Source organism: Schistocerca piceifrons, chromosome 7 (genome assembly GCF_021461385.2).
Source record: "Schistocerca piceifrons isolate TAMUIC-IGC-003096 chromosome 7, iqSchPice1.1, whole genome shotgun sequence".
NCBI classification, from domain to species: domain Eukaryota; kingdom Metazoa; phylum Arthropoda; class Insecta; order Orthoptera; family Acrididae; genus Schistocerca; species Schistocerca piceifrons.
In genome coordinates this window covers 581,125,208-582,130,233 of record NC_060144.1, presented here as the reverse complement: position 1 = coordinate 582,130,233, position 1,005,026 = coordinate 581,125,208, and the positions used below count along the sequence as shown (strand labels likewise).

General features: G+C 42.6%; 5 protein-coding genes and 1 pseudogene across 6 annotated transcripts; 1 reads left to right on the top strand and 5 right to left on the bottom strand.

The window, feature by feature from the left end:
* Positions 1 to 52,910: 52,910 nt before the first annotated feature.
* Positions 52,911 to 147,825, bottom strand: LOC124804891 (histone H4 transcription factor). The gene is made up of 9 exons (XM_047265264.1): positions 147,478 to 147,825; positions 146,852 to 147,388; positions 119,494 to 119,633; positions 96,938 to 97,121; positions 86,182 to 86,334; positions 70,828 to 71,029; positions 70,570 to 70,699; positions 64,492 to 64,625; positions 52,911 to 53,815 (listed from the first exon to the last, which is right to left on the bottom strand). The coding sequence occupies exons 1-9, from the start codon at positions 147,527 to 147,529 to the stop codon at positions 53,461 to 53,463; spliced, it is 1,887 nt and encodes a 628-aa protein (XP_047121220.1). The 5' UTR covers positions 147,530 to 147,825; the 3' UTR covers positions 52,911 to 53,460.
* A 95-nt stretch (positions 147,826 to 147,920) lies between these two features.
* Positions 147,921 to 282,353, top strand: LOC124804838 (A-kinase anchor protein 17A-like). Of its 2 annotated transcripts, none has more exons than XM_047265187.1 (6): positions 147,921 to 148,872; positions 219,350 to 219,492; positions 228,408 to 228,591; positions 248,558 to 248,668; positions 267,706 to 267,937; positions 281,657 to 282,353. In XM_047265187.1, the coding sequence occupies exons 1-6, from the start codon at positions 148,099 to 148,101 to the stop codon at positions 282,202 to 282,204; spliced, it is 1,992 nt and encodes a 663-aa protein (XP_047121143.1). In that variant the 5' UTR covers positions 147,921 to 148,098; the 3' UTR covers positions 282,205 to 282,353. The 2 variants fall into 2 exon arrangements, with proteins under 2 accessions (XP_047121143.1, XP_047121144.1); XM_047265188.1 differs by lacking the exon at positions 147,921 to 148,872 and adding an exon at positions 187,345 to 187,443.
* A 36,774-nt stretch (positions 282,354 to 319,127) lies between these two features.
* On the bottom strand, positions 319,128 to 382,097 carry LOC124804837 (T-complex protein 1 subunit gamma). Its single transcript, XM_047265186.1, has 12 exons — positions 381,983 to 382,097; positions 381,847 to 381,908; positions 380,983 to 381,159; positions 362,069 to 362,223; positions 361,802 to 361,988; positions 361,118 to 361,267; positions 360,848 to 361,006; positions 350,081 to 350,224; positions 349,644 to 349,841; positions 348,848 to 349,004; positions 320,565 to 320,677; positions 319,128 to 320,485 (listed from the first exon to the last, which is right to left on the bottom strand). Exons 1-12 carry the CDS (start codon positions 382,017 to 382,019, stop codon positions 320,372 to 320,374), a joined length of 1,653 nt encoding a protein of 550 aa, XP_047121142.1. The 5' UTR covers positions 382,020 to 382,097; the 3' UTR covers positions 319,128 to 320,371.
* A 54,161-nt stretch (positions 382,098 to 436,258) lies between these two features.
* LOC124709096 (myrosinase 1-like) lies at positions 436,259 to 679,954 on the bottom strand. The gene is made up of 16 exons (XM_047240744.1): positions 679,943 to 679,954; positions 673,857 to 673,982; positions 644,513 to 644,665; positions 575,456 to 575,516; positions 543,450 to 543,590; positions 531,272 to 531,405; positions 521,777 to 521,911; positions 501,445 to 501,567; positions 489,789 to 489,972; positions 476,359 to 476,453; positions 469,548 to 469,695; positions 457,190 to 457,332; positions 455,104 to 455,113; positions 453,197 to 453,330; positions 449,015 to 449,121; positions 436,259 to 436,409 (listed from the first exon to the last, which is right to left on the bottom strand). The coding sequence occupies exons 1-16, from the start codon at positions 679,952 to 679,954 to the stop codon at positions 436,259 to 436,261; spliced, it is 1,857 nt and encodes a 618-aa protein (XP_047096700.1).
* Positions 660,487 to 660,604, bottom strand: LOC124709268 (annotated as a pseudogene).
* Positions 679,955 to 687,117: 7,163 nt separating the features above from the next.
* Positions 687,118 to 964,176, bottom strand: LOC124709095. The gene is made up of 4 exons (XM_047240743.1): positions 964,071 to 964,176; positions 954,090 to 954,207; positions 699,895 to 700,109; positions 687,118 to 687,344 (listed from the first exon to the last, which is right to left on the bottom strand). The coding sequence occupies exons 1-4, from the start codon at positions 964,174 to 964,176 to the stop codon at positions 687,118 to 687,120; spliced, it is 666 nt and encodes a 221-aa protein (XP_047096699.1).
* Between the last annotated feature and the right edge of the window lie 40,850 nt (positions 964,177 to 1,005,026).

Sequence of the window (1,005,026 nt, the reverse complement as noted above, 5' to 3'; positions counted from 1 at the left end):
TGTCCTAGAGGGAAGAAAGTAGTGTATCATCTTGTGAAACACTACTGCTTACAATAAAAACAACTGTGGTGCTTTGCACTTCATGTGATGATTATTAAACAGCAGACTTGTGTTGCAGCATAGCCAGCTATAGGACTTTTTTCTTGCACTTGATATGGCTTTTGTATGTGGCAACATTTTGTGTAAGTGAAAAATTTAAAGGAAGATGAAAAATGTGCCACTTTTTATAGAAAAGCTTTGCAACAAGATAAATGAACATTTTACTTAAGGAAAAAAATCCATTACAAATATTAATAGTGGTGTGCTTGTATGATGTTCGTTGTGGTTCAATGGTTATAGTCTCCAACTATGTAGTGACGTGGGTCAAAAGTTTGATTCCTGCATCCTACAATTATTATTTATCATTTAACATACTTGATTTTTGAAAGGTTCTAGACTTAATTGCTTACTGAATATTGCAATTTCCTAAAACATTCTGTTTGTGCATAAATACTACTGAACTTGGCACTACTTCATAATTGCTAAATACGTATGGGAATTGGATATACACACAGATCTCCTTCCCCTCCCCCCCCCTCTCTCTGTCCTTAAACTCCTCCCCCTATTTCTCTCCACCTGTACAGCCCTCCCCCTCCCCCACCTGCACCTCCCCCAGCCCCCAATCTCTCTCCACTCCCACCTCTCTCTGTCCTTATCCTTCTTCCCTCTGTCCATTTCCTCTGTGCCCCCCTTCCCCCTCCATGCCCCCTTCTAACCATCTCCTCTTCCCTCCCCTCGCTCAAATTGGGCCTTGTTTATTGTTATAGTCAACAAATTCTTGATTGGGGGTTGAAGTTGCTTAAAAGGGTACATCAGCTGGTATCTTTGGCATATGGGGTATGAGAGACCTCTCCTTCTGCTGGATCTGTGTGGGTAGTGGCTTCAGTGACAGCATTTCATGTAGTATTAATCTGCAAATGGGCAAGCTTACAAATTTTTGGATGGTTCAGTTGTTATACTCTAAACATAAGCTGATAAGCCTTAAATATAACTTTCCAATTTTCTGAGAGGAAGCAAAAACAATTTTTGTTTAATGTTATATACAGGGAGACAGAATATACATGGAGAAACAGTTTGTCTAATGGTTATTACAATTAAAACTGACAGCAAGAAAGAAACAAAAACCACACATTTTCACAGCACAGCACAGTACAGCATAGCATTGTTGTTTAAAGAAATATATAGACTATGTCTATCTGTATTTTTACTAGAATACTGTGTAAAAATTTGAAGTAAATTGATAAAGAACTTTGCGAGATTTGTTCTGACAATGTTTCTGCTTTAGATGATACATATACATATTTATATACCAAACATATTAAAAACATGTAGCCTATGTCCGTCCAAACTTTTGTTAGAGTATTGTGTAAAAATTAGTAATAAAACAGTAGAGAACTTTCAAGATTTTTTGGTCAATGAAAAATGCATAGCTTGTATTTGTCCAAAGGTTTATTAGAGGATCGTGAAAATTTGAAGTTAATTGGTCAAGATTTTTTTCTAGTGTAAAATTTTGAAGTAAATCAGTGAAATACTTTTTGAGATTTTTGGTAACAATATTAAATAATGACTTGTCTTTACATAGTCATACAGATGGACACTCTTTGCTCAGACACGCAGTTGAGTTTCATATGTACTTTTGTTCGTGCCTGGTAATCATGCTTTTAATGTGGAGTGTTAGTTCTCGTTGGTGATCCTGCTCTTGTAATGACTACTTGATTCTAAATTTACTGGAGACCCTGGGAATATAGGACAGTGGCATCACTGCAGTTCCGGTAAGTCTGTACGAAGGCCATTGCTCCCACATGTATGTACAGGAGGAAAAACCGTATGTTTCTCCTGATGTGTCTAGCCTACTTCTGGTTCTACTTGTAGAGAACAACTCAGTAGTAGACTGAGAACAAGAATATACTCTAGAGCTTGGACAAATTTCAGGCAGAATTTAAGGAAACATTTGGCAATAGCCAGCAGCAGGTCCATATAGCTGAAGAACAACTGAAGAGAAGAGCCTTTTGTCAGGGGAAGGTGACACAGTCGTGTCTACATTGTGTCTAGGTGCTGTGTCACACAGTGAACTCAGCAAAGGCAGAAGTTGACAATACATAGTGAGAGAGCATGACAGAGGGCATTTGTTGATACTTTGAGGGACAAAGGATGCCCTCGTGTGGTGTCAACGAGTCAAGACAAGCACCAGAAAAACGTATACCAAAAGGTGTTGGCAGATTTTTGAGTGTCATACCAATAGTAGTCATGGAAGACATAACATAGCTAATATGGCATACAGTAAGAGAAGGGATATGAAGTTTTATAACATCTGCATCTACATGACTACTCTGCATTCCACACTAAAGAGCTTGACAGAGGATTCATAGAACCACTTTCAGACTAATTTCTCTTCTGTTCCAGTCTCAAATAGAGCATGGGGAAAACAAACACTTACACCTTTCTGTGCAAGCTCTAATTTCTCTTATTTTATTGCAGTGGTCATCCCTTCCGATGTAGGTGGAAGTCAAGAAATATTTTTCAATTCAAAGGATACAGTTGATGACTGAAATAACGAGAAACACCTCTGTTTTAATGGTTGGCTCCCCAACTCACTGATCACATCAGTGTCACTGTCTCCCCTAATTTGTGGTAGTACCAAACAAGCTGTCTTTTTTGGAAACTTTTTTCAATTTCCTCCATCAATCCTATCTGGTAAGGATTGCATACAGTGTAGCAGTACTCCAGAATAGCACAGACAATCACAGTATAGGCAGTCATTTTAGTAGATTTGTTGCATCTTCTAAGTGTTCTGACAATGAAACACTGTCTTTGGTTCACCTCTCCCAAAATGTTTTCTATGTGACCATACCAGTTTAAGATGTTTGTGGGTGTAATCCCTTGGTGTTTACCTGAATTGACAATGTTTAGACTTAAGTGATTTACTGTGTAGCCAAAATTTAACGGATGTTTTTAATACTCATGTGGTTGACCTCACTCTTTTTATTGTTTAGAGTCAAGTGCCACTTTTTGCACCATACAGGTGTCAGGTTAGATCACTTTGCAATTCTTTTTGATCTTCTGATGTCTGTACTACACAGCATCATGTCCAAACAATCTAAGAGTGCCACCCAGATTGTCTCCTACATTGTTTATACAGATCAGGATCAGCAGAGGGTGTAAAACACTTCCTTGGAGAACACCAGAAATCACTTCTGTTTCAGTCAGTGACATTCTGTCAACTTATGTTGGACTCCTACGACTGGAAATAGCAGCATTGAATGTTGGCCCCAGTCAGTAGCTGGTAGCAGAACTAATTCAAGGAGTGGTTGAGTGATCATTGGCACTAGTCCCTACAAGACCGACCAACATTGAGAACGGGGATCCATATTGCCAGGCTTACGATGTAACCATCAAACAATATCCAAGGTTCTCAACGACACAGGCACAAACAGCTCTCTTGTCACTTTGATCACTACATAGGAAAACACACATTTAGAGGACCTAAGACATCATGTTAATATGGTTCCATAGTGGATATTCTGGGCATGCCGTACACTACAGGAATAAAGAATGAGTTCAATTACTATTATGCTGCAATTCGTCAAACAACATGACTGTTGTGTGCATGTCAGACAAAAGGCAGATAACTATGGTATCTCAGTGGAGGTCATTATGAAACATGCTCCAGCCATTTTCCACTATTATACAGTCTTTCAGCAGCTATCCCATGTGCTTAAATCAGGAAAACTAAATGAGGTGACCAGCTATAGAGATGAAGCTCCACAGATGAAAATCCTCCGTGGACAATATTTTCCCATCTGGAAATGACATCCTTATTGACAGATAACATGTCCACACATTACTTAATTCTGGGGAATCATTTCAGGTGATAATGTTGTCTTTGTGTGAGACTTTTTCCAGGAATCACAAACACTCTCAGACTGTGGAAGACTGGAGCTCCAGATTGATGAAGCTACTACTGTAACTCCACGCAAAGACGATTGTGCGAGAGGATTGTCTGCCATTGGATGAGATGTACTTATGCCACTATCATCAATAAGACAAGTTCTAGTCAAGAGCTTAGATGTTTAATTAAATTATGAAGACCTAACATAAATGCATAAGTGTACTCAGCTCACAAAATAAATCTGTATGGTTTTGACAACTACAACAATCACATGTGAACTAGAAGAGCTCTGTGTCACCAACTGCCATGAACAACTGCAACACATGTCTCTCAATCTGTGCACAGAAAAAAGCTGAACTACGTCTGGGCAGTCAGCTAAGTGCCAGTGATGGAGAATCGTGCTAAGCTACAATTACTGGCTACCTGCTGAAGGAGTCACCTATGGAGTCACAAACTGGTTGTAACTTTATCAAGGAACAACCTCAGCCAATGTTGAGCCACCTTCAGGCCCCTGACCGATGTGTAGGAATAATCTACCTTGCTTGTGATCAAAACAGTGGCCAGCAATATTGGTATTAGTAGATATTTGTTGCAGTGACCACTTCAACCATCACCTGCTGACTGCAATTCTACCAGCAATTGCTGTCACAACTGCTGCAAAACCAACAACAGTCTGCAGCTACAGTTTCCTACACCCCCGTCCACGATTCACTTGCTTCAACGAAGCAAACAAGAGTTGGGAGATCTATTTACATCACTTTGTTCTTCACTGCAGTTCAAGTCAAGTAACTGACCCAAAATTTCAGTGTGCACTCGTACTATCTTCTAGTAATAAACTGTACCAAATGGTGCACAAACTACACATTCTTGCAAACCCCAATAGTTTGAGCTTTTTTGATGTTTATGGTTTACTGAGTGACTAGTGCATTGACCAAACCCATGACATTACAAATGTGCTCAAATTGAATCAGTAAGCAATGTAAGCAGACATAGGCAGCATGGGCTGCTGATTTGGAAGGCTTAGTGTGGCATGTTGTATGCTGATTCATTAATCCATGAAGTTATTGTGTGTCTTACTGCTGGTTGAGAAGTTAGTGTGAAGGTTTTAGAGTCATCTGACCTAACTCTGAGCAATGTGCTAAAACTTACCAAAGCTCACAAAGTAACTGCGTCAGCACAAGCTATGTTTAATGATTCTTCTGACGTCAACATTGTTCAGGCTGCTGCCTCAAGGTGCAGCGACGGCGGAGGGTCTGGCGCGTCGCTTGAGACACCCCAGTTGTCGCTTGCTGCGTCCGCTGACTCCACCACCGAGACACCTTCTGGTGTACCCGGCTTGTTGGGGCCGCCCTCACCTCAGGGTGAGTGGTGGACTGCAACGCGTTCGCATCGGTTGAGGCAGAGGGCCAATGTGGAGGCTGGTCGTCTGGCCTCGCCTGTTCATCCTGTCAGTGGGCAGGTGGCCGAGCAGGGCCCAAGCAGGCACACGGGGGCAAAGGATTGCTGGTTATTGGGAGCTCCAATGTTAGGCGGGTGATGGAGCCCCTAAGGGAAATAGCATACAGGGCTGGAAAGAAGTCCGACGTGCAGTTGGTTTGTCTGCCGGGGGGCCTCATCCAAGATGTGGAGGTGGCCTTGCCTGCGGCTATCGAGCGTACAGGGTGCAGCTGTCTGCAAGTAGTTGCTCACGTCGGCACCAATGATGCCTGCCGCTTGGGTTCTGAAGCGATCCTCAGTTCGTACAGGTGGCTGGCGGATTTGGTGAAGACCGCTGGCCTCGCACACGGGGTGCAAGCACAGCTCTCTATTTGCAGCATCGTTCCCAGAGTGGATCGGGGTCCTTTGGTGTGGAGCCAAGTCGAGGGTCTCAACCAGAGGCTTCGTCGACTCTGTGATGGTCTTGGCTGCGGATTTCTAGACTTGCGCTATTGGATGGGGAATTGTAGGATGCCCCTAGATAGGTGAGGGGTGCACTACACAAAGGAAGCGGCTACTCGGGTAGCAGAGTACTTCTGGCGTGCACATGGGGGTTTTTTAGGCTAGGCAGTAGTGCGAGGTGTCCTGATGAACACTCACCAGTTGACGTGCAGGCAGGGAAATCCAATGTAAAGACACTTCAGCTGTCAAGATATTAGCAGTAAATTTTCAGAGTGTTCGGAATAAAGTTCCTGAATTTACTGCCCTCCAGGAAGTGTGTGGCGCGCAAATTATTCTCAGCACTGAGACCTGACTGAACCCTGAGATAGGAAGTTCTGAAATATTTAGTAAGGGTTGGAACGTATATCGGAAAGACAGATTAGACACCGTAGGAGGTGATGTCTTCATTGCAGTTGACAAAAATATTGTGTCTACTGAGGTCGAAGTAGAGTGTGATTGTGAAGTTATCTGGACACGTTTAACAGGGCTAGGAGAAATAAAGTTAATTGTTGGGTGTTATTACTGGCCACCAGGTTCCACCGTGACAGTTCTAGAATCATTCAAAGGGAGTCTACACTCTGTATCGCAGAAGTACACGGATCATGCTATATTAGTCGGAGGCGACTTCAACCTTCCTAGTATATACTGGGATGTCTATGGATTCATTACAGGTGGTACAGACAAGCCATTGAGTGAATTACTTTTGAACACATTATCCGAAAATTGTCTTGAGCAGCTAAATCGACAGCCAATGCGTAATGGAAATATTTTGGATCTGGTAGCCACGAACAGACCAGACCTCATCGACGGAGTCAGTGTTGAGACAGGGATTAGTGATCATGATGTTGTCATTACGAGTATGGTTACAAAAGTTAAAAAGTCAGTCAAGAAGGCTAGGGGAGTATTCTTACCAGAAAGAGCATATAAGCAGTTGTTAGCATCCCACTTAGTAAATGAATCGACTTCATTTACTTCCGGTACAATGGACAGGGGAGAATTATGGGCAAATTTTAAACACATTGTAAAACACGCATTGGACAAGTATGTGCCAAAAAAGTGGGTTACGGACGGAGACCCACCGTGGTTTAACAGCGCAATTCGGAGAATGCTCAGGAAGCAAAGACAGTTGCACTCGCGGTACAAGAAAGATCGGGAGAATGAGGACAGGCAAAAGTCAGTAGAGATTCGTGCTGCTGTAAAAAGAGCGATGCGTGATGCATTCAACCACTACCATCATCATACCTTAGCAAAAAATCTTGCTGAAAACCCAAGGAAATTCTGGTCTTACGTAAAATTGGTAAGCGGGTCGAAGGCTTCCATCCAGTCACTTACTGATCAGTCTGGCCTGGCAACGGAAGACAGCAAAACAAAAGCTGAAATTTTAAATTTAGCATTTGAGAAATCTTTCACGCAGGGGGATCACACAAACATTCCGCCGTTCGAGTCTCGTACAGATTCCCATATGGAGAACATAGTGATAGACATCCCTGGGGTTGTGAAGCAGCTGAATGGGTTGAAAATAAATAAATCACCAGGTCCTGATGGGACTCCAATTCGGTTTTACAGAGAGTACTCTACTGCATTGGCTCCTTACTTAGCTTGCATTTATCGCGAATCTCTTGCCCGATGTAAAGTCCCGAGTGACTGGAAAAAAAGTGCAGGTGACGCCTGTATATAAGAAGGATAGAAGGACGGATCCTCAAAATTACAGACCAATATTCTTAACATCGGTTTGTTGCAGGATTCTCGAACATATTCTCAGTTCAAACAAAATGAATTTCCTTGAGACAGAGAAGTTGATGTCCATGCATCAGCACGGCTTTAGAAAGTATCGCTCCTGCGAAACGCAACTCGCCCTTTTTTCACATGATATCTTGCGAACCATGGATGAAGGGTATCAGATGGATGCCATATTTCTAGACTTTTGGAAAGCGTTTGACTCAGTGCCCCACTGCAGACTCCTAACTAAGGTATGAACATATGGGATTGGTTCTCAAATATGTGAGTGGTTCGAAGACTTCTTAAGTAATAGAACCCAGTGCGTTGTCCTCGATGGTGAGTGTTCATCGGAGGTGAGGGTATCATCTGGAGTGCCCCAGGGAAGTGTGGTAGGTCCGCTGTTGTTTTCTATCTACATAAATGATCTTTTGGATAGGGTGGATAGCAATGTGCGGCTGTTTGCTGATGATGCTGTGGTGTACGGGAAGGTGTCGTCATTTAGTGACTGTAGGAGGATACAAGATGACTTGGACAGGATTTGTGATTGGTGTAAAGAATGGCAGCTAACTCTAAATATAGATAAATGTAAATTAATACAGATGAATAGGAAAAAGAATCCCGTAATGTTTGAATACTCCATTAGTAGTAAAGCGCTTGACACAGTCACGTCAATTAAATATTTGGGCGTAACATTGCAGAGTGATATGAAGTGGGATAAGCATGTAATGGCAGTTGTGGGGAAGGTGGATAGTTGTCTTTGCTTCATTGGTAGAATTTTGGGAAGATGTGGTTCATCTGTAAAGGAGACCGCTTACAAAACACTAATATGACCTATTCTTGGGTACTGCTCGAGCATTTGGGATCCCTATCAGGTCGGATTGAGGGAGGACATAGAAGCAATTCAGAGGCGGGCTGCTAGATTTGTTACTGGTAGGTTTGATCATCATGCGAGTGTTACAGAAATGCTTCAGGAACTCGGGTGGGAGTCTCTAGAAGAAAGGAGGCGTTCTTTTTGTGAATCGCTACTGAGGAAATTTAGAGAACCAGCATTTGAGGCTGACTGCAGTACAGTTTTACTACCGCCAACTTATATTTCGCGGAAAGACCACAAAGATAAGATAAGAGAGATTAGGGCTCGTACAGAGGCATATAGGCAGTCATTTATCCCTCGTTCTGTTGGGGAGTGGAACAGGGAGAGAAGATGCTAGTTGTGGTACGAGTTACCCTCCGCCACGCACCGTATGGTGGATTGCCGAGTATGAATGTAGATGTAGATATAGTAGTATTAGTTGCTGTTGTGCTCTGTGATCAATGGCTGACTTCCAGTCATCATTTTCCAATTTACCGAGCATCCATTCATCTGGTAGTCTGCCAACATGGGATTCATTAGTTAGTGCAGTAGTTAGCAATCCACCGCGTTCATCGTAACCAGATACCACGAAAAACAGAAGCACTTTGTTTACTTTCTGCGTGTCCCAAAGTGAGTGGAGGCTCACGCAACAGTTTCCTCCCCATCACCTTGGACCATGGCCACTGCCCTTTCCATGACATCACTTGTTTTGCATGCAGCGAACTGGGGCATCTAGCAAGTGTCTGTCTCAGGTGGCATGTGTCACCAACATTGGCTGTCAGTGTGTTGTATGCTATGTTGCTGGTGCCCATTACGGTTGAAGATATGATGCAGAGGCTCATGCTGCAACTGGACATTAATAAGCCAATGGTAGGTTTCCAGTTAGACACAGACGCAGCTGTGTCTCTGGTTAATGACGACACATACCAGCCCATTGGCTATCTGCAGCTGAGGTCGCCCAGTGACGCACGATAGCCAGTCAATCCCATTGTGGAGTCAGATTGTAGTCCAAGCTAGATATAAAAATGTAGTTTGGCAAATAACACTGCACATAGTCATCTGTTGAACAACAACTAACATTTTTGGCATAGATACTTTTGTACTTTTGGTTTTTAAATTCAGCAACAGGTAAATCTGGTTTCAGCTGCAATACCATTCACAGAACTTGATACGGTACATGTGCAGTTTAAGCACTGCTTGAACCTACATTATATTGTGTAACAGGATTCCAGGCCCCCATATCGTTAAAAAAATTGGCAGTGTTTAAGGTTTGTGAACTCGTCCAGAGCCTTTCACCACGCGCAAGCAAGCTAAAGCAGAACTGGATAGGTCGCAAAGTGTAGGAATATATCCCAGTTTTGTCTATTCAGTGGCCTGTGCCCATGATCTGAGTTAAGAATCTAAATAGATTATTTAGAATTTGTGGTGATGTTGAGTGTACCACTAATACTCAATCATATGTCAATTTGTATCCAATTCCAAGGCTGCAGGAATCGGTGGCAGAATTGACTGGGGGCCATTATTTTTCAAAGATAGATCTCATTGACACCTATTTTTAATTGTCTGTAGATGATAAGGTGAAGCAGTTTCTAGTGATTAATGTACCATTCGGCATCAATTGTCCTACAGGTTGCCTTTTGAGGTCACAAGTGCTCCTGCAATATTTCAGATGTGTCTTGAGGAACTCGTCCAAGATATCCCACATTGTGTTAATCATTTAGATGACTTACTAATTACTGGGGCCACTTGGGAGCAGCATTTGTACAACTACAGATGTTGTTTGAATGGCTCCGGGCTCATAGTCTGTGTTGTCACCTTGACAAAATGGTTAATCATTTTTATGACATATCTTCTTACAATATTTTAAACTGTAAAAATGTTAACACAGATTTATTACACCTAACACTTCCGTGTGCTAAATAATTGATTATAATTATTACCTTCTATTGACATTATGTTATTGTGCAGATAAATTATTGCACATCAAAGCAAAAACAACACATGAACTTGATCTTTTTTGGTCTCAGGGGGTGGAACTTTAGGGTTTGTATGTAGTTATATTTATAGCACAATGGTTTGTTAATATCAATTGCATGAAGCATATTTCGATATAGCTTTTTCTGTAATGTGCCTATGTGAAAAATAACTTTCTCTATATTTGTGGCCCAATATGGTACAATTTGCATCAGAAAATGAAAATAATGACTGAGATACTTTAATACTTTCAGAAATGCATAAACTGAATAAGTTATTTCAATAACATCTGGGCTAGAAGAGCCATGATTACCAAAAATAGGTGTACCAACTGTAATGGCAGACAACAATAGGGTAAGATTGTAACTAATAAAATTTTTAATAACTACAGGAACTGACACAATTCTTCTACAAATAAATGGTGGTTTCAATAGTTCAAATAACATTCTGTATTCTGAAAACAATTCAGATAAATTAACAATTGTTACACTTATTACTGACCTCAATATGGATCGTAGGAAGAGTGCGTCTTGCTAAGTCAGCGGTACTACACAAAGAGGTAGAACGTCTTCTCTTTTATCAGATGAATGAAAATTAACAGATCATATATTGTCTTCTTTAATCACTATCTAAATAAATAACAAATCATGCTTATTGTCTTTGTTCTTTTTACTCGATGCCCTTCACATGTAAAAATGTTAATCATTTTCACATATTACTGAACTTATTAAGTCATTTTTTCAAGTATATTCACAGGGAAATATATGCCTGGAGGTGGCACAACATCTGGGGAATATGTTAAGTAAAGAAGGGCTCGTGCTCACAGTGTTGCATGGCTATCGTACCGGCTCCTAAGAATTACAATCATTCCTTGGCAGAGTAACTTATTATGCAAAGTTTATTCCCAATGTGGCTCATATTTTCAATCCACTTAATCAGTTGCGTAAAAAAACTGTTAAATCTGTATGATAAGAGGCATACCAGAAGTCTTTCATGCATCTGAAAGAGTGCATTTGGTCACCCACTTGTTTCAGATTGTGGCATTGATGCTGTGCTGCTCTACAAATGTGTCGATGGCACAGAATGGCCCATTGCATTTGCATGTAAAACATTAAATGCATCACAGCAGAATATTTCACAAACTGAGGCTTCCCGATTTAAGTGCGCAAAGCAGCAGCGGGAAGGGGCCATGATCTGCTACTGTGCAGGGTGCTGTCTACTGTACACTCGGCCTGGCTGGAGCTCCCGCCTAAGGGCACCAACACGGAACAGAATATCTATTTTTCCTGACAGGACAGGTTTTTCATCACTGAGGGTGCCATTTTGTTAGCTACACACCATTCTGAATGCCAGGTGGTAGTTTCTCCCATGCTTAGTCTCCTCATACTAATGCTCCTCCACACTGCACACTGGGGAAGGTGCAGAATGAAACCAGTAGTGCATCATCGTGTGTGTTGACCTGGCGTTGACGCCACTATATAACACACCAGCCAGAACTGCGAGGTCTACCACACAATCTGTTGGACCCGAGAAAGTGTTTCAACCCTTGGTTAGACCTTAATGACCGTAGCAAAGGCTGTACATTGATTTTGCTGGATCATTCCAGAGAGCAATGTCATTGCAAGTTGTTGATGCCATCTCCAACTTTTCGTGTGGCATGAATGGCTACCGCTACTGCTACCACTACCATAGCAGCTACTGTCCACCATAGCTGCAATAAAGGGATGTCTTCCTCCCTGGTTTCAAACAACTATCCTCACTTCACAGCATCTGCATTTCAGGATTTTTGTAAATACAACAGCATTGGGCACCTGCCCACTGCCCCTTTCTATCCTGCATCTTATTGGGAAGGCGAGTGGACAGTCAGGAACACAGATGTGCAAGATAATCATTACGCTGACTCCAGGGAAGCACTCACCAGCTTTCTCACCACCTATCAGCAAGCCCTCCCATCCCCCAACCCCTCCTCCTCATGTATGGATATAGTTTGGCCAAAATTTTGAACGGGTATAGAACCCACATCCTCTTCTACTAGTTGTACCTTACTCGGTGGGCCTGCCACCCATGCATGCAGTTGTATTAATGCAGTGGCTCCCGCATCTGGACTCCTGTAAACTGGAGCTCTGGGTGAACCAACGGTGGTGTCTTCACAATAGGGTGTGGCTACAGTTTAAAATTGTTGCTAGCCAGGAGCAGCTGGTCCACCATGCCACCCTCCCTTTGCCCTCAGCTGCAATGGGCTCAACCTCCAAAACCGTGTCAGGGATGAGCCTGCCCACCAGCCTGTCTGCTACCACTAAAACCTCCACTCATGTGTATCATTAAGGAAGTGCTGACATCTTCACCAGTTCTGGCACTTTGTGACAATAATGCCAAAATTGAACTATATACTAATGCTAGTGGTTGTGTGATAGATGTTGTTTAAGTGCAAACCCAGAAAGATACTGAAAGCATCATTGCTTACTTCACAATTACAAAAAGAAATACCCTGTTAACGAAAAAGTGTGTCTTGAAATTGTTTGGGCCCTCAATAAATTCAGATACTTCCTTGTTCCTTGGGGATTCCACTCTAGTGATTTCTTTCCGATTGCTCCATCTGGCTTTCTCAATGTGTGCCCCAGCCATCTCCATTTTCTCTCGTGTATATGTTCTTCTGTAGGGGTATGGTTTATTTTTCTCCATAGATCCTCATTAATTGTCTTTTTTAACTGCCAGATTTTCATTATGCACCAGAGACACCTATTTATGGAGCTATGTAACTGTGATATTATTTTTTTATCTACTTTCCAAAATAAAATCTTGTTACCACCCTTTAAAGAACTCTCCTGTATTTAGTGTTTCTTATCAACACTTACAACATCAAGTGAACAGGTCACTTCATTTACTACATGCTCGTAGTCAGTCTGGACATGATAACTCATCAAATGACAGTAAGTGAGACAGTACATAATATAGCTTCTTTTGTTCTGGGGCTAGACCAGTGTCATCAGGCCCCTAATTCTCTAGAGTCCACAGTGTCCTCAGAGCATGACTCCAAAGTGTAAACAACTTCTCCCTTGCAAGTAAAGATACTCACTCTTTGTAGTGTCTTGTTGATGCAGTGTGCTCCCAGTTTGCCCTTCATATCTGCACATAAATCCAAGGAATGGATGAACAATGTACTGTTCTTGCTACACTGCTAATTAAAACCGTGTTTCTCCACAAACGTATTTCATTGTTACAGCATATTAAATAGTAACACGTACCACTACAATGGCCACTGAAGCACCAGGAATACAATATCACAGTAGTATAAAAAAACTGAGGCAAACGTCAGGATGCTGGTGCGAGCCAGACATACTCACGTATTTTGCAATCTTCCGGCATCAGGTCATCTCGGATTTGCAAAGACACTCAGTAGAATCTGAAGCATGTATCATTGGCCAGCTCTCTACTGGTCTGTCATATATTATGTAAGATGTGGTAGAGCATGCCAAGGATGGGAGTATGTGCTTATTCCCTTGTGATTAGGTACCAGTTCCTCCTGCAGTTGCTTTATTTCACCAGACTGGAATTAACCTCTTGGGGAGATTTCCAAAGTCAACAAATGGGAATAAATATCCTCTAGTGTGCAATAACTACCTCATCCACTACACTGTCAACAAGGCTATACCAACTGACCAACTGCGAAAGCTCCTAAAATTGCCAGTTTTCTTATAGAAGACATAATTTTGATACAATGGACGTGCCTTGTAAGATCTCTGATTGCATAAAAATATTTCATTCAAGACTGGTGTCAGAAGTTCTAGTTCAGAATGACTACTATCTGCCATCAACTCTGATATTTTTTAGGTGTGTGTAGCATATTTCATAATAAATCAATCGTTGTGAGCTAAAGTTTTGTATTCTAAAAATTTTGGTGGCAGTATCTTTATCAGAAAATCATTTGCCCTTAATTGCAGTGTAGATAATTATATGATTAGTGTAATTGTTCAACTTCTCATTGGCATGTTTGTTATTAGCCACTGTTTGAATGTTTACGTTTGTGTTGTAAACGTAGCTCTCATGAAGTCTACAGCTGTGGTGGAATATTTTGTTTTGTACATCTTGTGTTCCATTTAGTTTCCTCCATCAATAGCTGTGTGTAATGTGTTGTAAGAACACTGCTGCCTACATATAAAACACATACACAAAGTATTGTACAATAATTTTCCCTATATTATATGCAGTCAGCAAATCACCATGCAAAGACAATAATAAGCTAAACATATCAATTGGTTAATTATCTCATTTGAAGCACTGGGTATAAAGGGGAATTTTAACCTGACCTCGTGGCTGGCTCGTCTGTGGACAACTGGGTGTGGTGCACACGTAACTGCAGTGGGTGACACAGCTAGTTTTGGGGAATGGAGGTCAGAAGGTGCACCACTGGTAGGAGACAGTAGGGGGAGTCTGAGGTGTTGGTTCCCCTGGCGTCTGGTGTTGTTGTGGTGCTGTCAGAAGTTGGCGGTAAAACTCAGGCAGACTTAACTGCTCGATGGAGACTTTGGTGCAGTTGCTGTTTTGGACTATATCCAGTGAGTGTTCATCTTGTCATAGAACCAGGAAGAATCCGGAGTAGAGAGGTTGTAGTGGAGTGCGGATGAGATCTGTGGGGAAGCGTGACACGAGAACAGTCTCCTATCGCCTAGTCCATGTCATCTGGGTGAGATCCATGGTGCAACACAGGAGGGCGACATATCTATGCTACATGTTCTTGCAGTCATACCAGACAGGAAAGCTGTGGCTCTTCTGGCAGTGGAAATGAAATGACAAAATTTGTTGGGATGTGCAGAGGTTCGCTGCTGGCATCCCTGCTGGTGAGCAAGCGAGGTCTACTTTGAAGGTTATTCATAGGCCTAGCAGAACCAGGGGCACCACTTGAGTCCAGGTATTGTTGAGGAACATTAGAGTGGCTTTTAAAATGCAGTCCATCTCTCAACAATGCCATTGCTTGCCAGGTGGTAGCTTGTGGTGCGATAGCATTGGAAACTGCAAAGTTTTGACTGATTATTGAAGAGATGGGACTCAAGCTGTCACACTTGGTCTGCAGTGACATGAAGAGGGCAACCAAAACATACCAACTAAATCTCGATGAATGTCCAAGCGGTCATCTCAGCAGGTATGTCCTTGATTGGAATGGTATTTTCCCACTAGTTCCATCTGTCTGGTGCCTTGAATATATATCCGTTGCCTTAAAATGGTGGGAGAGGTTGACTAGATCAGTGTGGACATGGCAGATCGTGACTGTTGAAGCTGGGAAATGCCCCACATTTGCGTGGGCATGTCTGCTTTTGTTGTGTTGGCACTGTATGCATGCACAAGCCTAGGTGCATGTATCTTTCAAGACTGAAGGCCACATGAATAGATCAATCATCTCTTTGACTGTGGCATTGGCACTGGGATGTACCAGGTTGTGGACATTGTTTAAAAAGAAAAGGAGGGTGAGGAAGCGACGTGATGTAGAGCATTGGTTTGTTGCTAGATACATTGCGCCATATAGTTGCCATGCTACCAGGTACATCCAACATTTGGTGGCATAGGCTGGTGGAGGAGTCATTCACTAACATTTGAAGTTGTTGATCAGAAAACTGAGCACTGGCAAGATTGTTGTAGTTCAAAACCAGCGTTAGGCTGGTGATGTGAGAAAAATAGTCAGCTACAGTGTTATCGGCACTGCAAATGTGGCAGACATCTGTTGTAAATTGGCAGATGTACTCAATGTATCTGACAGGTCAGGCCGCAACAAGGGGCGAAAGTGTTGGATGCTCTCATGGATTGCAAAAAACTCCCTGTCATGAGTGCTCTAACATGTTTGGCCAGGTTGCAGTTTTTGGGAAAGGAAACTTGAAAGTTGGCAATGTCCATTCAATTTTTGGTGTAATGCTGCATCTATAGCCTATTGTCTGGCATCAACAATCAAATCAAAGCACACTTCGGGAGTGAGGTGACAGAGTACCACAGCATTGGTGAGGCTATCTTGCAAGTAACTGAAAGCAGTTTCCATTTCCATTGTCCACTGGAGGGATTGCTTGTTAGAGGCTTTTGCGATGCGGTGGTTCCAAGGAGCTGGCAACAGTAAAAAGTTAACCATGCCGAGGAAATGACTCAGTTGTTGATAATTTTTTGGCCATGAAAGGGCATGTAAAGTTCCAACTTCCAAGAGTGTCATGCTATGTGCCAACACTTTATAGCCAAGAAAAGTTATCACTTGTTCAGTGATGACATACCTGTCTTTGTTGAGCATAATTCCATAGTCAGTTTAATCTCTGTCACGCTGCCCTTAAGTGCTGTTTGTGGGAGTGGCCATTTTCATAAAATACTAGTATGTGATCAAGGTAAGCAAAACAAAATGGAAGGCCCTGTAGAACACTGTCCAAAAAACACTATATTTGGGTTGCATTTTTAAGCCCAAAAGGCATAACCCAAAACTCAGATAGTCTGAACAGTGTCATCACTCCAATCTTAGGTACACCATTATTTACCATTGGAATTGATTATACACACTTGTCTCACGAGTTTTTTAGTGTTTTATGCAGTTTAACACACTACAAATGATCACATCCTTCAGAGAACTTGTGAAATATTAGATGTTTGGTGTTGGGTATTTATTGTTTGGGCATTCAGTGCCTGATAACTACTGCAAGGATACCACAAGCCATCCTTCTTGTGTACTAGATGGAGTGCTGAGGAGCAGGGCTGTCTCAAGAGCACGTGACTCCATCCTGAAGCATCTCTTTGAGAATGGCTTACTAAGTCTAAAGTTTCTTGTAGTCGTTCCAAACGACATATGATGAAACAGGGAGATTAGGTGTATGTTTTGTGTGTGCATGTGTGTGTGGGGTATGTCCTGTGGCTTCAAAATTCACTTTGCAAGCTGTTTGCAGATCACATTCTCTTGCCTTCAGAGTATCTTCTAAAACACACTGTTCTCTGTATGTCAGCTCGAAGATGGCTGCTGATTCTATAGCACTGTGTTATGGCCCCACACTCAGATGCAGATTTCTTTGAGTAAAGCTGAATAAGAATGGTTGGTATTCATGTTTGCATTAGGCTGAGAGTGTTTATCAACAACATTGTTTTTATTACTTACTTGTTAGATATTGTAATTTTAGGAAGAGTGAGCAAAGTTTTTGTAGTGATTCGTCCATCGATGCTTGTCTGCCATATGAGTGGTGAGAGGTTGCTGCCCTCCTGCCGGCCTGGTGTGTGTTGGTCTGTCAGTTCTCACGTGTCAGCATGCCACGCCCTGCCTCACAGTGCAGCACTGACAGAATACAGTGTCAGCAACATTCACTGATGTGGGACAAGACTACATGGAGATACGTCACTCCCCTGTTGCAACAATAAGCATAAACACAAATTACCGTGCACCAGAACAAGAGATTGGCAGTGTGCAGTAGCCTGGAGGCAGAAAATGGGGCTAATGCAAACCACTGACCCAGATGTAGAGATAGTGCCATCAATATCATTATGTGAAATGGTGCAGAACAAATTCCTTCGTATTATAGACTACACTGATGACACGTGTGAACAAGGTGCCACTGACCACTATGTAGCTAGGCACCTTACACGTGACATGTTTCAGTGGGCATCCTTCCAGAATGCATTTCTTCAAAGAACGGAGGAGCTGGAAGATGAAGCAATATGAAAGAACAATGAGAAATCAGCCCAATCACATAAATTGGAAAAATGTGCAAATACATCAAGGAATCTGCGAGACATTCATACACATTTACAGCATGACTATCAAACACATCAGTCACCAGAATATCAAATAGCACAGGAAGATTCAAAACGAGCAAACACAAAAATGAATACAAGCATACAAAACAACACAGTATCATCAACAACCAAACTCAAAAATATGACACCAAAAAGTGCAAATTGTACATAAAACCAGTACGCTTTGTTCATGGTGGAAGTAACCATGATTCAAACAGACAAGGATCTGAACTAAAACAACAGAAACAGACAACCAGGAACATGACAGAAAGACAGAACTACAAAAGAGTAACAACATATTGAAAATATAAGCACATCAGATAAATCAAGAAGTCATGTATGGCATACCAGTCAACAAGATAAATAGAACTGCTACAGATACAGTGACAGCATAAACACACAACAAACACAACCTATTACAAGGGACAAACAACAGAACACAAAGACAAACACGACTAGCACAGAAGCACTAACAACAAATGCAAATGAGCAAACCAACACATCACAAGATTCTAAAAATTGACAGGAACGTGATAAAGGAACAATAATTGACTACTTGGACCTTGAAGAGGATCCACACTTAAGCAGTAACATGATCACATGGTCCTATGAACAGAAAACCTACAATGAGGTAAGGTAAACTGAAAATGAAAGGGGTCACCAAAGGTGAAGTATGATTAACATCTGAAGTAATCACCTCACTGGTGCAGCAGCAGAGAAAATGTGTAGTATAAACCATCTTAATATTAATTGTGGTATAATAGAAGTGTTTGTGTTCAGTGCTGTCAGTGTATGGGGATATCTATCTATCTGTGTCCTGGTGCAGCCTGTTCTGACATTAAGGAATTACAACTTTTGAAAATACTTGCCTGGAGTAATGTGTGTGGAATGTATTAGCAAGAATAGTATGTATATTGCCCTCCAGGCTAGAATACAGTGAAATAATAGTTTGTCTAAGTGATAATTTTGTCCGATCGGGAATGAGAGTTAAGCTTGCCTTAGCATAAGGATCTGTTACTGTGGAGTGTTTTTCAGTAGAGTCAATTTTGCATTAGATAAGCAGAGCAGGTGTTTATTTATTAGATAATGATACAATAATAAAATAATGAATAATGTTAGGGTCTTAATGGTTAGTGAGCCTGTCTCTGCAGTAGGGATATTTTTTGAGAATGCACTCCACCAGTTAACAAGGTAAGAAATGCAGGTAAAGTATTGTGCTGACAGACATGATTAATCAAAAAGATAACTAAATACAAACAAACGTGGTGTAACTGTATTGATGTATAGGTACAGAAAGCTGGTTGAAGCCAGAGATAAATTCTGCCGAAATTTTTACAAAGGTACAGACGGTGTTTAGAAAGGATAGAGTGCATGCAACCGGTGGTGGAGTGTTCGTCGCTGTTAGTAGTAGTTTATCCTGTAGTGAAATAGAAGTGGATAGTTCCTGTGAATTATTATGGGTGGAGGTTACACTCATCAACCGAGCTAGGTTAATAATTGGCTCCTTTTACCGACCTCCCGACTCAGCAGCATTAGTGGCAGAACAACTGAGAGAAAATTTGGAATACATTTCACATAAATTTTCTCAGCATGTTATAGTCTTAGGTGGAGATTTCAATTTACCAGATATAGACTGGGACACTCAGATGTTTAGGACGGGTGGTAGGGACAAAGCATCGAGTGACATTATACTGAGTGCACTATCCGAAAATTACCTCGAGCAATTAAACAGAGAACCGACTCGTGGAGATAACATCTTGGACCTACTGATAACAAACAGACCCGAACTTTTCGACTCTGTATGTACAGAACAGGGAATCAGTGATCATAAGGCCGTTGCAGCATCCCTGAATATGGAAGTTAGTAGGAATATAAAAAAAGGGAGGAAGGTTTATCTGTTTAGCAAGAGTAATAGAAGGCAGATTTCAGACTACCTGACAGATCAAAACGAAAATTTCTGTTCCGACACTGACAATGTTGAGTGTTTATGGAAAAAGTTCAAGGCAATCGTAAAATGCGTTTTAGACAGGTACGTGCCGAGTAAAACTGTGAGGGACGGGAAAAACCCACCGTGGTACAACAACAAAGTTAGGAAACTACTGCGAAAGCAAAGAGAGCTTCACTCTAAGTTTAAACGCAGCCAAAACCTCTCAGACAAACAGAAGCTAAACGATGTCAAAGTTAGCGTAAGGAGGGCTATGCGTGAAGCGTTCAGTGAATTCGAAAGTAAAATTCTATGTACCGACTTGACAGAAAATCCTAGGAAGTTCTGGTCTTACGTTAAATCAGTAAGTGGCTCGAAACAGCATATCCAGACACTCCGGGATGATGATGGCATTGAAACAGAGGATGACACGCGTAAAGCCGAAATACTAAACACCTTTTTCCAAAGCTGTTTCACAGAGGAAGACCGCACTGCAGTTCCTTCTCTAAATCCTCGCACAAACGAAAAAATGGCTGACATTGAAATAAGTGTCCAGGGAATAGAAAAGCAACTGGTATCACTCAACAGAGAAAAGTCCACTGGACCTGACGGGATACCAATTCGATTCTACACAGAGTACGCGAAAGAACTTGCCCCCCTTCTAACAGCCGTGTACCGCAAGTCTCTAGAGGAACGGAAGGTTCCAAATGATTGGAAAAGAGCACAGGTAGTCCCAGTCTTCAAGAAGGGTCGTCGAGCAGATGCGCAAAACTATAGACCTATATCTCTGACGTCGATCTGTTGTAGAATTTTAGAACATGTTTTTTGCTCGAGTATCATGTCCTTTTTGGAAACCCAGAATCTACTATGTAGGAATCAACATGGATTCTGGAAACAGTGATCGTGTAAGACCCAACTCGCTTTATTTGTTCATGAGACCCAGAAAATATTAGATACAGGCTCCCAGGTAGATGCTATTTTTCTTGACTTCTGGAAGGCGTTCGATACAGTTCCGCACTGTCGCCTGATAAACAAAGTAAGAGCCTATGGAATATCAGACCAGCTGTGTGGCTGGATTGAAGAGTTTTTGGCAAACAGAACACAGCATGTTGCTATCAATGGAGAGACGTTAAAGTAACCTCTGGCGTGCCACAGGGGAGTGTTATGGGACCATTGCTTTTCACTATATATATAAATGACCTAGTAGATAGTGTCGGAAGTCCCATGCGGCTTTTCGCGGATGATGCTGTAGTATACAGAGAAGTTGCAGCATTAGAAAATTGTAGCGAAATGCAGGAAGATCTGCAGCGGATAGGCACTTGGTGCAGGGAGTGGCAATTGACCCTTAACATAGACAAATGTAATGTATTGTGAATACATAGAAAGAAGGATCCTTTATTGTATGATTATATGATAGCGGAACAAACACTGGTAGCAGTTACTTCTGTAAAATATCTGGGAGTATGCGTGCGGAACGATTTGAAGTGGAACGATCATATAAAATTAATTGTTGGTAAGGCGGGTACCAGGTTGAGATTCATTGGGAGAGTCCTTAGAAAATGTAGTCCATCAACAAAGGAGGTGGCTTACAAAACACTCGTTCGACCTATACTTGAGTATTGCTCATCAGTGTGGGATCCGTACCAGATCGGGTTGACGGAGGAGATAGAGAAGATCCAAAGAAGAGTGGCACGTTTCGTCACAGGGTTATTTGGTAACTGTGATAGCGTTACGGAGATGTTTAACAAACTCAAGCGGCAGACTCTGCAAGAGAGGCGCTCTGCATCGCGGTGTAGCTTGCCCGCCAGGTTTCGAGAGGGTGCGTTTCTGGATGAGGTATCGAATATATTGCTTCCCCCTACTTATACCTCCCGAGGAGATCACGAATGTAAAATTAGAGAGATTAGAGCGCTCACGGAGGCTTTCAGACAGTCATTCTTCCCGCAAACCATACGCGACTGGAACAGGAAAGGGAGGTAATGACAGTGGCACGTAAAGTGCCCTCCACCACACACCATTGGGTGGCTTGTGGAGTATAAATGTAGATGTAGATGTAGATTATCTAATTGTGAACTAGGCAACATTGAGTACTGTGTATATTGTGCAATTCATGACACTGCAGCTGGTAATGAGAGCTTAACATAAAGAGCAATGTTTTTGTGAGGTACAAATAACATAATGCTGCATCATTGGATCAATATGTTATCTGAAAGCTTCTATTTGTATTCTGAGTGGTGATACTGGAATGAAGAAAACCAATTTTACTGAATAACTGATAACTGTGGTGCTAGACTGATGTGAATATTTCTGAAAGGTCAACTATTTGGTAACATTTTGTGATTTTGTGAGGATTTAATTTCCTGTTTGAATGAGAGTAGTACTCAGAATGGAGAAATAGGGCAGTGATTTGATACAACTTCTATCCCCTTAATTTTGATTTGAATAGGAGCCATGTAATGATGACACTATTCTTTTTTCATAATGTAATGATTAGTAAATCTATGCTACTGCACATCTTGAGTCTGTATTATACGTAATACACATAGTGAGCTTTTGCCATTTTTGCAAATTGGAAAAGAGATCAAAATCTTTCAAGTTTAACCAGTTTCAGACAGTTATGACTTAGAGTAATGTGTTGTAGTGCAATGTGCAATAGATTTAAAAAAATTCTAATCCACATCTTTCATACTGTAATGAACTTTAGTGCTAATTATTGCAATGTTATGAGAACTATGAAATGTATCTATTTATGATGTAATGACTACCATTTGCCATTAGTGTGAAACATTTTTTCTTAGGCTTAAGTTAGAAGTATAAGTGTACTAAAGTAGGGTAGGTATTATGTCTGATTTTTTCATGTACTGTGGGAGGAGAACCACCTCCAAGGCAACTGATCACAATACATTTCCTAATTAACTGCCACTTGGACCTGTTGAAGGCGTGGACAGTTGGTGAGAAAGTGTATTAAAGATCATTAAAAGTATGAAAGTGCTTGTGAAACCTTTTGCAACCCATGAGGATTAATTTATTTTGTTTAGCAAGACAGGACTTGTACAGAGTAGTATGTATTTTAAAATATTATCTTCGTTTAACAAAAAAGGGCATCACTTATGGTGAAGATGCATAATTTTTGTTAAAAGTGTAACTTGTGGATATTTTGTGATATTTTACAACAATACACTGTGTGTAGTTATTTTGAATGGGGATTTTTTATGGCCAGTTCACGTAAGTAGAAATTTGAAAAAATACATGTATTGTAGTTTTTGATAAGATTTTTTATATACTCTACTGGCCATTGAAATTGCTACACCACGAAGGTGACGTGCTACAGATGTGAAATTTAACCGAAACGAAGATGATGCTTTTCAGAGCATTCACACAAGGTTGGCACCGGTGGCGACACCTACAACGTGCTGACATGAGGAAAGTTTCCAACCAATTTCTCATGCACAAACAGTAGCTGACCGGCGTTGCCTGGTGAAACGTTGCTGTGATGCCTCATGTAAGGAGAAGAAATGCGTGTCATCACTCATCACGTTTCCGACTTTGATAAAGGTCGGATTGTAGCCTATCGTGATTGCGGTTTATCGTATCGTGACATTGCTGCTTGCATTGCTTGAGATCCAATGACTGTTAGCAGAATATGGAATCGGTGGGTTCAGGAGGGTAATACGGAATTCTGTGCTGGATCCTAACGTCCTCGTTTCACTAACAGTCGAGAACACAGGCATCTTTTCCGCATGGCTGTAACGGATCATGCAGCCACGTCTCAATCCCCAAGTCAACAGATGGGGACGTTTGCAAGATAACAACCATCTGCACAAACAGTTCGACAATGTTTGCAGCAGCGTGGACTATCAGCTTGGAGGCCATGGCTGCGGTTACCCTTGATGCTGCATCACAGACAGGAGCGCCTGCGATGGTGTACTCAATTACGAACCTGGGTGCAAATTCAGGTTCTGTTTACAGCATCATGATGGTCGCATCCGTGTTTGGCGACATCGCGGTGAACGCACATTGGAAGCGTGTATCCATCATCGCCATACTGGTGTAGCACCCTGCTTGATGATACAGGGGGCCATTGGTTACACGTCTCGGTCACCTCTTGTTCGCATTGACGGCACTTTGAACAGTGGACATTACATTTCAGATGTGTTACGACTTGTGGCTCTAATCTTCATTTGATCCCTGTGATACCCTACATTTCAGCAGCATAATGCATGACCGCATGTTGCAGGCCCTGTACGGGCCTATCTGGATACAGAAAATGTTCGACTGCTGCCTGGCCAGCACATTCTCCAGATCTCTCACCAATTGAAAACGTCTGGTCAATGATGGCCGAGCAACTGGCTCGTCACAATACGCCAGTCACTGCTCTTGATGAACTGCGGTATTGCGTTGAAGCTGCATGGGCAGCTGTACCTGTACACGCCATCCAAGCTCTGTTTAACTCAATGCCCAGGCGTATCAAGGCCTTTATTACGGTCAGAGGTGGTTGTTCTGGGTACTGATTTCTCAGGATCTATGCACCCAAATTGCATGAAAATGTAATCACATGTCAGTTCTAGTATAATACATTTGTCCAATGAATACCCGTTTATCATCTGCATTTCTTCTTGATGTAGCAATTTTAATGGCCAGTAGTGTAATATTTTTTTGTGTGTAGATTTGAAACCCAATTTCTGGCATCACTTATGGTCATTGAATTGCCCATTTAGCTATTGGCAATATCTATCTGGTCAATCCAATGAGGGGTGATGTGACGAAGCAAGCTGGGATAATTTTAATTACCCTCTTGTTTTGCCATCTGCCTCCTTAAATTCATTTTTTCATGTTTAACTAGGTACCATTAACATACGTGAATATAATCTGCATTTTCATAAAAGATAAAGATTGGCTCTTAGTTTTGAAGAATATAACACCAGATCTAATTTTGTGTCTAGTTTTATGTAAGTAATTGATTTTCTAATTTATTTTGACTGTACCTAGTTAGTATCTATCATTATAGGGAGAAATGAGTAATTGTTTCATAACTTAAATTCTATTGTTGACATATAAACAAATATAAGTTCTATAGTAATTATAAACATTTGGAAGACGAAGTACCAGTAATCTTAACGTATCTATCTGGCTCTATTCGAAAACATGTTAGCAAAACCAGCCCCGAATTAATTCCAAAGTAATTAACAGTTTTTTCAAAAGTATTGTTTGTGTAATGATATTTGTTCATTTCATGATTTAAACAAATAATTTGGTCTAACTCTTGCAGTAAAAGAAACTGTTATGAAGATGCAATTTTTTGATGTATTCAGTTAATTTAATTAGTCAAGTTTTAATTGTAATTTCTGTAAATCAAACTTCAAACAATGTGTAGTTTCAGCACCTATTATTGTGATATATAAGAACCTGATTTTTGGTCACGAGATAGTCAGTCCATGGTAGAGTTTCAGACGAGGAACCTGTGCTGGTTAGAACGACGACAATGCATTAACTTAACAATGTAGTAAGTGTTACACAATTAGGCTGTGTGTTAAAACAGTGACAGTGTCTGCTCCATATATACCTTTCTATTCTTCAAGAACTGTGAATTTGTGGTTAGGCTTTTGCTGGCTAGTAGATGTTCAACAGTAATCTATTGTAGCAGTATGTGGATGGTAGCCTGCTAACTATTAATGAGGTTTATAGGAAGTTAGAACAATAGTGAACTGGCCATATATAACTGTGTATTGTGGGGTGGGTTGTGAACATAAAGTAAAAGACAGTGAAACACAACTGTGCATGTATCGGCTACATCTTTTACATAGCAAAGCAGTACATTGACACTGAGGACAACAAGCAAAGAGATAAATAAAGCAGGTGGAACTGCTAAAAACTGCTTCCTCGGCTACTGCAGTGACAGAATTGTAGAACAGTGAGTGGGTTACCGTAGAGTTGTCAAGAAAATCACCAAAAGATTCCTACAGGAGTCCATATGTGGACTCACATTACTGAGCTGCTGATAGACACCTTAGTCAGAGATAATAGAGCAAAGGTGATAGTTGTGGGTGCTGATGATTTGCTCATAATGTTATTGGGAAACTCAAGAAGACAATTAGAACAAAAGACTATGCATCTCCTCACAGGCATCATTGAATGGTATAACAACAATAAACTATAAATTGGAGGTGACAAAATAGTGTAGTTACTACTGACAGGCAAACTTAAAAGAAACCCCAGCAACAAGCTAAATAACACAACCTTGCAATGTAAAATATTGACAAGGAACCAAGGTTTACATGTTAACGAAAAACTGAAGTTCCCTGAAAATATCAGACTTACATCTGAAAAAACCATGAAAATAATGCATAAATTAACAAGACTAAATACTACAGAATATAGATTACCTACAAAGACAATACGAACATATCATACCATACTATTCAAATCCACGGTGTGCTTTGCAGTGAGCACCTGGGCACATCGATCGAGGCTCGCAACACACAAAATCATTGTGAGACATGCCCAAAGAAGTGTTCTGTTCAGGATGTAGAGTGCCTTTGGCACAACATTGGTGGAGGCACTATGCATTGTGATGTTAGTATGTCTTAGTGACATCACCATCCGTCAAATAGCAGCAGTCTACTGGTTGAAGAAAGGCAGACACAGCAAGGTACTTGAAATTATAGGAGAGGACATCACAGAAAGGTGCCAACTAAACTGTTCAACAGAAAAGCGGTGTTGCTCTACATCTTTTATCCAAATATCAAGAAACTAATGAGGCTAAGACACATACATCCAAAATGTGACATGGTCCATTTCCTCAATGGGCGTGGTCCACACCCGGATCACCTCTATTAGTTTGGTCTCAGCTGAACACCCAGGTGCACCCTCAGAGAAACAGGATGTCTTGAAAATGTCATGTTACACTGTGTCAGACTCACACACATATGACCCCAAACTCAGTACAACAATATAGGACAAATTCTGTGACAGCTGGACAATTGTTGCATACTGAATGACATAACCTATAATGTAATGGTAGCAGTGGCAGGAGAACACACACACAAAAAGATTCACCTATTACAAGCTTTTGGAGTCAGTGGCTCATTCTTTTGGCAGAAGAGTTGAAGAAGAAGGAAGAGGGGTGAAGGAAAAGAACTGGAGAGGTCACGGTACGCTTACCAGACGAAATTAAAGCTTGTCTGGTAAGTCTCCCTGACCTAGGGTTCTGGGTGACTTTTCTGAAGTGTATCTTGTTCCCCTCCTTCACCACTCTTCTTTCCCCTTCAACTCTTCAGCCAGAAGAAGGAGCTACTGACTCCAAAAGCTTGTAGAAGGTGAATCATTTCGTGTATGTGTTCTCCTGGCGCCACTTGGTGAGTAGACTTTTTATGTATTCATTTACATTTTATTGTCAATAATTGATTATTTTCATTGTTGTAACCTATATTGTGTCACATACCTTACATAAATTATACACAGAAGAACAATCACAAACACAAATGGGAACAGGATACCTGGAATGACACAGATACAGACACAGACACAAGCCCAGAAACAGACTCAGATACTGAAACAGATCCAAACAGTGAGATTAATAAACTGACCTAGATGTGGATCAGCTGTCATTTTAATATATGTAGAAATGTCTTGAGTAATACATGAATTCAAATGATATAATTGTTTATTAAAGTTAGGTGATATAATACCTGTAATGAAAATGATGCAGTTGGTTATTAAATTTAGGTAAGGCTTTATCTTACATACAACAAAAGTACTGTACATGCAACATGTAGAAATAAGGATGTCAAAGATGCCCAAATAATGTACCAATTATGCCTTGTGTAGAGCAGATATGACCTGCAACAAATGTAATACGGGGGTAACACAAACATACATCTGGACACACAAACTGACCAAATGAATATTAAATATATATTTTGTGTGCTACCTCGAATGTGACAGGTTCGATGATTTGCCGAGCCCTCTCACACGAGATAGCTTTCTCTAACACTAATCTATGTACTTTCTTCCGAATTTATATGCCATAAAGTAATGATATGTCATAACCTCTTTTCTATATTCTTAAATTCCTATCTTCTATTCGTAACAGGTTCATTTACAGTTTTGCATTTCTTAATTACTTTTGAGTTTATAAGTATTTAAAGCTGCAATATTATTAATCCCTGTTATAAATAATAAATACCAAATAAGTTTCAAATTCTGTACACGAAAAATTTCATATTGTGAAAATTGACCTGCCTTAGTAACTAGGTAGCAGATCATTTGTAAATGGCACCAAATAAAATGAAAAAGAAGTAAAATAAATAAGTATCCTTATGTAATCTAGCAGTTCATATTTGACTGTTGGACAATACTCTCTAATGTTATGGAGTTCAGATACCAAGTTGTGATGGTAGGACTCCCAGCGCCCCCTATCATCATCCTAGGCAGAAGTACTTAAGCTGTCCACCCTACGAGCGGACAGTGTTGTCATAAACCCATTACACCGGAAACAGTGCGAGCACTGACAGGATATATCAGGCAAACACTCCATGAATCCACAGTAAAAGTGTCCTGCATAAGGAAATCTGCATCTAAAATAGCTTTGGCAATGTCATAAATAGAATGTCCACTTGCAGTGATTGGCATGTGCTGAACACTGAAGTCTTTTAACCAGATGTGTGTGTGTGTGTGTGATGGAATCATTGACTGCCTTTAAGGGGGCTGTATTGGCTTGTTTGGCATCAGGGTAGTATGTAGCTGGCAGCTTCCTGACGTCCAATCCCATGTCGATTAAAAACACTAAGCCTGAAGAGCATAGTCGGTGATGAATAGCATCTATCATGCAGTGGAGTGTAGTCATATTGGAGGTCATAGTGTAGGAGTCATAACCGCAGCTGGAGTATGGTGAGTAGTCCTACGTGGCAAGTGTATCATAGGGCAAGGACAGGTCTTCTACAGTAGATGCCACAGATTGATGTCATGATCTGTTGCATCTAAACCAGATCATCCTTGGTATTTGGATGGGAACATGGCTTTTTAGCCTAATGACAGTAACATATGTGCAACCAGCAAATATCTGCCCTAGGTAGCTCATAACTACGAGACTGGGGTAGAAGGATGCAGTGTGCATGCGATCTCTCTGCAGCCGTAGTCTGTAGTTGCAATGTCTTCAACTTTTTAGCCAGCTTCACAACAGTGGTGCAGAGAGTTTGGAGGTCCTTAGGTATGGTTGTTTGGTGGAGAAACTACAGCTCATCAGACTGGTCCAGAAGGGATCGGCTGTCTTTCGTAGGAATAGAGGTTGCAGTGGTGGCCACCATGGTGTGAGAGTTGAGCACAATGTGTGCTCTATCGGCACTTTGAAGCAGCTTGCATATTGACTGTCCTTAGTGGACTATTAAGGTTAGCTGATTTTGTGGTATCAAATTTTGTTGCCACATATGTAGCAGCAAAGTGTCCAAAGCGATACGGGCATCAATCATTCCATCCAAATGTCTCCAGCGTTCATATGGTGTCTCATCACTATTCTCGTTGTAAAGGATTTGCATGAGCATTTGATCTGTAGGTTCTGTGCAGCTTGAGATCAGCACCATCTTGAGAGGGCTGTAAGGATTTTCGAGGAGGAGGCCCTAAGATAATACATGACACCCAAGAACAAGCTTGTTGATCGAGGTTGCTGACCACTAAAGTGAACTGTTCAAGGTCGTCACAGATTTGTTGCTGGATAGAAATGGTTTCCATTATTGCAAACCATGTATATCCGGTTGATTGGGCACAAATGGCGGACCCACATTTGCCAACATGAAGGAGGAGAGCCAATGGCTGGAAAGTCTGTTGCTCTTGAAAGCAGTTCTATTATGGATGGAGGCACCGGAAGCATGCTCATGTTGGGTTTAATGTAACATGACACTGCTGTGGGCCTAAGTTTGATAGTGTGCATGACATAGACTAAACAAGGTTTGAGACACAAAGCAAGCTTCAGAAAATCAGTAAATTTTATCCCTGGTTTTTCCTTTGTTATAATAATTTTATTCTTTATTAGCCATTGACCACTTATGATAGAAAAAGTTTGTCATTAAATATACAATTTTTACAGAAAATTCATACAGTTTCATTCTATTCCCTTATCAATAATCTTAAAAGCTAACAACAGTGTTGATTTTAAACAGTTCTGTTTGCCTTGTAGAATTGGTGCTTCACTCAGTCATAAATCTTAACCATAAATTAGGAAAGTCCAGTTTGCCTGTAGTGTTGTGTTGGTGTGTATCCTTGCTGATATCAAACTCACTTAAGTTACTTTTGACATAAAGTATAGGGCTTACCACGGTCAGTATCTTCTGTTTCCTAAAGAGAGATTGGAAGTGTTCCTTGAGATTCACTTTGTTCATTATTCTGATTACTTTTTTAATTTTAAGAATTTCAGTGATATAAAAGAAATGGTTACACATCAGTATGCTTAGAAGATGAGTAACTGCAAAAGACCAAAGTATGCCAATCTCAGGTACTCATCAATGACTGCATCTGTCATTTTTCATGTGAGATAGCATACTCAAGCTAAAGTTAAAAAATAATAAGTCAGTGAGCATAAATGAAGTGACGATCTGTGTACTTATAGAACGTATAGGTGATATAAAGGCCCCCACTGACTGACATAATATACGAATCTTACAGCTCATGTAACTTTCCGGAATATCTGAAATAGGAAAAGAAAGGTGATGCAGAAGACATATAAAATTAATGGCCAATTTCTCTATAGGCAGCATTTACAAAAATAATACAACACATTATGAATAAGAGACTGATGAATTACTTAAATCAATACATCCTGCTTGATGAGGCACAATTTGGTTTCCAAAGTAGTAGAAGTACAGAATTAGCTAGAGTAGAGTTCATAAAAGAACCAGACAATGTTGATTATGTCTCAGGTTTATTTTTAGACCTAACCAAAGTCATTGATACTGTTGACCATAAAATTCGCTGTAAAAAATTTGAATCATTATTTATTAGAGAAATTGCCAATTACGTGTTCCAGTCATTGCTGCAAAACAATGTAAAATAGTAGAGGTAGTATAGATTTCAAATAAAGCAAACCTTTATCAGTTCCCAAGTATAAAAATACAGGATAGCAGCTTAGGAGCTATACTGTTTTTGCAGAGAATATTAGACATTGCGAAAAATTATATTTGCTGATGACAGAAACATTGTGATCAAAAATAAAACACCAGAACTCCTAGCAGAGAAAGCAAATGGAAACCATAAAATTTGCAGACATGCCAACTTTCAAAAGTGAAAAATCAGGAGAATTTTAGGGGTGTACTATTGTGAATTAGAAGACATCGCTGACGATTAAAGTTGCAATAATTCAATAACTGGAACAATTCAATTACATTTGCTTTATTATTTACATGTAAATACTACATAATGGACATATCTGAGCCTTCGGACTGTATAATTTATCATTCAACATGCTGAACAATATGAGTGATGAGCTCTGCAGGTTTCTTTGGATTCACACACATTCAAATTTAGGGGGAAATCCCCCAACTTGGCAACACTGCCTTTTAGGCAGAACAATGCTGATCACTTCGCTTGGAACAACTATCGACTACTCCTTGTCCACGATAACTTTACGATTGCGCTGGTGCTGCCAGAAGCGGAGGAAATTGGCACTAGTTGAAAGACATTCATTTGCCTCCGAACGCCGCCAACGATAAGTTCCTTACTTCCTTGTAGACACGAAGCGCGAGCTACGCCTACTGCCGCTCCCGACAGCCACCGCACCAATCTGCCGAATTAACATAGCAGCCATACCTTGTCATTCACCAATATATCGAAGGCGCAGGATTTTCAAATAGTAAGGAAAGTATTGAAACTGCTCTGAAAATCGGGAGATCGGTCTTCACTGTCGGGAGATTGGGAGGAAGAAGGAAAAATCGGGAGTCTCCCACTTAAATCGGGAGAGTTGGCACGTCTGAATTTGTCTATTATAAATGTGGATGAAGAACTTATGGATTGCATAGCAAACACAAAATTTTGGGGAATTAATATTGACTGCCACCTGAAGCAGGATGAACAAATAAATTCAATAGCAAAGTAAATGTTATCAGCATGCTATTCCTTTACTGTCATTGTAGCGGTTCCACCTGCTTTGTTTCTTCTTCACTTGCTGTCCTCGGTGTTGATGTACTGTGTTGCTACACTGGCTGAAAGTAACGTGCTCCTAAAATAGTGTGAACACCTCAAATTAATTTATGAGTATAACATGATGTCATAGGAGCAACGACGTATATGACATGATCTGTTACCAAAAAATCATACATAAAATACTAGAAAATGGCCTAAGGTCGAAATTATACGATCAGACAGGAAATAAAGAAAATGACAGATGAAGGCTTCTAGAAATAATTCAAAAAATTCATCACAGCTGTAGATCCTACCACATTGAAAATTAACTAGGAATAGTTAAAATAAATAAGAAAGTCAATTACATACATAAAACTAGGCACAAAATTGGATCTGGTGTTATTTACTTTAAAACTGAGGGCCAACCTTTCTTTTATGAAAATGCAGATTATATTCATGTACGTTAATGGTACTTAATTCAAAAATGAATTTTAAGGAGGCAGATGGCAAAACAAGAGGGGGAAGTAAAAATATTCCAGCTTTCATCATCACATCATGTCATCAGTGTGTAACAGACAATGCCTCATAATTACAAATTATTCCTATATGCACTCCATCTTTAGCTATGGAATTGGCCATAGCCTTCATCAGTAAAAGAGAGAGAGAGAGAGACAGACACACACACACACACACACACACACACACACACACACACGACCGCCAGCTCCAGCATCTCAGAGCCGAGATGCTGGAGTGTACATTCAACGTGACATAGTGTGATCTCTATCTGACAGCAAAAAAAAAGTTCAGTTCTTTCTGACATGACAGATAAGGTGACCTTTTTTATTTTTTTGGGACATGATTTTCATTATCATGGCACACTCTTTATCAAATGGCGTGCCCCGCTTCTCCAAGCTGGAATGCCTCTCACAGAGTAACTGCCATGCCAGCAGGTACTGCAACGCTTAGCAAAATGCTCTCATTGTCCTTCTCTTGGAGATACATGGCCTTCCTCCTTAGCAGGTTACATGCACAAACAGTAACAAAACTTTCAAATTGTTTAAAATTTTAAATTACTTAACTAATAAAAATACTTCAACTGTCTTTAACAGTGTCTCCACAGGTAAGTCTAAAGCATCTATATTTCTTTGTTTGTTACTGGGTGCAGTGTTTGCAACCACTGTCAGCAAGTAATACATTATTGATTTTGGTGGCCAGTGATTTTAAAGTGTCACCATTTCTGCCAGGGAATTCAGCCCTACTGTGAATGTTCTTTTTCAGTGTGGAATGAATTAGTTGGTGTTTGAACAGATTCCAGTTGCTTGAAAACAGTCAGGGCAATTTCCAGATGTTTATAAATAACTTACAGGAATGCATCTGGAGATGTTGTCGACAACTGACAGGTTGAAAGATTCTCACCTTACACTTCTTTTCTGTCTTGATGGTTGCAGTAGATAAACACTTTTATTGCAGTTGATATATTCCAGGTCACAAAGGAACCATACTGTCTGGTTAGAGGATGGCACAGTTTTCACTGAAGCGATAGATGTCTTAAGTCACAATACGCTGATTTAATAAAATGGTAGCACTCGGTAAGACACAGTTCTCACATTCTAACATTTGGTGAAATATGCCATTAATATTATGACCTCACCCATTTGATATGTGTAACAGGCATATAGGCACACATACATCTTATGCAAAAGTGAGCTTTCCAGCCATTACTGTTGCTTAAACAATGTACATATATAACTGTAAATACCATAGAAATATTTGCAAAACAGATTGAAAATTTGGTGAACGTACTCATGAATTGCTGTACAAGTGAAAAGTATCATGTCAAACATACATAAATTAGCAGTAAAATGATAATGAAACTGAAAGCGTCCTACATCAAAACAAAAAATACAAGGCATCATCTACCGTGTACAGTATCAGTAAGTATTAAGCTTATGTCACAAGCAGAATGCAGAATTTGGATTATGATAGCTAAGTTAATCTTCAATGTTAATCAATGCAAACAAGAGAAAACCCATGTTAGACATGATGTTTACAGTAGTCATTATATGAGTATATAGTAAAAAGGAAGAAACATACAAAGCAACTGAGTATTGTAAGCACTTTAATATATGCTTGGGATAATCTATTAATTGGTACCCTTGTTTTAATTGAAGTGCCGAATCACTTGTGAATAACATTTTCTTGAACATGCCATTTGTTCTGTCACTGCACAGCCTATGTGTGATGGTGAATGACACACAAACTCATATTATCACTGCACAATGTATATGATGAGATGAATGACATGCAAAATTCATGTTGGTTTACAACATGATGCAGTGACAGCTGATCTGCGAAGCTCGCAGAGTGTGGTGATGTTGACATCTCTACGTCAGTGGATGCTTGTACCCACAGACTGCTGACACTGCCAAAGGGGGCCAGGCACTGCAGTATAATGACCCAGTTTATTGTTTATGCAACTGTAGCAGATTGTAATGTGGAGACCTGAGCCATTGAAGACTGCTTCCAGCTACAGCATACCTTCGTGCTGATGTAGTTACAGCGTCAAATCTCTGGTACTTAGCTTCCTGGGCTGCACGTCTTGCTCACGTACATAACAGTAGTAGACAAAATGGTACCAGCAGTATTTAGACATACACATACATCTCATCACATAACTTAAATGTATCACTTTTTCTTGAAGTTTTTCAAGCTAAAGCACTTGTTTCAGTAAGTTCACACAGCAAAATGTAACGTGAATAAACTGCACTGCTGTGATGTCTCCATCAGATCAGTCATTGTCTTTCAGATGAAGGACAGCCAACACAGTGTAACTGAGGCGGAATTAGGGGAACCAGCCTGCATTCGCCAAGGTAGATGGAAAACTGCCTTAAAAACCATCCACAGGCTGGCCGGCACACCAGACCTCGATATTAATCCACTGGTTGGATGCATGCCGAGGACCAGCACGCCTTCCCACCCAGGAGGCAGCACATTAGACCACTCAAGCTAGTATCAGGTTTACACGAAGGATAAAGATGAATGTGTCTTGAAAAGAGTTGCAGAATTCTTTTAATTTCTTGATTCACAACTTTGTGTTTTGCTGACAGTACAGTGTAAGATCTTCTAAATGGTTCATGATCCTCAATACATAATTTATAGAACAATGAAAACAATCAATATTTGACAGTATGATGTAGTTGGATGGATAAAAATCTACTCATCAAGTGGCAGCAGAACATAGACATAGGCAAGCTTTCAGAACCAGTGGCTCCTTCTTCAGGCAGAAGGGTTGAAGGGGAAGGAAGAGGGGTAAAGGAAAAGGACTGGAGAGGTCTAGGAAAAAGAGCAGATTTTGGAAAAGTCACCCAGAACGGCAGGTCAGGGGAGACTTATCGAACGGGTGCACCCCTTAAAATAAACTGTCATCTCTCCTCTTCTGTCTTGAACAACTGATCTACTGTTTGCAAAAGCCAACTTAGACTTCTACTCTTTTATTATGCATCACAGCAAGCTCTTCATGCACAGCGAATGGCAGTCTTTTAATTAACAACTGAATTACATCTCGATCCTTAACTGGATCATCCAGATATGCATTTTTAGTCAAATAGTATTGAAAATGGCTACTCATCATTCCTTTATTTTGATCTTATATCAGTGGCAACAATCAGACAATTCTAATTTTCTGCTGGAAGTTTTGAGACCAATATTTACATAAAAATGCCTTCTCAAATTCTTGGACTGTTTTAAAGGCCTTTCTTCCCCATACATGTGCTCCAACTTCTAAATTTGCCCATATTTTAATTTTTTTTTGTTTTTCGAAATATGCAGTTGGCAAAGCATTATAACAGTGTTCCATGAAAGCATTGGGATGTGTTCCATTTCCTGGGTGGGATTCTTGAAATTTTTTGCAAATTCGAGTAACCATTAACTCCTGGTACAATAAAATAAGGATCTCTTTGTTCAAAACATCCATTAACTTCTTGTTTCAATGTTGTGCAATCAAACCTTTTCACATTATTGTCATGATTGCCAGCAGTATCATTAATGCCGTTAAATTTAGTTTCGAGTGCCATATATTGTGCCTGAACATCTGCAAATAATGTATAAATTTTGTTGTGTTTTGCGACACAGTCATGTTTAATTTTAGCAGCCACAGTATTCTGTTGAGTAATAAGATTAGCTGTTCCATTAGCTGCCTGCTGACAATGTCCTATGAGTTCAACTAATTCCATTTTTACAATTACAATTTCAGTTTTAATTTTTTGCGTCATGAATCTAATTCAGATTCCAGTTCATCATATATGTGCATTAATAACTGAGTTAGGTCTCACTGTGTATCTGTTATTTCATTGCTGATCCCTTGCATTCCCTGGACAATCTTCAACAATATGCCATAATGCAAGTCTTTCACTTCCGATTCTTGAACATTTGAAGTTTGTACAGCTGACACTGGTAAATTTGAAGTACCAACAATCACCGTGTATGTTCATTGTCTATAAAATTCACAAAGTTCTACCCAATGCAAATCTTGATGAATTTTCAAGGTGGAGCAAAGTATTTGTTTGCATTTGGTAAAATACATCATTAATATTGTGACCTCTGCCACTTGTTACCCATAATGGGCGTAGAGGAGCGCACACATCTTGCACGAAAGTGAACTCGTCAGTTACAACTACAGTTTAAGCAATGCACCTTGAGCCACTATGGTGCTGGATATCATTGCTTCATCCTATAAAAAAATGTACAAGGTGCACACCATGTCATTTTCAAGTCAAAATGACAGCAATTGAGTGCTGTGCAAGGGAATTTAAAATCTCAGTTTGCAGACCAATTCCAGAAAGATAAAACACACACACACACACACACACACACACACACACACACACACACACACACACACACAGAGTAAATGTGACATACCACAAAAAGATGACCAACAATCAGAAGTTGTTGATTACTACTACTTTTCACTATTGATGAGTATGATAGCATTAACCATTTCCTTCCGTTTTTTGACAAGTGGGAGAGCAGGATTTCATGCAGAATTTAAGCAATTACCTCCATCTCTATTTATAAGGACACTTGCTAATTTAATTTCAACTACTTCCTTAGTAACAGGATGCCAGAATCTTTGTGTGGTTATACTCCACAAGATGACCGGTGCCAAGACAATGTTATGCAATAGCACAGCAGTTTCCAATCTTTTTAGCTTTGCAGATCAACTGTTTTGTAAAAATAAAAAAGCAGGGTCAGTCAACTATGAGTTTTGTACAACCAGCAACACCTTCAAATACCATACGTAAGATTTTCACTCACTATGTGCAAACTATTAGTCCTACAGAAAAGAATAAACAGAAACATTTTGTACGAAATTTAATGCAATTAATTTTATACTAGGATATGTTTTTCCTAGAGATCATAGTTTATGAATTATTAAATAAAACCTTCAAAGTTGTCATTCTTGAATAACTTGGAAACTGTGGCCTCCAGCAAAAATGTATCCCAGTACAAAATTTAACTACATTGAATTTTCTACAAAAAGATCCTGTTCATTTTTTCTGTAGGACTAATAGTTTGCATGTAGCGAGCAAGAGAATATGAAAATCTCACATGTGGTTTTTGAAGGTGGTGTGGATTGCAGTGATGTACCTTCACTCATGGCATGCGAGATTTCACAGATTGCATATCCATACTGTTCACAGACTTGCTTATAGGGGCCATCTGGGTCATCCCCCTGAAGTGCTCTGGTGAGCTGCCACGGAAACACTGTTATTTAAGCAATTGGAAATGAGTGCTTGGTCTGTACTGTAACCTGTATTACTGTTGTCCAGTCAATGTGTTCAGTGTTACACACAACCTGCACTTCATTGTATCTTATGTGTTGCTGTACAAAGTATTATGTTCCATAAATCATGTTTGCTCTTGCTATAGCAGCATAGAACCCTTAGGTAGGGGCAGCTGATTCACCCTGTGTGTGTGTGTGTGTGTGTGTTTTAATTAGCAAAACATACTGTATGTGAAGGATTGAAAATATAAATATTTTTTTATGAAAAAAGATTTTATTATATCCACATACCTGCCACAACCAGGTGGAAACTCAAAATTGAGTGCTCAATGTTACAAAGTGAGAGAATTAAAACTAGTTGATTTTAACCTCAAATCACCATTTACATTCAGTCTATTTCTGCACTCACTTTCACAGAAAGTAAAGTTGAAAAAGTTTGTTCACATAGAAAAGCCCATCATACGTCTTAGTGAATACTAATTCAGCAATATCTCCACAGGGACTGAGCAAAGTGGTGTAGTGGCTAACGCCCTCAACTCACATTTGAGAAACCCAGGTTCAATTCCTGGGTCAGTCGTCCAGGTATCAGATTTCTGTGGTCACCCAGATCATTACATGTAAATGCTGGAAAAGTTCCTCAAAATGACCCTGGTCACTTCTTTCCCCTCCAGTAGTAATGAAACTGAGCAGCACTCCATCTCTCATAATTTTTTCTGTTATGGGATATAAAACCCAACTGTCCTTCCTCCTTCCTGTGTCAGGATATTAAATACGCAAAATTTAAGTGAGTCATTCTTGTGAAGAACTGCGTTTGAGAAACTACCAACTCAACAAATTACGATCAGATTTTCTGTCTACATCTATACTCTGCAAACCACTGAGACGTGCATGGCAGATGGTATGTCCCATAGTACCAGTTATTAGGTTTCTTCTCATTTCATTCACTTGTGGAGCACAGGAAGCCACTATGCATGCAATAATTATTTTAATCTTATACTCAAGATCTCTATTTGAGCAATACACAGGGGATGGTAATATATTCCTAGAGTCATAATTCAAAGCCGGTTCTTGAAACTTTGTGAAAAGACTTTCTTGGGATAGTTTATGTCTATCTTCAATAGTCTTCTAGTTCACTTCTTTCAGTATCTCTGTGACACTTCCCAAAGATTAAACAAACCTGTGACTCTTCCTGGCAGATCTCATTCTGGAAACCTGTGACTGTTTGTGCTGCCCTTCTCTGTATAAGTTCAATATCCCCTGTTAGTCGTAGGTGTGGTACCAACTCAAATGCTTTTCAGAAATTAAGAAATACAGTATCTACCTGACTACCTTGTTCCAAAGCTTTCAGTATGTCATGTGAGAAAAGTGCAAGTTGGGTTTCACATGATCGATGTTTTTGTGCTCCATACTGGTTGGCATGGAGGAGGTCATTTTGTTCGAGATTACTCATTATGTTTGAGCTCAGAATATGTTCTAAGATTCTACAACAAATCGGTATCAAGGATACTGAATGGTAGCTATGTGGATCACTTCTACTACCCTTCTTGTACGAGAGCAGATTTTATTTTATTTTTTTCCCAACCTCTGATTGCTTAGTATAGAAGCTATGCGAGCGGCAGAAATTGGACATGTGGACGTGTGCTCTAGGCTACTGCGCAACTCTCACACTGCACACTCGACCATTGCCCACCTCAAGGCATTAGTCTGCGTTGCACGACAGCCAAATAAACATGACTGCCGTCATTGGTGCTCCCGCCAAGTGTGAATTACGAAGTGTAATGCGGTTTCTGCAAGCAGAAGGGAATAGCGCAGCAGAAATTCATCGGAGAATGAGTCGAGTGTATGGTGATAACTTCATGACTTATGGTGTTGTGCGTAAATGGTGCCAAAAGTTTAAAAATGGCCAAATTTTTTTTAGCAAACCAACAAAAAACTTCATTGTTCAGCAAGGCAAATAAAATCAGAAAACTGAGACCTATTTCATATTTTAGCCTTCCATAATTACGCAACATTTGAATTCACTTTATAGCGCCCAGCCACAGAAATACATTTTGTTCTTTAGAGGCAGCAAAATCACTAAACGTAAACACGGTTAACGTGGATAATATGGTTCAAATGGCTTTGAGCACTATGGGACTTAACATCTGAGGTCATCAGTCGCCTAGAACTTAGAACTACTTAAACCTAACTAACCTAAGGACATCACACACATCCATGCCCAAGGTAGGATTCGAACCTGCGACCGTAGCAGTCGCGTGGTTCCAGACTGAAGCACCTAGAACCGCTCGGCCACACCGGCCGGCTAACGCAGAGAATACCCCTCATCCCACTAGAACTCAAGACTACTCTGCGCATGCGTGAATCTGGCAGCTTGGGTGTGCCAGAAAAATGTTTCCGCGTAGCATCTGGCTGCTTGTTGCTACTGCTGATACAGCTCATGTCTAGTTACCTAGGATACAGCTAACAGCCGCACTTCAAGTTGCCACTCAACTGTGCATGTGCGTAAGCCCGCTGACAACTGCTCAAACGAACTTAATGTTAACCCTTGTGGCGTCACGCCCATTGGAAGCAGTTTGTTGTTATGAAGTATTGAATAGGCTTCGCCCTATAGCCTTCGACAAATTTTGGTGTTGGTAGACGCTTGTGTGAGCGCTCTGTTTTGTTGCTGTAAATGGCGCATTTCCTATGCAACTTACATTTTATTTTTTCCTCATTTGTTTTCTTGCTGCAATATTACATTGCAGTAACGGGCGAAAGTAAAATTCTCTGTTAGTGATCAGTTCTTAGCCGTCCAAACTACAAAAATTTAACTGCAAGCTAAAACAACGAAAAATTCCCGGAATTTTTAAAAATTCCCGGGCTTCTCCCAGTTGTCCCAGAGCGTACACACCCTGTTCTACCTATCCTGTTGCTCCTTCCACTTTCAGCACTGCACGTTATAGATCAAAAACTACAGTGTGAAATACTACAAATAAGTGGCAGTCAACCTGCCTACTAGTGGGCATTCCAGCTTTCATGGCAGGAGGTAGCAATTTTAAAAACATTTTGAGTTGGTTTTCATAAAATTTTGAAATAAAGTGTTTGTAAGTAATTAGTATTATGTGCTTTATAACTTGCTGTATCTATTCTTTATAAAGCAAAGTTACTTCCCCACTAATCACCATTACTGTAGAACCTGTGGGTGGTTACAAAATTTTACTACTAACAAGAGACACAAAAGTGGGAAGTAGATAAAATAAAGTTGACTACCCATGCTCTAATGTGTTTTCATTATTACTGCCAAACCATTTCTGATAGAAGCATAATTGTAAATTGTTTGTAATGACAAACATAGTTTTACTTCATTCGATGCATTCAGTGCAGAATGCAGCACAACTTTCTAACAATTATTTTCTTTGAGATCTTTTCGGCGAAGAAGTGGTAAAATTCAGACTTCAGTCGATGATTTTAATCAATGGGTAATTAGATACCCTTGAGAAGATTGTATCCACCATAAGTAAATTGTTGCCTGTACTAAAAGTCCAGGAGCTTCAAGTGGAAGAAGGTCCAAAATAGGAGAGATTTACTAACTGACCGCCCAGGCATAGTGTTCTGGCAGTCTCACTTCATAGTTAAAATGAGAATATCATAGAAGCTGGGACTGAAATTTTGACAAGACGTGGATAGACAATAACATGACTTTGGAAAATGCTGGTGCAATCAAGGGATGGTTGGTGGCACAACATGAGAAACTGCCTCCAGAAGACTCGTTGCTTCCAGCTGGGGCTTTCTAAAGGAAGCACAGCTCCCGTTTTGGCACAGACTCTCACTGGGGGACCACCATGGGCAGGTAAATTCTGAATTCTGTGAATTTTGAAAATGGTTTGAGATGAATGTTCTTGTAAACCTAGCACAACAAACTGTCATTGTGATTGATAATGCATCATATCACTGCAGGCAGCTCAATAAACCGCTGAACAAATACTACACCGAGGCGACAATGGTCGAGTGGCTGCAAACTAGAGGTCCAATGCAACAATAGCACACAGAAGGGCGACCTGTATGAGTTAGTTCTCCACAACCAGTCCTCTGAAAAATCGTATGTAATCAACCAACTGGCCGCAAGTAAAGGCCACAAAGATGTCACATTTCCAGCATGCAACTCTGAGCTAAATGCAACTCAGTTAGGATGGTCCAAATTAAAATGACAATTCAGAAAACAAAGTACAAGAGCAGATATGTCTGCTGGAAAGCTGTTAAACCTTGCCGAGGCTTTCTACCAGCCTACCATCAGCGAAGAATGGGAATTCTATTGGCAGCATTGTCATTACCGTGGGTCCAGGCAGTACTGCCAAATCTGATGGCTCAGGCACATGGACAGCCACAGACAATTGCAGTCTAAACGATTCATTGTTCCTAAAGTTTTTACTTCTAGCTCCTTAAGGTTTTCATAAGTATTACTTATTTTGTAGCATTTATATTTTTCATAAGTAATACTTATTTTGTAGCAATAAGTTTCCATTTTTGATTACTCAGACATTAAGATGATGGTTAATTTCATGTTCTATCTGTAACACACGGCATGTTCAACTTTTTTTTTATTTATATAAGCTGTAAGCTGGCTGCCCAGGGGGAGGCAGGGCTTGTCCCAACAGCCAATGCATTAGAGCCAAATTCAAGCTTCTGCTTCCAACATTCTCCGTTCATGGGCCAAGTATGTGTGATCAGCAGAAGTCCAAGAATGGCTGAAGGAAGAACTGGCTTCTTGTACATTAATTTACTGACTAACATCACATGGAAACAAAAGATGTCAAAATATTTTTGTACAAGTCCTGCAACTTATGACAAATTATTCATGTTGATACGACATAAAATAGGGGAGCTAAATTTGTTAGTGGAAGAGGTAATCACAAGCAATGAGAGATTATGTGTAATTGAGATTTCTGACGAAATGCAGGTCATTACCAGCAAAGACAACTATAAAAATGCTATTAAAAACTGTGAAATAATTGTATCTGTCCTGCTATGATATATTCAGGTAATTTACATAAAATATTTTGAAATAATATGGTGAAGCTAACATGTATTTCACAGTCACTGCATCTACATAATGAGGCCTACTGTGTTTCCAAATTAATAAAGAAAGCAATGCCACAGTGAGTCCTCCATCGAACTCCATACAGTGGAAAATATGACAACTACTGCATGGTCCTACTACAACTGTTTTGTGTTGAAAAGACTACTTGAAAAATTGAATATGAGAGATGATATGCTTAAAGATGAACTGAAAACACCCAGTGCATACTACTGCAGTGTGGCTAGCTCATGAAGCTCTGCAAACATGTGAATGGCAAATATTGTCAAACTGCCAATGCTAAAACTCACATGCAAAGTGCATACTGGCAACATTTAGAAAACTTTTATAGCCATCATCAGTGCTGCTTGTCAACATTTCTAGTACTGACAATATGTCAATATGTGCCCTCAGGCAGTCAGTATGTCGATGGACTGAAAATATTTATGAATGTATGAGGGACCTTTTTACATGCCATATGTGCAAATTAAGTTGAGACTTGGCACATTGGCTGATGGGAGCAGCCATAAAGGCATTTCTCACTTACAGTACTCCTATCAGCCAACATGCCGAGTGTCAACTTAGTTTGCATGAATATTGTGTGTAACATGTAGCAGTGTATGCTGTGAGATCCAGATTCCTGAATACTTCTTGCTCAGCATATGAAGACAAGAAGCTCCCACATCCCTTCTCTTCTTCTCGTATTTTTCTTTACCATTACAAAAGATGGATGATTCACTAACCTTACGCACAGCTTTGGTTACTGTTACTACTAAGTCAACATTGTTCACCAGCCACGAACAGACAGATTACGTCACATCATAGCAATTATATTTTAAAACCATTATTAAAACTAAGATAACACGCATAAAGGATTACACAACATTGATGTTATAGCACATGTCTCAGTCTAGCTCTGAACGCCTTCCTTAGCAATGTTTGAATATCTGGTGGTATGTGTTTGATCATCAACACAGATACTGTGGGAAAACTGTTCAGTGTCTTACTTAGGAGACAGCTTGGAGTATCAATGTTGGCCTTATTTCATGGGTCGTAGTTATGAATCTTGTCTCTTGCAGAAGGATCCTTTATTTTGTTTTACATGGACAAGAGAGTTGAAAATAGACTGGCTAAGTATATATAAGGTTGTTCGAAGATGATGCTGTAATTTACCGTCTAGTAAGGTCATCCGAAGACCAGTATCAGTTGCAAAGCGATTTAGAAAAGATTGCTGTATGGTGTGGCAGGTGGCACTTGACGCTAAATAACGAAAAGTGTGAGGTGATCCACATGAGTTCCAAAAGAAATGCGTTGGAATTCGATTACGTGATAAATAGTACAATTCTCAAGGCTGTCAATTCAACTAAGTACCTGGGTGTTAAAATTACGAACAACTTCAGTTGGAAAGACCACATAGATAATATTGTGGGGAAGGCGAGCCAAAGGTTGCGTTTCATTGGCAGGACACTAGAAGATGCAACAAGTCCACTAAAGAGACAGCTTACACTATACTCGTTAATCCTCTGTTAGAATATTGCTGCACGGTGTGGGATCCTTACTAAGTGGGATTAACGGAGGACATCGAAAGGGTGCAAAAAAGGGCAGCTCGTTTTGTATTATCACGTAATAGGGGAGAGAGTGTGGCAGATATGATATGCAAGTTGGGATGGAAGTCATTAAAGAAAAGACATATTTCGTCGCGGCGAGATCTATTTACGAAATTTCAGTCACCAACTTTCTCTTTCGAATGCGAAAATAATTTGTTGTGCCCAACCTACATAGGTAGGAATGGCCATCAAAATAAAATAAGAGAAATCAGAGGTTGAACAGAAAGGTTTAGGTGTTCGTTTTTCCCGCGAGCTTTTCGGGAGTGGAATGCTAGAGAGATAGTATGATTGTGGTTCGATGAACCCTCTGCCAAGTACTTAAAAGTGAATTGCAGAGTAATCATGTAGATGTAGAAGTATTGCTATTATTGCCAACTGCTTGAAAGTGTGTCCGCAGTGGTCAAATTTCGTTAACGTGACTACTTTTGAAGAAGGTAAAACTTCCCTCATTTCCCACCTCTCTCTCAAAGTATTCCCACACATTGCACATGAGTTGCTGCAATTGTCCTTTAAACTTAGCCGGCTTTCTTTCATGATGTGTTTGGACACCAAATGCAGGATCTGCCCATTTACTGGTTGGTTGACTGACCTGTTTGTTTTCTTTCTTTCTTTGGGTGGGGGGTGGGAGGGAGTAAGAGACCAAACGTCATCAGCCCCTCGATCAAAGGGTGGTGCAGCTCGAAGTAGTGACGTCCACTGAGAACGTTTTCTGGCCTAGTCGGGAGATTAAAAGAAAAGAGTAAAAGCAAGAAGGCTACAAACATTATGGACATTTTTATACCATCAATATAGAAGGTAGGAATGTCAGCAGGTGAGCATCCTCAGGGCTCTGCATGAGACAGGAAAAGTTTCACCCACAGCTGTACCTCCCATGATCCATTACAGTCAAGAGAGCTGTCTATTCAACAAAGGGCGCGACCTCCAGAACAGAAAATTGGACACGGCAGAAAGGACGCAGAATGAATCTAAAAGAAGCCCTGGGTTCATATCCTGGCCATGTCATAAATTTTAATTCAATGCTTCAGCTTCTATCCTTATCAAACAATCTAAAAATGGTTAAAAAAGAGTAAAAGAGGAATGGAAGAGTAGCCTGGTCAAGGAGGTGGGTCAGGGATCCCCCAGACCTAGCATACTGTGGGAGATGCCCCATCCCCTGACCACCCTGCCCCTGCTTCAGAAGTGTATTAAAACCTTAAATTGAAATAACAACTACTTTCACGCGGAAAACAGAACCAGTTCAACCATCCATGAATCATCCACCAATATTAAAGGCAATGAGTCTGGAAGCCCATACTTAGCATGGAGGGTCAAAATGAGGAGGCATTGCACCAAGATATGAACTACTGTCTTAAGAGAGTCCACAATCCCAGTATAGGGGAGGCTTGTTACACAAAAGAAAACTGAGGGTTAATCTGGTATGACTGCTGCAGAGATGACACAGAACTGTAGATTCCTCTTGGGAGAAGCAGAAGCAAGAGCACCCTGCTCAGTAGTCTCCTCAATTGTGCAGCCAATTAAGAGTCGGCAAAGCAAACCATGCAGTGAGTAAGTGCTCCTCTTGCCAAACAGCCATCCAGTTCATTTCCTAATATCTGATCCGGTAAGTCTCCCACATTTCTGTAACCTTTGTGTGTGTTTGATCCTGCCATCCCTTGGTGAGTAGATTTTTTATCTATCAAATTATAGCTTCAAAACTTGATTTTTTTTGTTAAAATTTGAAGATTTCTCTGTAGGGAGTACACACCATATTATTTCGTCTGGAAAGTCAACAGAAGATGTAGAAGTAACTTTAGCTGTGCCTAAGGGAAGTTTGCCGTGATCCTTGCTCGTCCCACTCCATGTTAATGACCAGGCAGACAATTTTAATAGTAACCTCTGCAGATGACAGTTATATTTAAAGAAGTAAACGCAATGCAAAACATACTAAGTTCGAAGAGCCGGCATTTAAGCAGACATTCTTCCCACACACTGTATGCAAATGGATTGAGGAAAAAATCTAATACGTGGTACAATGGTAAGTGTGCTCTGTCGCGCACTGCATCTTCTGCCCTATTCATAGATAATATAACCAGCTACTTGTTCCCATAATCACATGGTGCAAACTGTGAGGCCTTTATGATGGTCTTTGACGATTGTTTCATTTCTGTTTATGTCAGTGGCTGCTAGACTAGACAAAGCGTAGAAAAGTTTTAATCCTTTGATTTAGTCATCTATTTTATTCCAGAACCATACGAAGTGAGGAAATCGCGCCAATTGCCAGTAAATTAGCCTATTACACAAATGTTCTCACATTTACTTTTGACAAAATTGGTTTAGATACCCGAATATACATGTTTTTACAATGACTTGTGTTCTACTCAAGCCTAATGATTTTTAATATGTAAGTAAGAGAACAAATCGTGCACCCCATAAATTAATTTAACTGTTTGCCCTATTTTTCTGATACTTGTGCTCTTACTGTGCTTTAACCTGTTGCAGTTGTAACACTTGATAATGGTGTAAGATCAAAATCTAGATACTGGAATAAAAATTGTTGTACAGTCAAATGGTAGTTACATCTTCCAGAAAAACACTCCAAAATAGTTGGCACAGTGTGGATGTAAATGTTTTAGGATGTGATATCTTAAGTAAATTGGATATTGTGAACTTTCGATACAACCAGCATGGGTGAGTGCCTATACTTAAACCCTGCCGCACTGTGCTTGAACTCAGTTATGATATTATTACTGCTTGCATACATTTACCTTGTCTTCCCGTGTTCAGTGTATATTATGGTGATTGGCGCACATGTCACAGTCTAATAATGCTGCACTAACATTCTTGGTTCTGTTGTGTGTCCAAAGTTGATGATGAGTGTAGGATTGTTCTCTGCACAGTTTTCACTCTCTGGTTGGTTCTCCATTGCATCTACGATATCTGACAGTGCTACTGATGAATTTGTATGCTGGCTGGTTGTTCAGCAAGGGATTCTTACTGCAGCGTTGCAGCATCGCACAGCATCTCAGTCAACAGTAAGAGGCGTTCACCAAAGCGCAACAAAATCAAACCAAGGTATTGCAAATGCTTGACTTGTTGCCTGCCACTACCCTGATAATTTATTCCCCAACTTTCCTGGCTTGCAATGAGTCTGTCAAAGAATTGCAGGCCTATGAAGAATGGTTGCAGCAGCATTTTAATGTGCTTGGATTGACTGACTTTACCTTATGCCTCATTTTGTTTTTGTCTTGGTTATCGCCTCACAGATACCAACTCTTTTGGCAACTGGGCCTCTGCACGACCTGTCTTCACTCTCTTTTAATAACATGTGTGACCTTCTTTCAAAATACTTCTGTAAATGGATGTACTTCATTGCCGTTAAAGTTGACTTCTATTGGTGTCGCAAGAAACCAGAACATTCCTATAAGACTTGGACAGCTAAGCTTCACAATTTAAGCTGTCTTTGTCACTGATGTCCACAAGAGTCATATGCCAACCAAATGGTTCGTGATGCAATCATTCGGTTGGTCCCCAATTGTGAGGTTCGTGAACAAGTCCTTCAATGTGAAAACCGTTCCCTCTCCGACTTTCTGACTATTGCAAAATCATTATGATGCTTTGAGGGCTGCAGGTACTCAAATTGAATTGTGGTGTGAGGTTGCAGAAGTTCAAGCCCCCACTCTGTCATTTGTTGGACGGTTCACAGGCGGATGACATGGTGCCAGTGGTCCATGCATGAGCAAAACCTAAAGGCAGACGCCCCAGCTCACTGTGGCACCCACGGCCACAGCTGCAGCACAGCATGCACGATGATGAATGACAATGCAAGGACTCTTGTCCATCATATTTTGTCACTCACGATAGGCCAGACTGTCCTAAGCGCTGGGCATTTTGCCGCCAGTGCAGCAAAATGGGGTACACTGATCCTGTTTGCAACGGAAAATTCCAACAGCCTATTGCAGATGGCACCAAGGCATTAGTCTGCAGTCATATTTTTTGGCCTGGTGTGGACAGAGACATCATTCATTTGGTTACAGCATGCTCTCGATGTACATTGCAGCTAGCTGTCCCATGGGCAATGTTGTCTCCGTGGCCACAACCTTCCCAGGCCTGGGACCGTCTCCACATCAATTTCGCCGGTTTTCCCTTAATACATACTGGGCGATAATCATTGATGCATTCTCTCACTTCCCATATGTTGTTCATTGCGTGACTACTTCAAGCTCTGCCACCGTGGCAGCCCTGTCGAAAAATTTTTCCATCGAAGGACTTCTGGCAACACTGGTCTTTGATAACAGCCCTCAGATTGTGTTGCAGGAATTTGCCTCCTTCTGCAACACCCGTGGGATATGCCACATTTTCATCTCGCTCTATTACCCATAGTCCAACAGTGAGGTCAAAAGGCTAGTTAGAGCATTCAAAACGCAAATAAAAGAGTACACGACTTGGTCCTCGCTCGACGTTGCCTTGGATCAATATCTGTCTTCCTGGCGGTTCACACCATTTGACAACAATAGTCCTGCCGAACTGCTCCATGGGTGTCAACCCTGGATGCTCCTGCCACCCAGCTAGGGATGCTAATCCGTGCAGCCATCGTCCTGTTTCCAGTCTGGGCAGATGAGTTTGGTCGTCACCCAAAATCAATTCCTACTGTCACCTCCTAATACCGCAGCTGCCATCTATGCAGTCTGCATGGAGGAGGACCTCTGTGCAGGTCAGTACAACCAGTTGCACCTGTGTGAGGATGATCTGACAACCCCGGCCGGGACACCGACGTCGCCCCGCCAGTCTATGTCTCTTGATGGGTCATCTGGTGCGGCTGGATCCCCGTCATAACCTACAAGGGGATCCCTGTCATTGGTGGACAAACATGGCACAACTTCTCCAATACCGCTACCAGTACTGATGCATCTGCCATCCATGCCGAAGGCATCTCCTCCGCCTCAACCGCCAACTGCGGGACTGGGACCACCACCACAATCACCACGACCCAGACCTGATGGGGACATGGAGCTCAGGGCGACTTCATCCGTCCTACCATATAGGTTGACATGAGAAGGTGGACTACGATTCTGCCCGTGCCCCCGTAAGTACTTCCAATCATATGCCCAACTGCCTTTTGTGTTATGGGGACTAGGCCATGATCTAAAGTGTGTTGCTGTACTTAATGCTTTGGCTTCTTGTACTGGAGACACCCTGAGAGGCTATGAAGATGTAGTTAGTTAACTGTGACACATAAATATAATCAGCTGCCAAAGAGTTTATATGCATACAGCTTTAAACAGTTTGGCTTGCTGAACTTAAGTTTGATAATTAACTAACTACATCTTTATAAGCATGTCTCCAGTATAAGTAGATGAAATGTTAGGCATATGAACTTACTTTTGACCACTTACAAAAAAACTCACCAATGATACATATTCTGTTACCTGTGAAACGTCATAGTTTTTTTACAATTTTATGACCATGCCCAATAGCATATTTACTTGACATGGTTTTATGCATCGGAACATGTGTATGTGGAGGGGCAGGAAGGAGGGGGGAGAGGGAGAGAGAGGTGGGGGGAGCGAGAGGGGCGAGGGGGAGAGGGGGGGAGAGTGGGAGGGGGAGAGGGGGGAGAGTGGGGGGGGGAGAGGGGGGAGAGGGAGAGTGGAGAGAGTGGCGAGGGGGGAGAGAGTGGCGAGGGGGGGGGAGAGTGGCGAGGGGGGGGAGAGTGGCGAGAGGGGGGGAGAGTGGCGAGGGGGGGGGGAGAGTGGCGAGGGGGGGGGGAGAGTGGCGAGAGGGGGGGAGAGTGGCGAGGGGGGGAGAGGGACGAGGGGGGGAGAGGGACGAGGGGGGGAGAGGGACGAGGGGGGAGAGGGACGAGGGGGGGAGAGGGACGAGGGGGGGAGAGGGACGAGGGGGGGAGAGGGACGAGGGGGGGAGAGGGGCGAGGGGGGGAGAGGGGCGAGGGGGGGAGAGGGGCGAGGGGGGGAGAGGGGCGAGGGGGGGAGAGGGGCGAGGGGGGGAGAGGGGCGAGGGGGGGAGAGGGGCGAGGGGGGGAGAGGGGCGAGGGGGGGAGAGATGCGAGGGGGGAGAGATGCGAGGGGGGAGAGATGCGAGGGGGGAGAGGGGTGAGGGGGGGAGAGGGGCGAGGGGGTGAGAGGGGCGAGGGGTGAGAGGGGCGAGGCGGTGAGAGGGGCGAGGCGGTGAGAGGGGCGAGGGGGGGTGAGAGGGGCGAGGGGGGGTGAGAGGGGCGAGGGGGGGTGAGAGGGGCGAGGGGGGGGGGGGGGAGAGGGGCGAGGGGGGGGGAGAGGGGCGAGGGGGGGGGGAGAGGGGCGAGGGGGGGAGAGGGGCGAGGGGGGGAGAGGGGCGAGGGGGGGAGAGGGGCGAGGGGGGGGAGAGGGGCGAGGGGGGGGGAGAGGGGCGAGGGGGGGAGAGGGGCGAGGGGGGGAGAGGGGCGAGGGGGGAGAGGGGAGAGGGGGGTAGAGGGGCGAGGGGGGGGAGAGGGGCGAGGGGGGAGGGGGAGATGGTGAGAGGGGCGAGGGGGGAGAGGGGCGAGGGGGGGAGAGGGGCGAGGGGGGAGAGGGGCGAGGGGGGGAGAGGGGCGAGGGGGGGAGAGGGGCGAGGGGGGGAGAGGGGCGAGGGGGGGAGAGGGGCGAGGGGGGGAGAGATGCGAGGGGGGGAGAGATGCGAGGGGGGAGAGATGCGAGGGGGGAGAGATGCGAGGGGGGGAGAGGGGCGAGAGGGGCGAGGGGTGAGAGGGGCGAGGCGGTGAGAGGGGCGAGGCGGTGAGAGGGGCGAGGGGGGGTGAGAGGGGCGAGGGGGGGGAGAGGGGCGAGGGGGGGGAGAGGGGCGAGGGGGGGGGAGAGTGGGGGGGGGGAGAGGGGGGAGAGTGGGGGGGGAGAGGGGGGGAGAGGGAGAGTGGAGAGAGTGGCGAGGGGGGGGAGAGTGGCGAGGGGGGGGGGAGAGTGGCGAGAGGGGGGGAGAGTGGCGAGAGGGGGGGAGAGTGGCGAGGGGGGGGGGAGAGTGGCGAGAGGGGGGGAGAGGGACGAGGGGGGGGAGAGGGACGAGGGGGGGAGAGGGACGAGGGGGGAGAGGGACGAGGGGGGGAGAGGGACGAGGGGGGGAGAGGGACGAGGGGGGGAGAGGGGCGAGGGGGGGAGAGGGGCGAGGGGGGGAGAGGGGCGAGGGGGGGAGAGGGGCGAGGGGGGGAGAGATGCGAGGGGGGGAGAGATGCGAGGGGGGAGAGATGCGAGGGGGGAGAGATGCGAGGGGGGGAGAGGGGCGAGGGGCGAGGGGTGAGAGGGGCGAGGCGGTGAGAGGGGCGAGGGGGGGAGAGGGGCGAGGGGGGGAGAGGGGCGAGGGGGGGAGAGGGGCGAGGGGGGGGGAGAGGGGCGAGGGGGGGGGGAGAGGGGCGAGGGGGGGGAGAGGGGCGAGGTGGGGGGAGAGGGGCGAGGAGGGAAAGAGGGGCGAGGAGGGGGAGAGGGGCGAGGGGGGGAGAGGGGCGAGGGGGGGGGCAGAGGGGCGAGGGGGGCAGAGGTGCGAGGGGGGGCAGAGGTGCGAGGGGGGGCAGAGGTGCGAGGGGGGGCAGAGGTGCGAGGGGGGGCAGAGGGGCGAGGGGGGGGGGAGAGGGGCGAGGGGGGGTAGAGGGGCGAGGGGGGTGGGGGGGGGGAAAGGGGCGAGGGGGGGAGAGGGGCGAAGGGGGGGAGAGGGGCGAGGGGGGGGAGAGGGGCGAGGGGGGGGAGAGGGGAGAGGGGGGGAGAGGGGTGGTAGAGGGGCGGGGGGGGAGAGGGGCGAGGGGGGGGAGAGGGGGGAGGGGGAGATGGTGAGAGGGGCGAGGGGGGGAGAGGGTGAGAGGGGCGAGGGGGGGAGAGGGTGAGAGGGGCGAGGGGGGGAGAGGGTGAGAGGGGCAAGGGGGTGAGAGGGGCGAGGGGGTGAGAGGGGCGAGGGGGGGAGAGGGGCGAGGGGGGAGAGGGGCGAGGGGGGAGAGGGGCGAGGGGGGAGAGGGGCGAGGGGGGAGAGGGGCGGGGAAGAGAGAGAGAGGGGGGGAGCCTAGAAATATTCTGTTTTGAAATACAAAAGGAACAGCATGCGAGTAAGGGCAAAAAGATTAAGTTTTCAATTCCCTCTTTCATCAGAGTTATAATCAGTAATACATTCAGATTTGAATACGAATAATCGGTTTCAATAACTGAGTCTTTTTAGGATTCCCGGACAATATTTAAACTTCGAGTATAGCGTGGTATAAAACTATTAAAAGGTGAAATGAAAGTGGAAAAATTAAGAAGTATAGTTTGTTGATTCGTGTACTTTATATATATATTTTTTATAAGAGGTCATTGTTTTCTCCTGCTCCTAAATTTACTGAATTAAGTTCATGATAACTGGACTTGACGCCTTACAAAAGCTACAAGTTACTGAAATAACAACCTTGTAGTTATGTATTTTTAACACCATTAAATGATTAAGAGAACACATTGATTAATGTCTAGTCAGGAGCATGATTTTAAATACTATGTATACATTTATAAAATGCATTTCTATGAGATTTCCATTACATATATCCACTGAGATTATTATATAGAAATCTGTAACAATTAAGGACAACTTGGTATACTTTCAAATGAAGATCTGCATACAGCTAATGACAGGTGCAGCAAATTATGCCATTTACCTAGTAGCTAATAACATATTTTAAATGCTAAAGTTGTTTTTAATAGTCAGAAGATAATATGGTCCATTTTATGCAACTATATTACCAGGAGAAAAATATCACTTCTGCACAGCCTTTATAATACTTATTCAATTCACAGTCGTTGCACCACACAGAAAAGTCATCAGCAAAAGGACACTGTGCAGCACCAACATATGCAACAACTTTAACATAACAGTCAGTTAGTATCATCTAAAAGAGTCATACTGGGTAACATTGTAAGTTCTTCAGCCTCTATTACTTCAGACTGTATTACATTTCCACTATGATCTACATCAGAGATTGTTATGAGAACTTTGTTGCTTCCAGTGTTGTTCTCTTCAAACTCCTTTTCATCTAGAACCTCATAAACTTCAAAACTTGCTGGCTCATTCTGTGCCCTGGAAGGCACCTTTCGCAAATGGTACCTTTTGTTTGACAAAGTCATCTGTTGCTCATCATGTGAAGAATCCCCTGAGATCATTTGAGTTACTTCAAGGCTTTCGTAGCGTACCAATTGCAGACGATACAAACCGTCCTCATGTTGACGATACCTGAAAAGCAAATTAAACAATTAGCTGTCTGGAGGTAACTAAATGCTTGATGGAAACATTAGAATTTCTTGCTACGTATGATACTATTACAGGTATGTCCGTTGGAGGAGATTTAATGTGTTTGCATTTATCAGGAACAGAAAGAGGGGTCAACAAATAACATTTCTAAAGAGAAATTATGTAGTGCAGATAGGGAACAATTCTATGCCAGTTCCAAAAAACAATTCAACAGCAATATTAATTCAAGGTTGAGATGGCAACATGATATAAAGGGCTCCACACTACGCTGACAACAGAGTACTTTCAAAGATGAACTGAAGCAGACTGTATATTGCTTAACAGTGACTGTCAATTTAAAATCAATAATCTGGAAGGTGGTCATCCTAGAATTCTGCCAATTGGCCTTCAAAATAAAATTACTAATTGCTTTGGTAATGAGCTTTATAGCCATAGAACCAATTCGCATATATTTTATTAATAATTTGAAATAATGTGTTGCATAAAATCTGACTTCTGCTCTGCTTCAGTGAAGTAAGTGATAAATGGAAATAAGTGTTACAAACTGTTTTCTGTTTGATGATGGGTGGCTTCAATAGTCAAAGAATTAACCTGTATGCCTCAGTGTATATACATTTACATGTTTATGGGGTAACGACAGGAAGGGCATCTGACCAACCTCTACCACTAACATTGCCATGTCCAGAATAACTTGCTGACCCTGTGTGAAGACAAGATAAGGCCAGGAAAAAGATGAAGATTCAGTGGGATACAGAGACCTGTCACAACACCAGGAGCACCTACACATTTCCAGTTTCTGATCTTGTAAGATTTTGCACAGCATCCATTCTACACTATCCTTTCCCTTCAACCCTTGTCAGAACAGGGAGCCACTGGCTCCAAGAGCTTGTGCATTTCCATAAATTATATGCATCTTTTCTCCTGCTGCCACTTGATCAATAGATGTTTGATCTATCAATATTGTATTCTACACTATCACATAGACAGAACATACAAAGAAAATAGAATAGTTACAGGGGGAGAAAATATGGACATGGCATACAAAAATAGGCAGAGCTTGAAATTAAGGTAGAGAAAACCGATGAAAATAAATAAATCACTTTTGTGATAACGGAGGTAGAAGTACTAGCCGCGCCGTCTTCCCGAGCGAGAAGGCGTGCTGGTCCCTGGCACGAATCCGCCCGGCAGATTAGTGTTGAGGTCCAGTGTGCCAGCCAGCCTGTGGATGGTTTTTAAGGCGGTTTTCAATCTACCTCAGCGAATAAAGGCTGGGTGCCTTTATTCCGCCTCAATTACACTATGTCGGCGATTGCTGCGCAAACACTGTCTCTATGTATGCGAACACCATAATAAGTCTACCACGCAAACATTTGGGTTGGTGGGTTGGGTTGGGAGAGGAGACCAGACAGCCAGGTCGTCAGTCTCATCGGATGAGGGAAGGAAGTCGGCCGTGCCCTTTCAAAGGAACCATCTCGGCATTTGCCTGGAGCGATTTAGGGAAATCACGGAAAACCTAAATCTGGACGGCCAGGACGCAGGATTGAACCGTCGTCCTCCCGAATGCGAGTCCAGTGTGCTAGCTACTGAGCCACCTCACTCGGTCAAACATTTAGGGTTACACTCATCTGGTATAAGAAGTTCCCAGGGGAGTCCACTGGGGACCGAACCGCACAATAACCCTGGATTCAATGTGGGGCGGTGGGGGGATGGGTGGGCTGCTGTGGCCTATTGTGGGGTTGTGAACCACTGAGGGCTACGGCTGGACGAAGCCTCTGTCGTTTCTAGGTCCCTGGTTTAAATACGCAATACACCCGGGCAAAAAACAGCTTAAAAAGAGGGAGTGGCTAAGGATGGTGAGAATAATTGGAAAAGGAAGAAGATATAAATGCAGTATACCTAGAAAATAAAGTACAAAAGGACAGAGGGGAAGAAGAGGAAATTTAGTTAAAGGACATTTCAGGTCTGAATCACATCTCATTGCAAGGTCCTGTAAGTAAGTGATCTAGAGCTGGAAAAAATGAAAGTTTTATTTTACGTACAAACACATGAAAATCAGTAGCAACTAAATTATGGTCGGTGTATAGTTTATCTTGACAGTATACATACATAAATAAAGTCAGAAAAATAAAGACTCTAATCAGTGAACACTAACAGTATTACATGATTATTCTCTGTACTTGAAATCAAGTAATTCATGGGACAACTGAAGAGTAAGGATCACCAAAAACAACTGGAAACAGTAAATATATGAAGAAAGCAAACAGAAACTTATGTTGAGTGGGCACCACATTTGAAAACGGAAATGATTAAAGCAGAAGGTAGAACAATATAAGATAAACTTGCAAAATCGCTGACAGAATGGCTGCAGAGGAAGGAATGCTGTAAAACTGTAACACTGCTGTGGTTATTCTCCTTCACCAAAAATCAAATGAATAAAACAAATGCTCCATCAGCATCCTCTTCCTTAATGTGTGCGTACGTTTATGTCTACAACTATACTCCAGAAGCCACCTTACGTTGTGCGGCACAGGGTACTTTGTATACCACTGTTGCTGCTTTCCCCTTTTCTGTTCCACTCACAAATAGTTTTAAAGGAAAAGACTGCATGTAAGCCTCCAAATGAACTATGCAAGCTCTTATCTCTCCAATTTTACCTTCATGTTCTTTTTGGGAGATATAAGTACAAGGAAGCAATGAACTGGTGGAGTCTTCCAGAAATATACAAAGGCAAAAATTTAATAGTAAACTGCACCATGACGCAGAATGTCTCTCTCGCAGACTCTGTTACTTTAGATGGCTTAGCATCTCCATGATAATTCCAAGCTTACTAAGTAAAGCTGTAATGAAATACACTGCTCTTCTTTGGATGTTCTCTGTTTTCCCTGTCAATCGTATCTGATATGGAATGATGATCAATATTCAAGTACTGGTCATATGAGGATGTTGTAAGCTATCTCCTTTGTGGTTTCATTCTTCAAATTCACCTCTGCCCCGCATCTGCCTTACCTACAGTAAGTTGTATGTGGTCATTCTACTTAAAATTTATCCGTACGCATACTTTTTGATTTTTTACTGATGTAACTGCTTCCAGTGACTGTTCTGGAATCATGTAATCATACAACAATGGGCCTTTCTGCCTATTTTTAAACAATATGCTTTATTCTTAATGTCAAGGATCAACCACCAATTCCTGCATCAAGTGCTGGACCTTTGCAGGTGTTTCTGCATTTCGCTGCAATATTTTAGCATTCCATAGCAGTTCCATACCTGTTGTATCAATACGAATTAACAGGGACAACAGAACACGACGAACTACCAGTACTCCAGAAGTGACTGCACTGCCCTGTTCTGCACTGACTACCACCACCTTACAGCAGTACCAGTTATTCTTCGTGTTTTACTGTCCGTGTTAATACATACTGATAAAACATATGTATGGTACTGGACTAATTAGGCACAGCTCCATAGAAAGGGCATGTAAAATTCCACCTTAAAAATAAAGTTGTTTGTAATGGGAAACAAAGCAATGCTTTCCGCTGACAGTGGGCACAGCATGAAAGAAAGCAGTCTTGTTTGGGCCGAATACAACTACACATTGTAAAAACGAGATCGCAATTATCTGCCAAAACATCAGGAAAAATGTGCCTGACAGCTGTTAAGAGAAACCACTGGTATAAGGTTCTGTTCCCTTCCCTTGGGGTACGCCCGAAATTACTTGTATGCTCGAAGATTTCTCTCTACTGAGAATGACATGCTGATTTCTGTTTACCAAGAACTCTCTAATCCTATCACTATGCTTGTATTTTGTTCATTAGCCAACAGTGCAGCATTGTATTGAACGTCTCCCGGAAGTCAAGGAACATGGCATCAACCTGGCTGCTGGTATCTGTTGCTTTGTGGGTCTTGTGCCGAACAGAGCAAGCTGAAAGTTGGGTTTCATACGGTCACTGTATTCAATAAAATTCATAGTTGAGTTACACTTTCCTAGAATTTGCCAACAGCCACTGTCACTTCAACCTTCTCCTTTTCCTTGATCCATTCTGCTCCTGATAACACTAAACATGGCTTCAAGTGTGCTAAGCTACTCTATATTATTCTAAATGCCTTTTACTATCAGCATTGCCATTGCCATCATCATCATCATCATCATCATCGTCATCGTAGCTGTCATCAGTGTCGCCGTTGTTATCATCATCTACATAATTACTGAGAATATCTTTTGTATATGCTGTTCCTGACCAGATGTAAGAAAAAGACTTAAGGCCCTAATTTGGTCACACTAAACAGGCAATAAATAAATAAATAAACAAACAGTCCTGTCTGGGGCAGACATTGTCCACTATTGGTCTATGCATGCTTTAATGCTCCAGCAGCTTTTCACTCACTGAGCTTAGAAAAATTCTGACCTTTGTGGTCACTCTTGTGACCAAAGTATACACCACTCCTTTGCACTCTTTCTTAATTACTGAGTGAAGTGGCACAGTGGTTAGCACACTGGGGTCACATTCGGGAGGATAATGGTTCAAACCCACGTTCGGCCATCCTGATCTAGGTTATCTGTGATTTCCCTAGATTGCACCTTGCAAATGCCAGGATGATTCTTTTGAAAGGGTGTAGCTGATTTCCTTCCTCATCTTTGAATCAGTTTGAGCTTTTGCTCGGTCTCTTATGACCTTGATGTTGATGTGATGTTAAACACTTATCTTCCTTCCTTCTCTTACATATTTCTTTTATCTTATTCTACATATTCTCCACATTCGGATCCATTTGGGTCATTCTTCCGACTTCCCACATGCTTCAAGTTGCATAAACATTTGTTTTTTTTTTGTTTTCAGGCACAAAACAAAAAATGTTCAAATGGCTCTGGGCACTATGGGACTTAACATCTGAGGTCATCAGTCCCCACACAAAAACAACGAAGGTCATATGCACCCATGTCAGAATCATAAAACACGAAGATAAAAAAAAAAGGAGTTAAAAAAAAATCACACGTTAAGCTGAATCGATGGGAGGAAAGATAGCTAAAAACAGGTATTTGGAGAAAGGGCCATAAATTACGCCATAGAAAAACAGAGATCCTTAACTAAATTAAATGTACCTTGCCATATTGCTACAACTGATAAAAAGTAAAACGCGGTCGACAACCTGCACGTCGTCTGCTAAAACGGTCAATAACTCATATGGTAAACGTAGACTGGAACATATATGGTTAAAAAAAAAAGGGCATTTTATCAGGAAATTACAAACTGTCAAAGGTTGAGGGCAATGAGCCAAAGTGGTGGGGTGCACCACTTAACAAATGGCAATGTCTAAAAAGACAGTGCCAAAAATGCTCCACATTCGGATCCATTTGGGTCATTCTTTCCACATGCTTCAAGTTGCATAAACATTTGATCTCCTCACAGCGAGAGGGCCGAGAGAAGGTCATCCAAGTGGCTGGGAGAGGTTTAATTTCCCGAAGTTTGTTCCCATGAAGGGAGGACCAGTGGTGATGCCAAAGTGACATCACATGCTGACAGATAGCAAGACGAGATCATCGGAGAGAATGGAAGAATTAGTGGGCGGACCAATGTGACCAGGAGCCCACAAACATCACAGTGGCTCTATCAAGAGTGCGCAAGTGACAGCTTTCCTGGACGTGTTACACTAAGGGATGGATGGTGTACAGCAACCAGTGTCACTGAATGGCACTGCGAGTCGGAGCAGATGACACAGTAGAGAAGCCTGTGTGTTTGGATGTACTGGATGGCCTGATACAGGGTGACAAGCTTTGCTGTAAATACTGAGCAGTATTCTGGAAGCCCATACCGAAAAACATCGGTGCCAATGACGAAGGCACACCCGACACCACGGTCAGTCCGAGAGCCATCAGTGTACACAAACATACTATCGTGAAGTTCTGTATGAAATTTGTGAAACTGAAGACGATAGAGCAAGGCTGGAGTAGTGTCCTTAGGAAGCGAATAAAGGCCAAATTGAACACAGGCTGCCACATGAAGCCAAGGTGGTCAAGGGTTCACACCCATTGGGAAAGTGGCAGGTAGCGCGAAGTTAAGCTGCTGGAGCAAGAGTTGAAAACGAACCCCAGCAAGTAACAGAGAAGAGGGACGCGCCCCATACTGGTGATCAAAGGTGTCATCGAACTAGGAGGCATAGGATGGATGGTCAGTCATGGCAGACAAATGGCATGCATATCTGCTGAGGAGGAAGGCACTGTGGTATGATAGCGGTAGTTTGGCAGCTTCTGCATACTGACTCTCCACCGGGCTTGTGTAAAAGGTGCCAGTGGCCAAACAGAGCCCACTATGATAAACTGTATTGAGATGGCGTAAGATGGACAGATAAGCAGATGCATAAATGAAACACCCATAGTCTAATTTTGAATGGACAGTGGACCTAGAAACAGAGGAGGGTGGTCCGATCCGCTCTCCAGAGAGTACCTCTGAGGATATGTAAGACACTGAGGGACCTCGTAAAGCGGGCGGCCAGGTAAGACATGTTGGAGGATCAAGAAAGATTCCTATCAAGCATGAGCACCAGGAATTTCGTACTGTCAAGGAATGGAAGAGTAACGGGCTCCAGACATAAGTGAGGTGGAAGAAACCAATTGCGTGCCAGAAATTGATACAAACTGTTTTGTCAGTGGAGAAGCGAAAGCCATTGTCGATGTTCCATGAGTAAAAATGATTGACACATTGCTGAAGATGCCGCTCAATGAGACAAGTCCGTGAAGAACTTCAATAGATGGCAAAATTCTCAGCGAAAAGGAGCCGGAGATGCCTGGCAGGAGACAGGTCATAAAAGGGTTAATGGTGATTGCAAAGAGGACAACGCTCACGACATAACCCTGAGGCACACCATTTTCCTGGATACATGTGTCTGACAAGGTAGAACCCACATGTATCTTGAAAACTCTGTCTTTTAAAAATTCCTGAAGGAAATGGGGTATGCGGAAACAGAAACCCTATGTGTAGAGAGTATTGAGGATACCAGTCGTGCAGCAGGTGTCGTAGGCTTTTCTCCAAACCTTAAAACATCATCATAGTCTGGTATTTTCGCAAAAAACCATTCATGACATGGGTTGACAAGGTGACGAGATAGTCAACTGCCGAATGGAACACTCAAAATTGCGTGACTCGAGCCACAATACCAGTCGCGCATGTGTCATATGTTCCATCACCTTGCAAACATAGCTGGTGAGAGAAATGATGCGAGAACTAGCCCTTACTGGGCTTAGGTATGGGTATGACAGTGGCTTCATGCCAGCATCTGGAAAATGTGCCCTCTGTGCAGATGTGATTGTAAGTATGAAGAAGGGTGTGTGTGCCCACAAGAGAGAGGTTCTGCAACATCTGAGTACGAACACTGTCTAGTCCTGGGATGGAGAATCAGAATTAAGTGAGAGCACAATCTAGCTCACTCACAGTAAAGGCGGCATGGTAGCACTCACAATTCTGAGGAGAAAAGGGTATCGCCCGATCCTCTTCCACTCGTTTCCGATGAAGGAAGGCAGGGCGATAGTGGCAGGAGCTTGAAATCTCCACAAAATAGTGGCCCAAGGCGTTGGAGATAGTAATAGGGTCCACTATGACATTGTGTGCTACTGTCAGGCTGGAAACTGGGGAATGGACCTTGATCCCAGAGAGCCATCGGATGTTGGTCCACACAATGGAAGAGGGAATGGAACTGTTAAAAGAACTAGTAAATGAAATCCAGCAAGTTTTTTTGCCATCCCAAAAAACACAAAGACACTGTGCATGCACCTGTTTATAAAAATGCAATTTGCAATCGTAGGACGATGGTTAAAAGTGTGAAGAGCACGTCTCCGCGCACGAATGGCATCATGGCACACCTCAGTTCACCAAGGGACCAGGAGACAGCACAGTAAAGAGGAAGTGCAAGGAATGGAATGTTCTGCAGCAGTAAGCATAACATTTCTAAGATATTCTACCTGGTCATCACAACTGGAGGTATACGATTCGTAGAAGATCGCCAGGGAGAAGTAAAGCCTTGGCAGTTGGCCTTATGAAACTGCCATTTGGGTGTGCACATAGGTGGGGTAGGAGTCAGCAAACAGACAGCACATGGGAAATGGTTGCTCGAGCATGGGTCAGACAATGGACCACACGAGACAATGGGCAAGCTGGGCAGTGCAGAGGGAGATGTCCAAATGGGAATAGGTGTGTGTGGAGTCTGAAAGAAACATGGGTGCTCCCGTGTTAAGGCAATGAGGTGAAATTGATTGAGAAGGTCAGCCAAGAGAGCATCTCCGTGACAGGTTCTGGAAGGGCCCCAAACGGGATGGTGTGCACTAGAGTCACCAAGCAGCAGAAAGGGGCGAGGGAGTGGCCCAATAAGCTGAGGAAGTCTGCCCTGGTAACAATGAACGACTGAGAGATAAAAACGATACAAGGGGAAAAGGTCATGTCTGGAAGGTATAGGCAAACTGCAACAGCTTGAAGCCGGGTAGTCAGGGAGATGGGTTGACAATCCTGGACGGGCAGCACGACTCCCCCATGAGCTGGAATGCTGTCCTCTTTGTTGGATTGAAGGCCATGAATGTTCCATAGGAGGAGAGTCATGATGATGAAAGGGGAGAAGGGAAAAAATGAAGGATTGTTACCCTGGCAGCTGCAGAGTGTCAGCCTTTGAGGACTGACTGGTACAAGGCATAGAGGCTGGAGGATCCTGCTCCATGAGATCTACAGAGGCATTGGTATTCTCCTCCTGTTGGTCTGCAGAGTCCAGGGTAGATAAACGGTTGTGGTGCACACCAGCAACACGGACGTCAGCAGGGCGAGGCTATCACGTGGCGATGCCATCGAAGAGGATCTCCGAGTCAGTGAAGGAAAAGACCGTTTGCCTTTGTTTGACTTCTCTGAGACTTTCCGGTTAGTAGAGGGAGGCTCAGACGTTGGTTGGCTGGAGAGACGTAAGAAGTCTTCGCAGGAGTATTCCTTCTGTCTTTTCCAACCTGCTGGTTGTTTAACAGGTGACTTTGCCTCATGAGGTGAAAGTTTGGTGGCTTGTTCCACAGCTGGAAGAGGAGAGGGGTCGGTACCATGACACTGGGCAATTTTACAACCGCGGTGTTAAATTTGATGTGACGTGTCTGTGTGGCCACATCCTTCGGGAGCAAGAAGCAGCAAGAACAGTACTGTAAGTGGCAAATGGTGGAACGCAGGGTTTCCAACTAGCTAACAACTTGCGAGCAACCGGGTAACACACTTTTTCCTTCACTCGGCTTCTGTACGGCCCACTCATCGAGACACGTGGGACAATCTCGGGAGGAGGCGGCACGGCCACCACTGGAGTTGATAAAGTGCAGAGAAGGAGGCGGTCAATCGCCCTCACGAGCACCCCTACCAAAAGCTACACATTTGGCCGAGTGTTCACAGGACACTGTAGTGTGGTTGTAACGATGACACTGGTAACAGCGCATCAGGTTTGGAATGTACAGTCTGACTCTGATAATTCCACAACCTGGTTTGATCTTTGACACACACACACCACTTTATCAAAAGTGAGGAAAAAGAGTGCATGTGGGCACTAAGGAGGCTTCTACCTTTTTTATCACCCGATGGACTGCAATGACACCCTGATCAGAGAAGCACATTTGGATTTCTGTCTGTCAGACTATCGAGCGGCCTAGTGTTGGAAAGAATTCAGAGTTCAATGGGCCTCAACACGAACATGATAGCAGTGGAGGAGTGAAGCTGAAAGCAGTTGTTGTTCTTCAGAATCAGAAGAGGCAAATAACGGATTTACTGTAGCAAAGGACTGACCGTCTTCATTACATGAAACCGTGACGATCCGTGGTGCAGATGGAAGGGTCTTTGAATCATTAGCCTCATTCTGTTTATGTTTTGTAAACGCTGACTATGAAGAAGATGATTAGCTCATTGTGAGAAAATCCCCAATGATTGCCAGCATCTCCAATGGCATGCTCCTTCCGACTGGGGGCCCTCTTCAGACTGTGGTGAACCCGCCTTAGGTGGTTGTTCACCACACCTCAAGCCACACCTCCTGAACACATGACAAGAGGTACCAATCAGCAATTTGGGAAGGTAGCAGCTCAGGCAATCTCTCCTCCTTGGGCCTGACCTGTACCAGGGGTATGTGCAAACCCTACCCATCAACCTGGGGTGGGAATTCTGCGTTACCCAGTCACCTTTTATGCGTCAGATGGCATTCGGGAGTGCACAGGGAGGAAGGAGAAAAAGAGAAACCTTAAATGCAGAAGTGGGGGAAGGATAGGAGAAGGGGAATGGAAAAAAGGCGGGGGAGGGGGAGATGAAAAACAGTGGAGAGACTGTTTTGATATTGACTACTGAAACTACAGAACACATTTCCAAAAACACGCCAGACATGTTCCCCAAGGCAGGGGAAAAAGAACAACAGGAGGAGATAGATAAGCAGCACGGAAGGTAAAAGATGTTGCAAAGGCTTGGGCCCTGTGGTAGCCAAGCATGAACCTGCCAAAGAGGGGTGAGCCCCCTGGGGGACATAAACATTTGTGCTGATAATGCGAGTGATACAAATTTCTGTTGGTGTATGTACTGTGCTGTCGCTCCATGATAAAAACATGTTTCTTGTTACTTTACGTTAGACCTTCACACACTATAATCCAAAAACTGAAGAAAAGAGAAAAGACATACCTAAATCTCTTATGCCCTGAAGGCCATCTCAAGTCATGTTCTCGAAAGACATGTTTCGTGAGTGATGCACCACGCTGATACTGCCTGTCGCACAAATGGCAGCAATACAGTGGTTCATGTTGACCTTCGTGAACCTAAGAAGCACAGGACAAATTAGTGAAGTCTTAGCAAATGTATTTTAAACTGTATATATATTTTATCCATTTTCAGGATAAGTTCTTGCTGGATCAATCACAATAAAACAAGTATAACTGACATAAAACCTAGAAATATCTATAAGAAATTTAATGCTGATAGGGGAAATACAATTATATTAGAGTTTCTTTCTTACAATAGGTACTGGAAGATGGCATTTTAATAGGTAGACCAACTGCAAACATGAACCAATACTTGATTCTGCAGTTTCTTAATGTCACACATTCTAAGTTTTTCCACATGTATATGATTTCTTTGGCTCCAAATGCTTGAGAGCAATTTTCACAGACTCCACCACATCTAACTTTACCATTTATTTCATTCTGTCCAATTATTATTTATTTATTTATACGCAAATTACATAAACCCTGTATAACTGTAAATTTCATAGAAGATGGAAAAGGCGAAAGTACAGTTAATTTTCAATAACAATGGCAGGGAAAATAACACAAAAAATTCCCGTATTTTTCTAGATATCCCGGTTAAAAAATATACTTTTCCCCAGGAGAAAATACACTTTTTCCATGCTAAGTGACATTAGGTTTTCCACAGATTTTTCCTCGGAACTGTAAAACTTATGAATGCTTTGAATAGTTAATGTTTTATACACTGGCATAGAACGTCTCAGTACCTTAGGGAAGAGAAGTTTTGGAAAGACCTTTGATGTGCAGCAACATATATGCCGCATATTTTCGTATTATGAAAGAATAAATTCGAACTCCACAAAACACGGCGTGTTAGTTTCCAAAGCATTGAAATTGAGATTGTGATGCCCTTTTGTAAGCCAATGATATCTCATACCACGTGATCTCGCTAGCTGATGACAGCAGATATTCAGAGCATAAGACATGCATAGATGTCAGCCAATAGCAAGACCACTGTTAAGTAGTGCGAACACACAAAGAGGAACAGTTAATGGTTTACATTGATATACATAGTGTAGCTACAAGAAAAGCTAAGCTTTCACATATAATATTGGTCTCAAAGATTAATGAGCTACAAGAGAAGCTAAGCTTTCACATGTGATACTGATATTTTTTGCGTGTGTAATCCTTAAGATACATAACACAAATGTGCCAGTAAATTTTAAATAATGACATAAATGTCTGGTCTTCTGGGCTTGAAATTCTTTTAAGTGGCTGGTCCTGAAAGTGTTAAGTTTTAAACAAGAGCCAAAGGCACCGTGGTTTACGAAATTCATCCCACATTCTCACACGTAATGTAATTCATCTTGCGTAAAAGGAAGTTTAATTTGAAAGTAACGCTTCTCAAACCACCATTCGCAATACTTTCCTGAGACTGTTACAAATAGGTTTGTTTTAACATTTGCCAAAGAGCACCAGAAAATTGGCATTATTGTGTGTGTGTGTGTGTGTGTGTGTGTGTGTGTGTGTGTGTGTGTGTGTGTGTGTATAATGCATTAAGAGCTGTTACATTACGCCATAAAAGAAGCAGGACATCAGAGGATACTCCAAGAGCATCGGAATTTCGTAAACCACACTAAACTGCACAATTCGGCTTTAAGCGCACATTGGTTTGTCCAGATTCACAATGAAGTAGGCCCTACCTGATACTAAGCTTTTCACTTTGATTTTTGGGAAGTAAATTTTCTTGGAGTACCAGTATTGTACTATCACGTGTTTGGTTCTTTATCATGGCATAATACCGTACATGGCAGAAGGCGAAAACGTGCGCTTGAAATTCAGTGAACAATTGGAACTAGCCAATATTGTGGAGTGAAACATTTAGTTTCAAACGAATTAATTGCCTCAGCAGAAAAGATTGTTGTTGTTGTTGTCTTCAGTCCTGAGAATGGTTTGATGCAGCTCTCCATGCTACTCTATCCTGTGCAAGCTTCTTCATCTCCCAGTACCTACTGCAAGCAACATCCTTCTGAATCTGCTAAGTGTATTCATCTCTTGGTCTCCCTCTACGATTTTTACCCTCCACGCTGCCCTCCAATACTAAATTGGTGAGCCCTTTATGCCTCAGAATATGTCCTACCAAGCGATCCCTTCTTCTAGTCAAGTTGTGCCACAAATTTCTCGTCTCCCCAACTCTATTAAATACCTCCTCATTAGTTATGTGATCTACCCAACTAATCTTCAGCATTCTTCTGTAGCACCACATTTCGAAAGCTTCTATTCTCTTCTTGTCCAAACTATTTATCGTCCATGCTTCACTTCCATACATGGCTACACTCCATACAAATACTTTCAGAAACGACTTCCTGACAATTAAATCTATACTCGATGTTAACAAATTTCTCTTCTTCAGAAACGCTTTCCTTGCCATAGCCAGTCTACATTTTATATCCTCTCTACTTCGACCATCATCAGTTATTTTGCTCCCCAAATACCAAAACTCCTTTACTACTTTAAGCGCCTCATTTCCTAATCTAATTCCCCCAGCATCACTCGATTTAATTCGACTACATTCCATTATCCTCGTTTTGCTTTTGTTGATGTTCATCGTATACCCTCCTTTCATGACACTGTCCATTCCGTTCAACTGCTCTTCCAAGTCCATTGCTGTCTCTGATAGAATTACAATGTCATCGGCGAACCTCAAAGTTTTTATTTCTTCTCCATGGATTTTAATACCTACTCCAAATTTTTCTCTTGTTTCCTTTACTGCTTGCTCAATATACAGATTGAATAACATCGGGGAGAGGATACAACCCTGTCTCACTCCCTTCCCAACCACTGCTTCCCTTTCAGGCCCCTCCACTCTTATAACTGCTATCTGGTTTCTGTACAAATTGTAAATAGCCTTTCGCTCCCTGTATTTTACCCCTGCCACCTTTAGAGTTTGAAAGAGTGTATTCCAGTCAACATTGTCAAAAGCTTTCTCGAAGTCTACAAATGCTGGAAAAGTAGGTTTGACTTTCCTTAATCTTTCTTGTAAGATAAGTCGTAATGTCAGTATTGCCTCACGTGTTCCAACATTTCTACGGAATCCAAACTGATCTTCCCCAAGGTCGGCTTCTACCAGTTTTTCCATTCGTCTGTACAGAATTCGCATTAGTATTTTGCAGCTGTGACTTATTAAACTGATAGTTCAGTAATTTTCACATCTGTAAACACCTGCTTTCTTTGGGATTGGAATTATTATATTCTTATTATATTCTTCTTGAAGTCTGAGGGTATTTCGCCTTTCTCATACATCTTGCTCACCAGATGGTAGAGTTTTGTTAGGACTAGCTCTCCCAAGGCTGTCAGTAGTTCTAATGGAATGTTGTCTACTCCCGGAGCCTTGTTTCGACTCAGGTCTTTCAGTGCTCTGTCAAACTTTTCATGCAGTATCATATCTCCCATTTCATCTTCATCTACATCCTCTTCCATTTCCATAATATTGTCCTCGAGTACATCGCTCTTGTATAGACCCTCTATATACTCCTTCCACCTTTCTGCTTTCCCTTTTTTGCTGAGAACTGGGTTTTTGTCTGAGCTCTAGATATTCATACAAGTGGTTCTCTTATTTCCAAAGGTCTCTTTAATTTTCCTGTAGGCAGTATCTATCTTACCCCTAGTGAGATAAGCCTCTACATCCTTACGTTTGTCCTCTAGCCATCCCTGCTTAGCCATTTTGCACTTCCTGTCGATCTCATTTTTGAGATGTTTGTATTCCTTTTTGCCTGCTTCATTTACTGCATTTTTATATTTTCTCCTTTCATCAATTAAATTCAATATTTCTTTTGTTACCCAAGGATTTCTACTAGCCCTTGTTTAGTCGGTTTATCCAGGTCCCATTTCCTTGAATTCCCACCTTTTTGCAGTTTGTTCAGCATGAAATTACACTTTCCTACATTTAGAGCAACCCGCTATTCATCACACCAAATAGAAATTCTGTCCAAGTCATTCTGTATCCTCCCACAGTCACACAACAATACTTTCGTGTATACTATAGTGTCATCAGCGAACAGTTGCAGATTTGCCCCTCACTCTGTCAAACCATTTATGTATACAGATAACAGGAGGGTCCCACTCCTGACAATACCTTCATCTCTGATGAACACTTGCCATCCACAACAACATACTGGGTTCTATTATTTAAGAAGGTTTTGCGGCATTCACATGTCTGAGAATGTATTCTATATGCTTGGATCTTTGTTAACAGTCTACAGCACTGTATCAAATGCTTTCTGGAAATCTAGGAATATGGACTGTGCCTATTGCCCATAAAGCTTGTTTCAATGGCTGTACTGCAAGAAAAAAAAGCAAGCAGAGTTTCGCACAACCCTTGCTTTCTAAATCTGTGCTGATTTGCAGCCAGAAGTTTTATTGTGTCAAGGAAATTTATTATATTTGAACTTACAAACCGATGTTAAGGATATTGGCCTGTAATTTGCAGGTCTGTTCCTTTACCCTTCTTACATATGGGAGTCACCTACATCTTTTTCCAGTTGCTTGTGACTTTGTGCTGGGAAAGAGATTCATGACAAATACTATGTAAGTATAGCATCATTGCCGAAGAACATTCTCTGTAAAATCAAATTAGTATTCCATCCAGACCTGACGACTTATATGTTTTTAACTCTTTCAGTTGCTTCTCAGTGCCAAGGTTGCCATGCCTATTTCCTCCGTAAATGAGTCTGTGACAGTCAACTGATGGTATGTATGTACAATCGTCCTGCATGAATGATCTTTAAGACTTCAGCTTCCTTTTGATGCCTTCTACTGCCACAGCAGACTGGTGAACAAGTGAATAAATAGAAACTTTCGACCTGCTTAGTGATTTTACGTAGAACCAGAATTTATTTGGTTCTTTGCAAAATGTTTCACAACAGCTGACACTTTCATGTTCTGTTTTTGAACCAGGAACTTCTCCAGAGCACAATTTACAATATGTTAAAACTATGTAAATAATTCCTCTACATATTGGAAGTAAATGATACCCATTCATTGTTTAAATAGTATGCTAGTAACTGCCTGTCTTCTGTTTCCAGCATGAAAACTCTTTAAGCCCTCTTGATGGATTTGGTTTACTGGTACAAAATGGTTCAAATGGCTCTGAGCACTATGGGACTTAACATCAGTGGTCATCAGTCCCCTAGAACTTAGAACTACTTAAACCTAACTAACCTAAGAACGTTCACACACATCTTTTTTTTTTTTTTTTTTTAATTCCCGAGGCAGGATTCGAACCTGCGACCATAGTTTACTGGCACAGTTGATACCTGTCTCACTCCTCATTATCCCAGACTGTCTTCATTTTACTACAGGGTTGGTAGATTTTGGAGTCTTCAACAATGAGAAGAACTTGCAAAGAGGAAGCCACTATCTTCTCTGACTGTTATTAGCTATTTTGTACAACAAGCTTATCAGACAGCCTTGAAGTTTGATGGTCTCTCAAGAACTCAATGAATTTTGGATTATTTTGCTAAGTGAATTAATCAATTTGGACATATCTGAATGCACAAGATTAGCGTGAAACAAGTGACCAGTTGTGATTTTCACCCACACTGATACTTCACTAACATATTTCTCTTCCCAGTGTATTTCTTTCAATTCACTTGTTTTCTGATGTCTCACTTGATTTACTTCAATGTCAACCACTATTTCAATTACTGTATAATAATTCATTCTAATTAATTTCCCTCCGACGATTTTACAACATTTATTTTCCAGTGTATTGCTATGGGTGTCATCAAAATTATGCTGTGGATAAGGGCAGTATGAATGAGAGTTTAACTTTGCAGTATATTATTACTTTGATTTTGCTACTACCGTTTATCTTAGACACTAAGATAGCCATGTACCACAAGGCTCCTTTTCTATTAAAAGTTCTGGTACAAGACAATATTTTATCCACAATGAACTCATTAGAAGTTCTATTTGCTTCTTATCCTATTTTAAGTGATTCTTTTATTCAGGTACTTACCCTTGCAATATGTTTCTTCATACCCACACGGCTGCGACATGAGACATTACATCCTTCAACTGAACAATGATATAAATTTCCTGAAAAATGTGTGTGCATATGTACTCTTATGTCTGCCAGAGTTTTTGCCCTGTTAAAAAATATCACTAAACTTTAGATTTTGAAATTTAGTTTCCAGAAGACTAATTTCATGAACCTTGAGAGAGTAAAAATTATCAAAATACAAAATGCACAATATATCTGCTTAGTTTCGCTTACCTGCAGTCGCAGTACACACATTTGAACAGCCTCTCATCCAGATGCCTGAATCGCATGTGCAGAGCTAATGCTGATGGTGTCGGACACGTCATGTCACAAAATCTGCACTTGTAAAAGTTAACACGGTGCCTCATATGTTCATGAAACAGTCGTTCTGATGGGAAAATTTTGCTACAGTGTGAGCACTTGTAGCCTTCTCCCGCTGAAAGTGGAGAACAGATTATCATGTAATCGATGTTTCAAATATTAAGAAATTATATTTAACTGAGAAGTAAGTTCCAAGTGGTTTTGGACTGTTACTGTGTTCCTTTACTACGGTATGTGTCTTTTGTCATATGAAGTGCACACTGAATCCTATACATTTAAAGAAAGGGCACATTATTTGATAGCGTGTCAAATGGGGGGGGGGGGGGGGGGGGGGGGGAAGAAATGCTTCCAACATATTCTTCTTCTTCTTCTTCTTCTTCTTAAGTTTATACTTTAGCAGTAAAGAAGACCTCTCACTGAACAGCAGAGGCATTGGGTCGTTGACAGGCACACAACAGAGAAAGAAAACTTGCAATCTTTCGGAATAAATCCTTCATCCAACTAGGGTCCAAGTCGCCCCCCCCTCCCCGCGCATCTCTGCTCCTACATTGTGCCAGCTGGACACACAATGTTGGGATTGCACTTTGGCTGGTGGACTGCGTGGAGAGGGGGTTGTGTCAGGTAGGATGGGGTGGAATGGAGTGGATATAAGGAGAGAGACACGGTTTTAGAAAGCATCAGTCCTGTGAAACTCAGCTTGCCATTTTCTCGTCTCACACAATATACTGCAAACTATAGATTAAGGCAACAGGCAGATTTCATATTTCTAGATTTCCAAAAAGCACTTGACACAGTACCCCACTGCAGACTGTTAATGAAGGTGAGAGCATACAAAATCGGTTCCCAGATATGTGGGTGGCTTGAAGAATTCTTAATAAATATAACCCAGTATGTCGTCCTCTACGGTGAGTGTTCGTCTGAGATGAGGGTATCGTCAGGTGTGTCCCAGCGAAGTGTGAAAGGACCACTCTCATTTTCTACATGCATAGATATATCTGCAGGACAGGATGGGCAGCAACCTGTGGTTGTTTGCTGATGATGCTGTGATGTATGGGTAGTTGTCAAAGGAAAGTGACTCTAGGATGATACAAGATGACTTAGAAAAAATTTCTAATTGGTGTGATGAATAGCAGCTGGCTCTAAATGAAGAAAAATATCAGTAAATGCAGACAAGTAGGACAATAGAGCTGTAATGTTTGGATACAGCATCACTAGTGTCCAGTTAGTCACAGTCACATTGTTTAAATATCTGGATGTAGCGCTGCAAAGCGATATAAGGTGGAACAAGCATGTGATGACTGTAGTAGGGAGGACGAATGGTTGACTTTGGTTCATTGGGAGAATTTTAGAAAAGTGTGCTTCATCTGTAAAGGAATCTGCATTAGGATGCTAGCACAACCTATTCTTGAGTACTACTTGAGTGTTTCGGGTCCGCACCAGAATGGAAGACATTGAAGCAATTCACAGGCTGGTAGGTTTGTTACCGGTAGGCCCAAACAATGTGCAACTGTTATGCTGATGCTTCAGCAACTCAAATCGGAACCCCTGGAGGGAAGGCAACATTTTTTACACAAAGCACAATTGAGGAACTTTAGAGAACTGGCATTTGAAGCTGACTGCAGAACAATTCCACTGTCACCAGCGTACATTTCGCATAACTGTGGGTTAATGGAGACTGAGACCAGGAGGATTACAAGCACCTCAAATTCCTTTAACCCATTGTCCCCCACCCTCTCTCTCCCCCTCCTCTGACCTGTCACCACTCCCACTTTTCATGTACCCGTATGTCACATGCTTAGCCAGTGCACCCGCCGCCTCTCCATCTGACATTCCTAGCCAGCAAACCTGCTGCCTCCCTTCCAGTTACTAGCTACCCCTCTTCTTGCGCCCACCCCTCTCGCTTCTTCCAGTCACTTCACCCGACACAACTCCTCCTCCCTCCCGCTCCACCCAACGAAGAGCAATCTCAGGACTGAGTGTCCAGCTGGCACACACACGCGAGTGGCAACATTGGTGTGTGTGTGTGTGTGTGTGTGTGTGTGTGTGTGTGTGTGTGTGTGTGTGCGCGCGCGCGCGCACGAGTGAGTGAGTGAGTGAGTGAGTGAGTGAGTGAGCGCGCGCGCACTTCGGCACACCTGGGCAGGTGGGCGTGCTCTAGCTTGACATAGATTTATTCTGGAAGCTAGCAAGTTCCCTCTATCTTTAGTGTGTGCATGTCAATGACTCAACACTTCTGCTATTCAGTGAATGGTCTTTACTCCTGAAGTACAAGGATGTGCTAACAAGTAATGCCTCCGAAATTTTTACTTTGTACTTAATACTGATTGTCGTATTACATGTCATGCATATTACTCAGTTGACTTTCCCACTTGACTGACATGAACTGCTATGCTCTTCCACTAGAGGGCTCCCATTTGTAGTATGTAACATGGCAGTGTGTAGTGTAACTATGTTGGTGCATGAAAGAGCTCAGAAAACAAAGCATGAGTTCGTAGAGTTTGCTCGCACATGGAGCATCCTCCTATTCAGCATGACAGTGCCAGACCACACATGGATGCTGTGGCATCTGCAATAGTCCAATGCCTCAGGTTCACTGTCATCCACCATACTCCATACAGTCCCGACTTGGCCCCACTAGTTTTCATCTTTTTCCAAGACATAAAGAGCACCTTCGCAGACTTTACTTTCATAGTGATGAAGCTGTGCAAACAAAAACAAAGGTGAGGTTAAAACACTTCCTGGCAGATTAAAACTGTGTGCTGGACCGAGACTCAAAACTTTGGACCTTTCCATTTCGCAGGCACGTGCAAGCATGACTCTACAACCCAACCTCACAGCTTTATTTATGTCAGTATCTCTCTCCTTCCTTCCAAACTTCACAGAAGCTCACCTGTGAAACTTGGAAGACTGGCACTTCTGCAAGAAAGGATATTGTGGAGACATGGCTTAGCTACAGCATGAGTCGTGACTGGGTCACTCAGTCAGTAGAGCACTTGCCTCCGAAAGACAAAGGCCCTGAGTTCGAGTCTCCGTCCGGACAAAGTTTTAATCTGCAGAAAGTTTCATATCAGTACGTATTCCTCTGTAGGGTGAAAATTTCATTTTGGAGAGATAAAGTTGTGGCTCCATCAACAAAGTCAAAAATTCTAAAGTTATACTATCAAAAAACTGGGCTCTCACCAGGAGAAATACGTTTGTCGTCTGTGTGTGCATTGAGGAGTATTTATTAATGAAGAATAATGATGCAGAATGTTAATAATGTTTGTTTTAATTAAAAAGCTTTCAGAGGTATCACGCAACAAATTTGGAGACAATATTTTTCAGCACACCCTCATATTTAAATTCTGCCTGAACTTTCCTTACTACCTTTTTAAGTTTGTTAATACAGCCATAAGGGAGAGACCTGTTCAAATAGCTTAACACACAGCACACTAGCTTATGAGACAGAGATGAGACAGACCAGGGCCGATTACAGATTGCTGAACCGTACACCGATCCGCATAAGTGTGGTTTGTAGGCTATTTTCTACACTCACTCAGGCTAATGCCACGGTGGTCCCCAATTTCCAAATCAGAAAATACAATACACAAACACTTAAAAAAAAGATAACACAGAATACAGTTATCACAATTCAAAGAAACTTGGCACACATGACTTCCCTCCCTTAGGTCCGCTGATGACTGCTGGCATGAAGGGCAACCAGCCACAGAGTTAAAATAAAATAAATTTCCCATATAATAAATAACAGCAGAGAGGGCAGGAACATGGGGAATGATAGTATAGATGGTTTGTGGATCTCAGGAGGGAGGTAGAATGTGGGATGTGTTGTTTTGGTGGGGGTAAGAAGTTCTATGGGTTGAGGCATTTGTCCACTGTGAGGCATGTGTGATTTTAAGGTTGGACTGTAGGCCAGTTTGTAACACAGGGATGGCATCTTGATGGCAAATGCTGTATGTAAAAGTGTCACAGAGATGGCACAGACCCTAGCTTACATATTTCCATCAAGTATCACAGTGGTAGATCCCATGTCTGCTGGGAGGATAATGATGGAGCCATCAGTTATTAAGGAATGAAGTGCCTGAAATTCTGCAGAGGATAGATTAGGGTCATGTTGGAGGGACCACAGGAAGGGCAGTGAAGCATGTTGGACGTTACAAATCCACCACAATTACATTTGATCTCCCACGGGAAACTCAAACTAGCAATCATGAAGGACATGGATGGGGACTGTGGATACATGGGGCTCGGTGGAAATGTGGGGTGGCCAGGAGGCATGCTGAGACAGTCCATGCAATTGCAATAAACACTGTGTCTGGATGGTGCAGTGGTTAATGCAACTGCCTGGTAAGCAGGAGATCCTGACTCTGCATAAAGTACCTATGCATGAATAATTCCTTTCCTTCCCTTCCTTTTCCTTTCCACCCCCTCCACCTTCAATTTACATAGTACGTATCACAGCTGCGAGTTTCCATGTGATGTCTGTTTTTTTGGACATGTCCGAAAGAACAGACACCACACATTGATATAGGCCACATATTTCTTGGAAAGCTCACAAATGGTGATTTTGACATAGTGGTGGAGGATCAGATTTGGATTTTGGTTGGAACTGTTCAAGGTATGGTTCAATGTCAGTTTTCTGTTGGAACAGTTAGAGATTGAGTTGTAAGTGAAACTTACATGTGACATTACGTGTGATGGAAAGCAGGTTATTAACCGAAGTAGCGTGATCAGATGCAGGTTTAGGACTGAAAGTGAGAGCCTCGGATAATACAAAAAATTCAGGAATTAAGAGGCCTTTAGAGGAGAAATTGAGATATTGTACTGTTGTAGCTGGTTCTTATGATCGTGAGCTGCCATTGCTCTGGGAGGCAGTGGTGAAGGCTGGGAGATGTTAAGAAGGTAAACAAAGCTCGGTGTTTATGAGAGGAGTGGTGGTTGATTGTGTGGCTGGTTTGGCGGAGAGGGAGTGGGACAGGGATGGAAACATCACTGTTGAGGTGGTTTAGGAGAAGTTAGGATAGCTTTTTAAGGAGAAATCTCCACTAGTGCTGTAGGTTGTACTTGACTTAGCAGAAGACCCCATCCATGGAAACATGAGGCACATATAACTGCAAGATTTTACAAGTGAGAAGCCTGGGGAGTGGAAATTGACAGACGAGATATATATGTCACAGATTAGCCACGTAAGTGCAAGAGACTGCTGTATTTGGAACTGTAAAAGGAGCTTGTGAAGAGTGGGGTCACATACAGAAATAGGGGCTTTCATAAATAGGTCTTTGGCGGTAACTCCTAGGGAAAAGCATATTACAATAAACAGAATAGTGGACCTTAGTTTAGATAATGCAGAAGAATGTTTACATTTTTGAAAGAACCGAATATAATATGTCACAGGATTCATCATGCCATAATATGAGGATTTGGAGTATTACAGCTATTGGGAGTGGTGACAAAAAGCAGTAGTTGAGGGGTTGGGGAGGAGGGTGCAAGGTGTGTGTGTGTGTGTGTGTGTGTGTGTGTGTGAGGGGGGTGACAGAGGGGGGAGGGGCAAAATGAGGACTACCAATGAAAAAGATCAGAATGTTGACAAATTTGACAACGATCATGAGAATAAATGAAAGCAAAGAAGATGTAACAAAGGGCAAGAAGAGATATAAGTTTCTCTTGAAAAAACTGGAAAATATGAAACAAAAAAATTACAGCAATAAATTTCAATTAGAAAAGTTCATGGAAAAGATATGAAAATGAGAAAAGTTTAAAATGAAAAAAGTTTAAAGACAGAACAAACAGTGGGGAAGTCATTGGAAAAAAAAATAATGCAGGAGATGGCATCAAGTCGTCGAATGCAGTCTGGCGAAAAACAAAAGCACAGAAACACGAAGGAATCATATAGATGCAAGGTGAGTTGCGAGAAAGGAAGCAAGTGGTGTTGATTTCACAAATAAACTGGTGACAGACAATCAGGGTAAGACCCTGCAGCATATAGTAAACAGTAAACAAAGATCACAGATTGTGTTTGTGTAGAATGACTGTTGGTAAGCATACTTGTGAGATTGACTGTTTCTGATCTTGCCTTCATAGTCTTTTCGCAAAAATTGACTCTTCTAGAAACATACCCTTTTGGAATTTTAACAGTAAAGCACATAGTGATGCAAAATGCTTTTCTTGAAATGTCTGGCAATGGAGCTGGGTGAGCATCTCTATTTCATGCACCGATCTAACATGCTTAAAGCCCCTGACTGAGGAGCAAGACTTAAATATTGGTCAAATGAGGGTTTTGCAAGCTACCTCCTTTTCCAGTGGACTACACTTCCTTAGGATTCTTTCAATGAATATTATTCAGGCATTTGCTTTCTAGGGGGTTGTACCAATCGAAACCATTCCACATGCACACTCCCAGGTGAGTAATGAATTTGACCGCTTCCAGCGATTTCTCAGTAATTGCCTTCTCGAACAATAGCAAGTCTTCCTGCATGTTTATGAGGAGTAAGTTACATTTGCATATGTTTAGTGTTAACTGTCAATCCCTGCCCATTGTTGATACTCTGTAGGTCTTTCTGCATTTCACTACAATTTAATAGCTTTGTGACTTCTCTATATACAACAGCATCATCCCAAAACAGCCTCATGGACCTTCTGACATTATGTACTAGGTTATTTATACGTACTGCGAACAATAGTGATCTTATGACATACGGGATAACTGTTTGCATTCACAAAGGATATTCTCAGCTCAGGAAATGGGTATCAAGAACAATTTATTATCTCAATCTACAAACTTAGTGTGGATCACTATTGTAGTATGTATGAATTGTAAACTTCCATCTCAGTACAATCCCTTCATTACAGCTTTTCTATTTCATAACGTGGGTTCCTTGACAGTAAAATGCTGAATTAAACTTGTGAACATTAGACAGAAAAATATTTACTCTGGAGCATCAATTTCTTAACTACTATACAGAAAAGGATGCCCTATTATCCAAGGCTCCACTTAAAAATATTATTTTCCACTAGTTTTCCTTGGTTTCAAACCATTTCATTCAATTCCTGGTACTAAAGACTGTATACTGCCACTGCAATTTCCAGCTATTCTAATGATGATTTTTTCACTTTAATGGAAAAATAAGGGGCAAATTTGACTCCTTTCTTGGGTAAGAGACTGGTTTTATCTCTACTGAATCCAGGCTATTTTTGACCAATGCTATTGAGACACGAGATAGAATAATTTTCTTTTCAACCACTAATTGGAGTTCACTAATAAATCAAGCACACAATGAGGTTAGAAGTGATGCCATTACTTCCTTTCTTTACATTTATTTTAAGTTTCTGGTAAAGAGGTATTCCAAAGTAGCACTCTTCACTTTGCTGTCCATGTCACTGTTATAGACCATAAGCATCAAATTTTAAGAAAGATGTTATCTCAATATTGCACATACAAGGGAGACTGAGAAAGGTATATCCAAGAGGAAACTTATTCAGACTGCCTTCCAATTACTAGCCACAAGGAAGACACATCAAGTTTTGACAGACACAATTAAAAGACACGTACATACAGCCTTTGGTCACAGCCTTAATCAGGAGAAGAGAGAGACTCACACAAGCAAACTCAGCTCACCCACACACAATTGCCAACTCCAGCATCTCGACCTGGGATGCAACATCATGTGGGATGCAAGCAGCAACCTGGAGGGGGCGGGGAAGGGGTGGTGTGTAGGTGGGGAGAGAGACGAATGCTGTCTGGTGAAGTGTACAGGAACTAGAATGACAACAGGCACAGTGTCAGGAGGTTGTAGGGCAGGGAGGTGGGGAAAAAAGGAGCAAGACGGGAGAGGAGTGGGGAAAGATGAGTAGGTGTGCTGGTAGAGTGCTGCAAATAAACAGGGTGGGAGATCAGAATCGGGATAGAGAGGGTGGAAACTACTGAGTGTAGGGTGTGGGAACAGTATGTTACCTTAGGTTGAGACCAGTATAATTACGGGCGTGAAGAATAAGTCATAAGGATAAATTCCACCTGCACAGTTCAGAAAATCTGGTGGTGGAGCGGAGGATCCAGATAGCTCAGGTTGTGAAGCAGCCACTGAAATCAAGTGTGTTGTGTTCAGCCGCTAGTTGTGCCACAGGATTATCTACTTTGTTCTTGGCCACAGACTGGCAGTGGCGATTCATACTGGTGGACAGCAGGTTGGTAGTCATACCAACATAAAAGCTGTGCAATGATTGCAGCAGAGCTGGTAAATGAAATGGCTGCTTTCACAGGTGGCCCGGCCCCCTCAAATGTTGCCTAAACTACGGAATCCCCCCAAACGGCCTAACTGTAAAGATTCCTTTCTCTAGATCCCACCCCTCCTTTCACAATGACCTATACCTTTTCAGGTTCCACCAATCCCTGGCTCTCACAAACCTGGTATTGCAAAACCACATCTCCATGGCACAGACGTGACAGAAACACCTCTGCAAGATACTACTACTCTGCAATCCCATCACATCCCTGATATTCAATCCCTTGCTCTCCACCACCTGGAGGAGCATTACAGATACCACTTCCTTAAGTTATCCAGCCTGCAGACATCTTACTCCTGGCTCGGGGCAACACTATCCAATCCCCATTGCACCCATACTGTTCCTCTCTGCCTCTCATAGCAGCTAAACCCAGTCTAGCTGAAGTTTTCAACTTGCCGCACCCCCCAAAAACTCCCTACCAACTCTCCACCAGTTCCAGAGCCAAAAAATTCCCATAACAATGTTGTTAATCTTTTCACCAGAACCATCAGCTCCACTGAAGTTTCAGTCCCATCCAAAGCCCTCGCCTTTAGCCCTACACCCAAATTTAACCATGATCGACTTGTCAAAGATCTACTCTCCTTCTCCCGCTCCCTGCAAGGGAAGCACTTCTATGCTGTCAATCCCTCCAACCAAAACCACACTAATTACAAAATGGTTCAAATGGCTCTAACCACTATGAGACTTAACATCTGAGGTCATCAGTCCCCTAGACTTAGAACTACTTGAACCTAACTAACCTAAGGACATCACACACATCCACGCCCGAGGCAGGATTCGAACCTGCGACCGTAGCAGCAGCGCAGTTCCGGACTCAAGCACCTAGAACCGCTCAGCCACAGTGGCTGGCACACACTAATTACAACACTGAAGCCTGCCTCTTCCAGTTCAGTTCATATCACCATTCAACCCTGATCCTCTCCCTCTCTCAACTAACCACCCACTTGTCACATTCCAGGAATTCCTTACCTCCATCTTAGCCTCACCATCCTTCCCCAGGTCCCTTCCCTCAGAACACCAATCTTTCAATGGAAGAAAGAAAAGCCATACATAACCTCAAAACAAATCCTGACCAAATCATCCTACCTGCATACAAAGGTTTCACACTGTTGTTATGAATCACAGTGACTACCTGGCAGAAAGTCTCCACTAATTATCTGACTCCTCCACCTGTAAACTCTGCCAGAGTGATCCCATCCCAGAAGTCCAAACCAAACTCCAATCTCTGCTTAAAACATTATTTTCATCATAGCAGCGACAACAGCCACCATTACAAAATTGTCTCGAATGGAAAACAGCCCACAATTGCACTAAATGCTGTTTATTTTAAACCTTGACCATGGTTTCTCCTATAATAATATAGCATTCTTCATACGTCCTAAAAAATTATCAAAATAACATCTAGACCAGTGACAAAATCTACATATAAACTTCAAAATTAATTAAGTGATAACTTATTACTTACATACACACTAATAAATGAAAAATGGCTTAGCCCAGTGGCTGTGTCAAGACCAATAAAATAGCTTCAACAGACATAAGCCTGTTTCAAACATAAGTAAAATTACATTTGGCAATGGCGGAGGACATACGTTGCCATATGTAATTATGTTTAAAACAGGCTTATGTCTGTTGAAGTTATTTTACTGGTCTTGACGCCGCCACTGGGCTAACACTTTTTCATTCATTAGTGTGTATGTAAGTAATATGTTATCACTTACCTAATTTTGAAGTTTGTGTGTAAATTGTATCACTGGTCTAGATGTTATTTTGATCATTTTTAGGACTTATGAAGAAGGCTATATTATTATAGCAGAAACCATGGTCAAGGTTTAAAATACACAGAATTTAGTGCAACTGTGGACTGTTTTTCATCCGAGACCTGCTTAAAGCTTTAGGCCCCTCCCAGAAAATCTCCCCTGAATCCATTTCCACCCTTAACCCTACAACATCCCGCACACCCACTTTCTGTGTGCTCCCCAAAATCCACAAACCGAACAATACTGGACACCCCATAGAGGCTGGTTACTGTGCCCCCACTGAAAAAATTTTAGCCCTCATTGACCAACATCTCCAACCATCTGCCCATACTCTAGTCTCCCACATCAAAGATGACCAATCACTTCCTTCACTGACTCTCCATCATCCTCACCCCTTTACCTCATGGGTCCCTACTCATCACGGTTGACGACACCTCCCTATACACCAAACAGTCACATGCTCATGGTCTTACCTCTATTGAACACTACCTTTTCCAATGCTCTTCAGACTCCAAACTCACTACCTCTCTTCTCATGCACCTTACTAACTTTATTCTAACCCATAACTGCTTCTCATTTGAAGGGAAGGTATATACACAAATCTGCGGCACAACCATGGGCACCTGCATAGCAACCTCCTATGCCAGTCTTTTTACGGGCCATCTAGAGACCTTCCTAGCCTACCAAAACACCAAACCCCTAGTCTGGTTCAGGTTCATTGATGAGATCTTCATCATCTGGACTCAGGGCCAAGACACCCTATCTTTGTTCCCTCACAACCTCAATGACTTTGCTCCCATCTACTTCCCATGGTCCTCCTCAACCCAGCGTGTCACATTCCTAGACGTTGACCTCGTCTCTGATAGCTGCATCCACACTTCTGTCCACATTAAACCCACCAACCACCAACAGTACCTGCATTTTGACTTCTGTCGTTCCTTTCACACCAAAAGTCCCTCCCACACAGCCTGGCCATCTGGGGATGGCATATCTGCAGTGACAAAAACTCTCTAGTTCAGTATGCTGAGGGTCTCACCAAGGCCTTCACAGACAGGCACTACCCCCACAGACCTAGTCCGCAAACAGATCTTCTGTGCCATTTCCCCTAATGCCCTCAATCTTCCCACCACCCCCAAGAACCAGCCACAATGAAATGTCCCTTTCATCACCCAGTACCACCGTGGACTGGAACAACTGAACCACATCCTTTGCCAGGGCTTTGACTACATATCATCATCCCCTGAAATGAAGGACGTCATACTCGAGATACTTCCCACCCTTCGAAAAACGGTGTTCTGTCACACATCCAAATTCCGCCACTCCCAATCACGTCCCCTCACCACAAGGGTCATATCCTTGTGGAAGACTCAGGTGCCAAACCTGCCCAATCCAGCCATCCAGCACTTCCTATTCCAGTCCTATCACACGTTTATCCTAACCCATCAGCGGCCAAGCCACTTGCGAAAGCAGCCATGTCATTTACCAGCTCTGCTGCAATGCTTGCACACCTTTTTATATTGGTATGACTACCAACGAGCTGTCCACCAGGATGCACAGCCACCACTAAACTTTCACCAAGAGCAAAGTAGATCACCCTGTGGCACAACTTGCAGCTGAACACAACACACTTGATTTCAATGGCTGCTTCACAACCTGAGCTATATGGGTCCTCCCCTCCACCACCAGCCTTTCTGAACTGTGCAGATGGGAATTATCGTTATACCACATTCTCCACTCTCGTAATTATTTTGGCCTCAACCTACATTTATATACTGCTCCACACCGTCCGCCCAACAGTTTCCACTCCCTTTATCCAGATTCTCATCTCCCACCCTGTTTATTTGCAGCCCTCTCCTGTTTTGCTCCTTTTTTCCCCCACATCCATGCCCCACAACCTCCTGCCACTGCACCTGTTGACTTTCTAGTCCCTGCACACTCCACCAAACATTTGTCTCTTTCCCTACATGTATACCATCCCTTCACCTTCCCCGCCCCCTCCGCTTGCATCCTACATGATGTTGCATTCCGGGCCGAGATGCTGGAGCTAGCAGTCGTGTGCGCGTGAGGTGTGCTTACTTGTGTGTGTGTGAATGATGTGTGTGTATTTCTTCTACTGATGACGGCTGTGGCCGAAAGCTATATGTAAGTGTCTTTTAATTGTGCCTGTCTGCAACTTCACATGTCTTTTTTACAGTAAGTAGCAATCTGTCTTTTCCTACATTGTTGATAGTCTTATCTGGAGTTTCCATTGCTTGAAAATTAGGTTTTCCTTCTGTGTGATGCGTATATCATCACACCAATGCAACAAATTAAACTTTCGTTACTGCAGTCTCTCTGTATTTTACAGTGTCTTTTAGTTTGATGAAAATGTCCTTCAGACATGAATACATGTCTGAATGAACAGACACTGTTGACTATCTAGAGCCCTATTAAGTATAAGTAATGTTCGGATACAGCACTAGTAATGTCCTGCTTGACACAGCCATGCCCTTCAAATATCTGGGTGTAATGTTGCAAAGTGATATGAAATGGAACGAGTATGTGTGAACTGTGATACGGAAGGCAAACAGTCGACTTCGGTACTTTGGGAGAATTTCGGGAAAGTGTGGTTCATCAGTAGAGGAGACCACATACAGAATACTAGAGCAACCTATTCTTGAGTGTTGCTGTAGTGTATGGGATGTTTACCCAGTTGGATAACAGGGAGACATCGAAGAAATTCTGAGGCAGGCTGCTAGATTTGCAGGCTCAAAGAACATGCAAGTGTTACAGAGACAGTTCTGGAGCACAATTGGGACTCCCTGGAAAGAAGGTGGTGTTCTTTCCAAGAAACACTACTGAGGAAATTTAGAGAACCAATATCTCAAGCTGACTGCCAAGTGATTTTACAGCCACCAACATACATACAAAGTGTGGCCAAATTGTGCTCTGGGTGTGCAAGAACTCCAGCCTAGTGTTCTGACTGCAATTACAATTTGGGCTGAGAGGTTAGAAGGAATAGGAAAAGCCTGCAGCAGGACACCACTAGGGCAAGATAAGCAGCTTGTCACAGTTTGCCATCAATAATAATTATGTTAAATTAGATTTACCTTCTGGAGTAGGTATACCTTGGTGCCTACACACTTGCAAAAAAAGGGGAAACTACTTTACTTCTTGTAGAGTTTGAAGGTCATGGAAAGTGATTAAAAACTCACCGCACTATCGTCAGCTGGGAAAATGGTCACTGGAACATCATTACATCATCAGTCACAAAGACAACATGATGCCCTAGTCTTTTGATGAATGTGATTAAATGCTAGCTGACCTTAAAACAGCCATTAAGGCAAAATAAATGCCAGTTTCAGAGACTTTACTGGTCTCATACAGATATGATTTTATGTATAGAGACTGAAACGGCGCGTGAAAATTTGTACCACGGTCAGGAATCGGACCCGAGTCTCCTCCTTACTAGGCAGGTGTGTTAGCCACTAAGCCACATTGGCACAGAGGTTCACACAACTGCACGGATTACCCTGGCTAACACACCTGTCTAGGAAGCTCGAGACCCGGATTCGATTCCTGGCCTTGGTACAAATTTTCACTCACTACTTCAGTCTACATACATAAAATCATATCTGCATCAACCAGTAAAGTCTCTGAAACTTTGTCATTTCATTTGTGTAAGTACCTGCTCCTTGGTTTCAGGCGGACTCCCCCATTTACATTCAATGCTGAAGTGGTATTCCAAAACATGGAGGGCCTCGGCAATTCTGATCATATGTAAGGAGGAATTTAAATTAGACTGGGGCGGCACTGAGAATCTGGATCGAGGAGGGAGGTATGCTGGGTTAATCTGTGTAGTTGTGTGAACTGCTGTGCCAAGGGGGCTTAGTGGCTAATGTACCTGCCTAGCAAGCAGGAACCTGGGTTTGATTCCCGGCCACGGTACAAATTTTCGCTCGCCGCTTCAGTCTGTACATGTAAACTGAGTAAAGAGTAAATAAAGCAGTGAAAAAAATCTTTGGTGGCCTAGATCACCAATTATTTGAGTTGTTAAGACTTTTGAAGCAAGGGAAGAAATATTTGGTACCATATATGGTGGATGTGGTTGATGATATCAACTAGATATTAATCCTGTGAAAAAAATCAGATTCAAATTAATGATGTGGAACATTTCACAGAACTCAAGGCAGGCTTTTGTGCACCAGACACGGCTTATTACATTCCTATAATTGACACATTTCATAAATAGTCCTCAAAGAGATTCCACGACACTGTACACCGAAGACTGATTTCAACCTATTTATCGGACTTTTCTTGCTTTCAGCTACCTATGTACCTTCTCATTACCTTCAATTCAACCTGATAGATGTAAGCACAGCACCCAGCTCAATGATCTGTTTCTCCAATCCATGAATTTACAAAGCTTCACTAAAATATTAGTCCCAGAGCAATATTCTTGACTCTACAGAAAAACCACTAAAGTTATTTTTATGTTTGGTTCGTGTGCATACGTTTCTTTTCTATTATGAAACTGACAAAGTCTCACCACCATTCAAGTTCAACAGATTTTGATCTGAGAAACTCCATGTCTTTTACTGTATCATGAACCCTAGTTTCAGATATATTACATATTCTAAAATCGAAATGTGTATAAATTTGGAAACACTGCAACCTATTGTTAAATGCCTGTATATAAAGCTTTTTGTAGTTCTCCTCATTGCATTAGCACTATCTAATGCACTCATTAAATTAAGTAGTGAAGTTACCGCTTTCGTAGCAAAATAAAAAGTTGAAAATAAACACTATGCTGCAATACTCTCCTCTTAGAAGTAGTCGCAGTATGTTGCAGACACATCTTCCAGAGTTTCCCATGTCTACAACCTTCATCATATAGCTGTCTCACTCACATACCTGTTAAGGATAGCAAAGTGGTGGGGAGGGGAGGTTAAAGCAACCACACACGATAAGTGAGAAGTATGGGTTCAAGTCCCAGTCCAGAATAAATTTACAAGCGTTCTCATAAGCGGTGCAGGTGATGTAGCTGATATATAATCATGCTCACAATATGTGAACACACTGCATGAAATTAAAGTGCTTTAATGTTCCAGAAACATTTGACATATTAAAGTAAGTACACCAGGAGAAATGACAAGATCAGTCCATAAAAGCACAACACAATGTCAGTAAGTGAAAGCTACAGGCAACCAACGATATAGGCTATTGCTAACTTCACAACATTTCAACTTACCTTGCACAGTAACCTGACGTTTACAATGGTCTAAAAATTTTGTTCTCGATGCATATGTTGCTCCACATGTAGGGCATCCAACTATCTTTTCTTGCGTATGGGTTCTGACATGATCTGAAAGTTTGTATACTGATACGAAAACTCCAGTACAACCTGCAAATATTGAAAAGATTTTCATCAAGTCAAGTTACAGTGCCTCCTTTTTTTCCGACATCAAAATGTCAGATTTAAAGTATAACATGCATATAACTGCTGTTATTTAGGTATTATAATTAAAAAGAATAGCAGATGGTGTTGAATACCAGGTGTGACTGGAAAGTTTTAAGAATGGATCTGTTACTGCTTACTGGTTTGGCGGGCAGGTACATGGAGGGTGGAGAGTGAGCCATTGCCATCTCCTTGAACGCCCTTTGACAGGAAACTGTTTCCCTGTTTCCTTTATTCAGTTCATTGTGGCAGCTGGTTGAGTGCGGGTCTGTTACGGCTTGTTGCCAGATTCTGTCCGAGTGAAAATGGATGTAAAAACGGAGCAACAAGTTTGCGTGAAAGTTTGTTTTAAAAGTGTGAAATCAGCTTATGAGACCTCCGAGTTATTAAAAACAGCTTTTGGAGATTATTGTATGAGCCAGTCAATGTTTTTGTCTGGTTCAACAGATTTAAAAATGGCTGCAAATCATTTGAAGATGAACCACGGTCCGGCTGTCCTTCCACCTCAAAAACGAATGAAAACGTTGTTAAAGTTCGCAACTTAGTGCGCTCGGATCGTAGACTTACAATTAAGGAGATGGCTGATGAAATTAATTTAAGTTTCTATGCAGTTCAGTTAATTTTAACTGAAGATCTGAATATGCATCGAGTGTCCGCAAAATTCATTCCAGAAATGTTGTCAAGTGACCAGGGACAATACAGACTTGAAGTGTGCCAAGAACTGATTAATCCGACTAAAAATGACCCAGATTTGTTAAATAGGGTAATTAATTACAGGTGACGAATCATGGGTATATGGATATGATCCTGGAACCAAAGTGCAGTCTTCGCAGTGGAAGACTCCAGGTTCACCACAACTGAAAAAAGCACGGCAAAGTTGGTGATCCCCCACCCCACCGATATTGTGACTCATGAATTTACCCCTGGAGGACAGACAATTAACCAGAGATACTACAAATGCGTCATTGAGCATTTGCGCGAAAAGGTGCGGAAGAAAAGGCCTGCATTGTGGAAAAACAGGAGTTGGGTGCTACACCATGACAATGCTCCTGCTCATCGTATCTTCTCCATAATTAAATTTTTGACCAAATTCAAAATTTCTGTGCTTCCATAACTGCCATATTCCCCTGATTTGACCCCTGTGGACTGCTACCTGTTTCCTAAACTGAAATTTTCACTGAAAGGAAAGCGATTTGACTCGATTGAAGACATCCAGGCAAATACATAGAGTGTCCTTAACACACTAACACACTTCAGGAAAAAAATTTCCAGGAATGTTACCAAAAATGGAAACACCATTGGAGCCTGTGTGTTCAGTCAGAAGGGGACTATTTTGAAGGAGATGCATCACACAGCGTGTATACATGGACAAAAGAAAAAAATTCCCCGATTTCCCGGTTGAAAATACACTTTTTCCATGTTAAGTGACAGTATGCTTTTCCTTGGCACTTTAAAATTATTCAATCCTTTGACTGTTTATGGTTTTATACACCGATGTAGAATTTCCCAGCACTTTCGAAAACAAACAAACACACACACACACACACACACACACACACACACACACACACACACACACACATTTTGGAAAGATCTTTGAATCTTTGATGTGCAGCAACATGTACGCTGCATATTTTCGTGTTACAAAAGTATAAATTTGAATACTACCAAACACCGAATGTTACTTTCTGAAGCATTGAAATCGAGATTGCGACGTGCTTTTGTAAGCCAGTCAAAGCTCATGTCACGTGATCTCACCAGCTGATGACAGCATAGGACATGTGATGTAGTCGGCCAACAGCAAAATCACTCTTAAGTAGTGCGAACACACAAATAAGAAAAGTTAATGTTTTAAATTAATAAACATAGTGTGGCTACAAGAAAAGCAAATCTTTAACACATAAAATTGGTCTCTAAGATTAATAAGCTGCAAGAGAAGCTAAGCATCCACATATAACGTTGATCATTTTTGCGCGTGTTACACTTTAAGATAGATCACACAAATGTGCCAGTAAAATTTTTAATAATGACGTAAATGTCTGATCTTCTGGGCTCGAAATTCTTGTAGATGGTTGTCCTCAGAGCTGATTTTAAAAGGAGAGTCAAAACACTATGATTTAAGAAATTCATCGTACATTCTCGCACGTAGTTCATCTTGCGTAAAAGGAAATTTACTCTGAAAGTGACGCTTTTCAAACCACCATTCGTAATATTTTCCCGTGACCTGTTAGAAATCGGTTTGTTTCAGCAGTTGCCAGAGAGCATCAGACAGAAGGCATCACTGCGCTTGGGCAGCTACAATGACGCAGGAAGCCCGTTTGTTTGTACATATAAAATATTCAAAGATCTTGCATTATGTCATAAAAGAAACAAGACATCAGAGGATACTTCAAGAGCACGGAATTTCATGAACTATTCTAAATGCGTAATTCAGCTTAAAGTGCACGTTCATATGTCTAGATTCAGATGTAAATTTTCTTGAGTACCAGTACTGTATTATCTCATGTTTGGTTCTTTATTATGGCATAATGCCATACGAGGTAGAAGATGAAAAACGTGCACTTGAAATGCAGTAAACAGTTGAAACCAGCCAACAGTGCCTCTAGCGGGCAAGCACTTTCTGCTTAACACATACAACTGCATCTGGGCGGAGGGCACATTTTCTGGACATTGGCATGAAGCCACAGTCATACCCATACCTAAGCCCGGTAAGGACAAAAACCTTCCTTCTAGCTACTGCCCCATCTCTCTTACCAGCTGTGTTTGCAAGGTGATGGAATGTATGATTCATGCCCAGCTGGTGGCTCGACTCTCGCCATTTACTCGTGAATGCGCAGTGTGGATTTCGAGCACGGCATTCTGCAGTTGACCATCTCGTTACTTTGTCCGCCCATGTCATGAATGGTTTTTTGTAGCAATCCCAGATTGCGGCCATCTTTTTGATTTGGAGAAGGCCTTCGACACCTGACAGAGAACTGGTATCCTCCATACCCTTTACACGTGGGGCTTCTGCCCAGTTTTCTTTGGGCACTTTCACAAGACCAAGTTTTCAAGGTGCGTGTGGGTTCTGCCTTGTCAGGCACCTTTTTTGAAGAAAATGGTGTGCCTCAGGGTTCCATCCTAAGCGTCATCCTGTTTGCTATCGCCATGAAACCTGTCATGGTCTGTCTCCCCCTGGGTGTCTCCGGCTCCCTTTTTGTCGACGATTTTGCCATCTATTGCAGTTCACCATGGACCTGTCTCACTGAGGGGCATCTTCAGCACTGTCTTGATCGTCTTCACTCCTGGAGTATCACCAATGGCTTTCGATTTTCCACTGACAAAACCGTCTGTATGAATTTCTGGCGGCGCAAATGGTTTCTCCCACCATCTCTACATCTTGGGCCTGTTGCCCTTCCGTTCGTTGGCACTACAAAAATCCTGGGGCTCATGCTCAATAGGATACTCCCTTGGTCTTCCCGTGTCTCGTACCTGGCAGCCCCCTGTACACAGTCCCTCAATGTCCTGTGTGCCCTCAATGGTACTTCTTGGGGTGCCGATCGAACCACCCTCCTCTATTTGTACCGGTCCCTTGTCCGTTTGAAACTTGACTATGGGTGCTTTGTTTATGCATCTGCATGCCCATCCCTTGTACGCCGTCACAACACTCCCCGTCATCATGGCATCTATTTGGTGACGGGCGCCTTTTACACCAGCCCGGTTGAGAGTCTGTATGCCGAAGCTGCTATACTACCACTGTCCTACTGCCGTGACTTTCTCCTCTGCAGGCATGCATGCCGTTTGTCTGCCATACGTGGCCACCCTTCCTATGTCTCTTTCTTTGATGATTCCTTCGATCATCAGTATGGGTCTCGTCCCTCTTCTCTGTTACCTCCTGGAGTCCGCTTTCGCCACTTACTACGGCGGCTTAACTTCACACTGCCCGCAACTTTACCCATGGGTGTGAACCCTTCACCACCTTGGCTTCGTGAAGCGGCCCATGTTAACCTTGGCCTTCATTCGCTTCCTAAGGACACTACTCCAGCCTCGGTGGTCTATCGCCTTCAGTTTCACAACCTTCGCATGGAATTTAGTGATAGTACCTTTGTATTCACTGATGGTTCTCGGACGGACCATGGGGTTGGGTGTGCATTCGTCATTGTCACCCGTGTCTTTCGATATCGGCTTCCTGCCCACTCCTCAGTATTTACAGCAAAGCTTTTCACCTTGTATCAGGCCACGAAGTACATCCAGCGACACAGCCTTCCCAATTGTGTCCTCTGCTCAGACTCACTCAGCGGCCTTCAAAGTCTCTGTGCGCTGTACACTGCTCATCCCTTAGTTCAGTGGGTACAGGAAAACTGTCACTTGCTCACTTTTGGTGGAGCCAATGTCGTGTTTCTGTGCGTCCCTGGTCATGTCGGTCTGCCAGGAAACGTGGCTGCTAATGCTGCTGCCAAGGCTGCTGTCCTCTTACCTCAGCCCGCGAGTACCTCTATTCCCTCCAATGATCTCTGCATTGCCGTCTGTCAGGAGGTGGTGTCCCTTTGGCATCATCAATGGTCCTCCCTTCACGAGAATAAGCTTCGGCATATTAATCCTCTCCCGGTGCCTTGGACAACCTCCTCTCGGCCCTCCCGCCGAGAGGAGATTATTTTAACTCTGCTGCATATTGGGCACTGCCTTTTTTTGTACCCAAATTTTAACTGTCCACCACTACCTGCTGGAATGCCCTTTTTTTACTAATTTACGTTCCATCTTGGGTTTGCCATCTGATTTATCAGCTGTTGCCCGCGTTTATCTTTTTATCCGTCGAAGCAATATGGTGAAGGCCATTTAATGTTTAGTTTTGGATCTCCATTTTTGTATGGTGTGTTTTTTAGTACTTTTTCCATGTGCCTTGTTTAGATGTCTTCTATTCTTTCCATTGGGACTGACATACAGTCGTTTCCCTTGTCTGTGTGTTTGCTTTCTATAGTTTTGACTTGGGCGTTTATTACCTCAGTTGTTTTTTGTGCCCTAAAACAAAACAGACAACAAAAAACAATAAAAGATGTTGTTACCCATCTGGTGGAACAGTGAAGGTGCTGTGTGCTACAAAGTGATTCCCTTAGGTGTAACCATCACTGTCGACATTTATTGCCATCAACTGAGATGTCTTGCAGATGCAATCCAAGAACAGTGACCAGGAAGACTGCATGAAGTGAAGTGAAGATACTCCATGACAATGCCCGCTCGCATTCTGTTTAACTAACAAACACTATACAGGAGTTGGGTTGGGAAGTCACTCCACACCCATCTTATTCACCTGATCTTTTGCTCTCAGATTTTCACCTTTACCACACACTATCAAAGAACTTCCAAGTAACTTCTATTCTGGATGGAAATGCGTTCCGAACATGGCTCGACAAATTCTTTGCCTCAAAACGACAAGATTGCTACAGTTGCAGAATCAAAAAGTTACCCTAGAGGTGCTGCAAGATCTGAATGTGGATAGTGTCTGATCCTGGGGCGGAGGACCGGGATGAACTGAGAGCATGATCTAGCTCCCTCATAATGAAGGTGGCATTGTAGCACTCATGATTCGGAGAAGAGAAGGGTTTTGCCCAAGCCGCCTCCACTCGTTTCCTATGGGTAAAGGCAGGGTGATAGTGGGAAGAGCTCGAAACTTCTGCAAAATGGCGGCCCAAGGTGTTGGAGGTAGCAACAGGATCCATTATGACAGCGGCACCTACTGTCAGGCTGGAAATTGGAGAAAGGATCTTCGTCACAGAGAGCCGTCGAAGGTTGGCCCACACAACAGAGGAAGGTGTGGAACTGTTAAAAGAACTAGTGAATGAAATCCAACTAGCTCTTTTGCTATCCCGAAGAACTCAATGACACTTTTCACACATCTGTTCATAATGAATGCAGTTTTCCAGCGTAGGGCGGCGGTTAAAAATGCGAAGAGCATGTCTCTGTGCACAAATTGCGCGGCACGCCTCAGTCCACAAATGGATTGGGACACGACGTGGTAAAGAGGAAGTGCGAGGAATGGAATGTTCTGCAGCAGTAAAGATAATGTTTGTGAGGTAGTCCAGCTGGTCATCACAATTGAGGAAATCTTGTTCTGTGAAGCTGCCATTTGGGCATGCATGTGGATGGGGTAGGAGTCAGCAGACGGAGAGCACACAGGAAATAGTCACTCCAGTAGGCGTCAAAAAGAACAGACCACTCAAGACGATGAGCAAGCTGGGAAGTACAAAAGGATAGGTCCAAATGGGAATAGGTGTGCGAGGAGTCAGAAAGGAAAGTGGGTGCACCAGTATAAAGGCAGAAGAGGTCGAGTTGGTTAAGGGCACCTCTCTGGCTGGCCCTGGGAGAACACCAAAGGGGATGATGCGCATTAAAGTCACCGAGTAGCAAAAACGGTGGAGGTAGCTACCCAATAAGCTCAAGGAAGTGGGCCCTGGTGACATCGAAGGATGGAGGTACATAAACAGTACAGAGGGAGAAAGTCGGGTGGGGAAGGAAGAGGTGAACGGCAACAGCTTGAAGATGGGCCGTCAGGAAAATGGGTTGACTGTTGAACGTCATCCCGTATAAGCAGCATGATGCCCCCATGAGATGGGATGCTGACTTCAGGTGGAAGGTCAAAACAAATTGGTAAGTTATGTGGAAGTTCAAACTGGTCTTGAGGGCACAATTTCGTTTCCTGAAGGTAAAGTACACGGGGATGCTGCTATGCGAGAAGCAGCCACAAATCCTCTTTGTGGGACCGAAGGCCATGAACGTTCCATTCGAGGACAGTCATGAGGAGGAAGAGATGTAGGGGTGTCAACTCAGAGTCTGCCGAGGGACAGCCGGTGGAGAGTCGCTACTACAGGGCACAGAAGCAGGAGAATCCTGCTCCATGGGGTCAACATAAGCATCGGCGTGCTTGTGTGGTCAGTCGGTGGAGTCCAACACCGAAAAATGGTTGGTGGTGCGCACTTGTGAGACAGAGGCCGGCCAGGCTAAGTGATCACGTGACGACACCGTCGAGCAGGATCTTCGAGTTGGTGAAGGGGAAGACTGTTTGTCTTTAGCAGACTTCTTCGAGCCCTTCCGGGTAGAGGAAGACTCTGGTGGTGTTTGGCTGGAGGAGCGGGGGAAGTGTTCTCAGGAGTACTCCTTCTAGCCTTTCCTGCCTGCCGGTTGTGTAGTGGGTAGCTCCGCCCCTTTAGGCGAGAGTTTGACAGTTTGTTGCACAGCTGGACGGAGGGATGGCGATGCTACCTTGAGACACTGGGCGACTTCACAACCTCAGAGCCAAATTTGAGGTCGCATGTCTGTGTAGCCATGTTCTTCATGGAGGAGGGGTAACAAGAACTGAACTATAAGTGCCAGTAACTTGTGAGCTACTGGGTAAGGCACTTTTTCCTTTACCCAAATCTCTTGAACAGACAGTTCATCTAGATACATGGGACAATCCCGGCAGAAGGCGGTGTGGCCGCCATTGCAGTTGATACAGTGGGGAGAAGGAGGTGGACATTCACCCTCGTGTGCATCCCTGCCACAGGTTATGCATTTGGCTGGGTGTCGACAAGACGTTCAAGTGTGACTGAACCGATGAAACTGGTAACAGCGGCTTTGGAATGTACGGCCAGCTTGTGATGATTTCGTAGCCTGCTTTAATCTTGGACAGCAGCACCACCCTAACAAAGGCGAGGAAAAGAGTGCGGGTGGGCACCAAGGAGGAATTGACCTTTTTTATTACACAATGAATGGCAATGACACCCTGATCAGAGACATAAGATTGTATTTCAGCCTCGGTTTGACCATCAAATAGCCTGGTGTAAATTACACCACGAGAAGAATTCAAAGTTCTATGTGCCTCGACACGAACAGGGTAGCCGTGGAGAAGCAAGGCAGCAAGTAGTTGTGCTTGAGCATCAGAAGCCGTCTCCAAAAGCAAGGTGTCATTCCGTAAACAAGAACAGGATTTCACAGGGCCAGCAATTGCATCAACTTTCTGGATTATAAACGGACTGACCGTGGTGAAGGACTGACCGTCTTCAGTACATGATACCACAAGGAACCGCAGAGCAGTGGGAAGAGTCTTCAAATAAGTAGCCTCATTACGTTTACGTTTCGTCAGTGTCGATGGAGAGGATGAGTGACTCATTGTGAGGAAATCCTCCACGATTGCCAGCATCTCCGATGGCGCGCTCCTTCCCAACTGCGGCCCCCTACACAAGGGGGCACACCCGCCTTGTGTGATTGTTCACACCTCAGGTCACACCTCCCAACCACCTGATGGAGGGACCAATGGGCAATCTGAGGCAATCACCCATCCCTGGGCCTTGCCTGTACCAGGGGGTATGCGTGAATCCTACCTGTCGACCCGGGGCGGGAAATTACGCGCTACCCAGTCATCTTCTAAACGTCAGACACATGAGCCGGCCTTCAGGAGCGCACAGAGAGGAAAAAGAAAAAAGAGGATCCTCAAACGCCGAAGCAGAGGAATGACAGGAGAAGGGAAACAAAGAAAGGAAAAAGGAGCCAAAAAGAAAGTTGTGACTGTTCACAGGTCAGCAACAGAATGCAGAACATTCTTAATAATACCTGAGACATCTTCACCAAGGGAGGGGAAAAAGAGCAGCAAGAGGATAGACATGCAGCACAGAAGGGAAAAAGTGCTGTAAAGGCTGGGGGCCCTTTGTAGCCAAGCACGAACCCACCAAAGAGTGATAAGCCCCCAGGTGTGGGGGGTGGTTATCTTTTGTGGACACATGCAGGTCTTTGGGTGGGGAGTTGCTGCTTTGTTTCGGGTCAACCATTCCTTTCTTTTCCTTATGTTAGTATAAAGGCACCTCTTCTCGTCACCGGTAATCATACAGGACAGAAATGGGTGGTGTTGCTCATGAGTCAACTGATGATGAGCAAGGAGATACGCACAATGGCCACCGGCCGATTTTTGTGATTTTGGCTTAGAATGTGCACTACCGATACAACCGATTTTTTGAACCTTCCCCATTGCATGCAAATGTCACACGACAGTGGAATGAACACAATTCATCACATTTACCAATTCTTGAGGGCACTGGCATGGATCATTAATGTGTTTAAACAATCTTCATCAAACCACAAAGGACTTCCTGAACATGAAGAGTCACCTACATCAAAAATGATTCTCTTTAAAATGAGGAATACATTTTCTTGTCATATCTGTCCAATGGCATTATCCCCATATGTGGCACAAATGTTTTTGGCTGTCTCCGCTGCTGACATCCCTCTATTGAATTCAAACAGACGAATATGTCAGAAATGTTGTGATTTCTCCACTTGACACTCCATTTTCTAGCATCCACAGCTCCACTTGCTATATCAAAAAGTCAAAATAAGAATACGTAAATTCAAATAACAACAGTGAACTACAAATGAAAAATGATAATCAATCAATAAACCTGTAGCAACTGGAATACGAGAAGCAACTTATGGTCAGGAGAAAATTTAAAACATACGACAGTGTAAAGAAAAGAAGAAGGTCAACAGGCAATTCAATTTCTTTTATTAATGAAAGGTTATTCTGTAATCTGCTGTTATGTCGAACATCTTTTAATCACATGTTCTTTAGAAACAAATAAACCCCTAATCCTTTAGCAAATCTAACTCCCATGTATTAAATAGCTTTAAACATCTGATTACTTTAAAAATGACTTGATGTGTTAAATGTTTGGTGTTAAGGATGCAAGTAAGAAAAAGTTCAGAAAATGTTTGGAATTATGCTTAAAGTTTGTTGGAAGCACTAAGTGCTCTCATTATGAAACATTGGATGAAAAATAGTGAGGGTAATTTGTGCTCCCTTTTAAGCAAAAGCTAGTTTTTCAGACATAGAAATGTTTATGACATCTCATGAACTGTGTGTTGTACAACAATATCATTTTGCAATTACATGTGGATACTATCTGTAAACTGTGTTGAAAATAGAATCAGTAGTAAAGAAATAATAAAATGTCATGCCTGATGCTGAAGTTTGATTACATGAACAGCAAAAATATGGTCAGTCATAAACTGTTGTCTTTTCATCATTTTGTGGAAAGTATCACAGAGAAAAAGTTTCTTAGAGCTTTGAAATTATGTGTAAAGTTTGTCAAAAGCTGCTAAGTGCTCTCACTTTCAGAAACTGGAAGAATATAGCCTGTGTATCACCATGGTGTCACTTTTTAACTGTAATACCTGGATTATTGTGTTAAACTTTTATATAACATTATACCCCTCAATGAGTAGATTATGACAGCAATGTAAAGTTTTAAACTCCGTCAACAATTATGCAAAATATTAAAAATAAAATTTTTGGTGGAACTGGGAACTGTTAAATAGGCACCCTACAATTGATATCAGGTTCTGGGTTTGTTGCATGTAGTACAAATTTGTTTTTGGAAACTTGGTAAAGCTCTTAGTCCAGCTGACACAACATATTGAGAGTTTAATCATCTAAACTGTAAACTGTGGCAATAAATATGTATGCTTGCATGCTTCAGTCAGTCAACCATGGTGGCACAAAAAATATATGTAATGTATGATCTGTGTCAAGTCAAATGTTTACCTTCCCACTGACATGGTACACCACCCTTCACGACTCTTCCTCGTGGATTACACTGAACATGACTTTGCACATGGTATAGAAATATCTGCATATTGTTGAAAGCTCTGTCACAGTCAGCCCAATAACACATATATTCCTCCCCATCAGGTATTGTGTTTCTACCTTCACCATCATATGTACATACCTGAAACAGCATTAATGGATATCTGCAATAAAATTTCTAATTACAGGACATAATAATAGTCACAAATATATTTCTTTCTATGAATGGAACTGAGAAAACAAAAAGCTATAGAGTGTGTGTGTGTGTGTGTGTGTGTGTGTGTGTGTGTGAAACAAAACACACACACACACACACACACACACACACACACACACACTATTTAAAGCACAGCAATAAATCCACATGAATTACAGAGAACTTAACGCGTTTCGAGTTCTGGAACACTTTTTGGCAAAGGTAGCATATACACAAGGTCTTTCAAACAACCCTGTAAAATGAAATTCACAAGTGTCAGATCTGAAGATTTAACATGTAGATATGAAGTCTAATTTGCCCTTAGTAAGGAGTAACCAGCCACCGCAGCGAGCCATTACTCGCAGGACCACCATTGCTAAAATATCTTCCTGTTATTAAAATTAAAAAATGGAAAATCCATGATGGAGTGTAACAATACTATGAGAAGGAAAGTTGCTACTCAGCATATAGTGGAGATGCCGCTTCGCAGATAGGCACAACAAAAAGATTCTCACAATTATAGCTTTCGGCCATTAAGGCCTTTGTCAGCAATACACACACACACACACACACACACACACACACACACACACACACACAAAAATGCAACTCACACATGATTGCACTCTCAGGCAACTAAAATTGTGTTCTAAGATGGCCCATCATTCTGGTTACAGGGTTGTGTTCAAGATGTCTAAACAGACCCCGAGTTGGAGTTTCACGATCTTGTGAGAAATAGTAAGGTAGTTATTAATGTTTTATTAAAATTTGATTGACACTGAGACTGACTCTGGATTAAAGCTATGGACACAAAATATGACGAAGGTCTGGAATTTGTGACATTTTATGACTGGATTAGTATTTTTTGCATTATTTCTGTGTTTCTGTTTTGGTTCAAACAGTATCAATTTTGGTTGCTGAGCCAAAATCACAGTGTAGACTTTGTTATGGATTTATGAATTTAGAAGATCTACCAACATCCCTTTCTTGCACAACCATATACAAAATTAATACTGAAGTCACCACATATAGCTAATTTCTGGTACTTCCTATAAAGTGAATCAAGAACCCTTTCTAGCTTGAGCAGAAGTCAGTGTTAGGGGACCTATACACAACAACAATTAGAAGTTTAGTTTCACTATATTCAACTGCCCCAACACAACATTTAAATATCTGTTCAGTGCAGTGTCATGATATATGTATGGACTCAAACAGAATACTGTTTTTTTTTTTACCTACATGGCCATTCCCTCACTCTGAAAGGAACTTCTTGAAAAACAGCCAGCTAATTGGTATCCCGGTAAAGGAAGCCTTTGAATTGTCAAATTATTTAAGTGGTGCTCTGATATACCAATAATTTCACAGTCAACATCTATAAGCAGTTCATTAACTTTATCTCTAATACCTCATATTTTGATGAAATATGTTAATTCCTTCTCCACTTGGAAACATGACGTCCTCTGAAGGTGATTCCTTAGTTAGAGGGACTTCCTTTAAGCAGGTAAACTTATCAGCTGACTTCACTATAAAAAAGGTGCAGCTATAACACCAACTACTACAGGAATTTTTCCATGAGTGATCCCACCACTACCCCCTCTACACTGTCACCTATAAGCTTTGCCAGCCTCCTCTTCCCATACCTATTGAGGTGCAGGCCATGCCCAGTGAAACCCAAACCACTGATAGACTCAACTGGAACTGCAATGTGACACATGCCCCCCCCCCCCCCGCCATCAGTGCCCTCTCCAGCCCCATGTTAACATGCCTTACAGCCACATTAAGATGAGGCCGATCATGACACTGAAAAAGTTGCATGAAGTGCACATTAGTGCCACCTCTCAAGACTATTCCCTGCTCCACATACTGTCACTACCTGATCCTCTTTCGTAAAATTCCTACATAGCTCCCCTATGCTGACAGTCACCTGAGCCAACCCTGCACTGGGCTTCACAATGCTGGTGACCTGGTACTCACTCTCCAACACTTCCTGCAACTGCTGGCCCACAATTCTACTGTGGGAACTACCTAGCAGCAGAACCTGATAGACTTTGCGAGTGACTTCGGCCTCCCAACTGCTGAGGACTGCTGCATGTTTCCTACACCTACAGCTACAAGAGGCTCCTCTCAACTCAACTCTGACAGAGTGCATATACACAAAGCACAACTGTCTGAATACCTCCTCCTCCTAGCTGTCTTCTTGCCAACTGCCAGTTCCCATTCCCCAGCACCCTCTTCAACCTATCTAGTTCCTCATTCGTGTATTGTAACTGCACCTGAACAGCACAGATATTACGCTCCTGCTACTCTATCAACTCATTTCTATTACCGATTATGCATTCCCAGGAGAGGATCTCGCTAGAATGCCCACTGGCTTCCTCACTACATTCCCCCAATGAAAATACTTTGAACAAATCCCACATCATAACCCACTACTTACAAACCTACGACACAGCCCACACTTCTCAGTCATGGTACAATTTAACAGTCACTGGGGAGGGGGGGATGTCTATGTTACCTAAGTTCAGTTACACCAGTAGAACTATTTATAGAACTAACAATAGTGGTCTCAAAATTCTCTCTGTACTAAGAAAGCAACAACTATTATCAATATTACTAAACCGCAGCTAATACCAATACCATCAAAACTTCACAAAACTTATTAGCTAAAACCAAAAATTCAAGGGGCCACTGGTACACTCAGTGAAGTTAAAACAGTAAATGAAAATTTTGCAGAAAAATTTCACTAGAAACAATAAGAAATGTCAGCTGAAACTACTGCACAAAATTTACTAAATGCCTTCAACACACAGAAAACACTATAAATAAAACACAGCGAGTGAATGTTTCGAAAAGCTTATTAAATTGTTATTTCGCCACAAACAGCATGAAACACTGTTGAAAGCTATTAAATTTAATAACTGTATAACAGTGCACAAACAACTTTGTCAGTACTTAGCTTTATAGCTGCTACAGCTGCAACTGCACACTGAGAAATGTAAGCACACTATATAAAAGACTGACTGGATTGAATTACATGCCTCTTATGAATAGCTCTTATTCATATTATAAATTTGCTACATCTTGACTGAATTTCCTACATCACACTGAAGTCTTTCCTTCTCATCCCATCCAGTAAGCCTCCCCTGACCTGCAGCTCTGGGTGACTTTTCTGAACTGTCCACCCTTTTCTAAATCTCTCCAGTCCTTTTCCTTCACTCCTCTTCCTTCCCCTTCAACTCTTCTACCAGAAAGAGGCGGTACTGGCTCCGAAAATTTGTAATAGTTAAACATTTCTCTGTGTGTTTTCCTGCCTCTGCTTGGTGAATAGAGCTTTTTAACTATCAATTTATATTATATTGTCAATAATTGATTATTTTCATTGCGATGCTTAAGATTATGTTTGCAGAGCACACCCCACAAATCATCTGGGGACAAACCCACCTCAATCATGGAAGAGTTTCCAAGTTTATTTTATGCATTGTGGAGAATATATGTTAGAGTTGGTAGACTATCTGTTATATGGGGATTAATTGGTTGCACCTGGGAAACTGTATAGTTTCGTGGAATGTAAGAAGTACCTGGTGGAGTTTATGAGTACTTTTCTCACTGGAGATCAGTTGTAATTTACGATGTGTTATATATTTTTTTTTCTTAAGTAAATTGCTGAACAAAATGAACACAGTAATGAGAGAATGACTGGGAGATATACTTACCAATTTCTTGAGTAAAATGCAGGGAAATAGGAAGATGGACCAGATGCCCAGAAGGTAGTGATGACTAAGAGGTGGTTATAAATAACAGAACAGTTGTTTCGGGTATAAACATTGCAACAAAAGGACTTTGTGAAAAAGAGATATGGAAATAATGAGTAATTGCAAAGACTTGCAACTTCCAAATAAAAATGTATGAAATTTAGCATAAGCTGTTCTCAGTTTTTTTAAAGTAATTATAAGTAATGCACAAGAAAGAATTACTTTCCATGTTTACCAAATTAAGTGCAAAGTCACAAGTAAAATAGTTAAAGATATTTTTATTTGTTTAGACAATTGAGTGGTCATGACGTGCTTCAACTAAGTGGGAGGATACAATGGGAAACTTATTACTTTGGAGAAAGTTATGTGTTATTCCCTCTGTCTGCCTATCCGGCGAAGAATAGTTGTGACCTTGTGGAAGCATCTTGTTCTTTTAGTAAGTGTGTGTTCTTGGATCGCATATTGTGTAGGAAGTTTTCTGTTTCTTTTGTGCATGTCACAAGAGTGAAACTGGATGCAGTGTACAGTATGTGATCAAAAGTATCCGGACACTCCCAAAAACATACATTTTTCATATTAGCTTATTCTTGGGGGGGATATGGCATGGGAAATCTGTTTGTGAAGGCATCTGTCAGACCTTCAGCACACTGGGCAAGCGAGTTCTTGTCACTGCAGATACATTGTCCACAGGTGGCTAAGCTGTATCAAGTGATTTTTGATGTGGAAGGGATGGCAGCTGTCAATGTGCTGGTGCTGATGTGGTTAGTGGGTTTAATGTGGACAGAGGTGTGGATGGAGCCATCAAAGAAATGGATGTGAACGTTCAGTGAAGTGGCACATTGGGTAGAAGAGGAGCAGGTGAAGTGGATGGGAGAGAATGTGTTGAGGTTGTAAAGGAATGGGGATAGGGTGCCTTGGCCCTGATCCAGATCACAAAGATCTGGGCCTGAAACAGACTGGAGTTTTGGAGGCTATGAAGGTTTTGTCTAGATGGCCCATGAAGGTTTTGTCTAGATGGCCCATAGACAGATTGGCACAGGAGGGTGCCATGTGGTTGCCCATGGCTGTGCCATAAATAGGTTCATATAGCTTCCCTTCACGGGAAAAGTAGTTGTGAGTCAAGGTGTAGTTAGTAGGGTGTATAAGGACTGAGATAGTGGGTCTGGATGATGAGAGTGGTAGCATTCGATAGCAGCACAGCCATGGGCATAAAGGATGTTAGTGTACAGGGCGGTGGCATCAACAATGACATGTAAGGGTTGAGGAGTTAAAATGGGGAAGGTGAAAACTCGGTGAAGGAAATGTTTACTATCTCAGCCTCCCACAACACAGAAACTAACCACTTCCTTCACCAGCTTCCCACCATCCGCACCCCTTTACCTCCTGGAATCCTAATCATCACTATTTATGCCATCTCCCTGTACACAAATATAGTTCACATCCATGGTTTTGCCACTACCAAACACTACCTCTCCCATCATCCTGCAGACTCCAAGCTCGCCACCCCAGTCCTTAAACACCCTACCAATTATATCCGGACTCTCAATTACTTTTTCTTTGCAAAGAAGGTACACAAACCAATCTCCGGACAGCTGTGGGCACCCACATGGCAACCTCCTATACCAATCTGTCTATGGGCCATCTCAACAAAACCTTCCTAGCCTCCAAGAACTTTCAACCCCCAATCTGTTTCAGGTCCAGATGTTCGTGATCTTGATTCAGGGCCAAGACACCCTGTCCCCATTCCTTCACAACCTCAACACATTCTCTTCCATCCACTTCACCTGCTTCTCTTCTGTCCAATGTGCCACTTCACTGAAAGTTTACATCCACCTCTGTGATGGCCCCATCCACACCTCTGTCCACATTAAACCCACTAACCGCTATCAGTACTTGCATTTCGACAGCTTCCATCCCTTCCACATCAAAACGTCCCTTGACACAGCTTAGCCACCCCTCCCTCCCGATCACAATGTAGCTAACCTGCTGGTACATTGTAGGGGTAGCGCATTTGTGTGTGTGTGTGTGTGTGTGTGTGTGTGTGTGTGTGTGTGTGTGTGTAGTTCAAAAGTTTTCTTTCTTTTTGTGTGTGTTTTTTCCAATGATTTGACACTTCTGCTTTTCGGTGAGTGGTCTCCTTTATCCTTTAATCCAAAAGAATTTACAGCCTACCAGAACTTTCCTACAGACTATATACTGCGATTGCAATTATGTCACTCTTCAGTGAATTGTGATGTTTGATTATTATGCCGGGCCGGTGTGGCCGAGCAGTTCTAGGTGCTTCAGTCTGGAACCGCGCAACCGCTACGGTCGCAGGTTCGAATCCTGCCTCGGGCATGGATGTATGTGATGTCCTTAGGTTAGTTAGGTTTAAGTAGTTCTAAGTTCTAGGGGACTGGTGGCCTCAGATGTTGAGTCCCATAGTGCTCAGAGCTATTTGAACCACTATTATGATTATGTGAAAACTGTAAATGAGTATTTGTTGGTGGGGGTGCTACAATTAAACTACATTGTATGAAAAGTTTATTTGATAAACCATTGCCTTGCCTTACTGGAAGCTTTAAAGAATGTTTAATGAATATAAATGGTCTATATAATTACAATAATTGAAGCATACAATGATCATACTGTTTATTAACCCTAGGATGCCTAAGGCGGGGGGGGGGGGGGGGGGGGGGGGGGGGGGGGGGGGGGGGGTGTGTGTTGAACCCACAATTTTTTTATGTCCCCTGCTTTTTCCCAAGTAACTTTCATACTACATATTCCCTTTGAGTTATTCTTTGTTGGCTATTTTATAAAACGTTAGTGTCAATATATTTTATAGAAAATTCCTGCTTTGAAAGAGAAAATAAATAAACTTATTATGGGTCCAACACCCCCCTCCCCCTCCATAGGCTTCCATGCTATGGAAAATTTCCCTTAGTAGGATTTTGTATTTCTCATCTCTACAACAATGCAAGTTAGTTTCTTGTTGGTTGGTATTCTTGATATTCACAACAATCAGTTTACTTTCAGAGGAAGTGATTGTTGATGTCAGTCAGCTGTTATTTACCTTGTAAACTTGCAGTGAGTTAGTGCAGTTCCCTACTGTTCACACCCAGACTTAGAAATGACTAAAAGAATACGTGACTCGTCTTTAGAAAGAGTTCTGAATGAAATTTTAGATGAAGATTCTGACTCGAGGAGTGAAAGTGAATATGAGGATGGTGTTATGGAGTATGATTCAGATCGGGAAAGTGATGTGGATGTTAGAGAAGATGAAGAAGCGCAGCTTCAGGCAGTGACCATCAGGATGTTATTGTGGCTAAGTCTGGAAGACGGTACGTAAACATACAGCCTAGAATTCCTCGGAGATCTGTTGCTAATCTAGTATGAGAGCAGGCAGGAGTAACTCCAGCTGGTGTTTACCATTCACCTGGAGAAGACTTGAAGTTAATTCTTACACCTGACATCATGGATGTTATAGTAAAATATTCAAATGAAGAGGCAGTTAGGCAAAATGTTACTTTGACTAATGAGAAAGAATTGTATGCCTTTATAGGAATCCTGATACGTATGGGGGGTAAATAAGGAGAATTCTGTCAGTGTACACGATCTCTGGTCAGACCTAATAAGTCGGCCAGTTTACAAGGGTATTATGGCAAGAGAAAGTTTCAAGGAACTTATTGCAATCATAAGGTTTGATGACAAAAGTACCCGCCAGCTAAGAAGGGAAGCAGACAAGTTCACAGCAATACGTGATGTTTTCAACAAAGTGAATGATAGGTTTCCACTACTGTATAAACCAGGGGTCCACCTCACCACTGATGAGGTGCTCAGCTTGTTTAGAGGGCGCTGCCCCTTCAAAGTATTTATGAAGGATAAACCGGGCAAGTATGGCATCCTTACGAGGTGCGGCTAGAAAAAAACCGGACTGATGCTGGAAAAAACATTTATTTACAATTTCATGTTATCTCCTTCAATGTACTCTCCTCCTCGGTCTCTACACCGCTCCATACGAATTTTCCACTGTTCATAGCAATGCTGCAGATTGACTTTAGGGAAAAGAAAAAAGTCACAGGGGGGCCAAATCAGGTGAGTAGGGTGGATGATCTAAGTTGGGAATGTTGTGTTTTGCCAAAAACGTCTTCACTGACAACGCACTGTGAGCTGGGGCATTGTTTTGGTGAAGGATCCATGACTTTTTTCTCCACAAATCGTTCCGTTTTCTCCGTACTCGCTCACGTAGGGTAGCCAGGACGCTAATGTAGTAATGCTGATTCACTGTTTGTCCCTCTGGTACCCAATCAATGTGCACAATCCCTTTGATGTAAAAAAAAAAAAAAAACAATCATCATTGCCTTGAATTTCGATTTTGACATTCGTGCTTTTTTTTGTCGTGGAGAACCAGGAGTTTTCCAATGCATCGATTGGCGTTTAGTTTCGGGATCGTAAGTAAAAAACCACGATTCATCGCAAGTAATAACATTTTGTAAGAAGGTGGGATCACTTTCAATGTTTTCCAGGATGTCAGAACAAATCATTCTTCGGCGTTCCTTCTGTTCAATTGTGAGACACTTTGGAACCATTTTTGAACACACTTTGTTCATGTTGAAACTTTCATGAAGAATCTGCCTAACACTTTCCTTGTCAACTCCTGTTAACTCAGACACTGCTCTGATTGTTAAACGGCGATCTTGTCGAACAAGTTTACCGATTTTTTCAATGTTTGCATCAGTTTTTGCTGACAATGGTCTGCCAGTGCGAGTGTCATCACTGGTGTCTTCGCGGCCATCTTTAAATCGTTTAAACCACTCAAACACTTGTGTTCGCGATAAACAATCATCGCCGTACACTTGTTGTAACATTACAAACGTTTCACTTGCAGATTTTCCTAGTTTGAAACAAAATTTGATGTTAACACGCTGTTCTTTCTGTACAATCAACATTTTCCGACGCACAGACAAAACGTCAACTACTTAAAACAGACGCCACGGGCAGATTGAGTGCAGGAGGCAGATGAAACTCGAGCAGTAGGCGGAGCGAGAGTCACGTGACAGGCCACGCGACTTTCAGCCTTATTGCATTCGTTTTATTGCTTCACCAGTATTAGTCCGGTTTTTTTCTAGCCACACCTCATGTACGCAACATGTCTGATGCAGTTGACAGATACGTCTTGAATATGGAACCCTATGCAGGTAATGTTCAGAATTTGTCGAAAGAAGAACAGGGTTCAGCAGCTGTTGTCAAACGTCTGGTAGCACCTGTGAAAAATACTGGTCAAAATATTACTACAGACCGGTACTACACATCGGTGGATTTGGCGGAAGAGTTATACCAAGACTACAAAGTTACTACAGTAGGAACTCTCCAGTCAAACAGGAAGCATATTCCAGACATAATGAAGAGCACGTCAAATCGAGAGCTATAATCGAGAGCTATATTCATCAATGTTCTTGTTCACAGACCTATCAACAGGTAGGCCTCCAGTAACTTTGGTGTCCTACATAGCAAAAACGAAACCAAGCAAAAACTTACTGATGTTGTCAACAATGCACCAAGATAAAGATACTGTTGGAGGAGAGAAGAATAAAACCGAGATAAATGCATATTATAATTCCACTAAAGGTGGAATTGATACCATTGATCAAATGGCGCATATGTACACCTGCAAGATGGGAACAAAGAGATGGCCTCTATCTGTATTTTACACTCTTATCGACATTTGTGCTATCAATGCAACCACCATATTCATCCTGCAACATCCAAGATGGAATGAAAAGAAACACAACAAACGGAAACTTATCTTCTGCAAGCTGGGATGGAACTAGTGAAATTGCAGGTAGAAGAAAGAAGTGCCAATGCAAGAGGGTTATCTAACCAAATTGTTCAATCAATGGAGAATATTCTACAAAAGAAAACCAAAGAAGTGACAACAGACGCACGTCAGCCTCCTGCAGGGAAAGGTCGGTGCCATATTTGTGTAAGAGAAGCTAAAACAAAGAAGCAGAAGTACAGCAATCTAAGTAAACCAAAACAGTATTGTGGACAGTTCATAAACATGTGTGTAACACACATTCAGAAAAAATTGTGAAGTGTGTCTCTTGCCTTGAAGTTGAGGACTCAGAGTAGTATATTGTATATGAACACATCTGTATTTTGTATTGTAATATGTCAATTTTTTATTCACTCAATCCAATATTTATAAACCGATGCCTTAGTTAAAATACATAAGCCATTTTGAAAGTTGTAATTTTTTGTCAGTAAACTTATTTAATACCTGTGGGCTCACCGAACACCCCCCCCCCCCTCCCCCCCCCCCCCCCCTAGGCATTCAAGTTAGAAAGAAAGGCTTGGGCGTCCTAGGGTTAATCTGTCACTATATGAACATATTGGACTTATACAGGAATTACTAATTTCAAAATATTAAAATGTTGATCTAGCATTACTGGTCATAATTACCCCACAAACCTGGGTCAAAAGCAGATCTTCCAGGCCTTTACATCCAATTCTGGTACTGCTGATCCCACCAGAAAACAGGTTAGGAGTACATTTTTTGTCACTCAGTATTATCCTGGTCTTCAATGTATTAATCAGCTACTTCGACAAGACTATGACTTCCTAACATCTGCCCTGAAATGAGGCCCACAACACCTAACATGGCTTTTCTGTGTCTCCCCAAACTCTGCAATAGCCTGGTCAGACCCTACGATCATTCAGCATCTATTTCCCAACCACATGGCTCCTACTCCTGTGACTAACCTCGCCATGTGACTTGCCCTAACCACCCTCCTACCTGTACCAAACCTATAACTGGCAAAACATATACCATCAAAGGGATCTGTGAAATGGCACATTGTGTACCAGCTGTTATGGAAACACTGTTCGGCGTTCTACATTGGTATAACTAACACTAGTTATCAGTTATGATGAATACGAATGGACATAGACAAAGGATGTACACTGACAACACACAATATCCTGTTGCAGAGCATGCTCTACAACATGACAGTTGTGATCACGGTGCCTGTTTCGGCACACTTGCCATTTGGATTCTTTCACCAAACACTAGCTTCCCAGAACTCTGCTGGTGGGAACTGACATTGCAACGTGCCCCGGATTCTTGCCACTCGTATGGCCTTAACTTTTGTTATATTTCTTTGGTCTTGCGATTTCTTCTCAGTACCTATTCTTTTCTTCACGCCCTTTCAGGTTTCTGTATCTTTTATTTTCTTACCTCCTGTCTTATGACTGCAAAGCAGGCGAGCCCTGTTCAAAGTTCCCTTGTGCGATCCCCCCCCCCCCCCCCTCCTCCCCATTCATTGTATTCAGATTCGTATCTGTGTCGTGGTGGAATATTCATTTGCAACTGCGAGTTGTAAAGAAGGGACCTATAATGATGAAAGAAGTTGATTCTGCACAACTACTCTATTAGCAACCGAAACAAAATGGCTATCGAATGGGAACCACAAATGTTTGATGACAAGGCATCAAGTCAACCAATTCCTCCACCGGAAAACACATCTGGCATGTCATACAAGGCATCAGTGACAGTACATGTGTCATATGATAGGAATCTCTTATTGATGCACCTAATTTGTATGCCTGGTAAGTGAGTGAGATATGTCTCCCTGCTCAATTTAGGTGTTCATATGAATGTAAATGTGACCACTCCCAAGGACATGATGAAAACATAACAGTTTGTCACATAAGCTGCAACAAATGAACGCAACAGTTTCACAACCATATAGTTTCTCTGTGCGTAGTCAAAACATATATTTTTAACATTTTTGAAGCTGCGTTCCGTTTTGGAATCCTTTTTTTGTAACATAGTTCACACCCGCTTTTTGTTGCTTTCATTTTTGTGAGATGTCTATATGGTACCTTGCCTGCTCTCACTATTCATCATGTTTACTTACGACAGTAACGTATTCTTACCACATGGCTCATGTTCTATAACCAATGTATAGTATGACAACTGCCAATATTGCAGAAAGAGAACATACATTCATAACATTGTCAAATAAATAAATAAAATAATGGCACAAGTGAGTTTTAAACACAGCTCGCCCACTTGGCAGTCCAATACCGTGACCGCATCCCATGACACCGTTGCTATTTCAGGCTGCTCTTTATTGCAGTCCTTGGTCTTGGAAAGTTTGTTGTCTCTATTTTGCCCTTTTTTTCCATAGTTCAGCACACCTCCTTCCTGTTTTCATGCTTGATCTGCACTCAATTTTTGAAGAGCTATCCACTGGGCCCTCTTACCACTAAATCTGAGGAGGTTGGGATGGGGAGGTTACTTCGTGAGAATGATGGATGAGGTGCAACAGACAGATTCCATATTTCTAGATTTCCGGAAAGCATTTGACACAATACCCCATTGCAGGCTGTTAATGAAGGTACGAGCATATGGAATAAGTTCACAGATACGCGAGTGGCTTGACGACTTCTTTAATAATAGAACCCAGTATGTTGTCCTCAACGGCAAGTGTTCATCAGAAACAAGTGTGATGAATGACAACTAGCCCTGAATATGGAAAAACGTAAGTCAATGCAGATGAGTACGAAGATCAAAGCTGTAATGTTCAGATACAGTACTGCTAGTGTCCTGCTTGACACAGTCCAGTCCATTAAACATCTGAGCATAACGTTGCAAGCATTGTGAGGTTTAAGAAGCACGTGAGAACTGTGCTAGGGAAGGCAAATGGTTGACTTCAGTTTATTGGGAGAATTTTAGGAAAGTGTGGTTCACCTGTAAAGGAGATTGCATATAGGATGCTGATGCGACCTATTCTTGAGTACTGATAGTGTGTTTGGGATCCGTACCAGGTCGGATTGAAGGAAGACATCAAAGCAATTCAGAGGAGGGCTGCTTGATTTGTTACTGGTAGATTCGAACAACACATAAGTGTTACGGAGATGTTTTTGAACTCAAATGGGAGCCCCTAAAGGGAAGGCAATGTTCTTTATGAAAAACACTATTGAGAAAATTTAGAGAACCGGCATTTGAAGCTGATTGCTGAATGAGTCTACTGCCGCCAACGTACATTGTGCTTAAGGACCACGAAGATAAGATACGAGAAAATTAGGGCTCATATGGACACATATAGAGAGTTGTTTTTATCTCACTCTGTTGGCGAGTGGAACAGGAAATGAAATGACTAGTTGTGATACAGGATACCCTCCGCCAGGCACTGTGCGATGGCTTGCAGAATATCTATGTCGATGTAGAAGAAATTTTTGAAGCATCTTTTGTGAGCTGTACAACAAAATTTCCTAAATTAGAAAAATTTCTACAGAGACAATTTTATAGATAGGAAGATGTGCTTTGGACTACAGAGACGGTGTGAGATCTCCGATCCACTTTTAAGAAAAAATTACAAGGATTGGATAGATGCTCAATTTGGGTAGCAACAAGTGATTGAAAATTTCTCAGGCAAATGCTTGACCGTTATCCAACAAGCATTTTGCATGTGCAAAAGGGAAAATTATATAAAAGTCAGAACAAGCTGGTCTGGTTTAAGACCCAAGAGATGCCAAGCTGAGAGGGCTGCCAGAGGTGCCACAACTGTGAGTTTTCTGTACAATACGTACCATCTACATCTAAATCTACATGATTACTCTGCAATTCACATTCAAGTGCTTAGCAGAGGGTTCATCGAACCACAATCACACTATCTCTCTACCATTCCTCTCCCGAACAGCGCGCGGGAAAAACAAACACCTAAACCTTTCTGTTCGAGCTCTGATTTCTCTTATTTTATTTTGATGATCATTCCTAAAACAGCTAATAGCACTTTTAAACTACAAAAAAGGGCCATTAGAATCTTGTCTGGGTGCAAGCCTACAGACTCTTGTAAACCCCTGTTTAAGAAATCTGGTATTCCTCCATTACCATGTGTATACATTATGGAAACCCTTTTGTTCTTTAAATTAAATGTAATAGGCAAGGACCGGAGACTGCAAAAAAACTGTGATATACATGAGCACTTTACCAGACAAAACAGAAACTTACATATGACTCAAATCAGCACAGCACTGTGCCAAAAAGGTACTTTTCACATGGGAGTTAAGCTTTATAACAAACTTCCTGAAAACATAAAAGCTATCACTGAGGTCAATACATTTGGAAAATCTCTTGAGTCATATTTACAGCATCACTGCTTTTACTCCATTTAACAATATTTAAATTTATGAAATGTGTTATATAAATGCTTACGTGTAAAGTGTATTATTGTAACCTTAAATATGTATGCCTTGTAATGACTTTCAGCCCTTATTTTTATAACTTGACTTGTCCAATGTCTTATGCATAAGCTGCTATGTAGACAACAGGACCAATAAAAAATACAATACAATACAATACCTATGTAGGTTGGGCTCAACAAAATATTTTCGCATTCGGAAGAGAAAGTTGGTGACTGAAATCTCGTAAATAGATCTCGCCGTGATGAAAAACGTCTTTGCTTTAATGACTTCCACCCCAACTCGCGTATCATATCTGCCACACTCTCTCCCCTATTACGTGATAATACAAAACGAGCTGCCCTTTTTTGCACCCTTTCGATGTCCTCCGTCAATCCCACCTGGTAAGGATCCCACACCGCGGAGCAATATTCTAACAGAGGACGAATGAGTGTAGTGTGAGCTGTGTCTTTAGTAGACTTGTTGCATCTTCTAAGTGTCCTGCCAATGAAACGCAACCTTTGGCTCGCCTTCCCCACAATATTATCTATGTGGTCTTTCCAACTGAAATTGTTCGTAATTTTTACACCCAGGTACTTAGTTGAATTGACAGTCTTGAGAATTTTACTATTTATCGAGTAATCGAATTCCAACGGATTTCTTTTGGAACTCATGTGGATCACCTCACACTTTTCATTATTTAGCATCAACTGCCACCTGCCACACCATACAGCAATCTTTTCTAAATCACTTTGCAACTGATACTGGTCTTCGGATGACCTTACTAGACGGTAAATTACAGCATCATCTGCGAACAACCTAAGAGAACTGCTCAGATTGTCACCCAGGTCATTTATATAGATCAGGAACAGCAGAGGTCCCAGGACACTTCCCTGGGGAACACCTGATATCACTTTAGTTTTACTCAATGATTTGCCGTCTATTACTACGAACTGCGACCTTCCTGACAGGAAATCACGAATCCAGTCGCACAACTGAGACGACACCCCATAGGCCCACAGCTTGATTAGAAGTCGCTTGTGAGGAACGGTGTCAAAAGCTTTCCGGAAATCTAGAAATACGGAATCAACTTGAGATCCCCTGTCGATAGCGGCTATTAGTAGTAGAGGCCAGCTGAAGTGCTAAGCAGAAAGGGGTGCCCGAAGGCAAGGCTTGTAAACCCTGTGTATCACAATTAGTAGTGAAAACTGACTTGGGTGAAAGTGTACAAGGGAAAGGGGCGGGAGGAAGGAGTAGGGCACTACCTGACAAGTCTCTTGTGTAGAAAAATGTTCTTGAATCAGCTGGGAAGAAGCCAAGATCTTGTGTTACTTGCATTCTATGCAAAATACTGAAATATTATAATGAAAGTCATTGAAATTTCCAGACATATGCACATTGTGACAGAAAATTAATAATGCATGTAACAGAATTAAAGCTCTATGAGATTTTGTAAAATGATAGACAGGACAAACAGTCATTTCAGGGCACAACGTGATGTAGTCGAAGCCCACTTTCTAATAATTACACTCTTAAGACCTGAAAGGACCACACTTATGAAATATCAATTAAAACTGAAATTCGTCTGCATTAGCAATTTTTAGTTATCACTGTGTGGTACTTGTTACTAGCTCACTAAGAACTTAGGGACAATAGAACTAGAGATTTGCATGCATGTCTGTTCTTGTTTATAACTATATTTTATACTTACTTATCAAGAATTTTCAGATATTGTTAATGTTATTGGCCACAATTTATCTGAGGACAATTTATTAATGTTCACTACATTTGAGTGATGTGGACTTCATCACCAAATGGTTACACACCTATCTTTGTCAATGAACCTTTGACATAATAGGACCATTACACTTCATATAAAATGCGTGTATGACTATTAGCTGCTTTTATTTTAAACCCAAATATCAATCAGTTTCAGTCATGGACCATCTTCACGGATAAGAGTTTTATGCCGCCACATTACATTTGGCATTACTTAAATAATGTGTAGAGCATGTCAAGAGCAGATCTTCTCCTCAGTGCCACTTTGTATACACTTGGTATGTTTGCTTTTAGAAGTCCAGTGTCATATACTGATATTCATGACATGCTTCACACATCATTTAAGTAACGACAAATGTAATGTGGTGGCTTAAACCATTTTAACCCTTATCTGTGAAGATGGTCAATGATTGAAACTGGTTGATATTTGTGTTTAAAATAAACATAGCTGATGGCCAAACATGCATTTCATATGTTATTTGACAGTTGTTGACAGTCACCTTCCAAAAATGTTTAAAAACGTTACACTTTGTCAGAGAATTTGTAGAAATATTATCATGTTCAAATTTTATGAATGATTAATGCCCATTGCACTTATTTGCCTAGTTCTGCCTTAACTCTTCCCACAGCAGACCGGGACTAGTTCTGACAACCTTTCAGCGGCACAGTTTCTCACATCGCTGAGGCAGCAAGATCACTGTTCTCCGTTTTGTTGCCAGTAAGTTGTGGCCTCTGACACTATCCAACTGTATTTTTTTGCCTGTCCCTGTTTATTATTACCTTTCTGCTGTGTCACTGGTCTATTCTTTATTTCTCCTTCTGCCAAACAAGGATGGTCCAAGCTAAACCCCTCTGGTTGTACTGGTTTTTCTATCTTTACTTTTCTGTCCAAGATTGAGGCATTGTGCCTCCCTCATTGCAATGTCAGACTAGTGTCCCTCCCTGAAGCTCTGCTGTTCGAAGAAAGCTTTTCTTTTATTTCTCTTGTGCCTAGTTTCTTAGCTTCTTATATTTACTCTGTAGCTTCATCTTTTGAAATTAGCAAGTAAGGTTAAGTCACATGTTCCATTTCATCACTGAATGGGCTATTGGCAGCTCACTGTCACAAGATACTGTCACCCTTGTTGGAAGTAAAACCTGGGTAATTCAAGCTAGGACCAAGCAGTAGAATTCAAATTTGGGAAAACTCAAATTACATCAAGCGTGACAATTTTAGAGAGTTTTTATTTAAAAATAGACTCAGAACTTACTGCTTTACATATTTTACTTTTGGATAAAGAATCAATAGTTATTTGTTTTTGCAAAGAATGACTGATCTTGGCAGTGTAGCCTGCCATTTTCATAGAAACATAACGTCAGCTACTGTCACCACATTCTGCTGTTCCATATAGTGCAGTGATAATTCTAATGCTGCCATTCCATCACTATGACACATTTTGTTGGCGCCAAAACGATACTTGTCTGTATTCCACAGCATTGTAGGTCACTTCATACTGATCATATTAGCTCAACCATATTTAGACTTCATTGTTGTCTGCATTTTTGCACCCAGAAAGATGTTGAACAAGACCTAACAACTGTTCATTTCATTTTCTTCTAACAGTGTGTCAGTGTTGCTTTCATTATATTTATTTTCATTTTTATTATGTTCCTCCAAGGCAATTTCCCAGGAATTCTTTCAGTTTTTTTGGATTTTAAATGATTCCAAAAGCCTGCAGCCCAGTAGAAAATATCCTTCATATTACTTTTTCTGGGCAGTTTTTGTCAACTGATGCTCATCTTCTGTAGAGTGCAGAAGTTGTTGCAACAACTTACATCAACACAGTTTTTTCAAACATAATAGTGTTTCTTGGTCCACTGTTTAGACTAGTAGTATTGGGAAGTAAAAAAAATTGCTTAAATGTTTCCACTACAAAGTTCTTCAGCTTCAGGGTGACATCCAGGCGTTGTCTAGATTAACTATTGTTCTGAGAGGTAATTTTTTGCTTGTTAAATATTGTTTTGTTTCTGCCACAGGCACTTTTTTGATTTTTATACAAAACTCGCACAACCTAAATCTGCATATTTATGAATGTTCTTGATTTGGGAGACTTACAAATTAACAAAAGAGGCAATTTATGATCTCCAGAGGTATTGCAGCAAGCTAAGATTGCTACTCTATCTTTTGACGTTTTAAAACCTGGAGCACAAGCTTCATTTCTAGCTGCCACCATTTTCGTCAGATGCATGCTATAATTAAGAACCACATGTACTTATATAGTACTTTTGGGTATTGTTTACTCTGGATTTCATCCCTAGTTTATTAGACAGTAGTATTCCAATTTTAATATTGTGCTAAGGTCTACAATTCTTTGATGTAGGGTATTGGTCTTCCTTTTGCCAGTCAAGTATTGCACTAAAGGACGTTTAAAAAAATAAAGGGGCGCTATTTTGACAAGTCAACTTCATACAGGACTTTATGTTTGTGCTTAAATCAAAAGTTTGTTACAAACCTTGCTTTTTTCCAGAAAACCAATGTTTTTTTTTTAATTTTCTCTCACAAAAGATATGAAATCATAGAAATAATAGTCCTTAAATGATTTTGAAGTCATCCATGTACTGGAATGAGCTCCATAAATTACAGAAAAATTTAAAACACCTTTAAAAACTCCTGGGTTTTTGTATTTGGCAATAATGCAAGGAGTGAACATGTCATCTGAAGCACTTTTCATCTTTACCTGACAAAGCTGACTACGCAAACAATGCCAAAGTAGGCCCACTTCATCGACATTATAAATCTGAGTAACACTTAAATTATGGTGTTTAACCAAATTACAAAATGTTTCTTTCTATTCTTCATTTGCATTCTGATCTGCTGATTGTACCTCCACACCTACATCAAGCTTCTGAATTAAACGAGGAGGTTTGAATCGATATAGCCAACTGTAAGAAAATACACATTCAGTTTCTGAGAACCCCAAATCATCACAGTACTTTTTATCTTTTACAATAATCATAAGACCAGTTTTCCTTCAGACCTTCTGGTACAGAACCACTTGTAAAAAATTTCATCCTACTGATCCAGTTTGGGCTTTTTCAAAGTTTCTTGTGATTCAATGCCTTTCACTGTAACTGTCTGTGAGGCAAACTTTTGAAGCTGACCTTCCCCCTCCCTTTTTTGTTTTTTAAATCCTAGCTTGTTGAAGAACAAACTTCATATTCTTTGATAATCTTATTTTTATTCTCACTTTTCTCAATTCTATTATGATGTCAAGCTTTTGTTGTATTGTAAGCATAATATGTTATATTTCACTTCCACTTCGTTTTCAGAGGTGCTTGGGTGACAAAGTGTTCCCACAACAATAGCTCTACTGTAATTGTGATACAGAACAACTTTAGAACACCACTTTTTAGTCACAGTAGACAATTAAGAGCATGGCAGCAGCTGTCTGACAGGGCTGAAACAATCATTTGCACTACATGGCTTAAACTGTTGACCACTGACGAGCGCAACTGAATTCCAATGAACACACCCGAAATATTCACTATGTATGAAGCAATGCCAGATTATTGACTGTGCCGGACTGTAGGGTGCAGGATTACTGGACTTTGACTGTAATTACGACTCAGTCTTCAGTTTATTACAGTTCACTGGATGTAACAGATCTCTCCCACTTCAAAACATGAGATTTGATTAAGAATTATTTGTAGCAATTGTGTAATTTAGCTCCAAAGAAGAGAAGCTTTTATGTTTTCATCAATAAACTTATTATTTACCATCGGCCTAAGAATGTATTCTTCACAATTCTAACCCCGATGTAAGTCATAACAATTGGTGATGAGGATAAAAAATTTGTTACGGTTCATCCCAGTCTTTAGTAAAGGCTTCAAGAATCTCGTTCTCACATTTTGCAATCAGGATCAACATTTGTTTGGTTTTGTCCCAGCCCTTGGTGCTGGCTTCCAGTGTCTCGCTCCATTAACTGGTGACAAGGATAAACAGTTTTGTGTTTTGTTCCATCTTTGGCAACGTTTAGTCCCATTGTTGGTGACAGCTTTGAGAATTTCAACTTTTGTCCCATTGTTGGCAATGGCTTTGAAAATTTCAAGTTGCGTTCCACCACTGGTGACAGTTTTGAGGATTTCAAGTTTCATTCCACCACTGCCGACAGCTTCACGGATTTCACGGTCTCATCCCTGTCTTAGGTGATGGTTTGTGAATCTCTTGTCCAACATCATTAACGAGAGGGTTTTTTGCAAACCTGGGTGCTATTCCCAGGTAGATTGGGCCTGTCAGCTAGCTTTTCCCTCAACTAGGTGTGCTAACTTCCAGTTTTCTTTGCAGTATGTTTATCACTGACTCTGACATCGCTCCCTACATTCTATCTCCACTGCATGACATGCAGCAAACACAGTATCGCATACAAAAAGCACTGAGGTTGGAGACGATATCTGGCATCACTGCAGCTTCAAAGCGACCCAGCTGTCTTTCCCAAGGTGCCTCCATGGTACTTGGGCTCTGGATGAGTCCACCACAGCGAGCCTCTTCTGGCTCAGCACCAGCTCTGTAGAACCTTCAGCATGCATGGACCTTCCAGCAACAGCTGCCTTTGGGCCATTATGTTCAATGCTGTCAGACCCGACGTCCCTTGATAACTTGTCCTGTGACCCCAGCAGTCAACCCCATTTTCCCCAAGATCCAAATTTATCCCTCATTTCCTGCGCTTTTTGTGCTCAGCTGCACGCTAAGTCATTAGAGACATCGCTATTGACATGGCAGGACTTCTTGCTACTTCTCCTTCCTTGTCACATTCCCTACCCCAAGTGTTCCTGCACTCATAAATGGCTCCCGGATGCAACATTACTACCTTTCCAGTGCTCTTGTAATGCTTACAGGCCCTCCAGGTGAAATAGTACCATTTCACAAGTACTCCTGCACTCATAGACACCCTCCGGGCACACCATTTTTACTTTTGAAGTGCTCTCACACTCAAATCCACCCCCCCCCCCCCCCCACCAGGCACAATGTTAGTATCATATTATTTCCCCTGCAGTCTCGCTCCTACCTCCAACCTCCAGGCATCACTTCAACATATCTGCCACCTCAGCATTGTTTACAACGTAGCTACCTGTGGCTACAGTGAAAGGCTTACAATGAACAAATAGAGCAATATTATGAGAAGGAAAGTTGCTACTCACCATATGGCGGAAATGCCGAGTCGCAAATATGCATAACAAAAAGACTCTCACAATTAAAGCTTTTGGCCATTGGCCTTCGTCCACAATAAATAAATACACACACACACACACACACACACACACACACACACACACACACACACACACACACAGAGAGAGAGAGAGAGAGAGAGAGAGAGAGAGAGGTGTGTGTGTGTGTGTGTGTGTGTGTGTGTGTGTGTGTGTGTGTGTGTGTGTGTGTGTGTGTTGTTGATGAAGACCAATGGCCAAAAGCTTTAATTGTGAGTCTTTTTGTTATGCATATCTGTGACTCAGCATTTCCGCTATATGCTGAGTAGCAACTTTGCTTCTTATAACATTGTTACAGTCCGTCTTGGATTTTCCACTGTTTGAAGCAGACAGTTCACAAAATGCTCGATACATTCTCTCAATTTCATTCTCATGTTACCCCAAATAGTTTCCAAAATCATTCTGAACTCATATCTTGTCTAGGCAGTGTGTGCGTTTAAGAAAGCTTTGTGTGATTACTTTCATAAAACTGGTCTCATAGCTTAAGCCTAGCATGGGAAAAATACAAAGACTGGAGATTATAGAGGTTTTACAAGTTCAGGTGATTAATTTTCCACTCAGTATATGCCTGGAAGCCAACATTTTAGGGAATGAAATCAAATTTCAGTTAGATATGATAGCAGTAGTAATCCTTATTAATGGATGCAGATAGTATCAGTTACGAATACCATCACTATCATTGTATAGCACAAATCATGGACTGATATAATTCAATACTAAACAAGTCCCAACCATAAGCAAGTTTAAATTTATTGTTGTTACTCTTACAAGAGTAACAAACATTTTCAGACACAATATTTTATAGATTTCCCTTTCCATACAATATACGGGCAATAGGTTGGTATCCGATCACTGCCCGCAGCGTCTCACGGCTTTGCTCGTCATTGGGGCTCAATTCAAAGAGGGACTCATCACTGATGACAATTCTACTCCATTCAATGAGATTTCAGACTGAAGATACGTCTGGAGACACCCTGGACAGCGATAGGATACCAACCTGTCGCCCACTATACGGTGCGACAACTGGGACTGACAGTCTGGGGCGTTTTGTTGCCCTTCATGGGTACACAATATAAACTTTTTGTTACAAAAGGTGGATAAAATAATTGGTATCTACATGATAAACATAATACAGAGAATTATTGTTACCAGCTAAAACTAAGAATTAGAATGAAGATATCCTTGCCATTTTCCACAGATTGATTACAATATAGACAAAGGGAAATCTAGCTTTTGTATTCTGTGTTAAATATTCCTATGTCACAAAAATAAACCACAAGCACATATCAATAATGTTTTAGCATTTGAAGAAATATCTTCCTCATGTTTCAGTAATAACTTTTAAAGTTCAGCTTATGCCTATTTCTACTTACCAGTGCTTTAAAATGCTTCATTAGCATTGCTCCAATACTCTTCAGTTTTGTATGGTAGGAGTGAAAATTCACATGTCTCACAATCTCCTTAGGCTCATCTGTTTCAAACTCACAAAGAGCCCACAAGCACACAAAAACCTCTGAAATAAACACGCATTATTCATTAAGATATATCCGAGTCACTCGAGGGTTCGAAGATTTGGAAGATACTGCCAAAATGAAAAACTATGTTTTAACAACTGCTTTCTCATACTGTATAACAATGAATGTTAACAAACAAAATAAGGAATTAATCAAAAGGAACACTGGAAACAAGTTCGTTTCTCTAATGTTTGGCATTAAGCATTAGTTCTTCCATTGCTCATGCTTAGACACTGGGGTGGGGTGGGAATGGGAGGGGAGGGGTTTAAAGAGGGGGATGGAAGCATGATGGGGAGAGGCAGAAGGAGAGAGGAGTGGGACTATAACAGAAGATTATTCACTTATCTCTGACTTTGGCAGATGGATATTACTGTGCGTATTTTATCAGATCTGCCAAGAAAAAGGTGAAATTAGTACAAGAATTCACAATTTGCTAAAACATAGTAACAATATTATGAAAAGGATGGGATGCTGAGTTGGCTGCTGTGGCTGAAATGTGGACAGTAACTGCAACTGATGGGATCAGCAATATGGCGCGAGTGATGGGAGCAAGGAGGTGGGGTGGGGAGGTGGAGGGATAGCAAGGTGGGGGTGGGTGTACTGGTGTAGGTGTAGTTATGAGATTTGGGGAGGGAGGGAGGGGGGGAGGGAGGGAGGGAGGGAGGGAGGGAGGGAGGGAGGGAGGGGGAGAGAGAGAGAGAGAGAGAGAGAGAGAGAGAGAGCGAGAGAGAGAGAGAAGGGGGAAAAGACTAGTGGGTGCACTGACAAAATAGAAGGCTATCATGTACTGCTGAAGTGGGAGGCAGGAAAGGGAAAGATGGTGGATCCAGATGTCACAGGGTGTGAAACAGTCACTGAAGTGAAGCACATTATGTTGGGCAGCATATTGTGCAACTGTATGATCCAGTTGTCTCTTGGCCAAGTTGTTACGTCCACACAGGAAGGAGCACTGGGGTTGCAGCTTAGTTTGTAGATCACACATGATAGGATAGGAGATGCCTGTGACCGGATTGGAGTAGGTCATGGTGGAAGGATATATGAGAAATTTCTTGCATCTAATGTATTGCAAGGATATGAGCCATGAAGCAAGCGTTCGGGAGAAGGAGTGGAGTAGGGATGGACAAGGATATTCCATAGGTTTGACGGGTGACAGAATACAGCTGTGGGAGAAGTGAGTAGCAATCTATTCTTTGCATAATATTAAAAAATGGAAAATCCAGGGGCCATTGGCCTTCATCAACAACACACACACACACACACACACACACACACACACACACAAAAACAAACTTAACTCACCAGATGACTGCAGTCTCAGGCAGTGTGCTTTCAGTTGCCTGAGACTGCAGTCGTGCGTGCGCGCGTGTTGCTGACGAAGGCCAATGGCCAAAAGCTTTAACTGTGCAAGTCTTTTTGTTGTGCCTATCTGCCACTCACCATCTCCGCTATATGGTGAGTAGTATCTTTGCATAATATTGGTATTCCATCCTGGACTTTCCACTGTTTAAACACATATTTATAAACATAAGAATTAGTGGAACGAAACTATTACTCTGCAGTGGAGTGAGAACTGTTTTTAAACTTCCTGCTTGATAAAAACTGTGAGGGCAAGTTGCAAATTGTGACTGGATAGCTCAATCATAAGGGCAGCATTGCATGGGAAAGGCAAGGTTCCACATTCCTGCCCCAAGTGACATGCTGGCTACAGTAGGGTGCAGCAGAAACTTGATGTAGGTCAGTACCAAAAGAGAGTAAGAGGAAGAGTGTCTTGGTGGTGGTGGTGGTGGTGGTGGTGGTGGTGGTGGTGGTAGTAGTAGTAGTAGTAGTAGTAGTAGTAGTAATCATGGGAGGAGTGTAGGCCAGATGGTGCAGAACAAATTAGGAACGGCTTACGAAGTCACAAGTGTTGTAATGCCAAGTGCTATCCTTAGCCAGGTGAAAGAGAACACAGTTTTGGTAAAGAGGATCAGGCTATTATAGCTAGTGGAGCAGGGAACAGCCTAGCTAAGAACAGTAATTACAGCATTAGGGGGGTGACCTGGATGAAACAGTGTGTTTTTTGGAGGTCCTGCAGCGCCATGGCCAGGCCTGGGTCAATACTGCTGTGAGCCATCTGAACAGTGAGCTGAGCAGGCTGCTGTTGACTGAAGCAAAATCTCATTTGAGTGCAATGTCAGTTTCTACATTTGGGAGATGGGATTACACTAGATATGGCCTACTCTTGAATAACAGAGGGGTGAATCCAAATGAAGTGGTCCAATAAAAATTAAGTTGGTTGCTTGACCATTTCCAAATATTATAATTTCTTTATATGTGATTACCCTATATAAAAATTTTACCTTTCACCTTTACTTAATGGCGGCCATTTTCGTTTGTAAGTGCATGACAATGTTTCAGTTTAGAGACATTAGCAAAAATATGAATATCTCTGCACTGGGTTAAGTTACAACATTGCAATTAACATGACTGTTTTTAGAAAAGTGTCCTCTACAACATTGTCTATTACACAAAATACCCTAAATTCAAAAATAACCAGTCAAAATGACCTCCAAAGTTTGGTATCCAAATTTTCAAAAATTCACTTTTTAGGCCCAAAAATAACAAACAAGGAGTGATTTATGAGAGTCTATTGTTTCCTATAGTTAGATATGATACACTACAAGTCTCATGTAGAGCAAGAACACTTACAAATGTTTCCTTAATTTTTTATGAATTTTTGAAATTTGAAAATTTTCAGTTTTTGTTAAGTTTGGGGTTAGTTATCTCAGGTGGGACATCATATAAGAATATGAATTTTGCACAGTTTGTACACCTATATGGTAGCAATGTACTGTAAAAATTTCAATTTTGATATCTGAATGTGAACAAAGATATGAATTTTTGAAAATGACGAAATAATTCACATTACTCTACAACTGATCTTGTGGTTGTTGCCTATTCATGTATGATATTGGCAGGACATGATTATTATTGAAGTAAGGTACTGAATTATACACAGAAAGTGGAAACATCACAGAAATTAACATTTATATTATTCTGACACACTTAAAATAAATATTTTCAATTAACATCCTTCAAGATGTGACTGTTCCTAAACCTGGTCGTGAGTGTTAGGAACACTTAATTCTTCAGACAGCTTCTGTGATTAAGACCTCCCAGTTGCAGTGTAAGTTTAAGCACTGAAAGTTTCCTTAAATCATTTTTCATTGGTATCCAAACTTTGTCAATAGTAGATTTCTTGAATGATGTTCTTGGGCCAGCAGGGTGATAAAATTCACAAAAACATCATTGTTTTCCAAACTTATTCTTTCAACCTCTGCAAGCCACCACTGCCCATTATACACACATGCCACTATGCCATTCAACATTAAAGACAGAGATGTAATTATACATTTCGGTTTCTGATGTTACATAGCATCGAACTAAGTTTTCTGCAATGCCAAGGAATTTGTGGAAATGCCTTGTTTCTTTTATTGCTACACAGTTTTAAAATCTGCAGAACCACTTCTTTCTTGATCAGAAAATAGGTACTGCCTTTAATCATATCCTTGCGAAAGACATACATGACCTGTACTGTGAGAATTTGGTCTGTGATTGGTCTCTGTAGGCTGGCTCTACTTACTTCACATTTTGTTGTACCTCCTACTCGCATCACATGCATTTTTACCATGGCAAGATGCAAAAAACTGCCATTCAGCCTCCAACCCAAAGTCTACTTTGTGATTGCACAGATTTGAAAAATTATCTTTGTTCTTATACTGACTACCATTTCCACCTGAAATGTATATCAGCTTCTCAACAATGGGAAAAATTTTCTTTTATGTAATTTATTACATACTTTTGAAACACATGTACAGCCAAAGTGTTGTGCTCCAAGTAGTCTCTTAGAATGCAAATTGAAGAACTGCAAACTTCATCTGTCTCATTTTTAAAGTAGAGAATAAATGGATGCACTGTTGCCTGGTCATTGACCCAGTGGTACCCTTGTACTCCTAAGGAAATGCAGTCCAAAAACAAAGGAAGTAGGTTACAGTACACTTGTCCGCCCACTGCTTGAATACTGCTCACCAATGTGGGGTCTGTACCAGATAGGGTTGATAGAAGAGAGAGAGAAGATCCAACGTAGAGCAGCGCGCTTCATTACAGGATCATTTAGTAATCGTGAAAGCATTACAGAGATGATAGAAAACTCCAGTGGAAGCCTCTGCAAGAGAGAAGTTCAGTAGCTCGGTACGAGCTTTTGTTGAAGTTTCGAGAACATACCTTCACCAAGGAGTCAAGCAGTATATTGCTCCATCCTACGTATATATCGCAAAGAGACCACGAGGATAAAATCAGAGAGATTAGAGCCCACACAGAGGCATACCGACAATCTTCATGAACAATATGACACACAGAGGCGTACCAACAATCTTCATGAACAATATGAGACTGGAACAGAAGGGAGAACCGATAGAGGTACTCAAGGTACCCTCCGCCACACACCGTCAGGTGGTTTGCGGAGTATGGATGTAGATGTAGATATTGCATCCTGAATCACAAATGTAAAATTTTCTACAAAATCAGCTAGCACTATGCATTGTTTCATGAAGTTGTGCTTTTTTGCTCTTCAGAAACTAACTTTGGATTTTAGAAACATAGCGGTGACTTTTGAGTTTTTGTAAGTTATCAATTAAAGATTCCAAGTACTCTTCCTGAGATTTAACCACTGTTATCATTTCTGACCTGTCAGTTGTGACCCACTGTTTGAAGGTAATACTGTCTGGCATTTCCTCGTCATATTTGTGAAACAATTCAACAACGTTTTCCTTACCAGGGATTTATTACACAAACTCATCATGCAGTCATGACGGTTAGTGTCACAGACCTTTAAATCTAGTAACTCTTTGTAGTTAAGACCGCGGAGTTTAGTACATGCAATCATCAGTTTGACATTTTGATGATATAAACAAACACATACGGAATGCATCCCTGAGGATCCAGCCAAATACACAACTTATGGCGCACGTCACAAAATTCTGACTTTCCAATTTTGTATTCAGAATGAGAATTTTTGAAAGCTACATAAAGTTCATCAAATTTGACAGCACTATTTGTTTCTGTTTGTTCCTTTAACTCCATTTCCAACAACTCTTTTGCTATCTTTCGAACCTGGGCACATTCTACTGTATTCATCATCTTCTGAAAACTGCTGGATCTTTTTAACTGTTTCTTCAATTATACCTACTCCTTTCTTCTTTCCTAAAACTGGAAGAATGCCTTGCTCTTTCACCAATTTTTGGGTCAGTTTAACCAAACAATGAGAAACGTTGAATTCATGAACTATTTTTTCCCTTGACCATGAGTTAGGGAGCAAACTTAAAATTTTAACTTTTTCCTCTTTAGACGTCGCTGAACATTTAATTCTCTATTAAGTTCAAATATTCAGTGTCAGATGATGGTAGTGGTAGGTTTTCTTCTTTCTTCTTCTTTAGAAATGATGTTGGTATCTGTATTATTAAAGCATGATTCCAAGTCTTTTCAAATTAGGTCTGAAATTTATTGTACCTTATTTTCAATGGCTGCTTTTCTTTTTCTGCTACTTAATTTTATTATTTACGAAGCAGGAGATACGTCTAACTCAGAACAAGCAAAATCCAATATGCTAACAGCTTCCTCATTAGGAATATAAATGTCATTAACAAGGTTACATCATACTGGTTCTCGATTCACAACAAATATTTCTGAGTAAACAATTTAGGCACAGGGAATATCCAGGAATCACATTTAAGTTTCACAGAATATATTTCTTCTCATGACACTCACACACTGATGTTACACAATAACTTACTCGAAATTTAAACACAGTTTGTCTAACTTCATCAAAGTCATTGACATTTTTCGTTTTCTGAACCATAAACTGTTTTGTGACACACTTCAATTGCTATCTGTCCAACAGAGCACTGTTCATCCATGTTATTGCATTCCAGTTAATCTCTCAAAATTAATTACAAATTACACACAGAACAAAGCACGTAACACATTCTACACTATCAATGAATTATGTACATCCACTCTAACAGAGGTTTCAGAACAGACTGACTACAACTATGCCACACCTAGCGATAATGTACTTCTTTATTGATGATAAACCTAAATGTAAATGGGCATTTTTATTACCACAGAACAAAACCGAAAGCTCCGATTGTTTAATATTGCATTATTAAAATGTTTTTGTTCTTGTTGTTGTGGTCTTCAGTCCTGAGACTGGTTTGATGCAGCTCTCCATGCTACTCTATCCTGTGCAAGCTTCTTCATCTCCCAGTACCCACTGCAAGCAACATCCTTCTGAATCTGCTTAGTGTATTCTTCTCTTGGTCTCCCTCTACGATTTTTACCCTCCACGCTGCCCTCCAATGCTAAATTTGTGATCCCTTGATGCCTCAAAACATGTCCTACCAACTGATCCCTTCTTCTAGTCAAGTTGTGCCACAAACTTCTCTTCTCCCCAATCCTATTCAATACCTCCTCATTAGTTACGTGATCTACCCACCTTATCTTCAGCATTCTTCTGTAGCACCACATTTCAAAAGCTTCTATTCTCTTCTTGTCCAAACTATTTATCGTCCATGTTTCACTTCCATACATGGCTACACTCCATACAAATACTTTCAGAAACAACTTCCTGACACTTAAATCTATACTCGATGTTAACAAATTTCTCTTCTTCAGAAATGATTTCCTTGCCATTGCCAGTCTACATTTTATATCCTCTCTACTATGACCATCATCAGTTATTTTACTCCCTAAATAGCAAAACTCCTTTACTACTTTAAGTGTCTCATTTCCTAATCTAATTCCCTCAGCATCACCCGATTTAATTTGACTACAATCCATTATCCTCGTTTTGGTTTTGTTGATGTTCATCTTATATCCTCCTATCAAGACACTGTCCATTCCGTTCAACTGCTCTTCCAAGTCCTTTGCTGTCTCTGACAGAATTACAATGTCATCGGCGAACCTCAAAGTTTTTACTTCTTCTCCATGAATTTTAATACCAACTCCAAATTTTTCTTTTGTTTCCCTTACTGCCTGATCAATATACAGATTGAATAACATCGGGGAGAGGCTACAACCCTGTCTCACTCCCTTCCCAACCACTGCTTCCCTTTCATGCCCCTCGACTCGTATAACTGCCATCTGGTTTCTGTACAAATTGTAAATAGCCTTTCGCTCCCTGTATTTTACCCCTCCCACATTTAGAATGTGAAAGAGAGTATTCCAGTTAACATTGTCAAAAGCTTTCTCTAAGTCTACAAATGCTAGAAAAGTAGGTTTGGCTTTCCTTAATCTTTCTTCTAAGATAAGTCGTAAGGTTAGTATTGCCTCACGTGTTCCAACATTTCTACGGAATCCAAACTGATCTTCCCCGAGGTCCGCTTCTACCAGTTTTTCCATTCGTCTGTAAAGAATTCGCGTTAGTATTTTGCAGCTGCGACTTATTAAACTGATAGTTCGGTAATTTTCACATCTGTCAACACCTGCTTTCTTTGGGATTGGAATTATTATATTCTTCTTGAAGTCTGAGGGTATTTCACCTGTCTCATACATCTTGCTCACCAGATGGTAGAGTTTTGTCAGGACTGGCTCTCCCAAGGCCGTCAGTAGTTCTAATGGAATGTTGTCTACTCCCGGGGCCTTGTTTCGACTCAGGTCTTTCAGTGCTCTGTCAAACTCTTCACGCAGTATCGTATCTCCCATTTCATCTTCATCTACATCCTTTTCCATTTCCATAATATTGTCCTCAAGTACATCGCCCTTGTATAGACCCTCTATATACTCCTTCCACCTTTCTGCTTTCCCTTCTTTGCTTAGAACTGGCTTTCCATCTGAGCTCTTGTTATTCATACAAGTGGCTCTCTTTTCTCCAAAGGTCTCTCTAATTTTCATGTAGGCAGTTTCTATCTTACCCCTAGTGAGACAAGCCTCTACATCCTTACATTTGCCCTCTAGCCATCCCTGCTTAGCCATTTTGCACTTCCTATCGATCTCATTTTTGAGACGTTTGTATTCCTTTTTGCCTGCTTCATTTACTGCATTTTTATATTTTCTCCTTTCATCAATTAAATTCAATATTTCTTCTGTTACCCAAGGATTTCTATTAGCCCTCGTCTTATTACCTACTTGATCGTCTGCTGCTTTCACTACTTCATCCCTAAGAGCTACCCATTCTTCTTCTACTGTATTTCTTTCCCCCATTCCTGTCAATTGTTCCCTTATGCTCTCCCTGAAACTCTCTACAACCTCTCGTTCTTTCAGTTTATCCAGGTCCCATCTCCTTAAATTCCCACCTTTTTGCAGTTTCTTCAGTTTCAATCTGCAGTTCATAACCAAGAGATTGTGGTCAGAATCCATATCTGCCCCTGGAAATGTCTTACAATTTAAAACCTGGTTCCTAAATCTCTGTCTTACCATTATATAATCTATCTGATACCTTTTAGTATCTCCAGGATTCTTCCAGGTATACAACCTTCTTTTATGATTCTTGAACCAAGTGTTAGCTATGATTAAGTTATGCTCTGTGCAAAATTCTACAAGGCGGCTTCCTCTTTCATTTCTTCCCCCCAATCCATATTCACCTACTATGTTTCCTTCTCTCCCTTTTCCTACTGAGGAATTCCAGTCACCCATGACTATTAAATTTTCGTCTCCCTTCACTACCTGAATAATTTCTTTTATCTCGTCATACATTTCATCAATTTCTTCATCATCTGCAAAGCTAGTTGGCATATAAACTTTTACTACTGTAGTAGGCATGGGCTTTGTGTCTATCTTGGCCACAATAATGCGTTCACTATGCTGTTTGTAGTAGCTAACCCGCACTCCTATTTTTTTATTCTTTATTAAACCTACTCCTGCATAACCTCTATTTGATTTTGTATTTATAACCCTGTAATCACCTGACCAAAAGTCTTGTTCCTCCTGCCACCGAACTTCACTAATTCCGACTATATCTAACTTTAACCTATCCATTTCCCTTTTTAAATTTTCTAACCTACCTGCCCGATTAAGGGATCTGACATTCCACGCTCCGATCCGTAGAACGCCAGTTTTCTTTCTCCTGATAACGACATCCTCTTGAGTAGTCCCCGCCCGGAGATCCGAATGGGGGACTATTTTACCTTTGGAATATTTTACCCAAGAGGACGCCATCATCATTTAATCATACAGTAAAGCTGCATGTCCTCGGGAAAAATTACGGCTGTAGTTTCCCCTTGCTTTCAGCCGTTCGCAGTACCAGCACAGCAAGGCCGTTTTGGTTAATGTTACAAGGCCGGATCAGTCAATCATCCAAACTATTGCCCCTGCAACTACTGAAAAGGCTGCTGCCCCTCTTTAGGAACCACACTTTTGTCTGGCCTCTCAACAGATACCCCTCCGTTGTGGTTGCACCTACAGTACGGCCATCTGTACCGCTGAGGCACGCAAGCCTCCCCACCAACGGCAAGGTCCATGGTTCATGCGGGGATTATTAAAATACATAAATGAATATTGAGTGACAGTGTTAACTAAATATATGTCAAAATTATAGGCAACAGCCATAAGATCAGTTGTAGAGTAATGTGAATTATTTCCTCATTTTCAAAAATTCATATCTTTGTTCACATTCAGATATCAATGTTGAAATTTTTACAGTACGTTGCTATCATGTAGGTGTACAAACTGTGCAAAAATCATACTTTTGTATTCAGTTCCATTTGAGATAACCAACCCCAAACTTTACAAAAAATGAAAATTTTCAAATTTCAAAAATTCATAAAAAAATAAGGAAACATTTGTTTAAGTGTTCTTGCTCTATATGAGGCTTGTAGTGTATGATATCTAACTACAGAAAAAAATAGACTCTCATAAATCACTCCTTGTTTGTTATTTTTGGGCCTAAAAAGTGGACTTTTGAAAAATTTGGATATCAAACTTTGGAGGTCATTTTGACTGGTTGTTTTTCAATTTAGGGTATTTTGTGTAATAGACAATGTTGTAGAGGACACTTTTCTAAAAACAATCATGTCAATTGCAATGTTGTAACTTAACCCAGGGCAGAGATATTCGAATTTTTGCTAATGTCTCCAGACCCAAAAATCGTTGCACGCCTATAAATAAAAATGGCCGCCATCCAGTAAAGGTGAAAGATAAATTATTTTAAAAAAACTGTTTTGAACTTCTCAAATATAGGGCAATCACATATAAAAAAAAATAAAATATTTAAAAATGGTCAAGCAACCATCACTGGACCACTTCATATGGATTGACCCAGAAGGAAAGATAGGTTGGCTGAGCTTCTTGCAAATAATATACAGGATGTGGGGAGGGGGAGGGGGGAAACCACGATCACATATAGCAACATCCCTGTGGTTACTGGTGCCGGAGGGGCACCTTTTTTAGGTTAGAATCAGGATTCAGCACCCTGTTTTGAAACAAGTCAAAGTAACAGATGAGCCCCACAAAATGCACCGAAAAATAAGGTTGACTTATTTCTTCAAGACATTATCGTAGCCAAGGCAGACACGAAGCGCAAGCCTATTATATTAGCACAAGTTTATGCGCCAACTTGCTCCGCAGATGATGAAGACACTGAAGAAATGTATGATGAGATAAAAGAAATTATTCAGATGGTTAAAAATTACTCTTTGATGGGGGACTGGAATTCGACAGCAGGAAAATGAGAATGAAAGAGGAAGCTGGCTGGTAGAATTTTGCACACTGCATAATTTAATCACTGCTAACATTTGGTTTAAGAATCATAAAAGAAGGTTGTATGCATGGAAGGTTTCAGATTGATTATATAATGGTAAGACAGAGATTTAGGACCAGGTTTTATATTGTAAAACATTCCCAGGGGCAGATGTAGACTCTGGCCACAAATATTGGTTATGAACTACAGAAATTGGAAAAAGTTACGTAGTTAAGGAGATGGGACCTGGAAAGTTGATAGAACCACTGGTTACTGAGAGTTTCAGAGGGAGCATGAGGAGGCAACAATTGACTAGAACAGAAGAAAGGAATACAGTAGAAGGCAAATGGAACGCCATCCCACCACACAGAAACAGGCTGCATTTAGGTCCATGCTACACAGAGTACACTCTCTTGATCTAGAAGGAAACATGCTCAAGAATGAGATAGATACAATAAAGAGCATTGCCATAAGCAATGGCTACACAGACAAAACAATTGACAATTTAACAAATACACAAAAGGAAGACAACGAATAACAACACTATGAAAGAAGAAAAAATATTTGCCAGTATCCCATACCTGAGCCCCATATCACAAAAAATAGCTAACCTTAAAAATTAAAAAAATAAATAAAAAATGTAACAGTTTCATTCTCAACTAATAATAAATTAAGAAATTCAGCCATTCATAACATAAAATCAAATACGCGAACATACAACAACAGTGGAGTGTACGAAGTATCATGCCCCAGTTGTCCAGCCTACTATGTAGGGAAAACCGGCAGAAACTTCAAAACCCATTTTCAACAACATGTAAATGCTTTCAGGCTTGCACAACATATGTTAGAGACGAAACAGGTCATCAACAATTTAGAAAACAATTTGGTAGTATTACATAATGAAGCCAATGGTAATACCCTAAATTTGTTAGAACAACTGGAGATATGCCTCCACAAAATAAAAAAACCAGAATTGATGTTAAATGAACAAACAGATGTCGCAAGTCACAGCTATTTCAGTAATTTTAAAGATCCGTTCTAAAGTTATTTCCTGCATATGACAATTGTTTAATAATTATATCTTCAGCACTATGAAAAATTCATCTTTGACCACACCATGTACAAAAACACCTGTGAAGTGTTTACAAACATGTGTTTGCGAATGTGCCTCTTGGATGAAGTGATATGCTTGATAACGATAGAGGAAAAATCTTATGCTGTTACTAAAACGTTAAAAACGCTTTTCTTGGATTATCTGGCAAGTTTATACTATTCATCTTTTCCACTATTTCACTCATATTTTCCACATCTGACTTACAAAATTCGTAACCTAACATTAAACCTTTTCGTGACAGGAATATGCATTTCATCTCATTCAAGAGAACAAATGAAGCATGTATTAAGACGAATTACACCTGAAGATGGACCCAAAGAGTCCGAAATGCATTGTGTACTGAATAAAATACGAAAAATTGTGACTGAAGGCGTTTTTTAATTCATACCTCAAAACTTAGAAATGTTCAGAATGTAACAGTATGTACAAATTAGATTGCGATGTGAATGTAAAACGACTCATTCCACATCATTATGATCTATCGCTCAAAATGATCCCCGGAACATGCAACAATAACTAGCTAACTAACTAACTAACTAACCTGGACACAGTTTTAATCTTGCAAGAAATTTCAAAATAGTACACATTCCAAAATGGAAGCTATGGCTAAACCATTTCTTAGCAATATCCTTTACTCCTTTACTCTGCGAAACATCGTCTGTGCAGTTTGGAAAGCAGGAACAAAGTATTTGCAAAATTGAAATTATGGAAGTGTGTTCTGAATTATGCCTGGCTAGGTCAGCCTTTAAGAACACTGATCAGGAAAGCCAAGATTCCAGTTCTAGGCTCAATCTGCCCCACAGTTTTAATCCTACAGGAATTTATAATAATTATTGCTTTCAAACATTCTCCATGCTCTTTACTTCTGTTACAGAAGGTTCTATACTCTTGGTCAAAAAATTTCAAATATTGATTATATGACAGCACATGAATTAAAAGAATTCTCCCTTCATGGTTAGAAATTCATGTATTCACGTATTATTCTCTCTTCCTGGCTCTATTCATGTGATGAAAATCCCATAAAAATAATTTGAAAACATGACATTAACATTGTTTTCCTTGAAATCAGGAGCAAAAAAGTGTTTCCCCACTAAATGCTGCTGATTACCTGACGGTCAGCCTGTATGTTACTGTGTTCACCGTTATGAAAGTATAAAGAGCAGTTCAACACAGCACTCACTGAATCTTAACCCTGCTGTTTGTGGACATAAACACAGTCACCAAATCCCAGCTTCACAGTAAAGTTTTGTCAAGAATAAAAGGACCATGCCAAGACAATATAGCAGAAAGCATGTGATAGTCCTGAAACATGCATTATCACTTGCCTTTCTAACAAAAAAATAATTATTATCTTAATGATCTTTCCTTCATGGGGGAACACAGTCATATAGAAATTTTTACAGGAAATGTCCACCATTTGACTGTTAACTGTTCATTTATTTTTCACAATCATGATTTCAGCTTTATAGCCATTCTCAAGGACTTGTTGAAATGTTAAAATGTGTAGTGTTATCATCTTATGGAAGGGAAAACTTTTACTGCAGAACTGCTTCAAGGGGTGGAGGATCGTGCATTTATATCAGAAAAGGAGCACAGTTCACATCAAGATATGACCTCAGTAGAGCAAGTGAAGACAAAAACTTTGAAATATCAGCTACTGAATTAACAGGGATTGATATCACCAAGATATTAATCATTTTGTGTGTGTATAGATGTCCCAGTGGTAGTGTGGACACTCTTTTCAATAAATTAACAGAAGTTCTAGACAGTCTCAAGTACAAAGGGCAACGTAATTCAGTGTGGGGGCATTAACATCAACATTAGTATCATAAATGAGTCCAGCAACACCGTCATAAATAGCCTTCAAAGTTTTGGTATGTCCCTATTGGTCAATAGTGCGACAAGGGTTACTACAATCACTGCATCAGTAATTGACCTTGTGGCCAGAAATATTGTCGGGGAAAAATGTGATGTAGCTGTAAAAGATCTTAGACTATCAGACCATCTCTGTCAAATAATGACAGTAAAATCAGGCATTGAATCATTTCCTAAAGTACAAGCCTACAAAGAACATCTATCAGAAATCAAAATAAAAGATTTTTCAAAGGAAGTTGCAAAACAAAGCTGGGATGAAGCGTATAAGGAAACCAATGTCAATATGTAATTCTCTAAATTCTCCACATTATTGAAATTGAATCTGGAAAAGGGATTTCCAAAAGTACGCATGTCTGTATCATCATCTCACAGAAACAGATGGATAACAGCAGGTATTAAGAAGTCCTCCCAAACACTTAAATACCTCAGTTCCATGAAAAAGAGTCACAATGAACCAGAATTCTTAAATTTCAATCATAGATACAAAAAGATCTATAGGAAGGTGTTGACTGCTTGTCATTTAATGGCAAAATAATATGTAATGCCGAGAATAAAAGCAAAGCAGTCTGGGATGCTATAAAAAAGGAAACGGGGAGAGGCAAAGAAACACAGAATAACATACTGCTAAGGGAGGGGGATAAGGTAATAAATGAGCCACGACACTTAGCAAACTATGTAATTGAGCATTTTTCAAGTATTGCAGAGAAGTTACAGCAAAAATTCCCCAAAACAAATATAACACCTGCAAATAATATTGCACTAAATACAATGATATTCCTTCCAACCACAGAGAATGAAGTCAATCAAACTGTTCAAAAACTAAAAAATAAAAAGTCAGTAGGCTTAAATGAAGTACCAATGTGTGTACTGAAACAATGCATAGAGATTATACAAGGCCCCTTGTTGTTGTTGTTGTTGTTGTTGTTGTTGTTGCTGCTGTCTTCAGTACAAAGACTGGTTTGATGCAGCTCTCCATGCTACTCTATCCTGTGCAAGCTTCTTCATCTCTCAGTACCTACTGCAACCTACATGCTTCTGAATCTGTGTAGTGTATTCATCTCTTGGTCTTCCTTTACGATTTTTACCCTGCATGCTGCCCTCGAATACTAAATTGGTGATCCCTCGATGCCTCAGAATATATCCTACCAACTGATCCCTTCTTCCAGTCAAGTTGTGCCACAAATTTCTCTTCTCCACAATTCTGTTTAATACCTCCTCATTAGTTTTGTGATCTACCCATCTAATCTTCAGTATTCTTCTGTAGCCCCACATTTGAAAACCTTCTATTCTCTTCTTGTCCAAACTATTTATCGTCCATGTTTCACTTCCATACATGGCTACACTCCATACAAATACTTTCAGAAACGACTTCTTAACACTTAAATCTATACTCGATGTTAACAAATTTCTCTTCTTCAGAAACGCTTTCCTTGCTATTGCCAGTCTACATTTTATATACTCTCTACTTCAGCCATCATCAGTTATTTTGCTCCCCAAATAGCAAAACTCATTTACTACTTTCAGTGTCTCATTTCCTAATCTAATACCCTCAGCATCACCCGATTTAATTCGACTACATTCCATTATCGTTGTTTTGCTTTTGTTGATGTTCATCTTATATCCTTCTTTCAGACACAGTCCATTCCATTCACCTGCTCTTCCAGGTCCTTTGCTGTCTCTGACAGAATTACAATGTCATCGGTAAACGTCAAAGTTTTTATTTCTTCTCCACGGATTTTAATTCTTACTCCGAATTTTTCGTTTGTTTCCCTTACTGCTTGCTCAATACAGAGATTGAATAACATCGGGGATAGGCTACAACCCTGTCTCACTCCCTTCCCAACCACTGGCTTCCCTTTCACGTCCCTCGACTCTTATAACTGCCATCTGGTTTCTGTACAAATTGTAAATAGCCTTTCGCTCCCTGTATTTTACCCCTGCCACCTTCAGAATTTGAAAGAGAGTATTCCAGTCAACATTGTCAAAAGCTTTCTCTAAGTCTACAAATGCCCCTTAACAAATGTTTAAATGAATCCTTCACATCAGGGACATTTCCAGAGTAGTTAAAACAGGCAAGAGTTGTACCTTTGCTTAAGAAAGGTAATGCAGAAGACACACAAAATTACCAGCTCATTTCCCTGCTGTCACCATTCTCAAAAATAATAGAAGCAATTATGAAAGACAGGTTAATAAATTACCTGATTAAATACAACCTTTTAAGTGAATCACAGTTTGGTTTCCGAAGTGGCAAAAATACTGAGTCAGATATAGAAGAATTCACAAAGGTTGTACTTGATGCTCTTGACAAAGATGAGTGTGTTAGAGGATCTTTCTAAGGCCTTTGATACAATTGACCACAAGATTATATTATATAAATTAGAAGCATTAGGAATAAGAGGGGTAGCTAACGACTGGGTTCGATCTCATACCTAGCAGACAGGGTACAAAGAGTAGAGATAACACATACTTTAAATAGATCTAAACATTTAATAAAACACTTATCACAACCAAAATACATTAATATGGGGGTTCCGCAAGGTAGCATATTAGGACCAATACTACTACTGATATACATCAATGACTTTCCCAGTAGTGTTACTCATGGTGAAAAAAATTCTCATCACTGATGACAGCAATGTTATAGTCACTGAGAAAGCAAGAGAACTCCTTGCAGAGAAAGCAAATGAAGCTCCCAAGGAAGTTTACAACTGGTCAATAAGCACTAAAGTGACATTGAACATAAAGAAAACTAATGCCATGAATTTAAGTTTGAAGAGGAAAAAATGACAATTTTAAATTAAATGTAGATGGCACCTCTATAGATGCAAATGCAAAATTTCTAGGAATGTATATTGATTCTCAGTTGAAGTGGGGGCACACAAAGGTACTTTAAAACAAAATGTCATCAACATGTTATGCCCTTAGGATTCTAAATTAGTATGTAACATGCAGTGTCTTTTAGTTAAATAATATTCATATGTACACTCAATTCTTAGCTATGGCATTCTTTTTTGGCAACAAATGCACAAAATATGAACACAATTTTCAAACTCCAGAAAAGAGCTATAAGAATCATAACCAAAAATGGTAGTTGAGTTCATTGTAAAGATCTGTTCAATTAACTGCTCCGTGTGAATACATTTACCAGTCAGTTGTACACATCAAAAATAACATTGATAATTACTGCACAAACAGTTCTGTCGATGACCATGGAACAAGAGCTAGACTCAACTTACATTTGCCAAGAAAAAATAAACATAAAACTCAAAACAGGATTTTCTACCGAGGAATAAAACTGTACAATAAATTACCAAAACAGATAAAAGAAAATGCAAAAACACACTTATTTAAAATGGCAGCTAGAAAGTGCCTGTTACGCAATACATTTTATACATTGAAGGATTACTTAGATAAAACAGAGTAGGGGTTGGGTAAAAAAAATGTTATACAAATAAATAAATAATAATGAATACAAAACATCCAACATTCCACATAACACCTTCACACTAAGTTTCTTTTCTAGAAAAACTTACCCCCAAGCTATGCATTGCACAATACCAACACCCCTTCCTCATTATGGGCTCAACATCTCACTTTTCAGTTTTTCAGGATAGGAAATGGGAAACTGTGGTACAGAAAATGGCCCAGAGATTACCAGTGTTTGTGTGTGTTGTGGGTGAAGTGTTATGAAACAATGTGCGTATAGTGTGTGCAGTGACTGGTAGTGAGATATGAGTGAACAGTGTGGCATTACTTTATTTAATAAGTTATTTGTAAAAAAAAAATTATTGTATACCAGGAGTAACTCTAACGATTGTCTCTAACTAGAAATCTGTAAGTGTATGTATATACGAATTAGCTTATTTTAAATTGGTCTAAACTTGTAAATACTTTGACATGTCCTATATCCTTGTAAAAAGAGATCTATGGATGAATAAAGCTACTACTACTACTACTACTACTACTACTACTACGTCTGACTTGTCTGTGATATGTCATTGTCGAAGAAACATACTTCTGGTCTTATAGACCCATTCTCGTATTACAGGATATGAGCAAATATTCAAGATAGATAATATGGCTTACAATGATAAACAATTAACATTTAGTATGGTGTACTTAACAGCTGTGGCCTGCATTAATTACTTCTGTTCATCAACTAAGCAAATATAAACAGCACATGATATCACCACACACTCCCAGTCTGGATTGGGCTGCTGCACAGGCAACTGCATTGAATTACTCACTAGATGCGACATTATAGGACGAGTACGCACAACAGTATATAAAGTAGTGGACAACATAAATATAACTGTTAAATCATATGGATCGCGGAATGTTCTGGATAGTACCGCAGTTTTTGTAGGTGGAGTACTGAAGTTTACCTTTACAAAGAGTGATGGCGCTTCACATGGTTGTGGTTGGATTACTGTTGCTATTGTACATTGTGGTGCTATTGAAAGCATTGGTAGCCTGGAGAGTTTTAATTCACGTTAGTTTATTACTTACAGTACATTTCAAATCAGTGAGGTGTATAATAGGGACATTGGTACAACTTATTTTAGTTCTAATAGGCCTCAAATGAACAAAATTATATTACAAAACCAATAGTCAATGGCCTCTCAGACCATGACATGCAGTTCCTTCTGTTAAATGTTAATACTGAACAGGATATAAAATCTGTTAAATCTGAGCTCAAGAGGGTAATCAGTAAGCCAAAAATTGATTATTTTAGGACACTCCTCAGAGACATTCACTGGACTGATGTTTACAGTGCTCATGGCATGAATGAAAAATATAACATTTTTGCTAATAAAGTGCTTACCTTATTTGAACACTGCTTTCCCCCAAAACTTACCAAGGTTAGAGCAAAGTCTACAAAGAAGCCATGGATTACTCGAGGAATAGGGGTATCTTGTAAAACAAAAAGAAAACTGTATCTGTCAATCCGAAACATTTCCAATGTTGATGCTATAGCACATTATAAGAAATACTGCAAAATATTAAAGACTGTAATACGGGTGTCAAAGCAAATATATTACAAGGAAAAGATAGTCATATCAGATAACAAAATAAAGACAATATGGGATATAGTGAAGGAGGAGACCGGTAGAACCAGACATGAAGAGGAACAAATAGCATTAAGAGTAAATGATGCATTGGTGACAGATGTGTATAGTGTTGCAGAACTTTTTAACAAACATTTTATAACTGTTACTGAAAAGATGGGGTTGTCAGGTTCGGTAGATGCTGCTATGGATTACCTTAGACCAGACATTTCAAGTAACTTCCATAATATGAATTTGACCCTCACTACCCCAACAGAAATAATGTCCATCATAAAATCTTTAAAATCAAAAACATCTAGTGGGTATGATGAAATATCAACAAAGTTAATTAAAGAATGTGATTCTGAGCTAAGTAACATATTAAGCTATCTGTGTAACCAGTCGTTTATCAGTGGAATATTTCCCGAATGGCTGAAATATGCTGAAGTTAAGCCACTGTTTAAGAAGGGAGATAAAGAAATAGCATCAAATTTCCGTCCAATTTCACTGTTGCCAGCATTCTCAAAAATTTTCGAAAAAGTAATGTACAGTCGTCTTTATAACCATCTTATCTCAAATAACATACTGTCAAAGTCACAGTTTGGATTTCTAAAAGGTTCTGATATTGAGAAGGCTATCTACACTTACAGTGAAAATGTACTTAATTCATTAGACAAAAAATTGCAGGCAACTGGTATATTTTGTGATCTGTCAAAGGCATTTGACTGTGTAAATCACAATATCCTTTTAAGTAAACTAGAATATTATAGTGTAACAGGAAATGCTGCAAAATGGTTCAAATCTTATATCTCTGGCAGGAAACAAAGGGTGTTATTAGGAAAGAGACATGTATCAAGCTATCAGGCATCATCCAACTGGGAACTAATTACATGTGGGGTCCCACAAGGTTCCATTTTGGGGCCCTTACTTTTTCTTGTGTATATCAATGACCTTTCATCAGTAACATTACCAGATGCCAAGTTTGTTTTGTTTGCTGATGATACAAACATTGCAATAAATAGCAAATCAAGTGTAGTCTTAGAAAGATCAGCCAATAAAATATTTGTAGACATTAATCACTGGTTCCTAGCCAATTCTTTGTCACTAAACTTTGAAAAAACACACTACATGCAGTTCAGAACTTGTAAGGGGTGTCCCAAGAGTATATGTCTAACATATGATGACAAGAAGATAGAAGAAGTGGACGGTGTTAAATTCTTGGGATTACAGCTTGATAATAAATTCAACTGGGAGGAGCACACCACAGAACTGCTGAAGCGTCTTAACAAATCTCTGTTTGCAATGCGAATTTTGTCAGACATAGGGGATATAAAAATGAAAAAGCTGGCATACTATGCTTACTTTCATTCCATAATGTCATATGGGATTATTTTCTGGGGTAATTCATCAAGCCAAGCTAAAGTTTTCCGGGCACAAAAACGTGCAGTAAGAATTATATGTGGTGTGAACTCAAGAACATCCTGCAGAAGCCTGTTTAGGGAACTAGGGATACTAACTACAGCTTCCCAATATATTTATTCCTTAATGAAATTTGTCATTAAAAATATATCACTTTTTCAAACCAACAGCTCAATTCATGGAATCAATACTAGAAATAAGAATAATCTTCACAAGGATTTAAAGTCACTTAGTCTTGTACAAAAAGGTGTGCATTATTCAGGAACACACATTTTCAATAACTTGCCAGCAGCCATAAAAAGCTTAACAACCAATGAAATTCAGTTTAAGAGAAGCCTAAAGGATTTATTGGTGGCCAACTCCTTCTACTCCATTGATGAATTTCTGAGGAAAACCAACTGATTTGTATATAAGTACAACATAACTTCTGCACAATTTCAGTGCAGTAATGTGTTCACTGAAAATTTGTGTGTGTGTGTGTGTGTGTGTGTGTGTGTGTGTGTGTAAGTATAATCTAACTTCTGCACCATTTCAGTGCAGTAATGTGTTCATTGTAAATAAGTATTACAGTAGTTGTATTACATGTTTCTTACCTTATAAATAAATATAAAACTTTTTTATTTTAAATTCAGTGCAATAGTATTTGTAAAATGACTCTTAGTGTTCATTAAAAAATGACGATCATTCCACTTGGGACCTGTGGAATGGTACATTAGCTTATTTGTTTTAGTTTAAATATTTGTCATGTATTGTTGTTTTTCTGACATGTTCCACATCCTGGAGGACCTCCTCACTACGGATCAATTGGAATGAAAGTAAATCTAATCTAATCTAATCTAAAAAGGACATTAAGTCAGTTGATGAACAGAAGTGATGAATGCAGGTCACAGAAATATATTAGCTATTAAATATGCCATACTGTACGTTAATGGTTCCTCATTTTGCAAAATGTCAGATGTATTATCTATGTTGGATATGTACTCGTATCCTGTACTATGAGAACTGGTCTATAAGACAAGAAGTATGTTTTTTCAACAATAGAATGTCACAAACATGTCATACATATTTCAACATGTACTAGAGAATGGCTACAAAGTTTAAATCATGATTGTGTAAAATAAATGAACAATTAATAGTCAAATTGTGGAAATTTCTTTCACAAAATTATTACTTTGTCAACCCTATGGCATAGGAAGTGGGAAAGTTAACAGCACTAAAACAATTGTACGGACCACATACATAAAATGAGATGTGGTGTGCAACACTGTCTGTTTTTGATAGAAGCACATTACATAAACTTCTGGGGAGGAAGAGTAAAAATATCAACAAATGGAATAACATCATAAGGCAAAAATCAAGTTTGTTTCTGTACATTGTAAAAAGGAATTACAGTAATCATCAGCATGCACTTTTCAGAAGGAATTGTCACCCTGCAACAGAGTATGTCATGATTTGAAAGTTCCTGGCAGTTTAAAACAGTCTGCCAGACCAATACTTGAACCCACATCATTTGACTTTGTGCAAAAATATTCTAACGACTCGGCTGTCCAGGCATGACACATAACCCACCCTCACAGTTTTACTTCCATCAATACCTCTCTATTACTTAATCCAAATTCCATAGAGTATTTGCCCATGAAAGTCAAAGACTGGGGGCTTGAGTTCTTGTCCAGCACACAGCTTTAAGCTGCAGGAAGTCTCAGGACATACTTTACTGAACAGCCCATGGAAAAAGTCTAATGGCTGGAACCGAACGAAACTAACTGACCATTTTTTTCTTTTTTTCTGTGGTACTGTAAGGAAATTTTTGTGACAGCGTCATTATATTTGCTGCTAAAAACAGAAACAACCTCAAAATGCCAGAATCAAACGCTGCACTATAAGGTCAGGTAAAGGTGGTAAAAGATTTCCATTGTTTTACCCTATGCAAAACTAGAAAAATTGTTGGATTACACAGTGTCCTTCACTGTAGCTGAAAATTCATTACTACAAGGACAATATGTCACCCCTCCCCCCCCACCAAAGTGTGAAGTTTGTTTCTCATGGAACTGGTTGGTCATAATCAGAAAGTGTTTCCCAGATGGTATTGTGCAATCATCTGTACAAGGAACAATTTTTTTAACAGAGGAGAACTCCTGACAACACATGATGATCTATTCCGTGATGGTGTAGGGCCTACCCTTTTCTTTATGACAATTAATGGTTTTGGAATATCAACATAATTGACAGCTGGGTATGGAAGGGAGCAATGCTATCTTCTCTGCTTTACCCATGTACACAAAATGGCTGAGGCAGCAACAGATGTCTCTTTCAGGACTGAATGTTTCCCGATAACATGCAGTACTGAGTTTGCCTTACAGAATTGCAACAGCTTTATCACTTTTCTGTGCACTTTTGCAGCTAGTTTCACACATTTGGTATTGTCAAAAAACACCACAGAGAAACTAACCCACACAAGGATAAAACTCACAACACTCATTGTAAAGCTTATTCTAAAGAAACAGACTCTCGCATAATAGGTAGAATACAAAACATTGGGGCTATACATAGAGAGATGCTGAATGAAACGCATTTGGTAATCAAAGAGCAATGAGTGAAGCCTTCAGTGAACACCATAAAAGATTGTCAAAAGATCTTTCACAAAACCAAAAGAAATTCTGCTTATATGTAGAAGTTAGTTTCCAGTCACTCATAGACAAGACTGCCACTGAAACAGTAGCAAAGCAAAAGGAGAAGCACTTAACTCTGTTTTCAAATGTTCCTTTGCAAAGAAAAACCCAGGAGTACTGTCCAATTTAATTCTTGTACTACTGAAAAGATGAGTGAAATCGATATTAGTATCAGTGGCACTGAGAAACAGCTGAAACTCTTAAAACTGAACAAGATCCCGAGGCCGGATGAAATCCCTATCAGATTCTATACATCTCACCTACATAGGTACTCTGTAAGCCACCGTACAGAGCGTGGTAGAGGGTACTCTGTACAGATACCAGTCATTTCCTTCCCAGTTCCACCTGTAAATAGAGCGAGGAAAAAATGAATGTCTAAATGCCTCCGTACAAGCCCTAATTTCCCGTATCTTATCTTCTGGTCCTTAATGCGCAATGAATGTTGGAGGCAGTAGAATCGTGTGGCAGTCAGCTTCAAATGCAGGTTCTCTAAATTTTCTCAATAATGTTTCTCAAAAAAAAATGTTGTCTTCACTCCAGGGATTTCCATTTGAGTTCCCGAAGCATCCCTGTAACACTTACGTATTGTTCAAACCTACGGCTAACAAATCTAGCTGTCCAACTCTGAATTGCATCGATGTCTTCCTTCAATCTGACTTGGTATGGATCCCAAATATTTCAGCAGTACTCAAGAACAGGTCGCACCATAGCCCCATACGCAGTCTCCATTGCAGATGAACCACTCTTTCCTAAAACTCTCCCAATAAACCAAAGTCTACCATTTGCCTTTTCTACCACAGTTCTCACACGCTCGTCCCATTTCATATCACTTTGCAACATTACGCCACCCAGATATTTAAATGACTTCACTGTGTCAAGCACGACACTGGTAATACTGTACGTGAATGTTATAGGTTTATTCTTCCCACTCATCCACATTTTTGCACATTTAGAGCTAACTGCCATTCAGCAAACCAACTAGAAATTTTGTCCAAGTCGTCTTCTATCTTCCTACAGTCCCTCAACTTTGACGCCTTACCATACACGACAGCATCATCGGCAAACAACTGCAGACTGCTGCCCGCCGTATAATTTATGTATATAGAGAACAACAGTGGTGCTATCACACAACCCTGGAGCACTCCTGGCAATACCATTGTCTGATGAGCATTCACCATCAAGGACAACATACTGGGTTCTATTACTTAAGGAGTCTTTGAGCCACTCACATATCTGCAAACTTATTCCATATGCCCATACCTTCATTGACAGCCTGCAATGGGGCACCATGTCAAATACATCCTGGAAATCTAGAAATATGGATTCTGCCTGTAGCTCTTCATTCATAGTTCATAGTATATCACGTGAGAAAAGGACAAGCCGAGTTTTGCTCGAGCAATGCTTCCTGAAACCATGCTGATACTTGACAGTAAGCTTCTCAGTCAGTTTAATGTATTCGAACTGAGAGTATGTTCAGATTCTGCAGCAAATCAGAGTTAGGGATATTGGTCTGTAATTTTGCAGGTCCATTGTTTTACCCTTTTTATACGCTTCTTTCCAGTCACTTGGACTTTCCGCTGGATGAGATATTCATGATAAATGCAAGGTATGTAAGGGGCCAACGCTCTTCGTAAAACCGAACTGGGATTCCATCCAAACCTGGAGACTTATTTGCTTTCAAATCTTTCAATTTTTTTTCTCTACACCAAGGATACTTATTACTATGTCATGCATATGGGAGTCTGTCCGATGGTCAAATGACGGTACATTTGCATGATGCTTCCATGTCAATGATTTCTTGAACATGAAATATAAAACTTTGGATTTTTTTTTTCAACTGCCACAACAGACTAGTGAAAAAAGGAGTGAATGGAAGCCTTAGATCCAGTTAGCGATTTTACACAGTATCAGAATTTTCTCGGGGTTGCTGCCAGATCTTTTTCTAAGGTGTGACGGTTCGAGCTGTATGCTTCACGCATAAATCTTTTCAGACGCATAGCTCTCAAATAACCTTTGCTTCTCGTTATTTTGCATTCTCTTTTGAACAAAGAGTGCAACAGTCTCTGCTTCCCAATTTACGGCTATATTCTAATGCAAATCTCTTGAACAAAATAATGCCAAGTAGTTGTAGGACTTCACAGGTCACACCTGTCTACCAGAAGGGTAGCGGACCTGATCAACAAATTTACCAACCTATGTGATTTTGTCGGAGGCTTTTCTTGGTAAGCAAGTTTTGTTTTGGTTTTATTCTATAGTAATTGTGATGTTTTGTCTGTTTTATTTTTATAGTATTTTGGTTGCGTTTTAACTGATCTAGTGAATGAGGGTTTTTTGGTTTTTGAATTGTTGAGGTTTGGTTTCAGTGGTGTTCTGTGAGTTATGTAGGTGTGTGCTGTTTGTAGATGTGGTTTTTTTTATCTGTGGTTTGCCAGCAGGTATCAAGAGCTGTGTTTGTGCTCCATAGGTCAAGGGAAAAGTCCTATTCCGCTCTTTGGAATTGCATTTAATATATATATAAAATAGGGAAATACGGAAGCGTCCGATCCCGCCCGTCTGCTTTTACCCATGACGTCACAAATATGGCGGAAACAAAAACAAACACACACACTTTCCACAAGAAGCCTAATGACACTAACGGGACAAGCGCGGGAAATGGGGTGATTTGGGTGGAGGGCAAACCAAATATAAACAAATTTAGACGCCTTGCGTAGCTACAACGTGTAAGTGAAGACAGCCATGCACGAATACCCACCCACCTCCCCAGGGGTCGTAACCCCTGTAACCCATAGAAGATAAAGATGCTTCAGTGGCTGATTAGTGTTTTTTGTCTTTTTTTTAAAAAAAAAAAATCTCACGGGATAGAACGAACAGATCAGAAAGATAAACATAATAAACTAAAACAGAAATTGGAGGAAACAGATAATTAAAATAAGTAATAAGTGTTTTTAAATTTAAAAAAAAAAATCTCACGAGATAGAACGTACAGATCAGAAAAAAACGTACAGATCAGAAAAGTAAATAAAATAAAACAGAACTGGACACAGCCACACTCAAACCAAACTCCGTACCGTCACGATGTCACACACGACAACACCCTTATGTCACGGGTCAAAGCCGACGCGTGGGATCGGACGCTTCTGTCGACCCTAAAATAGTGGCTGTAATGTTATATCCTAAGTTGAGGGTTTTTTTTCCATAACATCTGTTTTGGGATGGTGCAGTGTTCTGTATTGTTATGTATTTAGCTTGTCCCAGCCCTAAACTCTCTATTTCCCACAGCTGTCCTGTTGATTTCATTTTATTGTTGGAGTGAGATGTTCTTGTGTAGTTTTTTATTTTTGTTAGAATTTGTTGGTTTCTGAATGTTGTGCAACATCACCACCATTTTGTATACACTGAAAGTTAGCATTTCCATCACATTGATGACATCATAGGTAACAGTTGAGAGGAATCAGACGTTTCTCTAATGAGAGTGTAATGTTACCAACAACCCAAAGGTTGTTTGAGCACAGTGGTCATAGTCTGTTGGTGTGCCCCGTCCTCCACTTGTAATCTTGGCTGTGACGACAGATTGGCACGTAGCATAACAAACGAGGGGTTGAGGAGACAAACTGATCTCTACATTTGCGACATAACTGACATAGCCTACTTTTTCATATCAGAGATAAAATTGCAACTGCATTAGTCAATTCCTCAAAATAATATTTTGCTCAGTATTACTCACAGTCATCATATAGGAACTATAAAAAAAGCGAGGGAAGGTGTAGTAGTGTGTAACTCTTACCACCAAGCCTTTTCACAAATGATGCCACCGAAGATTGTTATTCACAGTGAGATCCTCCCAGTGCCTAAAGGAGGGCATGGGACACTAGATTTATTTCATTCCTTGTTTTGCTACTCCTCAAATTAATGCCATAACAATTCTTTTTAGTATAGTTCTCAATATGCTGATTAGTTGTAAAATAAATTAATGCCATGACAATTCTTTTTTGTATAGTTCTTGATAAGCTCATTATTGTAAATTTACTAGGTCTTAATTACCCAGTGAGCAGAGCTGCAACTATAAGACTGTCATAGCATTAAATAAACAGCAAAAGAGAAAATCAACAAATGAAAGAAATCATGTGTGTAATACCTAACTAATGTGTTAATCGGAATAATATTACTTGGTCCACACAACATGAACAAATGAATTACAAATTTATACTGTTATCTAATACCCCGATTCTTTAACTGCTACTTCTTTCTTTTATTCAACACGTCCACTCCTATACTGCCAGCGGTTTATATATTTGTTACGGGGCTGGAGTTATTGTGCTAAATGGTAATCAAATTAACCTTTATTTATATATGCCCACTATGGACATTCTTATACTCTTACCTTTGCCATCTTCATTGATACGGATATCCAAATCAGGTATGTGCATACTAACATGTCTAACAAAAGTCTCAACATCATCGATTTCATAAGAACAGTTTTTCCATTCACAAACTAAATGAAGAACTTGTTCCTTAAGCCACAGACGTTTTCCTTTAATAAGCATTGAACATTTCCCATTGCTTGTCTTAGAATCACTTTCATTCCCGTCAGGAGAATCCACATCTTGCTCTTCCACTGTTGCTGTTACCTGACGTTCTTCTTTAATGCTTTTAGTTGGAATGTTTTTAGCAGGATACAATTCTTGTGATTGATTTACCCAGTTTCTACAGTTCTCAAGAGCGTCAGAGCGTCTAAATGTGTTTAATTCATTATTTTCCAACGGCAAACAATCGTTTCCATGTTCTGAGCTGTGCTCGTCGTCTGATATTTCTAGTGATGTTCCATCTTCTCTAGAAGCATCTGCATTCATTTCACTTGCAAGAACACGATCGAAAACACACTGAGGGCTGCAACTACCATCGAATTTCCGTTTTACACCTGTAAGGAGCATAAAAGACAAGTGTTATCAAACGTTCATTTACCATTACATCTTAATGTGAAAACAAGCCTTTATGACATATACATACCTTTATGCGGACTGCAATCATTTATCGTTATTAATTTGGTACTTTCGCCCATTGTGGGCAACTCATTCCACGATTTATATAAATCTCGAAACAGACAATAGTTTTTCTTCACCTAATTGGATTCCCTCCTCTTCTTCCCGCGCGCCTTGTTTCATACATTTAAAACTCCCACAGGTTCATGACTCTCCAGTCAGGTAAACAATACTTCTATAAGTCAACGTTAGGTTCTCAAACATGTGACTCACAGACTAAGGCAAAAATAAGAAAAAAAATGACAAAATCAGTATCGAATTGCTTCCCAACATATGCAAATTCGTATGACTATAGTTACTACAATCGCAAAGTGAATTAGTGTCGCAGCTGATGTCAGCAAGAATGTATATCTTCTTATCATCTTTGAGAACTCTAGTGCGAAATTAAGTGCTTTGATTGTATGTAGCAAATTAGCAGAATGGTGACTGAATGTTTAGTGTAGCTGTGTGATTCAAATGACTTTTGAAGTTGATGAGTAGTGTGTCGAAGTAGATGTCACAATATCGGCTGCACACAGAAACAATATACACGTGTTTAGTAGTTAATATTTAATATAGTTACTTGTTCCTTCATTGAATATTGGTTGACATGAATGTAATTAAAATTTGTGAAGACATGAAGGACGCCGTTGAATTATTTTCACCGCAGGGACTTTACCTTAAACCTATTGCAAGACTGAACATTTCGGTTCAACTGCCACTAATGAAATTTACCGGGAAAACTATTACTAATTCGGAATTAATGGACAAGTTGAAAAGCATGATTTTTCCTGACGAATTCATTACCTTAAAAGTTGTTAAGAGCACATTGGAATTCATACGATTCGAAGGTGAAATTGAAAATAAATCTTGTTTGCAAAATGTCATAGGGAGATTGGATACTCGCACGTTGAAGCTAGCAAATTTCAGCGAACCCTTGAAGATACGAGCGGCAGAGGCAAAAATAGTGTTTCCTACCAGGCATAATTGGGATGCTTATTTCAGAGACGCAAAGAACATGAATGAGACAAAACATGGAGAGAGACCAGACACAATATATATAAGCAACTTGCCGTACAAATGGTTCACGACTAAAAAGGATATTATAAAGGGTATTATAAGACCAAGTGAATATATTCTTCAGAAGGTTTTTGAAGTATTTGGTGACGTGAGATGCATTGACATACCAGCTACAGATCCATTTAGAAATAAAATGAAATCGCGCAAAACAGGAATAAATACATTCTCGTTTGACCAAGAGCGTACATTTGAAGCATATATACAATATAAAGAATACATTTGCTTTGTAAAAGCAATGGATTCTTTGCGTGGTATGAAACTGCTGTACAAGGAGGGAGACAGAGCATACACAGCTAACATAAAGGTAGAACAATTTGAGCTTACATTTGCCTTATTTATTCTTAAATAGTCTCTGTGTTTTCAACCATTTAAATCTTTCTACTGGACTTCATCACAGTGTATCATGCAGTTTAACTGCTAGATGTTGAAACATTGTTGTAGTCTTAGGTGCTATTTTTAATCATAATGATGAATGAGATTTAAAATCTTACAGGGATTTCATTTTCCATAGTTTGTAGCATCATATTGATGAAAAACCTCCTTGACATGAAACGATTTGTGGCTTTTGCTATGCCTGTGGACAGTAGTTAAGACACACATTTTTTTCTGTTGTTCAATACCAAGTTCCTTAAGTCTCATCATGAAGGATTGCCATCAGGGATGTGAATTAAGTGAAGTTATACATTAATTGACAGAAATATCAAGTGCAGGTTACTTTGGGAAAGTATACTAATATCCAATTACAACTAGTGTTTACTGCTTGTCAATTATACTAATTGAATAACAGTGTGTACTGGCTACAGCTCTGTCTTACTGCATTCTCAACCGATGCTTCCCTTTCATCTCTTATAACTGCAGTCTGGTTTCTGTACAAGTTGTAAATAACTTCTTGCTTTCTGTATTTTATCCCTGGTATTTCAAAGAATATATGATGAATTTCCCTAATCAGTATAAGGAGACATACCATACACATAAGATACATGTCAGAGTGTAACAGTTCCTTATTTTAGGCTTCCAGACCAAACTGCCATTGTCACACTGCTCACAGATACTTCACTCTGCTGTGAAAACTCACTGGTCAGTAATGTCACTTGCGCTGATCATAGGCCACAGAGCCCTCCCGCTTCCCCCGTAGTGCAGAGCATTGGAAATAGTGAAGATTGGTAAGTGTCGTCAGTTGTGGAGACCATGCAAAGATGTGCGTGACCAGCTGTGTCATGCCGGCTTGTGATGCAGAACATGACTCGACTGTTTCTTGGCTTCTGGTGCCTGACAGTGATGGTGTAGAGATAATGTCATGCCATGTGAGTGGGGGGTCACTGGGGATTCCGAAGTGGGTTACAGTGTGTGCAGGTTGTGACTGAGTGAACTGGCTGGTGCAATGCCTCAAACAGTGTTGGAGACAGAAAGTGGCTTAGTATGAAGTAATGGCTGGCTGGAACCCTGTGCCAGAAAGGGCCATCTGCCGACAGTCGAGAGGATAAGCCTCTGTAGTCATTTTGTGGTGTGTGGTCAAGAAACATGGATGAGATGGTAGGCATGTCAGGAACATCACTGTGTCCATCTGTTACGAGGTTGTCAACAATTAGTTTGATGCTTACGTCTTCGGGATCGAAGTTACTGATGTAGAGTCTGATGAGTGCCAAATTGCTGGGCCACATAGAGACCAATGTCTTGCTGACAGGGGAGTTGTCGTCTTGTGAGCTGTCAGGATTTGTAGGCCACGAGGCAACAGGGTTGAGTAGGACCCATGCGAGTTTGATTCTGTGCAGAGAGACCATTATTTTCTTGTTGAGCAAGATATCAAAGATATGTCGGCTGCATTTAACAACTGGAAACGGTCCAGTGTATACTGGCTGTAGAGCTGGCCAGATTGTGTCATCACTAGGGCCCGGATTTTAATTACCTAAAAAAAAGTGAAATATGCAAGCATTTATGACCTAAAACTTACATAAATATGACCTTAAAAATAAAATATGACTTAATGGAAGTTTATTTAAAGCATTCTTGTTTGTTTATTTAATTTTTTATTCACCATAAAGTAATACAAAATTCACTTCTCAAAATATTGTTAGTATAGTTCTTTCTTCCTGTAGGGTTTGTGGCTAATTTGCACCTATTTTTTGAATGTCTGAATGTTTTATTTTCTAAACACAAAGTACAGTGAAAAGCTCATCTATCGAAACTGTAAAACAATGTTTTTATTTCTACATAGTATTTAAATTGTTTCACATTATTTAATACCGTTTGTCAATCTTCAGTATCTGCAAAGTTGCAGATTGAGATTCAGATTCTTTATTAGTCATTCAGCATTGTTACATGCAATAGACTTCGTCAGTTCACTTAACTTATTAATTTTACAAAAAAAAATTTTTTACACATTTAAGTTGATATTAGGCATTTCTAAAAATTCTTCTAATGAATAGAATGGATTGGTTAACAAGAAGTTATGAACATTGTCTTTAAATAATTTGTCAGGCTTGATTGACCCATTTTTAGACAATTTGTTATATATTTTAATTGCCATATACTTATGACTATTGTTAGTTTTGGCTAATCTATTTTGTGGCAACAGCAGAGAAGTACACGTTCTTGTATAGTAGCCATGTCTTTCATTTGTTACACTTAAATTAGGTAGTTCAGCAAGTATGTAGTTAACACTGTCAAGAATATATAAATTAATTACTGTTAAAATTCTATATTTAGTGAACAATGGTTTACAATGTGTTCTATTATCTACCTTAGCCATTACTCTGATTGCTTTCTTCTGGATCACCATAATTTCATTTATTTTTCTGCTGTTTCCCCAGAGTATTAACCCATACCTTAAAACAGATTGAAAAAAGGCAAAGTACGCTGTCCTTACGTACTCAAATGTCACACAACACATCAGTCTCTTCAACAAATATATAACTCTTGACAACCTAACCACTATGTGATCAACATGAGAGTTCCATGTTAGACTGTTGTCAAGTACAATACCTAAAAACTTTGCCTTTTGTTTTTCTATTTTTGTAGACTTTGATAGACTGAACCACATATTCTGGGTCTTTTCCTCATTTAATAGCAGACCATTGGCATTAAACCATGATGTTGCATTTTCTTTTGCCAATTTCATATCACTTACAAGGTTATCAAGTACATGGTTTACAGATAGAAAAGTTGTGTCATCTGCATACATATATGTCTTTACATCTATATTTCCTGGTAAGTCATTTATGTGTACAAGGAAAAGAAGTGGTCCCAATTTAGATCCCTGTGGCACTCCATGTTGAACCTCGAGTATGTTTGACAGATGACTTCCTGAACTCACCACCTGGTTCCTTTTATTGAGGTATGATTTGATGAGTTTTAAACTTTTATCACATATTCCATAGTACTCAAGTTTAGAAAGCAGAAGTGAGTGGTCAACACAGTCAAAAGCTTTGCTCAGATCACATAAGGTTACCTGTGCGTGCGCATGGTCCTCAAATGCTGCTAGAATGTCTCTGACTAAGAGCTCTATGGCATGTATAGCTGACCTTCCTTTTCTGTAACCAAACTGTGATGCACTTAACATACCATTTAGTTCTAGGTATTCATACATCTGCTTATATATTATGCCTTCAAAGGCTTTTCCTAGTACTGGAATTAGTGAAATTGGTCTGTAGTTTGCAGGATCTGATTTGACACCCTTCTTAAAGACTGGAGTTACCTTGGATAGTTTGAGAGGATCAGGAAAAAACCCTTCTATGAGACACAGGTTTATAGAATACGTTAATGGTGCTGCAATGTAATGTATGATTTCTTTCAATAGATTGTTTGACATATTAAAAATATTTGTACTGTATGAATTTTTCATTTCTTTGACTATTTTAAGAACTTCATGTTGGCATACCTCTCTGAAGTGTTTCAATGATGATCTGGCCCTATTATGATTTAGGTTTGCTCTCTTCAGATAATCTATATATGTTACATTGGGTTTACTGATCAGCTTTTTGATATCATCAGCACAGCTTACAAAATATTTATTGAATGTATCTGCTGGTATTGGGACTGTCTTGTCGAAGTTTCTGACTTCGCCTTTAACAGTATTAATTACTGACCAGGCTGTTTTGCATTGGTTTTTACTATTTTTTATGTAATTTGTGTTGTATCTTAGTTTCGCTAATTGCAACTCTTTCTTATACAGTTTCTTAGTGATTTTTTCAAGATCCTTAATTTCATTAGAATTGTTTACTTTGGCAAGGCGCTTCAACAGCAGTAGCTTATTTTTTAGATTCTCCAGTTCTTTGGTGTACCAAAATTTACCTTTTCTTGTTTTATGGTATTTCTTTTGAACAAGATGGGCTTTTAAAATACCTGTTAAGTAATTGTGGAATGTTTCATAAACTGTTTGGGCACTGGAATCACAGTTTTGAAATAATTTGTCCCAGTTTGTTATGCTCAACTGGTGTGTTAGTTTTATGAGATTGTGTTTTGTTAATATTAAGGTATTAGATTTTGTTAACTTTTGTCCAGCCTTGCTCTCATCTCCTTTTATAAAATGTCTTAACTTTACTGTTAACATGGAGTGGTCTGAGAAAACAAACTCCTTTACCTTGGTGGAGTACATATCACGAGCACAGTTGACAAAAGCATTATCCAAGCACGCTTGTAGTCTTGTTGGTTCTGAATTTACATGATGGAAGTTGTGCTGCCTCAGCATATTCAGTAACTTATTTACACTGGGTTTGTTACATGTTACATCAAAGCTTGAATTAAAGTCTCCCCCAATTACAGTTACATACTGTTTCCATTTCGTTATGTAGCAGAGTACACTGTCTAAATTATCTAAAAAAGTTTTATCATCTGAGTCAGGGGAATGGTAGATACATACTATGATAAGTTTCATTATATCACATATGATCCCGGTAATTTCAAAGTGTTTCTCTACACATGCCCAACCAAGATCTAGTTCTCTAAACTCTCTTTCATTTGAAACATAGATAACAGTACCACCATTACGGTACTGAGATCTGCAAAAACTGTTTCCATATTTATAACCTTCTGGTACATAGTATTGTATTTGTTCTGGTTTAAGCCAATGTTCTGATATACATAAGAAAGAATACTTATTCTGTGGCAATGACTCATCCAGAATTTCAACTTTATTTTCAAGACCCTGAATGTTTAAAAATAGGATGTTGTTGTGACTTATCTGTGAGTTAGCAGGCTGGTTTTTCACTTTTTTATTTTCTTCTTGGCTTGAAACCATAAAAAATTATCACTGAATGACACAGATGTATTTTTCCTTTGGCTCCTCCTTAAGCATTGCTGTGTTGCTGCTCCAGTCGTTGTTGGTTCTGTTACTGCTGCTGCTTCTGCTGATAATGATGTTGCTTCTGCTGTTTCACTTATTTCTGGTGTTTGTTGTTCCATAACTGCTGTGCCTTTCTGTGAATTATTAACATTTGGAGTGTTCACTTGCATTAATAAAATTTCACATTTGTCTTGGAGAGGTGTAGCTTCACTGATAGCAGATTTCACATTGGATTCTACAGGATACACACACTTCCTGTCCATGAGAGGTATGACTTTTCTATCATCACACTGCACATTTGAGATTTTATTTACAAGTTCTAAAATTTTGGTTACTATTACGTTTTTTCCCAGTACATTTAGATGGGAACCATGTGTTGTGTGAAATCTTTTCCCTAAGTTGCTGATGTTCACAAATGTTACATTTTCAAACCGCTTGCAAATATTTTGCATCTCTTTATTTGCAGTTTCAATTTCTTTATTTACACAAGACCATTCTATCAAGTCGTAACGGTGTGGCACTGAAAAAACAATAACATTTGTTCCTCTCAGCTCATACAGTTTTCTTTTTAGCGAGATTAAGAGATCGTTTTTTTCGTTCCTAGCTATATCATTTGATCCCGCCAGGAAGATGGAAAAGTCCTTTTTGCTCAATGAGGAAATTTTTTCTTGACTCATTGACGTAGCAGCACTGAATTTTGCTCCTGGTTTTATTGTACAGTTAAAACTAAAATTCTGACTACTTGTACGCCGAAATTCAGCGGCTGTATTTCGTCCTTGGCTGTCGGCATACAGTTCAATTTTACCGGTACTTGCTGTTCCGAGATTGCCTGTTTTCTGCCTATCTTTGCAGTAAGCGAAGTCTTGTTTGGCACTATTTATTATGTCTTTCTTGCTAACACATGTCGATATTGTCTCAGTAGAGCAGCTTAGCGGTGGAAGATTTTTCGTGAGCACTTTCGCATATGATCTTTCACTTAACTGCTGCTGAAATATTCCATGTTTTACCTTATTCACAAAGTCGTTTGATTTTCCACATGGTACACTCGCCTTGTTAACTTCACTTTCACAATCCGTAGTCGAAAGAGCTTGAAAGTAATTTTCGTTCACTATATTTATGTTTCTTTCGCCGTTTACTGTATCTTGTATTATCTGTTTGCGTCTTTTGTACTTCACTTCCGTCCAATTCTCCGACATATTCGTACTTTCATGGCGCGAGTTTTTCATGTTCCGTTCACTTTTTTCTTCTTTAAGTTTCTTGATATCCATCTTCAAGGAACTGATAATAAATTGTAAACTAGACACCCGTTCGCTGAGCTTTGTAATTTCATCCTTACAACTGTCACAATTTTTCTTTTTCACGGCAAAATTCACACTTTTTCTCGGATACGCACAACGAATTTGTACACTAGCCGCACTGGATCACAAGGTACATTTTCAGGTTTTCCATTGTCAAAGATCTATGGTTGTCGCTGAGGATAGTTTTGTACCTGGAAAAGCTCCTCTCCACTTCACAAGACGTCACTGGAGCGTATTTGATGGCAGCCAGGTCACTGGAGTTCAGCTTTGTTTCAGTATCTTCAAATGTTGTGGCATTCCCTGAAAGACTGTCACTAATTTTGCACAGTGTAGAATATCCAGGATTCCGTTGGAGAACACTTTGCAATTTGGTTTTCACTTTGTAAGCCACATGACCACGAGCTCGACCCAACTCACTCTGCACATGTCGCACAATACTCAGGGCCTCACATAGCTGAGTGCCAACAGCTTCCAGTTGTTTGATGGTTTTTGATATCACTGAAAAATTGGCGTTTATGTATGCCAAGTTTCGAGATAATGTATCTGTAAAAACTTCTTTCATAATTTTGATAGCACTTGATTAATCGCTATCAAGCTCACAGAAGATTGTCTTTATTTGGGCGTAGTTGTTGCAGTAATACTCAGCAGCATTAAGCTAAGAACCCCATCGTGTAAGAACAGGTTTAGGTGGGAGGGGCGTTGAAGGTGCTTGTTCCTTGAATTTCTGCACCCGTAGCGGAGCCTTCACATAGATTTTCTTGCCACAGGAAATTAATTTGTCCACATCAGAGTAATTTGATCACACCTCTTCGGCAACTCTGTGCAACGCATGTGCAAGGCAAGTGGCGTACACCATACTGGGGTAGAGAATCAGAAGCCCTTTAGCTGCTTTAGCCATATATAAAGCACCATCTGTTACAAGGAGCAAAACGTTGTCTCTTTTCACATCATCCGGCCACAGTAGCTTCAGAGAGTTGTCAAGCAAAATAGCAATCGTCAAATTGTTTACCCTATCGAGAGTTTCACACGTTGGTAGGAACACATCTCCAGGGCCATCAACTTTTAGAACACCATCATCATTTGCAATATATCGCCCACTGATATCCGTAGTTTCATCTATCAACAGCCAGATCTTTTGCTCAGCAATAGTAATTTGTATTTTGTTGAGCATACATTGTAGCATGTGGATAAATAGTTCTTTCTCAGTGTAGATTCATCTGAAACTGGATGTGTTGTGTACTTCTCCAAGAACCATCTGAAGCAATGATTTGTTGTAGTTTATGCAGGTTAACGCAGCTAAATGACAGGTAACATGATTTAAGGGACAAAATAAACTTGTGCTTTATTCGCACAACATATATTAATACATCTGACTACCAAATTATATTCCGTTGCCCCCAACAACAAATATGGAACATGTATATTCCATAGAGTCTAATGCACTCTGCACATCATATCTTGTTCGCCACTATGCACGCTGGAAAATGTTTGTTCACATATCCCCAACACTCCCCCATGAACAAATATTTTTCAGCTACTCAACTTTATACATCCCAGGTTAAACCATAATGTTTCACCAGCTTCTGAAATTTGTCCTTACTGAGAGGCTTGGTTAGGAGATCAGGTAACATTCCTTCCGTGCATAGATAAGTGAGGACTATATTCCCCTGTTCCACATGATGTCTTATAAAGTGATGCCTTATGTCAATATATTTGGATCTTACACTGATGACATTATTTTTTGCTAGTTTAATAGCTCCCATATTGTCACAAAATATCACACTTGGCTTCAATGTAGGAGGAGATTCTATTTCACTCATCAGTGCATAGATCCAAAGAGCTTTTTGGATAGTGGAGGACAAGGCCATATATTCAGCTTCTACAATACTCAATGCCACAGTTCTTAGTCTCTTAAATGACCATGATATCAATCCTCCCATTAGTCTAAGACAACTTCCAGTGATGGAGTGTCTGCTTTCCAACTCATTTCCCCAGTCTGCATCACTGTATCCTTCTAAATTTATGTTTCCAGTTTTAGAATATTTTAACTTATAATCAGCAGGTCCATATAAATATCTGAATATTCTCTTGACTGCTATCCAGTGCTTTTCTCTCGGATCACTGCAAATCTTGGTTACTGCATTTGTGGCAAATGCAATGTCTGGTCTGGAAATCTGTGCTAAGTACAGTAGACTTCCTACAGCTTCCAAATAGGGTACACTTTGCTTACATTTCTTGTCATTATCAGTAATTAGCAGTTTTGCATTGTTTTCCATAGGAGTGGAAATAGGTTTACAATTTTCCATATTGAACTTTTCTAAGATCTTCCTTGTGTACAGAGACTGTTCAATCCATAATTCTTCTCTGTTGGCACTTCTTAGAATCTTCATGCCTAAGTATTGATTAATTTCCCCTAAATCATGCATATTAAATTCTGACCGTTACTGTTCTTTAAAAAAGTCCATCTGTCTTCCACTATTGGTTAAAATAAAAAAATCATCTACCCATATGGCCATGATTGCAATTTCTTCATTGCTCCTTTTATGATGTATACTGGGATCTGCCTTTGACTGTAACATGTCTAGTTTTATCAAACTTTTATGCAACCATTTATTCCAGCAATGACCACTCTGCTTTAATCCATATATGCCTTTCTTCAAATGCCAAATTCTCCTTTTCCCTTGATAAGATCGCTTAACTTCATCATGTGGAATCACATATATTTCCTCTTCCAGTCTTCCATTCAGGTAGGCTGTTTTCACATCCATTTGATGAATTAATAAGTCTTCCTTTACAGCCAGAGCTAAAAGGTATCTGAATGATGAATACTTCACCACTGGTGAGAAAGTTTCATTGTAATCTATTCCTTCTTTCTGGGAACATCCTTCAACTACCAATCTGGCTTTGAATTTTGGTATTACACTCTCAGGATTTTTATACTAAACACCCATATTGTTCTTAGTGGCTTTTTATTTTCAGGCATGTCAACCCATTCATATGTATCATTATCCACAAAAGATTGCAGTTCCTTTTCAATAGCTTTTTTCCAGTCTTGAGCATTGAACTTGCCAAAGCTTCCTCAACTGTGACTGGTTCATTGTTGATTGTTTGGGCAGCATACATTTCATAATCTGGATATTCTTTCGGTTTTGCTACACGTGAAGACCACCTTAAACTGACTTCCTCTGTTGAATCTTCTTCCTCAATTTGATTCTCGGGTAGCACATCAGCTTCCTCTTTATTCTCGTCTTCCTTTGTTTCAGTTTCCATCTCTGTTTCAGCACTATCACACATTATGCTTGGCTGCATTACTGTGTCATTTTGACTACTTTCCTTTATTTTAGATCTACAATCCTCCAAAAATACTACATCTCTACTACTTATTATCTTCTTATTCACAGGATTATAAAATCTGTTGCCTTTTGAATCCTCACAGTAGCCGACAAAAATATATTTTTGAGATTTTGCATCCCACTTTCCTCTTAATGGTTTTGGTATCTGAACCATGGCTTCACATCCAAAGACTTTTAAGTGCTTTAGATCCAGTTTCTTCCCAGTCCATACTTCATAAGGTGTCTTGTGTCTCACAGCTTTGGTAGGTGATCTGTTCATTAAATACACTGCTGTTGACACAACCTCTGCCCAAAAACACTTCAGTATCGCTTAACATACTTCTTGCCTTTTCTACAATGGTTCTGTTGGCTCGTTCTGCAACTCCATTCTGAGAAGGACTGTAGCGAATGGTAGTCTGATGCCTAATACCCATTCCATTCAACTGTTCCTTAAACTGTCTGTTTACGTATTCTGATCCATTGTCTGATCTAATGATTTTAATTTTTTTCCCAGTCTGTCTTTCGATCATTTTGCAATAAACAACAAATACATCATTCACTTGATTCTTGCTACTTATAGAATAAACATTCATGTATCTAGAAAAATCATCTATGAACATCAGGAAATAGAAGCTACCTCCTAAGGATTCATTCTCCATAGGTCCACAGACATCTGAATGTATTAGTTGCAAGACTTCAGTAGATCTGCTCTGACTCGATTTAAATGGCAATCTTGCCTGCTTCCCTTGCAAACACACTTCACATTGAACATCATTCATTCCATAATTTTCCAACCCAGTTGCCATATTCTTTAGTAAAGTCATACTTTTCCTATTCAAATGTCCAAGCCTCCTATGCCACAAGAAACCTTTTGCAGTATAAACAGAGTGATTTCCTGTTTCAGCAGTATTTTGAACTGTATTCACCTTGTAAATACCTCTAACATTACTTGCAGTAGCTACAATGTCACCACAAGAGTCTATCTCTTTGGCTCCCTCTATATCGAAGATAACTTTATTACCCTTCTTTACTATTTCGCTTACTGACAACAAATTAGTTGCAATATTCTTTACATAATGTACATCATGAGCAGTAACAATTTCTTTTTCCCCATCCACAACCAAATTAAGATCCACTTTTCCTGCGAGTTCACACCTTAACTTAGATCCGTCAACTGTAGAAATTCCAATGTCAGTCCTTGACTGAACATCATACAAACCAGACAGAGCTTTGGTAATGTGCACAGATGCTCCTGAATCTAGGAACCATTTTGGATGATCGTCACTCCCTTCATTAAAAGAGTAAAAAGCAGAAAATGCCTTACCTTTATCGGTAGTTTTTCTCTCAGGACTACTAGAATTAACATACTTCTTTTCTTTTATACTTAACTTTTCGTTACACTTTGAAGCAATATGTCCAATTTTCTGGCATCTGAAACATCTTATTGGCTTCTTCTTCTTGTACTTAGAGTATAAAGCCGATGCTGTTTCTTTTTCTGAAGCATTAGAATCTGGTTCATTCTTCACGTCCTATAGAATCTTTACCTTAACACTATCCGCTGTAATAGATATTCCCGAACTTTCCAAACCCATAATCATTGACGAATATTTCTTAGGTAGTCCAGCTAACAATAAAGTTCCAATCCATTCAGCCGCAATTTCAAACCCAATATTTCTCAGATGATTGGAGATTGAAATTATTTTATTCACATATTCACCGATGCTTTTACACTTATTCAGTCTTGTGATTATCAGCTCACGAAGTAATCCTACTTTTCTGGTCAAACCACCATCTTCAAATGTGTTTTTCAGTTTGTCCCATACTTCCTTTGCTGACATAGCCTTTTCTATGTGAACATAATTCACTGGATCAATCAAAAGGATTAGTTTTGATTTCGCCTTCTGATCCTTAGTAGCAAAACTTGATTCCGTAGGTGCCAATTTACCGTTTACGACGTCACATAAGTCATCCAGGTGCAAATACGCCTCAACGGCAGATTTCCAGGTCACGTAATTTTCGTGCCCTACAAGCCGCTCTATTTGCGGTATCTGTGTTGTACTCATTTTACAGTTATTTTCTTCTTTGTATAGCGTACACCATCCAAGTTTATACGAACTTCTGCGCACCTTTTGCGCAAATACACGTCACCTTAAAGATTATTATTTCTTTAATCCAGTACCTGGGCCCATAACCTGTTGTAGTTTATGCAGGTTAACGCAGCTAAATGACAGGTAACACGATTTAAGGGACAAAATAAACTTATGCTTTATTCGCACAACACATATTAATACATCTGACTACCAAATTATATTCCGTTGCCCCAACAACAAACACGGAACATGTATATTTCATAGAGTCTAATGCACTCTGCACATCATATCTTGTGCGCCACTATGCACGCTGGAAAAAGTTTGTTCACCTATCCCCAACAGGATTCTTCAGCTTTTCCAATGGGATGTTGCAGGACACCATCATCTCACACAAATCCTTGCAGAATGATTAGACGGTTGACGATTGACCTATCTGTTCAAATAACAGTGTTTGCATGCTGTTATTTTCAGCAATTCATTTCACACAGCTGCTGTGTTTAGCAGTATTACAGTGTTGTTGCACATTTAAGCGCTTTTCTGCACTAACTTTAACTTCACACAGCTTACAAAATAATATTTTCCCATCAGTACTAAAGAACTTCTCTCCAAATTTTCAAACATATCCTCGTAACTTCATGCTGTCGGAACACTTTGCTTTAGCGTGTTGGACAGGGCAATGGCTGTATTCAAACTGGTTACTGGGAACACCTGTGCGACTGCGATGATTATTATAGCAGAAGCCACCTTTGTTGGCTCTGAGAGCGTATTGTCGACTCTGCACAATGTTTTATGTTAGCGAAACGACTGTTGTGTTATACCAATTTTCTGCTACAGTCCTGAGAAATAAAGCTGTGTACTAATTTATCTGTTTATCTTCCATAATAGCACATTAAATATTGTCTCATGAGCAACATATTCATTTTCTTATTCGTGTGTTCCGTAAGATATAAGAAAAACGGTATATACATTTTTGGCAAAAGTTGACAGAAATATAACCTATTGTATTAAGTTAGCCACAAAATGACCTATTACTAAAAGTTGTTGAAATATGACTTTATATGCACAATCAAAATACACTTTTCGGCACTAAACTGCCTAGATTTGTGTATAAATTGTTCTAAAATTCACCCTGTAGTTCAGAAAAAAATATGACTCATTAGAATCTGGATGCTAGTCATCACATAGTGGCAGTTTGATAACACATTGTGTACAAAGGTTTTCAGAGTGGTGTGTGCCATAGGCGGTGGTACCTGCAAATTTTCAGTGTGTGCTTCACTCGTTGCACTAATGCCAGGAGGTCTGCAGCTCTGGTAGTTGGTGTCAGTATGACGAATACTGTTGGGAGCGTTAAGGGATTTGACATACAGGACTTCCACAAGAGAAGCCCATAGGTCCTCCTTAAATGCCACCATGGCGAGGTCTTCATCCACTGTCGGCCGTGTCACACGAATGTGGTCTTCAGCATACAGTACCAACACCCCATAAGCCCTTTACTCTGTGGGTGGTATGTGGTTGTACGGTTGTGAGTAATGCCACAGAGGTGGCAGAGTGCATCGAACACAGGGGATTTGAATGCTTGCTTTGGTCTGCCATATCTGATTCAGGACAACAGTCGATGAAAGCTCAAGCAGTAGATTCTAGTGTGATGTCTTTCGAGGCTTGGCTTTATCCAGCCTGAGACTTGATCAGTTATTGACAGTAGATATGTGAAGTGTTCAGATTCCAAGAGGGGGCTGATGAGGTTGAGGTGCAAGTGCTGAAATCGAGCATGTGGTATGCCATTGCAGTCAAGAGGAAGCCTCAAATGACAACCAAACTTGCTACATGCTAAGCATGTCTGTGGCCAGATGCAGCAACATTGTTTGATGGTCAATGAAACAAACCATTCGGTTAAGAGTCAGATTGTTGCTTGGACACCTGCGTGGGCTAGGTTGTGGAGGCGATTGAAGATCGGATGATGTAGGGGTGATGGGTCGTATTCTGTCCTGTGAGTCCTCACAGAGGAAGCGAGCATCAGTACCAGGAATCCCTCGTCCTTCTACATGTATATCTACATACATACTGTGTGTGGTGGAGGGTACCCTGTACTACTAGTCATTTCCTTAACTGTTTCACTGGCAAACAGAGCAAGGGAAAATGTCAGTCTGTATGAAGCCTGATTACTCATACCTTATCTTTGTGGTCCGTACACAAAATGTGCATTGGTGGCAGTAGAATTATTTTGCAATCCGGTTCTCTAATATTTTTTTTCAATAGTGTTCCTCAAAAAGAACATCACCTTCCTTCCAGGTGTTCCCATTTGAGTTCCTGAAGTATCTTCATAGTGCTTGCATGTTGTTCAAAGGCAAGTGCTTCCCCAGAGCACAATTTACTGTCCATTTCAACTTTGTCCGTAATTCCTCTCTGTCCATCATATTGGAACTAAATGATGTCAGTTCATTGTTAAGCGAGATGCTAACAACTGTTGATTTGATCTTTCTAGCAGAAACTCTCTCCTAGTTGTCTTGACTGATTTAATAAAGTCATTAATCTTTGTCACTATGATAACATTATCACTAATGTCTCTCTCTGTACTGCCGCAATTGATAAAGTCCAACCTGTTTGTAGCTATAAGATCCAAGACACTTCCATTGCTTGTGGGTTGCCAAACTAGTTGCTTAAGATAGTTTTTGGAAAAGTGTTCAAAACTGCTTCGCAAGATTGTCTGTCTACACCCCCTTTAATAAATCCATAGATGTTCCAGTCTATACCCAGTAAGTTAAAGTTGTCTCCAACTAGTACTGCATGATCTGGGTATTTACACTCTACTGACCATAGACTTACTGTGAATGACTCTAAAACTGTCACAGTGGAATCGAGTGACTGGTAAAAATAACTAACAATTAACATGATTTGACCTGAAATTGTTATATGTGACCAGATAACTTCACTGTCGGTCTTAATTTTGACCTCATTAGAAACAATATTTTTGTCAACCGCAATAACTCTGCTCCTCCCCAGTTTTCAGTCCCAAGAATAATTAGAGCATGAGAACTTTCGATGCATAAATTAAAGGTGTCACTGTCGAATAAGTCTGTAATTGCTGGCTCAATATCTTGTTCATCAGCCAGTTGGTGTAAACAGGGTAAGTGAAATAATACTGATACACAAGAGATACTCGGTGAATATGTTTTCAGTTCCAGGTAAGTGATGGATGTCCATTGTGTATTGCACGATGAGATCAGAAGTGCAAAAGTGGCAGGGGTTCACATCCTTTGATGGTTCATGTATCATGGTGCTGAATGGTTTGTGATTTGTATAGATCACAACATGTCTTCTTTCAATATTGTCTCTGCAATAACGAAGTGCTTCATACACAGTGAGTAGCTCATGATGGAATGCAGATCATTTTGATTGCGAGGTCATGAGTTTATTTGAGCAGGAGCAGAGTGGTTGCATTTCGTCTGCCACAACTTGTTGTAGGGTTGCTCCGGTGGTCTAATCCCTAGTGTTTGTTGTGACCATGAGCTGTGAGTCTGGTATCAGATGTACTAATGCAGCTGCTTTCACAAGGCCAACTTTGGCGTGGTTGAATGCAGCCCACATGGTAGGAATCCACACAAGTTTCCTCTCACATTTTGAAGTTACCACCACATGGGGAAGGCAATGTCTGTAAAAGTTGAGGAAGCCTAGAAAATGTCATAGGTCTTGATACATCTGTGGGATTGGTGAGTGTAGAATGAGTTCTGTCTGTTCTGATATGGATTTGACACCTTCAGCATTGAGGATGTGTTGGAGGAATGATCACAACAGCTTTCTCTTCATTAATAACCATACCCAGATATCAGAGGACAGTGAGAACTAGTTAGAGATGCTGGGGGTTGGCAAAAAGATTAAGATGTCATCAAGGTACACTCGACAGCAATTCAATTTGAAGAGAACACTGTTGATAAGTCATTTCCAGGCTTGAGCTGCATTTTTCATTGTGAAGGGCTCGAAAATAAACTCGAAGGGGCCAAAAGGTGCAATGATGGCACTCTTAGAAACGTCATCTAAATACATAGCTAGGGCTTTCTGCAATCAGTGACACTAAGGACAGTTGCTCCCCTGAGGGAATGTGTAAAGTCTCGAATGTTAGGGATGGGTTAAATGTCATCTATTGTTCAAACATTGAGGATTCTGTAATACCCACAGGGGCTAACAGAATGGTACTTTTTTGTAACAAGTTTGATGTATAAGGTCTAGGAGCTGTTTGGACGGCGATCTATACCTGATTGTAACAATTCATTGACCGAAACTTCCTGGCAGATTAAAACTGTGTGCCAGACCGAGACTCGAACTCGGGGCCTTTGTCTTTCACAGGCAAGTGCTCTACTATCTGAGCTACCCAAGCACAACTCACGTCCCGACCTAACAGCTTTACTTCTGTCAGTACCTCGTCTCCTACCTTCCAAACTTTACAGAAGCTCTCATGTGTGAGTCTTGTTTGGGTAACTCAGATGGTAGAGCACTTGCCAATGATTGGCAAAGGCCCCAAGTTCGAGTCTCAGTCCGGCACACAGTTTTAATCCGCCAGGAAGTTTCATATCGGCCCACACTCCACTGCAGAGTGAAAATCTCATTCTGGACTTCATTGACTGCCTCTTTTGCTGCTTATAGAAGAGCTGGAACCAGTCAGCATGCTTTGTGGTGAACTGGTAGAGTCATGAAAATGTGATGCATCATACTGTTCTGGATGGCACACTGCTGAACAATCGCTCATAATGAGGAGGGGGTGGAACACTGGGGCAATGCAGTTGGTACTGAGGCAGAAGGTGCCATACTAACCTGTGAGAGATGTGGTGTGGTCGATGGTGCTGGTGGTTGACTGCCTGAGGTTTAGGCATGGGGATAGTTGAGAGGCTCTGAATCAGTTCAAGTGCTTACATGAGTGCAGCTAATACATCATGGATGTGCTGGAGCAGGTTTGCATTTTCAGCCTGGAGCATCTCCGACATGTTTCGAGGTGACGTCAGTGTGTCTTCGTGATAGCCTCCACAGTTGTAACAGTCTTTTACAGTGGCAAAGCACATGTCAACATTGTGCTTGGGAAGGCGGACAGATCACGAAGTGGTGTGCGCTGGAGAAAGGCGGCGAGGAGCCAAAAGCCCCAGGATCTGACGACAGGTTACGTGGTGTAAAAGCGCCATATGTTCCAGTTCCGGGGAGGGTGGAAAATATCAGGAGGAGTCAATCCCCACAACTGCTTCACTGACATCAGTAATGGAGGAGGTCTGCTGGTATGGTAGATCTGTGATGAGTAGTAAAATATTATGTACTTTTCTGCGCATAGAGATCGGAGAGTTGTTGTTGGCACAGAGCTGTAACCCAGTTGTATCTGCGAACATGTCATTTGGTACTGTGCTAACATTTTATCCTGTATCTACAAGGGAATAAACATATGAGTTGAGTTCAAAATCATAGTCTTCTGTCAGTCAGGGTGGTCAGCATGGAGAATGTGCATCCCAGAAATCACATGCAGAGACAACTCACTGTCTCAGTGTGAGCCAATTAGCCTACAGTGGGTCACGTTTAAAATATAAGAACCCACAGGGACACTGGCAGTTGGACATGGTGTTGCTGAGTTGGGTGTGGTACCAGCACAGCTGTGCCTTTGATGCAATGATGGCGATCAGCGTAGTGTTGTCAACAGGAGTGGTGGTGTCGTGTGCAGCCCACAAATTAGTGCCTGGGCTAAAGCAATGGTGTCACAGTCAGTTGTCATCGGCTCTGGTTGGACAAGTCTGGCGCATGAGGCAGCCAGTCGAGATCGGGTGTTCAATGGGGCAGGTGGCATCCTTGTAATTAATGGACTGCCTATGTTGCAGTATGGTGAACATCCTATCTGTGGTGCTGTGCTTCTTGTTAAGTGGTTCTGCTTCATGTATAGTCATCATGAGTTGCAGCTGTGTAGACAGTTAAACGATTCAAAGCACCCAAAATGTGGCATGTGGCATCAGATTCGTGTCCAGTAATGTCCATAGCACATCTGAGATTGGGTATTATCTTATAGTTGTTTCTTTTAGAATGCTTGGCGAAATTGTCTCGATGTGCAAGATAGGTGTTGAAGCAAGATGGATTTGGCTATTGTAAATTTGTGGTGCTTGGGAGGCGCGACTGTGATGTCATTGATGATGTCGGCACACTCAGGTAGATGGCAGATTAGTCACAAACAGGGAATTGTCATCCAAAATTCCTGGTAATACAAACATGTGTTCTGCTGATGCATACTAAAGTGCCAATTGTACCAGACAAAAAAGTGGTTGAGAAGCAAACCCTCAAAGCAATGTACCGGCCATAGTTGGTGGTAGTAAAGGAGCCACGCAGGATGGTACTATGGACGTGTCCTGAATCACTCCTGGCACAGTTGTAAGTCCTGTGATGGTGTCTTTGTCGTGCGAGATGGTCCTGTTGTCAAGCAGTGGTCACAACATGGTTGTCTTGGGGTCGGTCGTAACAAACACTAGCCAAACACCAGGTCCGAATCTTGCAGCAAGTGTAATAATAGGTCGGTTCATGGCAGCCATTATTGTCGATGTCCAGAGATATGACACTGTGCAAGGAAGCATGTGTAATAGTACACAGTTTAGATTTTAGCACTGGCTGTCAGTTAAGGTGCTGGTAACACCAGTATGCACATTACTTGACAGAATCCATGAAGCACAGTCACACAAAGCAGTTTGCATGATAAGTGCAGAGTAAGATGGCTACATTATTTTTGCTTAGTAACTTTGAATAGAATGGAAAGTTCTGTTGGTGCATTTGTCATGGTAGTTGTGATGGTAGATTTCCCTGATCGGTATAAGAAGACATATCATAATTTGTAAGTGACACGATATAGAATAACAGCTCCTCATTAGCACGGAGCACCATACAATATAACCACATCACGTCAGGTTCTAAACTGAACTACCTTGCTCGTCTCACTCACAGATACTACACTCTGATGCGGAAACACTCTGGCCATCAACGGCATTAGCATTGATGACCCACAATTGTGTTCCAGCTTTCTGTAAATCTGCAAATACTATAAATGTATATTTGCCTTTCTTCAGTGTACTTTCTAAGATAAGTCATAGGGCCAGCACAGCCTTGTGTGTTCCTACATTTCTGCACGACCCAAACTGATCTTCCTTGAGATTGGCTTCTGCTAGTCTTTTCCATTCCTCTGTAAATGATTTATCTCAATATTTTACAAATGTGACATGTTAAACTGATGGTTCGGTAACATTCACACTTGTCAGCACCTGTTTCGTTTGGAATTGGAATTGTGACATTCTTCGTGAGTCTGTGGGTATTTCTCCTGTCTCACATATCTTACACACCAACAAGATGGAAGAGTTTTGTCATGGCTCGCTCTCCTAAAGTTCTGAATAATTCTGATGGAATGTCATTTACTCCTGAGCCTTGTTTCCACTTAGGTCTTTGGTGCTCTGTCAAATTCTTCTCTTAGTATCTATCTTCCATCCCATCTTCACCTACTTCCTCTTCTCTTTGTTCTCAAGTTTGTTTCTCTTACAAAGACATTCTATATATTCCTTGCACCATTCAGCTTTACCTTATTGGTGTAGTACTGGCTTCTTGCCACCTGAGCTCTTGGTATTCATAGAGCTGTTTCTCTTTTCTCCAAAGATACCTGTAATTTATGATTTGGTGGCATCCATCTTTCCCCAAGTCTGACATGCTTCTTCAGCTTAGCATTTATCACACAAATATGCCTGCTTTAACATTTTGCACATCCTGTCAGTCTCATTTTTTTTTAGATGTCTGTGTTCCCATTAGCTGTCCATCATGTGCTGCATTTTTATGTTTTCTCCTTTTGTCAGTTAAATTCAGTATATCTATAACATTGTTGTGTGCTGCACAAATTCACCAGTGCCTGCTCCCATACACGCATTCCTATCCCATGCACCAGCTGCCTATCCCTCCCGCATTTCTATACTGCACACCACCTGCTTCCCTCCGAGCCATTAGTCATCTCCCCCCCCCCCCCCCATCCTCCCTCCCTCTTCCTGCCTCCTTTCTCCCCTCACCCATTCCACCCGATAACACGACCCCTCGTCCCAGTCAACCTGCAGAGCTATGCTCCAGACATTCCAAGCATGCGCTGTGTGTATACTGAAAAAGTTAAAGATTTGTTTAATGTGCACATTAATATTACCCAAAATTTACATCCCTCAGTCAAAATAATGATAAAGTATAGAAGTGACTAATAAAATATTCTGCTCTAGTTTTGAAAATTTGGAGGTGTCTGGTATTCTGCCCGATATTTGGCCACAATCTTTTAAAGACTTTGCACCGAATATGAAAATGCTTTCTGAACCCTAGGTGGTGATGCATAATTTGTTTGGAAATTATTTCTACTTGTACTACTATGGTTATGAATTTCAGTCTATCCTAAATTCACTCATATTATTAGCCATAAATATAACTAGGCACTAACTATACAAGGTTTGTGAGAAATGTAATGAGACTGACAACCCTGCTAGTGATCTGGCAGTGCTGTATTCTACTTGTGGAGGCTGGTGTGTTGATCCCTTCCAGATGCTCAGTCCAAATTCCAGCTCTGTACAGCCATCATGTGATTTTTGAAAGTGCCGTCACTAAAGTTGTTTTTTGTTACCTATTACAAAAATGGAACAGTGGAATTTAGAGCAATTTTCTGCCATTAAGTTTTTTGCTAAACTTGGGGAATCTGAGCGTGTGATCTTTGGAAAGTTGAAACTGGTCTGTGGGGAATGTTCCTTATCAAGAGCACAAGTTTTTCACTGGCACAGTTCATTTTTGGAAGGATGAAAATACAATGAAGATGAACCTCATTCAGGGAGACCTCCAGCTACAAAAACCGACAAATATGTCGAATGTGTGCATGCTCTTGTGAGATCAGACTGACATTTAACGATAAGGATGATGGGTGAGCCATTAAACACATCAAATATTGACCAAAGTTTTGCGCATGAGAAAGGTTTGTGACAAACTGGTGCCGAAAAACACACAACTGAGCAGAAGGAAATTGAGGAAATGTGTCCATTGATCTTCTTGAGAGGATTGCCAATGAACTGTGATCACAGGTGCCGAATGCTGGATTTTCCAGTATGATGCTGAGACAAAGTGGCAATGTGAGGAATGGAACAGTGAGACATCTCCTCGACCAAAAATAGCTCCAGTGAGCAAATCAAATATCACAATAATGCTGGTTTGTTTTTTTTCTGACTGTAGGGGCATTGTTTGTGCATAAAGAATGTGTTCCTTCAGTACAAACTGTCAACAAAGTCTTTTACAAAGACAGTATTATGAAAAGGAGATATTGATACACACCATACAGTGAAGATGTTGAGTCGCAGACTGCTAAACAAGTAAGCTCTCGGGCCAAAAGGCAATCTCAGAATTTGACTCCATCGACCTCCTGACCCCACCGACACCCCGCACCCCTACCTTCTACCTTCTTCCTAAAATTCACAAACCCAATCATCCTGGCCGCCCCATTGTAGCTGGTTACCAAGCCCCCACAGAACATCTCTCTGCCCACGTAGATCAACACCTTCAACCCATTACGTGCAGTCTCCCATCCTTCATCAAAGACACCAACCACTTTCTCGAACGCCTGGAATCCTTACCCAATCCGTTACCCCCAGAAACCATCCTTGTAACCATTGATGCCACTTCCTTATACACAAATATCCCGCACGTCCAGGGCCTCGCTGCGATGGAGCACTTCCTTTCACGCCAATCACCTGCCACCCTACCAAAAACCTCTTTCCTCATTACCTTAGCCAGCTTCATCCTGACCCACAACTTCTTCACTTTTGAAGGCCAGACATACCAACAATTAAAGGGAACAGCCATGGGTACCAGGATGGCCCCTTCGTACGCCAACCTATTCATGGGTCGCTTAGAGGAAGCCTTCTTGGTTACCCAGGCCTGCCAACCCAAAGTTTGGTACAGATTTATTGATGACATCTTCATGATCTGGACTCACAGTGAAGAAGAACTCCAGAATTTCCTCTCCAACCTCAACTCCTTTGGTTCCATCAGATTCACCTGGTCCTACTCCAAATCCCATGCCACTTTCCTTGATGTTGACCTCCACCTGTCCAATGGCCAGCTTCACACGTCCGTCCACATCAAACCCACCAACAAGCAACAGTACCTCCATTACGACAGCTGCCACCCATTCCACATCAAACGGTCCCTTCCCTACAGCCTAGGTCTTCGTGGCAAACGAATCTGCTCCAGTCCGGAATCCCTGAAGCATTACACCAACAACCTGACAACAGCTTTCGCATCCTGCAACTACCCTCCCGACCTGGTACAGAAGCAAATAACCAGAGCCACTTCCTCATCCTCTCAAACCCAGAACCTCCCACAGAAGAACCACAAAAGTGCCCCACTTGTGACAGGATACTTTCCGGGACTGGATCAGATTCGAATGTGGCTCTCCAGCAGGGATACGACTTCCTCAAATCCTGCCCTGAAATGAGATCCATCCTTCATGAAATCCTCCCCACTCCACCAAGAGTGTCTTTCCACCATCCACCTAACCTTCGTAACCTCTTAGTTCATCCCTATGAAATCCCCAAACCACCTTCCCTACCCTCTGGCTCCTACCCTTGTAACCGCCTCCGGTGTAAAACCTGTCCCATGCACCCTCCCACCACCACCTACTCCAGTCCTGTAGCCCGGAAGGTGTACACGATCAAAGGCAGAGCCACGTGTGAAAGCACCCACGTGATCTATCAACTGACCTGCCTACACTGTGATGCTTTCTATGTGGGAATGACCAGCAACAAACTGTCCATTCGCATGAATGGACACAGGCAGACAGTGTTTGTTGGTAATGAGGATCATCCTGTGGCTAAACATGCCTTGGTGCACGGCCAGCACATCTTGGCGCAGTGTTAAACCGTCCGGGTTATCTGGATACTTCCCACTAACACCAACCTATCCGAACTCCGGAGATGGGAACTTGCTCTTCAATATATCCTCTCTTCCCGTTATCCACCAGGCCTCAATCTCCGCTAATTTCAAGTTGCCGCCACTCATACCTCACCTGTCATTCAACATCATCTTTGCCTCTGCACTTCTGCCTCGACTGACATCTCTGCCTAAACTCTTTGTCTTTAAATATGTCTGCTTGTGTCTGTATATGTGTGGATGGAGATATGTGTGTGTGTGTGTGTGCGAGTGTATACCCGTCCTTTTTTCCCCCTAAGGTAAGTCTTTCCGCTCCCGGGATTGGAATGACTCCTTACCCTCTCCCTTAAAACCCACATCCTTTCGTCTTTCCCTCTCCTTCCCTCTTTCCTGATGAGGCAACAGTTTGTTGCGAAAGCTTGAATTTTGTGTGTATGTTTGTGTTTGTTTGTGTGTCTGTCGACCTGCCAGCACTTTCATTTGGTAAGTCACATCATCTTTGTTTTTAGATATATATTTCCTGCGTGGAATGTTTCCCTCTATTATATAAACAAAGATGATGTGACTTACCAAATGAAAGTGCTGGCAGGTCGACACACACACAAACAAACACAAACATACACACAAAATTCTACCTTTCGCAACCAACGGTTACCTCGTCAGGAAAGAGGGAAGGAGAGGGAAAGACGAAAGGATGTGGGTTTTAAGGGAGAGGGTAAGGAGTCATTCCAATCCCGGGAGTGGAAAGACTTACCTTAGGGGGAAAAAGGACGGGTATACACTCGCGCACGCACGCGCACACACACACATCCATCCACACATATACAGACACAAGCAGACATATTCAAAGACAAATATATATATTCACGAAAACACAACTTACGCACACATGATCACAAGACTCTAGCTGCCAAGGCCAGACTGCAAGCAACAGCACATGATGGGAGAAGCAATCATTGAGGTGGGGTAAGGAAGAGACTGGGCTGGGGAGGGGTAGAGGTAGCGGGTAGGTGTAGGAAACAGTGGAGTTCTGCTTGTGAGAACATGAAGGGGGGAGAAGGTTGGGCAGCTAGGTGCAGATAGCAGATAGGAGGTTAGAGGAAAGGTGGGAGATGGGGGAGGGAGCCGAAAAGAAGAGAAGTAGAAAGACTGTAGGTGTGTTGGTGTAACAGAAAACTGTGTAGTACTGGAGTTGGAACAGGGAAGCGGACAGGTGAATGAAGGACAGTGACTAATGAAGGTTGAGGCCAGAGTGTTACAGGGACACAGAATAAATTGCAGGGGCAGTTCTCACCTATGCAATTCCGCTGGTATTGGTAGGAAGCATCCAGATGGCATAAGGTGTGAAGCATTCATTGATGTGGAGAGTGCTGTGTTGGGCAGTGTGCTCAACAAGTGGGTGGTCTAGGTGTTTCGTAGCCACAGTTTGTCGCTGGCCACTCATGCAGGTAGATGACTTGTTGGTTGTCATGCCCATGTAGGACACAGCAGAGTGGTTATAGCTTCGTTCATAGATCACACGACTGCTTTCACAGGTAGCCCTGACTTTGATGGGGTAGATGATACTTGTGAGTGGACTGGAGTAGGTGTTGGTGGGAAGACATATGGGACAATTCTTGGATCTAGGTCTATTACAGAGATATATGAGCCATGAGGAAAGAGGTCTGAAGCAGGGGTGGGGTAGGGATGGATGTGGATATTGTGTAGATTCGGTGGGCTTTGGAATACCACTGTGGGAGGGGTGGGAAGGATAGTGGGTATGACGAGAGGAAGTCTAAACCCTGGCAAAGACTGTGATTCAGTTGCTCCTGTCCTGGATGTTACTGAGTCACAAGGAAAATACTCCTTTGTGACTGGACCGTGAGACTTTGGGAGGTGGCAAGGCTGGGAGGGTAATTTCAGTCTGTGATGGCCCGAGTGAGATCTTTGTTATATTTCAAGAGGGACTGTTCATCACTACAGGTACGAGGTACAGTTGACTAGGCTGTATGAAAGGATCTTCATGGTATCTGAGGGGGGTGCGATGGGGAGGTTCCCTTGTGAGAAACATTACTGCTGGAGAGAAGGATGCTGATTGCCTGAGTTGTGAAGCATCCATTGAACTCAATTGTGTTGTATTCAGCTGCATGTTGTGCCACTGGCTAATCAATTACGTTTTTAGTTTCTCCTGGCGTGTGCACACGTGCGCCCCCCCCCCCCCCCCCCCCACCTCCCCCCCGCCACACACACATGAATGATGTCAGAAGTTATTGAAAGTGAATTTCATAATTGATGGGTGAGGTAGCATAAACTCTGCCCCTCTGTTTTTTGACAGGTGATAGAGCAGGATTCCATGCAGAATTAAACGAAAACCACCATCTATTTATAAGGCTACTTCCTAACTTAGTTTCAACAGTTTCCTTAATGACACTTTCCCAGTAGCTGGAAGTGCATGTCGGAATCTTGGTGTTGTTATATTCCATAGGATGACTGCCGAGATAATGTTCTGCAATAGCAGATGTGCTGCGCAGTCCTCCAGAGTCCTGATAGTGACCAATACATGACATCCCGCAACTGCAAGGAATGCGATAGGCATGTGCCTTTTGCAAACCAAGATCATCCTTTACAGAACCTAAAAGGATGCTGATCTTAGGTGGTGGTCGAAACACACACCCACTTCACATCATATTTCCACAAAATATGATTAATCCTGTTTGAAATGCTCGCTGATTAAGGCAAAAAGACCGCAGCCCTTGGTATCACCTCGGTATGATGATCACTCACTCTGTGTGCAGTTGGTTGATAATGCAACACACATCTAATCTGTCTTTCACTGTAGCCATTCTGACAAACTCTCTGGGTCTGAGATGACATGAGTCCCGTGAATCAAAGTACGAAGTACCCTTTTACTTTGAGTAGGTGATGACAACTGTCAGCCTGCAGATACAAGCCAATGTGAATAGGCTTCCTGTAAATGGCATGTCCCAACGTACCATCCACCTTCCTCCTGACCAACATATCGTGGAAGGGAAGACAGTCATCATTTTATACTTCCATTGTGAAACAAATATTTGCTTGGATTGAATTCAGGTTTTCTAAAAAGTCATTCAAATTCCCACTACCATAAGACCAAACAACAAAATTATTGTCTGCATATCTGAAAAAACCATGCAGTTTTCAAAGCCACAGACTCGAGGCATGTTCCTCACAATTTTCCAAAACGAAATTGACAGTAATAGGAGACAACGGGCTTCCCACTGCTACTCCATCTGTCTGGTTGTAGTACTGGTCATTGAATAAAAAGTAAATGGAAGTCAACACATGTCAAAATAAGTTCATCAATTCAACACCGAACCTAACCTTAATTAACTGTAACAAATCAGACAGAGGAACACGACTGAATAAAAAGACCACATCAAGATTTACTAGAGTCATTCAAAAACATTCCCTCTAATCGACATACAAAATCCACCAAGTCTGTGTTCACACCAACGTACTAAAGGGATCAATAGAATAGCAAGGTGTTTTGCTATGCAATGTGTCGGAGCATCAATGTTACTCACAATTGGACAAAAAGGAACCCCTTTCTTGTCAACTTTGGGGTGGCCATATAACCTACAGGGAACAGCACAGTAAGAATTGAGACTGGATAGTCTTCGGTGATAAGGAACTTTTCTTCAGAAGGTTGTTAGTCTTTCTCTCAACAATTTTTGTGGAGTCAGCACTTATCGTGCGATACGCTGAATCAAACAGTAAACGTCAGAACTTTTTAATATAATCCTGCTTGTCAAAAATGTTAGTGTTGCCCTTGTCCGCAGGTAAAATAACAATGTCTGGATCAACTCTAAGTGAATGCAAAGCACCCTCTTGGGTGGATGTGCTCAGTCAACATGTGACATGCCTCTCTCCTAGCATCCTCTGCAACATCAGGAGGTAGTTGAAAAACAGCCTATTCAACATAACTGGTATAATCAATGACTGACATGCCTGGAAGTCAATGCAAAATTTAAACCTTTCCCTAGCACTGATAAGGCTGCATCATCAAAGCTTTCTCCTTTATATTTGTCACAGATGATTGAGTTGCAAACTTTAAACCTATCTCTAGCACAGATAAGGCTGCATCATCAAAGCTTTCTCCTTGACATTTGTCACAGCTCGTCAAGATATAGTATTAGGCTCCAAGCCACGGAAAATTTCAAACTTCACCAAGTGCCAGGCAGTTACAGAATGCAATTCCCAGTTGGACTGTGACCTTGAAGCACAAACCAGCCAATCCCAAGAAAAAGCTCCAATTTTTTAAGCAGTCATTAAATGAAGCCAAAAAAATCCTTGGAAACAAAACCCAACTATCGATGAGTGTAATGGATCCTTACATGAACAAGAGCAAGACCAGTGTGTTGCGTGATGTGATTGGTGGCAGGAGAGAATCTGATGCACAACGTTGGAATAATATTTTGATCACCTCAGAAAAAATGACAACATACATTGCAATTTTCCTCTGCTGTTGCAAAACGTATGCAACCTCCATAAGCAATAATACACTTCCTCCCTATAGAGGTAAACAGTCTGAGACTTTTCTCCTGACATATGTGATGTTTAGATAACTTACGGGAATTCAGCTGGGTGACACCATCTAGAACCACAGTTATTTTGACAGCAGCAACACACTGCCATTTTCAAGGCAAAACTGCAGTAAGCAAGTGCTGTGCAAGCCAATTTAATAACTCAGTTTTCAGAGAAATTCCATAAAGATAACACACATTAGCCAATTTAATACCTCGGTTTTCAGAGAAACTATTTGAAGATAACACACACACACACACACACACACACACACACACACACACACACACACACACACAGAGAGAGAGAGAGAGAGAGAGAGAGAGAGAGAGAGAGAGAGAGAGAGAGATAACACTAGCGCCATCACAAAAATAAGATGACCTTTATGTAACCTGGAAGGACTCTGATCTTAGATGGTGGTCGAAACACACACTTCACATCATATTTCCACAAAATACGACCAATCCTATTTAAAATGCTCCCTGCATAAGACAAAAATGCCATAGACTTTGGTGCCACCTCGATATTATCGTCACTCACCCAACGCACAGTTGGTTGATAGTGCAAAGCATGTCACTATTCTGACAAAAGGTGACTTTGTTATGGGCTAATTCAGCTGACAAGCTCTCAGGGTGCTATTCTTGTCTAATATAACAACACTGAGATTCTGGTATGCACTTCCGGCTCTTGGGATAGTTTTATTAGGCAACCTGTTGAAATTAAATTAGAAAGTAATCGTATAAATGGAGGCAGTGATTTTTGTTTAAACTCTGCATGGAATCCTGCTCTCTCACTTCTCAAAAAAACAGAGGGAGAGAGTTTATGCTCTCTGACCCACTGATTATTAATTACACTAGTGATAACTTCTGACATTGGTCAACTGTTGTTTGTGATGGTGCTAGTGTTTACAGTGTGTGTGTGTGGGGGGGGGGGGGGGTGCACGTGCATGCGTGTGTGTGCTATCTTTACAGTGTTTCTCTGAAAACTGAGGTTTTAAATTGGCTTGCACAGTACTTACTTGCTGCAGTTTTGCCACAAAAATGGCAGGATGTGTTTGGTTGAAATATAAGACTGTTGTCGACGACATACCCAGCTGCATTCCCAGAAGTTATTGAACAAATATACTGTTGTCCACAGTTTGGTGGTGGTCTTTCATTCTACTGTCACAATGACATAAAAATCTATGTAGTGATTGAAGCAGAGTTGGTGTATGACATAGCTGCTCTCAAGCTGGTCCTACCTCTAATGGGAATGGGGTATGCCTGTGACAGGACTGGAGTAGGTAATGCTGGGTAGGTGGATTGGTCAGGTCTTCATTTGGGTTTTCCACAAGGATATGGCTTCTGTGGCAAGAGTTTTGGAGTGGGAGAGGCTTAGGAATGGGCCTAAATGTTGTGTAGATTAGATGGATGATGGAGTACTACTCCAGGAGGAGTGGAAAGGATCTTGAGTAGAATGTCCCTCATTTCTGGGCATGATGATAGATAATCAAAGACCCGGCAAAGAATATGGTTCAGTGATTCCAGTCCAATGTGATATAAGGTGAGTAGGGAGGCATTCCTTTGTAGTTAGTTCTTCGGGGTGATGGGAAGATTATGGGTGTATGAGGATGTGGCATCTGTTTGCTGACTAGGTTTGGGGTATAGTGTCTGTCTGTGAAGGCCCTTGTGAGACATTCAGCATACTGGGCAAGGGAATTCTTGTCACTGCAGAAATGCCATCTGTGTGTGGCCTGGCTGTATGGGAGCAGTTTTGATGGTGTGTGCATGATGATGCATTGAAGTACAGGTATTGTTGGTAGCTAGTCAGTTTAATATGGGCAGATGTGTGGATGGGGATTTTAGGGGGGGGGTCAACGTCCAGGAAGGTGGCTCGTTTGGTGGGAGGAGGACCAGGTGAAGCAGATAGGAGAGAGAATGTGTTGTTTGTGGAGGAAAGAGGATAGGGTGTCTTGCCCCTGAGTCCAAATCATGCAGATATCATCAATGAACCTAAAACAGACAAGATAATCCATTAAATTTCGGGCATGCAGCCGCGCAAATAAAATTTCCTCTACTGATATTTCGGCCGCGTATCTTCAGGCCATCTTCAGAGCGAGTCACAAGACTGACGACAAGGTGCCAAGCGCGGCCTTATATGCTCCACCGCGGCAGTACTGCGCATGCGGGTCACAGATGCTGGTCGGCGGCAGAGACATCACTTACACATGCGCCGCCTGTGGCGAAGGCGTACGGACATCCGATTTGCTTATCGATGTTTGATCGGCGGCGGTGACACGATGACGACTTCTCTGCAATTTAATTACTCCAAGAGCCGGGTTCCATGCTTTATCCAAATTAAAACCATTATCTCTGTCTATTAAATTGTTGGCTAATCGAATTTCTATAGCTTCCTTGAATACAGATTCCCAAAAAGAAGAGGTGGATGTTAAAATCTTCACATCACTGTAATTCATGGAATGACCCGTATCAATACAATGTTCGGCCACAGCTGACTTGTCTGGTTGTAATAAGCGTGTGTATCTTCGGTGCTCCACACACCTCTCATGAATGGTGCGTGTTGTTTGACCTATGTATGACTGCTCACAATTTCCGCAAGGAATCTGGTACACATCCGCCTTACGAAGCAGTAAATCGTCCTTCACAGAGCCGAGTAAAGCCGCAATCTTTGTGGGGGGCCGGAAGATCACCTTAACACAGTGTTTCTCAAGAATACGGCCTATCTTTGAAGAGCGAGCACCCACATAGGGCAGAAACGCCCTAGATCTGAAGAAATTATTATCTTCTTCCCCATCACGTACCTGCTTTTTAGGTTTTGCATTGAATGCTCTACGAATTTGTTGCGGAGAATATCCATTCGATTTAAAAATGCTCTTGAGGTATGTTAGCTCTCCTTGTAAATTGTCTTCATCGGATATATAGTGCGCCTGATGCACTAAGTTCTTAAGGACACTCATGGTCTGAGAAGGGTGATGGCAGCTACTGGCACGAAGATATAGATTTGTGTGCGTTGGTTTCCGATATACGGCATGTCCTAATGTGCCATCACTTTTACGGCGAACGACAACATCCAGAAAGGGAGGCAGCCGTCTTTTTCTATTTCCATAGTAAATTTCAGTTTGATGGTGAATTTTATGAGCAAATTGACGGTGTTGCCATGGGAAGCCCCCTCTCCCCTCTGGTAGCTAATTTATTCATGGAAGACTTCGAGGACAAGGCACTGGACTCAGCATGTTTTAAACCTACGGTCTTCTGGAGGTACGTGGACGACACATTCGTGGTATGGCCCCATGGTATGGATGAATTACATTGATTTCTTGAGCATTTGAATTCCATCCATAGAAAAAGACGGCTGCCTCCCCTTTCTGGATGTTGTCGTTTGCCGTAAAAGTGATGGCACATTAGGACATGCCGTATATCGGAAACCAACGCACACAAATCTGTATCTTCTTGCCAGTAGCTGCCATCACCCTTCTCAGACCATGAGTGTCCTTAAGAACTTAGTGCATCAGGCGCACTGTATATCCGATGAAGACAATTTACAAGGAGAGCTAACATACCTCAAGAGCATTTTTAAATCAAATGGATATTCTCCGCAACAAATTCGTAGAGCATTCAATGCAAAACCTAAAAAGCAGGTACGTGATGGGGAAGGAGATAATAATTTCTTCAGATCTAGGGCGTTTCTGCCCTATGTGGGTGCTCGCTCTTCAAAGATAGGCCGTATTCTTGAGAAACACTGTGTTAAGGTGATCTTCCGGCCCCCCACAAAGATTGCAGCTTTACTCAGCTCTGTGAAGGACGATTTACTGCTTCGTAAGGCGGGTGTGTACCAGATTCCTTGCGGAAATTGTGAGGAGTCATACATAGGTCAAACAACACACACCATTCATGAGAGGTGTGTGGAGCACCGAAGATACACACGCTTATTACAACCAGACAAGTCAGCTGTGGCCGAACATTGTATTGATACGGGTCATTCCATGAATTACAGTGATGTGAAGATTTTAACATCCACCTCTTCTTTTTGGGAATCTGTATTCAAGGAAGCTATAGAAATTCGATTAGCCAACAATTTAATAGACAGAGATAAGGGTTTTAATTTGGATAAAGCATGGAACCCGGCTCTTGGAGTAATTAAATTGCAGAGAAGTCGTCATCGTGTCACCGCCGCCGATCAAACATCGATAAGCAAATCGGATGTCCGTACGCCTTCGCCACAGGCGGCGCATGTGTAAGCGTATGTCTCTGTCGCTGACCAGCATCAGTGACCCGCATGCGCAGTACTGCCGCGGTGGAGCATATAAGGCCACGCTTGGCACCTTGTTGTCAGTCTTGTGACTCGCTCTGAAGATGGCCGGACGATACGCGGCCGAAATATCAGTAGGGGAAATTTTATTTGCACGGCTGCATGCCCGAAATTTAATGGATTATTCATTACGCCGCGAGAAGTTGAAAATGCACAACAGACAAGATGTTTGAGATTTTCGGAGATTAGGAAATTTTCTTCTAGTGGCTGCTAGAAAGGTTGGCATAGAAGGGCCCCATGCATGTGCCAGTGGCTGTACTAGGGATTTGTTTGTATGCCTTCCCTCAAAAGAGAAGTAGTTGTATGCAAGGATATAGTTGTTAAGATGTATGAGGATTGATGTAAAGGGTTTGGATTCTGATGGACGATGAGAGAGATGTGTTTGATGATGGCAATGCCGTGGGCATGAGGGATGTTGATGTGTAGGGAGGTGGCTTCAAGTGGTGAGTCAGAATTCAGATGGTAAATGGGCTGGTAGAAAGTTAGTGAGGAAACTGGTTGGCATCTTCGATGTGGAAGGCCAAATTTTGGGCAGTTGGTTGGAGGTGGAAATTCTTTCAGTAGGAGCACAATAATTGATAAAATGGGGCAACCGTGATTGTTAGGTTTGTGGGTTTTGGGGAGATATAGAAGTTGGGTGTATGGGATGTCATTGGGGTGAGGAGGAAAATGTATGTGGAAGAGGTTCTGGAATGGACCTAAGGATTTCAGTAGGGATTGTAAGTTATGTTGGATGTCTGAGTTGGGATCACTACCACAGAGCTTGTTGGGGGAGGAGTCACAGTTGGCAGAAGCCTTCTGTTGGGTAATCACTGCGATTCATCATTACAGTGGTGGAGTCTTAGGTTAGAATTTGTTTCAAGGTTGTGTATGGCTCTCCTTTCTTGTGCTGAGAGGTTAGTGTTCTTTGAAATGGACCTGGGAAAGGATGGTATTGCCAAGTTAAAGGCAAGGGATTCCTGGAAGATGACCAGGATGTGGTTTGATTTGGAGGGGGGGGGGGGGATATGATCAAGGTTGGATGGCTGTATGAACTGGGAAAAGCAAGGTTCCGTGTTGGGATTAAATTGGCATTGATAGGAGGGACTGGTGGTAAAGAAGTGTATCCACTTTAGGTATCGGGAGAAATAGGGTATGTCTTTTACAAGTCCATTGTGGTTAACCTTGTGCATTGGGATGAGGCTGAGGCCTTTGGATAAGACTGAAACTTCTTTATGAGTGTGGTTTTTGTTGGAAATGCAACAGTCCTGCACTCTCCATTGTAACTGCTTATTGTGCTCCTACTTAAAGAATTTCTGCTTTTGTTGACTAACACCTCCAGCCAACAGCCCGAAGCCTAGTCTATCACATCAAAGATACTAACTGCATCTCTCGCCAACTTTCTACCATTCCCACCTCTCTACCACCTCGATCCCCACTACTCACTGTTGAAGCCAGCTTCCTATACACTAAAATCGCTCATGACCATGCCCATGACCTTGCTGCTAATGAACACTACCTCTCCCTTCATCCTTCAGATCCCAAACTCACTAAGTCATTCCTCATGCATCTTATCAGCTATATCCATACACATGACTTCTTATGCTTTGAGAGGCAGGTATATAAACAAAGTTAGTTAAATGTTCTGTAGATCATTTGAATGATGCTTTTATCGAAATGTGAAATGAGTCAGCTTACAGGATATGTTTACATGATTAATTAACATTTATGAACACATTATCATTTTATTTCTACTCATGCAACTACACTTAAAAACAAGCTTTTTGCCCCAGGAGAAATGATTTTAAATTAGATTTAAAACATGCTTAGCTACCTGTTAGACATTTTATGTTATTGGCCAAATGATCAAAATATTTATTGCTGCATATTGTACTCCTCTCTGAGCCACTGACAGCTTTACAGTGGGTAATAAAGGTCATTTTGCTCTCTAATGTTGTTGGTATGTACATTACTGTTCTTCCCAAATTGTGATGGATTAGTTATGATAAATTTCGTTAGTGAAAATACACTACTGTCCATTAATATTGCTACACCAAGAAGAAATGCAGATGATAAACGGATTCATTGGACAAATATATTATACTAGAACTGTTATGTGATTACATTTTCACGCAGTTTGGGTGCATAGATCCTGAGAAATCAGTACCCAGAACAACCACCTCTGGCCGTAATAACGGCCTTGATACGCTTGGGCATTGAGTCAGACAGAGCTTGGATGGCGTGTACAGGTGCAGCTGCCCATGCAGCTTCAACACGATACCACAGTTCATCACGAGTAGTGACTGGCGTATTGTGACGAGCCAGTTGCTCAGCCACCATTGACTTGACGTCTTCAGTTGGTGAGAGATGTTGAGAATGTGCTGGCCAGGACAGCAGTCGAACATTTTCTGTATCCAGAAAGGCCTGTACAGGACCTGCAACTTGTGCTCGTGCATTATCCTTCTGAAATGTAGGGTTTCGCAGGGATCGAATGAAGGGTAGAGCCATGGGTTGTAACACACTTGAAATGTAACATCCACTGTTCAAAGTGCTGTGAATGTGAACAAGAGTTGACTGAGACGTGTAACCAATGACACCCCATACCATCACGCTGGGTGATACGCCAGTATGGTGATGACGAATACACGCTTCCAATGTGCGTTCACCGCGATGTCGCGAAACACGGATGCGACCATCGTGATGCTGTAAACAGAACCTGGATTCAGCCGAAAAAATGACGTTTTGCCATTCGTGCACCCAGGTTAGTCGTTGAGGACACCATCGCAGGCACTCCTGTCTGTGATGCAACGTCAAGGGTAACCGCAGCCATGGTCTGCAAGCTGATAGTCGATGCTGCTGCAAACGCCATCAAACTGTTCGTGCAGATGGTTGTCGTCTTGCAAACGTCCCCATCTGTTGACTCAGGGATCGAGACGTGGCTGTACAATCCGTTACAGCCATGCGGATAAGATGCCTGTCATCTCGACTGCTAGTGATGAGGCCATTGGCATCCAGCACGGCATTCCATATTACCCTCCTGAACCCACCAATTCCATATTCTGCTAACACTCATTGGATCTCGACCAATGTGGCCAGCAATGTCGTGATATGATAAACCGCATTCGCGATAGGCTACAATCCGACCTTTATCAAAGTCGGAAACGTGATGATGGTACGCATTTCTCCACCTCACACGAGGCATCACGACGATGTTTCACCAGGCAATGCTGGTCAACTGCTGTTTGTGTATGAGAAATCGGTTGGAAACTTTCCTCATGTCAGCACATTGTAGATGTCGCCACCAGTGCCAACCTTGTGTGAATGCTCTGAGAAGCTAATCATTTGCATATCACAGCATGTTCTTTCTGTTGGTTAAATTTCGCGTCTGTAGTCATCTTGGTGGTGTAGCAATTTTAATGGCCAGTAGAGTGTATATATTGAGAAAGTGGAGTTAAAATCCCTCGGTAATTGAAGTCGTGTTACATGATGTCCATGGGTAAACACCATATATTATTCTTACAGCACAGCCAGGGACACCTGCGTGGTACTGTCCTATGCCAACATTTTTAGGGACCATGTAGAGAAAACCTCCATAGCCTCCCAAAACTCCTACCCCTTTTCTGTTTTTATTATTATTATTATTATTATTCTACTCATCTAGTTCTGTATGACCAAATTAAGTAGGAAATCTCCAAGGTCATGGAACATGTCAGTACATGAAATTACAATGCAAAAGTAATAACAGATAAAATAAAATGTTTATGAACCCAAAAAAGACACAGCATAAGTTCATGTAAACACAATTAACAATATAACGTAGGAATCAGCTTAATTCTCCAAGGAACTCCTCAACAAAGGAGGGGTGACCCATTAGGAAACTCTTCAGCTGTGATGGATTACTACTAAGATTCTTTTGGTATCTTATTGAAAAATGGATGCAGCCGTGTACTGCACACATTTCTGCATAAGAGTCAAGGAAGTGCAATCCAAATGCAGACTGGATTTCTGCCCATATTAACTGAGTGAGAGCTGTTAATTCTTGGGAATAAGTTGATAATGTTAACAAGAAACAACAGTAAAGAATATGTATATATCAAAAGGCCAATGTCAGAATACCCAGATTAGTGAACAGGGGTTGACAAGAGTTTCATGAACGCACACCACTTATTGCCCAAACTGACCACTTCTGAGTCAAAAATATCCTTTGAGAATGGGGAAGAGTTACCCCAAAATATAATACCATATGGAATAAAACGAATGAAAATAAGCAAAGTAGACTACTTTTCATGTTGAAGCATCACTTACTTCAGACACCATTTGAATAGTAAGAATCGAAGCATTAAGTTTTTGAACTAGATCCTGAACATGGGCTGTGATTTAGTGTTAATTTATTTTCTAAATGACATGAACTATTTGAAACACTGCCATAGTTGCACACAATATCCTTTATTACCAAGCTAGTGTCATCAGCAAACATAGACATTTTAGAATCACCTGTAATACTAGAGGGCATATCATTTATATAAATAAGGAACAGGAGTGACCCCATCACTGATCCCTGGGGCACCCCCCATCTTGATTGTGTCCCACTCAGACCCCACATCGTAGCCATTCTCCACACTGTGGATAATGACCTTTTGCTGTCTGTTGTTAAAGTAAGAGTTGAACCAATTGTGAGCTGTTCCCCGTATTCCATAATGGTCTAACTTCCGGAGCAGTATTTTCTGATCAACTCAATCAAATGCTTTAGTTAAATAAAAAAGATGCCTAGCATTCTAAACATTGTGTTTAATCCATCCAGTACCCGGCAGATAAGAGAGAATACAGTGTTTTCAGTTGTTAAACCACATCAAAAACTGATCTGTACATGTGATAGCAAATTATGTAAAATAAAATGATCAATTATCCTTACATACATAGCCTTTTCCATAACTTTAGCAAACACTGATGACATGGAAATAGGTCTAAAATTGTCTACATTATCCCTTTCTCCCTTTATAAATGGGCTTTACTACTGAATACTTTAATCATTCAGGAAGCTGACCATTCTTAAAGGAAAAATTACAAATATGACTAAGTTTGGGGATAACATATGCAGCACAGTACTTTAATGTTCTGCTAGGTACTCCATCATATCCATGAGAGTCCTTAGTTTTCAGTGCTTTAACTGTTGTCTCAATCTCCCTCCTTGTCAGTATCACAGAGGAGTATTTCAGTCTTGGAAAGGCATTTTCCAAGAGAGTTATATGATTCCCATAGAAACTAAGTTTCTATTTTATTCACCAGCAATGTTCAGAAGCTGATTGTTAAATACTGTGTATATATCTGACTTATCAGTAACAGAAATATTTTTACTGCAAACTGACTTTATATCATCGAACTTGTGCTGCTGACCAGACACTTCCTTCACAACTGACCACATGGTTTTAATTTTATCCTGTGAACTAGCTGTTCTGATTGTGTGCCACATACTCTTTGCCTTCCTAATAACATTTTTAAGCACCTCACAGTACTATTTGTAATGGCCTACTGTAGCTTGATTGTGACCACTTCTAACATTTTGATATAATTCCCACTTTGTTCTACCTGATACCCTTATCCCACTAGTCAGCCACCCAGGTTGCCTTTTACTTCTAGTATACCCTGTTTAAAACATTCTAATGGAAAGCAACTTTCAAAGAGCGTGAGAAATGTGTTAAGGAAAGTATTATATTTGTCATCTGCCACTCTTGTTCCATAACGAGGTTTAAAAAACTCTCTATTGCTGTTGGATTAGCTTTTCTACATAGTTTGTAATTATATATAATGTTTAAGTACAAAAACCTTTTATTCTTAAAATTTGTCCATCATTGCCTGAAAGGCCGTTTACCCTTTCACTAACAGAATGCCCATCTAGTAACAAAGAATGAATAAAAATATTGGTTTTAACTGTGCTACCGTTCGCCTGCATCCTTTGGAAAAAGCACAGTTTGCATCAAATCATATGAATTTTGGAAATCTTCCAACATCTTTTTTCTTCCACAATCACATACAAAATTAATATTGAAGTCACCACATAAAACAAATTTATGGTACTTCCTATAAAGTGAAACTAAGAACCCTCACTAGCTTGAGCAGAAATGCTCTGAAGACAGAGTTGGGGGACCTATAAACAACAACAATTAGAAGTTTAGTTTCACTAAATTCAACTACACCTGCCCAACATTCAAATACCTTACAATGCGGTGCTGAGGTATGCCTCCGGACTCAAATGGTTCATTACTGATACGTCTATTGTGTTGGTATTGGAGGTGGCCAATAAACACAATCCACCATCTACAAAAAGGTAACACATTAATAGGTTTACTTACACTTTGTATGCTTATTGAGTTATGTATACTTTTGAGTGTTGTAGGCTGTTCTGGGGTGCTGAGTTATATACAGTGATGAAATGTTCTTGGTAGTCTTGAATGTTAATACACTTATATAACAAGTGGACCACCTTGTCGTTGAACATGCTGCCAAACATTGTACCCTACATTTCAATGACTGCCTCACAACCTGTGCCATATGGATACTTCCCACCAACACCAGCTTTTCTGAATTGTGTAGGTGGGAACTTTCCCTGCAATACAGCGTACATTCCCGTAACCCTCCTGGCCTCAACCTTTGTTAGTCACTGTCCTCACCCATCCAGCCCCTTTCCTGTTCCATTCCAGCACTACACAGCCATCATTCCACCACCACACACAATCTTTTTATTTCTCTCTTTTTCCGTTAATTCACCGACCCCCCCTCCCCTCCACACCTCTCCCCTGCCCTTTGTCCTGATCTGTAGCACTTCATTGTCCGCCACCCCCCACCATACTGTTCCTCCCCCTCCCTGCTGCAGCCTCCTCCTTACCCCCACCTAGCTGCCACTCCCATCATCATGCACCGGTGCTGGTGATCGCAGTGTGGTTTCAGTTGCCTGAGGCTGCAGTTAGTTTTTTTTTTTTTTTGTGTGTGTGTGTGTGTGTGTGTGTGTGTGTGTGTGTGTGTGTCCAGTGCTGACAAAGGCCTTAATGGCCGAAAGCTCTAATTGTGAGATTCTTTTTGATGTACCTATCTGTGACTCAGCATCTCCACTATATGGTGAGTAGCAGCTTTCGTTCTCATGATATTGCTACATTCCATCCTGGATTTTCCATTGTTTAGCACCTACATAAGTCATTGATTCATTAGTAGTGTTTAGTAGTGTAGTGTAGTGTTGTGTTGTGTTGATGTATTGTCGTCACTGCAGTCTTCCATGCTAATGTTGATAAGTCTTTAGATGCACTGAATCTGAGGATGAACTCAGCATCTTCCAGTGGTATGTATGCCTGGCATCAACCAACTGAGAACAACGAACAACAGAAGAATGACACTTAGCCAGTGGCATGCTGGTGGGAGGTTTAAAAGTGCCATCTCTTACATAGCTTTGTGAAGCATGCTCCATGCAGTTGATGATGCTGTAGATACTGCATCTTCATGATCCATACTCAAGAGGCAAGACACTCTGTCTTCATTCCTCCAAAACCTTAACACCTTCTCTCCCATGCTCATTGAGTGGTCCTCCGCAACCCAATATGCCACCTTCCTGGACATTGACTGCCTCCCAGAGGGCTCCGTCCATACTTCTGTCCGTATTAAATTCCACTAACACCCAACAGTACATGCATTTTGACAACTATCATTCCCATACATCCTGGCCACTCATGTACAGTGCATCTGCAGTGATGAGAATTTCCTTTCCCTGTACACTGGAGGTCCCACAAAGCCTTCACAGGCAGACACTACACCCCCCCCCCCCCTCCCGCCCCTACCCTGAAACCTAATCCCTAATCTTCCAACAGATTCCCTGTGTCATATCCTCACACACTCCTAATCCTCCCACCCCCAATTATCAGGATTGCTGTCCTCATCATCTAGTATCACACTGGACTGGAACAACGAAACTGTATCCTTCGCCAGGGATTTGATGGTTATCATCATTCCCAGAAATGAGGGACACCCCACCCAAGATCCTTCCCTCCCCTCCTAAAGTAGTATTCCTTTGCCCACCTAACCTACACATCATTCTGGTAAATCCCTATGCCTCTCCCACTCCCAACTCCTTGCTATAGGAGTCTATATATCCTTGTGGAAGACGCTGGTGCAAGATGTGTCCCAATTCATCCACACTGCACTATATGGGGCCATGGCCAGCAATCAGGTGTCAGCCAGAATGAATGCTCACTGTCAAACTGTGGCCAAGCTTAGGATTAACCTTCTGCGACATAACATGCAGCTGTGTGCAACATACTCAAGTTCAATGGTTGCTTCGTAACCCAGGGCATTGTGGTTCTCGCTTCAAGCACTGGTTTTTATGAACTACACAGATGGAAGTTATCCTCACAACACATCTTTCACTCCCTTAACCCTCCTGGCTTCAAGATCCACCAACCCACTGCTCCACATCCTCTGTCCAACTGTTTCCCCTTCCACTGTCCTGTTGTTGTTGTTGTTGTTGTTGTTGCTGCGGTGTTCAGTCCTGATACTGGTTTGATGCAGCTCTCCATGGTACTCTATCCTGTGCAAGCTTCTTCATCTCCCAATACGTACTGCAACCCTCCACACTGCCCTCCAATGTTAAATTTGTGATCCCCTGATGCCTCAGAACATGTCCTACCAACCGGTTCCTTCTTCGTGTCAAGTTGTGTCACAAACTCCTCTTCTTCCCAATTCTATTCAATACCTCCTCATTAGTTATGTGATCTACCCATCTAATCTTCAGCATTCTTCTGTAGCACTCCATTTCGAAAGCTTCTATTCTCTTCTTGTCCAAACTATTTATCGTCCATGTTTCACTTCCATACATGGCTACACTCCATACAAATACTTTCAGAAACGACTTCCTGACACTTAAATCTATACTCGATGTTAACAAATTTCTCTTCTTCAGAAACGCTTTCCTTGCCATTGCCAGTCTACATTTTATATCCTCTCTACTTCGACCATCATCAGTTATTTTGCTCCCCAAATAGCAAAACTCATTTACTACTTTAAGCAAGATTTAATTCGACTACATTCCATTATCATCGTTTTGCTTTTGTTGATGTTCATCTTATATCCTCCTTTCAAGACACTGTCCATTCCATTCAACTGCTCTTCCAGGTCCTTTGCTGTCTCTGACAGAATTACAATGTTATTGGTGAACCTCAATGTTTTTATTTCTTCCCCATGGATTTTAATACCTACTCTGAATTTTTCTTTTGTTTCCTTTACTGCTTGCTCAATATACAGATTGAATAACATCAGGGAGAGGCTACAACCCTGTCTCACTCCTTTCCCAACCACTGCCTCCCTTTCATGCCCCCTCCACTCTTATAACTGCTATCTGGATTCTGTACAAATTGTAAATAGCCTTTCGCTCCCTGTATTTTACCCCTGCCACCCTTAGAATTTGAAATAGAGTATTCCAGTCAACATTGCCAAAAGCTCGCTCTAAGTCTACAAATGCTAGAAACATAGGTTTGCCTTTCCTTAATCTATTTTCTAAGATAAGTCGTAAGGTTAGTATTGCCTCAGGTGTTCCAACATTTCTACGAAATCCAAACTGATCTTCCCCGAGGTCGGCTTCTACCAGTTTTTCCATTCATCTGTAAAGAATTTGCGTTAGTATTTTGCAGCTGTGACTTATTAAACTGATAGTTCGGTAATTTTCACATCTGTCAACACCTGCTTTCTTTGGGATTGGAATTGTTATATTCTTCTTGAAGTCTGAGGGTATTTCACCTGTCTCATACATCTTGCTCACCAGATGGTAGAGTTTTGTCAGGACTGGCTCTCCCAAGGCCATCAGTAGTTGTAATGGAATGTTGTCGACTCCCGGGGCCCTATTTCGCCTCAGGTCTTTCAGCACTCTGTCAAACTCTTCACAGAGTATCGTATCTCCCATTTCATCTTCATCTACATCCTCTTCCATTTCTATAATATTGTCCTTAAGTACATAGCCTTTGTATAGTCCCTCTATATACTCCTTCCACCTTTCTGCTTTCCCTTCTTTGCTTAGAACTGGATTTCCATCTGAGCTCTTGATATTCATACAAGTGGCTCTCTTTTCTCCAAAGGTCTCTTTAGTTTTCCTGTAGGCTGTATCTATCTTGCCCCTAGTGAGATAAGCCTCTACATCCTTACATTTGTCCTCTTGCCATCCCTGCTTAGCCATGTTGCACTTCCTGTCGATCTCATTTTTGAGACGTTTGTATTTCCTTTTGCCTGTTTCATTTACTGCATTTTTATATTTTCTCCTTTCATCTATTAAATTCAATTTCTTCTGTTACCCAAAGATTTCTACTAGCCCTCGTGTTTTTACCTACTTGATCCTCTGCTGCCTTCACTACTTCATCCCTCAGAGCTACCCATTCTTCTTCTACTGTATTTCTTTCTCCCATTCCTGTCAATTGTTCCCTTATGCTCTCCTTGAAACTCTGTACACCCTCTGGTTTGGTCAGTTTATCCAGGTCCCATCTCCTTAAATTCCCCCTTTTTGCAGTTTCTTCAGTTTTAATCTACAGTTCATAACCAATAGATTGTGGTCAGAGTCCACATCTGCCCCTGGAAATGTCTTAAAATTTAAAACCTGGTTCCTAAATCTCTGTCTTACCATTATATAATCTATCTGATACCTACTATTATCTCTAGGATTCTTCCAGGTATACAACCTTCTTTCATGATTCTTGAACCAATTGTTAGCTATTATTAAGTTATGCTCTGTGCAAAATTCTACCAGGTGGCTTTCTCTTTCATTTCTTAACCCCAATCGATATTCGCCTACTATGTTTCCTTCTCTCCCTTTTTCTACTCTCGAATTCCAATCACCCATGACTATTAAATTTTCGTCTCCCTTCACTGCCTGAATAATTTCTTTTATCTCATCATACATTTAATCAATTTCTTCATCCTCTGCAGAGCTAGTTGGCATATAAACTTGTACTACTATAGTAGGCATGGGCTTCGTGTCTATCTTAGCCAGAATAATGCGTTCACTATGCTGTTTGTAGTAGCTTACCCGCACTCCTATTTTTTTTAATTCATTATTAAACCTACTCCTGCATTACCTCTATTTGATTTTATATTTATAACTCTGTATTCACCTGACCAAAAGTCTTGTTCGTCCTGCCACCGAACTTCACTAATTCCCACTATATCCAACTTTAACCTATCCATTTCCCTTTTTAAATTTTCTAACCTGTCCTGTTACCCCCTCTCATTCCATGCTTCCACGTATGCTTCCTTCGTGTGCCAGACCGCACTGGCTCCAGTGCCGGTATATCATATGTCCAACCTGTGCATGTTCCATCCTGCTACCCCCTCCCTCCCGCATTCCTAGCCAGCAAATCTGCTGGCCTTATCCAACCTGCTAACTACACATCACCAACCTCTCTTACTGCCACTCGCCTCTCTTCCTTCACCCCACCCTACCCGACACAATCCCCGCCCCACCCAGTCCACCTGTTGAAATGCAGCTCTGGCATTGTGTGTCCAGCTGGCTCATTATAGGGTCATATCTGTGTGTGTGTGTGTGTGTGTGTGTGTGTGTGAGGGGGGAGGGGGGGGGGGGCGAGACTAGCAAGTTTTCTTTCTCCTTTGTGTGTGCGTGTCAACAAGTCAATACCTCTGCTATTCAGTGAGCAGTCTCCTTTACTCCTAAATTATTTACATTGTGGTAGACATTTCCATACTGTATTTACATAAAGATTTGGTGCTCTCTGCAACAGGCTTAAGATTAGTAGCACAATTTGTAATCCGCAGCTGAATTGATGTGATTTTGTATTTATTACCAAGTCATGATGTACAAGAAGTCTTATTCTCCACCTGTAGCATTGTTGACAGGACTGACTGTGAACTTTTGGTAATGAGCTGTATGGAAGTCCTTAAACAGATGTTGGCAGTTCATTGACCATGCAACCTGCAGAGTCCTTGACTTGCACCATAAGGTGGAGAGATGTTGGAGTCCGCTTAATAGTTCAGGGGTCCATTATACACAGGAGATGGCTACACAGGCAGCAGGATCTGTGTGGAGTGAATTGGGTATTTTTTTAGGTTAGAGGGTCTCGGATAAGTATAACCGAGCTTCAGTCTCGAGGTGCAGGTCAAACGTAGGACGAGGGTAGATCTAGGAACCATCGGTATTATAGTCGTAAACTGTCCTAGCTGTGTTGGAAAAGAACCAGAGCTGCAGGTGATAATAGAAAGTGTTGAAGCTGAAATTGGCTAAAGGTGGAGATAAGTTCAGCCGAATGTTTTGTCAAGGAACTGAGGATATTCAGAAAGGATTTATTAAATTCATTTGGTTGTGGTATGTTTATTGCTGCCAGAAGTAGTGTATCTTGTAGTGAAACTGAAGTGGAAAGCTCAAACAAAACTCTCATTTTGAAGAGGTACCCTACTCGTACAATTACAGGGTGTTACAAAAAGGTACGGCCAAACTTTCAGGAAACATTCCTCACACACAAATAAAGAAAAGATGTTATGTGGACATGTGTCCGGAAACGCTTAATTTCCACGTTAGAGCTCATTTTAGTTTGGTCAGTATGTACTGTACTTCCTCGATTCCCTGCCAGTTGGCCCAATTGAAGGAAGGTAATGTTGACTTCGGTGCTTGTGTTGACATGCGACTCATTGCTCTACAGTACTAGCATCAAGCACATCAGTACGTAGCATCAACAGGTTAGTGTTCGTCACAAACGTGGTTTTGCAGTCAGTGCAATGTTTACAAATGCGGAGTTGGCAGATGCCCATTTGATGTTTGGATTAGCACGGGGCAATAGCCGTGGCGCGGTACGTTTGTATCGAGACAGATTTCCAGAACGAAGGTGTCCTGACAGGAAGACGTTCGAAACAATTGATCGGCGTCTTAGGGAGCACGGAACATTCCAGCCTATGACTCGCGACTGGGGAAGACCTAGAACGACGAGGACACCTGCAATGGACGAGGCAATTCTTCGTGCAGTTGACGATAACCCTAATGTTAGTGTCAGAGAAGTTGCTGCTGTACAAGGTAACGTTGACCACGTCACTATATGGAGAGTGCTATGGGAGAACCAGTTGTTTCCGTACCATGTACAGTGTGTGCAGGCACTATCAGCAGCTGATTGGCCTCCACGGGTACACTTCTGCGAATGGTTCATCCAACAATGTGTCAATCCTCATTTCAGTGCAGATGTTCTCTTTATGGATGAGGCTTCATTCCAACGTGATCAAATTGTAAATTTTCACAATCAACATGTTTGGGCTGATGAGAATCCACACGCAATTGTGCAATCACGTCATCAACACAGATTTTCTGTGAACGTTTGGGCAGGCATTGTTGGTGATGTCTTGATTGGGCCCCATGCTCTTCCACCTACGCTCAATAGAGCACGTTATCATGATTTCATACGGGATACTCTACCTGTGCTGCTAGAACATGTGCCTTTACAAGTACGACACAACATGTGGTTCATGCACAATGGAGCTCCTGCACATTTCAGTCGAAGTGTTCGTATGCTTCTCAACAACAGATTCGGTGACCGATGGATTGGTAGAGGCGGTCCAATTCCACGGCCTCCATACTCTCCTGACCTCAACCCTATTGACTTTCATTTATGCGGGCATTTGAAAGCTCTTGTCTACACAACCCCGGTACGAAATGTAGAGACTCTTCGTGCTCGTATTGTAGATGGCTGTGATACAATACGCCATTCTCCAGGGTTGCATCAGTGCATCAGGGATTCCGTGCAACGGAGGGTGGATGCATGTATCCTTGCTAACAGGGGACATTTTGAACATTTCCTGTAACAAAGTGTTTGAAGTCACGCTGGTATGTTCTGTTGCTGTGTGTTTCCATTCCATGATTAATGTGATTTGAAGAGAAGTAATAAAATGAGCTCTAACATGGAAAGTAAGCGTTTCCGGACACATGTCCACATAACATATTTTCTTTCTTTGTGTGTGAGGAATGTTTCCTGAAAGTTTGGCCATACCTTTTTGTAACACCCTGTATAGTTGCTGATAGGCATTTCATCTGACATTGTACTAAATGCTTTCTCCGAAAATTATTTGAGCATTTAGTTCAGGAGGTCACTCGAAGTGTAAATGGTTATGATAACATACTTGATCTCTTAGCAACAAAATATCCATGAACAAACAGGGAACACCATGTCGGATACAGGATTAGTGGCTGCTAGGTCATTGTAGCCCGACTGAATACTGTAACATTCAAATCTGCCAGAAATGATCACAAAATACATGTTTTTAAAAGCAGATAAACTTTTCTTCATGCTTTCTGAAGAGATGGCCTCCATTACTTCCAAACTAACTATATGAATGTAGATTAGGTGTGGCTTAAATTTGAAGAAATGGCATTGATAGCAATTGGTGATGTGTTACAGAAACTCAGAATTCAGCCACGGCTTCACATGAGATGCTTCTATTATTTTCCACAGTAAAACTCTGCCTCGAAATCTGGCAGAAAATCCAAAGAGGTTCAGATCATATGTAAAGTAAGCCAGTGGCAAGACACGATCAATACCGTCACTGCGTGATAGGGGTGGTAATGTTACCAGAGACAGTACCACTAAATTGAGTTACGAAACAGTTTTCCAAAGTTTCTTTCCCAAGGAAGATGAATTAAATATTCCAGTATTCAAATCAAGAAGAACTGTCACCTTGAGTAAGTACGAAGTAGATACTCTGTGTGGGGAAGCAACTTAAATCACTTAATAAAGGCAACACTCCTGCTTCATACTTAATACTAATTAGCTTGCTTTTGGAGTGTGTTGATACAATAGCTCCAGACTTAGAAATTATGTACAACCGCTCACCTGACAGAAGATCCATACTGAAGGACTGGAAAGTTGCACAGTTCACACCAATACAAAAGAAAAGAAATAGAAGTAATCCACTGGATCAGAGAACCATATCATCGATGTTGATGTGCGATACGGTTTTGGAATATATATCGTGTTTGAACATTATAAATTATCTTTATTTTCCTTCAATATATGTAACAGTTATGACAATAGTCATTTCTTTGTGGTGAATAATATTGGACAATCACATCCACTTCCAAACCATGGTCCACAAAAGATTTTGTGGTGTTAGCAAAGGCAAAATTCGTATGTACCTCCATGATTGTACACACAAGCTGAATATTACTTAAAGCATTGCAAAAATTTTACATCTGTGAAATACGTGTTTTACTACCTTAGACATAAGCGTAATCAGACAGGTCCCACCAGTGTACATGTGAGTAACCAAATATGCATTACTCCTCACCATTAACCTTTACATAAATACAACATAATAAACATGTGAGTATACAATGTGAATTCTTTCCAATCAGATGCAGCAAACGGAAGCACTGCAATATCTTAGTCGTCTCATAATCTTTGTGTAAGTCACATACAGTGATGTGCAACAGCCTCATATGCAATTGAAACTTCACATGCACTATGGACAATAGTGACAAACTACTCTTTACAGCATGAACCTTAATTACAATTGTTACAATTAATTACTATCATTTTCATTTCTTTCACAAAAACAATTGTGACATGTCACACATTATAATAAGACTAAAGCAGTGTCACAATTCGGCATGCCTGAAACTAAATACCTGTCAGTCATGATTGACTTAACAAATTGTAATTAAAGTAAGTTTTTTATCTTTTTAAATTTTATTAAAATAATCATCAAGCGCAAATTATTAAAATTGACACACTTATTTTGCCCATGGCACATTATTTCCTCATATTAACTGCTTTGAAGACCACTGGCTCCTGTTTATACATGTACCATGTTGCTATAATAATGTTGTGATGCTGTGTAGCTTTGCCCGCATCAAGAAATTATTTACAATAACATTACAAACTGCAATTGGTAATGTTAAGCATTCTATTACATGCCCTGTTCTCGACACGTGTGTCCTACGAGCTCAATTCATGTGTTGTATCATGCCTACATCACATTTCATATGTGTACTGACCAGATAGGTGCCAAGTGGTCCACACCTTGTTACAGATCTGGTCAGCATACATGAAAAGTGTTGTAGGCAGGACATTTCTAAACATCAGTGGTTTTAGTAATTACGCAGTAAATATGTGGAAATTACCTATTCTGATTATGACTATATTTTAAAAGTTTTAATATTTCATTATGTGAACTGAATATAGCACACAATATGGTTTAAAGGTAATAATTTAATGTACAAATACTGTGTGGACTACAAGTCACGATAAAGAAAGCGGTAGTAATCTAATGTATAAATAAGGAAGGGAGTACTGGTCAGCCAACTGGTTATCGGACATATGAAATGTGCCATAAGTAAGATATTGGAAATGTCAGGTAATTCAGTAACTATACAGTAAGTGAATTGACCTTGTAGGTCACATAATGTCTATTGAGAACAGAGCACATAATAGAATGCCTATCATTGCTAATTGCAATGTTATTGTAAATATTTTCTTGATGTATGCAAAATTACACAGCATTGTAGCTTAATTATAGCCATGTGATGTACAGGGGATAGGTAAAATAATGTGAACTCTTGTACTTACTTGGAAAATTCATTTGTTAATAAGAGATTGTACCCCCATTTTCCTTGTAATATGGCTGGTTTGTTAATAAGAGGTTGGGCCCCCATTTTCCTTGTAATATGGCTACAATTCTTCTTGGAATACTCGCATATAATGATTGTATAGTCTCCAGTGGAATGTCGTGCCACTCTTCGATCAGAACCTCTTCTAACCCCTGTAGTAATGAGGGAGGCAGAAATTTGCTCTGGAGTCTGCAGTCCAATACCGCCCACAAGGGTTCGATAATCTTCAAGTCCGGGGACTGTGCCGGCCAGGAAAGACGCTGTAGTTCAGTTGCATGCTCCTCATGCCACGATTGCACTGTCCTGGCTGTGCGAATGGGTGCATTATCGTCCTGAAAAATGGCATCATTGTTGGGGAACAACATCTGAATCATGATGGGATCAACCTTATCACCTAAAATGTTCACATAATTGTTAACTGTAACGCAGGTGTTTAAGGGTAATGATTGGAGCAGCAGAATATCATGATATGGTGCCCACTCCATCCCTCTTCCACCTCCATTGGAATCAATCAATCAGGATTGTAGGCTTCATTTGGCAGTCTCCAGACATAAGCCCAGCTTGATGTTGGAAAACATTGACTCGTTGGACCATATGACATGTTTCCAGCTGGCCAGGATTTATGCTCCTGAAACCATGTTTTACGCTGCTTTGTGTTGGCTGATTTGTGCCCACTATTACGTTTACACAATGATGTCTTTCCATGTTTTGTGTAATCTGTCATGACTGTTGAAATAGTTGTTCTTGAAACATTCAATAAGTTGGCTGTCTTAGTCACTGATGCTCCATCTAATTGGGCACCCGCAGTCTGCCCTCTTTGGAACTCTGTTAGGTCTTTCATTGCACATTGACCTCGGCCTCTGAATGCAAGTATGAAGTGTGCACTACTTGTAAACAACCTACACTGATGCCTAGTCCGCACTGAAAATGCACAGTCCTCTACGACACATGCCTTACCTGTGTTGTTGACCATCAAACACAATCATCCCGTTACTACTACTACTACTACTACTACTACTACTACTGTTCATGTTATTTTGCCTATCCCCTGTATGTATAAACATAACCAGTGGTCTCTGAGCCATTTAATATATGGAAATAATGTGCCACAGGTAAAATATTATAGAAGTGTGTTTGTTTTATCAATTTGTGTTTGATAATTAATAAAATAAAATTTATAAAGAATTTTTTTAATTGAAGCCGGTTATGTCGGTCACAACTGACAGATATTTAGTTTTGGGCATGCCATATTGTGGCACTAGTTTACTCTTATTGTAATGTGTGATGCATCACAATTGTGTATGTAAATTATTGTAATTAATTGTAACAACAATAATTAAGGTCAGTGCTGGTTTGTTATCCTTGACTAAAAGTGCATGTGATGTTCCAATTGCATGTGAGGCTGTTGAATATCAATGCTAGAAACCTCTACCGAGGTTATGAGGGGATTAAGATAGTACAGTGCTTCATTTTACTACATTTGATTGGAAAGAATTCTCACACTGTTCTCATACAAGGTTTATTATGTTGTACTTATGGAAAGGTTAATGGTGAAGAATAATGCATGTGTGGTTACTCATATGTTCATTAGTGGGAACTGTATGATTGCATTTACGTCTAAGATATTTCAAAAATATATGGAAAGGTTGTGTTCAGGGATCTACTTAAGAATCTAACTGCAAATAATATATTGTCCAAGTCAGAGTTTGGGTTCCTTAAAGGTTCTGATATAGAGAAGGCTATTTATGCATATAGTGAGAATGTATTTAATCCATTAGATAACAAATTAGAGGCCACTGACATTTTTTGTGAGCTGTCAAAAGCCTTTGACTGTGTGAATCACAATATTCTCTTAAGTAAATTAGAGTATTATTGTGTCACTGGCAGTGCTGCAAAAATGCTTCGAGTCTTACGTAACACAAGAAACAAAGGGTGTCGTTGTGAAATACCTGTGGAGTATGCCCTGATTAGGAATTAATTACATGTGGTGTTCTTCAACGTTCCATCTTTGGTCCTCTGCTTTTTCTTGTGTGCATTAAAGATGTCTTGTCTGTTACATTGCCAAATGCTAGAAATGGCTGCTGAACAAATTTTCACTGACATTATTAAATGGTTTAAAGCTAATTCACTGTCATTAAACTTTGAAAACACACAATATATGAAGTTCAGAACTTACAAGAGGTTTCCTTCCAGCATGAGTGTAACACATGAAGACATGCAGATAGAAGAGGTTTAAAATGTTAAATTTCTGATATTACAACTTGATAATAAACTGAATTTGGAAGGGCATACCACAGAAATGCTGACGTGCCTAAACAAGTCTGTATTTGCAATGCGAATGATGTCAGGTGTAGGAGATATAAATACAAAAAATCGTACATAATTTGCATACTTTCATTCTATTACATCGTATAGTATCGTATTCTGGGGTAACTCATCAAACTGAGCTTGAGTTTTTAGAGTGCAAAAGCCTGTAATAAGACTCATTTGCTGTCTAAATTCATGTAAAATAACATCATGCAGAAACTAGTTCAAGGAACTGGGTATTCAACCATTGCTTGTCAGTATATTTATTCCTTAATGAAATTTGTTGCAAATAATGTGTCTATTTCCAATCAATAGTTCAATACACAGTATCAATACTAGGAATAAGACCAATTTACATAAAGACCTAAAATCACTTACCTTGGTCCAAAAAGGGGTCAAATACTCAGGAACACACATTTTCAATAAAGTGCCAGCAATCATTAAGTCCAGAGTTACAGATAAAGCACAATTTAAACAAAGTTTGAAAGACTTTTGGTAGGCAACTCCTACTGCTCTATAGATGAATATCTTAACATGGACTGTTAGACCAGCTGACATAAAAGTGTAAAATTTTAGTTTTGACAGAACTTGGTCACATTATGTATTTTGTGTTTGATAAAATCATTAAAAGTGCATAACTGTGTTTCATTCTAATAGTGTATTAATTCTGTAAATATTTGCAGTTGCAGTTTATTGCAATGTATTCACATATCTTGACAATCTCCTGACAAATGATCAGGGAAGTAAGTATTATATTCAAATGTTATAGGTTTTTTATATTTTACTTTCTGACTTGTTCCACACCCACGAGAATCATCTCAGTTTTGGATTTGTGGGACGAAAATTGAATCTAATCTAATTTAATCTGTGTAAAACATGTATTGTGCAGATGTAAAATTTTTGTAATACTTTAGGTAACTTTCAACTTGTATGTACAATCATTGAAGTACATTGTAATTTTGCCTTTGATAACACCATAAACTCTTTTGTAGCCCATGATGTAAAAACGGATGTGCCTGCCTGAAACAGGTCACTACAAAGAAATGACTATTATCGCAACTGTGACATATTGAAGAAAAATAAAGATTTTAATAAACCAAGTTGCTGATTCTATCCTCCTTCAGTATGTTGTAACTTCAGTAGTTATGAATTATCTTGAGGAAAATGCTCTGTTGACATCTAGCATGGATTCAGGAAATATCATTCTTGCAAATCACAACTGGCTCTTTATTTGCACAAAGTAGAGAATGCTATTGACAGGTGATCTCAAATTGTTTTCATATTTCTAGAGTTTCTGAAGTCTTTGGCACTGTTCCTCACAAGCAGGTCCTCATCAAAATACGTGCCTATGAAGTACATCATACTCATGCAACTGGATTCATGATTTCCTGTGAGATAAGTAACAGTTCGTAATAACTGATGAAAAATCATTGAGTAAAACAGAAGTGATATCTGGTGTTCGTCAAGGGATTGCTATAGGCCCTCTGCTGTTGCTAATCTAGATGTTCTGTCTACACCTCACGATCCATTGAGAGATGAGCAGGCAAGCCGCCTATGAAATCCTGCTGTGAGTGCTAGAATCTTGCTGGTGCAGCAGATTGTAAGACCCCCCAGTCTGCCACACTAGGGGGCCAAATTTCCACATGTTGAGGCACAACAGCTACGCTGTTGTGGTCACCTATGTAACTGCTGGAGGCAGGGACCTGTCACAATACGGTATTTGCAGAGTGTCTATAAATGCTCTTCCCCCAGCCTCTAGTGCAGCACCTCATCTTTGACCATTGCTGATGCTGTGTCATTCTCTACGCCAACTGTTGGTCCCATGTGGGCCTAATAGCTTCAACTACATCTAGCTGCATCATTAGCCAGCCACTAGTCTACAGGCTGCTTCTAGACCTGACAGTTCCGGGGCTTGAGCTAGTGCCACCAAGAGAAGACCTCCACCCCCTCTAGGGTGTCTCCATCCAGCTCTGTGGGCACCTCCAAGAGATCCCCATCCAGTGTACACTGCCGCTTGCCGGATGTCTGACACTGGCCTAACGTCTGCAAGACTGCACCAGATGGTGGTATCCTGTCAAGGCAGCACTCCTGCATGGAATTATCGCACTGCCATAAGCTGAGCACACTGCTGTGTGTGTCACGTCACAGCTGCCTTGGGTGTACACACACACTGCCCAGATGCAATTGTCAACCTCTGTACAGATGACTTGCAGAATAAACAATTTTAGTACTAATTGACCTCTTCTGATTCCTCATTCACAGTGGTACTTGTAGAATTTAACGCTCCATCCTGCACACGCCATCCTGGGGCAGCAACGAACATCCTGGCATTTAATGGCATCCTGGCATTTAATGGCGTCATCACCACCGACTCAATTACATGTACGAGGGCTGTTCAAAAAGTATCCAACTTTTAGTTATAAAATCAATCTTTATTCAATTGTTTGACACTAGTCACCTTCAAAGTAGTCCACCTTCTACACACACCTCCCAGAACTGCTGCCACTGTTGGAAGCATCACTGGAAAGCGTCCTTTGCCATGGTGCGCAGCTGCTCCATCAAATTCTGCATAATATCTTCCCCGTTCTGAACTCTGGTCCCTTTCAGAGTCTTTTTTTCAAGCTATGGAAAAGTGAGAAGTCACTCACAGCTAGGTGAGGGTAATAGGGAGGCTATCATACTGCAACTGTGTTGTGTTTGGCCAAAAAATTCTGAATTAATGGAGATCAATGAGCAGGTGCATTATCATTGTGAAGGTGCCCACTGCTCCCAAGTCCAGCTGTTTGTGCTTCATCTCTTGGTAGTACTCCTTATTGACACGAGAACATTCTGGGACATATTCGTGATCATGCCATTGGAATCAAAAAGACGCTCAGCATGACTTTCACATTGCTGCAGACCTGCCTCACTTTGTTGGGTGTTCATGGATGCTTCCATTACAGTGACTGGAATTTTCTTTCTGGGTCCTACCCATAAACCTAGGACTCATCACCAGTGATCACCATTGTAAGAAAGTTGGGATCACCGTTCACAGTATCCAGCATGTCGTATGTGATCTCCAAAACGTAGTTGCTTCTGCTCAGTTGTTAACAACTTTGGCACAAATTTTGCTGAGATCCACATATTCCATTAAAATGGTACTAATAGATCCAATATTGATTTTAACATCATCTGCAAGTTCTCTGGACATGATTCATCTATCCTGCATTACCTGGGTCTTTACGTGGTTAATAACCACCTCATTTGCAGATGTTCAAAGCCTACTCAAATGTGTTTCACTCGTCACTGATGAGTAGCTATCTTTGAAGCTGTTGTACCACTCCTTTATCTGTGTGGTGCCCATTGGTTCATCCCCAAACACTTGTCGAATCTTGCAGATTGTTTCAACTAGAGAATTGCCGAGCTTAAAACAAAATTTGATCCAATAATGTTGTTCCATCCATGACTGTAACGCTCTTTTGATATAAAGTTTATAAAACAAAATAGTGAGAAATAAGAATAGCAGTGAGTAGAAACATTTCAGCAGAACACTGGGAAGCATGTTAATATGGCTGGCTGCAAAATTCAAACAACCACGGCTCTGCTTGTGCTGCAGCAGGGCGAGGAAGCCAACAGGGAGGCCAGCAGAGGGTGACTCCAACAGTTAGGCCGACACTGCACTCGTCACTCGCAGCTAGAATTGACGTGCACAGATCGGCACTATGTTCTGCATCCGTGGCACACCTGTGCAGCCAATCAAAGTGAAGTAATCGTCCACAAAGTGAGGATTTAAGCTCTCACTGAAGAAGCAGAAACCAGTGACACACCACAGTTATGGAAAAAAAAAATCGGGCATGCTCACTACATATTCCTACAAACATAGAGAGCACGCGCATCCCAATACCATTATAGGCTTCAAAAATAACAAATAAGGTCAGATACTTTTTGAAAAGGCCTTGTATAAATAATTTAGCAGACTCTCTGAGCAGCCCTCCTAGGTTGTTTGTAGATGTATGGTGTGAAAAGTTGTAACTGACCTGTGAGGTCGTCCAGATGAGTACTAAAAGCAATCAGTAAGTTTCATTTCCCAGTAGATTACACGAATTTTAAAGACTCAATACCTAAGGATTATAATTACAAACAACTTAAATTGGGATGGCCACATAAAAAAATGTTTTGGGAGAGGCAAACCAAAGACAGCGTTTTATTGGCAGAACACTTTGAAGTTGCAACAGATCTACTAGAGAGACAGCCTACATTATGCTTGTCCATCCTCCGCTAGAGTTTGCTGTGCAGTATGGGGTCCTTACCAGATAGGATTGATGTAGGACATCAGAAAAGTTCGCCGGCCGGTGTGGCCAAGCGGTTCTAAACGCTTCAGTCTGGAACCGCGTGACTGCTACGGTCGCAGGTTCGAATCCTGCCTCGGGCATGGATGTGTGTGATGTCCTTAGGTTAGTTAAGGGGACTGATGACCTCAGATGTTAAGTCCCATAGTGCTCACAGCCATTTGAACCATCAGAAAAGTTCAAAGGAGGGCAGCTCGTTTTTTATTATTGTGAAATAGGGGAGAGCATATTACGGATATGATATGCAAATTGACATGGCATTCATTAAAACAAAGATATTTCTTGTTGCGGCAAGGTATTTTCATGAAATTTCAGTCACCAATTTTCTCCTCCACTTGTAAAAATATTTTGTGGTGTCGCATGTATATAGGGAGAGATACCCATCGTAATAAAATTATAGAAATCAGAGCTTTAAGTGTTCATTCTTCTATTATGCTATTCAAGAGTGATATGGCGGAGAAATAGTCTGAAAGTGGTTCGACGAACCTCTGACAAGCACTTAAGTGTGAATTGCAAAGTATTCGTGTAGATGTAGAAATTGGTTTTCACAATTCATTCCACATTCCAGAAGGTTTTGCCTCTTCCTGAGAGTCATCATATGTAACTTCATGTGTATATATGTTTTTCACAATCCTTTTATGAAGGACCTTAAATTAGAAGCATTTTGTTTACTTCATAGTTAGGACGTAGTAATATTTGGTAGAAGCTGTTGGATGCACTTAAAATGATTGTAACACCCTTTTGATATGAAGTTTATAAAACAAAATAGTGACAACTTATGAATAGCAGTGAATAGAAACATTTCATCAGAACACTGGGAAGCATATTATTAAAGACCTAATATCTGTTATTGTGGTGCTGTGGCACACCTACCACAGAGTGCCAGTGGCTGAATGTCGGCTGGCTGCAAAATTCAAACAACCACAGCTCCGCTTGTGCTGCAGCAGGGTGAGGAAGCCAATAGGGAGGCCAGCAGAGGGTGACTCCGGCAGTTGCACAGACACTGCACTCGTCACGCGCAGCTAGAATCGGCGTGCACAGATCGGCACTATGACTGCATCCGCGGCACACCTGTGCAGCCAATCAAACTGAAGTAATCCTCCACAAAGTGAGGATTTAAGCTCTCACTGAAGAAGCAGAAAGCAGTGACACACCTGCCCGGAACTGATGATCATCACCAAAGCTGCTGCCAGCACACCTGTCATCATCCAGTCCACTGTTCGCTGACACTCTTCTGACCGAGGTGTTGCGCTATCAGGGACTGGACCCTACCATCTAGGCAGGTCTGGACTATGACATCATTTTGGGAATTGTTGTGAGGAAATTGAACTTGACATCATTCGTACTCATAAAAGAACTTTGCTTCCTAGACGAGTGGACTATTAGCATTTCAGGACTTAAATTTTTTTTTCCACTATATATTGTAGCAAGTGACTTCATTCTTGGCAGTAGCAAGAATAGCCTTTTATGCCATCTAAGAATTATGGAAGAAGTGTTTGTTTATTTGGTGTTTAATTTGAAAGAATCTCAAAGTACATTTACATTGTTTGTTCAAATAATAATGAACAATTAATCACTTCAGTCTTGTGTTGGACATAAAATGTAGTATGAGTGTATTAGTTGTATATCCACTTTCCAGTCTTTAACTCATTCAAAATTATTAATGAAAAATCCAAGGGACTTCTTCTATCCTGTGTAACTGCTATAGGAAAAAAGAAATTCTTTGAGAAGTAAGATTAGTAAACTCTCGTACAAAATCCAGAATGAATCTTTTCTCTGCAACGGTGTGTTCAGTGGCTTGAACCGAGGACCTTTGTCTTTCACAGGCAAGTGCTCTCTGACTGAGCTATCCAAACACAACTCGTGACTCGCCCTCACATCGTTACTTCTGCCAGGACCGCTTCTCATACCATCCAAACTACACAGTTCTGCGTATCTTGAGGGACTAGCACTCAGGGAAGAAAGATTTTGTGGGGAAATGGCTTAGCCACATCCTAGAAGATTGTTTACAGAACTTATTTTCTCTCTGCAACAGAGTTTGAACTGATTTGAAACTTCTTGTTGTCTAAATACTGTACGCTGGATAAGGGGTTGAGCCTGGGACCTTTGCCTTTCACAGGTAAGTGCTCTGCTGACAGCTGTCCAAGCACGATTTACAACCCACTTTCCGAGCTTCACTTCTCCCAGTACCTCTTCTCATGTGTCATGCTTGGATAGCTCAATTGGTAGAGGGCTCTCTCGCAAAACAAGTCCAGGTTGAGCACACAGTTTTAATCTGTCAGGAAGTTTCTCCTATGAAATGTTTGTTGTTGCAGTTTCTAAAGATGAATGTGGCAGATCATCAGGTAGATGCAATGTGTATATGCCTGCTCTTTCTCGGTTGTTTTTAGAGGGCTATTGAGTGATCAGTATCCCTCGTGTAGTGTTATTAGACACTAGACACGTAGATGTAACAAATGCTTAAAAGTTTTGTGTAATCACAGTAATAGTTTCTTCAAATCAAAGTAGTTGTGCACAGTCATATAGAGTCCAACATAATATATATTGTTCGTTGTTTAAAAAATTGAAAATAGGAAATAAAAATGTTGTGCAGTGCTGCTGTTGATGTTCACACGTAGATCTGCAAAGGTTGGCACTTGGTAAAACAGATACAGTAGAGCGTCGATTATCTGAAGTAATTGGGAGACATGGGTGTTCAGAAAACTGAGAAAACTGGTTTGTTCAGATAATTGAACTATACATGTTTATTTGCCAAAAAGAAGTACTGTACAGTAAATTTATTCATAAAAACTGGCATCTCTTTTAGTATTACAAAGTAACATACAAAGGCAACTTCAGTAGGAATATATAGTAATAATCTCGTACTTGTCCCTCATAGAAAGAACAACACATTTACGTTTAAGCATTTTGTATCGTCAAGTTCACTTCTTCACGCAGCAGCACACAAGTGGTCGTAACAGAGAACAGAAGGTGACTGTTGGCACAGTGAGAAGCTCTTCTTGGGGGCGCGCAATACTTCAAACTGCGCGGAGCGGCACGCCTCAACTCTAAGCTGGCGCAGCTGTTGCTGTGAACAGCTTTGATACTGCCGCTACTTCTACTGCCAGTGCCAAGCTGACAGAAGTGTGCTGATTGTTGAAACACAGCGACTGGCGGCTTGGCAGGTCAGCAGCGCCTTGTGAAGGACCCATTAGAAGCAATGTTCCGCCAGCGGTGGCCCAGTGTGGCCACTACTGTGGGAAACTTGGTTTGGGAGTGAGGGGGATGATGGACGGGAGGGTGGGAGAGTAACAGGTGCGAGCGAGTACACAGTTTGGTTAAGCGGTCGTTCAGTTGACAGATGTTCGGATAATCGATGCTCTACTGTATTATGTTTACACAAAGTAATTACCAACGTCTACTGGTCAAGAACTAGGGATATAAGGTGTCGATAAGAAGTTTTTATGCTGTTTCTATATTAATTTCGTGTAAAACTGCAGGAACTGGGTCATGAGAGATTCAAGTAATTCGTTAATGTAAAACTTAATTGACCATTGTTAGGAGAAATATTCAACACACACAAAAACATTTTGAAAAATTGTAGCTGAAGGTGACCATATTGCTGAATGCATCGAAACTGTGAAGTAAATTGAGTCTGCCAAGATCATTTAGAATATGAATTCAGAGCAGCTCTAGTGTACAAAAATGAGAAAAACGGGAATGAAAGGTAATGGTACCTTGTACGTCAAAGATAATGGTACCTCATCTGTCACCATGTATGTAGTGGCAGTTAATAGAAAATGGGGAGTGATCTGTGTACCAGTGTTTCGCTGTCAGTGTGGAACTAGCATCCATCTGTTAATCTCCTGTTTCTGGGCCATGGAGACATCAATCTTCTTCACCTGCTGCAAATGTGTTATTGCCAAAATTGATGATATAAATTAAAGAAAAGTGGTCAGTGGGAAGGCTACAAATCAGTAACAGCCAGTAATTGAAGTTAACTATGACTACACTGAAAAACAAGATACAGGTGTGAGCCAGTCCTGTCACAATGTTTCACCAAGTCCACTCATGATTCTGAGTGGCTTGGCAAGCTGCCACCGTGCTGTAGGAGAAGTACAATGAAATCGAAACTACTTTAGCATACTTTGGAAATTAAACAAAAATGTGTCCAGCCCCTAAAGAGAGTGAGAATTGATTAAGTGAGATGAATCAAGAAAAGGGCAAATGTTTGCCACAAGTTCCGAAATATGATCACAAAGACTGGAATTGCACCTTGGCAACCAACACAGTTGCTGCAAACATCCTGTTGTGAAACACGCATATCAAATGAGACTGCTTTCACGCGAGACTGCTACCAAGGTACTGGAAGATAGTGCAGGTGTATCAAAATGGTGGCAACTTCTGCACTACTAGCCTTCATATTACAGTTTCTACCTCTGAGACCCAATTGTGTAAAGAGCTGTCTCGAAAGAAACAGCATCCCTCTCAAACCATCACACACAAACACAAAAATATAGACACAAATGATACAAAACTAACAAAGATAAAAAATATATCTAAAAACAAAGATGATGTGACTTACCAAACGAAAGCGCTGGCACGTCGATAGACACACAAACAAACACAAATATACACACAAAATTCTAGCTTTCGCAACCAACGGTTGCTTCATCAGGAAAGAGGGAAAGACGAAAGGATGTGGGTTTTAAAGGAGAGGGTAAGGAGTCATTCCCATCCCGGGAGCGGAAAGACTCACCTTAGGGGGGAAAAAGGACGGGTATACACTCGCACACACACACATATCCATCCACACATATAGACACAAGCAGACATATTAAAAGGCTTTGCTTGTGTCTGTATATCTGTGGATGGATATGTGTGTGTGTGCGAGTGTATACCCGTCCTTTTTTCCCCCTAAGGTAAGTCTTTCCGCTCCCGGGATGGGAATGACTCCTTACCCTCTCCTTTAAAACCCACATCCTTTCGTCTTTCCCTCTCCTTCCCTCTTTCCTGACGAAGCAACCGTTGGTTGCGAAAGCTAGAATTTTGTGTGTATATTTGTGTTTGTTTGTGTGTCTATCGACGTGCCAGCGCTTTCGTTTGGTAAGTCACATCACCTTTGTTTTTAGATATATTTTTCCCACGTGGAATGTTTCCCTCTATTATATTCATATCATTAAAGATAAAAAATATTTACACAATCAATAATTAATTTCTGTTCTACATCTACATAAATACTCCACAAGTTAATGTACGCTACGTGGCAAAGGGTACTGTGTGCCACTGTTAGTCATATCATATACTGTTCCACTTGCAAATAGAGCAAGGGAAAAAGACTGTTTATATACCTCCCTACAAGCCCTAATTTATCTTACATTGTCATCGTGGTCCTTATGCAAAATGTACATTGGTGGAAGCATAATCATTCTGCAGTTAGTTCCAAATGCCAATTCTCTGTAGTTTCTTAATAGTGTTCCTTGAAAAAAATGTTGCCTTCCCTCCAGGGATTCCTATTTGAGATCCCAAAGCATCCAGTAATACTTGAATGTTGTTCTAACCTACTGGTAACAAATCTAGCAGACCATCTCTGAAATGCTTCAATGTCTTCCTTTAATCCGACCTGGTGCAGATTCAAATGGCTCTAATCACTATCGGACCTAACATCTGAGGTCATCAGTACCCATGCAGATTCCAATGACTCAAACAGTATTCAAGAATGCTCACACTAGTGTCCTATACGGGGTCACCTTTACAGATGAACCACACTTTCCCAAAATTCTTCCAATAAACCAAAGTTGACCAACCACCTTCCATCCTACATGCTCATTCCATTTTGTATTGCTTTCAACATTAGGCCAGATATTTAGACAATATGACATGTGTAAGCAGCTCATTACTAATGCTGTATTCGAACATTATGGTTTGTTTCTTTTACTCATCTGCATTAACCTGCATTTTTCTACATTTAGAGCTAGCTGCCATTTGTCACATCATCTAGAAATTTTGTCTAAGTGATCTTGTATCATCCTATAGTCACTCAACGATGATACCTTCCCATACACCACAGCGTCGTCATCAACCAGCCACAAACTACCGCTCAACCTGTCCGCCAGATCATTAATGTATTGGGTTGGTGCTCAAGTTCATAGCATTTTTCCATAAGTGTAATAAACCCAACAGATTCCCATAACAGAGGCTTTAGTCATAAATACTATGTTTTCCTTCACTATTTACAACAGTTTGCTAACATTGAGGACTTTTCAATTCCACGACTGTAGAAATCACGTGGTTTTGAGGCAAATAACTTGTCAAGCCATGTTCGGAGCACATTTTCATCCAGAAAGGAAGTTCCTTGAAGACTGTTCAATAGAGAACAGAAAAGGTGAAAATCAGAGAGCACAAGATCAGGTGAATAAGGTGGCTGTGAAATCGCTTCCCAACCCAACTCCTGTATAGTGTTTTTTGTCAGTCTAACAGAACGGAGGCAGGCATATCACAGAGTAGCATCACTTGATGCAGTCTTCCTGGTCATTGTTCGATTATATATGCAAGACATCTCAGTTGTTAACAATAACTGTCAGCAGTGATGGTTACAGCTTGGGGAAGCAGTTTGTAGCACATCACTGTTCCACCAGATGCATAACATCTTCTGTGGATGTGCACAGGTCTTTATATGGGGAGTTGCTGCTGTTTTTGGGCTCAGCCATTCGTTCTTTTTCCTTATGTTACCATAAAGACACAATTTCTCATCACCAGTACTGATAGAGTATAGGGAAGGTCGGTGTTGTTGGCAGATCATTTGGTGATGAGAAAGCAGAGACGCACATGTGGCCACCCACACATTTTTGTCATTTTGACTTGGAGCATGCTGCACTCATCCGTCTTATTTTTGAACATTCCCCATTGAATGCAAATGTTACATGATGATGGAGTAATCACAGTTAACCACATTTGCTAGTTCTAAAGTATACTAATGTGGATCATTGTGGATTAATGTGTTTAAAAAACTTCATCAATCTTAACTTTGCAGGTCCATTGTTTTACCCATTTTATATGCAGGATTCACCTGCCCTTTTTTCCAGTAACATGGAGAGTCACAATGTCAAAACAATTCTCCTCAAAACAAGAAACCAGTGTCTTGTTGTACTCAATCCAATGACATTATTTCTATACATGGTGTAAATGTTTCTGGCTACCTGCATTTCTGTCACCCCTCTGTTGAATTCAAACAGAAAAATATGTCAGAAATGTTCCGATTTCTCCTATTGGCACTCAATTTTCTAGTGTCCACAGCTCCAGTCACCATCTCCAAATGACAAAATGACAATACATAAACTCAAATAGCAACAGGGAACTAAAAAATAAAAAATAAAAATTGATAAATGAACCCATAGCAACCGGAATACCAACTTGCAAAACAAAAACACTTCAAACTTCTTGGGCCCTGTCACACTTTGCTGGGGCACTCCTGACAATACCCTTGTCTTTGATGAACACTTGCAAACGAGGACGCCCTACTGGGCTCTGTTACTTAAGAAGTCTTCGAGTCACCCACATGACTGGGAACATGTTCCTTAATGCTTGTAGCTTTGTTAACAGTCAGCAGCAGATCGCCGTCTCAAATGTTTTTTGGAAATATAGGAGTATGGAATCTGCCTGTTTCCCTTCATTCATAGTTTTTGGAATATCTGAGAAAAGGGCAAGCTGAGTTTTGCACAAGTGATGGTTTCTAAAATCATGCTGATTCATGGACACAAGCTTTTTGGTCTCAAGGAAATTTATAATATTCAGAGTGATAATATATTGAAGAATTCTGCAGTAAACAGGTGTTTATTTAAGGATATTGGTCTTAACTTTGCAGGTCCATTGTTTTACCCATTTTATATGCAGGATTCACATGCCCTTTTTTCCATTAACTTGGGACTTTGCACTGTGCGAGACATTTGCATTAATGTGAGCTAAGTAAGGGGCTAATGCCATAGAATCCTTATTGTAAAACTGAATTGGGAGTTTTCAACTCTCTTGTTGCTTCTCTGCGTCACAGATGCCTATTGCTATATTCTCCATATGGGAGTCTGTGTAATGGTCAAACAATGAATAATTTCTCAAGTGTGAAATTTGAAACTCCTGATTTCCTTTTGCTATTTTCTACTGCCACAACAGTGTGGGAGCTCCAGCTGCTTTCTAGACAGAACAACTCTCCCACCTTCAACCTTTCACCCCTCTCTCACTTCTACTTCCTACTATCTCTTGGTTTTCTTGATTATCGGATAGTCTGGTTCATTGGGATTTGTCTTTTGTGTCCTCCTTCTCTGGGACTATTTCCAGCTTGACACACAAAGGATTGAGATGCCGATGATGTTGTAGTTCAGTCCCTATAACCTTTTCAATTCATTCATTCAAGATAGTTTTCAGAAAAGTGTCCAAAAGTACTTCGCAAGACTGTCTTCTGTATCCCTTGCAATGAATCCATAGATGTCTCAGTCTATATTCGGTAGGTTAATGTCGCTTCCAACCAATGTTGCACAATCTTGGCATATCTGTGATCCTAACAGTAGACTTTGTTTGAATGACTTTAAAACTGACACGGTAGAATTCGGTGGTTGATAAAAACACCTATACCTGTTGTACATGGCCAGATAACTTAACTGCCACATTCAAATTTCAACTTTATGGAGACAATGTTTTTGTCAACTGCAATGAACATCCCTGTGGCCTGTATGACCTGAAGATGGGATCAGAAACCAAGCGACAAGCGTCGTTGGTGACGACGTGATCCACAACTTGCAGATGACTGCATCATGTTCGCTTTATAGCTGCAAGCAGGATTTCCTCCACATCTTGGATGTGGATCCCTGGCAGATATATCGAATGCACATTGGCTTTCTTTTTGGCCCTGAACACTATGTCGGTAAGGGGCTTCAGAACTGCCTAATATTGGAGCTCCTGATGACAAGAAATACCTCGATACATAAGACACTTACCAAAATTTTTAACTAATTACAAAAGTGGGACCAAGTTCTAACACATTAAATAAGATATTTACAAAATGAACTTTCTTTAAGACAAAAAGCCATGAAAACCAATTTACTGGGTTTTTTATATATAAAAACAAGTGAGACTAAGTAACTTGGTTTATGAGACTAAGTAATTTAGTAAAACAGTCTGTCCCAAAAGGGACCCAAACAAATGCATTGATATCGGTAGAACATAATTCACTATTTTCCTGGAAAATTTTTGTACTTCCAGTGGAAAGTTGCTGTCAGTCATCATTTCCACAGGGATGTTCACTCCTTCCCTGGGGACCTGAGAGGTGTCCAGTGTTATCCAGCAGTCGCCGCTCTGAACTATTGAATCCTTATCAATTGCTTCAGTCGCAACAGATGACTTTCCTGTTTTTGCAAGTCTAGAGCCTGAGCATCTAGAGACCTGAAAAACTCATCACGATGTACCTGAAGGTCATCTGAAAAGAACTTTTTAACTGCTTCCAATGCTCACAATTGTTGATTAAACTATGTGGCTAATTCAAAATCAATATTAAACTTCATGCTTCCAAATTCCATGCTTAATGAGTTGTGTAAATCAGTTCTCTCAGCTTCTAAAGATGCCCATCATTCCATATTTATTTCTGCATTCTGTGCTGGAATTGGGGCTAGCAACCCAACATAGCCTGCATCTTGTCAGTGACAACAGCTAGCCGTGTAATGGTACTTTCCTTTTGATGACTGGTGACTACAAGTGGCAGTGTGGGTTGTGTGAAGATTTCCTCACCATCAGCATGCTGCAGTATGGTGGCTCCGATGTTGTTGGCACCAGAGGTTGTCTTGGTGGCAGTGTTTGCATCGGCAGTGTAGGCCATCGATTCTTGACTGGGCAGTGTATGAGTGCCAGCCATAGCCTTGGAAAGATGCGCACTGTTAGCTGTCGAGAGACGGAGTATACATTCACACCTCAGTGTGACCCATTGACCTTCTGCAGATAGTGTTGCTGGCCTCTATAAAAGCACTGGCTTCTGTGAAGGCTGTGGGAATGAGACAGCTCACCTCGCAGGGCATTTGCTCTGCTCTGTAAATGTTACCTTGTTCCATCATGGATAGAAGGTGGCAGTAAGTAATGAAAGGTAAAGAATTTTCTCTATAATTTTAGAAAGTTTGGTCATCACCTACAGGGTGAGATTAGCAGAAAAAGAGTAGCACTTTTATCACCACCTATGGCTCAGCCAAGTGCAGTCAGCAGTGAACTGGGGTGAACTTCCCATAGGTACTATGGAAACCGTGCTGTCAGGACCACCTAGCGGATTTGACAATTACGAAATCTCTTCAAACTGTGGCACAGATGCCAAGTCCGTAGTGACCAGAGAATGTATGGTATCTTGTCTGTCATCTTTCCTCTAGTGACAGTTGGTAGAACTGGCGAATGAACTGCTTATCACTGTTTCCTTATCATCCAGAAAGTCACATTCAACTCATAATCTCCTGTCTCCAGACTGGGGAGAGGATCTTCTTCATCTGCTGCAAGCTTTTCATTGCTGAAGTCGATGATATAAACTAAAGAAATGGTGACAGTGGAAAAGCAGCATATCAATAATTGCCAGTAATTGCAATTAACTCAGATTTTATTGAAAAATAAGACAGAGATGTGAGGTGGTCCTATTTTATCAGGTACACTCACAATTATGAGTGACTTTTCAAGCTGCCACCATACTGTAGGACAAGTAATGAAATTAAAAATACGAGAATGAATCCTATATAAACAGAATTATTTTTGTAAATGTATCTAAGTTTCAGAAAAATTTGTACACATGAACTTATGTTTCTGTATAGTCTTCTGAATGTGAAATGCATTTTTCCCAGTTGGTAGGCTGTTTCTTGATCTCGTTGTCCTAAAACGAACATGGCTGTGACAGCACCCAGTTGCACACGAATATTTCTAGTGCCAATGTTGTCAAATCTGTATCCTCTGACTGCTTCCTTTAGAGGTCCAGACAAATGAAAATCACTGGGCGATAAGTCTGGACTGTAGGGAGGGTGTTCTAGTTTGGTCCACAACAGGTCCTGAAATTTTTATTGAGTTCAGGCAGCTGTATCGGATCAACTGTTATCGTAAAACACAATCACATCCCAGATTGGAAATGCACACCTATTCTGACACTACACACATTTTGTTTGGTCCAAAAGTTAGCAGTAGTATGCAGCATTCACAGTATGACATATGTGGAGATAATTAATGAGAAGAATTCCTTTAAAAATAAGCTTCTATGCAGGGATACGGTTTGTGGCTTCGACAGCTGCAGATTTGCCTGTTCTGTGCCATTCCGCACTTGACTTGTAGTAGTTTACTGACATTAGTTCACTATGTTTGTTAATTTTCAAGTTGGTTGCTGTAAAAGATTGAGCATTCTTTTTCCTTGCTCTTTATAATCGTTTGGTGAAAAATGACACACGCTGAAATATGAGAACTGCTTTCATAGTGTTGTCTTGTGTGGGAACAGCTAAATTACCTACTGCTATTAACTTAGAATCGCTCAATTCCATGGTTACCACAGTGGTACTGGTGCAGCAACCATAATAGATCCTCAGAACAGAAAAAAGTCTTGGTTGCACAAGATAGGGTTATTTAATCCTCACATATGATGTGATTTGCCTGTTATAGGCATCATCAGACAATCTGGAGAAATTACAAACTGGTGTAAGTATAAATGGCTCTTAAAGGCAATAATAAATGAATAAATTAAAAAAACAAGAGGAAGACATACACTGATTGTACTGTGGAGCACATTTGTGTTTCAGGGGAAGGTGAAGGGTATAAAGTTTCAACTCATAAAAGATTGCACTATAACTGAGCTTACTGATAAAAACTTCTGTTATCTGTAACCAAGGCATCAAACATCATTAAGAGTCCCATAGAACTGGGCGGTAACAGCCTGATAGCCACTGTCGATGCTTTATTTCATCACCTAGAAGCAGCACGAAAAAAGGTAATGACAGCAGTCAAAAGAATGCTACTAAAGCATGCTAGGGGTAACTAACTTAAGCAAATAGGCATATTCAGTGACCAGAAAAAACTCAAGAGTACAAAATACACCCATATAATGGCTAGGGTAATACACCTTCAGAAAATGCCTGCGCACTAAAAAAAGAAAAAAGCTAAAACTTTTTTTAGTAAAAATATGAAGCACTGAAGCCAGAAGAAATGTTAAACTGGCAAACTGTAACACTGATAATTTACCCGTGAAGAAACAGCCCCCTGAACAGAAATATGCTCTGTTTGCAATACTGTGAGCACGCACTGTCATGCTGGCAACCAGACTGCCAAGCAAGTGTCAGGCCTCCCCAGAACCAATGTGAGAAAAGACTCACAAGGTGGAGTGTTAACACTTAACTAACTGATGGCTAAGGCTCAAATAAAATAATAAGTAATAGGAGGGAAAACTTTTTCACCTGACCTTTTTTTGTCAGTAGATGGTCACTAAACTTAACAGGTGAAAAAATTTTCCACGTTTGCCCAGACCTGAAATCTTCTGGCCATCAGCCCCCAGACTCAGAAGACCTTAAAATCCTTCATGCGGCCAACAAAGGCTAAAAACTGAACTTACTGGAGCAGTTTGAAATATCTTCAAATTTCTGAATGTAATAAATGAACAAGTCAATTCTAAACATCAAACACTTTTTGATGTTATGGTGTTTATCTTTGAATGATAATTGCAACCCATATTACTTATTATTTTATCGAAGCCTTAGCCATCAGTTAGTTAACTTTTACCACTCCACCTTGAGTTTTTTCTCACTGTGGCTCCATGTGGCCCTGACACTTGCTTGGCACTCTGGTTGCCGGCATGACAGTGCGTGCTCATAGTATTGTAAACAGACCGTATTTCTGTTCTGGGGGTTGTGTCTTCATGGTTAAATTGTCATTGTTACAGTTTTCCTGTTTTACTTTGCTTCAGTCTTCGTTGCTTAATATTTTTACTAAAAAAAGTGTAGCTGTTGTTGTTTTTTATTGTTTTTATTCTTATTAGTGCCCAGGAATTTGCTGAAGGTGTATTAGTTTAGCCATTATATGGGAGTATTTTGTACTTGTGAGTTTTTCTGTGCACTGAATGTGCAGTTCCTTCTGTTAAATGTTAACACTGAACAGGATATAAAATCTGTTAAATCTGAGCTCAAGAGGGTAATCAATAAGCCAAAAATTGATTATTTTAGGACACTCCTCAGAGACATTCACTGGACTGATGTTTACAGTGCTCATGGCATGAATGAAAAATATAACACTTTTGCTAATAAAGTGCTTACCTTATTCGAACACTGTTTTCGCCAAAAACTTACCAAGGTCAGAGCAAAGTCTACAAAGAAGCCATGGATTATTCAAGGAATAGGGGTATCTTGTAAAACAAAAAGAAAACTGTATCTGTCAATCTGAAACAGTTCCAATGTTGATGCTAAAGCACATTACAAGAAATACTGCAAAATATTAAAGACTGTAATACGGACATCAAAGCAAATATATTACAAGGGAAAGATAGTCATATCAGATAACAAAATAAAGACAATATGGGATATAGTGATTGAGGAGACCAGTAGAACCAGACATGAAGAGGGACAACTAGCATTAAGAGTAAATGGTACATTGGCGACAGATGTGTATAGTGTTGCAGAACTTTTTAACAAACATTTCATAACTGTTACTGAAAAGATGGAGTTGTCAGGCTCTGTAGATGCTGAGATGGAATTCCTCAGACCAGACATTTCAAGTAACCTCCATAATATGAATTTGACCCTCGCTACCCCAGCAGAAATAATGTCCATTATAAAATCTTTAAAATCAAAAACATCTAGTGGGTATGATAAAATATCAACAAAGCTAATTGAAGAATGTGATTCTGAGTTAAGTAACATATTAAGCTATCTGTGTAACCAGTCATTTATCAGCAGAATATTTCCTGAATGGTTAAAATATGCTGAAGTTAAGCCACTGTTTAAGAAGGGAGATAAAGAAATAGCATCAAATTTCTGTCCAATTTCACTTTTGCCAGAATTCTCAAAAAGTTTAGAAAAAGTAATGTGCAATCGGCTTTATAACCATCTTATCTCAAATAACATACTGTCGAAGTCACAGTTCGGATTTCTAAAGGGTTCTGATATTGATAAGGCTATCTACACTTACAGTGAAAATGTGCTTAATTCATTAGATAAAAAATTGCAGGCAACTGGTATATTTTGTGATATGTCAAAGGCATTTGACTGTGTAAATTACAATATCCTTTTAAATAAATTACAATATTATAGTGTAACAGGAAATGCTGCAAAATGGTTCAAATCTTATATATCTGGCAGGAAACAAAGGGTGTTATTAGGAAAGAGATATGTATCGAGCTATCAGGCATCATCCAACTGAGAACTAATTACATGTGGGGTCCCACAAGGTTCCATTTTAGGGCTCTTACTTTATCTTGTGTATATCAATGACCTTTCATCAGTAACATTACCAGATGCCAAGTTCGTTTTGCTTGCCGATGATACAAACATGGCAATAAATAGCAAATCAAGTGTAGTCTTAGAAAGATCAGCTAATAAAATATTTGTGGACATTAATCGCTGGTTCCTAGCCAATTCCTTGTCACTAAACTTTGAAAAAACACACTACATGTAATTCAGAACTTGTAAGGGGTGTCCCACGAGTATATGCCTAACATATGATGACAAGCAGATAGAAGAAGTGGACAGTGTTAAATTCTTGGGATTACAGCTTCATAATAAATTCAACCGGGAAAAGCACACCACAGAACTGCTGAAGTGTCTTAACAAATCTCTATTTGCAATGCGAATTGTGTTAGACATAGGGGATATAAAAATGAAAAAGCTGGGATACTATGCTTACTTTCATTCCATAACGTCATATGGGATTATTTTTTGGGGTAATTCATCAAGCCAAGCTAAAGTTTTCTGGGCACAAAAACGTGCAGTAAGAGTTTAATGTGGTGTGAACTCAAGAACATCCTGCAGAAGCCTGTTTAGGGAACTAGGGATACTAACTACTGCTTCCCAATATATTTATCCTTTAATGAAATTTGTCATTAAAAATATATCACTTTTTCAAACTAACAGCTCAATTCATGGAATCAATACTAGAAATAAGAATAATCTTCACAAGGATTTAAAGTCACTTAGTCTTGTACGAAAAGGTGTGCATTATTCAGGAACACACATTTTCAATAACTTGCCAGCAGCCATAAAAAGCTTAGCAACCAATGAAATTCAGTTTAAGAGAAGCCTAAATAAGTATTATAGTAGTTGTATTACATGTTTATTGCCTTACAAATAAATAAAAAAAACTTTTTTTATTTTAAATTCAGTGCATTAGTATTTGTGAAATGATTCTTTCGTATAGTGTTCATTAAAAAATGATGATCATTCCACTTGGGACCTGTGGAATGGTACATTAGCTTATTTGTTTGAGTTGTAAATATGTGTCATGTATTGTTGTTTTTCCGACATGTTCTACATTCTGGAGGACCTCCTCACTACGGATCAATTGGAATGAAAGTAAATTTAATTTAGTCTCTAATCTAATCAAGTTAATTCCACAAAAATAGTCACAGAAATAATATAAACAACAGTATGCAATAATGGTCTGTATTTTAAACTGTTAACATCTGAATTTCTAAACTGGTGAACAAGTTTGTTATTTACTCTCCCTGAAGGTGACTTTGTGTATTTACATTATACATGGCTAAATGCGTTGTTTCTAAATGTAACAGTAAATGGTTTTAGGTTGTTCACAGGTTGACTTTGACAGAACTAAACATCTGTCTGATGAATCCATTCAGCGGAGACGTGCAGAGAGGGAGAGACTGATTACAGAGCGACTTATTGAAAGGGAGAGGATACTTTCACAACATAGACAACAAGCAAATAACTTGGAGAGGTAATAATTTAATTCTATTCACTCATTTTTAATCCCCTTGCTTTCTTTTTTACTTTTCAAACTTCTAGTTTTCAAAAGAAAATTGATGCTAAATGGTTGAGTGAGATAATGCTGGGGAGACAGGGAAATATTGTAGAAGATAATAAGAACTGCTGTAGTCACCTGATGTGAGGACCATAATGACACATCATGCAGAAAGAACAAAACTGAAAATAACTGTGTGCTCCTTCCAGCAAGGCCTGTATGAGGATTGTGGTACTATAATGGGGACCACACACACTGTTTCAAAGCGGAGTGAATGTGCTTGGTGGGTCAGCATAATTGAATAATTGACAGCTTGTGATTAGAAAAGTTAAGTGTGGAGGCAGAAGGCTAGAGAGTTAGTGTGAAGTCTAGAGAACAGGCAATGTAGAATATTTGGAAAGAAATGGAAGGCTCCTTTCTATAATGTTTTGGTTAACCAGTGTCAGAGGAAGCCATCCTGGTGATTATAACAATGCTATTCTCCACGTTCTGAATTGTTATGCGACATGTGCAATAACTGGGATTCGTGTTTATCTAGTAGAGACCTTTAGTAACTGTTGGTCTGTAGGTTGCATTGCATGCAGTGACTGATGATTCCATAGCTAGTTTGACAGTTAATATTTTTTTGCCATCTCACCACCAAAAAGTAAAGTTCCACATTCTGTTACTGACAGCTTGGGATTACCAGGTGCAATGGAGTATCTGAGACCAGTCTTTAAAAATAACTTCAGTAAAATGAAAATTACACTCACATCTCCCGAAGAAGTAGCATCCATCATAAAATCCTTAAAATTATAAGAATTCCAGTGGGTATGAAAACATATCAACAAAGTTAATCAAAGAGTGCTCATGCGAGTTAAGTTCTATCTTAAGTTATTTGTGTAATCAATCTCTTATCAGTGGAACATTTCCAGACTGGCTAAAATATGCTGCTGAAGTTAAGACTCTTTACAAGAAGGGGGATAAAGAGATACTATCAAACTATCGACCAATTTCACTTTTGCCGGCTTTCTCAAAAATATTTGAAAAGGTTGTCTTCAAGTGTCTCCTTAAGCATCTGACTGCAAATGATATATTGTCCAACTCACAGTTTGGATTTCTGAAGGGTTCTGATAAAGAGAAAGGTATTTACACTTACAGTGAGAATGTACTTAATTCATTAGATAATAAATTACAGGCTACTGGCATTTTCTGTGACCTGTCCAAAGCCTTTGACTGTGTGAACCACAGCATTCTCCTAAGTAAATTAGAGTATTATGGTGTCACCGGCAATGCTGCGAAATGATTTGAGTCTTATCTAACAGGAAACAAAGGGTGTCGTTGCAAAATAACTGTGCAGTAAGCAGTCAGTCTTCATCTGACTGGAAATTAATTACGTGTGATGTTCCTCAAAGTTCCATTTTGGGTCCGTTGCTTTTTCTTGTGTATATTAATGACCTCTCATCTATTACATTGCCAGATGCTAAGTTTGTTTTGTTTGCAGATGATACAAACATTGCAATAAGTAGCAAGTCAAGTACAGATTTAGAAATAGCTGCTAATGAAATTTTCACTGACATCAATAAGTGGTTTAAAGCTAATTCTTTGTCATTAAACTTTGAGAAGACCCACTATATGCAGTTCAGAACCTGTCAGAGATTTCCTTCCAGCATGAGTATAACGTAAGACGACATGCGGTTCGAAGAGGTTGACAGTGTTAAATTCTTGGGATCACAACTCGATAATAAATTCAGTTGGGAAGGGCATACCACAGAATTGCTTAAGCACCTAAACAAGTCTATATTTGCCATGAGAACGATGTCAGATGTAGGAGATATAAATATAAAAAAACTTGCATACTTTGCTTACTTTCATTCTATTATGGCATATGGGATCATATTCTGGGGCAACTCGTCAAACTGAGCAAAAGTTTTTAGGGTGCAAAAGCATGTGATAAGAATCATTTGTGGTGTAAATTCAAGAACATCTTGTAGAAACCTGTTCAAGGAACTTTGTATTCTAATCATTGCTTCTCAGTATATTTATTCCTTAATCAAATTTGTTGCAACTAATACATCTCTATTTCCAACCAATAGCTCGGTACACAGTACCAATACTAGTAATAAGAAGAATCTACGTAAAGGCCTAAAATCACTTACCTTGGTCCAAAAAGGGGTCCAATATTCAGGAACACACCTTTTTAATAAACTGCCAACAACCATTAAAAACTTGGTTTAAGATAAAGCACAGTTTAAACAGAGTTTGTAAGACTTTTTGATAGGCAACTCCTTCTACACCATAGATGAATATCTTAATAGAGACTGTTAAGTCAGCTTAAGTAAAAATATCTGTTAGATTTCAGTTTTGACAACACTTGGTCACAACAGTCAAGATTAGGTATTTTGCGTATGATAAATTTATTAATAGTGGATAACAGTGTGTATTAACTTATTTTCGACTATCTCCTGACAAATGATCAGAGTAGTAAGTATTGTATTCAAATGTTTTATGTTTTTATGTCATACTTTCTGACATGATCCACACCCACGACAATCATCTCATTTTTTGGGTCTGTGGAATGAAAACTGAATCTAATCTAATATAATAACAGAATTGCTCAGCCTTGATTAATATGAACATAACAACACCAAGGATAGTCGTGATCTGGGTAGTGATGTGGTTCGTGATGTAATCACTGCTGCACAACTACACCACGGGACTGGGTCCCAGGGAGAGTGCTGATGGCTTCTGGGTGGTATAGCGGAGTGACGCAGCATGGTGCGGAGTCAGCTGTGCCCCAACATACGGGGTGCTGTAGGCAAGCAGCACGAGTGGCCTGGAGCAAAGTTGTAACTGCATCTGCACCTGCCACTGGGGTGTTTACCATGGCTTAAGTACACCACAACAGAGGAATATCTGTAAGCTTTTGAGAATGTAAGATAGCCCATGATCCAAGGACGTAATATAGTCTGTAATAGCAGTGCCACCGTTGTTTCTGTGCTCGCTGCCTGTGTACAGTGGTAGCATTCCCTGGTGGTGCTTGTTAGTGTTGAGCCTGTAAATAATAAGCACCAAATACAAACACAGGAAGTACTGGTGAGACACAGCTGTTTGTCTCTGAAGGAGGAGCACTTGCAGGTGTGAGGAGCAACAATCCACAGGGCATAAAAGTTGTGCCAGGCAGGAGTAGCAGAGGTCAAGTCCTGCATACACTTCAGTGTCCATTCATTGTGACTGACACTTTAGCAGAGTAACATGATAGTTATATGTTTAGACATACAGTTAGTACATCATTATGTGGCTAGTTTGCTCTCCATCACTTCTCTTGTCTTATTCTGAAAGTACTGACTACACTGCTCTCTTTTAATCACTAGCGATTCTGAGATATGTTCTTCGTGGAAATTCAATCCCTGCTTCTGACACTCTCTTAAAAAATTAGCCATGGTCTGTTTGCAACTTCGGAAAATGAAATTTGTAATAAGGGGGATTGCTGGAGATAGAACCTCAAGTGAAAGTTCAGTGCCTTAACCCACACACCACTTCTCTTAACGCCTGTCCTAAAAGCTTATGGTAACAACCTTAGGAGGCACACATGGAATCTCTTTCATGGAAATTATTGTTAATCATATGACGTATGTAAGAGAAGATGTGAATAGAGATGCTCTTCAGAAAGGGCACTTGCCTGAAAGCAACTTTGTGTTGTATTGATAGACTGGTTGGTAAGAGTCCCCTCACTTCAGCCATAGAAGTCAGCAACTCGTAGCCTTATTGCAGAGAATCTGTGAGCTAAGCTTGTTCGGTATGGTACTGGTATCAGAAATGGGTACTTCTTTCAGCTTGATGAACAGTGCCACACTAAATTTTTGGAAGGACTGTCCAAGTGCTTTCTCTTGTTCATGATAGAGAGCAGCTGTGGGCCAAGAATGTCTGTGTCAGTTTGAGCTAGCCAATGGGACGATAGAATGTGACAGCCAATGGCAAACAACAAGAAAATGACTGAGAGAACTAGACGTATTTTCATGCTACTAACATAAAGATTTATTGTATTTTGTGGATGGCCCTTCCTTCTCATTCTCTTTTAGACATAACACTTTTCATCCTTTATGTTTTAATGATTCCATCTGAAATCTTGGTTCGGGCAATGAAATGAAATGAGTTACATTGTTGGATGTCCCTTTCTTCATTTCAAGTTTTTAATTGATATATATGGCACCTTTGCGCTGAGTACATTGAAATATTATTAATTATTTTGTGTCAAAGGTGGAATCTATGTTGTGATGACAGACTAATCTGTAGCGTAGCCAGAGGTTGGAATGTATCAATTTGTTTGAGCGTTGCAAAGCCAACAAATGTGAATGTTTAATCTAGGTTGTGGTGACAGACCGATCTGTAGTGGCAAATTTATCTGTAGTGTTGTCAGATGGCTATGTTAGCTGGGAAGCTGATAGTTTCATTTTCCATTAACTTATATTTACTTATGACCTGAATCCTGCAGTGTATAAACCAATAACAGAAACATTAAGATGCAACAGAAGCAGAAAATGACAAGTCAGTGTTTACAAGGCATTTATTAGGTGTTCATGTATATGTGTCACTGTAAATGAAATGTTGTTCTCCGTAATTTGATCACACTTAAGCACATAGTATGTTAACATTGATGTTTCATTAAATGGCCTCAACCTTCAGTAGTCACTGTCCTCATCCACCCAGCCCCTTCTGTGTTCCCATTCCAGCACTACACAAGCATCATTCCACCATCATACCCAGTCTTTTTATTTCTCTCCTTTTCCACTACTCCCCCTCCCCACCTCTCCCCCGTCCTCCGTCTAACCTGCAGCACTTCACTGTCCGCCACCTCCACCTCCACCTCCACCATACATCCCTCCCCCTCCCCAACCCATCCCAGCCTCCTCCTTACCCCCGCCCCCCCTCTCCCGGACGCCACTCCCCATGCACTGGTGCTGCTGCTCGTAGTGTGGTTTCAGTTGCCTGAGACTGCAGTCGTGTGTGTGTGTGTGTGTGTGTGTGTGTGTGTGTGTGTGTGTGTGTGTGTGTGTGTATTTTCCATTGTTTGATTACATTAAATTCATAACATGTCTCCCATGATCAAAATGGAAATGTCACTATGTCATTGGAAATAAAAATCAGTTGGTGCATTGTCATAGCTTCCCATGACTGCTCATGATAGTTGTTACCAATATATGTTTGACTGCATACAGACCCTTATTGAGTTTTACCACATCACTATGTGGAGCCCTGGATGCTCACACATGAGTCTCCAAAAAGTGCTGGTTTTCAAATCCCACTGCACACTGGCCCTAAGCAGCTAATTCATTTATGGGAGATAAGGAAATTTTGCTTCAGAATTCTAGTCATACAGTCCACACTTTATCTCTCATATCTACATACCCAGTGCAAGAAATTTCTCTGCAAGCGACCTAGGACATTATCAATTTTTCTTCCTCTTTTTCCATGTCTTCATCCTTGACTTACCAAACCTGTCTGTTTGTATTCACTAACTGAAAACCATCAAAATTTTTTTCCAAAAAGTCTTTGGCCATTTCGTGTCCAGTGAACAGGTGTTTCCCACTAGTTGAATAAATGATCATTTCAAATGTATGTGATCTCCATAAAATTATGAAAATGAGGTCCAAGCAGTGTCCCACAGGAGCTACAGGCAGCATCAACATACCTTTGCAGGACTATCTGTGCACTGCATCTAACACCAGCTTTTCAATGTCATGTTGACAGTAATGATGCATGTTCTGTGTGGTTAACATTTTCCAGTCCAATAATCAGCTGACAAACCTGCATACTTAAAGTGTTCCATGGCAATCGAGAACTAGTAAAGACAGCTGCTTTTGATCATTACCGTTCATGTACCAAAGTTGCTAGAATACATTGCAGCTGACTTCATGCTCATGAAAGTTTATCAACACATGCCCAATTCCATGCATTGGTTGAAGTGTCAGTGATGTTGGCAAACCCCCCATACTTTGTAAAGATAAGGGTGTATGTGGCAGACATGGTATACCAGCTCACAAATCATGTACCCAATGTATTGTTCTACATGCATGTGTCAATTGTTTTGATCCTCTCAGTGGGCTAGCAGCTGTTTCGTGAGTATGTGTCTGGTGAGCTATCTCAGACTATCCTTATCTCTCATATGATTGAACCAGTGGTCACAGTCCTAGCTGTTGGTCTGACTCCTTCCTCGGTTGTTCTTCCTTTTATTTATATCTATCTTCTTTACTTTTCATCAAACTTTTCAGATGAAATAAGTTTTGATTCGTTTTTGGGTTTGACCTCCATTTTTCTGTATTTCTGTGTGGACCAGTTGGGGAAGGATACCTTAGATAGCTCTAGCTTACCTATGATGCAGAAGGTCCTCTATGCCAATAACTAAGTAAGCACAAAATTGCACTTATAAGCCAATGCTGTAGCCAGTCTATCATGGTTAGGTTATCATGTTCACTCTTGTTAGAGCCCCCTGAAAACACAGGAATAGTACTTTTGATAGTAGAGCTGTTACCTCTCCATGTTTGCCAAGGAGTAGTTACTCATCTTCTCAGGGTGCCAGAACTTCCGCAATGACAGTCCTGCCTTTGCTGCAACTGGGTGACATGTCTGAGGGGAGCTCTTTGTCAGAATAGGTGGTATCAGGGTAGATGTTTTGCAGATGAAACAAATCAATTAACCCATAACAATAAACAGAGAGAAAACCTTTAGTGAGTTTCCATCTCTAGCCTCTCCAAGGGATGAAGTGACAAGCACAGAAAAATGGACCTTAGAAATTCCTTCAATATTTAATATGCTCTTGGACTGATGGGGAGTTCTTTGCAGTAAAAAAATCATTATACAATGTTGAACATATTGAGGATACGTTTTGTGAGGTAGTTACATTGGAAAAAAATGAGAATGGATCTCTGCTTGTGTGAAAACATCTGTGGCTACACAAACACAAACAATCCTGATATGTGGCAAAGTGGGTGACATTCCCGTTGCTGTCAGTCCACATAAAAATCTCAGTATGACTCAGAGTTTTATATTCCACCGAGATCTGATAATTCAGACTGCTGATGAATTGTGAGTCATCCTAGCAAGACAAAGGAATCCGTTTCATTCACCGAATCCAGAAAGATCTGAAGAACAACAGAATAGACACAAATACTTTTATCCTCGGTTTTGAAAGGAATACATTACCTAAGAAAGTTAAAGTTATGTTTTACAGATGTTATGTTAAACCTTAAGTTCCTCCAACAATGAGATATTTTCAGTGCCTCTTATCATTTAACCTCTTATCATTCTGCTACACTGTGGAACCGAGAGGCCACTAACTATTTCTGCCCCCGGATCTATAGCACTAGCAGATGCCTCCACACTGCTGCAGCTAGAAGCACTTTGAGTGTGTCTGGCACCAATGGAGGTGAGGACACCATCCAAGGTACCTAGGCACCTTCCTCCCTACACAAAGCAGACACATGGCCTCACACAAGCCAGTAAATGAAAAAGTCACAGACAGTGGGTCACAGAACAGAGATTAAGTAAACAAAAAGCCACATGAAAGAAAAAGAGAGAGAAACCAAAAACAGACTCAATGATTCTTACAAAAATGGACCCCTATTTTGCATATGGAAGAATCCACATATTTGGATGTTTCACCAACCTCACAGGAATATGAAAGTATCAGCATTCTTTTGCCTACACTTTCTATGTTTCCTCCTCCTTAATGTTGTTATTGCTAATTTGATGAGTGTGGAAATGTGTCCTGCACTAAGAATGAAAGTAGAATATTTACTGTATATCATATGATTGATACGACAAAGAAAATAATCAGTTAATGGCAATATAATGTATTAGTAAGAGGCAGGATTCCCCAGTGATTCTAAACTAAATTCACTGTTCAGTTTCATTCAACAATGTTGAATAAGTTCTACACTAAGCATTTACCACTGAACTCTGATAAATCTCTCCAATCCATTTCTTTCACTCCTCTTCCTTCCCCTTCAACTCTTCTGCCAGAAGAAGGAGCCACTTTCTCTCAAAGCCTGTGAAAGTTAAACCTTTTTGTTTGTGTGTTCTCCTGCTGTTGCTTGGTGAGTAGATATTTTATCAAATGATTGATTGTTATCCACTTCATACTTTTAAGTTAGATTACTTCAGAATCTAAATGGTAATCAGAGTTCAGTGGTAAATGCTTCTTATACAACTCATTTGACATCATTATGATATATCTAATGAAATTGAACACTGAATTTAGTTTAAAATCACTGAGGAGTCCTGTCTGTTATTAATACAAACATTTTAAATAGATTTCAGAATTTCATTATGCAAGACAGAGAAGGACACATTCTTTGTGGAAAATGTATGAATGTCTTATCATATATGTACATCATTTAATCAAACATTAATGTAACGATGAGACTAAGTTTCCTAAAATAGTAAATTTTGTGCCCAGGAGTGTAAAAATTTCTGGGTGATCAACAAGACTCTGAGTTACAGCTGGTTATTGACTTAATGTAAAAAATATTTCTTAATCACATTATTTTCTTAATTATGAGCCCATTTACTTTGAGTTATTTGCCGTTGATACTACATACACTGAAACAGTAGATACTACATCTTTTTATTAAATGACTTATTGATGAAAATATGGCGTTTCAGTCCTTGATCGCTATTCTTTATTTTAAGTGACCGGTTTAGGGCCAGCTGCCCATCTTCTGATCTGTTAGACAAACAGATCTGAAGATGGGCAGCTAGCCCGAAACTCGTCACTGAAAATAAAGAATAGCAATCAAAGACTGAAACGCCATATTTTTATTTAATGAACGATCACGGAATTCCCATTAAGACAATCATGTCTAGTTTTGATAGACTTATTGATGCTTTAATCGCCTGACTTCTTTCTCCAGACAGAAGAAGAATTGGAAACATGACGAAGAAAGAAGATATGAGAGAGCAGTAACAGACTTGCAGAAAGTGAAAGCTGATGACATGAAACAAAAAATTGATGAAGCTGAGAAACAAAAACATTTAATAGTGCAGCAAGAAGTAGAAAGTCTTCAGCTTTTGAGTGCTCTTTTTGAAAGAATAAAGGTATGAATATTTGGCTAATACTTTTTTAAAAAAGTCATGTAAATACAATGAAGGTAGTGAAGGTGTCTTAAAAGATTATTTTGCAGAAAAAAGTAGTCTAAAATAATACTATATCAAACCACATATAGGAAATGCCACATGGCACCAAAATGATATAAAAGATAACAGTTCTATAGCTTTCAAACCCAAGAGTTCTTCAGTCTTACAAAAGACGGAGCGGGTCTGTGTAAAGATAAGATAGGGAAACCAACACTGTTGATAGTTTCCTGATCGAAGAACAATTCTTTGCTTTTTGTCACACTTCTGCTTAAAATCCCTGCATCACCTTGTAAATAATTTTCACAGACATTTATCGATTCCTGCAACTGTCAATAAAGATCATTTACTGCCTAATTCAGTGGAATAAGGTGGCATCCTGATCAGCCTTAGGATTCACATTCAGGAGGACGGAAATTCAAATATCTGCCTGCCTATCCAGATTTATGTTTTCCATGGTTTGTACTAGATAATTTAGGACAAATTCTAAGGTAGTTCCTTTGAAGAGAAAGCAGGTGACTGCATTTTCAGTTTTCCCCCAATTTAAACTTGATCTCTGACACTAATGACAGGATGTTATGCACGAATTTCCTTTTTCCTCCTTATCAGAATGTGAAAATGTGCATAGGCAGGCATTGTAAATCATCAGTTAAGATGGCAGAGGGAAAAATTTCTTTAAAAGTTCATACAATTTGAGAGGAGAATCAGAAACACGGATTCTGAATAAAGTAAGCACAGACAATATGAAGGTAGTACTGTATGAGATGTATTAAGTCATCCTTTCTATGAAGGAAGGAAAGGCAACTGAAGATGATGGAGTTGCAATAAAAATGTTTAAATCTGGAAGAAAAGCATTATAAAAGGAACTTAAAATTAGTTTACGGAAGGTCTGTGGTGGACGACAACAGAGCTTTCATTGTTCTGTTGTACAATAAAGGAGACAAAAAAGTACAGGCTCATCAGTCTCCTCTTCGTATTGTAGACCAAAATTAGCTCACCAACCACAGAGAAATAACATTGGAGTTCAATCAGGCAAAGGACAAATAGGATTCAGCACAGTAGACTATTTGTAAATGACAAACAGAATTTTAAGATTCAGCAGCAATTACAAATTATTGCTTTGTCTATGGTGCAGATTCTATAAAATCTCTGGCAACACCCCTTTAAAAAGAAGGAAATGATTCAAGCTAACCGAGCGAGGTGGCGCAATGGTTAGACACTGGACTCGCATTTGGGAGGATGACGGTTGAATCCCGCGTCCGGCCATCCTGATTTAGGTTTTCCGTGATTTCCCTAAATCGCTCCAGGCAAATACCGGGATGGTTCCTTTGAAAGGGCACGCCCGACTTCCTTCCACATCCTTCCCTAATCCGATAAGACCGATGACCTCGCTGTCTGGTCTCCTTCCCCAAACAACCGAACCGAACCGACTCAAGCTATGTTAGTATACTAAGGAACATATGCATCAGTGCTACAGTTTCTATTAGATTTCATTATATTCTGATTAAAATACCTTTGTGATAACTGGAAAATCCAGGGTGGAATAAGCAATACTGTGGTGGGATAGATTGCTACTGATCATATAGAGGAGATGTTTAATTGCAGACAGGCACAACAAGACTGCTATACATCTGAGCTTTTGGCCACAATGCCTTCTTCTAAAGTAGAAAGCACACATACGTTCACACAAGTACAGCTCACATATCCATTAGCACTGTTTCTGGCTGCTGAGGCAGTCTTTTTGTTGTGCCTGTCTACAACTCAATGTCTCATCTTTCGTGATAACCATTGTAGGCGGTGAGGTGGCAGGTGCCAGCTGCCTGCTGCTTAAGGTCCTTTCTTGAGCACCACATTTTTTGCTGTGTGCAGAGCATCTTCAATCATTGCTAGCTGCTCATTGGCAGCTCTGTAATTGTCATTATTCCTCCCCCTCCCCTGTCACCCCTTTCCAGCTGCTGCAATTTGTCAGTCACAAAGTTATTTTATTCAACCTTTAATGTAGTGCGAAACATGGAATTGAAAGAGGGATTATCCAAGCAATATAGCAGACAAAAGAAAGTAAATGATAGTCGGTGTAGATTTTAGTGTTAATTTTCTGAAAGGTTCAGGTAAAAAATATGATTTGGTAAATTTACTCAATGCTTGTACCCTAAATTATGTTGTTGGTTTCCCACCAGAAGTACACAGGAAAGCTCTTCACCAACAGATAACACATTTTTATGTGAACACCTAATCAGTTGCAACTGTTTATTCAGTAGTGTATGTCTTTTCTGACCATGATGCACAACCAGCCATACTAAACAACTTACCTGATTTTAGGTAAATGGTATCACAGAAAACATTTAAAATAATTAATGATCATACAGCAGTATGTTTCAAGGCTACCTTACACGAAGCTGACAGAAGGGTGTATGTAATGTGACAGACTCAGTTCCAAATTTTGTATATTTAAAATTGGATGTCTGCCAGTTTTTAACCCTTTTGCGGCTACAGGAGCCGCATGTCCTGGCTCCCTACCTGCTGACGGGAGGAAACACAGTGTGCGCCTGGCCGGCGGGCAGCAGACTCAGACGTGTGGACGCTGTAGGCTACGGCTACTGCAGGCTTCCCGCATGTTCCGGCGCACACAGAACCACTGTTCAGTAATGTTATTCCTAAAAACAGTATATGCTGTATGGTCACAGTGGTTATAGTTTCTGATAACCACGAAATAGAGCTTTGAAACTAACCAACACTATCAGTTATGTTTTTATTATGGGCTGAAAAACAGTTGGTTTAGAAAAATGATGAGAACTTTTTTATTAGTAATTCCTGTAACCTGGGACTTACACCATCAATGTATGTGTCTACAACATATTAAAATTTCATTAACATGGGATGAATGTGTTTCAAGATATATAGTTTTAAAGTGAGTAGTGCACAGCAAAAATGCACAAATCTCAGACAATTCTTGTTACTGTCTTAAATAAAAAATAATTACAGAAATTTAAAACCAAATTGTGTCATGTATCTGGACTCAAAGCTAAACAAAGAATATATCTGGATAACTCATTGTGTGAAAGGTCCATGGCTTAGTTCAGTAAGAAATCGGATAGTAAACGTCTACCTTGTTCCTTGTTCTTGCTCGTGAGGTCTCGTGAGCCGTATTCGCCTCAGTACCTAGTTTGCTGCCGTACTGATGCAGAGACCTTTCAGGCAATGAAGCCCCAGTTTTTCATAGACCACCTTGAAGATAGGTATGGGGAAGTGGCGGCTTTGTCTAAAATAAGCAATAGGGCAGTTTTGATCCAAGCGGCCCCCCAGACTAGTCGTGGGCATTGATCCCCTGTGACGAGCTGGGTGATATCCCCATGTCGATTACTCTCCATAAAAGCTTTAACTTGGTCCAGGGTCAGTTTTCCATTGTGACCTTCTTTTGCAGTCAGATGAGGAGCTACGTGCCAACTTAGAGCAATGGGGTGTCCACTTTGTCTGGCGCATGCATAGGGGACCCAAAGACAACAGGGTTGCTACCGGTGCCTTCATCTTGGCCTTTGAGGGTGACTTGTTGCCTGAAAGGGTCAAGGTGATGTTTTACCATTTGACGTGAAACTGTACGTCCCTACCCCTGTGTGGTGCTTCAAGTGTTGGAAGTTTGGTCACATGTCATCTCATTGTACTTCCAGCACCACATGCAGGGATTGTGGTTGTCCTTTGCACCCTGGTGCTTCCAAGTGTGCCTCCTCCCACTTGTGTCAACTGTGGGAAGCACCACTTCCCCTGTTCACCTAACTGCCCTGTTCTCCATAAGGAGTGACGAATTATGGAAATAAAAACCCTGGACAGGCTAACCTATCAAGATGCAAAGAAGAAATACAAACGACTTGATCCTAATCCAATGACTACCTCATATCTGCGACTGCGACTTTGTTGCTCCCGTTGATGAGTGCTGTCCCTGCGTTTGTTAATCCTCCAGTGGGCCCTCAGGGCCGCCGTGACTCTCCCCCCCTTGTCCGTGATGGGGGACACTGCATTTTCTGGTGCTCCCAATGTACCTCTATTGGGAAACAAAGCCCCCAAATTGACAGGGATGTCGGACCACACTCCTCCGCCGGAGTTACATCAGCCTCCTCTGGCTTCTCTCGCGTGGAAATGGTCCCTTGGAAGTCTACCTTCTAAGGCATCCTCCAGCGTGACAGTTGACATCAGTCAGTGGCTCAAGGAGCCACAAGCGGGAGATTGCAGAACGTCCCGCTCTTCATCTGTCCCCGAGACTCCCTCCCACATTGCTCGTAAGGCACAGTAGGGGGAGGAGGAGGAGGAGGAGGAGGAGGGGGAGAAGAAGCTGGACATGAAGAAAGAGGTTCAGGTAGCCTCTGTGCCACCTGTTACTACCAGCTTTGCGTCTGAGGATGATTTGCAGATTTTGGCATCCCCCGACGACCTAAATTTGCCTCTGTCTCGGACGCAATGGTTCTCATTTCAGGCTCCCCTTCAGTGGCTGTAGATGATCCAGTGGCGTAATCTACCTCCTCGGTCCCTTCACGTCTTTTTTGGCCGAGGACAATGTCATTCTTCAGTGGAATTGCAGCGTTTTTTTCCACCACCTTGCTGAGCTGCAACAATGTATCAGCCTTCACCCTTTCTTCTGCGTTGCTCTCCAGGAAACTTGAATTTCTGGTGTTGCGAACCACTGCCCTCTGTGGCTATTGGGGTTATTATAAAAATCTGGCAGCTTATGAGAGGGTATCTGGTGGAGTCTGTGTCTGCATCCTTAACTCTCTTTAAAGTGATTGTGTCCCTCTTCAAACACCTGTAGAGGCTGTCGCTGTACGGGTGTGGACGCCTCAGGCTGTTGCTGTCTGCAGTCTCTATCTTCCACTGGATGGTGATGTCCTGCAGCATGTATTAGCTGTGCTGATAGCCCAGTTGCCACCCCCTTTTCTGCTACTGGGCGACTTTAACACCCATAACCGTTTGTTGTGTGGATTGGTGGTAACAGGCCAAGGCATTGTTGTTGAGCAAGTGTTGGCACAGCTTGACCTTTCTCTTTTAAATGATGGTGCCTCCACAAATTTCAGTGTGGCGCATGGCACGTACTCAGTCATTGACCTTTCGGTCTGCAGCCCTGGCCTTCTACTGTTTGTCCAATGGAGTGTGCATGACGACTTGTGTGTTAAAGACCACTTTCCGATCTTTCTGTCACTGCCACAGCGTCACTCTCCTGGGCGCCTCCCCAGATGGGCTTTGAATAAGGATGACTGGGACTTGTTCACCTCCATTGCCACTATTGAGCCTCTTTCTCATGATGCCATTGATGCGGTTGTTCACACGATAACCACCAGCATCTTTTCTGCAGTGGAATATGCAATTACCTGTTCTTCCGGGTCCCCTCGGCGGAGCACTGTGCCTTGGTGGTCACCAGAGATCGCTGAGTCGATTAGAGATTGCAGGTGGGCCCTCCAGTGTCATAAGCGGCACCAGCACTGGAAGACCTCATTGCCTTTAAGCGGCTCCGTGTGCAAGCCCGATGCTTTATTCGCCATCGGAAGCAGGAGTGCTGGGAAAGGTATGACTCCACCATTGGCATCCATTGCAGGTTTGGGCCAAGATTAGGTGACTCTATGGCTATCGCACCCCTGTCTGCATACCAGGGCTTTCCCTGAATGGAGCAGTCTGTACTGACTCCAACATGATTGTGCTCAGAGTTCTGCTTCTAAGAATTGCCCGCTGGTCTTCCGCTCCCTGAAGGAGCGTTTGGAATGTCAGAGCCTTTCATTCTGTATGGGCCACCCTGAATTGTACAATGCTCCATTCAGTGAGTGGGAATTCCAAAGTGCCCTCGTTGCTTGCCCTGATATGGCTCCTGATCAGATGCTCAAACACCTCTCGGTGGCCTGCCAGCGACGCCTCCTATACCTTTTCAACCGTATCTGGGTTGAGGGTAAGTTCCCGTCTCAGTGGCGAGAAAGCATTATCATACCAGTGTTGAAGCCTGGCAAGAACCCACTGGAGGTGGACAGCTACTGCCCCATTAGCCTCACCAATGTTCTGTGCAAGTTGCTCGAACACACGGTGAGCCGGAGGTTGAGTTGGTTACTTAAGTCTAAGGGCCTTCTGGCTTCATCTCAGGATGGGTTCCATAAGGGCCACTCTGCCACCAATAATTTGGTCTGCCTGGAGTCTGTCATCCGTACGACCTTTGCCCACCGTCAGCATCTGGTTGCTGTCTTTCTCGACATGCGGAAGGCATATGATACCACATGGTGACACCAAATCCTCACCACGCCTCATGGATGGTGTCTGAGGGGCCTGCTCCCGATTTTTATTCAAAATTTTCTGTCGCTTCGTTTCTTCCGCATGCAAGTTTGTTCCTACCGAGTCCAGCAGTATGGAGTCCCGCAAGGCTCTGTCTTGAGTGTCTACCTCTTTTTAGTTGCTATCAATGGGCTAGCTGCAGCTGTGGGAATGTCCTTATCAGCTTCTTTGTATGTCGATGGCTTTTGCCAGTACTATAGCTCCACTGGCATTGCGGTTGCTGAATGGCAGCTGCAGGGTGCTAACTGCAAGGTGCAGTCTTGGGCCATATCGTGTGGCTTCCAGTTTTCGGCCACCAAGACTTTCGTCATGCATTTCTGCCGGCGTCGCACTGTTCACCCTGAGCCATGGCTTTATCTTGACGGTGAACCTCTTGCTGTGGTGGAGACGCATCGTTTTTTGGGATTGCTTTTTGATGCCTGGTTGACTTGGCTCCCTCATATTTGGCAGCTTAAACAAATGTGCTGGTGCCATCTTAACGCTCTTCGTTGCTCAAGTCACACCAGCTGGGGGTGCCAATTGGTCTACCCTTCTACGGCTGTATCAGGCCTTGATCCAGTCCTGTCTTGATTATGGGAGCCTGGCTTATGGTTCGGCATCGCCTTCTGTGTTGCAGTTGCTTGACCCCATACGTCACTGTGGGGTCCAACTCACAACTGGAACTTTCCGCACAAGCCCTATCAACAGCATACTTGTGGAGGCTGGTGTCCCTCCATTGCAGACCAGCGCCGACAACTACTGGCCGCTTATGCTGCACATGTTTGTAGCTTGCCCGGGCATCCAAATTACCATCTCCTGTTCCCCAACTTGGTTGTCTGTATTCCAGAATGGTGGCCCTGGTCTGTCTCCCACCTCTTTTCCAGGCCCATTTACGTATACCCCCGTGGTGTGTGCCCCGCCCATGTCTTTGGCTGGATTTGGCATAGGACCCGAAGGACTCGGTCCCTCCCGAGGCCCTCCCCCACCACTTTCTTTCCATCCTTGCCACATTTCACGGCTCTGACGTGGTCTATACTGACGGTTCGATGTGGTTATGCTATTGCTCTTGGGGATCATTCTGAACAATGCTCATTGCCAGCTGGCTGTAGTGTTTTCACTGCAGATCTGGTAGCCATCTCTCGCGCCCTAGAGTATATCTGCTCCTGCTCAGGTGAGTCCTTCATTATCTGTAGTGACTCCCTGAGCAGTTTACGAGCTCTTGTCTGGTGATAGCTATCCATGAGTCCCTCCATACTCTTGCCCGTTGCGGCCAATGTGGGTCATGACGGCATCCCAGGTAATGAACGGGTTGACATGCTGGCCAAACAGGCTGTCAGTGCACCAGCCCTGGAGATTGGCCTTTTGGAGTGTGACCTCCAGTCAGTTTTGTGGCAGAAGGTACTTGGTACCTTGACTGATGAATGGCGCACCCTGCCCTCACCTAGCAAACTTCGGGTTGTCAAGGAGACTACTGGTGTGTGGCGCTCCTCCTTACGAGCCTCTTGCAAGAACTCCATTGTACTCTGCCGGCTACACATTGACCACATCTGGCTGACCCACGGTCATTTATTGCGCCGCAAGACCGTGCCTCTATGTTGCTGCGAATCCGCATTGGCAGTGGTCCACATTTTGTTGGACTGTCTGCTTTCAACTGTGCTCAGGATACGTTTGCACTGCCTGATACGCTCCCTGCTCTTATAACGGATGACACTGCCATGGCAGGCTTAGTTTCGAGTTTTATTCGAGAAGGGGCTTTTATCGCTCAATTTGAGGGTTTGTCTCTTTTGTGTGTTGAGTCTGGCCTTTGGCCTACAGTTTTAGATTGAGGTTTTTAGTGTGTCTCATGGTGGTTGGTCTTTTCTTTTTTGTTTCCATGGTTGGCCAACCACTGTACAACTGTATGTACTTTTAATTCCTTGTTTTCTGATCTTTGTCTGTGTCTTTCTTGTTCTGTGTCGTCCTTTGTTACCTCCGTTGCTTGTCTTTTTTCCTTGTGGGTTTTCATGGTCGTGGAACAATGCCTTTGTAGTCTGGTCCCTTCAACCCCCACAAACCAACCTACCAACCAATCCTGGGATATATTGTGCCAAATTCTGTCCAGTGGCACATAAGATTGTCAAAGTCCCTAGCTGACTGGTGTGCCCTTCCCACAATGCTCCAAATGTTCACAATCGGGGAGAAATTCTGTGACCTTGCTGGCCAACGTAGGGTTTAGCAAGTACGAAGACTAACAGTAGAAACTTTTGCTGTGTGCGGACAGGCATTATCTTGCTGAAACATATGCCCAGGATGGCTTGCAATGAAGGGCAACAAAACGGGTGCTGAATATCGTTGACTTACCGATGCTGTAAGGGTCCCATGGATGACAACCAAAGGGCTCCTACTATGAAATGAAATGGCACCCCAGACTATAACTCTTGGTTGTCAGGCCATATGGCGCGTGATAGTCAGATTGGTACCCCATCACTGTCCAGGGCATTTCCAGACTCGTTTTTGCTGGTCATCAGGGCTCAGTTCAAAGTAGGACTCATCACAGAAGACAATTCTCTAGTCAGTGAGATTCTAGGCCAAAGATGGATCTGGAGATGCTCCAGGCAACAGTGACCGTCACCCATTATAAGGCCCAACAATCAGGAATGATGATCTGAGATGCCATTTCTTTTCATAGCAGGGCTCCTTTGACTGTCATTTACATCATCCCTCCGGAACAGTGATCTGTCAATGATATTATACACCCCATTTTGTTACCCTTTGTGGCAAGCCATCCTGGGCTTATATTTCAGCAGGATAATGCCCACTCAACACAGTGAGAGTTTCTATTTCTTGTTTTTGTGCTTTCCAAACCATACCTTGGCTAACTAGGTCACTGGATCTTTCCCTAGTTGAGAATGTTTGGAGGTTTATGGGCAGGTTCTCCACCCAGCTCAATTTTGATGATCTAACATGCCAGTTGGACAGAATTTGGCATGGTATCCTTCAGGAGGACATCCAACTACTCTGTCAATCAGTGTCAAACCTAATAACTGCTTGGATAAGGGCCAGAGTTGAACCAAATATAATTGACTTGCTCAATTTGTGAAGCTCTTTCCCTTGAATAGATCATACATTTTGCCAAAATTGTAATTATTTATATGTCTGTACATGTACATAACATCTGCTGATTTCTGTCCCATTCGAATAATTTCCTCATGCTGTTTTCTTGTTCCTTAGAGTGTGTGAAATTGAACAAAGCAGTAGAAAAGTATGTACACGGTACAAAGAACATTGTAATACCTACGACAGCAAACTGTCAACATTTTCTGTTCACTTGAGTAAAGAAAGCATGCAGTGGATAAAGTTGAAAATAGTATTATTATTTTACATAAGGCAGAGATCTCGTAGAATATTTTCACGTTGTACTAATGGACCAAATTACATTTTTAACGGACAGATAGAATTGAAAAACAAAAGATATATCGAAACATTTTGGGACATTCTGTTACAAATATAATGTTTGTCACGAGTGTCAGTTGATTCAAGTAAAGTGTGTGGCATCTGCAGTTTATCAACAATATTATGAAAAGGATAGATTGATTCTCATCGTAAAGGTGCCAGGCACAGCATTGAGAGACTGTGGGGGGAGACACGGGGATGGGGAAACAGGGACTGGAAAATGAGAGGAGCAGAGAAAGGGAAGAGACTGCTGGGTGAGTTAGCAGAGAGTGACCTACAATGAGGGTGAGAGCATCTGAAATGGGAGGAGGTTATAAGACAGAAGGGGTGGAAACTACTAGGTGGAGGGTGTGGGGACAGTAGGTTACCACAGATTGAGGGCATGATGATTTTGGGAATGAAGAATGTGTTGTAAGGATAACTCCCATCTATTCTGTTCAGAAATGCTGCTGGTGAATGGGAGGATGCAGTTGGCCCAGGCTGTGAAGCAGCCATTGAAATCAAGCATGTTATGTTCAGCTGCATGTTGTGCTACAGGGTGCTCCACTTTGCTCTTCGCCAGTTTGACAGTGGCCGTTCATGGCGGTTCATCCAGGTGGGCAGCTGGTTGGTACTCATACCAATATAAAAAGCTGTGCAATGATTACAGCGGTGCTGGTACATGACATGGCTACTTTCACAAGTGGTCCTGCCTGTCATGATGTAGGATAAGCCTGTGGTAAGACTCGAGTAATGTGTTGGGTGGGTGTGTTGGATGGGCCTTGCACTCGACCTCCCACAGGGATATGATGGATACAGTCCTTCCTTCGCATGCTGTGTGGCAAGTACTTTGACCTGCAGTTCTGGGTGACTTTTCTGAAGACCATCCCTTTTCGTAAATCTCTCCAATCCTTTCCCTCCACCCCTCTTCATTCCCCTTCAACCCTTCTGCAGGAATAAGTAGCCACTGGCTCGGAAAACTTGAATAAGTATTACCTTCTTTTATGCATGTGTTCTACTGTGCTTGGTGAGTAGATTTCTTATTTATCCAGTTACATCATATTGTTAAATATTGATTATTTTCGTTGCTATAAAGGGATGGACTGGGTTTTTGTGGAGGCTGGGACACCACTTTAGGAGGGGTGGGAAGGATCTTGTGTAGGATGTTCCTTATTTCAGGGCACGATAGATAATCATAGTCCTGGAAAAGGATGTGGTTCAGTTGTTTCAGCCCGGGTTAGTACTGGGTGTTTAAGAGGATGCTTCTTTGTAGCTGGTTCTTGGGGGTGGTGGGAGGATTGGGAGTATGTGGGGATATGGCACAGGAAATCTGTTTGTGGACTAGATCTTGGAGATAGTGCCCATCCATGAAGGCCTTTGTGAGATCCTCAGCATTTGAGTTCTAGTCCCTGCAGATACACCATTTACAGGTGGCCAGACTGTATGGGAGGGATTTTTTTGGTGTGGAAGAGATGGAAGCTGCCGAAATGCAGATACTGTCGGTGGTTGGTTCCACCATTGTGATTATGAATCACAGTGACTACCTGACTGAAGGCCTCTACCAATTGTATGATGCCTCCATCTGTAAACTCTCCCAAAGTACTCCCACCCTGGAAGTCCAAATTAAACTCCAGCCACTGCTTAAAGCCTTCCCAGAATCTCTCCCTTGAATCCATTTCTCCCCTCACCTCTATGACACCCTGCACACCAACCTTCTACCTGTCCCCCAAACTCCACAAACCCATAAATCCTGGACACCCCATTGTAGCTGGTTATTGTGCCTCCACTGAAAGAATTTCAGCTCTCATTCACCAACACCAATCAATTGCATGACGTCTAGCTTCCCAAATCAAAGATACCAATCAATTCCTTCACTGACTCTCTACCACCCCCATCACTGTACCTCCTGAATCTGCACTCATCACAGTTGATGCCACTTCCCTGTATGACAACCAACCTCATGTGCATGGTCTTGCTACTATGGAATGTTAGCTCTTGCAGCCTCCAAACTCACTGCTTCATTCTTCATACATCTTACTAACTTTATCCTAACACACAGCTGCTTTTCCTTTGAAGGGAAGGTATAGAAAGAAATTCGCTGCACAGCCATGAGCACCCTCATGTCTCCCGCTTATGCCAAACTTTTTATGGACCATCTTTGGAAAACCTTCCTAGCCTTCCAAAAGTCCAAACCCCTGCCCTGGTTCAGATTCATTGATGATTTCTTCATGACCTGGTTTCAGGGCCAAGACACCCTTTCCTCATTCTTTCACAACATCAACACATTCTCTCCTGCTGCTTCACCTGGTCCTCATCAGTCCAGCACGCCACCTTCTGAACACTGGCTTTCTATTCTCTGATGGCTCCACCTACATTCTTGTCCACATCACATCCATCAGCCTCCAACAGTGTCTGCATTTCGATAACTGCCATCCTTCTCACACCTAACGGCTTTTCTATGGTGACAAGAACTCCCTTGTCCAATATGCTGTAGGTCTCATAATAGCCTTCACAGACAGACCTAGTCCACAAACAGATTTCCCATGCCATTCCCATAGACTCGCCCAATCCTGCCAACAACACCAAGAACCAGCTACAAAGGTGTACCTCCTTTGTCACACAATACCAGCATGGACTGGAACAGCTGAAATACGTCCTTCATTATGGCTTTGATTATGTATCATCATGCCCTGAAATAAGAGTTGTCCTACTCAAGATCCATCCCCTACCTCCTAAAGTGGTGTTCTGTTGCCCATCTAATCTTCTCAACAAAATAGTCCATCTTTACGCCACTCTGAATCCCAACCCTTTGGCACAGTGCTCACATCATTATTGAAGACCCAGTACAAGATCTGACCACATACTTCCAGTCCTGTCACAGGCTTATCCTGCACCATCAGAGGCTGGACTGCTTGTGAAAGCAGCCATGTCATATACTAGCTCTGCTGCAATCATTGCACAGCTATTTATATGTGTATAAGTACCAACCATTTGTTCACCTGTCTGAAAGTCCACCACCAAATTGTGTTTGTGAGTTAGTATTTGTTTGGAGGCGTTTATGAGCACTGAGCAGCAAGATTTAAACCTACAAAATGACACTCACTCACTCCCACCTCTCTTGCGTTGACCCATACAAATAAGTGGTGAAAGGTGCTAGCCTGGTATTAAAATATAAGTAAAACAACAGAGGAGCTATCACAGGGTGCATATGCCCCAGGACAAATGGAAAATCTGGGAAAATGCAGGAATTATTTGGAATTTTGGGAATTTTTCATTGTTTTTGAGTTAAATTTTTGTAATTGTGACTGGTAATAACTAATACTCTGACAAAGAATTTTACTTTAGCCCACAACTGCAAAACAATACTGCAGCAATAAATATAAATGAGGGAGTAACACCAAAATAAAACTTAGTTGCAAAGAAAATGTGCCACGTAGAACAACAAAATACAGAGCACAAACAAGCATTTACCAACAGCAAAATGTGTCAAAGGCGTCAGGACGAAGACTGTGCAATACTTTGTAACAACAAACTGCTTTCAATGAGTGTGATGTCACAACTGTTTACATTTCTAACAGGTCACAGGAAAATGTACAATGAATTTCTTAAATCACGAAGTGTTTGATTCATTCAAAACTTAGCACTTATTTAATATTTTACTGGCCCATTTGTGTTCGATGTGTCTTAAAGCTAACACATGCTAAAAGAGACCAATATTATACTTGAAAGCTTAGCTTTTCTTGTGGCTATACTGTGTGTATATTAGTTTCAATCATTGACTTTTCCTATTTGTGTGTTCATGCTACTTAACAGTAATGATGCTATTGGCTGACTACATCTTGTGTCCTATCCTCTGAACTTCTTCTGTCATTCGCTGGTGAGAATGTGTGACATGAGCTATGATTGGCTGACAAAAGTGCATCGCAATCTCGATTTCAATGCTTTGGAAGCCACCATTATGTATTTCGTGGAATTTGTATTTATAATTTTGAAATACAAGAATATGCAGTGAACATGTTGCCACACATCAAAGCTATTTCCAAAAAGTGTTGCTTTTTGCTGTGTTTCGTTACTTAGAACTGCTGAGAAGTTCTACGCTGGTGCATAAAACCTTTACCATTCAAAGGATTGATAAGTTTTACAGCTTGGGGGAAAATATATTGACAGCACAGGAAAAAGTGATTCACTGGCCACTTACAAGAAACAAGGGTGAGCTTGTCACCCCGTTAACAAATGAAGAATGTCTCCTCGTAAACAAGTTGGACATATCACAAAACCTTAGAACAGTAACCATATTTGTTTGAATGTTGCTTAAAATAGAGGACCGATCTGTCTGGCAATCTGCTACTGCCCTCTGGTCTAAAAATAGAATGTAGTCAATTAAAATATGACACACAGTGATGTGTACACTACAGACTCCACACATTGGAGGATACTCTTGCTGGAGAAAAAAGCTATGCATCATAGAGCTGTGGCCTGTGCAAAGATGAATAAGGAGGACATTATCCTGCCTGCATGGCTCAATGGAGGTACTACACAACCACGTTGTGGGCTTTATTGTCTGTAGCTTATTGTATGTCACTGCCAGGCGCTCTTCTTCCCATCACTGTACGACTCTTTAACTCGACATTGAGGTGACAAGGTGAGGGGGATGCCAGGCTGAACTATCTGAGGATTGTGACCTGCCTCCTTGGCTGCTACATCTGCTGTTTTGTTCAATGCAGTACCCATGTGCCATGGCACCAAGCAGAAAAACACTTCCTTCCCCAGTCTTTATAAGTGGAGAATGGCATCCTGGATAGCCTGGACTGTTGTATAGGTCAGATACACGCGTTGCAGACACTGAAGAGTATGGAAAAAACATTTGGTCTATGGAGTATTCGAGGAGAGTATTCAGGGAGTCGGAACAGATGAGGAATTTAGCAGGTACGGCACATACCATCTGCTCCAGTGTCTTCAAGATCACAGATGATTCAACATTGAAGACATTGAAGCCTGTAGGCAACTGAATCCTAATGCCACAATCAGGGAAAACAACAAAGAAGTCAATGGAATGTCTCTACTTAGACCGATCTGTGAATGCAACTACACATAGTTGTGGTGCTCATTTAAAATGTTGAAAAATATCACATTAAAAACATAACAGGAGCACAATCTCTCCTGTACTGCACTACATCTAAAATTACTATGGGCCTCTGCAGTAACTAGTGTGGCAGTCAGTTAAATCCCGCATTTCTGCCTGTACAAGCCTCACATCAAGGCACTCGATCACACACTTTGTGAAGATCCCAAAGGGCCTCGTTGCCCATGAAAAATTGGTAAAGAGGTATTCCGTAGCTGTAAAAACAACAGTATGGTATGCTGCGGAAGTGGGAGTAGCAAGAAACATATACGCCTGACACACCATGAGGAGTTTTTGCCAGATGGTAAGTGATGGTTCACCAGCCGTAGCACAGAAAAAAGCATAAATGATCTTCAGGTAAGAAAGTGTCACTGATTCATGCACTGTGCACCCACAGTCCAGCTGCGATTGCACAAAGGCTGTGTAAAACTAGTGTAGACTTGCACTGTCTGATTTTCGTGACCTGTGGCAAAGACACTTCAAGGTGTTCAGTGCCTTCTGGGTGCTAGCATGCAGAAAATGTAAAACCAATCTTTGTGACCCCACTTCCAAACTCATCACTGTAAGTCACAACTGTCAAGTTGCTGCTGCGGTGTTGGAGGAAGAGCAGCAGACCGTAAAACTGTTCACAAATAAGGAGCATGGGACAGGACTCCTTATTGTGGACATTATTTTGCTAATGGCTGTGACAAGGAGAGTGACACTTAAAACACTGCTCTGGGAAACACTGTTCTCCTGCAAACACTATTTGATGACACCAACTCTGTATTTAGAAAGGTGTCTTAAGAGGAAGGACCAAAGGAAGATGGGGTGGTGGCCACGAAAGCCCCATTGGTTTGGCTGACTGAAAGTACTCTGCCTCCAAGTAGTGTCATGCGCCTTACTGAATTAAAAAAAAATCCCCGTAGACAACACTTGTTACATAGGAAAGCATCACGAATTTCCACCTCTAACAGGATCAGTTTGTCGACAGTTGATTGACATTTCCTTGATCCACAATGAGAGCAGCTAAGGAGCTGCCTGGTGTCTTAATATCCAGACCAGACAAAGGTTGACCATGTGCTCTAGAGTCTTTCCTACACCGCTTGTTTGGCAAAGCTCCAACAAGTACTGGAACATGTTCAGTCCTTTCCTGGTTTGAGGAAAGGTCTGTCAGTTGCCTGTCACCATGAGTCGTAAAACTGGCCTGTCAGCCATATTGAATTAAAACATCATAAGAGGATTTCCTTTGACACTGCCTGCAGCTGCTGCAGCATTCCAGATTTGATTGTGACCGGGCACCAGGTTGTTAGGAGACACTTCTGTTCCAACAATGCCGCTATAGGTAACCTAGTACTCTTACCAGAAATGCTCCTGGTGACTTTCTATGCTGTTGTAGAACAAGTGGAATGGTTGATACAGTCCAAGGACATTTTCCGTGCCCTTTTCTTGCACTCCTTGACGATGAATCAAACCTCGGCCCTTGCCAATCAAAAGGCTGCTAGGTTTTCACTGTTGGGCAGCACTTAATTCTTTGCAGAGCTGCATGCCTAACCCGGACTACTGAATGGCACTCATCAGTCCACCAAGATACAGGTCGCCTTGGAAGATGACTGAAGGAAGATGACCGAAGGTCTTAGGGGTGTAGAAGTAGTAGCATGGTGGATCACTCTTGTACAATATATTTCACCCAGTCCTGGATGCTGTCTTGGCATTAAAACACAACCAGCTGACTGAAAAGCATCCAGTTAACTCTACTGATGATCCATTGTGGCTTCGTCCTTTTAGGGAGAGCTCCATTCAGTAGGTGAATCCAGAGTGGCAACTGGTCACTGGAATGGATGCCATCAGCGACTTCCAACTGAACAGAGTCCATGAGGGCTGGATAACAGAAAGAGAGGCTGATGGCTGAGGATGATCCAGTAGCAGCATAGAAATGTGTGGGAGTGCCAGTGTTGAGGATGCATAGCTCATGAAGCACTATGAGGTTCTCCGAAAACCAACCCTGAGGGCACTAGAGGTTGAGCTCCTTAATACATGATGGATAGTGAAGTCTCCCATTAGGAGAAATGGTGGGGTTGGTTGTTCTATTAATATCTGTGAGAGCGTTGAGTCTGTCGCATCTTGCAGCAGTAAATACAGCAAGCAGACACTGATCTTCTGACACACGATAATTTCAACTGCAACTGCTGGCTGTGGCCAAGAGCAAAATGGACCAACCTGTGGCGCAATAAGAGGTCTGTTCAAAAAATTCCAGAACTTTGTCCTTTGAAATACTCTCCTCCACAATTGGCACACTGCTCCCAATGCCTTATCCACTTCCAGAATCAGTCTTAGTATGCTTCTTGTTAGAAAGCGTGAAGTGCTGTTTGCGAATTTTCTTTTATCTCATCTATCATTGCAGAACTTCGTCTTTCAATAGGGTTTTCAACTGTGGTAATAAGAAAATGTCCACAGGGGTCAGGTCTGGAGAGTACAGAGGATGAGGTAGCACAGTGATTTCGTTTTTTATGCAGTAGTCATGCACCAACAGGGATGAATGTGCAGGTGCGTTAACGTGATGCATTGTCTCGCCACATTTCAGGCCATTTCCTTTCTTGTAGGTGTTCTGTTAATACCATTGATCAACACCTTATCTGTGTGGCACAAATTCATGATGAACTGATCCTTCAAAGTCAGAGAAAACTATCAGCATGACTTTGACATTTTACCTGATGAGATCTTTCTGGTCTTGGAGAACCTTTCCTAATCCATTGTGAAGACTAAACATTGGTCTCAACATCATAATTGTAGACCCACATCTCATCACCAGTTATGATTCTCTTAAGGAACATCTCGTTCTCATTTGTATGATCCAAATTCTCATCACAGATCATGAGACAAAGGTTTCTGTGGTCTTGATCCATGAGCAGTGGGATGAACTTGGTGGCAACACAATGCATTCCTAGATGCTACGACAGGATTTGATGACGTGATCCAACTGAAATGTTAAATTCTTCTGCAACCTCTTGGACAGTCAGTCTTTGATTGGCATACACAATTTTGTTGTCGGTCTTGTTGTGAGCTTGTCAATTGATGTCAATGGGTGTCCTGAATGATGGTCATCTTTAACTTCTGTCTAGCTGTGTTTAAACCATGTGAACCATTTGTAACTTGTACAGCTTAAGCACTCATCATCATGGGCCCCCTGTGTCATTTGGTGCATCTCTGTAAAGGTTTTCTTGTGTTTCATGCAAAATTCAATGAAGACACATTGCTCCTGTAACCCTACCATCCCGAAATTCGTAAACTGTGTGTCATAATGTTCTACTCAATACAGAACTGAACAATAACTAACAAACATACAAGAGTGAAACTTCCGGCAGTTACACATTAAACACAGGTCTGTGCAGGGATGCCAACTATATTTTAGCTCCAACACACCATTCGCACAACATTACGAATGTTCTGAAATTTTTTGAACAGACCTCATATGTAGCTGAACTTAACGTGCTTAATTTCAATGGCTACTTCACACCCTTGGCCATGTGGATCCTCCCTTCTCCCACCAGATTTTGTGAGCTGTGCAAATGGGAGTTATCTTTACAACACATTCTGTGCTCCCAAAATCAACCCAGTCTCAACCTGTGGTTACCTACTGTCCCCACACCCTCCACCTAACAGTTTCCAACCCCTGCGTCCTATCAGCTCCTCTCATTTCATGTTCCCTCACCCTCATTGTGTGTCACTCTCTGCCAATACACACACCATTCTTTTCCCCTTCTGGCTCTTCTCCTTTCCTGCTCTCCATTCCCCTCTGTCCTTCCCCACAGCCTTCCATCGCTGAAACTGGTAGCCTTGTCTTGCCACCTAGTCCTGCACACTCCACCAGGCAGTGCTGACTCCTCCTCTCCCTCCCCACTCCCCCTTCCATTCCCCCTCTGCACTGCTGGTTCTGCTTGGTGTGACACAGTTGCAGTCTGGCTGGAAGTAGCAGTCATTTGTGTATGAAGAGCAATTGTGTTTGTACATGTGTATAAGTGTTTTTCTTTTTCTTTGTGAAAAAGGCTTTAGCTGAAAGCTCAGTGTGTAACAGTCTTTTTGTTGTGCCTGTCTACAACTCAGTGTATCATCTTTATGGTGAGTAAGTATCCTTTACATAATATTGTTGATATTTCAACCTGGAATTTCCATTGTTTTATTTTGCAGTTACAGTGTATTGATGTTTTACACAAACAGTTGTTCACAGTTCTTTGCCATTTTATTTTGTGTGTTTCTGGGATGGTCATGTATAATTTGCTTTCGTTGCATCTATCTCTGCATAACAAAACATCAATTATAAATATTTTCTAAAGTAAAAGAAAGGAAAGGAAAGGAAAGGAAAGGAAAGGAAAGGGCAACCACTCACCTGTAGCTGACTGTTGTGTGGCACTTAGAAACACACAACAGAAACAGTATTTTCCAAGCTTTCAAGCTCTGGCTCTTCTTGTAGTAGACGTACACACACTCATGCGCATAACCCCACATACAACCAAATGCCAGTGTGGTTGTGTATGTGAGTATATGTGCATGTCTACCAGGGAAAGTGCAAGATCTTGAAAGGTAGTAAACAAAGCTGGGACCTTTGACTTTCATGGGCAAGTGTTCTACAACTGAACTACCCTACCTGATGCACAAACCTTCCTCACAGTTTTACTTCCACCAGAACCTCATCTCTTACCTTCCAAACTGCACAGAAGTTCTTCTGCAAGACTTGCAAGACTAACAAGCTTAGTTTAGTGTGTAATTTTACTACAATTTTGAAACATTTTCATTTGAAGATTTTCTGAATCCGTTGTGTACAATAAATGCTGAAGAATGGTCTTTAGCCAAAACTGGTTGTGCATTAAAGAATAAATGAAACAGGAGATGATGGTGTTAAACTATGTCATTTCTGCAATTCTCCTATAGAATATAATTAACAAAAAATATTTTGAAACTTTTTATTGTTGCCAAAGCATGTGGCAACCAACATTTTTTACAGTTTAAAATACCAATTGTCTACTCAGAATTAAGGTTTAACTTTAAAATAAAAAAGAACAGCTGCAAACTTATCATTATTTATCTGAACTGCTCTAATTACACTTTTAGGCTAATTAATATGCATTTACCTGTTTTTAAAAGGTGAGAAGAAAGCACGAAGAAGAGCAACAACAAAAGCTATTGCAACTAAAGAATATAAAAGAAGAAAAAGGACAAAAAAAGAAAAAGGATAAAATAAAGAAGAAACACATGGTAATACTATGAGCATTATTTTCATGTTTGGTTGATAATTATTCAAAACTTGTGGCCTCTTGTTGAATGTAAGACTGGACATAACATTAAGAACCAAGTTACCTTTCATATGGAATAATGAGAGAAGACAAATCCATAAAAATAGATGGGTCTAAATATGAGGCAATATAATGCATGTATTAAGAGTCTCTTATTATTCCTCCTCATCCATTGACAGCTTTGAACTATTGTTACATATGACTATTTGTACCTTGCTTTTCCACTTTCCCCTTTCCTGCCATATGGTATCAATTTTGGGTTAATGAGAAGGATCCTGAAAGTTCAGAGCTGCATGTGGAACTGGGACACTCTAACTGATGGGCCCTTGCTTTTCATATGTACCGACTCCTCTTACCATATAAGCTGTCCATGCTTTACTTACAGCCTTCAAGGCCTCTGTTTTGCTTTTATCACTCCCATACTTTCCATATTTCTCTGAAGTGCCCCTGCTTACCATTTCACGAGAAATCAAAGTTGTATGTCACTCTGGGACATGAACAGAGACTTTTGCCTCTTGTGGGCAGTGTTATTACCAGAGAAGTCATGAAAATGATTGTGGTGTGACAGTTTTTACTAAATTCAGGAAATTTCATTGGGGCATGGTAGGGCAGTATATGAGAGCAGATCATATCTGATGAAAGCTACTTCTAAACTGCATTAGTGGCAGCATCTGTCTAGCCACTCCAATGTGAACTACAGGCAGACTCAACCACTCTCTCAATTTTGAATTAAACAACAATGCATATTGGAGAGGAAACAAGTTAATTGTTTGTTTAACTTTGGAACATTATATTTTGTTTGCAAGTAAGTAATATTACATTTTTATTGTGTCTTTAGAGAAAATTGATTAATTTCTATATTGTAGGCTGTCACATTGTCTAACCAAGTAATAACAGTGGAAATGTTGAACTATCACAGCAGGTTGTTCAAGTTGTGTCATACAAAGCAGTTTTGGGCTGTACTGGCAAAAACTGGTAGCAAAAGAACTTACATTTTTATATTTTTTCTTTTAATGAGCAAGAAATGAGAAATCATAACTTGAATGGAACAAAAATTAAATGAAAGAGGCCATAGAAATAGTTGGACTTCTTGAAATGACAGTCAGGGAAGCGATTGAGAAATATTCAGTTCCAAAAAGGGCATTACATGACAGACTTAAAAGCTTTACGAGAAAACAGAGGTGATTATCAACTTCTTTTAGAAATATATTTTTTTTCTGAGAACTGTGATGAACAGGAAATGATATCATGTGATCATGTTAAAAATGTAAATAACCAGCTTATGACTTTAACTGAAGATGAAGCCTTAAACCTGCTGTACAAATATTCAGAGCAACTGAAAAAAAGCATCATTCCAATAAAGCAAAAATGAAATTGGGTAAAGAGTTTCACTACTATTCTATGAAATGATCTAAATATTTATGGCCAAGGACAGCTGAATCCACAAGTTTGCAGTGAGCAGCAGGTTTTGGGAAGGAACAAGTTAACAGCTTCTTTGACAAACTAGGTGAGTTGGTGGATAAGTTCAGACTGAGTCCTGCAAAGATTTTTGCATAAGTTAAATCCATGACTGTGAAAGAGAGAAAGTGAGTAGAGAAGCTAACTTTGACCAAGAGACCTTGAAGCATCATCCTTTTGATCTCTGTCAGCGCTTCTGAGTACTTGTTTATAACACCACTTTTTGTGTTTACCTACACCAGACTAAGAAATGATAATATGAAAAAGGATGCACCAATAGGAAAGAGTTTGATCCTCATTTACATGGTTGGATAACTGCTGAAGATTTTCTGAAGTGGGTGAAATGATGGGGAACCCAACTGAGAAAGATACTTCCCTAATTAATCTGGATGGTCTCTCATGAAAGAACAAAGATCCTGGAGTGATAACTTATGCCAGAAGCAATCACATAATCATATTAAGTATGCTCCCCTCCCCCACCTTTCATCTTGATACAAGTTGCAGCCACTTTTGATGAGACAGTTATGAAGCACTTCAGAAATGCATATCATAAAGAGTGCTCATTGTGGATGTGAAAGTATCCAAACATGAAATTTTCCCTAAGTTAAATAACTGGATTTGCAGATATTGCCTGTTTCAAAATATGTTGAATGGAATTGGCACAGTTAAGCTTCAAGTGGAGAAAAGTTATTCCACTAGACAAAAGTGTTTCCAGTGATTTGGACAAGTATGGCTAGGCCTACATATTATCGAGATGGGCTGACCCTTCATCAGCCACCTATGGTAATGTACCCTGGTCCCTCTACTTCATTACCATGGGATGTGTCTTCAGAACCAGGAGCAAATAAACAAATGGTAGAAGTATTAGGAGGTGGTACTTGTTGTGTACCAAGGTTTGGTACATACAGGTAAAACAACAATAAAGTAGACTGGAAATAGTAACATATTTATTCAGGATACAGCTACAGGAAGAAATCAAGCAAGTGTACCATCTATGTAGCTACAGGCGACTTAGTGTGTAACTACCTAGGGAATTACTAGAGGAGATCACCATGCTGGTTATTGCATTGAGGTGTGTGATGGAGCCCTAGCAGTGAGGTGTAGTGCAAGGCCTAGGACTATGGGTCATTATCTGCTGAGAGAAGAGTTTGTCAGATCGGCAGCAGTTGACTCTGGGCAGGAGTCATTTTGAATGAGGAACTGCAGAGCAGTTGGCACTATTGCCCGACATAACTCCTGACAGTGACTGGCCCCTCAGAGTCTTTGTGCTGGCCTAAGTATTTCTAAGGCTGAGGTATACAGTGCAAACTATTTTTCTTCATGTGACTTGTGGAGGGAAATACTCCTGCACTGGCTGCACCTCCTGTTGCTGACTGGAACACTGCCAGACGGCGAGAATAGTACCTGCAGTGGCAGCGTCTCAAGCTCAATGCGATAACAAACTGTGTTGTTGTTATTATTATGCTAGCTTGCTACCCCCAAACTTTTGTGTTTGTAGCTGGCTTGCAGACACATGTGCAGGAAGCAGATGTCACCTGAGGCTAGGCCACCCTTGGGATGCAAGTCTGCATGCAATTGCTGTTTCTGGTCAGAGAGTAAGTGTAGATACTCCAGTGTTGAAGAAACAAACTGCTCTGTGACTGACTTGTAAGGGGCAGCTGCAGCAAAACAGATTGTAGTGACAACTTCACCTCTTCATAGCTGTACCAGCACAGAATTTATAGCCAGATAAAATCGTAGAGGACCAATTGCAATACTCTCTTCAATGCCACTGAAAGTCCAGCTTGAGCAGGAAAAACCAGAAAAGAAGGAGAAAAGGTTTTTGTGAATTAAAACTAAGATGAGAAGATCATTTAGAAAAGGAGAGAGAGGAATTTAACCATAGAAAACTAAAGTACAATCCAGAGACAAAACTGACAGAAAAACTCCAAAAAGAAAAAATTAAAAGAAAAATAAAATTTCTTGAAGAAAGGCAGGAAGAGGAACAACTGACGAGGTGCATGATTTGCAATGAATCCTGCAGAAAAGGTTGGGTTAAATGACATGTTTGTGAAGGTTGGGCACATGAAAAGTTTGCCCATTTGGGACTGAACAGTCTTTATTTCATGTGTAATAGATATTTTACTAAAGGTAAGATTAATATTCAGTTTAAGCCCATTTTATTCAAAATTTTAACACAGTGACTTTGTTTTAACTTTTTGCTGGAATTTACTACAAAGTGATAGGAATATACCAGTAACCAAGTGGGAACAATGATAAAAAAAATAAAATTTATTGATGAGCACAATACGGGAAGCACCTCGATTCACAGACAAAGCTTAGAACACACTGCAGTCTTTGATCACATCACAGATATTGCAGTCCTCACTCGCTAGCTGCAGTTGCAAGTGTTGATATCCCCACAGTCTCCCCCACCCCCATCCCCATGCTCGTAATGTGGAGCACCAAAGGGAGGACATTTAGTGCTGGATGGGGTGGGGGGTGGGGGCAATGACATGAACACAGTTCATGTGGAGGTGGCTGCAGTATGGGGTTTGGTGGTGCAGGTATGCGTGACTGACCATTCTGTGACCAGTGCAGGCGCAAGGCACAAGTCAGACCATTTCTTGGTGATAGTTGTTGTGGAGTCATGTGCGGTGCTTATGGCAGACAGATGGTTGGTTGCAGATGTTGAGGGCATCATCAGTTGTGCCTGTATCTAGATATCCATCGACACTTCACAAGATATGGCAGCAAAATCAATGACATCTGGAGGAGAATAAGTGTGTTCCACTTGTTGGATATGTGCAGCGTCGTTCGAAGATGGGTCATTGATAAGGGCACTTACTGGATGGCAGGACATTGTGTTGCTTTGGATGTGGCTGTCTGTGTGGTAGTTAGATGTAGGTGGTACCGGGTGCTATTGGAATCGTCTGGGGTGTTGTCCTCTTAAAGTACCCACACCGGTTTCAGCTGATTGACAGTGACAGTAATGTCTTTATCATTAATGTCAATGTCAAAAGTTGATTATTTTTTATGGGTCTGAATAAGGTGGTTGGAGTGCAGGCCACACTGTATCATCACGCAATATAATATATTTGCAGTCTGAAAGGGCTTTGTGTACAAATACTTGCGGTGCAATGTGAAGGTTGGGTGGCAGTACATGGGAGTATCAGATGTGCTCTTTAACATGTAGCATGAGTGCTAGTGGGGTTGGATATTTGTTGTTTTGTGCTGGTAGTACAAAGTCTGCTGGAAGGACCGGAAATTCACCATGTAAGATTTTGGCCAACTATACTTGCAGGTTGTCTTTGTAGGCACTCCAAGAAGGACTCAGGGCAGAGGCTCCATCCAAGATCTGCTGTGACACATGATAGCAACCTTAAGGGTCCTGTGCCACCTCTCGATGAGGCCATTGCTCTTCAGGAGGTAGGTGTCGGTGTCTTCAGGAGGTAGGTGTCGGTGTGGGTACGTTTAATACGACAAAGACTGCAAAGGGTCATGAAGTGTGCCGATTCAAATTGGCAATCATTGGTGTTGGTTTTTGCTGTGCTGAAGTATGATATCCAAGTGCCAACAAAAGTGTGAGCTGTCATTTCAGGTATAATGTCTTTAATGGGTGTTGCTTCAACTCACCATGAAGCCCTGTATGTAATGGAGAGAAGGAACTTATAACCTTCCGACTCGGGAGGGGGACCCACGAGATCAATGTGGAGGTGGCAGAAACAAGCTGTGGGTATCTCAGATTGGCCAAGATGCAGTTGGGTGTGTTTTCTTGACTGTGCCCAGATGTGGCAGTTTCTCTTAATGTTGGACCACAAAAAACAATCAGTGATTAGACGGACTGTAGGACGAATGCTGGAATGTGAAAGATTGTGCAGTTGATTAAAGGTTTTATATTGTGTTTGTTAGTGCCACAAGCAGCTGAATTTTCTTGAGAGAGAGATCCCACAGGATCAGTGTTCCACTGCCTGGCATCACGTGTCTTTCAGTTTTGAGGCTGGCGTTGTTGCTGCTAGTAGTTCAGCAATGCTCGTGTCAGTTAGTTGGGAAGCAGCTAGCTGTTTGTAGTTGAAGTGGAGGGAAATGGTATTAAGCCCTGATAGCTAATCAACAATGATGATGTTGTCTGTGCAGTGTAAGTGCAGCAGTGATAACGGTCAATTGACCATCCATGTTAGTGTGATTGCATTAGTGTACATTCTTTTGTTCGATCAAAAGTGTTTAACCCATCTCTGGTCCATTGACCTTCTTTTTTCCATTTTTGTTGTGACCTGATAATGCTTCCGTGAGTGGCGCTTGTAATGTAGCTGCTCGCGGCACGTGGTATCAGTAGACATTTAAAATTTCAAGAAAATGTCAGAGTTTGCAGCAAGTTAATGGTAGTGGGAGCTGTCGTATGGGGCTTGTGTTGGTTTGATGCCTGTGGCACCAACTAAGTGTCCAAGGAAAGTGACTCTGGTGTGAAGTAGTTGAGACTTGTCACGATAGATCAACAAACCATGGTCTTTTAAGGTTCTGAGAACCTGTTCGATGTGTACCTCATGTTCTTCAGGTGTGGTGGAAAAAAATAAAGAGTCTTTTCAAGGTCTGCATAGCAATGATCAACGGGGAAGGCGATCTTGCCAGTAAATAGTTTGCCAAGTTTGTGCAGTGTTTTTCAATCTGTAATGCATGAAAATGTATTTGTACAGGCCGAAGAGTGTGATAATTGGCATTTTCATGATATCGGTGGTGTGCATAGGGATTTGTAAATAGGCTTTTTTTTTTACAGTCAAATACACTAAAGGTGGATGCACATGTCCGTGCATGAGTAAAGTCTTGTATATTTGGTACTGGCTAACTGCCATGCACTGTACAGGTATTGAGGGCTCTGTAATTGCTGCAGAGGCGAAAAATGCCATCTTTCTGTGGTACTAATTTCACAAAACCAACACCCGTGGGCTATAAGAGGGACGATCAATGCTATCTTGCAGCATCTTATCAACAGCTTTATGGGAAAGGGATCGGTAATCGGGATATAGAAAACTAAATTCCCATATGTGTCATAGCTCATATATATTTACACTTGACACTGCGTCCATACAGAATGAAGTATAACAAAGAACTGACTAAAGTAAAGTTAAGATGGAGGCTTGACAGAGCACTTAGAGTTCACAGATATTAAGTTTCGTGGTCGATACGAACTATCAACTCCACAGCTTCTTTAACACCACAAAAGTTAGCCAGTGTTAGACAGCATGCTTTATGCCATATGGATGAACTGTTGGTTGGTAAGAAGTACCATTGTGGATTGTGCATGCACTAGCCTTGATTAAGTGGGTTCTGGAGAATGAAGTAGAGGCAGTGTGTGAGACAAAGCAGATAGTGTGGTACTAACCTACGTGCTATGCAGTGAGATGCAATTGGATGGCACGGCCATGTGCATGTGCACAGGTGTGTGTGCACGATGATCAAGGGTGGACACCACACTTTAGCGAAGTGCGCCACAGCTGTTTGCTTGTGAATGCGAGGATGGTTAAAGTGTCATTGATATGTTTCAGTAAGGAAGCGTTTTCCCCACAGTGTGTGTTGTTATTGGCGCAGCAGTTGTCATAATGCTGATGAGCTGTAAGAAGTTCCTGTGCTGTGTGACACTTGCGGAGTATGTTGACGTGCATAGAGCTGTCGCTAAGTTGCTAGGTAGAGCAGTGCACTGGATTGAAGAGTGGATTTGCAGTCAGGGAAAAAAGCCCTGGGATGCATTCTCCAGTATTGTGTTGTATGACCAAAGTGATTGTCCACCCTGGTAGCAGAGTGGTCAGCACAACGGAATGTCATACCTAATGGTCCGGGTTCGATTCCTGGCTGGGTCGGAGATTTTCTACACTCTGGAACTGGGAGTTGTGTTGTCCTTATCATCATCATTTCATCCCCATCGACACGCAAGTTGCCAAAGTGGCGTCAACTCAAAAAGACTTGCCCCAAGCGAATGGTCTACCCGATGGGAGGCCCTAGCCACATGGCATTTCCATTACCAAATTGAGTGTGATGTAAGGCAAAAATAGAAAATGGTGAAGAAAACTGATGCTCAACACATGTTCAGTGACATTGTTGATGTAGAATGTCCATGTGAGTTGGTGTTGATTTGAGATGTGTATGTTGCTTGTTGTGGTTCCATACGCTCTGATTGTGAAGTTGTTGGCTGCATGCAGTTGGAGTGCCTGCATGCTGTTGGCTATTGACATGCCATTCCATAGTATGGAGCTGACATCTGAACCAATGTCTATGAGGAAGTATTTGGCACAGTTGAGGTCAAGACTGTACTGGGTGGCCAGTAGTAACAAGATGAAGTCAGTCGACATGTTACACAAGATTACTGATAAGCGTGACATATTTGTTGTCATTGTCGATGATATTTAGCACACTGAACACACACTCAGCAGTGGCAAACCATAGCGCAGGTTGTTCTGTTCTGAGTGGTGGTAGTCTCAGTTGAGTCACAAGTTTGTGTGGTTACAAATGTATGAAGGGCTGTGTGGTCTCATTCGGCATCTTCAGTGTTGAAAACATGGGAGGTTGAGCTAACAAATGCGGAATATGATGTATTGTCGCACCCAACAGTTTGTGTTGGCAAGCGTGAGGCTGGTGGGAGTTCAGACACATTATATGGTGCAGGAGATGCAGACAATTTGTGTAACGGATCACAGTTAGTGGTGAGTTCCACTTGATGAATCGGTATATACTGATGTGGATAGTAAGTAACTGATGCGGAACGTGTGAATTTTTGAGAAAAACACACATTTCGGTCAGCATGGTAGTTTTGCAAAATTGTTCACTGTTAGACACAGTTGCCACATGTTGATTCACTGCACTGGGGTGTGAATTCACTGGCTAATCTTGTTCAAAGTCTAGCAGTAGGTTGTCTGTGTTGGCTATTGTCATGATGTGCTGGTTGTTGATTCGACAGTCGCTGTATCGTTTAACGATGTGGCACGCCCGTGTTTCATGGTCAGTGTGGTAGTTTTGCAAAATTATTCATTATTAGACACAGTTGCGACATGTTGATTTACTGCATTGGAGAATGTGAATTCGCTGGGTAATCTTGTTCAAAGTCTAGAAATAGGTTGTCTGTGTCAGCCATTGGCACGGCATGGTGGTTGTTGATTTGGCTGTTGTTGTGTCATTTACCATCGTGGTACACCCACATTTTATCACTGGGTGGTTTTGAGCACAGTAATTACACTGTCAGTGCACTTTACACAAGGTTAATCCATCTGTGGCAGTACATGATTCTGGTGATGCTGACAATCCAACAAAATATGGTTGCATTGTTAGTACATTGTAGGCCATTTAATGATGAAAATTTGCATATTGTGTGTTGTGGTTGTACCTGCAGTCATCAGTTTGATGGAGTTCTTAGGGGTATACCAGCAATGAGATAGGAACGGTGATATAGAAACACAGTTTATTGACAAGCACAACACAAGAAGCACAGACACAGCTTTGAATGTTTTGGTCAACTCACAGATATCGCCATCCTTGCTCACTATTGGTCATAGGTAATGACATTCTTACAGCTTATTTGAGTTAACTTTCTTCTAATGTGGAAACTTAGTCAATAGTATAACTTGTACTTACTTGATATTCATGTTTATAACTATTTACAGACCAATTAAAAGCTTTTTTTTTAACAAAAGTGACTTTTTTACTTATTACAATTTCATGTCTGATGCTTCTCACCAAAAATTTAAAAAAATCAAAATGCATACATTGGAAAAATTATTTAAAAAATCAATTAATGCGCATTCTTATGGCATTGAGATTTATAATTCTATTAAGTAACATATCATACTATTGTTTAGCATGAATAATGTTCCAATACAACCATCATAAAACTTTATAATGTTGATAAAGTTTGTGTGTCTGATGCCATCCAACCTTTCCTTATACCCTTGACACTGTGGTATGCCCTACATTACTTTGTAATAATGTGTCAGGTGTGTACTATCTTGCCCATTGTACACTTAATTGTAAGAGACAAAGGCCACTATAAGGTTCTGATGACATCTCAGTCATGCAACACACAAACAATTTCATTCACTGTGGTGCCCTCACTGTTATCCAAACATAGCAGCTCTCTCTTATTCAGCATTCACTAGTGTAGAAATAAAGTACAATAGCACACATTCCCTTCTGGTTTCTATTCCCTCTTCTTCCTTATTATCTTTTAGCTCTCTTAAATTTTTCTTTCATATACTGTCAAATGAACTTTTTGTTCACAAACTTAAGGAGGTTTTTAACTTTTTTTATGTTTTGTAGACTTACTATAGTTCGAGTATACAATAGCGTAGATGTTTTGTTTACCCAGTAGCCTTCTGTTTTTGAATTGTATATTTATGTTTCATGTAATATGTACATCTTTGAAGGAAAACTTCACAGGCCAATGGTCAGAGTGTCATATTAAAGATGCACAATATTTCAACAACTGAACAACTTTTCCATCTTCAGACACCCTGATACATGGATGTCTGTACAATGGAGCAGCTATTATTTATACCTGCAGATGCTGTGAATGGGTAAGTCACTTGGGTACTCTGCCTCATCCAAATGATGCATTTGGTGTACAGTTGTTACCTCTGGGATCCCCAGCATTACTCTATCTCATTTGTCCCTTTTCCATTCACATACTCTGCTCTAGGTTTGTGCTGTTTCTTTAGTACGTCTAGCACAATCTCCTAGGTTTTACCAAGGTGGCACACTGAGTCACACTTAATAAGATTTTTTTTTTTTTTTTTAACTTCAATGGATTTTGTTATTATGGAATCCCAGAAGTTGTAGGCCTATGTCAGTACCTTTGTTTGGTTGAAATTTGTGATGTGTCCCATTTCCAAATAGTGTGCCAGAGCCACTGCCTTACCCAGTTGTCCTAACCTTGTGTGCAATTAGTGTTCAGTGCAGTGTTCTTTCAAGGTTCTGACACTTTGGCTTATGGTCAATAAACAACATTGATGAGGAATCACCAGCCGTTATGGCCGAGCGGTTCTAGGTGCTTCAATCCGGAACCGCGCTGCTGTTACGGTCGCAGGTTCGAATCCTGCCTCAGGCATGGATATGTGTGCTGTCCTTATGTTAGTTAGGTTTAAGTAGTTCTGAGTCTAGGGGACTGATGACCTCAGATGTTAAGTCCCATGGTGCTCAGAGCCATTTGAACCATTTGATGAGGGAGCTGCTTAACTCCCATACTACGGAATTGCACTGTGCAGTAGTGATATAATCTTGACGGGCTGACAGAATATGCACCACACCTCAGGTTTTTCCATGATATGACCTATTCTGTTTGACAGAACACCAGTGTACGGCAAGAAGGCAATAGCTCATGGCTTCTCCTCCTTCACCTGTGTTGTGTCCCCCACAACCTACTGGTGCAAGTCAGAGAGAGCTACACATTTGCTGTTTGGTGTAACCATTGCTATTGAATATTATTTCCAGTTGTTGTATATCGGCTGCTAAATTTTCTGCAACTGACTAGACATGAACCAAAGTCTTGAGGAAACCACTTCTCTGTACTGAATGATGGTGACTGTTAGCATGCAGATATAGGACCATTTGCATGAATTGTAGATCTTTGCTTCGAAATGGGACTCATGGATTTCAACCAGATGGGGATACTGACATAGACTTTCATCTTCTATAGTTCAATTCTTTTATCTTGGCGGCTCGCTCATGCCCGCCCAGACGCGGGAGATTGCTGCGCTGCCAGTTGCACACGACGCACGCGCCAATAGAAGCAGCGCCATAGTATAGCATAGTTCGCAAGCTTACGTTTAGGGGGGAGCGCGCAGTTCATGAAGTAAAGCCACCACGGCCGCATTAACCCTTTCGCTGCTACAGAGACGTGCTCCCCGCATTCCATGCTGTGCGCGATTTTGCCACTGCACTGCTCACCTGTGCTGACACATGGTGTTCCGACTGGTTTGACACTCTTATCATTCGATTTCACAAAAACTATTTGGCCCAAAAATTAGATTTTTACACATCTTCTTGACTGATACCTTCCCCCCATAAATGACTTAATTTTGTTTCGATGTTCAATGCAGTTATTATGGAGCATTAAATATAGTAATTCATTGCACAAAGTTTTGAAGAGTTTGCAGAGGTAAAAGTCCATAGAGTATACTTTCCATATGGTCGATTTTAGTTGCCACAATGTTGAGAATGAAATGTGGACAAGATACCTAAATTTCATATAAAATTTACTGTATAACAATATCTCATTTAATTTAAGTACCACATAGGTATCGTATGTAATATTGAGAAATATTCCGTCTTTCGCGACTGTAACAAAAGTTTTATTTACACCGGGCACGTTTGGCTTTATTTTAAAGCCTATGAATTACTCGCAATTCGTCGAAGTGCAGTAGGAAATAAACAATTACCGCTGTTCTTTATTGAGAAAAAGTGGTTCGTGAAATTGATACAAACACCTTTCCTTGCTATCGCCTGAATTAGGCGTCTTATTGCTTGTTTGGTTTAATTAATTAATAGAATATGAAGCAATTGGTATAAAGAATGGATTTTTCCAAACTTTCTATAAAACAAAGTCTGCTATCAAGACATTGCTTTTGTTCTATTACTTTATTTATGACTGAACGTTTCTAAAACTGAAGACACTCGTCCATGCTCTGCTCTGCAGTCGAGATCTGGCAACGTCGTTCATAGTTCATTGGCTGACTGTATTTTGTGATGTCAGATGCGCAGAACGAACCTAAACTCGGCCGCCAACATAAATGATGTGCACTTTAGGACTCCATCCCTACAGAATTCTTTGGAAGTAAATTCATAGAAAATCTTATTAAAAGTGACTCAGAATACTACCTCAGTTAAATCTTGGATCCTACTCTCAATCTGCTAAAGGAACAGCAGGAACCTAGAGCTGAGTATGAGATTGAAAAAGCAAGGATAAGTAGCTGCTCTTGGGTCCTGATGTTGATCCATCAGTGTGCCTGATAATAAATCATTCTGCTGTTGACATATTGCGCATGTCTGACATGAAGATCTGATCCTTTGCTCAATAATATCTCCTTCATAATATTCATAGGGAAAAACTGCAGAATCATGTTTATCTTTGGTACAGCCTTCAAAAATCTCTTGGTTCATACACTGTATTTTGATATGTGTAAAGTTTATGCTAGTTAAAATTTTTCTCTCTTGATTCTTAGCCTGAATTGTGTTGTGTGATGTTCTTCTATTTTCTTCAGTAGTTAACGTGCTGTTCTGAGTGCCAGTTGCTTCAGCGAACTAATCTCAAATCATAAGAATAAATCAAAAGCAGTGAGGTCTGTTGTTAAATCTGAATTGGGCGTTAAAGGCAGCAGCCATGAAATTTGTAAAATAAAGCATGAAAACACCACCATTGTAAATCCTGCTCAAATATCAGAACTCTTCAATGAATTCTTTATCAATGTGACAAAATCAAACGGCAATGTTACAAATTACAATAAAAATGTATGTCCATATGGGCTTGATCGAAAAAATATATCTTCCATGAAATTTAGAAATATTACAATGAAAGAAATAGAAGACATTATATTATCACTAAAAAATAAAAATTTGTTGTTTTGGGATGGGATACCTGTGAAAGTAATTAAATCAGTGTACAAAATATTAAGTCCTCCACTAGCTGAATTAATCAACAAATAATTTGAAGAAGGTTGTTTTCCAGAATCATTAAGATATGTGGACATGAAACCACTTTTTAAGAAAGGGTGAAGAGAAGATATGGGGAGTTATCATCTCCCTCCTTCCAGTGCTGTCAAAAATTTTCGAGAAAGTAGCTACTATCCAAATCCAAAACTTTATTGTATCACAGGGGATTATTTTGTGCAATCACTTTGCCTTCCAGCAAGGGAAAAATACAACAGATGCCATAAATAATTTCATAAAAAAATTAGCACAGCTCTAGACAAAAGCAGTAAAGTAATCGGAATTTTCTGCGACCTGACAAAGGCTTTTGATTCCATAAATCCTTCCTTGCTAATCCACAAACTAGAAAAATATGGGATTAAGAGTGCAGTGCTTTAATGGCTTACTTCTTACTTATCTAATAGAAAACAAAGAACAATCATCTCTTCAAATGGTGTAAGCTACCATTCAGACTGGAAAACAATAACACAGGGTGTCCCACAAGGTTCAATCCTCGGTCCAATTCTCTTTCTATTGTATGTCAACGACTTACCATTAAACATAAATTCACCATCCATTCTGTTTGCTGATGACATGTCTGTCTTGATAGAAAGTGAAGAAACAGAAATAATTCCTGATAGAGTCACTGGTACATTAGACAGGCTAGAGTCATGGTTCCAGTTAAATGATCTGAAGCTTAACATATCAAAAACAAACTTGATTCAATTCAGAACTAAACAGTCAAAAGACCAGGAAATTAGTATAAATCATAAAAGTGAAGAATTAACAGAAGTGCATTCTGCCAAATTTCTAGGTCTACACCTCGATACGAAATTAAACTGGAACACACATATTGAGTACCTGTGCAGCAAACTGGGTAGCTTTGCATATGCCATGCACATATTATCAAGTGCTACTAACATGTCCACCCGCGAAGTAGCGTATCTAAGTTACTTTGAATCAGTGATAAGATATGGCATTATTTTCAGGGGGAGCACCAATAATATATCTCGTGTACTGAAGCTCCAGAAGAAAATTATCAGAAATATGTGCACTGCACAGCAAAGAGAATCATGTCGTCCATTATTACAGAAACTAAAAGTTTTGACTGTCCCCTCCCTGTACATATACAAGCTAATGACATTTTTACACAACAAACTGGAATTGTTCATTAAAAACCAATTTGATCATCCGCACAGTACAAGGAATAAAGATAATTTTATGCTTCCTGCCCATAGATTGAAATTATATGCTCAGACCCCACAATATATGAGCATGAAAGTCTACAACAAACTTAGAGGCAAAAACATTCTAAACATATAACTAGGGATACTAAAAAAGAAGTTACATGAAATTCTTATACACAAATGTTATTACTCATTAGAAGAGTTCATGGAAGATGAACTGATAATTTGAGCAGAATCCAACCGCAAATTAGCATTATATTGTGGGAAAAAAAATTGTCCATTATCAAGAAAGATATTTACCTATGATGGAAAATAAGAAAATATAGATACTGCTACATAGACTATATATAGTTTTAAAAATTAATATTAGGCTTGCGTGCCTCAGTGATATAGATAGCCATATCATAGGTGCAACCACAACGGAGGTGTATTTGTTGAGAGGCCAGACAAACGGATGGTTCCTGAAGAGTGGCAGCAGCCTTTTCAGTAGTTGCAGGGGCAACAGTCTGGATGATTGACTGATCTGGCCTTATAACACTAACCAAAACGGCCTTGCTGTGCTGGTATTGCGAACGACTGAAAGCAAGGGGAAACTACAGCCATAATTTTTCTCGAGGGCATGCAGCTTTACTGTATGGTTAAATGATAATGGCGTCCTCTTGGGTAAAATATTCCGGAGGTAAAATAGTCCCCCATTCGGATCTCTGGGTGGAGGCTACTCAAGAGGACATCGTTATCAGGAGAAAGAAAACTGGCGTTCTACGGATCGGAGTGTGGAATGTCAGATCCCTTAATCACGCAGGTAGGTTAGAAAATTTAAAAAATAGGAGTGCGGGTAAGCTACTACAAACAGCATAGTGAACGCATTATTGTGGCCAAGATAGACACGAAGCCCACACTCACTACAGTAGTACAAGTTTATATGCCAACTAGCACTGCAGATGATGAAGAAGTTGATGAAATGTATGATGAGATAACAGAAATTATTCAGGTAGTGAAGGGAGATGAAAATTTAATAGTCATGGGTGACTGGAATTCGAGAGTAGGAAAAGGGAGAGAAGGAAACATAGTAGGTCAATATGGATTGGGGGTAAGAAATGAAAGACGAAGCCGTCTGGTGGAATTTTGCACAGAGCATAAATTAATCATAGCTAACACTAGGTTCAAGAAACATGAAACAAGGTTGTATACATGGAAGAACCCTGGAGATACTAAAAGGTTTCAGATAGTTTATATAATGGTAAGACAGAGATTTAGGAACCAGGTTTTAAATTGTAAGACATTTCCAGGAGCAGATATGGACTCTGACCACAATCTATTGGTTATGAACTGTAGATTAAAACAGCAAAAAGGTGGGAATTTAAGGAGATGGGACCTGGATAAACTGACTAAACTAGAGGTTGTACAGAATTTCAGGGACAGCATAAGGGAACAATTGACAGGAATGAGGGATAGAAATATGGTAGAAGAAGAATGGGTAGCTCTGAGGGATGAAGTAGTGAAGGCAGCAGAGGATCAGGTAGGTAAAAAGATGAGGGCTAGTAGAAATCCTTGGGTAACAGAAGAAATATTGAATTTAATTGATGAAAGGAGAAAATATAAAAATGCAGTAAATGACTCAGGCAGAAAGGAATACAAACATCTCAAAAATGAGATCGACAGGAAGTGCAAAATGGCTAAGCAGGGATGGCTAGAGGACAAATGTAACAATGTAGAGGCTTATCTCACTAGGGGTAGGATAGATACTGCCTACAGGAAAATTAAAGAGACCTTTGGAGAAAAGAGAACCACTTGTATGAATATCAAGAGCTCAGATGGAAACCCAGTTCTAAGCAAAGAAGGGAAAGCAGAAAGGTGGCCGGCCGGTGTGGCCGTGCGGTTCTAAGCGCGTCAGTTTGGAACCGCATGACCGCTACGGTCGCAGGTTCGAATCCTGCCTCGGGCATGGATGTGTGTGGTGTCCTTAGGTTAGTTAGGTTTAAGTAGTTCTAAGTTCTAGGGGACTGATGACCTCAGTAGTTAAGTCCCATAGTGCTCAGAGCCATTTGAACCATTTTTGCAGAAAGGTGGAGGGAGTATATAGAGGGTCTATACAAGGGCAATGTACTTAAGGACAATATTATGGAATGGAAGAGGATGTAGATGAAGATGAAATGGGAGATATGATACTGTGTGAAGAGTTTGACAGAGCACTGAAAGACCTGAGTTGAAAGAAGGCCCCGGGAGTAGACAACATTCCATTAGAACTACTGATGACCTTGGGAGAGCCAGTCCTGACAAAACTCTACCATCTGGTGAGCAAGACGTGTGAGACAGGCGAAATGCCCTCAGACTTCAAGAAGAATATAATAATTCCAAACCCAAAGAAAGCAGGTGCTGACAGTTGTGAAAATTACCGAACTGTCAGTTTAATAAGTCACAGCTGCAAAATACTAATGCGAATTATTTACAGATGAATGGAAAAACTGGTAGAAGCTGACCTTGGGGAAGATCAGTTTGGATTCCGTAGAAATATTGGAACACGTGAGGCAATACTGACGCTACGACTTATCTTAGAAAATAGATTAAGGAAAGGCAAACATATATTTCTAGCATTTGTAGACTTAGAGAAAGCTTTTGGCAATGTTGACTGGAATACTCTATTTCAAATTCTAAGGGTAGCAGGGGTAAAATACAGGGAGCAAAAGTCTATTTACAATTTGTACAGAAACCAGATAGCAGTTATAAGAGTGGAGGGGCATGAAAGGGAAGCAGTGGTTGGGAAGGGAGTGAGACAGGGTTGTAGCCTCCCCCCAATGTTATTCAATCTGTATATTGAGCAAGCAGTAAAGGAAACTAAAGAAAAATTTGGAGTAGGTATTAAAATCCACGGAGAAGAAATAAAAACTTTGAGGTTTGCCGATGACATTGTAATTCTGTCAGAGACAGCAAAGGACCTGGAAGAGCAGTTGAACAGAATGGACAGTGTCTTGAAAGGAGGATATAAGATGAACATCAACAAAAGCAAAATGTAGCCGAATTAAGTCGGGCGATGCTGAGGGAATTAGATTAGGAAATGAGACACTTAAAGTAGTAAAGGAGTTTTGCTATTTGGGGAGCAAAATAACTGATGATGGTCGAAGTAGAGAGGATATAAAATGTAGACTGGCAATGGCAAGGAAAGCGTTTCTGAAGAAGAGGAATTTGTTAACGTTGAGTATAGATTTAAGTGTCAGGAAGTCATTTCTGAAAGTATTCGTATGGAGTGTAGCCATGTATGAAAGTGAAACATGGATGATAAATAGTTTGGACAAGAAGAGAATAGAAGCTTTGGAAAAGTGGTGCTACAGAAGAATGCTGAAGATTAGATGGGTAGATCACGTAACTATTGAGGAGGTATTGAATAGAATTGGGGAGAAGAGGAGTTTGTGGCACAACTTGATAAGAAGAAGGGGCCGGTTGGTAGAACATGTCCTGAGGCATCAAGGGATCACAAATTTAGCATTGGAGAGCAGTGTGGAGGGTAAAAATTGTAGAGGGAGACCAAGAGATGAATACACTAAGCAGATTCAGAAGGATGTAGGTTGCAGTAGGTACTGGGAGATGAAGAAGCTTGCACATGATAGATTAGCATGGAGAGTTGCATCAAACCAGTTTCAGGACTGAAGACAACAACAACAACAATAATTTTTGACATGTCTCCTGTACCATAATCACATGATTTGCTAAGTGTATGTTATGAGACTAATAAATCACAATTCACACAATTCAAAATTTTTCATCCTGTGAATGTCTTCCTTAGTATTAATACTCAGAAAATGGTCTTTTGGATTGTATGGTTATAGTCTACGGAACTTCATTGTCGTGGAAGATTCACCAACAACTAAGACAACATCTTGTGAAAATCTTCATTGTATGATCAGCAAATAGAATTATGGAGGGTGCCGTAGACTTTGCTACTGTGCCATATAATGCACTTCCAAATTGTAAAACAATAATATTGCATTGTCTCATGCATCCCATTCTTTTGTCACTGTAGAAGTAGTAGCATCTAGTCAAGTTAGATGACGTAGCAAGCAGCTGATGCTGAACTTACACATAGGAGCAGCAGAGTTCAAACCTCTGTTCATCCCTGCATATTTAGGTTTTCTATGGGTTCTCTAAACCATTTTAGGCATTTTCCAAAATGGTCCTTTGACATGGTCACAGCCATCAGTTGAGCCAGCACTCTCTCTGATGACCTCAATGTTGAGAGTACATTAACCTTCCTTCCAGAGTCATCTAGTTAGAATCAAAATGTGTTACTATACACGCAACAAGTTAGTGAATGAACGTCAAGAAGACAGCAAAAATTTTGTACATGCCCGCATCATCAGTGTTTTACATTCAGGACAAACAGTATCTTTTGTACATGCACGAAATGGAAAATGTCAAGATTGGTTCAGCTTAAACTTCACCTTCTTTTGTGAACACTCAGATATTTTGTGATAATCTTCTTTTGTCTTATACAGTGCAGAATTGTACCTGATATCACATCACGAATAGAGAGTGATCTTCAGCAAATACAAATGTAGTAAAAACATTTAGTCAGTACAAATACTTCCCTTTGTGGTATCATCATCTGGGAAAGTTTTCATAGTCATACATGTGTGCTGTTTAAAAATGATGACAAATAAATTAAAAATTATTTAGGTGTTCTCTTCCTTGAGTAATTCAATCTTATTCCCATCAGACCCAAGAAGAGAGAGCAGAAAAGATAGAAAGAGAACTGCGTGAAAGGTTAATAAAGAAGTACAAGCGACTACAAAAACTACACGTGAAGGCAGAAGAGACTGAATGTACAACACCAGCATGTGATGAACAAAATCAATCCCATTGCAGTATCCCCTCTAGTAGTAAACAGACTCCAGAAAGGTCACCACAGAGCAGTAACTCTGGTTCTCCTCTCTGTCACAAGAAAAAACGTAAGTTGTGTTTATTTGGTTCTGTTTAATTTCAGTTAAATTTCACCATATGTTTATTTGGTTCTTGTGATTTTATGATAACAGTTGAATTTGATGTAGTTCTGTACCTATATATGTACACACAGAATACAGGAGCCTAAGATCTACACAACTGTTTGTGAAAATTGCAACTTCATAGAAGATTTGTTAGAAATGAATGACATTTACCCAAGTCTATATAAGAGCTATACTTATACAAAATAGTTATAAATAGTCATGCATAACAGAATAAATGATTAACATTAACATTCACCTTGCTTTGTTACTTTATATGACTGAATATTAAAAAAATATTAATTTTATATTATTGAATATTTAAAAAATCTTAGTAATGAACATTTTAATGCTGCACTGATAGTTTTGGCCTTGCATCTACTATCAGCTAGAGATACATGCAGGAATTGCAAACTTATGACTAATGAAGCAACATCAGAATTTAAGTACACTATTTTTTTCTGCAAAGCTATCTGCACTATAATACTGCTAAATTATTACACCTGAAGTTCATTCAGGTATTACACATGTTAGATGGTGTATATGATTGTAATCATAGAGTCATACACTAACAGGTAGATAATTTTGGCTAAAAATTTCAGTATCTCATATAATCTCACATGTATTCCTTGCAGTCCTGAATCATGAATACAGGTGCTGAATGTCATGTTAGATGATAGTGTTCCTTGTAGCTTCTACCTGTTATTTCATTTGGTCAAGGTATATTACCAATAATTCATCCTGATGCAGATGCCTTTGCACAGTGTCCCATATTTATCCTTCATAAGCTCAATAGAGAACAAATCAGATGGTCATTCTGACCAGTGGAATTGCTGAACACCTTAAAGAAATGTTAGAAGTGTATGTACAGACATTATACTGATAGAGAAGCACATTGCCACAACATTGTGAGAGTGGCAACAGAATTAGATGGATGGCAATCTGGATGTAGCCTGGAGTCTTTGGTGCCATCTCGGTGAATACCAGAGGTGATACTCACTCTAGGCTACGGCTTCCAACACCATGATTCTTAGTGTTGGGTTTGATATACTCTAGCATTTACCAATTCCCTGATTTAAGCTGTGCTTGTGAATTAGCTTCACTGATGAATCTACAGAATCTGCTCTCATACATGAAAACAATTTTGTGCAGTTTGTCTCTCCAGTTAACTGTTTTGTTACAGTGTCAAAGACAGGTTGCAATGTTATGAAGCTTGATAGCAAGTGTGGCTTAAAGTACTAGCTCAACCTCCAGAAAATGATTCCTAATGCACCTGGTTGTCACTCTAGATTCGGCACTGATGATTGTAATTTGTGTGGCTGTCCAGAAGTGCTCCTGTAGGCTGCTGCCACTAGGAAACCATGCAGTCAGCATATATATATTCCATGGTCCACAGTGCCATCATTAATACCCAACCAATAAGTCATGTGCAACACATTTCAGCAGCTATTCACAAGGATCTCCCCGCTTCGTACTGACCCACAATTTGACCTCACAGAAATTTAGTTGATGTGTTGTTGTTGTCGTCTTCAGTCCTGAGACTGGTTTGATGCAGCTCTCCATGCTACTCTATCCTGTGCAAGCTTCTTCATCTCCCAGTACCTACTGCAACCTACATCCTTCTGAATGTGCTTGGTGTATTCATCTCTTTGTCTCCCTCTACGATTTTTACCCTCCATGCTGCCCACCAGTGCTAAATTGGTGATCCCTTGATGCCTCAGAAAATGTCCTACCAATTGATCCCTTCTCCTAGTCAAGTTGTGCCACAAACTTCTCCTCTCCCCAATCCTATTCAATACCTCCTCATTAGTTATGTGATCTACCCATCTAATCTTTAGCATTCTTCTGTAGCACCACTTTTCCAAAGCTTCTATTCTCTTCCTTTCCAAACTATTTATTGCCCATGTTTCACTTCCATACAAGGCTACACCCCATACAAATACTTTCAGAAATGACTTCCTGACACTTAAATCTATACTCGACGTTAACAAGTTTCTCTTCTTCAGAAACGATTTTCTTGCCATTGCCAGTCTACATTTTATATCCTCTCTACTTCGACCATCATCAGTTATTTTACTCCCTAAATAGCAAAACTCCTTTACTACTTTAAGTGTCTCATTTCCTAATCTAATTCCCTCAGCATCACCCGATTTAATTCGACTACATTCCATTATCCTCGTTTTGCTTTTGTTGATGTTCATCTTATATCCTCCTTTCAAGACACTGTCCATTCCGTTCAACTGCTCTTCCAAGTCCTTTGCTGTCTCTGACAGAATTACAATGTCATCGGCGAACCTCAAGTTTTTTATTTCTTCTCCATAGATTTTAATACCTATTCCGAAGTTTTCTTTTGTTTCCTTCACTGCTTGCTCAATATACAGATTGAATAACATCGGGGAGAGACTACAACCCTGTCTCACTCCCTTCCCAACCACTGCTTCCCTTTCATGCCCCTCGACTCTTATAACTGCCATCTGGTTTCCGTACAAATTGTAAATAGCCTTTCGCTCCCTGTATTTTACCCCCGCCACCCTTAGAATGTGAAATAGAGTATTCCAGTCAACATTGCCAAAAGCTTTCTCTAAGTCTACAAATGCTACAAACATATGTTTGCCTTTCCTTAATCTATTTTCTAAGATAAGTCGTAGGGTCAGTATTGCCTCACGTGTTCCAATATTTCTACGGAATCCAAACTGATCTTCCCCGAGGTCAGCTTCTACCAGTTTTTCCATTCGTCTGTAAAGAATTTGCGCTAGTATTTTGCAGCTGTGACTTATTAAACTGACAGTTCGGTAATTTTCACATCTGTCAGCACCTGCTTTCTTTGGGATTGGAATTATTATATTCTTCTTGAAGTCTGAGGGCATTTCGCCTGTCTCACACGTCTTGCTCACCAGATGGTAGAGTTTTGTCAGGACTGGCTCTCCCAAGGCCATCAGTAGTTCTAATGGAATGTTGTCTACTCCCGGGGCCTTCTTTCAACTCAGGTCTTTCAGTGTTCTGTCAAACTCTTCACACAGTATTGTATCTCCCATTTCATCTTCATCTACATCCTCTTCCATTTCCATAATACTCTGCTCAAGTACATCGCCCCTGTATAGACCCTTTATATACTCCTTCCACCTTTCTGCTTTCCCTTCTTTGCTTAGAACTGGGTTTCCATTTGAGCTCTTGATATTCATACAAGTGGTTCTCTTTACTCCAAAGGTCTCTTTAATTTTCCTGTAGGCAGTATCTATCCTACCCCTAGTGAGATAAGCCTCTACATTGTTACATTTGTCCTCTAGCCATCCCTGCTTAGCCATTTTGCACTTCCTGTCGATCTGATTTTTGAGATGTTTGTATTCCTTTTTGCCTGAGTCATTTACTGCATTTTTATATTTTCTCCTTTCATCAATTAAATTCAATATTTCTTCTGTTACCCAAGGATTTGTACTAGCCCTAGTCTTTTTACGTACCTGATCCTCTGCTGCCTTCACTACTTCATCCCTCAGAGCTACCCATTCTTCTTCTACCGTATTTCTTTCCCCCATTCCTGTCAATTGTTCCCTTATGCTGTCCCTGAACCTCTGTACAACCTCTAGTTTAGTCAGTTTATCCAGGTCCCATCTCCTTAAATTCCCACCTTTTTTTTTAGTTGATTGCATGCTCTTATTTGACTTATTACAGTACAGTGCTTAAAACAATAGGAGACTCTTTGAGCATATTAAATTCAGTTCTTATGGGCTTGCCACGTATGGGCTCCTACTCTGTCCATAGCACAGTAATATGGATCGTTGCCTTTATTGGCCACTATTATTTCATACACAAATATTTATGTTTCTAGGTTATGTCTTTAGAGTATTTTTGCAAATTGTATACACTCCAATCTCTCTTAGATCATTGGATCCTGAAAACAGGATATGATTGATATGTGATCGAAATTCCTCGCAACAACATTCTTATATAAAACATACTCATCACTTTTCATGTCAAATCTGGCTAAAATCTCCAGCTTTCAACAAAAATCCTCCATTGTCTTCATTGAAAGGTTGAGATTTTATCCAGATTTGCCACAGCAAGTAAACCAAAAATGTTTTATAACAGGGCATGGCTTGTCTGTGAAGAGAACTGACTTCCACTGCCTCCATATCTACACCCCCCCCCCCCTTTAAATATTCAGTCCAGTAAAATTGAAGTGGTATGCTCTCCTGTCATACACACCATCTCCATATTATTCTCATGCCTGCAAATATTTGATCTGCTATTGTATCCATGTTGTGTAGCTGAACATTCATTTACAGGTCTCAGTCATCATTATCTGGTCTCACATAAATTTTCTGACAACCATAATTCTTTGAAGTATATCTTTTTACCGGCAGCATTTTACACAGTCCAAAGATGAGCAATGAGTCACTTTGCAGCACAATTATCGGAAGAACAGGCATACTGTAACTGTCCTACAGTTCAGGGCCAAAATATAAACATTACAAACTTCCTCCAGCCCACAGACCAGGCAAATTGATGAAATTAGTTGGTTCTTTTGCATTATGTGTGATCTAGGATGGGCTGTAGGCAGCTTATAAAAGCACCATTTATTCATGGGCAGTTCATGAGAAAACCTCGAAATACCATGCTTTTTGATTACCAAAAGTACCAATTATCAGGTTGGCCACTTGTATAATTTCTGTTTGTGACACACCATCAAAATTTTTACCAGATGTTTACAACATGTCTGGGCTGTTATATTAAAATGATTTCTTGTTCAGCTTTCTCAATGAATTTAATAATTAACTGACTGCAAGTGCTTATCATTTAGGGAAGCAGATGATGATATAATTGATTGAGAACAACGATTGTTATGAGATCACAAACTGTGTGTTTTATTACTGATACGCAAGAATTATTAACACTTTTAATTGCATGCAGCTAAGCTACATTTCATGTGCCACCATATGTTACTGATCACATTCACACTGAAACTTATAAGGGAACCGACAGCTAGCTGCACGCAGCGGTGATCGTGGTCATGGGCTGCATGTCTCGGTGTGTCACTCCTTGGAAAGCTTGTGAACTGGTGACATCACATGCTGTAACATTGGTCACCTTCCATAAGTCACTTGATTGCACAGCCTGACATGATGATGATGTAGCATGGCTGGCCAGTACCTCGTGAGCACAGAAAGAAAACATGTGGCAGAATCACTCCAAAATGTGCCGCTGCATCATTAAGTAAAGTTGCATGCAAAAATTGGTTAAAAAATTTCAAGAAAGTAACTTTAAATACACACACACTTATCTATACACACACACTTATCTGTAAAAACATTAACAAAATCCCACAAAAGTCAGAGTTTTGAAAGTCATCTCCATTTGTTATCATTCGAAAGTAAATTTGAAATTTTGCACTCTTCCCTTTCTGATCTTTTTTTGTCTCTTTTTCTTCTTCACAATGTGAGCATACAAATCTCTTATTTTCTCCTTCTTGCTCTATTTTTTTGATCTACTGTTCCACTTTAAATTCTTCTTCTGATCTGTAGTAAAGTTCTGATCACAAGTCTTTGCATGCTGGCTGTGGTTTAATAAGTTATGTATATAGCTATGTCAATCCTTGGACAAATAGTGACTTGAGCATGCTATTCTGAACTGTACTGATGCCAGAATATCTTCCATGCCTAACTTTCATGCTATGTAGTCCCCAATGTACATTTGCTGTGCACAAAAGTCAGTTATATCTGTGTTACTCAGATTTCACAAGTGTAAAACTTTAAGCTATCCGTTAATAGCAAAACCATTTTTCATCATGTTGAAATAACATTTCCCATAGTAACTCCCTTGCTCAACCAATAAATATCTTCACATGTGAACTTCCAACCATTGTCACATTGGCCTTGATAAATAGATACTGCTCATTAGCGTTACTTTTAAACTGTGTAGAATGTCGTCATAAATCAAAAATCACCTTGTCTTCCATACTACTATCATCACATGACCTTTGCATGCCAACAATAGGATAATGAATTACTGCACTCATTTCAGTAGACTGATAAATTTCTTGTTGGTGTAAGATTAGTTGAGATTGAACTTCAACCACTTCAGATTCTTTATCTTCGTCTTATTGCTCACTGTCCTGAATGTCATCGGTATATTTGATTTTCTTCATTCATGTAATCTTGTGTTTCAAATCTGTCAATAAATCTTGCAAGTCATACAAATATCTACCACCTTTTCATCCAACATTACATCCAATTTTTGAGTATGTTAATTAAGTTATTTGTTCAAATCCTCTCTCAATATTTGATTCTCTGCACTTATATCCCTCTTAATATCGTCTAACTTATTGTTATTCTCATAAGGCTTTTTATTTAAATATTACTCCTGGTTGTCAAGATTTTTATTTAAATTTTGCTCCTGATCATCAGATCTTTTATTTAAATCAGTGAATTTCATTTGTAAGAGCTGCATTAATGCATCCTCCCTTCCTACAGCACCAGTCCGATTGTTGTCTATTGCAGTCTCACTTGATTCAGCATTTACATCCAGATTTGAACTTTCATTTTCTGCTACTACATTTGTACTTTGAATTCTGTTACTGGTTTCTTATTCATTAACGATGTCTGTGGCAACACCATCCTGATCAATACTGTCCTCTCTGTTAATTGTGTCACTATTTTCAGTTTGACTAGCTATTGTTATTTATATCAATATAATAGAAGGAAACATTCCACGTGGGAAAAAATATATATAGAAACAAAGATGAGGTGACTTACCGAACGAAAGCGCTGGCAGGTCGATAGACACACAAACAAACACAAACATACACACAAAATTCAAGCTTTCGCAACAAACTGTTGCCTCATCAGGAAAGAGGGAAGGAGAGGGGAAGACGAAAGGAAGTGGGTTTTAAGGGAGAGGGTAAGGAGTCATTCCAATCCCGGGAGCGGAAAGACTTACCTTAGGGGGAAAAAAGGACAGGTATTCACTCGCACACACGCACATATCCATCCACACATACAGACACAAGCAGACATATGTCTATGTGCGAGTGAATACCTGTCCTTTTTTCCCCCTAAGGTAAGTCTTTCCGCTCCCGGGATTGGAATGACTCCTTACCCTCTCCCTTAAAACCCACTTCCTTTCGTCTTCCCCTCTCCTTCCCTCTTTCCTGATGAGGCAACAGTTTGTTGCGAAAGCTTGAATTTTGTGTGTATGTTTGTGTTTGTTTGTGTGTCTATCGACCTGCCAGCGCTTTCGTTCGGTAAGTCACCTCATCTTTGTTTTTATATATTGTTATTTATATCTATACTGTGCATGCACATTATTATCAGCTTAATTATTCATTGTTTATATTCCTTTCCCTATCCAATGTTGCTTGAAAAATCAAGGCACTGTTGAAAATACCAACTTCACTCACAGTATGTTGACACTAGACATCATACTCTGGATTCGAAGATTGTTCAGATTCAACACCCTTGTCACTGATTTCCATATATAACATGTCTGGACTGTTATATTATGATGATTTCTTGTACAGATTTCTCTGTGAATTTAATAATTATCTGACTGGAAGAGCTGATCCTTTAGGGGAACTACTGATGAACGAATCGATTGAGAACAATGATTGGGAAGAGATCATGAACTCTATGTTTTATTACAGATTCTCTAGAATTATGAACACTTTTAAATACACACGGCTAAGTCACATTCAACATGCCACCATATGTTACCAATTGCACTCACACAGAAACTTACAGTAACCAACCACTGTACGAGTAAGCATTTGAAGAAATCATTAGCAAAACAGCCTAACAGTGCTGGCTAGCGCACTGCCTCAACTCCACTCTCAAACTGTTATCCTGCAACTACTGTACTGTGCTTGTGTCAAGTGACAGCAATTACTGTCCCCTGAAAAACATTGTTAGCTATCACAGACTGTTTCATACCTCTGACCTCAGCCAAACCAGAGGTAGCTGTAATACACACTTATTATTGTGTGGCGGATCCATAACTTTGCCATGTAAACTAATAACTGATGTTAAATATATTTCTTTGTGATGGTACCATACCTTCACATGTTCTTAAGATGAAGTTCTCAGAAAACTTTGAAACTTTTTTTCAGTATCATTGTCTGTTTGTTCAAAGATACCATACTTACGCACAAAATAGCAAAAACCAGTTTTTAGTCATTTTTGCACCATGGGTTTCAATTATCTAAATAACTAAGCATAGAAATTAATTAATAGAGGGAAACATTCCACATGGGAAAAATATATCTAAAACAAAGAGTTTTTAGATATATAACTAAGCATAGAAAATTACTCAGATTTTAACTGTACATTCTCTAGACATTTCTCTAGAAACATTTTTCCATTTGTAAAATTCTTTATCCATTATCAAGATTTGCTCAAAAAACCATGATTTTTGGATACAAAAGTACCAGTTGTGGGGGTGACCACTTCTGTAACTTCTGTTCATGCCAAATCGTCAAAATAGGTTCAAAGTTACCATACTTTTGTACATAAACTATGTAGTAATACCAGGTATGAGGCATAAATGTAGTTTTAACTGACATAGTGGACACATGGCAAGGGTTCTGAAGCCATTGCAAGGGTTCTGAGGTCACCAAACTGTTTTTTTTTTGTTTTTTTTGTTTTGTTTTGTTTTGTTTTGTTTTGTTTTGTTTTTTTTTTCTTTCTTTCTTTCGAATAACCCATTTGAAGGGTATGATGAATCAACTTTGGCTACTCTTCATTGTATTAGATTTCTTCAGTTTCCAAATTTCCTTCATCCTTTTAGAGTGTTGTTCCCTTTCTTCTTGAGTCCACTTTCGTCTAGTTATTTTCTTTCTCTCCTGAAATTCTGCCTTTTGAACTGCCTTTCTGAAATGTGTTCTGTTTTCTATTGTGTCTATTGTAACTCCAGCATTTTCAAACTATGTTTTAATTGCCATTTTTCCACCAATAAAAATTTATAGTGTGCTGACTCTTTATAAGGGGCTCTACACCTGTATACAGGCTGTCTTAACCAGGAAACAATTAATGGTGCCACCTGGTAGCATAAAAATTATTTTGTCACACACAATCCATTGTTCTTGGAAACTGAACACAACATTTTTTTGGTATACTGTCATTGTAGTCTAAAATGTTGCCCAGTAAAGTGAGCTTTCATTGAATGGGAGATGATTTGTTTTAATATTATATTAGAGGTACTTATTTATTGTTTTTATGTTGTTTGTATGTAAATGTGTCGAAGTATAAGCAAACTGTCAAAACGTTATTGCTGTACAGAATTAATTTTATATAAGCAGCACATCCTACCCTAACAGGGAAAAGAAGGGAAACAGCTGAAAAAAGCTCCTTTCAGAGCACAAAAAAACCGAATATGTTCCTCTTTAAAAGACGTCAACAGAAAAGTGGGAAACCAGCTGCCTGAATCCTGATCTATCTTCCTTACCAAAAATTTTGGCATGTGAACGTATTCATGCTTTTTGTGCTGAAAGAGACCAGCAAAGAGTCATTGACTGTGAAAGACAGAAGAGACAGTGCCAGTGGGAGGGAAAGCAAGGGGAGACAGTTATGGTGTGAGGGAGATAGTGGCAGAGAAATGGAAAGATGAATTAAGAGAATAGCTGTGAGAGCCAAAGAGAGAATAGGTGGTGGTAATTGGTGAGACACAGTGGCAGTAGAGATTGTCGGGTGTTCAGCTGGATCATACTGTCATCTGCACACAATATTTCTATGGTCCAGCTGGCCACCATCATCAGGTGAGAAAAGCTAAGCTGCTCTTGCCGATAACTGATTCAAACTGTGAACAACGAAACCTTTATATGCAGTGAAAATACGAAAGCGCATGCGCTGAGGTAACATGCAAGCACTCGCGCATTTATGCTGCCCCCTGATGCAAGAAGAGTTGCAGTGCCTCCAGTAGTGAATACTACTGAAAACCAATATATCGTTAAAAATTGAAGCCCACTTGTTTTTTGAGGTATGCTGACGATATGTTTCTTGTTTGGCCAGATGCAATAGATTTTTCATACTTGTTATTGCACCAGTTTGTCTTCATTCTAAAATCAGATTCACAATGGAGATTGAAAAGAAGGGAGAGTTACCCTTTTCGGTTATAAAAAAAGATGACGGTGTTCTTGGACACAGAGTTTATAGGAAACCGACATATACTGATAGGTATTTACATGCTACCACTGGTCATCCACTGTTTCAATGTACAGGGGTCATAAGGACCTTGGTCAAAAGAGCGTATGCTATCTTAGATGCTGAGAATTTACCACAAGAGTTGCAACATCTTAAGGGTGTGTTTAATCATAAGGGCTATATAAACAGACAGATATGATGTGCATCTGAGTTTGGACCATTACCTAAATGAGCTGAAGACACTTTTAGTATTGTGGCTTTCCTTCCATATGCTGGGAACATGTCTGCCAAGATAGGTAGGGTTTTGATGAAACATGAAATCAGATGTTTATTCCATCTGCCAGCTAAGAGTATAGCACTTCTTGGCTCTGTGAAGGACAATTTAGGTTTGAGGAAGCCTGGTGTTTACAAAATACCATGTGAATCCGGTAAAATATACAGTGAACAAAATATTCATACCGTCAATGACAGATGTGTTGAACATCGTAGCCATACACAATTATTACAACTTGACAAATGTGCGATGGCTGGGCAGTGGCTTACAGAGGGACATAAGATGCTGTACAATGAGACACAAGTGGCTGCAAACACCTCACATTACGGGGATTGTGTTTTAAAAGAATCTGTCAAAATCAGACTAACAGATAATATCATTAACTATGATAATGGATACCTGCTAAGTAAAACTTGGAATCTTGTTTTATCAGATGTGAAGAAACAACGGCATCTGTATTGGCCAGCTATGAGTATTGATTTCTAACAATATATTGTGTTTCAACAGTATTCACCACCGGAGGCGCTGCAACTCTTCTTGCGCCAGGGGGCTTCAGCAATGTTTAAGCACTTGCACATTACCTAAGCTTTCATGTTTTCGCTGCTTGCAGAGGTTCCACCATTCACAGTTTGAATCCGTTATCAGCGAGACTGTCTTAGCTTTTCTCACCTGATTATGGGGGCCATACGGACCAAAGAAAAATTGTGAGCAGATGAGTTTTTATCCGGCTGAAGACCCAACAAGAGATAGATCTGTTAACATGCCAAGAAAGTCTACATAGAGGTGAATGGAGTCGATACATAGGCTTGGATAGTCTGGGCCCCTCCAAACCAGTGAACTTTAACACAAATAAATTTGCCCAATTTCCACCATCAACTATATACACATGTTACTGTTTTCCAGTCTAGGGGTCAAAACCCTGAGCAATCCATTCCCAAGGATACGTGTGGAGAGAAGGCAGTGGTGGTTGAATAGAAAGACCTCAGGCGGTAAACAACAGAGAAAGAGATAGTGGGAACGGGAGAGGAAAAGAATGGGACAAAGACAATAACATTGGGGCAGACAGCCAGTGAATGTGGCAGAGGTGGGGTCAGTGATAGGGAGCAATGAGAGAAAGGGATTAAGACAGTGCCAGTGGGAGGGACAAATAGGAGAAAGTGCAAGTGGGAGAAAAAAGAGACAGTGGGAGAGAGACATACGGGTAAAATCAGTGCAGAAAACTAACATTTTCAGCGTCACCATCTCAGATTTCTTTAAATGATTCAGATAGGAGATAGAAAACTACCAGTTTGCAGAGATATGTGATAGTTGCGAAGAAAGTTAAAAGTCTGCAGAATTGGAAATAGTGTGAAATTTACATGGGTCTGTCTCAACATAATTGACTATAATTCTGGTTCCAATCCAGATACAACTATGAAACTGATATAATTGAAAAGCTAATGAGTAGAGCTTTACATTGACGTGGGAGATAGTGGGTTTTCAAAAATTTTCACATTCAAGGTCATTGAGCTTAAGCTTTGACCGTAAATATCTCGGAACACCCCACCCTAGATTTTTTTTAAAAATATTTTGTGTATTTCCATTATGCTACTATAAACATGGTAGATATCAAGATGGCACACTGAAGACTTTGTACCAAAAATTTATTGTCGCAGCATCAGCACACTATCAAATGGTTCAAATGACTCTAAGCACTATGAAGCTTAACATCTGAGGTCATCAATTCCCTAGACTTAGAACTACTTAAACCTAACTAACCTAAGGACATCACACACATCCAAGCCCGAGGCAGGATTCGAACCTGCTACCGTAGCAGCAGCACAATTCCGGACTGAAGCACCTAGAATCACTCGGACACAGCGGCCAGCAGCACACTATCAGAATGCTGAAGGTAGCATATAAGTATGAAACACAATTTATTAAAATATACAATTCATAAGTAATTTTGAACAAAAATTATTATTGTCGTGGTATTATGAACCATTTACAGTGTAGCTTCAATGAAAAGGCAATAAAAATGGTTACATCTCATTTCACAAGTCTCCAATTGAATTGTTAATATTTACCAGATCTGATGCAGATGCAGTTGGCTTCACTGGATCCACTTTTGTGAGAATGTCATAACTTTTGATAATACAAGTGTCTGGTGTGGCAGACCTGTATCTTTCTTCACAATTGTCCTGTACCTCTACAAATTGATTGTTTTCCATCACCCATCTGTATCATTTAATGCACCAAATTTGAAAGAAATCTGAGTGGGTTAAGTTGAGTGCTACATTGAACGGACATGGAATTGCCCATATGAAGACAGTGGTAGTGAGAGGTAGATGCTGAGTATGAAGGCTTCACTGCAAAGAGAGACTAGAAAAAAGGATTTAGAATGTTCTGTGGTAAAAGAGCATGAATATGTTACAATTTTTGGTGAGGAAGGCAGGATGTGGAATAAGGCACCTGGTTCCCCCTTTCCTGTCAGTCTTTTTTTGGAGAAGTATACTCACTATTTTTGTGCTCCAACAGAACTGCTTTTCAGTTGGTTACATTATACTTGGATCTGAATAAGTTTAATTCATTTTCCAGCTTTTGATTTATGTTCCTTTCATATCTGACCCTTGTACAGTATTTTAAAAGAAAGTGAGTCATGATAACACCATAATATTCTTGGAAATTCCCTGATATCAGAGTTCGTCTGTATTATGGGCTAAGAGTCCTCATAATTCAGAAGTGTCCAGTTGCATGCAAATTTGAAGCAATCAGTTTGAATTACTGGATTTGACATGTTTTCAATGGAAAATTGGCAGAGGGGGGCCTCTGATATTGGTGGTTCACGTGTTACAACCAATAGTGCATTGTTTGCTCCCACATAGACTATGGGCAATTCGTATTGACATTTGTTAATTTTGTTAATACATCTACCTGTTGCAGAACTGTGTTAATTACTTCCATAATCAATGTCTCAGCTTACCGTCAACTGAATAAGTGTTAAACTACTGACATTCAAACCCCCTCCAAAAGCCATAATAGTGCTGGTGATGTTGATAACAGACATACTTCTAAGCAGCATGTCTTGTGTATGCTTGTGCTTGATGAGGAGCCCTGATATTTGATAGGTTCCTCCATAGAGAAGTCATACTGGCTTCCTGTCAGTCTTATTGCTTTTTGTTGGTCAAATTTTTACATGTGCATTATAAATATTTTCAGACTGCAGTTACGATCATAAAGAGTTTACATATAGTGATTAGAAAAGTTCTGCATATTTTATTGTGCAAAACTGCCTTTTTGTTGTAGATAAGAAGAAGCATAAGCGACATAAACACAAGTCGAAGACAAAGCACCGCAGATTCCACAGGCAAATGGAGCATCGGCCTTATTTCAAACGTGTGGACAATTACATTTATACTGGCTGCAACAACTACTTCTATCACAGTCCTACATTCCAATGTGTACCAGGTGGTTATACTACCCATGATTTCTTTTCACCACATTGGAATCCAGAGTTTCATGGTAGGCATTTTAGTCACCACACACAGACTTCACATTGTGGTGACATCAACGATGGCTATTGCAGACACTTCAAGAAATCATCCAAAGCTAGACCTAAATCTGCCGAGGAAAGTGGAGATCCTAACAATTCACTGAGCTCTCATTCAAGAAAGAGAAAGAGATCAGGGTCTAGAGAAGAATGTTCACGTGACAGTACCAGTCTCTGTAACCACCCATCATCAGTCTCAAGTAATTTATCATCTCATAAGCATGAAGAGAGTGACGAAAAATCTCACAACCATCACAAAAATTTAGAAGTACAAACAAAACACAAGAAGAAAAGCAAAAGATGACAATTTATTGAATAAAGATGTTTCTTACATTCTTCGATTGAATGTCTATGTGTTAATATTTTTATGATCTTGTAGCAAACAAGATAATATTGTATATTGTACCCTCATTCTTTCTGTATAAAGACTAGTAAAAATAAATGAAGTTAATGTCCCGCAATACTCTTATTATTCTTTATGTCATAGATATGATGACCTATTTTTTGCTATATTTTGCAGCTTGGCAGATAAACCAGAACCATAAAAAATTTATGCTGAGTCTATCTGAATTAATAATATTTTGTTTAAAAGGTTCCTTTGTAAGCATGTGAAAAAGGAGATACACAAGAAACAAATAAGTAAATCAGTCAGGTCATTATTACAAGAGTCACATTCAAGGCAATGCTGGTGAAGGGTGGGTTGCAAACAAGTATTTGCTTTTGTACACTGCTTTGTTGTGGAAGTTTTACTTTCTACACTAATATATTACATCTACATCGATACTCGGCAATCCATTTCATGGTGCATGGCAGAGGGTACCCTTTCCATTTCCTTTCTTTTTACACTTGTAAATAGAATGAGGGAAAAACAACTGTGTGTATGCCTCTGTATGAGCCCTAATTTCTCATATCTTGTGCACAATGTATGTTGGAGGCAACGGGATCATTCTGCAGTCAGCTTCAAATGCCAGTTCTCTAAATTTTTTCAATAGTGTCCCTTGAAAAGAATGTCACCTTCTCTCCAGGGATTCCCATTTGTGTTCCTGAAGCATCTCTGTGACACTTTCATGCTGTCTGAATGCACCAGTAACAAATCTAGCAGCCCACCTCTGAATTGGATCAATGTCATCCCTCAATATGAGCTGGCAGCCCGCCTCTGAATTGGATCAATGTTGTCCCTCAATACAAGCTGGCACAGATCCCAAACACTTAACCAGCACTTGGGAACAGGTCACGATAGTGTCCTATAGGCAGTCTCCTTTACAGATGACCCATTCTTTCAGAGTTCTCCCAATAAACAGAAGTCATTCATTTACTTTTCCTACTAGAGTTCTCACGTGCTCCTTCCATTTCATATCATTTTGCAACATTACACCCAGGTATTTGAATGATGTGACTGTGTCAAGCAGGACACTACTAATACTGTATCTGAACATTACAGGTTTGGTTTACCTACCCATTCGTATTAATTTATTTTTCCACATTTAAAGTTAGCCGCCATTCATCACACCAATTAGAAATATTGTCCAAGTCATCCTATATCCTTCTACATTCACTCAATGACGACATTTTGCCATACACCACAGCATCAGCAGCAAACAACCGCAGATTGCTGTCCACCCTGTCCACCACTTCATGTATGTATGTCGAGAATAACAGTGGTCCTATCGTACATCCCTGGGACACTCCTGACAATACCAATGCCTCTGGTGAACAGTGGGTTCTATAACTTAAGAAGTCTTCGAGTCACTCACATATCTGTGAACCTATTACATATTCTCATATCTTCTTTAACAACCTGGAATGGGGCACTGTGTCAAATGCTTTCCGGAAATCTAGAAATATGGAATCTGCATGTCGCCCTTCATCCATAGTTCGCAGTATATCATGTGAGAAAAGGGCAGGCTGATTTTCGCATGTACAATGCTTTCTAAAACCATCCTGATTTGTATACATAAGCTTCTTGGTCTCAAGAAAATTTATTGTATTCGAATGGAGAATATATGCAAGGATTCTGCAGCAAATTGATATTAGAGATATTGGTCTGTAATTTTGCGGGTCTGTTCTTTTGCCCTTCTTAAACACACAAGTCAGCTGCACTTTTTTTTGCAGTCAGTTGGGGCTTTGCACTGAACAAGAGATTCATGATAAATTCAAGCTAAGTAAGGGGCCAATGACATAGAGTACTCTTTGAAAAACCGAATTGGGATTCCATCCAGGCCTGGTGACTTATTTGTTTCCAACTCTTTCAGTTGCTTCTCTACACCAGGGATGCTTATTACTATGCTGTTCATTGGTCAAATGATCTGTTTGATGCTCAAACAACAGTATGGTTGCATGATTCTCCTGTGTGAACAATTTCTTGAACATGAAGTTTAAAACTTTATCATTGTGCTACCTTAAATTGCCACACCAGACTGGTCAACAATTGACTGGATGGTAGCCTTAGACCCACTTAGCGATTTTATATAGGACCAGAATTTTCTCAGGTTCTCTACCAGATCTTTTGCTATTGTATAATGATGTTAATAGCTGTATGCTTTATGCATAGATCTTTCCACGAACACATGAATCTGTACTAGCCTTTGCTTATCATTTGTGCATTCCCTTTTGAATTGAGAGTGCAACAGCCTCTGGTTCCTCAGCAGTTTCTGAATCTCATTATTAAACCATAACTTGTCTTTTCCATCCTTAATCCACTCACTAGGCACATAATTCTCTAGACTGTGATTTACAGTCTGCTTAAACTCTGCCCATAATTCCTCTAGGTCCGTCTTACAGAAACTAAATGATGTCAGTTCACTGTCAAAATGAGATGCTAACAACTGCTTATCTGCTCTTTCTAGCAGAAATACCATCCTAGCCTTCTTGAGTAATTTATTAACTTTCGTAACCATAGTTGCTATAGTGGCATCATGATCACTAACCCCATTTCTATCCTAATGCTGTCCATAAGATCTAGCATATTTGTTGCTACAAGGTTTAAGATATTTCCATTGTGTGTGGGCTGTCAAAGTAGCTGCTCAAGTTCAGAAAACATGTCCAAAAGTACTGTGCATGATAGTCTGTCTGTGCCCCCAGACAACCCAGTGTCTACTCGGTAGTAACACCATGTGTTGCTGCATAGTTGCTATTGTTTGCGTTAATCTCATTACTGGTTTCTCAGTAAAGGTACTCAGCTTTGAAGGTTCAGCATTCACAGTGTAGAATGCACGCAGAATAAATTTTGTTGCGTGAGTGGAAAAGAACAGTGGACAATAGTAATGGCAGGGGTTCCATTGCAAAGACCATTGCATGGTACGTGAGTTGCTGTTCAGTAGTTGAGGCCTATGCACAATGTCGTTGGTGTAGGCAGAATCAACAATTTTTTTCTGTTTTACCATTAATTTATCATGCTTACGAAGTTTGTAGGTGACACTTTGTATATATCTGCATATTAAGGCTGAGTGATGGGTAAAGTATTTATCTCCCCCCCCCCCCTCCCCCAAGTATTATATTTATGAATGTTACTGTTGTTTTTGAACTGTGATTGATTATTGACAGCAAACTCCATAAGGAAAGAACTGTAGTGTGAGATTCTCAATATTTCCAACTTTACAAAGAGCTGTCGACAAGAATTTTTAGAATGGATACAACGTATTATCTTTATTTCAAACTTCTGTGCAACACACACTTTTTTCCTCAGTGATGACTGGCTCTGTAATGTGATGCCAAAAGACATTTATGGGTGAAAATAGGAAAAGTTAATCAACTCCTTGACATTTTCAAACTCTGATATTGGACATTTAAGCTGATCTGTAACATGTGACTTTCAGTTCGGGTTTTATCAGTATAAAGACCTGGGAACTTATTGATATACCCTCATGAATTATTTATAATAGTGTGGTCAGACCTTTTGCGGTACTGAATTACAAATTACACGTCATGTTTTACACGTGTTCAGTGACAGTCCATTTGAAGAGAAGCAGCTCTCAATTTTCAAGAACATTTCATTTAAATTTTAAGTGTTGAAATTTCTGAATTAGGTTTGTTAACCCTTTGTTGTCTATTGTACTTCTGAGTACCACTACTTTTGGTTTTTGTTTATTCTGATTTCACATGTTTATCAAATCCTGGGCTGATGACATGTTTAAGTAAATGTTTATCTTAAGCTAGAAACATTTCATCACCTTCTAGACCTTGTTTACTGTTCAAAAATTATGTTTGTATAATCTTTGGTACCAGTTGAAGATCTGCTTCGGAGAGACCATATTTGTTGTGTATATTGTTTCACAACTGTTTGCAATTTGTGTGTTTACTGGTCTAGGTATCATGAAGATTAGCTCCTATTTTCATCTTGTGTGCCTCTTTTGTTAAACTTGTTGTGTTTCTTTACAAAATAAACAAAACTCTGTGGTACTGTAGAGTTCCATACGGCTGTGGGTGCACTTTTTGATTACTGCTACAAAGAGGCTACACAACAGTAGTTTGTTGATTTTTTTTTTTGTGCTTTTTGTTGCATTTTGCTAGTTTTGTTGATCTAGTTACACAAAGGCCAGGCTCCTTTTAGAATTAGCATGAGTCTCATTGTTGTGAATGTTGTTTTACAGAAAAGTACCACTTTTTTTGTGTCGACTACTAACAGATGACAAAATTGTTGCAGCCATTCTTGAAGATTTGCCAGAACAAATGATGTTACAGAAGTACAGGATGATTAAGATGTTTATACTGAAGCAAGTGATTGTAGTAATGCTACAGTTGTAGAGTTTAATGCAAATTTTGAAAAGCTTCAGATTTTGATGCAATTTGTGAAAGAGATTTGATAGAATGTGCCAATGGAACTAGAAATCAGTTTACACGCAACTATAGAGAAACAGAAAAAAACAAAAGTTAAATGCTTGATTGCTTGGAAACCCTCACAAAAGTAGAAAGGTGCTGTAGATCTAAATTGACAGAAGGTGGGGGCAATGGAGATGACTCAATCACTTTTCAGAGGGAGAACTTCAGTGAAACAATACAACCCATCGAAATCTGTAAAGTGTGGTTACAAAGACAAAAAAGGCTATAGTCTTGCCTGTGACATTTATCAAGGGATAAATGAATCTCTGGAGAGGGAATTTGAAAACTATGCTTTGGGAGAAAGGATGGTTTTAGGTATATCTAAGAAGTTTAGAGGCAAAAACAGGAGACTGGACTCTGTCAAGCTTTTTACTTACAGCTACCCTGTGTCAAGGCTAAAAATAGAGAAAACTATAGCTTGTGGCCTAATGAGGACAAAAATAGGAAAGGTTTCCCATCAGGCCTTTCACCTTGTAGGGGGGGGGGGGGGGGCAGCAGAAAGAGCTGACGTTGATTATACTATGTCTGAAATTGGGGTGTTTTTGTGGAAAGACAAGAAAACTTTGTCTGGTTTCCAATTATCACGGAACAGAAGCAATGTTTGTGTCCAAGAAGCAAAGGCATGGCACTGAAATCAACATTCAGTGCTCTTCTGTGATCAAGGACTAATATTGTAATAGGAGATGTGTAAACCATGCTGACAGACTTAGAACTGCTTATGGGTTGGGAAGAAGATCCAAAAAGTATTTGTGAATGTTTATGATCTATACTGTGAGTTGTATGGAAAGATTCCAGTTCTGAAACTTTGGAGAAATGTTGCTCAGAGACTGATGGGAAATACGGGTGCAAAGCACATCAGTCCTGTCCCAGAGATACTGGGCCAGTTTCACAGAAAGCAACAAAAGGAAGAAATTAGTCCCAAGGGATGTGAGATTGGGAAATAAAGGTATTCATTTGGCCACATTTGCAGCAGACAGGGGAAGATGTGAGGTATGTAGTACAGTTCAGTTTTAGAAATGGTTTAACAACTGAAAATGCTATATTCTCTTTTCTCTGTGAAGTAATAGGTAGATTAAGCACAAGGTTTAAAATGATAGGCTTCATTTTTAATAGAAATCAGGTGTTTGATTGTGTTGATCACAAAATACTGCTCCAGAAGTTGGACCATTATGAAATGTGGGGAGTAGCTCACAATTGGTTCACCTCTTACTTTAATAATAGACAGCAGAAGATTATTCTCCACATTGTTGAGAATGGCTACGATGGGGGGTCTGAGTGGGGCACGGTTAAATGGTGGGTGCTCCTGTTCCTTATTTATATAAATGATATGCCCTTTAGTTTCTGTTTGCTGACGACACTAACTTGGTATTAAAGGACATTCTGTACAATGTTGCCACTATTTCAAGTAATGCAGTTTGAGACATAAGTTCATGGCTTGTAGAAAATAAACTAATGCTAAATCATAGTAAGACTCAGTTTTTACAGCTTCTAACATACAATTCAACAAAACCCAATGATTTAATTTCACATAATGGGCATATGATTAGTAAAACTGAACAGTTCAAATTTCTAGGTGTTCAGATAGATATTAAACTGTCATGGAATGTTCACGTTCAGGATCTAATTCAAAGACTTAATGCTGCTGCCATTTCTGCTATTTGAATGGTATCTGAAGTCTACTTTGCTTATTTTCACTTGCTTATGATGTACAGTATTTTATTTTGGGGTAACCCTTCCCATTCTCAAAGGGTATTTTTGGCTCAGAAACGGGCAGTAAGTGGTGTAAGTTCTTGAAACTGTTTTCGATCCCTGTTCATTATGTGCAGTTTTGCCTTCTTTTATTTCTTTGTTGATTGTCCTCAGGATCGACATACTGCGTTGCTATACTGGCTGAAAAATGGGTTGTGGAAGAGCAACTACTGTCTACTGTAAATGATGTAGCCAACAGATGCACAGTTGCATTTCACAGTCTTTTACTTTCACTGTTCACACTCCCCCCTCCTCCCATAACACACAGTTATATACAGGGTGTTTCAAAAAGAAAGAGCAGATTTCAAACATTTATTTCTCAAAAACTACAAATGATAGAAACACAATTCCAACGGTCCTTCACTCAATATGAGTACCAAATGTTACACAACAAATATCAAAACTGTACCTCAATATGAGCACCATTTGTTACACGACAAATATCAAACCGGTATCTCATTTCTTGCCACACACGACGCAACTGGTCTTTAGTTACCGAATTCACGGCCGCAACAATTCGATGTCGTACCTCTTTACCAGAAATGTGAAACGTTGATTCATCTGAAAAAATTAATCGTTCGGCAAAATTGTCCTCTTCCATGTCCTGTAGAATTGCAGTTGAAAATTCGAACCTTTTGTTGTGGTCGTCAGGACGCAATGCTTGCAATAACTGCAGTTTGTACGGCTTCATGTGCAGACGGTTACTCAGAACGCGCCATACCGTTGTTTTAGACATGTTTAGTTCGTGACTTGCCCGTGTCGTGGATTTTCTAGGGCTCCTTTCGTAAGCTGCACGGACACGCTCGACATTTTCATCCGATGTGCGTGGACGACCCGTGCTTTTTCGCTTGCAGATGCAACCATCTTCTACGAATCTGTGATGCCACTCATAAATTTGCTTATGACGAGGCGGCTGTTTGTTGAATTGACGGCGGAATGCACGTTGCACACCAACAATGGACTCTAACTTTGCAAATTGCAGCACACAAAATGATCGTTCCTGTGGTGTCGTCGCCATTTTCCTACAAACAAACGCCAGCGCCACTGCGGATTTGCATGGAACTTCTGCGCGGACCATTGAAAAACTTTGAACCTTTCTCTGACAAGAAACGTTTGAATTGTGTTTCTATCATTTGTAGTTTTTGAGAAATAAATGTTTGAAATCTGCTCTTTCTTTTTGAAACGCCCTGTATATATGGCCAGTGCACTATTATTTAAACTTTCCATAAGCCTCATTAATAGTTTGCAGGCAAACCTCCACATACTGCTACAATAGTTCACTATTGAACATCTACGAGCAGTAAAAACCTAACCACAAAGTTCACTGTTCTTGAGGAATAGAAAGGTACATATGGAGTAGACACTGTCATTGTTTCAACACATGACCTAATTGTGTAACACTTATTTCACAGTTAAGTAGAAGCATTGTTGCTGTTCTAATCAACACAGGTTTCTTGTCTGAAACTTAGCTGTGGACTGACAGTCTCGGGACCAAAAATCAAGCCCTTATACGAGGATCGTCCACAAAGTAAGTTCCGTTTGGTTATACTAAACAAACATGTACAGATACAGAAAAAATATTTGTTGTACAAAAATCTACAACTGTTAAACTACAGGGTATTTATAAATGAATATCACGGTTTTAACGCTTTATAATATTTATTGTATTAAACTTACAGTTATAAATGATATGTCAAATGAAAGTGCAACTCAAACAGTTTTACCAAGAACCTTATAAACGTTCAATGTGAGCACCATTTGTCACATGGTACACATAAAGTCTATAGCTGAGTTCTTCCCAAACATTGATAAGTGTGTCTTCAGTGATTATAGCAACAGCTACATCAATCCGGTTTCTGAATTCAGGGAGGTCTGCTGGTAGCAGAGGCAGGTACACACGATCCTTGATGAAGCCCCAAAGGAAAAAATCACATGGCATTAGATCGGGTGAACGCAGAGGTCATGCTAAGCAAGCCCTGTCACTGGTCCCCTTGTGGCCTATCCAACTCTTGGGTACAGTGAAGTTCAACCAACAGTGTACTTCGCTATGCCAGTGAGGTGGCGCACCATCTTGCTGGTAAATGAAGTTCTCTGGCTCATCTTCTTCCAACTGAGGGAAGAGCCATTGCTCTAGTGTATCAAGGTAAGAAGAGCCAGTTACAGTAGGTTCACAAAAAAAGAAAGGCCCATAAACTTTCCGCTGGGATACGGCACAAAAAACAGTTACTTTAGGGGAATCTCGTTGCATTTGTACCACCTCATGAGGATTTTCTGAGCCCCAGATGTGCACATTGTGAGTGTTAACATGTTCACTAAGGTGAAAGGTTGATTGATCACTGAAGACAACGTGATCCAGAAAAACTTCATCATCATGAAACAACATTTCATTTGCAAATTTGGCACGTAATCCATGGTTGCTGACTTTAGAGCCTGTAATAACTGTAAATGGTAAGGACGCGGTTGTACGCATTTTCTTAAAACTTTCCAAAAAGTCAACACAGGAACTTGTAATGCATGACTAGCCTCCCGGACTGATTTCTTTGGGCTACGAGTGAACAACTCTCTCACTTTCTCAACAGTCTCTTCACTAACTCTTGGTCGTCCTGTGCTGTTCCCTTTACAAAGGCAGCTGGTATCTTCAAACTGATGATACCATCTGTGGATGTTATCATCACGTGAAGGATCACAACTGAGCTCCAGCCGGAACACACGTTGCGCAGTAACTGCAGATATGGTCTTTGCAAACTGCAAAACACAAAATGCTTTCTGTTCACTAGTTGCCATCTTCACTACTACCACTGTTTAAAGGATTGCGGCGGAAACATTGTGCGTTGCGCATGCGCACTGGTGCCAAACACAACTGTTTGAGTTGCTCTTTAATTTGACATATCATTTATAACTGTAAGTTTAATGTAATAAATGTTATAAAACATTAAAACCCTGATATTAATTTATAAACACGCTGTACTTTTCTACATAGCTTCCGAAAATTTGTAGGCACTTGTCACAGTGTGGTACAAGTTTTTGTATGCCTTCTTCGTGGAAGGTTGCCGCCTGTGTATTCAACCATGTGGTAACATGTTCTTTCAGTTCATCAGCAATGCTGAAGTGTTGACTGCCAAGGACAGATTTTAGTTGTAAGAAGAGATGAAAGTCACTAGGAGCAGTTGTGCTTAATCTTCTCTTCAATTGTTTGAACCAGTTCATCAGTAACCACAGAAAGACGTCCAGTTTGTTCTTCATCGTGCACTTGATCATGTCCTTCATTGAACAGTCTGAGCCATCTTCCACCATTGAATCACTCATAGCATTTTGTCCGTAAACCTTGCAGATTTGCTGATAAATTTCCTTTGCTTTAACTTTCTTGGCATTTAGAAAATGAATCACGGGTCTGATTTCACACGCAGTGGCATTTTCAGTTACGGCTGACATTTTAAAGAAGCACTACAAAGCACACATTTGCAGCAGCGATCTGAAAATGGTGTACATGTCTTCTCCTTGAGTCAGAGTAACTGCTGTGCATGCTCGGAACTGCGATCGTAGTGCTGCCACAGACAGAAATAGAAATGGAACTTACTTTGTGGATGACCCTCTTATATCTTCACAATAATAGGTGGTAAAACTACACACTGTTCGAAGTTTAACTTACAGAAATTAAAATTAAAACTTAACTCATTAAATTAACTGAATACATCAAAAAATTCGTTCATTTTAACAGTGTCTTCTCCTACAAGGGTTAAACTGAATTCTTTGTTTAAATGATGAAATTAGCAAATATCATTACACAAACAATGCTCCTGACAAAACTGTTAATTACCTTGGAATTAATTAAGGGCTGGTTTCACTAACCTGTTTTCAAATAGAGCCAAATAGATCCTACAAGAATGCTGTTGTTTCGTCTCCTTAATGTTTATACTTAGTACAGAAGTTATATTTGTTTATAAGTCAACAATAGAATTTAAGTTACAAAACAAGCACTGATTTCAGCCTATAATGAAAGATACTAACTAGGAATAGTCAAAATAAATTAGAAAATCAATTACATACATAAAACTAAGCACAAAATTAGATCTGGTGTTAATATTCTTTAAAACTGAGGGCCAGCCTTTCTCTTTTATGAATTTGCAGATTATATTAATGTATGTTAATGGCACTTAATTCAAAAATGAAAAAAATGTATTTTAAGGAGGCAGATGGCAAAACAAGAGGGGAAGTAAAAATATCCCAGCTTGCTTCATCACATCACCCCCCTCATTAGACTGACCAGATAGATATTGCAAATAGCTAACTAGACAATTCAATGACCACAAGTGACGCCAGTAATTGGGTTTAAAATCTATGCAAAAAAAAAAAAAAAAAAAAAAAAAATCACATAAGAAATCTTATCAAAAACTACAGTACATATGTGTTTTCAAATTTTAACTTATATACACTAGCCATATGAAAATCCCTATACAGCATATTGTACATTTGCACAGAATATCCACAAGTTATACTTTTAACAGAAATTATGCATCTTCATCATAAGTGATGACCATTTTGGGTAAACAAAGATTACAGTTTAAAACACATGCCACTTTGTAAAGTCCTGTCTTTCTAAACAAAATAAATCCTCGTAGGTTGCAAAAAGTTAAATTACACTGCGCAGTGCAGTTCTGTTTTTTTTTGACAGAAAATTTCACTTACTCAGTGTTTGGTACTTTTCACTAGCACTTTCACACTTTTAATGAGCTTTTACACACTTTCTCACCAAACTGTCCACGCCTTCAACAGGTCCAAGTGGCAGATAGCAAGGAAATGCACTGCTGTCAGTTCCCTTGGAGGTGGTTCTCCTCCAGTACCCTACTTTGATACGCTTATACTTCTAACTTAAGTCTAAGAAAAAAAATGTTTTAACACTAATGGCAAATGATAGTCATTACATCATAAATAAATACATTGCATAGTTCTCATAACATTACAATAATTAGCACTAAAATTGACTATACTATGAAAGGTGTGGACTAGTAAAATTTTAAAATCAAGTGCACATTACACCACAATACATTACTCTAAGTCATAACTGTCTGAAACTAGTTAAACTTGAAAAATTTGGATCTCTTTTTTCCATTTGCAAAATAGCAAAAAATCAAGATGTGCAGTAGCATAAATTTACTAATCATTACGTTATGAAAAAAAAAGAATAGAGTCACCATCACATAACTTAATTACTATTCAAATCAAAATTAAGGGGATGAAAGTTGTACCAAATCTTTGCCCTATTTCTCCACTCAACTCTGAGCACTGCTCTCATTCAAACAGAAAATTAAATCCTCAAAAAATCACAAAATGTTACCAAATAGTTGACCTGTCCAAATATTCACATCAGTCTAGCACCACAGTTATCAGTTAATCAGCAAACTTAATGTTCTTCATCTCAGTATTAACACTTCAATCTCATAACTCCTCAGAACACAAATTGATGTTTTTCAGATAACTTATAGGTCCAGTAATGTAGCATTACATGACTTGTACCTCACAAAAATATTGCTCTTTCTGTTGAGCTCTCATTCCCAGCTGCAGTGTCATGAATTGTGCAATACATACAGTACCCGCTGTTGCCTAGTTCACAAATTTAGATCTTCAATACATTTACACCACGTTCATTTGTATACATTTATCCTTTTCATTACTCAGTCATGTCCGCCAGCTCCATTATTTTACTTACATATCTTACCTAGTTAACTGTCCGCCCCCGGTAGCTGAGTGGTCAGCGCGACAGGATGTCAATCCTAAGGGCTCGGGTTCGTTTCCCGGCTGGGTCAGAGATTTTCTATGCTTTGGGACTGGGTGTTGTGTTTTCCTAATCATCATTATTTCATCCCCATAAACACGCAAGTCGCCAAAACGGTATCAAATCGGAAGACTTGCACCCGGCGAATGGTCTACCCAACGAGAGGCCCTAGTCACACGACATTTTTACCTAGTTAACTAGTGGAGTGCATTCTCCAAAAATATCCCTGCTGCAGAGACAAGCTCCCTAACCATTAAGACCCCAACATTATTCATTATTTAATTGTTTCATTATCTAATAAATAAACACCTGCTCTGCTTATTTAATGCAAAATTGACTACTGAAAAACACTCCACTGTATCAGATCCTTATGCGAAGGCAAACTTAACGCTCATTACTGGTAAGACAAAATTATCACTCAGAAAAACTATTATTTCACTGTATTCTATCAATTTGCTTGAGATTCTAGCCTGAAGGGCGATATACATAAAAACCTTGCTTATTCTTTCTGCATACATTACACCAGGCAACTACATTTAAAGTTGGAATTCCTTAATGTTAGAAAAGGCTGTACCATGACACACTTCTATAGGTAGACAGTTATCTCCATATACTGATTGCACTGGACACAAGCACTTCTGTTATATCACAAGTAATATTAAGATCTAGTATTCAAGATGGTTTTTACTGCATATTGCCTCTGCTGCTGCACCCATGAGCTGATTACTTCAGATGCTAATTATCCTCCATATATGCTGACACCTTTCGTTCTCTGTTTAACATACCTCTTTGGCAGAAATTCTTTAACCATTGTACCAATATATACAAAGAAATCTTTTCTAAAATAATCCTATTGTACAAAATTACATGAAAGTCAAAGATAGAAGAATGTTTCTGATTGACTTACAAACTAGTTTGACTGCCTCAAGAAACACAAAAAATGAGACAGACAGCTGGGGTAAGCATTATTGCCACATAATGAATCTAACACAGAATGTTCAACCCCCTACTTGCTGTTAGGTCTTACTTCTGGTTCAATGCACACTCCATTCTCCTAACTAAATCAATAGTACCCAACCTCAGAAACGTTTCAAACTGTTGTGGATCAATACTCAAACATCTAATTGGTGATACATAGGGTTTCAGGTCAATAATATTCTTTAACCCAAAAGTCCTGTTACTCTTTGTGTCGGCCAATTCGTAAGAGTTGTCATGGCCATGTGTACCACTCTCAAAGGACCATGATACACATGCAAAAATTTCTTAATCTCGTCATTTACTTTGTTATATTTTTCTTTGGATTTGATGAGGACAAGGTCACCTACTCTGAAACTAGTCAAATCACTCCTTTGTCATACCTTCTCTTCCTTTCTGCTTCTTTGCTTTTCATCATCTCTTTAGCCAATGGGATGAGATCCTTTCGTCCTGTGCTACTTCACTTACCTGAGGGAAATTCACTTCTTCTCTGATGATGTTACTGGGCCTCTCATTGAACATAAGCTCACAGGGGGCATATTCTGTTGATTCATTCCACAAGTTGTTAATAACGTTTTCAAAATGCCGAATATGACGTGCCCTAACAGTGTGTTTCTTACAGCAATAAGTCCTGCACAGCCTATTAATCTCCTTCATAATCATTTCACTCATGTTACCTTGTGGAAAATAGGTAGAAATCTTTGTGTGTTTAATCTTATGTATTGTCATACAGTGTTCAAACCTCTCTGAAACAAATTGTGGACCATTGTCAGAATGCATTAAGCCTTTTGATGGCACCACTGTTGTCTCTGCTTAACCTTTCTTCACAGGTTGTTAAATATTACTGTCTCCTGTATCTTAGCTACTATTTTCCTGGTCCCATAATGTCCATAACTCTCATGCAAGTAGTCAATTTATCAACATGTTGATCAGGAAACCATAACTTCCAGTCCTGATCATTCAAATTTTTCCTCTTAAACAACAACCCTTTATGTATAGTATAGTACTGTTTCACCTTTGGCATGTTGTCATAATTGTAATACTGCTTGACCACCCTTAAATTTGGATCCTCATTCTGCTCCCTTCTCATTTGCTTGCAGATTTTCCAAATAAGCTTCTCATCCTTCACTCCCTGCAAATAAAACAACCTTACTTATTCTTCACAGTTCTCACGACTATCAATATCCTTCTTCCCTGCTGGCATCCTAGATAATGCATCAGCCACAATATTGTCCTTTCCTTTTACATATCTTACCTCCAAATCAAATTGTTGCAAATACAAAGCCCACCCAGTTAACCTGGTGTGTTTCAGCCTGCACTTCTTAAGGTAACTCAAAGCCTTATGATGTGTATACACTATGGTCTTATGTCCAAGCGAATAGTATTCAAACTTTTGAAATCCAAAAATAATTGCCAAAGCCTCTAATTCTGAAATGTAATAGTTCTTTTCATGTGGCTGTAATGTTCAACTAGCAAAAGCAATACTTTTGTGTTTTAACCTCCATCTCAGTAGGTACTAATTGGAAAATTTCTACCCCCAAACCACAAAAACTTGTGTCAGTACTCATACAGAAAGGCAGTGAAAAATTTGGATGTGCTAACTTCTTACTATTTACTAATTCTTTTTTCAAACTCTGAAATGCCTTTTCACACTCCTCTGTCCAATTCCACTCAACATTCTTTTTCAACAAATTATCAAGGCAAGGACTGTTAAATGACTGGTCTGATACAAACTTTCGGTAAAAGCCAAACATAGCTTTAAGATCCTTCTTGTTCTTTGGGGGTGGGAAATCCGCAATAGCAACAAGCTTTTCTGGATCAGGCTGTATACCTTCCTCATTAATCCTGTGACCCAAAAATGAAATTTCCTTCATTACAAATACAGATTTACTTAATTTTAGTTTCACATCTCCTCTATACATACCTCTCAGTACTTTATTTAGAATCTTACAGTGCTTGAAACATTCTGCACTTGCTACTAGGATATCATCTACATAGACCGTTATTTCATTGGTTAATATCTTACCTAGGACCTTGTCAATAGCTCTGATAAACACACACACACACACACACACACACACACACACACACACACACACACAGATAAGTTCAGACCAAATGGCACCACACAGTATTGGTAACACTTACCTTCATGTAAAAATGCTGTACTTGGCCTAGACTACTTGGCCAAACTAATATTCCAATATCCACAAGTCACATCAAAAGAAGTCAGAAATTTACATCCATGGAACTTTTGCAAAATTTCATACGTGTTATCTGGTCTGTCACTCTCCCCTATTACAATTTAACTTCCTGGCATCCAGAACCGATCTGACACCACTGTTGTTCTCCTTTACAACCACAAGCGGTTTATTATATCTGCTGGTTGACCTTTCAATAATCCCCCATGAGACCATCTTTTGAATTTCTTCCCTCACTGCTTCCTTTTTTGAAAATGGAATAATATAAGGTTTCTTGAAAAATGGTTCATGTTCCTTAAACTTTAATTTGTACTCAGACTCTTTCACCAGACCTGACCTGTCTGAAAATGCCTTACAGTTGCTCAGGAGAATACCTTTTAATTCCTCCCTTTGATTTGTAATACCTTTAATATCCTCAACTGTCTTTATTATTTCCAACCTTACTCTCCCCCAGACCTGACGTGTCTGAAAATGCCTTACAATTGTTCAGGAGAATACCTTTTAATTCCTCCCTTTGATTTGTAATACCTTCAATATCCTCAACTCTGTTTATTATTTCCAACCTTACTCTCGCCTCCTCTTCTGCCTCAGTAACCTGCTCAGTGGTCAAAACTCTTAATGGCAAATCTAATTCAGTTTTCACACACTTGTCCATACCTCCCAAAAATGATACTTTGAACCTACTTCCATTGCACTCAAAACAAAACTTACCACTAGCAAAATCAATATTTACACACCATTTGCACAAGAAATTAGTCCTAAATATTACCTCAATGCTAAGATTTTGAATTACCAAGAAACTGCACTCCCAAAGCTGTCCTGCCAATTCCACAGTTAATAGTACCTCTTGTTTCACACTCTTTGATAGCTTACCAGTACCACCAATAATTTTTATTACAGAAACATGCATCACTACTATACTCTCTGCGTTCTTAAGAGATTCAAATAATGCCTGTGAAACAACATTAAAATCACTACCACTGTCCAGTACACACTTAATCTGTATACCTTGTGCACGTCCTGTTATTACAGGGAGCCACACTTCCTTCTTACTTACCATGTGATCTTCTTCATACAACAAATCCTCATTAATCCTTTCCCTGGAAAAACTATCAACCTGCTTACCAAAATTATTTTCAGACACAGTCAAATGACAGCATGGTCCCCTTCCTCATTACCACTCTCAAACTCTAACTCTTCATTAGGCCTAATATTATCCTCCTTTATTCTTTCTTTACTTACCACATGGCCATCATTATCAATTCATCACTACTATCATCAACTCCACTCTGGTCAGAATCAGACCCACTGTCAATTTCACTGTTCTCAAATATTTGGCTAATTAGTTGATCCTTGTTTCCAGTATTAGACCACAAAGAAAAACACCTGAATTCCTTATGTTCTCTTAAAAATTTAACATCCATTTTGACACTTAGGACATCCTGAGCAACAGCAACACACACTGTTTCATCATTAATCTTTATTTCAGTGACTTCCTCCTCTCTTTTTACACGATAACCACTGCTACATGCTCCATCATCCAACATCTCACTAGAATTAGAAATCACACTTGTCTTTTTACTATCATTTACATTGCTCTTACCTGTGATTACAGCACATTTATATATAAGTGGCTCTTCATCACTACCTGCTCAACTGCGAGCCAAAACTGGAGCATTATCTAGTTTAAATGGTTTGATCCAGAATTAAAGTCATCTCCTCCATTTCTCTTACTTGAATTTCACCTACTGTTTCCGTGCCCATTCTGGCTATCCTCCACCCAACCATTCCTTGAATGTCTATTGTAATTAGTCCTGTTTATTCTGTTCACCTGACTGAGTATTGTCATCAAAATTCCTCCTGCAATCTTCCACTGAGGGCTTTACCCTTGTGGTTATCACATTATGCTGGTCGGTAATAACACACTTTAAATATCATAAATGTGTTTATTAGACACGAATAAAGAACAACAAAGCATGGCAGTACACAAGCCGTGCACCGAGTGAGACAAAGAACAAAGAAGTTCAAAGAGTTCAGAGTCAAAGATAAGGTGCTCGGCACTAGAGACGCCACAGAGACAACCCCCCCCCCCCCCCTCCTCCCCGGCAGTGTGGAGTACGGCAGAGGGAAGCTTCGTCGCTCAAAATTGTAATCCTTGTTCCAGCGCAGTGGTTGTAAGCGACAGCCGGCGCAAGAAGTAGGTGCGTTGGAAACTGCACTGCAAGAGTTCTTGCAGCCAACTGGTGCTTATGCAGAGAGGCATCGATCGAGGGCAGGTCAGCAGCATCCGTAGGCGGGGCAGCAGTGTTGGAATGCAGATCGAAAGTGTCGGAAGGCAGGTCAGACTGTGACCATGCCGGTTTAAGGTGACTAACAGACACAGTCTGTGGTCGTCCATGTAGACGAATTACAAACGTGTTCACACCTTGACTTAACACATGGTGAGGCCCCAAAATGTGGTGGCTGCAAGGCTCGCACGGAGTCATCGTGCAGCATCACAAATTAACAAGATGCAAGGTCCTTGTGGACGAACACAGGTGGTGTGGAATGAGGGTGAGGCAGGGGGGGTGCGGAGGCATGTGATGTGCACACGAACCCACTCAACCAGAGCCAGAAGGTCCACAGTATTGGCCGATGGTGAGTCCTCCACGAACTCTGCTGGAAGGACGAGGAGGAGCTTGCCGTACAGAATCTCAGTGAGTGATGCGTTGAAGTCTTCCTTATGTGCCGAGCGGATGCCCAGCAGGACCCAAGGGATCGCCTCAGACTGTAAGCCGCCGTGGCACATAAGCGCGGCCTCGGGGGTGTGGTGCCACTGTTCGACCAGGCCGTGCCGTTCACCTGCGGGTGGCAGGCCTCGGTGTGGAATTTAGCAACACAGCAGAGTTTGCACAGCCGTGCAAAGAGGATGGACTTGAACTGTCATCCCTGGTCAATTGTGAGGAAAAGATGACAACCGAATCACACGACCGGGGTGGATACGAAAGAACAAGCAATGGTCTTGGCTGTGATGTCAACAAGAGGGACTGCCTCGACCCAGCGGGTTACACGATTGATAAGATATATCTGTACCCATCGAAAGGGGAGGAGGGCCAATGATGTCAATGTGGATGTGCCAAAGGCATCCTCTTGGAATGTCAAACTCGCCTAATGGAGGTTGCTACGCTGACGAGGTACACGCACACGGGTCCGAGCATCGCAGTCGTGCTTCATGCTGGGCCAGACAAAGTGCTCAGTAACCAGCCTCGTCATGGTCCGTGTTCCCAGGTGGGCCAAGCCGTGCAAAGCAGTAAAGACACCGTGTGAGAGAGCGGTAGGGACCAGGGGGCAGGGAGTGCCCGTAGAGATGTCGCGGAGGACCGGGGGTCGTCAACTTGTGTAGGATGTGGGGTTAGACAGAGCGTGATGATACACTGTCCAAAATGTATCGCTGTATATCACCGTCTTCAGCCTGAAGTTGGATATGCTCTTCCAAGTTCAATGATGCGGTTAGCATGCAGATGTGGGATAGGTAGTCTGCCACAACATGTGCCAGTGCATTGTCAATGCATGTGCAAACATTGCAGAAGACGAACTACTCCCTGTTGTCGTTACACGCATTGCCAAATGCATTGAGGTTGACGGACATCATTTTGAGCATTTATTGCATTAATGTGGTATTTACAGGTAATCACGCTGTACCAGCTTGCATTCTCAGAAATGATAAGTTCACAAAGGTACATGAATCACATTGGAACAACCAAAATAAAATGTTCAAATATACCTGTGTTCTGTATTTTAATTTAAAAAAACCTACCTGTTACCAACTGTTTGTCTAAAATTGTGAGCCATATGTTTGTGACTATTACAGCGCCATCTATCACAAAGCGAAGAAAGTGATCCAACTAAAACATTCAAATTTCTTTACGTACTACACGAATATGTAATAAAAAAATGGGGGTTCCTATTTTTAAAAAACGCAGTTGATATCCGTTTGACCTATGGCAGTGCCATCTGGTTTCCCCCTTCAAGCTAGACAAGTTTCGTTCTTTGTAGTTTTTTTGTTTGACACTTATTTGATGAGATATTTGGCCTGGTCACGATCAATGGACCACCCTGTGTGTGTGTGTGTGTGTGTGTGTGTGTGTGTGTGTGTGTGTGTGTGTGTGTGTGTGTGTTAAAAGCGAAGTGCCCACCCTGTGGCACAACATGCAACTGAGCATAACAAGCTCGATTTCAATGGCTGCATCACAACCCAGGCCACCTGGATCCTCCCCTCCACCACCAGCTTTTCTGAACTACACATATGAGTGTTATCCTTACAACACATTCCCCACTCCCAAATCATCCTGTCCTCAACCTGTAGTAACCTACCGTCTTCAAACCCTCCGGCCAACAGTTTCTGTCTCCTCCCCCTTATTGTGCACCACTCTCTGCCAGCACTCCCACCTGTCGTTCCCCCTTCTCTGCTCCGTTTCCCCCTCTCCCACATCCTCCTGATGCTGCATATGGCAACTTTGTCCTGCCACCATCAAGTCCCTGCACACTCCATCAGGGAGAGCTGACTTGTTTTCTTCCAGCTGTAATTTGCTATTTCTCCCCCTTTCCTGCCCACTCCTGACTGCTGCTTCCATCTGATGTAACACTGTTGCATTCTAGCTGGAGACAGCAGTTGTGTGAACACGTTTTCCTTTCAGAAAAAGTCTTTTGCTGAAAGGTCAAATGTGTAACAGTCTTTACATTGTTCCTGTCTGCAACTCATTGTGTCTTAAGTATGACGAGTTCTAATCTATCCTTTTCATAATATTACTGATATTCCAACCTGGACTTTCCATTTTTTGAACACTTATAAAGACATAAATATTAAACAATAGAAGATGAATCGGAAGAAGACAAGGAAGTTGTTGATGTTTTTCAGCATGATGTAGATGGAAAGAAAATACCAAGTGATACCCACAAAATAAACGGGACTGTCAAATATTTATGAACTGATGTGTCTAGTATTTGCGTTAATACCATGTATGTGTGATGCTAGACACAAGATAGACTGTCATTTTACTGAAAACTGAAATTTTCTTTCTTTTGGCATCTTGCAATTGCAGTACTTACAAATGTAGGAACTGAAAAGTAGTAGTATTATGTGCTACACGTTTTGATTTGTCGTCGCATGTATGGATGGTGATCCACTTTGTTATTTACGTGTCTGACAAGCTGCCAAGACAACAGTGGAATGGGGCTATGATGTAATGCAGTTTCCCCTTCCACTAGGCCACATTCACTACAAGGGGAAGGCTGGCACCACAGTTGCACTTTGGTGCACCGGGTGGCGTGCCTCCACAGAGATGCTTGTGCATGACAAGCAAAGTGCTCAGTCTGTTTACTCTTCGCCCTAGCACAGGAGGCCGCTGACCTCAGCCTGCCTAGCTAGCCAGTAAAAATTGGTGCCTGCTTGCAACAGTCAACACCTAAAGGGCTCACATGGTGTTCTCAACAGTATGGAAATTCTATGTCAGCTGCTACGACCACCTGTCAGTGAGCACGAGTATTTCTTAAAGCGTTGTGTGGGAAAGTGAAACCCCAGTCACACGTGTGTTTTTTCTAGGAAAGTGATTTCCATTCATATTAATCGTATTTCTTATAACAACAAAAAAATCAATATTTGACAAAATAATTTAATTGGATAGATAAAGGAATCTACTCACTAAGTGGTGGCAGAAAACACACACACACACACACACACACACACCCCAAAGAAAGTTATAATTAGGCAAGCTTTCGGAGCCAGTGGCTCCTTTTTGAGGCAGAAGGGTTGAAGGGGAAGGAAAGGAAGATGTCTAGGAAAAGGGGTAGATTTCGGGAAAGGCATCCAGAACCGCAGGTCAGGGGAAACTTACCAGATGGGATGAGAAGGAAAGACAACTGTATTTCTTGATTTTTTTCAACCATATATTCTACACTTTCTGTCTGTCATATGTTACTTAAACGAAGAATACAAACTGTTATTTATTTCTTTATCTTATGCTAAGTAATATAATTCACACTATATTTACTTGTGTCATACTGTTTACTCTTGACATATAGGTGTGGCAAAGTCTTCTCTCTGATTAGAAGTATTGAAGTGAATAGTAAAGATTCCTGTGTTGTTTTTCCCCAATAATCCCACTGACAACATTTAAGTAAATTAATTTCATTGCCACTTGAGTAATGACATTCTATTTGATGTACAGGTTTAACATGTTTTACCATATTAGCTGAATGGGTGGTAACTAATTAGTTTCCATTTTCATAAATACTTACATTTTCTTTGATCACTTCTATGTACTAAGCTACAGTTATATGTACAGGGCTATTACAAATGATTGAAGCGATTTCATAAATTCACTGTAGCTCCATTCATTGACATATGGTCACGACACACTGCAGATACATAGAAAAACTCATAAAGTTTTGTTCGGCTGAAGCCGCACTTCAGGTTTCTGCCGCCAGAGCGCTCGAGAGCGCAGTGAGACAAAATGGCAACAGAAGCCGAGAAAGCGTATGTCGTGCTTGAAATGCACTCACATCAGTCAGTCATAACAGTGCAACGACACTTCAGGACGAAGTTCAACAAAGATCCACCAACTGCTAACTCCATTCGGCGATGGTATGTGCAGTTTAAAGCTTCTGGATGCCTCTGTAAGGGGAAATCAACGGGTCGGCCTGCAGTGAGCGAAGAAACGGTTGAACGCGTGCGGGCAAGTTTCACGCGTAGCCCGCAAAAATTGGCTCATGCCACAACTGGAGACCGACAGCGCCGACTTCATCTTTCAACAGGATGGTGCTCCACCGCACTTCCATCATGATGTTCAGCATTTCTTAAACAGGAGATTGGAAAACCGATGGATCGGTCGTGGTGGAGATCATGATCAGCAATTCATGTCATGGCCTCCACGCTCTCCTGACTTAACCCCATGCGATTTCTTTCTGTGGGGTTATGTGAAAGATTCAGTGTTTAAACCTCCTCTACCAAGAAACGTGCCAGAACTGCGAGCTCGCATCAACGATGCTTTCGAACTCATTGATGGGACATACTACGCCGAGTGTGGGAGGAACTTGATTATCGGCTTGATGTCTGCTGAATCACTAAAGGGGCACATATTGAACATTTGTGAATGCCTAAAAAAACTTTTTGAGTTTCTGTATGTGTGTGCAAAGCATTGTGAAAATATCTCAGATAATAAAGTTATTGTAGAGCTGTGAAATCGCTTCAATCATTTGTAATAACCCTGTATAGCTGAGATAAAAGTCAGCCTGATCAATGTTTACTTATGGAGAACATTATAATTTCTGAGTTTGTGGAAATATGTTGGATGAAGGTAAAAGACATACATCATTACAATATCAAAGTATTTTCATGATAGAAAGAAAAGCAGACAATGCTTTGAGTTGCTTGAAAAGTGATGATTTGGTAATGGCACTTTTTCTGTGAACACAGCTTCAGTAGATTTATACGAAGACGTGTTAAATCTTAAAATATGTTTTTTTTCCTCATAGGAAAAGTTAATGATAGGGATGAGCTGTTTCGTGTAGAGATTCAAACGGACTGCATTATTAACCTTTTCGGCACTATTTTCATGGACAAGTGTACAAAGAAATTTTGATATTTTTATTGGTGTTTAATATAGTTATTTAACCGATTTACTTTCAATGTACATTCTGTGCCCAACTGTAATGTATAAACAGATATGTACAGAGATTGTAATTCTTGGTGCAGGGAAGTGAAAATCTGAAGAACGGCTGGTATTTTGTTGTATTACAGTATGATGACTTGGGGAAGTCGTTGCTGAGTTGCTCATTAGTATGCATTTATTTGTTTCTCTGGAGATCTTGTTGCTGGTTCAAAATTTTCTCTGGTATTTCAAGTTTCTTCTTGTTGTTGTTGTGGTCTTCAGTCCTGAGACTGGTTTGATGCAGCTCTCCATGCTACTCTATCCTGTGCAAGCTGCTTCATCTCCCAGTACTTACTGCAACCTACATTATTCTGAATCTGCTTAGTGTATTCATCTCTTGGTCTCCCTCTATGATTTTTACCCTCCACACTGCCCTCCAATGCTAAATTTGTGATCCCTTGATGCCTCAGAACATGGGGTTAAAAAAAAAAAAATTCTGGCATTCTTTGAAAAAATGCTACTGCAGTATGTAAAGGGGACCATTATCTTTTGTGTTATGACGTAGTTATCTTTTCCCCTTTAATTAATGCTGACTTGTAGAATTTTCGAAGCTGAGCGTACTTCTCTCTGGTGGGGGCATTGTCTTGTTTTTAATGACAGCAATGCCCAAGTGCAAATGGACAGGCACAGTATGAGAGTGAAAAGTGTCATAGTTAGGATTACGTACTGAGCAGTCGTGCCCAGACTTGTCATGCATAATGATTGGAAGAATTTGCTATAAAGTGTGGAGGAACATATAGCAATTAGTACATAATTGAAAAGGGCTTCCATGATAAATGATTACCTGTTAAATTTGTATGTAAATGCAATTACAGCAATTGTTTCTTCAGTACAAGTGTGTAATGAGCTTAATTGTTAACATGCGAGTGGACAAGTTTAGGCATTGTTAGGGACTGTTTTATATGCAAAATCGACAATAAAATGAAGTGATACTAATTTGTGTTATTGTTTCAAAGGGACATTTTCAGTTTAATAACTGAGGAATTTTAACATTTGAAAAGTATGAGAGACACATATTCCTATTATGCACAAGATCAGGTATATTTAATAATGAAGAATGTTTCTCTGCAGAGCTTTCATACTCAAGTCCAATAGTCTCCAATATCGGCATAGCCAAGGGAGTGGTCCACAAAGCACTGTCCTTGCATGAGGGCTACCCTGAGTGTGTCAGTTGCTGAGGCTGGGTGCAGTGAGAAGACATTCATTCACACAGCAGCAGCTTAGAACTACTGTCAGTAGTAAACTGCTTCCAGGAAACTCAGAAATTATTATTGTTGTTATGGTATTTTTTTAAATATTTATTTAAAGGAATGTTATGCAGGATAGAGGAAGAGCCAGTGCATGCAATATTATAAGCTCTGTGTTTTTATTTTTTTCTCCTTTTTGTATCTTTGTACTCCATGAGCCACAAAATAGTATGTAAGGCATCATACTTAGCATCAGCATCAGCATCAGTATCACTCGCTCCCCAGCAGCTCCACTCATGGACAGTAACACTATGTGGGAGAAAAAAAAGGCTGCTTTTATACCTCCTTCTTTAATGATCCTCATGTGATATACATATGAGGTATCAGATACCCTACCGTTATTTGATTTGGAACTCCTTTATTCATATTCAGTGCTTCTTGCTGTTTGTTCAACTGTTCATTTCTGACAAAAATTATTCTTTTATTCAAAATCCAGTACTCTTTCACAACCAGTCTATTCTGGATGTGCCCTGTCTGTGCGATTGATGAACCTTCTGGTACAGTGTTCATTACAACACAAAACACATCTCTTTTTGTTTCAACTAAGTTTGAGGGAAGCAGTATTCATGCCACTTACCCTTTTCACCCTGTTTCCTTGCAAACTGATACGCTTACTGTTAGATACCTTACGTATAACAGAATGTGAAAGCCAGATGATTGTTGTCTTTAGCTTTGAACAGTCTTCTCTCTCTCTCTCTCTCTCTCTCTCTCTTGGATAAACTGTCGTTCTAAGATGTTCTTCCAGTGACTGGATGTCAATTTTATCCAAGAAAATTTGTGATGCTCCAGTTCATGAACTTGTGTTCTAAGGTCCTCCATGATTACAGTAGCAGTTTCAACAATTCAGATGCATTCCTATAGTACTACATGTCAGATAAGATTGAATAGCCTATGTTTCAAAAGCATATTGTCTTGCGCTGATTCATTTTTCCAAGGAATGACAAATCTTCAGAGAACTTTTAGAACAGCTGTTTTTGTATTGTCTTGATCTTTGGAAGTATCCATTTTGTTCAGAAAATGTTAATGAATGTGGACTGCCATTCTTCTTCATTTGCTTCCACATGCACACAAATAAAATTCACTCAAGCAGACACCTCATTTTTTGGTCATCCAGTGTTACTGTGAATTGCAATAGCAATTTGAAAAACCTTTTTGCACAATTATCATGGTCACTAACTTCAACATGCCCTACTTGAAATTTTAGGTGATCTTTTTTTGTTATGGTTTTAGGGTGCAAAACTGCTATGGTCATTAGCGCCCGGTCTGTGACTTAGGAAAAGGTAAAAAAACGAAACTGGAAACCAGCAGCAATGGGAGCGAAACTCAAAAAAGTGGGGAAACTAAAAACAGAAGAAACGCTTAAAAAAACACTATAAAAGGGCGGTCGTTTGTCGCCAGAAAGAGCTTAAAATGACTGATGTCATCTCACTGGCACTAATAAACTCGAGAATGCGATCGGCTGAGCGTGTATCATCTGGCAAAATGGAAGATATATCAGGCGACAGCTGTAGACGGGCACGTAACGGAGTAAAATAAGGGCACTCAAGTAATAGGTGTCTCACCGTCCACAGTTGAAAGCAGTGGGGACAGAGTGGGGGAGGATCACCACTTAAAAGATGTCGATGGCTAAAAAAACAGTGCCCTATCGGGAGTCTAGTTAAAATTACCTCCTCCCAACAACGAGTTCATGAGGAAGAAGTCCAAGCACAGGGAAGAGCTTTCATGTCCCGCAATTTATTATTGGGAAGTGTCGACCAATGTGCGTGCCATAAAAGAGCAACACGACGACATAAAACACTCCGTAGATCGGCGAAGGGAATCGTGCGAATAGCAGGCTGACGAAGAGAGACTGCCGCCTTGGCCGCTATATCGGCCGCCTCATTTCCACAGATACCAACATGTCCTGGGATCCAGAGGAACGCCACAGAGACGCCCCCCAAGTGGAGAGAGTGGAGGCAGTCCAGAATCCGGTGGACCAGAGGGTGGGCAGGGTAGAGAGCTTGGAGACTGAGGAGAGAGCTGAGTGAATCTGAGCAGATAACGTACTGCACCCGCTGATGGCGATGGATGTATTAGACAGCCTGGAGAACAGCGAAAAGCTCCGCAGTAAAAACCAAACACTGGTCGGGAAGCCGAAATAGATTTGGGGTTTTGCCAACAATATAGGAACTCCCAACAGCAAACAATGTTTTTGAGCCATCAGTGTAAATAAATGTGGCATCCCTCATTTGTGCACATAGAGCAGCAAATGCCCAACGATAAACAAGAGAAGGGGTACCATCCTTGGGAAACTGACAAAGGTCACAGAGCACGCAGGTCCGGGGCCGGAGCCAAGGCGGTGCTGTACCCCAAGTTGTCAAGAAGGTTTTTGGAAAGCGGAAGGAAAGAGAATGGAGCAGTTGACGGAAGCGGACTCCCGGTGGTAGTAGGCAGGAAGGGCGGCCTGCATACCCTAAATCCAAGAAGCCGCCGAAAAAAATGTCATGGGCCAGATTAGCAGGCATGGAAGACAGATGGTTAGCATAACGACTCAGAAGGACAGCTCGCCAATTGGACAGCAGAGGTTCAGCAGTCTCAGCATAAAGGCTTTCCGCAGGGCTGGTGTAAAAAGCTCCAAACGCTAAATGTAATCCATGGTGGTGGACAGAGTCAAGACGCTGAAGAATAGACGGCCGAGCAGAGGAGTAAACTATGCTTCCATAGTCCAATTTCGAGTGCACTAAGGTGCGATAGAGGTGGAGAAGGACCACTTGGTCCGCTCCCCAGGCGGTACCATTCAGGACATGGAGGGTGTTGAGGGATTGCAGACAACGAGCCGAGAAAAATAGGAAACGTGAGAGGACGAGCACAGTTTTCTGTCAAACATAAGACCCAAGAATTTAGCGATGTCTATGAACGAAAGGTTGACAGGGCCTAGATGTAAGGAAGGCGGGATAAACTCCGCACGACACCAAAAATTAACACAAACGGTCTTACTGGGAGAAAAGCAGAAGCCGGTTTCGATGCTCCAAGTTGGAGGCAATCGAGACATCCTTGAAGACGCCGTTCAAGAAGGCTGGTCAGTTGAGAGCTGTAGTAGATTGCAAAATCGTCCACAAAGAGGGAGCCCGAGACATCAGGAAGGAGACAATCCATAATTGGATTTATGGCAATGGCAAAGAGTACAGCCCTGGGGTACCCCATTTTCTTGGGAAAAGGTACGGGAGAAAGCAGTGTTCACCCGAACTTTAAATGTGCGCTCTGCCATAAATTCACGAAGAAAAAGGGGCAGCTGACCTCGAAAGCCCCAAGAGAACAGTGTGCGGAGGATGCCTGTCCTCCAACAGGTATCGTATGCTCTCCCCAGATCAAAAAATTTTGCTACTGTTTGGCGTTTCCGGAGAAAATTGTCCATGACATAAGTGGAGAGAGCAACAAGATGGTCAACAGAAGAACGATGCTTTCGGAATCCGCATTGGGCAGGTGTTAAAAGACTGCGGGACTCAAGCCACCAAGTTAAACAGCAATTCACCATACGCTCCAAAACCTTACATACACTACTCGTGAGAGAAATGGGGTGATATGTAGAGGGAAGATGTTTGTCCTTTCCAGGTTTCGGAACAGGAACGACGATAGCTTCCCGCCATCGTCTGGGAAAAGTACTGTCGGTCCAAATTCGATTATAAAGGTGAAGGAGGTAACGCAGACTATGGGCTGATAAATGCAGCAACATTTGGACGTAGATACCATCCGGTCCTGGGGCGGAGGAGCGAGAAGAAGAGAGTGCATGTTGGAGTTCCCGCATGGAGAAAACAGTATTGTAGCTTTCGCAATTTTGAGAGGAGAAAGCAAGAGGTCGTACTTCCGCTGCACGTTTCTTCGAGGGAAATGCTGGCGGATAATTTGAAGAGCTCGAAATCTCAGCAAAGTGATGACCCAATGAGTTAGAAATTGCGACGGGGTCCACTAATGTATCATGCGCGACAGTGAGCCCAGAGACCGGGGACCGGGGAGAAACTAGGTGCGCCTGAGAACCGTCGAATCCAACTCCAAACTTCCGATGAGGGAGTGAAGGTGTTAAATGAGCTAATAAAGAATTTCCAGCTTGCCTTCTTGCTATCGCGGATGACGCGACGGCATCGCGCACGGAACTGCTTATAGCGGATACAGTTGGCCAAAGTAGGATGGTGGCGGAAAACGCGAAGAGCACATCGCCGCTCACGTATTGCGTCACGGCATGCCTTGTTCCACCAAGGAGCTGGGGGGCGCCGGGGCAATTCGGAGGTGCGAGGTATTGAATGTTCTGCAGCTGTAAGAATAACTCCTGTAATATGAGTGACCTCATCATCGACGCTAGGAAAGTGACGGTCATCGAATGTCGCTAGAGACAAAAAAATTATCTAGTCGACTTGGGAAAACTTCCAGCGTCTCGGGCGCACATATGGCAGTCGTGGCTGCAATCTAAGGCCACATGGAAAGTGGTCACTCGAGTGTGTATCAGCAAGAGCAAACCATTCGAAGCGCCGAGCTAGTGGAACAGTACCGACCGAAAGGTCCAAATGAGAGAAATTTGTCGTGGAGGCAGACAAAATGTAGGGTCCCCAGTGTTGAGGCAAACAAGATCCGCTTGGTGGAAGATGTCTGTCAATAGTGAGCCACGCGGACAAGGACGTGGAGATCCCCAAAGCGGGTGGTGGGCATTGAAGTCCCCAACCAGCAAATAGGGGGACGGAAGCTGACCAAGAAGATGAAGGAGATCAGCTCTTGCCATAGGTGTGGACGATGGAATGTATACAGTACAAAGAGAGAAGGTGTATCCAGAAAGGGAAAGACGGATGGCAACAGCTTGGAAGGAAGTGTTTAAGGGGATTGGGTGATAATGGAGAGTATCATGGAGAAGAACCATGAGTCCTCCATGTGCTGGAGTGCCTTCAACAGAGGGGAGATCAAATCGGACTGACTGAAAATGGGGGAAAACAAAGTGATCGTGGGGACGCAGCTTTGTTTCCTGATGACAAAAGATGATCGGCGAGTAGGATCGTAAGAGGATCGACAATTCATCCCAATTGGCTCAAATTCCGCAGATATTCCAATGGATAATGGACATAGGGTGGACAGAAAAGGGAAGAATGTGACCAAGGTTGCCCTCAACTCAATGACTGCTCAGAGCCGGCAACCGACAGCGTGGAACGGCATTCAGCCGAAGGCAGAAGATCCTGATCCATAGGTTGTTCGGGAGCAGCTCCTGCCACCAGCGATCTGCCACCAGCAGTGCGCCTCAGCGACACAGAGGACGGCCGAGGGCGGTTATCGCCAGGTGGTGCTGTATACGAGACACGCCGTGGCGGAAAAGGAGAGGAACTGTGTTTCTTATTAGGCTTCTTGGAAACAGGACGTTGAGATGGAGGAGGAATCGACGGTTGTGAAGTCGGGGTACGTAAAAAATCCTAATGAGTAGGCTCTTTTTTGGAAGTCTGGGTGTCTGATTTTGGGGCTCAGGATTTAGCAGAACGCGATGAAGGGTGAGCCATAGAGTGAGCAGGGGAGAGTGGGGAGGTTGAATGGGCGATCTTTGCGCTGGCCGCTCTGATGACTGTGGCACTAAAGGTGAGATCACAAGTCTGCGTGGCTGCCTCCTTTGTTGGCCAAGGATAGACAAGGACAGTGCTGCGTGAGGCACAGTGGGCTTTTGATTGGCAAATAACTTTCAAGCAGCAAAGGTCGACACCTTTTTTTTCACTCTGATTTCCTGAATGAGCTGCTCATCTTTAAAAATGGGGCAATCTCTAGAGGAAGCAGCGTGGTCACCCATACAGTTGATGCAACGAGGGGATGGAGGTGGATAAGCACCCTCATGGGCATCCTTGCCACACGTAACGCATTTGGCCAGATTGGATCATGACTGGCTGGTATGATTCAACTGCTGACACCGATAGCAACGTGTAGGGTTTGGGATGTAAGGGCGAATGGAAATTATCTCATAGCCCACTTTTATGTTCGATGGAAGCTGAACTTTGTCAAATGTCAAGAAGACAGTACGGGTTGGAACGATGTTCTTGTCAACCCTTTTCATGACTTAATGAACAGCTGTTACACCCTGGTCAGACAGGTAGTTTTGAATTTCCTTGTCGGACAATCCGTCGAGAGAGTGTGTATAAACAACCCCACGTGATGAATTTAAAGTGTAGTGCGCTTCCACCCGAACAGGGAAGGTATGTAGCAGTGAAGTACGCAGCAATTTTTGTGCCTGGAGGGCACTGACTGTTTCTAACAACAAGGTGCCATTTCGTAATCGTGAAGACTTTACGGGACCTGCAATTGCGTCGAGACCTTTCTGAATAACGAAAGGGTTGACTGTGGAGAAATCTTGACCTTCGCCCCACCAAGAAACAACAAGGAACTGTGGCAATGATTGAAGCATTGTCCGTGGCTGAGACTCGAAACCATTGCGGAAGTATCCCCCGTATTACCGGTGTCTCCTATGGCGTGCTCCTTCCTTGTGGAGGCTCTCTCTGAGAGCACTCCCGCCTTACGTGATTGTTCACACCTCCCGAGAAACAGACGGAGGGACCAATCGGCACTTTCGGAAGGTATCAGCTCGGGTAATCACCCCTCCCTGGGCCTGGCCATTACCAGGGAGTACGTACGTGTCCTACCTGTCTACCCGGGGCCAGGAATTACGCGTTACCCCATCACCAGCTACACGTGGGAATGCATGGGTCGGCCTTCAGACACACACAGGGACGAAAAAGAGAAAGGGAGGAACAAAGAATAGAAAAGGAAAGGCAAGGAAAGAAGAGAGGTCTCAAACGCCGCAGTGGAGAAAATGGTAAAGAGAAGAGATAAGGGAAAGAGAAGGACAAAGGAAGGACGAAGACTTGCCAGCAGAGAAAGCGAAGAAGAGAGACTGTTTTACAGTTTCGAGCATCCGTCTCCGGACGTAGGCACTAAACATACTCCCAGAGGAGGAGAAAGGGAAGGCAAGAGGTGGTGGTGACGGGGGAGGGGGGGGGGGGGGGTTGGAGGGAGGGAAGATGGCGGATGGGGAAGGATGTGGAAAAAGGAAGGTATGCAGCCCGGAAAGGAAGGAGGGCCACACTAGCTAGGGGTCCCGTGCTTGCTACGCACATATCCACAAAAGAGTTGTGGACCCCCTGGGGTGGAAATTTTAGTTGAGTTTCATAGTAATTTTTGTTTTGTCACTATTTCCATTATTGATTTTGTAAAATGTATTTGTAATGTCATAAAATATGTATCTGCTGCAGAAAATTTCCTCTGTCAGCACCCACCTGATTCCAAACCTGTGGCATACTTGCTGCTGAACTTAATCAATTTTATACTTCCCAACTACTTCGCCTTTCAGGGGCTGACACACAAACAGATCATGGGTACACCCATGCCAACCTTTTCATGGGTTGCTTGGAGAGGGCTTTACTGGGATACATAAGCCTTTAGCTGCCTGTGTGTGCCTCTTGCCTGGCCACCACTGAAACCACAACAAGCATGGCTCTCTGGTGTCACGAAAGAGTCAAATGGAGAGTGGAATGGTACTCTTTTGTCTTCAGTGGTAAGAGTAGGTTCTGTCTGTGTGCAACTGATGGGCACAGGCATGTAGGGCATAGAGTTGGTGAACGGCGTATTCCAGAGTGCATTCACCCATGCCACGCAGGTCTCTCCCCAAGCTTCATGGTGTGGGAGCCATCAGTTACAACTCAGTCAAATTTTGTGTTTCTGCAGGGTAAAGTAACCAGCATCCACTACATTGCACAGGTTTTTTACCCTGTGCTACTGCCATTTCTTTGACAGAAAGTTCATTTGCTTTTTCAGCAGGACAATGAATGTCCACAACGACTGCTATGGCACAACATGCTCTTCGTGGCGTACGACAGCTGCCTTGCCCACCGAGCCCACCAGATCTCTCGCCAGTTGAACACATATGGGATATGATGAAATCTGAGCTTACTAATTGTCTGGGGCCTGCTCATTGCCAATTTGCAACAAAATGTGAAATATGTTTGGGACACTATTGCAGGATGCCGTTTAGCATCTTTATGATCATTTGTATTCGAGAATACATGCTTGCATTGGCACCAGATGTGGTGGTGGTGGTGGTGGTGGTGGTGGTGGTGGTGGTGAGGGAGGGGGTGACACTGTGTATAGATGCAATTGTTTGGGCACCCCATACTGGGATGTGTTTAATTTGGTCTTAATTTGTTATCATATACTTCCACATTAATAAACTATCTATCACCTCACTTGTCAATACAAACAGATCAAGTCCTCAAGTGTGTTACATTTTTTTCTGCTGGCAGTATATATTTTAACACTTTAATCCTATTACACATCATTTATGTACCGAAGTATGAAGGGTTCCTTTGGAGGAGCACATCGTATGTGATTTCTATGTAATGAATTCAGGATGGGTCTTTCTTTTGCAACCTTTTCATGGGTCACTTGGAGAGGTCTTTCCTGGTAGTCATATGCCTTCAGCTCCTGGTTTGGTTTAGATACACTGATGACATTGCCATATGGGCTCATAGTGAGTGTGATCTGTTAAAATTCCTGGAATCTCTAAATACATCCTCCCAATTAAATTTCACATGGTCATATTCTGAACCCCATGCAGCTTTCCTTGATGTTGATCTCATCCTGATGTCACTTCTGTCCACATTAAATCTACTAGCTATAGTGCTTACATTTTGACAGTTGCCATCCTTTCCATGTCAAACCTTCCCTTTCGTACAGCCTTGTCAGTTGAGGCAAACATGTTGTTCAGATGCAGACTCTTTATAGCAATACACAACCATTCTCATCTTATCCCCCACTGGACAAATTACACCACCAGCCTAGTTCAAAAGCAGATTTGTTGGACCATCATATCCAGTCTTGTTACTGTGGACCTCTCCCAAAAACGACTTAGGAATACACCTCTTTTCACTCAATACTATCCTGGTCTTTAATGTATTTATCAGCTATGCCTTGTTAAAATTATGCCCTGAAGTGAGGTCTATTCTGTCCAATATTTTGCTCACCACACACAGAACAGCTTTTTGTTGCCCTCCCAAACTTTGCAATATCTTTGTCAGGCCCTAAGCTGCTGCTGCACCACCTCCCTACTTTATGGCTCTAACCTCTTTCACCACCTCTGCTGCAAGACTTGCCCTATGCATCCTCCTGCCATCACCTATACCGAACCTGCAACTGGCAAAACGTATACTAACAAAGGAAGAGCCAGCCGTGATACGACACGTCATATACCGGTTATTGCAAACACTGTTCAGCCTTTTACATTGGCTTGACTACCACCATGTTATCAGTTTGGATGAATTGGCATAACCAGAGGGTGTATACTGGCAACATACAATATCCTATTGCAAAGCATGCTTTATAACAGGGCAGTCGTGACCTTGGTGCCTGTTTTACCCAATGTGCCCCCCCCCCCCCCCACCAGTTTCTCAGAATTCTGCAGGTGGTAACTGGAACTACAACATGTCCCTGGTTTTTGCCACCCACCTAGCCTCAGTTTACATTAATTTCTTTGGTTTCAGTGTTCCTTCACAGCAACTATTCCTTTCTTCACACCTAGTTTTCTACATCTTTCATTTTCTGACCTGGCTATTTTTTGATGTCCTCTTCCCACCTCCATCACATACAATGCTCTTAGCTTTTCACTCTTATTAACTCATGCATGATGTTTTAGCAATAATATCTGTGTTGTATATACACTGCACAAAACAATTAGGGGATCAGGTGAGGTATCATACACAACAGACCTATGGTAACGTATTTTTTTTCAGTTGTTGTTGTTGTTGTTGTTGTTGTCTTCTTCAGTCCTGAGACTGGTTTAATGCAGCTCTCCATGCTACTCTATCCTGTGCAAGCTTCTTCATCTCCCAATATGTACTGCAGCCTACATCCTTCCGAATCTGTTTAGTGTATTCATCTCTTGGTCTCCCTCTACGATTTTTACCCACTAAATTGGTGATCCCTTGATGTCTCAGAACATGTCCTACCAACCGATCCCTTCTTCTTGTCAAGTTGTGCCACAAACTACTCTTCTCCCCAATTCTATTCAATACCTCCTCATTAGTTATGTGATCTACCCATTTAATATTCAGCATTCTTCTGTAGCACCACATTTCAAAAGCTTCTATTCTCTTCTTGTCCAAACTATTTATCGTCCATGTTTCACTTCCATACATGGCTACACTCCATACAAATAATTTCAGAAACGACTTCCTGACACTTAAATCTATACTCGATGTTAACAAATTGCTACACTGAGGGTATTTTGCCTGTCTCATACATTTTGCTCACCAGATGGTAGAGTTTTGTCAGGACTGGCTCTCCCAAGGCTGTCAGTAGTTTTAATGGAATGTTGTCTACTCCTGGGGCCTTGTTTCGACTTAGGTCTTTCAGTGCTCTGTCAAACTCTTCACGCAGTATCTATCTCCCATTTCATCTTCATCTACATCCTCTTCCCTTTCTATAATATTGCCCGCAAGTACATCGCCCTTGTATAGTCCCTCTGTATACTCCTTCCACCTTTCTGCTTTCCCTTCTTTGCTTAGAACTGGGTTTCCATCTGAGCTCTTGATATTCATGTAAGTGGTTCTCTTTTCTCCAAAGGTCTCTTTAATTTTCCTGTAGACAGTATCTATCTTACCCCTAGTGATATAAGCCTCTATATCCTTACATTTGTCCTCTAGCCATGCCTGCTTAGCCATTTTGCACTTCCTGTCGATCTCATTTTTGAGACGTTTGTATTCCTTTTTGCCTGCTTCATTTACTGCATTTTTATATTTTCTCCTTTCATCAATTAAATTCAGTATTTCTTCTGTCACCCAAGGATTTCTACTAGCCCTCGTCTTTTTACCTGCTTGATCCTCTGCTATTATTCCCTTAGGCTCTTCCTGAAACTCTGTACAACCTCTGGTTTAGTCAGTTTATCCAGGTCCCATCTCCTTAAATTCCCACCTTTTTGCAGTTTCTTCAGTTTTAATCTACAGCTCATAACCAATAGATTGTGGTCAGAGTCCACATCTGCCCCTGGAAATATCAGTTACAATTTTAATTTGTGTGTGATACAGTACGATATTTTGCCGTCACAATTCCTTACTTGAGGTTTACATGGCGTTTACGTAGAGTGAGGCAACATGGGGCTGCCATAATAGTGAAACTGTCATTCTCATTGACCTCGAATATGGTGTGTGATCACCTGGGATGGCCAGTACAGTTGCACACTTGGGTGGCATGGACAGTATGAGGTTATCAATCAGCTCTCGAGGGATATTTGGCCGTTCTTCCACAAGTGCAATATTAAGCTCTGCAACCGTTGTGGGAGGTGCTGGTCTGGCTGTAATGCATCTGCTAAGTGCAGCCCAGACGTACTCAATTGGGTTTAAGTCCAGTGAACAAGCTGGCCACGCCATTCATTCAATTCCCTCAGCTTCAAGCATGTTGTCCACCAGTGCAGCTCTGTGGGGACGAGCGTTATCGTCCACCAAAAGAAACCCATCTCCTATTGCTCCAGCGTAGGGCACAACAAAAGGTCGAAGGATCTCGTCTCTATACCTCTGAGCAGTCAAAGTGCCATTCTGAATGGCATAGAGGCCCCTACGTCCACCAATACTGACTCCTGCCCACACAATTCATCCACCATCATGATATGGTGATGTTTGCTGCGCATAAGCAGGATTGTTCCAAGTTCCATGTTCTCTCCAGATGGGAGAACGACAATTGTCTGGCTGAAGTTAAAATCTTAACTAATCTGTGAACGGCACCCGGCACCCTTTGTTACGACTCCAGTCCTGATGCTCCTCTGCCCAGTTTCCGCGGGCTAAATGGTGTCATGATTTTAATGGGACACACCATAGGCCTCTGCGTGGAGGCCACATTTCTGAAGGCAATTTTGGACTGTTTGTTTTGATATTGAGTGTTCTGTTGCTGCCTGGAGGGTGCATTGCAGATGAGTTGCATTCAGCCTCCTCTCTCTTTTGGCGGGCTGTTAACTGGAGATAACAGTCACCTCTTGCTGATGTTGCCCATGAAAAACCTTGGCCTTGCCTTCTTTTAATGGTCCCTGTTGTCTGAAATCGTGTCCAGGTCCTGGAAATTACACTTTGGGGCACTCCAGTAGCTGTAGCCGCCTCCCTCTGTGCCTGTCCCGCTTCCAATCATCCTATGGCTCTCGATGCCATAGCTTTGGGTATGTCATGCACATTGCACTAACTGCTCACTACACTATCTGAACCCAACTGCTTGGGTAATTTGGGTAGTTTGGTAGAGTAAACACAAATCAATAGCAACACACACTGCAGAAACTTTCTGTTATTAACACTATCTCGGTGACCATAATGTTTTCTGCACTCCGTAGAACGGCAGAAAAACGTCGAACCATTTTAGTTCATTCTGCGGATGAAAGTACTTCAGAACCTAGATATCTCAACTGATCCCACAATTGTTTTAACCAGTGTACCTCTTTAAGCTCCCCAGTTTTCAGATCTCATCTGGTGCAGCCTCCATCAATCAATCTTCTCTTTTCATTCCATCCAGTAATAAGTCTCCCCTTACCTGGGGTTCTGGGTGACTTTACTACTTTTCCTAAACCTCACCAGTTCTTTTGATTCACCCCCTTCTTCCCCTTAGTCCCCTCTGACAAAAGGAGGAGCCACTGGCTATGAAAACTAGCGAACTATAAAAGGTGTTACATGTGTTTCTATTATCTACCATCTTGCCCACAAATAATGACAGGAAAATTGCAGAAGAGGTAAAATGATTCATTACAGCACAACCTCTCCAAAAAACATCATATCTATATTATCAGGCTAACATCATCCCGGTTACAACTAGTTACAAGTTTCTTATCTGAGAGCTTCCATGGGCAACAAATTTTCAATATTTTGACTATTATTGACTGAATTTAAAATGCTGCCATAATCTACTCATTAAGAGATATACTCTTTTAAGTTTCAAGTTTGACACAATAAGTATTACAGCTAGAAACTTTACATTTGTCTTGAGGCAGCCTAACTGATGGTGCACACACAAAATGATGAAAGAAAAAAATTATTGCTTACATTTTTGTTGTTCCTGAAGTAAAAGTTCAGCATTAGACATAATGTTTTAATTTATTACTTTTTTTATTACCAACTATTCACAACAGTATGCAGATAGTATCCACATATACTACTGAATGTACCCAAAAAATTATGTCATCGTACGACACACAGTTCAGGAGACATGTCATCATACATGTTTAGATGAATGAAAAACTAGCTTCTGATTAAAATGGTGCTCAAATTACACAGACTGTATTCACCTGGTCTTTCATAATGAGAGCACTTATCAACTTCCAACTAACTTTAAGCATAATTTCAAACCTTTCCTCACTTACATGGTTATTGTCATATATGTAACACATTAACTTATTTGTAACCAGATGTTTGAAGCTATTTTATATACGAGAAGTTGATTCTTTAGGTCGTGTTGAAATGTGTTCCAAGGGCTGTATGTGGGAGTGGTCATAGAGCCAGTACAGACAAGGGTGAGAAGGAGGTATGTTGTCTGCTTCCATGGATGAAACCATAGATAAAAGCCCAGTTTTAAAATTTTGTTCTTGCAATATTAATTTTGTTTTCACCTATAGGACACACAGAAGTTTATCTTTTTATGTATACACAACACAAACACCAGGTTGTCACAATGAAGCACATCCTTTTATGTGAGAAAATTTTATTATTGTAGTATGTTGCCATGTAAATTCAACTTACATTTCAATAACTCAACTCGCTGATGTTAAGCAGGGTTAAAGTGGTTTTTAAAAGTCTGTTCCCATCTTTCATTAAATTACATCCAAGCAATTTCGAACAACACTAATCTGCAACTTCTTAGAAATCAAAATCAGTTATTAAGCAAATTCAATAAAATTAAGTTGAATTAGTCCTCCTTCATACTGTACGAGACTGCTAAGAAAGCAGTACCAGGAATTAGAACCTTCTGGCAGGAAATCTAGCATTCCAAACTGTGCAAAAACGAGTCTTCATTCTTTCATCGATTCTTCTGTTGGTTCAGCAGTCTTCTTGACTTCACTATCACGATCCTTCTTCTTTGACCCTGAGACAATATCATCAATTCTGAGCAGCAATATCGCCGTCTGTAAATACAAGACAACAAAATAATAATAGTGAACAGCAGCAAGGAAAAGGGGGAGGAAGGATGTATAGTTAACATACCTCAACTGCTGTTTTGTAGACCTGAAGTTTCACACTTAGAGGTTCCCATATTCCCAGGGTATGCATGTCAGCCAGCTCGCCAGTGTCACCGTTTATACCCCACGTTGAACCTCCTACAACAAGCATTTTTTTGCAATTTAGTTACAATTTCTCTTGTGTATATTGACATTTCTTCACTAACACAACCACATGTCAAGTTCGTTTCGTTGGCAGATGATACAAAGATTGCAATAAACAGAAAATCAAGTATATATTTAGAAAGATCGGTTAATGAGATTTTCACCGACAGTAATAAAGGCCTCTTACCCAATTCACTAGATTTTGAAAGAACACAGCATATCCAGTTTGAAATATTTCAGAGGTTTTCTACCAGGGAGGGAGAAGCATATGACTCACTGAGTTGTGGGGTAACATTGTGAGTTGTGTAGTAAGTGGTTTCACTGGAGTGAATGTAATGGGAAAGTAAAGGGGCATCTAGTGAGACCCTCTACTGGAGCTGGAGCTGCACGAGATAGGAGACATAGTAGGAATAGACTAACGGTGGAGCAAGGAGTGAAAATTTGTGCTCTTCAGGCACAGTTGAGGGAAGCTAGACAGGAACTGGGGTGGCTACAGAGGGCAAGAGTGGAAAAGTGGGAACTGGCAGGCAGCAGAATGGTCATTAGTAAGAGGATGCCCTACAACACTGATTTTGAATGCTGAGAGTAGGTTTAGCCACCTGTCAAATTCTTGTGGATAGGGGAATCCAGTAGTGGCAAAAGCTGGTGAGATTCAGCAGACACCCAACACCATTAACAAGCATAAGTTATTAACAGAATACTTGGTGACTTTATTTAAAGATATTACAGAAGAGGATTAGGTAACAACAGTGGGAGAAACTGGGAACAATATTGTTGGTAGGGACTGAGCTTATACTATAGGCCGTGCCTTGGACAGAATAGTTACTCAAACACAAACCACTTAATGTTCACTTTTTACAACTTTTCCAGCATTACGATCAAGCCCGCCTTGATAATGTTGGGAGGAGAGTTCATATGGGACTTTAAAGCGCACTGATGACTGCTGACAAGCCACATATTTTGGTGGTGCAGATCAGAAGGTGCAGTAAGCTCATTTCATCAAAATGTTAGGGGAATAAAAGGTAAAGTGGATGAACTGTTAATACTTTGCGAGAAAAACATGCGACATGCAGTGTCTTTTAGTTACATATTATTCATATGTACACTCAGTTCTTAGCTATGGCATTCTTTTTTGGGGAACAAACACACAAAATATGAACACAATTTTCAAACTCCAGAAAAGAGCCATAAGAATAATAACCAAAAATAATAGTCGAGCTCATTGTAAAGATCTGTTCGAAACACTGGGAATTTTAACTGCTCCATGTGAATACATTTACCAGTCAGTTGGACACACAAAAAATAACATTCGTAATTACTGCATAAACAGCTATGTCCATGACCATGCAACAAGAGATAGACTCAACTTACATTTACTAAGAAAAAATAAACATAAAACTCAAAACAGCATTTTCTACCAAGGAATAAAACTGAACAGTAAATTACCAAAAGAGATTAAAGAAATTGCAAAATTACACCTATTTAAAATGGCAGCTAAAAAGTACCTGTTATGCAATACATTTTATACATTGAAGGATTACTTAGATAAAACAGAGTAGGCTTGATAAAAAATGTTATACAAATAATAATAATAAACAGATAAATGCAGACTTTGCAAACAACAAATAGAAACAGTAGATCACATCACAAGCAGATGTACAATACTAACAAATACAGAATACCCCAGAAGACATGACAATGTAGCAAAAATAATACATCAACAGCTTGCCTTACAACATAAACTTATAAAACAACATGTTCCCACATACAAGTATGCACCACAAAGTGTACTGGAGAATGATGAATTCAAATTATACTGGAACAGAACCACTATAACAGATAAAACAACACCACATAACAAACCTGACATCATACTCACCAATAAAAAGAAGAAATTAACACAACTAATCGAAATATCCATACCCAATACAACAAATATACAAAAGAAAACAGGAGAAAAAATTGAAAAATACATCCAACTGGCTGAGGAAGTCAAGGACATGTGGCATCAGGATAAAGTTGACATTATACCAATTATACTATCAACTACAGGAGTCATACCACACAATATCCACCAGTACATCAATGCAATACAGCTACATCCAAACGTACATATACAACTACAGAAATCTGTAATTATTGATACATGTTCAATTACCCGAAAGTTCCTAAATGCAATATAACACATACCATACAGTTAAAAGGAAGTGACGCTTGATCAAGGTCCACGTCACTTTCCATTTTTAACCAGACTTAACGTCTGAGAAAGTAAAGAAATAATAATAATAATAATAATAATAATAATAATAATAATAATTATTATTATTATAATAATTATTATTATTATAACGTCTTGAAACAATTTGTTCTTACATTTACAAAGGTTTTCTAAATCAGGCCATCCCTTCACTTTACTTATATCGGCACTTGTCTCTGGCTTACAGTACATAACAAACTTAAATCGATTACGTCTACTATACTTCCGCCAAGGAACACCGGCAGATTTATCAGGTCTTAAACTAAATGGACCTAACTTATTACTACATGCTAAACGTACTTTCTCCAATGCACCCTGATCTTCAAATATTTTCTTGTTAGCTCTGTCATCAAGTGTTAATCTTGTCTCAGACGTTATAATAATAATAATAATAATAATAATAATAATAATAATTATTATTATTATTATTATTTCTTTCTTGTCTCAGACGTTATGTCTGGTTAAAAATGGAAGGCGATGCGGACCTTGATCAAGCGTGACTTCCTTTTAACTGTATGGTATATGTTACATTGCATTTAGGAACTTTCGGGTAATTGAACAAGTGTCAATAATTACAGATTTCTGTAGTTGTATATATAAGTTTGGATGTAGCTGTATTGCATTGATGTACTGGTGGATATTGTGTGGTATGACTCCTGTAGTTGATAGTATAATTGGTATGATGTCAACTTTATCCTGATACCACATGTCTTTTACTTCCTCAGCCAGTTGGATGTATTTTTCAATTTTTTATCCTGTTTTCTTTTGTATATTTGTTGTATTGGGTATGGATATTTCGATTATTTGTGTTAATTTCTTCTTTTTATTGGTGAGTATGATGTCAGGTTTGTTATGTGGTGTTGTTTTATCTGTTATAATGGTTCTGTTCCAGTATAATTTGTATTCATCGTTCTCTAGTACATTTTGTGGTGCATACTTGTATGTGGGAACATGTTGTTTTATAAGTTTATGTTGTAAGGCAAGCTGTTGATGTATTATTTTTGCTACATTGTCATGTCTTCTGGGGTATTCTGTATTTGCTAGTATTGTACATCCGCTTGTGATGTGATCTACTGTTTCTATTTGTTGTTTGCAAAGTCTGCATTTATCTGTTGTGGTATTGGGATCTTTAATAATATGCTTGCTGTAATATCTGGTGTTTATTGTTTGATCCTGTATTGCAATCATGAATCCTTCCGTCTCACTGTATATATTGCCTTTTCTTAGCCATGTGTTGGATGCGTCTTGATCGATGTGTGGCTGTGTTAGATGATACGGGTGCTTGCCATGTAGTGTTTTCTTTTTCCAATTTACTTTCTTCGTATCGATGTTATGTGATCTAAAGGGTTGTAGAAGTGGTTATGAAATTGCAGTGGTGTAGCCGATGTATTTATATGAGTGATTGCTTTGTGTATTTTGCTAGTTTCTGCTCGTTCTATAAAGAATTTTCTTAAATTGTCTACCTGTCCATAATGTAGGTTTTTTATGTCGATAAATCCCCTTCCTCCTGCCTTTCTGCTTAATGTGAGTCTTTCAGTTGCTGAATGTATGTGATGTATTCTATACTTGTGGCATTGTGATCGTGTAAGTGTATTGAGTGCTTCTAGGTCTGTGTTACTCCATTTCACTACTCCAAATGAGTAGGTCAATATTGGTATAGCATAAGTATTTATAGCTTTTGTCTTGTTTCTTGCTGTCAATTCTGTTTTCAGTATTTTTGTTAGTCTTTGTCTATATTTTTCTTTTAGTTCTCTTTTAATATTTGTATTATCTATTCCTATTTTTTGTCTGTATCCTAGATATTTATAGGCATCTGTTTTTTCCATCGCTTCTATGCAGTCGCTGTGGTTATCCAGTAAGTAATCTTCTTGCTTAGTCTGTTTTCCCTTGACTATGCTAATTTTTTTTTTTACATTTGTCTGTTCTGAAAGCCATATTTATATCATTGCTGAATACTTCTGTTATCTTTAGTAATTGGTTGAGTTGTTGATTTGTTGCTGCCAGTAGTTTTAGATCATCCATGTATAGCAGATGTGTGATTTTGTGTGGGTATGTTCCAGTAATATTGTATCCATAATTTGTATTATTTAGCATGTTGGATAGTGGGTTCAGAGCAAGGCAGAACCAGAAAGGACTTAATGAGTCTCCTTGGTATATTCCACGCTTAATCTGTATTGGCTGTGATGTGATATTTGAATTTGTTTGGATATTAAGTGTGGTTTTCCAATTTTTCATTACTATGTTTAGAAACTGTATCAATTTAGGATCTACTTTGTATATTTCCAATATCTGTAGTAACCATGAGTGGGGTACACTATCAAAAGCTTTTTGGTAATCAATGTATGCATAGTGTAGCGACCTTTGTTTAGTTTTAGCTTGATATGTCACCTCTGAATCTATTATCAGTTGCTCTTTACATCCTTGTGCTCCTTTGCAACAGCCTTTTTGTTCTTCATTTATAATTTTGTTCTGTGTTGTGTGTGTCATTAATTTCTGTGTAATGACTGAAGTTAATATTTTGTATATTGTTGGTAGGCATGTTACGGGGCGATATTTAGCTGGGTTTGCTGTGTCTGCTTGATTTTTAGATTTCAGATAAGTTATTCCATGTGTAAGTGTATCAGGGGATGTGTATGGGTCTGCAATGTAACTGTTAAATAATTTACCATACGAAAGCGCTGGCAGGTCGATAGAAACACAAACAGACACATACATACACACAAAATTCAAGCTTTCGCAACAAACTGTTGCCTCATCAGGAAAGAGGGAAGGAGAGAGAAAGACGAAAGGATGTGGGTTTTAAGGGAGAGGGTAAGGAGTCATTCCAATCCCGGGAGCGGAAAGACTTACCTTAGGGGGAAAAAAGGACGGGTATACACTCGCACTCGCGCTCGCGCGCACACACACACACACACACACACACACACACACACACACACACACAGAGACACAAGCAGACATATTTAAAGACCCGCGTGGAATGTTTCCCTCTATTATATTGTTAAATAATTTAGTTAGATGTGAATGTGTTGAGGTGAATTTCTTTAGCCAGAAATTTGCTATTTTATCTTCTCCAGGGGCTTTCCAATTGTGAGTAGAATTAATTGCTTGGGTGACTTCATGTTGCAAAATTATCACTTCAGGCATTTGTGGTATCATCTTGTATGTATCTGTTTATGCTTGTATCCACCGTGCATGCCTGTTATGTTGTACCGGGTTTGACCATATGTTGCTCCAGAAGTGTTCCATGTCGGTTATGTTTGGTGGATTGTCTGTTTTAATGTGTGTGTTATCTATTGTCTGGTAAAATTTCTTTTGGTTTGTGTTGAATGTTTGGTCTTGTTTCCTTCTATTTTCACTTTTTTTGTATCTTCTAAGTCGTTTGGCCAATGCTTGTAATTTCTGCTTCTTTTCATCCAATTGCTCTATCACTTCTTGTTGTGAGATTTTACCTAACCTTTTTCGTTTTTTTCTGACATTTCATTTCTTATAAATTGTGTTAGCTGTCCGATGTCTTTTCTCAGTTTTTCTATTCTGATCTGTAGCCTGTGTTGCCATGCTGGTTTTGTGGGTTTCTTCTGTGTGTTGGTTGGTTCTGATCTCTGCCTAATGTGTATATTTAGTGTAGTGAGTGCTCCTATATAAACCAGTAGTTGTAATTCTTCCATAGCTGTGTTTTCATTTATTTTGTTGTGTAAGATTGTGTTGATAGTTTTTATTGTTGTTTCGACTTGTGGGTTATTTGGCAGTCTATGCAAGAATGGTCTAATGTCTGTATTTGTGTCTTTGTATTCTATATATGTCAGCTGAAATTTTTCTTCTATATCTAACATGTGTGTCACTTCGTGTTCTATTTGTGCTTGTTCTGGTGGCTGTCTTAAGATTTCGTTTTCCTCTGACTGTTTAATTGATGCGTGTTGTTCTTTGTTTGTTTGCTCTGGGATGTTTGAGTCCATTACTGTATTTTCTTCTTCTTCTGATTGCACATTATTTTGTTCCAGTATTTGTTGTACTTGTTGTTTGATGTTTTCTAATTCCGACTGGGGTATCCCGTTATTTCTGATTATTACACGGATCTGATCAGCTAGTCGTTGTTCTGTCAAAAATTTTAATTCTGGGTATCTGGTAATAAATGTTGTGTATACTTGTGATCTGTATCCAGTTGTGTTGGTTCCTAGGTTTGTTGCTTGGTAATAACAGAACATGAGGTGTCGATTAACTTCATCTGACCATCTCATCCTCTGTCTTTGTTTTCCTTCTAGGGTGGTTGCAGGAAGCATATCCTGCAAAACACCTCTATTTGGATTTGAATCATTTTCCAGTTGGCTAGCAGTGTCGTTACCATTGTGGGCGGGCATAGGGTTCAAGCGTCGTCCCCGACCATGACGGCGCTTGTCCGAGGCTTCTTTAGTTCTGTCCTGAACCAACTAATCACACTAAAAGGGGGGGTTAGCCCTATTAGTGGTTTGTTCTTTTCGTCGCCTTTTACGACTGGCAGAACATACCGGAGGCCTATTCTTTCCCGGGCCTTATTATTATATATATATATATATCTAAAAAGAAAGATGATGAAACTTACCAAACAAAATGTTTCCCTCTATTATATTCATATCATTAATTTGAAGCCAACAATCACGTTTGTTATTGTTATCGTTATTGTTATTGTCACTGTTACATTTCGAAGTCTTTTCTGTCGTCTTATTTCCTCCTCCTGTTTTTGCCAGTAGTTTCACTTTCTATTCACCTGCTCCTTTTTTACCGTAATCCTTTGTTTGTGTGTCTATCGACCTGCCAGCGCTTTTGTTTGGTAAGTTTCATCATCTTTCTTTTTAGATATATTTTTCCCACGTGGAATGTTTCCCTCTATATATATATATAATAATAATTAGAGCATAACTTAATCATAGCTAACACTCGGTTCAAGAATCATAAAAGAAGGTTGTATACCTGGAAGAATCCTGGAGATACTAAAAGGTATCAGATAGATTATATAATGGTAAGACAGAGATTTAGGAACCAGGTTTTAAATTGTAAGACATTTCCAGGGGCAGATATGGATTCTGACCACAATCTCTTGGTTATGAACCGCAGATTGAAACTGAAGAAACTGCAAAAAGGTGGGAATTTAAGGAGATGGGACTTGGATAACCTGGCTAAACCAGAGGTTGTACAGAGTTTCAGGGAGAGCATAAGGGAACAATTGACAGGAATGGGGGAAAGAAATACAGTAGAAGAAGAATGGGTAGCTCTGACGGATGAAGTAGTGAAGGCAGCAGAGGATCAGGTAAGTAAAACGACGATGGTTAGTAGAAATCCTTGGGTAACAGAAGAAATATTGAATTTATTTGATGAAAGGAGAAAATATAAAAATGCAGTAAATGAAGCAGGCAAAAAGGAATACAAACATCTCAAAAATCAGATCGACAGGAAGTGCAAAATGGCTAAGCAGGGATGGCTAGAGGGCAAATGTAAGGATGCAGAGGCTTGTCTCACTAGGGGTAAGATAGATACTGCCTACAGGAAAATTAAAGAGACCTTTGGAGAGAAGAGAACCACTTGTACGAATATCAAGAGCTCAGATGGCAACCCAGTTCTAAGCAAAGAAGGGAAGGCAGAAAGATGGAAGGAGTATATAGAGGGTTTATACAAGGGTGATGTACTTGAGGACAATATTATGGAAATGGAAGAGGATGTAGATGAAGACGAAATGGGAGATACGATACTGCGTGAAGAGTTTGACAGAGCACTGAAAGACCTGAGTCAAAACAAGGCCCCGGGAGTAGACAACATTCCATTAGAACTACTGACGGCCTTGGGAGAGCCAGTCCTGACAAAACTCTACCATCTGGTGAGCAAGCTGTATTAGACAGATGAAATACCCTCAGACTTCAAGAAGAATATAATCATTCCGATCAAAAAGAAAGCAGGTGCTGACAGATGTGAAAATTACCGAACTGTCAGTTTAATAAGTCACAGCAGCAAAATACTAACGTGAATTCTTTACAGACAAATGGAAAAACTGGTAGAAGCGGACCTCGGGGATGATCAGTTTGGATTCCGTAAAAATGTTGGAACACGTGAGGCAATACTAACCTTACGACTTATCTCAGAAGAAAGATTAAGAAAAGGCAAACCTACGTTTCTAGCATTTGTAGGCTTAGAGAAACCTTTTGACAATGTTGACTGGAATACACTATTTCACATTCTAAAGGTGGCAGGGGTAAAATACAGGGAGCGAAAGGCTATTTACAATTTGTACAGAAACCAGATGGCAGTTATAAGAGTCGAGGGGCATGAAAGGGAAGCAGTGGTTGGGAAGGGAGTGAGACAGGGTTGTAGCCTCTCCCCGATGTTATTCAATCTGTATATTGAGCAAGCAGTAAAGGAAACAAAAGAAAAGTTCGGAGTAGGTATTAAAATTCATGGAGAAGAAGTAAAAACTTTGAGGTTCGCCAATGACATTGTAATTCTGTCAGAGACAGCAAAGGACTTGGAAGAGCAGTTGAACGGAATGGACAGTGTCTTGAAAGGAGGATATAAGATGAACATCAACAAAAGCAAAACGAGGATAATGGAATGTAGTCAAATTAAATCGGGTGATGCTGAGGGAATTAGATTAGGAAATGAGACACTTAAAGTAGTAAAGGAGTTTTGCTATTTAGGGAGTAAAATAACTGATGATGGTCGTAGTAGAGAGGATATAAAATGTAGACTGGCAATGGCAAGGAAATTGTTTCTGAAGAAGAGAAATTTGTTAACATCGAGTATAGATTTAAGTGTCAGGAAGTCGTTTCTGAAAGTATTTGTATGGAGTGTAGCCATGTATGGAAGTGAAACATGGACGATAACTAGTATGGACAAGAAGAGAATAGAAGCTTTTGAAATGTGGTGCTACAGAAGAATGCTGAAGATAAGGTGGGTAGATCGCATAACTAATGAGGAGGTATTGAATAGGATTGGGGAGAAGAGAAGTTTGTGGCACAACTTGACTAGAAGAAGGGATCGGTTGGTAGGACATGTTTTGAGGATCCAAGGGATCACAAATTTAGCATTGGAGGGCAGCGTGGAGGGTAAAAATCGTAGAGGGAGACCAAGAGATGAATACACTAAGCAGATTCAGAAGGATGTAGGTTGCAGTAGGTACTGGGAAATGAAGAAGCTTGTACAGGATAGAGTAGCATGGAGAGCTGCATCAAACCAGTCTCAGGACTGAAGACCACAACAACAACAACATATTATTTTATTATTATTATTATTATTATTATAAAACATCCAACATTCCACATAACGCCTTCACTTTATATTTTTTTCCTTTCTGGAAATACTTACCCCCAAGCTATGCATAGCACAATACTAACACCTAAGTATTGTATACCAGAAGTAAATCTAATCATTGTCTCTAACTAGAAGTCTGTAAATACATATGTATACAAATTAGCTTATTTTAAATTGGTCTAAACTTGTTAATACTTTTGACATGACCTATCCCCTTCCCTGTTCCAATCCAGCACTACACAGCCTTCTATTCCACCAGTGTTCCCACAGCCTTTTAACTTCTCTCCTATCCTGCTATCCCTCCCCTCCCCACAAAAGTCGCTTCCTCCGCACCACCACCACCACCACCACCACCACCGTCACTCAGATTGCTTCTCCCATCATGCACTGCTGCTCATAGTCTTGGCCTCGGCAGTAAGAAACAGTGGGCATGTGTGCGTGAGAGTTGTGCTTGCATAAATGGGTGTATAATTCAGAAGAGGGCCTTTTGGCTGAAAACTTGCTTGTTCAGAAGTCTTTTTATTATGCCTGTCTGGGACTCAGCATCTCCACTATATGGTGAGTAGCAATCTGTCCTTTTCATAATACTGTCACTACTCCATCCTGGATTTTGCATTGTTTGATTTATCCTTTCCATAATATTGGGGTTAGATTGTGAAAAGAAGATATAAGAAAATAGTTCTTGCGATACAGGCATTTGAAGCCAATCTCAAAGGGCAAACTTGGCAAGAAATCTGCAATACAAACAACCTGAATGACAAATGCAGTACATATCTTCAAACTTTCATCATTTTCTTTGATAGTGTCTTCCCTTAAAAAATTTCAGCCTGATATGCAGTATTAATAAGCAATCCATCTGGATAACTAATGACACTATCATGTAGGAAGAAATTACAATGAAATCCATATTTTATGTTTTTATGGGGTCCAGACTTAAAAACCGTAAAACTGAGGAAAATGCAGAATCAAGGAAAATGTTAAAACACCCAAAATACCAGGAAAAACATATGTAATTGACATATATGACTAAAAATCTTAATCCTCACCAACTGCATAAAATCTGTGTAAGTGGAGGAATTAAATGTAAAATACAATATTTATATTGTATTGTCATTGTCATTTGTGGTCATAAATTTCATCAGTTCTTAAAAAAATCAGAGATTTGTAACAGTAGGTAAAAGCTTGCAAAAAAATTGAAATTGGTATCTGAATACAAGGCAATCGAGCTATTTTCTGACATGCTACAACCACAAATTATCAAAACACACATTTTTGATATATCTTTCCTTTGTGTTCACCCACAAAAAAGCAAAAATTGATGAAAATGGTAAATTAAACCAAAAACTGTGAAGTACATTGAAAGGCAACACAATCTAACATGTGGTGTTTTCCTTCTGTAGCCAACGGCATTTAACTGGGTCGAGTGGACTTCAAGCCACATACACACTAAGCTTGAAACATGTTTCCGGCTACTTGATGTGGACACTGTTTAGAAACACCTTTTGAAACAAGAACACACCTATTTGTAGCAGTGTCGGTAAAGATCAAAGGAAACAATGTTTCAGTTCAGCTACCACACGCCACTGCTCACGGTGCAAGTGTTTTTATGTCACAGTTCACACTGTGTAATCCGTTGTATCGAGTTGTTAGGTGTTTTGTTTCCTCCTACTGTTTCCAGGGGCTGGGTGGAAATAATAATAATAATAATAATAATGGAACAGAACCATTATAACAGATAAAACAACACCACATAACAAACCTGACATCATACTCACAAATAAAAAGAAGAAATTAACACAAGTAATCGAAATATCCATACCCAATACAACAAATATACAGAAGAAAACAGGAGAAAAAATTGAAAAATACATCCAACTGGCTGAGGAAGTCAAGGACATGTGGCATCAGGATAAAGTTGACATTATACCAATTATACTATCAACTACAGGAGTCATACCACACAATATCCACCAGTACATATACACAATACAGTTACATCCAAACGTACATATACAACTACAGAAATCTGTAATTATTGATACATGTTCAATTATCCGAAAGTTCCTCAATGCAATGTAACATATACCATACAGTTAAAAGGAAGTCACGCTTGATCAAGGTCCACGTCACTTTCTATTTTTAACCAGACATAACGTCTGGGAAAGGAAAGAAGTAATAATAATTATTGCAATGGAAGAGGCAGCAGGCTGTCGATTTATTATCACTGCACCAGGCTAATGGCTGCTTGTGGAATATATGAGGCAAGTAGTACAAGAACAGCAATGAAACAAGACACTCTGCAGACACTGTTCTAAATTTGGTAGAATACTGAGAAAGACTGTGTAGAAGACAAAATAAGGTTGGTTGTCATAGCTTGCTTTTAAACGTGAAAAAAATACTCAGGGCTTTGGAATGAATTTCCCATAGACAAAAGACTAAGACTAGCAGCATATCTGGTGGCTTTCTTGAAATTTCTATCTAAGAAACGGCGACACCATATTTGCTAGAAATTCAAAATCGTTAGATGATATACAAGTGAAATTACGGAAACCTGAGCTGCCTTCCATACTCAGTTCCCATATGTAGGCAAGTTTTTCCCACTAGTTGTTCTACAGAATGTTTTATCTCACCATAGATGACAACTGTATGCAAACCAACAAACTGATTTTGATTTCTTACAACAATTAATACTATTTCATCAGCCCTTACCAACTATCATACAAACTCTCCACCAAAATATTGTAGTTTTAAAACCTATTCCGAAATTCTTTGATTAAGGCAACCTTATTCTGTAAAACTACGAAACACTGAGAGATGCTTATGGCCTTCAGCTCCCAGGTAACAATAAATAAATAAATAAATACAAAAAGAATGAATGACTGACTGACTGATGCCTTTCATTGTGTTTGCAAGAACCTTAGAGTATTAATAATGCAGCAACACAGATTATAGTTTCCTCATCTCTAGACACGATGTGGCAGACAATACAAAAACAATGCGACAAATAGTGTTGCACATGATGCAAATACACTGATAAATGTTTACTGCCAGTGTGGACAGAAAGAGAGACAAGAAACAAAGTTGGAAACACAGGCTTTTGCTAGCACTTGTGTACAACCACTGTGTGAACTGTGTGCATTTTGATTATTCATTTCTACATCTCTACATCTACATCCCTACTCCGCAAGCCACCTGGTGGTGTGTGGCGGAGTGTACCTTGAGTACCTCTATCGGTTCTCACGTCTATTCCAGTTTCGTATTGTTCGTGGAAAGAAAGATTGTCGGTATGCCTCTATGTGGGCTCTAATCTCTCTGATTTTATCCTCATCGTCTCTTTGTGAGATATATGTAGGAGGGAGCATATACTGCTTGACTCCTCAGTGAAGGTATGTTCTCGAAACTTCAACAAAAGCCCGTACCGAGCTACTGAGTGTCTCTTGCAGAGTCTTCCACTGCAGTTTATCTATCATCTCCGTAACGCTTTCGCAATTACTAAATGATCCTGTAATGAAGCGCACTGTTCTCCGTTGGATCTTCTCTATCTCTTCTATCAACCCTATCTGGTACGGATCCCACACTGGTGAGCAGTATTCAAGCAGTGGGCGAACAAGTGCCTTCATAAAGCGTGATGTATGTGTGCAGTATGTCATTTCAGAGCAACAGTGCATTGAAAGTACATCACAAATACGTCATGCTTATCAAATGTCAATTAATAAAGCATCAATGACGCATGGCTTCAAGAGAGAATGCACAATACAAAATTATTCAACTGAGAAACCTGTAGCATAATGGATAATGTCATGGTTAGTTGACTCCGAGGTTATAGATTAACAAACTACTGCATGCCAGTATTTTTATTTCAACTTAGCATTGTTATCACTTTTGTTATGATCGTAATACAATATATCCTGCAATACTCGATGTTAAACATTTCTGCCTGGTTAGAGAATCAAGGATGAAATAAATATTTGCCTGTTTATTCCTGAATGTGTGGCGATTCTCGAGTGTGAGGTTAGACATAAAACCTGAGAAGATAGCTTACATTCCTGCGAGGGAAACTAGCAACAGCAAATACTTTGCTGTTCATTTCCAAATATGTGGCAATTTCCGAGTATGTGGTTAGGCAGAAACCTAAGAGGAAAGCTTAAATTACTTCAAGTGAAATGATGAGCAATAACATTCATATTCTTCCTTGCCCAAAATATTTAACACATTGCGCAACCACAACATATTTCCCTAAAGAGTTCTTGCTACAACTGAGATTCTCCTAATCACTAACACATCTATAAACATCAACTTGACACTATAGCAATGGACAAATCGTTCCTAGTCACCTATACAGCACCACCACGTTATCATTATGCCAGTTCCTGCAAAAAATAGTGTGAAACGTACTTGACCCATCGGGACAAAGTCAAGCAAGATGTCAAGTAAGAATGTATAATCGAGTAAATATTACTAGGAAGAAATGTAAAAACAAGGAATTTTAGCATTAATTTGACGAGTTTTTCACAGGTGCTACAAATTTATGGTGCAGAATCGCGAAAAATGTAAAATCAGAGAATGTAAAATCAAAGTTCCACTCTAGCTGTATTATAATTTGGAAGATGGTCAGAGCCCGTAAGTGAATTTTAGTACAGACAATACTGCAAAGTGCCAAAGAACATTATCAGATGGGAAAAAGAGAGTGCATTACACCAATAGAACAGAATAGTTCAGAGGAAAACAAACCAAGTGGTCAATTGTGAGAGAGGTACCAGGGCATAATATGGGTGCTGAAGATACTACACCTTTCTTGTGTGAGAATGAAATGGTTTGTGATCCACCAGAGTTGTGCAAAATATTTAATAACACTTCTTGTCAATAATCAGAGAGTCAAATTGTAATTTTATTGGTACACGTAAATATGCACAACTTCTAAAAGCTAGTGTTCTGAGATAAGTACGTCACATGCAGCTATAGTAAAAAATGAAGATGAAATTATTAGAGAGTAAAGTCTCACAAGAGTACGATGAAATTTCTGCTTGGATTATGAGGATCAGTGCACCATACGTTAGTTATGTGCTCAATCACCTGTGCAATGTGTCTGCCATGTGCAGTCATCCTGACAGATCAAAATATGCTTTGGTGTGAAATCACTTATAAAAAGGGTGAAGAGAGAAAGACAATTACATGTAAATTTGTTTGCTAATAGTGTTTTCAAAAGTTTTTGGGAATGCAATGTGTATGAGAGTTATGGCTTCTCAGTACACATAATTTGCTGTCCAGGTTTGTAATTTGTCTTACGGAAAGGAGTCTCCACAGAAAACAGAATTTATTCTTTTATGCTTGAGGCATCAGCATGACTAAACAGTAAACTGAGGGCAGTAGGTATTATCTTTGATTTAAAGAAATAATCTGATTGTGTGGACCAAGCAATACTTTTGTGCAAGTTAGAACATTGTGTCATCAAAGAAAAAGCCCAACATAGGTCATTTCATGTATGGAAAACAGAAAGCAGAAGATTGTAGTCAACTGTTAGTAAACAGAGATAAGGTTTGAATTTGACAGGTATTATTTCAAATGAGTTGTGCCAAAGGGTTCTGTTCTGGGTCTATTGTGCTTCTTCATGTATTATCAGTGATAAGCTACTAAACATGATACATGACTAAATTTCTTTATCACCTCTGCTGATGACAAGTATTATTGTGAAACAAGGGGAACTTCATATAAATGATAATCATAATAAGGTAGTCAGTAAATCAGTAAAAGAGCTTCTGAGAGTAGATTTAACTGTAAAAAGACAAAATGCACACATTTTCTGACACAGAACTCTTGTGAAAGTAAAGTTTTACTGTCAAAAGATGGCCAAACACTCACTTAAGTCAATCGCCTTAAATACTCAGAAGTTTGCGTAGCCAGAATGCATTCTTGGAAGTATCAAATTCAAGATCTTGTGCAGAAACTGAATGTTTCTATCTTTAACTATTAGGCTGATATTCACACGATCAAACAGTCCAAGGGTGTACTGCCAGTTCGTAAGTGTCCAACTTGCAAAGTATTTCAGAGATCACACATGACAAAATCATCATGTGCACTGATGAACGGAGCTCCGGGGGACATGTGGACGACTCATACCTCATACTCCAGACTGAAGCGCCTAGAACCGCTCGGCCACTCCGGCCAGCTCCTATGAGGAGTATTTAAACCGGTAGAGGAAAATTTTTCTGGTGGGAAATTAATTAAACCAACAAACACTTTTCCATTTTTGTATGACCAAGAGACAACACATTAACACAACCCAATTTCAATTAGAGTAGATTTTCAAAAATGTCTCCATTGACACGTAAACAAAGGTTACACGGTCGGATCATGTTCTGTCTGACACGGGCAAAAACCCCGGGAGTATCCTGAATTGTTCCTGCTGCTGCTACTATCCGGGCAACCAGATCATCTTCTGATGCAACAGGAGTTGCGTAAACAAGGTTGCGCATCTCTCCCCACATAAAAAAGTCCAGAGGGGACATATCTGGGCCGCGCAGGATTAGCCGAGCGGTCTAAGGCGCTACAGCCATGGACTGTGCGGCTGGTCCTGGCGGAGGTTCGAGCCGTCCCTCGGCCATGGGTGTGTGTGTGTCTGTCCTTAGGAGAATTTAGGTTAAGTTGTGATTAAGCTTAGGGACTGATGACCTTAGCAGTTAAGTCCCATAAGATTTCACACACATTTGAACATTTTGACATATCTGGGGATCGAGCAGGCCATGGGATCAAACTGCTTTGTCATTGGTCCCTTGTTCGTACTATAACACAAGTCCACGAGGGATAGAATAAAATACCACACAAAGCATGAAGAAAAGAAAACCATAAGAACTACAGGAGGGCAACAAACATTACAATGGGCAAAATAAGACAACAAAACCAAAGAGAGATGCAAGAAACAGGTAGAAGGGATTAAAGCAAGAGGGCAGATGACCGTGGCTGGCTGATCATGAAAATAAAAAAAGGATAAGCGAGCCACTCTGCAGCACATTAAAACCTCCAGCCTAAAAGCACTAGGGTAGAGAACACAGATTGACAAAGGACATGCCCTAAAACTTAGAACAAATGAAAGCCTCCCCCCATGTATAAAATGTAAAATAAAACAATCAGCAGATGGGGCACTGTCAGCTATAACTGGTGGTAATGTGTCAGGTAACTGATAATTCCATCCCAGGGCAAATAAAGTAGGACAGTGCAACAGAATGTCGGCCACCATCAACCGGATGCCGGACCGACACTGTGGTGGGTCTTCATGGCGGAGGAGATAGCCAAGGGTCAGCCATACGTGGCCTATGCTGAGCCAGCAGAGGACCACCGAGTCCCTGTGAGAGGACTGCATGGAGGACTGCCATACATTCATGGTCTCCTTTATGGCACGCAGTTTATTGGGCATTCGTAGATTATGCCATACCGTGTCCCAAATCCTAAAAACCTTGCGATGTAATACCGAGCGCAGGTCAGTTTCAGAGATGCCAATCTCTAGAAGCTGTTTCCGAGTAGCCTGCTTGGCCAGGCTGTCAGCAAGCTAATTTCCTGAGATTCTGACACATTCCAGCGTTTAAACAAACACCACTGAATGACCAGACCCGTTCCAGGGCATTGACTGACTCCTGGTTGGTCGCTACCAAAGGATGGTGAGGGTAGCACTGATCAATGGCTTGTAAGCTTCTCAAGGAGTCACTACAGACAAGGGAGGATTCACCAGAGCATAAACAGAATGCTCCAGAGCAATGACCACCAGCTCTGCAGTGAAAACACTGAAGAATGGGTCCAGTGTGAGCATAAGCAAAGCCCACGTGACCCTCAACTATGAAGCCATTGGTGTAGACTACTTCAGAGATCTGCGTTGCGTCAAGAATTGAGAGAAAGTACAGCGTAGAGCCTCAGGAGGAACTAAGTCCTTAGGATCATGCAAAAGGTCCAGCCAAAACTGTGGCCGAGGTGTAAATGAATGGACCTGTAGGAGAGATGGTATACGCAAGGACTCCAGTTCAGACAGAAGGATCGGACACAAACAGTGATTGTAATCCCTGACCTGGGCCGCCGTCGTGGGAGATGAACCGCTGTGGTTGAGAAAAAGGAGATGGTAATTTGGATGCTCAAAAGAGCTATGAATGTGTGCAACATAACTGGCGAGCAACTGCTGGTGCCTGACCTTCAGCCTCCACCAGTAGGCTGATCACCAGACTCGTCCTAAAAGCTCCCGTCACTAGTCTAACTCCACAGTGATGTACTGGGTCTAGTAACTACTATGCTGACGGTGCTGCTGAACCATAAACCAGCCTCCCATAGTCAAGGCGGAACTGAACAACGGCTTTGTAGAGCTGCACCAGTGTAGAGTGATCTTGACCCCAACTGGTGTTGCTCAGGTAGCAGAGAGGTTTAAGGTGCTGCCAGCACTTCCGTTTAAGCTGGCGAAGATGAGGAAGCGAAGTCAATTGGGTGTCAAAAAGCAACCAGTCCTAAGAATCAATACGTCTCCACTGCAGTGAGTGTATCGTGGAAAATTTCTAGTTCCAGATGAACAGTACGGTGCCGACAGAAGTGCATAAGGCACGACTTCGTGGCGGAAAACTGGGAGCAGTGGATTAGAGCCCATGGCTGTGCCTTGTGAAGATCGGTGTGACCAGGAACTCGCATACACTTCACAGTAGCTCCATCGAGAGGGAGCAAGTGACACCTTTCCTGGACCGGTTGCATTAAGGGATGGATGGTGAACAGCACACAGAGGCTTTGGAGTGCACTGGGAGTTGGAGCAGATGATGCAATTGAAAAGCCTATGTCACCAGATGTGCTGTGTGGCCTGGTACTGGGTGAAGAGCTCTGCTGTAAATACTGAGCAGTGTTTCAGAAGCTGCTACTGAAAAATTTCAGTGCCAATGACGAAGGTACACCCGACACCACAGTCAGTCCGAGAACCAACATTGTAAACAAAGGTACTACTGCAAAGTTCCGTGCAAAGGTCGCGAAACTGAAGCTGGAGTTCCTTAAGAAGTGAATTGAAGGCCAAGGTGAATATGGACCACTGCATGAAGCCAAGGTGGTGAAGGGTTCACAACCATTGGGAAAGTTGCAGGTAGCAGGGGGTAAGCTGCTGGAGCAAGAGACAACAGCGAACGCCAGGAGGTAATACCGAAAAGGCACATGCACCATACTGGTGATCAATGTAGTCACTGGAGGAGGCACAGGATGAGTGGCTATACATGGCAGAAAAGCAGCATGTATGTCTACTGACAAGAGAGTCACCGTGGCACGAGAGCGGTAGTTCACCACCTTCTGCATACAGACCCCCAACCGGGCTAATGTAAAAGGTGTCAGTGGCCAAACGGATGCCACGATGGTGGATAATATTGAGGCAGTGTGAGAGGGATAATATGTAGATGCATAAATGAAACACCCGTAGTTGAGTTTCGAACAGACAAGGGACCAGTACATATGGAGGATGGTTCGATCTGCTCCTCAGGAAATACCACTGAGGACAAGTAGGACACTGAGGGACTGCATACAGTGGGCCGCCAGGTAAGACCAAGATGTAAAGACAGCGGAAGAAACCAACTGCGCTGCCAGAAATTCATACACACTGTTTTGTCAGCGGAAAAGTGAAAGCAGTTGTCAATGCTCCACGAGCAAAGAGATCGAGACACCGCTCAATGAGACAGTTCGGTGGAGAACTGCAATAGTTGGCAAAATTGTCAAAGACAAGGGAGCCAGAGACGCCCGGTGGGACACTGGCCATTATAGGGTTAATAGCAATAGCAAAGAGGAAGACACTCAGGACAGAACCCTGAGGCACACTGTTTTCCTGGATAAATGTGTCTGACAAGACATAACCCACACATACCTTGAAAACTCGGTCTTTCAAAAATTTCTGAAGGAAATGGGGCATGTGGCCATAGAAGCCCCCATATGTAGAGAGTACAGAGGATACCAGACCTCCAGCAGGTGTTGTACACTTTTGCCAAATCCAAAAGCACAGGCACAGTCTGATTTCTGCAGAAAACCATTCATGATATGGGTGGACCAAGTGATGAGATGGTCAACTGCAGAACGGTGTGCTGGAAATCCACACTGTACAGTGGTTAGTAAATTGTGAGATTCGAGCCACCATACCACCCAGGCATGAAACATATGTTCCATCACCTTGAAAACACAGATGGCAAGAGAAAAGGGGTGATAACTAGAAGGAAAGTGTTTGTCTTTAGCAGGCTTAGGTATGGGTATGACAGTGGCTTCCTGCCACCATCTTGGAAACGTGCCCTCTGCCCAGATGCGATTTTACGTATGAACGAGAAAGGTGCTGTGACATCTGAATGTGAACATTGTCTGGCCCTGGGATGGACAATTGGGATGAAGTGAGAGCATGATCTAGCTTCCTAATAGTAAAGACAACATTGTAGCACTCACTATTCTGGGAAGCAAAGGGTATCACCTGAACCTCCTCAGCTCGCTTCCAATGGAGGAAGGCAGGGTGATAGCAGGTGGAGCTTGAAATCTCCGCAAAATGGCGGCCCAAGGTGTTGGAGACAGCAATAGGGTTCATAATGACATCTGCTACTGTCAGGCCAGAAATTGGGGAATGGGTTTTGGTCCCAGAGAGCCATCGGAGGTTGGCCCACATGACGGAAGAGGGAGTGGAACTGTTAAAAGAGCTAGTAAATGAAATCCAACTAGCTTCCTAGCTACCCCGAAGAACACGATGACAATGTGCACACAACCATTTATAATGAATGCAGTTTTCCATCGTAGGATGACAGTTAAAAACGCGGAGAGCACGTCTCTTGGCACGAATGGTGTTGTGGATGCCTCAGTCCACCAAGGTACTGGGACACGGTGTGGTAAAGTAGTAGTATGATGAATGGAATGTTCTGCCACAGTAAGGATAACATTGTAAGATATCCACCTGGTCATCGCAACTGGGGAAATGTTGTTTGTAGGTCACCAGGAAAGAGTAAAGCCTGTAGAGGGCCTTAGAAAGCTGCCATTTGGGTGTGCACATAGGTGGGGCAGGAGTCAGCATTCGGATAGCACAAGACAAATGGTTGCTCGAGTACTACGTGTCAGAGAGAACGGACCACTCGAGATGATGGACAAGATGGGCAGTGCAGAAGGAGAGTTCCAAATGGGAATAGGTGTGAGTATACTCTAAAAGGTATGTGGGTGCTTCTGTGTTAAGGCAGGTAAAGTTAAGTTCATTGAGGTCAGCCAAGAGGGCACCTCTCTGATGGTTCTGAGTGAGCCCCAAAGGAAATGGTGCACATTAAAGTCATTGAGCAGCAGAAAGGGGTGAGCGAGTTGCCCAATAAGCTGGAGAAAGTCTGCCCTGGTGACACCAAATGACAGAGGGATTTAAACAGTACAAAGGGAAAAGTTCAAGTGAGGAAGAAAAATGCAGAATGTGGCAGCTTGTAGGTGGGTGGTCTGGGAGATGCATGAACAGCATGATTCCCCTTAAAATGGAATGCCATCCTCGGGGGCAAGGTCAAAGCAGACTGGGAAGATATGCGAGAGTCCAAAGCGATCATGAGGACGCGATTATGTTTCCTGGAAGCAGAGTATAAGTGGACGCTGCGATTCTAAGGGCAGCCATAAATCCTCTTTGTTTGATCGAAGGCCACAAAGGTTCCACTGAAGGAGAGCCATGATGAGGAAAAAATGAAGGCATGTCACCTCCGCAGCTGCCTAGTGCCAGCCTTTCAAGATATGCTGCTACAGGGCACAGAGGCAGGAGGATCCTGCTCTATGAGATCTGCAGAGGCGTTGGCATTCTCCTCCTGTCGGTCTGTGGAGTCCAGGGCAGAAAAATGGTTGGCGGTGCGCACCAGCGATACAGAGTTCAACTGGGCGAGGGTATCATGTGGTAACACCATCGAAGACAATCTCCGAGTTGGTGAAGGAGACGACAGTTTCTGACCACGTCCCCTGATTTCTTTGTTCATTTGTTGTCCTCAGTGTTGACATACTGCATTGTGATACTGGGGTTTGGAAGTACAACTCTGACTACTTTAAATGATGTAGCTGACAGGTGCACATTTTTGATTCACAGTTGTTTACTTTCACTTTTCAAAACTTCCATATACATATTTAATATGGCCAGTGCACTATTGTTTTAACTTTCCATAAGCCTCATTAATAGTTAGCAGGCAAACCTCCACATACTGCTACAATAAATAACTATCTAACATCTACGAGCTGTAGGAACCTAACCACAAAGTTCACAGTTCTTGAAGAATAGGAAGGAACAAATCAAGCAGACACTGTCATTGTTTTCACACACGACCTATTTGTGTTACACTTATTTTACAGTTGAATTATTGTTGATCTAACCAATACAGGTTCCTCATCCGAAACTCGGATGTGGACTGACTGTCTTAGGACCAAAAATTGGGACCTTATATATACTCACAATAATAGGTACTGAAACTTCACATTGTTCAATGTTTAATTTACAGAAATTACAATTAAAACTTAACTCATTAAATTAACTGAATACATCGAAAAATTGGTTCACTTTAAGTGTCTCTTTTACTGTAAGGGTTAAGCCGAATTATTTGTTTTAAATCATGAAATTAACAAATATCCTTACACAAACAATACTTTTGACAAAACTTTGGAATTAATTAAGGCTGGCTTAGCTAACATGTTTTCAAATAGAGCAAGATAAAACCTTTAAGAATACAATTAGTTGTTCCTCCAAATGTTTATAACTGGTACAGAATTTATATTTGTTTATAAGTCAACAATTACTGATTTCGCGCTATAATGAAAGATACTAACTAGGAATAGTCACAATAAATTAGAAAATCAATTACATACATAAAACTAAGTACAAAATTAGATCTGGTGTTATATTCTTTAAAACTGAGGGCCAACCTTTCTCATTTATGAAAATGCAGATTATACTCGCTTATGTTAATGGTAATCAGTCAGAACTGAAAAAATGAATTTTAAGGAGGCAGATGGCGAAACAAGAGGGGAAGCTATCCTGGCTTGCTTTGTCCCAAGTTTCCCTTTGTTTGACTTCTTGGAATCTTTCCAGTTGGCAGAGGAAGACTCTGATGTTTGTCAGATGGAGGGATGTAGGAAGTCTTCATGGGAATCTCCCTTCTGTCCTTTCCAGCCTGCCAGTTGCATAGCAGACGACTTCGCCCCCATCAGGTGAAAGTCTTGCAGCTTGTTGCACAGCTGGAGGAGGAGACAGGAATGCTACTGTGGGGCTGGGCGATTTCACAGCCATGATGCTAAATTTGAGGTCATATGCCTGCATGGCCATGTCCTTCATGGAGTGAGATGTAGCAAGAACAGTACTGTAGGTGCTAGATGGTAGAAAACAGGGTTTTAGCCAGCACCTTGCAAGCGACCGGGTAAGGCGCTTTTTTCTTCACCCGGATATCCTGGACAGCCCGCTCATTGAGATACATGGGGCAATATAAAAAGGAGGCGGCACAGACGCCACTTTAGTTGATACAGTGGGGACGAGGCAGCGGACAATCCCCTTCATGAGCACCCTTACCACAGGTTACACAATTGCCTGGGTGTCAACAGGACTCAAGAGTGTGGTTGTAATGATGACACTGGTAGCAGCGTATCAGGTTCAGAATGTACTGTGATGACTTCATACCCTGCTTTGATCTTTGACAGAAGAACCACTCTACCAAAGTGAGAAAGAGTTCGTGTGGGCACTAAGGATGCATCTACGTTTTTAATCACCTGATGGACTGCAATCACACCCTGAACACGGAGCTACATTTGAATTTCTGCTTCGGTCAGACCATCAAGCAGCCTAGTGTAAATAACACCACAGGAAGAATTCAGTGTTCGCGATGGGCCAACACAAACAGGACAGCAGTGGAGGAGCAAAGCTGCACGCAGTTGTTGTGCTTGAGAATCAGAAGTAGTCTCCAAAAGCAAAGTGCCATTTCGTTAACAGGAGTAGGATTTCACAGGGCCAGCAATTGCATCAACACCTTTCTGAATAATAAACACATTTATTGAAACAAAGGACTGACCATCTTCAGTATGTGACACCATGACGAACTGTGGTGCAGCTGGGAGGGCCTTTGAGTCATTAGCTTCATCCTGTTTACGTTTGGTAGATGTTGACAGTGAAAAATATGACTGCGAGAAAAATCTCCCATGATCACCAGTGCCTCAGATGGCGTGCTCTTTCTAACTGGGTCTACTCTGTGCACTCACCAAGAATATTATCAGTCCAGAGCCGTCAGACTGATATCCAGAGTCAGTTTGCAAACTTCGTGTGGGCCGTTATTTTGGTGTGTCTCTACTCTAACTCTGGCATCCCTATACATATAGTACAGCATGGGATTTGTTGTTGACAATACTGACTCTTTCAGAAGGAACTGCAAAAGTCATTCAGGGAACACTACACAGAAAAATGATTTGTGCTTGAACAACACTTCCTTAATCACTGTACAGAAAGGTGTACACTATTCAGCAGGTTTTATTTTCAATAGGCTTTCAACAGAACTGAAAAAAAAAGTATAACTGTATTCAAATCCATGTTGAAAGCTTATCAGTGACACACTGCAATTCTGCACAGGAGCTACTCAGAGTAGCTGAGAGAACTTCTCCATATCAAATGTCTTATTTATATACTCACAATTTTTTCATGTTTTATTAATTTTATGTCAGTATCGGAACTATAGACCAGTGTCACATTCCGCACCACTTTAGTCAATAAGGTGTACTAAAAACAATGCAGTTTGGAGTGACTTATGTGATGTATCCTAGGAACTGCATATTTTCGTAAGACAAGTATAAATTCGAAAACCACCAAATATGGGGTGTTAGCACCGCAAACACTGAAATTAATAATGGTGGCTGCTTGGTTTGCTTCTACCAGCCAATTGTACCACAGGACATGTGACTGAGGTGCCAGACACTAAATATATTAATTAATTGCTACTCATTTCACTCACAGTAATCTAAGATGTGTCATTAGCTCCCACCTAACCACAACCTCTGTCACATGTCCTGTGCTGCAGTTGGCTGATGGGATCATGTGCAGGGTGCTAAGATTGCTTGACAGAAACAAATACAGAAATCTGATTTCACTGTTTGTAAAGGTAACATGCTGTTTTCGATAGGGTTGGTTGTGTTAAAGAGTTGGGAAATGTTATGTTAGTCTAGGACAACTTTAATTTTTTTGTTAACAATTTTTCTCATTTTATGAACTATTTAGTGACTTGTTCCACAAACACGTAGCTTCAGATTGCATGTCCCATGAACTCTGATAAATAACTAAACAAAAGTTCATGTATTATGGCAAGCAAATAGGAGAGGTGGACAATATTAAACTCTTGGGATCACAACTTCAATTGGAAGGAGCATACCACAGGACTGCTGAAGTGCCTAACCAAATCTTTATTTGCAGCATAGATGTTGATTGATATAGGTGACAAAAATAAAACAGCTAGCATACTTTCATCCCATACCCTCAAAGAGAACTCTCTTTGTGGTTACTCATCAAATCGAGCTAAGGTTTTCCTTGTCCAGGGTCATATGGTATGAATTCAAAAACATCCTGCAGGGCTTTTGTTCAAGGAACTTGGGGCACTAACTGTTGTTTTACAATATATTTATTTCTTAATTAAGTTTGATTTGTCTTTTTTTTTTCCTCTCTCAAATCAACAGTTCAGTTTATCGTATCAATACTTGAAATAATAATCTTCAGAAACATTTTTAGTCATTTTGGTCCAGAAAGATGGACACGTTTTCCATAAGTTTCCTGCAGTCATATGAAGTTTAGCTGTTAAGACAGTGCATCTGAAGAGGCTGAAGGATTTATTGGTAATGAACCGCCGCCACCACCACCACTACTACTTTAATGATGAATTTCTAACTAAGAACATTTGAGGGGCTGAAAAACATTAATGAAAGGGGAAAACCATTCTCGTCAATAAAAGTAACACCTTTCCATTGTAAAGAACATCCCAGGCACTATGAATAACTATTGCATGTACTTTAGGAATATCTAAATACTTGTGGAGAAGAGGAGTCACCTATGTCCTGATAGCAAAATTTAATCTGGATCCACTTTTATGTAATTTTGGCTTCTTTAAGGTCACATAGTTGCAGCCATCATCCATTAGCAATAGACTTAACTTTGTAGATGGTACACTGCCAGGGTGAATACGTGGACAAGGAAAAAAAATTCCCGGATTTCCCGGTTAATAATACACTTTCTCCTGGGTGAAAATACACTTTTTCCATGTTAAGTGACAGTATACTCTTCCTCGGCAATGTAAAACTCATCAATCCCATGAATGTTTATGATTTTATATATGGGAGTAGAATTTCCCGGCACTTTAGAAAACGAAATTAGGGGAGGAAAAACACGTTTTGAAAGACCTTTGATGTGCAGCAACATGTACGCTGCATATTTTCGTATTACGAAGGTATACATTTGAATTCCACCAAACACCGCATGTTACTTTCCAAAACATTGAAATCGAGATTGCGATGCGCTTTTGTAAGACAGTCTTAGCTCCTGTCATGTGGTCTCACCAGCTGATGGCAGCATAGTACACGTGATATAGTAAGCCAATAGCTAGATCACTCGTAAGTAGCGTGAACACATAAATTAGAAAAGTTAATGGTTTAAATTGATATACATACCATTCAAATATAATATTGGTCTCTACGATTAATAAGCTGGAAGAGCTTCCACATATCATGTTGATCTTTTTTGCCCGTGTTACACTTTAAGATACATCACACAAATGTGTCAGTAAAAAGACGTAAATGTCTGATGATCTGAGCTCGAAATTCTTCTAAATGGTCGTCCTCAAAGAGTTGATTTTTAAATGGGAGCCAAACGCTTTGTGATTTAAGAAATACATAGTTCATCTTGCGTAAAAGGAAATCAGCTTGGAATGTAACGCTTTTCAAACTACCATTCGCAATATTTTCCCGCGACCTGTTAGAAATAGATTCATTTCAGCAGTTGCAAGAGAGTGCCAGATAACAGGCGTCACCGCGCTTGCGCAGCTACGATGACGTAGGAAGCCCATATGTTCGTACAAGTAAAACATTTTACATAAGATCTTTCACACGTCATAAAAGAAACAAGAAATCAGACGATACTTCAAGAGCGTCGGAATTTCGTGAACCATACTAAAACCCATAATTCGGTTTCAAATGCACATTCGTATGTAAATTTTCTTGGAGTACCAGAACTGCATTATCTCATGTTTGGTAATTTATTATGGCATAATGACGTACGTGCACTTGAAATGCAGCGAACAGTTGAAACTAGCTAACAGTGTGAAATTAAACACTTCTTTTCAAATAAATTGACTGCCTCAGCAGAAAAGATTAATTTTAAGCCAAATCTCTTTAGCAAACCGGCAAAAATAACTTCATTGTTCTGTCACAAAGGTGGAAATAAAATCTGAAACCAATAACATATCTTAGCCTTCCGTAATTATGCGAACGTATTTTAATTCATTTGATAGCTCCCAGCCACTAAAATCCATTTTGTTATCATTTAACATGAGAGCAATAAACAAAGAGGAAACAACAAAATCACTGAACATAAACATAGGTCACGTGGAGACTCCCCACCTCAACTCATACTGCTCTGTGCATCAGCCCCAGATTTACTATATTCCCGAACCGGGGCAATATTAAGTAGTGGCACCCAGCCACACTTCTGTAACCAGAAGCGGGAGAAGGTGCTACTCGTAAGTGACTCAACTGCGCATGCTCAAGAGCCCGCCCGCAACTGCTCAAACAAATCTAATTTAAACAGTTGTCATGTCATGCTCATCAGAGGCAATTTGTTGTTATAAAGCATTGCATAGTCTTCCTAAAGACTTTTGACACACTTTGCTGTTGGCAGACGATTGTATGAGCACTGTTTGGTTGTTGTATATGGCGCATTTCCTTTGCATCTTAAGTTGTTTTTTTTTTTTATTTTTTATCTCTCGTTCATGTTTTGTTGCTGCAGTATTATTCTGCAGTATTCTTTGTTAGAGTATTGGTTCTTACCAGTCAAAATCACAAAAATTTAACTGGAAACTAAAACAATGAAAAATTCCCGGAAATCCAAACAATTCCCGGGTTTCTCCCGGTTACTTCCCGGATGAAAAAATTCCCGGGTTTTTCCCCGGATCTCCCGGTTGTCCTGTCTTGTATACACCCTGACTGTTTTACATTGCAGAAGAATTGTGCTTATCATTTCATGGAATATTCATCAACTTTGCATGTAAGCCAAAAGTTTTCATTTGGCCAGATATTTGGAACAAAGGACTAGAAGCACAGGTTTGGAATTGGAAAATATATCTAAGCAAAAAATGTTTCTCATATTTCCACAGACATTCAGCCATATTCACAACATATTCTCTCTCTCACACACACACACACACACACACACACACACACACACACACACACACACACAGAGAGAGAGAGAGAGAGAGAGAGAGAGAGAGAGAGAGAGAATGTCTATAATACAGAGAATTTCAGATAATGCATAAATTGATGTTTGGGATTGTTAACAAACATAGAAGGCAATTACTGAGTTACATACAGAGTATATAAAATTAACTATATTCAACTTTGGTATCTTGTTATAGTAAGTGTTTGAACTATACCTGTGGCATGTTTAGCTCGTAATGCAGTCAGTGTCCTAATTGTATTTGCACCACAATTTTGTGCCAAAGTTCGAGGAATGACTTCCAGAGCCTGGGCAACTGCTTGATACGGCCACTGACCAACACCCTGTACACTCTTCGCTTTCTCTGTAAGAGCCTGAGAACGACAAAAATGGTCATAATTTCTTCACATATTTCAGGGGTAAATAAAGTCAAACACAAAACTCTGATATCTGTGACTACACAAATATCTCAAGTTGAAGCACATCACCATCTCATTTAATTTGATAATGTATATTATGAAAAACACTGCAGCACACATAAATAATGTGATCCTTAACTTGTATGAAAGTTCAACACAGTGTCCCCTAAGATTACACCGTGTTTTAAAAAAAAAAAAAAAAAAAAAAAAAAAAAAAAAAAAAAAAAAAAAAAAAAAAAAAAAAAAAAAACACACACATGCACTACAAATTTTCTGAAAGAGAAGGAGGAGAAGAAGAAGGAGAACACAAACAGCTAGCTGGAAATGAAAGTCCACCACTAGCATATTCATCTGAAGTTTTAACTACTAATGTAGACCAATTCTTTGTGAGAATGCTGCTATGCATCAAATGCAACTAAATGTAGTATTTATACCTCTGTAACACATGACAATGAAATCAGATCATGTATTGTTACACACAATGCTAAACAAAGAATTTAATTCCAATTTGAAGGTTTGATTTGCCTTCATAAATGGATCACTGGAAACCAAGTTGATGGCCAGGACAAATATTTACAAAGATAAGAAACTTACCTGAGAGAGTGCCATTTCAACAGCACCACCTCCTGGTACTAACTTTGGCTCAATCAAAATATTACGAGCTACGTGGAGCGCATCTTGAAGGTTTCTTTCCACTTCATTTAGAATATCTTTACTTGGACCTCTTAACAATATTGTGCAAGCTTTTGGGTCTTCACATTCAGTGATAAAGCAGAAGTACTCATCCCCAAACTGAGAAAATGAAGAAGGGTATATTAATGCTCAAATATAGCACCAAAAAATAAAAACATAATATTAATTTAAAACCAAAGAAGAGAGATCAAATGCTGATGAATATATTCTGAAGAAAGGCAGTAAACAACAAAAATTTTGATAATATTCACTGCTGAATTAAAGAATATACAATACTTCATAGTTTGCCTTACAGTCTTGGCTAAATCAGTAAATTTAGTATCTGAGAATTACTTTACCTTTTTAATTTCGAAAAGACCCGCTTTTGTTCCCACGTCATCTTCCTTTAGTTCATCTGTGCGGTTCACAATAGTAGCACCACACGCACGTGCAATGCGATTGTTATCAGTTTTTCGAACACGACGAATTGCTGATATTCCTGCCTGAAAATTAAACACAGTTTTACAGTTATAAGGGTACGTTAAACAAAAATACAGTACAAGCCCCTTTTAAGTTCCTGTAATTAATGTTTTCCCACAACTTAAAATTTTTATGGATCCTGCCGAATTTCCTATGTTCACAAAAGTGATTCCCACCCCATTTTTGCATTAACATATACGTTATTTTCCCATGATTTACGCTTTAAGAAACAATGTTTGTGAAGGAAAAACTGAAGTAATTTACACAAAATGATGTCGGCACAGTGCTGACCTTAAAGCACTGTTTACAAAAGTTAAGTGGTAAAGTTTCTTGACACCAGTGTGCTCTAATCAGCAGATGTGAATCTGTAAAAGTTGGAACAATTTATGCTTTGTCTCCTGTCACTATTCTACTTGGCAGCGTGGCTGATGGGAGTAACTTTAAACACTGCACGAGTTACATATTTTTCCATGCTCAGCATGTCATACTCTGAGAATTTATTCTTATTGTCATGTGCAAATATTTATGTAAGTAGCTTTTGTGACATTTCACAAATAAGCAGTGTGAGTGATGGTTTGTGTACGAGCGGTTTCCTGCATAATGGAGGAGGCATGGTACACCTAACAACCTCAAAAAGATGACTACAATGTAACAGAGGCAGAACAGCACACACATGCAAACATCACAACACATTTGCGTAAATATTTACACTTGACAAGGAAAATAAATTTCTGGAAAGTGGAGCGCTATAATAAGAACCTGATACAGTGTTTTGTCATTTAAATAATGAATGACACGGTTCAATGATTTCTGAAACATCGATTATGATGAATGAAATTAGTTCAACATTTCTACTCCCACAACAGTTACCATTTGCAGTTACATCACTAAGTAAACACAGTATATAGTGGTTCCGCCTACTTTATTTTCTTCGTTTGTTGTCCTCAGTGAAGACATACTGTGTTGCTACACTGGCTAAAAAATGGGTTGTGGATTCCGACACTGACTACTGTAAATAATGTAGCCGGTAAATGCCCAGTTACATTTCACTGTCTTTAACTTTATGTTCACAACCCCCCAATAATACACAGTTATATATGGCCAGTGCACTATTGTTCTAACTTCTGATAAGCCTCATTAATAGTTAGCAGGCGAACCACCCACATACTGCTACAATAGATTACTGTTTATGAGCAGGAAAAGCCTAACCACAAAGTTCACAGTTCTTGAAGAATAATCAGGTACGCATGGAGCACACACTGTCATTGTTTTTACACACTTATTCCACAGTTAATTTGAAGCATTGCTGTTGTTTTAACCAGCACGGGTTACTCATCTGAAACTTGGCCGTGGAATGACTGTCTTGGGACCAAAAATCGGGCCCTTATATGTGATCACAATAATAGGTACTGAAACTACACATTGTTTGAAGTTTAAGTTACAGACATTACAATTAAAACTTAACTCATTAAATTAACTGAATACATCGAAAAATTGCATCTTTTTAACAGTTTCATTTACTGCAAGAGTTAGGCCAAATTATTTGTTTAAATTGTGAAATTAAGAAATATAATTATGTAAACAATACTTTTGACAAAACTGTTAATTACTTTAGAATTAATGAAGGACTGGTTTTGTTACCATGTTTATGAATAGAGCTAAATAGATACTTTAAGATTACTAGCATTTTGTCTTCCAAATGTTTACAATTATTACAGAATTTGTATTTGTTTATATGTCAACAATAGAATTTACGTTACAACACAATTACTGATTTCACCCTATAATGAAAAATACTAACTAGGAATGGGGAACATCAATTACCTACATAAAAACAAGCACAAAATTAGATTTGGTGTTATTTACTTTACAACTAAGGGCCAACCTCCTCCTTTTATGGAAATGCAGATTATACTAGATTGTAAGGGTCGTCACTCGCCATGTCATCATTGTGCTGCATGTGACCAGGAGGAAAATTTCTTCATTCAATATTTTTTGTTTGACACAAGTGTCACTATCTTGTGAACTGTGCCAGTGCCGCATAATTTATGTATCTTCAAGAAGTATTTTTGAAGTTATATTTCATTCTGTGTTACGAGGGTCACTCCAAAAGAAACACTATTTTTTTAAAATCCATCTTTTATTCTACATGTTTGAAAGTTTTACAGTGTGTAGATACATCCTTTGGGAACAATATTTTCATTTCTCCACATAATTTCCATCCTTCTCAACTGCCTTACGCTATCTTGGAACCAGCACCTGAATACCCGCACGGTAAAATTCTGGACCAACCTGTTGGAGCCACTGTTCGGCAGCGTGCACATGGGAGTCATCATCTTCAAACCCTGTTCCACGAAGAGTGTCTTTCAGTTTCCCAAAGAGATGATAGTCACATGGAGTCACGTCAGGACTGTAAGGCGGGTGTTTCAGTGTTGTCCATCCGAGTTTTGTGATCACTTCCATAGTTTTTTTGATTGACATGTGGCCGTGCATTGTCGTGCAACTGCAAAACATCCTGCTTTTGCCGATGTGGTTGAACACGACTCAGTCGAGCTTGAAGTTTCTTCATTGTTGTCACATATGCATCAGAATTTATGGTGGTTCCACTTGGCATGATGTCCACAAGCAAGAGTCCTTCAGAATCGAAAAACACCGTAGCCATAACTTTTCCAGCAGAAGGTGTGGTTTTGAATTTTTTTTTCCTTGGGTGAATTTGCATGATGCCACTCCATTGATTGCCTCTTCATCTCTGGTGAAAAATGATGGAGCCATGTTTCATCACCTGTCACAATTCTTCCAAGAAATTCAAACCATTCTCGTACTGTTCCAGAAGTTCGCTGCATACCATTTTTCTTGTTTCTTTGTGAGCCACTGTCAACATCGTGGGAACCCACCTGGCACAAACCTTTTTTTAACGCCAACACTTTCAGTATTCTGCAAACACTTCCTTCCCCTATACCAACGTAGCGTGACAATTCGTTCACTGTGATGCGTCTGTCAGCAGTCATGAATTCGTTAACTATCTGCACATTGTCTGGAGTGTGTGTAGTACGAGGCCTGCCGCTGCGAGGACAATCCTCAATATTGCCGTGCCCGCTTTCATCACGTCACCCGCTTGCCCACAAACTAACTGTACTGCAATCGACAGCAGCATCTCCATACACCCTTTTCAACCTCTTGTGGATGTTTCCCACTGTCTCGTTTTCACAGCACAGGAATTCTATGACAGCATGTTGCTTCTGACGAATGTCAAGTGTAGCAGCCATCTTATGCTGTGACTGCGCCACTCATGGGAACAGGTTGAACTAAGTTTGAAAACAAGTTGGAAGGATATATCTACACACTAAAACTTTCATACATGCAGAATGAAAACTGTATTTTTACAGAAATAGTGTGAGTGACCCTCGTAGATGCAATGTGAATGTATCCTATGTATCTTTCCTGTATTAATGTGTCTGTAAAAACTTAAATAATGAAATTCAAGTAATGTAGCTCACAAACATTTATTTCAAACTTGAAAATTGGTGTAATAGACTACTTTCCTGAGGAAATTAGCATTTCACCACAAAACACTTATTCATATTAACTGAAGAGTGAAAACTGTGCTGTAGAAAGAAAAGGCCTAAGAGTTTTTTGAAGCATCAAGTTTAATGGGAAAAGCAAAGTTGAAGGAAAGGTAGTGAAGTAGAAACTAGGTGTTACTAGTGGCTATGTAACAGTCTCTTGCATACGAGCATTTTGAAAATCTTCGTACGAAAGTGACATTTTCAATCTTATAAAAACAAAGAAATAAATTTAAACACACACACACACACACACACACACACACACACACACACACACACACACACACACTTCATAAATGATTTAGTACAGTGTTTTAATTCAACTGCCTGCCCTTCTTTACTAATAAAAAAAAAAAAAATATTGTACAATTTGAGTGAATATATATCTGGATAAGTTTGAGTAGCACCTACACACTGAGGGTTAAAATGTATACAAATAACTCATCCATCCTGGGAATCGAGAATCTTGATTTTTGCTTAAGATCAGTATCAATACTAGCAAGGTGCATGTCCTGTGAATTCCAAGAATTTTGAGAATGACAAGAAAATGTTTTTATTGTATAATACAGTTACAAATTAATAATTTTTGGATTTTTTCCTTTACTTGTACGGTGAAACAGAGCTCTTTAACAAACTTCATGATTTTAGGTCAATAGAAAGTACCCTAAACGTTTTGACGAGTGACTTAAATAGATTATCAAAATGTGTGACATAAATGGCCATACCTTCCGACTGCATTGACTTAGAAGCTTAAACTTTTGACAGTGCCCAGAGACTGTAGACCTCAGTATATGACCTAAATTTCAACTTGTACCTTCACTGGTTCTGGAGGAAAATGGATCTTAACAGACACGCGGATGGAAAGAAAAAAAAGTGATCCTATAAGGGTTCTGTTTTTAATGAATGAGGTATGTAACCCCAATGATGAGAAACAGTATGCTCATAATTACATTTAAAAATTAACATGTAACTGATTTAACAATGAAAATAATCCAATTTTTGACAACATAATGTGATTGGATAGGCAACAAATCTAATCAAGTGGTGAACACACGAAAAAAGGTTTTACATACGCAAGCTTTCAGAGCCAGTGGCTCCTTCTGGCAGAAGGGTCTTTCCTTCTCATCCCTTCCAGTAAGTCTCGCCTGATGCGGAGTTCTGGGTGACTTTTCCAATCTCTCCTCCATTTCATTCAACCTTTCTGCCACAAGAAGGAGCCATTGGCTCTGAAAGCTTGCATACGTAAAACCTATTTTTATGTGTGTTTTTTCCTGCTGTCGCTTGGCGAGTAAGTATGTGTGGTATGTGCACATTCTTGTAGTAAAAAAACTAGCATAAGCTTGAAAGCTGTACTGGTCTGTTTCTAAGTGATATATCAATCAGCTGAAGATGAATGGTTGCTTTCCTTAAACTCCTTTTATTGATTTGGGATAGTAGTGCACATACTTTTATCGAAGAAAACAAGTTTATTCATTTCAGAAAATGAGAGGTGCATTAACAAATTTGTAAGACAGGTATCTTATGACAAATTTACTCTTGATTATGGTTTTAGCTAAAATTGCAACCTATTAGAGTACAATTTGTATTCACATTTTCAAAATGTTGAACACTGATTAGTTTGCTACTCTGTTTATGAGTTTATACATATAATAATGCTACAGCTCTGTGCAATAAGTGCATCGATTCCCTACGAGTAACAATACCACTGAAACACAACTAATTACATTTTTATGGTCCTCCTTGTTTACTTCCCATGCGCAGTAACAATGCTGTGGAACATTCAGAATATTTTGAGCTAGAAAGTCATGATAGCAAGTGGAAATCACTGTGATAGATGACAATGCACTGCCACATTGCAATTGCCAATATCCGATACTGCCACTTTTAGGTAACCCTACCACAATTTCTTAGGATCTGACTCTGATATTATTATAAACTCTTTTCATCAAGGGAAAATATCATATGCTCAAAAAATTTGAATTTGTCACATTTGGTCTGATAACCAGCAAACAGAGCTTACGACGACGCCTCTTAATTACTGTAGTAAACATTCAATGAACACATTCATCGAACTTCTCATTTTTTCTGCATACATTCAAAAACTTACTCTTAGCACACATTGTGCTTCTAGCAAACACTACATACCAATTCTACATCAATGTCAGGTGATCTGCAAAACCCTCATCAGAGCACGCTAAAAGCAAATGCACAATAGCATAACTAAACTGTTGAAGAAGTAAAACAACTGAAAAGACTGTATATAATAAACCTCTTAATACTGCAAATTGCACATCTACACTGACTTACAGATACAATGCAAGTTGTTATTCGGTGTATGACGAAACAGTTCACACAACTATTAGCCACACCAAGTGCTGTTCAACTTGCATATGTTAAGATGGGAGAAAAATGTCCAAGTGGTCCTACATGTACTAATCTTATACTTAAAGCAACTGCATTAAATACAGGAAGACATATACATATTATTTAATTTGAAATACTGCATCTCTAAATTTATATAACAGCAGTTTATGTGGAAAGCAAATCTTTCCTATTAATCATCCCTACTTTTCACTATGGCAAAGATTAAATGAACCTACTGCAACAAAAGGCAGTTCTGAATGAGAGAGAGAGAGCTACAATTCTAGACATTGGTCCTGTTGCCACATGAATGGAATAGTTCAGTGTGGCACATGGCTGTGATGTCTCCATTCTTCTCACTGATAACCCAGAGCATGATGGATAAAAGTGACCTTCCCCAGTAAATCTAAATGTTACTGACACAATTGTGGCAATATGCTGCTTGACAGTGTAAGGCAAATAATGGCACAATATCACCATGCAATACATATGTCTAGGATGCATCAGTTAGAACTCTGCCTTCATAGTGAACATGTCAGTGTTCAATGATGGGGCTGTGTACTGTGACAGTTGCTTGCCTTGTGAAACACAAGCAGAGATTGGACAGAATGTATGGAACATGTCAGAGATGCTTTGTTCGAATGTTCCAATACTCTGAGGACTCTTTCATATCAGGACAGGTTCATAAACAACAACAACAACTAATTACAAATTTAACAAGTGAGTGCAGAATTTATTGTGTAGTCTACATGTGCTGTTTTCTATGTATTTCTCCCTTAACAACTGTTGCAAACCAAATAAAACAATTATACTGATTGAAAGCTTTCATGATCCAATGTCTGTGCTGTGACAACTGCTACAAGAAAAATAGTTATGTATGCTTGTTTGGCAGCTGACCTGCTCCCATTTGCCAATTATGAGAAGTGTTACAAATAAAATAAAGATGCCTGATTACTGTTATGGCATCACGATCTTCACCGACATCCAGCATGCTGCAGGCGAAATAGATAGACAGCTTTTCCTTTACCGATATAAACCGTTGGAATTCTGCCGAAAGTTGCATTAAGAAGTATCTTCTATTTCTTGGCGGTGACTAGTTTCGGGGGTTATGTCCATGTTAAAACCATCATCTTTGTACACAATTTAAATACAGTCAAATATGCCTTTTTGGAAACAGCCATTAGAATGGCTACGCAGATAGTTCATCATACAGTCCTCTCTGTACTGCTCAGCATAGTTTGTTTATTGTATGTTGAACTGCCTGTATGACCATTCTGGATTGTCTGCTGTGGCCATTTCCAATCATATGCATTTGACTGTATTTAAATTACATACAAAGATGGATAGTTTATAAAGCGACATATTGTCTGAATTCTTATGAACCTTAGAAAATATTCTGAGCTCAATAATAATGAGGTACCTTGAACAGAATGACCTCCTCCATGCCAATCAGCATGGATTCTGTAAACATCAATCATGTGAAACAAACTTCCACTTTCCTTGCATGACATACTGAAAGCTTTGGATCAAAGCAGGAAGGTAGAAGCAGTATTTTCTGATTTCCGAAAAGCATTTGACTCTGTACCTCATCTACACTTACTGTCAAAAGTGTGATAATATGAGATGTCAAGTGAAATTTCTGACTGTACTGAGGACTTTTTAGTATGGAGGACGCAGCACGTTATCCTGCATGGAGAGTCATCATCAGATGTAGAAGCAACTTTGGGTATGCCCTAGGGAAGTGTGTTTGGACCCTTGCTGCTCATGTTATATAAGACCTTGCAGATAATGCAGTTATCTGTAGTAAGTACTGTCTGAAAGAAGCTGCGTAAACATACCATCGATCTTGATAAAACTTCAAAGTGATGCAAAGATTGGTAACCTGCATTGAATGTTCAGAAATGTAAAAATGTGCATTTGACAAAAAGGTGCCCATAGTATACAGTGCCAATAATATCAGTGAGTCACAGTTGGAATCGGCCAGCTCCTACAGGTACCTGGGTGTAACCTCTGCGGATGTGAAATGAAATGATCACATAGGCTCAGGTGAGTAAAGTAGGTAGTAGACTTTGGTTTGTTGGTATAATACTGAGAAAATGCAATCAATCTATGAAGGAGATTGCTTACGAATCACTTGTGCAACCAGTTCTTGAGTGTTGTTCAGGTGTGTGGGATTCATATAAAATACGACTAATGGGGGATGCTGAACATATACAGAGAACGGCAACAAGAATGGTCACAGGTTTGTTTGATCCATGGAAGAGTGTCACAGAGATACTGAAGAAACTGAACTGGCACACGTTTGAAGATGGATGTAAACTCTCCCGAGAAAATCTACTAACAAAGTTTCAAGAACAGGCTTTAAATGACGACTCTAGGAATATACTACAATCCCCTATGTATTACTCACATAGGGATCGTGAGGATAAAATTAGAATAATTACAGAACACACAGAGGCATTCAAAGAAACATTCTTCCCATGTTGAATTTGTGAAAGGAATGGAAAGAACCCTAAAAGCAGGTACAAAGGGACATGGCAATCTGGCATGTACTTCATGATGGTTTGTAGAGTACACTTGTAGAAACAAAGCTGGTCACCACCAACAAATAAATGATACTTCTTAATATGATTTTTGACAGAATTCCAAATGTTTGTTTCAATCATGATCTTCAGTTATCTTTACTACTATGGATAATGAGGTATTTGGTGTTTCCTGATAGACTGAGAACTCCTTTTCTTCAAGTTACTACCTGGTGCTTCCATATACATTTTCCAGACCATTTCCTAACTGTCTTTAATTTACTTTTAACAATATTAGGAAAAGGATAAATTGCTACTCACCGTAAAGATGACCCACTGGGTTGCAGACAAGCACAACAAGAAGACTGTTATAGTCTTTCCATGTGCCTGTCTGCAACTCAACGTGTCATCTTTACGGTGAGTAGCAGGCTACCCTTTCCCTGATAGTGTTGATATTCCAACCTTTAATTTCCTTAGTAATTTACTTTTTTCAGTTGTTTGTGAGAATTCATTTGGAGTGAACTGAATTTCCCTCGGTCTTAGCAGGAACTGACACATATTGTGCAATACCACCCTTACATAGCACAACATACTACACAATGCATTGAAAACGAGTGTCAATATTTTTAAAGTCTTCTTCAATACATTGTGCAAATATCAATAACGATCTCAGACAATCAATATTATTGCACAATAATTAAGAGAGACAATATCAGTGCCTTTGACAAAGATTAGATCACAATCACTAGGCACACTCATTCTCAGAGATCAGGTGTTCACTCAAATTTTCATGTGCCTCTATTTCAAGGGTGTATCAGGAGTACTTCGATCTGGGCAAAATTGCAGCTGACAGACTCAACTGTCATCAGGAACACCATGCCGATGGCCACTTCTCTGCTATGAAATACTAAAGCCAATGGTCTATACGTGTTCCTCTGTTCACTGTACACAACAGGCCACAGAGATTAGTACTGGTACGCCACCACCACCACCAAATGCTCTAGCATGTAAAAAGGCTGTCTGAACTGTTGGTACACTAATGGCAGGGTACAAGTGTGTTGATAACCACATGAAACAATGCAACTTCCTAGCCAACAGAGCACTAGTCAGGCATTTAGTAGTGGCATTATCATGTGGGGGACATTAACTGAGGTGAAATGAGCTTCCACATGCATCTGCTAATGTCACTAACCAGTGAGAATTCTGTAATTTACTATAGATTATGTGTTGCCCCCCCCTCTCCCTCCCCTTCATGTCATACAATCCAAATCTGATTTCCTATATTTGGCATGCCACCATGCAAGATATATGCACCTTATGTCTGTCTTGTAGAAATGTGGATGGTGGCTGGGCAGTGAATGCCCCCCCCCTCCCCCTCCCCAATGCTTTCAATGTTGAGTCCATGACACACCACACTCACAGTAATAGTTAACAAATGGCTCAGGTTTGAGAAGAGACAAGAGGTAAATCATTGTCATATTATGGAGTTGTTCGAGCACCAAGAATGTCTAGCATAATATTAATTTACTATATCAGTCAAACAATGGAAAATCCAGGATGGAATAATGACAATATTATGAAAAGTATAAATTGCTACTCGCCACACAATGGAGGTGTACAGTTGCATACAGGCGCAACTAAAGACTGCTAAACAAGTAAGCTTTCGGCGAAAAGCTGCTCTTCTGAATTTTACACACACACACACACACACACACACACACACACACACACACGCGCACACACACACACACACACACACACACACACACACACACACACACACACACACAAAAAACCACTGTCTCCAGCGACCAGACACTGTGTGTGTGTGGTGTGTGTGTGTGTGTGTGTGTGTGTGTGTGTGTGTGTGTGTGTGTGTGTGTGTTTCAGAAGAAGATCTTTCAGCTGTAAGCTTACTTGTTTTGCAATTTTTCTGTTGAGCCTGCTGCAACTCAACATCTCCACTAGGCCTATATGATGAGTAGCAATCTATCCTTTTCACATTATATCATTCGATCACATTAAAATCCAAAATACATCCTACAGTGGCATGCAAATAGACCTTAATGCCATAAAGCTTTAACATTTTACACCCTATTCACCTTCAGCTGATGCTATCTGATATTTAAAACTATTTGTCCTTAGTTGTTATATGTCAGATTATTCTTCAGAAATGAGGCAAATCGGCTTCTCTTACCTTCAAAAGATAATGCTGAGCAAGATCAGAGATTCCTTTTTCTGTGAATATCAGATCTGGTTTTACTGAGATAATATCATTACAAAACTTCTGCACGTACTCTTCTTCCAGTTGCAAAATTCTTGTGAAATCAGTTTCCTTCATGATTTCAACACTCGTCTGTAAGATTCACAATCATGTAGCTTTACATTTAACAGAAATATAACTACACCAGAGAAATAACCTTTGTAAAGATCTGAACATATTTGTGAGTAATATAATGGCTCTTACCTGACTTTCACCCTTTTTGTATTCCAAACCACAGTCAAGTAAGACAATCCTGGGGTTTTTTATATAGCGTCGCATTTTTGGGTGAGTAACATCTTTATTCACCATAACACCTCGAAGAACAAGAGACTCTTCAATACTTCCACCTGGAATCTACAGGATACAAAATTTAAATTTATTTATGGTAGAAAATCCTTTCGACTGAGCTGGTAAAAAAATGATGATAATGAATGTAACATACTACTCACTAAAATTTACCCCCCTCAATGTTTAAGAAAATAGAGCTTTTTCTCTAAAAGTTTTTTCGACAACAATTGACAAATTTATGACGTTCTAGTGGCATACTCCCTATGTTAAACACTTGGAATTATTTCCATATACAGTGATTATTTAGGGCAAACAAACTTTATGATGTACTTGAAGTGGAACCCATCTTAGACAAGCAGTGTTCACCTGAGTGAGTTATCTAAACTTGCCACTAGATCTCATAAAAACTTTAAACTCTCATTTCCTTACATTTTTCACAATTTCCACACAGATATTCTCCCATTACCAACTACACCCCAAAAAGTCATGGGGAGAGGGTGTAATGATGGAGAGAGAGGACACAGAGGCTTAACAACAATCTATCAAAGATGTCCAATGCATACCTATTTAACTATATCTGGAAAGTATTAGACATATTACCTTCTCTACTTTTGCATAACGCTTTATGTCAACTTCTCGGCGACCATTTTCTTCCAGTGTTATTGTCTCTACAGCCTGCAATGCTATAGAACATGCCAAATCAGACCACCGACCAATAAATTTTGTCCCAACACACGCCTTTATGACATCCAACATTTTCTTGCGGTCACTTGTATCAACTGGGACACTATAAACACAAATAAGATAAATTAAAAATAAACCAAATAACTTTTCATCCATCATTTTAAAGAGATATTACTAACCAACCTTATGCGTTCTTGCAGTATTGACACAGCATCCTCCAACGCTTGCCTATATGCTCTAATAATAATTGTTGGATGCATCTGCTGTTCTAAAAACTGTTCAGCTACACCAAGCATTTCACCTGCCAGAACAATGACTGATGTGGTTCCATCTCCAACCTTAACAAATGAAATTTAAAGAATTAATTATGGAACATTAAATAAAAATAAAGACAAAAATGTTGTTCTCCTTAAAAACATCTGAAACACGTAACACCTGACATGTTTTGCAGACTCATTTCTTTTGTTAATCAGCTTATTTACTACTATAATATTTTTTCTCCTTTTGATCAATTTCTACTTACAACACGACAATGCACTCACTTATTGATGCACTCATCTCCCACACTCTGTGGACACTATCAAAACTTTGCAATATGAAACCAGTAGCTCTATAAATTAATGATTCGCTGCATTTACATGTTCTCGCCTATATGGAAATATTCGTAATAAGTAGCTATTAACTACAACAATCAACTGAAAACAGCAGACAGTATATGAACAGCACAACTGCAAACTAGAAGCATGTGATATCACATGTAGTCTTCTATTCTGTTGCTCCAGGGAAGTGTGACAGGACTGCTACTGTTCTCTAAATACACAAATTAATTGGTGGACAGGGTGGGCAGCAATCTGTGGGTGTCTGCTGATAATGCTGTGGTGTACAGGAAGGTGTTGAAGTTGCATGACTGTAAGAATATACAAGATGACAGAGTAAATTTCTAGTTGGTGTGATGAATGGCAGCTAGCTCTTAATGTAGAAGAACATAAGTTAATGCAGATGAGTCGGAAAAACAAACCCGTAATGTTTGGATACCGCATTAGTAGTGCCCTGCTTGTAAACAGTCATGCTGTTTACATGACTGGGCATAATGTTGCAAAGTGATATGAAATGGAATGCTCACGAGTAGGAAATTCAAACATGTAATGTTCAGATTTAGCATTAGTAGCATCCTGCTTGTGAACAGTCATGTCATTTAAATATCTGGGCATAATGTGGCAAGTGATATGAAATGGAACGAGCATGTGAGAACTGTAGTAGGGAAGGCGAATGGTCAACCAGTTTATTGGGCAAGTTTTAGGCAAGAGTGGTTCACCTGTAAAGGAGACTGCATATAGGGTGCTGGTGCGACATATTCTTGAATACTGTTCAAGTGTTTGGGATCAGTATTAGGTCGGATAGGAGGATATCACAGCAATTCAGAGACGGACTGCTAGATTCGTTACCGGTAAGTTCGAACAACATGTTACGGAGATACTTTGGGAACTTAAATGTGAATCCTAGGAGGGAAGGTGATGTTTTTTTCAAGGAACCCTATTGAGAAAATTTAGAAAACAGGCATTTGAAGCTAACTGCTGAATCATTCTACTGCTGCCAACATACATTGCATGTCACGAAGATAAGATATGTGAAATTAGGGCTCATACTGAAGCATATGTGCAGTCTTTTTTTCCCTCTGTCTATTTGCGAGTGGAACAGAAAAGGAAATGACTAGCAGAGGTACAGGGTACTCGTGCGCCATACATTGTCTTGCACAATGTCGATGTAGAATTCACTGACATTTTCACACATCATTTTGAGACGCCAGTGATTGTGTTTGTTTAAGGGTGCACTCACTAAGCACTATAAAATAATGACAGTATTCTCATCAAGACATTGCTGGTAAGTGATGTTCACCTCTCACCCAGTCTGCAAGTAGCTCTTAGAGTAAGAGTAAACCTTTTTCCTGCCATTTTGGTAAGTGGATGAGAGGCGATAAGAAGTAACATATTAAGTATCGAATACACCAGATGAGAATTATAAATCTGTATTGTGTATATTATTTAAACACCACATTAAAATGAACAATTTGCTACTTGAACTATATCAACAACAAAGAGAAGTTAGGCCTATAGACATGATAGATTTTGTGCAATCTCCAGATTCATAAACTGATATCTGTAATTTTGTTTTGAGCACCACAAACTAAAGACAAAAGTGAATGTGGATTCTGAACCTAAAAAGAACATGGGGTAAGATAAAAAGTTGCTCAACACTGGAAAAATCCAGATTCCTACTGGAAATCAAGCAAGTTCGGTGATAGTCAATTTGCTATAAAATTTCCACCCACCAAACAAGCAATTCAGTTTCAAAAATTACAGAATTAATTCTTTTAATTTTGTCAATTAATTTACACTAATTAAGACCATTCAGCGCAGTGTTGGTTTTCACATGTATGCACATGATTCACTGAATGCCTTGAGATTGTTTTGATACAATGCGTTGATCGTAGCACAGCTAGTTACCGGCATTGATTTTGGTGGGAAATATTACATATAGAATACACTCACTTTCACTATATCACGTTACCATGGCAGCAAATAGGCAATTTACACATTTCATGGAATACATTAGATACGATAAGTGCAGCGTTATGGAACAAAACATGACAAAATAAATTCTGCTCCCACAAAACTAACGGCAGAGCAGGAACATATTGTCCAGATCTAAGTGCTATTTTTTCAGTCACCATAGGGACAAAATTGGCACTTACGTAGAAGATGACAGAATGAAGGTAGAAATAAGTGAATTTGGTTTTTGAAAATGTTTCTCCGTGAAAGATCTGAATATGGTTCCTCCTATCAATCATCACATGGATGCTGAAATGGCAGATACTGAGCAATTTTGGTTAATTTTCTATTCCACACAATCACTTCTCTCAACAGTTGAAAGGTGCCTGGACAAGATGGACAGAGATTATGCAAAAGACCTTGCTCCACATCTAACAGCTGTTTGTTTCACAGATGGTTGTTGGACAAATAAACATAACTCTAGGCCTTCCTTGCTAACATCAATCTCTTTCAAAATCACAGAACTTTTTTTATGCTCAAACATTAAGGTTTTTGGAGAATGAAAATATCTCTTAAAAATAGACACAAATTTCACAAACAGAGATCTCGTGAAACTCTGCTTACCATCTTCGCCTACAGGACAGAGCACCATATATAATGACAACCTGGTGGATCCACTGTTCCTTGACTTCTGGAAGGCACTCCATACTGCCATTTAGTGAACAAAATAAAAGCTTTCCCAAGTAAAAGATGATGATGATTATTAGTGTTTTAGGGCGCACAACAGCGAGGTTATCAGCGCCCGTCCCAAGTAAAAGATCACATTTTTTACTCGATTCAGAACTTTTCTGAAGATAGAACTCACAATATCACTCTTAATGGAACAAAGTGGATGGATGTAAAGGTAATTTCGAGACTATCCCTAGTGAGAGTTATAAAGTCGTTACTGCTTTCAAATTCTCTTAATGATCTAGTGGATAATGTTGGAAGTGTTGTGAATCTGTCCACAGATGATGTAGTTGCACACAGGAAGGTTGCAATGCCAGAAGACTAGTGAAATCCACGAAGACCTGCCGAGATACACCACTGGCGCAGAGAGTAGCTGTTGACACTCAATATAAATAAACGTAACTTACTGTGAATTAAAAGCTCATGAGTTTTAGCCACACCCACTCACAAATGGAATGGGGAAAAATGAGGTACTCTACCACACACTGGAAAGTGGCTAAGCTGTGAAGGAAATATGACTGAAATTGAGAAAATCTCTGCCACTACCGAGACGTTAAAATAAAAGTAGAAGAAGATTTATGAGATGTGCAATCAATAAAGGGAAGCAAGAGGCTAAAGCAGTTCTGTCATCTTGGCAGACAGGCAACCTGCAATAAGCAGTATTATAGTAAGTTTCAAATACACTGTAAAACACTATCACTAGACATGAGACTATTACAAATGTGTTGTGTGTTTCATTTAAATGCTGGATTACTATCAAGAAACTATTTGAATTGTATAAACAAAGTGAGAAATATCAGATCTCTCCCAGAACTAGGTGGGGAAGGGGTAAGATAAGTGCAGTTTAATATAGTAATGTAGGAATTACCACAGCTATGTGAATGGTATCCTTACATTCCCACTAAATTGCAAAACTATGAAATGGTCACAAGGAACCGTAGGAAAAAGATATTTAATATTGACCATCATCTGGTAACATAATGTAAATTATGAAGAGACAACCATCAACTTATAAATATGGATAGACTACAATTCACAATCAGCTACAAGCTGTTATGGTAGCACCGCGCCACCCAACTGCCACCAGGTACAGTCAGTGAATCTTACAACTGGATAACTAAGAAAGTTTTAAAAGAAGAGTTACAAAATATAGCTAGTCATTAAGTTTAAGGACAAAGAAATAAACAGTTGAAGAGTAATCCCAACAGCAAATGACTAGAATGATCATCACAGAGGATTTTTGTAAACTATTTACTGAAAATGGTTTCTCAATAGCCAGTCTTGTAATCCCACTTGACATATCAACTGATCAATCTATGTAAATATGCACAGTCCATCAAGATCACAAGGCACAGTGTGAGAGGATACATCTGCCAGTATTGAGGCACGTGGCAAAACACCTGCGAAAGCTTTATGGGCTACTGTGGACCGCCACAGCCTCACTTGTCAACCAATCGAAGTTGACAGCAAGCTCTCCAGTGTAGCAATGACCAGTGCTACATTGTTTACCCCTAGGCTGTATTTGGACTTTGTTGTAGCTTACCATCAATTGTTTCACTGGTCTATGACCTCACTTGTTCGCCTACTGTGGTTCTGTCTTCATTCACCTCTCAACCAATGGTTGTGTCTTCAGTGAATGAACTGAAAGCATACGGATATGACGAGAGTGTGGTTCATATTACAGTTCTTCCCAGTCAAACCTACAAATAGTTTTGTTCTACACTGCTGTGTGCTCTTTTCAACAAGCTTCCAAAGCACTGTAACAACCACAATGTATCCACCTCCAGGAGTTTCAGAAATTATTATTTTCCTGCGATTTATTCGTACATTATGTATACATTGTTGAAGAAGCAGACTTCCAACAGTCTGTTCAGCAAATGTGGCAGAAAACATACTGTATTTATCCAATTATAAAATGAGTTTTTTTCCCAAATTCATCATTCAAAAAATACTGGGTTGTCGTCATATTCGTAGATTAAACTACTGCTACTTAGGTTAATATTTTTAAGTTGTTTAATAGGGTACATAGGGGCCATTTTACATTTGTAGATGAAGCTTTGGCTGTTGTGGCACATGCAGATTTATTCTGAAGAATTCAGTTGGAATGAGCTGAGCAAATGATACTTGTGTACGAACAGGCTCAAGATTTCCTGTTACACCAAAGTGCTCGATACAGTATTGCTATTGCTTGAACGATAACATGACATTTTACTCACACAGTGCTAGAGTAAAGGATATGCAAGAAACTATGAACTAGCCACTACAACAATCTATTGTACTGCTTAAAATTTGACAGTTTTGACAAAAAAAGGAGGAAACAGCACTAAATTCTATCGACTTACAAGCTCTTGTTGTATTTGAACAGATTTGCAATAAAGTTCTCATACATGTTTAATTACCACATACAAACATTAATCCTGTTTTTTAAGTAAAGGTAACATTGATAAGCGGAAATGCTGTCTTTCAAAAAATATTACTCAATTCGGAACCTAGATCAATACTTTGTTTGATTATGAGATAGTAGTGATTTACTAAGTCAGTTGCAAATGAGAGATTCAGTTGCAGTTAACATATCCAGAATACTGGAGCACATGATGGTGGCATTAAGATGAAACATGAAGGAAAATTAATCTAGAACGAAATACCTAACACACAAAATAAATCATATTAAACTAACTGTTATTGCGAGAAGAAGTTACAGCAGCAAGCCCTTTTATGGGGGTAGTACCAACAGACATTAGTAGGCAGCGGGACAAATGGAAGTTGGAAAATTGGACTGAATTGTGACTCCAATCTTTAATTTATGTATTAGCTGCTGCTGTTACATGAATTTCATTCTAGAAGATACTGCATTCCATGTATCACACTTGCTCAAGCACAGCGCTATGGAAGGGTTGGTGGGGGGAACAGTGATATCAGCTTGGCTGAGAAGTAGATGAGTGCAGGGAGGGGAGCAGTGAACTGGAAGCAAATTATATCATGTTGCCAACCACGGGACTCGAAACTGCGTACTTAGGCATTTTAGGACCTTCTACCACATTTAAATTGGAGTTTGTCTGACTCAATTTGTAACTGAAATTGAACTGACTTTAAAATTGGACAAATACTCAACAACAGTATTCATTTCTACAGCAGACTGTCAGTCTTGATAAGGGGAGTGGTGTGCTCAGGTGTTTCGTGTTGAAATGTTGTCAATGCTTGCCATGATGTGTGACAGCAATGAAAGGGGTTGAATTAGCTTCCAGTTCTATGCAGTCAATAAGAGTGGTGGTCAGACGATAAGCTTGAAAGCAAGACATTGTAACATCAACACAGAAGATAAATCCGATATGTATTCAGATAAAAACAGCTGTGTTCTCAGGGTAACCACAACCTCAGAAATCACAACATACAAACCAGAACGCCTGGCCCTAGCTGCTGGATCTCGCGGTTGTGTGCATGATGTGCGCTTGCTTGTGTGAATGAATGGTGTGTCTGTCTCTTTCGTTTGCTGAAAAAGGCTGTGAGCGAAAGGTTATATTTAAGTGTCTTAATTGTGCCTGTCTGCAACTTACAGGGTGTATATGTGGACAAGGAAAAAACATTCCCGGATTTCCCAGTTAAAAAACCACTTTCTCCCGGGTGAAAATACACTTTTTCCGTGTTAAGTGACAGTATACTCTTCCTCGGCACTGTAAAAGTCATCAATACTTTGAATGTTTATGGTTTTATATGCCGACGTAGAATTTCCCGTAACTTTAGAAAGCGAAACTCAGGGGGAAAAACATATTTTGAGAGACCTTTGATGTGCAGCAACATGTACGCTGCATATTTTCGTATTACGAAGGTATAAATTTGAATTCCACCAAACAACGCAAGTCACTTTCCGAAGCATTGAAATCGAGATTGCGATGCGCTTTTGTAAGCGTCATAGCTCATTCACGTGATCTCGCCAGCTGATGACAGCAACAGGACACGTGATGTAGTCAGCCAATAGCAAGATCACTCTTAAGTAGCGTGAATACACAAATAAGAAAAGTTAATGGTGTAAAATAATACACATAGCATCCACATATAATATTGGTCTCGACGATTGATAATTTGGAAGGGAAGCTAAGCTTCCACATATAATGTTAATCTTTCTGCATGTGTTACACTTTAAGATACATCACACAAATGTGCCAGTAAAATTTTTAACAACAACGCAAATGTCTCATCTTCTGGGCTCGAAATTCTTCTAAATGGTCGTCCTCAAAGAGTTGATTTTTAAATGAGAGTCAAACGCTTTGTGATTTAAGAAATTCATTGTACATTCTCGCACATAGTTCATGTTGCGTAAAAGTAAATCTGCTTTGAATGTAACGCTTTTCAAACCACCATTCGCAATATTTTCCCGCGACCTATTAGAAATAGGTTCGTTTCAGCAGTTGCAAGAAAGCGACAGATAACTGGCATCACTGCGCTTGCGCAGCTATGATGACGCAGGAAGCCCACATGTTCGTATGTGTGAAACATTAGAAGATCTTACATTATGTCATAAAAGAAACAAGACATCAAAGGATACTTCAAGAGTGTCGGGATTTCGCATAATTCGGCTTAAAATGCACATCCGTATGTAAATTTCCTTGGAGTATCAGTACTCATGGTTGGTTCTTTAATATAGCATAATGCCATACGTGCACTTGAAATGCAGCGAACTGTTGAAACTAGCCAATAGTGTGAAATTAAACACTTCGTTTCAAATAAATTGACTGCCTCAGTAGAAAGGATTAATAAAAGCCAAATCTCTTTAGCAAACCGACAAAAATAACTTCATTGTTCTGTAAGGCGATTAATGCTTGACTGTCAAAGGTGGAAATAAAATCTGAAACTATTAACATATTTTAGCCTGCCGTAATTATGCGAACGTATTTTAATTCATTTGATAGCTCCCGGCCACAAAAATCCGTTTTGTTATCATTTAACATGAGAGCAATAAACGAAGAGGAAACAACAAAATCACTGAACGTAAACACAGGTCACGTGGAGACGACCCACCTCCCCACTACAACTCAGACTGCTCTATGTATCGGCCCCGTATCTACGATATTTCCGAACCGGGGCAATATTAAGTAGTGGCGCCCAGCCACACTTCCATAACTAGAAGCGGGAGAAGTACTACTCATACGCGACTCAACTGCGCATGCACACGAGCCCGCCCGCAACTGTTCAAACGAATCTAATTTAAACAGTTGTCATGTCGCACTCATCAGAGGCAATTTGTTGTTATAAAGCATTGCATAGTGTTCCTAAAGCCTTTGAAACACTTTACTGTTGGCAGCCACTTGTATGAGCACTGTTTTGTTGTTGTATACGGCGGATTTCCTTTGCAACTCAAGTTTTATTTTCTTTTTTCCCCTCCCATTCAATTATTGTTGCTGTAGTATTATTCTGCAGTAGTGCGATACAATAATATCCTTTGTTAGAGTATTGGTTCTTACCAGTCAAAATCACACAGAATTAACTGAAAACTAAAACAATGAAAAATTCCCGGAATTCTAAACAATTCTCCCGGATGAAAATATTCCCGGGTTTTTCCCGGATCTCCCGGGAATATACACCCCTGAACTTAAACATGTCAGCTTTATGGTAAGTAGCAATCTATCTTTTCCTACATTGCTGAGACACCTAAATGATTTTATACAGGTTAAGTGAGAGAATTTTATGTCCTTCTGGCTGCAGTTTCTTGTAAGCTGCTGGAGAAACAAAGGGTACCAAGCAACTGGAAAAGACCCATGTAAAACCTGTTTTCAAGAAGTGTCATCTGATTGTTCACGTATTTTGACTGCTCTAATCCAAGAACACTGTAAATTTATTACATGAAAAAGCATAAACACATGAGAGACAAAGTACAAACGACAGACAACACACAAGTGGCTGACAGAGCCTTGTGTTCCGACCTATATAGTCATTACTTCTAACTGGGGGCACAGCCGGCAGGCTGTGCATGCAACTGCTTTCATACTAGCAGGCCAGGTGGCTGAACTAAGCACAAACTTCATGCGCAAACTATGAAGTGACACACACACACAAATTTGGTAGTTACAGCAATGATCTTTATGGAGACTAAAAGTCTCCTCTACAGGAATCAACACCGATTCTGCCAACAAAGTTCTTGTGACAGTCGGTTTGCTCTCTTCAGATGACCATACATAACATCAAATAGTTTGACAATACATTTCTTGACTTGTGAAAGGTATCCAATACAGTTTCACAGTGTTACTTAGTGAGCAAAATATGAGCTTACAGAATATTAAACTAGTTATGTGACTGGACTCAAAACTTTCTGCTCTACACAGCAGTGAAACTGGTAATTTTGAGGTAAATATCAGACAGCCCACCCACTGCCTTCCCTTCATTTGTAATTGGCAATGAGAAGCCTTTGGCCTAGACCAGCTTGGTACATGACTTTTAGCACACACTGTTGCTATATTGTCATTTCCATTACAGCTGCCAACCAGATAGCATCATACAAAGCAACTGCTACAAATGCATCTAACACTGAAAAGTTCCATGTGACAACACTGCACTTCATGCTACCACTGACACGATTTCGAAACTTCTCTGCTATTGATCATTCATTGTATGGAAGTGTTGTATGTTTTTAAAGAGAGCTGATTTTCAACGCATATTGCTGCTACTCTTGTTTGTGTGTTAATATGATTCAAGTTATAACACACATGGAGCCAAGCAAATGGAGTCATATACAAGACAAACAAATGCAACTTTAAAGGCAATTCTACCAGTGATTAAATCTTATGAGCATTGCAGATTGTAACAAAACAGGTGTGAGGTGTTTCACTCAGAACATTGCAGAGAATATGTGCAACAGTAGAGAGAATGTAAACTTGTGACCCTGAAGTACAATTTTCATTTCTGAGGAAATGATACTAGTGGAAGAAGAACTGTCACCCACTCGGATGATTTCTCGAAGGACATTGTTCATAATAATTTACTGGAATAATTTTATGATCATAGTGATTATCCCACAAGGCAAACAGGAGGAGGGAGATGTCTTGCACAAGACTGCTTTCACAAGGGGCTGCCATCCCATTGGGAGAATGGAGCTGAAATTGCTACTGTACAACAGTATTTCCAAACAATTTTATAATCTTACTGATGCAATGATTCACAGCCATAATAAATTGTTTAAAGGAACTTGTTTTCTACTTCTAACTAAAATCTTTATTGCAAAGTGTTATCGCTAATTTTGGAAATAATACAGAGAAATCCCTCCAAAGGCCTTATAATATAGGTTCTGATTTCAGGCAGGAAGAATACAATCAGCATTAGTTAGAGCAGAATTTGTCATGGCATATAGAAGAAATTAAATGTTAACATGGTATTCAGTTAACTGGAGGAGCATGTATGGAAAGGTCCCTGAACTAGTCTCACTTGTGAACAGTAATAATGCCCCCTAGCACTAGGGACAGAAAAGTGGCTGAAACCAGATGTTACCTTAACAGCATTATGAATATAACATATAAGATCTCCATGTCACCAACAGCCTGAAACTTTTCATGTTCATTAGCACAGAAATGGGATCAGTGTCATAAAGCAGTTATAGCATCACTGAATACAGCTATGAATAGGATTGTACAGAAAAATAAGACGCTATTTCTGCATAGCAAGTGACAAAAAAACACATTGCTGATTACCTGAAGGTTCAACATGTAAAACTCACATTCAGCAGTGAAAATGTTAATCAAACGGGACAAGGTACAAGAGTACTGTACAATATGCTTGACAGGTATGAGCTGAGTGAAGGTGTGACGGATGGGAAAGGCCCTCTGTGGTTCGACAGCTATGTTAAAGATGCTGTAAAAGCAAAAAGAGTCCATCTTATGAAGTGTTCATTGAATTCCAAAGTCAAATTCTATATCTGCTGCCTTGCCAGAAAATCCTCATATTTTTTTATCTGACGTGAAATAAGCAGCAGTGTGCCGTAGGTAACTGAGGAGCAAAGAATTCCTAGGACTGGAAAATAGTGCAGGTCTTTCCTGTTTTCAAGAAGGGTCACAGAATAGACAGATAAAAAAAAAAAGTATAGCCATGTATCTCTGATGTCAATCTGTTGAAAAATTATGGAACTTTTTTTATGATGGCATACTATGACATTTCTGGACACTGAATATGTCACCCCTAGGACAGGCTGAAATGACAGGCATAATGTCGTCACTCATTTCAAACTCGCCCTATTGAGACAAACTGGATGACAATACTACTGAAGCGACCCAAGAAGGGCATGAAGCTGCACGTGAGGGGGGCGGGGGGAAGTGTGAGTCGTCATTGTCATCATTTACATTTTGCAGTCCCTCGGTGTGTCTGTCTGGAATGTGAGACCATCCAAGTTTTTCTGTACTCCCATCTAATTTCTCTTTTCACTTTGTTCCTGTCTCCTCCTCTCTTCTTCCAACATTCCTTCAGTCCAACAATACTATCTCTTGGTCTTTACAAGCTCTGATGTCTAACATCATATCCAACCAACTCCTGTTCTTTTCACAAGCCCGTACCACCTCAGTCTTGTCTTTTCTATGCGCTCTTACAAAGGCTTCTCTTTCACTATTTCTCACAGCACCTCATTACTTATTCTATCCTTCATAATAAGTCCAATGCTGCTGCTTTGAAATTTTATCTCTCAAGGCCACATCCTGTCTACCTGCACTTCATTAGAATGTTTCTTATGCATATGTGAGGGTGGCACATCTTTACTCCATAACAGGCTCCTAACATTCTGGTGGAATCCAAGGGCTTACCACCTCCTTTCACTAATCCCTTAACCATTCCCCCTCCTGTCTTCTACTGTGCTCCTAAGGTACTTGCTCCATTGGTTCACTGGTGTTGCGTCATATAATGTTGAAGCAGCACAATATTTCAATGGGACAGCTGATCATCATCTTCAGGTGCTTACTGACGTGTTGCTGCAATGGCTTGCCAATATACATGCTGACTCACTAGAAAGGTGCAGGCGCCAAGGGGTGTGGCTATAAAGTCATCATAGATGAATCATAGAGCACAGCAACATACAGTGCCCCCTGTTGGTGAAGCGGGCCATAGCCTTTGCACTTGCAATGCAGGAAAAGTGCGGACACAAATAGTTGCCCAGCGTGCGAGCGGGCAGTGCACTGGCACCCAGCTTAAGTGTGTGGACTTTGATTCTCTGTCTGTGTTGACTCTGTTTCCTTTGTCTGCAGCCGACAATGTCTTAGTACCACCAATACTAGTTCCCATGCCTTGCTGAGTTAAAATCCTGTGTCTCTATGGAGCAGGTCGTTACCTATACAGATTTCGACTGCTTCTTTAATGATGACGCCTAGTACATGGAAGCGGATGAAATGATCTCTGTCTCTCCTTAGTTTACGCTGTGTCCTGTGTCAAGACAGCGTTCAGCCACAGCAGACTTTTCTGGCTGGCATCTATCCGTAACAGTGCCACACATCTGGCCAGTGTATGATTTCCCACACTGGCACGGGATTTAATATATCCCCAGTCTCTTTAGACCTTGGTTTTACTTACAAAACTCAGCACAGTTTACACTTGTGCTGGAGGCAGAAGACACATTTCATCTGACGTTTTTTGAACAGCCTGCCAATCTTAAAGGACACGCCACCAACATACGGTAAAAAACTGCTGCGCAGTGTGGAATCCTTACCAGATTGGATTGACGGGGTATATTGAAAAGTTCAAAGAAGGGCAGCCGTTTTATATTACCACAAAATAGGGGACAGAGTGTCACTGAAATGATGTAGGATTTGGGAGTGGACATCATTAAAAGAAAGGCATTATTTGCTGCGGAGGAGTCTTCTCACGAAATTTCAATCACAAAATTTTTCCTCCGAATGTGAAAATATTTTGTTGGCACTGACTTACATAGGGAGAAATGATCTTCATAATAAAATAATGGAAATCAGAGCTTGCATGGAAAGATATAGGTGTTTGTTTTTCCATGCCCTATACGAGATTGGAACAATAGAGAATTGTGAAGGTGGTTCGATGAACCCTCTGCCAGGCACTTAAATGTGATTTGCAGAGTATCCATGTAGATGTATAAATTGACACAGGACAAAGCATGAATAACGAAGAGACAAAGATCCTTTTATCCGCTTCCACGTACTGGGACTTCATCATTAAAGAAGCAATCTAAATCCGAAAAAGTGACAACCCGATCAATAGACACACAGGATTTCAACTCAGCAAGGCATAGGAACCAACATTGACGGTACTAAGGCATCGTTGGCCGGATACGAAAGAGTTTGAGTCACCACAGACAGAGAATCAAAAGTCCGCACACTTGAACTGGGCACCAACACACTGTCGCACTTTTCCCTCATTGTGAATGTGAAGACTGGGGCTGTTTCCCTAGCCGAAGGAGGGCTACTGGATGTCACCGTGTTCTATGATTTGTCTAAAATGACGTTATAGCCCCACCCCTTAGTGCTTGCATGTTTCTAGCGAGTCAGCATATATATTGGCAAGCCACTGCAGCAACACATCAGTAAGTACTTCATGAAATATTGTGTGGCTTCCACAACATTATCTGATAAGACACCATGAACCAATGAAGTATTTATCACGTCAGGAAAGTCTTGAACAGCACACTTCTCTCTAATACTTACATCCATCACTACTCTTATATTATTCCTTGGTGTCACCACCATTCAGACTTACTTGCATCAAGTTTCCAGCCATACTGTCCCACCACTTCCACCCATACATTAGCCTTTCTAATACATCTCCTCTTCCAACTTCTTCTTCTTTGAAGGGAAGACATATAAACAGATATGCGGGATGCCCATGGGCATTCATCTCACACACTCATATATCAACATGTTTACTGGATATCTGGGAGAAACCTTCCACAGCTTCTAACATATCCAATTCAGGTGGTTTTTAATTCAATATGCCACACTCTTGGAGACTGACAACTTCTCCAAAGGATCCACGAAAACCTCCGCCACTTTGATAGCTGCTGACCCTTCAACACCAAAAAGGCTTTCTCATAAAGTCTAGCTGCCCATGGATAGCACATATGCGGTGATGAGCAATACCTTGATCAGTATGCCCAAGGCCCCACTGAGCCTTCACAGAGTAGCACTACCCTCAAAACCTAGTCCACAAACATGTCTACTGTGCCATATCGACAAATATCTGAGACTTTCCAGTCACTCCCAAAATACAGCGGCAAAAGAGTACCCACTATTACCCAATATCACTCTGATTTGTAATAAATTAACTACATGTTTTGCTGGGAGTTTACTACCTCTCATTGCCCCTGAAATGAAAAACATTGTACCCAAAATCCTTTCCATCTCTCAAAATTAATATTTTGTAGTCACCCAATCTGCGGAACACCATGTGCCGTCCTTATGCCATGCCTACACAAAACACCTTGCTACTGGGGCAGTACCTCCATGGAAGACCCAAAAGTGTGTGATGTATCCCGTGCAACTACCCAGATATCATAGCCTGTTAGCAACAGAGCCACATGTGAAAGCAGTACCACCATATCAACTCTGCTGTAACTTCTGTACAGGCTTTTATGTGGGCACAAGCACCAAGCAGCTGTCCAGCAAATGAGTAGCCACCACTACTGCCTGACCACAAGGAAATTCAACCAATCAATGACAGAGCATGAGGTTAAGTACAACATGTTTCTTTCCATATGGCTCCTCTGTCCCATTTACCTGCCTCTCTGACATATGTAGATGGGAATTTTCCTTACATCATACCCTTCTGTACTGCAATCCTCCTGAGCTCAGTCTCTCAATCTTCACCACACACACATCCATCCTTCCATTCTCCCCTCCTCACCACTTCACTCTTATTCAATCCATCTGTTAAAGCTACACCCACCCCACAACCTCCTATTTTCACTTGTCTATCTTGTTCCCCCTTGCTTTCACTTTTCCACATCATTATGAGCCACACACACATCTCCCGTCTGAGCCAGGTCTTCTCACTGTGCCAAAATTCCTAATCTGTTTCCCCAACACTTCCTAACCTCCAGTTGCTTCCTTAAATTATTACTTCTTACTCTCGCTCATTGCATCCAATAACCTCATCCGAATTGATGTGCAGCATTGGACAACTGAGGTGTATGGGTAAAATCACTTACTACCAATCTGTTGGAAACAGGTACTTTACAGAGCCACTTATAACTGAATGACGATATTCTGGTAGCTTGCCCAACAAGTTTTTTCGACCAAAACCCTAAAAAGATAAATTTGGAAAGTGAAACGAGATTTGATACACAATACAGGCCATTTTCGAAGGGAATGTTCATCACAGTCATTAAAACAATGAAATAATTAGTAAATCTTGAGTAATTACAGATTGGAAATACGGAAGCGTCCGATCCCGCCCGTCTGCTTTGACCCATGACGTCACAAATATGGCGGAAACGACCATTAGCCATGATTCCAACATGGCGCATATAAAGTCGGTACGTACACATTATGAGGACGAAAATACATTGAAAAACACACACACACACTTCCACAAAAAGCCTGATGATACTAACGGCACAAGTGCGGGAAATGGGGTATTTTTGGGTGGGGGCAAACTAAATATAAACAAATTTAGACACCCACCCCCATACAAAACCATACAAAATGACGAAAAAACCGACATCACAACTTCCCCAAATACCACTAAACACAATATCATCTGGAATCGGACACTTCCCTTGACCTATATAGTTCAACAGCAGCTCCCGATCCCATAAATTAAGATCAAACACTTCCCTTGGCCTATATAGCACAAAAACATCTCCCGATACCAATATCAACATACACAGCCACACATTGGGATCGAACACTTCCCTTGACCTGCGCACTTAATTTTATCCGTCGTATCCAGTCCTGAACAAAAACAATAACCAATTAATTTTACTAAAATTAGCACACGATCTACAGCGAACAACACTAAATTAACCTTCACACAAAATCGTTAACTCACTGAAACGAATTCCACTACAAACACAGCCGACAGTCGAACAATTCTGGATAATGATCAAAAGCAAATAGAGCCCATTATACTACACAAACGAAAACCCTGAACGTACTAACAGAGAGCACAACAAACCACAACACGAAGACATCTACAAACACGCCACACTCACAAGCCAAACTCCGCGCCGTCATGACGTCACACACGACAACACCCGTACGTCACGGGTCAAAGCAGACGCGTGGGATCGGACGCTTCTGTCGACCCTACGGATTTTGTAGATCTCAATCATAAAAATGGCAGAAACAAGATTAGCCCTTAAACATTGTCACTAAACAAAGACATGTTTATACTACCATTGTTACAAGGAAGGATGATTAGAGTTTACCATCTTGCCAAAGCGTCACCAAGTTGAAGCTGAGTTGGTGGGGTCAACAGAAACCTCCGATCTTACTCGTCGGCTTTGACCCGTGACGTAAGCGTGTTGTGGTGTGTGACGTCATTACGGTGCGGAGTTTGGTTTGTGATTGTGGCGTGTTTGTAGATGTCGTGGAGTGTTTGTCGTGCCCTCTGGTGGTGTGTTCATGGTTTACGTTTGTTTGGTTTGTTGGGGTCAGTTTGCTGTTGCTCAGTGGTGAGTGCTGTGTTCGTGGTTTTGAAGCGGAATTTGTATTAGTGAGTTTACGGTTTTGTGTGATGGTTAATGTAATGGTAATTGCTGTACGTCGGGTGAGTTTGTTATTGAGTGTATTCGGTTTGATTTTTGTATTGGTGGATGGGATCGGGAGATTCTGTTGAGCTATATAGGTCAAGGGAAGTGTTCGATCCTAATTTATGGGATCGGGAGCTGTTGTAGATGTATGTAGGTTTAAGGGAAGTGTTTTTTGAGTTTTGTATCGGGGGATGTGATCGGAAGGTTCTGTTGAGCTATATAGGTCAAGGGAAGTGTTCGATCCTAATTTATGGGATCGGGAGTTACTGTAGATCTATGTAGGTCAAGGGAAGTGTCTCATTCTGGATAAGAATGTGTTTTTTGATATTTGGTCAGTTTCGTGATGTTGATTTTTTTCGTCGTTTTGCGTGGTTTTGTATGGCGGTCGGTGGCTACATTTGTGTATATTTAGTTTCTCTCCACCCAAAAACCCCCAATTTCCCACGCTTGTCCCGTTAGAGTCATTAGGCTTTTTGTGAAACCTGTGTATTTCAGTGTTTATGATACGTATGCGATGTTTTTATATCCGCCATATTGGAATTGTCGTTTATGGTCGTTTCCGCCATATTTGTGACGTCATGGGTCAAAGCCGACGGGTAAAATCGGACGCTTCTGTATTTCCAGTTGGTGAAGGATATGAGCCGTATATTTTGCAAAGGTAAGAACTTTCTTTGAACTATAGGCTACAGTGAAATCGCAGGAAACCTAAATGTGATTGCCAAACAGGAGGTGTAACAATGTTCACAATACTACAATTCTATGAGAAGTGACATTGATATTTGTACAATTTTTCTAGAGTGAGGATTGAAATGTCGGCATGCTCTGTAGTGTAGCTTTAAGTCTGGGTTATGTAGGAAAGTGATTTGTGATGGCAACAATTCTGTCCCAACAATCAATTTTTGTAATGTGTTGCATATTCTGTAACTGCATTTTAGTCCCTGCTGAAAACCTCTCCCTTCCAGCAATCTTATATTTTCAAAATTGTTAACAAGTTTTAAGATATTAATGATAAGAAAACTCACACCAAAATACTCCACATTCCCACCAGGTTCTTGGTACTTTGGCAATTATGACTTGTGTGACTGTACTAGGCCTACATCAATGTTGCCATAGTTTATATGTACAGGTCAATGGAAGTGTGTGATTCCACCAATCTGCTTTGAACCGTGGCGTAATCGTGTTTCGGTATATGACATCACTACAGCAGGGAGTCTTTGAGTTGGTTGTGTTTGTAGATGTCATGTTGCTGTATTTGATGGTGCCCTCCGGTGGTGTATGTTGACATGCTGAATTTAATGTGTGATATGCGTTCATTTTAGCTTTGGTTGTCATCATGCTAACGTGGTTTTGAATTTAGGTAGCGCATTATTAAGGTTATTTTTGTTTATGTGTTTGGCATTTTTGTTAAGTCTGATTAGTTTGTTATCTGTTGCGTGGATAGAAGTCTAATTTTTAAATTGCGTTTTTGTTAAGTATGATATGACAGTGAAGCTCATGACTGCATCACTATGTTCTGAAATGGGCGATGATATGATGTCTTGTCATACAGTTTCTGCAGGTGTTCAGTCTTATTGCTGAATGTTAGGTGTCACATTTGTGGGAACAAAGTGAGGTCTCTGTGTGTGTGTGTGTGTGTGTGTGTGTGTGTGTGTGTGTGTGTGGTGGCGGCCATACCAGAGGCTTTTGTTGGTAAGTAATTTCTGTTTCATTCTATAGTCATTGTGATGTTTCATGTGTTGTATATTTACAGTTGGTCGGTTGTGTTTTAATTGATTTAGTGAATATAGAGTATTTGGGTTTTTGAGGTTTTGGTTGCATTTTTTGAAGTTGAAGGTGTTGGTGCTTTGGTATCAACGGCTGTGACAGACCTATGTAGGTCAAGGGAAGTATTTTATTTCTGTGGTTTTGTTGGTGTAGCAGAATGCTGTATATTTTTTAAAAATATTATTTGTTTAAGTCACAGTATAACCCAGAAACCTAGCCCACACAACACGAGTTAAGCTTCTTACAAATGCTACATAATTTAAACACAAATTTATCATTTTTGCTTAAAGATCTTATTCCAAAGAAGAAAATTTACACACTGTATATATGTGGCCTATGAAGCCAGTAGTACATATAAGATACTATAACAGAAATACCTCTTCATCCTGTGTACGTGCTATTTCTATCATAGACTTGCCAGCTGGATGTTGCACCGTTATCTCTCTCAAAATGGCATTGCCATCATTAGTCATAACAATTCCTCCCATTGGATCCATTAACATTTTCAACATTGCTTGTGGCCCAAGACATGTTCTTATAACATCAGCTATTGCCTGCAATAAAATAAACGTAATTAGTTAGTAACTCTTTGATGATCAACACAACACAACACAACACACACACACACACACACACACACACACATTCTATGAGGTTCCTTATCATCGACTTAGGTCTGACTTCACTTAAGTAAGTTCCGACGAAAATGAGCCCAGACTTGCATCATAAACTGTGGATTAAGTTCAATGGAAGATGAATTATCTGACAGCTAAAATGGGTGTGTCAAACATAGAAACTTCCAGCGCCTTTACTGCATAAACGGATAGTTTTATATTGCGAATCATGGCCGATTTCACACTGCGTGCCGAGATGTTACATTATTGTGTTGCGTGAAATCAAAGCCGTTAACACAATTCACAAGCACAGAAAGTTGTAAGGATCGTATGAAACAATATCGCAGTCTACACTGACTTCTTCACCTGTGGATATTTCACAAAACGCGGACTGAGAGGCGTAATTCAAAGCGTCGGATATTTGATACACCACTATATTCCTCGCGCAGATAACTATATGATCACACTCTCCCTACTACGAGTATGACTTGTTTGATTCTTCAGTTCTCGTTAAACAGCGACAGGTGAGAAAAACTCGTCATCGTGTCTGAACATACATAATTTCATGAAACACAATGTATCACTTCTAAAGTATCATAACATCCTCGTGGTGTCTTGTCTTTTTACCTTTCCAGCTCCTATGTTCTCCACCTGAACCTTTCTGCCGGCATCCCTCTTCGTATTTTGGCCTGCGGATCACAACAATAAGTTAATACAGAACAATAAACAAAAAATTTTGAAGTACTGCAATAAAAATGCTTACTTAGAACTAAGATCGGTGCCGCTCCTGCCCCAAACATGTTTCACTCCTTTTTAGTGGTTAAGTTACACAGCAAAGACTCAACTGTCTCAGCAGGCGTGCGTAACAAAGATAGATCGCAATGATAGTACATCACTGAACAACCAAAGATACACCACTTCTGTAGACCAACAATCTGAAGAATGAACTGGGTTTAATATTTTCACAGAAAAACAATTTTTTCACTGTAATTGTTGCTTTTCCACATTTTCGGTCCATTTTAGTTATTTATTTATTTTTCGTCCAAAAAATCGACAGAGCACATATAGGCAGGCAAAACGTATTAGATCTGCACAAATCTGGAAATTGGAGCCGCGGGTTCGAGCAAAATTGCTCAGATATTTTGGTGGAAATCACATCTGCACAGATAAATCATGGCGTATAGTCTGGAAACCGCCGCATATCTGGGGCGCGAAAGCTTCTGAGTCAGCTGTTTGTACATGAGCAACTAAAATGAGGACGCCACTACCGCGTTCGGGTCACGTGATTTTTCTAAGCAATACAGATACCGAGAAATACCCATAGCAGGGCTTCTGTCTACTACTTGGAATGGAACATGAGAATAGCCTTAAGAGTGTGGTACCAACGTTCTATGAGTCCTTTATTTTCAGCGTGGTTGCCATAGTTCTAAACCATTGGACACGCACAATTTGCAAATCTCAGTGAATAGGTGGGACTCAAACTGAAGGCCCTTCTCATTGGTTATCAATTTGGGGCAGCCAAAACATGTGATCCACATCTGTAGGAAGGCAAGAGCTGTGTCGTTTTGACTGTAACCTGCATGAATTGAAATCCTTCCACTCAGTGTGTCTCTCTGTATCTGGCAGTAGTCCCACTAGACACAGGTGAACGTGATGTTGCCTTCCTTTAGGAATTCATATCTTCCATGTTGCAGGAAGACATGACGCCCGACCTTGATGTGCTGACAGTTGTCGCTACTAAGGGTCCACTTCCAGGAGTTGGCCTTAAATGGGCTACAAAAAACGCTCTACAAAAAACTTGGTAACGGGGCAGACAGTAGGGTGACAGGTTATGTAGATTGTCGAAAAATAGCTCAGCAGAACCTTAATGGCTCCAGCAGATGTACACTGTATTGTGAAGTACCACACCTTAGGAGCCGACTATAACATCATGTTCAAATTCACTTAAATCTTGATAACATGCCATTGCAGCAGCAGTAACCGATGTAACAACAGCGGCAGACACTTGTTGTTTTATAAAGGTGTTGCTGACCGCAGTTCTGTATTCTGCCTTTTCACATATCTCTGTATTTGAATATGGCCCTTCAGTTAGTAGATACTGCGAATATAGACTACACTGTAGAAGTGGGGATGTAGACAGTAATTCATGTGGTAATTCAGTAGCAAGATATTGCAATGAACAATTTGTAAGATGAAACATATGCTGGTGAGCTGTAATCTGGGTAAAATTATTGAAATTATGTATCGTATCTGTATAGCTGAGGGGGTCGAGGTGAGGCAAGCGGCCACGGTAGCCACCGGCCAAGACTTAGGGGCTGCCAGCAAGTGAGCAGTGGCCTCTGGAGCGGATTTTCCCCTAGCCCTGTGGTTGCAGTAAGGCAGTTGGATTGGGAGCCAGCATGTGGAGGAGGTGAAGGCACCAAACATGGCGGATTTCGCAAAATGGCAGGCTATGACTATTAAATAATACTTTGAAATTGTGTGGTAATCCATGGTTTCATTGCATCACAAATTCAAGTACAGTAGGCCAATCACAGGACTGCGGTGCATGTATTGACACTTTAATACCAATTGTATTATACAAACTACACTGTACTGAATGTACACAGAGTGTCCCTTTCAAACCTCCCACATTTCAAAGCCCCAGGAAAAAAATTACAGCACATATTATAATGAAACTGCACCATATGCTGCAGTATCTAAAAATTATATTCTCATATCAGATGGGCCATGTATTGTTGTCAGAGTTCAGAATGATCGAATGAAGTGAAAATGGCTGTTCCACAACAGGGTGCACAAGCAGCACTGTGGTTTTCGGAAGCAAGGTCACCAATAACTGTGCAAAGAAATTATTGTAGGTTGTATGGACGTGATTCATCTGAATGAAAACAATTAGGGAACAGTATTGTAAGTTTCTCTGTACTAGAAATGCTCTGAAGCATTATGACATTGCATGTCATAGTGTTTTGAAAGATACAATGGACATCAGACAAGTGTTTCATAGAAGCCCAGGCATCTAGGCACCTTTATCTACCCTGTGCAAGACTGTGTAGCACATCAGCGTATTCATGTGTATGTTTACAAAGTGCAAATTCTACAAAAACTGCAGCCAAATGACAAACCACGCCAATAACAATGTGTTATGGATTTGCTGCAGTTTACTGACATGAATGCTAGCTTCCTAGAAATATGTTTATTGTCAGGATGATACTCAGATTAGGGGCTTGAAACATCTGCATACTATCATTGAACATGTTTGTGATAGTCCTAAACCGAATGTCTAATACACGACAGGACTGTCGCACCATTCTTCAAACACAGTGAATGGGTGAGTGTATCTGGATATGTTGCAGCAATTTGTATACTCTCAGGCACAAGACTTGCAACCGAAAATTATCTTTCAACAAGATGGAGCTTGGCCACATTGGTCAGCAGATGTTTGCAAGTTCCTGGAACCAAAATTTCCCAATTGCTGGAATGGATGGGGAGGATACAGGTGCCTGGCCACCACATTCCCGTGAAATTACCACACTGGATTTCCTCTTGTGGGGATTAGCGAAGAATCCTATGTATGTGAACAATGTGAACAATATTCCTTCGTTAAGACGTCATATCACTGCTGCTACTGCAAAAGTAACTGAGGATGTTATAAAGAACATGGCAAGAAACTGAATACAGACTGAATATTCTTCATACTACAGATGGTTTACAGATGATTATTAAATCAGTTCTTTGAGGTGATCTAGCATATGGTTCAATATCATTATCATATCTGCTGCAGTTTTTACTTCTTGGTCTTTGAGATGTGAGAGGTTTGAAAGGGACACCCTGAATAATATTAAACATATCTTAATAACCTAGTAACTCTTGAATGCTTCGAGTGCTCTTCGCAATCAAAGTATTAAATGATAGCCGAGGACACTAGCTAACATGAGTGAAGATCACTCTTCTGTATCTAACTTATTTATTGAAGAAGTTTATTTTTAACTGTGCAAATGTGTCAGAGCATCGTATTCTCCACTCTTACACAGTAAGTGAACGTAGAGTGACATTTCTTGGACCTTTTTTATGTAAACACATTCATATATATAGTTTATTAAGTGGTTCTTTGTTTTATTGATGAAATTTTAATTGGGCCTTAAATGAACACTATGTCATTTGAAAGAGGTGCTTTGAATGTAATATCTGATGCCACTAGTGAAGAGAGTGCAGAAAGATACTTCTGTTGAGCAAGCTATCTTTATTATCAGTCATGTATCAAAGACATTTTCTTGTTATTATTTTTGAGTGTGTGCACAAATTTCATATTTCATTAGTTTTGGATAAACAATTACACTTAGGACATTGTGTATAGTTTAAGAAGGACCATCTGATAAAGATACATCTTTTAACATATATGTTGTATTCGTGAATTGTATATATTTTAAAAGGTGGTCCATTTTGTGTAATTCGTGATCGTTGTAGAATCTGGTGGGTTTGTCAGTGGATTATAAAGATGCTCGAATGATTGCTCCTGATCATCCTGCAACAGGTGGTCGTTGAGGTAACATGTATTTTGGAAACATGTTACCATGGTTCAAAACTTGTAAAGTGATAGTTTTTGTGCGAGAATTGGGTAAGTGAATACTTCAACTTTCGTTCAAACTTGGAAAATTTACAGACTAAGTTGAACTCAGAACTTGTGAGGCAGTGGGACTCTAACGTTTTGTGAGTGACTGGCGATATGCAGTGTTGGACATTGAGTTATTTTGACACCATTTTACGATTGTTGCTGATTAGTCTCATAGAATATAAACGTGATTATGTGCATTTAGATATATTAATTGCTATATTAAACTTTAATTATTGTGAACTGGCGATTACGTTATAAACTGTTTAGCAAAATTTGATTTGGTATTTCACAAACCACATATCTTTCACTTCTTAAGGCGAATCTGCTATCAACTGGATACATTCATATGCAATCAATTTGTTATTGTTATTTTTACTTCAAGCTTGAATGTAGGGCCACCATTTCAATTTTCTAAGTGTTTTAACAAGATGAATAAATTATCAGTCATAAAATTTAAATCTTTTGGTGTTGCTTACAATCTGTTGTAGAAGGGAAACAACCTTTTATCAGCTTTGGTAATATTTAACTATTCAACCTATACTTTAATTAATTGTACAAACGTTACCAAAAGTTAAACAATATAGACTGAATGATTACAGTTTATGTTAATGTGGAACTGAGGTATCTGTTTGGACTTAAAGCAGGCAGTGTACAGCTCGACTGCAAGATATTATTGAGTTATCATTTCAAATGGAGTCCTGCATTTGCCCAACTGCGTGTCTTGAACGCTGCAATTGTTGGATATTGTCAGGGATTAAAGCAGTTGTATCATCACTTGTCTGATGATGTGATAGAACAAACAGGTGGCCATAGGGAAGAGACAGGAGAGCCAGTTCCAGAGTCAGCATTTAAAAAGGCTTTGGAAGACTTAAGATCAAATAAGGCAGAAGGGATAGATAACATTCCATTGTAACTTCTAAAATCACTGGGGCAAATGGCAACAAAACAACTGTTCACACTGGCGTATAGGCTGTATGAGACTGGCGATATACCATCAGACTTTCGGAAAAAACATCACGCACACAATTCCAAAGATTACAAGAGCAGATGAGTGTGACAATTATCCCACAATCAGCTTAACAGCTCATACAACCAAATTGCTGACAAGATTAATACACAGAAGAACGGAAAACAAAATTTAGAATTGCTAGATAACGATCAGTTTGACTTTAGGAAACGTAAAGGTACCAGAGAGGCAGTTCTGATGTTGCAGTTGATAATGGAAGCAAGACTGAAGAAAAATCGAGACACTTTCATAGGATTTATCGACCTGGAAAATGCGTTCAACAATGTCAAGTGATGCAAGACATTTGAAATACCGAGAAAAAGAGGGGCAAGCTATAGGGAAAGACAGGTAATATACAATATGTACACCGAACTATGAGGGAACAGTAAGAGTGGAGGCCCAAGAACGAGTGCTTATATTAAAAAGAGTGTAAGACAGGGATTTATTCTTGTGTCCCTACTGTTCAAGCTATACATCAAAGAAGCAATGACGGAAATAAAAGAAAGGTTCAAGAGGACTTCTGGCATACTGGGCCAGAGCTGGAACACTGGTCCTGGCTCTCATGACACAATCCAGCTTACACCTGTTCGGCTATTTGTATAACAGTGTAGAATACCAGCTTACTGACCCAGACTTGCGATACTTCTGCAATCCTGCTACAAGCTGCTGTTTGAGGCGTAGCGCCTTCGCATCGCTCCTGTCACTTGTTAGGACGATACCGTTATAGGCATGAGTCATCGACAGATGTCACCAGCTGACATGGACCTGAGTTACAGAGCTGCACGTAGTTGTACTAGTAGGCGGCAGAGGTCAGCAGTTGACGGACAGTGCTAGCAGTCGTAGTCAAACCAATGTTGTAAAGTTATGTTTGACTAATATTTAATGTATTTGCATAATTATAATTGTTTTATATGTGTAGCAATTAGCAGTGTGAGTGTTGTATGAATGAAGAAGAACAGAAGTAAATGAAAATTGTTTTGTTTATTCATGAAGTACCAGTTAAACTAAACAGGGGATTTATTATAATTAAATGTGTAGTCAGTTTATGGTACTAATAAATCTTGAGTAGAACACAAATTAATCGGTAATTTCAGAAGGAGTATTTTTATATTTGATACTTTTCTAAATTTATTTACTTAGTAATTGTCACAGAAAGAAATGTTTTACTAGATTGGTCCTTGAAGTAAATCGCAGGTTAGTGCGGGATAATACTGCAACCTGATTTGCTGTTTGTGATATCAGCCAATCGGAAAAATGCAGGCTCGCGCCAGTCTATGCTGGGAACAAAGCATTTGATTTGATCTAAGTCAGTCGGGGCTGAGGGTTCGAACTAGTAACATCTCATTGAAAGCAGCTCCCACGAAAGTACTGTGAAATCGCGGAAAAATGCTAATTACGAGATCGTGAAGTAGTACAAAGCGTATTTAAGTGAACGGTATAGTGGAAGTCGTGTGGAATTTCGGACGGAATATGAAAATTATTGCTTTTGACTGTTAGTTAAAACCGCGTGGCGTGTTGTGCGATCTAAGAGTGGAACAGGTATTACGTGTAGAGCAGAGTGCACAACATTTGAGCGAGTATTTTCATAACTAAACGATCCAGTGAACTCTATTAACTTCGGTAAAGGGTGTAAATACCATAAACTGGCTACGAGTGTGATTGTGGTGTGCGTGGGAAATCTACATTGTGTAGCCATTGGTACGGACTTGGCAGTATTAACTGTGATCTTTATCGTAAAAATACACCTGAAAATTTACATTGCCAAGTTAAAACTTTTATTTCAGTAATAGCCACATCCCGTTTACCGGATAATTCTATGTATGTTGCGACCTGCAGTAGACAGTAGTGGTCTAGTATTTTCTACTACAGCTTTTAGCTAGACAGATGAACATTGTTGGACATTGGCAGGGTGGTAAAAAGTAACGTGCCGCACCCCATGTTCACTCAGAGTTGAATGGCCAGTGCATACTCTTGGCTGCATCTTTATTTAAACAAACGCCGTTGAGGGCTCACTGATCTCGTGCCACTGCTGCTTCCTCTGCTGTTGCCCCGCAGTAACTGATGGGTCTGTGCTGAGCCACCACAGCCCAGCAATCAGCATGCACTGCGCTGCCAGCTGGTATCTCACATGTAACTCTCTCTGCAGAGCTGTCACGAAGTCCACTACTCCATTTGTGTAATGTTTAAGTATGGGGGTTCATATTTTGATAGTTTTAATTCATTCCTCCTTGTAGAAAGTCTCTGCCTATTGTAAAAAAATTCAAAACTTTGTGTAGTTGTCTCTGTCTATAGTAAAAGAATTTTAAATGTGTCCATTTTTATAGAAAGGACACATTCAATGAAGATGTAACTGTGCATTGTAAACTGTAGTCTATATACATATATACATATGATAGTGTTGAATGAAAGAAGACAAATAATTAAAGTTTTCCAAATCTGTTTATTTGCTCACCAAAATAGATGACAAACAATTTTTTTATAAAAAATATGTTCCACTATTTCATTTGTTTCATGCAATAATGCATAAAAACAAAACCATGTGACAAAAATAAATTACAGGTACAAACAGCTGATGTTTTATTATTCCAAAAGCACAGAATAATCAACACAGCTGAACGACTTTTGCATTTTTAGCTAAACTTAGGTGTGGAATATTTATTTACAGCTCACTCCTGTGAGACATAACACTAACCTAGATGCGATCTCTTTTGGTATTGGCAGCAGCGAATCTTAACCTGCTCTACACATAATATACACAAAACGTGCAGAACACTGTTTAACTAAAGCACATGACTTACACTCACAATGGAATGCAGGAATAAAGTACACGCAGTCTCTCTCTCTCTCTCTCTCTCACACACACACACACACACACACACACACACTCACACGCACACACACACGCACACACTCATGCACACTCTCTATCATCCAAATGAATAGTATGGTCATAGTAGGGTTTCAATCCCATCAGCACAAATGTTTGTTGCATATTATGTGGAGATGTATCTCTCCCCACCTAACATGTGACAAACAAGTTGTAAATGTGACACCCACATCACCAATATTATACATTTGATAATGGTGGTGGTGGTGGTGGTTAGTGTTTAACGTCCCGTCGACAACGAGGTCATTAGAGACGGAGCGCAAGCTCTGGTTAGGGAAGGATTGGGAAGGAAATCGGCCGTGCCCTTTCAAAGGAACCATCCCGGCATTTGCCTGAAATGATTTAGGGAAATCACGGAAAACCTAAATCAGGATGGCTGGAGACGGGATTGAACCGTCGTCCTCCCGAATGCGAGCCCAGTGTGCTAACCACTGCGCCACCTCGCTCGGTATTTGATAATGGCCTAAGTCTGAAACTGACCAGTAATGTAGTTTATATTCATTGTGCATTAAGGGAATAAAACTGACAGCCTACAGTGGTTAAAGAGATTTCATCATTTAGACGTATTTTTTATAAGAAAAACAAAATATCTGCCATCTGTTTCTGTGAACAAATAAATCTATTTGTTAAACTCTACTCATTCATTGTCTTTCATTCAGCCCTGTCCCTGTGAGCATGCGGAAGTGCTGCAGCACGATGTGGCATGGACTTGAGTAATATTTGTAGTAGTGCTAAAGGAATTGACACCATGAATCCTACAGGGCTGTCCACAAGTCCGTAAGGGTGTGAGGATCTCTTCTTAACAGCACATTGGAAGGCATCCCAGATATGCTCAATAATATTCATGTCTGGGGAGTTTGATGGCTGGGGGAAGAGTTTAAACTCAGAAAAGGGTTTCTGGAGCCACTCTGTAGCTACTCTGGGGTGGCACATTGTCCTGCTGGAATTGCCCACGTCTGTAGAAATGCACAACAGATATGAATGGACACAGGTGATCAGACAGGATGCTTATGTATGTCACCTGTCAGAATCTTATTTAGACATATCAGGGGTCCCGTATCACTTGAGCTGCATACACCCCACACCATTACAGAGCCTTCACCAGCTTGAACAGTCCCCTGCCGACATGCAGATTCCATGGATTCATGGGGTAGTCTCCGTACCTGTACAAATCCATCTGCTCGATACAATTTGAAACAAGACTCGTCCAACTAGGCAACTTAATTCCAGTCATCAACAGTCCAGCGTCGGTGTTGATGGGCCCAGGCGAGGTGTAAAGCTATGTGTTGTGCAGTCATCAAGGTTACACGAGTGGGCCTTTGGCTCCAAACACCCATATCGATGATGTTTTGTTGAATGGTTTTGTTTGCATACTGACCCTTGTTGATGGCCCAGAGTTGAAATCTGCAGCAGTTTGTGGAAGGATTGCACTTCTGTCACGTTGAACGATTCTCGAGTCGTCATTGGTCCCGTTCTTGCAGGGTCATTTTCAAGCTGCAGCGATGTTGGAGATTGATGTTTTTCCAGATCCCTGATATTCACAGTACACTTGTGAAATGGTCATACAGGAAAATCCCCACTGTATCGCTACCTCGGAGATGCTGTGTCCCATAGTTCGTGCACCAACTATAACACCACATTAAAACTCACCTAAATCTTGATAACCTGTCACCGAAGCAGCAGTAACCCAACTAACAAGTGCACTAGACACTTGTTCTCTTATATAGGCATTCCCGGCTACAGATGAATATTCTGCCTATTTAGATATCTCTGTATTTGGATATGCATGCCTGTACCTGTTTCTTTCGAGATTCAGTGTATATTACAATGAACATTTACATCTGCCTTGCAAGTGTCCTTTCTAGAAGAATGGACACATTTACATTTCATTTCTTTGACTATAGGCAGAGACAACTGCATAATGTTTTGAATTTTTTAAATTCTCTTTCAAATTCTGAAGGTGGCGGGGGTAAAATACAGGGAGCGAAAGGATATTTACAATTTGTACAGAAACCAGATGGCAGTTACAAGAGTCGAGGGGCATGAAAGGGAAGCGGTGGTTGGGAAGGGAGTGAGACAGAGCTGTAGTCTATCCCCGATGTTATTCAATCTGTATATTGAGCAAGCAGTGCAGGAAACAAAAGAAAAATTCGGAGTAGGTATTAAAATCCATGGAGAAGAAATAAAAACATTGTGGTTCGCCGATGACGTAATTCTGTCAGAGACAGCAAAGAACCTGGAAGAGCAGTTGAACGGAATGAACCGTGTCTTGAAAGGAGGATATAAGATGAACATCAACAAAAGCAAAATGAGGATAATGGAATGTAGTCGAATGATATCGGGTGATGCTGCGGGAATTAGATTAGGAAATGAGATGCTTAAAGTAGTAAATGAGTTTTGCTATTTGGGGAGAAAAGTAACTGATGATGGTCAAAGTAGAGAGGATATAAAATGTAGACTGGCAATGGCAAGGAAAGCGTTTCTGAAGAAGAGAAATTTGTGAACATCGAGTATTGATTTAAGTGTCAGGAAGTCGTTTCTGAGAGTATTTGTATGGAGCGTAGCCATGTATGGAAGTGAAACGTGGATGATAAATAGTTTAGACAAGAAGAGAATAGAAGCTTTCGAAATGTGGTGCTACAGAAGAATGCTGAAGATTAGATGGGTAGATCACATAACTAATGAGGAGGTATTGAATAGAATTGGGGAGAAGAGGAGTGTGTGGCACAACTTGACTAGAAGAAGGGATCAGTTGGTAGGGCATATTCTGAGGCATCAAGGGATCACCAATTTGGTGTTGGAGGGCAGTATGGAGGGTAAAAATCATACAGGGAGACCAAGAGAGGAATACAGTAAACAGGTTCAGAAGGATGTAGGTTGCAGTAAGTACTGGGAGATGAAGCAGCTTGCACAGGATAGGGTAGCATGGAGAGCTGCATCAAACCAGTCTCAGGACTGAAGACCACAACAACAACAACAATAGGAAGTTGCTTTTCATGTCTCCTTTCTGTAAGGGGGAATGCATTAATATCGTTTATTATGAAAGCCTACACCTAAAAATCAGGCAGATGGAGTAATGGACTTAGTGATAGCCCTACTGACTGAGCCGCAGTGAGTAAACAGTAGTTTGCATGTTATAAAAATAGCTGAACAGGTCTGAGCTGGATTGTGCCATCAGAGCAACAGCGAGTATTCCACCTCTTAGCCAGTATACCAGAATTCTGCAATGTTACATAAACAGCCCAACAGATCTGAGCATCATAGAGTCGCGCCAGTATGCCCCGGTCGCCATCTTGTTTTCCAAAAACCAGGGCCAGTATTCCAGCTCTGGGGCAGTATGCTAGAATTATGCACTGTTATATAAACAGCCCAACAGGTCTGAGCTGGATTATGACATCATTCAGCTGCACCAGTATGCCACGGTCGCCTTGTATTCCAGGTCAGCCATCTTGAATTTTGACGTCGTATTAGGCTGGTGCTAGTACTCCAAGCCTCGCATTGTGAAGTCATACAGACAGGGCCAGAATTCCAAGAGTGCCAACATGACAGTGCGTCACCTTGGATTTCCCAACAGTTAATACTAAAAACAACAACCATACTTACACAGGAAATACATTTGCACAATTGGGCTATATTTTGAATTTCCTGTCAAAATTTGAATTTCCCACCATTCTATACATAGGGCAATTAGCCTTTGTCAGAGGGGAAAGGGGTGAGGGTGGGGAAATACCATGACTCATTGATGATGTCCGAGGCATTTTGCTCTGATTGTTGCCAGCATCATATTTAAAGTACCAGGAAAGCAGGTTGCTAGCCTTACTTGCCCCGAGTCCCATTGGGTTTTACCCCTAACGGCTGAGGGACTAACCGGTGGATTTGGTAGTCTTTTCAGGTCAGGAAAACTGCTGGTGAATCCTGTGGATGCCTTGGGCAGATGGAGGGAATATTTTGAAGAGTTGCTCAATGTAGGTGAAAATGCGATCAGTAATGTTTCAGATTTCGAGGTAGAATGGGATAGGAATGATGATGGAAATAGGATCACATCTGAGGAAGTGGAAAAAATGGTCAATAGATTGCAGTGCAATAAAGCGGCTGGGGTGGATGAAATTAAGTCGGAACTCATCAAATACAGTGGAATGTCAGGTCTTAAATGGCTACACAGGATAAATGAAATGGCCTGGGAGTCGGGACAGGTTCCATCAGACTGGACAAAAGCAGTAATCACACCAATCTTTAAACATGGAAACAGAAAAGATTGTAACAACTACAGAGGTATCTCTTTAATCAGTGTCGTGGGTAAAATCTTCTCAGGTATTGTTGAAAGGAAAGTGCGAGTATTAGTTCAGGACCAATTGGATGAAAATCAGTGTGGGTTTAGGCCTCTTAGAGGTTGTCAGGACCAGATCTTTAGCTTACGGCAAATAATGGAGAAGTGTTATGAGTGGAACAGGGAATTGTATCTATGCTTTATAGATCTAGAAAAGGCATATGACCGGGTTCCTAGGAGGAAGTTATTGTCTGTTCTACAAGATTATGGAATAGGAGGCAAACTTTTGCAAGCAATTAAAGGTCTTTACATGGATAGTCAGGCAGCAGTTAGAGTTGACGGTAAATTGAGTTCATGGTTCAGAGTAGTTTCAGGGGTAAGACAAGGCTGCAACCTGTCTCCACTATTGTTCATATTATTTATGGATCATATGTTGAAAACAATAGTCTGGCTGGGTGAGATTAAGATATGTGAACACAAAATAAGCAGTCTCGCATATGCGGATGACTTAGTTGTGATGGCAGATTCGATTGAAAGTTTGAAAAGTAATATTTCAGAGCTAGATCAGAAATGTAAGGACTATGGTATGAAGATTAGCATCTCCAAAACGAAAGTAATGTCAGTGGGAAAGAAATATAAACGGATTGAGTGCCAAATAGGAGGAACAAAGTTAGAACAGGTGGACGGTTTCAAGTACTTAGGATGCATATTCTCACAGGATGGCAACATAGTGAAAGAACTGGAAGCGAGGTGTAGCAAAGCTAATGCAGTGAGCACTCAGCTACGATCTACTCTCTTCTGCAAGAAGGAAGTCAGTACCAAGACTAAGTTATCTGTGCACCGTTCAATCTTTCGACCAACTTTGTTGTATGGGAGCGAAAGCTGGGTGGATTCAAGTTACCTTATCAACAAGGTTGAGGTTACGGATATGAAAAAGTAGCTAGGATGATTGCAGGTACTAGTAGATGGGAACAATGGCAGGAGGGTGTCCACAATGAGGAAATCAAAGAAAAACTGGGAATGAACTCTATAGATGTAGCAGTCTGGGCGAACAGGCTTAGATGGTGGCGTCATGTTACACCCATGGGAGAAGCAAGGTTACCCAAGAGACTCATGGATTCAGCAGCAGTAGAGGGTAGGAGGAGTCGGGGCAGACCAAGGAGAAGGTACCTGGATTCGATTAAGAACGATTTTGAAGTAATAGGTTTAACATCAGAAGAGGCACCAATGTTAGCACTGAATAGGGGATCATGGAGGAACTGTATAAGGGGGGCTATGCTCCAGACTGAACGCTGAAAGGCATAATCAGTCTTAAATGTTGATGATGATGATGATGATGATGATGATTGATGATGTCATGAGTGACGTACTATGTCCATGTACTGGTACAATACAGCTATGGGGGGTTTCAGCAATCTCTGATTGATCGCTAATGACACTGTAGTGTATGGAAGAGTGTCATCGTTGAGTGACTATAGAAGGATACAGCATGACTTACAAATGGGCACATGTTTGTTTGACCCATGATGGAGAATCACTATGACGCTTAAAGAACTAAAATGTCAGAATCTTGAAGGTACGTCGGCACTATCCCATGAAAACCTACTTAGAAGCTTTCTAGAACCAACTTTAAGTGGTGACTCGGAATATATGTCAACCCCCTACATATCGCACCCATAGGGATTGCGAAGAGAACACTAGACTAATTACACAGAGACGTTTAAGCAATCATTCTTCCCATGGACCGTAAGTGAAGGGAAAATGAATAAGTCGTTGATAACTGGTACAGTGCGACATACTCTCTGCCGTGCGTTTCACAATGGTTTGCAGAGGTTAGATGTACAGACTTGAAACTTGCCATGGATGCACAAGAGGCGACTACCATGTGCTTCTTAAACTTCAGCAAGGTCTTCGACACTGTTTCCAAACTTAGCAGCATTAATTTCTCGCCAATTGCAGTGCAATGATGTCACTCGTATCTGACATCTTATCAGCAATGCGTCATGTCCGGCACCATAAACTGTCACTATAGGCAGGTAGTATGTCTCCAGGGTTGGTATTAGGTTCTATACTCTTTTCATTGAATGTCAATGATGTGTCATCAGTTTTTTCCCTACTGCAAATACCACGCGTACACTGTTGACCTCAAGTTGCATCTAAGTGTAAAACCAATGAACCAGAAGACAGCTACTGAGAATCTCAATACCGACCTGTCTGTTCTATCAAAATGGGTGCAGGATATACGGTTAAAGCTCACCAGATCCAAAACGGCACTGGTTGGTCATTCTAGGATCATTAACTCGAAATATCTGTAATCCCTACCATCTTAACCTTAAATGTGACAAATATCAACTTCTCTCCCTCTGCATAAATTGGATGAAATTAATCTGACTGTCGTGTTAAAATTTTTATCTGCATATGATCATAGCACATTCATGTCCACACTGACTGCCAGTTCACCCACACAGTTTTACCAAACACTTGTCTCGTAAACACAAGGCCGTAAAATCGCAGAAATTATCTGAACGATACTGAGCGGACGATTTGGATGGGATTCGGTTAATGAAAAGGGGACATACAATTCAAGGTTTATTTTCGCAAAAAATTAATTAATTGTAATAAATTACACTGTGGCTTACAAATTACAATGACACAAACAAATCAAGCTGCTTACAATATGAGGTAATAAAAATGTTATATATCACAGGTTATATGCCATAGGTTAGAAGGCCTCGGGAAAGTACGGGGTGGGCTGCAATCTCAAAGGGTGCATGGCAAATACAGGACGTGCTTGGATCAAGGAACAGTCGAAATTGTAGTTGTAAATTGTTGTAGTTGTACTGGGAAAGTCCCTGAGCCTCAAGCGCTAATAGAAAGCACAGAGACTGAAATCGTTATAGGTACAGAAAGCTGGCTAAAGCCTGAAATAAGTTCTGCAGAAATTTTTACGAAGTCTCAGACGGTGTTCAGGAAAGATAGATTAGGCAGAATTGGTGGTGGAGTGTTTGTGTCTGTCAGTAGTGGTTTATCTTGTAGTGAAGTCGAAGTAGATACTCCGTGCGAATTGGTATGGGTGGAGGTTATACTTAACAGCCGAACTAAGTTAATAATTGGCTCCTTCTACCGACCCCCAGACTCCGATGATACAGTTGCTGAACAGTTCAGAGAAAATTTGAGTCTCGTAACAAAAATACCCCACTCATACGGTTATAGTTGATGGGGACTTCAACCTTCCCTCGATATGTTGGCAAAAATACTTGTTCAAAACCGGTGGTAGGTAGAAAACATCTTCCGAGATTGTCCTAAATGCTTTCTCCGAAAATTATTTCGAGCAGTTAGTCCACGAACCGACGCGAATTGTAAATGGTTGCGAAAATACACTTGGTCTCTTAGCCACAAATAATCCAGAGGTAATAGAGAGCATCATGACTGATACAGGGATTAGTGATCACAAGGTCGTTGTAGCTAGGCTCAATACAGTTTCTTCCAAATCTACCAGAAACAAACGCAAAATAATTTTATTTAAAAAAGCGGATAAAGTGTCACTAGAAGCCTTCCTAAGAGACAATCTCCATTCCTTCCGAACTGACTATGCAAATGTGGCTCAAATTCAAAGAGATAGTAGCAACAGCAATTGAGAGGTTCATACCACATAAATTGGTAAGAGATGGAACTGATTCCCCATGGTACACGAAACAGGTCCGAACGCTGTTGCAGAGGCAACGGAAAATGCATGCGAAGTTCAGAAGAACGGGAAATCCCGAAGATTGGCTAAAATTTACAGACGCGAGAAATTTGGCACGGACTTCAATGCGAGATGCCTTTAATAGGTTCCACAACGAAACATTGTCTCGAAATTTGGTAGAAAATCCGAAGAAGTTCTGGTCGTATGTAAAGTACACAAGCTGCGAGACGCAGTCAATACCTTCGCTGCGCAGTGCCGATGGTACTGTTACCGACGACTGTGCCGCTAAAGCGGAGTTATTGAACGCAGTTTTCCGAAATTCCTTCACCAGGGAAGACGAATGGAATTTTCCAGAATTTGAAACACGAACAGCTGCTAGCATGAGTTTCTTAGAAGTAGATACCTTAGGGGTTGCGAAGCAACTCAAATCGCTTGATACGGGCAAGTCTTCAGGTCCAGATTGTATTCGATCAGGTTCCTTTCAGATTACGCTGATGCAATAGCTCCCTATTTAGCAATCATATACAACCGCTCGCTCACCGATAGATCTGTGCCTACAGATTAGAAAATTGCGCAGGTCGCACCAGTGTTTAAGAAGGGTAGTAGGAGTAAAACCATCGAACTACAGACCTATATCATTGACGTCTGTTTGCAGTAGGGTTTTGGAGCATATACTGTATTCAAACATTATGAATCACCTCGAAGGGAACGATCTATTGATACGTAATCAGCATGGTTTCAGAAAACATCGTTCTTGTGCAATGCAGCTAGCTCTTTATTCGCACGAAGTAATGGCCGCTGTCGACAGGGGATCTCAAGTTGATTCCGTATTTCTAGATTACCGGAAAGCTTTTGACACCGTTCCTCACAAGCGACTTCTAATCAAGCTGCGGGCCTATGGGGTATCGTCTCAGTTGTGCGACTGGATTCGTGATTTCCTGTCAGGAAGGTCGCAGTTCATAGTAATAGACGGCAAATCATCGAGTAAAACTGAAATGATATCAGGTGTTCCCCAGGGAAGCGTCCTGGGACCTCTGCTGTTCCTGATCTATGTAAATGACCTGGGTGACAATCTGAGCAGTTCTCTTAGGTTGTTCGCAGATGATGCTGTAATTTACCGTCTAGTAAGGTCATCCGAAGACCAGAATCAGTTGCAAAGCGATTTAGAAAAGATTGCTGCATGGTGTGGCAGGTGGCAGTGGACGCTAAATAACGAAAAGTGTGAGGTGATCCATATGAGGTCCAAAAGAAATCCGTTGGAATTCGATTACTCGATAAACAGTACAATTCTCAAGGCTGTCAATTCAGCGAAGTACCTGGGTGTTAAAATTACGAGCAACTTCAGTTGGGAAGACCACATAGATAATATTGTGGGGAAGGCGAGCCAAAGGTTGCGTTTCATTGGCAGGACACTTAGAAGATGCAACAAGTCCACTAAAGAGACAGCTTACACTACACTCGTTCGTCCTCTGTTATAACATTGCAGCGCGGTGTGGGATCCTTACCAGGTGGGATTGACGGAGGACATCGAAAGGGTGCAAAAAAGGGCAGCTCGTTTTGTATTATCACGTAATGGGGGAGAGAGTGTGGCAGATATGATACGCGAGTTGGGTTGGAAGTCATTAAAGCAAAGACGTTTTACGTCGCGGCGAGATCTATTTACGGAATTTCAGTCACCAACTTTCTCCTCCGAATGCGAAAATATTTTGTTGAGCCCAACCTACATAAGTAGGAATGATCACCAAAATAAAATAAGAGAAATCAGAGCTCGAACAGAAAGGTTTAGGAGTTTGTTTTTCCCGCGCGCTGTTCGGGAGTGGAATGGTAGAGAGATAGAATGATTGTGGTTCGATGAACGCTCTGCCAAGCACTTAAATGTGAATTGCAGAGTAATCATGTAGATGTAGGTGTAGGTGAACAGAGAAACTTATTTGTGTCGTTAGAATCACTGCCAAACAAACTGTTTACAATTTGATACATTAACAAATAATCATTGTGCATCAAACTACATACTTTCACCTAATACAGTTAAATTTTAAAATGTGAAGCACAAATGTATAATTTTACAATTAAATTTTCAGTCGAAGTTACTCCTTCCTATACCTTCTTTAAAAGAGTGATAAAATTTCCAAAAGGTACCTCAATTAAAAATGCCCTAAAACCCTTAACACAACAACACGTACATGACTAGCTCAAATGATAAATAAGTTTGCTGATTTCAACAGCGCAGACCACATTCAAGCTCTAGCCAACATGGGCCGCTTGGCGGTCAAAACATGTTACAACTGCAGCAGCGGGCAAACTTACATAGGTAATAAAAGAACACAGGCCACCTAGCAATCTTACCAAAATCAGTTTACACGAAGGAGGAAGAGGGGGGAGGGGAGGAGAACATAAATACCATACGCAAGTGCACTTGCCAAACCTACTACTAAAAATACAGTATAAAAGGGTCTCAATTAATGACAAAATCAGGGATAGGCCCGGCAATATTCCACCTGAGCGCTAGTAGCCAAAATCAGGTTGACAGATACCAAGGTCTGACATCATCTTAGGGCTAACTGGCACAACAAATAAATAAGAGTAAAAGAACAAGAAAATGGCAATGCCCACGAATTTAAATAGGATTAAGTACACACGAAGCTAAGATCAATTGCTAGCACCTTGGACATCGTCTTCGGCTTAAATGACACTACAAAATGGCTCTGAGCACTATGGGACTCACCTGCTGTGGTCATAAGTCCCCTAGAACTTAGAACTCATTAAACCTAATTAACCTAAGGACATCACACACATCCATGCCCGAGGCAGGATTCGAACCTGCGACCGTAGCAGCCCCGCGGTTCCGGACTGCGCGCCGACACTACAAATAAATAAAGGTAAAAGAATAGGCAAATGACAATGCTCAGCAATTTAAATAAAAATAAGTAAGCACAAGGCTAAAAGCAATTGCTAGCAACATAACAAGCACACATAAAAATATCAGACTGGTGCCACATCACAAAACGGAACAGGCGCGCGCGCAGTCCCCGGCAAGCCAGAAATCCAATAACACACACTCCAGCAACCGAGCCAGCCTGACCACAGTAATTTCAACTCAGAATCAGGGCGCGTGAGCACACTAGGTCCACGCAAGACACACACTGCCAAATAATTCCCACCAACAGATACGGCTGCCCCCCGGGCAGGAAAACGGGGGCGACGACCGGGTACACATCAGCAGAAAACTCGACACCTAGACTCCGGCAAAAACGGAATCACGCTGAAAATATAAACAACAGCTGAAGTAAGGTGAAACGAACCGCGCCACGCAGACCGAACAGAGCAAACACACAGAAAGCCTGCCCTGCAGTCCTTACAACTCCTGGGTGCGGAAACCCAAGCGATATCGTGGCACCCTTTGAAAGAGGCGGAGAACCTCGAGCGATCGCGTGCGGGGATCCATCAGTTGTCCACTATAGCACGTCACCAACACGCCACACCGCCCAACGGCCAAATCAACGAGGCCCGCCAACAACGAGACCACATCTCCGTGCCGGGGCGGAAGGCAAAATACCGCCAGCTCGGTGCGAATCCAACTGCCGAGCCGAGCGCGCGCGGCCCCCCGCGAAAGGCAAAGGTCCCGAGTTCGAGTCTCGGTCGGGCACATAGTTTTAATCTGCCAGGAAGTATCATATCAGCGCACACTCCGCTGCAGAGTGAAAATCTCATTCTGGAAACATCCCCCAGGCTGTGGCTAAGCTATGTCTCCGCAATATCCTTTCTTTCAGGAGTGCTAGTTCTGCAAGGTTCGCAGGAGAACTTCTGTAAAGTTTGGAAGGTAGGAGACGAGGTACTGGCAGAAGTAAAGCTGTGAGTACCGGCCGTGAGTCGTGCTTCGGTAGCTCAGCTGGTAGAGCACTTGCCCGCGAAAGGCAAAGGTCCCGAGTTCGAGTCTCGGTCGGGCACACAGTTTTAATCTGCCAGGAAGTTTCATATCAGCGCACACTCCGCTGCAGAGTGAAAATCTCATTCTGGAAACATCCCCCAGGCTGTGGCTAAGCCATGTCTCCGCAATATCCTTTCTTTCAGGAGTGCTAGTTCTGCAAGGTTCGCAGGAGAACTTCTGTAAAGTTTGGAAGGTAGGAGACGAGGTACTGGCAGAAGTAAAGCTGTGAGTACCGGGCGTGAGTCGTGCTTCGGTAGCTCAGCTGGTAGAGCACTTGCCCGCGAAAGGCAAAGCTCCCGAGTTCGAGTCTCGGTCGGGCACACAGTTTTAATCTGCCAGGAAGTATCATATCAGCGCACACTCCGCTGCAGAGTGAAAATCTCATTCTGGAAACATCCCCAAGGCTGTGGCTAAGCCATGTCTCCGCAATATCCTTTCTTTCAGGAGTGCTAGTTCTGCAAGGTTCGCAGGAGAACTTCTGTAAAGTTTGGAAGGTAGGAGACGAGGTACTGGCAGAAGTAAAGCTGTGAGTACCGGGCGTGAGTCGTGCTTCGGTAGCTCAGCTGGTAGAGCACTTGCCCGCGAAAGGCAAAGGTCCCGAGTTCGAGTCTCGGTCGGGCACACAGTTTTAATCTGCCAGGAAGTTTCATATCAGCGCACACTCCGCTGCAGAGTGAAAATCTCATTCTGGAAACATCCCCCAGGCTGTGGCTAAGCCATGTCTCCGCAATATCCTTTCTTTCAGGAGTGCTAGTTCTGCAAGGTTCGCAGGAGAACTTCTGTAAAGTTTGGAAGGTAGGAGACGAGGTACTGGCAGAAGTAAAGCTGTGAGTACCGGGCGTGAGTCGTGCTTCGGTAGCTCAGCTGGTAGAGCACTTGCCCGCGAAAGGCAAAGGTCCCGAGTTCGAGTCTCGGTCAGGCACACAGTTTTAATCTGCCAGGAAGTTTCATATCAGCGCACACTCCGCTGCAGAGTGAAAATCTCATTCTGGAAACATCCCCCAGGCTGTGGCTAAGCCATGTCTCCGCAATATCCTTTCTTTCAGGAGTGCTAGTTCTGCAAGGTTCGCAGGAGAACTTCTGTAAAGTTTGGAAGGTAGGAGACGAGGTACTGGCAGAAGTAAAGCTGTGAGTACCGGGCGTGAGTCGTGCTTCGGTAGCTCAGCTGGTAGAGCACTTGCCCGCGAAAGGCAAAGGTCCCGAGTTCGAGTCTCGGTCGGGCACACAGTTTTAATCTGCAGGAAGTTTCATATCAGCGCACACTCCGCTGCAGAGTGAAAATCTCATTCTGGAAACATCCCCCAGGCTGTGGCTAAGCCATGTCTCCGCAATATCCTTTCTTTCAGGAGTGCTAGTTCTGCAAGGTTCGCAGGAGAACTTCTGTAAAGTTTGGAAGGTAGGAGACGTGGTACTGGCAGAAGTAAAGCTGTGAGTACCGGGCGTGAGTCGCGCTTCGGTAGCTCAGCTGGTAGAGCACTTGCCCGCGAAAGGCAAAGGTCCCGAGTTCGAGTCTCGGTCGGGCACACAGTTTTAATCTGCCAGGAAGTTTCATATCAGCGCACACTCCGCTGCAGAGTGAAAATCTCATTCTGGAAACATCCCCCAGGCTGTGGCTAAGCCATGTCTCCGCAATATCCTTTCTTTCAGGAGTGCTAGTTCTGCAAGGTTCGCAGGAGAACTTCTGTAAAGTTTGGAAGGTAGGAGACGAGGTACTGGCAGAAGTAAAGCTGTGAGTACCGGGCGTGAGTCGTGCTTCGGTAGCTCAGCTGGTAGAGCACTTGCCCGCGAAAGGCAAAGGTCCCGAGTTCGAGTCTCGGTCGGGCACACAGTTTTAATCTGCCAGGAAGTTTCATATCAGCGCACACTCCGCTGCAGAGTGAAAATCTCATTCTGGAAACATCCCCCAGGCTGTGGCTAAGCCATGTCTCCGCAATATCCTTTCTTTCAGGAGTGGTAGTTCTGCAAGGTTCGCAGGAGAACTTCTGTAAAGTTTGGAAGGTAGGAGACGAGGTACTGGCAGAAGTAAAGCTGTGAGTACCGGGCGTGAGTCGTGCTTCGGTAGCTCAGCTGGTAGAGCACTTGCCCGCGAAAGGCAAAGGTCCCGAGTTCGAGTCTCGGTCGGGCACACAGTTTTAATCTGCCAGGAAGTTTCATATCAGCGCACACTCCGCTGCAGAGTGAAAATCTCATTCTGGAAACATCCCCCAGGCTGTGGCTAAGCCATGTCTCCGCAATATCCTTTCTTTCAGGAGTGCTAGTTCTGCAAGGTTCGCAGGAGAACTTCTGTAAAGTTTGGAAGGTAGGAGACGAGGTACTGGCAGAAGTAAAGCTGTGAGTACCGGGCGTGAGTCGTGCTTCGGTAGCTCAGCTGGTAGAGCACTTGCCCGCGAAAGGCAAAGGTCCCGAGTTCGAGTCTCGGTCGGGCACACAGTTTTAATCTGCCAGGAAGTTTCATATCAGCGCACACTCCGCTGCAGAGTGAAAATCTCATTCTGGAAACATCCCTCAGGCTGTGGCTAAGCCATGTCTCCGCAATATCCTTTCTTTCAGGAGTGCTAGTTCTGCAAGGTTCGCAGGAGAACTTCTGTAAAGTTTGGAAGGTAGGAGACGAGGTACTGGCAGAAGTAAAGCTGTGAGTACCGGGCGTGAGTCGTTGTTCGGTAGCTCAGCTGGTAGAGCACTTGCCCGCGAAAGGCAAAGGTCCCGAGTTCGAGTCTCGGTCGGGCACACAGTTTTAATCTGCCAGGAAGTTTCATATCAGCGCACACTCCGCTGCAGAGTGAAAATCTCATTCTGGAAACATCCCCCAGGCTGTGGCTAAGCCATGTCTCCGCAATATCCTTTCTTTCAGGAGTGCTAGTTCTGCAAGGTTCGCAGGAGAACTTCTGTAAAGTTTGGAAGGTAGGAGACGAGGTACTGGCAGAAGTAAAGCTGTGAGTACCGGGCGTGAGTCGTGCTTCGGTAGCTCAGCTGGTAGAGCACTTGCCCGCGAAAGGCAAAGGTCCCGAGTTCGAGTCTCGGTCGGGCACACAGTTTTAATCTGCCAGGAAGTTTCATATCAGCGCACACTCCGCTGCAGAGTGAAAATCTCATTCTGGAAACATCCCCCAGGCTGTGGCTAAGCCATGTCTCCGCAATATCCTTTCTTTCAGGAGTGCTAGTTCTGCAAGGTTCGCAGGAGAACTTCTGTAAAGTTTGGAAGGTAGGAGACGAGGTACTGGCAGAAGTAAAGCTGTGAGTACCGGGCGTGAGTCGTGCTTCGGTAGCTCAGCTGGTAGAGCACTTGCCCGCGAAAGGCAAAGGTCCCGAGTTCGAGTCTCGGTCGGGCACACAGTTTTAATCTGCCAGGAAGTTTCATATCAGCGCACACTCCGCTGCAGAGTGAAAATCTCATTCTGGAAACATCCCCCAGGCTGTGGCTAAGCCATGTCTCCGCAATATCCTTTCTTTCAGGAGTGCTAGTTCTGCAAGGTTCGCAGGAGAACTTCTGTAAAGTTTGGAAGGTAGGAGACGAGGTACTGGCAGAAGTAAAGCTGTGAGTACCGGGCGTGAGTCGTGCTTCGGTAGCTCAGCTGGTAGAGCACTTGCCCGCGAAAGGCAAAGGTCCCGAGTTCGAGTCTCGGTCGGGCACACAGTTTTAATCTGCCAGGAAGTTTCATATCAGCGCACACTCCGCTGCAGAGTGAAAATCTCATTCTGGAAACATCCCCCAGGCTGTGGCTAAGCCATGTCTCCGCAATATCCTTTCTTTCAGGAGTGCTAGTTCTGCAAGGTTCGCAGGAGAACTTCTGTAAAGTTTGGAAGGTAGGAGACGAGGTACTGGCAGAAGTAAAGCTGTGAGTACCGGGCGTGAGTCGTGCTTCGGTAGCTCAGCTGATAGAGCACTTGATCGCGAAAGGCAAAGGTCCCGAGTTCGAGTCTCGGTCGGGCACACAGTTTTAATCTGCCAGGAAGTTTCATATCAGCGCACACTCCGCTGCAGAGTGAAAATCTCATTCTGGAAACATCCCCCAGGCTGTGGCTAAGCCATGTCTCCGCAATATCCTTTCTTTCAGGAGTGGTAGTTCTGCAAGGTTCGCAGGAGAACTTCTGTAAAGTTTGGAAGGTAGGAGACGAGGTACTGGCAGAAGTAAAGCTGTGAGTACCGGGCGTGAGTCGTGCTTCGGTAGCTCAGCTGGTAGAGCACTTGCCCGCGAAAGGCAAAGGTCCCGAGTTCGAGTCTCGGTCGGGCACACAGTTTTAATCTGCCAGGAAGTTTCATATCAGCGCACACTCCGCTGCAGAGTGAAAATCTCATTCTGGAAACATCCCCCAGGCTGTGGCTAAGCCATGTCTCCGCAATATCCTTTCTTTCAGGAGTGCTAGTTCTGCAAGGTTCGCAGGAGAACTTCTGTAAAGTTTGGAAGGTAGGAGACGAGGTACTGGCAGAAGTAAAGCTGTGAGTACCGGGCGTGAGTCGTGCTTCGGTAGCTCAGCTGGTAGAGCACTTGCCCGCGAAAGGCAAAGGTCCCGAGTTCGAGTCTCGGTCGGGCACACAGTTTTAATCTGCCAGGAAGTTTCATATCAGCGCACACTCCGCTGCAGAGTGAAAATCTCATTCTGGAAACATCCCTCAGGCTGTGGCTAAGCCATGTCTCCGCAATATCCTTTCTTTCAGGAGTGCTAGTTCTGCAAGGTTCGCAGGAGAACTTCTGTAAAGTTTGGAAGGTAGGAGACGAGGTACTGGCAGAAGTAAAGCTGTGAGTACCGGGCGTGAGTCGTGCTTCGGTAGCTCAGCTGGTAGAGCACTTGCCCGCGAAAGGCAAAGGTCCCGAGTTCGAGTCTCGGTCGGGCACACAGTTTTAATCTGCCAGGAAGTTTCATATCAGCGCACACTCCGCTGCAGAGTGAAAATCTCATTCTGGAAACATCCCCCAGGCTGTGGCTAAGCCATGTCTCCGCAATATCCTTTCTTTCAGGAGTGCTAGTTCTGCAAGGTTCGCAGGAGAACTTCTGTAAAGTTTGGAAGGTAGGAGACGAGGTACTGGCAGAAGTAAAGCTGTGAGTACCGGGCGTGAGTCGTGCTTCGGTAGCTCAGCTGGTAGAGCACTTGCCCGCGAAAGGCAAAGGTCCCGAGTTCGAGTCTCGGTCGGGCACACAGTTTTAATCTGCCAGGAAGTTTCATATCAGCGCACACTCCGCTGCAGAGTGAAAATCTCATTCTGGAAACATCCCCCAGGCTGTGGCTAAGCCATGTCTCCGCAATATCCTTTCTTTCAGGAGTGCTAGTTCTGCAAGGTTCGCAGGAGAACTTCTGTAAAGTTTGGAAGGTAGGAGACGAGGTACTGGCAGAAGTAAAGCTGTGAGTACCGGGCGTGACTCGTGCTTCGGTAGCTCAGCTGGTAGAGCACTTGCCCGCGAAAGGCAAAGGTCCCGAGTTCGAGTCTCGGTCAGGCACACAGTTTTAATCTGCCAGGAAGTTTCATATCAGCGCACACTCCGCTGCAGAGTGAAAATCTCATTCTGGAAACATCCCCCAGGCTGTGGCTAGGCCATGTCTCCGCAATATCCTTTCTTTCAGGAGTGCTAGTTCTGCAAGGTTCGCAGGAGAACTTCTGTAAAGTTTGGAAGGTAGGAGACGAGGTACTGGCAGAAGTAAAGCTGTGAGTACCGGGCGTGAGTCGTGCTTCGGTAGCTCAGCTGGTAGAGCACTTGCCCGCGAAAGGCAAAGGTCCCGAGTTCGAGTCTCGGTCGGGCACACAGTTTTAATCTGCCAGGAAGTTTCATATCAGCGCACACTCCGCTGCAGAGTGAAAATCTCATTCTGGAAACATCCCCCAGGCTGTGGCTAAGCCATGTCTCCGCAATATCCTTTCTTTCAGGAGTGCTAGTTCTGCAAGGTTCGCAGGAGAACTTCTGTAAAGTTTGGAAGGTAGGAGACGAGGTACTGGCAGAAGTAAAGCTGTGAGTACCGGGCGTGAGTCGTGCTTCGGTAGCTCAGCTGGTAGAGCACTTGCCCGCGAAAGGCAAAGGTCCCGAGTTCGAGTCTCGGTCGGGCACACAGTTTTAATCTGCCAGGAAGTTTCATATCAGCGCACACTCCGCTGCAGAGTGAAAATCTCATTCTGGAAACATCCCCCAGGCTGTGGCTAAGCCATGTCTCCGCAATATCCTTTCTTTCAGGAGTGCTAGTTCTGCAAGGTTCGCAGGAGAACTTCTGTAAAGTTTGGAAGGTAGGAGACGAGGTACTGGCAGAAGTAAAGCTGTGAGTACCGGGCGTGAGTCGTGCTTCGGTAGCTCAGCTGGTAGAGCACTTGCCCGCGAAAGGCAAAGGTCCCGAGTTCGAGTCTCGGTCGGGCACACAGTTTTAATCTGCCAGGAAGTTTCATATCAGCGCACACTCCGCTGCAGAGTGAAAATCTCATTCTGGAAACATCCCCCAGGCTGTGGCTAAGCCATGTCTCCGCAATATCGTTTCTTTCAGGAGTGCTAGTTCTGCAAGGTTCGCAGGAGAACTTCTGTAAAGATTGGAAGGTAGGAGACGAGGTACTGGCAGAAGTAAAGCTGTGAGTACCGGGCGTGAGTCGTGCTTCGGTAGCTCAGCTGGTAGAGCACTTGCCCGCGAAAGGCAAAGGTCCCGAGTTCGAGTCTCGGTCGGGCACACAGTTTTAATCTGCCAGGAAGTTTCATATCAGCGCACACTCCGCTGCAGAGTGAAAATCTCATTCTGGAAACATCCCCCAGGCTGTGGCTAAGCCATGTCTCCGCAATATCCTTTCTTTCAGGAGTGCTAGTTCTGCAAGGTTCGCAGGAGAACTTCTGTAAAGTTTGGAAGGTAGGAGACGAGGTACTGGCAGAAGTAAAGCTGTGAGTACCGGGCGTGAGTCGTGCTTCGGTAGCTCAGCTGGTAGAGCACTTGCCCGCGAAAGGCAAAGGTCCCGAGTTCGAGTCTCGGTCGGGCACACAGTTTTAATCTGCCAGGAAGTTTCATATCAGCGCACACTCCGCTGCAGAGTGAAAATCTCATTCTGGAAACATCCCCCAGGCTGTGGCTAAGCCATGTATCCGCAATATCCTTTCTTTCAGGAGTGCTAGTTCTGCAAGGTTCGCAGGAGAACTTCTGTAAAGTTTGGAAGGTAGGAGACGAGGTACTGGCAGAAGTAAAGCTGTGAGTACCGGGCGTGAGTCGTGCTTCGGTAGCTCAGCTGGTAGAGCACTTGCCTGCGAAAGGCAAAGGTCCCGAGTTCGAGTCTCGGTCGGGCACACAGTTTTAATCTGCCAGGAAGTTTCATATCAGCGCACACTCCGCTGCAGAGTGAAAATCTCATTCTGGTTCAACTGGCTCTGAGCACTATGGGACTTAACTGCTGGTCATCAGTCCCCTATAACTGAGAACTACTTAAACCTAACTAACTTAAGGACATCACACACAGCCAAGCCCGAAGAAGGTTCGAACCTGCGACCGTGGCGTTCGCGCGGTTCCAGACTGTAGCGCCTAGAACCGCTCGGCCACCCCGGCCGGCTCATGAAGTGGTTTTCGAACCTTTTTAGGTTCACCTTCTATGGTTTTCTGGAAGTTACATCAGTATTTCTAGCGTAGTGCTGTGGCAAGAAGATGGAACACGCTTTAATGTATCTCCATGACTATTGTTTATATGTCGACATGGATGCAAATTTAGTTTTTTAGTTACTACGACTTTGTGGTCGCAACTGAAACAGTGCGAAAAATGCTTCTTTCAACATAAATGAAAATACTAGGCACCATGTATGCGGCGCTGTTGTGTGTGACAACGAACGACAGCTGTGCAATATCCTGAATCAGCTGTGAATAGAACAGTGTTAGGTTTAGTTGTGAGTGCACTATGTCGGATCTAAGTGAATTCGAAATTGACAAATTGTTTGTCCTGGTATGCTGGACAATTCCGTAACCAAGGTAGCAGAAGTATTTGGTGTTGCAAGAGGCACCGTATCGAAGACAATGGAAAATTGTACTGAAATGCATGAGGATCTGCAGCGAATTGACGCATGGTCCAGGGAATGGCAATTGAATCTTAATGTAGACAAGTGTAATGTGCTGCGAATACATAGAAAGATAGATCCCTTATCATTTAGCTACAAAATAGCAGGTCAGCAACTGGAAGCAGTTAATTCCATAAATTATCTGGGAGTAGGCATTAGGAGCGATTTAAAATGGAATGATCATATAAAGTTGATCGTTGGTAAAGCAGATGCCAGACTGAGATTCATTGGAAGAATCCTAACGAAATGCAATCCGAAAACAAAGGAAGTAGGTTACAGTACGCTTGTTCGCCCACTGCTTGAGTACTGCTCAGCAGTGTGGGATCCATACCAGATAGGGTTGATAGAAGAGATAGAGAAGATCCAACGGAGAGCAGCGCGCTTCGTTACAGAGATGATAGATAAACTCCAGTGGAAGACTCTGCAGGAGAGACGCTCAGTAGCTCGGTACAGGCTTTTGTTGAAGTTTCGAGAACATACCTTCACCGAAGAGTCAAGCAGTATATTGCTCCCTCCTACGTACATCTCTCGAAGAGACCATGAGGATAAAATCAGAGAGATTAGAGCCCACACAAAAGCATACCGACAATCATTCTTTCCATGAACAATACGAGACTGGAATACAAGGGAGAACCGATAGAGGTACTCAGGGTACCCTCCGCCACACACCGTCAGGTGGCTTGCGGAGTATGTATGTAGATGTAGATGTAGACTTACATCACACACAAAGAAACTGGGAAAACAACATCTGCTAAGTCACAACGCGGACAAAAGTATGCGGTAAACGATGCAGACAAACTGTCGTTGAAGAGGACAATGACGAAAAATAAGGTGAAGACAGTTGTAAAAGTCACTGCAGAACTGAAAGTCGCACTGGCGAAGACTACCAGCACTATAATAACACGGAGGGAGCTCCACATAAGCTGGGAATTGCAGGGTGTGCTGGAATCCCAAAAACACTCATCAGTGATGGGAATCCCTGCAGAAGGAAAACGTGGTGCCAAAGCCATAAAACCTGGACTGTGAAGTAATGGAAGAAACTCATTTGGTCGAATGAGTTTTGTTTCCAACTTCCGACTGAGCTTAGTTCCCAAGAATGTAACCTAGCGAGGGTTCGATAATGAATTGGGCAGCCGTATCGTGGTATTCCATGAGCTCCATTATTACTCTGCAGAGTCGCATGACTGACAAGCGTTATGTGATCATTTTGGCTGATCAAGTCCATCCCATGGTATAATTTTTGTTCTCCAATGTTGATACTGTGTTCCATGACGACAACACTGTTGTGAACGCAGCTCGCATTGTCCAGAACTGGTTTTGTACATCTACATCCATACTCTGCAAATCACATTTAAGTGCCTGGCAGAGGGTTCATCGAACCACCTTCACAGTTCTCTATTATTCCAATCTCGTATAGCACGCAGAAAGAATGAACACCTATATCTTTCCGTACGAGCTCTGATTTCCCTAATTTTATCGTGGTGACCGTTCCGCCCTATGCAGGTTGGTGTCAACAAAATATTTTCCCATTCGGAGGAGAAAGTTGGTGATTGGAATTTCGTGAGAAGATTCCCTCACAACGAAAAACGCCTTTCTTTTAATAATGTCCAGCCCATATCCTGTATCATTTCTGTGACCCCCTCTCCCATATTTCGCGATAATACAAAACGTGATACCTTTCTTTGAACTTTTTCGATGTACTCCATCAGTCCTATTTGGTAAGGATCCCACACCGTGCAGCAGTATTCTAAAAGAGGACGGACAAGCGTAGTGTAGTTAGTCTCCGTAGTATGTCTGTTACATTTTCTAAGTGTCCTACCAATAAAACGCAGTCTTTGGTTAGCCTTCCCCACATTTTTTGTGTGTTCCTTCCATTTTAAGTTGTTCGTAATTGTGATACCTAGGTGTTTAGTTGAATTTACGGCTTTTAGATTAGACTGATTTATCGTGTAACCGAAGTTTAACGAGTTCCTTTTAGCACTCATGTGGATGACCTGACACTTTTCGTTATTTAGGGTCAACTGCCACTTTTCGCACCATTCCGATAATTCTTCAAATCGTTTTGCAGTTTGTTTTGATCTTCTGATTACTTTATTAGTCGATAAACGACAACGTCATCCACGAACAACCGAAGACGGCTGCTCAAATTGTCTCCAAAATCGTTAATATAAATAAGGAACAGCAAAGGGCCTCTAACACTACCTTGGGGAGCGCCAGAAATCACTTCTGTTTTACTCGATAACTTTCCATCAATTACTACGAACTGTGACCTCTGTGACAGGAAATCACATATCCAGTCACATAACTTAGACGATATTCCACAAGCACGCAGTTTCACTACAAGCCGCTTGTGTGGTACAGTGTTAAAAGCCTTCCGGAAATCCAGGAATACGGAATCGATCTGAAATCCCTTGTCAATAGCACTCAGCACTTCATGTGAATAAAGAGTTAGTTGTGTTTCACAGGAGCGATGTTTTCTAAACACATCTTGACTGTGTGTCAATAGACCATTTCCTTCGAGTGTAGTGACCTTTGTGATCCACTTTGGGGAAGGGTGAATGATCGCTATGCACCTCCATCATCGTTACCCTAACTTCCCACCATTTTGCTGGAAGAATAGTATAAGATTTCCATAAAAATCATACAGGACCTGTATTTATGCATTCCGAAACTACTGGAAGCTGTTTTGAATGCCAACTGTTTGTGTACACAGTGTCAAGCGTGTGAACATCCAGCCCGAACTATGGAATTGTGCAAGCACGAAGAAGAACTGTGGTTCAGATTTAAGAATAGCTGACCATGCATTTGATAGATGTGTACCTAGTTGGACAGTTCATGGTGGGAGTTGCCATCCATTGTATACACTGACTATAAAGAAACTTCTAAAGAAGCAGAGTGTTGCATAACAGACGTCAAACAAAGCATGAGGCTGTAGACAGAGAGATGATGAATGAAAAGCGTTTACTAGTCAAGAGAACAACGTGTGAAGTCTTCAACGATTATTGTAGCAGAATATTATCGAAAGCTCTCTCACAAATCTCAAAGAAATTCTTGTCATATGTAAAGATTGCTGGTGGCACTAAGGTTAGCGTCCAGACACACACGGGCGAGACAAGAACTGAAACTGAGGGTAGTAAAGCAAAAGCAGAAACTGCTTGGATACCGTTTTCAGCCATTCAGTGATGGAACTTGTAGATGAAATGCGCCGTGTCACCGACTCGATTGGTTTGAAGAACATTCTGGACAATTCCAGAGAATAGTTTGGACGCCCAGATCGTCGACATGAGTCCTATCGAACATTTATGGTACGGAATTTACAGGTCAGCTGGTGCACAAAATCATGCAGTGGCTACACTTTCGCATTCATGGACGGCTGTGGAGGCAGCAAGGTTCAACATTTCTGCAGGAGACTTCCAACGACTAACTGAGTCTATACCACACCGAGCTGCTGCACTACGTCGGGAAAAAGGAGGTCCGACACGATATTATGAGGTATGCCATGACTTTTGTCAACTAAGTGTAGATTATGTCATGTGCATGATTCTTTTTGTGAAAGGGTTTCACAAATCACTGTTTAGTTTCCTTGGAGGTTTTCCTGTACTGAATGGTATAGTGATCGCATCAGTTAGATGAGCGAATATTTTGACTGAATTTTATTTAATACTAGATTCAGTGCTCGGTGTTACCCAGGATGTTTAATATCTGCTCTGTGTCTTATCGTTTGTATGACACTGCGGATTTTTATAGTAAAAATAACTGCGAAGCGTAGACTAAAATATCTTCTAGGGTATATGTCATATGTAACAGTGGCAACTAATCAATAAATAAGAGTTTGCAGCCATGTTTCTCTGAAATCCTCGAGCCTTTGCTCGTCCCACGAGACCGAGCGATGTGGCTTAGTGGTTAGACACTGGACACGCATTCGGGGGGACGACGGTTCAACCCCGCGTCCGGCCATCCTGATTTAGGTTTTCCGTGATTTCCCTAAATCACTCCAGGCAAATGCCGGGATGGTTCCTTTCAAAGGGCACTGCCGACTTCCTTCCCCCTCCTTCTCTAATCCGATGAGACCGATGACCTCGATCTGTGGTCTCCTTCCCCAAAACAACCAACCAACATCGTCCCACGAGCTACTTACGTGTGATGGTACTGTTTCCGAGAAGGGTATTGCAGCTGTAGTTTATTCTCGCGATACTAATTACGGTCAGTTTACTGCGATATATTTCGCTTGATACGCATTTGGTTTTTCATTAATTTTGATCATTGTTTCATCTGAATTAGAAATATGAATTAAATCAGCCAAGAACTCTGACGTAAACCGGCCTTGTGGTTTTCGAGATGTTGTGTAACAACGTTTCTCCTTTATACCTGTGTACATTAAAAAATATGTATAGCCTACGTCCGCCCAATCTTCGTTAGAAATTTGAAGTAAATTGGCCAAGAACTTTTAGAGATTTTTGGTAACAACCATTCTCTTTTGTATATTACATACATGTACGTTTCAAGCCAGATTACGAAATCTGACGTAGACAGTGATATTCCTTCTCCTGTCTAGAAGGTGAAGTGTGCAAAATTTCATCACGATCGGACTAAAATTGCAGATTTGTATGAATTACACGAAAAAACGGACACTCTTCTATAGATTCTTATCCGGGAGACCATCAAGATCACATGATCTTTGACAGACTTTTTTTTGTTTATAGGTTGGTTATTTTAGTTCTGTTGTGGTTAATGCATACATAAATTCATGTCATTTGGTTTATAATTGATTCTAGTATCAAACTTGTATAACATTCATTAAAGATGTTAGTAATCTGTATGCCATTTTCAGCAGTTTTTATTTGCATTTTTTGTTACTTTGTAAAATTTGCTTCATAATTCGTCACTTGCTATTTTGCTGCTATTGCAACTTTCCTGTGTCTATTCTGTACCTTGTTACTTATGGTTTCAAAGATGCATTTTATATCGCTTCTGTTTTAAGGCCTCTTTAGTGTTTTCGATGACTACCTTATGCCTTGTGTTATTCATGTGTTTTACTTCATTTTGCTTTTATCTTGTTCACTCAAAATGCAATATATAAGATTACAGAAAGATTAGTCGAATGCTCTCTCAACATCATTTTGGGACACATTTTCCAAAGTTACTTTTCGTACCATTCAGTTGACAATCATATTGTTATCTTCGTAAGGGACACTTCTTGTGACATAGTTGTCATTTATCATGCAGTTAATTATTACGCACACTTTTAAGCACTGTGAATGACGTTAAACATTTTCTCACAAATTCTACTTGTGGGACTTGTATAGGAAAGGAGGTATAATCACGTGAATCAAAAACAAGAAAAAGCAGTGCATTCGACTTATAATATTTTTGTCGTGCTTGCACTTTCGAAAGAGTGTAGTGTCTCGGCGAATATTACAACCTAATCCTGAGAGTAAACCGAAGAAAGACGAAAGTAATCAACAATAGCAGAAATCAGAATACCGAGAAGCAACTGGGAACACCAAAACTGGTCGTCACGAAGTAGAGGAAGTTAAGGGATTCTGCTACCTAGTAAAGAAAATAATCCATGACGGACGGATGAAGGAGGACATAAAAAGCTGTTTAGTACAGGCAAAGATGGTATTTCTGGCCAAAAGAATTCTGCTAACATCAAACGTAGGCCTTAGTCTGAAGAAGAAATTTCTGAGAATGTAAATTTGGAGCGCAGCATTGTATGCTAATGAATCATGGACTACGGGAAAGTCGGAACAAAAGAGAATCGAAGCGTTTGAGACGTGGTGCTAAAGAAGAGTGTTGAAAATTAGGTGGACTGAGAAGGTAAGGAATTAGGAGGCTCTCCACAGAATCGTTGAAGAAAGGAACATATGGAAAACACTGACAAGAAGAAGGGAATAACTTCCATGATATTAGAGGGAGCTGTATAGGAAGACAGATTGGAGTACATCCTGCAAAAAATTGAGGATGTAGGGGGCAACAGCTACTCTGAGATGAAAGGGTTAGCACAGGAGAGGAAGCTGTAGCGGATAGCATCAAACCAATCAATGAAAAAGCGGTAAAAACGTCACTCGGGTCCAGTACTACAGAGTAGAATGCGTGGACGCCTTGCTGACGGTCAGACACATACTACAATGTTGGTATTGTTGAACAGGCGACAAATTGGCATTTCACAGCTTTGGTAACAGCTCTGAGACGAAGGAACTGCTCGACATAGTTTTAAGGCAGGCAAATAACAAGCACTACACAATAGGATCGACATACGACCTGCAGTGGACGATGAAATAGAAGAATATCCGCAAGAAATTGTCTGGTTAGCTTGTAGCTACCACAGGAGTTCGAGTTTCTCAACAAACTGCTTATTATTTTTTAAGCCTCTGTTTAGGAAATAAGATGAAGACATACCGGAAAATATCAGTCCAATTTAACTTTTTCCAGTTTAGAAATGGCTTCTTAACCATCTGACAACAAATGATACGAGGGTAACCCCAAAAGCAAGGTCTACCAGTTTTTTATAAGCACATAGACCTGTTTATTTCTACAATGATTTACATCAGTTTACAGCTTGAACATTTAGCTATTTTTCGACATAATCACCATTTGTGTCGATACATTTTTGTAGACGCTGTGGCAGTTTGTGTATGTCCATGTCGTACCAGCTCGCCGCCATGCTGTTCAGGAAGTTATGAACCTCTTCTTTCACCTCGTCGTCGGAGCTGAATCGCTTTCCGGCCAAATGTTCTTTTAACCTGGGGAACAGGTGATAGTCACTGGGCGCCAAGTCAGGACTAGAGGGTGGGTGGGTGATTACGTTCCACTGAAAGTATTGTAGGAGAGCAACGGTTTGCAGAGCGATGTGCGGGCGAGCGTTGTCATGGAGAATGTGTACGCCCTTGCTCAATATTCCTCTTCTCCGGTTCTGAATTTCCTGTTTGAGTTTTTTCAGAGTCTGACGGCACCTGTCAGCGTTAATTGTAGTCTCAGTGGGCATAAAGTCGACCAACAATACCCCTTTCCGATCCCAAACAACGGTTGTCATGGCCGGCCGTGGTTGCCGAGCGGTTCTAGGCGCTTCAGTCCGGAACCGCGCGACTGCTACGGTCGCAGGTTCGAATCCTGCCTCGGGCATGGATGTGTGTGATGTCCTTAGGTTAGTTAGGTTTAAGCAGTTCTAAGCTCTAGGGGACTGATGACTTCAGATGTTAAGTCCCATAGTGCTCAGAACCATTTAAATTTGAACGGTTGTCATGACTTTACCGGCAGACTGTGTTTGTTTGAATTCCCGCGGCTTTGGCGAAGAAGGATGCCGCCACTGCCGTGATTGTTGCTTGGTCTCAGGTGTAAAGTGGTATGCCCAGGTTCCGTCACCCGTGACAATTGAGTCCAGAAAGTTGTCCTGTTCGGCTGCAAGGCGGTGAAGAAAAGTGCGGGAAGCATCAACTCGTTGCCGCATGTGTCCTCAGTCAGCATGCGTTGCATCCATCTTGAGCACAACTTCCGGTAGTTCAATGTTTCCGTTAAAATTCTGTGAGCGGCGCTTCGGGAAACCTCAGAAACCAACGTTCAGAGATCATCCAGGGCGATCCGCCGATCTTCAAGCATGCTTTGCTCAATCTTCAACACTGTCTCCTCAGAAATTGACGGTCTCCCGATCCTTTGTTCGTCGTGAATTTCGGTCCGACGAACTGCAAACTCTCTGCACCACTTACTAACATTTTTGACATCCATGCACGACTCAGCATACACTTCCGTCATTTGGCTGAAATGGCTCTGAGCACTATGGGACTTAACTTCTGAGGTCATCAGTCCCCTAGAACTTAGAACTACTTAAACCTAACTAACCTAAGGACATCACACACATCCATGCCCGAGGCAGGATTCGAACCTGCGACCGTAGCGGTCGCGCGGTTCCAGACTGTAGCGCCTAGAACCGCTCGGCCACTCCGGCCGGCTCCGTTAGTTGCCGATAGATTTCAGTCGGCGCAGTGCCCTTTGGGTTCAAAAACCGAATAACTGCGCGCAATTCATACTTGGCGGCAACATCCAACGGGAGCTCCGTTCTCAACGGCTGCCAAACCAAGACTAAAGCCGTCGGCACACGGACCGTGCATCCGAACGTCGAGCGTTGAGCGTGCCGAGTTTCTGGCGTCACAGCGTGGAATAGCACGCTCGGGAGTCTTTCCGAAAGTGCAGAGCAATATCTGGCATGTCAGATATTCTGAGCGTGCGTCTGATCGTTGACCAATGAGATGTCACAACGCCACCTACGTCACAAGCACGCCGTCTCCCTTCAGTACAGAGTTTGTGAGGCGCCATATTGGCATTCATTTCAAGCCTATATGTATATATGCCGTTTCTGAGCACTAGCAAATTGAGAATCACTGGAAAAACCGTTGTTAACAGTGTGATTCATTCCAATAAAATAATAAGACACATCACATTCGTGGCAAAAGAATTATTGTAACTTGCGTCTTATGAGAGTAGGCTATTTGAAGGCAGCGACACATTGAACATCCAACCAAAACGCATTGTTCTTGGTACAATTTGTTATAGTTAAATTTCCATTAGTAAAATATCTATGATTAACGTTTTCAGCAACGTGTAACATAATATGATTACGTGTTACAGGTCTGCTTATGGTTTAGTGTAATGAGTAGCGTCACTATCCTATAAAGAGTTGTTTGATGGGGCAGTGGTTCGTGTTTTGACACTTCCAAATTTTTTTCGTAACATAATCGTTTTTATTAGGTTCTGATACTTTATTATTAATTTAATATAAGTATATACTATAAAATCTGATGTTATGTAAATATAAGTTCACCGTTTTTTGAGGGGTGACTTTGTTCAATTGGCTTAATCTACATGACAGCTTGCGCTACTTGTATAAAGATATTTTGCTCCTTTATCTTTTACGCTATCGTAATTCACATGTTGCAAGGATTCTGCTACTGGGTAGGAACAATGATCAAGTAAGACTGACCTTGGGGTTTTACTAAAATGTGTGAATGATGAAATAATGTTTATCTTACGCGCAGAAGTATTCCAAATTTGTAACGCACTGTGCGTTTTCAACTTCTGGCGGCGTAATGAATAATCGAATAAATTTCGGGCATGCAGCCGCGCAAATAAAATTTCCTCCACTGATATTTCGGCCGCGTATCGTCCGGCCATCCTCAGATTGAGCTTGTGACTCACTGTGAGGATGGCCGGACGATACGCGGCCGAAATATTTGCGCGGCTGCATGCCCGAAATGTAATCGATTGTAACGCACTGTTTGTAATGGAACTTTTATAAGCCTGTGTCCTTATTGATTGGACATGGTACTTTCCTTTTCGTGGACGATGGAGGAAACGCGCGTTTTAATAGACATAGTGTGGGAATTTTACGCGCGCCCGTTGGGTAAACAGTGTGATTTAAGAACTAGAAACATCCCTCAACTGCCGCTGGAGTGCGTCGCGATCGCGTATACCACGTTGGGGCCCACGTACCGTATGCACAAGTCGCATCGTTCCTGAGCGTTCAGCAGCACGTTGAACTCGGCACGCTCAACGTTGACGTTCGACAACACGGTCCGTGTGCCGACGGCCTAAGCGCCTCAGCGCGGCGTGCGCATGTTTATACACAGCGAGTGAAGCACTCTTCATAACAGTGTGACCAACTGCCACACAGAGTTCTGTACTTATAAAAAATAGGAGACCTTACTTTTGGGATTACCCTCGTATATTGTCAAAGCCACAGTTGGGATTTCTAAAGCGTTCTGATTTTAAGAAGGCTATCTACACATACAGCGAGAGTAAACTGATCTGCCATAACATGATGAGCACCTATATAATAGCCTGTATGACCACCTTTGGCACGGATACAACGACGAGGCGTTGTGACACAGAAGCAATAAGGCCTTAGTGGCTCGCTGGAGGTAGTTGGCATCACATCCGCACACACTAGTCACCTAATTCCCGTAAATTCCGGGGAGGGGGCGATCGGCTCTGACGTCACGTTCAGTCACATCTCAGATGTATTCGATCGGGTTCATATCTGAGGACTTATGGGGAAGGGGGGCAGCACACGAAGTGGAACTCCCCACTGTGTTCCTCGAACCGCACCCTCAGGCTCCTGGCCCTCTCATATCTTGTTGAAAAAGGTCACTTCCGTCGGGAAACACGGTCGTCATTAAGTGGTGTACATGGTCTGCAACCAGTGGTCATGGTGCCTTGCTCGAGTTCCACTGGTCTCATGGAAGCCCACGTGAATGTTCTTCAAACCACAATGGATCCGCCGCCAGCTTGTCTCTGTCCCGCAGTATAGGTGTCAAGGAGCTGTTCCCCTGAAAGACGACAGATTCGCGCCCTCCAATCGGGCATAATGAAAAGATATCGGGATTCATCAGACCAAGCAACGCTCTGCCACTGCGCCAAATTCCTATACAGATGGTCATGTGCCCTTTTCAGTCGTAGTTACCGACTTCGTTGTGGTAACACTGGCAGATGCATGTGTTATCGGCTGTGGAGGCCCGTCACTAGGAGTGTTCGGTGCACCGCATGTTCAAACACACTTGAACTCCGCTCAGCATTAAAATCTGATCTTACAAGGGGAGGCCGCCAATTGTGAAATTCAGATTCAATTCATACTGCGCATGATGAAAGCTCATGGCCAGAGGTGTAATGTGGCAAAGCACCAAGATACACTTCTCAGCCGTTGTCGAGAAAATCGACAGTTAAAAGAAACCGTTGCGGTGAAATACTCTCAACGATTAATGAGTATCGACAGCGTCGTGGCGCAGCGGTAAGCGCTCGGGTTCGTAATCCGAAGGTCGCCGGATCGAATCTCGCGCCATGCAATTTTTTTTTTTTTTTTTAGTAATTGTTTTTTGTTATTCAAATGTGTCTACACACACACACACACACACACACACACACACACACACACACACACACACACACACACATATAATTCCCGGCAATCAGTTGCAACAATTATGCATATAATAAGTTGTTTAAGGTCGTTTGTCTTGGAAAAACTGGCGACTTCGAACATCATTATGTTTTCCGCAAACAAAGTTGTATTTCACAAATGTTATTAATTGTCTTCATAATGTTAACCACGTATAGTTAACGGAAGACGTAGAAACGATGTTCCGAAACGAATATAAACGTTCGAATTAGAATAGAAACCCCACGAACACAAATTTGCTGTGGCAGGTATGAAATATAAGCTCCGTCACTCGCTCGTTACACTTGAAGGACAGGTGTTGAATGGGCCGAAACGAGCCGCCGCATAAAAGCGTAGTTGCCTGCTAACTTCGAAAGAAGGTAGATGCTGTCCCTAGCGCAACTTATAACATCGTCGAAAATCAGTGCGGACGTGAGAGCTTTGGTACACCCCGTTAAACAAACGGAAAAATGGAGGCGGTCGGTACAATTGGAGAGCGATCCGCCTTCACCAAAATGCATAAGCAATTCATTAATAGTTTATATATATTTGAATTACAAAAAACTAATAATAAAAAAAATGTTGCATGGCGCGAGATTCGATCCGGCGACCCTCCGATTACAAACCAGAGCGCTTACCGCTGCGCCACGACGCTGTATAAAATTATTAACCGTAGACGGCATTTCACCGCAACGGTTTATTTTAACTGTCGATTTTCTCGACAACGGCTGAGAAGTGCATCTTGGTGCTTTGTCACATTACATCTCTGGCCATGAGCTTTTATTGTGCGCAGTATGAATCGAATCTGAATTTCTCAATTGGCGGCCTCCCCTTGTTAGTTCCGCCACAGTTCGCCGCCTGTCTTGTTTTACCAGTCTGTCCAACCGACGATGTGGGGTGGCCGCCCTAACCCCGCGACGTCTCGACGTCGTTTCACCTCGGTCCCGCCACGTGTTGAAGACACTCACCACAGCACTCCTCGAACAGCCGACAAGTCGTTCAGTTTCCGAAGTGCTCTTGCCGAGCCTCCGGACAGTCAAAATCTGCCGCGGTCAAACTCGGATAGACGGTGGGCCTTTCCCTTTTTGCATACGGACAGCTCGCTCACTGGTGCTACACGCACCGCGCGTGTGTCAGTTAGTCCTCGCCATGCGGCGCTGCTGTCGCCTGGACTGGTTTATCTCGATAGTAGGTCGGTGATCATCGCGTTCTGGCTCAACAGTGTATGCTTAATTCATATGACCATACATTACCGGCTGCCTGTACGTTTTGTGATCTGTCAAAGGCATTTGACGTGTGAATCACAATATCCTATTAAATATACAGGGTTATTACAAATGATTGAAGCGATTTCACAACTCTACAGTAACTTTATTATTTGAGATATTTTCACAATACTTTGCACACACATACAAAAACTCAAAAAGTTTTTTTAGGCATTCACAAATGTTCGATATGTGCCCCTTTAGTGATTCGGTAGACATCAAGCCGATAATCAAGTTCCTCCCACACTCGGCGCAACATGTCCTCATCAATGAGTTCGAAAGCATCGTTGATGCGGGCTCGCAGTTCTGGCACGTTTCTTGGTAGAGGAGGTTTAAACACTGAATTTTTCACATAACCCCACAGAAAGAAATCGCATGGGGTTAAGTCGGGAGAGCGTGGAGGCCATGACATGAATTGCTGATCATGCTCTCCACCACGACCGATCCATCGCTTTTCCAATCTCCTGTTTAAGAAATGCCGAACATCGTGATGGAAGTGCGGTGGAGCTCCATCCTGTTGAAAGATGAAGTCGGCGCTGTCGGTCTCCAGTTGTGGCATGAGCCAGTTTTCCAGCATGTCCACATACACGTGTTTAGTAACGTTTTTTTCGCAGAAGAAAAAGGGGCCGTAAACTTTAAACCGTGAGATTGCACAAAACACATTAACTTTTGGTGAATTGCGAATTTACTGTACGAATGCGTGAGGATTCTCTACCGCTCAGATTCGCACATTGTGTCTGTTCACTTCACCATTAAGAAAAAATGTTGCTTCATCACTGAAAACAAGTTTCGCACTGTACGCATCCTCTTCCATGAGCTGTTGCAACCGCGCCGAAAATTCAAAGCGTTTGACTTTGTCATCGGGTGTCAGGGCTTGTAGCAATTGTAAACGGTAAGGCTTCTGCTTTAGCCTTTTCCGTAAGATTTTCCAAACCGTCGGCTGTGGTACGTTTAGCTCCCTGCTTGCTTTATTCGTCGACTTCCGCGGGCTACGCGTGAAACTTGCCCGCACGCGTTCAACCGTTTCTTCGCTCACTGCAGGCCGACCCGTTGATTTCCCCTTACAGAGGCATCCAGAAGCTTTAAACTGCGCATACCATCGCCGAATGGAGTTAGCAGTTGGTGGATCTTTGTTGAACTTCGTCCTGAAGTGGCGTTGCACTGTTATGACTGACTGATGTGAGTGCATTTCAAGCACGACATACGCTTTCTCGGCTCCTGTCGCCATTTTGTCTCACTGCGCTCTCGAGCGCTCTGGCGGCAGAAACCTGAAGTGCGGCTTCAGCCGAACAAAACTTTATGAGTTTTTCTACGTATCTGCAGTGTGTCGTGACCATATGTCAATGAATGGAGCTACAGTGAATTTATGAAATCGCTTCAATCATTTGTAATAGCCCTGTATAATTGGATATGCATCGCTGAGATGCTATATCTTTGATAGGAAACAAAGGGTGTCATTAGGACAGAGACGTGTGTTAAGCTATCGAGCATCATCCAACACGGAACTTATTACATGTGGTGTCCCACAAGGTTCCATCTTAGGGTGTTACACTTTCTATTGTGTATCAGTGACCTTTCGCCTGTAACATTACCAGATGCCAAATTAGTTTTGTTTGCAGGTGATGCAAACATTGCAACAAATAGCAAACCAAGTATAGCATTAGAAAGATTGATTAATGAAATTTTCATGAACAACAGTAAATGCTTCCTAGTCAATTTTTTGTCGCTAAACTTTGAAACAACACACTGCATTCAGTTTATAGCTTGTAAGATTTTTTTCCCCCCTAGTATAAGCGTAAAACAAGAGGACAAGCAGATATAAAAAGTTGACGTCATAAAATTTTTGGGAGTGACAGCCTGATAATAAATTCAGCTGGGAGAAGTATAGCACAGAAATGCTGAATGGGGTAAGCAAATTTTTATTTGCAATATAAATGTTGTCAGATATAGGTGATATAAAAATGAAAAAGCCAATATATTATGCTTACTTTCATTCTAAAATGTCATGCGGGATTATTTTCGCGTAACTCATCAAGTCAAAGCTAAAGATTTCTGGGTTCAAAAACGTGTAACAAGAATTGTTTGTGGTGTGAACTCAAGAGCAGTCTGCAGAGGCCTGTTTAGGGAACCAGGGATACTAACTACTACTTCCCAATATATTTATTCCGTGATGACATGTGTCATTGTTGGAATACCTCTTTTTCAAACCGGTGGCTCAGGCCATGGAATCAGTACTAGAGATAATACTGTAATAACCTTCACAAAGATTTAAAGCCACTTACCTTCGAAAAGTGTTCATTATTCACAAACACATATTTTCAATAAATTTCCAGCCGTCACAAAAATTTAAATGCTGATAAAGCTAACTTTAAGAGGACCCTAAAGTATTTACTACGGGCCAACGCCTTCTACTCCGCTAATGAATTTCTTAGTAGAACCAACTGACGTGCAGCCGGCTGTTGTGGCCGAGCGGTTCTAGGCGCTTCAGTCTGGAACCGCGCGACCGCTACTGTCGCAGGTTCGAATCCTGCCTCGGGCATGGATGTGTGTGATGTCCTTAGTTGGGTTTAACTGGTTCGAAGTACTAGGGGACTGATGACCTCAGATGTTAAGTCCCATAGTGCTCAGAGCCATTTGAACCATTTGAACTGACGTGCATATGTTACTAATAACGAAATATAATGTATTAGTACGATCTGACGTGTAAAATTTCACTGCAGTAATGTGATCATTGTAAATAAGTGTTGTAAAATTATTTTTCTATTTCATGATGCATGGCTATAATAGCCTGTAAATTATCATATGTACCTCACTGTATTGAACATTTATATATTTTGTGACAAGTTACTTTGTACCTTTTAAATAAAAATACGTCCGTCCCAGAGGACAGCGCCTTGTAGTTGGCACCATCAGTGCCGGGTGGGAGGGCTTGCGTGCTTCCGTGAAGTCGAGACCTGTGCCGGCTGCAGCGTAGCTACAAGCATGTACACTCAAGCCCGATTGGTCTCGGCTGAGGAGCCAGGCGAAGTAGGTCCCACAACATAGGGCAGGGAGGGCTCTAGAGGCGTACTGAAGCCAGCTTCCCTAGGGGAGTAAACCTAATACAAATGCTGGTCCTCCAGATTGGGGGTTGAGCTCGAGGCCCTCTTCCTGAAAAAAAAAGTTAAGTTACGAAAACCCAAAGAGCAGAAGCCACACGGACTAATAGATGACGACATGCGACATGGCACGGATGTTGGACAGCGAATGGTTAAAAAGTTGAAAACTGATCTTCGGATTGGTACCTGGAATGTTCGATCTTTTATATAGCCCAGGCTCTCTAAAGAAGTTATTAGACCAGCAGGGGAAGCGCAAGGAGAGCATTATTGCCATCCAAGAAATTCGATGGACGGGGAGTGGGGTGTTGGAAAAGAAAAAAAAAAAAAAATGGTTCAAATGGCTCTGAGCACTATGGGACTTAACGTCTGAGGTCATCAGTCCCCTAGAACTTAGAACTACTTAAACCTAACTAACCTAAGGACATCAAACACATCCATGCCCGAGGCAGAATTCGAACCTGCGATCGTAGCGGTCGCGCGGTTCCAGACTGAAACGCCTAGAAGCGCTCGGCCACACGGCCGGCTTGGAAAAGACAGAGGGCACTATATTCGATAGCTGTGATGATAACAGACACGAGTTTGGTACAGGTTTCCTTGTTCATAAAGGCCTGAAACATTTGGTGATGAATTTTACACCCATTAATCCAAGGATATCACTAATCAGAATTAAAAGGAAAATTCTTTAGTTATAGTAAAATTAATGGACATGCACCAACAGAAGAGTCTATTGAAGACCTAAAAGATGATTTCTATGATGCCCTTGAAAAAGCTTATGATAAGTGTCCAAGGAATGACATCAAGATCGTGCTGGATGATTTTAATGCGCAACTTGTAAGGGAAGACATGATCCAGCCCATAACCCATAACTGGAGCCCATAGTAAACATGGATCCACTAATGATAATAGAATAAGACTGGTCCTATTCGCAGCCTCCCGGAATATGATAGTGGGATCTACCAGGTTTCTCCATAAGGAAATACACAAGGGCATATGGAAGTCACCTGATGGTAGAACCATTAATCAAATTGATCATGTACTGATAGACCAGATGCATAAATCTAACTTGTTGGATGTGTGAACCTTTCGTGGCCATAATGTGGATTCAGATCATTTTCTTGTAATGACCAAGATAAGAGCAAGGATATCAAATAGAAAGGAAGACATACTAGGAAAGGACGGTACAATGTTGCAGCACTGCAATTAACAGAAACTTACAATTCGTACTGTCAGAAGCTTCTCAGGCTCTAGAACAAGAATAAGGTTCAAATGGCTCTGAGCACCATGGGACTTAACATCTGTGGTCATCAGTGCCCTAGAACTTAGAACTACTTAAACCTAACTAACCTAAGGACATCACGCACATCCATGCCCGAGGCAGGATTCGAACCTGCGACCGTAGCGATCGCGCGGTTCCAGTATGAAGCGCCTAGAACCAGCAGCTTTTAGCATATGGAATGACGTAGACATGAGAGCACGGACAGTACCAGCACTGAAAGAAGCTTTTGCAGGATTAAGTCAAGCAAGTAAGAAGATGGGTCTTATGATAAATGAAGATAAAACTAAATACATGGCCTGTGGGAAAGCATATGAACCCAACATACCGTCAACTTTCAGTGTGAATGGATACACATTTGAAAAAGTTGATAGCTTCAGGTATCTTGGTTCCACAGTCACTTGCTTTATTGACGTCTCAACTGAAATTGAGATTAGGCTGATGTCAGCAAGTAAGGCATATTTCGCCTTGAGTAATTTATTCCGATCAAGACTCCTCAGCCGCCCAGCAAAATTCACTATTTATAAAACCCTTGTTAGACCAGTTCTCATTTATGCTTCGGAAACATGGCCCTTGACGAAAACCGATGCAAGGCTGCTCGATGGATTTGAGAGGAAAGTTTTGAGGAGAATAATTGGCGCTGTGTATGAGAGAGAACAATGGAGGAAAAGATACAATGCAGAATTGTACACTATATATGCCGATGCTCCTATAACAAAAATCGTACGATCAGGAAGGATAAAATGGGTAGGTCATGTGGCAAGAATGGAGGAGGTGACAAAGAAAATTCTCTTTGGTAACCCAGGAGGACAAAGAGGGAGAGGTCGACCTCGAGCAAGACGGCTGGATGGTGGAAGAAGACCTACGGAGGCTCGGATGCAGAAACTGGAGGAGGGTAGCATGTGGCCGTGATGGAAGCTCGTTGGAAAGGCCAAGCAAGGATCATCCTGGACTGTAGCGCCACAGTTGAAGAAGAAGAAGAAGTAAAAATACATGTAAGATTTGTTTTGACTTATTCCACATCCATGGGGAACATTTCACTTGGGATCTGTGGAAGGTACATTAGCACAACCGGTTTTTTCTATGTAAATATTTATTGTGTATTCTTGTTTCTCTGACATGATGTACATCCCGTAGGATTTGCTTGCTATGTATGTATTGGAACGATAAGTACATCTAACGCAATCCAATCTAATCACAGTGTCAAAGCTGTCATCTGTGACAGACACCCTGCAGTGCGCTACTCATGTGCAGGTAAGGGGGACCCGCTTATTGCATAGTCAGCAACACCGAGTTAGGTTCACGAACGCATGTGATCTTGTTTATAGGATTATTGTAGTCGAACGTTCATATGGAGGCTAAGTGGCAGCCGGTACGATCACAAGGACAACGTGGAAAGAGATTAGTTTTGTTGTGGTGGGATCATGGAATAGCGAGATACTATGCAGGATTAGATGAGACCCCTTGTTTGCGGCTTAGTCGCGAATTCTTCCACTTAGACGAAAATTCCCTTTCTTATCGAATGTCTCTAATGGAGTGATTCTTCGAAGGTGATGACCTCCGTCGCATGGACTGGTCAGATATCAGAGTGTAACCGACTGAAAATATCAGCGCAGCATCACAATCAACATCTACATAAAACTTTTCAAAAATGTTCTATATATTTTCTGAATCGCACTTAAAATTAATTTTTCATTTTTATTTTTATTTTATTTTTTTTTACAGAGTGATGACCAGTTTCGGTAGTTTGTAAGTAGGCTGTTTAGGTTTTTATGTTGGTAACGCCACGTAGCGCTCTGTATGAAAATCACGTGCCCATAGCGCTAAGATTTCACCCGGAACAAGTCCCGCCCACTCACCCCCCTCCACGCCTATCCATCGTGTAAGCCCGTCCCCCAAACAGCCGCCAGTTCCACAAACTGAAAGCTACATCAAAGTTGTTATCGTCACAGTCCAACACATGTTACACTGTGATGAGATTCAATAATGATAAGAAATTTAATTTTTTCTGGATAGTAATATAATGTGAATGTGCATTATTAAAGAAATAAAAGTATTTATAGAGAATTGAAAGCATCGCCAGTAATAGAAAACAAAACATAATGTGATGTTATTTAAGGGCAATAAGGTCAAATTTTCATTAACTAATTCACTTATTATAATACGTTTATTTGAGGGAAACAGCAGAGCAAACATACAGTGCGAAAACAATGGTCTTGAATCTGTCATGTCGGTAGTAAAGCCACGGATGCAGTCGACTAACTCAGTTGTCTAAAATCAACATTATATAGAAATAAGTGAAAGTCGTTTTGTTTACGGTATGTAGGCCCTCATAGTAGCTCACGAAAATTAAAGAATATAAGAATGCCATGAAGTAGAAATGCCTAATGAAAGCAGTAAGATATTTGCTTATATGCCATATTTCGTTAGTATTTGCATGGGTAATGGGTGAATTTTAACTCGTAAATTCTTCCAATGCCATACCTGCGCATTATAAACGAGGATATAAAGAATTGTGGCTGCTTCTGTGTGATTAGTGTCCTATATGCTGTTGTAAACGTCTCAGGAAAATAACCTGTCGTTATTCTTTGTCCTGTCTGTTTTTAACCAAAATATTTATTAATTTCGTAAATGTCATTCAAACCATTTTTTTAAATAATAATGATGATGTGTATGTTTGTCACAGAGCACTTATGGAGGAAATAAATGCTGCAATGTTTCACGGCTGTAAAACGTCCTTCATGCTGTGCTAGTTCTTCTTCCACTCCTAAAACTTTTCAGCAAAACTGTTCAGTGAATAACACGCAAAAACAGCTTGAATCGATCTAGCAAGAACAAAGTAATTTTGGTGCCATCTGGAAGTATAGTGAACATTGGTGCTTGTTTCACACATACTGTCTGAGTTCTGAAACTTAAGTGTCAAGTATACTGTGGTTCCTTTTTCTCCAAGCAAATTATTCTTTGAGGGTAGGTTTTTCCTGTTTTAGCTTTGGGTGCTTTTTCTCATATAGAAGTATGTTTCTTCATAGGCTCTTCATCTGAATACTGAGTTCTCGTATTTAAAGAATTCAGGCCTAAATTGTTTTCTCTTATGTTTGCTGTGGAAGTACCTGGCACAGCTGAGGCCAATTGTGCACGTTTTTTGTAACGTGTCTTTTAACTGTTTGGCAAAATTTAAGACCTAGCAAGACATTAATTTAACATTCACTCCGAGATTAGCCGAACGCGGTAAACCACGTGGATCAACTGAAACGACGCCCAGGCGCCGAACAAAGACCGGGAAAACCGAGGGTGAGTGGGCGGGACTTGTTCCGGGTGAAATCCTAGCGCTAACGATTCCTGTGAAAATCACTGACTGTGCTGTGTGCAGTCTGTGGCTGGTTGGACTCATTGTTGGAATATTCGCTTGTGTAGTGTTGGGCAGTTGGATGTGGACAGTGCGTAGCGTTGGGCAGTTGGAGGTGAGCCGCCAGCAGTGGTGGATGTGGAGAGAGAAATGCCCAGAATTTTGAGAGGACGATCTGGACGTGTGTCCACCAGAAAAAGGAAATTTATAAAGATGGAGGTCATGAATTTTTATATAAATGATGACTTCTGAACATTATTAAGGTAAATACATTGTTTGTTCTCTATCAAAATCTTTCATTTGCTAACTATGCCTATCAGTAGTTAGTGCCTTCAGTAGTTTGAATCTTTTATTTAGCTGGCAGTATTGGCGCTCGCTGTATTGCAGTAGTTCGAGTAACGAAGATTTTTGTGAGGTAAGTGATTCATGAAAGGTATAGGTTATTGTTAGTCAGGGCCATTCTTTTGTAGGGATTATTGAAAGTCAGATTGCTTTGCGCTAAAAATATTGTGTGTCAGTTTAGTGATGATCAGAATAAGTAAAGAGAGAACTGTCTGAGTACGTTCAGTTTTACTCAGCTGTCTTTGTATCAAATAACGTAGAAGTTTACCAGCACAGTAATTCATAATTTTCCAAAGCGGACGTTTCAAGTTTAACTACTATTTTCAGACCTGAGAATAGACAAACCAAAACAAAAATTGCGTTAAGTAACAAAGTTATTAAGTATTGCTGTTGGCTTACTTTTGAGAATTTACAGTGACTTAACGTACCACATGTAGTATTATAAAAGTACTAGCTGTGTAAACCACCGTCGCATAGTCCATAACGTTCTCATTTCAAATCTTCGGATAAAATATTTTATGTACAACCTAATTTAATTACTTTCTGTTAAAAAAAAAGAAAGAAAAATGTTAAAAATGTTGCTCCCACTTACCAGTATCACATATATATCAAAAACCCAACTGCCAGCACTTTCTGTAACTAGAATGAGATTTTCACTCTGCAGCGGAGTGTGCGCTGATATGAAACTTCCTGGCAGATTAAAACTGTGTGCCCGACCGAGACTCGAACTCGGGACGTTTGCCTTTCGCGGGCAAGTGCTCTACCAACTGAGCTACCGAAGCACGACTCACGCCCGGTACTCACAGCTTTACTTCTGCCAGTACCTCGTCTCCTACCTTCCAAACTTTACAGAAGCTCTCCTGCGAACCTTGCAGAACTAGCACTCCTGAAAGAAAGGATATTGCGGAGACATGGCTTAGCCACAGCTTGGGGGATGTTTCCAGAATGAGATTTTCACTCTGCAGCGGAGTGTGCGCTGATATGAAACTTCCTGGCAGATTAAAACTGTGTGCCCGACCGAGACTCGAACTCGGGACGTTTGCCTTCTGCAAGGTTCGCAGGAGAGCTTCTGTAAAGTTTGGAAGGTAGGAGACGAGGTACTGGCAGAAGTAAAGCTGTGAGTACCGGGCGTGAGTCGTGCTTCGGTAGCTCAGTTGGTAGAGCACTTGCCCGCGAAAGGCAAACGTCCCGAGTTCGAGTCTCGGTCGGGCACACAGTTTTAATCTGCCAGGAAGTTTCATATCAGCGCACACTCCGCTGCAGAGTGAAAATCTCATTCTGGAAACATCCCCCAGGCTGTGGCTAAGCCATGTCTCCGCAATATCCTTTCTTTCAGGAGTGCTAGTTCTGCAAGGTTCGCAGGAGAGCTTCTGTAAAGTTTGGAAGGTAGGAGACGAGGTACTGGCAGAAGTAAAGCTGTGAGTACCGGGCGTGAGTCGTGCTTCGGTAGCTCAGTTGGTAGAGCACTTGCCCGCGAAAGGCAAACGTCCCGAGTTCGAGTCTCGGTCGGGCACACAGTTTTAATCTGCCAGGAAGTTTCATATCAGCGCACACTCCGCTGCAGAGTGAAAATCTCATTCTGGAAACATCCCCCAGGCTGTGGCTAAGCCATGTCTCCGCAATATCCTTTCTTTCAGGAGTGCTAGTTCTGCAAGGTTCGCAGGAGAGCTTCTGTAAAGTTTGGAAGGTAGGAGACGAGGTACTGGCAGAAGTAAAGCTGTGAGTACCGGGCGTGAGTCGTGCTTCGGTAGCTCAGTTGGTAGAGCACTTGCCCGCGAAAGGCAAACGTCCCGAGTTCGAGTCTCGGTCGGGCACACAGTTTTAATCTGCCAGGAAGTTTCATATCAGCGCACACTCCGCTGCAGAGTGAAAATCTCATTCTGGAAACATCCCCCAGGCTGTGGCTAAGCCATGTCTCCGCAATATCCTTTCTTTCAGGAGTGCTAGTTCTGCAAGGTTCGCAGGAGAGCTTCTGTAAAGTTTGGAAGGTAGGAGACGAGGTACTGGCAGAAGTAAAGCTGTGAGTACCAGGCGTGAGTCGTGCTTCGGTAGCTCAGTTGGTAGAGCACTTGCCCGCGAAAGGCAAACGTCCCGAGTTCGAGTCTCGGTAGGGCACACAGTTTTAATCTGCCAGGAAGTTTCATATCAGCGCACACTCCGCTGCAGAGTGAAAATCTCACTCTGGAAACATCCCCCAGGCTGTGGCTAAGCCATGTCTCCGCAATATCCTTTCTTTCAGGAGTGCTAGTTCTGCAAGGTTCGCAGGAGAGCTTCTGTAAAGTTTGGAAGGTAGGAGACGAGGTACTGGCAGAAGTAAAGCTGTGAGTACCGGGCGTGAGTCGTGCTTCGGTAGCTCAGTTGGTAGAGCACTTGCCCGCGAAAGGCAAACGTCCCGAGTTCGAGTCTCGGTCGGGCACACAGTTTTAATCTGCCAGGAAGTTTCATATCAGCGCACACTCCGCTGCAGAGTGAAAATCTCATTCTGGAAACATCCCCCAGGCTGTGGCTAAGCCATGTCTCCGCAATATCCTTTCTTTCAGGAGTGCTAGTTCTGCAAGGTTCGCAGGAGAGCTTCTGTAAAGTTTGGAAGGTAGGAGACGAGGAACTGGCAGAAGTAAAGCTGTGAGTACCGGGCGTGAGTCGTGCTTCGGTAGCTCAGTTGGTAGAGCACTTGCCCGCGAAAGGCAAACGTCCCGAGTTCGAGTCTCGGTCGGGCACACAGTTTTAATCTGCCAGGAAGTTTCATATCAGCGCACACTCCGCTGCAGAGTGAAAATCTCATTCTGGAAACATCCCCCAGGCTGTGGCTAAGCCATGTCTCCGCAATATCCTTTCTTTCAGGAGTGCTAGTTCTGCAAGGTTCGCAGGAGAGCTTCTGTAAAGTTTGGAAGGTAGGAGACGAGGTACTGGCAGAAGTAAAGCTGTGAGTACCGGGCGTGAGTCGTGCTTCGGTAGCTCAGTTGGTAGAGCACTTGCCCGCGAAGGGCAAACGTCCCGAGTTCGAGTCTCGGTCGGGCACACAGTTTTAATCTGCCAGGAAGTTTCATATCAGCGCACACTCCGCTGCAGAGTGAAAATCTCATTCTGGAAACATCCCCCAGGCTGTGGCTAAGCCATGTCTCCGCAATATCCTTTCTTTCAGGAGTGCTAGTTCTGCAAGGTTCGCAGGAGAGCTTCTGTAAAGTTTGGAAGGTAGGAGACGAGGTACTGGCAGAAGTAAAGCTGTGAGTACCGGGCGTGAGTCGTGCTTCGGTAGCTCAGTTGGTAGAGCACTTGCCCGCGAAAGGCAAACGTCCCGAGTTCGAGTCTCGGTCGGGCACACAGTTTTAATCTGCCAGGAAGTTTCATATCAGCGCACACTCCGCTGCAGAGTGAAAATCTCATTCTGGAAACATCCCCCAGGCTGTGGCTAAGCCATGTCTCCGCAATATCCTTTCTTTCAGGAGTGCTAGTTCTGCAAGGTTCGCAGGAGAGCTTCTGTAAAGTTTGGAAGGTAGGAGACGAGGTACTGGCAGAAGTAAAGCTGTGAGTACCGGGCGTGAGTCGTGCTTCGGTAGCTCAGTTGGTAGAGCACTTGCCCGCGAAAGGCAAACGTCCCGAGTTCGAGTCTCGGTCGGGCACACAGTTTTAATCTGCCAGGAAGTTTCATATCAGCGCACACTCCGCTGCAGAGTGAAAATCTCATTCTGGAAACATCCCCCAGGCTGTGGCTAAGCCATGTCTCCGCAATATCCTTTCTTTCAGGAGTGCTAGTTCTGCAAGGTTCGCAGGAGAGCCTCTGTAAAGTTTGGAAGGTAGGAGACGAGGTACTGGCAGAAGTAAAGCTGTGAGTACCGGGCGTGAGTCGTGCTTCGGTAGCTCAGTTGGTAGAGCACTTGCCCGCGAAAGGCAAACGTCCCGAGTTCGAGTCTCGGTCGGGCACACAGTTTTAATCTGCCAGGAAGTTTCATATCAGCGCACACTCCGCTGCAGAGTGAAAATCTCATTCTGGAAACATCCCCCAGGCTGTGGCTAAGCCATGTCTCCGCAATATCCTTTCTTTCAGGAGTGCTAGTTCTGCAAGGTTCGCAGGAGAGCTTCTGTAAAGTTTGGAAGGTAGGAGACGAGGTACTGGCAGAAGTAAAGCTGTGAGTACCGGGCGTGAGTCGTGCTTCGGTAGCTCAGTTGGTAGAGCACTTGCCCGCGAAAGGCAAACGTCCCGAGTTCGAGTCTCGGTCGGGCACACAGTTTTAATCTGCCAGGAAGTTTCATATCAGCGCACACTCCGCTGCAGAGTGAAAATCTCATTCTGGAAACATCCCCCAGGCTGTGGCTAAGCCATGTCTCCGCAATATCCTTTCTTTCAGGAGTGCTAGTTCTGCAAGGTTCGCAGGAGAGCTTCTGTAAAGTTTGGAAGGTAGGAGACGAGGTACTGGCAGAAGTAAAGCTGTGAGTACCGGGCGTGAGTCGTGCTTCGGTAGCTCAGTTGGTAGAGCACTTGCCCGCGAAAGGCAAACGTCCCGAGTTCGAGTCTCGGTCGGGCACACAGTTTTAATCTGCCAGGAAGTTTCATATCAGCGCACACTCCGCTGCAGAGTGAAAATCTCATTCTGGAAACATCCCCCAGGCTGTGGCTAAGCCATGTCTCCGCAATATCCTTTCTTTCAGGAGTGCTAGTTCTGCAAGGTTCGCAGGAGAGCTTCTGTAAAGTTTGGAAGGTAGGAGACGAGGTACTGGCAGAAGTAAAGCTGTGAGTACCGGGCGTGAGTCGTGCTTCGGTAGCTCAGTTGGTAGAGCACTTGCCCGCAAAAGGCAAACGTCCCGAGTTCGAGTCTCGGTCGGGCACACAGTTTTAATCTGCCAGGAAGTTTCATATCAGCGCACACTCCGCTGCAGAGTGAAAATCTCATTCTGGAAACATCCCCCAGGCTGTGGCTAAGCCATGTCTCCGCAATATCCTTTCTTTCAGGAGTGCTAGTTCTGCAAGGTTCGCAGGAGAGCTTCTGTAAAGTTTGGAAGGTAGGAGACGAGGTACTGGCAGAAGTAAAGCTGTGAGTACCGGGCGTGAGTCGTGCTTCGGTAGCTCAGTTGGTAGAGCACTTGCCCGCGAAAGGCAAACGTCCCGAGTTCGAGTCTCGGTCGGGCACACAGTTTTAATCTGCCAGGAAGTTTCACTTTCTGTAACTGTTAACTTGCCATTTTCATGTAAACACAACGGTCAATATCACCACAACTATCCGCCATCCAGTGTTACTTTACTGTTTGGTCAAGTTACCCAGTGCGACAATGGACAATGTGTTGTATACATATTTTATGTTTCTTTTTTTACTTAAAGAACGGCTTACCTTGTATGTTTCACAATTACCTTGAATAATCGTATTACTTTTATGCCCTGTTAACAAAAAGAAAACATTTCTTACTTACTTCTTCTTCTTAAATAGACCAATCTCTGCTTACAGTTACTGACTGCAACGAAATGAACTGTATGGACGTTTCAATGTATACAATTTTTACAACGCTCTACAGGCCTTTTGTTTCTACTGCTGTCACAGATGGTGTGATACGTTCAACGAACTAGTCATTCTTATGAAATGTTATGTCTTATTTTTGTTTGCCAGTACATAAAATATTTGCCCTTGCGTTAATTTTAGGTTGTACATAACATATTTTATCTGAAGATTTGAAATGAGAACGTTATGGACTACGCGACGGTGGTTTACACAGCTAGTACATTTATAAATTTTCAGATCGAAGCTAATAGCAATTTTTACATAACTTTATTACTCAAGGCAATTTTTGCTTTGGTTTGTCTGTTCTCAGATCTGAATGTGGTAGTTAAGCTACCGAAACTAGTCATCGCTTTGTAAAAAAATTTCAACGTTAAATGCGACTGAGGTAATATATAAAAAATTCTAAAAATTTTAAAAAGTTTTAGAGAAAATTTTTAATTTTTTGTCATTTTATGTTTGATTATCTGCTTACGATGGCTTTCTCCTATTGTGACAATGCCAGATATATTAAAACGTCTACACATCCTGACGACATACGAAATTTACAGAGCTATATTCTAAGAACCCAATCTGCTACCAACGGAGCTCTTAAACTGGCTGTTAGAGACGATACTACTCAACTAACTAGCTTGTGTGGCAGATAAGGACGTTCATAGTCCCCGTTAATTATTTATTTGTATCAAAATGGTTTTTATAAGTTTATTGCTTCCTTGAAATGTTTATTCACTGTTCTAGAACTCTTCTAATTGTGTCCGGAAATGTGTAGGCGTGCCATGATTACGGTCAATGTTGAGAAACTAATCAGCATGCAGTTCATCTCTGGTACCAAGTCAGCTACCTAGCGGGGTATGAAGAACGAGTGCTGATTGTATAACGAAATATTTATTGGGACTGAAAAACAGGCGGATACAATATTTTACGAGGGTGGCGTTGTGTTTGCACTCTCGAAGTCGTCCAGAGGTACGGCCTTGTCCTTGTAGATCTGCGCCAGGACGGACACAGATGCCTTCGGCGTTCTGGTTCGCTCGGGGTCGTTGAAGTCGACGGAATACAGTCCAAACTTCGCCCTGTGGAAATATAGCTCCATTTATTTATTTATCGTGTCAAAAGTACAGATAAATATGTGTTGACATAATTTTACACTAAAGAATATCAAAAATTGGACACTTCAAGTGCATTTGGTGTAGCTCTCAGAAGGTCTTGCATGGTGCAGGTGGTTGATGATGAGGAACGCTGAAGGAAATGGCTGTTAGTCTGCTCAACGCCACACTGGCAAAGAACTGAGTCCACAGAGAAACACCAAGTCCGCAGATTGGTCTTGCATATCGTTGTGTTTGATCGTAATCTATCGAGAGACCTCCATATTGACCACTTCTCCGAATGTCCAGGGGGAAGTTCTTCCTTTGGAGCCACCCATTCTCCCAAGTACCGACATTTCTCCCGCCATCGCGAGATCCTTGCCGCATGTGGATTCTCGATGAGAGCCTCAGTAGTTGTCAATAAACTCTTTCTTGATTTCAGCCTAGGATGTGCGGGCTGACGACCGTATAGTGGACTGGCTTCCTTCGTTGCGGCTTTACTTGTCTCACATCTCGCAGCTACCTCACGTCTGATTTCAGGAGGGGCTATGCCAGCGAGGCAATGGAGTTTGTCCACGGGAGTAGGTCTTAAGCAATCCGGGATAATCCGGCAAGACTCATTTAGAGCCAGATCTACGTTGCTGACATGACTGCACTTGTACCATACCGAACATGCATATTCAGCAGTGGAATGACATAGAGCAAGCGCGCTTGAGCGCACAGTGCATGGATTTAAACCCTATGATGTGCCTGTCAATTTTCGCACTATGGACTTTCTGTCTGGTGTTTAGGCAATGCTTTTTATATGTTAGTGCGCGATCCAGAGTTACTCCAAGATATTTGGGAGTAGGATTATGTTGCAGTACGATGCCTCCCCAGGGTATATTTAAGGATCTATTTGCCTGTTTATTCTTCAGGTGGAATGCGCAGATCTGAGTCTTGGCAGGATTGGTTTCAAGCAATTCCCATCGTAGTAAACAGGGAATTCTTTCAAAGATTTTGACAGCATACCTTCTACAGTCTCAAAACAGTCAGCCTGAGAAGTGATAGCGCAGTCATCAGCATAAATGAACCTTCGAGTTCCTTCAGGGATAGGTTGGTCGTTGGTATAGATGTTGAATAATAGCGGCGCAAGCACGCTGCCTTGTGGTAGCCCATTTTTCTGAGTTCTCCATCTACTTTTCTTACCCTGAAATTGCACAAAAAATCTGCGGCTCTCGAGAAGGTTTCTAATATTGCACGTAAGTGTGAAGTCTTTAGTTCAAAAATGGCTCTGAGCACTATGTGACTTAACATCTGAGGACATCAGTCCCCTAGAACTTAGAACTACTTAAACCTAACTAACCTAAGGACATCACACACATCCATGCCCGAGGCAGGATTCGAACCTGCGACCGTAGCGGTCACGCGGTTCCAGACTGTAGCGCCTAGAACCGCTCGGCCACTCTGGCTGGCCGAAGTCTTTAGTTATATCATAAACTTTATTCAGAAGGAGCCGATGGTTGATCGTATCGTAAGCCGCGGATAGATCGATAAAGACAGCACCTGTAATGAGCCATTTCTCATATCCATATTCGATATGTTGTGTTGAGTTTAATATTTGAGACGTGCAACTTTTGCTTTGTCTGAAACCTGCTTGCTGTGGTATTAGAAGAGGCTCCACATTTCTAATCATTCTCTGAAGAATGAGCCTTTTCAGTATTTTGTAGAGGTGACAGAGTAAGGAGATAGGTCTATAATAAGAAGCCACGGAAATGTGAGCTGTTTGTGGCACAGTAGACTGGCGTTTTTAAGAATAGTAGTACAGAGAATGATACATGACACTCAAATATTGTACTGGGTACTAGATCCATGACAACACACGAACAATTAGCATTACAGAATTGTACACGATTTGTGACACTGAGAGCGTTCGGGGGCCATCCTGATACATGACTGCTGAATTGGTATCCGCAACTCATAGTGGCTGGTAGGAGCCAGGCCCAACGTGCGCATTTGTTGCACAGCGGCATTCCAGCGTTCATAATGAAAACTAGGTAAGGAGGCTCAGGCGACCATAAAGCCTCCCTCATGACAACAGTGTTTTCCCCCACCTACTGTGACACATTTCGGGAATGATGGTAAAAGGTAAAAGGCAATTTACATTTCTGGTTTCTTTATCCTAAATAACAATCACATATAAATTCCACATTACTTTGTTGTGTCCTTGTAACTTGTGAAGAGAATATGCAGGGTGCGAATGTATACGAGGGTTGTCCAGAAAGTAAGTTCCGATCGGTCGCGAAGTGGAAACCACTGGGAAAATCCGGTAAAGCTTTGCGCAGATGTGTTGGGAAGAGTCTCTAGTATGCTCGTTGATCGTGTCGCGTCGCTCTTTTCAGTTTTGAGTGAACAGTGAGCACGTAAAGATGCGTAGGGAATAGCGTCTCCCGCCAAGTATGAGGGCCTGGTTAGAGATTTCGCCTGTGTCATGCAGCCCACATAACACAACTGTGGAGCAGTTCCCTCTTCATGCCAATTCTCGGCCGCACACTGCAGGGGCAATGAAGACGCTCCTGCAGCGCTTCCGATGAGAAGTGGTTGAACGCCCACAATACAGTCCGTAATTGGCTAGCGCTGAGTCTCATCTCTGCTCACAAGAACCGCTGGCTATGAAGACAAAATTTTTCCACAGTCAATGAGCTGCAGACCAGTGCAGATAACTGGCCGAAAGCACAGGCGGCTGCTTTCTATGACGAGGATATTGGTAAGTTGATACAACACTACGACAAAACTCGAAGTTGGAGCGGCGACTATGTAGAGCAGTAGGTGGAAAGTGTACCTAACTGTTGCAAATAAAACGTTTCTGGTTTTCACTGTGGTTTCCGTTTCGCGTCCGATCGGAACTTACTTTCTGGACAACCCTCGTACTTATTTTGTCTGTGAGCCAGCTTCCTTTGCACAGGTAATCTGTGTATGGCTAGAATCTTTCAGCACGTGTGTCTGAATCTACCGATGAGACAAGCAAAAGTCACTGCAGAACTGAATGTCGCACTCGCGAACCCTGTCAGCACCAAAACAACACCAAGGGAGCTCCATAAGCTGGAAATTGCAGGTCGATGCAAATGATGCAAATGCCCGTAAGAGGAAAAAGTGTTACAAAAGCCATGAAGCTATGAAGCATTGGAAGGATGTCATTTGGTCGAATGAGTTTTGTTTCACTTTGTTTCCAACTTCTGGCCGAGTTTACATCCAAAGAGTGAAAGACAGTGGGTGTTCGGTATTGATTTGGGCCGCCATATCATGGTATTACATGGGTTCCGTGGTTACTCTGCAAAGTCGCATTACAGTCAAGGATTACGTGATCTTTCTGGCAGATCAGGTTCATCTCACGGCACATTTTGTGTTCCACAGTGGTGGTGCCGTGTTCCTAGACGCCAGGTCCCACGTTCACACAGTTCTCATCGTGCAGGACTGGTTTCGTGAGCACGAGGATGAGCTGTCGCAGCTCGCTTTGCCACCACAGTCAGCAGATCTCAATATTATTGAGCCTTTGTCGTACACTTTGGGAGTGAGTGATCGCTATCCACGTCCGTTACCGGAACTTCCCACTATTTTGAAGGAAGAATAGCATACGATTCTCACGTTGACCATACACGAACTGCATTCATCGATTCCGTGACGACTGGAAGCTGTTCTGAAAGCCATCGGCTTTGTTACACCGTATTAGGGATGGACATGTGTAGTGTTTGGATGGTTCCCCATTTTTGTCCACCCCCAGTATGTGACATTGTTGTGTGAACCAGCATGGCCGAGCGAACAATATGTGTGTGCTCTCGGGCGCTACTTACATGGGGCCACTGACATCCCGCAGAGCGTTGGATATGGTCCTCGCGAACGAATCAATTCCAGGTTCGTATGGCATCAGTGGGATCCCTATCAATGGTAGCAGCAATATCGTGCAACGATAAACTGCAGTCACACGATCCTACTGTCATAAAATGCCGACATTTTGAAAGCCGTCTGCTGTGGACGACTTTCATGTCACGTACTCACACGCGAGTCGATAAGCACTTCTTTCCCTCGAAGAAACTACATTCAACGTTTCTGTCTGCAAGAGTAGCTTTACCTTTGGCAGGAGACGCCTGGACGTGCCTCTAGCAGTAATTTGAACGTGGAGCTCTAGCCAGCCAATCGTGTTGCTTGGCGTTGAGAATTCGGTTTACTGGACAAAGACAGACCCTCCTCTTCCGCCGTGAATAGCACTCTGCTTCCTACTGTGAACGTGGCGACTTGTCTAGTGGTATTGAGATGGCACTGAAGCTAAATAGTGCAGGATATTTGGTGTTTGCTCGGGTTGCATTTGCGTAATTATATGTTACGTCGTTTTTCAGGTTTATTTACGCGAAGCACTTTGTAGCAGTATTTCATGTGAACGGTCCTAGACCGAACGCGCGTCTTGCTCACGACACACAGATATCAGTATCTAATTTCTCTTCGGTCTTCTGAATATACAAGTCGCTCATCTCATTATCTTCCTACATGAAGTAATTTTACAGTCGGTTGTGTAAATATGTGGTTATTTTGCTGTCTTTTGACAGTGTGGTTCTCTAAAGATACATGATCTGTTGAAAAACATTTGTATGCATTATAAATCAGACTTTATACCGATCTTCTGAACAATGTAACAATTTATATCAAATTTTCATATAATTTGGGTTTCTCATGAAGTTATTTTTCATTACTCTGTTCACTATTCCAAACTCCTAACATACGCTCACTCATATCCTGTTCATGAAAGAACCATGTTCGGGTGCAGCATTGAAAGATGGGAGAACATGCACTGCCTTTAGCAGAGGCAGCATTTCTTATTTTAGATGACTTTTCAGTTACTATGGTAAATGACGGCCGCAGTGGATCTTCAAGACACTAGTTTTGAAGTTACGAAGACGTCTAGACTGCCATTTTCAGTCTGGCAGTTGTTGTGAAATACGGTGCGCAGGTCGATCTGCACAGCACGAGTCATTTCTGGAACGAGGGATCCACGAACACTAACAGGTTGCGTTAGAGAAGTATTATAGATTATTAGTTGAGTTTATCTTGATTTACCTTATGTGAAACCACCAATTTATTGTTCATTTGCGCTATGATGAAGTTAGGTCACTACAGAATACTCACTAAAAGAAGTCAGATAACGCTTTTTGTTCATTTGTGGGTAGATAAGATGTAAAGGGAAATGTTTAGGCCATTAGAACGGGGTGATAATGTGTAATGTACTGACAGCTCAAGGTTTAAATGTAGTGACAGCTTGCAAGTTCTCCTTCTTACAACAGGCGTAAAACGATCTTCCTACAAACAACTAACAGTGGAATGTGTTTTCTGAATGTGAATAGTGCTGCGTAATCTTTCGTTACATACAAGGTGTAGTCCCATCCACTTCGGCTGGCTGCGCTGCAATGCTAATGATTTTGCATATCTAAGCTTGTAAGACACTTCATGGCAGTTTGACTTTGGTTGCATGCCGCCTCCTTAGCGCTGCAGTTTTAAGGGTCAGCAGTTTGTTTGATTTTTCGCCGAGATACCGTGGCTGATGTATGCAGGATCTCGTTTCGTCCCACGTAAACTCATTCCAGAACAGAATACTGTACTTCCAGCCTGCAACCGATTGACGGCTTTTGGCAAACGGGATACACCCTCTTATGGGGTTTCCGATGTGCTCATAACCTGTCATCGGCGTGTATCAATGTGTACCTCGAGTGATCAATCCAGGCGTTGTGTTTACACGCAGTCCGATTGTGGCGACCCATCGTAAATGGCTAGGACTAAATATGCAAAAATTGATTTCTAATTTTCGAAATAGTTTTAGTATCGATCGTTATTATTAATTGGAATTCAGGGTTCTCTAAGAGTTTCATTTTCTACATATTTTTGATTTGTTTAAAGATTAAGCTGCCAATTTTTGAGCAAACTGAGCTGACCGATACTAATATTCTAATTATCTTTTGTAACGTTTAATTTATCAGTTGTGAGTTATTGCACAATATATTGCACACAGCCACTCTCATTCTGATCGGTATCACCAACGAACATCTGATACAGTGTTCACCCATTGTATAATCTGTCAGACCGATAACGTAGTCAGGCGCCGACAACACTATTGCACTCTGGTGGGCGTTTTAGCTGTCAAAGAATGTCACTGAAACTCTAAGTCATTTACAGATCCGTAAATGGTATACAGAGTGTCCCAGGAGGAATGGTGAATATTCAAGTACAAGACAGGAACGGTCATTCGAAGCAAAAGTATTCTACTAAATATGGGCTCTAAAATGCACACCTTAAGAGCTATGGGTACTAGACATCTTCGTGACAGTGGATAAAAAAATCTCTACTGCAAGCTCTTTTATTTCAATTTTTTTGGCAGCAGGTAGTACGCACGAAACAAGACAAAATTCTATAGTAAACGTGGGCTCTAAAATGCATACTTTCAGAGCTATTAGCAACAGTTCAGACGAAGAGATGTGTTTCATATTAGCGAAGATGAGTATGCGCTCATAGCTGGTAACCCTAGATTACTAAACCCTCATGAAATTTACGATTGCAGTTGGTACCGGTTCGCGTTTCCCGCCAGCCTGCGGCCAGCCTGTTCTCCACTAGTCTGATTCACTATAGTCCCATCCACGAACGATGGCGGTTCGCGCATGTCGAGGCACGAACGGGGATTGCATTGTTGACGATTCCAAGCGACAGTTGCGGTACGCGCATGCGCGTGCTTTCCACTTGAAGGAAGCGCGTATCCTGCAAATTACGTCTCTCGCCTACTTATGCAGAATTTATCACTTACCACCGCCACACAATCAACGATGACAACTCGCAACTAATGGAATCGAAATTCGATAAACAACTCGCTACGATCACGTTTAATGCTCGCATTAACTACGGGATTCACAGCAGAGGGCTCAGAACATTACCGAGCGCTCATTGGCTCTCGGAGAATACGTGACGTAGGTGCGAACAATAAGCCTATACTCGACCGCCATCGTTCGCGACTTTTAACTATAGTACCTTGTATGGTTTTATCTTTTTTTGTCTTTTCTGTATTCTTCCTTTCCCCCCATATCACGGTATTTTAATGGGTTATTTATATTCCTTTTTAGGTTCCCGCTATTGCGCCCCACCCCCTTCTGCATTGGTTAATCGTCAGCTCCGACATTATATTTAGAATGGAGTGACATGCTAGGAATCGGAGGAAAAGTTTAATATTAGCTGTATTCCAGTCTCGTGTTGTAATTATAAGTACTGATCATTGACACATTTTACATTACTTGCATTCAGCCAGTTTTGGCAATGATCTGACGTTCTTTTTGCCAAAGATTTTTACTTCTTGGTACTATTTCACAGTTTCTTTCTATTCAGGACTTTACCTGATGATGTAACTAACATTACCAAACCCGTCGCGCTTTTTAAGTAAAGTACCCATACAGCTTCAGCGGTATTTTTTACGATATAAATTATGGCTTCATGTGAATAAAATATGGAATAGTAAAGTTTACATTGGTTCAGTACCAATGTAACATGTCCCTCATTTTTGTGTTCTAAGGCTATTGGGATAGTGTTATTAAGGAAGCTGTTGAAATCAAAGTATCAAGCAACCTTATTAACAGAGATGGTGGATTTTATTTAAATGCTGCTTGGAATCTGGCTCTGTCTCTCATCAAAAAACAGAGGGACAGAATTAGTGCTACCTCATCTGTTGATTAGTCACTATCGATATCTCTGGTGTTGCTCATCTTTGTTTGTGTTGACACTTGTTCTGTGCGTGGTATCTTCCTTGTTTCTCCTCTGTGAACCGAGGTATTAAATTTCCTTGCACATTTCTTCCTCCTTGCATTTGTGCCTTGAGAATGGCAGCGTGTGCTCCTGTCGAAATATCGGCGGTGGTCGACGACGTCACCCGGCAGCAAACCCGTAAGTTGTTCGAACATGTTGCCAAAAACGTTTCTAACGTCTGTATCAAAATTCTATTACGTCAACGATCGCTTAGATATACAAAAATATTCATCTTACCGATTTCGTCAATTAGTTGCCATATTCAGATATACTTATCCACTAAAAAACTTAGAACAGATAATCAAAAATAGTTAGGCATTTTGATAATTGAAGTTATTTAACATTTTTGCAGATGATGCTGTAGTATATCGAAAGGTTGTAACAATGGAAAATTGTACTGAAATGCAGGAGGATCTGCAACGAATTGACGCATGGTGCAGGGAATGGCAATTGAATCTCAATGTAGACAAGTGTAACGTGCTGCGAATACATAGAAAGAAAGATCCCATATCATTTAGCTACAATGTAGCAGGTCAGCAACTGGAAGCAGTTAATTCCATAAATTATCTGGGAGTAGGCATTAAGAGTGATCTAAAATGGAATGACCATATAAAATTAATCGTCGGTAAAGCAGGCGCCAGACAGAGATTCATTGGAAGAATCCTAAGGAAATGCAGTCCGAAAACAAAGGAAGTAGGTTACAGTACGCTTGTTCGCCCACTGCTTGAATACTGCTAACCGGTATGGGATCCGTACCAGGTAGGGTTGATAGAAGAGGTAGAGAAGATCTAACGGAGAGCAGTGCGCTTCGTTACAGGATCATTCAGAAATCGCGAAAGCGTTACGGAGATGATAGATAGACTCCAGTGGAAGACTCTGCAAGAGAGACGCTTAGTAGCTCGGTACGGGTTTTTGTTGAAGTTTCGAGAACATACCTTCACCGAGGAGTCAAAAATTGTTTAAATGGCTCTGAGCACTACGGGACTTCTGAGGTCATCAGTCCCCTAGAACTTAGAACTACTTAAACCTAACTAACCTAAGGACATCACACACATCCATGCCCGAGGCAGGATTCGAACCTGCGACCGTAGCGGTCGCGCGGTTCCAGACTGTAGGGCCTAGAAGCGCTCGGCCACCCCGGCCGACCACCGAGGAGTCAAGCAGTATATTGCTCCCTCCTACGTATATCTCGCGAAGGAGACCATGAGGATAAAATCAGAGAGATTAGAGCCCATATAGAGGCATACCGACAATCTTTCTTTTCACGAACAATACGAGACTGGAATAGAAGGCAGAACCGATAGATGTACTCAAGGTACCATCCGCCACACACCATCAGGTGGCTTGCGGAGTATAGATGTAAATATAGACGTAGATATATATGACAGTTACATGAATAAGACTATACAGAATGTTAGGGGCATAAGTGCAAGTGCTGTGATCATTGCTGCCTTAATGTGTACCCAGTTCAGTGTGTTAGTTGCTTTTTATCGGCGCCTAACAGTCTTTGCGCAAACACATCTCGTTATTTACTCCCTGATTTTTTATGCATGGTCGTAATTGTACCACTAACTGGACTACGCCTGTCAATATAGACTAACCATTTTGCGTCTACCCGTTCACTCGTCAACACCTGAACTACCGCTCAGGGAAAAATAAGCATTAATGACTTGACCTTGCCACACATACTAGGAGGTAATAAGCAATCTAAAAATACACTACTTGTAATAGCTATAATTATTAGTGTGCGAATGAAGTAAATACTGATGTAATGCTGTTCAGTACGTAATCCTCTGTCACCAATAAACATATCTGCACATCAAGTCCTAACACCTTGTATAGTCTGAATTGTAGTAAACATTACATGGTCTAAGTCCTTGGTGTTTCTGGCTACATGTGACATTTTAATGTGGTAATGTTGTTATTCTCGAAAGCACTTTCACGTCATGCACCTTATAGAGGGTGACAATTATTGAACTATACGAAAAAAGAAACGTAAATTCATTACAAACTACGGCGTGCACACACTTTATTCAACACGTAAACGTCACTACAGATATTCTGGTTTAGTTTATGACATGTTCGATATGCCTGCCATCATTGGAGAGGTTGTGGAGCAGACGAATAGCGAAATTATGCATGACCGCTGAAGTGTCGAAACTTCGGTGCTGTCGATGACCTCCAGAATTGCTGTTTTCGGCTCAGAAATGGTTCTCGGGGTTATTGATGTATACCTTGCCTTTAATATAGCCCCACAAAAAGGAGGCAGACGTGTTCAGACCCGGAGAACATGGCGGCCAATCGAGGCCCATGCCTGTGGTCTCTGGGTACTCCAGAGCCAGAATGCGGTCCCCAGAGTGCTCCTCCACATCAAACACTCTCCTGCTTCTATGGCGTCGAGCTCCGTCTTGTCTGAACCACATCTTGTCGAAATCAGGGTCACTTTGGATGCTGGGGATGAAATCATCTTCCAAATTCTTCACTTACCGTTCAGTAGTCTCAGGGCCATCAAATAATATCGCACTGATTATTCCGTGACTGGACACTGCACACCATATAGTCACCCGTTGTGGGTGAAGAGAGTTCTCGATCGCGAAATGCGGATTCTCGGTCCCTCAAATGGGCCAGTTTTGCTTATTGACGGAGCCATCCAAATGAAAGTGGGCTTCGTCACTAAACCAAACCATACAGCGGATACTAATTCCCATCATGCCCCGCGGTTTCAATGTCCTAACGAAAACCGTTCAGAAGTTACGACGATTTTATTTCTTATAGTTCAATAATTGTCACACTGTATTTTAGAAAATGACCGTTGACGACAATGCTGTGCACAAATATGCATGGCGCGCGATTTTTTTTTTTTTTTTTAAGAAATGACAACGATGTGTCCATATGTGTTACTATACAGGCAACTGAGAATGGATGAATGGATAGTGTCAGAAACTAGTTGAACAAACGAAATATTTTAAAACACAGACTGGTGGAATAATGTATTTCTCAAATTTATTGGGGCTGTGGACTCCACCCACAAGAAAACGGCCGATATACACTGGTGTCCAAAATAAAATTAACAAACTGACATTTCCCCATCCTGTGGATAATTCACGATATAATCATACGAACTGTCAACAGATCGTTACAATCGAGTTCTGCGCGGAATATGGCATTCCCGTCAACGGACAACCACGCCAGCAATGACGTCACGGCACCTATCAAACAGGGCGGTGTTTGCCGGGTAGTCCCACATCCACAGTCGCTGTGTATACAGTCGCTGTGTACACAGTCACAGACGGTGCACTATGGCACGGAGAAAACGCATACAGACTCTCTGCTGTGGAGGGCTATAGGAAGAATGGAAGCAAGAGAGTCGCAAACTGATGTGACACGGTGGCTTAATGTGAATCGTTATGTTGCTTCTCGGATGAGGCGAATGTTTATAGCGACTGAGCCCAGAACAGGACCGACCACGTGTGACAGCAGAGAGAGAGGACCGTTATTTGGCTGTAAGGGCACGACGGTTCCCCCTTACTACTGCACTGCAAGTGGCATCTGACTTCGCAACATTCCCTGGACGTGTTGTATAGAGGCAACTGGTGTGCAGAAGGCTTCAGCAGAGAGTGGTCTTTATCGTTGGAGACTTGCTGTCTCTTTACCTCTGACGTGTCTTCACAGAAGGGAACGCCTGGAGGGAGGCGTCAACGTGACACCTGGACGGTCGAACGGTGGGCCAATGTTCTTCTCACAGATGAGTGCCGATTTCGTCTGGACAATGATTCTCGACGGATTCGCATTTGGTAGGAACGTGGAACACGATTTAGGAACCAAAACATTTCAGAAAGAGACCGATATCGAGGAGGGTACCTAATGGTGTGGGCAGGGATTATGCTGACCACTCTAACACCTCTTCATGAAATTGTATGGATGAATCGGCAAGGTTTAACTGTTGTCAGGTACCGTGGCGAGATCTTGCGACCTCGTGTACTGTTGTTGCGAGGTGCTGTGGGCCCAGATTTCGAATTGATGGACGATAATGCTCGACCTCATATAGCACAGGTGGTTGCTGTTCTTTTGGAAACGCAAGATACTGTATGCATGGTTTGGCCTGCTCGCTCCCCCCCGATTTGAATCCCATAGAGCATTTCTGGGATGCTCTAGGCAGACTGGTTGCATTACGTCAGCAACCACCAACCACTCTCCAAGACTTGCGAGCAGCTCTGCAGGAATAATGGGCATTATTAGCTCAACATGAGACTGATGAGATCATTCACATGTCCTGTCATTGTCCGGCCTGTATTGCTGCTAGAGGTGGTCACACCTCATACTGGTCTCATTAACCAGCTGTCAGAATGTGTGTGCAAATCCGTTGTTGGAAAAAACCAAGAACATTTTTGTCTACCGTTATGCATGTTGCAGTTGATTACGTTCTGTATACTTTACGTTGTTTCTATTTCTGTATTACCTGTTTGTAATGTTATGTGGCAAAATAAACGCAACCTTTCAAAATTTCCGTTTTTTGTTTTAATTTTGGACACCAGTATATTTGTTTATCTATACAAAACCTTTTTAATGGATCAAGCACACCTGAAATAACTATTTGTCGAAGCCGGTAATATGAATAGTTTTTATACATCTAAGCAATCGTTAATGGAATAAACTTTTTATACAAAGAATGTTTTTTGTCGGTCAGTGTAGCTCACATTTGGGTAAACAGTCTGTGCACTTTTCAAATATAGGATATCCAACAGTGAATGCGATAGGAAAGAGAATGTGACTGATGCAGTACTCACGTGTAGCCGCTCGTCCACTCCAGGTTGTCCAAGAGGGACCAGGCGGTGTAGCCAATCACTGGCACGCCATCTTCGTTGATGGCTCTCAGGATAGCAGAAAGGTAGCCCTGTAAGCAAACACAGTTCTCAACAACACAACGAGAAAGCCATAGGGCTGATGGTGAACGGTTTCTGCAGGTGTCATACGTGGCCCTGAAAGCCACAGAGCAAGATAATCTGCTACATTCAGTATATCTTTACTTCAGAAAAGTATTTTCTTGATACCACGCCAAAGTTTACTAATGAAATTACGATGTTTTTGAGTTAGAGGGGGGGGGGGGGGCGGAGGGAAGAGGGGAAGGCATCAGTCACCTGATGGGTTTGATGCGCCGTCGTGACTCCCTCTCCTGTGCCAACCTCTTCATCTAAGAGTGGTACTTGCACCCGACGTCTTCAATCAGTTGTTTATGTATTCCAGCGTCTGTCTTCGCACACAATTTTTACCCTTTACAGTTTCCTCAAGTACAATGGTAGATATTCCCTGATGTCTTAAAACATGTCTTACCATCCTGCCCCTTCCTGTTGATGTTTTCCACACATTCCTATTCTGTCGATTCTGGGGTGAACCTCCTCACTTTTTATCTCACCATTTCATCTAATCAGTCCACCCCTTAGCTGAGTGGTCAGCGTGTCTGAATGCCTTGTAGCATGCCCCAGTTTGATTCTCGACGTAGTCGGAGATTTCCTCCGCTCAGGAACAGGGTGTTGTGTTGTCCTCACTGTCATTTCATCACCATCGACACGCAAATCGCCCAGCGTGGCATCAACTGAAAAGACCTCCATCTCGGCGGCCGAACTTCCCCAAGTGGGAACTCCAGGCCATCAGCGCCATACAATTATTTCTTTTCTTTTTTCCATTTCACCTAACCTCAACAGCAAAACTTATCACTGATCTTCTTTCACCACGAATTTTAATTGCCTTTTTCCGTTATTGCATATTCAACGTAGAGATTAGACAGTAGGGGCGAAAGAATTCATCCCTGCCTTATACACATTTTAATCCAAGCACTTCGTTCCTGTATTCCATTGATTCTTGTTGGTCCTTATACACATTGTATATTACCTGTCCTTCCCTATAGCGTCCTATTTTATTCAGAATTCGCACCATTTTGCACCATTTTACACAGCCGAACGCTTTTTCTGGGTCGACAAATCACAAGAACGTGTCTTGATTTTTCTAAAGCTTTGTTTCTATTATCTAGCCAAAGTCAGAACTGCGCCTAGGGGCCTTTACCTTTCCTAAGGTCAAACTGATCGACATCCAATAGACCCTCAACTTTCTTTTCAATAGTTCTGTATATTATTCCGGAAAGCAACTAGGATGCATGAGCTGTTAAGATGATTGTGTGATAGTACTCGCATTCATCTGCCCTTGTTATCTTCGGAATTGTGCGGATGATACTTTTCCAAAAAGTCTGACGGTAGAATCTCAAAGATTCTACACATCAACTTGAGTAGGTGTTTCGTTGTTATTTCCCACAGTGATTTCAAAAACAGCGAAAGAGTGTTATCTATGTGTTCTGGCTTGTTTTATCGCAAGTCTTCCAATGCTCTACCAAATGCTGACTGTAATACCTGGATCCCCTACACCTTTCAAACCAACTTCCAGTTGTTTTTCTATCACGCGAACAGACAATTCCTATGCCTCGTAGAAGCCTTTCATTTAGTCTTTCCACCTATCAGCTCTTTCCGTTACGTTGAATAGTGTCTCTCCGGCAGTCTTGCTTCCAATGCCATAGAAGATTGTTTCGATTTTTTTGTATGTTGAATCGTCCCTTGCAACTAACGTTTCTTTTTCAATTTCTCCACATTCTTCCTGCAGCTATTTCATCTTAGCATTCCTTCACTTCTTATTTCTTTCATTCCCATATTTTTTTATATTGGTGTAGTCCTGCTTTTTTAAATTCTTTCTTTTGTCGATCAGTTGGAGTATTTCTTTCTTCTGTCAGGCAATATTTCTTCGCAGATACCTTCATTGTACTTTTATTTGTCTGTCCAATTTCTGTGACTATTTTTTTTTTTTTAAGATGTCGATTCGTATTCAACTGAACAGTCTTCTGCTGTAATCATCATAGCAGTATCTAGAACCTTAACGGACTTCAAACGAACATCATTTCTTACTAATTCCGCATCTCATGCCTTTTCCTATTGATTGAGGCTGACGATTCTCTCTAACTTTAACCTACTGTTTATAATTACTAATTTATGTCTATATCTGCTCCGGGGTACCCCTTGTAATTCAGTATCTGATTTCGGAACTTCTTGCTCAACATAACTTATCACACCATAGCATCAGGAAACACTCATACGGAAATAATTCAGAGAGATAGTCAAATAACATCTATGATTTATCGATCTTAGCGAAGATGTGTTATTGTTTTTCACAAGCAAGCATTTTCGAATTTAAGCATTTAAAGAACGTGATTTGAACGATTTCCAAATGGTTCTGTCTCGATAAAAGTGTCTGCATCACACTTAGAAGATATAAATAACAAATTTACACTCTGTGGAGGCAAGAAACGTAACTAGAGGATTAATAGGCGGTGAGACGACAACATTATGCATGATAAACCAATCACTTCAAGAAAATATTTTGTCTGTTGTATAGAGATTAAAATGTCACGGTAATAAAAATTCATACTGATTTAAGTCTTTATAACAGATGACAAACCTTTTAGCCAACGACATGTTATCGAATAGTGGACTCTGGTGTTGAATATTGTCAATAGCTATTGTTCCCAACTTAAGGGAAGAAACAAAGTTGGGTCACCGCAAAATGGAAGGATGTGGACGCAGGAAGAAATGGAACGGCACTCTTGGGGAATTAAGTAAGTCTGGAAGCAACGAAAACTAAAGACAAAGAAACAAAATCAAAGTTTATTAATCATACTCTCGAAAAGTGTTATTCGAATAAATACAGGGTGCGGCAGTCAAACCAGCATTTTTTAAATAGTGTGAAATAAACACGGATGCAGATATCAAAATTTTTATTTTTTTATCAAAATTTTAAATTTTTTGTCCCATCACATGATGGAACATAACCTGAGGAATTCTCTCGATTTCCAGCATTAATAATATGTTAAATGAGGTCATTCTTCGTACACATTGCTCTTAAGGTAACGCCATAAGTAAAATATCACAAGGCTCACACAGGCTGTGTGACTTGTTGCTCCATCTGCGGCATAGCTGCATATTGACGAAGCTGAGGTATGAAGAATGTCCTTAACATTACTGAATAGCGTTCAGCATTCACGGTAACAGATTGCCCTCTTTCGTTCTCAAAAAAACAAGGGCCTATTATTTCCAATGAGGACATTGCACATCAAACTGATACCTTGGTTGAGTGCAGGGGTTTTTCATGGAGATGGTGAGTGTTCTCATCACTCCAGTATCTAAAGTTCTGTTTGTTCACATATCCATTGGGGTGCAAATTTGCCTCGTCGCTCATCCAGAGGTTGTGAACAAGCTCCTCGTTTTCTTCAATCATTTGCAAAAGACTTTCACAGAAATGCTGTCAGACTACGAAGTCATTATTATTCAAAGTGTTAACCACTTGGATTTTGTATGGGTGGTGATGAAAGTCTAACCTCAAAATCCTCCGGTCAGTCCCTTCAGAAATTTCAAGCGCAATATTCTATGCGCTGATCTCCGGGGGGGTTCTTCCCACAGCAATTCTTACACGTTCCACATTCTCTGGAGTACGCGCTGTCTTCGCTTTGCCATCTCTTTTCCTTGTTGTTTCACCTACGTTTTCAAAGTTTTCGAGCCGAGTTATTATTGAGTTAACCGAAGGCACAGGTCTATTACGATTAATTTGAAAATGCGCCCAGAAACGACGCTCAGCGGCTACACAGCTGCCGCTTTGGTAGGACGCTTTCACTGCAAACGACCGTTGTTGCTTCGTGCACTGCTCCATGGCTACTGAAATGCTTTGTGTTGGGGAACGCAGTGGTGACCTTGGTTACTCGCCCCCCAGTACTTCCAAAGCTTCCGCGCACTAAGAATAAATGCCGGTTTAATTGCAGCACCCTGTAAATCACAGCTTCAGAGCCTTGATGTTTTCCGTGGTTAATACTGACTTCTTTTCTTATTGTCTATTTGGATGAAGGAAATAAAAATTGCAGCGTCACCGCTGACACTCACGTTGTAGTAGTGGATGCGGCCCGTGTCGTTAAGAACTCCTGGCGGGTCCAACCACCCGTTTTCAGTGATGAAAAACGGGTATCCGGGGTAAGACCCGTGCAGCCAGTTGAGGAGTTTTCGCAGACCCCACGGCACTTCCTGCAACCAATGACAAGCAGCAAAAGCCGGTTTTTTGATGAGGCACAGCAGCATTCAGATATAACTACGTCCGGTAAACAGTCGCTCCAAAATTTGGAGCTCGGTAGCTCAAGCAGCAGTCAGTGCAGAATTTAAGTGTACTTACCGTAATATTAATACCTGAACAAGAAAATTGAAGTGCCGATTTTTAATATTAATTGTACAGGGAGGCCAACGATCCTTATATAATTCGAAAGGTACTTTGCCATAGACGTGCACAAAGAAAAAATAAAGTGTGCATATAGCCGTTAAGAGCAGTAAAAGGAAGTAGAAGCTTTCACGTTCATACCACTGATGTCACGTTTTCTACCACGCATCAAAATCTCCGATACTAGAACATCGAAAATTGAAGAACAACCAACCTCTGGCTGCGCGTCTATCAGAAATGACACACGAAACTCACAACATTTCGTGAAATCGCATTCTAGGGGCTATTATGTTTACAAAGTGCTTACCGGGCAGCTTCAATGCGACAACTGCCAGGTCGAAGATGTAAGCAGTGAAAAATCTACATTTGGTAGTAAGGAAGTCTGTGTGCAACGTTGTATATTGGCGTCGTTATTTCACTTACTTTTCTGTAAGAGTAACTGTTTGGTCATCTGCTGCCATTACCAGAATATTTGAAGCAAGTTCCTAATTATTCCTGATTATTAAGTTCCTAATTTAATTTCTTAATTTAGAATAACTACGACTTCCGACTTCCCTTATTATTCGGATTATAAGCTGCCTTCTCCTTGGAGATTATATGGGTTAATTAATAATTATTACGTTACAATCCTCTTGTTGTAGTTGACCGTGGATATCGAGACTTCGTTCATTGTTAAATGCAATGGTGTGGTACTAACTGATGGAGACGCATTAAGAACTGTTAAAATTTAATTTATTTCCTTTAGCACATTGCACAAACATAAACACACTATTGTTCAAATTGTGTGCCACTACTATTAAACCTAGAGATAAATCCTTCGCTCCGCAAGCGCCTTTGGCTGACGCAGCCTACACCTTCCACAGCCTCTCAACAACTGCCTCTGCTTGCGACTCTCTGCGCCACTGGGCATTGTCGCCCTCCAAAGAACAACCACTTACAGATACCCTCACAGGATACTATATTTGTTTCAGGGTATGTCTAGAAGGAGAGTGCTAACGGGTCACAGTGAAAGACGAGAAGCTAGACAGATACAAGTTCTGCTTAGAGAAAGAAATAGCAATGTGGACATTCGTAATGATAATGTATGTTTTATTTAATACTGCATCTGTTTCATTTAATACTTGAACATCGAAAATTGAAGTACCGATTTTTAAATTAATGATGTAAGGAGCTCAATGAAACTTACATAATTCTAAAGAAACTTTGCCGTAGGTATACACAAAAGAAAAAAAAATCATGTGCATAAATAATAGACCCATACACGTATGAAAACTTTTCCTTTGTCTCTGACATTGCTACCCATTTCTACCCCGCCTAACGATCAGGCACTATGGCAGAAACGACACTCGAAAGTAACAACGCCCTTTCGTGGATTTGTGTTCAAGGGACGTTCACGTTTAATTGTTGCAAATCGTTCATTTGCAGTAACACACGCATAGCGGACAGGTGTAGTGCTGCAACAGCTACTTCCTTGATCTTGTCAACAGTGGAAAACGAAACGTAATAACGAAGCCATCGGCGACGACAACGTTGTTTATTAGAATCGTTTTTTCCGTTACTTTCATGTAAGAGTAAACAGAACTAACTCTGTGTTCGTTTGTCGCCGTCACCACATTCATTGTGTTCCTAACATTCAGTATCTTCATTTTGAGTAGCCACAACGTCCCTTATTATAAGGAAACTATATTTGTTTTAGGCTATGCCTCGAATAAGAATATTAATGGGTCGGACTAAAACGCAAAGAGCTAGATAGACACAATTCTTGCGTAGAGAAAGAAATGCGAATAATGGAGATGTTGGTAACGATAATTCTATTGTCGTTCTGAAAGGTACATTGAAATGTGCACTGAATATAATTCCAAATAATTCTGAGAACTGTAATTGCTGTTTGATGAATGTACAGTGTAGATTTTGTAATAAAAATCATTTCGCATCTGAAGTGTTGTCACAAGGCAAAAGTTAATTTGCCGCCATAACGCAAAATTTATTTTTCAACACAGTGTATCAAAGACTCCCATCAAATGATCGAGCAATTAAAGAGAAATCAGAGAATTATTTCAAGAAGACACGTTGCTACAGTGCAGCATTTGCCACGGATCAGTCCTGCAGCTAAAATTTCAGCCACTTTAAGAGACATGACATCTACTATCACAGCTGAAGTCCGCTGACGCAGTTGGTCGAATTTCGACCACATACAATACTAGTACTCCTTAAACTGCTATTCCACACTGTACAGCATGGGCAGTAGTCACAAAAACCTATATTTGTCCCCAGAATGAGATTTGCACTCTGCAGCGGAGAGTGTGCTCATATGAAACTTCCTGACAGATTAAAACTGTGTGCCGGACCGAGACTCGAACTCGGGACCTTTACCTTTCGTGGGCAAGTGCTCTACCAACTGAGTTACCCAAACACGACTCACGGTCCCTCCTCACAGCTTTACTTCTGCCAGTAGCTCGTTTGGAAAGTCTCCTACCTTCCAAACGAGGTACTGGCAGAAGTAAAGCTGTGAGGAGGGGCCGTGAGTCGTGCTTCTTCTGCCCAATTCTATTCAATACCTCCTCATTAGTTATGTGATCTACCCATCTAATATTCAGCATTCTTTTGCAGCACCACATTTCAAAAGCTTCTATTCTCTTCTTGTCCGAACTACTTATCGTCCATGTTTCACTTCCATATATGGCTACACTCCATACAAATACTCTCAGAAACGACTTCCTGACATTTAAATCTATACTCGATGTTAACAAATTTCTCTTCTTCAGAAACGCTTTCCTTGCCATTGCCAGTCTACATTTTATATCCTCTCTACTTCGACCATAATCAGTTATTTCGCTCCCCAAATAGCAAAACTTGTTTACTACTTTAAGTGTCTCATTTCCTAACCTAATTCCCTCAGCATCACCCGACTTAATTCGACTACATTCCATTATCCTCGTTTTGCTTTTGTTGATGTTCATCTTATATCCTCCTTTCAAGACACTGTCCATTGCGTTCAACTGCTCTTCCAAGTCCTTTGCTGTCTCTGACAGAATTACAATGTCATCGGAGAACCTCAAAGTTTTTATTTCTTCTCCGTGGATTTTAATACCTACTCCGAACTTTTCTTTTGTTTCCTTTACTGCTTGCACAATATACAGATTGAATAACATCCGGGAGAGGCTACAACCGTGTCTCACTTCCTTCCCAACCACTGCTTCCCTTCCATGTCCCTCGACTCTTATAACTGCCATCTAGTTTCTGTACAAATTGTAAATAGCCTTTCGCTCCCTGTATTTTACCCTTGCCACCTTCAGAATTTGAAAGAGAGTATTCCAGTCAACTGCCATCTGTAGGTGTATAACTTCTATTCATAAATTACTATTGCACAATATACAGATGGCTTAAGGTGTAGTTATAATAATGTTCAGTGGACCTGTCCTTCCTAAACTGCCATTCCACAGTACACAGCCAAGCAGATTACGGAGCATCCACATGAACACACACACACACACACACACACACACACACACACACACGCACACAAAAACACCTTCCGTACAGGCCTTCAAGGCCCTTATGTCTGACAACACTCTTTAAGCAGCCACTATACTTGTACAGCTAAATCGGTTGAGTAGTAAACACTGACACCTGAACTGTCGCTCCACAACATACAGTGGCATGCTTACCGTTACCCAGCCGCCGGACGGGTAACCTTCGAAAGACGACGTGACGACTCCTGTGTCGTAGGTCTTGGAGGGCTGCACTCCGGCGCTGCCAGATGTGACGAGGTCCGACGTGTAGTGGTTGAGCCCGAAGAAGTCGGCTGTGCCTGCGGAAACGTTAGGGGCGTGTGAGGCACGAAGCTGCGACTGAGCAAGCTGCTATGTTTTCTAGACGACTTCTGGAGTTCTCCGTAGGGTGAATCCTCAAGCCCGACTGACGTTTTCCATGTACTAAAAATTACTTGTGTGAATTCAAGAACATATAGCAGAAGCCTCTTGAGCGAACTGTGTTTATTAAGTACGTTTTCATAGTAAATTTACTCTTTCACGAAATTTCGCGCAAATAATGTACGACTTTTCCTCCAGCTCACAGTCCAGATCACACAGTCAGCGTTAAGAGTGACAAGAGTGTACATGTAGATTTAAAAGTACCAGGTGGTTATACACTACTGGCCATTAAAATTGCTACACCACGAACATGATGTGCTACAGACGCGAAATTTAATCGACAGGAAGAAGATGCTGTGATATGTAAATGATTAGCTTTTCAGAGCATTCGCACAAGGTTGGCGCCGGTGGCAACACCTACAACGTGCTGACATGAGGAAAGTTTCCAACCGATTTCTCATACACAATCAGCACTTGACCGGCGTTGCCTGGTGAAACGTTGTTGTGATGCCTCGTGTAAGGAGGAGAAATGCGTACCATCACGATTCCGACTTTAATAAAGGTCCGATTGTAGCTTATCGCGATTGCGGTTTATCGTATCGCGACATTGCTGCTCGCGTTGGTCGAGATCCAATGACTGTTAGCAGAATATGGGATCAGTGGGTCCAGAAGGGTAATACGGAACGCCGTGGCGGATCCCAACGGCCTCGTATCACTAGCAGTCGAGATGACAGGCATCTTATCCGCATGCCTGTAACGGATCGTGCAGTCACGTCTCAATCCCTGAGTCAACAGATGGGGACGTTTGCAAGACAACAACCATCTGCACGAACAGTTCGACGACGTTTGCAGCAGGATGGACTATCAGCTCAGAGACCGTGGCTGCGGTTACCCTCGACGCTGCATCACACACAGGAGTGCCTGCAATGGTGCACTCAACGACGAACCTGGGTGCACGAATGGCAAGTCGTCATTTTTTCGGATGAATCCAGGTTCCGTTTACAACATCATGATGGTCGCATCCGTGTTTGGCGACATCGCGGTGAACGCACATTGGAAGCGTGTATTCGTCATCGCCATACTGGCGTATCACCCGGCGTGATGATATGAGGTGCCATTGGCTACACGCCTCGGTCACCTCTTGTTCGCATTGACGGCACTTTGAACAGTGGACGTTACATTTCAGATGTGTTACAACCCGTGATTCTGCCCTTCATTCGATCCCTTCGATCCCTGGCCAGTGCATTCTCCAGATCTCTCACCAATTGAAAACGTCTGGTCAATGGTGGCCGAGCAACTGGCTCGTCACAATACGCCAGTCACTACTCTTGATGAACTGTGGTATCGTGTTGATGTTGCACGGGCAGCTGTACCTGTACACGCCATCCAAGTCAACATTACCTTCCTTCAATCGGGCCAACTGGCGGTGAATCGAGGAAGTACAGTAGATACTGACGAAACTAAAATGAGCTCTAACATGGATATTAAGCGTTTCCGGACACATGTCCACGTAACATCTTTTCTTTATTTGTGTGTGAGGAACGTTTCCTGAAAGTTTGGCCGTACCTTTTTGTAACACCCTGTATAATAAAAGTAAGTGTGACGTAAGTGTGCCGCGAAAACCTCCCAAGCGAATTTCGCAGCCCTATGAGGGTTATACGGTATGATTGTCCCCACGAAGAGGGTTCTGTTTGGGACTGTAAAGGTTGATTTCGAAGACACGGATGTCAATAGAAGGCGTATCAACAATAGACTTCTTATGGGAAGGCTGTGAAGCAGCTGGAAACCGAGTGCTGAAGGGGCCGCGACTGGCCAGAAAGGTGGATAACGTCGTAGAATGTTCCAGAATGTTATGGAATCTTCCGAAATGTTCGACAATATTCCAGAATGTTCTGAAATTTCCCAGAATATTCGACGATATCCTACAGTGTTTCAGTATGTTCGACAATTTTCTGGAATGTCCCACTATCCTGTTGTTGTAGTGATATGCTCCAGCTCAGAAATGTATATATGTATATGTTGGCGAGAGATACGTGTCACTATATTTCTGGGGATCGATTAGAGTGGATCAAGGAAAAGTTAAAATGATGGAAAGATAAGTAAATTTAAATGAAAGTGAACAGTGTAAGGTAGTAAACAGGATATTAAATGGGATTTTGCTGTGTTAAACAAGCTTAAGATTTAACATGATACCGATACTTAAAAGAGGGGAAGATCTTACCAATGGTGAACTGGAAAGAAGGAAGCAGATCAGTGTAAAAATGAAACAAATTAGAATCGAGAAGAGTGAGTAGTTTCACAACGTAAGAGAATGAATAGATAGAAAACAGATGAACCACGAGATGAAATTAGAGAAAAGGATCGAGTGAGACACAGTTAGCTGATATAGAGAAATTGCCGAAGGAACAAGATTATGAAACAAACTTAAGTAGAGTTATAATGAGTGAAGCTTGTGACACAACGATCGCAAGTGCAAGAACAGAACATTAGTGTATGAGAAGAGTGAAGCAGTCATGGATACTGCAATGTGGCATATGAATCATCCGTTACGATCCCACTCAAAAGTACAAAAAACAAAAACACATTGTCATGGCATAGTGGATCAAGCGTGTCAATTCTGTAACGACAAGGAATTCATTAGTGAAACACCAGGAATGTGTTGCACGAGTGGAAAAATTCGATAAGCACTACTGGAAGTGTCTCTACCAGAATTATAACATGATTTGAGAAACTCCGGAATCAAAATATTTTCCACAAAATATCGGAGAGTACACTGCTTGCTTTCAAATGACATTTGGTGCTACTTCTAAGAGCAGTGAAGAACATCATTTCAGTCCCGTGTTTTCGATTGAAAGGAGAAGTCTGCCATAGAGTGGGACATAGCATTGCCAAACGAATCTTATAAGTTTTTGCAAATGTATTTCATGGACGACGAACAAACGGAATCCAGTCTTCTTTAAAGTTCTCGAACATTATTTGTGAATGTTTTGCAATGTTACTGAATGCATTAGGACGTTTTCGAATGTTCTGGAATGTTGTCGGTGTTCTATAAAAAAATAATAAGTGAGTGATAGAGTACTTTATTTCTAATTATGTTACTGGTTGGTAATTAAGTCGATTAAAAAGTAGTTAAAAGTATTTTTCAGCGTTTTAGAGTACTTTTGAGCGTGAAGTACTAATTTTATGATTTCCTTGAATTTTTATTTTCGCGACGTTCTACAATGATTTCGAGTAATCGGGAATGTTTTCAGACCAAGAGAAGCGCATCCTTTACAGCTACTGATAAAATAAAATTTGCCAAATCCTGAAAAATCTAGACTCCGTACTAGACACAATACCCGCTAGGGAAAAAAATGGTTCAAATGGCTCTGAGCACTATGGGACTTAACTGCTGAGGTCATCAGTCCCTTAGAACTTAGAACTACTTAAAACTAACTAACCTAAGGACATCACACACATTAATGCCCAAGGCAGGATTCGAACCTGCGACCGTAGCGGTCGCGCGGTTCCAGACTGTAGCGCCTAGAACCGCTCGGCCACCTGGCCGGCACTAGGGAAAGGAAGAAAGATTGAATACTTACGTAAGCAAAAATTTGTTCTAGAGTGCTTGACTTTTTCCATGCCCTTAGGAGGTACTTCATTATGCTCTGTGCAATAAACATTATACTTAATCCCATGATCGATGAAAGATATTTTTATGGTGCGGAAACTGGCAATTGACCCTAAATAACGAAAAGTGTGAGGTGATCCATATGAGTCCTAAAAGGAATCCATTAATCTTCGGTTACACGATAAATCAGTCAAATCTAAAGGCCGTAGATTCAGCAAAATACCTAAGAATTATAATTACGAACAATTTAAATTGGAAGGAACACATAGGAAATGCAGTGGGGAAGGCTAACCAAAGACTGCGTTTTATTGGCAGGACACAGAAAATGACGGCCTACACTACGCTTGTCCGTCCTCCTTTAATTGCTGTGCGATGTGGGATCCTTACCAGAGAGGACTGACGAAATACATCGAAAAAGTTCAAAGAAGGGCAGTACGTTTTGTATAATCGCGAAATAGGGGAGACAGTGTCTCTCAAATGACACAGGATTTGAGATGGACATCATTAAAACAAAGGCGTTCTTCGTTGCGGAGCAATCTTCTCGTGAAATTTGAAAGGTGGCTACACTGAGTCACAGCGCCAGAGAGTGCGCCAAAGAGTATTATTCAGCCGCCTCCACTGGCAGTGCTTGTTGAGATGTGGTAGTGGAGAGTGCTTATTGAGAAGTAGCAGGAGGCAGTGCTTGTTGAGATGTAGCAGTGGTGAGTCGTTGTTGAGAAGTTCCCATGGAGAGTGCTTGTTCAGATGTTGTCATATTGTTTTGATGGGCTAGACACCAGATATTGTTGGATTGGGGATGCTGTAATGATCAGAGTGTGCTTTTGGTCAATATATATGAAGGTAAAAAATTCCTTTTTTTAATTTTTATTATTTCAATGTCTTAAACAATAATGCCTCTTGGTCACAGGTTCAGTCAACAAAGCATCTGGCTCGTGTTCTTGTATTAGACTGTATTTCTGATTTCTATGTGCAATTATAGTATTTCTGTTTTTTTTTAATTACTTCAGTATAAATGGTGTTTAAAATATCTGGTCTTATTGAGGAAGAACCGTGCCAGATGTGTACGTTGAATCACACTTCCACACACAGAACAGCTACACTTGTGTTTTGTTGTTTCGTAGGTTTTATAGTTGCTGGGGACTTAATTAATTAATTGTGTTAACGGAAATTTCCTTTCATTCTTGGTTGCTGTTCTATGCAGTTAGATTACGTACAAATACCAGTCAGGGCCAACCGGTTACGAGACAGCATAACCGAACAGACAGCTACTAAAAATATTTGCATTTTATTTAATTAAGCCCCCATGCAAATTCCAAACACCAACTTTCTCCTCCGAATGCGTAAATATTATGTTGAGACCGACCTACGTGGGGAGAAACGATCACCATGATAAAATAAGGGGAATCAGAGCTCGTACGGAAAGATGTAGGTGTTTGTTCTTTCCGCGCTCTGTACGAGATTGGAATAATAGAGAATTGTGAAAGTGGTTCGATGAACCCTCTGCCAGAGACTTAAATGTGATTTGCAGAGTATCCATGTAGATGTAGCTGATCCACAACTTTGTAATGTTTATGTCAGTACTGAATTCTGGAGGATATTCTCTCGTACTTGCATCCGAAGATAAAGCGTTAGACAGAGATGAAATCAAAGGAAGGGAGGAAAGAGCTCAAAATGAAGTACAATGTAACGATTGGAAATAGGCGACGGCCCTAGACAGTTTGTCTGTAGTGTGGTGAGGCGGGTAACACCAAAGAATATAGCAACACTGGAAAATACGCGGCTTTTGCCTACAGTGCGCATACGTTTTTGTTTGGCGACACTTAATCAGCCAGTCCTTTCTCAACAACTTGTACCTCCCCTTCTATCAAGCAGCGCACTATGCGTCTCGGACTCTCAGGCTTTCAATGTATTCCTACGAGGATGTGCTGAAAAGTTCTGCCTCTGAATTTTTGTTCTGTTCTCAATATCGGTTGAGGCATTAAATGTCATGTATATTACTCTGTCGACTTTCCCACTATCCTCTACACCTCTCGTAAACTCGATCCTCCTCACCCGCTTGTCTCTCCCATCCTCTCCTACCCGCGTCCGCTGCTGTGCCTGTACTTCCACGTCCCACCTGCTCTCAATGTCTCCACTCTCCTTACCCTCTCCCAAGGTGGCTTCCGCCAGCTCCCCCTCTGTGATGATGCCCTCCTCCCCTCCATCTACCCCTCCTACCAACTTTGATACTCCTCCCTCTTCCTGCGTTTGTTCCTCTGGGCACCCTCTCTCCCCTCTCTCCCCCTTCCCTCCCTCCTCCCTTTCTCCCCCCACCTCCCCTGGGCTTCCCCTACCCCCATACCTCCATTCCTCCTACCGTCTCCTCTGCCATTGGCATCTCTGCTCTCCCCTCTCCCTCCCCCTTCACCTTCTTCCCCTCTTGGCAGGTCCCCGGACTCGAACACGCTACGTGAACATTCGCGCGCCGGGGATCATCGCCATCAGTTTCTCGTGTGTGTGCCATCGTGTTTGTGTTTAGTGTTTTTCGCCATCACGCTCCTTCGTTCACCTGTACTGTCTAAGTCATCAGTGTTTGTGCGCAGTGCCAACAGTTTTTCGTGTGTTTTCGTCGAGTGTGAACGGCTTCGTGTTTTTAAATTTTTGTCTCTACTGTTTTTAACCACCAATCTGTTACTTTTCTCTCTTCATTGTCTCTTTTATTGAAATGCTAGTGGCTGAAGAGCGGAGTAGACTTATCCGCTGCCGGCCCACCTTTGTATGAGGTGCAAAATAACAATAAAGAAAAAAAAAACTTTCCGGCTTCGTTGAACTAAGTTGCAACAATCTGCAGCTAGAGGGCTCCGAATTGTAGCGATTAATATAGCGGTGTGTAACGTATCCATACCGGTGCGTGAAAACAGCGCGCTGTAGTCGAGTTTCTACCAGCAGAGAACTTGCCTCCCAATTCAAATCCATAGAAGAATAAAAACTGGGTACGGTGATGCTTGTATCAACGTCAGAAATGCGCGACGTTTGATTGTTGGCGCTCATAATGATGAAGACGGTGGTGCTAAGCTCAGCGTGTGTCACAACTTGGAGTGGGCAACCGCGTGCGGCAACAGTCGAGATTTTTCGGAATCGGGGTGACGAACTCATCAGACAGAATCGCCAGACAACACAGAGACAGCTCCCAGGTAAGAGCGGCGTATCACGAGAGCGTGCACAGGCCTTCATTGCAGAACTGCAGTACTGTGTGCAGGGTGGGCGCCTCAGTGTTCACTCCTGATATGAAACGGAGGAGACACTGGACGTTTGTCAACAATTTCTCCTGCGTTTTGAACGTGAGGGTGACGGGTTTCTCAACGACATTGTGACAGGCGATGAAAGCTGGGTTCACCATTTTGACACCCAAAAACGAGAGAGAATAAATGGAGTTCCTCTGCAACGGATTACCGACGCCAAAACAGTTCGAGATCAAGCTATCAGCTGGCAAAGTGATGCTCACAGTGTTCTGAGATTTTTTAGGTGTGGTGCATTTGGAATTCATGCCTAAGTTCACCACCCCAGGCTCTGCAAACTACTGCGAGACCGTCAGGAAAGTGAAAGCACAAATTCTAAGAGTTCGTCCATGCATGAAGCACCCTCTGTTTCAGCACGATAATGCCAGTCCACACACGAGTGCTGCGTTATCTGCAACAATGCGACGCCTTGGGTTCACTGTTACCGATCATCCTGCATACAGTCCCGACTTGGCGCCATCCAATTTTGATCTGTTTTCCAAAATTTAAAGAGTAGCTTTGAGAACTTTACATTGATAGCGATGAAGCGGTGCGAGCAGACGTGACGTTGTGGCTTCGTGAACAAAGTCAGACATTTTGGCGTGACGGTATCAACAAAGTGGTCTCTTGTTGGCAGAAATGTATTCGTCGCCCGGGTGATTATGTTCAGAAATAAATATGTAGACGTGAAGAATAAAGACGTAAAGAATGTTTATGATGTTTGCTTTATTTTAAAAGTTTTAAGTCTGTGTGGGCGGTGAAAGATTCGCGGTAAAGGCTATCAAATACAAATGCAATGAAAGAGGAAATGTATGAAGATCATAAAAGAGATGGAGTAGCTTGACAGGCAGTTTGCCTAATACATGGAGTGAAAAAGAAAAAGAAGAAAGAGAGGAAGAAAACAGTTTTCACATTAAAAATTCAGAGGCACTACTTTTCAGCCTGCCCTCGTTCAATCTGTCTGCCCTTTTTTTTATGCCACATCGATCTGTATTTTTGAATCTTTACCTGTCTAGATGATTTTATTTATAATTGACCTAAGCTGTTGGCATACTATAGTATCATTTGCGTTGTTTTCTTTTCTTCTGTCACTGAGAAACAATACTGTCTGATCAAAAGTAACTGGGCACGCCTGTGTAAAGTGGAACTGACTACTAGATTTCATGAGAGGCGGATCCGTCGGTATAAAAGGAGTGGGCAGTACTTTGTCTTCAGTGAAGAAGCAGTAACAGCCGAAAGGGTCAGTCAGCAGAGCTCAGTGTCACTGGATATCACCTGAATAACATGTCCATCAGGGACATTTCAAGCCTTCGAATGAGGTCCATGTCGGTTGTTGGTGATGTGAATGTGAAGTGCAAACGTGAAGGAACAACCACAGATAAACCAAGACCAGGAACCGTCGAGCATTGCGGAGGGCGGGTGTGAAAAAAAAAAGGAAAAAAAGAAATCGCCGAAGGAATCACTCGTGAGTCCTAAAGTGCTACCAGCAGTATAGAAGGGACAATGGCTGTGCGTAGGAATTTAGAAAGAATGAGGTACAGTGGTCGAGCTATTGTTCATAAGCCACAGATTTCTCTGTCAACGCCAAGCGACGCTTGAGGTGGTGTAAAGAGAAACGCCATTGGACAATGGATGATTGTAAGCGAGTGATTTGGAGCGATGAATCACGCAATACCATGTGGCAATCCTATGAATGGGTTTGGGGTTGGCGAATGCCTGGGGAATGCTACCTGCCATGAGGTGTAGTGCCAGCAGTGAAGTATAGGGGAGGCAGTGTTACGATATGGAGGTGTTTTTCGTGGTTAGAGTGTGGGTTCCTTACTGCTTGTAGCTAAATGATAAATATGAAGTGATATGAAGACATTTACCTCATTGTGTACCATGTGCAGTAGAGCACCAGTTGGGAGACAATGACTGTTTGTATGAGTATGACAACGCACGATCTCATAAATCAGCATCTGTGGGGTAATGGTTTGTGTGCAATAACATTCCTGAAACTGACTGGTCTTTGCAGAGTCCCGACGTGAACACAATGGAACACCTTTGACGTGAGACGGACCCCAGCATCCAACATCAATATATTCTCTGGCTTCGGGTCTTCAGGAAGAGTGGGCAGTCATTGCTCCACAGGCTTTCAAACACCTCAATGAAAGTGTTCCCAGCAGTGCCATAGCCGTCATAGAGGCGAAGAAAGGCATCCAAGATTCAAACGTTTGTGATGTATATATACAGACTGAAGTGACGAATGAAATTGTGTACCAAAGATGGGATTCGAAGGCGTGTCTCCTGCTCGCTAGGCAGACGCCCCAACGGACACGCCCCTCTTGCACAGTGGCTTCAGACGGCTGCACGGACTATCCTAGCCCAAATTACCCATTCATACCTCCACCCACTTGGTACTCACCCTAAACTCTAACAGCACTGCAGGCTTCGTTCGGTGCTGACATCCTATTCCAAAACAGTTGGAAGTGCTATTCAAATACAGTTCTGTAATGCTGTTCGAGTACGGGGGAAATACCAAGTGGACTGAGGCGTGAATGGGAACTGAGATCGAGGAGAGAGGTGTGCTAGGCTAGTCCGTGCCGTGGTGCAAAGCCACTGTACTGGGGTGGCGGAGAAAGCGTAACTGTCTAGTGAGCCGGAGACCTGGATTCTAATCTCGACCTTGGTACAAATTTTCATTCGTCGCTTCAGTATGCATATATACATCCGAGATCAACGTACACTAATAGGCGTCCAGTTGCTATTGATCTGATGGTGCTGAGTTATTCATGAGTAGTGCATGATTTTGTCACCTCAGGTAAGTGTGTTGGGTCCTTTGCCTCGTGCAGTTGTCTATAATAACGTACAGCCTGAAAGAAAATGCATAAGTATTCGGTCAGTTCTTGATAATATTTCAAAGTGTTGCAAAGATCGTAGTTTAAAAAACAAAACGAGAAACGTAGTATCCTATGACTATAACATCAGTGAGTCACAGTTGGAATCGGTCAATTCATACATATACTTGCATGTAATACTATGTAGGGATATGATTTGGAATGATCACGTAGGTTTGGTCGTGGGTAAAGTAGGTGGCTCACTGTACATTGGTAGAATTTTGGGGAAATGAAGTCAGTCTATAAAGGAGAACGCTAACTATACACACAATCGACACCTCTTAGAACATTACTCGAGTGTGTGTGGGACCCATGCCAGATAGGACTGACAGGGGATATTGAGCGTATACAGTGAAGGTCAGCAGGAATAGTTACAAGTTTGTTTGCTCTGAGGAAGAGTTTCAGAGAGATGTTGAAAGAACTAAAGTGGCAGACTGCTGAGAATAGGGGTAAACTATCGCGAGAAAGCCTCACTTACAAAACGTCAGGAGCCAGCTTTGAATGATGACTGCAGGAATATACTACTCTACCCTCTACACATCGATTCCATCAGCATCGTGGGGATAAGATTAGATTGATTACATGACGCACAGAGGAATTTTAATAGTTATTATTCCCGCGCTCCATATCTCAATTGAATGGGAAAATGCCTAATATCTGGAAAAATGGGACGTACCCTCTGCTATGTATAATGTTCACTCAGAGGAGGGCGAGCAACAAATTGAAAAAAGGAAAGTTTGCTAACGAAATATCGATCTACGTGGTAGCTTATGTCCATCATAGCTGCAATATCCACTGCAGGTTTCTACGATACTGTTTCCGTCATCTTCGAGTCAATAGTGTAAAATTTATATGCAGACTGAAGAGACGAATGAAAATTCGTACCAAGGACGGAATTTCAACCTAGGTCTCTTGCTCACTAAACAGAGGCGTCAACCACTGTGCCCCCGTGGCACAGCGGCTTTGCACACCTGCACGGACTCTCCTAGAACGCCTCCCTCCTCAATCCAGATATCCAATCACGCCTCAGTGCACTTGGTATTCCCCCTAAACCTGAACAGCATTTCAGAGACTCTCCAGCTGTATTGGAAAAACGCCTCGGCAGTGAAAGAAACGGTGGATCCTGCCTGAAACCCTGGCACAGGAGTTTTCATCAAATGAAACTGTATGGTTCCAGAGAGAGGATCTATGGAACTGGACAGTTTCATTTGAGTGTAAAAGGGCTAAGGATGTGATACCAGTCCACGTGTTGTGCAGTCTGGAAGCCATTCTGTGAAAACGTCGAGGCAGACAACGTACTTACGTTTTGTTAAAATGCTGTGAATATTTAAAAAAAAACTTATTCCTAAAACTGGTTGTCAAAGATCTCCAACTTTCTTCTATGGCAGAAGATTAAGGTTTAACTGAATTGCTACTTTTCCTTGAGCCCAGTTATACGCCTCCATTGCAATATTTACTGGGCACGGCAGAATATTAAGGTTTAACTGAATTGCTACTTTTCCTTGAGCCGAGTTATACACTTCCATTGCAATATTTGCTGGACACGGCAGAAGATTAAGGTTTAACTGAATTACTACTCTTCCTTGAGCCCAGTTATACACTTCCATTGCAATATTTGCTGGACACGGCAAAAGATTAAGGTTTAACTGAATTGCTACTTTTCCTTGAGTGCAGTTATATGCTTCCATTGCAATATTTGCTGGACACGGCAGAATATTAAGGTTTAACTGAATTGCTACTTTTCCTTGATCCCAGTTATACACTTCCATTGCAATATTTACTGGACATGGCAAAAGATTAAGGTTTAACTGAATTGCTACTTTTCCTTGATCCCAGTTATACACTTCCATTGCAATATTTACTGGACATGGCAGAAGATTAAGGTTTAACTGAATTGCTACTTTTCCTTGAGCGCAGTTATATACTTCCATTGCAATATTTGCTGGACACGGCAAAAGATTAAGGTTTAACTGAATTACTACTCTTCCTTGAGCCCAGTTATATCCTTCCATTGCAATATTTGCTGGGTACAGCAGAAGATTAAGGTTTAACTGAATTGCTACTTTTCCTTGAGCCCAGTTATACACTTCCATTGCAATATTTACTGGACATGGCAGAAGATTAAGGTTTAACTGAATTGCTACTTTTCCTTGAGCGCAGTTGTATACTTCCATTGCAATATTTGCTGGACACGGCAGAATATTAAGGTTTAACTGAATTGCTACTTTTCCTTGATCCCAGTTATACACTTCCATTGCAATATTTACTGGACATGGCAGAAGATTAAGGTTTAACTGAATTGCTACTTTTCCTTGAGCCCAGTTATATACTTCCACTACAATATTTACTGGTCACTGGTTTGCTTGACACTCAGTTTACAGCGACGTGCAGCTAGATACAGGTGTACTCACCCCTGATGAGGTCTACCTCTTCTGTCGAGAGGGTGGGCAGGCGCGACCTGGTGCGGCCCTCCTGCCGGCTGTTGTCCGCCACCCGCTGCTTCACCACCTCTGGGAAATCACCCTCCTCCGTGAAGATCGGGTGTGCCCACAGGCCGCCCTGAAAACACCATGCTCTCCTCACAGACATCCTGAGTCTTCAGCAAAACGTTGTCCACTGAGGTGACAAAAGTCATGCGTAACCCGCTAATATCGTGTCGGACCTCCTTGGCCGGCGTGGTGCAGCAACTGTATGTGGCGCGGACTCATCAAGTCGTTGGTAGTCCCCCATAGAAATATTGAGTCATGCTGCCTCTATAGTTGTCCATAACTGCGTAAGTACACTACTGGCCGATAAAATTGCTACACAACGAAGATGACGCGCTACGGTCATGAAATTTAACCGACAGGAAGAAGATGTTGTGACGTGCATATGATTAGCTTTTCAGAGCATTTACACAAAGTTGGAGCCGGTGGCGACACCTACAACGCGCTGACATGAGGAATGTTTCCAACCGATTTCTCACACACAAACAGAAGTTGATCGCTGTTGCTGGTGAAACGTCGTTGTTATGCCTCGTATGAGGAGGAGAAATGGGAACCATCACGTTTCCCACATTGATAAAGGTCGGATTGAAGACTATCGGGATTGCGGTTTATCGTATCGCGACATTGCTGCTCGCGTTGGTCGAGATGCAGTTACTGTTAACAGAATATGGAATCGGTGGGTTCAGGAGGGTAATACTGAACGCCGTGCTGGATCCCAACGGCCTCGTATCACTAGCAGTCGAGATGACAGCCATCTTTTCTCTGGCTCATGATGACTGGGTGTTGTGTGATGTCCTTAGGTTGGTTAGGTTTAAGTAGTTCTAAGTTCTAGGGGACTGATGACCATAGATGTTAAGTCCCATAGTGCTCAGAGCCATTTTTGACAGCCATCTTATCCGCATGGCTGTAACGGATCGTGCAGCCACGTCTCGATCCCTGAGTCAACAGATGGGGACGTTTGCAAGACAACAACCATCTGCTCGAACAGTTGGACGACTTTTGCAGCAGCATGGACTATCAGATCGCAGACCATGGCTGTGCTTACCCTTGACGCTGCATGACAGACAGGAGCTCCTGCGATGGTGAATGGTGTACTCAACGACGAGCCTGGATGCACGAATGGCAAAACGTCTTATTTTCGGATGAACCCAGGTTCTGTTTACAGCATCATTTACAACATCCGTGTTTGGCGACATCGCTGTGAACGCACATTGGGAGCGCGTATTCGTCATCGCCATACTGGCGTATCACCTGGAGTGATGGTATGGGGTGCCATTGGTTACACGTCTCGGTCACCTCTTGTTTGCATTAACGGCACTTTGAACAGTGGACGTTGCATTTCACATATGTTACGACCCGTGGCTCTACCCTTCATTCGATCCATGCGAAACCCTACATTTCAGCAGTATAATGCACGACCGCATGTTTCAGGTCCTGTACGGCCCTTTCTGGATACAGAAAATGTTCGAATGCTGCCCTGGCCAGCACATTCTCCATATCTCTCTCCAATTGAAAACGTATGGTCGATGGTGGCCGAGCAACTGGCTCGTCACAATACGCCAGTCACTACTCTTGATGAACTGTCGTATCGTGTTGAAGCTGCATGGTCAGCTGTACCTGTACACGCCTTGCAAGCTCTGTTGGACTCCATGCCCAGGCGTATCAAGGCCGTTATTACGGCCACAGGTGGTTGTTGTGGGTACTGATTTCTCAGGATCTATGCACCCAAATTGCGTGAAAATGTAATCACATGTCAGTTCTAGTATAATACATTTGTCCAATGAATACCCGTTTATCATTTGCATTTCTTCTTGGTGTAGCAATTTTAATGGCCAGTACTGTATTACCGGTACAGGATTTTGCGCACGAACTGACCTGTCGATTATGTCCCATATGTGTTCGGTGGGTTTGATTTTGGGCAATCTGGGTGGCCAATTCATTCACTCAAATTGTCCGGAATATTCCTGAATCCAATCGCAAACAACTCTGACCCAGTGAATTGATACATTGTCATCCATAAGAATTCCATCGATATTTGGGAACATGAAGTACATGAATGGCTACAGATGGTCTCCAGCCAGCCGAACACAACCACTTCCACTCAGTGATCAGTCCAATTGGACCTGTGGGCCCAGTACATTCCATGTAAACACGGCCGACACCATTATGGAACCACCACAAGCTTGCTCAGTGCCTTGTGACAACATGGGTCCAAGGCTTCATGAAACCTGAGCCAGACTAACTCTGTCATCAGCTGTTACCAACTGACATTGGGACTCACCTGACCAAACCGATATTGTCACGAGCCCAGCAGATGCGCTGCAGGTGATGTCGCGCTGTTAGCAAAGGGCTCTCGCGTCGGTCGTCTGCTGCCACAGCTCGATAACGCCAAAATTTGCCGCACTGAGCCAACGGATACCTTCGTGGCACGTCGCACATTGATTTCTGCGGTTATTTCACGCAGTGTTGCTTATCTGTTAGGACTGGCAACTCTACGCAAACGCCGCTGCTCTCGTTCGTTGAGTGAAGGCCGTCGGCCACTGCGTTACCCGCGTTGAGAGGTAATGGTGTCGATCTGGAATATTGAATTCCGTAACGATTTACGTAATGGAACGTTCCGTGGGTCGAGCTACAACTACCATTCTGCGTTCAATGCCCATCGTGCGGCCGTAGTCACGTCGGAAACTCTTTCACACCAATCACCTGAGTAGAAACGACAGCTCCACCAATGAACTGCTCTTTTATACCTTGTGAACACGATACTACCGCCATCTGTACAGGGCTATTACAAATGATTGAAGCGATTTCATAAATTCACTGTAGCTCCATTCATTGACATACGGTCACGACACACTACAGATACGTAGGAAAACTCATAAAGTTTTGTTCGGCTGAAGCCGCACTTCAGGTTTCTGCCGCCAGAGCGCTCGAGAGCGCAGTGAGACAAAATGGCGACAGGAGCCGACAAAGCGTATGTCGTGCTTGAAATGCACTCACATCAGTCAGTCATAACAGTGCAACGACACTTCAGGTCGAAGTTCAACAAAGATCCACCAACTGATAACTCCATTCGGCGATGGTATGCGCAGTTTAAAGCTTTTGGATGCCTCTGTAAGGGGAAATCAACGGGTCGGCCTGCAGTGAGCGAAGAAACGGTTGAACGCGTGCGGGCAAGTTTCACGCGTAGCCCGCGGAAGTCGACGAATAAAGCAAGCAGGGAGCTAAACGTACCACAGCCGACGGTTTGGAGAATCTTACGGAAAAGGCTAAAGCAAAAGCCTTGCCGTTTACAATTGCTACAAGCCCTGACACCCGATGACAAAGTCAAACGCTTTGAATTTTCGGCGCGGTTGCAACAGCTCATGGAAGAGGATGCGTTCAGTGCGAAACTTGTTTTAAGTGATGAAGCAACATTTTTTCTTAATGGTGAAGTGAACAGACACAATGTGCGAATCTGGGCGGTAGAGAATCCTCACGCATTCGTGCGGCAAATTCGCAATTCACCAAAAGTTAACGTGTTTTGTGCAATCTCACGGTTTAAAGTTCATGGCCCCTTTTTCTTCTGCGAAAAAATCGTTACAGGACACGTGTATCTGGACATGCTGGAAAATTGGCTCATGCCACAACTGAAGACCGACAGCGCCGACTTCATCTTTCAACAGGATGGTGCTCCACCGCACTTCCATCATGATGTTCGGCATTTCTTAAACAGGAGATTGGAACACCGATGGATCGGTCGTGGTGGAGATCATGATCAGCAATTCATGTCATGGCCTCCACGCTCTCCCGACTTAACCCCATGCGGTTTCTTTCTGTGGGGTTATGTGAAAGATTCTGTGTTTAAACCTCCTCTACCAAGAAACGTGCCAGAACTGCGAGTTCGCATCAACGATGCTTTCCAACTCATTGATGGAGACATGCTGCGCCGAGTGTGGGAGGAACTTGATTATCGGCTTGATGTCTGCCGAATCACTAAAGGGGCACATATCGAACATTTGTGAATGCCTAAAAAACTTTTTGAGTTTTTGTATGTGTGTGCAAAGCATTGTGAAAATATCTCAAATAATAAAGTTATTGTAGAGCTGTGAAATCGCTTCAATCATTTGTAATAACCCTGTATATGTGCATAGCGATATCCCATGATTTTTGTCACCTCAATGTGTGATTTTGATAATGTTCATAAGCTGGTGTCCAAAACTTAGGACGAAAGTAGCTTTCGCATGATGTTTCACTGCCAAGTAACATATCAAACTTGGACCATACATGGAAGGTAACGCTACAGATACGAGGGATACATGTTTTTTGCGACTTCAGATTGGCCGCGAAATTACAACCAAAGTAAAAAAAAAATCCGATGAAGCTTTGCGCTGATGTGTTCGGCAGTGTCTCTAGTGTGCAGTGAACTGCGTCATGTAATTTTCAATCCTGAGAGAAAAGTGAGCAAATAAACATCCATAGAACAATAGAGTCCCCCGCCAACTGTGATGTACGTGTTATTATGCGTTTACGGTTCCGCCTTGGTTCACGCAGCCCACATCACGTAACTGTCATGCGGGACGGGAAACTGCGATAATGTTGCAGGAACTCGCTGCAGCTGCAACGAAGACACTCCTGCAGCGTTTTCGATGGGAAGCGTCTGATATCTCAGCGTATCTGTCGTACAACAAGTCTGTTACGTCCATTCCACTTCCCGTGTTAGTGTTCTTTCAAATAGCGAGCCGCAGTAAGCTGATGACGTGCAGGGTCTTCGTCATGAAGCAGCTACATGTTCTGTCGTGTTGCCAGCGTAACATCTTCCGGTAGATAAGGAAGAACGGTCTGAAGAACCTGCAAGAAGTTGATACATCGAGTCGTCTAGGCAGTTCAACTTGTATTCCTCCCGAAATATTGTTGGAGGGCGGATGCTGGGAATATACCTACAGTATTGTGTCTGGATTTTCGTCGGCCCAAACATGGTAACTCTGTTGATTACGACTGTCATTTCTGGAGAATGTTGCTTCATGCATTGACTGTGTTTTGCTGAGGAATTGTTGATCTATGGCGTTTTGGTTCAGCAGCCAATAGCATAACGTTCTACGGTGGTGGAAATGAAGATCTGTGTTCATCTCCTGCTGAGGTTGGACATGGGAGGGATACAGTAAATGTTCATGCTCTGTTCTCCACAGAGGCCACTGTGGCAGTTGATTGCGTGTAGTTAACCGCCGAGTACTACATAGTATCCCGTGGGCGTTCCACGGAATGCAGGATTGCCTCCTCCACTGCAATGTAGAGGTCTACCAGTATTGACCATCACAGGTGGACAGCGACCTTTCCCTCTCAACCGACAAGTTATAAGCAGAAATGTTCTAGGAGTGGAATATTGTCTGCTAGGAAAATATGACGCATACATACGAGCAGCAACAGAATTTTGTGTTTCTGACGGTAAATCAAAACCGTATCAATCAATTCCTCAGATCTGAATTCCATAACTGTCTGTCAACAACAGCAAATGGCTGACTGAATGTTTACAGTCCACTGCAGTGAGCTGCAATGATGTATTCCAATTAGTGCACACGGCAACGTCGTTGCCATGTTACACAGATAAAGCGTTTCTGACAGTAAGTTGTAATGACACCTTTAGTTTATTTTTTAGTGAAGATTCAGCTAGCAATCTTTGTAGACAGCAGTTAGCAGTTAAGGATTACTCTGCATAGCTAGTTGTTTTCCCTCGCACAGTTCGCAGTTGGAATAGGGCAGAAAGACGCTGTCATTGGAATGGAGTACCGTCCGCCGTGCGCTATATTGCGACTACGTGCATCTGTAGATGCAGATGGATGATTCCTTCCATTATCTAAGATAGTACTGTGTATCTAATAGCGACGTCGTCGGCAGGGCGTCTAATCCCAAAGTTGTTCAGGATATGAACACGACCTTTTCCGGAAAGACAGTTGAAAAAGTATAGAGAGCCATCACTTGCGACAGACTGCCGTAAGATTCTACCAACTCTAACGTTCACCTTCAGTAGAGACAAAGTAAGGGAGGTTATGGATCGTACGCAGACATACACAGATCCGTCACTATTGGCTCACTCCATTTGCGAGAGAAACAAGAAAAGGAGTGAAACTTGCTGGCAGATTAAAACTGTGTGCCGGACCGAGACTCGGGACCTTTGCCTTTCGCTGGCAAGTGCTCTACCAACTGAGCTACCCAAGCACGACTCACGCCCCGTCCTCACAGCTTTACTTCTGCCAGTACCTCGCCTCCTACCTTCCAAACTTTACAGAAGCTCTCCTGCGAACCCTGCAGAACTAGCACTCCTAGAAAGGATACTGGCAGAAGTAAAGCTGTGAGGACGGGGCGTGAGTCGTGCTTGGGTAGCTCAGTTGGTAGAGCACTTGCCCACAAAAGGCAAAGGTCCCAAGTTCGAGTCTCGGTCCGGCACACAGTTTTAATCTGCCAGGAAGTTTCGTATCAGCGCACACTCCGCTGCAGAGTGAAAATCTCATTCTTCAAGAAATGGAGTGGCTAACAGTAGCACGAAGAGCCCTTTGCCGTGCACTGAGTTGTGGAATATGTGGAAACAGATGAAATGAGGGCACTCTGGCGAAGGAGGTGCTGGCTGTTGTTGTCCGCGCAAAACAAGTTGACATTCGGCACGGTGGCTGATAGGAGTGACTGTAAACGGGAAATTTATTCAGAGTGGTTCCCACCGCCCACCGCGCCGAGTGTCAACTTGGATTGTGCGGGTAGTGCTCACCTCAAACTGCAGCTGACGGTCCGACGCGGCTGTGTCGTTGGGGCTGCTGGTCAGGGGCTCGTGCCAGCCAATGTTCAGCGTGATGCCCACTCTTCCTGCAACAGAGGTGAAACAGAGCTGGCTGTCAGTCGGCCCACCACCTGCATTACAAGTCACTGTCACGTCTACATCTGCACTTACATCTACATTTATACTCCGCAAGCCACGCTACGGTGTGTGGCGGAGGGCACTTTACGTGCCATTGTCATTACCTCCCATCCTGTTCCAGTCGCCTATGGTTCGCGGAAAGAACGACTGCCGGAAAGCCTCTCTAATTTTACATTCGTGATCTCCTCAGGAGGTATAAGTAGGTGGAAGCAATATATTCGATACCTCATCCAGAAACGCACCCTCTCGAGACCTGGACAGCAAGCTACACCGCGATGCAGACCACCTCTCTTGCAGAGTCTGCCACTTGAGTTTGCTAAACATCTCCGTAACGCTGTCACGCTTACCAAATAACCCTGTGACGAAACGTACCGCTCTTCTTTGGATATTCTCTATCTCCTCCGTCAACCCGACCTGGTACGGATCCCACACTGATGAGCAATACTCAAGTATAGGTCGAGAGTGTTTTGTAAGCAACCTCCTTTGCTGATGGACTACATTTTCTAAGGACTCTCCCAATGAATCTCAACTTGGCACCTGCCTTACCAACAATTAATTTTATATGATGATTCCACTTCAAATCGTTCCGTACGCATACTCCTAGATATTTTACAGAAGTAACTGCTACCAGTGTTTGTTCCGCTATCATATAATCATACAAAAAAGGATCCTTCTTTCTATGTATTCGCAACACATTACAATTGTCTATGTTAAGGGTCAGTTGCCACTCCCTGCATCAAATGCCTACCCGCTGTAGATCTTCCTGCATTTTGCTGCAATTTTCTAATGCTGCAACTTCTCTGTATACTGCAACATCATCCGCGAAAAGCCGCATGGAACTTCCTACACTATCTACTACGTCATTTATATACAGGGTGTTACAAAAAGGTACGGCCAAACTTTCATGAAACATTCCTCACACACAAAGAAAGAAAATGTATTATGTGGACATGTGTCCGGAAACGCTTACTTTCCATGTTAGAGCTCATTTTATTACTTGTCTTCAAATCACATTAATCACGGAATGGAAACACACAGCAACAGAACGTACCAGCGTGACTTCAAACACTTTGTTACAGGAAATGTTCAAAATGTCCTCCGTTAGCGAGGATACATTCATCCACCCTCCGTCGCATGGAATCCCTGATGCGCTGATGCAGCCCTGGAGAATGGCGTATTGTATCACAGCCGTCCACAATACGAGTACGAAGAGTCTCCACATTTGGTACCGGGGTTGCGTAGACAAGTGCTTTCAAATGCCCGCATAAATGAAAGTCAAGAGGGTTGAGGTCAGGAGAGCGTGGAGGCCACGGAATTGTTCCGCCTCTACCAATCCATCGGTCACCGAATCTGTTGTTGAGAAGCGTACGAACACTTCGACTGAAATGTGCAGGAGCTCCATCGTGCATGAACCACATGTTGTGTCGTACTTGTAAAGGCACATGTTCTAACATCACAGATAGAGTATCCCGTATGAAATCATGATAACGTGCTCCATTGAGCGTAGGTGGAAGAACATGGGGCCCAAACAAGACATCACCAACAATGACTGCCCAAACGTTCACAGAAAATCTGTGTTGATGACGTGATTGCACAATTGCGTGTGGATTCTCGTCATCCCACACATGTTGATTGTGAAAATTTACAATTTGATCACGTTGGAATGAAACCTCATCCGTAAAGAGAACATTTGCACTGAAATGAGGATTGACACATTGTTGGATGAACCATTGGCTGAAGTGTACCCGTGGAGGCCAATCAGCTGCTGATAGTGCCTGCACACGCTGTACATGGTACGGAAACAACTGGTTCTCCCGTAGCACTCTCCATACAGTGACGTGGTCAACGTTACCTTGTACAGCAGCAACTTCTCTGACGCTGACATTAGGGTTATCGTCAACTGCACGAAGAATTGCCTCGTCCATTGCAGGTGTCCTCGTCGTTCTAGGTCTTCCCCAGTCGCGAGTCATAGGCTGTAATGTTCCGTGCTCCCTAAGACGCCAATCAATTGCTTCGAACGTCTTCCTGTCGGGACACCTTAGTTCTGGAAATCTGTCTCGATACAAAGGTACCGCGCCACGGCTATTGCCCCGTGCTAATCCATACATCAAATGGTCATCTGCCAACTCCGCATTTGTCAACATTGTACTGACGGCAAAACCACGTTCGTGATGAACACTAACCTGTTGATGCTACGTACTGATGTGCTTGATGATAGTACTGTAGAGCAATGAGTCGCATGTCAACACAAGCACCAAAGTCAACATTAACTTCCTTCAATTGGGCCAACTGGTGGTGAATCGAAGAAGTATAGTACATACTGACGAAACTAAAATGAGCTCTAACATGGAAATTAAGCGTTTCCGGACACATGTCCACATAACATCTTTTCTTTATTTGTGTGTGAGGAATGTTTCCTGAAAGTTTGGCCGTACCTTTTTGTAACACCCTGTATATTGTGAAAAACAATGGTCCCTTAACACCCCCTGTGGCACGCCAGAGGCTACTTTCACTTCTGTAGACGTCTCTCCATTGAGAACAACACGCTGTGTTCTGTTTGCTGAAAACTCTTCAATCCAGCCACACAGCTGGTCTGATATTCCGTAGGCTCTTACTTTGTTTATCAGGTGACAGTGCGGAACTGTATCGAACGCCTTCCGGAAGTCAAGGAAAATGGTATCTGCCTGGGAGCGTGTATCTAATATTTTCTGGGTCTCGTGAACAAATAAAGCGAATTGGGTCTTACACGATCGCTATTTCCGGAATCCATGTTGATTCCTACAGAGTAGATTCTGGGTTTCCAGAAATGACATGATACGCGAGCAAAAAATATGTTCTAAAATTCTACAACAGATCGATGTCAGATATATAGGCCTATAGTTTTGCGCATCTGCTCGACGACCCTTCTTGAAAACCGGGAATACCTGTGCTCTTTCCAATCATTTGGAACCTTCCGTTCCTCTAGAGACTTGCGCTACACGGCTGTTAGAAAGGGGGGGGGGGGGGGGAAGTTCTTTCGCGCACTCTGTGTAGAATCGAATTGGTATCCTCTGTTGAGTGATTTCAGTTGCTTTTATATTCCTTGGACTCTTATTTAGATGTCAGCCATTTTTTCGTTCGTGCACACTGTGTGATCGAAAGTATCCAGAAGCCCCAGTGTAATGCAGAACTGAGCAGTAAATGTCACGGGAGGCGGAACGGCCGGTATAAAACGAGGCAGCGAGTATCGCGTTGTCGGTAAAGAAGGAGTAACAGCAGAATGGGGCGGTCAGGGGAGGTCAGTGACCTCGAAATTGGACTAGTAGTCACTGGATGTCATCTGAGGGACATTTCAACGTTTCTGAAGCATCCCCAGTCGGCTGTTGGTGATGTGATTGTGAAGCGCAAACATGGAGGAACAACCGCAGACCAAGGCTGGGCAGACCTCGTAGGCTCACGCAGGGGGAGTGTCTAGCTCTGCGGAGAGTGGGTGTACAAAATCTCATGAATTCAGTGGAAGGAATCATTCGTGAGTCCCAAAGTGCTACCAGTGGTCCAGTTAGCACAAGAATGGGGTACAGCAGTTGAGTAGCACTTCCTAAGCCACACATTTCTGTATTTAATGAATGGTGGTCTGGAACTGAGTGATTTGGAGTGATGAATCACGCTGGACAGTGTGGATGAAACGATTTGGGTTTGTCGAATTCTTGGAGATCGTACGTGCCATCATGTGTAGTGCAAACAGTGAGGAAGCGGGGTTACGTTACGGTTTGGGGGTGTTTTTCGTGTTTAGGGTGTAGACCCCTTACTGCATCTAAGAACGGGCTAAATATGGAAGAGTATGGACACATTTTACAGCCATGTATGCTACATACGCTAGGGGAACAGGTCATAGACGATAGTTCCTCGTATCAGCACTCCTTCATAAAGCAGCGTTCGTGGACTGTAACGTTCCTGAAATGGACTGGTCAGCCCAGAATCCCAATCTGAACCCAGTGAAACATCTTAGGGATGAGGTCGGTTTCGCTCCAGACCCAGCGTCCAGATTCAGTACCTTCTCTGGTTTCGGCTCTAGAGGACGGGTTGGAATGGCATTGCTTTGTAGACTTCCGAACACCTTGCCGAAAGTGTCCCCAGCAGAAAGCAGCCCGTAATAAAGGCGAAGGGTAAACAAATTCCATATTAATTTCCACTAGTATGTGTTATAACACTATTTGTTTGCGGGCCGGAGTGGCCGAGAAGTTCAAGGTGCTTCAGTCTGAAACCGCGCGACGGTTAAATTATCCTAAAGACAAACACACACACCCATGCCCAAGGGAGGACTCGAACCTCCCCCGGGATCAGCCGCACAGTCGAAATTTAACAGACAGGAAGAAGATGTTGTGATAAGCAAATGATTAGCTTTTCAGAGCATTCACACAAGGTTGGCGCCGGTGGCGACACCTACAACGTGCTGACATGAGGAACGTTTCCAACCGATTTCTCATACACAAACAGCACTTGACCGGCGTTGCCTGGTGAAACGTTTTTGTGATGCCTCGTTTAAGGAGGACAAATGCGTACCATCACGTTTCCAACTTTAATAAAGGTCGGATTGTAGCCTATCGCGATTGCGGTTTATCGTATCGCGACTCTGCTGCTCGCGTTGGTCGAGATCCAATGAGTGTTAGCAGACTATGGAATCTGTGGGTTCAGGAGGGTAATACGGAACGCCGTGCTGGATCCCAACGGCCTCGTATCACTTGCAGTCGAGATGACAGCCATCTTATCCGCATGGCTGTAACGGATCGTGCAGCCACGTCTCGATCCCTGAGTCAACAGATGGGGATGTCTGCAAGACAACAACCATCTGCACGAACAGTTCGAAGACGTTGTTCAGCAGCATGGACTATCAGCTCGGGGACCATGGCTGCGGTTACCCTTGACACTGGATCACAGACAGGAGCGCCTGCGATGGTGTACTCAACGACGAACCTGGGTGCAAGAATGGCAAAACGTCATTTTTTCGGATGAATCCAGGTTCTGTTTACAGCATCATGATGGTCGCATCCGTGTTTGGCGACATAACGGTGAACGCACATTGGAAGCGTGGATTCGTCATCGCCATACTGGCGTATCACCCGGCGTGATGGTATCGTGTACCACTGGTTACACGTCCCGGTCACTTCTTCTTCGCATTGACGACACTTTGAACAGTGGACGTTACATTTCAGATGTGTTACGACCCGTGGCTCTACCCTTCATTCGATCCCTGCGAAACCCCACATTTCAGCAGGATAATGCACGACCGCATGTTTCAGGTCCTGTACGGGCCTTTATGGATACAGAAAATGTTCAACTTCTGCCCTGGCCAGCACATTCTCCAGATACCTCACCAATTGAAAACGTCTGGTCAACGGTGGCCGAGCAACTGGCTCGTCACAATACGCCAGTGACTACTCTTGATGAACTGTGCTATCATGTTGAAGTTGCATGGGCAGCTGTACCTGTACACGCCATCCGAGCTCTGTTTGACTCAAAGCCCAGGCGTATCGAGGTCGTTATTACGGCCAAAATGGTTCAAATGGCTCTGAGCACTATGGGACTTAACATCTGAGGTCATCAGTCCCCTAGAACTTAGAACTACTTAAACCTAACTAACCTAAGGACATCACACACATCCATGCCCGAGGCAGGATTCGAACCTGCGACCGTAGCGGTCTCGCGGTTCCAGACTGACGCGCCTAGAACCGCTCGGCCACACCGGCCGGCCTATTACGGCCAGAGGTGGTTGTTCTTGGTACTGATTTCTCAGGCTCTATGCACCCAAATTGCGTGAAAATGTAATCACATGTCACTTCTAGTATAATATATTTGTCTAATGAATACCCGTTTATCATCTGCATTTCTTCTTGGTGTAGCAATTTTAATGGCCAGTAGTGTAAGTTTGCTGTATGCTACTTTATGACTTTTGGGTAACGACTTTTCAGTACTCAGTTGTAGTAAGCAGTAATATAGTATAGCAACGTCCGCAATTCAGAAAGTTTCAAATTTAAATGCAAATAATATTAATAGCATTGAATCATGTTTCACACAGAAAATGTGAGGATGAATCTTTCAGCCATTGGGCGTAACGTTGGTACAGTTCGTACACAGTAAAGTGGAGTATAAACGATGGGGCAAAGAGACGAGAGAGTATAGGAAGCAGTACGAAACAATAAGACGATGTACAGCAGATTTAGCAGCTCGCCAAGTCAACAGCCGGTGTTTAGACTTGATGCAGCCTACATCTCACGTAAGGCATGATCTTAATATTTATCATTTACGAATTATTTTAGTATTTTATTTATTTATTTTTTGGTTGTCAGTCTTGACGCGTTTGATGCAGCGCGCCACCACGAATTACTCACTTGTGCCAACCTCTTCATCTCAGAGTAGCACTTTGAAGCTAAGTCAGTTATTTGTTGGATGTATTCTAATCTCTGTTTTCTTCTAGTTTTTACCCTCTATAGCTCTTTCTGTTATCGTGCAAGTTATTCCGCGATGTCTTGACAGATGTCCTCCCATCCTGTCCCTACCTCTTGTCAGTATCTTCCACATATTTCTTTGCTCGCCGTTTCTGCAGAGAACCTCTTCATTCCTTATCTTATCAGTCCACCAGATTTTCATAATCTCAAATGCTTTTATTCTCTTCTGTTCCGGTTTTCCCACTATCTTTGTTTTGGTACCATACAATGCTGTGCTCCAAACGTTAGTTATTATAAAAAATGGTAGTTCGTTGAAGTTAATGCCAAATAAACTCACCGGGATGGTAGGCCTATTTTCCATTTATTAGTGAGAGCTACCTGCATTCCTGTTAGAAACCATACTTTGTCAGTGTACATCAGGGTAGAGTTATGAACTACCAGGGACACCATCAGAAGAACCACAACAAAAGGCATGTAGGAGAATGTTTAAATACCTTCTCAGGAGGCTTCTTCAGGGACAGAATGACACCACCCTTCCGCCGTCAGTGATATGGTTTTGCTCTGTGTACCGTATGCAGCCAAGATCCCAGGTCACAGGTGAAGCGTCTGCTTGTAATTAACAATGTTAAGCGCAAAGCGTGGGAGGAATGTTGTACCATGGCCAAATATTTTCGCTTGGTGAGAGTTCTGTGGAACAGTTGGCCGGGGCAACAGTGACCGCCATCCACTTTATGGTAGGTCAGGCCAGCACGGGCGACATGCAGTCTTGCGTTATCTTGCTGAAACATCCCTCGACAGAGGCTCGAAGATAGCGCACGGCTGATGGCCTTAACGCGTCAGAAACGCAATGCTTGCTGACCAAATTACCGGCCGAGTTAACCAGAGGTGATCGTGTTGTGTTCCCACTGGCACTCCGTACCACCATGCCAGGCGCTGCGCCGGTGTGACTAGGACGACTGGAATCTGGCAACGGTTGTCCTTCTCGGAGCCGCCACGCGCGGATAAACACGTCATGGCGCTACATGTGGAGCTGACAATGAGACTCGACTGGAAAGTCGGCATTGCGCTGTGTCCGGTGCTGTCGTTGGTAGCAACACTGCCAACGCGCCACTGTTTGCCGACGTATCAGAGGAAGCCGCATCAGTGGTCGCACTGCTTAAAAGCCGTCGGCACACGGACCGTGCATCAGAACGTTGAGCGTTGAGCGTGCCGAGTTTCCGACGTCAGAGCGTGGAATAGGACGTTTGGGTGTCTTTCCGAACGTGCAGAGCAATATCTGGCATGTCAGATATTGTGAGCGTGCGTCTGAGCGTTGACCAATGAGATGGCACAACGATACCTACGTCACTTGCGCGCCATTTCCCTTCAGCCCATAGTTGTGAGGCGCCATATTGGCATTCATTTCAAGCCTATACGTATATATGCCGTTTCTGAGCACCAGCAAATTGAGACTCACGGAAAAGCCTGTTTATACTGTGTAATTTGTTCCAATAAAATAATGAAAAACATCATGTTCATGGCAAAAGAATTATTGTAACTTTCATATTATGAGAGTATGCTATTTGAAAGCAGCGACACACTTAAGATCCACCCAGAACCCATTGTTCTTGGTACAATTTCTTATAATTAAATTTCAATCAGTAACATGGCTACAATTAGAGTTTTAGGAAGGGGTAATATGTTCTGATTAGTTGTTACCAATTTCATACTCGTTTAACGTCAGCAGGAATGTAACTGTGCGGGCGTAGCGTAGTGCGTAGCGTCACTGATCCGTATTGCTGGTAGCTAGGGCGGTGGTTCGCGTCTCGGCGACATGAATTTTTTTTCATAACGTTTGCGTTTTTATTACGTTGATACTTTATTATTAGTTTATTATAAGTATATAATACAATATCTGATGTTATGTAAATATAAGTTCACCTTCTTTCGAGGGGTGAGATTCTTCGATTGGTTAATGTACAGGACAGCTTGCGCTACTTGTATAAAGATATTTTGTTCCTTTTTCTTTTGAGTTCGTAATTTAAATGTGCTAAAGATTCTGCTACTGGGTAGGAACTGGGATCAAGTAAGAATGACCTTAGGATTTTACTAAATATGGGAAAGATAACATAATGTTTATATTACGTGGTGAAGTATTGCAAATTTGTATGGCACTGTTTGTAATGGAACTTTTCTAAGCCTGTGTCCTTATTGAGTGGACATGATACTTTCCTTTTCGTGGACGATGGAGGAAATGTGCGTTTTAACAGAGCTAACGTGGGAATTTTACGCGCGTCCGTTGAGTAAACAGTGTGATTTACGAACTAGAAACATCCCGAAACTGCCGCTAGAGTGCGTATACCACGTTGGTGTCCACGTACCGTGTGCACAAGTTGCATCATTTCTGAGCGTTCAGCTGCACGTTTAACTCGACACGCTCAACGTTGACGTTCGACAGCACGGTCCGTGTGCCGACGGCTTTAGGGTCCGTGGGTCTGCAGGCACTGTCGAGCTGTCGTTATAGGTACATGTAGTACTGCAGACAAGTCCATTTCCTCACTCGAGGTATGTGGTGCTGCTGTGCTACCCTGTACAGCTGAGTGAAATACACTGACGGAAAAAAACCGCTACACCAAGAAGTAACTGTGCGATATAAGTTGGTAGGCGTGCTTCTACATCTAAAGGATGACGTGTATTCAGGCTTTGCGCCAGCGGTAGCACTAGTAGCGCCACGATGAGGATTCCAATCAGATTTGCTTTATACAGATGCAGTAACGGTCGTGAGCGTTAGTTACCTTTGAGATTGGACGTGGTGAGTTGATGTTAGTGAAGAATGCCTTTAAGGGTAGCCGGAGGTGTCTATGCTGCCCATGTTAAAATCACTAAGTTTGAGGAACATTTATGAATAAACTACCAAATAGAAAAATTTGAATTTTTTTTTTTACATGTAGAGTGGTTTAGTATTGCAGTTATGACAGAGGGATTTTGGAGTATCTTTTCTAGTCTCCTTCCAATAATTTTTTTATTAATGACCCAAATTTTTTTACAAATAATTGCTTTAGAATTAAACTGAAATGAAACTACTGAACATATTGCCAAATGGCTGTGTTACAATGTAAGTTTGACCACTAGGAGTGCTGTATAAAAATTTCATCTCTCTAGCTTGAGTGGATTTTGAGAAAATGTTCCTTATATTCGAAAAATTCTAATTTACGGGAAATGGCTATCAAAGTTTCTCAATACATTCCTGCACTATAGGATGCATCCTCCAAGAGCTTCCTCTCCTGTCTTCTTTTCTGGCCTGTTGTTCCATCATACTTCATATGCCTTTCTCTTCTTTCTGCTCCTCTTATCCTTTCTCTGTCAATATTTCTTAGTGCTCGTACAGTGTTCACCCCAGCTGTAAATCCTAATGCCTTCAGAACTTCACACTTCACACTGTTCCCTTGGTTGTAGGTTGCTATTGCATCATAAATGCCAAAGTGCAGTGTTTTTATGCTTACAAACACCCTTTTAGGGATCACTTTCCAAATCAAATTGTTTACGCTCTCATTAGGATTCTGCGTCTTTCCGTGTAGACATTTGTGTAACAATTCTGGCTGTGCTAAGTCATGAAAAATTGGTTTTATTGTTCCCTCCTGATTCTTGTACGTACTGCATATTGCCCGCTTTACACAAGAAGTACAATATTACCAACAACAGGCGCAACACTGAACTAATTCGAAATGGTAAACAGCAAAGAGACGATGTTCTGCGCTCTTATTCATAGTAGTATCGCAACTTGGTATTAGTGTTAATTTTCTTTTCCCTACGTTCTTCCTCTTCTTATATACACGGTTACTAAAACGTGGCATCGTAACCAGAACAAAAGTGTACGACAATATAAAATGGAGCAAGATGTTCGAAATTCTGAGGAAAATAGGAGTAAGCTGTAAGGAAATACGGGTAATATTTGTCACAGAAAACAATGTAACCAACCCTGGCACACTCGCTGTATGCGTAACATAAGGCGCTGTATGCGTAACAGGCCGAGAAAATCCCAAGCAGTTCGCCAGGAAGTCACGAGAGGGTGTTAGATGCATTCAGCGGCCGCCCATTTCCTCTGCAGGCGTGGGGGAAAATGGTAATAACTCCACTTCTAGGGCGAGTAGAACAATAATTCCAAGTTTACATTAAAGAGGAATGTTCCAATTAATTTTCGGTAGCAAAAATAAATAAATAAATAAATAAATAAATCGTAATTTTTTGGATTTGACCACCTCCGGCTCCCCTTAAGGCTACAATGCCGCCTCGTGTAATAGAGCTACGTGAAGCTGGATGTTTCTTCTGCGATACTGTAGAGAGACTGGGTAGGAATGTAGCCACTGCGCATGACTACCGGCAGCGGTTGTCTCGAGAATCTACAGTAGGATGCAGATCGTGCTGCGTTCGGGCACTTGGCGCTACCTAGAGGCAAAACTGTAGTGTTCGGCGTCATGGCTCCGGCGCGTTGTAATGGATCTGCAGCAGGAGTTTGAGCCGCATATGGCACCACAGCGACACAACGGAACTGTTACAAATCGGCTGCTTCAAGGACAGCTCCGAGCCAGACGCCCTGTAGCGTGCAAACCACTGACCCCAAACGACTGCCATTTGGGGTTTCAGGTGTGTCAAGGGAGAGCTCATTGGAGGGTAGGGTGGAAGTTTGCTGTGTGTTCTGATAAAAGCTGGTTCTGCCTCGGTGCCAGTGATGGCCGTATTTTGGTTAGAAGGAGGCGAGTTGGGGAACTCCAACCAAACTCCCTGCGTGCTAGACACACTGGGCCTGTACCTGGAGTTACGGCCTGGAGTAGCAGGCTGCAGATTTGTGCGTCAGTCTCGTGATTCGACCTGTTGGGCTGCCCTACGTGTACAGCATTCCAGGGGATGTTTTCCAACTAGATAACGTACGCCCACATACCGCTGTTGTAATCCAATACGCTCTGTGGAGTGTCAGCCTGTTACCTAGGTCTGCTCGATCAGCAGATCTGTTGCCAATCGAGCACATGTGCGAAATCATCAGACGAGAACTCCAGCGTCATCCACAAACAGCATTAACCTTTCCTGTATTGACCGACCACGTGCAACAGGGATGGAACTTCATCCCACAAACTGATATCCGACAAATACACAACATAATGCATGCTCGTTTGCATGCTTTCATTCAACATTCTGTCGGCTGAACACCTTATTAATGTACCGGTATTAAATATTTTCGATGACTTACCTTGTGCTTACATTGACCTGTGATCTTGGAATGTTAATCATTTAAATATGTTACCTAGATAAAGGTACTCCAGGAATTTCATTACTGTACATTAGTACACTACTGGCCATTAAAACTGCTATACCACGAAGATGACGTGCTACAGAAGCGAAATTTAACCGACAGGAAGAAGATGCTGTGATATGCAATTGATTAGCTTTTCAGAGCATTCACACAAGGTTGGCGCCGGTGGCGACACCTACAACGTGCTGACATGAGGAAAGTTTCCAACCGATTTCTCACACACAAACAGCAGTTGACCGGCGTTGCCTGGTGAAACGTTGTTGTGATGCCTCGTGTAAGGAGGAGAAATGCGTACCATCAGGTTTCCGACTTTGATAAAGGTCGGATTGTAGCCTATCGCGATTGCGGTTTATCGCATCGCGACATTGCTGCTCGCGTTGGTCGAGATCCAATGATTGTTAGCAGAATATGGAATCTGTGGGTTCAGGAGGGTAATACGGAACGCCGAACTGGATTCCAGCGGCCTCGTATTACTAGCAGTCGAGATGACAGGCATCTTATCCGCATGGCTGTAACGGATCGTGCAGCCACGTCTGAATCCTGAGTCAACAGATGGGGACGTTTGCAAGACAACAACCATCTGCACGAACAGTTCAAATGGTTCAAATGGCTCTGAGCACTACGGGACTCAACTGCTGTGGTCATAAGTCCCCTAGAACTTAGAACTACTTAAACCTAACTAACCTAAGGACATCACACACATCCATGCCCGAGGCAGGATTCGAAACTGCGACCGTAGCGGTCGTACGAACAGTTCGACTACGTTCGCAGCAGCATGGACTATCAGCTCGGAGACCATGGCTGCGGCCGGCCGGAGTGGCCGAGCGGTTCTAGGCACTTCAATCCGGGACCGCACGACCGCTACGGTCGCAGGTTCGAATCCTGCCTCGGGCATGGATGTGTATGATGTCCTTAGGTTAGTTAGGTTTAAGTAGTTATAAGTTCTAGGGGACTGATGACCTTAGATGTTAGGTCCCATAGTGCTCAGAGCCATTTGAACCATTTGAACCATGGCTGCGGTTACCCTTGACACTGCATCAGAGACAGGAGCGCCTACGATGGTGTACTCAAGGACGAACCTAGGTGCACGCATGGCAAAACGTCATTTTTCCGGATGAATCCAGGTTCTGTTTACAGCATCATGATGGTCGCATCCGTGTTTGGCGATATCGCGGTGAACGCACATTGGAAGCTTGTATTCGTCATCGACATACTTGCGTATCACCCGGCATGTTGGTATGGCGTGCCATTGGATACACGTGTCGGTCATCTCTTGTCCGCATTGACGGCACTTTGAACAGTGGACGCTACATTTCAGTTGTGTTACGACCCGTGGCTCTACCCTTCATTCGATCCCTGCGAAACCCTACACTTCAGCAGGATAATGCGCGACCGCATGTTGCAGGTCCTGTACGGGCCTTTCTGGATACAGAAAATGTCGACTGCTGCCCTGGCCAGGGCAATTTTAATGGCCAGTATTGTATCTTTTGCTGTTGCAAATCGTTTTCCGTCAGCGTACATAGCGGTGGCTCGTCATCGGAGTACGTGGCGTTGTCTAGCCGTGCGCTCACCTCCCTGCGAAGGCCGGAACGTCTCGTTGTAGAGGCGGTAGACCCGCGCATGCGCCACCAGCACCGTCTTGGCCAGCAGGTAGTCGGCGATGCCGGACGAGTTGGCGCCCGGGGCTGCCTCCGTGGCGGTCGAGTAGCCGCGGGAGAACATGTCCGGCTCGTTGAATGTCAGCCACAGCTTCACCTGCGCACAGGTGCTTGCGTTAGACCAGAGTACGCCTGACAAGCCTGGTACTGCACTACTAGAAATCAGCACGAAGGCGTGGATACTTGTAGGAAAACTAACATTGTCGGTTTCAATAGCTGCGCACACTGATGAGCCAAAACATCGTGACCTCCTGCTTAACAGCTCCTCTGTCCGGCTTTGAAACGAAATACGTAACTGATTCTGCGTATCAGGGGTCTGACAGTTTGTTGGTAGGTTTGTGGAAGTATGTCGCATTAGATGTCTATAAACAGTGTGAGTAGGCTGTTTAGGTTTTTATATTGGTAACGCTACGTAGCGCTCTGTATGAAAATCACTGGCTGTGTTGTGTGCAGTCTGTGGCTAGTTTGCATTGTTGTCTGCCATTGTAGTGTTGGGCAGCTGGTTGTTAACAGCGCGTAGCGTTGGGCAGTTGGAGGTGAGCCGTCAGCAGTGGTGGATATGGGGAGAGAGATGGCGGAGTTTTGAAATTTGTAAGACTGGATGTCATGAACTGCTATATATATTATGACTTTTGAACACTATTAAGGTAAATGCATTGCTTGTTCTCTATCAAAATCTTTCATTTGCTAACTATGCCTATCAGTATTATTGCCTTCAGTAGTTTGAATCTTTTATTTAGCTGGCAGTAGTGGCGCTCGCTGTATTGCAGTAGTTCGAGTAACGAAGATTTTTGTGAGGTAAGTGATTTGTGAAAGGTATAGGTTAATGTTAGTCAGGGCCATTCTTTTGTAGGGATTTTTGAAAGTCAGATTGCGTTGCGCTAAAAATATTGTGTGTCAGTTTAGTGTTGATCAGAATAGGTAAAGAGCGAAATGTCTGAGTGCGTTCAGTTTTGCTCAGCTGTTTGAAAATCAAATAATGTAAGAGGTTTATCAGCACAGTAATTAATTAATTTTTCTAAGGGGACGTTTCAACAGGTCATGTAAATCGCGTAAATAAATGGCCGCTGATTTGCGTACGTGTTGATGGCGCCCGATAGCGACCCAGACAAGTTCCATATGATTTACATCATGGGAGTTTAGTCACCGACACATCAACGTGAGTTCACTATAGTGCTACTCAAACCACTGTAGGACGTTTCTGGCTCCGAAACACGGACAATTATACTACTGGAAATTAACATCGCCGTCGGGGAAGACATCAGACATGAAGGGATGCAGTTGGTTCGTAGTTGTCAGCGTGTCTTCGATTACTACTACAGTTCCCATGCGAGCGCAGGAGAAAGTCTCCCATAGCATGATACTGCTCCCACCAACCTGCATCCATGGCGCGCTGCACGTTTCGAGCCACCGTTCGCCTTGATGACAGCGTTTGTGGAGACGACTATCGACCTAGTGTAGCACAAATGTGATTCACCCGAAGAGCCAACACGTTTCTATTGATCGACGGTTGAATCGTGATGGTCCCTTGCGCACTGCAATCGTAACTGACGATGTCGTTGGGTCAACATGTGAACATATAGGGGCGGTCTGCAGCGGAGCTCCATGTTCAATAATACAGGGTGTCCCAGCTACCGTGTCCACCCAAAATATCTCTGGAACAATAACAGCTATTGGAAAACGACTTTCACCGGTATCAATGTAGGGCTGGGGCTCACGAATGTACATATTTCTAAACATTCTAAAACGAAAGCATATGTGTTTTTTAACACAAACTTACGTTTTTTTAAATGGACCTCCTGTATTTTTTCTTCAGCAATCCATAACATGACAAAGCTCATACACAATGGCGTTGATTGCATCGCAATATTTCCATTACATCCCTAGATATTAAGACACGAAGTTGACGCTTCAAACACCCGATATGCGCTGCTAGCGCACGTCCTGAGGCTCAGGCGTGAACCCAATGCTGCCCGTAATCGCAGCAGGATGGCAGCAGACCGTATTATTCGTTTCGGACCTCTTGATAAGTATGGAAGTGTGATTACGCATGTCAATCACATCGCGATTACGGGCAGCATGGGGCTCACGCCTGAGCCTCAGGACGTGCGCTAGCAGCGCATATCGGGTGTTTCAAGCGTCAACTTTGCGTCTTAATATCTCGGATGTAATGGGAATATTGCGATGCAATCAACGCCATTGTGTATGTGCTTTGTCATGTTACGGATTGCTGAAGAAAAAATATAGGAGGTCCATTTAAAAAAACATAAGTTTGTGTTAAAAAACACATATGCTTTCGTTTTAGAATGTTTCCAAATATGTACATTTATGGGCCCCAGCCCTACAGCGATATCGGTGAAAGTCGTTTTCAATAGCTGTTATTGTTCCAGAGATATTTTGGGTGGACAAGATAGCTGGGACACGATGGACGGCGAGCTCCGAAACACTTGCGCGTGCACAAGCACTGTGCTCTTTCGGCAAAGCCTCCGAACCACACGTTCTGTGAAGAGTCGTGAGCGTCCAACCATTTAGCGCCTAATAGTAGTTTCACGTCCTGTGTCTTTCCGTAGAAGCACGTGAACTTTCGAGCAGCTTCGACGTTTTCGAGAAACTCGTTCACAGGCTCTCCGTAATAATAATCTCCCCTTTGCCAAAGTCGCTTATCTCAATGGATTTACTCATTTGCAGCCCACATCTTTGTTAAGTCGATCCTCCCGCCTGTGTCTGCTCCGTTTACATACTTTTACTACCGCGTCACGTGCCCCAACTCCGCCAGGCAACATCTAACACCGCGGTGGACACTGGTCATAATGTTTTGACTGGTCAGTGTACATGCAGTAGTATCAGATCCAGTATACTGACAAATGCAGTCAAAAGGTATCGCATTTGATGCCAGTAGTACAGTATATAAGAGGACATCAACGATCCGGGTGGCAGAGGGTGAACTCGGTACAAAGGCAGTCGGTCCTGCAGATAGGAAACAGACACCATTACTGACAGTGCGTATTGTGCACATAAAATACGATTTGACGTAGCCACGCGGAAAACAGTTATCATGTGGTGAAAAAGTCTGTAGGCCCACCTATGAGGAAAAGGGACTCCCTAATAGTCAAATCACCAAGAAGTTGAACCGTTCGAGTACAGTGATTTATAATTTCATTAGATTGGCGCACGATATGGAGAGAATGGAAAATATGGGCGAAGTAGAAAATTATATGTTGTTGTTGTTGTGGTCTTCAGTCCTGAGACTGGTTTGATGCAGCTCTCCATGCTACTCTATGCTGTGCAAGCTTCTTCATCTCCCAGTACCTACTGCAACCTACATCCTTCTGAATCTGCTTAGTGTATTCATCTCTTGGTCTCCCTCTACGAGTTTTACTCTCCACGCTGCCCTCCAATGCTAAATTTGTGATCCCTTGATGCCTCAAAACATGTCCTACCAACCGATCCCTTCTTCTAGTCAAGTTGTGCCACAAACTTCTCTTCTCCCCAATCCTATTCAATACCTCCTCATTCGTTACGTGATCTACCCACCTTATCTTCAGTATTCTTCTGTAGCACCACATTTCGAAAGCTTCTATTCTCTTCTTGTCCAAACTGGTTATCGTCCATGTTTCACTTCCATACATGGCTACACTCCATACAAATACTTTCAGAAACGACTTCCTGACACTTAAATCAATACTCGATGTTAACAAATTTCTCTTCTTCAGAAACGATTTCCTTGCCATTGCCAGTCTACATTTTATATCCTCTCTACTTCGACCATCATCAGTTATTTTACTCCCTAAATAGCAAAATTCCTTTACTACTTTAAGTGTCTCATTTCCTAATCTAATCCCCTCAGCATCACCCGATTTAATTTGACTACATTCCATTATCCTCGATTTGCTTTTGTTGATGTTCATCTTATATCCTCCTTTCAAGACACTGTCCATTCCGTTCAACTGCTCTTCCAAGTCCTTTGCTGTCTCTGACAGAATTACAATGTCATCGGCAATCCTCAAAGTTTTTACTTCTTCTCCATGAATTTTAATACCTACTCCGAATTTTTCTTTTGTTTCCTTCACTGCTTGCTCAATATACAGATTGAATAACATCGGGGAGAGGCTACAACCCTGTCTCACTCCTTTCCCAACCACTGCTTCCCTTTCATATATATTTATATTTCATATAAATTATATGAGCCATCAAAACGCTTGCTTTTGAGCAAATTAAGGGCCACAAACAGTTATTCTTCTGAACTTGTTGTTCATTTACAGTTGCCATTAAGTACCAGACGTGTCCGACACATTTTGTCAGATGGAAACACCTGGCATTCACGAAACGGCTGCAGAAACTTGCTCTAACACCCAAACATAAGCATGGTAGATTCGATGAATGCAGAGTCTCGCTGCGATAACATTGAATAAAATGTTCTCGGATTTCCAATCGCGTCAATTGCTTAAATCTACACGAGGTTTCAGCCAAGTACTCCTTGGCCAATGTCACGTGTTATGACTGCCAGTGGGCTGTTGGTGCGCCCTTATATACGCTAGCTGCCGGCTGTGACGTCACTGGTGCCCGTGACATTGCCATATATGGGCATGTTTTGAGTCGGCGTTCGATGTGCCCTCTCCAACCGCGTGGGATCCAGCGATCCAGCGATCCAGCGATGGAGAGGGCACATCGAACGCCGACTCAAAACATGCCCATATATGGCAATGTCACGGGCACCAGTGACGTCACAGCCGGCAGCTAGCGTATATAAGGGCGCACCAACAGCCCACTGGCAGTCATAACACTTGACATTGGCCAAGGAGTACTTGGCTGAAAGCTCGTGTAGATCTAAGCAATTGACGCGGTTGGAAACCTGAGAACATTCTATTCGATGCTAGATTGGAGTTTGCTGAAAAACATATGATCATGGTCTTTAGACTGGAATAACGTGGTCTCCAGTCATGAAAAGAAGTTTAATTTTGATGGGTCGGATGAATTTCAGTATTATTGGCGCGATCTGAGAACAGACCAGCAGGTAAGAGTGAGCAGAAAGTTCTGTGGTGGAAGTCTTAAGAGTTTGGTTGCTTTCTGCACTGAAAGTAATGCACTTACCGCCTGGGTGAACAGGAGAATGAACTCTAATACACAATGTGATCAAAAGTACCGCCAAAAAACATATGTTTTTCATATTAGGTGCATCGTGCTGCCACCTGCTGCCAGGTACTCCACATCAGCGACCTCAGTAGTCATTAGACATCGTGAGTGGGCAGAATGGGGCGCTCCGCGGGATGCACGGACTTCGAACGTGGTCGGGTGATTGGGCGTCACTTGTGTCATACGTCTGTACGCGAGATTTCCACACTCCTAAACATCCCTAGATCCACTGTTTCCGATGTGATAGTGAAGTGGAAACGTGAAGGGACACGTACAGCACAAAAGCGTACAGGCCGACCTCGTCTGTTGACTGACAGAGACCGCCGACAGTTGAAGAGGGTCGTAATGTGTAATAGGCCGACATTTGTCCAGACCATCATACAAGAATTACAAACTGCATCGGGGTATACTGCGAGTACTATGACAGGCGGGAGGTGAGAAAACTTGGATTTCATGGTCGAGAGGCTGCTCATAAGCCACACATCAAGCCGTAAATGCCAAACGACGCATCGCTTGGTGTAAGTAGCGTAAACATTGGACTATTGAACGGTGGAAAAACGTTGTGTGGAGTGATGAATCACGGTACACAATGTGGCGAGCCTTTGAGGGTATGGGAAGAATTGTAATAGATGATCACCTCTCTCGTTACAGCCTCCTAAATCAGAAGGTCCTACCAGATCTTTAAAGCTACATATCCCGGTTGGCACTGAAGTCTGCCATTATTGTATTAATTTCGTTATTTTTGTGAGGGTAAGTACTTCCATGATGAGACGAGGTACTGGCAGAAGTAAAGCTGTGAGGACGGGGCTTAGGTCGTGCTTAGGTAGCTCAGTTGGTAGAGCGCTTGCCCGCGAAAGGCAAAGGTCCCGAGTTCGAGTCTCGGTCCGGCACACAGTTTTAATCTGCCAGGAAGTTTCAAGTACTTCTATGAATTGGTTACAGAAAGAGCCCACTTCCTGTTCATTTGTTTCTACAGTAGAACACACTCTACTATCAGTCAACTATGTTTCTGCTGTACCTAATATGTCAATACTCCGGTGTGTTTGTTCTTGGATCACACTTGCTAATTTTCCTGCTTCATATGTACTTCGAATATTGCATGATCCAACACTGATTTTCGTACTTGTGATCGTCTTTAACATGGATTCCCTTAAACTACAAGGCATAAAAATAAGTTTCTCGAATAATGAAATAGAAGAAGTAAGAACTTTTTAAATTTTTGCGAATACAGATATACCGCCACCTCACAAGGGGAGGCCGCCAATTGTGAAATTCAGATTCGATTCATACTGTGCATAATAAAAGCTCATGGCCAGAGGTGTAATGTGGCAAAGCACCAAGATGCACTTCTCAGCCGTTGTCGAGAAAATCGACAGTTAAAAGAAACCATTCGGTGAAATACTCTCGACGATTAAAAACTTTCTACAGCGTCGTGGCGCAACGGTAAGCGCTCGGGTTCGTAATCCGAAGGTCATCGAATCGAATCTCGCGCCATGCAAATTTTTATTATTAGTTTTTGTAATTCAAATATATATATACTATTAATGAATTGATTATGCATGTTGGTGAAGGCGGATCGCTCTCCAATTGTACCGCCTCCATTTTTCCGTTTGTTTAACAGGGTGTACCAAAGCTCTCCAATCCGCACTGATTTTCGACGATGTTATAAGTTGCGCTAGGGACCGCATCTACCTTCTTTCGAAGTTAGCAGGCAACTACGCTGTTATGCGGCGGCTCGTTTCCGCCCATTCAACATCTGTCATTCAAGTGTAACGAGCGAGTAACGGAGTTTATATTTCATACCGGCCACAGCAAATTTGTGTTCGTGGGGTCTCTATTCTAATTCGAACGTTTGACTTAACGCTATACGTATTCGTTTCGGAATATCGTTTCTACGTCTTCCGTTAACTATACGTGGTTAACATTATGAAGACAATTAATAACATTTGTGAAATACAACTTTGTTTGCGGAAAACATAATGATGTTCGAAGTGGCCAGTTTTTCCACGACAAACGACTTTCAACAAGTTATTATATGCATAATTGTTGCAACTGATTGCCGGGAATTATATATATATATATATATATATATATATATATATTTGAATTATAAAAAACAAATACTAAAAAGAAAAGGTTGCATAGCGCGAGATTCGATCCGGCGACCTACGGATTACGAACCCGAGCGCTTACCGCTGCGACACGACGCTGTAGAGAATTATTAATAGTAGAGAGTATTTCACCGCAACGGTTTCTTTTAACTGTCGATTTTCTCGACAACGGCTGAGAAGTGCATCTTGGTGCCTTGCCACATTACACCTCTGGCCATGAGCTTTTATTATGCGCAGTATGAATCGAATCTGAATTTCACAATTGGCGGCCTCCCCTTGTTAGTTGGAAAGCCCACTGACTAGAATTACGGATGCCCCTTAGTTCAGCTACGTTTTCAGATCGCATAATTACCGTTAGGGGTGATTTAAAAATGAAGAAGCAGTTTATTTTGAATATTTCAGTTCACCCTTCAGCCATGAAATCATTTTCTGTCGAGGGGACATTGTTTTCAGATTTCAAGGGCTTGACGTCATTAGAAACAGGGGTCAAATACGTGTGCATACATACATTCAACCACCTCTCGGAACACATCAAATATCATGTAGAGTATCTGGCGGAGTTTACGAGTAAATTAAAGAATTTGCTATTGAATTGAAATGTCGTGTGGCCACGGCCTCCCGTCGGATAGACCGGTCGCCTGGTGCAAGTGTTTTGAGTTGACGCGACTTTGGCGACTTGTGTGTCGATGGGGATGAGATGATGATGATTAGGACAACACAACACCCAGTCCCAGAGTGGGGAAAAATCTTCGACCCAGCCGGAAATCGAACCCGAGCCCCTTGGCATAACAGCCCGTGGCGCTGACAACTCAGCTATTGACCAAGTCCTTATAATCCACCGAAGAGTATTATCTAAGATGCTCTTCAATTTAATGGTTTACGTTATTTTACAATTGGACTAACATTTTAATACAATAGTGTTTCGTAATGTTTAGGTATTTCATTGTATTACACGAGAATTACTCATAATAGACGAAAAACTAAATTGGACATAGCACATAGCTGCAATATGCAAGAAGATATGAGCATATTTCCTCGCCGGAGAAAAATATAAGAAGCTCTTCCCTATTGATCTGAAAAAGAACTTGTACAAACGCTTATACTTCCAGATGTTGATTTCAGCGATGTTATCCTGCAAGTTCTTTGCCAGGAAAAATCTCGGCGTCTGGAACTAGTGCTGAACGCCTGCATTCGATCTTTCTGTGACGTTCGACCTTTTGTTCATATTTCACCATTGCGCGTACACCTATCCTGGCTATGTGCAAACCAGCGCAGAGATTTCTATACACTCTGTCATCTCTTGTATCGTATCAACGTACATTGCCCCTCATACCTCTCCTCGACTTTAGTGCTCTTGTCTGAACAACATAACGGAAACGCTTGTTCCAAACAGAGAAGAATCCTTTCTATTCCAATCCATTACCTGAGCTGTTCTCTTGAAGCCGAGTCTTGAATGACCTCCTTCTTTATATCAGAGAACGGAATAACATCTGCTGCTTCAAAAGACAGCCAACTGAAGCAATATTAATGTCTGTCTCTGTTCTTGAAGGCACTCGTTACCCCTTTTTGTATCTTTCATTCTAACCAGATGTTCTTCATTTCATTCATTTCATTAATTCTTAGTCATCATTGTTTATTCACATTTTCTCCACAGACATTCAAATCAGTTTTAATTGTATTAGTCGTTTTATTACTATTCATCATATTAAAATCATTTTTAATTTTTATATAACTGTTGTTGCTGCTGTGGTCTTCAGTCCAAAGATGGTTTCATGCAGCTCTCCATGCTACTCTATCCTGTTCAAGCCTTTTCATCTTCGAGTAACTACTCAACTTAGGTCCTACTCAATCTGCTTACTGTATTCATCTCATGGTCTCTCTCTACGATTTTTACCCACCAAGCTTTTCTCCAGTACTAAGCTGGTGATCCCATGATGCCTCAGAATGTATCTTACCAACCGATTCCTCCTTCTAGTCGGGTTGTGACACAAAATTCTCTTCCCCGCAATTCTATTCAGTACCTCCTCATTAGTTATGTGATCCACCCACCTAATCTTCAGCATTCTTCTGTAGCACCACATTTCAAAAGATTCTATTCTCTTCTTGTCTACACTATTTATCGTCCACGTTTCACTTCCATACAAATACTTTCAGAAAGGACTTCCTGACACTTAAATCTATACTTGATGTTAACAAATTTCTCTTCTTCAGAAACGCTTTTCTTGCCATTGCGAGTCTAAATTTTATATCCTTCCTACTTTGACCATCATTAGTTATTTTGCTTCCCAAATAGCAAAACTCATTTACTACTTTAAGTGTCTCATTTGCTATCTAATTCCCTCAGCATCACCCGACTTAATTCGATTATATTCCATTATTCTCATTTTGCTTTTGTTGATCTTCATATTATATCCTCCTTACAAGACACTGTCAATGTCGTTCAATTGCTCTTCCAAGACCTTTGCTGCCTCTGACGGAATTACGATGTCATCAGCAAACCTCAAAGTTTTTATTTCTTCTCCCTGGACTTTGATTCTATTCCAATCTTTTCTTTTGTTTCCTTTACTGCTTGCTCAATATGCAGATTGAATAACATCGGAGATAGGGTACAATACTGTCTCACTCCTTTCTCAACCAATGCTTCCCTTTCGTGGCCCTTGACTCTTCAACTACCATCTGGTTTCTGTACAAATTGTAAATAACACTTGGCTCCCTTCGCCACCTTCAGAATTTGCAAGAGAGTATTCCAGTCAATATTGTCAAAAACTTTCTCCAAATCTACAAATACTATAAAATGGGTTTGGCTTTCCTTAACCTATCTTCTATGAGAAGTCGTAAGGTCAATATTGCCTCGCGTGTTCCTACATTTTTCCGGATCCAAACTGATCTTCCCCGAGGTCAGCTTCCATCAGTTTTTCGATTCTTCTTTCGTAACTACTTATCTTAGAAAATAGATTAAAGAAAGGCAAACCTACGTTTCTAGCATTTGTAGACTTAGAGAAAGCTTTTGACAATGTTGACTGGAATACTCTCTTTCCGATTCTGAGGTGTCAGGGGTAAAATATAGGGAGCGAAAGGCTATTTGCAATTTGTACAGAAACCAGATGGCAGTTATAAGAGTCGAGGGACATGAAAGGAAAGCAGTGGTTGGGAAGGAAGTGAGACAGGGTTATAGCCTCTCCCCGATGTTGTTCGATCTGTATATTGAGCAAGCAGTAAAAGAAACAAAAGAAAAATTCGGAGTAGGTATTAAAATCCATGGAGAAGAAATAAAAACTTTGAGGTTGGCCGATGACATTGTAATTCTGTCAGAGATAGCAAAGGACCTGGGAGAGCAGCTGAACGGAATAGACAATGTCTTGAAAGGAGGATATAAGATGAACATCAACAAAAGCAAAACAAGGACAATGAAAGGTAGTCGCATTAAATCGGGTGATGCTGTGTGTGGGAATTATATTAGGAAATGAGACGCTTAAAGTAGTAAACGAGTTTTGCTATTTGGGAAGCAAAATAACTGAAGATGGTGGAAGTAGAGAGGACGTGAAATGTAGACTGGAAATGGACGGGAAAGCGTTACTGAAGAAGAGAAATTTGTTAACATCGATTGTAGATTTAAGTGTCAGGAAGTCGTTTCTGAAAGTATTTGTATGGAGTGTAGCCATTTATGGAAGTGAAACGTGGACGATAAATAGTGTGGACAAGATGAGAACAGAAGCTTTCGAAATGTGGTGCTACAGAAGAATGCTGAAGATGAGATGGGTAGATCACATAACTAATGAGGAGATATTGAACAGAACTGGAGGGAAGAGAAATTTGTGGCACAACTTGACTAGAAGAAGGGATCGGTTGGTAGGACATGTTCTGAGGAATCAAGGGATCACCAATTTAGTATTGGAGGGCAGCGTGGATGGAAAAAAACCGTAGAGGGAAACCAAGAGATGAATACACTAAACAGATTCAGAAGGATGTAAGTTGCAGTAGGTACTGAGAGATGAAGAAGCTTGCACACGATAGAGTAGCATGGAGAGTTGCATCAAACCAGTCTCTGGAGTGAAGACCACAACAACAACTTTCATAACTACGATGTTAAAAAATATACTGGATGTGTGAAACGCTGGTACGATGTAAGAGAAGGTTAAATAAATAATTGACTAAATTAAATGTACGTTATGACTTATTTTCTGGTCGCAGTGACCACTCTACATGGGACGCAAGGAATACGACTAAAGTAGTTTAATGTAATGAGTCAGTATACTTTGACGCCTTGAGGTGCACAAGGAAAAAAGCGAGAGACTGGCATACGTTGTCGGGCAGTGTAAACTCACCCGGTCTCCGAAGTTCTGGAAGGCGACGCGCGCGTACTCCACGAAGTAGTCGGCGAGCGCGATGTTGGGCCAGCCGCCCAGCTTCTGCAGCTCCTGCGGCAGGTCCCAGTGGTACAGCGTCACCTGTGGACAGGCCGGTTGTATCATGCCCCGCCTTGCTGGCCCCAGGTCCCTCCTGTCGTACATTCTAAAACCGCAAGTCAACGAGAAAGCGGACTCTGAGCGACCTCCACTAGGTGGAGCATTTGGAATAACCAACTGCAGTGCCGACCACAGAATCTGCGACGCCTACAGGGACAGCAAATTACGAAATTTTACTTATTGTGCGTATGTAGTGTAGTAGGAAGAGTACATGATTAGTTCTGTAGCGTACAAGGGTCACTCCAAAATAAATGAACACTATTTTTTTTAAATCCATATTTTATTCTACATGTTTGAAAGTTTTACAGTGTGTACATACATCCTTTGTTTGTTGTTGTGTGGTCTTCAGTCCTGAGACTCGTTTGATGCAGCTCTCCGCGCTACTCTATCCTGTGCAAGCTTCTTCATCTCCCAGTACCTACTGCAACCTACATCCCTCTGAATCTGCTTAGTGTATTCATCTCTTGGTCTCCCTCTGCGATTTTTACCCTCCACGCTGCCATCCAATACTAAATTGGTGATCCCTTGATGCCTCAGAACATGTCCTACCAACCGATCCCTTCTCTCCAGTTCTATTCAATACCTCCTCATTAGTTATGTGATATACCCATCTAATCTTTAGCATTCTTCTGTAGCACCACATTTAGAAATCTTCTATTCTCTTCTTGTCCAAACTAGTTATCGTCCATGTTTCACTTCCATACATGGGTACACTCCATATAAATACTTTTAGAAACGACTTCCTGACACTTAAATCTATACTCGTTGTCAACAAATTTTTCTTCTTCAGAAACGCTTTTCTTACCATTCCCAGTCTACATTTTATATCCTCTCTACTTCGACCATCATCAGTTATTTCGGTCCCCAAATAGCAAAACTCCTTTACTACTTTAAGTGACTCATTTACTAATCTAATTCCCTTAACATCACCCGACTTAATTCGACTACATTCCATTATCCTCGTTTTGCTTTTGTTGATGTTCATCTTATATCCTACTTTCAAAACACTGTCTATTCCGTTCAACTGCTCTTCCAAGTCCTTTGCTGTCTCTGACACAATTACAATGTCATCGGCGAACCTCAAAGTTTTTATTTCTTCTCCATGGATTTTAATACCTACTCCGGATTTTTCTTTTGTTTCCTTTACTACTTGCTCAATACACAGATTGAACAACATCGGGGAGAGGCTACAACCCTGTCTCACTCCCTTCCCAACCACTGCTTCCCTTCCATGTCCCTCGACTCTCATAACTGCCATCTGGTTTCTGTACAAATTGTAAATGGCCTTTCGCTCCCTGTATTTTACCCCTGCCACCTTCAGAATTTGAAAGAGAGTATTCCAGTCGACATTTTCAAATGCTTTCTCTAAGTCTACAAATGCTAGAAACGTAGGTTTGCCTTTTCTTAATCTAGCTTCTAAAATAAGTCGTAGGGTCAGCATTGCCTCACGTGTTCCAACATTTCTACGGAATCCAAACTGATCTTCCCCGAGGTCGGCTTCTACCAGTTTTTCCATTAGTCTGTAAAGAATTCGCGATAGTATTTTGCAGTCGTTACTTATTAAACTGATAGTTCGGTAATTTTCACATCTGTCAACGCCTGCTTTCTTTCGCATTGGAATTATTATATTCTTCTTGAAGTCTGAGGGTATTTCCCCTGTCTGATACATTTTGCTCTCCAGATGGTAGAGTTTTGTCAGGACTGGCTCTCCCAAGGCTGTCAGTAGTTCTAATGGAATGTTGTCTACTGCTGGGGCCTTGTTTCGACTTAGGTCTTTCCGTGCTCTGTCAAACTCTTCACGCAGTATCATATCTCCCATTTCATCTTCATCTACATCCTCTTCCATTTCTATAACATTGCCCTCAAGTACATCGCCCTTGTATAGACCCTCTATATACTCCTTCCACCTTTAGGAACAATATTTTCATTTCTCCACATAATTCCCATCCCTCTCAACTGCCTTACGCCATCTTGGAACCAGCGCCTGTATATCCGCACTGTAAAATTCTGGACTAACCTGTTGGAGCCACTGTTTGGCAGCGTGCAGAAGGGAGTCATCACCTTCAAACCTTGTTCAACGAAGAGAGTCTTTCAGTTTCCCAAAGAGATGACAGTCACATGGAGCCGGGTCAGGACTGTAAGGCGAGTGTATCAGTGTTGCCCATCCGAATTTTGTGATCGCTTCCATGGTTTTTTAACTGACATGTGGCCGTGCATTGTCGTGCAACAGCAAAACATCCTGCTTTTGCCGATGTGGTCTAACACGACTCAGTCGAGCTTGAAATTTCTTCAGTGTCGTCACATACCCATAAGAATTTATGGTGGTTCCACTTGGCATGATGGCCACAAGCAAGAGTCCTTCGGAATCGAAAAAACACTGTAGCCGTAACTTTTCCAGCAGAAGGTGTGGGATGCCACTCCATTGATCGTCTTTTCGTCTCTGGTGAAAAATGATGGAGCCATGTTTCATCACCAGTCACAATTCTTCCAAGAAATTCATCTCCACCATTCTCGTACTGTTCCAAAAGTTCGCTGCATACCGTTTTTCTTGTTTCTTTGTGAGTCACTGTCAACATCCTGGGAAACCACCTGGCACAAACCTTTTTTAACGCCAACACTTTCAGTATTCTGCAAACACTTCCTTCCCCTATCCCAACGTAGCGTGACAATTCGTTCACTGTGATGCGTCAGTCAGCAGTCACCAATTCGTTAACTCTCTGCACATTGTCCGGAGTGTGTGCAGTACGAGGCCTGCCGCTGCGAGGACAAGCCTCAATATTGCCGTGCCCGCTTTCATCATGTAACCCGCTTGCCCACCGACTAACTGTACTGCGGTCGACAGCAGCGTCTCCGTATACATTTTTCAACCTCTTGTGGATGTTTACCACTGTCTCGTTCTCACACCACAGGAATTCTACGACAGCACGTTGCTTCTGACGAACGTCAAGTGTAGCAGCCATCTTGAAGACATGCTGTGACGGCACCACTCACGGGAACAGGTTGAACTAAGTTTGAAAACAAGCAGGAAGGACGTATCTACACACTGTATGACTTTCACACATGCAGAATGAAAACTGTGTTTTTACAAAAATAGTGTGCATTTCTTTTAGAGTGACACTCGTATATACGAGAGTAATCCCAAAAGTAAGGTCTCCTATTTTTGTATAAGTACAGAACTCTGTGTGGCAGTTGGTCACACTGTTACGAAGAGTGCTTCACGCGCTGTGTGTAAACACGCGCACGCCGCGCTGAGGCGCTCAGTCTTGGCTTGGCAGCCGTTGAGAATGGAGCTCCCGTTGGATGTTACCGCCAAGTGCGAATTGCGCGCAGTTACTCGGTTTTGGAACGCAAAGGGCACTGCGCCGATTGAAATCCATCGCCAGTTGACGGAAGTCTATGATGAGTCGTGCATGGATGTCAAAAATGTTCGTAAGTGGTGTAGAGAGTTTGCAGCTGGTCGGACCGAAATTCACGACGAACAAAGGAGCGGGAGTCCGTCAATTTCTGAGGAGACAGTGTTGAAGGTTGAGCAAAGCATGCTTGAAGATGAGCGGATCACCCTGGATGATCTCTGCACGGCCGGCTAGTGTGGCCGAGCGGTTCTAGGCGCTTCAGTCTGGAACCGCGCGACCGCTACGGTCGCAGGTTCGAATCCTGCCTCGAGCATGGATGTGTGTGATGTCCTTAGGTTAGTTAGGTTTAAGTAGCTCTAAGTTCTAGGGGACTGATAACCACAGCAGTTGAGTCCCATAGTGCTCAGAGCCATTTGACCCATTTTTGATCTCTGCACGTTGGTTCATGAGGTTTCCCGAATCACCGCTCACAGAATTTTAATGGAAAAATTGAACTACCGGAAGGTGTGCGCAAGATGGGTGCCACGCATGCTGACTGAGGACCACATGGGGCAACGACTTGATGCTTCCCGCGCATTTCTTCACCGCCTTGCTGCCGAACAGGACAACTTCCTGGACTCAACTGTCACGGGTGACGAAACCTTTGCATACCACTTTCCACCTGAGAGCAAGCAACAACTTTCTGAACAGCATGGCAGCGAGCTGTTATGGCATGGAAATACAAAAACTACCACAGCGTCTACAAAAATGCATCGACAGAAATGGTGATTATGTCGAAAAATAGCTAAATGTTCAAACTGTAAACTGATGTAATCCATTGTAGAAATAGACGGGTCTATGTACTTATAAAAAATAGGAGACCTTACTTTTGGGATTACAAGGTGCTGTGTTTTGTACACCGAGCAGTCTCATCTGGCAGTAGCATTGGTTCTGATCTACATCTACGTCTACATCAATCTCCGCAAGCCATCTAACAGTGTGTGGCAGATGGTACTTCTGGTACCACCGATTGATCCACCCTTCCCTGTTCCACTCGCGATAGGAGCGCGAGAAAAATGATTGCCGGTAAGCCTCTGTGTTGGCTCTAATTTATCGAATTTTCTCGTCGTGGTCATTTCACGAAATGTATGTGTGGGGGGGGGGGGGGGGGGGGGGAAGTAATATGTTGTCCAACTCTTCCCGGAAAATGCTGTCTCGAAAGTTGAATAGTAAACCTCTCAGTGCTCAGTGATGCACAACGCCTCTCTTGTAACGTCTACCAGTGGTGTCTGTTGACCATCTCTGTAACTCTCTTCCGCCGTTTAAACGATCCAGTGACGAGACGCGCAGCTCTTCGTTCGATTTTCTCTATCTCTTCTATCAGTCCAATCTGGTATAGATTCCACATCGATGAACAATACGGCTGGTCCCGGCGGAGGTTAGAGTCCTCCCTCGGGCATGGGTGTGTGTGTGTTTGTCCTTAGGCTAATTTAGGTCAACTAGTGTGTAAGCTTAGGGACTGATGACCTTAGCAGTTAAGTCCCATACGATTTCACACACATTTGAACATTTTTTTGATGAACAATACTCAAATAATCGCTTGAACAAGCGCCTTGTAAGCCACTTCCTTCGTAGATGAGTTACATTTCCTTAAGATTCTTCCTATCAATCTCACTGTCAGTCTGACATCAGCTTCTCCTGCTATTTACTTCATATTGTCATTCAACATAAGGTCGCTCTGGATAGTTACTGCTAGGCGTTTTGCTGTAGATACTGGTTCCAGCATTTGTCATCAATAGTGTAGTTGTACAGTGGTGGATTTCTTTTCCTCTGTTTGCCCACTATGTAACGTTTCTTTACGCTCAGGTTCAACCGCCAGTGCCTGCACTCTTCATGAGTCCTCCGCAGGTCATTCTGCAACTCGATGTTATCTCCTGGCGTTACTAATTTCTTACCGACAACAGCATCATTGGCGAGTAGTCTTCAAGAGCCGCCGACGCTTTTTACTGGATCATTTGTATATACTATAAACAGCCACGGTCCTAACACATTTCCTTCGAGTACTCCTGAAATTATCGTTACATCTGCTGATTTTGTTCCGTTGAGAGCGACGTGTTAAATTCTACCTGCAAGGAAGTCTTGAATCCAGTCGTAAATCTGGTCCTATATTCTATAAGATTGTATTTTTCCACTAAACAGCAGTGCGGGACGGTGTCAAATCCCTTCCTGCATTCGAGGAACACAGCATCAAGCTGAACGCCGTTGTCTGAGGCGCTATGGATCTCATGGAGGAACAGTGCGAGTTGAGTTTCGCAGGATCTCCTCCTCCGGAATGAGTGTTGATTTTTATGGGAGATTTTCGTTCTCAAAAGCTTCGTAATTCTTAAGCGTAAAAGAAATTTCACAATTCTACAACAGATTGACATCAACGATGTATAGGCCTATAGTTACTTGCATCGGTCTTACAGACCCTCTTGAAACTGGGAATGATCTTCGTTCTTTTCCAGTCGCTAGGTAACTTTCGTTGTTAGAAGGGGAGATAGTTCTTTCGCATAATCTTTGTAGAACCTTATAGGTATCTCATCTGGTCCCGATGCATTTCCACTACTAAGCGATTGTAGTCGCTTTTCTATTTCGCAATTGTTTTTCTCAATATCAGCCATTTTGGCGTTCTTACGATGATTGGATGGAGGGACTGTGTTACGATCTTCCACTGTGAAACACTTCCGGATGACCGAAATCATTATCCGGCTGTATCTCTGTTATCTTCCGTTTCGGCGCCAGTATGGTCTGTGAGTGAGTGAATGAATAGATGATCTCGAACCGCTTATTGGTAACACGAAAAAGTCCTACGGGTATTTACTCAGACCGGTTGACAAAATTTTACTTTCAAACTCATTGAACGCTTCTCTCACTGCTCTCCTTACGGTCATTTTCCCGTCACTGAGCTTTCGCTCCTCAGCTAGGTTTTGACTTCTCTTGAATCTGTGATGAACCATTCTTTGTTTACGTAGCAGTTTTCTAACACGGCTGTTGAACCACGGCGGGCCATTCCCATCGCTTAAGACCTTGCTCGGAACATACTTGTCTAAGACAGACTGAACGCCGCTTTTGAATTTCTTCCATTTGTGCTCGACATCTTCGTCCTCAGCATTGAGTATTTGATGCTGTCTGTTTAAATACTTTGCAATTTGAATCCTGTCGCTATTCCTAAGCAAAAATATTCTCTCACCTTTCTTAACATTTACCGTAAAACACGTGGTCGTAGTTGCTATGATAGTCTAATGATTACTGACTGAGCATCGAGTAGAACAGAGCCTGAATAACAGGTACGTTGCTTCACTATGCTGCATCATCTCAGAGTCAGGGGTCATCAATAGCACTGGCTGGTGACACGTGGTATGGCAGACTCTCGGCAACATCAATAGATATTTTCTTTAGCAAAACTTGCCGGCCCGGACAGCAGTCGAGCAACTCCCCTATCGAGATAGGTCAGAAGAACACGGGCGACAAGGAAAACCGGCAGTGTTGCGTTATCTTGTTGAAAGGTAATGACATGGAGACCAAGCAGATACAGTGCCCGCTACCCAAACTGCAGCCTATGTGAACTAGAAGTGATCGCGTTGTGTACTCACGAGGAGTAGTTGGCAAATGCCGTAACCCGATTTTCCAGAATCTTCACTCAGTGGAGGAGGAGTCATAATACGTGCACACGTGTCTGGGCTTATACCTAGATACTTTATCGTTTTTTGAGAAAAGACGGTCAAAGTTTTAGCGGCTAAATAGTTCAGCCGAAGCGATGGCACACCGTTTAGCGTCGCGGCATAACAATTTCACGCCCCTTATTCGAAACCCGAATGTTACTTTTATTTTTGTTTTTCGTTTACTACCCATTTCTGTAGAGTATTTTTTAATGAATACTGAAGTAACGTTACCCTTATACGCCTACAGATAGTATTTGTGGTGAATGAATTTAAAAAAATGAATGAGAGAATTTAAAATCGTTTCCGGTGAATTTCCTGGAGCGTATCTTGATTCAGCTACAAGCGCCAGTTTTCGGTAAAGTGAATGGTTGTGTGTAGTTTTCGGAGAAATTATTGCCAACGCGTGAAATTTTCAGCAATGTTGACGACGTTTCTTCCGCGAGTGAGATTCATACGAAGAAATGATAGTGTGGCACACCCGCTTCGAGCGATGTTCGTGGTTTTCGGAATTTCTATCTTTCTATGTTTCTACGATCGATATCGTCCATGCAAACGCACCAAATATTCCTGAAAAGTAAATATAAGAATAAAACATAATAATTAATATAAGAATGAAATATAATGGTACGAGAATTTAAAAAGATTCTAATCCATGAAAATACCTTACCACCTATAATATATAGTAAATGAAATAAAAAAATAAATAAAAATAGTAAACGGGTTTCGAACACAGGATGGAAAAGAGAGAGAGAGAGAGAAAGATACACTCCTGGAAATGGAGAAAAGAACACATTGACACCGGTGTGTCAGACCCACCATACTTGCTCCGGACACTGCGAGAGGGCTGTACAAGCAATGATCACACGCACGGTACAGCGGACACACCAGGAACCGCGGTGTTGGCCGTCGAATGGCGCTAGCTGCGCAGCATTTGTGCACCGCCGCCGTCAGTGTCAGCCAGTTTGCCGTGGTATACGGAGCTCCATCGCAGTCTTTAACACTGGTAGCATGCTGCGACAGCGTGGACGTAAACCGTATGTGCAGTTGACGGACTTTGAGCGAGGGCGTATAGTGGGCATGCGGAAGGCCGGGTGGACGTACCGCCGAATTGCTCAACACGTGGGGCGTGAGGTCTCCATTGTCGCCAGTGGTCGGCGGAAGGTGCACGTGCCCGTCGACCTGGGACCGGACCGCAGCGACGCACGGATGCACGCCAAGACCGTGGGATCCTACGCAGTGCCGTAGGGGACCGCACCGCCACATCCTAGCAAATTAGGGACACTGTTGCTCCTGGGGTATCGGCGAGGACCATTCGCAACCGTCTCCATGAAGCTGGGCTACGGTCCCGCACACCGTTAGGCCGTCTTCCGCTCACGCCCCAACATCGTGCAGCCCGCCTCCAGTGGTGTCGCGACAGGCGTGAATGGAGGGACGAATGGAGACGTGTCGTCTTCAGCGATGAGAGTCGCTTCTGCCTTGGTGCCAATGATGGTCGTATGCGTGTTTGGCGCCGTGCAGGTGAGCGCCACAATCAGGATTGCATACGACCGAGGCACACAGGGCCAACACCCGGCATCATGGTGTGGGGAGCGATCTCCTACACTGGCCGTACACCACTGGTGATCGTCGAGGGGACACTGAATAGTGTACGGTACATCCAAACCGTCATCGAACCCATCGTTCTACCATTCCTAGACCGGCAAGGGAACTTGCTGTTCCAACAGGACAATGCACGTCCGCATGTATCCTGTGCCACCCAACGTGCTCTAGAAGGTGTAAGTCAACTACCCTGGCCAGCAAGATCTCCGGATCTGTCCCCCATTGAGCATGTTTGGGACTGGATGAAGCGTCGTCTCACGCGGTCTGCACGTCCAGCACGAACGCTGGTCCAACTGAGGCGCCAGGTGGAAATGGCATGGCAAGCCGTTCCACAGGACTACATCCAGCATCTCTACGATCGTCTCCATGGGAGAATAGCAGCCTGCATTGCTGCGAAAGGTGGATATACACTGTACTAGTGCCGACATTGTGCATGCTCTGTTGCCTGTGTCTATGTGCCTGTGGTTCTGTCAGTGTGATCATGTGATGTATCTGACCCCAGGAATGTGTCAATAAAGTTTCCCCTTCCTGGGACAATGAATTCACGGTGTTCTTATTTCAATTTCCAGGGGTGTAGATAGAGAATGACGCTAGACACTGTGTCACAACTTCGAGTAAGATTAGTGTGCGCTGCCGGCCGAAGTGGCCGTGCGGTTAAAGGCGCTGCAGTCTGGAACCGCAAGACCGCTACGGTCGCAGGTTCGAATCCTGCCTCGGGCATGGATGTTTGTGCTGTCCTTAGGTTAGTTAGGTTTAACTAGTTCTAAGTTCAGGGGACTAATGACCTCAGCAGTTGAGTCCCATAGTGCTCAGAGCCATTTGAATCATTAGTGTGCGCTAAAAGGCACTAAATTATATCGAAAACTTTGTCGTTTTGTCAGAAACGGTGGAGTGCCTACAGATAAGCCAAGACACATGTTCGCTTATTTTAACCTCAGTTCCCCTGAGCCAATTTTCTGGTAATTCCGGTTACGGCACTTGCTGTGTTATCCTGTCAGGGGCAATCCATACCGTAACACCAGCTGTTGGGCCCAAATGAAGATTACAATGCAGTCTACTAGTAATCTGAACTCTCTTTGAAGCTGCCACGTACGCATGTGTCCATCACGATGCTGTGCGCAATACTGCTAGCAGCCACTCGTAGCTTCCACTATTGTCATTTGGTGCACTTGTCTCTGCTGTTGTGTCGAGGGAAGCTACAACAATGGTCACCATTGATTACTGTCGATGGTACTCCAGACGGTGTGGCACTCTCCGTGCGGATAGTTGTCTTGCTGAAAATAACACACACGGTACGGGAAATGGTTGGACGGTTTAGCAAAGCCGAGTGCACAATATGTCTGTCCTCTCGGGCGCTAATCACATGGAGCCAATGGTATACCGCATACTACTAACTACCGCCCTCCTGAACTAATCGATTCTGTTTTCGCTTAGCTGTCATGGGACCTCAACCAACACGGACAGCTATTGCAGTCTCTATGCGACACGATCTTGCCCGCTCTGAATGATGACCAATGCTGCTTCTTACATGGGGCATGACACGATCTTCTACAGACGACTAACACTGAACGCGACTGATGAATGACAAACCTGCTATGTAATCATTCCTTATACTTGGTGGTCTGAAACAGACTGAAAAGCTTCTAAAGCTATTGCATAGTAGGTCGTTCTGAGGAATAACTGTTATTGTTGTGGTCTTCAGTCCTGAGACACGTTTATGCAGCTCTCCGTGCTACTCTATCCTGTGCAAGTTTGTTCATCTCCCAGTACCTCCTGCTACCTACATCCTTCTGAATCTGTTTAGTGTATTCATCTCTTGGTCTCCCTCTACGATTTTTACCTTCCACGCTGCCTTCCAATACTAAATTGGTGATTCCTTGATGCCTCAGAACATGCCCTACCAACCGATCCCTTCTTCTAGTCAAGTTGTGCCACTAATTTATCTTCTCTCCAATTCTGTTCAATACCTCCTCATTAGTTGTGTGATCTACCCTCTAATCTTCAGCATTCTTCTATAGCACCACATTTCGAAAGCTTCAATTCTCCTCTTGTCTAAACAATTTATCGTGTATGATTCACTTCCATACATGGCTACACTCCACACAAATACTTTCAGAAACGACTTCCTGACATTTAATTTACACTGGATGTTAACAAATTTCCCTTCTTCAGAAACGCAATCCTTGCCATTGCCAGTCTACTTTTTATATCCTCTCTACTTCGACCATCATCAGTTATTTTGCTCCCCAAATAGCAAAACTCATTTACTACTTTAAGCCTTTCATTTCCTAATCTAATTCCCACAGCATTACCCGATTTAATTCGACTACTTTCCATTATCCTCGTTTTGCTTCTGTTGATGTTCATCTTACATCCTCCTTTCAAGACACTGTCCATTCCGTTCAGCTGCTCTTCCAGGTCCAATGCTGTCTCTGACAGAATTACAATGTCATCGCTGAACCTCAAAGTTTTCACTTCTTCTTCATGGATTTTAATTCCTACTCCGATTTTTTCTTTTGTTTCCTTTACTGCTTGCTCAATATACAGACTGAATAACATCGGGGATAGGCTACAGCTCTGTCTCACTCCCTTCCCAACCACCGCTTCCCTTTCATGCCCCTCGACTCTTATAACTGCCATCTGGTTTCTGTACAAATTGTAAATGGCCTTTCGCTCCCTGTATTTTACCCCTGCACCTTCAGAATTTGAAAGAGAGTGTTCCAGTCAACATTGTCAAAAGCTTTCTCTAAGTCTGCAAATGCTAGAAACGTAGGTTTGCCTTTCCTTAATCTATTTTCTAAGATAAGTCATAGGGTCAAATGGCTCTGAGCACTATGCGACTTAACTTCTGAGGTCATCAGTCGCCTAGTACTTAGAACTAATTAAACCTAACTAACCTAAGGACATCACACACATCCATGCCCGAGGCAGGATTCGAACCTGCGGCCGTAGCGGTCGCTCGGTTCCAGACTGTAGCGCCTAGAACCGCACGGCCACTCCGACCGGCGTCGTAGGGTCAATATTGCCTCACGTGTTGCAACATTTCTATAGAATCCAAACTGATCTTCCCCGAGGTCGGTTTCTACCAGTTTTTCCATTCGTCTGTAAAGAATTCGTGTTAGTATTTTGCAGCTGTGACTTATTAAACTGATAGTTCGGTAATTTTCACATCTGTCAACACCTGCTTTCTTTCGCATTGGAATTATTATATTCTTCTTGAAGTCTGAGGGTATTTCCCCTGTCTGATACATTTTGCTCTCCAGATGGTAGAGTTTTGTCAGGACTGGCTCTCCCAAGGCTGTCAGTAGTTCCAATGGAATGTTGTATACTCCCGGGGCCTTGTTTCGACTCAGGTCTTTCAGTGCTCTGTCGAACTCTTCACGCAGTGAATAAGTGTTAAGAAAAAAAATTCAATACGTTGCGCTGTTTCCGAGTTCATCAGCACTGAAGTTAACAAATGAGGCCGCTGCGCGGGCAAATTCAAGCGGCCCGTCCAGAGACGGTGTCGTGTTCTTCGTTTGGTTTCCTAAAACCGAACAAGAGAGCGATACAGAAAGTGGACGCGGGACGGTGGTAAGGATCGAACCCGAGCCAAAGACTGCGCAGTTTCGGGCGTTGTAATCTACGCTATGAGAACAATTGACACTAATTTTATCTGACGGGCTGCTTGAATATGTGTGTGCAATGGGTTTATTGATAACTTTACTGCTGATTAACTCCGAAACGGCACAGCGTATCGAATTTTTTGGTGAACCATTACTGCTCAGCACAACCTACCCTGCAACACCCTTTCTGTGAGCACTCTGTACAGAGAATGTACGCTGAGGTGGCAAAAGTCGTGGCATAGCGAATGTACATATACAATTGGCGGTACTATCACGCCCACAAGGAACAAAAGGGCAGTGCTTTGGTGGAGCTGTCGTTTGTACGTAGGTGATTCACGTGAAAAGATTTCCGACGTGATTATGGCAGCACGAAGCGCATCAACAGACTTTGAAGGTGAAATTGCAGTTGGAGCTGGAAGCATGGGGCATTCCATTTCGGAAACCGTTAGGGAATTAAATATTTCGAGATGCATAGCGTCAAGAGTGTGTGGAGAATATCCACATTTCTGGCATTGCCTCCCACCACGAAGAATGCAGTGGCCGACGGCCTTCACTTAACGACCGAGAGCAGCGGCGTTTGCGTAGAGTTGCCAGTGCTAACAGACAAGCAACGCTGAGTGATATAGCCGCAGAAATGAATGTGGGACGTACGACGGACGTATCCATTAGGACAATGGGCGAAGTTTTTCGTTAATGGGCTATGGTAGCAGACGATCGATGCGGGTGGCTTTGCCAACGACACGGTATCGCCTGCAGTCTCTCTCCTGCGCTCGTGGCCGCATCTATTAGACTCTAGACGACTGTAAAACCATGGCCTGATCAACTGAGTCCCGATTTCTTTTGGTAAGAGCTGATGGTAGGGTTCGATTGTGGTGCAGACCCAAGGAGGCCATGGACCCAAATTGTCAACAAGACACTGTGCAAGCTGGTGGTAGCCCGATGATGATGTGGGGTATGGCTGTTTTAAATGGAATGGACTGGGTCTTCTGGTCCAGGTGAACCTACCATTGCCTGGAAATGGCTATATTCGGCTAGTTGGAGACCACTTGCAGCCATTCACAGACTTCATGTTTCCAGACATTTATGGGATATAATTGAGAGGTCAGTTCGTGCTCAAAATCCTGCACCTGCAACACCTCCGCAATTATGGACGGCTATAGAGGCAACATGGCTCAGTACTTCTACAGCAGGCTTCCAACGACTTGTTGACTCCATGCCAAGTGGAGGTGTTGTACTATGCCGGGCAAAAGGAGTTCCGAGACGATGTTATGAAGTGTTGGGTTGGGTTGGGTTGTTTGGGGGAAGAGACCAAACACTGAGGTCACCGGTCTCATTGGATTAGGGAAGGATGGGGAAGGAAGTCGGCCGTGCCCTTTCAAAGGAACCATCCTGGCATTTGCCTGGAGCGATTTAGGGGAATCACGGGAAATCTAAATCAGGATGGCCGGATGCGGGATTGAACCGTCGTCCTCCCGAATGCGAGTCTGTTAGGAAGTGTGATAAAAAAAATGGTTCAAATGGCTCTGGGCACTATGGGACTTAACTTCTGAGGTCATCAGTCGCCTAGAACTTAGAACTAATTAAACCTAACTAACCTAAGGACATTACACACATCCATGCCCGATGCAGGATTCGAACCTGCGACCGTAGCGGTTGCTCGGTTCCAGACTATAGCGCCTAGAACCGCTCGACCGCTCCGGCCGGGAGGAAGTCTGCCATGGCATTTGTCACCTCAGTGTACATAACTATAGGGCTTTAGCTCCCCCGCAACTTCTTTGTGCGACTGGTCTGAAATGCTGACTTAGTTGTCCAAGCATACGATGCAAACAATGGGAATATGATGCTCGTCGCCGGTCGGTTTAGTGACTCTGTAATTTTGATGACCAACGGTGTAATTCTATTTTTGTTAAGGTGGACACAGGCATAAAAGTACTAAGAAAGTGGTAAAGCTTTAAGTGATGAATCTAGGAAAAAAGCACGAGCCCTACCCAACGCTCCCATACTAGTCGCGAGTAAGAGATTACACCAAGCGTAGCATGCACTGCACAGAGACGTTCCAGCAATCAGTCTTGCCTCGCTCCATACGTGGATGGAATGGGAAGAAGCATTAACAAGTGATACGCTCTTGCAGAGTGTGGATGTAACTGTAGAAAGCGCAGTTAGTGGAATAACTAAGAATACTTTCACTGTATCAGTCTGCGATTTATACCCTAATTCCATGGATCATGACTGTGGATGTATCTTTGGTGAAAATATTTCACTGGTTTTTTCTACATACTCGCTGAAAGTATTTGGTGAAAACTCAGTCATCATTAAGAGTTGCTAAATTTGGCAATACGATAAGCAAATGGCTATTGGTTAGGTGATACTATTTCTCTCACATCATAATTAACGTGTAAGTTATTTACTAAATTTAAAATATGTCCGAAAATGACACGTCTCGGCTATTATTACAGGTTATGGGCAATATACACTGCCTGGCAAAAACAAAAAAGGGCGCAGAAGGGATGGAGGAAATGAAATGAAACTTCACGGATTGAGAAGGTATGTGACGTTATTTGAGTGATTACGATATTCATCTACATCTACATCTACATGGATACTCTGCAAATCACATTTAAGTGCCTGGCAGAGTTTTCATCGAACCACCTTCACAATTCTCTATTATTCCAGTCTCGTACAGCGCGCGGAAAGAATGAACACCTATATCTATCCGTACGAGCTCTGATTTCCCTTATTTTATCGTGGTGATCGTTCCTCCCTATGTAGGTCAGTGTCAACAAAATATTTTCGCACTCTGAGGAGAAAGTTGGTGATTAGAATTTCGTGAGAAGATTCCGTAGCAACGAGAAACGCCTTTCTTTTAATGATTTCCAGCCCAAATCCTGTATCATTTCTGTGACACTCTCTCCCATATTTCGCAATAATACAAAACGTGCTGCCTTTCTTTGAACTTTTTCGATGTACTCCGTCAGTCCTATCTGGTAAGGATCCCACACCGTGCAGCAGTATTCTAAAACAGGAAGGACAAGCGTAGTGTAGGCAGTCTCCTTAACAGGTCTGTTACATTTTCTAAATGTCCTGCCAATAAAACACAGCCTTTGGTTAGTGTTCGCCACAACATTTTCTGTGTGTTCTTTCCGGTCTAAGTTGTTCGTAACTGTAATACCTAGGTATTTAGTTGAATTATCTGCTTTTAGATTATGCTGATCTGTCGCGTAACCGAAGTTTAACGAGTTCCTTTTAGCACTTATGTGGATGACCTCACAGTTTTCGTTATTCAAGGTCAACTGCCACTTCTCCCACCATTCCGATATTTCTTCTAAATCGTTTTGCAGTTTGTTTTTGATCTTCTGATGACTTTATTAGTCGATAAACGACAGCGTCATCTGCAAACAACCGATGACGGCTGCTCGGACTGTCTCCCAATTCGTTTATATGGATAAGGGACAGCAAAGGACCTGTAACACTACCTTGGGGAACGCCAGAAATCACTTCCGTTTTACTCGATGACTTCCCGGCAATTACTACGAACTGTGACTACTCTGACAGGAAATCTCAAATCCAGTGCGTAACAGAAGATATTCTTCCATAAGAACGCAATATTGAGTCAAACTTGCAAAGAACTTGGAAGTATGAGCCCGCTTATCAGAATGACATTGCACCTCGTCTGGCCTGGACGCTCGCACAGGTTAGGTTGGGAAGGGCATCACACAGCCGTCGTCTTCTCTTCCGAGGCAAGCTGCTGCACTAGCGTTTTAGCTGGTCCTTGATATCCTGGTTAACGATACGGGCACAAAGTAGATGTCCGAGCTAGTTGGTCCCGTACATGTTCTGTCGGGGACTGACGTGGCGGTCTTTCTGGGCCACGGGAGTCTCTCAACCTCACACAGATTGTCCATAGTGGCAGTTGTAAATGAGCATCGTTCTGTTGAAAAGTGGCATCACAATACAGTCGGACGAGAGATAACACACGAGGACACAGAATGTCCATGACGTACCTGTTGTGTCGACAGCGTTCCCTCAATGAGCATGAGCCGTGTCCAGAAGTCGAACTCGATGGTTCCCCTCAGCATGACGCCACGAGTAACATCACTGTGCCTCTCCAAAACCTTGCAAGAATGTGGGCCAACCCCCCCCCCTCCCCCCAGGCAGCCGCCATACTCGCTGATGGTAGTCCAGGACCGTGCATAACCGTGACTCATCGTTCATGACAATATGACGCCATTCATCATCATTGGATGCTTCACAGTCATGGCACCAGTCCAGACTCAGCCACTTTGTTGTGTAGTTAATCGAAGCCTACACATGGGACAGTAATTCCTTGCTCTGATCACCGCTTGTCTCCGACCAATGGTGCATGATGATAAGGACTGCTGCAGAGAGTCCATTATTTGCTTTCGCATGGCAGGCACAGATGTGAAGGGCTTACGATGTGCTCGGCACACAGTATGTCGATCCTCCCCGTGTGGTGGTCAGACGTGGTAGACCAGAACCTCGAAGAGGAGTATGTCCGCCCTCACATTCGCATGCAGTCCGACATCGGGCAATGGTAACATCAGAGAGCTCTACAAAACCGGATATAGCACCATTCGACCAACTGGCCAAATGGAGACCCGGTTGAGACCCTTTTCAAACTCTGTCAGATGCTGATAATGCTGTCTCACACGAGTCCGTGGCTTCTCCGTGTCCTTCAGAGCACCTTAACTTCTGCCAGTAGCCCATCCTTGCTTTCCAAAATTCTTAGAAACTCTCCTGAATTCCTTGCTGGATGAACACACCTAAAGGAAACCATTTCTCAGAAAAATTGGCTTTGGCTTGAAACTTTCTAACTCAGTTAAACTGAGTGTTAAGACAGGGGTATGCAGGAGAGCTTATGTGAAGTCTGAAAGGCAGGAGATAGTTGCTGGTAGAGAACTGTGAGAATTGCTGGGGATTGAGACAGTACGTCCCAGAAACGGTTGCGAGTGACTTTGACAACAGACGCAGTCACGCGCTTGCGTCCTGTTGTAACGACAGCAGCTGATCTGGCGAGTGTTGTCACAGCCAAGAGGGCGTGTCCTGACAGATGTGGCGGCCATGATGAACCCGACGGGCTTTACGGCGTCGCCAGTAGGTGGCGCGATTACTGGCAAAGCTCAGAGTATGAGAAGTCTTCCGTGCAGTTCAGCTAGCCACAGGCTCTGGCCACACAGCCATCCATGGCTGACTTGATCGAATAGAGGGTATCAAACAAGGAGAACTCTAATGAAAACTAAACCCAAACAGCGACAGAGAAGCCAGTAACAGTTTCATAGACAAAATTTAGATGAGTACGTGAGTGAAGAAGCGCCCTCGCTATGAGATTTAGTTTTCAAGTTATTTAATATTAACTATTTTAAATATTATTGATTGGTGACTCCATGGAGTGCTGTGTACACAACGACCATATACGTGAAAATAGAAGGAAGGTCAGCGTTGGCCGTAATTTTGATGGCTTATTGGCAGCAAAATCGATTTTCAATCACATAGTGATTATCTTCAGCGCCGGCCGCGGTGGCCTCGCGGTTCTAGGCGCGCAGTCCGGAACCGTGCGACTGCTACGGTCGCAGGTTCGAATCCTGCCTCGGGCATGGATGTGTGTGATGTCCTTAGGTTAGTTAGGTTTAAGTAGTTCTAAGTTCTAGGGGACTAATGACCACAGCAGTTGAGTCCCATAGTGCTCAGAGCCATTTGAACATTTTGATTATCTTCAGCGCTGTAGTGTACAAATTAAACTCTTAGGCACTGGTGTCAAGTTATTATCAGCAACCAAAGCTATGTAACGATCACAAGTTTAATTTGTAGACTACAGCACTGAAGATGATCGTCCGCAGCTCGTCGTCGTGCGGTAGCGTTCTCGCTTCCCGCGCCCGGGTTCCCGGGTTCGATTCCCGGCGGGGTCAGGGATTTTCTCTGCCTCGTGATGACTGGGTGTTGTGTGACGTCCTTAGGTCAGTTAGGTTTAAGTAGTTCTAAGTTCTAGGGAACTGATGACCATAGCTGTTAAGTCCGATAGTGCTCAGAGCCATTTGAACCATTTGAAGATGATCACTATGTGACAGAAAATCGATTTTGCTGTCAATAAACCATCAAAATTACTGCCAACGCTGACGTTCCTCTTTATTTTAAATATGAAATGATCTTTAAAAATTAATAACTCAGTAACGCCTTAAGCGATTCATGGTAACGTAGTGTCTATGGATAGGTCTTGGTGAGTACCTATAATTTCGAAATTTATGGGAGATTCTTTGTGAATACTACATATTTTAAATTACAGGCCGGAATATACATACCGTGCATAAAAAACTGAAATTTCTCGTAAATACAACTGAAATATTTAAAGTAGTGGTAGCATTAGGAAACAGATGTAATTAGGAATGTATGACTGTAATTAATTTTAACTGTTTCTTTTTATTGATAACATAACAACGCAAAATAGCGTCCACATGGACAAACACCCTATTTGCGACCAAACCATTAAAGATGATGAAATTAGCGTTCAGATTCACGTATAATAGTATATAATAAATGGTTCAAATGGCTCTCAGCACTATGGGACTTAACATCTTTGGTCATCAGTCCCCTAGAACTTAGAACTACTTAAACCTAACTAACCTAAGGACATGCCACAGATCCATGAACGAGGCAGGATTCGAACCTGCGACCGTAGCGGTCAAGCGGTTCCAGACTGAAGCGCCTAGAACCGCACGGTCACACCGGCCGGCAATAGTATATAATAACATTAAAATAGTTTTAAGTATGATTTAGGAAGTCGGAAGTGCGCGAGTTTGACTAACGTCAATGCGAGCGTATAAGCAACAGCGGCCATTTTCACGCGACTGACACTTAGCACTCGTCTGGTAGTCGGGGTTAATACCTGGAGAGGGCGTGTGCGCGGCAGTAATTCGCCTCGAGTGTGTCTATGGGAAACATTACTAAGTATCTGGCCGTTCATTTTTAATATTTCGCGTGTGCCGATTGCAAATAAACTGAAACATTTTTAACTCCTCTGAATTAGAAGATGTCGCGTCAGGCAAGCTGGTTGTGATGGGGACTTGTAATATTTCGCACGTGTCGTTCGCGAATGTTTTGAAACATTCTCATCGTCTCGTTTCTGAATATTTCGGATTAGGCGACTTAGCCTACACTTTAATAACTTTTCTGCAGCCAATTTCGAGGGTGGTAAGTACTCAGAATTTCATTAGTTCACTATTACGGAACTTTCACTTTAGACTTGCGGTAAAGCAACTTCAACTAATTTTCATGGTTTTTCGGAAGTGTGTGAGTACGCTTGATGTTGGTAAGTTTCTTTACACCCTCGCACAACAGTTATTATTTCAGTAATAAACGGTTGTGAAGTGCGTGACGTGATACTTTGATTTTCTGCAATAAAATCATTCTGTTAAAAAACTAAAACGCTGTGAGAAGTGAACCACAAATTTCCTGCCCACATATAATGAATTTGGCTGAATGTATTGAGGGTTGATGTGACAGATGCGTTGCTTTACCCCTGGACAGAAATTTGGCCAACATTTTAGAAGTCCAACCACACATTGAGGACGCCATATAGATTGTGGTTTTCATGGTTTTCAGTTTTTTTTTTTTTTTTAATTCGTGCTGATGCACATGGGGGCCCACGAGTCAGTGGAAGCAACAGTGTTTGGCTTCACCATACGTCAATTATTTATCCATTTGAGGCTAGGAAGAGTTAGTAAGAAGAACATATCTCCATCTATTTTCATCATATTTGAGTTAATTCAACCCTGTATGTCGCAGGTGTCATGTTTGGATAGCTCAGTTAGTCAAAGAAGTTCCCACAGAAGAGAAGCTTCCTTGTTCGATGCAGGGTCCAGTAGAGTGTTTTACCCTACTGCAGAGCTTCCGCTGTGACTGGTCTCCGCGACCTACGTGGTGCTGTCGGCTTACTTACCAAGGGCTCGATGCCGTTGTCCAGCAGCTCGTTGATGAGGTTGTTGTAGTAGTTGACGCCCGCCTGGTTGACGTTGTCCGTGTCCCCGGTGGGCAGGATGCGAGGCCAGCTCAGGGAGAAACGGTACGCGTTGGCCTGTGCGGACAGAACGCGCCTCTGCGTCAACTGGTGTCCCAGCTAAGCTCATTGAACTACATTCAACACATGCGCCACGCAAAGCTAGCTGCAGGATCGAAGGTAAAGGGCTTGAAGATGAATGTCAAACGAAGCAAGCAGGTGGAAGAGATCACAATAAAAAAACACCAGAAAAAGAAACATGTTTTTATATATTTTTCGAAACAGTAAGTAACAAATAATTCGCAGTTGACGAAGGAACATGCTGAAGTGAGAGTTGTGAGACAACTGAATATTATGTAAGAAGATGAAACCCTTACAATGTTCTTATGATCGTATTTATTGTGTAGCTACCAGTTTCGGCGCTTCAATTCAACTGCGTCAGTTGACAGCTTCTTACGATGGTGAACGGCCGTGGTCCCCAAGACCTCCAGTAAAAAGGATGGGCATACAAAAACTTGAAAATTATGCTGCTGTCATTGCAGCCTTCAGTGAGAATAATGGATTGATACAGTTCTCCGTGACAGTGTACCCCGTGTAAGCCTCATCATTTCTAAATACACTACTGGCCATTAAAATTGCTACACCAAGAAGAAATGCAAATGATAAACGGGTATTCATTGGACATATATTATACTAGAACTGACATGTGGTTACATTTTCGCGCAATTTAGGTTCATAGATCCTGAGAAATCAGTACCCAGAACAACCACCTCTGGCCGTAACAACGGCCTTGATACGCCTGGGCATTCAGTCAAACAGAGCTTGGATGGCGTGTACAGGTACAGCTGCCCATGCAGCTGCCCATGCAGCTTCAACACGATACCACAGTTCATCAAGAGTAGTGACTGCCGTATTGTGACGAGCCAGTTGCTCGGACACCATTGACCAGACGTTTTCAATTGGTGAGAGATCTGGAGAATGTGCTGGCCAGGGCAGCAGTCGAACATTTTCTGTATCCAGAAAGACCCGTACAGGACTTGTCACATGCGGTACTGCATAATCCTTATCATTTCGCAGGGATCGAATGAAGGGTAGAGCCACGGGTCGTAACACATCTGAAATGTAACGTCCACTGTTCAAAGTGCCGTCAATGCGAGCAAGAGGTGACCGAGACGTGTAACCACGGGCACCCCATACCATCACGCCGGCTGATACGCCAGTTTGGCGATGACGAATACACGCTTCCAATGTGCGTTCACCGCGATGTCGCCAAACACGGATGCGACCATCATGATGCTGTAAACATAACCTGGATTCATCCGAAAAAATGACGTTTTGCCAATCGTGCACCCAGGTTCGTCGTTGAGTACACCATCGCAGGCGCTCCTGTCTGTCATGCAGTGTCAAGGGTAAACGCAGCCATGGTCTCCGAGCTGATAGTCCATGCTGCTACAAGCGTCGTCGAACTGTTCGTGCAGGTGGTTGTGCCTTGCAAACGTCCCCATCTGTTGACTCAGGGATTGAGACAAGGCTGCACGATCCGTTACAGCCATGTGGATAAGATGCCTGTCATCTCGACTGCTAGTGATACGAGGCCGTTGGGATCCAGCACGGCGTTCCGTATTACCATCCTGAACCCATTGATTCCATATTCTTCTAACAGTTATTGGATCTCGACCAACGCGAGCAGCAATGTCGCGATAGGATAAACCGCAATCGCGATAGGCTACAATCCGACCTTTATCAAAGTCGGAAACGTGAAGGTACGCATTTCTCCTCCTTACACGAGGCATCACAACAACGTTTCACCAAGCAACGCCTGTCAACTGCTGTTTGTGTATGAGAAATCAGTTGGAAACATTCCTCATGTCAGCACGTTTAGGTGTCGCCACCTTCGCCAACCTTGTGTGAATGTCCTGAAAAGCTGATCATTTGCATATCATAGCATCTTCTTCCTGTCGGTTAAATTTAGCGTCTGTAGCACGTCGTCCTCGTGGTGTAGAAATTTTAATGGCCAGTAGTGTAACTTCTGCGGCCTACATCCATTTGAGTCTCCTTGCTGCATTCATGCCTATTGTCGAGACGGCTTAAGAAGATCCCTGGCAGATCGCAGCACTGTCGTTTCAACTGCGAAGCGCTGACGTCTGCAGGCGAAATCGGTAGCCGTCTACAGAGCTGTGACAACACTGAGTGGTTGCCATAGAGACGTTTACAAAATCGCGTTGTTATTGGCTGAGGTAAGCTCGCGAGGCAGTTGCGCCCAGCCCACTGCACCTGTCACGGATCAACTTCTTCCGACTCAGCTATAGGTCTCCTGCTGTAACTTTTACTCCCCCCCCCCCCCCTCCCACGTCTCTATCTAATATTCAGTATTTTTCTGTAGCATCACATTTCAAATCTTTTATTCTCTTGTTCTCTTCTTATGTGAACTGCTTACCGTTCATGTTTCACTTCCGTACAAGGGTACAAATCAAATATCTTTAAAAACGAATTCCTGATACATAAATTCATTTTAGATGTTAACAAATTCCTCTTGCTAAAGCAATGAAATAAAATTTATACTGTAGCGAGGACTTGAACCCAGTTTTCTAGCTTACTAGGGGTATGTGCTAATCATTACACCACAGTAGCGTTGTGACCAGTATAGCTGTGTGGACCGCTTAAGTCCAATGCCCTCCCAAAAAACACAAACTTCAGTTCTAACCTTCAGCCCACTTTCCCTTCTTGCTATTGCGTGTCGGCGTTTTGTATCTTCTCTACCTCAGCCATCATTAGTTATGTCGCCTCCCAAACAGCAACTTCTAGTGTATCTACTGCTTCATAGTGTATCATCACCTAATTTAATTCCTTCAGCAACGTCTCACTAAGTTCGACTACATTCCACAACCATTGTTCTACTTTTGTTGATATTTATCTTACATCCTTCTTTCAAGACACTGGCCGTCCAGTTCAACTGCTCTTCCAAGTCCTTTGGTCTGTCTGACAGCATCATACGACGTCATAGGCAAACCTCAAAGTTTTTATTTCTTCTCTCCGAACTATAATTCGCTTTCCAGATTCCTCCTTGGTTTCCTATAATGCTTTCTCAGCGTACAGACTGAATAAAACTGGCCATGTGCTACAACCCTGTCTCAAGCCCTTCTCAACCACTGCTTCCCTTATAACTGCCATCTGGTTTCTCAACAAGCTATAAATGATATTTCGCTACCCGTTTTTTTTATCCCTGCATCCTCAAAATTTCAAAGAGTGTGTACCAGTCAACATTGTCAAAAGCTGTTTATAAATCGGCAACTGTTATAATGCAGATTTGTCTTCATTAAATTTGTCTTCTAAAATAGGACATAGAATCAGGATTGCCTTGTATGTTCTTACATTTCCCCAGAACCCAAACTGATATTCTCCGAGGTCTGTTTCCACCAGTTTTTTCCATTCTTCTCTAAATAATTCGTGCCAATATTTTGCAACCATAACTTATCAGAGTGATGCATCGGTAATACTCAAACACATCAGCACCTGTCGTCTTTGTAATTGGAATTATAACATTCTTCTTGTATCGCGAGAGTATTTCCCCTGGCTGATGTATGTATTCCATACTTCATATTCTGCTTTCCAATCTGCTTTGCAGTGAGCGATAAATGTCCAAAATAACAGTAAGATGTGTAATACATGAAGCGACATGTTCAGAAAGTGGAGTATGTTCTTACCACGCTAGTCCTGGACAAAACTATACCGTCTAAGGTAGGCAAATGACTGAACGTGGGAGCACAGCTAGTGCCGTAAAAGTGACGATAGATATGTGGTGTCGCCTGAAGAGTGAGGTACCAGGTTAAGGTTGACACATCACAAAGGAACCGCAAACATTAGAAGAGTTGTGTCCCAAGGTGCCAAAGATGAACAGGTGCTCATAGCTGTTAAGGTATGCATTTTAGAGTATATGTCTGCTGGACATTTTTTTCTTGTTTTGGTACATACTACCACTTTCCAAAATATGGAAAGCAAAGAGCTTGCAGTAGAAGAGATTTGTTTCACAATATTGAAAACCAAGAATATGTCATAGCTCTTAAGGTATGCGATTTAGAGCCCATGTTTACTTGACATTTGTACTTCTATTATCGTGTACTTTCAGCCGCGTAAGTTTGCGCCATCCTTTTTGATACACCCTGTATATCATGATTCATATAGACATGGACTGCACGCAGTATTCGATACTAAAGAGTTCTAAAAAGTGAACTAATAGTCTTTGTGTGTGTTGTAGCTCCCCCTCCATCGTTCCAGAAGTGAAACTACTGAACTGTCATCTAGGCTCGTCACGACATACATGCAAGTGTACGTGGGTTAGTCAATGTCAACCTTGTCGAGTGGTGTTGTGGTATCATTTAAAAGACGAATTGCCACTGGAGGCCACTGACGAAATGTAAGCACACATACTCTCTTCACAGATAAATAATAATTAATTGAAACCGGGACTCGAACACGGGAGCTCCTGCTTACATGGCAGACGCTCTATCCATCTGAGCCACCGAGGACACATATGAAGAGCGCGACTGCAGAGACTTATCGCTTACGCTCTTCCCGTCAGACCCACATTCCCAACTGTCCACAATCTACATACGTAATGTTCCTAATAGATATTTGCCCATCCACTCACTCATTACTCGCGCCCACTATGGTGAAGATTCCCGTAAGAGATCGGGCAACCCGTACGCATTCGCACTGTCTCTTCATAGACCCAAGAGAAATTTTTGGATTCTGAACCCATAAGGCTCACCCAAAGGTGATGACGCTGCCTGATTACCGAGTCTCAAAGTTCGACACTGGCCGGATGCATACCTTACCGTGGTCTGCCCTTTCTGTCGCAAACACGGGCCAGCATCACTGGGATGTTGCAACCCGTAGTACGATTGCAGGCTAACACTAACAATTTCTTAAAGTTCTCCACTGGCGACACTAGAGAACGAGCTGCCTGAGTGAATGACCGGCACACTGCCAGCTAGGAGGAAAGAGGTGAAGCACAGTGACGTCACGGCAACAGACGTTTCGACATACTAGTGACAGAGCAGAGAGTGTCACAAGAAAGTCGAGTTACAACGCAACGGTAACTTTTCAGTCACTGATTCGATTGAAAGGAGCGCCTGGAAGGAAGTCTGAAGGCACTAGGAGAAATCACACACGAGATAACTAGTACATGTGCTGTCAGTGCTAACCCCACCACAGGGAATCTATAGCGTCCCCAGCGAAATAATAAGAAAAGACTTAAAAAACAGTATTTATGAAGAAGAGACATTTAAAAATTGAATAATATGCACTTTTGTCATGTAACCTTATTATTATAATTTCTCTGTGTAAGTTTCGAGGGCAAAGAAATATAACAAAATGATCTAAAGAGACGACAAGATACGCTCTTTTGTTAATTTTTCAGTCGTCTTCACTTCTTCTCTTGTCTTGGTTGCGTGTAGACGGACATCTTGCGAGTGCTGGCAAATGTAAGTATATTTGTACTAATTAAGCAGATAATATATTGACCTAATATTATTGTTCACTTTTAATTTGTAAGAAGTGATCCCGATTTCATGTCCGCCTTCCTTTGAATTAACCTGCATTCGAGTAATTTACAGTTCAACAATCGCAGCGGCCGATGCAGCCAACAACGCCATTACGTGGCGATATTAACTAATAAAAATTAGCGGAAGCGAAAAAGTTGCCCCCTATTAACATAATATACATTTTTCTCCACAGCCGCCCGACGTTGCAGAGAATACGTACCTCTAAGATTCTTATTTTCAGTACCACAGCCGAGAGCCAGAGCCAGGACTCCGACTACAATGCAATGGCTAACGGAGGTAAGAAGAAATACTCTCGCGCGTATGTGGGCCGCCATTGTAATTAATAACTAAAGATTTTTTGCGCTAAAGTGAACTGACTAGCTGAGGAAATTAATATCAAAGGTTTATTCCATTGTTCAACTTATATGTTCGTGCTTTAAGATTCAATGAGTCTAACGTTCATTAACGTAAAAAATAATTTCCACTCAGGTTTGTTGTTGTTGTGGTCTTCAGTCCTGAGACTGGTTTGATGCAGCTCTCCATGCTACTCTTATCTTGTGCAAGCTTCTTCATCTCCCAGTACCTACTGCAACCTACATCCTTCTGAATCTGCTTAGTGTATTCATCTCTTGGTCTCCCTCCACGATTTTTATCCTCCACGTTGCCCTCCAATACTAGATTGGTGATCCCTTGACGCCTCAGAACATGTCCTACCAACCGATCCCTTCTTCTAGTCAAGTTGTGCCACAAACTTCTCTTCTCCCCAATCCTCTTCAATACCTCCTCATTAGTTATGTGATCTACCCATCTAATCTTCAGCATTCTTCTGTAGCACCACATTTCGAAAGCTTCAGTTCTCCTCTTGTGTAAACAATTTATCGTGTATGATTCACTTCCATACATGGCTACACTCCACACAAATACTTTCAGAAACGACTTCCTGACATTTAATTTATACTGGATGTTAACAAATTTCCTTTCTTCAGAAACGCTTTCCTTGCCATTGCCAGGCTACATTTTATATCCTCTCTACTTCGACCATCATCAGTTATTTTGCTCCCCAAATAGCAAAACTCCTTTACTACTTTAAGCCTCTCATTTCCTAATCTAATACCCTCAGCATCACCCGACTTAATTCGACTACATTCCATTATCCTCGTTTTGCTTTTGTTGATGTTCATCTTATATCCTCCTTTCAAGACACTAGCCACATGCAACTGCTCTGCCAAGTCCTTTGTTGTCTCTGACAGAATTACAATGTCATCGGCGAACCTCAAAGTTTTTATTTCTTCTCCGTGGATTTAAATACCTACTCCGAATTTTTCTTTTGTTTCCTTCACTGCTTGTTCAATGTTCAGATTGAATAACATCGGGGAGAGGCTACAACCCTGTCTCACTCCCTTCCCAACCACTGCTTCCCTTTCATGCCCCTCACTCAAGTTTAATATTGTTAAAAAAGAGAACTTCACAAAAGCATTTAATTGTAAATCAAAATAAAATGAAATATCATTTTTATTAAGGCCCACCACGTAAGTCGGCAACAATCACCATCACCAATGAATTTTTGTGGTAAATAATATATTAAATTACGACGGCCGACGGACGCTAGAAATCGCCAGCGCGTGGAGGCTGCTGTCCACCAATCTCGAGCGTGAACAGATCCGTCTCACCACACCCTGCTCGGTTCAGTCCTGACCGTTGGGTCTGGATCCTATGGAGGAATATCGGTTGGAAAGTAGCCAGCCAATATTAGATAAAATGAACGAGGATAATGACCTATGCCCGGAGGACGAGATGCTGGAGCAGCGACTTGTTGTTATATTTCACAAAGAAAACGGAAAGAAGTGGTCATATGATCGTAGATATGTTACGTAACCACACCAGACAAGAAATTAGTCACAAAACCACCACTGTGTCTGATGGCTACACATACTAGTGGAGTAAAAATGTAGCTGTTAGTTCCGCTGGAAATCCACTGCTTCCGTGTGCATTTTCTTTTACTGCTCAGACTTTGAAGAAAAAAAAAAAAAAACCAAAAACCTGCAATTTTACTGTGATGAATGATCAGGACTGTCTTTATGGACTGTGAGAAAATTTTAGCTTTTGACCAGCATTGTATCAATAAGTGTGTGCATTTGATATCTTTGTTATTGTAATTATGAAAAATTTTATCAAATCAATATTGGCCACTGCCCAAAACAATTTGTAAAATTTTTTGTGGGGGGGGGGGGGGGGGGGAGAGCATGGGGGCAATGTAAGTAGGCTGTTTAGGTTTTCTTATTGGTAACGCCACGTAGCGCTCTGTATGAAAATCACTGGCTGTGCTGTGTGCAGTCTGTGGCTAGTTTGCATTGTTGTCTGCCATTGTAGTGTTGGGCAGCTGGATGTGAACAGCGCGTAGCGTTGCGCAGTTGGAGGCGAGCCGCCAGCAGTGGTGGATGTGGGGAAGTGAGATGGCGGATTTTTGAGAATGGATAATCTGGAGGTGTGTCCATCAGAAACAGTACATTTTTAAGAATGGATGTCATGAACTGCTATATATAGTATGACTATTAAGGTAAATACATTGTTTGTTCTCTATCAAAATCTTTCATTTGCTAACTATGCCTATCAGTAGTTAGTGCCTTCAGTAGTTTGAATCTTTTATTTAGCTGGCAGTAGTGGCGCTCGCTGTATTGCAGTAGCTTGAGTAACGAAGATTTTTGTCAGGTAAGTGATTTGTGAAACGTATAGGTTAATGTTAGTCAGGGCCATTCTTTTGTAGGGATTTTTGAAAGTCAGATTGCGTTGCGCTAAAAAAATATTGTATGTCAGTTTAAGCACAGTCATGTATAATTTTTCTAAGGGGACGTTTCACCCTGACTGACAGGTACACTTATTAGTGAACAAAAAATGTCGTCGTTGGTTCCAACGAAACGCTTTCAAGGGCCGCCGACGAAAGACAGCTGGCGAATCAGAAGAAGTGGCCAAACGGACTGTATTCCTGCCATACTGTGGAGCAACTAGCAGTAAGTTAGGACGTCTGCTGCAGAAACATGGGCTAAAACCAGTGTTCCGGCCCGCCCCCAAGATGCGAGGTACGTTGCGCCCTGTTAAGGACGACATTGCTCTTCAAGTGTCCGGTGTGTATGGTGTACCCTGTGAATGTGGCAGCACTTACATTGGACAGACAATTCGCACGGTTGCGGAGCGTTGTACTGAGCACAAGCGCCATATAAAACAAAGGGAGCTTGACAAGTCGACCATAGCGGAGCATTGCCTACAAAACGGACATAAGATACAGTTCGAAAGTACAAAAGTGTTCCCTCATGTTCTACATATTGGGACTGCGTTATAAAGGAAGCGGCCGAGATTCGCTTAAACAACAACAATTTCAACAGAGACCATGGATACACACACAGCAGGGCACGGTCCGGGCGTTGGACATTGAAAGAAAGCAGAGACAGATGCGCGACGCGGGAGCGGCAGTTTCAAACGCGGCGCCTGCCCCTGGCGCCACCTGACGTCACAGGTCCTGCCACGAGGTGCCCGGATCGACTTACGCGCGCGCGCCACATTGGATCGATCTGATTGGCTGCCGATGATGTCATCACGCCTATATAAGCGAGAGACCGTAGCAACCCCGGCAGTCAGTGAACTCCTGACGACGATGGCGGAGATGGCCATCGAAAGCTCGAGCATTTTATTCGAATTGACGCGGCTGGAAAACCGAGAACGTTTTATTCATCCTGACTGATGGTTACACTTATTTGTGAATGGAAATGTCGCTGTTCGTTGTGATTGTAGAAAAGGAATTGTGATTGATGGCTACGCTTATTAGCGGATTGAAAATCTCACCGTTGGTTCCGGAGGTGACGTGTTGTGTGATCTGTGGCAACAGCTGACAGGGACTCACATTGAGCGCGACGAGCAGCTGCACGTCCTCCTTGTACTTGTGGTACGAGTCGGCCGCCACGTCGCCGTTCTGGCCGTCCGCTGTCAGGTTGGGCTGTGCATGCAGCATGTGGTCCCAGATGCTCTCTCCCTTGCCTGAAACACAAGTGCAGTGTCTCATTGCTATCCTGGAGATAGAGATTCCATGCATTTACACGAATGCCTGAGGTGTGTATCAGGGGCATTATCAAAGTAGTAGGATCCCCTGGATAAAGCATAACTGGCCTGGAAAGTACACTGGTGTGCAAAACGTAAGGACGAAATGACGTATCACTGCCAAGTAACATTGCTCAGTGAAAGTTGGACCATACATAGAAAGAACTGCTACAGTTCAGCACAGTAGGTTACTGAAAGAAATAGGCAATGAGACGAACAGGAATCTAAAATGACTCTTTTATTTAAAGATAATTACCGAACTATCAGTTTCATAAGCCACAGCTGCAAAATACTTACACGAATTCTTTACAGACGAACGGAAAAACTGGTAGAAGCCGACCTCGGGGAAGATCAGTTTGGATTCCGTAGAAATGTTGGAACAGGTGAGGGAATACTGACCCTACGACTTATCTTAGAAAATAGATTAAGGAAAGGCAGACCTACGTTTCTAGCATTTGTAGACTTAGAGAAAGATTTTGACAACGTTGATTGGAATACTCTCTTTCAAATGCTGAAGGTGGCAGAGGTAAAATACAGGGAGCGAAAGGCTATTTACAATTTGTACAGAAACCAGATGGCAGTTATAAGAGTCGAGGGGTATGAAAGGGAAGCAGTGGTTGGGAAGGGAGTGAGACAGGGTTGTAGCCTCTCCCCGATGCTATTCAATCTGTATATTGAGCAAGCAGTAAAGGAAACAAAACAAAAATTCGGAGTAGGAATTAAAATCCATGCAGAAGAAATAAAAACTTTGAGGTTCGCCGGTGACATTGTAATTCTGTCAGAGACAGCAAAGGACCTGGAAGAGCAGCTGAACGGAATGGACAGTGTCGTGAAAGGAGGATGTAAGATGAACACAACAGAAGCAAAACGAGGATAATGGAATGTAGTCGAATTAAATCGGGCGATGCTGAGGGAATTAGATTAGGAAATTAGAGGCTTAAAGTAGTAAATGAGTTTTGCTATTTGGGGAGCAAAACTGATGATGGTAGAAGTAGAGAGGATATAAAATGGCAATGGCAAGGAAAGCGTTTCTGAAGAAGAGAAACTTGTTAACATCGAGTATAGATTTAAGTGTCAGGAAGTCGTTTCTGAAAGTATTTGTGTGGAGTGTAGCAATGTAGGGAAGTGATACGTGGACGATAAATAGTTTGGACAAGAAGAGAATAGAGGCTTTCGAAATGTGGTGCTACAGAAGAATGCTGAAGATTAGATGGGTAGATCACATAACTAATGAGGAGGTATTGAATAGAACTGGAGAGAAGAGAAATTTGTGCAAAACTTGACTAGAAGAAGGGATCGGTTGGTAGAGCATATTCTGAGGCATCAAGGGATCACCAATTTAGTATTGGAGGGCAGCGTGGAGGGTAAAAATCGTAGAGGGAGACCAAGAGAGGAAAACACTAAACAGATTCAGAAGGATGTAGGTTGCAGTGGGTACTGGGAGATGAAGAAGCTTGCACAGGATAGAGTAGCATGGAGAGCTGCATCAAACCAGTCTCTGGACTGAAGACCACAGCAACAGCAAGAATCATACTGAAGTCACTGTGTTTCTGATGGCCTGCTGGACATTTGAAGAAGTGGCACATGGTTCTTAATAGTGTGTGTGATCACCACAGGCAGCAACGCATGCCCCAAAACTTGCAACTCTGTTGGCACAACATTGGTAAGGAGTTATTGCGATAGGATGTTCCATTGCTCCACCAGCACAGTTCACAACTGCATGTTAACACGCTGCAACACGTCTCGCCACACATCCCACATGCGCTCGATCGGATTTAAGTCGAGGGAATTGGGTCGGACAGTCCATACAGTCCACCATGTTTAGCAATGGAATGGTAATTACATCAAGACCCTAAGCTGTCGACAGGCGTTGATATAAATCTACGGGGACAGTTGAAGATGTGTGCCCCGACCGGGACTCGAACCCGGGATCTCCTGCTCACATGGCATACGCTCTATCCATCTGATCCACGAGGGCACAGAGGATAGTGCGACTGCAGGGATTTATCCCTTGCACGCTCCCTGTGAGACCCACATTCCCAACTTAATGTCCACACACTACATTCGTAGTGCCCCAGCCCATTACACTCATTACGCGCAGCAGACAATTTTACTGGGTCCCGTAAGAGTTCGGGCAATGGGTGTGCATCCAGCACAAAAAAAGATCAATGACTGGTTAGCCTTAACGGTATGAAGATGGAATCTGTTCTTCCGGACATGTTCGAAAGAACAGATACCATCTTCACATATGAGGTGCGACAATAAAGTAATGAGACTCATGTGAAAAAAATGTTGCTTACCGTTTTAGTTCAAAAATGCTTCAAATGGCTCTGAGGAGTGTGAGACTTAACAGCTGAGGTCATCAGGCCCCTAGGACTGAGAACTACTTAAACCTAAATAATCTAAGGACATCACACACATCCATGCCCGAGGCAGGATTCGAACCTGCGACCGTAGCGGTCGCGCGGTTCCAGACTGAAGAGCCTAGAACCGCTCGGCCACACCGGCCGGCACCGTTTTAGTCAAATTTAGTGTTGTGTCCTTAAAAGTAGTTCCCTTCTGATTGCACACACTTTTTCCAGCGCTTCTGCCATTAATGGCAACATTTTTGGAACTCATCTTCTGTAATATCCTCCAAGACCCTCGTCACAGCTTTTTCTACATCTTGTGTTGTTGACCGCCGTTTTTAGTCTTGGAAATAGAAAAAACTCGCACGGACTGATATCTGGTGAATAAGGTGGCTGTGGTAGTACTGAAATTTGTTTTGAGATTAAAAATTGCTGTGCTGACAGAGCAGTATGGGATGGCGCATTACCTGCACAAATCTTTCTCATACCAAGATCTTCAGTAATTATTAGACAAACCCTTCTCGATTGATGTTCAGTTCTTCTGCAATCATTTTCACAGATAATCTTCGATCAGATCGTATGAATTCAGGCACGCTGGCCAAGTTGACATCCGTCCGTGAGGCTGATGGTCGTCTACTGTGGTATTTATCTTCAACATTCGTTCTGCCTTCACTAAACATTTTATGCCAACAAAAAAATTGACCTCTTGACATAACCTCCTCTCCAAAAGTCTTCTAAAGCTTACCGTAAGTTGTCGTCGCGTTTTCAGCCAATTTAACGCAAAAAGAAATGGCATACCGTTGCCAAATATTATGCGGTTCCATTTCCTTGACGAGAGACACAAACACATGTTAACTTATTACAGCCCAACTCATGACTGAGCAGTTGCATCGATGTCCTGCTTGGACTAGAAGCAGCTTATAGACCAAGGTCAACGCTATTGTGCCTACGCAAGCCTGCAGGGTTGCCACATCTTGCAAAGATAATCAGTCTCATTACTTTATTGTCGCACCTCGTGTGTTTAGCAATAGTGGACGTACCTTCACATGGATTGAGGTGGAAAAATGTAATGCACCCAGAAACATATTTGAACATGATCGTCTTGGTGGTACAGGTCTTACGGTTAGGGGGGCATGATGGTTGCGTGGGAGTACTGACCTCTGGATCTTTGAACACAGTAGTCTCACCAGTCAATGTTATTGTGACACTGTCCTCCTTTTGCATATGCACCTCATCATGGGTGCATTCGCCGCTCACTAAATTTTTGTTAATGAAAATGGCCAACGGCCTCGAAAAGCGGAGGAGGAGGAACTCTTGGTACGAGAGGATATTTGGCGAATGGACTGGCCTGTCCTTTCCCCTGACTTAAGTCCCACAGAGCGTAGGTGGGATTGATTGACGAGACATTCTACAGCATGTCCACATCAGCCAAAGACTGTCCAGTAGCTGTCGGCAGCGCTGGTAAGGAAATGCAGCGACCTACCACAAGAACTCCTTACCACATCTACATCTACGTGAATACTCTGCTATTCACAATAAAGTGCCTGGCAGAGGGTTCAATGAACCACCTTCATGGTATCTCTCTACCGTTCCACTCTCGCATGGCACGCGGGAAAAACGAGCACTTAAATTTTTCAGTGCGAGCCCTGATTTCTCTTATTTTATCGTGATGATCGTTTCTCCCTATGTAGGTGGGTGCTAACCGAATGTTTTCGCAATCAGAGGAGAAAATTTGTGATTGAAATTTCATGAGAAGATCCCGTCGCATCGAAAAGCGCCTTTGTTTTAATGATTGCCACTCCAATTCACGTATCATGTCTGTGACACTATTTCCCCTATTTCGCTATTATACAAAACGAGTTGCCCTTCTGTGTACTTTTTCGATGTCATCCGTCATTCTCACATGATGAAGATCCCACATTACACAGCAATACTCCAGAATAGGGCGAACAAGCGTAGTGTAAGCAGTCTATTTGGTAGACCTGTTGCACCTTCTAAGTCTTCTGCCAGTGAATCGCAGTCTTTGGTTTGCTCTACCCACAATATTATCTATGTGATCGTTCCAATTTAAGTTATTTGTAATTGTAATCCCTAAGTATTTAGCTGAATTTACAGCCCTCAGATTTGTGTGACTTATCGTGTAATCGAAATTTAGCTGATTTATTTTAGTACTCGTGTGAACAATTTCGCACTTTTCTTTATTCAGGGTCAATTGCCACTTTTCACACCATACAGATATCTTATCTAAATCATTTTGCAAGTCGTTTTGATCATCTGATGACTTTACAAGACTGTAAATGACAGCGTCATCTGCAAACAATCTAAGACGGCTACTCAGATTGTCTCCTATGTCGTTAATATAAATCAGGAACAATAGACGGCCTATAACACTTCCTTAGGGAACGCCGGATATTACTTCTGTTTTACTCGATGACTTTCCGTCTATTACTACGAACTGTGACCTTTCTGACAGGAAATCACGGATCCAGTCGCACAGCTGAGGCGATACTCCGTAGGCAGGCAGTTTGATTAGAAGACGCTTGTGAGGAACGGTGTCGAAAGCCTTCTGGAAATCTAAAAATATGGAATCAATTGGACATCCCCTGTTGATAGCACTTATTCCTTCAAGAGTATAAAGAGCTAATTGTGTTTCAGAAGAACGATATTTTCTGAATCCGTGCTGACTATATGTCAATAAATCGTTTTCTTCGAGGTACTTCATAATGTTCGAATACAGTTTATGTTCTAAAACCCTACTGCACATCGACGTTAGTGATATAGGCCTGTAATTCAGCGGATCACTCTTACTTCCCTTTTTGGGTAATGGTGTGAGTTGAGCAATTTTCCAGTCTTTAGGTACGTATCTTTCTGCCCCCTGCCACCGTGGGACCACGCTGCAGAGCACGCACTGACGCCGTTGGTGATAACACACCCTGTTAAGAACCACGTCCCACCGTTTGTTGGTGCGTTGGTTGATTTAGGGGAGCGACCAAACAGAGACATCATCGGTCCCATAGTTTTAGGGAAGGAAGTCGGCCGCGTCCTTTTCAAAGGAACCAACGCAGCAGTCGCCTGAAGCGATGTAGGGACACAACGTAAAACCTGTCAGAATGGCCGGATGTCGGTTTGAACCATCGCCCTTCCGAATGCGAGTCCAGTGGGCTAAACACTGGACCCCCTCGCTCGCTCCCAACGTTACTAATACCCAGCGGACCATCATGTATCGTGGTGGTCTAAGTGTAATTATTGTCTTTGAATAAAAGTGTGATTTCTATTCGTCTCATTGCGTGTTTCTTTCAGTTACCTTTTTTACTACACTACTGGTCATTAAAATTGCTACACCACGAAGATGACGTGCTACAGACGCGAAATTTAACCGACAGGAAGAAGATGTTGTGATATGCAAATGATTAGCTTTTCAGAGCATTCACACGAGGTTGGCGCCGGTGGCGACACCTACGACGTGCTGACATGAGGAAAGTTTCCAACCGATTTCTCATACACAAACAGCAGTTGACCGGCGTTGCCTGGTGAAACGTTGTTGTAATGTCTCGTGTAAGGAGGAGAAATGCGTACCATCACGTTTCCGACTTTAATAAAGGTCGGTTTGTAGCCTATCGCGATTGCTGTTTATCGAATCGCGACATTGCTGCTCGCGTTGATCGAGATCCAATGACTGTTAGTAGAATATGGAATCGGTGGATTCAGGAGGGTAATACGGAACGCAGTGCTGGATCCCAATGGCCTCGTATCACTAGCAGTCGAGATGACAGGCATCTTATCCGCATGGCTGTAACGGATCGTGCAGCCACGTCTCGATCCCTGAGTCAACAGATGGGGAAGTTTGCAAGACAACAACCATCTGCACGTACAGTTCGACAACGTTTCCAGCAGCATGGACTATCAGCTCGGAGACCGCGGCTGTGGTTACCCTTGACGCTGCATCACAGACATGAGCGCCTGCGATGGTGTACTCAACGACGAACCTAGGTGCAGGAATGGGAAAACGTCATTTTTTCGGGTGAACCCATTTTCTGTTTACAGCACCATGATGGTCGCATCCGTGTTTAGCGCCATTGCGGTGAGTGCACATTGGAAGCGTGTATTCGTCATCGCCATACTGGCGTATCACCCGGCGTGATGGTATGGGGTGCCATTGGTTACACGTCTCGGTCAGCTCTTGTTCACACTGACGGCGCTTTGAACAGTGGGCGTTACATTTCAGATGTGTTACGACCCGTGGCTCTACCCTTCATTCGATCCCTGCGAAACCCTACATTTCAGCAGGATAATCCACGACCGCATGTGGCAGGTCCTGTACGGGCCTTTCTGGATACAGAAGATGTTCGACTGCTGCCCTGGCCAGCACATTCTCCAGATCTCTCACCAATTGAAAACGTCTGGTCAATGGTGTCCGAGCAACTGGCTCGTCACAATACGCCAGTCTCTACTCTTGATGAATCGTGGTATCGTGTTGAAGCTGCATGGGCAGCTGTACCTGTACATGCCATCCAAGCTCTGTCCGACTCAATGCCCAGGCGTATCAAGGCCGTTATTACGGCCAGAGGTCAGAGGTGGTTGCTCTGGGTACTGATTTCTCAGGATCTATCCACCCAAACTGCGTGAAAATGTAATCACACGTCAATTCTAGTTTAATATATTTGTTCAATGAATACCCGTTTATCATCTGCATTTCTTCTTGGTGTAGCAATTGTAATGGCCAGTAGTGTATGATGTATGAGTTCGCTCTTTGTGTGGTCCAAGTTTCGTCGTGCTATGTTCCTCTCATCCTTAAATTTTGCACAGAAATATTGTGCACTTAATGTGTCCCCCCCACACCCTGTATCTATTCCATGCCTGAAGCGCTAATCTCTTCTTTGCCAGCTCTGATCACACAACCATCCCAAAATTCTGCAATATCAAAACTTAGGCCTTCCTCTGACTTTGACAAAAAGTGACACAAGTAAGACACATATTAACAAAATAAAAATCTATTTTACTTTTAATTTCTCGATAAATGAAGCATAATGTTTTCTCTGATATATTAGTACTTTTAACAGCTACTTGTGATTACATCATAGCACACAAAAAAATAGCGTGCACTACCGCAAGTTAATCAAACAATAATAAATACCCGCGACACTCTTTCGCCCTCACTAAATGAAATTTCAACGAAACGCGCTGCTCTTATTTGGATTTTGTGCATTTTATTTATCAGATCTACCTGGTACCGATACTGGGCTGACGAGGGATATTCAGGTATTGGTGAAACGAGGGTTTCGTAAGCTAATTCCTTTGTAGGTGGAACACTTCCTGAGAATTCTTCCAATGTGTCTAATTCTGGCGTCTTCCTTCAAGGCGGTTAGTTTTATGTGGACCCTACTTTAAATCGCTCTGTACAGATATTCCGAGATATTTAATGCGTGTGACTACTTCCAGTGCTTGTTCTGTAATCGTATAATCATACAGTAGTGAGTCTTTGTGTATATTTGTGCGCAATACGTTACAATTGTTTAGTTATGTGCTGGTCCATTGCAAATCCCTGCGCGAGGCATCAACCCTATGCTTGTCAACCTGCACTTCACTACGGTGTTTTTAGATTTGTGACATCCCTGTGGACAACATCAACATCCGTGAAAAGCGTCATGGAATCACATACGTTATGCACTAGGTCAGTGGGTCTCAAACTTTCCGATAACGCGGACTCCCTGTTTATTCGGAAAGTGATTTACGGACCCTCTTGCAATGCTGTCTGAAATGTCACATAGTATTAAAAATGAGTTAATTAGAATTACCACTGACATGAATATCAAGAAAAATTATGCTATAAGCAATTTATTCTAAAGATACATGACTGTTGCCCACTGAACGAAATTTAAATTGAAAATACGGTCACTACAGTAATACAGTAACAGTATAGTAATACAGAAAATAGGCTAACGCAGTGCAGCATGTACAGTAACTGGAATTAATTTTTTTTTAAAGAAATTCACTTGTTAAACAGTGTTCTGAAATGTGGGGTCACTAATACGAGGAATGAAGTGCTTTGTGTTTCTCCATAATTCGGTTGAAATCTGGAATAAGCTTTGTCACAATCAATGTTGGATCTGATTCCACATTAAGACGGTTTCGCTTCAAGGTTTTAATGCTGCAAACAGCAGGAAAGGTCTATTAAAGTAACTAAATGGTACGGAAAGTCATCAAATGTTGCAAAACCTCTTTACATAGCTCATTGCAGTGCCTCTTTAAACAACTCTTTATACTCACAAGGCACACGCAACCAAAGCTACGGAGTTCATTTTCCTGGAAAACATTTTGACATGAAGTACTGCAGGATAGTTCCAATAGCCTTGCCGGCCGGAGTGGCCGCGTGGTTCTAAGCGCTACAGTCTGGAGCCGCGCGACCGCTACGGTCGCAGGTTCGAATCCTGCCTCGGGCATGGATGTGTGTGATGTCCTTAGGTTAGTTAGGTTTAAGTAGTTCTAAGTTCTAGGGGACTGCTGACGTCATCAGTTAAGTCCCATAGTGCTCAGAGCCATCTGAACCATCCAATAGCCGTTCTTGTCCTGTGTGAGAGAGATTTTTCCATCAGTGAAAGGATCTTCAGTCTAGTAATTACCAGCTTGTAGGGCAAGGAAATATTGTCGAAACCTTACAACTAATGCTATCAAGAGTCTCACAAGTGTTCTGCACTTCAGGAGAGAATTTTTTACCTGAAGAATCAATCAAGTCCCTCAGCGCTGGAAATGATGAACTGTTACTATTCTGTACTCGTACTGCCTACAGCTGCAGTTTGTTAACTGTAACTTCAACTTTACTCTCAACCTGCATGATATTAAAATTTATTCCTTGCAGGTTCTAAGTTAAATTCGTTGAGAAAGGCGAAAATATCCACTAAATAGGTCACTTTACACAGCCAATCAAAATCACACAATTCCTCTCTTGAAAAACAATGTTGCTTGTTTAAAAGAAACAAGCACACTTCATTAAGCAGCCCAAAGAAACGACAAAAAACTTTCAAAAAATGGTTCAAATGGCTCTGAGCACTATGGGACTTAACATCTGTGGTCACCAGTCCCCTAGAACTTAGAACTACTTAAACCTAACTAATTTAATGACATCACACACATCCATGCCCGAGGCAGGATTCGAACCTGCGACCGAAAAAAAAAACTTTCCCTCCTGACAAACAACGCATTTCAATATGTAAGACAAGTTGAGTGTGTTCACTGCCAATTTCTTCACATAAAACGGTGAAAATACGGAAATTTAGAGAGCGTGATTTAATGAAATTAACAGGTTTTGTAACTTCATCCAGAATACGTTCCAAATCCTCAGGCATTTTTCTCGCTTCTAAAGCTTCTCTGTGTATGAAGCGACGAGTACACTACTTCTGATGCTAAGGGCTTCACTCGAGCCATTACGCCTGTCTTTCAATCTGCAAAAGTGCCCTAACAAAGAAATAATGTCTCCTGTGTAAAGTAGTCCTATATAACGGTTGACCAGTTTCAGGGCAGAAACTTAGTAAAGTAGGGAAATATTTAAATTTACAAATTTATGTATAATTTCTAATCGTTTTCTTTGTAGTAGCTGAAAAAGTACTTCTTGGCAACAGCTGTGACTTACATGTTATTACAACACATTTCAGTTTTTAAGAAACAGTGCACTAGATCATAGCCTATATACTGCGAAAAAAAAAATAATGGTCCTACAACACTCTTTCGGGGCGTACCTCAAGGTATTTTTGCATTTATAGATTTCTCTCCATTCAGAATGAATGTTGTGTTGCGTTTACTAGGGGCTCGTCAGTACAGTCACGCATGTAACATTACACGGATGTAGGCGATCGATTCGGCCTACGCAGATCTGAATACATCTGTGGTCTCAGAAAATTGAGGTAGATCTAGTGGAACACTTAAATTTTTAATATCTTAAATTTAATATTTTACAGTAACTGAACTTTAGGATTAACAACTTTTAAATGCTTCATGTGTAACCACCGACCACCTTAAAACAGCAATCGATGCTAGTGTTATAATTCTGCGAGGAATTTTTGAGGTGTGACCGTGAGATAAACTAATGGAAACAGAACAATTAAACTATCATTCGTTTCCGAAACACTCCAGCAAAGTATAGACAACAGTAAACAGCGGTATCAGGAACAGAGGTTCTCCCAGCACGAAAGCAAGTTGTAACATTACGTACACTACTGGCCATTAAAATTGCTATATCAAGAAGAAATGCAGATGATAAACGGGTATTCATTGGACAAATATATTATACTAGAACTGACTTGTGATTACGTTTTCACGCAATTTGGGTGCATAGATCCTGAGAAATCAGTACCCAGAACAACCACCTCTGGCCGTAATAACGGCCTTGATACACCTGGGCATTGAGTCAAACACAGCTTGGATGGCGTGTACAGGTACAGCTGCCCATGCAGCTTCAACACGATACCACAGTTCATCAAGAGTAGTGACTGGCGTATTGTGACGAGCCAGTTGCTCGGCCACCATTGACCAGACGTTTTCAATTGGTGAGAGATCTGGAGAATGTGCTGGCCAGGGCAGCAGTCGAACATTTTCTGTATCCAGAAAGACCCGTACAGGATCCGTCACATGCGGTCCTGCATTATCCTGCTGAAATGTAGAGTTTCGAAGGGATCGAATGAAGGGTAGAGCCACGGTTCGTAACACATCTGAAATGTAACTTCCACTGTTCAAAGTGCCGTCAATGCGAACAAGAGGTGACCGAGACGTGTAACCAATGGCACCCCATACCATCACGCCGGGTGACACGCCAGAATGGCAATGACGAAAACACGCTTCCAATATGCGTTCATCGCGAAGTCGCCAAACACGGATGCGACCATCAATGATGCTGTAGACAGAACCTGGATTCATCCGAAAAAATGACGTTTTGCGATTCTTGCACCCAAGTTCGTCGTTGAGTACACCATCGTTGACGCTCCTGTCTGTGATACAGCGTCAAGGGCAACCGCATCCTGCTATTCGTGCAGATGGTTGTTGTCTTGCAAACATCCCCATCTGTTGACTCAGCTACCCTGTGTAATAAAAAAACTGAGTGAACGGATCAACGGACAACCTGAACTGGTGGCATCGGACGTCTGCTCCGAACAAATTCAACCAACATTTTAAAACATAATGAGATCCACAAAAAAAAGTCGAGCACTTGTCCACGAAAGGGAGGTCCCGAGTTCGAGTCTCGGTCTGGCACACAGCTTTAGTCTGTCAGGAAGTTTCATATCAACGCCCACTCCGCTGTAGAGTGATATATTTTCATTTATTGATATTCTTCAGCAACGGGTAGTACACTAAAAGAGTCAAGATTTACATGCAACAAAACACTGCGCAAACAACCACGATCCGAGTTTTGAAAGTTGAATTCAATTCAAATGTGTGTGAAATCTTATGGGACTTAACTGCTAAGGTCATCGGTCCCTAAGCTTACACACTACTTAATCTAAATTATCCTAAGGACAAACACACACACCCATGCCCGAGGGAGGACGCGAATCTCCCCCGGAACCATCCGCGAAAAGTTGACTTCCTCTACCCCTATGACAATAATATTCATAATCACGCAGGAAAAAGTGTTCGCACAAAACTCACCATCCTCGTCCCAGCCACCTTCAATTTGGTAGGATGCAGTGGCAGCTCCCAAGTAGAAGTCCTCTGGGAACTGGTTGAGAGCTATTGGCGGGTCTGTCGACGCCAGGGGAACCCCCCACGTGACAGCCAGCACTGCTGCCACTACAACAACGACAGGAGAGTGTCTCATCTTCAGGCCGCCTGCACTGATAATCGTGTATGGTGACCTTACCTTTATATAGTGGCCTCGACAGTTGTAGAATAAAAAAACAAAAGCGCTTTGTCTTGTCTCCTCATCATATGTGATTCAAAAAGTGTTTCTTTTATCTTATCGTTCGTAATGAGCAATCACAGAAAAATAATAGCGCAACTCCCCTTCAAGTGTTTCTTACAGGCTGTGTAGCGTGAGAACCGTGCCTCGCATCGCAACATTATCGATTTGTTGAGAATATTATCAACGACAGGTGCGTGATGCGGCCTCGAAAATTATCAACTGCTTTCAGATTGTGCGTCACAGTCCAGATTGGCGTGGACTTACCGACAGAGAAGCCTTCGTTAGACGTCCTCATTGTCTGGTAAACCTACTGTGGATAAGTAGCTTTTATCAGCCTGTTGGTACGCTACCCTGTCAAATATTAAGAAACTTTCAGAAGACGTATGATTACCATGTCAAATGTGCGACTATAGGCAGACTGTAGCAGCCTTTGGTATTCTGTACATTGCTACCACAGTTCTTCTTTGTGTCTCAGGGGATACAAATCAGTCTGCTGACAGAAAACCAATATTCATTCGTTGTATTAATGTTGTTGTTGTTGTGGTCTTCAGTCCAGAGAGTGGTTTGATGCAGCTCTCCATGCTACTCTATCCTGTGCAAAGGTTCTTCATCTCCCAGTACCTACAGCAACCTACATCCATCTGAATCTGTTTAGTGTATTCATCTCTTGGTCTCCCTCTACGATTTTTACCCTCCACATTGCATTTCAATACTAAATTGGTGATCCCTTGATGCCTCAGAACATGCCCTACCAACCGATCCCTTCTTATAGTCAAGCCGTGCCACAAATTTATCTTCTTTCCATTTCTATTCAGTACCTCCTCATTAGTTATTTGATCTACCCATCTAATCTTCAGCATTCTTCTGTAGCACCGCATTTCGAAAGCTTCTATTCTCTTTTAGTCTAAACTATTTATCGTCCACGTTTCACTTCCATACATGGCCACACTCCATACAAACGCTCTCAGACACGACTTCCTGGCAAATCTATACTCTATGTTAACAAATATCTCTTCTTCAGAAACGCTTTCCTTGCCGCTGCCACTCTACATTTTATATCCTCTCTACTTCGACCATCATCAGTTATTTTGCTCCCCAAATAGCAAAACTCATTTACTAATTTAAGCGTCTCATTTCCTAATCTAATTCCCGCAGCATCACCCAATTTAATTCGACTACATTCCATTATCTTCGTTTTTCTTTTGTTGATGTTCATCTTATATCCTCCTTTCAAGACACTGTCCATTCCCTTCAGCTGTTCTTCCAGGTCCTTTGCTGTCTCTGACAGAATTACAATGTCATCGGCGAACCTCAAAGTTTTTATTTCTTCTCCATGTATTTTAATTCTTACTCCGAATTTTTCTTTTGTTTCCATTACTGCTTGCTCAATATACAGTTCTAATAACATCGGGGAGAGGCTACAACGCTGTCTCACTCCCTTCCCAACCACTGCTTCCCTTTCATGCCACTCGACTCTTATAACTGACATCTGGTTTCTGTACAAATTGTAGCTTTTCGCTCCCTGTATTTCACCCCTGCCCCCTTCATCGAGTTTGAAAGAGAATATACCAGTCAACATTGTCAAAAGGTTTCTCTAAGTCTGTAAATGCTAGAAACGTAGGTTTGCCTTTCCTTAAACTATTTTCTAAGATAAGTCAAATGGTTCAAATGGCTCTGAGCACTATGGGACTTAACATCTGTGGTCATCAGTCCCCTAGAACTTAGAACTACTTAAACCTAACTAATCTAAGGACATCACACACATCCATGCCCGGAGCAGGATTCGAACCTGCGACCGTAGCGGTCACGCGGTTCCAGACTGAAGCGCCTAGAACCGCACGGCCACACCGGCCGGCTTAAGATAAGTCGTAGGGTCAGTATTCCCTCACGTGTTCCAACATTTCTATGGAATCTAAACCGATCTTCCCCGAGGTCGGCTTTTACCAGTTTTTCCATTCGTCTGTAAGGAATTCGTGTTAGTATTTTGCAGCCGTGGCTTATTAATATGATAGTTCGGTAATTTTCACATCTGTCAACACCCTGCAACTACTGAAAAGGCTTCTGCCCCTCTTCGGGAAACACACCTTTGTCTGGCCTCTCAACAGATACTCCTCCGCTGTGGTTGCACCTGCTATCTGTATCGCTGAGGCACGCAAGCCTCCCCACCACGGCAAGATCCATGGTTCATGGGGGGGTGTATTAATGTATTACTTTTTATTCTTTATTACAGCAGTCTGTGATGTTGGATATTCTGTTTATAGTAAAAATGGTGGATAGAAATGAGAAAAACCTTTTTGATTCACAATACATAGTTCTAAAGACAGGAGAAGTCGTTACACCCCACATTACTTCAGACAGATATAAACAGCCGATCAACTAAACCATGGGGTTTTGCGAAAGCCGACTCGTATAGAAGTCACTGAAAAGATTGAGTATTGGAAGATCCAGTGACAAAATAAGGCAAAGGAGCTCTAATATATACGTTGTGAGATATGAATCTAGACCAGAAAAAAATCTTAAGTCATGTGCTTCAGATCACTACATGGTCAACAACTTCTCCTGCGTCAGGCATTCCTCGTGCCTTTGATGTTGCTGAGTTCCAGGTATAAGATTTCAACAACAAATGTCTATTTCCTAACATGTGTAGTCTGTAAATTAATATACGTCTTAGTCTCTAATACTACTACCACTAATAACACATATTATAAAAGTGCGTTTATGTGTTATGTTTCAGTAATAGAAGATTGGCATAAGCACACACCATTACAACACTGGGTACTCAGTTAGTAATAATAATAATAATAATAATAATAATAATAATAATAATAATAATAATAAACATCTTGAACCAACAGTTTCTGAAGTGTCACAAGCATGAAGCAAATTTCAGCAGTATCTACTATCGCAGGTGGTAACCACCCAACGTCTTGAACAACGAAAGCAGGCTATCGGTCTCAGTGGAGACCACCGACATGCTCGGGCTTTCGGAGACTCCAGGAAAGATCAGTTGTTGTTACTATATGTCACTAATGTACTTTTGCTGTCTGGACACATCTATACTTTCGCTGCTAAAGGTGGCAAATGCGCTTCTCGTAAGACCGGCCTAAAAACGCGAAAGCTCCGTCTACTGTCCCTGTGGGGCTTTTCAGTACTAGCCGACAGCCGCGTCGGCCTCTGACCGTGGAGTCATTCAGACGCGATATGGAGGGTCGTGTGGTCAGCTCACAGCCCTCAATTGGAATTGTGAGGCTGAGTACACTACGTTACATTTTTTCCACCAAGGAGAAATAGGAATCGAACCTGGGTCCCTAAAATAGCTGGCGGATAAGTAAAGCCTAAATTATTCTTAGTATGTTCGCATCGCAACCCAGCCGTAAAACTTCGTTCCCGCATAGATGAAAAACTTAATCACCTTGTCTGTGAGCTATAGTTTTGTAGATGCAGTATACAACTGCACTTATAGCGAGCTGAATGATCATGAACAGAGTGAGAACAGCTATTTTCACCTCACATTTAAAAAAAAAAAAAAAAAAAAAAAGGTTCAAATGGCTCTGAGCACTATGGGACTTAACATCTATGGTCATCAGTCCCCTAGAACTTAGAACTACTTAAACATAACTAACCTAAGGACATCACACAACACCCAGCCATCACGAGGCAGAGAAAATCCCTGACCCCGCCGGGAATCGAACCCGGGAACCCGGGCGTGGGAAGCGAGAACGCTACCGCACGACCACGAGCTGCGGACACCTCACATTTGATCACCACAGATATGGTGTGCTTACTGTCTGACATATCTATCTTTGTGCACGCATTTCTTTAAAAATAAATGTCAATGTTTGCTTTATTAACATAAATTTTTCTACCATTCAACTGAAGGTTTTATCTATGGAGAACTCTGATTTACTTCTCAATCTGCAATCAATTAAACCTGTCGGTTAATAGTAGACCGCCGTCCGTTGTGGCCGAGCGGTTCAAGGCGCTTCAGTCTGGCACCGCGCGACCGCTACGGTCGCAGGTTCGAATCCTGCCTCGGGCATGGATGTGTGTCATATCCTTGGGTTAGTTAGGCTTAAGTTATTCTAAGTTCTAGGGGACTGATGACCTCAGATGTTAAGTCCCATAGTGCTCAGAGCCATTTGCACCATTTGAATAGCAGACCGCTAGTAAATACAGGGTGTTTAAAAAATGACCGGTATATTTGAAACGGCAATAAAAACTACATCTACATCTACATCTACATTGATACTCCGCAAGCCACCCAACGGTGTGAGGCGGAGGGCACTTTACGTGCCACTGTCATTACCTCCCTTTCCTGTTCCAGTCGCGTATGGTTCGCGGGAAGAACGACTGTCTGAAAGCCTCCGTGCGCGCTCTAATCTCTCTAATTTTACATTCGTGATCTCCTCGGGAGGTATAAGTAGGGGGAAGCAATATATTCGATACCTCATCCAGAAACGCACCCTCTCGAAACCTGGCGAGCAAGCTACACCGCGATGCAGAGCGCCTCTCTTGCAGAGTCTGCCACTTGAGTTTATTAAACATCTCCGTAACGCTATCACGGTTACCAAATAACCCTGTGACGAAACGCGCCGCTCTTCTTTGGATCTTCTCTATCTCCTCCGTCAGACCGATCTGGTACGGATCCCACACTGATGAGCAATACTCAAGTATAGGTCGAACGAGTGTTTTGTAAGCCACCTCCTTTGTTGATGGACTACATTTTCTAAGCACTCTCCCAATGAATCTCAACCTGGTACCCGCCTTACCAACAATTAATTTTATATGATCATTCCACTTCAAATCGTTCCGCACGCATACTCCCAGATATTTTACAGAAGTAACTGCTACCAGTGTTTGTTCCGCTATCATATAATCATACAATAAAGGATCCTTCTTTCTATGTATTCGCAATACATTACATTTGTCTATGTTAAGGGTCAGTTACCACTCCCTGCACCAAGTGCCTATCCGCTGCAGATCTTCCTGCATTTCGCTACAATTTTCTAATGCTGTAACTTCTCTGTATACTACAGCATCATCCGCGAAAAGCCGCATGGAACTTCCGACACTATCTACTAGGTCATTTATATATATTGTGAAAAGCAATGGTCCCATAATACTCCCCTGTGGCACGCCAGAGGTTACTTTAACGTCTGTAGACGTCTCTCCATTGATAACAACATGCTGTGTTCTGTTTGCTAAAAACTCTTCAATCCAGCCACACAGCTGGTCTGATATTCCGTAGGCTCTTACTTTGTTTATCAGGCGACAGTGCGGAACTGTATCGAACGCCTTCCGGAAGTCAAGAAAAATAGCATCTACCTGGGAGCCTGTATCTAATATTTTCTGGGTCTCATGAACAAATAAGGCGAGTTGGGTCTCACACGATCGCTGTTTCCGGAATCCATGTTGATTCCTACATAGTAGATTCTGGGTTTCCAGAAATGACATGATACTCGAGCAAAAAACATGTTCTAAAATTCTACAAGAGATCGACGTCAGAGATATAGGTTTATAGTTTTGCGCATCTGCTCGACGACCCCTCTTGAAGACTGGGACTATCTGTGCTCTTTTCCAATCATTTGGAACCCTCCGTTCCTCTAGAGACTTGCGGTACACGGCTGTTAGAAGGGGGGCAAGTTCTTTCGCGTACTCTGTGTAGAATCGAATTGGTATCCCGTCAGGTCCAGTGGACTTTCCTCTATTGAGTAATTCCAGTTGCTTTTCTATTCCTTGGACACTTATTTCGATGTCAGCCATTTTTTCGTTTGTGCGAGGATTTAGAGAAGGAACTGCAGTGCGGTCTTCCTCTGTGAAACAGCTTTGGAAAAAGGTGTTTAGTATTTCAGCTTTACGCGTGTCATCCTCTGTTTCAATGCCATCATCATCCCGTAGTGTCTGGATATACTGTTTCGAGCCACTTACTGATTTAACGTAAGACCAGAACTTCCTAGGATTTTCTGTCAAGTCGGTACATAGAATTTCACTTTCGAATTCAATGAACGCTTCATGCATAGCCCTCCTTACGCTAACTTTGACATCGTTTAGCTTCTGTTTGTCTGAGAGGTTTTGGCTGCGTTTAAACTTGGAGTGGAGCTCTCTTTGCTTTCGCAGTAGTTTCCTAATGTTGTTGTTGTACCACGGTGGGTTTTTCCCGTCCCTCACAGTTTTACTCGGCACGTACCTGTCTAAAACGCATTTTACGAATGCCTTGAACTTTTTCCATAAACACTCAACATTGTCAGTGTCGGAACAGAAATTTTCGTTTTGATCTGTTAGGTAGTCTGAAATCTGCCTTCTATTACTCTTGCTAAACAGATAAACCTTCCTCCCTTTTTTTATATTCCTATTAACTTCCATATTCAGGGATGCTGCAACGGCCTTATGATCACTGATTCCCTGTTCTGTAGATACAGAGTCGAAAAGTTCGGGTCTGTTTGTTATCAGTAGGTCCAAGATGTTATCTCCACGAGTCGGTTCTCTGTTTAATTGCTCGAGGTAATTTTCGGATAGTGCACTCAGTATAATGTCACTCGATGCTCTGTCCCTACCACCCGTCCTAAACATCTGAGTGTCCCAGTCTATATCTGGTAAATTGAAATTTCCACCTAAGACTATAACATGCTGAGAAAATTTATGTGAAATGTATTCCAAATTTTCTCTCAGTTGTTCTGCCACTAATGCTGCTGAGTCGGGAGCAGCGATAGAAATACGCCGTTTTTTGCAATATGCTTGGGACAACAGTACATTTGCAGGCAGACAAACTTTCGAAATTACAGTAGTTACAATTTTCAACAACAGATGGCGCTGCGGTCTGGGAAACTCTATAGTACGATATTTTCCACATATCCACCATGTGTAGCAATAATATGGCGTAGTCTCTGAATGAAATTACCCGAAGCCTTTGACAATTGTTTCTGGATTCTGGAGGTACACCTGGTCTTTCAAGTGTCCCCACAGAAAGAAGTCACAGGGGTTCATGTCTGGCGAATAGGGAGGCCAATCCACGCCGCCTCCTGTATGTTTCGGATAGCCCAAAGCAATCACACGATCATCGAAATATTCATTCAGGAAATTAAAGACGTCGGCCGTGCGATGTGGCCGGGCACCATCTTGCATAAACCACGAGGTGTTCGCAGTGTCGTCTAAGGCAGTTTGTACCGCCACAAATTCACGAAGAATGTCCAGATAGCGTGATGCAGTAATCGTTTCGGATCTGAAAAATGGGCCAATGATTCCTTTGGAAGAAATGGCGGCCCAGACCAGTACTTTTTGAGGATGCAGGGACGATGGGACTGCAACATGGGGCATTTCGGTTCCCCATATGCGCCAGTTCTGTTTATTGACGAAGCCGTCTAGGTAAAAATAAGCTTCGTCAGTAAACCAAATGCTGCCCACATGCATATCGCCGACATCAATCCTGTGCACTATATCGTTAGCGAATGTCTCTCGTGCAGCAATGGTAGCGGCGCTGAGGGGTTGCCGCGTTTGAATTTTGTATGGATAGAGGTGTAAACTCTGGCGCATGAGATGATATGTGGACGTCGGCGTCATTTGGACCGCAGCTGCAACATGGCGAACGGAAACCCGAGGCCGCTGTTGGATCACCTGCTGCACTAGCTGCGCGTTGCCCTCTGTGGTTGCCGTACGTGGTCGCCCTACCTTTCCAGCACGTTCATCCGTCACGTTCCCAGTCCGTTGAAATTTTTCAAACAGATCCTTTATTGTATCGCTTTTCGGTCCTTTGGTTACATTAAACCTCCGTTGAAAACTTCGTCTTGTTGCAACAACACTGTGTTATAGGCGGTGGAATTCCAACACCAGAAAAATCCTCTGTTCTAAGGAATAAACCATGTTGCCTACAGCACACTTGCACGTTGTGAACACCACACGCTTACAGCAGAAAGGCGACGTACAGAATGGCGCACCCACAGACTGCGTTGTCTTCTATCTCTTTCACATCACTTGCAGCGCCATCTGTTGTTGAAAATTGTAACTACTGTAATTTCGAAAGTTTGTCCGCCTGAAAATGTACTGTTGTCCCAAGCATATTGCAACAAACGGTGTATTTCTATCGCTGCTCGTTTAGTTTTTATTGCCGTTTCAAATATACCGGTCATTTTTGAAACACCCTGTATATATCAATAAAAATGTCTGGAAAGTAGAGTGCAATGGGGTGACTGTCATCATGAAGATTAATGAGATCAAGCTCTGTGAGAGTAAAATTAAATTCCATTATCAACCTAGACGAAGACGACGTAATTGACTTGAGGTAACACCGACGCTGATAAGATGAGGTATCTCAAACGTTGGTACACGCTTCCATTCATACTCTCGATATTCTTTGATTCCGCACATTCATTCCGTGTTGCGGTTTCTACAAATTTAAGTGCTAGCTACTGACGTCATTAGTGTGACCGGTGTGTGTGTGTGTGTGTGTGCGCCGCTGCTCACCCACGCTGATCACGCAGTGCTCGCCTATGCCGATTCCGTATGATACAACATGCTACGCTTCTGAGACGATGCAGTCCGACATGAAACGCTGCTGTTCTACGCTGATGCAGTAGGACACCATGCGCTTTTGTTCTGTGATTATGTGGTACAACATCGCGTGTTTCTGTTCTGTGACGATCTAGTGCGGTCTCATATACTGCTCATCTATGCTGATGCAGTATAAAGTCACATACTGCTCATACGTACCATTACAGTACATCACTTGCCACTCATCTACGCCATTTCAGTACAATCTCATGTGCTGCCGTTGTATGGCAACGTAGCACGATCTCACATATTGTTGTTCTATGACAATGCAGTACGACATGCCGTGCTGCTCATTATACTGATGCAGTATGTAACTACCAGTTACCTTTTCCATTTCTGCGTTTCGCCCAGCTTAGTCGATCTCTGAATCTGCTCCACTGGTGCGCTGTCCCTTGTAGCTGCGTTTATTTTGGACACCAACTCGAGTAAATACGGAATGCGGGTTTTGTGAATTTCGCATTTGTTTACCAGTTATCGGCACAGGTATCACTGACCAGTGAAACGTATTCTAAAATACACGTATCCAAATACATGAAAGAATTTAACTACATAAATTGTAGTATTAACTACAATGAGGTGACAAAAGTCACGGGCTAGGGATACGCACATATACAGACGGCGGTAGTATCGCTTAGGCAAGGTATAAAAGGGCAGTGCGCGGCCGAAGCTGTCATTTGTACCCAGGTGCTTCATGTGAAAAGGTTTCCGACGTGATTAATGAATTAACACATTTTGAACGCGGAATGGTAATTTGAGTTAGACGCATGGGACAGTCCATTTCGGAAATCGTCAGGGAATTAAATACAGGGTTATTACAAATGACTGACGCGATTTCACAGCTCTACAATAACTTTATTATTTGAGATATTTTCACAATGCTTTGCACACACATACAAGAACTCAAAAAGTTTTTTTAGGCATTCACAAATGTTCGATATGTGCCCCTCTAGTGATTCGGCAGACATCAAGCGGAAAATAAAGTTCCTCCCACACTCGGCGCAGCATGTCCCCATCAATGAGTTCGAAAGCATCGTTGATGCGAGCTCGCAGTTCTGGCACGTTTCTTGGTAGAGGAGGTTTAAACACTGAATCTTTCACATAACCCCACAGAAAGAAATCGCATGGGGTTAAGTCGGGAGAGCGTGGAGGCCATGACATGAATTGCTGATCATGATCTCCACCACGACCGATCCATCGGTTTTCCAATCTCCTGTTTAAGAAATGCCGAACATCATGATGGAAGTGCGGTGGAGCACCATCCTGTTGAAAGATGAAGTCGGCGCTGTCGGTCTCCAGTTGTGGCATGAGCCAATTTTCCAGCATGTCCAGATACACGTGTCCTGTAACGTTTTTTCCGCAGAAGAAAAAGGGGCCGTAAACTTTAAACCGTGAGATTGCACAAAACACGTTAACTTTTGGTGAATTACGAATTTGCTGGACGAATGCGTGAGCATTCTCTACTGCCCAGACTCACACATTGTGTCTGTTCACTTCACCATTAAGAAAAAATGTTGCTTCATCACTGAAAATAAGTTTCGCACTGAACGCATCCTCTTCCATGAGCTGTTGCAACCGCGCCGAAAATTCAAAGCGTTTGACTTTGTCATCGGGTGTCAGGGTTTGTAGCAATTGTAAACATTAAGGCTTCTGCTTTAGTCTTTTCCGTAAGATTTTCCAAACCATTGGCTGTGGTACGTTTAGCTCCCTGCTTGCTTTATTCGTCGACTTCCGCGGGCTACGCGTGAAACTTGCCCGCACGCGTTCAACCGTTTCTTCGCTCACTGCAGGCCGACCCGTTGATTTCCCCTTACAGAGGCATCCAGAAGCTTTAAACTGCGCATACCATCGCCGAATGGAGTTAGCAGTTGGTGGATCTTTGTTGAACTTCGCCCTGAAGTGTCGTTGCACTGTTATGACTGACTGATGCGAGTGCATTTCAAGCACAACATACGCTTTCTCGGCTCCTGTCGCCATTTTGTCTCACTGCGCTCTCGAGCGCTCTGGCGGCAGAAACCTGAAGTGCGGCTTCAGCCGAACAAAACTTTATGAGTTTTTCTACGTATCTGTAGTGTGTCGTGACCATATGTCAATGAATGGAGCTACAGTGAATTTATGAAATCGCTTCAATCATTTGTAAGAGCCCTGTATTTCGAGATCAACAGTGTCAACAGTCTGCCGAGAATACCAAATTTCAGAGATTACCTCTCACCACGGAGGACGCAGTGGCCGACGGCCTTCATTTAACGACTGAGCGCAGCGTCGTTTGCATTAAGTTGTCAGTGCTAACAGACAACTAAAACTACGAAAAATAACCACAGAAATCAATGTGGGACGAACGTATCCGTTGGGACAATGCAGCGAAATTTGGTGTTGATGGAATATAGGAGACAACCGACGCGAGTGCCTTCGGTAACAGCAGAACGTGGCGTGCAGCGGCTCTCCTAGGCTCGTGACCACATCTGCTGAGAGCCAGACGACTGCAAACCCGTGGTCTGTTCCGGGTCCCGAGATCAGCTGGTAAGAGCAGACGGTAGGGTTAGAATGTGGTGGTGGCTCCCCAAAATGGCGTGCCCAGTGTTTACATAGATTAGACGGGGTACTCTGTTCCAGCTGAACCGATAGTTGGCTGGAAATGGTTATGCTCGGCTACTTGGAGGCCATTTGCAATCGTTAATTTGACATCATGCTCCTAAACAACAACGTGCCGTGACACTGGGCCACAGTTGTTAGCGATTGTTTTGATGTACATTCTAGAAGATGCGAGCGAATGATTTGACCATCCAGATCGCCCGACGTGAATCTCACAGATCATTTATGAGACATGAGAGGTCAATTCGTGCATAAAATCCTGCACTGGTAAGACTTTCGCAATTATGGACGGCTACAGAGGCAGCATGGTTCTATATTTCTGCAGAGGATTTCCAACGACCTATTGAGGCCATGGTACGTCGAATTGTTTCAATACTTCGGGCAAAAAGAGGTTCGACACGATGTTAGGAAGTATCCCATGATTTTTGTTACGTCAGTGTATTGTGAATCTTTGACGAAGGTCAACACATTTCAGATGCTCGCCTATTAATGCAAAGAATTTCTCTCCAGTTGCTTTTGGGAAATACACATACATCAACTAATCAAATATGCACACGGAAAAAAGTCAATAGTATCTATGCTCAGACAAAGAAATAATAGATAAATACACTAGTGGCCATTAAAATTGCTACACCAAGAAGAAATGCAGATGATAAACGGTATTCATTGGACAAATATATTATACTAGAAACGACATGTGTATACATTTTCATGCAATTTGGGTGCATAGATCCTCTGGCCGTAAAAATGGCCTTGATACGCCTGGGCATTGAGTGAAACAGAGCTTGAATGGCGTGTACAGGTACAGCTGTCCACGCAGCTTCAACACGATACCACAGTACATCAAGAGTAGTGACTGGCGTATTGTGACGAGACAGTTGCTCGGCCACCATTGACCAGACGTTTTCAATTGGTGAGAGATCTGGAGAATGTGCTGGCCAGGGCAGCAGTCGAACTTCTGCTATATCCAGAAAGGCCCGTACAGGACTTGGAACATGCGGTGGTGCATTATGCTGCTGAAATGTAGGTTTTCGCAGGGATCGAACGAAGGGTAGAGCCACGGGTCGTAGCACATCTGAAATGTAACGTCAATGCGAACAAGAGGTGACCGAGACGTGTAACCAATGGCACCCCATACCATCACGCCGGGTGATACGCCAGTATGGTGATGACGAATACACGCTTCCAATGTGTGGTCACCGCGATGTCGCCAACACGGATGCGACCATCATGATGCAGTAAACAGAACCTGGAGTCATCCGATAAAATGGCGTTTTGCCATTCGTGCACCCAGGTTCGTCGTTGACTACACCATCGCAGGCGCTCCTGTCTGTGATGCAGCGTTAAGGGTAACCCCTGTTGACTCAGGGGTCGAGACGTGGCTGCACGATCCGTTACAGCCATGAGCATAAAATGCCTGTCATCTCGACTGCTAGTGATACGGGGCCGTTGGGATCCAGCACGGCATTTCGTATTACCCTCCCGAACCCACCGATTCCATATTCTGCTAACAGTCATTGGATCTCGACCAACGCGAGCAGCAATGTCGCGATTCGATAAACCGCAATCGCGATAGGCTACAATCCGTCCTTTATCAAAGTCAGAAACGTGATGGGACGCATTTCTCCTCCTTACACGAGGCATCACAACAACGTTTCACCAGGCAACGCCGGTCAACTGCTGTTCGTGTATGAGAAATCGGTTGGAAACTTTCCTCATGTCAGCACGTTGTAGGTGTCGCCACCGGCGCGAACCTTGTGTGAATACTCTGAAAATCTAATCATTTGCATATCATAGCATCTTCTTCCTGTCGGTTAAATTTCGCGTCTGTAGCACGTCATCTTCGTGGTGTAGCAATTTTAATGGCGAGACCAAAACTTTGCAATTTGACTCAAAACTTCCAATCAAAAAAACTGTGTGTTCTGGTTGTTCATTTCAGGTATAATCCACATCAGTCGGTACCCACCCAACATATTTTCCAGCTCTGCGGCTGGTCCCGGCGGAGGTTCGAGTCCTCCCTCGAGCATTTGTCCTTAGGATAATTTAGGTTAAGTAGTGTGTAAGCTTAGGGACTGATGACCTTAGCAGTTAAGTCCCATAAGATGTCACACACATTTGAACATTTTTTGAACATTTTCCAGATTGTCATCGAGTATTTCTACACTGGCTCCATCTTTTCCACTGCCGGACTCTCAAAGCAGCACCACAAACCAGGTTAGGGTACGAAAACGTCAAGTGTATAAGTATAGAGAACTGACACTGTTCACAATTTTTATTATTTCAGAAGAACCATTCATCGACCATTCCCCTAGGGAATTGTATGAAATCGGCTACATTATTATTACCCACTTCGTAGGCCTTGATTCATTCAGTTCTTATGATGCCTTACACACTGTCGTTGCTTTGTAAGTTTTGTTTTGTTTCAATCTATATGACTGTTTATTCACCAAAGTCACTCTGCAGTACAGAACATTACTGCATGTAAACAGAAACAGTTTATTGAACAGACATCACTACCCATCCATTTAGCAAGAATCCGACTTCAGGAGATTAAATACAGAGTTTATGACAACAAATTACCATTACAGATTCTTTCACTGCAGCACAATTCTGCTACCTTTAAGAGATTAGACAATGATAATAGTACCCAGCGATGTCTTAACTCCTTACCATTCGTGGTTAAATTCAAATATACTTGCGTCCAAGCTAGTTTACTAAATCTGTCTGTAGCTTCAAGAATTTTACGACCATTCACTGGCACTTTCACAGTTACTTTCACCCCAACTACAAATCCAAATACGCTCTCTGATGCCGTACTTATCTCACTTCCAGGGCCCACAGGGGCTTTCTCCTTCACCTCATATAGCTAAGTGACGATAAACGGCTGGCGTCTCTTTGACTCTTCGTCCTTCTCCTCTCAGAATAGATGTTTCTCTATATCATTAGCTAACGCCCTTCCTCCACGTATTTCTTGTTGATCAGTTCCCTCCACTGATAAGATCCAACAATTTTCATTTTCCTTAAGCTATTGCATCTCTTCCTTTGACTCAATCTTGCTCATCCCCTTTGTGATAAAGAACATCCTAACCTCATAACTTACTCAACACTCTTTGCAGTTTCATTTCTGTTCCAATAACCTCTCCATTGAGGACTCCCGAATACCCTTAGATCGTTACCTACAATCCAGCTCCCTATGAGAATCACTTTACATTGTCTTCCTTATTTCCAGGAGTCTCTAGTATCACTTCTCGGTGCTGTTACCCTTAAGTTCCTCATTCTCCTCATGCTGTTACAACTGTCCTAAGTCCGTAAACTAACCTCGTCTCTACATGTAGAAGGTAGCACCTCTCACCATAATTTTGTCGCTTTCCTTGTCGAGCATCGCCACCTGTTATTAATTTGGTAGATACTTTCAAGTATGGTCATTTCTGAGAACAAATGCCCCAGAATAGCCCCATAATCGAATATCTGAATAGACATTTGCCGAAGAAAACCATTCAATGAATTAAATCAAAATAAGTCAAGGAAAAGGGATACATCGCTGTTGAGGACTGCAGCATGGAAGATGAAGACGATGAATTAGAAAGGAAAATCAGAAAAGGTGAAGAGAGAAATGAAGAGACATAACTTGAATCTTTTAGAGTTACAAACTATAAAAGATCGGAAAGTAAGAAAGATGAGAGTGAATGAAAAAAAAGGAGTAGCTCTGTGGATACATTGCTTTTCCAGTTTTACACGTCGTCGTCAGATACAACCGATAAGGAAGTGAACAATATATGTGAGCAGATTGAGAAAGTCTACGAGCAGAATTGGAAAAGACAGGTAAGAACTGTTATGGTGGGAGACTGAAATAGTATAGTGGGAAAGGGAAGAACAAAAACGTAGTTGGAGACTGTGGACTGGCAAGGACCAATAAAAGGGGAGAAAAAGTAATAGCCTTCTGTGAACGATTTGGTCTCTGAAGTACTAGAACTTGGTCTAAGCAAGATTATATACACGGATAGCTCCAGCAGATATTGCTAGATATCAAATAGACTGTCATAATCAACCAGAGATTCAAAAACAGTATTAAGAGCAGGTCGCTGAAAAGTGGAACAAATGGAATACCATAAGAAACACAATGTTGGAAGAATTAGAGATAGAAATTGCGGAGATGAAATGAACAAGGAATAGGAAAGAGTGAATAACAAGAATTATTTTGGATAAAATGAATGAGCCCAGGAAGTGGAGAGATGATAATCCAGAAGGAAGCAGAAGACAGTATGGAAAGCTAAACAATGAACTAAAAAGGTTACTGATTAGGAATGTGAGGAATTAGAAGAATTGGAACACACAGGAAAATCGGAGGAAATGAACAGACCAGCGAAAAGGAAAGAAAAGAAAATAAGCAAACAAGAAGTGTTAAATAAACATGAAAAAAGAGAGTATGTGTGGAAGAGGACAAGGAAGTTTGTTTGGATTATGTGGAAGAGTTGTATGGTGCACTGGCAGATAACAGCAGAATGCTTTAGAAAGATGAAGAGGCACAGAATGAAGAAGACTGAGGTTCTAACATACTGAAATTGGAGTTCTAAAAGCAATAAACAAGCTCTGGGAAATGCCGCAATACCAGATAGGATACATCTAGCATCTTGGCTGCACGTTTACATAACACAAAATCTTTCTCCGTGTCATTCTCCATCTCAGCCATACGACTATGGAACGCGCTCCCCTGTGATCTGCGTCTTATCCCGAACCACTTAACATTCAAGAGGGAACTCAAAACTTACATATTAGGGACGGTATAGTCACCATTGTTGTGCCCCTCTCATCTCTTTCTTTTTCCTCTCCATCATAGCTTCGAGTTCTACCATTCTATTTCTCTTCCTCTAACCTTCTACCTCTTCTATATCTCTTTCACCCCATTCTATCGTCTTATGTCTCTGCTCGATGAGAATAACTCAGAAGTTGCAAGAACATAACGAGAAAATTCCCAACTAGCAATAGGACTGACATTCATAAAAGAAAAATATGTTTACTTTCCTATACATAGTCATTACTATTATTATTTCTTTACTTTCTCAGACGTTAAGTCTGGTTAAAAATGGGACGTGACGCGGACCTTGATCAAGCGTCACTTCCTTTTAACTGTACGGTATATGTTATATTGCATTTAGGAACTTTCGGGTAATTGAACATGTATCAATAATTACGGATTTCTGTAATTGTATATATAAGTTTGGATGTAGCTGTATTGTATTGATGTAATGGTGGATATTGTGTGGTATGACTCCTGTAGTTGATAGTATAATTGGTATGATGTCAACTTTATTCTGATGCCACATGTCCTTGACTTCCTCAGCCAGTTGGATGTATTTTTCAATTTTTTCTCCTGTTTTCTTTTGTATATTTGTTGCATTGGGTATGGATATTTCGATTAGTTGTGTTAATTTCTTCTTTTTATTGGTGAGTATGATGTCAGGTTTGTTATGTGTTGTTGTTTTATCTGTTGTAATGGTTCTGTTCCAGTATAATTTGTATTCATCATTCTCCAGTACATTTTGTGGTGCATACTTGTATGTGGGAACGTGTTGTTTTATAAGTTTATGTTGTAAGGCAAGCTGTTGATGTATTATTTTTGCTACATTGTCATGTCTTCTGGGGTATTCTGTATTTGCTAGTATTGTACATCCACTTGTGATGTGATCTACTGTTTCTATTTGTTGTTTGCAAAGTCTGCATTTATCTGTTGTGGTATTGGGATCTTTAATAATATGCTTGCTGTAATATCTGGTGTTTATTGTTTGATCCTGTATTGCAATCATGAATCCTTCCATCTCACTGTATATATTGCCTTTTCTTAGCCATGTGTTGGATGCGTCTTGATCGATGTGTGGCTGTGTTAGATGATACGGGTGCTTGCCATGTAGTGTTTTCTTTTTCCAATTTACTTTCTTCGTATCTGCTGATGTTACATGATCTAAAGGGTTGTAAAGGTGGTTATGGAATTGCAGTGGTGTAGCCGATGTATTTATATGAGTGATTGCTTTGTGTATTTTGCTAGTTTCTGCTCGTTCTATAAAGAATTTTCTTAAATTGTCTACCTGTCCATAATGTAGGTTTTTTATGTCGATGAATCCTCTTCCTCCTTCCTTTCTGCTTAATGTGAATCTTTCTGTTGCTGAATGTGTGTGATGTATTCTATATTTGTGGCATTGTGAACGTGTAAGTGTATTGAGTGCTTCTAGGTCTGTGTTACTCCATTTCACTACTCCAAATGAGTAGGTCAATATTGGTATAGCATAAGTATTTATAGCTTTTGTCTTGTTTCTTGCTGTCAATTCTGTTTTCAGTATTTTTGTTAGCCTTTGTCTATATTTTTCTTTTATTTCTTCTTTAATATTTGTATTATCTATTCCTATTTTTTGTCTATATCCTAGATATTTATAGGCATCTGTTTTTTCCATCGCTTCTATGGAGTCACTGTGGTTATTCAATATGTAATCTTCTTGTTTAGTGTGTTTTCCCTTGACTATGCTATTTTTCTTACATTTGTCTGTTCCAATAGCCATATTTATATCATTACTGAATACTTCTGTTATCTTTAGTAATTGGTTGAGTTGTTGATTGGTTGCTGCCAGTAGTTTTAGATCATCCATGTATAGCAAATGTGTGATTTTGTGTGGGTATGTTCCAGTAATATTATATCCATAATCTGTATTATTTAGCATGTTGGATGGTGGGTTCAGAGCAAGACAGAACCAGAAAGGACTTAATGAGTCTCCTTGGTATATTACACGCTTAATCTGTATTGGCTGTGATGTGATGTTATCTGAATTTGTCTGAATATTAAGTGTGGTTTTCCAGTTTTTCATTACTATGTTTAGAAACTGTATCAATTTAGGATCTACTTTGTATATTTCCAATATCTGTAGTAACCATGAGTGGGGTACACTATCAAAGGCTTTTTAGTAAACAATGTATGCATTGTGTAGCGACCTTTGTTTAGTTTTAGCTTGATATGTCACCTCTGTATCTATTATCAGTTGCTCTTTACATCCTCGTGCTCCTTTGTAGCAGCCTTTTTGTTCTTCATTTATAATTTTGTTCTGTGTTGTATGTGTCATTAATTTCTGTGTAATGACTGAAGTTAATATTTTGTAGATTATTGGTAGGCATGTTATGGGGTGATATTTAGCTGGGTTTGCTGTGTCTGCTTGATCTTTAGGTTTCAGATAGGTTATTCCATGTGCAAGTGTATCAGGGAATGTGTATGGGTCTGCAATGTAACTGTTAAATAATTTAGTTAGATGTGAATGTGTTGAGGTGAACTTCTTTAGCCAGTAATTTGCTATTTTATCATTTCCAGGGGCTTTCCAATTGTGGGTAGAATTAATTGCTCGGGTGACTTCATGTTGCAAAATTATCACTTCAGGCATTTGTGGTATCATCTTGTATGTGTCTGTTTCTGCTTGTATCCACCGTGCACGCCTGTTATGTTGTACCGGGTTTGACCATATGTTGCTCCAGAAGTGCTCCATGTCTGTTATGTTTGGTGGATTGTCTATTTTAATGTGTGTGTTATCTATTGTTTGGTAAAATCTCTTTTGGTTTGTGTTGAATGTTTGGTTTTGTTTCCTTCTATTTTCAATTTTTTGTATCTTCTAAGTCGTTTGGCCAATGCTTGTAATTTCTGCTTCTTTTCATCTAATTGCTCTGTTGCTTCTTGTTGTGAGATTTTACCTAACCTTTTTCGTTTTTTGTCTGATATTTCATTTCTTATAAATTGTGTTAGCTGTCCGATGTCTTTTCTCAGTTTTTCTATTCTGATCTGTAGCCTGTGTTGCCATGCTGGTTTTGTGGGTTTCTTCTGTGTATTGGTTTGTTCTGATCTCTGCCTAGTGTGTATATTTAGTGTAGTGAGTGCTCCTATATAAACCAGTAGTTGTAACTCTTCCATAGTTGTATTTTCATTTATTTTGTTGTGTATGATTGTGTTGATAGTTTTTATTGTTGCTTCGACTTGTGGGTTATTTGGCGGTCTATGCAAGAATGGTCTGATGTCTGTATTTGTGTCTTTGTATTCTATATATTATTATTATTATTATTATTATTATTATTATTATTATTATTCTTGATTGTTATAATTATTTTTTGTTGTTATAATTATCACAGTACTACTGTTATAATCTCTATTTTTTTCTCTAACATTAATACTGTACAACACGTTATATGTCCTTAATGTTCAGTAGAAATCTGAGTCTGCCTGGTTAGGTGTAAGAGAGGGCCTGAAGGCCCTAATCTTGCCAGGTAAAATAAATGCATAAATAAATAAATAAATAAAATACTGGGCTGTGGCAGAACATCGTCTGAAGCATTGAAAGTCTTAGGTCCAAATTCAATACGAAAATTGATTGAGGTAGTAAACAGAATTCATGACACAGGAATTTGGCCTCCGTGTCTGCTTAAGACCATTCTGGCACCTTTACCTAAAGAGTGCAACTAAAAAGAAATTAAATTCTATAGGACAGCCAATTTTATCAGTCATGTTACAAAGGCTATAAACAGAGTCATAATAAGGACAACTGAAAAGAAATTTGAGGAGCATATTGCAGAACACTAGCTAGGCTCAGAAAAGTAAAAGGAACAAGAGGTGCCATAGGTTGTCCGAGGATGATTGGAGGAAGGATGATAGAAATGAACAAGGATGTGTATTTTTTTTTTTATCGATTGGGAGAGAGCGTTCGACAGAATCAACTGGAGTATACAGCTGAGAATTTTAAAAGATGTTGAAACAAGCTGAAAAGATAGATGGTTAATAAAGGTGATGTACACAAAAGAAGAAGTGACCGATTAGGGAATGAGAACACGGAAGGTGTGAGCCTTGGTAGCGATGCAACGCTAGGATGCTCACTGCTTCAGAAGCTGTTCAATATATATGGAGAAGGACTGATGGATAAGGCCATACAGGATACAAGAGACATTGAAACTGGAGGAGAAAGGACAAAAACTGTAAAATAAGCTGATGACCAGGCAGTACCTGCGGAATAATTAGAAGAGCTACAACTGATGTTGAAGAGTCTTACAAGAAGGGTGAAGAATAAGGAATGAAGATAAATATTAAAAGGCAAAAGCAATCAGAACAAAAAACGAGAAGATGGAAAAAAGACAGTGCAAGTATAATTCTTTCTGAGCCTGAAAAGTTTACTGTCTCTGGTTTCTCCTTGGTACATACACATCACATCTTCCATTGTTCCTTGACTCCCATACGTTATTATAGTAATTCCCTTCAGAATTTGAACAGAGATTTCAATCATGGTTGCAATAAAGATGCTTTATTAGTTCTTCATTTGCGACGCGTTTCTTCTGTATTGAAAGGCATCTTCACACAGTCTAGGAAAATTAAATACAAAACCCAGTACAAATATAATGTCCATATACAATAACTGTAAAACAACAGAACCATGTAAAAAATTATTTAACCCTACAACGTGAAAGATACAGGTCTTAAATTGCGTTTAGGGCGAGGGGGGGGGGGGGGGCAACTGAAAAGTGTACTATCTTCCATAGCATGAAATATAAAATTTAACACCTACCGAAATATGGGTAAATAATCATGTCGTGAAATGAGGAGTCAAATGCATCAAATTATTCCCAGGAAAGAATGGGCCAAGTGCATTGCAATTTGTACCTAAAACAAGAAAGACATTAGGTCCCGTACAAGATTATTAGCAATAACCATAAAAGAGAAACAGGCAAAAGCCTACCTTGTGACTATTTGCATAATGTGGTAACACACCACAAGCAATGATGGTAATAAAAGACTCTCATATTGTAATATGAAATGCGACATTTTTAAAAATACATGTTCTGTCAACAGCATAAAAAAAATCATCCTGGAAAGGAAAACAACACCGTTAAAATGTATAAACCATGGCTTTATACAACAGGAGGAAGAAAATTGTCTGCATGGCAAAAGAGGTAAGGCACAGGCATTATTTGATTTACCATATGGATAAAAATGGTTCAAATGGCTCTGAGCACTATGGGACTTAACATCTATGGTCATCAGTCCTATAGAACTTAGAACTACTTAAACCTAACTAACCTAAGGACAGCACACAACACCCAGCCATCACGAGGCAGAGAAAATCCCTGACCCCGCCGGGAATCGAACCCGGGAACCCGGGCGTGGGAAGCGAGAACGCTACCGCACGACCACGAGATGCGGGCTACCATATGGATGCAACGCCCCTGAAACACAAAACAGAACCTATTTATATCTATGTGCATAGCCTTATGCGCTAGCTCTAGTATGAGTAGACGCAAACTAAGGCCTAGTTGTAGTACCGGAAAACTTGACAGGTGCTGACACTACGGTTTCTAGTTGTGGAAAGCTGTGTCCAAATCATCGGGAAGAACGTCAGTGTCTGAACTAATATAAATTCATAAATTTATTTGAAAGTGGGCATCATAGCATCGATGTTTCAACAATAACTGTTTGTTCAAACAGCACAAAAGGATCTTAAATCAGAACGTGAGCACTTGCTGGTATCGAACGACAGTAAATACGGAATAAATAGGAGTTTCAGGATGAACAGATTACAGCTGCACTGAATTTATCACGAAGGTGAAAAGACTTGAGAGGGTGAAGGCTCTTAAACGTGAACTCTAACGCATGGTAGTAATGAACAGAGGCAAGTACCGAAAAATGGTAGGTACAAAAGCAAAAGGATCGGAAAATCATTGGTAAAATCACAGTGGTATGATATAAAGCACATGCACTTGCGTTTCGAAAAATGAGAAGCTGTCTAATCTGAATCGTTACCTGTTTTGACACACTTCCATTTGTTTAAGCAACTGGTTGAATCAAACAATAGCCTAAGAAATCACTTAAATTTCAAGGTAAAATTTCAAGGTATTCAAAACTCGCAGAATTAAAATTCGTCACACGAACTTGTAAGGTGCAGCTTGAATGAATGTTAATTTTCGCACCTTACATGAGATTTTACATGTCATAACAGGTAGATGAACATGTCACATGACGAAGAGACTGACGACACTTCTGAAGTATACGTCGATGTCGAGGCCAGATTCCTATAAAGACCCCCTTGGCGGATGAATACCAAGAAATAGTCTCGTGTCATGTGGATCGCAATTCGCGCTATAGTCGGCTGTATCTGGTGAACGTGGCTGGTACAGGCAAGCGCAGCTGCGTCACTTGCAGGTGTCTGGTCAGGGCGGTATCCCGCAACACTGTGCTGTGTGGCGTGTGGCTGACTCGTAAGGCACCAGACGTACGCTACACTCCTCTTCCTCGCGGAGGATGTGACAGAGCTATCTTGCAGCGTAATCAGTGGCTACAGCTGAGATACGGGAAGATTGCATTATCACTAGTGCAAAACTATACATAACAGTAAACAAATAACTACGCCCGAGGCATTACTTTAGAGAGCGGTCAACAGATAACTTTCAGTTTCTAGATTCATTTTTAATTTACGAGTCTCATATGCTATAAGTATTACTAGCATTTTAGGACTAAAGCGATTAGCAACCAAACGATGTAACTATTACGACAGATGGAATCTTGGTACGGGTGTTACTGTTTCTCTGCGTTTTTTCGACACCAACTCGAGACATCAAATGCGGTTTTTCTGGGTTTCGTATTAATCTACCAGTTACACAGCAAATATTGTTTCCTTGAGAATATGTTTTACTCAATACACAATTATCCAAAGAAATGCTTGTCCCAATCGATTGCTTCCCACGCTATCTCCTGGACTTTTTCTTGTCATCAGTCTTCTGACAGGTTTGATGCGGCCCGCCACAAATTCCTCTTCTGTGCTAACATTTTCATCTCAGAGTAGCATTTGCAACCTACGTCCACAATTATTTGCTGGATGTATTCCAATATCCGTCTTCCTCTATATTTTTTGCCCTCTACAGATCCCTCTAGTACCATGGAAGTCATTCCCTCATGTCTTAACAGATATTCTATCATCTTGTCCCCTCTCCTTATCAGTGTTTTTCCCACATATTCCATTCCTCTCAGATTCTGCGCAGAAACTCATCATTCCTTACCTTATCAGGTCCACCTAATTTTCAACATTCGTCTGTGACACAACATCTCAAATGCTTAGATTCACTTCTGTTCCGGTTTTCCAACAGTCATTTTCACTACCATACAACGCTGTTCTCCAGACGTATATTCTCAGAAAAAATGGTTCAAATGGCTCTGAGCACTATGGGACTCAACTGCTGAGGTCATAAGTCGCCCTAGAACTTAGAACTACTTAAACCTAACTAACCTAAGGACAACACACACATCCATGCCCGAGGCAGGATTCGAACCTGCGACCGTAGCGGTCGCGCGGTTCCAGACTGTAGCGCCAGAACCGCTCGGCCACCAGCGGCCGGCTATTCTCAGAAATTTGTTCCTCAATTGAGGTCAATATTTGATACTAGTAGACCTTCTCTTGGCCAGAAATGCCCTTTTTCCAAGTGCTAGTATGATTTTGATGTCCTCCTTGCTCCGTCCGTCATTGGATATTTTACTGCCTAGGTAGCAGAATTCCTTAACTTCAATGACTTCGTGACCATCAATCTTGATCGCTGTTCTCATTCCTACTACTTCTCATTACCTTCGTCTTTCTCCGATTTACTCTCAAACCATACTGTGTACTCATTAGACTGTTCATTCCGTTCAGCAGATCATTAATTCTTCTTCACTTCACTCAGGGTAGTAATGTCATCAGCGAATCGTATCATTGATATCCTTTCACCCTGAATTTTAGTTCTACTCCTGAACCTTTCATTTATTTCCATCATTGCTTCCTCGATGTACAGACTGAACAGTATGGGGGAAAGGCTACATCTTTCTCTTACACCCTTTTTAATACGAGCAATTCGCTCTTGGTCATCCACTCTTATTATTCCCACTTGGTTGTTGTAGAAATTGTATATGACCCCTTCTCTCCCTATAGCTTACAATTACATTTTCTCGGATTTCGAACATCTTGCACCATTTTACATGGTCGAACGCATTTTCCAGGTCGACAAATCCTATGAACATGTCTTGATTTTTCTTAGTCTTGCTTCCATTATTAACCGCAACGTCAAAATTGCCTGTCTCTTGCCTTTACCTTTCCTAAAGCCAAACTGATCGTCATCTTCGCATCCTCAGTTTTCTTTTCCATTCTTCTTCTGTTATTCTTGTAAGCAACTTGCATGCATGAGCTGTTAAGCTGACTGTGCGATAATTCTCGCACTTGTCTGCTCTTGCCGTCTTCGGAATTGTGTGGATAGTGCTTTTCCGAAAGTCAGGTGGTATTTCGCCAGACTCATACATTCTACACACCAACGTTAATAGTCGTTTTGTTGACACTTCCCCCAATGATTTTAGAAATTCTGATGGAATGTTATCTATCCATTGTGCCTTATTTGATCTTAATTCCTCCAAAGCTCTTTTAAATTCTGATTGTAATACTGATCCCCTATCTCTTCTAAATCGACTCCTGTTTCTTCTTCTATCACATCAGACAAATCTTCACTCTCATAGAGGCTTTCAATGTATTCTTTCCACCTATCTGTTCTCTCCTCTGCATTTAACAGTGGAATTCCCGTTGCACTCTTAATGGTACCACCGTTGCTTTTAATGTCACCAAAGGTTGTTTTGACTTTCCTGTATGCTGAGTCTGTCCTCCGACAATCATATCTTTTTCGATGTCTTCACATTTTTCCTGCAGCCATTTCGTCTTAGCTTCCCTGCACTTCCTATTTATTTCATTCCTCAGCGACTTGTATTTGTGTATTCCTGAGTTTCCCGGAACATTTTTGTACTTCCTCCTTTCATCTATCAATTGAAGTATTTCTTCCGTTACCCCTGGTGTCTTCGCAGCTACCATCTTTGTACCTATGTTTTCTTTCCCAACTTCTGTGATGACCCTTTTTGGAGATGTCCATTCCTCTTTAACTGTACTGCCTACTGCGCTATTCCTATTGCTTTATATATAGCCTTAGAGAACGTCAACCATATCTCGTCATCCTTAGTACTTCCGTATCCCACTTCTTTGCGTATTGATTCTTCTGACTAATGTCTTAAACTTCAGCCTACTCTTCATCACTACTATATTGTGATCTGAGCCTATATCTGCTCCTGGGTACGCCTTACAATTCAGTATCTGATTTCGGAATCTCTGTCTGACCATGATGTAATATAACTGAAATCTTCCCGTATCACCCGGCCTTTTCCAAGTATACTTCCTCTCTTGTGATTTTGAGCAGAGTATTCGCTATTACTAGCTGAAACTTGTTACAGAACTCAATTAGTCCTTCTCCTCTCTCATTCCTTGCCCCAAGCCCATATTCTCCTGTAACCTTTTCTTCTACTTGTTCCCCTATAGCTGCATTCTAGTCTCCCATGGCTATTAGATTTTAATTCCCCTTTACATACTGTGTTACACTTTCAATATCCTCACACACTTTCTCTATCTCTTCCTCTTCAGCTTGCGACGTCGTCATTTATACCTGAATTATCGTTGTAGGTGTTGGTCTGCTGTCGATTCTGATAAGAACATCCCTGTCGCTGAACTGTTCACAGTAACATAGTCTCTGCCCTACCTTCCTATTCATAACGAATCCTACTCCTGTTAATCATTTCTGCTGCTGTTGATATTACCCTATACTCGTCCGACCAGAAATCCTTGTCTTCTTTCCACTTGACTTCACTGACCCTTACTATATCTAGATTGAGCCTTTGCATTTCCCTTTTGAGATTTTCTAGTTTCCCTACCACGATCAAGCTCCTGACATTCCATGCCCCTAATCGTAGAACGTTATCCATTCGTTGGTTATTCAGTCTTTTTCTCATGGTAACCTCTCCCTTGGCAGTCCCCTCCCGAAGATCTGAATGGGGGACTATTCCGGAATCTTTTGCCAATGGAGTTGTCATCATGTCACATCTTCAGTCACAGGGCACATGTCCTGGGGATTGCCTTCTGCATCCTCATGCCGCTGATCATTCCTGATTTTTCAGCCTTTAGGGGCAGTTTCCCACCCCTTGGACAAGAGAATGCCCTGAACCTCCGTCCACTCCTTCGCCCTCTTTGACAAGGTCGTTGGCAAAATGAGGTTGACTACTTATGGCGGAAGTCTTCGACCGCCAATGCTGATTATTAATCAAAATTTAAGCTGCGGTGGGATTCGAAACCGGGACCAAAGACGTTTTGATTATGAATCAAAGTCGCTATCCCTAGACTTCGAGTATTCGATCATTAGTGGCAGCCGCAACACTCGTGCGCCAACGATATTCTTTTTATTGCCAATTCAAGTGTCTAACTATAGCACCCAAACAGAGATCCCTAAAAACTGAAACATATTTTAAGAAATACATGTCCATATATTTCAAAGAATTTACCTAAGTAAATTGTAGTATTAATTACGGTACTGACAGAAATGAAACACCCTAAAGAGCAATGTCGTTTTATAGACAAGTGAATATTATAATTTCAGACCAAATGAATAGCACATGTCAAAAATTCACCCATCAATACACAGAGTATCTCCCTCTGGTGGCAACGCAGATATGTATTTTCGCATGCAAACGATCATAAAGGTACGAATGGCATCCTGCGATAGATTGTCCCAAGCATCTGGGACCTTTGATGGAATTCGGCATGGTTCTTGCAGGCTCTGGAGAACTAGTGAGCCTCCAGTTCATCATGATCCATAACATGTTCAGTTGGCGAGAGTTTTGGTGACCTTGCTGGCCAGGGAATTTGTTGAACATCTCGAAGGGCACATTTTGCTGCAGCGGCCGTACGTTGATGTGCATTGTCCTGCTGAAAAAGCACATCAACTTCCTGTTAAAGAAATGGAGTTGGCGTGGGGATAATATACTGTGTAATGTAGCGGGCACTGGTTATGTAACCCTACAGAAACACCAGAGGTGACAGCCAGTTATAACTGACGTAATAACCATGTAGCCTGGGGTGGGGGCCAGTGTGTGATGGGCGTGAGTGCATTCCGGAGTAGGCTGCTTACCAGGTCTACGCAGTACACTTGTACGACCATTCCTGGCATCCAGACAGAACTCTCATCACTGAAGGCAATGGAGTGCCATTTCATTCTCCACTCAACTCTTTTGTGACATGCTATGGCACACGTGATCTTAGCCCTGGTGCAGGTTGGGTTGGGTTGTCTGGGGGAAGAGACCAGACAGCAAGGTCATCGGTCTCATCGGATTAGGGAAGGACGGGAAAGGAAGTCGACCGTGCCCTTTCAAAGGAACCATCCCAGTATTTGCCTGGAGCGATTTAGGGAAATCACGGAAAACCTAAATCAGGATGGCCGGACACGGGATTGAACCGTCGTCCTCTCGAATGCGAGTCCAGTGTACTAGCCACTGCGCCGTCTCGCTCGGTTGCTGCAGGTAGGCGCTTCCCAATGGTCCTTGGTAGCACAGCAGGTTCAACTTATGCCCAAATTTCTTCCCTGGATGGTATTCGGTTGGCCATCGCTGCTAGCAGAATACGTCGATCTTGATATCCAGAACTTGGCCTACGAGTGTGGGAATGTTCCAAAGACTACCGCTCAAAGCAACTACACACCAACGGTACATTGTCCCCAACAAGAGCAGCAATCCATCAAAACATCCCTCCAGCTTCTCACAGGCCCACAATGGGACGCCTCTCGAATGGCTGAAGCTATTCAGCTGGAGTAAGTACCCGTCGGCGGGGCATGGTAGCACCCTAGAATGAAAGTTGTAAACGCTGTCCATCTCTAAACTCAGCATACTTACTGCCTGCAGATTTAAAAACAGAGAGTGTTCAGATTGGCCTCTCTAGTACCACATGATGGCCATGACAATGACAAACGAATCACTAACACCACAGTCTATAAGTATGCACATATTATACCCTTGTTGCGCGAAATACGGTCCTTCAGATCATTGTATTCCTTTTCTGACAATGTACACTACTGGCCTTTAAAATTGCTGCACCACGAAGATGACGTGCTACAGACGCGAAATTTAACCGACAGGAAGAAGATGCTGTGATATGCAAATGATTAGCTTCTCAGAGCATTCACACGAGGTTGGCGCCGGTGGCGACACCTACAACGTGCTGACACGAGGAAAGGTTCCAACCGATTTCTCATACACAAACAGCAGTTGACCGGCGTTGCCTGGTGAAACGTTGTTGTGATGCCTCATGTGAGGAGAAGAAATGCGTAACATCACGTTTCCGACTTTGATAAAGGTCTGATTGTAGCCTATCGCGATTGCGGTTTATCGTATCGCGACATTGCTGCTCGCGTTGGTCGAGATCCATGACTGTTAGCAGAATATGGAATCGGTGAATTCAGGAGGGTAATACGGAACGCCGTGCTGGATCCCAACGGCCTCGTATCACTAGCAGTCGAGATGACAGGCATCTTATCCGCATCGCTGTAACAGTTTGTGCAGACACGTCTCGATCTCTGAGTCAACAGATGGGCACGTTTGCAAGACTACAACCATCTGCAGAAACAGTTCGACGATGTTTGCAGCAGCATGGACTATCAGCTCGGAGACCATGGTTGCGGTTACCCTTGACGCTGCATCACAGACAGAAGCGCCTGGGATGGTGTACTCAACGACAAACCTGAGTGCACGAATGGCAAAACGTCATTTTTCGTATGAATCCAGGTTCTGTTTACAGCATCATGATGGTCGCATCCGTGATTGGCGACATCGCGGTGAACACACATTGGAAGCGTGTATTCGTCATCGCCATACTGGCGCGTCACCCGGCGTGATGGTATGGGAGGCCATTGGTTACTGATGTAGTCTCGGTCACCTTTTGTTCGTATTGACGGCACTTTGAACAGTGGACGTTACATTTCAGGTGTGTTACGACTGTGGCTCTACTCTTCATTCGATCCCTGCGAAACCCTACATTTCAGCAGGATAATGCACGACCGCATGTTGCAGGTCTTGTACGGGCCTTTCTGGATACAGAAAATGTTCGTCTGCTGCCCTGGCCAGCACATTCTCTAGATCTCTCACCAATTGAAAACGTTGGCCAATGGTGGCCGTGTTACTGGCTCGTCACAGTACGCCAGTAAGTACTCTTGATGAACTGTGGTATCGTGTTGAAGGTGTATAGGCAGCTGTACCTGTACACGCCATCCAAGCTCTGTTTGACTCAATTCCCATATCAAGGCCGTTATTACGGCCAGAGGTGGTTGATTTGGGTACTGATGGTTACTAATTTCTCAGGATCTATGCACCCAAACTGCGTGAAAATGTAATCACATGTCAGTTCTAGTATAATATATTGTCCAGTGGATACCCTTATCATCTGCATTTCTTGTTGGTGTAGCAATTTTAATGGCCAGTAATTTATTATGAACCACTGACATGGGTCGAGACGTTATAGGCATGACATCAATGACTGATCGTCTGCGCTCATATAGTACATCACCATGTACTGTTTATCTACGCCAGTGCAGTATGTTGTCGCTTCGCCTTTTTTCGGCGACCATCAGCACGGATATAGAAAACATAATAAAAGCACCATCCGTACAGTCCTTGAAGGCCCAACGGTACCATCCGGCCGCCGTGTCATTCTAAACCCGTAGGCGTCACCAGATGCAGATACGGAGGGGCATGTGGTCAGCACACAACTCTCCTGGCCGCTGTCAGTTTCCGTGACCGATGTCGCTACTTCTCAGTCAGGTAGCTTCAGAATTGGCATCACAACCCGCTTGCCAACAGCAGTTAGCAGACCTGGACGGTGAGCCATCCAAGTGAGCCAAGCCTGACAACGCTTAACTTCGATGGTGTGACGGGAACCGGTGTTACCATTGCGGTAAGGCTGTTGGCCTTTAGAAAGCATCACTTATGTGAAACTGAGTTTGCCCTTTCTTCTCATGATATCTTACAAACCATGCATAGAGGGTAACAGGCAGATTCCATATTGATAGATTTCCGAAAAGCATTTGACACGGCATGCCGCTGCAGAACAGGCTCCCAGACATGTAGTGCCTCAAAGACTACTTATGTAACAGGACACACTATGCTGTCCTGAATGGCGAGTGTTCATCAGAGACCAGGATATCGTCAGGAGTGCCCCAGGGATGTCTGACAGTACCGCTATTATTATCTATATACATAAATTACCTGGCGGACAGGGTAACCAGCAGTCTGCGGTTGTTTGCTGATGATGCTGTGATATATGGGAAGGTGTCATCGCTGAGTGACTGTATGGCGATATAAGTTGACTTAAACAAAATTTTCTAGTTGGAGTGATGAATAGCAGCTTCCTCTAGATGTAGAAAAATGTAAGTTAATGCAGATGAGTACAAAACAATCCCGTAATGTTCGAATACTCTGCTTGACATAGTCACGTCGTTCAAATACCGGCGCGAAACGTTGCAAAGTATCACGAAATGGAACAAGCATATAAAGATTGTAGTAGGGAAGGTGAATGGTAGACTTCGTTTTATTGGGAGGTGTGGTTCATCTGTAAAGGAGACAGCGTTCTTGATTACTGCTCGAGTGTTTGGGATGCACACGGGGCAGATTGAAGAAAGACATCAAAGTGATTCAGAGGAGGACTTCTGGATTTGTCATCGGTAGGTTCGAACAACATGCAAGTATTACGGAGATGCAGTGGGATCTCAAATGGGAATCCCTGGAGAGAAGGCGACGTTCCTTCCGAAGGGCATTAATGAACAAATTTATAGAACCGGTATTTGAAGCTACCTGCAGAACTCTTCTACTACCGCAAATGTACATTTCACGTGAGGACACCAAGATAATATAAATTAGGGTTCGTACGGAGGCATATCGACTGTCGTTTCTCCCTCTCTCTATTTGCAAGTGGTAGGTACCCTCCGCCACTCACTGTACGGTGACTTACAGAATATGTGTGTGGATGTAGGTCACTACCACAGAGGTGCAACGTACATTTGCAGACAAAACGGCAGAGAATTAGAACCATTTGGCAACAGCTGCAGAAAAAATCTATCCAGTGTGTGACGTCAGACAGTAGACGTGAGATACTGATTCAGAAAATGTGAGACATCCGGCGCTCACTAACTAACATCCTATGACCCGTGTGTAAGGACTGTTTACTTGAATGGCTGGAAGAGAACACTCAAGAATGGCTGCTGGCTACGAGACAGACAGTTATGGACCTAAATGAACATTCTAAAAGCGGCGACAGCAACTGTGCATAAATATATATGAGGCACAGAGACTGTTAACTTTGAAGTGTGTTTGTAAGGGCCCACCACCTACCATTTATGCTTAATTGCTTAGCTGAAAATGAAAGTCCTATTATATCTATTTCTCGTTAAAATTGCCTATATTTGGTTGTTGCAAACTTAATTTATAACTTAGCGTGCTTTGGAATGGAGATTGCTGCAGAAAATTACCTGCCATGAGTGTATGGACTCAGGAAATCGTTGAGAACACTATCTGACGTCACTTTTGTTGTGGTGTAATGGCTTTGAGAGTCGAGTGGTGATCTGAAAATGGGCAATTTTTCGTGTTTCAACGAACGATTTCGTTGCAAAGAAAGCGCGAGCGAAGTTGAGGAGAATCTTTAATCACATTATGGAGCTTGTGTCAGAATAAGGAAATATATGATCTTACTCGATATGGGCGGCTTTGATCCAAATTTTTCTTCTTCAGAAAGTACTGAAAGATATGGTGTCTTATGGCAGAAAATAGTATCTAACATCAAAATAAGTTTTTCAGTGAGTGATTCTTATAAAAAGACTGAACATTAAGTTCTACCCCCAACCTCATATTTCTCTCTCAGCCCCTCACCCACTCTCTCCCTCCCCCTCCCCATCTTCTCCTTCCCAATTACCCCCCCTTTACTCCTCTCCCTCCTCTCCCCCTCTATGCCCTCTGCCCCCTCTCTTCCCTCTTCCCCCACTCTGCCCTCTCACTTGCCCTTGCACTCTCCCATTCTTTGCCCATTGGAAAGTGCCTGTTAGTTAGCTCGTTCATTTCAGTATGTTTTATCTTTTTGAGAATCACTATAATTATTTTGCTATAATCTTTCATATTTTGCACCAACTAGTTTCAGTACATATCAGATCAAATAGCTCTAAGCACTATGGGACTTAACATTTGAGGTCATCAGTCCCCTAGACTTAGAACTGCTTAAACATAACGAACCTAAGGACGTCACACACATCCATGCCCAAGGCAGGATTCGAACCTGCGACTGTAGTAGCAGCGCGGTTTCGGGCTGAAGTGCCTAGAACCGCTCGGCCACAGCGGGCGGCCGGTACATATCGATACAAGGTTTTTTCACAGTCTTCTTCTTTGGCTACTGCCTTTATCCCGCATTGTGCGCAGGATCGGCAGGGTTAAGTACAGATGTGGCATGGTTAATTTTAAGGAGTGGCCGAATGCCCTTCCTGCCGCCACCCCATACCCCCCCGGGATGGAATTAGTGTACCCCAGCTGTCTGCGTGTAGTGGAAATCGGGAAATAGTGTGAATGTGTGTCAAATGTCTGCGAGTCGTGTAACTGAGGCGGGACGTGGGGACCAGCCCGGTATTCACCTAGTAGGATGTGGAAAACCGCCTAAAAGCCACATCCAGGCTGGCCGGCACACCGGCTGTCAATCCGCCAGGCGGATTCGATCCGGGTCCGGCGCGCCTACCCAAGTCCAGGAAACAGCGCGTAAGTGCTCTCGGCTATCTTGGCGGGTACAAGGTTTTTTTACAGTCTCTTTGCTAATTCACTGTGTCGAACACAGTCTCTGGACAGTCGGTATTGCTCTCGCTTGTTACAAGCCAAATGGCTGCTTTATTTGAAACGAGTCAATATACATGTGCAGTCCTAACCTGATTCTGGTGTTATTAGGGAGTTTTTTTCGTTGCCACGCGCTGTTCTGATGGAAGTAACCGTTGTTTGTTTGATAGAGACTCATGTTGTTAATATAGGCATTCCAGTGTACAAGAAATCTGGTGAGATCAGTCCAATTTATATTCAGTGCTGAAGTATAGTTCTCCATGTGAGGTTAACTGACTCTTGCTTGATCGTGGAATAAGTCCAAATACACTGCCGGAAAAAATGCAGCAGCCTCAAGACACCGTACTGAGAAGTCGTAGTGTGACGGTCAAGTGCGATCAGATGGCCCTCAGGAGGCCTGTCTGTTCACCCTTTGTTCTGACTATGGAGGTTCGAGTCCCGGTCGGGGCACACATTTTCAGCTGTCCACATCGAGGTATGACAACAACACCTGTCGGCAGCTGAGGTTGTCAGTTAGTCATCATTTATTCCAGGGAGAAGCTGCACGGTCATCAACAGTAACTGTTCTTTCGAGAACAAGTTACTGTCTTCATATACCTGTTGAAGTATTTCAGCCATTTGAATTGGGTCATATTGTGGGCCTGCGGGAAACCGGACGGATGTAACAACGTATTGCTGCAAACGCTGGAATCAGTGTCTCTGGTATGTCGCTCCTGTCAGCAGCGGTCTGTGGAACATTCTCGCACCCTAAGACCAGATCGTGGACATCTGTGTAGTAGAAATGCAGTCAGGGTCAACGTATTGTGCTAGCAGCAATGCTCCACCGAACAGCGTCTAGGGACGAAATCCGGGCTATGTTGCACCTGATGTGTCGTCAGGGACCAATCCGAACCGTCTGCTTGCGGCAGAATTACTATCACGTGTGACTCTGTCGAGGTTACCACTGATACCACGACACCAGCAAGTATGGCCACTCTGGAGTCATCAAACAGTTGACTGGGCAGTGGAACGGTGCTCTGTTGTCTTCAATGATGAGAGAAGGTTCTGTAGGTACGCGGGTGATGGACATACACGTGTGTGACCTAGAGTTGCTGAACCACCTGTTACAGAGTGCATTCGCCCACAGTACACAGGTCCGATCCAGACTTCACGGTGTGGGCGTCCACGACTTACAACTTGCGGTGGCATTTGATTTTTCTGCTGGGTAAATGAGACGCCCGGTAAACCTGTTGGGCAGAACTGGTGATTAGGATTGTGGAAAGGGCCAAATAAGGTGTAGGTCAGTTTCACTTCAAAATTGAAAGTCATTGTAATTTAATAACACATTTAAACCAAAACGGCACAAAGCCGAACCTTTGCAAATACGAGTTTCAAAAACCAATTCTTGCACGGCTGAAGGTCTCCGAACAAGAAATCTTAAGAATCAACAAATAAATTTCAAGTGACTGAAGACACACAGTTAAAATTGCAAACAAAACAAATTTTATATATATATATATATATATATATATATATATATATATATATATATATATATATATATATATATATATATATATATATATATGCTGAAAGCCTCAAGGCACGACCGAGCGAGGTGGCATATTACTATAATCTTTTGAGGCACAAGGCCGCAGTGTTTTCGCTTAAGGAGAAATTTTGATAATAAGGACTTAAGCGGCTGAAGGCCCACAGTTGGTTTTCCAAGAATTCAAAAACTACCTTAACCTTTAAGTTTTAAGTGGTCAAAAGCTCACTAAATGAAATGGCAACGCAACGACAATAACTAAATTTAAGAATAAGGTTTTAAGCGGCTAAAGGCCCACAACTGATTTACGTAAAACACAATAAAAAATTTTCTTTTAAAGATTGGCTATAATAGAGTACCAACAGACCATTAAACACCCATGAAAAGAACAATATAGACAACGGCACTCAGACACCTCCAGGAAGGGGAGGGGGGGGGGGGGGTGGCTGCCCTCGAAACGTTAACGTTCACTTAGATGAGACAGGTGGTGGGCCCAACTACACTTGATCCGTCAGTAACCCAACCAAGAGACACAGTCACGGACAGACCGACCAAACGACTCTCTTGGCACCAATCAGTACATGGCTAGTTCAAATGGCTCTGAGCAGTATGGGACTTAACATCTATGGTCATCAGTCCCCACATGGCTAGTCAAACATAAAATGTGACGCGTGTAATTATCCACAATCAAATATGTATATGTATTAAGCTGTCAAAACTACACACCGTGTTGGACAGCGACAACAGGTGAGGAAAGGACACTGCCTGATATTACGTTGGTGGCCAGGGTAGGTAACCGGAACACTAACGGCCACAAGGCAGAAAATTCCGCTGGTGCACTTGAATTATAGTCAACCAACATAGTTAATGCCACCTCATGGCGGCCAAATTTCAGCAATACAAACACTCGGTATTGCTCACAGGGAAACCTCCCCAACAACGAACCACCGAAACGAACCACACAACATGAATGGACGTCGCTTGGGTTCTTAAAACACCAGTCAACTTTGACTTCCTGGGTCGGTGAGCCACGAAGCTCCTAGCCATCGGACAGCTCCACACACGCTCCGACACTGCGCAGGGACCGACACCGGACCCAACCGACTGCACCGCGCGGAGATATCCTCCCTAGTCAGCACCAACCGACCGACTGCCCTCAGAATGCCGACAAGATCTAAAACGCGTCGTCCGGTAGGACGACTGACCAACGATCCACCAAGACCGCGGCCCGGCTCAAGTGATGCGTGGCGGCAGTGGTCGGGCGGGCCATGTCGACGCAGACCTCACTGCTGCTCCAACCCGACTGCACCAGTGCCTCGTTGCAACTCACCGACTGGCAGGTCTGGACTGCGCTCCAGACGCGTCCCAACTGACTGGCAGCGCGAACTCGAGACCCGAACTGGCTTACGACAGACAACGACCGGGAAGTAATAGCAGTCGATCAAAGATACTACGATGGGGGATGTATCGATAAGCGCTGCTAGCGCCGCTCACCGTCAGGCAAAACAGCAACTCAGTGGCACCAGTAATTTAAATTAACGTAGTGAGCAAAACGAGGATAATGGAATGTAGTCGAATTAAGTCGGGAGATGCTGAGGGAATTAGATTAGGAAATGAGACACTTAAAGTAGTAAAGGAGTTTTGCTATTTGGGGAGCAAAATAACTGATGATGGTCGAAGTAGAGAGGATATAAAATGTACACTAGCAATGGAAAGGAAAGCGTTTCTGAAGAAGATAAATTCGTTAACATCGAGTATAGATTTAAGTGTCAGGAAGTCGTTTCTGAAAGTATTTGTATGGAGTGTAGCCATGTATGGAAGTGAAACGTGGACGATAACTAGTTTGGACAAGAAGAGAATAGAAGCTTTCGAAATGTGGTGCTACAGAAGAATGCTGAAGATTAAATGGGTAGATCACGTATCTAATGAGGAGGTATTGAATAGAATTGGGGAGAAGAGGAGTTTGTGGTACAACCTGACAAGAAGAAGGGACCGGTTGGTAGGACATGTTCTGAGGCATCAAGGGATCACAAATTTAGCATTGGAGGGCAGCGTGGAGGGTAAAAATCGTAGAGGGAGACCAAGAGATGAAAACACTAAGCAGATTCAGAAGGATGTAGGCTGCAGTAGGTACTGGGAGATGAAGAAGCTTGGACAGGATAGAGTAGCATGGAGAGCTGCATCAAGCCAGTCTCAGGACTGAAGAGCACAACAACAACAACAACTACAACATAGTGAGGTGGAAGTACGTTAAAAACAGGACGTAAAATACATGACGGCGGGAACATGAGCGACGCACGGCTCAGTAAAGTAACCAATCCCCGCTACATTACACAGGTTGGTATCCCCATGGTACTGCCACTTCTTCGACAGGAAGGTGGTGTGCTTTCTCTGCTCGGCACTGCTCGTCCACATACGGGTGCTGCGTCGCAACCCGCTCTTCGCGGTGTACGTATAACAACTGTCCTGGCTAGCAGGAACGCCAGATCTCTCGCCAACTGAACACGTATGGGGCACGATGAAGCGGGAACTTACTCGCTCTTCACAGCCTGTGAGATCCATTGCCTAACTGCAACATTAGGCTCAAGATGTGTGGGTCTACCGCAGGATGCCATTAGGCTCCTTTTACGATGCTCGCTATTTCCAAGTCCGTGTCGATCTTAGTGCTGAGTTTTCACTCAGACAGCGCTTTGGCGGTATGCGGTGGTTTCCGTGTGTGATCGCTGGGCTGAGCTTAGCTGGAGGCGTGTGAGGAGGTGAGAGGTGGCTGCCTTGGCGTGGAGACAGTTCGGCTCGGCTGGGGTTGTTTGCGTCTGCACGCCGAGTGGGGCCCGATGGGAAGACCGGACGGTGATTTTACGGCTAATAGTGTGCCGTTTAACTTAATTCGCAAGGGGAGCAAAATCTCGTCTGTTCTAGTTTGTCGAGCTTGAGTTTGAAATACCTTCTATATACGGCGGGCTGTCATTTCGTCCTCCTGTCTCTCCGTGGCTGGGATTGCTATCCTCGTTTACCGTCCCATGGATGTATATCGATGGGGTACGCTGCTCTCCATACTCTACTAGACCCTGGTGATGGAAGTGCGTCGTTCAGCGGCACGTTAGTCTGGGCGCTTTATGTTTGATCTTCAAGTGCATAGTCCTCGAGTGGCACTCCTTAGAGTTTGCCTTGCGCAGTTAGATTGGAGTTTATCTGGTCTTGTGTTGCTTCCGCTTTCCGTTAACGAAGGTTAAGCTCGATTCGGCACTCCGTACGGCGCTTGGCACCTCAGCAGGCGGGTCGGAACCACCTTCGCGACTAAACGGAAGCCTTTGGACTGAGAGGTCTTGTGTTTTGCATATTGTTCATAAATTGTTGTTTTGGTATTAAGTTGGTGAGGTTTCTTATTTCCCGGCATTTGGTCTGTTGTCCGGCCCGGGATAGGTCTCGTTATTTTAAAATTCGGTCCTTGTTTTGGCTTAGTAAGATTTTGGTTTACTGCCCGGTGGTTCTGGTAGTACGCCGGGTCGCTGTGGTTGTGTTGCATTTTGTATGGGGCTGTGTGCTCGGAGCCGTGGAGTTCCATTTGTGTGAACTGCTTCACTGGGGAGTACTGATGGGGCCATTCGTGGTCCTCTGCTGTGTGAAATGATTTTATTATTATTTTAAAGTAACATTATCACTTAAATCATTTAATTCTTCTTGCGTTAATTGCAACTTGGGTACTGACAAATTTAGTAGTGTAATTACGGAAGATTTAATAGTAGCACATGCCCCTTTACCTGTTTCGTAATCTGTTAATACCGAAAGAGCTTAAGCTCATAGTCATATGATGCGATTTCCTTAAATTATTGTATTTTTATGTCATGTTATTGTTTCTTAAATTTGCTGATCACTGGTGTACTGTTCCAAGTATTAAAATGTTTCAGGTAGCTATTACTTGGGTGGAACGCGCGGAGCCGCAACGGAGAGAGTAGCTGCGTGCCTTACGTGTCCGTTGTTCGCGCGGCCTGGTGTCTGTTGTTTGTTTTGGTGCGCCTGAGTTAAGTGTCGTGTTGCCTCCTCCCTCGCGGCCCCGTCTTGTTCTTCTCATAAACATTTCCTTCAAGGCATTTTAGTTAATTTTATGCTAGTATTATTTTAATTTCTTACATTGGTAAAATTGTGCGGCCTTCATTATGCACACTGTTTGTTATAGCGGAGTTGATGCGCCATTGTAATTTCTTAAGCTCCATTGTGCGTGCCCTTCGTGATACATATTGTTTGTCATAATAGATTTGAGTATGGCAATTATAATGTGTCATATATCATGATGTGCGTGTGTAATGGTGCAATAAATGGATGATTGTTATTGGTGTTTTCGGCGCCCTTCATGCCTCCTTTTCTGTCCCTACTGGTACGCTATCCTTGTACTTGTGTTGGTAAGCCACATCAGTTGCTTTATGATCGATTGCATGCGAGAATACACGACTGCCTTGCCGTCAAAGGGAGCTGCCCTGTGTATTAATGCGACTGTTACGGCACTCTTTACTGTGGCGTGTGTGTTTCATTGGCCTGCAATTATCATATACTTCTGCAATGATGAACGCCTGTCACTTCACTTGTCGGTAAAATGGCTTTGCCCTTGACGGTATTTTTTCTGGCAGTGTAGGCTCTTAATTCATAATTACTTGTGAGCTGGTTAATGCATCATTGACGACTTGACTGAATTATGTGCAGTTATGAATACGTCGATATTAACTTTTCATGGAATGTAAGATTACTTTTTATCTTGATGATTCTAGATTACATATTCTAGTGGAGTTATCTAGGTTTCTAAGGCTAAATATAGCTTGGCTTGTTCCTAAAGGTTGTTAAGTGTTTCAGTTGTCTTTAAAGGCCAATATATTCCTTCCTAAAATCTTGAGACGTAATTTCTCGAAACGCATTATCCTTTATACTTGCTTTATTTAAATCTGCCACACTAGTGAGACGCCACCGTGTCATGCTACGGAAGTCATATACTCTAGTTTACAGTCACTGTAATAGATCACCACGCAGATGGGGAGAATGCACTGCGAATTATAAATTATAATCAGCTGAATCTTTGTGCATGCTAGTTACCTTTCAGAAACTGAATAAGATAAGTATACATAAGATGTGCCGCTGGGGGGCTTCTTCACTGAACTATTTCGATATTATGACCGATTGGAACTTAGGCTTTTATTAAATTAACTTTCAGCTAGTCAACCATTCTTTGCGTTCTGAATTGATGTGTGCACAAAAGGGGTGTCTCCCCATAGCACAACTGGATGTTATAAGTGGAAAGCCACAACACATTCAAAGTAATGAGTTGCATTGATGAAGCTACTTATTCATGAAATACGTACGATATTTCGAAATACCAGCCCATTCTTCTTTCCGTAGCGCTGAACTTACGTATTCATGTCGTGTGTGATTATGTATTTTCGAATCAGTTCGCATTACCAAGTTGGTTCTCTTAGGAATTGCAAAATTCCAGCTTATTGTCCCGTCCAAGCTGCACATTTTTGATTAGATTACATGCTTCGATCACTCTGGATCATCTTCAGATCCAAGCAGTTGCATCATCAACCCCTCTTGTGTACTCGGAACCACATATCAGAGTAATTAGATCTTAAGATGATCCACAGCGATCGAAACATGCAATCTAATTAAAAAATGTGCGTCTGAGACGGAAAAATAAATGAGAATTATCTTACAAAATTTGGCCGAGCCTTCCATGATCTGGGTCTGCAGTTTTCTGATAATGTAATACTTTTCAGATAGGTTTTGAGTGTTATAGTTTTAATTTAATATTACAGAATATCTCGGTCTTGTGAGTTCAGATGGCTTTTTACACATAAGTTCTGTCACGTAATTGCAATATCTACATTTACACTCATGTTTGCTGACCTGAGGAGTGGAGTAACTAAAACTGGTTACGTTATACTGGTAAATTTCAGTGAAGGCAGAACGGATCTTTCCTATTTGAGTGAGACGTAGCGGCGTCAAGGTTAGAAAACTTACAACGTCCGAGAGAATGGTATGCTGACGCCAAGCCCCTCCATAAAGCATCGAAAATGTAAAGCAGATTATCACCGTTCGACAATTTAAAACAATCATCCATCTGTCAGAAAATAGCTTCTCAAAACGTGCTTATCTGAAGTAGCACTACGAGAGCCTTGAAAAGTTCAGCACTTGACCTTGTCCACAATCGAAAGGCTGCCGTAGCAATTCCTGCGATGTGCTTATCTCCCTGTGTGTGGAATCTTATCTCCCAAGGCGACGCATCTCAAGTCACGCACATTGACCTGTGTCGGACAACACTTATTGTCTGTAACGAGATACAACTGACCAATGGTGAAGCTGATCCCAGCCTAAGGTAGGGGAGAACCTGCTATCTGACTTGTAGATACCGTTCTGTATTGAATCAGCTTTTAAAAACTGATACACCTTATAATTGGTCTCATTTCTTTTTTCTTGATACTTGAGAATTGCGTTTTAATTGACAGAGCCTGCCGGACATTCACGAGATTCGTTTCGCTCAGTAATCAGTAGCGTTGCGTTGATTCATCTTGAGCACATTGTCGGAGGTTCCACGAGGCTTTTCACAGATGATGCTGTTGTATACAGAGAGGCTAGAAAAGTGTGACAGAACTATGGATTCCCTCCAGAGGATCGACACTTGCGCAATTCAGCCCTCTCTGTCCCTCGCGAGGAACGTCAGCAGTCATTGACGCCGTATTCCTCGACGTCAGGAAGCCATGTGACGCCGTCCCGCACTGCCGTCAGAGGAAAAAATTGAGAGTTTGCCGAGTATCGGACCGGATTTACGACTACATTTAAGACATTATATCAGATAGAACACAACACGTCGTTCTTAACGGAACAAAGTGACAGATGTAAAGGTAATTTCGGGTGGTAAGCCAAGGAAGGGTGAAAGGATCGCTAGTGTTCACAGTGTATGCAAATGATCTAGAAACAGAATGAGATTTTCACTCTGCAGCGGAGTGTGCGCTGATATGAAACTTCCTGGCGGTTTAAAACTGTGTGCCGGACTGAGACTCGAACTCGGGACCTTTGCCTTTCTCGAGCAAGTGCTCTACGAACTGGGCTACCCAAGCACGACTCACGCCCTGTCCTCACAGCTTTACTTCTGCCAGTACCTCGCCTTCTACCTTCCAAACTTTGCAGAAGCTCTCCTGCGAAACTTGTAGAACTTTGGAAGGTAGGAGGCGAGGTACTGGCAGAAGTAAAGCTGTGAGGACAGGGCGTGAGTCGTGCTTGGGTAGCCCAGTTGGTAGAGCACTTGCCCGCGAAAGGGAAAGGTCTCGAGTTCGAGTCTCGGTCCGGCAAACAGCTTTAATCTGCCAGGAAGTTTCGATCTAGAAACAGTTAGCGGATCATGCTTTTGTGTCTATCGCGCGAAGACGCTACAATTTGTAGAATGAATTACGGAGGATTGCTAAATAGCACTACCTCTGACTGCTGACACTGAACGTAAATAAGTGTAACATATTGCACATACATAGGAGAAGAAATACACTACTGTACAAATACACCACTGATGACAAATTTCTAGGAATAGTGTCTACATTATAATATCTACGACTAAGTACCCAGGGCGACATTAAGTGGAATGCACTAAATGTATTCGCAGTTCCGAATATGGACAACCTTCAGTTGTATAATGGAATGACGATAGTGAAAATTTGGGGCTGAGCGGTACTCGAAATCAGATTCCTCTCTTATTGCGAACGGTCGCATTACCTTTTGGCTATCCGTGCACGACTCACAGCCACACCCAAGTTTCCATATGTCGTCAACCATGCGTCTACAACCTGTATTCGTTCATCCATTATGTATATTGCTGTACAAGTGAGACATTTTACTTGAAATTCACTTGCCAGGTGTCGGCGGATAAATACGATATTGCATTGCCTGTGTTAATCTGAATTACAATGCATAGTTCCTTTGGACATACATGCATGTGAAAGGAACTTTGCAACGTAATTCAGAACGACATAGGCACTGTACACCGTATTATATGGAATGAGCACATAAAACAAAGAGTGGGAAAAGCAGACGCTAGACTGAATTAATGTGAAGAATCTTAAGGAAATGTAACTGATCTACGGAAGAAGTTGCTTGCAAGGCGCTTGTTCGGCATATTATTGAGTATTGTTCATCAATGTGGGATGCTTGTCAGGTGGGACTGAGAGGGTAGATGAGGATCAAACGAAGAGCGACGCGTTTCGTTACGGGATCGTTTAGTTGGCGCGAGAGCGTTACGGAGAAGTTCAAAAAGTCTAGTGGGAGACGCTGCAGGAGAGAGGTTCTGTATCACAAATACGTTTACTATTGAAATTTCTATAGTACTCTCCGGTGAGAGTGGGGCAACGTATTATTTCTTCCCACATACGTCTCACGAAATGAACACAACGAGAAAATTCGAAAAATCAAGGCTAATACAGAGGTTTGCCGACAATTATCATCCGACGCGTCATTCGGGGATGGAACAGGGAAGGGGGATCAGTTAGTGGTACCAGAAGCACCCCTTGCCACACGCCGTCAATTGGCTTGCGGAAATTTAATGTAGATGTAGGCGCTTCATGGAAGGATTGGCGGTTGGTTGTCAGGAATGTCTGTGGCTGGGCTGACTGCAGGTGAAGTGCAGCCTCTGTACGCCACGGCACTGGGACGGGGTGGGTGGCGAGCTGGGTGTCCCAGCCGCCATTTACCACCGGTAAAAGATTCGAGGTACTCCATTTGATAGCAAAAGTTGAGTGGATCTGGGGCCATCCAGTACTAGAATGAGGATTTTAGCGGGGATTGAACCCGAGACCTCCAGGACCAAAAATTCGGAAAAAATTGATGTAGACTGTTAAAGCGCCTGAAGATGAGTGCACCCAGCAGTCGAAACGCATCGCGCATGAAATTCACTATTGTGACCGGCAGCGGTTTTTCTTTATGTTACGAAAGTAATACAGTCACGGAAGAAATACTGACAGCAACGGATAAAATTAAGCAGTACTTCAATATTGCTCGACAGTCAGGGAACCGAACCAGATAGAAAAGATATTTTTATTAATTACTTCATTTTCTACATTAAAATGACATGCTGTCCAGCTAACAATAGCAGGTTGTTAAAATGATTACACAGATGTGCAATATTGTCTGTTACAAAATTGACCAAATGTAGAAAAAAATTGAGCATCATGTAACATAAATTAATTTTAACTATATATGACGGTAGTATCTGTTCCCGCGGTGGCTCAGATGGATAGCGCGTCTGCCATGTAAGCAGGAGATCCCGGGTTCGAGTCCCGGTCGGGGCACACATTTTCAACATGTCCCCAATGAAGTGTATCAACGCCTGCTTGCAGCTAGGGTGTCCATTTAATTATCATTTCAATTAATTTTAACATAAAATTTAATGAAAATTATAATTGAATCACCATATATTACCAAATATGAAGGGCTTATTTCAGTAGTGGTACAAGTCCATTTCCTCCACTTTTCTATCTATAATGCTTCTGAAATAAATGAGCCAAAAAAACAGAAAGAAAGGTTCATCTCTAGCAAGAAGCCGTGTGCTTGAATATTTCTGGTATCTCAACTGCAGATTTTTCAGCGCTCATTTAACTTTAGGACCCTGTATCTCAATATGAACAAAATTGACTTGTGCCACTATTGAAATAAGCCCTTCATATATACTCCTACAATACAACTAATAGATAAAATACAGAAGGTTCAAAGAAGACTAGCACATTTCTACATCTACATATATACTCTGTAAACCACCGTGAAGTGCATGGCAGAGGGTACCTCCCATTGTGTCAGTTATTAGAGTTTCTTCCCGTTCCATTAATGTTTCGAGCGCGGGAAGAATGATTGTTTGAATGCCAAACCTCATCTTCACAATCCCTACGTGAGTGATACGTAGGGGATTGTAGTATATTCCTCCAGTCGTCATTTAAAGGCGGCTCTTGAAACTTCGTTAACAGACTATGTCGTCACAGCTTGATATACTAAGCGTGAAAACTTCTCGGAGATGAGCAGCCAATTCCAGCAGCAGACGTTACAAGAGAGGCGATCTGTATCACGGTGTCGATCACTGTTAAGATTCCGAAAACATACTTTTCTAGAAGAGTCAACCAATATATTGCATCTTCCTCAGCATAACTCGCGAAAAGACGATGAAGGGAAAATTGGCGGGATTCAAGCTCACACAGAAGCTTACTATCAATCTTTCTACCTGCGGGCCATTCATGACTGGAACAGGGGAGGAGGTGAAGTAACAGTGGTACCCGAGGTACCCTCCACAACACACCATGAAGTTACCTGCGGACTAGAGACGTTGATGTAAATCACACAACGAATCGAAACGTGTTGTCTACCAACAACCACATTTTTCATTAATGATTTTAATTGATTCTGCTGTTGGTTCTTGGCGAAACGTTGTATATTGTATCGCCTAAACGGAACACATTTTGCCTTATTTTACAAAATCTTATTGTTTTTGTACAACCTGAGTTTCTGTTTGTAAGTCCATTTTCCAGTAAATAACTGATTCCAAAGATGGCAACCTAGGCAATGTAGCTGTGTCGAAATAGTAAGCAGAAATAACTTTTATAGTTTAAGTCGAGAACTGACAGATTAGCAAGTTGACATGTGTTTATTTTTCCTTGGGCGCCATCTTAGAAACCAGTTTTGTACTGGAAAACTGGCCAGCACATATTTTCTTGTGTTACTAGTAGGTAATATCTTCATATAACGCAGCTAACGTCAGAAGGAGTCCATAACTGCAAATAAATTTCACAAATTTAGTGCAGCCGTAAGATCGTCACCCATGTATATTCCTTCAGACATTGTTGTATAATAACAAATATAACTTTGTTTATCTGAAGATCATACCAAAGTAAGAAGATCACACCAAAGTAATGAAACCTTGTGCGACGTAACACGCTCTTTCGCAGAATCGACGGCGGTTCTGCAACATAAATTGTCCACCTATCTCGATATTGCTGCAGTTTTGCACACGTAACTCCTGACTGCAACTACTTAAGAGATTTCAGAACAGCTGTGTTGAAGAAACTGAGATTTAATAACTACACGTCGCAGGCCGCTATAAGTACAAAAAACTGAAAATAGCCTTGTGAACTCTAAAGAATAAATCGTAAATGGGTTGCTAATCAAATTTCTAAGTTCAAAGGTCCTTTTAAACTTGCATTAGGATTTTTTTATTGCTATTAAGCAAGATCATCAGCCCACGTGTGTTCAAATCATTAAAGTTCCTGTTCACAGTCCTCGTCACACTCCTATCCAATTCCGAAATCATTTACGAGAGTAACACAGTCAATAAACTGCTATTTACTTTTGGACTCGGCATTCAGTGATTGTCTTTAAATAAAGTTTTTGCTTTATGTTATGCTTGATATGTTACACGAGATTGCTGAAAAGACTGGGCTAAAAATATCCTACGAAAAAACCGAGTATATAGAACACAAACATAATACAGAAAAGTTTATGAAAACAAAGTATGGAAAAATTAAAAGAGTTGATAGATTCAAATACCTGGGGGAGTGGACCCAAGCCAATGGACTGGATAACACAACAAATAAAGAAAGAATAAAAAAGTTGGAATTTGCATATAAATTAACACAAAACTACTACAATAAGAAATCAACATCCATACAAGCAAAGATTAAACATTATAATTCAGTTATTAGGACACAAGCAACATATGGATCAGAGTGCCTAACGTTGAATAAGAAAGGCGAATTAAGAGAACTAGAAAAAAGAGAGAGAAAAATATTAAGAAAAATTCTAGGTCCTGAGAAAAACAAGGGAAACAGATGGATTAAAAGGAGAAATGAAGACCTATACAAAAATACAGAAAAGATCACAGATACAATGAGGAAGAGACGGCTAAAATTTTATGGACATTTAAAAAGAATGGAAGAAACACGAATTACAAAGAAAATTTTTAATTACGTTAGTAAGCTGAAAAACACCGTAGGATGGATAGAAGCAGTAAAGAAAGACGCCAACAAAATAGGTGCTACAGAAGAACTAATACGTGACAGGAATAACTTTAGGTTACTTATAGAAAACGCAAACTATGAAGAAGATGCGCCAAAACCTCGACCCAAGAGAGTGTGGACAGATGAGCAGAGACGAGCAGTTGGCGAGAAAATGAAGAAGTACTGGGAAGAAAAAGAAACACCATAAGTCTTAAGTTGTATGCGGTCCATAGCTGGCCAAATTCATAATAAAAAAAAAAAAAAAGTTTTTGCTCGCCATAAATACTCAGTAAAAAAAATTTACTTAGTACGGCCACGCTTTTAGTTCAACGTTTTACACACGCGATTTTCTCCAGAACAAAATATCTCTCGACTCTTAAAATTTCACAAATAGTTAATGGTAAACACCAGCTACCTTTATCACTGTACTGAAACGCGGAAATCACAATATCACTTCATTTTACACATAATGCTTTCGGACACTTTCACCGTGACCGGCTCCTTCGAAAGCTAGTCCACCACCTCCTTTTCTCTGCCTCTATAATCACCCCTATCTCATGCGTTAGGTGGCAAACCGTTTCACTTGTTATTGGCTGTACCGAACTACCAATCAGAAATGACTTTCAGGGCGCGACTCGCGCCAAAATCTAGGAAGAACCAACAACTGCTCTCAGCTCATTGACGTCATTAAAATAAGCAACTCAAAACTCTCTTGATAATTTTCACGGGTTTGCAGCCGGGTTCCATCGTCCTGACGACAACACGATATTTCGGCGGACAATCTGGCCGCCATCTTCAGGTGAGATTGAGTGCACAATCACGCCGGAACTGAAGAGACCTCAGATTCGGCGGCTCCTTTATATCGCGGGTACTGGCCGTTGCGCGTGCGCGGGCAACGGAAGAGCTGCCCTCTGTGAGGCTAGTTTTGCTTTGATACGTGAGAGAATTCGTTTTACACGTCGACAATTCGATTCAGTATCCAAAGATTTGTATTTTTTGCATTTGGAACTTTCTTCACGTCTGTCTTCTGCATCCTGGAATTGAGTTGACGAAGCCTCATGGGCCTATTCGGAGTCTACGCAGAAGAATACTGTGAAGAAACAATCTTCTAAATTTCATCGGCTTCGCCAACAACCATCCACATCTGATGACATCAGTCGCCGCCGGACTGTTATTAATTTTACCGACAAGACATTGGACGAAGCCACTTTGTCGGTTTTGGAGAAAGGCTTGAATTTCGTTCCCACATCGAGAGATTTGCCTACTGTCGATATTATTAGTACTGTGGAGCAGGCCATCGCCCGTTTTCCCGAAGATCGGGCAGAAGAAATTCGATAGGAAGTGTCTCATCATCGTCATCGAGCACCACCACCACGGAAAAACATTTCTTCTAGTGAAAGGAAGGCCATTCGGTCACTGAGGGAAGATAAGGATATTTTAGTTCTACCTGCTGATAAAGGCAGTGCCACTGTTCTCCTTACTCATGACGATTATCTGGCAAAAATGGCTTGTTTGTTGGAGGACACTTCATACCGTAAGCTACGGAGCGATCCTACCGATCGGATAAGCGGAAGACCATCTCTCTTATTACGAAGAGCTCATTGCCTGAGGATATCATTAAAAGAAACTTCATCCAGGGGCGGCAGTATCACCCAGGTTGTATGGTGTACCCAAGGTACATAAACCTGGGGCACCTCTTCGTCCGATCGTTAGTAATCTGGGCGCCCCTACTTATAATTTGGCCAAACATCTTGCTTCTGTTCTGAGCCCACACGTTGGGAAGTGTGAGCACCACATATCCAACTCGTCCGATTTTATTCAACGCCTGGCGTCTCTACACCCTGGAACATCTGACCTTCTAGAGAGCTTTGATGTTGTTTCACTTTCCACTCAGGTACCTTTGGAAGAGTCTTTATTGCTAACTGGTCAACTCTTGGATGACAAAACAAGTGAGCTGTGCCGCCATGTATTGACATCGACAAATTTTTTATTTAATGAAGCAATTTTTGAACAAACTGATGGTGTGGCTATGGGGAATCCTCTTTCCCCTATTGTCGCCAATCTCTTTATGGAAGATTTTGAGCATATGGCACTTTAGACATCTTCTCTTAAACAAACGCGTTTTTTGAGATACGTGGATGATATTTTCATCGTTTGGCCGCATGGAATGGAATCTCTTCCTCGATTTGTAGATCATTTTAACTGCCTTCATCCACGAATAAAATTTACAATGGAAATTGAAAATGAAGGCCAATTACCATTTTTGGATATCTTAGTACATAAGCTTCCCCCATGAACCATGGACCTTGCCGCTGGTGGAGAGGCTTGCGCGCCTCAGCGACACAGATGGCCGTACCGTAGGTGCAACCACAATGGAGGGGTATCTATTGAGAGGCCAGACAAACGTGTTGTTCCTGAAGAGGGGCAGCAGCCTTTTCAGTAGTTGCAGGGGCAACAGTCTGAATGATTGACTGACCTGGCCTTGCAACATTAACCAAAACGGCCTTGCTGTGCTGGTACTGCGAACGGCTGAAACCAAGGGGAAACTACAGCCGTAATTTTTCCCGAGGGCATGCAGCTTTACTGTATGGTTAAATGATGATGGCGTCCTCTTGGGTAAAATATTACGGAGGTAAAATAGTCCCCCATTCGGATCTCCGGGCGGGGACTACTCAAGAGGACGTTGTTATCAGGAGAAAGAAAAATGGCGTTCTACGCATCGGAGCGTGGAATGTCAGATCCCTTAATCGAACAGGTAGGTTAGAAAATTTAAAAAGGGAAATGGATAGGTTAAAGTTAGATATAGTGGGAATTAGTGAAGTTCGGTGGCAGGAGGAACAAGACTTTTGGTCAGGTGAATACAGGGTTATAAATACAAAATCAAATAGGGGTAATGCAAGAGTAGGATTAACAATGAAAAAAAAAAAAATAGGAGTGCGGGTAAGCTACTACAAACAGTATAGTGAACGCATTATTGTGGCCAAGATAGACACGAAGCCCACGCCTACTACAGTAGTACAAGTTTATATGCCAACTAGCTCTGCAGATGATGAAGAAATTGATGAAATGTATGATGAGATAAAAGAAATTATTCAGATAGTGAAGGGAGACGAAAATTTAATAGTCATGGGTGACTGGAATTCGAGTGTAGGAAAAGGGAGATAAGGAAACATAGTAGGTGAATATGGATTGCGGGTAAGAAATGAAAGAGGAAGCCGCCTGGTAGAATTTTGCACAGAGCATAGCTTAATCATAGCTAACACTTGGTTCAAGAATCATAAAATAAGGTTGTATACATGGAAGAATCCCGGAGATACGAAAAGGTGTCAGATAGATTATATAATGGTAAGACAGAGATTTAGGAACCAGGTTTTAAATTGTAAGACATTTCCAGGGGCAGATGTGGACTCTGACCACAATCTATTGGTTATGAACTGTAGATTAAAACTGAAGAAACTGCAAAAAGGTGGGAATTTAAGGAGATGGGACCTGGATAAACTAAAAGAACCAGAGGTTGTACAGAGATTCAGGGAGAGCATAAGGGAGCAATTGACAGGAATGGGGGAAATAAATACAGTAGAAGAAGAATGGGTAGCTCTGAGGGATGAAGTAGTGAAGGCAGCAGAGGACCAAGTAGGTAAAAAGATGAGGGCTAGTAGAAATCCTTGGGTAACTGAAGAAATACTGAATTTAATTGATGAAAGGAGAAAACATAAAAACGCAGTAAATGAAGCAGGCAAAAAGTAATACAAATGTCTCAAAAACGTGATTGACAGGAAGTGCAAAATGGCTACGCAGGCATGGCTAGGGGACAAATGTACGGATGTAGAAGCTTATCTCACTAGGGGTAAGATAGATACTGCCTACAGGAAAATTAAAGAGACCTTTGGAGAAAAGAGAACCACTTGTATGAATATCAAGAGCTCAGATGGAAACCCAGTCCTAACCAAAGAAGGGAAAGCAGAAAGGTGGAAGGAGTATATAGAGGGTCTATACAAGGGCGATGTGCTTGAGGACAATATTATGGAAATGGAAGAGGATGTAGATGAAGATGAAATGGGAGATATGATACTGCGTGAAGAGTTTGATAGAGCACTGAAAGACCTAAGTCGAAACAAGGCCCCGGGAGTAGACAACACTCCATCAGAACTACTGACAGCCTCGGGAGAGCCAGTCCTGACAAAACTCTACCATCTGGTGAGGAGGATGTATGAGACAGGCGGTAATACCCTCAGACTTCAAGAAGAATATAATAATTCCAATCCGAAAGAAAGCAGGTGTTGACAGATGTGAAAATTACCGAACTATCAGTTTAATAAGTCACAGCTGCAAAATACTAACGCGAATTCTGTACAGACGAATGGAAAAACTGGTAGAAGCCGACCTCAGGGGAGATCAGTTTGGATTCCGTAGAAATGTTGGAACACATGAGGCAATACTGACCTTACGACTTATCCTAGAAGAAAGATTAAGGAAAGGCAAACCTACGTTTCTAGCATTTGTAGATTTAGAGAAAGCTTTTGACAATGTTGACTGGAATACTCTTTTTCCAATTCTAAAGGTGGCAGGGGTAAAATACAGGGAGCGAAAGGCCATTTACAATTTGTACAGAAACCAGATGGCAGTTATAAGAGTCGAGGGACATGAAAGGGAAGCAGTGGTTGGGAAGGGAGTGAGACTGAGTTGTCGCCTCTCCCCAATGTTATTCAGTCTGTATATTGAGCAAGCAGTAAAGGAAACAAAAGAAAAGTTCGGAGTAGGTATTAAAATCCATGGAGAAGAAATAAAAACTTTGAGGTTCGCCGATGACATTGTAATTCTGTAATAGACAGCAAAGGACTTGGAAGAGCAGTTGAACGGAATGGACAGTGTCTTGAAAGGAGGATATAAGATGAACATCAATAAAAGCAAAACGAGGATAATGGAATGTAGTTGAATTAAGTCGAGTGATGCTGAGGGAATTAGATTAGGAAATGAGACACTTAAAGTAGTAAAGGAGTTTTGCTATTTGGGGAGCAAAATAACTGATGACGGTCGAAGTAGAGAAGATATAGAATGTAGACTGGCAATGGCAAGGAAATCGTTTCTGAAGAAGAGAAATTTGTTAACATCGAGTATAGATTTAGGTGTCAGGAAGTTGTTTCTGAAAGTATTTGTATGGAGTGTAGCCATGTATGGAAGTGAAACATGGACGATAAATAGTTTGGACAGGAAGAGAATAGAAGCTTTCGAAATGTGGTGCTACAGAAGAATGCTGAAGATTAGATGGGTAGATCACATAACTAATGAGGAGGTATTGAATAGAATTGGGGAGAAGAGAACTTCGTGGCACAACCTGACGAGAAGAAGGGACCGGTTGGTAGGACATGTTCTGAGGCATCAAGGGATCACAAATTTAGCATTGGAGGGCAGGGTGGACGGTAAAAATCGTAGAGGGAGACCAAGAGATGAATACACTAAGCAGATACAGAAGGATGTAGGTTGCAGTAGGTACTGGGAGACGAAGAAACTTGCACAGGATAGCGTAGCACGGCGAGCTGCATCAAACCAGTCTCAGGACTGTAGACCACAACAACATAGTACATAAGAAAGAAAATGGGACTTTCGGCCACAGTGTATACCGAAAAACTACGCATACGGACTGCTACCTCCATGCCACAAGTTGTCATCCACAACATCAACGCTTGGGAGTTTTACGCACACTGGTCAAGAGGGGTTATGCTGTTTTGGATTCCGATCACTTGAAACAGGAGTTGGATCACCTCAAGGTTGTCTTCAGGCGGAATGGGTATTCTGATCACCAAATTACTCGTGCTTTTCAATTTGGACCCCCCACAAGGACCAACGGTGGACGCGTCCAAATCTATTGCTTTTTTACCCTTCATGGGAAGCATTTCTTCGAAAATTTCAGGAATCCTCAGGAAATATGATATTAAAAGCGTCCTTATGCCTTTGGCCAAAACTAGATCCCTTCTTGGATCGGTGAAAGACGATTTGGGACTGAGGAAGCCTGGGGTGTACAAGATTCCCCGTCACTGCGGCAAGGCCTACATTGGACAGACTATTCGTACAGTTCAAGATCGATGTGTGGAACATCAACGGCATACACGTCTGCTCTAGCCGGAAAAATCAGCCGTTGCCGAACACTGTCTTAATGAAGGGCACCATATGTCCTTGAAAGAGACGCGAATTATTGCCTCGGCTTCCCGTTACTGGGATTGTGTATTGAAAGAATCAATCGAAATGCGTCTGTCTGATGATATTATTAATAGACAAAGGTTTTCCTTTAAGCAAGACGTGGAATCCTATTTTATCACAGATAAAACAACAACGGTCTGGTTTCCGACCGGCTGGATTTTAATTTTGCGATTCCTCGCTTTTGACAGTTTTCACCGCTGGCGCCGCTGCAATTCTTCGCCTCACAGAGGGCAGCTCTTCCGTTGCTCGCGCACCCGCAACGGCCAGTACCCGCGGTATAAAGGAGCCGCCGCATCTGAGGTCTCTTCCCATTGGTAGCGACCATCTCCCTGTCCTCCTCACCGTTTCAGACGGTCGTCGCCCCCGCCCCAACCCTCCCCCGAAGTACGTCCATGATTATTCCCGTGCCGACAGGAATGTCTACCGGGATACCCTCTCCACCCAGGTCGATGGCCACCCCTTTACCTACCACCACCATGACGACGTTACCCATGCCGCCTCCTTTCTCCAGCAGACCTCGTCTTTGACCGTGGCGCCCCACGTTCCTTCTGTCGCCATCCACCCCCACCGCCCTACCTTACCCCCACAGGCCGTCCTCCTCCTCCGTGAATCCCGCCGTCTCTACCGTGCCTTCCTCCACATGCGTGACCCGGACACACTATGACTCCACCGGCAACTCCAGAGACACATTCGATATTTGCTCGCGGCTAAGAAACGCCGGGACTGGCGACAGACATGCACCCGTTTAAATGCTATCCTACCTATAAACTCGTCCAAGTTCTGGTCAGCCTTCCGTCGCCTTACCAGAACTAAACCCTCCCCCTACTATCCTCTTCTCCATGATCATCACCCCTTCCCTGACACCCTTAGTAAGGCCAATCACTTTGCCTCCTACCTCTCCAATGTGTATTCCATCCCCGATGATCCCCAGTTTGATTATTCCCTCTTCCCAGATGCCCGCAATCAAACTGACACCTCTGTCCCTCCCCTCGCTCCTGGTTTCCAGTACTTGGACAACATTGCACTCACGGGACTCAATGCCCCTATCACTACACAGGATCTCATTGCTACACTCCACACAAAACGCAACACCGCTCCTGGTCACAATCGTGTCACCTACCGCCAACTTCGTGAAGCTCCTGTCTCTTTCCTCTCCACCCTGGCCAGGCTCTACAATGTAGTCCTGTCCACCGGCTACTACCCCGACCTGTGGAAAACCTCCCGCATCCTGATGTTCCTTAAGCCCAGTAAACCGCCATCCGCTGTCTCCTCCTACCATCCCATCAGCCTTACCTCGGTCTTCAGCAATGTCCTGGAATCCATCCTCACCTGACGCATCCACCAGCATCTCTGCCAGCACCGCCTCCTTCCCATTACCCAGTGTGACTTTCGGCCGTCCTTCTCTTCCGATGACCTTCTACTTCACCTCACTCATCTCCTCTCTGAACAGCTTAATTTCCGTCGTTCCGCTATCTTCCTCTGCCTTGATTTCGAACGAGCCTATGACCGTGTGTGGCATTCCGGTCTCCTCTTCAAGCTCCAAACCTTCGCCTTTCCTATTAACTACGTCCGTCTGATCGGCTCCTTTCTTTCCCACTGTCCTTCCTATGTCACCATCCACAACATGGATTCCTACACCTTTTCCCCTCTGCCGGTGCGCCCCAGGGTTCTGTCCTCTCCCCTCTTCTGTACCTCTTGTATATGGCGGACATGCCGCCTCCTTCACCCCCCCCCCCCTATCCGCCTTCTCCAGTACGCTGATGACACTGCCTTCCTTGCCCTTGCCCCCACCCTGCAGCGCTCCCAACACCTTCTCCAATCCCATCTTGACCGGTTCACCACTTGGTCAATCCTGCAAAATCCCAGGCGATCATAGTAGGCAAAACCACTCCTTCCTTCCGCCTCCTCGATTTCTACATCACCATCTATGGCCGTCCTATCACCCTCAGCCCCACCCTTCATTACCTTGGTGTAACCCTTGACTGTCGCCTCTCCCGGACCCCCCACCTCCGGACGATCCAAGCCAAGGCACGCTCCCGCCTCTGTCTCCTCAAATTCCTCTGTGGCCGAACTTGGGGTCTGAACCCCTCTACCATCCTCCATACCTATAAATCCCTCATTCGCCCTATCCTTTGCTACGCCCACACTGCCTGGATCTCCGCTCCCCCTACCTTTTACAAATTCCTTCAGATCCTGGAACGCCATGCTCTTCGCCTTGCCTATCGCATCTGTCTCCCCTCCCCCATGTGGATCCTGTACGACCTCATTCCCTTCCCCCACCTCCTCTCAAACGGATACGGATCCTCTACACCTCCCACAAACTCGATCCTCCTCACCCGCTGGTCTCTCCCAACCTCTCCCGCCCCCGTGTGCTGCCGCGCCTGTACTTCCACGTCCCACCTGCTCTCCATCTCTCCACTCTCCACACCCTCTCCCAAGGTGTCTTCCGCCATATCCCCCTCCCTGATGATGCCTTCCTCCCCTCCATCTACCCCTCCTACCAACTTTGATCCTCCCTCCCTCTTCCTGTGTTTGTTTGGGCACCCTCTCTCCCTTCTCTCCCCCTTCCCTCCCTTCTCTGTTTCTCCCGACTCCTCCCCTGGGCTTCCCCTACCCCCGTCCCTCTACTCCTCCTCCCATCTCCTCTGCCATTGGCACCTGTGGTCTCCCCTCTCCCTCCCCCTCACCCCTCTTCCCCTCTTGGCAGGTCCCCAGACTCGCACACGTTCAGTGGACATTCGCGCGCCGGAGATCATCGCCATCAGTTTCTCGTGTGTGTGCCGTCGCGTTTGTGTTAATGTTCACCGTCACACTCCTACGTTCACCTGTGCCGTCGAATCATCAGTGAAGAAAGTTCCAAATGCAAAAAATACAAATCTTTGGATACTGAATCGAATTTTCGACGTGTAAAACGAATTCTCTCACGTATCAAAGCAAAACTAGCCTCACAGAGGGCAGCTCTTCCGTTGCCCGCGCACGCGCAACGGCCAGTACCCGCGATATAAAGGAGCCGCCGAATCTGAGGTCTCTTCAGTTCCGGCGTGATTGTGCACTCAATCTCACCTGAAGATGGCGGCCAGATGGTCCGCCGAAATATCGTGTTGTCGTCAGGACGATGGAACCCGGCTGCAAACCCGTGAAAATCATCAGTATTTGATATGCCAGGAAAATCTACGCTATCAAAACTCTCTTGTTAAACAAATAAAATGAAATAAATTTTAAACTGTACTTTACGTCTGGATGTCTCTTACATATTCAAATATGCTTGGACATCCGTCATCCACTAGTAGGGGAACCACTGGTGGCTTCGTTCCCTCGATACAAAGCCGGAACACTTGCAAGTTCCTATAGAGAATTACGAACTGAAAATTTAATATTGGCAAATGTCCCACATACACTCACACAAGTACTCTCTTTCACACTCACCCTAACACACAACAAAAAAACTACTAGAAATGCTTAAAGTTATTACTACAGCAAAATTACGAAAGGTTTTCTAAAATGAGAACTTTCCAAATTTGAATCTAAACACTGAAGGTGTTATCATATCTTTTCAAATAGTCACAGTTGGTGAACTACTAACATATATATATATATATATATCTATATATATATATATATATATATATATATATATATATATATATATATATATATATTGATTTAGTTTTTTAAGTGTCGGATAATTACGTTTTTTACTAACTTTTTTTTGTAACTTCCAAATTATGACAGTTATTGACTTCAGATTTTGACAGATTGCTCCTTTACGCAACAGAAAGTTATGTATCTAATACGAAGTTCCTCAAGCTATTTCTAGATCAGTTATTAATTTTTATAGTTCCAGAGAATGTAACTACTCTGTAAGCGCCTGTCCGCTACTTTCACACGCTGCAGTGTCGCCGTATGGTCATGACGCACGTCTGCAGGACACAGCTCGTCCGTTGCAGATCGTAAAACATTCTGACTGCTTACACTCGAGCCCACATACATTCATACAAGATGGCTTTAATAGACAAATTGGCGATCGCGCCCTAGCTGCGACGCCTCATACCTCTGAGGAACTAAAAAATTTTAACCTCTTAAAATGTTTTTGTTTCTTACAAATTTTTCTATAAAGCTTTTACCCTAACTAATCCGATACTTTCATGCTCGAATTCAATTAAACTTTCCTAAGCATTAATATTCTTATTTATGTATATACGTCATTCATTATTATCTAGGGCTGATGAACTACAGTCAATTAATTCTAAACATAGTTATTACATCATCATTCGATGTAAAGAAAACAAATACAATCTTCACAAAATTTTACAAATTGCAGAAAAAGAAACAACACCTACAATCTTCATAGTTTATAACATCGCTTTTTCTTCTTTACACATGGCTATGGTGAGTGTCTGTGTAACAACATTTTACTCTTTGTACATCACACGCACACTACCAACAACATCGCTTTGGAAAGTGTCTACCTATGAACACTTACACCTTTCACTTTTCTAGCACTCGTTGTCGAACTCAGTCCTGCTTTGGAGGTCTCTATGAGTCTCGTACTATCTCTATATCGTTGCAGCGCACCTGTAAAATTCAGCTGGCTTCAGATTCCATCCTTAATTGCTACCTCTTAACCTAACATGAATATACATCTCAAAATTCTTTTAATCCTTCTTTGAATGACTTTTTCTGAATAAATCTACTTTCTCATGTCACAGTGTAATTTTTTTTCAATATTTACATTTACTGATAATCTTTTTAGCAAAAAGTGAACTAACTTTCCATCAAGCGGTACCAAAGTGGCACATTGACTATTAATCTTTTCTTCAGAATCTCACTGCAATCAATCAAACAAGTTACTGTTACAATTTTATAAACAAATTATTTCTGAAAATCATTACACAAATAAACATCAAATTCCAGCCAATGGTTGTGGCTCTCGAATCCTGCATAACACGTTACCTTAAAAAAACACAATATTATTAATTTAAAAAATTTTCTCCAGGTCCTCTCCTGTAGACCCGTAAACCTGACAGATACACCCACTTAAATATAATACACATAGAAATACAAATTATTAATGAATCCACTGTGAATCATTGCAACCTCTATGGCTTCAACACCTTCTCCACACCTTTAGTTCTTGCCAACTACCGTGACCCCCGTAAGAGTCATCATCATAACCAAATACTGAAACCGTCTTCCAATGGTTTCCAAACTAAATATGTCTATATATACAAGAAAAACAAAAGCTGAAAACACTTATATACAAAACATTTCTTAAAACCACTAATCTTGAAAATAGTTCTGCCGACTTCTGTGGCACTTCAACATGTCAGATTCACATACATTTTACTATTTATTAAAGTCCACTTAGGGTTTCTCAAGCCAGCCTTCTGCTGCTCTGTTACAATAACATCCATATCAGGTTTCACAAACTAGCTCTTTTACTACTCAGCTTCAATGCCTCACAACTACAACATCAGGTTCCTCCAGTCACATTCAGTGTTTATTACATAGTCATATCCATACCACATTCGCTCAGATTAGTGATGGTTAATTACACACATATCTATTATTGGTTACTTCAGGTCCTTTCTTATGCCTCTTGTTTGCACTACCACCTGTTTCTAAAATTTGATCCCTTTTGTTTAACCACATTACATCCCTTTGTTTACTGCAAGTAGCAGGCAGCACCTTGCCGCTCACTCATTTGTTTATTCATTATCACTGTCTTACAGTCAGCCTTGCTGCTTTGTAAATACTTCCTTACATGATATATAACCCCTTCTGCGGGTATCCAGTACCTCCATGTCCAAATTTACTTAAATAATTCATTTCTTTCTCTACAATATTACCATTGTCTTACAGCCAGCCTTGCTGTTCTGTAAATATTTTTCGTTTCTTCTTACAATAAGAACCTTCTGATGTTCCCACAGCACTTAGCTCTCATACTTAATATTACTATAGTGAAGAAGGAAAGACGACAGTCAAAAGTTCTGAATGATGAAGAGGAAGAATGACAACACGAAATGAAAATTAAGTAGCATTGTCATTAACCTGAGTCGTAGTGTTCGTGAAACACTTAGCCTTACAAAGAGTGCAAAGCCCTCTGAGATTTTTAGTTACTCCTGGCTACGTCTCCTTTTTGTACATATTTCTTTAGATCAATAATATTTCTTAAGTGTAGCAGCTTATGAGACTTTACAAATTCCAATCGGTAAGCATTAGGGTAAGGTTTCTCTATTATCAAAAAAATGGTTCAAATGGCTCTGAGCACTATGGGACTCAACTGCTGAGGTCAGTAGTCCCCTAGAACTTAGAACTAGTTAAACCTAACTAACCTAAGGACATCACAAACATCCATGCCCGAGGCAGGATTCGAACCTGCGACCGTAGCGGTCTTGCGGTTCCAGACTGCAGCGCCTTTAACCGCACGGCCACTTCGGCCGGCTCTCTATTATCCTAAATGGACCCACATACTCGTCAGTAAACTTTTTGGTTTCCGAGTTAAGCTTTATTGATTTCTCCTTGGTCTTTATTAAAACTAGATCACCTATTTGGAAGCTAGTAGGATTAGCTGTAGCATCTAATGCTAATCTGATCGAGCCATCCTTCTTTGGTACTATAACCAGCGGGTTGTTATAAACACTTATTGCTCTTTCAGTGATCCCCCACTCTAGTATATTCTGAATCAGGTCACGTACTGCTTCCTTGTGCACTTCAGGAACTGCAAACGGTTTTATGAAAAAATGGGCATCCTTTTTGTTGTAACTTGGCAAGACAGCCAAGCCACTATGAGGTGAAACCGAAAGGCACGCGTTAAGGCTCACGCAGGATGGCGTGAGGTCTGGAAAATGACAAGGTCTTTATAGTAGCAAAAATAGTACGTAGCTTCTGGAATATTTAACTTTAATCCATAATTGGTGAACATCTGTCTGACGGTACATGCATCACAAGATAAATAGCAAATGGTAATGGCGCCTTGCTAGGTCGTAGCAAATGACGTAGCTGAAGGCTATGCTAACTATCGCCTCGGCAAATGAGAGCGTAATTTGTCAGTGAACCATCGCTAACAAAGTCGGCTGTACAACAGGGCCGAGTGCTAGGAAGTCTCTCTAGACCTGCCGTGTGGCGGCGCTCGGTCTGCAATCACTGATAGTGGCGACACGCGGGTACGACGTATACTAGCGGACCGCGGCCGATTTAAAGGCTACCACCTAGCAAGTGTGGTGTCTGGCGGTGACACCACACTTTTTCACTGTCAAAAAACACTCGTAATCTTTAACTAGACTTGGCTGATCAGAAAGTACTCCTATATGCTTAGTCAAAATTTGTCTTAGGTCATTTGTTTGACCCTCATCTAGGTCACTTAATTATAGCAATTTGTGATTGATCATAGCTCTGACACTATCCAGCTCAGACGGTTCCACTTCTTCACTTCCACCGTACTCATTATAGCCTTCCATAAGTTTTGTTGTCCTACAAATACGGATTGGCAAGTCATTTAGTTCTTCATCCTCACTTGGTCTCTTACCTATGAATGGTATAGTGATAAGGTCACCATTAATTCTTATCATTATGTCATTGGTCATGAAATTTACCCATTCTTCAATTTTTCTAAGAAAATCGACACCCAGCAGCATATCATATAATTACTAAGAAATTCTGCTTAATTGCTACCCCCTTTACCAGTATGGGTAGAAATATTTCTTGCCTCACCACCTTTTTGGTTTTTCCCGTTGCTATAATTATATTTAGACCACTTACTGGCCTCCTTACTACTTGTTTATTTGCTGGGAGTTCATTAACAAAATTTTGGGACACAGCACACACCTCTGATCCTATATCAATCAAACACTTTACATTTTCATCAAAAAAACTTATCTATATTATAAAAAATGCGTATTACAACCGCTCTTTTTAACGTAATTAAGAAAAAGATGGGTGCGTCGAGAGAGGTTGCAACTTTTAACAGATTGAAACATGAAATACCAAAAGCTGGCTCAAATAGCCAAACATGCTTCAAATAAATTTACAACGGATACAGTAGCCCGATCGTGATGACATGTAAAGCCCAGTAAAAACGGTAGAAGATGAAAATATCAAACATAAGATTCTTTATTTAAGAAAAAATAAACACACACACAATACTAAACTTTCAACAGGCGAACACAATAAAACAAGACCGCTTGGCAATAGAAGCCGGAAGAGAGAACAAATTACATCCAAGTGGGAGGCTGAAGATAGCGTTGCTAGATCGATATGAACACACCCAAGGCGCACTAAATAAGCAATGCGATTACGTGATGAAATAAGGAAGAAAGTGATGCACTACAACGGGGCAAAGGGGCAAGCTGCCAAAAAATATTACAAGATCTGCGCTGCATACTCCACTGCCCAGATCTGAGGTAGACTATGAACGCCCGAGGATAATTACTGCGCTCGTACAGTATTAATACGTTCAGGAGCAGCAGCGCTTCGTCCTCTGGACACACCAGCACCAACAGCGAGATCTGGTAAACAGAAGTGGCCACAGGCCGCGCGTGTCCTGGTGTCGGCGCGTCCCTGGTGCAGGATCGTCCTCCTTGCCACGTTTACGCTGTTTCTCCTTACTCGCCCAGCGAGCTCCAAAACAGAGTCCTTTAGTGCAGAGTGCCTCGTAGCCAAAACAGGCTACTAGCTACCTCTTTCAATGATAACACCAGAGGAGTCTCCCCCCCGCCTGCTGCCCCAGACTGTTCTGTCGAAGTAAATCAAAGAGAGCCCCACATCGCAGTTCCAGAGACGTACTCGCAAGTCGGGTGCGAGGTATCGACCTTGCAGCACGGCTAGGTGCCGGTGCTGCTACCTCGGCCGTAAGGAGACCGTCGCCCTGGATAATGGTCTCTGGCGAAAAGAGTGAGGATCGTGCATATACCGTGCATCGTCTCTGGAAAGCCACAACGCCAGTTTACCTCCCGCTTGGTAACAAGGGCCCTGGGAACGTATGAGATAGCAAAGTTAACCGATTCTCGGCACTGTTTGCTACCAAACGCGTACAACACTTCCAGTTGTAATAGAACGATAGGGGCTCTGTGAACTCTGAGGCTATTTGTAAACACCGAACAGATGTAGGTCGACAGCTGTCAAGTGTCACTTTATTGTTACTCATTATATTTATATTTGCTATTTTCCTCTAGCCTGTTATCTATATAAAAGAACAGACCAAATGTTGCACATGAATTGGCATGAATACAGCACATAATTTTTAACATAATTTCAAATGTGTTAGTAATAACTAAGTACTATGATATTTAAAGAGGGGAAAATCGGCACACAATAAGTACATTACAATAATAATAATAATAATATTAATGAGTAAATAAGTCTACATGCTACTATTTGGTCACCTGGCTCACAGATACCAGTTCATCCTGAATCCAGAAGACACATGTTACTGCTCTGTTATACTGTGCGGCATTGGTAGATCACAAATTTTGCTGTGATTCATAAAATTTTCCCAGTGTGCTGAATATTCTATGAGGTTTGGGCATTGCAGCCAGACCGTGTTGACTTCTTGTCACAATATTTCGGCTGGCAACCATCCAGCCTTCTTTAGGCGAGTGTCTGCCACTGGACATTCCTTCTTTTTTTTTCTTTATTGTATTTCAGTTCCCCATTTGGGGCAGGCTGGCAGCAGCATAGGCGCTGCTCTTCAGCCGAAAGACAGAAAGTATATAACAGAAGACATTTAAAACAACATAAGAGACAAAAATAGGGGAATATAAAAACAGAGTAAATTGAGATAATTGAAGTTAAAATATACGCTAACATGGGGATGTTCCTGGGGCACAACTAAAAAAAATCGACACACAGTTAAAATAACACAGTCGGCGATTTGTGGGGCACTTAAAGGACACTATATCACACACACTAAGTAAATGTCGGCCACAGTATAAAAACACACGGAATGAGGGACACTGAAAAAAAGAACACTGCAAGCGACACAGCACACACAAAGAAATAAAAACCACTGGTAGGGACGTGCCGAGAGATGGGAGGCCTGAGAGGAGGGAAAAAGGGGGCTGGAGGGGGTGTGAGAAAATATTTAAGGGGTGGGGAGGCGCACCAAGAAGCAGGAGACAGGCAGGGTGGGATATGAAGGGGTAAAACAAGGTAGGAGACAGTGCAGAGACACAGAAGGGGGCACGGGAAAGAGAGGGGGGGGGGGATAGGAAGGATGAAAAATGCTCAGGGAAAGGAAAGAGGAGGGGAGAGGGAGTCCTGAGGACGAGGAGGGGGAAGGTGGGTTTAGAGTTGGTTGGAGGTGTAGGATTCAGGGTGAAGCTCATCATCTCGCAGGGGTAGGCGCTGGAAGTTGCTTTGCGAAAGGAGATGAAGGAAACTGGAAATTTGTGGTAAGGACTTATGGGACCAAACTGCTGAGGTCATCTGTCCTTACGCTTACATCTATTTAATATAACTTAAAGTAACTTACTCTAAGGACGACACGCACACCCATGCCTGAGGGATGACTCGAGCCTCTGACAGGGGGAAGCTGCATGGACTGTGACAAGATGCCTCAGACCGCTCAGCTATACAGCATGGCGGAGATGAAGGGTGTGGTGATGGAGAGATGGTGGGATACAACGGCAAAGGTGTGGCAATGGGCAGGGGGTGGAGAGGAAGGGAGACACCAGGAGGTGAGGGGGATCGAGTCAGCAGACAATGTACAGGGTGTGGATGTGTTCGACGAAAAGAAGAAGGTGGGGGAAGGGGATGAGGTCATAGAGGTTGTGCATAGGGGATGGAAGGCGGATACGGAAGATGAGATAGAGGTCATGGCATTCTAGGATTTGGAGGGCTTTATAGAAACTGGGAGGGACGGAAATCCAAGTGACAATGGCAATACAAAGGATGAGGTGGATCAAGGATTTTTAGGTGTAAAGGATGGTGAAAGGGTGCATGTCCAGGCAGACAGGAGTTTCTGGAGGCTGAGTCTATTGTGGGCTTTGGGTTGGATTGTAAGGAGATGGGGAGTGCAGGTGAGATGTCGGTCAAGGGTGAGGCCAAGGTATTTCAGGGTAGGAGTCAGGTGGATAGGACAACCATAAATGCTGAAGTAAAAATGGTGGAGCCAGAAGGAGTGAGTGATATGACCTATGATGATTTCCTGGGTCTAGGAAGGGTTGATGCAAAAGTGCCACAGGTTGCACCAGGCAGTGAAATGGTCAAGGTGGGTTTGGAGGTACGTTGGGACACTTGAAGGGAATGATAAAGGGCTAGGAAGGCGGAGATGAACACCCAGGGGAGGTTTAGGCATATCAGCAGGATACAGGAGATAGGAGAGAGGGGAAAGGACAGAGCCTTGGGGCTCGCCAGTGGTGCTATAGAAAGTATGGGAGTTAGTATTGTGGATAGCGACATAGGAGGGACGATGGGAGAGGAAGGAGGCAATGAGACAGACGAAATTGATGGGGAGTGCGTAGGTCTAGAGTTTGAAGAGGAGTATGGGATACCAGACTCAGTCATGGGTGTTCTGGAGGTCGAGGGTAACAAAGACAGCAGAGTGACGGGAGTTGGAGAGACAGGAGATTGGTAAGGTTGAGGAGCTGTTCGTCAGCTGAGAAGGAGGGCCAGAAGCCACGGTAGGTAAGGGGTAGAAGCTGCTTCCGATTAAGGTGGTGATGAGTATGGCGGGAGAGGATGGACTCAAAGACCATTCTGAACACAGAGGTGAGGCAGACAGGACGATAGGAAGAGGTGTCAAACAGGGTTTTGTTGCATTTAGGGAACAGAAAGACATGGGAAGACTTCCACGGGTCAGGGTAACAATCGGTGGAGAGGAGGACGTTGTACTCGGTAACAAGGGCAGCCAGGAAGGACAGGGGGGATTTCTTGAGGTGGCCGTAGGTGACGCCGTCGTGACCAGGAGCGGTGTTGCGTTTGGAACGGAGGAAGAATTTGATGTCATGTGCGGTAATGGGAGTGGTTATGTCGGAGGGGGGTAACTGACCCAAGTACCAGAAACTGGGGGCGAGTGGCGGGACAGAGGTATCAGTGCGTTCAATAACGGTAGCCGAGAGGGAGTAATCAAAATGGCGAATGGAGAAGAGCTCGGAGAGGTGGGAAGCAAAATGGTTAGCCTAACTGAGCGTGTCAGGGAAGGAGCAGTTGTCGTGGAGAAGCGGGTAATGCGGGGTTTGATGGATACCAGCAACATGGTCGAATGCAAACCAGCACTTGGAGGAGTTGACAGGGAGGAGTTGAGGAGTGTACGTATCTGGCGCCAGTCCCGGCGTTTCTATACTGGTATGAGGTTGTCGACGAGTCGTTGTAATTGACGGTGGCGGGGGCGTGTATCCTGGTCACAAGTGCGGAGGAAGGAGCGGTAGAGCCTGCGGGATTCACAGAGAAAAAGGAAGGCCTGTGGAGGAAGGGTAGGGCTGTGAGGGTGGATGAGTTTGGTGATACTGCTAGTTCACGGCGTCGGCTTTATACGAAAAAAACTGACGAGGAAACGCATGCGCATTGGCTGTCGTCACAGGAGCGACCTCTATCGAAATCCGGACCCTCTGAAAATAGTGCACATCGTGTGGCATGCAGGTGAAACTATACGTACGCCCTCTTTCGGAATGCGCGCTCGCGTCGCTAAAAACAAACGTCAGATGTCGCAAGACATGTCATTATGAATAAAATGTTTTCTCTCAGAAGAAATTCAAGAAATAACTGGGTCCCAAACCTTGTCAAGTTGAAACCCGCTGCCGTGATTTATAAGTCTTTGTGCTACAGTATTTCCACAGCTTCTTTAATTATTGAATCCCAAAAGGATGTTGCCGGGGCCGAGATTTTGTGGCAGAACAATTCATAGAGTGTCCTGTGGTAATACAGAGCTCAGCTACGGCTGACTTACTGAGCCGCGCTCATGTTCATCGCACCTTTCACGTACTATGCGGGTCATCTGACGTATGTAAGTTTTGCCACAATGGCAAGGAATGTTGTAACTCCCGGCCTTCCACAGACCCAGATCATCCTATACCGAACTGAGGAAGGCACTTATCTTCGCCGGTGGCCAGAAGATTACTTTCACTTGACGTTTCCTTAGGATTCTGCCTACTTCAGACGAAAGGTTGCCGGCGTATGGAAGGAACGCCCTGGACTTGAACAGCTGTTTATCTTCTTGATGAAGTGTCTGGTCACATTTCTTCCTCCTTGGTGCTGTACTGATCTGATGTGGAGAGAGTAATCAATACCACTGAACACCGACTGTAGATGTTCTAGCTCCTTTGTAAGACTGTCCCTGTCAGAAACAACATGAACACGGCCCACCAACATTCTAAGGCCGTCATACGTGTGTGAAGGGCGATGGCAGCTCGACACTTGAAGCTAAAGAAAGGCCTGTATGTGTCGGCTTACGGTAGACAGAATGCCCTAATGATCCACCCACTCTCCCAGTAACCAAGACGTTCAAAAACGGTAAGTGACCATCCCTCTCTATTTCCATCGTAAACTGGATGTTCTTGTGGATTGAATTCAGTTCATAAACTGATGTCTCAGCTGTAAGCTAGTTCATTTATGGCACAGTTCCTCGTTCTTCATTATATTATAGACTGTTGCATTTCCAAATACTTTCCTGTCTTGGTCTGTAACATTTTGTCTAACGGCACACTCCTAGACGATGTGATCCGGGCTACCGATTGCTCCACATTCACAAGTGTCTATAGTACGCTGTCGTCTTTTTAGTATCTGTGATACGGACCATGTCCCGACAAGTTGTGCATAGCTCCCTTTTTTCGAAAGGAAGTATGTCATTCTTGTTCTTTCGTTTATATTATAAAGGAACTGGCAAGTTCTCCTCCCTGTTTCTGTCGTGTCCCAGATTTCCTGCCATTCTCTATCAAATGGTTCAAATGGCTCTGAGCACTATGCGGCTTAACTTCTGAGGTCATCAGTCGCCTAGAATGTAGAACTACTTAAACCTAACTAACCTAAGGACATCACACACATCCATGCCCGGGGCAGGATTCGAACCTGCGACCGTAGCAGTCGCTCGGTTCCAGACTGTAGCGCCAAGAACCGCACGGCCACTCCGGCCGGCATTCTCTATCAATGCATGCTTTTATTTCGTTACTCGATAAGGCTCTTGTTCCCGGTATTTCCTTTATCCCATCATATTCGCGCCTCTTGAGCCAATATTGTACACCTCTCTTTCTTACTGCTAGGTCTAGAAGTAGCAGCGCCTCAGTCGGTGTTGTTTGTCACGTGGCTGTCAGGTCCTTACACTCCTCTGCGCTCGCCGTAGAGCTTGTGCCGTCCTTACCTTTCTGGCTCTACAAGCCCAAACGCTCGATCCGTAGCCCATAATAGCTAGTGAGGCTGCGTTGTGGTACGTTGCTATTGTAGGTAGTGGCAGCTGAAAACTTATTTGCCCAATTGTTACTATTTTATTCGGGATTTATATGCCTCTCTGGCAGACGATTTCCACATGTGAATGAAAGTTTTGCTTTTCGTCGATGTATCAGTATACTTCTATTCACAGGTTGGTAATTTGTTCCGAATGTGGGTTTCTAGTTCTTGCTTTTGGTAACATATAAAGTATTTTGTGCGCTGCTGTCGTTAGTTTGTTTTCTACGCACCAGTTGCTTAGTCTTTCTACAACTACCCTACTGTTTTCCTCTCATTTAGCCCTTGTGTCGGTAGATACTATAACTGGCAGATCGTCTGCGTTGGCGATGCAACCTCCAGTGTTCTCTATACTCTGAAGCTGGTTCAGTAATACACTACTGGCCATTAAAATTGCTACAGCACAAAGATGACGTTCTACAGACGCGAAATTTAACCGACAGGAAGAAGATGCTGTGATATGCAAATGATTAGCTTTTCAGAGCATTCACACAAGGTTGGCGCCGGTGGCGACACCTACAACGTGCTGACATGAGGATAGGTTCCAAGCGATTTCTCATACACAAACAGCAGTTGACCGGTGTTGCCTGATGAAACTTTGTTGTGATGCCTCGTGTAAGGAGGAGAAATGCGTACCATCACGTTTCCGACTTTGATAAAGGTCGGTTTGTAGCCTATCGCGATTGCGGTTCATCGTATCGCGACATTGCTGCTCGCGTTGGTCGAGATCCAATGACTGTTAGCAGAATATGGAATCGGTAGGTCTCAACCCACGGAACGCAGTGCTGGATCCCAACGGCCTCGTATCACTAGCAGTCGAGATGACAGGCATCTTATCCGCATGGCTGTAACGCATTGTGCAGCCACGTCTCGATCCCTGAGTCAACAGATGGAGACGTATGCAAGACAACAACCATCTGCACGTACAGTTCGACGACGTTTGCAGCAGCATGGACTATCAGCTCGGAGACCATGGCTGTGGTTACCCTTGACGCTGCATCACAGACAGGAGCGCCTGCTATTGTGTACTCAACGACGAACCTGAGTGCACGAATGGCAAAACGTCGTTTTTTCGGGTGAATCCATGTTCTGTTTACAGCATCATGATGGTCGCATCCGCGTTTAGCGACATCGCGGTGAGCGCACATTGGAAGCGTGTATTCGTCACCGCCATACTGGCGTATCACCCGGCGTGATGGTATGGGGTGCCATTGGTTACACGTCTCGGTCACCTCTCGTTTGTATTGACGGCACTCTGAACAGTGGACGTTACATTTCAGATGTGTTACGACCCGTGGCTCTACCCTTCGTTCGATCCCTGCGAAACCCTACCTTTCAGCAGCATAATCCACGACCGCATGTGGCAGGTCCTGTACGGGCCTTTCTGGATACAGAAGATGTTCGACTGCTGCCCTGGCCAGCACATTCTCCAGGTCTCTCACCAATTGAAAACATCTGGTCATTGGTGGCCGAGGAACTGTCTCGTCACAATACGCCAGTCACTACTATTGATGAACTGTGGTGTCGTGTTGAAGCTGTATGGGCAGCTGTACCTGTTCACGCCATCCAAGCTCTGTTTGACTCAATGCCCAGGCGTATCAAGGCCGTTATTACGCCTAGAGGTGGTTGTTATGGGATCTGATTTCTCAGGATCTATGCACCCAAACTGCGTGAAAATGTAATAACATGTCAGTTCTATTATAATATATTTGTTTAATGAATACCCGTTGATCATCTGCATTTCTTCTTGGTGTAGCAATTTTAATGGCCAGTAGTGTGGCTCTATGCCAACATCTCAGACCTGTATACCACATGCAGATCCCTGTGGGCAGCCTTTGATGGTGTCTTTCACAATTTTCTTTCTACGACATTACAAATGCACCTGCACGAATGTGCAATAATCTCGCAAACTGTTATAGAGGCGCCATGGACAGTTCATCTGTGTCAGCCTTTGGAAAGGGCGGGTCACCACAAATTGTCAAACGCCCCAACAATATAAATCATTATGCCTATAACGTACTTGTCGTCTGAGATGTTGACTACATTCATTGCATGATATATCGCATCCTTGGCGGATCTCCCTTTGCTGAAACCGTACTGCAGGGGGCTCATGCCTACTAACTGTATGTGGTCCCTCAGGCGGCGGCACACAAGATTTTCCTTCACTTTGGCTAGAGCATTCAGCAAGCAAATCGGCCTGTAAGCTTTTGATTCTCTTAGGTCTATGTATTTTCCTTTTTTTAGTATAACGGTGTACGCGATTTTCCTGAATATGGGCATCTGATCCTGCAAAAACACATTCGTTGAATAACACTGTTATTTATTGCACAATTTCATTCACTAGCTGATGCAACACTTCTGCCAGTATTCTATCAGGTCCTGGTGCTTTCACTTACTCTTGGAATCATGACACTGTTATTCACATCTGCTCTAGTAATACAGAGAGAAGATGCTGACAGAATTCTGCGTCTTCCTTCGCTGTATCGTCCAGCAAGAAAGTTCTGAGGGTAGGTAGTCCACTGATGTTTTCCAGTCTGTCGTCATCGTGCCGTCAGATCTTCTCAGGACCGACAACGGAGTGTGTGATCGAACATTGTTTGTTGCAAGTTTGTACGGAAAACCGAAAACATCTGTTACCATTTGGTCCTTAATGTATGCTTCCCATTTTTCTACTCTTGTTTGGTGTAGTAATTCTTTATGTTGTTTGACTGTTCGATAAAAAATCAACCTTCTTTGTCGTTTTGTTTCCCTGAGGATCTGTAATAGTATCTCGTCGTCGGCCTTGCTCTACGCCTCAAGGACTGTAGGACGGCACTCCAGTGAATTTTAAACCCTTTTGACTTCCTAACAAATACTGGGATCGCTTTCTCTTGCACCACCTCCAGCGCTCGCACCAATTAGTCCGCTTTGGCGTCGACATCAAATCCACTTCCTTGCAGTGGTTGTATCTTGAATTCTGCCTCTAAATGTTTCCAGTTCACTCTGCATAAATTGTATAGTCGCTCTGGCTGGATGTTGCTGTCTAACTCATTATCTGATTTGTAATTTTGAAGTAAATGAATTTATGGTCACTTCTAAGTCCATGACAGACTTTCAAGTTGGCAATGTGATCACTGTCTTTCGAGTTTGCGAGGGGGATATCTATATTTGTCGCTGCACCTGCGCCATTTTGGAAAGTGAGTTGAGTGGCCTATTCATAACATGGAAGTCAAGTTCTTGTATAGTGTTCTGAAGGCAGAATCCTCTTTCGTCCGTTCCTCTGCTATGTCACAACGCTGATTCTGCATTCGTGTCCATTACGAAAATGTGGCTGTCGCGTCGCCCCCGTATTGCTGCTGGTATTTTGTTTTCTATGTGTAGTTGTATCTCCTGAATGCACTGAAAATATTTATTATTTATGCGAAATTTTCCTAAGGCAGTCAGTATTTCAGTCGTCACCTCGAGTTCGTCACAGAGTTGATGTATCTTTGTCACTGCTATGTCTTTTTCTGGCACCACAGTTGTGGCCATTGGATGATGAATTGATGTGATTATCTGTTCTGTAACTAGAATGTGGGGTAATTCCTCTTCTCTGGAATATGGCTCGTGTATTCATAGTATGTGTAGGACCTACTCCTCTTACACTTTCCAGAATTCTTGCATAACCATGACAGTGCACATCGCATATATCCGTCCCATCTTAGTCATTTGGCACTGTTCCATTGACGCTGGGGTGAGATGTTTGTAATTGACTGTTATGGGAATCTATTGGGGACATAAATATGTGACCAGTCCAACCTGTTATCATATACAAAAAAAAAAAAAAAAAAAATGGTTCAAATGGCTCTGAGCACTATGAGACTTAACATCTATGGTCATCAGTCCCCTAGAACTTAGAACTACTTAAACCTAACTAACCTAAGGACATCACACAACACCCAACCATCACGAGGCAGAGAAAATCCCTGACCCCGCCGGGAATCGAACCCGGGAACCCGGGCGTGAGAAGCGAGAACGCTACCGCACGGCCACGAGCTGCGGGTTATCATATACACATCGGCTAAGTATCACCAGTAATTTCCTGTTTAGAAGCTCAGTATTAAGTGACTTCTATCTCCTCTTAAAGACGGCGACAAGTAGAGCCTGCAGTTCCTTGGTATACGTAGGTAAGTTATTCACACTGAGCAGAATATGATCAACTTCCTCCCTGACAGGAAAATTTATGGTACAGCCTTTTGGATGACTGTGCCTAACCAAGTGACTTATTGCTATGTTTAACGCATGCGCATCTTCTAGTTTAGCCAGTCTCATTGCATTTTTACATATTTCGTAAACAGGTCGCGGGTCCAGCTATAAACTTCTTGAAGTTTTCATGTCATGTCCATCACTGTTATATCCTTTTCGTAATTCCCGTCGGCATCTGCAGATTCAGTGACCTGTGTGTTTTCATAATCTTCCTCTCTTAGCTGTTGGGCACCATAACACTCCGCTGTTACAACCTGTTCCGTGCTGCCACACTTACTGAATTTGGTAGTATGTCCTTCAAGTGTTACTTGTCTATAGGCAGGCTTGCTGTCCGTTCCTTGTTTTCCTTTCTTCTTGGCCACTTCCAGAAATTTCACTCCTTCTCTCCGTTATGGTCACTATTGGCCATTGTATTGTCCATCTCGTTATCGCTCTTGTCTATATACTCAGTCACATTTTCGGTTTGTGTCACTATGACTCTCCTCGTTCTGCCCTTCACACTGGACCAGATTATTTTGGCTCTTTCTGCATCTCGCTTACTTTTCGATGGAGGTTTCTGTTTCTTACAAAGATGACAGGCAATTTTATGATCGGTTTAATCAGTAGGCTCGGGTTTAATAGTTTTCTTCCTGGACAGTGCTTCATCTTCTTCAACTGTCGACCAGATGTTTGGTGCATTTGTATTTACTCTGTGGTTTCCTATGATGCTCGCCAGCGGATTACAGAATGTTTCAGAATCCATATTCGGTTCTCTAAATTTCCCGCTCCAAGAACAATTAATACGTCGCACAGTCTTTATCTCGTTGCTATGTACTTTACTGTTACAGATAACAGTTGTGGATGTCAGACGACAGCTGTAAAGAGGAATTCACCTAGGAGCAAGCAAGGCGATAGGGTAATACGAAGCTGAGTGACCCATGTGAACGTGTTCCTACTGTTGTTTGTGAGGCAATCAGTCCTAAGAGGGAAAAGGCCAAGAATGTGTATCCGGGTCATGGAGCTGGAAGGAGGCAGAGTCAGTCGGTGTGAGGTTGGTGTCAGCCACCCAAAGGTGAATTGGGGGGGGGGGGGGGGGTGGAGAACGACGAGATATTTCAGAGGAGTAGAGGGGACGTAGCATGCGGGAAGAGGCTGGGAAGTGGAGAGACGTCATCTGCATTGCCCAAGGAAACATTCTGAAGGGTTAGTTTAAGTGTGGGAGGAACGAACATTTTTCGATAAAGGACTGGAAACTCTGCAGTTTTCTGACGCAGTGATTAGTGAACAATGTCAGTACACGGATTCAGGGAAGCGGAATGTACTGGAGGCTAACTGATTGTCAAAAGGAAGCTTTGGTAATGTTTATTTGACATTAATAGCACAAACAAGAATGAAACATTGCTGCACAGATGTAACTGTGTTCTATCGTATTACCCAGTTATTAGCAAGAAGATTAACTCTCGGAATGTTAGCTACACAACTAAATTATCTTTCCAGTTTCATATGGAACAACAATTAATGAAAATTACAGCTTCATGAAATAAAACTTTGTGTCCTGTTAACTGTGTTACTTTGCTTTCACAAACCACACCGAGATCTGAACAGTTACTCTTTAAAAACACTAGTTTTAGAATAAGGCAGAAAATTTATAAAGCTTTTCTTGTCATTAGCAAGCGTGTATGCCCATTTAAAAACCATATTAAATATACTCTCAACATTTAACTTAAACCTAATAAGTAAAAGAAATTTACTTCTTAAGCGCTATCCTGTCCTTTGACCGGCCTGTTTCTCAAAACTTCAGACAACGTTACTCTTTCACTCTGACTTTGCAGCGAAACTGATCGTAGTCCATCAAATTGCCAATCGTCAGCTGCAGGAGGGCAAGAGTCCTACTTCCTTGACAGTTACATTCTACCTGTATGGAACAGAACTGTTATACACTTTAATTACGTTCACGAGCACAGTCACATGGCAAAAACGTCGCTTTACTGGTTATTAAATCTGTCATTGCCGCAGATTCACTTACGACTGTCTCAGCTCGCAGTCGAACATCAGCTGCACGTTCCGCTCTCATCGCTGATGCCTCGGCAACCCACGCACGGTGGTATAGGACAGTGAAGCAGCAAATGACGGATACAACTTCTGTCCCCGCGCTGTCCACCTCGCCACCAGCTGGATAGTCCACCGTTCTCTTCGCAGCGCGTGTCGGTGCCCAGCGGTATCGCCCTCTTCGGTTCGGCGCGCCCTCTCTTGGCGACCACAGTTATCGGCAGACAGCCACGCCACGCTCGCTCGCCTATCTGTGCGCAGCTCCGCCTTCCAACACAGCTCCCTCTGCTCCCCCCCCCCCCCCCCACCCCCTTACAATACTGAGATATCGGTTACATAGACCCATTGCTTGGCTTGTGTCTCTGAAAAACTGCAGAAAAACTTCGGCTCGACCCCGATCTAGCAAGGTCGATCATTCGACACGGCCCTATTAGTAAACAGGTAAAACCTATGAGTTACTATGGGTGTTACTGTGACCAAGCAACGTATTAGCAACTACCTGAGTCCAGAACTGCTGGGGATTACTCTGGTAGTGTAACTTTAGATTTAAATTTAATAAAAGATCTTTTTCTAACTTTTAGCCCCCAAAGGCAAGAGAGAGCCGTGGATATCTCTCCGCAGCTCCACCCTCTTTGACAAGGTCGTTGGCAGAATGAGGGTGATTTCTTATGCCGGAAATTTTGGGCCGTCATTGCTGATTAATTTTATGGAAAAATTTAAACAGTGATCATGCTCAAACCTGGGACCAAGGCTGTTTCATTATCAGCCAAAGACACTACCTCTAGATCACCAGAGAGGCAACTCTGACGTTACGGGTGATAATGAAAGCAAAACTGAAGAACAATGGAGACATGTTAATAAGATTTGACGATCTGGAAAAAGCGTTCGACTATGTAAAATTGTGCAAGATGTTTGAAATTCTGAGAAAAATAGAGGAAAACTATAGGGAAAGACGGGTAATATACAATATGTGCAAAAGCCAAGAGGGAACAATAAGAGTGGGAGACTTAAAACGAAGTGCTCGGATTGAAAAGGGTGTAAGACGGAGATGTAGTCTTTCCCCCCTACTGTTCAGTCTATACATCGAAGAAGCAATGACGGAAATAAATGAAAGATTCGAGTGTGGGGTTAAGATTCAGGGTGAATGGATATGAAAGACAAAATTCGCTGATGACATTGATATTTTCAGCGACAGTGAAGAAGGATCTGTTGCACGTAATGAACAGTCTGATGATTACAGAATATGGATTCAGAGGAAATCGAATAAAGACAAAAGTAAGGAGAAGTAGCAGAAACGAGAACAGCGAGAAACTTAACATCGGAATTGGGATTACCAAGTAGACGAAGTCAAAGAATTCTGCATCTAGGCAGAGCAAGGGGGACATCAAAAACAGACCAGCAATGGCAAAAGGGGCGTTTTTGGCCAAGAGACGTCTATTAGTATGAAGCATAGACCTTAATTTGAGGAAGAAACTTCTGAGAATCTACGTTTGGAGCACGGCATTGTATGGTAGTGAAACATGAACTGTGGAAAAACCGGAAAAGAAGAGAATCTAAGCAGGTGAGATGTGGTACTGTAGAAGAATGCCGAAAATTAGGTGCGCTGATAAGGTAACGAATGAGGAGGTTCTGCTCAGAATCGGAGAAGAAAGGAATACGTGGGAAACACTGATAAGAAGAAGAGACAGGATAATAGGACATCTGCTTAGACATCAAGGATTAACGTCCAGGGTATTAGAGAGAGCTGTGTTAGGTGGAAACTGTAGAGGAAGGCACAGATTGGAATACATCCAGAAAATAATTCAGGACGTAGGTTGCAAATGCTACTCTGAGATGGAAAAAAAAGAGATTCACTGTTCTGCATCTTCATCTACATGACTACTCTGCAGTTCACAGCTAAATGCTTAGCAGTTTCATCGAACCACCAATTTATTTCTACACCGATCCACTCTGAAACAGCGCACGGGAAAAACGAACACTTAAATCGTTCCGTGCAAGCTCTGATTTCTCTTATTTTATCACAATGGTTGTTTCTCCCTGTGTAGGTGGGCATTCCGTGGAGAAAATTAGTGATTGAAATTTCGAGAACACGTCTCGCCGCTACGAAAAACTCCTTTGTTTTAATGATTGTCACCCCAACTCGCGTATCATATCTGTGGCCCTCTCTCCCCTATTCTGCGATAGTACGAAACGAGCTGCTTTTTTCCAACTTTTTCGATGTCCTCCGTCCATCCAATCTGATGTGAATCCCACATAGCACAGCAGTACCCCAGAAGACGACGGACAGGCATAGCGTAAGCAGTCTCTTTAGTTCAACTAATAAAATGCAGTCTTTAGTTTGTCTTCCCAGCAATATTATCTATGTGACAGCTCTAATTTAAGTTGCTGGTTATTGTAATACCTGAGTATTTAGGTGGATTCACAGCCTTAAGATTTGTGTGATTTATCGTGTAATCGAAATTTAGCTGATTCCTTTTATTAGTCGTGTGGATGACCTCACTTTTTATTGTCTGGAGTTAATCGCCATCTTTTTACACTATATAGATATTTTGTCTAAATTATTTTGCTATTGGTGTTGGTCTTCGGATGACACTACAGACGTTAAACGACAGCCTTATCTGCAAACAATCTAAGAGGGCTGCTCAGATTGCTTCCTAAGTCGATTATATACACTGACGGAAAAAATCGCAAAAATAATGAAACTTCAAGAATACAGTTGCGTGGGTAACATATGTAAGTGATTAACATTGCAGATTCACAGGTTAATGTAGGCGCTAGAAAAGCGATTGCAAATGTGAAACGCTGGTACATTATTAATCGGTGTAACTGACAGAATGTTGAATGCAAGCAAGCAAACGTGCATGCATCGTGTTGGACAGGTGCCAGATGTCAGTTTGCGGGATGGAGTTCCGTGCCTGTTGCATTTGGTCAGTCAATACAGGGACGGTCAATGCTGGTTCTGAATGACACTGGAGTTGCAGTCCGATGACGTCCCATCCGTGCTCGACTGGAGACAGATCTGGTGATCGAGTAGTGTAACGGGAAATCCTCCTCTAGCGTTACTTTTCCTCAACAGTAGTTGTCGGTACCAGTACTATTTTTTGAATTTTGGACAGATCAATGTTATCTCAGTTGCTTTTCTGAAAACTATCCCTTAATTTTTTACAAAGTATGTTATATTTAAAGTTAAAATTTATGGAAATTAATTACTTTATAATATGTTTTAGTCTCGATGTTATAATCGATAAGTACTAGTTCTGAATGTACAGTTGAAATTATTTTCTTTTAGAAACGTTTGAAATTACGAACTACTGGCACATTTAAAATTTCTATTATTAATTATGCAATACTTTGCTGGTTACTATGTTTATTTCTGGATTCATTTATGAAATAGTAGTCGAAATTAATAATGTAACAAATGCTACTGGGCATTCATTTGTTACGGAAAATTGTAAACCCTTTGGAATATTGTTATTTCCACAGAGTGTGAGAGTCGTAAGTATGTCTCCGACTTTGATAGGTCGTATTTTTGTATTTTGAGCCAACAATGTAATTTCTGCTTTATTAATGTGAAAAATCAAAGGACTGTACTAATATGTGAAAAAATATATTTACGTAAACACAAAAATTGTGCAAAACAATCCTCAAATTTGTTTAGATCAATCCAACCGTGAGGACCTAAAATCTGACATTTTCAGCTTCAAGAATTAGACCCTAGACAAGCAGAACTGGAGCCAACTCTGCATGACGAGCTAAGTAAACTAGAAAATTTAGTGCAATCTTCCCTCCTCTCAAATCTTCATAAAAGACTAATGTGGACAACAGATGGAACTAGGAAGGAGCAGGTAGATTACAGTAGGCCGAGGCAACATGTAGACACTCTGCAGAGCATGTTGGCTCACAACAGCGGTATGTGAGCGAGCGTTATCCTGCTGGAAAACACCCCCTGGAATGCTGCTCTTGAACAACTGCACAACAGGTCGAAGCACCAGACTGACTTACTGTTTTGCAGTCAGGGTGCGTGGGATAACGGCAAGAGTGCGCCTGCTGTCACACGAGCTCGCACCCCAGACCATAACTCCAGTTGTCAGTGCAGTGCGTCTAGCATGCAGACGGGTTCGGTGCTGATCCGTAAGTGGCCTCCTTTCAACCGAAATACGGCCATCACTGGTACAATGGCAGAACCAGCTCTCAGCAGAAAACACGACGGACCTCCACCCTGTCCTCCAATGAGCTCTCGCTTAACATCATTGAAGTTGCAAATGGCGGTGGTTTGGGCTCAGTAGAATGTGCTCTGCGGGGCGTCTGGCTAGGAACTGTCCTTGACGTGACCAATTTGTAATATCTGAGGCTATCTTTCACTGTGTGTTCCTTTCTTTTCCTCTTTTTTTTGCAGTTTTTGAACTACATTGTATTTACCTCATGTAAGTAGGCTGTTTAGGTTTTTGTGTTGGTAACGTCACCTAGCGCTCTGTATGAAAATCACTGGCTGAGCTGTCTGCAGTCTGTGGCTGTTTGACATTGTTGGAATATTTGCCATTGTAGTGTTGGGCAGTTGGATGTGAACAACGCGTAGCGTTGCGCAGTTGGAGGTGAGCCGCCAGCAGTGGCAGATGTGGGGACAGAAATGGCAGAATTTTGAGAGCGGACGATCTGGACGTGTGTCCATCAGAAAGAGTAAATTTGTAATATTGGATATCATGAACACTATATATATATATATATATATATATATATATATATATATATATATATATATATGATGACTTTGGAACATTATTAAGCTAAATACATTGTTTGTTCTCTATCAAAATCTTTCATTTGCTGACCATGCCTATCAGAAGTTAGTGCCTTCAGTAGTTAGAATCTTTTATTTAGCAGGCAGTATTGGCGCTCGCTGTATTGCAGTAGTTCGAGTAACGAAGATTTTTGTGACGTAAGTGATTCATGAAAGGTAAAGGTTATTGTTAGTCAAGGCCATTCTTTTGTAGAGATTATTGAAAGTCAGATTGCGTTGCGCTAAAAATATTGTGTGTCAGTTTAGTGTTGATCAGAATAAGTAAAGAGCGAAATGACTGAGTACGTTCAGCTCTGCTCAGCTGTTTGAAAATCAAATAACGTAAGGGATTTACCAGCACAGTAATTCATAAATTTTTCTAAGAGGACGTTTCACTCTTTCATATATAAATTATCATTTAGTTACTCACTTATTCGTGAGTTCCTACTGATACACTGTAATAGCACTAATTCGTTGGAACTTTAGCTGAAGTAATTAATGTTACTGCACGTGATGCTTTCATTAACTTTTCATATTTGATCTGTACTGACCCTACTGCTGTCACGAGTTATTACATATTTCCCTCCTTCCTTTATGCACCAACCGTGATTACTAACGAGATATCCTCAACCGCTCTAATTCTTTAAAATTGTTGTGGTTTGCTTCTTCATTCTTTTCGACCATACGTAGGTCCCAATGGAGTTGTTGGATCTAACACTCTTTCGCTAGATTCCACAGCTTTGCGCCACAGCTGACACATTTTTACATGCTGATTTGGATAGACACACTGAAACTACTTATGTTTTACTGATATGCTTGTTTCCTTATCATTTTCCATAACTTTTTGTATAGAGTCCCAAGCAGTTTTTGTTTCTAGCTGTGATTCGCCTTTTCTCCTCGGCTTTCAATAGTCAGTTTCTTTCTTTGAGCATTCGCGCTTATACGATGCCCACCTTCGATATGTACAGCTATGTCCATTCTTATAAAGAATATAGGCTATTTACTGGTTTTGGTTTTGGTTTTAGTGGTCTTGTGGATTTTAGATTTGTATGGCTTAAGCGTTTATGGTATGTCTTTAGGTTTAATATGGCACATATAACAAGGAGACCTACGTTCCTACACGGTACGCAGATCATTAGGCTTGATACTCTTTGTGGATTTGCAACAGATTATGTCAGTTTTAGTACGTTATTTGACATGGAGTGATGGAACTACTATTACTGACTCTATTATCTCCACTATTTGATTACGTTGTTTCTCTCCCTCAGTCATGTTTCATATTGTGCTTCCCCCTTTTTTTTACGGAGGTTAGTTATCATCTAGGTTTCTACAAGTTTTGTTGAGTTAGCGTTTGTCGTTTCGACAACAATGCGATGCCTTAAACACTTTATGTGTTGATGACACGAGTCTCACGACTTCGGTCTAATTATTTCACAGTGCAACGGTTTATTTATTATTACTGGTTTCGAACACGGGTATCCTGTTTGTACGTGTTGTTCTCAATCTGATATGAACGTACTTTCTTTTTCTGATTCTTCCCTTCCGATGCTTAGTTCATGCCAGTGTGCTAAGCATTCATTCACAAAAGGTGTTTCTATACCATGGTCACTGTTAATAGACTGTGCAACAAATTTTCTTTTCTTAAGATTGACCTGCTTGAAGTATACCTGCTTCGTTTCCCAAGCATGGTTGTTGACTGGAGTACAGAAGACTGGACGTTTTAAATTTCTGTTCATTTAGTTCACTGATACTTACAGTGGGGTTCTACTCTGCATTTGTGTTTGCCTGTATATTAGAATACATTAACATAGTTTCCTGGTTATGACTGGGTACTGATTGCTACGCTTCGATGTGTACTGGGTAATGAGGCACCACTTTACGAGGTATCTGTAACTGTAGACTGTGATTGTTGTACTTCTCGCTAGCAATTTCGTACAGTAGACATGTAACTACACGTTATATTGTTTTGCAGATCTTCAGTATGTGTAGGAATATTTCACTGCACATATTTCTTTCTTGGTCTGTAACGTCGTTTTCCTAGACTGCACTACAATCGTGCAGTTACTCTTCTCGAGATAACATATTTTTTAGGTTTTAGTACCTTTCTAGTTTTTTCATAAGTCCTGTGTGACGCAGATTAACGTTGCCTCGACCTTCTCCTTTGCTTACCTTCATTCTCCGATATGTAACCACGGTGGTTGCTACACTCCATTTGTTGGCATTATGGTGTTAGTGTTGTGAGTTCTCCCCTCTTTACATTATTTTGATGGTACATGACGGGTGTTCGTTTTCACGCGTCTATGACTTTTATTAGTTGACGTGGATATTTGTTCTCACTGCACACCTGTACCTATAATGTCTTGATAATACCTGACACAGTGTTCTGGTTTATTCATTTACATCCATGTTCTCAATTAGCCACCTACTCATGAAGGTACCAACTGATATACGAGTGCCGGCCGTAGTGGCCGAGCGGTTGTAGGCGCTTCAGTCTGGAACCGCGCGACCGGTGCGGTCGCAAGTTCGAATCATGCCTCGGGCATGGATGTGTGTGATGTCCTTAGGTTAGTTAGGTTTAAGTAGTTCTATGTTCTAGCGGACTGATGACCTCAGATGTTAAGTCCCACAGTGCTCAGAGCCATTTGAACCATTTTGACATATGAGTATGTTTCCTAGTTATTTTTCTGTTGTCGGTCATACTTTCCTTAAGGGCTACGTGATATAGAGCTACGTGTCTTTGAGTGTTATTATTGAAATGAATATCTTTCTAATAAACTGCGTATGTATTGCAGTACTCTTTCTTAGACTTACTTCAGAGTTTACGGTTTGGTATATCACCCAGCCACACGCCTGCTTACCAGCAGGGTTATCATATTCATGACAACGTTGGTTATGATCTCTTCCATATATTTCAGCACTTACTGCTTAGTGGTAATTAGTTACAGTGTATTACATTAGATTTACAGTTTGGTTCATTGAAAGTGTTTTATTAAATAAGTGACACCTTATGAATCTGTGATTGATAGATTACTTTGATACAACTTTATATTCTTGTTTAATTAGTTATTACCAATATATGGAACATGATGATACAGACAGTTGTGGGGTTGACCTCCAGTATGTGGTTTATGTTTTACCATTATATGACAATATATAAATAAATGTTTAACCTTCAGTTTCTACTCATCAGTGTATGATTGCAATTGTTTTGCTCCAGATGTTTCACAAGCATTGACATTAGCATTACGCTGTGATTATCTGCCCCTATCATGCAATATTGACCTCCGTTTAGTAGGTTCTTTTTTACAGTTATGTGGCAATATATTCTGTTCACAAGTTTGTATTGATACAGTGTACAACTGTTCTGTTATTTTATTCCTTAAATTATCTTTTACTTTGATGTTACTACATGTACAGTTTGGTATTGTTATGTTACTACATATTAAAACGGTATATAAGGATTGTAGGATGTGAAGTCCGCCAGTTATGCAAAACAGCGTTTTTTCTCAGCATCCAAACATGTTTTGGCACCACTGTGCCATCATCAGTGGGTTTCCGTTTTATTTATTCTGCAATGTGATCACTTTTATTAAATGATTACAAAATTATGTGGATGTTTAGTTCAAACAATAGTTCGTTTCTTTTTGTTAATACCTTTGCACAAGGTGTGCATGATTTTTCCGGATCACTTGCGTATTATTTACTGCAGGTAGCTTGTCATCTGCAGCCAAACGATGTTGATGAGAAATTTTGCTGGGAGTTAACCTATCAACTAAAATGTAATTTAGTTTGTCGCCATATTTCGCACCTATATTAGTTTTTACTTAAGTTTTCGTGTGGCAAGCCCATTTATTGCCCTTGTTATGGTGAGGTGTCATGATGCACACGTAAATATAACACGTATTTTCCACAAACAAGGTCGTAAAAGCACTTTTCACGTCACCAAAACACAGTGTAATTGTGGTTGTTGTGTGACCCAGACCAGTTAGTGATCACTAGAGACTTCGTCGCCGAATTTGAATTTTGTTTACATTTTATCTTTGTGTGTGTTTTCCGTATGTTTCTTAGCTGGTTGTGTTGTCTTTTACATGATGTTCCTTTTGTGTGTAAATGGAGAGTATCTGAATGCACTACGCTCTGCAAGGGCACACTATTCAACACATTAAAGGAACTGTATAAAAAAGACAACACAGACAGATCAAGTCTACACACACACACACACACACACACACACACATAAACACACACGAAAAATGGATACACTACAATCTGCAAAGACTCAATATCATTTGGTTGCAGATGACTAGCTACCTGATAAAATAAAAAATACACAAGTGATCCGGAAACATTATGCACACGAAGTGTAAACGTATTAACAAAAAGAAACGAACTATTGTTTGAGCTAAACATCCACATAAGTTTGTAATCATTTAATAAAAATGTTCACATTACAGAATAAATAAAACGGAAATCCACTGACGATGGCACAGGGTGCTGAAACAGGTTTGGATGCTGAGAAAAAACGGTGTTTTGCATAACTGGCAGACCTCACATCCTACAATATTAACTTCAAACATTGTCAACACATGATGAATAACTGTATTTCATACTGTTACCTTTATTGTCTGTACACAGGGTCCTGAAGATGCCGTACTATAGCGCCGAAACTGGTTGCTCAGTGAAATAACAATTGAAAATTGAGAGGGCTGAAAGGTGTTGTGATTCCACATTCTGGTTTGTAATAGTTGGTCTGGTCACTGTGGTGCCAACTGCCACTCAAACTGCTGCTGCAGAGGCAGTATTATGCTCCGGAGGCGCACTCTGAGCAGCTCTCGGTGGCGCTGCGTGGCCGCCTCGAGCCCAGTCGGTCATCTTGCGACCGTACATTCTCCTGACCACCGCCGACAACACTCATGTACAATGGCTACTTTCCTGCCAACTCTTTCTGCAGTATCACAGAAGGAACATCAGCTTCTCGTAGACCTATTACATCACGTCGTTCAAACTCAGTGAGGTGTTGATAATAGCGTCTTTGTCTCCTTTAAAGGCATTCTTGACTGACATCAAAGTACCACGTCCAATCTCAAAGATAATTAACGTTCACGACTGTTGCAACCAGTATTTAAAGCTAATCTGATTTTTCAATCCCATTGTGATGCTACCAGCGCCAGTCTTATGCGACTGGAATGAAAAATGGCTCTGCGCACTATGCGACTTAACTCCTGAGGTCATCTGTCGCCTAGAACTTAGAACTACTTAAAGCTAACTAACCTAAGGACATCACACACATCCATGCCCGAGGCAGGATTCGAACCTGCGACTGCAGCGGTCGCTCGGCTCCAGACTGTAGCGCCTAGAACCGCACAGCCACCCGGGCCGGCCGACTGGAGTGAAATTTGAATCGACATCATCTTTCAAATATAGAAACACGCTACCAACTTTCGTTTATGACGCACAACTCCTTAGCGATGCAATATTTTTCCGAATGTGCATTTACAGTTATCAGCGTACGGAGGATTGATGTTAAAGGCAGCTGAGAGCATTTACTTTTATTGAGGTAGCTGAGTACAGGGGTTATACGTCGCAATCTCAACCCACTTTCCAGTAGCCTTTCTCAACTGTTCAGGACCTCAACCCACTTTCCAGTAGTCTTTTCTCAACTGTTCAGTCCACACTCTGTCTCGATTCCAGCTGCTGTCAACCGTCTGTTTGTCGCAACCAATCGAATAGTCCTACGATCTCGTCATGGTGTTCGCCTTCTGCGACGGCCTGTTGCGGCGAAACAAGCGCTGTATCGCTGTAAGAGCTACAGAGGCGAGCGAGTGTGCCAGGGTTTAGCCCAGTTCACTACTACCAGCGCCACGTCAGCATCATAACGTACCTGTGCTTAACATACAAAGGACTGCACCATAATTTAAGAGTGAAACTAAAAATTAAAATAACTTTTTCAAAATTCGACAGTGTATGCTTAAGTATATTGTTAACATTGTAAGGTCTAGAATGATCAAATGGATATGTTAGGCAAAATATATGATTTTAAGAAGAAACAGAAGTGGCGCTGAATAACAGGTCCAAAACTACAAAATTAAAAATTGTTCGGAGTATGCTAAATGTATGTCACAATTAACAGTTACAAGTCTCAACGTGGTCAGAGCAATATTTTGATTAAAATGGGCGTTTTATAAGAAACAGAAGTAACTAAATATTAGACTCAGATCGCTGAAAATTCTTATGTAGACTCAGTTTCATGCAAAAACGATAAATATGCGACACAACTAAGCTTCCTGTATTAGTTTTTAAGTTATTTACCAAAAACTAAATTTGGAACGAAAACTTCCTTATTCTTGGTAGATTAAGTATCATTTACATTTGTAACTGAAAGCTATAATTAAACCACTCGATTACATTCATGCAATAATAAAATTGCACTTAGTTTCAACAGTGTATTGTAAATAACAGTCATCACAAGGAATCTTGAAAAGGCAGTTCAGAGACCATGTTCTACTGCCAGTTCCGTTACAAAAATTCCAGCTGGCAAAGTTTAAATGCAGTCAACTTAAAACCTTGTCAGTAACTAAAGCAAACTTAACTCTGTTTATATAAAAATTAAGAAGACTGTGAATTGTTAAACGAAAGAGCAATTAATTAATATGTCTCCGAGAAAGGTGCTGTGCCATTTCTTTGGCGGGTTGCGTATCCGGCACTATCGACAGCGACTTGTATTTCTGTTTCCGTCTGGTTCGGCCTGCGCAGGCGCTCGGGCGGCTGCTGCCCTCTGGAGCGTTTTTCGCGTTGGGGGGGGGGGGGGGGGGGGGTCCCGAGCGCTCGCCTCGGCAGTTCGATTCGCACCGAGCTGGCGGTATTTTGCCTTCCGCCCCGGCACGGAGGTGAGGTCTCGTTGTTGGCGGGCCTCGTTGATTTGGACGTTGGGCAGTGTGGCGTGTTGGTGACGTGCTGCAGTGGACAACTGATGGATCCCCGCACGCGATCGCTCGAGGTTCTCAGCATCTGAAAAGGGCGCCACGATATCGATTGCGTTTCCGCACCCAGGAGTTGTAAGGACTACAGGGCAGGTTTTCTGTGTGTTTGCTCTGTCCGGTCTGCGTGGCGGGGTTCGTTTCACTTTACTTCACCTGTTGTTTATATTTTCTGCGTGATTCCGTTTTAGCTGGAGTCTGGGTGTCGAGTTTTCTGCTGGTGTGTACCCGGTCGTCGCCCCTGTTTTCCCGCCCGGGGGGCAGCCGTATCTGTTGGTGGGAATTATTTGGTAGTGTATGCTTTGCGTGGACCCGGTGTGCTCACGCGCCCTGATTCTAAGTTGAAATTACTGTGGTCAGGCTGGCTCGGTTGCTGGAGTGTGTGTTATTGGTTTTCTGTCTTGCCGGGGACTGCGCGCGCGCGCCTGTTCCGTTTTGTGATGTGGCACCAGTCTGATATTTTTATGTGTGCTTCTTATGTTGCTAGCAACTGCTTTTAGCCTTGTGCTTACTTATTTTTATTTGAATTGCTGGGCACTGTCATTTGTCTGTTCTTTTACCTTTATTTATTTGTAGTGTCAATTAAGCCTAAGACGATGTCCAAGGTGCTAGCAATTGATTTTAGCCTCGTGTCTACTTAACCCTATTATAATTCTTGGGCATTGGCATTTGCTTGTTCTTTTACTCTTATCTATTTGTTGTGCCAGTTAGCCCTAAGATGATGTCAGACTTTGGTATCTGTCAACCTTATTTTGGCTACTAGCTCTTGAAACTTCCCCTTTGAACAATTATACATGACTGTGCTTAAACTGACACACAATATTTTTTTAGCGCAACGCAATCTGACTTTCAAAAATCCCTACAAAAGAATGGCCCTGAATAACATTAACCTATACCTTTCACAAATCACTTACCTCACAAAAATCTTCGTTACTCGAACTACTGCAATACAGCGAGCGCCACTACTGCCAGCTAAATAAAAGATTCAAACTACGGAAGGCACTAACTACTGATAGGCATAGTTAGCAAATGAAAGATTTTAATAGAGAACAAACAATGTATTTACCTTAATAGTCATAATATATATAGCAGTTCATGACATCCAGTCTTACAAATTTCAAAACTCCGCCATTTCTCTCCCCACATCCACCACTGCTAGCGGCTCACCTCCAACTGCCGAACGCTATGCGCTGTTAACATCCAGCTGCCCAACACTACAATGGCAGACAACAATGCAAACTACCACAGACTGCACACAGCACAGCCAGTGATTTTCATGAGAGCGCTGCGTGGCGTTACCAATAAGAAAACCTAAACAGCCTACTTACATAGCCCCCATGCTCCCCACAAAAAATTTTACAAATTGTTTTGGGCAGTGGCCAATAATGATATGATAAAATTTTTCATAATTACAATAACAAAGATATCAAATGCACACACTTATTGATACAATGTTGGTCAAAAGCTACAATTTTCTCACAGTCCATAAAGACAGTCGTGATCATTCATCACAGTAAAACTGCCGTTTCTTTTCTCAAAGCCTGAGCAGTAATAGACAATGCACACAGAAGTGGTGGATTTCCATGCAGTCTTGAAGAAGTAGTGTTGTCCTTCCAACGGAAAGACAGTGCTGACTCTTGACATGCTGACAGGTAATGGGCCACAACAGAGCAAACCCACAGCAGAGTCATTCGACGTTTTGAAGAATATTGGTAGGTAGGTCATCACAGAGCAGACCCACTGTAGTCCTGGTAGAGATTACGGTATTGGTGGGCCACCAGATGTGCAGACCCACCGCAGTCCTTGTAGGAATAATGGTATTGGTGGGTCATCAAAGATGCAGACCCACTGTAGTCCTTGGAGAAATAATGGTATTGGTGGGTCATGAAAGATGCAGACCCACTGTAGTCCTTGTAGACACGGCCAACAGCCATCTGTTGCGACTGTGCAGGTGCACAATCACCATCGAAGAGCCTTGCAGAGAATATAGCAAGTCCATAAACCACCACTTGTGCACTCACAAAGTTTTTGAATTGTCCTGAGAACCAGCAATGCTGTTAACCAGTCCCTTGCTGAATTATCAACACACGTCCAGACACTAACAGTCCCTACTTCTCACATATTGTCCATATACTATGACCAACAGAAACGTGTGCAGTGAAATGTAACTTACAAGTTACTTAATTTGATGAACTGGTGTCAATTACAATTTTATAACATAAGAATTCAATAACAAAGGTACAAAATACATAATTAAAAACATAATAATACAGATAACATTTGTAATAATAGGGGCTTTACAAAAGAATAGAAATAAACATATACATCAGTGTTACAGGAATTATGACATAAGTAAATACATAAAAGATCAGAATAACTTTTGAAACATCAACTTCACACATGAGCATTAAAACTAAACAGAATACATAATGTCTAAGCATATTTACAAGGTAAATAACATATTATTAATGCAAATTATATTTGAGGATAACAGTATTCCTCATCATAGTGAAAGTAGCTAAGTATTAGAAGAGAAAAAAATTCTATGAAACTACACAGAGACAGGAAGAAAACAAATACATAAGGGTACACAAACACATAGCAGAATAACACAAGAGGAAAGGGCAGGGTTTGTTTTCAGTGTAACATTTGGTACTGCAGTCCAACCCAAAACTTCATTCCATAGATCTTTCGTCTTATTTCAACATTTGTTTCCACCAAAAACATCCTATCCAAGCATGCTTTCTGTATTTATATGTTCACATATTTCTTACCTCATTATTTATTTTCCATTATCTTACCTCATCATTTATTTCCAAGAAAATCCTACCTAAACCTGTTGTCCCTAAACCCTACTTTTTTTGTTCATATCCTCTTTCAAAATACTGTTTTGGCCCAAGCATTTTCTTATAGCTTCTCAATGCATTTCTTCCAATTCATCACAACTTGTTCTCTTATATGGCCTACCCCATCTTAAGCTAACTTAAAACTACTGAGCTCAGATGCTAAACTAAGGGATGAGGTAAATCAGCAACGCAAAACAATTAACACAAACAGCAATGATAAAAAACGCAAATTGCAAAGCAAGGAGCAGTAAATCTAAATTAACAGATAAAATGCAAAATTACAACTAATATGAGCCAATGTGCAGCAACAAGAAAAATAAATCAGTAGTCAAACTGGCTTAACAGAGTAATGTAAAGTGAAATTTAGTAGCACTATGCCTGGCAAATAGCAGCAGCAAATGCAATAACTAATATCTAAACATGACAAAGCTCAAGCAGAAAAAATAGTACACTAAAGACAACAATTCAGATAAGGGAAATGTTTATTCACATCTTAATGTCTATGTAATTAAAGTGGTGCACCACACAAAGTTATTCTATCAAAAAAAAATTACCAAGTAGTTGAAAAGAAAATTCCGTATGCAATTCCTGTGAAGGGAAATGTCTTCTTATGCTCCTTCGTTTGTTTTTTTTTTTGAATAGATCATAAAATTATTTACTGGATCTGTAGGCATAAAATATACATCTATTAAATTTTATTTTAACCAATGCTGCAGTGCATCTAGAAACTAGATATTAAACAAAATGAGTAAATAAATACATAAAGCTAGCCATATGGCATTTCTCTCAACTAGCAAGACAATAGCTGTGAAATGTTTCTCATCATTTCATTAGGCATTTTAGTAAATATCATAAATTAAGAGCTCCACAGTATAATCATATGTTTTCAGGTTTGAGTGTGTCGTATTTGCGACGCTTTCTACAGAGGAATGTCAATAGTGAGGATAATGGCCTCTCTTTTTTTTTCTGCCTGTGCCTCTGAAAAGGCACACACTAATAGCTGTCTCTTTGTTGGCGCTCGCCGTAAGTGGGATTAGGAGACCGAACTTATACAAATTCACCTTGATGAGAAGGCCCTGCCCTGTTTGAAGCTCGCCAGTTCTGATGGAGTTCAGGTCTGTCGTTTTGTTGGTAGTTTACATAGTTTCTTGTTTGTCAGTCATGTGGTGGAGAATTTCTCCCGGAATCGTAACTGCGCGCTGAACTGTTGCGTCTGAAGTTATTCTGTCTCCCTTGATAATAATTGCTTTTGTTCCCATATTGTCTGTTTCTATGGTAATCTCTGTCATATTCATTACTACGGAAATGCGATCTTTCTCTGTAACTATTATTACTCTGGCAATGGTTGTCATATGGGTGGTGTCTGTTTTGGTCACGATTTGCGTTGTAAGAATATACTTGTCATATCCAGTTATTGTTTCTGTAGTCACGGAATTGACGGATGTGTCTGTAGTGATTGTTTTCCTGTTTTCGCATCCTGTGACTGTCTGTGTCAATTTCTAATTCTTGTAAGAGTCCCTGAAAAGCTTCAATGTCGTCTTTGCAACGTCCTGCCAAAATAATATTCCTTAAATGTTCAGGCAATTTCATTAAGCAAATGCGGATGAGTTCTGAAGGGCTGTATGGGTTTCACAGGTACTGATTCTTGTGCAACATGTCTTCAAAATATTTCACAAGACTGGAGAAATCATATTGTTCGAAATGTTTCATCTTTATGATGCTATGCTTTACTCGGTCTTGTGTAGCTTGAGACCAATATGCTGAGAGGAAGGCATGATAAAATTCTCCTTCACTGTGGCAATCATGAATGACCGATCGCATTCTTACAGCTGTTTCATTATCTAAGTAGCCACACATAAATTCTAATCTGTGCTCTAATGACCAATTGGGAGGGAAACAATGAGAGAATTGATGAAGCCATGCTCGTGGATGAATGTCGTTGCCAGAATTCTTAAATATTTTGAATTTACGTGTAGTAATGAACAACTTATAGTCAAAATCATGTCGGCGAGTCGCATGTCGGTCATTGTTACGTCGTTTCGGCGGTTCCATCTCAAAATTCGGTGTACCTTGCCAATTTCTTTCATAATTTCCGAAGTGCCCTGTGTTATTATTTTGCGGCTGTTCCGTATTTCTATGTCCCTCTTCCCGTATTGGAGCGCGAGTGTTCTCTGAAATACGTAATTCTTGTATTACCTGTGTCAGCTGATCTTGTACTTCCCGGATTTCTCTTTGGTGTTGCGTATTAATTTGATTCAGATTTTGTTTGAATTTCCTAATTTGTTTGCACTCTTCTGTGTCATTAAAGACTACCGGTTTTGTGTCATTCAGATTATCATCTACCTTCGTAGATAAATTATTTAGCTGATCCGAAAGTTCAACTACTTTCTCTGATAATGAACTAATTTCCTCCATGTGTCTTTATGAACCAATTTTCAGAGTATCTACTGTGTTCTTTAAGTTTTCTTGAGTTTTTGCAAGATGCGTAACCGAAACGGTAGATGCAACTGAGTCAATTTTAGCCCACAAGGTCTCATGATTTTCATGAACAATGGTTTGCACTTCTTTTATGGCTGCTTCGTGATTCTGTAATGCATTTTCATGCCGCGAAAAAATAGGTTGAAAATGCTCACAAATTTGTGTTTTTACTTCATTACAGACTTTTTGACATTTCGATTCAATGTTATGTAACTCAGTAGTTAAATCTTCACGTGTTTGTTCAAGTGTGGTGTCTAACTTCCGAAGATTTTGTTCCATTGTGTCTAACTTTTGAAGCTTTTGCTGTGTTTGTCTCTGATTTTGTTCCATTTGTTGCATTAATTGCAATAATAATGTATTAGTGTCTGGAATCTGTTCCTCTATGCTTTTCGGCGGAGAATTTGCACCGGCAACATTCACATTTTGACAAGCAGAAAATGTGTCTTGACTTATTTGAGAAAACGGTGAGGACGCAAAACCTGAATCTACAGTATTTGCAAAATTGAGTCCTGTCATTTCGGATTCCTGAGGCGAGCTCTTGCCGACCGATCGATCGATAATGCTTCCCTGTTCACTAATTGTTTCACTGCCTACGCCATTGTTTGCCGCCCGCTCCATTTCCCTATGCACAATTACCAAATTACTACTTTGAACATTAGTTAATTCATTACTCGGCGGCGCTGATAAGCTACGCTCGTCGTCACTATTATTTCTCAGTTTACTTTAGAGCCTAGTGTTACGTTTTTCACACGCCATTATTGTCACAATATTTCACACGACAACACAGAAAAGCACAATTTGAAGAGCAAAATAAGATAACATAGCAATGGAAATAATGTCTACTTAATTGCAAGCGCAGCTGCGAAATACTTGGTGCAAATCTACATGCATGTCACAACTGTTTTACTGTACAACAATGAAAAACTACAATTACAAAGGAAATTCTCTCTATGATTACGCGCTAGCTATAAACAAAGGCTATACTAATTACACAAACTACAAGAAAAAATCAGAAGATTCCAGTGAGGTATCCTCGGCTAAGGGTCGACATATGAAACTTCCCCTTTGAACAATTATACATGACTGTGCTTAAACTGACACACAATATTTTTTTAGCGCAACGCAATCTGACTTTCAAAAATCCCTACAAAAGAATAGCCCTGAATAACATTAACCTATACCTTTCACAAATCACTTACCTCACAAAAATCTTCGTTACTCGAACTACTGCAATACAGCGAGCGCCACTACTGCCAGCTAAATAAAAGATTCAAACTACGGAAGGCACTAACTACTGATAGGCATAGTTAGCAAATGAAAGATATTAATAGAGAACAAACAATGTATCTACCTTAATAGTGTTGAAAAATCATAATATACATAGCAGTTCGTGACATCCAGTCTTACAAATTTCAAAACTCCGCCATTTCTCTCCCCACATCCACCACTGCTGGCGGCTCACCTCCAACTGCCGAACGCTATGCGCTGTTAACATCCAGCTGCCCAACACTACAATGGCAGACAACAATGCAAACTACCACAGACTGCACACAACACAGCCAGTAATTTTCATACAGAGCGCTACGTGGCGTTACCAATAAGAAAACCTAAACAGTCTACTTACACTCTCAGGCGCAATATTGCCGGGCTATACCGGATTAGTCATTAACTGAGAGCCTTTTATACTGTATTTTTAGTAGTAAGTTTGCCAAGTGCACTTGCGTATGGTATTGATTGTGTCTCCCCCTCTCCCCCCACCCCTTCTTCCTCCTTCGCGTAAACTGCTTTTGGCAAGATTGCTAGGTGGCTTGTCTTATTACCTATGTAAATTTGCCCGCTGCTGTAGTCGTAATATGTTTTGACCGGCAAGCGGCCCATGTTGGCGAGAGTTTGAATGTGTTTTGCGCTGTTGATGTTCGGCTTTGCCGTACATATATTTAGTCATGTACGTGTTGTTGTGTTAAGGGTTTTAGGGCGTTCTTAATTGAGATACCTGTTGGAAATTTTATCACTCTTTTAAAGAAGGTATAGGAAGGAGTAACTTCAACTGAAAATGTAATTGTACATTATACATTTGTGCTTCACATTTAAAAATTTAACTGTATTAGGTGAAAGTATGTAGTTTAATGCACAATGATTATTTGTTAATGTATCAAATTGTGAACAGTTTTTAAGTTCCTCTATTTACCTGTATTTATTACCTCATATTGTAAGCAGCTTGATTTATTTGTGTCACTGTAATTTGTAAGCCACAGTGTAATTTATTACAATTAATTAATTGTTTTGGGGAAATAAACCTTGAATTGTACGTCCCCTTTTCATTAACCGAATCCCATCCAAATCGTCCGCTCAGGCGCCATTTAGAAATTTGGAAATATGTGGGACCAAACTGCTGAGGTCATCGGATCCTAAGCTTACACACTACTTAATGTAACTTAAACTAACTTACGCTAAGGACGACACACACACACACACACACACACACACACACACACACACACACACACCTATGCCCGAGGGAAGACTCGAACCTCGGACGGGGGGAAGGGGGGGGGGGGGGAGCAGCGCGCACCGCGACAAGACGCTTTAGATCACGAAAAATGGCAAAACGTCATTTTTTCGGATGAATCCAGGTTCTGTTTACTGCATCATGATGGTCACATCGGTGTTTGGCGACACCGCGGTGAACGCACATTGGAAGCGTGTATTCGTCATCGCCATACTGGCGTATCACCCGGCTTCGTGGTATGGGGTGCCATTGGTTACACGTCTCGGTCACCTCTTGTTCGCACTGACGGCACTCTGAACAGTGGACGTTACATTTCAGATGTGTTACGACCCGTGGCTCTACCCTTCATTCGATCCCTGCGAAACCCTACATTTCAGCAGGATAATGCACGACCGCATGCTGCAGGTCCTGTACGGGCCTTTCTGGATACAGAAAATGTTCGACTGCTGCCCTGGCCAGCACATTCTCCAGATCTTTCACCAATTGAAAACGTCTGTTCAAGGGTGGCCGAGCAACTGGCTCGTCACAATACGCCAGTCACTACTCTTGATGAACTGTGGTATCGTGTTGAAGCTGCATGGGCAGCTGTACCTATATATACACGCCATCCAAGCTCTATTTGACTCAATGCCCAGGCGTATCAAGGCCGTTATTACGACCAGAGGTGGTTGTTCTGGGTACTGATTTCTCAGGATCTATGTACCCAAACTGCATAAAAATGTACTGACATGTCAGTTCTAGTATAATATATTTGTTTAATGAATACTCGTTTATCATCTACATTTCTTCTTGGTGTAGTTATTTTAATGGCCAGTAGTGTAATTTGTAAATCCAATGAATGTGCTCTCAGTTACACTAAAAATCACATTATAAATTTAAATTTTTAAAACTAATATGAATAAATAAAAAAGCTCACCAGTCAGCAAAGTTTGCGCGTGGCTTTGACGGCAGAAAACTCGTCGATCATATCTTCGTAGTTCAGACGATTATCAGTTTGGATGTCGGCTTCGATGAAAAGAATGGACAAGGCGTTCAATCTCTCCTCGGACAACGTAGAACGTAGGTACGATTTCAGTCTTTTAACAACCGAAAACGAGCGTTCTGCTGAACAATTTGTAAGTGCCATGCATAGAAATATTCTAAGAGCAATGTCAACATTCGGAAACACGGACTATAACGTCTCTTTTCGTAAAAATTTACTCATTTCGACTGGTATATCACTACTCTCAGAAGATTTCAAAAGTTCCGCGAAATGTACACATTCACTATGGAAGGAAGGCTTTAAATCTGTGTCGTATTATCCTTGGTGGTTTGCTGCACATTCAGCAATATCGTCAGGTGAAAAGTTTTTAAGGTTACTGAAAACTGTGAAGGAGTCCAACACTGTTCCATAGCTTTCCTTCCTCCTCACTAATTCGGTGCACAAGTTGTCGAGTACTGGGAAAAACGTTTCGACTCTAAATTTTTCCCTTCCAGTCAGAAAAACTTCTTCAGAATCTGCTTCCTCGTCATCATGAAGTTTGCGTTTTTTTGATCTTTTATAGGTGTATTCATAGCCTATATCAGTCACAATCTCCATGGATTTATTTTTATAATAATCGAACATGCCACGAATAGATGCAGTAAATCCTACAAGTGATTCACATAATTCATGCACTATTTTAGTATCAATATTTACACTTTGCAATTTCAGATTTATACTATTAAATCTATGGAGTATGTGCCGTCCAAACTGTCATCGTGAATACTGTTTCTAGTCTACTAAGTTGATTCAATAAAGCTGAAGGCTCATTTCGCCCAAGTGGTTTTTCAAACGTATTATGACAATACGTGTGAGGACCTTTGTAAGCCACCCCCCCCCCCCCCCTCACCCCCCCCCCCCCCGGCCAGATTTCGTATAGACTTACACACGCTTTCTCTTTTGCTGACCAACGAGTCTTTGATAAACTTTTTACCGTTTTGTTTCCTGGTTTCATGAAAGAAAGAAGTTCATCCCAGCGCTGTGTAGATGCAGAGAAAAAATTATAGAGGTTTTTCACTACACTGAAAAATGAACATGCTTAGCGACAACAGCTTGCAGCTTTAGTGCAGGCTAAATTCAAAGAATGTGCTGCACAAGGCACATAATGCGCTTTAGGATTTCGTTCTTTAATGCGTGCCTGCAAACCAATGTAGGTTCCTGAGATATGGCTTGCGTTCTCATATGACTGACCTCTACAGTCAGTAATATCAATGGAATTTGTAGACAGGACTGTTAGTACGGCCTGAACTAAATTTTCGGCCTTGTGTACCGGGTTTGGTAAGAACAGAAGGAAACGTTCAACAGGTTCACCATTCTCGTTCACATACCTTAGTATGAAAGATAATTGATCAATATGTGAAATGTCCGCAGTACAATCAACTATTATAGAAAAATATTTGGCCTGTTTTATTTCACTTACGATAATTATTTTTATTCGTTCAGAAAGAAGTTCTAGTATTTCATCACAGATTATTGACGAAAGATAACTTGTACGTCCCTGCCCTGGATTTCCGTATAGTTCAATGCGCTCTGCGAGGAAAGGATCAAACTCGGCTATAAGTTCCAGAGACATCGTAAATTGACCATTATGTAATGAATGGAATCTTCCAAAGTGTCCACGTAGGGGAAGTCCACGACTTGTTAGCTTCTTCACTACTGCAAGCACTCCTTTAAATACACTGCGCCAGTACATTTTTCTGTCGGAATTTTTGTGATCAAGTGAATTCTCATGACGAGATAAAACGTTAGAAATATTTTTCCAATCTGCAATACCATTGGTAGCAATCACGGCCTTACCTCCGAACAATTTACATGTTGCACAAAAGAAAGCAGCATCGGTGCTACAGGAGTATACTAGAAAATCACACAAAGTTGATTCACCATTTAAAAGTTTACGGTAAAATACATTTTTCTTCAAATATCTGGTTTTATCACTTATTGATCTTCCTGAATTAGAAAAATCACAGTTACAATTTTGATTAGAGGACACGTTTACTGCCTCAAATTTCCCACGGGAGAGGCGGCTGTGCTGTTGACTCTAATTGGATGGGTCGTATTTTCGGAGGCGGAGAAGGAAATACGCAATTAAAACATCATGCAGCAGTCACATGAACAGTGCATGGTATCTGTATATTATATATACGAGGTTTGGAACTTTAATGGTGGCAACTATTTAATTACAACTCGTATAAAATAGATCCGTGTTTTAAAGTTATCCTGTCGTTCATAGTAATCACCAGCATTGTGTATAACCCGTTGCCAGCGATGTGAAAGCCGTAGGATACTCTTAGCAGTGCCAGTTGTGTTGACAGTTCGAGCGGCGCAGTCTATTGCCAGACGAATTTGTAGCAGTTCTGAAGCGAATGCCGTGAAGTGTTTCCTTCAGTTTAGAAATCGAGTTGAACTCACGAGGGCTTACGTCAGGGGAGTGCAGTAGTTGGTATAGCACTTAGCAGCCCCGTCAGTCAAACGAATCAGTAACAGCTTGCACTGTACGTGCCTGAGCATTGTCCTGCAAAATGATGGTCAGGTCATGCAGAAGGTGTCATCACTTCTGTCTCTATGCTGTTCATTTTTGGAACACAACCTACGACCAGCTTAGAGACAGAAGTGATGACACTGCGTTCATTAAGCAATTTCGAAACTACGTGGTTTCGAAATAAGTCGGGGAAAGTGTTGTGGCTGGAGGATAGTACATCTATGAAGATATGATATCTCCTGGCCGATTTTTCAATCTAGTGACTGATTTTATATTCACATGAGGAACCGCCACAAGCACTTTCCCGCCTTTTCTTCTCTTTTTGTTGAGAGACTTGAGGTCGTGTTGAGAGACTTGTATACTTTTAGAGCTAGTTACATAATTTATTGACGTTTAAGTCATAATTCATCGGTTGTGTACCTTCTTGTACTTCTAAAGGCAAGGAGGACTCCTACCATCGAACACGTGATGTTTGTAAATGGACTGAGTTTCTTTAATAACTCAACAATTTTCCCTCTCTCGAAACCGGAAATTTGTGTATTTGCCAATAGCTTCTATTTCAAAATGTTTTTAAGTTGTAACTGTGATTTTTTTGACGATACTTTCTAATTGGATTTCACTTATTGATTATCTGTGTATAGTGGAGCAATAATGTGACACACAGATTCTTAAATACACTATTCACAAGATCTTCTCGATTGCAGCACTTTTAAATTTGAATAGAATATTTGTTCTTGGGTACATAAATTGTACCTTGGAAGAGTTTCTCACAATTGGGGAAAACTCACTTTTCTGGAGTAATTTTTAGAATTTCAGAAAAAGACTGCGGCACACGTAACACACGTAAAGTGAATGCTATCATTTCAAAGTTTAGTAAGAAAATATATTAAACTTCCGTTACATGGTTGGCTAGAGAGGAAAGTCCAAATGTGAACCTGTATTCTATTTGGGTAAACAAGCTATATAGGAATGCAAGAGGTCAGTAAGAAATAAACAAAAATGACAGTTTCCGTAACAAAGATATATTTCTGACATAAAGTGAAACATATTTTCTGCAACAATTTTAGTGATCAAACAAAATAACGATAGCTTTTGCAGTCTCTTTCAGTTTCCGTTGTGGAAATGTCACATACGTTTAAAACTCTGATAAATAATTTCTAGTTTACAGTTAATTGTAGCTGCTTCTATTAAATGTTGATTTGCAGCAACAGAAGTATCACAACAGTGTCACATCACGTTTTCGTATGTGAAAATACATCTAAAAAGGAAGATGTCTACAATTTTGCGACATGTTGTGAATAGTGTATCACTAACAGGCAGTAACACAGTGTCACGAGTCCACAAACACACACACGCGCACATACACACACACACACACACACACACACACACACACACACACACAAACACACACACACATGTGCGCGAGCGCACATTATCCACGGTGTCGTGTGGTGGGATCACAATGAGTGACAACAGCCTGAGACCACTGGATGAGCTTCACAGACCCAAATAATTACGTTCGTAAGATCACACGCGAGCGTAAATGCAGTGTCAGATCCAGACGGGTTAATTGTGTGACGTACTTGTTTGTTACATCAGCGTGCTGAATCGTCGTTTCCTGTAAGTTTAATGACCTCTGATATACAAATGAATAGCCTCTTACAAAGTTCAGGGCGAACAGCGAGCGCTAGGTAGAGATGCTACAACAATTTCCAAACATTACACCAGAAGGTTATGTGCAGTACACTTGGCTTCTACGCTCCAACATATACGGCCGGCTGTGCAGTGATTTTCTTAGATTAGTGTTTTCATGGACATGTGGTTCACGGGATTTCGGAGTGGTTGTCTTCCCCTCGGTCCTTCGATTGGTCCTCAACTAGTTTTTTTCTTGTGAGGATATATTAAGGAAACTGCTGGTACAATTCAAACTAAAACCACTGCCGACTTGAAGAGAGAAATTCAGCGTTGTGCTATTTCGATTCCTCATTAAATGTTGCAATACATGTTTAAGGACTTGCAAAGTCGTATTCAATGATGTGAGTTGCAAAATGGAGGCCATTTCTACAAGTTTTGCAATATATCCGTTTTCCCCTTTGGATGTTGTTACTTTTTGAACTCTCTGTAGCTGCAATGTTGACTTTCTCCTGCACAATACCGATGCGCTCTTTAAGTTTTTCGTTTATCCATACGATGTGAAATCGTTCCATTGCTATAGCAATATTCACAGAAGAATATCATGAGGATACTGCACTGATATCACTATAAAATCGGACTTCATTGTTCCTAGTAACTAGCCGACGGACAGATTTTTCTGACGCCCCGTGTACTGTAGGAAGAAGGACTCGCATTTCCCGCGGCGCATTTCGAACAGGCCTCGGTGGAGAAAGCTGAAAATTCATTCGTGCGCATTTGATGTCTTTCTGATTGATTCTAAGCCATTAAGTACACTGTTTTGCATCCATATTATCTGGCGTTTCTGGGTCAGCTACATGCTGAGGTTTTGGAGGTTGCATCTTCGACGTACTGTGTTGAAAATTGTCTTTGTACCGACGTGCCTGGTTTAGTAACTTACACTTCGGACAGACACTATCTTGAGGAATACTGTATGATGCATGAATTTCATATTAATTTGATATTTAACATGTCTTTAGACTTTAATACTGGTTTCCTGTGTATTATCTAATGAATCGAGAAGCGAGAGAGAAATCATTGAGTTCCTTTGGCGCACTGCCATTTCTCGCTTTGAGATTATATTCCAGAAATAGAATAATTTTATTAAGGTTGTTGACGTATAATGAACTCCCTCTGTTAACTATCTTGTCGCCCGAAACAGGATACAGGCCTCATGAAAACTATTGTCGGGCCAGAATGTTGTGAAGTGGGGACGTGAGAAAGCTTTTCACTTTCTCAAAGCCACTACTGTCCCAGTAGTCGAGTTTCTGGCGCCTAGTTTACCGCTCGTAGTGAAAAGTAATACCTCTAACATCTGGCGTTTCGTTAGGATCTGACCAGACTACATTTAAGACGTCAGGACCTCAGCGCCGTCAGACGTCTGGCTATGCTGAGACTTTCAAGGCTTTTCAGATTCAGCTAATCTGTACAGCGTGTATCTTTGCCAGTTGACGTTTAGTCCAGTTTATCGTTCGCTCTCGCATCATTACGGGCTCCACATTTATTTGCAAGTTTCGCCTTCAGACATCGCTCAGACACTGCTCTCGCCCAGTGACAAAGCGACAGAGCATTAAGGAACCAATTACTGGCACTTGAGGCTACTTTAATATTCATTACTCTGTAGGTACTTCAGGCGGCTGCCACTTATGTTTGTAAAGCTGCAGTCTAACTGTACGTGATGCTCCTGGAAGTACGTTGCCGAGTACTGTTTAGTCTCATCTCCATCCGCAACATCTTCTATCGGATTCGCCATCAATGCTATTAGTAATACTGCGGCTAATTACCTCTGCCAGTAATAAGAAAGTTCTTCAGTCCGCGTTGTAAGCAGAGCAGTTTTGTTTGCTGCTCCGGTAAGTTAACACGGACAGGGGGCGGTAATACAGCCTTCACGTCAGCACTTCACACACTGCGTTGTGTATTCTGATGGCGCCGCTGCACTCAACTCTACTTATCTGAAAGGAACGCAGGAACTTTTTCTACGTCGGCGCAGGAACTGATCTGCTGGAGGTGAAGTTATTGCGCTGTGAAGTCGGAAGGCAGAACCCTGCACCACGGGGTCGGAATCCACATCCGTAGCACGTCTTAGCCCCGGTGATCACTCCTCTAGCAACTGTCGTGAGAGCGAGTTGGCTCCCTCAGCCAGCCGTATTACAGTGGCATTCGAATACGTCTGCACAAGGGAACTCAAACGGGTAAACTCGTCTCACGATTGCGGCGCTCGACTAGTTCGTAAATGTGGCCTGAGGATGGTTCAAATAGTAGGTGGTTTCTTGATGAATGGGAGAATCTACGTCAATGAGCCACCCCGTCAACTTCTTCGTGCCATACACACTTGAGCGACTAGTGCGTGAAACACCTATTAGGTCTGTATTATTAGGAACGTGTGCAAGTATTGGGGCGAAGTATTTTTAACCCAGTTTGCCATTTGCAGCGCACAGTGGCGAAACGGCGCAGCATGGGAAGACTGTGACCACATGGTCCCGCCGGCCACAGCTGGGATCACTTTGCCCGTCAGTCGCAGCTCACTCGGGGTGTGCAGGAACAGAGTGCCGGCTGGTTCTCCAGCGCTGAGGCGGCGCTACCTCCAAGGCCGGGCGGCGATTCGCAGCGCCGCAAGCCCCAGCGGCAGCAGGGAGGCGGCTGTAGCGGGGGCGGAGGCGGCCACGTGGGCGGCGGCGGCGGCGGCGGCTGCTCGGGGGCGGCAGCGGCGCAGGCGCAGCGGCGGCAACAGCAGCAGCCGCGGCGCCGCCCCCGGGCCGCAGCCCGCCGCCCACGCCAGCAGCGCCGGCTCGCCCTCGGCGTCCACGTCGAGCAGCGCGAGGCGCGGGTCGGGCGGGCAGCCCGCCGCCCCCGCCGCCCCCTCCAGCGTCAGCCTGGCGCGCCGCAGCCGCAGCACCGCCCCCTCCGCCACGTACCGGCCGGACGCCACTGCGCGCCACGAGGGACCCGGCGCCGGGCATCGCACCTCCAGCTGCAAACAACAACGCCATACAGCTGCCTCTCTCCAATGCGTACCAAATCTAGAGCTACATGATTATAGCTACATGATTACTCTGCAATTCACAGTTAAGTGACCAGCAGAGGGTTCATCGAAACTCATTCGAGCTATTTCTCTACCGTTTCACTGTCGAACAGAGAACAGAATCATTCGATGTCGACGTCTTCCTAAGAAGGAGAGAGCAAAAAAAAGAGAAACTTGGTGATTCGGATGTCATGAGTAGAGCCAGCCTCAACGAAAAACGCCTTTGCTTTAATGATTGCCACCCCAATTCGCGTATCATATCCGTCTCACTCTTTCTCCTATTTCTGGGTGATATAAAACAAGCTGCCCTTCTTTGAACTTGTTTGGTCACCTCTATCAATTCAATCTCGTGCGAACGCCACAGCGCAAAGCAGTACTCAAGAAGAGGGTGGACAAGCGCAGTGTAAGAAGACTTTAGTAAATCTGTTACATTTCCAATTTAAGTTACTCGTAATTGTAATCCCTAGGAGCTTAGTTGAGTTTTCAGCCCTTAGATTTGTATGGTATATCGTGTAATTGAAATTTGAAGGAGTCTTTTTAGTGCTGATGTCGATGACTCCACATTTTTCTTCATGTATTGTCAATTGCCCCTTTTCGCACCATATAGATACCTTGTCTAAATGATTTTACATTGAGTTTTGCTCCACTAATGCCTTTACATAACGGTAAATGACAGCATCATCTCCAAACAATCTAAAAGGGCTGATCGGATTGTCTCCTAAATCGTTTATGTAGATCATGAACAACAGAGGGCCTATAACATTTCCTTGGGGAACACCAGATGTTACTCCTGTTTTAGTCGATGACTTTCAGTTAATTATTGCGACGGTAGATATTACTCCTGTTTTAGTCGACGACTTTCCGTCTATTATTATGAACTGTGACCTTTCTGGAAGGAAATCACGAACCCAGTGGCACAATTGAAACGATACTCTGTAGGCACACTATTTAATTACATGTCGTTTGTGAGGAACGATGAATAAAACGTTCTCGGTTTTCCAGCCGCGTCAATTCGAATAAAATCCTCGAGCTTTCGATGGCCATCTCCGCCATCTTCGTCAGGAGTTCACTGACTGCCGGGGCTGCTACGGTTTCTCGCTTATATAGGCACGATGACATCATCAGCAGCCAATCAGATCGATCCAATGTAACGCACGCGCGTTAGTCGACCCGGGCAGCTAGCAGAGCTATCGCCCGTGGCAGCACCAGTGACGTCAGGTGGCGCCAGGGGCAGGCACCACGTTTGAAACTACCGCTCCCACGTTGCGCATCTATCTCTGCTTTCTTTCCGTGTCCATTGGATCGATCTGATTGGCTGCTGCTGGTGTCATCACGGCAATATAAGCGAGAAACCGTAGCAGCCCCGGAACTCCACTCCAGATGCTATCCTTTCCTCCCCTAACCTCCTCGGCCGCATAACGGTCGACGTCCTGGAGCCTATTGGTAGCGACCGTCTCCCTGTCCTCCTCACCGTTTCAGACGGTCGTCGCCCCCACCCCGACCCTCGTAATGACCCTCCCCCAAAGTACGTCCATGACTATTCCCGTGCCAATTGGAATACCTACCGGGATACCTGCTCCACCCAGGTCGATAGCCACCCCTTCACCTACCACCACCCTGAAGATGTAACCCATGCCGCCTCCTTTCTCCAGCAGACCTTGTCTGAGGCCGTGGAGGCCCACATCCCTACTGTCGCCATCCATCCCCACCGTCCTACCCCACCCCCACAGGCCGTCCTCCTCCTCCGTGAATCCCGCCGTCTCTACCGTGCCTTCCTCCGCACGCGTGACCCGGACACACTCCGACACCACCGGCAACTCCAGCGACACATTCCAAATTTGCTCGCGGATAAGAAACGCCGGGACTGGCGACAGACATGCACCCGTTTAAATGCTATCCTACCTATAAACTCGTCCAAGTTCTGGTGAGCCTTCCGTCACCTTACCGGAACTAAACCCTCCCCCTACTATCCTCTTCTCCATGATGATCACCCCTTCCCTGACACCCTTGCCTCTTACCTCTCCGATGTCTTCTCCATCCCCGATGATCCCCAGTTCGATTACTCCCTCTTCCCGGATGTCTGCGATCGAACTGACACCTCTGTCCCTCCCCTCGCACCTGGTTTCCAGTACTTGGACAACATTGCACACACGGAACTCAATGCCCCTATCACTACACAGGATCTCATTGCTACACTCCGCATGAAACACCACTCCTGGTCACGATCGTGTCACCTACCGTCACCTTCGTGAAGCTCCTGTCTCTTTCCTCTCCACCCTGGCCAGGCTCTACAATGTAGTCCTGTCCACCGATTACTACCACGACCTGTGGAAAAACCTCCCGTATCCTGATGTTCCTTAAACCTGGCAAACCGCCGTCCGCCGTCTCCTCCTACCGTCCCATCAGCCTTACCTCGGTCTTCAGCAAGGTCCTGGAATCTATCCTATACCCACCGCATCCACCAGCATCTCCACCAGCCCCGCCTCCATCCCGTTACCCAGTGTGGCTTTCGGCTGTCCTTCTCTTCAGACGACCTTCTCCTTCACCTCACTCATTTCCTTTCCGAACAGCTTAATTCCCGTCGCTCTGCAATCTTCCTCTCCCTGGACCTCAAACGTGCTTATGACCGCATATGGCATTCCGGTCTCCTCTTCAAGCTCCAAACCTTCGCCCTTCCCATTAACTACGTCCGTCTGATCGGCTCCTTTCTCTCCCACCGTCCTTCCTACGTCACCACCCATAACACGGATTCCTACACCTTTTTGCCCTCTGCCGGTGTGCCCCAAGGCTCCATTCTCTCCCCCCTTCTGTACCTTTTATATACGGCGGAAATGCCGCCGCCGTCACCCCCCGTCCACCTTCTCCAGTTTGCCGATGACACCACCTTCCTTGCCCTTGCCCCCACCCTGCAGCGCTCCCAACACCTTCTCCAATCCCATCTTGACCAGTTCACTGCTTGGTGCAACCAGTGGTTGTTCAAGGTCAATCCCTCCAAAACCCAAGCGATCATTGTAGGCAAAACCACCCCTTCCTTCCGCCTCCTTGATTTCTATCTCACCATCTACGGCGGTCCTATCGGCCTCACCCCCACCCTTAAGTACCTTGGCATCACCCTCGACCGTCGACTCTCCTGGACCCCCCATCTCTGGACAATCCAAGCCAAGACACGCTCCCAACTCCGTCTCCTCAAGCTCCTTTCCAGCCGTACGTGGGGTCTGCACCCCTCCACCATCCTCCACACCTATAAATCCCTCATCTGCCCTACCCTCTGTTACACCCATCCTGCCTGGATCTCCGCCCCCCTACCTTTTACAAATCCCTTCAGATCCTTGAACGCCATGCTCTCCGCCTTGCCTATCGCATCCGTCTCCCCTCCCCCATGCGGATCCTGTACGATCTGATTCCGTTCCTCCACCTTCTCCTTTTCCTTGAAAGGATACGGATCCTGTACACCTCCCGCAAACTCGATCCTCCTCACCCACTTGTCTCGCCCATCCTCTCCCATCCCCACCCGCTGCCGCACCTGTATTCCCACGTCCCACCCGGTCTCCATTTCTCCACCCTCCTTACCCTCTCCCAAGGTGGCTTCCACCAGCTCCCTATCCTTGATGATGCCCTCCTCCCCTCCATCTACCCCTCCTACCAACTTTGATCCTCCCTCCCTCTTCCTGTGTTTGCTCCTTTGGGCACCCTCCCTCCCTTCTCTCCCTCTTCCCTCCCTCCACTTCTCCCCACGCCTCCCCCGGGCTTCCCCTCTCCTGTCCCTCTCCTCCTCCCCCCATCTCCTCAGCCATTGGCATCCTTTTTCTCCCCTCTCCCTTACCTCACCCTTCTTCCTCTCTTGGCAGGTCCCCGGACTCGCACACGCTCAGTGGACATTCGCGCGCCGGAGATCATCGCCATCAGTGTCTCATGTGTGCCGTCGTGTTTAGTGTTCAGTGTTCACCGTCACACTCCATCGTTTACCAGTGCCATCGACATCTTCAGTGTTTGTGCTTCGTGTCAACAGTTTGTAGTGTGGATTGTCATCGAGTGTGAACGGCTTCATGTTTTTTATGTTCATGTGTCTACTGTTTTTTCCCCGCCGTTTTGTTCCAACTCATGTGTCTTCTCTGTTTTATCATTGTACTATCTTTGGCTGAAGAGCGGCGTATTGTGCTGCTGCCAGCCTACCTGTTCTACGGGTACTAAAATCATAATAAAGAAACAAAAGCAGCCCCGGCTGTCAGTGAACTCCTGACGACGGTGGTGGAGATGACCATCGAAAGCTCGAGGATTTTATTCGAATTGACGCGGCTGGAGAACCGAAAACGTTTTATTCATGTATGCCGTGGCGAAAGACTGTGAGGAACGATGTAAAAAGTCTTCTGGAAATCCCCTGTTGATAGCACTCATTACTTCGTCAGTCTAAAGAACTAGTTGTGTTTCACAAGAACGGTATTTTCTGAATCAGTGTTTCCTACTTTTTAATAAATCGTTTCCTTCGATGCGATTCATAATGTTCGAGCTTAGTATGTGTTCCAAAATCGTATTGCTGATCGACATGAGTGATGCGGATCTGTAATTCAGCGGATTTCTCCTGTTTACTTTCTTGGGTATTGCTGTGACTTGTGCAACTTTCCAGTCTTTGCGTACGGATCTTTTTACGAGCGAGCGGTTCCACACCTTAGCTAAATATGGTGCTATCGCATCAGCATACTTGAAAGGAACCTGACTGGTATACAATCTCGACCGGAAGCCTTCCCATGTCAACACAACGCCATTGGTTGGAGACTACCAGGAGCAAGCCACCGAATCGCCATCCCATGTATAGACTGCCGTTAACATGACAGCACAGATGGGTGCAATTGCAACAGTGCCGTACCTGAGTAGCATGGAAGATTACGGAGTGGCTCTAATCAAACAATGATACTCTGTTCTGTACTGCCAGTAATCCCACGATTCTGTACAGAATTGAAATCCCAAGTATGACACCGCTTGAAACCTCTGATGCCTTCAGAAATGAGTCAACGTGTTAAATATATGACGTTTATAACGTAAGCGAGAAATTTTTTATAAAAGGTTTGAAATTACGTTTAAAGTTTGTTGGAAGTCACCAATTACTCTCATTACTGAACACTGGCGTAGTATAGGCTGGGTGATTTACGCTGTGTTTTATTCAAAAGGTAGTTTCCACACATCTCTACATCTACATCTACATCTATACTCCGCAAGCCACCTGACGTTGTGTGGCGGAGGGTACCTTGAATACCTCTATCGGTTCTCCCTCCTATTCCAGTCTCGTATTGTTCGTGGAAAGAAAGATTGTCGGTAGGCTTCTGTGTGGGCTCTAATCTCTCTGATTTTTTCCTCGTGGTCTCTTCGCGAGATATACGTAGGAGGGAGTAATGTACTGCTTGACCCCTCCGTGAAGGATGGTCTCGAAACTTCAACAATGTTTGTGACGTCGTATCTTCTGAACATGTGTCATACAATGATACAACTTTGCAGACATACACGGATCAGCCGAAACATGATGACCACTGCCCACAGCGATGTTGGTTGTCGCCTGGTGGCGTTTTAGGCACGTGAAGCGGTAACAAAACGATGTAAGCGGAGCAGACACGGACGGGAGGATCACCCTAACGAAGATATGGGCTGCAAGTAGGGAAATCCATTTGAGATAAGCGACTTTGACAAAGGGAAAATTATTATTATGCACAACTGGCCATTAAAATTGCTACACCAAGAAGATGACGTGCTGCAGACGCGAAATTTAACCGACAGGAAGAAGATGCTGTGATATGCAAATGATTAGCTTTTCAGAGCATTCACACAAGGTTGGCGCCGGTGGCGACACCTACAACTTGCTGACACGAGGAAAGTTTCCAACCGATTTCTCATACACAAACAGCAGTTGACCGGCGTTGCCTGGCGAAACATTGTTGTGATGCCTCGTGCAAGGAGCATAAATGCGTACCATCACGTTTACGACTTTGATAAAGGCCGGATTGTAGCCTATCGCGATTGTGGTTCATCGTATCGCGACATCGCTGCTCGTGTTGGTCGAGATCCAATGACTGGCGGCAGAATATGGAATCAGTGAGTTCAGGAGGGTAATACGGAACGCCGTGCTGGATCCCAACGGCCTCGTATCACTAGCAGTCGAGATGACAGGCATCTTATCCGCATGGCTGTAACGGATCGTGCAGCCACGTCTCAATCCCTGAGTCAACAGATGGGGATGTTTGCAAGACAAGAACCATCTGCATGAAGAGTTCGACGCAGTTTGCAGCAGCATGGACTATCAGCTCGGAGACCATGGCTGCGGTTACCCTTGACGCCGCATCACAGACAGGAACGCCTGCTATGGTGTACTCAACGACGAACCTGTGTGCACGAATGGCAAAACGTCATTTTTTCGATGCCTACGAAACCCTACATTTCAGCAGGATAATGCACGACCGCATGTTGCAGGTCCTGTACGGGCGTTTCTAGGTACAGAAAATGTTCGACTGCTGCCATCGCGAGCACATTCTCCAGATCTCTCACTAATTGAAAACGTCTGGTCTAAGGTGGCCGAGCAACTGGCTCGTCACAATACGCCAGTCACTACTCTTGATGAATTGTGGTATCGTGTTGAAGCTGCACGGGCAGCTGTACCTGTACACGCCATCCAAGCTCTGTTTGACTCAATGCCCAGGCTTATCAAGTTCGTTATTACGGCCAGAGGTGGTTGTTCTGGGTACTGATTTCTCTGGATCAATTCACCCAAATTGCGTGAAAATGTAATCACATGTCAGTTCTAGTATATATTTGTCCACTGAATACCCGTTTATCATCTGCATTTCTTCTTGGTGTAGCAATTTTAATGGCCAGAAGTGTATTATACAGTGCGTCTGAACGAGTATCTCGGAAGCGCCGAAGCTGGTCGAATGCTCAGGTGCTAGTTTCGCGAGCATCTACAGAAAGAGGTAGAAGGGCACTGAAACTACCAGTAGGCGCTGAATGTTTGGACGTCCACGACTGTTCACATAAAGAGTCTGCTCTGTAAAGTAGGACAGGTGGTGATCTGTGGCATTTGTGCCGAAAGAGCACAGTGCTGGTGCACGCGCAAGTGTTTCGGAGCACACCGTCCATCGTACAATGTTGAACATGGAGCTCCGCAGCAGGCCGCCGCTACGTGTTCACATGTAGACCCAACGATATCGTCAGTTACAATTGCAGTGGGCACGGGACCATCTGGATTCGACCACCGATCAATAGCAAAGTGTCGGCTCTTCGGGTAAACCACGTTTTTGCTACACTACGTCGATGGTCGCCTCCACAAACGGCGTCATCGAGGCGAACGGCGGCTCGAAACGTGCAGCGCGCCACGGACACAGGCTGGCGGGAGCAATATTATGCTTTGGGCGACAATTTCCTGCGTTTGCATGGGGGTGATAGCAACCGAAGATACGCTGACAGTTGCGAACCACCTGCATCCCTTCATGCTTGACGTCCTTCTCGACGGCGACGTCATCTTCCAGCAGTATAACTGTGCGCATCTCGGAGCCAGAAACGTATGACAGTGATTTGAGTAGCATTACAGTGATCTCACGTTGATATCTCGGCGACTAAAACCGCCTGATGTAAATCCTATGGAACCCATCTGGGTCACCATCGGACGCCATCGCCACGTATTCAAATCAGCGGTCCGTTATTTAGGCGAATTACGTGACTTCTGCGTAAACGTGTAATGCTGCACATCTCCACAAGCCTAAAAGAAACTGTCGGATCCCAGATACGCAGAATCAGTCATGTATTTCGTTACAAAGACGGACAGACAAGCTATTAAGCAGGTGGTCGTAATGTTTTGACTCATAGGCGTATTCTGTGATACACGTTGATACCGGCCGGCCGGTGTGGCAGAGAGGTTCTAGGAGCTTCAGTCTGGAACCGCGCGACCGCTACGGTCGCAGGTTCGAATCCTGCCTTCGGCATGGACGTGTGTGATGTCCATAGGTTAGTTAGGTTTAAGTAGTTCTAAGTTCTAGGGGACCTCAGCTGTTATGTCCCATAGTGCTTCGGCGGGGTCAGGGATTATCTCTGCCTCGTGATGACTGGGTGTTGTGTGATGTCCTTAGGTTAGTTAGGTTTAAGTAGTTCTAAGTTCTAGGGGACTGATGACGTTAAGTCCCATAGTGCTCAGAGCCATTTGAACAATAGTGCTTAGAGCCATTTGAACCATGTTGTTGATATCGTATGCAATGTGCGTTGCGAATAGAGTTGTCAGTAAAGGAGGAATAAATGAAAACGTCATGCCTGATGTGGCACTTTTACTGCATGAGCAAAAAAATGGCTCTGAGTACTATGCGACTTAACTTCTGAGGTCATCAGTCGCCTAGAACTTAGAACTAATTAAACCTAACTAACCTAAGGACATCACACACATCCATGCCCGAGGCAGGATTTGAACCTGCGACCGTAGCGGTCGCTCGGTTCCAGACTGTAGCGCCTAGAACCGCAAGGCCACTCCCGGCGGCACTGCTTGAGCAGCGAAAGTGAAGTAAAAGATAAACATATTTCCTTTCATCATTTGCTGCGGGAGTAGCGGGCGTCAGCCAGAAAAAGTTTCATAAAAGTTGGAAATTATATCTCAACTTTATTGCAAGTCGCTGAGTGCTCTAATTCTAAAATATTGCGTGCACGATGTCAGGGCATTTCCGCACCATCAGGTACACTGCCCCAAGACATACGCACCGCTACTAACAGTAATACTTGTATTACTGAGATAAACCTGTGACGTAAGATTATATCTCTTAATGTGTAGATTATGATAACGTTTCAAATTTTAAATTTGGCCAGTAATTATGTAAAATACTGAAAATCAAATTATTGTTCCCCGTGAGAATCGCGACGTGTTTCTGTCTGTACAGGGTGGTCCGTTGATAGTGACCGGTCCAAATATCTCACGAAATAAGCATCAAACGAAAAAACTACAAAGAACGAAACTCGTCTAGCTTGAAGGGGGAAAGCAGATGGCGCTATGGTCGGCGCGCTATATGGCGCTGCCATAGGTCAAACGGATATCAACTGCGTTTTTTTTTAATAGGAACCCCCATTTTTTATTACATATTCGTGTAATACGTAGAGAAATATGAATGTTTTAGTTGGACCACTGTTTTCGCTTTGTGATCGATGGCGCTGTAATAGTCACAAACGTATAAGTACGTCGTATCACGTAACATTCCGCCAGTGCGGACGGTATTTGCTTCGTGATACATTACTCATGTTAAAATGGACCGTTTACTAATTGCGGGAAAGGTCGATATCGTGTTGATGTATGACTATTGGGATCAAAATGCCCAATGGGCGTGTGCTATGTATGCTGCTCGGTATCCTGGGCGACATCATCCAAGTGTCCGGACCGTTCGCCGGACAGGTAGTTATTCAAGGAAGGAGGAAGTGTTCAGCCACATGTGAAAGTTCAACCACGACCTGCAACAAATGATGATGCCCAAGTAGGCATTACGGGAGGAAGGATATTGGCGCCCATTTTATCGATGACAATTTAAATGGTGCAGTGTATGCTGATTTCCTACGTAATGTTCTACCGATGTTACTACAAGAAGTTCCAGTGCATGAAAACGCAGGTGATATCCGTTTGACCTATGGCAGCGCCATCTAGCGGGCCAACCATGACGCCATCTGGTTTCCCCCTTCAAGCTAGACAAGTTTCGTTCTCTGTAAATTTTTCGTTTGATGCTTATTTCGTGAGAAATTTGGCCCGGTTACGATCAATGGACCACCCTGTATGTGGAGGTGAATCACAGGAACCACTGCAGGGATTTCAGTAATACATAGACACATTCACGAGAAATGTCAGTGTGTATAACTCACTGTTAACAGTAATATTGCGAGTGCAATATAAACTCACTGGATAAAAAATTAGTCAGTCCAGTGCGCACACACGAATGATTCGTTAAGCCTTTTAAGACAGGCACAGCAATCGAGTCACATGCTCAATAGCGCGCGCGCACTGCCTGGACGTGAACATAAGACAGTGGCGGGCTGCGAGGCATTTATGTTTCAAGCGAACGTTGTACATAAACATGGGTAAATGTAAGGAAGTGACAGACTGCAAATAGGAGCAATCGTGTTTGGCCATGCTCATGTTCATACAGCGTCTGAAGTTACTGGCTTCCATGGTGTTTCGCGGCGTAATGTTCAACGTGTCTACAAACGTAACACGCGTGGCTATGAAACATGGCGTCGGAATTGTCATCGGAAAAGGCGCCTGACAGAGACACAGGAGACTCATTTCACGGACTATGAATCAGAATCACTCCGAAACCCGACAGGAATTGCTGCATGAAGGTCCATCACCACCTGTTGGCGAGAGATCACTGCGACGGAAACTGCATGTATTGAACATCTGACGTCGGTCATCTCGCAATATTCCATTGATAGTCCTATTTTTCAAGAAGACAACAGAAAGGTCCACCAGGCTGGAAGAATATGTGACTGATTTCCTGAACACTCACTCCTTTGTCACATCTCGACTGGCCTGCAAAATCACACAACTTAAACCCCACAGAAAATCTGTGGGATACGTTGGAACAGCAGGTGAAACGTCGGCCTCAGAACCCCAACGATTTTGTGGATCTGCGCAATTAAGTCCTCAGCGAGTGGCTCAACCTGGATGCGACGTACCTGAAGAACGTTGTGGAATCACTTACTAACCGAATCTAGGCGGTTATCAAGTCCAGGGGCGGAATTACACGGTATTAAACTACGCGTGTAATGATTTTTCTACGGGTCACTAATTTTCGTCCAGTGAGGTTATTATAAATGAAGGTCCGCCCGTCACATATTTCAGTCTGTTTGTGAAGGCTCATCTCAGGGATTACTGTAGGGATTTTGATACAGCTTTTGCTAACAGATATGCACAATTCCTGAAAAATAAGGTGAGTTTCCTTGCCTTGATTAATAGGCACGTTTCTTTGTTATGTTACGAATTACACTACTGGCCACTAAAATTGCTACACCAAGAAGAAATGCAGATGATAAACGGGTATTCATTGGACAAATATATTATACTAGAACTGACATGTGATTACATTTTCACGCAATTTGGGTGCATAGATCCTGAGAAATCAGTACCCAGAACAACCACATCTGGCCGTAATAACGGCCTTGATACGCCTGGGCATTGAGTCAAACAGAGTTTGGATGGCGGGTGCAGCTACAGCTGCCCATGCAGCTTCAACACGATACCACAGTTAGTTCATCAAGAGTAGTGACTGGCGTATTATGACGAGCCAGTTGCTCGGCCATCATTAACCAGACGTTTTCAATTGGTGAGAGATCTGGAGAACTGACCAGGGCAGCAGTCTACAATTTTCTGAATCCAGAAATGCCCGTATAGGACCTGCAACATGCGGTCGTGCATTATCATGCTGAAATGTAGGGTTTCGCAGGGATCGAATGAAGGGTAGAGCCACGGGTCGTAACACATCTGAAATGTAACGTCGACTGTTCAAAGTGCCGTCAATGCGAACAAGAGGTGAGCGAGGCAAATAACCACTGGTAAGCCACACCATCACGTAGGGTGATACGCCAGTATGGCGATGACGAATACACGCTTCCAACGTGCGTTCACCGCGATGCTGCCAAACACGGAATCGACCATCATGATGCTGTAAACAGAACCTGGATTCATCCGAAAAAATGACGTTTTGCCATTCGTGCACCCAGGGTCGTCGTTGAATACACCATCGCAGGCGCTCCTGTCTGTGATAGAGCGTCAAGGGTAACCGCAGCCATGGTCTCCAACCTGATAGTCCATGCTGCTGCAGACGTCGTCGAACTGTTCGTGCAGATGGTTGTTGTCTTGCAAACGTCCCCATCTGTTGACTCAGGGATCGAGACGTGGCTGCACGATCCGTTACAGGCGTGCAGATAAGATGCCTGTCATCTCGACTGCTAGTGATACGAGGCCTTTGGGATCCAGCACGGCGTTCCGTATTACCAACCGATTCCATATTCTGCTAACAGTCATTGGATCTCGACCAACGCGAGCAGCAATGTCGCGATACGATAAACCGCAATCGCGATAGGCTACAATCCGACCTTTATCAAAGTCTGAAACGTGACGGTACGTGCCGGCCGCGGTGGTCTCGCGGTTCTAGGCGCTCAGTCCGGAACCGCGCGACTGCTACGGTCGCAGGTTCGAATCCTGCCTCGGGCATGGATGTGTGTGTTGTCCTTAGGTTAGTTAGGTTTAAGTAGTTCTAAGTTCTAGGGGACTAATGACCACAGATGTTAAGTCCCATAGTGCTCAGAGCCATTTTTTTCGTTATGGTACGCGTTTCTCCTCCTTACACTAGGCATCACAACAACGTTTCACCAGGCAATGCCGGTCATTTTCTGTTTGTGTATGAGAAATCGGTTGGAAACTTTCCTCGTGTCAGCACGTTGTAGGTGTCGCCACCGGCGCTAACCTTGTGTGAATGCTCTGAAAAGCTAATCATTTGCATATAACAGCATCTTCTTCCTGTCGGTTAAATTTCGCGTCTGTAGCGCGTCATCTTCAAGGTGTAGCAATTTCAATGGCCAGTAGTGTAGTTAAAAGTTTGATCAGAAAATATAGTAAAAGGTTCATTATAAACCTAGGGCTATGTTACTCTTATATGTTTTGAGACGTGGGCACAGCATCATGTGTGACATTTAACTTAATTTATCTCGTGTTAGGCATATCCGATAGAGTTCCGGTTGGAGCAGATGAAAATATGATGTATTCTTGAGCTTCCGTTCGCACAACGTGTTCACTTAAATTCGGTAAAAAGAAGTCTGCCACGTGTCGAAAATTCGGTGAAATAGCCAGAAAATGAATTTTTGTAAGCTTTCCAGTGCAGCTCTTCCAGAAAACACTGATGTCGGTTCCATCTGTGTGCAGTCAATAGTTTGCGAATCTAAGCGAGCTGAATAAAATGTTAGAAGTTGTGTGCATGACGCGGAAACAACTTTGCGCCTCCACACACTCTTGCCAAAACATAAATTCTCTGGGAGTTTTGAACAGTCTATAGGTGTTTTAGGCCAGAGCTCCCAAACTTCTTTCTCTCGGAGACCACGTTCCAGTTTTTTCTGCTTTGGGTAAACCACCTGCTGTTCATATACTGAATTTTTACGAAGTCACGACTTCAATTGTGTTTCTGACATCTGATACAGTGCTCACGTTGAGTGATTTTAACCGTAGGAGTGCATGGCGAAAAACTTAAAAAGCATGCGAGAATTATACATTTATTAATTTAAACTACACAACACGCAAATATCGTAAAGTTAATTGGTAAATACTTGTAATTGTAGCGATACGCAAGATGGACATTAGCAAAATTCGAATATTTTCCTTCTTTTTAATTAGGTTTAACCCCAAACCTCCCCGGTCAGTGATTACCAATTTGTTCCTCTTTTCATGAAGATTGGCAACTGTGCCAAAACCCCATTCCAAGAGGTTAGAAGGTGGGAAAGCTATCGAAAACATTCTCGCAGTGATCCACAACACAGGGTAAACAACACGTATGTTTGTCTGAGCCAGAATTGCCAATATCGCTTCTAAAGTGTATCTTAAGTACCTCTTTAGAGTTTATACTGATCAATTCTTCTTGAAATACGGCATCCCTTTCTGCAATAGCACTGTATGGATCGATAATCCGCAGTGCTATTTACTCAGTTAAAACAACCTCAATTCTGAGTTTAAAGTCTCTGTAAAGGACTTTTAGTCTTGACCATAGGTTGAAATGTGACTGTCCTGCAGTTTGACTGCGACAAATTGGAAAACTGGGAAAATTTGCACGTTCCATTGATTTGTTTCATTACTTTCTCGGGCAAGAGAAGCTGAAATGATGGACTATGTTTTGCCGAAGCTGAGAATGTCACCTTGTAATTGCAAGTTAGCCTCATTAAATTTAGTAAACATATTTGTTAAATAAGGCGTTTCTGGGTTTCAGTCGATTAAAATTTTTTAAATTGTATCTTTAGTATTTAAAAACACTAAAATGGTCTCAAAAAGTTTGACAATTCTCGTCAAACATAAACCTTTTGAAACCAGCGTACTTCAGTGTGAAGGAGTAACCGATCAAAGCTCTCGACAACTTTTTCGCATTACGGCACCAATTACTCAGAATTCAACGCACTGTTTCGAATTATGTTCACTGCATTAATGATAAATTGAAGAGATTTATTTAATTTACCACCAAGATTTTTGTTTAAAAATGAAATACCTCCAGTTGGAGGAATTTCATTTTTAGTAAAAATCATACCAGCTGTGTCCCACCTTCATCCAATTTAAATATGAATGTACGAAGACCAAGATTTTTAGCAACTGTATGTTAGTGTTGTATGACGCAGTGTATTCCAGACCCCGGGTACATTTTGTTCTAAGGGGCTTGTAAATCCATGACCGCGCCGAAATATGACAGGAGCTTCATCTCCTGTTGCTGATATTATATTTGGTGAATGGATCGTTTTTTCCATCAAATAATCTTACAAAGCTTTAAATATTGGTTCACCGTTAGCGTCTGTTGCCACAGTTCTTAGGAAGAGGAATTCTTCTTGGGTTTCTTGGTCCATAAGGAAACAAACATACGACAGTAACAATGATTAATTACCAGGTAAAGTTGATTCGTCCAATTGCATGGATAAATTGGTTGTTTGGAGATAATTACACAAGATGATTTCAGTATCATAACTACTTTCATCAATAAGTCTATGAAATGTGTTTTTATTCAAAGGAATTTTTCTTCATAAGTAGGTCGGTGTAGAGTATTTTTTTAAATCCTGTTCAGCGTGTGGCAAAATTAATTGTTCCCCAACAGTACGCGGATTTCCAGATATTGCTATAAGTAGTGAGACATGATAAGACTCCTGCAAACCACATCTTTCTGTGACGTCGAAGTGAACAAGCTGTCTACCATGAGTCCTTCTGAAGTTTTTCTTTAAGTATTTGTAAGTATTTCAAATCTTTACCTATTTTATCAGGGTGATACTTTCTCAGATCAGCCTGCAGCTTGGACGATTTCACAGCGCAATTGATGCTGAGTTGAAATGCCGTAACATAGTAAAGAACGAGATTTTCAGTTTTTAAACCTTCAAAATAATTTCTAATTTTATGATTAAAACTGTGCAAACATTGTTACGAAATTCTAATTAGAACAATTTTTATTTCACTTTTCAAAATGTTATGCGGTCCAGGAAAGTTACCCAACTTGTGATGGGTTTCTTATTCAAACCTTCGCATGTCCAAAAACATTATATACGGAAGTATGTGCATTTTACTCGTCTGTTGTAAGAACTTTGGTCTTTCGGTTGGTGCCATTGCCATAGCAACCTGTTGTGTTTACAGTTCAGTTTTTGATCTGTGAGTTAGTGTCCAGAGTCTTCAGTTTCGTTTCCACGTAGTCCAGATCTTGTTATTCGTCTTCTTGTTATATTCTGTGTTGAGTGACATAATTTCTTAGATGCTTCTATGTGTATAATTATTTAAAAAGCGCACATTCCATGTGAATGGATTTACAGACAGCTTTTGTGGAAGTGATTCTGTTGGAATATCTTATCGCTCTCGCAGTATAGATACGTCTCCATAATAATAGCCGACTGGCGTTCCTTAAAAACTAAACTCCGTCCGAACAGGTCTCGGAAGGCCCGAACGGTAATGACCGACCGCCTTGTCATGATCAGCCCAGAGCCGTCACTGAATCAAAGAAGTACAGCTCCTCAATTTGCCTCACAAGGGCTGAGAGCACCCCGCTTGCCAACAGCGCTAGGCTGACCAGATGGTCACCCATCCAGGTGCTAGCCAAACCCGCCAGCGCTTAACTTCGGTGATCTGACTGGAACCGGTGTTACCACTGCGGCAAGGCCGTTGGCACAAAAGTTCCTTATCACCATAAAAATTATTTCCTAGTGGCTGTTATAGAAGCAATTAAGCTGGTCAATAGAGGCTTGAGGTACCCCGATGATCTCAGTAAATGTCTTCCAGGTTGTGCCCAGAACCAAAGATGTCCTCCATCAACCTCATATGGACTAGTGTACATAAGAATACATTTTTTGGGATAAAAACTGGAATAGGGAATCAGTGATGCTCTTATTTCTTTCAGTTTTGGTAGATCAAAGATCGTGAAAAGGCTTGACATTTTTCGTGATGTTAACACGACAAAGGCTTAGGCTCTGAGCACTATGGGACTTAACATCTGAGGTCATCAGTCCCCTAGAACTTAGAACTACTTAAACCTAACTAACCTAAGGACATCACACAACACCCAGCCATCAAGAGGCAGAGAAAATCCCTGGCCCCGCCGGGAATCGAACCCGGGAACCCGGGCGTGGGAAGCGAGAACGCTACCGCACGACCACGAGCTGCGGGCTAACACGACAAAGGTCTTTAGCTTCTGGACAACGTGCGAGTAAGTAAAGCTCACTATGCAGCTGGATTTACTACAAAGAAAGCAAGGGCACCAAGAAGATGAAAGCTTCTAGGTGAAGAAGAAGAAGAAGAAGAAGAAGAAACAAAGGATGACACTGATTGCGCTACTGGACACTTGTGTTGGCAAAATTAGAGATATCTGAGAATCTTCAAAACAAATTACTTGAGTCGCATTTTGTAGCATTTGGAATGTTGATTGTTATGTGTACCTTTATTTCAGAAATCACTGAACTAATGACGTTCAAATTTCCACAAATACTACAAAATCGTTTAAGAGGTAGGACTGAACTAGAATGATAAGAACTGGCTTATTCTCTGAGTTAGGGGGATTTGTATGGACTTTTCCCCAATTAAACGTGGCTTGAAGGGTAAACAGTTCATTACTACTAAATTAACAAAAAATAAACACTGATTTTAGTTTAGTGAACTAATAATACATGATGAAATCAGCTGTCAAAATTTTAGAATTCTCGGTATAACGCAGAGAGAAAGGTGTTTAAAGGAAGGAGAGGCACACAGCAGTCAGTCTCAATCCCACTGGTTTTTAACACGCTTGCAAATCCAAGTTTCGGCTATAAGTGGCCATCTTCAGGGCATTTTCGATAAAATTCAACAGACTTGCGACAGTTCATGTCACCATATGTTCTTACAGGTGTATAGGTAGAAGAACACCTGAGTGCCCTTCTACCTGTACGAGTACACCTGAAAGAACAGGTGGTGACATGAACCGCCGGCCGGCCGCTTTGACCGAACGGTTCTAGGCGCTTCAGTCCGGAACCGCGTGACCGCTACGGTCGCAGATTCGAATCCCGCATCGGGCGTGGGGCACTGCTGTGTGATGTCCTTAGGGTAGTTAGGTTTAAGTCCACTACTGGCCATTAAAATTGCAGATGATAAACGGGTATTCATTGGACAAATATATTATACTAAAACTGACATGTGATTACATTTTCACGCAGTTTGGGTGCATAGATCCTGAGAAATCAGTACCCAGAACAACCACCTCTGGCCGTAATAATGACCTTGATACACCTGGGCATTGAGTCAGAGCTTGGATGGCGGGTGCAGGTACAGCTACCCATGCAGTTTCAACAAGATACCACAGTTCATCAAGAGTACTGACTGGCGTATTGTGACGAGCCAGTTGCTCGGCCACCATTCACCAGATGTTTTCCATTGGTGAGAGATCTGGAGAATGTGCTGGCCAGGGCAGCAGTCGAACATTTTCTGTATCCAGAAAGGCCCGTACATTATACTGCTGAAATGTAGGTTTCTCAGGGATCGAATGAAAGGTAGAGCAACGGGTCGTAACAGATCTGAAATGTAACGTCCACTGTTCAAAGTGCTGTCAACGTCAACAAGAGGTGACCGAGACGTGTAACCTATGGCACCCCATACCATCACGCCGGGTGATACGCCAGTATGGCGATGACGAATACACGCTTCCAATGTGCGTTCACCGCGATGTCGCCTAACACGGATGCGACCATCATGATACTGTAAACAGAACCTGGATTCGTCCGAAAAAATGACGTTTTGCCATTCGTGCACCCAGGTTCGTCGTTGAGTACACCATCGCAGGCGCTCCTGTCTGTGGTGCAGCGGCAAGGGTAACCGCAGCCACGGTCTCCGAGCTGATAGTCCATGCTGCTGCAAACGTCGTCGAGCTGTTCGCGCAGATGGTTGTTGTCTTGCAAACGTCCCCATCTGTTGACTCAGGGATCGAGACGTGGCTGCACGATCGGTTACAATCATGCGGATAAGATGCCTGTCATCTCGACTGCTGGTGATACGAGGCCGTTGGGATCCAGCACGGCGTTCCGTATTACCCTCCTGAACCCACCGATTCCATATTCTGCTAACAGTCATTGGACCTCGACCAACGCGAGCAGCAATGTCGCGATACGATAAACCGCAATCGCGATAGGCTACAATCCGACCTTTATCAAAGTCGGAAACGTGATGGTACGCGTTTCTCCTCCTTACACGAGACATCACAACAACGTTTCACCAGGCAACGCCGGTTAACTGCTGTTTGTGTATGAGAAATCGGTTGGAAACTTTCCTCATGTCAGCACATTGTAGGTCTCGCCACCGGTGCCAACCCTGTGTGAATGCTCTGAAAAGCTAATCATTTGCATACCACAGCATCTACTTCCTGTCGGTTAAATTTCGCGTCTGTAGCACATCATCTTGGTGGTGTAGCAATTTTAATGGCCAGTAGTGTAGGTATAAGTTCTAGGGGACTGATGACCTCAGATGTTAAGTCCGATAGTGCCGACAGCCATTTGAACCATTTTTTTGAACGCCGCAAGTGTGTTGAATTGTAACGTAAATGCACAGAAAATGGCTATTTATAGTCGAAATCTAGATTTGCAGGAGCGATAAACACTAGTGGGATTCATACCGACTACTGTGTGCCTCTCCTTCCTTACGTACTACGGTCGCCGTGCACAAAGGTTCTTGAGGGAATCAAAGTTGGTTAAGGTACATAAAGTTGGCGAATTTGACATTGGTGAGATAGGGTGTTAAAACATTGTTCCGCCCTGCCTGTATGGGATTTTCTGCTCACATGGCTGCCCTGCAAGTTTAGTCTATCGATGGAGGTCGACATAGACTACTTTGGGGGATCGGTGTTTTAGGCGAGGGAGCGCGTCCCGGACGTCCGGAGTGCCGTGGTAGCGGCAGGAGCGGCGGCTCACCTGCAGCTGCCAGGTGGCGGCGGCGGCGTCGAGGAGCAGCGAGACGGCGGGGCTCGGCGGGCGGCAGGAGCCGGGGGCGGCCCAGGCGGCGGCGGGGGCGGCGGCTGCGGAGGCGGGCAGCCGGGGGCGCGCCGACAGCTGCGGCGGCGACAGCAGCGCCCCGCGCGACACAGCGGCGCACGCCGAACAGCCGCGGCGCTGAAACACGCCGCCAAGCGTCCTGTAGCGGTCGCCCTCACACCGCACGTGTTTCTCAGCGTGAAGCACGCCGAGATGCGGTCTCCTTCGTAGCTACTGCGTGCCCAGGCACAAACTGGTACACGGGGCGCTATTTGGGATCAGTAGACCCCCAGCCTAAACCTGTAGTGCCGGACCTACGGGGGGAAACTTTGCGACAACTAAGCCGCGAAACAACATTCAAAGCAATTTTGGAGCAGTATATTAAGATCACCGTTTATATTATTTTACATCTACATCTATAATCTACACGACCACTCTGCAATTCACACTTAAGTCGCAGGTAGAGGATGTATCGAACGACCTTTACAATATTTCTTTACCGTTCTACTATCTAAGAGCGAACGGGAAAACGATATATATATATATATATATATATATATATATATATATATATATATATATATATATATATATTACGAATGGAATATGAACGTGTGGAAAATTAGGTCACTCAATAATATTCATTCAATTATGTAATTATTTCTTAAAAATATGATAATTATGTAAAACAGAGACAATATTTGTCTCACATTCTTTGTTAATCTATGTCATTCTTATCTTTTCTTTTGTACCCTTTCGTCTTCTTCTTCTGATGTACATCGCCGACGCAAGACGCGCATCGATTTGAGGTTTGTTGAATGAAAAACATTTAATGTAAAATTATTGTACTTTTATGTTCATTTGCTGGTAAACGAAAAAACAAATAGAGCCAAATGCGTTAAAACTATTTATGATTAATTATTGAAAAACCAGTTCCTCTTTTAATTATAATTTTGTATTGATTGTTTTATCATAGCTGCAAGAAGCGCAGCCATTGTTAGTTGCGATTATATAGCAACTTCGTCTGTACTTCTAGTTGAAAATAGCATGGGCTTGTGTTAAACTAATTTGCAAAACAATTTAATAATTTCTTTATTGGTGGCACCAATTTAAATGATTAATTATTTATTGAGTAAAGGAAAATATCAATTAAAAAAGAAATCCTCTATCTTTTGTTGGCCGCCATCTTAACTTTTATCACAGCGGCAAATTTAAATTGCTTGAAACTGCAAACAATATTCTGATGTGTAAGAAATAAATGTGCACCGGTGGTACTGAACTCTATTTACAAAAGAGAAAAAATTAATCGAATCAGACTGCATTTTCTAAAAACAGTGTTGATGGTATTTATTGTTGAACAAGATTTCATTGCTGATGTATGAGGCCAAAATTAAACTACGCACGAATCATGGAGAATAATATTTCTGGTAGCATACGTCAGTGTTGTGTGCGGGTGGTATTCTGTGGCTCCTTTTCATGATCAATTTGCTAAGAATAATTAAATCCATCGAAGACAAAAATTACAAAAGCTCTGATGTACGATCTGTAATTTTAGTGATATTAACACAACTTACAGTCAACATTATTACACTACGTCAGGTAGAATTCTTGTGCAATTTGAACAAAATAATTATCCGCGAGAAGTTGTAGTATGAATAATGCATTATACATGTGTATAATATTGTCACTATCATTTACAAAATCAAATCAATGCAACTGCTAAAAAAACAGAGTGAATTCAAACCGCAGAAAACCATAGAGTATCGTGTTCATCCATACTCATTGCATTTGTCCATGTTGATGATACGCAAAAACCCGCCACAACACCTACGAAACGGGTTAGCCACCAATTTTGGTGCCGCAATCTTACTGCGGTCCAGTGTCGTACCTCTAGCTGTAGCGTCCGCTTTCGCCCTCCTGACGTCGATGAATTTGGAAAAGTTATCGAAATGCAGGTCGTCACTGGTGGAGCATGGATGTAATTTGCTGGTTATGGCAATACGGGAACCTGCTCACGAGTGAAATGGCAATGGAAACCATTAGAGGTATCAAAAGAAACTTCATCTGCACCACTAAAGAAGGTTTCAAACGTTCCTTCCGTCTGTTCCTCGCAGCTTCCATCGCGAAGTGATACACACACACACACACACACACAAAATGGTTCATATGGCTCTGAACACTATGGGACTTAACTTCTGAGGTCATCAGTCCCCTAGAACTTAGAACTACTTAAACCTAACTAACCTAAGGACATCACACACATCCATGCCCGAGGCAGGATTCGAACCTGCGACCGTAGCGGTCGCGCGGTTCCAGACTGTAGCGCCTAGAACCTCTCGGACACTCCGGCCGACACACAAACACACACACACACACACACACACACACACGCACGCACGCACGCACGCACTCATACACACACACACACACACACACACACACACACACACACACACGAGGAGGCGGACACAAGCACGCTCTCTTGGCCTCGTGCCGCGCCCAAGAGAAATTACGCGACGTACTGCTCTGAGGATTTAATTGGTGTCGTTAATTTTGGCGGACCTGGATTTACCGTCAGCACTGCTACATTATTCCATCAGTATGAATAAGGGTCGACTACTTGATGTAGAAATACTTCCACGGTAGAGGCAAGAGACCGTTCAGATTTGCACAACTTTGAAATATAAGTAGAAAGATCTCGATCGCACAAAACTTTATTATTGCTTAATAAAGAATTGTACGATCAAGACCTTTCTACGTATATTTCAAAGTTGTGCTGAATGTTACCAGTCACGCTTTGACCTGCGAGACGGGGTCAAACTTCATACAACTCCGAAGTCAAGAATTAAAACCCTATAACTGTGTAACAACTTTCACGAAAGATTCCAAGAATATAAACACAGATAACAGTTATTTACCACCTACAACTGGCTGCTACCCAACAGCAAAACAGGAATGTCACTCGAAATCCACAGGGAAAAGTGTCACACAAAAATATCACCCTCAGATTTGTACGGAAACAAATGAAAGAAAACGATTTATTGTCACATAGACAACACGGATTCAGAAAATATCGTTCTTGTGAAACACAACTAGCTCTTTATACTCATGAAGTAATAAGTGCTATCGACAGGGGATGTCAAGTTAATTCCATATTCTTAGATTTCCAGAAGGCTTTCGACACCGTTCCCCACAAGCGTCTTCTAATCAAACTGCGTGCCTATGGAGTATCGCCTCAGCTGTGCGACTGGATTCGTGATTTCCTTTCAGAAACGGCACAGTTCGTAGAAATAGACGGAAAGTCATCGAGTAAAACAGAAGTAATATCCGGCGTTCCCCAAGGAAGTGTTATAGGCCCTCTATTGTTCCTAATCTACAGGGTGAAAAGTATTTAAACCGACAAACTCTGGGAGGTTGTAGGGAACATCAAAACAAATAATTTTCCCTAGTGTCATTTTTTCCTATGAGGATTATTTAAACCAGTGGAGGCCTTATTTCGCTCTTCAGTTGTTAGAGGCCGTATTACGATCTTCGGTTGTAGGCAACTGCTGTCCACCAGTGTAGTAGTGCATTGTCTCCGTTTACTAATGGACCGATACGTCTGGAGTGAGACACTGATACGGACGAACTGCACAGCGGGTTTATCAACAACAATATCCTAATCGCCGTATCCCGCATCATGCGACCTTTGCTGCTGCGTACCAACGTCTGCGTGAAACTGGTTCAGTTGGCAGATTACCTGAACAGGGACGCCGTCGCACGGTAAGAACGCTGCAATTTGAGGAAGCTGTCTTGCAGCATGTGAAGCGGGATCCTTCAATCAGCACTCGTGCAATTGCACGTAACATGGGGACGAATCAGACGAATGTAAGAACAGTCCTTCGAGAGCAGTTGTTACGTCCATTTCACTTACATCGTGTCCACAACCTGGAACTAGTTGATTATCCACCCAGGGCACAGGTTTCGCAGTGGTACCTGGATCAGTGTGAAATGCATCCTACATTTCCACCCTCTGTGTTGTTTACGGATAAAGCAACGTTCGGGCATGATGGAGTCTTCAACATGTATAATTCGCATGTTTGGAGTGAGGATAACCCACATGCCACAGTTACTAGCGCTCATCAAGTGCGGTTCTTCGTTAATGTGTGGGTCGGTGTTGTTGGGGACTGTTTAATTGGGTCGTATCTGCTACCTAGGCCGTTAAATGCCAGGCACTATTACAATTTTCTCGCCAGAGCATTGCCAGAATTGGTGGATGACGTCCCGCTCCCTACAAGACAACGCATGTGGTTCCAACATGAAGGGGCGCCGGCACATTTCAGTCGTCGTGCGCGTCGATTCCTGGTCCGACGGTTCCCAGAAACGTGGATTGGCTCGATCCCCAGATATGTCAAAATGTTCAAATGTGTGTGAAATCTTATGGGACTTAACTGCTAAGGTCATCAGTCCCTAAGCTTAATCACAACTTAACCTAAATTCTCCTAAGGACAGACACAGACACACACACACACATACACACACACACACACACACACACACACACACACCCATGGCCGAGGGACGGCTCGAACCTCCGCCGGGACCAGCCGCACAGTCCATGGGTGTAGCGCCTTAGACCGCTCGGCTAATCCCGCGCGGCCCAGATATGTCCCCTCTGGACTTTTTTGTGTGGGGAGAGATGCGCAACCTTGTTTACGCAACTCCTGTTGCATCAGAAGATAATCTGGTTGCCTGGATAGTAGCAGCAGCAGCAGGAACAATACAGGTTACTCCTGGGGTTTTTGCTCGTGTCAGACAGAACATGATCCGACGATGTAACCTTTGTTTACGTGTCACTGGAGGCATTTTTGAAAATCTACTGTAATTTAAATTGGGTTGTGTTAATGTGTTGTCTCTTGGTCATAAAAAAGTGGAAAAGTGTTTGTTGGTTTAATTAATTTGCCGCCAGAGAAATCTTTCTCTACCGGTTTAAATACTCCTCATAGCAAAAATACAATCAGGGAAAAATATTTGTTTTGGTGTCCCCTACAATCTCCCAGAGTTTGTCGGTTTAAATACTTTTCATCCTCTGTATTAACGACATAGGTGACAATCTGAGTAGCCGTCTTCGATTGTTTGCAAATGATACTGTCATTTACCGTCTTGTAAAGTCATCAGATGATCAAAACGACTTGCAAAATGATTTAGACAAGATATCTTTATGATACGAAAAGTGGCAATTGACCCTGAATAAAGAAAAGTGTGAAGTTATTCACAAGAGTACTAAAAGAAATCACCTAAATTTCGATTACGCGATAAGTCACACAAATCTGAAGGCTGTAAATTCAACTAAATAATTAGAGATTACAATTATAAATAACCTAAATTGGAACGATCACATAGATAATATTGTGGGTAGAGCAAACCAAAGACTGCTATTCATTGGCAGAACACTTAGAAGGTGCAACAGGTCTGCTAGAGAGACTGCTTACACCATGCTTGTCCGCCCTGTTCTGGAGTATTTCTGTGCGGTGTGGGATCTGAATCAGGTGGGACTAACGTATGACAACGAAAAAGTACAAAGAAGGGCAGCTCGTTTTATATTATCCCGAAATACGGGAGATAGTGTCACAGACATGCTACGTGAATTGGAGTGGCAATCATTAAAACAAAGGTGTTTTTCGTTGCGACGGGATCTTCTCATGAAATTTCAATCACCAATTTTCTCCTCCGATTGCGAAAACGTTCTGTTGGCACCCACCTACATAGGGAGAAACGATCATCACGATAAAATAAGAGAAATCAGAGCTCGCAAGGAAAAATTTAAGTGCTCGTTTTTCCCGCGTGCCGTTCGAGAGTGGAACGGTAGAGAGACAGCTTGAAGGTGGTTCATTGAACTCTCTGCCAGGCACTTAATTGTGAATAGCAGAGTAATCACGTAGATGTAGATGTAGAAATTCATTGGAATGCTGCATCCTCGGTTGTCACCCAAATCACACCCACCGACTACGCAACGAGGTGGCCCCGCTATCTCGCCTGTGGAGAAGATGAGTGTGGTATTGTGGGGCGGCGGGTAAAATTACATGTAGTTTGTTATTTAGTTTATAAGTTGAAATCTTTGCTAGTCTTGTGAGTTTTCTGGATACCAAAACCTTTTACAAGGGCCCGAAAATTATTTGTGCAAACAGCCAGAAATGAAGGAGTACGTGTTGTTCAATAATCTTCAGTCCACAATTCCACAGTTCACCTGGCTGGAACGACGATAAATAAAAGTGTACTGTTGTTCAACGGATCAGTAATTTCTGGTAATGGTTCCAATGAACAAGTTATAAGTCACAGATTCGTCAATGCTTATGCTGTCGTTGGCAGCCTCGAAACACCGCAAACACTATTTCTGCTCCTTGTTCGTAGTTACGTAAAGTTAACTACTCGCATTGAAAGTGGAGAATGATGTCAGACACTTGCCACGAGATTTTCTGTTACGTGGCGGGTAGCACACAAAACGAAACATCGAAAACGAAACACGAGCTTTCCAGCTAAATTACTAAATCCACGAAACTTCACTTTTACGTATTTGCACTATATAAGCTCGATATTTCATTCTAACAAACAAAAATCCCTTCATGTCATTGTTAACGTCATCTACGCCTTAAACGGACATGGCCACGGAAAGATTCACATCACATTATGTATCGTTGGAAGATAAAACACGTACGACCGACGACAATTGAATTTACATATGCACGGTGTCGATGGCGAAAGAAAGACTTGCTCCAAAGTTGCTTCCACCTTAGGCAGCAGAGTCCGCTCAGTACCCATTATGATCCCAAAATTATTTAAATCGTTATTAGATGAAGACTAACAACGATCCCAGTTGTTTCTAAGTACGTATGTACGTTATCTCTGTTCTATAAAATTCTTTCACTGTTAATTCTCAAATTTGGAACTCTAGAATTTTTCAGATGGAACTGAGGGTAGATAGTGGCCTCTGATCTGTTTCTATTTTAATTTCTGACCCTTCGTAAAATTACAATATCTTGAAACTTGGTGCAGCTTCATTGTTACACATAATAAATATAGTGCTGTCATCTAGGCTCTGTAGCTCAACAACAAAGATTAGTGACTGTAACTCGTTTTACAAAATTTAGTTACAGAAACTGTTTCCTTCTTAATACTTAAAAAAGTAGATCAGGTAGCTTCATGAAAACTTCTACCATGTATTTATGTTATAAACTACATCTAAATCCAAAATAATTATTCAAAAAGTGTATTTTTATAGTAATTAATTAGCGAATCATGTCGAGATTCACAATATTTAACCTTTTCATAGTCTTACATAATCTGACAAAGTCTTAAAACAGTACTGAAAAATTTAATTTTACCTAGGTATACTACGAAATCTCTTTATTAGAGGTTCATCGCATGCTAAGTTCTACTCCACCTCTGTCGAGCTATTGTGAAAAATCAGCACTTTATTAACCACACTAGCGCCCACTGCTTCCCTCACAGCATCCGTTGCTGGCGCCTTTCGATACCGCCACCAGCCGTTTAGCGGTGTGCCGTGGTTTGCCGCCCCTCCTAGGCGCTTGCAACTCACCACAGCACATCGAGAGCGCAGCAGTCGTACCGGTAACTGGCGGCGCCACATTCGCTGCATACTGACGGCGCCAGCTCGCCTCCGTGACACTGGAAAGATTTCACAGTATTCATCCGCAGAACGGCTTTAAGGGACGTCGATCTGCCGCTCTCTAGTCAGTCAACATTGGGAGTTATCAGCTAGCGTTCTCTAGGCCAAGGGCACACCGCACATTCGTCAGAGTGCAGCGCACGGCATTCTGGTCCTACTTCCTCGCATATCGCATCCAACCTTCTGAGACATCGCTAGTGCATCGGATTGTACGAACACTGGCCTATGTCAGTGTTACTCTGCTATACAGACACTGTGCTCATCTTTGAGATGTAGCAATTATTATTACGTTGGTGTTAAACGCTTTGCCCCGGTGAGGACGACATTTCGATTAATTTAGAAGCTATTCTTGCTTAAGGCAGATCTAGTAAGGATACGGCTAAGCGAACATATGTGCTCGCGGTAAAATATGGCTGTCAGGAGTCATTTCGTAGTGCGGAGGAAGTGCAAACCGTGCGCTGTCTTCAGAGGAATGACAGCATGCTAAGTTCCCCGTAGTTTCAAACGCAAGGATATATATTTAATTGTACAGTGTTTGTAGCTCTTTTGCAGTCAATGAAAAGGAGCATTATGGATGGGTTAGGAACTTCAAAGCGAATCTCAGACACAGTATTATCAATTTAAAATACACTACTGGCCATTAAAATTGTTACACCACGAAGATGACGTGCTACAGACGGGAAATTTAACCGACAGGAAAAAAGTATATGCTGTGATACGTAAATGATTAGCATTTCAGAGCATTCACACAAGGTTGGCGCCGGTGGCGACACCTACAACGTGCTGACATGAGGAGAGTTTCCAACCGATTTCTCATACACACACAGCAGTTGACCGGCGTTGCCTGGTGAAACGTTGTTGTAAGGAGGAGAAATGCGTACCAACTACCAACACGTTTCCTACTTTGATAAAAGTCGCATTATAGCCTATAGCGATTGGGATTTATCGTATCGCGACATTTCTGCTCGCGTTGGTCGAGATCCAACGACTGCTAGCGGAACATTGAATCGGTGGGTTCAGGAGGGTAATACGGAACGCCGTGTTGGATCCCAACGGCCTCGTATCACTAGCAGTCGAGATGACAGGCATCTTATCCGCATGGCTGTAACGCATCGTGCAGCCACGTCTCGATCCCTGAGTCAACAGATGGGGACGTTTGCAAGACAACAACCATCTGGACGAACAGTTCGACGACGTTTGCAGCAGCATGGACTATCAGCTCGGAGACCATGGCTGCGGTTATCCTTGAAGCTGCATCACAAACAGGAGCACCTGCGATGGTGTACTCAACGACGAACCTGGGTGCACGAATGGCAAAACGTCATTTTTTCGGACGAATCCAGGAAACGCGTATTTGTCATCGCCATACAGGCGTATCATCCGGCGTGATGGTATGGCTTGCCATTGGTTACACGTCACGGTCACCTCTTGTTCGCATTGTTGGCACTTTGAACAGTGGACGTTACATTTCAGATGTTTTACGACCCGTGGCTCTACCCTTCATTCGATCCCTGCAAAACCCTACATTTCAGCAGGATAATGCACGACCGCATGTTGCAGGTCCTGTACGGGCCTTTCTGGATACAGAAAATGTTCGACTACTTCCCTAGCCAGCACATTCTCCAGATCTCTCACCAATTGAAAACGTCTGGTCAATGGTGGCCGAACAACTGGCTCATCACAAAACGCCAGTCACTACTCTCAATGAACTGTGGTATCGTGTTGAAGCTGCATGGGCAGCTGTACCTGTACACGCCATCCAAGCTCTGTTTGACTCAATGCCCAGGCGTATCAAGGCCGTTATTACGGCCAGAGGTGGTTGTTCTGGGTACTGATTTCTAAGCATCTATGCACCCAGATTGCGTGAAAATGGAATCACATATCAGCCCGCATCTCGTGGTCGTGCGGTAGCGTTCTCGCTTCCCACGCCCGGGTTCCAGGGTTCGATTCCCGGCGGGGTCAGGGATTTTCTCTGCCTCGTGATGGCTGGGTGTTGTGTGCTGTCCTTAGGTTAGTTCTAGGGGACTGATGACCATAGATGTTAAGTCCCATAGTGCTCAGAGCCATTTGAACCATTTGTAATCACATGTCAGTTCTAGTATAATACATTTGTCCAATGAATACCCGTTTACAATCTCCATTTCTTCGTGGTGTAGCAATTTTAATGGCCAGTAGTGTATTAATCGAAATTGATGGACGCAGTCGTACATGTGTGGTGAGGTAGGTGGTCGGCTGGTGTGCGGAGGTAGGCAGCCCTGCGTTACCTACCTGCGCGGCGTGCAGCAGCGGCGGCGCCCTCCCCCAGCCGTTGTCCGGCGGCGGCAGAAGCAGCGCTCTCCGCGGACCGAGCCGGTGCGCCGTGGTCTGGACGCGGGCGCGCGGCAGCCGCCGCAGCTGAAGCGCCGGCCACAGCCGCGACGCGCACTCCTCCGCGGCGGGCTGCGGCGGCGACGGCGGCGCCGGCCCTGCGGGCGGACGCGGGAGCGCGGCGTCAGAGAAAAAATATCTGTGCCTTTAGAGTAGTTCTGAAACAATGGCAGGACGCCACGAAACGCACTATTACTAAAGACATCTGGCGGTTGATCGTGAAAGCTGTCGGTTGACTGTCTTGTCGCTAGAATGTGTTAGGATCAGTGACCTCAAATAGAAGAAGTAGTGAAGCAGCGTTCCCACAGGCAACGAAAATCTGCGCATGTATCCTCCACCATCGATGCCTGTAAGTGTTTCCGTACAGGCAACCGAAATTAGTATTTACACAATTTTCAGGGTGGTTTTTGAGCTAGAGGGTAAACAGTCAGGTTTTTCAACATGACTACAACTACAGTAATATGTGCGAGCAGAGGTCTACAAACAGAAAACGAATCTCTCCCCCCCTCCCTCTTTCTCTATATAATGAAAAGAAAAATATATTCCTCCTAAAATAATTCTTGCCTCTCCGTGATAATATTCAATCTGTATATTGGGCAAGCAGTAAAGGAAACAAAAGAAAAGTTCAGAGTAGGTATTAAAATCCATGGAGAAGAAATAAAAACTTTGAGGTTCGCCGACGACATTGTAATTCTGTCAGAGACAGCAGAGGACTTGGAAGAGCAGTTGAACGGAATGGACAGTGTCTTGAAAGGAGGATATAAGATGAACATCAACAAAAGCAAAACGAGGATAATGGAATGTAGTCTAATTAAGTCGAGTATTGCTGAGGGAATTAGATTAGGAAATGAGACACTTAAAGTAGTAAAGGAATCTTGCTATATGGGGAGCAAAATAACTGATGATGGTCGAAGTAGAGAGGATATAAAATGTAGACTGGCAATGGCAAGGAAAGCGTTTCTGAAGAAGAGAAATTTGTTAACATCGAGTATAGATTTAAGTGTCAGGAAGTCGTTTATGAAAGTATTTATATGGGGTGTAGCCATGTATGGAAATGAAACATGGGCGATAAATAGTTTGGACAAGAAGAGAATAGAAGCTTTCGAAGTGTGGTGCTACAGAAAAATGCTGAAGATTAGATGGGTAGATCACATAACTAATTAGGAGGTATTGAATAGAATTGGGGAGTAGAGGAGTTTGTGGCACAACTTGACAAGAAGAAGGGACTGGTTGGTAGGACATGTTCTGAGGCATCAAGGATCACAAATTTAGCATTGGAGGGCAGCGTGGAGGGTAAAAATCGTAGAGGGAGACCAAGAGATGAATACACTAAGCAGGAGATGAAGAAGCTTGCACAGGATAGAGTAGCATGGAAAGGTCCATCAAACCAGTCTCAGGACTGAACACCACAACAACAACAACAACAAAATAATTTATTGATATCAAGACTGCTTCTTTTTTTTTTTTGAGTCATCAGGCTTCTCACTGATTTGATATGACCCGTCACGAGTTCCCCTCTTGCGCCAACCTCTTCATCTCAGAGTTGCATTTTCACCCTATAACCTCAATTATTTGTTCAATGCAGTCTATTTTCTTACAGCTTTTGCTCTCTACAGCTCCCTGCAGTACCATAAAAGTTACTCATTGATATCTTAACACATGTCCTATCATTTTCTAGTTCTTGTCCATTTGTCCCTTTCCTCGCTGATTTTGCAGAGAACTTTCTCATTCCTTTTTCTACCAGTCCATCAAGTTGTTAACATCGTTCTATAGCACCACATTTCAGACGCTTAGATTCTCTTGTTTTCCGATTATCCCACACTCCACGGAACACTACCAGACAATGGTGTGCTCCAAACCTACAAGAGCATAAGGTACATCTACTCCCCGTAGAGTCTTCTGATGTAACTCTTCGGGCTTTCCCGGCGAGATCCTGACGTGTGGAATGATCGGTCTACTGTCGGATGTTTGTGTCGCTCTGGCACAGTATTTCAGCCACGTAACTCGTTGACTTCTTCAGGTGCTTCCTGAGACTGCCGTATTGGAGCACCAGGGAACTGCCAACACCTCAGGAGCAGCGGCAGGCGGGCGCGGACCGCGTACGGAGCGCCCGACGCGAGACGGGCCTCAGACAGCTGCCACAACTGCAGATCGTGGACGAAGCGGGCGCGGACGTCTGTGCGAGCACCAGGGAAGGGCCAAAACCTCAGGAGCAGCACCAGGCGGGTGTGGACCGCGAACGGAACGCCCGACACAGGACGAGCCTCAGAGAGCGGCCACAGATGGCGACCAAGTCGGGAGCGGACGTCCGAAGGAGCACCAGGGAAGAGACAACACCTTACAAGCAGCGCCAGGCGGGCGCGGACGGCAAAGAGAGAACCCAGCGCCCTCTGGGCATAAATACTGGACAAGATCCTCCAATACGGCAGTCTCAGGTAGCACCTGAAGAAGGCAACGAGTTATGTGGCCGAAATATTGTGCCAGAGCGACACAAACATCTGGCAGCAGACCTGATTATTCCACATGTACAAGAGCATGTTAAGAAATAATGTCTCCCAATTTTTACGTCAAAAATCTTAAAGGTTTTCAAATAAAACGAACATTATTAACATTCTACATCTTTATTCATCATGTCTACATACTTATTTCTCAACATATTCACCATGGCAACGAAGACATTTCTCCCAGTGAGAGGCCAGTTTGTTGATACCACCACTGTAGAATGTTTGACTGTGTTGACAGAGCGACAACCTCACCTCTGATTGCACCACATCATTACTACAAAAGTGGAGAGTTTGTAGGCATTCTTTAAGTTTTGGAAACAGATGAATAGCTGATGGGATCAAGTCGGGGCTGTACGGTGGATGATCGAAGACAGTGCTCCCAAGGTGTCGGATTGTTGTAGATGTCACAGTGCTTCTGTCATCCTATAGGAGAGACTGCTCCATGTGTGGACGGACTCTTCGAATTCAAAACTCAATTACAGCACACTGTTTCTCATGCACTGACATAGTTATATGACACAATGTCATGTTAGGCCCAATTCATACAGAAGTGGCATGCCGTTGATGTCTGGGGGGGGGGGGGGGGGGCATAGGGGCATGAGCGCTGTTTCACGCCAACTCCATGTTAACTAATCAGGCAATTACACAGAGATGGCCTATCGGGGATGCGTCACTTCATGGTCCGCAACACATCCGTTTGTCGTATGAATGGCATCGAAGGGATATGTAGCGGCACCACCATTTAGGATAGGGAAAGTTAGTTTTGTGCGACATTCTGAGCACAAGTTACAGCCAGATGCAGGCTGGATTGCAGTGAGTTATGCATACCAACGGTTGCGAAGTAGAATGGAGGCCACAGGGCTGTCGAACCACTGAAAAGCGTAATCTCAGCGTTTCGCAAGGCGCAAGCTACAGGCAGAAGGGGCCCACTGGCGCAACTGGGGTGTGGTGAGTACGTGACTTGGAGTGGAGTGTTAGCAAAACGGAGGCGCACAGATGCGTATAAATAGGTGCTGTTCTCTAACAAGATTCATTCGAGTGTGGCAGCTCTCCTGGACTGTGGGGCGTATCACACCACCGGCTATACGCAGTAACAGATGGGGTGCCAGCGTCCCAGTGCATGGCGGGTCATTGGTTCGATCTTCTGACGCCGATGCGGGTTCCACAGCCAGCCAGCAGCAGGCCACTCTTCGGCTCACTACTGCAGGCAGTCGTCTCAGCTCCCTACACACACCAGAGACTTTCCGAGGTGAGGGCTGCAGATTCGGACGCCGGACAGCGGGCCCTTGTTGCCGCCGCGATCTCAGCTGACATCACTGGAACTCAGCAGGCCGCACAAGGCTGGCACAACACGGCATTGCGTTACATGGGCTGCTGCGGTGCTTTCTCAGCATTGTGGGACCCTATGACACAGACCAAGATGAACGAGGGCACTGTAGCTAAAAAAAACAATAAATCATTTGGAAAGTTCTCGGCGAGTTTTAATATGGTACGTCCTGGCACCGATCCACTACATTTGGTGCCCTCCCGCTACATTTGGTCATCCTGATACATTTGGTGCCAGACGTCACCACCACAGATACGTGGTGGAGATGTCAAAGTGGATTGCTGCTCTTTTCATTAATCTGAAGTCATCCGATGTGCCTCAGAGAAAACGTTGCATGTAGATGAAGCAAAGCTACATTTGTCTCAGTAGATAGTTTATTAGTAAAACTTTTACATTTCGCGGTTTGTCCACTGTGCAGAATTTCTCATTCGAATTTGAGGGAACTATCAGGTAAAAAAACTCGACGTCTTATAGCCTGAAATCTGAGCTTGATAGTGAACTGGTTTTATTTTCGTTATTGCGAATGGTTATTGTGATACCTTCCAAATAACAAAACCATCAGGTCCATTTTGAAAAGTTTGCACTGAAGGATGTAGTCACTGGGCAGTTTACTTTTGCAGGCTTTCAGAAAATAGGGTGCTGCATACGAAATGTAGGTAACATACCGAAAGTATCTTTAGCAGCGGAAGGAGAGCATTACTTCTTTCCAGTCCTGAAAGGCAGAGGAAACGTGATATATTTTCACGTTTGACCACGACGAGCTAAGTTGCGCAACGCTAGACGCCATGGCCGCATTCTAATTGGATTTGTGGTCGTGTTTCTCTTTTGTATGTGGTTTATAAAGTCAGTTATAATCACCCTTTACGTTAATATTGCTTTAAGAGTTATTTACATTTGAAACTACAGGTAGACAATCGTAGTTACAGTGGCAGAACTAGCTCCATAATTTATGCATAAATTTTTCTTGTCTGCACTAACAGTTTCATTCACGAAACATTAAATATCTATTTCGTTTCAGTGAGCAGGAATGAGAAACGGGATTTTACTGTTGCCTTAACTAAAGTATTCAATGTTCTGGATCTTTATGCTTACCAGGTTAATGCTGACATTTTTAAGCTTTCTTGGTGCACGCAGGTAAAAGGCCGATTTACATACTCTTGTAACAGTTATTAGTTATTACATAAGTACGGTGGTTCAGTAGGTTCAGACTCACTTTCTTGTAAGAAAAAAAGAAAAAAAATCTTCAATAGTAGGGTCATTCAGTACCTTCAGGCTGCCTTTTCTATAAGAGAGTAGGTAAAAGCCTCTTATTTTTTCTTTTTTCTTATAAAAAAGTTAGTCTGAACCTGAATCGCCCTTATATCCAAACATTTTAATTGCAGCTCAATTATCTTCGTATAAAAACATAAAATTTATTATAAAATACATCGAAAATGAAGAGAAATGAAAAGAGGAAGATATTTTTTTCTCACATTGTCTTTGATGGGAAAAAATCGAATTTAAGAAAATAAGGGAAACGAATTCCTTTGGCTATAAAAATTAATTTTATATGTTCCATTGATTACCTAAAGTTTCCCGATTTTTTTTAAGTTGACATGAGATTATTATGATCTGTTGATTCTACTTAGCTACAATTCTATCAATCACATGTAACTTTAATTTTCTGGTATCCCCTTATGCATTCTTTACATACAAGGGTTGGAACTTAAATAGTGGCAACTATTTATTCACAGCCGATACAAAAGAGTTACATGTTCCTTCAAAGTAGTCACCAGCATTGTGTAGAACCCGTTGCCAGTGATGTGGAAGGCGCAATTTTGCGACTATTTAAAAAATTTGTAGCCAAAAAGTAAAATGAGCCAAAAAGTAAAATGAGCCAAAAAGTAAAATGAAGTGACATTCTTCAAAAATTATTGATCTACAACGCCACTGGATGTGAATATTTGTGAACTATACATATGGTGAATACATTTATATGGAGATTGATAATAATTTGAAAATTATTTTGCCAAATAGATACCATAAATTAATTACTGGTTGGGATTTTCAGTTTTTTGAAGAAGGAAATATGAAGCTGAAATACAAGAGAACGAAGAAACTGAAAATTTTTAATATTTCATAATCTACAATTTCTAGTTTGTGTGATAATATCATACCTCAAATTCCATTTTTTTAAAAGAAATCCGCTTCTCTTATTTTCTTAAACTCTATTTCTTTTCTAATGAAGGGAACAAAAGGAAAAATTACCCTCTTGTCATTTCTATTAATTTTCTATGTATTTTATAATAAAATTTATGTTTTTCATATATACATTGGGATATTATTGTGGTTTGTTGGGGTTCAGTCTTCTTTTTTTATAAGAAAAAAGAAAAATCGAAGATTGTACAATTACTTATGTCTACTTGGAAAAAATAGCACTATCTTTTTTTACTTTTCTGGTGGAAGAAGGCTGAATCTGTGAAATTACAGCGTTGTGCTGCTGAAATGTTCTGGTTTTTCTTTGTTACTTATTTACTGCACAAAGAGAAATCTTATTTTGAGACTGTACACAGTCCAAAACACATAATGTTTACTGCAATACAAACCTGCACAAGCATCACCAGAAGATATGCAAAAATGCGACACTATTCATCTTGCAGTTACAGTCAGCATGTACAGTCAGCATTACATCTTCTATCCTCAGTTAACGTTTTTTGCTAGACAGACAAGCAAATCCACTATTCACTTGGTACTTGCTCATAGAAATTCCGTTTTTCAGCTGCGAGATACTACCACACGTCAAGTAAGGATTCCTTCTTGGCTCTTTTAGCTGGCATAATTTTATCACAGAAGATAGGGAAATCTTTAATGTTATCTAGCGGCAGATTTTTCTTACCAGGACCTCTCGGCTTCTTTCCAATGCATTGACACATCCATGGTTGCTGGATGTTACGAAATGTGTAGCTCGACGTACTCATTTTGAATGAGCCTCTGTGCATCCTGTGATCTAGTGCACCAAGATCCTTGAAATCCTGTGGTTCCACCTTGCCCTGAAGTAATCTGTTGTCCTTGGTGTTGGAAATGAGTGGAAACCAGTTTTTTTGGATGAAAGGATATTTTGTTCCTCTCTAGAAGGCAAAATATCTATAACATAGGAGGAGGTATGTTAGATTTGTGGTAAAGTTTGCACCTCTATCACATGGTAGCAAACTATGGGCTGTAACGAAGAATTTATGTTATACAATAGTGAAATATTTATGGATGATCAAATTTTGGAAAAGTGTCGTAATATTTAGAACGTCTTTCACAATATTAGCAATGTTTAGACTTAGGCTAAAATGAAAATCGTATGAAAAATTGGAATTATGAACAAAACATTCAAATTGCGATGATTTCCTCTGAATGCTGTTCTTCACTTTGTGTAACACAATATAGAAACAGATTGAGACAGTCTGTAAAAATGCTGGAAAAGTTTGGAACACTTGTTCAGGATTTTATTTATGTCGAAGGTGCCAATTCCTTCCCTTTTCTCAACTGAAAGGGATGTATCCAGTATCTTCTTCGTTGCTCAACATTTACAAGTTACATAAGATCCAGTGCATCAATCTGTTCGTCTCATGAAGGCGACATGTTGTAATCCGTTCGCAGCACGACCATCTAGCGTCTCTCTGACAGCACCACTTTACGAGAGGTGTGGACTGCCCTCGTCCCATCCGCGCCCACGTCTGTGACTCGCCGCAGGAAGGCGTCCGCGCCGCTCTGTTTCTGTGTGAATCGGGCCTTGCACGCTACAGTTTAGAGCTCTCTAGTGGCAGAAGGCTACAAATATGTAGACGTGAAGAAAGAAGACGTAGAATTTTATTAACGTTTGTTTTATTTAATAAGCTTAAAGAGATTTGATATGAAAAATTCGCAGGCATCACTTTTCAGCGCGCCCTCACACATTCTCAGAAATTTCCTCCTCAAACTGAAGACTATTTTGCTGCTAGTAAAAATTTCTGACCAGGAGTGCCCTGTTAGCCTGCGCTAGCCTCATTTGTATGTCCTTGCTTCGTCCGTTATTGTTATTTTGCTTCCAAGATAGCACAACTCTTTCACTTCGAGTAATTATTGGTCACCAGTTTCCATATTAATTTTATTGCTCATATTGTTTCTGCACTTCCTCATGACTTTCGTGCTTTTCTGTTTACTCTCAGTCCGTATTCTATACTCATTAGACTCTTCATCTTCAGGTCATCTAATTCTTCTTCACTTTCACTGAGGATAGCAATGTCGTCAGCGAATTTTATCATTTATATCCTTTGCACCCGGAATTTTATTCCCACTCTTGAACATTTTTTGCATCCCAGCACTTCCTTATTGGTCTTCCATTCTCACTGTCCCCTCTTGGTTCTTGTACACATTCTATATTACCGGTCTTTCCAATATCTTACTCCTGCTTTTTAATCAGAATTTCGAACATATTGCATCATTTTACATTGTCGAACGCTTTTTCTAGATCAACAGATCGTATCAACGCGTGTCGATTTCCCGTAAGTCTTGCTTCCAGTATCAATCAAACATTCAGCAGTGTCTCTCTCGTCCTTTACCTTTCCGAAAATCTTACAAATCCTCAGTTTTCTTTTCCATTCTTTTGTATATTACTCTTCTTAGCAACTTGGATGCTTATCGTGATTATCTGCCCCTGTTACGTACTGGTTGTGCCGTTTAGCTCACGTGGCACTATGCAGTTAGTTAGGAAGGTTGTTGGCCAGCGATCTTAGTGAGTGGTCGTACTGGTCGGTCGCGAGACTTTAACTTTGACATGATTTGCCTGTGGATGACAAAAAAATTAATGGCTCGAGGTTTAATTACTTTATTAATCAGGAAGCTCAAATTTTTGGAAATTTGTGGTAAGAGGCTATGGGGCCAAACTGCTGAGGTCATCGGTCCATAACCGTACACTCTACTTCATCTAACTTAAACTAAATTACGCTGAGGACAACACACACACCCATGCCCGAGGGAGGACTCGAACCTCAGACGGAGGGAGCCACGTGGACTGTGACAAGGCGGATCAGGCCACGCGGCGTAGCTCAGTAATAAGCAATGGGATATAGTAAAATGTTAGATTTGGCTATAGCGGAGAAAGCTGTCAGCAACCATGCATTGTTATTATCAATCAGGACCTAAGTGTAAGACAATTACCTTCAGTTTTCCGATTTGTGTTGCATCCAGCCTTAGGACAAGAGAGAAAGACGAAAGATGCGAGCAACGAGAGTAATACAGAAGGAAAGTTCTGTCATGAAGGTTTAAGCCTCAGAAAAGCATAGTGGAATTAAAATGAGTTGTGGCTGGTAGCCGATGGTGACCAGAGTACCAAATTCAGGACACGTTGCAAATATTGACACTACAATAAAATTAAAAGGATCTTAATGAAATGCAATAAATTTGTTACAATAATTCGATTAATTTACACTTTATTAGTGCCATTGAAGATGAGGAATAGCGAGCAGACAAACTCCATTTATCGTCACTGTGAAGTTTCTTCAGCATGTCTGTATTCTTCAAACTTACAGGAAAATATTTAACACAACTTCCATCAAAATTCGCTCTAGCCACTGTCTGTATGTAGAATCCATACATAGATACTCTGGCTATCGGTTGTAAGATATGCAAAGACTTCCTCCATTCCAACTAACATTTAACATCTCCCACTTTCCCCAAAGTTTCTCAGATTTGAAGAATGGCTTTTAATGTTGCACTAGACGCTGCTGTAGAGACTGTTCTTCCGTGTACGTCTCTTTGTAAGTGGCGCTTTATATCTCTGCTGTGTCTAAGCTGCTCGTCAACCAGATGATGATCCAAAATGTTATGATCCCTGCTTAATAGATTGTTGGTCCACCTTTGGAATTAAAGACATCGCCAGTTCTAGGTATCACGGATGCGACAGTTTGTTAGCAGGTTTGTGAAGGTATGTGGGACCAGATATCCATGCACAAGTCAAATAATTCCTGTAAATAACGGGCCACTGATTTGTGTATGTGGGGATGGCACCCGATAGCGACGCAGATGGGTTCCATAGCATTTCACATCAAGCTAACTTGGTGGCCAGGACATCAACGTGAATTCACTATGATGCTCCTCAAGCCTTTGTATTATGGTTCTGGCTCTGAGACACGGACAATTATACTGGTGAAAGATGAAGTCGCCGTTGGGGAAGACATCTAGTATCAACGGATGCAGGTGGTCCGCAGCTGTAACATTACCACCACAGGCCTCATGAAAGACCAGGAGAACGTCTCCTGTAGCATAATACTACTCCCACCGGCCTGCGTTTGGGGCGCGATGCACGTTTCGAGCCTTCGTTCACCTCGATGATGGCCTTTATGGAGATGATCATCGACGTGGTGTAGCAATGAACGTGATTCATTTGCCCAGATGGTAAGTTTCTATTAACCAATTGTCCAATACCATTGATCCCGTGCCCACTTCAATCGTAATTGACGATGTCGCTGGATCAATATGGGAACATGCAGGCCTCATCTACTGCGGAGCCCAGTGTTCAGTAATGTGTGCTAAAAGGTGTGTTCCGAAACACATGCGCGTGAACCACTATTGTGCCTTTCCTCCAGATATTTCATAAATTGTCGCCTAACCAACTTTACAGAGCAGGCAATCGGCAGAACTCCATGTTCTGTGTAGAGTCGTGGACGTTCAACCATTTAGTGCCTGTGGTAGTTTCACTGCCCTTCTACCTCTTTCCATAGACGCTCAACACAGTAGCACCTGGATATTCGACCAGCATTGTCGTTTTCAAGATACTCGTTCACAGACTCTGTGTAATAATAGTGCGGCCTTTGTTAATGTCGCTGTCAGTGGATTTCCCTATTTGTTGCGTGTGCAGTCGCCAGAATGAGTACCCTTCGTCTCTGCTCCGCGTACATACATTTCTTACCGCGTTAAGTTCCCACAACGCCACCAGGCGGCATCCAACGTAGCGGTGGGCAGTAGTCATAATGAAACTTCCTGGCAGATTAAAACTGTGTGCCGGACCGAGACTCGAAGTCGGGACCTTTGCCTATTGTGGGCAAGTGCTCTACCAACTCAGCTACCGAAGCACGACTCACGCCCGGTACTCACAGCTTTACTTGTGCCAGTACCTCGTCTCCTACCTTCCAAACTTCACAGAAGCTCTTCTGCGAAGGAGAGCTTCGCAGGAGTGTGTCCACATGATCGATGGCTCAGAATCAAACACCCCGCTGCTCAACTGGACATCTCTGTTTGTAGTGTTGACACCCACACCCACTAGCTGAGGTACTCAGACGGGTGTCGTGTCTACGTTCCTCAAAACGTAACAGAAGTCCCGTGAAGAGCAATGGAAAGACCATCTGCACAGAATCGCTTGGCTGTTATGAGCACATCCTGACAGTTTTTCTGTGGATGATGGGGAGATTACTGAAGCAGCAATACGTTGGCTCCAATGTCGACTAGTAGAGTGATATACAGGCCTCCCAGTAAGATCCCGAAAGGCCGGCACACTGAATGGAGATTATATGGAAAAATAGGGTGGTATAGCCAGAAGAGTGGGGTTAATACGGCATATTGCAATCCTGGAAAAATCCAACCTGCTTACAGAAAAAAGTGTTTCATTACATACTGAACACCCCTCATGCAACGGGTAAAAGAGTTGATAATTGTTAAATGTGATGCAAATGAGCGTCTGGAATCCCCTTGAGAAAAATCAGGACAGAGGTACAGAAATCGTGACTGAACTGAAAAACTAAGCTGGTCTGATGGCCAACTTAAATAAAAATAAACTTGTAGTAGTTTAAGTTGAAATCAAATGAATACATAATTTGTAACCATACACACTACTGGCCATTAAAATTGCTACACAGATGACGTGCTAGAGGCGCGAAATTTAACCGACAGGACGAAGACGCTGTGAGATGCAAATGATTAGCTTTTCAGAGCATTCACACAAGGCTGGCGCCGGTGACGATACCTACAAGGTGCTAACATGAGGAAAGTTTCCAACCGATTTCTCATACACAAACAGCAGTTGACCGGCGTTGCCTGGTGAAACGTTGTTGTCATGCCTCGTGTAAGGAGGAGAAATGCGTACCATCACGTTTCCGACTTCGATAAAGGTCGGATTGTAGTCTATCGCTATTGCGGTTTATCGTATCGCGACATTGCTTCTCGCGCTGGTCGAGATCCAGTGACGGTTAGCAGAATATGGAATCGGTGGGTTCACGAGGGTAATACGGAACGCCGTGCTGGATCCCAACGGCCTCCTATCACTTGCAGTCGAGATAACAGGCATCATATCTGCATGGCTGTAACGGATCGTGCAGCCACGTCTCGATCCCTGAGTCAACAGATGGGGACGCTTGCAAGACAACGACCATCTGCACGAACAGTTCGACGACGTCTGCAGCAGCATGGACTATCAGCTCGGAGACCATGGCTGCGGTTACCCTTGACGCTGCATCACAGACAGGAGCGCCTGAGATGGTGTACTCAGCGACGAACATGGGTGCACGAATGGCAAAACGCCACTTTTTCGGATGAATCCAGGTTCTGTTTACAGCATCATGATGGTCACATCCGTGTTTGGCGACATCGCGGTGAACGTACATTGGAAGCGTGTATACGTCATCACCATACTGGCATATCACTCGGCATGATGGTATGGGGTGCCATTGGTTACACGTCTCGGTCACCTCTTGTTCGCATTGACGGCTCTTTGAACAGTGGACGTTATATTTCAGATGTGTTATGACCCGTGGCTCTACCCTTCATTCGATTCCTGCGAAACCCTACATTTTAGCACGATAATACACGACCGCATGTTGCAGGTCCTGTACGGGCCTTTCTGGATACAGAAAATGTTGTACTGCTGCCCTGGCCAGCACATTCTCCAGATCTCTCACCAATTGAAAACGTCTGGTCATTGGTGGCCGAGCAACTGGCTCGTGACAATACACCAGTCAATACTCTTGTTGAACTGTGTTATCGTATTGAGACTGCATGGGCAGCTGTACCTGTACACGCCATCCAAGCTCTGTTTGTCTCAATGCCCAGCCGTATCAAGGCCGTTATTGCGTCCAGAGGTGGTTGTTCTGGGTACTGATTTCTCAGGACCTATGCACCCAAATTGCGTGAAAATGTCATGAAATGTCAGTTCTAGTCTATTTGTTCAAAGAAAAGCCGTTTTTCGTCTGCATTTCTTCTTGGTGTAGCAACTTTAATGGCCAGTAGTGTAATTTGGACTCATATAGAATAAGAAGGTGATCGGCTAAATCTCTGAACACCTGCAGGTCAAACAAATGCGGGACAAAAGTAGTTCGCGTCGCCCTGCAGCACGCTACTGACCCGCGTGCCTCCTGGAGGCGACGTTGTCGCGCTCGCCGCCGCCCTGGCCACGCTGCTGCTGCCCCCTGGAGTAGAGGGGCAGCTCGCGATGCGGCTTGGCGTGCCTGCCGAAAGCGCATGCGCAGCACAGCCCCAGGACGCGCCGCACGCCCTCCCAGCTGTGGCCGCAGCCAGTGGCGCCGTCCACGCGCACTGACCACTCGCCATCTCCCTCATCTCCTGCAACGCATCGTTATAACAGTTAGTCACCTGTTGATGGTTTTGTACAGTACAGTAATATGGCTAGTCACATAGAGAGACATATAGAATGTCGATGATTTAACATGGACGCATAATCTCTCTCTCTCTCTCTCTCTCTCTCTCTCTCTGTCTGTCTCTGTCTCTCTCTCTCTCTCTCTCTCTCTCTCTCTCACACACACACACACACACACACACACCAACTGTATCTTTCTTCTGTGTGTTGCTAAATTGAAGTCATCTGCTACAGTTCGATGATGCGGGTTTCACTAACACAGGAACTGATTTATGAGGAAAGTTTGTGTATATACCAGGTGGTTATAATTAAACTTTCCCTATATAGCACGTTACAACACGGAAACTAATTACTGTCTGAGAACCAATCTTGGTAGCATTAATGTCAAGGACATGAACAGAAATAATGCAGACTCAAGTCAGATGAAGCACTATTAATGTGCTGCTTCGATACATCATACCATTACATACCAGTACTATTACTGCTACAAAAAGGGGCTCAATATGGAACCCATCAGTGTAAACAAGAGTCTGAAAGCACAGGATTCCATTCTGTGCAGCAGAACGAAGCATGTCCGTAGGTATGCTGGCTGCCTCTCTTGATATGCTGCACTTCAGATCAGCACATGTGAGGATGTTCCCCTGGTAAATCCTGTCCTTCAGGTAGCCCCACAACCAGAAATCAAAGGGAGTGAGATCAGGTGATCATGCTGGCCAAGCATTTGGAAACGATCGCCTGATAGTTCGATCATTTCCAAATGCGTTTCAGAGAAACAGGTGAACTTCACAAACAATGTGCAGTGAAGCCCTATCTTCCATGAAAACTGTTCAGTTAAATGCATCTCTCTCCTATAGGGCAGGTATAACATGCTGGCAAAGCATATCATAGTAACACTGACCTGTCATACTGCGTATCATTTTTCCTTGAACTCTCAGCTGTTCAAAAAAGAATGGGCCAATGATGAATGTAGCTTTGAAGTCACACCACATGCTGACATGTTCACCATACCAAGGAACTTCACACACAGTGACTGGAGGTAAAGATCCCCACACTCAGCAATACCGTGTGTTTACCTCTCCTGTCAGAGAAAAATGAGTGATGTCTGTCCTCATCAACTGCAGTCCTTGCGAGAATGTGGAGAACAAAGTCAATATGTAATTGTGCATCCTGTGGTACATGCTGCCGTACGACATGGTTATGGTACAATACTGTTTGAGAAGCACTTTCCATACAGTGGACCACGGGATGTTCAATTGTTGTGACACAGCACGTGCACCGCCTGACGATTGGGAATTGCGTGCAGTGTTGTCTGCCATAGCAACAGCGATTTCTCCAACCAGCTGTGGTGCAGGTAGTCATCGGCCTCCTCCAAGAGCAAGCAGAGTTCTCCAGTTGATTAAAACTTCTTCATAATGCTCTGCACAGCAGGTGGAGGAAGAGGACCCTTCTGTAATCCATTTGACCAGCAATATTCTTGAAGTGTAGCTGCAGCATTACTGTTGTTTTGATAATAGAGCTGCACCAATAATGCCCTGCTCGTTTTGTCCAAGATCATGTTGACACATTAACAGGTGCACTGCGACTGGTCAGGTGCATGAGACTATGAATCATGATGACTGATCATGGCAGCTGGTGGCCATAGTTGGAACTGGATGGTGGCGCTGTGATGCATGGCTATCGTGCACCCCATTCTCTGGACGCCAATGCTATCAAGTTTGGTACTTGTACAGTAATTAGTTTCTGTGTTATAACATGTCAAATGTTGTTGTTGTTGTGATCTTCAGTCCTGAGACTGGTTTGATGCAGCTCTCCATGCTACTCTATCCTGTGCAAGCTTTTTCATCTCCCAGTTCCTACTGCAACCTACATCCTTCTGAATCTGCTTAGTGTATTCATCTCTTGGTCTCCCTCTACGATTTTTACCCTCCACGCTGCCCTCCAATACTAAATTGGTGATCCCTTGATGCCTCAGAACATGTCCTACCAACCGATCCCTTCTTCTGGTCAAGTTGTGCCACAAACTTCTCTTCTCCCCAATCCTATTCAATACTTCCTCATTAGTTATGTGATCTACCCATCTAATCTTCAGCATTCTTCTGTAGCACCACATTTCGAAAGCTTCTATTCTCTTCTTGTCCATGTCAAATAGGATAAGTTTAATTATAATCACCTGGTAATTTAGAAATATTTCATGCAAATTAGTTGAGTAATGATGAATTGAGATTGATCACAACTGTGAAAACTATGCCATTGCTGTCTAGGGTCAAGGGGTGAATGGCAGCATTCTTTTGAAGCACATTTCTGCACCATGTGACACAACCCTACTTAAACTGAGTGTATATGAATGTTTCCTTCCTTTGATGTATCGACAATAGGTGGAATGTGTTTGGCACAGCATGCCCAGTTTGGACACATCATAATGTATTAGAGATGTTATTTGTTTGGACACTCTGAAATTATACACAGCAGTGGTAAACGAATCTCTACTGCTGAGAAAGAGATATAGGCTTTATACAATAAAAAAAAAGTGTTTTGGTGTGTTAGTTACATTCTGTATGGAGCAATGTATAACTTAAAGTGCACCAATCGAAAAGTAGCAGCAGTGCTGATAAACATTGATGGATGCTTAATCTTCTTAAAGATGGAAACAGAAATTGACACAATCTTCTTGAAACTTTGAAAATAAAGGATGGAAAGGGATTCAGAAATGTGTTTATAACTTTTCCAAATACTTCTGTGGTGTTTTGAAGGACGAATTTAAAAAAAAGAGAGAATTACAGACTACCAGTCTTCGTTTCCCTGAGATTGTACTTCAGTCATCATTCACTGCGGAGTCCCCAAACAATAGGCAGTGAGGTACTTTGAATTATTGTAATAAACATGACAAATAATGAAAATATAACCACTACATCATCAAACTGCGAGGTGAGACTACAAAATTCGAAAGGGTCAAAGACTTTTAGACTTTTATGAGGTAGTTTTCTGCAGTCATTTGAGAACAACAGCATAGGTAAAAAACATGTGAATCCAAAATCTGTGTCTAAGTTTTTATACAAAATGTTTTCGAAAACCCTACTTTGCCATAGATGGGTCGGCCTTGCCGTAATGATAACATCGATTTCTGCCAGATCACCTAAGTTAAGTGCTTGGGTGGGTGACCATCCTGTCTGCCAAGCGATATTGACAAGTGGGGTGCACTCAGCCCTTGTGAGGCAAACTGAGGAGCTACTTGATTGAGAAGTAGCGACTCTGATCTCGTAAACTGAAATATGGCGAGGAGAGTGGTGTGCTGACAACATGCCCCTCCATATCCACATCCAGTGATGCCTGTAGGCTGAGGATGACATGGTGGCCGGTCAGTGCTGTTGGGCTTTTGTGGCCTGTTCAGGTGCAGTTTAGTTTAGTTTTAGTTTTTACTTTAGCATAGATGCAGCTGTGCTTGGTCCACATAAATAATGTTTCACAGCAGCACAGCAGATGACCCAACTTTTAGCTTTATATTTTTCTTGAATCAGACCCAGATGCAGACGGGATTCTTTGTAATGAGATGCTGAAAAAGACTGCCAAAAAAGGATCCACAATAAAGAACTGAGGCAATGAGTTTCAACAAGGAATCACTGCACACTAAGATTTAGAACACGACTACTGTCATGGGCTGTACATCAAGATCACGCATGTTTTGTTTCTTTTTATTTCGATTTATTTGTGGTCTTTGCAAATGACCCACTCAGGAACCATGCAATATCTGATACAGAATCACACAAATGCACAAAGACCCATAATTTGCATATAGTATTTACAATGGTCTTAAACAGATTCATTAAATCATGAAGTGCTCACATCACGAACACAATATGTCACTCCAAATGCCAATTAAATATGTAACAGGCAGAATTCATGTGTCCTGAGGAATTTCCTGTGTACAGCTTAAAGTGTTTAAGTTACATGAAAGTGATGATATTCTGTTCTCTACAGTTGTTCTCGGAATTTGTTTCGAAACTCTACACAGCAGCCCTTAAACGAAATTACCACTACACCAAACAAGTCGTCCAGCTGCAGATACTTCGATCTATCCGTGCAAAGTTGAGATGGGTCGTTAGCACATGTGTATACAGTTTAATTCAAGAGATTGTGCACGAAGGACAAGATCTAATAGAGGAGTCGAAATGCATCAACTCTGGAATAGGGACTTACGGGCTTGGAAATAACCCTGAACTAGTGAAAGCTTAGGACAGTGAGGAACACCAAGGACAATGAATGCATGTGTACCTAAGGTCAGCAGAGATAATGAGTTGTTCGCTAAATAATGTTGTACATTACGAGAGGTGTTCAAAATGGCGACCACCACATTCAATACGGGTGTAATATCCTCGTCAAAAGTTCTGGAGAACTCCATCAAATACACCATGCATAGCACAAACTTCACCAGGTGCTGCAAGTACACTGGCGAGAGGTGATTCTTTGTCAAAAACTTGTATCATACATAAGGCTTTTGATATGCTCCCTCAAAAAGAATAAAATAAAATGGTGTCAGACTAATGGAGAGAAGTGGGCATCTAATTGGATTCCTCTTCTGATCCAGTGCCTGGGATATGTGGAACTGGTTACATCACGTAGTTCCACAGAAAAATGTGTATTAGCTGTATCTAGTTACATTCAGCTATATGTACACAGAAAAAGAACACCATCTTTGCTGCACTTAACGTGTGCTTACACTGATTGTCCTCTTTGTTTCTTACTGTAGATTCCGAAGTTCAGGATTACTTTCAAGAGCACAAATTCTTATTCCAAGGTGATTTTATTTCGACTTCTCCATCACAACCTTCAACTTGTACACAACCTTTTGAATCACTCTATGTATAGACCGCTGGAGGGAAAGTTAAAACATTAAATTATTTAAAAATGTTTCTATGTGAGACCCTTTTCATGACCCATTCCATATCATTATTGAACAATTTTAATTTTAAATAATTGTGTCTTGCAGGACACGATATCAGATTGTAACAAGCTACACACACACACACACACACACACACACACACACACACACACACACACACATGCTCACTCACTTTCTCTCTCCCTCTCTCTCTCTCTCTCTGTCTCTCTCTCTCTCTCTCTCTCTCTCTCTCTCTCTCTCACACACACACACACACACACACACACACACACACACACACACACATAATTGAAGGTAGTAAACAGATACTACATAGCTACTTTTATAGCCTCGTCACTACATTTACTTCCCTATTTTTCAACTTACTTGACACAAATATAACATTTATTTTGCTACTACATGAGCCTTTATTAAGTTACATATATGATACTCAAATCCACAACATCAATGGTTAGTCTTTTCTCCTCTTCTGCATTCTTTTGGCTTTTGTACATGCCTATTGGTGCTCTTGATGTTCTGAGGATATTCCGATGTTTCGTTTTACGAGCATAACTTAAAAGCTACTTGAAAGAAAAACTTTGTCTAATGATTGTTTATTTTCCACAGCAAAGATTAAGAGACATTGGTTAAAAATTTAAGATGACTGAAACTAGTGTTGTCGCCATAAAAATGATGTCAGTCAAATATGCTCTGACACAACATGTGTGGCACACATTGTATGTCAACCTCCCCTGAACCTTACTACCACACAGTGCATAAACCTCCTGCTGAGGCAACTTCTCTTGACACAGTATCTAGTGTCATTGTCATTAAATGCCAACTGAGGTACAATTATGTTATAATGTTAACATATATTACTATTCAGTTTATATCTTATATTCTGTTTATTTGAGAAAAATCAATTTCCACCATGGGAAAGGCCATTAAAATAAAAATAGGTGTCCCTCACAAAGTGCTGGAATTGTAAATAATGCATATCACATTTATAATATCTTGTATAAGAAGGCTAAAATAACGATACAGTCGGTAGAACATATAAACCTGAAGTCACTATAAAAATACCATAAAAGATATTGAATGAAATGTTATCTTCATAACTGTCAAAATAAAGAATTCGATTTGTGCGTATAAATATAGAATACTATTTGGCAAGGTAATTTATTTACAAAATAATGAAGGTATTCTTTTAATCTTTTAATGAATTTAAATATACTGGGTATTCGTCCTAAGAGCTGTCAGTCGCATTTTCTCTGGTGTTTCAGCAGATATTTGCAATTTCGATTTCGCAATCCTTAGCTGAAGTCAGCCCAGATAAGTATTACTCAATACGTCCTTCATGTGACATGTAGTGCTGGCAGAAAGCGTCAGTTTGTTTCCTATCACAAAGAAAATGATATTCAAAGCGGGATTTTACGTGCTCAATCTATAGAGCAGTCTCAAATCAGTCTAGTGAGGTATATGTTTTATCAGAGTCTAACAGGGACAGTGAAACACGGAAAATGACCAGTATTCTGTAGGAATAAAGATTAGTTCCTGGAGCAAGAAATGCTACAATCGTCATCTGCAAAAAGCCATATGATGTCTACAGTGTTAGCCACTACATCTTTACTAAAGTTTGAAAACAATAACGTCCCTGTTGAGCGTATCCAAGATAACTTGACGTCTTGTAATGTTACTTAAAATCCGTCTTGATTGCAAATTTTTTTAATATTCATATGACCGGTTTTGGTTCATTCAGAACCATCTTCAGATCTGATATTTCAGTTACAGGAGTAACCCGTCCAAATCCAGCAACTTTCACATGCTACGTCACATGTGACGTAAATAAAATTTGCAATCAAGACGGATTTTAAGTAACGTTATAAAATCACTGATTGCTGTTATCCCATAAGACATTATGTCTGTTTTTGCAAAACTTGACGTCTGCTTAAAGCATTTTCAAAAATCATCGACAAAGTATTGTACTCAAGAGTGGTTAGCCATCTCAGCAGTAATGGGATACTTAGTAAATCACAGTTTGGATTTCAAACATGCTGTTCCATTGAGACAGCAATATACAATTTCACTGCAAACATAATAGAGCCTGTAAATAGTAAAGTGTCGAAAATAGGAATTTTCTGTGACTTATCAAAAGCGTTTGATTGTGTGAACCATGACATTACGTTATAGAAATTACAGTTCTACGGTATAAATGGAAAAGCATACGAGTGGTTTAAGTCATATCTACAGAACAGGAAGCAAAAAGTTTCTTTACATGGTTTAAGTGATTTAAAGCGGTTTCCCACTTCAACTAACTGGGGTGAAATTACGTTAGGTGTTCCACAGGGTTCGATCATGGGTCCCCTTCTGTTCTTGATATATGTGAATGACCTCCGTTCTTATCTGAAATAAGAAGCTGAACTGACACTGTTTGCTGATGATACAAGCATCGTCATTAATCTAGTAAAAGAAACTCCAATAGAAAGCGATACAAATAATGTCTTTGGAAAAGTTATTGATTGGGCTTTTGTGAATGGGCTTACTCTGGACTTTGAAAAAGCACAGTACATCCAATTTTCTACTGCAAGGAGTACAGGTCCTTCAATAAGTGTAACACATCAACAGAAGTCAGTAGTGAGGGTAGAGCATACTAAGTTTTTGTAAGTACATGTAGATGAGGATTGTAACTGGAAAATTCATATTTTGGATCTCCTAAAGCCAATACGTTCAGCAACATTAGCACTCAGAATAACTGCTAATTTTGAGGATATCGAAATTAGCAGGCTAACATAGTTTGCATATTTTCACTCTCTTGTGTCATACGGATTAATATTTAGGGGTAACTCAACACTTAGGCAAAAAGTAATCACTGCTCAAAAGAAAGTGGTTAGAATAATGTAAGGAGCTAATTGTCACACATCTTATATACATCTGTTTAAAAGATTAGGAATTCTTACAACAGCCTCACAGTACATTTACTCAATAAAGAAATTTGTTCTCAACAACATGGACCAGTTTAAAACAACTGTGATATTCATGATTATAATACCACAAGAAAGAAAGACTCACACTATCCTCTACTTAACCTATGTTTGGCACAGAAAGGGATAAAATGTGTTGCTGTTGTTTTTCGAGTATATATCAGACGTTTGCTAGCGTGCATAGTTTGATTTACGCATTGATATTAAGTTAGGTTTGTTCCAATAATAGCAATTTTTACGCAAAACACAAAAAAACTTATCACTTTCATTTGGGGTGGGAAACCGATTACTTCTTAACCCAGGTAAAGGACAAATGTGCTGCCTCTGCTGTGCAAGTGGATCAGATGGGAACAAAGGGAACGTCGAATGTAACTTCTGAAGTGTTCATCAGGGATTGAACAGGATTTCCCACTCGATCCTGCTGTAGGGAAAAAAAGTGAGGCAGCTAAAATACAAACGTAATACACTACAACCAACTTTTTTTAAACCGTCAGACAAGAACAAAGCAGCAACTAAGGCGTCATTTAGAGCTTCAAAAATTATTGCACAGAATAAGAAATCTTATGAAGACGACGAATTAATCAAAACTACTTCAGTTGATAGTTTCAAAAATGAAACTGAGGTAATGTTTGCTATTAAAACTGTACAGCTTTCTGCGAATACAATAATGAGGATGGTTGAGGTTACCAGTTCTGACGTTATTTCACAACATAAAACTGATTTTGATCGCTGCAGCTTTTTTTTCCCCCCCACCAACTGGAATAATCGACTGATACAGTTTATGCGGTTGAGTTGGCCGTTTCCCAAGAACGGTTTTTGAAAATTTAGAAATAATAGAGGAGCTGGTAAAAATTATACCACTAACAGAAGCCTCTACGGGGTAGGGCATTTTTTCAGTATTTAAAGCTTTTGTAAACTCTGAAAATATATCTGTAAAGAGTTTCTGGACTTAGCAACTGATAGAGCTCCTGCTATGACAGGCAGAGAGAAGGGATTCGTAACCCTGGGTCGTAAAGACAAGAGCGGTATGAAATTTTCGTTTTGCCATTTTGCAATACACTAGCATTCTCTGTGTGGGAAGTTTTAAGTACGAACGATGTAATGAAAAGAGTCATAAAAGTAGTGAACATGCGATTCAGAAGCGTTTGTCCAGTACACCGACTACAAATGTAAGTTTCTAGGCGACAAACAAATGTAAGTTTTTTTTTTAAGTTCTTGTCCCTGTCCCAGTATATTGTGGCAGCTCAAAGTGGGACGTAAAAACGATACGGTAGCTCAGAAGTTTCCTAAGTTTGGCGACCACTGCTCTAGAGCCGTGTGGTATCGTACTGACATCGCTTTGCCTCACTAAAGTTGGCAACGCAAATCGTACCACAGACACTAGCGTGATCTCGCTGCAGTCCACAACGACGTACGAGATGGCACCTGAAGAATACGCCACAGCAGCACCCTCACACTGAGGTCAATAAAGGGACGAGTTAGTGGGAGCTCCGCCCCAGTTTGTGGTCTCATCTGAAGCAGTCAACATCGTAACATAGGACTAACGTGATAGTTAAAGTTTCCGTTGGAACTGTTTAGTCAAATATGGAACGTTGTACTGCAACAGAACTGTTTGTTACTTAGTGATGCTTTGCTAATCCAAGACATTTGTCAGTTACCCAGTACTCCAGTAGGGAAGCAGTGTGTCAAAGTCAAGTAAATCTTCTATTTACTAAAGTACAGTCAATTCCACAAGAAAGTGAACGCCATAATTTTAAATTTAACACCCAGTGCGACATCTCTGGTAGTGGTCTCGAATCTGTAATCAGTGCGATTTTGCACAGTGTATAGATAAACACTGCGAGAATTGACTGTTTTGTTTTGTCGGTCAGTCCGTCCCGATAGCTAAGCAAAATATATCACATCGCAGCAGTGTTACCAGTACCAAAGGATGCAGCGCAAAAGCTTTTAGCTGCAGCGTATTGGTTCCTATGGAGCGGAAACATCTTTAGAGTCACCCTGCCAACCATGGTGTTAACCCGCGCCGCTGGTCGTTTGGGTGTCAAAGACATCAAGGACCAATGCACTGCCATATGGACCGAATCCGCAAAATACTGCAGACACCCCATCCGACAATTACGAAAACGTTATTCAACAGGTTAGCCCCAACGAGCAAACAGGCCCCAGTCGATGTTGGTCGCATCAGCGCTCAACTCGACCACGTCCGGACTTACTACCTGGAAATGAGCTATATTCAAGATACTTCACAGCTGCTTAACACCAGAAGGACCTATTACCACCTCACGAGACACCATAGGCAAAACCCAATGGAAGCGAAACATCCAGCGATCAACTGGAGTAACGTCTGGAAAAACCTTAACAAACCCATCCTCCACTCCACAGTAGTGTCCACGTGGTATGACATTGTGAACGAGAAGGTCCCCACAGGTGAAAAGCTGCACAATATCAAAATGAAGCAGAGTCCGTACTGCGATCATTGTCATACTGTAGATACCTTGGCATACATTCTCATCTGCAGAGACCAATACCACATGCGGAACTGGACTAGAAAAAAACTCGCAATAACTACTAGAACTACAGACTCTGCTATAACATTTAAAGGTGTACTTCAACCAGACTGGCATTTCTTTCCTGCAATAAAGCACAATAGCTACATTTGTATGATCGGCCAGTTTGCGTATTTTGCAGTTACGAATACACATGCGAGTATAGACGAGTACATACAGTATATAATGGAAGAGCACCACAACCTTAAAACGAGTCGGAAATACAAAGCTTTGTTACAAAATTTCTTGCTTCACACTTTGCCATAATGAAGCGGTAATTTTTGGTTGGTGCACAGCACTATGGCGAGTCGATACTAATTTTGCTTCATTATAATTAAGCTGGTATTTATTTATTTATTTATTTTTATAGTACGGCAAGCCAAAGTGCCTCAGGTGCCGAGTGTAACAAGAACTACACTAAGGCGGCCGGAACTGCCTCGCAAGGGGCCTCCCGGCCAATGATGCCAAAAGCTCATTTCAATTTTTTTTGTCCATTGCAGTTTACAATTAGTGCAAAATACGAGTATCTGAAGTGTAACGAGACAGTGCTCCTCGTAAATCATCGACAGGGACCAAAGCTTTCATATGGAGCTGCTGCTAAAATTCTTAGGAAGTCGAAGACATTCGTTGCGAAGTGGGTCAAACGATATTTAGGGGTTGGAAACGTGGATGGCTTACCGGAAAAAGGGCTAAGATGCCAAGCTATTTATAATAGTGCCTTTTATTTCAGACCGATAACGGCGTACACTTACTTGTGGAACTGACTGTAATAAAGAGCAGTAATATTTCATGTGTTCTAATTTGATGAGCATGGTACCAGAGCGATGAAACAATGCACAGTGGTGGCTGAACGAAAATAGTTGCCCCTGGTCGCTGCGAACTGTATCTCTCTTACCATGCCCCCACGCCAGCATGGGAGCCCACATCACTACCTTTGTCCCCTCCCGCACCGCGACACCTGCACCGCTAGAGACCGAGTACTGCTGTATGCACTCTAACACTCGACTGGGATGACACACAAAACTAAAGTGCGCGTCATTTACGACGGTGGCCGAGTTTAGGTTCGTTCTGCGCATCTGACGTCACAAAACACAGTCAGCCAATGAACAGAGAACGACGTTGCAGTGCTCGACTGCAGTGCAGAGCATGGACGAGTATCTTCAGTTTTAGAAACATTCAGTCATAAATAAAGTAACTGAACAAAATCAATGTCTTGATAGCAGACTTTCTATAAAAGAAAGTTTGGAAAAAGCATTCTTTATGCCAATTGCTTCATATTCTATTAATTAATTAAACCAAACAAGTAATAAGCCTCCTAATTCAGGCGATAGCAAGGAAATTCATTCTCACTAACCGCTTTTTCGCAATAAAGAAGAGCGGTAATTGTTTATTTCCTATTGTACTTCGTCGAAAGATGAGTAATTCATAGTCATACCAAGAGTGTTTGTCGGTATTTTGAGTGATTGTTTAAAGTACTCCAGCAAGTCTGCAAAATGATGAGCTGCATTAGCGTAATGGTTATGGTGTTTAGCTGCTAAGCAAAAGGTTCTGAGTTCAAACCTTGTTCGATGCTTAATATTTTCTTTATTTAAAAGCAATAGCGAAGTGTCTTACTTCGTGAATTTTATTCGTTTGAATGCAAACTCTTCAAAATTTTGTGCAGTGGTTTACTACATTTAATGCTGCACAATAACTGCGTTGAACATCGAAACAAAATAAAGTCATTTATAGGGGGAAGGTATCAGTCAAGAAGACGTGTAAAAATCAATTTTTTTGAGCCAAATAGTTTTTGTGAACTCGAATGATAAGTGTGTCAAAGCAGTCGGAACACCATCTGTCTGCAAAGGCGAGCAGTGCAGTGATGACAAAATGCGGGGAGCACGTCTCTGTAGCAGCGAAAGGGTTAATGCGGCCGTGGTGGCTTTACTTCATAAACTGCGCGCTCCCCCCGAAACGTATGTTTTCGAACTATACTATACTATGGCGCTGATTCTCTTGGCGCGTGCAATTGGCAACGCAGCAATTTCTCGCATCTGGGCGGGCATGCGCGAGCCGCCAAGATAAAAGAATTGAACTGTAGTGAGAAACGACTGTGGCGCCAGCGGCTCACCCTGGCGGCGCTCCTGGAGAAGCGTGGCGACCACGGCGACCGAGTAGAGGGGCAGCGCGCACCAGTCGTCCGCGTACACGTGCGTCACCAGCGTGGCGCGCACCGACACTCCAGCTCCAGCTCCAGCTCCAGCCCCGTCTCCAGCTGTGGGCTGCGACTCCAGCAGCAGGCTGCGCAGCGACCACGGCCCGCCCCACTCCTGCGGCGGCTCGCACCTGCAGGCACACGGGGCGCCCTGCTCAGCATCCCAAATCTACATCTACATCTACACATACAGTGGACGCCACTGCAATTGCAACACCGTGCAACAAACATCAAATTACGAGGGGGTACTTAATAAGTAATGCAACACATTTTATTGCTTCTCCGCCAGTTTCGCTTGAAAAAATGCACACTTTGTTGTGGGATATATTGGAGTATTCTTGCTTAAGCCCGTATGGTTGTAGGTAGGCTGTTTAGGTTTTTATGTTGGTAACACCGCGTAGCGCTCTGTACGAAAATCACTGACTGTGCTGTGTGCAGTCTGTGGCTGATTGGCATCGTTGGAATATTTACTTGTGTAGTGTTGGGCAGCTGGATGTGAACAGCATGTAGCGTTGGGCAGTTGGAGGTGAGCCGCCAGCAGTGGTGGATGTGGGGAGAGAGATGGCGGAGTTTTGAGAGGTCACTATAAGGAGACGACCTGCTCGTGTGTCCGCCAGAAAAAGGAAATTTGTAAAGATGGATGTCATGAATTGATAGATATATACACTACTGGGCATTAAAATTGCTACACCAAGAAGAAATGCAGATGATAAACGGGTATTCATTGGACAAACATATTATACTAGAACTGACATGTGATTACATTTTCACGTACTTTGGGTGCATAGATCCTAAGAAATCAGTACCCAGAACAACCACCTCTGGCCGTAATAACCGCCTTCATACGCCTGAGCATTGAGTCAAACAGAGCTTGGATTGCGTGTACAGGTACAGTTGCCCATGCAGCTTCAACACAATACCACAATTCATCAAGAGTAGTGACTGGCGTATTGTGACGAGCCAGTTGCTCGGCCATCATTGACCAGACGTTTTCAATTGGTGAGAGATCTGGAGAATGTGCTGGCCAGGACAGCAGTCGAACATTTTCTGTATCCAGAAAGACCCGTACAGGACCTGTAACATGCGGTCGTGCATTATCCTGCTGAAATGTAAGGTTTGGCAAGGATCGAATGAAGGGTAGAGCCACGGGTCGTAACACATCTGAAATGTAACGTCCACTGTTGAAAGTGCCGCCAATGCGAACAAGAGATGACCGAGACGTGTAACCAATAGCACCCCATACCATCACGCCGGGTGATACGGCAGTATGGCGATGACGAATACACGCTTCCAATGCGCATTCACCGCGATGTCGCCAAACACGGATGCGACCATCATGATGCTGTAAACAGAACCTGGATTCATCCGAAAAAATGACGTTTTGCCATTCGTGCACCCAGGTTCGTCGCTGAGTACACCATTGCATGCGCTCCTGTCTATGATGCAGCGTCAAGGGTAACCGGAGCCATGGTCTCCGAGCCGATATTCCATGCTGCTGCAAACGTCGCCGAACTGTTCGTGTAGATGGTGGTTGTCTTGCAAACGTCCCCATCTGTTGACTGAGGGATCGAGACGTGGCTGCACGATCCGTTACAGCCATGCGGATTAGATGCCTGTCATCTCGACTGCTAGTGATACGAGGCCGTTGGGATCCAGCACGGCGTTCAGTATTACCCTCCTGCAGCCACCGATTCCATATCCTGCTAATGCGAGCAGCATTGTCGCGATACGATAAACCGCAATCGCGATAGGCTACAATCCGACCTTTATCAAAGTCGGAAACGTGATGGTACGCATCTCTCCTCCTTACACGAGGCATCACAACAACGTTTCACCAGGCAACGCCGGTCAACTACTGTTTGTGTATGAGAAATCGGTTGGAAACTTCCCTCTTGTCAGCACATTGTAGGTGTCACCACCGGCGCCAACCTTGTGTGAATGTGCTGTAAAGCTAATCATTTGCATATCACAGCATCTTCTTCCTGTCGGTTAAATTTCGCGTCTGTTGCACGTCATCTTCGTGGTGTATCAATTTTAATGGCCAGTTGTGGAATATAGTGTATTGCAATCCCGAATAAAACCAACGTGCTTACAGAAAAAAAATGAGTTGCTTTACTTATTGAACGCTCCTGGTAAGTTTTAAGGTCCACTGTTTACTTCAGTGAAAACTTCCTCGCTGAGTGGCTGTGATCGGTACATAAACTGACGTTTCGTCTCCGACTGCAGCAGACATCTTCAGAGGTAAAACGGCGACTGTATCAATGGCTCTAAAGGCCTCCAAAATTGTAGAGCTGTATAGAGGGCACCACCATTCGCCACGTAATGTCGAGTACGTGATTATCTTTGGCTGGCGGCATGGCTCTCGATTAAAGGTAATCGCTCGCTATTGTATTGGTACAAAGTTCACATCAACACTTTATCTAACTTAACATCTCCTTCTTTATTTTTAAAATTATTACGCTATAATCCTTTTTTTAAATTTTTGACTCAAATACTTTTTTATGACACAATCACGACCCGTTTCGTCCTAGAATGGCCACCTTCAGACGCTACTGGCAGCCTTTGGTGAACAAATATTCATGCGTTTTCATGAACATTTATTCACCAAATTCCGCCCATTGCATAGAAGATGGCCACTGCAGGCCTAAATCGGTTATGTTTGTGGCATAAAAAGTGATTATGTCAAAAATAAATTGCCATTTTTTCCGTTCTCCTTCGTTCCGTAGTTGCTTCACAATTTATGGAGGTATGTTTCGTTTTTGGAGCTAAATCAAATGCGAAAAGTGACAGCTGGTAACATTACACATTGTACACACACACACACACACACACACACACACACACACACATACACACACACACACACACACACACACACGCGCGCGCGCGCGCGCGTTGAACACACGGGGAAAAGTACAAGTGAACTGTTTAATAAATGTTCACGTAAAAGCGCCGAAAATCGGCCATGTGGAGTATGGAGAGTGAGTAAACACACATCCAGGATGACACACTTTGACTAAAAGCAGGACAAATCATTAAGTAACACCAAACGATAATTTAAACTCACGAAACTGGTGGTGCAAAAGTTGTTTCTAACCTAAAAAACACAAGAGTAAAATGGGAAAACGTAACATATTAGCATACTTGGAGGTAACTATTTGATGCAATTATTACCTATATAAAAGAAACATGTGTAAAGGGGCCACTGAAAAAGCTTCATAATAAAAGAAGCGAAACGCCTATGACCAAAAACAAACTGCCTTTCATATAGTTGGAGAGACGGAACATAAGTTGTAATAAGTCGAGCACCGTCTCCTTAAACGGAATGTCGTTTTTTCCAAATATGGTCTCTTTTAACACGCACCCATGGTAATGTGTTTTCTTTGATAAACGTTCGTCTCACTGCATTTTATTTCCTGCTTGATGCAGTTGCCATTTTACCTTTGGAGATGTCTCCCGTTATTGGAGACGGAACTTGACGGTATAGTTGTATAAGGGGGAGTCTGGTGAAAACGAGGCAGATGGAGAAACGTAAGGAAGCCGTTTATTATTCCAATACTAGTCGCCACTGTGAGACAAAACTGTCAGTGCCTACACAGGAAAAGGTTTTTCGGTTGTCATCGGCCCCACCACCTCTCCGATCGAAGCAAATCGACGGCCACGAATTTCTTCCTTCGGGGCTCCAAAAATATGGAAATAGCTTAGGGAGAGATCTAGACTGTACGGAGAATGCGTACCGCCTTCCTACCGAAACTTCTGTACCGCACCTGAAACAATCTCGGCGACATGCAGGCGGTCTCACGTGTATCGATTACGCTGTAGAAGATTCGCTGGGACGTCTGTACACATCCTCGATATGGTCCCAAACTCTCATCCAAGCGAACTAATCGCTAGAAAATGCGTGGTATGTCCTTACAGAACACCTCAGAGGACGTTGTTGTGAAGAGTTTCGATGGGTGTTAATGCTTATGTGAAAAGTATGAATCGTGCTTCGTCACTGTCTGATGTAGGCCAAAAATTACATGCATATCTGTTTACCCCAACAATGCAAACTGAAATTAGAGAAACAAAATGAATATCACCAATCTGGAGTGTATTACTTAACTAACTTTTGAAGAAGAAGAAGATTCACGTAAATACGGCGGAGGTTTGAGTCCTCCCTCGGGAATGGGTGTGTGTGTTTGTCCTTAGGATAATTTAGGTTAAGTAGTGTGTAAGCTTAGGGACTAATGACCTTAGCAGTTAAGTCCCGTAAGATTTCACACACATTGGAACATTTTTTTCACGTAAATACTTGGCAGAACGGTTAGCACACAAACTATTATTAAGTTCCGAGTCACACACACCAATGCGGCCTTCATTCTTGCACCGGCCACCACCACCATTCCCAGGTCACCCACCAGCACTGCCACCACCGCCACCCTCGCACTGGCTTCCAGTGCTGCCACCACTGTTGTCGCCTATGGTACATGATCAACAATGTTGGTAGCTGTGAGATTTTGCTCCCCAGCAGACCTAACTCTTCTAGATCAACAACAGTAACCACAGCGTTGCACACACTGGTAGTTTTTTGTGTGTGTGTGTGTGGGGGGGGGGGGGGGTGAGGCAGAGAGGGTGAGAGAGAGAGAGGGAATTTACTTCCACTTCGAAGTCCGTCTCACTGAGTTGACCTGCAGGCGGGACTCATAGCATACTACCACTCACTGCTGTCCTGTGGTCTACTCTTATTGGATCAATGCAGCCATCGTCAAAAAAGTACTTTTCTACAGAAGCGACTAGTAAATACACTCCTGGAAATTGAAATAAGAACACCGTGAATTCATTGTCCCAGGAAGGGGAAACTTTATTGACACATTCCTGGGGTCAGATACATCACATGATCACACTGACAGAACCACAGGCACATAGACACAGACAACAGAGCATGCACAATGTTGGCACTAGTACAGTGTATATCCACCTTTCGCAGCAATGCAGGCTGCTATTCTCCCATGGAAACATCGTAGAGATGCTGGATGTAGTCCTGTGGAACGGCTTGCCATGCCATTTCCACCTGGCACCTCAGTTGGACCAGCGTTCGTGCTGGACGTGCAGACCGCATGAGACGACGCTTCATCCAGTCCCAAACATGCTCAATGGGGGACAGATCCGGAGATCTTGCTGGACAGGGTAGTTGACTTACACCTTCTAGAGCACGTTGGGTGGCACGGGATACATGCGGACGTGCATTGTCCTGTTGGAACAGCAAGTTCCCTTGCCGGTCTAGGAATGGTAGAACGATGGGTTCGATGACGGTTTGGATGTACCGTGCACTATCCAGTGTCCCCTCGACGATCACCAGTGGTGTACGGCCAGTGTAGGAGATCGCTCCCCACACCATGATGCCGGGTGTTGGCCCTGTGTGCCTCGGTCGTATGCAGTCCTGATTGTGGCGCTCACCTGCACGGCGCCAAACACGCATAGGACCATCATTGGCACCAAGGCAGAAGCGACTCTCATCGCTGAAGACGACACGTCTCCATTCGTCCCTCCATTCACGCCTGTCGCGACACCACTGGAGGCGGGCTGCACGATGTTGGGGCGTGAGCGGAAGACGGCCTAACGGTGTGCGGGACCGTAGCCCAGCTTCATGGAGACGGTTGCGAATGGTCCTCGCCGATACCCCAGGAGCAACAGTGTCCCTAATTTGCTGGGAAGTGGCGGTGCGGTCCCCTACGGCACTGCGTAGGATCCTACGGTCTTGGCGTGCATCCGTGCGTCGCTGCGGTCCGGTCCCAGGTCGACGGGCACGTGCACCTTCCGCCGACCACTGGCGACAACATCGATGTACTGTGGAGACCTCACGCCCCACGTGTTGAGCCATTCGGCGGTACGTCCACCCGGCCTCCCGCATGCCCACTATCGCCCTCGCTCAAAGTCCGTCAACTGCACATACGGTTCACGTCCACGCTGTCGCGGCATGCTACCAGTGTTAAAGACTGCGATGGAGCTCCGTATGCCACGGCAAACTGGCTGACACTGACGGCGGCGGTGCACAAATGCTGCACAGCTAGCGCCATTCGACGGCCAACACCGCGGTTCCTGGTGTGTCCGCTGTGCCGTGCGTGTGATCATTGCTTGTACAGCCCTCTCGCAGTGTCCGGAGGAAGTATGGTGGGTCTGACACACCGGTGTCAATGTGTTCTTTTTTCCATTTCCAGGAGTGTATATTATGTATATCTTACAAGAGTCTCTTCACAGCGTTGCGACTTTTACAGTCATGAAATTGTACATTTACTAGTGGGACAAGGCTTCTGCATGACCTTGGGATACATTCACTGTCTTTACAGAAAAAGACTGCCCAAAGAGGCATGATGTCCACAGAGGCATGAAGCAAGAACTACTTGATATAAACACTTAGTCTTAAATGCGTGGGCTTCCAAGCCTAGTGGCAGTCTCATTAATATCCTTCTGGTGTATTGTCCGTGACATCTTATAAAATGCTTAGAATACTAAAATGCTAAAATAAACAGTCCTTTCAACTGCGTTGCAGCGGCCTTCCACAGGGAAAAGTGTAATTAGCTGGGAAGTGGGTGCTTACAAATACCGCTTTTGGTCTTATGACACCGTTAGAAAGGCGATGTACGGAAACACTTACTTCCCAGCTAGTTACAATTTTCCCTGAGGAAGGCAGCTGCAATACAACTGAAACGTTGCCTTAGCATTTTAGCATTTTACGTAAGAGTTAATTGTTACAATTTTTTCAATAATTTTTGTACACAAAGGTTTTAGAGTTATTTTATACTGTAGCAACGACTGCTTCAGATTCTCTGCGCGTTCTTTTCCTTGTGCTCAAGTATCAGGAATACCAGTGACTTGACATTGTTTCCAGTCGTGCGTGCACATTATAAGAATTTACCCCACAATCGACCAAGTTCTTACAGTGGTGAGGTAAGCTGTTAATATAGTGCAGTCTGTTAAGCATTTACCAAAGATATTATAAGAGATGAGGTCAAAAATCAAAGCGACTGTTGAGAAAAGAAATATTTATTCTAACGACAGAAAACTGAAACATACATTAATTTTCTACATAGCTTCCCTGCATTTCAACCACTTTGTCCAATGTTTCACAAGATTTTTGATTCCGTCGGAAAAAAGTTTTTTGGTTGCACCTGCAACCAGTTTTGCACCGTATCAATGATTTCTGAATCGGTTGCAAATCTTCTACCTATGAGGGCTTCCTTCAATGGTCCAGACACACGGAAATCGCTTGGAGGCATGTCTGGACTGTACGGCGGGTGTTCCAGCAGATCGAATCCCACTTCCTTTATTGTTTCGGCAAAATGTGGCCGAGCCTTGTCTTGCTGCAGGATGTCATCTTTTCGCAGTTTTATGCAACGTTTGGCTCTACAGGTATCAGTTTAATTCGAAACACATCACAATACTTCTCACTGTTCACAGTTTCGCTTCTTGGGGTGAAATGAAAGGCTGCCACTCCTTTCATGTCCCAGAATAATGTTAGCATAATCTCACCTGCTGATGACTGACGTTCAAATTTCCTAACTTTTGGTGAAGACGGGTGTTTCCAAACCATGCTCGTTGCCTTACTTTCCGGTTCGTGATGACGCATCCACGTTTCATCTACAGTACCGATTTGTCGTAAAAATCCACTCGCTCGCGATGAAAACGAGCAAAATGTTTACGACGGACGTCCATTCCTTGCGCCTTATGCTGCGCTGACAATTCTTTCGGTACCCACCTTGCACACAGTTTCCGAAAATTTTGCCTGTCGTGTAAGGCGGAATGCGCTGAACCATGACTGATGTAAAGTAAAGTAAAGTATTGGCGATTTCGTCCACTGTGAATATATTATATGCAAAACAATCACCATACCCTCAACGACTTCCAAATTGTTCTCACTTGTTGACGTCAATGGTGTGCCCCATCTTTCTTCTTCACATATTGAAGTCCTTCCCTGTTTGAAGCGCTCTATCCATTCGCAGATCTTGCTTCGCGATAAACAGCTGCCGTCATACTCCGCTTGCATTCGACAAATAATTTCCGCAGCCCTAACACCTTCCACACACAAAAAGCGAATCACTGTCCTCATTTCCTCCTTGGTGCACATCGACAATAGAGCTGCCATGCTTCACAGTCTGCTACAACATAACGACTCACGTGGGAATAAGAGTGACATGTTGTATAGAATTGACGCAGAGTAAGAGACGTCAGTCCTGGATACTAGCAATGTTACCTAGCCCTAAGGCGAGAAATTGCAAAAGTCCCTTAATTTTTTTACTTCCCTCGTAGTTTTATGTTTAGCATCGTTTTTTCCTTACATGTGATTTTGTTATGAGTATTACAGGAAAGTCTATTGTCGTTTTAGACATTACTGGTAGTCCGACATTACTTGTTTTCCCACTTGGCTATATGTTTCTTTTGGCGTTGTGCCTCTCTCCTTTTCGTGATTTCTCGCCGCGCGGAGTGTGGAGAGGCCGCGAGGTTACAGGCGCACAGGCGCCATGTCAGTCACGGCCCCCCCCCCCCCCCCTCCCCCCCTCCCTCCCACCCTCCCTGGCCCCGGCGGACTTCCGAGTCCTCCCTCGGGCATAGGTGTGTGAGTTGTCGTTAGTGTAAGTTAGTTAAGTTTAAGTAGTGTGTAAGTCTAGGGACCGATGGCCTCAGCAGTTTGCTTTCTTAGGAATTCAGACACATCTGAACATTTGTAACTTCTCATGTTGCTTTCACAAGGGAAGTACGTAATAAGATACTGCATATGACGTCGAGCAGGTTGCTACATCGTAACAACTAGCCTAAACGAAACTGTAACGAACTGCTCCGTACATAGCCATTTCATATTTGGTTACATATAAGCATAATTCGCTGTTGTAGACAAATTTTAAAACTTTTTATCACCCACCTTAAGCCAAAGGCTTTCATATTATACAGCACTTGCTCTGATATACAGGAATTATACGTTTCTATTAAAAAAATACTCGCAGAACAAAGAATTACACAGAGAAACAAAGTTTTCTTCCGGAGACGCTCTAATACTGACAGCACGGCCTCAAGCGGACAGCAGCACGGCTGTACTATACGGTGATACCACCTACTCGAAGGAAATGGCGTTGTTCCAGCGTTTAACTCAAAATTCGCGTGTAACAAGTTGCCCTGTGTAACAAGTAATCCCAACCTCCGCTGTTTTATAAAATGATGCGGCAGATCCCAGAAGAATTTTAGTACTATTTTTCCCGGTGATAATGGAGGATAATGCAATGTAGTCGAATTAAATCGGGTGATGCTGCCGGAATTAGATTAGCAAATGAGACACTTAAAGTAGTAAAGGAGTTTTGCTATTTGGGGGGCAAAATAACTGATGATGGTCGAAGTAGAGAGGATAAAAAATGTAGACTGGCAATGGCAAGGAAAGCGTTTCTGAAGAAGAGAAATTTGTTAACATCGAGTATAGATTTAAGTGTCAGGAAGTCGTTTCTGAAAGTATTTGTATCGAGTATAGCCATGTATGGAAGTGGAACGTGGACGATAAATAGTTTAGACAAGAAGAGAATAGAAGCTTTCGAAATGTCGTGCTACAGAAGAATGCTAAAGATTAGCTGGGTAGATCACATAACTATTGAGGAGGTATTGAATAGAATTGGGGAGTAGAGAAGTTTGTGGCACAACTTGACTGGAAGAAGGGACCGGTTGGCAGGACATGTTCTGAGGCATCAAGGGATCACAAATTTAGTACTGGAGGGCAGCGTGGAGGATAAAAATCACAGAGGGAGACCAAGAGATGAATACACTAAACAGATTTAGAAGTATGTAGGTTGCAGTAGGTACTGGGAGATGAAGAACCTTGCACAGGATAGAGTTGCATGGAGAGCTGCATCAAACCAGTCTCTGGACTGAAGACCACAACAACAACAACAATATTTCCCGGTGATCAGCACAAATGCTGAAGATTTACCATCCTTTACTGTTCTCAGTACATAATTTGCGCTAGAATTACAACGAAATACATAATACAGTGGCAAGAATGAGTTAGGGCATATGTGGGCAGCTTATGTTAGTTTCACAGTAAGCGACGAAATAGCTTTGAGATCTCACCTACATCTACATCTAAATCACACTCTGAAAGCTGGCGGAGGGCACTTTTGGTACAATTATCTGATGCCCCCTACCCCGCTTCACTTGCGAATAGTGCGTGGAAAGAATAATTATCGATAAGCCTCTGTATTGGTTCTAATTTCTCAAATTTTCTCTTCTTGGTCATTACGCGTGACATATGGCGGGGGGGGGGGGGGGGGAGAGGAGAGTGGAGTAAGTCATATGTTGTTGTTCGACTCTTCCCGGGAAGTGCTCTCTCGAAATTTCGACAGTAAACCACTCCGTGACGCACGACTACTCTCTTGTAACATCTGCCAATGGAGCTTTCGAGCATAACTGAAACGTTTTCGCACCGACTAAACGCTTCCGTTACGAAACGCGCCGCTCTTATTTGGATCTTCTACATCTCTTCTATCAGTCCTACCAGATATGGATCCCAGATAGGTGAAGAGTACTCAAGAATCGGTCGAATAAGCGTCTGATAAGACACTTCTTTCGTGGATGAGTTACATTTCCTTAAGATTCTTCCTATGAATCTCAGTCTGGCAATAACTTTTCCAATTATTTATGTGCTGTTTCGACTTAATGTCGCTCTGGATAATTAGTCCTAGATATTTTGCGGTAGATACAGTTTCCAGCAACTGCTCATCAATAATGTTGTCGTAAAGTAGTGGACTTCTTTTCCTATGTATGCACATGTTACGTTACCTACGTTCAGGGTCAACTGCCAGAGCCTGCACTATTCATCAATCCTCTGCAGGTCATTCTGCAACTAGATACCGCCTTCTGGTTCCGATGCATTACTAAATCATATACATACATTCTAAACAGTAATGGTCCTCTCACACTTTCTCATATTTCCTTGAGGTGCTCCAGAAATTACATTTACATCTGTCGGTTTTGTTACGTTAAGAGCGACATGTTGAGTTCCGTTTGTAAGGAAGTCTTGAATCCAGTCCCAGATCTTGTCCGGTACTCGATAAGCTAGTATTTTTTCCACTCTTCTGCAGTGCGGGACGGTGTCAAGCGCTTTCCTGAAGTCAAGGAACACGGCATCGACCTGAGCACTGTTGTTTACATTGCTATCGGTCTCAGGGAGGAACAGAGATATTGAGTTACGCAAAATCTCTGTTTGCAGAATCCATGCTGATTTTTACACAGCAGATTTTGATTGCCGAAAAGCGCCATAATTCTTGAGCATAAAACATGTTCTATATTTCTACAACAGATTGATGTCAACGATATAGGTCTATAATTGTGTGCATCTGTCCTGCGAACCTGCTTGAAACCGGAAATGACATGCGTTTTTTTCCAGTCGCTAAGTTCCGTTAGTTGCTCCACCGTACTACAATCAACTGCTGCTATAAGGGGAGGAAGTTTTTTCGCATTATGTTTGTAGTATCTTATAGGTATCTAATCTGACTGATGCCTTTCTATTCAAATCAAATGGCTCTGAGCACTATGGGACTTAACATCTGTGGTCATCAGTCCCCTAGAACTTAGAACTACTTAAACCTAACTAACCTAAGAACATCACACACATCCATGCCCGAGGCAAGATTCGAACCTGCGACCGTAGCAGTCGCGCGGTTCCGGACTGAGCGCCTGAACCGCTAGACCACCGCGGTCGGCTGCCTTTCTATTACTAAGCGATTGTAGTCTGTTTCTATTCTACAATCGTATATCTCAATATCTGCCGTTTCACGACCAAAGGCTGTAGGAACACCTTTCTAGCCAACATCTATTACATATTTTGGCTTTCTTCAACCTGTTACCTCACCACCACGACGTCAACGAAATTGACGACAGTGTTCCTGTTACTATGAAAAATTTCCTAGAGACCGAAAAGCTTATGTGCGCGAAGCAGCACGATTTTAGAAAGCATCGCTCGTGTGAAGTTGAATTTTCCCTTTTCTTACATGATATACTCCGAACAATGGAGAAGTGCAACAGGCAGATTCCATATTTCTAGATTTCCGAAAAGCGTTTGACACAATATCCCACTGCAGACTCTTAACGAAGATGCGAGCATACGGAATAGGTTGCCAGATACGTGCATGGCTAGAAGTTCCCAAGTTGTAGAACCCAGTATGTTGTTCTCGACGGCGAGTGTTCATTAAAGATAAGGCTATCGACAGGAGTGTCCCAAGGATGTGTGACAGGACCGCTATTACTTTCTGTACACATAAACGAAGGAGTCGAAGATAAGTGACTGTAGGATGATACAAGATGACTTGGACGAAATTTTTAGTTGGTGTGATGAATGGCAGCTGGCACGTTAATGCGGATGAGTAGGAAAAACAAACCCGTAATATTCGGTTACAGCATTGGTAAAGTCATGCATGACACAGTCATATCGTTGAAATATCTGGGTGTGACGTTGTAAAGCGATATGAAATGGAACGAACATGTAAGAATTCTAGTAGGGAAGGCGAATGATCGACTTCGGTTTATTGGGAGAATTTTACGAAAGTGTGCTTTATCTGTAAAGGAGACTGCTTACAGGGCGTTAGTGCGACCTATTCTTTAGTACAGTCCGATCTGGGATTCGCACCAGGCCAGTTTAGCGGAAGATATCGAAGCAATTCAGAGGCGGGCTGCTGGATTTGTACTGGTAGGTTCGAGCGGCACGCAAGTGTTACGGTGATGCCTCAGGAATTCAAGTAGGAATCCCTGGAGGGAGTGTGACGTTTTACTGAAAAACTTTTGAGAACTGTAATTTGAGGCTGACTGCAGAACGATCCTACAGCCGCCAACATACATTGCGCGTAGGGTCCACGAAGATACGAGATGTTAGGGCTCATACGGAGGCATATAGACAGTCTTTTTCCCTCTCTCTGTTTGCGAATGGAGCACTGCACGGTGTCTTGCGGAGTATGTGTGTAGATGTAGATGTACCGTCACAAAGGCAAGCAGTTGACGACACAGCCAACTTGCCAAAGTGCCGCGCGTACTTGTAAGGTGCCGGCCGCTGGGAGTAATAACTGGCGTTTCGAGACACCTCGACGGAGTAGGTGACCTCAACCGTAACATGACCTGCGTTTTGTAACACCCCAAGGTCAGAAAACCCCAATTAATAAACTTTGTGGAAACTTAAAGTAGGGAAGTGAGTCATCTTGACAGTGACGACAACTATTGACGATAAAATCTACACTGGTGATATTTTGATTAACACCTATATTATTCAAATACTGAGAATAGCATACAAAAAGGGGAGATAAAAGGAAAGGATTATTATAGATTCTTTATCAAACATCTATAGAATAAATTGAAATTCATATGAACGAAGGTTAAATCCAAGAAAGTAATTCAGTCAAAGATAAAATTTACCATGGAAGAGAGTTGCAGCCGCATCGAAAAGGAAATTCAATGCGACTACAACGCAACTCGGATATGAAAATGTTGTTAGTTGCTCTTGAGTCGCTCTAGAGTACTTTTGCGATAGTTGTCTGGACGCAAACGCTATTAGATTGTTTCAGTTTTGGAAGTTTGATGATTCGTGACGTAGAAATTTGTCTCTGAGCACTATGGGACTCAACTTCTGAGGTCATAAGTCCCCTAGAACTTAGAACTACTTAAACCTAACTAACCTAAGGACACCACACACATCCATGCCCGAGGCAGAATTCGAACCTGCGACCATAGCGGTCTCGCGGTTCCAGACTGTAGCGCCTAGAACCGCACGGCCACTCCGGCCGGCTCGTGAGGTAGAGACGGAAGTATTGCTCAGTCATGCGACTGATGAAATTTAATCTTTACCGTTCTCAACGCGACGGTATAGTAAGACGAGTGTTAGACATCGATTGACTGATATTGGTTTATCGGACTAACTTAGCCTTCGTACTGATGAACAGTTACAAACCTTGAGAGCAATGGATCAACGACAGAAAAACAATTCGTAGTCTTGAGCAGGACACAATAAAACGAAGACACGAAGAAAGACAAGTACGTCGATTAGTGAAAAGTTGTCGTCATCGCCACGAGTACTGAACTGAACAGAATTTAATCTCGAATGACATATCGGTGTGCGTGTGTTGCAGGGACAAACAATTAATTACAGAAAGAACAATAAAATCTGAGTCAAAAGGTAAACCTGAGTGTCGCTTAACTCTTTAAACATATTAACTGACTACGTGAGTACATGAATAATGGACAGTGAAGAGTGATTAGTTTAAATCAGTATTACGGCTTATTAAAAAAACAGATACTCCAAAATACAGGGTGATTCAAAAAGATTACCACGACTTTAGGAATTTAAAACTCTGCAACGACAAAAGGCAGAGCAAAGCACTATCTGTCGGCGAATTAAGGGAGCTATAAAGTTTCATTTAGTTGTACATTTGTTCGCTTGAGGCGCTGTTGACTAGGCGTCAGCGTCAGTTGATGCTAAGATGGCGACCGCTCAACAGAAAGCTTTTTGTGTTATTGAGTACGGCAGAAGTGAATCGACGACAGTTGTTCAGCGTGCATTTCGAACGAAGTATGGTGTTAAACCTCCTGATAGGTGGTGTATTAAACGTTGGTATAAACAGTTTACAGAGAATGGGTGTTTGTGCAAAGGGAAAAGTTCTGGACGGCCGAGAACGAGTGATGAAAATGTAGCACGCATCCAGCAAGCATTTGTTCGCAGCCCAGGAAAATCGACTCGCAGAGCTAGCAGAGAGCTGCAAATTCCACAATCAACTGTATGGAGAGTCCTACGAAAAAGGTTAGTTATGAAACCTGAACGTCAACTACCCGAGGTGATGGATCGGCCGCCAGGCAGCCCGTGACAGAGCACTTCATCACTGGCCTCCAAGAAGCCCTGATCTTACCCCCTGCGATTTTTTCTTATGGGGGTATGTTAAGGATATGGTGTTTCGGCCACCTCTCCCAGCCACCAGTGATGATTTGAAACGAGAAATAACAGCAGCTATCCAAACTGTTACGCCTGATATGCTACAGAGAGTGTGGGACGAGTTGGAGTATCGGGTTGATATTGCTCGAGTGTCTGGAGGGGGCCATATTGCACATCTCTGAACTTGTTTTTGAGTGAAAAAAAACCTTTTTAAATACTCTTTGTAATGATGTATAACAGAAGGTTATATTATGTTTCTTTCATTAAATACACATTTTTAAAGTTGTGGTACTCTTTTTGAATCACCCTGTAAGTTATCTCTGGAATTACGTCGGACGGTTGTTCATAACTGGACGTAGCAGCGGCATAGCAGCGGAATAGTAGACAGAAAAATTTCATCCTCTCTATGTATGATGTGAGAAACGACCATAATGATGAAATCAAGAATCACGATTTTATTTCATCACGGAAATAACCGGGCATAAAAATAAAATTAAACGATTGCAGTTTACCAGTTCGCAGAAACTGAGAAGAGTGTTGCGGACAGATGGCAATATTTCTTAACCACGCGAGGAGTTGTGTTCTTACGAGAGTTACAGGTGGTATTCCACGTCACACCGACGGGACCGAACATCGCTACGAGTCGCGTCTCCTACCGGCGAGTGAAGGAGGATGGAAGGGGCGTCACAGTACAGAAGCTGGCCACCGGCCACGCTCAGATGTCGACACAGCCATCCTTTGAACCGGCGTCCGCTGCGTGTTGGCTGCTGCTGCAGTACCGCCGGTGTTCTTCCTGCCGGCTGCGCCGCTGGGCGGCGAGAGGATCGAACCAGTGTCCTAATAGGCGCCGAGTCGCAGAGTGTCTACCGGCGCCCAACAGCCCCCTCAGCTGGGAGAGACAATGTCAGCTGCCAGACAACACCGTGAAGCTGCTGCATCTGAGGCAGCACTGCTGACGTACGCCCACTATGGAACTGTAGTGATGGGATGGCGAGGCGCGGTGACTCGAGCGCACCGAGAATTTCTCGAGCCTCTAGTTCTGAAGCAATTCTCGAGAAGCTCACGAGAAACGGCTCGGCGGCGTGTGCCGCTTGCGCGCCAGTTGGCTGCCACAACATACGCCGCGCCGCTGTTGTTTTATGAACTGAATGCCGCCGCTAGACAAACACGCTCGCTGTGCTCGCAACTAGTACGTCGCAGGTTTCATTCGAGTAAAGTTGTTATTCAAATCAATATGGACACTCGAAAACGAACGTCATGGTGCTGGCAATACTTTACGGAGGATGGAGATGACGTTACTTGCAACATTTGTCGTAAAAATCTCCGTAATGTATCAAAAAATCCAACGGGCACGAGTAGACATCTTAAACTGCACAATTTATCGAGCAATAAAACAGCGACGTCCGTGGATACAGAGGCTCATTCTTCCAATAGTGCGACGCAGACAAAATATCCGGGTACGTATGGTACAAAAGGTGAATTCCGTGCAAAAGTTCGGATAGTGTCCGAAGCGGTCCGCCACGCTTAAAAAACATTGATTTTTTAATCGTATTCCGATAATCTACAACATACCCCAAAATCAAACCTATACTATCCTAGCTTTTGCACGATACGATATGTAATTTTATTGGACTAGATGCCGAGCATAACGTATCCCCTCGCAGGAGCACTGATCTAAATCTTACGTTTCTCTCCATAGAGGGAAGTAAACAGCAACAACAGCTAGATGAAGCACTAGTGGCCATGATAACAGACGATTTTCAACCGCTTTCAATCGTCAAAGACACTGGTTTTCGTCGTTTTGTTTAACTGTTGGACCCACAATACTCGATACCAAATCGAAAAAAGTTGCGCCTCATGATTGAGGACGATTACCATAAACAGAAAGAGGCTGTAAACTTGCCGTGGAAGATTCTACTAGCGTTTCTTTAACGACCTATATTTGGACCTCACTCAATAGTGAGGCATATATTGCTGTAACTGGTCATTTCATTAACACTAATTGGTGCCTGAAAGCTTTAGCTCTCGAGACATTCCGTTTCCCGGAAAAGCATACAGCGCTAAATATTAGTGAGGCGTTAGATAACGTGATTTCAAAATGGAACACTCAAAACAAAGTTGTAAGCATCACAGCTGACAACGCCAGTAACATGAAGGCGGCCGTACAACTTATTCACAGTGGCAACACAGATATGCAACATGTGCCTTGTTTGGCACACACCATCAATTTAGTTGTGAAAAGTTCTTTGAACAGCAACAGTGAGCTCTGCATAATGCGGGAAAAGGCCAGAAAAATTGTTAGCTATTTTAAAACAAGTTGCAATGCTAATGAAAAACTCCATGAGATCCAGGATCTAATGAGAAAACCTGTTCATAAATTGATTCAGGAAACCGAAACCCGACGGAACAGTACGTTTTATATGCTACAACGTCTAGTGGAGCAAAAGGAATGCATTGCAGCCTATTAATCAACTTTGTATTCAGGTGTAGAGAACCTCACAGCTGACGAGTGGAGAATTTTGGGCGAATGTTTATGTGTACTACAGCCATTTGAAGTGGTAACAAGTGAAATCTCAACTGAAAACTATACCTCTCTTTCGAAAGCTATTCCAATAATCAGACAACTGTTCATAACTGTATGCAATGGGGAGTGGGCTACCACGACAGCGCAAGAGCTACAGCAACATCTGCACAACTCACTAATAGCCCGGCTAGGATGAATAGAAACAAACAAAGTATATGCCGTTGCCACAGTTCTCGACCCAAGATCCAAAACGTTACCATTTACGAATACCATTCATTCAAAACATGCCATTGCAAGCCTAATTGCATAGTGCACAAACGTGGTAGAGACCGTACGATCTGCTCATGCGGCTGCTAACGACACTAGCCACGAGTACCATGTCGTACAAAACGCCAGTAGTTCCTTATGGGCTTCTTTCGATGAAGAGGTTTCCAATAAAAATCTAATCAAAAGCGGTTGTGATAGCATAGACCTGGAGGTTCAACGATATTTGGGAGAACCGTACCTACAACGCACGGATAATCCTTTACACTACTGGAAAAAAATTGAAAACAGTTTCCCAGGTCTAGCTGTCGTGGCAAAAAAATATCTTGCAATACCTGCAACTTCTGTTTCCAGTGAAAGAATATTTTCGAAAACAGGACTACGTATAAACAAACAAAGGAGCAGACTAAAAGGCCAGTTGGTTAATACAATCATATTTCTAACCAAAAATCGATGGCAGTGCAGCAATTGGATGTAAAAATGCCTTCTGCTCAACAACTTTTGCTTCCTTTCTTTCTTCAGTAAGTAAACGCATGTACGCAGTTTCTGTATATAAAAGGCTATAGCACTTCTCTTTTACGTTTAAGCATGCATGCATACATGCAGAATGTACAAGGTAATTTATTTTGTAAGAATAAAGCTTCTGTTTTATGCGAATTCTGTGCTTTGTTTTAAACAACAGCCGGCCGGGGTGGCCGAGCGGTTCTAGGCGCTTCAGTCTGGAACCGCGCGACCCCTACAGTCGCAGGTTCGAATCCTACCTCGGGCATGGATGTGTGTGATGTCCTTAGGTTAGTAAGGTTTAAGTAGTTCTAAGTTCTAGGGGACTGATGACCTCAGATGTTAAGTCCCATAGTGCTCAGCGGCTCAGTGCTTCGTGTACTGAAGGTTTGCGCAATTTCTCAGAGAGCGCAGCACTGTCAACTTCTCGAGAAATTCTCGAGAAATTGCCTTCGCGTCGCGCGTTTCTCGAGCGCGATCATAGCCCATCCCTATGTGGAAGGTACTGGCGCTACTGAGGCAGCCAATACCGCCGTCCTCTTAACACTACTTCCCGCCTTCACCAGCTGCGACGTCGACGCTTGATCCCCCTGTGGAGCATTGACGTCGTGGGTCGTGGGCCGCATCACTGGATGAAGAGGAGCACACGTGACTGCTACAGCTTGTTGGAGCACCGACGAGTTCATGTGCATGCCGTTTGTCTTGCTGCAACCACCTTCACCTCCGATGGAGTCCCGTAGTCCTTGTAAACTCTTCGAATGTCCTGGGTAGCGGGGCCATTGCCGTTCTGACCTACAGACGAACGGCTATTTCACTCCTCCGTAGCGATTATTGCACCCTCGACTCGCTATTAACTAGTCTGTTTAGGATACGAGTTTTGTTTGTGAGGATTATTTTTATTGGGGGGGGGGGGGGAGGAGAGGGGGGCAGTGTACTTCTGCCTCTCGCTAGATACAGGCTTCTTGCTTTAGAAGGACCTGTCTCCACTAGTGTAACAACCGCCGGTGGGTGTGCACGGCAACTGACGACCAACAACTGACCTAGCATTTGTTTACTTTTGGGTTGTACGTTCGATGAACAAAGTAAAGAAAATGCAGGAAGGCTGTAGCAACGTCCTTCATGTGCACAGGGAAATCTTTGGTAAGATTCGGAAGTAACATCTCATTCAAAGGCATGCATATCAGAAACGTGTATATTACGAAAATTACCTTGCCCATCCATTGCTATTTAAGTGAAACTTTAAGTCAGATAAGCAATATTTTTACAAATTTTGTAGCTAAAGGTCTTACCTGTTTTACAGTAGGTCTAGTATTGAACTACACCGGCCGCATCTGTGACTAAATTATTCAGTTTCGATACATAATTCACATCAGAATTTATGTTCCTTTGGAGCGCTTTTGCAATTGTAGTGCGCTTGCGTGTTTATATATTTTGTAACACCTCGACTTAAACTCTCGATCAAAGTCAGGAATACGTTTGAAAATTACGAGAAATAGTGCCTGTTGATTTCCAGACTTTATCGAAAGCAGAATGTGAGTCATTTTGTAATGTTAATAAAACGTGGGTAATATAAAAGAATTAGACTCGCTGGGATTATTTATATTAGTCACCTGTGCAAACTAATTGCTAAAGTGTACTTACGGTATCTGCGGCTCTAGTGTTGTGGCGGATGTTTGCAGCTCAGTGATGTTAGTCATAGCCAATAAGAATAGCTGAACCTAATGATTTCTTTCGCTGGATGATACGAATTGATTAGAATTGTTTCGGATATGGTGATTGGGAGATGTGCTGACAGATTGACCTTAAGCGTAGTTGAAAGCCTAACTTACGTCAGGATGTGACAGATTGCCTGTCAGTTGGCGAGTCAACGAATCTCAACATGAAAATACCATACCGTAGAAGATAGGTGTGTAGCGTAGTCCGAACTGTACGTTCGTCATTGAAATAACCCATTTTTATACCTTATTTCCGATTTTTTCCGAAAACTACCGATGATGTGGTTGAGTTCTAACGTAATGCAATGAAATATCAGCTAACTTTATTTACCGACCTTAGAAAACAATGAAGAGTGTTCTGATTGGCTACCAACAACTTACTCACTTTTTGCCGTATTTAGCTGCCATCATTCATCACGCAAGTTTTCACCAACATCTGCACGCAACGCAAAAGTCGCAGGTGCGCGCACTATTACCCGAAATGCACATTTATCGAAACCAACTCCAGCAAAATTCAATCACGCTTTGCAGCAACAACAGAATTATCGTAGCAGTATCTCGGGAGCCGACACGCGGATCATACTGTATTGCAGCTAAAACAAATCACTTCCGTATCGTTACTTCTCGTTGCTGGTCTGCGTCCATCAGCGTCACGCTTTCTCAAAGTATTCGTTTCTTAAGTCATTGCTCAGCAGGTAATAGCGTAGTAACTGATGGAGTTCTTCGACCAGAATATCTCACAATATGAGCCATGGCTGTCTCAATAGCACTGTCTCGCTTTCGCCGAGCGTCTCCAGCATGTCAACGTGTAGGGAAGCAGCCTACTCATGCCGTAGTAAATTCACATCAGTCTTTCCATTCTGTGCCAGCCAGTCCGTTGTAACTGGCTCTGACGTCATAAATGTTTCGCAATACTTTAAAAATCAAGCAAATAACCTAAAACGGTTCTAGCATGTCAGGAGTAATACTAAATCAACATGTGTTGAATATCAGTTCGATAAGTTTAACCATTTTCGAAATTTGGACATTTTTCTGTAAAAATCATTGGCCCAACAGAAAAGAGTTAGAGAATTAAAAATTTATATTTAGATTCCTTTTTCATAATAATTTAATAGAAACAGTACTTTGGATTTCACAAATTAAAATTTTAGTGGAAATTCATGATTTTCTGGTTTTTGTCTTAAAAATTAAGGAAGCAAGATAGATTAAGTAGGCTAATAATAAGGCTAGGATGTTTATATTTAATTAGAATGGAGATCCGCTATAACCACAAAGATGTGAGAAGTTTCATTTGAATAACCATAAAACTATAGCGATAGCGTATCTCCAAAGGGCAAGTTCAGAGCTCGTCTACTGCGTGCAGTGTAATTAAATTAATTCTCTCGCCCAAAATATTTAACTTAGCCACGTCAAACGTTTATTATGATTACTTACCTGTGTGCTGAATGCACATTTAAATTGAGAGCTTCATTGGCCATCAGCAAAAGAAGCTATGATTTGTTCTAACTTAATGTGGTGCATTACTAGCCCAGCGGCTAGTCGGGAGAGCCAATTTGATCAGGCGTTCCCTTAGCCGTCCGCACTGCGGCTTTATATATAAGAGCGCTCCACCAGGAAGCAAGGCCCCAGTTCTCTCCAGACGCTGAATAGCACACCATCTGTGTCGGGAGTCGCGTCGCGTCGGTATCATTGCTATAAACAGCCTCGGATGCCGTATTAAGTTACTCGGGATACGCGTAACCATGAAATCATTTTAGATTGAAGTGTTAATTCTGGGATGACTTTAATTATCGATTTTCAGTTTGCGTATGTCGTATTTTCACGTGCCGCCGCGGGACAGACATTCTACCATTATTTAGCGTGGCGTTTGATGAACCTAATCATCAAATTACGGCGAGCATTCATTTAAACATTTAATTTGGACAGTTATAGTTGCATCAGCGCATGAGACCCTGAATGGCTGCTAGATTGTGTGGATTTTTCTTTTTCTTTTCATCTGTGACTTTCAGAATACAGAGAATTTTTAGAAAATCGTTTTTGATTATGAATCCCAGACAATCTCCTAATTTCTCAGAGCTATAAGCTGCAGCTATAATTGTATTCTCAGATGAAGTGGGCACTAGGAATTCTAATTACAGACTTCACGTTTTGCTAATCACTTTCTGGTTGTCAATATTGTAGTTAGGGAGCCAGTGTTGAGCACGGCAAAAGAGAGCATAAATCATAGGAACATTTAACAACAATAATTCCACCCGCCGCCGCACATATGGTTAATCGGCCGGGAAATGCAGTGTTTCAACATGCAAACATTTATACAACAGCAAATAATTTCTACCAGCCGCCCCACAAACATACTCGTTGGATGGGCATGTCATCTGTATTCCACGTCAGTATCCGTCGCGGACCCAATCTCGTTTGTTTATGCATTGGGATCTGTCTTGTATACGGCAATGTAAGGATACATTGTACTGCCTAACCGAATACGACTAAGAAAAGTGCATCGAAGAAAAAACTCGTTTAGTAGGCGATTTGTGTCTTGCATTCAGGAAAATTGACACTTGTTTGGAAATTTGTGACCACCGCAAAAAGATTTAAAAAAATACAAATTTTGTTATTTATTGTAGACTTTTACTGAAAACATACATTTCAAGGAATTATTTATATTGAAGTAAGGTCCTGAACCACAAAATAATGAAAATGACATTATTTATGAAAAGTCACATCTACGGCAAGGGTTTAAATTTGTGGATAAAGTTTAAATAAAACATTTATAGTGCCTGGTACAACGTATCATTGAAATAATTTTCTTTTTTTAATTTTAAAATGTAAAGTACCAGGATTCATTACAATATGTGAATGTATGCTTTCCCGGCGTATACAGCTGGCGAAGAGTTCTCGAGCTTCCAGCCAGGTGGCGGTGTCTTCAAACTTCATTACAATACTTTCAATGGGTGTGCCCATGACTGACTCGCAAAAAAGAGCTTTACTCAAGTGCTGAAAAACGTTAACAGGCGGACGCTTCAAGTGAGACGCCACTCAGCCCACGACAGAGAACAAAGTCTCTAGAACTAGTATTAAGCGAAGAATGCAGAAATATATTTTAGCGACCTATGTACCCCTCTGATAGAGACCATTGACACCAGATTACATTAAATATAGCGAACAAAAATGCATTCAAGCAGACTTCGTCCCGAGCTGTATACGTGATCGTAATTGAAAAAATCCCTTCAGAGTATGCAACGGCATGCTGAAAAATTTCTCCGTATTTTTAAATAAAATGAACTTCATTGACTTCCTTCATCTTTATTCTTCATGTCTACATCTTCATTTCTCAACACGGTCACCCTGGTGACGAACATACTTCTCCCAACGAGAAACCAGTTTGTAGATACCTTGCATGTAGAATGTTTGACTCCGGTCACAGAGCCGCAAACTCACCGCTGCTTGCACTGCTTCATCACTATCGAAGTGAAGTCCTCAAAGATTGTCTTAACGTCTTGGAAACAGATGAAAATCGGATGAGGCCACGTCGGGACTGTATGGAGGATGATCGATGAGAGTCAACCCAAGGCGTCGGTTGTGGCAGATTATGCAGCGCTCGTGTGTGGTCTGGCGTTGTCGTGTTGAAGGAGAGGGTGCTCCGCGTGAGGACGAACTCTTGGAATTCGAAACTAGATTACAGCACGCTGTTTATCACAAACCGACGTAGTTAGATCACCTACTGCCATGTTACACTCTACAGTTTGGAACACTCTAGCGGTAGAGGGTTACAACTTGCGTCAGCGAAGCGGTAAACTCGATCGAGTAATGCGCATGACGTGTAACGCCTCAACCGATACTGAGAACAGAATAAAAATTTCGAATACCTTAGTTTCACGCATGCCCTCGTATACACAGCGCGTTTGAAGTTTTTCTCACAACCCCATTCATGAACGATAGATCACACGTTTTGTTAGAGGTAAAATGTGTGCCGAAGATTCCCTGCGACGTTAGGTGTCTTTAATAACTGATTATGCCCATGATAGGGTAAGGCACTCTGGAGTGTTCGTATGCAATGTGTGTTGCCTATAAGCCGTGATCTGTCCGAATGAAAGGCGGTAAGCCGAGCTTCTAAAATATGTTTCACCACGTAGAGACACTCTTTCATAAGGTTTTCTCGCCGAACCTATCTTTTGGGATGGGTAGGTGGCGGATTTTATTTATTTTTATTTATTTATTTATTTATTGCCAAATTATAGACCTGTTACCTCATGTTTAAAACAGGTCGTACATCTTACAATTTTCGTTTTTCATCTTTTTACAGTTTTCTTTTCTTTTGTTTTATCTACACTTACAAAGAATGATACTTTTCAAAATAAAAATAACTCAAGGTTGAAATATAAATAAAAGTTTGTTGTTTTTTAAGAAGAATATAAAAGATGATAGGATAGAGGAGAGATTTGTTAGTACCATCACCAAATGTGACTGACGGTGAATACCTCCGAATGGTTTCTTCGAGCCGCTGACCGCCAGTCGCACACACACACACACACACACACACACACACACACACACACACACACACACACACACACACACACAAATGGTTATTAGTAGAGAAATAATGTTGCATATCCTATTTATTACTAATCCTATGTATTAACTACTGTAGATGCCCATCCATTTACAGCATTTGGTGATTTCTTGGCTAGATCGCCAGCACCTTATGCTTATTTACTGTCACATCTCAGCTTCCTCCTCCTGTTCCTCCTCATTGTCACTATTTTCGCTGTCACTGTGGGTATCGTTGTCCACCCTCTGGAGATTGTTGTTACGCTGCACATAGGCATGTCTATAATGTTGTGTCCGCTTGTACTCTTCATGTGTTGTTTTTGAAATACTGTTTGTCAGTGCGTTTAATTGTACCCACTGTTCTTTGTTCCCTATTGCTGTGTATATATCTATGTCTGTACCTTTGTAGTCTAAGTGTAGTGTATGAGTATTGTTTGCATATTGCCCGCAGAAAAAGAAAGTGTGTTCTGGGCAACCTTCTTCCCCGCATGTGCATGTAGGTGTGTGCCTCAGACTCACACTGTTTAAGTGCGTGGGATAAGGTCCATGTCTGGCTAAAAAATGTACAGTACTGCGGCTGGGATCGATATTTCTCATTCTCAACCGCTCCCTTATGTCAGGGAGGAAGTTGTGCAGTCTACGTCCCTTATCATTTATATCCCACTCACCTTGCCATGTATCCAAACAGCAACTTTCAAGGTGACGTATTGTCTCTATCAGCACACCGGTTATTGTGTGTACCTTATCTAGTCTCCCCACCTTTAACCAGTACCTTGCAGCTCTGTATTTGATCGTGAGCCGGCGGGAGTGGCTGAGCGGTTCTAGGCGCTACAGTCTGGAACCGCGCGACCGCTACGGTCGCAGGTTCGAATCCTGCCTGGGGCATGGATGTGTGTGATGTCCTTAGGTTAGTTAGGTTTAAGTAGTTCTAAGTTCAAGGGGGACTGATGACCTCAGTAGTTAAGTCCCATAGTGCTCAGAGCCATTTGAACCATTTTGATCGTGATATCTATGGGGCATATTCCGAGCACCACACACAGTGCACTCGCTGAGGTGGTACCGAAGGCTCCAGATAGCCTACGTAGGACACTTCTCGGCCCTAGTCTGACGGATGCTTTGTTGGTGACCACATTCAGTCTATGTGCCCACGTGCTAGCTGCAAAGCTGATTCGAAGAGCACGCAGTGGTATGTCCATATGACTGGTAGAGGTAGTCTGCACTGTTTTGAATTTAGCCTCACTAGTTTGTGTAGTATTTTTCTGCTGTGTCTGTTGTTAGCCTTACGTGTTCGTGGAAATTCAATGTAGCGGATGCGGCACACTGGTCGGTAGATCCTGCTAGTTAGGTAAAACCGGCGTTCCAGGGCCAGCGAATTCAATAAAACGCCTGTCGTCGCCAGGAAGTGCCAGCGAACATTTTATCTCTAACGAAAATTGTTCCCCGTGAGGTGATCTATCACCCGTGGACGTTTGTCGCACAGGCTTTGATTCACGTAGTGTACGGACAGAACCGAAAGAAAAAATAATGTGGTTGTTGGAGTGAAGCGTCCCTTTATTAGATCAGCTGATTACACGGAGGGAACGTCAGAGGCGCCAGGGCAGGGGGCGGGTGGAGCGGCCGCCGCTCATCTTGAGCGGCGGAGGCATCTTCCGCAGCAGCTCCATGTTTCTGGCCGGCCTGCGGTCCGCCCCCGCCGCCGCCGCCGGCTGCTGCGCGGCCCCGGACCCGGGCGCCTCTCCTTCTCCCGCCGGACCGGTGTCGGGGCGCGAGGCAGCCGCGCCCGCAGACTTGGCTTCTGCCGGCTTCCGTCGGCGCTTCGCGAGTCCTTTCCGGCGCTTGCGGGCGCTGCTCGGGGCGGGGGCGGCGGCGGTGGCGGCGGTCCCGGGCGCCCTGCCGGCGGTCTCCTCCGCGCGGCCCTTCCGCTGCGCCTGCGCCTGCGCTGGCGGCGCAGACGGCTTCCTGCGGACGGCCCCCGCCTGCTGCGGCGCACTACGCCCTCCTGGCAGCTGCAGCGGCCGCTGAAGCTTCTGCCTCCTGGCGTCGGCCCCGGCAGCCACCCTCGCGGCTGGCTTCGAGTCACCAGCCTTGCCGCCGGCCAGCGGCCTGGACACCTCTGCTCTCTGGCTGACGTACCTGGTGAGCGCGTCCCCCAGCCTGTACTTGTTCCCCTTTCCGCCGCGCACCTCAGGCACGTGGATGCCGCCCAGCCGCTGGACACCTTCACACGCCACCCTCAGGAAGGCGGATCTGGTCGGGATCTCTGGCACATTTTTGACCCGCTTCGGCGGTACTTTGGTTTTCACTCTCTTCGCCTGTCCTTGCAATTTCGGGATCGGTTGCAGGACCATGCTGCACGGTGCCAGAAACAGCTGCACTGCGCAGACAATAAGCCACATACGATTTGCAAGTATTCTACGAGATATGCGTTAATCTGAGTCTCCTTCTTACCAGAATATATCCGGGTGTTTATAATTAAACTTTCCCTATTTAACACGTTATAACACGGAAATTAATTCCTGTACGAGCACCAAACATGATAGCACTAACGTCCAGAGTATGGGGTGCACGATTTCCGTGCGTTGCGGCACTACTGTCCAGTTCCAACTACGGCGACCAGGTACCGTGATCGGGCATTGAGATTCCTAGTCTCGTACGCTTGACCAGTCACAGTGCACTTGTTGACGTGTCAACATGAGCAAACAAAAGGAGCAGGGCGTTTTCGGTGAAGCTATATTATCGCCGGCCGAGGTGACCCAGCGGTTCTAGGCGCTACAGTCTGCAACCGCACTGCTGCTACGGTCGCAGGTTCGAATCCTGCCTCGTGCATGAGTGTGCGTGACGTCCTTAGGTTAGTTAGGTTCTAAGTTCTAGGGGACTGATGACCTCAGAAGTTAAGTCTCATAGTGCTCAGAGCCATTTCAACCATTTTTTGTATTATCAAAAAAACAGTAATGCTGCAGCTGCACTTGAAGAATATTGCTGCCTGAAAGCATTACGGAAGGATCTTCTTTCTCCACCTGCTCTGCAAAGCATGATGAAGAAGTTGGGAGAATCAACTGGAGAACTGGGCATCGATCCAGGAAGAGAGCCGGCGATCGTTTGCACGACACGTGGCTGATGAATTCGCTGTTGGCTCTGAGCACTATGGGACTTAACTTCTGAGGTCATCAGTCCCCCTAACTAACCTAAGGACATCACACACATCCATGCCCGAGGCAGGATTCCAACCTGCAACCGTAGCAGTCGCGCGATTCCAGACTGAAGCGCCTAGAACTGCTCGGCCACTCCGGCGGGCAATTCGTTGTGGCTACGGCAGACAATGCTGAAAGCAATTCCCGATCGTCAGGCAGTGTGCATGCTGTGTCAAACAGTTGAACATCACATGGTCCACTGTACGAAAGGTGCTTCTAACAATTCTACAATTGCATCCGTACAAGATCCATATCGTACAGCAGCCAGACGCACAACGACGTGTTGACTTCGCTCTCTACTTTCTCGTAAGGATTGAAATTGACCAAGGCTGTCCTTGTACCAGCCTATGGACAGAAAAAGCTCATTTTTCTCTGATGGGTGAAATGAAGGCACAAAATCGCCGAGTGTGCGGATATTCATCTCCAGTCACTGCGTATGAAGTTCCTCTGGATCGTGAACATGTCACCGCACGGTGTGGCTTCAAATGGCTACGTTCGTTCACCACTGGCCCATTCTTTTTTGAGCAGGTTGGCGCTCAAGGACCGGAGACGTGCATTGTGACTAGCCAGTGTTACTGCGATGTGCTTCACCAGTATGTCATACCCGCCCTACAGGAGAGAGACGCAAGATGGGGCCCCACCGCACACCGCTCATGAAGTTCACCTGCTTCTCTGAAACACATTTGAAAATCAAAATATCCACGGGTGTACTGACGGTTTACAGTGTCCAACGGGCGCAATATTTCGGCGATCATACATGTCGCCATCATCAGGTGAACTGACGGACTGAGCTCCTGTGAATGTGCCGGCATGGAGATCCGTACACTGTGGCTGCTCAGGGGGAACTGGGTTTGGTCGCGGCGGTGGCCGATTTAAATACCCTCCGCCCGTGGCGCGCTCACTCCGCCGTCCGCGCCCCGCACCACGGTCGCGCGGTGGAACAGATTGCGACGGCGTCTGAGATGACGTAGGTGTGATGGCTCTGTCCGCCGTGGTCGTCACAACTACACGTTTGCTCGATTTACTCTTAATTAACCCAATCGCTGGTTCCCAAGCCTTGCTAAGATTATAGCCACAGTCACGTTTTATGAGGGTGTCATTGGTGCGAATTTCGAGGGCCTCTCTAACAACGCTGTCCCAGTATCTCGACGTCTGTACCAGAATCCTCGTGCGTTCATACTCCATAGCGTGATCTTCCGACAAACAATGTTCAGCTTGGATAGATCAGTCGAGTGTGCCTCTGGTGTTCACGGCATCGATCCTTGATGGTACGCACCGTCTGACCAATATACGACTTGCCACATTGACACGGAATCTGGTACATGCCGGCCTTCCTCAAACCGAGGTCATCTTTGGCGCTCCCCACCAGTGCACGAGTTTTATTCGGAGTTCCGACCCGGTGTTTCTTCAAAATGCGGGCGATTTTCCCCGAGAGTGCGCCTGTATATGGGATAAACGCAGTGCCTACCTCCTCCCTCGTGATTTCATCCATCTCCACAGGTTGTGCTGTAGTGGTTGGGTGGAGAGCACGTTGAATCTGCCTCTCTGAGTACCCATTCTTTCGAAATACAGTTCTCAGATGTTCCAATTCCTGGGGTAGACTCTCTGCGTCAGAGATAGCGCGCCCTATGTACTAGAGTTTTAAGTACCCCATTCCTCTGTGAAGGGTGGTGGCAGCTGTCTGCGTGCAAATACAGATCAGTGTGCGTTGTCTTCCGATACACCCCATGACCTAGGGTACTGTGAGGCCTTCTCTTGATCAAGATGTCAAGGAAAGGTAGTTTACCCTTCATTTCAGTCTCCATAGTGAATTTGATGTTGGAGTGTGTGGAGTTTAGATGTGTAAGGAAGTGAAAGAGTTTATCCATACCATGTGGTCAGATGACGAACGTGTCGTCCACGTAACGGAAAAAGCAAGTAGGTTTCCATTCGGATGACGACAGGGCTTTCTCCTCGAAGTTCTCCATGTACAAATTCGCTACCACCGGTGAGAGTGGGCTACCCATGGCGGCTCCCTCCGTTTGTTCGTAGTATTCTCCATTAAAAAGAAAATACGTGGAAGTCAAGACATGCCTAAAAAGTTCAGTGGTCTTCTCATCAAACTTCTGACTAATCAATTCTAGTGACTCTCGCAGGGGTACCCTCGTGAACAAGGAAACGACGTCAAAACTCACCAAATCGGCCGCCGCTCCGACCGAACCCAGTTCCCCCTGAGCAGCTACAGTGTACGGATCTCCGTGGCGGCACGTTCACAGGATCTCAGTCCGTCAGTTCACCTGATGATGGCGACGTGTATGATCGCCGAAATATTGTGCCCGTTGGACACTGTAGACCGGCAGTACACCCGTGGATATTTTGATTATCAAATACGCTGGGAGAAACTCAAGAATCACATTTGAAAATGGCCGAATTATCAGCTGATCGTTTCCAAATGCTTGGTCGGCACATTCACCTTATCTCACTCTCTGCAATTTCTGGTTATGGGGCTACATAAAGGACAGGGGCCGGCCGGAGTGGCCGAACGGTTCTACGCGCTTCAGTCCGCTAGGGTCGCAGGCTCGAATCCTGCCTCAGGCATGGATATGTGTGATGTCCTTAGGTTAGTTAGGTTTAAGTATTTTTAAGTTCTAGGGGACTGATGACCTCCGATGTTAAGTCCCACAGTGCTCAGAGCCATTTGAACCATTTTTTTTGAAGAACAGGATTTACCAGTGGAACATTCTCACATGTGCTGATCTGAAGCGCAGCGTATCAGGAGAGGTAGCCAGCATACCTACGGACATGCTTCGTTCTGCTGTGTAGAGCTCAGTCCTGCGCTTTGAGATTCTTCTGGACACTGATGGGTGGCATACTGAGCCTCTTTCGTAGCAGTAATGACACCGGTATGTAATGCTATGGTGTGCTGCAGCAGCACATTAAAAGTGTTTCAATTGAATTGATTCTGCATTATTTCTCTTCTCCATGTCCTTGATATTAATGCTACCAAGTTGGTTGGTTCAAATGGTTCAAATGGCTCGGAGCACTATGGGACTTAACATCTATGGTCATCAGTCCACTAGAACTTAGAACTACGTAAACCTAACTAATCTAAGGACATCAAACAACACCCAGTAATCACGAGGCAGGCCAAGTTGGTACTCGTACGGTAATTAGTTTCCGTGTTATAACATGTTAAATAGGGAGAGCTTAATTATAACTACCCAGTATATACAGGGTGATTCATAATTACACCAACGAATTTCGAGGGTGTGTCAATCGTGTCTTGAGGACCAAAATGAGGCTGTGAACACGTGTCCGGAAATGTCGTCCAAGGGCACTACAGAGTGTCGAGTTAGAGGCGCCTCCACCTGTACGTGCCTTTTTAACCCATATATACCCAACAGGGTCCATAACGACCCTGCTTGGACCCGACAGAGTCAACATATTATTCTAACCACTCAGGTCAAAAGAAGATGGCCCCCTTTAAAAACTAAAACCGTCAAAAAGTTCCGCTAAAGTGACGTAAATTTGTGTGACAAATGTTTTTCAGAGTTTCGTGCATAGTGATATTGTGTTTTATGTTCGTTACCTATCGAACAGGATTACTTAATAGTTCATAAAGTGTAATAATAAAGACTGATTATCAAAATCCTAATAAATGAACACTGATTTGCGTAATACATGTTTTTTTTTATTATTCCTCTTCCACAGTAGTGAACGACCCTGTGTGTGCCCATGGAGGTCACTGTCGATCCACTCTCCTTTCAGAATTCACAGTTATAAATTACTGCTAGAGCTGTTGTCTGTGGACACTAGTAAAAAACGTATGTGAAAATCATAAAACTCCGTGTTAAAAAAGTTATCGGCATCTATGGGATGTACACGGTGATTCCGTGCTGATGTTATACACTTTCAGAGATGATGGAGAAGTATAAATGTATCAATACGACGTAAGGAACCCTGTTCCGGAAACGATCGAGTCGAAAGTTACAAGCGAGAGTCATTCTTATACCTCAGGAAGTAGAATACACATACCGGCACCGTTGTTGCTGAGATTATGTGGTAGGTAGCTATCAGAGGTGGTACTATGGAGGAAAAAAGGAAAATAAAAATACGTCCAGTAAACATGGGCTCCAAGACGCTTACCTCAGGATCTCTGAGCACTTGTTCAACTTAGCTACTCTGAAACACATTTGCTCTACGGAATAAGTGCCGATAGGTCTTATGGATGCATTTTAGAGCCCATGTTTAACAGACTTATTTTCTGGTCCGCGCTTCCACGTCTGAAAGTTGCCTACGCTGCCATCTTAGCAACGACAGTACCAGTACGTGTATCCATTTGTCAGAGACATCAGAACGATTTTCGATAATAACGTTCGACTCATTCGTTTCCGGACCAGATTTATGCTTCTCGAAGACCTCTGACGGCTTGTCACATCATCACGGAATCACCGTCTGTATATATACCGAGCGAGGTGGCGCAGTGGTTAGCATACTGGACTCGCATTCGGGAGGACGACGGTTCAATCCCGTCTCCGGCCATCCTGATTTAGGTTTTCCGTGATTTCCCTAAATCGTTTCAGGCGAATGCCGAGATGGTTCCTTTGAAAGGGCACGGCCGATTTCCTTCCCAATCCTTCCCTAACCCGAGCTTGCGCTCCGTCTCTAATGACCTCGTTGTCGACGGGACGTTAAACACTAACCACCACCAACCACCACCACCGTCTGTATACCTACATATACAGGTGAGAGGATGGATAACTTCGACTCTCTGTAGTGTCGCTGGATGACGTTGCTGCTCAAGGGCCCGAATCCACATTCTGTTCCTCAAGACACCTTCTAAATGCCGTCGAAGTCTGTCGATGCAATTTTGAAACACCCTCTATATAACTGTGTGTGTGTGTGTGTGTGTGTGTGTGTGTGTGTGTGTGAGCTGACATCTGAAGTCCCTGAACTACAAACGTGCTCTCTCAAATAAATAAATGAAATATAAAGCGATTAACATCAGTGCAGCTATGCAGCAACTCCGCTAGGTGTGATATGATCAGTAGTTCGTCAACAGTAATAAATAACATATGACAATATTTATTCGGAGATGAGACAATGCATAGAGTACCGAAACATGAAAGACTAGTAAACTGAACAAAATCAGACTGGAGGCTCTGTTGAAGGCACTACAAAGACGATAACTGGTGCAAATGTAATTCCAAAACAGAAACAGCAACAGAAAGGCACGAAGGAGGTGGCTGCACCACCAACCAGACCATAGAGAATGTTGATAAAAAAAGTTCAAAAAGTTCAAAGTCTGATTCTGGAATGAAGGCATCATGCATGAGAACATCCATTTCGGTGTAGTTTTGACTTCCAATGAAGAGGGAATGATGGGAAAAGTTCTAGGGGGTGGCAAGCGATACCATAAGAAAGTTAAGGTTACCCTCTGTCAAATGTAGGAAAAAGGCTCTAGGGGTGGTTGACAGTCTCCTTGCCAAGGACAAACACAAACTGCGATGGGATTGCACGTGACCAATGCAGGGAAAGAGAAACTGACACGCGTCTTCTTAATATTTATAACAGTCAGCAGTAAAAATGATAATCCTAATAACAATAATTAATAACAAGTGGTAAATAACTTGCGGAACATAAGCCATAAAACTGGTCAAAATTAGTAAGGCACTATACTGTGAGACGCCTGATTACAGACTAATGAAATACTGGAACACAATACGTTTAGCATTACAAGTGTGTTTGAAAAGAAAGTGTGGGCTGACGAAATTGCTATTAAACTTAACAGCGGAATTCAGCACTTCTGGCACAAAGCAGTGAAACTTTTCCCAGCGGTCAGTGGAAAAGGAGATGCACTTCTGAAAGATCTCAGTAGGCGTATGGAAATCACTGGTAGAGATATCAATCTGTCAACTGGATAATGCCACTTTCCCGTGATCTGCACACAGTATTTGCCGATACAGCGCGCTGTCCTAGTCAGTTACGTAGTGTCCGATAGGTGGAAGTATATGAAATGTAGAATAGTGATCTCATTTCCTATGTTTACTATTGCTGATTTTGTCAGTGATAATAGCAATAAGAAGAAGTTGAAGAACAAGAAGAAAAAGAAGAAGAAATTATGGTAAAAATAACAATTACATTATCTACACTAGGCATGAGCTTTAACTACACTACTGGCTATCAAATTCCAAAGTTAACAAAATAACGAAAATTTAATGATTCTGCGTACACAGTACAGAGAGAAGAATGTAGAATTAAATTCGTAGGTATTTAGGGGTACACAGAGAGTGACATTTAGCGTACAGAGCAGCCACTTGTACCGATAATCTACACAGTCCACACATACTAATGTGACCACCGCCTATTTCGACGTCAACGTGCAGTAACCACTCACACACGGCAGGTGGCAGCACTGTCAGCGGAGATTACATAACTTAGCAAAAAATGCTTTCTAACCATTAGATGTTTTCTTTAACTTATATACACTACTGGTCATTAAAATTGCTACATCAAGCCGGCCGGGGTGGCCGAGCGGATCTAGGCGCCACAGTCTGGAACCGCGCGACCGCTACGGTCGCAGGTTCGAATCCTGCCTCGGGCATGGGTGTGTGTGATGTCCTTAGGTTAGTTAGGTTTAGGTAGTTCTAAGTTCTCGGGGGCTGATGACCTCAGAAGTTAAGTCCCATAGTGTTCAGGGCCATTTGAACCATTTTGCTACACCAAGAAGAAATGCAGGTGATAAACTGGTATTCATTGAACAAATGTATTATACTAGAACAGACAAGTGATTACACTTTCACGCAATTTGGGTGCATAGATCCCGAGAAATCAGTACCCAGAACAACCACCTCTGGCCGTAATAACGGCCTTGATATGCCTCGGCATTGAGTCAAACAGAGCTTGGATGGCCATGCAGCTTCAACACGATATCACAGTTCATCAAGAGTAGTGACTGGCGTATTGTGACGAGCCAGTTGCTCGGCCACCATTGACCAGACGTTTACAGTTGGTGAGACATCTGGAAAATGTGCTGGCCGGGGCAACAGTCGAACATTTTCTGTATCCAGAATGCCGTCGTGCATTATCGTGCTGAAATGTAGGGTTTCACAGGGATCGAATGAAGGGTAGAGCCACGGGTCGTAACACAACTGAAATGTAACGTCCACTGTTAAAAGTGCCGTCAATGCGAATAAGGTGTGACCGAGACGTGTAACCAATGGCACCCAATACCATCACGCCGGGTGATACGCCAGTATGGCGATGACGAATACACGCTTCCAATGTGCGTTCACCGCGATGTCGCCAAATGCGGATGCGACCATCATGATGCTGTAAACAGAACCTGGATTCATCCGACAAAATGACGTTTTGCCATTCGAGCACCGAGGTTCGTCGTTGACTACACCATCGCAGGCGCTCCTGTCTGTGATGCAGCATCAAGGGTAACCGCAGCCATGGTCTCCGAGCTGATAGTCCATGCTGCTGCAAAAGTCGTCTAACTGTTCGTGCAGATGGTTCTTGTCTTGCAAACGTCCCCATCAGTTGACTCAGGGATCGAGACGTGGCTGCACGATCCGTTACAGCCATTCGGATAAGATGCCTGTCATCTCGACTGCTAGTGATACGAGGCCGTTGGGATCTAGCACGGCGTTCCGTATTACCCTCCTGAACCCATCGATTCCATATTCTGCTAACAGTCATTGGATCTCGAACAACGCGAGCAGCAATGTCGCGATACGATAAACCGCAATCGCGAAAGGCTACAATCCGACCTTTATCAAAGTCGGAAACGTGATGGTACGCATTTCTCCTCCTTACACGAGGCAACACAACAATGTTTGACCAGGCAACGCCGGTCAACTGCTGTTTGTGTATGAGAAATCGGTTGGAAACTTTCCTCGTGTCAGCCCGTTGTAGGTGTCGCCACCGACGCCAACCTTGTGTGAATGCTCTGAAAATTTAATCATTTGCATATCACAGCATCTTCTTCCTGTCGGTTAAGTTTCGCGTCTGTGGCACGTCATCTTCGTGGTGTAGCCATTTTAATGGCCAGTAGTGTACTATCCACCGATTTCGGTCATACATCACCACACTGGATATCTGTCAACATCGAAACTGAAAAAATTTGAAAAGTACATTGTACACGAAAATGACGTAGGTCAACAAAAGTATGCATGCAAAATCACATACGTATACTTACAAGGTAAAACAGATCAGTTGAAAAGACATCTCATTTCCCTTTTAAGCTGATACGACATCAAGGTTGTCACAGTGAAACCAGCAACACAACTATTGTAACCCGTTATTGAAATACTAGCGAATGTAGCTCACAGTGCTTCGAGCCAAACAATACCATAGAAGAACGAAACGAACATAACACTAGCGTAGTTTAGCCTTTACGGAGTAAACTAAACCAGCAGGTGATAATACCTGATGGTTAAAATGCATTTCGTACATTACGTGTCGGCTGTTGGTTTCCAACTGATGAAAACATCGGAGATTATATAAAGGGTGTCGAGGGGACGCACGAAACAGTGCAGTGGTCGTCGTAATGGGGAAACGCAGCGATTTATCTGACGTCCAAAAATGCGTGATCATTGACTTTCGGGAGAAGGGTGAAAGCATTTCCGAAACAGCTAAGTTTGTAAACTGTCCGCATTCCGTCGTGGTTAAAGTATACCGTGCATGGCAAAATAGCACTATCCAGAACCGGCGTCGAGGCAACAGTGGTGCACCATGGTGGGATGGTGGAGCTGAATGACGGCTGTGGATATTTGTGCGCGTGAATAGACGTGCAGCTGTTGAGCAGGTGATCGGTTAGCTGAACCAAGGAGCCACCAACAAACTCCCCTCCACGACATTGGTGCCTATGGGCATCTGCAGCAGGCGCCTGGGTCATGCACTCATGCTGACTGGTCTTCATCGACGAAGGCTGGAATTTGCACGCCAGTAGCGCAACTGGACGTCCATCGAGTGGCGACAGGTGGTCTTTTCAGATGAAACACGGTTCGTGCTTCCTCAGCAGATGGGCTTTGGCACTTATGGCGTGAAATGTCTGAAAGCAAACACCCTGCAACAATCGTCGAAGGGTCCAGACCGGAGGAGGGAGCGTTATGGTCTGGGAAATGTTTCGGTGGCGTTATCGTCATTCAGGAAGACACAGTGGATCAGCCCAAGTATGCATCTGTCCTGCTTTGGACACGTGGTCCCATTAATGTGACAGGAGACTAATTAGAGGCGTTAAGTTGAATATTTTCTGTTAATTATTCTTTATGGATGCACATACTGTAACATGGGTCCAGTATTAGTTTTTAGAATTTACTAGGACTTGACATTTAACTTTAGAAGATTTTACGATAGACTGTTGCATCGTTGGGGGTTGCGATACGTGCGTTGTTTACATCTGAGCCTTTGAGAGAATGATTTATCACCACGAGATGTTCGTCGAGGAATTTTATGTTTGACAGTGCATACTAAAGTACCTCACTGCGCCTTCCAGAATCTCAATGAATCTCTTCCTGCACGTCTCACGCTGCGAAAGGTGGTTATTAAGGCTTAATGTGATTGGGCCGTGTATATTACTAAAACGCTATTCCGGAACCCGGAACGCGATACTAGCTGCAGCGTAGATGCAACAAAAATTCGATTTCCCGCATTACGTGTAATTATCGACCAAATTAAAAAAAATAAATGCTGCCAGGATCAACTCATTAAGAGGTATAACTTTATTTTAAAAGTATAACACACTAAGACAAGTACTACAGTTACATCTACATCTACATCTATACTCCGCGAGCCACCTTACGGTGTGTGGCGGAGGGTACTTATTGTACCACTATCTGATCCCCTCTTCCCTGTTCCATTCACGAATTGTGCGTGGGAAGAACGACTGCTTGTAAGTCTCCGTATTTGCTCTAGTTTCTCGGATCTTTTCGTTGTGATCATTACGCGAGATATATGTGGGCGGTAGTAATATGTTGCCCATCTCTTCCCGGAATGTGCTCTCTCGTAATTTCGATAATAAACCTCTCCGTATTGCGTAACGCCTTTCAAGAAGTGTCCGCCACTGGAGCTTGTTCAGCATCTCCGTAACGCTCTCGCGCTGACTAAATGTCTCCATGACGAATCGCGCTGCTTTTCGTTGGATCATGTCTATCTCTTCTATTAATCCAACCTGGTAAGGGTCCCATACTGATGAGCAATACTCAAGAATCGGACGAACAAGCGTTTTGTAAGCTACTTCTTTCGTCGATGAGTCACATTTTCTTAGAATTCTTCCTATGAATCTCAACCTGGCGCCTGCTTTTCCCACTATTTGTTTTATGTGATCATTCCACTTCAGATCGCTCCGGATAGTAACTCCTAAGTATTTTACGGTCGTTACCGCTTCCAATGATTTACCACCTATGGCATAATCGTACTGGAATGGATTTCTGCCCCTATGTATGCGCATTATATTACATTTATCTACGTTTAGGGAAAGCTGCCAGCTGTCGCACCATGCATTAATCCTCTGCAGGTCCTCCTGGAGTACGTACGAGTCTTCTGATGTTGCTACTTTCTTGTAGACAACCGTGTCATCTGCAAATAGCCTCACGGAGCTACCGATGTTGTCAACTAAGTCATTTATGTATATTGTAAACAATAAAGGTCCTATCACGCTTCCCTGCGGTACTCCCGAAATTACCTCTACATCTGCAGATTTTGAACCGTTAAGAATGACATGTTGTGTTATTTCTTCTAGGAAATCCTGAATCCAATCACAAACCTGGTCCGATATTCCGTAAGCTCGTATTTTTTTCACTAAACGTAAGTGCGGAACCATATCAAATGCCTTCCTGAAGTCCAGGAATACGGCATCAATCTGCTCGCCAGTGTCTACGGCACTGTGAATTTCTTGGGCAGATAGGGCGAGCTGAGTTTCACATGATCTCTGTTTGCGGAATCCATGTTGGTTATGATGAAGGAGATTTGTATTATCTAAGAACGTCATAATACGAGAACACAAAACATGTTCCATTATTCTACAACAGATTGACGTAAGCGAAATAGGCCTATAATTATTCGCATCTGATTTATGACCCTTCTTGAAAATGGGAACGACCTGCGCTTTCTTCCAGTCGCTAGGTACTTTACGTTCTTCCAGCGATCTACGATAAATTGCTGATAGAAAGGGGGCAAGTTCTTTAGCATAATCACTGTAGAATCTTAAGGGTATCTCGTCTGGTCCGGATGCTTTTCCGCTACTAAGTGATAGCAGTTGTTTTTCAATTCCGATATTGTTTATTTCAATATTTTTCATTTTGGCGTCCGTGCGACGGCTGAAGTCAGGGACCGTGTTACGATTTTCCGCAGTGAAACAGTTTCAGAACACTGAATTCAGTATTTCTGCCTTTCTTCGGTCGTCCTCTGTTTCGGTGCCATCGTGGTCAACGAGTGACTGAATAGGGGATTTAGATCCGCTTACCGATTTTACATATGACCAAAACTTTTTAGGGTTCTTGTTTAGATTGTTTGCCAATGTTTTATGTTCGAATTCGTTGAATGCTTCTCTCATTGCTCTCTTTACGCTCTTTTTCGCTTCGTTCAGCTTTTCCTTATCAGCTATGATTCGACTACTCTTAAACCTATGATGAAGCTTTCTTTGTTTCCGTAGCACCTTTCGTACATGATTGTTATACCACGGTGGATCTTTCCCCTCGCTTTGGACCTTAGTCGGTACGAACTTATCTAAGGCGTACTGGACGATGTTTCTGAATTTTTTCCATTTTTGTTCCACATCCTCTTCCTCAGAAATGAACGTTTGATGGTGGTCACTCAGATATTCTGCGATTTGTGCCCTATCACTCTTGTTAAGCAAATATATTTTCCTTCCTTTCTTGGCATTTCTTATTACACTTGTAGTCATTGATGCAACCACTGACTTATGATCACTGATACCCTCTTCTACATTCACGGAGTCGAAAAGTTCCGGTCTATTTGTTGCTACGAGGTCTAAAACGTTAGCTTCACGAGTTGGTTCTCTAACTATCTGCTCGAAGTAATTCTCGGACAAGGCAGTCAGGATAATGTCACAAGAGTCTCTGTCCCTGGCTCCAGTTCTGATTGTGTGACTATCCCATTCTATACCTGGTAGATTGAAGTCTCCCCCTATTACAATAGTATGATCACGAAACTTCTTCACGACGTTCTGCAGGTTCTCTCTGAGGCGCTCAACTACTACGGTTGCTGATGCAGGTGGTCTATAGAAGCATCCGACTATCATATCTGACCCACCTTTGATACTTAACTTAACCCAGATTATTTCACATTCGCATTCGCTAATAACTTCACTGGATATTATTGAATTCTTTACTGCTATAAATACTCCTCCACCATTGGCGTTTATCCTATCCTTGCGGTATATATTCCATTCTGTGTCTAGGATTTCGTTACTGTTCACTTCCGGTTTTAACCAACTTTCCGTTCCTAATACTATATGCGCACTATTTCCTTCAATAAGAGATACTAATTCAGGAACCTTGCCCTGGATACTCCTGCAGTTTACCAATATTACGTTAACTTTTCCTGTTTTTGGTCTCTGAGGACGGACGTTCTTTATCAACGATGATAATGTCCTCTCTGGTAAGCCGTCAGGTATTTTATCGTTTCGCCCAAGGGGGGGGTCCCTCTAACCTAAAAAACCCCCGTGTGCACGCCACACGTACTCTGCTACCCTAGTAGCTGCTTCCGGTGTGTAGTGCACGCCTGACCTGTCTAGGGGGGCCCTACAGTTCTCCACCCAATAACGGAGGTCGATGAATTTGCAACCATTATAGTCGCAGAGTCGTCTGAGCCTCTGGTTTAGACCCTCCACACGGCTCCAAACCAGAGGACCGCGATCGACTCTGGGCACTATGCTGCAGATATTAAGCTCAGCTTGCACTCCGCGTGCGATGCTGGTTGTCTTCACCAAATCAGCCAGCCGCCGGAAGGAACCAAGGATGGCCTCAGAACCCAAGCGGCAGGCGTCATTCGTTCCGACATGTGCTACTATCTGCAGCCGGTCACACTCAGTGCGTTCAATAGCTGCCGGAAGGGCCTCCTCCACATTACGGACGAGACCCCCCGGCAAGCACACCGAGTGCACACTGGCATTCTTCCCCGACCTACCCGCTATTTTCCTGAGGGGCTTCATAACCCGCCTAACGTTGGAGCTCCCTATAACTAATAGGCCCGCCCTCTGTGACTGTCGGGACCTTGCCGGAGAATCGGCCACTGGCCCAACAGGCGAGGCATCCTGTGGTGGCTCGGAAACGATGTCATCACCACTAGGAAGCACCCCGTGCCTGTTGGAAAGGGGTAAGGCAGCTGCCACGCGGCCAGATCCCACCTTTGCCTTTCGGCCAGGCACGCGCGAGCCCACCACTGTCCGCCATTCACCCAGGAGTGATGGCTGACCGGTAAGATGCTCACTGCCGGAAGACGCAGCGACATCAGGGGTTCCATGTGATTCCAAGGCCACACCGTGTGTGGCCTGATGCCGCGTTAAATGACGACGTGCAAATACTCTGACTCCAGTCATGCAGTATGTGAGAATGAGAGCACTTAGCGACTCCCAGCAAAGAATACAGATAATTTCAAACCTTTACGAAATTTCTTCTCGCTGATGACAACCACAAAATGCTGAAAGGGAAAAAAGTTGATTGCTTATTATGTTTCCGCTGTTCGTGCATTCAGAATTCAGCATCAGGCATGACGTTCATATTTATTACCTATTGTCTAGTGACGCTATTCGCAAAGCACTTTTCAGTCAGTATCGGCGTACACGGATGAAGGTACCTGAAAAATTATATCGCAGTAGCACACACAGTTCAGGAGATATTACGTCATAAACATTTAGGTCCGTGAAAAACTAGATTTTCCTTAAAATGGTGCGCAAATTATCCGATTTACATTCACATAGTGTAGTGGTTCCCCGACTGCGAATAATTACCCCTTGGGAGGCAAGATGAAATTTCGTGGGGGGTAATAATAAAATTTGCTAAGTACTATAAATTATGATTTTTTAAAAATTTACAGTATTATCACTATTACGTTAGAGTATAATACATAACAGATCATCGTCATCATCATCGTGAGCACTGAAACTCACTGATGGATAAAAACGTGCTCTAGAAATTTCCATGCATTGCTGTCTTCAGCGATACGAATCACTGTTGCTCCCGCTTGTCTTCTAACCTCCTCTACCCACCTTCCCTTAGTTTGTCGTCTCAGGCTTTTCTTATTTCTCAGAACGCACAAAACAACTTCCTGTGGCCATCGATCACCCATCTTTCTGTCTACTATTCAGGACACCTCCAATTTTTCAATCACTATCGTAATTACATCTTCCATTCTCGTCTGTTCCCTAGCCCATTCCCTGTCTCTTTCGGTAATTTGCAACATGCATCTCTCCGGTGAGCAATGAGCCACACTCAAATTTGGGATGGTCTCCACGTCATGGGTTTAAAACTGGTCATACAAACTGTACGTAAACTTTCAGCTTCATACCCATTGAAAACTTAATTTTGAAAACATTTAGTTTGCCAGGAGCACTCTAGGCCATTTTTAGTCTTCTGTTTATTTCTTTTACTGTTCGTTCTGTGGTAGTAGTTATCGCTCATCATGGGTAAAAAATACTAGCATAAAATATTTTTCCGATTAGGAAAACTGACAAGTAAATGTCTGGGTACAAAGAAAAGTTTCTGTGGATGAAGGAGCGTTTTCTGATAGCGAAATTCGAATGGAAGGGCAATTTCCTTGACCACGATAAGGCAACAAACTATAAATAAATTTTCATGAAATATAACTGGTCCTATGTTAGCGAAAGGTCTGTGGTTAGTTGCTATCATTAGTCGAAAAACTCTTTTATAAAACCGGTTTCCATTTTCTACAATTTATTGGAGTGAAAACAGATTTTCGAATTGGGTCCAGTGGCAAGAAACTGGGAACATGACTTAACGAAGTGCAATGGCGGGCACCAAAACAGATATGAAAAAATAACTGTAAGAAATAATCACAGCTAGACATCCCACTGATGCATTATTTTTTAATTTAGTGAAAATAGCAGAAAATGCTTGAATGTTAGCTGTTTGGGCGTGAACTAATTACTATAAATTATCTATCACTTTAAACGTGAAGTGTTTTTTTTTTCAATCTAATGTTTAATTACAGCCGGAACTCTATTCAGAATATTGTATGACACCTCATCTCGTGCCGGGATAATGGTCTCAAAAAAGGTTGGGAGCCGACTGGTCTAGCGTCTGATAATGAGAGCACTCAGCGACTTACAACAAACTTTAAACATAATTTGTCTCGCTTACATGCTCAAAGGGACCTACTGAACACACACAGTGATTTGCAAAATAATCAGACGTTTGAAACAGTTTTAAACATAGAAGATCGACTCTTTAAAGAATCGGGGTCTGCTGGTAATCCCTCTAACCAGGTTGGGCACGAGCTGAACTGAGCCTCGATGACAGTTTTGGGCTCGCCATTCCATGTTGCGACAACTCTGTGGCAGTGTTCATCAACTGCAGTGGCCGGTGAATGGTAGCATAGCAGGCGCCCAGTAGCTCATGACCCGTTGTTTTCAGTGGGTGGGAGGTCGCGTGATCGTGCTGGCCAGCCAACAGGCGAACAGGTCAATCAAGACAGTACGGACATTGTGATATCTTGCGTTACCTTCCTGAAATGTAATGTCGTAGAGACCACGAAGATAGAGCACTACAACAGTCCCGAACACGTCACAAATGTAAGGGCTGCCGTGTGAATTGGCTGTTGTGCGAACAGGAGGCGACTGTGTTTTGCGGCCAATGGGACCCCATAACATAGTGTCAGGTGCTGGGGCTGCACGTATAACGGTGACAAATACGACTGGAAACTTTCATTCTGCTTAGATCTTCCACACTTGTACAGGGGTTGGACGAAAATATGAGAACACAGAGAGAAATGCACTCTTGAACATCAACGCAGATGATGGCCAAGCCTGCAGGATGCGCTGTTTTATTTGACCAGAACGGCACCTGTGCAGTTTTCTGAATACGTGGAAATTGTCAGTCATGGTCAGAACAGTGTTCTATATTGTTCTGAGTGCATTACGTCGGAATAAAGTGAATTCGAACCTGATTGTATGGTGGATGCTTCTGTAACCAAGACAACCGAAATGTTCCGTGTTTTATGAGGCACCATACCGAAGATTTACACCGCAAACAGGAAACCCGGGAGAGGAGGAGGAGGAGTTTTGTGTTTAACGTCCCGTCGACAACGAGGTCATTAGAGACGGAGCGCAATCTCGGATTAGGGAAGGATGGGGAAGGAAATCGGCCGTGCCCTTTCAAAGGAACCATCCCGGCATTTGCCTGAACCGATTTAGGGAAATCACGGAAAACCTAAATCAGGATGGCTGGAGACGGGATTGAACCGTCGTCCTCCCGAATGCGAGTCCAATGTGCTAACCACTGCGCCACCTCGCTCGGTCGGAAACCCGGGAGAATATCTTCCGCTAAGTTACAACACGCATGAAATTATATGTTGAGTGATCGTGACAAAGGGTCACTGAAGAGGATTGTGACGAAACAGACGAGGATAACAGATGCAGACGAAACTGCCGTACTGAATATCGCACCCGATAACCTTGTCAGCACGAAAGCAGTACGAAGGGAGTTCCAGAAGCGTGAAATTGCTGGTCGTACTTGAATTCTAGAGTCGCACATCATTAATGCAAATGCCCGAAACAGGAAAACATGGTGCCAAAGTTACGAAATCTTGCCTATGGAGCAATGGAAGAAAGTGATTTGGTCGGATGAATCTTGTTGAATATTGTTTTCAACTTGTGGCCGAGTTTACGTCAGAAGGGTGAAATATGACGGGGATTCAGGGATGAACTGGGAAGTCATATCGTGGTATTCCATGGGCCTCATTGCTACTCTTCAAGGTAGCATTACTACCAAGGATTATGTGACCATTTTGGCTGATCAGACACATCCCATGGTACAATGTCTGTTCCGCAATACTGATGCTGTTTTCCAAGACGACAAGGTCCTTATTCGGTCAGATTCTATCCTTCAGGACTGGTTTTGTGAGCACGAGGATGAATTTTCGGACCTGCCCTGTCCACCATAGTCACCCCATTTCAATATTACTGAGCCCTTGTGCTCTACTTTGGCGAGAAGGGAGTATGAACGCTATCCACGTCCATCATCATTGCCTGAATTTGTCACTATTTTCCTGCAAGAATGGCATGAGATTCCTTTCAAAACCTGTATTTATCCATTCTGAGACCAATGCGACCTGTTTTGAGTGCCAAAGAATTTCATGCACCGTATTAGGTATGGTAATTCGGCGTGTTTTTGGTGTTTGCATATTTTTGACCACCTCCTGTACACGTCCATAGTGATACTGTATACTCAACTAAAACTCGTCTAAAAAAACGATGTGGTCCAACTGCGGTGTCCTGGATGACCCACTGCCGGCACGCCTATCTCTGTATACAGGGTGGTCCATTGATAGTGACAGGGCCAAATATCTCACTAAATAAGCATCAAACGAAAAAACTACAAAGAACGAAACTCGTCTAGCTTGAAGGGGGAAACCAGATGGCGCTATGGTTGGCCCGCTAGATGGCGCTGCCATACGCCAAACGGATATCAACTGCGTTTTTTAAAATAAGAACCCCCATTTTTTTTACATATTCGTGTAGTACGTAAAGAATATGAATGTTTTAGTTGGACCACTTTTTTCGTTTTGTGATAGATGGCGCTGTAATAGTCACAAACGTATAAGTACGTGGTATCACGTAACATTCCGCCAGTGCGGACGGTATTTGCTTCGTGATACGTTACCCGTGTTAAAATGGACCGTTTACCAATTGCGGAAAAGGTCGATATCGTGTTGATGTATGGCTATTGTGATCAAAATGCCCAACCGGCGTGTGCTATGTATGCTGCTCGGTATCCTGGATGACATCATCCAAGTGTCCGGACCGTTCGCCGGATAGTTACGTTATTTAAGGAAACAGGAAGTGTTCGGCCAAATGTGAAACGTCAACCACGACCTGCAACAAATGATGCCCAAGTAGGTGTTTTAGCTGCTGACGCGGCTAATCCGCACATCAGTAGCAGACAAATTGCGCGAGAAACGGGAATTTCAAAAACGTCGGTGTTGAGAATGCTACATCAACATCGATTGCACCCGTTCCATATTTCTGTCCACCAGGAATTACATGGTGACGACTTTGAACGTCGTGTACAGTTCTGCCACTGGGCACAAGAGAAGTTACGGGACCATGACAGATTTTTTGCACGCGTTCGATTTAAAGACGAAGCGTCATTCAACAACAGCGGTAACGTAAACCGGCATAATATGCGCTATTGGGCAACGGAAAATCCACGATGGCTGCGACAAATGGAACATCGGTGACCTTGGCGGGTTAATGTATGGTGCTGCATTATGGGAGGAAGGATAATTGGCCCCCATTTTATCGATGGCCGTCTAAATGGTGCAATGTACGCTGATTTCCTGCGTGATGTTCTACCGATGTTACTAAAAGACGTTTCACTGCATGACAGAATGGCGATGTACTTCCAACATGATGGATGTCCGGCACATAGCTCACGTGCGGTTGAAGCGGTATTGAATAGCGTATTTCATGACAGGTGGATAGGTCGTCGAAGCACCATACCATGGCCCGCACGTTCACCGGATCTGACGTCCCCGGGTTTCTTTCTGTGGGGAAAGTTGAAGGATATTTGCAATCGTGGTCCACCGACAACGCCTGACAACATGCGTCAGCGCATTGTCAATGCATGTGCGAACATTACGGAAGGCGAACTGCTCGCTGTTGAGAGGAATGTCGTTACACGTATTGCCAAATGCATTGAGGTTGACGGACATCATTTTGAGCATTTATTGTATTAATGTGGTATTTACAGGTAATCACGCTATAACAGCATGCGTTCTCAGATATGATAAGTTAACAAAGGTACATGTATCACATTGGAACAACTGAAATGAAATGTTCAAATGTACCTACGTTCTGTATTTTAATTTAAAAAACCTACCTGTTACCAACTGTTCGTCTAAAATTGCGAGCCATATGTTTGTGACTATTACAGCGCCATCTATCACGAAGCGAAGAAAGTGATTCAACTAAAACATTCATATTTCTTTACGTACTACACGAATATGTAATAAAGATGGAGGTTCCTATTTAAAAGAACGCAGTCGATATCGTTTTGACCTATAGCAGCGGCATCTAGCGGGACAACCAAAGCGCCATCTGGTTTCTCCCTTTAAGCTAGACAAGTTTCGTTCTTTGTAGTTTTTTCGTTTGGCGCTTATTTCGTGAGATATTTGTCCCGGTCGCGATCAATGGACCACCCTGTATACTGCGGGCGCTGCAGAGTCCCAACGGGAAGCCACGGAATGAGCAAAGCCGCAGGTCAGAAACCTATGTTGGATGCAAGCGAGTCCGAAAAGCACTGAGTAGTTGGAGTGGAGCGCAGCAGAGTTGCTAGTCTGGGGACGTGAGCCAGGGGCGCCAGTGATGGCAGCTCTCGACCACTCAAGGATCACGAGCACTAGGCTGGTCGAAGCGTGCCAGAGCTACAGTTGATGGCGCTGACACTGGATGTATTGTTGGCATCTTCACAGATGGTGGGGATGGCTGGTTTGCAGGAATCCGTGTAGGTACAAAACGCATAGCTAGGAAAGAGGCTAATTTCATATAAGCTCAATGCATAGTGTAAGAGACACACAGTTGAGACTCAATAACTGATTTGTTTTGAATAGTTTCAGTTGTAACTGAATAGCTCGTACATATAATCATAATGTAAGTGGACAGGTGGAGGCCAATTATGTAGCCGCTCTGAACTATACAAACACAGAATATATTGGACGAGTGTCCAAACAAAACTCTACTGCTTAAAACTGTATGGATCGAATATACTGCCAATACATTGATGTACACTGCAAACTTAGAAAGTTGCCTGCAGCAAATCACCTGTACCAAATGACTGCACTTCAGTCTTGCAAGACGCTCAGACCGCTACAGAATACTGTATAATGGTTTAAGGACAGATATGACATGAAGCAGTTTTTAACATTCAAACAACTAACATACAGCCACTCCGTAACAAGTATAAATATGTAGCTACAAATAGTCAAATTTAGTGCTTGTGAAGCAGTGAGAGCAATGAGAAGCTCAGCCTGTAATATTTTCCATTTCTGCCCTTTTGACATTTTATCAATGCTTCTAAAGTAAGTGTTTGTTTCGAGGCTATTGATCAGTTCAATTTAATGATTGCTATCAGAATTATGTGCTGTTGGATAAATGTAAATGATTTGCCAAAAAACATTATGGCTTGTACATTTAAATATTTTGAAACAAAACTTTATGGTTCTGTCTCTTCATTGTCTTAGTGGTTGCCGTCAAACTTGCCTGTGCACTTTTCTTAATGATAAATTGTTCCTCTTGTATGAATCAGATTAAACTAAGTTAGGTTGAATATAAGTGCAGTAATCTAATAAACTTTCCCCAAATACAATTTTTAAAGTTCAATAATAATAGTTTATTCTGCTTCACCACACACTGAATGCAGTCTGGTGATTAATCTCATCAACAAAGATAACAGATTTAAATAGCTCGAGTCCCCAATACAGTGGGTAGTAAACTCACTACACAATTAAAATAACCAGTAACACACCAAGTGTTCACAGCTAAAGAAGTACAACTCCGGCAGTTAGGTGATGCAACGATCCTAAGTATCGATTAGCACTGAAATAAAAATAGTTTTCACTAAACAGACTGGGTTAGTGTTCGACTCGTCATTATAACGTCCGAGCCAACTTAAAACACGAAAAATATACGTTCCATGAAACTATTGGCAGAATAAATTACAAATTTTTCTAAGTTGCCACTGAGCTACATACAGAATATTTCGAAGGGTCGCGATCGTCTCCACGAAAATAGTTTAGTGTTGCAAAGCTCGAACGACGCATGCCAATGGGCGCTATCAACTGATGAGTCGAGCTCTGTTGTGGGTATAAAATTACAATAGTTGTTAATTATTTACTAAAAATCCGTTACAGATACCTACATAGCTCTGTATCTAATCATACACATAAAGTTCATGGTACATCTGTGTATCTGCTGGCATGTGTTTCTCCTCTTTAAGATGGTGTATCGTGCTTTACTGAAAGTACTATAGTTTGTGCTCCATGTGCACAAACATGTACAGCGCCAAATAGTTCTTTGTGAGCACAGCCTGAAGTCCTGTGCGGTCGGCGCGCAGAGTTTTACCAGTTCCGTGCGGTCCCGGCGCAGCCGCGCAGGTCAGCCACGCCCCCCTGCGTGCCGTCGTGCCGCTGTGCACTTAAACCAAACGGTGCACTCGAGCAAACCCAGTCACCTCTGCTCTCTTTACAGTACATGTGTCACGACATATGGCAAAATGTACTATTTCGTAACGGCAAAGTCTTTGTGAATTATAAAACTCACTTTGTAACGTAATAATCCTATATTTCACTATTTTGCCATCTTTTATTAAGTATTGATATGTTTTGTATACCCTGTCTGTGAATCCAGTGATTAATCCTTGATACTTATGTAATGTGTACAGTTATTTGCTTTATTGAAGGAATGTTCTAAACCGAATGTTTTACGTTATTAGTAATTTCATATACGGCTGTAAATAACTGATATATTCCTAAGGGAACTTTGGCTTGTGCGGCGCTCAACTGCGGGGTAATCAGCGCCCGTACAAAGTCTCAATTTTTACACAGCCCAATTGTTGTACCCAGTGCAGTCTAACCATTGTCACGAATGATGATAATGATGAGGACAACACAAACACCCAGTCCCCGGGCAGAGAAAATCCCCAACCCGACACCCCGTGATCCATCCTAATAGAATGATACAATAAATTTCTGAATGTGGTCGTCAACCAAAAAAGCAGAGCGTGTACGACATTTGGTATGGAGCCTTTTACCTCGGCGCACAACGCGGAAAGATACTAGCAGTAAGTCATAGGGAGACAGAATTGCAGTGCAGTCGACAGCTGGTGTGCACACAGAGCAATTATTTGAGAACAGTGAATAATATTGCATAATGTTGGGTGGAGGCGCCGATTTGGTATATTTTCAGTAATACATCGTTTCAATTATGTAGTCTCTTCAGATGCAGGATTTCTTGCAGGCTACATCAATGCTAAAGTCCAGTGAGAGTTGTGGTCAACAAACGCTGCAAGGCGAGCAGTAGCTAGTTTTTAATAGTAGACATGAAGATACTGTTACGTATTGACTCCTCACTGCTTAACCATCTCTGCTTCTGTTAAAAGGCTACATTATCTAAGTTCCTCATTCGAACTGGAACAGGACGATCAGTTGCATTAGTGAAAATGATTGCTGTGCGATTGTGAACAATACGTTAGCATGTGAGCAAAGGCTTCTGTGGCCACTGTCATTGTCAAGTGTGGCCAAAATGTTCTAGAATTTTATATATTGATAATGCGGTCACATATTCTGAAGAATACATTAGCATGGTCAGTTAGAATGTTGTGTTAGTAATACTTAAAATAACGATCACTACCTTTCTCCTGTATTACACTGAAAAGTCCTATTGTTAGTGGAAGAGTAGCGTATGAATGTTTGTGCAGTAGTGTTAGTGTTACATACTGAAAGCTTTGGATCAAAGCTACCAGGTAGATGCAGTGTTTCTTGATTTCCGAAAAGACATTTGACTCAGTACTACGCCTACGCTTATTGTCAAAAGTACGATCATATGGGGTATCAAGCGAAATTTGTGACTGGATTGAGGACTTTTTCGTAGGGAGGACACAGCATGTTAGCTTGGACGGAGGATCATCGTCAGATGTAGAAGTAAATTCGGGTCTGCTCTAGGGAAGTGTCTTGGGTCCTTGCTGTTCACTTTGTACATTAATAACCTTGCAAACAATATTAATGGTAAAATCAGGTTTTTTGCACATGATGCTGTTATCTATAATGAAGTACTATTTTAGAGAAGCTGCATACATTTTCAGTCACATCTTGATAAAATTTCAGCATGATGCAGAGATTGGCATCTTGTTCTAAATGTTCAGAAATGGAAAATTGTGCGCTTCACAAAACGGTGAAACATATTATCCTATGACTATAATATCAATGAGTCACTGTTGGAATCGGCAAACTCATACAAATACCTGAGTGTAACACTCTGTAGGGATGTGAAATGGAATGATCTCATAGGTTCAATTGTGGGTAAAGCAGGTGGTAGACTTCGGTTTATTGGTAGAATACTGGGCAAGTGCAATTAGTCTACAAAAGAGATTGCTTAAAAATCGTTCATTGGACCCATCCTAGAATATTGCTGAAGTGTGTGGGATCCGTACCAAATAGGATTAATAGAGGATATTGAACGTATACAGAGAAAGGCAGCACGAATGGTCACAGGTTTGTATAATCCATGCGAGAGCGTCACAGAGATACTAAAGGAACTCAGCTGGCTTACTCTTGAACACAGACGTAAACTATCCCGAGAAAGTCCATTAACAGAGTTTCAAGAACCGGTTTTAGATTATTACTCGGGGAATGTGCTACAACCCCCTACATATCGTTCACACAGGGATCGTGAGGACAAGATTGGAATAATGACTGCACGCACAGAAGCATTCAAACAATCATTCTTCTCACACTCCATATGTGAATAGACGGGGAAGAAACCCTAATAACTGGTACAGTGGGACGTACCCTCTGCCGTGCACCTCACGGTGTTTTGCAGAGCATAGACGTAGATGTTGATGTAGATGCATTATCTTCAGTAGTATGAAAAGTAGTTAGGTAATTTACTGTTCGAAATTGCTATTATGTTGATTCTGAACAATAATAGAAAAAGTTAGTTTTAAACTAAGTTAAAGCTTTAATTATTCCTTGGAGTGGTCGCTTTGGTATAGTTCGTGGTTTATTGAATATTAAGGTTTTGCAAAATTAACATAAAGCAGTCAAATTTAGTTCATGGTTAATTGAATATTAAGGTTTTGCAAAATTAACATAAAGCAGTCAAATTTACAATTGGTTCCATTTTTCTTTGACTAATGTTAGTAATGTCATTCGTAATTGTAACAAAAACAGTAAAAATTTGTGACAGATTGTGCTGGAGTGAAGATACAAAAACCATACTCAGTTTAGCACCTTCACTACTGGTTACTGAACTACTTTGATAATAGCATGTTTTTCAGATGGAATAATTACAGGGTAAGGTGTACTGAATCTCATTCCAGTACAGTATATAAGCACTGTGCTTTAGCGGATTTTTGAAAATCGTTTGGATAATGACTAAAGTAAACATTGCAGAGTGAGTGTGTGTGTGTGTGTGTGTGTGTGTGTGTGTGTGTGTGTGTATGCGTGCGTGTGTGTGTAATTTAGTCAGGTTTAGGTCACGTTTGACCATTTTCTAAATCAAAAATTTTAAATGCTTCACTGAAATAATTCTTCTGTCGTTGTATTGATCTATTCTGATCTAGAGCTGACGTGTGTGTAGCATTACGTGGATGCAAAGAGGCGACGTGACACAACACTTAGCGGTTCAGGTTTCATTCAGTGTTTATTACAGTTAAAAAAGGTAAAACTAAATTAAAATACAACAAAGTAAGAAAACGACGTTACACTTAGCCTCCTGGTGAAATGGTATATTCATCCAGTATTTGACAATGAGATCAACTGCTCACTTCAAATCAACTTTAGACATAATTTAAAACCTTTACGAGACTTTTTCTCGCTAAAATTCGCCACAAAATGATGAAAGTAAAAAAGGCAATTCCTTACTACATTTTCGCTGTTCATACAGTAAAACTATCGCATCAAACATAACGTTTCAACTTCTTACTTCTTTATTACTAACTCTGTCCACGAATATTTCTCAGGCAGTATGCACGTACACCATTGGATGTAGCTGCAAAACTAATTCATTATACCAGACAGCTCAGAAGAATTGGCGTCATAAACGTTGAGTTGCGTGAAAATGAAACTGCAGGGTGAAACTGGCTGGATACACAGGTCAAATATATTTACAGACATGTTGTGAAACACGTTAAATATATGTGACATGTGAGTAAGCAGTCAAAGCCGTGGGCAAAAGCTCCTCCTAGAGCCTTAGATTGGTTGCAACCGGACGTATTACTTACTGTTTGGAAGCAGATACTGTGATGGTAAAAACCATGGAGTGGAGGTAACGTGGAGAGAGAAGGGGTTAGGAGAAGTCTGACAGACAGATACGGTGGAGGTAGGAGACTGAGTAGCAGCAGACTGGAATAAATACATACCTGGGCAACGGCGGCTACTCAGCTAGTTAGAAAGAAAATGACAGTGAAAAATTCAAAATGGTCGTCTTACAACTTAAAATTAAAGGAATGTATTAACTATTTTTTTCACAATTTAAAATGTTTCCCAAAATACATTTGTTAATTTTTTACAGTCCAGTTTTTATTCTTGAACTAGCTATTATTTTAGCGTTTACATTCGAATATCATAAAAAGGCAAAACGTCGAAACCATGTAGTTTTTAGCCCTCGCAATACTGAGGGTAGGCAAGAGGGGGGGGGGGGGGGGGGGAGGAGGCGGAGGGTTACTAAAGGCAATCATTATGAAAATACTGTGATCTAGTCACTTACTTTATATTTTAAAATTTCGGAAAAAAGTATTTGTTTTGAATTCTTCTACCAGACTGCATACATGTTTTAAATTTATCAGTTAAAATTAAACCGAAGATTTAAGTCTTAACAGTAGATGTCACTTTCCACAAATAAAAAAAATAAATAAGCGTTCGGCGTCATTGGCCGGGAGGCCCCTTGCTGTGCAGGTCCGGCCGCTTTGGTGCAGGTCTTATTACAATCGACACCACATTGGACGACCTGCGCGGCGGTTGGGGATGAAATGATGATGAAGACAGCACAACACCCAGTCCCTGATCGGAGAAAACCCCCAACCCAGCCGGGAATGGAACCCGGGCCCGTAGGACGGCAATCCGTAACGCTGACCACTCAGCTGTCTTTTTTTTTTTTTTTTAAAATCTCATTTTTGTTCGTTTTCGTTCGTTGGATATGCTCTGGGCGGACGGCGAAAGACACCCGTTTCAGTTCATTGTTGACCCATTAACTCAGTTTGTTTTATTACAGAGGGCAGCTAGCCCTCTGACCGAACCCGCTGAGCTACCGTGCCGGCGTTATCGGGGTGGACTCTTTCCACCAATGAATGTTATATTCAATATTTTCGGTTTCATGGCCTTACAAATCAGTACCTCTTTAAAAAATATTTTGTGAGTAAAATTCAACAACAAAGGACGAATTTTTCATTAAAATTTTTTTTTACAATGGGCATAAAATACCCTGTCGCTCGCACATCTTACTGAAAGTGCGTGGATGCTACTCAATAAGTGAAGAACAATTACCGAAACTTTCTTTTTGTTTCAATATTTTTAGAGTGGGCATAAGGTACCCTCCTCCCCCATAGCACATTATCACCCTACCACCACCCCCCACACCACCCCCCCCGTCCCAATGTGAAGAAACTGACATTACGAAATGCGGAAAACATGTTCCCACATGGGAGAACGTAATGAACCCAGGAACATGTCGAACGTAATAGTTTTGGTGATCCAGGCGGTATAATGTGGGGAGTTGTAATGTTGCACGGGCGCACTGATCTCCAAATATCTGAACACGGTACCCTCACCGGTGAATGGTATTGTGGCTTTGTACTCCTTCCCCATGAGCGTCTTTTCAGCGGTGCATTCGGCCCTGACTTCATTTTTGTGGACGACAATACGCGACCGCATCGAACAGCGCAGGCGGAGCAGCTCCTGGAACGAGAGGATGCTGCGCGAACAGACTGGCCCGCCCGTGCCTCAAACTCAAACCCTTCGAGCTCTTATGGATGCGTTGGGGAGACGTATCTCATCGCGTCCGCATGCTCCAACCAACATCCAACAGTCGTCAACCGCGCTGGTGGAGGAATGGAGCGCCCTACCACAACCTTTGGCTGCCATGGGAGATGGGAGCACGTTGCAGAGCGTGCAATACCGTCCAGGCGTTCACACACCCTATTAAGAACCTTGCTCCGCCTTTTCTTATGTCCAGGGGACTATCACAAGTCGCGGTAAACTGTCTTCGAATAAAAGTGTAATTTCTGTTCGTTTCATTGCGTATTTCTTTCCTTTACACTTCCGTACTATACTGCAGCAGTTCGTCCTAAGTACGAGCGAAGTTTAATCGAGCTGTGTTACTTGTCACTGCCACATCATGCGAAAATTGCATTCGTCTTTAAGTTTCGAACTAAAAATAATTAATGTAGAGCAATGAAATTTCAGGAAAACTTTTGTCTTTGAAACACATTTAAATGATTAACATTGCAAGATCACAGGTTGAAGTAAGCGTGAGATATGTCATTGCAAATGTGAAACTCTGGTACATTAATGACCGCTGCAATCGCCAGAATGTTGAAGGCAAGCATGCAAACGCGAATGCGTTGTGCCATACAGGCGCCGTACTCAGTTTGTGGGACGGATTTTCATTCCTGTTGCAGTTGGTCGGTCAATATAGGGACGGTTAATACTGTTTATGGATTACACTGGAATGACGCCCCACATGTGCTCGATTGGTGACAGATCTGGTGATCGAGCACGTTTGGTTACAACAGCGGCATCTGGACAAGCGTTATCCTGTTGGAAAACTTCCCCTGAAATGCTATTCATGTATGGCAGCACAACTGGTTGAATCAGCAGACTGACTTACAAATCTGCAGCAAGACGCGTGGGATAACCACCATAGCGCTCCTGCTGTCATTCGAAATCGGACCCCAGAGCGTAACTCAAGGTGTAAGTCCAGTGTGTCTAGCACGCACACAGGTTGGTTGCAGGGCCCCAACTCGCATCCCAACCAACGCACGCCCATCACTGGCATCGAGACAGAACAAGCTTTCATCAGAAAATAGAACAGACCTCCACCCCGCCCTCCAAAGAGCTCACTCTTGACACCACTGGACTCGCAATGGGCGGTGATTTGGGGTCAGTGGAACGCACGCTACAGGCGATCTGGCTCGTAGCAGTCCTCGAAGTATCCGATTTGTAACAGCTCGTTCTGTCACAGTGGTGCCCACTCAAGATCAAATTGCTGCTGCAGATGCAGTGCGATGCTACAGAGTCACACGCCGAACACGATGGTCTCCCCTCTCGGCTGTGTCACGTTAGCACCGGGGGCGCGGTCTTCTTGCGACAGTACATTCTCGTGATCACCGCTGCCAGCGTTCTTGTGCAATGGCTACAGTCCTGCCAAGTCTTTCTGCAGTATCGCGGAAGGAACACCCAGCGTCTCGCAGCGCTATTAAACAACCTCGTGCAGAGTCAGTGACGTGTTGACAATTAGGTCTGTGTCGCCTTAAAGACATTCTCGACTAGCTTCAACTCACCACGTCCAAACTCAAAGGTAACTAACGTTCATGACCGTTAGAGCCTGTATTTAAAGCAAATCTGATTTGTTTCATAGCAGCTCTATTAGCGGCATTCTTATGCGACCGGCGCGAAATTTGAATAGTCATACTCTTTCAGATGTAGAAACTCGCCTGCCAACTTTCGTTTAAGTCGCACAACTCCTTTTTGGCGTTGTGACTTTTTCATACTGTGTGTGTCTGTGTGTGTGTGTGTGTGTGTGTGTGTGTGTGTGTGTGTGTGTGTGTGTGTTTTGATAAATGCTTGAAAAATGATATGCACAGAGCTTGACTTCGTTGCTGACTATCTAGTAAACCTCTCACAGGCCAACAACAAATAAGTGCATGCCTAGCACTGAATTACAGCTTAGACAAAATAGAATTGCAAGTCAGACAAACTAGAAACATTGGTAAGAATAATCATGAGGAAAATTTTAGCTTTAATAAGAAACTAAGAAGGCTAGAAAATAAGGAGCGATGGTGACATATAACAAAATACAGAAGGAATATCAAACAGAAAGGAAAAGAAGCCTGAAATGTTTGGACATTTATACGTGATCACTGAAAATATGCTGACAAAATAGATCTTCAGCATTTCTGAGAAAAGGATGGAAGAACTAGTTGCATCTGAGAACTTAAAAAAGATTTAGAAGTACACAGTACAGTACAGTAGAAAAAGCAGCAAAATGAAATGTTCGCAGAATAAAAGTGTTAAATTTACGTATCCAAGGTGAAAGCAGTAACGGGACAAGTTTGAAATGGTCTGAGGAAAGGTAGGAGAGATGTGGTGAAAAGATGAAATAATGTTGGAGGAAAAGAAATGAGCAGATGAGATGAAAAGCAGAGAGCAGTTTGTGTGTTTCGAGGATCATAGCTCCGATTTGTCACTTTCACGAGTATAGACCGTTTCCCATCCCAGTGGAGTAGGATAACTTGTCAGGCACTTATCACTTCAGTTTGTGGTTCAAGTTAGTTACTTTACGTTATCTACATATTCTTTGACTGCTAAGTAGTCAAAGATTTTCAAGGGTCAATGCCTCGCTTTCAGTGGTACGATATGGCTGACAAGAGAACGATCCAATCCAACATGTCGAAACCCACCCTCAATTTTTTATACGGGAAGAATACACCGAAAAAACAATGTCAAAATTTTATCTGCTTAAGACAAACTGCAAGTATTTTTTTTGAAATGTTGGAAACTGCCAAATTCATAGTTCCGCCTACAATAGCTGTAGAAGACAGCGCAGCGACGACACGGCGGGCACATATCCTTGGTTCACGGCACATCAGTAAACAAGCGATCGTAATCTGTAAAAGTGAATTTTAGCTTCCGGTGATAGTTTCTCTGCCACAGTTGTTCACAGTTACTGTTCGCTCAAATTTGCTATTCATTAAATATCCATAATAATTAGCTGTGATTGCTAATATCTCTGTCTTTGTGCCGGTTCCAGAGTTTCACAGTAATGTGGAGTCCAATTAATGTTTTCAACCTTTCAAAGATAAACTATGAAGAACGTGGTGTGCAATCGAAATCACCTACTCCTCCTGGAGACCTACACATCTGTTATTTATTAGTTATTTTTTCAACATTAATTTGAAAGACGTCGACATTTCGTTAGAAATTGTGGAAATAGGAGTATTAGAAGAAACAGGTAATAATATGGTGATTCCATGAATTGTAGTTCGAACGACGATTTTTGTGCTACTTACAGTCTAGAACGAAAATAGGCTATCTTCCAAGACCAAATTAATACATGTTCAGTAATAGCTTTCAGTGACAAAGAAAATGCTGCAAATTTTTTTGTTTAACGAAGACGGGAGAGAGCGCTTAAACTCAAGCAGTGTGAAAAAGCCGGTTTCGTCTCGTAACATGTGGACATGAATTGTATAAATGGAAGAAAGTACGAAATATGTGCCAAAATGACACTCGCAAAAGTGTGAAAGAAGAAACTATTCCGAAGTTTTGTAATTGTTAGTGAGAGTCGGTGCAGTATTACTGCGGGAGATCTACAGAGTCTGGGCGCTCGATTAACTTTATTGATTTCCAGGCTGCTTCGACCTGGTTGAACAGATTCAGGAAATTATACGAAGTCGCAAAATTACAACGTTTACCTCAAGTAAATGTGTAGAGGAGATATTATTATGAGGTAATATTAGAGAGAAATTCGTAACTGACGTCAAAACAGAGGTTCTTGTTTTCCACTGAAATGCAGTATGTAAAACAATCAGTCAGGTTTTGTGCCAGAACTACCTGCATGCTGCACTTTATTTTTGTTATTTCGAGCGAAATAAGACAATCGATGAATGCTATGACACATTCTTACACAACAAGGCCAGTGATTAGTACCAGTGGATCACTGTTTCCACAGCTTTACATCTGTCTGCAGGCCAAAAATTAAAGAAACAGACTGTTTACTTGCAAAAATCTTGTAACCTACGTAGCAAAATCTGGAAAAATGGGAGATAATAATTTTCAATGTTACCTCCAAAACGTCTTCTTATCATTTTCAGAAAATAATTCACTACTTTTGAAGGACTCATGGGCTGGACATAACGACACCTCTGTCTTTACGAGGATGACGAAAAGACTTAATATAATTCGGATTCCATACGGAACTAATAGTATGATTAACACTCTCGATAAAAAAAATTATTCTACAGTGTAAAGCATTTTTTAGAAAACTGTCGAACAATATAATCTCCGATTGCTTTTCGTCATTTCAGGTTCGTTAGTGGAACTGTATTGTTAAATTTTAGCTATTTCTGCATTGTCAGTTTGCATTATCAGGTTTTAAGAATTTGATCAAGTATGTCTAGTACACAGTACAATATGTAGTACAACGGAAACGACCGTTTCTTACTCCATTCCAGTTATACTTAAATAAAACTGTGAAGTGCTTGAATGTATTACTATTTTGTTGGATGTTCCTGGTGTAAGGCAAATATGTGTTTTCGTCATCCACTAGGCACTTAGCATTTTCGCAAGGATTACAGGGAATAAGCAAGGAAGTGTGTCATTGTTAATAAAATAAACATTATTCAATACTATCATAACAACTGTGCTATAAAATACTTAATGTCAACAAATTTAAGTTCCGACTGATGGAAGTCGTATACAATGTAACCTCTGTTAGTCGCTGATGTAACAATACATCTGCAACAGTTTAGCTGTCGATAGGAACTACGAACTATTCGAAGAACTGAATGATGTGAGGTACGGTATGGTTTCAATGCTTGAAATTCGCGTCTGTGCACTTTGTATTTCGCGCTACGCGGCTCTACTTTCTCGTGTTGCAGCTGTGTCTGTTTATTCGCAGATTGCGCATCAGGCAGGAAGGGCTGTACAAATCGCCGTTATAAGCGGTTCTTCGTACGGCAAAATTGAGTAGCTTTGACATAAAAAAAGAAAGAGCTTGCAACGCGCCTTAGCATCTAAAATTTTGACAACAATTTGATTTTTGTATTCTTCCTGTATGAAAAATTTCAAGGTAGATTTCGACATGTCGGATTGGACCATTCCCTTGTGAATAATGGTTAGTGTAAACAATTTCTCCCAGTCTTATATTTATGAACCAGTAAACCTCCGCTTCTCTAAAGAATCGAACTCCTATGAAAGAGCTTCAAACCTTTGATTACTTTGCTGTCAATTAACGTGTCAAATAACTCATGTTAAGCATGTAAGTGAGAAAATGTTAAGAAGGCTTGAATTATATTTAAAATTTGTTGGAAGTCGCTAAATGCGCTCCGTTTTCAACAAAAGCTGGTTTTTATACATCTCAATGTTTATGACATCATATGATGATATAATTATGCAGTTGGATTCAGTGTTACATGTGAATACTGTCTACAAAATGTGTTGTGAGTCGACTTAGTAGTAAATAATTAATAAATAAAAACCTTGTGTTTGATGCGGCAGTTTTACTACATGAACAGCGAAAATGTAGTAACGACATACTTTCATTTTGTAGGAGTATCAGCGAGAAAAAAGTGTCGTAAAAGTTTGAAATCATTTGAAATCAGTTTATTATAAGTCACTAGTGCTCTCACTCTCAAATACTGGCGGAATATAATCTGGGTATTTGCGCATGATGAGTTTCGCTGCGTCAAGACGTATACAGTATACAGTTTCTTAGAGCAATATTTGCTTTACTGTCTTACTTTAATATTTTACCTCTTAATGAATTGATTATGACAGCATTTTCATTCTTAAACGGGGTCAATAGTTACATGAAATACTGAAAATCAGATTTTTTGTTGACCCTGGAAGCCGTTATATAGGCAGCCTGCAACAGCGACTGTGAAACATGAATGGTGTTAGGCGTTTAGTAGATGTTAAAACTGCTGCGTAATTGCAGCTGATTGTTGACAACAACGTTCGTTAGAGAGTAAATCTATTGTGAATCTGCTGTCTATAACACTTTTGAGTGCCGTGCTCGTAATATTACGTGGTCTCCAACGATGGAAAGACTGCTATTCTCGTAATATTACGAACACAAGAAATTGGCATGCCCATAATATTGTGGGGTTGGCAGTCCTCACTAAGACGTTGTACCGTAATACTAAGGGCATCACAATGTTTCGAGCACTGAAGAGAATATAATATTACGAGCATGGAACTCAAAAGTGTTAAGATCTGCCTACAAGGAGTTCCAGATTAGACAGTACGTATTATCCTTATTAGTTATTTTAAAGCAACAAACATTTTCTTCCTTAATGAAAAGTTGCTCCATAATATGATCCTATAAGATATAGGGGAAGGAAAATGGGAAAAGTGGTAATTTCCCAGGAATGGTGTGAAGTTGAGGCCCATTTCGATATATATCGGTCGACTCTCGAGATATTTACACGAGATGCAACAAAAGGCGAACGTATTGAAAACAGAAAGATACAACTTGGTACTGAATATCGCGACGTACTTTGAGAACCAGTCACTACATGGGTATAACAGTTTTATTCAGTAATGGAAGTGGAATGGGAAAGCTACAATTTCCATTTCCTGCGGATGTGTCATGATAGACGAGTATGTGATTATGCAGAAACCTAAGAGTTCAGATTGAATTACTGCGATTGAAACCGTCAGTAATTATATTTATAACGATGTTTGTCAAAAACATTGTTGTGATGTCCAATAGGATACTTCTAAGCATGTGGCAATCTCGGTCTACCTATAACTTCCATGTTCAATTTCCATTAATGAAACAGATGTTCAATACCAATGAGCTGAGCTGATAAGGATAATTAAGTTTCCCGCCTTTCTTGCATATAGGGTAACTGAATTTGCGGCGGCATAGTACGCGCAATTTTTCGGATCGCGTGTAGGAAGCGGTCCATACCGCCAACAAAACGCCAAAGATTTCGTTGTATTGCTCAAACGTGGAATCAACTCTTTCCACGTAAGAGAATCCGACTCATTAATCACGCTAGCCTCACCCCATATACGTACGTCCATCACATAACATTTACTGCTTTAAGCCAACGTATAAAACAATTAGCCGTGTTTCCCGCTTCGTGACTCTTCGGATTTAAACGTTCGACATACTTTGCTCGCAGTGGGTTTGCAACTTAGATGCCCACCGATCCTTGGAAATGACAGGAAAAGTCAACTTTTTGACGGATTCATCTTCAATGGTTGCTGTTATTTATAATGCAAAAATTGCAGAGTTTATGAGTTTAAGAAGATTTGTAACATATTACTTCCGGTTTACGCTCTTATCGGTACGAATACCTAAGAAACTAGGATATTAAAAAAGTAATGTAAAAGTATTTGACAGCATCAGTAACTTTAGGAACCCATAAAAAAAGTTATATGGTAAACAAGAAGTACAGAGAATAAAAGTATCCACACAAGAAATCTCACTTCTATCCCGCAGTTAATAAACGTTTGGATAGGAATTCTAGACCTTACGAAACAATTTTTAATATCTATCAAAGTCACAATCATAAACTAAAGCTAATCAAATGGGAGCCTATTCACGGAAATGCGACGATTTCTATTTCTCACCTGAGATTGAAGGCTTTGTTCAAAGTCTAGAAATGCAGCTGAGGCGACTCGCGAACGTTTGCCCGGTTCGGATGGGGGCGAACATAGCAGCAAAGAGTAAACGGCTAACACGCAGGACAGTTGCGCCTTCTGTTGCTAACAGTCTTAGACCACAGATCACACAGACTGCATATGCTCCTATCTCTGCCGTGCTGAGCTTTGAAACAACCATCAAACTCACGTGACGGATGAAATAAAGACGAGTGCCTTTCGTTGCACGCTGTGCGAATTGCTGACGACACACAAATATTATCTTGTTTACTCTTGAAGTAAAGCTTTGATTTTATCAACTGACTGACGTCTTATGAAAGTATTTTACATATAGTACTATAAATAATACAAATTCTGCGACATTACCACTGTTTATGCGTTGATTATAGTTCTCACATTCGCCCAAGCAAAAATGAAACAGACATAGGTTGAAACATTGTATTTTTTTATTTCTTTCTGTCACGCTTTTTAGAAGTGTCACGCTCATATTTAATTAGTAAAGTCTTCTTTCTTCCACGTTATGTATTACCTTCATAGTTCGCAATTAGCTGGAAGACAACGTGTCACTGTGGTGGAAAACACATAGTTTCCAGACTATTCCTCTAGAATGTGTGTAAAATGTTTTTACGCGGTTATTAGATATGACATCCACTTTATCCGTAACATGCGGTTTTGACTCATTAAAATAACTACGGATACTGAAACAGTATTACAAAGAGGTACACAATAATCTGGAAATCGTTGCTGAGAAAACTGCTCTAGTGAGACAGATAATATTAAAATTTTGTTGGCCGAAAGCAATCGGTTTCTCGATGTGAGGTCAAACATATATCCCAGCGTTCTGAAATCATCTTCAGATAAAGTAACAAATATTAAATATAAAAAAGGATAAAATTTCTCCTTTTTGTTATATTGTTGTCTTGTTTCGTCAGGCACCGATGGAGAATTCTGTCAATACAACAAAAATATGGAAACAGCACTTACAAGCATATATATCACATTCTTCATTTCCCAGTATGGCGACAACTGAAGCTCAAATAGTGACAGCTTTTATTCAACAAGTCTTCCCACTTTGTCTGTCATGTATTTTTACACAAACTAAACCAGCTATCAACTAAATGTAGTTTCAGGTGGAATAATACTGTACCTTTAAGCGACTGCAACATTAGCTAGAGAGGTGGCGGAAGCCCCCTCTCATATTTCTATCTCACTCTGAGTAATTCGATTTTCCTCTCTAATTGCATGCGGTGAAAAGTTGGTATTCCTTCACACGCGGACTTCCCACACAGCGTCTCTCGTCACCCGTGTGGTCCGGTGACAGGCGGGCTCTGCTGATCTTGAGAGGGTTAAGCCGACAGGTGTGAGGGAGTGGAGTTAATGCATTCCAGATGCCGACATTGTCATAATAGCGGCGGAGACACGTCCGCAGGGGCCTGAAGGAGCGGCTGGGCTAGAGATTCCGTTACTTCGAGGAAACTTAGGGAAAACACTTTCTGGCGGGTTACCAGCGAGGCGTGGGAAGTGTTCCCAGGCAGTCTTGGCGGACAAATTCCAGCGTTTTCTGCAAAATCGTAACTGTGATTGGCTTGCTCAGGGCATAGCTCTGTGATGTAGCAAAATCGGCACAGAAATTGGCACCAAGAATCTCCATTGGTGGAATGGTAGTGCTTCGGCAATAGAGTGGAATTTTCCGCCGGTTTTCGAGTTTCTGATTGGAACGTTTAACCACGGTCACTGTCGTGGGGGCGGGAATGTTCTGTGTTTGGTTTATACGGGTGTTCTTGTGGGAGTCGTCTCTCGCCTTTTGGTTGGAGTAGGTTACAAGACTGAGCTCTCGCTGCTCTGGACAGCCTGCCTTCCGTTGGCTGTCTAATATACTTTTATTTAATTGTAACTGTTTGACAAAGTTGCTGAAGTTCCGACTTCAACGTAACTTTCTGTGTACAGTTGGCAATTGAGCGTTCTGCGTACAAGCGGCCTATGTTGTCTGTCTTGAGTAGTTTTGGCTAAAGTTGACTGTATCGGAGTTACTGTGTGACTTCACTTGTTAAAATCAATCATTGTACCATCAGTGATTGTGTGGCGAGCCTTCTTTGTCTGCCTCAGAGGCGCATTTGTATTGCTAGCAAGTCTTTAGCCTGGAACAACCAGACCAGGATAATTTGTTTCGGGCTATACTCGCGACATTATCATCACCACAACGGGACGTCGAAGCAACCAGTCATCGCCTCCGGTACGCCAGACCGTGTTCTTGCAGTTAAGAAGACAGCTTGGTAATGTATGTCCGCAGCACCGGCAGATTAGTGATTTTCCTAGGTGATAATCAGAGCTCAGCAAAGCACGCCTGTTCGTCTTTTTCTAACTTTTTCTGCCTTGGGTGTTCATTGTCTGAGTTCTCACTACTGTAGCAGCAAGTAATGTTGGATTGGCTGTGTTTTTCTCTTAAGATTTGAGTTGCAAGGAATTGGCTCCACATACCACTTCGTCATAAATGTCACAATCTAGTTGAGGGACAACTTCACCTTCAGAGCATTTATTTGAGTATCCAATTTGAGCCAATTTGATGTACTGTAAATGTTTCATGTGTTTTGTTTATTATTTTGAGTTTAGTCATAACAAATCATATTGTTATTTTGGACAGAACTGTCATTCTGTTAATCGGTAGAGCAACCGTTTCATTTCTCACTACGTTCATGAAACTTTCCTTTATTTAACTTATTCATCAAATGGTGCCAAACTCTTTTCTACTCCACTTGCAGGGTCGATTACAGTCAGTTCACGTTTCTTTTTAATCCATGTGCAACAGCAAAAGTCGGAGTTAGAATAGGGGGGGGGGCTTAGAGTATCATTTATATATGAAGATTCTAGAAGAATTTAGTGTTAGATACACTGCTAGCCCCGGCACCTTGCAAGCTTTCAGGATTTCAAAATCTCTTTACTGCATAGCGTAGTATAGTCGTCTGCCTTGACTTTTTTCTCTCTTGAAAGAAAGGGTCGAACATTCCTTCATACTTTATCAAGAGGAAAGTGTTGATAATTTGTAAAAAGAAGTTACAGCGTTTCTATCGTGATGAGACACAAGAAAGGGTGACATAACTAATATTTTATACATTTCCGCCTATACTTTTACAAGACTGATATATTTATCAATAAATTCGTAATATTTACACTCAAACACTTTTTTAAATAGTCCACCATCCATATCTGCTCGGTAGTCATAAAACTCGGTGACATATCCGAAAATGTATTCGCGAGATTTTAATCATTACAAATCAAATCAACCTTTGGAGCAAAGTTTTTACTTCTTTTCAGACATATTTTCGTACAGTCAGTACCTGCACAGTAGTTCACCATTATAATCAAACGTATCTCCGCTGAAAACATCACAATAAGGAAAAATTAGCGTATACCCCAGAAGGCGACAGCAAGCAGTACTCTCACATCGTCTGATCAAGACGCTGGTCTCAATGTTGGCCATCTCCTCTGTTGTCTAGGCTCCCAGGTGTAGTACATGTTTCATGGGAAATTAATGGCCTTATGTTCAGTAACTAACTCTTAAAAATAATAAGTTATTTGCTTCACAAAAAAATTCAGTTATCTAACACCTCACAATACCCTTTAGGTTAATTATTCATAATAATTTTACTTAGTATGAAACTGTCTTTTAAGCCGCCCGGTGTGGCCGAGCGGTTCTAGGCGCTTCAGTCCGGAACCGCGCAACAGCTACGGTCCCAGGTTCGAATCCTGCCTCGGGCATGGATGTGTGTGATGTCCTTAGGTTAGTTAGGCTTAAGTAGTTTAGAGTTCTAGGGGACTGATGACCTCAGAAGTTTAGTCCCATAGTGTTCAGAGCCATTTGAACTAATTGCTCTTCATATAAATTATGAAAAATCAATTCTCAAGTACCCGACTGTGATTTTTAAAATATTCTCTGACATCTCCGAACAATTATACTGCAATGCCCCTGCATGCAACAGACAACTTACCTCGTCTTGTCGCTGCAGCTGCATAAATATATTGTATCCCGGAACGTGCTAAAGTAATTCAAAAGAAATACCGCGACCCATGCCGAGTGCAATGCATGGTCACAACTACTGATGCAACAATTCCTTTCTTTTACTTTTATAGAAATTAAATGATCAGGAGGGGTTTAGTTCGAAAATCAAATGTTCAAATGTGTGTGAAATCTTATGAGACTTAACTGCTAAGGTCATCAGTCCCTAAGCTTACACACTTCTTAACCTAAATTGTCCTAAGAACAAACACACACACCCATGCCCGAGGGAGGACTCGAACCTCCGCCGGTACCAGCCGCACAGTCCATGACTGCAGCGCCCCAGACCGCTTGGCTAATCCGGCGCGGCAGGGGTTTAGTCAAAAAGCCTTAAGCAGTGTACAAAATGAGAGGAATCAATGAAAACTTTACTACATTCTGAAATTGAAGATTCATACATTGACAGGATTCGAACCTGCGACCGTAGCGGTCGCGCGGTTCCAGACTGTAGCGCCTAGAACCGCTCGGCCACTCCGGCCGGCCAGTGGCACGTAAAGTGCCCTCCGCCACACACCGTTGGGTGGCTTGCGGAGTATAAATGTAGATGTAGAACTGAGAACTAATTAAACCTACCTAACCTAAGGACATCACACACATCCATGCCCGAAGCAGGATTCGAACCTGCGACTGTAGCAGCATCCATGCCCGAAGCAGGATTCGAACCTGCGACTGTAGCAGCAGCGCGGTTCCAGACTGAAGCGCCTAGAACCGCTAGGCCACCGCGGCCGGATTTTCTTTTCTTTGGGCAGTCTGATAACCGAAAATTTTAATTATTCTACAATGTTTTAATCAATAATTATGTATCTGGTCATAACAAAGATATGAATATTACTTTCAATGCACGCATAAACAAACCTGACAAAATCCCTCTAGTGTACAGGTAACCAACGACTATGCGAAGAAAAAAGGCAAATTACCAAAAATCCTCTGTTAATACCAAAATCTCTTCCGGCGCTACTAGCAAGATCAGGGCAGGCTGCGACCTCTGTTGATGCGACTTCCCTCCATGCCGCTCTGCGTTCGACTTCTCTCAACAACTGTTCGCTCGATACCACTCGGGATAACAATATCTATGACTCAGAGTTTGCGTGCAGCAGAATCAGTAGCAAACTTTCAAAAATAAATAAATAAAAGAAGGATGTGAACGTCCAACATTCAAGCGCGTTGTACCACGACTGATTTTTCACGATAGCATGGGCATAAGTACATCTCTTGTTCCGTCCGGCGCTGCTCCGCATTGTGTACTGTTTGCCCGAGATAGTAGCAGGCACACTGACTTCGTACTTTGTATACCCCAAACGTTTTGTGCCCTAGATCGTCGTAGGCAGGCCTCATTATCTGTCGTATTTTTTATGAACGCTCATGTGATGGTGTCTCTCTTCAGGAGCTGGGTAAGCTTTCCGACACTGTGTCACAGAAACGCAAAGGTGCAAGATGTTTTGCTCTCTTCTTCGCCGTTTTTTTTTTCCTGCGTCACACCAGAAATCGTCTGTGATGCCTGGCGGTGATTGTAGAAGTTATCCCAGACGACTTTTCGGAGGTGGCTTAGTTTTAGTGGCAGATTTTCAGCGTCTGAGACGCACTGTGAATAAGGGTGTTCAGAACGGCACGTCTTTGTGCCTGATGGCGGTGGCTAAGAGCGTGCAGATGGCGATAGATGTGTGTGAGTTCCCTGTACACAGTGTGGCTGAGGTGTCCACTGGCTTTCCGGCGAACTAAGACGCCAAGGAAGGGCATCGCACCACCTATCTCCGCTTCCATCGTGAGCCTAGTGTAGCCGTGGAAGCCGTCCAGGTGTTGCTAACAATTTTCCCCGTTTTTCACGTCCGTGAGGCCAGATGGCAAAAGTGTCGTCGGCGTAACGATAAAAGCAACTTGGATTATCTGGAGCCCTGTCCAAAGCGATGTCTTTAAATTTCTCCAAAACGATGTTGTCTACTGATGGAGCTAACGGACTTACCATCTCCACGCCGTCAAACTGGTCGAAATATAGGCCTCCATGCAGGAAATTTGATGGTGTCAACGTGAGCTTAAACAGTTCCACAACTGTAATATCGAATAACTGGTAGAGGAGATATATGCAGTCTTTGACAGGAACACGCTGAAATAGGGAGACCACATCAAAGCTGACCAGTATATCAACTTGCCAATACGCACAAGTTTAATTCGGTTGATAAAATCCTCGGCGTTCTTTATGTGATCCGCATGCGGCGTGAAGAGGGTGGCCATATCTTTGGCCAGTCTTTATGTTGGTGACTCAGTAGTGTTCACAATGGGGTGAGTAAGAGAACCCGTTTTGTGGATCTTTGGCAGCGCCTGAGGAAGGACATTCTTAATAACGGCCTCTTTCGATGATGATTGTTTTGGGAGTTCTGACGTTTTCTTCACTATTCTTGACGTCCGGTGCTGTGACAGTTTCCGGAAGTATACTCCTCGAGAATCAGCTGAATTTTAGCATGGTAGTCAGCTTCATTCGGAATGACGGATGCATTGCCATTGTCAGCTGGCAGAACAACAATGAGGGCTCGTTGCGGAATGTGTGTAGTCCTTTGCATTCAGCCCTAGTCAGGTTAGATGCCGGTGGTTTAGATTTTGAAATAATTTGGCAGGTTTCGCGCCGAATTTCATCTCCATCTCCCTAGGCATCCTACGGACTGTTTGTACAGCCCCTCTTATAATATCACAGGTAGGGATACTGCGAGACGCTGGTGCGAAGTTGAGAGCTTTATTAAGTGCCGCAATGGCACCCGCTTCGACATCTGTCTCTGACATATTGGTGACAGTTCGTTCCGTTGATTTTCGTCCTGCATCGTGTTGTTGTTGTTAGAACCGGATAATTTCCATTTCTGTTTCTCTGTGGTCTTATTCTGTGATGACACCTGTTGTGGTACAGTGGTTGCGTCGATCCACTCCCAGTCTAGTTCCGGGAGTGTGTCTGTCGTGGCCGAGTGGTTCTAGGCGCTACAGTCTGGATCCGCGCGACCGCCATGGTCGCAGGTTCGAATCCTGCCTCGTGCACGGATGTGTGTGATGTCCTTAGGTTAGTTAGGTTTAAGTAGTTCTAAGTTCTAGGCGACTGATGACCTCAGAAGTTAAGTCCCATAGTGCTCAGAGGCATTTGAGTGTCTCTGTCATTTGCAGGTGGACAGCCAGCAGCTCGCGACCGTCTGAATCCAACTCCCTCCTAATAAAATGTAACCTGAAACTTCCTGGCAGATTAAAACTGTGTGCCCGACCGAGACTCGAACTCGGGATCTTTGCCTTTCGCGGGTAAGTGCTCTACCATCTGAGCTACATCCCCACGCTCTGGCTAAGCCATGTCTCCGCAATATCCTTTCTTTCAGGAATGCTAGTTCTGCATGGTTCGCAGTAGAGCTTCTGTAAAGTTTGGAAGGTAGGAGACGAGGTACTGGCAGAAGTAAAGCTGTGAGTACCAAGCGTGAGTCGTGCTTCGGTAGCTCAGATGGTAGAGCACTTGCCCGCGAAAGGCAAAGGTCCCGAGTTCGAGTCTCGGTCGTCCACACAGTTTTAATCTGCCAGGAAGTTTCATATCAGTGCACACTCCGCTGCAGAGTGGAAATCTCATTCTGAAAATGTAACCTTTCCTCCAGCAGGGCAGAGGTGACACGATGATAGATTCTTCTGGCTGCCGAGGTGCCGATGTGATGGCTCACTATAGCAAATCGTCGAATATGTTCTGCTCTGGCCAGCGTACCTGGAAGCCTAGAGAGTTAAATGTGGTAATGTTTCCGTCCCGCGTCCGTGTGCAGTGCCACCACACTCTCAAACTGTAGGTTCCCTCAAACACCTCCATTTTACTGCATTTATTAATTTCTGTTTACCTTATTGATATTGCTTAAGTTCCTTATGAATTCTGTATTTACATTGACAACTGTCTCTTCTTTTTTAATTGGTTGTGTATCACTCTCCATGTTTCATACCTCTTGATGCAGCCTTGTCTAGCACTAATTTTATCATATTTTATTAGTTTTGTTTATTAATAGAAACTGTCATGTAGGCATGCTATTCCTATTTTGTGCTAAAGGTTTTCCTGTCAACTCCATTGTTATTTATGTACTGTTCAGTTTTTACTATTTCATTGCAAAGATGTTAATTACTGTATGTTTCTACTTCACTCTATATGTGTTACTTCTCTTCCAATGTTGTCTGCTAACACTTAACTTCTTTGGTGATAATACTCAGTAAATGTCTGAAGATGGCCTTGTAAGCCGAAAACCGGTTAGCAATAAAAGTGATATTGTAGAACAAAAGCAAACTGGTGCTTTTCATTTATTATTATAATGTTGTTCTACCAAGAACCGACGGAAGATTCTGTTAAACAATGAGGAGTTCGTTAGCTCCATCCATAGCCAATTTTTTATGGAGGAATTTGAGGGCATCGCTTTGGACATGGCTCCAGATAAACCAAGTTGCTTTTATCGTTACGTCAGCGACACGTTTATCATCTGTCGCCACGGACGCGAAAAACGGTGAGAATTCTTAGAACACCAGAACGGCATTCACGACCACATTAGGTTTGCGATGTAGATAGATGGTGCATTGCCCTTCTTTGGCGTCCTCGTTCGCGGGTAAATCAATACTCATATCAGGCATAGTGTTTATAGGGAACCGGCACACACAGATCGATATCTGCACGTTCTTAGCCACCGCCATCCGGCTCAAAAACGCGGCGTTGTGAGCACCCTCGTCCACCACGCTGAAGTCGTTGCAGACGCAGAAAATTTGCCGCTAGGACTAAGCCGCGTAAGAAAAGTCTTCTGCGAAAACGGCTGCAATCACCGTCAGGTATCAAAGCTATATCTTTCCGACGAGATCTATTTACGAAATTTCAATCACCTACTTTCTCTTCTGAATGCGAAAATATTTTGTTGACACACACTTACGTAGGGATATATGATCATCTAATAAAGTAAGAGAAATCAGAGCTCGAACGGAAAGATTTAGGTGTTCCTCTTTCCCACGCGCCATTAGAGAGTGGAATAGTAGAGAAGTAGTATGAAAGTGGTTCGATGAATCTACAGTTCATAACCAATAGATTGTGGCCAGAGACCACATCTGCCCCTGGAAATGTCTTACAATTTAAAACCTGGTTTCTAAATCTCTGTCTTACCGTTATATAATCTATCTGAAACCGTCCAGTGTTTCCAGGCCTCTTCCACGTATACAACCTTCTTTCATAATTCTGCCAAGTGTTGGCTATGATTAAGTTATGCTCTGTGCAAAATTGTACCGGGCGGCTTCCTCTTTCATTCCTTACCCCCACATTCACCTGATACTTTTCCTTCTCTTTCTTTTCCTACTATCAAATTCCAGTCCTCCATGACTATCAAATTTTAAATTTTCGTCTCCCCTCGCCATCTGAATAATTTCTTTTAACTCATCATACATTTCTTCAATCTCTTCATCATTTGCGGAGCTATTTGGCATATATACTTGTCCTACAGAGGTAGGCGTGGGCTTCGTGTCTATTTCGGTTACAATAATGCGTTCACTATGCTGTTCGTAGTAGCTTACCCGCACACCTATTTTTTATTCATTATTAAACCTACTCCTGCATTACCCCTATTCGATTTTGTATTTATAACCCTGACCAAAAGTCTTGTTCCTCCTGCCACCGAACTTCACTAATTCCCACTACATCTAATTTTAACGTACCGTTTCCTTTTTTAAATTTTCCAGCCTACATACCTGATTAAGTGATCTGGCATTCCACGCTCCGATCCGTAGAACGCCAGTTTTGTTTCTCCTGATAAAGACGTCCTCCTGAGTAGTTAGGATTATATATTAATACCTTCAGCTGCTGACGGGCGTTCATATATATCAACGGGGACAGGTGATAATGTGTGCCCCCAGCGGGACTCGAACCCGGGATCTCCTACTTACATGGCAGACGCTCTATTCATCTATTGCCAGAACTATATACTTATATGGAAATGGTGTCTGTTCTTTCGGACACTGAGTCCGAAAGAACAGACACCATATCCATGTAAGTATATCCTCCTAAGTAGTCCCGGCCCGGAGATCCGAATGGGGGACTATTTTACCTCCGGAATATTTTACTCAAGAGGACGCCATCATCATGTAATCATACAGTAAAGCTGCATGCCCTCGGGAAAAATTACGGCTGTAGTTTCCCCTTGCTTTCAGTTGTTCGCAGTGCCAGCACAGCAAGGCCGTTTTGGTTATTGTTACAAGGCCAGATCAGTCAATCATCCAGACTGTTGCCCCTGCAACTACTGAAAAGGCTGCTGCCCCTCTTCAGGAACCACATGTTTGTCTGGCCTCTCAACAGATACCCCTCCGTTGTGGTTGCACCTACGATACGGTCATCTGTATCGCTGAGGCACGCAAGCCTCCCCACCAACGGCAAGGTCCAGGGTTCAGGCTTCTACGTAGTGCAGCTGTTTCGGGCTTCCAGAGGACTCAGCCAGCTGATCTGGAGGGAGTTGTAGCAACCGCCACATTATTATCACATTCCACTGCTTACAAGGAATGGGAAGCAACAGAATAGTGAACATTCAGCATCGAATTCCAGCCTCTGTATCTCTCTATTATGCTTTAATGGTCATTGATAGTGTTAAAAATCCTTTTTTATTTCTAGCGTTGGAGACTCTATCCATAGTAGTAAAGGCATGTTACTGTTGTAAGTGCCGTTTTAATGCACAGGAATATGATAATATAAGGTTCACCACCTAGCGAGAGTTTCACGAATGGCTAGATGAAACAACTGCACGAAGCGTGTGTTAGTTACAGTTGCTAACGCTGTTTAATCTACAAACTGCGCTAGATACAAGTCGCTTTTTGTTACTTGAGATGCATTTTGCTACTGAAGATGCTGAAGATTAGATATGGTCATTGAATAACAAATGAGGAGGTAGCGAATTGAATGGGAGAAAAAAATGACGTCATAACTTGAAAAACAGGATCGATTGATGGCACGTACTGCGTTATCAAAGAAGTGCCATCTCGGCAATGGAAGGAAATGGAGGGGTGGGGGTCGGGGTGGGGGAGGGGATTGTAGGTTGCGATACTTAAAAAGAGACACAGTAGCCTGTACTGGATAGACTAGCAAGGAATCTGTGGACTGAGGACAACAACAACGAGAAGCATTTGAAAGGTTTTGCAACGTGTGCACTCGACATAAACGCCAAAAATGCGTATTTTGAGACCAAACGGAAACAGGGGGAAAAATGTCAGGGCCCTCTGACACTCGAGGATTTGACCACATTGTTACCGACTTCGCAGCCTTTCCTAGTTTGAAAACCACATGGCGCCTTTTGTTCAGGGGTAGTGGCCTCAGTATGTGTGAGCAGCAATGCAATAGCGGAAGAAAACAGATCGTGGGTAAAAGCGTGGCGCCCTGCGCCCTCAACTAATCAGGGACGATGTCACCGTCGTGTGGCAGTGCGGCGCTGACGTGTGAATATTGGGAGACCTCTTCCTCTCCTCCTCCGGAAAGAGAATCCAGTTGCCTCCACGTGTGACGCTCGGTGGTTAGGCGTCCCCTGCACAGTGGCCAACCGCCGAGAAAACAAATCGTGGCGGCGCTGGAACATCTGCCGGGACTTTTCCACGTCCAAACAGAAACTGCCGGGGAGGCGTCCAAAAAACAAGGAGCCGCCGAGCCGAGCACAAACAAACGCGCGCGGGCGCACAGTTCCAGAAAAAAGGGCAGCGAGGCGTGCGTGTAAGCAGGCGGCTGGCGCTAATCACACCGACAGTGACGCGCCCCAGCTGAGAGCCGCAGGCGCCAGCAGACGCGAGAGGAGTCGGAGGTCGCGCGAAAGGGGGCGCAGGTAGTCGAGGAAGGCGTGGGGAAGGCCTCCCGTCCTATTCGAACTGCACACTGACCAAGTGCTCAAAGAAAGACGAGCAGAAATGTGGGGAGGTTCAAATGGATGTAGGATGCATGATGCAGGGAGCCGTGGTGGTTTCTATACTGGGGAAAGCTGGGAATCCGTAGCTCATGTGATGCACTTCCGAGTGTCAAAGAGTCGTACTGACTTTCAGTTAGTTAGTTGGTTTCACACTCCATGGCCCACCCACACAACAAATCGTAATGATGTGCTACGAGTTATTTTACATTCATATCACAAATTATATTTCAAATATGGCTACATGCTGGCGTTGGTATATCGAACAGCGACCCATCGAAATATCGATATACTGGTATCGGATACGCGCCATTTTTAATCAATATTTGTCTATACAATATATCAGTAACATCGATAGGTGGTCTAGCGGTTCTGGCGCTGCAGTCCGGAACCGCGGGACTGCTACGGTCGCAGGTTCGATCCTGCCTCGGGCATGGGTGTGTGTGATGTCCTTAGGTTAGTTAGGTTTAAGTAGTTCTAAGTTCTAGGGGACTTATGACATAAGATGTTTAGTCCCATAGTGCTCAGAGCCATTTGAACCATTTTTAACATCGATATTTCCTGGCAATATAATCGGATAATATGATTATTATCATCATCCAACTCATAATAGAGAAAACTCAACTTTACTGTTATTTAAATACTTTTGTTCATAGCAGTAGTTCAGCAGCTTCAGAACATTTAACAAAGATAAAAATTCAGTCGTCAGCTGCACAAGAAAATCTGTATTGATATGATGTTAGCCTTTTTCATTTCTGAAAATGACAGTTTAAACTGTCGAAATCGATAAAGTGAACAACGTGTAAGTTTTCTTTTGCAGCTGACGACTGACTTCTTATCTTTGTTTCTTTTTAACACTAAAATATTTCCAACATAAAAACGGCACCTACAGTTTTATACTTTCAAGTTCTTAGAGAAATTTTGACCGTCGCCAGTTGTGCAGTTTCGTAATCTCCACTCACTTGACAGGGAGCTTGCTAGAATCCCCTGGACGGTTGCACGATAACCCATTCACAATCTGTAGGGAACTATCTGAACCTATTGTTAAAATTGTTGGCGAAACCTTCTGCTGTCCTTTATTTTGCACAATTCGCTACTAGTTTCAGTCAATGACCATTATCAAGCTTAGCTGGCATAAACGGCGAGAAAGTTATATCTTAATTTGAACGCTAGGCGCTCAGTCCGGAACCGCGCGACTGCTACGGTCGCAGGTTCGAATCCTGCCTCGGGCATGGATGTGTGTGACGTCCTTACGTGAGTTATGTTTAAGTAGTTCTAAGTTCTAGGGGACTGATGACCACAGATGTTAAGTCCCATAGTGCTCAGAGCAAATTGCGTTATTCCTGCAATGGTTGATTTGCGGACCCATGTTTATTGGAGCTTTTTAGCTACTTCTGGCACGTATTTTTACAAGTTTGAATTATTGACCATCACTTCTGAAACACCCTGTATAATAAATTTCACCCCCTGCAAGCCCTCAAATCACCTATATTTGTGATTACATATTGTTTCTATTATACCGTCTATGTCAGGAATGGCCAAGAACCCAGCTGGCGTGCAGTGCTCGTGCACACGTGCCAATGTCTCTTGCCCAAGTGCAACACTCCCCCCTGTGCAACACCACGCTGCCCGAGCGGGACGGGGCAGTAGGGTTCAAAAATGGTTCAAATGGCTCTGAGCACTATGGGACTCAACTGCTGAAGTCATTAGTCCCCTAGAACTTAGAACTAGTTAAACCTAACTAACCTAAGGACATCACAAACATCCATGCCCGAGGCAGGATTCGAACCTGCGACCGTAGCGGTCTTGCGGTTCCAGACTGTAGCGCCTTTAACCGCACGGCCACTTCGGCAGGCGGGGCAGTAGGGGGAGGCAGACTGAGAAAATGCCACATGCGACTTCGTTTCATAATTCGTATTCCTCAACAACAAAGATCATAAACAAAACAATTCGTTCGTGCTGTTTGATTATTTTTTGGCCGCTGAAGACAATACAATTTATATCTCGTACAAACCGTTGGCATACGGACACATGCAGACCGTTTCGCAGATTTTCGTCACTCAGATTGCCACTTAATCGTGACTTATTTAGTTTTATGAGCTGTGACATATTCGCAGTAATGTTGTCCAGCATTCCAGCAATTATTTATTTCATTATAAATCATGTGTCACAAATGTTTATTAAGAAGGTAATTCCTTAAACTTTAAGGCTTAAAGTGTCAACAAAGGTGGCGTAATTACGTCCTTGGTACTCAAAATTTGCAATTTTTGTCGAGGACTGTATGGTTAAAGTATCAACGTGTGTGGCGTAATGACGTCCTTGGTACCCAAAGTTCGTATTTTTCTGACAAAAGCTTGTACTGCTAATTAATGAGACATTAGCATCAAAATACACAATGACACGAGTTGTGTAGTGTACTCCACTTACTGAGCTCTGAAAGCGATCATCGTTGACCGAAATTAGTAACCTGACCTTTCCATGCACCGAACAGGCCTCGGACAGCCCAGCGGTATCGAATGACCGCCGTGTCATCCTTAGCCCAGAGGCGTCACACGATGTGGATCTGGAGGAATGTGGCTAGCACACGGCTTTCCCAGCCGTTGTCAGTTTTCGTGACCAGAGGCGCTGCTTCTCAAGTAACTCCTAAATTGGCCTCACACGGGCTGGATGAAGTCGCTTGCCGAAAACGCTTGGCAGACCAAGCGCTAACCAAGCCCGACAACGCTTAACTTTGGTGATCTGACGGGAACCGGTGTTACCATTGCAGCAAGGAGGTTGACGAAAGTCTTTTAATACCACAATGGACTGTTCAAAATTCGTGTTTTCTTTAACGTCACTGAGCTTGGAGAAATATACGGTGTTCCTTGGCAGACGTTCTCCCTTCCACAATGCCATTTCTTTTCCCTAAATGCTTCCGCTTTCACCATGAAATCAAAAATAACTTGCCTGTTACCTTGCAATGTCTTACTGAGGGCAGTTTTCAGTCAATTCTCTTTAAAATACAAGGTCTGCAGTCCATTCCGGATCTCCTAATTTTCCATGAAATATAAGGACTTGAAATATATTCCCAGTTGCGAAAATCGACAACCTTCGGCTGTATAATGGAATGGCGACATTCAAAATTTGTGCCGCACTAGGACTCGAGTCAATCTCGTTATTTCAGTATACATTTGAAGGTTGTCCATATTCGCATCTGCGGATACATTTCATGTACTTCAAAACAGCTGTAGTCGCCACAGTGCCTGATTCTTTGGACATGCATGCACTGCAGTATCATTTCTAATTTTCGTTCCTATTTTACTTTTTCCCTCAGAAAGTCAACAACAGCTGGCCTTTAATGTAAAACTCGTTCCAGGTATGTCCTTTAAGTCAACCAACTTACTCTGCAGTATTACGTCACGTCCCATACTCTTCGTTCAATTCCATCCAAAACTGTTGCAGCTGATGACGAAATAATTCGCGCGGCTTCAGAAAATTTACTATTCGAACCACCAATTCCGTAACGTGTCCAGTGCCTGCATATTTAGGACGAAGTACTTCTGCATGCACACAACAAAGAATCTAATGCGCTGATCGTTGTAACTCTTTGGTCGTTCATCGTAAACTAAATCTTTAAATCCTTTCTGCATGGTGGTGTAATGGCGTTTCATAGCACATTTGTGGAAACCGTCGATTACGCGACTGCGTAATGAATAGAGTTCTGATCCTTCTCCTCTGTGATTCTCGGGCGTCTTTAAAGGCTTGCGGCGAGAGATTGTTAGACTGCATCTTTTTTCGCAGAAAGCCACTGCACCTGCGATCTCTTCTATACATCACCAACAAACAGCGAAACATAAACAGTGCTTACACCAAGCTTCCATAGAATTGAAAAAAAAGCTGTGCCGACCTTAAATAAGCTGCACCAAATTCCGGAAGAGTGTGTTGCACCGCAAAGCTAAATGAAATGACACGCTGTACCGAGGAGGCACGACCAAAGCCGAGTGGAACCGAGTAGAGCCGAGACACGCCGAGCGTCACACACCACGCGGGCACGGCACTGTGTGCGCGTGAAATTTTGCTCTCCATGGCCGACCCTGTTCTATGTGCAGTAATCGATATTTTCATATTTCACGACAGTGTAGAAGATAAATATGGTTAAATTTACCCATGATCAACACAGGTGACAAAAGTCGTGGAATAATAATCAATATCGATATATGAGGGTTGCCTAGAAAGTAAAGCACCGCATTTTCTTCTTCAACATTTCTTTATTGAACATAAAGAAAATTACACACACGAAAGAATAGTATTTTATCCATACACCCTGTATTTCCACGTAATCTCCATCCCGTTCTGTAGCCTTCGTCCAGTGCGAAACAAGAGCGTGAATGCTCTGTCAGTACCAATCCTCGTCCTGGTGACGGAGCTAGAGATTGACTGTGTGAATCCCTGACAGACGCAGCGCCAACTGCCGAATCGTAATGCGTCTGTCCTCACGAATGACGACATCAGCTCGCTGTAACATGTCAGGTGTGACAGCCGTGGATGGTCTCCCCGACCGCTGCAAATCTTGGAGCTCCGCCCAACCGGCTTCTGACGACCTCACCCTCCTTGCCCAGCGACTAACTGTACTTATGTCGACAGAAGATGTTCCATAGACTTTACACAAGCGTTTTTGAATATTTCCCACAGTTTCTTTCTCTGCAGTGAGAAATTTTATGACGGCACGTTACTTGTAACGTACGTCACCAATAGACGCCATTTTGAAACTGCCCTGCAGCTACGCTATCTCTCGGAAGTGACGGAAATCAGGCGCGCTGACTCAGGAGACTCCTAAGAATACATACATAACGTTTCGCAGTCGTAGCGTTGTTTCCGGCTGAGAAGAAAAAAATGCGATGTATTACTTTCTGGACAACCCTCGTATGCACATGGAGACAGCACTGCATTCACCAGGTATAGAATGGCGGTGCATTGGCGGAGTCATGTCCATTATAATTATCCGGGCTGTTACGCCGTGGTCGGTTGATGAATTCTGTGTCAATTATCAACGTTTCGTCCCCGTCTGCGGGGGACATCTTCAAGGGGGTCTGTAGCTCGATGGAGGGACCAACACACCCACTGGCTCGCTACTGACTGAGCCAGTGGGTGTGTTGGTCCCTCCATCGAGCTACAGACCCCTTTGAAGATGTCCCCCGCAGACGGGGACGAAACGGTGGGAATTGACACAGAATTCATCAACCGACCACGGCGTAACAGCCCGGATAATTATAATGGACATGACATTTCCGGTCGTGAAAGTCTACATTTTAGTATTGGCGGAGTCGTCATTTATACTCAGTTGATTCGTGTAAAAAGGTTTCAGACGTGATTATGGCCGCACGCCGGGAAGTAACAGATTTGGAACAAGGAATGGTAGTTGGAGCTACACGCATGGGATAGTCCATTTCGGAAACTGTTAGGGAATTCAATATTCCAAGGTCCACAGTGTCGAGAGGGTGCCGAGAACACCAAATTTCAGGCATTACCTCTCACTACGGACAAGGCAGTGGCCGATGGCCTCCACTTAAGGACACCGAGAGCAGCACGTTTGCGCAGAATTGCCAGCGCAAACAGACAAGCAACACTGCGTCAGATAACCGCAGAAATCACTGTGGGACGTGCCACGAAGGTATCCGTTAAGACAGAGCGGCGAAATCTACCATTAACGGGCTATGGCAGCAGACTTCAGTGCCTTTGCTAACAGCACGACATTGCCTGCAGCGCCTCTCCTGGACTCTTGACCATGTCGGTTGGGTCCTAGACGACTGGAGAACCGTGACATGACCAGATGAGTCCCGATTTGAGTTGGTAAGAGGTGACAGTAGGGCTCGAGTGTGGCGCAGACCCCTCGAATCCTTGGACTGCAGGTGTTCAACAAGGCACTATCCAAGCTGGTGCCGTAATAATGTGGGCTGTGTTTATATGGCGGGGACTGGATCCTCTCGTCCAACTGAACCGAAAATTGACAGGGAGTCTACATCTACATGGTTACTCTGCAATTCAGACTTAAGTGCCTGGCAGAGGGTTCATCGAACCATTTTCATACTACTTACCTACCATTCCACTCTCGAATGGCGCGTGGGTAAAAGGAACACCTAAATCTTTCCGTTCGAGCTCAGATTTCTCTTATTTTATTATGATGATCATTTCTCCCTACGTAAATGGGTGTCAACAAAATATTTATGCATTCGGAAGAGAAAGTTGGTGATGGTAATTTCGTAAATAGATCTCGCCGCAAAGAAAATCGCCTTTGTTTCAGCGACTGCCACCCCAACTCGCGTATCATATCAGTGACACTCTCAGCCCTATTGCGCGATAACACGAAACGAGATGTTCTTCTTTGCACTTTTTCGATGTCCTCCGTCAATCCTACCTGGTAAGGATCCCACACCGCGCAGCAATATTCCAGCAGAGGACGGACAAGTGTAATGTAGGCTGTCTCTTTAGTGTGTTTGTCGCATCTTCTAAGTGTTCTGCCAACAAAGCGCAGTCTTTGTTTCACCTTCCCCACAATATTATCTATGTGGTCTTTCCAATTTAAGTTGCTCGTAATTGTAATTCCTAGGTATTTAGTCGAACTGACAGCCCTTGGATTTGTGCGATTTATCGTATACACAAAATTTATCGGATTTCTTTTAGTACCCATGTGGACGACCACGCACTTTTCTTTGTTTAGTGCTAATTGCCACTTTCCGCACCATACAGAAATTATCTCTAGATCATTTTGTAATTGGATTTGATCGTCTGATGATTTTACTAGACGGTAAATTACAGCGTCATCTGCAAACAATTTAAGGGGGCTGCTCAGATTATCACCTACATCATTTATGTAAATCAGGAACGGCAGAGGGCCTATGACACTACCTTGCGGAACGCCAGATATCACTTCTGTTCTACTCGATGATTTACCGTCTATTACTACGAACTGTGACCTCTCTGAGAGGAAATCACGAATGCAGTCACACAACTGGGACGATACTCCATATGCACGCAATTTGATTAATAGTCCCTTGTGAGGAACGCTATCAAAAGCCTTCTGGAAATCTAGGAATATGGAAACGATCGGAGATCCCTTGTCAACAACACTCATTACTTCATGGGAATAAAGAGCTAGCAGTGTTGCACAAGAACGATATTTTCTGAATCCGTGTTGGTTATGTATTAATAAGTCATTTTCTTCAAGGTGATTCGTAATGATCGAGTACAGTACATACTCCAAAATCCTACTGCAAATTGAGGTCAGTGATATGGGTCTGTAATTCAATGGGTTACTCCTATTTCCTTTCTTGGATATTGCTGTGACCTGTGCTACTTTCCAGTCTTTAGGAACAGACCTTTCGTCAAGTGAGCGGTTGTAGACGATTGCCAAGCTAGGTGCTATTGCGTCTGCATACTCTGAAAGGAACCTGATTGGTATACCATATGGACCGGAAGACTTGCCTTTCTTAAGTGATTTGTTTCGCAACACCTAAGATCTCTACTTTTACGTCACTCATGCTAACAGCTGTTCTTGTTTCGAATTCTGGAATATTTACTTCATCTTCTTTCGTGAAGGAACTACGGAAAACCGTATTTAGTGCCACAATCACCGGTAACATTTCCATCGGTATCGTGCAGTGACGGCTGGTTCAAATGGCTCTGAGCACTATGGGACTTAACATGTGAGGTCATCAGTCCCCTAGAACTTAGAACTACTTAAACCTAACTAACCTAAGGACATCACACACATCGATGCCCGAGGCAAGATTCGAACCTGCGACCATAGCGGTCACGCGGTTCCAGACTGAAGCACCTAGAACCGCTCGGCCACACCAGCCGGCCGCAATGACGGCATTGACTGTTTTTTGCCACTGGTGTACTTTACATACGACCAGAATCTGTTTGTGTTTTCTACCATATCTTGAGACAATGTTTCATTGTGGAAACTATTAAAAGTATCTCGCATTGGCGTCCGTACTAAATTTCGAGCTTCCGTGAAATTTAGCCAGACCTGGGGATTCTACGTTCTTCTGAATTTGGCATGCTTTTTCGTTGCTTCTGCAAGTGTACTGACGTGTTTTGTGTACCATAGTGGATCAGTCCCTTCTCTTATTAACTTATGCGGTATGGAGACACGTCTACATACGTTAAAGTAACCTCTGGCGTGCCACAGAGGAGTGTTATGGGACCATTGCTTTTCACAATATATATAAATGACCTAGTAGATAGTGTCGGAAGTTCCATGCGGCTTTTCGCGGATGATGCTGTAGTATACAGAGAAGTTGCAGCATTAGAAAATTGTAGCGAAATGCAGGAAGATCTGCAGCGGATAGGCACTTGGTGCAGGGAGTGGCAACTGACCCTTAACATAGACAAATGTAATGTATTGCGAATACATAGAAAGAAGGATCCTTTATTGTATGATTATATGATAGCGGAACAAACACTGGTAGCAGTTACTTCTGTAAAACATCTGGGAGTATGCGTGCGGAACAATTTGAAGTGGAATGATCATATAAAATTAATTGTTGGTAAGGCGGGTACCAGGTTCAGATTCATTGGGAGAGTGCTTAGAAAATGTAGTCCATCAACAAAGGAGGTGGCTTACAAAACACTCGTTCGACCTATACTTGAGTATTGCTCATCAGTGTGGGATCCGTACCAGATCGGTCTGACGGAGGAGATAGAGAAGATCCAAAGAAGAGCGGCGCGTTTCGTCACAGGGTTATTTGGTAACCGTGATAGTGTTACGGAGATGTTTAATAAACTCAAGTGGCAGACTCTGCAAGAGAGGCGCTCTGCATCGCGGTGTAGCTTGCTCGCCAGGTTTCGAGAGGGTGCGTTTCTGGATGAGGTATCGAATATATTGCTTCCCCCTACTTATACCTCCCGAGGAGATCACGAATGTAAAATTAGAGAGATTAGAGCGCGCACGGAGGCTTTCAGACAGTCGTTCTTCCCGCGAACCATACGCGACTGGAACAGGAAAGGGAGGTAATGACAGTGGCACGTAAAGTGCCCTCCGCCACACACCGTTGGGTGGCTTGCGGAGTATCAATGTAGATGTAGATGTAGATGTAGGTATGTATCTACTGCTGTCAATACTGTATCTTTGAATTTGTGCCATATCTCGTCTACACTTACACAATTAGCTTGGAAGGAATGGAGACTCACTCTTAGGAATGTATTAAGTGAATTTTTATCTGCTGTTTTAAATAGATATATTTCGCATTTATTTTTAGTGGTCATTCTACTTGGAGACTTTTTGCAGCCATTAATGGACTCCATATCCTCAAGCAGCGATGGAAGTTTTATGGATGACAATGCGCCATGTAATCAGGCCACAATTGTTCGCAATTGGTGAGGAACATTGTGAACATTTCGAGCGAATGATTTTGTCACCCAGATGTCCCACATTAATCCCACAGAACATTTATGAGCCATAATCGGGACGTCAGATCGTGCACAAAATCCTGCATCGGCATTACTTTCGCAGTTATGGACGCTATACAGGCAGCATTGCTTGGTATTTCTCCACGGGACTTCCAGCGACTTGTTTAGTCCATACCACGTCGAGTTACTGCAGTGCGCCGGGCAAAAGGAGGTCCAACACGGTTTTAGGAGATATCCCGTGAGTTCTGCCGCCTCAGTGTGTTCTGAAACAAGGGCGAGGACAAGAAGAATCGCTGCAGCCTAGACGTCGCTGGCGACAGCGGACCGGATGACGCTGATGACAGAGGCAGCGACGCGACCTCTTGCGGATCACCTCGCGCAGGGCCAGCCACCGTCCGCCATTATCCGGGCCGTCCATCATCCACGGCGGCGCGTTAACGGGGCAGGCAAACGACGGGCTTTCGCCTGCAAATAAACGCCGCCTCCAAAATAAACGCGGAACTTTACGGCGGCGGCTGCGTCCCTAAACACGTGCGGCCGATCTTACGCTGCTGCCCGGCTCGCTGACGGGGTTTCGGCTGGAATTCCAGTCCACCTCACGTCAAACTGTCATACACATATCACATCACAAATGTGTACAGCAAACGTCTAGCTACGCGAACTAGGCTTAATAAACGAGAGAGGTTGTGGTTTATTTCTTTTTTTTTTTTACCCCAGCGTCTGTTCCAGTCTATGTGACGCGAAAGCACTATTATTTTATTATTATTATTTTCTAAATATAATACATACATCAAGTTACCCTCCATTCAGAGACTGTTGCACGCAGCGACTGTTTTATTGACTTGTAAATAATAGATTTCAGCTATCAGTCGTCCTTTTGAAATTTTATTGGCAGATATAGATTTCAGCTAGAAACTAGCCATTCTCAATGCACTATCATTTCTGATCAATACATTCAATGCCTGTTGGTCGGGCTTCATCCACAGTTGATCAAAAATGATAGTGCATTGAGAATGGCTAGTTTATAGATGAAATCTAGATCTACCAATAAAATTTCAAAAGGACGACTGATAGCTGAAATCTATTATTTACAAGTAATACAGACATGTTTGCGACACTCTGTAGTTTTGCCTATAATTACAAGAGCTCTTTGTTACCGAATGCCGGCCGGAGTGGCCGAGCGGTTCTAGGCGCCACACTCTGGAACCGCGTGACCGCTACGGTCGCAGGTTCGAATCGTGACTCCGGCATGGCTGTGTGTGATGTCCTTAGGTTAGTTAGTTTTAAGTAGTTCTAAGTTCTAGGGGACTGATGACCTCAGAAGTTAAGTCCCATAGTGCTCAGAGCCATTTGAACCATTTTGAACCGAAAAAGTGCATTTGATTGTTGAAACACGCCGACAGAAAAAATAGCAGCACCAAGAAGGTATTGTGTAACAAACTGAAGTTGCTAGGCGTGTTTCTATATCTGAAAGATGATGTCTATTCAAACGTTGTGCCAGCCGCATGAGAGTGGCGCTGGTAGGTAATCAGGTTTGCTTTAAATACAAGCTGTAATGGTAATCAGCGTTGGTTATCTTTGAGATTGGACGTCCTGAGCTTAAGGCGACAAAGACGGCATTCCCAACATCTCACTGAGTTTGAACGAAGTCGTTTAACAAGGCCACGAGAAGCTGGGTGCTACTTATGCCGTACTGCAGAAAGACCTGACAGGAATGCAGCCACTCTACATGATTACTGACAGCGGTGGTCGCGAAAATGTGCGGTCGCAAGAAGACCGGGCTGCGAACGGCCACGTGGCACTCCGAGACGGAGGACCACCGTGTTCGGCGAAATGTTTGGACATAAATGCAAAACTCCGGCACTACCACACTGTCGTAGGACCATAATGGTTTTATACTGCAAAATGCACTTCATTTAATACAGGTAATCAGCTAGGTGAAATTGGGAAGAAGGAAACGAATATAGTGAAAGAAATGTTGAGACCAAAATATGACGAAGGGAACTGGAAATTAATAAGTAACAATGAAGTTTACGAAAGAAAAGGTCCAATGTTAGGCACAATGAGGAAGAGACGAGCTATATGGACGCCTAAAAGGCTGGGTGAGAAAAGAACAACGAAAATAATTTCTAACTTTTTTTGACAGAAAGCCATAAAAATTGGAAATTTGTGGCAATGTCTTACGGGACCAAACTGTTGAGGTCATCGGTCCCTAACCTTACCTACTACTTAATCTAACTTAAATTAACTTACGCTAGAGACAACACACACACCCATGCCCGAGGGAGGACTCGAACCTCCGACGGGGGGAGCCGCGCGGACCGTGACAAGGCACCCAAGACCGCGCGAAAGCCATAAACATCAATGTGTTGAAATAGAACTGAGGTATATGGAAATAACTGAGGAAGAAATCGGAGAAAGGAAAAAATAAAGAGTAAAAGTAAAAAGTTTCAATAGTTTTCAGGAGAAAACAGAGAAAAACACAAGCGCGATACGGACGGAAGAACGAAGATAACAACACAGGGAAAGAATGAAAAACTACTGGAAGAAAAAACCGGACAAATGCGAGTAGGACGCGCATTGTGAGGGTTCTGTACAAACTTAATTGTTTATACAGATAATAGTAATAACTTGTGTGGCTCAATGGCCTGGCAAAATACCTGTCCCTGTATCCCATTTACCCAAGTGGGAAAGCGGATCAACAAGTTAATACGGTTTTCGATGCAAGTGTTGTTTCTGCTGACTCCCCACATCGTTGTCAGGTGAAGGCTGGGTTAAAACGGAGACTGAAAAACCCGTTGTCCGACCGAGATATGGTCCCACGATTTCTCGGTTTCTCGGAATGCTCTTTTATGCTAGACCACCAGGGCCGACATCTATGCAAACATGGTATTAGCAGTATAAAAGAAGATATTTCTACTGATCAATGAGGACAGCTTTATGAACACCGTTACATCAGGACTTACTTCATTTGCAGGCTAATAGTTGTAGCTATTACGAGTAGAACGTTTTTAGGTTGTTTAGTACCTTCAACTAAACATGACCTAAGAAATCAACTAACACAATGAAGCTGTACACATTAAGGTACTAATTATCACAGTATCTGTACCTGTACCCCTAACACCCTGTATACAGGGTGGTCAGGAACAGTCTGTAGACCTTCTAAGGGTGTTTGCACGATAATTATGAAAAAAAAGTTCTATACCTTGCGCCGTTTCATAGTTAATTGGTATTTCAATTAGCCAATCAGACCACTGCTCTCGCAGATCCAAGCGGCCTGCCAGATGAAATTATTGCTAATTGTTCTCACAACGTAGCTAATAGCACACGAAACTGATCAGACTTTGGCTCGGGTTTGATCCTTACTACCGTCACAGGTCCTATTTGTGTAACGCTCTTTTGTTCGATTTTAGGAAATCAAATGAAGAACATCTATGGCGACACCATCTCTGGCGGGCCGCTGAAATTGGTGGTGATGGTGGTGGTGGTTAGTGGTTAACGTCCCGTCGACAGCGAGGTCATTAGAGACGGAGCGCAAGGTCGCGTTGGGGAAGGATTAGGAAGGAAATCAGCCGTGCCCTTTCAAAGGAACCATCCAGGCATTTGGCTGAAACGATTTAGGGAAATCACGGAAAACCTAAATCAGGATGGCTGGAGACGGTATTGAACGGTCGTCCTCCCGAATGCGAGTACAGCGTGCTAAACAACTGCGCCACCTCGCTCGGTGTCCGCTGAAATTGGCACGCGCAACGGCCTGTTTGGCTAACTTCATTGCTAATTAACTTGGAAATGGCGCAACGTATCGACTTTTTTTCATAATAATTATTTCTCAGCACAGCCTACCCTGCAACACCCTTACAAGCTTATCATACTGTTTCTGACTACGCGGTGTAGTTCATATACAGGTTTTGATGAGTGAGTTTGTATCAAAATATATGACATTCGTGACTGTATCCTTTGATTGCATTGACTTAAACCTTAAATTATTTACACAGCCAACGGACCGTAGACCCTGATATTTCACATCCACCTCTGCCATTTCCTAAGAAAAAGGGGGTCTTAACAGACAGACAGAAAAACAGACAATAAATGACCTAAAATATCTTCCATGTGATGTAATTACAAATCAACAATTTTCGTATTTTTTCCTTTACTTGTACTGTGAAAACTTGCTTCTTGTCAAAATTTATAGTTCGAAGTCAACTAGAAGTACCCCATAGGTTTTGATGAGTGAGTTTGCGAGTATTGAAATTGCTGTATGAAATGGCTGTAGCTTTCGACTGCAATGACTTAGAAGCTTAAACGTTTTACTGCGTGAAGGGACTGCTGACCTTAGAGTGTGACATAAATGTCAACTATTATCTCTACCCGTGCCTGAGAAAAAGAGGAGTTAACAGTGGGTCAGACAGAGAGATGGACAATGCTTCAGGGTTTCTGATGTTGCGGAACCGTATAAAAGGAGAAAAGAAAGAAGAGATATTTCATGCGGTCCTCAGTAGATCAAATCAAAAATAAATTAATTAAATTAGCGTATTTATTAATGACTGGCAACTGTGGTCTAGGAGCATCGTCTTTGATTTATAATCAAAATGTCTCCGGTCCCGGGTTCAAATTCCGCCACTGCTTAAATTTTGATTAATAATCAGCATTGGCGGCCGAAGATTTCCGGAATGAGAAGTCACCCTCCTTCTGCCAACGGCCTAGTCAAAGACAGTGGAGGAGCGGATAGAGGTTCAGGGCATTCTCTTGTCCTAGGAGTGGGAAACTGCCCCTAAAGGTGGAAGAATCATCAATGATCAACGGCATGAGGATGTAGAAGGCAATTAAAAACACGTAACGTGTATCCGCAGGACATGTGGCCTGTAATTGAAGAAGTGTCATGATGATCTCTCCATTCGGATCTCCGGGAGGGGACTGCCAAGGGGGAGGTTACCATGAGAAAAAGATTGAATAATCAACGAAAGGATAACGTTCTACGAGTCGGGGCGTGGAATGTCAGAAGCTTGAACGTGGTAGGGAAACTTGAAAATCTGAAAAGGGAAATGCAAAGGCTCAATCTAGATATAGTAGGGGTCAGTGAAGTGAAGTGGATGGAAGACAAGGATTTCTGGTCAGATGAGTATCGGGTAATATCAACAGCAGCAGAAAATGGTACAACAGGTGTAGGATTCGTTATGAATAGGAAGGTAGGGCAGAGGGTGTGTTACTGTGAACAGTTCAGTGACCGGGTTGTTCTAATCAGAATCGACAGCAGACCAACACCGACAACGATAGTTCAGGTATACATGCCGACGTCGCAAGCTGAAGATGAACAGATAGAGAAAGTGTATGAGGATATTGAAAGGGTAATGCAGCATGTAAAGGGGGACGAAAATCTAATAGTCATGGGCGACTGGAATGCAGTTGGATGGGAAGGAGTAGAAGAAAAGGTTACAGGAGAATATGGGCTCGGGACAAGGGATGAGAGAGGAGAAAGACTAATTGAATTCTGTAACAAGTTTCAGCTAGTAACAGCGAATACCTTGTTCAAGAATCACAAAAGGAGGAGGTATACTTGGAAAATGCCTGGTGATATGGGAAGATTTCAGATGCATTACATCATGGTCAGACAGCCGGCCATGGTAGCCGAGCGGTTCTAGGCGCTACAGTCTGGAACTACGCGATCGCTACGGTCGCAGGTTCGAATCCTGTCTCGGGCATGAATGTGTGTGATGTTCTAAGGTTAGTTAGGTTTAAGTAGTCCTAAGTTCTAGGGGACTGATGACCTCAGAAGCTAAGTCAGAGCCATTTGAACCATCATGGTCAGACAGAGATTCCGAAATCAGATACTGGATTGTAAGGAGTACCCAGGAGCAGATATAGACTCAGATCACAATATAGTAGTGATAAAGAGAAGGCTGAAGTTTAAGACATTACTCAGGAAGAATCAATACGCAAAGAAGTGGGATACGGAAATACTAAGGAATGACGAGATACGTTTGAAGTTCTCTAACGCTATAGATACAGCAATAAGGAATAGCGCAGTAGGCAGTACAGTTGAAGAGGAATGGACATCTCTAAAAAGGGCCATGACAGAAGTTGGGAAGGAAAACATAGGTACAAAGAAGGTAGCTGTGAAGTAACCATGGGTAACAGAAGAAATACTTCAATTGATCGGTGAAAGGAGGAAGTACAAAATGTTCCGGGAAAATCAGGAATATGGCAATGATAGTCGCTGAGGAGTGAAATAAATAGGAAATGCAGGGAAGCTAAAACGAAATGGCTACAGGAAAAATATGAAGACATCGAAAAAGAAATGATTGTCGGAAGGAGAGACTCAGCATACAGGAAAGTCAAAACAACGTTCGGTGACATTAAAGGCAAGGGTGGGAACATTAACAGTGCAACGGGAATTCCACTATCAAATGCAGAGGAGAGAGCGGATAGGTGGAAAGAATACATTGAAATGCTCTATGAGGGGGAAGATTGGTCTGATGTGGTAGAAGAAGAAGCAGGAGTCGATTAAGAAGACAACGACAACGATAGTTTAGGTATACAAGCAGACGTCGCAAGCTGAAGACGAAGAGATAGAGAAAGTGTATGGGGATATTAAAATGGTAATACAGTATGTAAAGGGGGATGAAAATCTAATAGTCATGGGGGACTGGAATGCAGTTGTAGGGGAAGGAGTAGAAGAAAAGGTTACAAGAGAATATGGGCCCGGGAGAAGGGATGAGAGAGGAGAAAGGCTAATTGAATCCAGTAGTAGCATCAGAATTTAAAAGAGCTTTGCACGACTTAAGGTCAAATAAGGCAGAAGGGATTGATAACATTCGATCAGAATTTCTAAAATCATTGGGGAAGTGACAACAAAATGACTATTCACGTTGGTCTGTAGAATTTATGAGTCTGGCGACATGCATATCTGACTTTCGGAAAAGCAACGTCCACACAATTACGAAGACGGCAAGAACTGACAAGTGCGAGAATTATCACACAATCAGCTTAACAGCTCATGCATCCAAGTTGCTTACAAGAATAATATACTGAAGAATTGAAAAGAAAATTAAGGATGCGCTAGATGACGATCAGTTTGGGTTTAGGAAAAACAAAGACACGAGAGAGGCGATTCTGACGTTGCGGTTAATAATGAAAGTAAGACTAAAGGAAAACCAAGACCGAAAAAGCGTTCGGCAATGTAAAGTGGTGCAAGATGTTCGAATTTCTGAAAAAAAACTAGGGGTAAGCTATATTTAGAACGGGTCATATACAATATGTACAACAAACAAGAGCGAATAATAAGAGTGGACGACCTAGAACGAAGTGCTCGTATTAAAAAGGGTGTAAGACAAGGCTGTAGCCTTTCGCGCCTATTGTTCAAGCATGGAAGCAATGACAGAAATAAAAGAAAGGTTCAGTAGTGGAATTAAAAGCCGGCCGAAGTGGCCGTGCGGTTAAAGGCGCTGCAGTCTGGAACCGCAAGACCGCTACGATCGCAGGTTCGAATCCTGCCTCGGGCATGGATGTTTATGATGTCCTTAGGTTAGTTAGGTTTAACTAGTTCTAAGTTCTAGGGGACTAATGACCTCAGCAGTTGAGTCCCATAGTGCTCAGAGCCATTTGAACCATTTTTTGGAATTAAAATTCAAGGTGAAAGGATATCAGTGGTACGATTCGCTGATGACATTGCTATCCTGAGTGAAAGTGAAGAAGAATTAAATGATCTGCTGAACGGAATGAACAGTCTAATGAGTACACAGTATGGACTGAGTGTATATCGAAGAAAGACGAAGGTAATGAGAAGTAGTAGAAATGAGAACACCTAGAAACTTAACATCGGGATTGATGGTCACGAAGTAGATGAAGTTAAGGAATTCTGCTACCTAGGCAGTAAAATAACCAATGACGGACGGAGCAAGGAGGACATCAAAAGCAGACTCGCTATGGCAAAAAGGGCACTTCTGGCCAAGAGAAGTCTACTAATATCAAATACCGGCCTTAATCTGAGGAAGAAATTTCTGAGAATGTGTGTCTGGAGTACAGAAGAGTAATGAAATATGGACTGTTTGTAAACTGGAACAGAAGAGAATCGACGCATTTGAGATGTGGTGCTACAGACGAATGTTGAAAATTAGGTGGACTCATAAGGTAAGAAATGAGGAGGTTCTAAGCAGAAGGGAGAGGAAAGGAAAACACTGATAAGGAGAAGGGGCAGGATGATAGGACACGAAGGTATGACTTCCATGGTAGCAGAGGGAGCTGTAGAAGGCAAAAACTGTGGAGGAAGACAGAGATTGGAATACATCGAGCAAATAATTGAGGACGTAGGTTGCAAGTGCTACTCTGAATGAAGAGTTTAGCACAGGAGAGGTATTTGTGGCGGGCCGCATCAAACCAGTCACAAGACTGATGACCAGGAAAAAAAATCTTTACGGAATCCAAGCTTTTTGAGATAAAATAGTTAGGCGCCCCACTCTCCCTGTGTGTAGTCCTAGGAATTTGACTGGGAGTTTATTGGGGAAAGTACACGAACCAAGAGGCGGACGCAGCCGTCCAGGAAGCAGGCTAGCCGTAAATCACGCTGGAGGAACACGCGGGACAGCGCTGGCCGTCGCGCGCTAAACTGAACGGCCCACACTCGGCTAGTTACGAGCTCGCCTGCTTACACGGCATGAACAATAAAGCAGGCTTTTTTATAACGCCGCCGACGCGTCCGAAAACAAATACGTCTGGGCAGGAAGGCCGCCGTGGAGACGAGGCCGTAAAGCGGAGTTTCCGGGAAGAGAAGAGCGCAGAAGAGCTCCCAGCTGAAGTCTCTCTCTCTCTCTCTCTCTCTCTCTCTCTCTCTCTCTGTGTCTGTGTGTGTGTGTGTGTGTGTGTGTGTGTCCACGCTCGGACGCAAACCGACCCGACAGCAAATCCGGAACCACCGCCGAGAAATCGGTAGCGCAGTGCCAACGCGGAAACTAGTGTCGATTTGATACATCAAAAGAGCAATTCGCTTCCAGCTGAGCCATTTGACAGGATCTTCACCTGTATCAACATATACGAGACACATTCACGTTGTTATTGTTGTTGTGGTGGTCTTCAGTCCCAAGACTGGACTGGTGCAGTCCTCCATGCTGCTCTATCCTGTGCAAGCCTCTTCATCTCCGAATAACTACTGAAACCTACATCCTTCTCAATCTGCTTGCTGTATTAATTTCTTCGTCTCCCTCCACGTTTTTTACTCCTCGCACTTCCTTCCAATACTAAATTGCTGATCCTGTGATGTCTCAGAATGTGTCCTATCAACTGATCCCTTCTTGCAGTCAGGCTGTGCCACAAATTTCTTTTCTCCCCAATTCTACTGACTACCACCTCACTGGCTATGCGATCTAGCCATCTAATCTTCAGCATTCTTCTGCAGCACCTCTTTTTAAAAACTTCTATTCTCTCCTTGTCCAAACGATTTCACTTCCATATATGGCTGCAATCCATACAAGTACTTTCAGAAAACACTCCCTAACACTTAAATCTATATTCGATGTTAACGAACTTCTCTCCTTCACAAAAGCTTTTCTTGCCATTACCAATCTGGTTCAAATGGCTCTGAGCACTATGGGACTTAACTTCTGAGGTCATCAGTCCCCTAGAACTTAGAACTACATTAACCTAACTAACCTAAGGACATCACACACATCCATGTCATGCAGGCAGGATTCGAACCTGCGACCGTAGCGGTCGCGCGGTTCCAGACTGTAGCGCCTAGAACCGCTCGGCCACCCCGACCGGCTTACCAATCTGGATTTTATATCCTCTATCTACTTCGGCCATCATCAGTTTTCTGCCCAAATAGCAAAACTCGTCTACTACTTTATGTGTCTCGTTTCTTAATCTGATTCACTCAGCGTCACACGATTTAGTTCGACAGCATTCCATTATCCTAGTTTTGCTTTTGTCGATGTTCATCTTACATCTTCCTTTCAAGACACTGTCCATTTCGTTCAACTGCTCTTCCAAGTCCTTTGCTGTCTCTGACCTCAAAGATTTCTTCTCCCTTAACTTTAATTTCTATTTCAAATTTTTCTTAGGTTTCCTTTACTGCTTGCTCAGTGTACAGATCGAATAACATCGAGGATAGGCTACTAACCTCTCTCACTCCCTTTGCAACCACTACTATCTTTTCATGTCCTCGACTCTTATAACTGCCGTCGGGTTTCAGTACAAGTTGTAAATAGCCTTCCGGTCCTTGTATTTTATCCCTGCTGCCTTCAAAGAGAGTAGTCCAGTCAACACTGTCAAAAGCCTTCTCCAAGCCAACTCTACAAAAACTATAAAAATAACATTGCTGTTGCTTAATATATCTTCTAAAATAATGCGTACGGTCAGTATTGCCTCGCATGTTCGTAAATTTCACCGGAATCCAAACTGATCTTTCCCTAAGTAGGCTTCTACCAGGTTTTCGATTCTTCTGTAAATAATTAGCTTTAGTATTTCGCAAGCATGACCTATTAAACTGATAGTTCGGTAATTTTCACGTCTGTCCGCAACTGCTTTTTTTTTACATTTGGAATTATTTCATTCTTCCTGAAGTCTGGCATATTCATAAAGTTCTAATTATATTCTGTACGTTACGCGATCAGGCCCAGATGACCTCGCGCAGATACAAGTTGGATTCTATTTCATGCCTTCTGTGGCCAACCATCCACTATGCCAATCTGCAGTGAGTCCTCGAGCATTCCATCTCACCACCTTTCCTTCGGTTTTCTCCTGCATAGAGTAAAATCCATGGAATTGAAATGCCCTCAGTGTTTATTCATCCAATCGGCATGTCCTGCCCATACTAGCCGCTTGCTTCCCATCAGGCCTACAACGTTTGCTCTATTCTAGATTTCGTCCAGCTCACAACAACTCCGGCTTCTCCATTCTCCATTGATCATTGATTCCGTCTTTTGATAGACCATAGGTCTTTCTTAAGACTTCGAACGAAAACAAGAAGATTATTTAAGTCTTTTTCCCGGACACACCAAGTTTTGCAACCATGCAGCCATTTGGGTTGGATCACTGTTTTTGTACAGCTGGAGTGTGAAAGTCCTTGAGAGACTGCGCCATTTAAAAAGCTGACTCAGACTGAACTACGATCGGTTTATGGCTTGGACCCTCGCTTTGATTTCTGCCTCACCCGATGGGTCCTCTGTGAAGATTACCCCTCGATTATCACCTCGAAAACAAAGGAATAAATCGCATGTGGATCTCAGCTGGCTAGTGATCCGAATGAAATTCCATTCCTCTCTTAATTCTAATGTTCTTGATTTCTTTACAATTGTATAAGGAGATGGCGACCTAACAAAATTGATACTATCTCAATTTGAGGTTTTGCAGTATCCTTTTTTTTTTTGCTTTCTAGGAAGTTTTTTGAAGTCTGTTATCATGATTTTAAAATGGAATGACTTCCATATATCTGCAAACCTTGAGCCAATTGTGTTAGTACTCTTGCGAGCTGGATAGTGTCTAATAAATTTTCGGAATGATTTCTCTTCACCCAGTGAACATTGAGAACCCCCCCCCCCCCCTCCCGCTATCACAGTAACAACAAGAAATTATTTTATATGAAGAATATATACGAGATGTATGAGAAAAGTAATGAGACTGGTAACACTGTGACTTGGTCTGGCAACGCTGTGTTGTTCTGCTCGTGGGGACCGATGTCTCTATCCCTTACAGGCCCTCTGTCCGAGTTTCAGATCAGTACAGTCATTATGTAATATGGGTCATCAGTGTACTTGAGTTATTTTTTGTGTATTACGAAAATGGAACTGCGGAATTTGGAGCAACGTTATTCCATAAAATTTTGTGTTACACTTGGGGACTCTGCGAATATCACTGTCGAAAAGTTAGAACAGGCTTATGGGGAATATTCCTTATCAGAAGGACAAGATTTTGGAAGGCCGAGAACACGCAGAAGTTCAATCTCGCTCAGGGCGACCTTCAACTTCAAAAACAGACGAAAACATCGAATCTGTGCTTGCTCTTGTGAGATCAGACCACGTTTAACAAATTATCAACCAAGTGTTTTACGAAGATATCCCCGAACGGCTCAGTGTAAGTGTGAAATGAGTGGGATCAGACATTGTAGTGCATCAGGACAACGCCCCATGTCATGAAGCCACATCAGTCTACGAATTTTTGACCTCAAAATGAATTCCTGTTGTTCCACAGCCCATTATTCACCTGATATGACAATGAGTCGTCCTTGTGACTTTTTTCTTTTCCTAAAACTGAAAAATGTCTTAAAAGGACATTATTTTGGGAATCTGGAGAACATTCAAAAGAATATGACCGATGTGTTAAAGGCTCTACCACTTGAAGCCTTTCAGCGGAATTTGGCTACCGAAAGGAACTTCTCTGAAGGAGACAATATTGTTGTTTCAAAAAATTAAAGCTTTGGTAGACACATGTCGCACAAAGTAATTAAAACCGGAACTGAAGGAATGAAACGAGCACACAAGAAAGTGAGAAAACTGTAAGTTAAACAATTAAGGCCTTGTAATGCAGTGGTAAAACCGGAAGTCGTCTGTGGACCGAAACACTATTCCCATCTGGATGCATAAGGGTAGTGGAAGATTTGAAAAAGATAGAAAGAAGAATCATGCGAAAAATATTTGGTCCAATCAAGAACAAGGATGGAAAAATGGTTTTGAGACCAAATAATGAAATATACATTCGTGATGTCCAAAAATAACAGATGAGATCAGGAAAAAACGTGCTACATCCTATGAAGATGTAGAGAGATTGAAGGACAGAACAACAAGCAAGATTTAACCATTTTTCCAAACAGGAAAACTTACGAAGAAAATGGTTGATGAGGCAAGACAAAAAATGACTTAGAAGAAACGCAGACTAAATAGGCGACCTTCCTGAAAAAGAGATAAATTTAGACTAGGCATCAACAAATTCGAAGGTTTTCAGGAATCTTAAGGAAACAGAAAAAGAATTCTTGCTAGTTGCTCAGATGACAGAAAAAGAGCTTCTTCTAAGAAAATGAAAGAATTTTGGAGGAAGATGAAGGAAAAGAGAAATAAACAGTTATTTTGGCGTGGTCCTTAGTTGGCCTGTAACGATACCAAAGAAGGCTTTTCGCTTCCAGACACGCCATCTGAGAGATAGTTCATCTAAATCTACATCTACGAGGGACGTTTCTAAAGCGCTACTTATCATCTCAAAAAAATAAAACAATGTAATTAATTTTTTGTTTGATATCTGGTACATGCGTGTAGCCCTGGTAAACTCTGTAATTCCTGCGCCACAGTAACTTAACACGCCGCTAAAGATGTCAGTGGCGCTGCCCATTGTTAACGTGGAATCTTCTTCTTATTTTTCTTCGTGTTGTTGTTGTTATTCTTCTTCTTCCTCTTCTTCTTCCCCTAGCGTTGATGCCGTCTACTAAGGGGGCCGCTTTTCCAAGATTTCACAACTACTTTTTGTTATTTAACATTGTCGCTTCATGCCGTTCCTGACGCTACAGTCGTCATGGTAATCTAAGGAAAGGAAATCCGGTGTGCCGTTTGTCTGTAAATCGTGTAAATTATTTCTGTGTTTTAAAATAATTGGCCTGTTTGTTTATCGTCTTCTTTGACACGAGAAAATCACCAATTTGACCTCATACTTTGAGCAGAGAAAAGCAGCTAGCAGTCGATCACCCTCGAAAATCTGCACCGTAATTCTGATCTTACGCAGTTAAGACCTAAATGAACATCTTTTGCACACACCTGCGCATCGTTTGTCACTCGCTCCGCCCACTGCAGCTGCCCGACACCCGGGTACGCCGCACAGTAGTCTGAAAATCGGAGTCTCCTATCCGCGAGATGTTGAACGCCTCGGAAGAGGAACGGGGGGAGGGGGGGGGGATGTCATGTCTGTCAACGCGTTCTGAAATCTTGTTGAGCAACACAGGTTACTTTACGCGAAAAATAGGCAAGTAATATCGGCATCCTCTTACAAACAACATCGAACGTCAGTCCCCTATTTTGCACCATATGTAGCACGTTTCCGTTCGTGCAGGTGTCTATCATTTCTACAATGAAATTCAAAGATGTAAATAATATCACAAAGAAAATCCAATTTCGTTTGCCTTGTACTGGGTCGGTCGATAATTTCGTAGCGTGTTTTGTTAAAATGGATAATCGCACATTAATTCGCTTTCTACGTCAGAAGGGCAACAACGTTGCAACAGTCGATGCTGTGATGGAGAAAGTGCAGGCCAAGAACGCACTATTACACAACAAAGTTGTTAGGTGGCGCAGACGATTCCAATCTGGTCACACGAGACTGAATGACGAAGAACGAAGTGGCACACCACATCTCTGAGAAGAAACTGGAATCGCACGAGAAGTGGAGCCCCGGTGCTCAGAGAGCAGCGTATCATAAATGAGGTGATAGTCCAAAAAGTGAAAACCCGTCATAGATCAGTTTTCAACATCTTACGCGACATTTTCAGTATGACGTCAACGCCCGCAGGGTTCTGCGACTGCTCAGACCCACTCAAAAAGCCTGGCGGACAGTAGTGGAAGCAGCGCACGTGCAGCAGTCGTGTCCGGACTATCGGGATGACATCTGCAGCCGCCTAAACACTCTGGACGGATGCTGCGGGTATCTCTAACATTCGAGATAAAGGAACAAAACAAGTAGTGGAAACATGATTCAATACCGCCGAAAAATGCAAAGACCCAGCCGTCATCGGGCAATGTAATGCTAACTTTTTTTTTTTCCGGGGTTGGAGTAGTGTGGAGCTAACAGATTATGCGCGTAAGCAGAAAACCATCATAGTAAATTCCTTTCCTTTTTCCTTTATCCTACAATTATATGGGGCCAGCGTGGTTATTATTGGATGAGGCATTATTAACCCTTGTAATATCACTGGGGAGGTGGCTGACTACTTTATGCCCCACTACTGAAGATCGAAAGAAATATTTATTGAAATCTTCTATCAGATTCCATAAATGTTTTAAATTTTTGAGTTAAACTTAACCCAAAAATTTAAGTGATGTCACTTTCCACAATGAATGTCGTATTCGGTATTTCCAGGTTCAGGATCTTAGTTACACATCAATGTCTCATTAAAAAGTGCGTTGTTAATACACTGACGAAAAAGTTACAATATCAACAAGGAGTTGTGCGACATAAACGGATGTTGGTAGGCGTGTTTCTACATCTGAAATTTCGCTCCCGTCGCATAAAATTGGCGCCAGTAGTCAGGTCTGCTTTAAGTACACGCTGTAACGGCCGTGAGCGTTAGTTACCTTCGAGACTGGATGCGGTGAGCCACGGCCGCCTGTATTAGAGGCCGGAGGACTGAAATGTGGCAACGTTACGTTAAGGCCTACCGCATGGCTGTGGCTATAAGGTAGCGAACGGAAGCAGTTGTTTACGTACTTTCGCGATGTCTGTTTTATCCAACATTACAGTGTAATTATGCTATACTGGACTCTGCAAAAATTATAGCAGGTAGTCGTGACTACAGTAGAAGATATAACACAATGTAAGTATACAATTCTGTGAAGTTTGTAGTGTTTTTACATGTATATGTGCAAGTGTGCTACGTGAACGACTTTCGTCTACACAATTGCAACAAATGTTCTACTATATTCTAGATACAATTCGAAAATAAAGTTCTGAATTCATAAGGTTAGTATCAGAATCTTCTCCTAAGTGATTTGTGTTAATATTATGAATATTTCTACACATTTGATTCTATTGTAGACTTGTGTTTCGTGATGTCCGAGCAGTAGAAAAAACCAGTCCAGTCAAATTCTCATTTGCTATTTTTACATAATAGTATTTTGATTTAAGATGTTAGCAATTAATGCATCATTCTATTTGCAGATGCCAGAAAAATGTTGTGTTCCTGGTTGCAACAGCAACTACAAATCCAGCAATGAAGAGGGTTACATCTCAGTGTTCAGATTCCCTACTGAAGAGAAAAACAGAAAACGGTGGACAAGAAATATCCCCAGAAAGGACTCGACTCCATCAAATGGAAGTGTTGTTTGCATTAAACATTTTGAAGAAAGTGACGTATCAAGAGTGGAGATTTACAAGGATTCTGATGGGAACTGTCACGAGTTTCCTCGTCAAAGGCCAGCTTTTACCAGAAGCTGTGCCAAAAATATTCCCTGGGTTACTAGCGTATTTAAGTAAGGTGCAGCCTCCAAGAAGGTGTTTGTCATGTTTGTCATTTATATTGGAAGGAATATCATAATACATTCCAAATAACAGACTGAAATAATTGCAAGTCTGCAAATAATGTTAGTAGGCAACTCACAAAATTGTTTGCTGAACTTGTATATCCAAATCTCGGGTAAGAAACGTCATAATATGAAGAACATGTGAGTTATTGAAAAGTTCATCGTTACAAGGAAACGAGAATAAAATGCGTAATTCCGACATAAAGTCGGCGTAATACTGTGACAAATTAGCTTTTCTAGGTTACTGTCTTATTTATAGGGACCAAATCTACAAAAAAAAAGTGATTGCGTATTTATATCTGACACGTCGTCTGCAATCGCCGAAATCTAAACTTTAGTCTCGGCCTAGGTGGTCACGCTAGCCGGCCTACTGACGTCACAGGCTACGTCGTTGTCAGCTTGACGACTCCGGCCTCTAATACAGGCGGCCGTGAGTGAGCTGATGAGTGTCAAGAATGCCTTTAAGGCGACAAAGACGCAATCATCAACAGCTCACTGAGTTTCAAGGAGGTAGTGTAATAGGCCTACCAGAATCTGGATGTTCCTTCAGTGATACTGCAGAAGGTCTTGGCAGGAATGCAGCCACTGTACATGATGGTGGCAGCGGTGCTCACGAAAATGTACGGTCGCAAGAAGAGGGGGGCTCCAGACGGACACGTGGTACTACCAAGAGGGAAGACCGCAGTGTTCGGCGTATGGCTCTGGTGCATCGTACTGCAGCAGCAGCAGCAGCTTGAGCAGCAGTTGGCACCACAGTTACACAGCAAATTGTTACAAATAGGTTACTTCAAGGATAGCTCAGAGCCAGACGCTCTGTAGCATGCGTTACACTGACCCAAACCACCTCCATTTGAGACTTCAGTGGTGTCAAGCGAGAGCTCATTGGTGGGCAGGGTGGAGGTCTGTTGTATTCTCAGATGAAAGCCGGTTCCGCCTCGGTGCCAGTGACGGAGAATGAGGCGAGGTGACCGCCTGCAACCAACCTGTCTACCTGCTAGACACACTGGACCTACACCTGGAGTTACTGTCTGAGGGTGTTTTCCAACAGGATAACGCTCTCCGCCGGCCGAAGTGGCCGTGCGGTTAAAGGCGCTGCAGTCTGGAACCGCAAGACCGCTACGGTCGCAGGTTCGAATCCTGCCTCGGGCATGGATGTTTGTGATGTCCTTAGGTTAGTTAGGTTTAACTAGTTCTAAGTTCTAGGGGACTAATGACCTCAGCAGTTGAGTCCCATAGTGCTCAGAGCCATTTGAACCATTTTTGATAACGCTCTCCCAAATATCGTTGTTGTAACCTAATATGGTCTACAGAGTGTCGACATGTTGTCTTTACCAGCTCGATCACCAGATCTGTCTCCAGTCGAGCACATATGGTACATCATCAGACGATGACTCCAGCGTCCTCCACAACCAGCAATAACCGTCCCTGCCTTGACCGACCAAGTGTAGCAAGCACCGAACTCCATCCCAGAAACTGACACCCGACTCCTGTACACCACCATGCATGCACGTTTGCGTTCCTGTATTCAACATTCTGGTGGTTACACCAGGTACTAATGTACCAGAATTTCACATTTCATCAGCTTATCTCGCGCTAACATTAATCTGTGATCTTGCAATGTTACTCGCTTGAATATATTACCTAGACAAACGTATTCCCAAAATTTCAATACTCTAAATCAATTAATTTTTGGTGCTGCGATATTTTTTCCGCCGGTGTAGCATCAGTCCGCCCCAACCTATGTTATTAATACAACTAGTAATTATTTTGTGGTTCCTTTTCCTTATTCTTTGTTTTGCCAGAATAAATTTAGAAGAATTTTATGCATCAGAAACCAAAACTGCATGAATTACTATAAAGAAAACGAGTGACAAATTGTTTATCGTAATTTTATTTGTCCAAAACTATGAAATGAACAATATTTACGATTCAGCAACCGCGGATTACAATAGCATTAAAATTTTAGATTACAAAGGTCAGTGTGATGGAGGAGGTTGCTTTTGAGAAGAGAGTTTCTCAAGACGTGGTGAAATAGCAGCAACACCCACTCGAAGTTCTTTGCTACAGTTTGCTCTGAACGGTAGTTTGACTTCATAGCTGTCAAACATGAAAAAGCAGTCCCGCAAAAGAGTGTTGTTGCAAAAAGCTTCATGATCTTTACTGCATATTGGCTCAGCGTTGAGAACTCCTTGCCAGTATGCATCCGAAATTCCAACAAAGAACTTCTTTAAATTTACTCTTCAGTGAAACATCACAACTGAAAAAAATGGTTCAAATGGCTCTGAGCACTATGGGACTCAACTGCTGAGGTCATAAGTCCCCTAGAACTTAGAACTACTTAAACCTAACTAACCTAAGGACATCACACACATCCATGCCCGAGGCAGGATTCGAACCTGCGACCGTAGCGGTCTCTCGGTTCCAGACTGCAGCGCCTAGAACCGCACGGCCACTTCGGCCGGCCATCACAACTGAGATCAATAAGTTGTTCTTCTTCTTTTTTTACATTGAGACTTGATGGTTCAGAAGTATTTTTGAGTGAATTTTTAATTCAATTAAACTTATTAAAATCATCGAAGAAATACTTTCCGAAGTGAACTTTTAGTGTTGTTAGGTGATGAACAAGGCAGCCTTTTACTCGTATCTCCATTGGAAGTATCGGATTGTCTGTGCCCTCTAAAACTGTCACTAGAGCAGGCCACATTCCATTCGGTTTTGCCACAGCTCCCATTTCTTTATGAACGTCTTCACTTTTTCATTCCAGGATGGTACAGTTGCCTGATTACCTTGAAGTGAAGAATTTAGAACATTTAATTTCTCAAAAATGTCAGTGAGGTAAGCCATTTTCAGTAGAAAATCTCTGTTTCTGAAACAGTCTGCCAGAGAGCGATTTTTCTTTTTTAACAAACAAAATACCCAATTCCTCAGTTCAAACATTCTTTTTAGTACTTTCCCCCTTGAAAGCCATCCACCGATATTAAAAACTGGTCTGCACCCGTCTCCTCACACAGCACTTTAAGAAACCCTGATTTTTTAAAGTTTCCGTAACAGTTTGCAGCACTTGATCGACGGGTTGGCTAAGTTCTTTAGCGGCCAGAACCTCCCGACGTAACAAGCAGTGAGTCCCTACTGCATCAGGAGGCACAGCTCTGAACTACCACCTGCAATCCACCGTAAATTACAGTCACTGAGCGACCTCCACCTGTGCATACTCCATTGGGCCTATTACATGCTATCTCGTTTTCATTAAAAAAGACAGTGATGGTGTCAAAAAGTCTTTGAGCTTTAACCGTTTTCAGTATCTCACAAACAAGAAATTCCTCTCAAATGTTAAAATCATCAACGAAACGAATGTAAGCAATCAACTGAGCATCTTTATGGACATCAGATGCTCCGTCCACTTGAAGTGGAAAACACTTGTTACGCGATTTATCGATTAACTGTTCAGAAACATCTAACATTCCTCTAAGCACTGTGTAATTAGAGACAGGAACACAGCACAGCTCATGAGCGAATCAGTAACAAAACGTTATGGATAATGTATCAATCGCTGCAGGTAAAACCATAGTTTCTACAACCGTGGGTTGTTTCTTGCATTTAGCAATAAAAAATGGTTCAAATGGCTCTGAGCACTATGGGACTTAACATCTTAGGTCATCAGTCCCCTAGAACTTAAAACTAGTTAAACCTAACTAACCTGAGGACATCACACACATCCACGCCCGAGGCAGGATTCGAACCTGCGACGGCAGCAGTCGCGCGGTTCCGGACTGACGCGCCCAGAACCGCATGGCCACAGCGGGCGGCATTTAGCAATCCTATGCAATATCTCGTAAGAGGCAAAAAGGGCCCTAGAAGTTACATTTGTCGTTTTAGCAAAGTCCTTCTGTGTAGACAAAGAGTTCTTTTGATTTACCCGTTAATTCTGGGTGTTTGGTCAACTCGCATTGACAATGATAAAGTCAGTCATATATGAGATATTACTGAACAGTTTAATTTTATGAACAAAGCGATGGGCAGGAGTTAATAACACACAGCTGCCTTTTATATAAGCGCGCTGCAGAGACAAAGAGCACTCTGCAGTGTTTAAGCAAGACTGGTAGGGCTGATATGTTTCCAATTTCAAAGGAACAATTTTCTACCACTGCAGACATTGAAACGTAATATTCCTGAAACTGTATGAGAAACACCTTTGCGATAGGCTAAACTTAACACGAAGAGTTTGTGCGGCCAGTTCTCAAAGACTGTTGTGTTGTTTTTGAAGTGCGAGCCGCGGTTCTTTGTGCTGAGCACTACCTCGGATCCCGTAATCGGTCTACTTTCGTTCCTCTAGTGTACCCTCTCACAGACAGGATGCAATTCTATCAGACACGACAGAGCTCTTAGAGGATCATTTAAAATGAACCAGTACTGTCTTAAAAAGAAGATAAATATCACTAAAATACATACAGTGGAGTGTGTTTGTAACACCATATCTCTAATACTCTACCGATTTATTTTGCTTTTGTTTTATTTAATGTAACATCGTTGAGCTTCTGTAAATGTGTTTAACTGAATCGATAACACAAAATTGTTTACTCATTTCTTTGTAAAAACTTTGATGTCATGATTTGATTCTATGGAATGTAGTATATCTGCCATTTATATTCTTTGTCCCATTTCGAGGGAACAAAACTTACTGTATATAATTGTAATTTCTGTGTGAATAATTTTTTGTAGAAATGCTAATATGTGCAAAGGTTCTGTTTTATTTAAAATGTTTGTTCTCTGTTGTGTAAACTGCTGACCTTCACTTAGGGTTCTTAGTGATTCTGTATGTAAAAGTTGTTGTGGTTCCCCTCGGGAACGGAACTGTGTAGCGCGCGCAAATTGTGGTTGGCTTAGGTAGAAAAGGTGGAACCAAGAGTCAGTCGGGGACGAGCTGTGCACTGCCATGTAAATGTTGCATATTGTGCTGGTTCCGAGAGAGGCTTTTCGTGCCGCTTTCCAATGCCTCGGATGGATGGATAAATAGCTGGAACTATTCTGGAATTTGTCTTTTCTTGGTGGCGATGATAGATACAGAGTCCAGCAATTCTACCTACCAACATGCAATCGCCACCTCATTGCGCAATCACTGTAATGGAGGACTATAGTAATGTACAGTGAAGGATCAGCTCATGCGATGTAATAGTGTGCTCAAATATAAGGTAATTTATAATTGAATTTATCTACCTACCTTGATTTTTCTCCTTATCATAACACCTCTCAGGTTCCTCTCCGTTTGAACTAAAGTGATTTCCGAGTGTGCTTACTGAAAGAACATTAAAGCCCAGTGTTTTGCTAATTGACGCCTCTTGAACATAGTAAAAAGCAAGTTAAAGTTAATGTGGCAAAAGAGTGAAAAAGAGTGAAAATAATTTTCCTAGTAAAACTGCTTATTAATGTGTTGTTGCCAACTTCAAATTAAAAGTTCTTAAGACTGAGGCTTATAAAGTTTTGCTTAGTAAATGATCACATTACTGCCTGTTGTAAATCGCAGAAGGTGAGTCAGTATCTTACATATATGTTAATTTTGTCTCTCACTGTAGTAAAAGTGGAAAACTGCAGTTGTGAAACGTTATATACTCATGTTTATTAAGTGTTTGTCTCTCTTGTGTATTAGAAGTGCATATTAATAGTATAACAGGATCCACAGTTTGTCTATTGTATTAATGCTCGGTAACAAGTAACGGAAAGACCACTAATTATGAAAAACATGATTTCTTTATTCAAATGATAGTGAGAAACAACCCGTTAGTGAATTCCATGTAACTTTCATTCTAAACAGAACAGTATTTAGTTGAGAGATACTTAACCTGTGACCAGTTCATAATTTTGCAGTGAACTACATTCATAATTTCATGCCAGTTAGGAAAATGTTTGAACAATAATACCGAAACTATGTCCAATTAATGATCCTGCAGTGAATGTTACTAGTTATGTTATAAAGACCATTCTGTTTGGACAAGCCCTGAAAGTAATAGTGTGTTTCGGTATCTGTTATATTTTTGCGAATAGTTTGTGCTGCTCTAGCTGTTAGCTTCAATTTTACCGTAAACATATGTATGTGTCAGAGTTCATTGCACTCGCGTGTGACAAAGTATAGGTTGTGTTTATCCGTTAAAGTTACTAATAACTATTTTCTTGAACGAGAATGTTAATCATTCTCTTGCCTAGTTAGGCTGGCGACCGTTTTCTTTATCCGTTAAACAGTGCAGATAGGCAAAATTTTGTTTCTTACTGTTCAAATATTTACGTAATTCTGACTTTCATTTCCGATAAGCCACCTCCGTTAGGTGCAATACGGTCAACATAACAAAATTCCTCTCAGAGGGTAACACTGCTCTGTTGCTTTGTACCACAATTGCTTTAACAAGATAGTTTTATTTCACGACCTGCCTACAACTTTAAGGTTATGGTACAGCAGTAGCAGACAGGAGTGTTATATGTTGTCAATGTAAGTCAGATGATGTTTAGGGACATTAGATTAGCAACTCAGTCACTAAATGGTGAGTTTTGTTCTTCGGTCAGTAAAATAGCTGATGACTCCAGAAGTAAACAGCGTATAAATGGTAAACAGGCAACAGCGTAAAAAGTGTTCCTCAGCATGAGAAATACGTCAAGGTCGAGAGAAAATTTAAGTGTTACGAAGATTTTTTCTGAGTATTTCCCTGCGGCGCACGTTACAGGGGGTGGACTAAATGTGGAAACGTATGTTACAATTAGACAATAAGGTGTAGGAAAACCTTTCGCATTCAAAACATTTTCCAGTCGTCTCGAGGAGATAAAGACAGGTCGTGTATCATTTTCCGGGGAATTTTACACCATTCTTGCTGCAAATAGACACATCAAAAAAAAGTTTTGCATCACCCCGGTTCCCAGACCTCCTGAAGATAGACGTTGACTGTGGATACTGTATCACAGACACAGTCCCTTTGACTGTTCAGAGACGTCACTAAACCCGACCAAAGATGTAAACAACCATGCATGAGCAGAGCTTATTAGACGGAGGGGGTCCGACAGCCGATCAGTTCCAGTCATTCCACCAGGAAGGAGGTACACAACTCTCGTTGTCTGTAGTTCAACCATGCCTAGACGGTCAATACCGCGGTTCGATCGCGTCCGCATTGTTACTTTGTGCCAGGAAGAGCTCTCAAGAAGAGAAGCGTCAAGGCGTCTCGGAGTGAACCAAAGCGATGTTGTTCGGACACGGAGGAGATACAGAGAGACAGGAACTGTCGTTGACATGTCTCGGTCAAGCCGCCCAAGGCCTACTACTGCAGTGGATGACCGCTACCTACGGATTATGGCTCGGAGGAACCTTGACAACAACGCCACCATGTTGAATAATGCTTTTCGTGCAGCCACAGGATGTCGTGTTAAGACTCAAACTGTGCGCAATAGGCTGCATGATGCGCAACTTCACTCTTGACGTCCATGGCGAAGTCCATCTTTGCAACCACGACACCATGCAGCGCGGTACAGATGGGCCCAACAACATGCCGAATGACCGCTCAGGATTGGCATCACGCTCTCGCATATGCGTTCAACCAAACATTCGTAGGAGACGTGTTTGGAGGCAACCCGGTCAGGCTTAACGCCTTAGACACACTGTCCAAGGGGTGCAGCAAGGTGGAGGTTCCCTGCTTTTTTGGGGTGACATTACATGGGTTCGACGTAAGCCGCTGGTGGTCATCGAATGCGCCGTAAAGGTTGTACGATACGTGAATCTCATCCTGTGGCCGATAGTGCAACCATATCGGCAGCATATTGGCGAGACATTCGTCTTCATGGACGACAATTCGTGCCCCCATCGTGCACATCTTGTGAACGACTTCCTTCATGATAACGACATCGCTCGACTAGAGTGGCCAGAATATTCTTCAGACACGAACCCTATCGATCATGGCTGCGATGGATTGAAAACGGCTGTTTATGGACGACCTGACACACCAACCACTCTGAGGCATCCACGACGAATCGCCGTTGAAGAGTGGGACAATCTGGACCAACAATACCTTGATGAACTTGTGGATAGTATGCCACGACGAATACAGGCATGCATCAATGCAAGAGGACGTGCTACTGGGTATTAGAGGTAACGGCGTGTACAGCAATCTGGACCACCACCTCTGAAGGTCTCGCTGTATGGTGGTACAACATGCAATGTGTGATTTTTATGAGCAATAAAAATGATGGGAATGATGTTTATGCAGATATAGGTTCCGGAACTCTAGAAATCGAGGTGACGCAAAACTTTTTTTGATGTGAGTAATTGTCAAAATCAGTCGTGGACGCTGCGAACTCTTTGAACAGTAGTCCTGTCGTCTTACAGTAAGGAAAGAACTCTGTACCATGAGATGGACTTGATCAGCCAAAATAGTGACATAATCCTTGCCGGTAATGTGATCTTGCAGAGCAGCCATCGGGCCCATGGAATACCGTGATATGGCTGCCAAATGATCACCGAGCTCCTGACACATTCGCCCTTGGGATGTAAACTCTGCCACAAGTTGGAAAGAGTGTGAAACAAGACTCATTCGACCTAATGAGATTCTTCCATTGCCCCATAATCCAGGTCTTACGGCTTCAGCTCCACGTTTTCCTGTTGCAGGCATTTGCATCACTAATGAGTGGTTTGGAATTCAAGCTCGCCGTGCAGTTCGCTGCTTATGGAGCTTCCGTCGTGCTGTTATGATGCTGGACGGGTTCGCGAGAGGGACATTCAGTTCTGCAGTGGCTTTTGCAGTTGTCTTACTATTCATGACAATCCTTTACAATGACTGCCCTTCACTAACACACTTTCGTCTGAGTTGTGACTTAGCGGGTGACATTAATCCGCTTTCCATGTATGCGGTATACATCTTCCATACGGAGCCTACTGTAACGCCAAACGCTTCGGCTACTTTGGTTACAAAAGTACGCACCGTAAGAGCAGAAATACTTTGCCCACGTACGAAATAGCTCAGCTCCTACGTGACGCACTCACAATTACACACAGCACTGTTCTGACAACTACTGAGACTGTGCATTGAGGACGCTGCACGGCTACCGCTCGTGGTAAAATACAACAGCGCAACCTGCAGGCCTGACTAGCATCTGGGTTTATGTTCAAGCATGTATCTCTCGCGATGTTTCCACATTTATGGCCAGTCCCTGTATATAAAATGGAAATGAGAAGATAAAATAATAGTAAAGACAAGACAACAACAGAAGCTTTTGAAATATCATGCTACAGAAGAGTGCTGAAGATTGGATGTGCAGCTGGAGAAACCTGTGAAACGGTAATGAATCGAATAGAGGAGAAAATGTAAGGTCTTTCACAAGCACGCCAGGAGTTTCATGAAACTACATGACTTGCAGAAAGATGACACAAATCGGTGGACGGAACATTTTCCCAAATTGATGATGATGTGTTTGGTGTGTGAGGCGCTCAACTGCACGGTTCTCAGCGCCCGTACAAATTCCCAATCTTCACTCATTCCAACATCGCCACATTCGTGAATGATGATGAAACACAAACACCCAGTCTCCGGGCGGAGAAAATCGCCAACCCGGCCGGTAATCGAGCCCGAGACCCCAAATTGAGATTCGAAATCCCCACTGTGTTGTAGTAGCAGAGCGGACCACCAGGGAGCAGTCATGTCAGAATATGTCGAAAAATGGATATTAAATTTAGGGCCAATCACAGCCTGTGCCTATCGACAGAATTTCTTTGGTTTATGTAAGACGTCCTTCACGAGAATTTGCTACTGTAACTGTGGAATACTTCACGCACAGTCCTTTGGCAGCCAAGTGCATTTCCTTTAGCAGCTCCAGACTTTGCAATATACTTTGTTTTACGTCTGCTAGGCCTTCAACTACACCGCATTACCCTTGTTTCACATTTTCTAGTGATTATCTCATAAACTCTCCTCATTAAATTTTTCATTCCACTGAACTGATCCCCCAAATGCTTTGCTACGTCTGGCCCAACTGTAATGCCGTCGGTAAATCTGCAGAGCACATTTTAACTTTGTTAGTTGGAATATTTACTGAATTACTCGACAACAACCCTATTTACGCACAACTGGCTAATTTTCAACACTGCTATAACTTTCTCTCGCCTTTTATGTCAAAGGTTCTCTGACGCAGTCGATGGCTGGCGATGAAACACTCTCTTATTCTGTGCACAATATAATGGGAACGCGCCTTTACTCATTCCGATACATTCTAGCTATTCCAAGCCTCCAAAACTTTGGACTACAATAATGATACACCAGTTTTTTCCCCCACAACGCGCTTGCTTCCTTGTGAATTGCTGGCTCCGAACAGGTGTCGGGTCGGCAGGTAGACTCCGAGTCGTCGCGCTCTCCCCCCCGGAGTCGACAGATCCTTCTGGGAGCCCTCGTGTTGCTGGTACACGTCACCAGACGTCACAGAGTGAAGGGTGGAGGGTAATGGAGACGGCGAGGAGACGACTGCTGCGGTGGAAGCCAAACCCGACCTGCGCTGGCTGCGGGGTGACCGCCTGTTCTAAAATTACAGCAAGAGGGGGAGGGGGGCGGGGGTGGGGGTGCCACCCACGTGGTGAGCCGCGCCGTAAAGCTGTTGTTGCTGTTAAGCCGCACGTCCAAACATCCCGCCTGGCCGACCGCGCTACACGCCGAGAGGACTCCTCCCAGCCGTATCGTGTGCGATATTCATCACCAAGTAAAACCTCCGATAGCGTCTTTACGCCGTCAGTGTAGTTGTCGTTGTTGCTTTTGTATACAGTCAGACGACTGGTTTAGCGTTGCTCACACGCTAGTGTACCTTGCGCAATTCCTCCTCCACTCTGCCCAAATACTGTACCATAAATCTGAATCTGCTAACCGTTATTCTAACGCTGGTCTCACACTACAATCTTTAAACCGCATCTCCTGCCCACAAACACACGACTGTCCTTTAACAGATAACTATGTCTTGAGGCTTATGATGCATTTTGTCAACATGTGTCTTCCCTCAGTCAAACTGTGGAACAACCCTCTTTTCTCCTCTGTTCCATTCAGTAATGTTAGAAAATCAGTTCACCTACAATACTGGTCATTAAAATTGTAACACTAGGAAGTATAGCTACTTAGCCTTTTCAACTGCATATGTGTTCGACACAATGTTGCCCACACCTCCTCTCCCCTCTCTGTGTCCACTTCAGGCCACCTCATTCTTCTGTCTCTAAGTACCTCCTCAGCATTCTCTCCATCTATTCACCTCCTCCTCTTCCTCCCTCCCTCTCTCTCTTTCTATCTCCTCCCCCTCTCTCTCTAACCATCTCTTCTTCCCCCTCACTCTGTCCATTTCCTCTACCCCTTCCCCATAGTGTCCACCTTCTCCCCCTCCACAGTGTCCCCTGCCCTCCTGTCTAACATTCTCTCTTCCCCCCTATCTCTGTCCTTAACCTCCTCCTCCATTCTCACAGTCCATCCTCTCCCTATCTGTCCCTCCATCCAGGCCGATACTACTCCAACACAACAGGCCTGTTGTGCAGGCAGCCTACACATTCAGGGCTAGAAGACTGTTCCTTGCCACTAATAAAGTGGCTGCCATGAAAGAAGGCTGATAAGGCAGGCAGATACTACACCAATAGAGCATGTCTTCATGTAAGGTAGCTTTCATGTTGGGGGCTGGAAAACTGTTTCTTACTCCTGACATGTAGGCTACCTTACAAAGCACACTGGTCAGTCAGCCATTTCTCTCCTTACACATTATGTCTGCCATGCAGGACAGCCTATTTGCCAGGGGTGGGAAAAATACGTTTTTGCCCGTATCTTCACTTCTATTGGAGCAAGGAGGCTATATACACCACAGTGTTGATACTCATGAGGCTTGCTGTTTCTGTGTCAAATTTGGTTGTAATCAATCCAGGGGTTTGGGAAGAGAGCCCAGACAGAAACACACACACACACACACACACACACACACACACACACACACACACACACACACACACACACACACACAATACCTGCTTTCTTTATATATACAACAGATAAAGAAATTTCACTTATTGTGCATATACAGTATAATAGGATGAACAAATGATTAAATTTATAGGTGATTATGGATTATCCTCTTCCTCCATGAAATCAGATCTCAAAAGACGAAATGTTACCAACCGACAGCCGTGTCATCCACAGCTGATAGGTATCACTGGATGCGGATTTGGAGGGTAATATGGTCAGCACACTACTCTCTTGGCCGTCGCCAGTTTTTGTGAATGGTGCTGCTACTCCTCAGTCAAGTAACTCCTCAATTGTCCTGACAAGGTCTGAGTGCACCCCACTTGAGAACAGCGCTCAGCAGATCCACACAGTCTCCATCCATGTGCTAACCAAGCCACACAGCACATAACTTCAGTGATGTGATGGGAACTGGTAATACCACGGCAGCAAGGCCATTGGCAATTGGCGATTATAGAGAGTGTGAAATTTAGTAAACAGTGATGCCACCTCTGGCAGCAACAACGGCTAAAATCTGTCTAATAATCGAGTGAAACTGAACTTGGATACACATGGGAGTATATCATTCCACGTTGCTTCAGCTCTATGCCAGAGTTCATCAACCATGGTGGCATGGAAGTCTCTTGGGAACCCACGAGGGATGTTTCAAAAATTGCAACACTTCGAAGTGTAGGTATCAAGCCTTTTTCCTGTAGCTTCTCCCACATATGCATTCGACACATTATTGGAAAGACATCTTCCCCCTCTCTGTTTTCACCTCTTCTCTGGCCAGGTTTAACTGTCAAAACCATTCATGTTGAGGTACGTCAAGACAGTAAGGGCAACATGCAGCCTTGCACTAGCCTGTTGAAAGATAACATCACGGAGACCTCGATGATGGGACACAGATGTCGCCCTTAACACGAAAAATGTGACACAAGCTGTCAAAATTATACGCTATGCTACCCAGAGTGATCCTGTTGTGTACCCAGCGGGATCCCACACCATTATGCTAGATGCCGGGTGTTGTGTGCTGTCCTTAGGTTAGTTAGGTTTAAGTAGTTCTAAGTTCTAGGGGACTTATGACCACAGCAGTTGAGTCCCATAGTGCTCAGAGCCATTTGAACCTAGATGCCGGGCCATTGTGATGGTAACAATTAGAATCTGCTAACGTCCATTCACTGTGGACCAGTCACACACAGACACCTCCATCTTGGTGCTGCACGCAGAACACGGACTCATCTGATAAAAGAAACTGTGTATCGTGTTGTCGTTAGGTGCACCAGTGGTCTCCCTCTACCAGAATAGCGGCCACTGTGCTCACAGCCCTTGTTGCTCCAAATTAACATCACACTGTTCCTAAGGCCATTTCTCTTTGTGGTAGCAGCAGTAGCAGTAGTAGCAGAAGTAGTAGTAGTAGCATAGTTGCAGTAGTACCAGTAGGTTTATTCATATGTAGATCACTTTGGACATGTCATGGTATTATAGTTTAAGAGCAACAATAACGCCATAATTCATATATAAAAGCATTTACATACTTACAGATCTTGTTCGACAAGAATGGGAAGATAGTTGGCTGCAGCCTTATGGTAGGAACGATCCTGATATTTGCTCTAAGCAATATGGAACTTAAAATCTGAGGTCATCAGTCCCCACGACTTAGAACTACTTAAACCTAACTAACCTAAGGACATCACACACATCCATGCCCGAGGCAGGATTCGAACCTGCGACCGTAGCAGCAGTGCGGTTCCAGACTGAAGCTCCTAGAACCGCTCGGCCACAGCGGCCGACTTGACATTTGCCGGAAGTAATTTAGGGAGATCATGGGAAACCCGAATCAGGATGGCTTGATGAAGACTGAGTCTCCAATCTCTCGAATACAATTATGTTTGTTAATTCAAATCGTAACTGGACTATTTTTAACTATACATTATACATCTAATATTGAAATAGTCTGTTTAAAACAGACCTAATTTGTATTATCCCTAGTGTTCATTACTGTTTTCCAGATAAGTTATTTAGTACCTTAAAAGGCGAATACTACACTCTTCATTCGTTTCTCACTGCAAGTCACTGTACACATTATTTACACATTCTTTCATAATTCAGCACTATCCACACTATCAGCTGATGGGCGAACCACGGCGACATTGTTTGATTCATTTTGTGTGCCGTAACCTCCCATCTGAGAGCCTAAAAAAAACAGTCACCATCTCTTTGTAATGATTGACATTTTGAGATCAGAAAGAGGATAAGGTGGTAGTATTATAGGTTGAATTGCTATAGAAGTTAGTTACGAAAAAAAGTTGTGTGAAAGTGTTACGCGAAACTATAGCTGTTTTATCATCGTTATAAAATGTTACGTACACTATGGACGGAAAGAAGAACCAATGCTTCCTTTATAGACGAACTTACCTTCTTCGAGTGTCAGTCAAAGGTACTTCCAGTCCTTTTGAAACATTTTGAAAAGAGGAGAGAAAATTTAAAATCTAAGGCAGAAGACCATGAGAAAAAGAAGCCAGTAGATGGGTGGATCAGGCGTGGAATGTTACCAGCCTACCTCTTCGCACAATATTAAGAAGAGCTGAGGATCGTTGTGGATGGAGAGGTCTACTGAAAGATTCAGTTACTTAAGAAAAGAATAAAGAAGCGAGGTGATGACGCTCGGCATTGAGTTAACCTGCTAATGACGAAGATTATTTATTTGTGTTATATATTTACCAAATTCCTACTCTGCGTTACCCAAGTCGTCCTTCACTATACAGAGCACATTGCTCAAGAGGTACATTTTAATTGCGTTTTTAAGTAAGGTTGTTTTAGTAATCTCTTTAATCCCCTTGGACAACTTCATTCATTGGGAGAAAATGCTGTTATCAGTTTTATGTTTATACCTTGTGCAAATAAGCTCAACTTCAGTACCAAGGTACGTGGCGTAGCTGGATGAACCTGAATGACTGAGTGAAGAACGTCTCTCCTCTCAGGCGCTAGTCACATGGGGCCATTCTTTTCACAAACAAGCACCATTCAAATGAGATTTCTGAAAGAGAAACCCACTGCGTAATCTTTCTTAATATGCATATAATGTAGATGGCATTATTCCAAGCCAAGCGGTTGTGGTAGCGCTAAAATGTGAACATTTGCATATCCAAGCATGTAGTACATATCATGCCAAATCGAGCGTCCGTGGTAACGCTGTTTTAATGTTCAGTAGTGTACCTAGTATTCAGTACTCCAGTGTACCATCACACCTGCTGCGTTTGTATTCGACGTCATTGACTTTGCTACCCATACAGAAAAACTTGTTTACTACTATCACAGTTTCATTTCTTGATCTAATTTCCTCAGCAGCGTCTGATGTTTTTCGACTGTACTCCAGTATCAGCGTTTTTCTTCCGTTGACGTTCGCCTTATAGACGATTATCAAGATACTGTCAATTTAATTCACTTGGTATTGCAAGTATTTTGCGGTCTCTAACACAATTGCAAATATGTGACTATTCTGTCGAATGGATCCATGAAATTTCATTTTTTGTTTGTAAAGCTAAAGAAAACGACGTTTTCCATCGACGTTGGGCATCGCGTGAAACACATGATGTTTGAGTGGACTCCATCTACACACTGTAAATTAGAAATTGCAAGTATCTGCCAAAACACACGATAATTGTCTGGTGGTTCTTATGAGGGACAATCGTTATACAATTCTTTTGATCTTGCTTGTTATGAAAAAACAGTTAGTAATTAACCCGTCAAAAGGGCAAAATCAGTGCGAGGTCACAAAACGCCAGTGATGTTCACGGCATTCGACGCCACAAATATTGTCTACCATGCAACCACAGTATTGGCGGGGGCGGGACTGGAGAATTCCACTAGCAGGCTCAGCATGAGGCTACAGAGAGTACTTGAACCGCTTAGCCGACGAGTAACTCACAACATTGCTACAGTGCTAGTGGTGTTGATACAAAGCAGAACTCGAAATGGTTCAAATGGCTCTGAGCACTATAGGACTTAACATCTGAGGTCATCAGTCCCCTAGGCTCAGAACTACTTAAACCTAAATAACCTAAGCACATCACACACATCCACGCCCGGGGCAGGATCCGAACCTGCGACCGTAGCAGCAGTGTGGTTCCGGACTGAAGCGCCTAGAACCGCTCGGCCACAACGGCCGGCTACAAAGCAGAGCAATGGCAACGATAAACAAAGGAAACATTGCATTATATTTACGAGAACAGTTACCGAAGTTGACATTTAGTCAAAACAGAACCCAAGGAATTAGTCAGAGTGGGAAAGAATTGGGATATGAAATGTTAGCGTTTCTGCAAGACGAATCAGTGGAATGTATGGCGTCGTATACGCTTGACTGTGCATGAGGAGTAAAATGACGACGATACCTGCCTAACAAGTGAGGGTGATAGTGCGACAGGAGTTGGGCCATGTAGTTCATAACCCTTGTCGGACAGGGTGCCACAAATCCCGTCCCCAGTGAGTCGTAGTAAGGACAATTATTGTCCGAGGAGCGGGCGTCAAACATAATTACGCACACGGAAGATCTTTAGCAGCATAGTTAAAAAACAATTATGAGCAGATTTCGACGTACTATATCGAAATTTGAAAGCGTCATCTTGGTGATGCACAGCAAACTGCGGAATCGGTCCGAAAATTTTTAAATGAGATAAACAGACATATCCCATCGTTCAGTAAGGAATTTGTTTTCAGTTCCAGCCAATCTGGATTTGAAATTTATATGAAAGGAAGCCTGGAAATTAGCGGTACCAAGAGAGTTGTATGAAGATCAACTAACATCAGTTCCTTAACGCATCCGTATACAATTATGCCGACTGTTAATCTGGTTGGTAAATTGGATGGAAAGTTATCTATTCTGCTGCGAGAAGTTGGAGGTGTTCTGCCCCCTACGATTCCTTTCGTGCGCGTGATCTCGCAAGGGCAGCAGGGAATATGTACGTCACAGAAAGGAAGAACGGGAAAATAGGCGTAAGAGAACTACAACCACGGTATAAGGCCTGATTTTGGCCGATAGCTGTCAAAGTAACTTGCTTTTGCTTGATTCCCGGTCTGCGTCTAAAAATGATACACCATTACAGCAAACTATCCCTCCTGAAAAGTGTGTGACATTGCCGTTCATACCACCTGGAACCATTGGACAATCTCAGCCTCTCGATGTTTGTTCTCTAAGTGCCTATAAAGCATATTATCGCACTATCGGCAGCTACGCTTTAAGGGATAGCCAGTTTCGCAGTAAACTCCACGACAAACTGTTTTGCATGCCGTGGCATGCCATCACATTCCATCAGTTCTAATCACTCCGTTAGATTCTACAAGCATTCTTTTGAGAGTGGATACGTAGCTGAACGTCCTGCACATTTCGTAACTCCCAAGCATTTCGTCTTCGACACTGATGGTGCTAACCTTTGTGATCACTGTGGCGCGCCATTTTTCATTCCGTGTTCCTGGGGCAAGTTGATGGGTTTTTTTTTTTTTTTTAACATTTCTTGAATGTCGACGATGTCCGTGTTGTAAAATGTAATACTTAGGTTGACGTCTGCACCTGCCGAACACTCATATTGTGTCGCCATTCTGATGCACATAGTGAGTCATGAGCCCCTAATATTTTTCCTATCATAATTGTTAACTCAACACATTCAGATGAGCCTTACCAAAGATGGAACTTCCGACCTCGCACTGAAGGGGTTCCTTGTAAGTTGGCGAATCCTCGTAAGCCCTGCTTCAGATTTTGTTACAGTCGATGGTACAAGTTTTACAAGCAGAAATACTTCTTAATCTCATACTGGTAAATCGAAACTCTTTTCGTAACTTCAATTTGACGGGCGGTGCAGACGGGAGGAAGCTGGAGACACGTAAAAGTTCTGCGATCGGGGACCAGCGTTCTACACCCACATGCTATAGAGATTATTGGGTGTCATGTGTGACAATGACACTCTTAGCGAAGAAACGTTACCGTTTTGTTACGAGCCACTGCTCAGCTTGTCCTCCAGCGATGGCCTCAGACGTTACCACGGTGACCGCAGACTGGGAGCTAGCACTGTTAGGTGGCACGGCGGTTAAATTCGTGCGTATGCAGTGACGGAATACAACGGCACCTTGTTAAACCCGCGGTATTTTATTTTACTAGCTTTTTGGCTCGTCAATCTTCTGGCTGTTTGATTCCCCCCCTGCTCTCCCAATCCTTTCATCTCAGTGTAGCAGCTGTATCCGACTTCCTCAAGTGTTTGTTGTATATATTCCAATTTCTATTTTCTTTCGCAAGTTCTGGCCCTTACAGCTAAGTCTAGTACTACGGACGCTATTCTCTGATGTCGTAACACATGTTCTATCATCCTACCCCTACTTCCAGTTAATGTTGTCCACGCATCACTTTTCTCACTGGTTCTGCAAAGAACTACCGCATGTCTTGTCTTATCCGGCCCCTTAAATTCCAGTATCTACCGTTACAATTCTCCGTATTACCGGTTTACATGAAGTCCACAATTTCTTCCCAAACAATGCTACGGTCCGGACGTACATTGTCAAATATTTCAGTCTTGTACTGAGGATTGAGAATATTAGTAGTTGACTTCTTTCAGCGAGGAATGCTCCCTTCGCCTGTGCCCGCCTACATTTAACATCTTCTCTTCTTCCCAGATAGCACAATTAATTATGTTAAATGTGATGCTAATCTCATTTCCGTCGATCCTTAATATGTCCGTCTTCCTTTGGATAGCTCTCAATTCAGATCATGTTATCACAAATTGTTGATTCGATTCAACAACTTCCTGAACTGCTAATTCTTCATCCTTGTCACAAAGGACGGCAATGTTATTGAACAGCAGAGGATGAAGTCTACATCCTGATCTCACGCCTCTTTCAGTCCTCGCACTTCGTTTTTCGACTTTCGTTCTCATTCTCCCGTACCGGTTCTTGTTCGCCTTGTATATAACTCGTCTTTCGCTAAAGCTATTACTTATTTTGCTTAGGATTTTAACATGCTTGCTGCCGGTATGGCCGAGCGGTTCTAGGCGCTTCAGTCTGGAACCGCGCGACCGCTACGGTCGCAGGTTCGAATCCTGCCTCGGGCATGGATGTGTGTGACGTCCTTAGGTTAGTTAGTTTTAAGTAGTTCTAAGTTCTAGGGAACTGATGACCCCAGCTGTTAAGTCCCATAGTGCTCAGAGCCATTTGAACCATTTTTTGTTGAATGCTTTTTGTAGGTCGACAAATCCTATGAAACTGCCTCAGCTTTTCTTAAATTTTTCTTCCATTGTCAAGTGTAACGTCAGAACTACGGATTGTAAATATTGCTCTTGAGAAATATGTGCCGAGTAAGTGGATTAAGAGGTAAAAGACCCACAGCAGTATCACAAAAATAATCGTAAAGTGCAAAGGAAGCAAAGGCTCTCGGTTCAAAAGAGAACGTCGGTCTGTAAAACGATCGATGCACGAAGCTTACAACTATTGGCAGCGTCATACCTTAGCAAAAGATCTTTCTGAGAACACGAGAAAATTCCGTTCTACATAGAGTACTCTGTAGCAACTGGCCCGTTACTTAGCTTGCATTTGTCGCGAATCTCACGTCCAGCGCAAAGTGTCAGGCGGCTGGAAAAGCGCAGGTGACTCTTGCATTTAAGAAGCGTAAAAGAACTTACTCGTAAAATTACAGACCACTAACTTCAACATCGGTTTGCTGCAGAATTCTAGAATGGATTCTGATTTCGAATATAATAACTTTTCTTGAGACCGAAGAGCTACTGTCCACGACTCAGCACGGTTTTAGAAAGCATCGCTCGTACGAAACTCAGGAAGGTCAAGTTGGTAGTCGGGAAGGTGAATGCTCGACTTCATTTTATTGTGAGAATTTTAGGAAAGTGTAGCTCATCTGTGAAGGAGGTGGCGTATAGAACGCTCGTGCGGCCCATTCTTGAGTACTGCTCAAGTGTTTGGGATTCCCACTAGATCGGATTGAATAGAGGCATTGAAGTAATTCAGAGACGGGCTGCTAGATTTATTACTGATAGGGTCGAACAGCAGGCAAGTGTTACAGAAACGCTTCCTGAATTCAAATGGGAATCCCTGGAGGAAAGACAACGTTCTTTCTCGCGAGGTACTTTTGCGGAAATTTAGAAAACCGGCATTTGAGGCCAACCGCATATGGATTGTACGCTGCTAAAGTACCTTTCGCCTAAAGACCGCGAAGGTAAGATAAGAGAAGTACGGGCTCGTACCGGGGTGTATAGGTAGTCATCCTTCTCCTTTGCTCTGTATGCGAGTGGAACAGGAAAGGATATGACTAGTGGTGGTACAGCACTGCACCTTTGCTTGAGAAGTATTTATCTAGATGCAGGTATAGAAGTAGAGCTGTGCCTTTGGGGCCTATATCTTTCATAAAGCCAAACCGATAGTCATCTGACAGATCCTCAACTTCCTTCTCCATTCATCTCTGTATTATCTTGGTGAGCAATTTAGATACATGAAGTATCAAACTGACTGTGCGATAATATTCTCAAATTAATTTTTCTTTATTCTCTTCGGTGTTGTGTGTCTGATATTCTTCCGACGGTCCGACGGCATATCTGCAGCCTCATAGATTCTTCCCACTAACGACAATGCCCGTTCTGGCGATATAAACGCCGGAGATACAGAGTGAGGGAGGGAGGGGGCGTGTCAGGGGTCGCCGGGCGATAACGCGCCTCCCCGTCCCCCAGACACACACACACACACACACACACACACACACACAGCCAGTCACCCTCTAACCTCGCCGCTTCCGCCGGCTGACAGTTCCGGAGATACACGGCGCTCAAAGTGTGACGCCTGGTGGCCTTCTCTTGTTTTTGCTTTCCAATCTCTACTCCAAGGAGTAGAGTTGGATATTTTAGGAGTAGATCCGTCCCATTATAGAGTTGCTGTTCTGTTCAGCCAATACCGGCTGAGCCGGCACTGAGGCAGATGGGCGTTCCAAATCTATACATGAATTATAAAAATATATCAGTACGCATGCGACACCACGTGTTACTTAAGATGTTCCAAAACGCCGTGCATAAAAACGGGATTTTCCGGTGGTCATACCTCGTGTTGTGTTGGTGACCAAAAGGTACGGTCAAATGTTTTGGGTAGCCCTTGGGCTAAGGACCATTTGTATACCCAACAGAAGAATCGTCTTGACATCTCTAACCTACAGTAGAGGGTCAAAGTATGAATATTGCACACTTCCTCCTGCTTACGCAAATGGAGCAAATAGTTAAGTCCTTTTGCATTTGAAGTGGTTTACTGTAGGCTTCATGAGACTTACAGAGACAACATTAGATCGCGGACGGTTCCTCGGAAAATCCCACAAGAAGAGTCTTTCTACTGTATTTTCACCGTCGCCAGCGGACCCAATCCCAGTGGGGGGTTCCAAGACGGCTATGTACAGCAAATGGCTGTAATTTTTTACGATGTACTCCTAAGATCCCGAGCTCGAATAACCTTGTAAATTTTCTTCGTACCGTTATACTGTTTCCGAGATTCGGAAGTTCAAAGTTACCCTAACTGCGCAAGTAAAATCCGGTGTGAGGAGAAAACGCAAAAAAAGTTACGTAGCACGGACAAATTTGCTTTAAAGTGTCTCCGTTATCATCTTGGAACCCTATGTCATAGTACTGAAGCGCACCCAAAATTTTTTTGGCAAGTAAAATCCAGCCTGAGGTGTAAAAGTAGTCTCGCGTTATTTGAATTTCACATAAGTAAACTATCTAAATTTTCTTTTCATAAGAGTTACATGCCCTGCTTCAAAAAGAACTGTTTATTTAAAAGAATTTGTCTGAAAAGTGGTGTTCCACTTGCCTCACTCTAAATTCCTCAGCACCGTTAAAGATTTTCCCAATTTTTTTTGCGAATATATTTCAAATGGCTCAGAGCACTATGGGACTCAACATCTGAGGTCATCAGTCCCCTAGAACTTAGAACTACTTAAACCTAACTAACCTAGGGACATCACACACATCCATGCCCGAGGCAGGATTCGAACCTGCGACCGTAGCGGTCGCGCGGCTCCAGACTGTAACGCCTAAAACCGCACGGCCACTCCGGCCGGCGCGAATGTATGTGAACTGCTGAGAGAGAAGATGACAGTGGTTGTGCTAAAAAGACCGAAAAGTGTTAAATACTGCATGATACTATACAGCGGTAGTGTTACAGAACGTGCAAAAGGAGACAATGGCTGTGTGACAGAAGGAGAGGAACACTGTGGTCGTGGAACGTAGTTGACAGTGAAAGAACAGTTCTAGGAAAAGAGTGAAGGAAACAGTACTACGGGAGGGAGAAAGAGAAAGTGGAAGTGGGTGAGAGACAGAAACTATGACAATGACAACGAGGAAGAGAGAGATAGCGACAGTGAGAAGATATAGCAGTGGTAGGAAAGAATCAATAGCAATAAGAAGACCAAGAGGGAATCAGTGATACTGAGAGAAGATTGTAGTAGGAAGATCCCAGTAGTGGGATAGATCGAAGGCGACTGTCACTGTGACACTGGAGACAATGATGAGAGACACAAAGAAGTAATGACAATGAGTTGGGCTGAATCAGTAAGTGAGTGAGAAAGTGCAACTGGAAGTAGATGCGTATGAGCGACTTAATGCGATGGACGAGTGAGAAATCGTTGAGAAAATTTTAAAGGTACTGAGAAAGTCAGAATGAGGCAGCTGGCATCCCACTTTTCAGTCAGAGCCGTTTAAATAAACAGGAATATATTCGCATTGTTCGTGCTCCGATAGGAGCATTTTGCGCTGGTGTATGTATGTTCTATATCTCTCCTGAATCAGTGGATTGATTTCAATCAAACTTGATACATAGAGGGTCAGACGAACTCACGGAAACACCGCTAGAAACGCATGCTTGAACATAAATACAGCTGCTAGCCAATCCTGCAGGTTGTGCTGTTGAATCTGAACACGAACGGCAGCTGCGCAGTGTGCTCAGTACGTTTCAAGTCACAGTTGTGATCAGAACAGTATTCGGTGTAATTGTGAGCGCATTACGTTGCAGCTACGTGAGTTGGAAACTGGGAAAATTGTTGGTGTTCGTATGGTGGGCGTTTCCACAACCAAGGTACCTTTGGAGTTTCAAGAGACGACGATCGAAAATTTATAGCGCACACAAGGAAAGCAGAAAAATCAGCCGCGAAGTCACAAACGCGTACGGACGTGTATGTTGAGTCGTCGCGTCAGATGGTCATTGAAAAGGACTGTGCCGAAAAATAAGAGAGCGACAGGTGCGAAAGTCACCGCAAAACTGAACGTCACAGTCGCAAACGACAGCACCAAAATGACACGAAGGGAGCTCTAGAAGAGTGGAATTGCAGGGCGAAATGGAATTACAAAGTCACACATCAGTAACGTAAATACCTGCAACAGGAACACATGGTGTCGAACCCATAAAACCTGGAGTATAGAGAAACGGAACAATGTCATTTGATCCGACGACTCTTGTTTCAGACTGTTTCCAACATCCCGTCAAGTTTACTGCCCAAGAGTGAAATATGGCAGCGGTTCGGTGATGATTCCGCCAGAGTTACGTTACCATTTCGGGTGTCTGGTCCATCCCACGGTACAAAGTTTGCTCCTTAATAGTGATGTTTGTGTTCCAAGATGACAGGGCGCCTTTTCACACAGCTTCAATCCTGCAGGAGTGGTTCCGCAAGCACGAGGATAAACTGCCGCATCTCCGCTGGCCAGCAAAGTCACCAGATCTCAATATTACTGAGCCTTTGCGGTCTACTTTGGAAACAAGGGGCCGGCCGTTGTGACCGAGCGGTTCTAGGTGCTTCAGTCCGGAACCGCGCTGCTGCTACGGTCGCAGGTTCGATTCCTGCCTCGGGCATGGATATGTGATGTCCTTAGGTTAGTTAGGTTTAATTAGTTCTAAGTTCTAGGGGACTGATGACGTCAGATGTTAAGTCCCATAGTGCTTAGAGCCAATTTAGCCATTTGGGGAGAAGGGTGCGAGATGATCGCTATCCACCTCCATCATCATTACGTGAACTTGCCACTGTTTTCCAGGAAGAACAGTACAACATTCCAGTGGAAACTGTACAGGGGTGTATTTACCGTTTTCGAGGCGAGTGGAAGCTGTTTTGATTGGCAACTGTTTTCCTACATTTTATTAAGCGTGATAATTTGTAGTGTTTGTGGTGTTTCTATATTTTTGTCCACCCGAAATATAGGTGACAGATATGTAAGCGGGCGAAACCGCAGGCTAAAAGCTAGTTGGGAATAAGTAGGAGCTCTTGACAATTACGATATTTACCTGACAACGAAGAAATACTCGTACCTCGCCAAAACCATGGTCAGACTTGGGGGACTGGCTTTAGTTTATTTCTGGGATAATGTCCTTCATTACCCCGAACATAAATTGAAATGTTGTACTCGCAGTCGTCAAAGGTCCACTGGTTGGATTAATACACTACTGGCCATTAAAATTGCTACACCAGAAAGATGACGTGCTACAGACACGAAATTTAACCGGCAAGAAGAAGATGCTGTGATATGCAAATCATTAGCTTTACAGAGCATTCACACAAGGTTGGCGCCGGTGGCGACACCAAAACGTGTTGACCTGAGGAAAGTTTCAAACTGATTTCTCATACACAAACAGCAGTTGACCGGCATTGCCTGGTGAAACGTTGTTGTGGTGCCTCATGTAAGGAGGAGAAATGCGTACCGTCACGTCTCCGACTTTCATAAAGGTCGGATTGTAGCCTATCGCGATTGCGGTTTATCGTATCGCGACATTGCTGCTCGCGTTGGTCGAGATCCAGTGACTGTTAGCAGAACATGGAATCGGAGGGTTCAGGAGGGTAATACGGAACGCCGTACTGGATCCCAACGGCCTCCTATCACTAGCAGTCGAGATGACAGGCATCTTATCAGCATGGCTCTAACGGATCGTGCAGCCACGTCTCAATACCTGAGTCAACAGATGGAGACGTTTGCAAGAAAACAACCATATGCACGAACAGTTCGACGACGTTTGCAGCAGCATGGATTATCACCTCGGAGACCATGGCTGCAGTTACCCTTGACGCTGGATCACAGACAGGAGCGCCTGCGATGGTGTACTCAACGACGAACCTGGGTGCACGAATGGCAAAACGTAATTTTTTCGGATGAATCCAGGTTCTGTTTACAGCATCATGATGGTCGCATCTGTGTTTGGCGACATCGCGGTGAACGCACATTGGAAGTGTGTATTCGTCATCGCCATACTCGCGTATCATCCAGCGCGATGGTATGGGGTGCCGTTGGTTACACATCTCGGTCACCTCTTGTTCGCATTGACGGCACTTTGAACAGTGGACGTTACATTTAAGATGTGTTACGACCCGTGGCTCTACCCTTCATTCGATCCCTGCAAGACCCTACATTTCAGCAGGATAATCCACGACCGCATGTTGCAGGTCCTGTACGGGCCTTTCTGGATACAGAAAATGTTCGACTGCTGCCCTGGCCAGCACATTCTCCAGATCTCTCACCAATTGAAAACGTGTGGTCAATGGTGGCCGAGCAACTGGCTCGTCACAATACGCCAGTCACTGCACTTGATGAACTGTGGTATCGTCTTGAAGATGCACCTGTACACGCCATCCAAGCTCTGTTTGACTCAATGCGCAGGAATATCAAGGCCGTTATTACGGCCAGAGGTGGCTGTTCTGGGTACTGATTTCTCAGGATCTATGCACCCAAATTGCACGAAAATGTAATCACATGTCAGTTATATTATAATGTATTTGTCCAATGAGTACCCGTTTATCATCTGCATTTCTTCTTGGTGTAGGAATTTTAATGGCCAGTAGTGTACATTATCCTGACACAGTAATGTCACCACGTCTAAAAAATCTGAATGATCACACCTTTTTGCAGCACGGGCCCCTGCGACACGTGCATGGAGAGTCAGTTAGGTTCTGCAAGGTATAAACAGGGATGTGGAGCCATGCCGACTGCAGTTCCGTGGCCAGCTGGGCTAGTTCTTTGGGTTGGGGATCCGTGGCGCGACCAGCTCACAGACTGTCGAGTGGGGTTAAATCCGGGGAGTTTGGTGGCCAGGGTAGACAGGTAAACTCATCCTGGTGCTATTCGAACCGAGTAAATGCGCTGCGAGCTGTGTGACACGTTGCATTGTCGTGCTGGTAGATGCCATCATGCAGAGGCAAAACAAACTGCGTTTAGGGGTGGACATGGTCGCCAAGCATAGCTGCATACTTGTGTTGATGGAGTTTGCCTTCCAGGATCACTAAAACATTCCTCGGACCTTAACGCTCCCTCGTCCAGCCTTTCAGACGTTTCGGTCTGATGAAGCATAAAAAGTGATTTGTATCAAAAGCCCGCTTGTCGCCACTCGATACACGTCCAGTTGCGGTATTGGTGCGCCAATTCGAGCCTTCGTAGCCGCCGATCAGCAGTCGGCAAGGGTGCGTGAACGAAGCGCCTGCTGTGGAATTCGATACGCAGCAACGTTTGTTGAGCCGTCGTTGTGGGTGACACTACCGACAGCCCCAGGCTTCATGTGGGCAGTCAGTTCCTCAGCAGTTGCACGTCTATTCGCTTGCACACATCTCTGCAACTGTCGTTCACCCCTGTCATAGATGGCCTGTTAAGCACCAGTTTCCTCGGCGCCGGTAAGGCCATCTTGCCATGCGTAGTAGACTTTAACCACGGCGGCACTCCAACAGATTATAAACGTTGCCGTTTCTGAAACGTTTCCACCCTTGGCCCAAAAGCCAATGATCATGCCCTTTCAGACGTCAGATAAATCGCTCGGTTTCCGCATTACATCTACATCTACATCCATACTCCCCAAGACACCTGACGGTGTGTGGCAGAGGGTATCTTGAGTACCTCTATCGGTTCTCCCTTCTATTCCAGTCTCGTATTGTTCGTGGAAAGGAAGATTGTCGGTATGCCTCCCTGTGGGTTCTAATCTCTCTGATTTTATCCTCATTATCTCTTCGCGAGATATATGTAGGAGGGAGCAATATACTGCTTGACTCCTCGGTGAAGGTGTGTTCTCGAAACTTGAACAAAAGCCCGTACCGAGCTACTGAGCGTCTCTCTTGCAGAGTCTTCCACTGGAGTTTATCATCTCCGTAACGCTTTCGCGATTACTAAATGATCCTGTAACGAAGCGATCTGCTCTTCGTTGGATCTACTCTGTCTCTTCTATCAACCCTATCTGGTACGGATCCCACACTGCTGAGCAGTATTCAAGCACTGGGCAAACATATTACTGTAACCTATTTCCTTTGTTTACGGACTGCATTTCCTTAGGGTTCTTCCAATGAATCTCAGTCTGGCATCTGCTTTACCTGCGATTAATTTTATATGGTCATTCCATTTTAAATCACTCCTAATGCCTACTCCCAGATAATTTATGGAATTAACTGCTTCCAGTTGCTGACCTGCTATATTGTAGCTAAATGATAAAGGATCATTCTTTCTATGTATTCGCAGCAGCAAATCCTCCTACATTTCAGTACAATTTTCCATTGTTACAACCTCTCGATATACTACAGCATCATCCGCAAAAAGCCTCAGTGAACTTCCGATGTTATCCACAAGGTATATATAATTACTACAACGACTGCAATCTTTTCCGCGTTCCCCCGACATACTTTATATATCCTTCACTGTTAGTGCTGCCACCTGTGGTGTGTGGGTGGTTATTGCAGGTTGACGTCGAACATAGACGGTGGACACATCAGTGTCACTGGACCGTGTAGCCTATATGTTTGCGGGAAAATAACTGGTCGTAACGCAGCAGTAACACATTGGTCCTACGCTAAACTACAAGCCGTTTCAAAAAGGTTTACCAGATTTCGCAAGACTCGAGGGACGTTAAAGGGAGCTGGCAGCTCAGAAGGAGAAGCCAGTACTCAGTGTATACACTGAACAAGCAGTAACAGAAACCAAGAAGGAATTTGGAAGGTAAATTCAATTTCAGGGAGAAGACACAAAAACTTCGAGCTTTGCTGATGACATTGTAGTTCAGCCAGAGACTGCAAGGAGTTCAAACAGTGGTTGAACAGAATGGGTAGTACCTGAAAAGAGATTAAGAGATGAACATCAACAAAATCAAAACAAGAGTAATCGAACGTAGTAGAAATAAATAAGGCGACGCTGAGGAAATAATCTTAGTAAATGAGAAACTAAGTGTAGCAAGTGAGTTTTGCTTCTTGGGCAGCACAACAACTGATGATAGCCAAAGTAGAGAGGACATAAAATGGTGACTGGCAAAGACAAGCGGAGCATTCCCGGAAATGTTTACTTTCTCAACACCAAATTTAAATTTAAATGGTAGGAAGTCATTTTTGAAAATATTTGTGTGGTGTGTAGCCTAGACTTTTATGGAAGTAAAATGTGGACGATAAACAGTTCACATAAGAAGAGGATAGAAGCTTTTGAAATGAGGTATTGCATTGAAAATGTATAACTCCGGTAAATAATGAGAAGGTCCTGACTAGAAAACGGGTGAAAAGAGATCCATGGCGCAAATTTGGTGATCAGAATGGATCGGGTGGCAGGGCATATCCTGGGACATCAAGGATTCGTCGGTTTGGTACTGGAAGAAAGTGTACCGCGTGGGAGAGTGTAAAAATTGTAGAAGTAGACCCAGACTTTATTACATTAGGCAGGTTTAAATGGATTTTTGTTACAGCAGTTATGTAGTGATGAAAAAGTAGACAGACTAGCGTGGAGCGAACCAGCAAACCAGTCCTCGGTCTGAGGACCACAACAACAACAGCAATAACGTCGACGAACTTCGACGTGAACGAAAACAGAATCTTGGGGTGAATTTTAACTTGGACATCGGACTGAAAGATTTTTATTTTCAAAATAACAGTCAGGTTTAACAAGGGCATATCTTTTACATGCCTGCACATACCACTTGCAGTATTCTCTTCGGTATAGAGTTCCTCAAAACAAGATGGGAGTAACGGCAATATCCATTGCGTTGCTCAAGCAGAGGCTACCTACAGGCTGCTGTAGGCGAACTGTAGTATTTGCGAATGAGAAAATGAAGTCTTTTACAGAGGCAAACTTGGCGCCTAAAGAACTGAATCAGTTGCATGGCCTTTAGTAAAAGAAAAGAACTCAAAAGTTTTCTTTCAATCAGAAGTGTTCTAGAATACCTATCGGCATGTACGCTGTGGTAGTTTAAGAATAATTGTAAGACATGAAACAAAACAGAACGAAACAGCAGTGATAATGGGCGCGCCCTGTATAACGACAGTTGGGGACCAGCTGCGTAAAAATACGATACAGAAATAATTCTCTCTTTTTATGGGCACATGCGCTCTGTGTCATGACCGTCACAGGTCACTGCTCAAACATAAGATACAACTTATGACCGTGCTTTGGAAGCTGTCAAAACAGCTGATGAGTAATTGCTTCCGGTGGACGGAAGTCAGAGCATAAACCAAGCAGGAAGATCATGAACTAGAGATAGTTGGAATCACTGGAGCAGCACTTTATAGGAAAACGGGGAGCAAAAAGAAGTGTGAGAGAAAAGACGAACATACTTCAGTAACAGCCAACCGAAGGATTCCTTCCCGCTCCATAACGAAGGAAGAGTGTTGGATGTATGGTAACAGAACCGAAGGAGAGAGATAGGTCTCCGAACCCATCTTACACAGAAATCTGGAACACCGCGGTAACTCCCAGGAATAAAGATATTTCTTCTGCTGGTTCTGTCAGATAGACCAAGGACCTAAGTAAACGAGACGGTGATAGGTTGTCAATGACTCTGCTTAAGACTGCGCATTTCGCAGCCGACGCATTTCCATTTAGGGCAGAGGGGATTCAATTTCGAATAATTTCGTGGTTATCTGTATTCTTCGGACTCAGTAATTTTCGACGTCATCATCCATGCTTGCAGAGTTTTCCTAGGGAATTTTCCATCAGTCAGATCAAACTCTTTCAAGTTCAACAGACTGAGTCTACATCTAAATCTACGTCTACACTCCGCAAGCCACTATACAGTACATACACCCACATAAATACTCAGCAGGTTACTAAAACATCTATAGCGGAGGATATATAGAATCCGTATTATCGATTTCCCTTCCTATTCGGGTCGCGTAATGAGCGAGCTAAAATGTTTATCTATATGGCTGTGTAAGCGCCCTAATTCTCTTATCTCATAATAACGACGCTTGCGAGAGATACTAGATTGCTTCGACATAATGGTCGTGCAGTCTTGTTCGAGTACATGTTGTCTAAATTTACTCAGCGGGCTTACGCGATAACTACGCCGTCGTTGTTTCAATCCCCAAGTTAGATTCCTCAGAATTTCTGCTACACTTGCGAAGTGGCTACTCAGGACCTCTTAGCAATAATCACAGCGACTCTGAATTTGTTCGAAGTCTGTTGTCAGGCCTACGTGATGAGGACTCCCAAGTAGTAGAACAACACTCTAGAAATGGTCCCACTAGTGTCTCGTATGCCATTTCCTTTACATGTGCATTGTGCGTCCCCAGGAACCACTCAACAAACCTACGTCCTCCGTTCACCTTCCATAATAATGATTTTACGTGTCCTAGCCATTTAATATAGCTTCTTAACCCTCGTACCACAAGGCGGTGTCTGATCCGACACGTCTTGTCTGTTTTCGTTTACTCAGGCAACAGCGCTAGTTTGTGTTATGTACGTAAGCAGATGAACCCATTTACAAGGCGGAAAACAGTTTTTTACCTAAGTGCTTTGGACGACACAGTATTGTGACATGTGTCCTGATATTGCACCTTGTGACAGGAATGCTAATATTACCCTACGTTCTTACAAGTTGTAACGTGCTCAAAATATTCACCGCTAATCTTGTGATCTGATGCTATCGAGTTCTGTCTCTTTCGTAAGGGCATTATCCTATTTGGTTTCTTGAAATTACTGCAACCATTCGCCTTTTGTTTTGTCCTTCAATTCTTTAATTTTGCCTTTACCGGTATCGAACCGCCTAGCGGTTCATCATAAGATGGTACATGTTTACTGATTGTCTGCAGCAGTGTGGGAGTCGTGTAGAGTTATTGGTATTCGTTGTTTGGATGTTGGTGTACAGAGTATTCTGGAAAACATAATGAATGTTTTCCAGTGACGTTAACTGTACTGCATTTTACACACGTAGCCACAGGTAACTCGTTCCATATGCTTTTCTAAAGTGCAGTACAATTTGTAAGGCATGTGGAACGTGTTACTTGTGGCTAAATGCGTGAAGTGCAATACAATTAACGGCACTGGAAAACATTCATCATGTTTTCCAGTTTACTCTGTACACCAACATCCAAACAACGGAAACCAATAACTCTACACGACTCCCACACTGCTGCAGACAATCACTAAACATGTACCATCTGATGATGAATCGCTAGGGGGTCCGAAACCGGTAATGGCAAAAATAAAATAATTTAAGAACAAAAAAAAGGCGACTGCGTGTAGTAATTTCAAGAAACTTTTATTCATCACAGTCGCACTGTTCCTCATCCATAATGGATTAAAGTTTTACCCCATATTTGTTCACATTTAAAGTGAGTTCCCATTCATTTCACCAAGTGGGAAGTTTGTCTAGCTCTTTGCGCGTGCCGTTATGATCGTCCAATGACGTTACTTTCGTGCACTAATCAACACCATTAGCGAAGTGTCATAGTGGTGCTGTCCCTATGTGATACACGTGTTATGTGCACTCGTGACTTAGGGACGAAAGAATTTTCGCGCAATCTGTCATTGACAAGTTACATGACCTGACGAAACTTGCAGTATACATAGAAGAAACTGCTACAGTTCATTACAGAAGATAACCTAAAGGAATACCCAACGATACGAAAAAGAAATTACGATTTTATTAAAACAATAATTACACTGAAGTCACAGCTATTTATGATGGTCCCCAGGATATTAAATAAAAGGCAAGACACGGTTGTTACTGGGGTGTCTGATCACCTCGGACGGTTGTGCAACATCTTCAACATGCTCCCATGCTGACCAGAAGGTTAGTAAGGAACTATTTCTGTAGAGCGTTCCATTCCCTAACCAGCACTGTTCACAAATGTTGAATGGGACAAGCTGCAGTATGTTTCGCCAACTCATACCGCAGGTTCTCGATAGTACACTACTGGCCAGTAAAATTACTACACCACGAAAATGACGTGCTACAGACCCGAAATTTAACCCACAGGAATAAGATGCTGTGATAAGCAAATGATTAGCTTTTCACAGCATTCACACAAGGTTGGCGCCGGTGGCGACACCTACAACGTGCTAACATGAGGAAAGTTTCCAAACGATTTCTCATACACAAACAGCAGTTGACCGACGTTGCCTGGTGAAACTTTGTTGTGATACCTCGTGTAAGGAGGAGAAATGCATACCATCACGTTTCCGACTTTCATAAAGGTCGGATTGAAGCCTATCGCAATCGCGGTTTATCGTATCGCGACATTGCTGCTCGCCTTGGTCGAGATCCAATGACTGTTAGCAGAATATGGAATCAGTGGGTTCAGGAAGGTTATACGGAACGCCGTGCTGGATCCCAACGGCCTCGTATCACTAGCAGTCGAGATGACAGGCATCTTATCCGAATGGCTGTAATGGATCGTGCTGCCACGTCTCGATCCCTAAGTCAGCAGATGGAGGCGTTTGTAAGACAACAACCATCTGCACGAACAGTTCGACTACGTTTGCAGCAGCATGGACTATCAGCTCGGAGACCATGGTTGCGGTTACCTTTGACGCTGCATCAAAGACAGGAGCGCCTGCGATGGTGTACTCAACATGGGTGCACGAATGGCAAAACGTCATTTTTTCGGATGAATCCAGGTTCTGTTTGCAGCATCATGATGGTCGCATCCGTGTTTGGCGATATCGTAGTGATCACACATTGGAAGCGTGTATTCGTCATCGCCATACTGGCGTATCACCTGCCGTGATGGTATGGGGTGCCATTAGTTATACGTCTCGGTCACCTCTTGTTATCATTGACGGCACATTGAACAGTGGACGTTAAATTTCAGATGTGTTACGACCGGTGACTCTAACCTTCATTCGATCCCTGCGAAACCCTACATTTCAGCAGGATAATGTACGACCGCATGTTGCAGGTGCTGTACAGGCTTTTCTGGATACAGAAAACGTTCGACTGCTGCCCTGGCCAGCACATTCTCCAGATCTCTCACCAATTGAAAACGTCTGGTCAATGGTGGCCTAGCAACTGGCTCGTCTCAATACGCCAGTCACTACTCTTGATGAACTGTGGTGTCGCGTTGAAGCTGCATGGGCGGCTGTACCTGTACACGCCATCCAAGCTCTGTTTGACTCAATGGCCAGGTGTATCAAGGCCGTTATTACGGCCAGAGGTGGTTGTTCTGGGTACTGATTTCTCAGGATCTATGCACCCAAATTGCGTGAAAATGTAATCACATGTCAGTTCTAGTATAATATATTTGTCCAATGGGTACCAGTTTATCATCTGCATTTCTTCTTGGTGTAGCAATTTTAATGGCCAGTTGAGTATTTAAGTCGAGAGAATGGGGAGGGCAGGTCATTCGCCGAATATCCTCTCGTTCCAAAAACTCTTCTACCTGTGCAGCTCCGCGCGGTCGCGCATTGTCATCAAAAGAAATGAAGCCAGAATCGAATGCAGCTCTGAAGGGACGCATATGAGGAAGGAATACAGTGTCACAATAATGTTGACAGTTAGTGAATTGCGTACAATGATTTAGGGGTCAGTATGCCAATGCAGCATTATGCCACCCTACACCGTAACATCTGCACCACCGAAACGATCTAGTTCGACAATGTTGCGGATGTACTTGGTGTTTCCACCTCAAGCCGTATGAAGGTATGTCCAGCATTGTCGAACATGATCGTTCTGGTGTGGTTCAGATGTTACGGTGTGTGAGGCATAATGTTACAGGGGCGCAGTGACCTCCAAAGCGTTGGACATAGTTCACTCACTGGTCAACGTTCTTGTGACCTTGTTCTCCTTGCCCACGTGCATCTTTTCTGGCGTGCATTCGGACTTGAGCTTATTTTTACAGGTGAGAATGCGCCACTTCATCGAAGTGCACATGTGAAGGAGCTTTTGGAACGAGAGGACCTTCGTCGAATGAGCTGCCCTGCCCATTCCCCCGACTTCGATCGGCCACGAGTGGAATGCGCTGGCGACACGTATTTGCAAGACGACCATGTGCACGACCATTCAGCAGTTACCAACCCAGGTGGTGGAGGAAGGGAGAGCCCTACTGCAAGAACTCCTACTCAACCTCGTGACGAGCATGGGAACACGTTGCAGAGAATGCATTGCTCCTATGCTGATCACACACCCACTGAGAATCATGTCCTGCCTTTCGTAATGTCCAGGGCACCGCCGTAAATGGCGACGGGTTAAGTGTAATTATTGTGTTGGAATAAAAGTGCCATTTTTGTTCGTTTCATTGCGTATTTCTTTCAGTTATCTTCTGTCCTTTACTGCAAAAGTTCCTTCTACGTATCGTCAAAGTTGCTACCTGATTTGTCTGTGACACATGATGCATAATTTGCTTTCGTCCTGAAGTTTTGGACACCAGTGTATACTGAGAAGGTTAGAGGTAATATTACGTTTCCGGGGGGCACATAGTATGCTGATATCATTTCGGTAGAACATTCGCCATCCAGTCCTATGACTCAAATCTTCATCGAGCTAATCATATGCACGTTGATTCAAAGTCTTTGTGAAAGAGGTCAAGAGGTTATAAATCACGTCATGGGGAACAGCTTCTTTTAGAGGCAAAACTTTCTCCGACACTTCCCGGCGACGTTGGGCGTCTTACATAACTATATACTTATATGGATATGGTGTCTAGAACAAAATTAGAACTATATATTAATACCTTCAGGTGATGACGGCCGTTGATATATATGAACGGGGACAGGTGAAAATGTATGCCGCTCCCGGGATCTCCTGCATACATGGCAGACGCTCTATCTATCTGAGCCACCGCGGGCACAAAGCATAGAGCGAATGCAGGGACTATCTGTACCCGTTGATATATATCAACGCCCATCAGAGGGCTGAAGGTATTAATATATAATTCTAATTTCGTTCGAGACAGCTGCTGGTCATCAATGTCCAAAAGAACAGGCACCATATCCATATAAGTATATAGTTCTGGCAACACCGGCCATGACCTACTTCTTCTGTGTGGATGCACATATATTCCCCGAACTCTTACGGGACTTGGTAAGAATGTCTTCCACGAGCAATGAGTGTGTTGGGGTGGGACACTATGGATGTAGTGTGTGGACGTACAAGGTGAGAATGTGGGACTCGCAGGAGGCGTGCGCGAGATAGTCCCTGCAGTGACGCTTTCCCCTGTGCCCTCGGCGGCTCAGATGGAGCAGTCTGCCTTCGGCAGTGACACAGTGCGGACCGCGTTGGCTGCCGGCCGCGCTGTGGTGCGGTGCGCCTGCTTGTTTACGCCGGAGCAGCTTCGCGTGTGCGGTGTTGTGAGTCTAGAACGAGATGGCACACTCGTACAGAAAAACGACTTTGAAGTTCAGCTTTGCGAACGACTATACACGACCAATGGCACACGAGATTGAACGTTTCTTAAGAGAGGAAGTAAAAATCGATCCACAGGAAATCGTGGGAATCAATTTATCGATCGTTTCAAGCGTCGTCTATGTCAAGCTTGTTGACGAGGCTGCTTGCGAAAAACTTCTACAACGATCACCGAACGGGTATCGTTTCTGTCATGCCGACGGGAATGTTGGTGCGGTTACAGTCGATCACGCGGGAATGGGGATCCGCACTATACGAGTCTTCGAACTTCCGTTTGAGGTCCCGTCTGAACTTGTTACCGACGCCTTTCGACCATACGGTACAGGTCTATCCCATGTGGCCGAAAAACGGACGAGTTTTACCACGTACCCCGTTTTAAATGGAGTGAGACAAATACGGATAGAACTGCGAAAGCACGTCCCCTCTTATTTGTACATAGGAGGTTGTCGAGCGATTATAATCTATGATGGGCAACCTCGCACATGCTCGGAGTCCTGGAAAGAAGGTCACGTCCGCTCGGAATGCCTCCAGCGACGTTTAGTGCAAACTCCACGGGATGACGTTCAGGCGCCACAACAGATGACTGTCTTACCGTTGACCTTTGTGGAAGCCCTGAGAGGCGACGTGAGGGAGATTTCCGATGGGCACCAGCAGCTGCCCCCTATAGAGAACATGGACACCAACGGAGTGGAACTCCGACAACCGGTTGCACCACAGCAGACACAGAACACCACACAAGAGATGCAGCTGGCGGCCGCTCCAGGCTCATCCGTGGTGGCTGCCAGTGCTTCCACCGAGAGCGTCATAGGCCAGGCCCAAGATGGAGGATACGCAACCCAAACAGCCGATGCGGAAGCAAGGCAACGGAAACAGCGTTCGCCGAAGAGAAGAAAGAAGCGTCGGCTGACTTCTGCTGATGATAGCCATAGTCCCGAGGGGACAGTGGACGACAACGACAGTATCGACCTGAGACCAGCGGATTCAACAGATACCGAAATGACGATGCAGGAACTACACAGCGACGATAACCTGAACTCTCCTTCTGGTGACCGGAAGGCAGAAGTGGAGATGACAACTGTCCAACATCAGAGCGGTGACAACGTTGCCTCCCATCCTTCGACCAGTTCCGGAAATATGCTGGGGGACTGGGCGCAAGAAATGGACCAACAGGAACAGAATGAAAATACGAACGCGACGATTGAGGATAGTCCTGGCCAGAGGCCGGGAGGGGTCGGGAAATGTTGAACAACTTAGTGTGGTGAGGAGCACCGGGGGTGCAGATGGACGCTTAATGACACCGCCCTACAACTGATGAACACACGCCAGGCGTACCGCATTGCCACGATAAACATTAATGGCATACGGACACCGCTTAAAATTCAAATGCTGAAAGATATGTTACGCGCTGCGGACGTGGATATTGTACTCCTACAAGAAGTGCGTTTCACATCGTCGCCAGAGTTCTACGGCTACGAGGCACATTATTCAGTGCACGATGAAAGTGGATGCGGTGTGGCGATTCTCACCAGGGAAGGAATAGGACTGGAGGACGTCATGTCTCTCCCTTCGGCACGTGGCATAGCGATCACTGTCGACGGCGTTCGTTTCATTAATTTATACGCGCCATCTGGCTCCACAAAACGAAGAGAAAGGGCGACCTTTTACACCGAAGAGATAGCACCGTTGTTCGCTGGACGCTATGATAACTATATAGTGGGCGGTGACTTTAATCGTGTCGTCGACAAAAAGAACCAAGTCCCTCATTATGTGCCATGCATGGAACTGCGTGCGTTGATTACCGAAATGGCGCTTCTGGATACCTGGGAACTGCAGCATGGTGACAGACCGGGTTATACGTTTGTCACGGGACACTCGGCGAGTAGACTTGATAGAGTGTACGTGACACGAGCTCTACGGACGGCGATACTGGATGCCGAAATCTGGCCAGCGGCTTTTACGGATCATATGGCGTACGTCTGTACGATTTCACTAACCCTTCAGAAGATATGGCGGAGTAAGGGTCACTGGAAAATGAATTGTGCACTTTTACGTGAAACTGAACGTCGCCGGTCGATAGAGGCGGCCTGGGAGACCTGCGTTCGCCGCCAACGAACATACACCTCGATTCTACAGTGGTGGATTAAATGCGCAAAACCAACGTTACGGAGAACGTTGATACGATACGGGCAGGACAAATCGCAGTGGACCCGCACGACGGCCGATTTTTATTTTACAGCCCTGAGGGAGCTGATGACCCAACAACCATCGCCGGAGAGGCACACGGCCATGCGCAGGATAAAAGCCAAGATATTACAGCTGACGAGACTAAGAATGGAAAGTATAATGGTCCGGACGAGATTGGCGGACACAGTTGCTGCCGAAACCCCCTCCATGCACCACGTAGTACATGAACGCCAACGACGACGCAGAACATTGATCAGGGAATTAATCTCTGCAACTGGCCAGCAAGTTGTGCACCAGCGTGATATTGCACATGTGTTTACTGACTATTTCCGCCAGTTATATGGACCTGTACAAGTGAACCACGAGACACTACCTGATGTCATCTCGTAAATGCCAGATAGAGGACCACCTCTGGATGCACAGACTTTCATCACAGCGATAACAGAGGACGAGCTGACAGATGCAATTGCCAGGGGGGCTCCGAACAAGTCCCCAGGACAGGACGGCTTCCCGATTGAATTTTACCGCGCCTTTGCATACCTCATGGGACGGACCTGGATTCAGATGTACAACGAATTCCTGTTACCGCAGACTGAGATACCTGCCGAATTCACGGAGGGTATCATCATCCCAATACCCAAACCACGCGGTGGCAGAGGGCCAGGAGATTATAGACCACTCACTCTCTTGAACTGCGACTATCAAAGTTTCGCGCGCATCCTTGGGGCTCGCCTGCGGTCTTCAATTTCTGATAGACTCCTCATAGATCAAACTTGCCTCGGCGGTAAGAGTAACGTACATACGGCGCTCGGTGGCTACCGAGATATCATCGCATTAGCAGCGGCATGCCGAGTGCGTGGGGCACTCGTCGCTATTGACTTCGATCATGCGTTCGACAGAGTGGATCGTACCTTTTTGCATGCGGTGATGGGCAGATTGGGAATCCCACAGGCCTTCATTCTAGTGATCATGCGACTGTTACACGGCGTGCGATCAAAGGTCTCGGTGAATGGGCGGGGCACTGACTACATTGTTATTTCAAGGTCAGTTCGTCAAGGTTGCCCCCTTTCGATATTTTTGTATGCAATGGCTTTGGAACCCTGTCTACATGACCTCCGAAGACGGTTGGAGGGAGTGCTGTTACCACAACTAACCTTTCATTGCCGCGCTTATGCTGGCGATGTCATGCTGGTGGCACGGACAGGCGAAGAAGTACGTACGGCGTTGGCATGGATACAGCGATACGGGATGGCGGCAGGAAGCGTGCTTAATCTACAAAAATCACGCTGCATGAATGTCGGTCGAGGATTACAACTGGGGAAGGAAGGCCCGCTCATGTTAGTTAAGACCATAAAATGCCTAGGTATTACGTTCCACACGGATGTGCAGCGGACAGCAGCGGATAACTACCGACGCATATTGAAGCCGATGCGGACAATGGTGCTGTTACAGAAATTAAGAGCGTTAGATATGATTCAGAGGGTGACCTATGTTAACGTATACCTAGCACCGAGACTCACTCACGTAACGCATGTCCTGCCTTTAACGCGCACAATGGCATCACGGATACAAGCAACTTTCGGAACCTACGTGAGTGTGGGCCACCTGTTTAAGATCCAATACACAACGCTTACGCTACCACCTGGACAGGGTGGACTTGGTCTAGTGAACGTATATGAAAAGGCACGGGCGTTATTCGTCAGTACGATTTTCCGACAGTGGCGCGGTCAATATCGCAATATCTCGGGTACGATGTACTAGCGCCCACTTCAATGCTGCCCCCAGTCAATGTGGGCCATATTTCACCGAAGCTGTCACATTTCAAGTCTGTTTTTTTGTAGCTTAGCTATGACAGAGATTCCTTCCCAACAACACGACTACCGACGACGCGAGATGTATACCAACTCTTACTGCGCCGGTGCCCCAGGAATACCCTGGAAAAGAAGTACCCAGACAAGAACTGGCGACAGATTTGGCGCGTTATACGGAACGTTTACTTCCCAACGTCGGTACGCTCAACATGGTATGTGGTGGTAAATAGGAGGTTCGCAACGAATCAACGGCGGCACGCGATTACTTTGGCAGACACTCCACTATGTTTAAGCTGCGCAACAGTGGACACTGATGAACATCGTTTAGCATGTAGTGGGACGGCTCCAGTGTGGCACTTGGTACAACAGATATTGGCATTCGTGTTACGCTCCGCCCCTCACACAATTTCATCAGACACACTTTTTTCCCCCCAAGAATCTTATTTTCCGGCCCAAAAACCAATGCAGTGACATGGGTACGGGGAATGGTGGTGGGCTACGTGTATAACGAATAGGAAAAGGACAAAATTGATTTTTGGGATTTTCTCCTGGATGGACACACGAAGCTGCAACAGCATAAGAAATATGGGCAAGACTTCGCTAATTCTTGCGACTTACATTTACCGACCCGCCGGCCAGATGGGGTGTGACGGGTGAGAGATGAGATAGACGAAAAAGCCGAGATAGACATCGATCACACTTACGGACCCTTAGTTAATGTCGAGAAGACGACCCAGTCTTACATCAACGTCTGGAGAACGAGTCGATAGATGGCTCTCTTGCTCTATTGAACGTCGGGTCGTGAGCAGGTGTCGCCCCCGACACGAATTTCATTTCATTGCTACAGGAGCCTGTTTCTTTTGTATTTGTACTATCCGTAATGTCTTCATGTCTTTCATTTGAGCATGTTCAGTTTTATTCATTTCCTTAATTAATTAATTTTCTAATTAGCCACTATTTGTCAACATATGGACATTGTAGACACTATTTATGCGGTAGTACAACAAAATGTATGTCAGCAAAGGTGGTAAGCCTGACATTGGAAATAAATAAAGTGGTAAAAAGTAAAAAAACTAAAAAGATATGGATAGAGCGTAAAAAAAAAAAGTTGGCAGAGCACTTGCCCGCGAAAGGCAAAGGTCCCGAGTTCGGGTCTCGGCCTGGCACACAGAAAAAAAAAAATGGATAGAGCGTCTGCCATGTAAGCATGAGATCCCGGGTTCGAGTCCCGGTTGGGGCACACATTTTCACCTGTCCCCGTTTATATATATCAACGCCCGTCAGCAGCTGAAGGTGTTACTATATAATTCTAATTTCTTACATAAGTGGTTATGTCCCTGAGAGGCATCAGGACGTAGCCACTTTGCTTCATTCGTGTGCAACATGTGTTGCCTATAAGCCAGTCATCCACTCCGTTTGAAAGGCGGTAAGCCGTGCTTGTAAAATATCTCGCTCTGCTTACGAGCAGAGCACGGCAAGTGCCATAACCTGATTTCGCAGGAACTTCGCTCACTGAAGGGGAGCCAGAATAGCGAACGCGTTCGCGTGTGTCGGCTTAGATATTCGACCGTTTCTGAGAAAACGACTGTCAAAGTTTTAGACGTAATTTAGATACCTCTTACGGCCAAATTATCTCAGCCTAACTAGTGGCAGAGTGACTATCGTCGTCGCTTTTTCACTTTTTCGTCCTGTATTCGAATCCTGATTATCGTTTTAATTTATTTTACTTTTTTCATCCATCTACCCATGTCCCTAGAAGGTTGCTAAGCGAATGTTTCTTATCTGGTTTGGGGATACAAGGGAATTACATTAATTGTGAAATTACAGTTGCTTTCATATTAACTGTCATACGCTTATTACATAATATATGTATGTATGGTAATTTCAGAGGCTACAACCTTTTTAAATTCTCATCTTCTCACATTTCATTCTTATATAAATTCTTAATTCTTACATTTGATTATTTTGTGTGTTCTTCAGGTAGATTTGGTGCATTCCCTTGGATGATCCCTATCCTAGGAACATTCGAAGCATAGAAATCCAGAAAATCACGAGCATGGAGCGAAGGCAGGCTTGCCACAGCAATATTTCTTCGTCTGAATGTCACTCAGGAAAGAAACGTTGTTAAAATCGCTGAAGATTTCTCGCGTTGAGAACAATTTCGCAGCAAACCACATATAACAGATCACTTTTCCGAAAACTGGCGCTTGCAACTGGCTATGAATCGAGATACAGTACAGGGATTTCACCGAAAACAATTAAAATAGTTTATCCATTCATTTACAGTTTTTATCTTTTTCAATTCCTTAACCAACCGAGCAGTTCTAGATGCTTCAGTCTGGCACCGCGCGACCGCTACGGTCCCAGGTTCGAATCCTGCCTCGGGCATGGATGTGAGTGATGTCCTTAGGTTAGTTAGGTTTAAGTAGTTCTAAGTTCTAGGGGACTGATGACCTCAGATGTTAAGTCCCATAGTACTCAGAGCCATGCATAACCAAATATACAATTAGCAAACGGATAAGGACAATGTTATTTCAATACACATTCGAAAACATTCGTGTGGTAATCTTCTACGGACATTGATAGCTAAATGAAAAATAAAAATAAGAACTGGGTTTCGAACACGGGACACAAAAGTGTGACGTCGCGAGCTATCCTCTGCGCCACCGCCTCAGTCGAATTATTTACTCGTTAAAAGGTACAAAAAGTACCTGAATAACATCGACGTCGTTTTCTCAGTAACGGTCAGGTATCTATGGATAAGCCGAAACAGGTGTTCGCTCAATGTTTGAAACACTCGTTCTTAATGCGTCCTTATTGAAAGTCACTCTATCAATTTACTGCGATACGTAAGACGCAAATGCAGATAAGGTTGCCATATTGAACTGGGACCTCGTCGGGACACTCTGACAAATTGGTGTAGAAATGATGTAAAAAATTTATCTAATATAATACCTTTTTCCTTAAAACACAATTACACGGAACTTGTTGCAGCGGAAGTAGTTAGTACACGATATTTTTCGGAAGATTTCATCTTTTTCGGAAAGTCTTTTTTCCCTTTTTACGTATTTATAAAACTCCTTGTAAGTCAGCTTAAACTGGCACAGTTTCATCAGTCCACTGGGCCGTCATAAGCGAAAATACTCTACCCACTCTCTTAAATAGTTCCACCATCGTACTACTGGAGAAGTCGTGTTTTCTCGAATGATGGCGCTAGATCTAGAAGGTGCTTTCATAGTCGATATAGGATACGCAACACGCAACGCCATCTGTGAGACGACCTTGTCAATATAAACTTATTGACATAAATGAAACAAACCGAGGCTGCATTTACATGTTGCGCTAACAGATGGTGTTACCTCACTACTTCTGCCTAGCTTATAACAGTATTTTGCAAAATCGGGACAAATTCGTGTCCCGTCGGGATGTCGGGACAAGAAGGTCCATAACGGTGATGGTCCCGATCCTCCCAGGTTTTTATTCATTATCAAGTGTACTGAATTAGTGTTTTTTGGTGCCATTATGCAGTGTCATCAAGTGATGTGGTTTTAATTCATGATTGTTCATGCGCTTTTCATACTGTGGCTGTTTTTTAACTAGTTTATGGTTTCAGTGGTTTTTTTTTAAGTGCGCTACAGATTGCCAGCTGTGTTATTTTTAACTTCATGTCGACTTTTTAACTGTCCCCCAGTGCATGTCCCTGTATTAGTGTGTATTTTAACTCCCATCATCTCCATTTACAGTGTTTTTTATGTTCCCCTTTTTTATCCCCTTTTTATGTAAGAGTTCGCCTTCCGTATTTGTAAAGCCCTTCGGCTGATGAGCGGTGGACTCTGCTGCTGTCAGCCCTCCCCTGCCCTTGTGGGGCTGGGAAATGAAATTTCAATAAAGAAAAAAAAAATGGAAAGCGATGAAGAACAACAAAAGTCAACGTGATCTATCACCCTCTCAATCGACCCATTCCCCCACACACACACACACACACACACACACACACACACACACACATACACACACACAAACATACTGAAAGGTCTCTGTTGGATTCCTTTCATGTTAATTTCTTAAATCGGTTGTCATTTACGGCATAAATTCCTCTTCGAAATTTACTGTGGCGTTTCTGACTATCTGGGAGGAGACTGAGTAGTGGAACGTGTTACTTTTACACACAAACAAGAACGATCTGTCACACTACTATACTTTAAAACACAGTTTATATGTAATTCATGTCACACAGTCTCATACGGAACCTACATTCGCTTTCTTTTATATACTGTATATGATAAGATACTGTCATCCCCCTTCCCTTCTGTGTGAGAGGATGAATGAGCAAATGTATTTCTAGTTGCATGCCTCAGGGTAGCAGACAAGCCTGTCTGCTAGAGAACAGCAGGACCAACGTCGGAACAGGTAGCTACGCTTTCTAAAAGCAAAGAGGTTTCTATCCTTAGTATGGTCCTGTCTGTCCTTTGTCATGTTGGTATAGGAAGCTGCCCCTCTGGCCACTTCCGTTTGTATTTGTGAGCCACCCTCAGAAAGGGACCAGGGCAGTCGGTCCGTGGCGAGCGTCTGAAGTGGTAAGATCTCCGGCTAAGCGCGTGTCTGCTAAGTCCGTAGGACAATGGATTTCTTAAGTTCAGCCTAACTGAAAATTTAATCACCTTTATTTCAGGTTTAGCTCTAAAATATCTAATGTTATCTTAAATTGCAGCGCAGTGTAATTCTCGTGTGAAGTTCAGAATATCTTCCGGTAGTTGCTTTGTCACTACTTTGTGAGTAAAGTGGAACCACGTGTTGATCAGTAACTCTAACTAAGATCATCAATCTTAAATGCGAATGCTCGTGTGATTATAACGTCTCGTCTTGACAATATTTTTCAATATAGCAACTTTTCTTTATGTTCAACCCACGTGGGGCGTACTTTGTGAGACCAGTACCACGTGCTTATACAATTGTTTGACCCATCAGGTTAATAGTAAGACGATAGTAACCAGTTCGAGTTTTTTCTTTTGTAAATTGCTTTTCGATCTAATTTATTTTAATTATCAAAATTATTGTGGAGTTACACTCTTTGTGTAAACCAAGTTGACCACGTGAAGCATGTGGTGTAATCATCAAAGTAGCCCTCAGCTATTCTTTTCGGGAAGATTTCACACAGAGTTAATATGAATGTAGTATACCAGTGTGTGGTAATTACATGACGGACAGGATTGTGCTACGAACGTATCTTCTTTGGGTGAAAATTTGTATCTGTTGGTAGTGGTTAATTTCCTCTTGCATATGTTTCAACGTTCTTTGTGTGTTATTTTATGAATGCAGTGTTATATGTAGTCTCCCAATCTTGGCTCCCTATTTGATGTGTTCCGTAAAATTACAAATTCACATTTTCACAGTCCTAAATAAGGCACCAGCTTAGTTATGACTCACGTTTAATATGCTGAAATTTCAATGATCAATGTTAAAATAAATTTCCAAATATAAACTGATTTATTTCTTTTTATTTAAATTCTCTTTTATATATATATATATATATATATATATATATATCACGGGTTGTCGTATGACTATTAAAAGATTATAATTAATGTTAGTCTGGTTGGGAATTTGGTAAGCTAGATTGGATACCTGGTGAAACAGTTGCTCAATAATGCAAGGTTAACTTCCCCAGACAGCTCACAGCTTTTAACCCGCTTTTATTGTCTATCAGTACCGCTTTCATAGCAAATTAAAGTAACAACGTTATAATACGTTTCTTGCAAGGACTAGTACTCCGTAAGATCGTATATCGGTCAGTAGTCGGCCACGTGTTGCAGAACGTAGCGCCTCCTTACTGTGGACTGTTCGCTGCTAGAGGAGACGCGCGGGCGGCCGCTAACTCGCGCACAAACACTCTGCCGCCGGCGTGTTTACTCCCTGCCGTCTCGCTTGGCAGCGACGAGCCACACCTGACAGCCAGCGGCACGTGGCCAGCGGGGGCCGGTGCAGCACACACACACACACACACACACACACACACACACACACACAAAGTGACACAGCGCGCGGACGGGAAAGTGCAGCTGGAACCCCACTCACAGTGCGCCCTCCTCGCCGCCACTGCAGACGACTAACAGACTCAGTGACTGGTGTCTCTTACTCTACTCAACTCCAAGTGACACTGATAAATGAGGCACTCGGTCGTAAAACATGGTATCTAAAAATTTTTTGCCAATTGGCGTTTTTGGCAACGTCGGACTCCATACAGCTGATTTCATAAGTTGGTGAAGGAATCTGTGGGAGATGTGTATGTTGTAAGAAATGATGTTGGTAGTATGTTACGGTAAGTGACAGCTGACTGCAGGCAAAACATTGTAAGTAACAAACGTGGAGGCTCGACACAGTCTATTCCGTAGTGATGAGGAACTTGAATCGAAAGTTTCGAGCGCTAACAATAATTCTGACTACAGTTCTTCCTGTAATGACGAAGATGAAAGCCCAGAGTATTATCCTGTTCATGAGTGCAAACAAACCGGATGCAAATTACTCCTTAAAAAGGTAAGAACAGATGCCTTTATTTCTTAATCTGTTTGAAGTAAAGGTTGGTATGTACTGCACTTACCAAGTTTTACTGCCTGTTCCGTATTGAAACGTTTCAAAAACGGAAATTCTGAACGTTCCTTTCATCAAATATAAACTGAGTACGTGGTAACCAAACTTCGTAAAACATAAACACAATGCATTATATAGAAATAACCGAAACAGGTTTCATTTTGACTCGCAAATTATAAATATGTGCGAAGGTGACCGCGGTATCTACTAGAGTTACCATGCTTTACACCCACTAGGTTAAATCACTCAGCATTTTTTCTATTATCATGGTGTAACTCAGCTCTTCAGAAGAAATGTCTACCTGAAACGTAAACACAACACTTTTACCTTACGTCCTGTAGTGTAGCGACTTAAGCGCTTGACTACCAAGCCAAAGGTCACGAGATTGAATCCTGGTCGGACCACGAAGCGTTTTCAGTTAATCTTCGGACCGATCGTTTTCAATAAGATACGAATTACGCCAGATACAGCCGCGGTTCGGCTTCCGCGATGAACTGTGGATCCCTTCTCTTGCAGGTTGGGGATACTGGAACCTGCCAAGTGGCTTCAAGTTGATAGACTAGCAACAGAATCAGGAGGCACACGAGATTTTTATTATTATCCCTTGCACTTTTTTTTTTTAGAAAGAAGGGGAATGAGCTTTTCGATATAAGTATTCCTTGTTTTGCTTCAGAAATCGACCGCTCTCAATATCAACCAGGATTTTGAATCTGAAACATGTACCAGTAGGTCTACAACCAACAGTCATGATGAAAACAATCCGGATGTAAGGTCACCTACTGCTTCTGGAAAATCTAATCCGCCTAGCAGAGTCCGATATGCAGGATCGTCGGTACCTCTTGAACAAAAGGATACTGTAGATGATCAGGAAAAATCAAACAAAAAAAATAGAAAAAGGAAACGTGGGGTAAACCAACAGGAAAAAAAATTAAAAATTAAGAAATTTAGGCAAAAGCTATTTTTCTTATCGACGAAAAAGAAATCCACAAGCACCTCGAGAAGCAGGCCCAGATTGCCTTTGTAAGAAAAAATATTTTTCAAAGATTGATGCTGACGAACGACACTCGGTGTTTGAAGAGTTCAGTAGAATGGGAAACTACAACATCCAAAACGCTTATATATTTGGTCTAATAGATGTTAAAAAAAACTGCCAGAAGTACGAAAAAAAAGTGGAAGTCCCTCTCGAAGAAAATTTACCATTACTTACAATATCTTGGTTGAAGGACAAAAAGTAGAAGTATGTAAAACTGCTTTCCTCAACATCCACGGACTGCAAAAAAGTAGGGGGAGAGTCGAAATTTTGGTTTAAAAAAAACCAATGGCGCTCATGCTCCACCATCAGATAAAAGAGGTGCACATGGGCACCACAAGAAAAAGTATTCAGAAGACGATATAAAAAATGTGCATACTTTTATATCAAAACTTCCCAAATACCAAAGTCACTAGACCGGGCCAAAAATCCTTATAATATGTTTATGTCTACGGAATACACAGTTAAACGTTGTTTTGAAGAATATACACAGTTCTGTTCAGAAAGTGGTAGCAGTCCTGTATCTTCAGACAAGTTCAGAAGAATATTTACGCAAGAATTTAATATAGGATTCAAGTCTCCTAAGACAGACACATGTAAGGACTGCGACTCAATGAGAATTGAACTGCAACAAGCCGAAATCGATAAAAATGACGCTAAAGTCCAAGAAATTGGACACGAAATCGAGAGACACCACCTACATTCTGCTGCCGGCCAAAAATTTTTGCAAGTTGCCCCAGAGGACAAAGAAGCCCTTGTTCTAACATTTGATCTCCAACAGGCGTTGCCCATTCCAAAATTATCCACTGGACCTGCATTTTACAAAAGAAAATTATTTTGCTACAACCTCAGCATTCATGATTGCTCCAATACCGTAGGGTACTTTTATTACTGGGACGAGGCTATTGCTAGGAGAGCAAGTGATGAAATTGCAAGTTGTATATTGAAACACTTCACCGTGAATGACATACAGTGCAAGAAACTGATAGTAATATCAGATAACTGCTCTGGTCAAAATAAAAACTGGACAATAGTCGCTCTCTGGGTTAAATTATTGGCAAGTGGTCATGTAAAACGTGTTGAACATGTTTTTCCAGTAATTGGACATACTATGTTGCCATCAGATAGAGATTCCGGCCGAGTAGAGCAGTATGTGAGGGATCACATTCAGTATGTGTACTGCCCGGAGGAATGGGGACAGATCTTGAAAAACGCCCAACGCTCACCTCCCTTTAATGTGTAGAGAATGCAGCAGGTAGATTTCTTTCAAGTTTCTTCACTGAAGGCATTGTTTAGAGCACCCAAGAATGTAATTGCTGCGTCTGTCAAACTTCTGTTGGTCTGCGAAGAACCAGATTCAAAAAATGGCTCTGAGCACTATGCGACTTAACTTCTGAGGTCATCAGTCGCCTAGAACTTAGAACTAATTAAACCTAACTAACCTAAAGACATCACACACATCCATGCCCGAGGCAGGATTCGAACCTGCGACCGTAGCGGTCACGCGGTTCCAGACTGAAGCGCCTTTAACCGCACGGCCACACCGGCCGGCAAACCAGATTCTCTGACTGTTTATAAATCATATTTCGGATCTGGTTAAGAAATATCATTGAAGCTGAAAGGTCGTCCTCTTACCGAAGATTTTCTGGGGAAATTTAACGCACCTCTTCTACTGCTGTATAATACACTAATACCGGTCAATAAGGAAAATTTTCGCGATCTCCTCAGCCTGTTCAGGTATATTCCAAAGGCTTATCACGGATATTACACGAACTTAGTTCCTGAGCATTAATGTAAAATTATTGTACCTAAAAACTACTAATAAAACAATTGGTAATGCAACTTTTGGCTACTTTATTTTATTTTCAATGTGATTATCATGATACACCACTGCACTGTAAACATCCTAGTAAGGTTCCATCTATGTGGTAACTGCCACGTACGAGAAGCAACATTTAACGTCAGTTGTTGTGAAACATGGTATCTGGCAGATAACAAGGTAGCAATGTCTCATACGTGAACGAAAAATATGGTACGTACGGGCCTCTTTCCTCTGATTTTAGTTCTTATATTCGCAAAGAAAATGTTATGAGGAGCAGCTACGACGAATTTTACTTTTCAGTACGCATAGAATATCTGCGCAACATCATTATGTGAGTTTTGTTAGAGCAAACTATTTGATATTTTCCTCAAAACTTAACAGCCGATTTCCCGTAAGTTTTCATTTTGTTGGTTACCATGTTTTACGACCGAACGCCTCAAATATGCAGAGTGTACGAGTAGTAATGGGCATTACTCAGGCATCCGACGGGATCGATCATCCGAAGAAAAAATTCTAATAAATATGGTCTCTAAAATCCATACCTAAAGAACTACCAGCACTTCTGCATCTTCGATACTGTGAAGTAAGTCACTTGTACTGCCAGCTCTTTGCTTTCCTAGTTTTGGGAGGAGGTATGTGGGCCAAAATAAGAGAAAAATAGTCGAGCAAATATGGGCTTTAAAATGCATACATTAAGGGGGAACTACAGGGAAACGGACGAAAATATTGGTCAAATTCAGGACTTTTTTCTCCGTATATTGAAGTTTTTATTGGTATTTTTTTACTGAAAAATACTAGTATCTTCACTGTGTAATTGGGACTTTCCCGAGGCAGCTCTGAAAGGAGGTAGATCGACGGTTGTCGCTGTAACTCCGGTTGTGGTTATCTGAAATATGAAATTAACATATTACCTCGATCCTTGCAGATGTAATTTTAGTTCATCTTAAGCGTTTGAAATAAAAAGAAAAAAGACAAAAATGTGCTATTATACATATTTGAAAAAATGGATACTTTTTGGCCGAAAAAAATACAGAATATCAAAATAAAAAAATCAGATATGACGAACTGAAGAGAATTCTATTTGCTTCCAGGGAGACCAAAAACCATTAAAATCGGATGAAAATTGTAGCGTAGGCGACGACAACGATGCCGAAAAACACGGTTTTGAGGAAAACGCGTTTAAAGTTTGACAAGTACTTATTACATAAAAAAAGCTTGAAACTTACTGGATATCGTCGATGTCTGGTCCATAACAACTATCGCTCCGGCTAGTGGATGGCCGCTTTCTGCCACTTTGTCCTGAGAAGACTTCATTCTCGTCCTCAAACCCCGTTTCGTCGCTGAGAGCATCGACACTGGCGTTTCTGAGAATCGGCAAATTTCACCTACGATCTTGATTTGAAGCGCATTTTCCACGTGCATTAATGTAGTGTGGCCTACATTAATTAGACATATGGGCAAATTTGAAAAAATGTTGACAATTTCGCTTCTGCTGCATGTTGTTTTTCGAGCGTATCACCAAATGTGACTATCGAAACTTTCGTTCACATTTTGAGTGAAAGTGCCCAAACATTTCCATCATTAGAATCAGCCCTAAACATCTCACGGATGCAACGAAGAGAACGTGAACTCGGAACCGGTTCTCTGACGCTGAGGCGTGCCGTGCACAGAATAGTTACTTTTTGAAGTTTGCGCATCATATTTTGAGGGATAATTCTTTGGTGTATATACATTCGAATTCTGTAATAAAAAAAATTCCAGTTTTATCGACCATCATCCTGTCATTGCCCCCCCTCCCCCTTGTTCAATAGAAAATATGTGTCCTCACAGTACCGATGATTAAAAAGTGATCACAGCTGTTAAGGTACGCACTTTAAAGCCCATGTACACTGCCCATTTTTCTTCTCGTAGTGGTCTGTACTAGCAACCCTCGAAATATGGAAAGCAAAGAGCTTGCAGTAGAAGTGAATGCAAATGTGGATTTATGTGCACAATCTATGTGTTGGTTGGGAACCCCAGCCCATTGGAAAGTGTCTTTCTGCTGAGTGCATACGTTTAGTAACGAAACTTATGATTGCAGATTTTTTCAAAATTTTTTAATCATCACAAATTTTGTGCTCCTGATGAATTACTATGAATATTTAACACCCCATAACACATGAAGGATTTAGAAATATATAATAAGTTTAGCGGATTTATTGAGTCCATACTGACATGTTTTACATTGTTATACTGGATAGAGCATTTTGTCAGTTGAAGTTCTAAACCAAGTATTTCTGCAACCAGTTTAGGGGCAGGACCTCATCGTGAGGAAAATTCAATAATACATAAATACTCACCTTAAATATACGCTGCTGTCCTGTAAAACTGCAACAACATGAAGACGGCATCCAAGAAATGTCAGAATGGAACAAAACATAACCATCTGCTTGCGTATGCAGATGATACCTATATCATCCAATCCGTACAAAATATGTAGAAGTAACGACATTTACATTCTGTATACAAAAAAGATTGCGCAAACAGCATTTGAATAATGCTTGTTTTTCAGAAGTTGGTGCTACACCTGTTATTAGAATGGGTAACGTGTAGCCGGCCGCTGTGACCGAGCGGTTCTATGCGCTCCAGTCGGGAACCACGCTGTTGCTTACGGTCGCAGGTTCAAATCCTGCCTCGGGCATCGATGTGTGTGATGTCCTTAGGTTAGTTAGGTTTAAGTAGTTCTAACTCTAGGGGACTGACGGCGTCAGATGTTAAGTCCCATAGTGCTTGGAGCCATTTAATTTGGTAACGTGTCGGGATTTTAGAGCGGCTGAATTGTGGTGAGTCGGCGCAGCAGTTCATCCAACCCCTATATCCCTGCTCAACGTTGTTCGAAATCCCACGAGAGTCTCGTGAATACTGAATCAATGGATTCAAGAGCACCATACGCCACGCTACCCAGGATCTCATTGGGCGCCACCGCTTAGCACGCTACAGGCGATCGGCTGTGAGGACCTACAGCCGCGTCACGAATTTTGATCACGAAACTGGCTTCTCTGCAGCAAGAGACGTATCCACACGGAGGGCGTGACGAAATCTGGAGCGCCGCGGACTGTCTGTGCGGTTGCCATTGTTAACGGCTTCCATTATCGCGGCTGCAGAAGGAGGCGCGCCGGCGGTAGTCCGGCTAACCAAAACAATGGCATCGTGTCATTCCCGCAGTCTCCGTTCTGCTTGCAGCATCACGATGGCCGTATCAGTTAGTGGTGGCTCTGAGGGCGAACGTTGTCAGACGGCATTCGTCATCCTCAGGAGGATGGTGGGGTGGTACCACTGGGTGCACGACTACGTCACCTCTGGTTTCCATACCCTGAAATTCTGACAGCAGCCGTCACATTTCTGGCGTGTTAAGGCCAATGGCTGTGTCTTATCTTCGAGGTCTCGTGACGTTTTGAGGAAGATAATTCCGCATGTAGCTCGTTCTTTCTGTACACTATTTCCCAGCCACTACGATACAGGAATTCAGACAGAGCAGAAGAAGCGTTGAATGGCGTGCCTGTGTCTGTCACCCAGGTCTGACCATTGTGTCTGCCAGACGCGGCAGCTCCGGGTACTAAATCTCTTGCCCTATATACTCCCAAATCACCGACAAATTTTACTGTTTTCTTTCTGCTACAGTATATACGCGCTATAAATAACATTCCGTTATTCGCTATCCTTTCTATTGTTGTCATTTTAATGGACAGCAGCGTAAATATAATTATTTTACAGTAGTACATTTTTGTGTTGGAACGTGCCGTGAAACAGAGGCGTAACACATTTCTGATGGCGTTTGATTCATTTGCTTGCTTGTTCTGAATACTAAACTCACGCTATTCATCATAATTATCTGTGCTTTCGTGGCGTATTCTCGTTCTTCATCAATTTGGCTCCATCGATTTTGCTGTCCACTGTCTTTAATTTGGTACAGTACACCAAGAGTACACTCTTTTACAGCATACAGTGTTCTACATCTACATCTACATGGTTACTCTGCAATTCACACTTAAGTGCCTGCCAGAGGGTTCATCGAACCATTTTCATACCACTTCTCTACCATTCCACTCTCGAATGGCGTGTGGGAAAAAGGAACATCTAAATCCTTCCGTTCGAGGTCTGATTTCTCTTATTTTATTATTTTGATCATTTTTCCCTACGTAGGTGGGTGTCAACAAAATATTTTCGCATTCGGAAGAGAAAGTTGGTCATTGAAATTTCGTAAATAGATCTCGCCGCAAAGAAAACCGCCTTTGTTTCAGTGACTGCCACCCCAACTCGCGTATCATGTCAGTGCGCGATAACACGAAACGAGCTGCCCTTCTTTGCACTTTTTCGATGTCCTCCCTCAATCCTACCTGGTAAGGTTCCCATACCGGGCAGCAATATTCTAGCAGAGGACGGACAAGTGTAATATAGACTGTCTCTTTAGTGGGTTTGTCGCATCTTCTAAGTGTTCTGCCAACAAAGCGCAGTCTTTGTTTCGCCTTCCCCGCAATATTATATATGTGGTCTTTCCAATTTAAGTTGCTCGTAACTGTAATTGCTAGGTATTTAGTCGAATTGACAGCCCTTAGATTTGTGCGATTTATCGTATACCCAAAATTTATCGGATTTCTTTTAGTACCCAAGTGAATGACCTCGCACTTTTCTTTGTTTAGTGCTAATTGCCACTTTTCGCACCATACAGAAGTTCTCTCTAGATCATTTTGTAATTTTAACTGATCGTCTGACAACAGTGTTACTGTGCAATGGAACCAAGATGGGGACCAAAACAAACCACGTTAAGATTTCACTATCGATGTTTCGATATCTGGAACCTTGTGACATCTTATGAGCACTTTGATCTTAGTTTTACTAGATGAAGTATTTCACGACATCATTTATGAAGACAAACAGTTCTTTACTCTAAAATTACGAAAAGTTTTTTTTTGTTAAAAGAAAAAGAATTGATCTTTGCATACAACTGATCATTATAAACTTTCTAATTAAACAAAAACGGTTCAAATGGCTCTAAGCACTATGGGACAACATCTGAGGTCATAAGGCCCCTAGACGTAGAACTACTTAAATGTAACTAACCTAAGGACATCATACACATCCCTGCTCGAGGCAGGATTCAAACCTGCGACCGTAGCAGCATCGCGGTTTCTTACTGAAGCGCCTATAACCGCTAGGCCACTCTAATTTAACAGCACTTAATTAAAATGAGTTAGTTCTTGAAATCCATCATTTCATACAGTATTTCATCCTTTTTTCACTTTTGGCCGTGAATGAATACTCGTATTTCCATTTGCACTACTATACCCATTTTTCAGTTATTCTCTATACTGTGGTGTATATGCAAATCTTTATCTACGTCGTTAAGTCATAAATTTTTGTTCACCATCTCAAAAAAAAATGAAGTTACATAAGTAATTTCTGTTTGTTTGTTTGGACGTACGTATCTGTGCGCTTGGTACACGTAGAAACAGCCGCGCCACAGTAGGGCAGCGCGCGGTTAAGAGAGAGACAGAACGAAATGTGTGTTTTGGTTCCTCTAGCACCATGGTAGGTACTATAGCGCAGAAACTTCAACGTGTTACAGGTCTGCAGATTAAAAGAACCCATCACAAAACGTGCTGGTCTTCGTTGAATTTTTTTTTCTACCTCTTCTATTTCTCCTGCCTCATGATGGTTCCCGACTGAATAATACTCAAGAGTCGGTCAAGTGACAGGTTTTTCAGCCATTTCTAATGTGAATGAATTTCCTGCAGCTATTGAAATGTGATCATCCTCCTTTACACCGAGGTGAGAAACGTCATGGCACAGCGATATGCACATGTGCGAATGGTCGTGTTATCGCGTACACAAGGTATAAAGTGGCAGTGCACTGGCAGAGCTATTATTTGTACTCAGCTGATTCATGTCGCAAGCACGACGGAAATTAAAAGACCAAGACCTACATCTACATCTACATCTACATCCATACACCGTAAGCCACCTGACGGTGTGTGGCGGAGGGTACCTTGAGTACCTCTATCGGTTCTCCCTTCTATTCCAGTCTCGTATTGTTCGTGGAAAGAAGGATTGTCGGTATGCCTCTGTGTGGGCTCTAATCTCTCTGATTTTATCCTCATGGTCTCATCGCGAGATATACTTAGGAGGGAGCAATATACTGCTTGTGATTCTTGAGTTTCTCCCGGCGTATTTGATAATCAAAATGTCCACGGGTGTACTGCCGGTCTACAGTGTCCAACGGGCACAATATTTCGGCGATCATGCATATCGCCATCATCAGGTGAACTGACGGACTCAGCTCCTGTGAACGTGCCGGCACGGAGGTCCGTACGCTATGGCTGCCCAGGGGGAACTGGGTTCGGTCGCGGCGGCGGCCGATTTAAATACCCTCCGCCCGCGGCGCGCTCCCCCCGCCATTCGCGTCCCGCGCCACGGTCCCGCGGTGGAACAGATTGCGACGGCATCTGAGATGGCGTCGGAGTGATGGCTCTGTCCGCCGTGGTCGTCACAACTATACGTATATGACAACACCATCAACGGACAGACTTATGGAGTTTCCTACGTTATTCACAAGATAATTTACTCATATCGTGAACAGTAATGGCCCTTTAACATCTCCTTGGGATACTTAACGAAGTTATCTTTATATCTGTCGCTACGTTCCGATTAATGAAATTAGCGCTAGCGTCAAGCCAGATATAGTTTGGAATGTCTACACTTGTATTAGCATCGTAATTTGTGAGCAAATACTTCACAAGCCGGATTTTGTGAAAACTGCGAGCGCGCACAAATGGTATAGTGTCATACGCACTACTACTGTAAATTGAGTCAAGACTCCAACATTTTCCAATCTCAAAAACTGCTCCATAGTTTAAAGACTATTGCTATATGTCAGCGTGATTATGATGACTCCGTGACTTGAACTTAAACGTTGGAATGCTGGTTACTTCGGGCATAAAAGTTGGGCATAGTAACAATCACTGGAACATTAAACTCATTTAAACTTTAATTTATCCATGTTGTACGGAATTCGTTGTCTTCAGCGATTGTATTATATATTTATAGCGTACTTTTTATTGTTGAAGTCATTTTTTACTAATATTTATTACCGTAACACGTTTCGGCAGCATGCTCCCATCATGAGTTACATGTATATTACGTTAATCTCAAGTATTACCACGATTTTTGGCTAAGTGCAACAGTGAGGTTATATACTGAAATTTAACCACATTTTCTGGAAGTTTATTTGTGTGGCACACACAGGACAGTAGTAAATATATCATAATCATCATAACCATCATCACGTACCACCTTTACTTCTTCAAGCAATGAAGAATATTTTGAACGTAAAAATCTGAATATGAGAGTGCTAAGTTCAAATGGTTCAAATGGCTCTGAGCACTATGGGAGTTAACTTCTGAGGTCATCAGTCCCCTAGAACTTACAACTACTTAAACCTAACTAACATAAGAACATCACACACATTCATGCCCGAGGCAGGATGTAGCGCCTAGAACCGCTCGGCCACCCCGGCCGGCAGAGTGCTAAGTCGTGATGATATGTTTACTGCTGTGGTCTGTGCGCTAGACAAATAAATTTCCAAAACAAATGGTCAAATTTCCTGCCATAACCTCACTGGCACACCCAGCAAATATCCTTATCACGCTTGAGATCAACGGAACGTAAGGTTAAGTCCGTGAGAGGTGGACCACTGGGTGAGACGGACCAGTGGCGTGTGTCACAATTGCACCACTAGAGAGCACCTCCCACTATTTGCGAGGACAATCTTTTGTGAGGAAACATGCTACAAGAGTGTTGCTGCAATTTTCACGTTGGTTCTGGAAAAAAATCACATTTTCTTTTCTGTTGAGCCAACAAGTTTTACCGTGTGGCTTCATAATTTTAATATTAATATTAAATTGCAGAATATTGATGCAGTTTTTTTACTGCTTGCTTGGAAAATGTTTAGGCTTGAAACTGACATAAAATGACTACCTAGTTGGCTACCTATATGCAGAAGACGCTGTCGTCCATCTTTCCTAGACAATCGGGAGAGATGGACTAGTGTTTCTAGGGGAAGATGGACCACTTATTTTAATGTGAGAGAGATGGAGCATAATTAAATTTAGTTTCAAGGAATGTGCAGTAATCCTACAGAAGATGGCCGCAGTCTTAGACCTTGCTTATTTGTCGGAAGATATGTCTGAGCAACAATCTCAGCAGAATCTCACACACACGCCAACCAGCAACTTAAAAGCTCATCAAAAGACCTGCTGATTCCAAGCAAATCAAAAGAGCAGAGTTGTCTGCACACGTTAAAGTTCTTCAACGGCACAATTTCGGACTCCTAAAACTTCCAAAACTACCACTTCAGAATTGACTACACCTAAGCCAATACAGACAAAACACTTGGAAGAACTATCGTCTGTTCCTTCCATTGATAAAACCATGAATTTTAAGAGGAAGGAAGCAACTGTATCCAAAGGGGTAAAACCTGTAGAAAATATTGAAATTTTAAGGAAAAAGAAGGATCAGAAATGAAAAGAAACAGAAAAAAGGCACAAAGATTACCAAAGGGAATTGCTAGTGAGGAGAAAATCGTACTGAAGAAACTAAAAAAGAAAAATACTACAAATAGCTTACCGTGTTCAGCAGAAACAGACACCGTGGAAGATTCCGAAAATAACTTTGACGAATGGGGTGAAGATGAATGTGTTGGATGCGGTGAAATTTATTAAAAAAACTAATAAAAATGATGATTTGATTCTGTGCGTTTCATGTTCATTATGGCTACATAAATGTTCTTCAACAGCTGGTAATAAGCTTAATTGCTGTGGTGAGAGGAAAAAAGGCTACCGCTTGAACAAAACGAACAACTCATTAAGAAAGATGAAGTTGAATCGAGATTTATAATAAACTGATAAAGTTACCGAGTAAAATATTTAATAGTGTAATTTTGTACTCGTTACTAGATATTTCAAATAAAAATATGAAATTTCTATTGACTTCTTCACATAAAGCCATTTTCATATGATCCATCTCTCCCAGTACGCTGGTCCATCTCACCCGTGCACCTATCGATGAGATGAACCACTGATGTATATTTTCATTTTATCACATCTCTTGTATTTTAGGCGCCAGTGCCTCACATTTATATTGTACTTAAGTTTATATGGCACTCTATAAGAACATGCTCCCCAGGTTTAAAGAAATATTGAAAACCATACATATTTTATGCTGAGGGAAAACAGTGGTTTAGCTATCTCGGACTTACCCTACACTCAACTGTAACGTACCAGCTGATGGCAGCGTGCTGCCGAAACGTATAGTGCTGACAAATTCTAGTCGAAAGTGACTGAAACAGCACAAAATATTTCATAAAAGTTAAACTAATTCAAAAGAGATTTTGGTTTATGTAGATCGGACGGACGACCTACAGTTACTTCGGAGTCTTCGGTGATGCTACTAACAGCAGAAACGGGAAATATTGCAACCGACACAGATTTTGGCGCATGCACCGTGGATCTTCTTCGATGTACGTATAGACACGGGGACCCGCATCTGGGGTGGCACCTGTTCCTCTGACAAGTCATCTTTACGTGAATCCAGGAACTGGGGGAAAGTGCGATAATAATACAAGGTATTGTAATTTTGTTGTTACAGATTACACGTTCACACATTAGCAAATTACAAAACAGCTTCAGAGTGTGCCGCAACGATCTGTTGCGGAAAAAGAACTTTCCATTTTTAGGAGCGCCATTAGTAGTTCTGTTTAAGTGGACTAATACTCGAAAAAAAAGGAAGAAAAAAGGAACTGAAATTTACGAAACTGTTTTCGAAAGCTTTTCTTGTGTTCATATCTAAATCATATACTACTTATAGAAAAGAACTTACTAAAAGACTCTGCTATCATTAGGTCGTAATTCATATACTGATTATTGACAGTTAAACTACTTTCCGTATTTTCTTTATTCATTATCCCGTCTCACTTTTTATCACTTTCCGAACACTAATTTCCTAGTTGATAGACGAATGCACTTTTTCCTGAAAATACAAACATATTTGGATGCTCTGTCAACTTTGCTTAGAATGTCACGGAGGAGTTTGTAATCGGATTTGTGAGTATTTACTCTTCTTGGGCAGGTTAATTTCTTAGAGCTCAAAGTAGCAGAATCTTTCTAGTTCTGTTATGTATTTCGCAAGTGCATCTTGAAGTGCTCAGTTCCACTTCAGTTCATTAGTCTCTTAGGTTAACGACAGGAATCTATAATATGCGCGATAAGGCCGAAGATGTTGTTGTGCATATAAGATTACTCCACACACTAAGAGGGTGATTAAATAACTTATCCTTTCTACAAGGAAGTTGGAGTTTTTTGCGTACCTGAAGAGGAAGTTCGTGTCCCGCAATTTTGCTTCTGGTGGATTTGCTATTTGCCGTGTCTTGCAAGGGATAAAGTACCTCATTCTAGCCACTGGTACTCAATACAATAAAACATCAGAAGTAAAAGTAGTTTATGAGTGTCTTTAGCAGCAAGAACGTATTCGATGTTGGCCTGTCAGAACGAAGTTCATTATATCGAAGTTAGCATCTAGCTGTGAACAAAGGATGCACTTCAAACTAAATGAAATAGTACAATGGACTGACACCCCTCCCACACACACACACACACACACACACACACACACACACACACACACACACACACACACAGAGAGAGAGAGAGAGAGAGAGAGAGAGAGAGAGAGAGCACATTACTGCACTGCAGCTATTCGCACCACACAGAACTTTACCAAGGGCCTAACGAGAGCGGAAAGGATGGAGCATGCAGCAAGGGAAAGTGTGCCGACACTTAATTCGATACAGTTCCGGTGCATTCCAACTCCCACTCGTACCTCTGCCTCTAGTAGGGTTGTTAACAAAATATCGATATATTGATATATAGATATTTTTTATAAAAAATATTGACACATAACAGCGATGTTTCTTCACATGATATGTTGATATCTAAATGGCAATATTCAGTGCTGGTATTTTTATTTTATATTATATTTTTCACAATTTTCTGTAAATATTTGTAGTTGTTCTTTTGAAATTGTAATGGAACATAAGTTTTACTTTCACAGTGTGAAGGAGTCTTACGACTTGTTGAGCTTTCATCATGTCCAATCCTTCTCTTTGAATCTGTGAAGCAAGTATAGGTGGCACAAAAGAAGAAGTTCGATTGTACTGTGGTGTGGCGGTGTGAATGGAATAATAAGATTTCTGATGTGAAGAAATAGCACACCAGTTTCGTTACAAAATAACTTTTAACGCAACTGGTGTGCTGTTTCGGTTCACACCGGCATTCTTCAAAAACAGTTGCTGAAAGTAATGAAGAAAAATCCGAATAACAAGACTGGTCTTTGCGGCAGGAGGAGATGTCTGAGGGAAAATGCTGACGTAATCGGCGGTCGGCAGGACCGACAGAAACTGCAACGTTTAGCTTCAGCATCCAATTTTGACACTACGACTTGTAGTTCGCACGCGTCGGCAGAAATGAAAAAACAGATAAGGCATTATGAAGTGAGTGGTTCAATTGGCTCTAAGCACTATGGGACTTAAGATGTCCCCTAGACATAGAACTACTTAAACCTAACTAACCTAAGGACATCACACACATCCATGCCCGAGGCGGGATTCGAACCTGCGACCGCAGCAGCAGCGCGGTTCGGGACTGAAGCGCCTAGAACCGCTCGGCCACAGCGGCCGGCTGGTATGAAGTGTTCCGGACGAATCCGACATGTGAGGAAATCGAACGACGGATCCCTTGGGTATCCTTTATTGTACCACTTACATCCAGTTACCATTGTTGGCAACGCGGTTGTCGCCAAGCGTGAACGTACGTCGTTTTCCTTTCAGTTCTTGCCCTAATGGATATAAGCAGGCTGGTAGCTTCTTGATGTACAGAATATCTAGTAATAAATCAATACTTAACTATACACCTTTAAAACCGGCAGTATATTTACAATGTGCAGCTGATATTTTTATAGGCCGGTAGGTCGATATTTTTTCCGTCCCTATACCGATACACTTTTAGATATTTCGAGTGCTGATAATAATACTTTTTTTAAATATCGACTTATTGGATCCCCGATATTATTAAAAATATCGACAGTCTTGGACGCCAGCGCTGCTGGGTGTCGCTGTGGGCTGAGTCAGCGTGGCGCCTCCTGTACGAAGCTGCCTGACCTTGGGAGGGGAGAAAAATCACGGCTTCTCTTCCGCCAGCAGCTTGGAACCTGCACCGACCTTCAGAGGAATCCACACCGCTGGAATCCTGGCTGGACGCGTTTGTCTTTGCTGGATCTGTACCGTCAACGGCGAACCCCACCACCTGATGATCCAGCCAGCATGCTCATCGTCGCCCGTTCGGGGTTGTGAACCGTGGCGTACCTCGTTCCTTGCGCAGGGATGCTGGGTGACTTATTTGTTATCCACAAAGGGTCTGGTCGTGGTTCAGGAAAGCGTTAGCGTGACTGGCCAAAGACAAATTGGCTGTCTTAAGTTTATGACTGCAGTGGCTGCAGTCTTGTTGGTTCCACGAGGGTTATTCTGAAAGTAACGAACGATCGGTCGCGAAATGGAAACCACAGTGAAAATTCGATGAAGTTTTGCGCAGGTGTGTTGGGCAGTGTCTCTTAGTGTGCCCGTCGATCGTGTTACGTCGTTATTTTTAGTTCTGAGCACACAGGGAGCACATAATGATAGCTAGAATAATAGTGTCTCCCGCCAAGTACGAGGGCCTGGTGAGAAATTTCGCCTGAAGCTATGCAGCCAATATTACATAACTGTCGTGCATTTTCTTCTTCAAAACAATTCTCAGCCGCATTCTGCAGGGGCAATGAAGATGCTCCTGCATCGTTTTCAATTGGAAATGTCTGATTACCCACGATACAGGCCGTAATTGCCTCCATCTGAGTTTCATCTCTGCTCACATGAACCGCTGGCTATGAAGACAACATTTTGGCACAGACAACGAGCTGTAGGTCAGCGTAGAGAACTGGCGGAAAGCACTGGCGGCTGCCTTCTATAACGAGGGTACTGGAAAGTTGGTACAACGCTACGACAAACGTCTAAGTCGGATCGGCGACTATGGAGATAAGTAGCTGGAAGTTGTAGCTAACTGTTGCAAATAAAACAGTTTTGATTTTCACTGTGGTTTCCATTTCGCGACCCATCGTTCCTTACTTTACGACTAGCCCTCGATATTAAATCGGAACTCAGTTTTAAACATGGAAGTCTGTTAGCAATCGTATATAAGTTTCAGCATAGGAATCACAGACGCAACCAGTTGAAAATAACTGTTTGGTACACTGACCTAGGTTCCGACACCTCTAAGTATGTCTTCATCAGAATGAAATTTCTAGAAACCGTACAATTATACTGTGAGAGCGCAATGGTCACAGTTAAAAGCAGATATGCTCAAGTCAGCTCTTAACTCTTACCATTGTCCTCTCGCAGTGTAATTTTATGGTTTCTCTAAATTCTGATGAAGACATCCTTAGAGCTGTCGAAACAGTTATTTGCAACCTGTTGGCTGTGTGATTCCCATTTTGGTAGTTAATAATAAGTTTTATTATTTGTGTTCATAATGTAATAGGGAAATACGTTTTATCTTATCGGGGTTTAATGTCATTCATGTCACAGCAGTATTTTTCCACGCATAATAGGGGATTTATAAATTTGTTATATTATCGTGTCTTTCATACATGATCGTAGTCGTATTTTGTAATAACTGCATTTTGTAATTTTCGAGGAAGTTGTGGTGTTGAATGTTATAGTTTTTCTTTGATTTTGAAATAAATATATAATGTGTTTTGAAGAAAAGTATCACATTGCTCTCCCCCCCCCCCCCCCCGCCACCCCTCCCCCCTCAACCTAGCCCTTCCGCTCATTGATTTCTTAACATCGTGTAATGACGAGTAATGGCGAGATGGGCTCATCTCCAGGAAAAATCGTTCACACGTTAGCGTGGAGGAGCCTATGGAGGCGGACCGAGAACAACTGCATAACTCAACTTTTACAAAAAGGCGCGGGCAGGCTCACAGCTTCGCCGTTCGAATTTTTCAGTCGGGCAGCTCCCCCACCACCTCAAGCAGGGGTGACCTGAACGGAACCAATCGCGATTCTCAACTTGCCCAAGCGCTGGTCAGCCACCTCTCAACGCTGGCAAGACGGGACCATATACCACTGCGGGCAGCTATGGACGTATACTGCCTTTGCACCGTTGCCGCCGGATTTTCAAGACTCTGGTATCGCTCCGCCTTGCGGCCAAAATTGGGGGCCTTTTTACTACGCTAAGCTTTCGAAGCAGCTTAGCTCTCCTTATCTGCAACATTATCGTTAAATAAAGCAGAAGTGTGGGACAGTTTGGTAGGGTCACTAACTATAGTGGTATTCCCAACTGTTACATTTAATTCCCGAAGTAACGACTGGAACTACACAGCTTAACCATTTTTAATTATATATTACTCGGGTTATAAGCCGCCCGCTAAATTCCTTAAAGAGACGACCACAGCTGCAGTCTTTCGCCCCTGTTTTGGATACGAAGTGCTCTGTACATATTTGCAATGTCGATGGGTCTACAAAACTTAAATCAATAGCAGTGGTGCTGATTCTCACAGTTCTTAAGCAATTTGGATTCGGGGAGATAAAGTGTATGAAGTGATAAGGGCCTCAATTATAGCTCTAGAACAGGTGACTTATTCTCTGATTGCGTCCGAACATGCCTGGGAAGTGTTCTCGGAGTCTTTCGCGACGGCATACATGAATAAAGCGTTCTCGGTTTTCCAGCTGCGTCAATTCGAATAAAATCCTCAAGCTATCGATGACCATCTCCGCCATCGTCGTCAGGAGTTCACTGACTGTCTGGGCTGCTACGGTTTCTCGCTTATATAGGCATGATGACATGATCAACAGCCAATCAGATCGATCCAATGTGGCGCGCGCGTGTAAGTCGACCCGGTCGATACGTTGATAACACCATCCTGATATGGCCTCATGATGAAGATACACTACAGCAGTTCGTCGATCATATGAGTGGTGTCCATCCCAACATTAAATCTACTGTCGAGATGCAGAAGCACGGCAAGCTGCCATTCTTGGATGTTTTGGATGAGCGGAAGGCAGGAGGCCAGCTTGGTCATTCATTGTACCGGAAACCAACACACACACTGATCGGTACTTGAACGCCAGTAGTTTCCATCACCCTGTACACAAGAAAGCTGTCCTAAACACGTTGGTTCATAGAGCCAAGATTATCTCTGACGACGACCACCTACGGTCTGAATTGCAGAACTTAAAACGTGTTTTCGGGGAAAATGGATACAGCAAAAGAGACATCGCAAACGCTCTCAAGAGCCGCCGACGAAAGACACCCGGTGAATCAGTAGAAGAGGCCAAACGGACTGTATTCCTACCATACTGTGGAGCAACTAGCAGTAAGTTAGGACGTCTGCTGCAGAAACATGGGCCAAGACCAGTGTTACGGCCCGCCCCCAAGATACGAGGTATGTTGCGCCCTGTTAAGGACGACATTGCTCTTCGAGTGTCCGGTGTGTATGGTATACCCTGTGAATGTGGCAGCACTTACATTGGACAGACAATTCGCACGGTTGCGGAGCGTTGTACTGAGCACAAGCGCCATATAAAACAAAGGGAGCTTGACAAGTCGGCCATAGCGGAGCATTGCCTAGAAAACGGACATAAAATACAGTTCGAAAATACAAAAGTGTTCCCTCATGTTCTACATATTGGGACTCCGTTATAAAGGAAGCGGCCGAGATTCGTTTAAACAACAACAATTTCAACAGAGAGCATGGATACACACACAGCAGGGCATGGTCCGGGCATTGGACATCGAAAGAAAGCAGAGACAGATGCGCCACGCGGGAGCGGCAGTTTCAAACGCGGCACCTGCCCCTGGCGCCACCTGACGTCACCGGTGCTGCCACGAGGTGCCCGGGTCGACTTACGCGCGCGCCATATTGGATCGATCTGATTGGCTGCTGATGATGTCATCGTGCCTATATAAGCGAGAGACCGGCAGTCAGTGAACTCCTGACGACGATGGCGGAGATGGCCATCGAAAGCTCGACGAATTTATTCGAACTGACGCGGCTGGAAAACCACCTGGGAAGGCCCAAAGGTACCGGGCGACCACCGTGTCACCCTCAGGCGATAGACACCACTGGATGCGGATATGAAGGGGCAGATGGTTAGCAGACCGTTCTCTCAGACGACGTCAGCTTTCGTAACCGGAGCCGCTACTTCTCAGTCAAGTAGCTCGTCAACTGGTATTACAAGAGCTGAGTGCACTCCGCAGTTGAGGCCCGGACGGTCAGCCATCCAAGCGTTAGCCAAGCCCGACTGGTGCTTAGCTTCGGTGTTATGACGGGAACCGGTGTTACCACTGCTAACTTGATTTCTAAGGCCATCTGAATTAAAATCTCTACTTCGTCATTCAGTTAAGAATTTAAAATACTTCAGTAACTCATCAATTACTTAACAAATAGCTCGAAAACAAGAGCTCATGTCGTCTCTATTGTAGCTCTAATTACAAAATTTTCATGAACTTCTAATTCTTTTTCTTCGATGATCTTACTATGACAGTTAGTCACATTAATAACTACTGTTGCACTGCCCTTGTCAGCTGGGAGAATGATAATACTGTCGTCCCCATTCAGAAGTTTAATACACTACTGGCCATTAAAATTGCTACACCAAGAAGAACCCGGCCGCGGTGGTCTAGCGGTTCTAGGCGCTCAGTCCGGAACCACGCGACTGCTACGGTCGCAGGTTCGAATCCTGTCTCGGGCATGGATGTGTGTGATGTCCTTAGGTTCGTTAGGTTTAAGTAGTTCTAGGTTCTAGGGGACTGATGACCACAGATGTTAAGTCCCATAGTGCTCAGAGCCATTTGAACCATTTTGAACCAAGAAAAAATGCAGATGATAAACGAGTATTCATTGGACAAATATATTATACTAGAACTGACATGTGATTACATTTTCACGCAATTTAGGTGCATAGATCCTGAGAAATCAGTACCCAGAACAACCAACTCTGGCCGTAATAACGGCCTTGATACGCCTGGCCATTGAGTCAAACAGAGCTTCGATGGCGTGTACAGGTACAGCTGCCCATGCAGCTTCCACACAATACCACAGTTCATCAAGAATATGACTGGCGTATTGTGACGAGCCAGTTGCTCGGCCACCATTGACCAGACTTTTTAATTTGGTGAGAGATCTGGAGAATGTGCTGGCGAGGGCAGCAGTCGAACATTTTCTGTATCCAGAAAGGCCCGTACAGGACCTGCAACATGAGGTCGTGCATTATCCTGCTGAAATGTAGGGTTTCGCAGGGATCGAATGAAGGGTCGAGCTACGGGTCGTAACACATCTGAAATGTAACGTCCACTGTTCAAAGTGCCGTCAATGCGATCAAGAGGTGACCGAGACGTGTAACCAATGGCACCCCATACCATCACGCTGGGTGATACGCTAGTATGGCGATGACGAATACACGCTTCCAATGTGCGTTCACCGCAATGTCGCCAAACACGGATGCGACCATCATGATGCTATAAACAGAACCTGGATTCATCCGAAAAAATGACGTTTTGCCATTCGTAAACCCAGGTTCCTCGTTGAGTACACCATCGCAGGCCCTCCTGTCTGTGATGCAGCGTCAAGGGTAACCGCAGCCATGGTCTCCGAGCTGATAGTCCATGCTGCTGCAAACGTCATCGAACTGTTCGTGAAGATGGTTGTTGTCTTGAAAATGTCCCCATCTGTTGACTCAGGGATTGAGACGTGGCTGCACGGTCCGTTACAGCCATGCGGATAAGATGCCTGTCATCTCGACTGGTAGTGATACGAGGCCGTTGGGATCCAGCACGGCGTTCCGTATAACCCTCCTGAACCCACCGATTCCATATTCTGCTAACAGTCATTGGATCTCGACCAACGCGAGCAGCAATGTCGCGATACGATAAACCGCAACCGCGACAGGCTACAATCCGCCCTTTATCAAAGTGATGCTGCGCATTTCTCCTTCTTACATGAGGCACCACAACAACGTTTCACCAGGCAACGCTGGTCAACTGCTGTTTGTGTATGAGGAATCGGTTGGAAACGTTCCTCATGTCAGCACGTTGTTGGTGTCGCCATCGGCGCCTACCTTGTGTCAATGCTCTGAAAAGCTAATCATTTACATGTCACAGCATCTTCGTCCTGTCGGTTAATTTTCGCGTCTGTAGCACGTCATCTTCGTGGTGTATCAATTTTAATGGCCAGTAGTGTATCATTCTCCTCAGCCGCAGTATTCTGAATTTTTTTGATCATGAACAACAGTGCCACTTGCCGTCAATCCGTGAGGCAATTGCATTCAGTTTAATTTATTAGTTTCAGACTTGTTATCTGGAAATTCTAAACATGTCGCACATATTCAATAATTATGGTGGCATACAATGTTTTATATTATGTAAAGGGTGAAAATTATTGAACTACACTCCTGGAAATTGAAATAAGAACACCGTGAATTCATTGTCCCAGGAAGGGGAAACTTTATTGACACATTCCTGGGGTCAGATACATCACATGATCACACTGACAGAACCACAGGCATATAGACACAGGCAACAGAGCATGCACAATGTCGGCACTAGTACAGTGTATATCCACCTTTCGCAGCAATGCAGGCTGCTATTCTCCCATGGAGACGATCGTAGAGATGCTGGATGTAGTCCTGTGGAACGGCTTGCCATGCCATTTCCACCTGGCGCCTCAGTTGGACCAGCGTTCGTGCTGGACGTGCAGACCGCGTGAGACGACGCTTCATCCAGTCCCAAACATGCTCAATGGGGGACAGATCCGGAGATCTTGCTGGCCAGGGTAGTTGACTTACACCTTGTAGAGCACGTTGGGTGGCACGGGATACATGCGGACGTGCATTGTCCTGTTAGAACAGCAAGTTCCCTTGCCGGTCTAGGAATGGTAGAACGATGGGTTCGATGACGGTTTGGATGTACCGTGCACTATTCAGTGTCCCCTCGACGATCACCAGTGGTGTACGGCCAGTGTGGGAGATCGCTCCCCACACCACGATGCCGGGTGTTGGCCGTGTGTGCCTCGGTCGTATGCAGTCCTGATTGTGGCGCTCACCTGCACGGCGCCAAACACGCATACGACCATCATTGGCACCAAGGCAGAAGCGACTCTCATCGCTGAAGACGACACGTCTCCATTCGTCCCTCCATTCACGCCTGTCGCGACACCACTGGAGGCGGGCTGCACGATGTTGGGGCGTGAGCGGAAGACGGCCTAACGGTGTGCGGGACCGTAGCCCAGCTTCATGGAGACGGCTGCGAATGGTCCTCGCCGATACCCCAGGAGCAACAGTGTCCCTAATTTGCTGGGAAGTGGCGGTGCGGTCCCCTACGGCACTGCGTAGGATCCTACGGTCTTGGCGTGCATCCGTGCGTCGCTGCGGTCCGGTCCCAGGTCGACGGGCACGTGCACCTTCCGCCGACCACTGGCGACAACATCGATGTACTGTGGAGACCTCACGCCCCACGTGTTGAGCAATTCGGCGGTACGTCCACCCGGCCTCCCGCATGCCCACTATACGCCCTCGCTCAAAGTCCGTCAACTGCACATACGGTTCACGTCCACGCTGTCGCGGCATGCTACCAGTGTTAAAGACTGCGATGGAGCTCCGTATGCCACGGCAAACTGGCTGACACTGACGGCGGCGGTGCACAAATGCTGCGCAGCTAGCGCCATTCGACGGCCAACACCGCGGTTCCTGGTGTGTCCGCTGTGCCGTGCGTGTGATCATTGCTTGTACAGCCCTCTCGCAGTGTCCGGAGCAAGTATGGTGGGTCTGACACACCGGTGTCAATGTGTTCTTTTTTCCATTTCCAGGAGTGTATATCAGAAAAATGTAAATTACTTACAAACCACAGCGTGCACACACATTATTCAACATGTATACGTTACTATAGATATTCAGATTTAGGTTATGACATGTTCGAGATGCCTGCCATCCTTGGCGATCATGTGGATCACACGAACAGCGAAATTCTGCATGACCCGTTCAAGTGTCGGAACATCGATGCTGTCGATGACTTCCTGGATGGCTGGTTTCAGCTCGGCAATGGTTTCGGGTTATTGATGTACACTTTATCTTTAATATAGCTCCACAAAAAGGAGTGGCATGTGTTCAGATCCGGAGAACATAACGGCCAATCGAGGCCCATGCCAGCGGCCTCTGGGTAACCCAGAGCTAGAATGCGGTCCCCCGAATGTTCCTCCAGGACATCAAACACCCTCCGCTTCGATAGGTTCGTGCTCCGTCTTGCATGAACCACATCTTGACGAAAAAAAGGCCACTTTTTATAATGGGAATGAAGTCGTCTTTCAAAACCTTCACTTATCGTTCGGTAATCACCGTGACGTCAAGGAATATGGCACTTATTATTCAGTGACTGGACTTTGCACACCACGCAGTCTTCCGTTGAGCGTGACGAGACTTGTCGATCGCGAAATGCGGATTCTCAGTCCACCAAACGTGCCAGTTTTGCTTATTGACGAATCCATCCAAATGACAGTGGGCTTCGTCGGCAAACCAAACCATATTCACGTACTAATTTCCATCATGCCCCGTGCAGCTTGAACGTCCTAATGCAAAACGTTCAGAAGTCATGACGATTTTATTTCATATAGTTCAATAATTGTCATTCTGTATGTAGTAGTAAATCATGTTAACAGCAACCATTGGTAGCATTAATGTAGAAATAAAACAGACGATTTGAAAAATAAGAATCAATTAAAAGAAGACATAAAATAAAAGGAATTAACTCAAGTTCCAAGTGAATAACTTCCATCCAACTTTGCAAGATATGTTACTGACAGCCTCGGAATGACTCGAGGTTTGCCGACTAACTACAGCTATACCTAGTTCTAAACCTGTTGTTGCCACACTATTCTACATCACTCATCACCCACACTGGTATGTGCGTGTCTCAACAGTGCGCGAGTCTTCGCATAGCCTTGTTGGTGGCCATGGCATTCTTCTTTTTCTTTTTATTCTCTGCTTTTCTTCGAAGTTTCACTTAATTAAATTCATATGTGCCCATCGTTATCTATAACTGAGGAAACGCTCCTTGCGACTTTTTGTCATCATTTTGATATTCAGAGCGTCCACTTAATCTTATAGACTGAAAGTTAAGCAATTGCCTTTTAGATCTTCGGTGTACTATCATATTGACTGTAGTCTGCAAGTTTTGGTTCCTTTCAATTGTTTACAGATTGCAGTCTAATTGTCTGCAGTGTCTCTCTTGCTCAAAAAAAAAAAAAAAAAAAAAAAAAAAAAAGAAAAAAACCGATATGATATGATCAGCGAAACTTTCATCACCACTTTCCATGAGACACCGTTGGTAGCTTTTGTATTTAATCCAAGACTCTGGCGCAAAGTCTGATGTGGAACTTTACACCACCAACTCACCTATCCCCGGCCAGGTACTAGAGGTGAAAATGTTTTCCCTCACCTGGATATGAACCGGCTGCCTACGACTCCAGCGCAAGGGCACAACCGAACGTTAAGGTGGCCTCACACGGGACGAGTTGTCGGCTGCATCTGGACGCAAAACGCAGACTCTGTTTGCAAAAAGTGGAGGAGGGCAAAAATAGCTGCGGCGACTCTGTTAACGGTCGTCGAAGAAGAGCGGATAAAATGGCGAAGAAGATTCTGGATTCGTCGATAGCTCGAACATCGAATTACTGGTAGGGAACACTACGTAACATGTTGCAGCTGACAATAATAAAGAAAATGTGCTAAAAATAACATCTGGCAAAAATTATACACTTGTGCTCATGAAAAATAGGACATCTTGAACGATTGAAGATTGGACGTTCATATTCACGGGACATGTACGTTAGTATGTTCTGCAGAACTGATTAACATTTCAGTTACATCGGTTCAGCATGTGTCCTCTTGTCTAGCAGGCACAGGGTCTGCCATGGGCCCTGATAACTTTTTCCTCGCATGATGGCATCGACACGTAGGATGCGCAAATGGCGTCCTGTGGTATAGCCATCCATGTTGCATTCACCTCGTTCCAAAGTTGATCTGTAGTGGTTGCCGTTGGGTCACAGCACTGTACCTGTCATTTCACCATATCCCACACATGTTCCATCGGTGACAAATCTCTGACCTTGAGGGCCAGAGAACAAGACTGACATCCTGTCACATCAAGAAGCTACGCGTTCGAGCAGCAACATGTGGTCGTGCATTGTCTTGCTGAAAAATGGCGTCTGCGGTGTTGTGCAGAAATGGTGCTGCTACAGGTCGCGGGGTGACATTCACGTAGGTCACACCAGTCACAGTGCCCTGGTCACACATCAGCTGTGATTTGTGGTTGTACCCAATACTACCCCACACCATAAGGTCTTGAGCTGGCGCTGCATGTTTTGTGCGAAAGCAGTTACTGTGACGTGACTCCACCCGTCTGCGGCGAACCAAAATGCGGCCATCATTTTCAGACAGACATAACCTGGATACCTTTGAAAACACTGTCTGATGCCATTCCTGTCCCCAGTGACGACGTTCCATTCACCATTGCCGTCTGGCGTGTTTCTGCACATTCGTCAGAGATAGGCGGAGAAGTGGATGAAGCGCACGTAACCCATGCCGTAATAAATGGCGGAGGACTGTCTCGCATGGTAGTGTATGATGTGTCACACTGTTCCACTGCTGCGCCAGAGCTGAGGAGGAGGGTGTGGAAGCGGGAGGGGCATTCCTAGAATGATTTAACGAGACTCTACTGCGAAAAGTAACACTCCTGTATTGAGGGAGACATGCGTTTGCCTTTGGCAGCGCTAAAGAAAAGTTGCACAGTGGAAACACAAGAAGAAACATGTACTGGAGTTTCTGCTTCGACTGAACGATCTCCTCTGGAGTCGAGACGTAAGTGCTTTGGAACTCGGTACCCCGAGAAGAACAATGCTGGTGGACATGGAGAAAGACCTTAAAGTCAGATTTTTTGACCGACGTTCGTAAACGAGATATCGGCTACAAAAACGGTTCAAATGGCTCTGAGCACTATGGGACTTAACTTCTGAGGTCATCAGTCCACTAGAACTTAAAACTACTTAAACCTGACTAACCTAAGGACATCACACACATCCACGCACGAGGCAGGATTCGAACCTGCGACCGAAGCGGTCGCGCGGTTCCAGACTGTAGCGCCTAGAACCGATCGGCCACCCTGGCCGGGGATACCGGCTACAGACCGGAATGAGTGCGTTTTAGCATACCGTGCTTTGTTAACTCAATTTCCAAACGCAGTGAACCATGCCAAGATCACGTTTTCAGATGAATGTGCCATTTATCGCAGCTCACGTGTTAGAAATATTGTCGATTGGGCCAAAGAGAATCGTCATTACACAGTCGATGGGCAGCAGTGACATTACAACATCCGCTTAGACCGTATTTTTCTGAAGGGACTGTCAATGGCGCAAATTATTTACACATGTGAGAAACATGGTTAATACCTCAGCTTAAGGAAAGGAGCCTCAGAACGGTTGCAGAAAGACGGAGCGACTCTTAGCTGCGCTCTTGCAGCGCGCAAGTTCCTAAATGAACACCTTCCAGGACGATGGATAGGTCGTGGTTCATTAGCAAGACCAGACTCCTTGAAACGGTCACCAAGAACACCTGACCTGACTCTACGTGACCAGTCCCGGACCTAAGACATCCCGAACCAGAGCAAAAACTTGACAGTGGCGCCCCCCCCCCCCCCCTCCCCCATCGTGAGTTTGCGATAGGACGTCAAAAATTAAAAACAAAAAATTCAAAAATATGTTCCTTTTGCAGCGCAAATCTTACTGAAGGGTTTCATATATATCACATATATGTTCGAGGAAATGTTAGCCATGTTATTCTGTCTTAAGTGTGCCAAAATGCAGTGCCACCCCCTCTTGACACAGCGTTCTGCTACCGCACGTCACTGTATATCGCTCTGTAGGATTCAAAGGTGTATATTTTGTAATGGGAGCCATCATATTCAGGAAATCTGCTCCCTGTCGGCCGGTTTGACATCCTACCCCCTTTAAAAAAAAAAAAAAAAAAAAAAAGAAAGAAAAAAACACTTAATACTGGGTCGATTTATTTGTGAGCCTGAGAAAATTTGCAATCTTTATCGCCTATCAGCTAATAACTTTTTCTTTCGTGTGACAAAAAAGTAACTATAGGATACATAAAACCAGTAAAGATAAGAGACAAGGAAGACAGTACACATTTCTTCAATCCTTAGGTCTCAGAATTTTTTTCTCTCTAATCTTGCTAAATCTTTACACAGTGTGTTTTCCTGTCTGCGAAAGACTCTATTACATCAAAGTTCATAATGTCGTTGTCTAATAATGAAAAAGCTGATAATAGGTATAGTATCCAAGACTGATATGATTTCTCGATTTGATTACGTCTATTTTCTCACTGTCTGCTAGACAAAATGAAATAGGCTTTTCTAACATTGCAGCAGTTTTCACATCCGCTAAATAAGCGAGACTGTTTTGGCGCAAATAGTCATTTTTATGTACTTCATTTACATATATAACACGACAGAAAATAATTCACGAATTATCAAATGCCTATTAGGCCTACTACAAGCAAAAGTTTTATGTTAGAAAATAGTTTCACATTTCATTCATACGCTCCAGATTCTCAAAAATGAGATCGAAAAGTAATAGTACGAAATTTTTATATAAATTTGGAATCGTCATATTCTTCCATATAATTTGTGTGATGTCTCCACTTTTTCTCCTTCCCCGTTCTAACAAACAGTCTTGTCGTCACTAATTTGTAACTATTCTTGCCATTGTCAAAATTTATACTCTGGTTAACTTCACTAACCGTGACAGAATCAGTTTCAGTTATACCGCAGTTATTCTCTGGTTAGGCGTTATTACATGTTCGTACAATGCGTTTTCCGCACTATTGCGAGAATAGAACTTAAAGCATCTGGTAACCGGGGACTATAGAATTGGTAGTGTAGTGATCTGGCAAAAATTTTCTGTCAGAATCTCGTTTTCTTGGATACGACGGGAGAATAATATGTAATGTTTCTTAGCTGTTATTCCTGTTAGTCGTTTATTTCCACTCTGGATGGATTTCGCTAGAAATTATAACAACATTGATCAATCGCACACCCAGTTAATCACATAATCAAACAGCGATTGGCATTCACCCGTTCGGGTTCATTCGGCTCCGCTCGTATAGTATCGTCCGCTTTTGTCTGCGGGAAAGTTTTTTTTATTTCTAGACCTGATGGGATACCAGTTCTATTTTACACAGAGTACGCGAAGGAACTTGCCCCCCTTCTTGCAGCGGTGTACCGTATGTCTCTAGAAGACCGTAGCGTTCCAAAGGATTGGAAAAGGGCACAGGTCACCCCGTTTTCAAGAACGGATGTCGAACAGATGTGCAGAACTATAGAACTATATCTCTAACGTCGATCAGTTGTAGAATTTTGGAACACGTATTATGTTCGAGTATAATGACTTTCCTGGAGACTAGAAATCTACTCTGTAGGAATCAGCATGGGTTTCGAAAAAGACGGTCGTGTGAAACCCAGCTCGTGCTATTCGTCCACGAGACTCAGAGGGTCATAGACACGGGTTCCCAGGTAGATGCCGTGTTTCTTGACTTCCGCAAGGCGTTCGATACAGTTCCCCACAGTCGTTTAATGAACAGAGTAAGAGCATGTGGACTATCAGACCAATTGTGTGATTTGATTGAAGAGTTCCTAGATAACAGAACGCAGAATGTCATTCTCAATGGAGAGAAGTCTTCCGCAGTAAGAGTGATTTCAGGTGTACCACAGGGGAGTGTCATGGGACCGTTGCTGTTCACAATATACATAAATGACCTGGTGGATGACATCGGAGGTTCACTGAAGCTTTTTGCAGATGATGCTGTGGTGTATCGAGAGGTTGTAACAATGGAAAATTGTACTGAAATGCAGGAGGATCTGCAGCGAATTGACGCATGGTGCAGGGAATGGCAATTGAATCTCAATGTAGACAAGTGTAATGTGCTGCGAATGCATAGAAAGATAGATCCCTTATCATTTAGCTACAAAATATCAGGTCAGCAACTGGAAGCAGTTAATTCCATAAATTATCTGGGAGTACGCATTAGGAGTGATTTAAAATGGAATGACCATATTAAGTTGATCGTCGGTAAAGCAGATGCCTGACTGAGATTCATTGGAAGAATCCTAAGGAAATGCAATTCGAAAACAAAGGAAGTAGGTTACAGTACGCTTGTTCGCCCACTGCTTGAATACTGCTCAGCGGTGTGGGATCCGTACCAGATAGGGTTGATAGAAGAGATAGAGAAGATCCAACGGAGAGCAGCGCGCTACGTTACAGGATCATTTAGTAATCGCGAAAGCGTTACGGAGATGTTAGATAAACTCCAGTGGAAGACTCTGCAGGAGAGACGCTCAGTAGCTCGGTACGGGCTTTTGTTGAAGTTTCGAGAACACACCTTCACCGAGGAGTCAAGCAGTTTATTGCTCCCTCCTACATATATCTCGCGAAGAGATCATGAGGATAAAATCAGAGAGATTAGAGCCCACAGGGAGGCATACCGACAATCTTCCTTTCCACGAACAATACGAGACTGGAATAGAAGGGAGAACCGATAGAGGTACTCAGGGATATCCTCCGCCACACACTGTCAGGTGGCTTGCGGAGTATGGATGTAGATGTAGATGTAGATGTAGAAGGGGATTTCCCTGGCAAAGGCATCACGTACGCTATACAAGCACTCAAAAATCAACTAATAATTCGCTCAGAAATAACTTAGAATGTGTTCAAAAATTTTCGTAAGCCAAATGGGATGCGTTTCAAAATCATATGAACAATCGATAGACCAAAGTGCGCTGGATGCTAAGGCGCTTTGCGAAACAAGGCTTTTTTCTTCAAGAATATGAATTTGGTGCCCCCCGAAACTGCCGTCCGGGGCAGACACCCCGGTCCGCCCTCCCTCCCCCCTCCCGCCTCTAGATTCAGGTGTAACGCCGGAAATGCATATCCTCCTATTTCCACCTATTGTACTATAATTTTTTTCCTGATTTTGTCACCTGAAAATATGACATTTCTGTCTCTTTGTATATTGTAATTGTTTTACTATTTGTATATATGTATATATGCATTTATGTCGATGTATAATTGGTTTGTTTTGTAAATATTATTTGTATTTTTACGCTGGGTCTGGCATAGGGAAAACTATGCTAGCGAACGACTACATCGATAGGTCGTGTGGAGAACCCAAGTGTTTAGGATCTTTGGTAGTGTTAACTCTGCCGCGTGGAGCGCGGGCAGAGGGCAGTCTGGCTGGAGGAGGGCAGTGGAGCAGGTGTGTTGTGTGACGCTCCCGCGAGTTGCCGCGCTTTCGGGGTTTGGCAGCATGTAATTGCGCTCGACTTGCTATGTTAGTTTCTAACACGGTGTCGCGGACGGGAAGCGTTATCTGGCACACATCAAGAGCCCGTTTCGGCTGGAGACCGTGTCGAGAAGAAGGCGCGCCAACATCCAGCTTCTGCAACAGCGACAGCCGACAATGAGTGACTGTCGCCACCTCCTCGATCGACGACTTCAAACCTTCAATCAACCAAAAAGGAAGACTGGAAGCACGTAAAGTTTTAGAACTGTATGGCAGATCTCAGCTTTTCAAACTTTTAAACTTGTTGCATCACAAAATTACAGCAACATAGCATGGACCTTTGTTGCTCATTGTCCCAATTGCATTACCAAGCAGGGTCCCTTCCTTTTCCGGAATGAACCCGAGTGTTGTTGAAATTCAGACGCCAGCATTAAAGTAATATCATTCCATTTCACTACTTTAATTTCAAAGTCCAGTTAAGGTATTCATAGCTGGCTACAATATTTAGATTACACAAGCACAAATTAAGAGTGCGAGTTTTGTTAGCATATTTTAGCTTACCTGTGACTGCAGCTCAGCTTGGTACGTACTAAATGTTACTATTGTTAATTGTCCAGAATCATTTAATTCAAGTTCAAAGTTAAAACATTTATTTCTAAATTGCGTAGATTCAAGTAGCTTTTGAAATGATTGTTGAGGTACCCCCGACTAACCTTATTTTACTGAATTTCGTAGTGATTCAGAAACAAATCTCACTATTAATTTCGGTCACTAAATTAACTTTCAATTTTCCGGTTTTATTAATTCTTTTGCTAAATTAAGTCAGAGTGTAGCGAAATTTATTACTTCTGACAAACTTTCAGTTTTCACACTACACGTGTCAACCTTCAGTTGCCACGCTTCTAGTGCTAATTTCTTTTTCAGATATTATAGTAATTGTCCATAGGTCTGGCGACCGTAATTTCCCCCAAGTCTCAAATATCTAATTACCGTTAGTTAATTGTTAACGTAATGGCCGCACGTTTACTTTCTTTATTAACTTTACCCCTTTTCAAAATTAATTTCACCAGTTTCATTTGCATTTTTCCTTTCATTTAGATGCAGCCCTTTCCTCCCTCTTTACCGACAGATTAACTTCGGTGACGATTGCTTTTCCCAAATTTCCATTAGGTACACGCGGTTTAATTTTTCACTGTCATTAAGGTCGATAAGTGAGGGGGAGGTTACACACGCCTGTACCTGACAAACCGCTGTGGGTAGTTACTGTGGAGCATGTATCTGCACGTGGTTAACGCTACAAACGAATAATTGCGCAATGCTGTTGAGAATCCAATTCGCACTATAACACAGGGCATGCTCAAGAATATGTCAAGAACAACATTGAGGCATATGGAAATTTCTTTACTACTTAACGGGGAGCATATCGATACGTTGTTGTTGTTGTGGTCTTCAGTCCTGAGACTGGTTTTATGCAGCTCTCCATGCTACTCTATTCTGTGCAAACTTCCTCATCTCCCAGTACCTACTGCAACCTACATCCTTCTCAATCTGCTTAGTGTAATCATCTCTTGGTCTCCCTCTACGATTTTTACCCTCCACGCTGCCCTCCAATACTAAATTGGTGATCCCTTGATGCCTCAGAACATGTCCTACCAACCGATCCCTTCTTCTAGTCAAGTTGTGCCACAAACTCCTCTTCTCCCCAATTCTATTCAATACCTCATTAGTTATGTGATCTACGCATCTAATCTTCAGCATTCTTCTGTAGCACCACATTTCGAAAGCTTCTATTCTCTTCTTGTCCAAACTATTTATCGTCCACGTTTCACTTCCATACATAGCTACACTCAATACAAATACTTTCAGAAACGACTTCCTAACACTTAGATCAATACTCGATGTTAACAAATTTCTCTTCTTCAGAAATATTGAACACTTAATACGTAATTAAGTAGTTGTGCTAAAAGAAATCAAATTAATTAGCATTCGACAATAGAGGCTACTGGGACTTCTCGTCCACTCTGCAGAATTCCACGCTGTGACGTCACCAAACTCGTGTAGCTCCTGGTCCAAGGACGGTTTCACGTCCCCGAGAGGTAGAGAGCCTATATTGGGAGAGAGTGGCCAATCGCCCCGTGGCCGCCATGTATTTACCAGATCGCGCGCGGGACGTGCAATTAGGTAGCGACGCAAGCAGAAAGCTATAGCCACTTCATGAGTAAACTAAGGCATGTATTTGACGCATGAGACAAAAGCAGATCTTCTAGCTTAATACTCGGTACGTGATTGAAACAAATGCCATTCGTGTATGTTTATATAGGCCTAATAAATGAGCAAATGGAAGTACCGTGAAGCAGTGTGTATGTCTGCCGAATTTGAACAGCTGTATTTTATGATGCTATATAAACATTGACAACTGATTAATGAGAAAAAGAAGTTTCATTTAATGTATCTCAGAGTACATGATGCTATTTCATGTTTTTCCGTGCGGATATTCATCGCTGAAATTGGTACACTCTTGTCTCTTTCCGTCCCCACATAATGCTTTTTCATGTGTGTCGATCTTATAACATTTTCTTATGCTGGCAAAACATGTCATTCTGTACACACTTTTAGGAAATGTATACCACAGAAAATCGAAAATTCGGGAACCGCTCTGCTGCTACGGTCGCAGGTTCGAATCCTGCCTCGGGCATGGATGTGTGTGATGTCCTTAGGTTAGTTAGATTTAAGTAGTTCTAAGCCTAAGGGACTGATGACCTCAGATGTTAAGTCCCATAGTGCTTAGAGCCATTTGAACCATTTGAAAATCGAAAAAATATCAATACTTAGATACTCTACTGAAACAGCATTAAGTAATTCAAAATAGGTAATTGACTATCCACTCGATAATTATAATTTACAGGAATGTGAGTAGCCAAGACTACAGAGCCAAGTGCGAGTCGCCAGTAGGAAGTACGTAGACTTATGGTTCCGTATACATATTAAAACACATCGTGTAGGCCGGCCGCGGTGGACGAGCGGTTCTAGGCGCTTCAGTCCGGAACCGCGCGGCTGCTACGGTCGCAGGTTCGAATCCTGCCTCGGGCATAGATGTGTGTGATGTCCTTAGGTTTGTTAGGTTTAAGTAGTTCTAAGTTCTAAGGGACTGATGACCTCAGATGTTAAGTCCCATAGTGTTCGGAGCCATTTGAACCAACAGCGTGTAGCATGAATTGTCACTCTAGAACCATTAAAAGTCTAGAAACTGACGTTCAAAAAACTTGGATTGAATAAGATTCGAACTCACGACCTGTGGATTGCAAAGTTAAAATGTCTACCCCTGTGCTACAACGCCACGTCAGTAGTACTGCAGTGTTCATATACTTTTACTTCCGTGGAGGAGATGTATCAGTAAAAAGGTTGTTCTGTAATTTTTTAATTTCGTTTTGTAGGCATTATAAGAATATAGAAAGAAATTGATTGTTCGATACACAAAGAAACCTAACGAGCTTTCTTGGGAAAACGAGCATCTTCACTCCGGTCTTTGCTCCCAACAGCGGAGCAACCAGGCATTCCTCTCTTGACTGTCCTTGATGATTTTGTAATTCATATTATGACGCTCAGTAAATCACTTTAAATAAAAATTTTGCCTCTAAAATTGCTGTGAAGTTCTAAAAGTATCGTCATAGATCCGATCTACAGAGTGACTGGAAGGCAATTTACGTAAATAGAACCGACAGAGAACATGCAAAAGTCCTTAGATTAGATTAGTTTTTCGTTCCATAGATCCATGCTGAGGAGATCCTCGTGGATGTGGAACATGTCAACTTTTTTTTTTTTTAGCTGAAATAACAATACTAATAGTATGAGTATATACAATACATCATTTGTTTCTATTAAAAAATTCGTCAATGGAGTAGGAGTTGCCCACTAGTAAGTCTTTCAGGCTTCTTTTAAACTGATATTTATTTGTAACTAAATTTTTTTATGTTTGTTTGCAAATTATTGAAGATGAGTGTTCCTGAGTAATGGACCCCTTTTTGAACTAAAGTAAGTGCTTTTAAGTCCTTGTGCAGATCATTTTTGCTCCTGGTATTGTATGTATGAACTGAGCTGTTTGTTGGAAAAAGAGATATATTATTTAGGACAAATTTCATTAATGAGTAAATATACTGAGAGGCAGTAGTTAGTATACCCAGTTATTTGAAGAAGTTTCTACAGGACGTCCGTGAATTTACCCCACAAATAATATGTATTACACGCTTTTGGACTCTGAAAACTTTTGTTTGACTTGAAGAGTTACCCCAAAATATTATACCATATGACATTATGGAATGAAAGTAGGCAAAGTATGCAAGCTTTTTCATTTTTATGTCGCCTATGTCTGCTAACACTCGAATTGCAAATACAGATTTGTTAAGACGTTTCTGCATTTCTGTGGTGTGCTCCTCCTAACTGATTTTATTATAAAGTTGTAATTCCAGGAATTTAAGACTGCCAACCTCTTCTATCTGCTCTTCTTCTTACTTTTATGCATATGCTGGGTGGAAACCTCTTACAGGTTCTGAATTGCATGTAGTGAGTCTTTTCAAAGTTTAATATCCATGAAAATATCATTAGCAGATCTTTCTAGAACTACACTCGACATACTATTTATTGCAATACTTGTGTCATCTACAAACAAAACGAACTCTGCTTCTGGCAGTGTAACTGATGAGAGACAATTAATGTACACAAGAAAAAGCAATGGCCCTAAAATGGATCCTTGTGGGACACCACATGTAATTTCTTCCCATTCTGATGATGACTGATGACTTAATTCACTAGTCCCTTTGTTTCCTGTTAGCGAGGTATGACTTGAACCATTTTGCAGCACTGCCCGTGACACCATAGAAATCTAATTCATTTAAAAGGATGATGTGGTTCACACAATCAAATGCCTTTGACAAATCACAGAAAATACCTGCTGCTTGTAATTTGTTATTTAATGAATTAAGTACATTTTCACTGTAGGTGTAAATAGCCTCCTCGATATCAGAACCCTTCAGAAATCCAAACTGTGTTCTTGATAATATGTTATTTGTGGTCAGATGGTTGAGAAGCTGCCTATACATTACTTTTTCTAAAATTTTTGAGAATGCTGGCAGAAGTGAAATCAGTCTGTAGTTTGATGGTATCTCTTTACCCCCTTTCTTGAATAGAGGCTTAACATCTGCATATTTTAGCCAGTCAGGAAATGTCCCAGTTACAATTGACTGGTTACACAAATTACACAAGTAATATTACCGTATTACAAACTGTACATAATTGTACAATGGAATTGGCGGTAGAAGCGTTGAAGAGAACCAATGGTACAGAATCACACACAGTATTTACTTGTCAGCGTCAGTTTGGTAAAAACAGGGCGTCCTCGGCTCTTAGCCAGTCAGCGACGCTATCACCATTGGCCACCATCTCCCTCTATATAGGCTCTCTAGTGAGAGGGCGCCTCTAGCGACCTCTGTTCCGGTGGCAGGCCGTCGCCAGCTGGTGGAGCCCCTCGAAAAGCCGCTCTCGCTGCGGACGGAGCCGCCCGGGAGTCAGTGGCCCTCTCTGCGGTCTCCGTCGGCTCCGCCTGTGGATTGCGGCGGCGAGGCGAGCGGCCCACCGACAGACACAATGGCCCACGGGGCGGGCCTCGTTCCGCGGGACAGACAGCGCCGGTCAGTAATTGGGCGGTCGCGGCTGCGGCATCCCAAACTGCGGGCCGTTCCTTGCAGCCAGACGTGCGCCGGCACACCGGAGTGCGACTTTGCCTTCGGTGAAAACCTTCTTGTCAAATGGAATGCTTATAAATGCGTCTGAATTTGCAGGAATTTTGATACTGTGGAGCCGGTCACTTCAGCAAATAGGTGTAATAGAACAGATGAGCAGAAAAGCAACATTCCACAGCCACAGCTTGTAATGAATTACAATATAAATATGAAAGGAGTACATGACTGGTTGTTGTGTAATATTCCACTTCTCCTCACGGAAGAGATGGTATTGGGCTCTCTTGGCAAGAGTAACTGGTGGTGTTGTTGTGGACGGCTTGATCATAGAGGGTGAGTCAGGAGGAGAGGTACATGCTTTGAGGGGTGATAGTTTTAGTGACTCTGAACAAAAACCTTGATATGGACGTATGCCCTATTCCGAATGGCTTCCGAGATAGAACACATTTAATATCACTTTTGCACGTTTTTCTTGAATAACTCGAAAACCGCAGCCTCCAGCGAAAACGTATGACATTACAAAATTAAACTATATAAATTACCAACAAAAAAGGTCCTATTCATTTTTTACTCTAGAGCTAATGGTTTGTGTGAAGAGGGCGCGAGAATGTTGAAAAACACGCTCGACTCGCTTGCGCTGTAGCTTACGTAGTTTTTGTAGGCCAATTTGAGGTAGCATATTGAGGTATCAAGTTGAGACGAACAGTTTGATACGAGACACTTGTAATCTATCAAGTCGGAAAGCTATCTCAAAGAACGCATGATACATGGAGCAAGATCTCTGGATTTACTGGGATCCCGATGACGTCTTGCTTTCCAGTATCTGAAAATGGCTGCCAATCGCAGAGTGGGACGTCCCTTATCAACATCGAGAAGAGCATTCCATTAAGCGCGATGTGGTGGAAATGAACACTTTATGTCAACGCGTGATTCCCACAGACATTATCAGTTTGCTGGTTGCAAATGCAGACGAGTGACATTTTGCAAGAAATGTAACATCACCCTTCACTGCGACTGCTTTGAAAGTTACCGCACAAAACAATATGGGACAATCTAAAAGCATAAATAGATTATTAGAACTGAAAATTATTGGTTTTTACAATGTTATGCGTACGTCAAGTGAATTTTAAAAGTAATAAAGTGTTTTATTCAAAAACTGAAAGATATTTGCAATACGAAAATGTAATAACAATGAATAATATGATGAGTATACGTAATTTTGTTCAGCATATGTTATTTACCTTCACAATTAATAAAACTGTAATCATTTGCTTATGAAAATGAACATTCAACAAAAATATCAAAGTCTAAATGTTTGTATAAACATCAGATAATGTATCATCCCAATGATATGTTCATAGATCAGGCAATTCTGTTGAGCTGAGTACTTTAAACATAAATAAAGGTTTTCTTTATGTTATTTGACAACAATATAGTATATAAACATAGAAAAAATTCTCATCTCCTAAAAAAGAAGTTGGGAGTTAATAGGTTAAAAAATACAATGTGCGTAAAAACTGGCCAGGTGCGAGTAGGATTCGCGCACCGAGGGTTTGGTGCAAACTTAATTTTGTATACATTACGAGAATCTAGGCTCTCGAAGACGTTTGGCTGTTATGAAGGAAGATAGTGCTGAGATATCGCTCCCAGGGATTCCAAGACTTTCGAAACTGTTTTAATTCCAAGTTTTAAGAAGGATAACAAACGTCAAAGGAAATAATTTTTTCATGTGATATAATTACAAATTTTTTCTCTTTAGTTATGTCGTGAAGCCTTCCTTTTTGCCAAATTTAATGATTCTACGTCAAGGGGAGTTATATAGGTTTTAATGAGTGAGTTTGTGACGTCAGAATATGTGGTATAAAATGGTCGTAACTTTTGATTGCATCCACTTGAAAGCTTAACATTTCTGCACCACCAAAGGACTGTAGACATCTGCATGTGACATAAATTTCCACTTGGTACGTCTGCCCTTCCCTTAGAAAAAGGGGATTTAACAGACGTACGGTCGCTCAGTCAGTTTGACAAAAAATGACAAAAATGAAACATTAAGTTTTCGGATTTTTCCTTTGTTTTTTGTGCTAAATCTTGGTTCTTGCCATATTTCATGATTCTAGGTCAACGGGAAGTACACTGCAGGTTATGATGAGTGAGTTTTAGAGATTCAAATTTTTTTGAGATAAATGGAAGTACCTTTTAATTTCATTGAATTAGAAGTTTCACGTTTTTACATCGCCAAGGAACTGTAGACCTCAATATGTGACTTAAATTCCAACCTGATACGTCAGCTCGTTCCTGAGAAAAAAAGATTCTGAACAGTCGGACAGACAAACGGAGAAGAAAGTGGTCTTATAAGGGTTCTTTTATTACTGGCTGAGGTATGGAACCATAAAAACGAAAATAGCATAAAATATGAAACGTAAAAATATATACAATAAAACAAAGAATAAAACAGTTCACATCGCAACAAAACATCAAAAGGAAAATAATTATTTCATATTGGTATATTTTTACTAACGCTTTGTACACGGTGTGTACCACTATAAAACGTCGTTGTTGTTGTTGTGGTCTTCAGTCCTGAGACTGTTTTGAGGCACCTCTCCATGCTACTCTATCCTGTGCAAGCTTTTTCATCTCCCAGTACCTACTGCAACCTACATCCTTCTGAATCTGCTTAATGTATCTCTTGGTCTCCCGCTACGATTTTTACCCTCCACGCCGCCCTCCAATCCTAAATTGGTGATCTCTTGATGCCTCAAAACATCTCCTACCAACCGGTCCCTTCTTCTAGTCAAGTTGTGCCACAAACTCCTCTTCTCCCCAATTCTATTCAATACCTCCTCATTAGTTATGTGATCTACCCATATAATCTTCAGCATTGTTCTGTAGCACCACATTTCGAAATCTTTTATTATCTTCTTGTCCAAACTATTTATCGTCCATGTTTCACTTCCATACATAGCTACACTCCATACAAATACTTTCAGAAACGACTTCCTGACACTTAAATCTATACTCGATGTTAACAAATTTTTCTTCTTCAGAAACGCTTTCCTTGCCATTGCGAGTCTACATTTTATATCCTCTCTACTTCGACCATCATCAGTTATTTTGCTCCCAAATAGCAAAGCTCCTTTACTACTTTAAGTGTCTCATTTCCTAATCTAATTCCCTCAGAATCACCCGACTTAATCTGACTACATTCCATTATCCTCGTTTTGCTTTTGTTGATGTTCGTGTTATATCCTCCTTTCAAGACACTGTACATTCCGTTCAGTTGCTCTTCCAGGTCCTTTGCCGTCTCTGACTGAATTACAATGTCATCGGTGAACCTCAAAGTTTTTATTTTTTCTCCATGGATTTTAATCCCCACTCCGAATTTTACTTTTGTTTCCTTTACTGCTTGCTCAATATACAGATTGAATAACATCGGGGAGAGGCTACAACCCTGTCTCACTCCCTTCCCAACCACTGCTTTCTTTTCATGTCCCTCGACTCTTATAACTGCCATCTGATTTCTGTACAAATTGTAAATAGCCTTTCGCGCCCTGTATTTTACCCCTTCCACCTTCAGAATTTGAAAGAGAGCATTCCAGTCAACATTGTCAAAAGCTTTCTCTAAGTCTAGAAATCATGGAAACGTAGGTTTGCCTTTCCTTAATCTATCTTCTAAGATAAGTCGTAGGTTCAGTATTGCCTCACGTGTTCCAATATTTCTATGGAATCCAACCTGATCCTCCCCGAGGTCGGCTTCTACCAGTTTTTCCATTCGTCGGTAAAGAATTCGCGTTAGTATTTTGCAGCTGTGACTTATTAAACTGATAGTTCGGTAATTTGCACATCTGTCAACACGTGCTTTCTTTGAGATTGGAATTATTATATTCTTCTTGAAGTCTGAGGGTATTTCGCCTGTCTCACACATTTTGCTCACCAGATGGTAGAGTTTTGTCAGGACTGGCTCTCCCAAGGCTGTCAGTAGTTCTAATGGAATGGTGTCTACTCCCGGGGCCTTGTTTCGACTTAGGTCTTTCAATGCTCTGTCAAACTCTTCACGCAGTATCATATCTCCCATTTCATCTTCATCTACCTCCTCTTCCATTTCCATAATATTATCATCAAGTACATCGCCCTTGTATAGACCCTCTATATACTCCTTGCACCTTTCTGCTTTTCCTTCTTTGCTTAGAACTGGGTTTCCATCTGAACTCTTCATATTCATACCAGTGGTTCTCTTTTCTCCAGAGGTCTCTTTAACCGCAAATCTTTAGGGAATTCAATATTCCGAGATCCGCGGTGTCAAGACTGTACCGAGATGGCCAACGGCCTTAACATAACGACCTAGAGCACTGGCGTTTGCCTAGTGATGTCCGTGCTAGCAGACAAGTAACACTGCGCCAAATAGCCGCAGAAATCAATGCGGAACATATGACGAACGAATCCGTTACGACAGTGCGGTAAAATATTGTGTCAATGGGGTGGGGCAACAGACGACCCATGCGAGTGTCTTTGCTAACAGGACATCTCCTAGGCTTGTGTCCATATCGGTTGAACCCTAGACGACTGAAAAACCGCGGCCTGGTCAGAGATGGTAGGGTTCGAGTACGGTGCAGACCCCACGAAGCCATGAACGCAAGTTGTCAGCTGGACACTGTGCAAGCTCGTGGTGGCTCCATAATGGCGTGGTCTGTGTTTAGTTGGAATAGACTGGGTCCTCTGGTCGAACTGAAACTATCAGTGACTGGTAATGGTTACGTTCGGCTACTTGAAGACCAGTTGCAGCCATTCACGACGCCATGTTCCCGGACAAGGATGTGCCACGTCACCTGGCCACAATTGTCACGACTGATTTGAAGAACATTCTGAACAATTGGAGCGAATGGTTTGGCCACGCAGATCGCCAGACGTAAATCCCATCGGACATTTATAGGACATAACCGAGAGGTCAGTTCCTGCACAAAATCCGGCACTGGCAACAGTGTCGCAAGTATGGACGGCTGTACAGGCACACATGGGTCTATATTTCTGCAGGGAACTTCCAACGAGTTGTTGAGTCCATGCTGAGACGAGCTGCTGCAGACTTTGCGAAATAACGAAAACCAGTACATGTAAACAAATAGTCAAACGACACTTTCTGTGTAAAAGACAGAATTACTGCTAATACTGGCCTAAAGCTCTTATCCATGATTTGTCGAAAAGTTGATACAAACACTGTGGTTAATTCCGTTATTGTGTAATCACTGAAATTGTTAAGGTCATTGTTCTTTCTTCATATTTTATGTAAATTCATATGATACCGTTGTTTTCTGGTTGGTTTCTATGTATGAAACGTTAAGTTTTCTGCTCGTATGTCAAATTAACTTGCTGTGATATTTTTTAGTTATAATACCAAAAACTGTAAATCAGCAATGAAGTATCTAAATTAGAATTATATTAATACCTTTAATTGGTGACGGGCGTTGATATATATCAACGGAGACAGATGAAAATGTGTGCCCCGAGCGGGACTCAAATCCGTGGCTTACGTGGCAGACGCTCTATCCATCTCATCCAACAAGGGCACAGAGGATAGTGCGACTGCAGGGACTATCTCGCACACGCCTCCCGCGAGACCCACATTCTCACCTTGTACGTCCACACACTACATTCGTAGTGTCCCACCCCAATACACTCATTACTCGTGGAAGACATTCTTACCAAGTCCCGTAAGAGTTCGGGGAATATGTGTGCATCCGCACAGAAGAAAAAGGTCATGGCCGGTGTTGCCAGAACTATATACTTATATGGATACGGTGTCTGTTCTTTTGGACATGTCCGAAAGAACAGACACCATTGATGACCTGCAGCCGCCTAGAACGAAATTAGAATTATATTAACACCTTCAGCTGCTGAAGGGGGTTTATATATACCAACGGGGACAGGTGAAAATGTGTGTCCCCGAGTTGTACTCGAACCCGGGATCTCTCCTGCTTACATTGCAGACGCTCTATCCATCCTAGCCACCGAGGGCACAGAGGATAGTGCGACTGCAGGGACTATCTCCTCCAAAGAACAGACACCATATCCATATAAATGAAGTAACTGTTTGAAACTTAATATAAGGGCGTGATCTGGAGAGTTCATGGTTCACTGTCCATCCGATATTCGCGACGGAATACTGTCTCACATTGAGTAATAAATCGTCATAAAACCTATGAAGGCTTATCTTTCAGTTAAAACATCTAGGAAGCATGTGAAGAATTCCAGGAAATCGAATAAGGAGAAGTTAAGTGCCTGAGTTACACCGTCCATGTAAACTGTTTATATTTCGCTGAGTCTAAATCGCAACAAACTCCTATCATTTCCAGCGTCAAGGAATAAAACCCATTTAGTTGAAGATGTTACGTTTCACACTGTAGCCTCATAGTTGCGTTGTGCATCTGGAAGTTAAAACAGTAAGCATAGTCCATTTAAAACATCAGGTATCTATATTCATTGATGCACAAGATATACGCCCATCCAATTTTATAAATCTTTTTGAAACACCCTGTACTTACATCAGCAGTATCTGACGGCGTTACGCTATCTGCTTAAAGTTATCCGGGCACCTCTATGTAACACGGAATTGATCGCTAGATTTCACGAGAGGCGAACACTCTAGATAAAAGGAGGCGGGGAGTGTTGTGTTGTCAGTAGAGAAGCAGTGACCGCGGAATCTGTCCGTCATGAGATCACAGCGACTTCGAACCTGGAGTAGTTGTTGGACGTCACAGGAGTAAGGAATCCATCGGAGACATTTCAACCTTTCCAGAGCTGTTCAAGTTGACTGTTGGCTTTGTGATTCTGAAGTGGGAACGCGAAACAAGAAACACAGCTAAATCAGTATCAGGCAGACTCCATGTACCGACCAACGGCGACCGTCGAGCATAGACGTAAATAATCACATGAAATCAGCGGAGGCAATCAGTCGGGAGTTGAAAAGTACTACCGGCAGTCCAGTTAGCAGAATGACTGCACGTAGGGAGCTAAAGGAAATAACGTACAATGGTAGATAAGCTTCCTCTCAAGTGACTCATTTTGAGGTCAGTGTTAAGCTATGCTTGAGGTGGTGTAACGGACGAAGCCGCTGGATAGCAGGTGACGGGAAACGAGTGGTCTGAAGTGAAAAATCACGCTTCATCCGTTGGAAGGATTTGGATTTGGTGAATGTCTGAAGCACGTCACCATGCTAGTGTCAACAGTGAAGTGCGGAAGAGCTGCCTTTACAGTACGGGAGGTATTTTTCGTGCTCAGCTAACGGTCCCCTTACTCCAGTTAAGAAGACACCATATGCGAAAGGATATGAACAAGTTTTACAGCAGTGTGTACTGTGTCCAGTGGAGGAACAGGTCGTGACAAAGCAACCTGTCAAGATGTACCATCTGTGAGAAAATTGTTTCAAGACAGTAACATTCTTGACATGGACTCACCTGCCTATAACACGGATGTGAGCTGTATGAATCACCATCATGATCAGCTGGAACGTCGACTTCGTTCCAGAACCCAGCATCCAACATGACGCTCTTCTCTGGTTCCGGCTCTAGAGGAAGAATGGGCTGACATTCCACCATAGACTTTCTGACACCTCACTCAAAGTGCCCCCAGAAGAGTTCAAACCGTTATAAAGGCGAAGAGTGGACAGACCCCATTTAATGTCAGCCAACAGGTGTCGAGATACTTCTGATCAGACAGTGCACTACGAGGTGCGACAGTAAAGTAATGAGACTGATTTTCTTTTCAAGATGTGGCAAACCTGCAGGCTTGCATAGGCACAATATCTTTGACCTTCGTCTATAAGCTGCTTCTAGTCCAAGCAGCACATCGATGCAACTGCTCAGTCGTGAGCTGTGCTGTAATAAGTTAACACGTGTTTGCGTCTCTCGTCACGGAAATGGATCCGCACAATACTGCGCAGCGATATGCCATTTCTTTTTGTGTTAAATTGGGTGAAACCGCGACGGCAACTTACGGTAAGCTACAGAAGGCTTTTGGAGAGGAGGTTATGTCAAGAGCTCAAGTTTTTCGTTGGTATAAAATGCTTACTGAAGGCAGAACGAATGTTGAAGATGAAGACCGCAGTGGACTACCATCAGCCTCACAGATGGATGTCAACTTGGCCAGGGTGCGTGAACTCGTACGATCTGATGGAAGATTATCCCTGAAAATGTTTTCAGAAGAACTGAACATCAATCGAGAAACGGTTCGTCTAATAATAACTGAAGATCTTGGTATGAGAAAGATTTGTGCAAAAACGGTCCCCAAAAACCTCACACCACAACAGCAAGAAACACGGAAAAATGTGGCAGCCGATCTGTTAGAGCAAACGGAAATCAATCCAGAATTGTTGAGCTGTGTTATCACTGGTGATGAAAGTTGGTTCTTCTGGTATGATCCAGAGACAAAACGCCAAAGTTCGCAATGGTGCTCAAAGGGATCACCCAGACCAAAAAAAAACTCGCATGTCAAAGTCAAAAGTGAAATGCATGCTTGTGTGCCTCTTTGATTCCAAGGGAATTGTTCATAAACAGTGGGCGCCTGCCGGACCAACAGTTAACCAATATTACTACAAAGAAATTTTAGAAAGACTTCGTAAAATAGTTCTTCGTGTCCGTGGCAACATTGCTGATAATTGGATTCTGCATCACGATAATGCGCGATCCCACACTGATCTGTCAATACAGCAATTTTTAACCTCAAAACAAATTTCAGTACTACCACAGCCACCTTATTCACCAGATATCGCTCCATGCGACTTTTTTCTATTTCCAAGAGCCAAAACGGCGGTCAAGGGACACCATTTTCAAACATCACAATATGTCCAAAAACTGTGACGAAGGTCTTGGAGGATATTACAGAAGATTAGTTCCAGAAACGTTACTATCAATAGCAGAAGCGCTGGAAAAAGTGTGTGCAATCAGAAGGGAACTACTTTCAAGGAGACAACACTAAACTTGACTAAAACGGTAAGCAACATTTTTTTCACAACAGTCTCATTACTTTTTTGTCGCACCTCGTATATATAAAAATAACCTTCACAAAGTGACAAAATGATTCAAATGGCTCTGAGCACTATGGGACTTAACTTCTGAGGTCATCAGTCCCCTAGAACTTAGAGCTACTTAAACCATCCAAGCCCGAGGCAGGAATCGAACCTGCGACCGAAGCGGTCGCGCGGTTCCAGACTGTAGCGCCTAGAACTGCTCGGCCACCCCGTCCGCCACAAAGTGACAGGTTATACGTCTTTCGTAGCGTTAATCACCTGGAAGATTCTCGGGAAGCCCGTGGTAGGCGTTCACACGGGTGGGTTGGAACGCCGACACCGCAGTCCGCTATCCGAGTGATTGGTGTTCTTGCCGCATTGTCCGCGGCGGTGCGAAGCAGCAAAACCTCGTAGAGAGCAGTATGTAAACAGTATCGGCGCAGAGAGGTAGGCGCGGCCGTCCTAAACTGTGGGCCGCAAGAAACGCTCGCGGGCAGGATGTGGCTGCAGCTGGGCGCTCACGTCTCGAGACCGCAGCCGCGCCCCAAAAACGCGCTCCGCAGTGTTTCCTCGCGGCCGTCAATGAGCCGTGGCAGACGGCGCCGCAGACGCACTCCTCTGCACGGCCGACGGCGGCGCGGCGACTGCTGGCACCCACGTAGCGTACACAGCCCACAGCCGGCGGCACACCGGCCGGGTATTCGAACGCTGAGCGTCGGGCGTGTCGAGTTTATGACGTCATAGCGTGGAAAAACCACATCGAGTAGTGTCTCCGAAAGTGGAGATCAATATCTAGTATCTCAGTTGTCCTGAACGTGGGTTTGAATGTAGACCAGAGAGATGGAAGAAACCCACCTACGCTACAAGACGCCATCTCTCTTCAGTACGGAGCCGCGAGACGCCGTATCAGCTTTCAGTTGAAGCCCATATGTGTAGTCCGCGCACTATACGGTGGCCGACGCGTAGTGACCACTTTTCGTCCACAGCGCTGGCCGATTTCTTTCATATGTTGAGAAGGAGAGGCGGCCGACAAGTGTTTTGCACCTTTCAGCCGGTCAGCTATGGAAGAATCGAGGAGCACGCGCTGTAATCTTTCTCAAGCAATCTTACATAAACTGTGCGGTACAAAAATTCATTTTTGCTTCACTTATAGCCTTATATGTCAGATTCATGATGATGTGCCCATCATTTCGTGAATTCTCATAGTTATTGTGATACTTACCTGGAACTAACACACTGCTTTATATTCGGAAAAGTTTGTAACGAAGAATAGAGGTCTCTATGATTTTGCGTTTGGGGCATATTACATAATATATTGTTGCGTATGAAATTTAACTAACATATTGAATTTTTCTTTAAACTTGCGTAAATGTATCTCTCACTAATCTCCAGAAAATTGATCTGACGTACCAGACTCACTTGTGACAAAAAAAATGGTTCAAATGGCTCTGAGCACTATGGGACTCAACTGCTGAGGTCATTAGTCCCCTAGAACTTAGAACTACTTAAACCTAACTAACCTAAGGACATCACAAACATCCATGTCCGAGGCAGGATTCGAACCTGCGACCGTAGCGGTCTTCCGGTTCCAGACTGCAGCGCCTTTAACCGCACGGCCACTTCGGCCGGCTCACTTGTGATCGCTCAGCGCCAGCGATAAAGCCGGGCCGGCCGGGAAGGCCGAGCGGTTCTAGGCGCTACAGTCTGCAACCGAGCGACCGCTACGGACGCAGATTCGAATCCTGCCTCGGGCATGGATGTGTGTGATGTCCTTAGGTTAGTTAGGTTTAAGTAGTTCTGAGTTCTAGGGGACTAGTGACCTCAGCAGTTAAGTCCCATAGTGCTCACAGCTATTTGATAAAGCCACAGTTTCAGATATCTAAACGAGATTTTGCCAATTCACAGCACACAAAGGAGAGAGTATTTTCCCATATCGTTATCATGCAAAGCTTCATTATCTACCATGCTATTCCACTAACTACAGATTTTTTCGATGAAGGAATGCAATTTTTAAGAGCCATCGATAGCTGGTGAAACGAGAAATGCTATTGGTTTGGAAGAAAATAACAGAAGACATTACACATTTTTTCGTACTTTGTGTGTGGTTTTACATAAGCTACTGACCTTATTTCTCTTCAGTTCTTCAGTTAATAAATTTCATAAACCACTGTTTCAGGATTCTCTCGGTTTTGTGGCTGCACATCATATTAGTGAGGTGAGGCAGTGTAAATTCCCCAGTGTTTTGGTAAAAGAAGCAAATTTTAACATGGCAACCAGAGAAATGTGAAGGATTTACTCAAAATTCGCCACTCCTGACGCTTCTCTCAAAGTTACAAGTGGTTAACAAGCTAGGTGAAAATAAATCGCTGCATTCTTTCTACACTACTGGCCATTAAAATTGCTATACCACTGACTGCGGACCTTTGGTACAGAGCCGAGTTGAGGGTCTGAATCAGAGGCTGAGACGGTTCTGCGACCGTGTGGGCTGCAGATTCCTCGACTTGCGCCATAGGGTGGTGGGGTTTCGGGTTCCGCTGGATAGATCAGGAGTCCACTACACGCAACAAGCGGCTACACGGGTAGCAGGGGTTGTGTGGCGTGGGCTGGGCGGTTTTTAGGTCAGATGGCCTTGGGCAAGTACAGAAAGGGCAACAGCCTCAACGGGTGCGGGGCAAAGTCAGGACATGCGGGGACCAAGCAGCAATCGGTATTGTAATTGTCAACTGTCGAAGCTGCGTTGGTAAAGTACCGGAACTTCAAGCGCTGATAGAAAGCACCGAAGCTGAAATCGTTATAGGTACAGAAAGCTGGCTTAAGCCAGAGATAGATTCTGCCGAAATTTTTACAAAGGTACAGACGGTGTTTAGAAAGGATAGATTGCATGCAACCGGTGGTGGAGTGTTCGTCGCTGTTAGTAGTAGTTTATCCCGTAGTGAAGTAGAAGTGGATAGTTCCTGTGAATTATTATGGGTGGAGGTTACACTAAACAACCGAACTAGGTTAATAATTGGCTCCTTTTATCGACCTCCCGACTCAGCAGCATTAGTGGCAGAACAACTGAGAGAAAATTTGGAATACATTTCACATAAATTTTCTCAGCATGTTATAGTCTTAGGTGGAGATTTCAATTTACCAGATATAGACTGGGACACTCAGATGTGTAGGACGGGTGGTAGGGACAGAGCATCGAGTGACATTATACTGAGTGCACTATCCGAAAATTACCTCGAGCAATTAAACAGAGAACCGACACGTGGAGATAACATCTTGGACCTACTGATAACAAACAGACCCGAACTTTTCGACTCTGTATGTACAGAACAGGGAATCAGTGACCATAAGGCCGTTGCAGCATCCCTGAATATGGAAGTTAATAGGAATATAAAAAAAGGGAGGAAGGTTTATCTGTTTAGCAAGAGTAATAGAAGGCAGATTTCAGACTACCTAACAGATCAAAACTGACAATGTTGAGTGTTTATGGAAAAAGTTCAAGGCAATCGTAAAATGCGTTTTAGACAGGTACGTGCCGAGTAAAACTGTGAGGGACGGGAAAAACCCACCGTGGTACAACAACAAAGTTAGGAAACTACTGCGAAAGCAAAGAGAGCTCCACTCCAAGTTTAATCGCAGCCAAAACCTCTCAGACAAACAGAAGCTAAACGATGTCAAAGTTAGCGTAAGGAGGGCTATGCGTGAAGCGTTCATTGAATTCGAAAGTAAAATTCTATGTACCGACTTGACAGAAAATCCTAGGAAGTTCTGGTCTTACGTTAAATCAGTAAGTGGCTCGAAACAGCATATCCAGACACTACGGGATTGAAACAGAGGATGACACGCGTAAAGCTGAAATACTAAACACCTTTTTCCAAAGCTGTTTCACAGAGGAAGACCGCACTGCAGTTCCTTCTCTAAATCCTCGCACAAACGAAAAAATGGCTGACATCGAAATAAGTGTCCAAGGAATAGAAAAGCAACTGGAATCACTCAATAGAGGAAAGTCCACTGGACCTGACGGGATACCAATTCGATTCTACACAGAGTACGCGAAAGAACTTGCCCCCTTCTAACAGCCGTGTACCGCAAGTCTCTAGAGGAACGGAGGGTTCCAAATGATTGGAAAAGAGCACAGGTAGTCCCAGTCTTCAAGAAGGGTCGTCGAGCAGATGCGCAAAACTATAGACCTATATCTCTGACGTCGATCTCTTGTAGAATTTTAGAACATGTTTTTTGCTCGCGTATCATGTCATTTCTGGAAACCCAGAATCTACTATGTAGGAATCAACATGGATTCCGGAAACAGCGATCGTGTGAGACCCAACTCGCCTTATTTGTTCATGAGATCCAGAAAATATTAGATACAGGCTCCCAGGTAGATGCTATTTTTCTTGACTTCCGGAAGGCGTTCGATACAGTTCCGCACTGTCGCCTGATAAAGTAAGAGCCTACGGAATATCAGACCAGCTGTGTGGCTGGATTGAAGAGTTTTTAGCAAACAGAACACAGCATGTTGTTATCAATGGAGAGACGTCTACAGACGTTAAAGTAACCTCTGGCGTGCCACAGGGGAGTGTTATGGGACGATTGCTTTTCCCAATATATATAAATGACTTAGTAGATAGTGTCGGAAGTTCCATGTGGCTTTTCGCAGATGATGCTGTAGTATACAGAGAAGTTGCAGCATTAGAAAATTGTAGCGAAATGCAGGAAGATGTGCAGCGGATGGGCACTTGGTGCAGGGAGTGGCAACTGACCCTTAACATAGACAAATGTAATGTATTGCGAATACATAGAAAGAAGGATCCTTTATTGTATGATTATATGATAGCGGAACAAACACTGGTAGCAGTTACTTCTGTAAAATATCTGGGAGTATGCGTGCGGAACGATTTGAAGTGGAATGATCATATAAAATTAATTGTTGGTAAGGCGGGTACCAGGTTGAGATTCATTGGGAGAGTGCTTAGAAAATGTAGGCCATCAACAAAGGAGGTGGCTTACAAAACACTCGTTCGACCTATACTTGAGTATTGCTCATCAGTGTGGGATCCGTACCAGATCGGTCTGACGGAGGAGATAGAGAAGATCCAAAGAAGAGCGGCGCGTTTCGTCACAGTGTTATTTGGTAACCGTGATAGCGTTACGGAGATGTTTAATAAACTTAATAAACTCAAGTGGCAGACTCTGCAAGAGAGACGCTCTGCATCGCGGTGTAGCTTGCTCGCCAGGTTTCGAGAGGGTGCGTTTCTGGATGAGGTATCGAATATATTGCTTCCCCCTACTTATACCTCCCGAGGAGATCACGAATGTAAAATTAGAGAGATTAAAGCGCGCACGGAGGCTTTCAGACAGTCGTTCTTCCCACGAACCATACGCGACTGGAACAGGAATGGGAGGTAGCGACAGTGGCACGTAAAATGCCCTCCGCCACACACCGTTGGGTGGCTTGCGGCGTATCGATGTAGATGTAGATGTAGATGTAGATGTAGATGACGTGCTACAGACGCGAATTTTACCGACTGGAAGAAGATGCTGTGATATTCTAACGATTAGCTTTTCAGAGCATTCACACAAGGTTGGCGCCGGTGGTGACACCTAGAACGTGCTGACATGAGGAAACTTTCCAACCGATTTCTCATACATAAACAGCAGTTGACCGGTGTTGCCTGGTGAAACGTTGTTGTGATGCCTCGTGTAAGCAGGAGAAATGCGTACCATCACGTTTCCGACTTTGATAAAGGTCGGATTGTAGCCTATCGCGATTGCGGTTTATCGTATCGAGACATTGCTGCTCGCGTTGGTCGAGATCCAGTGACTGTTAGCAGAATATGGAATCGGTGGGTTCAGGAGGGTAATACGGAACGCCGTGCTGGATCCCAACGGCCTCCTATCACTTGCAGTCGAGATAACAGGCATCATATCTGCATGGCTGTAACGGATCGTGCAGCCACGTCTCGATCCCTGAGTCAACAGATGGGGACGTTTGCAAGACAACAACCATCTGCACGAACAGTTCGACGACATTTGCACCAGCATGGAGTATCAGCTCTGACTATGGCTGCGGTTACCCTTGACGCTGCATCACAGACAGGAGCGCCTGCGATGGTGAACTCAAGACGAGCCTGGGTGCACGAATGGCAAAACGTCATTTTTTTTGGGTGAATCCAAGTTCTGTTTACAGCATCATGTGGTCGCGTCCGTATTTGGCGACATAGAGGTGAACGCACATTGGAAGCGTGGATTCGTCATCGCCATACTGGCGTATCACCCGGCTTGATGGTATGGGGTGCCATTGGTTACACGTCTCGGTCACCTCTTGTTCACACTGACGACACTTTGAACAGTGGACGTTACATTTCAGTTGTGTTACGACCCGTGGCTCTATTCTTAATTCGATCCCTGCGAAACCCTACATTTCAGTAGGATACTACACGACCGCATGTTGCAGGTCCTGTACGGGCCTTTGTGGACACATAAAATGTTCGACTGCTCCTTTGTCAGCACATTCTCCAGATCTCTCACCAATTGAAAACGTCTGGTCAATGGCGGCCGAGCAATTGGCTTGTCACAATACGCCAGTCACTACTCTTGATGAACAGTGGTATCGTGCTGAAAGGTGCATGGGCAGCTGTACCTGTACACGCCATCCAAGCTCTGTTTGACTCAATGCCCAGGCGTATCAAGGCCGTTATCACGGCCATAGGTGGTTGTTCTGGGTACTGATTTCTCAGTATCTATACACCCAAACTGCGTGAAAATGTAATCTCGTGTCAGCTCCAGTATAATATATTTGTCCAATGAATATCCGTTTATCATCTGCATTTCTTGCTGGTGTAGCAATTTTAATGGTCAATAGTGTAGATGCTAACGGAGGCAGAAGCGACAGTAGTTGTTTTTGAATGGTCACCATGCAAATGTGAGTGTGGAGGGGCCCTACTTGATATTTACGAAAGTATATGAGCCTAGGCTTCAGTTTAGAACGGCACTTCCCCTCCAGCGCTCGGCATTTCCCCTACAGCGCCTGCCACATCCCTACCACTGCTGCCCTCCCCATGGGTTCCCTGCCATCTGGGCACCTGCTGGCCACTGCATTCTGCGCGTACTCAACACTGGTCAGCCAGATCGTTATGACAATTTACTTAGTATCCGGTATGTCCCCATTTGACACGGATAACAGTGGCGATGTGTGGTGGCATGAAAGCAGTGAGGGCTTTCTGGATCGCTGGAGGGAGTTGGTGCCACATCAGCACACACAGTCACCTAATCCCAGTAGATTCTGATCCCATTTTCAGTCGCATCCTAGATGTGTTCGATTAGGTTCATATCCGGAGAGATAGGGGGCCAGCACATCAATTGTAACTTGCCACTGTGTTTCTCTAACCACTCCACGACACTCCTGGCCTTGCGACATGGAGGATTATCTTGCCGAAAAATGTCACTGAGGTCGGGTAACATGATCGCCACGAAAGGGATGGTCGTAGTCTCCAACCACTGTACGATGCTCCTTTGCCCGTCATGGTGCAGTGCACAAGCTCGACTGGATGCGTGGATGCCCACGTGAATATTGTTCAGAGCATGATGGAGCCGCCGCCAGCTTGTCTCCGTCCTGCAATACAGGTGTCAAGGACCTGTTCCCCCGGAAGACTACGGATTCGCACCCTCCCATAGGCATGATGAAGAAGGTATACGAATTCATGAGGCCATGCCGTGTTCTGCGACTGTGCCAACGTCCAGTGCCGATGGTCACCTGCCCATTTCAGTAATACTTGCCAATGTCGTGGCGTTAATGCTGGAACATGAATGGATCCTCGGCTGTGGAGATCCATTGTTAGGTGTGTTCGGTGCACTGCGTGTTCGGGCGCACTTGTACTCTGTCCGGCATTAACGTCTGATGTCAGTTCCGCCACGGTTCGCCGCCTCTCCTGTTTTACGAGTCTGCCCAGCCTACGACGTCCGACGTCCGACGTCTGTGATGAGGGGTGGCCGACCAAGCCGACGACTTCTGAACGTGGTTTCACCTCGTTTTAGCCACGCGCTGAAGACACTCACCGCAACACTCCTCGAACACCCAAGTCGTGCATCTTCCGAAATGTTCGTGCCGAATCTCCAGGCCACCATAATCTGCCCTTGCTCAAACTCAGATACATCGCACACCTTCTCCATTCTACCTACGGACAGCGCTCTCACTGATTCAACATGCACCGTGTGACTTTCTGACTAACAGTCATTCCTCGTCAGCTGAGGCTGCTATCGCCTGGACGCATTTATATCGACAGTAGGGCGGTCGTCATAATGTTCTGGCTGAGCTGTGTATTGTGCCTTTCTCAGAATCATTCAATAATCTAAGGAAGATTCTGATTTTACGTAGAAAAGAAGAAAATAAGTGTAGTTTATGGTGTTAATAATTCATGTAAAGAGTCACATTTGTCTAAGAACAAGCATACAATATGGAGCTAGCGCTCCTAGTTTGTTCCATGTTTTATATATGCTGTTACACGACACTGCACTGAGTTGTCCATTATCACAGCACTATCTTATCTCGTTTCGTTATTTCCTATTTTTGTTCTGATGAATGTAAGTGCAACTTCTGACTGAAGTAATAGTTACTGTTAAGATTCAGCAGACCATGGTTACACCAGTTCCTATCCTTTACCATCCCGAGGTACCGGAAGTTAAATGTGGTCACTGTAATTGTACTAGCGGAAGCTAGTGTGGTTTTGCGTTGCGGTATTATGGTATCTCCACCTTCACTACTCATTTCTTGTATGTTCCGTTTAATAGAACCCGCACAGAGGTTATTTATTTACGAAGTCCGATGTTTTATTAGATTGCGCGGTGGAGGTCATTTATTCAGTAAATATATTTTAACGCAACCACACAAGCGAAGATACTCAGTGACTCTGGCTTTAGCAGAGATTAGTATGTTTTTATAAAGAGACAAATAAATTGATCCTAACATGAGTCAAAATCAAATTATTACGTGCATTCTTTGCCCATAGCTCAAGGAAGCGCACAGACGTTGTTTAACACTGACTCACAGTTCTGCCTGTGCCGACGAATTTGTAGCTGACGCTAAAGAAATGTTAATACAACCCAGAAAATCAGGGTTACATATCTCCTAGTTTAGAAATAAATTAAAATACTATTAGAGGCCAGTTATAATATACGCTGTTTCTGTAAGCATCAGTAAATTGAGTATCTCTCGGAAACCTGTCGTTAACTGTACTATTTGTTGTAATAAAACGAAGGGTAACGTCATATTCGTGGTTAAAGAATTAGCTACGGTTAAAGCTTTCACGATGATAAGCTGCAAGGATCGTTCAAAAACCAGTCATGGTCGTTCTAGCGTAATGAGTAGAAGGCAACAGTGAAGATGCCTGTCGAATGGAGGACGTTGTTAAATTTGTTTCCATGGGCTACTGTCAAAAGACTGAATATCATTCTCATTCTATGAATCCTACAATGTGTAACTGATGACTGTAGTTATCTGTTACCTTTAAAAAAAGTAGAAACGCAGAATCGTAAAGTAACAGATGATGTGTTGCTGCTTCGTACCTCACTCAACCCAAATATTTTTTTACCAACCTACGCATTTCCTAATAGGGTCTGATACTTTCTTAGTAGTCTCATAAAGGTGTATTTCACAATAAATTCATATAAGTTTTGTCTTCCTCAGGAGTGAGTTTATTTTCGATTAGCTTTATTACAAGACATCTTGCACTACTTGCAGTAAGATGTTTTGCACTTTCTTGTTTCAAGTTTTGTATTTCATATGTTGCAAGGATTGTGTTACTGAATACAAACAGTGATTAAATAAGAGTAACCTTAGGGGTTATTTAAAAAATGGGAATGATGAAATAATTTTATCTTATGCGCAGAACTATTGTACGTTAGTACTGCACTATTTGCAACGGAACTATCATGAGCCGATGTCCATATTGACTGGACGTGGTAGTTTCCTTTGTGCCTGATAACATGTCCATAGGTATCGAAGTTTTAATTTATGTATACTACAGGCAGAACAACACGACTAGCATATGGACAAGGGCGGAAATGTGAGTTTTAGTGGAGATAACGTAGGAATTTTATGTCCGCCAGTTTCGTAAACAGTGTTATTTGTAAGCCAGGCACAGCCGACAACTATCGCTGGAGCGCGCTGCCATCCCCTATAGCACGTTGGGGCCCGCGTACCGCATTCACATGTCGCATCGTTACTGAACGTTCAGCAGCACGTTGAACTCTGCACGCTCAACGTTGACGTCCGACGGCACGGTCCGTGTGCTGACGACGTACCTATTCTAGACGAGCCAGAGCTTCCAATATGACAACACCGAGCAGTCTTTTTCATAGCCGCGTGCGTGAAGCGCTGTACGTTGAAAACAAGCAGTCTCACACTCTAATTCACTGAAGACCCAAAGAAATTGGTACACTTGCCTCATGTCGTGTAGGCCCCCGCAAGCGCGCAGACGTATCGCAACGTGACGTGGCATGGGCTCGACTAATGTCTGAAGTAGTGCTGGAGGGAACTGACACTATGAATCCTGCTGTTCCTGAAAGCACTCTTCAGCAATTCTGGACGTGTGGGGTGTCGCAGCGTCATGCTGGAATTGCCCAAGACCGTCGTAATGCACAACTGACATCAATGGATGCAGCTGATAAGACAGGATGCTAACGTACCCGTCAGAGTTGTATCTACACGTATGAGGGGTGGTCCCATATCCCACTAACTGCACATGCCCCACACTATTAAAGAATCTCTCCCACCTTGAACAGTCCCCTGCTGACATGCAGGATCCATGGATTCATCAGATTGCCTCCATACCCGTACGCCTCCACCCGCTTAATACAATTTGAAACTAGACCTGTCCGACCAGGGAACATGTTTCCAGTCATCAACAGTCCAATTTCGGTGTTGACGGGCCCAGGAGTGGTGTAACGCTTTGTGTCATGCAGTCATCAAGGGAACACGAGTGCGCCTTCGGCTCCGAAAGCCCATATCGATGTTGTTTCGTGGAATGGTCTGCAAGTTGACACTTGTCAATGGCCCAGCATTCAAATCTGCAGCAATTTGCGGAAGGGTAGCACTTCTGTCCCGTTGAACGGTTCTCTTCAGTAGTCGTTGGTCCCGTTCTTGCAGGATCTTTTTTCCGGCCTCAGCGATGTCGGATATTTGATGTCTTACCGGATACCTGATATTCACGATACACTCGTGAAATGGTCGTACGGGAAAATCCCCACTTTATCGCTACCTCGGAGGTGCTGTGTCCAATCGCTCGTCCTCCCACTATAACACCATGTTCAAACTCACTTAAATCTTGATAATCTACCATTGTAGCAGCAGTAACCGATCTAAGTAATAACTGTGTCAGACACTTGTTGTCTTACATAGGCGTTGCCGACCGCAGCGCCGTATTCTGCATGTTTACATCTCCCTGTATTTGAATACGCATGCCTATACCAGTTTCTTTGGTGCTTCAGTGTGTAACACGCCCGGGGGTACAAATGGTGGACGGGGGTGTCCTTAAACTGGTTTCTCTTCTGGACCGTGCGCCCTGACCACACCATGTACCTGATAATCGCGCGGCGGTCGTACTGTTCCTATCCACACTGCTGTTGGCTTGCCTGAAATTACGTATTTGAATATGCAAGCAGGTTAGGAGAGCCACTCAACGTCAAACACAACACTTTCCTACGTCTGGTACGAACGTCTATATTCTGAGACAAATGTTTATGCGAACTTCTAGATATCTATCTGTCCACAACATCACTTGGACGAGCGTGCGCGTAACCGTCGCGGCGCGGCTGATTGTTGATGATGCGGAAACGCGATGACCGAACGCACGTCCTCACGCTTGCTACAAGGCACTGGCACTTGACTGCACTCTTTTATGGTAACTCATTTCTACTGATTCACATCAGTTCATTCTGGGAGACCGAACACGGCGCGGATGATTGATGCTGTGCGACACGCAACGAGAGGATACACAAACACGTTATCGGCGGCACTGCTCAGTTTTAGTTATATCATTACGCAATTTCCTCTGAATCACTTCTATAATTCATCACCTTACTGTAACAGCACTTGTAGCAACACTTGAACTTCCGTAATAACAATGCCTCTCACATGCAGAGCTACCTGTAACACAGCATAACAGTTCCGCGTCCCGTGCTCGACTCTGCTAAAAACGCGGCCGCTCGCAAAGATACTCCGCAACCAAGCCAGCGATATGACAATGCGCTTACAAGTGTAATATACAGCTGTACGTTTCATACATGTACACAAGAATGAATTACTGACGTTCTTCCCATTGGAACAGCGACAAATGGGATTTTAGAAAGTGTAGAAAACTATGGGGAATGTAAGCCGTTTTCGGTTTCTCCCACAGATCTAACTGCTGGCGGAAACACACGCTCTAATGGTGGATATAGGTCTAGAAGAAGACAATCACCATGCGATCTGTAATATCTTGTGGCCGTTGCGTTAAATAAAATACATAGAGCAATTGCTTAAAGTGAGACTATGCGTATCTTGTCAAGCACCACCCATCACAGGGATACACGGTCCAGTCACATTCTGTTCGACGTCAACGTGCAGTAACCCACTCGCAGACGCCAGGTGGAAGCGCTAGCAATGCAGCGTATGCAAAACGTCTCTCTGGGACGCGGAAAACAGTGCAGTCATTAGAGTAACGCGGAAACCGAGCCGTTTATCTGACGTCCAAGAGGGCATGATCATTGACTTTCGGGCCAAGGGTGGAAGCGTTTCCGAAAAGGCTAACTTCACAAAATGTTCGTTTACTGCCGTGGTTAAAGTATACCGTGCATGGCGAAATGGCGCTAACCAAACCAGCGCATAGGCAACTGTGGTGCACGGACCATATATGGAAGGTAAAACAATAAACTGGTAGCCAAGATCGGAGGAATTCTTTTTATTCCATGATTACCGGATTCGGCGAAACTAAAACCAACATCATCGAATCTTAGGACACAATACAGGTTACAACATCAAGTTGCCTATAACACGCATTTTGTAAGGCATAACGTGATGGGTTGTAGTAGGCAACCGGAGCTGCTGCGCCCAAGATCTTTTTACAGCGACTCGACTACAGTTTCTGGGATTTTTCATTAACTTCAGTGTTCCCTGTCGCTGCATGTATCGTTATGAAACGGTACTTGTGGTGTCACCGCCAGACACCACACTTGCTAGGTGGTAGCCTTTAAATCGGCCGCGGTCCGTTAGTATACGTCGGACCCGCGTGTCGCCACTGTCAGTGATTGCAGACCGAGCGCCGCCACACGGCAGGTCTAGAGAGACTTCCTAGCACTCGCCCAGTTGTACAGCCGACTTTGCTAGCGATGGTTAACTGAAAAATTGCGCTCTCTTTTGGCGAGACGATAGTTGTCATAGCCTTCAGCTACGTCATTTGCTACGACCTAGCAAGGCACCATTACCAGTTACTATTGATGCTGTAAAACATGTACCGTCAAGAGCGATGTTGACCAATTATGGATTAAAGTTAAGTATTCCAACAGATACGTACTATTTTTGCTAGTCTCATATCCCTGGCCTGTTCCAGACCTGACGCCAGCCTGCGTGAGCTTAAACGCGTGCCTTTCGGCTTCCTGTCATAGTGGATTGGCTGTCTTGCCAGTCCACAACAGTACTCATGCAGCACTAGCTGATTAAACGGTGCCCAGTGCTAAGAAAAATAATCTTTGCATGTCTACAATGTTTCCTACTTCATCGTCGTCGTTCGCGAGTGCATTAACTGTTCAGTCCATACGTACTCTATAGGAAGAGTGTTCAAACGGAATTTTGTTACTCACGGATTTCGAACGTGGTCAGGGGATTGGGTGTCACTTGTGTCATACGTCTGTATGCGAGATTTACACAGTCTTATACATCCCTAGGTCCACTGTTTCCGATGTGATAGTGAAGTGGAAATGTGAAGGGACACGTATAGCACAAAAGCAGTGAGTTGGCAGTTGCATTCGGTAAGTAACTCAAGTTGAGATGCGGGCGCGCGTTGATATTTGCAACATGGCGCATTATCGCATTGATTATTGTTTCAATAAGAGACGTTCGCTATTAGATTAATTATTCATGTCCTGGTTTTTAGCTGAGTTAGAAGCCAAAGAAGCTCTTGGAAGTTGTGGCATACACGCATTTTTCTGTCATGTATTTTCGATTACTGGTGTGTGAGACGATAAGTAACAAATTTGCTACACATTATTGACTGATCTACCTAACAGCCTTCATCGTCCACATCTTCGTCCGATCGTGACTAACATTTTCAAACTAGCTTAGAGTGGTATGGATAGCTGCATCAACCCAGTTCTTGGACTGAAGGCCACAACAATAATAACAACAACCACCACAGTCTAGGAAGGTTAAAATAGAGCGCGGTGTAGCGGCGCGGTCTAAGGCATCTTGTCACGGTCCATGCGGCTCCTCCCGTCGGAGGTTCAAGTCTTCCCTCGGGCAAGGGTTTGTGTCTCGTCCTTAGTGTAAGTTAGTTTAAGTTAGATTAAATAGTGTGTAAGCTTAGGGACCGATGACATCAACAGTTTGGTCTCATAATATCTTACCACAAATTTCCAAAAATTTGCTAAAATAGAGTTGGAATCCATGTTACCAAAAGGGTCAATCCGGTGTAACGCGCACGATTACAGCTGCTTGGTGCCTGTCTGACGGCTTCTATAGGCAACAAAAATTTGATTTCCAACATTTCATATAATTACTAGCCGATCATAAAATTTTTTAATGCTTTCATAATCTACTCATTAAGAGGTTAAATCTTACCTTCAGGTGTAACACATTAAGAGAGGTATTACAGTTACAAACTGTTTACACACTGTGTGATCAAAAGTATCCGGAAACCCGGCTGAAAATGACTTACAAGTTCGTGGCGCCCACCATCGGTAATGCTAGAATTCAGTATGGTGTTCGCTCACCCTTAGCCTTGATGACAGCTTCCACTATCACAGGCAATCGTTCAATCAAGTGCTGGAAGGTTTCTTGGCGAATGGCAGCCCACTCTTCACGGAGTGCTGCACTGAGGAGAGGTATCGATGTCGGTTGCGGAGGCCTGGCACGAAGTCGGCATTCCAAAACATCCCAAAGGTGTTCTATAGGATTCAGATCAGGGCTCTGTGCAGGCCAGTCCATTACAGGGATGTTATTGTCGTGTGACCACCCTGCCACAGACCGTGCATTATGAACAGGTGCTCCATTGTGTTCAAAGATGCAATCGCCATCCCCGAATTGCTCTTCAACAGTGGGAAGCAAGAAGGTGCTTAAAACATCAATGTAGGCCTGTGCTGTGATAGTGTCACGCAAATCAACAAGGGGTACAAGAGCCCTCCATGAAAAACGAGGCCACACCATAACACTAACGCCTACGAATTTTACTGTTGGCACTACACACGCTGGCAGATGAAGTTCACCGGGCATTCACCATACCCACACCCTGCCACCGGATCGCCACATTCTGTACCATGATTCGTCACTCCACACAACGTTTTCCCACTGTTCAATCGTCCAATGTTTACACTCCTTACACCAAGCGAGGCGTCGTTTGGCATTTACCGGCGTGATGTGTGGCTTATGAGCAGCTAGTCGACCATGAAATCCAAGTTTTCTCACCTCCCGCCTAACTGTCACAGTACTTGCAGTGTATCCTGATGCAGTTTGGGATTCCTGTGTGATGGTCTGGATAGATGTATGCCTATTACACATTACGACCCTCTTCAACAGTCGGCGGTCTTTATCAGTCAACAGACGAGGTCGGCCTGTACGCTTTTGTGCTGTATGTGTCCCTTCACGTTTCCACTTCACTATCACATCGGAAACAGAGGACCTAGGGATGTATAAGAGTGTGTAAATCTCGCGTACAGACGTATGACACAAGTGACACCCAATCACCTGACCACGTTCGGAATCCGTGAGTTTCGCGGAGCGACCCATTCTGCTCTGTCACGATGCCTAATGACCACTGAAGTCGCTGATATGGAGTACCTCGCAGTAGGTGGGAGCACATTGCACCCAATATGAAAAACGTGTGTTTTTGGGGGTGTCCGGATACTTTTGATCACATAGTGTATGTCCTGAAGTAACGTGAGTGTGGGAACACGAAGAAAGCCTGTGGTCTGTGTTTGACTCGCCGCGCTGTCCAGCGTAGTTACGCACTGCGACGGGCGCACACAGAGGAGGCTGATTAGGGGGCTCTGTATGTAAAACTGACCAAAGTGTCGAAATCTTTTTGCCACCTGATAGTTGTGTGGCATATTAGAAATATTGTCTCCAATTTTCAGAGTTTAATCCGTGCTACAAATTTTCAACCAATACGCAGTGCCACGCCCCCTTTTCTACATGATTCTGTCCTTGTTTGCGGTATCTTATTATTTTCTACCACCAGAGAAGATATCTGTAAAATACAGAAGGCTGTGAGCCTACTTACGAGACGATTAATTACGATTTATCAAATAAATGCACAAATGGCGGAACACAAAATCCGAACGAAAGCGTAAATAACCTCATTTAGAAGAGACACCTAAAGACAACATTTCGCTCATCTACTATTGTTAAAATTTCCTTATGTGATTCTTGTCTGGTGTTCCATGATGTTATCATGGAAGAATCAGGACAATTATGAAACTAAGGTTTGATTCAGGTTGCATAACTGTAAGCCTGTTGAAGAAGGTTAATGATGTCCGTATTGCTAGTTTTGAAATTTCAGTTAAGCATGTTGCCAAAAAGGCACGCCAGAAGGATCAGACTAGAAGAAAAGGACTACAACAAGAACAAAAGGGCCAAGTGTATTGATATGGCTGACATTAAGTTACTTATTAGTGGCATACATGCTTACAAAATCTTACTTCTGCATTTTGCGCAACTTTCATTTTTCGGAGTGTAAGGAACATTTTCAACTAAGCCATTGCACATGAAAAGGAGAAAATTGCTACAAACTTTGTACATGCTATAACACAACTTCCTGTGGTACAAAATTTTCGAAGTGGATCACTGTCAAGTTTATTTAAATTTTTGTGAAACGAAAATTGCTATGTATCATAAACATTAATTAAAAAAGTGTTACGAGACCTCGAAGACTGATATTACCAAACCAGATTTGTTTATCTAATCACTTAGAATAACCTACCACATTTTTAAAGTGGTAAGTAATGTAACCTTTGGCAAAATGTTATTCATGCGGTAGTACGTGACCTAAAAGTATCCAGCAACGTCGTTATGAAATTATTTGACCCAAAAGTTGAATAAATTCAGGTTATAACCAATAACAGAATGACAACATGTGCAAAATTTAGTTCGATTATCTCTCAAACAGTAACATGTAAGTTAGCTTAAATGTACACGTGTAATTTCCCATACTTTCCCCCTTAAACCAGGTTTTCCAAACAGCAGGAGCTTTGAGCTGCGCGACGAGGACTGGGCGTTTTGCGTCGGCAGGAACGCAAAACTTAAATACGCTGAGCATCTGTGTTTTCCTAGCGAATGAAACCGCGAGTGCATTAACTGTTCAGTCCATACGTACTCTATAGGAAGAGTGTTCAAACGAAATTTTGTTACTTTAACCAAAGTGATAACATAGTGCACAGTATTGATGGATCGAGTGCGCATGAAAAGCGCAGTGGAGCAGACACTGCGTCAGTTAACAGTTCATCTTCTTCTGCACTGAAACGCACTGATGTCTTCTCAGCGCACTTTGCAGCCATTTTGTACACCAACTTTACCTGACTCGCAACAATTGCTTCAATAGAACACAGCGTACAACGCACTGGACTCATCCAGAACCTTATAGCCAGTCACGCCTGAGGTGAAGCGCTAGAGTACTGCGCATTGCGTTCTATCTGACGGCACCTTCACTATTTTGACATAGACCAGGGGACGACACACTAAGTCAGGAGCATTACGTACTACGGGGCATCAAAGTCCTGCTCCTAGGAAAACCCTGCTCTAGCCTGCTAGTCACGGTGCAGCAGCGCCATTAACGACTAGAAAATCCCGCACGCTTCTTTAGCTCTGCACTCAAAGGTTTTAAGCAAACTATTCGGTAAAATATTTGATTTTTGCGTTACTAATAGCTTTATCTATCAGCTTTATGGTAAAGTGTCCATAATTTAGTTAATGGCCGTGGTAACTGCGATATTTCGCATTTAAGGGTCATCGACAGAAACTTTTTGACCGGTTTCAACAGTTAGCACTATCGTCTTATCCGTAAAGTGATGTATTTACATATAGAGCAGATGTACAATCATTATTTATGTTTGCCATTACAAATGAGGACTTGAAATTCTACTTTTTCGTACCTTCAAAATACTTGTTCTTATACGTCATATTCGATTGTTGCTGTATCACATATGTCATGTTGACGTTGTAGTGGGCAGTATGTAGCACATTCACGGCTTTGTTAAAAATAAAAACAAGAATGTCACAAATAAAAACAATACAGTTAAAAAGCACCTTGCCTAATTAGGGATGTTCACACCCTAAACATTCCACTGATTACGTAACAGTGCACGTTTGTTTACATTCTGACGTTTACAAGACGAGTTAAATACCTCATGGATCCATATATTTTGAAGTACACAGTTCAATCAACTGACTATAAGGTACAGATAAGGCATGCAAATAATAAGAGCCATTAGATGGCTCCTACATAGGCTTCCTAAAACAACATCGTACGTTTGTTTTCGCTTCATTTGAAATTACAGATGTCTTTGAGAGTAGCTCTTTAGCTTGGTAAAAGGTTTCTAAACCCAAGATCACATAAAAATTTCTTTATTTAAAACAACCAGTTACGACAGACTTTGCTGTCATCTACAGGTCTGTAACACAGTGCATATGCGTGGAATATATCTCATGAGGTATGACGTAATATTTGAGATAAAAGTTTTATGTTTAGCATTACAAGAAACGGAAATGGAACTTTAAATTTACATTCCTTTCAAAATTTTTGTTATTAAACGTGTTCAGTTCGAGTTGGAATCTCATACAGCATTGTCATGTCAGCGGATAAAATGTGGCATATTACACAAAGGTTTGTCATAAACAGAAGCATTTGAAATGAAAAAGCATCTCGTGCACAAGAACATGTCCATAGATTTAGCGCTCATACATTATTGTTATGTTATAAAAATTACAATACACAATGAAATGCACAGCAGTACATCTGTTTACCTTAGCTAGACATGTTCTAATCATTGAAGATCCGCTTTAGAAAGTTTTTACCAAGTAAAACAGATCGGACCTTTTGATTTCTCAAAATGAGGAAATTCAGTTCAATAATTCTTTAAAATTTGAAAACTATGATTACTTTTATTTAGTAAGTGTTTATATACTTCTACAAAATGTTCTAGTCTACAGTATGATTTACAGATATGATTTTAGTATTTATTTTATTATATTATGTTCGTGTATTTTTATGCAATCTGTATGTACATCAGCCCTTCTTTTTTCCCTCACATGCTACCAAATATCTCCACAAATCCTGAAAAGATGGGAGCGTTCGGGGGACGGGAGAGGGGGGAGATGTGGAAAAAGCATGGACACTGCAAATTTGTGACAATAAAGGTAGGGGGTTCATTACCATACTGTTGTGACACTGTTGCAGTGTCTATCATGAGAACCACAGTTTATAGACTGGCAATTAACATAGCTGAGGGCGATCTTGGCTGTTAAAATTGATTCTTCAAAGAAATTACAGATCACAAATTTAGATCGCTCCATCCAATCTAATTGTGAGCAATTTCGATTATCGATAGCTGGCGAAATGAGTATTAGTGTGCCTTTGCAATAGCGTAAGTGAAGAAATTACACGTTTATTTTTTATACTGAGGATTTGGACTTGTCTTCAGTTCTTCACTTAATAAGTCACTGTTTCAGAAGCACCTGCAGCTGCACTAGCATGTTAGTGAGGTGGCGTCGTGTAGCTTCCGCCATGGTTTGATAAAAGGAGCAATTTTTAACATGGCAGTAAGAAAAATGTAGGTTAGCTCCTCTGAACACTCTAAACTTTTGTATATGTAGTTTTTTTTACACCATACGTTGAGTTGTAGGTTATATTGTGAGATGAACAGACTGGCGCACTTAAGTAACTTTGGCGTGCGGCATTTTGACGTTTTTTTAAATTTTGCTGGGGTGGATTCGTCGGAAATATGAAGTGATTTCCACATGATCTCCTTTCCTTAATCGGATTCTTAGCTATTAGTATCTTAGTATAACTTTTCTTCAGATCATACAGCTATCGCAATCTCTTAACTGCAATATAACATCTGGTACATCCAGCGTCTTATTGTCCCACGCATAACACTAATATTTCTCTCTCTCCGCTTCAGCCGTCGACTCTGTGACGAACTAGCCAGTATATTCCGTCTTATCCAAAACGTCTACGCATTGTAGAAGAGATTAAGGTTTTATCTGTTAACGTGTCCGTAGCTTCTCTCATGGCGTTCATTGAAGATCCACCTTAGACGGCGCATATGTTATTGGCTTTAGAAAGTTTTTACCAAGTAAAACAGACCGCACCTTTTGATTTCTCAGTCCAACGGCGTACCAGTATTCACGTCACACAGAGAGAGTTGACGCAGTGGCTCTGTCTTTATTGCTTCCGTCTCATCTGCTAACCCTACCCTATTATTTCTTACTCTGCCCCCGCTCCAGACAACTTTTTCTGCAGATTTCATTCCATATGCCCTGCTGGAAAACATTTCTGTATGTCATTACTCACATTCGACAAAAAACGAGATGAGGAAGTTACGTAACACAGTGTTAATTACACTGGCATTCCGAAATACCATTTATTCGTTGCTAAATATAAATGGTTGTCAACCATTTGAGACTTTTACCACTGTGTGCAATCAGATATTAGACAGTACCCCACCTACCTGTCCCCACCAGCTTCATCAACTTTACCGCCTAACTAAACTTTAGAATGGGAACGAATTTTCTTTGAACACTTTCATCTTTAAAATGACGAAATACATACAATATATAGCATTTTTAGGTGTTTTATTAAATCATGAACTAAGGAGCCAATGAGACAACTGGTACGGCTTATTTCAAACAACCTTTTTTTCGTATAATGATGAAGCAATTATCAGTGCATTGCGAGTGCACCTACAGCTCCTTCCAGGAAAACAAAGCTAACTGTTCACACTGAGGGTAGACACCTGTTAGAATACATCCTTCTCTTGCAGCATTCCTCATCTTAGTAGCACTTGTTTAACACCCACACCCTGCATCCCCCATTTAATATCAAACAAGTTAAAATGTGCGCGCCGTACTTATTGTATGTAAATCACTTGATTCTCAGAAATTTGAAGATTTCGCCCTACCAATGTGTTGTGTCTTACCACTGCTAATAATAATAATTAAAATAATAACACTGTGTATGTTCAGCAGTAACGTGGTAGCCATTACAGGTTTGTTGTACTGTTCCGTCAATTAGTTTGTTTTGTGTTAGCAGAAGAGCTAACACCGTGTTACGAGTGGAGGCCGAAATGCACGCGTTTTAGCTTACGCAGACTGGCGTGAGGAGGGAAGAACCATACTGACGTGAGGTCTGGAACATGATAATGAATGAGAATTCAGAAAGCGGACATAATTAGTTTGATACTTAACTTTAATCCATTAATGATGAACGTCGCTCTTGACGGTACATGATTCACAATATTATCTGTTCAGAATACATTCTTGATGATAGTACTTATAGTAACTGAATATGGCGCCTTGCTAGGTCGTAGCAAATGACGTAGCTGAAGTCTACGCTAAACTGTCGTCTCTGCAAATGAGAGCGTATGTAGACAGTGAACCATCGCTAGAAAAGTCGGCTGTACAACTGGGGCGAGTGCTAGGGAGTCTCTCTAGACTAGACCAGCCGCGTGGCGGCGCTCGGTCTGTAATCACTGATAATGGCAACACGCGGGTCCGACGTATACTAACGGACCGCGGCCGACTTAAAGGCTACCACCTAGCAAGTGTGGTGTCTGGCGGTGACACCACAGTTTGTTTATCGGTTGCGGTGTGAATAATGACGCAATTTCTGGTCCATTGCAGGAACCACTTACAACTCGGAAAAGGCATTTTCAGAAGATATTCAAGCGCATGCGATGTTGTTGTTGTTGTGGTCTTCAGCCCTGAGACTGGTTTGATGCAGTTCTCCACGCTACTCTATTCTGTGCAAGCCTCTTCATCTCCCAGTACCTACTGCAACCTACATCTTTCTGAATCTGCTTGCTGTATTCATCTCTTGGTCTCCCTCTACGATTTTTACCCTCCACGCTGCCTTCCAATACCAAATTGGTGATCCCTTGATGCCTCAAAACATGTCCTACCAACCGATCCCTTCTAGTCAAGTTGTGCCATAAATTTCTTGTCTACCTGATTCTATTCAGTATTTCCTCACAAGTTGCTTGATCGACCCATCCAATGTTTAGCACTTTTCTGTAGCACCACTTTTCAAGAGCTTCAATTCTCTTCTTGTCTAAACTGTTTATCGTCCATGTTTCACTTCCATACATGCCTACACTCCAGACAAATACTTTCAGAAAAGACTTCCTAACACCCTAAGTCTCTATTCAATGTTAACAAATTTCTCTTCTTCAGAAATGTTTTTCTTGCCATTGCCAGTCTACACTTTATATCCTCTCTACTTCGGCCATCATCAGTTACTCTGCTGCCCAAATAGCAAAACTCATGCACTACTTTAGGTGTTTCGTTTCTTAATCTAATGCTCTCAGCGTAAGCTGATTTAATTCGACTACATTCCATTGCCCTTGTCTTGCTTTTGTTGATGTTCACTTTATGTCCTCCTTTCAAAGCACTGTCCACTCCGTTCAACTGCTCTTCCAAGTCCTTTGCTGTCTCTGACAAAATTACAAGGTCATCGGCAAACCTCATAGCTTTTATTTCTTCTCCCTGAACTATAAACCCTACTCCAAATTTTTCTTTGGCTTCCTTTACTATTTGCTCAATGAACAGATTGAATAATATCGGGGATAGGCTACAACCCTGTCTCAGTCCCTTCTCAACCACTGTTTCCCTTTCATGCCCCTCGACTCTTACAACTGCCGTCTGGTTTCTGTACAAGCTGTAAATAGCCTTTCACTTCTTGTATTTTAACCCTGCTATCATCAGAATATCAAAGGGAGTATTCCGCTCAACATTGTCCAAAGCTTTCTCTGTCTACAAATGCTATAAACGTAGGTCTACCTTACCTTACCTATCTTGTAAAGCAATTCGAAGGGTCAGTATTGCCTCGCGTGTTCCTGCATTTCTCCGGAATTCAAACTAATGTTTCCGGAGGTCAGCTTCTACCAGTTTTTCCATTCTTCTGTAAAGAATTCTTAAGCTGATAGTTCGGTAATTTTCACAAATGTCGGCAACTGCTTTCTTTGGGATTGGAATTACTACATTTTTGTTGAAGTATGAGGGTATTTCGCCTGTCTCATACATCTTGCACACAATATGAAAGAGTTTTATCTAGCTGGCGCTCCCAAGACTGTCAGCAGTTCTGACGGAACATCGACTGTTCCCGTGGCCTTGTTTCGATTTAGACCTTTCTGAGCTCTGTCAGATTCTTCTCGCCGTATCATATCTCCCATCTCATCTTCATTTACCTCCACTTCCCTTTCTATAATACTGCCTTCTAGTTTATCTTCCTCGTGTAGAGCTTCTTGTCTTTTCCCAAGAGGCCAATTTAATTTTTCTGTAGGCGGTATCTGTCTTTCCCGCAGTGAAATATGCTTCTAAATCCTTACATCTGCTCATCTAGCCATTCTTATTTGGCAGTCTTGTACTTTCGTTCAGTCTCATTTTTTAAACGTTTGTATGTTATCTCGCTAACTTCATTTCCTGCGTTTTTAAATTTTCTGATTTCATCAGTTAAATTCAATATATCTTGTGTTATCCAAGGATGTGACGTATATGTCTCAATTTTAATGTTCTAGATGCATATATTGCACGTTGTACAATATGTGTATGTGTGTATGTGTTTGTGTATGTGTGTGTGGACTATGTGAGGAGAAAGATTTTCACTCATTATTTCCACCACATTGGGTCGGACGTTAACGCAGGCATTTGCAAAAAATGTAACTATTAATATCTGGTGTAATCAGTGTTATAGTTATTACAAAGTAATTATCTTTTAAAAATAATTTAATTTTCGAAATACAATGTATCCTTTGGTTTTTACCCCTTAGAAAATTTCATTTTACCCCTCGGTGGGTAATTACACCCATGTCGGGAACCACTGCTATGTCTGTTATCAATATTACGAAGTGTTCATGTACTACACATACTCTAATGTTAACGTAGTAATGATGTCTGCTTAGATGTAACAGAGATGCTGAAGACCCTAAACTTGGCTGGTGATGAACATGCATAAATAAATTAATTCCATTTTACAATTGATTTGTGGCAGTTCTGCTGACTTGAAACGCTAGGAGCTGTAGTTTAGATTATATTGAAGAGGGCAGACAGGAAAGTAAGATAACAAGAGCTCACACTGATATATAAGTACCCACTGTGAACGCGAATTTAATCTCTTCTATAGGCAGAAGAGACAGAAGTATTTCTGTTAACCCGCTCCCCTTCCCATTAGCGAATGGCGCGTGCGAAAAAAGATTGTCTGTAAGCCTTTGTATTAGCTCTACTGTCTCAAATTTTCATGTAGTGGTCATTTCGCGAAATGTATGTGGGAAAGTAACCGTCGGGGTGACGCAGTGGTTAGCAGACTGGACCCGCATTCGGGAGGACAACGGTTCAAACCTGCGTCCGGCCATCCTGATTTAAGTTTTTCGTGATTTCCCCGAATCGCTTCAGGCAAATGCCTGGATGGTTCCTTTGAAAGGGTACGGCAGACTTCCTGTGCCATCCTTCCCTAATCCGATGGGACCGATGACCTCGCTGTCTGGTCTCCTCTCCCAAATCCGCCAACCAGCCAGCCCGGAAAGTACAACCTGGAAAGTACTCTCTCGAAATTTCAATAATAAACCTCTCCTGGATGCGCAACGCCTCTCTTGTAGCGTCTGCCACCTGAGTTTGTTGAGCATCTCTGTAACGATATTGCTCCGACTAGACGATCCCGTGACGAAACGCGCCGCTCTTCGTTGGATCTTCTCTATCCCTTCTATCAGTCCTACCCGGTAAGGATCCTAGGTTGATGAACAATACTGAAGAAACTGCCGAACAAGCGCCTTGTAAGCCAATTCTTCCGTGGAGTAGTTACATCTCCTTAAGATTCTTCCCATGAATTCAGTCTAGCATCTGCTTTTCCCAGTATTTGTTTTACGTGGTCATTCCACTGAAGGTCGGTCTGGATAGGTACTCGTAGATATTTTACTGTAGATACTATTCCTTGCAATTTGTCATCAACAGTGTAGCTGTACAGTAGTGGATCTCTTTTCCTATGCATGCACAGTAGGTTACATTCATTTACGTTCAGGATCAACTGTTAGAGCATGCATCATTCACTCTATAGGTCATTCTGCTAATCGATACTGTCTTCTGGCATTGCTCCTTTCTTACAGACAACCGCATCATCTGCGAACGGTCTTGAAGAGCTTCCGACGCTTACTACTATATCGTTTATACACATTCTAAACGCTAATGGTCGCAGGTTCGAATCCTGCCTCGGGCATGGATGTGTGTGATGTCCTTAGGTTAGTTAGGTTTAAGTAGTTCTATGTTCTAGGGGACTGATGACCACAGATGTTAAGTCCCATAGTGCTCAGAGCCATTTGAACCATTTTGCTCATTGTCCCAATTGCATTGCCAAGCAGGGTCCCTTCCTTTTCCGAAATGAACCCGAGTGTCGTTGAAATTCAAACGCCAGCATTAAAATAATATAATTCAATTTCACTGCTTTAATTTCAAAGTTCAGTTTAAGTATTCATAGCTGGCTACAATATTTAGATTACACGAGCACAAATTAAGAGTGAGAGTTTTGTTACCGTATTTTAGCTTACCTGTGACTGCAGCTCAGCTTGGTACGTACAAAATTTTACTATTGTTAATTGTTCAGAATCATTTAATTCAAGCTCAAAGTTAAATCTCTTATTTCTAAATTGCGTAGAGTCAAGTTGCTTTTGAAATGATTGTTGAGGTAGTCCAAGACTAACCGTATTTTACTAAATTTCGATGTGCTTCAGAAAAAAAGCTAACTATTAACTTCAGTCACTAAATTAACTTTCGATTTTCCGGTTTTATTAATTCTTTTGCTAAATTAAGTCAGAGTGTAGCGAGATTTATTACTTCTGACAAACTTTCAGTTTTCACACTACACGTGTCAACCTTCAGTTGCCACGCTTCTAGTGCTAATTATATGTGTAATAACCTTTCTTTTTCAGTTACTATAGTAATTGTCCTTAGGACTGGCGACCGTAATTTCCCCTAAATCTCAAATATCTAATTACCGCTAGTTTATTGTTAACGTAACGGCCGCACATTTGCTTTCTTTATTAACTTTACCCCTTTTCAAAATTAATTTCCACCTGTTTCATTTGCATTTTTCCTTTCATTTAGATGTAACCCTTTCCTCCCTCTTTACCGACAGATTAACTTCGGTGACGATTGCTTTCCCAAATTTCCATTAGGTACACGCGGTTTAATTTTTCATTAATGTCGATAAGTGAGGGGGAGGTTACAAGCATTTACGTCATTTGCATACTAATAATTATAGTTACTGGCAGTAGTATGTATTTTAGGTTGGATAATACCTCCAAGTACATGTGGCAAGACCACGCTGTTGCCGGCCGTTGCGGCCGAGCGGTTGTAGAGGCTTCAGTCTGGAACTGCGCTGCTGCTACGGTCGCAGGTTCGAATCTTGCCTCGGGCATGGATGTGTGTGATGTCCTTAGGTTACCAGAATGATATTCCGCAGAAACACTGGAACACGTGAGGCAATACTGACCCTACGACTTAGCTTAGAAGAAAGATTAAGGAAAGGCAAACCTACGTTTCTAGCATTTGTAGACTTAGAGAAAGCTTTTGACAATGTTGACTGGAATCCTCTCTTTCAAATTCTGAAGGTGGCAGGGGTAAAATACAGGGAGCGAAAGGCTATTTACAATTTGTACAGAAACCAGATGGCAGTTATAAGATTCGAGGGACATGAAAGGGATGCAGTGGTTGGGAAGGGAGTGAGACAGGGTTGTAGCCTATCCCCGATGTTATTCAATCTGTATAATGAGCAAGCAGTAAAGGAAACAAAAGAAAAATTCGGAGTAAGTACTAAAATCCAAGGAGAAGAAATAAAAACTTTGAGGCTTGCCGATGACATTGTAATTCTGTCAGAGACAGCAAAGGACCTGGAAGAGCAGTTGAACAGAATGGACAGTGTCTTGAAAGGAGGATATAAGATGAACATCAACAAAAGCAAAACGAGGATAATGGAATGTAGCCGAATTAAGTCGGGTGATGCTGCGGGAATTAGATTAGGAAATGAGACACTTAAAGTAGTAAAGGAGTTTTGCTATTTGGGGAGCAAAATAACTGCTGATGGTCGAAGTAGAGAGGATATAAAATGTAGACTGGCAATGGCAAGGAAAGCGTTTCAGAAGAAGAGAAATTTGTTAACATCGAGTATAGATTTAAGTGACAGGAAGTCGTTTCTGAAAGTATTTGTATAGAATATAGCCATGTATGGAAGTGAAACATGGACGACAAATAGTTTAGAGAAGAAGAGAATAGAAGCTTTCGAAATGTGGTGCTACAGAAGAATGCTGAAGATTAGATGGGTAGATCACATAACTAATGAGGAGGTACTGATTAGAATTGGAGAGAAGAGAAATTTGTCTCACAACTTGACTAGAAGAAGGGATCGGTTGGTGGGGCATATTCTGAGGCATCAAGGGATCACCAATTTAGTATTGGAGGGCAGTGTGGAGGGTAAAAATCGTAGAAGGAGACAAAGAGATGAATACACTAAGCAGATTCAGAAGGATGTAGGCTGCAGTAAGTACTGGGAGATGACGAAGCTTGCACAGGATAGAGTAGCATGGAGAGCTGCATCAAACCAGTCTCAGGACTGAAGAGCACAACAACAACAACAAAAACATGGATAGGATTACTGACAAGAAGTTGTCCCACTTGCATCCCATATGTAGGTTCCCAACATGCAGTGGAATAGGTGCACAGCATAGCTACACTATATTGCTCCCGCAGCGACGGCAGCCACATGACAGTAATTTGTAACTGTCTGAGGGTTGTTGAGTTATTTTGTCTTTTGTGTTCTACACTTTGGTGATTGCGTATTACAGGCTCTTACGCTGTTGTGAAGGAATTTTTATACATACAATGGTAATTAGAGTAGTATATCAAATCTTTCTAATTGTATTATTACTCTGTAACGAGACATCGGAGATCACGGGTCTCGTACTGAGAAAACATCCCTGAACAAACTACATAACTTTATCGGTGGAGTTCTGGTTCACCCTGTGCGCCCCGGAAGTCAAGAACACGTTTAAAAGTTTCTAAGCAACAGCTGCATCCATTCTATTAAATATTTCGAGGCTATTACGTTGCACCTCTGTTTGTAAATCAGATCAGACTAATCGACCCTCGCGAATAATTCGAGTTCTATTCTGAGTAGTATCCGATAGGTAATATAATTATAGGTAAATAAGAAAACGCAAGTATTTATTAACAAAATCTTTTATATTTTGAGTAGCAGTAACAAATATTAATCTCACTGTGATCAAATGGTTCAAATGGCTCTGAGCACTATGGGATTTAACATCTGAGGTCATCAGTCCCCTAGAACTTAGAACTACTTAAACCTAACTAACGTACGGACATCACACACATCCATACCCGAGGCAGGATTCGAACCTGCGACCGTAGCAGTCACGCGGTTCTGGACTGCGCGCCTAGAATCGCTCGACCACCACGGCCGGCAGTCTCACTATGAAAAATCGATATCATTATGAACAATATGGTCAACGGTGAAACAGATATCGCCTTTGTCAGATTAATTTTATTTTATTTTTTTAAGGCTCCCTATTTTACAAAACTTCTTCGGAAATGTTAGCAGCTATAATGTGATCAACGTCTTTAGGAGAAACGTGCAACATCACTGACAATGCGGACTCGTGAAAAAAAAAATAGCCGATTTTACTAGGTACAATAATGTCCTTTGAAACGGCCGGCCGGGGTGGCCGAGCGGCTCTAGGCGCTACAGTCTGGAACCACGGGACCGTTACGGTCGGAGGTTCGAATCCTGCCTCGGGCTTGGATGTGCGTGATGCCCTTAGGTTAGTTAGGTTTAAGCAGTTCTAAGTTCTAGGGGAATGATGACCTCAGAAGTTAAGTCCCATAGTGCTCAGAGCCATTTGAATCTTTGAAGCGTCTGATCTTGTGTATTATTAGTGGCCATAGCAGAGGCTTATTTTGTTGGACATCGTTATCATTTTCGCGCAATACACAACGCTTGCTCAAAGAAAGTAAACAACTCCATCCGCTGTTCAGCATAACTGTGAAATTAGATTGTCAATACATGGCGCCATCTGAATTCTCTATACCGACGTGTATGACCGAAATCGCGTGATAAGACTACGCTTGGGTACAGAATCAAGACAACTGCAACAGTTGTGCATGTTAGTTAAACAGAATTTTCACTAGATGGCACTTTCTAAATTACTTTTATAAAAATGTTTTCAAAATAAAGTTTTTTTTTAAATGAAAACTATGACTTTAATCTATTCGTATATTTTTCGTCATTAGTGGTGAACGAAATCTTGACAATGACTTCTTAATCATTAATGTTGATTAAGTAATGCGGGAGTTATCACGTACCGGCAAAAAAAACCGTTCAGAAGTGATACATATGACTCCATGTACTTTATGTTCCAAGAGATCCATAATGAGGAGCTCTTCCAGGATGTAGAACACGTTAGAAAAACAAGAATGTATAATAAATATTTACAAAATAAAACAAATATGAAAATGCGCATTCCACAGGTTCCAAGTGATGCGCTTCTCAAGGATGTCGAATAGGTCAAAGAAAACTTAAAAATATTTTCATTTAAAAGTTATTTACTAACTTGTCACGAAACATGTAAATTTCAATACACTGAAGTATATATGATAATTTTCAGGCTTTGTAGCCATGGATAATCAAATGAAAAATGATTTTACGACAGTTATTTACGATGATCGCATTATTAGACTGAAGCTGTACAGAAGTGAGATTGTGCTAACACTCGCCTAGTTTGACATTACTAGTAACATCAGTAAACATCAGTTCGTGGAACTTTGGCGAAACACGTTGTGGGTCAGAGAGTAGAAGGACTATTGTTTCGCTCGATCTCTGCAGCAGAAATATTAAATCTCCGCGCTCGCCCGATACGATGTCTCGAGAACAAGCCAATCAGCGACATGAGCTGGTGAGGTGACGGCCCGGTGCGTCCATCATCGTTGTCTGCGACCCAGGGCTGGCGCCGGGGCCCCTGGAACATTCCTCTGTGCGTCCTCCTCCTCCTCCCCCCCCCCCCCCTCTCCCTCGTCTGGAGGAAGCGACAGAAATATGGCGGCGGAGCTGGGCGCACAACACATGTCCCCGGGGTAATTGGGTTGACAGCTCCTGTTTTTCATCCACTTATGGAGGAAGCGCCCCCTGTTCCCCATTACGTCCATTAGCGGGTGTCAGCCGTCTCGGGGGACGGAAGACCGCGTGTGCGTGTGTGCTCGTAGACGGCAGGGGGGAAGCGCAGCAATCTGACGACAAACAGTCAGCTACAGACCGAGGGGGCAGCAGATACTGGGGGAGCTTACTTTCAATAAACGTGACGTTTAACAAAGATATTTGGTACTGTCACAGAATAGAGAGCAATAAATCACATAATCGGTACATCCAGTGTAAAAGAGGGGTCTAGGTAAAGTATATTCAGACGAGTTATTGCCAGAAAATCATCGCACGAACGCCGAAATCGTAGATATTGAGATAAGTCACTGCGAAGTAGAAAAGCATCTACAGTCGCTTAGCAGTGGAAAGGCATCTGGACCAGACGACATGCCTGTAAGACTCTACAAACATTTTGCGAAAGAACTTGCTCCTCTTGTAGGAGCAGTATATCGTTAGGTCGCTGGAGCAACGAAAGGTACAAGTACCTAGCGACTGGAAAAAAAAGCGCAGGTCATTCCCGTTTTTAAAAAGGGCCGTAGGGCAAATGCACACAATTATAGACCTATACCGTTGACGACAGTCTGTCGTAGAACTATGGAAAATGTTTTGTGTTCAAGAATTACGACACTTTTTCAGAACGAAAATCTTCCGGATAGGAATCGACACGGATTCCACAAACACAGACACAGCTCGATTTGTTCCTCCATGAGATTGATAGCGCTGCACACATCTGCGCTCAGACAGGTGTTCCTTGAACCTCAGGAATGCGTTAGACACGGTCCCGCACTGCCACTTAGTGAAAAAATACGAGCTTATCGAGTATCGGAGCAGATTTGCGACTGGATTCAAGACTTCCTTGTAGACAGAAGACAATATGTCGCTCTTAAGAGAACAAAATCGACAAATGTAAAGGTAATTTCTGGGGTACCACAAGAAAGTGTGAAAGGACCGTTACCGTCTACAAAGTGTATAAATGATCTACTGGAAAGCGTCGGAAGTTCCGCGAGGCCCTTCGCAGATGATACGGTTGTCTGTAAGAGGCTAGAAGCGTCAGAAAGCTGTGTCGATTTGCAGGAAGACCTGGAGAGGATTGATGAATGGTGCACGGACTGGCAGTTGACTACGAACGTAAATAACTGTAACATACTGCACAAACACAGAAAAAGAATACGTTTGTTTGCGTAGCCATCCTCGGCAGCAGCTGTTAACACCTGTCACTATAGGTTATTTATCTTGAGCTGACTGCAATACGATTAAAAAGAACTACATCAGATGCGTTTCGCTTTTGTTTAGAAAGCATCTTCTGTGGTTAGTCTGTAAAATGGATACACACGTTTGTACACTTTTTTCATTGATTTAGGTTAAAAACAGCGTTGTCTTTATAAAGTTGGTCTGCAAGCTACTTACGGTGTTTTTTTGCATAATCTGCTTCTGCTACTTCCCTACTTGCTAGTAGTGGTTGGTGTCGACAGGCTTCATTTTACGTCTGCACTTGGCTATTTTAGGCAGTCTGCGTTTTTTGTTATGCTGTACTATTTACATACACACACACACACACACACACACACACACACACACACAAAATCGTTTCATAGGCTGGCAACACTCACAGCGCGAGCGAACGAAGACAAACGAATAGGCATAAACACTGTGGCAGTGAAGAATGAAAAACAGTTAAGGAGAGTAAGAACGGAAATTTTTTTCACATTTTCAGATTTTTATCTAATTATAAAATTTGCAATTTTTCGAATATATCTTATAAACTCACATGGGAAGTATTTTATTTTATTTTTTTAAATATAATTTACACTGGTTGAAAATGTTAAAAATTTTACGGGTTACTTCAACATCTAATAAAATCGGTAATTTTTTATATGGAAGGTTGTGCATTGCTGTGTTATAAAGGTCGTGCCCAGAAGAGGATGGGCACCAGGTTGAGGAAGTTGAAACGAAGTTTGAGAGACAATAAACTTTCTGGTGGTAAAACGATAAGAGGCAGGCTGAAAGACAACATGATTGATGTACCACAGCAGTATTACGGGATGGCCATCAGAAATAACACTGAGGATTTGTTGAAAATGAAGCAGGCAGTATGGGCTACCTACTTCCACAGACTTTCAACTGATGAAAAACTAGTACATCGCCTTTGCCCTCGTGGACCTGATTCATGGTGCAATTACAGCAATGCCCGGTACTCAGACAGTTCATACAGCCATAAACATTCCATCCCAGCAGCAGTCATGGATATCATAAAACCTATTTACAAAGACCTGGCAAATCCTGAATACTGAAGAAGTGTCTGCATGGTCAGACTCAAAATCCCAATGAGTCGTTCAATAATCTTATACAGACTCGCTTACCAAAAAATGTTTATGTTGAAATGAAGACACCAAATTGGGGTGTCAGTGATGCTATTATTGCCTTTAATGATGGCAACATTGGTTGGGTGGAAGTGCTACAGCATATGGGAATTAATCCTGGAGCAAACTGCTTCAGAGAACTTTAACGGCGTGCGGTAGCGTTCTCGCTTCCCGCGCCCGGGTTCCCGGGTTCGATTCCCGACGGGGTCAGGGATTTTCTCTGCCTCGTGATGACTGGGTGTTGTGTGGTGTCCTTAGGTTAGTTAGGTTTAAGTAGTTCTAAGTTCTAGGGGACTGATGACCATAGATGTTAAGTCCCATAGTGCTCAGAGCCATTTGAACCCCACTATATTATTTGAACTTGAACGGATGGACAAGGTTCGCATTGATAAAGCAATGTATGCAGCACAGTTGGCCACTATGGAGTCCAGAAAGAAGTAAAGAAGAAAAATCTTGGAGAAAGATCAATAGGATAATATACAGTATGGTGCAGGGTGCTTCTGAGTGATTAAAAAAAATTAAGCATATATTAAGTGAGTTACAGTCTTTTGAAACTTTAGAAGCCGTTCCTGAAAATTTGCATTTTCCGTTGCACCTTTCCCTAAATCTCAGAAACCACTCCACTTCGAGTAGAGTATTCAAATTTTCGAGTAATAAGTTGGATATCCTGAGTCTACTGAACTAAAAGAAGAATATAATGTTATGTATAATTAAAATTATTCAGGATAACGTACAAAAAAAGTTCACAAAACTTTAACCTTGTAATTAAAAAATTGTATTTCCGAAAGCAGTGGCTGAAATGCAATTATTGTAGTTTAGTGCACTAAGAAAATACAGTTTAACGTCCTGTGAAAGTTTCATGTCAATGGCTTCAGTGGTTCCTGAAATACAGGCACGCCAAGTCAATAAATTAAACATTGTCGGGGCAGGGCGTTCCAACTTCCCATAAGAAAGTCAATTGTAAATAGGGTGCTGCACAAGAAATAACGCAGAATGTCAAAAACTGGCAAATGCAGGTGTGAAATGAAGCCTGTCGACACCAATCACTGCAAGCATGAGGGAAAGGAGCAGACTATCTACAGAAACACTATTGCTGTCAGCTCAAGACAGATAACCTATAGTAACAGAAAAAGAAGTTCACTACTGCACAGCTACAATATTGGTAATAAACTGCTGGAAAGAGTAACTACTGTAAAATGCCAATGTGTAACAACCCGGAGCAACCTTAAGTGGAATGTTCACATAAAAATAATACACATATCAAAAAAAGTTTTGCATCATCTCGGTTTCGAGAGTTCCGGAACTTGTACAGAAAGATGGAATAGAGATCAACATTTCCGCTCTTTTTTATTGCTCATGAGAACCACACACTGCATGTTGTACCACCATACAGCGAGAACTTCAGAGGTGATGGTCCAGATTTCTGTACACACTGGTTCCTCTAATACCCAGTAGCACGTCCTCTAGCATTGATGCATGCCTGTATTCGTCGTGGCATACCATCCACAAGTTTATCAAGGCACTGTTGGTCCAGATTGTCCCACTCCTCAACGGCGATTCAGCGTAGTTCCCTCAGAGTGGTTGGTGGGTCACGTCGTCTATAAACAGCCCTTTTCAATCTATCCCAGGCGTGTTCGATAGGGTTCATGTCTGAAGAACATGCTGGCCACTCTAGTTGAGCGATGTCGTTATCCTGAAGGCAGTCATTCACCAGATGTGCACGCTGGGGGGCGCGAATTGTCGTCCATGAAGACGAATGCCTCGCCAATATGCTGCCGATATAGTTGCACTATCGGTCGGAGGATGGCATTCACGTATCATACAGCTGTTACTGCGCCTTCCATGACCACCAGCAGCGTACGTCGGCTCCGTACCATGCCACCCCAAAACAGCAGGGAACCTCCACCTTGCTGCACTCGCTGGACAGCGTGTCTAAGGTGTTCAGCCTGACCGGGTTGCCTCCAAACACGTCTCCGACGATTGTCTGGTTGAAGGTATTGTGACACTCATCGGTGAAGAGAAGGTGAGAACGTGATACTAATCCTGAGCGGTCCATTCGGCATGTTATTGGGGCCATCTGTACCACGCTGCATGGTGTCATGGTTGCCAAGATGAACCTCGCCATGGACGTCGGGAGTGAAGTTGCGCATCATGCAGCCTATTTCGCACAGTTTGATGACATGAGGCTGCATGAAAAGCATTAATGAACATGGTGGCGTTGCTGTCAGGGTTCCTCCGAGCCATAATCCGTAGGTAGCGGTCATCCATTGGAGTAGCAGCCCTTGGGCGGCCTGACCGCTACGGTCGCAGGTTCGAATCCTGCCTCGGGCATGGCTGTGTGTGATGTCCTTAGGTTAGTTAGGTTTAAGTAGTTCTGAGTTCTAGGGGACTGATGACCTTAGAAGTTAAATCCCATAGTGCTCAGAGCCATTTGAACCATTTTTTGAGGGGGGCGTATCGTAGATAGTTCCCGTCTCTCTGTACCTCCTCCATGTCCGAAAAACACCGGACACTTACCTTGTCGAGAGCCCTTCCTGGCACAAAGTAACAATGCGGACGCGATCGAAACGCGGTATTGACCGTCTAGGCATGGTTGAACTACAGACTACACGAGCCGTGTACCTCCTTCCTAGTGGAATGACTGGAACTGATCGGCTGTCGCACCCCCTCCCTCTAAAAGGCTCTGCTCATGCATGGTTGTTTACATCTTTGGTCGGGTTTAGTGACATCTCTGAACAGTCAAGGCGACTGTGTCTATGACACAAGATCCACAATCAACGTCTATCTTCAGGAGTTCTGGGAAGCAGAGTGATGAAAAACTTTTTTGATGTGTGTAGTAGGAAAAGCAGACACAGATTTATAGGGAGAATCTTAAAACGAAATGTAAGTCATCCGCTAAAGAAGTGGCTTGCAAGATGCTTCTTCGATTGAGTCTTGAGTGTTGTTCATCAGCCTGGGGCCCTTACCAGATGGCCCTGATAGAGTAGCTCCAAACAAGAGCGCCACGTTTCGTCACGGGATCGATTAGCTGGGGCGAGAGCGTTACAGAGGTGCTCAACACGATACAATGGCAGACTCTACAAGAGAGGCGATGTGCATCGCGGAGTGGTTTTTGCTACCGAAATTCCGACAAGGTACGTTCAGCTAAGAGTCGGACAACATATTGCTTCCTCGCGAAATGAGCACAATCGGAAAATTCGGGAAATAACATCCAGTATGGAGGTTTAATGACACCCAGTCTTCTCAGGCGCAATTCGCAAGTGGAAAAGGGGTAGGTGGGACGAGATAGAGGCACCAGAAGTGCCCTTCGCTAAACACCGTCAGGCAGTTTGTGGGTTTCAGATGTAGATGTAGATGTAGATGTGAGAGGTGGCATGATCCCCCTCTCATATTTCTATCTTACGCTGAGTAATTCGATTTTCCTCTCTGATTGCATGCAGTGAAAAGTTGCTATTCCTTCACATGCGGACTTCCCACGCAGCGTCTCTCGTCACTCGGGTGGTCCGGTGACAGGCGAGTTCTGCTGAGCTTGAAAGGGTTAAGCCGACGGATGTGAGGGAGTCGAGTGAATGCTTTCCAGACGCTGACATTGTCATAAGAGCGGGAGCGACGTGCCCACAAGGGGCCTGAAGGAGCGGCTGTGCTAGAGAATCCGTTCCTTCGCAGAAACTTAGTGAAAACCGTTTCTGGCGGGCTACCAGCGAGGCGTGGGAATGACTTGTGTTCCCAGGCAGTCTTGGCGGGCAATTTCCCGCGTTTTCTGCAAAATCGTAACTGTGATTGGCTCGCCCAGGGCATAGCTCCGTGACGTAGCAAAATCGGCGCAGAAATTGGCGCCAAGAATCTCCATTGGTGGAAAGGTAGAGCTTCGCAAATAGAGTGGAATTTTCCGCCGGTTTTCGAGTTGCTGATTGGAACGTTTAACCACGGCCACTGTCGTGGGAGCAGGAATGATCTGTGTTTGGTTTGTACAGCTGCTCTTGTGAGCATTGGCTCTCGCCTTTCGGTCGGAGTAGGTTACAAGACTGAGCTCTCGCTGCTCTGGACAGCCTGCCTTCCGTTGACTGTCTAATATACTTTTATTTGATTGTAACTGTTTGACAAAGTTGCTGAAGTTTCGACTTCAACGTAACTTTCCGAGTACAGTTGGCAATTGAGCGTTCTGCGTAGAAGCGGCCTAAGTTGTCTGCCTTGAGGAGTTTTGGCTAAAGTTGACTGTATCGGAGTTACTGTGTGACTTCGCTTGTTAAAATCACTCACTGTATCATCAGTGATTGTGTGGTGGGCCTTCTTCATCACCACGACGGGACGTCGAAGCAACCAGCCATCGCCTCCGGTACGCCAGATCGTGTTCTTGCAGTTAAGAAGACAGCTTGGTAATGTATGACCGCAGCACCGCGAGATTAGTGATTTTCCTAGGTGATAATCAGAGCTTAGCAGAGCGCGCCTGTTCGTCTTTTATAACTTTGTTCTGTCTTGAGTGTTCATTGTCTGAGTTATCACCACTGTAGCAGCAATTAATGTTGGGTGGGCTGGGTGTTTCTCTTAAGATTTGAGTTGCAAGAAATTGGCTCCACATACCACTTGGTCATAAATGTCACAATCTAGTTTATGGACAACTTCACCTTCACAGCCTTTAGTTGAGTGTCCAATTTGATGTATTATAAATGTTTCGTGTGTTTTGTTTATTATTTTGAGTTTAGTCATAATAAATCGAATTGTTATTTTGGACGGAACTTTCATTCTGTTAATCGGTAGAGCAACCCTTTCATTTCTCACTACGTTAATGTAACTTTCCTTAATTTCTATCCAATTAAATTATTGCAGGTGCCAAACTCTTTTCTACTCCACTTGCACAGTCGATTACAGTCAGTTCGCGTTTCTTCTTAATCCATGTGCAACAGCAAAAGTATGAGTTAGAAAAGGGGGGGGGGGGCTTAGAGCATCATTTCCATATGAAGATTCGAGAGGAATTTAGCGTTAAATACACTGCTAGCCCCGGCACCTCGCAGATGTACACGTAAAGAATGGATACCAGATTTTAGCATATTGACAACAAGGTCATTACAGATAGCCCACAAGCTCCAGATGGTAAACGTTTGGGAGGGTAAACGGCCGAGCCTCTGCAATACGAACAGTCCCAGAAACAAACTTAGTCGGGTCGGAGGAAAAACAGAAAAACAAATTCTGGATGGCGGGGAAGGGTACTTAACTGCCCTCCTCCCGGATGTTTTACCTCTGTGCCACTTCGCCACTTTGCGTAAGGTGGCATTACTTCTCAGCACGCTCCCGTACCGCTAGTTTATTCGTAGACATTACTGGGGCATCAGTTGTTGTTGTTGTGGTCTTCAGTCCAGAGACTGGTTTGATGCAGCACTCCATGCTACCCTATCCTGTGCAAGCTTCTTCATCTCCCAGTACCTACTGCAAGCTACATCCTTCTGAATCTGCTTATTGTATTCATCTCTTGGCCTTCCTCTATGATATTTCCCCCAATGCTTCCCTCCAGTACTAAATTGGTGATCCCTTGGTGTCTCAGAATATGTCCTACCAAGCGATCCCTTCTTTTAGTCAGGCTGTGACACAAATTTCTTTTCTCCCCAGTTCTATTCAGTACCTCCTCATTAGTTACGTGCTGTATCCATCTAATCTTCAGCATTCTTCTGTAGCGCCAGTTTTCGAAAGCTTCTATTCTCTTCTTGTCTAAAATTGTTTATCGTCCAAGTTTCACTTGCATAAATGGCTACACTCGAGACAAATTCTTTCAGAAAGGACTTCTTAACACTTAAATCTGTATTCGACGTTAACAAATTTTTCTTCTTCAGAAATGCTTTTCCTGCCATGGCCAGTCTACATTTTTTACCCTCTCTACTTCGGCCATCTTTACTTATTTTGCTGCTCAATTATCAAAACTCACTTTACAGTTTTTTTTGACTTGGGAATAAGAAAAAAAAATCAAGAAAAAAACAATAAAAGTTTTTCAGGAATGCTTTTCTTGCCATAGTCAATCCACAGTTTATACGCTCTTTACTTCTACATCTACATCTACATCGATACTCTGCAAATCACATTTAAGTGCCTGGCAGAGGGTTCATCGAACCACCTTCACAGTTCTCTATTATTTCAATCTCGTATAGCGCGCGGAAAGAATAAACACCTATATCTTTCCGTAAGAGCTCTGATTTCCCTTATTTTATGTTGGAGATCGCTCCTCCCTATGTATGTCGGTGTCAACAAAATATATTCGCATTCGGAGGAGACAGTTGGTGATTGGAATTTCGTGAGAAAATTCCGTCGAAACAAAAAACGCCTTTCTTTTAATGATTTCCAGCCCAAATCCTGTATCATTTCAGTGACAATCTCTCCCATATTTCGCGATAATACAAAACGTGCTGCCTTTCTTTGAACTTTTTCGATGTCCTCCGTCAGTCCTATATGGTAAGGATCCCACACCGCGCAGCAGTATTCTAAAAGAGGACGGACAAGCGTAGTATAGGCAGTCTCCTTAGTAGGTCTGTCACATTTTCTAAGTGTCCTGCCAATAAAACGCAGTCTTTGGTTAGTCTTCCCCAAACCATTTTCTATGTGTTCTTTCCAATTTAAGTTGTTTGTAATTGTAATACCTAAGTGTTTAGTTGAATTTACGGCTTTTAGATTAGACTGATTTATCGTGTAACCGAAATTTAACGAGTTCCTTTTAGCACTGATGTGGATGACCTCACACTTTTCGTTATTTAGGGTCAACTGCCACTTTTCGCGCCATTCAGATATTTTATCTAAATCGTTTTGCAGTTTATTTTGGTCTTCTGATGACTTTATTATTCGATAAACGACAGCGTCATCTGCAAACAACTTCATCCATCAACAAATATTTTGCTGCCAATTTTTTTTCTTTTGACTTGGGCATAGGACAAAAGAAAAAAATAATAAAATTGTGTGCAATGTGAGTTGCACAACATTATCACGGATACAAATCGTTGCCTTGTCACACAGACGCGATAACTGGAGAAAGAGAGAGATACGCACATTATTGGCCAGCAGTTGCTGTTAAGCTATTGACGCGGTAGTCCAGCTGCTTAACGGGCCGTAATGTTTTAACGGAGGCGGTGGCTGGTGGTTTTTCGGCCGCATTCCTCTGGCTGTGGCTGCCCCTGGGCGCTCACCAAGTTCCGGATCTCGACGTGAAATGAGTCCTGTGGTTGGCGGTGGACTGTTAACACGCAGCTAGCGGGCAACCGAGTACGTGGCGGTACGGAGAACCCAGCCGCGCAGCGAACCTCAAATGAGACCTCAGTGCTCCACGTTAACACTGTGTACACTCAATTCTGGCACCCAGATGGTCACGTCACTAACACTGGCGGATTCCTGCTGCCTCGCGCTTCAACTCGTCGAACTTAAGTGTAGTCCTCGGCTCTTCCTATGTCGCTCTTACGCTCAACAAAGGCTGCTTTGCTATTCGTGCTGATAGAGGACGCGTGTTCTTTTATACACTATATTTCTGACACTGCTGTGTCTGGTACGTCTCACATCAGTGATAACTAATTCTACACGGTACACGACTATAAATGTTAAAGGGCACCGAGAAGAATGTAGCAACGATGGAGATGCCAGTTGGGTCTGGGGCAAGTGAAAGACATCTACAGAACCCTAAATAGGTGTTTACTGCAATGTATCGGCAATACTGGGTGGTTATAATTAACGTGCAAGTACTCATGGAAGCTGTAACGGCACATCCTCATCTAGTATTACTTCTTCTCAACAGTAGTTGTCGATACCAACATTGTTTTTCGAATTTTGGACAGGTCAGTATTATCTCAGTTAGCCCGCACGGCTGGCCGTGTCGAGGTCCGGTGAGCCGGCCAGTCTGTGGATGGTGTTTAGGGGGTTTCCCATCTGCCTCGGCAAATGCGGGCTGGTTCCCCCTATTCCGACTCAGCTACACTATGTCGGCGATTGCTGCGAAAACAAGTTCTCCACGTACGCGTACACCACCATTACTCTACCACGCCAACATAGGGGTTACACCCGCCTGGTGTGAGACGTTCCCTGGGCAGTCCACCGGGGGCCGAACTGCGGCGGAGGGGTGAAGTGGACTGCGGTAGTCGTCGAGGGGTTGAGGACCACTGCGGCTGCCGCAGGGACGGAGCTTCTCCGTCGTTTCTAGGTCCCCAGTTAACATAACGTTATCTCAGTTGCGTTTCTGAAAACTTTAATATAATTTTATACACAGTATGTTATATTTCCAGCTAAAATTTATGAAAAGGAATTACTTTATAAAATACTTTAGTCTCAATGTTATAATCGATAAGTTCCAGTTCTGAAAGTACAGTGAAAATTATTTTATTTTTTAGAAACATTTGAAATTACGAATTATTGGCACACTTAAAATTTCTATTATTAAATACGCAATCCTGTACTGTTTACTATGTTTATTTCTGGAGTCATTTATGAAAAATAATGGAAATTAATCATGTAAAGGAAATTCATTGGTTAAAAAAATTGTAAACCCTTTGGGACATTATTTTCTTCTGCAGAGTGTGAGAGTCGTAAGCTTGCCTCTGACGTGATGGGACATTTTTGTACGAACAATGTAATTTCGGATTTGTTAATGTGAAAAATCAGAATACTGTACGATACACTAAAATGTGAGAAAATACATTTACGTAGAAAATGCTGCAGCAAAAATCTTCAGATTTATTTAGTTCGAACCAACCGTGAGGGCCTGATGTGAGAATTTTAGCTTCAAGAATCAGACCCCTAGACAAGAGGAACTGGAACCACCTCAACGTGACAAGCTAAGTAAGCCAGAAAGTTTACTGCAATCTTCGCTCCTGTCAAATCTTCATAAAAAATTTTGCTTATTAATTACTTGGGCTGGAAATTGTTTAATGTGGACAATAGATGGAAGTGGGAAGGACGGGGGGAGAGTCCAAGGTCCAGCCTCGGCCGTAACTGTCGTATGTCAACGAAAGTTTGCACATATGCTAATGTGTTACTTACTCTGGAAAACAAAAGTACAAATTACGGCCACTAGATGCAAATCTGGCGGTGTAAGACGGTACGACATCCACTTTGTGATTTGACAAACCATAATGTGAGTGAACAGTACGGCTATCGAGAAGAGATACCGTGCGCTGTTAGTGAAACTGTTTTATGTGAAAGGCAGCAACTGCAGTGCAGCATTCAGACAATATCGCCAACTGAAACGTCTGGGAAGAGGCCCGATGTCACTAAACGGTTTAAAGAAGACGATAATGAAATTCGGAAACACGCGTGAGTTTGATGTGGCACCTGGAAGAGGAAGGTGTCCTGTCCAGATGGAAGCTATTGATGAGGTTGGAGGTTACTGTTGCTGTTCGTGTAACTGACCATGCAGCACGTGCTCCGGGCAGTGCTACTCCTCGTGTATTGTCACGAGAATTGTTCATCCCATGGTCTACAGTACGGAAAGTTTTGCACTTTAAATTACACCGGTACCTGCAAAAGATCCACACGGGGCAAGAACTGAAACCTCACGATGCACAGCAAGGCTCTGAACTTGCTCTTTAGTTTGTGGCACGGATGGAAGTTGATGACATGTGGCCGGGCAATATTCTACGGAGCGACGAGGCACATTTTACACTGCAAAGTACAGCGAATTCGCAGGACTACCGAATTTGGGGTACTATTGAACCGCGTGTTGTGCACGAATAGCCGTTGCACTCACCATATGTGACTCTATGGTGTGTATTCGCAAGCACATTTATCTCTGTTCGTCCTTGCTTGAAGAGGAAACACCCAGCTGGCCTGTCAGGTGTACCGTGACGTGTGCACGTTATAGGGACGACCTGGTACAGCATGTGATTCCTTTATTGGAAGAGCGCGACTGTGTGGAAATCACTGTCTTCACGAAAGACGCACACTACTGGCCATTAAAATTGCTACACCAAAAAGAAATGCATCTGATAAACGGGTATTCATTGGACAGATATATTACACTAGAACTGACATGTGATTACACTTTCACGCAATTTGGGTGCATAGATCCTGAGAAATCAGTACCCAGAACAACCACCTCTGGCCGTAATAGCGACATTGATACGCCTGGGCATTGAGTCAAACAGAGCTTGGATGGCGTGTACAGGTACAGCTGCCAATGCAACACGATACCACAGTTCATCAAGAGTAGTGACTGGCGTATTGTGACGAGCCAGTTGCTCGGCCACCATTGACCAGACGTTTTCAACTGGTGAGAGATCTGGAGAATGTGGTGGCCAGGGCAGCAGTCGAACATTTTCTGTATTCAGAAAGGCCCATACAGGACCTGCAACATGCGCTCGTGCATTATCCTGCTGAAATGTAAAGATTCGCTGGGATAGAATGAAGGGTAGAGTCACGGGTCGTAACACATCTGATATGTAACGTCCACTGTTCAAAGTGTCCTCAATGAGAACAAGAGGTGACCGAGACGTGTAACCAATGGCACCCCATACCATCACGCCGAGTGATACGCCAGTATGGCGATGACGAATACACCCTTCCAGTGTGCGTTCACCGCGATGTCGCCAAACACGGATGCGACCATCATAATGCTGTAAACAGAACCTGGATGTCTTGCCATTCGTGCACCCAGGTTCGTCGTTGAGTACAGCATCGCAAGCGCTCCTGTCTGTGATGCAGCGTCAAGGGTACCCGCAGCCATGGTCTCAGAGCTGATAGTCCATGGTGCTGTAAACGTCGTCGAACTGGTCATGCAGATGGTTGTTGTCTTGCAAACGTCCCCATCTGTTGACTCAGGGATCGAGACGTGGCTGCACGATCCGTTACAGCCATGCGGATAAGATGGCTGTCATCTCGACTGCTAGTGATACGAGGCCGTTGGGATCCAGCACGGCGTTCCGTATTACCCTCCTGAATCCACCGGTTCCATATTCTGCTAACATCCATTGGATCTCGACCAACGCAAGCAGCAGTATTGCGATACAATAAACCGTAATCGCGATAGGCTACAATCCGACCTCCTTACACGAGGCATCACAACAACTTTTCACATGGCAACGCCGGTCAACTGCTGTTTGTGTATGAGAAATCGGTTGGAAACTTTCCTCATTTGAGCACGTTGTAGGTGTCGCCACCGGCGCCAACCTTGTGTGAATCCTCTGAAAAGCTAATCATTTGCATATGACAGCATCCTCTTGCTGTCGGTTAAATTTCGCGTCTGTAGCACGTCATCTTTGTGGTGTAGCAATTTTAATGGCCAATACATCTACATCTACATCTACATCTATACTCCGCGAGCCACCTTACGGTGTGTGGCGGAGGGTACTTATTGTACCACTATCTGATCCCCCCTTCCCTGTTCCATTCACGAATTGTGCGTGGGAAGAACGACTGCTTGTAAGTCTCCGTATTTGCTCTAATTTCTCGGATCTTTTCGTTGTGATCATTACGCGAGATATATGTGGGCGATAGTAATATGTTGCCCATCTCTTCCCGGAATGTGCTCTCTCGTAATTTCGATAATAAACCTCTCCGTATTGCGTAACGCCTTTCTTGAAGTGTCCGCCACTGGAGCTTGTTCAGCATCTCCGTAACGCTCTCGCGCTGACTAAATGTCCCCATGACGAACCGCGCTGCTTTTCGCTGGATCATGTCTATCTCTTCTATTAATCCAACCTGGTAAGGGTCCCATACTGATGAGCAATACTCAAGAATCGGACGAACAAGCGTTTTGTAAGCTACTTCTTTCGTCGATGAGTCACATTTTCTTAGAATTCTTCCTACGAATCTCAACCTGGCGCCTGCTTTTCCCACTATTTGTTTTATGTGATCATTCCACTTCAGATCGCTCCGGATAGTAACTCCTAAGTATTTTACGGTCGTTACCGCTTCCAATGATTTACCACCTATGGCATAATCGTACTGGAATGGATTTCTGCCCCTATGTATGCGCATTATATTACATTTATCTACGTTTAGGGAAAGCTGCCAGCTGTCGCACCATGCATTAATCCTCTGCAGGTCCTCCTGGAGTACGTGCGAGTCTTCTGATGTTGCTACTTTCTTGTAGACAACCGTGTCATCTGCAAATAGCCTCACGGAGCTACCGCTGTTGTCAACTAAGTCATTTATGTATATTGTAAACAATAAAGGTCCTATTACGCTTCCCTGCGGTACTCCCGAAATTACCTCTACATCTGCGGATTTTGAACCGTTAAGAATGACATGTTGTGTTCTTTCTTCTAGGAAATCCTGAATCCAATCACAAACCTGGTCCGATATTCCGTAAGCTCGTATTTTTTTCACTAAACGTAAGTGCGGAACCGTATCAAATGCCTTCCTGAAGTCCAGGAATACGGCATCAATCTGCTCGCCAGTGTCTACGGCACTGTGAATTTCTTGGGCAAATAGGGCGAGCTGAGTTTCACATGATCTCTGTTTGCGGAATCCATGTTGGTTATGATGAAGGAGATTTGTATTATCTAAGAACGTCATAATACGAGAACACAAAACATGTTCCATTATTCTACAACAGATTGACGTAAGCGAAATAGGCCTATAATTATTCGCATCTGATTTATGACCCTTCTTGAAAATGGGAACGACCTGCGCTTTCTTCCAGTCGCTAGGTACTTTACGTTCTTCCAGCGATCTACGATAAATTGCTGATAGAAAGGGGGCAAGTTCTTTAGCATAATCACTGTAGAATCTTAAGGGTATCTCGTCTGGTCCGGATGCTTTTCCGCTACTAAGTGATAGCAGTTGTTTTTCAATTCCGATATCGTTTATTTCAATATTTTCCATTTTGGCGTCCGTGCGACGGCTGAAGTCAGGGACCGTGTTACGATTTTCCGCAGTGAAACAGTTTCGGAACACTGAATTCAGTATTTCTGCCTTTCTTCGGTCGTCCTCTGTTTCGGTGCCATCGTGGTCAACGAGTGACTGAATAGGGGATTTAGATCCGCTTACCGATTTTACATATGACCAAAACTTTTTAGGGTTCTTGTTTAGATTGTTTGCCAATGTTTTATGTTGGAATTCGTTGAATGCTTCTCTCATTGCTCTCTTTACGCTCTTTTTCGCTTCGTTCAGCTTTTCCTTATCAGCTATGATTCGACTACTCTTAAACCTATGATGAAGCTTTCTTTGTTTCCGTAGTACCTTTCGTACATGATTGTTATACCACGGTGGATCTTTCCCCTCGCTTTGGACCTTAGTCGGTACGAACTTATCTAAGGCGTACTGGACGATGTTTCTGAATTTTTTCCATTTTTGTTCCACATCCTCTTCCTCAGAAATGAACGTTTGATGGTGGCCACTCAGATATTCTGCGATTTGTGCCCTATCACTCTTGTTAAGCAAATATATTTTCCTTCCTTTCTTGGCATTTCTTATTACACTTGTAGTCATTGATGCAACCACTGACTTATGATCACTGATACCCTCTTCTACATTCACGGAGTCGAAAAGTTCCGGTCTATTTGTTGCTATGAGGCCTAAAACGTTAGCTTCACGAGTTGGTTCTCTAACTATCTGCTCGAAGTAATTCTCGGACAAGGCAGTCAGGATAATGTCACAAGAGTCTCTGTCCCTGGCTCCAGTTCTGATTGTGTGACTATCCCATTCTATACCTGGTAGATTGAAGTCTCCCCCTATTACAATAGTATGATCACGAAACTTCTTCACGACGTTCTGCAGGTTCTCTCTGAGGCGCTCAACTACTACGGTTGCTGATGCAGGTGGTCTATAGAAGCATCCGACTATCATATCTGACCCACCTTTGATACTTAACTTAACCCAGATTATTTCACATTCGCATTCGCTAATAACTTCACTGGATATTATTGAATTCTTTACTGCTATAAATACTCCTCCACCATTGGCGTTTATCCTATCCTTGCGGTATATATTCCATTCTGTGTCTAGGATTTCGTTACTGTTAACTTCCGGTTTTAACCAACTTTCCGTTCCTAATACTATATGCGCTCTATTTCCTTCAATAAGAGATACTAATTCAGGAACCTTGCCCTGGATACTCCTGCAGTTTACCAATATTACGTTAACTTTTCCTGTTTTTGGTCTCTGAGGACGGACGTTCTTTATCAACGATGATAATGTCCTCTCTGGTAAGCCGTCAGGTATTTTATCGTTTCGCCCAAGGGGGGGTCCCTCTAACCTAAAAAACCCCCGTGTGCACGCCACACGTACTCTGCTACCCTAGTAGCTGCTTCCGGTGTGTAGTGCACGCCTGACCTGTCTAGGGGGGCCCTACAGTTCTCCACCCAATAACGGAGGTCGATGAATTTACAACCATTATAGTCGCAGAGTCGTCTGAGCCTCTGGATTAGACCCTCCACACGGCTCCAAACCAGAGGACCGCGATCGACTCTGGGCACTATGCTGCAGATATTAAGCTCAGCTTGCACTCCGCGTGCGATGCTGGTTGTCTTCACCAAATCAGCCAGCCGCCGGAAGGAACCAAGGATGGCCTCAGAACCCAAGCGGCAGGCGTCATTCGTTCCGACATGTGCTACTATCTGCAGCCGGTCACACCCAGTGCGTTCAATAGCTGCCGGAAGGGCCTCCTCCACATTACGGACGAGACCCCCCGGCAAGCACACCGAGTGCACACTGGCATTCTTCCCCGACCTACCCGCTATTTTCCTGAGGGGCTCAATAACCCGCCTAACGTTGGAGCTCCCTATAACTAATAGGCCCGCCCTCTGTGACTGTCGGGACCTTGCCGGAGAATCGGCCACTGGCCCAACAGGCGAGGCATCCTGTGGTGGCTCGGAAACGATGTCATCACCACTAGGAAGCACCCCGTACCTGTTGGAAAGGGGTAAGGCAGCTGCCACGCGGCCAGATCCCACCTTCGCCTTTCGGCCAGGCACGCGCGAGCCCACCACTGTCCGCCATTCACCCTGGAGTGATGGCTGACCGGTAAGATGCTCACTGCCGGAAGACGCAGCGACATCAGGGGTTCCATGTGATTCCAAGGCCACCGAAGTAGGCATAGGTCTCACCACAGTTGCCCCAACGCCACTACGAGCCGACGCCTGCGCCTCGAGCTCGATGAGCCTAACAGACAAAGCCTCCACCTACCCCCGAAGAGTGGCCAATTCTCCTTGCGTCCGCTCACAACAACCACAGTCCCTACACATGACTATGTTTACCCTACTCTATACGGTGACAAATTCCCAAGATAATCTTCTGATGAGCTACTCTGATAATCAAGAAACACTCACTGAAATACGAGACGCGAAAACTACGCTAGGTTTTCCCAGAAAAACTATTTAAAAGCTAAGCGCAGCAAATAAGTACAAAAACGCTTTATACAAACAGTACTCGCTGCTGCTGGTGCTCTCGCTCTGGCTGTCACAAGACAACTGCTGATTCAAGTGACTAGTGGCTAACGGCCGCGAAACAAACAAAAGACGGTTTTAGGGCGCTTTCTGTTCTAAACGATCAAGAAAACACTAAGAAATCTAACACGAAAACTACGTAAAGTTTTATCAAGAACTGTTAGTTACTATGCAGAGCAGATAAACACAAATAGAATCCCTTCCTTAGTGGAAGGTCGTAAACAAAATGCAAAATAAACGCTTTATACAAACAGTACTCGCTGCTGCTGGTGCTCTCGCTCTGGCTGTAGCAACACCTCATGTCGCTCGCCCAGCGAAAGATCTGCTTAATGTAATCTTCAAAAAAATGGTTCAAATGGCTCTGAGCACTATGCGACTTAACATCTATGGTCATCAGTCCCCTAGAACTACTTAAACCTTACTAACCTAAGGACATCACACTACACCCAGTCATCACGAGGCAGAGATGACCCCGCCGGGAATCGAACCCGGGAACCCAGGCGCGGGAATCGAGAACGCTACCGCACGACCACGAGCTGCAGACTAACGTAATCTTCCACGGACGTGTTATCTCCAGAGGTTTTCCAGATACATGGCCTGCGAGAAACCTGACCTGAATCCATTTTACTTTTGGATCTCGGGATACGTAAAAGATCGCGTTTACCAACGATACCTTCTATCTCTGACTTATCGGAAGGCTAGTCTACAGGAACAAATCGCTACGATTCCACCGGAAGCGCTGCAAGCAACTGTTGACCACGAACGCAACTTACGTATATTATGTTGAACCAGTGTTTCTTAATGAGCGTACTTAGCAAAAAAAGGTTCAAATGGCTCCGAGTACTATGGAACGTAAGTTCTAAGGTCAACAGGTCCCTAGAATGTAGAACTACTTAAACCTAACTAACCTAAGGACATCACACACATCAGTTCCCGAGGCGGGATTCGAACCTGCGACCGTAGCAGTCGCGCGGTTCCAGACTGTAGCGCCTAGAACCGCTCGGCCACCTCGGCCGGCATACTTAGCAACTTGCAACAAAATTTAAGCATAATTTCAAAAATATTTTTCCTCGTTTACGCGCTTAACGTCAAACGTTTAACACATTAACTCATTTGTACAGTAATGAGACGCTTGAAACTGTTTTATACATGTCAGTTCGGTTCTTTAAAAAAAAATGGGGGATTTTGTGGTTGTCGTCTGTTTCGCTACAGTCTTGTCTGTCTGTCCGCTGGTCCCGATGTCCTCGGTCGTTCTGAACACCAGCAAGCAGGAAGCGCCGTCTTACGTCACCAGCCGGCGTCGCCGCCGCGCGCGCTAACGAGCCCCCTCGCCGCCCCCCTCGCCGCCCCCCTGGCCTCCGGCCACCCCCGCAGTCGCAGCCGCCGGCGCCGCATTGTTCTTCGGACGTCAGATTTATGGGGCGGCGTTTCGGCTGTGTTTCCTCTCCTTTTTTTCCCTCCTGGGGAGTGACGGATGGACGGGGATTCCCGGAGCGCAGCCTCCCGGAAGCACCCTCCCCCCTCCACCTCCCTTCCCACCCACACCACCCCCCACATGGATGCGAGGTTAGGTGCCCGGCAGCCACAGCCCGCGGCTATGGGCGCTCCAACAGTTCTTGCACAAGTGACAAGACTCTCGAATTACGTGCCTGCGTCTACATAATTATATACTCTGCAATCCACTGTGAACTGCATGGCAGTGGGTCCTACCAATTGTACTATTATTGGCGTTTTTTCCCGTTTTATTCACACATGGAGGGGGAGAATGTATGATTGTTTCAATACCTCAGGGGGTGCTGTAATTAATCCAATCTTGTCCTCACGATCCCTTTAGGAGCGATAAGTAGGGGGTGAGACTACATACCTCCCAAGACATTATTTAAAACTAGTCCTTGAAACTTTGTAAGTTTCTCGGGATACTTTGCGTCTCTCTTCAAGACCCCGCCAGTTTAGTTTTCTCAGCATCACTGTAACACTCTACCATGGTTCAAACAAACCTGTGACCATTTGTGCTGCCTTCTTTCGATTTGTTCAGTGTCCCTGTTAGTCCTGCTTGGTACAGTTACGACACACTAGACCAATATTCTGTGACGTGTCGCACGAGTGCAATCTCCTTTGTAGAGTGACTCCCAGCATTCTGCCAATAAACCGATGCCTGCCACCTGATTTACCTTCGACTGACCCTATAGTCCAATCAAATGGTGATTCTTACAGGAAAGTTTTGTAGAAGTTTCTTTGACAAGCTTTCTACATGTTTTCGAAAGTTCTGAATCAGGACTGTCATAGTTCCACCAAAATTTAAGCCTGAAAGTGAGTGGAAAAGGGAAAAGAAACGAAAAAATTGAATTTTTGGGGGGTTTTCGCTTTTAACTCGGAATTTTCGCCTAAGTTAACTATTTATGAAAATAAATAGCATAAAATTTCCCACAAAGTAGGTTTTTTCGTTAGGCCAATCATGCGGCGTAGAGAGCACGTTGAAGAAGGCGTTAATTTCAGGCACCACTACCAAACTCCAACTCTTCATCTCTCGGTATACTATGATGTTCGATCAAATGGCATAATGAAAGCTTTCGCCACTCCTACAATGCTGTTTTTGATCAACTAAAACAAATGACATTTATAGGATTAACGTCTTTAAAAATAAAAAATCAATATAATAGTCCAAAGTATTAAGGAAAAATCTGGAAAAGTGTGAAATTTATATAAATATTTTCATACAATACAGCGATCCTGTAGTCTCGCCTCTTGTACTTTAGACCTGCAATTGGAGGTAAAACACAGAATCGTAATGCACATTGAAGTGACAAAAGCCATGCGACAGCGATATAACATACACAGAAGGCGGTAGTGTTGTTTACACACGGTCTAAAAGGGCAGTGCATTGGCTGAGCTGCCCATTGTTCCCAGGGGTTTCATGTTGAGGTCTCCGGCGTTATCTTGAATGCGGAATGGCAGTTGGAGCTAGAAGCATGGGACATTCCATTTCGGAAAGCGTTAAGTAATTCGCTATTCCGAGATCCACAATGTCAAGAGTGCGACGAGAATTCCAAATTTCAGGCGTTACCTCTCGCCACGGACAACGCATTACCGACGGCCTTTACTTAATGACCGACAGCAGCGGCGTTTGCGTAGAGTTGTCAGTGCTGACAGACAAGCAACACTGCGTGAGATACCTGCCGAAATCAATATGGGACGTACGACGAACGTGACCTTTAGGGCAGTACGGCCGAATTTGGCGTTAATGGGCTGTGGCAGCCGGCGACCGACACGAGTGCCTGTGCACTCTGCCCCGCAATTGTGTTTCGTTATTGTATATATTTTGGAGCCCATGTTCATTAGTAATTTTTTTTATTGTTTTAGTGGAAGGAACCGGTCTCCAAAGCCTGTAAAGGGAATTTAGCCACATCCTGTACAATTAAAAAAAAAAAAAAAAAGTGGTTCAAATGGCTCTGGGCACTATGGGACTTAACATCTGTGTTCATCAGTCCCCTAGAACTTTGAACTACTTAAACCTAACTAACCTAAAGACATCACACACATCCATGCCCGAGGCAGGATTCGAACCTGCGACCGTAGCGGCCACGCAGTTCCAGACTGAAGCGCCTAGAACCGCACGGCCACACCAGCCGGCACAATTTAAAACGTGCTATTTATTCCTGATCGTATTTGCTAAGTCACATGGTCATTGTTAGCATCTAAACCCATTTAACGATGTGAGACAGTTACATCTACATCTACATGGATACTCTGCAAATCACATTTAAGTGCCTGGCTGAGGGTTCACCGAACCACCTTCACAATTCTCTATTATTCCAATCTCGTATAGAGCGCGGAAAGAACGAACGCGTGTATCTTTCCGTACGAGCTCTGATTTCCCTTGTTTCATATATTTTCGAATTAGCAGGAGAAAGTTGGTAATTGCAGTTTCGTGAGAAGATTCCGTCGCAACGAAAAACGCCTTTCTTTTAATGGTATCCATCCCAAATTCTGTATCATTTCTGTGACACTCTCTGCCTTACTTCGCGATAATACAAAACGTGCTGCCCTTCTTTGAACTTTTTCGATGTACTCCGTCAGTCCTATCTGGTAAGGATCCCACACCACGCAGCAGTATTCTAAAAGAGGACGGACAAGCGTAGTGTAGCCAGTCTCCTTAGTAGATCTGCTACATTTTCTAAGTGTCCTGCCAATAAAACCCAGTCTTTGGTTAGCCTTCCCCACAACATTTTCTGTGTGTTCCTTGCAATTTAAGTTGATCGTAATTGTAATACTTAGGTATTCAGATGAATTTACGGCTTTTAGATTAGACTGATTTATCGTGTAACCGAAGTTTAACGAATTCCTTTAAGCAGTCATGCGGATGACCTCACACTTTTAGTTATTTAGGGTCAACTGCCAATTTTCGCACCATTCAGATATCTTTTATAAATCGTTTTGTAATTTGTTTTGATCTTCTGACATCTTTATTAGTCGATAAACGACAGCGTCATCTGCAAACAAGATAAGAAGGCTGCTCAGATCGTCTCCCAAATCGTTTATACAAATAAGGAACAGCAAAGGGCCTGTAACAATACCTTGGGGAACGCCAGAAATCACTTCTGTTTTACTCTATGACTTTCCGTCCATTACTACGAACTGTGACCTATCTGACAGGAAATCGCAAATCCAGTCACATAACTGAGACGATATTCCATAACCACGCAATTTCAGTACAAGCCGCTTGTGTGGTACAGTGTCAAAAGCCTTCCGGTAATCCAGAAATACGGAATCGATCTGAAATCCCTTGTCAATAGCACTCAACACTTCATGTGAGTAAAGAGCTAGTTGTGTTTCACAGGAACGAACCCATGTTGACTGCGTGTCAACACAGTTATTCGCCAATCAGTCCGACAGCTAAACATTTGGAACTATAACAGTGAAAAAGTGTCGTAGGGGGCTTGCAAGAACTTTGTTTTTCGGAGCGTCGTAGTTGCCGGACCTCCACGCTATGCGGCTCTGTTGTCATCGCTCCCTCTCTCTCTTTCTCTCTGGCACGCGACAAGACGTGCGAATGAATGCCGCGCAGGGCAGGCACGCGGCGCGTGTCTGGCCCCCTGCCATGCACGGCACGCGGTTCGACGCTCTGGCCGAATTCTCCATTCCTTACCTGCCTTCCTGAACGGCCGGCTCACCTCACCTCACCTCCTGTTCCTCCCACGTTCACGCATTTTTCCCTCCTTCGATTCGAAATACTCAAGCGCCGTTCGAAGCTCTGCCAGTACGAAATTAACTCCAAACCCTTTTGTAATAGCCGGCCGGAGTGGCCGTGCAGTTCTAGGCGCTACAGTCTGGAACCGAGCGACCGCTACGGTCGCAGGTTCCCTCGGGTATAGATGTGTGTGATGTCCTTAGGTTAGTTCGGTTTAATTAGTTCTAAGTTCTAGGCGACTGATGACCTCGGAAGTTAAGTCGCATAGTGCTCAGAGCCTTTAGTAATACAAGTGCTTACGGTTCTACGGTAAATTTCAGCTTTCAGCAAATCCTTCCGAGTATTACACAGTGCCAGTTTCGATCAATAAAATCAACTACGAAACAAAATGACTATCTGATCTTCTGGATGGGTACCGTCTGAGCACGGAAAGCTTCACTGTTTGCACGGGAGCAGGTTCACCATTACCCCAGCAACCAGATCGACTGCGGGCGAGTGTTACATGTGCTACTTACTAATACTTGCACTGAACTTCCGGTAAAACTGTTGGCATTAGTTACTTTCTCTGAGTGTACAAAAAAGCTTGCTGATGTGTGTGCCACGTCCTATTCCTCGTGTATGTTGTTGTTGTTGTGGTCTTCAGTCCGAAGGCTGGTTTGATGCAACTCTTCATGGTACTCTGTCCTGTGCAAGCCTCTTCATCTCCGAATAACTACTGCAACCCACATCCTTTTGAATCTGCTTACTGTAACATCTCTTGGTCTCTCTCTACGATTTTTACCCCCACGTAGAAGAGTACTTGAACGGAAGGACAGTGTCTTCAAAGAACGATATAAGACGAACACCAACAATAGCAAGACAAGGGTAATGGAATTTAGTAGAATTAAATGAGGTTCGGCTGAGAGAATTAGATTAGGAAACGAGACGCTAAAAGTAGTAGATGGAATTTGCTATCTAGGCAGCAAAATAACTCACGAGAGCCGAAATAGAGAGGATACGTAATGTAGACTGGCAGTCGGAGGAAAAGCGTTTCTGGGGAAGAGAAATTTGTTAAAATCAAATACAGATTTAAGCATTAGAAAGTCTTTTCTGAAAGTATTTGTATAGAGTGCAGGCACGTATGGAAGTGAAACATGGACAATAAACAGTTTCATCGAGAAGAGAATAAAAGCTCTAGAAATGTGGTGCTACAGAAGAATGCTGAAGATTAGATGGATCGATCACGTAACTAATGAGGAGGTACTTTACAGAATTGGGGAGGAAAGAAATACTGGTTAGAAAAGGGGATCGGTTGGTAAGATACATTCTGAGACATTGTATGTCACTAGTATGTAAAAATGGATTGTTGTTCCTGTGAAGAACAAGCTAAGTGAAACAGGCCATAAGTTGACCGTTGTTCGAAGCAATAAATTTCGGGAAGATAGAGAAACACAACGTGGACGTGCACAGTAAACACACGTAAGTCACGTATTTACTTACACGGTTCTTCAACCTACCTTCTTTTTACTAATGAAGTCAAGCGTGACCATGAAGCTGTTGATAACTTAAATAGACAAAGAACTGATCTCCAGTGGAATCGATAATTCCAGCTTAGATGTTACTAACACTAATAGTTGTATCTATCGGCCCGGAAGGTCTGTTTCACCGCCATTTCTGGAAACGTTAAAAGTTCACAGTGTTTTGCAGGAAATGTCTGTTTTCAGTGTGAAAAAAGAAAACATGTTTTTCATCAACGACTATAACTTTAATATCCTGTGCTTTTCCACTGAAAGTAGTTTACGACTGCTTTTTTACAGTGACAAAATTTTTGTTGACAGTGCCTTCGACTATTGTTGCAAATTTTCTTTATCATTTATTTATAATTCATGTTTCGAACAACCATCAGTACATCCCCTTAATACGGTTGATTTTTTAAAAGTGATTCTTATAATTACCATAAGGAATGAAAATAGTTTCCGTGTCTTTTTTGAACACCTTGACGAACACTGACATGAACATTTTATCAGGCATTTTTAAATATACCTATGACTGGCCATAGAGAGTCCTACTTTCATATGGTGTCGATATGGTATGGCTGTATGCAAATGCCTACCCTGATCGTTGCTGTCCGTCTCGGCAGGCACTTATGCAAACAGGCGACTTCAACGTCAAACGGAGGTCGAGGACGAAGACTGCAACTGGCAGAGCACTTGAAGAAGCTGTACTGGCTACGACGCTTTCGCACTGTTACTCTACTGTATGCAGTATCCAATGCTGTGAAATGTGATCACATGCTTCCGCGTTTACTGTTTCCTTAAGCGCAATAAGTGGACGAAAGACTAACTCTGCAAATCATCCGCATAGCGTAACCTCCTCCACGCTCCAGTGTTGACTCTAACATGATGGCGAGTAACGTTCTGCAGGCATTCATCAAACCCAAATCCTTCTTTAGGATTGTAACAGGGTGTAGCGTGCTTCATCACGCGAAATCCCTCGTTTCCAGTCACCGTTTTCACTATCTCACATCTTACCATCAACCACAGAAATGTGTTTAACAGTGAAATTCGCCAACAGCCGTGCAGTTGAGGTGTTATTTTATTGTTTTTACTACCATTTTCAGCATTCCCCTATGCCACATGGACCGTGGTACTACTCAATTGTTTAGAAAATCAAAATTACTATCTCAGCATAGTTATTTAAAGGAGATAGGAAGACCGGGATCACTGGTGATAGACAAGCTTGTGATTGTTTTACAATTTTAATTTGACTCAAAACAGACTTTATTATTAACTTCAATTTGGACATTTTTCCTCTTACTGATGCCATATACAAATCTTCACTTTAACTGAATTACATAAACACAAATAAGAATCATATTTTGCGTCCACAACCAAAATCATAGATAGTAGGCACGGTGAATAATCGTAAACAATCGTTCTTGTTTAACCATATCTCAAAAGACTAGTAACACTATACACTTCCAACCCAAAGTTACACAGCCACATAATATCACAACTTCATTAAAAAAACAAAAATCTTAAAGCTTAATAAAACTGAACAGCCCACATAAAGGACCACAGTGAAATATTCTTATATTAAAAATACAAGGTGGGTCAACCACGGTAGCAAAACTTGCACACAGAAATAATAACAAGTTGCATGGTCGTTAAAGATACACAAATGGTTAAAATAGGTGTTAAATAAGAATGGCTGCTAATAACTCAACCAGTAAAATAACTGCCCACATAAAGATCCACAGTGAAATATACTTATACTAAAAATGCACAGTGGGCCAACCAAGGTAAGGCAAATGCTGTGAGCTGACAAACGGAATATCTAAAGGTTTCTCGTTGGCTGGTTGGTTGATGTGGTGGAGGGGACCAAACAGCGAGGTCATCGGTCCCATCGGATTAGGGAAGGATGGGGAAGCAAGTTGGCCGTACCCTTTCAAAGGAATCATTCCAGCATTTGCCTGAAGCGATTTAGGGAAATCAGTTAAGGGAAATCACGTAAAACCTAACTCAGGATGGCCGGACGCGCGTTTGAACCGTCGTGGTAGTAAATTTGCGGCAAGTTCCTGTGGGACCAAACTGCTGAGTTGAATGGCCCCTAGGCTTACACACTACTTAACCTAAGACTGACATACACTAAGTACAACACACACACACACACACACACACACACACACACACACACACACACACACACACACATACCAATGCCCGAGGGAGGACTCGAACATCCGAGGGGGCAGAGCCGCGCGAACCGTGGCAAGACACCCTAGACCACGCACCTACCCCGCGCGTCTTGAACCGTCGTCCTCCCGAATGCGAGTCCAGTGTGCTAACCACTGCGCCACCTCGCTCGGTAAGGCTCCTCGTTCACTACAAGAAGCCGTACTAAGTTATGTTCTGCTGCGTTTATACTGTTGGTTGTGGTATGTGTACAATACTTTCGGTCTATGGCCATATCGGGAAAAAATTGCGATTGTTTCACCTGTACCTCAACTGCCCGCATGAAAACAAACAGCTCGCGCTGAAAACAGAGAATAATGGTGCTGATAAGTCTCTGGAATCAGGAGTATACAGAACACTTAACTGCATTCCCGGAGATAAGGCTTAAAGGAAACCGACACACAGCAACTCAGTCGCGCCATCATCTATATCTACGTGATTACTCCGCTATTCACATTAAACTGCCTGGCAGAGGGTTCAATGAATCACCTTCAAGCTGTCTCTCTACCGTTCCACTCTCGAACGGCACGCGGGAAAAACGAGCACTTAAATTTTTCTGTGTGAGCCCTGATTTCTCTTATTTTATCGTGATGATCATTTCTCCCTATGTAGGTGGGTGCCAACAGAATGTTTTCGCAATCGGAGGAGGAAATTGGTGACTGAAATTTCATGAGAAGATCCCGTCGCAACGAAAAACGCCTTTGTTTTAATGATTGCCACTCCAATTCACGTATCATGTCTGTGACACTATTTCCCCTATTTAGCGATAATACAAAACGAGCTGCCCTTCTGTGTATTTTTTCGATGTCATCCGACAGTCCCACCTGATGCGGATCCCACACCTCACAGCAATACTCCAGAATGGGGCGGACATGCGTGGTGTAAGCAGTCTCTTTAGTAGACCTGTTGCACCTTCTAAGTGTTCTGCCAATGAATCGCAGTCTTCGGTTTGCTCTACCCACAATATTATCTATGTGATCGTTCCAATTTAGGTTATTTATAATTGTGATCCCTAAGTATTTAGTTGAATTTACAGCCTTCATATTTGTGTGACTTATCATGTAATAGCAATTTAGCTGATTTCTTTTAGTTCAAATGGCTCTGAACACTATGGGACTTAACATCTGAGGTCATCAGTCCCCTGGAACTTAGAACTACTTAAACCTAACTAACCTAAGGACATCACACACATCCATGCCCGAGGCAGGATTCGAACCTGCGACCGTAGCAGTCGTGCGGTTCCGGACTGCAGCGCCTAGAACCGCTCGGCCACCGCGGTCGGCGATTTCTTTTAATACTCATGTGAATAACTTCACACTTTTCCTTATTCAGGGTGAATTGCCACTTTTAGCATCATACAGATATCTTATCTAAATCATTTTGCAAGCCGTTTTGATCAAAACTTACAAGGCTGTAAATGACAGCGTCATCTGCAAACAATCTAAGGCGGCTATTTAGATTGTCTCCTACGCCGTAAACATAGATTAGGAACGCTGCGTTGCGTACACTGACAGTGGGAGGTCACCGAACAAGCCCCGGCGAAAGGATACAGTAACAGAAACCTACAACAAGGCACAAGGCGCGGCGAACATACAGCGGATGAGGGAACAGGACAATTTTCTGCCGCTCGCTCACCCTTCGTCAGAGTCGTCAGCGACCGCTACACCTCGAAGAAATTAATGCGTATCTCACAACGACCACAACATTCAAGATCTGCTGTCGCTCATGGATAATTTCGTAGGCGTTCTCCATTCTGTAGCCGATTACTAACTACGGTGAGAATGCCGCGACCTCTATGTCGGCGCTCATTTGTCGGAGCTTGATCGCTACGTAAGAATGCGACGGCGCAGTAAGTCGTACAGTAGCCACACGCTGCACGGACTGTAATCGGCCAATCAGTTTCCCAGAAGTCCGTTTGCTTGCTCGACAGTCATCTACGTGGCAGTGTAAACTTAAAGAGACTACTGAGACAATTAAATGCCCCAACAGCACAAACTGTGAGGCTGGCTACAAGTTCACGACGGTTTGGCAGCCAGCGATCCCAATTCATCGGGCTGCATGTGTTCGCCCACCAGCAGGTCCTTAGGACTGGGGTTCAGCTGTATAAACAACCAGCCACGAGAAAACAACCGTGCGGCATCCAAGTCTTGACACAGGAAAATATTGTCCATAGTGTGCAACCTGCCGATTCGTCGTTGTTTGTTGTTATTTGACAGTCTGGCACAAGCTTCCGTACAACAGGTTATATTCCCAGGCATCTTGACTGTGCGCTGACCAATGACGTACCAGAATTACTACAGTCTAAATAAGATGGTATGTAGGTAAGGCCAAGATCAGAACACAAGGGTTTTGTCGTCCTGAAGAGGACCGGTGCAAAGACGATAGAAACATCGGTTTTGAGTTGTGTGTTACAAAAACACGCGGTACAGAGCCACAAAAGGATTTAATTCAAAGACTAGAGAACCCAGCAGTGCTTCACAATTGATAAATATGTATGCGAATCGCATGTTGTTGTTGTCTTCAGTCCTGAGACTGGTTTGATGCAGCTCTCCATGCTACTCTATCCTGTGCAAGCTTCTTCATCTCCCAGCACTTACTGCAACTTACATCCTTCTGAATCTGCTTAGTGTATTCATCTCTTGGTCTCCCTCTACGATTTTCACCCTCCACGTTGCCCTCCAATACTAAATTGGTGATCCCTTGATGCCTCACAACATGTCCTACCAACCGATCCCTTCTTCTGGTCAAGTTGTGCCACAAACTTCTCTTCTCCCCAATCCTATTCAATACTTCCTCATTAGTTATGTGATCTACCCATCTAATCTTCAGCATTCTTCTGTAGCACCACATTTCGAAAGCTTCTATTCGCTTCTTGCCCAAGCTATTTATCGTCCATGGTTCACTTCCATACATGGCTACACTCCATACGAATACTTTCAGAAATGACTTCCTCACACTTAAATGTTAACAAATTTCTCTTCTTCAGAAACGCTTTCCTTGACATTGCCAGTCTACATTTTATATCTTCTCTACTTCGACCATCATCAGTTATTTTGCTCCCCAAATAGCAAAACTCCTTTACTACCTTAAGTGTCTCATTTCCTAATCTAATTCCCTCAGAATCACCCGAGTTAACTCGACTACATCCATTATTCTCGTTTTGCCTTTGTTGATGTTCATCTTATATCCTCTTTTAAAGACACTGTCCATTCCGTTCAACTGCTCTTCCAAGTCCTTTGCTGTCTCTGACAGAATTACAATGTCATCGGCGAACCTTAAAGCTTTTATTTCTTCCCCATGGATTTTAATTCCTACCCCGAATTTTTCTTTTGTTTCTTTTACTGTTTGCCCAATAAACAGATTGAATAACATCGGGGATAGGCTACAACCCTGTCTCACTCCCTTCCCATCCACTGCTTGCCTTTCACGTCCCTCGACTCTTATAACTGCCATCTGGTCTCTGTACAAATTGTAAATAGCCTTTCGCTCCCGGTATTTTACCCCTGCCACCTTTAGAATTTGAAAGAGGGTATTCCAGTCAACATTGTCAAAAGCTTTTTCTAAGTCTACAAATGCTGGAAATGTAGGTTTGCCTTTCCTTAATCTATTTTCTAAGATAAGTCGTAGGGTCAGTATTGCCTCACGTGTTCCAAGATTTCTGCGGAATCCAAACTGATCTTCGCCGAGGTCGGCTTCTACCAGTTTTTCCATTCCTCTGTAAGGAATTCGCGTTAGTATTTTGCAGCCGTGACTTATTAAACTGATAGTTCGGTAATTTTCACATCTGTCAACACCTGGTGTCTTTGGGATTGGAATTATTATATTCTTATTGAAGTCTGAGGCTATCGCATATGTATCCTAAATTCCTTGTCCCCTCTCCCACCCCCCCCCCCCCCTCTCTCTGTGCATCTGCTCCTCCCCTCTTCTCTCTGCACATAACCTCCTCCACCCTCTCTCTGTCTGTTTCCTCCTCCCACCCTCCACTTTTTTTCTCTTTATTGTTAATTTCACACCAGAGACAGGTAGGCATACTACGCTGCTCTTTGGCCACAGATAAAACTAAATATACAAAGAAGACAATCGCAGAACAGACATGGTGGATATAAAAACGTAGACATACAAAAGTAAAACACACGGAGCCGTTCACGGGCGCAGTGTCGAAAATAAAAATGTTCAGACACGTGGACACGCACAGAGATGATAGATGACACACGCATTATGGGAGGAAGGATAATTGGCCCCCATATTATCGATGGCAATCGAAATGGTGCAATGTATGCTGCTTTCCTACGTAATGTTCTACCGATGTTGCTACAAGATGTTTCACTGCATGACAGAATGGCTATGTACTTCCAACATGATGGATGTCCGGCACATAGCTCGTGTGCAGTTGAAGAGGTATTTAACAGCATATTTCCTGACAGGTGGACTGGTCGTCGAAGCACCATACCATGGCCCGCACGTTCACCGAATCTGACGTCCTCGGATTTCTCCCTGTGGGGAAAGTTGAAGGATATTTGCTATCGTGATCCACCGAGGCAACGCCTGACATCATGCGTCAGCGCATTGTCAATGCATGTGCGAACATTACGGAAGGCGAACTACTCGCTGTTGAGAGGAATGTCGTTACATGTTTTGCCAAATGTATTGAGGTTGGCGGACATCATTTTGAACATTTATTGCATTAATGTGGTATTTACAGGTAATCACGCTGTAACAGCATGCGTTCTCGGAAATGATAAGTTCACAAAGGTACATGTATCACATTGGAACAACCGAAATAAAATGTTCAAACATACCTATGTTCTGTATTTAATTTATAAAACCTACCTGTAACCAATTGTTCGTCTGAAATTGTGAGCCATATTTTGTGACTATTACAGCGCCATCCACCACAAAGCGAAAAAAGTGGTTCAACTAAAACAATTATATTTCTTTACGTACTACATGGGTATGTAATAAAAAATGGGGGTCCCTATTTTTAAAAAACGCAGTTGATATCCGTTTGACCTATGGCAGCGCCATCTAGCGGGCCAACTATAGCGCCATCTGGTTTCCCCCTTCAAGCTAGACAAGTTTGGTTCTTTGTAGTTTTTTCGTTTGACGCTTATTTCTTAAGATGTTTGGCCCGGTCACGATCAATGGACCACCCTATATATATGGGTATAAATTACATATATTACAGCAATATAACGTGTAAAAATTTGTAGTAAATCGGTCAAAAACTTTCCGTGATTTTCGGTAGCAACGTTCCCCATTTATATATTACATTTTTATTTACATAATATATATATACATAAGTGCCAAATTGATTTTTTTTTGTTATGAAGACATCTGGCAGCAGAACTGTCAAACTGAACGCTATTTTTTTAAAAAAATTTCGATTTGATGCCAAAACTACCGATAGAATCCACAATTAAAGAACAGTACAAAAAAGTCAACCAAATTGGTCGAACCGTTCTCAAGCGATGATCTTCCACAATTGATTTTAATATTTCCAAAAAATGTTCTTTCATCCAAACATCGTTCTGACAATTACGAACACAACAAAGACAAAAGTCAACCAAATCCGTCGAGCCCTTCTTAATTGATGATATTTGATACATCCGGCAACTGATGTTAATATCTGACTTTTGCGTCGTATTTTCCAATAATTTTCTTTCATACAGATCTTTTTCATACAGTAACGAACACAGCGACAAAAAATCAACCAAATCGATCACGCCATTCCCAGGTGATAATCTTTCATACATGCAGCAAATGATTTTTATTTATATAGACACACGTCGCAGAAATCAAGTAAACTAGTGCTACAACCTAATACTCTCAGAGCTACGAAAGTTGAACATGGGCCGCGGTGGCCGGCTGGCCAGGCGTTTCGACAGGCGCGTCCGTCGTTAGGGCGAGGTACTCACCCCTGGGAGACCCACAGCCCCTCCAGCCTGGACGGCCAGTCCTCGGTCGCCTCGGCGCTGTCGTCGACGCCCGCGCACTCCCACGCACTCTCCGAGACGTCCCAGGGCTCAGCGCCGCCTGCACACACACGTACACATATGCAATAAAGAAACATCTCAGTAGACATCAATCGGGACGTTGTCCCAACACTGCTACAGCGGTAGAACAAAACAATAGGGACTATTCCTTTTTTTTACCATAACAAACTGTTTTCTGTTGCGTAAGAAATTCTGTAATTTTCACCACCCACTGCGTTCATCGATCATCATTAGGTAACATGTAGTTAGAGATGTTCACATCAGATTTGATACCATAGTTGGCGCTGATACCGGTACCTAAAATTACAGCGTGCTTCACAATTCATTTTACACATTTCTAGAGGTTGTAGAGCGGACTCAGTAGATCAAGTTTTACATAGTCCATGTCCGCGGATTTCACTCCTATCTGCTGTGATATCATAACAGCTGTTCGATATGACGACCACCAAGTTCGGTGTATACAATCTGCACAGCAAGTTCGCATAAACTCTGTCCAACTTGTGTGGTGTATGGTTAACCAGTTCTGCCACAACCATGATCCGTGCAACCAGATCTTCCTCCGACTGGACAGGGCTCTCGTTAAAAAGGCTCTCCCTGCAACCCCACAAGAAAAAGTCCAGGCGTAGGGTTAAATTTGGGGATCTCCGTAGCCAAGCATATGGTCCTCCCTGACCGATGCACCTCTCCCCGTAGACTATGTTCAAATGGTTTCTGATGCGAACTGCAAAATGTACAGCTGCGCCGTAATGCTGGGACCACAATTCGTGCTGAATGTCCAGTGGCTCATCTTCGAAACACTCCGGCAACACTTGTTGTATGAATGTCAAGTACCTGGTAATCGTTAGGTGGGGAGGAACGATGTACAGCCCAGTCACACGATCATTGCAGATATCTGCCCAGACATTGACTCCAAAGCTGATCTTCGTGTACACGAAATCTTCGTTTACACGAGCCTCTGGGGTTTTATTGATCCCAGATGTGGCTATTTCGAGCCTTCAAAACACCTTGCCTGCCTGTTTAAATGCGGTTCGTCGGTGAACAAAATTCGCCTCGGAAACTCAGGAAAATCCACTCATCGGTATAAAACTAAATGCAGAAACTGATACGTGGCACAAAATCCCGAGAGATCATGGCGTGTACCTTCTGAGCGTGATATGGGTGAAGTTACTCTTCATACACAACATGCCAGACAGATGAGTGAGACACAACCAAGTCATGTGCAATGGCTCGAGTACTCGTTGATGGGTTCTCTTCAACTTGATGAAGTACTTCTTCTTCCAGTACTACAGTCTGCCGCCTCCTTGAAGCACCACAGTTTGCTCTATCACTGCCGAATTTTCCACTGCCCCGCAGTTCTTCTACACTGGCAAACATGGGGTGGGATGGAGTAGACACGATTTGGAAAGTACTCGTGGTAAGACGTTGATCTCTCTTCCATTGCGGCGAGCTTCGCCGTAAATTAACAACATATCGGTGTACTCTGTGAACGTGTACTCAGGCATCCTATTAGTGCAGTACAAGTCACCGTAATATCAACTGATGCGTCACCAAGAAGCATGAAAAGAAGGCGGATGGAAACAAAGGAAATCGCGTAACATCACCTCATAGTACGATACTTGAATGTGGGTCGCCTAGCATAACAAGCGAACTAAAAAACATCTAGCTCGATTGAGTAGCTCTTGTTTCCCTTGTAACATGGAAACGAACCGTTTGCGGACGTGTGTTGCTATGTAAAACTTGATCTACTAAGTTCCCGCTACAGCCTCTAGAAGTGTGTAACACGAATTACGGAATACCCCGTATATGAGGCGACAGTGTGTCAAAGGAGGCAGGAATGATCTTATTTTATTATTTTACTAGCTCATAACGACATGATTATTAGAGTACATCACACTGATCAAATATTAAATGCAATTAATAGCCAAACATCACCCATTGGGATATTTTGTGATCTCTCAAAGGCTTTTAATTGTGTGAATCATGAAATTCTTGAAGATAAGCTTAATTATTGTGGTATGAGTGGGACAGTCCACAAATGGTTTAATTCATACTTAACTGGAAGATTGCAGAAGGTTGAAATTAACAGTACAGATAGTCTACAAAAACCAGCAGAGTCCTCTAACTGGGGAAGTATCAAGAATGGTGTCCCACAGGGTTCAGTTTTGGGTCCCTTATTGTTCTTAATATGTATTAACGACTTGCCACTCTATATTCATGAAGATGCAAAGTTAGTTCTTTTTTCTGATGATACAAGTATAGTAATCACACTCAAGAAGCAAGAATCAGCTGAGGAAATTGGAAATAATGTCTTTCAGAAAATTATGAAGTGGTTCTCTGCAAATGGACACTCACTAAATTTTGAGAAAACACAGTTTATACAATTCTGAACAGTAAATGGCATAACACCATTGATAAATATAGACTATAAACGGAAGTCTGTTGCTAAGGTAGAATACTCCAAATTTCTGGGTGTGTGCATTGATGAGAAATTGAATGGGAAGAAACACATCGATGATCTGCTGAAACGGTTAGGTTCAGCTTCTTATGCTATTAGGGTTATTGCAAATTTTGGTGATTAACGTACTTTGCCTATTTTCATTCACTGCTTTCATATGGCATCGTATTTTGGGGCAATTCGTCATTAAGAGAGAAAGTATTCATTGCAGAAAAGAGTGTAATCGGAATAGTAGTGGGAGCCCACCCAAGATCACCTTGCAGAGATTTATTTAAGGAACTCGTGATATTCACAGTGCCTTCGCAACACACATATTCACTTACGAAATTTGTCATTAATAACCCATCCCAATTCAAAAATAACAGCGAAGTGCATAGCTACAACACTAGAAAAAAGGATGATATTCCCTATTCTGGATTAAATCACACTTTGGCATAGAAAGGGGTGAATTATGTTGCCACAAAAATCTTTGGTCATTTGTCAAATGGTATTAAAAGTCTGACAGATAGCCAACCAACATTTAAAAGCAAATTAAAAGAATTTCTGAATGACAACTCCTTCTACTCAGTAGATGAATTCTTAGATATGAAGTAGTAACTGTACAAAAATTAATTAAATTAATTAATTTGTGTAAAGAAAACTTATGTTGAAGTGACACGTTCCACATCATTACGAAATGTCGTATCCATGATCTGTGGAACAAGGATTAATGTATGTATGTATGTATGTATGTATGTATGTACACCAAATAGCTGCTTATAACAAGTAACCTTTATTTACGACAGGCTGTTTCCGCTTCATTGCCATTTTCAAGCACCTACAACTACAATTTTGGTGAGAACAGATATGGATGCCAATGTCATCCATATTAAAGTAGCTTGTCTTGTACTCACGTCTAGACTGATGTGACGTCCAGATTGCGCATTTAGTGGACTGTTTCGTATCTGTCACTGCTTTAATAAGATCGTAAATGATGCCAAGGTGTTGAAAATAAATTGTTAATTACGACTTGTCAGCAGTTCGACAGTTCCACTCTTACGACGCTATACGTTTACAAGGATTGTGCAGATGGACAGCGATATTATTTTATTAACTAAAATTTGTTAAGATTATCTTTGGTTGTTGCATATGCTACTTCCGATTTGTCCATTTTCGTGATCTAAAAATTCACTAAAGTTTTTAAGGTAGTACTCGTGTCTAAATTCTGTATGTTCGTTTAATATTTTTTGTGGGTATTTTCTCGTGTACTTAAAAATTTCTAATTCCTCGAGAACGTTCAGTGCAAAATCTTTTGGTATTCTGTGCAGAATCTGTAGTACATTTTCGATCGTATAACCAGCGCGATTTTGATTTTTCAAGTTAAAAAGAAGCTCGACTGATTATATTCGCTCTGTCTAATGTGTTCTTCACATCTCACGTTAAAATTTATACCTGTTCGGTGATTAAGCCGAAACAGTCTGTCGTAAGTAAAGTTTTCTACACTCTGCTCATCATAAGAATAAACCTGATGTAAACATTACGCCATGTATTCTTCCGCGTTTGCTTGAATTTCATGGGATTTCGCTTCACACGGAGCAAAAGTCAAGCTGTGACCAGTACAGTCAAGTACGATCCTAAGAATACTTTGTATGCTGTGTTACACGCACATAGACTGAGCGATAATGTGGGACAACAGATTTACCGGTGCATTACTCATGGACAGCACTGGCCAGCCAGCGGTCCAACTAACCTGCAATGATGTGAGCAATTGCAGTTGAGATGTGAAAAGAGACGAGTAAAAAAACAATATAGCTTCGAAGAATGAAATAATATTAGGCAAAACTCCAGCACTGCCGCGCGCTTCTTAGTTGACCAGACGGAAACCATAAAATACTCTCGTTTCCATCTGACGTAGTATTCTAATTACAAACAAGAGTGATGGAAATTCCTAACTTAAACACAGGATAATTTTTCTGGGCGAGCTATGTGTGTTACAAAAGCATACTGTGGGATTTCACCGTACTGTTGAATACTGAAGCCACCCAAGGTATTAATTACCGTGAGTCGTCTGGTAACCTCCTAGCTCCTTTCTTTTCCGAATCCGAGAAATATATTTCAGTTCTGGAACCGTCATCTGCTACGTCGATAACGAGTCGATCAACAACAAAATCCACGAAGCCAATCAGGCGCCGCATTTTCGCCTTTTGTTTTATGACGTGCCGTTCTGTTCCGCCAGCTTCGGCAGTGACGTATGAAAAAGCTGCGTGCGTTAGTTCCAGTACGCCTGGCAGGCCAAACGCCTTAAATTGATTCCAGATCAGTTCTTTTGGGTTCATATCGTAATGGTACAATGGAAATGCTGTGAAAATGGTTATTTTTCGTGTTCTACGACACTTCCAAACATCTGTGGTATAAAAAAATGGACATGGAACAAATAAAGAGTATTTGGTTTTCCATATTTGCCTTAAAAATTAAATTATTATGCTTTCTTAATTTAAGCAACGTTTATTAACAGACTTTCATAAAGTATTCATAATTAAGAATTTATATTTGAAATGAAAACGGGATTTTAGCGTGCAATATGTAATTAGAAACAAGAAAACGTGCATATTCATGAAAATGATGATGAATTTTACAATTACGAGATGTAGGTATTTCAAATTGAACGCGAGCCGTGAACTGCAATAAATTATCAACATATCGCGCTTCTGACTCCGCTATGCAATCAGTTGTTTCTTGTATATACACTGTATGCAGTACAATGTCTCGAAGAACTGTCAAGCCGATTATCTCTGTAAGGTTTTACAAAGCATTAAGAGCTACCTATTTTTCGGCACTTTTTAATCGTGTTCCACACGCGTGTTTCACCACGGAATATGAGGCAGCCTCAACCATTTTCATGCTGCTTGTGAACAGAGAGACAATCGGAGCACAACAGTGCAGAGGCTCTGACTGTACACATTTTTTGAAATAAAAACTACATAGCTAAAGCATGATTTAGCAAAACGTTGATGGCTGTTAACAGATTTGAATATGTTAAAGTTTCATTTAACGTAACTTAGCACTACTATATCTAATACATAAGTACGACCTACTTTCAAGAGTGTAATGAACGTGTGCTACGGCTTCTGACCAATCATCGCCTTTGTAGTAGTAGTAGTAGTAGTAGTAGTTTGTTTACATCAGGTTTATTCTTATCATGAACGGAGTATAGAAGCAGCTATTTGCTGTATGTACTCTAATTATCATGTCGTTTTCAGACATATATTACGCTGCTGGCCCTAAAGAAGAAAAATTATTTTACTAACAACACATCCTAGGACACGCTTCTTTATTCAGCTTTAACTACTGTACCATTATACCGGATGATCAAGAAGTCAGTATAAATTTGAAAACTGAATAAATCACGGAATAATGTAGATAGAGAGGTACAAATTGACACACATGCTTGGAATGACATGAGGTTTTATTAGAACCAAAAAAAATACAAAAGTTCAAAAAATTTCCGACAGATGGCGCTTCATCTGATTAGAATAGCAATAATTAGCATAACAAAGTAAGAGAAAGCAAAGATGATGTTCTTTACAGGAAATCCTCAATATGTCCACCATCATTCCTCAACAATAGCTGTAGTCCAGGAATGATGTTGTGAACAGCACTGTAAAGCATGTCCGGAGTTGTGGTAGGCATTGGCGTCGATGTTGTCTTTCAGCATCCCTAGAGATGTCGGTCGATCATGATACACTTGCGACTTCAGGTAACCCCAAAGCCAATAATCGCACGGACTGAGGTCTGGGGACCAGGGAAGCCAAGCGTGACGAAAGTGACGGCTGAGCACACGATCACCACCAAACGACACGCGCAAGAGATCTTTCACTCGTCTAGCAATACTTTGTTTGTTTCGTTTTTTATTTTTCGTTCTAATAAAACCCTATGTCATTCCAAGCATGTGTGTCAATTTTTACCTCTCTGTCTACATTATTCCGTGGTTTATTAAGTTTTTCAAATTCATACTAACTTTTTCATCACCCGGTATATATACATGCCGCCTCTCGCATCCCAGTCTCCATCGTTCACGGTCATTCCAGTCTCCTTCATTAAGACCTTGCGCCGCCATTGCTTCGTTGACGTATTTCCAGCATCTCGCAGGTCTACCGCGCTTTATCCATTGCCATACACGTTTTGGCCACCTTGTGTCTGGAATACGCTGTAAGTGACCATTCCAGAGTAGGCGCTTCCTTTCTGTGTAGTCTAGGATTGTGCTTTCGACATTCATATCCTCTCTGATCCTACCGTTTCTAATATGATCAAGCCTGGAATATCCACAACCCCATCTCCAGAAATCCATCTCGACAGCCAGCAGGCGATCTTTCTGCCTCTGAATTAGTTCCCACAACCCTATATTAGATCTAAAATTAAAATACAGCTCGTGTCAAGTGCACCATCTGACGCAGGAGGCGGCATTCGTCCTCCCGCATTGTAGTTTCAGATCGGATGCTAACGTTATTTGACCGAAATCGGAAATTGCGGTTACATAAAAAAACATTGCATAGGCCTAACATAATTTTGCCAAATAAAGAGACGACTGCAGACCTTCGCAGTTCACGAATTACTGACGGTGTGCAGCAGACACCAGCCACAGACTGGCTTTAGGTTACTTTATTCCGAAAGTACTTTTAATATCCCCGCAAGCGCACCTCGATATGGACGTAGATGAGCTGGCATGGGTATCACGGGAGAGGAGTATGGATTGCTATCACGGAGAACACGCACGATGCGTTTGTTGTATGGACAAACCCGCTGACCCAGGCGTTTACTTGGCGGCAGTTGGCCAGACCAGCTCAGTTCTTACGCTCCACTCAGCAAACTCGGACCTGGCTTTCGCTCACGTTATACTCTTGTGTCCGCGAATAGCTCGGTCGTTCGCACTGGTCGAGTTTATGTGAAAGCGTGTTTCTCTGTTACCTTTTCACGAATAAACTGGTGAACCGATTTTGATGAAATTTGTTATGGAGATAGCTTCAATGCTGAGGAAGAACGCAGGCTGGTTTAGAATGGGTGTAGTGTAAGATACTTTTTGATCTGAAGAATATACTGGAATTAGGGAAATATATTACCCTCTGACAAAGCTATTTACTCTATTACTTTTAAAGTTTATCAGATTTGCGAAAATATTTTTAATGGTTGATATGTTCTGCATAATACCATTCAACGTAATGAATACAATGCCTATACGCCTCGAGTGTTCGGTCCATACTAATATTACGAATGTGAAAGTAATGACTGTTGCTATTACATTTTCGTGGCTATAGTCGTACTGCTGAACCGATTTCAATGAAATTTCGTATGGAGATAGCTTGAACCCTGATGTAGAACACAGGCTACTTTATAAGGTAAAAGAAAAATGGACCCCAACTCAGTGAAGCAGGGAATGGAACATCTTTTTTTTTTTTTACATCACTCAATACAAGCCACATTCAAAATTTATTAGATTTGTTGTACGATGTACACATTGTAAAATGTGTAACTATTTTAATAGCTCGATTCATAGATGCACTGCCGGCCGGAGTGGCCGTGCGGTTCTAGGCGCTACAGTCTGGAGCCGAGCGACCGCTACGGTCGCAGGTTCGAATCCTGTCTCGGACATGGATGTGTGTGTCGTCCTTAGGTTAGTTAGGTTTCAGTAGTTCTAAGTTCTAGGGGACTGATGACCTCAGAAGTTAAGTCGGATAGTGCTCAGAGCCATTTGAACCATTTTGAACCATAGATGCACACTTCCGCCCACGCCCCTCCAAATGCGCTGCTCGGCAGGAAACTGTGCGTGCCGCCTCATAGTGCATTGCGGCAATTCAACGGAAACCACGAGCTATGCCTACCCGAACAGACAGACATGAGAGGGCAGCTGCCATTATTACATCTACAATAGCATTCTTACCCCCACTCATCATAATAAAATTACTGACCTGTCAGCAGGGCATCAGGTAACAGCTTGTATAGTTATATATGTGCCGACAGTGACACATGGGTGGCATAGTCATGCACGTATAGGCATAAAAGTGGCGACATACGATGTTCTTAAGTGTTGACACTTTCTTTCCTTTTTTTTTTTACAGTGTTACTTTGTGGCCACCATGGATTCGGCATTCATGCAGTGCTGGCAGAAGCACTCTACTGGTCATTAAAATTGCTACACCAAGAAGAAATGCAGATGATAAACGGGTATTCATTGGACAAATATATTATACTAGAACTGACATTTTCATGCAATTTGGGTGCATAGATCTTGAGAAATCAGTACTCAGAACAACGACCTGTGGCCGTAATAACGATAAGCCTGGGCATTGCGATACGTCTGGGCATTGCGTCAAACAGAGTTTGTATGGCGTGTACAGGTACAGCTGCCCATGCAGCTTCAACACGATACCACAGTTCATCAAGAGTAGTGACTGCCGTATTGTGACGAGCCAGCTGCTCGGACACCATTGACCAGACGTTTCCAGTTGGTGAGAGATCTGGAGAATGTTCTGGCCAGGGCAGCAGTCGAAATGACGTTTTGTCATTCGCGCACTTGTTGTCTTGCAAACGTCCCCATCTGTTGACTCAGGGATCGAGACGTGGCTGCACGATCCGTTACAGCCACGCGGATAAGATGCCTGTCATCTCGACTGCTAGTGATACGAGGCCGTTGGGATCCAGCACGGCGTTCCATATTACCCTCCTGAACCCACCGAATCCATATTCTGCTAACAGTCATTGGATCTCGACCAACGCGAGCAGCAATGTCGCGATACAATAAACCGCAACTGCGATAGGCTACAATCCGACCTTTATCAAAGTCGGAGACGTGATGGTACGCATTTCTCCTCCTTACACGAGGCATCACAACAACGTTTCACCAGGCAACGCTAGTCAACTGCTGTTTGTGTATGAGAAATCGGTTGGAAACTTTCCTCATGTCAGCACGTTGTAGGTGTCGCCACCGGCGCCAACCTGGTGTGAATGCTCTGAAAAACTAATCATTTGCATATCACGGCATCTCCTTCCTGTCGGTTAAATATTCGTGTCTGTAGCAGTTCATCTTCGTGGTGTAGCAATTCCAATGGCCAGTAGTGTAGAACAGAATGCACAGCTCTGAGAGTTTGCTCACTAAATGGTCACAAATGTACGTTGCAGCAGAAGTAGCCCTGCTAGCCGACACGGGTGAGGCGCCTGCCGCCGGTACGTCGGCGGCTGTTTAGCAGTGGGACGGGGCAGCCCCTCTGCCCGCCGGTCCACTGCGTCGTTCGCGCGCCGGGCCGCGCCTGCGGCCGGCCGCCGCTCGCTATGAATAGCGCGGGTTTCGCGCTGTCGCGCCCTCTGCTCGCTGCACGGCGCGCGCGGGACAGAATGCGGCGCCGCTAAGTTTAGGCGGCGCCGCTGCGGCAGTCACGTTGCGTCGCCAGCAGCCCGCTTCCTGCGGAAACACTTGCGCTCTGCAGGCGGCAGTGGCTCTGCCTCCGTCCCGTGCGATGCAGCCGCAGCTTTCTCGGGTACAAACTGCCTTGTGATACCAGCAAGTGACTGCACGGTAGCCATTACTAGAAGCTTCGAGTACTCTACTTTGCTGTGCGTTGTCCGTTGCTTTAAACACGACTGGCCATTAAAATTGCTACACCACGAAGATGACGTGCTACAGACGAGAAATCTAACCGACAGGAAGAAGATACTGTGATACACAAATCACTAGCTTTTCAGAGCATTCACACAAGGTTGGAGCCGGTGGCGACACCTACAACGTGCTGACATGAGGAAAGTTTCCGACCGATTTCTCACACACAAACAGCAGTTGACCGGCGTTGCCTGGTGAAACGTTGTTGCGATGCCACGTGTAAGGAGGAGAAACACGTACCATCACGTTTCCAACTTTCATAAAAGACGGATTCTAGCCTATCGTGATTGCCGTTTATCTTATCGCGAAATTGCTGCTCGCGTTGGCCGAGTTCCAATGACTGTTAGCAGAATATGGAATCGGTGGGTTCAGGAGGGTAATACGGAACGCCGTGCTGGATCCCAACGGCCTCGTATCACTAGCAGTCGAGATGACAGGCATCTTATCCGCATGGCTGTAACGGATCGTGCAGCCACGGCTCGATCCCTGAGTCAACAGATGGGGACGTTTGCAAGATAACAACCATCTCCACGAACAGTTCGACGACGTTTGCAGCAGCATGGACTATCAGCTCGGAGAGCGTGGCTGCGGTTGCCCTTGACGCTGCATCACAGACAGGAGCGCCTGTGATACTGTACTCAACGACGAACCTGGGTACACGAATATCAAAACGTTATTTATTCGGATGAATCCAGGTTCTGTTTACAGCATCATGATGGTCACGACCTTGTTTGGCGACATCGTGGTTAACGCACATTGGAAGCTGGTATTCGTCACCGCTGTACTGGCGAATCACCCGGGTGATGGTATGGGGTGCCGTTTGTTACACGTCTCGGTCATCTCTTGTTCGCATTGACGGCACTTTGAACAGTGGACGTTACATTTCACATTTGTTACGACCCGTGGCTCTACCATTCATTCGATCCCTGCGAAACCCTACATTTCTGCAGGATAATGTACGACCACATGTTGCAGGTCCTGTACGGGCCTTTCTGGATGCAGAAAATGTTCGATTGCTGCCCTTGCCAGGATATTCTCCAGATCTCTCACCAATTGAAAACGTCTGGTCAATGGTGGCAGAGCAACTGGCTCGTCGCAATACGCCAGTCACTGCTCTTGATGAACTGTGGTATCGTGTTGAAGCTGCATGGGCAGCTGTACCTGTACACGCCCTCCAAGCTCTGTTTGACTCAAATCCCAGGCGTATCAAGTCAGTTTGGTTGTTCTGGGTACTATTTCCTCAGTATCTATGCACCCAAATTGCGTGAAAATGTAATCACATGTCAGTTCTAGTATAATATATTTGTCCAAAGAATACCCGTTTGTCATCTGCATTTCTTCTTGGTGTAGCAATTTTAATGGCCAGTAGTGTACATACTCTCAAGGACCCATGGCAAAACCTGCAATTAGAGAACGGATTAAAGCACACGTCTAAATATTAGACAACCCTTTTAAACGACACAGTGGTCGCTTTGGAGCGCTATAGATACTGTACCAGACAAGCGTGTCACCGTCCACTGGCGACGTAAGTACGAGAATTCGTCTCATACTTGGTGCTTATAATTTAAGTGCAGCCACTCGCAGAGGACAATGTGGGCTTTAATTGTCGTATGACAGTGAAACGTCGTAGATATTGTAATTCATTAATCCGACAGGGAAGGGAGTGAGACAGGGTTGGAGCCTCTCCCCGATGTTATTCAATCTGTATATTGAGCAAGCAGTAAAGGAAAATTCGGAGTAGGTATTAAAATCCATGGACACTTTGAGGTTCGCCGATGACATTGTTATTCTGTCAGAGACAGAAAGGACTTGGAAGAGCAGTTGAACGGAATGGACAGTGTCTTGAAAGGAGGGTATAAGATGAACATCAACAAAAGCAAAACGAGGATAATGGAATGTATTCGAATTAAATCGGGTGATGCTGAGGGAATTAGATTAGGAAATGAGACACTTAAAGTAGTAAAGGAGTTTTGCTATTTGGGGAGCAAAATAACTTATGGTGGTCGAAGTAGAGAGGATATAAAATGTAGACTGGCAATGGCAAGGAATGCGTTTCTGAAGAAGAGAAATTTGTTAACATCGAGTATAGATTTAAGTGTCAGGAAGTCGTTTCTGAAAGTATTTGTATGGAGTGTAGCCATGTATGGAAGTGAAACATAGACGATAAATTGTTTGGACAAGAAGAGAATAGAAGCTTTCGAAACGGGGTGCTGCAGAAGAATGCTGAAGATTAGATGGGTAGATCACATAACTAATGAGGAGATATTGATTAGAATTGGGGAGAAGAGAAGTTTGTGGCACAACTTGACTAGAAGAAGGGACCGGTTGGTAGGACATGTTCTGAGGCATCAAGGGATCACCAATTTAGTCTGGAGGGCAGCGTGGAGGGTAAACATCGTAGAGGGAGACCAATAGATGAATACACTAAGCAGATTCAGAAGGATGTAGGTTGCGGCAGGTACTGGGAGATGAAGAAGCTTGCACGGGATAGAGTAGCATGGAGAGCTGCAATAAACCAGTCTCAGGACTGGAAATCACAACACAACAACAATCCGAAACCGATTTATGCTGAAAAAAAATAGTTCCGGTTTTGGCCACCAGGTGCAAATCTGGTGCTGTGAATGCAAGAAAGAAGTATAGAAATGTTTCTCAATGTAATAGATTTGGGACGAGACGTGCACAGAAAAGGTCAAACAAGTGAGGAAGGCATAATGTTGATTTTATTATTAACCTCCGCTTATACAAATTCTTCTGTATGAGCGCCGGTGACGACGACGAGATACTGTCTCCGTAAAACAACATGAAGAACAGTTGCTGGCAGCAATTTCGGTGGAATGTGGGCAATGTGTTCCTGTATATTGGCCTTTAGGTGAGGTAGAGACCGAACGTGTCCCTGGTAAACGCTTTCTTTTAGATACCCCGAGAGTCAAAAGTCATAGGGATTCAGATCAGGTGGTCTTACATACCATGCACCTGGAAAATGTCTAGAGGTAACGCATTCGCGGAACGTTACATTAAGCAGATCTTTCGCTGGACGAATGTCATGAGGTGTTGCCCCATGCTGAATGAAAACACTGGTTTCCACATCTTCCACAGTGGTTCTCATCTTCCACAGCAAGAATCGTATGCTGCAGGAAATCTCGGTAATGTGCAGACGTCATGGTACACCTTGACCGTCCCTATCGGTGTATTCTGTTCAAGGAAGAACGGATCGAGAAGAAAGCTGCCTGTGAATTCACAACACACAGTTACGTACGGCGAGTGCAAAGGCTCTTCAGCAACATGTCATTTAACAGTGCCCAGAATTCAGCAGTTCTGTGTAATCGCTGGGTCCTTCTGCGTGAAAAGTGCATCCTCACTCCATACAATATTCCCCAGGCACATGTCATCAACATCGAACAGTGCCAGAAACCGAAGAGCAAATTCTGAACGTTGCTGCGGGACATGAGGTTTCTGTTGCTGCAGCATCTGTCTTATACGGTTATCGGTGCAAAATAAACCGCAAAACTCTAAGTACTGTCGACCTTGGGATGGACAATTCTCGTGATTCTAGCACTAGCACTATCCGTGGCATGTGCTGCATCGTCAGTTACAGCAATAGCAACCTTGAAACTTCCTGACGGATTAAAACTGTGTGCCGGACCGAGACTCGAACTCGGGACCTTTGCATTTTGCGGGCAAGTGCTCTACCAACTGAGCTACCCAAGCACGACTCACGACCCGTCCTCACAGTTTCGCAGAAGAGCTTCTGTGAAGTTTGGAAGGTAGGAGACGAGGTACTGGCAGAATTGAAGCTGTGAGGACGGGTCGTGAGTCGTGCTTGGGTAGCTCAGTTGGTAGAGCACTTGCACGTGAAAGGCGACGGTCCCGAGTTCGAGTCTCGGTCCGGCACACAGTTTTAAACTGTCAGAAAGTTTCATATCAGCGCACACTCCGCTGCTGAGTGAAAATCTCATTCTGAATAGCAACCTTGTCAGTAGGTTCCACCGGTACAGGACGCCTTCCTCTTCTACATACCACAGCAAAATCATCTGCGTTTTCGAACTGTATTACCTTCCTTTTTTAAACCATTTAATGAGATCGGGCTTCTCATCAGACATTTCACTCGGCGATACTCTCTCAATATAGCACTGTGCTCCCTGCCGCCGTTGGATAAGCAGCTGAGCAGCAAGTCGTATACTCCTAGCTCACTCATTTGTTACATAGTTTAATTCTTAATTTCTTTGCGTGCTTGTGGTACTTGCATTGGTTAGTTCATAAATATCGGGCGTATTATAGTATTTGAGAGTTGTAGCATCGCGTTTTAGTACCTGAATAGTGTAATTTCGCTTAGTCTCCTTCCGCCGCCGAGCAGTGTCAGCAGTGCGCAAGTAGCAGCATTACTGCATTTACTAGGCAGTCTTGTATCTTAATAACCGTTTAAATTTTGTCGATTTGTTTGCGCTCTCTGTAGATTAGTTCAGACGTTTTTTGCATAAAAGTTTTTAGCATGGATAGGGACTGCAACTGCTGTGTTCGGATGCAGGCTGAGTTGGCATCCCTTCGCTCCCAGCTTCAGGCAGTGTTGGCTTCGGTCACACAGCTTGAGGCTGTTGCCAATGGGCATCACTGTGGGGGTCCGGATGGGGGTTTGTCGGGAACGGCCAGCTCGTCCCACGCATCCCCTGATCGGACTACGACTGTGGTTGCCCGGGATACTGCCCGCATTGAGGCTGATCCCTCACCTGTGGTAGAGTGGGAGGTCGTTTCAAGGTGTGGCAGGGGGCGAAAGACATTCCGGAGGGCAGAACGGAAAGCCTCTCCAGTTTGTCTGACGAACCGGTTTCAGGCTCTGTCTCAGGCTGATACTGATCTTCGGCCTGACATGGCTGCTTGTCCTGTTCCAGAGGTTGCCCCTCAGTCTGCAAGATCCGGGCAGTTGCAGAGGGTGGGCTTACTGGTAGTTGGGAGCTCCAACGTCAGGCGCGTAATGGGGCCCCTTAGGGAAATGGCAGCAAGAGAGGGGAAGAAAACCAATGTGCACTCCGTGTGCATACCGGGGGGAGTCATTCCAGATGTGGAAAGGGTCCTTCCGGATGCCATGAGGGGTACAGGGTGCACCCATCTGCAGGTGGTCGCTCATGTCGGCACCAATGATGTGTGTCGCTATGGATCGGAGGAAATCCTCTCTGGCTTCCGGCGGCTATCTGATTTGGTGAAGACTGCCAGTCTCGCTAGCGGGATGAAAGCAGAGCTCACCATCTGCAGCATCGTCGACAGGACTGACTGCGGACCTTTGGTACAGAGCCGAGTGGAGGGTCTGAATCAGAGGCTGAGACGGTTCTGCGACCGTGTGGGCTGCAGATTCCTCGACTTGCGCCATAGGGTGGTGGGGTTTCGGGTTCCGCTGGATAGGTCAGGAGTCCACTACACGCAACAAGCGGCTACACGGGTAGCAGGGGTTGTGTGGCGTGGGCTGGGCGGTTTTTTAGGTTAGATGGCCTTGGGCAAGTACAGAAAGGGCAACAGCCTCAACGGGTGCGGGGCAAAGTCAGGACATGCGGGGACCAAGCAGCAATCGGTATTGTAATTGTCAACTGTCGAAGCTGCGTTGGTAAAGTACCGGAACTTCAAGCGCTGATAGAAAGCACCGAAGCTGAAATCGTTATAGGTACAGAAAGCTGGCTTAAATCAGAGATAAATTCTGCCGAAATTTTTACAAAGGTACAGACGGTGTTTAGAAAGGATAGATTGCATGCAACCGGTGGTGGAGTGTTCGTCGCTGTTAGTAGTAGTTTATCCTGTAGTGAAGTAGAAGTGGATAGTTCCTGTGAATTATTATGGGTGGAGGTTACACTAAACAACCGAACTAGGTTAATAATTGGCTCCTTTTACCGACCTCCCGACTCAGCAGCATTTGTGGCAGAACAACTGAGAGAAAATTTGGAATACATTTCACATAAATTTTCTCAGCATGTTATAGTCTTAGGTGGAGATTTCAATTTACCAGATATAGACTGGGACACTCAGATGTTTAGGACGGGTGGTAGGGACAGAGCATCGAGTGACATTATACTGAGTGCACTATCCGAAAATTACCTCGAGCAATTAAACAGAGAACCGACTCGTGGAGATAACATCTTGGACCTACTGATAACAAACAGACCCGAACTTTTCGTCTCTGTATGTACAGAACAGGGAATCAGTGATCATAAGGCCGTTGCAGCATCCCTGAATATGGAAGTTAATAGGAACATAAAAAAAGGGAGGAAGGTTTATCTGTTTAGCAAGAGTAATAGAAGGCAGATTTCAGACTACCTAACAGATCAAAACGAAAATTTCTGTTCCGACACTGACAATGTTGAGTGTTTACGGAAAAAGTTTAAGGCAATCGAAAATGCGTTTTAGACAGGCACGTGCCGAGTAAAGCTGTGAGGGACGGGAAAAACCCACCGTGGTACAACAACAAAGTTAGGAAACTACTGCGAAAGCAAAGAGAGCTCCACTCCAAGTTTAAACGCAGCCAAAACCTCTCAGACAAACAGAAGCTAAACGATGTCAAAGTTAGCGTAAGGAGGGCTATGCGTGAAGCATTCAGTGAATTCGAAAGTAAAATTCTATGTACCGACTTGACAGAAAATCCTAGGAAGTTCTGGTCTTACGTTAAATCAGTAAGTGGCTCGAAACAGCATATCCAGACACTACGGGATGATGATGGCATTGAAACAGAGGATGACACGCGTAAAGCTGAAATACTAAACACCTTTTTGCAAAGCTGTTTCACAGAGGAAGACCGCACTGCAGTTCCTTCTCTAAATCCTCGCACAAACGAAAAAATGGCTGACATCGAAATAAGTGTCCAAGGAATAGAAAAGCAACTAGAATCACTCAATAGAGGAAAGTCCACTGGACCTGACGGGATACCAATTCGATTCTACACAGAGTACACGAAAGAACTTGCCCCCCTTCTAACAGCCGTGTACCGCAAGTCTCTAGAGGAACGGAGGGTTCCAAATGATTGGAAAAGAGCACAGATAGTCCCAGTCTTCAAGAAGGGTCGTCGAGCAGATGCGCAAAACTATAGACCTATATCTCTTACGTCGATCTCTTGTAGAATTTTAGAACATGTTTTTTGCTCGCGTATCATGTCATTTCTGGAAACCCAGAATCTACTATGTAGGAATCAACATGGATTCCGGAAACAGCGATCGTGTGAGACCCAACTCGCCTTATTTGTTCATGAGACCCAGAAAATATTAGATACAGGCTCCCAGGTAGATGCTATTTTTCTTGACTTCCGGAAGGCGTTCGATACAGTTCCGCACTGTCGCCTGATAAACAAAGTAAGAGCCTACGGAATATCAGACCAGCTGTGTGGCTGGATTGAAGAGTTTTTAGCAAACAGAACACAGCATGTTGTTATCAATGGAGAGACGTCTACAGACGTTAAAGTAACCTCTGGCGTGCCACAGGGGAGTGTTATGGGACCATTGCTTTTCACAATATATATAAATGACCTAGTAGATAGTGTCGGAAGTTCCATGCGGCTTTTCGCGGATGATGCTGTAGTATACAGAGAAGTTGCAGCATTAGAAAATTGTAGCGAAATGCAGGAAGATCTGCAGCGGATAGGCACTTGGTGCAGGGAGTGGCAACTGACCCTTAACATAGACAAATGTAATGTATTGCGAATACATAGAAAGAAGGATCCTTTATTGTATGATTATATGATAGCAGAACAAACACTGGTAGCAGTTACTTCTGTAAAATATCTGGGAGTATGCGTACGGAACGATTTGAAGTGGAATGATCATATAAAATTAATTGTCGGTAAGGCGGGTACCAGGTTGAGATTCATTGGGAGAGTGCTTAGAAAATGTAGTCCATCAACAAAGGAGGTGGCTTACAAAACACTCGTTCGACCTATACTTGAGTATTGCTCATCAGTGTGGGATCCGTACCAGGTCGGGTTGACGGAGGAGATAGAGAAGATCCAAAGAAGAGCGGCGCGTTTCGTCACTGGGTTATTTGGTAACCGTGATAGCGTTACGGAGATGTTTAATAAACTCAAGTGGCAGACTCTGCAAGAGAGGCGCTCTGCATCGCGGTGTAGCTTGCTCGCCAGGTTTCGAGAGGGTGCGTTTCTGGATAAGGTATCGAATATATTGCTTCCCCCTACTTATACTTCCCGAGGAGATCACGAATGTAAAATTAGAGAGATTAGAGCGCGCACGGAGGCTTTCAGACAGTCGTTCTTCCCGCGAACCATACGCGACTGGAACAGGAAAGGGAGGTAATGACAGTGGCACGTAAAGTGCCCTCCGCCACACACCGTTGGGTGGCTTGCGGAGTATCAATGTAGATGTAGATGTAGATGTAGATGTAGATGTAGATGTAGTTGCTGTCGTTCACATAAAACTGTTTCACCGACAGTGCACGGTATCTTTTCTGGATAGCTATACTGTCCACTGACGTTATGTCATGTCAAATGACTGTGTGGGTGTCATACCGCCATAGAAACAGTGTACAGCGCCAGTTCTGCACCTAGTGGCCACAATTGAAGCTAATGTTTTGTCCAGCGTAAATCGTTCCGCAGTAACGCATTAGCATCCTACCATGCTTCGCTGCCATACGGTAATCATAGCCCAAATTGAACCTTCGTGAGTAGCTGGATTTAATTATAGCCACTTGGTATATGCAGTGGGCATTATGAATCCGGTACCTCGCAAAAGGCGATCTCTCACGGCGGTACATGAAGTTGTACGTCTTCAGTCCGCCAAACAATACAGCAGATAAACAGTAGTGAACTGGCGACATTTGGTGTGGTGTGACTAGTTACAGTTTTGCCTCTTTTAAAATGGCACACGGCGTCCAGTGTTCTAACGACTCAATGAGATGCTTAAGTCGCAATGTGTGAAAGGTGTAATTTTGTCTGAAGGTGTTTTGTGACTTTTGGGGGTCCTTTTCTTACCATGAATTGGGGCCATTCTTTGAGGTAACGGATGTTTATTTCAACAGAAGGACGACAAAGTGTTGCCCTTTCTTGGATATCATCACGGCTATTGTGCTGTGGACGCCCCGTCTTCCAACACAACAGCCATGTTCACCGGGTTGCACGTGTACTTTCCTGGTACTACGAACACTCGCGTATCCTTCGCACTTAAACTGCCTAGATAAATTACACAGTCTTACACCGAATGAAATCTCTAGGAGTCTTTGGAGCCGAGGCTGAAACGCAGCAGGCAATGTCATCGGTATTCGGTGACTCTACAGGACCTAACCACCAGTGAGCTGCTCCAGCTAGGCATACACTACTGGCCATTAAAATTGCTACACCACGAAGATGACGTGCTACAGACGCGAAATTTAGCCAACAGGAAGAAGATGCTGAGATGTGCAAGTGATTAGCTTTTCAGAGCATTCACACAAGGTTGGCTGGTGGCGACACCTACAACGTGCTGACATGAGGAAAGTTCCCAACCGATTTCTCATACACAACCAGCAGTTGACCGGCGTTGCCTGGTGAAACGTTATTGTGATGCCTCGTGTAAGGAGGAGCAATGCGTACCATCACGTTTCAGACTTTGATAAAGGTCGGATTGTAGCCTATCGCGATTGCGGTTTATCGTATCGCGACATTGCTGCTCGCGTTGGTCGAGATCCAATGACTGTTAGCAGAATATGGGATCGGTGGGTTCAGCAGGGTAATACGCAACGCCGTGCTGGATCCCAACGGCCTCGTATCACTAGCAGTCAAGATGACAGGCATCTTATACGCATGGCTGTAACGGATCGTGCAGCCACGTCTCGATCCCTGAGTCAACAGATGGGGACATTTTCAAGACAACAACCATCTGCACGAACAGTTCGACGACTTTTGCAGCAGCATGGACTATCAGCTCGGAGACCATGGCTGTGGTTACCCTTGACGCTCGATCACAGACAAAAATGGCTCTGAGCACTATGGGACTTAACATCTATGGTCATCAGTCCACTAGAACTTAGAACTACTTAAACGTAACTAACCTAAGGACATCACACAACACCCAGTCATCACGAGGCAGAGATAATCCCTGATCCTGCCGAGAGCATCACAGACAGGAGCGCTTGCGATGGTGTACTCAACGACGAACCTGGGTGCACGAATGGCATAACGTCATTTTTTCGGATGAATCCAGGTTCTGTTTACAGCATCGTGATGGTCGCATCCGTGTTTGGCGACATCGCGGTGAACGCACATTGGAAGCGTGTATTCGTCATCGTCATGCTGGCGTATCACCCGGCGTGGTGATATGGGGTGCCATTGGTTACACGTCTCGGTCACCTCTTGCTTGCATTGACGGCACTTTGGACAGTGGACGTTACATTTCAGATATGTTAGGACCTGTGGCTCTACCCTTCATTTGATCCCTGCGAAACCCTACATTTCAGCAGGATAATGCACGATCGCATGTTGCAGGTCCTATACGGGCCTTTCAGGATACAGAAAATGTTCGACTGCTGCCCTGGCCAGCACATTCTCCAGATCTCTCACCAATAGAAAACGTCTGGTCAATGGTGGCCGAGCAACTGGCGCGGAACAATACGCCAGTCACTACTCTTGATGAACTGTGGTATCGTGTTGAAGCTGCATGGGCAGCTGTACCTGTACACGCCATCCAAGCTGTGTTTGACTGAATGCCCAGGCGTATCGAGGCCGTTATTACGGCCAGAGGTGGTTCTACTGGGTACTGATTTCTCAGTATCTATGCACCCAAATTGCATGAAAATGTAATCACTTGTCAGTTCTAGTATAATATATTTGTCCAATGAATACCCGTTTATCATCTGCGTTTCTTCTTGATGTAGCAATTTTAATGGCCAGTAGTGTAGCATACCTGAAATATCTCCTGAACGCGCCTGCTCGTCGAACTGAGTCCATTACTGCCGATGTTAGACGGTATTAACTTTATGTATCTTGAGGAGATTTAATTTTCTGTATTGTGTCTTTGTTTCTCACGCCGCTATGAAATATTTAACAAGCTAGTCAGATTTTACAAACCTAATGTCTCTGAAAGTGTAAATTTTAAAGTTTGCGTAGGGGCTACGACGCAGTTCAGTTAACAGGGCGGGGAAATTTCGAAGTCTTCTTAAATTCGTCGACGTAATCCAAATTATCGTTACAGTGAACTGTACTCACACGTGATATTTTCCCAGTGACGTCAGAGACTGAATTTCTGTCACAATAAGTACGATGAAATCAAAGAGTGTGCTTTTCCGTTTTATTCGCGATGCCATCTTGAAGCTAGCAGAGAATTCAGAGAAACTTTTGGAAAAAAATGACTCGTGGCGACATTGATGTAATACAGCCCTGCAATGTAACGTAGACGAAGCTCCATCATACGCTTTCACGGCAAAGTGAACAGGGGCGCTACAGAGAGAAGTTACGACAATTGTTGCTCTACCTCAAGACCACCCACAGCAGATCAATGCTAGGGCTGAGACAGTCAACAACATACTTAGAGTTAACAAATGTCGTCCCAGTACGATGCGCTACGCTATCAGTTTGCGAAATTAATACTCGAAATTTACGGGCCTGTTCAGTCGCATACGAGTGGGACAACCGTACAAAAGCGGTGTTAATGCAGTGGATTAAGTGGTCAGAACGGAAGCTTGTCGATACTGTGCATCTCTTGGCGATTTTCTTTTATGTTACCGCCGATTAGTCTCCTTTATCGCTGCAACAAATCATGTTTCTTGACAAAGGGACAACTGTGACAACGACCGCGGTGTCACATTCGCGCCGAAATACAATAAGGAATCGCGACACCACTGCGACTGGCTGCAACGTACAGGGTGTCCCACACAAACTTTCCTGGTTTCAAGAACCCAGGAGAGAAAAACCACAGTAGATACGACAATGAAAAATGCACCACATTGTAGAGCATCTCAAAGAATTTATATTCCCGCGTCACAAGTGCCAAGTATCGTTACCAGAGTGCAGCATGGTCGCATGAAGTGAAAATGGCGATTCTACAGCAGCACATATGAGCAGTACTGTATGGTTTGCAGAAACAAAATCGCCGATTACTGTGCAAAGAAATTATAGTAGTGTGTATGAATGTGATCCACCTGATGTGAAAACAATTAGGGAATGGTATAGGAAGTTTCTGGCAACAGGAAGTGTTCTGAAACATTCTGGCAGTGCACATTACAGACTTTCAGAAGACAGAATTGAGGACATCAGACAAACGTTTCTCACAAGCGCACATAAGGCAATGCGTCAAATATCTAGGCCACTTGATGTACCTCGATCAACATTGCATCGTGTACGTCACCATCGTCTTCGTATGTGTGTTTACAAAGTGCAATTTTTGCATCATCTGACGCTGAACAACAAACCACGCTGACAACAATTTGCTGCGGATAGGCTGCAGAGTATTGATATGGATGCCAGCTTTCTGGAAAGATGTTTATTCTTAGATGAGGCAACATCTCATCTATCAGGAAGGGTTGATAGGCATAATGTTCGGATATGGGTTTTGCAAAATTCGCACATTGTCACTGAACACGTTCGTGATAGCCCTAAACTAAACGTCTGGTGCGGGTTAATGCCCGGCAGGATTGTTGGACCGCTCTTTGCGGAACAAACAGTGAATGGGTCAGTGTATCTGGACATGTTGGAGCAATTTGTGTACCCCCAGATACAAGACTTGCAACCCAACATCATTTTTCAACAAGATGGAGCTCCGCCGCGTTGGTCAACGGCTGTCCACAAGTTCCTGGATAAGAAATTTCCCAGTCGTTGGATCGGACGCAGAGGACCCACTGCCTGGCCACCATGTTCAACCAACACTATGCCGCTTGATTTCTTCATGTGGGGATTCGTGAAGGACCGCGTGTATGCGACCGAAGTGGGCGATATTCCTACGCTGCGACATTGTATGATATAACACCCCAACGACCCCCTTAAAGTCAATTAAGACAGAATATCATAATATGAAGTAGGGAAGAGTTATTTGGTAAATACGACATCTTTGCCGATAAGCTAACAAAAATGGTTCAAATGGCTCTGAGCACTATGGGACTCAACTGCTAAGGTCATTAGTCCCCTAGAACTTAGAACTAGTTAAACCTAACTAACCTAAGGACATCACAAACAGCCATGCCCGAGGCAGGATTCGAACCTGCGACCGTAGCGGATAAGCTAACACCAAGAAATTTTGATAACAACAACATTATACATCCCTGAGAGTTTTTGTTATGAAAAGAGGAGGAAGAAACCTCAGATTTAATTAATGGACAAATATCCAAGTGATAATTGCAATTAATATCTTGAAAGCTAAGTCTAAAGTGATGTTAGTCAGAGGCTCTCTGAGCACTATGCGACTTAACATCTGAGGTCATCAGTCGCCTAGAACTTAGAACTAATTAAACCTAACTAACCGAAGTACATCACACACAGCCATGCCCGAGGCAGGATTCGAACCTGCGACCGTAGCGGTCGCTCGGTTCTAGATTGAAGCGGCTAGAACCGCACGGCCACTCCGGCCGGCGTTAGTCAGAGATAACTTTTATGTGGAAGAGAGTTGTAAGCGCAACGAAGAAATTCAATGCGCCTACAATACTCTTTCACAGAAGAAGTCGCTTGCTGGCTCTCGTCCTGTAAAGACGTTCGAGAACAATTCTTGTCTTAGTGATAGAGAGTACGGAAAGCGACGAGATTGTTTTGCATTCAGAAGTGTTTCTTACGCGACGTGATTCACGAACTTCGGAAATTGATTTTCTAAGCAGAGACAGGAACTGATAGACGCGTTTAACCGTGCATAACGCGTTAATGGAACTTTATTGACGAAACTACTGAATATTGGACTTGACTTTCAAACAGTTGGAACTAAAAGAAGAGTGGATAGTATATCAAAGGACTACACTCAATTAGTCTCGAGTAGGACACAATTACCCGACTTCACGAATATAATACAATTACGCTGAAGAGTCAAGTTGTCGTAATTGTCAAGAAAATTTTAATAGAACTCACTTTACCAACCAACTGCGTGTGCGTGTGGTGCGAAAGTTATAAAGTATTTAGTGGCCTGTTCGTTCCAAGTGAAATATCAAGCGTGGACTACATTATTAAGTGATTTAATTAATGATAGTTAACCAACGACTGTTCAGTAGGGACAATTTAATCTGAATATCAAAATACCTACTTCATTTATTTGAAAGAGAACTTTTGAACATTTTTTTTAACATTACGGCGTAGGTTCACTCAGACGTGATCAAAGAGTATCTGTGGATCTCGCTTCATACAGTTTCAACAACTCCACAGCAACGAGCCACAACGTTCGCAATTGGTGGTGTGTACGATGCGGATGAGATAAGATTTAACAACTACTGCATATCCGGGCAATGAATCATTCAGTCTTAAATCAGAAGAAGCATCCATCGTACGAGTTCGCATTTCTGTCTCCCGTTCACCAACGGGGACCTACGTCATCGCGCATCGTGTCTCAGCTCCATTGCGAGAGCTGTGGCAGTAGCAGCTCTACGGCGTCGACGGTATCAGCACGCGGCTGGAGTGCGGGGACTCCACAATGACTAACGCGATTGCAACAAGAACAGAGAAAATGTTACAAAGAACTTGGCAAGAAACTGAATATAGACTCGATATTCTTCGTGCTACAAATGGTTCACATGTAGAGGTGTATTGATGATAAATAAATAAATAAATTCTTTGAGATGCTCTACAATTTGGTGATTTTTCATTGTAAAATCTATTGTGGGTTTCTTTCCCCCGGGTCTTTGAAATCAGGGAGGTTTGAGTGGGACATCCTGTATATTTTTATAGCCAAGTCGAAAACTGCCTAAAGTAATTGCAGGGCCAAAGGTTGCATTACTCAACTCTCTGCTACGTCATCATAGACAACTCTGGTATTCGTACAGACAATGAAATAAGTATCGTGCAAAAAATAAATGACTTTGGAAGACAGATTCAGCATATAGAAAAGTCAAAATAACCTTCGATGAAATTAAAAGCAAAGGCCATATAATTAAGACTGGAATTACGCTGTCAGACGCAGAGGAGAGAGCGGATAGGTGGAAAGAGTACATTGCGGGCGTGTATGAGTGGGAGGATTTGTCTGACGACGTGACAGAAGAAGAAACAGGAGTCGATAGGAAAGAGATAAGGAGCCCAGTAGTTAAAAAGTTTTGGAAGACTTAAAATCAAAAAAGGTTGAAGGGATAGGTAACATCACATCAAAATCTCGAAAATCATTGACGGAAATGGCAACACAGTGATTTTCACGTTGCTATGTGGAATCTGTCTATCGGAAAAATATCAACCACACAGTTCCGGAGATTACAAGAGCTGCCAAGTGCGAGAATTATCGCACAATCAACTTACAGCTCATGCATCCAATTTTCTGACAAGAATAACATGCAGAAGAATGGAAAAGAAAATTGAAGATCTGTTGGACGAGGATCAGTTTGGCTTTGGGAAAGATGAAGGCACCAAAGAGGTAATCCTGGCGTCGCGGTTGATAGTGCAAGCAAGACTGAAGCAAAATCAAGACCGTTCATAGGATTTGTAGAACTAGTAAAAGCCTTCAACAGTGTAAAATCGTTCAAGACCTTGGATGTTCTGAGAAAAATAGGGGTAAGCATCAGGGAAAGAACGCGTAATATATAGTATATACAGGAGCCAAGAGGGAACAATAAGACTAGAAGACCAAGAACGAAGTGCTCGGATTAAGAAGGGTGTAAGACAGGGATGTAGTCATTCGCCCCTCCTCTTCAATCTGTACATCGAAGAAACAGTGATGAAAATACAAGAAAGGTTCCGGAGTGGAATTGAAATTCGAGGTGAAACGATATCAATGATAAAATTCGCTGATGACATTGCTATGCTGAGTGAAAGTGAAGAACAACTATGTGATCTGCTGAATGGAATGAACAGTCTAATGAGTGCAGAATACGGACTAACAGTACATCGAAGAAAGACGAAAGTAACGAGAAGTAGCAGAAATGAAAACAGTCAGAAACTTAACTTCATAATTGGTGATCACGAAGCAGGCGAAGTTAAGGAATTCTGCTACCTAGGCAGAAAAATAATCCACGACCGACGGAGCTAGAAGAGCAAAAAAATCAATCTAGAAATGCCAAAAATGGCATTCTTAGCCAAGAGAAGTTTGCTAGTATTGAACATAGGCCTTAAATTTAGGAAGAAATTTCCGAGAACTTACGTTTGGAACAGAGCATCGTATGGTAGTGAAACATGAACTGTGGGAAAAGCGGAACAAAAGAGAATGGAATCATTTGAGATGTGGTGTTGCAGAACAATGTTCAAAATTAGGTAGACTGATGAGGTAAGGAATGAGGAGGTTCTCCACAGAATCGGGAGGAGAGAAGCATACGGAAAACACTGACAAGACAGCCTCAGGACATCAGGGAATAACTTCGGTGGTACTAGAGGGAACAGTAAATTGGCTCTAAGCACTACGGGATGTGAGGTCATAAGTCCTCTAGTCTTAGAACTACTAGCTAACCCAGGGACATACACACATCCATGCCCGAGGCAGGATTCGAACCTGCGTCCGTAGCGGCCGCGTGGTTCCGGACTGAAGCGCCTAGAACCGCTCGACCACGGCGGCCGGCACAGGGAGCAGTAGAGGGTGAAGACTGTAGTGGAAAATAGAGATTGGAATACATCCAGCAAATAACTGAGGACGTAGATCGCAAGTGCTACTCGGAGATGAAGAGGTTGGCACAGTAGAGGAAACCAGTCAGAAGACTGATGACCCAGGGAAAAAAAGGTCACGTTAAAAATTGTATTTGAATGACCATTTTTTTTTTTAATTTTAAGGAAATGAGATTTTTGCAATCATTATAAAAAACAGCTAAGTGCCTGTAGGACGTCTCTCGCCCTGGTGGTTCCGTACGAACTTAATTATGCTCACAGACCGTGCGTCTATATGTCGAGACGCGTGAGAAGTTTGAAGTTTCTGCACCGACAAGGGACGGTAGACCTTCCTATTTGACATATATTTCGACTTGATCCCTCCGCCCAATACTGAAAAAAAAGGAGCCTTAACACGCGGACAGAGTCAAATGGACAACACATGGCAAAAAATCTTTTTTTATGTGACGTAATTAAGGATTAACCATTTTAGAATTTCTTACTTTTTCTATGAAACCTTGCTTTTTGCCAAATTTCATGATTATAGTTCAATGGGAAGTACGCTATTGATTTTGAATAGTGAGTTTGTTGGTATCACAACAGGTGACATAAATGGTGGTATTTTTTGATTTCACAGCCTTAGCAGTTTAAACATTTTACTGCACCAAGGGATCGTAGACCTTAGTATTTGGCATAAATTTCAACTTGGTACCTCAACCTGCTCCTGACAAAAAACTGGTCTTAACAGACAGACAGACAGAGGGACAACAAAGTGATCGTACAAATGTTCCGTTTTTACCGAGTAATCAAATGGCAGTGTCAGCATTCATAATATGAGCTTGGTGCCGGGTTTAATATCCCACCCCAGCCGGCCGCGGTGGCCGAGCGGTTCTAGGCGCTTCACTCCGGAACCGTGTGACCGCTACGGTTAGGTTTGAGTAGTTCTGAGTTCTAGGGGACTCATGACCTCAGATGTTAAGTCCCATAGTGCTCAGAGCCATTTGAACCATTTTATCCCACCCCAAACACTGTCAGCCTACCAATGACGGCAAAGAATTATAACTGTAATGAGTTCATAACGATAATTTTTTAATATACGCATGAATGTATCCTTAAATAACTAGAGTGCGCAGTCCCGAAGAGAGCGCAGCTTGTGTACATGACAGCTGAATAAATTGATCACTCGCCACTGACGTGTTCAGAGTGGTATCAGAAACATCTCGTAGAAGTTGTATGAAGAAATCCTGTGTTTCCGACGTGAAACAGGTAATAATCACTTTCAGCTTTCTTGATGTAGTTCTGGTACTCTGTTGCATAACGTATATGCAGAACATACAAGCAATAGCGTTTAATTCTTGACTGCATTTTGAAAGGCTGGGTCTTAGTCTATCAATACTGCATCCACATATTTTCAAAATGTGACGTGTGCTGCCACCTGTTGACTTCACTTGGAATCATTGTTTCTGTGCGAAAGAGCGCGCAATAACGTCCCCAAACAGTGCGTTTGTTTACTTTTGGGCACAGCCAGAGGCGACTCTAGAAGTCGGTCAAAAGGCGGGGAGGGGGTTTGGTTCAAATGGTTCAAATGGCTCTGAGCACTATGAGACTTAACATCTATGGTCATCAGTCCCCTCGACCTTAGAACTACTTAAACCTAACTAACCTAAGGACATCACACACATCCATGGCCGAGGCAGGATTCGAACCTGCGACAGTAGCGGTCGCTCGGTTCCAGACTGTAACGCCTAGAACCGCACGACCACTCCGGCCGGCCAGGGGGTTTGGTGGAATGGAATATCGCTTAACAAATGGAGAGTCGTCCACCCACAAATTGGTAACATTTGGTGTTGCTTAAAGTAGTTTTTTGTAACCGTTTTGGAGTTCAGGTTAAAAAGAAACTTATTTTAACATGGAAGATTTTATAAATTACATAAATCATAAAAAAGGCCAGCTTACAATAAATAAGTTTTCATTAATTTTCTAGATACAGGAGATGACATGAATGTAAAAACTTGAACTTGACATGAATATAAAAAAAATTCTGTAACAGAATTCACTGGTTATTTCCGTCTTCTGCCCAATTTGTCAGGCTCATTCGTCTCTGTTTCTTTTTACTGAATATGCAAGAGCCAATTCATTTAGTCTCACCTGCCCCATTGTGTTACACGAATAAGTCTTTATTCGTCTCAAAGTAGAGAAGCTTCGTTCACGAGTGCTTGCGGTGACAGGAATAGTCCCAAATATTTGAAATAAAACATATACATTTGGGAAAAACTGCTTGTCACAGTTCTTTAAAAAATGGCTCTGAGCACTATGGGACTTAACATCTATGGTCATCAGTCCCCTAGAACTTAGAACTACCTAAACCTAACTAACCTAAGGACATCACACAACACCCAGTCATCACGAGGCAGAGAAAATTCCTGACCCCGCTGGGAATCGAATCCGGGAACCCGGGCACAGTTCTTTAAATCTTCAGTTGCTGTTTCAAATCTTTTACTTTCATCGACCCACTTTTTCTTCCATAGTTTCAGCTCTCCTCCTGAATCTGTTGACGTAATATATTCGTTGACTTCCGAAGTCATTTTACCTAATGTTATACGATACTCCATTGGGGGGGTGGGGGCTATAGCCCCCATAGCCCCCCCCCCCCTTGCCACCGCCCCTGGGCACAGCTGCAAATTTGAACCTCTTGAGTGTGATGTGGAGACCGAAGGATGCGTTTTGTTTCTGAATGACTTCAAATTAGTTTGCCATTGCTATTGATATGAAGGAGTCTGCTGTAAGGAAAAGACTAAAAGCTGTGTGGACTACATAGGTTCTGGCGTTTTTAGAGGACTGAAAACAAGGCATTAAGTGTGTGAGATGGTGGCACGAACAGTGCTGTCCATTTGAGGGTGATATTCCGTTCATTTGTGACATTTCCTAAATGCGTATCTTTGGGCATGTTTTGGTACTCTTAAGCGTAGGTAAACAAAAGTGTGTGCATTTCCTGTTTTTGTTTTTTTGGAAAGCTCAATAAAAGTATTACCTCTCTGCTGCTGTAGTTTTATGGACATGTAGATTTTATGTTAATAAATATAAACGTAAAATGATTTTGTTTTCTTATTGATAATAACCCAAATATTTAAGGTTATTCCTTAGCTGCACACTCTTAGGTATGGTTCCCCTATTCACTTCATCACAATTCCTTGTTATAAGACGATTATACGAGGTGCAACAATAAAGTAATGAGACTGATGTAAAAAAATGTAGCTTACTGTTTTAGTCATGTTTAGTGTTGTCTCCTTCAAAGTAGTTCCCGTCTGATTGCACCCACTTTTTCCAGCGCTTCAGCCATTGATAGTAACGTTTCTGGCAATCATCTTCTGTAATATCCTCCAAGACCTTCGTCACAGTTTTTGGACATATTGTGATGTTTGAAAATGGTGTCCCTTGACCGCCGTTTTGGCTCTTGGAAATAGAAAAAAGTCGCAAGGAGCGATATCTGGTGAATAAGGTGGCTGTGGTAGTACTGAAATTTGTTTTGAGGTTAAAAATTGTTGTACTGACAGAGCAGTATGGGATGGTGCATTATCGTGATGCAGAATCCAATTATCAGCAATGTTGCCACGGACACGAAGAACTATTTTACGAAGTCTTTCTAAATTTTCTTTGTAGTAATATTGGTTAACTGTTTGTCCAGCATGCGCCCACTGTTTATGAACAATTCCGTTGGTATCAAAAAAGCACGCAAGCATGCGTTTCACTTTTGACTTTGACATGCGAGATTTTTTTGGCCTGGGTGATCCCTTTGAGCACCATTGCGAACTTTGGCGTTTTGTCTCTGGATCATACCAAAAGAACCAACTTTCATCACCAGTGATAACACAGCTCAACAATTCTGGATTGATTTCCGTTTGCTCTAACAGATCGGCTGCCACATTTTTCCGTGTTTCTCGCTGCTGTGGTGTGAGATGTTTGGGGACCATTTTTGCACAAATCTTTCTCATACCAAGATCTTCAGTTATTATTAGACGAACCGTTTCTCGATTGATGTTCAGTTCTGCAATAATTTTCACGCACAATCTTCGATCAGATCGTACGAGTTCACGCACCCTGGCCATGTTGACATCCGTCTGTGAGGTTGACGGTCGTCCACTGCGGTCTTCATCTTCAACATTCGTTCTGCCTTCACTAAACAATTTATGCCAATGAAAAACTTGAGCTCTTGGCATAACCTCCTCTCGAAAAGCTTTCTGAAGCTTCCCGTAAGTTGTCGTCGCGTTTTCACCCAATGTAACGCAAAAAGAAATGGCACACCGTTACGCAATCTTATGCAGTTCCATTTCCGTGACTAGAGACACAAACACGTGTTAACTTATTACAGCACAACTCACGACTGAGCAGTTGCACCGATGTGCCGCTTGGACTAGAAGCAGCTCGTAGACCAAGGTCAAAGATATTGTGCCTACACAACCCTGCAGGGTTGCCACATCTTGAAAAGAAAATCAGTCTCATTACTTTATTTTACTTCGCCAAGAATGTACCACTATGATTTTCATTTGTATTATTACTATTATTGTTATTATTATTATTATTATTATTATCGTTGTTGTTTCTTTGCAAAGAAAGATGACTCATTTTAACGATACAAATGTTTGGTCTAAGGTCAAAGAAAAAAATGACAAAACTCGAAGGCAGTGCGGGCAGATTTCTGAGCTGCCGCTTTCTACCGCACAGCACCAACGCCACTAAGCAACGGCTGGCACTCTAGTATGGTATCCGACTGATTGGTAAAACTTTGAAACTAAATTCCATGAATACTCTTGGGAACCACATCTTGTAAAGCAGTATTTGTTGCATCGAAGAATGATCCACAAACAAGCGAAAGATAAGTAATATCGGTGACCCATTGGGTGTATGCTTTCCTTCTTCTACGTAAACTGAACTTAGACCAACAGACAGCCAACCTCATGACATACATTTACTGTTACTTACTCAAACGTAAGTTCACGATGACGCCCAGTGAAGCACAAATAACTTACGTGAATACTGCCAATAACATCGTCGACCACCAAAGATATTTTTGACTTGTCAACAGCCCGCCATTTCAAGGCACAAATAAAACGATGTCCGCCGCTCGTGGTCTCGCAGCGTTCTCGCTTCCCGAACACAGAGCCCCCGGGTTCGATTTCCGGCGGGGTCAGGGATTTTCACCTGCGCCGAGATGACTGGGTGGTGTTGTGTTGTCTTCATCATCATCATCATTCATCCCCATTACGGTTGGAAGAAGGCAACGGCAAACCACCTCCATTAGGACCTTGCCTAGTACGGCGATGCGGGCCTCCCGCATTGTTCCCCTATGTTCTGTCAAGAAACATGGGATTTCATATCCATTTCCAATAAAACAAAAGCTCGACCTGCGTCGCAGCTAAAACCCTCCGTGGGCAGGGTTATATCCTGTTGGAAAATGGCACCATGCATGGCTTGAGAGGCAATGCATGAGAGGCAGGATGTCCACGACGTACCGCTGTGAGAGTTTCCTCAGTCAGTAACACATGCGATGACTCCCCGCACCAAGACGTCAGGAGTAACACAGCCGTGCGTCTCCAAAACATTACAAGAACTGGACCTCTGCCCAAGTCGCTGCCTAACTGCCCGACGACGGTGATCTGGGTTAGTGAAGAAATGCAGTTCATCGCTGAACATAAAATTAGATGCCATCCATCAGCAGTCCCGTCAAAGAACCACTCCAAATGCAGCCATTTCTGCTGTGGCGTTAACGGCAGTCTATGCATCCGACAGTACTTCCCTAGCCCTAGTCATGGGCTGTGCGGCTGGTCCAGGCGGAGGTTCGAGTCCTCCCTCGGGCATGGGTGGGTGTGTGTTTGTCCTTAGGATAATTTAGGTTAAGTAGTGTGTAAGCTTAGGGACTGATGACCTTAGCAGTTAAGTCCCATAAGATTTCACACACATTTCCCTAGCCCTACAGCTGCCAGTCTCTCACTAATGGTTTGGGATGAGACATAGTGTTGCAGGGAGTCCATTACTTGTTCTCGTATGTGAAGCGGTTACGATGTGCTTCATCTGCATCTACATGATTATTATGCAATTCACAATTAAGTGCCTGGTAGAGGGTTCATCGGACCACCTTCAAGCTCTTTCTCTACTAATCCACTCTCGAACGGCGCGCGTGAGTCTCTCCCTATGTAGGTGGGCGCCAACAAAATATTTTCGCAATCAGAGGAGAGAATTGGTGACTGAAATTTCATGAGAAGATCCTGTCGCAACGAAACTTCTGTTTTACTCCGTTACCGTCCGTCAGTTAGTAGGAACTGTGATTTCTCCGACAGAAAATAACGAATCCAGTCGCACAACAGGCGATACCCCATCTGCAAGCAACTTGAGTAGAACTCGCTTGTGAGACAGCGTGTCAAAAGTCTTCTGGAAATCTAAAAGTATGGAATCAATTTGACATCTCCTGTCGATAGCATTCATTACTTCGTAAGAATAAAGAACAAGTAGTGTTTCACAAGAACGATAGTTTCTAAACCCGTGCACAGTGTGTATCAATAGATCGTTTTCTTCGAGGTAATTATGTGTTCCTACATCATACGGCTAATCTACGTCAGTGATACGGGTCTGTAATTCAGCGGTTTATTCTTATTTCTTTTCTTGTGAACTGGTCTGACTTGTGCGGCTTTCGAATCTTTAGCTACGGATCTTTCTACGAGCGTGCGATTGTGTATAACTGTTAAATATGGAGCTATCGTATCAGCATACTCTGAAAGGAACAGGACTGCTATAAGTCAGGACCCGAGGCCTTGCCTTTATTAAGAGATTTAAGCTGCTTTGCTTCACCGAGGATATCTGCTTCTAAGTTACTCATGTTAGCAGCTGTTCTTCATTCCAATTCTGGAATATTTAGTTCGTCTTCTTTGGTGAAAGAATTTCGAAAAACTGTGTTTACCAACTCTGCTATAGCGACACTTGATTCCATTGACTAAGAACCTTACTTTTTTATACTGCCAAGAGACCATAGGCCTTAGTAATTGACATAAATTCAGGCTCTACTCCTTTCTCGGGATGGCGTCTTTACTTACGGACGAACAGACAGACAGACAGACAGACACACAGACAAACAAGAAATGGCAAAAGATATTTTATGTGATACAATTACAAATTAACAATGTTCGGATTTTCTTCATCAACTTACTCTGTGAAACCTTGCTTCCTGTCAAACGTCATGATTCTATGTCAACGAGAAGCAGCCTATAAGTTTTGATGAGTGAATTTGTATCAAAATATCTGACATAAATGGCAGTGTCTTTCGAAGGCGTTAGCTCAGAAGCTTAAATGTTTTACAAAACTAAGGGACCGTAAGCAGTATTTGACATACATTTCAACTTGATACCTCTACTGGTTCCTGAGAAAAAGTACTGTTGTAAGGGTGTCATTTCTATCGGCTGAGGTATGGAACTCTAAAAATGAAGTCAGGGCCGAACGTAACCCTGAAAAGACGCTATTGTGGAAGGAGTACAGTACCAAAATAACGCTGACCCGTGAATGTGCCGTGATCAAAGATTTGGAGGCCAGTACGCCCATGCAGTATTATGCCTCGCCACACCGTAACACCTGGGCTACGGAAACGATCATGTTCGACAATGCTGGGAACGAGTAATGCACCCAGGAACATCGTCGCCCGCGGTGATCACACACACTTTTTAGAACTACAGCCCGCCATTTGTGATGTCCAGAACACCAACGTAATTTGTGGTGACTTCGATGTAAAGATTGCCTTTGAGTATAAGTGTCATTGCCGGCCGTAGTGGCCGAGCGGTTCTAGGCGCTACAGTTTGGAACCGCGCGACCGCTACAGTCGCAGGTTCGAATCCTGCCTCGGGCATAGATATGTGTGATGTCCTCAGGTTGGTTAGGTTTAAGTAGTTCTACGTTCTAGGGGACTGATGACCTGAGAAGTTAAGTTCCTTAGTGCTCAGAGCCATTTTTTGTTGGTCTCGTTGTGTATTTCATTCAGCTACTTTTTTCACTGTACTGTAGCAGTTCTTTGGACGTATGGTCCAAGTTTCATCGATCTATTTTACTTGGCAGTGATACAGCATATGAAATTTACTTTCGCAGTTAAAGATCCATACTCCGCAAGCCAACTGACGGTGTGTGGCGGAGGGTACCTTGAGTTCCTCTATCGGTTCTCCCTTCTATTCCAGTCTCGTATTGCTCGTGGAAAGAAGGATTGTCGGTATGCCTCTGTGTGGGCTCTAATCTCTCTGGTTTCATCTTCATGGTCTCTTCGCGAGATATACGTAGGAGGGAGCAATATACTGCTTGACTCCTCGGTGAAGGTATGTTCTCGAAACTTCAACAAAATCCCGTACCGAGCTACTGAGAGTCTCTCCTGCAGAGTCTTCCACTGGAGTTTATCTATCATCTCCGTAACGCTTTCCCGATTACTAAATGATCCTGTAACGAAGCGCGCTGCTCTCCGTTGGATCTTCTCTATCTCTTCTATCAACCCTATCTGGTACGGATCCCACACCGCTGAGCAGTATTCAAGCAGTGGGCGAACAAGCGTACTGTAACCTATTTCCTTTGTTCGGATTGCATTTCCTTAGGATTCTTCCAATGGATCTCAGTCTGACATCTGCTTTACCGACGATCAACTTTATATGATCATACCATTTTAAATCACTCCTAATGCGTACTCCCAGATCATTTATGGAATTAACTGCTTCCAGTTGCTGACCTGCTATATTGTAGCTAAATGATAAGGGATCTTTCTTTCAATGTATTCGCAGCACATTACACTTGTCTACATTGAGATTCAATTGCCATTCCCTGCACCATGCGTCAATTCGCTGCAGATCCTCCTGCATTTCAGTACAATTTTCCAATGGTTCAAATGTCTCTGAGCACTATGGGACTCAACTTCTGAGGTCATTAGTCCCCTAGAACTTAGAACTAGTTAAACCTAACTAACCTAAGGACATCACACACGTCCATGCCCGAGGCAGGATTCGAACCTGCGACCGCAGCGGTCTCGCGGCACCAGACTGCAGCGCCTAGAACCGCCCGGCCACTTCGGCCAGCAATTTTCCAATGCTACAACCTCTCGATATACCACTTCCGATGTCATCCAGAAGGTCATTTATGTATAATGTGAATAGCAACGGTCCTACGGACACTCCCCTGCGGCACACCTGAAATCACTCTTACTTCGGAAGACTAAAACAAGGGCTAAAACAAGGTACTGTGAGTGCCAGAAATACTTTTTACGTAAATATTGATTAGGCTTGGATCAGTCCGGCGCGATTTCGAAGGATCTGCTGTAAACGGCTCGAGGGCGCTGACCAACTGCACCAGCATGGCTGCAGCTGCGGTAGTCGCTAAACGGCGAACTGTTAGCGCCGAGCTGCCAGCTGCCTGGAACTGTACTCACTCCGAGGTTCTGCCGTGAGGGTCATCGCCTTCGTTTCCTACAATGGATGCGCCAACAGCGTAATTTACGACTCTGTTGCTGTCGTTCCGCTCACTGACACTAAGTGAAATGTAGTCGACATTATTGACTTATTGACGTCAGCTGAGGTCGCCAAGTCGCTGGTGTCAACCGAGTACCTCAAAGGGGCTTCGTGGATGAACGCGTGAAGAAAATACAGCTCAAAACTAGGATACAGAGACGCAAGTACAGGGTGCTAAAAAGTCTCTCCGTAGTGCCGTATGATTGTTAGCCGCACGTGCCATATGATTGTCCGCCTACCAGGGTTACTTCCCTTCAAGTGGACTCTACCAACATTTCACGTTTCGTTTGTCTCAGTCAGCGTCAGCAGTATCGTTGGTGTGTGTCGTTACGTGTTGACGTGAACGTTTAAGATTAGTTCCTTTGTTCGTTTGTTTCGTTTTTGTCACTGTTAAAATGCTAACCATTGAAGAACGTGTGTTTTTAGTCGAAAAAGTGTTCAAAGCTGGCGGTAAATACACAGTTTCAGTTCGTCAAACATTTAATCCAGTTTTCCCGGAGACAACACTCCCACATCGCGATACTGTGCGAGATTTGAGTACCAAATTTCGAAGTACGGGTTCAGTGACAGATGCACCGAGATTTGGTCGTCCTAGCATTTTGTCTAAGGATAAACTGCTCGATATTTCCGATAAAATGTCCATGCGTCCGAACACGTCAGTAAGAAAATTTGCCCAGGAAGTCGATGTTAGTGTCGGAACGGCCCACACAGCTGTATGGAAAAAAAATTAGAACTTTTTCCATACAAAGCGACAGTCGTGCAAGAACTGAAAAATATTGATCATGGCAAGAGACTGCATTACTGTCAATGGTTCAAAAATTTCGTTCAACAGAATGGAAGAGATGTTCTTAATGCAACTTTTTCACTGATGAGGCGTGGTTTTATTTGTCCGGGTACATGAACTCGCAAAATTCTCGTATGTGGAGTACTGCAAATCCATCTTGTATTCATGAGGAACCACTTCATTCTGTGAAAATAGGAGTTTGGATTGCAATTTATAGACGTCGGATTGTGGGTCCCATATTTTTCAACGAAACAATAAACGCACAACGATACTGCAGTGATATTCTGTACCCATTCATAGGGGAACTTGTGTTAAGTGAAATACTGAACGGTTATTTTCAACAAGACGGTACAACAGCGCGTACAGCTCACGTTTCAATGCCACTGCTTGCCGATGTTTTTGGTCATCGCATAATTTCACAGAGACTTTAGCCTCCACAATCGCCTAACCTAACACCACCTGACTTTTTCCTCTGGGGTGCAGCGAAAGCAAATGTCTATAAAAACCGTCCAAAATCCATCGATGAACTGAAAACTGCAATATCCACTTTCACTGCTTCTGTTACAGAAGAAATGTTACAGCTTGTGTTTGGAGACATGATTAGACGAATTGAATTGTGTATTCAACAACAGGGGAAAGACTTTCACCACTTAGTGTGAAAATTTGTAAGTAAAAATGAATATCCAATAAATTAATAACTTGTATTTCACTGAGTTTCATTTCGGTATACTCACTGCGGCATACGGCACGCGTGGCTAACAATCATACGGCACTGCGGAGAGACATTTTGAACAGTCCGTGCAATAAATTTAAGGAGTAGGTCGTTTGCAAACTATAACGGCTCGTAACCCAAGACATCGTACGCCTGCAAGGGATGGGGAGGGTGGGGGAACATGGAAATACCAAAATCAAAACGAATTAACATGCCTAATACGTCGCAGAAAACGCAATGACAGCTTAAAATCGCTTGGAATGGATAGACACATGTCCTGTATGTGTTTTCTAGCGAAATACTATATCATTCTTCCCGCAAAATAGTGGCAAGTTCAGGGAACGATGATGGACACTTCTCTCTAAAGTAGACCACAGAAGCTCAATAATATTGAGCTGGTCATGAGGGATGCGACAACTGGTCCCCGTGCTAACAGAACCAGTCATGGACGGCGTTGGCTGCGTGAGCAGGGACCTTGCGTCTTGGAACACAGTATCATCATTAGGGAACAAACATTGTACTATAGGATGGGCCTAATGAGTCAAAATGGACACACAATTTCTGCAATAAGGAGACCTGGCAGAGCTAATGGAATACCACGATATTGCTGCCGAAATCATCATCGGAAAATCGCCATGTTTCACTCTTAAGCAAGGAAGGTAGGAAGATTGGGTTTAACGTCCGGTCGACATCGGGGTCATTAGAGACGGAGCACAAGCTCGGATGATGTCAAGGATGGGGAAGGAAATCGGCCGAGCCGTTTCGAAGGACCCCATCCCGGAATTTGCCTCGAGCGATTTAGGGAAATCACAGAAAACCTAAATCTGCATGGCCAGACGCAAGTTTGAACCATCGTGTTTCACTCTTGTTACGTAAACTAGCCAGAAGTTGAAAACAGTGTGAAACAAGTCGCATCCCACCAAATGACTTTCTTCCATTGCTCCATAGTCCAGGTTTCATGGTTTCGGCACCACGGTTTTCTGTTACAGGCAGTTGCATCACTGATGAGTGGCTTTGAAGTTCCGGGTCGCCCTAAAATTCCCTGCTTCTGGAACTCCCTTCGAGTTGTTTAGCTGCTTTCAGGCTTCGCGAGTGCGAATATTTGAACTGCGGTCACTTTCACAGTGGTTGTCCTCTTACTTTTGTCACAGTCCTCTTCTATGACCTGCCGGCCGGTGTGGTCGAGCGGTTCTAGGCGCTTCACAATTCTCTATTATTTCAATCTCGTATAGCGCGCGGAAAGAATGAACACCTATATCTTTCCGTACGAGCTCTGATTTTCCTTAATTTACGATGGTGATCGTTCCGCCCTATGTAGGTCGGTGTCAACAGTTGGCCGGTGTGGCTGAGCGGTTCTAGGTGATACAGTCTGGAACAGTGCGACCGCTACGGTCGCAGGTTCGAATCCTGCCTCGGGCATGGATTTGTGTGATGTCCTTAGGTTAGTTAGGTTTAAGTAGTTATAAGTTCTAGGGGAATAATGACCTCAGACGTTAAGTCCCATAGTGCTCAGAGCCATTTGAACTGCCCGAGGCAGAATTCGAACGTGCGACCGTAGCGGTCTCGCGGTTCCACACTGTAGCGCCTAGAACCTCTCGGCCATCGCTGCCGGCACCGAATGGTTCAAATGGCTCTGAGCACTATGGGACTTAACGTCTGAGGTCATTAGTCCCCTAGAACTTAGAACTACTTAAACCTAACTAACCTAAGCACATCACACACATCCATGCCCGAGGCAGGATTCGAACCTACGACGGTAGCGGACGCGCGGTTCCAGACTGTAGCGCCTAGAACCGCTCGGCCACACCGGCCGACAGTTGACACCGACCAACATAGGGCGGAACGATCACAGCGATAAAATAAGGGAAATCAGACCTCGTACGGAAAGATTTAGGTGTTCATTCTTTCCGCGCGCTATACGAGATTGGAATAATAGAGAATTGTGAAGGTGGTTCGATGAACCCTCTGCCAGACACTTAAATGTGATTTGCAGAGCATCCATGTAGATGTAGAAAGTGCTCAGAGCCATTTTAACCATTTGAATCTTCTGTGACCGTCTGTTACGGTTACCCTACACACACTTTCGTAGGCGTTATGAGTTAACGAATGATGTTCTTACCGCTTTCCCTGTATGCGGTATAGATCACCGATACGGCGCCGTTTAAAATACCGAACACATTGGCCACCTCGGTTATGCAAGCTCCCACCGTCCGAGCGCCAACATTGTGCCCACATTAGAACTCACTTAGCTGTGTCACAATGCACTAGCAACTACACACAACACTGTTCTGACTGGAAACTGCATCGTATTGAGCACACTGCGGAGCTGCTGTCAGTTGTAAGAAACAAAAGCGCTACCTGCAGGCCTGGGTAGTATCTATCATTTATCGTCAAGCATGCATTTCTAGTGGTATATGCGAATTTTCGTCCAACCCCAGTACATACACGTGTACACTGCACAGAACGCGGAGAAGGGCACATGGAACAAACATATCTGGTGTTCTGCCCTAATCCATGCCTCACAAGCGACTTCTAATCATATTGCGTGCCTGTGTCGTATTGTCTCAGGTGGGAAACCACATTTGTGATTTCCCATCAGAGAGGTCACAGTTCGCAAAACTGTCGGAAAGTCCGACAGATTGTTGTTACGTTTGTGGAGGTAAGTGGCATTAGATGTGTATCCACGGGTTATGCAACTAGCGTAAATAACAAGCCGCTGATTTGCGTACGCGGTGATGGCACCCGAAAGTGGCCTGGATGGGTTCCATAGGATTTATATCAGGCAAATTTGGTCCCCGAGTCATCAACACGAGTTCACTATAATACTCCTCAAACCACTGTAGCATGGTTCTGGCTCCGAGACATGGATAATTACACAGCTGAAAGATGGCATCGCCGTCGGGAAGGATATCAAGCATGGAAGAGTCCAGGTGGTCCGCAGCTGTCAGCGTCTCTTCGATTACTACCACAGGCCCCAAGCAAACGCATCAGAATGTCTCCCGTAGCACAATGCTGCTTCCACCAGCCTTCGTCAGTGACACACTATTTGTTTTGAGCCGTCGTTCACCTCGATGACTGTTTGTGGAGACGCCCATCGACTTGGTGTGGTAAAAATGGTTCAAATGGCTCTGAGCACATGGGACTCAACATCTGAGGTCATCAGTCCCCTAGAACTTAGAACTACTTAAACCTAACTAACCTAAGGACATCACACACGTCCATGCCCGAGGCAGGATTCGAACCTGCGACCGTAGCGGTCGCGCGGTGTGGTAAAAATGTAATTCACCCGAAGAGCCGCACCTTTCCAATGATCGACGGTCGAATCCCGATGGTCTCATGCCCACTTCAACAGTAATCAACGATGTTGTTGGGTCATCATGTGAACATGTAAGGGTGGTCTGCTGCGGAGTTCCATGTTCAACAATGTACGATTAACGGTGTTCCGAAACACTTGTGTGTGCACAAGCATTGTGCTCTTTTGGCAGAGATGCCACATATCACTATTTATCCTGCTTTACGGAACAGACAAGCCTCCGAGCCCCACGACCTTTGGAGATTCGTGGGCGTCCAACAATATAGAACCTAGTGGTAGTTTCACTGACCTATATCTTTCTGTAGATGTTTACGTCAGTAGCACGTGAACATTCGACCAGATTCGCCATTTCCTAGATACTCGTTCACAGGCACTGCGCAACAATAATCTGCCCTTTGTCAGAGTCGCTTACGTCAACGGATTTCCCCATTTTCAGCCCACAGCTTCGCTAGGGTGGTGCCCCTTCCTTGTCTGCTCCGCTTACACGCTTTTCTTACCGCGTCACACCCCCACAACAGCACCAGGCAGCGTCCAACGTCGCAGTGGGCAGTGGGCATGACGTTTCGGCTGATCGATGTATAATATCCACCAAATATCGACTTCAACTGCAAGCCAACACGGCGTCTCCCGATTCTGTACTGAAGAGAGATGGCGTCATGTCACGTAAGTGGCGTCCTTTCATCTCACTGATCTACGTTCTGACATCTATATATTGCTCTTCACGTACAGGAAAACTCCGCTACGTGCTTTTTCCACGCTGTGCTGCCGGCAACTCGGTACGTTGACGTCCGAATACACGGTCAGTGTACCGACGGCCTTAGGCTTCAGCCTCTGCTCCACTTACTGTTTTATCGACCTTTACTCGGTGCTACAAAGCTATAACAATGTATCTTTTCTCCGAACTTTGCATAGTCTGGGAGCGTAGGGGACGGAAGCGAAGACACGGTATCGTCGCAGTTGTGCGACTTGGATTCGTGATTTCCTGCCAGGAAGGTCGCAGTTCGTAGTAATAATCATCGAGTAAAACCGAAGTGATATCAGGTGTTCCCCAGGGAAGCGTCCTGGGACCTCTGCTGCTCCTGAGCACCGCCAACAGGTGGGCGTGGCGTGCCGTTCCGTTACACGTGCGGCACACTTGGTGCCGGAGGGTTGCGGGGTGCCGTTTCCCCGGCTCTCATTCATAGTCATCCTCAACCAAAGTAGAGGGTGCGGTTCGCCGCTTTGGGGAAATCTCCTGGTTTTCTCGTATTTGCCCACAGCTATGACATCTACATCTACATCTACATGGTTACTCTGCAATTCCATTTAAGTGCTTGGCAGATGGTTTATCGAACCACAATCATACTATCTCTCTACCATTCCACTCCCGAACAGCGCGCGGGAAAAACGAACACCTAAACATTTCTCTTCGAGCTCTGATTTCTCTTGTTTTATTTTGATCATCATTCCTACCTATGTAGGTTGGGCTCAACAAAATATTTTCGCATTCGGAAGAGAAAGTTGGTGACTGAAATTTCGTAAATAGATCTCACCGCGACGAAAAATGTCTTTGCTTTAATGACTTCCATCCCAACTCGCGTATCATATCTGCCACACTCTCTCCCCTATTACGTGATAATACAAAACTAGCTGCCTTTTTTTGCACCCTTTCGATGTCCTCCGTCAATCCCACCTGGTAAGGATCCCACACCGCGCAGCAATATTCTAACAGAGGACGAACGAGTGTAGTGTAAGCTGTCTCTTTAGTGGACTTGTTGCATCTTCTAAGTGTCCTGCCAATGAAACGCAACCTTTGGCTCGCATTCCCCACAATATTATCTATGTGGTCTTTCCAACTGAAGTTGTTCGTAATTTTAACACCCAGGTACTTAGTTGAATTGACAGCCTTAAGAATTGTACTATTTATCGAGTAATCGAATTCCAACGGATTTCTTTTGTAACTCATGTGGATCACCTCACACTTTTCGTTATTTAGCGTCAACTGCCACCTGCCAGACCATACAGAAATCTTTTCTAAATCGCTTTGCAATTGATACTGGTCTTCGGATGACCTTACTAGACGGTAAATTACAGCATCATCTGCGAACAACCTAAGAGGATTGCTCAGATTGTCATCCAGGTCATTTATATAGATCAGGAACAGCAGAGGTCCCAGGAGGCTTCCCTGTGGAACACCTGATATAACTTCAGTTTTACTCGATGATTATTACTACGAACTGCGACCTTCCTGGCAGGAAATCAAGAATCCAGTCGCACAACTGAGACGATAGCCCATAGGCCCACAGCTTGAGGATACAGGATGTCCCATTTTTTTAACGACTTTAAATAAACACCTTGTTGGTAGATCAAAAGTGCCTTCCAGAGCGGCCCTCGAACCTGTAACCTCTAAGTTTCGCGGAAAAATGCTCTACCAACTGTGCTACCCAAGCACGACTCACGACCCCTCCTCACAGCTTTTTTTCCGCCAGTACCTCATCTCCTACTTTCAAAACTTCACGGAAGTTTTCCGGCGAAACTGGGGGGAATAACACTTCTGGGAGAAAGGATATTGCGAAGAGATGGTTTAGCCGGGGATTGGGGGAATAAAGCTCTGAGGATGGGTCGTGACTGAGTCCCAGTAGCTCAGCTTGTAGAGAATTTTCCAGCGAAAAGTAAAGGTACTGGGTTCGAGGCCCGCCCGGCACACAGTTTTGATCTCCCATGAAGTTCCATACCACCGCACACTGCACTGCAGAGTGAAAATTTCATTCTGGAAACAATCCCCCAAGGTGTGTTTAGGCCCCGTCTCCGCAATATCCCTTCTTCCGCGAGTGTTAGTCCGTTAGGTTCCGCAGGAGAACTTTCGTGAAAGTTGGAAGGCAGGAGATGAGGTACGGACGGTAGCAAACCTGTGAGGACGGCTCATGAATCGGACTCGTGTAGGTCAATTGGTAGAACACTTGCCCACAAAAGACGAAGGTCCCTGGTTCGAGGATGGATGTGGCAAACAGCTTACTCGGCCAAAAGGTTTCATATGAGCGTACACTTCGCTGCAGAGAAGATTTCATTCTGAAATGAACGCAAGTAACTTTCTGCGTAGAAATAAAATAAAAAAATGTATCTAATGAATGTTGTTTGGTACCAGTGGGACATTAACTAGTACGATTGTATCTCTGTTCATTACGAAGATACAAACAGCAGTACATCTTTTTGCAGTAGCACTCTGTATTTCTTTTAACTCTCCTCTAGACCTGTTCGAAAACGTATCAGAGCATACCAGTCACGTCAACATGGCGTTATTAAAAACGTAGCACAAAACTGTTCTTGCTCTACAGTAGTAGAAAACAGTGCAGATACCTGTCGTAAGTCGTCTACTAGCTGGAGGTGACAGTAAAATGGAAACACAAGGGAGATGCACACCTATCATCCAGTCAACCGTCTCCAGTAAAAGGTATGTCTGAGTACAGTGCACACAAAGGAAGAGAAGATAAAAATGCTCCTCATCTTTGGAGAATTTAAGTCACCAGAAAAGCAACAGCAAAATAGTTTTTTATTTACAAGTACACGTAGTACGGTACTGTAGTACTATTAAAAGACATGTTGCGTACAGCAAAGGTGGACGTTGATATAAAAGTGCAACATCGTTATTTTTACAAAACTGTTAAGGCTTTCGTGGCAACTTGTTGACAAACTGCCTATTTGCTTCTGTCTCGGGTTCTTCGGCCGACGTTCGTCTGATGATTTTACTGACCTTGGAGGGTTAAGCTTTGACAATGCCAGCCACTCATGCTGGCGAAACGTCAGTAAAATCATCAGACGAACGTCGGCTGAAGAACCCGAGACATCACTATTTTTCTTTTGTGTTTGAAATTCGGCGTAATGCTGCTCAGGCAGAGGAAATAGACAGAGAGCGACGTCCTGACAAGAGCCCGCCAACCTGATATCGTGTTGTTCTGACGCTTCTTGACGTAAATATGTTACAACACGAACAGCGAGGATTCCAGCATATATAGGAGGCGCACAGCTGAAATTACTTCCACGTCCGTCGATGGCTCTTCATCGAACATAACATGCTGCGTACTCCCTGCCAAGAAACCCTCAATTCAGTAAAATAAGTTTTGTTGGATATTCCATGTGACTGTACAAAACAAACAAATACCGTCCGAACAGGCCTTGAAGACCCAACGGTACCGACCTGCCGCCGCGTCATCCTCAGCCCTTAGACGTCACCAGATGCAGATACCGACGAGCGTGTGGTCAGCCCACTGCTCCCCCGGCCGTTGTCAGTTTCCGTGACCGGTGCCGCTAATTCTCAGTCCTCAACTGGCCTCACAAGGGCTGAGTGCACTGCGCTTGCCAACAGCACTCAGCAGACCCAGACGATGACCCATACGAGTGATAGCCAAGCCCGAAAGCGCTTAACTTTGGTGATCTGACAGGAAAGCGTGTTACCACCGCAGCAAGGCCGTTTACCCGTATGACTGTACTTTCTCCAATAGGTTCCAATGCTACCCCAGAGTGCAATGTGATGTATTGGTAGCATGCGGTATGTGTATGAGTGATGGCTGTCAATGTTGTGTTCGCAATGGGGAAGTACAGTTAAAAGTCGATTAAATTGGCCCTGCTATTGACAATCTGCACCCAGGGATAACAAGTGAATTACTTCCCCAACCTCTACTCTAACTAAATCAGGATAGGTATTTAGAAAGTAAACCTAGGACAAGTAGAACAACAGGTATTGACAAGATGTTTATTGTAGAAACAACACTCGAAGATAAATATCCAAATTCAATAAGTACTTACCTGGAGCATTAATTCCTAGTCATCAATCTAAATTTGGGGGCGGCAAAACATCTTTGTCTGTAATCGAAATCCCCCCCGTTTATTTGACGTTAACACTAAATGGTTGATACTGATTAGCATCCATGTTACGGAAGCCTCCACCCTGACTGGCACTGACAATAAAGAGCTCTGTGATCAAAACAATGGGACTTCCTTACAGATTAAAACTGTGTGATGGTCCGAGACTCGAACTCGGGACTTTTGCCTTTCGCGGAAAAGTGCTCTACTGGCTGAGCTATACAAGCACGCCTCACGGCACGTCTTCACAGCCCCAATTCTGCCAGTACCTCGTTTCCAACGTTCGAAACTTCACAGAAGCTCTCCTGCGTACCTTGCAGAACAAGCACACCTAGAAGAAAGGATATTGCGGAGGCATGGCTTAGCCACAGTCTGGGGAATGTTTCCAGGATGAAATTTTCACTCTGCATCGGAGTGTACACTGATGTCAAAACTTCCTGACAGATTAAAACTGTGTGCCGCACCGAGATTCGAACTCGGCGCCCGCATCTCGTGGGGCCCGCATCTCGTGGTCGTGCGGTAGCGTTCTCGCTTCCCACGCCCGGGTTCCCGGGTTCGATTCCCGGCGGGGTCAGGGATTTTCTCTGCCTCGTGATGGCTGGGTGTTGTGTGCTGTCCTTAGGTTAGTTAGGTTTAAGTAGTTCTAAGTTCTAAGGGACTGATGACCATAGATGTTAAGTCCCATAGTGCTCAGAGCCATTTGAACCATTTTTTCGAACTCGGCACCTCTGCGTTCCGCGGGGAAGTGCCCTAGGCACTGAGTTTCATATCATCGCACACTCCGCTGCAGAATGAAAATTTCATTCTGGAAACATCTCCCAGCCTGTGGCTAAGCCAAGTCTCCGCAATAGCCTTTCTTCCAGGAGTGTTAGTTACGTAAGGTTCGCAGGAGAGATTCTGTGAAGTTTGGAAGGTAGGAGACGAGTTACTGAGAGAACTGAAGCTGTGAAGACGGGTCGTGAGTCGTGCTTGGGTAGTTCAGTCAGTAGAGTACGTGCCCGCGAAAGGTAAAGGTCCCGAGTTCGAGTCTTGGTCCGGTACACAGTTTTAATCTGTCAGGAAGTTTCATATCAGCGCACACTCCGCTGCAGAGTGAAAATTTCATTCTGACAATCAATAGAACTTAACACATTTACTGTTAAGGAGTCCCTGTCTGCCGGGCCTCGGTGCGTGTATCGCCGAGATCAGTGCTGTGAAGGGCAGTGCTGCAGCGCCGATCTAGGCAGTGGTGCCGGCCGTCGTCCATACCAATTGCCTTCCGTGGCGTCCGCAAACTCCTAGGGACGAAACTACTTCAGTACAATGCTGGACACGAATCGAGGGCTCTGCTTGCTCATAAGCCAGGAGAAGAAACTCGACGCAAGTGTGCCGTCGTATAGAGGCATATCGTAATGCCTCAGTCTCCACAAAGAAGCACAGATTCGTTTCTCTGGTGACAGAGAAACGAATGATGCCGTGCCTACCGGCGAAATCAGCAGTCTATCAAATCTAACAGTGAGACTGTTCACTGGGGCCTTGCCAGCAATGTCTCGCAACGGTATCCAGCGATGTGTGTCGACTCCTACCACATAGTATTCTTCGATGTGCAGTGCCCAGTTTAGAGCAAACCTCGCGCCGTTGACATGTACTCTCAATGCAGGCAGTCACCACGCCCGTTACAAACGGTATACCTTCCTCCCACTCTACGAGTCATGAAGCAGTCAGCAAACCGCTTCCAGCTCATACTCAGATCGATAGAAACTTCTACAACAAACTGTAAATCCTCTTCCGACTACAGATTCAGCCAACCAGGTTCGTTTCACTGCCTTGTGACTCCAATTCGCCCTGGCGTCTAACGCGAGAACTTTGCATGGGGGCTTAATTAAATATGATGCAAATATTTTTTTTAGTTTTTAGTAGCTGTCTGTCCGATTACGCAAGTCTCGTAAACGTTTGGCCCTGACTAGTATTTGTACGCAATCTGACTGCAACAAACAATGAAAGAAAATTTTCGTAAACACAGTTAATTAATTAAGTCCCCAGCAACTATAAAACCTACTAAACCAAAGCACAAGTATAACTGTTCTGTATGTGGGAGTGTGACTCAACATACATCTGGCACGGTTCTTCTTCAACAAGACAAGAATTTTTAAATACCAATTATACTGACGTGATAAAAGAAAATTACAAATACTACAATTGCGTAAGGAAACCAGAATTAAACTCTAATACAAGAACACACGCCAGATGCTTTGTTGACTGAACCTGTAATGACGCATTATTTAAAACATGGAATTAATGAAAAAACACGCAATATTTTACCTTCATATATATTGACGAAAAGCACTCTGATCGTTACAGTGTTTCCATTAGAATAACATCTGCTATCTCTCCCATCAAATAACTGCATAAAACATGGAACAACACTCTGCACTATCACATCTCACTCCGACTTCACGACAAGCAGTGCCCACTAGCACATCTCGGCACGAACTGACTTCTACGAGCTCTCTCCTAGCACTGACTTCTACGAGTTCTCTCCTAGCACTGTGGAGGCGGCTTAATAGTACTCTTTGGCGCAATCTCTGGCGCAGTGGCTCAGTGGCTCAGTGTAGCCACCTTTCATATGCCCCTCCTCCACAGGCCAGAATTTGATGGTATTTTTGCCAGCATTGGTGGTGAAAATACCACCAAATTCGTCCACAAAAATACAGACAAAACAAAAGATAATATTAATACCTAAATATCACATAATTAGTTAAAATTTTGGCTTTGCACTGACCTTTCAATAATCTAATATATAAAATACAGTAGGCAATACAAATTCTTTTCATACATGTGGCTTTACATAATAGTTTACACAATACATAAAAAAATCAGTTTATACAAATGTTTACATAAAATGCTTTCAATGATTAGTTTATACAAAAAAAGACACCAACATGTGACATCATTTCAGTAGAAGCAGTCCATCAGTGGCACCCAGTAAAGTTTAGCAGGTACACCCAGCAACAAGTCACATTAGTTCAGTAGAAGCAATCCATCAGAGGCACCCAGCAATGTTGAGTAGGTGCAGACAGCAACAAGTGACTTCATTTCAGTAGAAACAGTTCATCAGTTGCACCCAGCAATGTTGAGCAGGTGCAGACAGCAACAAGTGACTTCATTTCAGTAGAAGCAGTTCCATCAGTTGCACCCAGCAATGTTGAGCAGGTGCAGACACCAACAAGTGACATCATTTCAGTAGAAACAGTCCATCAGTTGCACCCAGTAAAGTTGAGCAGGTGCAGACACCAACAAGTGACATCATTTCAGTAGAAGTAGTTCCATTAGTGGCACCCAGCAATACTGAGCAGGTGCAGACAGCAACAAGTGACATCATTTCCATAGAAGTAGCTCCATCTGTGCACCCAGTAATGTTGAGCAGGTGCAGAGAGCAGTCCATGATATTCACTATCACTGATCACACAGTTCATCAGCAGAAATTAAACATGTGCTAGTGGCACCAATCATGTACAAAAGGTACAAGTAACAGTCCATAATATTCACTATCACTGATCACTCAGTTCATCAGCAGAAATTAAACATGTCCTAGTGTCACACATTACGTTGAAAAGTGCAGGTAACAGTCCATAATATTCACCATCACTAATCAGACAGTTCAGGCATGAACAATAGTTTGAATACACATACAAATGCTTTTACAAAGCTCTTACACTAAACATACAAATTCTAATAAACACACAATGATATCAGATTAATTGTCATATTAACTATTACAAATACTCAAATATCAGTAAACCTACAATATTTATGGGTGTCAGTGCAAGCCACTACAAACAAATACAATAATATTCAGGAGATAGGTGGGTACGATTAGGAAAGGAAAACACACAAAACACACTCACTCATCTTTCATCCACATTAAGTACTACTGTGTAATTGAATAGTGTTAACTGTGTAAATGCAATTCTGTCAAAATCTGATGTGCATCATGTGTATCAAGTAGTAATGGCAGCAATGTATCACAGTCAATAATAGTTAAGTCAACGTCATAGTCATCATGTCAAGACCAGTGTTTGCCAAGCCAAATCAAATGTACTGTTGTTGAACAACTGTCAGTGAGCCAAGATATGCAAATACTTCCTCTCTTCAAAAAAAAAAAAAGTATATACTGCTTAGTGATTTAACAAAGTGTGTGTATAGACTATCTTCCTTCTACTTTAGTGTTCTAGTCTGCTATCTTCATCCTCCTTGTTCCATTAAGACCAACAAAAAAAATATGCTCCTCACTTACTTTACCTCTTATACACCAAAACTCCAATAATCATCAGCATCACATAATCTCAATACTTCATTAATACTTCTTACGTCGATACATATAACTCTTATCATCAATATCATTTACCTTACCTCTTGTCCACAAAAACTCCAATAATCATCAACTTCATATAATCTCTATACCTCAATAATACCTCTTTAATAGGTCGATAAATATGAACCTTATTACCAATATCATTTCACTTCCATAACAACTCTTTCCTCTAGTCAGTCTCCTCGAACAAGTACAGATAAAATCCTAATGCAAACCTCATCATCCCATACAATCTGAAGACACATTGCCAACACACAACCTCTGTGTAATCCATCTGAGCCAAGTCTTCTACTCATTATGAATTATAAACAAAGAAATGCATACATGACCTCTAACAGACTTAGTTCGAATAACTCTCAGTAATTAAGTACGATTACGGAGTGTGAATGATCATAATATTGCACAGTGTGTACACCACTTCAAGAATTATGGCAAACAGAAACAAACATGTGGAGTATTTCTTGTGTCAAGTGTCACTATTTCAGTTGCTCACGAAGAATGCAGTGTAATGACTGTCAATGGTCTAAACCTAGTATTGGTATGTCATGTCGTTAGCTTCCTTCCTATTAGCATACATTTATACAGCTTCCATAAAACCTCAGCTCATGTGACTTCTATGAA

Bases quoted from the DNA above. Each gene is read 5' to 3' on its own strand.
- LOC124709095 (XM_047240743.1), bottom strand. From the start codon at position 964,176: ATGGCTACCGTGCAGTCACTTGCTGGTATCACAAGGCAGTTTGTACCC. The intron at 954,208-964,070 runs GCAAGTGTTTCC...GTGTGTGTGCAG, and splicing joins GCCACTGCCGCCTGCAGAGC to GCGGCGCTGAGCCCTGGGAC. The intron at 700,110-954,089 runs GTGAGTACCTCG...GTGTGCCTGCAG, and splicing joins GGGCTGTGGGTCTCCCAGGG to GTGCGAGCCGCCGCAGGAGT.
- LOC124804837 (XM_047265186.1), bottom strand. From the start codon at position 382,019: ATGTTTGGGGCAGGAGCGGCACCGATCTTAGTTCTAA. The intron at 361,989-362,068 runs GTTGGTTAGTAA...TTGTGTTTATAG, and splicing joins ATACTGCAAGAACGCATAAG to TGTCCCAGTTGATACAAGTG. The intron at 349,842-350,080 runs GTAAAGTAATTC...TCATTTTCTCAG, and splicing joins GTCTTTTCGAAATTAAAAAG to TTTGGGGATGAGTACTTCTG.
- LOC124804838 (XM_047265187.1), top strand. From the start codon at position 148,099: ATGAATGTAATTAAAATTTGTGAAGACATGAAGGACGCCGTTGAATTA. The intron at 219,493-228,407 runs GTAATAATTTAA...TTCTTTCTCCAG, and splicing joins CAAGCAAATAACTTGGAGAG to ACAGAAGAAGAATTGGAAAC. The intron at 228,592-248,557 runs GTATGAATATTT...TGTTTTTAAAAG, and splicing joins CTCTTTTTGAAAGAATAAAG to GTGAGAAGAAAGCACGAAGA.
- LOC124804891 (XM_047265264.1), bottom strand. From the start codon at position 147,529: ATGGGCGAAAGTACCAAATTAATAACGATAAATGATTGCAGTCCGCAT. The intron at 147,389-147,477 runs GTATGTATATGT...TGCTCCTTACAG, and splicing joins TGATTGCAGTCCGCATAAAG to GTGTAAAACGGAAATTCGAT. The intron at 97,122-119,493 runs GTAAGTAGAAAT...ATGCTGTTTCAG, and splicing joins TGAAGCATTTTAAAGCACTG to GTATGTACATATGATGGTGA.
- LOC124709096 (XM_047240744.1), bottom strand. The intron at 521,912-531,271 runs GTGAGTCCCTGT...CTGTCCGCACAG, and splicing joins AGCTGCTCGTCGCGCTCAAT to GCCAACGCGTACCGTTTCTC. The intron at 489,973-501,444 runs GTGAGTTTACAC...ACCTGTGCGCAG, and splicing joins TCCAGAACTTCGGAGACCGG to GTGAAGCTGTGGCTGACATT.